The 1,153,433-nt window shown below is 36.7% G+C and overlaps 5 protein-coding genes and 4 long non-coding RNA genes across 18 annotated transcripts; 6 read left to right on the top strand and 3 right to left on the bottom strand.

Moving 5' to 3' along the window:
- Positions 1–97,620: 97,620 nt before the first annotated feature.
- LOC138107688 (uncharacterized) lies at positions 97,621–104,219 on the bottom strand. The gene is made up of 3 exons (XR_011149660.1): positions 104,153–104,219; positions 101,649–101,748; positions 97,621–97,705 (listed from the first exon to the last, which is right to left on the bottom strand). It is a non-coding gene; the product is annotated as an uncharacterized lncRNA (long non-coding RNA).
- Positions 104,220–110,867: 6,648 nt separating this feature from the next.
- Positions 110,868–169,838, bottom strand: LGSN (lengsin, lens protein with glutamine synthetase domain). Of its 3 annotated transcripts, XM_069008618.1 has the most exons (5): positions 131,786–131,815; positions 126,050–126,109; positions 123,981–124,977; positions 114,400–114,578; positions 110,868–112,725 (listed from the first exon to the last, which is right to left on the bottom strand). In XM_069008618.1, the coding sequence occupies exons 1-5, from the start codon at positions 131,813–131,815 to the stop codon at positions 111,526–111,528; spliced, it is 2,466 nt and encodes an 821-aa protein (XP_068864719.1). In that variant the 3' UTR covers positions 110,868–111,525. The 3 variants fall into 3 exon arrangements, with proteins under 3 accessions (XP_068864719.1, XP_068864718.1, XP_068864720.1); XM_069008617.1 differs by lacking the exons at positions 126,050–126,109; positions 131,786–131,815 and adding an exon at positions 169,725–169,838; XM_069008619.1 differs by lacking the exon at positions 126,050–126,109.
- A 32,829-nt stretch (positions 169,839–202,667) lies between these two features.
- LOC138108553 (uncharacterized) lies at positions 202,668–209,661 on the top strand. The gene is made up of 2 exons (XM_069011367.1): positions 202,668–202,938; positions 209,566–209,661. The coding sequence occupies exons 1-2, from the start codon at positions 202,900–202,902 to the stop codon at positions 209,659–209,661; spliced, it is 135 nt and encodes a 44-aa protein (XP_068867468.1). The 5' UTR covers positions 202,668–202,899.
- A 4-nt stretch (positions 209,662–209,665) lies between these two features.
- Positions 209,666–216,508, top strand: PTP4A1 (protein tyrosine phosphatase 4A1). The gene is made up of 5 exons (XM_069011366.1): positions 209,666–210,115; positions 211,631–211,723; positions 212,102–212,232; positions 213,825–213,899; positions 215,086–216,508. The coding sequence occupies exons 1-5, from the start codon at positions 210,011–210,013 to the stop codon at positions 215,201–215,203; spliced, it is 522 nt and encodes a 173-aa protein (XP_068867467.1). The 5' UTR covers positions 209,666–210,010; the 3' UTR covers positions 215,204–216,508.
- Positions 216,509–225,570: 9,062 nt separating this feature from the next.
- Positions 225,571–275,480, top strand: PHF3 (PHD finger protein 3). 7 transcript variants are annotated; one of them, XM_069011362.1, is made up of 16 exons: positions 225,571–225,714; positions 243,115–243,190; positions 243,447–243,608; positions 244,740–246,558; positions 257,355–257,679; positions 258,726–258,903; positions 260,402–260,552; positions 260,679–260,835; positions 261,882–261,998; positions 264,034–264,165; positions 264,805–264,937; positions 265,439–265,631; positions 267,215–267,362; positions 268,464–268,553; positions 269,804–269,999; positions 271,160–275,480. In XM_069011362.1, exons 3-16 carry the CDS (start codon positions 243,467–243,469, stop codon positions 273,331–273,333), a joined length of 5,955 nt encoding a protein of 1,984 aa, XP_068867463.1. In that variant the 5' UTR covers positions 225,571–225,714; positions 243,115–243,190; positions 243,447–243,466; the 3' UTR covers positions 273,334–275,480. The 7 variants fall into 7 exon arrangements, with proteins under 7 accessions (XP_068867463.1, XP_068867459.1, XP_068867464.1 ...); XM_069011358.1 differs by lacking the exon at positions 243,115–243,190 and adding an exon at positions 235,282–235,550; XM_069011360.1 differs by lacking the exon at positions 225,571–225,714 and adding an exon at positions 235,469–235,550.
- Positions 275,481–276,736: 1,256 nt separating this feature from the next.
- On the bottom strand, positions 276,737–1,027,278 carry EYS (eyes shut homolog). Its single transcript, XM_069011357.1, has 48 exons — positions 1,026,525–1,027,278; positions 1,024,311–1,024,424; positions 991,236–991,429; positions 989,260–989,387; positions 984,041–984,155; positions 972,340–972,499; positions 956,497–956,601; positions 956,091–956,230; positions 949,394–949,560; positions 940,520–940,773; positions 927,756–927,860; positions 849,928–850,041; positions 847,596–847,718; positions 834,790–834,894; positions 813,021–813,143; positions 811,267–811,380; positions 809,983–810,096; positions 809,420–809,533; positions 793,433–793,630; positions 790,971–791,092; positions 761,439–761,560; positions 737,961–738,220; positions 728,169–728,265; positions 726,881–726,988; positions 726,170–726,315; positions 706,442–706,613; positions 705,841–705,919; positions 693,050–693,249; positions 631,864–631,988; positions 628,196–628,320; positions 624,624–624,876; positions 551,236–551,426; positions 549,443–549,534; positions 533,281–533,431; positions 502,835–502,947; positions 473,715–473,944; positions 426,330–426,494; positions 418,897–419,050; positions 387,395–387,503; positions 384,331–384,551; positions 331,428–331,600; positions 318,281–318,463; positions 312,950–313,116; positions 312,615–312,759; positions 305,585–305,759; positions 297,472–297,644; positions 288,121–288,282; positions 276,737–278,221 (listed from the first exon to the last, which is right to left on the bottom strand). Exons 1-48 carry the CDS (start codon positions 1,027,276–1,027,278, stop codon positions 277,023–277,025), a joined length of 8,853 nt encoding a protein of 2,950 aa, XP_068867458.1. The 3' UTR covers positions 276,737–277,022.
- LOC138108551 (uncharacterized) lies at positions 611,270–627,435 on the top strand. Its single transcript, XR_011150005.1, has 3 exons — positions 611,270–611,423; positions 618,681–618,896; positions 627,011–627,435. It is a non-coding gene; the product is annotated as an uncharacterized lncRNA (long non-coding RNA).
- Positions 696,542–699,980, top strand: LOC138108550 (uncharacterized). The gene is made up of 3 exons (XR_011150004.1): positions 696,542–696,842; positions 697,783–697,928; positions 698,920–699,980. It is a non-coding gene; the product is annotated as an uncharacterized lncRNA (long non-coding RNA).
- A 64,012-nt stretch (positions 1,027,279–1,091,290) lies between the features above and the next one.
- LOC138107372 (uncharacterized) lies at positions 1,091,291–1,099,424 on the top strand. 2 transcript variants are annotated; one of them, XR_011149458.1, is made up of 3 exons: positions 1,091,291–1,091,341; positions 1,098,082–1,098,154; positions 1,099,341–1,099,424. It is a non-coding gene; the product is annotated as an uncharacterized lncRNA (long non-coding RNA). The 2 variants fall into 2 exon arrangements; XR_011149457.1 differs by lacking the exon at positions 1,091,291–1,091,341 and adding an exon at positions 1,095,094–1,095,276.
- Positions 1,099,425–1,153,433: the final 54,009 nt, after the last annotated feature.

The raw sequence follows: 1,153,433 nt of genomic DNA, 5'->3' as shown, positions 1-1,153,433 counted from the left end.
GTACAATAAAAACACCTCTGCTGTGGATCTTACAACTAAAAATAAAGCGGTGATCTAATACCACTTTATCTAGGGTGGGTTTTTTCCCCCCCAGTTTGAATATCCTTAGTTTCAGCTTCCACATTAGAAGAGGTAAGCCACTCAGATCATCTTGGTCAACAGTAAACAAAAACTTTGCTTAGATTTGGAGAAGTTTGGGGGAGTTCTGTTATACCAACTCTACAGACAGGAGAAAAGATTATTTTGTATTAACAATAAGCCCTGACATCAGACTAATTCCCACTTTTGATGCTAAACACAAAAACATGTTTAAAGCCATTTTTTTCTGCCTCTGCTTTATTTGGCAGGTTTTTCATCCACATAAGCACCGATGTTTTGACATTGCTGAAGTTCTGCTTCCATTTGCATTAGAAATTCCTTCTATTCTGACATCACTCACAGAGCTAGGCATATCCCACATTAAGCACTTTTTGTCCATGCTCACCATTGAACATGATCCACAGGATCTTAGAGCATTGTCCTGATCCCGTCCTATCCATGAATTGATGTAGAGACAACAGACTCCAGGGCTCACAGCTTTTTGTCAAACCTGACCAAGTTCCAACACTTTAAGTTTCACTTCCATGTAAATTTCACCTTAAATTCACTCAAATTCACACGCAAACTGACACCTGCAGCATTTTGACAAGCTAAGCATACAAATCTAATCAGGAAAGTAAACCCTAGCAAAATATATTTAATACATTTTATTACAGTTATTTGTTATATGGATGAATGTTATATGTGAATTTAAATGACTGTTTGCATTTCTAAAGGTACTGTTTTCTGTTAATCTCATGACCTCCCTCCATTGTAGAACTTCAGTAACCGCTTAGGGATAAGCAGAAAGAAGCCATACCTTCATAATGTCATTTTGGAAGACAGGAAAAGTTATAAAAGTTAATAAAAATTATTGCAATTCCACCAATCCAGAAGACATAGTGAATATTTTCTTAGTTGTGACTCTTTTCCTGGGCAATGTGATGCTCTGAAGAGATGTTCTGCTCATTGCCTGACTCTGCTGTTGCTGCCAGCTAAACCACAGCCTTCTGAATTCCCTCTATTTCCATACTCCACATGGAAGACACTTAAGGTATTGTGAACCTTTCATACATTCAGAACCTGGTGATTTCACACATGCACACATTTTCAGAGTCCTAACCACAAAGTGAGGCAATCTTGAGAACAAAGCTAACTGAGAATATATGTCCCTGTATAATTTTCTTATTAACATTTTGTAGATGTTAAGACCACATGGGAGTGAGTTAAAACATAACAGAAAATTAACATCAGCTGATCAAAATCTGACATTTTGGGTAATTTTTCTTCTTTCTAGGTTTAGATTGCTGTAGTACATCCATGAAAACTCAATGTTCTTCAAGGTTGTCCTAGTTTAGCAACTGTGTAATCTGGCATAAAAATTATGTGATGATGATCCTGTCTTCCTAAAGGCAGATGAGGAATAGCAGCATTTTTTTCTCAAAAGACTCTCAGATCCTTCAGAAACTGCTGAGGAGGAAACTCTGGGAAGAGAACATCTTCAGCTGAGATGAGAAGCTGGAATTTAAAACTTTTTATTAGCCTTGTATGCTTGGCTCCTCCTCAGGTCTAGCAATGAGTACTACTCTAGGTTGGATGTTTTTTCCTTTTTTTAATTTAAAAGCTTAGTTGTTGAGCCTTTTCTGTAATCTGTCAGATATAGTTTGCATTTCATTATACAGGTTTCAAGCTCTGGGATATTCTGAGTGTCATAAAGGAAGAAGTGGAAACTTCCTCATTCTGTTCAATGGAATATGTTTCACTTTGTCTTAATGAGTTAAAGAATAGCAGTGCTGAAAAAGCAATACAGGTATCATGATCTAAATTAACAAATTTATACAGGAAGAAACATCAAATAAATGTGGACTAAATATTACAATAATCTTTACCACAGGAACCGAAGCCTATGTCTCTTCTACTCTATCAAAACAGCTTAAATGTCAAATTACAGCAATAGTACACTTGGTCTAGTTTTGAGACTTCTGCAAAACATTCTAGTTGTTATTTTCTTACAAAAGTGGGGCAAGTGTTCCCCAACTGAAATTTGAATATTAGCTTCCTTTGTGTACCAAGGCATGTGCTTGTCCCGCAGGACTAGATGAGGCAAGTCTGATTCATCTGGCCAGGCAAATTACTCCTGAAGGTTCAAGATTCATGGGAAATCATTTACACTTCTAATCCTTATGGTGCTAAAAAAATCATCTGTATTACATAAATTAAGCATAGAATGATGCAGCTTTTTCACTACAGCCTAGCAAAGACCTTAAAAGAAATGATTCCTTGGTTCATCTTAATGGGTAAACAAATTTGAAATCCTAATTAAAATGTCTGCCCCCTCATTGCCAGCTCTTCAAATAATGATTAAAGAGCATAAAAATAAAAGCAAAGATCACATTATGATAATGTGATTTTATCATGAGTGCATTTTGGCATCATATGTAGCTGGCCTTGGGTTATGAGTGGTTTGAGAGAGCACAATCACTTATTCTTCAGGCTTCCTAAGGGATAAATTTTACCTCAAGAACTGTCTGACTTCTACTCCTAGTTGTCTGAATTTAAATGAAAAAGAAGAAAAAATATCATTGGAAGTAGCACTCTTATAGAGTGCTTTAATTTACAGGCAATTTGTGTAATAATTTTCACTGTCTATAAGAACCCATACTATATTTAGACTATGAGCAGTTTGCATTTCACATACAGCTAATGAACTCTCCTTCCAAGGTATGACTTGTTTGTTATGTGTATAAAAATAAACATTTTGATATATAGAAAAACTTCTGAAAGATTTATCTGTGGTATGATGTTTTTATAATGGCTTCATCTGTGGATAATGTATATACACATATGTTTCAACTATGTATTTTCACTATGCATATTCTATTTCTGAAGCAGTAAAGTGAGTATTTTATAGAAATGTGTATTACAAGCAACAAAATTCAGTCATCTACCCAGTTATCTATAGAGATGCATGATCAAGTATATTTAGCATAGATCTTACACATCTGTTCATGTCTTCCTATTATGCAACTAGTTTAAGCAAATAGAAAGTGGATTCCATTTTTCAAAAACTACTAAGTAGACTTAACCACACACATAAGAAACAGTAAATTTTTGCGATCATCTGGAGCTTTATAATTGACATAAACAATTTTTTTAAAAAACAAATGTATTTACAAAATAATTTGATAATTTCCTTTGTTGTCATATTAAAAACTTTGCTAAGACTTCAAACTGAGATATTACTTACATTAGTTACAGTAACTTCTTATTCACTTGTTACAGCACTGTGAACAGCAGGAAGTTAACCCTACAAGTGCTGGCTACAGGGACAGGCTTTTCTGTCCTATTCTAACAGACCCTCAGCAAGCTTGCCAACTGCATCAGCCTGCGTGGTGGGGTCAACAGGCTGGAGGGAAGGGAGGACATCCAAAGGGGCCTTGACAGGTTTGAGATGTGGGTCTGTGCAAGTCCAACAATGCCCAGTGCAAGGTCTTGAGCCTGGGCTGGGGCAATCCCGAGCACAGGTAAAGGTTCGAGGTAGAAGGGACCAAGATGCGCCCCGGGGAAAATTACTTGGCTGTTGGTGTGACCCAACCCACTGCGGGGCTGGGGCAGTGAGGTGCCAACCAATCCCAGCCCCTCCCCTGGATCGCGTTTCCCGAAGAGGCAGACTCAGAGGGTGGGTCGAGGGGCGGCTCAGAAGCCTAAGCCGCACCCCCTGGGCGGAGCCCGGGTCCAAGCCACCTCCCCCGGTTCGGGAAAATTCCCGGTTCCTCGGTTGTTCATTGGTTCTGTTGTAACTCCAACCTCTGGTGTCCCCCCAACAGTGGTTCTTGTTACATTGTACCCTCCCCCTGGCTTGTAACTCATTGGTTGTTTTCCCCTTTCACCGCGGTTTTCAAATTCCCTATAAAACTGAGGGAAAAGCCTCTCGGCGGGATCCCAGATGAAGATCATTGCTATGTTCGGGTTGTGAAACTTCTAGCAATAAACCTGCTAGGAGTCAGACCAGAACAGCCTCTCTGTTCCTTTGTCTCCGAGCCAACGTGAGCCGATTCCATCGGCTCCTGCCGTGTTCCTCTGCAAAGAAGCCAGCCAGCCAGCCCAGCCAGCAGCACCCTTCTTGATGCTGAAGTCGCTTCTGGGACGCACAGAAGTAACGCAGCTGGACTCGCTCTGATCGAGGGCATGCCAGAGCTCGTGCCTCGAGCACCAGAACTGCGTCACTTGGGGGTGTTTGTGGACAAAAAGCACAACATGACTCAGCAATGTGCTCTTGCATCCTAGAAAGTCGACCATGCCTGGGCTGCATCACAAAGAGTGTGTCCAGCAGGTTGAGGAAGGTGATTCTGCCCCTCCAGTCTGCTCTTGTGAGACCCCACTGAAGTATTTTTCTGTTCTAGATTTTTTACAACGATCACTTATCTCAAAAGAATTTTTTTTTTCTTCTGAAAGTCTGAAGTTATTTTGAAATAAAACTGAGGTATTTGAAATTGAAGAAGTTCTACTTGGTTATAGAAAAACTAATTTTGTGATGAAATTATTTTAAATTACTTTATTTTAGCCAGTCTTTCAATTTTAATTTATTCCTTAGATTTTCATATACTGTGAAATGATTCCGTGTATCTATGTTATCTATATTGTGCTTAAAAGGGACATAGACTTCATGAAATAAATTATGATCACTTAGTATAAGCTATGTTCACCTAAATTACAGCTCATTTTCCTTCATAATTTGTTCAACTTCTTATCAATACCTATAGCTAAAGGCAGTCTGGATGACCCCTTAGTGGCTTCTCAGAGTCATGAGAAAACCTCATGAGATCAGAGCAAAGCATATTCACAGCTGTAGTACACAATCTTTTGGGGTCAGGACAGGATACAAACCTCTTCTGGGTGTCCTCAGCATTTGTGGTGACCAAGATGTGTGGCAGAATGTTGCTTAGGAGAATTGACACAGAAGAAAAAAGAGCAATAATTTATTGTTTCAGGAAAACTGCCTCTACTAGAAACACATCTAAGAATTCTTGCTTACCCCTCAGACTCAGATACTGATATTTAATTAGCTACTATAAAGCAGAAACATCAACCTCTGCAATTTTAGAAGAGAAATTAGTTGTTAGGCAGACCATCCTTTTGTTTGTTCAAAATTCAGCCCCTCTGCCTATCATTTTCTCTCTGCAATAACTCAGAAAAAGTTAAGAAGCTAAATTACAAGGATTTTTCTAAATGACAAAGCATTGTAATGCAAGTTGAATTATCACTAACACAACTTCTGGCAATGTTTAATAATTTAAAAAATGTTTTAATCACAAGTGCTTTGAACACTCTGATGCAACGGCCTGGAAATATAACGACCGGTTCTATGTGACAGTTTTCAGGAAATTGCTAGATGAAAAATATTGTTTATATTAATCTTAAATAGCTTATAGACTATCAACATCTAGGAAAGATCCTTACACTCTTCAGCATAAATTGAAGTTATGCATAATGTCTGGATGGCAAGAAAACAGATGATCTGTGGTAACGGTTCAATCAAAATTGCATAAAGTCTAATGGTGCTCTTAAAATACAGTATGGTTCTCCTAATGGCAGTTCCACCCCTGGAGTGAATTTTGGACAGATTAGCTTTCTGACGGGAAACAACTGAATTCTTGAAACAAAATGTCAGAATTTAAATTTTTACTTAGTAAACAATCCATTGTCAGCTACAAGGCTACAGAACACCTGTGTTCACAGCCCATCAGCTCACTCCAGCTATCACTTACTGTGTCAGAAATTTAGGTGGCAGAGTACTTACTCTCATTTCAACTGAGACTGTCAGAGGCTTTGAGGTTTCTTAATCCTTAGAAATCTCCTTCTGTTTATATGAGATAAAATAATGATCCCTCAAGACTATCAACTTTGTCTCTTTGTCCATCTTTGTAAGAAGATGGATAGTCATTTCATGCATTTCCTTCTTATGAAAAATTCTTGGCACTATTTCTACAAGGTCCATTTTAACTGTCTTAGCCATAGAACTGTGGGGATCTGTTAATCCATTGCTTTTCCTATTTCACACGTTCCCCCTGTTCCCTGCCCTAGCCTTGGCCACTCCCTCGGTTTCTCCCTATTTGCTCCTGTACCCCAACCTCGCCCAGGGACCGCCCCTGGGCCCCTGACAAAACCACCCCACACCCAGCCCACGTGGTCTCTCTACGTCTGAACATCGTGGGGACAAGATGTGATTAAAGTCATCTCAGTCCCTCATGAGAGACCCTTCTCTACCTTCTTTACCACCCCTGCATTGTAACGCTGCTGGGTGCTGGAGCCAGATCGCGGGGCTGTCCCAAATGGACTCCGGGATGCGACTGATCACACGGCCCTAGGAAACCCTCGCTGAGCTCTCAGGGAGCAGCAGCCTGCTAGGCAGAGCCCAGTGGTTATAGCATAGAACAAAGATTTTTGTTCTGGCAAACGAATTTTATTTCAGAGAATAAAAGTAACAACAAGATTAATCTTTTTTAGCTAACACATTGAACAGGAATATAATGCTGTCCCTCCACCTTTGGTGACCTGACACTAATGTTTGGCACTGACAGCAGGATTTTTACTTTAGGATCAGCTGATTAGACAATTTAATTCTGAAATTTAGACGATTTCATGGCAGAATAAAGGCAGGACTGGAGCAGGTTTGAATGTTTTCAATTCACCCATTAACACAAGCTTGTGTCATCTCACCATCACTGCTTAGTATATATTTTGTCTCCCTTCTCTAAGTTGATTCCTACATGCTTCAGGTGTTCAGATGAGATTCAGAGCTTAATGGAGAGCTATTAAATGCCACTGTTGTGAGCAACAAGACTCTCTGATCTGACTGCTGACAACTATGCCCTGAGTGCTCATTCCCACAATCTATGCAAATAACAGTGAATTGAATTTCCTCTGCATGCTCACCTTTTGGAATGATTAATGATCTTAGAAACAGCACTTTTCCTGGTAAGCCATCAGCCATTAGTTATAACAAAAGAAAGCCCAGGTTTCCAGCTGTAGAGAAATTATGCCCCCAGAATACGTCAGTAGTGGGAACAGACAAAATTTTCAGGAAACCACAGATGCCCAGGGAAGCCTTCAGAAAATAAAAAAGATGTATTTTTGACAAGGACAGTGGGATTTTGGAGACAAAATCTGAAAGGTGTCTGTCAGGGAGCAACAAGAGCAGAAGTTACGAGTATTTAGCTCTGTTATGACCACAACCTTGATGACTCAAACTCTTCAGAGTGTAACATTACCTAAAATATTGTGTGGGTGAGACCTCCATGTAAGTAATGATAATAAGTATAGCGAGGATGACAAATTAGTTAAGAGAACAGATAGCAGCCTTAAAAATGCAAGTATGTTTTAAGATGTACGCATATTGCATATATCATGGCAATCATTGACCACCATGGTTAATGGTCCCACTCACATGGTTCAGCCATAAATGAAACAGCCATGTATTTTCCTAAGTGAAAGGTAAAGAAAAAAGCCTAAAAACATCCACGGATGTTATTCTTATAAGGCAGTAATTATTTTTAGGAGGCACACAATTATGTTTCTAAAATCAATAAAATGAAATTTGTATAAAAAAATAGAGGCTATACCTTAGGTTAAAATATTTTCACTGTGATATCTACCAGGCTGTGGACCCATGTATTAATTCTGGTCCTACTTCAAGGAAGAAGAGAGAATTCCCATCTCTTTGGCTGCTTCTTGTGGCTGATAAAATAAGATGGAAAAAGGCTTTAGAGAAAATGCACTTGAATTTTCAGCTCATTTTCCTTGTTATAATCTCTTTCTACACCCTTTTTCTGCTGTTAAGAGTGACTTATTGAAGGAAAAAAATAGTTTTACTATGTAAAAATCCTTCCTAGGAAAAGAGGTAAAGGCAGATAAATGCAACTTGAAAGACATTTGGCAAATGCATTTCTGTTTCTAATATTAGCCTGACATTAAAAGGATAATGGAATATGTCCAAAGTGTCACTGTACCTCTCTTCTTGATAATATAACTCTGAACAAGTTGCCAGATAATGCAGACTTAGGACCTTCCAAAATAACTTCTTCCGTGAATGCCTCTGAACACCTTTTACATGTTCCTAAAAATGTGCAATGGAGAACTAGGTGGTTCAAAGATAGATATCTATGCCTATCAAATATTGCAGACATTTAGCCAGACATATTTGGGAATTAAAGTTTTCTAAATGCAAAGTAAAAAAATTTCCCTAGATTAGATATAAATAAAAGGCACAAAACATTTAGTTGTGCAGAAAGATCAAAAGGCTAGATAAGACAAGCTGACTATGAAGAAACTGAGGTGGAAAAAAGGTAAGTGGTCAGTCATTGAATTCTGAGTTCTGTAAAGCAATTAGCTGATAATCAATAAAGTTAGACAGCTACATGGACCAGTCATCACAGTGCTGTTGCCTGATGCTCCACTTTCTTGGGGGTATAATGTGCATCATTAATGTAGTTAATGTAGTAGTCATGTAGTAAACATAATGTAGTAATGTAGTAATGTAGTAGACAAAAGTTATGGGGGTGGGATTCCCCTACCTCTTTCCCATTCAGGGTCTTCGAAACTGTGTCCCCCTGTATTAAGCACACATAAGTATCCTCTCACTTGAAGTTCAGGCTGAGAAAAATTCAAAACAGCCAAAGACAACTCAAGTCACTTTTTCAGTGTAAGTTCAGGGTTCATTGAAGCCTTCACAGACTGAACTCCACACTCTGGGCTTCCTTTAAACCTTGACAGGCCCAATTTACATGAGGAGCATGCTGGCATATTTTATCCAGTCCAGGATCAAGGCACCACTGCAGACACTTTGAGAACACCGAAGAGAAACCCAATTAAACCATAAATATACCCATATACCCCAATCAGGGAGTATATGCTCTAACACAAAATGATAGGCCCACTGATAGGCATATTACAGGTAAACCAACAGATAGTAATGCTCCTCTCACATCAGCAGCTGGACACTCAGTTTGTCAGTGCACAGCTAATCACCTAATCTTTCCAAAATGCAGATGGAAAGAAAGAAAACTTACTTAACCATTGTTTTGTGATCTGTAGAGGAGTCAGTTTTGCCTAGATCTTCAGATGCCTGTGGGAATAAAAGCTGAGTACTTGATTTACTTTGAGGACATAAACATATTCCTGTTGCTTCCAGCTTTTTTCTTTTCTATATCTTGAGACTCCCTTCTATTATTCTTCTCTTGTTTTAAGTATCTCTTATGCACTAAACTCACTGCAGCCCTTATTTTCACAAAACCCTTTACAATAGTCTACACTCTCCGCAAATGCAATTGTGTTCCACATTACATTTACCTGGAAGATAGAGACCCTGTAGAGTTCTTTGCAGCTGCATCTCTTCCTTCTAATTTACAAACAAGGCAATTACCACCAGAAGATACTGCCTTCTTTCTTAGGAAGGCTAGAAATGAAAGGAAGATTGCTTAGGTCTGCAAGCCACTATCCTCTCACTTTAACAACTAAGCAAACAAATTTAATATTCTTACGTTGTATAACCTTGCCATCACAGGATGATTATGTAGACTAAGCTACAAAGACTCTTAGCCTGTTCAAAACTAAACCAATACAAATGTTTCTGTAAAATTCTCACTGAAACTCAGACACACCATTTGCTATGAAACTATTATGGAATACCTATGTACTATTGATATTCTTGTCTCTAAATATTATGATTACCCACTACTTAACATTTATTTGCCAGAATTGTGATGGAAAACTGGGTTTCCTCCTTCTCTTAGAAAACTCTTATGTGAGTCTGAGCTGGCACACAGAGGGCTGATACTTTGTAATTTATAGTAGATAAATTCTCTGGGATATCATAAAGAAAATGTAATTGAAGAGATCCCCTAGCTATATTGCTTTACCTTGTGTTATTGACATGCTTGCAGCCTATTCAATGTTCTTTCATCTAACAGTGTTAATTTTAAAAGCAAATTGAATCTTTTTAAAATTCTATTTGAGTAGCCAATTAGGTGCAGAAATTTTGCTTACGGCTTCTGGAAGAATCTCTATAAGGTGTCCCTATGTTAATACCTTCCCACATTGATTGCATAATGCAGTATGACATTTTGTGTTAATAGGCTTTTATTAAGCTGGATTCAGAGGTTTCATCTCTTGGAGATTAAAGAAGTTGTATGATGCAGTTTTCTCAATTTGTTGGTGTTAGAAAGAGTATGGTAATCTAGTTGTGAAAAGAGATAGCTTTCACCCATTTCTCAGCAGACACTTATTTTTCATAATTTTTACCTGTTGTCAGACCCAAAGCAAACCGACGTGTTTCAGTAAAATCAGCAAGCCTATATTTAGTTGTTATTTCAGTAGTCAGTGAAAGTTTTCATTCCACTGATGACAAATCTATGATTTCTTCTATTCATTAAAAGCCAGCTATAAAATTAACTCACATATCAACTGCAATATTTAACATAACATACATTAAAAAATTAAAATCAACTTCCTAATTCACATTTCTGATGTATAACTGTTCTAAACCGTATCCAGTGGATTACTTTGGGTTTCAGCATAACAGTCTTAGCTATGGTACTGTCCTGGGTTGAGGTGTATTCTATTACCATCCTCATGAGCTGTTGAAATCAGGTGGGGCAGTGTTTCCTTGCCTCCTCCCCCCAGACTATCTTGCTGTTAATGGCCCATCATTGTCCTGCTGCATGACTCAGAGATAACTCCCTCCGGACTATCTTCTGTTAATGAGCCTAATCAACACTTGGCCTCATGACTCATTACCCCATTGTGAGATGCTCCACCCAGAGGGAGGAACCAAGCATCCCATCGTGGATATAACTGGGACTCTGAGCACAAAAGACACTGGCTCCACTGGATTTCCAGAGGATAGGAGCTACACAGCCACCGCTGGATTTTCTGAGGAAGAGCAGACCCCTTCTACTACAGGATCACCACTTCAGAGGACTGCAGCCACCATTCCACCAGACTGCTATCACTACCCTGCCTAACAGGGACTCAGGTTGTATCTTGACTCTGTCAGTGTTTTCTTTTACTTTCTGTTCCTTTTCTTTAATTTCCATTAAATTGTTATTCTGACTTGGTGCCTCTCACTGGTTTGTTTTCAAACTAGTACAGGTACACAGATAAAAGGCTTCATTTCCCGAGACAGCTAATGGAACACTGCACTGGACATATAAGGCCAAAGTATTCCAGGCAAAGTAGAAGGAAAAGACTAACAAACCAGACAGTCAAGTATCACTAAAGGGCAATTCATAGGTCCAGTTCAGTGCCTGGAAAGAGTTGGGTATGTCCAAAAAATAAGCTCCCTGATACTCTGAGTTGACATCACATAAGGACCTTTGCATAGCTGGCCAAGAAAGTAATAGAATCTTCAAACTTATTCTTCAAGGTTTGGAGCTACACTGAGACAGTTTTGATAATAATGGATACACAGCCTAGACGCTCCTCCCAAGGAGCTGTTATTTGATGGATATCAAACAATTATTTATCAGCTAGAGCATATTAACTGGCATGCTTCACACCTTGTCAAATCACACATTCAATGACCAAGTATATCTGACACAAAGAAACTTTACCTCCAAAATCTTAATAATTAGAAACCTTAAGAACTGGTTAGAATAATTAGAAATCTTAAGAATTAGAAACCTTCAGAGAATGGAAGGAAATAAGAAAATATTATATGCACCTTTTCAACTCATCTTCTTCTGACTTTCTCTGGGATGGTAAGATACAATTGATGATTTTTTTAGAAAACTTGCTTTCTTCTTTCACTAAAACTTGTATCTAAAGGAATGAGGTTTTTTGTACAGGATGTCATCAGAGGAATGACCTGAAGATTTGGGTAAATGCCTTCTGTTGGATACTAAAGGGGAAGGTCTTTCAAAACCAGACTACTTTAGTTTCTTGATAATCATGGGTATGTGTCATTATAAAAAATAATTTAATTTTGAAACTTAAATTTCTAGAATTCGGGTGCTGATCCCTCTGCCTTCCTCCCTCATCTGGTATATTTAAACCTTTTTAAGCTGATGAGAGTTAAACTGTTGTTAATAGCCCAGTTTTGTCTGTTTTCATACAACTAGCACCAGAGAATTACGTGATCATTTATGAGTCATGAAGAAATGTAGTAATTACAAGATAGTAATGAAGTTTTGGAAATTTAACAATTCATCAAAGCTAACCATCAATATCAAGCATTAATACCACCTGTGTCAACATGAGGCCTTCTGATGTTTTCTTTGAAGGCAAGATCTCCATGGAGGAATAATATATATTCAGACAACAGACTGTCTGATGTTGCTGAGGAAAAAGCAGACAACTTGGCTGAAACACAAACCCTTATTCAGGCATGAGAAAAATAAAACATATTTCCAAACTAAACACAGGCTGAAAACATTGAGTCCAAACTGCCAGGAAGAAAAGTGGGCTGTTACTTGAGAGAATATTAGCTGATGGATAGTCGATAAGGTGGTCATTTATGAGGGAAAAGAAAAAAAAAAAGATGGTAATTTATTGCTTGTGGAACTAGAAGGGGCTAATCTGGAAGGCAGAGAAAAGTACAGGATGTCATAAAGCCATTGTCTGTTGCATCCAGTCCTGTGTGGCTAATCGTAGGTACTCAGCACTGATTTCTCTCTCTGAATCACTTTACTCCTTTGCCTAAGGAACTTCAGTCTTTCATTTCCCAGGAAACTTATTTCCTTAGACTGTCATATCCCCCACTGCCTTGTTTAGGTAGGATGCAGTAATTTTTATTCTGTTGTGCTAGTTAAAGCTATGTTCCTGCACAGACAGATGCCATGGTGGGGCTGTCCTAAATTAGTAGGATCTTTTTTCATACTCCATACATACTGAATGTACTACCTAATTTTACTTAATGTAAAATATAAATGCCATTCATGTATCTGGGTGTAGTTTACAGTGATGATTTCTGTCTTTCAAGTAGTGGTTACTATGTGATGTTCTGTATCAGCAAAGATATTCTCAGGGACTTTTCAGTTTACATGGATAAAGCTGTTTAGGTATTAGCCCAAAAAGGATGAAGATATGCTTTCCTGTCAAGAACAGCTCAGAAGAGCTTAGGAATGAAAATGTTATGCCCACATGCTGAGATAAGTAGGGGCAGATTTTGACTGACTAAACATAGTCATATTCATACTTAGCCCAGCCACTTGAATCCTCTAAGCATTGGTCCAAATTTTCTCCTTCAACATATTCCTCAGTATGCTCACCACCCATGCTCCAGCCCATAGTTTTGATTCAGGTTGAGTTCACCTACATCCACATTAACACTCAATGCAGTACAGCAGAAATGGTGCTGTAAAGCAAAATGGTGTGACCAGATAATCCATAATGTGTGTGTTTTAGGGAGACTCTTTCTGAAAATGTTTTGGCCCTATTGATTGAAGGCCTGTTGGCTGGAATTCATTAGGTGTGCTGTTGATGTGGCTCAGTTTCATTTCAAAGAAGTCAAATTTACATGCTCTGATATTAGTTTAAAGCAAAGCATGATCTATAAGAATGATTGGAGATTTATATCTGAAGTGTAATTATGGCCTTATCTGGAACAGTAAGAGGTAAAAATAGAGTGTAAATATTCCACTCTAGCTAACTGGACTTAGAATGGTAAACAGGTGATAATGAAGACAAAATTGAAGTTATGGTGATACTGAAACAGACATTCTGCCGCTTGACAGTAATTTTAGTGATTTGGGAGTCATTAGTTTCTTAGCTAATGAGGAAGTAGTTCCTTCTCACTATAACAATCATGATATACTTAGTACCCTGTTTGCTTCCAAGAAGTGGCCCAATTATGAAATTTGATTTTTTTTTTAATAGAAAACTTATTTAAAATCATCCACCCCTCTTAATTTTGAAATTAAATTAACTAATTTAATCTATTTCCAAATTAATTTTTAAAACACATATATCTTAAATCCAGTGGAAATAAACAGTATAAAAACTAGAAGTTATTTATTTTTGAAAGGACTTTAAAGCTGTGATTGTTAGATCTAACAAAATTCTCTTGTGCTGTCTGTCACACTGCTATAACTAAGGTAAGTAGAGACCTAAATGATGGATGTCCCTAGGTGAGAGAATATACTGTCAGGAGATCTCTGTAAAGAGGGGTAGAAAGGGGGAAGAAGTTCCTAAGCCTAAAGAAAAGGTAAGTGGTTCCTAAACCACTGCAAGAGGGGTTTGACATATATAGGGACATTGACATGCATATAAGGAAAAGATATGGACAATATGGAGAGACCTTCAGGGACACCATGGGTAGAAACAGCTGAGGGATAGCTAAGGACTGCAAGCAAATTTCTTGCTGCACTGAAAGAGTATTGGGCATTCATCTCAGCTTGTCTCTGCTAGTGGAGTAAGAAATGGCTATGGTCAGGAAATATAGCTGGTCTGAACACCAGTACTTTCCAGCTTTTCATACAGATGGGATGATGTGGTTAAAGACCACTTGTATATTTATTTCTGCTTAGTGCTGAGTATGGGTGCTTAGGCTATGTGAACCTGCTTAAATTTGCCTAGCAGTGACACCCATGATGGGTACATTAGTTCTTTCAGCCTTCAAGCAAAAATTCAGGCTACTGTGACAACATGAAATGTCTCTGCCAAAAGGCAGTGGCTACCAGCTCACAGCAGTTATTTCTGTCCAGTGCCAACTAGTCTGCCTCTCACCCTTGCTGCAACCTTATATGTGATACACTGCCAAGATGTAGTCTGGATGTGTTTCTGATGATGCTGGACTCACTCAGTCTGTCTGTAATATAAAATGTTGGAACCTGAGTTCACTACAGAAGAGCTGTCAATGTAGACCATAAAAATTCTTTTTGCTGTAGTACTCAATCTATATCTGTTTGATTTGCTTAAAGATTTTGTTATTCATATCATCACATTTTTATTAGTGCAATAGAAAAAAAGAAGTTTTTAGCAAACCATCTTCCCAGTACGTTCTCCATGTATTTCAATGGGTATATTACCTTCCTTGTGCTTTTTGTGTGCATTTCTGGGAAACAGCTAACAACTGCTGCATGGTGACAGAATTGAAAAAAAAAATTGTTGTTCAGACAAATCAATACTGAATATTTATATTTTGAAAGCTAAAATATCTTTAAAAAGATATAAAAACTGCCAACCCAAGCCAAAACAAAACAGCTCTCCAAATATATCTGAGAAGTGTTTACAAAAAGTGCAAGTTACTTGTTTTAATGATTCAAGGGGAAGATTTCATTAACAAAATGCACATTTAATTATCAATATTTCAAATGGTATGATGCTCAAGATACAAAACTATTAAAACTCATTAGTAGGGTTCAGCTGTTTAATGTACTTTTAAACTGTAGCCTAAATTGATTGTGCCTTTTTGTCTATAAACCAGCTGTCCATTCTTTATTAAGGCATCTGTCAGTCCTTCATAGAAAAAGATAATAAAAATGAGTACAGAACAAATTTTAACTCAGAACCTTGCAAAACCATTGCTTTAAAGGAATATAAAAGAAGAAAAGAAAATGTAAATCAGATAACTATAAAAAACAAAAACACATGCAATCTGCATTAGATGTAATCTGGTTTATGGCAACTAATTTTATGAGCTTTCAGATGACTCATTAATCTCAGTATATATTGTTCTACTAATAAAAATATTTTCTTCTACCTTTGTTCCATAACAATAAGGATGACACTCTGAAAATACTAACCCCTCACTCTCCAGGAGGAATTTTAAAATTTAATTATAATTTGTTACTTCAGTCTTGGTATTAGCACTGAAAACAAGGTCTTGAACCTCTCAATCTTCATTAAAAAGGATTAGTGGTATTTTATTAGAGCATTGTTTCCCCCAGATTCCAAGTTAAGAACATGAATCTGGTTTTGATTCTCCCAGTAATCAAAACTAACTGCAAATGTGCAAGTATAGTTCAATTAATTCATGCTTCTGGTTCATGGAACTGCAAGCAGGAGACCAGGCTTTAGTTTTTATGCAAGATCATAATTGTAATCTCATTAAAATCTCTCTCTGCTCTTCCTTAACTGAGGAGGAGAAATGATTGTGGTGTGACCCAATTTAGATTTGAAAGCTAAGTGTAAGATGACAAACATTTTCTTGCCAAACTATCATTTTGTGCTAATCTTTTTCCTGGTAAATGATGGATGCCTGCTCAATAATTTAACACTTCAATAAGAAATATTTTTGTGAGCCTCAGCTCCATTCTCCTCTGGAACAATGCCTTGACACTAGGCAAGGTACTATCCATGGGGTTAGTGACCAGACAGCCCAATTGTGCTTTGACTCTGAAAAGTTCACCCCTGCTTTGTCCAGCAACCCAAAGCCTCTTTGTTGAGGAATACTCAATATGAAGATGGGTGAAGGAATGGCCACATGAGAAATTGCTAGAAGACTTGAGCTCCTCTGTTTCGGAAGACACTTTCTGGGGCCGTGGGGCCCATGCCAGGCCTGATCCTGATCCACATTCATGAATGTGCTGTCACATCCCAGTTGGGTCTTGGTGCCACTCTGATCCAAAGCAAAATGTCAGTACACACACAAACACCCTCCCTCTGGATTAGGGAAAATTATGATCTGCAATGAGAGTGCAGGATTGTCACAACAATTCCAGTGGTACTCCAAAGACCTGTTTTGCACTGAGTGCACACACCTCAGTTCCTCCTCATTTAGTCTCTCAGGGAAAGAAAGGTGTAAATCCATTTCAGAAAGGTGTAAATCCATTTCAGAGCTGCACTGAAAAAATCCAAACTAATGCATTGTACATTAGAGAATGAGTCCAATGAAAACATAACACACTTTGTGACTAAAGCTGAAAGAATAAGGAGCTATAAAAAGCATAATAGGTCTTTCTCATGTATCATTTCTGCAATTATATTTACCTAAATGTCTTTTAATTTTAAAAAAATAGGAAAAACAAGCATTCTAAAGGTGAAATGAAAAATATTCATACTGTACTAATAATACACATTGAGAAAATTATCAGCAAAGGCTAATAACTACTGTCTGTGGGTTGCTGGAAGGTAGAGAAATGCATTGTTATACCCCTAGGATCTAAGAAAGAAGAAGAAAGAAAAAGACTATTTCTGTTTTGTTTATGTTGACAGTTTCATTAGTATTTTGAACGGAATGTTCACATTTTGATTGAAGTTTGTATTGAGCAGGAATTTTAATTTATTATTATTTAATTAATTGGCTTTTCTGATTAATAAAAAGTCCTTAAAAAAGAACTCATTGTGTTCTTTCATTTCACATCTTTGGTTGGTTTTGCTGAGTTCTGATACCTGTATTGTAAGCAAATGAATAGAAAACCTAAAGCAAATCAATACCACCACATTTATCTTTCCTCTTTCCATTTCCTTAGAACTGAAAATTTGCTGGTTTTCCTTGAAATCGTGTTGCAATTCCATCCCCAGTTAATCCTCTGAGACAACAGTACATGAAATTAAAACCATATTCACACAATAAATTGAATATGTATTTCATTGCCACTTGTTCATATTTAATTAACCAAGAAAGAATACAATTTTCACACAATGGATTTACAAGGCTGAATAAAACAGGAAGCATAAAACCAGCCAGGTTCAATTTTTAGATTCTTCACTGATTTTGGTTCATATTTTCAGATATGCCATATTGCAAAATTAAAAGTATACCTCCTAAGAAGAAGAGAAGTAGGGAGAAGAGCAGCCATCTAAATTATTTATCATGCAGCACTATCTTGCAAGATTCATCATTTAGGGACCCCAGGGATTTCTTTAGCAGGGAGAGGGGGCTAATTTAAAATATTAATGAGTAAATGGCATTTCTTTATTTCAAGATTGAAAGAAAGCATTGAATGCTTTTATTATCTATAGGTTTTAGGTTAAATTGGCTTTGGGGTTTTCTGAGTCTTACTGTTTTCTAATGGGACTTGAAAATTCAATGGGACTTGAAAATTCAATGAGGCTTGAATTTTGTCAATCCTACTCTGTCTGCAGCTGGGAAATGCAACTCAATATCAATGAGACGATGGGTCCACCGTGAAAGAGGCAACAGTCTCATTTTTTGTACTAAAATACTGTTCCAGGGCCAACGATGCTTTAAAATGTGTTATAAAAACACATTTTGATTTAGTATCTAAGATTGTAATCCAACAACTTTTATTCTCTGCATAATTGATTGAATACCTGGTCAAGTCAATGGTTAACTTAAGCTTGAAGCAAGCCAGGAGCTGGCTCTTCAGTGTATGGATCTGATATTCCTCTTCCTTACCCTTTGGTAAATCAAGACGTATTTGCTTACATGTAACTGCTTACTGTGAGCAAGCAGTGGATCAAATCTGGCAAATAAGTAAACCAGTTGTATTGTAAGAGATATATACCTCAACCTGAAGCTTGAAAAACATTTAAATCTGAATGCCAATCTATTATATATTAACAGTTGAAAGACTGTTTCCCTGTTGGGGTGGCTCAAATAAATTGCCCTAATATAGTACAATTGAAAAGAAGAATGCTCTTATATACTATTCTGTCAAGCAAGATTAAGAGATCAAGAGAGATTAAAGGGCACTGAAGTTCACTTAAGATGCTCCTGGACAGTTAATGACATTGCCCGAATAACTTTTTATTACAAGAGCTGTCATTTATGATGTGTGATGGACCTAAGATCTCTCCCTTTCCAAATATTCTCCCTTTCCAATTCTGAGCCTGAACTAGAAGGCTGAAGCAAACTTTTCTGTGCACATCTTCCTTTCTTTTTCACTGTACTGGGTCCTGACTAGGGAAAGGCTGCAGAGGTACAATATCCATGTTTATATTTATCACGTAGCATTTGTATTGTGACAGTGGCAGCTTGATAGGCTTTTCATTGGTGACCTCCATCCCCTCTGAGTGATGCCATGCAGCAGTGAGGTGCCTTCCCTCCCAGCAAGTGCTTTGTGCTTAGTGTGCTACAGTGCTGGGCCACTCACTGTGTACACGCTGTCTGCCCATAGCATGGGGCAGAGGCAAGACTGAAAAAAGGTTGGAAATTTGTAAAACGCTTATGGGGACAGACCCCACTATCTCTGGTGCAGGACAATGTCCCTGCATTGCATCAGTCCTTGGGTATGTCACACAGAGCTGTGTCCTCATTGTGCTCGGATCATCAGTCACAGAGTAATTCAAGTGTGGTCTGCTCTTGGGCAAAACAAAAACAAGGCCAGGACACTTCCAATTGTGTAGCATCTCACAGAGCGGAGACTGCAACCGTATTGGTAAGAGATGATGCTTTTGTCATGGTGTGTTGGCAAACTCAGTCTGAGGAGAGGAAAAAAATATTTTTTTACAGTGCAGCATGTCAGAAATTGCAGTAGGAGAACAGATAACTCAGGTCCCAGGTCTCTGTTCCTCCAATCCCCAGCACAGGGCACAGAGGCTAACAATTCTTTGGGACAAACTGTCACTAACCTCCTGAGATCCTAGGGAAAGGAGCAGAGATTAAGCCCAGTGAAGGGCAGATTATCTGGAATGCCAAGAATGAGTGTATTTTTAATATTACCATGTTACTGTCTTTTATAATAAGAATCTTGTATTTTTATGACTCTTCCTCTGACAGGGGAAAAACAGCAAGCCAATTATCTAATTGTTTAATAACAGAAATTTGCCCTGTTTTATGGTTATATCAATCTGCTAGGACTGTTTTAACTAATGGAATATATTTTAGGCTGTAACACAAAAATATTAATTTACTGTGTCTTTTTTTCCTGTCTCATCAGATCATCTTTCATTACTTTCTGGAACAATAAAGCTTTGACATATTTTGTAAGTGAAATCCTTAATAGGGAAGACAATTAAGAGTTCATTTCAGTAACTTGTCTGTTGGCTGATGATGTAAGTTTTAGAACTGAACAGATAATGCACATTTTCATTGTTTTTCTTAATATCTAGCTTATTTCTTATAATAGAGGAACCATGCATTTTACCCTGAAGTAAACCTAATGAGGAATTAGACACCCATCCTTGTTTGATGTTGAATACTCTGCGTCTCTTTTGACTGAATTAAACAACTATTGTGTTTTAGTACTAAAACTCACAATATTTTGTTGGAGATATTATAAAACCATGTTTCAGTTACTTCTATTGATCTGCTAACAAATAAATCAGGATTTTTACTGAAACAAAATCTTCTAATTTTTAGTTGAAATTATAACACACTGAGCATAGGTAAAAAAACAATTTTAAACTATGTCAAAAGGTTTAAGAATTTAAAAATAATCATATGGATACCTGAGAAAGACCCAAAGATCTAAATTCCTCATAGGAAGAAATTAAAAATGTTTCTAATTTAGCCAGATTAATTTTAATTCTGTTTGACCTTGTAAATTATTTCTCAGTTACATTCCTGCAAGTAGTTTTGCTGATGTGGGAGACCATGGCAGTTAAGTACAGGACTGTGCAAAAAAATGGGTTAATGCCATGCAAAGGTCTGTAAATTCCACAAAATCATGCAAATCATCATTTTCTACAGGGTTTAATTATTCTAAAATATATGGTGAATGCGAATGAGAAGCAAATTATTTGTTGCCTAAAAAATATTTTGCAGGCTATTTTTAATTTGTTTCTCTCAAATGAAATATAATGGACAAGGATTTGTTTATGTAATGTTCAATGAAAATTTTTTTTAGTGTGTCTATTTCTTAGTTTAAGGTGATGGAGAAAATTTCTACCTGAATGTGAATTATGAAATTAAATATTTTTCATCTACTATAGATATTTCAGCTGCAAAGAGTTCTCTCAAAACAGGCAACTACCTTGGAAAAAAGGAACAAAGCTCTTGAAAGTAATAATGTTCTTTCAATGCAAATTCATCATAATAAAATATCAGCCACGATTCTTGTGTTGTGCTCTGGGTTTTTGATACCAGAATCAACTATCACAAACAGAGAATTGGAATGGAAATAGGGTAGTGAAGTGTTTGGTCATGTGTAGTTCTTGTCCCTATTATATATAATTATTAATTATATATATATGTGTGTGTGTGTGTGTGTGTGTGTATAAATTATACATTATATTTTATATAATTTTTTCTCCTTTAACAGGAGATCAGCAATGTTTTTAAGAATCTCCCTGTATTTCCCAGAGATCGTTGTATAGGCTAATACTAGTTTGTCCCTTTTCAAATGTTATTTGTCTCCATTGGTAGCACAATGCACAGCTATCATTCTAATAACTGTTTTGCCTGTTTTTTTCCAGCCATTTGTTATAGTCTTGATATTTGGGTATACATATTCCATTTGTTTTCTCTTATAAACTATTACTCTCATTTGCTTCTTTTTATGTGTTTTTATGAGGAACGTTGTCCATCACACCTGTTTAAAGACATGTTTATGCCACTCAGAATGTTGACTGGGAATTTCTATTGCCAGAAAATTTTCTGATATAGTGACTTTTTCACAGAATATGTCAGTCCATCAACATCAAAGTGTTCTGTGAGAAAGAGAGAGTGCCAGCAGTGGTCTGAGGAGCTTTCTCTGCCAGGAGGGGTTTTGGCTGGTTCACTGTCCAGCTGCTGCCTAATGTGATGCTGAGAAGCCCTGCTCTGCTGGAAATTAGGTCCTCAGCATCCTGACTGATCTGCCAGGCAGGATCCTGGGATCCCAAGGACTCCAGTAGCAGATTCTGGCTATATTTGGCAGGTGGACCATTATGGATCTGGGACTTGAAAACCAGGAAATTAAAAATTTTTATCCTGAGGTAAGAGGGACAAAAGGAACTGGGAAAGCAATTCTCTACATTCTCAGTAATTCAGCTGCTTGAGAAACTTGGCGGGTATTCTGCCATATGCTGTGTGATACTGTTCATGGAGAAAGCCCCAAATCTCCAGAGTTTCCCATTTCAATCTAATTTTGATAATATTTCCTTATTTTATTTTTTTTTACATTTTATATGCCTTGGATGGTTAAAAATTTCTATAGCACATCATATAAGTCCATTGCTATAAATACAGTCACACTATTTTTTATATTTTTAGGGAAGTTTGATATTCGTGTCATTTTTTCATCCTTTCAAATTATTTATGCACTTTCTTCTCTTTCCATCTCATTAGAAGCAGCCAGATTCTTGTTCTCAAAATATTAAGTAACACTGTAACATTTTCCTTCTTTCATACTATCTTTTTTTTTTTTAAGTGCTTTTTCTTTTGTCTATTCCTATACTAATTTTACAATTCTGGGAATTCACTTTGTCCTTTCTGGGCTCTTTGCAGTTTCACAACAGTTTCCAAATTCTGGGGCTGGTCAATGAATTAACTATGATGTTTTCATATTAGGAGAATTTTTCTTTGTTGGTGACTGAAGGGTGATCTTCAGCTTAGGCATCGCTTTTTTCCTTTTGTAGAACTGTTTGCACTTTTTTTCCCTGGGCATGTCTGTGCTTGTGTTCCATAATTTTTTATCTCAAGCATTTCACTGCTCTATGATCAAGAGATTAGTGCATAAAACACAAATATCTCATTTTCAGGCTTATCAGTAATGCATTATGTAAAATGGAGATTAGACTAGTGCCTCTGAGTATCTGTGCTTTGTAGTAGGAGGTGGAAGTTTAAAAGATGAAACTGACCTTAGGGACAGCTGTGTGTGTATAAAACAATCTGACCCTCTGACTCTTTGAAGCTTGAATCTTTTGATGCCAAAAATCAGACCAGCTCCAGAGAAAGAAAGGAAGTGAACAAGGAATTGAAGAAAGTAATTTTAAGATTTAGAGATGAATTAAAGACATGCCTTTGAACTGAAAACAAAGTATTTGCATTTGTTTCATAACGTTTAAAATAGACTGTGTTAGATAATACTTACAAGATTTATAGAATTAGTAGATTGTTGTTACTGCTCTTTTGTAGCCAAACCAAAAAGTACCAATGTACATGTTTAAAAATCCAGGAGAGCAGGGTAAGTGTAGACTTGATAGACTAAAGTTTATTTTCAGTATTTTAGAGAGTGGGGAAAACTCGTATAGCATGAACAAATGAAAGTATTTTTTTTTATTTTCCTTTATGGAAATATTCTTCTCTTTTACCGTTTTATAAGAACAGGCTATGAGACACACTTTTCATGGGAACCTTCTCTCCCTATTAAAAAAGATGGTCTCTGCTGCTGTTTCTTGTAATTTTCCAGAAGTGAAGGGACGGTGTTAGGAGGAATGGGTTAAAAGCAGAACAATGGCAATGTGGAATATAAAACAGTGAAGTGACCTTGCAGCTGGGAATAATTCTTGATAAGCCTGTGTGAACTGCAGGCCAGTGATCTTCTAGCTTGGACTGAGTTACCTTGGTTAGAAAGTTAATAGAAACAAATTTACTCTGTGAGTTCTAACCATGAGATTGTGGTCGTTCCTACAGCCTGTCTGTGTTGACACACGTTTGGAGGAGTTGACAGGATATGGGAGCAACCATGCCATGGCTGGTGAAGAAGCTGGGGACTGGGGAGGCTGTGTCAGAGAACATCTGGTTCTTTGGGGGGTTGTGCTCAGCCTTGTTCTTTATCTTTGAGACAGCATAAGAATCAACTACCAAACAATTGTCAGATACATAGCTCTGCTCTGGCTATGGATAAATCAGTTCCTCCGATTTCTTCCAGCTGTTGATGGCAGTGCTTTGCTTTATCAAAGGAACAGCCACAGTAAATGAGTACTATTATTTTAAAATCTTGAACTTATATTTACAGCCGCTAAACATCTTGCCTCCAAGTTCTACTTGATTCTGAGGTAAGTACGGTCTCATGTTTTGCAAGAACATGTCCTGCCTTTAAAACTATGTCCTTTCTTCATGTCAGGACAAGAACTCATCTCTTCTTTCTCTTCTTCATCCTCAAGCTCTGACCACCTAAAATTCCTGGACAGCATATAATACCATTGAATGCAGTATGAACTACACCTCTATGTGGTCTGTTACCTTCAGCCCATGCTGAAGTACCATTACCTTATGGTTACCCATTTGGAATTACGTATCTGCATGAATTGCAAGCTTGTCTTCCAGAAGCTATATTGTTATATATAGGTATACTCTCTCTATATATGGCTTCAGAAGAATTCAGTCTGGTTTTCTAATCCTTTACCTCACTTTTTCCATTCTATTGCACTACATTTTATGGCTTTTGTCACAAATTTGCTGGCAACTGCAGTTAGAATAATAGATTAATTTTTTTTTTTAAGGGTAAAAACATAATGATGCTAACACGTAAATTTACTTCCAAAAGGTCCTTTCAATCACTGTTACCACCAAGAATCCAAGACTTTTCTCTTGTTTGATGCAATCAAATACAGATTGGGCCCTCTGCTTTGTCTTTGCTCATAAACACTGGGTTCAAGTGCTGCAGGGCTGAAAGGAACTGATTAAGTCAGACCAGTGGCTGGGGGTAGTGTTCTGGTGTGATGAATGAGACTGCTTACATAAGTAAAAGACAGAGATGAGACAACAATACTGGGATCAAGTCACACCCTTTAACATGGCAGTTTCAAGTAAGGTCCAAGGCATGCCTAGAAGCTGCTGTAGGTTCAACAGACACCCTGGCTTTTTCACTACAATATGATGAAATAGTCTGAGACTAAAGGGATGGAAAGACACTTCTCAGACAAGTTTGCCTTGCACTTCCCAAACATGTAGCACAGAGTACCATAACAGCAGCTAAATTCTGTGTCCAGTAATGTGATTGTAACTGATTGAAGAATTTACACAGAATTTACAACCCTTAAGACCTTACAGGCAAGTCTCTGTCGGCTTATAAATCTACTGTGGCAGAGGGCAGTAAGTCCCCAAATATCATGTCTACAGTGTGCTTGTGTTGCCTCCCAAAGTAACTATTCTGCAGGGATGAGAAAGAGTAGATTCCTTGACTGCAGCTTCCCTGCAATGGCAGAGGCCTTGGCTGGCACAGGTGAAGCAGCACTGCAGAAGAGGTGATTTGTATTTATTACAAGGTTTGCACAGACTCTTGTCTCCCTGGAACAAGAAAGAGACTGAGAAACTCTTTACTTTCTTTTCTACCTTGTCTTTAATGGAGAAGATCTATCATTCTATCCTCATGCTGAAATTCAAGTCAGCTCTCTGCTGCACTGGTAGGTACTGAAGATAATGATAACTAATGGTCATCACTGAACTCACTTTATTCTTGAAAGTGGAGGGGCAACTCATGTGCCTTTTATCGTCCATCATAGCCTTTAAAGTTCCAGGAAAAACAAAATAAAGCTATTATCACCAATAGCAATGATGCTAAACCAAACAGAAAGCTTTATTAGTTTAACAGCTTCAAGTTCACATTAACTATGGGATGATTAAAATTTTACGTATCTAGAATTTAGAACAATTAAGTTACCTGTGAAAACAAGCCTCTATAAGTCTTTGAATTTTAAACATAAATATATAAAAATATAATGCTTCCTGCTTTACCAAGCTAGGCAGTCCACAACAATCCTTTATATGCTTTAGGAGAAAAATGTTTTTTAAAGCCACATCTTCCAGGCTCCAGATCAGAGTTATATTCAGTTATTCCAGGTTTTCACCCTCAGCTGCATTTCCTTTATGCAGTGTCCCAAACAGTATCTCAGAAAGCATGAGGTGCAGAGACCATTACAAAAATAATTTGCTCTTGACAAGCAGGAAATGAAACAACCTGTCTTAACAATGTCAAGTCAGTTAGTCTTGCTCCTGACACAACTACATCCAAGGTGGTTCTACAGTGTGTCAAGTGAAAAGGGATAAAGGGAAATATTGTCTGTCATTGGGGGGTTCAAGACAAGTGTTAGCATGCATTAAATTTTATTTTGTGATTTTCCTTTTTAATTATTAGTCTTATTTGCAAAGATTCTTGCTTTATAAAACCAAGAATTTTACAAAACTAGAATTTTGTAAAATATAGTGCAGTAAGAAAGGTAAACAATTCTTTCACCTATAAATTCTTTCACTGGAGGTGTAAAACTATGGCAAGAACTCAGCATGGAAAAAACACCACCACACAGAATTCCTCCTTTGCTTACTACCAGCTAGCCTCCAGTGTTGAGAATTAAAGGGAATAACATTTAAATTTAGTAGCCATTCTGATAACTGGTGAAAAGCATATGAACAGCTTCAGTGATTCTGGTAGAATTGCAGACTTTTCAACAAAGTTACACTTAGTACATTGATCTCAACATTTGTGTTACTCTGGTGTGTCATTACATGGACTGCTTCAAATGGGAATTCAGCAATACCCTTATGGACAGTCTGAAGCCTCCTTGCTCTCAGACCTCCTCATTCCATTTCCTCTCTTACACTTTGAGTGCCAGGACATAATATTAGCATATACTAGTCCTATTTTATATCTGGTCACAGTTTTTGTGTCTAATCCTAGGCATTTGCTCCTGCACTACAAAATGCTGGTAGGTGAGATTCTGCCTGACAAAGTCCAGAGCAGTGTGCTGAGTTTACCAGAGTATTAAATCTCTATGTTTTGCTGTATCTCTAAGCAGAGCTAGCAGTACCTCAGCCTGAGGGAGTGTTTTATTGCTGGATTTAATGAAGACAGGGTTTCTGTGGCAGCTGGTGTGGGATCTGTAGCTCAGACCCAGGAAGCCATAACCAGTCTGGAGAGATGGTCCCGCGAGGAACCGTCTTCCCGGGGCCCGTGCAGCTTTCCCTCAGCCATAGCGGGAGTGCCTCTGCAGAGAGGTGCCTGTCTCAGCAAGCTAACAGCTCCTGTAGTGATTCTCAGCTCGTGATTTCAGCTCCTGCTCTGCGAGGCAATCTCCAGGCCAGACCAGGAAAGAGCGACGAGAGGCCCGTGTGGCATTCCCACATAGGTGACTTTATTGTCTTGCACCCGCGAGAGGTGACCAGTGACGGGCTCGCTCTCCCGACTGAGCCAACCGGGCTTCTTTTATGGGGATACGGAGGTGGGTGTGAGAGGGTAAAAGCCAATGGGTTACAAAGGATCTACATAGGGTCTCCCAGAGGATCATGGTTCTTTGTCCTCTCTTGCCCTAACTGAAAGGTGCTGCCTTTTCCAGGGAGATTGTGCTGGGAGGTTATGCAACCTCCTTATCAGCAGGCCTCCCTCCTGCTGGGCAGGGGCTGGGCATATCCCACAGATTTCAATCCCAACCCACTGTGTTCCCCCAGTTTATAATGGTCCCAAAGTGGAAGGGCTCAATCTTACCCCTGTCCGTCAGCAGAATAATGTAGTGCAAGCTGTAACACTGGGTTAGGATAGTAAGGACCTACTTACTTCCAGTTACTTCTTCTAGATCTCTCTGATCATCTATACCAAGATTCCTTCAAAAGGTCAGGACATTCCCAAGTAGAAATAAAAGGTTAAATTCAAGAACAAACATACATCTTAAATATATAATTCTACTAGACACCATCAACTGCTTTAGCACCTTGCTATGATCAAAACTAATAGATCCTGCTCACAATTCTTCTTCCTTCTTTATGGGAAGAGTGGGAGAGATGAGATGTAAGGAGGAAGGAAGGATGAGACCTTCATCCTTCAGCAAAGCAGACAATCTGATCAGGTTAGCTGCTCAGGCAACTGCAGCCCTAGAAATCATTGAAGGTCTTATTCTAGGGAAACCTCTAAGGAAATTAACTTTAAAGATGTCTTTCTATAATGCAAGCTATTTCATACACCTCTTTATTTAAGACTATCAATATATATACACACATGTATATATGCATATATATATACACCTCTCAATAAATAATTTCATTTACCTCACTGCCCATGAAAACTTTATTGGTGTTGTCATGACCTTAGAAATCTCTATAGAAATCTTTGATATCAAAACAGCTAAGCCTCATAGATTTGGTAAATATTAAAATATGCTGACTGTCTCTGACCAACTAAGACTTTTTCAGCTATTCTAAACACCTTCTAGTCCAGCAACTTGCTTAGTTGCCTTGCACTATTATTCTCTTAAAAAACAAATGCATTGTTCTCTACCGAAGACAATAAATTTCTAGTTTTATCTCTGTTAAGCCAAAGATTCAAAGACTAATGAGGGTGTGGTGTTTTGGTTTGTGGTTTTTTTTTTTTTAGAAAAGCTGAAATGTTGAAATAACATTAATAAGGGCATTGATCATTGTAAAAAATGTGAAAAGGGCATTCCAGTTTTAGCTGTGTTCTGTAAATACTCAGCTTCATTATAGACCAATTTGTCAATTATTGTAAATTTATACAGATCCATTTAAACCGTCTTATGTTCCCTAAAGTTCTTTTCCAAAAAATGTTTCTGAGAACTAGTGCAATTCTAATACATGGCCTGTCATCCACAGAAAGATTTACAGAAAGTATTTTGTCATGACAGTTTTCTGAGTTTTTCTTTTATCCTAAGAAAGACAAACTACAATTAAAATCTTCAAATTAAACAGCTACTCTTATTTAAATTAATCTAACAAGCAAAAATAAAGTACTATTTGCAAGTACAAGTGAATGAACAAAAGTGAAGAAATATCTGTTAATTGGTTTTGTGAATTAAAAGAGTGTGTTCTTTGTACTTGAAGGAGAAGCAGAAAATTGCAAACATTGATTTCAGAATAGAAGCTATTCCCTTTATGGTCTGGAGAGTACCCATCAGAGAACAATAAATTTCACTCACAAGGATCTCTGCATTCACGTCAAAAACAACCCAACCTCCTCCCCCCCCAAAAGAAATCTAATCAGAAAATAGACTTCTTTGCTGTGCCTGTATTATCTCCAGTTTTGAGGCCTCTTCTATGATTACTGAATTCTGAAAATTAATAATAATAATAATAATAATAATAATAATAATAGTAATAATACTGTGGTAAATAACTTCAAAACACCCACAATTAAATATATACACTGCTGAAAGTCTAGAAACTATAAAAGCTGGTCTGTAAAACTGTCAAAGTATTCTGGGGAATGTAATCAATCAGGACGTTGATTAGTTTTCCCTTTGCAACCATTATCTTCAGGTAAAGAAATTTGGAACTTAATGAGCTCTTTAAACCAGAATTTTGTACCCAGTTAATTTCTGTTAACTTCAGGAGTGGTGCCTGATCATGGGAATTGACCTGTGTTCACTTGATTATCTGTTTAGAGCTATGTTGGCAAAAGTCAAAATTATCTATTATAATAAAATAATCTAAAACAGAAATAGTGCTTCTGTATCTGAGTTGCTCTAATTTAGAATGGCATAGTCTTCTCTATGCAGGGCTGTAACCACTTAGCAAGTTGTCCCAGACCAGAAAATACTGAAAATACACATTAAACACCTATTACCTGATCATTCACACCCAGAAACTCATGGAACCCTAGAATACTTTAGGTTGGAAAGAGCCTCTGGCACTGAACCCATTGCTCAAAACAAACTGCAAAGCTACATCAGCTTGCCAAGGGCTCTCTTTAGTCAAGTGCTGAATATATTCCAGGGTAAAAGTTTCACAGACTCTCAGGGCAACCTGGTTCAGTGTGAAAAGTGCTGTTCTGAAATTAAATCAGAATTTCCCTTGCTGCAGCAATCTATTCTCTGCCCCTTTCCAGGAAGAGTCTGCAATCTCTAAAATTGTTATGTACTTGCAGACAGCAATTAGATTCCCCCTCAGCCTGTTCTTAAGTTGCACAAACCCAACTCTTTCAGTCTCTTCTTTCATTCTGCACACGACTCCTATAGTCACTGTGTTTGCACCTCTTCGGGTTTTCTAAGCCTTTCTTGCACCAGGAAGCCCATAGCATGCAGCAAATATTGCAAGATAAAATTCTTCACCTATAAAATGATGAGAAATGAAACATTCTACCCACTGCACTCACTCAAATGTGCCTGTGCTTACTCCCTGTGGAAGTAAGTACCCGTAAAACAGCATTCAATCAGCTTATTTCCAGAGTTCATCACAGAATCATCATATAGCTCAGTCTGGAAAGGACCTCAAAGATCATCTGGCCCACCCTTTCATGGGAGAGGGAGTCTAGATGAGATTATCCAGCACCCTGTCCACTCACTTCTCTAGTTCAGAGTATCCCCTCTGCTAAGCCTTGAAAATGAAACTAGATCAAGAGAAAACTGGCCTTTCACACTCAGGAGCAGGTGCCAGTTTTCATGTGAGTTCACTACCAAGGATGTGAACTGTCACAGGCTGTGACCTGGAGACATTGTTGGGTTTAGCAGCTATGCAGCACAGAAGTGCTAAAACTTCTTATGTTTCCAGTGTTACACATGTTCTTACATTTCCAGCATTGAAACTCCATGGACAGTAAAGTAAGAGATCATAATCTTTTAAATAAATCCTTGAGGATTCACAGACAAAAGTGGAACACTTCGTCTGTCAGCTTTACCCTCTGTCAGACAGAGGGTAATGTGATCTCTTAGCAGCCTCCCAATATTGTCTCACTTGAGCTTTCTGTTGGGGTTGTTCTGAAGTATATGTGAAATGCAGAAAAGTGGAGTGCAGGAAATTAGTTTAGATACATGGCTAGCAGGTAGTTTTAAGTTATTGTAATTTTAAAGGAAAAATATTAATTGAAAAATCATCAGCTTTCTGCTTTCAGCTTCCAGAAGGAGTTTCCTAATCATCCTGTTTCCATTTCAGGTCCACAGATGATAAGTATAATGTTTTAATTTTAACTCTGGCAGACAACTTGCAGAAATGTGATTTGATTGAACTCTGTTGTGACTGAAGATCTCTTTTGAAGATCCAGCGCCTTACTGAGAATATTGAACTCAAGTGAATAAATAAAACACGAACATCAATAGGAATGAGGAAATTCAAAGTTAAATAAGATGTTATAAGACAACCACAGGGTATTTAAAAGTGTAGCATAGATTTTACATTGAAAGAAAAAGGGAATGTAATTATTTTATAACCACAGAGGCTGTTGATAATTGCAGGAGGCAGAAGAAAAATTAGTTGCCTGTTTTAAAAATGTTTTGTGGCCATGACAACAGATAGGATAAAATGGTGCTGTGCTACAATTGTCATCCTGATTTACATGACAGGAGAATCTGCTGCAATGTTTTGTAATGCTCACAATGTATATCCTACAGAATTACATTTGACTGTATGTCAAGAGGCAAACTGAGAGGCAACTATACTTGTTAGACCACTCAATGTAGCTGGAAATAAATGGTCTTGCTTGCAGGTCCATGAAATCATCTTCAGGCTTTTTAAGGAAGCCATATCCCACCATAGTTGCATATGAAAATACAAGGTACTCAGCCATTTTGACTATGCTTCTGGATTAGAATAAGATCATATTTTGGGTAGGACTGCTGCCCCTGCCCATGTGAAGCACAGGGCTTGCTTTCCTCCTTATCTCATTTGTTTTGTCATATGCAACATGAGTTTCTGTTGTTCTGTACAGAATAAATCTGTGCAAATGACACAAATTTTTGCAGCTGGATCTATGCTTCTGCTGCCTTACAAGCACTCCAGAAATCACTTGTGTTTCATTTCCTGTGTACAAGTTTTTATTTACAGTGTATCAAAAACAACCATAAAATATATATCAGATATATTAAGATTCTTCCACACACCAATAAATTATGGCCCTGATCCCTCTGGAGGAATGACAAAAGCTGTTTTCTGTGCTTCACAGGGAATACATGGAGAAAGAAGTAGATTACTAACCACAACTGACTAATATTTTTTTTTTTTTTTGGGTAATCCAATTTATTCTGAAATACACAGCAATGACCATCACTGATACTTTGTCATTGTCATCATGGCTGAGGACATTTTTTTAAAAAGTACATCTAGTTAGTCCAATAAATGCAAGAATATTTATGGTTGTCTGCCTCATTCTTGCAATGAACAATGCCTGATGGGACTGACATTTTGATGTAAGATTTTTGGGATCTTCCTTTGTAATTAATGATGATGAAACCTCCAGTGGAAGTCCCCAAAAGATTTGGTAGACCTAAAGGCTGCAGTCAAGACAATAAAACAATGACTTGCAAAGGATACCTAACACCATACTTACATTATAAACACCTTTAGAGGCAGAGTGGATTTAGGACCATAACACAACTGCAAGACAGTTTTTGATCCTAGAACATATCAGATGTTCTAAGATTAAAAAAAAAAAGATGTTAAATGCACCTCTGATCATCCATATAAAATATTCTAACACTTTATCATAATATAGCCACAAATATTATCTGAAATGTCACGTTTCACCTGCCTGTAACACACATACTCATCCATGAGCTACAGAGACCTTTTGGCTGCATTTCACACAGCACTTGTTTCAATGTACATGAAGTTTCTGAAAATTGCCTTGAGAGAGTTGACCTAGGTTAGGGAATTGTTTTGACATAAAAGTGTTGCTAAAACATGATGACATGCCAGGGGATATGCCAGAAACTGGAAGCAAGTCTGAATTGCATAGCACAGCACTTGGCTAAGGATCAGCTTAGGGGCAAAGCTCTGTAGCCTAACTGAAGTGCTGGCAACCCTCAATGTGCTCTGAACTTAAACCAAGGACCAGGCAAGCCTGAAGTGCAATGAGACAGATGAAGGAGGACTTTCATGTAGATAACTTTAACACCAAGGTAAATTTTCCAAGATGGGATTCTCCCCTCCTCTAATGCTTAAACATGAACAGCTTTATTCTCCAGTGGGAATTTAGAAATCCTAAGCAACACAGCCACTAGAACTTCCTCGGATTTAACAATACAGTAAGTCTTAAGTATCCAAATTATGTCTAAATTCAGATAGCATGAATGCTCACCAAAGTTCCTTTCCTTTTCATTTTTTCTCACAGTAAGAAAGAGCAAGTAAGTCTCAAATATTGCTTGTTGAGGCTGGGGAGGAGGCTTATAAAGAAAAATGAATATTTTTCCGGCTTCCTCACCACTTACATTTCCCCCCCACCCCCCTAAACCCCAACCCCTTAATTCCCAAGTTTTATTTGTCCATACTCATCCTTCATGGAAAAAAAAATTGCATTGATTCTCCTATTTGCCTTTGTAGGAAAAACTGGGTTTGTATTTTTACACTAGGGTAAAACCCTGTGGCAAGCAGAAGTGAGCCTGATAAGGTTAACCTCAGGTAGTACTGAAAGAGAGTTTACAAAAGACATTGCAGAAGCTTTTTGCTTTCACAGTTTTTTGCAAACAAGCCATAACAATTCTCTTGAGAGCAAAACCTGTCTAATAATGATCTTTTTGGTCAGTTCATCCTGTAACAACAAATGAACATTATGTTGACATTCTGTGCATAGTTATTCTCAGTTGTTGATATTGTCACCTGCTTTAAGGTATCATGCTGAACACAGATTCAATTTCTAAAGCACCTGAAGGTACTGTCAGTACTGAAGAAGCATGTTAAACTTGCTATCAAGTAGACTACAGAAAAAGATGGTACAAAGCTGGGCTGTAAATCAAAAATTAGGCATCTTCAAAAATGTTTGACAGGAAGTAATGCAGCTGCAGGGTCTTACCCAGCATAAAATCTGCTGTAGCAGTCACAGTGAACATAGAGGACCAGAAAGTACATTCTGATTGTGTTCAGAGATGAGATTTTTTTATACAATATATTGATTCCTTCCTGGAAAATATTTACTTTTTTATTTCCTGAAGACTGCCACAGAAAACAGTCAGGTTGCCAGTCGGGGGCCCACTTGAACTATCTTGATGCCTTAAGAAGGTTAATTTAACTATATACATCCCCTGCCATAGGGATATCAGCGTTTCCCTCCATAGTGTTTGTTATTTAATAGAAAAGGTGTGATATTCAATCAAATTTGCTCTGAAAATATTGAACTCTTCCTAATCAAATTTTCATGAATTAACAAAATTCTAAGCAAACATCAATGAAGCATTTCAATTCAATTTAATGCTAATGAGGATATCCAGTAGAACTTCTTTACCTTCTTTGGCTTGCATGGATTTAGTATCAAAAGAAACCCCATTAAGGTACAATGTATACATATGCTTTTATTATTTTGTAAAGGCTTATGTGATGAGGGCTTGACAAGAAAGGATTACAGAGATCTATTACCCTCATGTCCATCATTGTTTCTATTAAGGAATCTGAGAGGCAGCAGGAGGACAAAGGGGTCTTCATGAGTACTGGAATGGTATGCATATACTTGTATTTTCTTTAGTTAAAAAGGTAACTTGGCATTAGAAAAGAGTTGTTTTATGGTGTTGATTGCTGAGTACATCTGTAACCTCTAGAAAAGATAATTGTATCAGCAAAGGCCACTGTAATTCTTTTTTCTTAATGTAACTCCAATAACCTGATAATTGCTATCTGACTCATGGGATACTATTATGTATTATGTAGTTTTATTTACTCAGTTTCTAATAGTAAATATTCATTAAGAACGGAAAAAAAAAAAAAAGAAAAAAACCCCTAGCATATAAACATGCAATAAAAATTGCTGCTTCATAGATGCCTTTGCAGGTTTGTCACTGAAGCCCTTTTTACAGACATCACCCTTTTCAGATTAGGTTTACTTTACTCTGGGCACAGTTTTATAAATGACTCCAAAATTAATTAACCTTTCTAATTTTTATTTTCCTTGTTTTTTTCTGATGTTGTTCTGGATCTGTGCTATGAAGTGAGGAAGGGAAATGTGAGGCATATTGAAGCAGGGCAGCAGTGGGGTGGAGCAATTATAACCAAGAATATAAGAATATTCTTTCCATGTGTCCAGATAAAGCAATAGAGTGTCAACAAAAAGCTCACAGGATCTATAATTCAGTCTGAGCCACTGCATTAAACAGAGTTTAAAAGAAATATGAGACATTGTTTTCTAATTTAATGTCCCCAATGGACTGACTCTTTCTTGTAGTGGAGTAACTCATAGTTCTCCTAGAAGCAGGTGGGTATTTGTGCTAGGAACACCTGATGGACCAAAACCCAGGCTGTGTTCTGACTTACATCTGTCTACAGTAAGATGAAATATGCTGGAAAGTCAAAATCAAAGCAGATAAACTCGGAAATTGCCTTTTGCAGAACAAAATATACCTGAGCAGGAAAATAGGTCTAACTGTTGGTACTGATAATGCTTTTATAGAAGCAATAATTTTTCTACTTAGTTGTTGGGGGTTTTTTTAACAGGCTTGCAACATAGACCTTATTGCAGCCCAAAAAAAATCTATATACTGCAACATCTTGTTCAAATCTGTATATACAGAAAACACCTAAATTTTTGTGATAGATCATTGTTTCATATGTTTCATATAGATTCACTTCATAGTCTAAGTGCAGTAAGAAGACAGCTGTTGGAAAATACATTGATCTTACAAACTGTGAAAGCGTAGAAACAATAATTCAGGATTCTTTTTGGTGTCAACAAGATTCCTTAGCACTTCAACAAATCTGTTCTGCCTTCTGCTGATCCTTGCATTTTGCTTTGACTTGCTAAATGAAAGCCTTTCCCTCAGTGACCAAAATGACCACAGTACATGAGTGATGCTTTTTAATTTCTCTCTGTTACTTTGGACATGTATTAGAAAACAAATGGTTATCATTTTACACTTATGGAAGCATAAATAAGTGTGCCACTTACACAAGGAACATCCACAGTGAATAGCTTTTACTAAATTTTTGACCTTGGAAGCAAGTACTGCGCTTTGTAAGATAACACATGAAAACAATTTCAAAAGAAAACATATTTCCAGCTCATCAAGAGTGAAAAGTCAATGTATTTAAAAGCTGCTCTTTTTTGTTTTGTTTTGTTCTTCTGCACAAACCAAAAATACACATGTATCAAAAATATGTGTGCAATAAAGAAAGGTGTAAGACTTACGGCTTTGTTTTCCTACCTTGACTCCAACAAAGACCAACATGCTGTCTTTGTTGAAGACTATTATTAAACGTATCCAGTTGCAAACATAAAATCTTGGTTTTGTTTTTATTAGGGTTATAGAATTTTATAGGTTAAATGGAACATAAAATTGTCTCAGCGACTCCAACACATTTTCTTGGGAAGAGTCAAAATGAGCCCAGTATGCACCAGAAAGTAAGAGCCAGCATTCTTCTTCAGTTGTAGATGCAGCTCTGATATTAAATAGTCTGCTTGGGTTGCTTAAGTCTTTCCAGCTGTCTAGGCATACATAGAAAGAATGTGGTAGAAAAATGAAGCTGTATTTTAACATATATGGCTAAATTCTAAATCAACTACTATCATCAGAGAGTTACATCTTGCTGTTAGGTTTGACAAAGACAGATTTTGGGTCATTATAGTGAGAATTGGTGCTTTTGGTATCTCACTTGCAGTCCTGGCAGGTAAGTAAAAAACATAAGGGCCCACAATTTCAAAGCTATTTGGGCTCTGTGGCCTACTGAAATGGGTAAAAAATTTGTTAACTAATGTCTAGAGAAATAAAAAATAGTATTTTATATTATATGTATTACCATGCTGTTCAACCACAGTATACTAATAATGATGTGTAGATAATTCAATTTTTCTAGTATATAATTTTCAGTTCACTGTTTTCCCCCTTTTTTTAAGGAAAAACTGTCAGTTACCCACCACATTCCAGATCATCCAGGTACACATGTAATTTAGTGGACTTGTCAACACACATTACTGGGAAACTGAACCAAGTTTTTGTTCATTTTCAAGTCGTGTACCAAAGGTGGAAAGACTAATGTTGGCACAATAGAAATATAGAAAACCAGCAGAACTGTTTTATAAATTTTATCACCTGAAGGCAGAGCAACTGTTACTACATAATAGCTCTGCTTTAAATTCTTTAACATGCTTTTCCTTATATGGTAGGATATTTACTGTATCCAGACTGGATATCACCAGAAGATGAATGTTTTGAGCACATCAAATGTCACTGCAATGTATAAATGGACAAGAAAATACAACAAAGATTTTCACAGATGCTGTGATGATAAACGCTTACATTGTAATGATTCTGTTTTCCTATTTTGCAGTTTTCTCTTCTGCTTTCTAATTCCATGTTTCTTTGTTTCTGTAACTAATGTACAAAAGAGATCAGACGCAATGTACAAAATAATGCATAATAGTCCATTTTCTTCACACTTGTGTGTTCTTCTTTTTCTTTTTTCCCTTTGTATAACCTCTATATTCTTTTCATACAATGTGTCCTATTCATATATCTATATCTATCTATATATATATAGATATCCAATTTGAAAGACTTCTGAGAAAGGGTTTTTTTGAAGTTGGTCAACTGGATTGAATTCTGTTTCCCTAAACCAGTTGTACAGGTACAATGTGTAACTGTATCACATTAAAAAAACCCTCCAAATACAACTGTACAACATATTCAGTGGTTTACACTGGACTTCATGTGTACCTATCCGTGAACTGGAAACTACAACATGAGAAGTTCACCAATATCTTCAATAAAAAAGCAGATTGTCTATAAATTCTTCACTCCAGTTTAGCTGTAAGCCATGCTCTGTTCCACTCCAGTTGTTAAAACTTCAAATTGTGATTGCAAACAGAAGAAAAAACCATGGAAGAGTGTCACAGAGTTAAAGATTTTGAACTGAAAATAGTCAATTATTTGACATGCTTTCGAGCAGTTCTACAGAAAAACGAGGAAAGCTAATTGTGGATTTTAATTGTGACAAACATTTTATGGAAACACATCTAGTCTAACTAATTCAATTTGATTTAATATTATTATTCAGTGAGGTTGGAAAAAAAAACAACACTGTAAATGTTTATAGTCTGATTTGTGTTAAGCAGTGTGACTTGCTAACAGATTACATTTCATTTTCAAAAATGAAAACTATAACATATCATTAGAGCATGCTTTCAGTACTTTATGGAAACCAGACTGACTAACCAGATCTCAAAAATCATTACTTCGTGTAAAATTATCAAAGAATTTCACAGTAGGAAAAAAATACAGTCTTCCAAAGGAATCCTCCTCACTCCAGCATTTTTCAACACCTTCCATTTGATAGAGCAGTATCTCCTCCTCAAAAGGCTGACTGTCATTCAGATCTGAGCCAGCTGAAATAAGGGAGAACTTTGATAAAATTGTCTTTCTCCAGGAGCATGCAGCCCCATGGAAGACTACCAGTACCAGTCCTCAGCTCCTCCTGCTTCTCCCTGCACCCACAGTATGAAACCTTAGCTGCATAAAAGTCATATTTTCTTCCTCTTTTCCCTCCACCATCCTTTCTTCCTTGAATTGAGTCTTTCTTTGGATCTCCATATTAGGAAGCAGCACTCTAATGAAGAAGTAATTCCAAATTTTGGACGAAACTGTTTGAGAGCTCTCCTGTCATTATAATTTAATATTTTAAATAATATTTCTCTGCGCTAATTCTGAAATCTCTGACCACAGAAAGAAAAAGGATCCTCAGTCTCTCAGCCAATTTTTCTGCAAAAATAATCTTACTCAAAAGAGGTATTTTATCTTAGTATTATTTTGTCTGAGCTTTTCTCTCTCTCTGGTCAATAATCTCCAGGGGTCCTTTGGTATATGTTAGGCTTCTGAAACTTAGGAGGACACTGAGGAGAGACCTTCTGAGGCTCTGGAACTACAGCCTGGTAGTGCAATACAACCACTTTGCTGCATTTTAATGCAATTTACAGCGACTGCCCTCTCTTCTTAGTATTGCTGCCAATAAAGTGCATCTCCCAGTTTCCAAGGCTGAATGACAAAGGTATAAATGGACTTCAGCACTTTTCTACCCAGTTCAGTATGCATTGCCAGTTTGCCTGTAAAGTGAGGATTTATTTGAGCACAAGCCAGCACACATAAGTATTGTTTTTCTCTTAACAAGTAAATGTAGAAGAGAAGATTTGAAGATTTTTACTTAAGTACTTTCAAACTATAAAGTAGGTATAATATATGCACTATTGACTGAAACACATTCCATTTCCTAAGGAGAAAAATATAATGGCAAATCCACCCACCACATAACAAAATTTACATCATCCACAAAAGAGGAAAAAAAATTAAAATAATACATATGAAAAAAATTTAATCCATTTTATACTGTACCATTTATCATAGAAATCTAAAAAATAGTGTATTTAAAAAAAAATCTTGTGATTTGAAAAGAAGTTAATAGCTTTGTGTTTGAGAGTATTGATTTTTTATAAGAATATGATCCAGAATCAAGGTCTTACATTTACTTCCAGTATCCAATACTGAAGAGAGATCCATTCCTTCAAATAAACCCTTAGATATTATTTATTACTGATGAAGGAAAGCACAAAAACATACATCCACTAGCTACAGTAAGGAGAAAAAAAGGCAGCCACAGAAACCATAATCTACATGCTCACACTACCAATGAGATTTTAGTTTAAACCATCCATATCTGCAATTAAGGTACACAAAATGTATCAATGATCACAGACTGAATCTTTGCCCATAGGCACAGCTTCATTCACATCAGTTAGTTGCTCCATGAATACAAGTATGCAATCAAACAGAATACTGTCCCTAATTCTTGAGTGAAGTCCTACCTAGACAGAAAAGAAGGTTGAAGCACAGACTACAGGCAGAGTAGCAATACATACTCTTCACAACCACATATACAGTCTGCACAAACCAATGCCTTTCTATGACAAAAGGAGGAGGTTCTAGAAAGCAAAATGGGGAATACAGCCAACAGCTAGGAGTGTCAGTCACTCCACCTGACACAATGATGATGGTAAACCCTTCTGATGTTATTAAAGGATGTGATTTACAACATTAAAAAAAATTAAAAATTAAAAGAATTAAAAGTCTGTAATCTTACTTTCTTTGTAAAAAGTTAAAAATTAGATTCTTCCCTGCAGATGCCTTCTAGATCTATTTCCTCTGCTTTAGAAATTTTCTCTACATCTTCTGTAAATAACCTTTTTAAAATTTTCAATTCAAACCATTCTATGATTTATGATTTTAGGATTCTATACACCTTTTTAAGAGATACTTTCTGAAATACAATTAATTTGTATTCTAATTCACTAAAACTGATAATGACACCTGTTAAAAACAAAAATAAAAATGCTGTGTAGCTCATAATCAACCACAACACTGTGATTTCCTCATATAGACTAAAACTTTGCAGAGATTCTGATCTGTGCTTTTCTTACTGCTGTTAGTGCTCCCAGTAAAATCTTACTAATCATTCACCAATAGATTCTGTAGTGGATGACAAGAACAAAAGAAATGTAAAATTTACTTTTTTCATTAGCAATACTCTTGCACAATTATTTCCCACAACAATAAAAAAAAAATCAAAGAAATAGTATTTTTGTGAGTATTTGAGAAAGGACTTAGCACCTTAATAGAATTGCACTGATTTTATGACTTCATCTAGTCAATGGAAAAATACACATGATTGGATTATGTTACAGGGCATGACCATCTAGCCTGTTCTCCAACAAAACACAGGCTACAGAAACCCTTGAATTAATTCTTGTTTTATCTCAAGCATATTGTTTAATAAAATATCCAGTATAGATTTATGAATATTCTCCAGAGATGGAGAATCCATTAGCTGAATGCTTACTACAGACAATTACTTTCCCTCTTTCCTAGTTCTCTGCTAATAGATTTCCATTCACAGGAAATTATTTATCGATTATGCTGGGGTCACCCCCACAGACCTGTCTTTTATTAGACAAACTGTTTGAGCTATATATTTCAGTGAGAGCCATGTTTTTCCATCCCTTCATCATTCTCAAAGTTCTTCTCTGAACCTGCTCCAATATCAACATCCTTCCTATGGGGGCCACAGTATTACAACAGAAATCACTGCAATTTCAATACAAAATACACTCACTTGACATTTCCTCAGAATATTTACTCCTTGGTATCCAAAAGGGGGTTTTCCTCAAGCTTATTAGGTAGTTCAAATCCATTCTTCCAGTCCACTGTCAAAAAAAAAAAAAAAAGGGTAAACTAGCCAAGAGCCCATTCTTCTGGAACTCCATATGAAGCACATCTCAAGGTAGATATTGCTACCTGCCTTGCAGAAGTGTAAGACAGATTCAGCAAGCCTATTACCTTTTTTAAGCCACTTTGTAATTAATTGGAAGGTTGCTTTTTCAGTATAACACTTATATTTCCTTATTCTCCTTTTAATCAGTGTTTATTTCATTATCCTACATTAAAAGCTAATTAATAGAACCCCATCTTAGCTCAGACTCAGTCATGTCAACACAGTTTACAATTAGCATGGTAATATTTTCCTTCCCTTTTGAATACTGTGACATCAAGTCACTTCTCAGAGGGCTAAACCAACATCCCAACATCATCTGCTGCGTGGATGTGTACAGACCATTTAAACAGATGCATCAGATGTGTTAGGTTTCAGATGGAAGATACAGAAGACTTAGAATGTAGATAGGGGCTTAAATCAGGCTGAGCTCCTTCTTCAAGTTTTCCTGCTTAAAAATGATACAAGGAGTAGAAAATGAGTGAGTTTACAGCCTTTTTATGTATGTTCTACTTTTTGCTAATAGCAATGGACTCCCATAATTTGAAGCATCAGTTAAGCAAGACATTCTGTGGTACTCAGAATTAATTTCCAGTATTTCCTATGTCAGTCATTTAAAAACCCTTTTTATTATCAAGATACCTTACACATGCTTCATTTTAACCATCCTAAAATTATATCCTGTCTCAAGTCTTGTGAGTCCATTACAAGAGGTTGGAACTTGGACTGGGTGTGAATTCTGCTATCAGAGCCTGAGAGAGCTCACCTTAATTCCCAGCAACTATATGCACGGACAAAGCTCTGAAACATTAAGGTTCACATCAAAATTCCAGCCTCTGTCACTCTCATAGGCTTGTCCATCCCATTCAATGTTTCACATCAAAGCCTGAAAAATGTTTTGGCCTGAAAGAGACCAAGAGAGGTAAATGAGGCATTTTGTGTGCTTTCTTGAAAAGGCAGTTTTCTGTCTCAGTCTCAAATATCTGCCTAATAGCATCTAATGGCAGAGACTATAATAGTAGACAGAAATGTTTACTGAGTCAGGAGTGGAGCTCATCCTGTTTTCCATGTGCATTCCTTGGCCAGTTGTGAATCGCTGCATCAGGAATACATGTGGCTCTTTTACCCCGGGGTCTATTTGCAATATGTGCCTCAAGTCAGGAGGCTGGAGCTTTATTTCTCCTCTGAAGTAAAAGTAGTTCTTTACCTACCAGTAATTGCTTTACCCATTGAACTACTGTGTAGAAGAGAAGGAATAGGACCACTTGACCTGCTATAAAAACGAATCTCTGGGACTGAATTAAATCACTTGCACATAACAGAACCTTACTAGATCTCTTTTTAGACCACTGGAAGTTTGAGACTCCCATGCCACTGTTGGTTGAAGTGCTCTGCAAAAAGTAGTACTTGTTAAAAGGCTCCTAATTCATTTGCTAAAGCTTCTTTTGTGAAAACAGTTTTGTGACTTCCCTGGAAGAAATTGTAACAGAAAGAATTTCCTATTAGCAGTAAAAGAGAATTTTTAATTAACCATTCTACCCTGCTCAGGTAGCAATATAATCTTTCTGTGTTTAGACGTTTCTGGACATTGCAAAAACATAACCTTTTCTGCTGAATCTAATTACATCTACAAAGCTGGTAACTGAACCTAATTCTTGGGTGCATTTTTCATTATTATGGATATTAAAAATCATCCTATACTTTCAAAGATTTTTTAAATACAACTAAAAAGCAGTCCAGACCTTTTTATATCTGCTCTTAATAATCTAAAGGATTTTTATAGCTAATCTATTTCCTGTATAATTTCTCCAGACTCATTTAACTCTATTTGACAGTTGTGGAAGAATTTGTTTCTGCCTGGGACAATTTGTAGCCGTACATGTATCCATCAAATTATTTTATATATATATGTATATGTTTATGTATATGTATATTGTAAGTCAAAGTTGACCTGAATAGCTGGCATGGTTGCCATCCACAGTCTTTCAGAAGACCCACATGCAGGATAGCTGCCAGTGTTTTGTATTAAACAGCTGAGGTTTTTAATGTTTCACTTCACTTCCAAAATCAGGAGGTATAGGATGCATAATGAGGGAAGTGACAGACAAAACAAGCCTAGAAAAAATAAATCTCAGAAGCCTGACTGGACCTCAAAAGGTGTTGTTTACAGATGTTGCTGTTCTCTCTCTGCTACCAATAAGTTTTGTGAATCCAGTGGAGAAAAAGTGTTTCCTCACTCTCCAGTGAGATCTCCATGTAACACAGACATCCAGCACAGTCTGCACTCACGCCATGGTCTCATCTAGTAGTAGTTCTTGCCATTGGGCCAAATCTGTAGCTTGCAGTGGAAGTGTGCAGAGGTTTGTATTGTTCACATGGAGAAATATCCAACCCACTCCAATGGACTCTGCCACAGGGCACAGCTGACCTCCCTGGATAAAGTAAGGTCACCTCAAATCTATGGGAAAGCATATATAAGAGATAGCAAAACACTTCCTGGCAGAGAGGAGTCTGGTTAAAAAGTGTGAGAAACAGCCCTGCAGACCCCGAGGTGTGAGTAGAGGGAGGGGAGGAGGTGCTTCAGGTGTTGGTGCAGAGATTCCCCTGCAGCCCATCAAGAGGAGCCAGGCCACAGCATTTCATGGCCTACAGCCCGTGTGAAGGACCTAGACTAGAGCAGGGGCAAAGTGTGAGGAGGAAGGAGCAGCAAAGAGGAGCTGTTCTGGTCTGTCCACAGCCGCTGTTCCCCATTTCCCTATGCTGCTCGCCATGAGGATATAGAGGAGTCAGAAGTGAGGGAGCAAACTTCCTCCTGGGAAAGGGGTGGGGGGAAGAGAAAGGATTTATTTTAATTTTTATCTTTGTTTCTCTTTGTCTATATATTTTTTACTTGGAAATAAATTAAGCTAATTTTCCCCAAGTCAAGTTTGTTTTCCCTATAATGCTCACAGGTAAGTGATCTCCCTGTCTTTTTCATCCCCTGAGCTTTTTCAGCTTATTATCTGCCCTCTGTTCTTCTGAGGAGGGAATTGACTGAGTGGCTGGGTAGTCATCTGGCCCTATTACTAAATAAATTACTAGATAAATTACTAAATAAAGCTGAAGGATGTGCATCAGTTGGAAAAAATGAAGAAAATGATTAATTGTTACCTACCAGCTCAGTGAGGTAAGATTCAGTGGTGAGAAATTATTATGCAAACAAATAGATTAAGATTGTGATTTTGGGCAAATACAGAAGGACAGTGTTAAAATTGTGCAAACAATCATCATTCTTGCTCATTTTTAAAATAAAAGTGGTTTTACCATACCTTTTAGGATATCTTACAATTATCTAGCTCTCTTACTATATGTATACTATGTACATACGTATATCTATGTATCTGTTTACTAAGATATCTGTTCGTAATACTATTATTCTTAAATATTTATGTGTTATTCACGTCCTTAATTTACTACTATGCCAGAACAAATGTATTTGAGGATTTTTGCAGTAAATTCTCCACTTCTGCAATGGAACAAATGCTTCTTTGACAGCATAATTATTAAAAGAGAGCTCTAGCTGTTTACAACATTTCAGATATTTGGAATGTAAATGCATGTCCTGCAGACAGCTAATGAGATTGTCAAATGTAATTTAACATGTCTTTGATTCTCAGAGATAGCTTCACCATGTTACTGCTATGTCTGTATACTGGAGCTGAATTTATCTGTTTGAAAGTGACCAGCTAAGTATGACTCTGAGCCATCAAGATATATTTGCAGTAAGAATGCTTTAGAAATTCAGGCCTAGCACTGCAGAGGTTACTCTTCTAATCTCATTCTTTGACAAAAAGAGTCTTTCTGCAGTAATTAATTTTAACACTTTGACCAATCAGTTCTGAAGCGACTGTCACTCTAGGCACTTCTCCTCTCAGCTAGGAGACCTTGCAGCTAGTCATCATTAGCTCTTTCACCAGACTGTCATTTAGCTCAAAGTTCCTATTTTTTTCTCAAACTCTGGATCTGGGTGTTCTAGGGTTTTTAACTAGACTAGAATAAAACTGCTTCTTAAGAGCACAGAGGCTGATTTACCTCATTTTCACTAATACATCCTCAGTACAATAGAATAGGCAATGATTTTCTTTAGCTGTGAAAGAACAGAAGAATCAAAGTTGCTGTCAGTAGAAGTCATCATTGCTGAAAATAAAGGTGTAAGTAGCATTATATTTTTACAGCAGATTCAGAGTCAGCTATTTGCAGCATCACAGTGTCAGAGTTTAAATGAATGCACTGCATGAGCATGCATACAGTCACATGGTTATCAGGCGTTTTGAAACTAGCAAAATGCCTTTTCCTGCTATGTCAAGAGAGGCCTTTCAGTCAGTCTTGGGGTTCACACAGAAAACTCCCAATTCTTTAGTAATACATTCAACAGCATATGAGTACTAAATTCAGTGATTCTATTTTAAAACCTATGTGTGTCTGATATTGCACATTTTCATTTCCTGGATCTCAGTCTGTGAAAGGTTAGCCACCTCTGCCATAAGAAGCATTTGCTCACCAGTATGACAGAAGAAAACCAGAAAAACCTAATCAGAAAAATGATAATTTATAAAACGTCTTTGTTTCTGCTAAATGAAGGTTTGAGAATTATAATTTATTCTCTACTTACCTGAATAATGGTAATATCTTGAATAATTATTTTATGGTATGTCCTAAATCTGTAGAATGGCGCAACAGATTTTTATGAGCAAAAATATATCTAAGTTAAAGGAGTGATAAGACCTGACTACTATGATTGTGAAGTGAGAAGGAACTTGAATCTGAAATGCAGTTCATGAACAATAACTTCTTCCAACCTATCATTCAGTATTTGTCATATATGATTCATTCCCCTAATAGAAAGCTTAATTTTCCCGATGAGACCTGACAGTTTTCTTGAACTAGTTTCACAGATGATATATCTGCCATGAGTATAGATTGATGTGTCTCAGGTGGCATTACAGATACAATTTTCTGTTGATCTGAGGAGGAAAGAAAGAAACAAGATCACAGCTTTATAAAATGTTCATAGATTTTTTTTGGCAGAAAATGAAAGAAATTTCAAACTGACCTTTGGCGTGAAAAGAGACAACATTTCAGAGCATCTCGACCAGTAAACAAACTGACACTTTTGCAATAATACATACACTGTGTACATTGAAAGATTGCTTGATGTTTAAATTGATCATCTGACAATAATATGTCAAGATGTTGTTCATAAGAATGCAGTTCATTCTGTCCAAGAGTTTTATTAAGAATATTTCAGAATTTTAAGAATAAAATTCGTAATGGGTACATGCCTGAATATCAGTACACCACTGGGCTGTTGCGCATGCAAATAACTGATCTCCATTTAGAGATCAGATATGAGTTGCTAAAGAAACTAAAAATTAAAAACAAAAGGAAAAGCATAATTATGTTATTATTAAAGTGACTATTAAGAAAAAATTAATGCATTTCTCTTGTGTTGAATAAGCTTCCTATGTATGTTAATAGGGCTTTTTTTCCCCCACAAAATAAAAAGCAAGCACATATTAGAATGTAAGAAATGCAGGATATGGATGAAGAAAAAAAGAAGTGTAATCACTAATATTTTAACAGGTCTAGTTCTATGCTGAACTTTGTTTGCACTCAGAATCTGCCATTTGCAATGCTGGGCATCTAAAGCAGCCTTGTGCTAAAACAATTATCTGAAAGATTCCTTTGAACGAGACCTTTTAAAATTTCTTTTCTTACAAACAGGGAAAAATATTACCAATCTATAAAATGAAAGAGAATATAGATATTAAGTAGATGTATATCATCAGACTTCTATATGCAAAATTTAACTTGTAAACTCCAGTTCTATGCAATTGTATTCCTTCAGTTGAGTAAGTTCCATTGTAGTGCTGAGTTTGAAGGTATACAAAATATTTTAATTCCAGATGATGAATGGTTTGCAAATATAAAAAAATGTGCTTATCCTTTAAAAAAAATGTAATGCTTGGCTTCCCCTGTAAAGCAAGATGTTCTGGACATTAGCACTCTTCAAAAACGGGATAAATTCATAACAACAATATATTATATAATGATCACCTTGTCTGTGCATGGCCTGTAAGCTGAAATGGTAGTTTACCTCAATGAATACTTTAGCTGCAGAGTAGCTTATGTAAAATCTTGCTTTGGCATTCAGCCATATTTCTTTTCTGCATTCAGCATGAAAGCCACATTTTAAACCAGACATTGTCAAACAGCAGAAGGGCTAGATAAGAACAATAAAAATTACTAAATCCTCACAATCTACAACCTATAGAGCAGGACAGTTTAGTCTGTTAAAAAATGAATGGAGAACTGTCTACAGTTGTTTCAGGTGATATAATGAAGCGAACTAGGGTCAACATGGAAAGATAAAAATAGCAATGGACTTAATTTATGGAAGGGGCACTTGGGGTAAATAAAACTTTCAATTGAGCATGGAAACTGAAAATAATTTCTAGGAAAAAGTGCGGTTTCACCATCCCCTCAGATTTAAGGTCTAGGTAAGTTGTTATTCTTTTCAGGTTTGTTTAGACATATCTAAACTAATCCTATCATGTTTCACTCCCTATCAGGCAGTGAAGGAGCAGTTCTGCAACCCAAACCAATTTGTGATTGCTGAATTGTAAACTACATTGCTGAAACAAGTCCTGTATGTTAATATCATCTCTGTTTTATGACATCTGGTAACTTTGTGGCCGAATGCTTGAAGGTACTCATTAATTTTATTGATATAAGTACAAATTACAACCTTTTCTTTTCTGGAACAGATGCACCTTATTTGACTTCTATAGCTTGAAAAATACTTAAATTTAGCTTAATGTACTGATATGCCAAGTTTCTATAGCTGCCAGCAGGACATTAAAATGTATAAATTTGGCTAGCCTTTCAAACAGATTTGACCTCTTTACCATAGTATTCAAGTATTTCTAAAGTGTTCTCAGGTGTATCTTATGCACCTGAGATTTATGTACTTTAGATAAAGTCTTTAATTTCCTGTGAGAAAACAGAAACAAAATCAATAACTATTTCTAGTTCCTATGCTTACCTGGAAAGAACCATTACTTAATAAACAGAAAAGATAGCCCAGCATTTTGTCCTGTGATAAAATGATAAGTCTGTGTCATATATCTTTCTGAGACTATCACACCTTTGAATGAAACTAATGTAAATTCACTGCTAGGACAGCAAAGGTAAAGTCTGAGACCAAACAGGCTGAGCATTGGCAAACTCTTGTGAGAGTTATACATGCACACGAGATTTTGCTGTTCTCTTTTCATTTAGCTATATCACATTTTAAGCTAATTGCCAAAAATTTCTATGAATTCAAGTTTGTATCCTTAGGTATGGTCCCATTGTTTTCTGGATGTCATTAAGAGTATTCTGATTTGCTATGCTTCATCTAAGCACAAGCCTAAAATCAACTGAGAATAAAAAAAGTATAATAAATGTTATACTGCTTTAAACTTTCTGAGTTTATTTCACAAAAACCTAAAGGTCATTTTTCTTTTATGTTGGATCTTTTATCTGTTTATGACTTTTCTATTAATGTCAACCTTAAGATAATTAATTTTAGATGTGATTGTCCATACTTATCCTTTTAAATATTTTCTAATAGATAATAAAGAGCATTAAGCCTTCTGCATATAATCCCTATTTTCCTATGCAAAAAATTTACTAGAATTTGGTAGAGACTAAAGACCACTAAAATTCTTATTTTTTTTCTTTTGTTATTGCCAAATATCACACTAGAACCTAATGCTGGATTCTTTAAAGTTGTTGGAATCAGAGATGCACAGGTTTTGATGGTACAGATAACAGAAATGTCCATTTGAACTTATGATGTAAAATACAACCATAAGGCTGTGAAAGGTTCAGCCACTTTGTCAGGATTTCACTTGAAAACTAATTTTAATGTTTGGAATTCTCTTTAATTTTGTGTGGAGCAGTTTGAAGTATAAATGTTGTACCACCACTGATATTTACTGGTTTGGTATTGTATGTTTTGAATTGTCCAAGCCATGTTCCAGATACATATATTTGTCACATTTCTTTTTGCCACTTTATTGTATAGTAAACTCCAGGGCTATGGCTCAATAAGTATGATAAAGCCACTAATGTTTTTGTGTGTCAGTGACGTGTATTACAATTTTTGTGGCTTAGTAAAATGGGTGATAAGTGTGTGTGAGGTTACACCAGCTGTAAAAGGGAAAGAAAAAATACAAACATAGATTAAAGGAAATCTTTAGAAGCCTTTGGAAACATTATTTGTACTAATGACACTTGAAAGAGATGATTTAATGTATGAAACTAAAAGAATGATCAATGACTGGAACCCATTTCTTATGAGAATGCATATTACCTGACATGGCACTAGCTTGGATTTGATGAAACAGAAAAGCAGTTTGAAGTCAGAACCTGCCTTAATAAGAACTCCCAAAACCAAATAGTGAAATACTAAACTCATAAGTCTAAAACATTTGTGTCATGAATAAAGAAAAAAACCAGCAAGTAGTACATGAAAGTGATGTGTTAGCCTGTCTAAAATCACTGAAATAGTGAAAGATTGACATTTTTAAAAAATTATTGGCATCAGGTATTACAGTTCTAAGAATGCTCTTTTGAAAAATGTATATTAAAAGATTTTTTGAATATTTATTGAATCCACTGTACACAGCTCTGTAAAGATTCAGCTAATGCAACACTCGTTTTCTTTATACTTTTAGCTGTCATTGTAATAATGACAGATTTTTTACTGTAAGGTAACAGAGTACCCCACACAGTCATTTGTACTCCAAAGTTTGTCAAGTTTAGTTTCATAAATGACAGCCTTTGTTCAGAGGTTCTATTAATTCAAGATGTGTTTAACTCACTGAAACCTCTAATGTTGAGTTAATTCAGACTTTGCAGCAAAAGCTGACTGGACCCATGATTCCCAGAGTTATCTTGGAAAATACATATGTAGAATGTTACAGTAGGAAAATACAGTTATACAGTATTTGTGAGATAAGCTGTACATTAATGAAATAAGAAAGGTTTTTTCGATTCACTCTTAAGTATCTGTTTAGTGGAAGCTTAAAGATAAACCCATCCAGTGGTGTCCCTGCACCAGACACAAATGTAATTATGGAGACTGATCTGCTCGAGCATGCAGGTAGATGAGTTCTTGTTACTTCACCTGTGCAAGGTGATGACCAAACTACAGAAACTTGGCAAAATATGCACATGGTGTAACGGGACATACCTGTAAGGAATAACCAAATAAGTCATGTCCTTCATTCACAATGAAAATTCACCTACAAATGTAAATTCAGTCTCTTCTTCACTGGCTATTTATTTGTGAATTCAGTTGATAAACTCTCCATTTAAAAGTAATCTTATCTCATTTAATTTAGTCCCACCAATCTGTATGTTTTTGCATTTTTTCTAACAAGATCACATATTTGTTCAGGGATGGCTATTGAAATATTGAAAAGCTTATAAGGTCAGTGTACTGTATTTGTAGAATGCTTTGTTAATGTTCATTTTAAATATGTGGAAAACCGACATCTCAGAACATGAATTTTGGTCTAATATTTATTAGCTGGCAAAGTATGATCCACTGTCCCTGCAAATAGAAAAAAAAAACCCAAAGACACAGCTCTTTACCTGACATTGGTGGAGCATTGAGATAATGTCTCATGCTTCCTCTTCTGTAAAGTTGCCCTGGAATTGCAGGACACATAAAATAACTGCCTACAGATCCTTTCCTAGCTACTTACAGATCCTCTTAACAAACTGCTGAAATAATTCTGTTTAATATAATATATTAAGCAGAGGGTAGCAGACTGAGAGTGTGGTTTTTTTATGCTTAGGAGAAAGAAACAGCATGAACCCTTTGCTCATAGACTTCATTGTGAGAAACCATCAATGTCTGGAACATAAGATCTTCTACCCTAGGTCCCCTCTGAACACTCAAGATCCATCACTGGAAATTTTCTTGCCAGAATAGCAGATTTATAATGCAGGGACTAGTAGACTTCCCTAAAGGCAGAGGTGGCAAATCCTGACTAGACTAGATGTCAATGTACCCATTCAGGTGTACATGAACCACTCAGTTTCTGGGGAAAAAAAAAATGGAAAAAAAAAAAGACCTTCTAATCTGCTTCTCACTGTGGAAAAAGGAGCACTGAATGTTTAATTGTGTTGAAAAGATTTATTGTGAAAATTTGGTTGATTTCTATCTGGGAAGCACAAATTATTTTTAGGAAATGTGTACCATGTTAATGAGGAAAATTAATATCTCATTAGGGTTAACTAACTCAAAAGGAAAATAGTAATCATACCAATTTTGTGAATGTCCTTTGGTATCTATAATAGTAAATGGTAGGTAGAAGAAAAGAAAAGAAGAAAAATCCAAGAGAGTACAACATAACAGAATGATATCTACAAAGGGAGGAAGAATAATATAACTACAGTGAAGTAACTAGTGTGATAGACAAGAGATCAGCCTAGTTTTTTTTCATTTTAAATTTTGCTTTAAATCTAAATAGTGATCATTGTTACAAATGCTTAAAGTCTGTAAACTTGCCATTAGGTAATGTGTAGCACCACCACTGATATCAAAGTCTCTATATATGTGTCAGAGGACATATGCATTCCAAAAATGCAACTTGTTAAATTTATCATATTAGAAGTCTTCAAAATCAATGAAGAGAACTCTGTGTTTAAGGGGGAAATTAAGAATTGGTTGTTTCCCATTGTCCCACACAGTGAACTGCTTGCAAACATCAGTTTACAGAGAATAAAGCTATAGGACGACCTGATCCATGGTGTTGCCCCTAAATCTGAGATCCCAGATATTATTCTTTAAAAGATACAGGAATGGAACTATTTCAGTAGAGTGTCTCAAGATTTCCTGCTGAGGAGCTGAGCTTTGAAAGCATGGAAGTCATGAGAATCCCAGTTAGGTGCCAGGCAAACGCTTTCCAGGCCTCTTACCATGAATGTGGCAGTCAGAGGGGCTACATCATACTGAGTCAGTTGATAATGCTTAGGGAAGCAAGGAAGTGAAATTTTTCATCCCACTCATAAAAGCTTAAAGTCTGTTCGGAGGTTTTATTTTTTTTAAATCTTGAATTCTTCTAGTCATTTCTTCATTACATGCTTTTGTACAACTTACTCTGCTGTGATTTAATTCACAATTGCTAATACATCAAGAAAAATTTCTTTTAAGAATGTTTTCTTTTGGTGAGCTGTCCTAGAAATAGGGCTCCTCTGATGTCCAATCATGTATGCACAGTGTTCATTTCTATCATAAAATACATGAGATCTCTAATTTCAGCTTTGATGCATGACTGTAAAAGTGCTAAGATTTAAAAGCCTTGAGGTGATGTTGAGTTCATTATAGGAAGCTGGCAGCACTTCTTCCACCAGATAAAAGAAATTTAATTACTGGCATCTACAGGAGACAGTTGTGTTGACTTTGAATGATTTCTTTTATAATCTAGCTATTTATAATTTCAGTGCTGTGCATTTTCCCTGAATGGCTATGGTATTTCAGACAAGGTTTTCAGCAAGAAACCATCATAACAAGAATATCTTTCCTTTATTTTCTTATCAGAAGAATAAACATTAATCGGATGCTTGAAAAGTTTCTGAAGCCTAATGGCAGAATTTCAAAGGTCTTATTTATTTGAGATTTTTCAGCCAAATTCCCAATGTGTTCTCTCATTCCTGACTTTTGGCTCATGTAGAGCCAATTCACCAGCTATATAAAATGTTGTTTATTCCGTATATAAAATATTTCATCAGATTGAGGTTGCATCATAAATGGGCTGTAAAATTTTGGGGTGACATATTCAATAAATTTTTAAGCAGACTTGGTTATGTCTAAGAAGAGTTCTGTAGTCTATCTACTTCTCTTAAGGAAAGAGGGAAATATATATATATATACACACGGTCTGGCTGGCCTTGTTGCACATATTTTTGACTACTGAGTCTCAGGAATAAACCCAGCTATTGAAAGCTCAGCCAAAGAACAACTCCAAGTGCTGGTATTGAGAAAGAAGAACTGTATAATAATTTTCTTGCAAGCCAGAGGGTAGGGAAAAAGTAGAACTTAAGCACTCATTTTGGGATGTGTGTATATATTTGCTTTATGTGGCATCTTTCGGGAACTTAAAGCATTTTTTGGCCCCAGTCCAGCACAAGCTGCACAGGTTTTGAATAGAAATGGATATAAATAGTTCCTTAGTTTTAAATATGATGCTTTTCTGAAATGGGCCTTTCTGAGCACAATGTGAATATTGATCAGCCAAAAGTTATCACTAATACCTAGATTAAATTTCTATCTTTAACAATATAGGTGGAATTTAAACAAAATCTGTTGCTCTGCAATGGGAATGGCATGGATACTGCCAGTCTTCACAGCCTGTTGGTCGCTCTATGCCGCAGCTGACAAGCCAATTTGGGCAATATGGTAATTTATTTTAATAGAATTTTTGCTTGTTTAAGAATGCAAAATGATTCTTTTTATGATTAGTGGCATTCTGAGTACTCATTAGATGAAAGCATTAAAAAAGCTTAGAAAATAGTTTTGAGTAACACCTAACAACTGAACCAGAATCACAGAAACACAGAATGGATAAGGTTGGAAGGGACCAGCAGTGGGGTCATCTGTTCCCACCTCCCTGTTCAAACAGGGTCATCTTAGAGCACATTGCATGGAAAAATACAGCCACTATCTTCCATACTGGATCTTGGACACAAGCATTCAGATCAACACAGAGCCTATCGGAGAATCATAGAATCATTAAGGTTGGAAAAGACCTCCAAGATCATCAAGTCCAACCTTTGCCCGAGTAACACCATGCCCACTAAACCATATCACAAAATACCATGTTTACTCATTTTTTTTAACATTTTTTGAACAACCCTACACAATGTTGGGATTTGAATTTCTTTTACTGTTTCAAAGTAAGTATTAAACCAATGAAAGGGATTGGGACTGCTTGGGGATCAGGTAATTTTATTTACAATCTTTAACTATTGCTGTAAACAAAGGCAAATTTTTCAAAAACTTGTAAAAATCCAGACTCTTGTTCCTGGTTGAGAGTTAATTCAAGGCCCATTGTTTTTTGTGCAAAGTTCAGGTTACTTTTCCCATTTGCACACTTTGAGTTTATTGTTGTCGAATTTTATTACTTACTGTCAGAGATCCTGTGCAACTGTTCTGGGTAGTACCTATTTGTATCATTCTGGATAAGTTTGCATTATCAGCAAAGTTCTGCAAGGAGAACTTTCTAAGGATATTAAAGGATTTTTTCTAGGGATACTAAAAAACAGGCTGTTACACAGACCCCTTGGGGTTAAACTGGTGTCTCTCCTTCACTGAAAGAACTGATTGTCCCTTCCCATCTTTTTGCTAGCACTGGTTTGCAAGTTTGAAGGAAGTGAACTTGGAGGATGGTACACAGGATTTTTTGGAAGAATGCTGTTTTGGGATATGTCTTGAACTTTTGAAAAGATTTTAATGTGATGTCATTGCCTGAAATGCATTAACATTTGATCCATGCCAGAGCATCTGGAGGTAGAATGAAACTAGACAGTAATATGAAATGGAGAAGAATGGATGAAGATAGAAGAATAAATCACCATCTGTAAGAAGAGCAGTTATCACAGAAGTAAAAATGTCCTGGAGTTTAATGATGAAAGAGGTGAGTGTAAAATGTGAACCAAGAGGGTTGCCAGATGTAATAAAGTCATGGACGGAGAAGCAAATCCACCTTTGCAAAAAGTCCAGTAAAAAGTAAGAGACACTAAGTGTAAGGGCTTGGATAAGTTGAGAAAGACTAGAATGGAGAATAGAATAGAATAGAATAGAATAGAATAGAATAGAATAGGATAGAATAGAATAGAATAGAATAGAATAGAATAGAATAGAATAGAATAGAATAGGATACAATAGAATAGAATAGAATAGAATAGAATAGAATATTGAAGTTGGAACAGACCTGCAATGATCATTGAGTCAAACTGCCTGACCACTCCATGAATGATGAAATATTAAAATACATTATTACAGGCATTGTCCACATGTCTCTTAAACAGTAACAGGCTTGAGGCATTGATTACCTCTTGTAAGAGAATCCTGTTGATATAGAAGTAATTCCTAATATCTAGTCTAAACCCCCTTGGATACCAGGGAGGAGAGAGGAGCACCTCTTTCTCCACGTCCCCTTCTCAGGAAGCTGTGGAGAACAATGAGGTCACACCTCAGGCTGCTTTTTGCCAAACCAGACAAACATCTAGACAAAATGGTCTAGGCCCATTCAGCTTGGGGACAGACAAACTGGGGGCAAGATTGTAAGGGAATAGAATATCATTAAGGTCATGGATAAATTACTAGGGAAAGATTTTCACTAATCATAATTCAAGATTTAAAGGAGAGCAAGTAGATTTACAATATTTTTTTAAATTGTTTTTTATACAATGTGCCTTTATTATGAAATTCAATGCTACAAAATGTTACTGATGAAAGGATAAAATTAATTTGTCAGTTGCTATTAAACAAAAATGTGTAAATGTAACCTCTGACTCCAGAATCCCTAGGCTTGGAGGCCAGCAGACAGAAGCCAGAGGCTGGCCCTGTGCTTTAATTTTTCCCCATTGAAATTTCAAGTGTTTGTTTTAGAAGATGAGATTTTGGGATAACTGAATTGTGATTGGATGCAAATTTTCAAGATCCGGTAATAAAATCTTTAGTGTATTAAAACTGAGGAAGTGTTTGATGTTAGTGAGAATTGGAAGAATTTTTAAGTAGAACTATAATCATTATTAAGAAAGTCAGTCGGGAAATACAGGTAGAACATTCAAAACATTATCTCAAAAAAGGAAAATTAATTATGTGCACCATTCAAATGAAAGGAATACAAAGCAGATAATTTCCATCATGCCCTATGTCCCATTACATATCTATTCAGTTCCAAGTACATTACATTCTATCCTTTTGTCACTTGCTACATCTTTAGTTGTAATTGTTTTTCTGTTTCAAGGGATTTGTAGGGGTTTTTCTCTGTCTGATTGTTCCTTCACTTCACACTCTGTCTCTTTCACATTATTTTATCTTTCCATTGCTCTGTTTCTTTTCTCTCCTCATTTAAATAATCCATCAAACAACGACATTACATGTGACCACTATTTTAAGTTTGATATTTTTATATGATTTTAGCTCATGTAGATGCAGTCACCTTTGCATTGTTATTTGACTAACTTGCTTCCTGACAAGTACCATAAGAGATCTGCTCTTCTTATCTTGCTGTGTTTGGGCATTTTTCTCAAGTCCACCATTTACTTTTTGAAATATTTAGGGAAAAAAATTTACTAAATATATGCACTACTATGCATTAAAAAATCTTTATATTTAAACTTAGAACAGATTTTCAAAAACATAATTTTGTACCCACAGATTCTTATTCCAGTGGTTTAATTTTACTGGGTGCCTACCCTCTAAGTGTATTCAGGAGAAGTAAAGTTGGTTTTTTTCTGTAGAAATGGGTTTTGACAGTTCCTTTCAAGTCGGAGTGGAAAAGAAAACAAAATTAAGTATTGCAAGGTGTGAGTAGTTTTGCTCAAACTATTCCCCGAGATACAATACAAACAAGTTAACTTTCATGACAAAGCTTAGTAAGCCTCTGAAACTCAAAATGCTTGATAAATTTGAGGTGTATTTGTCTGAGGAAAGGAAGGAGAATACATTCATTAATTGCTGCAATGAAGTTCATTTTGTCAGTGTTCCAAAGACTCTCTATTATACACTGTACATATTGACCATCTGCTGAAATCTCATACCTAGTTAAAGAGTAAGATTAGATCAATGAGTTCTTTTATGCCTCAATTAGATGGAGACACAAATTGCATCTATCAACTTCACAATAAATAGTAATAACAAAGAAAGGGCCTTAGAGCCTCTAAGCTATGAAATAGAGGCTCCAATAGTTACATCCAAGAGGCTATGACTGCACAAATCTAAAAATCAGAGCGCAATTTAGTGTAAGGATTAGCCCCAAAATCAGTAGGTGATTCCAAATTTGGAATAAAGTGTACAAATTTTCCATGGAGTAGATTTAGCCTGGTCTAGTGATGCACATGCCTTAGCTGGGGAACAGAATGGTAACTTCTTGTGATTAGAAACTTCATATCTACTTTGGTTTAAAAAGTCTTTTGATTCTGTGCAACCCAATGCTTGCATTTGCAGTTGTAACAGCTGGATGCCCTAAGGAGGTCATATTGGGCTTGATTTTTTAATATGCTCTATCTGACAGAGAGAATTAACAATTTAAGTATTTTTTTTATTTGGAAGAAAAATGATTGTGTAGTAAAGTGACAAATTCCTACCAAGAAGTACTTTTTATGTGCTGCCCCAATATTTAAGCAAAAAAACCCGTAATCAGCCACTCACATAAAAGTGATCCTGGATCTTGGTATCTCAACAGAGAGCAGAAGATGTAATGATAAAATGAAAAAGGCAGGCTTGGGTTGTGCAAACCTTTAGAAAGAGGAATGTTCAGGAGATCTGGATCTGTAACATCTGTTAACCTACTCAGGATTGCTACAGAACTAAGAGTTCCCAAATTCAGGAGAATTAAAAATGAACCATTTGCATAGTGCATTGCTAGAAGCAAGTGGGAAATCTAAGGCATCACTTACAAACAGTTTCCATATGTTGATTTAAAACAGTATTATCTTACCCAGTAGCATAAGGCTGGCTTAGAATACACTAAACAAATACTACTAGTTGGCTGTAAATTGACCTACCCTCATGTTTCTTTTTTTGTCCTGAATAAGCAAACCTCAATCCTTAGCAGACAGAAATCAATCCAGGTCTATCACAGTATTTTGGATGATCTTATATCCAAAGAGTGCTATAGCAGAGAAGTCAATAGGAAATTACCCAAATAGTAAAGAAAGAGGATTGACACTGGTATTTCAATATCTTAATGACAGATGAGGAAGAACTCCTAACAAGGGAACACTCAAGGATACAGCTGATAAAGATTATTCTACCAAGGAGGCTCTGGGGCTCAATAGTAAAGCTGATAAGGATAGAAAGGCTGAAGGTTCATCAGTTTGTGGAAGTCCTTGGAAAGAAGCAGCACTGCCCCAGAACTCCATCTTTTCCAGACAGAATTAGCCAATTTAATCTGTCAAAATTTATCCATGAAGAATTAAGAGAAAATATGCAGAGAGATATATTTATATCCTATAAATTTTGAGCTGAATAAAAATGTTTTTTTCTGAAGATAACAGTTTTTATCACTGTAATCAGACATCGACAATACCCAGAAGAAAAGAGATGCAGATGCCAAACTATGTTAATCATGTTAACTTGTCTGAGAATATCACTGCACCTTTGAGAAAGGAGCAACTTGGACTTGGGCTGTTGCATTTGAACTGAATCTGTGATGCAAAGATTTAAGAAGAACCTTATAGCTCATGCTGACCCCACAATATGGTATCATTTCCTACTCCTTTCCAGACCACAACAGTCCTTTTGATTTTTTTGTTAGATGTGATGTAATTCTTGGTTTCATTTTGGGAGCCTTGATCTAGCTGGTTTTGTTCTGCATATGAGAAGAGAGGATCTCTAATTCTACCTGTTTTGGGGGGTTTGCAGTAGAAGCCTAAAAAGTAAATGTGGTGTGAAATAGAAATACTGGACAAAACACTGGCATATAAGAACAAACTTTATTCAGAATGGTCAGAAAAGTTCAAAAAGTGATGCCTTAGAGTAGCAACTATGAAATCTTTTCTATCATTTATAAAACTGGTCCAGCTCTCTGAAAATCCCTTGAGTTTAAAGATAATTTTTTGTACTGAATCGTTTTGCATATTACTAGTTATAAAACTAGAAACCATATTATCAACCGTGAAACTAAATAATTAGTTTCTTTATGGACCTGCAGTTTTTGCTAGATAAAATAAAAACTGTCACCAAATGCAGACGCCATTACGAATATGACAGGTCATTTATGGAAAAAAGGTTGTGTAGAATAACATTTGATAATTTGCTGGGAACATTAGCATATAGATGGCTATGGAATGTGAGAAATATTATCAGAAGAATTCTAATCTAAATTGCTGCAATGTCCAAATAGGATTTAGTGTTTTGTTACTCTAATGCTCATAGCAATTCAGACTTAAACAATTTATAGACCTAGCATTCAGCTGTGAATAAAACCATGCATTCTTTCTCCCTGTTAAAATATTGAAAGCTGTTTAGTTGAGAGCATAGATTATTGTTATTATACAAAGATATGTGATCTAATGTTCAGAAGTGACTTATAACCCTGAGGAGAAATTAAGGTTTTTTGCTCCAATACATTTGTATAGCAGAAGAAACTTTTTTCTAATCATATTTTCTAATCATGTTTGACTAAAACTAGTAGGAGTGCTTTTACAGTGCCTGCATGCAGAAGATTAGGTCAATATTTCCTGAAAAGGAAATATTTTTCTCTAACTATGCACCATTAGGGATTATGTTAGATAGAAAAAAACCCCAAACCCTACTTATCTGCAGAGTCAGTGTCTGTGAGAGGGACATAAAAAACAAGAGATGATACCATTTGATGTGTAAATGGAATGGTTTTATGCAGGCCACCCTGACCTATGGATGAAGGTGATTCATTGAAATGGAGACCAGAAATTTCCTGGGTCTGAAATGAAGATTATACCCAACCCAATAAAGTAAAGGAGCAGTAAAAAGTTGGAATTCTCTTCTTGACTGCTCAGGGAACAAACTACTGAACATCCTTCATGTCTCCCACTGCTCGCATGGGCAGTGTAGTTCTTCTCAACTTTGAGCTCAGTGCTAGGAGCCCTTTGTCAGATCAGAGATAACACCTAATTTTTCATAAAGATGCTTGAAATTCTTTCTGAGAACTTCCACAAGAGCATTTTTAACAAAACCAGCACTCTTAAGAGCTGCACGTGTATAGTACTTTGATATCTTTGTTCTAACACTCAACATGGGAATGTAAATTCCTTTGCCCAAATGCAAATGTCTTTCACAAAATAGTAAACTTAAAAAATCCCACAGTGCATGGAAGTTATAAAAATTATGAACTTCACTTCTGCCTGTTAAATAGGTTGCTCTATCTCCTCAAAGTTTATGATTTCTAATTGGAATTTCTCTCCATGAGTTTGTTTGGGTTCTGTAGGTCTTATATTCAATACTAATGTACTTGTATTCCTTGAGTTTTAAGGACTTTTGTATTCTTTCCATTGTCTGCAAAGATATAGGGAATATAATTTTCTGCAGTTAAGCACATCTTGAAAGAGCTGCAGAGTAAATATAAAGAAGCCATATTCCTTCCAGTTTATTTAAAAGAACACTCTCTTTAATCATGCCTTTCAGTAATGGGAAGTAAGGATTAATTCCTCAATAAATGAAGTAATTCTACTTATTTTTGCATGTAAGTGGGTCAGAAAACACATGTAATTTCTATGATGGGCAGGATCTAGTTCTGAGATGATTTGGAGGAAAATTAAGTTTTTAATTATGAATGTAATTTACTGTGAAAAAATGTAATATCAGCTTCTGATTTTTATCTAGCTCGAAAATGAATAAAACAGTAAAAGTTTTTTTCTATTTTTTCCCTTATTTAGAATAGGAAAATTATTTTATGGAGGAAAGACTGATGAAGGATACACGCTGGTTAGATTTCTTTGTTTAGATTTTTGTTTTTAGGAAGGTGGTTAATTATTGAATCAAGTCTTGCAAGAGAAAGAAATATCATAATTGACCTTTGAGGCATGCATCTCAATTACAACCGGTATTTGCATTCCTGGAAAAACACCTACCTAGATTACAGCTGGAGGAGCTTTCAACTCATTAAATATCCAAAATGTTTTAAAGACACTTCTATAATTAATTAGGATCCTAAAATTGCTCATTTTGAAAATACTGGGCCACATTGCCTGTTCTAAATGCATGGATCCATCTTTTTGGCTGCAATTTATCAATATCTCAAACAAAGCAACACCATGTTGTCTTGGGAAAACAAGGCTCTTCTCTAGAAGTGCTGCTGTTTTCCTGCAGCTGTAATGTCTTAAAATTTGTGTACTTCTCTACCAGGTAACCTGAAGGAGTACAAGATAATAATTTGAACGATATTGCATGCTCTCCAAATTCCAGACATCTAATGGTGAATCTGTATTATATTGGGAATAGGGGAAAAAGGCAGCTAGATACAAGGAATTATGAAGATGAACTGAGACACCATTGCATGTTCTGTCCTCAAAGCAAGCCTAAAAATATAAAATGAAACATCTTCATTCCTCTCTGAATAGGTCAACTAATCCCACTGGTTAAATGTTAAAATGAGTGTTAAGTAACTTCTCTTTCAAATTTTCCAATGCAAGAGTAACAGTCATTTGACTTGATTACCTGCTGTATTAATTGGTGTTTTGAGCATTTCAATGTGTTGATTTATTGATTCAATTTAAATTGTGACTTTGATTATCACAGTTATGGGCATCACCCTCTGCCACTTTTAATTAGTTCTCTGAAACTGGAGTGCATCAAATTGAGAATGTGTTTGTTTAGTTTTAGTAGAAGGATGAACAAGCCAATATAAAAACCATAAAAACTGTGAGTTTGGATTTCCTCCATCAAATTGACACATAGGTCACAGAGTCAAGGGCAAAGACAACATTAATGTACTTGCAAGCTCCTTAATTCACTTTCTAAATGAATATTTAGTCACTTGTATTTTGACTTGGTCAATAGAAATGAGAGTGGAATATGTTTCTTAAAAATTAGATCATGTATATGAAATGTTAGATGTTCAGATATTTTATGATGTGTTCTTTCATTGTTTTAAAGGAGCGTGGTTTTGGATAAAAATTTTTTTCAAATAAAATTAGCATTTTAATAAATTTTCTTTTTTCTGATCAGGCAGAAACTAAAATGAAGTTATCTTTGGGTAAAAACTCTGAAATCTCCCTAAAACTTGCAGAAATATCGGCATCAGATTTGAAAATCACCGTTTTGAGTACTTGGGTTTCTCTCAGAAAATAATACATTGTACTCCGTGATGTAATGAATCTCAGGAAACAGAAGCTGGACTTTCAGGCCCACTCAAAACAGTATTTTAATCCATCAATATTGCTCTTCTACTTTGGCCTCGTTACTAAAAAGGATGTTATGTCTCCATTGCATCTTCACAGAGCATGGCCATGATCCTCAGGGAATAGTCTAAGTTCACTCCAGTAACAAAAGAAACTTTCTAACTGGGAAATCACAACAGTGAGTAATCTTCTGACTTTAGGTGCCAGAGGTGAGCTGGGGAGGATCTACTCTGTGTCCTTCTCCTATCACTTTTCTGAGACATGAGGGTCATGTGAGGGACAGGAAACCAAGACCTCAGAATGCCTGATTGGTTTGCATCCTGGTCTCATGCAAGAGCACAGTAAGCACAACTTAGCAGACTTCTTTATCTTTTTTCATTTACTCAAATATTCATTTAAAACTCCCAGCTGCAACAGATAAAATAGTACATCTTATTTCAAAACATCTCAGTGCTCTTCAACACCACCATTAATGACCTGGATGCAGGACTGGAAGGGATACTAAGCTAGGTCACAGACTACAGAAAACTGGGATAAGCTGTTGAGCCCTTTGAGGGCAGCGATACCTTGCAAAGAGACCTTGACAAGTTGGAGGACTGGGCCAACACTAACCATATGAAATTTAACACGGGAAAGTGCCGTATTCTGCACCTGTGATGGGGCAACCCTGGATGTACAGACAGACTGGGGAATGAGATGCTGGAAAGCAGTGTCACAGAAAGGCACCTGGGAGTCCTGGTTGATGGCAAGTCGAGCATGAGTCAGCAGTGCCCTGGCAGCCAGGAGGGCCGCCCGTGTCCTGGGAGCATCAGGCACAGCATCGCCAGCCGGGCAAGAGAGGGGGTTGTCCCCTCTGCTCTGCAATGAGGTGGCCTCATCTTGAGCAGTTTTGAGTGAGCTTCCCTGTGGGAAGTTTTGGGTGCCACAATAAAAGACAGATATTAAGATGTTAGAGAGTGTCCAAAGGAGACCACAAGGTGGCGAAGGGCCTTGAGGGGAAGCCGTATGAGGAGCAGCTGAGGTCACTTGGTCTGTTCAGCCTGGAGAAGAGACTGAGGGGAGACCTCATTGCATTACAGCTTCCTTGTGAGGGGAAGAGGAGGGGCAGACACTGATCTCCTCTCTGTGGTGACCAGTGACAGGACCTGAGGGAATGGCCTGAGATTGTGTCAGGAGAGGTTTGGGCTGGATATCAGGAAAAGGTTTTTCACCAAGAGGGTGGCTGAGCACTGGAACAGGCTCCCCAGGGCAGTGGTCACAGCACCAAGCCTGACAGAGTTCAAGAAGCATTTGGACAACACTCTCAGTCACATGTTGTGACTCTTTGGGACAGTGCTGTGTAGGGCTGAGAGCTGGACTCAACAGTCCTTGTGAATCCCTTCCAACTCAGCATGTTCTGTGATTCTGTGATTCTATGACATACTACCGAAGAACAGTTTATGGTGACCACCTCCCACTGCTCTTCCCACCCTGCAAGGGGTCATGAGGAAGCATCTGAGGATGTGTTTCAGCTGCAAATGATGATGGGCTAGGGTCAATTTCTAACAGGCACTTCAAGATTTATCACTTGTCAAAGTACAACAGCACTGTTATTTATTCAAAGAACCCTAATATTTTGCCTAGTTGTTAAGTAGGCAATGCTGCATCATTGTAGCATCATTACGTTGTAGTTTTGTTTAAACTTTTGGCTGGATTTCAGACTGAAGACGAAAAAAACCATTGTTTCTGAAGACATTAGTGAGGCTATTGACCTATTCCTCTTCTCTGTCCCAGTGACAGGACCCAAGGAAGTAGTCTGATGTTTTGTCACGGAAGGTTTAGGTTGGGTATTAGAAAAAGGTTCTTCACCCTGAGGGTGATTGGAGACTGGAACAGGCTCCCCAAGGAAGTGGTCACAGCATGAAGCCTGACAGAGTTCAAGAGTGTTTGGACTATCCTTTCAGGCACAGGGTGTGATTCTTGAGGATGGTGCTGTGTAGGGCTGAGAGTTGGACACAATAATCCTTGTGGATCCCTTTCAACTCAGCATATTTTGTGATACAATGATTCTGTGGTTCTCCTTTCTTTTCATTAATTTATATTATTGTATTATGCAGTGCTAAAGCATCAATTAGAAAACTTCCAGGTTCTCATGATTATTAATCTCTACTTTTCAAAGAGCTGAGATACTGTTGTGTAAACCCAGAACATTATTCATGAGGCTCTGGCTGAAATGGCATTTCTTTCAGTTTTCAACAAGATCAACTGTATCCTTAATGAACAGGAGCAAATGGGAAATAAATCCAACAGGGGATTTTGATATTGAATTTGAACAGACTTCAGTCTATCAGTCTTGGCAAGAAAATTGCATAAAAAGAGAGAAATAAGGTTTGAATTATGCATGTTGAAAAGAAAGAAGGAAATGTGTCCTAGTAGCATGAGAACATTAGGAATATTTCAGCGCTCAACTTTGCTGTATAAACCTCACAAATATCACTAGGTACACCATTCCTACTTCATAGCATATCACATCAGATAAGTATAACTGATTATTATGACTGCAAAAAAACTTTAAATTTCCATGAAGCCTTGCTTTGTGTCCTCAAATAAAATCTCATTGATTTTTTTCCCCCTTGGACCCTCTAGTATATTTAGAACATTATGCAACAAATCTGAGACAAAAAATGAAAATAAAACAATTTCCCTCATCTTAAAAGGACAAATTTAGGCATACTTTTTAATTACATTCTTTCTATCCAGACAGTCTTTGCTGGGAGATGGTGAAATTCATGATATAATAGGAAAATCTCCTTATTTCTCAAATTCCTTTTCATAGTAAAAGTGAATCTGCCTCCATGATGACCATATTTCCAGGATAGGCACCATACCATAACACTAGACTTACTCACTGCTGTTAGTACTCACCAGTAAAAAGACAGCAGTTTTTGCATCAAGTAGCAGCCAGGTTGAGAGGGTCATTGCTGTTTAGTGCTACCCTCCCACCCAATATACACACGGAGTTAAATCCTTGCCACCAATATAGGAGCTCATAGGAAAGCTGAGGAGGCACCAGGTGCCCCTGCAGGGCTGCAGCAGAGGTTTCTGTCCCCCTCACTCTGGCAGACAGGTGCCCCTTCTGGAGACCTGAAGCTTCCATAGTCTCTGTTCTGACTGTACTGGACTTCTCTGTGCTTCCATGAGAGCTTTACCACTAAGCACCTGATCTTTCTGATAGAGAAAACCTGGCCACATCCTTCTGCTCCTTGAATGTCTTTTTTACCATACTAGTAGTCAGCAGCAACTGGCTATTCTACATTCCACCCAAAATACATTAACACCTCAACCACTTTTTTCTGTTAATCATCTTTTCTCTGTACTATGGCAATCACAGCTCCTTTATGTTAGTCACTGTGTATTTTTTTCAAGGTCTATTTACTTGAAAGATCTTGCTACGCAGGCATAAAATCAGAAATGGATAGCAAGAAGATCGGAGAGTCCTGAGGAAACAATGAAGTTATTATAATTAAGGAAGGAAAGATGCTAATGTCAAAACCAGCCATTAACCCAAGCAGCTAATTTGAAGTCTGAAACCACATAAAATCTGCACATGAGGGGGGATCATACCTGCAAGATTCTGCACGCTGGTTTGTCTGAGAGTGTGTTGCTAAAACTATATTCCCATCCCTCTGTAGATGAGTAAAGTTATTTTAAAAGCAAATTAAGTTTTCATAATTTTGAAGAGATGAAAGTGACTGAAGAAACTAACACACATAGAAAGCACTTCTGTCAGTTGCTGAATCTGCACCTTTCATAGAAAAATTAATTTGGGGCCTAAAATTTCATTCTGTTGGCAGAGTTACTCTGGCCATGGACATGACCACACAAGATATTCTTGCACCTCACTCAGATTTGTCATCTAGAGCAGAATAATCCCTCATATCTGATTTGGCAAACCACCAATGAAGGCTTATTCTCAGAGATGTGCAGTGAATTTACATAAACAGATAATTAAATAGATGTGAAATAAAACCAGGAGACAACATACATGCAGAGCTGTCACCAGCTAGACTCACTCTGTGGCATTCACAGCTTCCTAAGAGGTTTGGTTTTTAATGGTCTTTGCATCTATGCTTAGGTAGAGTATGTTACTGAGGCACTCTATTAAGAAGAGAAAGAAGAAGAAAACTTCTGTATTGGAGGATTTTAGTTCCAGCTAATTTGTGCAATATTGCTACATCATTTGTACCCAATTCAGCGACAAGCTCATAAAGGGACTTTATTACACTCTGTGCCTGCAACCAATTAAGGGAAAAAGAGCCTTTGTTCAGCTAATCATCTGAGTGTTATCAAAATGATCCTTCTGGGCCCCATTTAAAAGTCTAAATACCTCTGGCAGTTGAAGTGTACTGCATGTAAATAATTGAAATTTTAAATATCTCTAAACAAATGAAATTGCTAGTGATCTGGTAACTTGCCAATAAACTCTTGCTCAGTGAATTCACTGAGTTGAGAATGAAAAAAGAGATGTTGTAATCGGACAGCATACGGCAAAGTTATGTTTAAAGTTTCCAAGTAGTGTTTTGTTTGCTGACTTCTTTTTAAATGGTGTGCTATGGAAACTGAGGGTATAAAATTCTGCTTGTGGTAGAAGACAGATGTTCCAGGCAGCAAGAAATTAAAGGAATATTCTTCAGCTGTTTGACTTTATGTTTTTCTTTGTATTTTCAGGCCCCAAAAGTAATACCTCAGGTGTCAAAGCTAGAACTTTCAGTAATTTACTGCAAGAAGTAATTTTACATTCTTTAAGAGATCACACCTTCCGTTTAAAATAATCCAAGGAACTTAATGAATTAAACATTTTACAGCTGTAGACTCTCAATTTTTGTTTACTTGTACTATAAGTAGTAATAATATCTTTATATGCAGTAATATTTGATGTACAAATATATCTGTTTATTTATTTATCAGAAATAGCCAGAGCTGAATTAAAATCAAACAGGCAAGGAAAGGACTTTTCACAACATTTATGAGATTGTTATTTGGTTTGGAGTGATAGTTTATGGGTCCAAACATTTTTTTGTGTGCACTATTTGGAAACATCTGTGGATTTTGGTATTCAAAGATGTGAAAATTCACTTCCACTTAAAATGCTTTACATTTCAGGTGCTTAAGCAGCGTTTTAAATAATTAATTTCTTTTTATATTTGAATGGGATTTTTTCCAAAATTTTTTCTGTGAAATTTAAATAAGCACACTATTAGTCTCAGAGAATAAAGAAAACCCGACCGCATTCACATATCACTTCCATTTTGTGCATCTTTGATTAGAAACAGTACTTGCAGAAATGAGATTTACAACATTGCATCAAATCCTGGTCACCTACAAATGACTGTACTGGATGAGAAAAATTACCCCCCCCTTATCCTATCCCCAGCTGTAGCATTGAACATGAGTTCTAGGGAAAAGAAAAACAGCACTCATTTTTGGTATCTCCCACTCAGCCTTTGCCTGTTTTATGCTGAGAGGTGTTCACAAGACTGATGTTGAATTGTCATTTAGTTCTCTTTATCAGAGGTCTTTTCCAAGAACTTTTAAAGTATCCTGTTATCACCGCAGGCCTGGGTCCTAGGGTATATCACCGTGTCCCGCAGCCATAGGGAAGAGGAGGAGAGGAGATCCAGCAGGCAGGAATTGTGCAGCAAGATTGATTTATTTAATTATTTTACAAACACTTTTATAGACATTTTTCTTCATAGTCTAATTGGACAAAGGACCAGCCACCCCTTGGGGGTGATTGGCTAAAATCCTAAAACATCCATTATCAAAATATTTTTCTACTATACCATAAACAAGACTTTACAAGGTTGCAGGTGGCTTGGTTGTTTACATTCCCTGCTACCTCTTCTGTGTGAGAGAAAAATCTCTCACGGACTTCAAAAATAGCAAGAAAATCCTTGCTAGCAGCATTTTTGTATCTACATCCTATGAATCTACTTTCTCAAAATCCTTTGGAAAGGATTTCTATGGGAGCAACACTCTCTGCAGTGCCCCAGCTCTTCTACTGACAGAGGTAATGAGCAGCTTCTAACCCTGCTCCCTGTGTCTCCCATAATTCCACCCATCTCTTTCATATCCCCTCTACATCAGCTCTGTCTGGGCTGCAGCAGACTCCAAGTAAGCCCTGCCTCACACAGAAACTGTTTCCTATTTTTGATCATTCCCATCAGCTTTCTCTGAATCTCTTAATGTGTCTTTTACTGTGATAGATAAAGGGATCAGAACAGCGCACCATGGACAGGGTGGAGGGATGGGGGGAAGAAATAAATAAATTTATTCCCATGGCATAAATGATCTCTTGTTTTCCAGAATCTATAAGGCAGAACCTCAAGTGTCCCTCCTAAGTGCTAACAGCACATTTCTACCAATGCATAATTTTGCATAAAATGGATTTGCATCTCTTATTTAACTACCTAATCATAATATTTCATAAAGTCCTTGGTAATTCTTCACAACCCGCCCTGGTCTCATTACCCTGAATAATTACAAATTACCAGTATACTTTCTTCCCTCACTCTTTACACCTTGTTTTCTAGATCATCACAATGCAAAATTTCCCTAGACTTCTTTTGCCCAAGGTCATATGACAGTTTATGATGGAACAGGTTCCCAGATCTGTGTTTTTCCAAGTTGCTTCCTAGCAATACTCTCTCCCGTCACCATTTGCCGTCTGTTCTCCTAGTTATTGTTGGTTTTTTCTGCATAAAGTCAGCACACGGAAAGGAAATATATTTATCAGACTGAGAGGAATCTTCATCCTGGGCTGTAGTGATGAATGACTTTCCAATTGCAAATTCTTGCAAATTTTGATACATAATGTATTTGATACATTAAAGTCACACTTACAAGTCTGGGAATCTTGGAAACAAATTAATGAAATAAGATAAAAGTCTGCCTTTAAAATTGCAGTAAGACAAGTGTGATTTCTGTTATTGTGGAAATGGTAATTAGTTACATTACATCTTTTAAGCCTTGGACAAATTTTGGTGCCATTGGTTGAGACAAAATGATATTTCTTGAAAACCTCTGAAAGAGTATACGCTGGAAGGGCTGTTATTCACCACTATTAACTGTCTGTCCTAAATTAGTCTGGCCAACACTCATATTTATTTCTTTGCTTCACAGGATTCTTCAGACTACTGATAAGATTATTTTTCTTGTCTCTTTTGGTGTCAGTATGACGAGATAATTTTATTCTTTCTGTTTGCTTTTTTTGTGCTACTTTTATTACGTGAATTGTTTTCTGTCTTGTCTGTTGGTTTTGACAAACATTGCCATCATTATATGGGCCAAATTCAGTAAATATATCTTTTTTTTAAGTGGAGACTATCGTTGTTTACATCTTTGTGTATGGTAGAATTAGGTAAAAAAGTTTCATCACACTACAATTATAATAGAAACACTGGGAAAAGAAATTAGATAAAGAGTTCTATAAATGTAGCCTTTGCAGGGCTTCTGACTTTGGTTCTGCTACTGTTCTTACTGTTGTTGCAATTTTATGATACATTTTAGCTAATTAATTTTTTTGACTCTGTAAACATACAATATTCAAATTATCAGGAATATGATAAGGAAAGAGTCCCCTATTTAAAAAAAAAAAATTGGGGAAATAGTTCCTCCTTGATATTTTGACACCGGAGGAAGACACTGGTTTTATCTGTCATGAAATAATAACTCCAGAGGTCACATCAGATGCAACAGAATATAAAAGAATTCAGTGTGACTTATTCATCTCATTCCTTCAGAAGCTGAACAAATCCATAGGTCAAGGTTTTCAAAGCAGGGTTACGAAGGTCTAGTTCTGATACATATATATATGTATGCTGAATAAAGGTCTTAGACCTTGTGTCCTAGCTCCAGAACTCCACAAAGAGTTACTGAACTGAGGCAGAGGTTCCAAGCAGACCACACACAGAAATGAAGTCTCACTGACCTGCTTTTCAGAAGATTATTGGTTCAGAAGTTCCCACTGAAACCAACAGGGCCTGCTGAGTGCTTGGCACTTCTGACAGTACCGCTTTCTATGGGTCCAGCTAGAAGTCAGGAGTTACATGAAAGATCTGATAACACATTCCCTATATGCAAAGAGAGGATGTGGGGATTTCTGATTCCATTTAAAACATCTTTACAGATGTTTCAGAATTATTTGCCCATACTGCACACAATTTTCAGTTAGTGTGTTAACTCTTAAAGCTAGATTCCTCTCTTCATTTCTGCCAAACACTATTTTCATTCTCCTAATCTAAACTGAGCTGTGTGATGCAGCAAAGTACATTTCCTCAATGATAACTGCAGACTTACATAATTTTTCTCACATCCTAAAGTCTAATGTGAAGGATACAGCATGAAGCACATAGATGGGAAAGCAAAATTAAGATGAAAATGTCATTACTTTACTTCTGGAGAGAATGTAATTGCAAGACTTGAAGAAATTTGAATATTATTTGAGAAATTGGATGGTTGTGTGCAGAGCTCTGCAGGACATGACAAATATACTTGTAACTCTCTTCCCTTTGAAAAAGGTAAAAGGAGTTGGCCTTAAAGTGAAAGGCATCTGGGGTTCATTTACATTATTCTTATATGGTTCTCCACCTGACCATGATGACAATAACTGTTTTTTTTCCCTGGAAAAAACACCTACTTTAATTTAAGTTTCATAGGAAAAGGAAGTTTAATGACGTTCAAGACAAAAATTAACAGAATTTAAGTAGGCAAGGGATAGAAAGCTTCAAGAACCAGGGTTCAGTACTGGGTTCAGAGACAGTACTGACCTACTTGTTTAGACAATAAATCCTTATTAAGCTGTCATAACTACAGTCTCAAGAATCAAAACTGATCTTGCATGTATATCTCAGTGAAAAATGGAAGTAGTTTCTCCATATTAAACAAGTAAGGAACTGAGTAATGGAGAGGTTAAAATGGCCTCCCTAAGGTCACACAGGGCATCTGAATAGGGACTTTCTCATGGCTCTTCTTCTTTTTACTGTTTAGGCTAAAGTCTATTTGGATTAGGAGCTGAGGGTTTTTTTCTAAATCCTACATATGGCCCAACATAATGTGACCTTAGTGCATGCCTGCACTTCTGCTCAGCATAAAAAAGGTGAAATCCTAAATAATGTAATTCATCAGAAAGTGAGAGCTAAAGAAGTACTGTAGAAGAAAACTAGAAGTCTTGATTTAAGTTTAAATGTTTCTTCTTTTAATTACTCAAGAGAAAAATCAATTTAGACCATTCCACACTTCATTTGCTTTGGAGCATGTAATTTTAAATTCTTGGTTTTGTACTTTGTCTCACTTTTTGGATTACTTCTACTGGAAAAGTATAAAACATAAGTTAGAAAAAATATGAAAATTACTTAAACTTACCTTGCATTGTTTGAAATTTTTTCATGGAAAAAGAAAGAACACTGTTAGAAAAGTAGAATAGAAAAGAATTATTTTTCATGGAAAAAGAAAGAATCTACTTTTCTCCTTAGTTACAGGTTTTCCAGGCTTTCTAGTAGGAAAATTAAGAAAAGGGAAATCTGAAAATAGTAGTAATAAAATTATCCTATTATTGCTAGCAATATACATTTTCAGAATTCCTTCATCAGATGTGAAAGGCTTGCAGCCTCTTACAGGGATTCCACTTGTAGTCTGCTGCTTCTGTGAACTTGTTTGGGGACACGCAACAACATTTTGGAGTCAACTTAGAAAGAGCGACAACCCTCCGATGTCCCCAGTTTTGCTGAGTATGTTATCCATTCCTGGTGGTTGCTAGCACCTTCAAAGGACTCAGGATAAACAGTTTACAGAATAACACGTTACTCATAATAGAAAACTGACAGGTTAAGGTTCGATGGTTGCCATTGATAGTGACTGACTGCAGAAATGAATTTATCACAATATACAGACAAACTCTAATCACCAGTGAGTTAGCTCAAGGTGATGCCATGAAGATTTTTGCCTTTTCTTTTGTACCCTGTTATACCTTTTTACAACTTCTGTATTCCTAGTGCTTTTTGCCTACATTCTTGGACTTGTTTGTCAAGCTAAGAGACTAAACATTTTAGAAGCTTCGTAGCTAGAGATCAGTGTGCCCCAGACCCCAAGGTCCTCTCCAGAACACATTCTGTAAACCAAGATAGAACCACCCAGGGGAAGGTTCCTTGGGGAGGGGGGCTCACTTGAGCCTCTCTTTGGGGAATCTTTGATAGACATGCTGATTAGTAAAGCCTATAATGTTATACCCAATGTTGGGAACGGGGGGAGACATAGATAGACTCGGCGGGGTGCATCTCGGTGCACATGACCTGGACGTGTACACCTAAGGATCCTTAAAATAAATACCAAGGTAAAATCCCTTTTCCCCTTCTAACCATGTTTGACTCTTGATTTTAAGACCAGGAAAAGGCATCAAAGGTAATAATTTATGGTGCATGGAGTGAGGTTCTTCTTCAATAGCTGTCCCTATTAGGCTGGGGGAGAGGCCTGAGGAAGGGGAGAAGTCAGGTTCAAGCTGTCAACTAATCTCAGAAGGTATGACTGAGTTTTCTTTAACTTCTCCTCATTCTTAGATTACTTTTATACTATTTCTTTACATTTAGGTGGAACCTGAGTGACTCTGGTCTTACATACTTTCGTTACTGATTGTTGTAAACTTCTCTCACTTTGATCACAAGATATAGCCAAGAAAATGTGGAATGCATGCTCAGGGAGGGGTGGTCATATCTTGCAGGTGGGTAACTTTGGGATGGAGCTCTGTGTTAGTATTACAATTTGGTTAAAATGGACCAAGTTCACCTAAGAGGAGCGATTTCACCTCAGTTGTTGATTCAGCAGCAGGATGTCTCCTATCTCCCTTGGCTGGCAGGTACTTTGTGGTTTTTTGGCTATGTGGAAACATCAAGTTCCCCCCGGAGAGGATTACAACAGAGCCTGGCCATGGTGTCTCCACTCTGCTCCACCCTCCATCCCATCCCTCTAAACAGATGCTTAAATTTGCAGGCTGTGTTGTGTGGGGAATCATGGTGGAATAGACTTTGTGCATGCCAGCTGCGTTCCATCCAGGAAGCAGCAACTGCATTTCACTGTAACATCTGTACTGTTACAACTACTGTTAGAAAGTGAGTATAACTGCCCAGTTTTCTATCATTTTACTCCCAGTCATCTTCCCACAACATGAGACCATCATAATTTTAGACGTGGTACAGATACATGGAAATAGAGTTCTTCCTCTCAGACTACAACCCTAACATTCTCCTTCATCTTAACCTAGCAAGCATGCTGGATACTTGTTTCCCAAAATATATTTTTATATGGAAAATAATTCATTTATCTGTAGAAGCAAATAAATTATTCTGCCAAACTGATCTATGGAAAGGAGAGCCATGAAAAAAAAATCAAAACAAGAAGCAGTCCCAGATTTCAAACACCTCTGAATACCAAAATAGTCCAATGAACATAATGTAAAAGCACACACCATCTGCAAAATTCATATTTCCTATAGACTGATTGATGTAGAGAGTGGATACTTGGTTCCAGACCATGTGTGAATGGGTGGCAGATTTTGTTCTCTACCATATATTTAACAAAACCCACACTGACATTTTCTAGCATTGTCATGTCAGCACATGGCATTATGAATAAAGATTAAAAAACATTTAAGGCATTTAACTGACTCAATTCCAGCAAGTGACCTTTGCTGACACTACTTCAATGCTGTTTGACAGTGAAAACAAAAAATTAGGTTCAATTGTTTGCAGCCTGTCAGCATTTTAAATTACTTCAGGAACAAATCTGATTTTTAGAAAACTGGCACCTTTCCCACTGATGCCTGAAGAGGCCACCTAAAAACAGAGACTAGACAGGAGTAAGGGAATAAAGGTAGGCATTTATTTGAAAGGACTTCAAAGGTACACCATGGGGAGCCAGAGCCTATTGCCAAAATGGACCCCAAGATGGACGAGAGGTCAGGAGTTCTTCACAATTTATACTTTTGGTTCATTTGCATATCAGGGTTAATTCTCCAGTTAAAGCTTCAGTTAATTATGTAATTCCTCTCAGCTTGCCCCCCTTTTAGAGGCTTTGGTTTACATTTTGGGCCTGGGATGGTCTGGGTGTCCTTGAAGAGCAGGCCTGGAGAGGCTTTGTTATGTCTACCTAGCACGAGAGAGCAGAAGTTAACAGGCTACAAGAAACTTCAGAGTTACACACTGAGCAGTACAGGATTTGAAAAATATGAAAGTTAAAACCTAAGGCATCACCACTGGCCTGGATAGGGAGCTCTTGAACAACCTCAGGCACTGAAGGAGCTAAAGGAGATGGTGATAATGCTTTATCACCATCTCCTTTATAGCTTTACCAGAGGTAAAGGTATATTTATCTCCTTTTAATACCTTTACCAGAAAGGTTTTTCTCCATAGGCTGACTGATCTGCTGTCTTCTAGCTAAGCTGAAACTTCAACATGCTGGTACTTTTTTTGTCAGATACCCAACTATATCCCCAGTTTTTCTTTCCATTATTTTTGGTTTAATACCACCACTTGACACTTCCAGGTGTTTGTCTCAAGCTATGTAACAACACAACAGCAAGGTGAAACTTCTGAGCTCCTTCTCCTCCAGTATCCTACTGGGAAAGAATTATTTCTGTGTTCTTACATGGAACCTCCCACTTAGCATAACTACTTTTGTTTCCTTATATTTGCTTGTTTTGAACAAGAAACCATCATGAATAAACACCAATCCTGGCATCCTTCTGCTCCTTTCACTTCTGGCCTAACAAACTTGGAAGAGCCCTTTTTTCTGTTTGTACATTTTCATTTTCATCTCGCAAGTACTTAAAATATGTTTTTAAGCTTTAAGTCGTATACAGGTTTACCTTTCAGGCTTACATTAGAATTTCTGTGCCTTAAGTCTCATTGACAATTAATATTTTTCTAAATTTGAATATTCTTGTCTGCAAGGATCAATGAAGTTGACTCACACAGCATTAACTTGCATTTCTAATACCTGCACAGGTCATTACACATCCTATTTAACCCCTAATGACAATGATTTGTGTGCATGATCTTCTTTTTCATTATCCTTGCCCATCTCCATAAACTGTTCTGTCTTGCTAGAGAGCTGCCTGCTTCAGTAAAATTTTCTCATATAAAACTAAAGAGAATTTAATTTATCATATTATTTAAAAAAAGGATTTGGGCATGTAGAAAGATGCAAATTTTCCAATGAAAATTAAAGACAATCAAAGGCATGATGATGTGCCATCTCCCTATTAGTCTTTTGCTAGGTACAAAACTGGTTTTCAGCTAAAACAACACTAGCAACATGGAAGGTCTAATACATCACTGTAACTTTAGAAGGGTTTGTTTGGGCTTGTCTCTCAATTTTCTTTAAAATTTAAGTTAGAAATTAGAGTCTGTTAATTTTTAAAAGATAATTTAAAAAAGAACCCTCATTTTTAGTTTAAATGAGAGCCCTGCTCTGGTGGATGCATATCAGCAAAATGGAAGTCCCTTTGTACTGACAACAGCTAGATGGAAATGCAGAGGGGCTGATTACTGATGTTTGTATCCTTTAGGTTTGTTAAATGCTGCACAGCAGCTCGGCGTTAATAGCTGTGCTGCCTGGTAGCTTTGTCTTTGTTAAGCTCAAGTTAATGTTAAACGTAGTGATTTTTCAACTCCATGGCATTTTTAAGTGTGAGTTGGTACCAGGACATGCATCCTCTTTTGAAATCTGTATGGGATCTCTCTCTACCTGCTGTGCCTACTTTCAAAGCTCAATGCTATCATTAGGAAAAGAGAGTTGTTTTCTCTTTTGTCTGTGTGCTCTACTTCACATCAATTTCAGCAAAAACCTCTCATGACTCTTGCTATAAATTGATCCTGTCAGCCCTGCCTGACCTTCAGACCTCACAAAGTTGTATTTTTTCAAAGTTTAAAACCTTTTTTTATGACAGATCGAATAACCTGGGACACATTTGGACCTAGTATAATTCCACTGAAACTATTTTATATCCATAAGGAATGAATTTTTAACCGAGCAGTGCATTTTTCTAGCAGTCAGTGCAGCCCCGCTAGCTGCAGTATTGTACAGTGTGCAATCTGCTTTTATCCATTGGCTGAAAAGAAAGAAAGAAAAGGAGGAAAGTAATTCCAGGCCTCACCTGGTGGTTGCTGCATACACAAAAGTACTTTATTTGAGACTTCTTCAGGTGGTTGACTTGGAAGATTTGCTGGATTTTTGTGGACTTCATAGCTGTATACAGCCTAAACTGTTATATCCTGGAATCCATCTTGCTCTTCAGTTTGTCTTATTCTGCAATTTATACTTTAGTGCCAACATCTGTTTATAATACCTGCTCCTGCAAAAGAGATGATTTTTATATCCTTTTCCTAATGCATGCCTTCTTTAGACTTCTAATTGTAAGGTCTGTTACTTGGTACAGCTGTTCATCAGTTTTTGTTAATAGAGACAAAATTAAAGTGTTTTTTTCCACTCCCTACCTGTCTTTGATAAGCAGTATACTTAGGTACATTTCTGTATTTCAACTCCAAGTTGGGATATTTCCAATCTTAAATACAGGGTTTGGGCTTTACCTGTTACTAGGAGAAAGGTATTTTTATGATTAAATAAATGTTATCAAGTAGTGGTTTTGCACAATTTTTTTTTAATATATAGTTATCAGATACTAAATATACTGGTAAGCAAAAGCAGAGTAAGAAAGGGGCTGAACAGAAAAGAGAGGGTTCTTGAATCCCAGCACAAGTACAGTAGCTTCTACAGCTCCTCTTCATGGGACACAAGCTGCTTTTGTAATGTTAGAAAGCAGTGACTTTATCAGTGTTCTCCTAATACCTCCTGTGAGCACAGCATTCCTGGAAGAAAAGAGAAAATGCAGCCTGCAAGGCTCTCCAAAAAAACCTCTCACTGTCTTCACAAAGAGGAAGAACATTTTTGACCGGTTTCCAGAATGTTTCTGAGTAGCTCTAATTTTTTATTATTATTGTTGTTGTTGTGGTTGCAATTACTAACTTTCTAGGGTTTCTTATTTGTTTATTAGTCAGATTATGTCTGAAAATATGTCATATGTAAGAAAGGCATCTGTTATAAAGACACTGTTAAAATAAAAATCCTGGAGTTTCTTCAGATGGCTACGTAGTGAGTTTTAGGGGTTACAATCAGACAAATACCATTAACTTCATTGCTCTACTTCTTTCACCTCACTCTGCAGGTCTGTTTAGACAGGATTTCAGTGCGAATTTCTCTGGAACTGGAATACTGGAGTCATGCCCGCTTTCTCTGCAAAGGCAAAAAGGTGCCTCAGATTACTAAACATGTCCGTTCACGTACCAATGGATCCATGCAATATTTGCTCTTGTATTTGCTTTGAGAGTGTCACAGTAGCACAGACGGTGCTCCTAGGTGCTTGGCTTTGGTAAGTTGCACCTGCTTTTATGTTCTTAGAACATAATGTCTCTGGCCATTTTATTTCTTGAAATAAGTTTTCAGCCGGTGGAAAAGTACTTGCTGTTTGCATTGGGGTCCTTCTATGGCAGCAAACTACATCTCTACAGGAATTTGGGGCCACTTTTTGATTTACTGATGCTAATGGGACCATATGACTTTTACTGTCAGTTGGAAAATGAGGCCACAGTCCAATGTGAAAAACAAAATTGCATTTTGTACTCAAATGCTTTTTCTCAGTGAACTCAAAGGAAGCCTGCAAAGACAAATGTTCTGGCTAGTAATGACAATCTACCTTTTAAATTAAAATAGAACATGTGTTTTATAAAGGAGTTAAGGAAAATAAATGATAAAATGTGCTAAGTGCTGCAGCTAAATTAAAACTCTTTTTTCCAGGTGAAGCACTTTAATTTATTTCCCTAGACTACAAGGACTTTTTGACTGCCTTCTGCTATCAGCTAAGAAAAAGGAGCTTTTTATTTTCACAGTGGCACTCCAAGCTTTCCCAGATCTCTGGAATGAGTCATCCAGATGTTAAAGGACACAGCAGGACTCAATGGGGTTTGGAGAAGACTGGCAAGTAGGTAAGGTCATAGCTTAAAGAGCAAGGATGAGTCTGTCTAAGTTTGAGAAGACTTAGGAGCTCCTATAACTAGAAGAAACTTTGGCAACCCCTGGATAACTGCTGAATGAGCCCTTTATCCAGGGGAAACACTCAGATTTGGTGCAACTACTGGAAGTAAATGTCTTATGGAAATCCTGCTAAAATTTCCTTTCCTTTAGATAACTAGTAAATAATAAGCTTTTCCTTAGTGTAGTGTCTTTTTCCCAACTCAGAGAATTTTACTGTGTCAATCAAAAGACTTTTCTAATCACATCTCAACCCTCCACAAAATTTGGAGAAGTATTAATTATAGTCTATTAAAATGTAAAATGTAAGTTAGAATTAAAATAGCAATCAGAAGGATCATATGCATGATTTTTAACACACCTTGCACAAAACACATTTTAACTTAGCAATTTAGCAATTAGTTAAATTTAGCTGATATTTTAAAGGCTGAATTAATAACAAAGATCCCTCTTTCAACATGATTCCTTTGTCAATATATTTAAAAATGAAGAGACACTATCAATGAAATCATATAGCCTTTTGTCTTTCCATATTTTCCTCCAGTTCTTCAGATGTATATATTCTTTCAAAAGTTTTTATAATGCTTGAAAATTGTACAGAACAAAACATACATAGTTGCCTGATTTCCATTTTGCACAAGCATATGCAGCATGTGTTCAGATTTGTACTCAAGTGTTTAATCTCTCCAACACATTCAACTGTGGGAGTTATAGCAATGGATAATAGGGAAATGTAACTTAAAATGCAGAGAAAAAAAAGTGTCTCATGTCCAGCTGGTAGCAAAATTAGACATGCAGAATATAAAAACCTCTGTTCTTCCTTTTTCTTTTACATCTGCCTCCAAAACACACAAGCAGATCAGCAGTTTGTTTCCTTGCTATTTCTCAGACCAGCTGAGTGTTCTTTCAAGACTAACTCCATGCTTTCTTGTAGTTTACCTTTCACCCTAATATCTTTTCATAGGAGGATCATGTCTATTAATTGCTTCTCAGAATCAACATCCACAAAACACACTGCACAAGCAAGTTCAAATCCACAGAAAACTAAATATATATCAAGTTACATCAAGTTACAACTCAAATGTAAATGGACAAGGGAAGAATATCCAGGCCTCACCTCTTAAATGAAAATTTTGTAAACCACATATATAAAAATATGTTCTCTATATGTGTGTGCATGATATTCATGTATGACACCTTTATATTGTGTTATATGACTTCTCAAGTGTTTATGAATGATGAGCCAATTAGCCTGTCCAGGGAAGTGGACATCAGTGTTTTTCCACACAGTGTGAACTGCAGATGTATTTGTTTTTTCAAAATAGAAAAGAATTATTTTTTTTAAATAGCCAAGAAACATAGAAGTTATAAATAGCCATGCATGTCATAAATAAATGCATCTGTTATTGGACTCCCCCTCCTCAACAGGAAAGGGTGAGAAAGTGAGATGAAAAAACTCATTGGGGAGGTAAAGACAGGGAGGTCACTAACCAGACCCCCTACTACCAACACCTTGACAACTACACCAAGTACAGGATGGTTGTGTGGAACAGTGTGTGTGAAGGGACAGCCAGACCCCTCTGAGAGAGCCTTTCCCTCAAATTAATAATACTATGGATGAACTCCAGGACAACCATGAAACAGATCAAACAGTAACTACAAAATTAGATTATTGAAGCTGTCTGCAAAGCACTATGAAAGAAATGAAAATTTCTATAAGGTGTTGATAGAGGCCTTGGAGCAGGAAAACCCTGATGGCACTGCCATCCTCCCAAGACATCCCCGTCCTTGGGCTGGGCTCAGCAGGTCCCTGTGGGGTGCAGGAGCACCTGCACCTGGCAGTGACCCACAGTGAGGGGGCGTGGGGACACCCCTGCTCAGCAGGCACATAAGGACACCTGGGTCACCTGTCCCTGGCACCACACATGGGACCTGCAGCCACACTGAGGGGAGGGAGGTTGCCTGTGCTGCCAGAGGGTGCAAGGGTGCATGCAGATATAGGGGGGCATTACCTATGGAAGGGGGTTTGGAAATCTGTAGGGCTGTACTAATGTTTTTCAAGCATCTGGAACTGTGGTTTATCTGTTTTGTCACCAATATTGATCCTGAATGTATAGTTCACTGATTGCCAGTTCACTGATTGCCAGTTGCAGTTACCTCTGTCATTAATAAATCAACAAAACACTTTATTTGATTTAAACCACATGAGGTGAGTAGTTTTTTCCCATGACACATATGATCTATCTCTACACTGATTCAGAGGTCTGAGACCCACAGAGGAGGATACAGGACCATGCTTTTGTCCATAAATTAATAAAGGTTCTTAGCTTAAATTGTCCAGTAGTGGCAGGGTTAAAAAATAGTGGAATATGGAGGATATTATGATCTAGAAAACAGAACTTATAACTCTATTGCTAGGGAGAGCAAATGAGAAAATTACACAGTATGTTTTGCAAACAGCAAGACTCCATATGTTTAGTAGTTACTATTTTTTCAATTTATTGAAATACCACAACTTCCACCTTCTATTCACTGTTGATTTATAAAGAAGTTAAAAGGTTTGTGACTATTTTGGCTTCTGCAAGCACAGAATGGGTTTCACTTATTATTTTTGAATGTCAGTGCTTTGTTTCTGAGTGTGATTTCAAACTGGCAAGTTTGGTTGTCCGATGCTGCATGGAGATGCAATGGTAACCACCATGTAGAGCAGACAGATTCAGCTTTCCCTAGGAAAAAAACAGTCCTGCAACAGGGCACAGAGTCAGCCCAACAGAGACATTAATGAGAAAAAAAATCTGAACCATGTTTCTTACTCAGAAATCAAATTTTTATGAAGAATTGTCTGAATATTTATCAGACAGAAGAATCAAAAAGCCAAGAAAGATAACTAAATTTTAGAAAATACTAAAACAGGTCAAAAGTCACATGGAAAACTTCTGCCCTGAATCATCCCTAATATAACAAACTTTCATGTGAACAAAGTTTCTCAGTGCTTCTAGATATTCAATAGTTATTGAATAATGAGACCTTGTCTCTTAAAACATCCTTCTGTCCTACAGTAGGCTTTAAGAGAAATGTTTGCATGAAGAACAAATATTTTCTGTCATTACTTTGTCATACAAAAAAAAAAAAAAATCTGATTCTCTCTGCAACCCAGGTAATAATTTAAATCTAGAGCTACCAAACCCAAAAGTGCAATAGTTTTGTTTCTTGCACATATATCTGCCGGTAATTGTGACCCAGAGTATTCTACATGAATATAAGAATATAAGACATTTCAATTTAGAAATAATTTAATTTCATAAATTTAGTCTTTAATAAATGCAAGATAAACATTCAAACTTGAGGGGTTTTTTTAAGCAGTAACATCCAACATTTCTATTGAATAATTAATAAGAATATTTGCTTTTATTTTGGACAGTCTAGTTTTGACAGTTTCGTAGGGGAAAACATATCTGTAATTAATATTTTTTCTTACCAGTTTAGTTCTGCTGCACTTCAACCCTAGATAAAAGAGCTATTCATTGCCTGATGTGCTGAAAAATCTCAGTTACAAATGCCATCCTTCCTTATAATCTGAAATGCTATAATTAATTAGTTAATATTAGAGCAAGATTAAAAGGTTTGGTATTCTGCTTACATTCAGATGTGAAAAGAGGTGGGTGTTTAATTACAAAAAACACCAAACAACTGGAAAATGCACAACTGGACAAGATTCTCTTGTAAAGGGGCTTCTGAATGCAGTTGTAATACTTCTGTCTAATGCCTAAGGTAAATAACAAATTTTGTTGGATTTTGACATCTGGATTCTGCATAGTGCCTCCTACAGAGTGAGAATTTTAGAATTGCTGATGTATTCATACAAATGAGAGATACTCATAGCTTCACCCCCCCATCTGTTTCTATTCTGATTAAAGTAGAAAAAAAAAAAAAAAAAGCAAAAGGATAAAATTACATGTCAAGACCAAATTTATTGTTATTCTTTATATGCATGACAACTGCTGATGAATCTGGATATAGCTGCCACTGATAAAAAGCTGAATAAACTGCCATTGGAACGATGGGCAGTATTATCTGTGGCATGTCTGCAGGCTCTCCGGTAAATTCAGTACCAAAATGCTGTAAACTAATTCAGCACCTTTGTAGCAAGAGAAAGGTGAAAATAAAGTGTCAGAATAAAAATGAAGTACTATGTCTAAAAAAATTGGTCCCTTTAAGATCAGTTGGCTGTTCTGAAGAAAGCTTAAGCCAGTTTAAACCAACTTAATCTCACCTTACACTTGGCCACAGGTTCCCAGTCTTTTCCTTGTGTCAATACAAGCCTTTATGCAATCAAGCACATGGCTACATCCTACTGGCCCTACTGAAAGAAATATTTTTCTGCATTAGCTTTTAGCAGAATGAACTGTCTGAGTTGGCTGACTGGAAAGCTAATGTGTCATGCTGGCAGAAGTGCACAGCAGAAACACACCATGGAGCGCAGGCTGAGAAAAGTCCACTCTGAAATCCCAGCCAAGTAGACCAACTGGAACCAAGTTGGCTTTTTAAATTGGCTCTGCTCTGGACTGTGTAGACTATTGTATCATCCATGTCAAGCAGCTCCTGTGATATTGTGATAAATAATATGAACAAGTAGGATAAATGTATTATCCTCTGTCATGATCTGCATAAGAACTGAACAGTATGTACTGTATAAAAATAGATCTGGGAAGATGGAAGGGTTTTTTGTGTCGTAAAAACAGTTGCTTTTGAAAAGAATTGCTGATGAGTATGCTAACACAGCTGAGATTAGGAGAGATCTTGTTAAGAAAGGAACTTTGCAACAGGCTGAAATTTTGTATTTTTTTAGTGTCACTGACACGTGAATCTGCTTCTTAAAGAGCACAGGTTTCAAAGAGCTCTCCTTAATTGTCTTATTCAATTCCTTGCCATTGCAGTCTCCCATTCTACATAGTTGCTTTCAGTGTTTATCAAGATGAATTTTTTTCAATAAATTTGTTAGGTTTCTTATCCCCAATACTTCTATGAGGAGAGTTTTAGCCTAGGTTTCAGTGATAACTAACAGTAGACAAAACAACTGAGTATGTTCACATAGTTCTCAAGCATTATTTTCAAGCACCAGGAAAAGATACCTCATTCCCTCTTCCAAATCACAGTAAGGTCTCTCATGCTGACATTCTTATCCTTCCCTACAGTTTCTGTAGTTAAAAATGTCTCTTCTGTATTTCTGTTTCTTGAGCTTATCTCTTATAATTTCTTTTAGTTCTTCCAGAATCTCAACTTCAGTGATCTTTTTTGAAAAATCAAACTGGAATTTCTGAAATATGTAATGTTCCTAATAAATACTGATGATCCCATCAAATTAGAATATGGCACCAGGATATCACCAGGCTATTCAACAAAGGTTTTTCAAATGAGAGTTTTAGAAGCAGTTTTAGAAGATTTTCAAAGAAATATTGTCATTTTCTCAGATACAAATATGTACATCAATATCAGAAAAATAATTGTACAAGTGCATGTTCTTGAAGCTAGCAGGAGGTATGGCTTAATCAAAATTGATTATCATTTTGATTATCCTTTCACAGATTGTATTTCCGTATCAACACAAATAATGGTATGTAATACTAAATAATTGGATCTATTTTGCAATTTAATCAATCATAGAGTCAATTATTTAAATCAAATGTATAAATTTCTTCTCCAAAACACTTAAACTGCTTGAAAGACCTGCAGAGAAATGGTTACAAAAAAATGAAAAGGAAAGTAAGGAAATTCATATATGCTATATACATCACCACATGCATGCAAAATGGTTCAAGATGTTTGTATAGCTCATGCTGAGCTATACAAAAGTCAACAAAATCCACTCCTCCCTAGAATTATCAGTGTAGCAAATAAAAGAAAAATACGCAATAATAAAAAAAAAAACCCTACCAAAAATATAGCTATTAACCTCATTTTACTACAACAGAAATTACTTTTAAATCAAATTTTACTTTAATATGTAATAGTGGCATTAGATACTGCTAGACTGTTATGCAATGCTTCTTGTTATTCTGTAAAGTGTGTATCTGGAAACTGATATTCTAGAATTACTCAGGAAGAGAAAGTAAAAAATATACACATTGAAAGAGAAATAGTCTTGGTCAGAAGAAAAAGTGGAAATTAATCTTCCTGAATCCTACATCTCTCTCTTCTATTTGCAATCAAGCCAGCCACTAAAGTGAGGTCTTTTAAGGCTTTTGGTTCATAATTTATAGCACTGACTATTGTTGGCTCCCAGGGAATGTGAAAAGAAAAAGTACTTTCATGGCATTTTAAAAGAATAAGTTGTGTGTACTTTGCTCTTCTGCACAGGCCACGAGAGGATTTTCATCAAGTTCCACAGTCCTGAGCTGCTTTGTACTCCCATTTTTGGGAGCAGAGCATTGCACCTTTGGAAGATGTCATTTCCAAAACACTTTGTCTTAATAAATGTGGACAGTTAATTTACTGTCCATTTTATGACAATGATGTTCAAACACTTGAAAAGCATAATTCATAGCACAGATTTCCCTCAGCCTGCCCTCTGCATCATCTACCTTCCTCATCCATGCTTCACCCAGGCATAACAGAATGCCAAGCTGCTAAAGTTGTAATTGTTTGAATTAAAAAATCGACATGAATCTTGACAGAACAAATAAAACACATTGTCTCTGTGAGGTGTACATTTCAGCCAACTTAAAAGAAATAAAACCTTCAAAAGCTACAATGCATCTTTCATACCTGTAAGTGAAACATTACACTCACACCTCATGGGTGAACTACTCCGTATTTATGTTGATTCCTTAAGTCATACTTGGGCATTCTGGAGTGACAGGGCTAAGTGGACTATTTTTTTTCCCAAGCACATAATAGAAAACTGAGCTGAAACACAGTGAGCACAAACTGTGATAATTTTAACTGGGAATTGAAAACCTATGCTGCAGTGGTGTTATGAGCACCATGACATTAACTAGGGAAGGGCCAACAGCAACTTGCATGTAGCGTGGTTATTGGGATGCCTCTGCTGGGTTTTGTTTTAAAGAAAAAAAAGCTGAATTCCACATTATGTTTTGGCAGTTTGCTTCATGTCCTAGACACTTAAATATAGATCTTTAAATTTGTGTTTATCAGTGTGTGAAGTATTAAGAAAAATCCAAAGAAGATGTGGTGGAAGACACAAATACTTACTTCTTTTGCATTTTTTCTACACAATAGCTTTTTCACTTCCTGAAAGAGCCCAGATGTATTTATTTTTCATGAACTACCACAGAAAAGATACACATAAGCAAACCAAAGCACTCTTTAATGAAGATTAATCAGTTTTATGTTGCTTCAAATCATTATAAATATTAAGAATAAGTTTCTAGACAAAGACTAATGAAGAAAAGTGCCCTGGAGTGCCTTTTCTAGCTGAAAACTTGAGTATTTGGAAAACAGGGTGATTTTCAGCCTTATTGCCTTGTTAATGTCTTGTCTGACACTTTTCCAGCAACACACAGTAGAAGATAATTTAACAGGACATGTATAATCTAAAAAGAAACACACTTTTTATTTGAATTGCCATTATTGATCCAAATATCAGGTCTCCAGTCTGAATACACTTAGCTTCATAAGGAAAACTATAGTATCTTACATGTGTAGTGGATAATTCAGTAATGAACAAGTGCTAAATAGAGTTTGCTGGAGTTGAAATGGTAGTGACAGAGTTTTTACATATTGGTTTCAGCAACTGAGTGTAACAGCATTATTCTTGTCACATAGATAAGGCATAAAAGGTAGATTAGACTAGCAGGATTAATCTGTCCAAATGAAGTTGCCTACAGTATGAATGCCTGAATTGGAGATAGACCTTTTGGGATCTCTTTATAGTGAACAGAGAGAAAATAAATGCACTGGAGTGCAATTGACTTAATGCTGAACCTAAAGTCAGCACGTTCAGAACAGGTCAGATGCATGAAAATCAAGAAGGACTAGGAACCAGCACAACTATGTTAGAGGTAGACACAGGCTTTGTACATCTAATGTAAAATGAGATTATTGATGTCCACTTCATACAGGAAGGACCACGACTGACATAGTCCAGCCACATGCCTCAACTTCAGTGAAGATAATGCCCAGCAGAATTAGCTCCATGGAGAAAAGACATTACTCAAAACAGTTCCATCTGAATTCTGGGAGTTATTGATTCCCATACAGCTGAGTTTTTTGAGAGAATTCAAAATTAATTTAAATCTAAAAGAAAGTAGTACTAAACAAGAGAAGAAACATAGAGATGAAAAAATATTACTCAGATTGAGAAAACAGCTTGGCAAAAGAAAATATATGTCAAATTAATACTCTTTCAAAAACTGCAGCTTTCTTCCACAGGTACACAAGAATGTCCTCTGAATTACACAGTTTAGTAAACTGTGATTATACTGATCTCCAAATCAGGAAATTGGGAAAATATGGAAAAATGTCTGAAGGCATATTGGAATGTTTATGAAAGAAAATAAAAGAGAGTGAAATTTCTAGTGTGTCTATATAATGATAAGCCTGACAGGACATAGGAGCCAATTTTCTCATTTAGAACTAATGAGCAAAGTCTTTTATGTCTGGCTAGACATCGAGAAATTGGGACCAGCAGAAAGAGTTTGTATGTTCAGTAGTCTCACTGAGGATAGATAGCATCAGGTTCTGGGCTAAGTCTGTGAAAAAAGATGGCTGAGAATGATACAAATAAATACTGAACCCTTTCACTGAAAAGAGAATCTCCATCTCAGCCACCGATGAGGAAAATTACTGTCTTTGATCTTGTCAGTAGCAGTTCAGTCTGCAGTTAGTATGTTCATGAAATACTGAGAACCAAAACACAGATAAGGACACATTGGCTCCCAGCAGGGTATATTATGTCAGTAAATTAACATGGGAAACTATTGCTCATCTCACATGAGAAATATGTGTTAGCAGAAGATCTGATGTAAATTTCCTTAGGCAGAAACCCTGCATCACTGCTCTACCTGCCAACCTGAAAGTCACTGGCTGAAATACTTAGCCCTGTAGTTAAATACTATGCTTTTTCCTTCAAGAAATTTCTGTGATGTGTCAGAAGTTAATGCGTGAGTGTGCTTGTACACATGGTTCTTTTCGAGAGAAGGATTTTACTAAAAAAGCTGTAAAGGGAATTTATGCTGGCAAACCCTCAGGAGGAATAGAGGGAAAAATATTTATACAATACTAACATTAGTTCCATTCCTGTGCTGGGGTTTGTGGGTGTACTTTAGTGAATAAAGACATTGATAAAATGGTACATAAAGTCCCTGGATTGAAAGCATAATGTGATATCACCAGGAACAGAAACATATTTGAGATTCAACTTTTCTAACACACTCATTAGCATGATTCTTGCAAAAATTTCAATATGAGAAACACTGACCTGAATACAAAATTATATAAATAAATATATTTATTTATAATTTTATTAATAATTAAAATTATTATTTTATCCTTTTATTAATAATTATTAATATATATTTATATTAATATATATAAAATAAATACAAATTTAGTGGCTATTTGTCATTATCTTGCTCTATCTCCAAGTTAACCACATGCAAGGAGTGAGACTGTACTTCAAAACACCTGGAGAACATATGTGTTTTCAAGGAACAACACAATTAAGCTCTCTCCTTTTATCAGCAAGAGACTACACTTTTACTGCATAACGGTCATATATAGATTTTCTTTTATGATCATCAAAAATAGTGTACAATGTGCAGAATCTACCATGGGAAATATGACGTGTGCATTCCCCTTCTTCACTGAAGAGATTGGAAAGAGATGGAAATCCATCCTAATTTAGAATCTGCTTTTGCCATGCTCAACATTTTGCACTCCATGTGCTGTAACTCTTGCTTTAAAGCCTGTCAAGTTTGTTTACAGAAGCATCTCCCCTAGAGCAAGCAGGATAACCAAAGTAACCTGGTCAAAATACAAGGAAGAATAAACCTCAAATACAGGATGATGGGGTTCTGCAGAGGGAACTTGGATTCCTTAATTGTTTCTCAGGGGAAAGTTTCTCATCTGTCCCTTTTTCTTCCCCTCTTCTTATCCACAGATAGAGCCCCCTTGCCTTTACATGCCTATTCTTTCCATCCTTCCCTGCTCAGGCATTTGAATGCAGTTCTTCTGTAAAACACAAGCAATAAACTCGGAGGAGGGGGAAAAAAACCCCGACAAATATAGAAAATAGGAATATTCCATTTTCTCAAGCATTGCACTGATAATTTTCCCTCAAATGTCTACTTTTTGTTCTGTCTGTCCCTGGTTGTTCTCATGGCGTTGTTGAAAGCTTTCTAATTTGGAGCCAAAAAGGAGGCCCCCTGACTGCAGGCAGGGCCTCACCTCCATCTGCCTCCTGCAGCTTCAGCCTTCTCTCAGAGAGGTGGATTGCTTAATAGCAATTATGTTGTGCTAGCGTTTGCCTTTGCAAGTGTAGCAACTTTTGGGAGAGCGCTTTTCAAACATAAGGGATAAGTACAATTTCAAAACGGAGCAGTCTGAAGCATTCTATTTAATTCAATAAGACGTAATGGCAAATGGTATTTTAAAAAAAACCCAACTTCTTAAGAAGGTATAAAAAAATCAATGAAAATCTGTTTCCCTAGCTCTGGTTGCATCATTCGAAAAGCTATGCTTTTTGGATTTCATATCTGTGGGGCTTTACTGGTTTGATCCCAATTCAATCTTATACTATTCTTCCCTAAGGAAGAAAATAAAACTGACAAGGGAAAAGAAAAATTCCAAAACCCCCCAAACAAATCCCCAAAAAACCCCAAAACATCAAAGCTCACAAAATCTCAGAATATGATGTTTCATTTTGCATTTCCGTAAAATATTTGCTTACTGTCGAGGCAATAAAGGTCTAATAATGAGAGACATTAAATTTCAAAAGGTGTATTTTTCGATGGTTATATTACCTCTTTTCCTAGTTATTTTGTCAGGTAAGGCAAAAAAATATGTCTGATAAAAGATTTGAAGCTGTAATACCCCTATTAATATGAAGAAAGGTAGAATATATAAGCTGTATCCTACAAACAAAAAAATTTTAAAGGATAAAGGAAGGAAAATATCACTTTTTATTTTACTGCCCCCAACATGTCATTCAACACATGATATGAAACAAGCTTTCGAACAGAGAAACCTACCCAGGTCTGTAAATGTGTTTGTTTACATTTTCAGAACAGAGCAGGGGAGCCCAAAGCCACCAGGCAGGAGTGACGGGCGTGCCATGCCAGGAGCCTTGCTGCCACACTCGAAGTCCCTTAGCTCTCTCTAGCGGATGGAAAGGAGATTCTGCTTGCCGGGCAAAAATTGCTTAGTGCTTTTGCTGCATATTTGAATACAATACAAACACCTTCTCTTTTCACTTTTAGTGTAGCTATGCTGTCTATAAATTGATTCATGCAATAGCAAAACTGGCTGTATTATTTTATATTACTTCTGTTTTACTCCTCTTGCACAAAAACAGTGAGGTGGGATTATAGAGAGAAATAATATTTTATTAGGCAACTGGTATTATTGGACAAACGCACAAGCCACACAGGTTCTTTGGAGTTAAACAAGAAATTTTATGTTTTGGACCAAACTAGATCTTTACTGAAAGGTATTATTTTCCTCTTTTTTCCCCTCTTTGTTCTTGCATTATCAGTTTCTGGTTATGAATACTTTGTTTACAAAGATACTGCCTGTCTCCTCTACACACAGTCTTGCATAAAAATCGTAATGACTATAATACCGACATAAAAAGTAATATTTTTAAACTTTTCTTAAGGCAGTTTAATATGGCATCTTTGTCGTAATTTTTACATAATATACCTATTAAGACAAAATGAAAGACAATAGGAGATGAAAATGTTTACACATCTACTAGCTAATAACAGTGTTCTCTCTTGAAACTTAGCTGTAAATCCAGTTCAGGCTTCCACCTACTCCTTCCTGCAAAACCTTGTGCAAGGAGGAAGACCTGCATGGGGATTTCAGCACTTGCCGTGGATTCAATGGATGTCCAAAGGCCTGGCATGAGGTGAGGGAGAAAAATTTTGAGAGGATCTCCTAACACTACAAGTGAAAAATCACACTTTTCATTACATTTGAGAAAGGGGTTGAAACTAATTGTTAGGTCCCCTCACAAAAGCAAGAGGAGTTCAATGAGATTTCATAGGAGGTCCCCTCTGTACCTCACTGAGCAAGTATGCTCACCCATTTCTTAATAAGATATTTGCCAGACTGAAGGATGTGAAAGCTCAATTACATTCTTCGTTATCATCACACACTGCACAAATTTATGCGTATTTAGGGTCTCCCAAATGAACTGATGAGATGTTTGCCATATGAGCTATTTTTTAAGGCTTGCAGGGAATTTATGCTTGTGCTGAATGTAGCTGCCAACTTGCTTACTGGAGTGAGAAATAAGTCTTTCTCTTCCAAGAATTCTTGTTTAACTCTGAACAATGTTTGGCTTTTCCTTTTGATCAGTAAATCCCTCTATAGTTGAAACTTTCTTCACTGCCAAAGCACTGATCTGCTGAAACATCTTGACTAACTTCCTTTAACTTTTGCACAGAAGGGCTTTCAATCTAGGAAAAAAACCTCATTTGAGAGTACTTCAACTTCTTGATGTATTGTGATTTCAGCAACGGACCAGCATTGTAAAAGTTTTGGAAGTATAACTGCAATAAAAATTACTCAAATCTAAATAGATCAGGACCATGTCAGGAAAGTAAAAGAGAAGTGAAAGGAAATGTAAGATCATTGGCTTAGGTAGATTAGAAGAAGATATGTTGTAAGAAGAGACAATCCTAAATTAAACACACCTTTAGGCAATTTAACATATACACCTTCACTCCAACTAATTAAAATGCACTGGTAAAAATCTTTCTTTCCCCATGTTACGATCTGGTTTAAACCCAGAAAAGCAAAGCAAGCTAAGTCTCTGTGCATAAACCAGAAAGAACTTAGAAGGTTCAAAATATTCCCAGAAACGAGATTAAGACCAAACGAGGTTAGATGTTGATGCCAAAAAATGGATGTATTTTATTTAATAATAAAGGAGGCAAAGTGAAGGGAAGAGAAAAGAAAGAAAGAAAGAAAGAAAGAAAGAAAGAAAGAAATGGAAAAAAGAAGTGTGCGTGGGGGAAGAGGGAGAGGTGACAGGGGTTAGGTGGAAGCAGATCACCCATCCGAGGCTCCCAACGAGGTCTCGTTGCTCCCCTCCGTCTGGTCTGCTGGCGGTGAGGGTCCCCTGTCGCCGCTGTCACACACTGCCACACGCCGAAGAGTGCAGAATCCTGGGCATTAATACGTGTTTTGGCCAGGTGGGAACGCCCCCGTGCCTCTCTTGCAGGGGCCGGTTTAACACTGTCCCTTGCAACACTGAGGGTCTGTTGCATCCTCTCTGGTGCAGGGTCTGGGGACCCCTTTGAGGGGGGCCCCTGTGATGGGCCATGTCACCCCTTCTGCTGTGGATAAGCTTCCCCCCACCCCATGAGGACCCCTCAGCTGGGCTCCTCTGCACAGTGGAGGATGGGCAGTCACTGCGCCTCTGACCAGAGGCTTTTCCCAGACACCCAAAGGCTCTCCTCCCTCCACCCCTTGGTGCGAGGGTCTGTTCGAGCCTGGCAGCTGATAGCCCTGGGGCTGTGGTCTCCACCTTGGAGGTGTTAAGCCTGTGCTTTGTGAATGTCCCCAGCCCTGAGGTGTTACTTTATCTTATCATCATCAGCGAGCGGTGTCAGGCCTCAGTCAGGGCCCCATTCAGGGTGCGGCAGTCTTCTCTGCAGCTTTTGTAATACAGTCTTAAAAGTCCTTTAAGAAAAAGTTTAAGTCATAAACTATAATATTTCAGTCCCTGACACCCCAGTATAACTGTGCTTACATAAAGACTTACAACAAGAAATAAAGAAAACTGTACTGCTAGGTGTTGTGACTTTTTTAGTTGATACAGTGATTTTTTTGGATGAACTGACATAGCTTTATAAAAATAGACAAGTTTTATTTATTGAGAATATATGTCATTAATTTTAACACAGAAGTATTTCTAACAAAGATACTCCTTCTCCTACCAGGCTTCATACCCTCACAACTTGCAACTAGAATCATCACAATATAAAAAGGTTCTAGCATGGACCTAGCTTTAAATCAATACTTTTTAAACCTTTCTTTCCAAGTGTTTTTCAAAGTATAGACACTTTGAAAGGTCTTTCAGCAGAGATAATGGTTCCTGTAAAGCAAATTTCACCTTAATGTCCTTAATTAGCTTTAGCAGACCTTTGTTTAGACCAAAGATCTTGAGAGTACCATGGAAGCACAGATTTTAATTAAGTTAATCTATTTTGAAACAGTAGACATACACATCATAGTTTTCATAACATGCAATTTTACCTACAATCAGTCTGAATAATTGCTGAAGATCAGAGAGCAAGCAACTGGCAGAGATGAGAAGAGGCAGTCTTGTTTAGTGCTTAGCTGTACACCACTCAGGTCTTATCATTAATTACTGCTTTTGCCTGAAGCTGAAGAGAGTGTCAGAGGAAGTCTGGTGAGAGCCGAGCACTGTCTTGGCAAGAGGGGATGCTCAGAAAAAAATGTACTACAATCACGATATTACTATGCTGGGGCTGGGAACATTTCTGGGGTTTTTTGGTGCAAGACAGTGATCCACTGAAATCATATAAATTCTAAGATATTGTGATATTTTTAATAAATACTAATATTTATCTGTCCCATTAACATTGTATACACTTTCAGGTCTTGTTGATTTAGCTTGTTTCCTAAATCAAAAAATATATACCCATTTAAACAGTTGATGTTACATAAGCAATTAGCTGAATTAAAAGCTGGAATGAAAATAGGAATATTATCACCATTTTGCAATTCAATGATTTCACAGTCAAAATGGTACAACATGAAGAAGGATTGTACAACTGGACACCTTAGTGTACTTTGATGAAAACTTCCAAAATTCCTAAGACTTTTTTGTCCCTTGGTGAAGTTCTGCAGAAAACCTGAAAAGTCTAAATATAAGTAGATAACAGGAATTCTTTCTACAGAGACTGCCACTTAATCAAATGGTAACTAGCATAGTTGCAGCTACACCTTTAAAAATGAGGAATGAACCCATCAGACTACTTCTTCTAGATTAGGAAAAAAGAAGTTTAAAAGCCTCTACAAATCCTCAGTCCTTTTGTCTGCAACATGAAGTAGCTGTGCATAATGCATAGATACTGATTAGGCATTTATTTGATATACTGAAACACTGCTACTTAACAGCTTGCAATGTATCAGCCTCCCAAATGGAGGTTCAAGCTATGATGTGTCCACATAGACTAATTTTATTTGCACATTTTGAAAACACTCACTAGAAAACTCCCAGGGAGGTGAAATGCTCCTGGTCTTTGGATGAGGCATTTTCAACATTTATTTCTTGGACCTTTATATGTCTATTCCTTATCTTGCTGAAGGGATATCATTTCACCCCCACCTTTTTAAATTGTATAAATAGCTACATAGATTGTAACCCATATATTCCTGCCTCCAAGTGCTATCTCTATTGCACCTTGCCTATTAGGATTTAGTCATTACTAGAGACCATGGGCTTCATTCCCAGATTGTTTGTGACTGCAACTTCTCTTTGTGCTTGCCTCCAGACACACAACTGCAAATACAGTAAAAAATAACTGCATTTCTTTAAACACTCCCTTACATCTCTTACTATCACTCTGCTTCCAGTTGTAATTCCTGATTTGTAGACTACCGCTGCAGGCACTCCTGCAACACAAGTAATGAGTCATGCAGAGAAGTACAAAGTGCCCAGCTAAACAGGGGAGATCAGTTACACGCTCAGGAGTGCTGCAGCCAGTCAGGCAATATGTAGAATTTAGACAGTGGCAATATATCTAGGACATAGCTGAAGATATAAGCCCTTCCTCTTTCACCTAGTCATAGCACAGCTGGGGAAGATAGAATTCATGACTGGAGCCCGGGCCATCCCAAGAGGACAGTAACAACAAATCAGCAAGAACAGCCTACCAAAGGGAAATCAGGCATGGGGTTCCTGTCTAAAATATGCTAAATGAAGGGAAAGAGCACATGGTAGGGATTGAATCCCTTGCATTGAACAGGAAACAACTCAGCAGTGAGAAAGGGGAAAAAAGGAAAGAAACTCTCTTTTTAAGACTCAGTATACATGTGGAAGTTGATATATTGGCACGCTTCCGAGTTGCAATATACATGGAAAAACTAGCATACCTGATTCCACCCTCTCCCTAAGACAGATGGCTATGCTAGTGAAGGAACAGCTGCCAGTGTGCCTCAGGCACAGATGTGCTCTTCAGGGATATGTCTAAACTGCTAATTGCAAGAGATCTTCTGGACACCAGGACCTAGCCCACACCCTGTGTTGTCCTTTACTGGGATGAATATTGATCACAGACTGGTTTGGGTTGGAATGCACCTTTAAGGGCCATCCAGTGCGACCCCCCTCAATGAACAGTGACATCTTCAACTAGATTGGGTTGCTCAGAGCCTCGTCCAACATGACTTTGAATTTTTCTAGGGACAGGGCACCTACAACTTCTCTTGGCAACCTGTTCCAGTGTTGTACCACTCATTGTAGAAAACTTCTTTCTTATGTCTAATCCAGATTGACCCTTGTTCTGGGTCAATCAGTTCTAAACCATTACCATTACAATGATGCACACTAGCTTCCTCTCATCCTGGTTCACCTCAGTCTGTGTGAAGGGATGGAAACCTGGGCATCCACTGCCAGTAAGGATCCAAGCAAGTTATACTCTTTTCCCATTCTGGATAATTGGGGAACAAAGATTCTTTTCCTGTTAATTCTTATAAACACAAACATATATATGAGTCATGACTTATATTCACTTACCTCTTAACGGGAAAAATGTAATCTACTCTGGTAGTAAGCACAAAAATCACTCTTCATCACACCTCTGACAACATCACTGTGTTAGTAACACCTTCTAAGACATTATTTGTTCAGTGCTGGTTTCAGAGACCTGGGGCTTCCCCTCAAGTGCAACACTATAAAAGATGAGTCTGTATCATGAAGGGTGAGAATGCCAAAGTCTGTTCTTCCTGAGAGCCATAACTTGCAGTAGACTCCTCTGATTGTATATCTTCAGGTTGCTGTGTAGAAGAAAGCAACTAAGTAGACCATACATGAGGATCAAATTAAGGGCTGAACTGTCGGAATAAATTCTGTCATCACCATGGTGTAATTACAGAGTAGCTCTACTCATGTTGGTGGATTTAAACTGATATAAAATGAAGGTAAGTAAAACAAGGGGCAATGCTCCAAGTAATAAGGAGTCTTCCCACTCCTTGGGGTAGTATTATGTAAAATTAAGGCATGCAAGAGCTGAGTGTGAAAGAAAAGTCTCTGAAGAAAGAGTGCCCTTGCATTTTCACAGTATAAGGTCCGATATGCAAAGAGCTGAGATTGTAACCTACTATGTCAGGAATTGGGTTTAAAATGTCAGATGAGCTAGAATAAATCTTTTTAAAGATAATAATTTCTTTAATTGTCATTATTTACTCATCAAAATGATGTCTTGATTTTGAAAAAGCAGAATGGGTGGGGTTTTTCCACTTCTATCTTTAAAAATATAGAATCTTACAAGGCAACAGACAAGAGTGCAAAGAGGTTAAAAGATATCAAGGACCAGAATGCTGTGATTATTTGGGGTCATTGCCCTAATATAAGTAAGATTCCATGTTTCTCACTGGAGGTGAGATTTGTTTTCGGTAAGAATATTACATTTTTTTTCTTAATAATAGTGTCTGTTCAAACTGGTTTTAGAATTAAATACACACAGATTGTGTCTACACTATAACAGGTGAAAGAAATGTGGTATTTTAAAACAAAACAACATTTGTGTCAGACAGAACTAAAAGCTATCTCTGTCTCCATGCTGTAGTGAGGAATGGCTGTGCAGTAACTCACTGAAAATCCTGAACAAAGATAAAAAAATGTCAGCAGTTATTATGCACTTAGTTGGCAGAACAGCTCTTAACAGCAGAAATGACATGCAAGAGTGATGAAAAGAGGATATTTTAAAACCTTTTAGTTTTACATAATCTGTAACAGAATAATTAGTTATAATTGTGATAATTAATAGTGCTGATTTTAATTGGTATTGGAGAACATATAAATATTAAAAAATTCTATTCTTGCATGGGAGAAAAAAGCATGTTTAAGACACAGTGATCCACACACAGAAGACTAAGGAAATACATTTTATTTTTCTTCTTTCCAAGACCAGGATCCAACAAAACAGAAGGAAATTAATGAGAATAAAAACATTCTTAAAGTTCTTTCCTGTCTTAGTAGGTGGAAATTACTTTTTTTTTTTTTAGACTTAGTACTATGTTGCTTAATTATCCATTTATTCATGTTCCCATCTCCACTTGTAACACTACTGTAGGAAAAAAATTTTATGGTTCTGTTCCAAATAGTCTCACTTGAATAATTTGGTTTTACTTAAAAAAAAAGTAGATAGATATTAGCAGTACTTTAAGTTTGAAAGTCAGCAAGAAACACTTCAGAGTTAAACCTCAGACTAATTTTTCTTCTCTTATCCAAGAATCTTTAAAATAAAAGCCTCTTCTGTGTTCATCACTCTTGGAAGTATACTTGTAGCCACCAGGAAAACGAAGCTGGATACAAATGTGGATGCCATCAAATATGTGAGTCTGCTCCCTCAAACACTGAAATCTGGTCAGTAAAAACAGCAAATTACCCAACTGTATTGTCTTTTCATTAGATGTCTCACCTAAGAAACAAATTTCATTGGATCTTTTGGGAATGTTTCATTGCTTCAGGAATTGTGTGCTGTATCGTGAAATTTGCTGGATTGACATGGTGGCAGTTTGCACAGGACTGCTGGGATAGTCATCTACTGGATGAGACAAAATTAAGATGGTGCCAATATTTGACTGTCAGCTTGTATGTGTGCTGTTTGGAGTTTCCCAAATTTAAATCAAATTTAAATTTTATTATTGAAATATGTTTTGCCCTTTGAATAAGATGTGATGTGACAGAAGCAAGCTGAATGGACTTTTCTTTCATTTATTTTGCTCTGAGTTTGTGGGCATTTATCCTGTGTATGGCTCTGTAGGAAGAATCTGTCCAACCTCATTTTTAAAACAAATTATGTGTATGATGTGTGGGGAAGCTATACTGTGCTGGATCCAGTAGCCCAAAAGAGGCTGAGCAGAGACACCCAGTAGGCACATACACACAGAACACAAATATGCACCTCATACATACTCCTGGAACAGTCCTGAGAGGGGGCCAGGCAGAGTGTCCATTCCTCTGAGTCCTTGTGTTCCAGTATGCCATGGGGTTCTCTGCCCCTCTGGGGTTGTGAGATAGGCTCGTGGTGAGCTGATGAATCCTGGATAGCCCTAGAAGGACCCAGAACAGGGCATTATTTGGATTTTCCTCCATGCACCATTACTTCTCTGTGTTTCTGTGTATACAGAAGAGCTTTTGTGGCATAACATACAGATTCTGGTGCTCACACAAGCTAATTTTGTGTCTAGTCTTTGATCAGCTTCAGAAAGTGCCATACTGAGGATGTGTGGAAAGACAGAAAATGTTAGAAGAATTTGCCTTTGGGATCATCTTTGACAAAGCCAATATTTCAATACCTCTTCCAATGTCATTTCCACAAGGTCATGATTTTATGAAGGAACAGGTTTCCAGCTCACACAGTGCACCCAGAGAGACACATCCTCTGGTGTCACAGAACAGTGGTTGCAAGAAAATGCAAGGAAGATACTGTGTGATTAATTAACTGGCTTCAACAAGACAAAACAGACCTTTTTTTTGTCATTTGTGAAGGTGCATAATGCAGTACACAAGCAGTATGAGCTGCATGGTTGGTTCTGACGGGATCAATGGAAATATCTGTCCCACTGCAAGCAGCCTAACAGGTGATAACATACATTTCTGTTCATGAAAGCAGCAAGGTGGATAGTGCAGACTTTTCAACCATGTATTTTCCTCTGAGCAAATAACCCAGATCCACAAAAGTGATCCTCTGATGCTCTGTGGCATCTCAAGAATTAATTAAAATGATACAAGATGACATTGGCATTTCCCTCATCATTCCACACAGCTCCTTCTGAAATCAGTACTGAGCATTTGGTTTTAATGGTACAGCAAGCAAAATGACAGCACAGTGATGTTGCTGGCATCCAAAAGTCTGGCCATGACAAAGGCTACCCATGGGCTCCCAGAAATGACCTGTACAGTTTCTAAATTTTAGGAATATATTAATCACTTTTATTCCTTCACAAGAAAGCAATAAACAATGTATAGATCAGTGGACACTGAAAGGGACTTTGGCTGAGCCCTGATCCAAATGATAGGTTACATTGTCATTTCTGGAGTCAAGCACAGAGGCAAGGGGATGACAGCAGCATTTCAACTGTAACACTCATGGGACAGAGCAAGGATCTTCAGGCTTCTCAGATCCAGCAGTACTCAGCTGAAGCAGCAGTCGAGCAGATGGAAAACTGCTATCTGCTGGATGCCATTGTAGTACCAGCCTTTTTTGGCTCTTTGGTGAGTTAGGAGAGATCACACATCGGTCCTATGGCATGCAGTGACTCTTCCAGAGCTTTGAGTGCTTGGAACCAGACACTCTTTAAAATGTCAGATTAATTCATCGCTTAAATGTGCAACAACTCCAGAGAAGCCAACAATTAACTGAGTGACCACTGGTCTCTATGTGGCTTCTTTAACTAATATTTGATGTGTCAGTGCAATGATACCATTTGACACTGTTGGTCATGTGTACTTCAAGGTCAAAAATATGCTCTGAGTGGGGAAGCTCCATCAACATAATAACCCTGATAGGTTAGTTGTTTACAAAGTAGCTTTGTAAGCTATCTCCAAAATAACTTCCACTTGGAAACTGCCTCTAGAGGCATCCTTCACAACTACTTCTTTGTTGATGGGTCATGGCCAAGTATTTAGTTGGATGAAGGATGAAGCCTTTTGCCTGAAGCAGCCATATGATCTCTGTTTTCTTTTGCTTTTCCACAATCAGCATCCGCTTTTCTTTCTCATTCTTCTTATGGTTTTATTGATGCCCGTACATGAATGTTCCCTTTCCCCTTCCAACCCTCAGCACACTAAAATTAGAGTGCAAACAGTTCTGTGTGCGTATATCCTTAAGAGCACTGCCCTAAGTTTTCAATGAAAACATTAGAAAATATTAGTCACAAGAAAATGTGACTGATCTGAAGCTATTCGTCAAAACAAAACTAAGGTAAGTTTTAAACTGATGTTTCACAGAGTCTCCTGTTAATGCTGTTTTCCTGGTGTCTAGTGAAGACTTCATGGAATGGTAAAGTATCCCCACAGGAGAACTGAAAGTTACTTTCAACTATTTACTTAAATGCATATGCTGTTACAGCAACCTACAGAGCCCTAGGATTAGTTCATCCTCACTGTCAAGCAAGTTCAGCAGGTCAGCAGTGGTGGAGCAATGTGCAGAATACCCGTGCTAAAGAGACCACCTCACGGCCCTTTGATGTTTAAAAATCTTTTGTTAATATGTCCCTGTGTGTTGTAAAGCTACCACATTTCTAAGCAGATTTGTGAGCATCCCAAAGGAAGCACAAATCTGAATCAGTAAGAGGTGGCCACATTCCATGTACATCCTCAAAGTCAAACTGATTTACCATTTTATTTAAGTCTTCCTGTCAATGACAGATACCCCCATATCACTACAGCAGTAGTAATAATAGCCCAAGTAAAGCAAGGTGCTTGCTGGGCCTTGCTATAACTTAGTGATCTATTTTATGTTACATGGGAGCTTAAAGGTGAACCTTATCGTGAATCTCCATGATTTAGCACATATTACAGAGACGCTTAGCATGTAATTCTGTTGTAAATTTATATTGATTTGCTGTGCAATATACAGAACCGTATGATGTAGCTTCATTGTGAGGTTCTTCTTGCTCACTTCCAATATCGTGCAGCTGTGACTGTAGCTCTGGTGTGAAATGCTCTGATTTACAGGGGGCACAGACGATTTCACTGTGCAATTCTGCTGTGACCCTCGAATGATGTGCTCACTGAGTCCCGCTGGAGGATAAGGCTGGACTTTAACAATCCACTGATGCTACCATATGGCAAAGTATCTGAAGCCAATGCAATACTTAAATATAAAAAACAGGTGTAAGAACATGGAATCTGGATTAAAGCACACTTGCTTCTGATCCAGACACTAACAAGGTGTCATAAAACATGATTTGTTCGTTCACCTTTTCCACAAAAATCCTAGTATCACCAACACTAAAAATCAATTACTCCCCTCTCCAAAAACTCCAAGATTTTTATCTTATGCACTTTCACCTAGGTTTTTCTTAGGCCAGGGGCACAAGTGTTCAAGTGACAGTTTGTAGGAAGTTGACTGCAGTCAGCAGCTAAGCAACCCCACAGCCGGTCACTCACCCACCCTTCCATCAGGATGGTGGAGAGAATTGGAAGTGCAAACACAGGAAGAATTTGTGAGTAAAGACAATTAAACATGTACAAGGAAAAAAACTCAAGTGATGTAAAGAAAATCACTCACCACCTCCCACAAGGAGATCAGTGTGCAGCCAGTCTCCAAGCCATGACTATTTTGAAAAGGCTCCGTAATAATAATAAATAATAAATCCAGATTTATTGCTGATCATGTAATATTGTCTATGATATCACTTTTGTCAACTTGGGCCAGCTGTTGCAGCTCTGTGCCCTCCCAACTTCTTGTCAAGCCCAGCCTACTTGCTGGCCATGCAGAGTGAGAAACAGAGAAAACCTTGATGCTATGTAAACCCTGCTCAGCAGTAGTTAAAACACTGATGGGTAACCAACACTGTTTTACTCACAAATCCAAAACACGGCACCATATGGGCTCTTGTGAAGGAAATCTACTCCATCCCAACCAGACCCAGTGCACTGTTGTACAGTATCTAAGAAAGCAAATTTCAGTATAATTGTCATCAGCCTTAATTTTGAGAATTAAACAATACAGTACAAAAAAGAATGTAATATTTTTTTGCCCTTTGGCAATTTCTATCTGTGGCAACAAGCAACAGCCAGAGGTGCATGGGAGCTAAGACCCTAACTGAAGTGTGCCACTAAAGTGCCTAAAATTCTCTGGGGTGAGTTTGAGCCCAATAGCCTTGAATTCAATTTAATATTCTACAGAAAGTCCATGTAGAGTGTGTATGGAAGAGGCACAAAACAGTGTCAGTATTAGCTGTGATTCTGTAAGTGGTAACAGCAAAACAAGAAACCCAAAATGAAACAACAACAAAAGCAAAAAACTAAGGACATAACACTTACCAGGATAGAACATCATAGCCAGTGTGAGATGATAGGAGGCTCTCTTTGTGGATGTTGTTATGATGAGAGCTTAGCATCAGCAAAGAAATCAAAAAGCACTCTGAAATCACAGATTAAATTGAACAATTGTTATTGTATACCTTCAATCAAAAAAAATTGGTCTGTAGTTGCAAACTCATCCAAGTGATTTCTCAACTTCAACCAGTCATTCTTCATCCAGGAGCTGGTCTTTTTTCTCAGGTGATGAATTACAGTGAAAGCATTCTCACCTGCTCAGTCCTCTGCACATCTTTCTCCCACTGCTCAAGACTAACACATATTTAGTGGAATTGCTTGCAAATAGTTCCTCTCCTCTTTACTTCCTTTACTGCCATTCCCTGGGATCACATCTGTTGATTTTCCACAGATGGTATATTCAAATGTGTTAAAACAGGAGAGTTTCAGAGCAGCTAAATTAATGCTCTGCAACAACCTTGCAGGATCAATTTTTATTTCAAGCATTTGAAGACTTTTGAACATAATTGAGCTCTTTAGTTAAAAAAACCAAACAAGCTAAACCAAAAAGCCATGAAGGTGTTGCAAAGAAAGCTTTGGAGGAAAAGGATTGCTAAGACTGGAATACTGCAACTTTGTGAAGAAATTCAATATTGAAAAATGTGAGTTGTGGTAGCAGGCTTGCAGAGCAAAGCCATATAGATATATATAGTCAGAACCACTGAAAAATGGCTATCCCACGTGCTGACAGATATCTAGAATGTGTATCTAAATTTCAATAATTCAGATTCTGGGTAAAGTTATGTTACTGCTCAGAAAGAGAAAGGTGGTTACAATAGGTATATCTAGGGTGTGTTTATTCTCTATGCATTTAAAATTTTCCTCCAGCAGACAGGAAAAAAATAACACAACAGTATAGGTAAAATGAAAGTCCCTATAAGCAAGCAGACTTCCCAAAGTGTTTGAGTAAGATGGAAACATGAAAGAAATTCCAGTGATGGCCTACATTAAATTACAAAAATGGAATACTGCCATTAAGTGACTTGTACTTTTGTTGCAATGTTATTAAAGATGATACACCTAAAGATGATACACACACGTGAATGTAGATACAAGCCTTTTACTAGATTAATATTTAAATGCTGTTATCAAGAATGAAAACCATTATTTTGGATCTCTGTTCCTTTACTGAAGAGGCCATGCAAATTCAACAGATAATTAAGCTTAGCTAAACAAATGACAAAGATATGCATTAGTTTTCAGCTGCCGCACTATCTTTTTAAAAAAATATTATAAGTACATATATGAAATATATGGGGTGGATTTTAATGGGGTGTTTTTCAGCACAGCATGACAGTTTGAGATCCCAGAGGAACACTGCACGGTGCACTGCTGCCCTCTGGCTGGAGCCTGAAAGAATAAAATTTGAATATTCACCTACGTACGTGGTATCATCACCTTGACATGCTGAAGACATATTAGCTAATAAATTCAATTCTCTTTTCACATCTCATGAAACCTGAAGTCTGGTTAGAAACATAGCATTTCCAAATTGAAAATAAGCTACTGTATGGAGGTGTCTGTAGCTTTTGTATTATTTTTCTGATCCTACATCACAAAAGAGATCAAGTCATGTTGTGTAGCAGGGGTATGAGGTACCTTCATTTTTCATTGCATATATTCAACATAAAATTTACCTGATCAATGATAGTATGGTGTTTCAGTGCATTTTCCCTGTGTCCCTAGTGTTCCATTACATGATATATCTAGCTGTAGCTGTACACCAGTTTTTCTGGCTGCTTTGTTAGTCTGTGTCTTCTGGTCTGTTTTCTTCTGGCATACATTCATTATTGATAGATTTTTTCCATTAAAAATAATGTGATTTAGCTAATTTTTTATCTCCTAAAATACATAAAGTATTTTCCCTTCCTATAAACTCAGCTAAGACCACAGTCTAAGAGTCAGTTCAATGATCACACAGCAACATGAGACCCAGCAAACAAGGAAAATGAGCCATCCTATTATACCTGTAAACACTATGAAGGTACCATGCATCAGGATATACTATCTCAATATATCCTAAATTACCCTTTGGAGTCCCTTATCAAAACAATGCCACTTTCCACGGACATCTCCCTCGTTCTAGGTTCATTCTCTTTAACACTGACATATTCCAGACTGTCTAATCTAAATCTTCCTTGATGAAAACCTGCTGTTATGTTCTAACTGCAATGGACAGGAAGAAAAGATATTATTCTGCTCCTTAGCTACATCTTTTACATGCCTGGAAACCATTAGTAAAACCTATAGTCTGTCTCCCCTTTCTGAGCTGCACACAATAATTCAGTTATTCCTAGTAAATAGGTCCTAGCTAGATGTATTCATTTGCTTTGGTCCCCAGGACTTTCTCCAATAAACCTGAATGTGTTTGAAGTGTGTCACCTCATTATCAAATCCTGAGAAGAATTTAATTGAGCAAAATGATTGGGTTTTTGTTCTTACAGGCTTACCCTTGTTAATATTTCCTGATCTGCCTCTTCAGTGAAATTGCTGAGCAGGTGAAATGAACACAACCCAGACTCCTCTCTGAACAAGCAAAAACTGAGGCACTTCGCATCCTTGTCTCAGTGTAGTGTCCTGCATTTGCTCTTGCTCAAGTACATATTTTTCCCAGAATGTTGTTGGCAACACCCTTTTTTTCTTTTTATCTTGCTCCCTGACACAAGTAGCAAAACTAAAAACAACAACAACAACCAAAACCAAAGTTTAATGTTTTCAAAGACAGTATGCCTGTTTCATTAGCTGTGATTAGAGAAAACAATGAACACTAGACTGCAGGACAGATTCCTGTTGAATCCTATTTTGTATATTCTTCAGTTTTGACAAGTAAATATTTTATATTTATCCATTTCTCTTTTTACATTTTTTCTTTAAAATTTACTTCATTTCTTGTTCCACTGAAATCTAAGACTAAATTCACTAAATCATGTTTGCTACTAGTTTCAGACAAATTGTTGTTTTTATTAATAAACTACTTGTGAAAAATATTACTTAAATTTATCTCTCTCTCAGGCATTCACTTTCCGTGGAAAAACTCCCACTTCACATTATAAACAAGACTGGTAATGATGCAAATGCTAAATAGGAAATACAACTTATGGGATATGGAATATTCTTTCGTAAGAGCTGATACACCCTAGATGTTAATTATAGTCAGGGCTTCTAACTTTTCTAGAAAAAAGTTATTTCACTACTCTGCATGATGTTTATTTAATGACTGTTATTGGTATTGATCAAAAAGACTTCAGTAGCCCAGGAACTGTTTAGTTATATATGGAACCACAAATTTTTATAATGCCTTTAACATGCTGGCATTGTGAAAGCTACCTTCCAGAATGTTAGACAGCTTTCAAGTTTATAGAAGTCGTCCTTGTAATTCTTCTGTGTTATGGAATGAAAGCTGGCACAGGAAAACATAGAAAAAGCAGTCATGATGTAGCTCAATGTCAAAAGTACTCCCACTTTGCCAACAAAGATATAAATACACAGTCTGCTTACAGAGATTTAAAAATGCTTTATTAATATCAGGAGTTTCTTATTTCTTTTCTGTGCAACCTCTGACTGTAGTATACAACCAGTAAGTCAGCTTCATAGGGCACCCCACTTAAATGCCTCTGCACCAATGTACATAGTGTGGGGAATAAATGAGAAGAGTTAGGGATGTGCACATGCCTGCAGGGCTGTGATTTTATTAGTACCACAGAGACGTGGTGGGATGGCTCCTGTGACTCTTTTAGCAGAAATGGTGTGGGCTGAATTACATAAAAGAACATTTGTGTACAAAAGCACCACAAGAAGGATTGCTGGTGGGAAGCTCAACACAACCCTACACTTGCAGGCCAGAAAACCAAACAGCTGCATCAAAAGCAGCATGGCCAGCAGGCCAGGGGAGGTGTTTCTCTCTCTCAAGTCTGCTTTCATGAGACCCCACCTGGAGTGCTCTGGGGCCCTGTTGGGGTCCCTCCCCCGCGCCCTGTAGCCCTGAGGGAGGCACGGGGTTTCCCTGCCCTGCTCAGCCTCGTTCCCCATTGGTTGGTTTGTGTTCCCCTGCGCGGGCAAAGCAGCTCGGGCCCCGACTGTAAGAGTCCCTCAGCAGAGCCCGGCCATGCGGCTGGGGAAATAAACATCTCTGAAACATCTAGCAAGAATCCGTCCGTATATATTTCTTTTCCACGGGACTCCTGGTTTGATATAGGCGTGTTGCAGTATCCCCACTGTAACATATGGTGGACATTGTGAGCAGAACGATCCCCGTGACTGATTTGTGTGAGTAAACCCTGGAAACTTTGGATTCTTCTCCTTGGTTTTGTTTTGCTATTGCATATCTGGACTATGGAAGAATCGTGGGAAATGGGGCTCTCTGAGCCACAGAAAAAAATGTATCTAGAAGTAAAAGGGATCCTTGAACAACAAAACAAAAAAGTATTGGAACCGGGAGATCTTGAACACTTTTTTATCTGGCTTTTCAAAGAGTTCCCCTATATTTCTCGAGACTTACTTTTTGATATCAAACCTCCTGGATATTCTCAGGAGTGTTTCTGGGACGAGATCTGTGATAAGCTAAGGGATGGACTAGTGATAGAAGCTCTCCGTGGATCCTTTATAATCAGTGACGCTCTTCAGGAGCATCTGTATGATCCCATTACCCCTAAAGCAGAAGATCATACTTCTCCCGTGGCCGAGACCGCGTGGCGGCCACCCCAGGAGTGTATGACTGCAGCTGTGCCAGCGGAGGTGCCTGCGCTGGATGTGCCCGGCCCCCTCGGGAGCGCGCGCCTTACTGCGGACCCCATCCCTGTCTCGGAGTCCCCGGCCACCCGGCCGCGAGTGAGGGAGCGACGCCGCAGGCGCCATGGGTGCCGTGAGCCACGAGCAGCCAGGAACCGGAGGTCAGCGTGGAAGCCTGCTCTGTGCATACGGCTCGGAGAGCCCTATGCAGGGAGAAGCGGCGGTTTCCACAGCGACACGAGAAGCCGCGCAGCGCAGCGCCGAGCCGAAACGGGGCCGCTCTCGAAGCAGCGTGGAGTTTGCGGAGCGGAGCCGTGCAGAGCCCAGACAGGCGCTGGAGCGGGGCCGTGCAGAGAGCGCAGAGCGGCCGCGGCGCGGGGGCCTGACCGAGACGTCGGAGTCGGCGAGGCGGCGGCCACGCGGGACCAGCAGCCACGACAGACACTCAAGCACGTGATAGGAGACGTTCTAGCAACGAAAATCACAGGAACTGTGAAATGGTACAATGTGAAAAACAACTATGGATTTATAACACGAGATGATACAGGGGAAGATTTATTCATCCATAGAACTGCCATTAAAAGGAATAACCCTAAAAATTACCTGCAAAGTGTAGGAGATGGGGAAGTTGTTCAATTTGATATAGTGCAAGGAAAGAAGGGTTTACAAGCAGCGAATGTTACTGGGCCTGGAGGTATTCCCGTCAAAGGCAGCCGTTATGCAGAAAATTATAAACAATATCCATTCCAGCAATTTCCCTACCCACAGCCTAATTTCCCCTTTTACCCTACACCCAATATGAACCCTTTCCTAAGTTTACCCTATCCCCAGTTTATTCCCAATCCGTTTTTTCATCCATGGTTTCCCTCACAAACCCCTGCCTTTGCCAATTGTTTCCCCTACAATTCCTCTCCGATGCCGATGGGGGGATGAAAAGGGGGAGGAAAGAAATTAAACCCTCTCCTGCCTCAGTTTCCCCACAGGCATGTCCAGAGAGTTCTGTCTCCCTTCTGTCAGCCCTGAGATGTTCCACAGAATTTGTTTGGACATTTAAAGACTCAGGAGGGTGGCTTGTTTTGTTTTGAAACTGTTCTTGTTATGTTTATCCAATTGTCTTCATTCTCCTTTTATTAAAATAAAACGGGTGAGATGTTGGGGTCCCTCCCCCGCGCCCTGTAGCCCTGAGGGAGGCACGGGGTTTCCCTGCCCTGCTCAGCCTCGTTCCCCATTGGTTGGTTTGTGTTCCCCTGCGCGGGCAAAGCAGCTCGGGCCCCGACTGTAAGAGTCCCTCAGCAGAGCCCGGCCATGCGGCTGGGGAAATAAACATCTCTGAAACATCTAGCAAGAATCCGTCCGTATATATATGTTTCTTTTCCACGGGACTCCTGGTTTGATATAGGCGTGTTGCAGTATCCCCGCTGTAACAGGGCCCCAACATAAGAAGGGCATGAACCTGTTATAGCAAGCCCAGAAGAGGCCATGAAAATGAACAGGAGGCTGGAGCACCTCTCCTGTGAAGACAAGCTGAGAGGGTAGGGGCTGCTCAGCCTGGAGAAGAGAAGGCTCTGGGTAGACCTGACAACAGCCTTCCACTACCTAAAGGAAGCTTACAGGAAGGCTGGAGAGGGACCTTTTACAAAGGCATGTAGTGATAGAGCAGGGGAAAGGCTTTAGACTGAGAGACAGTAGGTTAGAGTACATACTATGAAGAAATTCTTTACTCTGAGGGTGGTGAGGCACTGGAACAGGTTGTCCAGAGAAGTTGCGGAGGCCCCACCCTTGGAAGTGTTCAAGTCCATGTTGAATGGGGCTCCAAGAAAACCTTTTCTAGTGGAAAGTGTCCCTGCCTATGGCAAGGGGTTTGGAACTAGATGATTATTAAGATTCCTTTTAACTCAAACTATTCAATGGTTCTATGATTTTATGATCCTGGAAAATCATCAGGAGCTTATGCAAAATTACAGATGCCTTGTTTTTTTATTTTATAACACTGCACATATTTATATTATCTAACTAGCAATGATCTAGACATTGACCTCAAACCTGTAGAAGAGTGAAGAGTATTTTCAGGCAACACTTGAAGATGAAATGTTAGTGATACAACAGTCAATAATCGTTAGAAGCTGCGTGGGATGAGGAGCCTGGATCCCACTGGGGGGAGAGAGAAACAGTCCAAAACCAATATGGTTGATAAATGAACTCCGTTTATTAGCAGTCCAAAGGCACTTATATAGTATACCAGCTTGTTAGCTCCTAAGTGGCTTAAAGCTTATCAAGACACATTTCTATTTCTACATAATTGGACCTACATTGACAAGTCTCCACAGTCTTGTTATGATCAAAAGAATTTTGTGCTCACCTCCCTCGTTTCACTCCCGGATAGCACAGCTGCAAGTTCTTCACTCCCTGTTTTTTCTCAGGCTGATTGTTTTCCTTCACACAGGGACTTTCCTATGAAAAGTGTCTCTCACACACAAGCCTAAAAACTTCCAGCCCTATTGCTTGCACAGTTCTTTTATTGATCCCAATAATTCTATTTCCCAACAAATAATAATTAATTTCAGTTGAGCAGAGTGAAGTAAATATCTTTTTCTTGTGGTCTTTCTAAGGGATATGCATGAAAACTTAGTTGGGGATACATGCAACTTTAAAATTCCTAACAGCTCATGTTGAAATAAATGTTTTAATGCTTTCCCACAGAGTTGGAGTTACTTTATTTTAACTATATAGAATATAGTTAAGAAAAAATGTTGAACAATATAATGACAAAAATTTGGGACACACTAGCTTATGGCTGCATCTGTGAACTTTCTAATTAAAAAAAAAAAAAGGTATTCATTTGCCAGAAACAAGGAATGTTTCAATTTAGTGTCACTGTCATCAAGTCATCAAGTCACTGTCTTTTCAGAGTCTATGTCATTGAGGACTACTTAGAAAATACCTGTAGATTTACTTTATTGATTTACCTTATCTTGCTATAACTGTTTATAACTTGTAGAGCACCAGTTCTAGATAGCTGGATTTTTCGTTTGTAAATAATGTCTTTCTATTGATCTAATCAGGTAGTTGGACATATACAGAAAAAGGTTTAGGTCTGATGTTGATAAGAAAACAATATGGATAATATATGTAATATATATCATAAATTTCACATTTATTAAATTCAGTTACAGAAGTCCATTATATATTATCTTTTTAAAAGTGAAAGTATACAGTGGCAGTTAATTATAAATCCAAGACAAATGAAAAAATATCTTATAAAGCCACACCAAAAAATAACTGTAATTCTGTATGACTGCTGGGACTAAATATTAAGTATGGTAAGTAAGCTGTCTGAGCAAGGAAATAATTTTTATGTGTGTCTTCTGCCAAAACCTGTGAAAATGTAAGTAACCAGAAAGAGAAGAGAGAGGACAGAGTTCCAGAGCCCCTGAAGTGTTAGGGAAGCAAATTAGAAGAATTTTTTTCAGAATGGGAAGTTCTGCTTAAATGCAAGGCTAGACCTGACCAATGCAAATTAGCCTGTAGCAAAGAAAAATAGTCCTATATATGCCCCAAAATTGCTCATTCAAAAAATATATCATGTGAGTAAGAGAGAATCAAATCTACCCACCAACCAAAGACTGAGACAAGGGAATTCATCATGATTCTTTAGATTCTTTATTTCCTCTTGCTACCTGAGTAAAAAATGATTTCTTTGGAATCATATGAAAAGCTTTAGCATACCAGGTGCTACATTTGAAGTATAGGACTCTGTAGAGGAAGAATGGAATATCCATCAGTAGGCAAGTAGAGCATTTCTGTTCACACCTTTCTAATTCTGCAAGTTGACAGAGGCATTGACTGAATCTTGTTTTTACTCCACTGATGACCAAACTCTTCTACTCACAAATTCCTACACATAGATCAAAATATTGTGACAAGATAAAGAACACCAGAAACTACTGGTAATGTGGAGGTGGTGTATGAAACAAGTGTTATCTTTAATAATAAAGGATGACAGTAGGAACAAAAACAAAGAGCAAATCTAAACCCCACCTCCTCCCTTTCCTAAAAGATTATTTTTCTTTATACCAGCTGCCATTTCTAATTTTAGGATTGGGTGTTCTGTCCCTCTGTTTTAACCATAACTGGTCAGTCTCTGAATTAGCATCTTCACTCTTTCTTTCTGGTTTTAACTTACTCCTTCTGCTCCTCTCTTCTCAGCCATCTTCTGCATACTTGATAAAATCAGGTTTCCCAGTAAAGTACAGTTTAAGCTCTAAATCCTTAGGGTTTTTTGCCCTTTTTTCCACATTTGCCTTTTAACTCTGAATTAACCCAATAACTATCAAAACAGACATAAAACGAGCTAATTTTTTATTGCACAGTGGCCTGACACTGCTGCCTTTCTATGAATTATTTTGTCTTCAAGTCACCATTTGATTTCTTTTAGTATCTTTATTAACTATAATTCTTGAAAACTCCATTCAGCAGCAGAATTCATGATGTATAGGTTATTATATAATCCCTCTTGTATTTTTTATTTATGTCCATTAAGACACTGATTCCTGCCTCTCAGGTTCTACAGCCTCAGTCCTTTGCCCCTCTCTTTACAATGCTCATTGTTCTAGCTTAGGTTTTAAATCAAACTCAGATTCTTCTTGTTTAGCAACCCATCAGTTACTGAATAGGCTGGGACAAATCCCATAACCATGCTGAACAAGAAATTCCCTTCCTTCCTCATTTCTAAATCCCACCCCTCATCACTGTCCCCACTACTCCCACTTTTCTGCATGTTATACAGTCCTATTACAGTTGCGTAGTTGCTCCTCATTTCACCTTTCTCTTTTCTTCTTTTCACCAGCAGGTCTGCCCAAAAAAAACTCCACCTGTTTTTTGAAAGCCTGTTAATATTATTTCATGAATATATCAGCTTTTTAATGAAGGCCATGAATGTACATGGACAATAAAGTGTAATTACCATGTACTATACAAAGGAGGGGGGAAAAATCCCAAAGCATTAAAAACATTTTTAAATATACGTACTAATTTCAAGAATCTTAACCATTCACTGTATGCATTTACACAGCACCACTACAGAAGAGTGCTCCTTCTAAATAAAATATCCCAGGCATTTATTCCTTTCACTATCCATTTCTTCAGTTTCTAACTCATAATGTTTCATGGCAATAAAGTATCGGATAAAAGTTTCACCTAATGCTTCCTTAATGCAAGAATCTTTCTCAAGTGCAATCAGAGCATCTTCTAGTTTCAGAGGGATTGATGAATGTTTCAGATCACCAGTGTGATTTTCTTCTTCAAGCATATCATCATAGCTAAGTCCTCTCTTTACTCCATCTAGACCTGCAGCAATAGTAGCAGCAAGGACCAGGTATGGGTTTGCTGCAGCAGAACTTAATTTATTCTCTATGTAAGTGCCTTTTCCACCATGACATTTGACATTAAAGGCACAGCTGTTATCATTATATGCCCATTTTGCATTTACAGTCTCTTTTGATTCTTTACTGTATTTAGAGTAAGGCTTACGGCAGCTGGTGGTAGGAGCCATCAAGCAGCTGATAGCTGCCGTGTGTGCCAAGAGACCTGATAACCAATTTTTTCCAAGCTCTGAGAGCTCCTCAACTCCATAACCAGCAGAAAACAGATTCTTCTGGCCATTCAGATCCCACAGGCTGTGTGATAAAGCCCCCGAATTGTAGAATCCTGTTTCTGAGAAAAAGCTAGCCACATAGTTATACTTCTTAGCCACTTCTTTAAGGCCTGTTCTAAACGTGAAGGCACTGTCAGCAGCATCTAGGCCAAATGCTGGATGAAAAGTGATCTCCATTTGCCCAGGCCCACTGGAAGAAGAAAAGCTTTCAATGTTGGCACCAGCATAATACATTCCTTCAATGAGCTCCTGAATGAAAGTCTGATCATGGTTATTTAGTATCGTGGCTGCAGGAAAGGATATTGTCTTTGAGTTTACAACCTCAGTAATGCCATAAATACAAAATTCATAAGTGAATGCAGACTGCAAAGAAAAGCCATTGTCCTGAAGCTGGCTCAGCTGCTTCTTGGCAATGTGCCTTGGGGAGGTCATTAGTGGGGTGCCCAGCACAGTGAAGGAATCACATATCACTCTCGCAGTCTGCTCAGTCCAGGGTAGTATTCGAAATGTTGATAAATCAGGGTTCAGGATTATGTCACAATTGAAATTGGTTGCATTTATGTAATCTAGTTCATTATCTTTAGGATTCAGCGTCAGTTCAAGGTAACTTCTGGGCATGGCAACACCATGAATTGCTTTCTCCTAAACACAGAGCAGAATGACATATTACCAAATCAGAAAAGAGCTCAATGGTATTTTTATGTATATAAAATATATTAAATTCAGATTCCCAGGTAAAACACCAATATTTCCATAAAGAACATTAAAATGCAATGATCACTGACATGGAGGGTAAAAGCCAGTTACTGTGTCCTTATATAGCAGAACAACTTTCTGCAAGATTGGTATGAAAACTATGGCATCAATTATCACAATGATAATTTTTTAACTTTCCATAAGGAACTAAAAAAATGTTCAACACTTTTCTTGCATGGTCTTTAGACATTTATGGGTATCACCAGTTAGGTGCAAATTTTGCAAGTCAAACTTTTATCTGTAGTTAGTCTATTTAGCTTCCATACCCTCTGGCCATTTTGTTTATGTAGATGCAAGTGACCACAAAAGACTCATATTGATACAGTTCAGGCTGTAACTTCTCTTTGAATGCCATAACATGCACCTCACTGTTTTTCTGATGCAACATTTAGCAGAAAAATCTCACTTTCTGGACTTCAAAAGTTTGGGGTAAATCCAGGGAAGCACTTCCAGGTGAGAAAAACTCATAAATATACTTTCTTCTCCATTTGAATAGAAAGCTGCAGCTGATGAAAATGAAATGCAGGTAAGACCCCAAGGAAGGATCATCTACCTTCAATCAAGCACCTTTACAACTTACCTTATGACCAAGTATTTTTCTGATGAAAGCTGCAATTAGGCCAAGTTCCACCAAGTGAAATTTGGCTCCTGTTTACATCTTACCTTTATTCTTCTAAGAGAAAAGGTTGCCATTTGTGTCAGCAGAGGAGACAGAACAAACCTAGAAAGGGGCAAGCTCAGAGCTGAAAAAAACCCAATTTTGCATATCCAGATGACAAACTGCATATGGTGGCTTCTCCTAATATGAATGAATGAATGAATGAATGAATGAATGAATGAATGAATGAATGAATGAATGAATGTATGTCTGTCTTCTCTTAAGCAGGTGACAGTAAATGGTATCAGTATGTGTGACACCCAAACTAAAACTGCACACTCTGGTGAACTCTGTTCCAAGATGTCTAAGCTGTCCATTTGGCACTGAAAAAGGTGTCAAAGGTGACTACCCTATAGCAGTACTTCTCCCTTCTCTAGCCCTGCTACCTAATTTATCCTGCTTCCTAATGTGATTTTTATTTCCTGAATCATTACTGTGGCAAATATTGCTGTTAAGTCATCTTGCAACTCAGTGATATTTTCCTATGTGATTGATAACTATAAAATTTCTTATACCTAAAATGAATTTATCTTCAGTCATTTTATTTCTTTCAATGTTTACTCCTTTCTTTTTTTGCAATTTAGAGATGTTCAACAAACTAAAATTTTTATAATGTATTGAATCTGAAAAGATATTTCTGAGGGAAGAGATGATTAGAACATCAAAGAACTGAAATTTTTAGCTTTATCTAATTAGATTACTATTTGGAGGAAAAGAGGAATTAATCATTGGAATGATGAAAGAAGTCTAGATCCTTCAGGAACATGAGCAAGGGGAGGGAGCAGATAATTTGTTCTAAACTGGAGTTGCTGCCTGCATGATGGAGAAAATATTAAGGATGGGGGCATGAAAATACATAAAGGTTAAAAGGAAAACACATAAACTAGAAACAAAAAACTTACGTGAAAAAATCGAGAAGGAACATTCTTTGATCTTGACACACCATGGAGGTCTATTGATTCAAATCTGACAAACTGCACATTGTCCCTGGCCATCTGCTGCTTAATAAATTCAATATGAGAGAACAGGTGAAGGAGAGTTGGGTTTCCGAGGCCGTTTACATCAGGGTCTCTGTTGAATGCTAGAAGTGAAGAGGAATGTTCACGTCAAACAAAATGAAGAATGCTAGAATATGGCTCTTCTCCTAAAAAGTGCAAAAGTGGGAAATTGTGGCATAGAGTGTAAAAACAGAAATGAGAAAAAGATATGGATCATGAAAGAGATTTTTAAATAAACACATGTATTTTTCCCTGACATCCTGTATAAAATCTCTTATTTTTTGGAATGGTCTGTAATTTAAACTTTTTTCCAAGTTAATAAGAGAACAGGAGTTTATGAGGTTTGTTGAGTGTTTTTAGGAGCAAAAGTAGTAACTGGATACCTATTTCCCATGGAAAACTGACAGAATACAGGTGCTGTTTCTTCTATGACTTTGTAAAGTGCGTTGATACGGAAACATGATAAAAAGGGCACTTGTCTTCTACTAAACCTTTCTTGAGGCCTCTTGAGGAGGATTGCAGTCTCCTCCAGTACAGGCAGTGACTTTTAAGGGAAGTTTATGCATTTATGCATTTGCTATTATGGAGTTATCTTCTTAACTGTATTGCAGAAGCTGTAGGGCTCTATAAACTTCTTGACATGAAGGTGATAACACCTGAATATAACTTCTATAATGGAACAGAGAGATGGGCAAAGTAACTTCCTTTCACCAACCTCTTGATCTCTCAGCCTGCTTTTCTTTTTGGTATTTATCCATTGTTCTTACTCAAGTTAAACTACACAAGGCATTAACTTCCACTTAGTACAACAAACTAAATAGACCAAGAGTAAAATTTTATATTAACATGCAATAAACTGTGAAAAATATATTTCTTTTTGCATTTCTGGGAGAAAAGTCCTCCATTCTTCCCGAGCATGTGGTCAGATGAATTTTTGCAGGTATTTCAAATCCACAGTGGAAGATCACCAACAGCAACCATTCACCACCAGCCTTCAAGTGGAAGTTTAAAGCTTCATGCTGAGGCACTCTGAAGGTTGGTGGGAGCAATCCTAATCTCTCTGGTAGAAAATTACCCAGACTAGAACAGGTCTCCTCTAGCAGTAGCCAGTAGGTACAAACACATCTTTTTGACCTCTCCTTTGGGGCAAGCAAGACTGCTGTTGCGGGGCTGTAAGAGGGCTCACAAGCTGGCCCAGTACAAGGCTATCAGATTATTCCCTGAGAAGGCCACAGATTCAATTGTAGTCATAAACATCTCAGAACCCTTGAATATTGCTGGATATTGCTGGATCCTCCAGCTTCAGATGGCAAGGAGGATCCTTTAGGTCAGACAAGTAAGAAAAAGTTAGTAACTGTGCTCCATAACTGAGGTATGCCAGCTGAAAGTACAGAACAAAATTCAAGTAAATAGGAGAAGAGAGTAAAAATTGAATAGACAAATCTAGAAAGCAATTCTGTCATATCTACTTCTCATGACATCTTTCCCTTTGGTCTGTTTCAGCTCTAAACTCCTTATGAAAACAGCTTTTTTTCCCAATATCTTCTATAAACACTGGGGCAATATGTCCTTTGAAAGGTGAATATTAAATAAGGAAGCCTGGTTTAAATGTTTTGTGTAACACTCACTCTGTTACAGGTGCTGCCAAAACACAATAACAAGCAGGGAGGACTGGTCTTGTCCTGCTTATGCCACCAAGGAAGTTATTTGAATACCACTTCAGTCATCCTGTAATGTTGTTTTACAGCATAGATGTTTACTGGCATTTACCAGATTCGACCTCTTCATGAACATGACATTTATTTAGAAGTTTAATAACAGGTATAAACTGTGACTGTTCAATAGATTAACAGAACTTTAATAAAAGATTCTAAAAATCTTCCAAATTTTATATTAAGAGAAGTTTTTTTCAACTCCAGGGACAGAAATCTGAGGCTTTTACCTTTAAAGCAGTGATCAATGCCTTATTCTATACAAGTTTCATTTCCTCTGCAAAGATGGTAGACATTTCCTGTCAACCACCTGTCATACTGAGATTTTTATGTCTTTGTATTATTCAAAGTGAAGCTTGGCTGACAATCCTTGACATCAGTCAGCTTTTGATGTAAATCTTGCAAGAATTTCTTAAAATGTCCTGAAATGCAATCTGTTAAATTTCCATCTACTGAACAAATATTTTTCAGGTAAAAACATACAAATCATGAAAAAACTGCAACTTTAATTCTGATCATATTAATTCTTTAAAACAGTATTCCTAAGAGATATAGATTATATAAATCAATATCTAAGAAAAACACAAACGTTACATGAATTCATATTAATGATGCATAAATTCATTTAAAAAATAAAGCTACAAATATACTTAACTTAAACATCTGCCAATGTCAGGTAATTTTCCAAATTTTATATATATGTGTTGTCTTTGAGCTAAAGGTATTTGAATAAATATATAATTACATGATGTGAACAGACATTAACAGAAAATTCATAAACAGAAAATGTTTCTAAAGAAGATTAGGACAGAAAATATTAATAACTAAAGAAGCAAGAAATTTTCTTCTGCAGTTGGATTTTTTATGATCAAAGATATATCTTGTTAAATTATGAGACTAAATTATACATGTTGGTCTAGTATTAGTTTAAAATTAATCTATATGCCAGTGTAGACACCCTGCTAGTCAAAAGACACTCATTCATTTAAAAGAGCCTTTTTCCAAAATCTTTTAGAATCAACAGAAACAGTCATGTAGCCTTCACACACTTTTTAGAGTTCATCTTTTATATCATTTGCAGATTAGCTTTCTCATTGAAATAATGTTTCTGTAAATTGTATGATAGATAAAAATGTCACCATGACTTAATATCTCTGATTGATTTTGGGAATATGAGAGGGGATTTGTTTCTGAAGTAATAATTACTGAATAACTACTGACTACTCACTTTTCTACAGCACAGGACCCAAAATATATTTTCTTTGCAGCCACTAAATAAATCACTGTCAAACTATGTCCATGATGCCAATAATTATTTAAGTTTGGAAAGGTATAGGAGGGAACTGAGTACTCTGTCTTTACTCACTTCAAATAATCATTATCCAGAGCATTAGTTACTGTAGGTAAAGTAGCTAATAAATAAGTATTTGACAGGCCTAGCTGATTTAGAATCACAGTCTAAAAGTTTTACATTCTTCTGAGGGAGGATTCTGTTCATAACTTTTTCTCTAGGTTTCTGGGCCTCTAGGAAGAGGGGCATCTTCCTTTTCATTTCAGAAAAATCTCCTTAAAGAAACATGTAAATTCAACAAGATGCTCAGATTTTTGTTCAGATTTTCATTTTAAAAATCAAATAAAAATCCAGACTGGTCATCTTTCTTTAAGCAGATCATTAAATATCTACATCAGTTTGGCAGGACACAGAAAAGAACCTAATGTTTGTTTGTCTATGGTTCTGTCTGCATTTCCCATTTAAGTTACCATTGAGAAACAATTGGTAATATTCCTGTTTCTATTGTAATTAGTACAAAATACCTACAAACTGTCTTCACATATTTAAAACATATTAATCACACAATAAACTAAAAATATTACCAATAATAATTATAACAATTACTATTATTATTATTACTACTATTATTATTTATAGAAGAGTGGTGTGTTTCTTAGATTATTAATATATAAATCACCCAGATTGCTAAGAGCAGCTAGGGCAAATAGTTGACATCAGCTTTCCCTTTTCAGCAACAGGAAAGTGCCAAAACAGAAGAAAGTGCACGCCCCATATCAATCTTGTTTTCAACTTGTTCAAAGGAACCCTTTCCCATGATCCCTTAATAAACCAGATCACAACTAAAGTACAGTGTCTCGGGCCTAGAAGAGGTTACTGTGTTAGAAATCCAGCACAGGGTGCTCTGAAGATCTATACTGACCCCCTTATAAAAACAGATACCTTGTGTTGATGATACTCACTAACGAAGAGTCCCACAGGGTAATCACACAATTACACTTCTAAATCCTATGGAAATTCCTGTCAGCACTAATTTGAACATGTCTGTTCTTCCTTACAGTACTCTGGTTTTTATATTTAAGAACAGTCAGTTTACTTGCTTTGCACAGCATGTTATTTACTGTTCTCACTTTTGTCTTCAAACGTTAACCACCTTTATTTCTCAAACCTTATATGACAGCTTTTCCTATGCCAGACATCATTCTTACTGCTACTTTTCTATTCCCATCTGTTTTTTTGACATGGTAAGTATACATGAGTTGCATTTGAATGCGTCATTGATGTGAATAGTGATCAGAAGCATCTTCAGTTGAAAAAATATGCAATTTCAATTTCTTTCTCACCTAAAAAAAAGCTTTGCCAAAACTGTTTACTCATTTGATTTCTGCAGTCAAGTACATAAAAAGTTGTTTCCTACGTTGTATTTTTACTCACCTATAAGACTCTTAACAGGGACATAACTATGTAAGCATACTAGAAACTCCCAAAGGATAGGAGACAGTTAAAATATTTCCCTGATCTGTTTGACAATGAAACTTTCAATGTGTTTTCCATTCATTTCTTTGTCTCATGACAGTCTGCCTTCTTTTCTAAACTTAATTGCAAAGCAGGTTTTTACCGGCATGACTGTGGAGAAACTCAGGTTTTTCTTGAGTTCTATAGCTAATTTAGAGACTGACATAAAGCTTCAATCAGTCATGAATTATTCTTTCCAAACTGGATGACAACAACATGACACAGCTTCTCAGACAAGATACATCTTCAAGAGTCAAATGCAAAATAAGTTTTTATCTCTCAATAAATGAAAGATAAATAAATAACCTATATTTTTGTACATTCCAGGATATTTTATAAAAATGGCTCTTCTGTAGTGATGAGAAAATTATCACAGTTGTAGAAAATTTAGAGGATTTGAAAAGAAAATATGCAGGTGTCTGAAAGAAATTTAGAGTTGTGTAATACCCAATAGTACTACCTAACAGATAATCCTAAATAAGATGAAACTACAGTGGCCTATCTTTCTTCAAAATCAAACAGAAAATTAGGATTTATGGAAGGAATCACTGAGCAAAGTTGCGGGAACCAAGGCGTATGCTATTGCAAGCTAGGAAGCCCCTTCTGGTCTAAAAATATTTGTCCTAATTTTAAAAAATCAACTGAGAATCATAGAACAGTTTGGGTTGAAAGGAACCTTAGAGATCATGTAGTTCCAATGCCCATGCCATGAGCAAGGACACCTTCCACTAGACCAGGTTGCTCAAATCTCCATCCAGCCTGGCTTTGAACACTTCCAGGATGGAAGAGATCACATATGCTAAATGGGAAGCAAGGTTATTTAGGGAAGAGATTTTGTACAGTACTTAAGGTATGGACTAAACTTTTCATGAATATATTGTAGAAGGAGAGGCAGCTGGCAGACATAACATAACAAGCAGAGAATACATTTCCCTTACATTAGGTCCAATCTAACTGTTTTTGCAACCTAAACTATTACTATAAAAAAAGTAAGCATCTCCAGTGAGTGGGAATTATGGTCTGAATACACACCTCTTTCTCACACAGAATCACGGGATGACTAGCTTACTACAAATACCAGAGATAGATAAATTGAATCTCACCTAAAAGAAGACAAAATAGATCAGAAAGACTGGATAGAAGTCCTGTCTGAGCATTTTTATTTTATATAGATCAAGAGGAAAAATGGGAAATCATGCAGAATCACACAGCAGGAAGATTTCAGCTATTAGTATGGAAGATAAAGGACTAAAGAGCTTTTGGTTGCTTTGGTTTGTTCTTAGAGTTTGTGAGGTAAAAAAATATGATGAGTTGTATATAGCTCAGTTTGGAGAGAAAAAGAAAGAAAAAGACAAAAAATATGATGTTTTTTCCAACAGAAAATGAGGGCAACCAAGAGGCTCTAGAAAGGAGCTGAGCTTCAGCCCTGCTATGCTCAAACGCAGTTAAAAATGTAGAAGAAAGAAAAATGTTGGCATAAGGAAAGAACATGAAGGAACTTCATGTATGGCTTCGGTTCTTCACCTTAAGAGAACTGTAAGAATGGCACAGATTGTGTGAAATACAAAGCAGAAGAGGGTACCAAGTGAAAAAGACAGGCTTAAGTCCCAAAGTAAGACATCGTTATGGTGCAGGAATTAGAGCAGAGGCAGTGACTATGAAGTGACCACTTTTATCTCCTGATTGTCCACTTACAGGTCCTAAAGAGCCTCCATTTCTATTTCCTTGTGACTGACTAGATTTACTGAGCAGAATCAGTTGGCGCAGACATGTCTCCTCCAGGTGTGCACAGAGGACAGCCAAACCACATGGCAAGTTCAAATTTGGTTCAGAGTATGTGAACAAATTTTTGTATGTCAATAGAGAAAAAAGCCTAGGTTATTTCTTTGTTGAAGGATTCATCATTCTGTCCCTGGCTACTATAGTATTAATATTCTAATTTAGTAGCATGCAGAGCAGCATGTGGCAAGTTTGAGTTCAGAGAAGTCAGTATACACCTACCTTACATGCTGTTTACACTATACATATAGCACATGCATGAATTCATCCTGTGTGCATGTACATGATGGTTATTTAATACTATATACATGAAATTTCATCTTATTCTTTACTGTTTGGAATCATCCCTCTTTGTCCAAGTATGCAGGCATTGAACAGCTTAAGAAGCACCTGCCAATTAATGACTACATATCAACTTGCAGAAATGCACATCATTATTAGATATAGACACTTAGGCAAATAAAATTCCTAAATTCATGTTAGTGCAGTCAGTGTATTCACCTAATCAGCTGCATGTGTTAGTTTCTATCTTTCCATGGAGAAGAGCTTTAGGTTAAGAGTTTTAGCTTCAGCTCCAGTTTCTCTGACACTGTTCAAGTAACATTTTTCTTACTAACCCAAATACCTGACGTGTCGGCTTCTTTTCTATTTTTTTTTTCCCATGTCCAAGCACTTCTTTTACAAAAAAGCTGACAAGAAATGGAAAAAATCCACATACAGTAATATTTCCACATTTTCCAATCAGTATTTTGGAAAAAAAAAATGGATTTATCATTTTGGAGAGATGTTTACTGTGTAACTAACATGACTGTATATAAATCCTCTGAATTACTGACACTCAGATATATGTTTTAAACTTTCTGCTGCTGATCTCTAGAAATTGTCCCTTAACTCTGTACTTTTAACAAAAATAAAGCATATTCCTGTTTTGGCTGTATCTCAACACGTAGTGGATCTGATATATAACCTCTTGTAATTTTTCTAAACATTTTGGATGAAGTCTTCTGATTTGAGCAAGTTCAAATATTTGAAAACTTGTAAATTATTGGAGATTGTATTTCAGATCTGCTCAGTGTTGAGGTATCTTTAGATCCAAGACTTCAGGCACTCTGGTAACTGAAATATTTAATATAATGTTTTAGTAAAAAAAAAAAAAAAAAAAAATTAGGACTTGATCTTATCAATCAATAAATTACCATGGACAGCAATGAAATACTGTTTATGCAAAGGCTCATTAAACACTGCAGAATTTTATCCAAAAGTTTCTTTTCTTCAGTTAAGTTACTGAACATCTTCAATGAAAATTAAATTTTGAACACATACCATTCTTATTAAGTGGAAACTCTTGTGCATTCCATTTACTAGTAGAAATGCACAGTGAGCACTACAACTTGTTTGGTCAAACCCAAATGGAATCCAAACCTCATGAGATTCCAAAACATTTGATATGGAATACTTTTCTGATGAGACAAAACAGTTTTCTCCCAGCTCCCCTCACAGTTTGCTCTCATCTGTAGGTCTCTTACAATCATCACTACCACCAGTGATACAGGGCAGGATTAATCCCAGGTAGCTTTAGGCATCTCAGAATCAGACAAATCATCTAAGCTAATCATCATGGGGCTTCTTCCCCACTGAGTGGAAACACACTTCAGAGGTCATTTTTTTATCCACCTCTAATACCTCTTTGAAGACAAAATGCCTGCCTTTACTGACTAGGTAATAAGCTTGGATTAGTTACTTCATGCTGAGTGGCTACAGCTGAGTTGAAATCTCCCTGTGGAATCTACAATTAATCTCATCAGTTCCCTCTACCTTGTAACTAGTGCTATGACAAAGAATAATTACTCCTATGTTTTAAAACATATTTGCTGGTTTTGCAGGCGATGAGAAAACAGTAGTGTTATAAATTTGATAATCATTTTGCTCACCTTTTAGAAATGTGAAAAACAATGTAGTCTGGAAAGGGAACAGCATCAAGTGTAGGCTGCTAATTAATGCTCTAACCTTTTTATTCTAATAGACATGCATAGAGAATGGTTCGAGCGAAAAATATCTTTTCAAAGCTTTGTATTTCTCATGCAGTGCCCTGAGTAAACACTGATAGTGTTCATGGATATCTTGTTCAGACTTGGTCAAACTGCGTAACACAAAATGTCTACCAAGAAATCCTGCAGTAGCTAACAACAATTGACATGTTCAAACTGGTTTTTTTCAGAGTATGCATAGGAGGGTTTCTACTGATCTGTCAGGAGACTTGAAAAAAGCAGGATAAATTAATATTATTGTAAACATTTGATTGTTATTATTATATTTTGTTACATAGTTAATGATGACTAAAGTATTTTATCAATTAAGAGGTTGGTATTTCTTGTATCAGTAAGATAAGTCAAAAAGAAAGATATCTATCCTGGAAAGCTGATAATGTGATCTCAGACTGATGCTCATGGAAATGTATTAATGTGATATCTATACAACTGACAAACTGGTGTTTTTGTGCTTCCTGGAAACAGAACAACAAACTGTTCAAGCCCATTACATTATCACAGCTAATAACAGTTTTTGGTTTGTTGATCTAGCTAGCCCAGAAGCTTTTACAAAGAAATCACAGCCTATTAGTAGCAATTAATTGTCTCTATAAACACTTCCAAAATGGACTTACTGAACAGCATGAAAATAAGTGGAAGTTCTCTCTGCCTCATTTGCTTTTCTTCCGCTATAATTTATAAGAGATGTTTTTGTATTCCAGTCCTCTCACAGGACAAATAATTGAAAACATCATCCCTACATGGGAGCAATTTCTACTGCTAGAAATGTTAAAAAAAAAGGAAATGTTAAGAAGCATAGATGCCATCAGAGCTTTGCAGTATCTAGCAGATTTTCGGGAAGTGCTGCCTGCGCTCAATTTAAATGAAGAAATATTTCCGTTTTAGTGAAAAAGACATGACCAGTTGTGCATGGCATTTTTTGGCAGGCAGTTGGGCTTTATAAATGCCTTACTTCAAAGAAATTAAAAAGTAGCATAGATGTAGAACAAAATATCCAATCCAGCCTGAGCACACAGAAACCACAGGTGTCAGTTCTCTTGTGCACTAGCTCTGACTTAAGTTTGCAGCTTAGCAAAACAGCACAAAACAACAGGAGCATTTTGTTTAAGAGGAGAGCAGGTGATGTTTAAGTATCCTTACCGGCGTGGCCTGTGGAGGAGTCAAACTGAACCTCAGGAGCTGTGCTTTCTGCAGGTGTAGGAGCTGCTGGTAGTCCCAGAATAAGTTGATCCACATCGCTTCCCACTGGTTGCTGCTGATCAGAGCCAGCAGAGCTGAGGACCAGGACGGTTTTGCTCTGCTGCCCCACTCCCTCTTTGTGGAAGCTGAGATACTTTTGCTTTTCCTCTCCAAAATGGGGAGTAAAATTCCCAAAGGGCCCGCCCTGTTTGTCAGCTGCTTTCTCCCGAGGTTTCAAATTTTTCTGAGCAAAAGTGCCACCTGCCTTGCCATAGAAAATGGGCCCATGAGAAGGCAGATGACCTTCACTAAGCAGGTTTTTCAACTCTTGTAGACTTCGTTTAGAAATGCCAGGTGCCCCTGTGAGGGACTCGGCAGTATGGCTCCCTGGCATGGATGCAGCACTGCCCAGGGAGCCCATCTTTGTCACATGAAACTTGACAACTTTTTCTTCCATCCCAGCCTGTCCTTCTGGCTTACCCCCTCTCTGCTCACTGTCCTTTGCCCTCTGTACTGCCTCTGTGCAGCCACCTTTCTCTGCACCCCTCGCAGGCTGCACACCTGTGGACAACTTCATGTGAGCTGCTGTATCTATTTCCTCGTTCATTTTTCCCACTATTCTTTTCCCAATTTCAGCATTTTCCTGGGTTTCTCGTGTTTCTCCAAACCTGTCTTCTTTACCATCATTGCCAGAATTGGAATTGTCGTGACCTCCTCTGTCCTTTTGTACTGGAGGAAAGGTAGTGGGGTTTTGGAGAGATTGGTCTGATGGCAGTTCTGAGCAACCAGTGGTTCCTTTAAGGGGACAAGGATCTGGGACTTTTGAGGTGTGGGACAGTTCCATCTTCTCATTTTCTAAAGGAGGAATATACTTTGTAGGACCTTTGGTTCCCTTTTTCTTTCTGAAACCACATATATTGTTGCCATCAACTTCATCATTGTCACTTTCAGATGTGTTCTGTAACCAGCAATAAAATATACAACCAAACAACATGCATGAATGACACAGAACATGGCAATGGAGTACTACCACCAGCTGCATTTACCTTGTAGTGCTTCCATTACTTCTTGGTGATGGAAGTCTCTGTGAACACTTATTTTGATGTTTAAAATATCTCACAGAATTCTTTTTCTTATGTTTTAAACAAAATTGGTGAAATACCTTCATAATACTGTTTTTAGGCAGATTTAGCAGATTGTAAGACATAGTACTTTGTGTGACATCATTTGTCAAACATGTCCTTTAAATGTGAAAGAAATGTATTTTAGTACTTACAATTAAGTATATTCCTGTTCATATTAAAAGTTTTTGTATTTATAAAGGAAATTTATTGCCCTGAAACACAGAAAACTGGCAATTCTTATATATGTGAGGACTGAAACCTTAAAATAAGCAACTTTTAGATTAATTTCAGGACCTAATTTGGACAAATAACTGAACTTAGAGCAGCAGTCAAAAGGAAAAACTCATATTTGGATGTTTAAACAGGAAAGAACCCCAATGTTTACCTTTATATATGACATTGATATAGTTTATATTGCAGGGGTGGGGGCAGATTTTAAAATGGATGTAAACATGTGGAAAAGGTACAAAAAGGAACTACAAAAATTAATGTGCTTGCATTATCCCCAAAAATATCAAGAAGTGTCTGGATCACCATTTCTCCTAAGTATCCTAATCCTACCTCAAGTGTGATTAATTTGATGGTGACAGGGAAAGGGACAGGAAATCAAAACCAGACACTTTCAAATTAAAAAAATAGCACAAATTTCAATATTGTGAGTGATTAATTATCAAGGTAGTGATGGAATTCTCCATCTCACAATGTCTTAAAAAAGAGTGCCTGACATAGTTTAACCAAAATCACTGCATAGCCAATCCCAAATTACTATATAACTTATGAATACCTGCTCAAGTATGCATTGAAGAAATATTAACAGTCCTTGGTTTGCTTGGGTTGGGCTGGAATTAACACCTGTAAAAACACTGGGAAATCAAGGGATAGTCTCTGAATGAGACCATTCTTTACCTTTTCCACAAAGGAATAATCTGCACTCTCTCCAATTTCTGAATTTCCAGAAGAAGGGATCTGCACAAAAGCAAAGCGAATGCCAGTCTGGGTAAGGCAAAAGTGATTTCTGTTGGCAGACAAAAGCACGTAGAAGGAAAGGCAGCATCATCCATTGTGCATAGGGAAGGAAGCAGCTACACAGCCTACATTAATTTCATTAACAACTCCCTTTTTCCACATTATTCCTCCCTTTCTTCACTATTTTCTCACCATGCTATTTTCCATTATTATGTAGTCAAAACAGGTTTATGGCTTCTCTCCTAATGAAGAGCTCATAGAAATGTTTCCTGTGTCTCTCCCGCCTGCTCCAAAATTCCATGGGCGGCTGTGTGTACAGCTGCTTCGGGAGCTCACTGGGACACTGCTGTTAGTGTGGCAGGCAGCTGGCCAGCAGCCCTGCAGGGAGGATGAACCTGTCACTCCCACGCACGTATCCTGACAGGGACATGCCCGTGATGCCCACTTGCAATCAAACACAGTTACTGGCGCATCCACAGCAGAAGTCCTTGGCTACCCCAGTTTTAGCCCTCAGTGTTTAATAAACCCATTTCTTCACCCAAGGGCTTTGGTTTATTCCCATAACACACCCTGTAATACCCCATAAAATAATTCTGGGTGTTTGCTGATACCCCTACACATTCACCCATGTAGAATAGACCAAATTCCTACAGCTCTGTATCATTATGGAATAGAAACATAATAAAATAACTTCTTTGACAGGCAAAGTGAACAAAACCAGATTATAATTCAGAATTATAATTTTAATACTTTCCTTAGTAATTAAAAAAGGGAATGCCACTGGGGGAGAAACAGTAGGGGTGGAGGAACCAGTGTCTGCCAAATGGAAAACCACAAATTTTCAAATAAAAGATTCATCATATTAAATTTCTAAGCATATAACACTATTTTTTGACAGAAATAGGGAAGAGTTCCAGCTATGAAAGTTATAGTCATTAAAAAAAATGTGTTTTGCGATTTATGACAAATATTTCCTGCCAATTTGTGGCAGAGCTTGCCATCATCAAAATACCTTGATTTAAAATTTATGAGGTTTTTAGAATTCTTCTGTTTCCGTTGAATAACTTGAAACCAGTAGCATAATCACAATGCCATATGCATTTCTGCTTTATAATGTATGCGGACAACTACTGAAAATTTTAAAGTTAGGTTGAGTTTTTGCCTGCTATCTATATTTTAGATCTCTGAAAAATGTTCAGCAAAATGACTGAAGGAAAGTTGAGCACATCCTTTTTTAGAACACCTGTACTGAAGTCAGACAAAGGATTGTTCATGTGTCAAAAGCAAAATGTCAGAAAACTGCTTATTCAAATAACTAGCCATTCCAAAGGATTTCATGAACACAAGGTATCATCCCCACATTATAATCCTTAACAAAACAGATTCCTTCTGAATAGAGGTGAGCAGGATAAGGACTGATCATTTGTAAGTTTTTAAATGGAAATGCTCCTTCGCAACAAATCTCTAATGACGGATGTATCTATAGATGTTTGCAAAGGGTTTATTTTCCATGAAGAACTAGGCTGTGGTACTGCAGTTTGATTATAGACCCAAAAGAAATACTGCACCCATTACTCTTAAACAAAAACAGTGATCAGTTTTACTTTCAAATAAACAAAACTCTTACAATCATACAGAGAACAACCTATGCATTACTTTAGGTGCTCAGCAAAAGGCACATTGTGATTTTTTGCAGGAAAATTACTCTTAATTTCCAAATAAAGTCAGAAAGTATGGATTTTAATTTAGAAATCATTCACAGTATTTTCTGCAGTGAAACAAACATTTCTTTATTTGTTGCAAGGTACTGCTACAGCATCTCTTCATATTAAAGACAGTCATATGCATGAGCTATAACACAGATTTACTTGTCTAGTAGTTTATGTGGTGTCTACAATCAGAAAAGGCTCAGTACCTGGGCACAGAGGGGAAAGCACTCAGGAATTGGACTTATGAATTATCCGTTTAACTTTTTATTTCTTGAAAAGTTTTTTTCCCTACAGAAGATGGAGACAGTTCAGAGAAATAGTGCCTTGTATGAGATACAGTGCATATGAGCTGGCTACAAACCTTTACTTAATTTAATTGAATCATGTGTCATGCTGTACTGAAAGGAAAGCAAAACAGTCATGGCATTAATACAGCAAAAATTTCGACTACTTTTACTTTCCTTCCTGAAAATTCCTACCTTTTTGTTGCTCTGCAGCAACAGTACCAGTTTTTTTACCCAACATTTGTTTCAGCATCAATTATGTTTTTTTGCTGATTTTCAAATATTTACTTGCACCTTAAGTCACAGGTCTTGGCAGTTTTGAAGTTTGCTTCTCTGTCTTAGCAAGTGAACATTTGGGAAGCAATTCAAACATTCCTGCCAGAAGAATTAGGTCCAAAATATAAAGAATGTAGGCCACATTGTGCAACAAATCTGAGATTTAGGTTTCTCTTTCTAAGGTTTTATCTGATGCTATTTTTCATTGATATTTGTTGGTACTTCCCCAAGTTCTGATTTCTGTTAGGACTACTTGTCCCAGTGCTGCAATTTGTGCTGATACATCGATCCTCTCTGCACTGGAGTCTGCACCTGGTAAGGCTTCAGGTAGAGGTGGACCAGTGCAAATCCTACAAGAGGCAGGAAGAGGATGGATCACACTTAATTTCCCTTTATGGATAATCTCAACTCATACAAATAACAGCTTTACTTGCCTTCACTACATGCCTGCTGTGTCACTCTGAGTACACAAGAGTCTGGATGTTTTTGACTATCAACAGATAAGGGCTACACTTAAGCTTTGCTGTAGCATGTTAAAGCACCATTCAGGTAGGAAGAGGAGAGAACAGAGGACAGTAGCAGCAGGTAAATATTTTAACACTGTGCAGATGAAATTGCTTGCTCTACTTAACCAAATTAAGTTCCACTTCTGGCATGTGGTCAGGATTCTGCATCTGAGGGACATTTTATATCTTGTGGTAACACAGAAAATATAAATCTAAAGCAATTCTTCTTAATCAGTTTGTGTTCATTTTTAGGCTTTGTACAGCTTTGAAGTGGAGCATTAACTATATCATGAAATACAACACTACCAAAAGGCTGTTCATCTGTAAACCTGCCAAGCTGAGAGCATTGGAAATGTAAAGTGTTGCCTTTGGGAGGAATAACAAATACTGAGGTTTGTGGTGTGTGAAACAGGTGAAAATCCAGGGCAATTCTTGAACTTTTGCCTTAAAATGATTTTATAGATGACTGAAAATATATCTGCAGTGTTCTATGTGGCAAATTCAAATGCTGCAGAGGGGACCTTCCATTTTTCTCCTACTTTTTGTTTGTGTCATGACTTCAGGCAAGACTGCAAACACTATTGTGGTTTATAAACCTCTCTCAAAAACAGGCTGACAAAAAGAGACATGGAAATGAGAAAAATAAACTCTCAGTAAGGCATTTGAAAGGGGGGAAAAAGAGAAATTGAGTTAGTTTAAAATGTGCTCTGAGTAACTGTAGATTAATAGCTGCTGAAGGGTTTCTATCAAAGGAAAAAGTGAAAGAGGCAAGCTGCAACTCTAGCAGGAGCTTTAGTATATCTAATCAAGAAAATAACTCAATGTTCCTGCTACTGGCTACCTAAAAAAGTGGTGCAAGCATTCTGCAAAGTATGATAGGGGCTCACTCACATTCTCTTTTTTTGTTTCATATTGTTAACTGATTGTTAAGAGGTCAAATTGTGATGATCTTTCTGAGTTGGTGCTACAGATTTTTCAAAAATGAAAGATTATTTTTGCAAAGAACATCAAAATGTCAAAATCTGGTAAACCTAAGAAGTAGAAAAACATGGGAAACTAAAACAAAAGTCAAAAATATATAAGGTTTCGTTGACTGAATTTTTTATATATGAAAAGTTAATTGCTTCACTTAGGTTTGTGGGGGTTTTTTTGTATCATATAAAACACTGTTGAAAAACTGAAATTAAATGTTTCCAGTCTAAAAAAATGTAAAAATATTGTTCAGGTAATGCTGACATGTGACATTATTCACATTGTTTGAACTTTTTTCCAGTTCTAATTCAAAAGTCAGTTTTTCAGAGTTACTGAAATACTGTCATACTCTAAATGCTGAGGAACTTTTTCTGTCCCACTCTGGCTGTTACCAGGTTACCCTTTAGACCACCCCCAGGTTGGTACATCAAGTTTATTTAATCTTTTTGTGTATTCAAATTTCAAATGAATTTCAAATACTCGAAGCCAAGTCAGCAGGAGGTGCTGCTTAAGACCTCATGCAACAGTACCCATAAAGCAAGTTCTGTGTCCAAGTGCTTTCCCTGCCCCTTTCCCTAGCATTGCCCTGCTGCTTACCCAGCAACCAGGCAGCAAAGGAGCAGAGGATGCAGGAACAATTACCTACTGCTGGGAATTAATGCAGCTTCACTGAAGTCACTGGAGTTACAAAGATTTGAACCAGGACAGAATCTGGCCACGGAGTTGTACCAAGGACAACACAGATATATCCAGGGAGTATCTCCAAGCACAGAGGGGGGGTTGGCTCTTGGGTGCAGTGATAAAACAAGGCGTGTGATGATAAACAGACACTGGTTGTTTGTGAGAAACATGAGGATCACATACTTTGTCAAGATATTGCTGTGACTAATTTCTCCCTCAGTGACCTTGTTTGATAAAGTGGCTCTTTAAGAGTGATTTACTGCAATAAAAACCTCATTGTGAAGGATGTGAAAGTGGCATAAACATTAGGTACATCTCATTATTTTGCAGTTGGAGAAGTTGAAGCACAAACTTGCCATAGGTCAAGGGAGATGTGTGGCAACGTGAGGAGCAGAAAAAGTCTCCTTCCTTCTTTGAAACTTTTAAATATACTCAAGATTGTTAGCATCCTCCACGTGAAAATGAATGGAGTGAGGCTCGCTCACAATATTGCACTACTTATTTTCACATCTGACACCTGCCTTTGTCTGTTACACCCACTCAAAGCCTTCATACTACATACGCAATTACCAGATGGGCTTCTCAAGGTCACTGATTATCTTGCTGCTCCAAAGCAACAGAGTTGTCCTTGTAACAAGATTATTTGCAATTACTTTCCCTTGACTATGCCACCTGCACTGTGTAAAAAAAAAAATCCCTAAATAAGGCAGAGCCTCAAAATGAATAAGCTGATCGTTCCTTCACAGTGATTTGGGACCACAGAAGTATGAATTCAGGACCAGAATCTGTCAAAATGCACTTATATAGAAACTGAGCAACTTCACTTGGGTCTGTAACCTGACTCAAGAGTGTCACTTTCTAATCCAGGTCAGATCCTGATCCACAAATTGTAGTGCTTTCATTTACATTAACGAAGTCAAAGGCAATGTGTTTCCCCAATAATGTTAATAGGATCAGATTTAATACATCTTTTTCTGTTACTTTTAATAAAATTATAAATGAAACCAATAGGAAGTTAAAATCTGTTAGAGTTGCTTCTTAAAGCAAATGGGGTTTTTTCAACTTAAGCAAGAAGCTTTTCTTTGACCTCCATTTCCTTCAGAATTAGACCATGCTCAACATACATGCATGAAGAGCCTTGTACGTCATTCACAAGGAACAGGCACTTGCTTGAAATCTTGAGGTAGGTGCAAGAAGTATTTTATATCAGTATATCTGCTCAGAAATCATTCATGATCACTCTCTTACCTGCTGAGTAAGATCCTCCTTTTTGTTCATGTCCACTTCATTCTAGTTCAGGTCACCATCAGAAATGGCCTAGTAAAAATCTAGTAGGAAGATATCCCATATTTATAGGCACAGATACAATGAAGGTTAGTTCAAACAGAATTGCTGTAAAGTTCTTTTCCCAGAAGGCCACACAGATGATGAACCATGAAGAGCAACCCCAACGAGTCATGCCCAAGAGCACTGCTTTCTGGAACAGGGCTGAAGTAGTAAACTGACAAACACACATTATTAGCTGCCTGCCTGGAAACAAAGACAACTGAGCATGAAACTGGTTTGCTCAACTTTTCTCCTCACAAAAGGCTTTTGTCCTGTAACAAGCCATTCCTGTTCTGGAATAGAAGCTATTGTTAGGCTCCTTAGAGGTAAAACCTATACTGGGCATTATAACAGCAGTATGTTTTTGAGGCACATGAACAGGGATTTGAAAGGCACAGCATACTGCAAGAACAACAAGCAGCACCAGGCTGTTATTCTGGTTTCCGTGTTCTAATTAATAGTGATGCATCTAGTTGTGTTAGAATTGGGGAGGGGTCTTTTTTGTATTAGATCTCTAAAAATATTTCAAAGATTAGATAGTTAAGATTGTCGTTCTTTTTTTTTTTTTTTTATTTTTCAGGTTTCATATGTATTCAAAGGACTGTTTTTAACTGACATTTCATTCATTCAAGTTCCTTTGGATGACATCACATTAAAGGATGGCCATATTGTTGTGCTTACAGCAGCCCTACCTGACAACCCATCACTCAATAAACTCAAGTAAACATGATCTTCAGATTGGCATTTAACTATGTGAAAATTCAGGTTTGGCATTTTTTAATACTCCAAAAAAAAAAAAAAAAAAAAAAAGTTTGTTAAAATTACCCCAAAGTAATGACTATGCATTGGGAGCTGCTGAAAATCCTTCCTTTTCTTGTAGCCCAGAGATCCAACAGCTGTGAATCCATCTATGCAATTCCTGTAACTGCCCCATTCCGAACTGCCCCACTTGTCACAGACCAGAGCAGGCAACAGCTGGAAATTTGCTAGTATTCAAGAAATAGGCTTATTTATAAGATTTGATGTTTTGTCACCCAGACATTAAAAAATGTCACCTAGACATTAAAAAATCACCCAGACCACTCAATAGGACCAGGCTCCTACAAGACAGATGGGATGGAACTCAGCATTTTGCTTTCAGAATAGTTCTTTCAAAAATGTTCACCTCAGAATGCCATCATACAATCAGTAGGCACAATTGCAGTTCCTTTTCTAGGCAATGGACAGGTGTCATAGACCTACAGTTTGCCAGGGCAGAGTTGATTGTGAGTCTGTGTTAGGATGAGCTATGTCCAAAGGACACTTCAGAGCAGGACTACTCACACCAAATAGTCTGAGAGGCAGAGGCCAGACAGCAACAAATCTTCTGGCTTCCCATTTTTACCATTTTGAATGCAAGCAGGAAGAACCTCAGTTCTTAATTTGAAAAATACACATTTCAGGTTAAAAATCTCATTTGTCAGGGCAAGAAAAATATTCTTCACAAGAACAGTGGTCAAACACTGGCACAGGTTGCCTAGACAGGCTGTGGGATATCCATCCTTGGAGGTATTCAGGATTTGATTATACAATGCCCTGAGTAACCTGAGACATGTTCAAAGTTGGCACTGATTTAAGTGGCAGATCAAGCCTGGTAACTACCACAGATACTATCCAGAATAAATTCTCCTATGATTTTACATCTGATTAATTTATACATATTTTTATTTACTTCATTACATTCTTCCAAGTACTAAGCATCTCTGGCACACTTTGTATTCTCTTCTACTCTGTTCCACTAAACAGATCATAAAGACAAGAAAGAACAACCTCTGCTTCAAACAGTGTCATTTTTGAGGCACCAATCTTGCAAACACCATTAGCAAGAAACAATATTTTCATTACTGCTGGAAGAATCAACTATTTCCATCTCAAGCACTTATTAGGTCCTCCTAAAAATTGTTGTTTTGTTTTGCTTTGTGGACAGAGTGAAAGAGGAGAGGGTCCTCTGTCAACATGTCCTGCTGCAAGATGCTGCTGGTTTCAGAAAAACTGTGCTGGTTGGAGAATCTGAGAATTGGATCCAGAAACTGATGAAGCCCATTTCAGATCTACCACAACACACAGACTACTGCAAAGAGCATTGTTTGGTTAGTAATGCTCATCATCTTCCCACTTTTGGGAAATAGGATAAATCAAGACAAATCTACTGTATCTCATGAGAAAAATCCAGGCGTTTATAAAAAAATGGCTTTTATAGATACTTTCAGAAAGGCAGTTTCTGTAGCTGAGCTTTTGCAAAAAATCTGCTTTCACACGGATGTGGGAGTATTCTTCCTAAAATAGACCTCTCTACAGTCTTTCAAAAAAAAAAAATTCCAGAGGAAGGCATCCTAAGAGGGAGAAGTATTCTGACAATAGAGACAAGGGAAGATAAAATGAATGGAATCATGTTTATTTTACATTTTTCATTTAATTCTGCATGAGAAACATTATAAGTGGTGAATTCCAACTTCCTGAAAACCCAGTTTAGCACTGGCCACAATAAGAAAGGGCTAAAAAGTATGGAGTAATGTTCATTTCTTGATGAGGAACACAGCTGTGAGAAACAGCCATGCCATGCTCATCCACCCCTTGTTTCCAGGCAGATAGATGGGTTGGAGCAGACCTTCCTCTTAGGCTTGTCCTAAAATGCTTGTCCAATCTTTCATTCCCTTCTCCTTTTCCACTTCATTGCAGGAGAACCTTTTCTAGTCCTTAAACTCTTCACGTAGGTACAGCAAAATTCATCTTCCTTGCTAAGTGGCCTTGAGATGGTTTCAGTTTGGCATTAGCATAAATGTGCTAAAAATGTTCTTTTTCCAGCTATACTGGCTAAAAAACAGTTTTTAACATCATTGTAAGTAAACCAAATTCCTCAAGGGCATGTGTGGTGCAGACTAATATTTTCACAGCTATATATTCTTTGTGGCATCACAGGAAAGGGAGCCAGAGAAGAACAACTCAAAAAGGTGTTTTCTGGAGGAGAAACAAAGATTTACCCAAAATTTTACCCTTTATTTTAGAATGTAGAACTGATACCATGAGTTTGCATAATTATTTAATTTAAATAATTAAATTGAAGCAGGGCTTCAACCACAGTTGATTAAATACCAATATAAAAGTCTAGACACTTCAGAAATATGACACAGAACAAACATCACAAAAGTGGTTACTCAATACTTCAACTACAGATACTTTGTATGCACTATCTATGATGAATAAGTGCTAATGAGAAAGTGCAAGCTGCTCATTATCCCATTAGTAGCTCTTCAGCAGATAAAAAAAGGGACTCAGCTTCTCTGGTGACAGCTACTGTGGCAAACAACTGCCAACTCAGGGGAACGATCAGCGGGTGAGTTGATGGCAACCTTCAGACAGACTTCGCCATCATCGTGGCTTAGAACTACTTCTGATTTCAGCTACTGACAAAAGGGTGGGTTTTTTCATGTATTTTCCAACAAAAAGTTATCACTGCTTGTACTCTCCTTCCATTTAATTTGGTTCTCCAAGGGGGAAAATTTCTGTATATTCTGAATTAACATCATTTTAAGCAGCAAAGAATCAGGCTTTGAAGCATCCACCAGGAAATTGTTTTTTCTCCTAACTAGTGCAGGTTACATTCAACTGCTAAAAAATACTTTTTCCCATTTCAGAAGCTTTCAAAATAAAAAGCCTTTTAAAGCTGTTTAGCATTCTTATAATGTGCAGATTTCCAAATGGATGCCAGCTGACTAGTGCCAACTACCATCCACACTATACAGTACTGTACAGATATACAGGTTACAGTGGGTTTTGCCAGACCTATCACAGGAGCTTTTTTAGAACAAAGACTCTTGAGCTCTCCAGTTCCAAGGCTGGCAATTACACGGCCGACGAAACGAGGTGTTCACTAAGTCTCTCCCACACCATCATAAATTCATAAAATTCTGAACTAATACCTAAAGGCTGGTATTACAGAGCCAAATGAGAAATTTGAACATTGAAATTCCTTCAAGAAAATCTAACCTAACGTGTTCCTTCACCAACAGGATATACTTCTTCTTTTACTTCCAACCCTGTGCATTGCCATCATTACTAAACAATACTATAGCTTCTATTCAGTGTCTTTTTCTTTGCATTTTTTCACAGCTGATATATTATTCAGCATCAAGATTTACAAAAGATTTCAGCTAATTAAATTCCATATTGCCACCTAGTAAAACAGATTGTTAGACCTTAGTTTTGCACTGATCTGTCTAAATTATTGTAGCTATGTTTCTCCTAGGTCCCCTTTTAAATCCTCCTCATACGGTTTTCCCTTCCTGCATTCTCAAAAGGTGGGCACAAATGGTGCTCACATTGAATTGGAACCAAAATAAGACCATGACTAGAAAAAGAATTCCTGTACCCCGAGCTCTACCCAATGCACCTTCCTTCTCCTCCTTCACCCCTGTGGCAGCAATGTACGCTCACTTCCCTGGCAGTCATGCTTTGCCACAGTGCAGCTGCTGGACTGGCTGAGCAGCCACAGAGCCATGCAGCAGTCTGAGACTTTCGTCCTATTTTCTGTGCCTCTTCCAGCACAGTAGCACATGGGAAGTCTGCCTTGCACTGTGGCCCTAAGCAGAGCTCATCACCCCACGTGGAACCATGACCTGTGACAAGGTCTGGAGAGGTGCTCCAGCAAGCAAGGCATGAAACACTTCTTCCAGTGAGCCTTGTGGCTGCACCTGGCCTTGCAGACTGTAATTAGCAATTAATATGGATTACAGTAAATCCAGGTAGTGCTTGAAATTCCAGTCCTGCAGAATACATCATGTGAGCATTAGTACCATTATTCCAGTTTTACAGCTACCCCTGTAATTCTGTCTCACTATGACATGCTCCCTGAGGTGAACTGCAAGAAGCTGCACAGCAGAAACTGCATAACAGAAGCCCTAACACCATCTGTGGCAGCTGGGATTTTCCACATTAATATACCGTTCAAATTCCTGGCAGATGTAACAGACCTTACTTGACTCATCAACGCAGCAGTGTCACTGGCTGAGGTTCTGTAACTACAGATCTTTGCACTCTCTGTGAAGTCTTCATGATTTAATCTGGAACCACACTAGTTTGGGAGGCTGTGAATCCATGCTGGAAGAAGGTTAAATGGTTACCACTAGTTGTCAGTATGGACCGTGACCAGTGCATCATCATTCGATTCTTGTTGCCTCTTGTTACTTGCCACCACCCTCCATGTATACACTGAGTCTTCAAGAGCCTTTTGATATTATGCCTACCAACCCCCTTTTAGCAGAAGGTTGGAGAAAATTCATGGCATCTTATGGCCTTACTCGCACGTCTCGCATGTCTTACCTCCAGGTAAACACAGCAAGATGTCCATCATGTCTCAATCATTTCAATTTTTCCAGGATTATCCCTGCTTGCTGGAAAAAGAGGAGAAAAATGTCACTTAATAGACTTGGCCTTTTACTTAGACTTAAGAAGGGAGTTAAGATGTGCCTCCACACAGTTTCCAAGTTGTGTCACTTTAAAGCAGATGGCCAGTTGCCATTAAACTGCATTAACATTACAGTGAAAGGTAGTCCATGGCAATACAGCAACAAAAGGAGAAACATCCCTCAAGTACAATAGGATCAGACTGACCCAACCTCTCTGCAGTGTGAAAATATAGCCTGCCTGGTAGATGATTTGTCAAGTATTTTTCCTGAGGAACTATCAGTGGTTTCTTAGTACACAGTTATGGGAATCACTGAAAGCACTATGTAAAAAGAATGAAATTTAGTATGCAAACTGAGTATACTAACAATATTCATGCCATTCATTCTCCAATCCCAAATTTTCTAATTATATGTCCAAAAAGAATAAATTTATATATATGAGATAAATAATGATAAATCAATAGAGTCTGTTACTTTGATTTGCACTTATAAATTGGCAAAATCAAAGAAATAAACAAAAAAGTGCATATTTGCCCACATTATATACCTGCTTGTAAAAAACTCTTTATATCCACTAACTTTAGGGTCTTTTTCAGGTAATTCTCTGGAATCTTAAAACAAGTCTAGAGGAAATTATCTTTAAGGTTCTCTTTGCAATAATTTTTAGCATTCTATACCTGAAGAAGAATTCCACACCGGGTGTTATGCTTACTTTTAACTTTAGTACTTCTGATGATTAAAACTTGACACAAGCTTTATTAGCCTAACTATCTAGATCTTTTGATGTATTTGTGTTACTGCACCACAACTCCAGTTTATTTTATTTCCTCAGTAAATCTGTCCACTCTGAAAGTAAATTCTCTTTTATGTTGTCTGCATGCACAGAACACTCTGGTTTACTTGTATTCATACTCCTTTTTCCTTAGTAGATTAGTTACACAGAGAGCATATATTCTTCTCTCATTCAATAAAGTATACTTATCTAGGGTACAATAGATGTGGTTTGAAATCAGCTTGTGCCTGGATGGATTTAGATATGTAATTCTGCCCCCTTTACTGACTCCCTTAATAATCATCTTGAAAGGCTTAGTGATTCAAAGCCGTAGCAGGCAAGGTTCAAACTCAAAAGTAGGAAGCATTTCTTTGCCAAGAGGGAATCAAGCACTGAACAGGCTTCCTAGAGAGGTGGTCCATGTAACTAGACTGTCAGTGTTTAAGAGGCATTCGGGGAATGCCCTCGATAATATGCTGCAACTTTTGATCAGTCTTGAAGTAGTCAGGCAGTTGGACTAGTGGGATTGTACATCACTTCCAGCTACAACTATTCTATTCTATTCTATTCTATTCTATTCTATTCTATTCTATTCTATTCTATTCTATTCTACTAACCACTACTGTTGCCAAATGAATAGATCACAAAGGTGCTTAGTCCTCCTTGTTAAAATTGTTCTGATTGATGTAAACTGACTGAAAAATCATTGGGTCAGATAAATAGAAGAAATATAAGCTTAAATCTCTATCACTAGTGAAAGATTCTTCCAGACAGAGGGAGAAACATGTCTAATCTCTGCCTTGGTAAAAATTATATACTTTATGTTGAGGTTGTCTTCCATCTACCTTTTCTGCCAGTCAAGTTTTGAATTCTGTTAACATAGAATAGATACAGTGGGGTAAAATGAAGAATCTCTACTTTAGTTTAAAATATGTATTTCTATCATGTTTTCAAGGGAGCCTTGAAAGCTAGCTAGAAAGGATAAGGGAGTACTAAATTCCTAACCTTTCAATCCCTGCTGGTAATTTAACAGCATCAAATAAAAAGTAACTGCCATATTCTCTAGTTACATTAGGTGGCACCATCCTCACAGATTTATTGTTTATGTACAAAAAGCTTAAAAACATTATTTCTGAAATTATGTTCATTAATTCGAATATGAAATACCTTGATAAAGCTGATGCCTGATTTGCAACTAATAGGAACATCTGACATTATTTAGACAAGAATGAGTATTCAGTTTCCATGTAAAAGAAATCTCCATTGCTGATGAAAAGGTTCAAGGAATAGCTAGCAGGAAAGCAGGAATGCTGATGGATTTACCCGTAAACCTTGCTCTGTAATAGGCTTATTATGAAGCCCACAATTCACTCGTCATCTCTGAACAGCTTCTGTTCCCAGAAAAATAATAGCTAAAACCCCCTTATGATTCAACTTACTTAGCTGGGTTATGATAGCTTGCCAGAACCTTTTCATTCTTCACTTATTAATGAAGGAATTTCTCAAAAAAGTCTAGAATTGCCAATTCCACTTTGCAACGTTCATCACTATTACACAGTGTGGCTCTCCTTGTGTTAAAATGAAGTTAGAACTTTTAGAAATGGAATGAAGGAAAGGGTAAGTGGTGAGAGCAACCAACATCAAATTCAATTAAGATCAGCCTCTTCTCAAATCATCTCTATGGCACGCAAGGCATGGACTTAGACATGGATATCCAGTGTCTCTAGGTGGTGTCCCAAAACCAGTGGAAATAAGTAAGAATATTTACTGTCTTTTAAGGGAAAAAAATTGAAAACAAACCCTTCATATATTCTTAAACGTATTTCTGCTAAATGTTTTCTCTTTGATGTATTTCAGCCCTTTGTAACAGTGTTCCAGGTGCCTGTAGTCCTGTTTCCATGCTGTTAACTTGCCATCACAGTTGAAAATCTCATTAGAAAGAAATTCTTACAAGACTGATGACACTAGTGCTCCTGGTCATGAGGAGAATTCTTGTAAGAGCTAAACTTTAAAGCTTAATTTTTAGTTTTACCAAATTTGGAAAACTACATACAGTCCATCAGATAGAAACAGATGGATGTGAACTGCCTAAATATTTTAGGACCTCAAAATAGAAGTGACTTTCTGTTTCATTGTTCCATCTCTAGGTTAACATACTAGGAGCTCATTGTCACTCTTTGTCATGGCCTGAGTAGCTTGAATCAAATTTATAAAGGCAAATGATGCTATTTGAAGTTTTCTTCCACGTACCTTACTGCTCTTATTGCTGATGATCCTCTGATACCAAATTTCACCCTGGTGTGAATTCATGCCATTTACCAACACTCACAGAGATAGGTGACCCAAACAAACTGTGATGAATATCCCTCCACTCTGTTTATGTCAACACAAAAAAGCAATGACAATTCAAAGTTATGACTTTGGGTTGGTGACTTAGGTAGAAAGCATGTTAAATTACGGAAGGCCCTAAATGCCTAGCCATGAAATTATTATTAAAGCTATCAGAATATTTCAGTACTAAGTAAGATTGGACTGATTATAGGACACACACACTCTGTTTTCTTGCACATATTGCTGCTTCAGAGCTGAATTAAGGATGACTGCTCCATTTATTAAAAAAAAAAAAACAAGAACTTGTCTCAAATAACAGAGATAAAGGTTAGAAAATATTGCAAAGTAACTGAGTATGCTTCTTCTATTGCTCTAAAAGAAACTACGTTGGTGTCACTGTTAAAGTGTTTTCAAAGATGTGCAGAAAAATCTTGCTGAAAATGCTTTTAGACAGCAAAGGTTACCAGGTCACCCTAAAGTATCTTTCTGAGTTCCTACTGTTTGTAAGAGCTTTTACAGAGCAAATATAATGGGATTTTCAGTCAGTTGGAGAATGGTAATGTGTAGCTGACTAATGCACGGCATTTATACAACTTACAAGTAATCTGGATGTACTTTCAATAGAGCAAACCATAGTAGTCCTGGGAAACTGGAAAAATCAAAAGATTGACTCCCACACACCTGTATATTTCTTACACACTTACTGGGGTAATAACACAGCCCAGACCTAGAAGGCGGAGGAAAGAATCAGAGGCTTGTTCCACAGTTTGTGCTACTGGGACTGTATCTGCAGCTGTAAAAAAAAGGCTTGGCTATAAAAAATCAACTACATCAGTTAAAAGGAGTCAACACATACAGCAAGACATACTGCAGTACAGAATATAGTGAGTGTTCTTCTTGCTGCAATTTTGCACATTTACTTGAGCCAGGTAATAGAAGTTGATTTCACAAATGTCATTTGTCCTAGTGCTTCAAGCAAATGTCCTTGAGGCTGAGCCACTGAGTGAAATACTCACTACCTACTGGAGGTAAGAACTGGACAAAGTGAAGCTGAGTGTGCTGCCTCTGATATCTTCTAACACACACATTAAGTGCTTCTACCTTAACCACTAAAAGACCACTGGGTCAAGGCTATACAAATAGATTCATACATTGTCATTACTGTTCTTTTAATCCACGTGGACGATTTAAACTGTAACAGGTGTTCCAACGATGGTATGGAAACCTCCATGTGCACAACGGATGAATGGATTGAAGGCACACCAAAATCAGTCTGGGAGGCCCTCTAGTAGTGCACTCATGGCCCATCATCCTTACTTGCCCATAGTGGACTGTGTTTTGTACATGCTCATGTGCCAGGTGGCATTCAGGGCTCAGAACAGGCCCGGGACCATTTCTAATAAATGGTTTAAACATGCCAAACCTGTTTTGGAAGGCATAAGCTATCGAGCATGAGAGCATGAGTGCATGAGTCAAGCAGTTCCAATCAACCTGAGGATTCAAGAGCTGCTCTTGGCTGTACTTATGTACTGATTTACATTTAGTCTGACAGCCCAGTGTGGGTAAAGGAGGAGATGGTGTAGCACATAGGAGGCTATCAAATGAGTGGCTCCTATGAGCTCTGCCATGACCCTTTGAAAGAATTTGGTTGCCAGATCATTTCCTGCAACTCTGATAAGAACAGTGAGGGACTCGCCCCTCTGTGCCATAGTCCAGAGGTCATCACTTAGCACATTTTGAATTTCTGTAAGCTTTTTGTAATAAGCTGAACAACATTGGTATAGATTGTTAAATAAAGGCATTGAGTAGATGTTATTTCTGACTGATCTTCCTCACTGCCTTATCAGGCCAGTTCACACCTAACATGTTTTCTCCAAGCAGATTAGTTGCAGTGCCATAGGCAAGTTTTCTTTCCCATATCCAGTCCAGTGGTTCAAATTTCCACTCACAAATAAGTCCCTCTACCCTGTAGATATTTCTAATGATCAATGAATACTTTTCGCAGAGAGTTTCATCTTCAACAAGTACCTGACCTTCCAAATATAATCCGGAGAGATAATGAGGAAAGATTCCCTATCTGCTTAGATGAGAAGGTGCCAAATCCCCACTTCTTTGTTATTGATTCAGTGTAATTTAGAAGACAATTTTTTCCCAGTGATCCATATAGCAGGTTGATCTAGTCGAGCATAAGAACTCTAGATGTAGGAGCCAGAGGCAAAACTCATTACAAAAACAGCAAAGAGGAGCCTGACCTGCATTGCAGTGAAGACTCCAAGGCAAACTGCATGGGCAGAAGTGCTCTGCAATTCTTTCTTTTTCTCAGATAAGCATTACTCTATGTTGCTTCTAGGCACAGAAAGCCAGTATAGGGTTAAAAGTGTTCCAAGACATGGAAAGATTTTCTGAGTTCCCCCAAAGTCAGTGACAGAAGCATATTTATACTGTGAGAAAAGTACACATTATACACCTGATCAGCCAAGGATAAAGCAACAGCTTAAAGTAACAATGAGGTTTGCAAAGTTTCTGTAGAAGATACCTAAAAAGCTTAAAGCTACAGCTTTCTCACAACTTTTCGGAACCTGTATGAATTGCAATTGACATAATCATTACAACTTCAAAAAAAAATTGGGAGGATTTTCACAGGCAGGAAGGAAGGCAGGCTTATTTTTGACATGAGAGCTATCTCTCTGCCAAACTTAAAATACCTGCAGGGTGGTGCTGGAGAATTTTACAGAATAGAGCTCTAAGTATTAACACGTGCAAAGTGGCATTTTTTTTTTCCTAGGTTCATTTATTGAAGGAACTGAATTATTTGGCTGAAATATTCTGGAGTTCAGTCAGAGGCGCAGGAAAGATACGAAACATTTTGGCTTAAACTTGGTGTTTCAGAAAGGTATAAACAACTAAAATGAGTACTGTATAATGGGAATGGAGGCTGTTTTCAGTGGTGTCTTCAGTGGTGCATACCAAGTGGCACTACTTGCAGCATATGCAACAGACACACAGAGTTCTCACCCTGGTGCTTCTCTTTCCATTATTGCAGCAGGGAAAATGATATTTCAGCAGAAATACCAGACTAGCGTAAAAGGTCATTAATGACCCATTCTATATAATATTCATTTATGCTTCACTTAGCATTCCATTTTAATTAGGAGCTCAACAAGCAACCAGGAAATAAGCACCATCTGAGGGCATTTGTAACATTACTCTCAAGGACATCACCTAAGTAGACCACAATCCTCCCAACAGCCTAAGAGACAAGAAAAGATTTGAGAAGTTAGAGGTGTATATCAGTCTTTCCTATATGCCAGCTGAAGCTAACATGATGTACATGCCACTGTGACTCAGCAACACTAAACCTGCAATTTCCTCAGGCTTTGGGCATTTGACATTAGAATGACTCATAGTCCATATGGAGAGTCAAGGAGTCATTTGTACAACTGCACCAGAGTATTTTGAAAAGAATTTAGGGAAATAACTGTAGTTCCAAGGTGTTCTTTTTCTTATAACTTTTCTTAGTTATTTCAGTAACCTCTCTGTGGTTGTTTCAACAGTGAGATACAGCTGCTGGTTGTGGCTCCACAACTCTTACAAAACAGTATTGCATCCTTCTTAAAAGTTGTTACGGAACTATCTTTCCACCAAATCTTTGATATTTGGCAATACTAAAACAACTAACACACAATTATGTTACTGTAGGGGGTCATCACTGAACTGTGGAGAAAGGGAGGTGAACTATATCCTACAGGCCTGGGCATTTCACATGCTTAGGAATGAGAAGCAGATCCCACTGCACCTGAAGAACAGCCTACCTTCAGCACTGGAGCAATGCCACGCTTCCTGGGACAACCACGCAGCGGGCTCTAGGACCTTCCAGCTCCAGTGAGGAGTTGAAATTAAAAATATGTGCTAAAATGAGCAAATCTCTCCACCCATGCTTTGAAAGGAGGCCACAGCTATCCATCCTCAATCAAGAAGTGCCACACAGAGCACAGATTTATTCCACAGAGTAACCACTGTTTGTTACTCTTTCTCCTTCATAAGGGCATCTAAGCATTAGCACATGGACTAATATTCCCCCCAAAAAATAACAGACCCTTATTGTCCAAAGGTCACCTACATCAAGCTTTGACATCAGTGATGTGAAAAACAAGAGGGTTCAAATCTGATGAGGTTCTTAAACTGTCACATAACAAAAGATTTCAGTCACCTTTTCAAACCAATAAGATAACTAACTACAAAACTAAAATGTGAATATAATATCACTTAGGTTGCAAGTTCTTTTGCTGTCATCTACAATTTCGGCTGTACAACTATGGGACTGCAGCTGGTGTGTGATCATCCACTGGGGAATGGAGGCTGAAGAACTGAGGTCTGACACTGGAAGATAGGAAATACCAGATAAATTATTTCCTGGCAACCTTTATTCTGTTCCTTGTGTAATTGTGCTTCAATACAGTCTTTAATTATGTAATCATATCCTATTCTTCCCCTTTTTCTTTGCCTCTTAACAGAGAAAATTAATTCCCACTGTAGTTAAGGTCTCAGAGGCAACTCTTGGTTGTGGTGATTCCTACTTTTTGTGCAGCTTGATCTTTCATCCTAAGCTATATTTTTTGCAGGTTTGGTTTTTATTACATGTGAGTTTTTATAAACAGATAACATCAAAGTTAGGTGAATTTTGAGTGTCTTTTACCACAGCTCTGCAGGTGGCTAGCAAAGGCACTTTTTGCTTTTTGTGCAGCCCAGGCTTGAATAACAACACATGTGAAAAGTTTCAATGGTTCGTTGGTCTGTTTCCAGAAGAAAACTGTTTCTACTAAACACTTAAATGTGAAAATTTTTCGTGTGGGATATTGCATTTTCACTGATGATTGGGAAAAAAAAAAAGGATACAAGCAGCTGAGCTGCAGTTCCCACAAGACATGAAAGTAACATTCAGCATAAAATCCCCATAGTTTTAAACATAAAAGTCTGAGGTTGAAAATTGATGAGGTCGAGTTTACACCTGAAGCATTCAGTATTTCACTGAAAAGCCAATATGTTCTTCAAGGGAACAAAATCAATCCTCCTACTAAGTCTGATTCTAAGTGTCAGCCTGCATTATGTGAAAATGTTACCAGGCAATGACAAGACAGCAGAGAACAAATAAAACAAAATTCTCTTCTCAGTGTACTTTAGCTTCCACATGAATTTTAAGAGAAGAAATGGTTTGTAGTTTTGCTTACTTGTATCAGCTCCTTTCTTTGTAGTTATAATGAACTTTTAGGGGTGGGATGACCTCCCTGAAGAACACTATGTTTCTGTCTCTGCCAGTCCATGTCTCTGAGTATTGGAAATACAACCTTTTTTTTTCTTGGCAAAGCAAGAAAATTTGATATTTGCTGTTAATGTTCAAGGCCGGTTTAAAAGCATCTTTTCCAACACATCACTGTTTAAAAATCCTGTAAGCTTTTTTGCATTGTCCTGAGGAAGTTCATTCATTCTGCTCTAGTCTATGGATAATACAATCCAGGTCTCAGGTTTGCACTTCATTGAACTGTGTGACTCAGCTGTTATGGCTACTTTTATTTTGGTGTGTCCATACCTTCAGCCTGTGCTCCTGGGTTTGCTGCAGTGTGTGTTTGGCTGCATTCAGGCAGATGCTCTTCATTTTGGCTTCTCTTCTCAGTCTCATAACTAAGCCTAAAGTGAGAACATAAAAGAAACCAAATACTCCAGGATTGTGATGAAAAACTCTAAGATGTCATTAACCTGTGAACCTATTTAATCAGTCAAGAAGATTCGATGCTCCCATGGAACTTGGGAATAATTTGAGACTTACAAAGTTTTATTATGATACAAACTTTTGGCTGATGGGCTTTTATATGAAATTGTTTTACAAATATTTAGGAAAACAGATTTTTCAATGTACAGCCCTGAGAGTTTGTTATGGCTCACACCAGTTATCCTGTGCCTGGAGCTAATAAATAGCTGCAACAGCAAAATTTAAAAGGCAATACTGTAGATTCTTATGGGAGTCTTCCTTTCCAAAAGCCCTTCATGCTACTGAAATGCCTTTTTCTCCACTAAAATCAGACTTTTATCAGATGTTGTTTGATATATATTGCCTATACTATCTCATTGCTGTATTAGCTTATGGGACAGGGAACCTACTGCCCACAAGAGGCACCTCTAACTAATCTGTTCAAGAGATGGCAATTAATAATGGCTTGTGCTTGTCCTTATCAAATCCACTACTGTGCATTAAATATGACTCTTTCAGACAATCTCTGTTGCTTTGTGGAAATATTTCTTGAGAAAAACATTCTTTATGAGGGTTATGAGGGTCATTTTGTTTTTATTATGGATCTCAATTTTATTATTATAAAAATAAACGTATGCATGAAAGCAGGATTTTTACTATTTGAGAAGTATTCAAAATGCCACCAGTTTTTTTGCATTAATGCAATAATTTTTATATTTGAAGAGCTATAAAACATCTGTTAACTATCTACCATAATATTAAACCATAATTCTTTTTGGTTTTTTTTCCATGAACGTCATAAAGGTATATGTGACATTGCATGAAATGAAAAATACTATTGTAACACACATGTTTATGATAATTTTATATGGGAAATAACTGCATGCGAGAGGTGAACTTTTACACAACTGTTTTTAATAAAACTGAGGAAAACCAGCAAAGCACAAAAACTTACTGACCTTTTCTGCCTTCAGACAATTGTTGTTTCCTGCAGTCCTTCTTTGGAGTTTTAATGTCATGTGTAAGTGAATCTAGGGCTCAGGAATAGGAATCCTGCTTGCAGAAGATAACAAAGGAAAAAAAACTTATTTTACTAGCATACTTGTCCTCATTTTGTTGCACAAGTTGTTGCAGCCATTGCAAAACTGCCACAAAGAAAGAAGAAATTTTAGAAATTAATTCTCTATGAGAATAAATCATATTGTTAGCTTTTAGTGAACAAAATGTTATGAAAATGACTCCATCTTTTTTTGTGCCTAACAAAGCATCAGCTATTAATTTACAGAGGTACAGCACTGTAATCAAAGCTACTGTCCCTTTAATCTTTACTTTCTTATAATCAAGGCCTTGAACCCAGTTTTTAATTTTATAGTATAGTCTTCTTTTTATAAATACAGACTAACTGTTGTCAAGGATGTAAGAAGTACAGACCACATCATGTATCCTCATTATGATGTTTCCTATCCCTCAATACAAGTATAACTTAATCACCTTATAAAAGCCCCAGTTATTGGTGCTTGAAATCCCCATGAAAAATGGATCATATGTCACAAAATAGTGTTTTCTTTACATTGATCAGTACATCTTCTTACCTATAAAGCAAATATTTCATCATTCATACTCTTTCCCTTTTCTTTACTAAAGCATGATTTCCATGTAAAGAATTTCCACATGATTTAAAGTATATTTTGGACTTTTCACACAATTCCTCAAAAGCTTGCCGAACTCCATGCCCCCAAGCCAAGTTTCAGGGGTATCATAGAGGAATCTTCTAGTTAATTCTTTCTTCCCCACAGGAATGCATAGAAGTACTTTGCTTCTATGTGCTTGAAAAACTAAATAGCTAAAACCATTTTTGAAAAAACCTACAACTTCTTCTTGTACTGGCCCTCTGAAATTCACCTGAATAACAATTCTGCCTTTCAATTTTGAAGATAGAAAATAAAATTAGTGCAGAAAAATAGCTATTTTTATAGAAAAAAAACCCAAAACCAAAAATATTTAGTTCTATGGGAAGGTAAAAATTCTGGAGCACTGAAATATCTGTTTCTAGATGTTTTTATTGTCATGTAAATTAATCTTCTTGGCCATCTCTGGTCAATGTACCTTCTTTAGAAAATCTTCTGCTGTTGATGGTTTGCAAAGGTAATTTGCCTACCAAATTTGAAGGTCATGGCCAAGTCACCAAGTGGTGCTTTCCTGCTGATTAAGCTGTAGGACACTTTCCAGTGAGCAGGTCTGAAAGCACAGGCTGACCCTATCTAAATCTTTAGCCAGCTGAAAACTGGGAACACCTCAGCTCCCTGCAGCCTCCACCTGAAGGCAACCTGGGCACCTGGTCCAGAATGGGATCCCTCTCCACACCAGCAGCACCCCAGCCTGTACTGTGGGTCCTCACAGGAAATGCTTCTTCCCCCTTGATCAGACATAGCTGAAGCCTATGCACACATATGAAGGCGGAATTTTGTTAAAACAGCTTTTCATGACAAACAGAAGTTCCGCAAAATCTGAAAGCTCAATTGAAAAATTATTTTTTAATGAAAAACACTGAAACATGACAATTCCCTTTATCATGAGCATAAAAGTTTCCTACATAATGAATTCTAACTATGTCTTCAGGAGCCTTGTGATCTAGAGGCTGTTGTTCCCCTTTGTCTTCTATGAAGCTTCCTGGACAGATTACATTTCCCATGATTAACTGGAAACATCCTTTACTATAGTGAAGAATGGCATTTCTTTATAAGAACACAGATTTCATTTGATGAGGTTTTAATTCTACTCCTCTCTTCCCCCCTTATTAGACCCTGTTTCTGAGGTGGAGGACTGGGACATCAAGGTCTGAAATTCATTCACACTTTACAAAGTCTTCAGGCACTGCTGGGACTTTAAAAGACATGAGTGGCAGATCAGTGTACCTTCCCTACAGTAAATTCACAGTATCAGTTGAGCACCGTCATCTTTAGAGCACCCAAAGTGGTGCCTTACCCATAACACTGGATATAAATTAGAAAGCATACAACACATTTTCTATGACTTCTGCACACCACCCATTGGGAAGTCCTGGATCCCTCAGCTTAGGCACCCACCTGGAAGTCTTGGATTACTTACAGAGAACAGCCACACAATTCCCCCCTTCAAAGAATTCAGAACCCAGAAGCCTCAGAAAGCCAGCAGAATATTTTGACCTGAGGTTCAGGTCCAGAGATTAAGAATACTGATGATGGGCAGAGATCACTTGCTGGTTTTACTGCTTAGGAGCATTAACACAGAGAATGTTAAAATCTGTTAAAATGTATTCAATCTGGGCAGGCTGGGTAGATGGGCTGAGACCAACACTATGAGGTTCAGTAAGGCCAAGTGCCAGGTGCTACACTTTGGCTACAACAACTTCAGGCGGCGCTACAGGCTGGGGACAAAGTGGCTGGAAAGGGGCCCAGTGGAAAAGAACCTGGGTGTGCTGGTCAACAGTGGCTGAACATGATCCAGTGTGTGTGCCCAGATGGCCAGGAAGGCCAGTAGCACTTTGGCCTGTATCAGCAGTAGTGTCACCAGCATGACCAGAGAAGTGATTGTCTCTCTGTACTCAGCACTGGTGAGGCCACACCTCGAGTGCTGTGTCCAGTTCTGGGCTCCTCACTGCAAGAAAGACACTGAGGGGCTGGAGGGTGTCCAGAGAAGGGCAACAGAGCTGGTGAAGGGTCTTGAGGGTAAGTCCTATGAGGAGCAGCTGAAGGAGCTGGGGGTGTTTAACCTGGAGGAGGCTTGGGGTGACCATATAGCTCTCTGCCTGAAAGGAGGGTGTAGCCAGGTGGCCTCTTCTCGCAGGCAACCAGTGACAGAACAAGAGGAAATGGCCTCAAGTTCCATCAGGGGAGGTTCAGGCTGAAAGACAGGAGGAATTGTTTCACAGAAGGGGTTGTTAAACAATGGAATGGGCTGCCCAGGAAGGTGGTGAAGTAACCACCCCTAGAGGTGTTCTGAAAATGACTGGACACGGTATTCAGTGCCATAGCCTAATTGACAAGGCGGTGTTTGGTCAAAGGTTGGACACCATGATCTTGGAGGTCTTCTCCAACCTAATTCTGTGAAATGCAATTCCTTTCACTCTTTAGTCAAACTACTGTTAGTTCAGTAATATCCACTTATCTTCTTAATGGATTACTCGCATCCATGTCTGAATTTCCACATATTTCAGTCTGACTCATCACAGTTTAAGTTGGAATTCTTCTGTCTCACAGTTTTTTCAGCTACACTGTTAGTCTTTTCTTACTCACATTAATAGCTTTGCTATGGCCTCATGTCTCCCCCCTCTGTACCTTTCCAGCATCTGTGGGCAAAAGCCAGTGTTTTTTGTCAGAGACAGACTGGAAGACTTATTGCCTCCGCCATGAAAGAGGAATCTTTGCTCCTCAGAAAAGCCAGTCACAGCTTTATCACTACTTGCTGCTGAGCGTACAGTACAGCTGATCTAAAAAAGCCTTGGAAGGTGCTTGAGAATTAGAGCTGCTGGCAAGGCAAAGAAGTGGCAGTCACTCCCTGCCGCCTTCATGAATTCACATTCTGCAAGGGGGATTTTCCTCTCATTTAAGCCTGAAAACATTCCTGAGAGGAACAGTTTGTCCTCAAGTTGGCATAATGTTGCATTAAACATTTGCCACTTACTGTTCTGCAAGCTGTTAAGCTTCCTGTGAAAGCAGTAAGATACCACAGAAGCACTCTTTTGTAAACAGAGTCCTACATCATTTTATTGAAGCACTGTGGCAATACTTATCTGGGAACAAAACAAGGGGAAGTTGCATCACTCTGTGGGCTGCAAATGAGGCAAGGGGAATTATTAGCCTAAATTAATACAGGAAAACAAATTATATTCAGCCAGGAAGTATTTTACAAGGAAGAGCATGTATTAAGGAAATATACAACTTTAATGCTAAGCATACGAGATAGGATATACAGATTAAAAGAGAGGAACGGTGTAATTTGAGTTTAGTCCTGACTTGCAGTTACAATGCGAAATAAAAAGAATACCAATGAAAATTTCCACACACTCTGAAAAAGGCTTAGAAATAAAGGAGAAAAACTTACTAAAAAGATTCTGGAGAACATTCCAAGTGAGCAAGAAGTCCCTTCTTTTCTAACTGTACAAGGACACCAGCATCATACTTAGCAACACAGGCCCTTTGGTTTGCTAAGGCCATTGCTATCCTTACTCAATAAACTGTAGAGCTTATTTGGAGTCTTGAATTATAACCCTAATTGCTATGTGCTTCACAAGCTCCCTACTGCTGACAATCCAACTAAAACACAAAAATTAACAGATAAACACAGATGAACATCATCCAGTGAATCCATGTGGTACTTTCTAGCTTAGCAACTTCATAAAAATGGGAAAACATGCTGGAACTTTCTTATTCCTCATGACAGACATTGGTTGAAAAACACCTGCATCCTAACCACTACTATCTGCATTCTAAACGCATTTCTTGCAGGTTGCTGTTTTTCTGAGTGGATCTCAGTAAATGTAGCACAATGAGAATCCTGTACTTGTCTGTATCTCTGCAAAAAGTGGTCAGGCTGAACCTGCTCAAGACGTGGCAAATAAACAATGTAATAAGCAGTTAAAGCACTGCACTACTTCACAGAAGATTAAACATGCCCAGAACTTTTCTTATATTGAACCTGGCTAGACCAAAATGTCCAGAATGTCACCACTAATGACCACTCTTTGTCTCCAAAGCACCATAGACAGCTTTCAAACTGCCTAGAGGGAATAGTGTCTGTTCTGTACTAACTCCCAAGTAGTGCCCAAGAACTGCTAGGAGGAGTCTGAACTGATCTGGCCCAAACCAGGGACAAGGTTAATGACCTAGTACTACAGGTGACTGAGTTTATTATGGTGGCAGATTCAGAGTAAGAGACACCTCCCATGGCACTAAACTCAAGGAAGTCATGAGCAAGAATTAATCAGAAAACAATGGTGCTTTCAAGGATTTACTTCAGAAGCACATTAATTGGATTGCACCTCCTGTATGTACCAGATCAATACTCCAGAAAGCAACCTCCTAAAGGAGCTCTTGTTCAGCAGAACACTGTTTGGAAGGGCAAACTCAGGACTATAAACTCAGAAACGATCTTCTTTTGTCTGTTTCTACAGCAAGGCAGTTGAGTGCTGCATCAGGGAAGGCTGAGGAGGAGGAAGACAAGGGCATCCCTATTTACAGGCGAGATTGCACCAGAAGTGCCCGACTTACATAAGCAATTTGTTCTCTTGTTTGTGTAAGCAACCCAGCTAGACCACAAATACCATCCTGAGTGCTCAGGTGAAAAGTACTTGCAAGTCATTGTTCTGAGAAAATGCTCTGAAAAGCAGAGCCCAAGGCTGTGACATCAATTGCAGACCTCTGTGTACCATGACTGGATGCTGGTGACTCATGGCATGCATAAACCAGCAGCATTTGAGAAGCCCTTCATAACCAGGTCCAGTAAAATTTATTGTTCTTAATTTGCAATTAACTCATCTTAAATTGACATAATTGGAGAATCTGACTCACAGCCTTTTCATAAGTGTATTTTTAAATCTCATTTATAAGACAAATGCATCTTCTGTTTCTGAAATGACATAAATATTACTTTTTTTTTAAATTAAGCTATGCTTCATTTCACCCAGTAAAGGAGCCAAACCCTAGTTTGTTAGTACAAACCCTAGTTTGTTTGTTGGTCTATGTCTGGCTGAGAAATGAATCAATACACTTAAATCCTACCCTAAATGAACTTTTGTGCAAAGTTGTGTCTTACAGCACAAGTGATGATTTACATCAACATGCTGACTCAGATCCTGCCTGGAGCCACAAATGGGTTTATGTTGCTGTTAGAGAGACCAGAGTCTTTCTCTGGCCCCCTTCCTCTTTCCCTTTTCATATAAAACCACCAACTCTAATTCTAATCTGGACTGCAGAGCAACTTCTCCTATGTCAAGGGAGCTGGCCTGGGGTGGAGGTGGATGGGGCTGCACGAAGCAGCAGAGGCAAGAGCAGGCGCTCGCTCAGCAGCGTAAGGAGGTGTCGCTAGGCAACGAAGGTAACCATGGATACCTGCATCCCCAGCGGCCCGCGGGCTTCTGAGATTAGTCACTCATCTGGAAAAACACTTTAAAAAAAATAAATAAAAATTCATGCGTTACAATGCAACACTGTCTCTGCATAAATGTTGTTGTAATGACGAGATTCAGTTTAATAGAGCTTATTTTACTGGGACCTGATGTTTGCTCCACCCCAAGACTCGGAGAGCTCTAAGTCATAGAATCATAGGATAGTTTGGATTGGAAGAGAGCCTAAGGGTCATCTAGTTCCATGCCCCCTGCCATGGCCATGGACAACTTCCACTAGACCAGGTTACTCAAAGCCCCATCCAGCCTGGCTTTGCACTCTTCCAGAGATGGGGCATGGTCACTCACTTTCAAACATTTTGGGCTGCAGCATTAGTGACAGAACCAGATCTCTGGCCAAGGGTCACACCTTTTTAAATCCTTCATTAGGGAAATACCCCGAAGCTTTAAATGCTACAAGAAAAGCAGTAGAGCTCCTTTACATATAAATTGCCCAGGGAGATTGACTGTCCCCTCCCCAGAAGGCTGGCATTGGTGTTTGGTTGGTAGGTATGATTTCTTCCTGATTAATGTCAAAGTTGCCAGTAATCATGTGCCTACAACTAATGTTCTCCCATCTTTCACATGCTGGAGGTTTCCAGTTAGCAAAGGCAGCTCAGAAAGAGCAGCATCCTGGAGACCACAGCAGCAGGACAAAGAGCAGCCAAGGTCACCAACCACCTTCTTTTTGGCTCTTGCAGGAATGTGATTGTGTAAATACACGCGCATGATTCTAGCAAAGCCAGAAAACCTCCAAAATCCTTGGCAGTCTGTGGCCACTACACTCTGAGCAAAATTCCCTCCCAGTTCCAAGCCTGGGAACCCATTCAACCTTATGCTTACGTGCCTCATTGCACACATCACCTGCGATACTGGTACTACCAGTCTCTTTCCTACCACTTCTTTCACCTAATTCAGAATACTTGAGTCAATAAAATCAATCTGTAGTTAGCATAGGCATTCACAGGAGCATGGATTTGTCCTTGCACAAGGGGTGTACTCAAAGTGATTAGCTCAGTCATTCCTGATAGGGTCTTATAAACAAATGATTGATTCCTGGGTGTTTGAGGGATGCTGATTAGAATTAGAATTTACAGCAACAGCTCAGTCTTACTTCATCAGAAGAAATTGTAAAAAAAGGAGATCAACTGCTTAATAAAAAGTCATGTTTCCTTTCATCTGATAAGATGATAAGATGATATGCTGGCTATTTTAAATATGAATGTAAAGGAATAAGCAAACCAGAAAATGATAATACACATGCTATATATATTACCTATCTTGCCTTAATTAAAGTAGTTTACTTTGTTTACCATTGGAATGAGGCAGGGCATGTGACTCACTTTAATCTGCTTATTCAACTTCTTTATTAAAATCATGCTTTTCAGCTGTGATCACTAAGCCAAATAATACACAGTATGAGCAAAAAGCTTATGAAAATCTGTATAAACTATTTTGATCAGTCTTAACCAAAAGTTGAATTTGGCTTCAAACAATGAACCTTTTTTTCTATGAAGCCTTTTAGGAAATCCCACTGCAAAAATTCTTAAGCTTAAATGGTAGCTACTGAGGATACCATTTGCTTGCTGGAAACATTTAGAAAATTTGATTTACTGTGCATTGTAGAAAAACATAGAAAGGAGAATAAAACCTTTTTACTCAGTTATATATTTGTGATACTGACACAGTCATAAACTACACTTTGATCAATCTTGTGGTTCAGCTTCAGTGATGTCAACTTCCTTGGACTAAAGCATTTGTAAGTAGCTCCATAATTTAATAGATTTTTCTTCATGAAGCCTAAATGTAAATGCACATATATACAGTGTCCTTGCACTCTCACATGTACTTGCACAGTTAGCAGAGATTCTGATTTAGCAAGCAGGAAAAGGCTTTTCCTCAATCAGAGATGTGAAGAAGGAACAAAGTGGTTGAAGCCCCAGAAACAGGGGGTTTCATTGTAAATGATGCATTGTGGAGAGAGAAAAGTTTTAGACTGGATAATTAGGATTAATACATTTTATATAAAGGTAACAGCCATCTAAAAACAACCAAAAAAAAGACTGGAACAAGACACACTATAATGGATGCATATTATCAAAACCTATTTGATTTAGTAGCTGGGCTACAAATCTCATCACAAATTTATTTTCACATGACTGCCCAGACTTTCTGCTTTAGCCTGGCTCAGAAATGCCTTGGCCTTTCTCATAGTGTTACTGAATTTCCTCTCCCAAACCCAGTCAAAAGCACATCAGACTGTAAGAAATGAAGGAATAGCTTATTTATGAAGTAAAAAAAAAACTATATTCCCAAACATTGAAGCTGATAAAGCCTGTTTCCCTTATAAATCTGTGCCTTGAACTTGTTTGATTTTGGCCAGACAAGGTACAGGAAACACTGCTTTTCACAAGCTGTGCTGCCCAAGTGAAGTTTTCATTCCAAGCTTCAGGCCTCCTTTTTCATGCACATTCTAATAGAGTATACATGCTTGGTGCAGACTTTAATTAACAGACTTTCTCTCCTCTAACTGTTCATTTATTTGCATGAATCTTGGGGCTTAATTATCTTTGAAATGTCTACCACTTTGTCAAAAGTAGTAGAAATCAGACAGAACTTTCCAGCTATTAGGGAGGATTCAAAAAAATCACCATATATGCAGAATTACCTCAGCACATGCATTGGTATAAACCTATAAAACTTCTTTTTGACAAACAGACAAAAAACCCAAACTTTAAAAAAAAAAAAAAAAAAAATTAGAATTGTGAATTCCAAGATTGTTTTAGCTGCATTAATCTGAAGGTTGCTACATAAGACTGCACTGTCTGGACTGTAAAAGATGCAGATCTGTACTTAAAATGTGAGGATTTCTGGACCTTACAACCTGGACCTGACCACAGGACCTGACCACAGGAACTTACAAAATTTTTATTTAAATCTGGTTTTGTCTTCTTTGTGCCATTATCACCCAGGAAGGTTTTGAAGACTGATTCTTGGTTCAGATTCCCCAGTGATAGCTATTAATCTCTTCATATCTAAACTATCTCTTAAAGGATGGAAAGCTTCTTTCTCCCAACTTCTCTTCATTATTACCTATTCACAGAAGTGTTGGAGTTGGTTCTGAATGATAAGGAGAAGCACCTCTTAACTTGCTAATGAGGACAAACACAACATCAATACAACTGTGACTAGCTTTAGAAGAATTTTCTGAGGTGATAAAACTGTTTCTTTACACAAAAAAGTTGCTGAATTTTCCCACAGGGGAAAAGGTTGTATATGTGTTTCTTGTACATCTCTGCAATATTTATTTTTGAACACAGTGTTGGAGCATAGAGTTCATACAATGTGATCAAGTCAGTGCTTTTACATTTCAAACTGCATGAAATAGACTGTATTTCACCCCTGCTGAGCTTGTGGCTGAGCACAAAATAGATTTCTCCGCAGGAGAATGCCTGGAATTGTCTGTTTTTCTTAATAATTTATTTCACTACTTAATGTCCTTCAATTTAATAGGCCAGTGTCTGTAATAAATTGCATTATTAACATCTGTTTTCACAACATTTTCCTCATGGGCTTCAGTGATGTCCAACACTATGGCACACAGTTTGTGAAATACAAGAGTTCATGGACAAATTCAAGCACACTAGAGTCAGGGTGGCCAAAACTGATCCCACCCACCCATAATCTGGATTTTGGGGATGAATGTGCCTGGACCAGAAGCGACCTCTCATGCTGCTGAGATTCCTTCACTTGCAAGAAATGTTACAGCTGCTAGACACAAACAGGACCCTTGTCCATACCAAGTTTGTCCACATTTGGTGCCTTAGAGTGTGCAGTAGCCTGGGAGGGCAAACATGAGGACACGTGTCTGCAGCCTTTTTTAGACAGTGTTTTCCTAGTTCCTGATCTGAGCTCTGCAATACTCACTTAAGAGACATGGGATAAAAAGCACAAACAGTATTGAGAGTACATATTTCATCATTTTATATGAGTTTTTCTCTTCCTGGGTGCATGAATTTGTTTCAGTCTTTTTGGCATAGTGGTGCAACTCCATCTGTACTGTTGATTATCTGGCAGCCTGGTGCTTCCCCAGACTCTGAGACAAGGAAGATGTGGTTTCATCATCTCCCAAAACAAAGGTGATGGCCAAGGTCTTGCATTTCTTGGGCAAGTGCTCTAATTCCCTATCTGTTGAACAAAAGCAGGGATTTCTTCAAATCCAGCTCAGGGCTGGGAGACTCCAAGGTGATGCACCTGCTTGCAGTCAGTCCCCCCATGACAGTGCTCCAGCCACAAAGTGTAGTGTAGATGACCAGGCTGTGTCTAGCATCCATCTTGCTGAAAATAGTTTTTCAATCTTAGGAAACCTCTAAGTTTTCTTCAAAGGTAAAAAGCAACTCTGGCTCACCTAGCAAACACAATGGAAAATTGCCAGAGCTTGGCTCCTCAGTGATGGGCCTGCTATAGTGGCAAAGTAACAACCCCCCCTCTAAGATATTTAGAAACAATATGATCTGGCAACAAAGCAAGAGTGGTCTTTTCTGTCCACTGTAAAATATTCTAAAACAGCAATCAATTCTCAATTAGACTACAGGGGAAAAAAAGCTTAGAAAAAATTTGTTTGCTTTGTTGATTGATTAGAGTTTTGTAGCTTTTTTTTTGAGGCTTAACTTGTGTAGGTTGCTGACCTTGGCAGGAATGTAAATGGCATCTTGTAGGAGTGCCATCTGACTTATTTAGCTCTGATCTTTTCTTTCTATGTGAAATGCCAAACAAACCCAACAACTAAATCAAAGATTGACCCTTATGAGAATTCACTGCAAAAATTCACTGAAATTCTTTTTGTCTGTGTAATTCACTTTCAACTTCTATATTCACTAAAAATAATACTACTGCATCATCACAAATATTACCTGCACATGGTAGCACATGCTATCTTTGACATCTGTAGGACTGTAAACCACGTTGTTGTATGATACCTTCCATCAACATAAAGTGTTAATGTAACTTAACTGAAGGAAGAATTTTTAAGAAATCATAGAATCTTAGAATCACAGAATCAGTAAAGTTGGAAAAGACCTCCAAGATCATCAAGTCTGACCTTTGGCCAAACACCACCTTGTCAACTAAACCATATCACTAAGTGCCATGCCCAGTTATTCCTTGAACACCCCATGGGATGGTGTCCACCTCCCTGGGCAGCCTTTTCCAACATTTGTGATCATCCTCAGTGAAGAAATTCTTCCTGATGGACAACCCAAATTTCCCGGGCACAGCTTGAGGCCATTTTCTCTTGTTCTGTCACTGGTTGCCTGGGAGAAGAGGCTGACCCTCACCTGGCTACACCCTCCTTTCAGGCAGTTGTAGACAACAGAAAGGTCTCCCCCAAGCCTCCTCTCCTTCAGGCCAAACAACCCCAGCTCCCTCAGCTGCTCCTCATAGGACTTGTGCTCCATTGTGCTTCTCTGGACACCCTCCAGCCCCTCAATGTCTTCCTTGCAGTGAGAGGCCCAGAACTGGACACAGAACTCGAGGCATGGCCTCACCGGTGCTGGTGCCAAACACAGGGGTACAATCTCTTCTCTGGACCTGCTGGCCACACTATTGCTGATGCAGGCCAGGGTGCCACTGGCCTTCTTGGCCATCTGGGGACACATTGGATCATATTCAGCTGTTGTTGACCAGCACCCCCAGGGCTTTTCTGCTGGGCAGCTTTCCAGCCACTCTGCCCCCAGCCTGTAGTGCAGCCTGAGGTTGTTGTGACGCAAGTGCAGGACCCAGTACTTGGTCTTACTGAACCTCATACTGTTGGTCTTGGTGTATCAACCTGGTCTATCCAGATCCTACTGCAGATGATAAATCAAATTAAATTTTCATTGGTGAAATGTACAGAAAATTCGATCTATATCCTGATATGTTATTCGTTATAAACACGAGTGGAACACAATAGAGACAAGCAAATACTTTACTTTTGTATGTTAGTATCAGATATGTATTTTTACATATCAAGTATTCATATACACATAATGAACAAGGAGGTTAAAATATTTCCCTATCTAGCCGTCTTAAATTAGGAGTCAGGCTCATACATTTCACCAGAGATGGGATATTGAGAGATGTGGAGGATGAGCAATTGGCAGTTGAAATTTACTTCAATCAAATTGCAAGATAACTGTTGTTTAATATTCTTTTTTGAAGTAGCTTATTTTCTGCTTGACACATCTGTTAAGCTGTAAATTCAGAACTGTTCTTAGTGAGTGTCTGAAAGCACGGATTACTCATTACCACCTAATTTGCTATGGATCACAGGAAAGTACATTTGTATTCCACTATATTTACACCACATCTGCAACATACATACATACAACAACAACATAGTTTAGGTCACCAAGTACATGACAGTGAAAAGGTAGCATTACAAACCTAATGAATTAGACAGCCATGATCTTTTGTTAGATGGTTGAAAACATTGGCAGTCCCAGGCTGGTCATATGTCTGTCTGTCTGTAGGAGGCTGTTGGTGAAACGTGAGCAATCCCCAACTGACTTCAGGCAAAGGTGTTTGGGCTGATATCGCCTCTGTCACGGGCTATCTTGTCAGTCTTGTCTGAAAGTAGATTAGAAATTGAATGCACTAGTGTTTTGGCAGCCAAGTCATAAAGAACTAGATAGCACATTTGGGGCCATTAATGGCTTCAACTGAGACAGGTTTAGAAGAGACATTTTCCCACAGCCTGATTGATGCTTTCATGTAATTTATGTTCCTCATCCAAAGAGTCTGAGTTTTCTGAAGGCAAAAGATTTGTATTGGAATGTGTTTTGAGTACCTTTCTGAGGTCAGTAAATAAAACTTTTTTTTTTTTTTTTTTTTTTGCTAAATAATCATCTCCCTTTCCTGTAAGTTTTCTAAATACTTTTTCTTGGTTGTTTAAAGCAAATAGGACCACATGTGGTCATATTCATGGGCTGTGACAGTATATGGTACAAGGAACTTCCCTTCCAGGAATTAAATGGTGGTGCAATGTCGGGGTATCGCTTTCTAAGTCACCTGCACACACATGACCCCATCAGGCACGGTGCACTCCAGGGTTTATGGCAGAACAAAGCAGCCAGACTTACTGACACAGAAATGGATTAGCAAAAAGTAAAACAGTGCTGAAGAAACACCACTGCTTCTGGTGGTCAAAGAAATCACTTTAGAGCAGCTTTCCTCATCACCGAGACCTGAATACTGAACTGCTTATAAATGCTTCTGCCATAGCCACATCCCTGGACAGCATACATTGAGCTCTGCAGAACACTACTCGACTCATTTTATTACAATTTTTATTACTTTTTTCCTTTCAGAAGGATTTTTTTTTTTTTTAATCTGTTTCAACATGACAGTATTAGGTTATGCAAAGAAAAGAATTAGTCAATAAAAAGTGGCATTTAAACATTCTGTGAATAAAACATGCTGACTCTCTTTTCTTATTCTTTTAAAACTATCCGTAGACTATAACCTCCGCAAGGTTGCCCTTTTTTTATTTTGCAATTCTGACAAAAACTTCCCCTTGAAATTTCCGGTTCTAGCTACAAACAGAGATGAAACCTTTGCTCAGGCACATTGAGACACAGCCAACACAGAAAGGTGAGCTGGAGCCCGGGGTGGCCCCAGCATAGGGAGCACCCCATCAGCGGAACACAGCCCCGTAGGAGCTGGGAGCAGGGTTACTCAACAGCCACAGCCAAGCACGGGATGTGCCAGGCCCAGGGGCCACTCAGGGTGCTCAGCCAGGAGCAAAGGAGACAGGCTCAGAGAGGCATCTGAGGGGTCCCTCCCAGGACATCAGCCACCTACAGCAGAGGTCTGAGGTCCACCGGAGACAGGCACACCTACACCACAGCTCAGGATTCAGGAGAGAAATAAATGGCAGGGATCCCTGAGGAAAAGGATGAGGGTCCCAGGGAAGGCTCATCAGAGCCATTACAGTCAATTCATGCTCTCAGGGCCCTGAAATGTCTCACCATAAAGCTGCAGCAACACTTGTAATAAGTCTTTTTTTATTGAAGCTTTCCTACAAGTAAAAAATTCAGTCCAAGGGCTACACCAGTATCAGTGGTATCAAAAACATTTCTTACAAGATTGACAGTAGGAAGTTTTATCTGACATTACATTTCATCTATCTTGAAAATCTTCTAAATGACTATTTTATATCTTACTACTATATGTATATATATATATATCAACACTGGACATAATTTCTTGTCTTGCCATGTATTAAACTATTATTATCTATCCCTTATAGGTGTGTCAGTTAAGGTCTGTGCTGCTGGTGCTGTACAAGCATAGGAAAAAAATAGAAAGCCATTTTTTACCTCAGCAGAAGTTAGTTTCTGCCCACAGTAAACATAGCACAAGGCACTATAATAAATACAGTATAATAAACACAGTAAGTCATAAAGAAAAATGGAAAAGGAAAGACAAAGGAAGTCAGATTGTACATTAACAAAAGGCAGCAAAATGAACCTGCATAATTTTGGTTTAATTCTTCAGTTGAGAATCATACCTAATTGTCAGAAACCCCCTTTGGATGTTTATCTTCAGTGATATTTCTGGAACACTGTTTCAGCTCAGTGTAAAATTCAACTCACGCAATTACTGTTTTATTTCTTTTCCATCAAACATATTCTAGTAATAAGAATTCCTGGTACTGCATTTAAAACAAAACTATTTTCTTGATTGCCCTAGGATCTGACCTGGCATTACTCAATGTCCCCTCTGCTTACTGGCTAAGGCAGTGTCTTGCAATAATGGAAAATGTATACAGATCTGCTGTTTCTGAAGAGAAGCAGCCAAGGAATGTGAGTTGTACAGCAGATACTCTGCTCTTTTGAAATGAACTGGGAACACAGATATTTTTGAGATACTCTCAAATTCTACAGATCTATGAATTTGGGGGAGGAAATACATATTAGTAACAAATGTTTAACTTTTACAGAAGATAAACATTAATGTCCACCTTAAGCATCTGATCACCACAGTATCTATTCTGCTAGATAACCCTGAATTTGTAAATAGCCTATAGAAAAAGGTAGCAATAGAGAAAATGGAATCACCTCCAACCCCAGTGTACAGGCTAAAAGGAAGTTTTCTAAAGTCAGCCAAAAGGAGCCACTTGTTTCTCAAAAAAAGGGCAGTCTGGTCTCTCTTTTGGAGATTTGATTCTTTTCTTAAACCAGCAGTTATGTTCATCTATCCCCAGAGATCAAAAGCTGAGAATTATCGATGGATGGCTTGTATTTAAAGCCACAATTTTAAGAACTAGGCATTGAAGCTTATATTTAAAACAAATGAAAACTGAGTACACAAAGCTATCTTTTAATTTTTATGCATGAACATCAATTTGATGCCACATTTCTTTGAGCAAGGTGAAGGTGCAACCTCAGCACCTTCCACTACTTGAGGAAATTTAAGCCCAAATAATTTCGGATTGTACCTTAAGCACCAAAGAAGGGACTAACTTGATAAAAAGGGTACTTGCCATCATTTTTGCTCTAGTTGTCATTGTACACAGAAGAACATCATCATTTGGCCACAAAACACAATTGCATGAGGGAATATGACAAAGTAGGCATAAACACACTTTTGGGCAAACAAGAGAGCAACCAGAGCTCTAAGCACTGATACTTTTCCAACGGTGTTTTATATATATTACCTATGATGCTCTAACATCAACATTCATCACAGAAACACCTCGAAATTCAGGTCACTCTTCTCCCAGCGTACAACCTAATTATGAGGTCAAGATCTCTGCTGTCTTCAGTCTTCACAGCCAAGTGAAATGGTCCGCTTTCATTCTCCAAATGCTTTATTTCCAGAAAAAGTATGAGCAGAATAATCTGTTGCTCATACCACTGTCCACAGTGGGCTGAAAGCAGACTGCAGCAGAACAGGTAGAAATTATCCTATCCTGGGATTTGCACATCTTTTAGACATAGTATAGCATCAGACCTACAATAAATTGAAAAATAACAATTATTATAAAGAATATAAATAAAATAATTAATAATAATAAATTCCCTGAAATCTGAAGTGGAAAAATTCTGACTGTTTTTGTTGGGACCTTTACTTACTTTATGCTTTTGTGCTCCTATATGCGTAGGCCCTTTCCACAGGCTAAGTGGGTCTGATCTATCCATAGCATCTGCACCTGACTGAAGGACAGGGAGCTTACAGCACTGCTTCTCACAGAAGGAGGAAAATTCCAGGCAAAAGCAAGGCTTTTGGACCCTTAATGCCTTTGCCTCTATTATAGTTACTTTTGGCAGGAGAAGGATAAAGTGTACTTTAAGTCTTGGGATTTACTCATCCCAGAAATAAATATAAGGCAGTCAAAGGTGTAGCTCTACAGAGTCCAGGCCAGCACAGTCATGGATGTCAGCTGATATTAAAGAAATCAGGTATCCCTAAAGTCAGCTTGTATCCTCCAAAAATATCAATAACAAGTACAAGGGCAAAAGTTACTCAGTTTTAGATTTGAACAATTGCAGACTGAACTGCTGAGCTGCTTGTGTATGTAATTGGGTTAGAAAATATTCCACTGTATAAACCTCTGGAATTCTGTATGCTTTTCTGAGAGAACAATATATGTGAATACTTACAGGTCTCCAACATTTTTTCCTGTGTGAATCAAGCATACTGTTTTTCCCTGTTTTGCTTCTGAATTCAATATGCACATCTACTTCCTGCCTGTCCAAACCCTGGGCAAGGCAGCCTGGCAGCCTGCACTAAAGGAGAGGCAAACAAAACTCCATGGTGCATGGCTGGGGACTTCAGCCTTTCTTAAATGAACATGGCTTCTCTCAAGGGAAGAACGAATTGCTGCTGAGTTTTTTTATATCAGCTAATCCTTTCAGAAACTGCATTGAAAGTCAAGAAATAAAACTGAATTATTATAATTATTGTATAGTTTTTCTCAAAGAAATAGCTCTTCCTTGAAATCATCATGCAAATAACAATACAAGCGATTGCTGCAAGGTAGAACAATAATTGCTTCTAATAGGAGGTTCAGCTAGTTTTCTAAATGTGGGTTTTTACATATGAACTCAAAATCTGCATCTGACATACCACCAAGTTTTCAGCAAATTATTAGAGTTTCTTTATCCTCTTAATAACTTTTTTTCCTCTTATTTCTTTACTGTCTTTTCAGGGAGAGCCATATGTACATGCAGTGTTTATTAAAATGGAATCTACAGTTTTTCCTCAGTTTGTGTTGCTCTTCACACATATGCAAAGGACTACAGGTTGATAAATCAAAAAGAATTGTAAATTCTGAAAGTTTAATAAATTTTTGTGTGAATTATTATTCAATTAAAGTTTTACTGAAAGTATAAAATTTAGTCTTCCCCTTTCACTTTACTCTTCCTAAGTAAGTATGTCTTTCAACCAGGTAGTGGAAACAATATCTCATGACTGCAATCTCTACACATTCTCATCTATACTGATACAAAAAAAGAAGATTCTGAGCTTACTGGCCAGGAATGTTTGGGGAATAAGGCAGAATTGGGAATTGCCCCAAGTACTGGTTTAACACAAAACTGGTTAATTTCCAAATGGCAATTTTCTGATTGTCAAACACAGTGACTAGAAAAATACTGGATGCAGCATCAAAGAAAGCACTTTAGATTACAAATTTTTTTTTTTTAGCTTTATTTGTGAAATATCAGAACATTAAATATGTTTGAATAAGTTAGGATTACTCTGGTGACAGAAACAGACTACATTTGTCCTTATGTAACAGAGACCTTATTTAACAAGGATGCCACTCTGTCAGCAAGTCCTTATCTGTGGAAAAAGCTAACAAATGCATCTCATGAGTTTTTATTTTATTATTCTAATCTCAAAATTCAGTGTTGAAGTCCACAATTCCACTCTATTCCTGTAATGAGTTCTTATCTTGCATAATGACTTTGAATCATATATTACCAAATTTAGGTGCATAACTGAAGTCCAAGAGGTAAAGCACCACCATAGCGAGACTCCAGAGGTTCAATAGAGTTAATAAATAAATATCTAAACTTGTAAATATTACTTTTATGTTGAATGATAGTTTAAGAAGCAGTGCAGCTTTATTACACATCTCTATTCAGATATGTTTTCTTCTATAGATAATATTGAATTTCAGCCCCTCGAAACCCTCATTTTTATTTATGAATATTTTAGTATATTACACCTTTAAGAAAATGCTAATTACTGATATTTGCTTTGTACTTCTAAGATGCAATTTCTTATAGATCAATCTCCAATTCCTGTTCCCCATCTAAACCTTCCTTGAGTTTGATATTTTTCACCCAAGCATTTCTACTCATAAACAGCTGATACGTGCACAATATACTGGCACCTTTTTCTAGACAAAGAAAATCCAGTCTCCACAATAAAGATGGGTCATAATAAGTTTTATCTATTGCTCAGAGATTAAAATCTGTCTTATTTCCAATTAAGAATGACTATCAGGCAGTAAAATGAGAAAAAAAAATTAGAAGGTTTGCCAAGATTTCATCTGCTTTTTTGATTAAATTTAAGTATTCCTTAACTTGTCAAGTGTCACACAGTGAAGCCAAGATACATTTGGTACCTATTTCTGGTAACCTGCAGTTAAGACCATATAAATGCACATTTTGTGACATCTCTGCTAGTCTGTTATCCCACAATCCCAAATGGACTACTTTTATCAATGTGTCCCAGTATGTCTACCCCATAAGGTTGAAGAGCAATAAAAGAAATCAAGAGAGGCCTACAGGAGAAAAAAGTATCTATATTGGGTAAACACAATATCTTGTGGAGCCAAGAATATAAAATATTGAAAGTGTAGTTCTGGTGTTCAAGAAAATCGGAAGAGATTAATCAGAACCTCAATCAGCCTACTTCCCATAAGTTTGCAGAGTCTATGGAGCTGATCAATCTTAGGAAACTACTTCTGTCAATAATCAAGACATATTAGTTGCAGTGATGTACATATTGACATTTATCTCTGCTTACAGTGATAGCCAAGTCCTCTAAATTGGTAGTTACTGCAAATCTCTAGACACTTTCTATCTGAATTGTGATTTTAAAAAATAAATTTCCCATCTTTCATTCTCCCATGTTAATCACCTACAGGGTTGCTTGGCCCAAGGAACCACAGACAGGTTATCAGCTGAATACATTGCTTGGAGATACTCAAAAACCAGCTTTCTGCTACTTCCTTGAGCTTTTCTTCATGATAGAATAGAGACTGGCTCGTGGCAAGTCAGGATTTTTCAGAAGTGTAAGCATGGCTGAATTCTAACCCCATGGCTGAATTCTACCCCATAGAACTATAAATTATTTAGATTATAATGAACAATAATTATCTTAAGGAATCAGCATTTAATCTCCTCAATGATTTAGATTTTCAAGAAGCTTTTGAAAAGAATCTGTCGCAAAGGCTCTTTCAAAAAAGTTCAGTGTCAAGAGAGGAAGAAGAAAATTCCTCTCATGGTAACTGGTCAAAGAACAATCAACTAATATTAGAAAGAAATGGTAGATTTTTCACAAAGAAGGAAGGCGCCAGCAGAGTCCCTCAGGTATCTGTGTTTAGACATAGGATACTAAACTAATTCTTAAATGATCTGGTTAAAAAATAAAAAGTGAGGGGACAAAATCTCCAAATGGAACAAAATTAATTACAAGAATCAGCACTGGAAATGACAAGTTGCAGAATATGCCCCCTTATATGCCCCCTTATCTGCGTGATAGAGGGGCAGTTAAATTCGTCATTCATGAAAGCAAATCCATACCTATCATTGTGAAGGGGAACAAACCATAAGGTGACAAACTTAAACTTATAAATACTAGACCTCAAATGACCATGAGGAAGGTGATTCTGGAAGTAGATCTTATGGAAAGTTCTCTGAAAACATATTTTCAATATTAAGAAATGATCAAAGCCAAAAATAGAATATCAAGAACTATTATGAAACCAGTAAAGAATCAAATGGAAATAATCCATCACAAAATGTGATTCTATCCCAAAGAGACACAGTAAAATTAGAAAATAAGTATAATTGGAGATTTGGAATTAAATAAACTAAGACTTATGGGGAAAAAAATGAGGAAACTGGAGAAAATTATGAAACAAAAAAATGAGGAAATTAGAGAAGTCTATAGAAACTGTTAAAGGCATAAGAGAGGGTGGATAAGGAATAACTATTGACTGTTTCCCATAACATAAAGGCAAGGTGGACCACAGTGAAATTACCAGGCAACTGGTTTAGAACAAAAGGAAGTATCTTTTCATTTGACACATAATAAAACTGTAACACTCATTGCTACAGGATGTTGTGGATACCAGAAGTATAAATAGGCTCAAAAAGCAATTAGACAAAATTAATGGATGGATTAATGCAAGATATCCATTCTGAAAGTCCCAAAGACTAAGACTGGCAAAACTTATAACCACGGGAAAAAATAATTATGTCCTTGCCTTTCCCAAAATATCTACTAGTAGCCATTGTCAGACACAGATCAGTGAGCCAGACAGATCTAACAAAGTTGTTCTTACACTTTGACACAAGAATTCAACTCTTTTTTTATTGGAAGTATGAACTTCATTCCTATTCTAAAGTGAGCATTTTTTAAAGAAAAAGCCATGGTTAGACTTTCTATTAGTGTCTGGATAGTGGTTGGATGGTGGTTGCAAGCTAGTGATGAAATTACTGGTTTGGTGCTTTCTCAAGTCTGGAAATGAGTAGAAGCTTCTGTCATTTGATGGCTGATTTGTATGATGGGGTCAGTCTGATTCCCAGAGATGAGATGATTCCATCCAAACACCATACTCACAAATAAAACTCCAAATGAAAAGCCCATTAGTTCAGTATAATTCAGCCCTCTTCATTAGCAAGACATATGGATTGGGGTACATCACAAGGCTTGTGCTGACAACCTTGTGTGTAAGGTTGGCACAGGCAATCTTGTATGCAAGATCTCAGGTGTGCTTCTGTAAACCCTCAGTAATGTAATGGAAAAGTAATTTTCCAAAAATTATTGACACTATTCAGGATTATTCCCTGCACCTACCAGTTTTCAGGACTGGGGCCCTTGTCTAATTTTAAGCAGTGTATGGAATGAAAATTTCAGGCTATTTCTCCTTTCCATGGAAGAGCTCCAATCTAGACCATAGCAAGTGACCAGACAGATATTAGTGGAGGGAGTATGAATGGAGCCCATGTTAAGAGACTTCATTACTTTCAGTGATGAGGCTGAACTGCAGTTTTGCCTACTCTTTTAGTATGTGTTTTCCTAATAGATAAGAAGGCATTGTGCTGTTGAATAGCCATGGGAAGGTGATGAGGTAGGCAGGAAAAGGAAAAAGAAGCAGAGATCTTTTCACATTTTTATTACTAATGCTTAATTTATACAATGCTTCCTGAACATAGTGAAGGATTTAGAAACTATTGAAAATCAATCATAGAATCACAGAATATGATGAGATAGAAGAGACCCACAAGGATCATTGAGTCCAACTCCTGGCCCAGCACCATCCCCAAGAGTCACACCATGTGCCCGAGAGCATTGTCCAAACACTTCTTTAACTCTGTCAGGCTGGTTCTGTGACCACTCCCCTGAGGAGTCTGTTCCTGTGCCCAACCACCCTCTGGGTGAGCAGTCTTTTTCTAGTATCTGACTTAAATCTCCCCTGACACAACTTCAGGCCATTCTCTTGGGTCCTGTCAGTGGTCACTGCCTTTGGACGCCCTCTAATAGTTTAACATCTTTCTTATATTGCAGTGACCAAAACTGCACACAGTACTCAAGGTGAGGCCACATGACTAGTTCAGAAAAGACAGTACTACTGAGGTTTCTTGCTAATAATAAACATTTTATTTTTTCCAAGCTGTGTAACTTTTTTATTTTTCTGCATCTTTTTCATTAGAGTGTGCTTCCTCCTTGACTATTGTGAGAAATTTAAATATAGTAATAATTATTTTGTGGAATATAATTGTTTTTCATCAATGTCATTACATAGTCTTGCTCGGAAGATAGGCAGATTGCAGGATGTGTGGATTCTGAGGTGAATTGTGCTCTGAAGAAACCATCACTAGCAGCTCAGATAACATGGATGAGAAACCAGATACAGACACAGAAGAAATTTTAGATAGATCAAGTTTAGATGGTTTCAACACTGACAAATCCATACCTACAAGGTTCCATGAGAGCAGAACAAATAAGGCTGTTTAATAACAGTTTAGCAAGTTTAAGTTGTTAAATATATTGAGAAGAGACAATCCCTTGATACCTGTTAAATTCCAGATAGTCTGAGATTTGACTGAGATGCTTTCTGCCAGTTTGTGCTTACTGCACATCATCTTTGTAATTCAGGCACCAGAAAGTTGTAAATTTGTCAACAATGTCAAATCTTTACTTACTGTTGAAATGGGGCTATAAAATCTGAGGTCCAGAAGAACAGGCAGCAGTGGGAGGATGGCAGGAACTGCTTGCACAGACATGGCATGGGGGTTACATTTCACGGTGATCAGCATCTGAAAGACATCAGCAAGCAGCTAATTGTCTATAAATTACTGTATTTACCAGTTCAGCCAGGCAAATTCTAACCTAATGATACTTAATAGCGTGCTACACAGTCAGACAGACTAAAAATAATTTCTTTTAAAATTACAGCTTTCTCACAACAAAAGTAAACAAATATGAGAGAAAATAATATTTTAATTTGTAGTGTTTGCACATTGATGGATTTCTGAGGTTTAGATTCACTCAAATGCCACTTAACACTTCTGCACTCAAACAGAAACGGATTGTTTCAGCTGAAATCTTGTAAGAGGTTTTCACTCCAGCTATCCATTTCTGCCCTCTCAGAAGATAACTGCTTACTTTGCACAAAGTTGCAAGACCAGCATACCACTAAATGTTTTGAACATATTTTCTTAACTCAGCTGTTTTTCTAGTTTTGCTTTTACTTGTTACTTAGAACTGAAGTGCATCTGCAAAAGGGGTTAATTCTGTTATGCAAATTTTTGGTAGGCTGATCCATCTATAAAATAGGAAATAACATATTTAAATCCTATTTCATATTCTCTCTAAGGATATGAACACATCACTTTCCATCATACTTCTGTCTTGAGCCTTCCCCATTGGTCTGAAATAAGCCTGTTCATCAGTTTTATATTTCTATCCTGCTGTGTCTTCTATACCTCGTGAGGCACACAAATAAACCATTTAATCTTGTAAATACCACAGAAGTGTTTCTGCTTGTACTTTGGCTACACTTTATTGTCTTTGCCATGTATTAATTGCTTATTCAAAATCTTTGCAATGATGTTTCCCATTCCCTGAGCAAAGGAGTAAGGCAACCATCTTGCCTCCCATTTTTTTCCTGTTAGGTTTTTAACACTGAGTTTTTTACAATTACAACCTGATGGAAATGTCAGAGCTTATTAGACATGAAATACTTCATTGACAAAGCAGATCTACACCAAACATTTTGATAAACTGCTAATGAATGCATTCTGATAAATGTAAGCTTACATCCTGAGTAGACAGTAAATATAGTAAGATATAGCTGCACATTGGTGTCTTTCAGATGCTGATACCTCACCTGGAACACCTTCCTCTACACAAGTTCCTTGCCTAGGCACAAGTGGATCAGGCAAACCACAACAGTTCCCTGAGCTGAATAGCATAAGCTCTGAGATAAGAGGGCTGGTCTAATGGAATTACACACTTCTGCTGATGCTTTTTATCTGCATCCCCTGTGAGATATTAAAGCTGTATTCAGGGTAGTAACTCAGTGCTCTTAAGTGATGCCCTGAGTGCAGCGGAGGATTAAATGAATGTTTGAAGCTGTGACTGACTTTAGCTGTTTGCCTCACTCTTTCTTTGAAGGACCATCATGGACACCTGATGATGTCAGGAAAGAAAGGGCATTTTAAAGGTTTGCGGCAAACCCTATCAAATCTTCCAGATGATATGAAAATGGCTTCATCCTTTCTGGGGATGATGACCTTGTTTCTGGCTTTTTTAGTGACTTTTCTGAAGGGCACACAACCATCCCCTAATGTGTAAGGCTATTTGCTACAGCTGAAACCAAGGAAAATTAACTTCAGTGTCCATAGGGAGCTCTACAGCTAGCCCAGGTGGGCAGCACTATTGCTCCTCCTCCATGAGTGTGCAAGGGTATCAGACTGTATATGCTTTAGTTTCTAACTTTTTTCCATTTTATGGGCACACAACTGGGCTCTGGGTGTTCTGCAAACAGGGACCTCTTACTGGTTGGATTTAAAACCCATTCTGCCTCAAGAGATATAATTACGAAGCTATCACTATGAAGTCCTGGCCAGAATTCTACCTGAGGTTCCATTTTGTCTTTGGAACTGTGGCTTGTCTGCACAAAGACCACATATATCCCATGTATCAATGTCCCTGTCACATTACAGCCATTCAATGACGGATTTCACAGATTGAACAGTCTTTCCTTCATGTGCAGGCACCAAGCTTGTTCAAACAAATCATCACTCTCTTCCACTTGACCTATCCTATTATCTCTGCAAATTTCTCATCCCAACCAGAATCAGTTAATTTCCAGGGAGCAATGACCCCCTCCTTGCAGAAGGATTTCTAGCAGAAAGAAACCTATTACCAATCATGGTAATGTGTGGTACGCACACTTTGCAAAACTTTGCTTTTCCAGTGACACCATATTCCAGATGGTACTATTTCTTGCCTGGGCGCTTGCCTGTCCTTGCACTATCACATTTTGATACACTATTAGACAAATTAATCCAGTCTTCTCTTGGATTAAGCAAATGGATGTTTTCATATTCTTACCTGACAGGCCACTTGCCTCCCTTGCTGTGCTAGGGTTCACCATGGCCTTAGGTACTCCAGGATACCAAGGACAAAGACACTCCTGAGCTCACAGCAGAGCATGGCAGGAAATTAAACCAATTCTCCAATACTTAACAGAGGCTCAGGTAAAAAATTTCTAGCACTCTTTCTTCCTTAGCATGTGAAACATGGGAATGTCATTGTCCTCATTTAAAACTTCTGCATCAATTCACAGTCATTACAGCAAAACTAACACCCATTTTTCTCTAAAAACTCAGAAATTGAGTGGAATAAGGATGGGACCAACACAGGTGGTGATGAAGCTAGCATGTCCCAGCCAGCCAGTAGGTCTGGACTCACAATTTCCATGCTCTAAGTGTCCCACTGAGCTCAGAAGTGATTCAGAGGCTGGGCGCATATCAGTACTTACCTGCAAAAGTCCTTCCAGTGCAGTGTTTATGCTCTCACTCCAACCCAGGTGGGAAGTCAGATAGAAGCAGTTGCTACATCTGGTAGACTCAGCTTCCAGTGCAGCTGCCTCCTGGCACAGCAACTGAGCTCTGAAGCAAAAAGCATATAAGAGAAGTGCTGGATATGGCAGATTCATGGAAAGTGAATACAAGATTAGTGTGTTGGTTTTGACTGGGACAGAGTTAGACACAAGACAAGAATGATCACATGAAATACACGAGATAAACTAGCACAAAATCATAATACATGATTTTTCCAAGGTAAGCAGGGACCATTCATGACCTGACCTTGCAAGTACATATTGAATAGGTCCTAATCTGCTCTACCAGATAATCTGGCTCTGCACAATAAAGCATAACTGCTCTTATCATTAAATTTCATATCTATGTCTAAAATCAAATAAACCATATGTTCTCAAACCTGCAAGTTTTATAAATTTATATTTGAATTCCCCCATAGAGAAAACACAGACTGTCTTGTGTAATAGAACACCAGATTAATTTTTTTCTACCACTTCCTGAAAAGTATAATATGAGAAAGCTTTTGCTTCTATATCTATTTTAAAACACCAATTTGAGAGCTTTTTCCCTGACTAACAAACTGTGTGTTGACTAACAAACTGTGTTGCCCAGAGAGGTGGGCAACACAGAGTTCAGAACCCCATCTAATCTGCTCTTGAATACTTCCCCATCCCTGGAAGTGTTCAAGGGCAGATTGGACAAGGCTCTGAGCAACCTGACCTAGTTGAAAATGTCCCTGCGGGGGGTTGGATGAGATGGCCTTGAAAGGTCCCTTCAAACTCAAACCATTCTATGGTTCTATGAGAAACAATAAAGCAAGAGCTAAAAGAATGGCTTGTGTTGATGGCAAAGAACAAAACTGACAGCAACCAAACTGGGAATGACTGAGGTTTTGTCAAGATCAGAAGGTCTGTTGTCTGATAACAGAAGAATGGCAATAAAGATAACATCATGTTATATGTATCACTCCTGTTATTCTAAAAGGAAGGCAGACTGTAAGCTTAAAGATAACTCAAATGAGGAAACGCATACGAAAGGCAACCCATTCTCTAAGAATTATGAAAAGAGAAATTAAATTCTGAAACAGAAGAATCACCTTGAAATAATGTTTGATTTCAAAATGGTATTGAACAGCAGTCCAAAAACCCGTTTGATATCACCAGTAAGTAAAAAGGCAAGAGACATAGTGAGGAATCAACAACCATATCCTTTGCCATTGACATAAACCACTGATGATCCTTGCCAGACCACTTAAACAAACATATTTTTGCTTTTATGTGGGTATGAGTGAGTGAAAATCTAGGGTTGACTGAAATCAGGGGGGTTTTAATAATTTTCTCTAAGTTCTCACTAGTAGTTTTCTCCATAAATTTCCCACAAAGCCGAGGAGAAAAAAAATGGCTGTGAGCACGCTATGACATCAAACACCTAGATTTAAGTATTACAGGTATCTAAGATGTGGAACTATTTTATGTGCTAGTAAGGTCATAGCCTTAATGTCTGCTCTCAGGTGAACTAAATTGCTTTTTCGACTCCAACTGTCTTGATTAGATTTCCATTTACTATAATGGGGCCATAGGCATGTCTATATGCATCTAAACATAAAAAAGTTGAAGGTCTTAATATCTAGCCCAGTACCATTGTCTTTCATATGTCTTGCTCTAGATGCCATTTGTATTTTTTCGTGCCTCTAAATCACAGTTCAGCAATGCTTTTTTATTAATGTCCCTCTATCTTAAAGTACAGACAACATTTTTAATGTGAGCAATTGGTATTTTTTATGACTTTGTTCAAGTAACAGCATTAAATATTCTCAATCCATGCTTAAATTATGTATTTCTTGAACTCATGTTTCATTTTGTTCAGTAGAACTGTTTCACACATTTAAAAATTGACATATTCATAACTGCTCTAGTTCTTTGGTGCTATTTATGCTTAGTACAAGAGGGTTAATGTAGCCTGGGTTAATATTTTCTGAAAGTTTAACAATGTAAAGATTATGTAATGTGAAATCCAGTATATCTGGAGCAATTATTTGCTGCTTAGCTCACATAGATTTTCCATTTCTCACAGATAACATGCCATGGAAAAATGTTCAGGTATTTCCATTGAAACAGATCAGATTGCATTTTACTTTTTATAGTGAGAGTAAACTCTTGTTCTTGAAAGTTCTGACAACAATATCTGAAATCTTTTGTTTAGTCACATAGCAACATTCATATCTAACGATAAAGTAAATTTGCCCCTTATTTGGCTGGCGATAGTTGCAGTGCTGAATGAAATACTCACAATTTCAAAACAATGCGATTAAAGCTCCCCTTTTTTTCATGCTATTCTTGCTTGCCAGCTCACTATGACTATACAGTTGTGAGAGTACACGTAGAAATCAAGCTGTTGGGGTTTTATTAGCCAATTTTTGCTGTACCTGTGCAGTACCTAAACTTTTATTTCTATGTTTCTTGGTGCATGGTGTTTATTATACAGTCCAGAATCTCAGATAATTCAGTATGCAGACAAATTTTAACAAGTCTTGTAGTTTGTAAAATGTTGCTTTTTAAATCTTATTTACCACAGTTGATTTTAGAATGAAGCCCAAATCACAGAATGTGTCAGGTTGGAAGGGACCACAGAGGATCATTTGGTCCAGCCTCCCTGCTCAAGGGTCATCCTAAAGCACATTGCACAGGGTTGCATCCAACTAGACCCTATGCCACTGATTATAACCCTCTGCGACCTGCCATTCAGCCAGTTCTCAAGTCCTGATTATTCTTCTTGCTGTTAAACACAAAGACCCTTCAAAACTTCATTTTGATTGTGTTTAGTTTGTCTTGATCTGGGTCACTTTAGAGAGCTTCAGGAAGGAGAATCTGCTTTGCTCCCTCACAGTGGTTGTGGTATGAAGCCAAAGAAAGAATGCTGCACTGGAAGTGCAGGAGAAATGGGAATGCTTCCTCCCAAAGAGGCACCCCTTTTCATCCCTTGAACTGGAGCTAGAACCTGTGGAGTTTTCCAAAAGGCTTGGCATCATTTCACCCACACACCTTTGACAAAGCTGATCATGGATGGGGCTCTGAGCAACCCAATCTGGTTAAAGATGTCCCTGCTCACTGCAGAAGGGTTGGAACTAGATGACTTTTCATGGTCCCTTCTAACCCAAACCACTCTGTGACTCTACACCTTCTCTGCTGTTTATAGTGCTATAGTCTTGGCTATTCCTGCACAATTGTAGTAAAGTTTTATTTCTTTTTATTTACAGAAAAGAAGCAGATGTCTAAGTGCAAGGGAAATGAGCTCTAGAGGTGATACAGGAAGCCTTCCACTAGTCCACATATATCCTGACCATGGTGTAAGGCACACACAAATTTTAAAGTCCCATAATTATTTTTTCAAGTCTGTCAGGAGAGGTATGATGCAAAAAACATCTATGGAAAATGAAAGATGAGTGGCAGAACACAAAACTCTTTTCTTTCTTGATTACAGTAACAGATTTGGCTTATCCTGTTGCCATTTAATTTTGCCAAATATGCCAAAAGTCACTGCATAAATTACCCTCAAAATGAGTTGTCCTTAGCCTAAAGTTTGAAGTGATTCTTTTGCTGTTTTGATACATCAGTATCTGTTAATGTTTAATATCTGCCTACTGTGATTTTTGAAAGACATGATTTTTTTTTTAAAAAAGTAGATTTTATCCTCCATAAATTGTTTTTTGTGGTTTGCTCCATTTTGCCAAACTCAAAGTCTTACTTTTCAAATGGAAAAATATAAAATATACTAAAACTAATCTAATGACTCTCTTATATCCCAGTTTAAAACTGCTCTGTTGTCTTTTCTCTTTGAACAAGTAAATAATTATTTGATAACCTGAAAGTGTTTCTATGTGTCTTTTTCTCTCCTAACCCTAACCCATATTCTGTTGATTAAAGTGCTCTCACAGAAAAGGGGAAGACTGCTCCAGACCCTGATATATTAGAATGAAAATTTAAATATACTTTTCTTTTTTGCCTCCCATATAAGTGGAAAAATACCCCAACATTGCCTTTGAGGGAATTAATATATCCACTTCCACATAGACTGTAAAAGTTTTTATATCATTCATTGGAAATTGTATGAAGGCATCCTCTAAATTGGTCCCCTAAGAAAAGATAGCTGAGAAGATGCCTGGTTTGGCAATCCTGCAGGAGATAGTTTTCAGTGCAGGTCCCCAAGCAATGCAGTGATATCCAGTGTAAGGTGGCAGAAGCAGGTCGGTGGCAGAAGTTCACGTTACATGAACTGCAGGATAATGCCTCTGCAAAGTTGAAGAAGTTGCCTCTACCTGAGGGAAAGACTTTTACATTAAGCATCTTTTGCTATTAGACATTAGTGCCTCAGATAATGGAGAAAACCATTATCTGCCCATCCTGCAGGGACTGTGGGGAAAATCCATGCCTTAAAAATTGCAAAGCTCTGATAAAAGATAAATAGTCATTCACCTCACTTTCTAGGATAACATACTGTGTTCAGGACCTGTGAGAAAATGCTTAGTCTAAACAGATGGACAATACAAAATAAGGGGGTGGAAAACTTACAGATGGCACAGAAATATTCTGAGGAATGAAGCCAACATTTTCAAGTGTAAATTCTCAGCAACCATGCACACAGTGAAAGAAGCACCTTCTTTGAAGGAAGTTGCTCAGAAGTGTTGACTCCACCAACACAGACTGCCCCTGGTTATTTATTTCAGGTTTAATTTTAGTTTTAGGACTTAAGTGAGCATTCAAGCTTGAAAATGTTTGTCTGTTGCTCACTTTAATGCTCCAAACTAGGAGTAAGGCAGGTCAAGCAAGTCATGCCATGCCACTGACTATGAGTCAGTCATACAGCCTGACTCCCAGGTATCAAGATAATTTTCATTATCTAAAGAAGAATTAGAGCATCCAGCACTTGTTACGCACGGGCATCGACTGATCATTTTGGACAAAAATTTGTTGCAGGAAAACAGCAAACATGACAGTGTATGTTGAAATAGAAAAGACTTTATTGCAAGATTCTCTTCTTTTGGTTCTCTTATTTTGCTCTATTTAGTTTATCTTTTCCATTTTTCTTTTCAATTCACTCTATTTTTATCTCATTTAACCTCCTCCTGAAACTGTATTCCCAAATAAGCCTCCTATTTCTCTAATCCTCACTCAGTAACTCCTACAATGGTGTAAATACAGCTTTGGAATCAGTGTACTGAAATTCTTCTGTGATTGATGAGTCAATGGATAAAGTGTATTCAGATTTCTGAAGGTGGTATTTCCTATCTCTGACTGACAGAATGAGTTCAGGACAGATGATTTTAACTTCCTCTCTTTTTTTTTAATCTTTTAACCTAGCTTGGATCTTTATTTTTACTCAATGCCTTACAGGACTAAAATTTCTCATTTCTCTTCTTTTCCTCTTCCTGTTCTCTTTCCCAGTTATGTCTTCAGAACCTCATCTTTTAGCTTTCCTTTTTTTCCTCTTTAAGAAAAATATCAATTTAACTTACACTATATCTTTATGGTTTTTATTCATATTTAAGAAACAAAACACCCTGATGGTGCAAGGAAGGACTTTTTAAAGTTAAACACAGTCATACTTTTTAAAAATTGATGACAAGGAATCATACAGTATTTCACTTAGTTTATGTAGTTCACAAAACAATGTTATGCACTCCAGAATATGTACCAAAACATCTAGTTTATATGTACACAACGAATAGACAAATGCCCATATGGAAGGATGGGCAGGTATGCATGTCTATGGATATATATTATCATTTCAAAAACAAGACTAGGAATATAAAATAGAATTCTGTCATAAAAACACATAAAAGGCCCAAATGACTGAAGTTTCACTTTCCAAAAAGCAACTGGTTTATGATTATTTTCTGCATTTATTCAAATGAAATAGAGTGGTTATTAATTTCTACCTGTAAATTAATGCCTTTGAGTTTTTTTCTGCGCAGGTCAAATGGCAGTGCATTATTTCCTTTTGAAAAGAAGACAAAGGTATGAATAGCAAGAAGATGTCAATATTTTCCCAAATTTGGAACAATTTTACTTTTGCTGAGGGTAAATTCCATGTACTTTCAGTTAAACTTTTCCTGCAGAGTTGTGGATTCAGTCCCAGTATTGCCAGTGTCTCACCATGACAGACAGAGTACATTGCAGTTGTAAATAAAGCCATCTAACTAAACCCATTACATTTCTTAAATCATAGCATATTTGAAGGGTGCTTAATTTTCTGTGGCAAAGCATTAGGAACATACGATCCTTAAAATGAATTCCCAAAGTAAATTTGGAGACAGACAATCATATCATTTTGTGGAAAGAACAAAATTTTTCTAAATGTTGTATCTTCTATTTTAAAGCCTTTGACAGCATCTTTAGAATAACTACATGTCAGACAGTTATTTAAAAGGGAATGAAAAATCACCAGTGTGTAATTCAGAAAGGAACCAGAATACCACTGATTTTGGAAATCCAGAGAAGAAAGCCCCTCTTCCCAACCAAGTTTTGTTTCATTCACAATTGCTACACAGCAGCAGTACTCCTTCTCCTGGACAGTAAAATAGATTTTTATGGAACAGTTGGTTGAAATGGCATTTTCACCTTTCCCTAACTTATGATGAAGAAAGAATTGTTTATTTAAAACTACTCATGTAGTAGTTTTAAAAACTTCATGCACTGTTTTTCTGAATCCACTGTGGGTCTTGGGCAAGCAAATTGGAGGATGGCTTTAGAAAATTCCAGGATAGCACAGAGAGAACATGTATTCTCTTGACAGAAGAATCCCAAAAGGATTGTCAGCAGAGCTGACATTTGACACACACTGGTTATTAAACTACATCTCAGGGAGTGTAACAGAAGTGGATTTGCCAGCCATGCCTCGGCTAATAAAGATGAACTGCAGTAGCTACTGTACTTAGTAACGCTACTGGAAAAAAGTTAATTAGTGAGATTATATGGAAAACAATTTCATTTGCCAATAGCTTTTGAGATCACTTTAATTTTGATATAGAGTGAAAAGAAAAAAAGGTAGATTTTTTTTCCCAATGAAATTCTGTCAAAACAGTCCTTTAAATTTCAAGAACTCAAGTGTGATCACTAGTAATAATTAGAGAACCCTGCCAGAGATTCATCATGCTATTAAATTCTGCTGAAGATTTCTGAAAATGTACACATCTGAGAAATACTCCAGCTATGGTAAACTGGATATTTCAACATCTTTCCATTTTAATGAAAGTAGTTCTTGTTTTAATGTAGAAAAATAACATGAATGCTACCACTCCTCTCTTGCAACAGTGCAAGCACCTTAGTAACATGAATCCTATTTTGCAACTTCTATAGGAAATTGGTTAAAAGGAATGGGGAACAAATGCAATGGAGAACAGAGATATTCTGTGATCCTCTTTTTTCCTGGGTCAATTCAGATCTCTTTTTTTCAGAAATTATAAAAAAATTTAATTTGATGTTACTTTTATTATTTGCTATCACTTTTTCACTGGTATTATTTTGAAAATTGAAAATATTTTGGTCTTGTACGGATGTAATTTGAGGCAGAATGAAGCCCTTAGATTTACAGGGAGGGCAGGTGGCTGAGATAACCATAGCTAACACTTTCCAGCAGAAGTTGGATCAGATAATTTAAACTTGCCCAACACCAGTTGTTTAGGATGATAGTTTCCATGCTAGAAATCTGGCTGAGCCTGAAAACTTTTAGAAAACACTAGCAATAATACTTTGATTATTTGTGAGAAGGAAATAAGGAAACCCAGGTTGTTTTCTACATAATAAAAAAAATCTGAGGTCTTTTCTTGGCAATATTTTAGCCCTATCTCACTCTTCCTGTCTTTCCCACTTCCTTACTTTGTGCCCCAGTCTTGAACTTGAGCGAGATATGGACATTTAAAGAATGAACTTGTCATTGTCCCTGTGAAATACCATCTTAAATGGCCACATTGTAAACTTAAAAGTATCACTGACACATACCCTCAGAGTCCTGTGAAAGAGAAGTCAAAATCCTTAGAAATTCCGTACTCACTGAAGACATTTAAGTTATACAAGACTTGGAGTGATGAGTAACCTGTTCCTACACCATCTTCACAAAGTGAATGATTTAGCTCACATGCACATTTAGAAATTTTTTCATTTTCCTGGCTGTCTCAGCTGTTCTGCCTGGGACAAAAAGTGAAAACGGCAATGTTATAACCTGTTTCTTTAAGTATTAAGCACTCACACTGTAACAGTTGTTAGAGGAACCTCTGCTCTAGACATATGGCTTACTAAAAATACTACCTAATTTGAAAAATGAGGCCTCAGTCTTCTCAGTTAGATACATGAAATTAAAGGATCCCTTTGACCTTAACCTCTCCATACTTCAGCTTCCTTCAAATTAGATAAGGATAAAATATTCCACTATTTCACAAGGCATAAAGTAATAAATCAATGAATTTCGTGGTGCTTCCAGATCCAAGTGATACATCTCATAGAAAAATCTGTGAGAAAGGTAATGATTCAGAGAAGAATTTCAATAGTATGCACTGTCAGCTGTAATGAAGTAGGTAATATTATAAATATGTGCTTCTATGTCATAATACATAAGCACTGGAATACCAAATTAAGATTGCAGAGGCATTTTTCATTTTGGCATTTATGAACTTTTTAGTGCTTGGTTTCTCAACCTTACTCACATTTTTATGTTTGTGCATATGTTTGTAGTCTTTAAAACAGTGAATTTTGCTGCTGAAGCACTTTAAGTCTGTAGTTTATGTTAAATTCTACAGACTCTGGATAGAAAAGGACTTATTTCTGAGTGCCACAATTGTTTCTCCTTGTAATTGTTATTAATCACTACTGAGAATATTTTGTATTTACAGTTTTTCTCACTGTATGACCTGCCTTGCATGTTTGCAACTCTTGTGTGAGCTGAAAAGTCACTGAAGAGAAAAATGTCCCTTACTGTTTTGGAACTTAATCTTTCAGTTGCTGACCATCAGGAAAAATAAATTATCAATACACTAATGGAGAAAGGATTCACTCTCACTACAGGCTATGAAATCACATAAATGAACAGCAGAACAGATAAAAACTTATTATTTCTTGCCCTGTTTCACCTCTAAAGGACATTTTTACTGCCCAGTTTGTTTTAGCATCACTTGACTTTGAAGGTTTGAAATTTTAGTCTGTGCTACATGTCCACAGACTTTATAGCATTTTTAACTGCTGTCAGCTAAAATCAGCCATACAAATATGTCCTTGATGTTAAATCTAGAGATGTGAATGGAGTTAGCAGGAATGTGAATGGGAGTAGCTGGAATGTATTTTCAACTTTGTTTTGTCAATTGCTTACTTTTACAGGGGTGGCTCTCAAGTAACAAAGGAATAAATTAATCTTGTAAGAAAGTCCCATATTTACAAAAACAGTGTCCAAGGAAAGCCACAGCTTGATACTTCAACTAGAATTGGAATATACTAGAAACTGCAGTATTCAATATCTTAAGAGTTGATAGAAAACTGTATATTCACTTCAATACCAGAGCTAAAGCCAACACAGAAAAACACCAAAACTAAGAGATGCTGTGGCAAATATTGCACATTGTCAGAAGAAGACTTGAAATGTTGTTTTATTTGTATGCTGTTCAAGCAGGCAGATTTCTAGAAACAGCCTTTTAAAAAGTGCATAGCCAAAAAGACTGAGTCTGGACATAATGACAGCAAGTAGGTCACCAAGAAAACAGCAACACAACAAAAATAAAACAGAAATAATCTGAAGAGGAAAACTACACACAAAAAAACCCCAATAAACAAACAAACCAAAAAACTTCACTCAGGGATATAGCTGAAACAATCATTTAAATCCTAATGAAAAAAAAAACCAGGTTAGACAAAATAATTTCTCTAAGAGAGGTCACGATAAATCCAGATCAACAAAGATTAAAATAGAGACAGGAGAAATTCACCATAGCAAATCACTTTTACAAAGCAAAAGTCCTTTATCTCAGTGTTAAATCAGAGACAAACTAAAAGCATGCAGGAGAAAATCATATAAAAGAATAACTGCAACCTTTGGTGTAACATATCGAAGTTAAATCTGGAATATCATCCATATTTTAGTAAATGTAAAGATCAAAAATATGAAGAGAAGATGAAACTTTTGATGAATCCTGTATGTTAGAAATACCCCAAAATCCCAGAGAGAAACAGAGTCCTGTGCACAAAGAAGCTATTCCAAGCAATACAGTATGAGCAAGATACAAACTGAACTTGTTTTATTCACTGGAACTTTTCCAAGAAAAATGACGTGGTTTTTCAATAGATTTACTTTCCTGCTGCAAACTAATCCATAATGAAGGTCACACAAATTATGGGTGTTATGATAGGATACATAAACATGTGTAGTAGGCATTAATTAAACACAGCAAGCTTCTAGAGAACAACTAAAACAGCACAATAAAAGAACAGCTTTTATACATTACAGTCTAAACTTGAAAGAAGTTAAAATTCAATTAACTGTGTACTGCATTGTGGTTCCCATGTTATATCAATAATGGCAATGTTTTAAACTTTCCTACAAAATACGTAGAGACCAATCAGCATTACAGTTAGAAGAGAGTTTGCATCCAACATTTTAAACACTATAACAAAAATGTTCTATTTGGTCTCCTTCTAAATGCTTCATCAGAATTCCCAAAAGATAAAAGGAACTTTAAAAATATATTGAAAGATAGCAGGACCATGCCATCAGCATTGTTCTCTATAAATTCCCTGTAAAGACCAACCAGCCAGATGTGCTGTTGCAGACCTGACTTGATCACATTTCTAATCTGCCTGTACTTTTCCAAACCTTCCTTCAGAAATACAAATGGTTTCATTTTGTCAGAACATTACCTAAAAACTGTTCCTCCTTTACACTTTTCTATTGGATATCTGAATAAGATAATGTTTGGGATTCCATGAAGGAAGTGTAAAAATGTTTTCAACTCTAAATAGCTGCCATCTTATGACTTCAATTAATGAGAAGGTCCCTTAATATGGTACAGAATTAACAGAATCTTGAGTGAGTGAGAACGATTGTGAACAGCACTGGACCAACTCAGCTCATGGCGCACCAAATACTTGCAGGATGTACATCTAATACAAACTTCAGAAACAGACTCCCTAAGAGGTTCCTGCCCCATTCTTCTCCTTTTTTTTATAATCATTTTCTATTTACATCCTATTGATTGAAATACCAAGGTCTTGTCTCATTTAGCTCTGACCTCAAAAGAAAACCTTCACTGGATTATCTGTACAAAGTTTGCCTTGAGTCTTCAAAATCAATTTAGGGACATAGCATGGATTGTCTATTCTTTCAGTTACTCAACGATTTATTTAAAATTATGCTGGTCTTAAAATATATTAGTATTTTCTTCTCCCTCAGCATACAAGTGATTCAGCCTTATCTGGAGGCATGGAGACCTTAGGAGCAAGGAAGAGGAATACAACACATATACAAGCACTGGTATGTGAAAGATAACTTTAAGCTAACTTGGGCAAGAAGTCTACAAGCTGTCAGTACTTCACTTCAGCGCCCCGAAGGCCAGTAGTAAGACTTGCATTTGATTATGGACTTTGAGTTGAAAGGGCACTTATAGCTGGATTCTAGGCTTTTCCAGCCACTAGCAAAGGTTTAGGAGGTCTTTGCTACAGACTGCTCACCTATATTAGCATTTAAGCAGGTAAAGAATATAAATACATGCAAAAAATTGCTGAACTTTTAGAATACTCTCTGTACTTGTAGCTTTAGAATGTTAAATAAGGGACTGGATTTCCTTTTACCAAAGAAGAAAGGTTAATTTCAACATGGCATTTTTACACACATAAACAGTTGTTTCTTGTAGTACAATCTCTGGGATTAAAAAAATTCTCAGTAAGGAAGTTTGCTAACTTTTTAATTAGTGTAGCTTCTTTCACTGTTAATGAAATATTAGCAGTATTAACAAATAAAATATTTCTTTATATACCTATTGAAACAAAAACAGCTCTCTGTAAATATCAATATTTGTTAATTTGTATAATTTACTTGCAATTAGCAGATAGCAACATCTTTGGTTTCGTTTTGTAATCATATGAGAGTACAAGTTTACTTAATCTTCATGGATATCAAAAAGGAAGTTTACCCACTTTTTTTAACTTCATATCCTTATTCTATTTTTCCGTTATTTCTCTTGACAATGCACAGCTGAATTGAGTATCTCCCTTTGCCTTTCTCATCTCAGATCTCCAAATCACTAGACAGTGAAAAAAGGTGATTGTCAATTATTAACAGGGAGTTGTCTGTACTTGTTTTACATTTTACAAGTGCTGTATAAGTTGCATTATTCTTAACTGTCATTTTGCAGAAATTGAGAAGCTATCGCTTTCTTAACTATGTTTTCGCAGTCATAACCGTGGAAGAGTTAAAGCCAGTAATTACTCTGGTGCTGACTCACTCTTCACTGCCTCTGAAGACACTTGTATTAAATGAGTACAAACAGTATGCTTAAAAGGTATTTTAGCCATGAACTGAGCAGTAATGCATTGATTTTAATTTTAGTTCAAAAAGTTTGCAAATCAAAACTGCAAACACTTTTTCCATAATTTTAAGAAGAGAATAAGGCAGGTTGTACTGTTATTTTGCTGCTCTGTTCAAATGAGAGACAAGTATCTTGCCAAATCTGAAGAGTTTTCACTGATTCAAAAAAATTTTTCTTTTGAAAATATAAAATTATATCTTTTAAATACTGTTCTGTAACATCTATATAGCAAAAGTGGGTTGCAGCTGTCTGTTCTAGGAATAAAATCTAATAGTTTGGTAGGAGCTCAAATTGATGCTAGGTCAATCTGCTTCTATCAACTATTTCTATAGCATTTTATCCCAGTGCATCCAACACACATGAAAAAAACCCTTTTTTATTTTCTGCTTCTTCTTTCAAGTCAGCATTTGCCAGGTAATAATTCCAGGCCAAATTGCTCCAAGCCAAACACCATAGCTCTTAGTGGCATATAGGCCAGAGAAGATTTTTCTAAGAATTTTCTACAATAAAGTTTTGGAATGCTATCTCCATTTGCAAAGATCAAGTAAGACTGGAAATTTTAGGTTCCTCACTCCTTTGTGCAGTGTCTTTTTTAACCTACAACAAAAGAAAGAAGAAAAATAATATTTGAGATGGTCATTTGCAAGCATATGCAGATCTGCTAGAACTGCACTGAATTTTCTACCATTGCAAGGTTTTTGGAAGACCTGTTTTTTTCCCTTAATGCATCTAACCATTTCACCCATGTCCCTACCCTCTTCTTAAAACAACTCAGTATTGTAACAACCATGTTGTAACAACCACCTTTTGGCCCTTTCTGGTAAATGGCCTATCAACTAATTTCATATAGTTAAAGTTAGAAGCCAAAAAGCTTTACTCATCTTGGCGTTAATAAGAAAAAAAAAGAGCACAGCTTTTTAACATAACTGTTTATTTTTACATGTGAGAAGACATAAATTACATGAAGCGGAGCCTGTGTCTGTGAGACTTCAGTCCCGAAAATACCAGCAGCATTACAATCATAAAAATAGGACTCTGTAGAGGCCACCCCAGTTTAGCTGAAGTATTGCTCTCCTAACACTGTCATCCCATAAACACAAAGCTCTTCCTATTCTCAGCTCCCACTTGCAGTTTATAAATAGCTGTGGTGCTTTGTGCATAAACAGGTTGCAAACAAGATGAAAAGAACCAGCACTGGGAAACAACCCACCTTTTTCCTGGGGTCTAATTGCTGTTTGTACTGCTGCAATGTCCAGAGTCAAAGCACTTCAGCATCCTGTGTGCTTTATAAATGAACTATGTCCTTTCCCTCTTCTTCAGGACTTTGCATCATTAAATTGGGGTCCATTAATGGTAGGTTGATCATAGAGAAGTTGAAATTAAAAATAATTTTCCTTTTTTTTTCTCCATACTACCACTCCTTCATGATTCTTAAGGCAACATTTCTGACTGGCACAAAGACCAGAAGTGAAAGTTTGGTGGGATGAGGGCAAAGGAGTACATAACCTACAGTGATTAGGAGGTACCCAATGGCCCCAGTGGCAGCAGGAATACAAAGAGGATCTACCAGTTACAGGCACTGGCAAACAGCCCATGTCATTTGGGCTGCCTGAGGAAAGGCACTATCAAATTAGACTTTGCTCTTGTGGGACAAAGAGCAATTTATATAGGAAGCAATGATATTAAAAATCCCAATAGAAAAATGCTGGACTTCTGCCAGTTAGTGTATTCAGAGCTTTGGGAGTTTTTAAAGTGGTAAATTTCCCCTCGCAAGGGAATTGCCCTCCACATGTACTCCTTTGCTTTTATTTTTCACAAAGATGCTATTAACTACTAACCTTGCAAAAATCCAGTAAGCCTGTAGTCAGACAGTTCTTCCCCCACAAAGCTCAACACAGTGTCTACCAGATCTGCTCTTAAGACTGAACAGCACCTGTTTTTCCAATACAGTTTTGCTCCTGTGCCCTCCCTGTCCTTGGTATTTTCAACTGGAAACCCTTAGCCTAAAATCCCATTGCATCTTCTATTCAAAGAAGATCTGAAAAGAGACCCAACAGAAATATTCAAACAGCTGGTCCCAGGAATAGCTTTCAAAACTGAGGATTTGGCAACCACATGACATATATAGCACATAACAGTATGTAAGTGACTCAGAATGACAACACAACAATGTGATACCCTGCTGCCCAGACAATAAAAAATCTTAGGATAGTGACATGTGTGAAATCCATCCTATCCAGAAATGCTGTGTGTCATGCCAGACAATATGCCAGACAGGCATTCCTGCCCCTTCATGATCCACAGTCACTCAATTCTTGCTTGAGAGTAGGCTGGATCTGGATTTATTCCTTTCCTTCTACACTGCAGTGAAATGGTTCCTGCATAACTGCCTTGATGTTAACACACTGTTACAGGAGGGAATGTTCTTAGGTTTAATATTTGTCTTCAGCCTCAAATGTATATTTTCTATTTTCTAGAGAATTTCCTAATTGACATGCTAAATAAGGTTCCAGAAAGAATTCTAACAAATACTAAAAGAAGGAATAGAGGCAATTAGGAATTTACAAACCAGTCAGCCAACTGCAGTTCTCAGAAAAATATTGCAATAAACAAGCAAACAATATGAATGCCTTTAAGGGATAGCCTAAAGGTTTTTTAGAGAATCTCTGGATTTAATCCAATTTAATCTCCTTCTAAACCAGGTAAAGATCATATATATTAACTTACAAGAAGTTTTTTGATACTTCCATATGACTTTATTGAAAGCAATTACATAAAAATATCTTGATGAAACTAAAGAAAGAGGGGTGCAAAAACACTTGGGAAACCATTTCAACTATTTTCTTTTAATTAAAATTAATAGTTCATTGTCCCAAGGGAGAGATGATTGAGTACAGAACCACAGAAATTTTCTTTATACCAGATACTACTGAATAATGTGAACAACTAAATTACCAAATAAAAGAGTAATTTATTACCGTTGTACTTTATATTAGGTTTTGGAGAGTACAAGATTGAAAGGCAGAATCAGAATTTGGATGCTTGAATAAATTGGAGAATAGATTAACAGGGAAAAAAAAGAAGAAGAAAAATGCAAAGTATTATTCTGTTTAGAGTTTACCATAAGTACAACTGCAAGATGACTTGGCAAAATTTCCTCAAAAAAGAACCTGCGAGTCACTGTGGTTCATAAACCAAAGTGAATCAACACTGTCTTACCATTGTGAAAAAAATAAGCCATACTGAGATGCATAAACAACAGTATTGCAGACACTATATTTGTAATATTTAACTAAATTAGTAAATATATTTTAAAAGATCGGTTTTAGCCTTTATAAGTTAGGGGAATATTTACTGAAAACCAAGGCATTTATGCTGCATACCTCTGTTTTTAACCAGATGACTAGCTTCTACCAACAGGAAGCTGGGCATTAGCAAAGTCTTCCTTACACTCTTTAGTTCAGAAGAAAAACTTTGACAAGAAGTAATTAAAAACAATTATTTAACTATTAATACTCAATTTAGACCTTTAAAAAATTGTGCTTCCAATTTAGAAAGGCCTTAATATAAAGATCAGAAATTATCACATACCTTGTCCAGTGAGCAGGAAAACTGTTTACTTACATAAAGTAAATTTAATTTTACATTATAGGACTTCCCTCCCAAATTACAGGGAGATGTCAGACTTTGATAATCAACAAACAAAATTTATTAAAGGCGTCAAAACATGTGGAAAATGATGCTTCCTAAGGTCTGTATTTCATGTTAAAAGGCCTGACAAATGTAAACTCTTTGTCCAAAACCATGCCTGAATTCTTTTATTTCAACACCATGTGTGGTTGAAACCATATTTTCAAAAGCATATTTAAGGACTGAGCTATTGAACCTTTTAGATAAGCAGAGGAAAAGAAGGATTCAATCTGAACGCCCCCAACAGAAGGCAGCAAACAGAATCTAAATTCCTTTTTGTTCCACACTAACATTACATCCATAGCTCAAGTAAATTCACAGTACAGAGCTCCATTAACCCTACAGTTGAGGGATTTGTACCTTCTAAATTGCTATTAATCTCAATGCTAGCCTTTTAGTGTTCTGTTTTATATTATGCCAGATTGCTTAAAATGTTTGAAATATATTAGACCTTTTTAAATCCAGATATAAGAAATAAATTACTCATTATTAATGCACTTTCCTTGAACGTTTGAGACTTCTGTTTAAATCATTATGCATTAAAAAACTGATGTAACTTCCTACTCAGGATAAGAAGATCAGCTACCAGAATTCAGAACAGAATTTGTGATGGGGCAGTTGGTGTCCTGGACCACTGATGATACTGCTCCATTATGATTACAAAACATAAATATCAGTGAGTCAAGGACCAAAAGAGTAGGAAGGTAGACAATTCACTAAGAGCAAAGTTTTTTTGTATCTTGCTGGAGAGGCTCTAGTCACTCATTATATACTGAAGACATGGTACAGTCTGAGAATTAAGGGAGTCTTCTGAGAGATGAAGACTCAAACACCGGAAGATAGATGAGAGGATTAAATTTAAGGTCTTGCACTCCTATCAAGCACCCTGACCTGCAGTATTAGGCCAATACAGGGACATAGTTGTACTTGAAAACCATGTGAAGCTCTTTTTTTTTTTTTTTCATTTCCTTAGAAGTACATAAATCATTTTAAGTCAAATAAACTTTTAATGCTGCAGAAATGAAATGAAATTATGATGGATTCTGTTCTTTATGGTTTCTAAATCTTCTCAAGGTAAGGACAACAAAAAAATTAACCCATTACATAGGATAACTCAAAGCACCAGTCAGAGTATGGGAACAGATACTGTTCAGAACTGAGCCGAACACATAGTTTGGTTTTAGACACTGATGGGGTAATTTTTTTGGATAGGTGATACATTAGAGACATTGGTAAGGAGAATCCATTGCACTCTAGACTGGTAAGATTCAGGTTACCTCGCTAGCAGTTTGAAATATAGGTACTTACTCTAATTGCCCATTCTTTCTCTACAGCCATGATAAATACTGCTGAAAAGCAATTTATCCCATCTTTAATACTTATGTCAGAACAGGATTTATCAGCCTCTAGAAGGACTTCTCTCTCTCTCTGTCTGAATTATAGAAAAAGCCTAGATCACTCTCTCACATTTGACACCTAACTCCTGGTGGCAAAAGGAAGCTAGATGTCTCCCTACTATGGTAGGTTTCTACATGAGGTGCAGTCCAAAATTAGTTAGTCTGGCTTTTCACTTGAAGGGAAATTATTTTGATTTAGCTTTAGTTAAATGTCTGAATTTGCATAAATACCAATTCATAAATTTACTTCTGATTAGGGTATTTTATCATTTGGTTTCCTGTTTTCTGTTATAACTTTTATTATGCAGATTAATTAGTTTCCTTGTAAGTCTCTCTTAAGGCAATGATAGTTACTTTGAAAACAATATTTTACATAATTTTTTTCCTAATAATAACATGACAGAAGAGAGAACATAAAGATACAAATATGTAAACTGGAAAGGACAGCTCAACTCAGAGGAATTTTGTAAAGACATTATAGGAGAAATAAGGAGCATAAGAGAGAAGACCAACTGATCCCTAAAACTAAATGTAAAACTGTCGTCTTGATAATTCAGCAGGGGGAAATAGAGCAACATATTTTCTGAGGTTGAAAAATGTAATCCTTGAAGAATGTTCTAAAGAAGACTGAAATATCTGGGTGCACAAGATGCAGGCTTGACCTCACAGGAATATATAAAACTAAACATGCAGTCTTGTGGCAAATAAGATAAAGAAAACAATATTGCTGGTCCCTACAATGCCAGCAGAGAAAAAGCAGAAGGAAGGGTTATCAAACACAAGAAAGTGAAAACTCTTAAAAATACAGAACTCATACTGCAAGTAGAGAAAGCAGTACACAAAAGCAGTTAAGATAATTCATAATTGTATCAATGAAGAATGTTTAGTTTCTAGAGAATGAACGGATTTGAGTGAAGCAGTGTGTGAACATGAAAATTGTAAGTAGGGACCTTTAGGACCCTGTTTTTTCATTACTATGATGGATAAGTAGATAATTTTAAAAATTAATTTTGTTAAAGCCATGTTATCCTCATCGTGTTAGACAGGTTGAAAAGCGTTTATCAACTGACAGGAGCAGTCATTTACTTCACTGATAATTTTCTTCACCTGCAGGCTGTATTGATATCTCTTCCCTTTTTGTGTAACTATTCAGTATTTTTAGAAATATTTTCTTAGAAAACATATTACCTTTTTAAAATGTCTTTCTCTTTAAAAAATATTAATTTCCTGGTTATGTTCAAGAACTTTTATCCCATGTTTGCCTGTTTTTTTACCTCCTTTTTACTGCAGCCTGGCTAAAGAAAGTCAACTTCATCCTCTAAGGGTTGGCCAAGCTAATTTAAGTTTTATTCCTCTCCTCTACAGTTTTTGTCTGCTGTATCTTCCAGTGAGCCATGCTGACTCCTACTGATTCCATTTTTAGTCTCCTAGTCCTTCTCATGTTTTGAACAGGAATCTGTAACATGTAATTAAGGGTGTAAATTCCCTTATGCTGGAACTGTCTAAAGTTGAGCATCTCCAAGCGACTATTCCCTTGGAAAACATGACTTATGCTCTAAAATAATATAGATACTTTTGAAAAGTAATCTTTTAAACTAAAGGGCAGCTTCCAAAGGCAAAATATACTTTTTGCTTAACTATTTGATGAGGGATGAAGTCATAGTTATTTGTTTCCAAAATTAGTATCATGTTACATTGTGCCTGAATAAAGCAGAGTAATATCATTCTCCCCTAAATAAGGGTAGTGAAATTACACAGAAATTGGGAAATAGTATAGTAAAAAAGCCCCAAAATACGAGCAGTGGAAAAGTATTTATGGCCAGTTTTATTCATAATGGTACCTTAAAAAAAAAAAAGTCAAGATTCCTGCATTACCTTGCAATGTATTTTATTCAAATTGGAGAGAAATTGGTAGCCTTTCTCTTGTACAAGCTGTGCTTAGTTCTGAAAGCTTCTGTTCAAGTTGAGGCTTACTGGATCACTGACAGGATGAGAGGCTTCAGAGAATGTATGGATGAGAGCTGCATTATGAGCCTAACAACAATGACAGCAGAGCATCCACTGAGCAGCATAATGAGCTTGTTTCCAGAGGCTGTCTCCAAAGTTTGTAGTGTTAATCCTTAGGAGCAGTGTCTCTAAACCTCATTGCCTAGACATTTGAAAATGTCTCCAGACTACTTCTTGCTTGCTTGAAAATGATTAAGTAAAATTAGATCTTGAAATGTATATTGGAATTTTATTATTTTTTCTACAATGGAGTTTATTTAAATACTGAAATTTCTAATAAAATTACAAGCTACAAGAACGATGTCAGTAAATTTTGGAGTCTGGTTTCTTTTAGGAGTGTATTTTATGTAGAGAAAATGCAAGAGTCTGCTTCTAAGCATCCTTAGTTATCCTAAAGTACTGCAGAAAAAATTATCAGTTTTACATTAATCTTGTCTGCATCCTAAGAATTTTCTTCTAATAACTAGGAGGCCTTTGCATCAAGTTCCTTTTGATATATTGAAATCTTTCTATATCTGACGGAGAGTCTGAAGAAAATAGTGGTTCTACTGACATCTTGAAGAGCTTCTTCACTTTTTTCTATCATCACAAATACTGTTAATCTGAAATACTTGTTAAGACCTATTTAGTAAGACTAAGCACTTAGCTCCGTATCTTTCTACTCCTTTTCCCTCCCTTCCAAAGGTCAGTTTCAAGGATATGAGTTTCACTACACACAACTATCCACAGTGGGGTTTGTCACACGACAGTGTTTTCACATCTATTCAGGCAATCTTAAACCAAACTATCACCAATTATTTACAATTCCATAAACCAAGTACATCCTGAATATACAGTGGTGCACTTGCTTACTTCACTGGCTATGCTGATACTCTCCAGTTTACGTACTGCCCTTCTGAGTGGTGTGTCTCCAGAAACAAAGCAATCAGATTATTTTTCCTTTCTGGCTCTATGAACAGTGGTTATTTTAGCTTGCCACCACACACACCTGAGGTACTTCTGGCCCCTATAGCTCTGACTATTCCCCACTTTCATCACAGACACATTAAACATGCTGCCCCAGTTCTAACTGTTTATGTTATGATGCAGACATCCAAGTGATGTTTCATGTCTTTTGGACAGTACCAGAATGTGAAAAGAAATTACCACCATAATATTTTCATGACAAACTGGGAAGCCATGGAAACTGCTGGAATTGTTACTCTATCCCCAAGTATACAGCAGTGTTTCAGGCAGGAACTGTGCAGTTCTACAATGGGAACATTTAAACACAGATAGGGAATAGTTGCAGAGGTTCCAGAATTTTGCATCTAAACAGATGTAGAAACACAGGTGTCCCACTTTTCTTGGTGTGGAGATGTTAACTCTCATTACAAAAAAATAATCCATGTGGCATCAGAAACATGTTGAAGTAATAGTTTCAGAGAACAGAATTACTGCTGAAATGCATATACCTGCAGCTGGTAGTGCTAAGAGCACATCTGAGCATGTGAACTGCAGGAATATTAGACAGGAATATACGGTTTTGGGCTCAATGGCAGGTTCAAGAACACTAGTTTGAAAAATTTAAAAAGGTGCATGGCACTAGGGGTAAAAAAGAGGCAGTTCTGCATCAAGAATTTTGCACAAGCAAACTACAGTGTATTCAGTTATATTTTCAGTGGGGTAAAGCTCCCTACCATTAGTTTGGTATGTATTATTTTGACCAACAGTCTGCTGACCAAAGTAATATTCTGACTGTGAAACCTTGGGAAAAAAACAACATAATCGTACACATAGCAAAGGCTGGTGCAGAGTTCATCTGGCAAGTTGGAAGCAAAATAGCCTAAGACCTGGAGTACCATTGGAATGTCATTTATGTCACAAAAAGTACGTTTACTGATAGCCTGACACAGTGTACCTGCTCTAAGACACAACAAAAGTCTTTTTTTATGACAAAGACTTAGCGTATTTTTGATTTGTTGAAGCAGTTTACTCAAGCAAAAGGCAAAAGAAATTAGGGATCCAAAAGAATTCCAGCACTAGATCACGGAGGCTGACAGTTCTCAGATGCTTTCTTGTTTAAATCCAAATACAAAAGCCACTACATATTTTTAGACCATTTTGATAATTACTTTTCCTTACAGCTTACAGCTTCCATTTTGATTTTTAAACATATGTAATTTTCTTCATTTAGAGCAATACTAGTTAATCTCCCTTGTTTGTGAGCTTTAGATCATAAGATTACACATAGTTTGGTTTCCAAGTGATTTGTTTTTCCTATTAAATTGAACACAGATATATCTCTTTTCTAACACCCCAGCAATTATAATACTGTATAAAAGAGAAATGATCACTAATCAAAGAAACAACAAAAGCATATGTGTATACATATACTAAGAAAATATAATAATTTTTATTTTTTATGACACATTCTAAATTTCCTTCTTGTATAATAATTTTGTCATTTAATGGTATAAGGTCATATTTGAGCGTGGAATACAACTGCAACAGATCCTCCATTACCAACTTTAGCTTCTATTTTTCAATTTTTAATTCAAATCTCAGAAATAAAATGAAAGGCAATGATTTTTAACAATAATGGGATTCCAACAGTAAATGACAAGATAAACTTTGAGTCTAGTGACAGTACAGCATATCAGCTGACAAAAGAATATAGTGAGCTATACAAGTGGATTTGAAAAATTTTCCTGTCTCAATAAATTGTTATTTTGCTGCACAAAACAAACAAACAAAAAAAAACCAACAAAACCCACAGAAAAATCAATGAGCATTCCTCCCTAGCAACAGAGGGGAAAAAATCCAGAGCGGTGTGAAGAGGATGCTGAACAGGCAGTAAGTGACTGATAGCTGCAGTAATATGAACAGACTGAGCAAAGGGATGTCTGTTTATTTCTGGCTGCAGCACTAATAATGCAAGGCAATAAAATATGTGCCTTACATTTTAGAAACATAAATGAATTTTCACCCTCATCCAAAGTAACTTCTCAAAAAGGAAGAGTTACGAATCCCTGTGATTGCTGTATGTTCTTGTAATTGCCATTAACATCTGGTATTACCATTATTAGTTTAGCAGTTTTCATGGACAGCATTGTTGAAAAACTGTAACACAAATAAAAATATTGCAGTATTTTAACAGCAGCTGTATAGGATCCTTATGACAAAATTTCTTAGAAAGTAATAGGAAATATGGAAAGCACTACTAGCACCAAAGGCCCTATTTGTCATTCCTGTGACTAGGCACTGATTTGCTGCTAACATACTTGAGAAAATATTCCCAAGGCCATCAGCTCAAACAGCTTGCTGAGATAAATGTTGTGATATATCCAGAATGTCAAACCATTGGACTGTTCCAAAAAGGGTTTGGAGAAAACCTAATTAAATGAAATCAAAAATGTCCAGTCTTCCTAATGTACAGGTGTTACGACCCGGTTTAAACCCAGCAAAGCAAAGCAAGCTAAAAGTCTCTGCATAAACCAGAAAGAACTTAGAAGGTTCAAAATATTCCCAGAAACGAGATTAAGACCAAACGAGGTTAGATGTTGATGCCAAAAAATGGATGTATTTTATTTAATAGTAAAGGAGGCAAAGTGAAGGGAAGAGAAAAGAAAGAAAGAAAGAAAGAAAGAAATGGAAAAAAGAAGTGTGCGTGGGGGAACAGGGAGAGGTGACGGGTTAGGTGGAAGCAGATCACCCATCCGAGGCTCCCAACGAGGTCTCGTTGCTCCCCTCCGTCTGGTCTGCTGGCGGTGAGGGTCCCCTGTCGCCGCTGTCACACACTGCCACACGCCGAAGAGTGCAGAATCCTGGGCATTAATACGTGTTTTGGCCAGGTGGGAACGCCCTCGTGCCTCTCTTGCAGGGGCCGGTTTAACACTGTCCCTTGCAACACTGAGGGTCTGTTGCATCCTCTCTGGTGCAGGGTCTGGGGACCCCTTTGAGGGGGGCCCCTGTGATGGGCCATGTCACCCCTTCTGCTGTGGATAAGCTTCCCCCCACCCCATGAGGACCCCTCAGCTGGGCTCCTCTGCACAGTGGAGGATGGGCAGTCACTGCGCCTCTGACCAGAGGCTTTTCCCAGACACCCAAAGGCTCTCCTCCCTCCACCCTTTGGTGCGAGGGTCTGTTCGAGCCTGGCAGCTGATAGCCCTGGGGCTGTGGTCTCCACCTTGGAGGTGTTAAGCCTGTGCTTTGTGAATGTCCCCAGCCCTGAGGTGTTACTTTATCTTATCTTTATCAGCGAGCAGTGTCAGGCCTGTGTCAGGCCTCAGTCAGGGCCCCATTCAGGGTGCGGCAGTCTTCTCTGCAGCTTTTGTAATACAGTCTTAAAAGTCCTTTAAGAAAATGTTTAAGTCATAAACTATAATATTTCCATCTCTGAAAATAGGCTTTATTTACTTCAATGGGAAAAACTAGCAGATATGTTGAAAAAGAGCCTAACAACAGAAAACTTAGTAGTAAGCAATATTGTGCAAATATTTTCTGAAATTAATCATCTTTATAATTACTCCTGTAATACTTAAATACCATCTACTCAGATTATATGTTGCCTAAGGGCCAATTATGAATGTTAAACCTGCCAAGTGACTATTTCAGCATGTGCCTGTAAAGGATCATAATTTCTTCAGTCATGAAAAATCCTTCTTTACCACATCTTCAACGTTTTAATACAAACTGGGCATTATGAAGACAATTATTTTATTGAACAGACAGAAGCAATATGAGAAATTCACCAATTCTTTCCAAAGAACAACTGAAAAAGGGCTTCACATTGGTTGTATTTGTGAAGTCTCAGTAGTAGTTCTCTAATCCCTCTGACCCATCCATGGCCAAGGCATATAATCAGGGTTCCAGAAAGAAATTAAAATGACTTTCCCTTCAAAATATAGAAACCAGTTTTGGAGCTGAAAATGGAAAATAATTGTCATTATCACAAAAGCATATAGACAAGATCTAGCCCAAGATCATGATGCTACACCAGAAACCTTTAGCATACCACAGCTTGTACATGAAGTGCTCATTTACATTAATAGTGAAAAAGTCTGTGTTATATCCTCACAATGAATTCAGAGCATTTTTTTATAAATATGCATGGCTGAGGAAGCCAAACAGATATTAAGAATCCACTGTAAATTCTTTCAGTTTTGATAATGTGCTAGAGTATCACAAATAGATCTCCTACAATAAAAATTCTGTATCCCTCTTCTAGCACATCAGCACAGAAATTTCCACAGCAGAAAGGTTCCCCTCTAGTACAGGTCTGTCCCACCAACCTCACAGCAGAACAGTGTTCCTTAGGTGCTATTTGCCAGCAGTACAGGGCTCCATGTGTGCTCTGACCACGTGGGCCCAGGCCATGGAAACAGAACCGCGTCCTGACTGTGCTATTGACTGAAACTTGGGACACAGGAGCAAAATAAATTAATGGTTAACAATCATGAGACTTTTTAAAGAACCAAAGAAAAGAAAGAAGCTTGAAAAAAGATTTTGACTGAAGACATCCATCAAGAAATAAAGAGGAAAACATGCTAGAGTGGAGAATAATTGAGACCAAGCTGCAGAAATAAAGCTGACATAGTAAGAACTGACAACAACAAGAAACTCAGTAATTTAGAGGGTTTTTATACACACAATGAAATTATAATCAGTGGAAAAATAAAAAGAAGCACTCAGTTAAATTATTGATATTATTAAACTTTAGAAATATTAAAAGCAGAATTTCCAGTTAAGACACAATATAAGAAATTCTACAGCTTCATTGAAATAAAAATGCCATAAAGAGTTTGAACTAACTAAAAAAACCTGAAGTAAAGCATTTTTTACTAAAAGTCTTCTTTTCCTGTTAAATTTGCACTTCAAGATGTAAAAGTCTGTATTTTACAGTTTATGATCTGTATATCACAGCACAGGAAATTTTACCCAGTAATTCCTATACTGAAGCCAGTAACTTGTATCTTCAGTAACTTCAGACCAAGTGAATTTGTCATACATTTATAAACCAATCTATCTTACTCTTCAAATTAAAAAACCTTTAGAGACCTAGATTTTCTCCTTGTGAGATATCACTGCATCTACTTTTTGAGTTAAACAGGAAGAGTCCTTATATGTCTCGCTCTTTCCAGTCTTTGAACATTTTCTGCAGATTTGCATTCTCAGAAATTTATCACTCTCTCTTCTGTGACACAGCTGTGGACCTACCACTCTCAAACACAAATTGACACTGTCCTGCAGACCCTTCCATCCATTATCCTGTTCACCAGAGGATCACAGATCCAAGAGATGCCACGGCACTGAACATAATCTGAAAAGGGAGGCAAAAAAGGGTTAAGAGGTAGAGCAGTAAATATAAACAAAGGAGCAGGTAACAGGGCACATGAAAAATGCCACACACAGGCTCTACACAAATTGGTTGGGGTTTTATGTGTATCAGAAGATCAGGTAAGGTCGGTGGTCAGATCTGCACATGGTAACTCAATAGTTAGTACTGATGCTATTAAAAAAAAAAAAAATCCCTCTACTCCTCACAATTTCACATTAGATATCTAAGGATCACATCATGATCATTTTTATTATTACCAAAGCACTGCCCTGGGTATTCATATTGACTTGTTCATTATAATCCCTATACTCCTTTACAAGTAACAAAAGTATTCTTGAAAACCTAAAAATCTTGCTTGTGTTTCTTGTTCTAGGTGTATGACTTTGCAAGTGTTGGTACTAAAAGCACATTTTTGAGTGAACGCAAGTTACTAAACAGCCTAGATTACTCTGAAGAACTATGCTGGCATCGTCACTACTTGCTATTCATCAGTCTTTGCATCAGTCACACTTGTTTTTTAGAGTGATCTTTGATTACACTCCTCTGATAAAACTGTTTGAAAACATGAACATTTAGTGTTACAGCTATGCAGTTACTTTTATGCCAATCTTGTAATCTTATCAAAGCATTAAGTCAGCTTTCTTGGTAATAGCTGTTTTCCCTAGAACTACATTGATTTGCATTAATTACATTATTTTCCCTTAATTATTTTTTGTTTTCATCTGCTTAGTCATGTACGAGTTTTCTATTAGATGGCAGTCTAACCCAGTGATAGTCAACTCACTTCACATTTTTACACACTGGCATGACACAGGCATTACTACAGCCTTCAGAAACCTCTACACAAAAGGCTACAGTAAATATCAGCAGATCAAAGGTCTAACCAGTAGAACCCTAAGTGTATACATTAATTCTATACATATAGAGTAGTAATAGACATGACATTGATAGCTATATAAAATCCCCAATTCCACTGAACTTTAAAATAGGATTAGTCCATATAGACACAATGAAACTACATCCAATTGAACAAATTCAGATTGTGACATTTCTTTCCAGTACACAACTGATAGTAGGTTTTTGCCCTAATGTTATGTTACAGAAGACCCAGACAAACATTAGGAACAACTGACTGACTTTTAGAAGGACTAAAGAAGTTAAGTGTCTGCAAAAGACATGCATATTAATTACCAGTACTTTTATTTAGTCCTTGAGTAATATTTATATTAGTTGTTATATAAAGATACATATTTAAAACATAAGAGTAATATTTTGAAGTTTAACTTTCATGAATCCCATAGAAGTAGCATTCTCAAAACAGAACATGTATAGTAGCAATAAATTAAAACCACTTCAAAGTGATACATGGTCTTGGTGAGACTGCATGTTGAAAACTACTTCCTGTTCTGGTCCCTCTGACTAAAAAATAATATAATGAAGCTTTTATAAGTACAGAAAGGTTGACAAAGATGATCAGAAGTAAAAAACTTTTCCCTAATTATATTAAGATTCCCTTTCTTTACAAAAATGGTTTGCAAAGCATATAAAATATTTACACTTTTACATAAAGAGTGTGAATAGGGATTTTTTTTTCACTCTTGTACTTAGGAGAAAAGAAAGCAATCATAAGGTACAACCCACCCTTTTGATTTCTGAAACTTTGTATTCTTTAAATTGACTGTTTTACTGCACAACTGCCTACTAAAACTTTCAAAAACTCTTGAGAGTAGACAACTAGGTAATGACATTCAGTCTATGCCCACATTTTGTTTTTCATTCCCACTGCTTCAAAAATGTATTCAAGCTTTTTCCTATTATAGCCTCTTATCATAAAAGTTGTATTTATCTTCCTAATACCACAATGGTGATGATCACATCTTTGCTTCTCATACTGGTAGTATCAGTCTCTTCTGATTATAGCCCACAGATTTCTCTTTTCAAGCATTTATTTTTTTCTTATATTTAAAGTTCCTTAGGAGTCTCATCTCTTTCTGTTTCCTCAACCCACTTTGTTTCATCAGTTCACTAATTGGCATCTTTTAACTATCCACTTGTCTCTCTCTCCGCCCTGTATTATATGAAATAGGAGACTATTGTAGTCTCCAAGCATCTCTTGCCATCTCAGATCATAAAATAAAGGAACTGCATAAGTGACAACTTGTATGACATAATTAATCACACTTAGGGGAACCACGTAGGGTCAATCCAATAAAAATTAATATTAAATCATTAAAATTATCCATTGCATTCTTTACTCAAAAAGAAAAAATCCTTTTAGACCAGAAGTTTTCTGAGCTAAATCCTTTCTTCTTTGGGTATATAATTTCAGAGAAACTGCCAGACTTATTTTCAGAGTAAACTACTGTGCTAGAGCACTCAAAGGATGTTGCAGCAGAAAGTAATTTGATTTTAAAATCATGATCAGTTTACTGTGCAATGAAACAGTAAACAAAAGCTTACATTGTTGGAGGAAAAAAAACCAAACACAAAAACCAAACATGGATTAAAACAGGTAAAGAGCTGTTTAATCACAGAACTCTATTCAGAGCGAATTCCTCAAACTTTACTAACGATAGAAGATATGTTGACTTTACTTCTTTTCCCCCAAAACCTTCCTATCATTGCAACCACCAAAAAGAAAACAATATTTCAAGCAGCCAGTAACCTTGAGATCATCTTTTTTATAGCATTCTGAGCACGTTTTCAAGAAGTTTTATATGGAGAAGTGGAAACAGCTGCAAGTTCACCAGACACGTGCCCTAAGTCAGTAAATAGAAAACACAATGTAAATACAGCCTATCTATTTACAGCCCAGAAAAGCTAAGTACATTATCCTAGCAGACACATAGCTCCTGGTTAGAAATTAGTTTATGGCTACCTGAAGCCAAGTGGAGGGAAAGATAGTACAGACATGTTCTGAACAGGACGTCTCTCACGTGTCAGATACCATGAAAACCTCCTTTGGACAAACCACGGTTTATGCAGGTTCTACAAACCCAGACATTTGGGCAAAATCACAAACCAGCCATGCCTTTGTACAGGGCAATACTAACTTGAGGAGGCTCAGATTGGAGCGGTTTATTTTTTAGATCAAAAACAACTTCTGCAAGCTCTTATAATCGTTATAGTAGCAATAAAATATCATGCAGAAGAAAGACTTAACTAGTTAAGTACAATTAGAACAGTTCCAGACAAACTCAAGCTAAAAATAGGCTGTTACTTCACAAAGCTGGCAGTGACCCACACTGAAATGCTTTCCCGGTTGCCGGTGTCCAGCCAGGGACTGCCGGCCGCGCCGCTATCGCTGAGGCGCTGCAGTGATACCGTCGGTGCTTCCCACCGCCGGCTCCACCTCCTCACGTCTGCCTTTCGGGAACCCCTGTGTCCTGGGAGACACTTTCCCAGGATCGAGAGGGAGCACAAGGCTAAGCCAGCCCTGTTGTTTCTCACACCGCTTCTGGCGTACTGGGCTGAGCTCCCATCTGCAACACCAGAATCACGGCTTTTATCTCGACTTAAAAGACACGGGGTAATCTGCGGGCAGAACGTTCTAAGAGCTTCCTGTCGGCATTAAACTCGCCAGAGCGGTTTTGCAGCCCGCGGGCGAAGGGGCCGACAGATTAAACCCACGCGGGGCCCGCGCTGCGCCACCCCGCGTCCCACGGCCGGCGCAGGAGCGGCTCTCCCCCCTCGCCCCGCCGCGGCGGGCACAGGGCTGCGGAGCGCCAGCCGGCCGCCCCGCACCGGCGGCGCAGGGAAGAGTCTGGAACTCTCCGTCCCGGGGGAGCTGGGGCTCGCGCCAAGCGCTTCCCGGCGAAATCGCCTCCACCGGCCCGAGCGGGCAGGGCGCACGCGGGGTGTCCCGGCGCGGCCCTGAGGGCCGCTCCCCGCCCCGTCCCCATTCACGAACCGGTTCCCGCCGGCCGCCTCCGCCTCTCGCGCGCGCCCGCCCGCCCGCCCCGCCTCCGCCGCGCCCCCCGCGGCCTCGCGCCCGCCCCAGACGCGCCGGTGGCGCCTTTGATTGGGTGGGTGCGACGCTCGTCAGTGACGTTCGAAAGGCGGGGCTCGGGGCTCTCGTGCGGGAGGCGGCGCCGAGTGTCGCTCCTGGTGCAGCCGCGTCCACCCGGCGCCGCCCGCAGAGCCGCCCGCCCGCCGCAGCCGCTGTATGGTCCTTCCCCGCGCCGCCGCCGCCGAACCCCCGCCGGCAGCTCCGCGGCCTCCAGCGCCTCCTCCTCTTCCTCCTCCTGGTTCTGCTCCTCCTGCCCCCGGCGGTGGCGCCCGCACCCCGGCTGTATGATCAGGCTACAGTCTTCAATGAGTAACCATATTCCTGTGAGTGCCGCCCGCCCGCGCCCCCCGCCCTGGCCCCTCGCTCCGCTGGCTTCCCAGCTACCGCGCCTCTCCTCCCCCTCTCCCCGATCTCCTCCATGTTGTCTCTTTGTTCTGTGGCCCGGGCCACGCCGGCTGCGTGTGGCTTCTCAAAGCGCCGGGCTGCGTCTCCCGTCGGGCGGGCCGCTGGGGAGCCGAGCCCGCCCGGCTGCGGCATGGTTCGGCCCCCCTCCCACTTGGTGCCCCTCTCCTGCCCCCGCCTGCTGGCGCCCCTCTTCCTCCTCCGCCGAGAGAGGAGGAGGTGGCGACCTCTCCGCGGCTCCTGGGCGGCCCGGCCCGGGTACAAAGCCGCTTTGTGAGTCGGGCTGCCGCTTACCCCCCCGCGGGCCCGACCTTCTCCCTGCCGGGCTCTGTGCGGTGGAGTCCGCCGAGCCGGGCCGGGCCGGGCCGCCCGCCGGGAAGGGCAGCGCCTCCGCGGCCGTGGCTCCGCGCCCTGGGCCGTGCCGGGAGCCCCCTGCCGGGGGGAGGCCGAGCCGGGCGGCGGCTCCGGGGGACAAGATGGCTCCGCGTCGGGAGCCTGATCGAGGCGTGATGCGAACCCGTGACCGCCGCAGTCGGGGCGACGGCCCGGCCTGGCCCGCGGAGCGCTGTCACGCCCGGGACAGCGTCTCCGCGCTGGGGAGGGATTGGGACAGACAGGCCGGGAGCCCGGCACCCCGCGGCTGCGGGGCAGCCGTAGCCCGGGGCTGTCCGAGCAAGCCGGGGCTTGCCCGTGGGCGGCTGGCTGCCAGGCTGGTTGCCAGGCTTGGCTGCCGCGGCCGGCGCTCGCCCCCCGCCGTAGCCCCACGTGCGCGGCTGCGGCCGGGGCGAAGGCGGCTTGGCAGCTGCTTTGTCTCCGCCGTGCTCGGGCGGAGAGTCGGTGTCGGCTGCGAGCGAGGACGTGAGTCCTTTCCGAAATGAGCTCTATGCAGTAGAGCCCGAACTCGGGTGTGCAGCCGGTATTTTTCGGCTGGAAAAGTCCGCAGAGGAGTCATTTAAGTACACGTTGAAGCAGACATTTCTGTAACAATCTGCCTTGAGCCTCAAAAGCTCACTAATACAGTCAAATACCTTAATTTTGACTGAAACTGCTTTCAAGACCTTGCCATCTGTCTTTTCAAGGAAGGCATTTCCTTCTGGAGGTGATCACAGTTCAGCTTTGGAAGGTTTTACTTGCCGGATTTTGGTTTGTTTTCTTTTTTTAACTCCTCTAGTAATCTCGGTGCCTGTGCTGCCTAACATCTGTAGCCACAGAGCACAGTGTGGATTTAAGCAGAAAAAATCAAACAATGTATGGCTTGCTGGTGGTAGTACGCCCTCCAAAAGCAGGGAAGCAAAAAGGACAAAGAATTAACAAAATCAAGTCGTCTACGACGATAGAAGCAGAATTGTTTTGTCACTGGTAGCCAGCTATGCACATTGCAAGTGTTATGAGCTGTACAGTTTGGTGGCATGAAGGTCCTGTAATCTGGTGTTTCTTACTGCTGGAGACAACTTTCCAATATGTCTACCTGCATCTGGTGAGTCTTTTGGAAGCAGTGACTCAGAAGCATGAACCCTGTCTCTTTGTAATCTCATAAAACTGCCAAGTCGAGAAACCTAAGATTACACTTAAATGTCAGCTCATATTATTCCAGTGATGGAACAGCAAAGGGTTTTGAAATTGTCTTCAGAGTCATTTCAGGGGGCAAATGTAGAAGAGGCAATACAGAAATTACACAGCCATGAGAGGAAATGTGAGAATGAGAAATAAAAATGAATGACAGATATAACAAGAGCCAAAGGAACAGGATGTCATTGTCTTACTGAAACTAAATGTATCAGTAAGACGGTAAATAAGTAGAACTTAGCCTTATCTAATAACTTCTATCAAATGAAACTTTCCTGTTCTGACAAAATACATGCTACATAAGAATGTCGGCTCTATCCCAGCATGTTGGCTGACTGTAAGTGATCACTTGTTTTAAACATTAACCAGAACACCCAAATAAGGATATTCGTGAACCATAAACTAACAACAGATTGTCACCTTTTTCAAAAAATTAAAACTTACTCTATTGGATCAATACAAGAAATATTTCTTTGTTAAATGGAAGTCCTTACTGCTTTCTTCTCAGTTGCAACTTTTTGTTAGGCATTCATGGCTTAATTGAACTTGATGAGATACATGCAGACAGTTATTGCTGTGTGTGCTAAATTTCTCATGTTATTGCTTAAAACATAATGGAATAGTTTTTTAGTAGAATGACAGGATTTATGTAGTTTGCTATTGAAGTTACAATGTTAAATCATTTGGAGATTCCTTGCTTTTGGAAACCCAGGAGGTAGTGCTAGACAAGGGGATGGATTGGTTTCTGTGATGTCTAATTTTCTCCAATATCTGTTAAAGCTTCTTTGCATAATGTTTTTGTGGTCCAAGCAGAAGAACTTTGAACTGAGTCACATGGCCTCAATTTCATCATCTCTAAAAGCTGCATTGACTTGTTATACAGGAAGTTTTGAGATAATTTTTTTTTCCCCCTTCACTGCATACTTGAACCACAGGAATATCCTTCCAGCATAGAGCATGTCGCAACAAATTTATGATAAACCTTTGGATTCTCCCTTCCCATTGGTAAGATATGAATGTGTTTTCATAGGCAGTGGGTCGCTTTCTGTAGTCTAAAATGGCCATTGTTATCACTGTGGATATCATAAGACAGGCATTTATGTGCCCAGTAGATAGGAGGTACATCTTGTCAAGAGCAGCTTATGAAGGTGTGCCTCTATCTTGCATAATGGCTTCGCAGTTTGTACCCCTTTCCCTCCTGTTCTTCCCTGACTGCCTTAGCAGTTGTTACTGAGATCTTGAATAGTAAGAGGAAGTCGGTGGTATTTGTCATTCAGTATCTTTTTGTTGGGTAGTAATTTAGAACAATAAACTTCCTTGCAGGTGTTCTCAAATTGTCATGAAACTTAGTTTATTTTAGTTTTCTAGTTTTAGTCCTGTGGTTTCAGTAGGTGAGTGCGTGCCAGGTCTTGACTTAAGAGAATGTGAAACCACATAGTTGGTTCTGGATATAAATCTTTTTGGTCTATGAGCAGGTGGACTGAGCAACCGTGAACCACTGTGCACATCTTCTGAAGGTAAAGGGTCATTTGACTGTGTTAACAAGTGCTTTTGTTTGCATCCCTTTTCAAGATGCTACCGAGTTGTGAACCAGTATGTCTACAGCGTGGGATAACCTTGCACCTCTCCGCTTTCCCTATATCAATAATGATCTAATAGATTACTTTCATAAACCAGTTTTATCGAACGTGAGTGATTGTTTCAAACCCCAAATTAACATCCATGTGAATCTGCTTGTCAGTGAAGACAGGTATTTTAGCTTTCTGTCCCAGAGAGGGGCATGAATTTAAGCCTTTCCTTTCAAGATGCCATCCTTCTACGTGAACAGACTATTTTCTAACTTCTCCTAGCTTGAATTTTAGTAGATCATACGATCATAATTAATGCAGCTATAATGTACAGGTTACCACTCAATAGATGGTCTTGGTACATTAACTTTAGCTTTGTTTTCCAAGTTTATTTTGATGGCTCTAACAATCTAAATGTTGGCCTCTCTGTTGGGATGGAAACTGCTACTTTTTCCAAAATCCTTCAGTGTTAAATTTCCTCAACGAAAATTTATATGTAAATTGAAAAGAACATGCTGGGGTACCCAACTTGGTGCTACAAATGATGAGTTGGTGTTACTCTGTTGAAGAACCTTCTGCATTCAACACTCTGCATTTGAATCTCACTTATGCAACTTTTTGCTTTCATGCACTGTCTTGACTGTTTTGATAGCTTACCTACCAAAACTCTATGAGACAATATAGTAATTTCAAAGCTGTATTTCCAAGACTTTTGAAAGCTCATGTCATCGTTTGAGTTCCCTCAAAGTCTGATGTCATCATAATTACTGCAACACTATTTTCACAGCTGATTTCTCATCTTCCAGGTCTTTTTGCTAAAGGTGGGTGAAGCCTTGTACTCTGGCTTAATGCTATAACACAAACAGCATGCCCATGTACTACTCATCTTTAATTTTTATTTGACTCTTAGAACAGAATGAAACTAGGTTGGCAAAGCTGTCTTGGGATAGTACAGTGTGTTGCTGCCTTCAGGAGTTGGTCTGCCTATGAAGCTTTCCTGTTAGTGTTGGTGAGAAGTGATGGCATTCACATCAAAGGAAAATGTGAGCTTTGGTCCTTTATAATGTGGCAGCAGTAGTTGCCAAGGCAAACAAAACAGTGAGACTTAAGTATGTGCTTGGTTAGGTCCTTAGTTGTGTGAATTACTAAGGTTGTGATGTGTCTAATACTGACTGTTAAGTCAGTAATTAACAAAATGAATTCCTTTGTAAGGGTTAATAACACCTAGAACTCAAATGTAACATTGCATAATCTACTTGCTTCTACTATGTGTAAGAATTTGAACTGTGCACCGAGTTTCTAAGATATCATTAAGCAATATGCATTAAAAAGAAGGATTTTTTGCTTAACTAATTCTGTGCTGCCTGCCCTTTTCCTTGTTTACTGGTTTGTCTGGTCAATCTTGAGTACTCCTAGTTGCAGACTAAGGGCAGCCTGCCTAGAAGACTGGATAAATCCTGATTACTTCTTTCTACGTACCCGCCCTGGTACGGCAACATGTTAAATGTGCATTTCTCCCCAAAATTTCCATTTTGCTGATTGAAAGGTTTTCACCCTAACAACTCCATTCTGTGTGCTCAAGCTCACTTGCATGCATTTATGTTTCTGACAGCTTCACTCCCTCATCCTTTACCAGGGCAAGGATCTGTCTGTTATTCTTCTTAGCAGTCTTAAGAAGAGATCAATATGAGATCTTCCGGTGCAGTGCAAAAAGCAGCGCAAGACCTTGTGCAGCTATATCTGCCTAAAGCTGTCCCATCCCTTTTTGCTGTTCTGCTTCTTAAACTAATTGAAAGTGACTTTAAATAAGTTACCTTCAGTTCTTTTTTTCAGTTTGTATTTTAGCTATTTTCTGGATCTGGTCCTAGGAGGCTTTTAAATGCACACCTGCCACCTTGCTAGGGCATGGCTGGTGAGTCAGATGATGACTCTTGGAGTTCTTCTTAGTCTCAGTTCTCCTGGTTCCTGTTACTCTGTTGACCTGTGACTTAAGAGGATCCTTCTTACTCTTTTTCCACACCTATTATATTTAGAGTTCTTGCTGTCTTGCAAGTTGTTAAAGATAAAAACTGAAGTAGCTTTTTTACAAAAGCTGGCGTTTAAACTTATTCCTGTAGTCTACATCACTACCAGGTGATGGTAGTATCTCTGGAGTGGCAGCAAAGTGGATGTGAAATTGTCATCTTAGTTGCTTTCTTTTAACTTCATTCTCGTGTTTATTAGCAGGTTGGGGTTTTCTTGTGTGCTTCTTTATTTTGTTTGTTTTTTTTTTACAAGTCATGCCTGTGACATAACACGCATGTGTTCTTACCAGGAAGCTGTCTGAAAACATGAAAATAAGTTGACTAATCAACATAAATAATTTTTTCTGCTAAATATTTGTAGGATTGATTATGTTTCTCTCGAATACCTAAGTATATTTAGTGGACATGTGGTTCGACTTGTACCTCTCTTTTGGAAAACAGAACTTGCCTCTTCTTCCCACCTGTTCCGTAGGCAGGTATAAGCAGTAGCACTGGTAAAGTAGCTGGGCACAGAATTAACGTGTCTGCTGTAAGGGTTCCACGGTGCATGCAAGTACATATGGGTCGTTCATTTGCAGCATCTGCAAATAAATACACAACTTGGAGCACTTCATTTGCTATCTTAATTCCTGGTTGCACCTTCCAGTAATTATATATATAAATTTAACCATAGCTAAGCAGCATACCACTGGACAGGAATTACCTGTTCAATAAACTTGCTATATATGTTTTTAGCTAGGCTATTACTGGTATCTCGGTATATTAATGAAGTCATGGTGTAAAAAGACTGTTAAAAGTATATAAGGTTGCCATTGATCTTCAGCCTTTAGTGTGTGAAATGTTTCTTAGTTAGAAATTCGTGTGTCTCAAAAGCCTCTGTTCAAAAGCACACATCGTATTGTTAAGACACAAAGACTGCATTTGCTTTCAAGGCCTCCTGTTTGAGGCAGGTGGATTTATACGCATTTTTTTCTGTAATTTTAGGCACTGTGACTTTAGTAGATGTGATGTCTCTCAATTCAAAATGGAAAAGGCAGTTGTATGGGTATCCTGGAAGAACTATTCTTTTTATAAATACGGGAGTTCTTAAACTTGTTGCTATGCTTAGCACAAATGAAATTGGTATTTTAATACATTATGGGATTTGGTGTTGCAAAAACCCTACATGGAAACTTTGTAATAAGTAAATGTATTTATTTTCAAGTAATCCATGTTAAGAAAGGTAACAGGATTCTTACACAGACCTAATTCTTGGAATAAAAAATAAACCTTGTGAAACGGCTTAGTTGCTGTGTTTTTATTTTTTCGTTTTGTAAAGCTTGATGTCTTAAAAATAACCTTGTTTCACCTGTACTCATTATGCTTCCCCCCTCCCCCCCTCTTTTTACAGCAGTTCTGTGGTGTTCTTGGTCACACATTTATGGAGTTTCTGAAGGGCAGTGGAGACTACTGCCAGGCACAGCACGACCTCTATGCAGACAAGTGAACTGTAGAAATTCATTACTACTCCACCAAGAAGCCCCCCTAAGAGTGGTTGACCAGGATAAGAAGTGTTGAATTGAAATTGGCAGAGCATTTAACAACGGAATTCAGACCTGGATGGGGTAAACCTCAGTGCACTGCCTTTCTTTTGCCTCAGTATTACTGGATTGAAGAATTGCTGCTTCTTGTTAGGAGGTTCATTTCATTTCCCATTGCTCCCAACTTCATACTTCCAAGCACTGAGAATTTCACGTGGAGTATAGTGAAGTAGACTTCCGTTTCTCTACATCACTTCTGTATTGGAATTTTTTTTAATCCTTTCATAATCTTGTTGCATGTTTAACTAAATCAATATGGCCCGAATGAACCGCCCAGCTCCTGTGGAAATCACCTACAAGAACATGAGATTCCTGATCACACATAATCCAACCAATGCAACCTTAAACAAATTTATAGAGGTAAGGCCAGTACAGAATTCTTACTGATGTATTTTTTTAATGCTTGAGCAGCATGCTGTATTTAAAATTTCCTTTACTAGATGATAACTGGTGTGAAAACCATATGAGGAGATACTGAGGTTGTATATTGTTTTTTTTTAAATACTGGTGCTATGCTTCAAAGATCTGCAGACAAGTCTGTTCATGTATACTTTGGCCTCCACAAACATCATTCTGAGAGGGAAGCAAAGTAATAATTATACTGTCTAGTACATGGTACATTAAGTACATTGTTTAGGTTTGAAAACAGGAATTATCTAGCAGAGTTATGTGTAGAGCAACACAAATATCTCTTAGTAGTAGGAGCTCACATTCAGACTAGACTGAAGTGGTGTAACATTTCCTTGCACTTGCTGCATAGTGATACATATTGCGGGTCAGAACCTTAGGAACAAATAACAGGATTGCAATATGCTTTCACTGCCTAGCTTCCTTCACTGGTTTTAGTGTCGCTTAAGAGGATCCTCTGTGTCATAGCATCTACTTGAGTGAAATTTGTGGCATCCAGAGGCTTACTCTGCATCCAGAGCTGCTGAAGCTACTTTAAGTGCTTTGGTACATGCTACTGACTAAAGCCAGTGGCTTGGCATATATTGCTAGTACTGAATTTATCATCTAAACCACGTATTTAGCATGTTGGAACTATAAAGTGCATGGTTGTATACAGTGTGTGTGTATGCTAATAAGTTCCTTTCAAAGCTAGTTTGTGGGAAGGTCCAAGTTTGCCAAGTCCCTCCTTAGTAAGATTTTAGGTGTACTACAGCTACTTCTGCATTTGGTGCAGGATTATTTACAGGAAACAGTGAGATAACATTTGCTTGCCTTTATACTCTCACAAATATATTAGGTATGCTTTGGCAATGCTTTAGTCATTACCGTGCCACTTGCAGTGTGACTGATGGGTTGGAATGAAGAGGGATTGCTTTTTCTTTTTTTAATGGAGGGTAACAGCAAAATGGAAAGCTGAATTTTGTTATGACAACTCGGGAACTGGAATAATTCATTGTCCTGTCCTTGTAACTCTTAACATTAAGTGGTCTAGCTAAACCTGTTGTTTTAAGCAGAGAGAGAGAAGGGGAGGACTTGAACTTCGCTCAGAATGCTTTTAGTGAAGTATATAGCTTTGCAAACCAGGAAGCTTCCTGTTCCTTTAAAATGAATGATCTTTTGGATATGGACTACTTGATTAATCAATATTAATCTGGATCTGATCTTAAAGGAAAAAAGTCTGATCCAACATAACAAAACTTAATCCGCAGATTAAGATTATGTTTGCAGAAAACCTTAAAGTATCTGGCATTAGCACCCAAGTTTTTAGTCATTTCAGCTTTCTGTGTTCTTTGCAGGATGGTAAGCATTTGCATGAGTTTAACTACTGAAAATTTTGGAATGAGTTACTAAGTTAGCTTACCAAGAAAATTAAATGGTAAGTGAAGCTACTTTACTCTTAGAATATTTTTTTTTTTCACTCCCTAGGAACTTAAGAAATACGGTGTTACCACAGTGGTAAGAGTGTGTGAAGCTACTTATGACACTGCTCCGGTGGAAAAAGAAGGCATTCAGGTTTTGGTAAGTAGTGTAGAAGCAGGGTTCAAAGCCATCCTATTTCCTGCTTCACCCTGCCCCCTTCTCCAAAAAAAGATTATTTGACACCACCTTATTAATTCTTATGAGTGTATTCCAGCAGCTGATGGAGGAAAAAGATGTGCAGACATCTTTTCTTGTAAGGAAAAAAGGTTCAAGTTCCGATCTAAATCATGTGCTTAATGAGAACTGATTAAAAGGAAGGTATTTGTAATCTTGCTATAGTTACACTATTAGAAAATTGTAGGTTTCAGTGGTTTCCTTAGCTGTCAGCTCTTTGTCCATTGTGTCCCCATCTTTTTTTGCCTATGCATGCAGCTTATAAGAATTCTATCTTTATGTATTTGCAATCCCGTTCTCTAGGACTGGCCCTTTGATGACGGTGCTCCACCATCTAACCAGATTGTTGATGATTGGCTAAACCTCCTTAAAGTTAAATTTCGTGAAGAACCTGGTTGTTGTATTGCTGTACACTGTGTTGCTGGTCTTGGAAGGTGGGTGAAGCTTTAAAGATTTGTTGAATTGTCATCCCTGGTCAGACTTGTTAAGATCTAGTGCAAAAGTTTATTTGAGGCAAATGTAAAACAGTCACGTATCCAGTATTGGAGTGGCCTCACACTTAAAAGTAGTTAAGATGGCAGGAAACTTGTATGTATTTATTAAAGGTCTTTAGGTCAAGAGATGATGCTTCTGTCACAGCTCTCACAAAGTCTACAGAATTAAGTTAACAAGTATGTTCTTGTACCAAGTATATTGATGAGTGTCCCACTGATATTTTTGTCTTTTTTTCCTAATGGATTTGTTTTTTGGTGACTTGCCTGCTTCCTCTCCATCTCCGTAGTATTGCCAGTCTCCTTGAACCAAGGGCATTGTAACTGTTAACCGCAAACAAATGGGTGGTTCTGGCACATCAAGACCAGCTTTCATCCACCACCTATTTGGGGGATGAAAAGTGTTTTCCAAAGTCCCAAAGCTGTTTGTCTCATTGCTAAGTGACATGAAAATTTTTAGGGATAATGCTAAATATTCTCCTTTTAGCCCTGTTTTTTCTTTCTGTTGGCACTACCTTAAATACAGTTCCAACAGATGTGAGAAAATAATGGTTTTTCTACTATTGTTCAAGACTACCTGGGAACTAGATCTGTTCAAAAAGGAGTTGATATATTCTAGCCATGGATTTCAGCTTGTCCAGTATAAAATTGAGGTTTCTGGTCTTGTCCGTAAGCCTGGCTTACCCACTGCATTGTGGCTTCACACATAACAAAGTTCACCATAGTGATGAATGTTACCAAAACAAGTCCTCTTCTGCTGCCTAGAATGATACCAGTTGGTTTTTTGTCAGAACTGGGCAGTTAATTAGTTGAAAAGATGGTCCTAGCTTTCTAGCATGTAAGTTTTCTTTTAAATCCCTGAACATACAAAACCACTTACACTTACCACTAGATGCACAAGTCTTTTGCTAGTGTGTGGCATGAGGTTTTGCTTTGATTTTTTTTTTTTTTTGAGTCATAAATTGCTAAGGTATTTGAGTTTGATTTAAGTCAAGCTTTTCTAACTGAAACTTGATTCTGTCAGAGGAAGAACACCGTGGCAAACAAGGAAATCCTCAGGGGAGTGCAGCAGCCTGTGGATTGCATCTGTTCCTAAAACTTGTGATGCTAGTTCTAGGATTTGTCAGTTCTTATTGAACTCAGCCCCTCTTCTGACTTCTGCTTTGGCATCCTGACTGCTTCTAATGATGAGTCATTGTGGAGAATAGAAACCCATATGCAATTCTTCCTCAGAATCAATTGATTTGAAACAAATGGTTAAAGATGACTTCTATTTTATTCCTGTTGTCCTCTCCTGTTCCTAAAGTCAGAAGAATGAAGCTAAGGTGGACCAGAGTTAATTTAAACCCCTATTTAATGAGAATGGCTAACTCAAAACCAGGTGTTTTAATGTCTCAATGAATGGAGAAATGCCTTCTGCCTTTTCTGCTTTCCCAGAGAAGAAACTTCAGATATGCGGAAGAGAGAACTGGGTAAATTGTTTTTCTGAGTATGCTTTGACAAAAGCTAAACTGATTTTTTTTTTTTTGAACCAGAGCTCCAGTCTTAGTTGCTCTTGCACTGATAGAATGTGGAATGAAGTATGAAGATGCAGTGCAGTTCATAAGACAGTAAGTATGACGCTAACATGTAGCTATTCCCAAGATTCAATATGTTGATACATCCTTGGGTAGTGAAGGAAATTCTGAGTGCTACTCTTGTCTTTTATGCCTTTTTTGGTAAGGTGTTTAATTTAGTACATCTGAAATTGTACTGCACACAGTCAGTGTTGTAGGACTTGGACCTGTGGAATGGGTATTTTCCTGGTGAAACCAGAAGCGGTACCTCAAATAATTATTTGAGGAGGTTTTAAAAAAAACCAAAGCAACCATTAGCAAGCCCCCTAACTTTCAGTTAGATTTGCAGAGTTTTCTTTACTTATTTTATATATGAAAGACAGAATACCTTTGGAATTTAGGTTCTGTTTTCTAGCCAGAACTAATACTCGTTCATGTTGGTGGATCCTTCCTTCTTTATTAGATCTAAGTGTACTGTGAAGTTCTTCCTAGTCTTTTCTGGTGGTCTGCTGAAGGCAAATAATTCCTTGGACTTTTTTAATCAATGTATGTAAGTTGGATGAGAACAGTTTTAGTCTCAATGTTTTAATTTCTCAGGATTCAGCTATATTTAAAAGAAGCTGCATCCATTATAAACAATAACAGAATACTTCTTCCATAATTTCCAGGCCTTTGAAGAATTAAATTCAGCTTGTACTGGTTGTATATGAAATGAGGAATAGGAAGCCAGGTACATACTCCAAACGGTCAGCCAACATGTACCTTTTTTCACATACTTACAGTTTGAGAAAACAAAGCTTAATTTCTGTTCAGCATCTTATTATGGGAACTTTAAATATTTATTTACTTTCTTACTATTGTAGTATTCTTCATAATTATTTTAAGAGAATGAATAACTTCAGCTCTAAAGAAGACCATCTTGTATCTGCTCTATAGCTTCCTTTTAAAGTTTCTTCTAAAGATCTTAATGTAAAATCTCTGGCTTGTGCTTATCATAGGCTAGAACACTGTCCAAAATGGTATGTACTCCTTTGAGCATGTGGTCCAATGAGGTATTTGTGAAAGGAAGCTACCACCCTCTTTCCTGGCACTTAACTTCCAATTATCCCTGTTTTGGTTACAGCCTTGACTTAAAGGTGGCTTTTTTAAGTGACCTAAAAATATTTTTCTCTGGTTGGTGATATTATTTCATTGGGCAGTAGATTAATGTTCTGTTTAAAATCTGTTTTTCTCCACCTAGGAAGCGGCGTGGAGCTTTCAACAGCAAGCAACTTCTGTACTTGGAGAAATACCGCCCCAAGATGCGTCTGCGCTTTAAAGACTCCAATGGTCACCGAAATAATTGTTGTATTCAGTAAAGCTCAACAGCCTATAGTACTTCTTTGGGAATAAAGGATGGAAACTAGAATTAAGCAGACTGCATGCCAAAGACATCAGTCTGGTATTGTTAGTAGTAAAGGAAGCTTCCTTAGGAGTATTTATTAGGCTAAAGGCTAAGTAGAAATGCAACTTCTATGTTTAGATAAATATCTGTCTATTTGGAGACCCAGTAAATGTTTTTGCTGTACCCTGTTTCTGAGCTGTCTCCTTGTTTGTTAATTATCGGATGAAATACCCTTTAATCATGCCATTGAGTCTTACCGACCTAGTTGCAACTACTAAAAATTGGGGTACTAAAATAAATCAATCTGTAGAGAGATTAGGTGCCAAAACACTCAGCATATCAGCTACATGTTTCTCCTTAAAATGAGCGTAGTTCTAATGATGTAAGAACTAGCAGCTTATCTGGACCTTACTATCTTTTTTTTCAACAGTCATTTCAATATTGAAGAATATGGCCTCTAAAGTAGTCTTGCCTGCTCACTGTATGTTTTTGTCTCCCACAATCGCACTAGAATTATCAGGATTTGCACAGTCTGTCTTTTTAATACTATGAATTACAGCAGTTTTTTACCCCTGCATCTGTATTTTTCTGTTACCTGAACCTCTCCATTTTACAAGTCATTACTCTAGTTATTCATGTAGAAGATCTTTTAAATTGTACAGAAGCACACAAGTCTTTAATGTCTCCAGACAAAAAGCCTTACAGTAAAATTAATGTTGGCACTTCATGTGCAACTTAACAGAGGGCCTGAAAAGGTTGGGAGGGGCTATTTAATATTTCTAGTAAAATGTTGCCTTTGTCTTGTGCAGGAAGTATAGAATATGCCCTTTACTTTAGTAAATATTTTTTTAAAACGTAGAAATGCTTTGTTATTGTAGCTAAAAATTCTTAATCAGAAAATTTCTGAAAAATCTTGTAGTTTTCTTTTACTGTACCTATTGAGAGTTGTTTACCAACTATTGCTTTGTTGAAAGTGTGATCTTTTTCTTTTCTTTTAGTTTTTCCTTCTTGAGTTTCTGCTATGACTTGGGCAGACCTCTGTAATATTTTGTATGCCTTTCAAGCTGCGTAACTTAATATTTGGATACTTGATAATTTGTTTTATTATGTAATTGATAAAATGGTGATGTGTATTAATGTTAGTTCAACCATATATTTATACTGTCTTGGGAATGTGTGGTTATAGTTCTGTGGGAGAAATACTTTTGCCAGTGTTCACCAGCTTGTAAAATCTAGTGCGAGAGCTTAAAACATCTAAATAAATACTGAAATGCACTTACGAAGTTTGCTGAAATGCTCATCACTTTCACTTATTTTTGTGTACTTTGTCAGCAGTCGAGTTGCCTAAATTCAGAATCTAGTCAGGCATCTGTTTTCTTCTTTTTTAAATCTGGGCCTGAGTGTTCCCTTTGCTGTAATGTTTGCTGTTTGTTTTACTCATAAATAAATGTGGACAAATATCAATGGCAGAAAGTACAGTATTTCTTAATGTAGCTTACTTGTGACTTGCTGTCCCCAGTACTAAAACAGGTTACTTGCTTAGTGTTCTTGAAGCTGTTTTTGCAGTAAAGCAGAAGGGTATATATGCATCAGTAAAGCTTGGAGAATACTTGAATCAGTACCATTGGAATTCAGGTAAAAATAGTATGATAGTGTGCTTCATTTGTCAAGACTGAAGCTATGTACAAACAAGATGTCCCAAAAATTGTGTGAGCAAACACCTGTTATGTGAGTTTCCAGAGTGGTGACTAAATTTCCTGACGAGAACTGGAAGGTGCTCATCGTAGCCAGCTGACGTGATCAGTGCTCATATCTGCTTAAACTATGGTTATACATCATTTCTAAACAGTGAGGTGGGAACATAGTATCAGTCAATGAGATTTCTAAAGGATTGCTTGTGGAAAAGTTACAGCCTCATTATAAAGAGCACTGTATCATTTAAAAATGCCTGAAAGAATATAGCGCAATCTTTAAAGTAGTAAAATAAACTTTGGATCATCTTTCCTTTGGAAGCTGAACATGGTTTAAAAGGTATTTTATTTAATGGAATACAGCTTCATTTGACTGAGGAAATGAGATCTTTTGGAATGACATCCAAAGTCAATGTTTCTGTTGTCAAGATGGACTAGATTATAGGAACAATGGCAAAGACAAAATCTTCACGAATTCTGTAACTCGTCAGTACGCTGGGCTGATTGATATAAACACTGGTTTAACACAGATTAGTATCCAATTCAAGTTAAAAATCCTGATTTGATCACTCATGAAAGTAGGAGAACTCTGTAAAACAACTACAAGTAAAATGCCTGGAGTTTTTTTACTTAAAATTATTAATACAATTTCTGTACATAGATCATATTTTGCTCTGTCTTTACAGAGCAAAAGCATCATGGGTAAGGAGGGTTGTGTTTCATTCAAGAGCTCTAACACATTAGTGATGGAAGTTTGGTTCATTGAACTCTAAACTTGAGACTGAGCTTGACTTCAGTTGATTTCAGTAAACAAGAGGAAATATTTGCGTAAGCGTGTGTCTGTTTAAAGCGAGGAGTCAACTTCTGAACTCTCCCTGTTTAGCCATGACTAAGGAACAGAAAATCTCTTCCTCTTTTGTAATAATACTGGTAGTTTTCAACAGTACTTGAATTGAGAAGATAAGATAGCAGATGAAACTACATAAAACAAGTTGAATGAAATTCCATGTAATTTGTGTATATAATTTTTTTTTTTTTTTTTCACAAATTCAAGTGAAGAAATGCTTAAACAGAATTACTGTATCTTAAGGCTAAAGCCGGGCATGGAAGACAGACTTTAACATTTAATTTTGGATGCTTAGAATGAGTGTATAACTGCTTTGCCCCCTCAAGAGGTATGTTGTAGTACATTCTTGTCATCTGCTAGACTGGTTTGTGCTGGGGACTTAATGGCTTATGTAAGGTGGTTTGTAAATGGTGGTAGTATTTACTGGATTCCTTAGCATGTAGCAGAAATGTTCATGGGAAATGGGTGAGAGGGAGAGTTTGCAATTAGTGCAGCAGAAAGTTGATGAATTCCCTATATTCTGTCATGTGGTTGCTAAAAAATGCTGAGAAAAGGTAGTCAGACAAGGTACTTTGTTACTGATAATCCAAAATCAGGTATAAAATTGAACGTGATTTTCTTGAATCTGATTCTCAAAACTGCTGAGCAGTCAGTTTCAACTTAAGTCTGTAAATACTGTACTTAAATATATTTGAAATGATGTAGAACTGTGTTTCAGACTGTACTCAAAACTAATTAATACTTCTGGTTGTTAATCTCCCTGTCTTGAGTTCTGGGTGCATAAAAATCCATTCTAGTCCTTACACTGGTGGGGCAGTTGTGGAGATAAGCAGTAATTTCTGAAGTAATCAGATCCATCTGCATTATTGCAGAAGAAACAGTGAGAAAACATGTAATTCGGTATTGAGGATGAATCCGAGGTCAGACAGGATCTTGGGCAGCAAGAAAAGTAGTAAAGCACTGCCCATTTACATGAGCATTGTTTATCCTTAAAAATGAGATGGGGGAAAAATCTTCTGTAATTAAATAAATGTATTTGAGAGGGCCAAATTTGAGACTGAGGGTTCATAGATTACCTTACCTTAACTGTTTTTAAAGATTCTGAGTGCTGCATTAAGAACATTTTTTTTTTTTAATATGTGCAGCATGATTTAAATAATCACCAAGAGATAGTACTCAAAACAGTATTTTAGATTTGCTGGGATTTTGCTGTATCATTAATAAGTGAGTATTTTCTGTCAGTATTGGGAAAGTTAGCAAACCAGAGATAATGTTGTTCCAAGTAGATTACTATTATCTTTTTGTATGTGTTTGTGTAATCCCACTGTAAAAGAAAAAATCAGTTATACTTCACAAGTTGAACTCAAAACCAGGCTGAAATTGTGTGGGCTTTATTAATAGGTGGGAGGGACTTAACTGAAGAAATACAGATTTTTACACATAAGTAGAAGATTCTCTTACACTTAGTGAAAGGAATTTTGCCCTTCACAGGCATATGTCTCAGATCTCCTATGCTAAGAGATACCTAACATAGGTTAGATGAAGAGCTCTGTAAAGATGAGAGCGTAGTCTGTAAAGGGAGTGCATGGGATGGCAAATTCAGTTTGTGGTGTTGGTATCTACAGGTAGATTAAATAAATTTCACCTAACTTCTTAAAGTGCAATAGTTCAAAGTGTCAGGTAAAGTATTCCTCTCCACATACCCTGCTCTTAATGTGTAATAACCATTGACAATTATGATTGATTTTTTTATTGATACAGGTTTATGCTACACATAACCACAGCAAGTGGTATTATTTTTGTCTTGATGGTCGTGTGCTTGTCTGCTGTAAATTCTGATACATAATGTCCTAATCCATTGATAATTATCTCAATAACAACACAAGTTCGTTATCGGTGGAAAGCCTCTTTGTGAGGTAATAGTGTTTAAATAGTGGTCTGACAAGAAACGATAGGGACAGTGCCAGAAGATCAAGTTGCCTGCTTCAATTTCTGATTCAAATGAGAACTCTTAAAGTTTAGCTGAAGAAAAATCCGGTACCACAGTGTTTAGATACATAATGCTCAAGACAGAAAGAATGTCAAACAGTAGACATTCCATCTCAATACTACATGTAACCTGTGTCTGTAACAAAACCTAAATGTATGGAATGGGTATTTTCTAGTGGGCTGGATTCTTAATTTCACTTTATTGGTGGAGTAGCAGTTGTTGATTCTTATCATTAATATAAATTTGCACATGCTTTATCATCAAGTTTTACTGATGATTGTTCTGAAAAAGACAGAACTTGAATTACATTGGACTTTAGCAAGAATTGAAGGTGATGAACTCTTTCTTCTTCCCTATTCATAGAATCATAGTTACGATAGGATCTGAACAGGACAGCGCAGCTCAGCATTGTCATGCACTTCCACAGTGCTAACAGGAAGCTACATACATCTTAGTTTGCTTTCTTCAATTCCCCTGTAAACCTGTGTGTCTTTAGGTAGGGCATGCAAACCCTGAACTTGCCTTTAAAATTTCAATTCAACTCTGTAACAACTTTCAGTTCATCATAGTAAAAGCACATAAAGACAAGGGGGACATAGCAGATGTGCAAAAACATGGAGTTCCCTCATACTGCAGATACAATCATCCCTTCACACTTGATACAGGTTTTCTACAGTAACACATCCCCTGTCTATGCCAGGGATGGGCTACCCTACTCTCCTCTCCACGTCTTTGTAAAGCAGGATTCTTAATTCTTCCTGCCTTCTAACTGAAGTTCCTTGTAGGATGCTATGCAGGATGGGTACCTGGCAGGAGTTATACACCCTTGATGCTCTTGGATGCTACCTCAGGCCACCCTACATGGAGTATTTCTGCACCGTGTCTTTATTCAGACAGAATTTTGCTAATGAGCAGACTTTTTTCCTAGGCAGACACTTGGTGGCTGTTTCCTATTTTAATCTAATCAGTGAGATAATTTTATAATATCCAATCACGTTGTGTTGTTAAGGAGGTTATCCTGATGGAGAGCATGCAAACTTCCCCATATTTGTGTTGAATCACAAGCTTTTTTATTTCTCCCATTCTCAGGCTTCATTCAGTTGTCTGATCTTGAGTTAGCTCTTTGCTGCATAAGGTTTATTTCATACCTTGAGAGTCTTTATCTCCCACGTTCTTGACTTTCTTATTTTGTTCCTGTTTTCCCTGTCCCGAAATTCTTGGTAATTTCTATTTCACTTGTCTACTTCTCATCAAAACTTCCTTCTGGACTTCCTTAATTGCTACCTGGTTTTCTTCACTGGAAAAAAAATTAAGTACTATTCAATGGCACTTGATGTTTACATTCCTGTCTCAATTGTCTTTCACCTACCAGAGTATTTATGCTACTTTGAAGTTGGATCTCAGTAAATTCTGTTAAATGGCAAGCCCTTTGCCTTGGAAGAGGTTCTGAGCCAAGTCCTGGAAGGGAATTTGAGAGAATTATCATATATTATTGGGTTGAAGCATTAGGATATTTTTGAAGGAAATCCCCTAATTTTGCCATTTAGAACATAGAGTAATTTAGATTGGAAAAAACATTAGGAGGTGATCTCATCCAATGCCATGCTCGAAGCACGGATAACTTCACAATTAAATCAGGTTATTTAGGAGCCTATATAGTCAAGTTTTTAATATCTTCAAGGATGGAGATACCAGCTCCTTCCCAGTATCTCCCCCCCAGCTGAGAACTCTTCCCTTGGAAGCTAGCTGGAATCTTCCCAGATGCAATCTCCCTGTTTCTCACATTTTTTCACTGTGACCTCCAAGACACGCTGTCTCTTCCTCTCTACATTTATCTTCTAGGTGACTGAGACAGTGGAAATTTCCCTGCTCAGTCTCATTGCAAGGGTGAACAAGCATAGTACCCTATATGCTCCAAGCCTCTAACAATCTCAGTGACCTTCCACCAGGGTTCATTCCAGTTTGTCAATACTTTCATGTACTGGGGAACTGGAGACACACTACCATATGACTGCCTTCACAGAAGATAAAAATTAAGGTAAATAGTACTGGAGTGAAATATCAGGTATTCAGAGAATTAGTAACTAGCAGCAGTTACATAGATAACTGCCCAAATTAGTTTCGGACATAAGTCTAAAAGGCCTATTTTGTGCTGGCTATCAAAGTTTGTTTTCCTCTAGCACTCCAAAACTTCATCTGAGCATTTTTTTCCTGTTTTATACCAGTCTCTGCAAAAAAACCTGCAATTCTGTCTCATTTTTTGGGATAACATGTCCTTTTCTCAGTCTTGAATCTGTGTATTCCATTGAGTAATTCTTAATAGCTTGTAGCTTCTACAGCTTTTACCTTTCTACAAATATCTGCCCTTAGTAAAAAAATCAATGGCTAAACATCCTTTGTCTTCAGCACCTTGTATGGTTCATTTTAAACGCCTCAGTCCCTTTCAGCTGTGGAAGTGAATGTTTTTCTGCTGCTTTCAGAATAGGACATGCAACTTCTGTTTGATCCAACAACTGGCAGCTGCTAATGAGTCTTTTTGTGGGGAAACAGGATGATCTTGTCGTAAATTTGGTGAAAAGTGTGTAAGGGGGCACGTATTACTGTTCCTGTACTAACTAAAGCAAGGAAAGGTAGGCAATTAAAGGGAAAATAGTGTCAAACCAGATATTCTTAATCAAAAAAAAAATGGATTTCCATTATGGGACTAGAAAATTTTAGATTATTGGCTGTCATTGTTCTGCATTTGAAAAAGTCAATTCTTATTACACAAGAAATAGAAAAGATCTGAGGAACTAACAGTTTTAAATTTTGCTAAAGATATAATTCACAGTAACTTACAATAGACTTCAAATGAGCTAACTATGGAGCTTCGTGAGCTAGCGACACTGGCAAATCCCAGGTACTGTGAACAGTGTCTGCTGTTCATCCTGGGAAAAATCATGGCAAGTGCAGTATGAAAAGCAGTTATCTAATTATTAAGGGGTGTCAATGTAGTAGACTCTTTCAGAAAATAGTCATCAGAAAAAAAAGAGCTTGTTCAATATTGTAAATTCAGTAGATAAATGCAACTGGTGCTGTAGCACATATACTTCAATTTATTTCAGAAGTCTAACTCTGCTTTGTATGACATTTTAAGTTACACAATTTACAAAGTAAATGCAGCACTTGGGTTTTAGAATCATCTAAATCAAGTACCTTGCAGACAAAAGAAAGATGTTCTGTGAGACATTGTTTGAATAGTTAATGGCCTACTGCTGTAACATATCTCAGCTTTTTCACAGTAGCAAATACTGCCCTACAGCAGGGGAGAAAACCTGTTTGTCCACCACCAAACCCAATACATTCTTTATCCAGGTAAGTATATGGAGCAATCTATCTCCTTTCCATATTTTGACAACCAAACAACTAGTAATTAACACTCAAAAGCAAGCCATGTGTAAGACCAGTGTGATCATAATCTGACTGCATATAGCATATTTGAAAAAATTCCATTTAGAACAAGAAACATGGAAAGACTCTAAGGAATATAATTCATTAACCTCTTGGGAAGAGTTGTGACTGAATAGAGACTTGAAACTACAAGCAAAGAAATTACCTTCTGCTGCTTTTTCTTGTGTTCAGGGCACTAGGACACTGTTCTCTGAAAATAAATAGGTTGCTTTCCAATGGAAACAACTTGCAAGATCTGGACTACTACCAAGTAGCTCATGTGTAAAGGGATGACATGAGAAAAATATTACTAGGAAAGGCAGCAGATGGTACAGTTGTAATTGTGTACACCTCGTACGTTGGTGTATACAAAGACCTCTGTAATACCTATGAAATTTGCTATTGGGGTGCATTTGTCTTTTTTTTTTTCTCTTTATGCTAAACTGCAACATAGGTGCTACAGATGGGCAAGTTCATTACAAAAAGGGAGTGGCACAGTGTGGTCACAGCAAAAAAAAGTGCACAAAATCTATTAAACCGAGATAGGTCACTGGAGTTATGTGACTTCTGACAGTGTAAAGAAAAAACTCAATAGAGCAATGAACAATGATCAGATTACCAGCAATGCTTTCCCTGCTGCTTGTGTCAAAAGTAATGAAATCAAAAGGGCTGAATGCTGGAAAATCTGAGCAATGTAAATTGTGTTTAACTGCATTTTGCTTCAGAAGGTAATTTCATTTCTTTGTATAATGTCAACAGTATTTCAGAGGGTTAGCACCTTGTTGAAAGTCTGTACCTAAAAAGCCTTTGAAGAAATTAGTGTAACCAGCCCAGTAGCTCAGTTCTGTGCCATCATAAGAATTCAGGGTTTTTTTTAAAGATACTTGCTTTGGAAAGGAGAGAGTACCTTCTGAAAGTGGGAAAGTACAGGAAGAAAACTCGAGAAAACCAACTTGTGGTAATGTGCATAATTGTAACTTTGGAAGGGCAGGGAGAAAAAACAATGTTGAGTAGGTTAAAAACTGTCCTCCACTTCAAAACTCTTTTGTTGCAACTACCTTGTGTAGTGCCTGTAAATACGGCTGTGTTACCATGCCTTCAGTTTAATGCTTCCTTTCTTAGTGTGATGGTAGCAAGAGAAGTATTTAATGTATTTCAGCCTTCATGACACCACAGAAAGCCCTAGCGAATACAATCTCACAGACTCAAAACAGAATTGAAAAAAAAGAAACTAAAGGAAACACAATCCATTTTAACTTCCTCATCTTTTTTTGTCCATACATCATATTTGCATTTCATTACAAAATACTAGGAATACGTAAAGGCAGTGCTAATATAGTAATTCATAAGATAATTCCAAATTTTATTTTTAGAAATAATGTTAAAACTCGGTTTCTCTTTTGGATGTGTTAAACTTGATATATGCAAGAACCAGCCTGCACTGCACTTTATGCCAGCCATCAGAACTGAAAGCAGTGCAACGAATGCTGCATTCAGCTAATGTGGCAACACGAGTTAGGAAAGACAGTCCTGCTCTTTGATAACATTATGTGAAGACCAAATTACTTCAGATGCTGATGTCCCAACAAACACACACCGTGACAGCCCCTTAGGTGTCGATTTGTATGAATGTGCGCCACAGCTCCTGCAGAGCACACGGAGAAACTGTCACGAGGAAACGAGAAGGAAGGAAAACGCGCCTGCACCAAAAGGCAGCATGAGACATGTCTGCCCAGGACCGACCGACTGCGGAGACTTTTCTGTTCAACATGTAGGACCGACGAACCTGGCACAGCGAGAGCTGAAGGAATCTGCCCGGGGCCGCCGGCGCACAGGACAGATTAACAAGCAGGTTGTGTAACGGGGCTGCACCGAGGACGGGGGTGGCAGCTGCTCCCCGAAGACAAAAGGCCACATCACTACACACGCATCGGTCACACCATGTGCGTCCTCAGCCAAGACCCTCCCGGCCGGCCTTCCAACCACCCTCCCGTGGACCCGGCCCAGCCGGGCCCGTCAGCACGGACAGGCCCGCAGCTGCCACCGGGCGCCTCACGCTGTTGCGGCCCCCGACTCCAGCGAGGGTGCCCAGGACACCCGCGGCTCAGCCAGGAAGGCTGGTTCTGCTGAAGGGGCCTCTCCGGAGCCTGTCAGGGCCGGGGCCACCGGCACAGCTCAGCACCGGCCCGGCCCGGGGTCCCGCGGCTCAGCCCCGCCCCGCGCCCCCGGCCCCTCCCGCCCGGCGCCTGCGCAGCGCGCGCGCCCCCGCCCGCCCCCATCCCTTCCCTCCAACAGCGCCGTCCCGTGAGCGGCCGGGCCCGGCGCGCCGGACGCCGCGGGGGCGCGCACCGGCGGGGCAGCGGGCACGCGGCCGCCACCGGGCCGGGCCGAGCCGGGCGCGACCACCTGGGCGGGGGCAGCTCGCGCGCGCGCCCCCGCGGAGCTGCGCGCGCCGCTCTCCCTCCCTTTGGCGCGGCCGCCGCGTCCCTTCCCCCGCGGCCGCGGGGCAGCGCTGGGCGGCGGAGCGGGTGAGTTATCGCGGGCTGCGCCAACGAGCGGGGCAGGCAGGGAGGGAAGGAGCGGGGCCGGAGGACCCCGGCGCGCTGCGCGGCCTCCCCTAGCCTTCTCTGCGCTGGGCAGGGCTGGGCTGGGCCTGCGGCGGCGGAGCCGCGGCCTGCGCTGGCCGGGCCCGGCCGGGTGGCGGGGGGCGGCCCGGCGGGACGCGGCTGCTTCCGCCGTGGGGCCGCGGCACGGGCTGTGCGCGGACGCGGCGCCGCCGCCGGCTCATGGGCGCAGGCGACCTGCGGTCCGGCTGCGGGCCCCGGGGCCGCTCCCCGGCCGAGCCCGGCCGCCCCGCTCTGCCTGGGCGCGGCCCCGCGGCGCCGGCGCGGTTGTTGCGGAGGCTGCGACCCGCGGGCCCTGGGCCGGCCGGGCTCAGGCTCCTCGCCCGGCCACCTGGCATGGCGCTCTGGCCCCGGCCTTGCTGCCTGCGGCGGCCGCTTCCGTCCCGTGTGCGTGCGGGACGCTGCCGCAGGCTCCTTGGCCGGAGCTGTGTTGCTGCTGCGAGCTCTTCCACATCGCGTTGCCTGCCCTGCAGTTGCTGCGTTTTGACCCTTCTACTTTTGTCCCTTCTCACCCCTTGAGCCGCCGATGCCTAGTTGTCCCATATAAACCAGAGGAACAATTACCAATTTAGACCCTGCTGTTCTTGCTCTTGATCTGACCTGTTCCGGGCGCCTCCTCCCGTCTCCTAAACTTTGCATCGCCAACAATTTCTGTATTCAACTCCTGTGTATAGTACCCACTGTAGGAAGTGCGGGAGAAAATGTGGTCATCAGCAGTGCTGTGGGATTCAGTGGCCTGGTGGTATTTCCACATCCTGATCTGGGATGAGGTTCTCTTTCTGAGGCAGTGCGCTTATTGCTTGCTACTGGAATGCAAATAATAGCTCTCAGGCTTTAGAAGAGCCGTCGTTCGTGTGATTGCGAGCGTTCACTCTGTATGGTGTACACAAGAGAGACCTGTTAGAGCCTCGCGGGGGGCGTTTGGATGAAGAGCACTCTGTGGCATAGGTTAAGTTAGTAAAAATAGCCTGTAGAGTGAAGCGTGAAAGACAGGAATGGAGGCTGGCAGGACCTATACCATGGAAATTGTAGTTGTAGTGTCCTTTACGTAGTTGTTAATTCATGATGTAATTTTTATACATTTGCTTTTATAAAAATGGACGCTAACATTGCTGAATAGTGGAAATATTTTAGAATTAAATGTAAGGATGATAAACATATGGCATCTCTATAACACCACTAATTCATGGTTTGTTTTGCTTAATAAAATAATCTGTTATGGTTTGGGACACAATGGAAGGGAGACCTTGAAAATGTGGGTTTTTATATTTCTTAGAATAATTCCAGTGGTGTTTATGCTTACTGTGTATTCCTCAGTGAAACTCTTCTTTTTGCTTTACCAAGTAGCTTCTGCTTTTAATTTCTATAGTTGGCTTTAAAGATTACGCATATAATTATGGAGTTCTGAACACCTACATCTTTTTCAGCTGTTGGTGTCTGTTACTCAGTCATTCAGTTTTTATGTGCATTTTACATTTGCAAACTGAAGGGGTACCTAACTACAAACCATGTTGGGTAGAGTTAATTCAACACAGTGATAAGGTACTTTGAGGAAAACAGAAACTCTAATAATTCCTGCCTGCCATATTTCTGCAACCTCTCTCTCAAAAAGAGGCTCACCTCTACCACCTGTGTTGTGCTAAGAGTTGAGCTGGTGAATTTTTTCAGTTGTTATTTTAATTTTTTCCATTAATTTTTCCTGGTCAATTTAAATATTGTTGAATTCAAGTTTTAAGGGGAGAGCCATGTTATATTAGAAGCTTTTTTTATAGGAAGGGCATATTTTTGAAAGGTAATATTATGAAGTAGCAATGATAAAGTTCACTGAATTGGGATATGAGAGTTCATTTTATTGAAGCAAAAAGTGAAAAATGCGGACAGCTTGTCATATCCTCCTGAGTGGTGTCAGTATAGCTACATGATGGATGGCGTATTTCTATGAAAAACTTCACAAGGCTTAGCCATTAAGCTTTTAACTATTGCTAAAAAAAAATCCCAACAAACAAACCCTAATTCTAATAGGTGTTTCCAAATGAATCATTATGGGAGAGACACTGACAAATTCAAAAGGTATTACAAATGAAATTATTCTCTCGGGTGACTGACAAATAATCAGTGTAACCTGTTACACAGCTTAGCATTTTATACTATGTTCCAGCTGCAAATACTCGAAACTGTATTCAGGAACCTGAGGGTGGAAGAGTTCAAGAGAACAGCAGTAGTGATGGAAATATAATCTGTCCTCATCTTTTTCTTTTCAGTGAAATGTCTCTTGGTAGTGAGCTTACAAATTCCCAAGGTATATACAGCAATTGCGAGATTCATAAAATTATGGATGATCTTTGATTATGCCTAATTTTTGTGGTATTTAGGAGTGTTCACTGGTGGGACAGTCCAGCAAAGAAAAACAGAGTACGTAATGTTTCACAATGTAAAAACTTTGCATTTCACATTTTACATTTGCATACTCCACATTTCACAGTGTAAGAATGTTTTTTAACATAACACAAGTTTTAGTGCAGCACTGTGTGCCTCTTTGAGCTATAAAGTGAGGGTCAGAAAGGTATTTTTTTTTTGAGGAGAGGTTATACTGTTCAAAACATAACTGTTAAGATTATTTTTGATGATACAATATGATATTGTATGATTAGGAAAATGGTTCTCTATTCTTTCTGCATTTCTTTGTCTTCTAAGTGAATACCTTGTTTGAAATTTATTTTTCCTTTCTGTTCACTGAAATGAGGTACAGTTATGGCTGGTGAATGTGTTTTGAATAGGGAAGGTTTAATAAAGCAAGTACCTTGAGCTGTCTTTTCTCTTACATACCGTGATAGCAAGTAGTAAGAGATCTGCTCTGTCAGTGAGGGGAGCAGCACATAACTTTAGATTCTAGTTAGATTTTGGGAGGTGATTATTATTTGTTATGTCTGTTGAGATTTTAGTAGCAAGGGATTTGTGTCAGTTGGTGTCTGAAGACTTCAGAATGAGGTAAACACAAAAAACAGTGTAGAAGAGCTTCTTACCAATGAATGAAATGCTCAGATTCACATTTTCTGTTTTTTGGTCTTTAGCAGGGCTTTGTTATGGTGCCACTAAAAGCTAGATCTTAAATATTAAATGAGGGATTAAATTAATAAATAATAAGTCGGGGATTTACATAAGGGAACAGGTGGTGTGTGGATACCTAATGGGTTGATGTTTTGGCATATAAGTTTGTCAGTGTACCTGGCCCTCCTTTACAGCAGTATTGATGTTTCAAATAAACCTGTTTGCCTACATGTTCCTGTTAGGCAGGTTTTTGCCAGTGTCCTGGTTTTTTGGGAGATAGGTGAATGAGGAAGGTTAAATTTGATGATGCTTAAAGACTAAAGCTCAGTAAACCATATTCTATACAAGTGTTATATCTGCTTTTTTTTTTTTTGAGAAAGGACACTGAAATCTTCTTTTAACTGTTCAAAACACGTTTTTCTGGCTAGATGGCAGTTCATATGCTTGTAAATCACATTGCTTGTTCTGTCAAAAATATTTTGTCAGTTAATTCAGTTCTTGAAGACTGCCCCAGATTATGGGATTTGAGCCAATGAGAACCAGATAAGAAAGCACATTGGTGTGAAAGTTGTAAACTCACCAAAAAGTTGTCAAGTTGATGTCTTCTTACTGCCACTGCTACTGATGCACTATCTGGTATTGATTTTCTCTTTAATCCCATGATGTGTTTGTACTGTGAACTCTATTGGGTAAAATCTCTTGCTTCAGAAGACGTGGGTCTCAGTTCTGGCTTTTGGTGCTGTAATATCCATGAACATAGTGCACACAGCTTCTAGTGCCTAAAGCGTGGCAACATGGATACGTGGCAACTTACCGTTAATTTTCAATTAGGTACTTGCAACCTTGAAGTTTGTGTAGGAGGAAGGAGGAGGATGGTAGTAAAACGTGCATCAGGGCTTTGAAGTAACATTGTTTGGTAGGTGGGTTTCATCAAAGTATCAGTGAGTCCAGGGGGTGGTCTGACAGTACGGTTCCAGTGAACAAAGGTAGACATTTCATACCTTGAGTGCTCCTTTTGGGTACAGTAGTTGCCACACAATGTGGGCAAGGGATTTTTTTTTTAAGCTGTCTGTGTTATTAGCTAATTGCATGCCAGTTAAGGTGCTGTTCCTCTCTTTTGATGGAAAGTTTTTGTTAGTTATTGTTACTTACTGATTCTTCTGTAGTAGTGCTGAGTCAGCCTTTCCCATTTGTTTTGACATCTGAGGTTCTGGTCGTCCGAATAACTTGTTCCTTTTGTTTACTCTCCTACCAGAGTTTACTACTTGAAGAAATAAATGTAATATGGATATTTTTAATGGAGTCTGTTACAGTTGTTATGACTAGTACTTGCTGTTGATCATTTGGTGTGCATAAGCACAAGGTCCAGAGACCAAGTCTTGTGTTTTGAATGTTGCAATGCATCCCACATAGTCCAGTCAATAACTAGATGTACAAAAGCTTTTAAAAGCGCTGGACAGATTCAGCGAATTGGAAGCGACAGACACTATTCAGAAAGGTACTTCAGTGAAATGGAAGGAATTGTAGCATTTCTATGCTATCTTCAGCAGTTTCAGACTCACTTATTTGGGCAGGTCAATAAAATAGATAAGTTATTCAACATCTGGGATTTTTTTTTTTTTTCTTTTGTTAGGTTCCTTCAGGTTTGTGCCTTGCCTTGTTCCCAATTCAGGCAATTCTTTTTTGGTTCAATTTCTTAGTAGAAATGTTTTATTTTTTTTGAAGTCCAGCTGCTGAGGACTTCCATAAACCAGATTTATTTTAAAATTGACAATCGTTAAACATATAGAGGCTTCTATTTTATGTTACTAACTTTGAAATATAAGCTAAAATATGAAAGTCAAGTTTAAAAGGTAAACTGATATATTAAATTCACCCCCTGGGCAGAGAGGGAAGGAAAGAGTGTAATTACAGTGAAACCTAACATTTGCTTAGTAAAATAAATGATGTGGGAGTACTGTAAAGAGAGAACAAAATGCATGTAAAGGAAAATAAAGAAAAATAAAAATATCAAGACAAATGTATCTAGAATATATCCAAATATGTAGATGAAAAATTAAACCCTTTTGCATGCTGATGTTTAAGGGAGACTTAATTTAAAATGGCAGTCAAGAGTATGCTTGGACTGTCCATCAGCTAAGTAACACACAGGATGCTTGGTGGTAAATACCAATTGTAATCGCCCCTGCCTGAGGTGGATTTTAGATAAGATGATAGAAACATGTGGATGCAGTTGGATATCTCCACTAAATTATTATTCTCTGCTGTGATTAAGCAAATAATACAACAGGAACTGAAGTAATTCTTTGCCTCTTTCACAGACAAACTAAGCAATGAAAAAGCTTAAAGATGTACAACATTTCTTGTCCAGTTTCTCATCTTCCTTCCATTCTAAGATTAGTTTGGAAGGATATGCTTGTTTGAGATCTCAGTTTCTTTTCTTAGCAAGTGATCATTCTGGCTATTTACCTTTTAATTTTAGAAAGTCATTTAGGACTGTTAAAGGTGCGATGAAAGTATGGTAAATGGGGAAAAGATAAAAATCTGCTGTGGCAGATCCTATAGCATTTTTATTTCATACCAGATTTGTTGGGATTTGAGGCAATAAACTTAATAAACTTTTAGCTTAATAAGCTAATTCAACAATGGAAGAAATTATTTTTTTAAGCTGAAAGACTCAGATTGTAAAAGGAAACAGTGTTGAGAGCATGAAGAAATTTAATGGTAAAAATGTGGGGGACATTCTGGAAGTCATATTTGATTGTAGTGCTTTCTAACAGGGTTGTTTATAGTGTTGTATCACTTAATGATGACAGGTATTGGTTGATGAGTTACTTTGTAATTGTTGCAGTGTTACTTCTGTCATTGTTACTCCTGTTTTTGCAGTGGAGGGGCTGATTGAAGCAAATCAGTTTCAAAAGTGTACGAGAAATGTATTTAGGGAACTGAGGAGAATGCTCTCTATACTTAAAGCTTTTCTTGATGATGAGCTCTTCTTTTACCCAGACTCCCCTCCTGTATGTTGCTGTGCTGCTGCAGTTTGTGCCCTGATGCTCCAGGAGCCAGTGGGTGGGAGAAGTTTCACTGAGCCTGGCTGGGACTTGCTCCTTTGCCTCATTTATGAGCCCTCCTCACTGGTTCTGCATGCATAATACTTTTCATATTCTGTTGCTTCTGATTAGCTACCTAGTGGGAAAGCACTTGTGAGTTACTGAGCAACGGGAGTAAAACTGGTATGTGCGCATCTGCCGGGAGCGTTGCAGAGGCACTGACCATTAGGCTCAAGTGGAGGACACAGCTGTGTTCCAGTGGAGTAATACATTCTTCCTTTCAGGGGTTAGAATTGTCTTTGGAAATAAGTGAGCATGAAAATCTTAACTGTGATTTTACCTGTACCTCTGGCTATTTTTCCTGATGTTCATAGTGTTTTAAATGTAAAGTAAACAATTCAAAATTTATACACTTAAGGCATTGTGCAAAGGAAGATTTTTATTTTCTTGCAGCAACTGTTTCTAACAGCCAGTTGTCTAGTTAAAGAAGTGTATCTTTCATCCTCAGTCCCACAGATTCTACACTTCTATGATAGTTAATCTAGTAACGTTAGAAATAATTTTCTAAAATAGCTTGGTAGTGTATGACTTATGAAAAGAATTGCACAATGGTTTTTTGAACTAGGTAAAGCAAAATTTTATTTTCATGTTTTTTGCTGGCATAAACTTTCCATTTTAAAAATGGTAGAAAGAATTCTTTTTGATTAGATTTTGTGGTAGTAGTATTTTTATGTAAACCCCCGACTTTTTGATGCAAAATTTGGATAGAACTTACGCTTGATCATAGGTTCATGCTCCAGAAATAAAGCTTTCAATAAAAATCCTCTTGAATTTTCTCTACTAGCTACTTAGGTGTCGTTGAAGGTGGCTGTGGCCACTGCATATATAGTTGCTTTCACATTTACTTCACAGTGCTTTTAGTGTTCCAAATGGCTGCATGGTAGTCTTACAAAACTGTAGGTAATCTTTTTTCTTCATCACATCACCAAAGACAGAGGTTAATTTCTGTCAGGAGGGATTTTTGTAGCAAGAGAAAATGTTCTTCTCCAGTTTTGCTACTTAACATTGGTTTTAATGAAGTGGTCATCACTGCTTTGGGAACAACAATATTTGAGTAACAAATACATAAATGTTCTCCAATCCAGAAAAAAGCTTGGGGTATGTTATTGTAAATGTCTTCAAAGCCTCTGCCACTTTTTTATGTTGGATGCAAAGGGTTTCTTGCATTCTCACAATATGTAGGTGTTCTGTTGCAGTGTCATTGACACTTGTTAATGTCAGGGTTCACCATAATTTTATCCTGTGGCTGTTACTCTTGTGCTCATGTAATGCTAATATGAAAAAAACCTGTCATTGCAGGAAGGTGCTTTAAAGTACTGTATCGGGGCATTTGTAATTATTTTCTTATTGGAGTCACTGCATCTCTTGTAGTTTATCCTGTGTAGTATCAGATTGTTGTAACTACTTGGCATAATAATAAAAACAGATTATACAGTGCAGCATAGTACTTACTCCATTAGTTTGCTTCTTCATTTATTGCCAGATTTGGAGCTTTAGAAACAATGTTGACTGCTGTAGGTGCTAGTTAGTGTATATGTAGATGCCCTGCATTGCTTGATAAAACCAGTCAATTTTTTTGGTGAGGAAGCTTTCAAATTATGACTTGCTGCTGAAGTCTATTACCTGCTTACTAAATGCATGTGATTTGGCCAAACTTTACTTCTTGCTGTCTGGTCAGTAGGACCTTGTGTATTAGAGTGCTTTGTTGTGGTTAGTGTGTAGAAATTGGAAAGATACCATGCTCTGCAGAGACACAGTGCCATATCTCACCATTGTTTTCTTTTGAGCTGCTCTATGGAAGAGGGAAGAAAGACTGTCATGTTTGAAAATAAAACCCCAACAACCCAAACCCCCACAAACAAAAAAAAACCTAAGAAACTCCACTCAAACAAAATGAAACACTGTTCGTGTTAAACCTGTAGTTTCTGTAAATTTGTGAAATGAAATAAAATAAATGGAATAAATAGGGTTGAAATTGTAACAGAGCCTGTATATGTATCTGCCTAGGATATTCCCAGTTGATTGCTAAAACAGAAATGTTCTGTTAATGTGTCTAAGGAAGCATGCTTAATGTTGTACTAAGCATTAGCAAGTACTTTATTTATTCAGTGGCGCGTTGCTGGAGTAGCCATCTAGAAAGTAATTCAAGGGCTGCAAACTCCAATTCTCACTTGTCATTTTTCTTTAATTAGTGTGTTCATGCTAAACAAAAAAAACTCTCGTGTGAGAGGAGGATGATGAAAGAAGGAGCGGGAAAGTATGTGTGTCCTTTTGCTGTTTCCAAAAGCTTTAACAGCTTTGTGTGTCAAAACTGATCTTTCAGACTATCCAGTATGCCAATCTAAGCCAGGCAGTCCAGCACTGCTCCTTTTTCCTTGCCTGCAAGATCATATTTTTTATAGTTATCTCTCTCCACGTTGAGTATATGCTAAAGCAAAGTGTTTTGCTGACTTTTTTTCCATTCTGTTGTTTAGTTATACATTCTTATTAGTTAAGTCTCTGCTGAAGTAGTTGCACTTCTGCTGCATTGCAAAGAAGATCTAGAAAATAAAGAATTCATCTTTGAATACAATTCGTTAGGTAGACTTCTAGAAGTTCACCTAAACTTCTTCAAAACTGAAGTTTCTAAAAGGGTCCAACTCAGAATTCTCATGTACTTGATTGAGATCAGATTTTCATATGAAATTTCTGTAATTTTTTGACTGTGTTGATAGGTCAAAAATAATAGCAATGAAACCTTGCTGACTAAAAATACTAGCTTGCTATGAAGTACTTGGTGGTTGCTCTTTGAACAGAAATATAGTTCTTCTCAGTAGTATTGGTAGTAGTAGTATGGCAGGCTCTGAAACCTTCTCAGCTCCACTTTGATTAGTGGAAGCTGACCTCACATTTTTACATTTAAAAAGAAGAAAGAGTCATGCTCATAGTGCAGCTATCCAGGTTCACTTGTTCTTGATACCCTCTTCCTCTGGTGTCCTACCCCCTTGGGTTGGTCAAGGCTTAAACAAATTTTAGAAAGCAGTTTAGTTACCTTTGTTATACACACTCTGTAGAAGTGTGTGTAGAAGCACTCAGGTGCTGATAGAGTAGATTATATTAACTTAGCATGGAATTTCTTTTAAAAATAATTAGGGAGTTGATTTTTAGTTATGCAGAGGGCCTTACTAAGCCACAAGCATTTTTAATTTTTTGTAATTCTAAAATACCTTAAGCATTCTTTATGAAACACAACAGCCAAAAAATTTGCTGGTGTCTTAGGTGTTTTACAATTTGTAGCTTATTTTCTTATGGTATTTTTCTTGTCTTTCTATAGGGCTGAAAGACACACAGGAGTCTTCATGGATATAGTTGATACACTTAACCATTTAATTTCTACTGAACACTTAGATGATGCCCTATTTCTAGAATCCAACCTGGAGAATGAAGTCTGTGAGGATTTTAGTACAAGTCAAAATGTCTTAGAGGATTCGCTGAAGAACATGCTCAGCGATAAGGATCCTATGCTAGGATCTGCAAGTGCCCAGTTCTGTTTGCCTGTTTTGGATAGCAATGACCCCAATTTCCAGATGCCTTGTTCTACAGGTAAATCTTATAATTTTTTAAGATTACGATTAAAATACAGTTTAACTTGAGTACCAACCCTTTTTCATAATGTAGAAATAATAAACTGGGATCTCTGTTGCCTTGCTGCCCTTTGTAAGCACGAGCAGGTCTTTTTAGTTTTGTAGTGTAACAATAGAGGAAGGTTCCTTATGTGGATCAGAAATAGCTTAGGTTTTGTCTCTCAGTTATTCCCAATGAAAGTCAAGATTTGTTTAGATACTGTGCTTGATCACTGAAGTCTCTGGTTGGCTTAAAAAAATACTGTATTTCTGGATTAGCAGTAGGAGCAGGAGAGTTGTACAAATTACTGCTCTGACCGCAAGGTTATTCTGTTAGTGCTAGGCCTTCTGGTACTGAGCTGATTCCAAATTCTGGGTGCTTTGCTTTGGTTGGCTTCAAGACCCTGGAATGATAATAAAATCCTTTTTTTACTGTTCAAAATACCTGATTTGAAAACAATTTAGAGCAAAGTTTTAAATATAAATAATCTCAGAAGTTATTGAGCTTAGAAGATAAAAAAAGGATGATCCAATCCCTAAAATTATTAATATTTATGAATATTTGGAATAAGTACAGTGAATTTGACGCAAGAGACAAAAATATACTCTGTTCGTAGTAGTGTTCTTTATTTGACTGGAAGTTTAAAAAATACAGTTCTTAGGTTCATTACTGAGAAGTGTTGTAGATTAATGTAGTTACATGATTATATCAATGTTTAATTTTTTTTTAGTTAAGTCTTATGAACTGTTTCTGAAAATCTTGATAATTTCCTTATATAATATATATTTTACTGACAGACTAAATTCTCACCTTCACTAAATTAGGTGGTATTACATCATGGAAAACTGTAAATCAAAGATTATATTGATTAAGGCAATGAAAAAGTGACCTATCAAGCCAGAACAAAATATTTGGGGTTTTTTCCTGCTTCAGTAGATTTTGAGTGTGGGTTTGTTTCCTGCTCTTTTTCTTATTGCTGCACGGGTGTTAGTTTTTGTTGGGGGTTTTTACAGGCCTGATCCAAAATGGTTACTCATCAATATGTTTTGCTCAGCTTTAGGGTTTATACTGCACGTCATTCATCAAGAACTAAACTTTTTATTAATACTAAGCTCTTTTTATGGTGAGTTACCTGATAACTGATTGTATGTGATGGATGCTGGTAGCAACTGATTGTATGTCCTTTAAACCGTTCAAGTGCATGCCTATAAGAAACACATAGATAGACACATCCATCCAGAAAATGCAGGTTTGGTAAGTTGAATTACAACTACATGTCTTGGGGAGAATAGTAGCATATAATCATAGAATGATGTGGTTTGCAAGGGGCCTCTAAAGGTCATCTAGTCCAGCCCCTCTGCAATAAGCAGGGACACGTTCAGCTAGACCAGGTTGCTCAGAGCCCTGTCCAATCCGACCTTCAAGGTTTCCAGGGATGTGATACATACCACCTCTCTGGGCAACCTCCTCCAGTGTTTCACCACCCTCATAATAAAAAAGTTCTTCCTTACATCCAGTCTGATTCTAGTTTAAAACCATTACCCTTCTCTGTGTCGCTAACAGGCCATACTAAAAAGTCTATTCACGTTTTTCTTATAAGCCCCTTCTAAGTATTAAAAGGCTGCAATGAGGTGTCTCCCTATTCTCCAGGCCAAACAACCCCAACTCTCCCAGCCTTTCTTCAAAGGACAGGTGCTCCAGCCCTCCAGTCATTTTTGTGGCCTCCTGTGGGCTTGCTTCACCACGTCCATGTCTTTCTTGTTCCAAGTGTCTCAGTCAGCAGTACTGATATATGACAAATAGAAGGAATATGACAATAGATGTTTGTTGCCTGTCTATTGATAGGCAGAACTATATCAGTACCAATAAAGCAGTCTCATGTTTATCTGTTGGCCTGAATCCAGACTGCAGGATTTAGATGGTTTCTTTAGTTAGGTGACGCTGTTGGTCAAACAAAGACCAAAGACAGAGCAGACCAAACTTGCTGAGCTTGCTCATAATTGCCACTGAGTAATAGAATGGGGTTAGAGTAATAGAATGGGGTTATCTTTTTAACTTTGATTGAATAATTACATATTTAGAGAAGAGAACAAGATTCTTTGCAGGTGATCCTGGTTATGGCTTTGAGCACACATAGACGTAACTTTATGACTCTCACAACTCCCACGAGCTGGATAGGGTAGAGGTCAAATTATGCTTAAATCCTTTTAAAATGTGTTTGTGTAGGGTGATTGCTAAACTATAAAGATGTAGTTAGGTTGCTGGTTTATGAAGCTAGACTGAGGATATTGCTGGTCTTACAACACAGTTAAGAAGTTCTGTTGCCTCTCTGAATCAAGGTGCAAACTATCCACATCTTACTCACTGCAGCTCATAGGATGTTTGCAGTTATGGAGGGCTCTTCCTGTCCTGAAGTAGGTATTAGCAGAAAGACCTCATGTTGATAGTAGAAATTGATATAATTGCTCTCCTTGCCAGTTAAAGGACAGAATTTGACAAAATGAAACTTTTGAGAAATAAATTAAATCTAAATTCATGAAGCCATTAGAAGTGCCCCAGGTCATGTTTTAGGTGCCTCTGCTTCTTTTCGTCAGTTTGATCAGGTGGCTGTTCTTCCAATCTGTGCATGGCCAATGCAGAAAATTAGATTGTGTAGAGCAGCTCATGCCCATCTTAAATGTTTGAGTGGTGTGAGTGGGTGTGGAAGCATGCTCTTGGGGTTGTGTTGATTTTTTTTTTTTTACCCTATTGAATAATTCATTGATGAGAAGTGGAAACTCTGAAGTTTAGAATATGACTTAACTCAAAGAGCAACACACTTATTTCAACTTTGAATGGTACCCTAGTGATAGGTTTTCTGTTTTGTTCTGTTCTTGCTGGAAGACATGCTGGAAGCTTATCCACCTGTGAGCACAGCAGGTCATACTGGTCACATGCCAGTGAGCTAAGCAACTTAACATTCATACTAAATTGGTACTTCTTAGCTATCACAAACTGTGTAGCTTTTCAGGATGTCATTTTCTGGGGTAGTTTGATTTATTATACTTATAATACAGGGAATGGAATTATAATTGCATATCATCTGGAGACATTTCTAGATTTCATATTAAAATCAAACTTTTAACTAATTTAGTTTATGGGTATGTTTATTAAATCAGGTACTTACCATAAATGAAGAAGACTGATGTTGTAAGAATTACAAATGTGTTAGGTACATGTTTTTAATTGCCCTTTTTTTCCTGTCCCTCTGGATTGCTTCTGGGTAAGTGTTTCCCTCAAGTGCCATCTGCTTTTCCTGATTTTAGCCTCTGTTTTCATGAGTATTGTTAAAAGCAGCATTGCCTCTGCTAAAATCATTATCACCTACTGAATCTTTGGAGCCAAACCAATTTTTCTGACTACAAATACTCTTTTCTTTAGCTAGTGGGATGTCTGGCTGTATTAGGCATTTCAGCCTCTTTTCACTAAAGCCAAATGTACATGTATTTTTCTTCCTACATTTGAAGTAGTTTGGAATGTAACTTTGAGATTCCAGCCCAAAATTTGGTCTTCAGTTGTTTCTCTCAGTTTTCTTACCTCTTTATTGCCTTCCTTCCTCCGAGCTGTCCATATGAACAGTTACACAGTGTTTTATGACCAGTAACTTTTCTGTATAAAATTTTGTTTTACTGTATTGGTATTGAGAATCTGGAGAATGCTTATTTTGTGCCTTTTTCTGTTTGTAGGTGGCAAAATACCTGTGTTCCCCAGCTTAGGTCCTCCTGAAGTATTTAGTTATTTATGCCTTTGGATCAGTTTCATGGGTGGAGAGAGATTGGATCTGTACTAAGATTTGCAAAGCAATTTAGATTAGCTCTATGATTTGTAAATATGTGAAGACTCCCTTCTTAATAAAAGTAATTAATTTACATTAAAGTACTTGGTTTGGTGCAGTGTTTTTACTTTGTTGTTGAAATTTGTGCTTTCCTGCTCCTTATTTCCAAAGTAACAGGCTTGTGTCACTAAAGAACCACAAATCAGTAGGCTTGTGATGTAGCTCCATCTTTATAATAGAATGGGTATGCAGTCCTCTGTCAAGATACATGCTGTATTAAGTTTATTAATCCTAGTTGATTTTCATATGTCTTTATTCTAAAGACTGTAAAAATACCTCTTTACAACACAGACATTAATGGAGAAAGGGAGCAAATGTTTAGTTAATATTTCATGTTACTTACTATGATTCTTTTTTGCACTGGGGAGTCAGCTCAAGGTACTTGCAGGCCAGTTCTCAGTTCACAGGGTTACAGGCAAACTTTAGTAAAACAGTTGGAATTTGATGTTTACTTATGTAAGTTATGTCATCAGTCACGCAATTTCTCTTAACAATACATACTTTTTTAACAAAAAGTATTTTTAATCCTGTTTCTTGAATATATGCATCATAAATGTTAATAAGGGAAAGGTTTTTCCTAGAAAGTATACCACCTTCATTTACAATCTTGAGACTTACTGACAAAATATCACTATATATGTTTTGTTGCTTCACTGGAGTTTGTTAGCTCTTCTGAAGGCTTACCTAGGTGTGTTAGTTACTGCTTTAGAATGTAACTATTCTTTTCATTGAAGCATAATGTTACGTCTTTATGTTGTTATTCACATATAACATAGTAGAAATTTTAAAATGCTCAACCATTTCCATATAATCTGTGATGCTTATATGGAAATTGCTGTGGACTTGCACATCCCTGCCCTTAGTGTGATTCAGCTGGACATAGCATTTTACAACAATGCGAAGCAGGAACAAGAGTGATGTTCTGTTCGGTGTGCTTACCTAAGCAAAAGAAATCCAGGGCTAACATCTATAGAAAAGAAATTTACTTCTACATTTGAGACTTACCTTGGTCAGTGTGTCAAGAAACTGAGAATTTGTCTTAGTTGTGGCTGAAAATAATCAAGGGAGGTCTTACATTAATAAAGATTTATAAATGTCACAGTTTTTGATGATGTATTTAGGGGTGTTTTCTTCTCCTTACCTCCTCTTTCACCAGAAAGTAAGGCTTATTTTCTTCAGTTTTACATTGCTGAAGAATTAAAAAATGGTCATGGTTTTGTTTTAGCATAGGGAAAACATTGCTTTAAATTTGCAAGTAGACTGTTTTTACTGTATGTTATTCTGTTATGGTATAACATATATAAAAATGAGTCAGTAGTACAACACAGTTGTTTGGAAATTTAGATACTTTACAGGTAATGGAGAAACTCAAAATAGTGAGGTGAAGGTCAGTGGTGCCTTTTCAAGTATAAATATGTTGAATGTGACTCATATTTTTCTTATTTGCAGTCTGTTCAATTGTACACTGGTGTACAATTCTTCCTATTCAGATATGGTTTTTCTTTATTTTTTCCTTTTTTATTTTTTCCTATTTTATTTTTCTAATTTCTATACTTATTGCTGAGATAATCTTTAGTTATTTGTTACTAAGATGATCTATTTTTGTTTAGTTGTTTCTGATTTTGCTTTTGTTGGTTTACTTTTCCTAAGGTTGTTTCTTTACCTCCACTTCTCCTTCATAATTTACTTTCCCAGTCGTCTTTGTATCTATTGCTGTTCTCTGCCACTTTCTCTCTTCCCAGCAGGGTCTGTGTGGAATGCTCCTCATCGGGGCCTCATGAGGCTGTCTGTACTAGCTGAGTTGTAGCTCAGGTAGTTTGAAATTAGCAAGATTCTGTGCTTCAAATTCCTCTGTAAAATTAAAGCTACAGCACAGAGTCTTGTAAGTATGAAAATACTTCAATTCTGATATTTCAAACTGAATGTGTCCCTTTTGTTATTAATAGAGGAGAGTGTAAAAATTCATTAACTTGAGCAAGAACATTGTAAAGCCCAAGGCTCTAATGTTAGCCCTTAAATATGCTCCAGAGTTGTTTCAGAAGCTGTCCTAGTAGTTGTTATTTTTCATGTTGTTTTCAATAGCTTAGTAGTTTAGTTCTACACAGAAGGAACAGAATTGGATCTGAAAGGAGTCTCTTTTGTCACAGTCTGTTCCCAAAAACCAATAACCAATTTCATGTTTTGTAGGAACACTATGAGAACACAAATACCAAAGTGCAGAGCTGCTGGGAGGATATAATCTTTGAGAACATGAGATTGGGCAGCTGGCGTTAGGGTGAGGGTCCATCTCATTCAGGTTTCCATCTTGGACAATGGCTGGTATTAGATATTTAAAGGGAAAATAATGTCTAATAGGGCAGTTACAATGTCTTTTTTTTTGCCAGTGTGTCCAGTATGTAGCTTATAGCAAATAAGTGATTAAGGAACACTCTTGAGTGGAGTAAGACCAACTTTATCAGCCTCGTGCACCTTGTGTATGATATCTGTATGTTTGTAAACACACACAGATGTGAAGGTGGTCCTGTGGATTGGAAAGTGGAAGTGCACGGTAATTTCCACAAACACTTTTCCTTGTAACTGATGTGTACCATACAGTAACTAAAAATTATGGTTAAAATAAAATGAATGACCATAGATTGTTAGCTTAAGAAAGTCCTAGCTTTCAGCTCCTGGCAGCCATCTGATTATAGAGGTTCAGAATGCTGATTGCCTGGTGCCATGATCAGCCTTCCTTAAGAGGCCAATAAAAAACTTTCTAATATTTGAACTTCTAACAGCTTGCTTGGTTACTTTATTTTTTTAATTCTTCATGGCAGGTGATTGTAGATTGATAGACTTGGTTACTGTCAGTCTTTGGCTTCAGCAGTGTTTTACAGTTTCTAATTTTTTTTATTTTAAAAGTATGCTTATTATTGTAGTGCCTTCACAAGGGCATTGTTATTTTTTTTTTAAGTTGCAGTAATATCAGACTTGAAAAGGACCAGGAATTGACAGATTTTCTGAGCTGGTCTAAAAATTCCAACAATTTTTAATTTAACTTCTTGCTTTTTTGACTTTTGTGATTGATGTATTTATTTATATCCATTTTAAGTAAGAAACTGTTAGAAATTTGTAGCTATCTTATATGTGTTGTGTGAATTTATCTTAAAAATTCTTCAAGGTAGGTGTCTTAATAGTGAAAAACAGGCACACTTGATTATTTGGAATCTCTGGTATATTTGTCAGACCTTCCTATGTGTTTTGTAAAATCACTTGGGTGTTTGTCTTGGTATCACAAATTTTGCATCCCATGGGGACCAGAATTCACACATAGGAACTGTGGATAGGAGAGCCTACCACTGCAAGAACCTAATTTAGAGCAAGTGAGGAGAATGGCTGGTATAGTGACCTGACTGCCTCTTAGGAAACCTGTTTTCAAGAGCAGCCTCTGGGATCTTTCTCAGGTTAGTGGAGGGTAGGAATTCACCAAAGACAATGTTCCCCATCTCTCTTGGGAGGTTAAGTGCTTGTTGGACCTAAAGCTCTTCCTAAAAGGCATTAAAGATGCAGATATGTGGTATTGGCGGGGCTGAGAGTTTAAGTGGTATTCTGTGAGAAGACTGTGATTTTTAAACTCTGCGTTTCTGGATCAGCTCTTTCTGCTGTTTACCTTTCTTCACTTTTTCTTAGGTGGGAAGGGACAGTGAGGGGCAGCTGATCCTCTAAGACTGGGGACCTTCCTGTGGCAAAAAAACCCAATAAAAATGTGAGTCCACAAAAAAGCTATAAGGACTATCTACAGAAGTTTTAAGCTTTGGGTGATAGCTTCTACACTGAAACTACCTCACATGGGAATTTTCTGTCCTTCATTTCTTAATTTTTTTCCCCTGTTGTTTGATTTTAGATGGCCAATTTATTTATTTTTCATTGTCTCTTCCCCTGTCTTGCTCAACATTATATCTCCAATGCTTTTTGACCATTTTAAGTTTTAGGCTTTTTCTTGTTTGTTTGTTTTTTTACAGTTATTGGTCTTGATGATACTATGGATGGAGAAGGAGTTAAAGAGAGTGGTAATGACACCATTGATGAGGATGAGCTTGCTTTACCTAATAGGAATTTGAGAAACCGTGCTGAAGAAGCATCAGTCACATCACCGAGGAAATCACCACGTTTAATGGCACAAGGTGATCGTAGATTATGTGTTTGCACATTTGAAGTCAATTCAATCTTTAAAATCCCACCCCCAACAAATTACAAATTTAATTTGGTTGTGTGAATTCCAATATAGACACTTCCTTTTTTATACACTGCAGCTAGCAGCTGGCATTCATAGGGTATGAGTCAGTTAGAATTCCTCTTTAATAAGTATTTAGTATCTTCCTTATGGCTTATGGTCATTAAACTAATATTTCAGATTTTGATCCTTTTACCTACCAAAGATTAATAATGTGGTTCTTCAACAACAAAAGATGATAGAGTTGCAAAACAGCATTGGAATATTAGGTTAGCATGTCTATTTCCAATTAAAGTTTTGATTCTATTAATTTTTATTTGCATATTCTCTTTTTGTTTTAAATTAGGTTATAGTAATTGCAGTCAGAACATCTTTAATCTAAATATCTCAATATACTTAATAAATATTTTATTAAAATATTTTCATTTTTTGTAGTAACTAATTGATTATAGTTAGGGGTTTTCTAACTTGTGGAAGTGGAATTATTTACTGCTATGCTTTTTTCCCCACTGTAGAGCAGTTTGAGTTAGTAAGATAAAATTACTTAATATGGAGATCAGAATTTAAATAAGAGCCTGTGGTACAAAGCTGGTGATTATGCTATTTAGAAAGGCACTGGAATGGTTGCTTGTTTAGAAAATGTAAAAGTTATCATCAGGTGAGAATGTGACTGGATCTCAGATTCGTAGACTGTTCTCTAAAACATTTTTAAACTTCAGTTATACTTCTAATCACAAAATAGCTTGTGCAATTTTTGTTTGAGGTAGAAAAGGCTGAGAGGTAGAAAGGTAGAGTTGGTTTTGATTGTCTTTCTATCATCACTTGCATTTTGTTCATACTATTTAGAAATTCCATAACCTTTAGAATAATGAGATTTTACATCCAAACTATGTCAGTTTGAAATTGGAAATGAAAGTAATTTAGTTTTGGGGAGGTTTTTAAGTTCAGTAAACAAGTAAGTTTTAAGTTCTCTTTGTAGCCAGTAAGCTAAATTGAGGTAAATCAGTTTTATTCTAGGTAAATCTTGTATTTACAAAGAGAAGGAAGCAGAATAGCTGAGATTTTCTTTTTTCCTTCCTAGAACCAGTACGGAGTCTGCGGCAGAGCACGCTAGCCAAGCGTTCAAATGTTGCTCCTCCTGTTAATACCAAGAAGTCTTCTGTAAAAAGTGGATCTGCTCCAAAAAATGGACAGAAACAAGACAGAAGTCCAGTTAAAGAGACAGATGTTGCTGCACGCTTGAGAACGGAGCAGCCTAGGGAGGTTAGGCGTAGTACAAGACTGTCAGGACAGGTAGAAGGAACAGCAGCAGCAGTAACAGCATCCCAAAGTAATACAAAATGTCTGCCTGGTCCTGAAGATGTGAAAGAAATAAAGTCTGAAACCCCTGAGCAGGCAAAAGTTGAAGAAACATCCCAAGAGTTAAGTTGTGCTAATTTAACAGGACCCTGTTCTCCTTCTCCTGGGGAAACAAAGGAAATAGCAGAGGTTGCAACAAAGACTGATTCTGGGAGTGCTGACTCTGTTTGTTCAGTATCTGCAGATACTGAAATGATTCCAGTTAAAAATGAAACAAGTGATGTGATTGATTCAATGGGCTTGGAAAATTCTTCAGAAGAAAAGACTGGTAATAAAGCAGAGGAATCAGAGAAGAAAACAGAGGAGCACAATAAAATTGAAGTAACTGGAAAAGATAATGATTCATCTAGTGCTTGCATGAATACAGATGAAATTTGTGAGACCTTTTCAACTTCTTCCAGCTCTGTGAAAGAGGGGGTTGATTGCAGTTTAGGTTCCCACAATGTGGAAGTTCCTGATGAAAATACATTGTCAGTAAAGGAATTTGTAACAGAGGCTGGAGGTGATGACAAGGGAGTGGAGAAAACTGAAGCTCCATCAGAGGAACTATTGGACAGTACAGACTGTGATAATAAAGACTTGAAAAGCAAAGAATTTACTTCTGCTGACCCTGGAAATAGCATTTTAGAAAGCACTGTTGTTGACCAATCAAGCCAAAATGTGCAGCAGCAGATCAGCAGTGCTAAAGTAGAAGTCCCAGAGGCCTCAAAATTTCAGGATGATGAGAAACAAATTGGTATTTCAACAAAATGTGAAAAGAATGTTAGGCCCCGGCATAGTAAGTCTGTAGTACAGAATAAACAAAACCTGACTGCAGGTGCTCGGCAGAAATCGGGTACAGTGCAACAAGAAATGGTGCGGTCAAGAACGAGAGCTGGTGTTGCTGTTTCAGGCCTTCACGGTCCCTCTTCTGCAAATCTGAAGCGAAATGCAGATGAGCAAGAGAGTCATCAGCATCCAAATAATCCGGTTAAAATTAGGAAGAAACAATCTGATCTGGGTTTGAAAGCAAAGAGTAGCGTTTCTGGGGTGACTGTAAAAAAGCAGACCAACACAAAGCTGAAGAAAATACCCCGAGTCCAGGCTTCTGGGCAAGCCCAGAAGTCATCCGTTCAAAAAGCAAGTGAGAAATCTCCTACTCATCAAAGCTGTTCTAAAGATACCCACCACTCTGTGCATTCATTGTCAGGCCATGTTTCACATCCTGGTCAGAAGCAAGCCAGCAAACACCAGCTTGCAACTGGGCTAAAAGCAAATAGCTCCACAAAGGAAGAGGGAGAGACTAAAGATCCCCCTGTTGTAGAACATCTGAAGGAGGATGATAAAGAAAAAAACAAGCCAAAAAGAAATGATAAGAATCTCCAACCTCGCCAGAGAAGAAGTAGCAAGAGTCTTTCACTTGATGAACCCCCCTTGTTCATTCCAGATAACATTTCAACTGTTAAAAGGGAAGGCTTGGAACATACCTCTGCTAGTGAAAGCAAACATATTTGGGTGCCCAGCAAGCAGTGTGGCTTTTGCAAAAAGCCACATGGCAACAGGTGTGTGTGGCAGTATGTCTTAGGAATTTATTACTGGTCTTGGAAGATAATTTTTTTCCTTTCACTAAATGTTTCATGCTGCTCATGCCAAAACAGAAAGTCATAGTTTTGCAATAGAAGTCTGTATGTCGTACAGTCAGTTAATTTCCTTTGCACTCATACACTTTTTTTTGGTCATTTAAATAGAGCATTAGAAACTAGTTTGGCCCAAAAGTTTGAATAGAAATGTTTTATTATATAAATACATATTTTGATAAATGTATAGTTCTTCTATGCTGTTTAATTATGCGCTTTAAACTTGACTTTTTTTTGTAGAAAAGAAATTAGATATCTGTGTTCCAGGTTGTCATTTCCTTCTTTCCAGAGACCTCTTACGTGGAAGGATCACCATCAACCAAAAAAATCAAATAGTTGCTTGCATGTGACTTTTATCTGGTACAGGTGCAATTCTAATACTAGAGATACAGAGGGTTTTTTCACTTTGTGTAATCACTGCAGTGAGGTTTCATGTAACAGTAATTAAGTAGCTGGCAGGGAGGGGAGAAAGAAGAACATGAAAAAACCCCATTAAACTTCCACGTGATCATATCTGAAATTGCCTTTAAACTTAATAATGAGATTGTGTCCGAAGTTGATAATATCCCTGTGTGACAAAAGTTACTCTACACTGTGAGCTGAAAAAGACAGTAGGGTTTCACTAATGATCTATCAGTTCAACAATAAGAATGCCTTTATTACCCTTACTGTGTTTTAATATTGAAGTATTTTTTTTATTGCTGTTCTACCTGCTAACCTACCTTTTGTTTTTTTAATATCAAATTGAAGATATTTGTGATTAGTCCTTTGCTTATGTGAGAGAAAGTTTTAATAGTAATTTTTAGACACTGTGCTTTAGAACTCCATACATCAGAGTGAAATATAGAACAATTACCTTTGGCACCTGGGATTTTTTTGCCATTTGTTTGTATCTAAGAAGCCCTTCTGAGCTTTATTGACTCATTGTATCATATTTGAAAAACAAATACATGAAAATTCATTTACTGTGCAGCTATAATAACTGCATCATTGTGGCCTACTAAAAGAATTAATAGTAGCTTTGCTCTTCCTGGTTGCTGAGGATTGCCTAATTGAAGGGGTGCTCAAATTTAGTTCCATGTGGTTTATTTAAAAAAAAAAAGAATTCCTTTTATTTTTAAGACTCTACCACGTGTGTCTTTGTAAGAGTGTTTAATTTTAAGCAGATTGCATTTCCTTAGTTTTTGTCATCTTGGGCATTACCACGACAGCAGAACGGTGTGGGTAGCCTGTATTTCAGTGAATTGTTTACATCCCAAAAGGCTGCTTTCTGGATGCAAAAATGCTTCTTTGAATATTTTTAAAGCAAAATATGATATTTGGAATTTAAACTACTTGATAGCTGTTAAAAATGCAGCTTTGAGTTCAACTTGTCCTATATTCTTTCTGGTTTTGCTAATATTTTGAAGCATTCTATGGGTTTTCTTTTTTCAATGTCTTGTTAGAGTTCAGAAAGTCTTGATTTTTTTATTACTAAATGGATCTAACTAGTATGGGAAGATGTGGCAGTGACTCAACTAAATCTGCTTATTTTAGTTTATAACGTCAAAGTAGCATTACAGGAGATACAGGGATACAGAACAATATAGGATTAAGTTCAACAAACCCAGTTTTGCATTGCCAGTTCTTACTGCTGCCAGAAGAATAAGACAGTGTATGAATCACTAGCTGAGGTTGGATTGAGACAGCCCATGAGTTGCCACAGATGGTGATTAAGGGTATCCTGAGGTTTGTAATGTCAGTCTTAAGTGGTTTAGGGTTTTTGTTTTGGAATTGTGTTAATTTATATGTTTGCATTGCAAAGCTGTTGATACAACCTGCCCTTTCAGCAGAAGATAATCAGATTTGCTAAATGTAGAAAGATTCTTAGCACATGATCACAGAATTTTGTATATAGAATGTGACTGAGATACAGTAGTGGTATAAGGAAGCTTGCAGTATTAAGCCTCATGCCTAATAGCAGAAAATTTAAGAATGTCAGTGCATCACTTTTTATCATCACTAGTCTTAAGTAATAAAGTTCTCATTTGTTCAAATTACTTTACTTTGTAGTTGTATGCTACAAATAACTTAAACCTTGCAGATTCACTTGCTATCATTAAGATACAAGAGGGAGCAAAAGCTGTATCTCAAATGCTTTGGCATTTTGTCCTTGTTTAATTATTAGTGCAAGAAAAAGAAAACACTTTTAGTACAATGCAAAAGAGAAGAAGTGCAAGATGATAAATTTGAGTTCTGTCTCTTGGAAACCGATCAAAACCATCAACATTTATGGTAATGAAAAGGGGGTTTTAATTTGCTGTTTGGACTAATTTTTAAGGAATTTTTGTTTCCCTTTTGAAACCAGCTAGATGGTCACTCTTACCCTTTTTTCTCTGTTCATTGTATTAGAGAAAATGAGAAAGTGTAAGATGCAAATGCTATCAAATTACTGTTCAAGAAATATCAAAGGCAGAACTAAGATCTGAAACAACATTTGTATTTATATCTTGCTCTATAGTTATTTCAACTTTGGAAATTTTTGTCAATGCTGTGGTACAAATTGCTTGTAGGAAAAGAAGTTAAACTGAAGTTGCAGCCCCAAACAGGGGAAATAATTTGCCAAGAGCTTTGCAGGATGTAATGTTAAAGTAATGTATTTAAAATTCAGGATGCAGAGTAGTAGTCACTTGAACCTTTTGTATTCCCTGTAACAAATGCAAAGCCACTAACTTGTTGTTATTGTAATACCAAGCTTGGAGAATTGATTCAGGTTGAAGATAATGTGTGGAAATCGTGTAGTCACCTTTCTTTGTGTACAGAATTCCCAAAGGGCGATGGTTACATAGGCCTTACACAGACCCAGGGTAATTTTACTCTGCCTGCTAGAACAACAGTAGAAGAATGGTACTTCAGTGTTGTTTTATTTCAGATCAGTGTGTGACAAATGGAGTAAATTTATATCTTGAGGAATACACGCAGTGATTTGCTGGCCACATGCAAAGTCAAAGTACGCTTACCTTGTACTGCAGATATAGTGGGTTTGTCTGGGAAAGGAGGAATCCTGTTTTATAAACATGAGATTTGCATGATCAAAAAAGTTTACAAGTTATGCAACATCTTGCTTTGTAAGAGGCAATGCTTGCTTGCTTTCTGTTAATAGGTCATCATTTGGCACCTGAGCTTTGAACAATGACTTCATGCTCTCTTTTCCATTTGTCTTGAAGTTTATAAGCTGTAACCATCATAGCTGTTTTATATATTTGTTTTTCATTACTCACAGAATGCGTTGTCAGTGTTTCGCTTTAGGAATGCCTCAGCCTGTTTGCTTGATGTATTGTGATGTACCTTTGCTACATTACTAAAAAAATAGCTCTTTCATATGAAAACTAAACCTTGTGTTTCTGCACAAGTCAGGTAATGACAATTTAACTTTTTATAATTTTCAACACATCTGAAAGGGTATTTTTTCAGTGCAGGGTTTGAATTGTTGTTACTCATAGTATTGTTTTCAACGTTTGACTTTGCCAGTGTTTTCCCATATTACTGTCACATGTTTTCTAATCAGCTAATAACAGAAATCATATGCAAAAATTTTCATTCATCTGTTTGCAGATGAAACATGTATGTGTATGGATATGCATATCACATTAAAAAATGTTAGACTGAAGTTACTGCTCAGATTCCTAATGAATCCAAAGTGTTGAAAATACTAAGCTTTGTCACAAACAATGTTACTTTTCCAGAAGGCAGATTAAAGGTCTTTAAAGATAGTTGAATTTTAAAAATAATATTTAATTTCTTGGCATGGTGCTAGATGAAGATGGTAGCTCTGCAGACATTGAGAAATCTGCTAATATAAGATTTCTTGTAACATCTGTCTGATGTAAGGGCTCGTGTTGTAAATTTCTCTGGTTTTCACCATAGATGTTCAAATTCTCTGCAGGCTGGAGGGCTGAACTGGTTCCTTGCTTGTACAAATAGACAAAACAGATATTTTTCAGATTGTCTCCCTTGTCAGTAGTCTGTCTTCTTTAACAAGAAGGAGGGCTGAACTGGTTCCTTGCTTGTACAAATAGACAAAACTTAACAGATATTTTTCAGATTGTCTCCCTTGTCAGTAGTCTTGTCCTCTTTTAACAAGAAGTTCGATCAATTTTGGATGAATAATTCATAAAAGACAACTTGAGATACTCTGTTTCTAAGCAAATGTTCTAGAAAGCATTATCACAAAGGAAGTTTGTAACTTTAATTTATTACTGGTGACTTCCTCTTGATTTCAACAGTTCCAAGTAAGATTTTTTTAATGGGCTGTGGGAGTTTGAGGATTCTCTTCTGCTGTTGTTTTGTGAGGGCTTTTTTCTGGTTTTGTTTTGTCGTTGCTTTGGATTTGATAATCCAGTTTGAGTGGTCAGACACAAACTGACCTCAGGCTTCACAGAAAAATTAAGTGATACAGGACTAGATTTTACTTAGGGTATTCCTTTCTCCCCACATTTCAACTATGCTTTAATATGGAGGAAAAGTTAGTAATGTTGTAGAAGGTAATTAGAAAGTGCTGGAGTTGATTTAGGAAAGGTGTTCCTGGTCTCCTGCTTACACATAATTCTTACAAAGTTTCTTCACAACTGTAGTACAGAAAAGTACTTTGGCTGATTGATGCAAACTGTTTTTACGTGTAGTAAAGATTATTGGTTCATTTGTATTTTGAAAAAAGTGCTAATTGTCAGTAAATTATATTGGATCCAGGTTATCATGCAGTTTGCACAGCCAATACAGAAGAGAGTGGTTCAGAAAGGAGCTTAAGGCTCCAAACTTGTAGCCATCCTTAAATTACAAACGTGTATTTTTTTTTTTAGGGTGGTGGTGCCTGGCATCAGTGGATAGTATACAGCAAACAATTTGTTGTGAGAACATTCTTCACAAGGAACTGTAATTAGAATAATGATGGTGCCTTAGTTCTAGTAAATGTTCATTAAATAGTATGACTATGTTCAACTGCAGATGATGCAAGATATCATCAGTTTACAGTAATGGATGATGCTTTTAAATTTTCTGCCTCTGTTACTGCTTTCCTCCACTTTGAAAAGCCTTGCAGCATTAAAAACTGTCGTGCTTGTCCACCCACAGCTGTAGAAAAACAGAACGACATTATAAACAAAACAACATTGTAATGTATAATTAACAAATGGAAGGACTCCACTGTGATATTTATTTACAGTTACATAATTGTATTAGTAGGTTTTATATGGATTATATTACTATGCTGCAGTATTGGTAGGATTATTGTTAATACCAGTAGCATTAAGGAATCAAGCAAATGGATACCATAAGTTGTCTAAAATAGTTATAAAAAATGAACATAAATACAAACTGCTTATAAATGCAGTTTATAAAGCATATGATGCTTGTCCTGCAACATGCAATGTGTATAGAATCAACATTAATGGAGCTTCCCTTAATGATTTTATATATATATAAATTTTTTAGTGCAGATTTGTAATTAATGTTAGGAAATGTAGTCATTTTTTTCAGGGTTTTGGGGAAGTTCAGTGGTTTTGGCTTTGCTGTCTGGAATATTTAATGAATTCATCTTTAGTTCAAAAAGCATAGGGTTGTTTGTCTTCCTGCTGCTTTGTTTTTGGAGGAGCTTCTGTAATATGAAAAGCAAAGAAAATTACGCTTTTAAGAAAGAGAAGAAACGTATATGGCATAAAATATGGGTTATTGAAATTTAGTACTTGGGCAATAAGTTTGCAGTGTCTCTTTTGTATGCTGCAAATTCCATGTAAAGAGATCTGCTGATAGTGAGTGAGACAGGTTTGCGGGGTTTTTTCTAGAGGATCAGAACTTGAAAAATCATGTCACTTGTGTTAGACTTTGTCAAAAAGCAAACAAGTGGAACTGCTCGTGTCTCTGTGCTCTGACAAGGTAGTGCAGATTTTTTTTGGACATACACACATTTCAATTGAGTTCTATATCAAGCCATGCTACTTCACTGATGTGGAACATACACTCTGCTAAAGCTGCCATGCCACGATTATCTTGTCCCTGCTTCAACATTGGCTGGACTGTAGCATCAGTGCAGCAGAGAAACAGTTGTAATGTTAATGCAAGTGTACAACAGATCTGTAGAAGATTGGTGAACAGTGCTATTAAGGGACAGAAATGGAGATGGGGGACTTGCTTTAAATACTGAAGTCTTAAAAAGTGAACAATGGGTTTACTCCTCTTAGGTGAGTTTGGGGCTAGGGTGTTGTTTTGAATAGTTTGGGTTGGGATTTTTGTTTGTTTGGGGCTTTTTTGGGTTAAGATTTGAGTCCTGTTGTGGTATTTTTTCCAATTACTATGTACCACAAACATGAAGGATTCAAGAGAAGCAATTGCTTCCAAAATAAATTATTTTTCTGTGACAATGCAACTTACATTATTATATAATTTTAAAATGCTGGTTACTGGCCCACACTGAACTACTCTTGACAGTTCCTGATTTTTTTTGTCTTTAGTTTTACTCAAGTATAGCTTTACAATGAAAAACTGTGTTATGAGTAAGGTGGTTTCTGCTCATTTTACAGTAATGAATTTCTCTGTAAGCTTGCTGCTGTTACTTAACTTGAGTGTATATAAGTTAATTTTAAAACATGGCCCATATATTTAGAAAATTAATTGTCCAAGCCTGAGTTTTTAATCTAACAAATAAATGTAGTTTAGTACAAATAACACACCAAAGAAACTCTTCAGATCATAAGAGAGATGGTGGCAGGATTGTGTTGAGTATTTTGTCTATTTTTATGTTTCATCTATTGCTTTCTGATTTCAAGGTGTCTCTTTTCATGCTGATATGTGGACTACCAAGGGGATTCTTTAAAGGAATGACACAGTAGCATGCTCTATGCAAAAGTCCCAATGAGCTATATTACTGTCTGCTGTCACCTGTCAGTTATTTTAAAATTTTTCTTCAAAAAAATTTTTTATATTAAATTCCAATGAAAGCAAGTCTTTTATTGAATGAGGCATGATTTAATATTTTAAAACATATTTTTCTTTCTCTTTCAGCTTTGCATCTTTCAGTCCAGCCTTACAACATGGGTAAAAGTCCTGCACTTCAAATTTGAAGCTATCTGCAGTCAGAAACTTTGATGTTTTACTAGTCCAAGATATCAGAACCTCTTCAGTCAAAAATAACAACTGTACAAGAGGACATCCTTGATCCTTCAGATCAGGCTTCAGTTTTTCTTGACGCCCCTATTTAGTCTGAACCTTGCCCATTACCCAATCATAATTGTTACAAATCATAGTTGTTTTGTGTGCAGATGAGTGAAACAGATGTAAAAGTGGCCTTATGGTAAAAAGGATTATTTATATTGCTGGTATCAAAATCAGTATGTTCTCTCCCAGCCTCAAAAGTTGCAGTCTTGCAGTTGACTAGTGTGAAAAAAAAAAAAACCAATTAGTAGCAATAGTGAATTTTTTTAAGCAGTCAGCACTAGTATTTTTATTACTATTTTGTATAACTAGGTTTAAACAAAGCATTGTAAACAATACATTCTGTTTTATACTACAGGCATCATGGACATTTCCTGATTCTCTTTGTAGTCTTGGTTTCTGAATCTTGAATTCTGAAGTTTTGTTGTGTGTGTTAAAATACAGTGTAATTGAAACCTGGTTGTGAAGACTGGAATGAAGCCAAATGAATCTTCCATCTTCAATAGTTTGCTTGAATGACGTCTCTCTTGGTGGTAGTTTTAGTGAAGAATGATCTTTTCTGAGCCGAATTCATTGTAGGTTTTTTGACTTTTAAAATTTTTATTATTTATTTGATAGACCTGAAAATAAAGATCTAAGACTGGATACCTATCCTAGTGCCTTACTTATACACCATCTCTATTACCCGCTTAATATGTGTGAGCTAAGGTGAAAAATTCCATGTGCTGTCGGTTAAAGTTGAGGATGTGCAGCATCTTGTGTATTTTATTTTCATCTCTTCAGCAAGTATCTCTTTTCTAAATATGAATCAAAAGTTTGTTTTAGTTACTAAATGCTGCAGTCCATCTTCCTCATTTAACGAATTGGTCTCTGATGCCTGAATTTACAAACTGAGGAAAAAAATACATATATTTTTAATAAAAATTCACTTAATGGAAGTTGTGGCTTCATGATGGTGTATTCTTGGTTTCCTTTTATTTTTGAACAACAGGCATTAGTTCCTTAGGACACCAAAACACCTTTTAAGCATGATGGTTGGCTGTATGCACTGACCTTATTTCAGCTTTTGCAGAAAATCTTACATGGGGAATTCTTGTAACCAGTTTCAGTGTTCCCAGAGCTTTACTAGTATTTTATTGCAGTGGTACAAGATGTGTCCTATGTAAAGCACCTGCTGTGTGGACCCTTGCAGTTGTGAAATAAACACTCGTATTTCCTGCCTGTGCATGTTTGGCTCTAGGCTCTTGGAAAGGAGCAGTCAGCTTTGTGTAGAAGTCCTATTGCTTCTTTCTTGTTTTTCTGTTGTGTTTATAAGTGCTATGGTATTACTCTGCTAAGACCATCAGAAGTAATCGCCCCCTAACATTACCTTTCTTGTTTTGCACTTTGCTGGAACATGAACCTGAAAAGACTGAGATACTGACAAAATTTGAAGGAACCTCTGCCTTCCTAATTAATATTATGAAGCAGATGAACAGTTATTGTTTGGTCGTGACAAGTAATAAATACTATTAATGTACTTGCAGTTCAGAAAAAGAAAATTAAAAATGAGAAAATATTTTTCTTCCCAAACTAGTTTAAAAACCAGTTTCTTTAAATTTGTCAAACATCATCATAGGCTTTTTCTTAATCTGATGGACCTTTAAAACTTCTCAGATTCATTTTGCATCAAAACAATATTTTCTTCAGTAGAATGTAATATTTTGAGTAGGGAAGGACAGAACATAAAGACTGATTTTTCTTCTGTTCTCTTGTCTCAAATGTCTGCTGTTAATAAGGATTTTCATCTCTTTGAGATACCAGTAGTTTTTGAATACAATACCTGCATCAAGCCACCTGGAACATTCATTTACAGTTCTGGAGAATGAGGGTTGCTCTAAGCACATCCTGTAATATTTATATGGTTTTCCAAAGTAGGTAAGTCAGCAGATAGCAGATCCTAGCCTGAGTAGGGGCATACATATGTTAGGAATCATTTGTTTAGAATCATCTTATGGAAGAGATCTATAAGGTATTAGATTAAAGAAATAGGGTTTGCTGGTCACTGTATTTAGTTTGTTAAATGTATTGCTGAAACAACTAGGTTTTCCTGAATTACTTTTTAAGTCAGGTTTGTCTTCTGTGAAATTCAAAACCTAGGAATTCAGTAAATAATTCTTCAGTATTAACAAAGAACTTGCACTTTCCTTAACACACTTGCAGTCTTTCTGGATTTTCATTATCCAGACTATATGTAAAAGTACGATCTTGAACATAGTTTGTGTAAGTATAAAACAAAATGAAAAGAAGAAAGAAATAAAAATTAAACAAAAAACCCAACAAGCAAACAAAGACACACACAAAAACCAACAGCAACCAGCCCTCAGCCCCCCCCTTCCAAAATATAAAAGGGGAAAGAGAATGTAAGTGGATGTTGCAAGAGATCTTCCTACATCATTTGAAGGCTGTTCCTTGTTGCCAGGTTCAGTATTTGAAAAAAATAATTCCTACCATATAAGTCTCCTGAAGTAGACTTTTTTAGCCTGTGGAACTTTAAAATTCCACATTCCCAAATACTTGGACTAGAAATTGTACCTATCGGTGCAATTTGGTATTCATAATACCTGATGAAGTTTTCAAAATGCTTCCACTAAATGGTCAGAAATTATGCTTTTATATTAGACCAGGTGATCTTTACAATGCTTTGAAAATACTGTCTGTACCTAAAGCTGATTCTGTTTTTAAAATAATGCAGTTAAGTGACTTGTGAGTTGAAGGGTATCCTTTAAAAGGTAGTCATTTTGGTGTTTGAAACATTCCTTAAATAACTATTAGCTCTGGATAAAACAGCTGAGTAGCACAAAAGTGTGTACCTTGTTTAAAAGAAAACAGTCACTGCAAGCTGGACAGGTGGTTTTGGAAACCAAACTCCTGGCCCCATATTCACCAGTAAAGAGAATGAAAAACAACTTTCTAGAAATAATTTAGTAAGAGTGGTCTAAGGAATGAGGTGTAAAGTAGCAACTAATTTAGACTAGGTTGATATGCCTGTACCCATTGTGTTTGTCAAAATATTTAAAGACCTCATACTGCTGTGGAAGATTGCAGCTGCTGCTGTGTTTGTGATGAATGATGACAGTCATATTTGTAGGAAAGTGAAGATAATATTTTGCAAGAAAATTCTCAGGTCTTTTCAAACAAGTTTACTGTTTCTGAGAGTTTTTTGGTTTTCTTTTTTAACATTCATAAGAACATTAATAGTAGTCTGAAAAGAAAGTTGGTAGGATTTGGGAGCAAATTAGACAAACTGAGGTTTTGATAGTCTGTTGGACTACTGTAAAAAGCAAAAAGGCCAAAAAAATACCTCTCAGGAAGATCATACCATGTCGTAAGGCTGGAGATGGATGTAAAGCACCAAAGAAAATCACTTGCTAGGTAAGAACAAATTGTTGAGATGCACAAATCAAAACAAGTATGGTATATCCTGCTGAGGGTGCTGTATCTTTCGTAGTCTTCTTTCACAGTTTTCACTGACTTGCATCTTATTTTGCTTTCAGGTTTATGGTAGGTTGTGGTAGATGTGATGATTGGTTTCATGGTGATTGTGTTGGATTGAGCCTTTCTCAAGCACAGCAGATGGGTGAAGAAGATAAAGAGTATGTGTGTGTGAAGTGCTGTGCTGAAGAAGACAAAAAAATGGAGTCTTTTGATCAAAATGTACCAGATACACAAGTGAAACTTGAGCATAAAGAAGAAAAAGCAATTGAGTGTGAAAAACTGGGGGCATCAAAGCAAACACCTACTTGTAATCAAAATACAACGACTGAAAAAACAAAGCAAACGGAGGACATTGGGAAGCACAAAGTCAAAATCTTCAGACGGGTGAGTCTTAATGTTTTAAGTTCTCTTAATTAGTGGGGTTAGAAGGTTTCTGCCTGTCCCATTGCCAGTTAATAGACCATGTTTCAGATGTCTTTGTGAATCTAGTATAAAACTTAAATTATTTGCAAAGTTACTTCATTTTCTAACTGGCTTGACTCTTTCAAGATGGTATGGCTAAACTCTTCTTACATTGAGCAGGGATATGTGCTTGTCACATGGATATAGAACATCCCGAGTTGGAAGAGACACATAAGGATCATTGAAGTCCTACTCCTGAGTGTGTATCTAAACCTATACATACAGGTGTATGTAGAAATGGTGAAGAACCTAACTCATTTTTCTTTCAGATTTCTAAATGCATTATAGGACATCTGTCAATTTGTTGTATGTTATAAGCTGCTGATATTTAAAGTATCTGTAAACCAGTATGATAACAGTATTTTTAGTTAAATCTGGTTTTATTTCAGGTTGTATGTAGAAAAAAATGCCTAGTGCTTTGATTGGGGCTTTTCTACCTTTTATGTCTAATTTTACTCACCAAAGGATAATTTACAAAGATTATTGAGACAGTTCTTTAGTCTGTTAGTATATAATGTCGTATTCATGATAACAATCATCAGTAATCCTGTCTTATTTCTGAGTAGTAGTATTGAAATTCTGGAATGTAAGCTGTTCTTTTTAATTTTAGTTTACATATGCTTTCTAAACATCAGTGACCTCTGTGGCTAAAACTGGTTAAGGGATGTTCATTGGTATCCCTGACTTTTTTAGAGTAACTGCAAATTTAGTGGTTTTCCAACACAGAGCTTAAATGCAAATTGCCTGTGCTGTATCTTGAGCCAATATTTAAGAGAGATTGTTAAGCAATGCTTGGCAGTAATTTGGGATATTTTTCAGTAACTCTTTAGAAAATTATATGGTGGCACATACATCCAGGGTATACATTGTACAGCGTAAAAAGGAAAAAATGGGAAAAATGTGGTAATTACGTAGAGGTTGATTGTAGCATTCAGTAGCATGCTTACATATGTAAATGTTTATTTCAGGAATCTGGGGATGGCAAGAACTTACCGGAGTCCAGAGACTCAGATACTAAAAAAGGGCAGCATGTTCCTGCTCGGAAAGGATCACAAACTGCTGTGATTCCTCGGCGGTCCCCTGAAGATAAAAATGAAAAAATAAGTAAAGAATCCATCAGTACAGTGGAAAGGTCCACAAAATCAGGTACCAGTGTTTGAGGATGTCCTTCATGCTGCAATTGACATCTATCTAACAGTAAAGGATGATAACTTTCTTTATAGCATCAGTTTTTCCAATCACATTCCGTAGTGGAAGTGATGATGATCTGAAGAGCTGTTTGTTCCCATAACATTTATGATCTCTATTTATCATTTCTTTTTAAGTTTTTTTTAGTAGGTAGATATGTGTTTGCTGTTTCAATAGTAGAGGATGCTCACATAATCAAAAGTGGGAGAAAAAGTACACTGACCTCTCTGTATTAAGCTTTATTTTACATTGTATGAGACTTTGAAATACTCTTTTGTAAAATACTGTGAAATGCTTTGTATATATAAAACTGATTTCAGTGCTGTATAAATTATATTTTGACTTACTGATGTCTTTTGCACAAATTGACAAATAATTTTATCAACTCATTTCAAAGAGGATCATTATATTGCTTGCTGAGTCATCAGATTTTCATCTAAACTTCATTCGAAAAGTTGAAGGGACATATTTTCCCTCACAGCAACCTCCATCCTCTCCCCAGCTCCCTTCCAGGAAGGATTTTTCTTCTCAGATCGTTGTAATGTGAAGTTTTTGTCATTTGGGACTGAAATCTCAGCAGCAAAGCTAATGTGATTTTGTGTGAGAACTGTGTCTTTACTCTGAAACTCAAGCTTTGAATTTTTGTCTAAAAATATATATAATTTAGCTCTTCTGGTCTTTGGCCAATGCTGATGCATTCTGGAAATCTTTATCAGTCTTCAACTTGTTCCTTTTTTTCTGAGTATAAAGTGAAAAAATTAGTATTATTTATTTCCCATTGCTTTCCTAAATAGAAGGGTACTGCTGGAAATTAGTGACATGTTCACATGCTGACACAACTGAGCTTTCAGTTGACCCTCTGAAAATTAGTAATTTGGCTTTAATGATTTTAGTTTGATTAGACTTATCCATTATTTTTATTATGTATGACACAAAACTTAAAATGACCTTGAGTGTTACCTGAATCAGAAGATGAGATAATTGAAATAATTTTGATGGCTAACAGATGCAGAAATGCTAAGTTTAATGTAAAATGGTATTTTAAAGTAAAGCTTATTATGCTTATATGTACTTCATAGTATATTATTTCTCAGTTTATTCATTGAAAAATTAATCTGTGCTGTTACAAAAATTCAGAGTCAAAAATCATACTTAAGATCAAGACTGGTCATCTTGGTTTAGTGTAGAAGAAAATACCGTAGGTCAAAGGGCAAACCCCCTGCTTCTGCTAAGGAAGTTTTTATTCTGTATTAATCTAAGTAACATAAAATACAAACCAAAGAAGAGAAAAACCCCAGCCAAACACAAACCATCCATCCTGGGGTCCACTCCTTCTTGATGGTCAATTCTTAGCAGTTTAGAAGTAAAACTTCATGAAAGTAATTCCATCAGCAGCAAAAGTTTATAAATAAAGTTACTTCAGTATTTTACAATTTTTAACTGTGTGTTTTGATAGGTATGCATGAGAAACAAGAAGTTAAGAAAAAGAAAAATGAGAAAGGATCCATTAGTGCAACACACCTGCCAGCTGTGCCAGCTTCCAAACCTTCTGCTGATCAGATAAGACAAAGTGTTAAGCAATCTCTTAAGGAAATTCTGATGAAAAGGTAAAGATATATTAAGAAATTAAATTACTAATTTGTGTTTATAAATATTTTCATTTGGAAGGCAGAGGAAAAACTGTTAATTATTTGGATGTATTTTGTAATTTTTGCCATTGTGTTCTCTTACAGATTGACAGACTCCAGTTTAAAGATTCCTGAGGAGAGAGCAGCAAAAGTTGCCACAAGGATTGAAAGAGAGCTGTTTTCTTTTTTTCGTGACACTGACGCAAAGTATAAGAACAAGTACAGAAGTTTAATGTTCAATCTGAAAGATCCTAAAAATAATGTATGTGTGATTTGTCTGTTGTCCTTTGCAGAAATCATTGATTTGCTGTAGATTAAAGGAACAGTCTTCAATATAGAAACATTATAAATCCTCCTGCAATTTAACCTGTTCGGGGAGTATTTTTAGGTTTCCTTGTTTTTATAATGTTGTTTGCTCTTTGGGCACTCAGTGTCCTCTGTGTTCTTCCCCATTATTAATTTTCCAACTCCTTGCTCCCAGTGTACCTTTTTTTGTTTGGTTTTAAAGTGTAGTAGATATAGCCTGCCTAGTTTGTGTTTGTCTTTACTACTGATCTGTTATTTAGATATTCCTGTTCCCCCCATAATTTTTTGATGTTTACTGCACTTACTGTTTTTCTGTCCAGGATCTTCTCGCTTTGCTTTTTCACACCCAGATTTCTCAAGCTTGGTCTTCACTCTCTATTCTGCTTTCTATGAACCCCTTGTTCAAAATCATACCTCCTCAGCTTCTGTCTTTTGTCCTTTATCAGTTATTGTGATCAAGTTGCTTTGTTTATAGTATTTTGCCATTACAGGTAGCCAACTGTAAATTGTAAGAACTTCTATGTTAATTTTTATCTAACAGCTAACTTCTGCTTTCTCTTTGCTCATACTGCTAAATTAGTTGGTTGTCTTTTTTTTACCCTAGGACTTCATTTAGTTAAGAAGCACAGATATCCTCTTTGATACTTTCTTCTCTTTCTTGTATGATGCAGAGGATTTGCACCTTTTAAAAAAAACCAACAAAATGTCTGAGTTACTGCTGCAGTGGGCATAAACTCTCTTTCTCTTTTGAAATGGCAGTTAATTATACATTGGATCATTAAGGATATATGTAGATACATTGTTATGTAGAATAAATGGAGCTCTGGAATTAAGCTTTTTATGTTATAAAATCTAGTACTGCTTCCTGCAGTGGAGATAATTACAAACCCACACGCTCCATTTAACTGTACAGAGCATGTTGCATGTTACTTCTCTGATTTATTTCCTGCTTCAAGCTGTTCTTGTCTTGATAGCAATAGTTACTTTTCTTGTTTCTTCTAGATATTATTTAAGAAAGTACTGAAAGGGGAGGTTACTCCAGACCATCTAATAAAAATGAGCCCAGAAGAACTGGCTTCGAAAGAACTGGCTGCTTGGAGACAGAGAGAAAACAGACATGTGAGATTTGTCAACTTATGTAGTATATTTTATAACCTAAGCATGTTTAACTTCTGTTTGCAGGTTAAATGTATGCAGAAAGAACAAAATGGATGTTGCACAAAGCAGCTCTGACCAAGCAGGAGGATGTCTATAATTAATTTAGTATTGAAAACCCAAAGATGATGTTATGACAGAAGTGAAAGAAGTGTAGTCAGAGTTTGAAAGGAGCTTTCCTTTGCCTTGCAACTTTGTTGCTGCTTGCTCTTTCTTTTTTCTGTCTCAAGAGTGAAGGCTTCTTTGTCCTTATTTTCCGCAAGATTTTAAAGCTGTTGCTGGAGCTTTATAAACACCAGTTTCTTAAAGAGGGAGAGAGATCTTCTTGGACAACCCAACCAAAGCAGACTGATGTTGTTTCTAACTTACTGCTAAAGCGTTACAAATCAGCCCCCAGGAAGTAAATCCAGAGCTGAAAACCTGATCTGCCAGTCGGCAAAGCAGCCTAAAGGGACAACAAAGAAACAAAAAACCCCCAAGAAAGTGTAGGAAGTTTACTAGGTTAATTTAAGCATGACTTCTTGAAACAGAAAGTCACTCTCTAAAACTGTGCTGAGAGTTTAGAAGGAGAAACAGGAATAAGAGGACCTGTATTATTTTTATAGAAAATTCCTTTTTGCTAGACATTGCCCCATTTATTGTACATTTAGTCTGATGATAACTGCAGCTGCTTGGAAATGGCCATTAAAAATTCTGTAGTTTACAAAATGTGGATTTATGTTGACAGAATCTTTGGTATTTATATTCCACATCATAGAACCTAAAAGCACGATATTTGGGTAGTGTAAATTCATCTGTGTGCTGAGAATGAATGTTTGGTAATAACTGATAAGGTAGAGTGGGATGCTGTTTCAGAGACTGCAGTGTGCATTGCAGTAGTAATTATTCCTGTGTTTTTTCCTTGTCATTGCACATTGTGGCTAGACCTGTTTATGAATCATGATAACTTTTGGTACTTTCTATGCAAAACCAGTTGTTGATTATCTTGAAGTTGTTTCAAAGACCTATAAAGAATGAAAAGTTTGTTTATTCTGTATCTATCCAAAGCCCATTTTTTGTAGTGGATCTTTTTTACATTTATTTTTATAAATATTAGGGAAATTCTGAAAACAGACCATGCAAAATACTGTTCCACTGCTATGAGAAATATCTTCCAAACAAAAGCATATGCTGCTCAAAAGATTGCTGAAGGGTCCTAATTATTTCCGAGAAATGCTTCAAAATTTCTAGAAGCGTGTAAAATAAATAGGGATGTATCATTTGACAGTATTTTTTGTGTTACTATTTAAGCAAGGCATTGAGACTGCTACTCACTATTTTTTTTTTTTCCCAGGATGTTTAAAAGTATGTTGATATTTTTCAGGCAGACAAAACAATCATAGGATCCTTGTTTCCTTAGTAAATCAGGCTTAAGATATTTGGGACAGCCAACACAACCCCTTCCTGGTGTAAGAAATGGAAATGTGCTTTAAGAGGCAATGTTAGAAATAATGCTTTATACATTTTATTTTATTGCAAGAAAGCAAAGCAGCAGTGCTGATCAGAATTAACATCTCCATTATTTTTAAGAATACCTTTAAATTTGTTTTTTGAGGTGAAGCATTAGGTTTATGTACTAAAAAGAAGCTCTTGAAAAATGATACAAATCTGCATATATTTATATCTTACCTTGTCCCTATTATTATGGGAAAAGAATGGATGTATTTTTTCTTTAGCTCTTGGGAAATCAGAATTGCCAGTACTTTAATTTAGTGTTGAAGGTTTGCTTTATAACTTACTTAAATGCATGCCTGGTAAGTACTTGGTTCTACACTGTAGGAGAAGTTGGACAGGATGCTTGCATGTTTCCTTTATGAAGCTACTTGACACTTGTAAAATAAGAATGTATTACTTTTCTTCCTGGAGGGTTTCCTAATTGCAATACTAGTAGCTCTTATATTTCTGGATTTCCAAATTTTACTGTATGGGAATAATTACACATGACTTCTTGTTTTCACAGACAATTGAAATGATTGAGAAAGAACAGAGGGAGGTTGAAAGAAGACCTATCACAAAAATTACTCACAAAGGAGAAATAGAAATAGAAAGCGAGACACCAATGAAAGAACAAGAGGAAGTAATGGAAATTCAGGTAGAAAAGAAAACATGGCACTTCAGTATATTTAGTTCATAGACAACATGGTTATAAAGTGTTTCGTTTATGATTTTGTCGTTCAGGTCTATAATTACCTGCTAGGTCTGGTTTGAGTTTAATTTTTCTTTTATCTTTACTCCTTGGTCTGGTGATTTTGTTGATTCCTTTCCTTCTATGTTGTGTCTGTGACTGTATGATGAAGTAGTAGAAAACAGAAAGTAGAAATTAGAAAATATTCTAAATGTTACCTAAAGATAAAAAAAAAAAAAATCGTCACTGAAATAGTCATTGGGCACTGGAATTACCTGCCCAGGGAGGTGGTGGAGTCACTGTCCCTGGATGTGTTCAAAAAAAGACTGGACGTGGCAGTCGGTGCCATGGTTTAGTTGATGAGGAGGTGTTAGGTCATAGGTTGGACTTGATCTTACAGGTCTTTTCCAACCTAGTGCATTCTGTGATATTTGAGAATACTGATTAGTTATTGTAATGCATTTGTAGATTTTGTGATAGAATTTTACAGCTGAAGGAAGTTTATGTCTGAAGGGAGGAAAACACCATAAAACTTTTAAGGAATATTAGGAATATTAGAAGAGGGATTAAAAAAAGGGTAACTGAAATGTGTTTGACTTTTCTTAGGAACCTAATATGAAGTTATTTGAGAAGTCAGAAGAAGCTGAAAAGGATAAAGAAATAAACGAATCTGCATCTCCGGACACCACAAGTCAACATAAAAATCATCTCTTTGATCTAAACTGCAAAATCTGCATAGGTAATTTGGGAAAGCACATGAAAATAAATAGATCATGCTTCTATAATTTTCAGTCATAAATATCAATATACCTCAAGAATTTAAATAAATGTGAGTTTTTACTTAGTTTGCTGACAAAGTTATGGAAGGAGTGTTTTACTTCATAATTTACAGAAGAGACTATTAAAAGGATAGTCTATTGTCATAAACTTGTCTTCTTTTTTAAAAAAAATGAGCTTCAAAGAGTGAAATCCCTATAGTGGATGTACATACTACTGTTCATTCCTCATTTCTTTATCCTATGCCATTGCAGTGGCAAATTTATGTTTAATACTGTATAAACATATACAATGTATTAATTTATACATTATATAAATATATGCAAAGTATGTGAGTTTCTTATCCTATCCCACTTCAATGGCAATATATAGTATTTCTGGTGTGTCTTCCTTGTGTTCAGAGGAAGTCCTCTTTTTGTTTCTTTAATAAAAAATGAAAGCCATTGCACTTGCTTTTGTGCAGGCCGAATGGCACCACCTACTGATGACCTCTCTGCGAAGAAGGTGAAAGTGTCTGTTGGGGTTGCACGGAAGCAGTCAGACAATGAAGCAGAGAGCATTGCGGACGCACTCTCCTCCACATCAAGTATTTTAGCTTCAGAATTACTGGAAGATGATAAGCAAGACTCATCAAAATCATTCACACCTCTCCCAAAGTAATATAAGCTGTAGAAACAGTATTTTTAAATGAAAGACATTATTAATCTTGTTAAGCTACTATGTCTAAAGCTGCTTTTTTAATGGCATTTCATTAAGCCATTTGGGTACTTGAAGTTGTACACATTTTAAGAATGGAGTTCTCTGCTGGAGTAAATGATGTGCATTTATATACATAATGCTACATATATTATTGTCATTGCAAACTTCTAGTTACCACATAGTTTACTTTTCCCAAAAAACCAACATTTTCTGGTGCAACAAGGTTTAAAAAGAGCTCATATTACAAAAAAATCAGTATATGGATTTCATATTGCCTTTTGCTGTTAAGGCATGTAGTATGTATAACGCTGCATTTAAATGAGTGTGCCTTTGTATATGTGTATATATAAATTCAGGGAATTTGAGATTGCTCTAAACAGAGCATTTACACTGATAAATCAGGCTAGTTTCAAATTCCAAAGTAGTGCTTTTCTAGAAATGATGGGTAGCAGCAGCTTGTTTGATGTTTTGCTGTATTTGCTGTCAGATCTCTCTTCGTTTTCTTACACACTCTGCTACATGCTAAAAAGGTAATTGCAGTTTATGAGACTTTCTTTCTGGTTTGAGGGAGCCTTTTTTAGAAAAACATCAACTCCCAATTATTTAGAATTGACCAGAGTTCATACTGAAATTTTGCCTTAATCAGGGCAGTGTGATCTTTTACCAAGGACAGTGAACTTTGGTTTTTGAATAGCTTACAGCAGATTCAAGGTAATTTCCAGTGTAGACAGAAATAAACATAGGTTACCCTGTTACTGTAACAGCACAATATCTGGTACTACTGGGCAGCTTAAAACTGCTAATAGCATGCCTAGTATATTTTGATAGCAACTTGTTGGGAAATGTTGAAATGTGTAATCTTCTTCATAAGGAAACACTCAGGTTGAGAAACACTCTCCTGTGAAATTATTTAAGTCATCCCATTAATTTTTTCAGCTGCTTTGTTGACAAAACTGAGGCTTTTTTTCAAAGGGAGGAAAAATGGTTTTCTATAGGTGAAATTGGGAGGAGGCACTCACAGGAGGTGTGGAAATGATGCATAGGTGAGAAGACATGAGGAGCCAGTTTGTGGGATGAGAGAGTAGGGTGACATAGGCATTCAGGTGGTGGACAGACAGTGGTGGCACAAAATGTAGGAGACAGAAAAGCAGTATAGGCCAGCAGGCAGGGTGTTGTCATCTTGTCCCTAGCAGGGGAAGATTTTGCTGTCTCTGCAGCACTTGTGCGTGTTTGTGTCCTCTTCAGTAGCATTTGATAATTCTTGGACTAAACAAGAATCCTCTGTTTTTAAAAGATAGATTAGTGAACTAATGTGCTCCTTATCTGACTGTCCTTCCTGTACCACAGAGGTACTCCACTGGAAGATGAGAAACATGGTTGTCTGCTGGTCTCTTTTTGTTGACCCTCAAATATGCTTAACTGAAAAAGAAAATTCTTGCTAATACTGCATTTCTGTGATAAAGAAAAATGATGATTTACACTGTCTTGCATGATATATCATGTTGTAAACCAAGTGGGTTTTTGTTCATCTTTTTTTTAGGTCAGAAACACCTGGTACTGTGGAATGTGAAAGTCTGTTTCTGGCACGCCTGAATTTCATCTGGAAGGGCTTTATCAATATGCCTTCAGTAGCAAAGTTTGTTATTAAGGCTTATCCAGTTTCTGGCTCCTTTGAATATTTAACAGAGGTATTTATATTTATTGCAAAGAATGAACAATTCATTTATTAATTTTACCAACTTGTTTACCTTATACGCTAATAATAGTATAATGATGGAAGACAGTGACGCATGATCGTTTTACTGAATAAAGTATTTGTGGGAGGACATAGGTTAAGGTCTATGTTTGTAAGTCAAGCATTCATTACATGAACCTCTGGTTCATCTTCCTATCTATAACAGAAACCTGTGTAATGGAGTTTATTTTTTTTGCCTATCTGGTGGCAGTTCTGGTCCTAACCTTGCATTGTGACTAAATTGTCTCTAAAAAAAAGTTTATGTAACATTCTCTTCTGTGTCTGAGAGACAATAAAAGCATGCAACTGCTTATAATAGTTGTCTTCATGTCACAAAATATGGATCAGAGAGCTTACTTATAAGGCTCAATTTTCCTTCTTGACAGCTACACAGGATGTGTCACCTTTCTAATTAAAAGGGCTTAGGTCTTCTATTAGTAAGATTGTGTTTACTTTGCTGTAGATCTTCAGGGAAGTGCAGGCCATGCAGTAATCCTTAATACTAAAGGATTGTTATATGAATATGATGCCCTTTTCAAAACTCTTCTGCTTTATTTCAAAAATATATTTTTGTGAAAGTCTGTTTCTTTTTCTTGGGAACAGGGAACTCAATAGTATCCATGAAGAATTTACATCTGTATATACATACACACGTAGGTTATGTTTTCCCCTCCTAATGAATATGTTGAAAGTTTATTATATACATGGGGTGGAGCTCTCATTGCAGTGTGATCTTATAGATAGCTTGAGTGTTACCAGAGCACAGTACAGTTATGTTTGCAGTTAATGTTACCAGAAGGAATAGTTTTGGCAAGGTATAGATGAACAGTATTGAACAATAACTAATTTGGTACATATCATTGACTTTGCACTGATATTTTAAAGGTCCAGAGTTTAAATTTTTTTTTCTGCTGTAACTTCTACTGATATTTTTAAATTATAATTTAAGAAACAAAAGAACTAAGTATGTTTTGAATTTATGAAACAGATACTGGATGAAGGATTTACCCCAATATTTATGTTGGATTCACATTTCTGTTGTCCTTTCTCATAGGATTTACCTGATAGCATTCAAGTAGGTGGCAGAATATCTCCCCACACTGTCTGGGATTATGTAGAAAAAATCAAAGCTTCAGGGACCAAGGTAAGAATTTTACGTAGTAGACTTGCTGTTTAATATGCATCTTAGTCATTGTAAAGATACTTGTTTTTTTTTTTTTCTCTCTGAAACGTGCAGAATAGGTGAACTTTAGGAATATCTTATGGTTATGTTGAATGGGATGGGTGGCAACTGCTGGCATTTACTTTCTTCCTACCTAACCTTAAACTGTCATTTGCTGTGTGAGAATACTTGTCTTCCTTTGACACAGTAACTTGCCATGAATGATTGGATACCACTTCACATCTGAAGTGTTACCCTTTCATTTTCAGTAGAGTTACATTGTGCAAAACCATCCAGCTTTTTGCTGGACTTGTCCCAGTGTGTGCCAGTTGCCTTTGTGCTGGGAAACCTAAAACTAGGAAGTCTTTTCCAGATGCTGTTTTTGCAAGTGCTGGATAGAAAGGAATAGCCATTTCCCTTGGTCTGCTGGCTACTTTGATTCTGACACCCAGATTGCAGTTGGCCTTCTTGGCATGGATATATCACCTGTTCAAACTCAGCTTGTCCACCCGGACCCCCACATTATTTTATGCCAAGCTGTTTTCCAGGCAGTCAGTCCCCCAGCCAGTCCTGGTGCATATGGTTACTCCAGCTCAAATGCAAGATTTTGCATTTTGCTTTTGCTGACATTGACAAAGGTCAGCCTTTTTTTTCAGCCTCCTGAGGTCCCTCTGAATGGCCACCAGCCCTTCAGCATGTGCACCACTGCCCCTGCTTAGGTGCCATCTCAGTTTTGCAGAGGGTCTTATGTCCAGACTTCCAGGCTGTTCATTAAGCCATTAAACAGCATCAGCATCATCAACTCCTGAGCTGGGCTTTGGGCGTAATTCTGGGATCTGAAGACTGGTCTTCCACTGTTATGAGTGGATATCTTGGACACAACAGACTACAAAATGCAGCTTTCTAGTAATGTTTAGGGTAGGGAGTAGAATACTTCATTGGAAGCTGGCAAGCTTCCTTAAAACTTGTTATTTAGCTGGCTGTTAAAATATTGTCTCTTTTGTCACGCACTTCAATTAATTTTTTCATCCTAAATGCTTTCTATTTGTTTTATCTAGTTCTGAACTATTTTTAGCCATGTTTCTGCTCCTTCTGTCTCCTCTGTTGTTCTCTGCCTTTTTGGCATAGCTTTTTCTCCTCAGCATTGCTCTTTTAAGAGCAGTCAGTAAATAAAATAACATTTCACAGAAAAATAAACTTGACCATGTTTTTCTCTCTCTTCTTGTAACCAGGAAATCTGTGTGGTTCGCTTTACCCCAGTAACTGAAGAGGATCAGATCTCCTATGCGTTATTGTTCGCCTATTTCAGCAGTAGAAAACGTTATGGTGTAGCGGCCAATAACATGAAGCAAGTGAAAGATTTGTACCTCATCCCTTTAGGTTCCTCAGATAAAGTCCCTCATCATCTTGTGCCTTTTGATGGGCCTGGTAAGTACAACTTGGATATTGGAACTTTATTATTGTAATGCTACTTAAAGAAGTTGGCAGCAGAAATATAAGAAGAAATAAAATTTTAAAATGCTAGCTATTTTGTTCAAATATGTAATGAGTTTTCCATAGTATTATTATATTAGTTTCCTTGAAAAGACATTAATTACCCCTTGCTAGATTATTCTGATATTTCAAAGACTAAAAAATTAGTGTGTACAACCTTGTTTTATGTCTGCTACCCTCTCTCTCTAATACAGGTGGCTTTGTAGGTTTCAATGTCAGTAAAGTCAGTCACACAAGTGGACTATGGTAGAAGTCATGAGTTCCAAATTGATACTCTCAATTTAAAATAGTATTTTTCATTATTTGAAACATACTAACCTTTTTTCTAAAGTATTCCAAAGTTCCTTACAAAAAATTCATTGAAAGTTTAAAATGTAGATGGGCAAGAAAGAAAAGGTCTGGAAATGGCTCTCAGTTGTTCTGCTTACACCTGAGTTATTTTGCATCAATTTATCTTGGTTATAAAACTTGTAGATGATCTCTCTTTTTGAGATAGGCAGAGCCAAAATGAAGAGAGAATGAGCTACAACTCAAGTTTTTGCAGTGATACAGAACAAAATAGATAGTGAAGAGATAGGTAATAGTGTGCCTTGAAGCATGATGCCTTTCCTGGAATGAGGGAAACGTTTCTGAAATTTGCTCTTGGTAAATCTTTGAAGAAGTATGTCTAACACAAATTGATGAGGAGACTTTGCGTTTGCAAGTGTTCTGTTTACTTTTTTTCCCTATTATACCTTGCTACCACTGTTAGCATGTTGTAGCTATGTTAGACTAACATGATGTTTAACTTCTGTGCTGTTTCTGATGAGATTAGATGTCCTATATAACTCTCTTGTATTTTCTATTTGGAAGTTACAGTGTATGAAACAATTTTAATTGGCAGTGCTTGAAGTTATAATTTTAATATTGGAAATAAATATTTTTATTATTTTAAGTATTGTTAATGTTTAACATGACAAGCAGAACAATTTCAAATATCATAAGATTATTACTTTCAATAGTACACTGTACATGTATGGGGGTTATTTTTGTTAAATTTATTACCTTAACCACAATACAAAGAGATGATAAATTGCTGTTACAATTTTGTACAGGGATTGAAATACATCGACCAAATTTATTACTGGGATTGATAATTCGCCAGAAAATGAAGAGGCAGATTACTGCTGTTTCAAGTGTTACCAGTAGTTTTGCAGATGAAGCTGCTGAAAGTACCTTGAGTAGCTTGCCACCAGAGAAGAAAAGCAAGCCAAGCAAACCTGAAGTCTCCCATCATGATTTGGCACTAGAAGAAGAAGAGGAAAATAATTTTTTTAATTCCTTCACAACTGTGCTACACAAGCAGAGAAATAAACCACAGCAGTCTAATACAGACGATGCTCCAGCAGTTATTGAACCGTTGGTGGAAAGTACCAAACATGAACCACCAAAGCCTCTCAGGTTTCTTCCTGGAGTCCTGGTTGGATGGGAAAACCAGCCTTCTACTCTGGAGCTGGCAAATAAACCGTTGCCAGTGGATGATATTCTTCAAAGCCTGTTGGGTACAACAGGGCAGGTTTATGAGCACAGCAAGTCAGAAGCGGGTCCTAGTGAAGACATACCATTATTAAATGAACAGGCAACCTTGAAAGAAGAAACCATGGATGTTGCTGATGTAACTGCTGAAGTTAGTGAAGCAAAGACTGGTTTGGATGATCCTCAAGAATCCACTAATGCTGCTGTAACTGTGGATGCAGCAGCTGTAGGGACCTCAGGTTCTTCAAGAAGTGCTGGTTCTTTGATAGGGCTGAGTCTTAAGGGAAAACCTCCAGATGTCTCCACAGAGGCATTTTTAGCAAATTTGTCTGCTCAGTCACAGAATAAAGAAACTGAAGAAAGTAAAGAAAATGACCCAAAGCGACAGTTACTGGAAAAGGATAGTGTTGCACAGGAAGTTAGAAGGAGCACAAATTCCAGCTTTTCTTCCTCATCAAATTCAGGAAAAAAACCCAATGAGAACAGTGTTAATGTAGGCTCTGCTGAAGGTACCACTGCTAATACTTCTAAATCACCACCATTTATTAATCTTAAAAGAGACCCACGACAGGCAGCTGGACGAAGCCAGCAGACTAATATTTCAGAAAGCAAGGACGGAGATATTAGCAGAAATGAAGACCGACAAAATGCTTCAGGAAATGATCAAGGAGAATCAGAGAATAAACAGCTTTCTGGAGAAGGGGGCTTAAACATGTATCAAAGTGATGCACAAACCAATGAAACACAGTTCAGTTCAGCTGCAGCTAAGGCAGATAACACAGTTGCATCACAAGCAGAAGATACCAAACACTCACAGGAAGATGCACTGATGCAAAACATTGAAACAGTGAACTCATTTAGAAGAGGACCAGCCGCAACTTCATCTCATTTTGAAACTGAAAACTCTTCTCGTTCTGAATTTATTTCCAAAGTCCCAAGCCCTATTGCAAGTGGCAGCTTCTCATCTGTTGGACCTCCGCAGCAGAATTTTCAGCATCCTAAATCTAATCCACCTGGATTTCAGTTTCAGGCTCCTGCACCTCATAACTTCCCTCCACAAAACAACCCTATGTTTGGATTTCCTCCTCATTTACCACCTCCACTTCTTCCTCCTCCTGGCTTTGGTTTTCCTCAAAATCCAATGATGCCATGGCCACCAGTAGCTCATTTATCAGGTCAGCCACCACAGTATGCTGGACCCATTGCACAAGGGCTACCAGTGGCTCACAAACAATCAAGATTTTTGGGACCAGAAAATTTTTTTCAGAGTAAAGACAGTAGGAGACCAGAAAGACGCCACAGTGATCCGTGGGGCAGAGAAGAACAGCATTTGGAGAGAGGGTTCAGCAGAGGCAAAAATGATAGACAAAGACTTTACAGTGAAACCCATCCCCAAAAAAAGGACAGACATGAAAAAGAGTGGAGCAACGAAAAATACTGGGAGCAAGATTCTGAAAGAAACAGGCGCAGAGACAGAAACCAGGAAAAAGAGAGAGAGCGGAAGAGTAGAGAGGAAGGACAGAGAGACAAAGAAAGAGTGCGATCTCCACACAGTGATAGAGCTGCTGATGGCAAAAGCCCCCGAGAGACTAGAAACCCAGAAAAAAAGACAGAGAAGCCTAAAAGTGATGAACAGGCTCATGAAAAAGATAAGGAGAGGGAGAAAAGCAAAGACAAGCATAGAGAACGAGAAAGTGAAAAGAACAGAGAAAGACATAGGGACCACAGTGACAGAACTAAAAGCAAAAGGTAAAAAGATGCAGGCAGTCTTTTAAGATCCTATTTCAATAAACTGTTAGAGTAATGTTGTAAAACTTTGTATTACAAAAAAAAAAAAAAAAAAGAGCCTGCTAGGATTGTGCCATCTTTTTTATTCTGTGTTGGTGTTTTGCAGAAACAAGTCTGTGTTTTGGTACCACTCAATGTACCAATACTCATCCTTTTTTTCATTATACCAACTATCGCTAGAAGTAGGAGTTTAATATTTTTAAAAATTTTACATTGCTGTATATTCAAAATTTTAAAGATTTCTTTTATTAATATGCAATAAAGGCTTAGGAATTTTCTTAGCTGAGGAAGTTGGCATTAGTCAAGTCTGCAATATAGTTGCTGCCTTTGGTAATTTGTGCTCTCTTCTGTTTTAAGATGCTCTGATAATTTTAAAGGTGGTTTTCATACAATAACCTTTTTAAATTGCACTGTTTTTAAAGACTGCAGCAAAGCCTCAGAATCCACACGTTACAACAAAACATAATATGCTCAGTGGTGTGAAGAGTTTGGGGTTTTATTTTAAATTATTCAGTAGTACAACAAAAAACTCAAATGTATTTCATTATATTATATTTCAAGTATTTCCTAAGCATCTGAAGCAGTTTGTGACCAGAAATTGGAAGGCTGAGCTGCTCAAATGTTACTGCTTTAAACTGCACTTGTTTTAATAAGAAAGCATTTCTAACCTAAATTCTTGAAAATTATTTGTAGTAGTAAATTCATTTCTCCCACCATTTTCCATGCTTCAAAAACTTGAATACCTAAGCTTGTACATTACTTTGTGTTTTGCTATCCTTTTTACTGTAAAATGTAAATATTTTAAGGGATATTTTGATTCTAAAATGATAAAACTTTCTCACATACTGTGTGTGTTTGATTTCATAGCTGTGAAACTGTAGGCTAAATGAATATAGAAGGCTGAGTCACAGAATGCCACATTTGTTGTACACTTCATGGCTCAGTTTGTTTTGAGTTTTGGAGAACAAAGAGGGGGCAGAAGGGCAGAAGTGTTTGTACCCTTGGAACTTCTGGTATCTTCGTATTTTGTGGACTACCATCCACCAATGCCAAGCAACATGCAAACATGAAAACAAATCACCTACTCTTATACTTAAGAGTATACTTATTAAAATACACTGGGCATCTTGTTGAGTCTGTCAGAAGCAACAAAAATATTCCACTGTATAAAGGAAAAACTGAAGTTTATTGTTCCAGTTTTCAGCATTTTGTTTTTCCACTGAGTACACAACCTTACTATGCTGCTGACAGAGCATTTTGCACTTTGCTGTAGAAAAGCCTCTTCTTTCCAGAAAGGTCTTCCCAGTTTAACAACACCCTAATTGTTGGTTTTAATTATGAATATATTTTAAGGTAAATTTTTACTTGTATACCTTTCAGGAAACCTCACGGTCAAATTGGCTAAAAATCTTGCACTGAATGAAGGAGGTGGTAGACTTTTATTAAGTGATATTTCTTAGGCTCACAGCTGAGAAGACTAATTTTAAAAAATCCTCAGTAACTAAAAGAAATATTCAAACATCTTTAAAATAAAATTAGTCTTTTCCAAATTAATTCCATGGTCTGTGTAGCAGTAGTGCCATTGACTATGTCTGGTAGTATTATACATGTGTTTTGTTGTTTAAATATTTACACCAGAGTTCTGTAGGCACAGAGGTGCACCAAAACATTGTTCTCATTTTTGGAGTAAGCTTTAAATTGACAGATCTGCATGTGAAGATTTTCTTCCAATCCATTGAAAAGTAGTCTACTCCAAGTCCACTGATGATCTGCCTCTCACATGTGCATCCATCTCTGCTTTGAAAATAAACTGGAAGCAGTGAAAATTGCAACTGCCTGTATGGAAGGGATGGGAATGCTTTCTGCCAGAACTACCAGAAATAATTTGTTTAAAAGAATATGTAAACATTTTTCAAGTTTGCTGAGTGCTTTGCTACCTGCCTTGTGTATGTAAAACCTGAAGAGAGCCACAGTAAAACAGCTCTTGAGGGAGAGTTTTGTTAAGTGTTTAAATTAAGAAACAGCAACAGTCTCCAGGATTTGTTCCTAGGATGTGAGTTAGTGTAATGGGAATAAATCCTGCTACTACAGGAATAAAGGATTTTACTTCTCCATGGCCTTCAGTCACTGTCCTTCCAACATTTGTGTTAGCTGGAAGTACTCCGATTGCTTGTTCCTTGTTTTACACTGAATCACTGCTCAGATCACAAAAGGCAATGTGAACTGCTTAGGAACTGGCAGTACACCAGAAGCCCCATAGAGAACAGGATAAACCTTAAATATGCTCCCTTCTCCAGCATCACATGGTCATAAAAGGCCCTACTTAGAGAAACTGGAAGAGAAGAATCTGGGGACAGCTCAAATGCCAGGTGGGCTTCATGAGCTGCCTTTTGGGAAAAGGTGCAGAAACTGTTGCATCAGGCTGATCACTTGAGGGCTCAGAGCAACTGAAGAAGAGAGAATGAACCTCACAAAGATGGTTGCAGATGCTTACTAAAACATCTGGGGGTAGCTCCCATGCACTTTAGTTATCTTTAAGTCACCTGTAACTGACTTGACAGTGCTTTCATTGCTACACACTAAGTATGGTGATGTGGAAGCAAACGTGTGTCACCTAGTTCTAGATGCTTATGGCCTTTGCTCCATAATGCACACCCCATCCTCACCTCCCTCTCCACCCCAAAATAGTTACTTGTTTCTGACAGGTACATGCCGACGACTTGCTTTCAGAGAATTTCCATGCAAGGAGGTGATGGTTTCTTATGTGCTTTTGAGCAATAGTAGAGTGAAAAAGGAAAAGATAGGAATCAATCACTATTATTTTTATTTAATAATTTTACTTATATACGAAGCCAGCAATCAAATGAGAAATGTAGATGCCATCATACATCATGGGTGTAAGCACATTAAAATAGAACTTGAACTTTTTTTATTGCTTCCTAAAGTAGAATATAACACAGCTTTTTGAGAAGGAATGGAATTTTTATATTTATGTATGAACAGCTCTATTTAGTTTTGAGAGTAAAAATTAATGAAAAATATATTCATAGAAATTTGGTTTACTATGACCAAAACCTCTGTCTCTTAACAGACTCAGAAAGGAGGGAGAACAACTTCATTACCTAATTAGTCTTTGTGGGCTTAACAAGTAATTACAGCTGTTAAGATTTAAAAAACTCTGCAGTTAATGTGCTTTTTCCCTCAAGTACCCCTTTTCTTCCCCCACCAATTTCAGTTTTTACACTTGACCATAATATTATAAAACTATAAAAGAAACATTCTAATAAAATTTAAGAGTTGGAGAAATAGGTAACAGTTGTCTGTTCTCATGAAGCAACAAAACACTTGAATGATGGTTGGCTTTATAAGCTTCACTACCTCTTTGTTTGCAAAACTATTTTCAGCACAATAAAGAAAAAAAACCCTGCAGACTTTCCCATTATTTTAAAGTAAATGCTAAAAAGTATGTATAAATAATTCTAGGAGTAAAACAGTTGATCATATTTTATATGCTATTAATACTCCATGTAAATTTGTCCCTTATTACTTTTTAAGTGCTTTCTTACATTGGTTGCTGAGTCATACACTGCCAGCTAACACAATAAACAGAAGGAAAAGGAATTTTATCATTTTTTAAAAGACAGTTTTTTTCAATTAATTTCCAGAATTTCCATCATAAATGTTGTACCCTTCTGCTTTCATTAGCTGAATCTTTTTAGAATCTTGGAAGAGCACAACATCTTTAATTTTACCAATGAATTCCTTCTGAAAAAGCCCTGTAGTGACTGTATTGACTTTCCTGCCAATTTCAAACCCACCAAAGTAGCAAATGCCACCGTAGTTTAAAGCAGTGTATTTCCTTTGTGGGTCAATATCTTCAAAAAGGATTAATTCCTCATCAAGATAAACCTTAATACAAGTTTGGTTTTGAACTACAGTAATGAAATGCCATCTTCCAACAGAACAGGTAAAGTATTTGCTATGCATTAGAGGAACAGAGATTCTTTCTCCAAGATTAATCACAACTTTTAAAGTTCCATTGGCAAGACCAATGGCAAGGAAGTCATTATCTTCATTTTCGCTTTTTCCCATCCATGCTATTAAGCCTTCAGTTTGATTGGTAGTAAAATTTAAAGAAAGGCGGCTGTACTGGAGGTCTCTTTTTCCATAAAAAGGATCTGTGTATTTAATGTAGGAGTTACCAACAAACTTTGCTATATAAAATTTGATTTTGTTATCGCAGTACTTACCTGTCCAGCCTAGTGCACATGCACAGGTATATGAAAATGAAGAAGGTTGAGGAATACAGAGCGCGTGAGACCCACACATATTTTGTGAACAGTGAATAGATTGTTCACACGTGGTCCCTGTCCACTCTCTTGGGCAGGAACAAGAAAAGCCTGAGTTTTCAACTCGACATGTTCCATTATTTTTGCACACAGTGTAACCACAATCTGTTCCGTCACAGTCACCAATGTTGGCTCCACCTTTGGGGTCAGTCACAGTAAGCTTCAGTTCCCTGTTGTTTATAACAATTTCTCGAATACAACCAGTGAAACCTGTGGGTTCATTTTCTATTGCCATTGGATTAACAAGGTTTAAGGAGGACACCCCTCCAACAAAAAAATCTGTGTGTGTGTCTAGTGCATTCATTCCAGGACTAGCTTTTTGAGTAACGTTTATGCCATCCAGGTCCAGGTAGCCTTCATTACCAACTCTTCCTGCACTGAGTGAGTGCCATGTATTTCCATTTGCCTGGACCTTCTGAAGGGTCTGTAGGATGACAGTTTTGTCTCCAAGGTTGTAGCGTAACTGTGTAAATCCATTTGCTAATGATATACATAGAAAGTCACCTGTAAAAAACAGTATAAAGCAGTTTTAATTTTTAGAGGGGTTGTGCTGAAGAACAACATATTCATAATTCTGATGCTTTTGTGCCTGCATTTCCTTGGGCCATCCTCATATCTAAATCACAAAAAGGGAAATGTTCCCTGATGAGCTGCTGTTGGCCTTTTTTTTTTTTTTTTTCCATTATTGGAAACTGAGCTCATATTTGCCTCAAAGTAAAAAGCCCAACCTTCTGAAAAGCTCTGTTTTTGTGCAGAGGCTATGTAAGTGAGGTAGGAGGAAACAGGATCGCTTTGGCATCCAGGAAATACGAATCGGTGTTCCTGATTCCACTTTCCCAGTGGAAAAGAATAAAGTTTTGGCCAAGTTACAAAGGCAGAAATACTCTCAATATGTGGAATAAAGTCTTGATGGATTTGTCAGTTTAATGAACAGGTTTGTCTGCACCAGACATACTCTGCTTTCCCTGAAAGCTCCTTTTCACAGCAGGGATGTTTTGGGATTAATAATCTGACATCTGGAAGAACAGATACGCTTTTTATTGCATTGTTCTTCTGGAGGCCTTCATGACCTTAGAAGGGAGTTATCTCTTGTACTACCAGTGTTTCTGGCCTTACAGGCAGTGCAAAAGGGAGAGAGAGTACCACTTCAAACTGTACTTTCAAGGATGAAGAAGGAAAGCTGGGAAAGGTTAGGAAATGAGAGCTGGAAAAGTTTGTAAGAGCAGCAATAGAGCCTAATAGGGGAGGTGACAGGGAAACAGAAGAGGACAGCAGAAAAGTCTGCAAATTAAAGTTATATTTTCAAATTTTTTGAGGTCTGCCTGTGCAATTTAACTTTTATTTATTACTTTTGGAAATAATAGACATCAGGTTGTTATCAATTAAACTGGTATATATGTTTGTTAAATTTGAATGCAAGCTTTCCTAATAGCTACCAGGTCCAGTTTCCTTAAAGATTCAACGTTCCTAAGGGTGGACCTATCAGTAGAATGATGAAGTTTGCTCTCATGTGTGTTTAATTTCTGAGTATTTCTAATCCTTGAATTACATTGCCTGTGGTGAAATTGAATGGCCTAATTTACTGGAGGCTTGTGAAAGTTGCTAAAATTATACCTCCCTAATCAAGAGATCTTCAGGTTGCCATTTAGGCAGGGTGGGGATGTTTCAGTTGTATTAGTGGCTGTAGAGCACGTTACTTCATGCCTCACCTTCCGTGCTTCAGATACCCATGAAAAGATTGAAAAAAGCTCTTCCTTCTTTCAACTCTGGTGATGGCAGAGCACTTCCTTGTAGCTTGCTAGGTCCAGTTGTGATGATCTGGCTTACTTCCCGGTATGTGGTGTTCTTTTCAAGGACCTTGCTTGGTTGGTTTTTTTTCAGAAATTTAATATAATTTCCTTCACTTGTGATTTCTCCTGCTTAGTGATGTGGCTTTAAGTGTGCTTGATTTTTCAGTGCATAATTTGAATGCACTTGTTTTGTTTCAGCAATGTACATAACCTGCTTGTCTATTTCTTTTATCAGGCCCTCAATCTTAGGGTAAGAAAGGAACATGAGGAAAAGTTTCTGAACTACCTCTTTGGCAGCCTCCAATCCTTTCTCCTACCCAGACATGCAGAGTTGCATAAGGACACAAGTACTCCTATTTTGCTATCTAGGAATAAGGAAAACATCTGACCAGGGTTGCTGTTGCATCTGACCTGTAATCAAGACCCAAAGAAGCTGGCAGTTCTCCAAGACTTCTGGCCTGCAGGGAAGGGTTTTGGTAGCTTTGCACATTTGGTGATGATCTGTCTGTTTTAGAATCTTTAATCTTAGCTCAAGAGCAAATCTGTGTTACTGAATCTGCTACCTACAGCGTAAAGAGGTTATCACTGAGTACTCTGTTCTGGCACAAATTTGAAGCCTCACTTCAGATTGGAGTAATTTGTGCTCCTTGTGAACAAAACAATTACACTTTCCAGTTTCAACTCTCCCTGAGGCTCTTGATGTACTTTCTTACTCCTCTGGTTAGACCTTCTCTTTTCACAGATGGCTTGCCATTTTAGTCTTTGGCAAGAACAACAGAGTGCTGAGATAAAATTTAGCATCTGAAAGTTGATCCTAGGGTGCAGTCAGTATTTCTCCATGAAGTTTATCATATCATAGGAAATACTAGGGACAACTGGCTGAAAACATCTTACAACTGTGATGTATGTTCAGTGTCCAAGAAACTTCCTCCTAAAGTGAAGGCAAATGATGAGCTTGTCTTTGATCCTTTTCATTTTAGCAGCCAGTAACATTTTCAACAAGGGATCTCCATCTTCCCTGTCTCTGAGGGCCAAGTTGCACAGCTGGAGCCTGTGCAGGCCAATGTCATCATAAGAATTGTATCACCAGTTTAAACAGATGTCATTCTTGCCACTGATTTTCTCTTCTTGGCAGTCTTGGTATAGGAGACAATGAAGCAGGGTGGTTTTTCAATATTTCAGTTTGATCATTGCTCAGACTGTCTCATATAACCTGTGACCAGAGACCTTTCTGAGGAAGTTTACTTTTGTTAAGCATGAAGGAGATGACATGCTTAGTTTTTCCAGCACCAGAATGTATAGCTGGTCCCCCCTTTCTTGAAAATACGACCTACACACAGGACACACAACTTTGCTTCTGGCTTTTCAGATTGTCATCTCATCTAATATGGGCTATTTCTGTGGTGTCACAGAAAAAGCAGAGAGACTCCTGAGGTAGGCACTCACAGTTAGTCTTTTGTTGTGCTTGCAAGTCTTTGCCCAACCTGTTGGATGCAAGGAACTGTAAGGCAGTCTGTGTCAATAAGGTTGAATCTCCTTTAGAAGTAGACTGTTGTAGCTTAGCTGGGCCTTGAAACTGCAACATGTCAAGACTCTGGGTGTTGAACAAAATTTTTACTAGCATTCAGTTCTGTTCTGATGCACCTTCCTTCCCCTGTCATATTCCCTGTTTCAGTAAAACAAAAAGTGGTTTTTTATAGCCCAAATGCTAAAAGATTGTTTTCTTCTCAAGGAAAGGGAATTTTGTAGCAGGTATTGCCTTAAGGAAAGACCTGTTCTGAAGATAAAACAGCACTTCTACCTGCAAATCCTACTTCAGGATTTTCACCAAGTGACAGAACGTCAAAGTTGCTCTGCCTCAGAGTGGATTGTCTCTATTCCATATTAGAAGCCAGAACTCCAAAGCAGGTGTGAATTTTTCTTCGTAACCTTATTTTCATGGTTTTATTATGTGCACAAGTCGCACCAGCTGCCATATCGGATGTCAGAATTCCCAGAAGCCTAGTCAGCCCTGTGTCTTGAGCAGTTAGTTCCTAAAAGTGGGAGTTAGTGAAAAGTCTCCTATAAGTACATCCAACTGCTACTGTGAGATCTGGATTATCTGTGATAGTGTCTTCTTATGATGAATTCTGAGTGCATCACAAAATTTTTCAGCTTGCTACTACTATGAAAAAGTATGTAAGTCTCTTCAACAAATTGGTTAGTCACACTGTCAAATTTTAAATTCTTCCAAATGGTGACAATGCCCTTCCATGTTCAGTCTTTATCTGGACATGCAGGTGTGTCTGTATAACCCCATCCAAAGAGGGGATCATGCTCAAGCAGTATCAACTCTCCATATTTCTATGTTACCATAGGAAACTTGTGTACATCATAATTTGTCAAAACTTGGTACAGTTGGAAATGCATTCTAGGAATATTGCACTCTACTTGGAGGTGTCATATTCAGGCCAGAAGCATCACCAGAGTAAAAATGTGATAATATTCAATTTACACAGCTGTGTTGGGCAAAGATCTCTGCATTTACTGCCTATATTACCAAATATGCCTAATACGGATGTATTTCCTAGGAGGGCTGAATACAATGTCAGAGGGTCTCAGGCTGACACTGTGAGCAGGGATGGCATCCTGGATGGTATTTTTAACATTTCTGTTTCAAGGTCTCTTCTCTTCTTTAGTGACTTTACCCTTGTGCTGTGGTGTGTGTCTGTGTAAGGCAAGGCCTTTATTACCTATTAAAAGAGTACCTGAGGTTTTTCCTACACTCCACTGCAAATTAAGATGGATTTCCCACTAGTTTGTATGGCCAAGGGAGCTTCCAGAACATACTTTTAAGTAACTTTTGAAGTAGTGGATGCAGTCTTGTAGTCAGTTCACTTTTTTGCTGCTTTTATCATGGTCCCAGTGATAAGAGAGATGCAAGTGTCCCTGAAGGCTCCCTGTGTGCTCAAAACTCACATTAGTTCCTGGGACTGCTCAAGGTCTAGATTCCTTTAAGCCATGTGTTGCTTGTCTTTTGTCTCATCCTGTTACTGAGCAGAAGCCTCTATGCTAAGCTGGGGACAGAGGCTTTGATGAGCTCAGTGCCTCAGCAGCTTCTGCAGCTTAAGTGTCCCAGGAGTGTCACTGTGGTTTCCTGGTTACTGAACATCTACAGTCTTGGTTCTTTTAGTTGTTTCGCAGCCCTGAGACAGCATCTCTGGGTGTATGCTTGCAGTCTGTGCCTTCTCTTGGTTTTACCTCACCCTTCTGCCCTCTGGCTCAAGCCCAGAATGCCAGTTTCTATCACTGTGGTATTGAGTAGCATTTCCTCCACTCTCCTTCCACCTTTTTTTTTAGAAGTTGTTATTATGATTGGCACCATCTTGGTGGCAGAGCAAACTTTTGAACCTTTTATTCTCATAATCAGTAACATTCATGGGAATCATTCCCAGTTAATGAAACCTTTTACTCAGCAGAACTGTAGGTTCTGCTATGTGCTCATCTTCACTCTAAACTGACCTTGTTAAGCCACCATAATGCAATGCCTGTGTCTTTAGCAGTATTATTGCCTCGTGTTGGCATGATGCATCCTATAACCATCACAGCTCCAAGAGGTATCTGCTCACTGCTCCTTCCTGCCTTGCTGAGCTGAGGTCGCATTGCTTTCATTCTTTTTTTTCATCATTCTGTTCTTCACATTTTCCTCTCATCCTGCTTTCCTGTATGATTTTACATGGACCTGGACCACATCCTCTTACCCTGTCACCCCTTACATATTCTTCCAGGAGCAGAACTTTTCTTATCTAGAAGGGGTTGAAATAGCCCTATCAGCCTCCAACTGAATGGCTACAATCTGTGGCCAAGGAAGATGATGCACTGTGGTGTCCACCTGAGAGGAAACCTAACTGACTGGTAGTTGTCCTTGACATGCCTCCTGAGCATTTCCAGTAGCCAGTCACCCCAAGACACCAGAATAAGGCCCAAAGCCAAGGAGAGAAAACAGGGAAGAAGAGGAAGAGCTATAAATGGATAGAATGAGGGAACGAAGAACAGAGAAGAGATGAGCCTTATTCTCACCCTTCTGCAGCTTCTGCTGTTAATTGCTAGCTGGTAATATGTCAGCATGGTTAAAACTGCCTTCCTTTAAGTATTTTAACCTTAACTTTGTCTTTGCCCTTGTCTGAGTGTGTGCATGCAGTTAGGTATCAGCTGGCTGACAAGGTGAAGGAGCTTGTTGCAGCTGTTGTAGCTTGATCTTTTACCTCTTGATGACCATAGCCAGTGCCCCCAATGCACACTTAAAGGAGCTACCCATGGATATGCTTTCATGGATGATTATAATTTATTCTGCTCCATGTAATGGAGTTCCATCTCACAGCTCATGCAAGACTGAAAACGTGTCAAGCCAAGCCTGTATATTTCTCAAACCATGTAAAAAATCAGTGTGTCAATAGGTAGAGTCCAGCTTCAGTTTGGAGCACCATCCCATAGCAGGAAGGGCATAGCTGGGATCCAGAGCAACCCTACAGACCGTGATGCCCGTGCAGCTGCAAGGAGTGGGCAGTTATCTATTTGTAGGTCAGACTATCCAGCCTCACCTTTCCAAACTGTGTTTCTTCTTTGTGAAGAAATTTTCTGTGCTTCCTTTAGTCACCACTGTCAACCTGGCACATTTTGGCAGCTGGAAGAGCCACCTTCCTTGAGCAGCCTCAATTTGCCAAACATTTTTGTTTTGCTTGCCAGTGGCAAATGGGTAACAATAACATTTCATGTGAAACAGATTTCAAGACAGTGGGGATGTCTGTTCTGTCACACAGCTGGCTGGCAGTTCTGCTTCCTACACTGCTGATTTAGTCCATACAAATGATTCCAAAACTAGTAACAAAGCAGAAATGATGTCCCTGTCAGCTAAGGAAATATGGCTGCAAAGAGAAAAGACTCTAACCACTGAAGTTCTTGTTTTAAAAGTGGGTGGATAATCAGTTTATTTCTGATTAGGAAAACAACACTCCTGCCTTTTGGGTATTCTAGGAATTCTGAATATTTCCAAAAGATTTTAGTCCAGTTCCATGATTCAGTTTTCATCATAAGCAATGTTTTAGAATGCAGACATCACACACTTGTAGTGGCATTCTCTTATTTTCATGTTATAGATTTATAAACTGAAATGCCTTAAATATCAGGAGTTAAAGTTTTTAGGTTTTTTCAAACCAGGTAGGTAACATCATCTGGCTAAAGAGAGACAGAGAACTGCTGTTGCAAATGTGAGTGTTAAATTTAGCATGAGTCATCCCATTCTGTTTATTAACCTGACTTCATTCTTAGTCACCTAGCATGGCTGTTCTTTGTCATCTCTTTGGGGAGCAAACCTTTCCATCACCCTGGCCTGAACTCTGGAATAATGCAGGCAGTCTACGGCACATTCCACTTTTGTTAACAAAGGTAAAGCTTCAGTAATGCTATGACTCAACAAAAAAGCAAGGCTCCTTCTAAACTGCCTTTTACCCAGAGTGCCAAGGCCTCCAAGTATATAGAGGGGTTGCTGTGTAAATGGACTGAATTATATACATTCTTCAAGCACTTGATGGGCATCCAGCAAGCCCTGTCTGAATTAAAGGCTGTTTGATCATTAGGGGTCTCATGCTTTCATTGGTAAAAATAGGATACACTGCCCTTGAGAAAATGTGAAGTGAGCTGGCCTTCTACAGACACTGTGCTGGACTCCACGTGAGTTCCGTAATGTTTGCAGAGACCTTGCCCAGAAGCAGTGCATAGAGCAAGTAGTCAGAGGGGAAAAAAGTCCCCTTGTAATTCTACAAGTTTCTGAACTCAGCTCACTTGTTGGGTTGGGTTATATCCCCAGCTTATTACTAATATTACTAGCCACATAAATTTTGCCAGCCTTTGGAAATTATATTCTTAGGGCCTGCAGAAATTGGTAGTACCAGACTTGAAGTCATGATGCACATTCAGAAGGAGTTGACAAAGCAACAAAATGGATGACTGGCAATTAGAGGAAATTATGCTAACAGATTCACAGGATGTTTTCCATTTCATGACAGTTTGTGAGGTGTTTAAATGTGTGTACTGGAGTAGTGATATTTTTAGAGGAACAGAAGCTGAAACTGGCAGAGCAACTTTAAAGTAAGGAGACTCACCCTTTCTAGAAAGTTCTGTAATGTTCTTTGGAAAGAACAAAGCTGGAAGAAAACGTTTCAACAGAAGTCTCATGTTTTTTTCTTCACCTACTAAAGATGTGATTTTATTTTTAATGATGGGAGGATTATTTGATGGGACATGCCCCTGAAGGAAAAGTCCCACTGTAGTGTTTACATGGGTGACTAACCAAGCTGATATATAACTGTGCTACTCAGTATCATTGCTAGATTAGCTTCATAGTCAGCTCATTTATTTAAAAAAAACCAGCATTGGCTAGTGAGGAAAAAAATTTTCTAATTATTTCCTATTAAAAAGGAGTTTTAGAAACAAAATCCTGTGATTTCAGCAATTAATTTTTAAATCTTACATAACTGTGTAGAAGAAGCTTTATTTAAAATGCTTTCTAAACTAATCCTCAACAGAAAGCTCTATCTCATCTGCTGGCTGCTAAGAATACTTCTGAGTCTTTCATCAATCTAATTCTGCCTGGATTTGACAGGATTATATGAAGGCAAATATAAAAAGCCAGACGATTAGCTTTTCCTAAATCTTTCAAAACTTGAGGACAGTGAAAGTGGAAGTGAGAAATTTGTAAATAAATTACTCTATATAAGATGAATTTTATTTTGAAATGGAATTGATATGATTCTGGAAAGAGATTGAAAGAAAATATTCCTTCCAGTGCAAACTAAACAGTCAGGAATGGCAACAGAATGAGGGCATGCTTGAACTAAACCACTCCTGGCCCAAGTTAAACATACTCTCTTTGATGCTTCCAAAGAGATATTTAATTTCATTATATGCTAGCTGCTTCCATGACCTCTGACTATACTTTTTGAGAGAGATCCTTCTTTTCTCTCTTCTATTTTTCATGGCCCATGTAATGCTTTAGTTTGTGCAGGAGAGAACTATTCACCAAGAATCTCAGAACTTGGCCTGTAAGGGATAGAATTATAAAAGATTGATTGTAGAAGAAAGAGCTCTTTGCTAATACATGTATTTTTATTACAGATGCTCCATATATTTTTCTTTGAAGCTTCTTCTCTGTATGTGGTTGCAATTAGAGTAAAGCAAACTGGAGGTGCCAGCAGTGTATGATGCATTATCAATCTGTTGAAACATCTGTGTACACGATAAGGTGCTGGTACATTGGGCATGTGTGTGATAATATTAATTTGTGCCTGAGTATGTTTATTGAAATATCCTAGAGCTTTAGAATTTGAACAAAGGAATGTAAAAATACATGATCAATAGTTAATTTTTTTTTTTTGTCTAAGATGATGTTATGGATGACACATAATGCTTCTGTTTGAAAATGTGCAAGTCACCGTGTAAATGCAATTGAGTATGGTAATAAAGTAATTACAAAAACTGTACACCTTAAAGACTAAATTTTAGGATGTACTTACACTATCAAAGTACGTTTTCTTGACATGAAGTTTTAGGAATGTTAACTTAGTAAAGTTTAAAATAATTCTATGAATATTTTATTTAGATCTATTTGTCACTCTGCATATCTGGGAAATGCAGAACTTGGATGTTTTACATGCTGCACCAGCACACTTTTCAACATTATATAATAAAAAGCTACACTTCTGAGAAGCCTCATTCGCTCTGTTTACTTTCACTTAACTTGTTTGACCAGTTTTTATAATGCTTTGGGTTTGTCCTTTAAAACACTGGGCCAGCCCCCCAAACTGGAAATCTTAGTGTAGCTTATAAGAAGCTGTCTGTGGTCACTTTTCAGGGAGAAGTGCTTTCCTGAACCATTAAATAAGTTCATTATGTACTTGCTGGCTTTGGACTAATCTAAAAATTTGATTTTGTATTTTTTTTTCTTATGAACTTAATTATTCACAGTTCAAAACAACTGTACAATACACTTCTGGTGTCCCCAGCATAAGAAGATATGAAATTATTGGAGCAAGTCCAGAGGAAGGCCTGGTAAGAGAACGGGAGAACCTCCCCTACAAAGATAGGCTGAGAAAGTTGGGGCTGCTCAGCCTGGAGAAGGGAAGGCTGTATGGAGACCTTACAGGATCTGGAGTAGGCTACAAGGAAGTCAGAGAGGGGCTTTGTCAGGAACTACAGGACGAGTAATGGGTACAAATTGAAAGAGAGGAAATTTAGGTTAGATATTAGGAGGACAGTTTTTACTGTGAGTGTGGTTAGACATTGGAACAGGTTGCCCAGGGAGGCTTGATGCCTCATGCCTGGCAGTGTTCAAGGCCAGGCTGGATAAGGCCTTGAGCAGCCTGGTCTAGTGGAAAGTGTCCCTGCCCATGGCAGGGGATTGGGACTAGATGATCTTTAAGGTCCCCTCCAACCTCCTAACATTCTATGATTCCATGATAAAACCCAGCCAGCATGGGCAATGAGTTACAGAGACTGAATGCCTGAATGACTTCAGTGTACTGCCTTTTTCACAAAAGTACCTGGCTGTATGATAGCAGCAAGCTGGAATCCCCTTACCTGACTGAGTCCCCAAACGCTGTGCAGTGTAGAACAGGATACCATCTGGAGAGAGAGGCTGGAACTGCAGTTTAATATGGGTCTTATGCCGGATATAAAAGGGTGCAAATGACATCCATGATGAGTCATTATTTCTGAAGGATGGATCACTAATGGAAATATCTGAAAAATACAAGAGGAAATGTCTTCTGAAAGATATTTTGGGAGGACTGCATTATTATGGACCAGTTTTTTTGTATAGTACTTAAATGCTATACATAATACTTCCAATTCTTCCCTTTCCACAGAATAAAAATAACCTAGATACAGAATAAAACTTAGATAATAGCAAATAAATGCCATTGTCTTCTGGATGCCTTATTTTCCTCAACAATCAAGGCTGCAGTTCTAATGCAAAATAAATGTGATCTTGTTAGCATTCATTTTCAAATAAATATAAGTGTAAATTTCATATTGTTTAAAAATTGAAATGCAAAATAGTGTTGCAAGAGTCAAAATAAACATTTATTTCATCACCATACAGAAGAAAATCCTAGTATTTGTAATGAGGTGCTTTGTGTGTCCCAAGAATGTACTTTTTAAGTGGGAAGTGTTCATTAATTGTTGCTGAAATTTGTTTTTAGGACAGTAATACTGAGATGTTTGATAATTCAAATCATCCTATCTTATAGTGAAAGAGAACACACAGAATTACAGGGAAGATACAGTGTACACTTTTGAGCTATACACAACTTAATCATTATGTCTTACCTCTTCTCTCAGCACTGATTTTTCATATACCCCTGCAAAATCAGTCTGGTTCAACTGCCTTCAGCAAACTGATAAATTATTATACTTTTCTATACTGTTTATGTGACTTGAAACCATTTCCAGTTTTTCCCCCTGTAATAACATTTCATATTGGAGATATAATTATCACAGAATCAAAGAACCACAGAATGGGTTGGCTTGCAATGTGCCTTAAAGATCATTTAGATCCAGCTCCTGTGCTATGGCCAGGGACACTTTCCACTCCAACCTGGTCTTGAGCACTTTCAGGGATGGGGCATCCACAACTTCTCTGGGCAATCAGTTCCAGTGCCTCACCAGTCTCAAAGATTTTTTTCCTAATATCCAATCTCAACCTACTCTCTTTCAGCTTGAAGCTATTCCCCCTTGTCCTGTAACTACATGCTCTTGTAAATAATCTCTTTAATCATGTTAGTTATTAGCTAATTCATTATCATGTAGTTGTCCGTTTACTGTATTTTTGGGTTCACTGGAATAAATCAAGCTACTTAGATGTGCAGGGTGTATTTAGACCTGTGTGTGATAAACCCTTTTTACTATTTAGTTAAACAGCAGTATTAAAGGCCTGAGTTGTAAGTGTTCCCTCCTCACTGTTTCCCAGCTGAAGCTGTGCTGTTTCCCTTCTAAGAGGTCAGCATCTTTCCTTGTTTTGGTGCTCCCAATTTCATAGTTTTATAGTAACTTGCTCTCAGTCAAATACACCTTCAGGATGTCCTTGAAGTGCATTCCGAGATACCTTTTGCTATCTTTCCACACTCAAGTTTTCTGAACAGCATCTGCTGGTGAACCCACTCACCACTCAGCAGCACCTTGCACTGCCTATCACAGATGGGCCTCAGTTATTAGGCTGGAATACAGCCAGCATGCTGCAAGCTCTTGTGATTTGTCTATTTGTCACACCACCTCCCTCAGAATAGGGTTCAAGGTGTTCCTGGTGGACTGTGTCCAGCAGGCAGGTGCATCATTATACAGGATCCAGATCTCTCACCTGTTATCAGCAAAACCTGACCATGCCTCTTGGATGGGCAGTGACTGCACAGCTGACCTTTTTATTAATTCCCCCGGTAGATTACAGATAATACTTCTGAGGAAGGTACATGGATTTGATGGCACAAAATCTCAGTAAGTCTAAAAGTAAGTTTTAATCACTGGAATATCAATTATAATGGATTATTAAATGCTTGAATGATCAGAATCAGGCTTTTGATGAGCTGTTATTCAATCTATATATATATTCTCAAATCACTCCCATCCTGAGTATCATAATAGCTGTTACGCATCCTATCAAGGCTAGGCAGTGTCTATAGGAATATATTACATAATGTCAAAGGTATGAAGTTCCTGGCATCTATACTTAAAATTTGACAGAAATAAAAGTAGTTTTGAGAATAACAATTACCCTGGAAGATAAATAGTAATAAAACTTGCTAAACAGATTTGGTGATGTACTTTACATCACTAGAACTTACAAACACTATCCAGGACAAAAGACACAGAAATACTTATTATTCCATATGGATTCCTTTTCAGTAGGTAAGACAAGGCCCTCCATTAGTAGTTAAAGATAAAATTTTTACTGATGTCTTCATATTTAAAAATCAATCAGTAATAAGAATTCATTTTGTACATAGACATTTTTTCTCCATGCATCATTTGTAAGTCAGTCTCCTCTTAGCAGATTTTTTTACAGTGAGACTTGCATGTGGAGGAAACTGTGCCACAGTGGTCAATCTTACATGAAAATATGCTGCTGCTTAAAAGGTCGCCTTAGTCAAAGCGTATAATGAGGTATCCAAAAGTCTCTATGGCAGATTCAGTTTACTTTGTCAATGTAGTTAATTTTTTGCTGCTTATGGAGGAAGCCTGGACAATGACTAGTGTGAGAGCAAAATCAGCAGGATTGAAATGCTACACTGCTTGTCACTGGAAGAAAGGAAGATTGCTATGATAAAAAGCCTTGAAGCAGAGAAAGAGAACAAGGATAAAAGGTGATTTTATAGTATCACTCAGAGAAAGAATTAAATCCATGGTTTCTTATTACAGTAAAAAATAAGACCCACAGCTTCAGCAACAGATGTCAGAATTCTTTACTAAGGAGGTATTATCCTGATTTATAGATATCAAATACAATACTCTATTTAATATACTTCATTCTGAAACTTCTAAGATGCAAATATTTCATTTTCATTATCCTTAAAAAGTAGGCTTATTTCCAGTAAATATATCTTACAAGTGTCAGAAAGCAACATATTTTGCCACAATGCAGCAGGAGTAACTATAGGAAGTACTAGAATGACTTACAATTTTCTTGTAAATGATCTGTAGATCTTGCAAGTACTGATTATATGCATGGAAAAAATCTGACTTGACAGGTGCATGGAACCCATATGTGCACCCATATCCCAAACCAGAATGCATTCACTCAGCCACAGTGCACAGAGGTGAGCAGTATGAAATTTCATTTTTGCAAAATTGCTTCTATAGACAGACAAACTTTTAAGGTGAAGAATATGACAATTTAAGCTTTTCAATTTGCTTTTATGGCAGGCATATACAAAGCTAACACATCAGAGGCTGAGGTACTCTAATGCTGTTTTCTAGGCAGCAAACTTCTTTTTCACCTCAGATAAGAAAACAAGTTGTTCAGCTAAACTTGCACAAGACAACACCTGTGTTACATATGCTTACTCCTAAGAACCTCTGCTAAAACAAATGAGGTAAATGGATGCCTGTGCTGATCCTATAAGCTAAATTGGTAGGACCTGTGCTGTGTAACTGCTGTGTTACTCACTAGAACACTCAGCACTGCGGGATGCATTGTAAGTACAACAGGCATTTAAACAAATCCTTCTGTTCTGTATCTGATTAATGGCTCAGTTTTCTAAGCTGAATACTAGTATCTGATGATGAACAGCACAGTTGGAAGGGACCCCAGTGGATCACCTGGTCCAACCTCTCTGCTCAATCAGGGTCATCCTAGAGCACATTGTACAGAATCGTGTCCTGACACTTCTTGAAGATCTCCAGTGACAGAGACTCTGCAGCCTCTCTGAGCAATCTGTTCCAGCTTCCAACAAGAATGGGAAAGGAAATGTGAGTCACTGCTCAAAGGAGGGAGGACCTAATAACAAAAGACATAGAAAAAATCCATGTCTGGCTCATTTTTCACTTGGTAAAGCCTGATCAAGCCTCCCAAGTCCCCACACCTGCTAGCTGAGCTTGGGCAAGTGAAACATCAGTTCCACAGTGATGAGGCAGGTGTTAAGGTCAAGCCTGCAAATTAGTCTGTGAGTCAGGGTCCAGATCAAGTGGCTATTGATGCTGCTGCAGTGAATTTCAGCATAGGATCAAGGGGTATTTAAAGCTACTCCTCAAGCAATGTAGGAGGAAACTCCTGCTGGGGCTCCCCTGCAAAGCTGTCTTTGAGACCAGACACCAGCCCCATCCCTCTGGGCTGAGAAATGCTCTCATATCTTTAAGCTCATAATAGGAACTTATATATTGAACTCACATTTAGACACTTAAATCTAGTTGCTTTGCCTTTAAAACCAGTTCCCACCATTAGCTAACTAACTACCTACCTGACTAACTCTGAAAACCTTCACCAAGTAAGGTGGCAAGCACATTTCCAGCAAATCATTCATGCTCATAGAGGAAGTCTAAGTAATTTCAGAGTCATCCTGCTAAGTGCTAGTTAGCTGGTTGTATCTTGTTCTTACTCAGCTGGGTGACTGGAGGGAATAGTAAGTAGATGATTGAATTTTTATTGGAACATCACATTCCATGATGACATGGCTGACTTGGTGTGAGGGTATTATCATCTCCTTCATTTTATCATACATGACTCCCACTTGCATTTATATATGATGTATTTAAGTAGGTAACTCACTTTATTCTACTTGGTGTTTTAAATTATACAGATAAATATTACAAATGCATGTTCTTTTCTGCTTGCCATGAATATTAAGTTTACTGGACTGTTAATGATAAAGCTGAAAGCTTAGATTGCTTTTCAGGTAAAGTTTAGACAACAATTTTTATCCTTATAGGACATGAATGCTGTAGCCACTATTTAAAGATTTTCTCATGTTGCCACAAGTTTTCAAAAAATATCAATGGAAACAAAGCTTGATGGGATTGGCATTGCTTAAATGACTAAAAGACAATAGTGACAATAGTCACTGTGACTCAACAATAAATTGTCATGGTTAAACATAGAAACAAAAGTTTCCAAATGATAGCTATGCAATAGACTGGGCAAGTCTAACTGCATTGTCAGGTAAACCCAACATATGTGTACATGTATGTGTGCTTGACTGTGTATATAAGGTATCTTTTCCTGTAAAAGTTGAGCTAAATCATACTGTGACTTGTGTTACAATAGTAGTCAAAATATGTCAAGTAACATTCTATACTATGTAGAAAGTAAAAAATATTTATAGTAAAAATTATTTCAAAAGTCAGGGTTTTTTTTCCCGTCAGTTTATCAAGTATTTTCAAAAATTTTCCATGCTTTTCTATCAAAATAATGGAATTTGACATCAAAATAATATCTAGAAAATTGACTTGAGCTGAATAAACATGGCTCAAGGAAGTTGCTTGCCCTTTGTTTTTCAAGGAAATGGCTTTATTGCTTGACAAGTATCTCATTAAACCAAGGACGGAACAATGAAAACTCTTTACATTTCTTTCAGTTCTTCAAGAACTGTACATTGACAGGCAGTATTTGTAGCTATGGAATTCAGAGACTAATATACAGTTGAAGAAATCTATTTATTAACTTGTTTCTTTGTGAAAAAGGCAGTAGCATTCTGTTATCATGCCTTGAAGTCAAGAAAAAATATCATAATGGATTTTATGAATGGATGTGGCACAAACTATTCCTCAAAAGAAGACTGCTGAATAATTTCAAATTCGTAGAAATACTGTGATGAAAACCCAGTTTACTTTCACCACTGGCAAATGTTCTCCAATAGTGCCATCTATAGAATCTTTCAAATATTACATTGCTGTCCCCTTAAATAAGAACATTATCAGTCTCTGTTATCTCACAATTAATCTGGAGTTGTAGGTCTTCTTCATTCCTCTACTAAATTATCTGGGAAATAAATACACTTAGTACCTATAGAAACTCTATCTTACGTGTAAATATATCTCAATGTGTAATGGAATGTCAGAGGAACTTTACTGATTTAAAATTTATTTTTGTTCAAGTTTTTAATTGCCTTTGGTGATACTCTTTATGCCAAGATTAGAGACTTGATTTAATCCATTAAGATAAATGGCAAGGAAAAAAAAACAAATGGTAAGCCATAAATGTTTAGATATTAAAAGAGTGCTTCAGGGAGATGTTGTATATAGTTGCTGGGTTAATTTTTTCTCTAAACCTCCATTATTGGCCACTGCTGGAGACAGGATTACTGGCCTCACGCAGAGAGGTGGTTCTTATGAGAGGAATAAGTTGCTAAAATAGAATTTAGTAGAGATTAGAATATAATTGCAGATGGTATTTATGGATAATGTCTGTAATTTTAATGTTCACATCTCTTAATAATTACTAGTTATGTAAAAGATACTGTGTGTTCACGTATGTAACAGTGTCCTGTATAATCAAACTACCTGCAGCAAAAGGGTGGTCCTTCTTTCTCAGGAAGAATCATCCTCAACATTTGATCTTGGCCACTGCTTCTCACAGTAATAATCACAGTGAAACCAACAGGTCTACTATATACTTGCAGGGAAACTGAAAAAACCAGGTCCTTAGAGACTTCTCCCTCTTCAGAAACACATTGAGACATCTAATTACAAAGGTATTCATTGGCACAAGTAGAATAACCTGGAATTTGGCATACAAAACCATGCAGGAGACTCCCCAGACAAGCTACTGGAAACTCTTGTTGGTTTTGAATACTGTGTGTTATTGAAATAACTAAATTATATGCTGCTCCAGGCTGAAGCTTCACTTCTTAATCAGAAGGCAAATTAGAATTGTCTGGTACTTCAGTTGCAAACTTTTAAGTCAAATGACCAAAAGATTTTATTAGCATCATGTTTTGGTGTCATGGAAAACATAGCTACTTTTAAAGAAACCCTAGATAGACTACTTCCCCATATTCCTAATCCTTGCGGTTATGGGAATGCTAACTAAGAATTGACACTGTGCCAGATCATGGCAATGTTTGGTTGCCATTAATGCACTTCAGGAGCTGGGCTGGCTTTGCTGTGTTACTGTCACAGCTGTGACCTTTTCAAACGAGTGGAACAGCATTATTTGGTGCTTCATGTGTCACGAACAGTCTTGGAAGTGGTTTGAGTCCAAATGGCAGTGGTAACACCAAGTGAAAAAGACTCCTGCATAAATCCTCCACTTCCCTCCCATTTCATTACAATCACTCTTGTTTCTTGGCTCTGACATCTAAAGCTTAACCATAATGTACCCTATGTCTGTGCTGACAGTCACTGCATCCTTGGTGGCTTGAGTTGATGCTCTAAGCTGGACACATCACAGTTGAGAACAGCATTGTCCTCATCTGCTCATGTGCCTTCATCTCTCATCTCTCAGGTACATAGTTAATAAAGAACCTCAAACATTTTTAGTGTTTGCCAAACAAGTTAGTGCTTGATTATTGCCAGTTTATGCCTGAGTACCCTTAATAATTGTGTTCAGAATACTCTTGTTTATTATTGTGGTTCTACCCCTATTGCCCCATTTATTCACTTCACCTGTGCTGTTCCTCTGCAAACCATACTGCTGTACTGTCTTTACCAGTTGCTATTATCTGGTAAAACCCTATTTGTTCTTACCCTTTGTTACTCTACTCTGTGCTTTTTTTGCCTCATAAATCTCTTCTCACACTTTTTTCCTTCTTTCTTGTACATTCATTAGTCTTCATCCTTTAATTACCCTTTGTTTTCTCCCAGTCCCTTGGGCTGTTCTTTGCTCTCTGTCTCTTTTTCTTTTGGCTCCAATAACCACCATTAATCTAGAGATGAGATATTCAATCTTGATAAGCAGCTGTTTTTTAGCAATTTGCCACCCGCTAAAAGTGCAAACTGCTCTTTGAAAAATCTCATGATAATTCATTATTCTGCCACAGAGTAAGGTGAAATACAGGGCAAAAGGTTTGGTCAGGATCCATAGTACCTATTCATAAATGGAAAGCTTTTAAATAAAACAGAGAGGAACCCTCTAATGTGTTTACCAGGTGAAGAATTACTAAAAGGAAGACAATCTGTAAGAAATACAATTTTCTCTTGCTCCAATATAAGTTTTGTACTGGTAATGTGGCCATCATAAGAAGATCCAAATGTATTCTGAAACCTGAACACAGGAGTGTTTACCTGATTAATTACCTGCTTTATATATAGCACATGTCCTGATGATCAGTATCCTGAATCCAGATGGTATTGCTTTTGAGAACCTCACTTGAAATGAGAATTCAAAATTGAAAGTTCATATAAAGAGCCTTGAACAGTTGTTGCAGCAGAAGCAATAAAGCAAGCACATTCTTACATGGAATAAGGAATTCAACAGTAACTCTCCAGAAGCTATATTCTTTTTCATTAGAGCCTACCAGTTCCACTTGTAATGGGATTTTAAAACTAACCATCTATAGGGTGAGGACTGCAAATCAGGTCAAATGCAGTTCAGCTTGTCAGTTTCGTGCTTCAAACTCACACAACAAGACAGGCTGGATCTTGACAGGCAGTTTGGAACAGCAGCTATTTAACAGTAACTGGAGTGCTCCAAAAGTTGCACAGAAAGCTTCCTAACAGGAAGACATAAACTTGTACAAAATTAACATGAATCTAAGAGCTGTGGAACAGAGGGCGTGGACTGTTCAACACTTCCTTACACACAGAGGCACTTGGGGCAGTTGCAGGAAAAGTCTCTGAGCTTGTAGCACCTGTGTATCCACATTGTTGAATATTCATTTGTGCAATCTCTCAGAGAAGAAAATAAAGGATTCCTTTACATGAGGGTAAGAAATGCAAAACCTGCAAACTGAGGACATATTTTGAGGGTGACGTGTTGAAAGAAAGCTGGGGAGAATAATCACTTGCAGATTTTTACAGTGATGTTTGCATCTTTTGTCATCGTTATCAGTGCATCCCTACCCAGTAGCCTGTGAAGTCAACAGGAACCTCTTCATCAGGATTAGTAGAAATTGGATAAGGTTCCAGATGCTTCCCTCTTCTGCACCACTACTGAAATCTCAAGTGTATTTCCCATCATACTTCATTATGGTGAGCTTGGGAATTGATATAACATTGCTCTGCAATGCTTCCTGTCCCCTTGGTGTCTGACAAATCATGCTTGTGAACTTGGTTGAATGATTTGAAAAAACGGAAGGAAAAAATGGTGTTTAAAATAAGGAGAGTAAGGAAAAAATATCTAACAATTCATAGCTTTAAATTACTTTTTCTAACAGAAAGGTGCATGACTTTCTTAAATCTATTTTGTACTTTGTGTCTCTATGCCACATCTCATTGATATATTGCAAAATGCTATGGTTTTACATCACATAACTGTGTGTACAATGTACTGTGCATTTGACATACCTTGCTCACAGTAGGTACCAGTTGTTCCAAGAGGACAGTGACATGTGTAGCCATTAGGCAGTGGCACACAGGTACTGCCTTGCTGGCACAGATGTGGAGGATCATGCTCAGGTTCACACACTGACACAGTTTCTGTGCAAAATGCACCTTTCCATCCAGTGAGGCAGTCACAGCTACACAGGGCAAGTGAAATGAAAGAATGGAACAGTATTATCAAAAGAAATCAACATGTCAGTAGCAATCTAATCAAGACTTTCAAGTTTGGATACCTGTATTTAATAACGTGATCCAAAATGGTTAACAAAAAGGAGCAGTAACGAAGTTTGACACTGATTGTGCTGTAATCAAACCTCTCCTGATGGGAGAGAGTTTTTAAAGTCCTTGCCAGGAGTTCCAGAGACAAATGGGACTCTCAGCCTTCGCTGCTTCTTGATAGTTGTTTATTAAGTCTTATCAGAGAAACAGAGTCACTAGCGTGATCCAGACATAGCACAAAGCAGAGAATACAGGAGAAAGCCAAACTATCAAGATTACACTGCCTTTTTAAAGGTAAATCAACCAATGGTTATTAAAAATGTACACTATTTTTCCTTTTTACCAATTATTTAATAACACATCCAGGAACTGCGGAATTCTTCGTCCAATCATCCCAAACTACTTTTACTGCAGAATATGGAGTAATAGATGAAGAAGAAGAAGGTTTGGAGAACAACAACAATCCTCCATTTTGATAGGTTTTTTTGCTTTTATCTATTTACTACATTAACAAACCCAAAACCTCTATATTTTTCACCCAGTGACAATCTTACATAGTAGTCTATCACCTAATTTACAGTAGTGTATTTTCTAGTTCTTCTCTAAGAGTAGGCAGTTTTTTCCACAGACAGAAGTCAAAAGCTGTGTTGTTCAGGGGGGGTGAAACCCTTCAAAACAGGCAGAGAAATATTCTCTGCATTCTGGGTTCCCACAAAAGTCCTTAATTTAACTTTTTGGTATTTTCATTTTATTATAAAAGAAAAATGTACTTAATAGGAAACATTTTAAATATTAACATTACAATATTAACATCTGTAAAGAAAAAATAAAAGAGTTGCAGCTTTTGTGCGTGTGTTTTGCTCTACAAATAACTCCAAAAGGCCTTGGCTTTATAAAGTAGGAGTTAAAGCAGACATTAAAAGGGAAAGGTAAGCAGCAAAAAATAGTCATAAAAATAAAACCAGCATAAAGGAATTGCTAACAATTCGAATTTTTAGCTATTAACAGGAGCCTCTCAGCAACTGCCTATCACTTAGTCATTATTAATTTTCTAAATTCTTATAACTGGCATATCAGGTGTAGGTTTGTTGGAGCACTTGATGGAAAAGAGGATAGTGGATCTGACCATGAAAGAGGTGGCAATCTGGGTTTCATGTATCTATGATTGTAAATCTATACCATAAGTAAATTTTCTAAACTGACTGAATCTTTGGACTTGTTAATGTCTGACACTCTTTATGCCTTTCTTTCATCTAGGCTGGGGAACAAATGTAAAAATTTCACACTAACTTGTAAATTTAAAATTAGTATGAATTCTATAGAAATTTTTAAATACAGAATACACTTGGTATTGATGTTTAAAATACCCTCCTTACTAAATAGTTAAATATATTAGACCTATTTTTATTCTAGCATTTAGTATCACTTTATGATTAAAAAATTTTCCTCCTGAATAAAAACACTTATGGATTTTTCCCTGGAAGCTTTTTTTCCCAAGGCTAAGAATGAAAACTCATATATTTTGATTGGGTTTTGATTGGTTCATATTTTTTTGGTTTTTTGTTTTGTGCAAACTCTTGAATTTTTCTTTGCACCGACTGAACTACATATCCTCCATTAATCTGCCCACTGTTTCTGGGTAAAACATAATGAGGAGCCAGTGAAACCACTGTTTCACTAAACCTTCAGATCAGACAACATGTAAACAAAGCACAGCCAACAAACCCTTCAGAGTGATAAACAGCTATTTGGAATGAAGGGGAAAAGAGGACAGGACCTTGCAAAAGCAAAAACACCTCAATTCATCAAAGTCAGCACGAGAATGCTTTCTGTCCCAGCTATAAATGTTATGCTTTGATGCATGAAAGATACTGAGAAGGGGAAATGATTTAACTCCCTGAGTGCAAACAGCAGTGCCCCTTCCTTGTGCCATGAGGGAGGCTGCTGGAGCTGATGCTGCTGCTCTTGGGCATCACACATGAGGGTTTGTCCCCTTTCCCTGGCTTGTGTCTGCATATATCCATTTACATTTCTTTTAATTCTTGTCTTTTGTGACCTAAGAGAAGTCAGGCTTTTAAATTAACTGAAAATTATTTGCACAGAGCTGACCATGTTTGCTGGCCTACAGTGGCAATGGTCTATCAACAAATGAAGCCTATTTAATGCGCCTAAGCAAGTTCGACTGGTGTTGAGAAGCTTAGATCCAAAATTTCCTAATCTTTAAAGAGATAAAGGAAAAAGCAATGTTTCAAATCTTTTCCATCATGCAGCCTGCCATGCTGGTCTAGTTTTCTCTATATCTTCTTGACTTTGGTTGCTTGTCTTTCCAGACCAGGAGAGCCCAATAGCTTGCACTAGTGACTTGACTCTCAGGGATTTAAAGACTCACTCAAAATCACAAAATACCTCCAGGTGGAAGGGACTCATAGGGATCTTTGAATCCAACTCCCTGCTCCTTGCAGAACTACCTAAAAATAAATTGTATGACTAAGAGCATAATCCAGATGCTTCTTATATTTCTTTAGGTATAAGAGGTGAGATTCATTCTGAGATCAAGACAGTTAATTTTATGTTACATCAGGTGCCCAGCTGGCTTCCAGTTTCCCTAGAGGTACATGAGAGAGGCAGCTTTTGGCCAGGGAGACAAGTTTCTGACAGAGATCACTGAATGCTCAAGTTTAGGCAGTGGGAGCCTTGAGTAACTGCCTGAGCTCATATGCTAATCAGTGATGAACCAGTATGGAGAGGCAGTGGGGAAGTCGAGCAGAAAGTACTGCAGGTGTGGATATCTTGGCCTTAGCGGGCCAGAAGCCATGGGAATGGCAGACAAGTAATTGAAGGACTGAGTAGAAGGAACGTTATGTATTACACTGTGCTTTGCTTAAGAGAAATCATCAAAGATGGTAGTTAATCAATGTTGCTAGGAAACATGAATGTTGCTGTTTTCTACTAAGGTAGTGGAAAGTTTTCTCTGAAGGCTGTAAGAGTATATAAGCCATGCTGTAGAAACAATAAACGGCTTTTGCTTGCATAAAGCTACGTCCTGTCTCTCAATCACCGACAATCCAGTGGAAAGAGTCTCAGGAGCTGGAGCACTATCCATCCCACAAAACAGCACATGCATGACCCTAATGATAAAGCCCTGCATTCAATTGCCTCAACACAGACTAATGGTATTTGCCTCCTGATCCATGGTGTGTCTGAGAGATGTGTGAGCCAGCAGATAAGACAGAAGAACTGTGGAAGACTTGTGCTCCTCTGGAGTCCTCCTTTTCTGTGCTCCTATGAAGACCAGAAGAGTATCCCAGGACCTGTGCCATTAGAATGCCAGTGTTTAGACAACTGGAAAGGCCTGGATCTCCACTGACTGAGATAGGATCCTAGACATTTAGCTCACCGGGAGAAGGTTTATGTGTCTTAGAAGATAATGTCACTGCAAGACACTTTCCTATTTTCAGGCATTTTGAAGAACATGGATCAAATTAATTCTTCTATACTTGAGATACCAGTATCTCAGGAGCAACCCCCAAAATGTATTTTTTTTTTTTTTAAGAATATATTTTGGTGGGAAAGGATAGAAAGGCTTTCAAATACAACTTTGATAGTGTGTCTGAAAACTAGCTGTATAATCTTGAATCTCCTAGTTTTGCAAAGGACTCTTAATAGGATGCACTCCAGAGTATGTACAGGGCAAAGTCAGCCAGCTCAGGATGCAAAAGAAACTCACTTTCAATTCTGGAAATTCAAATACCACTTCAAGTTCTGACATATTCGTATTTAGGAAGAGCAAAGATGGTTTAATTTAATGGCTTTTTCTTGTTTGCTTCTTGTTAAATGCTTAACAGTGTCATGCAGTATTCATAGAATGGTTTTTCAGGTTTGAAGTCCCTCACCAAAGCCAAAATTAACTCTCAAACAAATAACACAGTTTCTACATAACCAAGGACAACAAGTGTGTGTCACTGTTGGTTATGAACCAAAACCCAAAAATTTTTACAAAAATTCAGGCAACATAAAAAAAATTCATGAAGAGTAATCTTACACATAAATTATATAAGAAATGTGTTTGTCACTACACAAAATCCTGATCAAACTAGAAGCATGTCTTGAACTTTGTAAGGAAATAACTAAAGGTCCTAAAGGATTTGCAAAGAATTGGAAAGTTTACTTAGATCCTAAACTAAACAAAACCCATTCTTCTACTAAATATAGAAAATATATTGTTTAAAATGTAATTTCAATGCTAACAAATATGGAATTTCCCACAGTTATGCAAATGTGGTGTCAAATCAAACAAGTATCTTATAGCAGAAAAGGAGGTTTTCAGGTCTGCACATTCTGATACCTGAATTTGGGATTCTATATGTAAGATGGGCATGTACTCAATGGAGATCAGAGGCTTAATTCATTTATCTAATTAGTTAGACCAACTGAGATTAGGCAGATGTTTAGTGACATCTGAAACTTCTTAGGGTATCTTGTCGGACCTCCAACCACTTTTTCAGGAGGAACTGAAACATTTTTCAACATCATATAAGAATCTCAGATAGTGCAGGACATCTCAAATTCACATTGGCACGTATTGGCCCCATCAGGCTGCCCAGTCCACTGGAGATTTCTGGTTGTTGTTCTTGAATTTGTTTTGTAGCAGAACTGAGAGATGCTGAGGAAAGGAGGAGATCCATAAATAAGAGTGGTTTTAAATTCACACTGCGAAAAAACAGAGCATTAACAAAATACAGTCTATCTTCATGCTAGAAGGTAAAAATGGAGCCTGAAGAAAATGAGATTGGAAGACAATCAACTATGTCTAAACAAAGAAAATAATGGAATGCTGCAAAAATGTCCTATTTAATAAGGCAAATTGGATAAAAATTTTAGATAGCAAATTCACCCCCAAAACAGAAACTTGTATTGTTTTAAACCAAAACAATTAAACAGGTAAATGTCTTTTCCCTTACAGAGTATGAAAGTATGTCCTTGTGTTACAGATTGATTTCGTCCTTGCACTGCAAATTTATTTTAAGTGAATCTAGCCCAATAACGAGACTACAGCAGCTCCGTTTATGGGGCACCCCACACATATGGGGTATGATTTAATTTCCGAAATCTGAGTGGATATTGCTCTTTGAAAGCTACAGAGTACTGAGAAATCCACATGAAGCTTGGAGATATGACAGAAAACTTATTCAAGTCCCAAGCTCTTCTGAAGCAGCAGCTGATGGCCAAACGTCTACCCAGGGGTGTCTAAAGTGACACTATGTGCTTACATTTAGCAGAGTGAATCCTCTCCATTTTGTCTGATGTTCTGTTCAAACAGCACACAAGATACACTTTTTTCTTACTTCACCACCAAGAAGTAGCCATAACACCTCACAGACAATCTTGTTATATGCAATTTTCTATTTTTTATGATTTTGTCCCATAAATAAAAGAGTAGGGGATATTATTGTCCCTTGAAAATTATATTTTTTATTTTATTATTCAAGTACTTCCCCTTTGTTTTGTTAAAACACAGCAGTTGTGCTCTGTTGCTGGCCAGAATGTAAAGATTAATGCAGCATATTTCTGTTTCTATTTAAATCAAAGCATTATCCCTATAGCAACTGAGTCTACAGCTTAACAGCACTGCACACTTTCTGGCAGGGTGGTGAAAGCAAGACATAAAAATAGCTCAAAACTGCAACTAAAACCTCTGGAGAGATCTCATTTCTGCAGAGAAAATATTTGAACACAAATCCAGTTCCCTCAAGGATTCTGCTCTTCAAAGGAACACAGATGATTTGAAAATAGAAAGAAGTTCCCTCTGAGAAAATATATTGAGAAAGTATTGACAGCTACTGTACTTTGACAGAAATTATTTGTAAGCTACATCCATGCCTCTTTGGCAATGCTTCACTTTTTCTGTGAGAGGAAAAAGTGACCATTACTGGTCCATGCATGCACATATACACAGTGTGAAGACCTAGCTGTCCTGAAATATGGGGACAGGAACAGAATTCAGTAGTAGGTCACTATAAATCGAATGCAAACAAGCAAACAAACTCCAGAAAAACCAAATCACACCACCACCCTTCTCCCCCTGATGCCCCCAAATTTTAGAATAATCCCTAAACTAATCTGGAATACGAGTTGTAATGATGAAAAAGAACATTGACTATAATACCAAGCTCACAATGTTTTTCTGTCACCAGCTGCCATTCTAGCCTGCCACCTGCTTTCCAAATGTGCTCTCGATGCTGCTGGTGGTGGTTCACCTTACAGATATGAAGGTGACTTAGCACAGCTGAGTAAATTGCTGAAGAAAGGATTAAGGTGGCGGGATGGGAGTGGGATGCTTCAGCCCACATTTATGAATTTTGTCTTGCAATTTTGGTTTTGTATCTCCTCTAATATGCTCATAAGGGGAAAGAGGGCCATTATCCTTTCTTGTTCCTCAGAAAGATCAAATGTCAAGGGTTTAACAGCTCTGGGAGGATCCTGCAAAGTGCAACAGTTGGGACATACAGCAATGCAACAATCAGAATGCAATCCCAAATTATGTTTTTTTAAAATGCTTCCTTCATTACTGTATTTAAGAGAATATAAATACACTCATAGGGGAAATGGGGATCAATCTGTGTGCTAATCTTGGGGTCAATTTTCCAAATTTCAGTACAAGCTTACTAGCTTTAGAAGCAGTTTTTTTTGTACCAGTTTTCTTACAGGTGAAGATTTGTGTCACTGGCAGAACAACCAATTACCATATAATTCTCTCTCCAATACAGAGTTAGCAGATTGTCTTTAGATTGACAGATATGCAAATGTTTTTCTTTGTAGCACACAGAACGACAGTTTTTTGTTGTTTTAAGAAGCATCATACACAAAGGCTCCACAGTGTAAAGCCTGTTTTCTCATTCTAATCTGTCTTGCTGTCTGCAATGTTTTCAGCCAGTATCTTAACAAGTTTTAAATCAGCACTTTTCTCTTTTTAAAAAAATTATGCAAATATTTGGAAATAAGTGAATATATGTGAAAGCACATAAGGGGAAGTGAGTATAATTAATCTTGGCAGATACTTTTAAAATAAAAAATGCTCATCAGCAAAGGTTTTACATCTGTGCTACAAAGTGTTTGAAAACAAGATTTATTACAATGGAAGTGTTGACACTCAATAGCAACTTGGAACTGCAAATGTACTTCCTTCTTCTGTGCTTTACAGCCTGGGCACTCAGCTCCATCTACACTGAGAGACAAGGCATGAAAGAGCAGAGACTCATCTTCTGGACTCATCCTCTGATGGCTGCCCCCTTTTATGCCATGGATCAGCCAGGTGAGCAGCTTATAGATGGACTGACATACTTCAAACAATGTTTGGACCTCCGACAGATTTAAACTGGCTCCGAACTTTGTGATGTTGGACAGTCAGTGGTTTACCTCACAAGGGTTTTTTTAATGGAAAATAATAATTTCCAGGAAAAAAAAAAGTTATCTATTTTTGCCCCATCAACCACATTTGGACATTAACACAGTCAAGCTCTCCTCTTCACTACTTCTTCTCTGCTATCCCAGCCGCTCACTTAGTTTTAAAAAAATGTCACACATCTAATTCTTCCTATGAATTTCCTAGTAAGTTTGGATGCCTGTGACTTCAGTGGAGCAGAACCAGCCCATGGAATTTCTTAAAAAAATTCCCCAGAAACGGTCCTAACATATTGTTAATATTTTAATATTTTAATGCGTTTGTCTAACTGAATGAACTTTTATCAGCTTTCTTTCTTTCTTATAGCCTCCTTCTGTTATGAACACACGAAAATAACCATAGTTATTAGTCTAGAGACAGTCTATGCTGTGTCTAAATATATATATATACACTTACTACACAGTAGACCCAGTTTCTATGCACTTCCCACCATTTCTGCATTTTATTAAACTGCATGGGGAATCTTCACATTGTCCAACACTGCGACCAGAATTGGGGTGTCCTTCTGGAGTTCCTGGTGATTTAAACCCTTGATTGAGGCTGGTGCGAACTTGAACATCAAAAATGCAACCTCAAAAGTAGAAAGAAAGAAAGAAATTAGCTTTAAAACAGATAGCAAAAGTCAAACCAAACCTAACAACAGAACAGTGTCAATCCTCAGTGAATGGGTTCCGCCAGAATATCTTTAGTGAACAGGCAACCATACCATCTACAGGAGAAAAAGGTAGGCCAGCTGCTTTCTGTTCAGGCAAATGAGTGGATGATCAGAAATCCTTCATTTAATGGTGGGTAAAACAAAAGAAATAATTTCTCAAGGAATAGACAGAATATAAAGTCAGTGACTAGGTGCAATTTTGTGTTTACACACTCATGCTCTTACAGGAATGCATCTATATCAGATAAAAGAAGTCACAAATCCCAAAAACACATAAAACACCAAAAAAAAAGAGAACAAAAACAAACCAGGAAAAACGAGAAGAATATACAGCAAGATCTGCTTAATATAAAATATAATACAATCCAGACAGCACCAAATAATAGAATGCAAGCAAGGAATGTGGACTTGAATTTCTGTAGGCTGAAAAGGACCCCTTCAGGTAATGACTCAAATTCTTCCCAAGTCCCTGGTACATGCAGATCATGTCACACATGACATTTTAAGGTCGATGTAGGCTGCTCCTTCAGGCCCTTAATCTCAAAAAATAATTTAAAAATGTAACATATACTAGTAAAGTAAACACTTCTGGGGCTGTAATAAAATTGTGACCTCACAATTTTATTATCAAACTTTTATTACTTTCCAGAACAGTACAGCTGCATGCAGACTACCACTGGGAAATGGTCCAAAGATTATTCTAAGCCCCTAAACACATCAAAGAATTGTTTAGGAAATCCATAATTGTCACAGACCAAATGTTTGTCAGGGAATATTGTAATAATTTATTTGTAAAGATGGTTGAGTGCCAGTCCCTGGATCTATGCTCTGATTTTCTTTTAATTTCATAATACCTTGGTATCCTGAGCAAAAAGAGGAGCTAAAGCTTCAGAGTGAAGCAGAGGTATTCCCTGCTTGCTACTTCCTAGCAGCTCCTGCTTAGCCTGTGAGCTTTCCATGGACTGCCCCTTTGCAGAGTCTTTGTCACAGGTGGTCAGCCTTATGGGTCCAGCTGAAGTCATGAGTATTTCTGAATCATGTTTATGGATCCATGTGCTTATTTCTATACTGAAAAACTGAAAATGATGCCACAGAGTATATATTTTTGGATCAAATCCTAAGTGACTTTTCAAAATATACCCCAGCATCCAAGTGATGTATAGTCACATTTAAAGGTAGCCTTAAGCACTTTTGAAATGTCATCCAGATTTATACATAAATATATATATAACTTCAAACTAAAAATCAGGTTTTAAACTACTTTAGTTATACTAGTACATAAATGTATTTGAAAATGCTCATACCTTTCTAAACCTGATTTATAGAATTTAGCTGAGACGTAGTGAATTCCCACAGTGACTGAAATCACAAGAAGGGCTGGTATTCAGCAGTGCATGCCAGAGGCTCTCTGCTTGATATTACAAGCAGGGAAAGGATATGATATGGAGATTGTAAGTAATCATTACACTGATTTTAAAAACATCATTTAATATGAGTTTTTGCACAATTCACTGAAATCACATAAGGAAAAGGCTTGCATCTGAAAAACCCAATGAATGTACAATGAGATTTTTTTATAGCCACATAATTTGTTTGGAACAAAATATAAGTAATATCTATAGCAAGATAACTATTTAACTACAGTTTCATGTAGTTGAAAGTAGCTTTCTTCAGCTATTTCTGTATTTCACACATTTTGTAGCTCTGTCTATATTGACATATAACTGTTAAATCAGAAACTCATAATAAGCAATTTAAAAATAACCTACTTTGATGATTATTTGCAATCTTTGTGTTATTGCTTTTTTGCTTTTTACAGGGTTGTTTTTTTAGGCCACCTTATGCTTGGTAAATCCTAACTAATGTTTCATCTCTTTATCAGTAGCAGATGAAGCATGTTCTGTTCTCCTAGATCTTGCTGGAGTGCTGAGAAAAAGCAGCCCAGAGCTCTGCGTAAACAATGGAAAGCACAGCGAGTCCCGAAGGACTTAAAGGTCATCATGGAAAATAAGCTGGCCTTTGTGTTGATGATTAGTTTAACTGTACCAACCACAGTTTAACTGTGCCATCTAGGTTAGAAACACTTTTTGAGCACTGGTAAACAAACCGTGTAACAGGTACAAGAGTGATTTGGCCCAGCTTTCTAAGTTCAACTGAATCTTTTATTTAATGAATCACAGCAGCAATTTGAGCCTGTTGTGGCAAGCACTATAAAACCTTCTGCAGAAGGATCAGCTGATGAATGTGCCTTCTTTCTGACCTGAATTCCCTTTGCTCCACCAGTTCTGGGCCCCTTTTAATGAGAGACTGCCAACTATTCTGAATAATGGAGAGGTTTTCTGACACAGCCAAGTCTGCAAGAGGAACTCAAAGTTCCCGACTTTGTGAGTTAAACTTGGCATGAGTCTGAACATCAGAGTTTTATGCAAGTAAACTGAAATCAGACACCAAGACTGTACACCCACAGATGGTATACTACCTTTTTGTTTGCAATCTTTTGAATTGTGACTCCTTAGACCACACCTGGCCCTTTCTATTACTGACCTCTTTTATCATCAATTTCTTTTATAGCTTTCACCCCAGTCTAGCAGAGCTCATAAACCACTAAAGAGCCACGAACAATGGATTAAGTAAACTTGATGGATTATCATATAATATATTACTTCACTACTCTGCTTTACTTTTTCTTTATTTCTTCTGATATATCCTTATCACACAAAGATTTTTTTTCCCATAATTTCTTGCTAGGATCCCTTACTTGCTTGTAAGCACTTGGTGCTAATTTGACTAAAAAGTACACAAAGCAGGCATTTTCAAGATGTACTAAAAATGCAGCAAGAATACTGACAGAAATAGACACATTGATAAAATATTTTCTATCTGAATGCAGTACTGAATTTACAGATTTCTTAAATCCTACCTATCCTAAAATGCTTTGCTTTCCCCCTGTTTTTCTTTGCTGTTTGTGAGTAGTGGGGTGTTGGTCTAAAAGATGGCCCCCACAGTGACTCCTCAGGACTTCTCAAAGCTGTGACCCAAACACCCAGAGGGCCTGTGTGGATCATACAGCACTGACTAAAAGCTAGTTCAGAACTCACTTTCCTTCTGTGACATCTGTGGTGCAGGAACATAAAGATAAGTAGTCTTTAACCCTGACAGGCTTGCAATGTATTCTAACTTATTATGAACTTAAGCTTTGACTGAAAGGCTATATTTGTATCTTTTTGGAACTCAACTGTGTTCTGGGTTTACTCCATGTTTAAAAAGTGACTGCAGTACCTGGAATTTTATTTACTTTGCAAAATCATTTATGTGAAGAGGTGGCTCTTTCAGCATGGAAGAGGTTCTTCAACATTTCAGATTTGTGGTAAGAGTTTCTTTAGCCTATTTACTCCTCCTTTTAATAGTATTTGCTGTCAAACATCAGATTACTTCTATAGCCATGCTTCATCCTGCTTATAAACAGGATCACAGGAACAATCAGTTGCTCCTCTTTCTTTGCTCCTCACTTATTTCTAGATGAAAGCCCTGTCTCTCCATCAATTGCATCTATGGCTAGAGACTGCATCCTGCAGTCATGACAGCACCAACCATGAAACCTCAGAACTCTCCCTCTTGTTTTGTCCCTGGCACCAGATTTCTCTCTGCCTCTCTCAGAGATGGAAGGGTTGGCAATTCAGCTGTATCTTCCAGCTTTTTCCAAATAATTCTCTGTCTCATTTTGTGTAGGTGAGTCATAGTGCTGTGTTGTACATGAAGATGAGTCAGTTGGTTTTATACTCCCATTTCAGATTGTCCATTAATGACCAGTCTGAGTCTCTTTGGCCACAAGACTTTCAGCCACCTACACCCCACATTTTACTTTTTAGATCATCTGCAGTGTGATCAGAAAACTCACAACGTACCTTAATTACACTGTTATAGGAAATGAAAAAAAGCTAAACAGTTAAGTAAACCCTCCCATTTATAAAAGGTTCCTGTAACCCCCCAAGGAGCCTCAAATTCAGATGAAGCACAACCTCAAAGTCCACATGAACTTGGCTGCTTCATCTGACCTCTACCTTTACCAGTTTCTTCACTCATAGGCACTCAAAGAAATTTTGCAAATTGCTTACAGTACCATCAAACATCCTTCAGCCTTTCAAAAGGATCTCTAGATGCTGATTCACATCCTAAATTAAAAATTCCACAACTTTTGATTATTAAATGACAATTTATTAAATAAATTTATTTTCAGTTTACTCCTCCTCTATGGAAATTACTTGAACAAATGCTAAAGGCATGCAGTTCAGGGAGGAAATGGTCTGAAACTGTAGTTGTACAGAGTAAAAATCGTAAATTATTGCACACTGACACTGGGGACATTTAGTCTGCAGCAGTATGGCTGGCCTCAATGTTTCTTCATCCAGTAGTGATTTCTTACAAAAGGAGAGGTACACTCTGGTATTAGAAGCAAAATGGTTTTAATAAATCATGTCTTTAAAAGCAGCCAACAGCAGGTTTCCAAAAGTCCGAGTGGTTTAATCAACTATGTGCTAGATAAATTTATCTTGGCTGTCACTTCCAGAGTTTCTTTGAGTTCCCTACAGCTGTAGATTGGCTGAAGTAAAATAGTTCACAATTTTCCTCTCTGTCAGTGGTATTGCAGTTCCCACTCTGGAAAAAGTCTATAGAGGTTTATTTCTGAACTTGAAGATCCTGAGAGCTGAAATTTGGGAGATTTCTGAGCTAGAAGAAAGATGCTGTAGATGCTGACTACTTAAGAAAATATCATAAGAAATTGGTCATAGGGAAGTGCAGATTCCTTGAAAGTCAGTGTGCTGACAGAGACAAGCTACTGCTGGGAACTGGAGCATGGAATGAATTAGCAAATGTAGTAGACTTAATACTGTAAATGATAGAGACAAAGAGAAAACTGTTTATGTGCTATGTTTGCCAAAATTTTGGAGTAAATACAAGAAATAGTATGGTAACTAACAGTACATGGACTTTCTGGTTTTTAAAAGATTATTCATACTGAATTTGTAGACATTTCGTCATTAGAATATATTTGGAACACGAGGAACCTGGAAAATTCACGTTTGTGGTTAAAGTGAAGCACCAGAGATTCCTATTGGTCACCCCTAACATTAGCATGTTTATAACACTCAAAAGTACTTCACATATTAAAGTATGAGTATTAAAATACTCACACAGACATTATGTTTTATGATATGCCAATTTGCAAGCTGCTAAGAGGCTATGAAAAGTATAACTATACAGTCCATACTTCCTGAAAAGACAGAGATGGATGAGATGTTAATTCATATGATATTCTGAGTGAAAAGTTGACTATAGGATATGAAATTGATTTTGAAGAAATTTCAGTGTAAGAAGAAAAAGTAATAGCTGGAAATTAAGCAGTTACATGGTCTTAATGGAAATGCAGAGTTTTAGTGTACGAAAGTGAGTTTTATTGCTATGCTTGCCTTTCATAATGTACCCTCACTTTCATAATTGAGAACTCAAACTCTGTTTTACTATTGTAAAATGTTTTCTTTTCAATCAAAAGGCTTTCCAGTGCTCAAAATGAATTGAAATTTTACCTCGCAAATATCAAGCACATTGTTTCTTTGGATGCAAAGAAGAAAAATAAAGTGTTATGAACAAGTCCTTTGCTTCACTGCTGATCTGATAGGAGCTGAAAACAGATTAACAAAGCTTCAAATATCACCTTTGAGGTAAAAATTATTATCTGCTAGATAAATATTTGCAAGAGGAATTAGTTAAGTCCTGTCTAGAGACCTAGATCATAATGCCAGGAAAAAACAAAAGATTTCTTTCAGAAAGAAATTTTCAGCATGAAAGATATTACCCAAACTAGCACTGCCCGTCACAGTGGGAGAAGAACCTAAACTACTCCAGAGAAAGAAAGCCCTTTTGAAGTGGTGCTGTAGAACAGGGACTCATAAGAAGAGATTACATGGCAAACATTACAATGGCAAACTTCCATTTTAGCAGAAACAGAAAGTATTAAAATTATTTAGCAAAGCCTCTTTTTGCATCATGGTTCCTTAGTTATTGTGGGATATGCCCAGCCCTTGCCCTGGAGGGATCTCTGCTGAGACAAGAGATTTCACAATCGCCCAGCAGGACTCCCTGAAAAGGCAGCCACTTCTTGGATCATGGCGAGGAAAGGCAGACCCACAATCCTTTGAGAGACACTATGCAGATCTTTCTGTAACCCACTGGTCTGTCCCAGACCCTCTGTAACCCATTGGTCCCCTGTATCCCTATAAAAGGAAGCCCCCTGGCTCTGTGGGGGAGAGAGCTCGTCCCTGGCTCTCCCCTTCGCTGGAGGGGACCAACAATAAAGCTGCCTCTGTGCGGAACCAGCCACACGGGCCTTCTCGTCTCTCTCTGGTCTGGTTTGGCCTGGAGGTGCCCTGCAGAGCTGAGCTGGAATCATGAGCTGACAATCACTAAAGAGCTGACAGCCTCTGCAAGGGCCCCTCTGCCAGCAGCTGAGAGGAAGACACTGGGCCTTGGGAAGGTGATTCCTTTCGGGACCATCTCTCTGGACCGGTCACCTCTTCCTGGGTCAGAGCTACTGACCCCATATCCAGCTGTAATAGTTATCATAGTGAAATAATGAAAAAGCCACAGGAAATTCAGCCAAGGAGGTTGTAGTTTGTTTCCTGGTAAGACAGAGATTGTTTCAGTTGCCTATGAAAGGAAGATCTAGAATCTGATGCATGTATTAAAAGGAATTGAAAATGATGTAAACTTTACCTTGAAAGCCATTCTTAAATCTGGGTCCCTTTGGTAGGAGTTCTGGAGTATACTCATGATAGCCTCCTAAATAAAACTGACTGAAGACATTGAGTCCAACCAGTCTCCCAGGAGAAGTGACTGTTTTATTCTTCTGATCATCCACCTTTCAACGAAACATTAATATTTGTTACAACAAAGGAATTTGCCTTTTTTTAGGAACTCCTAGTGAAGACAATCCTCCCAGCTTTACAGGGAAGCAGAAAAAAAAAATAAATTTTTCATATAAAATGTGAAAAGAGAACACTTCATCTAAAAGCTATCCTTCAATCCTTCTAAAGGAATTGCTTTTTTACCTTCAGCCAGCCTTTCTGGAGATTTCTGCCAAGATGGATGACATGAATATTGAGTGTCAGATCAAGTGGTTTGCTAATGATTGTTGCTGTGCCAGAACCTAGATTGTAGCTATATACCATTCTCCCATTACGGAGGCCTAACTCCAAGAAATCATCTCCATTCAGACCTGAAAAGACAAAAAAAAGGATAACTATTTATTCCAGGATTTAGTGAACGCCAGTGTGCAAGATATACTCCAAATCCACTGAGAAGTATGTTTAGCAAAATTTTAGCCAGGAAGGTTATCAGTTTCCTATATATTTCTAATATTCATGGTTTAACTTGTAAGATTATTTCCAGTATTCTTGTGGATTTAAAATAGAAACTGCAGAGATTTTAAACATTTATAGGCTTTTTGGAGCAAGATCTTTTTCATACTACAGTTAAGTTAGTGACATTGACAAAACCTGCCAACCCTGGTGGATTTAGCAGTCATTGCTGTTCCTTCCCCCTGGAACATGAATAAATTTTAAACTTTCTCTAAAATCTTAAAAAAAAAAAAAAAAAGAAATTTCAAGTTGCATGTGAGAATAGGCTCTGACTTAATCCTATTCCAGGATGCTTTCAAGAGCCTCAAAACCAAAGGCCACCTGTTGCTCTGAGGCAAGGGAAGTAACAGGGACATGGGTGTGAAGAAGCTCTAGCAGCTTCTGTCAAGCTCCTTCAGCTGCCCTTGACTCAACAGCACCTGGGGACTTTATTGCACCTGCCCCCAATTAAGATGGCTCTAGGATGTTCATTGATGGAATTTCCTTGGTCAGCCAAGTGCTTTAATTCTTTGAGCCTTCTTTACTTTCAGGTTAGAACTAATTAATTTGCCAGTTTGCCGTATATAATTTAATGTCTTTACATTTAAGGTTGCATGCTATAAGTGTTTGTGCTTTTAGTAACTCCAGTGTAAAATCTCATTTGAAGGATTTTAAGTCTGGCATAGAGCCCATGAGTGAGAGTTAAATTCCTGGACCTATTCCTGTTCATACAAATAAACACATTTTTACACTGGCATCATTAAAGAGAATTCAGTCTCTCTTCTCATGCATGCAAAAGAGGAACCACCATTGCTTAGACAAAACCTGATCAGCTTGTGTCTTTTTATCAATCCCAACCTTTCTTCAGCACACACATTTGGTATGGTAAAAGAACCAGGATATGAACAATGGTGAAAATGAAGAATGTTCTCACTCCTGCCTTAGGATGTCCTGAATCGAAATTCAAAGCCATCCATTTCTTTTCCCTACTCTCCTGGGAATTCAAGCAATTCAGTGCTCAATTTCATGCCTGTACACTGTATTTCATTTGATATTTTCTTCTGTTTTCATAAGGCTGTCTTATTTTGTATTTGTTCCAGGGAAGGTCTCCTCCTATTTGTTCTTCCAATGTCACATGGTGGCCCTTATTTCAAATGTGTCTCAATGCCCTTATTTCAAATGTGTCTTGATGCCCCTGTTTCAAATGCATGGGAAATTTTCTTCATTTGCAAAAGTTAAAGTAGGCTTTTCCCCAAGAAACAATGCTACTTATATTGTCCTCCCACTGAAGCTCTGTACACAGCTGCTTCACAGCCAAAACTGCCATATTTCCCTTATCTCTTATTCTGGAAGTGAACCTGCTGTACACTGTGCTTTTTCTATACAGAAGTTTGTTTTTTCTATAGAGTTACTATTTTGGTGCAATAGGAATATATAGAGAAAGAAAAGGAAATCCTTATTCCAAAGGATATGAATACATTGCCTCTGTAGAAAGTGTGCAGTTGCATCCAGCTGTATAGAACACGAACACTATTTATTTTTTATTACAATGATTTGTTCATGATTGAATGAAATTCCATTGCTTTTAGTTACACTGGCACATTACTGGTGAAGGACTTCCAAACTGAAAATAACAATTCTTTTTACTCAAGTTTCTATTTTCAGCAGTGTCTGCAATGTACTTCTGTGATCTGACCTGCAAAACTAGGGGAAGCACATGAAAGACAAACTGTTATTTAAAAGGGTTTCTGAACTTTTAAAATGCTTTTTCAGAATTAAAGTGTATTAAGGAAGTGCAACAGTGTCAGCACTCTACCAAACAGACTTGATTTGAAGTGAAAAAAATTGAAGTGAAGATAAGCATAGAATCATAGACTGTTGAGGGGTTGGAAGTGACCCCAAAGATTATCTAGTCCCAGCACCCACTGCCATAGGCAGGGACGCCATTGATTAGATCAGGTTGCTCAAGGCCTTATCCAACCTGGCCTTGAACTCTGTCAGGGTTGGGGCAGAATAAAATAATATTAATAGTCTGCATAAATGAGACAACTTTTAACTTTAACTATGTATTGGGACAGAATTTCACACTAACTCACAAGAGGTTAGCCATGAAATCGATGCCCATGGTTTGCCACCTACTCTTGCAGGTAGGGTGCTGCAAGAGAATGCTAACTAAAAGAAATGGGATGAAATGGAGAAAGGGGAAGATGCAAATTAAATATTAAAAATGCTTCCTTACTGGAAGATCACTGATTGTGAAAATCCTCATGCTCCTCCTGTTGAGAGCATTATTGTTCAATACTCAGTGAATTTTTAAAACAAGAGCACTTTCTTGGGGAAATAAGTGATATTCTCTTGGTAAGAAACTGCTTTCTGGTATTTCAAATGTGGGGTGCTCAGTCTCCCCAACAATTTAAACTAATGAGAAAATAGCAAATTTCCAACAGCATTTTACCATCACCTCATTGCTCTGTGCTTGTTGCTGTTGCCCTTGGCAGGAGCGCTGCTGCCCACCCATCGCTGGACATGGGGCTGCAGAAATGCCTGACTGCCGTACTGCAGTGTTCACACACACACAAATGATATGCAAAGTAATAAAAAGCCAGGTTTCTGCCTGACAACTGCATAATAAGCCCAGAATGCTAGTATTCTCATTAATAAAAATGACACCAGTAAGACCTTTTTTTTTAAACTCAGTTCAGCCAAATATGATTCCAAGAGCTACATTCCACAATGACTTCTGACAGTACAGGGTACACCCTGCAGGCAGGCCTTTGAGACAAATGTTAGTGCAATGTATCTTTTATATTTAAGCAAATTTTTTTTGTGTTCTCTTTTGATTATTGTAACTGAAAAAGAATCAGATTATTTCATACCACTGGTGTTCTATTTTTCATGTTTGCATTTTCTCCATCCTGAATAAAGACAGTGAATTAATTGGTATAATTTTTGTTTGGTTATACTTCCTACAATTGGAAATGTTTCAAACAGGTACTTGAAATTCAGTTCCCAAGGTTGCAGAAACATGACTGAATGTGGTGGCTCATTCATGTCATTGAAGAGAATGTTCTAGCACTTTCTTTGTGTTCGTATTACAACAGAGCTTCTTATAAAAATTTAATGATGCAGATACAGGCTTTTGAGTGCTCTTTTCTGAATGATTAGATGGAAAGGTTTTAGGTAATTTCAACTCTGTGTGCTGTTTCTACTCAGCTACCCAAAAAAGAAAGACAATATTTCATCCATCCACAAAAATAAATAATTAGTGAGTGAAAAGAAAAGCTGCCTGGGAGTGAACTGTAATAGCAAATGAAAGGAAAAGCTGCCTGCGAGTGAATGGCAACTGCCACAGAAATAAAACGTGGCATGGGGAGTTATACCTGGATGTAGTTAAAATAATGTGAATGTAGTTCAGTTAGCAGGATCAACCAGGTCTGACTGTGTCTTTTGCTGAAGTTTGGAAATAAAACTTAGCAAATTCTGATTTCCACACAGATAAAAGTAGAGTTTTAAATGCATTCAGAGTGGTTGATACCGATTTGTGTTAGGCTAATTTGGGTAAACAACCTGATAAATTAAGTACTAGGGTCTCATGGCACACTAAAGTGCAGTTGATTTGCTGAGCTGCACTAGCTAAATTTGACAGGATCTTTGCAAATGAAAAGCAGCAGACTTAATTATATCATAGATAAACTGCTGAGCTGTTCTAAGCTAACAAGTTTTAGTTTGCATTGCAATAGACTAACAGTCTGACTCCTGGAAGTCTGCCACAGGGAGAACGGAGAAGAAGCCCCAGAGGGTATAGGAACTTAAGTAAAGAAATTTAATAGAAGGGAAGACCTAAGAAAATATCAAATGTATTAACATAGCAAATGAAGACACCGTGTAAACCACTGATGTGATATCTTGCAATTGTTTTGTTAGATATATATGTAACTGCATAATGCCCCGCCAAAACTGATTTCTAATTATGCATTTTGGGAGCTCAGTATCTTAAAAGAGTAAATAATAATTTCTCCCCTCCTTCATCCTTCTGAAGCATTAATTTTCTGATACTGTTCAGCATAAGTGTAGGGTTCCTGTAGGTCAAGGGCCATTTCTGCAAAACTCATGTGATGTTTTAGATATGGTAAAGCGTCTACTGTAGTGGTTGAGACTTCTATTAACATACCTAAATCACTCTCCTGCTCTGATGGGTTTAGACCTAAGACACATCACCCAACCTCCGTCCTAGGCTTCAACAATCCCACAGGACAGCTCCAAACCCAAAAAGTTAGGTCACGATCCAATTGCAGAAACAATTAAGATAAAAATAAGTTACTTATGAAATATCTATGATCTATGACTGCTTTATGTCTGTGTCAAATTATATAAAATTTTTCTCAACTTCATCAATATTATGGCTTCTGTTTGGAGTAATGCTGAGATGGACAGAACACAAGCAGTATTACTATTTTAGCCCATGCCACGCTGTGCCATGCAGCTTGCTGCAGAGGGGTGCTGTGAGGAGACACCTTCAGTATTGCTAAAATCTTAGTACAAATGCTGTAAGTAGAGCTACATAACCTGCTTCTCAGCTGTGTTAATCAGACCAAGTTGAATGCTTTGCTATATAGACTGTAGCTCAACTTACTTGTAGATAGCCTGGGTGAACTTGCAGTGAGACATCTGAGAGTTTAGGGTCTCCTGTTTTATGTAACACAGAGCTCAATGATCAACAATGAAATTTATGTTTACAACTGAAAAAAAGGGAACCTTGACCTCCTGGTTTCCATTTATTGTGTTCAGAAATATACTATGTCAGATTAACTGTTGACTTTAATTACTGGAAGCAATTTTATTTCTCCTTAATGAAAAAAAACATTTATACAACCTGGTTGATTACTCTGTCTTTACAAAACAATACCGTTTTGAAGAAATTATTTTCCCACTAATGAAATGATATCCTAAAAAGAATCAAGAAAACCCTGTTCATATTTTTATCCTACTTGCTTAATGAGTATTTGAAAGCTTGTAAGGATAAGTAATACAAATAAAGCTTACCTTGGCCCTTCTGTCCAGTGAAAAAAATCAGGTTATCTTGTAAAGCTGAGTGGTGGTTTGCCAACTGAAATTTCAAGTGAAATTCATAGTAGAAGGTGATATTTGGGATTGTAGAATAAGCTAGGTATGAGGTATAGCCGAAGACATCTGTGCCACTGAAACTTGGTTGAGTAATATTAATAGCTGGATTAAAAAATAATAAATTTAATGTTAGGGAAAAATGTTTAACACATGTATTTACAAGTTCTATTTCCTAGTCTGGTTTAGAACTTAAAAACTTATAAATGAAACTAATAATTTGATATGTTATAATATTTTATACACATGCAGATATAGTTTGGCTTTCCTCTGAGGATAATATCTTTACTTTTCAGCTTTTGTAAATAAGCTTATTTAAAAAAATGAATTATTGGCAACTACTGCCATCTTCTGGATTCTAGGTAACATTGTTACAAATAAAAGTACACTGTAATATTTACTCAAGACTCAGACTGACAAAAGAAAATACAAAAAGAAATTTTCCTGTTAAAAGAAATGCCATCTCTGATAGGCATTTGAGTGAAAGTGAGTACAAGGATGTGCTGTTGAAGTTATGGAATAATAATAATTCTTCACAGGTAGAGGAAATAATAAAAAGAAGCATTATAAAAGGATGAATTTGCAGCACAGTGAATAGGACCTACATGAATTACAAATAAAATCAAGCCTATACATGTCTGTACAGGAAACAGAGCACTTGTGATAAGTACCCACATGGCCCTGAAGGCTGGCATAGCCAGGCTGCTGTAGTCAGTTCCTGGAGCTGACGCTCAGAGATCACACAATGCTTGTATTGACAATATGGTTTAGTAAAAAGAGGAGAAAGGGGACTGACAACTTAATCCTGAAAGACTGGGTATGGGACTAGATTTAAAAGATTCGAGCAGTTACCTCCAACCAACCTGTGCACCAAATGTAGCTGGATACAGCTTTATTAATGAAGGCAGGATGAGAGACTGGGGGAGAAAAGAATATGGAGCTGCACCATGCACAAACCACACTGGGAAATGCTGGTAAAGAATTATAATACTCCCCAAGTAAATCTATACTAGTCTAAGTACATCCAAGCACCTGAATGCTTACAGGGTGGGAGAAACAATAACACGTAATTGTGAAAATGCTATCAACATCTCTAGACTGTGGAATCCATTTCTAAATTTGCAGCCTGGGAAACCTGCTGTACTGGCACTGAAGTGGCAGACACATTGCCTTGGTACCTGCATCTGAGAAAAGGTGCAGGCACAGGCATGGCAAACCTTTTCTAGCACAGACTGGGAGTTTGCAGCAGTGCAGAGCATACTGTCCCATTTATTAAGCTCTACTCCACACAAGTGGCACATTATGCCTTGCTCTTGATCTTAAATGGGAGACAGGAAATTTCCATATGGAGCAGTGATTTTGTCCTTATTAGAAAGACACTGGCAATGAGTCTGACTGAACACAACCTCAAGTCTCAGACCTTTGTGATTCATGTGCTGCATTGGAGGCAAAATGCAACTCCCCCATATTTAAATATGATGTTAGTTTCTATCCACCCATATTCCCTTAGAAGTTTCAAATTCTGTATTTTTGCTAACTCAGGAAGCTATGACACACAGGCAGCTCCTTTACTGTGAAGTATTCTTCCTTTTTTTTTCTTTCTTTTTCCCCCCTTTTGTTTGTTTCTTTACACTTATTTAATAAACCACAAAATATTTAGGAGACAAGAAAATTTTAAAATAAAGGAGTCCTTTGTGTTTATTGTCTTTTCCTGCTTCAGTTTATAATGGGAAAAGCAAACTCTCTCATGTAGCTCCACAGAGCCAGGTAATTTGGTTTGCTGGCAGAGATCACTGAAGAGTCTATTCCTGACAAGTTATTCCCAACAGGGAGTAACCCTTTATCCCCAGCATGAAATGCGCCATTGTCTCAGCTGTTTTCTTGGAGCTTTCTAACTGGGGAGTTATTTTCTTGCCTTTCTGCTCGCTCCTTCTAGCACTCCATATAAAGCTGGATTAAGATTGGCAAAGGGCCTCCAATGCAAGAAATGTATGGACCTGTTGGAATAAATCCAGAGGAGGCCACTAAGATGATCACAGGGCTGTAATACCTCTCCTATGAAGACATAGGAGAGTCTAAGAGAGTTGGCATTGTTTGGCCTGGAGAAGAAAAGGCTCTGGGGAGACCTTGTAGCAGCCTTCCAGTATCTAAAGAGGGCTTAGAAGAAAGCTGGAGAGGGACTTTTCACAAGGGCCTGTAGGAATAGGACAAGGGGAATGGCCTTAAGGTGAAGGAGGGTAGTTTAGATTAGATATCAGGAAGGAATTTTTTACGGTGAAGGAGATGAGGCCCTTCAAGAGGTTGGCCAGAGAGGCTGTGGATTCCTCAGGCTGGAGGGACACTGTGGAAGGTGTCCCTGCCCATGGCAGGAGGCTGGAGCAGAATGACCTTTAAGGTCCCTTCCCAGCCAAACCATTCCATAACTCTATGATTCTATGATCTGTGACATAGATGTCTATGTAGCAGCTGACCACCTAATGTTGCACTTTATGTCAGTAGAAAAATCAAGCACATTTAGGGTATGATTTCACATAAAACACCTTCCTTATACAGAACAGGTGAACAGTATTCCAAAATGCTTACTTCACCCCACTGAGTAAAAAGGTAGCATTGGGTTGTAAGTAAAAGTATTTCAGACTTCTAAGGATAGGTGGGCTGAAGTCTACCTGCTCTGTATCCTGAAACCCCTTCTCATTCTGCATGATCTTTGTCTCTTGTCTTCACTACCATAAAGCTAAATGGTTGTGAAATTCTGAACTCATTCTCTGTGAAATCAAGGAAGCACTTTTTTTTCTGATTTGAAAGACTAACTCTAGGACACTTAGAAATGAAATAATTTGCAAAAATTTGCAAATATCTGGGCAAACACTTACATAATGGTAGCTTATCAGGAGGCCAGCAGGAAGCAGGGCACATTCCTCTAGAGGAGCAACTCAGACCCACAAACAGATTTAGGAAATTTCAAATTCTCTGGTTGGACTGCCCTTATTTGTTGACTTGCAAAAGCACTACCAGCATTTGTTAACCAGATGCCATATCCCAGCCCTGCTCCCCTCCTTGCCGGTCCTTCCCTGTGCATGCATGGTGTTTGGATCCAAACTGAAATGGTGCATGAGCACCACATGGAGCTATAGCTCTATCAGGCATGTGGTCCTGAAAGGGAATAATACTTTCTGAGGCAATAGGAGTCCCACAGGCACTTTTAATGGAAATCATTACACATTATTTTGGTTTACTTCTTCACAGTTTTCTCCACTGTGCTGAAGAAGTTTCTCACACCTAGCAGAAGTCAGATGCAGTGTCTAATTAACCACCCTATCTTTAGCAGGTAGGCACATGCAGTAAATGTTTGCAAATAGTCCTCCCTATGCTGGTCTCTGGAGAATAAAATGTATTTAGAAATGTTAATTAATACTGAGTAAAAAGCTTATATTTCTGGCTAACTCAATCTATCTAGCTTGACAGCTATTCCATATTTTATCTGTCTCTGAACTGCCACTTATAGATTTTATACCGCATTTTTAATCATGTTTCTTCTTGACAATAAGTATTATTTATTGAGATCTTTATCCAATCACATAAAAAAGTGAAAGTCATCAGTAAAAGTGCATCACTGTAAAACACTCAGTCTTTGAGATTCCTTCCATGTAATGACCTTCATTAGTTTGATTTTAATGCAGACTAGCTTGCCATACTCTTACATATTTTTAACTTAGAAATTGAAAAAAAAATAATACCCCTGTATGAAAAATACAGTGATTGGCAAAATTGTTGTTTTTTGCTCCACCTTTTCCTTTTATTCTCCATCTTTTCATTATAAAGCTATGGGGCCAAGACTGCAGAAAATTGTATAATCTATTCCTTGAAACACAGTCCTTTTAAACTTTATCTATAAAATGTTTGGGGATGGTTGAAATAGTGGAGGGCTCAGCTAACCTCATTGGGTTATTTTTCATGTCTGGACATCATCCAAACTGATTCCTACTCTTGCTCTTGCAGTACACAGTCTGAAGAGGCAAAGAACGGAGACATCTCCCAATGTCTTTGATTATGAGCCTTGCTCACACACTCCAAATTAACACTGTGCTTAAAATACACACTGCTCTGACAGAGTACTGAAGTCTTTTATCAACTTTTTGTCCTTGATCTTGTCCTGTGTCCCTCTGCCAGTTCTATGTCATTCATCATTGTGCTTTTCTGCATTCCCAGTATTGAAGAAGTAATAACGTGTGATATTTCCTATTGGCTCACAAACAAATAACGGCAAGTTATCCCCTTATATAAATGTATCAATATGGTTGATTACTTACTTCCCTAATGTTGTACATCTTATCAGAGCTGAGCACAAAAAATGGGAGTTAAAAAAACCAGCTATAGTTTGAAAAAAATCTTAACAAAGAGAAGAGAATAAAGTGACAAAGAAAAAAGAGAATAATGGTTTAATTATCTTTGAATTTACTGTTATGAGTTAAAATTAATGTTCCTTCAGAATTCACTGGCAATACATCTTGGACCACAGCTTTACAATACACTGCAAAAACTAAGATTAAAGGGATAGAAAGAAATGAAGACTTCAGGCTACAGAACTGCAATCAGATTATACACGTCTTTATATTAACATTGTCTAACTGTGAACAGTTACCAGCTCAGTATCTGGCTCCAGGATCAGCAGCCATATACAGTGTGGGATGAATAGTATGCAGTTCTCCTAAAGATCTACTCATATTTCATAGAATCACACAATTATAGAATCATCAGGGTGTGGATACAATATTGCTGCTAGCAAGAATTTTCTTGCTTCTTTCTAAGCCCGTGGGATACTTTTCTCTCTCACGAAGATAATAGCAGAACTCCTATAAACTATGAACACCTGCGACCTTGTAGAACTATGTTTATGGTACAGTAGAAAAATATTTTGACAATGGATGTTTAGGATTTCTAGCCAATCCACCCAGGGGGTGGCTGATCCTTTGTCCAAGTCTATAAAAGAGTTTGTAAAATAATTAAATAAATCAATCTTGCTGCACAATTCCTGCCTGCTGGATCTTCTCTCCTCTCCTCCCTATGGCTGTGGGACACAGTGATATCAAGGTCTGAAGAGACCTGTGCAATCATCCAGTCTGGCCAAAAACCCAGCACCACCACAATCACCATACCCCAAAGTGTCACATGCAGATGCCTCAAACACTTCCAGAGATGGTGACTCCACCACCTTCCTGGGTAGCATATTCCAATGTCTAATTACTCTTTCAATGATATTTTTTTGGTAATATCTAATCTCAATCTCCCATGGTGCATTTTATGGACATTTCCTCTTGTCCTGCCCCTTGAGACATGGCAGAAGAGGCTGACCCCGACCTCTCTACAGCCTCCTTTCAGGTAGCTGTAAAGAGCATCCCTAGCTTCATTGCCCTTCTCTGGACACATTCCAGCACCTCAATGTCTTTTTTGGTGAGAAGTCCATAACTGAACACAGCATTTGAGGTGTGGCCTCACCAGTGCTGAGTACAGAGGGACAATCACTGCCCTGGTCCTGGTGGCCACACTATTGCTGGTATAGGCCAGGATGCCATTGGCCTTCTTGGCCACCTGGGCACACACGGCTCATGTTCAGCCACTGTTGACCAGCAACCTCAAATTCCTTTCATTTGAGCAGCTCTCAAGCCAGTCTTCCCTAAGTGATACACAGGCCTGTTGCAAAGACAAATTATTTGCAAAGACAATATTGAAAAAGGAATGGAAATTACTACCAAGTATTGTACTTTACAGTATTCCATGCTGTGGTGGGTTGACCCTGGCTGGACACCAGGTGCCCACCAAAGCAGCTGAGTCAATCCCCTCCTCAGATGGACAGAGAAACTAGAATAAAATTTTGTGGCTTGTGATAAGGACAGGGAAAGATCACTCACCAGTGTAGCAGGGCATTACACCCCCCACCAAACTTATCTATTGTTACTTAACCCATCAGGTAACTCAAGCAAGGCAAGCTGTCTTGTAGTGAGTTATTTTGGCACTATGGGGTTAACAATGGTCTGGCACCTCCCAGCTGCCAATGAACACCTTGATGTTGAAGTGAGATCTGGGAAGATAAGTCAGATTTCTGACTGACAGACACCTCACTTTACGATCATAAAAGCCACTCCAAACTTTCACAAAGCAGAAACCTGTACATTTTCCTGGAACTGTGTGGAATTTCTCCTGTGAGTAGGGACTCTTCACAGTTACTCCCCAGGGATTAAGTGAAGGAATCTGTGCACATTATTATCATTCCAGTGGTAAGTTACATTTGACTCCTAATCAATACTATTTCTTTTGTTAGTTTTAATGTAGGTCCATTGATGTAGTGCACTGTTTTAAGTTATGCTGTAATCTACTAGTAGCTCTTTAGCTTTATACTGTGTAGAAAGTAATTCTGACTGAGATCTTTCATCTGTTGTCTCTTGTCTGTTTAAGAAACTATTCATTTTATTAATAGATTAGATTTGCCATCATTAGAACTTGTAGACCAGAGTGATTCCTTAAATTTAAACTGCTGCTGAATTCTGAGGCTAAGGCAGGGCTTGTCTGTGCTCATCCCATGACAACCAGTTATTGTCATGGGAAAACCAGGCTTGACTTGGGGAAAAACTGCCAATCAAATGAGAGTAGGGTAATGAGAAATAAAACCAGTTTTTAAAACATTTGCCCCTGTCCCTTCCCTTCTTCCTGGGTTCAACTTCACTTCTGAATTCTGAATTCTCTACTTCCTCCTGCACGACTGGCACAGGGTGATGAGGCATAGGGGTTGTGGATGAGGCCTCTGCCACTCCCTCCTCCTCAGTGAAAGAACTATTCATGGTCTTCCCCTGTTCCAGTGCGGGGTCCCTCCCATGGGAGAGAGTCCTCTATTAACTTCTCCAGCGTGAATCTTTTCCAAGGGCTACAGTTCTTCCCAGCGTGGGTTTCCCACAGGGTCACAAGTCCTGCCATCAAACCTGCTCCAGTGTGGGCTCTTCTCTTCATGGGTCCACAGGTCCTGCCAGACCCTGCTACAGTGCAGGCTTCCCGTGGGGTCACAGGCTGGGATCCTCCACAGCCTGCAGGTGGATATCTTCTCCATTGTGGGCCTCCATGGGCTGGAGGGGAACAGCTGCCTCACCATGGTCTTAACCATGGGCTGCAGGGTAACCTTGCCATGCAAACCCACTTTTCTCACTAGAAACTCTGGAAAGTCCAAGGAGGAAAAGATAAGGGGTGCTGGAGCAGCAGCGTGGTGCAGTGCCAGATGAGGATTCAAGGTGGTACTAAAATACTCATGAAGTCTGGAAGACTGTTGTATCAGGAGTTAGTGATCCACTTAACGGGTCATTCAGCTGTATGCCTTCCCCTCCCCACCTCCAGGACTTATAGATTCCTTTTACTTGTCCTGTGGCATCAGTAATCATGGAGTCATCAGAGTTATACTTTGGGAACTGAAATTTGAAATAATAAGTGATTTCACTGCTCAGAGATGAAAATATGATTCTGAAAAACTGTCAGTACAGCAGTGACATTAATAGTGTGTGAGTGTGCCTATGCATGTTTTTTACAATTTTTCTGACATTCCTCACACTGGAGGGGTGGGAGAAATTAAGGCCCAGTGAAAACAAAATGACCCAGAAAATAAATTCTCTTAAACAGTAAGAAGAGCAACTCTGATCAGCATTCCCCAAGGTCTTTTCTCACTGACCAGGAACCTTGCAAAGCAGATTTTTTTAGCTGAGGAAATTCCTTTTGGGCATCTGTTGTCACCAAACTGCACAATTCAGTCTGCAGACCCAAACAACTCTGAAGGTGACATTGTGTGCCAAACATAGCTGCATGGAAACAATTCGCTTGCAGGCTGATTTTCACTCTACAGAACTTGAAGCAAGTGACTATTCCCACTTCAACACTTTGAAATGAATTTTATACATGGGGGAATACACCCTTACAGAAAACCTGCTGGAATCCTTTGGACTGTGAAACATTACCATAAGTGTTGCTCAGAAATGTTTCAAGGAAGAACCTTACAGATTGCTGTGAATGTGTGCTGCGAATGACCCTTTTCAGGGTGTGTTTGCTAAATACAGTGTCACAGTTAGGACTCTGCTTCATGTTGTCACATATGTGAACATATGTGAAACTAAACCACTGAAGTTTGGTCGAAACACTGTAAATGACACAATTACTCATCTTAGCAATGCACATGCCTTTGAAATCCTTCTCCCTTCAAACTTGTACTTACAAAGTGCTTGCTCTTGATTCTTGGCTTAGCAAAAGGCCTCATGTTATGACCAACAGCTTCCCAGAAGAGCTCAGTTTCTTGTGTGACATATAATTACCAACAACATAGACAGTTTAGAAGTCCAGGTGTTCATTTCCAGTCTTGGTGAATGAACCATTCCTGCTTCACTTGCATTTATGAGGCCAATACAACTTCACAGTACAATGATATACTGATATTTACTATTTAAAATTTCTGCATCTTATATATCAAAATTTCTTGCATTATATTCAAGATTATATTCATTCATTATATTATTTCTTGCAATATTTCAAACATACTGATCTTATGTTTTACGGAATGTATCAATTTCCTGTACAAACCAGGAAATGCCTCCATTCTGTGTTTAGATAGAAGTGGTAACAAAAATAGAAAAAAAAAAATAAAGCCTGATTACGGAGATGGTAGTAATTTAACTACTGTAATCAACTCCGTGATACTAAACACTAGAGGAGATTTATAGTCAGCAAAAAAGAAAATGCAAGCAACTTTTTACTAATTTAAATATGAAAGGAAATTTATCAGACTAAGGGCTTGAATGCTGGCTGCTTTCACACAAATCTACTGAAAAGCCAGAGCTCAATAACTGGATTCAGTTTAAATGATATAGATCCCTTTATCTGCAGAAAGAAAGTCACTTGGGGGAATTAGTCAATCTGCCCCTGTAGACAAAGTCTCTTTTCCAAAATGTTGCATATTGATGGTGTTCTCCTCCCCTCCACCCCACCCCTCAGACAAGCTGGAAGTCTCGGAGGCATTTAACTCCACAAATCAACAGTCAAGTCCCAGCCCTACCCCAGGAGCCACCAGTCCGTCACAGGTTCATCTCCATAATCCCAGAGGAGCACAGAGCACGACAGCAAACAGGAACCCAAATTAAGGATTCAGAGGAAGGAACACCATATCCAGACCCCTCCCAGGGCTCTCAGGCTACCTTCAGCCCTAGTACCAAGGTGTGACACACCCCATGATGAGTCAACACTGGATCACCTTTTGGACAGAGGGATGTAACTGCCATGGGGTGTGGGACAGATTATGGGATGTAGTGAAGAGCATTTTGGAATAGCACAGGATTTATGGATGTCTAAAGGAGGAAATTAGGTGATTTTGTGGAGGAACAAGTGGGGAAAATAGAGAGATACAGAGACAAAAAGGGCCAGTCCCATGTAAATAGCTGGCTGGTCAGAATGCTTGTCTGGCCCTGTCCTCCACCTGACCAACATAGCCTGTCCTCTTATGTTTTATATTGTCACCCCTCTCCCCTTGGCCCATTACGCTGTAGCTGCGGAGGTTCTTGAGAGACATTTCAATGTATAATGGTCAACTTGCAGTCAAAGTAATGTGGTCATCTAGTGATAAAAGCAAGAAAAATGTGTAGTGAGAGATAATGCATCTTGCTGTGTATTTTTGGAAAAATGGACATGCTTTTAGGAAGCTTTTATTGATGTCTGAAACAAGCATAGTGTTGCGGTGGCTAAGTCCACTTTACACCCCCTATGTTACTTCGAAATGGTGTCTCCGTAAACCACTGTGCTAGAAAGTTCTCCCTTCACCGAGATTCCATTGGTTACTGACTCTCTCCCCCCTCCCCTCCCTTCTCCCATTGGCCCCTGTTATGTCACTCACCCTTGTCTCTGCCCCCTGGCCCTCAGACCATTGGCTTCTGATGCTCTGCCCAGCCCTGGGACCCTTTGGGATAAAACTGGCATGGGCTTGGTTCTTGGTTTTTTGTCTCTGTTTCCCTTCAAGTGTGTTTGCACCATTAAACACCTTGGAATTGCATGCAGAGAACCCCTCTCGCCTCTCTGTCTCCGGTTCATGCACAGACTGTGTGTGAGGGGCTGTTGGCGACTGCCTGCGAAGGTGAGATCGTGGGCACGTGTAGGTGCTGGCAGAGCGCCGCCTGAGCGTCTCCATGAGGGACCCTGTGGAATAAATGCGGCATCGATCCACCCAAGCCCTCATTCCTTAGCATAGCATAACTCAAATAAACTCAGAGCCATTGTTACCAGCCTGCTTAGACTGCAGTATGTTCCATCTGATGCAGAAACGTAAGAAAAGTCCTTGTTACTCCCAGACCTTGTCTATTTTTCTGTATTTATATAGGTTTGTCTAACAGAAGATACTATCTGTCCTTCCATTTTTGCCTCATTTGTCATATTAAAATAGTCCTATAGTTTCCTTCACTTTTTGAATGTTATGCATTTCCCATAAAATGATGTATTTTTAACTTGTCATGTCAAGCAATTTGGTTTTTCTTCTTTTTTTTTTTTTCTATTTTTATTTTTTTTTCATTTAATAGTGGGAATAGTTTTATTATAACTTTTCCTTAAATACTTCTAAAGATTGCTGTTGTTCCTTGTATGACTTCCAAGCCTTAACAGATGGCAACTGGAGCTCTGATACGTGCAAGATCTGTATCTGTGAGCTTCTTTATGGCTCTGTCCATATCTTTATTTATCTTTTGTCTTTTGTAAATGATCTCTATTGGTAGGAGCAGCATGAAATTGCAATTCTATTTGGCACAGTAGTTTATATTCATTTTATTAAATAATCACTGTGACATCTTGCTTGTTTTGTGTTGATGAAGACCAACTATTATTTGATAAACATTTTGATAAACAGCTTTTCTTCAGTGTTTCAGACACAAAGTAGCAAGCATTAGGTTATAATCTGAATAGTAGAAACAATATTATTTCATACCTTAAACAAAAGATGATTCATTTAAAATGTGTCCTTCTATGCCTTAATTTTTATGGACCACTTCTTTCTATTAAATTTATTATCTGGGACACACATTTTGTCATAGTAAACAATTAACTTTGCCTTCTGCTTCTAAAATAATTTAAATTGTTCTACCATTTTAATTAGGCAATCTATCATTATCTTCAAATATCTCCCCAGAAGTATGGCTTTGATGCTGCTAGGGATATCCATAAGGGTACATCCAGCCTCCACTGCATCGTGGCTCTCTTTCTCCCCTCTTTGTTTTAGAGAATGTGATGAAGGGGCCTTTTGCAGCTCATATTAAGACTTCTGTCTGTTCTCAGTTTATTTTTATTCCTTCTAAACTCTTAAGACACAGTTCAATAAAATAATTTTTCATATTGCAATAATAGTTTCTTATGTTGTGGGCTTATTGCCTTAGATTTATACTCTGTCCTACAAAGCTGTGTGTTCTTTCCCGTTTTGCTTGCTTATGGTGATGATCCAGACAGTTTTCCCTTTCCACTAATTAAAATTAATTCTTTCTGTGCTTTCAAAGACTCCAGTTCTGTAGTCTAATCAAACTACTGGATTTCTGTACTTTCTCTCAATTTAGGCTCTCAATTTTTATGTAGTCTCTTAATTTAGAGACAGTTAAATACAAAGTGTTGCAGAAGAGCCTCATTGAACAAGAACAGGGAAAAAGCATTAGATGATACTCAGTGTTGACAGCTAATAATTGGGTTAGATTACAGGAACAGTCCTAGCCTTAAATACAGAATGGTGGGCTCTGACCTCACCATCAGCATTCAAAGGAAGAGGTGTTTGACGTTTTAATAAGCACTTTCATGAATACATCAGTGTACTCAGACAACAGAATGGAAGAACTGGTTAAGTAAAGGGCAGAGCGTAAAACAGAAAAATGTCAAACACCACTGTATAAAGCAGTGGCATTAACACATCTTGAGTATATCACCTTGAATCAGCTCTCAAGCCTCATTTTAAAGAGGATGCAGTGGAATTGAGAAGGAACAAAGAAATGCAGCCCGGATGACTAGAAATACAGCAAATGAAGTCCCAGTATATTGCCACTGCAAGCTAGGAAAGGTTGCCAAGAAAGTATCATACATGTTTCACATACTCTCCTCTTCTATTTGCTATCAAGTATCGTGGTTACGTGAAAACAGATAAAACATAAATGTTCATCTACTGAAAATTTTGGAAATAAAAAGTTTACATAAGACTTAAATATTTATATGATATGACAAAACCAACCTGATTGTTGTTTAATATTTATTTGTAAAGGCACTTCATGTGCACCACTGAATAAGCTCAGAACCAGTGACTATTTTCTGTGTAGGTTTTTCAATCATTATTTCTTGCTACATTCATTGTTAGGGGAAAAGAATACCTTGGATGTTCACACAGAGGAATTTCTGACCTAGAACTATCATTATAATCAGTGCTTAAGGAGTAAAAGTCCTTCCTTTGATAATCTTAGTCAAAGTGACCTATTTACTTTGCTTTATCATTTTCCTTTCATCCCATCTCCTGTTTCATTGCAAAGCACTTAGTAAGTGTTAATTTGTCCTTATTTTTGACCTGAAAAATTAATCAAATTATGGTACTTGGTGGTATTTTTATAATACAGAATGTATTCTTTATAAACTGCATTTATATGCGAAATGTACAAATTAATGCTTCCCTAAGCAGAGGAAAAATCAAACTACAGGAGAAATCAATTTCTTCAAAGGAGCTCTCACTTGAATCTCTTAGCTTTTCTCCAGGTGATTTACTAAATCATCAGATGCTACCTGGTGTTTCCCAGCTTCTCTGAGTAAAGTCTCAGCTTCTTTGATCCCTCTGTCTCCCTTTCCCTGTCTGGAACTTTTATGAAAAAACGTATGGGAACAGTGATCAGCTCAGCCATTCTTTGTCTGTGATTGGATTTTGGGCTGGTTTTAGGTGGGGAGGTGGTGACTTTCAGTGTTTTACCTTCAAAGCATCTGACTTGTTTTTTACCACAGCTTCTACAAATGATAGAAACTACGACCAATTCATGAAGAAAATGGATCTTACCATCACTGCAGAGGATGCCAGACCTTCCATATGGACACAAGCAAACAACATCTTGCCTGGACTTTGGAAAACATGTAGCACCGTTTCCACATGGATTTTCATCACAAGTCGCAAACTGGCAGAGTTTTCCAGTGTAGAGTTTAGGGCATTCACAATACCAATTTTCTTCATCACTTGCAAATTTAAATTAAAACAACAACAAAAAAAGTATAAGTACCAAAATGCACTCAAAACAAGCAGAATAGGTTTTACACTTACAGAAAATCTGTGTCATCTGACTTATGGTTGTGATAGATCTCTTTAGTTTTACTAATGTTCCTGGCATTAGACATGCCTGATTGCCTTATTGGTGACTTGAGTTGACAGTTTCTTTTGGGTTTAATTTGATATTTTAATTTATCTTTCTTTTCATGATGAGATATGTGACTTTTCTAATGTCTCACTAGTTTGTGAGTGCTTGTTTGTGCTGCTGCTTTCATAACATAGTCAAAATAACTGCTACAGGAAAACAGATCTTCTGTTATGTCTGAAAAAATGAAAGTATGTGAGTACGAGAAATGAAGACTACTAGTTTATTTTGCAAATTGAAACATCATTTGTGTATTCAGGTACTACATATAGCTTGAATGTATACAGTAGGATGTAAAAAATCCTGAAATATGAACACTTGAAGTAGTGATTATATTGAAATTGAAACAGAATAAACAGGTAATATCTCTGCTATCATATAACTTATGTTCTCAGTTACAGAAAGAATATTAGAATAGGCAAGGGTAAAAATAAGTTATAATCAGTCTTGAGGGGTGAAAAAACCAACATTTAGAAATGTGCATATTCTGATTGTACCTTTTTCTTTTAATAGTATTCAAAGATAGCACAATGACAGATATGGTAGGAAAACCAAAAACAGATAGGAAAACAAGAGTCCAAGACGTTTCCATCTATCACTTATTATAAATATAATTTCACAAAAGGTCTTGTTTGATTTTCTCCCTATGTTATGGCCAAAATTAGATGACAGCTAGATAGGTCAGTTCATGTGATTGCTCAGTATTCATGTACATCCTCAGTATTGAACAGAAACATGTCTGCTTTATACTTTTTAAGGTCACATGTACCCGTGGGTATGAATGCAGAAGACATGGCGTATGTTGTATCAAATCACAGTCATTTTGGTTTTCCAATAATGGTATAAACACTAGGATGAGCACTGATAAAATGTCAAATACATGTGATTTCTAAAAATCCATTATCTGCTTATAATATCTACGCAATCAGGTTAAAGAAGACAATCTGGAGCTGAAAGAGCTTCCGTATTTTTTAGCACAGGGAAATCAGTAAGTCTTGTGACAGTCCTTGTGCAGTTGATTAGCGTGTTCCTAAACTGACCACCCACTGAGCTGGGGAGTGAGGATCTCAGCTTGAGAGTCTACCAGAATGAGTCTCATGGATAATGCCTCCAGACACCTTGGCAAATGAAAATTGCTATCAGCTGCAATAGTAAATTTCTGTGTATAGCCTATTCTATTTATAGATCTGCTGCAGACAGCAGGAGAGGAATGTAAATGAAACACTGCATTGCTTTCATTTGTGCAGCATTGAGAATCACGCTTTCAGTGGTTTTAATATCAACATTACACAGTTCAGCTAATTAAAAAAAAGCATTAATAAACTGAATTCTCCCTGGAAACCTACAATCATTGGTGATGATTTTTAATTATCAAATGTATTTCAGTTTGTTTATAGAAGAAAAGATAGATCACTGCTGCTGAGTGCCATAAGACACAGACTTTAGTCTTCACCTTTAAAGAAATAATTTTCATACATTCTTTTAATGACCTGCATATGCCAACATTGGCTGTTTCTTTTTATAGTCTTGCTTTTGCTGTTGTGGAGAAGATTAAAAATAACAGGTTTCACAACAAATTGTGAGGAATTTATGGTTAACAAAATGAGCAATGTTATGACATTTCACTATTGGTGCAGTAACATTCTAATAACAAAGAAGAGTGATTCCTGATGAGGCAGAGAAAACAGTTTTTAAAAAGTTCTACAAAATAATATGAAGCTTGAAAATATAACAGAAAACCACAGAGAAAACAAATTATCACAGACATTTCACAAGGACTAGTATACAAAGTCACAAATTACTTACTCTCTTTCAAAGCACACTGTCACTGTACTAGGTTAAGAAAAAGACAGGATCTCCTATATTCTACTGAATTAATCTCAGATGGAAGAAACACATAATGCTAGAATGACCAGGAACTTCTCCCAGGTAGATTTCACGATTTCATGATAACCTGCTACTCTATATAAATGCAAGAAGCAAATGAAAGGGGGCGGAAAATCAGAACAGTAATATCTTTTGCCTGTGCTGTACACCTGTGAATGACTCCAAGCAAAAGTTACTGGATAATTACACACAAGAGCAGAAGAAAGTGAAAAACAAGGAAAGTACCAGAATTTTGAAGCTGCAAAGCAAGAAACAAATTTGGAGTGTTTTGCTGAAATGTGTTATATGACTATATTAGTGTTTGAGTTCAGATCCAGAGCATGCTTTTGAAGAAAACCTCTTAGCTGTCCCCAGTTGGAATGCCTTGTTCCACATTGTGCCTCTAGAGTACATGAACTGAATTTCTTTCTGATGAACCTACACCAGAAGATTGTCTCACACTTCACGTGCTTCAGCTGTGGATTTGGCATTCGGACCGAGACCAGGTCTAGTGTGAGTCAAAGCTTCTTGCAACATGAATAATGGGGATGTTGGGTCCTCAGCACTAATTGATTTGACCTGCAAATCTATGCCTATTGAACTACATTACTTATTAATATGGATGCAGATTTATTAGCCATCAAAAGAAAATAATGCAGCCATGGTATATGTTGCATATCAAAAAAACCTCCAGATTTTACACGAGAACACTGACAAAGTCCAGGAGTAAATAGAGAAAAAAACCCCAAACCCTAACTATTCAGAATCGTATAAAGAAAGACATAGTGAGAGAAAATGGGAGAAAAGACAGAAGTAGTGTAGAAAAGGATTGAAAGAGACAAGAACAGTATTTCTAGAGCACCATCACCTCATGTCTCCAGGCTTATGATACAGGAAAAGAAAGTGTAGGGAAAATGAACTATTCTCTGACATTCTTATAATCATCTGAAATGGTAAGGGACATATTTTCTATTACCATTTCCCATGTTAAAGTATTCCTTTGATTTTTTGTTTAGATACTAGATTGGAAAGAAAATCACCAGGAATTATTTGCATGATATGACATGGTATTGGTAATTCAGTAACACAATTTCTCTCCTTGAATCCCTGATACATCAGTGACCTGATTTAATGAAATCAAAGTTTTGTATAATATTGACAGCTTTGGGGTGCCAACACAAGTTGTGGTGAATTATTTATTTTAATATTGCACAATACAGAGGAGACTGGATTGTAATACATTAGTAATATGGTCACAGGTGTATTTAACCAGCTGGTAAAACCCTGTTTTTGACTTCTAAACCATTTCTGTTTGTAAAAGATTATAATCCCTCTTTACAATGTGTGACAAACATCATCTGTACTCTAGTGACACAGTGTATTTTTTGCCCAAAGCGGAGTATAATTTTCTATATTCCTGTGCTTTTTCCATTTCTAAAGTGGGAGTACAATGACAGCACTATACATGCCCTTTGTGTAGTTTTATGCAAGAGGGCTTCCCTGAAAAGAAGCACACTCAACACCCTTTAATCATGATGTTTAAGGTCCCTTCCAACACAAAGCATTCTATGATTCTATGATTCCATGGTTGTACTGTGTGTCACAATGGGTTCAATATTTAATGACATAGGTTCTTTTAGTGCCTTCATTATATTATCTGCAATGAAGCTGTGGAAGTTGGAGGGAACAGCTCCTTCAGTCAGTAAGTAGCAGATGTAATTCAGTTTATTTTCAAGTTGTTACTATTATTTTTTCCTAGCACTCTTTTGTTTTAAATTGCTGGAAAATAAAAGGACCATCATACTTTTTCAGTTTAAGCTTTAAGTTGAATTACACTTCATGCCAAGAGTCATTAAATTGCTTTCCAGAAAACACCAGCATAATGTAAAGGCAATTACAGCCTTCCTTTGAAAGCTTTGTGTAATAGACAAATCCACAGAAACTCATGGTGGCCAGAAGGATAACTTTATCTCATCAATAATCTTAAAAATAGCAAAAGACAATATATAAAGGAGGTGTTTCTTCCTTGTGCACAGCAGGTGTTTTTTAGTATATAATATATCTGCCAATCTTTCCTTGTATTATACAGCTCCCAAAAATCAATTCAGCTTTCGTGCTGCTTTAGTACTTTTCACTCAGGTTTCCTCAATTACAGTATCTTGTCTGGCTCTGAATGCTTTTGTTATCTTTACTGTTTTGAATCCTTTTTCCCCCGTATGGAATCATTATTCTGCAAGTTCTGTCAGTTCACTTCCTTTCTTTTCCTTTCACTGTATTGGGTTTGTGTGACCAGGTTTTGGTAGTGGCGGGGTCTTACAGGGGTGGCTTCTGTGGGAAGCTGCCAGAAGCTTCCCCCGTGTCTGATAGAGCCAATGCCAGCTGGCTGCAAGATGGACCTGCCACTGGCCAAGGCCAGGTCCCTCAGCAGTGATTGCAATGCCTCTGGGATAATGTAGATAAGCAGGAGAAAAAAATGCCCTGGCAGCAGCCCATGCTGGAGTGGCATCCTGGCAGGACCCATGGCCCCACGAAGAGAGGAGCCATGCTGAAGCTGGTTTGTTGTCAGGACTTGTGTCCACGTGCCTCGGGACACACAGCAGAGCAGTTCCTGAAGTACTGCAGCCCATGGGCCTTCCCACGCTGAAGTTAATGTAGGACTGTTTCCTGTGGGAGGAATCCCACACTGGAGCAGGAGATGAGTGAGGAGCCCTCCTATTGTGGAGGAAGGAGCAGTAGAGACTTGTGATGAAATGACCACAACCCACTCTCCCCATTCCCCTGTGCCACTGTGAGTGTGGAGGTAGAGAATTTGGGAGTGAAGTTAAGACCAGAAGGAAGGAAGGGGTGAAGGGAAGATGATTTAAGATTTGGTTTCATCCAAATCTTTTGGTTCTTTACCCTACTCTGATTAGATTGGTAATAAATTATTTTTTCCAAAAGTCAAGCCTGTTTTGCCCATGACAGCCTGAACCATGAGCCTTTTGTTATATCTTCTCTCCCTTGTCCAGCTGAGGAGGATAGAGCAGCTCTGGTGGGCCCCTGGTGCCCAGCCAGGCTCAACCCACCAAAATTTTCCAAACTGTTTTTCTTTATATGAAGGCTCTCTTTAAACCAAGACCAAATCACTTGTGAATTGTTGGTTTAGAAAACTCATAGGGAAAATGTTTCCAGATTGGTTGGGTGCACTCATGGAGAAACTATTTGGCTTAAAATTTTATTTGGGGCAGACTTAGAGTTATACTGGTTCTATCACGGACTAAATAGGCCCTCACTTTTAAATGATGCTTCTGAATTATTTGATGGAGATTAAAATATCGGAGTGGGAAGTGGGATTCCAATCCCACTTCAGAAGGAGAACATGAGTGACAAAGTGGTTCCAACACCTTGCTTCCCTGCTATGAACACAGGAGAAAAAGACCGTTGTGTACAAACTGATTCAACTCTAGCAGAAAATTAATTTATAGGATCCAAATAATGCTTTATCCATCCCAGTCAGGCAGCAATGAGCATCTGCTCTATCTTATCATTATGCATGAGTTTTCTTGAGCAAGAATACACTCTTTAAACAATACCTAAACTGTAGAAAGTTTACTGGACTTGTTTGAATTAGCTGTGATTTTGGAAGGACAGAATTTGATTTATGGAAATAATGAAGGAGGAGAAACTTGCTTATTGGCAGATTATCTCTCTCAGACCTTCAAAAATGCCATTATTTTCAGGAATTCAGGATGTTTTTAATTTATTTTGCAGTGTACTAATTGAAATGACTAACACAGTACTAACTTTTCAGGATCATGACACCTATTCTGGGATTTTTTATAAGCACTCTTTAGACTCCATTTTCCACTCACTTGGTCAAAAGGCAGGTGATTCCCCATCTCATGAGGGATACATATCCATTAAAATGTGTGATGCATAAAAAGTTCTGCCCTGTAATATGTCAATTATGACCATTCCTGTCACAAGAGGATACACAGTTATGGTATTGAGCACTTCTAGATGCATGACACTTAATGACAGATGCTTAAGGATCCTGCAGAAAAAGTACAGCAAGCAGTGGTTGGTGAAAACAATCTATCTGGGCAGCAATCCATTCCCTGGCCCCATCTAGGAGGAGAAATAATGATCTGGCAGGCTGGATCCATTGCAAGGGCTGTAATTAACTCTGACATTACCCCTTTCCCCAGTCTCGGTCTTTTCAGTTAAATCTACATTTTGTCCTTCCTTGTGTTGTATGTGAAAAATAGTAAATAGATGTTGACATATGCTAAAATGTATTTATAAAAATGATTTTTTAAAAGTTGAAAGGCTATGGTTTTGATAATAAAAAATTATCACGATATGAAACATGTCCAGGGAAGCACATAAATGTTTTCAGCAGCATAAGGTTGAACACAGATCTCCACATCTTAGTGAAATCACATGCAGCCTAAATTCTCTTTGTCCTTCAAAAGTCTATCATAATTCCTTATGACAGAAAAATTCCAATTGCTTCCAGCAGTCCCTAGGGCTTTGTTTCAATATCTCTGCTCTTTGCAGCAGGACTCTTGAGTACCATATCCAAAGCAGTGACACTGAACATTGGTCTGCACCAGATTGCTTGTTGCACTGCTTTCATTAAACTTGCATTGTATACTATTACTAATTCCATTAGAAATTTAAAACAATCTTTAAGCACAAAAACATTCATTACTGCAATTTTAGATTAATTTATAGGTTGCAGAACTATACGACTCAGTATTTTCCAAGATTTCAGCCTCATTACAGAGCAACTTCAGTTCACTGCAGTCATCATGAGGAGACAGATAACAAAAAAATTGCAGAACAAAATCTTTAATAGTCTGTGAAATAGCAGCATTTACTTTAAATACACAACATAATAACTTTGAACGATAATGGCTATATTCTAAATCCAGACCTGTCTACCTTGGAAAGAGAAAAAAAAAATAGTGCAAATCTAAGTGGTCCTTTCTCTCTTTATTGGTTTCCTACTAACATTTTTTTTTTTCTGTTTCTAATAGAGGTTTTTTATTTATGTATTTATGATTTTGAACTTCCATAGATGCAAACTATTTCATTCAGAATTCAGCTTACAGAAAGAAGCTTCTATAACCAATTCTTCATTGTATCATCACTACTACAAATTTGCAACTCTAATAATCAGTGGCTCAGCTCCCCTTTCATATCTATTTAGGACCCGTTACCTTTTCTGTTTTAAAAACATTCTGAATCACAAGGGTTTGATCATCAGTACTTCCTTTTAAGCCTGGTCTATACAGATGGCTGGAAGACATGAATCTCTTAAGAGCTCACATGAAAGGGTAAGCAAAGCTTTGAACTTGCAGGGCATCATCACCTTCCCATGGTGATTTTCCCTGTTCATACAATTAATTTCTGGTACCTCCTGTTAATTCAAATTTAAAGCCTTCTTTTCAATTCTAGGTACCACCTCATGTCCTTTTAGTTTCAACTCAGTCTCTGAGATTTCTGTTTCTAGCTCAACAAGCTGGAGATAATTTTACCATATGCACATAACACAGTGTAATATTTACAGATAAGAATCGGTGTTTATAAATATATTAAATGTATTCTAAGCTATGAATGAAAACAGCAATTACTGAAGGCTCTATAAAAAGCTGACAACATTGTAAGTGACAAGGTAAACAACAGCTGCTTTGGACTGACAAAACCTTTACCATTCACTTTGGATACTCCTTTTTCTAACTATCCTACAAACACCACAAGAGAGAAATTCTGAAGGAATGAACTTCATGGAGGAAAACCTGAATAGAACCTTTCTTTGAGGGTCCATCTTTCCACATGAAATCTTCAACCTATTTTTCTCGGTGATTGCCAAAAAACCTTTGTATGTTGCTTGTTTATTTCTTAATGAAAACACAAAACTGGGTGCACAGGCATGTGCTCTGCTTTTCCTCTGAACAGCTAACAGAGCCACGAGGTGGGTCAAGAGCCACAACTGAGACAGAGCAAGTCCCCATGGATAATGGTTTTCCATGGAAGGGAATGACTATGAGTCATACTTTCACAACAGTATTTTAGCATTAATGAGAAAGTAGTATCTCTCCACTTTGGCTGTAAATCTTGTACGTAGCTTCTAATATTTAAATTCTATTAGTTGCCTACCCACGGGCCTTGGGAGCTTTTGGTTTTTTTTTTTCTGATTCTTTAAGTTAAGAAAGGAGAAGATAATATTCCTCCACACAAATCATGCCTCAAATCAGTAAACTTTTGTGGACTAACATCTGTGTTTGCACAGCAGCCAGTGAAGTGTAACCCCTTGTTTCCTCTGAATATGCATCACTGTAAATATTATTCTTTAATAACATATACTAACGTATATTAAAAAATGTTCTTGTACCATAGTAATTAACGTATTAAAAACACACCATTGATATAATCAGTAAAAATAGCACTGCAGAACCCTGCCTGGACTTTAACACATTTTTTGAAGGAGTATTTAAGCTATAACTAAAAGTCATTTGTCTACAGAAAATATTTTTTCAACCTCATTTTTTCAACCTCAAATGAAATTAATGACTATACAGTATACCAGACTGTAGCCTCTAAAACATCAAATCCTAGCAATGTTGTAGGCTGAATTAATTTCTACTAACACTTATATCTAAACCTATTAAGAAGCTTGAGGAGATGCATGAATGACACAAGCAACTGCATTTGCCATATATTCTACAGATTCATTGCTTACAGAAGATGGTAGATTAGCCAAAATTCCTTGGATGGCACAAACTAGAAAATGTAAGTTTCCTTACCAATGACCAAGGTGATTTCTTTGCCTCAGAAGGTAATTCACACCTCTGTGTCTTTTCAGTCTGTAGTTTCTTTGACTGTCCAGAGGTTTAACTCTAATACAGATAAGTCCTAGACATTTAAATAAGACTCTGGGACTTTGCCAAATAGCTTTGTACAGCTGTGAGACTAACACATCATCAGCCACATGATGTGACTGAATGGTAGGTCACATTTGAAGAAACTGGTTTTCAGGAATCACCTCACAAATACTGGTACATAAAGTCTAGAGTTAAATCTTATCTCAGCCCAACAGTGGTGTTTCGTCATTGGAGAAATATCTAATTACACTGTAAGCATGGAATGTGTGATGCTGAAATCCAGAGGAGAAAAAAATCTAAGCACCCCAGACCTTTGTGTTTCCTAGAAAAAAACTAGTAAAAATTGGCCTCCATCAGGCACTGCTAGCTGTGCTAAGTGTAGTATAAAGAGTTCCCACCAAAAAAAAAAAAAAAAAAGCATTTTCCTTTACTTCCAAAACAAAACATCTCTTAAAGCTTCTGGGTGTCTATCCCTTTTCTGTCTCTTTCTTATCTCTTTGAGATTCACCATGTAGTTCAGGTAGTTTCTTCTACTCTCAGGAATAAAAGAGGAAAAGAAAGCCTCAACACTGTTTTCTTGTTCATCCTTTCTCTGGAGTAACACCAGCTCTCAGAAGGAGCAAGAAATTCCTGCAGCCTAGGATTTTTGTTTATACTTTAACTGAAGTGTAGGAGGTTAAGGAAAACTTCATAGATTCCATTTGTCCATGTCTCTAACCAAATTTCTACAATTAATTCAGATTAATCTATTTCTTTAAATAACATCAAAAGTAGGTCATAAAAACTGAAAAAAAAAGCAGCTAGAAAAGCTAGAAAAGCTAAAAAAGCTAGAAAAGTTGGAAGGACCAAACCTTGGCCTCTCTGTCACAGTTTCGTCCTACTAAAATGAAAGGTAATGTATAGGAGAATGCACAAAGCTTTTACAAATAGTAATTGCTTTAGGTTGCACAAGTAATTGAACCATGAGAGGGGCAAAAGAAGTGCTGAATACTAAAACTGCTGAAAATATTGTCTGAAGTGAAAAGGTAGCAATCACTCAGTGCTTTCAAATATTTTATAACGTGCTCTTTATCAATAGCTTGAGTTGTTCTGTCTTGTAGGTCAACCTTTTACTTTGATTGCTGCCTGAGCTCTGAATTTCACATGTTCCTGGATGATGGCTATGATTTATGAAGGATGTAAGATGCCCTAAAAACTGTAAAATCAAATACTATAAAACTGATTGTTGGCATTTTTCACATGTGCAAGAGCTGTAACTGTTGTGGTTGTCCCATTGCTGAGAATTAGCACAGTCGGTGACACACCTGGATAAGCTGATCCAAAGTGCAACAGAAGAACTCTGACTCACAGCTGATATAATCACAGTTTATAATTGGTACAAAAGACCATTTGTGTACCATTTTCTCAAACAGACCTACCTTTCCGTGCTATGAGATTAGTGTCTAGCTCGTACTCAAGAGGACAGATGAGTCAGGTCATCTGACTTACTTGCAGCAAAAGCTAAATTATTACCTTGAAAAAGTAAATTATAGGAGAATATACAATAGAAGGAAACAGTTACATCATGACATCATTAGCAGTACTGTTACTTGCTTCCAGATTCCCTTTAGAGAAACAACTCAGTTTCTCTTGATATCATGATGCTGACACATTTCTTTACATTTATGTAGAAGAATAAGAGGAAGTTATTCTGTCAGTCTGGCTCTATTGGCTATCTAACCTTGCAAATTTTGGGGAATGGAAATAAGCGGTTCTTTTAAATAAGACACTTGAACTTACAAATCAATAACTGAAATAGCCTAAATTAAGATTAGAAAAACATATGTAACAATCTGCATTTAATCATAGAGCATTTTAAAGTAGTTTTCTGGATAAAGCAGATGACAGATTTCATGTTATTTTCTGGATATAAAGTGTCTATAACTAAGGCTTAGCGAGGCAGTGCCTGTGACAATATAAACTTTTGAAGTAAATTAGTTTCTTCGCACTTTCTGAACATTTTTTATTTTCCAGTGTGCATCAGTATGATGTCTGTCCATGTAAAATGAAAGTACTGGAGCAATTGGTAGTAACAATCTGATATTACACTGTCTCCTTCTACTGTATGAATATTTTACAGATAGAGATGTTCACTGCTGGGTGGAATAAGTGGTGCTTCAGCCTCTAATACATGTTGTACTCTTCTGACAAAAACATCTCTGATTCAGCAGCAAGGATGGTGATTTGAAAGGTGTATCCATATTTTTGCCATAAAGTTTCAATGTGTCTGTGTCTATATAGCAGAATGAAGAAATCATGAAAGTGGAATTAGACATATTTGACTTTAATATAATTAGCACTGCTACCACCTGCAGTGAGCACATGATGGGGTGTTTCATTCTGACTGTTAATTCTTCAAGGAAAATGGTGCTTTTTTTCAGTTTACTAGCATGTATTGATATTACTACTCATTTTATCTTCATGAAAACTGTCTTAGTCGTGCCTTTTCTTCAACCATTATCTCTGTATTTTGCTTTATAAGCATGTCTGCTATGTATCCATAGAAACAAGCACAGAATGAACTGTGATGCCTTGTGGCCACGTTTGTTTTGAAGTTACCACATAAAGCAAGCAAGAGTGCCTTATTTAAAAAAAAAAAAAAGATAAAAAAAAGAAAAAAAAGAAGACAGAGCTCTAATGCAGCCAGAGGAAAGAGTACATTTTACCTTTTCTGCTTACTTCCTTTAGTCAATTTCTAACGAATATAAGTTACAAAGCCATATTGGCTGCAATATTAATGAAGGAATTTCTTCCTTCCACTCCTTCCTCTTCATTGATATCAATGCTCCTATAAGTGAAATGCACATTAGAGCTAGTAAGGGCAACTAACACCTTAGTTAGTCTGTGAAAGAAACAATCTGCTTGTGGTTACAGAGTGATTTAGCAATTAGAGTAGGTGCTTGGAGTTTTCCCAGGCTTTCAGGTCCACTTGACCAAATTATGACAGCACTACTGAAAACAGGTGCTCTTGAAAAGTCACAGCTTTTCACACACTGTAACACAAATAGGCATAATTTAAATCAGAAATTTAATTAAGATTCTCAGATAAAAGAAGGTGACCTGGAATTCCATTCTCTACTTCTGAACTGCTTATGCATTAATGTTAAGAGATTTATTGACAAAAAGTAACCCTGGAGTACCAACGAAACCTTAGTTCTCCCAATTTCTGCTATACGCCTCTTCAAAGGTAGGGACAGATTATACCAATTATTCTGGTTATACTGATTATTCCTGGTTCAGAACAACAGACTTTTTCACTCTTCCACAGCTGGCTGCAAAGTTCCCAATTTTTAAAGAGAAGGTGAAAAATGCTCCCAGAAATCTTCCAAGACACTTGGGTACTTAAAGGCTAACCTAGAACAGGGCCTGCAGTCCAAAAGTTAATTCAGACCTGTACCATAACGTTCCCTAGGATGGTGAGAACTTGATAGAATCTCACGTTATGTAGCATTTTTGTTTTACAAGTGTAAAATTTAAAAATACAAATGTCATCTGTGCTAGCCAAATGAATTACACAACTCAAAAGTGAAAATATTTTCATTGTTAACTGATTCAATTTTCTGATGTGCTTTCTACAGCCTTTTTAAGAGATTCAGAACTGGAGGGTAGTTCCCTGGAGTCAAGGTCCTACTACATCTGAATAACTTTCACATCAAAGAATAGGCTTCCCTTGAAAATCCCACCTGTAACTGAGTTTCCAACATAATAATCTTTAACGTGTTGAAAGGTCAGGCCACGGTGTGAATGTTCAGCTTGTCTGAACCAGATGACTGGTTTCATGAGAATCATAATCTTTAGCACAGTGGCAGATGCTTTAATGCAGACAATGATCTCTGTGAAACCACTTAGGAACTACAGAAGCTGGTAAAACAGCTGAATTTTTTGATGCATGTGCTTCTTCTCTTAAAAAAAAAAAAAAAAAGACAAAAAGTTCTTGCTTTACTCAAGGTCATGTAATCCTGAAAAGTTAACACTAAAAAACATACTGTTGTGTGACAAATCAGGATGCGATAGAAATCAAATGACTCCAAAATCAAAATAAGAAATATTATATTTGCATGCAGAGTTGATGATTGCATTTTTTGTGTGTTGCAAATTGAAGAAAAGGGTGCTAGGTGGGAAATCCTACTGATGCACAGCTACCATTGAATGGTATACTCTGCCATATATAGCTTCTATACTAAATTGATGGGCATTCAGGGGTAGATGAAATATTGTCTTCAAAAAAATATATAGTTTTTATTTGCTTTCTTTTAAAATGTTTAAAATTTAATGTGTAAAATCCTAACTTGGTTAACATTCACCTTGAACATTTTATATGTGATCAGTGTAATCATGGAATATCGTAACCACTAATATAAATAGGTCAGTTTGACATTGTATCATCTGTGAGATAAGGTCTTTAATAGATCTTTAACTAGAACTGATATAAACCATAGTTGATTATAAGCACTTATTAACCATTTTTTTCTACTGGACTATTTCAAACATAAGATCAACACTGGAGTTAACTAGTATCTTCTATTATATGATGAACAAATTCCTTTAAAACCTCACTTTCCTATTGTACTTATGCTATGGTTTCTTTTTAAAGGTGTTAAAGAGATGACTAACTGAACCATTTTAAAATATGTTAATATTCATAATATTTTCATATGTCAAACTGCAGTAAAAATTATCTCACAGTGGTGTTTGTGGAAAGGGGATCTCTGGCATAGGTTTCTGCTAATGCAACTGAACATAGAGTATTTTCTTTGGGATTGTAATTGTGTAATTGTGGAGAAAGCAGAGTAAGAGCATTTTGTATTGCAGTTGTTGGCTTGAGTCCTCCAGGATTTTACTGTACACAAAATAATTTCTGGCAGAAATTCCTGTAACTCATATGGCTACCCCTAAGTGTATTTTCTCTGTGTAATATAATTCTATGTCTTCTAAAGAAGTGTTTTTGCCAAGGTATCATTTATGTGCTTCCTGTGTTCCAGCACTTTGGTTTATGTTAGACTGGGAATTGCAGTACTGGAGAAATGGAGTGATTTATTACTTGTGTGTTTCTATGGTAAGATTTTCCACTGCTGTAATTGTTCAGCTCCACAGGTGGTAGCTATGGCAGCATCACTTGTGCAGAATGAAAACCATGCAGCTTCAGATGTTTTAAGGAAGGTTAAGTTTCTTATTGTTAAAAGCGGTACTATACAGCACACTACCTGCATGTGGCATTAATTACACTGTTACTGTTAAAGACTAGCTGATGCACAGTGGAATCATCTGTAATAAATGCTAAAGCCAGAAAAAATAGATGTGGGGTGATTTAGAAAACAAAGAATACTTGAAGATGTATGAATAGAAGTTATAAGTGAAAGATACATAAAAAGTAGTTGGCATGGCTTTAAAAAGCATATAATATATACAACTGCAAGAAAGATACTGGTATATTTGTCCATTTTATCTAAGGGTCACCTTTATCTTCAAAGAGGTGCAGTTATGCCCCAAACAGGCAACCTAATCTGTTTTACACAGGACTCCATAAATCTCAAATTTTAGGTAAGACAAGACTTTATGAAGCTCCTTTAGTGCTCTATTTGTTATTTATCAAATATCTTTTTGTATACATAGCTAAGCTGATGTGATTCAGTAAGATGCAAAGAGCACTAGAACTGAGAATTCATCTATGAATCACCAGCATAAATCACACAGGATCACAAAAGGTACATCAATCACTCCTTCCTCCTACGTCACCACCTGCCAGGGGACGCCTGCTAATGTGCACTCTCTCATTCTTAAACAGTTGCAGGCAGTGCCTGAAATAGTGTTATGTCCCATTTTATGAAGGTTAAGTATCCTGGAGAAAAGGCATCATCCTCTTACTACCCAAGCTATTAAAAAGCCTCATCCCTTATTCATCATAATTTCGACGAATACATTGCTCTGTAGTCATCGTGCACTCCTGCCCGACAGGAAATGCAGCCCTCTGAAGACAAGAGCGTACTGCAGCACATTCATACCACCTGTCACAGTGCAACAGCAGAGCTTTGCAAATGCACGCCAGAGACCCTGTGAGAAAGCCCCCAAACACAATTTATTGCAGCCAATCTGATGACAAGAAAAAAAAATCCCTTCCCACTGTCCCAGAAGAAATTAACTCAATGTTCACAGAGGCTCGCAGGACGCACAGCTGTGCTCTGACCTATCAATGAAAAACAGTGATCTCCCAGCAAGGGTTGTGGCTGATGAGATAGTATCACACATGCTTTGCTTTATGAGATATGAAAAAGAACTGATGATATATCTGAGTCAGTTTTGACCTGTCTTATCAACTCACAGGAGAAACTCAGAACCCTTCCTCTGGGCAGACAAAGCTATACTCCCTTTTAGCTTACGTTACATGCATTCTTGAAATGGAATATTTTTGCTTCAAAGAACTGACCTGTGGCCAAACACAGTGACACCAGGCTATGTCTTCTCCCTAAAACAGTACAGGGTATCAGAAGCACATGCCATTTTTTTCTTTTACTACCTTGGTAATGTTTCCAATTTTGCACTATTATTAGTGGCAAAGATAAAGGAGGTGAAAAGAGATGGAAAGCCTAGTTATTAAAATCCATCCCATTCAGAAGCAAAATAAAAGATTCCCCCCCTCCCCCAAAAGTGCTTGCAATTAAAAATGCTGATATCTTTAAAGATAACTTTTATTATTTTTATCCAATTATTGTCACCATGACACTGTGAAGATTTCACACTGCCGAGATGGTCTGCTTTATGACAGATATTAGAGAAAAACCATAGTTTTATGTTCTTCTGAGTTGAATTTCATGCAGGACTTGAAAGACATGAGGTTTTTGTTGGGAACTAGCATTTGCTGGAGACTAGCTAGGTCCTGCTTACATTAGATTTAGGTCAAAATTTCTACTTCATTTATTTGTAGTTTCTTGCTCCCACCAAAGAAGCCAATTTCTGCTGAAGGAACAACAGTAAGGACATTCTCCTTGTAACATCTAAACAAGACAGGTGGATGTGGACATTATTTATGATTTTATACATTGACCTATAACTGAAGTGTAATTCTCACTACTGGATATTTCATAGTTCACTGCTGTTGCAATAGATCAGAGAATTAGGCTCTCAACATTTATTCCAGCAAGCTGTACTGAAAAGTGTTAATTTTCTTCAAAGCAGAAGGTGTAGTGCTGCACTGTGAATTTGAGACTGAAACAGCGTTAAGGTGTCGGTGTTTTAGATACTGCAAGCAGTGCTTACACAGCATAAGGTTTTATGTTTTCTCACTCTGAGTAGGCTGGGAGTGGGAAAGAAGTTGGGAAGGGATTTAGTCAGGACAGCTGACCTGAACTGGACAAAGGGAGATCCCATACTCTAAGGGACTGTGCTCAGCAGTGAAACCTGGGAGCTCATCTTTCCAGAGTAGCTGTTGCTTGGAGACTGGCTGGGCACTGGTCTGCTGGGGGTAAATGATTGCTTTTGCATCATTTGTTTTTTTCCTTTGTTTCCCTTCATTTATTAAACTGTCTTTATTTCAACATGCCAGTTTTCTTGGTTTTGTCTTTCCATTTGCTCCCATCCTTCTCGAGGTGACTAGCTGGGCTGGGAGTTACCTGCTGGCCAGTGTGATCCCACCCCACGGATCAAGTGACAAATTCCAAATGTGTCTGGGAGCTGCTGTGTCAGGAACTGCAATACAGGCACTCTGCAGAAGTTTGCAGTTGGCTAGCTACTCAAGGACAAATGATCTGGCCCAAAGACTGGAAAATCTGGACTTTGCAAGGGACATTAACTTCCGGCAATTCTTCTGTGTTTTGATAACAACAAACATTTGTCAGAGTGAGTTCAGTAGCAGGTCAAGATTTGTGTGACAACCAGGCTGCAGCACATTTAATCAAGAAACAGAGAGTAGAAATGCTGCATATCCCTAAAGGCTTTCATACTTTAAATCTGTTCCTGCTGGTCCACAGCAGACTCCTTGCCCAGGTTCTGTGATGGCAAAGGCAGAAAACCCACTCCGTGGAATCTGTACAAATCCCAGGACCATTCGCACCAGGTGGTGAATATGCCCTCAGAAGTGACACTGAGGAGGTCTGAGCAGCCCCCTGGACCAGAAATATGTGGAGACTTTTTTGTTTTTCCTGGTGTATTCCTTGAAATCCAGGAACAAAAAGGACCACAGGGGAGACAGGCAGAATGCTATCAAAGGATTTACCTAAGATAGGGAACATGGACTATTATCAAGCCACTTAGCAACTCTTACCTTTGCTTAATATCAATGATCTCAGAATAGTTCTAAATGCTCTTGCACAAAGACATACACGTGAGTGACAAGAGAATGGACCAAATCATACCAGGAATCTGGTTCTGTGGGGCACTTTGTGATACTTACAGATATTAGTTTTGAGAAGGAGGTAATATTGCTTCACATGTCATTTATAAGAGTATTTCAGAGCTTTCAGAATTAGAAAATTGCTTCTACTATTGGCAAAAGATGGTCAGACAATGTTCTGGACTTGCTGATCTGCACTGGGTTCTAGGTGTGTCTAGTGTTTAGGACAACAAGTGCCTAAAAGCGTTTAATATTGTCTCAAGATTTTTAAGCAGACCATCCAGCAAATTACAGTGACTTGCAGGGAGAACCACAGAGAAATGCAGTACCTGGTGCAATTATATAGGAAGATAGGAATGTAAAAGCAATTACATCAGTTCAGAACAGTGTGCATGTTTACCATTATCCTGTCTCTGACAGTGGACAAAATTTGCATCTTTCAATAAATGGTAGTTTTAATGCAACATTAAGTGACATTCATCTTCTTATGACCTGCAGCAAAGGATGTCTTGAGTGAGATATATTTCACAGTCCTCAACAGATATTTTTCTACATGAACATGTCTGATCACTTTCTAAACCTATGTCAACTTTGAACATCTACATTGTGTGGCACTATTCCACTGCTTATGTATGAAATATTTCTTATGCCACTACCTCTGCTCTCTTTGAATTTCTATCTCCTTTTCTTCACATGATGTACACAAATTTTTCCATTAGAAGACAAATAATTAATGTCTGTTTTCTTTTGTCTCTCGTGATGTTGTAGATATATCACTCTTCAAACATCCTTTTTCCACACTAGAAAACCTCAAAGTAATCTGGAAAAATTCAATTTCTTCAATCATCCTTCTGTCTTCTTTTCATTTAACCTCATCTCTATTCTTTTTGAGAATAAAATGACAAAAATAATGAGGAGTAATGGAGCCTTATCAATTAATATTTATGCATCATTATTTTTTTCCCCCCTCACTTTCTAAGGATTTACTCTTTACTTTCATAATTGCTGCTGAGCACAGAGCTGGTGCATTTAATTGATTATTTAAAAATTGTTTCAGAGAATATTAGAACCTTTAAGTTCCAAAACCTTTCCTGAAGGGTAGCTGCTGGTTGAGAGCCCACCCTTCCATTTGGAAAGTTAAGATCTTCCACTCTTTTAACGTGTTTTACTTGTTGGTGTGATTTACTTTCTTTATAATCAATTTCCATACACACTTATTTATCATTCAGTATTGTGAGAATTCCTATACAATTTTTCACAGTCCTCTTAGATGGCCGTAGGTCTGCCTTTAGAGGTAAAGGATTGGGTAATATCAGCAAAATGTTATAGTGGACCTTGAGCAGGGCCAAGAACCAAAGTGCAGTAGAAAATACTGTAAGGACGGCCTACTTACCATGAAATTCAGGAAAGATAGCAAACCTCTGTATCTAGTGAAGCACATGTCCTAATTCTTTGGCATAAGTGGAATAAAGGTGGTTTGGTGTTTTTTAATACTTCAAATTCTCAAATATGAAGGAGAACAAGTAAACAATGTCATTGCACCAGACACATGCTTGTGCTGGGTTAAATGGTGTGTCTGTTTTAGTGTAGTTGCAATTTTGTAAGGACTTAAAGAGCACAGTTGCCTGTCTCAAGCACAGTTAAGGCCCCAGAAGGACTTTGCCATGAGATAAGTGCAGAATGGAGCAACAGGATAGTGCTAACTCCAGGCCTGGCAGAAGCAAGATCTGGTTAGCACATCCTGGGTAACGCATCAAGACAAAAATTCCCACTGTGGCAAACTGTGCAACTTCTTGTACGCCTATCACCAGTCAAACAAAGGTCACCCTAAGTTACAGGGCAGATGGCATCTGTGACCACCAGTGACCACCAAAGCCCCCTTGAATATGCCTCTCTGGATACCTGGAACCTGGACTGTAAGTTAAGCCACCACGGTGGGAACTTGAGATAATATAAAGGTGGTACTATTGTCTGGGTATTATCTCAGACCTAGGGGGATGCTAACAAGATTGGAGGAGAAGAATTTATCAATGATAATGGACTCAAAGAATGCAGAATTTACAGGGCACAAGGAAAATCAACTCAGGAACTGTGCTGAATCAGCTCTGATTGGTTTCCATCGAGGGGAGATCATGACCACCAACTCATGGTCCAGTGACCCAATAATGAATTAGGTCAAGTTAAGAAAAGGCCACTTTCTGTATAGCAAAAGTAGGGAAAATTAAGTCTTACTTATTATGAAGCTGTTTTACAAAGCTTCTAAGTATTATCTAAGATGCTTTGAAGTAAATAGTGAATAAAATAATATTGTCTGCTTCCAAATGTGTTTCCATTCAAAGCAGATTAAAGCAATTTATCTCAAAGAGCTGTTGTGCAGAGATGATGAGGTTACAAACACACCCTAATTGTAAAGGGCCATCGGCCATTTCTGGAATATTAAGGAAGACATGAATATCAGTTAAGGTTGAAAATTATGATAAGAAAACATGACATTCACCTGGAATTTTGTATACGTACATTTCCATCTATCATGTCATTTTTTCTAGAAATCAGCTAATAGAACTGCCAAGGCAGACACAATTGATAATATGTAACACAAAATTTCTGCTGTCTAGTCTCAAAGTGTCAGTAGCAATATATTCAGTGTTAAAAATTTTCTAAAGGCACGAGGGTGTCTTGTTCTGATGATTGTGATATGTGTCATTTCTCATGATGGGCAGTTGCTAGTGAAAATCACTTTTTAAAACCAGTAAGAAAGCAAAGAATGAAAACTATCAAAAATGCAGATAGCTGCTGGTCATCTGCATTTTGAATAAATGCTTCCGAGGCTCATTACTGTTCACTTTCTGATAAGTCCTGCTGTACTGATGAAGAAGATAAAGTAGGATTAGAATGTGCTACAAGCTGTATGGGAAAAAATACTTGCTCTTGCTCAGATTTTCAGGCCTTGGGGAAATCTCTCAGATGTTCTCACAAAAGAACATACTTAAGACAGCAATAGCTTCACTACAACATGCCACCTGCAAAGCAACCTGATGAGATCCCTCTGCTGTCGCTGCCAACTTGAGTTAAGAAAACACCATCCAAAAATTTTTGCTAGTAAAGGAATTCAAGTTAGAGGCTAAACACAACTTTGAATCTGAATAATTTTTCAGCTAATGCAAGACAAGGTTTTTTTCAATGCTAAGGCTCTTCAGCTGTGAAACTAGTATAATTTTGTTTTTCTGGGTGGGTTATGAAGATCAGCATGAAGCACTGTGGAACTATGATCCAGATGAGCCCTTAATGCATATTTAAAACAAATTCTGTTATAAAAACTTTTGATGTTTGCTCAAAGACCATCCAACAGTAGTGATTCAATGTAACGAACAAATATTTCTTCTTCCATTTAGCAACATTTTCTTCTTGGCCTTAGTTTCAGAATCTTAGTGAACTGGCTGGAGAGAAACACTATTTTATTGTCTTTCAACAGGGAAAGATTTCCGTTTGGAATGAAAAGCTGAAAATTGCTGAATGCAAAATTACCCTTTTTATTCTGAATTAAGAAAATTACTATAATTACTTTTGTATTTGTGTTTGAAGCCAGGCTCTTAAATGCAAGCTTTCAGAAGCAAAACCACTAATATTGGAGCATTCCTAATGTTTTGTAAGGAAAACTTATTAAAGGCATTTTCATGCAAATGGATATGTGACTTCCTTTCATTAGCGTGCTGAAAATGGCCTTAATGCCAGCCAACTAGCCAAACACCAATGGTGTAATAAGGGCTTCAGAACATTCTCTACAAGCCTGCCTGAGTTCTAAGTATGTTCCCACACTCCCAGAACACTTTTCTGTTATACTGTATTCCCTTCATTGAAGTCCATGGCAAGCTTTTCTAGCTTTGACGTGTCTACTTGTTTCATCACAGTAAACTATTGTTTTAGAAAAAGTATATTTTTTCCCTAAAAGAATGGGAACTGGAGTTAATAGGAGCAAATTAAAAAAAAAAAAAAAAAAAAAAAAAGTCTTATATAGAAAAAGATAGTCCTGCTTATAAAAAAATCAAATTCAACTCCCCAGTAGTCTGAGACTTTTAACTTCAAGCCACTGCTGATATCTAGGTCAAATCAGAAGGGACAAAAAGGATAATAACTACTCGACAGGTATCACTATTACAAGCAGACATGCAAGCTTATCAAAAACCCAAGCAGATGAACATAAGGCTATACATGATGATATATACTGGATGTAACATCTTAGGAAAAAATTCCCTTCCACTGCTTTTTTGAATAGCTGTCAGTCATTTAAAAAAAAACTCACAAGGGTAGTTTGAAAAATGCCATAAATCCTGAATGCAGATGATAGCAAAATCTCTATAAAAATAACTTGCAAATAAAGGTTGACACGCAGCAAGTGGAATAAAAATGGTCACCCCCTGGAAGGATACCAGAGTTTGTCTTTCAAAAGTTTTAGTTGGGGAAATTCAAAGTAAAAATACTGCTGGAAGAAACTGGCTTAACAAGTCTGCTTTCAGATTCTCAAAACTGACATCAAATTAGATGTGAAAGACTGTAAAGTCAACTAAAATCATTTCAGTTTGTATGGGAATGTCAGACTTCTACCTACTTCACTCCAGGTTTTCTCTTGAGTCCACATGAAGACTGTTGGTACCACGCCCGTTTAATTCCCTCTGAGAAAACTGAGAGATGGTATGTGCCATAATAGCAAATCCCCCTCGTAACAGCCTCTTATCATTGTTAAGTATTACTCTTTATGCCTTCATTTCCTTTCTCTTTTTCCAGATTTAAAACAAAACATGGCCCTTTCCCACACAATCTGAAGGGATGTTTCTGTGAAAGTGTGCTAACACTATAGGTTAAAAATCACTCTGGCAGTGCCTTGTGAAACCATTGAGGATTGGGTCCTGTTATAACAGGTATTTAACACACAGAAAGAGTCAGATATGGGCAATATAATGTCTGAACACCACGGTAATGGATCTTTTTGAGCAGTTGCTCAATTATGGGGATCTCAATTACATAAACAGGAAGCCTGAGTATGTCAATAGCTTGGTAGCTTTTACAGTTCGTGTGCTTCTTTCTCTGTAGGCTGGAAAGATGCAGGGATTCATATCTCACTGCTGGCCCACTCCTCAGATTTGTGTGTAAGCAGGAGTGACATACCTCACCCACACATTCCTTAATACAGCTCATACTGCTGAGCATTTTTTTGCATCTCTTCAGTGTTTTCCACATCCCAAAAAGATTTGTACCTCTAGATCATGATCTGTAAGATTATTTCCTGATGCTTAAATGCTTGAAAAGTTAAAGTCTGGTAATTTCATTGTAGATACAAATGAGGAATGAACCTATTTAGCAACTGAAAATCTGTCCAGCCTGTTACAAATTCTTTGTGCTTTTGCAATTTGTTATTAGAGTATAACTGACTGCTTCTGACTTTGGTATCCACAGCTATAGACCAAAGTACAAGGCAGCACAATTGAGAGCCTTCATCCATCAGGTTTCAGGATTGTGTTATGACAATTTACAATGTTTATGATTCTGGCAACTGTCTGTAATGCAAACTTCGTGGTCATCTAAATAAAATAATGCTATTTTACTAATATGATAAGGCAAAACGACTATACAGAATTTATTACATATATTATGATGCCCTTGGTTTGGCATTATCTTAATGTACTCCACTGCAATAAGGCTCTGTACATTTGCTGTAATATACTGCAATTTTATACAGTTACATAAAAGCTTTATTGAAATAATACTGCACAGCTTTTTATGCAATTCTTAAAATAGCAGAGGCATAATGTAACACCAGAATCATGGGCTATTTAATAATGCATGAGTTGTTAAAATTATGCCACTTTTGTATTTTGAATTGTCCTTTTTTCTTCATCTTAGTGTCTCAGATGTTCTCTTCTACATGGTGCTACTTCCCCCTTCTTCTCTGATCTTAATGCAAAGAAGTATCATTTTGCAGCATACTAGTGTTTTCGTTTTTCCTACCAATCTGTAATGCTTATAAGAAGCTGTCAAAGAATAAAGGACTTCCTTTTGCCCCGCTTCTCAAATTTCTTTGCTTCATTTGCAAACATTCAGAAAAAGCTGGAGTAGCCAGCATGTTTATCTTACTGAATGCTATTTCAGACCTTATAAAATCAAGGGAATTGAGGGGTGGTGCTAATCTCACACACAGTTTTATTGTCCTTTGGACACCCTTAGATGTCAAAAGCTGTGTTTGTAGAAATTAGAGACTTTATCTGCAAGTCTAGGAGTCTGTTTTTCAGGCAGCATAAAGATATTGCTGACATCAGTATTCACACAGCTTACCAGGAAGGAATACCCTTTCCTCTTAACTCCTGAAGTAGCCAGGCGTTGTCTTAATGGTAAAACACATTTCAGTCACAAGGCAACCCTAAAGCAGTGCAATCCTTTTGCATAGCAATATCAAGCAAGCAAGATTAAAAACAATTATCTTTCTCCTATTTTCCTTTGCCCCACATGTGTTAGTTTTCTAAAATATCCACAGGCATTTGTGACTAAGCCATACTAAGCTTATATCCAGTATGATCTTTTTTCAAAATATGAAAATGTCACCTTTATGAAATCCTTTCATAGAAGTACCAGCCATTAGCAAATGTTTAAATTTATTAGACTTGCTACTAAACCAGAATAATACACTTAACAAAAAGCAGCTGTCATATTCAGATTCCTTAAAAAATAGAGGAACCAATATTGTACCAGAAACAGATTTTATTTTTCAAAGATGAGGGAATCAGAGAATGATTGAGGTTGGAAGGAACCTCCAGAGGTCAGCCAGTCCAACCCCTCTGCTCAGGGTCACCTACAGCTATCTCCCCAGGACCATGTCCAGAAGGCTTTTGTGTAATCTCCGGGGATGGAGACTCTAAACCTCCCAGGGCAATGTGTACCAGGAGTACCTTTAGCTAATAAGGTGATATGAAGCAAATTATACTCACAGACTATATTTTATTGCTCATTTCTCTCCTTATTAAGATAGCTATAAGGAAAAATCAAGAAAAAGACAGACACTGGCAACCGGACAGACAATCACTTTAATTTCAAGAAAAATTTTAGCTGTTAATAATTACAGCAGTCAGTCAAATGGAAGTTGTTTACACAGGTGAAGTAACATTAGATCAGGCCAAATGGACAGTGAAGGATATTCTCTGCATTTTGAGCATTTTCAGTGATGAAAATGCTTACTTGTCAGTTGGCTAACTGGCATTCATAATCAAATTTTCCGACTTGCTGTGCCTTGGAAACAAATGCCAAGCAAGATATATTTTTCAGAAACTCGAACACCCAGCTATTGAACTGAATGCTTGTAATTTCTGAATGTTCCATTTTCCCAGAATTTTATGTTTATCAAACAGTTCAAGTTATATTATCTTAGATTCTACAGGAAGATTTAAAGAATATTCATGAATTTATACCTAACATCTGAAAGATTGCCCAGATCACAGATTAATCTAAGATGAAAAGAAAGAAATTCTTTAGATGAGGCAAATGATGCTGAATAAAGATGCAGGCTCAAAAGAACTGAAAAATGCCCAGAAGATTATTCAGCACATAGAGAGAACTATGTTACACAGGGAAAAAAGTCTTTACAGTAGTTAAAAATGTATGCTATTTTTTCTCCCATTTTAATGATAAATCTCAACACTTTCAATGGTGTGTCCCCTCTTACAAGCATTTCCAGTTTAGCTCGGCTATAGGCTATAAAATGCACTAGATGGCAGCAAAAAGCAAGAGAACAAATCCGTACTGCTAAGGTACACAGAGATGTGGATCAGACAGGCTGTATGATTCCAACGCGGAATGAAGGTGGAAGAAATTCCTTCATTCCTTTGGTTGTGCTTTCCATTAAGTAGTGCAGTGCCTAAGACAGTTGTCCTCTGTACTATTTATTAATCTGTGTCAAAACTGAGGTGTTCACAATTGCCTTTCAAATGGGATGAAATGCAGAGTCAGTACGTGGCTCAGTGCAAAAAAGGTGGGTAACAAACTCAATGGTGTTCATAGGGGCAGAAATGACCCTGTCATCTCAACACTCTGGGTCAAATATTTCAGTTAAAATGATACTCCATATTTAAATATAAGAAAATGGTGAGAACATATTCCAATGTAAGATTTTCTTTTCCAAATTATTTGTACTGTTGCCTCCTCTTTAATATATTTGAGTTTCTATACTTAGGATTTCAAAATGCAGTCATGCAGAAGATTCTCAGAAGACTTATGGATTGACCAGTACGATCTGATTAAAAGTGAATCTCTTCACTAAAAAATCCAAACAACAAAAACCTACATAAAGCTGTACTACCTAAACCTTGTCTAAAATGGTTGCCAGAATAGTGGGTATAATACAGAGGACAGCTGTAACATTACACTCTGAAAAACATTTAGAAGCTGTGGTATCGTACTTGCCATGGGTCCCTTTAAGGCTAATTGCATGCACTTAACTGCTTGCCTATAAAAGAGATGCAAAAAGTTACAACTAATTTAAAAAAGAATCATACAATTCTTGCTATTTCACGAGAGGGAATCCCTTAAAAATGTTTCTCTACTAAAGGAAGCAGGAAACCTGCAAACAGAGCAAAGGTTAAGAGGGAAGCAATACCAAGGCAAATATGTAAAGCATAGAACTGGCTATTTATACAGATTTTTAAATTTTTATCTCTTTATAGCTTCCCTTCTATCATGGTACTACAGACAATGAACCATTTTCAGTAGCTCACAGTTTACATCCCAGCTCGCTCTCCTGCCTACTCTTCTCCCACAGGGATTGCTTTGTTTAGGAGTGGAGGAATAGGGAAAAAGAAAACAGAACAGAAGGCTCTGTTTAAAAATCATGACAGTGACTGATTGAATTTCAGTTTCTTCAGTATACACTGTAACAGATATTAAATAATCTATTGAATAATTCAGGATCAGATATGATAGATCTTTGTTGCAAATTTGTATTATTTAGCAATTCATCATGTGTAAGAACACTACAATTATGTTGAAATGTTCTCTTTTGGTCATCACATAAAATCTGAATTAACCTGTAGACTGTATATTTAAACTACAGATCCTGATGATTATTCTGTCAAAAAAGTAACAATACATAAGAAACTAATTTCAGTCCCAGTGTGTGTGTAAATTAATAACTGATCTTACACATAATTTTTAATACTAAAGAACATAAGTTTGAAAGTCCCATCAGGCTAATGAGGGTAGCTCTTCATACCCAAAGAGGTATTTAACCTGTATTTATTTATTGTAGCATTTTTCATCAACATATTTCCACCCTTAATACTGTGGTTATCCATTTTTGTTTTCAGAAAGGTTGATAAAAATTTCCTACAATATAGACAAAACTGTTCTAATCTGAACAGAATCAGATGGCTTCTGGCATCTCTGTTTCCATGCATGTGGATATACACCTATGTTCTCTGTTCCTGCCCTGCAGTTTCTATACCTTATGCCATGTACAGAACTTGCTCTTCTCTATTTCCCCTTCCCTCTATTTTCCCAGAAGGAGTTTCTTGCTGATGCAATTTTTGCTGAATTCAACAAGTTGAAAGGATATTTCTATTGAAATAAGCACACACAGAAACACACATCCATGTTTTTTCTAAATGGCTTCTAATTAAGATTAATTTTCTTGAATTATGTGCAGTACAAACTGGCATTATTTCATTTTTCTTCCTGGAAATCTAGTTTTTCAGTGAGGGCTGAAATCTATAAAAGTTTTTACAGAGTTCTATGTGAAATTTTCCTATTTTGAAATGGTTGTTGTGCCTATCTGGATGAAGTTACACTCTCCTCTGGGGAGATGAAGATTACATTTTCTGCCAAAGGCTGCCATGAATTCAGAATCACTAAACACAGCAGATGATGGTAAAGAAATTATTTGTGGATTTTGAAAAAAGAAAAAGTTTTCTTCAGCTGATGCTCAAAGGAAGAGAATCATAGCCATTTACAAAAGGTAAAAATAAAAACCTTTTACTACCACTTCTAAAGAGAAGTAACTGTCCAAACACAGTCAAGGGGGAAGATTTCAGCAAGTTTTATCTAGCTAAGAGGTTTTGCGGTATTTGGAAAAAGTGTTCCAGTATAACAAATGACACTTTTCAAAGGATCCATTTTAAAACTCCTTTAATTAATACATTTAATTTACAAAAAAAACCCCAAACCAACAAAAACCCCAACTGAACAAAGAAATAAAAAATTCACTTTTAAGTACTCAAGGTAGGGATACAAATTTGGTCATAAATTGTATTCTGGCTGTATTCTGTAGAATAGCGTGATTGAACGCCTTACTAATGTGTGAAGCTAATCATGACTTAAACTATGGAACACCAAAGCACAATTTCTGAAGTTAATAAATAAAATTGAAAAATATCCTTAAAGGATCAATTTCTGTACCACTGAAGCATGGCTTTCTTTAGGAAGGAAAACAGTAGTGGCTGAATGAGAACTGAACATTTGGACAGGAAATGATAATTGATTTGGGTGTTGCAGAACTGCAACAATCTATCTTGTTTTCCAGACAGTAGGTTACTCATGTATAAATCTGCCATATGTATTTTTGAATCTAGCAAATTTCTAGCAAACTTCCAAAAGTTTAGCAGCTAAGGCAAGTAAGACTCATGCCCAAGGTCTCACTTGAAAAAAAATTGCCATGTCCCTTAGCATCAGAAAAAGATATTTAACCAGAAGTGATTTAGGGAGATGAGTGTTCCTTGGTGAATCAACAATGATGATTCTTTGCCACCTGGCTCTTCTGAAAGCGTTTTATATTTGAGCACTAAACCAGCATTATGTAGCTTAAGAGTTTTGACAGTTTCCCTGCAAAACAATATGCCCACTGAATATCTGGACCTCTCATACTACCCTACAACACTTCTTTCTGAAAGGCAATTTTTTTTCTGCTCCTCTGCTTCCACTTTTAGGTAATGGGGAACTTGTTAAGATCCTTTACTGATATACTATTGCAAACCACAATGTCTGCTCAGGTAAACACATTTATAAATGCAGCTCTAAAAATGCAATGTTATTTTTTTCCACACATTTCAGAGGCTTCATTGGAAAGAAAGAATATAGGCCTGGATTGAAGAAAATTTATTTTTCTAATATAAAAAATAAATTGAAAGGAAGTTGTTAGGAGTGATTTTATAATCATCCTTGAGGCAGAAACTATTTGGAGCAAAACTGGTAGCATGCAGGCTTCATACAAACTCAAGGAAGCATTAAGAACATTTATGATTGTTGCAGCAGAAGTCCAATTTACATTGAGTTAAAGCATGACTTGGAGTTACCAAGTGTGCACATAAGTTGAGCAAGTCAGAACAGGATCAGTGTCACACCCTTGGGTATGTCAGATGTAATGTGTCCTAATGTATTATTTAGAGGATTTTAATGAAAAATGAATCAGATGAAGTGAACTGTTTCTAATCTGATTTTCACTGTATCAGGCTCAGCCCTACTCTAAGATAATAAAGCCAATGAAAACTAAAGAAAAATAAATAAGTAATGATCAGCAGAGTGTAAAAAACTTCAATCAGCAGGACCAAGAGTCAAGCAATAACTTTCTGTTATTAATTGATTCTCAAATTGCCAAAAGACTTACACTTTCAAGACAAATTAGCCATTGATAAAAAAATGCCACTTTTCTCCACCAAGAACTGTCAAGAATTACAACCCCTAGTTAGGATTTCTCAGGCGGAATAGACATTATTAGTTTCTTCTCACCATCAAATACTCCCTCAAAACTGGCACTTCTCATCTGTAATTAACAAGCAGAACACAAGGTAAAATGCCACAACTCTCAGTGGTGCAAGTAATGATGTGAAATTGTTTCCACAGGCTTCAGGTCCTTCGAGAGGAATAAAAAGGCTCCACTATATAACCCTCTCCAGACCATTTCAGACTCTAATCCTGCTTTTCTCCTACAACACAATCCTCTGGGGCACTGGAAGATTGTGAATTAATAATATCGATTTCTTTTTGCAGTAGCCAGTTGATTCAGAAAACTGCATCAATCAAAATCCTTTTTTTTCCTATGGTCTGTTAGTAGTTCCACAGACATTTCAAACAAGTTGCTATGAAGAAAAAATAGCCTCAAGAATGCAACTACATTATGCATCTACATCTTGGCATCTACAAAATAAAAATATGTTTGCAACCTCGAGTTAACATTTGGCTACTTTCAGCCAAGGAGCAATCTGACTTTACTTGACCTAGTGACTTCACAGACTGAGAAGTCTAGAAATATTTTGCTTGAACAGATCACTGACCTTGACTGGTGAAAAACATATATTGATGGCAAAATTCCTTGCAATTTCGTTTACCAGTTCTAAATTTTGAAACCTTTCTTGCTGTAGTCAGTAAAGACAAGGTAAGACTGAATAGTGTAGGTACCTCCAACTCTTAATGCCTTGTCTAGTCTTAGGAACTATATTCAGAATGTTTCTAAATTATGAAGGAAACAAAATCTCTCAGTTTCCCAAGGGCTTCAGTCTATATTTTACACTAATTAATCATAATTTGTCTTAGACATTTCCTTCTGATCTGTTATGCTGGCTTGTCATATTTCAGCATCTTCTCCCATCAGCCTCAGAGAAGCTGATTCAACCTTCATGTTTTAGCACTACGCTCTTTTAAATGTTGCAGCTGGAAACAAGACTTCCAATTATTTTTATGCAAATGCACATGACAACAACCCACGTCTATCTTACCTCTCACTAATTAGATTCTAAGTTTTTAAAAGCATTTTCATCTTTCAAATTTTGCAACATGCTTGAAAAAGTATTATTTCTGTAACATTGCTCTTCTTCAAGCACTGCAGCTCACTCTTTCTAATAGTTTCCAGATAATTCCTCCTTGACATATTTCTGCTGTTTGATATGTCTTTCCCTCTGGGCTTTTTAAAGGAAAAATATTCTCTACAAGAAGCTCAGGAAGACATTTACTGCATAGCTGCAACTGCCAAAAAAATTACTATTCTTACCATATTGCTGCTTCTACAGAAAGAATATGGCACTTTTTTCTATCAACTCAGACATGCCAGTTAAAACTTGAATGCCCAGCTTCATTTTTATGTTATTATTTCTTTTCTGTTTTATTGCCCTTGGGTCCCAAGCTAAAGTTTGACCTTGTTCTACATATTTATAAATGCATACCATATGCAGTGCCATGAATCCATGATGACTATGTAAAAAAAAACCAAAACCAAAAGCTCATTAAAGTTTCACAACAATGGCAGCAATTATTTAACATTATATCTGTTGTACCCATAGTTTCCAAGAATATTTACTGAGATTTAAGAATAGTACTTGGCACAGAAAAGACAAGGATGTGATCCAAGGCAGCCAGGATGGCTCTACTAAGGGCAAATAGTGCCTGACCAATTGGGTGGTCTTCTATGGCAGAGTGATGGCAACAGTTGACAAGGGAAGACTGACAGATGCCATCTATCTAGACTTCTGTCAGGTCTTTGAGATAATCCTTATCTCCCAGCTGGAGAGACATGGATTTGATTCATAGACTGTTCAGTGGATAGGGACTAGCTAGATAGATGCAGCCAGAGTCTATGGATGACCTGGATGACTAAAACCAGAGCTGTGGTCAATGGCTCTGTGTCAAAGTGGAGGCTGGTGAAGAGTGGTGTCCCTTAGGGCTCTGTCTTGGGACCTGTGCTCTTCAGTTTCTTCATCAGTGACACAGACAGTGAGAACTGGGCACCTCATGAAGTTCAACAAGGCCAAGTGCATGGTGCTGCACCTGGGTGGGGGCAATTTCAGACATGAGTACAGCCTGGGAGAACTCAGTGACAGCAGACATGCAGAGAAGGACTTGGGGGTTCTCATGGATGAAAAGCTGGACGTGAGCCAACAGTGTGCGGTCACAGCCCAGGAAGCCAACTGCATCCTGGGCTGCATCAAAAGAGGCATGGCTAGCAGTTCAAGGGAGGGGATTTTCATCCTCCCCTCTGCCCTCAGGATTACTGCATCCAGGTCTGGGGTCCTCAACACAAGAAAGACATGACCTGTTAGAGTGGATCCAGAGGAGGCCACAAAGATGACCAGAGGGGAATACTTCCCCTGTGACAACAGGCTGAGAGAGTTGAGGTTGTTCAGCCTGGAGAAGAAAAGGCTTTGGGGAGACCTCACTGTGGCCTTTCTGTACATTCAGGGGGCCTATAAAAAGAGGAGAGAGGATCTTTTTATATGGGCACATAATGACAAGGACAAGGGGCAATGGATCTAAACTGAGAGAGGGCAGGTTTAGACTAGATGTTAGGAAGAAATTATTTACTCAGAGGATGGTGAAGCACTAAAACAGATTGTCCAGTGAGGTTGTGGATACCCCATCCCTGGAAGTGTTCAAGGCTGGGTTGGATTGGACCCTAAGCAACCTGGTCTAGTGAATAGCATTCCTGCCCAGTGGGGCTGGACCTAGATGATCTTTAAGGTGCCTTCCAACTCTAACCATTGTATGAATGGTCTTGTGATTTCCAAGCTATACATTTCCATTTGTGCACAGAATTTCAACAGTCAAGAGCCCAGCTTCAGAAAGCTATTTTCTGAAATATGCCATCTTATTTGTGTGCCTTGGAGAGGCACTGCACATGTGTACTTGGACCAAAACCACCTGAAAACATCTTAGGTGATAATTATCTTGGGTTCTGATAATTGAGAAAGGGAACAAACCACTGAAGGGATGTCAGTATGTACTAATAAAAACCAAAATTAATTACCCAAACTTTTATTCATTTCATAAACTAAATCTATTCCACTAAGATGTAAATCTTAAATGATGTTCAGGAATGCAGGAATAAATTCTTCCAGCTCCTGAGAAATTATATGGAAGTGTCCAGTTATGTTGCCATTATCAAGTATTAAAACTTAACTGCAAACTGCAAAATCCATGAAGGTAAATTCAGGTTTTGCTTAACAAAACAGTAAGGTTTAGCAATAAAGATAGCTCAATGACTCTGCAGCATGTTAAGAAATGTAATTGTGAGCAATTCATTGGGCCGTCAATTTACCCAATATTTAGCAATAGCAACTCAGCATGACCAGTTAGCATGTTTAATGAAAAGAACAGAAATATCTCAGAATATTTTAAAATATACAAAGATGGCAGAAGAAAGGACTTCAACCTAATTAAGGAAAAAATTATTCTCTTCAGTTATACACTGACCTCTGAAATCCAGTGCTCTCCTGTACTTATGAGATGGAACACTCATTAATTTTAATTTATGAGCCAGAAGAGTAAGAGCCAGCAGCTATCAAACACAACACTGTGAGTGTGTTTCTGACACTTGTTCTCCAGCAAAGAACAAGAACCTTGCTTAGAACATACTGTGCAAGAACATACTGTGCAAATGGGCAAGAAAGAACAGGATGCAGCTGGAAAAAAGGGCCATGTGGAGATAGGGCAGCAGTTTACTGGGACAAGCATCCTTGTTCAGGCTCCTGGAGAGAAGTCCAGCACAGTACAGCTCAAGCACAGGAATGAGGTCAAAAAGTGGGCAAGACAAGTCGATAGGGGACGAGACCACCAAAAACCTCCGAAGCCCTCTGACCCATTCCCAGGAAGGTCTAGAAGAACTTGTACATGATAACTCAGTTGCATGGAATGTGAGAAATGTAGCCTCAGGGTGGGGAAAATTTATCTATAAAAAGCCCTGGTAGAACCCCCTGGACCCTGGGCATCTTGCTGGCCAGACTGACACTGCACCTAGGACGAGTGATCTCCTTTACTCTATCTCTGTCTTCTCTCTCTTTTAAAAATTCTTTTATTTCTATTGCTACTAGAAGATAAAGAACTAACTTATTCCAATTTCCATGCCAAGTGTATAATTTACTAATAAAACATTGTAAGTTTTTTTGTTTGACCCTCTGGCAACCATGGGCATTCATGAACCTTGGGTGCTCCCTTCCTCTCAGGAGTGGAACAGATGTGTAGATTAGAACAGAATTTAATTTCATATCAGCTACTCTCCATGTTTCACATTATATGAAACAATACCAGACCATATTTATATGACATCCTTCTTCACATTCTACAGGAAAATAATTAAACATTATTGTCAGAAAGAAGAAAAAACAGCAAGGCAGATGCAATCTTTCTTAGCAGACAACAAAACCTCAGCTTTCAAATATAATGCTGAATTGTATTTACTGAAGTTTGAAAGAAGAATGAAATGTGATGCATCATCAAAAGGTTAAACCCTTGGCTACACCAACTGCCTCGAGAGAAGAGTGACACTGCTCTATCTCAGGAAAGAGAGAGGTGTATTAGTGAATTTCACTGACTGCAAATATTACCAGTCAATACATTCTTGCTGCTAAAGTGTCAGAAAGCCAAAGGTATGCTGGAATAGTTAAAAGGACTGGAGGCATTTTACGGGATATGCTACAGCTAAACCAAAAATAATAATAAAAAGAAACCTAACAAAATACTCCACTAAATCTAGCAAAAAACCCCAACAACTGCAAGAGAAGGTAAATTACTGTCCTACTTCTCTAGTCTCCAGCTTTCATGTACTTCATTATCAGTCAAATTGGCCAGGAGTCTCAACCCCTCAGTGTCAGTACCATCCCCTGTTGGAGGCAACACCACCTCAGGACAATCACTAGTACAGCATGGGTAACCATGGTTCAGTTTCTTCTCTTCACAGATCAGTACCTCAATACAAATCCACCTGGCTCACAGTAAAACGCCAAACTGGGTGATGAGATGCAGGCATATATTCTTTCATCCAACACAGGAAGTGGAACAGACAGCTTGAACAGGCACTGCCAGCATTATCTGTCAGAGCTTTGAATGAGTTCATCTAGAACTGGAAATTTATACCAGACAAGGGCAAGTTTATGTGACACCTTTCTTTTTGAACTCTCTGTGTGTGTCTAATTGGGAAAACAAATATGACAGATACCTTAAATAGCCCAATAATGTTTATGCAAGTGTATTTGGTTACAGTTTGTCTTAGAAATGTTAAATTATCCTTTTCGGCATGCCTTCTGCAGCTATACATACATTATTTAATATGTCAGACTATGTTTCTCTGGTCCTTCTTGTGGTAGTTTATTGCATCATTAAGCTGTATGTGATGCTTTTAAAGTCTCCTTTGAAGTTATTTTTAAACAACGGACTGTGATGATCAGATTTGTTCATAAAACTTGATCCTGTACATACTCATTTTAATCCTCATAAACAATTTTTGCAGCTCCTCTATTAATTGTTAAGTGCAAGTCTTTTTTTTTTTTTTTGCTGTTTTTTAATACTTGTCCAATCAGCAAGATATTACTTCAAAAGTGACTCAAATGTTACCAAGATGCCTTGCTTCCAATGTTTTGTATCACCCACATTGATTCACTCAGTACACCATAAAAAGGGTGGGAATTCTGTTTTTTGAGTTGTCTGAAAGTTACACAGCTAGACCAAGCCAATAATTAACCTACATCGGACAGTCAAATATGCAGAAAAGTACTTCCAGAGAAGGATTTAGAATCATGGAATGACCTGGGTTGGTTGCACCTTAAAGAATTTCTAGTTCCAGCCCCCCTGCCATGGCCAGGGACCTTTCACTAGACCAGGTTGCTCAGAGCTCCATCCAGCCTGGCCTTGAACACTTTCAGGGATGGGACATCCACAGCTTCTGTGTTCCATGGCCTCACCACCCTCACAATAAAGAATTTTTTCTTAATATCTAATCAAAACCTACTCTACTTCAGATTAAGACCATTCCCCCTTGTCCTGTCACTACATGCTCAGCATCCACATCTCCACAAGAGGGTCTGCATGTGGGAGACCCACACTTTTCAGTGTTTGTAAAATCCACACTGCCTGTGAGGGACTGGTGTGCACACCTCATGTTTGGGTGTGTATAAATAAGTTATAGAAAGTTGGCAATTTGGAAATTTGTAGATATTTATTAATATTATGCAGTGTCTGGTATTGTGGTTTATCAGTGGCATTGCTGATACCAATCCTGAATTCTTAGTTCACTTATTGCCACTCTTCATTAATAAATCAATAATTAAACACCTTTAAAAAAATCAATAAATACTTCTATCCCATCAATTACGCAGCTCTCGTCTGTGAAAAATACCTGTAAAAATTTGAAGATAGGAAAAGAACTGCCAGTGTAGCCTGCATCTAACTTCTTATACTACATAATTCTGAACATGCACAGATTGTTGTGCTTATGCATTTAGGAAAATCCATAAGTCAAAATGAATGTTCCGGCTAATTTTACACACCACTTGGAGCTAGGAAGGGCTTGAAAGCAAGTTATCTGAATTACTGTCTGAGACAACCTAAAGTTTGTCTAAATTGAGAAAATAGGTGGAGACAGAAAAAATTGCAAATGTGGACATCCGAATAATTATTAATATTGCACTGTGGTAAATTTGTTTCCAGCTGCATCAAACACAGATGAAAGCACTTAATGGGAGAAAATCTTTGAAGCATTCAGGTGTCTAAAGCCAGATGCAAAGGTTCATGGTGATGTTCTCTGTAGAATAAAGGAGAGCCCTCCCTCTTTCAGAGACTCCCCTTTCCAGAGAGAATTAATTGTTTATTACTTAAATCTGTTCTCCGAAAATAATCAAGCTACATTCTTTTTTTTTTTTTCCTTGAAAAAGAACTGTATTCAAACCAGAGAGAATCAGGCAAACATAATGCTATTTGCCAGTGGCTATGGTGACTGCTTGTAGGAAAAGGTAAAATGTTCACAGACCAAAGAAAAAACCTTCACTGTCTCTTCCATAGAATAAAAAAGAGCCAAAAAAACCCAGTTAATTTGTTAATATATATTTCTTTATCCAAGTAAGCAGAGTGGGAAGGAAATTAGCTTCCTATAGTTCAGTGCATTAATTGGAAAATTGTTCTAGGAAGAGTGCTGTAACACTTCAGGGATGCTATCATATCATCTCCTTGTGCTAAAGATTGCTGTAATAGCTGAAAGCTTTGTAATAATTAACTCCTTCCAGAAAGCAGGAAGATAGTGAGGAAGGAAAATGTTAATAATTCATGAAAAATTCAGGATTATTGACACACTATCATCATAAATAATTGAATCAAGTAAGTCTCCTCTCTGTAACATATCCTTGAGATGTTGGATTCTTGTACATATTGATGTGGATCTGTGACATAATATTGATTTAATCATCATTAAATTATTAAGTCAGATTGGGAAAACTGGCCAATTTTATACTCCTCTATGTATTCATTCTTAAATAGGTGTTTATTTGCAATTGCCCTTTTTGCACTGCACTTACTCAAAAGCCATTTTAAGCTGGAGCACAAAAATGTTGGTTTGCTTAATCATGAGGTAGTATGTATTCAGCTAACAGTGGGCTCTAAGGAGCGCATCAGTGCATTGTATTTCACCTACATTAAATAGATCTTAATGCCTAAAATATTGAAAGACAAAAGTGACAGAAGTGGCTTTATATTAGTTTACAGCTTACAGCCTCTCCCTGCTGTTATTCATCAGGCCTGTTGGATCCCTTAGCCACTCTATAGTAAGGGTTGCAATGTCATCTCATGATGAAAAGACTTTTTTTCAAAGGATGAATTCTCAGACTTCTCAGCAACACATACATTTATCTATGACTGCTATCACTAGAGGTAGAACAGGTTTTGCCCTTTTCTTTGTTCCAGAAGTGGGAGGCAAGTGGATATCTCTTTTTCCTGGTTTCACTTTATGTTGACATCCACTGATACGACACTCATGCCGGTAGCAGCAAGCTAGTGACACCACAGCAATTTCTGTCTACAGAGAATTCATCTAGCAGTCAACTAGTACTTTATTTCTCTGTTTTCCTTCTCTTGTTATACCACCCTGTCTCTCACCTTCTGGCTGGCTATACTTCTCTGAAAGGAATAATTAAAGATCGACAAATTTTTAATCAACAGGACTGTAGTGGTTTTGGTGGTGTCCCCCTCTGCCCCAACTCTTTACCTTCTATCCATAGAAACCACTTAAAAAGTTCAAGACATTTTTGTGCGTGCTTCTGATTTCAGGTTCTTCATTGATTTCTGAGGATGATCAAGCCAAGTCTGGCAATGAAACAAGCACCTTAAGAACTTTTACTAGGTTCTAAATGAGACACTGTTTCTCAGATTTCCTTCCTGTTGTTTTATGTTCAGTTCTATAATGCAGATCAATGCAACCCAAAGTTATTCTGTGTGAACAAAAGTTGTTGAATGTATCCAGCTGTGGAGCTTGATTAGATTTTCATTTCAGTGGTATAAATCAGAGTGACTCCACATAAGGCAAGGAGATCTCAGTACTCTCAAATGATGTAATATCAGAGGTAAAACCAGAACCAAATTCCATTTTCCTGCTTTTTCCACTGGCAGTGTTACATCCAATTCCTGCATCAGAAGATGAAACTCCTTTACATGTAAACACTGAACTGTACAATTACTAATTATTAATTATCAGAGTATTTAGATGGAGAGGAATATGCTCTTAACATCCACTGTCAAGAAAGATAATTGGAGATGCTGCCTGAAAGAATATGTCATTCAGCCTCTGTGACTCAGATATCACTGCATAATTGCTGTTAAAAGAAAGGTAAGTTTTCTAAAGAAATGCTGGTTATGGGCATAAGTTAGCTCAAACAAAAAGCAGGCTGGAGGATGAAGGATGTCTGGAATATGTTGATTTTATTTCTTTAATACCATAATGTGTTCCTGCAGTTATTCTTATGACCATTCTGCTTTCAAAAATGAAAACCAGGTCTCAAGTTTAATTTCAATACTATAAATGCAAGATAAAAAAATCTGTTTTCTGTGCTGCAAATGAAAATAAAGTAGCAGTGCCATGCAGGCTCTTGTCTATGTGCTTACACACTTCCCTATGAAAGGATACTTCCATGAACACAGCATTTCTCCTAAAGTACATAATTTGCTAAATCTCACTGGGACTATTTACATAAGAAATCCTTTATGGGAGTGAAGTAGCCTGATTGGTCCACATAGAGCACTCTTCTTCATTGTTGCATAGAGAGTGAAATCAAATCAGGAGAGCACAGGGAAAAAAACCCTCAGATACCACAGCAGTAGTGGAAAAAGATGATACACTCAAATAGAAACAAACAACAATTTCCCATCCTTCCCATGCACACAGAGTTTGTCATGCCAGTATTTACTAGGTTAAGCAGATCAGAACAATTTTTAGACTGAAGCAACCCTGTATTTTCCTTATTGAAAAAAAATACTACAATAAAGCTCAGAACAAAAAATGTTGGTGCAGTCACAGAAAATGGCACACCACTGCTGGGCACTATTATTCCTGCTCTCCTGAGGTCTTAATCTAGAGAGTGCTTTTTTTGTTTTTCTTTTTAACAACTGGAGATATATAAATGCAGTGGGAGGAGGGACTGAAGTTATAGGGGACAACATTCTAAGCATCTTAAAATATTTGAAAAACACAAAACCTCTTTTTTTTTCTTTCTGGTAAATCTCAGAGCCTTTCAAATGTTAACTGACACAAGGACTGTCAGAAGCTGAGTTTTTTTCTCCTCTCTATGAAATTTATTTCTGCAAGCTACTGCCAGTAGGAAGATGCTTTTATGAGAAGCAAATTGCTTGAATATGCTACTGGGGGATTTACTTTCTCTGTACCCCTAGTTTTATTTAAATGTCATAAAGAGCTGGCAAAACCCAACTACTACCAGCTCAGCAGAGTCCTCCTTCAGCTCACTTCTGTGATCTACTGCATTTTGTTCAGAGGGGCTTTAGTGCAGGGTCCATTTCTCTGGCGGGGAGCCAGTGGTACTCCAGCTGTAGGTGGCAGCAGCCCACAGCTCTTCTCTCTCACAACCTGGTGGAAGCCTAAAACCAGCCCAGGGACACAGAACAGTGATTTACTCAAGAGGCAGCAGAACAAAATATGGATAATAAGGATTTTTCACAGCCAAGGATTGCAGGATCTTCCTGGCAAAGAAAAGCAGTTTCTGAAGCACCCATTTACTTAAGATTTTGTTTGTTGGGGTTTTTTGTTTTGTATTCACTTTTTTTTTTTTTTTTTTGTGAAAAGGGTTATTTTGCATACACAGGCTCTTGGACAGTGTGTATAATTGTATATTCAAATTTCTCCAGAGCATAAAGATGAGATTTGACACAAAACCAACATTTCTCATTTTCTATTCAATTTTATTTTTTGTAAGTTTGAGCAATCTGTGGTAGGCAGCCTTGGCACGCTCTGTTTTTTTGGGTTGGTGGCTAAGGTTGCAGTGTTCTTGTCTAAGGAAAGCTAATTGCACAAGTACCTGGCTTCGTAGTGTAACTTGATAGAATACATATGTGATCAGTGTCAAGGATATGAGAAATATATGTATATTGCCCAAGTTACTAAAAACACATATTATCAAGGCTAGCTCACAGAAAATACTTGTAAATTTAAACATCCAGGAATTGGGAACTGCCCAATTCATATGAAAACAAGTCCACCCTAAAATATGGGCAAAAGCATATTGATAAACAAAACCAATATATATGCATGTATACCAATTTACCTATGAATACACCTTATAAATATATTTTCCCCTTTATACATATTATAAAGATATAATAATGCCCAACTGGTTTTGCTACTACTCAAATATTTACCCATAAAAATTGATCAAAACTGAGGTTTTAACTACCTTAGTAGGCAGACAATAAAAAGATATGTTCATTTGAATTACCACTTTTTACATATTCTGCATCTAGCAAGATTAGTTCCTAACCACAAATTCCACCTTGTTCATATTAAATCACAGCATTTTACATCAAAATACAGAAAAAACATCCTCTCCTTTTAAAACTAAGTATTATAACTCCACATCTGCTCTTAAATCATCACAACAGCTTTATAAATCTGCTTGAAAACAAACAAGCAACTGTCTATAAATAAAAAAGTATCCAGCTATTGAATCCTGCTCCATCTCAGTATTGACTCTTGCCTTGCAGTAGCTTCTATGTAAAACATGCTCTCCTACAGATGGAATTCACTCGTCCTTGCTATTAAGTGAAACACAGCAGGACCCAGAGAGCATTTGCTGAAGCTGAAAACTGACTTTAGAATTCAGCCTTGAATTTTGAGCTGGCATAACTACCATGTTATAAATCTGGATGCTGAGTCTCAACACTTTTAAAGCTAATAAAATAAACTCCTGATTGCTTTATATTTTTCATTGCAGTTTGAGCATACATAATAAAGTTACATTTCAATGTTAAAAATGTTTGTCCTCTCAAAGAATTTTAATGCCTAACAGTTGAATAGGTATCTGTAAAACAGTTTGTCTACCTCATTGTTCTTTAAAGCAGGGAAATAGTAAGGATACTCAAAGACTGCAGCAGTATTTAAAATATGAGTGGCTACATTTAACTTACTGTGAACCCTAATGCATGTTTATATATTGCATTCTTGCTCTATGATCCCTGAAACAGTGACAAAGCAAGGAGCTGTTTACTGTGTCCTGTGTCCCACTTCAGCTGTGCTTCTGCAGTTTAAGTGAATCTTAAGTAGGCAAATTTCACCCTGGGGAAGATGAGAGTATAAGGATTGTACTTACTGAATCAGAAACCTAGAGATAGCATCAGGAAAAGGAAACAGTTTGTGACTCCTTTTCTGTGTATTCTCCAAGCTGGGGAATGGGTGGTTGGCATTTAGACCTTCTGCCTAGTTTACAGGATTGGTATTAGTCACCAGGGAGGGTTTTTTTTATTTTTTTTAAATGCCATTTTTTGGATAAATGGAGAAGAGGGTTGTATCAGGCGTGACCTGAAGGGAAAAAAAGAATTCATGGAATTATCAGCTCTAAATGTATCATAAAATGTAGAGTAAAACCACCTTATGGACTGTGGGCCTGAAGGACCAGAATGGGAGATTCCAACTATTTGGCAAATTTTCACTTTAATTTCTGCATGAAATCTACTTGGGGAAAAGCTAAGAAAAGTTGAAAAAAGGTAATCACCTTTACAATGCACAATTTATTTGTTAATGGTTCTTAAATGCAAATGATTTTCAGTCCAATTTACCCTAGGTTTTTCTAAACAATTTGTTCTCTCCACTATATTAGTATTTTTTCCCAGGTAGTGACTCTGATCCATGTAACAATATCATGAATACTAATGAATGCAAAGCAAAAAATCTGGCTTGCATATAATGATAACATGATGAAAATGAGCTTAGCATGAATTTTGGGATTTAAATCAATCTCTGAATATTTTGGTAAGGTGTGATGTCCATAATTAATCCCTGAAGGTATCCAGGAAAGAGCTTAAATCTGGGTTAATGAACTACCATGCTTAGTTTTCAACCTAGAAATATACTGCACTATTTCTGAAAATGGTTTACAGAATGGAAAAATAGATAAATTATTGGGCAAATCTGAGAACTGAAATACAATTGTGCTATTCTAACATATTATGTTCTACTGCAAAAAAGAATAATTCTTGGATATTATTCAGGCTACAAATAGGAGTCTTCATGTTTTATTTTAAGACTTGTGTTCAAAATGCTAACCACTGGTAACTCAAACCCTCTTGCCGTGAAGAATTTGTTTAGATTTAACGTCTCTGTTATTGATGATATACCATTTTCTAGCATATTTCTGTGTATTTTCCTTTGTCTTTTAATTTAAATTAAAGCTGTGAACAGGAGCCAGTAGTATGCCCAGGTGGCCAATAAGGCCAATGGCATCCTGGCCTGGATCAGCATAGTGGGGCCAGCAGGACCAGGACAGGGACTCTTCCCCTGTACTTGGCATTGGTGAAGCCACACTTCAAATCCTGTGCCCAGTTCTGGGACCATCCCTCAATACAAGGACATTGAGGTGCTGGAGTGTGTCCAGAGAAGGACAATGGAGCCGGTGAAGAGTTGGTCTAGAGAGTAAATCATAGGAAGAGCAGCTGGGGGAGCTGGGGTTGCTTAGCCTGGAGAAATGGAGTCTCAGGGATACCTTATTGCTCCCTATAACTCCCTGGAAGGAGATTGTAGTCAGGTGGGGGTCGGCCTCATCTCGCAGGGAACAAGGGACAGGCCAAGAGGAGATGGCCTTAAGCTATGTCAGGGGAGATTAAGTTGGACATCAGGAAGAATTTCTTCACTGAAAGGGTGGTTAAACATTGGAACAGATTGCCGAGGGAAGTGGTAGAGTCACCATACCTGGAAGTTTTCAGGAAATAAGTAGACATGGCACTTAATTCTATGATCTAGTTGACAAGATGGAGATTGGTCAAAGATTGGACTAGATTATCTTGGAGGTCTTTTCCAACCTTAATGATTCTATGATTCTAATTACTGTCATTGAGAAATATAGACACTCACGCACCTTGAACACATGCTGTTCATTTATATTTCATTAACAGAATTCATTCCCAGTGTACTTTAGTTCACGTGTCTTTTTGGGATTTTACCTATTTTCTCAATGTCCTCATCTTTACAACTGGGATGAGATATGAAACAAAAAATATCGCCCTTAGCACCCTCACCAATAATATACTGTAAAACTCAATAGTGTAATGAAGACAGGATGATTGTGAAGAAAGGAATACATACAGCACAGCTATAATCAGCATATAATTAAATTGAGTGCATATGTATACACGTGTTTGTGCATATCTGTGTTTTCATGAATTCCTCATTATTACAGCAAAGACCATGATATGGTGACTAAATTATGAAACTTCACATCCTATTAGTAGCTTCAAAGGCTGTTTGGAAACAGAAAAGTGATGTCATGACCAGAGCTTCTGAAACTGAAGGTTTACACATCCCTCTGTAATCCTGAGAAAATTTGCTGGGGAATGTAGAAAGAGAACTCTAATGTAGATAACAGTGATCTAAGTGATCAGTGACAATTGTGATCTAAGTTAATGACTAGTGCTGGACCAGAACAGGGGTGACTCAACCACACTTAGTTGACACGAGGGTTCCTGAAGTTCATCCCAGCAAAGTGAGCCTTGCTGCTGAGCTCCTCCTCAGTTCTCAGCAGCTGGTTGTACTTGGCCACGTGCTCAGATTGGCACAGAGCCCAGCTTTGATCTGACCAGTGCAGAGACCCACTGCCAGGTCAGCAATGAAGCTGTCTTCTGTCTCTCCAGAGCGATGACGCACCATCACACCCCAGCCACTGGACTGGGCCAGCTTGCCAGAGGAGCCCTTCTGTCTGTTTCAATAACTATTTAAAACAAAATTTCTGATTCTGAGTAACTGGTTTCCATCTGGGATTTTTACCTTGGGGGATTCCTGAGGAGCTCACTCCCACTAGAATTTTTCAGAACTTGATCTAATTTCTATTACAACCTATTCAACCTATTCATAAGTGTGAAAACCTGCTAGCACGAGTTCTTTTATGTACACAGCAAAGTAAAGTACTCATTAAAGTATTCTATGTGTTAACATATATTGAAGTGTTCCAGGTACAGATATGAGTAGGATGTCCAAAAACTCATATGACTATGACATCATATATATGATGCATATCTCTCATAATGACATCAGCTTCCAAGGTGCAGTGGTATAGTGATTTGTATTGTTCCACAACTAGTCTACAACAGTGCTAGATGTCTGCACTAATTATGGAGGAAACCAATGATCCAGGCCTTGTGCTGACCTCCTCTACTGTGAAGTAACCTGAGGGAGGTCCTGGTAAAGGACAAAAGGATCTAGGGTCCTTTTACCTTCATATTTCCAAAGATATAGATTTCAGAAAACCAGTCTTCAAAAGCAGTTGTTTCATACATATTTTTTGTCGAAGACAGTCTTGCCCGAAGAGGGATGTACTAATTTTCTAGCAGGGCATCAGGTAATTCTTAAATCTCTGGATGTTTTGAGAATAAAATAACATATTGATCTTCTGTGCTGCCTTTCACTTCAGAGTAATACACAACTTCAATAAGTCTTCCCTGGCGAAAAAAAAAAGCCCCTTCTTCATAACATGCAAAACTAATATATAATCTGATATAACTGGAGCCAGTTGTGAGGAAGACTGTATAAGCACCTTGGGTATTGGCCCATTCCAATGGGCAGTGAGAAAAAATTTAGGTACTAGTGAGGTTACCTTTGCCTTTGAATAGTCAGCTGGGCAGTTATGGATCTTTTGGCTACAAGCAGAATATCTCCTCTATTTCTGTCTTTCTGCTTCCTAAAAGCTGTCTTTTAGCCAAGTTTGGCTACTTAAAAGACACCTTATCTAAATTCATTATATGCATACACATGAAGCATGATCTCATGACTATATGGGTACCATTATTTGTATTTATCTGTTCAGATGATCACAAAGTTGGCTGGTTTTATTAAATCAAAAAAAAACCTGGTTTCCCATAAAAGCCCATTTTTTATATATCTAAAAGACAAACTTAATTAAATGCTTTCTGAGAAAGAAATAAAGTAACCAATCCAAATCTGGTGACATGATAACCTTCTAGATCAAGATGATACTTCATATCTAGACTTCTCAAATTCTGTTTGAACATTAAGCACGTTCCTGGAAGCTAACAAGATGCCAAAAATGAAGAAAATTTCTCTAAAGCATAACCAAAACCTGTTCTGTTATGTAATCTCTGATAAGCTTCATTGTTTTCTTTCAATTATAAGCTCCCAAAACAAGGTTTCAGATCAATGAAATTCTAATCCATCAACCACACTAGTGGTTGTCCCTTATGCAGTTTTCATTAGCTGAAGAGTAGAAATCTGTAACTAGTAAGTAGGTGTATATATTAGGTCAGCAGCAAAGGAAGAAATGTTCTAACATGTATTCCAGATACTGCAGATTATCTGATGGCTTGACCACTTCCCTGGGCAGTGTGTTCCAACATACAAACTTTTTGGTGATTTTTTTCCCCTTAACATCCATTCTAAATCTCCCCTGCTGTAACCTGAGGCCATTTCCTCTAGTTCTGTCACTTGTTACTTAGGAAAAGAGAGAAACACCTTGTTAGGACCTCCTTTCAGGTTGTTGTAGAGAGCAATAAGGTCCCCACTGAGACTAATTTTCTCCAGGCTGGACAACTCCACCTCCATTGCCCTTCTCTGGACATGCTCCAGCACCTCAAAGTCTTTCTTATAATGAAGGACTCAAACCTGAACAGAGGATTTGAGGTGTGGCCTCACCAGTGCCAAGTACAGGGGGACAATCCCTGTCCTGTTGGCCACACTACTGCTGATCCAGGCCAGGATGACATTGGACTTCTTGGCCACCTGGGCATACACTGGATCATGTTCAGCTGCTTTTGACCAGCACCCCCAGGACTTTTCTGCTGGGAAGCTTTCCAGCCACTCTGCCCCCAGCCTGGAGCTCTTGGGTTGTTGTGCTGGACCTGACACTTGGTGTTGTTGAACCTCACACAACTGGCCTTGGCCCATCAATCCAGCCTGCCCAGGTACCTCTGCAGAGCCTTCCTGACTTCAGCAGATCAACACTCCCACCCAACTTGGTGCTGCCTGCAAATTTACTGAGGGTGCACACCATCCAGTCATCCAGACCATCAATACAGATATCGAGCAGGATTGGGCCCAACACTGGGTCTTGGGGAATCTTGCTAGTGACTGGCTGACAACTGGGTGTAACTCCATTCACCACCACTCTCTGAGCGTGGGTCCTTAGAAAACTTATACTGAAAGGATTATCTATGTGGAATTTTGGAAAACCATTAGTACAATGAATATGACACATTAGTCATTTTTATATATACTACATGATACAACTTATAGCAAACAGTCTCAGCTATACTATTTGTCAGGATTCATAGTGCAGTGAAATTCTTCATTGCTACTCCAGTTTGAGAAATTTATATGAATAAAGTTTTGAGTATTTCTATTTCTGCTTAAACATCTCACTTGCCTTGGAAAAAGCTAGTATTCAATTAATTTTGCTGCTATGTTGTATTTTAAAGCTTCAAACGAGATACCCTTTCTGGAATTAAAGCTATCAGAAATGCTGATTTGGTTGTGCTGTAATTCTCAGAAATAATGCTACACAGTGTTTCTAGGCATTCAGTCAAAACATTCTGAGATGACTGGTATAATGATGGCATTTACTGGTATTTCAATACCCACACTAAAATTTTAGCAATGGTAGTTTCTCTGATTTAAGCAAAATTGAATAGAGATGATATATAACATGATGTGTAAAAAATTTTGTGCATAGCTTGCACATTATCTAAAAAGTCAGGAATTTGAAGCCCTATTTATTTTGGATTCTTGATTTTCTTACAGGCACTGTTTTCAGTGCCACTTTTCACACTAATCAGATACTAAATCTATGGATCTGAGAACATAAAAAATTGATTTTCCCACAAACATTTTTAATAGAACCACCACACTACTGCCTAAATTAGAAGCAGAATGGTTTATGGTTTGGATATCACTTTTCCTAACTTGCTTGTTTTGATTATTTTTCAATTGCCAGAATTTGTTATTATAACAATATTTCTAATATAAAATTATGTTCTGAAACAAATTCTGAAGAGTGTACCTAATTTTAACCACCAGTAAAGAAGTTGTATATTTTAAAAATGCCTGTTTAGAAAGAACAACAGTTCAATACTCTATATATCTATATCTGTATATCAAATAAAATTTGTGAGTTTATATTTTGCTATGTCCCCATACATTATCATCCTAAAATTTCCTGAGGTCTTACAGACGTTTTGTTTAAAATCTAAAACATCACCACTTAATGGTGTTGGCTTAATGGAACATGGCTTTGATTTCTTTGTCAAATCTCTCCTTCACACTACTATAATCTGAGGAATATAGTGCCCAAGAAATTAAGTATGATAAAATGGGAATCTGTTTCTGATGCCAAGAGTGAGAGACACCTTGTTCAGTGAATTCAGTCTTAAAACAGATATACTAACAAAACTGTAGGTTAGAAAAATTTACTGTCTAATGTTCAAGGGCTAGAAGGCATTAAATTTTAATTTTCTGTTCTGATTTAAGGAAAACTAATGTAGGAGAAATGCAGATTTTATTCAGAAAAAAATTGTGCAGAGTTTTTTATATGGGACTTAAGCCAAATGCAATTCCCTCCACCACAAGGATCAGCCTGGGTAAATGAATTCTCTATCTGCTAATACTTAAAGCTAGAAAAATTGGAAAAGAAATTTTCTTTTTTGCTTATTTGACTTTCTTGTAAAAATATGATGCAACAAACACATACCCAACAGTATTTTTGGTCATTATGGAATTATCTTTCATCCTCCTCAAGTATGATTTCTTTTTCTAAGTAAGAACGGCATTACTTTTTCCAAAGATCATAAGGAACCTAAAAGGATGAACAATCTCTCTTCCAGAAAAAGAAAACAGCTTGGAAATAAATTTAAATTCATTATTTTCTTCACCAAAATTAAATTTGAAGTAAGCAATAGAAAAAGCAATAGATTCCAAATGCGAATAACTTTCATAAGTACCAAACTCCCACTATAATATCTAATCTCATTAAAAGAACAGGACTTCAAAAAATCAAGTCCCCAAACTGGTCTTCCTAAGTAATGGTGTGTGTAACCATGAAGAATAATAATCATCATCACAACAACATTAGTCTCTGGAGCTGTAAAATATGAGGATCTTTGGTATTGAGAGATCTGCCTAAAAAGCACCCCTTTAAAAGGAAGCAGGTTATCTTCTTCATACAAAGCAGCACTGTATAAGTGCATTTGTTATAAATTCTGAAAAGGTGTGAGAATACACAACTCCCATCTGAAAATCTTCTTCATTTGAAAATTAACTAAGATGAAATTTAATCCCTTTGGTTTATCTTTCTGCAAAATGTGAATACAGTGGAAATTGAAATGTTAGTTCTGAACTTAATATGGATGTTAGTGATGTGAACCTAGGATTTAGTTTTGTAAAAAGCCCAACAAACTAATGTTCTAGATAATGTGTTGGCCTAAGTCTCTTAGTCTACAAGACATACCTATAAAAGGTTTCTTCATACATGATCAATTCTGTTATTTCTGACTAGCTGGTACCTTTCTTACCCAGAAACACCTACATCTAAAGCAGTGATAGAAAATCCATGAGCAATTCTAAAAATTTGGTCTGAAATACTCTTGCTAGTTTTGGGAAATGCTTCAGTGTTCCTTTGTTTGAAAATGGACACTTGCTCATTCTAGAGTAACAATTCTATCTTTAGGTCAAGAAACAGACAAACCAGATTTTGCAAGCTGGAAGCAGACTGCAGGTTTGTGCTAGAAATGTGAGAAAAGAATTAATAAAGGCATACAAGCCTATCCTTAGATTAATACCTTCAGCTGAAAACTGACATAACTTGCAGTTTTGGCTTATGGGCACAAGCAAGCATAATGCATTTTTGGCACATGGCTGGGAAAGGATCAACAAGACTAGCCTTTGAAATGAAAAAGGAGATGTAACAAATGTTGAAAAGAACATTTTAGTGTCTCCAAGGTCTACAGTTTAAGCTCCTTCTTTTTTCTCCTAAAAATTCACATTCATAATTACTCTTTCTGCTGTTTATTTTAATTAATATTCAGGATATATACTAACAGGACACCACAACATTTGTTAAGTCACTTCATCTGGTCTCCTCAGCATCTACATCATAAGATAGTCTATCACTTAACCAAGTACAACTGTAAAATTATCTTGTACTTACAAGCTAACCTAACCTTTAACTAATTCTCTATTTTTTTTCTTCCTAAAAGATGTTCAAAATGTTATCAGACGAACTTTAGCAAAGAGGTTGAATGGAATTTTCATTTAGTGATCTGTTCTTAAAGGCTTAAGAGGAATTGCATGATTTCCCCAGGATGCAGAAAACAGACAGTTTCTGAAGAGTGTTTTAAAATATGTATTTTTCAATTTATAGCCAAAAAGGTACTATTCAAATGAGACCTACATGTCTAGGAAGGTATCTCTCACATTGTCAGGAGATGAAAATTGAATATTTACATTCCTTGTATATTTTTGTTGATTACAGATACATGGCAGTTGAAATCTGAAGATAAGTGTCTCTCCATTGAAATTTATTGCTAATTGAGTTTGATTTTTCAGTCTTGGTTAATTGATTAACATTAATGGACCCATCTGCTGCATCAATACATGGGGAATAACAACAGTAAGAATAATCACTGTGAGAATAGTTTGAGACACTACAAACATGATTGTTTGTGGAAGCAATTAACTTTGAGATTGTACTCTACACTATAAAAGCTAAGCTTGTGCATGTTTACATTTTTTGAGTCTTTATACATTTTAAAACAAATGTATTAATCAACTGCTACTAGTGTAGTGGCTGACATAATTGTCAAATCATTGGTGAGGTAATTTTGTGAGTTTATTTCCCACACACAGATGTGTCTTCTTAATTAACACTAAGCTTGGTTTGCAACATCTGGCTCATATGATCAAGGGGCCACACAGAATATTAAGAGCTTCCTAGGTGTCTTGGGGTGACTTTGTGATGTGTATCCCCTATCGCTGCCCTATTGCCAGAAATTAATTTTGTGCCTTTCTGTGCCTTTAAACTGAGCCTGAGAGGGGGGAGAGGAAAAAAAACCTGAGCAAGCTTCTCAAAGTGTTGTTCAAGAACACAGTGATAGGGACTCTCTGCATTCTTCTAACAGCAGCGGTGGGAGCGGGAGGAAGCAGCTTGCTTTCTTTTCAGCCAGCTTTCAGCTACTTTTTCTCTGGAGATAAGGGGAGTACAGAACTTTTGTTTTCCTGGGACTTTGGATTTTTCCCTTCTTCTTTTTCTTGGACTGTTTCAACATCAGAATACACCAGGAGGGCTTTCCACCGCGGCCCTGGCCCTGGAGGTCGGCCTGCCACCCAGCTCCAAGGAGAGAGAGAGAGAGACCTATGGAAGGACTCTAAAATTTTCCCAGGTTTTCTCTCCACAGCGAGAGGTTTTATTATTTAGCATTATTATCCTTTTCCAGTGTGTTTGTTAAATAAATAGTTTTTATCTCTTTCACTTTCTTCTGAGGAAAAGAATTTTTTTCCCCGAACCTGGTGGGGGAGGGGTGGTTTGTAACCTGCCTTCTCTCAGAGGATATTTTTCCTCCAAATTTGTCCAAACCATCACACTAGGTTAATCTTTCCATGCCCATTTCAAACACATCCAAATCCAATGAGCTTTGAATTCCATAGAATTATGGGGCATCAAACCCTTAAATTTATTGAATAGTTGTCATTTTTCCCCCTCTGAAAATAACCAGTCTCTGGAATTCTACATTAGTATAAATTCAAAGTGCAGTAAAAGAGCTAGGGAACTTGAAAAAGTGCTTTTTGAAGGATTAGAGTATTTACATAGGAGACTACTTTGTTTTTTAATCTAATACATAATGATTATGTCAAGAATAAAAAATTTTGATTTCTACTGAACCATTCATCTGATGCCACATATGTTTAAATACTCTTGAAACCAAATGGGTTTTGTACTCTGATGATGAGAAAAGGCAAGTAACTTTCTTTTAAGAACAACCGAAAAAAATGTTTCTTAGGAAACACACCTGTCTATACTCAGCAATATGCATTGATAAACTCCAGTCTTCCTTTAAAAACATGGCAGAGATATTTGCTATGTATTAGTTCATGATCTTTCAGAACAAAACCCACTAATTAGTTGCCAAGCACCTGAAGAATAAAATGCAATGAAAAATGTATTTTTTTCATTTTGCCACTAAGCAGTGTAACTGAAACACCTGGCAAAAATCTTGCTATGACATCAGATCATTCCCTCAGCTCTCATGTGTGAATCCCATCAGGTCCCATGGATACACGTCCAGTTGATTTAAAAGTTCCCTAATCTGATTCTCATCTACCAAGTGACAAGAATTCCTTTATTCAGACTTTCTCCAACAGGACAGGGATAGGATTCTTGGAGGCCAGTTATCCATGAAGACTGAGGCAAAGAAGGCACTTCAGTCTTTCCCTAATCCTTTTTCACGAGAACTTTTTCCCCCTTCAGCAGCGACCCTACATTTTCCCAGATCTTCCTTTTGCTGCTGATATCCTTGTAGAAGCTTCTGGTTTTGCCCTGCACGTCCCTGCCAGACTAATCTCCAGATGGGCTTTGGCTTGTTCCATATCTGTGTAGCTGGCTATTTTCTCTATATTCTGCCCAGATCACCTGGCCATGCTTATATCTCTTGTATACTTCCTTTTAATGTTTGAGTCGTCAGAAGCATCTTACTAATATATTCAGGCTTTCTGACACTTGATTTCCTGCTCATTAGAATGAATCATTCTTGGGTTTGGAGGAGGTGATCCTTGAAAATCAGTTGGCTGTTGTAGAAAATCATGAAAATAATGCTACTGCACAGCTGCTTATCCCTGTTTTGCACATGCACAGTCTTCCATGATGCCTCTGGACAGAGGAGAAGTGACCTATTTCAAAACAAAAGCATTTCTGAAAAAGGCCCAGGCCAGCAGTTGGAAAGCAGAAAGGCAGGAAATGAATCCAATCATCATGAATTATTCAGGACACAAATTCAAATGAAACAGTATTCCATAATGGCAGTTGACAGGCCAAGCAGTAGAATGACAGAGATATAGTAAAGACCAACAGAGAAAAAACAGACTCATTACTCTGAAGTACACCCTAAGTTTCACCAGACTGGTAGGCAAATTGTGTGTTTTCATAAAACTGCCTTGCTTTCATTTGTGCTCTAGTCAAACAAGACTTAGAGATCAAAGACTTGTTTGGTGTTCTTTGTGTGTTCACATCAATCAAGAGAGGCAGGGAAGCCCCTCAAAAATTTGTTCCAGTCTCCTCAGTCTAAGAAACACACAGTGGTCCAGAACATCAAAAGGACTTTAGATTGTTCCGTTCAGTATTTGCCTTGAAGTGAAGTATATTTTTTTAAAAACTTGGCAAAAAACGTGCTCCTACTGAACCATCATTGAACTGAACCATCATCCTCTGTTCTTTTAACCCAAATCTCTTTCAGACTCCATTTCCTCTTTCAGCAGGATACACCTTAACTTTCAAAGGTTCTTTGACAATACTTTTTCACACATGCTGAAGGTGAACAGGAAAGTCACTTATTAATGTTTTCATAGCATGATGATGAACATTTTGTACCCAGGAACACACCATGATGTGTGAGGGTACAAGACCGAGTAAAACATGGAGTTGTTAGGCAAAAGAATGACATCTTATGTGCCTTCTGTCCAAACTGTCTATACAAAGGTTCATATTTAGTCTTCTAGCAGAACTGATCTAGTTAGTTGCAGAGGAATTCTGGCATCAACACAATATATATCCTGTGTGGACAATGTAATTATATTTTATACCACTTTTCATGCAAGCAAATAAAATATAAAATCTCTCTGGCTGGCATGAAGATGTCACATTTTCTATTTGAAATTATCAGGACAAAAGATTGGTGATTATTTCATTACAGAGAAAATTATAGTAATTTTTCATTAAGAATGAATGATAAAATAGGCGAAGTAATAACTCTTACCTAGTGCAGGTCCCACCATTGTGACATGGATGATAATCACATATCGGAACATTGCAGTTCTCAACATTCCTTCCTTCAAGAGCCTCATCTATGATGAACAGCTCTTTGTGGTTGACTTGAAAATCCCTAATGCATCCTTTAAAGCCATATATCTGCCCAGCACATCGATGAACCTCCTCATGAACAGGAACCTTTCCAAGGAAGATCGATCCAAAGGTGATCTGCAGAAACAAAAAGAGAATTGTCAGAAAAAATGTGATTTGTGATGTTAATGTAAACAATGAAAGAATAATAAATACTGATGAAGGAAATAGTCATTACTTGAAAATGGCCAAAAACTCTGGCACTTCCTGAAGGGATTCTTTTAAAAAATGTTATTCTCTTAAAAAAAAGAAAATCCTTACAAAGAGGAGATTTAATGTGTTTTCATATTTTCAAATATGTAAGACAACATACATCCCATGAAACACAAATTGGAATTTACAGCCTTAGCCACAGTGAACATGGTAAGTTTTTTACATAGATGCCCTCATTCTATTTGATAAGTTGTATGACAGAGGTTTGGTGCAGGAACACAGGAGAAGCTGTAGACTTGAAGATATTTCCTTTAGGACCTGGGACCTATGACCTATGGGACCCCAAGATAAGGGGAATACAGAAAAAAGATTTTAGGGTTTTTTATGAATGGCAGAAAACAGTCTGCTATACTGAAGTCCAAGGAAGAAAAAAGGGAACTTTTCAAATTTTCAAAAGCCTAGAACATCCTAATAAAGGTGCAAAGAAACAACCACAACTTTTTCACACTGGGACTGACCAAATCATATCAGTGCTCACTATGGTAATTCCTCTGTTGCCTGACCTAGGATTCAAGCCCTTAATCATCACATATAAAGGATCTGTGACTCATTTAGCACTCTGAATTCCACTCCTCAAGCTGAGGCCTGACTTTCTGGAATTCTGACATGGGACTTCATCGTTCCTAAGTTCATTTGCTACATGCCTGCCAATTCTTTGGAATTGAAAAAAAAAATAAAAAAATTCATAGTTGTATCACACAGTGATGCTTTTATTTGTACAATACCATAAGTCCAGGAAGAGGGTGACACCTAGCCCATTCAAGTGAAGCAGGAATAAACCAATGGAATCAGAAATATATCACAGCATGCGTAAAACATGCGAGGGGGTTATTTTTAGTGAAGAGGCCCTTTACTACCATATTCAGACAACTGTAAAGAGGTAGAAACAGGAGGAAAACATCCCATTGATTTATCTGGAATTCACACATCCATACAATTTTTGCTTTGCTGTTTCCTGTATTGCTTTTGTCAGTCCTGGAGATATGCTGCTGACAATTTCAAGTGAAATTTGGCAATACAATGAATGTGAATACTGCCAGGTTATCCTCTAGTTAGTGTCTTTTGTTTTGAAGGGAAAAAGAAAAACACCTACTTATTTTAGAGCATGGATAAAATTAAATCAGATTTTTCATATCAAAGTAATTCAAAGACATTGGCTCTGCACTTGTTGAATTCATTTCAGATCACTTGACTTTATCCCCTTTCAAACAAAGCCATGAAGCACTGCAATGCACTGCAAATCTAGAAAAGATTTGTAAAGTAGTGTTTTCAGACATTTTCTCTCTGCTTGTGAATCTCTTTCAAGAATTAAGCAAAGCACTGGACTGCATTATAAAGTATCTGTCATTAAGAACAGTGTTTTAAACACTGCTCTTGCAACACAGTCTCTTTTATTATTGGGCTCATTTTACAAAAGCACTAACCTTGGGGGCATATCCAGTGTATCACAGAACAACTTCAGTAGGCTTTGCTCAGTTTGTAGCATTACTGGATTTTATCATAAGGTATTAAATGTTCAAGCTCATGCTAGTACACCATAACACACATTCTTTCTATAAAGCTCCTGTTCTGAATTTAACTGACTTAACCAGAATGTATTTTAAGGAGGCACAAAAAAAGAATTCCTGTAAGTCTTGTTAATAACATAAAAGGCTTAATATAGCATTATATCAATAACTTATCTAACACTCATGTTTAACTTTTCAAATACTAATTTGAAAATATCCTTCTTCGCTTTGAGCCTGAGTGGTAAAAAGGACTATCTTGGGCAATAATGGGAAGATATTCATTAGTCCTCTTAGAGAAAAGAAATGTTTTATTTTCTTTCTTTGATTGTGTACTTTGTAAATAGAGGTTCTGGCAGATTAGGAGCAGATCTGTAAAATGTAATAGCTAATCATGAGGATTTGACATTCATACTACATACCACGCAAGGGAAGAAATTCTGTTACAAACCAGCAGCGCGTACTGTGAGATGCACATCAAGATTAGCATCTCTAAAGATAACTGGCCTGTCTTCTAGTGAACAAACTTATAAAGCAAGCTGTCAATCACAGTTCAAATTCTCGTCTAATAACACTTTAAATGTTTCATGCAGAAATAATCTTGTGACGAGAGAATGCATAACAAAGAGAGGCAATAAAATGGAGACAAAGAATAACTGAAAAATTCAAGATTTGGGAAAGCTGGTCTGTTGTCCATTCAGAATGAGTGTCCTGATACCAGTTTCAACATGGAGACAGACATTTTTACAATACTATTCAGAAGCCAAGTCCTAGCAACAATACTGACATCAGATTAAATCACTGATGATTCATAACTGTCCTCCACTAGACAGTGTGGCATGCAACTAAAAAGTAAACAGAATTACTGAACAATATGTCAATTGTTTCTAATAACCCCATGGCCTTAGGTAAATGACAGTGCTAATATATATTTTTTTAACTCTCAGAGCATCTGTGTCCTTTTCATGGGCTTTGTGCAGCTGGAATAGAAGTTTCAGAGTCAAACTAAGAAATTAATGAATATGGATGCTGGATGTGAAAAGACCTACTAAAAAGAAACTAGGTACATATAATGATATCTGAAGAGGAATTACATTTAATTCTTTAGAAGAAGTTAGAGTACACATATTCTCCTTCAAAAATAACTCTAGTGCATATGCTGATGAGATTTTCAAAGAAAATAGCTATGTTTTGCAGACTCACCTGAGATGCTCGATGTGAGAAAGAAAGTCTGTGCTGTACAGGAAGGTTTCCATCTGCAGCCATTTCAATCATGCAGTAACCTTCAGGACTGCCCACAGGCAACACATAGCTGTAATGAAACAGAAGATCCCATTGCTGTTTACACTGTTGATCACAGAGTATTCAAGCCTCACATGGCAAAGGTAGGGTGAAAGAGATGTTCATGCTTCCATAAAGGATGAAAATCTTTGGACACTACTAATTTCAGTTTCATGGCTACTTGAACTAGCCAGGAGACAAAAGATATAAGTTTCTTCTGCTAACGTCCCTCCTCTATTTGCTTTCTTGCTATTCTTGACTAGTGTTTAAAATATATACAGAGAAAAGAAGAAAGCAATCTTTAAATACATAAGTGGGTATTGATAAATTTTAAGTGCTAACTGTGGTTAACATACAGTCTCCCTAGTGCAGAGGATTGTTGGACTTGTGACATCAATATTGAATGGTGCTGAACAGCCTGGGTTGAAATTTCCTTTTCCTGACCTACAAGGGGAACAGAAATGGAATAAGAAATGAAAGGCTGCATACCTCTGAGCAGAAAAAGTACACTGCGATGCAGTTATCACTACTTGGAAAATGTGTTAGTGCAAACTCTGGTATTGAGCCTCAGAGATAAACAAGAATGTAAGGTTAAGGGAATTTGTGAAGTAAATACTAGGGGAAGTTCAGTAAAGCACTGAGAATTCTTCAGTTTCTTTCTGTGATGAGATCTGATAAAATGCTATTAATATTATCAGCAATAAAAATCCAATCCAAAACCCAATGATTTTCAAAAACAGTGGTTTTATAATTAGAGAGAAAATTTACATAAACATTATCATAGCAAATGCAGATTAGGACAATAGTAGTTCACAGATTATTTAAAACTGACCTCTTCTATTTCTGTAGAACTTCTTTCCAATTCCATTTTCATGTGCTTTAAAAGAGAATGTGATGGCTCCCTTTTTGGGAAGCATGTTAAGGTTTACTGACTACATGTACTCTGCACAGGAAACTCTGCTCAGCCAAATCACCATAATTAGGTTTCTGGAGGATAGCTTCTAACAACAATAAAGTTACATTTTTATGTAATATTTCACAAATGTTACACAACAAACGTTAAAAAAGATTCTGAAAAAAATTTGTATATTTATATGGGCTGCCAAATTTTCCATTTCTTTTAGCTGAATAAATGGCAAAGGACAATGACAGGAATCTCATGAATTGTTTTGTGTTGGGATAGATGAATTTTTATGTTAGGCTATAGACATATGAAAGAGTTAAAATATTTTAAAGCCCATTATGATCTGTACACTAGAAGCATACAATGCTAATCATAGAAATTATTTCAACATTGACAAGGACAAATTTACTCCTGGAGAAAACACATCAAGACGTACCATAGTCTCAAATGGTACCTTTTTATATATCACCACCTGGTTGGTTGTGTGCAGCTGCCATGGCATGATTTATTCCAGGTTATGCCTTGAGCTTTGTGCTTCTGCTCTTGTGTCTAAAGTCTTACTATTTCATCCTCCTGTCTGAAGATTCATTATGAAATGTAGAGTCTCAGTTTTCACCTCTGAAGTTGCTGGGAACATGGTATTGACATAAATAGATATAGTTTTAGGCCCCTAATGAATATTTATAAATTCACTGCAGTGCAGTGATTTCTGAGAGACCAGCACAAAACCAATGCATTTACTAACTTGTCTCATAGTCAGTACATCCACATCAGCAGCTGATGCACACATATTAATAAATCCCACCTTTCCAATGGTTATATCACTGCTGGTTCACAGCTAAATCAGTCAATAGTAATTCATTGACTTTTCAATGTACTCTGCTGCATGAGGTTGAAATGTGCTAAATTATTTTTACTTTGTAAGTATAAAACACTTTTATTATTTTTGAATCTTTCTTTAAAAATCTGAGATATTTGAATGGCGTTTTCTATTATCACCTTCTGAAATGTGATCTAGACCCCTAGACTATTCACATGAGTTTGAAAAATGTTCATTTTTATTTCTAATTTTAGGTCAAAAAAAGTCATACTATTAAGGTATTTTCAACTGCATTCCTTCTTGAAAACTCTAAAGTTAGCATAATGTTTTGATTTCGAATATAGGAAGCCAGAAGCAATGCCTGTGGTTTTGAAGATCATCTGATTTGTACAATTTCATTATAAATTATGAATTCAGTAAACAGAAGTTTTTCTGTAATGAACAATGGGTATATTGACAGATAGTCTGTCTCCTTTTTAGGTATTTGATATAAGGAAAATTTTGGAGAAAATACTTCCACTACTGTGTCTTCCAACCAATTCTTGAAATGTAAAATATTCTTTGAATTTGATTTTTTATTCATACTCATATTTCAGCTGCTGGGAATTATCTAGGGGAATCAGAGTGTATAAAGGCAACTTTCTCAGATAAAAGAAAATAGGGTCATTTAAGATTCTCTCTTGGGGAAAACAAACCCATAGCCTTTCCTTGATGCTTTCTACTCTGAGTGGATACTGTAATAGAGACCTAACACCCAGATGGCAAAGCCTACACTCCGCCCCTGCCTTGTCCCTGCTTTTCAGGAAGATTTCAGAAGTCTGCTTCTGTTTCTTTTTCTAAATAACCCCTTATATCACATATTACAATGGTCCAGCCCACAAAGAACAAAAGTTTAAGTGAATTGGCAAAATTAATAAAGAATATCATGAAAAATAAAATACCAGTGAGGTCTGTGTCAGTTTGACCATCTTCAAGTAATTAGCCATCCATTCAGCATTATAAACTTTCATTGCAAATGCTTGGTGTACACACATTCTCACTGTTTTGTACACATAGTTTCTATTGTTTTGATCCTTTACTAGAGGAAAAAAAGTGGAAAATTAAATACAGGTGCAACTAAAATAAGCCTTAAAGACTGCTTAATACTGACATGGTCTTCACTTAGGTATTTTTATTTCGACAAGCCCAAGTATCATAAATTAATTTTGATAATAACACAGTCATCCCTACTCAGGCATATCTGGTAACCCCTTCTACCTTTAAAGAAATATGTGAGAAAAAAAGAAAAAAGAAAATCCAAATAAAACCCCCCCAGTATCTATAAACAACAGCTATTATACAGTGATTTTGATCATTAGATCTTAACTCCACAAAGGACATAGAGTTTGTTTTGCTTATTTTTAACATGCAGCAATGAAATCTCAAAGAACAGAACTGATTTTTTTGATGTCAGCCAATAGATTAGTGACCTAGTTGTGAGAATAAAACCACAGGCTACACGCAGGAACCTACTTCCCTGTATTCTGGAGTGCATGTTAGGAATGCTACCACTGTTTTCTTCAGCATTTGCTTCTTTCTCTGTAAGGATTTCCAAGGAATTAATACTTGAAATTTCTCTCTGCCTTGTCATAGAAAGGAAAAAATTGTCATTTGAAATGTGAACAAAATGGATATTTTTCATGCTTATGTTTCCACAAAATTAGGATGGTTTGAATTTGCTAGATTACTTAAATATGCCTAGAATAGCTTTTAGAAAGAGACAGAGCATAGAAAATTACAGTCCAAAAGACAGTTTTCTTAGAAAATTATAAACGTATGAAAAAATGGCAATTAAACCATAAATGCTGTCTCTGTCTTTATTATAGCATTTAAACCAGAAAATGCTACAATATGGACACATGAAAAACTTAATCATATTAGTTTTTTAAAACAATGATGGAAAAAAGGCATTTGAAATATTCTGTGACAGAAATGACCTGAACTAAAATACCATTCATGTTGCTCTATAACCTGGTTATAGTTTTCTTATAATCTATGTTTAAATCTTTCTTAATCTTGCAACTGAATAAATGCAGTTGTATTATTTCACGCACCTCATAGAAGACTGAAATCCATTATCCACATTGGAAAAGAGAAAATGAAACTGATGATTTATTCCCTTGACATTTTTTCTTTATTTTTCTAATTAACCTCATATTATGAGATACTGACCTCACATTAAGAACACCCGAGATGAAAGTGGCTAATCACTGACATCTTAAAATTTTGAAGTATTTTTAGTTCAGTGGTGCTTTTTCACTCGTTTAGATGCTGAAGGCATTTCAGTCCATCTGCCTCACATCTCAGTGGCATATTCCGGCTGCATTTAAAGCCAGCATATTTTTCCCTCCAGAGACAGTGACAGAAGAGAATGCAATACGATCCCTATTGCAGGATAATTTTGTCAGGCACCAGAATTCTGTTTCATGCACATGACATTCATAATGATATAAAAAGGATTCACAGGGGATTAAAGAATTGGGTGTGTGAGTAGTTATGGGAAATGTGTATACATGGAGGACATTTGGGCATGTTATGCACAGTAATCTAAAGAGGTCTGGAGCCATGTGAAGCCCAACCTGTTACTGGAGATGCTAAGATACAGGCCTGATGCATACAAATATTTATTTCTGCAAATTTGAAATGAGAAGATGTTGAGCCTTCTTATTTGCTCTTGGCTTAGAATAATATGATTTTTTTCATAGCTGCTGTGGACTTTATATAAAGTTAAGAACAAGAATTACAAAGGATTTACTATTTTTTTACAAAAGACTCATGAACCTCAACAGGTGCAAAACAGAAGTTATGTACAGTGTCATTACTAGTTGCATCTTGATTAATTATGTGTATGAACACTGGATTTCTAACAAAGTGCAATGTGTACCTCACACACTCATAACACAATTGTGGATATTAGGTATTGGATTAATTTAGGTCTGGAACTGATAGTCAAAGAAATCCTCTTAAAATAGCTAAGATTAGCGCACCTCTAAATCAAGTGTTACCTGGTATGGTCTTGCTCAAGTTAAATGTTTTATCTTAAATCGTCATAGACTAATTCTCCAGGTGGAAATAAAATCATACTTTTTTTTTTTTTTCCCCTTTCAAGCTAGTCACCAGGTGGCACTAAAGGAGCACAGTAGAAAGCATGAATGCAAAGTCTCTACTAATGTCTCTTCTAATAATTGGAAAGACTGACTTAAGCTCTAATTGATAGCATGATTGCTTCAGCTTCCCGTTATATCAAGGGAAACATAGTAAAGTATCTTAAACTGATTACATATTTGACAATATGGATGAGAACAAGTCCAGAGACTGGAACTTCTGGGAGACTTTTAACTGCTTTCATGCATTATAACTACCTAATGTAATCATGTAAAAATGGTGCATTCATGGTTATGTAAACATACTTAAGAAAATTTAGTTTATAGCAATTATATTTTCTATATAATGCTGAAGGTGCATCTGTATTTCTAACAGATTAAGGAGAGGTATAGCAAAATTAAAATGTCATATCAGCAGGTATAAATATCCCCAAGCATTATAAAGAGAACCTTTGTTTTTATCCAAGCTAAATAATTATGGTAAGACTGTTTCTGAATAAAGACCTCACACTGCTAGCAGACCAGGTCTTCTGAAAAATTATTTTATAATTTTATAAATTTTATAATTCCACAATTGGAGGATTACATTTAGAATTACTTGCTATTTTTCTCCCTACAATCTGAAAAATGCTAGCCCAGCTTAACATAGGAAAAAGTCCCCACAAAAATCCCTTTGCTAAAAAAGTATTGATATCAAAGACACAAAAGAAAAGTGTCCTGCAAAACACTGAAATAGTGGCTTCATTTACTCCCTTGATTAACCAGAGCAGTTGTCAAGGGAACATCTAACCAACTGTCAAGTAATACAGGAGTTTTTTCAAGAATGGTGATTTTACTTTTGACTGAGCATATTCAATTCACAAGTGTGAAAATATGTATTGTTCCTTGCAGTTTTAATAATCTCTTTGTACTTTTCCAAAATTCTTGTACTTACTACCTTTTTTCTCCCTTAAAAATATATTAAAAAAAAATTCATTGTTATAAAAACCGTATCTTCACTTCCCAAAAATTACCTTTCAGCATACTTCTTCCATGGAAATGTTGGCATGTCTCTTTACCCTCTTCTATTTCAGTAAGGTCAAATTTTAGTGTTTCTTACCAACTTCTACTGCAACACTCCGAAGTGACAATTATAAAAATGAATGCTGCATTTTATGTCTGACATTTTATTTGAAATCAATGAAACATATTTCATAACCTGCAGCAATTCTACATCAATTCTCAGGTTTTCTAGGTGCTGTAAACTGACCAAACAGTAAAAGTGTTGTGAGAAAGAGAAATGGAGACCAAGGAAAGGAGTAGATAAAAACAAGGAAGATGAAAAATCCCAAATTACTTTGACTCCTAAAGTGTCTTGCAGTAGTCCCTTGATGTCCCTTTCTTTAGGAAAAAAAAAAAACCAAAAACAAACCACACACAAAAAGAGGTGTGTGAACTTTGGGAATGCATTAGGGGATGATAAACTCCCAGCTGACCCTGAACTTGTTTGAAACTTGCTGCTCCAGCTGTATGTACATAAATCTCTGGGCCCTGATGGGACTTATCCCAGAGTACTGAAAGATGCGGCCAGAGTCATCACAGGATCTCTCTTCATTATTTTTCAGTGGTCTTGGGAGTCTGGAGAAGTCCCAGTTGACTGGAAGCTGGCAAATATTGTTCCAGTTTTCAAGAAGGGAAGGAAGGAAGACCCCATTAATTACAGGCCTGTCAGTCTCACTTCAGTGCCTGGTAAAATTATGGAGGAGTTCATTCTGGGAATTATTGTAAAACATCTGAGAGACAGCACCATCACTGGCTGCAGATAGCATGGGTTAATGAGGGGAAATTTTTGCTTAACCAACTTAATCTCTTTTTAGGACTAGGTCAGTTGACCAAAAACAGAGAGTAGATGTGGTGCATTTATATTTTAGCAAAGTTTTCTGTACTATTTCTTACAGTATCCCCCTGGATAAAATGTTCAGCACACAGAGAAGTCCATAATACATTGGCTGAGCAGTTGGCTCAGAGATGTACTAAATGGGGTTGCATCAGGTTGGCAGCCAGCGGCCAGTGGGTTCCTCACAGCTCAGTTTTAGGGCCAGTGCTCTTCAGTTTTTATAAAAGATCTGGACACAGAAATCAAATGTACATTAAAGTAAATTTGCTGATGACACTAAACTAGGAGGGGCTGTGGACTCTGTCAGGGGCAGAGAGGCCTTACAGAGAGATCTGGATAAACTAGAGAGTTGGGCAACTACCTACCACATGAAATTTAATAAGAGTGAGTGCCAGAGTCTGCACCTGGAATAGGTAATTGTGGTTACACATACGGACTAGGGGATGAGAGGCTGGAGAACCACTCTGTACGAGAGAAATCTGAGGGTTTGAGTTTATGGTGAGTATGAGCCACCAGTGTACCCTGGCAGCCAAAGGGGACAACTTGGGGTGCATCAGGCACATCATCATGAGCCAGTTGAGGGAGGTAATTGTCCCACTCAACACTGTAGTGGAGCAGACCCATCTCAAGTACTGCATGTGCCTGAAGGAGACTGACCAAGATGGTGAAAGGCCTCAACAGCATGACTTAAAAGGAGTGTCTAAGGTCACTTGGCTTGCTCATCTTGGAGATAAGAAAGCTGAGGAGTGACCTCATTCTCAAGGGGAGCAGTGTAAGGGAAGATCCTGATCTCTCTCTGGTGACCAGTGATAGGACACAAGGAAATAGAATGAGCTGAGCTGCATCAAGGTAAGTTCAGATTGAACATTAGGAAAAGGTACTTTACTGAGAGGGTGGTCAGTCACTGGAACAACTTCCCCAGGAAAGTGGTCCTAGCACCAAAGTGTCAGAGTTCAAGGAGCTCTTAAGTATGTGGTTTAATTTAAGTAGTTTTGCAAGGAGCAGGGAGCTGGAATCAATAATCCTTAGGGGGCCCTTCCAATTTGAGAAAGTCAAACAATATCTTTTTATCATAGAATCATAGATTCATTGATTGGCTTGGTTTACCTTGCCAAATACTATCTACTTTGCATAGAAAATGTAGTTTCTTTACTTAGTGTTGGTATACAGCTTTTTCATACATTATACAGAATCTAAAAAAAACCCCAAATCAATGTTTTTGTAGAAGCATATTAGTAGCTGAAAATGGTAATACCAACATTAGGTGAAACAGATACTGTTTACGTTATGTTCTACTTAGCTTGGTTTGTGCTTCATTTACTCCAGTTCTGCTAGTCCAACAGTCAAGTTTATGATCCTTTAGTAGACTGGCTAATGGGACTCTCTAGTGCATATATTGCCAAGAATACCACAGGCAGCATACACCCAAGGATCATTTATTTCAATGGAATGCTTTTCTTCAACATATATACTTTATGAGTCATGACTTTAAAGATATGTGTTCCCAGGCTGGATCTTTAAAGAAAAGTGTGAATTCTGCTTTTAATCATATCTCTGCTATTCCATTGACTTCACAGGGACTTCACGGGTGTGAACAATACATCACTGTGCTGTGACAACCAACTGATAGACTGTGACACGTCCATTTCACACATGCAAGAATGGGAATAACACAAAATTATTGGAATAATTAGTACTAACACTTATGCAGAGTTTTGAAGTTGCAACAAAATTGAATTTTTATCATAATCATTACCATAGTCATTATTGTTTTTGTTCATGATCATGACAGTATTGGAAGAATATATTGCTACAAAATTGATCCTGGCAGTAAACGCCAAGTCCCACAAAAACCTTATGTCCTAATCTGAGTTTCAGGACAACCACTTTGTACATAGAAGAACACAGAATATACAGTGTGTTTGCTTTTATGTCCTGACTATTCTCTTGGATCATAGCAGGCTTCATAGTATATTTTGTGGATTTTTTTGTCTGTTAGATGAATTAATTGAGATTTCACTGCTGATAAAAACCCTGTGTTTCTAAACCCAGTAATCCACCTTCAAGTCTGAATACAGTTGCTTCCTCCTGTTTCTGACTGCACAGTCTCAGGTTCATGTACCAACTGGGTATTTGCTGCACCTGAACAAGGCTGTTTTAATTTTCATTATGGCTACCTTTAACTTCTCTTTGAGCCTACAATATAACAAAGAGAAAGACTTCTACTCTTCTATTCTTTGGTGTTCCAGAGATGAACACTCCTTAGGGAAGCTGCTAGTAGTCTTTTGCACTGCTCGTTCTTGCCCTCTAATCTGGCTTCTCTAATTCACTGATTTTTAATATAGATGTAATTGCATTCAAGTAATTTTATTAAAAATTATATAATGTCAGAAAAGAAAGTTGGCCTTCCTCTTTCAGTAAAAAGCCTCCAGCTAAAGCTTATGCAACAACTAATACAAAATATGTAAGACATGAAAATTCAACTATGATCTTCACTGAAAGAATAGTCTGGTGTGAAAAGAGTAAAACCCTTTTTATGAAGAGCCTTTAGATAATAAGTTCTGACCAGTTCTCCCCTTAAATGGAGATGAAATAACTTCAGTGAACAAAATGGCAGTGCTCACCTATTACCTTAAAAGTCATATGCGTTCCTGTCTGAGAAATGGGAAAAAATTGTCTAGGGATAATAGGTGATACTAGGGTATTAATTTAGAAAAAACCATAGTCATCAAATGCAATGATGCAATATTATGTTGATGAAGACCGCAAGAAGTTGGAAGACTTCTGCTAAATAAGAAATAAAATTTGATTTCATGGAACATATGAACACAAATTTTAAAAGAGTACCCAAAAAATACCAACTCAGAGATGTTTTACTCTCAAGAGAAACATGACTCTCTGACCACTATCAAGCATTTCCTTCTCTGCAAGTACAAGATCACTTGTAGCTAGAGTGATTTTGAGCACAATGGAAAGGAGTCTTGTATCATGTTTCTCTTTAAGAAAAATTTAATATCAGTAGAAGCAGAGTATAACTCCATACAAGAAATATTCAGTATTACCTCCTGGTGAGCAAATTAACACTGTTGTAAGACTGGAAAAATATGAAAAGAGCACTTGGTAAAACTTCAAACTTCAAAACCTGTCTACATTGTTGCTCAGGTATCACATCTTAAAACTATTTTTATGCCACTTATCTACCTACCAGGTAACTGAATCTCATGCATATGAATAGATTGGTGAAAATAAAGAGAAACGAGAACAGTTTATGTACATATAGAAGCAATGGTCTCATGTGAAGTGGCTATGAGATACAAAGTTTGAAGAAAATATACATATACACTTATTTCTGACAACAACCAATATTCATAAATTTTTCTTATGCATACACAATTTATGTATGCATAAGTGGTGCTTTATAGAATGGTTAAACCAGAACAAATAAAAGAATAAAGGAAAATAATAACATATCCAAACCACCATATTTTGAAGGGGGTAAATTTCCCTGAAGATAATAAGAAAAAAGGTAAAATCAAAAAAATGCTGAGGGTTCAATTATCCTAACACCTCACCAAGAAAATGCCACAAAAAGCCATTGGAAATGTGCTTGAAGAGAGACATAGTAGGCAATGTCTTCAAATTATGTCTCCCCTTCCCCGAGGAGGGCTATCACTCCCAGCAGCAGAAGGACTCTTCTGGAGCCAGCAACAGCTTGGTATTGCACTGGAGCATAGGAATGAATTATCATGTTTAACCACCTTCAGATAAAGTCTTCCATTTATTGTCTTACATAAGTCTGATCCTATGAATGAAAATTAGGAAGCCACTTGACATGTGAATGAAGCTGTATCAGTGCAGTGCTGTGCAGATAATTGCAATACTACAATGATCTCCAGTTGAGGATCTTTTCTTACCAATTACAGACAGAAGAAATACAATGATCAGTAACATATATTACTTCTACCAGGCAGCGCTAATTAATTTTCTTTTGCATACTCTGATGGTCTAAAATGAACTGTTACCTCCCCTCTACATGGGAAAACTAAGAGGAAAATAGGTTAAGCAATGTGGTTAATGAGAAAGTGACTCTTCAATTTGAATGCCAAGAAAAGGAACAATTTATATACTAGCACAGAAAATCCTGGGTGGACTAGAGAATAAAGTCCTTCTATTGCCAACTAGTGCAAACCCTGAGGTTGAGGGTAGCATATTTGCTAATACTCAGGACCAAGAGAAATTCTGCTGTATTCCAGTTTTACACATATAAGTATCAATTAAAAAAAGAAGTGTTTTGCTTTCAGACTCTTTAAGGTTCATGTCCTCTAATCCTCTGTAACCTTAAGTCTTTGGACCTTGGAGCTACTCTCACATTTCTCTACTTACGACTTAGGCAAGCTTTATGTGCCAGCTTCTCATAGTGATAGTCAAACAGCCTGTTCTTGGTCTCTTCTGGTGACATTCCCAGAAGCATCCCAGTAGGAAAAGCAATATAGGCAGACACTTAATCTCTCTTATAATTCAGCAACTACTGCTGAAACAACTATATCCTCCACTCGACTCTTCAATAATTGTCTATGAACATCTAATTCAGTTGAATTACATTAAGATCAACTGAAAATATGGCAAGAGAATGTAATACAGGGCATACAGAGCTAAAGGCAGCCTCCTAAAACAGGATATTTAGATCCCCACTGTATTGCTTAATTCAGAAAATTATTATCTTGTCTCATTGAAGGTGCAAACATTTGTTATTGCCAAAGAAACATTCTCTATTTATGACAAGAATTATCAACAACATATTATTTGTATTAAGCATTACTTATGCTGTCATAAAGAAAGGGCCAGGGAGAACTGCAGGGAAGGGTAATGCACCATTTGAAACCCAGCTAAAACTGGGAATGAATAATTGATCTTAGTGTCTTGGGGTGACTTTATGATGTGTATTCCCTATCACTGCTCTATGCCCAGAAATTAATTTTGTGCCTTTCTGTGCCTTTGAACTGAGCCTGAGAGGGGGAAGAGAAAAAAAACCAAGTGAACTTTTGAAAACATTTGCTCAAGGACACAGATACACACTCCTCTGTGTTCTCCTGCTGCAGCAGCAAGAGTGGAGGAAGCACTCAGCTTGCTCTTCATCTTGCTTTTGGCTCCTTTTCTCTGGAGGGAGATGGAAAGTTGAACTTGGTTTTTCCTGGGACTTCGGTTTTTCCCTTCTCTTCTGGTCTGTTTCAACATCAGAACACATCGGGAGAATTTTCCACCGAGGCCCTGGAGGTGGGCCCACACTGACCCAGCTCCGAGGAGGAGAGAGAGAGACCACACCCACAGAAGGACTCTGAAATCTTCCCAGTTTTCTCTCCACAGTGAGAGGTTTTATTATTTAGCATTATTATCCTTTTTTTGTGTGTTTGTTAAGTAAATAGTTTTTTTATCTCTTTTACTTTCCTCTGAGGAAAAAATTTTTTTTCCAAAGCTGGTGGGGGAGGGGTGGTTGTAACCTGCCTTCTATTAGAGGATATTCTCCTCCAAATTTGTCCAAACCGGCATACTTAGTAAGCTGTAACACCAGTCAAGAGAGTTATCTCTGTGCCTCCAACCCTCACCAACATTGTGTCTCTCCTTTTGATGGCATCAGTAAGAAAGAAGGCAAGGCCTTGTCATCACAATCCCTTCAGGCCCTCTTCAGTACAGGTAAGAATAACTGATTTTTGGAGAAATGAGAGGCATCATTGCTAAAAGTGCTGGGCATGTTACAAATCTACTTTCACAAAGCATGAGAAACTCACCTGAAGTCAATAATACAAGGCAGAAATTATTCCCACTTACCAGATTTAAGATTTGTTGATTTGTGAAGTCTAATGGCCACACAATGTAACCAATTCATCATACTTTTTTAAAAAATTGTTTCTTTATAGATACTTATTACTTTGAACACACAAAGGAACAGAACAGGGCAGATCTCTGATTTCAGAATACATGCATAAATACAGAATTGAACAGAACTTGAAGCTTACTGTTGTCATCTAAACTGATTAAAGTTCTCTACTCATCTTTATCTGGACAAGACTCATTAAATGTTTTGTTGCAGTCTGCTTTTGATAACACATATGCTGTGGTTTTCCCCATCAAAATGAAAGTATGAGCTTTAGAACTGCTCTGTCAAAGAAATTAAGATTCTCATAATAATTTCATATGAATTTTGTACTTGAACCTCTCTAAATCAAAGCATCCAACATGAACAGCTAAGAACATTTTATTAAGCTATAACCAACTATTTTTAAAGAAAAAAGAAACTGCTTTATGGTGGTATGTTTATACAAATTTTAGCTGCAATCTTGAACATACATGAAAGTACAGGATTATGATGCCTATTACCTATTTGAATATCAAAAGGTAAAATATAGATTATAATGTCAGTTGTATGTGCTTCAAGAGAAACTACCTAAATAGCCAGATGTATGTCTCCTAGTGCATTACAAATGTGTCTCCTATTTTTTTCAGTCACTGTGTTTAGTGATATATTTGAGCTGAAATGTATTATTTGGAAAATAAATACTGCACAAGATTCATGAATATTAACTGCCAAAAAGAAAAGCAAGGTAAATATAAGACATTTAGCTTGTATGTGTAAATGCATGTTCACAGGCCACCTTTTAGGAATTTTTTGGTTCTTTTTAAACAAGACAGATTACATTCATCAGATTGTAGAAACAAAAAGTATGAGGTGTTCATGGAAAAAGCCAATCTTGTATGATGTGAAATGTGCCACATTTCTTCATGGATAGTCAAAATCGTACATAGGCCTTTTAACAAGATTAAATTTTATGAATGCAAGTCATTAAGGAAACTGTGGAAGTGTAAACAAGCACCACAATGCCTGCTACTGTGCATGTAAAATCTGGTTTTGCTCACAGATGAGGTTCTTTATTTCCTGATTTTGATGTCCAATTTTCCACTTATATATTATAAATGCAACTACACACATATTGAATTTGGAAATATTAGAAAACATTTCACTACAAAACCACCCTGTGATTAACTATTTCATTTCAGAGACATGCTTAGTGTTACTAACCATGTAGATACTTTAGGTCAAAATTCAAGCACTGAAAAATGTATCAATTTATCAGAATTAATATTTCTAACTGACAAAAATTAACTTCAGATTAAGTTGTCTCTAATTAGCAACAAATTAAATCATGCACAACCAGGGTTTACCAATTACCAGTTATATTCTCTTCTTTATAGTGTTAGCCCGAATGAAAAGCATTTTAAATCAGAATTTGCAGAGTGGAAATCTCTGCAGACTGGGAGAGTTAGTGTTCATTATCCTGAAATGTAGGGAACTCTAAAGTGTGATCCAGGCCTGTCTCATACTCTGTCCTGCTCCCTACCAGCTTATTCCAAATGTTGTAACTCACCACCTGAGCGTGTCTGGCAGCCTCTGCAGTCAACAGTAAAAATAAACAAATTGCTGAAGTGGCCTGAATGACGCTGAAGGACAAACAATTTTTAGGCACTCTAACACCTAAGTGTCCTAACAGGGTGTTAAGAACAGACAATCTTCTATTATGGCCCACCATAAAGCCAAAGTATACACTGATTTTTACATTTGACACGGAATCACTGAATGGGCCAGGTTGGAAGGGGCCACTGGAGGTCATCTGTTCCAACATCCCTGCTGAAGTAGGGTCCCCTAGAGCTTGTTTTTTGTATTTGCATCTGGATAGCTTTTGAGTATCTCCATAGAAGGAGACAGTGCCCACAGTCTCTCTGGGCACTCTGTTCCAGTGCTCACAGTAAAGCCATCCTCACAGTAAAGAAGCTCTTCCCCATATCAGGTGGAACTTCCTGTGTTCCAGGTTCTGGCTGTTGCCTCTTGGGTGTCTTCTGTATGTTTGTATTCATGATTATAGCTGATCCCTTTACAGCATTGCCTTGCCAAAGATTATTTTTTGTGGTTTGTTTGTTTGTTTGTTTTTTACTGCAATAGATAAAAGAATATTGCACTCTAGAAAAATGGATGGTAGCGTGATCTCATCATGGATATCATTTGGCTCAGAGGATTCAGTATTGACCAGTAATTAGGTTTCATCAAATAGTCTGTAAAACAAGAAGTCTTGCTTTAGATTGAAATAATATCAAAAGAGTTGTCTTTCATTTCAAGTCACTCTTTAAATCTTCAAACACCAAAAATACCAAGAACAAACCAAACTTATTAAAAACTGATCAAACTAAATATATCAACATATCCCAGCCTATATATCAGATACTTGCAAGGTTTGGAAAAGAAAGTTGTCCTTCAAATTTAAATAGAAAAGGAAAAATGGAATAATTTCAAATAATTGTGTATAGCAAAAATATTTCTAATGTGGTCAGAAGAGCATCCATGAGAGTATACTTCAGACATGCCTCTAAGGCAAACCCTAGTGGGTTGTGCTGGAAGATTCTTTTCCTCTGAAGGGCCCAATGAAATACTTATTTCCCTGGGTCACACTGAGAACTAATGGAAGCCATGAGTACTGACTGCCAGATAGACAATGCAATGCTGACCAACAAATTTTCTACCCACTTAGCTGGTCTGGATATAAGGGTATTAGGAAAGCCTTGAAAGGAATGTTCTATCTGAATGGCACTGTATTTTAGGAAACAGCTTTACCTATCCAATATAAGTTATCTTTAGAAATTACTTTAGTCTTAATCTGTGCACCTCAGAACTTTGTGATTAATAATGAATTTTATATAAAAAGGTCTCTGTAAATCTTGTACCACAGGGAAAAAGCTGAAGCAGATGAACAGACTTGTCCAAGATGTTGTCTGAAGAATGCCAAATATGTCAGGCAATGAGTGCAAGTTCTGTGATTGTCATGCTTTTATTGATCTTACGTGAAGTTAGTAGAAATTAGGAAGAATTAATCTAAACAGAACTTGCTTTTAAAGAACATACCCATTGCACTTACTAAATTGCAGCAGTCAAATACTTGCCTGTTTTCCATCAATATTAAGTGCTTTGGTTAATGATGAACCTGGAAAACTTTGCCTGCTGTTCATCTGCCTCTCATTTGTGTGCCAGAGGAAGAGAGTTGGCAGGAAGGTAGGGTGAGCAGCTATTGCACTGTTTTTTCAAATTAAAACAAAAAAACCAAACCAACCAAACAAAAAAAACCCAAACCCAAAACAACAAAACAAACAAGCAAGCAAACAAAAAAAAAAAACCCAACCAAAATAGGCTACTATTTGGTCAGGAAGGAAAAAAAATCCCATACACCTGTGCCTGACATATGAAACGCAGGACACCTGCTGATGATTCAACTATAATATGTGCTGCACATAATTAAATAAACCGAATAAATTGTGTGGGGAATCAGTTACAGGAAATCTACTTCCTGACTACTTATGTTTTAATTTACCCTGCCTTCCTTTTGTCATCCTTTTTTATTCAGGAAAGGTTGAGGGAGCAAAGGAAGTTCTGTGTTTGTCCACTACTGTCACTGCTGAATACTGATGTTCAGTTTGGGTAGGTAGGGAAGAAACAGACCTTATTTGGCTTGAATCAGATACAAACTCTACACTGACATAAAAAGAGAGTATGATTATTTCTAGAGGGAAAACTGCAAAGGAAAGAGCAAAAAGCTTATTAAGCGAAGTTTTTAATTCTCATTTTTGTTCAACTGAACATTTTGGAATCTACTATCCATGATAATGATTTAAGGCACAGTATTTTTATAGGAGATGTTCTTTGTAGCTCATAGAAAACCATCCTCAGCTATATGGGATTAAAATGAGCAGGGATAATCTCAGTTACGGACATGTAAAATATTTCAAACAATTGAATATGCAGTTTGGAAGAATAAAATATGTGAACTTTTGTCTACCTTTTGTTTAAAGGTATGCAATGAGATTTTAAAAGTACAGAATATGTACATGAAGTTTTCCCAGTTACTAGGCAATTTAATTTATTTCATCCACTGAAGATGCAGCAGTTCTATGCCATGAAAGTTGCAGGTCACAAAATGTTAGTTCATGTTTAGTTCAAGAACTTGTGTAAGGTGAGGTGAAATACACTAGCTTCTTGAAGCTCATCTTGAATTTAAACAGAACAATTCTGTGCTGCTTCATTTCCTACTTAATGTAGCTGTAAATGTTTTTGGCCATTTGGTTTTCTGTATTCAGTACTCAACCTTTCGTGTACTTAACTGTCTTCCTGCTCATAACTGAGAAAAATGGCAACAGATTTTGAGTAGTTTAAAAATAAAAAGTATGAAAGGAAAAAACACAAAATATCATAGCAAGAATTCTAAGTGAAAGCAAAACTACATGCTCAGAATTTAATCACTACTATAATACTACATGACAAAGGAGATAAAAGCTACCAAAAAAATCCCACAACCTTGCTGCCAGCCTGTCAGAAAACATGATCAGCTATAATAAATTTTTTATGGAAAAATTACTTAATTACTTTAAATTGCAAAGCAATGATATGAAGTGAACTAATTCTGACATTGTTGGATACATTGAATAATGTTTGTCTTCTACACATTAACTCTTCAGAATAAGAATTAAAGGACTTTCCAAGACCTAGGCCTCTTTTTGGATCCAACTGCCACACTTGCTTGAGCAGTAAAATATTTCATGTTTTATAACATCTATTGTTAATAAGGGACAGTTTTATTCAATATGAAAGTGTGCTGCTACCAAAAATAATGGTGCCCAATTGATGAAACTGTCCAGGGAGTGTGACTAGTGATCTGACCTGACTAAAAACAAAATTCCCAAATCCCCCAAAAGATAATTTTTCAGTCAGATCAGCAGAATTTCTACAGCAGTTTGCAACTAATCAAACCAAGTTAATCACTCTTCTGTTCAATTGCTTGCTTAATAAGACTGACATTATCTTCCTGAACAAAAAGGGCTTTAATAAGAGATATTAATTCCAAAAGCTGTAAGATGCTGACTAGTGTAAAATGCACAAGAAAATAAAATATCACAGACATTATATTGGCTGAAAATACATCATGCTGAAATGTAATATATGCAATATTAGACAGCCATTTGCCATTCAATATGAATGAATATTCTTGTACTGGAAAGTGTGAATACCTAAATACCATAGGATTACTTTTTACATTCTGAGACTTTTTGCAATTTTTATTAGAGACAAAGGTAACGGTCATGCTGACTGAATTTGTCTATTATTAAATAGAGAATTTCACAATTATTAAAGATGGGGTTCTGGAAAAAAAGAAAAGAAAGAAAGAAACAAAACCCCACAAAATAAACCCAAAAACTTTCTGGCTCAAATTTGAAGTTTCAAAGGAAACATGGTGAATTTATATGGGCTTTAGAAAGCATTCATAGCCCTTAGAGTGGAGACTGAGTACTTAGCAAGACCAACAATATGTCATTAACCTCAGTGCTTCACCAAACTGAGTTCTAAATTGAAAAACGTGGATATACATCTGACATAGGCTGCTGCTGAGATTATTGTCTGCATCAAGCAAACAGAAACTCCACTTATGTGTCACCTTGAGTCTTTTTTTTTCTTGCATATCCTCACCTTAAGTTTTCAGTAAAACTGCTTGTGTGCCTGCTTCTCTCCATGGGAATTGAAGAAATGCCATTTACAAAGCGGTAAGATAAAAGTTCCAGATTCACTACCTCCATGAAATACATTCAGAAATCTTGAAAGATTATAGGGTTAAGTATTTTATTGAAAAAAATCCATTAAAACAAAGTGATGTGTTCTTCTCTTTCGTTAAAAGTGAAGGAAAAACTCACAGTCTTAATAATAATCAGTGTCTTCCTCTTTGGCTGGTTGGGGAAGAATGCTCTTCAGCCAAGGAAAGAAATGGTCAGAACATGCCTTGGCTTATGTCAGGCACAGACTGGTGTTTAGTTTTGTATTTTTCACAACATTTGCTGTTGAACAAAACTTATACCTGCCCCAGAAGGCAGGCAAGCATAATCCTGTTATTTTCCAGATGGATGAACAAAAGAGGTTGCAGAAGATTGTTTCTGACAGTGTTGGGAACAAAACCCAGGGGCCAAACCACATGTCAGATTTACATAAAATGTATTCAAATCAAGAGAAAATGTATTTTCTGAAGGTGTTTTGAACGGCTGCTGAGTAATTTAGTAGCAGCACAGCATGCTACACTGTAGCTCTCACATTCACATCTTTCATTACTACTGGTCTGCTAGGTGCTGGCAGCTCTGACAAGACAATGTGAACCGTAGCGGGGATAAAACAATTTCTGTGACAATGTATAGATCCCTAGTCCTGGTGTTCTCACTAAAACCCTTCAGTGCAGCAGGAAGTCACATCCACCGTCACTGCAAGCAGCAGAGCAGTACTGCAAATCACATATAAGCTGCAGAAGAAAAACCACAGGGACACATATCCCAAGGCACAGATGTGAATTGGTGCCATATGAATGCCATTTCCCCAAACAGGGAAATGTACAGCAAACATGTGATACTGCACTTGAGCAAAGCCTCCAGAAAAGGCAGTCAACAACCTGAAGAATAATTTTATTTTAATGTACTCCAAACATCTAACACTTACATGTCTATTTAATACAGTTCACTTGAAGTGTGAGCTCAAAGGCAGATTTGGCATTATATAAAGTTTTGCTATTTTATAGCAAAGCATAGATCCAGAGAACCTGTCTGCAAACTGTTAAACAGTTGCTTTATCTGGAAGTACTCTCTAATGCAGCAGATATTTTTCACACCTCTGGAAAGACCATAGCACCAGCAGAGTGAGACAATAATTGCTTTTCTATGTTACTATATGCTAACATGTGACTACAAGAATTCTACAATATACTCACATTTACATTCTGTTGAACAACAGAATACAGTCTTATTCAGCACAAGACAGCACTACTTATAATTTAAATAAACTGAAGAGGTCACATATCCGTTACAAAATTTTGACTGCACACCTACACTTGGAACGAATGCAGGAAAATCATGTTCAGTATCACTTCCCTCTTCCTTCTGAGGTGGGTTGACCTCAGTCAGCTGCCAGCTGCTCACCCAGCTGCTCTCTTGCCCCTCCTTCTCAACATGACAGTGAGGGTGGGGAAGCATGATGACAAAACTCCTGGGCCAAGCAGGAGGATCACTTACCAATCATCATCACAAGACTGACATGACGAAAATTTATTTAATTTATTGGCAATTAAATAGATTTGGATGGCAAAGAAACAAAGAGAAAAGTTAAACCTCTTCTCCCTAACCCCCTTTTTTTCAGGCTCAACTTCTCTCCGTTCTCAACTTTTGTATCTCCCCAAAGCAAACAGTGCAGAAGGAGGATGGAGAATATGGGTCAGTATTTAAGAACCTCTCTCTGCTTCTCCTTGTCTCTCACACTTTCCTCCTTGTCCAGTGTGGGGTCTCCATGGGTCACAGTTCTTTCATGAAATTTCCATCTGCTGCAGCCCCCACTGCCAGTGCCAGGGCACCTGCACTCTACATCTTCCTTCTATAATATTTGCAGGCACTTTGATAAAATATTAAGTTATTAAGATGTGGACACAAATCTATGAGCTGAAAAACTGTTTAATTGCACAGCTTGGTCAGTGCCAGTTTGATAATAATGCCTTTGAAGACTTGTCCTAGATATTTTAAAATATCTATTTTTTGTAACTGCATGATGTCATACTAGTACAAATCTGCCTGTTTCTGGTGAAGGTCTCTTCTCTCTACTTTCTGTTATATTTACCCACAGCTTAGATTACTGTCTGCAATCAGCCTCCAGTGAAGTGAATTTTCAATAAATTTTGTATATTTCCAGCCAAGGAAAGGACAGGATCAAGTAATGGTTACAAAATGACAAAGCATCTTTGGATGAAGGTGATCACAGATGTAACAGCAGCATCCCTAATTCCATAGAAAATAGATCAACAAAGCTAAGGAGCATGGGATAGAAGGCAAGTGGTACACGATGGTGAGCAAGCAGAGAAGAAAGTTTCACAGGCACTTCATGGTCTAAGAAAAAGCCAGGTTAATGTGTGCTTCAAAGAATAAGTTAATGACAGTGATAATCAAAGAGGTGGAGTAACTTCTCCCACCTGAATTAATTATGCCAAAATATAAATTCCTCGCAGAGAGAAATACCTTCCTTCCTATGATGTGTTCCACAAATAAGTTTCTTGCAGACTCTCAGAAATATGCAGTGGATATTTCTCTCTTTCTCTCAGAAAGATGAAGTTGACAGCTCTTTCTTTTTTTCCTCTCTCTCTCATGACTATCGAGGAGTAGTATTTAATACTTGTATGTGTGAATTTTACTCAATATTCTCTTTAATCAAGGGACTCAATTTGCAGCACCAAATTTTCTTACTGCTAGTATGAAAAACTAGATGTAAACCAGCTAGCCTGGAAAAAATTGGCTGCATGATGCCCTGTTTTGTTCTTTCTTCTCTGAATATGTGAAAGCCATATATTAAACATTTGCCTGAAATTTCTTTAGAAAGCAAGAATTTAGAAAAAAATAAGGTTATAACAATTAAATAATAACCATTGGTGTTTCTTCTTTCCCTTAGCCCCCATGAAAAAGGTTATCCAAAGAACTATATGAAACAAATATCCCCAATATATCTGAGGTCCTGAGAAAATTTTTGGTCATAGAGGTGGATTGAGTATAGCACAAAATACAGATCATGCACCAGAAGCTCAATGTCACATTTTTAAGACTTTTTGCCTCAGAACATTCAGTCTTTTGAACGTTTTTTGGAGATAGGTAAATGCTACTCCCACTTTAGAGTTGTGTGAACTAAGTAACAAGCTAAGACTAACCAAACTTTTTGAAACCATGGTGAAAGTTTGCTGATGAGCTCAGAGCTGGTTACCTAGACCAAGAAGAACTGCTCTCTTCTCAGCACATGGGAGAAAATTCATCTTAACCCCACAGCACTCTGGACTGACTTCTCTGGCTATTTTGTTGTTTGTGGAGCCCTGCCTTCTGACTCCTCAGCTGTTATTGCTGCTCATGAGAGTAATCAGAGAGCCAAACTGGCTTGTTGAGAGACAGCTACATTTTCTTGCCCTTCCCTCTACAACTGCTTTTTTGGACATTCATGCAAAGGCTGGCTGACTACTGCTTTTTATTTTCTACTGATTTTCAATACCTACAGAGCAAATAACACTTCCTATTGCTCTCAGCTAAAGCAAACCCATAGAGAATTGCCAACTGTTACAAGCACACTGAACCAATTTTATTTCTGTATTGATCTTTCACATACAGAACAACAGGCTCGAGGAAGAGAATTAAAAAACTGCTTCTTCTTCACAGTTTTATTTTGTTGTTTAGCTCTTCAGAACTCTCAAATACAACAGTGTAAACTACGAACTCACTTCTCAGGAAGAAAGCAACATGGCACCTTCATAATATATTTGGCTCTATACTCTATTGCTATACTTCATGTGCTGTGCTGAACTAACAGAAAGGAAACTGTTGTCTGAAAAGTCCCCTGTGTAAATCACTGGGTGACCAGACACAGATGATGAATTTTAGAGAATTTTATATACATTAGAAATAAATAAATACATATTGAAATTATAAAAATATTGAACACTATATCAGATTATCTTGAATTTTATTATTTTATTATTCCTTCTGTAATCCAGTGACTCCTTTTTTCCTTCATGTCACTGATATCTGCACTGTTTCATGCATAATGCCTAGTGTCCCTTCAGCAGTACTGAAATCCCTTTGTACTAACATGTATGTGAAATAACTGCTCTTCCTTCCAAGCAGATCAAAAGGGCCACGCTTCCCACTTCTTCCCCGGAACAGCAGGAGTAGCCAAATATTTTGAAATCTTTGCTATCTGTTTCACACAGCCTGACCCAGACACAAGAAGATGGAAAAGTGAATCATAGGAGATAACTGTCTATGTAGAGAAACTGCAGTGAATAAGCAATCACATCAACAGTACTTAGAATACAATGCTTTATGTAGCACACAGAAAAAAGAAGACTATGCACAATTCTGCACCATTAAAGCAGTCTCCTTTAATACAGAAAAGGAGAATTCTAAAGAACTCAGCAAATTTTGGAAATTTAGGTTAAATGCAGTTTAGAGTTTCCATGGTATAACAAAAACCACTTAAGCATGCTTTATCTGCCACACTGCTGAAAGGCAAATAATATAATTTTCAAAGCAGCTGTATCCAGAAAATGGAAATTGAGTTATACAGACTATTAGAATTTTATTTTTCCTCTTTTTCTTGCAGAAATACAGAGATTCGTTGAATATTGGAATTTTAAAATTATAAAGCATAGCCAAATCTAAAAATCAAAGATAATGAAATGTGCATTCATTATACTTTATAATGTATATCTTAATTCTGGTGAATTCACAACTTACTGTCTTTAGAAGACCTAATAAATTGTGGCATAGAGATTCAGTAAAATCTCATAGAGAAATAACTGCTGTTAGCAGCATCACTCACTACGAAAGTAATAAATAATTACTGCAATTTTCAACAGCGCACTGAGACTGTTTCTTTAATGTGATTATTAATCTCACACTTTCCTTTGGAAAATGAAATTTTCTGGTTATTCTGAAAATTACACTAGCTATTATTTTGTCATGTTTGATAAGAGGGTCTGCTAAACAGGAAGGTTTTAGAATGTTCTGAATTATACAATATTTTAGTCATGCTTTGTGAAGGTTATAGCATGAAAACCTAACAATCTATTCACATATCTAATTACCAACATATTTGTAATATGCTTTACAATGAAATAATAAACATACATTAGAGATTACCATGATCATTAAACAGCTAATCCTGTTTAAAGACATTAAAATTGATATGACGATGTTTTTAAGCATTCCTCATTAGTCCTTTTCATTTTACCACTTCATTTCTAGCAGGAAAAAATGCAAAGAAAATATGCTGTCTTGAACCACTTGGGTCAAGTGGACTTCTTTAAACTCAATAACTGGAATCAGTGAAATTCAGAGTAAGAGTATGAGGGTATTACTGAAGTGTTTGACTTAGATAAAAATGGACATAATAAAAACATTGCTCCAAACTGATAATACCAACCTTCATTACTATTTTCAAGTCTGGTCCTCTACATTAGAGAGGGAGAGTGGTGGAAGACCAACAAAATATTTTGGCAGGAATGCACCATAACCACAGGAAGGATTGATAAAACCCTTCCATTCTACCACTAGACTATACAGGAACTCTCACTGGGACAGTCAGTATATAAAACATAAAGCTGGACTCATGTCAAAATGACCACTGACATGACAGAATTTTATTCAGAACTGTGAAATTTGTTTGCTAACCATCACAAAACATTTTTTGTATTTCTTGCAAATTAGTCGAAAGTTAAATCTTCAAGTCTTTGTGGTGAATGATTAATTATTCTGCATAGCTATGACACAGTTATGCCTTTTAGGATGAATTAATTCATCCTACAATAGTAAAAACAATCCAAAATACTGTGAAAGTTAGTGCCTTTTTTGTATATTACTTGATTTTGCTTTATTATGCTAAGTTGAACTTGCTTATAAATACAAATACCCTTTAGCAACACTGGTAATTCAAATGAAATATGTTGCATTCTTAAAACAGAAAATATGGTTGAAAATAACAGCTATCCTTTTTCCTATAGGATATACAGTCATCTGTAGCATCTCTTATTCTACCAATTAAAAATTTAAATTCTAGTGGATACCTTCAGAAATAGAGATTAAATGATGTTCTCTTACTTTTTTCAGGATATTGAAGGGCAAATGAGGATTTACTATGTCAATTTCAAGCTCATGATTGGAGCATCTCTTTGAGCTAAAATCAGCATTTGCCCCCAGACAGAATTTGATTTAACAGAATGCCAAATTTGGCATAAAATTTAAATACATAAAATTACCAACAAAATTTAATTTTTCAAATTCCATGTTCAACAGGAGATTGGAAGGTGTGCCATGCTAACAGGACTTTCCAAATAATACTTTCCAGTATTATTTTCCGTGCCACTAGAGACATTTATAAAATATATTTCTTTTATCATTAAGACTTATAACAACAAAATCTTGAATTTTAAGTAGGTTTGAAGCTGCAGTAATTGCAACAGAAAAAAGGGGTTATCAATGGGATAAAAGATTGTGAGAAACAAAGAGTATTTTGCAAGCCAATTCTTCTATTTTTTCAGCATGTTCACCATTTAACACTGACCATTGAGGAAGGTAACCTAAAGACAGACTGTCAGCTTTTAGCCTAGTGAGCAATAAGTGTCTGAGTACTGTACAAATTTTTAATTTTTGCCATAAATCCACGTATTTATACAGGCAAACTCCTTTAGATTAATACCTTACTTGAAAGTAGGTGAGATTAGATGGAGTAAATACGATTCATCAGCATTTTTCTTAAAAAATGTAAGTAATCAACAGCCTCATATTTTTTCAAATCTTTATCTTTGAAATATGGTAAATATACATTGCTTTCTTATGTGCTTCTATGGTTTCAGGTAGGTCTGAGTCACCTGTGACTCAGAGCCCAGCTCAGTATGGAGGTCTGGATGCCTGCTCCTTCAGGAAAGGCAGCTGACAGTGTTGTACTATTCTACTGTGTATTACTGAACTGTTAATGCAGTTCGCATTTTAAAATTTATATAGATATGAACATCTTCAAAAGAGGCTGAAGTAAACTCACACCTAGCCAGAGAACCCCAAACTTTCTTTGACGCATTGAGTTCAGTCAGTAGTTTTAGTTTTTGGAATACACATCCTTGTAGGAGCTCAAATGGCATTTAATGCAACTCTGTAAATTGTGCATAAGAAAACACAGCAGGTATCACTTATTTTGTGAAAAAGCCTTTTCATCTAAGATAAATGTATAATGACACCCTATGAATTGGAAGATGAAAATATTATGGTGCCATAGTGAGCCACTTTGCAATAAACCATCCAAAATTAGTTAATGATTTTTTTTGTGTACCTCCTTACAGACAGAGTATGAGACGCAAAATAACAAGCCCTTGACACAGGATAAACACGATTTAGCAACAACCAAAGCATTAATGTGTTATCAACTTTACCCTCATACTGAATGCAAAAGACAGCACTATACCAGTTACTGAGAGGAAAACTCTATCCCAGCTGAAACCAGGACACCCGGCTTGGGCAGGAATGTTGGAAGGACTTCAAGAGGTCTTTTCCAGCCTAAAGAATCATTTGATTCTGTCTTTCTGTGTTCTGGAACCATTCCTGTAAGGTCAGTTAATGTAAGAAAATCTAGTGTAAAACCAGAGTACAAAGGGTACAGGAATTCAAACATCTGCTCTTCAAGTCAGTAGCTAATGAGCTTGAACAGCCATAGCAGTTGGTTTGTTGGCTTTGGCAGATCACTGATGAAACATTGCATAGTGCTGATGAATGAAAGCAAAATAACTTCAGAAAGTGGCTTATGTTTCTAAACACACTGAATGTTCTGTTCATGCACAAAAGCTGAAATTGAAACAAAAAAAAAGGTAATCTTTTCTATATTCTTTATGAGAATCCATTTTCTTATTTGAGTTATTCCAGATAGCATGCCACATGGAATGATTTAACTAGCTGATTTCAATGTTCCAAATTTTTGTTTTAAATTTTAATTGCATATACAAGAATTTGTATTCATCAGCTTGATGCATCTCTTATGGGACTATTTTTAAGACTGAGTAACAGATGTAGTGATTTATCTGTGTAAAACTGTAACAGCTGGATTGATGAAACTAAGATTAAGGCTTTCATAGTATAAACATTACATAGGCATACACTGAAAAACATTCCTACCTTATAGCGGCAAATGTGATAATTTCATGAAATTTTCAATTGCTGTAGAAAATGCAGTAAACATGAAAGCGTGTAGTTGTATATATGTCCTTCTAAAAGTAATCAGAAGTTTTCTTCAAAATTTATAAAACATAATTAATATCCTTCAGCATTTCCAGTTCTATGAAACAAAACATCTACATGGGTATAATTCATATATGTGCTGACTTAAATTCAAAATTAACATATAGAGTATGCAAAATATTCCTTTTTAAAACCACATCTAAATGTGTTTTTTTTTAACAATTTTATAAATTCCTCTAATAAAATAAAAATCCTTAAATCTATCCCAGACTTCTTTCACTGTCAATCTTCAAACAATTTTGAAAAGATGAGGTGTGATAAGATGATGGCGATGTTGCATGGAGCTGTCTCTAGTCATTTACCAAAACACCTTTCCATTTCTCATTCATCACATAATTGATTATGTTGGAACTCAGTATTGCACATATGAAAGTTAAGCTACACTATATACCTGCTGAGATACAAAACCTGCTGCTCAGATGTTTCCAAATCATCAAACAAAAAAATCCTATATTCCTAGGTAACTGGTAATGTTGGAAACGATAGCAAATCATCAGAAAATTAGGGTTTGGTTCTTTTTTTTGTTTACTGATTTAATGTAATTTTAAGTAATACTTTCACACTATGCAGAATATCCAACACCTGTAAATAACAATAAAAATATGACTTAAACGTAGGCACTATTATGAAAACCTGTATATCTCTGAAATAATGAAATTAAGTATGTTAGGCCATGACTCATTCTGAGTCAACATATTGTATGGATAGTGATTTACATATTCTTTTTAGAAACAAATTTTCAGAATGCACATGCAAAAAAAAAAACTTTGTAGAATAGTTCAAGCAATGATTTTCCTCTTCTGTGGAAAGAAAGGAAGTAGAAGCATACGTAAAATCATGGACACTGATAATGTAATCCTGTAGCTAGTACTTAATACATTGCATCTTGCCAAAGTTTCCATGTGAAGGTACAAAAACATGTTGAGGACTTTCTCAGTTCAGAATGTGCCATCTGCTTTTGAAGCTGAAAGACTAAATGATAAACTTCAGCAGCTTCTGTACCACTGCCTGGTCTAGATGACAGTTGGCCAAATAAACTGGATAATGTATTTAACAAATAAATTCTTTTAAGGACAGCTAAAGGTGCCCTTCTCAGCCATGAGTAAATGCTCACATCCATACTACTAATTAAAGTGTGACAGGAAACTGGAAACAACTGCTTTCAATATGTTCACTTGGAAAATACATGAAATATAAATGTACATAATATAATGATATAGCTCAGTGGGGATGGGCACTATGTTCATTGAATTCCAGAGAAAAATTCTGAAAGTTCTGCGGGTAAATAACATGGAAAAGAGTGATGCTACACATACAGGGAAGATTTTAATTAATGCCTGGAATCTCCCAAACAGAAAAGGACCTGCTGTATCCCATCACTGTATAGAACAGATAAAAATATAATTCTGAGACAAAAAGCCTAAGACGCCTAAAAAATATCAGTACTCATATTCTAAAAGCTAAAATCTACCTTTTGATTTTCTAGAAAATCAAAATCCTGATGACCTGATTATCTCACTACCTTTCTTGTTAAATTTACCTTCCTTCAGCCAGTGAATTGAAGAAACATCCTTTGCCCCCATGACAGTCATATCACTTTAACCACAAAGTAGAGCAAATTTTACATCAGGCAAATGCATTTCAGAACCCAGTCATGGAATGAAATGTGTTTGAATTAATGTTCTTTGAATAACTTTAAAGAACAAATCCATAAAACCAATCCAAACTACATCTCAAGTATGTGCTCAAAGCTTTAACTGAAAAAAACAATACAATCTCAATTATGAAATCACAAAAAAATTAAACTCAAATGAGTGCACATTTTCAAACCAGTAATCAAATCATCCTAAAATAAACAGAAAAGGAAACAACAAATGAAACTGCATTAAAGCAGGTTTCTATTTTCTTTAGGCAAGGCAAAAAAAGTAAGCAATCAGAGCTTTATTGACTTTCTTCTATAAAGCTGCTGTTTCACAAGGACCATAAAGACAATGACTGAGCATTTAAAGCACATTTAATCTTCATCAGGTTTGAGAAAATGGCCATATCTAAGGAAACTAATCATACAGTTAAAAGAAAGCAATAGTTCTAAACTATGGGAATGTATTAGTTTCCTGCACATGTGGATTTAAAAAGAAAAAATTTGAAAAGAGAAAATCAGCTTCTATAGGTGTTATTGGATGTGTTAATTGTGGTGTTTAACAACTGGAGTCATAGCTGCATCCAAAAGTGGAATAACTGTCAAATATGATCTTCAAAATTTATTCAAAGTCAAATGTAACAAATCTATTGTTCCCCAGTTGGAGAGCTTTGAAACAGTAACAAAAAATGGTCATTTATTCTACTCTTTGACTCTTTTCCTGCATTATAGGGAAAAAACCTGACACATTAATTTTGCAGGTAAAGCATACAGATAGAATTATCTATCTCCAACAGCCACTGAGAACACAAATCAACAGTTTTGTCATGGATTCATATTTTATATCTTATGATACAATATCTTGGGAGGCTACAAATGTCTTGTCAAGTTTCCTTTTTCCTTTGACAGAGGTTAAGGATGACTGCTGAAGGATTACAATTTTATTGCTGCTTGGTGAAGGATATACTGCTCTCTCTACATTTTAGAAGGACTCACAAGAATAATCACAAGTCATTTTGAAGGCCAAGCCCATAAACTCAATTTCATGTAAATCCCCGCCAGTCACAGTCTACAATCACACCTTGCAAGTTATTTAGTATGCCACTGTTTCAAAGATAGCAGTATAAAATTCCAGTAAACAAAGGAAATGTGTAAATTTAACTGACATTTTTTAGTGTAGCAACAAGGAGAATGAGGCCATAAATACAGAGGAGTTAATTTTTAGGTAGAAAAAGAGGGAAATAAATTTTTCAGTGTAAACTTGAACTCTATAACTAGAGTCAGTTTTGTCATTGCCATTTAGCTGCATTTGTTGCTAAGATATTATTAGGCTTTGAAACCTGTACAGCATTTTAATGGCTTAAGTGTATGAAGCAGAGACAGTGCTACCACAGCTGATGCAGTGGAGACAATTATCTGACCAATGTCCCACACAAGAATAGTCTCTGGCATTAAAAAACAAACAGAATAGTTTATTAGTATTGAGCTGTATAACTCTATCAGTAAGTTTTCTGACAAAAAAATCTCTTTATCTGCTAGATCAAAAGGAGAGGAAGGGATATAATTTTCTTTGTAAACTTTATATACTTTTACAGTCTGTACAAAAATCCTAAAATAAATACACTGTCAGCTAATAAGATTTCAATATGTGGTTTTTATGCTATGTGACTTTGCTCCATTAATACTAGATGTTAATACTAAGCATAAAAGGAAAAAAAAAATCCCTGTTTTAAATGGAGAAAAAGAGTAATGTAGAGACCTGTGGCTGAGAAGAAGTATAGGATGGAAATGAAACAGTTTCTTAAATGGCAGCTCCTGTTAGCCTTCCATATATTGAAAAGAGAATTTATGTTCTAACAAGCTGGTTTCTAAAAGAAGTGGTAAAGCTTATGGGGTAAGGATACAATCTAACAAAAAAATGCTGCACACTCTCTTCTCCCCATATCAATCTACTCTATATACTAAGATCATCAAACCTCTATCATTTTAGAATTTATCAACATTTACATCACAGAGAAACAGCTCAGAAGTAAAACAACAAAATGTTCAGAATATGCTTTGATTTTCCTTTTTTGATAGTAAAAGGCAATTCTGAGAAGTCTAATGTGCACGTTTCATGGTAACTTTTGCAGCAGTCTCCTTCACATACCATCTTCTAACAGCAAAAATACTCCTGGCTAAAACTTCCTTTATTTTAATAATTTGTGCACTACATTTCCTCATATCACAAATGTTTACAGTTCAGGTGCAGGAATTATCTCTAGCACTTAAACTATGCAAAAAAAAAAATCTTCATTATAGTAATTTGATAATTTCTGTGGGTGTCAGAATTATTTCTAAAATGTTTCTGAAGTAATGACTGAATACTTACCATTATTTAACATTACTGATATAAATATAACAAAAAAAAACTGTATTATTTCTGGTTTACTTCTTACCTAGCTTGCACATATGAAATTCCACCACTGGAAAAGAGCTAATTTGTTACCAAAGCATGATACCAATACCCTTCTCAAAATGATAAATGAACCATTCTGAGAACTATTGTTTTTACAAGATGAAAAATGACAGTAGTGATCAGCCACTCTTGTATAATACTGATACTACAGTGGCAAATGTAGATGTGACAACTTTTAGAATCATAGTTGTTTGGATAAGACTTTTAAAATCACCAAGTCCACCCTGCATTGTGAGATGTTGTTAGCATGCCCATTTTTAATTTTTTATCTTAAACAATAAATTAGTCTTAAATTTAGCACTAAAATTCTGATGACAAATCTAATTTATTCAATGTGTTAATTAATAAGCATAAAATATGAGCCCCCCATTTGTAACCTCCAAACTTATGTTTAAATGGTTTCACTTCTCAAACTGACTTAATCTGTCTCTGTAAACATATTTGGACTTTGTATGATTCATAAGTTCTCCAAAGGACTGAAGTAATCTGTGTGAACTAAAATGCTCTTTCAGTCAAGGAGACTACCTTATGAAAAAAGTTTCCAAGTCTGCTTTCCAATATGACTTGTCTTTTTATTGTCAAAAAAAAAAAGTGAAATCACATTTTATTGCTCAATATAGATGACTAAAAGTCTTAGTGTAAGCCAGTGGTAAATTCTTACCTTATTGTGATAGGGACAAGTATACCCTTGCTAACAGATTGGTTGAGGGATACAGTCAGAATGTTCTGAGAGTTTCCACAGCCGAATCGAACTGTTGGTCTTCCCTCCACAAGATACAAGTGAAGAAACTGCTCTCCAAAATTTCTTTCACCAGCTTTGGAAACAAAAATGGGGACAGTCACACTTCTGAAAGTGTAGGACCTCACAGAACTATTTCACACTACTGGAACACCATCATCAGACATGACGCCTATGTGACACTGAGGACTCTTCTGTCCATATACAGGACTCTTTTTGAGTGACTGGGAGAAAAAAAATCAGACTCTTAAGTCTCTGTATTTAGCTGATAACAGTTAAGAGTAAAAGAAAATAACTAAAAGACAAAATTGACTTTATACTATATGCAGTTGCATCTATCTTACAGAGATCTTTACATTAACTGATTTTTCTCTATATCCAGCAGTATCATTAAGGCAACAAAGATGACAATAAAAAAGCCAAATCCCTTTCATTCAGCTTTTCAAATAAATTATAGAAAAGAAAAATTATAGGAAAACATATCATAGATTTAAAGATTGTGAAAAATTCAGCTTTCCCAATTATTGATATATTTCAGACTTGATGAGAAGAAAAATTCTTTACAGAACATCAAATATACTGTTACTTGCACTCTTAAAATATGAATAAAAATATACTTAAGGTCACTTCCACTACATAGTATATTATAAACTGCAAAAATGACTGCAAAATACTTATATTTAAGTGGTGAATGATGCATGGCTCTTCTACAAAAAAAGGACTGACCTACAGTTTCAAATTATATTGGGTGAATTTGCCCTTTGAATTTAACTGTATTTACTTTTCATAAAAGGTAAGAGTTCCTGTTTACAATTTTTGTTCCCCTTTAACACAAATTGTTAAAACAATAATCTGTTTCTTTTGCTGTATTTTGCTATATTTAATTGAAGTAAAAAAGACTCAGTAACCGGGTCACAAAATTGAATTTACTGCATGTATTGTTTGATGTACTACTGCCTCTGAGTAGGAGGCCCTGGATGCTGGCATGGGTATCAGATAGGCAGAAATCTTATGCTTGCATTTGGGGGACCCTCATGTGTGGAGTGCCTGGCTTTGGGTGTGTGAGTCTTGAGTGAGTCTGTCCATGACCCATGAGTAGGAGTCCCCTGAAGTGTGTCAAAAGGGTTGGGATCGGGGCTGGGTTTCAGCTGATAGGTAGGAGCCTGGAGGGGCTGCGTAGGAGATCCCAGGCCCAGACCTTTTGGAGGGGGCCACAGGTCAGAACATCCTTTAATAAGAACGAGGGTATGCTTGGGTCTTAGAAAACCTACTAATTTGTAAAGATGAAATTATCAACTTTATTTTGGAGGACAAAACAAAAGACAAACAATGATCTTTTAGGAGACACAGAGAAACAACAGTGCTTGCAACTGCCTGATCACTTCCTTTTGTATAGTTCCTAGCACAAAGAGTTCACAACATAAACTCCCTCCTTGAGAGCAGCTTTCTAGTCAACATTGCATTTCTTCAGTCTGTTACAAATCTGATGACCTCCTGAAGTCTTTTATGCTTAGACATATTTTGTATTCTGAATACCTAATTAACTCCAAAGCTATTTTAATTTGACTGGATTTCATGCCTTTGGCTTTTACAATTTCCTTCTACAATAGTCTGATAATTCTCTTTCAAAATATATTGCACTATTTCACTGTTTTTTAACCCTAGCATAGCTGATATATGCACATATTGCATTATTTGTTTCCTAATCTTCTCCTTTCCCTGTACATTCTGTTCCTGGCATTTCCAATTTCTACCAGTAAGTAGATCTGTAATTCACATTGATTCAGAGAGAATGAAATGGGGGAGGGTTGTGAATGTATATAACGTCTTGAAACAGTGAAGTTACAGAGGAACAGTTTGTTTCTCTTCTCCCAGTGACTCTGTCTGTTCACATTGCCCACTAGTAGAAACTTGGAAGAAGGTCCTCATTATTACCAGTAAAGTAAAAAATCTGGGACAGCTCTCCCAAAGGCAGCATTACTTCTTGAAACCTCAGTGAGTGTTGCTGCTTGGACTTCAGTTTAGGGAGCGCTTTTGAGTCACGCTTAGAGGTGACTAACAGCATTCTTCATATTATTTTCTAGGTGGTATGAAATCCTTTGAAAGGACAATCCTTCAAATCTTTCTACAGGGAACATGAGGAGGTGGAGAATTTTGTTCTGGCAATGTGGAAGCGCATATGCTACCTAGTATACATGATGGAAGTTACCTTCATAGGAAAAGCCAAGTCTTAAGCAAAACAGACAGGTTCTGGGAACAGACAGAGATCAGGAAATATCTAAGTAAAAAATCTTGTTGGATATTAGGGGTAAATTATCTGGACCTTAGTAGAGATTATGTAAGGGGTTCAGGCTAAAGAAACCAGATGTCAGCAATCATCCTTTCACAGAAAACTGCTAGCTGGACGGTTATTTTTGTACATCAGTATGACAAAAAGCAAGTGGCCACGGGGCTTAAATGATTGCCTATCTAAAAGCCAGATTTTAACTCACAATAAAGTATAGATAAACTTTATTAAGAAAGAAAATATATTCCCTCACAGAGGAAGAATACTGTGAAATGCTCTGCTTGAGAATGCCAGCTGAAATAAGAGACAAATAGACTACAATTGAAATGCATGAAATGCCCATATTTAGTTTCAGAACGGTAAGTAGAATATGGGTAGATCTGGGGAAGAGAGCTTCTGAGAGCACAGGAGATAATTTATGAGCACAACTTATGAAAAGGGAGCTGTTGTCCTTAAGGAATGCTATAAACATGGGTTGTGATATCTGAAATCCAATTGTCAGAAGTTATAGGATACCATATATAGTAGAAGCTAAACAATCTCCCCTTGAAGAGGTTGTGAACAGCATTATGCTGACTCTGTTAAAAGTGAAAATGATGAAGTAAAACTTTACAACTGTATCAGGTTTTTATGATCACTAGCAATTTATTTTGCTTTGTGGATAAATATCACAATTTGCTTTGACATGTTGATGAAATTTAATCATGCAAACAAATAAAATCATTAAGGAATATAAAAGAAATTTCATGAAGGCATTCTGTATTCCACAAATAAATGTTCTCAAATGATGGCTAATCTTTATTGGCACAAATGTAATTGTCACATTCTATCAACAACTTAAACATAAGATAACTGCAAAAATTCCAGTCCATTTACTGTTACCATTCAGATGTTTCTTAAATACATACTGAAATAATTAGGGAAAACATCATTATCAAGAATGTAAGTAAATTTTTCTTTGTATTAAAACAGATGAAAGTATAGTAATATATAAATCACACATAGAATTCTATGACATCCTATCTCTTTCCCCATGTTTTTAACAGACAATCTATTTCTGGCAGCCTCTACAAGTCCTTAGTACTTGTTAATTTCAACCAACCATTGATAAAATTCTTGCTAACAAGGGCATCAAATAAGAAAATTATTTTTGACAACAGTATGGTATGATTTAGTGAAGTGACATGCCTAGCACATGTAATGATTCTCATATTCTGCCTATTGGTTAGCCTATAGCAGGCTTATTTGTTGTATTTTTTATATGTATTTTATTTGCCTTATTTATATTTGCATAGATATAATTGCACTAACTGCTAAAAGGTGTTAAAATAATGCAATGATACTTGAAGTGTTCCCTTCTCTTTATTTTAAGGCATGTGGACATGAAAGGGCGAAGAAGGCACAGATCTTATTTGTTCTTCACTGGCTACTGTACCAGGTAAAGACAGATGCAAGTTTTAATCCTTTTATGTTATCCTTATGATTTTGACTTTACTATTCTTCTTATGCATGCTTTCTCATTCAAATTCATTTGTATATCAGTAGCATCTTGTCTGAGATTTCTCCCTGTAATTAAAAGTTTACTAATTATCTGCCAGAGAAACAGATGTAACCTCACCACCACCTGGTAAAAACAGGTGTGTTTGTAAAATGTGTAATCTGAAGGTGGATTAATTTAAAAAAAAAACCTAATCAAAATGTGTAACTATTTTCCAGTAAAGTTCATCTGAAAGAAGCAAATCACTGTGATATTCTTCCTATTTAAAAAATTATTTTGGCAAATAGAGAGGTCTTTGCTTTATGAATATGTGAAGTTTATTGTAACCCTAATTATGAAACTGTTGCTAACGTGCATATATTGACAGAATCTGAAAATGTTGGGATTATTAACCCTTAGAAGTGTGTGGCTCTTGTACCTAGTGAGTGCACTAGCCTCAAGTTGACTTTCTGCTGACAGGTCATTCCTCAGATGTTTGATGGTAACACAGCTTCAAAAAAGCAGCAGTAGAAGCAGGAGTTGTATTACTATTAAAAAGGGAAGAGCTGACAACAGCAGCCTCTCTTTTGTAGTGGTTAGAAGCGTGAATGAAAGAGCAGGGAGAAAAAAGGGGGGGTGAAGGAAATACAGAGGGAGCATATGAGGGAACTCACAAAGGGTATTTATCTGACAGAAGAGCTTCGTGTCTGCATACAGAAATAATTTAAAAATTCTGAATATTCTGTATAGGCACATGGTGTTCATTCATAAAACACTGGAGAGATTTTTATTTACAAATTGATATAATATTTTATTTTAAATTAATGTAAAACTAAACAAGAATATTGATCTGAACAATCATAGCCAACATTTGTAATATTAGGAAAGGAACCTAATTACCAGGGAGATACAGAACAAAAAAAGAAAGAATAAAAATGAGGAAAAGGAATTGGTACTGTAGAAAGAGGGGCAGAGATTGATAAAGCAGAAATGTAATGCAAAGATATCTAAAGTTAACACAGTATCAGAGTTCTACAAGATATAGACTCATCCATTAATTTCTGTGTCTGTGTTCCACAGCCAGGCAGAGATCCAAGTTTCATTTATTTATTTATTTATTTATTTATTTATTTATTTTGCTTAACAGAAATCCAACCTTAATAGAAAACCTACTGGTCACTAAAAGAGTGGAATATTGTAAATCAGTTAAAATTCCATTTTAGGGGTAACAAAGGGAATGAAAATGCAATTATGGCATGGTACTGAGAACCTAGGAAGAAAAGGTGAGTTTTCACTGTGTGACAACATGCAAAAATTATCCCAAGTTCCTGGAGTTACCCCAGCTCATGTTAGGGTGACAATTGAACTCATACCACTCATCCTGACCCACCCTTCCTTCTTTTTGGGTGCATGAAGGGGCAAGAAGTGAGCTGTGACACATTCCATGGAAGGCTCAGATATGGTAACTGGAAAGAAAAAGCTTCGTGGTTCTCCACTAATGCCATTCTATCTTTCCAGAAAGCAGAAAGGCATATTCTAAAGAATGTGAAGTCCTCAAATACTTCTGTAACAAAATCTCTGCAAACACCTGAGAAATAACATACTAACAATTTTCCAGAGACAGCATGAACAAATTGCTCAACAGATTATTAGTTTTTAATATGTAATTAGATGCAGGATGAGTACATTATCTAGTAAAGAAAATACAGAGTCATAGAATCATAGAAAAGTTCAGGTTGGTCATCTAATTAACCCCTTGCAATGAGCACAGACATTTTCAACTAGATCAGGTTGCTCAGAGTCTTTTCAATCCTGATCTTGGATGATTCCAGGGATGAGGAATCTACCATCTCTCCAGGCAACCTATTCCAGTATCTTGCTCCCCTCATTGTAAAAAAATTTCTTCTTTATATCTAGTATACATTTATACTCTTTTAGTTTAAAGCCATTACCTCATGTCCTATTGTAACAGACCCTACTAAAAAGTTTAGCTCCATATTTCTTATAAGCCCCCTTTAAATACTTAAAAACTGGACTGTGGTCTCTCCAGAGCCTTCTCTTCTCCAGGCTAAACAACCACAACTCCTTTAGCTTCAGAAAACACCACTTCCTCCTGGGTATAGCAGAGAATCTTCAAAAAAATTTTTTTTTTTTTTTGTTTGGGGGTTTTTGAGGGTTTTTGTTTCACAGAGACACTCAGGACTTATGTGTAGACAGCAAGATTAACTTTGGCTGGAGACAAATTACTTTGTAGTGATGAAGCCAACAAAATCACTAAGTGCCAAATATATTCAATGTACTTCCAATAACCTTCCTTGAATTCTTCTTCAAGGGCAAATAACTCCTCCTGAAATTGAAATAACTAACAAGTGTAAAACATTTCAATATAAAGAACTGCCACATCACCACTTATCCATGATCCTTAGCAAATTTTGCAGCACTGTAGCTTAGGCAGCTGCAGCAACAGCTCAGATATAAGATATAAGGATTTGAGATACTATTTTGAAAAGCAGTAAACATTAATTTTCAATTTGGGGCTTGAGCATTTCCCATTTAAATAGAGTAGTACAGATAATAATGAAGGGCATAACTAAATATTGCCACAAAGTTTATATTACTTTTAACCCTGGCTTATAAATATGTACATAGTTCAGGTGAATTCACATATGCTATTATCAGATTAATATAAATGTAACAAAATTTAATCAAAATTATTTATGGTATATCAACAAGATTTCTTTGTGTAGAGAAACCCTAGGAAGCTGCATTGAACAGAAAATGCTCCTAATGATTTTGTCTTTTCGGAATAAATCTATCAAATAAACCTATTTTTCTAGCTCTTCTTGGGTTGGGGAAGAAATCACCTCACTTTCCATGTTTTCCATTTGCAAGAAATGGCAAGATAAAATATATAATGAAATACTCAAATGGCAGAGAAGTCTATTTTTTCTTGCTGACTAGTGAAAAATGTCCTTCTGTCTCAGAAGTTTATGCCATATATTGGAGAATGAAATATGCAGGCAACAAGCAACTTTTGAATGCAGTATTAACAGGCATACATCCAAGTCTGCAAGTATAATCTCTGGGGATCACAAAAGAATTCTCTGAAGTGTGAAATCACAGTAAGTACTTTAAAATATGGCAAAATTGCAGAATTTAAGATAGTTCTATAAATCAAGAATTTGGAACCAAGATCACAATTATAAAAAGCAGGACTCAATCCAACTACGGAGAAGCTGTTTCTCTGTAATAAATTGTTCAATACTTCTTCAACATTTGTATTTTAGAGCTGTAACACTTACAACTAAAGTCATATGCTTATATGTTCTTTCTTGTCAGGAAGCAGCATTTTCTGTTGTAAGTTATGTTTTCCTCAGTGAGTCATAAATTAAAGAACTTTCCAGAGGAGCACTAGGAACAATGGTTTGAATTTTATAATGCAGCATGCATTAGAATACCAAAAGGCTTCTACTGCATTTTAATGACTCATTTTGCTGTTGAAGAGGAAATGCCAGCTGATGTACACTAAAGTTAATAAGGACCCGAAGGAGCTAAAACTGATACTTAGCTTCAAGTATCTTTGGTACTCACTGTAAAGAATTGTGCCATTTAGAGCAGTTGTTTTCACTGTCAAGTACAGAGTTGTCAGATTGCTTGTTTCCTGCCCAGATGCAGTCCTGGTCTCAGATACAGATGTCAGAGAAGGTAGTTTCAAATAAGAATTTCCAGTGAAGGATGGAAAAAACAGTGCCGTGTCTGAAATGAACAACAAAAAGCTAATTTTATTAATTTATTACAAAATAATAAAATGCAATGTTTAAAAGTATCCTTTTTTCCCCCCACACCTGTCAATAGCATCATCAACTATATTATTTGCTGAGCATGCATATAAATTTATTTAATTTCAAATATTCAAATCAAATATGCAGAAAATGAAAAAGTTCTAGCATCTGCCTATTACCAGAAGTGAAAAGACCATTATAGGAATGACTACTGCCAGAAGATGCAAGTTCAAAAGGCTGTCACAGATTTTCATCTTTACAGATGTGTCAGTGCAGAACTTTTGTCCTATGACATGCCTGTGAAGTACTTTTCATTTTTATTTCTAGACAAGAAACGCAGTTTTTCTCAATTTTCAGGATACTCACATTTTCTGGGTTTGAAATTATAAAAGAGGATGTCACTGGGCAGCATATGCATTTTTCCACTACACTACTCTGGAAATGAATAATTGTTAAGAGAAAATTTTTAAGTGTGAAGGCTTAACATTTACAATGTTTATTGCATTCATTACTCTAGTCGCTATGGTTTTGTTTTTTTTTACCCTGTAGAGAAGATAATAGTATCATTAATGCAATAAAAAATAGACTAAAACTAATTGAGGTTAGGCAGCAGGTCTTCTTGATGCCTTAAGCATCCTATTTAAGCAAAACACCTTGAAGATTGCTCAGACCAAGCACCAGGAACATGAATAAGGAAGAAGCAACAAAAAAAATATTTTGAGTTCAGGTAACATTTTTGCCAAGAAGTTTTTAGTTTAATGAATTATAACTATAATGTTTTAGTTTAATCCATTATAACTAATGGATCTGTGAGTGATGATTACACATAGGCATGACTAGTACATGTTTTGTTTTTGTTTTTGTTTTTTTTTTTTTTTTTTAAGTTTGTATTCATGTTATTAATATTTTGTTTGTTTGGGAATTTGACCACTGTTTATCCTCTGCTGGTTTTGTTGGGCTTAAGAAGAAAGGACAAAAGGAAAGGCCTAGCTAAACAAGCACATGTTGAAGGACAGTCGTTAAAAAGACCCCACACCTTGACAGCAAAAGAAGGGCAGGATGGAAAGCAATTACTAGTTATGTTTATAAATGACAGGTCTGGAAAAGTTAGAATTGTTGGAGAAAGCGGAAAAAATTATAGGATGAAGAAAAGGTCAGTGGCATTGCAAATCAGAAGCAGACCTACATGATTATGAGAGTGTTGTTTGCCTAATTAAATCCATACTTTCAAGAGAAACAGTGCTAGGAGATCTAGCACTGTAGTGCAGGGCCACAAACATGACCGAGGGACTGGGTCCTCTTTCACATGAGGAAAGGCTGAGGGAGCCAGGACTCCTAAGGCTGCAGAAGAAAAAGCCTGGATGGATCTTATCAATGTCTATAAAGACATTGGGATGGAAAAGAGGGAGCCAAACTTCTCTCTCAGCAGTGCACTTAATGGGCAATGGATACAAATCAAAACCCAAGAAATTACACCTGAACACATGAAAACTCTTTTTGACTGTGAGGATGGTCAAACATCAGCATAGGTTACCCAGAGAGGCTTGTCAGGTCTCAATCCTTGGAGATTTTTCAAAGCCTGACTGGGCATGGTTGTGAGATACCTGTTCTAGGTGATCCTGCTCTGCTTGAGCGGGTGGTTGGACTGAAGGGTCTCAAGATGATGGTCCCTTCCAACCTCAACAAATTGGTGGTTCTGTTATCCTTCACAGAGAGGTGCTGTGCAGTCAACCTTAATTATTATTCTTCAAGTGCAGTGCCTTTAGAAACCTCAGTGTAGTTCAGTATTCACAATATAGTGGTACACTGAGCAATTGAAGCTATTAAAAAGTCTTTTATTAGGTACTTTAAAAAAACCCCAAACAGTCAACTTGGAGAGTAACTGTCCACAATTTATATTCTAAGTTAAAATTAATCTGTGAAGTTTCTTTCAGCTAGGTGAAGGGAAAGGGGAGATGAATGAGGAGGGGAAGGGAGCATGGTATATGTGGGCAATCTTGAAAGGAAGGACAATCTCATCAGTCCTTTAGGAAGCATAGCTCCCTTCAAAGGAGAGACCTCCCTTAAAGACTTAAAATTTTCTGGGGAGTCCAGCACCTTGCATCCAGAAGTCTATGCATTAATGTATAGGCAAAATTACTGAGAGAAGATGGTTTTTTGAGTGTTGTGTTTGCACCTGAAGTGCTGTGCCCAAAGCATCCTAGGCCTCCATCACCACTGCTGTGAGGTCCTCTCAGAAACCAGCAGAAGAGACACAGAAAATACAGAAACTGCATCAGAAACAAATGCATACCTGGCCAAAAAAGGGACCCAGAAATGCCAAGATGCAGAGCACATCCCCTTCCCTATGGTGTGCAGGCTATTAGCCTGCTGATCCTTAACAGCCATTTTCTGCCCGAAAGCTGTACAAGAGCTGCAAGCTGTTGCAAGCCTACAACATCAGTAAAGAGGTCACTGAGAGCACAGGGATTAGTTTTCTGTTTGGATGAAGGGCCTAAGTGGGAGAAAACAGATTGAGTCTGTGTATTAAGAACCTAAAATCTATGGCTGTGATAAAGTACACAGATAGAATTCTATGGGCAAAGCTTCTAGTCTGGACTAAATTTTTCCACATCCCTCATTCTACTAAACTCTTAATTGGCAGAAATTAGAGTCCCATGCAGCACTGACCAAGACTGCACACTGGTAGGATCCATGAATCAGATGCAAAGAAGGGCATATGTTGAACCACAATGAGCTAATTCTCTACCACAGTATGAGAGTATTTTAGTGCTGCTTTCTAGCAATAGTTACAGATCTTCATATTTTAAGATGGTTGCTGGCAATAAATAATTTTGTCTTTAATTCATCACACAGGACAGGCTAAAAAGAAGAAATAGTTACTTTATTCTACCCTGGGTCCACTATCTGATGCTGTCACCTCTGTCCATGATCACAAGGGACTGTTCTCCACTGGGGCAGTAGTCTCCAAAATGAGTGGAGTGCATGTATCCTAAAGGGTTCTCAAAATAATTAACTAGGACCTAGAAACAAATAAAAAATTATTCACATTTTAAGGGTAAAAAAGATTACAAATCAAGAGAAAAAAATTGCAACAGAGACTGCAGGCTTGGGTCTGAATTACCTGACAAACACATATTGCTAAGAATTATACTTTAACAATTTAACTGAAGACTCAGATTTTCTACTGAATTAAAAATGTTATCTGGGATATTATTTACGACAACTTTCACAATAACACATATTACAATGAGAAAATATTGAGAAACATTGACAAGTTTCTATTATATCCCTACTTGACTTTGTCTTAGTCAGGAAAAAAAGGGAGTAAGGGGAAGAAAAATGCAATGCAAATGCAAAATGCTAGTAAAATGGAATCAATCTGTTACCACTCCTACCTCTAATTTTCCCTTTGCATTCTTTGTTCTTATGACAAGTTTGGCTTAGCACTGAATTCTATTAAATTCAGTGGAATTCCATTTAAAATATTTTTCAGTCCTGAGGATGTTGACTCATCAGCTGCACCAGCCATCACTAAATAAATTCAAATGAGAACTAAAAAGACTTTTAACATCACAAAATCCTAGAAAGGGAAGAAATGTATTCATCTTCTGGTAGGAAAATCAGACCAAACATCTGACTAAACTTGTCTACAATCTACAGGGTTGATAATTTCATTGAATGTCCTTGCTCCTCTTCAATAATGAAAATAAATGGGTAATACTAGGATGTGATTATCCTCACCCAATCATGACCTAAACCAGCCTATTTCTCTCTATTTGCTATAAAAGAACTTGAGGGCCAATAGTTTAGCTGTAAACATGTACACCAGCAATATCTGAAGGCAGGAACAATTCTCATTCTTGTTGCTTGTGCATCAGAGCTAGATGGCCTGCAGAAGCATTTTCTTTAGGCAAAACCAAATTAGTACAGTAGTTCTGAGTTGAAATGTTAGAGATGTGAACTGAAAAGGATGTCAGAATATTTAATCAGTGGTTTAAACTCTGAATTTGCCGCTTATATCTTTCAATTAAAGTAGTAAACATCCTCTGAAACTTACGGACAGATTCTGTGCTTGTTCTTTTCCATCATTCAGAGATATAATAGAAGCACAGGTGATAAAAACTTTGTCGAGCAGTGCAGCAAACCTTTTCCATATTATCAAGAATGGAGGGGTTCCCAGCAGGTAGAAAGTCAGTTAAGCAGCAATATCAAGGGTCTGATGAATACATGATCTGCTCTATCCATCTCATGCTCACAGAACATCCCAGGCAACCAAATTTAACCACCTTAGAGTAATGCATTCTTTTATCTCATGTTCATGGTGTGAAGAAAATCAAAGTGAAATAAATATTATTCAGAAAATTCCTAGGGATTATGTCTGGTACATATGAAATCTGACTTGAGTGCTTCATAAAGCATCACATGCACCTCCAACAGTACAGAAATACAGTAACTATTTCCTATGAAATAATTGATTAGCTGAGTTCAGCTGTTTCAAGACAATAAAATATGAAACCAAATAAATCTTACCCCTGCTGCTGTCACTCATTTGTCTCAATGCACAAAAGCCTCCTGCCTGCTGTAACTGAACTCCTACATCACAAAGCAAAAAATCCTCAAAAAATAAAATGCATGGCTTCCTTTATCAGGCCAGCCCGGTGCCTTGTTGATAATGCTCTCTGCTGTCAGCTGGGAGGTCTGAAATCAGATCACTGACTTAATCTCTCACTTTGTAGACTGCTAGGGCCTTTGAATGGCAGAAAGACAGCACATTTAATTTGTAGTTTATTAAGACTCAAGAGGAAGCACTGAGAGGCAATGGGTCACACAAGCAATTTAAGAGCAGGACATCAATTCATTTTCATTGAAGGAAACTATCATACAAGTGGAGCAGTAATAGAAGAAAAGATTTTAAAAATTTTAGGAAAATAAAGCAGATGATATTCAGCAAACATGCATCTGCAAAGGTACAATGAAACAAAGAACAGAAACAGGGATGATCAAAGGGTTGGCGTTGCTTCCAAATGGAGAAAGACAACAGGCCTATTCACTGTGCAGAGGAAAATGGGAGTAAAAAATGGCAGCTCCATGTCTTGGAGCACAGTAGGTAGGGGTACTCAGTTACTCAATTATCGTTACTATCAGGTCACAGGCTGGAAAAACAAAAGGAGATTCTTATTAATGTTTTGCAGAATGTTTGGCGTAATTTATTGCCAAAAGATATTATGTGGGTCAAAAGTATATTAAAAAATAATGAAAAATTAAGAACAATACAAGAACAAGGGAAACTAATCCACCAGACTAGCAAATATAATGGAACCACAGGTCAAGAAATCCTAGTCTCGTTGATTGGTGGAAGCTGAAGTAATGCACTTGGGGGAAAATCTCAGTTGTCCTGTTTGATATATCCTTTTCAAAGAGCAACGGTTTTTCCTCTGAGACAGGATACTGAGCTCAATGTCCTCCTGGCCTGACCTGACTCATGATTTTTGTGTGACTTGTTCTGCTCTGTGTATCAAGACTAAGACTGCGTGACAGAAACTAAGAGCTGCAGACCATTGAACATAAAGGAAATTAATGATTTTGTAGATATCTGAAGCATATAGCAATTGTCATCACCTAGTGCCTAGAGTTACCCTCCTCTTTTGACAACTGTATTGCAATAAGCAGATCAACCCAATGTAAATATGTTATTAGATTTATTTCAAGAAAAAAAAAATAGTTGATAGCTCTAGCATTCCTTAAATACAAAGAAGTTGAAGAGTTAGCTGCATGTCTGACAAAACAAGATCATAGTAAAACAGTCTGATGTTAATGTGCTTTGTGAAAAAGAGAGCCACAAAAAGAAGAAAAAAATATTTTCATATTCCTATTTTGTAGGTCTCAAAATTCCTCTTCCAATCTCAAATTTTAGGAAGGAAGAATCACTTTTTAAATTTTTTTTCCTACACCCTCAGTTTTTGTACATCAGCAAAGGTATAACTGCATTCATTTATAGAAGATGAGAATTTAGTCAATTCTTGTGTCTGTGTGAAAGGGTGAAAATGACCTGTGTCAAAATAAGAAGAAGCTTATTCAGTTAATGGGCAAGAAACATTCTAAACTGTCCAGATGAGATGTGCTGTGTAATTATTAAGTTCTGTAACTTTTTCTGGATGTTGCATAGACACATAAAGTCCAGATGTGTCAGCAAGTACAACAGTCTGACATGAAAAAGAAAAAGGAAAAATTTTTCATTCATATTCACCTCAAGATTTTGTGAAAATAGAAATGACACCTCAACAGAAAGACAAAAAATAGCGAAGATGTTGTGTGTTGAAAAAAATCCCAAACAATCTACTTATTTTTAGCCCAAATCCACAAACAGAATTAGCCTCTTACTGCCTGTCTTTTGATAGTTTTGAAAACAACACAGTGATTTGTCTTTTTCTGTTTGATTAGTTTCATCTCCAAAATTTATTACTTTTCTCCTAAGTGCATTGGATTTTGAAGCGGAAAGAATGTTCTTAATTGATACTTGTACCTCATCAGATGTATTTTACCACCTGCATTCAAAATGATGCATAAGTGCTTCTCTTTTCCTGAATTTGACATAGAGGAAATTGGGAAGCTATTATCTAATATTTTTTCAAGCTCAACATATTTGACAGGAAATATGATCTTCCTGCAAAAACACCAGAGTTTTATCTATTTTTAAAAAGCACCCCATCTAGGAGGGAAATGAATGTCCTTTATATCTTAATTTATATATTTCTATCTTTCCCAATTACAGGAGAAAATCTAAGGCAGACTTTTAATATGAAACCATAATTTAAACTGGAGTTGTCATATTGCACTACTATATTTGATGCTGAAATGCTGGTTGCTTTGAAGGTCTCTATGACAGTTATTATGGCAAAATTTAATGAAGCAAGGCTTGTAAAAATCTTTTGAAGTTCCCTCATTAATATATTTGTTCTGTAAAATATCACAGAAGATCTACTTGAACATGACCTTTCACAGTTTTGATTCACATCTACTGAACTAATATAAGAAGCAAATGAAATAAAGTATTGGTTTTCAGTGGGAAAAGAGGCAGCTGTCATAATATGTTTGAAAACTGATATTTTTCACAAAAACTTGATGTACTAGAGATCATATATATTACTCATTGTAATGAGAACTGTTTGATTTCACAAATGAATGGGTCAAATAACTTAATTTTCTATTGGTTTGCAGTGAGCCTCAGGCAAATGTGTACATATTTCATTTGTACAGTATAATTCTTATGTTTATCAAAATTCCAAGGCTTTTTTTTTTTTCTTTGTTTTATGGGATATCAATGTGTTTTCAGTCACTTTAATTTTATCTCTGCCATCTAAGTTTAATTTTATTCTCTGCAATGGTGCTTGAACACATAAACAAACATTCCTATCCCAAAGGATCTTAGAAATACTTGAAGAGTAATTGGCTATAAAAGTTTAATTTGGAAAAATATTCAGATTTTTTTCAGTGTGTGTCATATTTAGTCAGTTGAAGAAGAATCTTCCATCTGGATAACATTGCAGACTAATTTGTCATATGGTTGGCACCAGATATTAAATGATCAATATTAAAAGTGAAATGCAAGCTGCAGCTTTAAGAACACTACATTTAATGTGCTCATATAACTAACACAGTTTATATATTGCTACATTGTGTATGCAGCAGATTTTTATTACTTTTCTGGGAGATTTTGATGAAATTTTGATTAGAATTTCCTGTTATTATTTAGCTCTATAGGTGCATAATTTACAGAATTGTGTAAATCTAATCTGAGTTCTAATCTGAACTTGTTTTCACAGGTTCAGGATGCAAGCAAAATAGGAATATGAAAGCAATTTCTTGTCCATCTTGTAATTATATTAACATCCTGCTATGGCTTCTTTTGGGAACCATGTAGCTAACTCAAGGGCTTAATGGAAAAAATCAACAAATAACAAGCAAAGAAGAATATTTAAAGGACAAAATTATTAACAAATTAAGTTAGTATAAGAGCATGAATTAGAATACCAGATATTTCACTCTGCTTGCCCTTTCCTTTGAGGATTCAAAAGACAGAAGTTTTTTGCCTTCTGTTTTGCTAATGTAATTTATTTATTTTTAGCCTAAATTGCAAAACTATAAGATCGAGAAGTATTTATGTAAACATCTAACCTATTCCTTTCATTTATTTCCTAACATTTAGCACTGTAATATTAGTTAGGAATTATAAAGCTAGAAATACCACTTACATATAATGATCACTTTAGACATTTACACTAGACCATATGTAATGCTGGTCTTAGAAAAGTATTTTGATTCAAAATATTACAATTGATTTTTAATATAATTGTTAATATTTAACAATAACAATACATCAATAACAAATCTGAATTGTAGTAACTTTGATTGTTTTCTTGGCAATTACAAGACAGCAACAAGTGGGGGAAGCATGTAAATTTGCAAATATTCATGTTTGCTTAATCCCAACATCAATAATGTCAAAGTATTTTAATTGGGCTCAGCATTGTAGGTGCACAAACTAGTTCAGCCACATGAAATTGCAAAAGAATATTACAATCAAGTAGGGAAACTTATCTGAATTAACGTAATGAGATGGCCAACTGAAAAGGCATAAACTTGCACAATTCCTAATCTTTTACCAGCCTTATTCAGCCAAGTTGCAATACTCTCTGGCATCTTAGGTTTTATTTTGGCTATAGTCTTTAACCGTAGTGCCCTCACTCTACCACTTCCAAACATAACTGGTAGAAGTGGCAGATGAGATGGGTGTTCAGTATTGGAGCTTTCAGTTCATCTGCTTGCTTTTCTTCTACTGATTTGGTATGACAGTGTTAGCAAACCCTTACTGTGGGTGTAGGTGGAACAAAAAAGCAATTGTTCAATATACCTGTACACTGCCTTGTTTGTGCAAACTCTGGCATCGATTTTTGCACAGGGCTTTGAGCATCTTGTTTTACTTAAAGATGTCGCTGCTTTTTTTAGGGAGAGTTCAACCAGATGACTTTTAAAGGACTCTTCAACCCAAACCACTCAATGATTCAATGATTTTATTAAAGCAGAAGTGACTGAGCAGTAGACAAGACACTAACTTCCTTTCCATAGCTGTTGCCTCTTGGGTCAGTGTAAATTCCTTCTGAGAAGAAAGGAAGAAAGAGGGGGAAGACCGTTTTCCCAAGGAACAGTAGAGCAAGCCCCATTTGAAGACAAAAGAAGCCTACAGTATAGCTGCAAACACAGCATTCCCAAGCCCATTTTTTCTCCCTTTTCATTCTACTTGACCAAAAATGCCTGCCTAAATTGAGTCCCAAAGGTAATAAAAGGCCTATGAAGAAAACCACTCCTCTTGAACAGGTCTTTTTGCAGCCCTTTTTTTCTTCCTTTGCATTGCGGATCTGACTTTTGTCTATACAGGGAGTTAGTAGTTTATGTTCCATGAAGGATAATTTTAGACAAAGATTTCTTTCATATTTTGAGGTTCTGTCTGAAAGAGCAGGAAAACAGCTCTTTGATTCTAGCTTTACTTGGGAACATGAAAAGTGGTTACTACAGACTAAAACATCTTGTTTCAAAATCACTTCTGGTACTCTTTTCCTACTTACTGCAAAATATCACATGCCTATTTATTTCACCACATGCTAAAATCTTCCTTTTGTTTAACTGTACAGAATTAGATTTTAGCACTACTATTACCGTCTTTGCAATGGTGTAAACTCCAGCAGGTTGTTGAAATTAAATGAATAACAAGGTGGTCAGTGAAAGGACAGAAATAATTTTATCCTACAGAAATATATGTGCACACAAAATGTTTCCTTTTCTCTGTGGCGTACTGCAGATTTGAAACACAAGAGCTTCAAGATAAGCAAAACTTCTGCTTGATAGCAGTTCAAGTCCAAGTGTCCAAGTTACAGCACCGGGATATAGTTTGGAAAATGCACTAATTGAAATGACAAAAATGATGGAAAGCAAATGACAAGTTATTTTCCAGCATCTGCCAATAATTAAGAAACAGTTTCTTGTGTACCTGGATATTTCTGCAAAGGATTCCAGGAGGTAAATAATCATCTCTTCCTGGCAACAATATGAATACAGAAACATTTGTCATGGACTAAAGTAATCCTTGTTCCTCAACACAATGTAAAAGAGAATTTCTTAATTGCGGTATGAAACAGATATAGAGCTCAAGTGAACCTAGCTTCATTATGAAAGACAGACAGGTACTATTGAAAAATTGCTTGATTTTTTCTATTGTTTTAGTAATTGTTGAGCTAAGGAATTCATCTTGTGGTATCTTATTTTCAATTAAATATCTATTTTTAATAATGTGTTGCCTTCTCTCATAAATCTTTAAACTGTCTATTTGTTTCATCAATGTCAATGATTTTCTCATGTAGTGGGATGACTTCCACTTTATTTTTAGGGGGAAAAAGTGATAATTCTAGGAGTTTTCCATTATGAGACCTGTTTAACATTTGAGTAGCAATTACAAAAAAAGCCTCAGCACTGCGAAGCTGATATCGAACTCTTTGTGGAACAGAGAGTGAACTTAAAATTTAAGATTTTAACGTAATATAAAATCAGGACAGTCTTCCCTGCAACTTGGTAATAAAAAGGATGGGAGGTAAGTAATCATTCTTTTATAGAATTTAGGAAATTATATGTATTTTGGAAGTGAGGACAAAGTAAACAATATGCATTTGAAATATGGATGACCCTTTCTGCTGCATTGTCAAAATACTCTTCCTCACATTAGTACAAGTGCCTGTGGATGGTCTGAGAAAAAAGTCCATCATAATATGCACACTTTGCTACTGGTAAGTATCACATCTGAACTCATAGGACAGCAGTATGTTTTAGGTAAGAGATGCTTAAGTACTGATTTACACCATGTGAAGGAATTGTGCTCCCAGCTAGAAGGACAACTGAACTACCAAAAGAAAAGGAGAAAAAATAATTACATTTAAAACATGACTTTTACAAAGCCCTCAGACAGACTTCTTAGGTTTTCATCCCTCACACCTGTCCTAAAAAGTGACCTACACTGGGCTGTCCCCCTGTATCCTGGGTTGAGGTGTATTCTATTACCATCCTCATGAGCTGTTGAGATCAGGTGGGGCAGTGTTTCCTTGCCTCCTCCCCCTGGACTATCTCTCTGTTAATGGCCCATCATTGTCCTGCTGCATGACTCAGAGATAACTCCCTCTGGACTATCTTCTGTTAATGAGCCTAATCAACACTTGGCCTCATGACTCATTACCCTATTGTGAGATGCTCCACCCAGAGGGAGGAACCAAGCATCCCATCGTGGATATAATCTGAGATTCCGAACACCACAGGCCCCCTTTCCACTGGATTTCCAGAGGACAGGAGCTACAGAGCCACCACTGGACCTTCTGAGGAAGAGCAGACCCTTTTTTCTACAGGATCACTGCTTCAACAGAACCACATCCACCACTTCAGGAGGACTGCAGCCACCATTTTATCGGACTGCTACTGCCACCCTGACTAACGGTGTCAGGTTGTATCCTGACTCTGTCAGTTTGAACCAGTGTTTTCGGGTTTTTTTTGTTTTGTTTTGTTTTTTTCCTTTTCTTTAATTTTCTCATTAAATTGTTATTCTGACTTGGTGCCTCCCAGTGGTTTGTTTTCAAAGTAGTACAGCCTGTTTGCCCAATAACCCAACAGAGAACAGGAAGTATTTGGAGTCTGTGCTGTCCACTAGGTCAGAGTTCCAAACTCCTTACTTGGGATCCAGAAATCTTCAGATGCTGTGGTGTCCAGGTCTGAGGAAGGAAATCCTACACTTCTGGACACCCATCACATCATCCAGGGGTTTACAGATTATGGTCTACTTGTTCCAGAGACTGATGAATTTCTGCAAGACTGGAGAACCACCTGTGTCGAGTTTGGAAAAGCCTTGACGAGTTTCTGATGGCAATAATCTCAAAGTACTAGGTCTCAGTAACCATCTGATTTTGTTTTTATTGTTCCAAATTGAATTCAGAAAAAAACCTCAACACTCCTATTTTTATTTCCCCACAGTTGAAAAACATATTTCTCCAGCAAAGCTTAAAAGCTATCCATGAACACATTTTAAAAGCACTAACTTTTTTTACTTGTAGTTTTTTATGTTATTCTCCTTTATTTATTACTTCGTCACACTGCACATTTCTATATATGCTGCTTCCAACAACCAGGAGAAGATAAAATAGTCTACTTTTTTTTCATTCTTGTCCTAAAAAGGAAACTTTGGCCAAAAGTTTATATAGGAAATACAGGCATAAATCTACTCGGTACATTCCAGTGTTAAAGAGAGAATGGAACCGACCATAAGAATTTATACAAAATACATCAATTTACTTTCCATATTTAGACAGAAATGTTTTAGAAGCTCATAATTATAAATTATTTCATTATCACATCTTTCTGAATAGAATCTTCTCAAGGATATCCATTGAGCTTTTTTCAATCTAATACATTTGTTTTTTTGGGACATTTTAAAATTCAAGCTTAAAATCTGGTATCAAATAGCATAAGAAAAATGGCATTATAATCAGAGCCAGGAATTTTGAGTCTGGAACCATTTTGTAGATGTGATCCAGAAAAAGAAAAGTAATGAAGATATGGGAGAAAAAGGCTCATAAAAAAAGCATTTTTTACTCATGGGTAAAAAAGGCACTTGGAATCATCTCTCAAGTCTGAGTAGGTAAAAAAAAGAAAAAAAAAACAAAAAGAAAAAAGGAAATTGTTTCACTTGAGTGAACTGCATAGATCACAATCAAATGGATATTTTAAAAGTATAAATCATGTAAAAACTTACTCTTCACTTCATATGACCCTATGGAACTGCAGTTCAAAAGAGATCTGTATCAGGATATTGTATCAAGAATCCACATCACATCAAGGACTAAAAGAATTTATTTCTGGTTGCAGGTGAGTGGAGCAATTGTCTGACTGAAGATGTTGAAAACTACAGAGTCCACTTGTTCTGAGACTTCGTGGTCTGCTGTTCTCTCATGTGTGCCTACAGTATTCAGCATTTTTCTTCTTTACTGGTTTGGATCAATACTTTGTACAATAAAACACTGTGGCACACCAGAATCCAGAGTCTCAGAACAAGTAACTTTATATTGTGCTTGACATTTGCATACCTACCAATTCCTGCATCTTTCCTGACAGGCCAAAAATAATAATTTTATGCAATTTTGTTACATCCAAATTAGAGGTTTAATGTTTGTATGTCAGACGTTCTCCCAACAAATTCTGAAAGATCATTTCAAAATGAAGATGCTGATTTTGTTGCAACACTTAGGCTGCCCCTTTTTAATAAAATCAGAGACAAGTCAGAAGAAAAACTCCATTGTAAAGTTAGGTATTTATTTATTTAAAGTCAAAATAAATCCACCTATATATTTCACTGGAATATTACTTCATTGTTACACATGAAGCTGGGAAATCAGTAATATTTCATAAAGTAAACTGAGATGCAAACAGTTTCTCAGACTGAAGAGGCAAGCATACTTGCTGGACAAATACTAACTTTCCACTATATATAGTGTAACTATTCAGGCTTCAATCTGATGTATTAGAATAAAGAAACAAAGGAATGAAGTAATGCCTTCCCTTTCAAAGTAAGCACTTCTGATTGTCTTATCTTCCTTCTATTTGTCATGGTTCCAGAACATATATTCTCACCCATTTCAAGACTGAGAGATTAATACTTTGCCTCAAGTTTGGTGTCAATTTTTGATTTAGCTTTGACAGTCTTACAGTCAGCTGCCTATTAAGGCAGAAAGAAATACATGAGGCAAGATGTTCATCAGGATTACATGATACCAGAAATTCCAAAGTATTGGAGCTAGAAAGTCTGCTACCCTCACTAATGGAAAGCTAAAAACACCTCCAGCTTCTCAGCTGGAGTGTTTCTATTTCTAGAGTTGCTGACAAAACACCTTCTATGCAAGAGGGCTGGTCGCATTTTTTTAACTCAAAAGCACTGATGTCCACACTGCAGCAGCAGTTTATCAGCAGAAAAGGTTTGAAACCCAAATACTTCTGAGTCTAACTATGTAATATGGTATAACTGACATATAGCAAAATAAACCTACATTCTGACGTACTGACAGTAAAATAACCAATCTTATACAGATTGCTATTTTCTACTTTGTTCCATTTATCAGTGACCTATGGCTGATACACATTAAGTAACAGTTTATCTACCATTTTACACTAACTTATTCCTATTACCTAAGATATTGGAGCATGCTATCAAAATATAAAAAGATTAAATTTGCTTTTGTGTAGCTAAATTAACCAATAATCTAGAATATAATTAATTGTTCAGTGGGCCAGTCTTCTGCCATGTTAATTAGAATGTCAAGAGCTACTTCATGAAGTTCAGTACTTTTCTTGTTGTTGCAACTTATAAAGTTACTCTTTCAGTTTTAGACATCGGATGTTCCACAGTAAATTTCAATAGCATGTCTGTACAGGTTTTAGCTGGGATAGAGGCATAGCTGTGGGGTGCTATATTTTGGTCTTGTGATGAAAACAGTGTTCCTCACTTCTACCTTCCAGTTCTCTTCCCCACCCCTCTGGGAAGGAGGGAGGGAACAGCTGTTATTGGATTGAGCTGCCTCCTGGGCTCCTTAAACCACAACAGTGTTCTAGGAAAAATACTTTCAGGCTCTCTAGAAAGCATTGCAATGCAGATTGCTGTCATTTTACAGAAACCAACTACTAATAACTCTGAAAAGAAGGTGAAGCTCCTTGCTCAGCCTTGGATACTGGAAATAATAGTGGAGAAGTATACATCTTCCTAGAATCCCAAGACTGAACAGCAAACTTTCAAATAAACAGTAAAATCTTCATTGACTGGTAACTGCAAGCATTTCTAAAAATGTCTGAAATTCTGAGGTAACAGAGTTCAGAACAAGAGTTTCTAGATTAGAATTAAATGATGTATCACTCCCTTGATAGTCCTCTTTGTACACCAACTGTTCTTTTCCTCCAGCAAAATCTAAAACGTCATTTTAGAATGACAGGCTTGGCAAAATGCAATGAGAGGGATTGAAAAGGAGAAATAGAGGAGGCAGATAATATTTCTGAGAGCCATTGCAAAAACAAAATAAATCACACCGTTTTAACTGCATCACTGGTGCAACCCAAGAATAGCTAGAGGCTGCACCAAGAATTTACTATATTCACTTTTTGGTTCACAAGCATAGTTCAAGTAACACTTTTAATTCTTTACCTCTAGAACTATGGTCTGGGGATCTGTTAATCCATTGCTTTTCCTATTTCACACGTTCCCCCTGTTCCCTGCCCTAGCCTTGGCCACTCCCTCGGTTTCTCCCTATTTGCTCCTGTACCCCAGCCTCGCCCAGGGACCGCCCCTGGGCCCCTGACAAAACCACCCCACACCCAGCCCACATGGTCTCTCTACCTCTGAACATTGTGGGGACGAGATGTGATTAAAGTCATCTCAAACCCTCATGAGAGACCCTTCTCTACCTTCTTTACCACCCCTGCATTGTAACGCTGCTGGCTGCTGGAGCCAGATCGCGGGGCTGTCCCAAATGGACTCCGGGATGTGACTGATCACACGGCCCTAGGAAACCCTCACTGAGCTCTCAGGGAGCAGCAGCCTGCTAGGCAGAGCCCAGCAGTTACAACACTATGGACCTGAACTGAGCAGAGAGGAGCCCAAGCTCTGCTCTTATATAGCAAAGTACAGTTACTAACAATTCCTTTCTAATAGGACATGGTACTTCAGGATGGGAAATTTTATTTAAAGTAATTGACAGGGCTAGAATTAAGTTTCATTTTGAGAACTACCTGCACTACTGTAATATCAATTTTCTATAATTTTTCCCAGTCTAATGTGCAATCATAAAACAACCTTACAATGTCACAGCTCTGCCACTAATGGCACACAATATCATGGTTCTCTGGTGCATGAAAAAGTAAACACAAAAGCCGTGAATGAAACAATACTGAAATCATATTTACTGCTACTTTTAAATACACATTCCCCATCTGCCTTACTAATATCTGCTAGGCTATAAATAGTCAGATAGGAAATTACTTGTTTTTCTAATCATAGAAGAAAATTTGGTGTGAGAGGAAAAAAAGGTTTAAGCGAACTATCATTCAGCATAGCTCAGACGCAGCTTAGAGCAATGGCAGTGCTGATTATTCTTTTGAAAGAAACACAGTCTCAAGACACACTGAAAGGGTGATGAAATCAAAATATCTTCAGAAGAACATGTCCCAGCATAAGGAACATCTGCCCTTTTAACTTGTGATATCTAATTATTAACAAAAGTACATTCTGCATTTTAGTGCTGTTTTTTCGCTCTTTGAACAATATTTTACATGAAGTCACACCTCAGACATTTTTTCCCTAACAGTCTCAGTGCTGATGGATTTCATATTGGAAAATGTAATTGCTTTTCTGGATGTTACATTCATTTGGTTACAAACCTACTAAAAAGTACCACAATGGGTGAACTGCAGGTAAATTATCCCACACATCTTTAATCTAATTTATCTGCTAAATCACTTTAATTAGTTTTGGACTGTCAGCTATTACTTCCAGATTTTTAAAACAAAAAGATGAATGAAGACACTTATTTAAAAAAAAAAAGACTCCTATTCACTTTCCTCAAGTCAAATAACCTCCTACAAATTAAAAAACAAGTAGAGAAAAAAACCTCATGTCATTAGTATAGCACTTCAATTTTATAACTTGGATGTAAGGCACAAAATAACTAACATCTGTCATTTTGCAAAATGCTCTTTACCTTTATTATCTAATGTCTAGTAGAGTCAGACCATGAGCAGTCTTATTTAGACTGATTTAAATTCACATTTATTTTAATTCATGCCTATAAAATTTGAAATTTCCATTTGGCTTGTTTTCCTACTGTGCTTATTTATGTCAGACACAGTAGTATAAATCCAAAATAAAGAGTCTGTAAAGCAATGTATGATAGTGACTACTAGCACTAAGTGTGGGCAACCGTTATTAAAAATATAAATTATCACAAAAATAAGCTTAATCTCTTTTCATATCTTGGACCAGAAGAATGAAAACTTTTTTTTATGCTTTTTCTTTTATGCACAGCATGTAAATAAAAAATAAATGTTTAAAACCTCATTATATCATGCATGCTGCTTTGTTTCTGAGCAGCAAATGTTTTGAAAGTAGTTTCATTATGATTATAAAGAACAAATTGTGTGAAATAAGTAGAACATTTTCAAAATTATATCCAAATATAAAATGAATTTGTAAATCATGCTGGCATTGCTAAGAGCACACAGTGGTGGTCTTGCTGAGAGACCATGTTGGCTTCGTTAGACTTGTTTAAAACTGTAGAAGAGGAACAAGAGAGAAAATTGTTACATGAACATAGACTAGTACCTTCCTCACCCACCTAAGTCTTACGGGCTGACATAGTTGCTTTTTAATCTATGGGAAGTTTCATATATACTAAGAACTGTGTGGCCTCATTCTTTGGCAATAAATGAATTTAACTGCTGCTATGACTGCAACTCTGCCATGGAACAGAAAGTGTGGTGACTAAATGTAGATACAAAAATGCTGCTAGCGAGGATTTTCTTGCTATTTTCTAAGTCCGTGAGAGACTTTTCTCTCACACAGAAGAGGTAGCAGGGAATGTAAACAACCAAGACACCTGCAACCTTGAAAAGTCTTGTTTATGGTATAGTAGAAAAATATTTTGACAATGGATGTTTTAGGATTTAGCCAATCACCCCCAAGGGGTGGCTGGCCCTTTGTCCAATTAGACTATGAAGAAAAAAGTCTATAAAAGAGTTTGTAAAATAATTAAATAAAGCAATCTTGCTGCACAATTCCTGCCTGCTGGATCTTCTCCTCCTCCTCCTCCCTATGGCTGCAGGACACAGTGATATACCCTAGGGCCCAGGCCTGCGGTAATAACTAAACTGAAACTACTGCTGTAGAAATGTATTGCCTGGTCTTCGATTAGATTCTCATATTTACATAAGGAGTTATCTGGAGCCAAAACATGTTGATCCTTCTTTGCTTATGTTTATGTATCGAGGAGACAAAAAACCAAAGTCCTGATGGATCAACAAAATAAATTAATCATTTTTTTCTCTTCACTTAGAGAAGAAATCCTTCTGTTTTCCTAGGAGGAGTGGGAACCAGCATCTGCAGGTCATAGATTAAAGCTCTGCTAAGAGAAACATCAGAAATGGGATTTCCAAATGGAGAAATATGAAGGAGGGATCTGAGATATCGAAACTCCAGATATGAGGGATCTGAGGTCAGAAATATCAAGCTGGTGAGTCTGTTCTCAGGTGCTGAACCCTCCAACTGGGATTTACATATGGGACAGGTAAACACATGAAGAGACTGTTATAACCATCCCATTAATTTTTGTGGCTAGAAATAGCCAAGCTGTAACATAGATGAAACTTGCACACGAGTTGAGCTGAAACCTTGGTGTCAAAAGAGCAAGTTGTGCAGCCACAACCTAACCCAGGATTCTTTTTGTGACATGGCAAATACACAGTGATGCTTCTGAAAAGTTTTCTGCCAGCCTTCAATGATTTGCAACTCGTGGACTTTGTGAGACAAAGGTTTTGTCTTTGCATTTAATATCTTTTAAGGAACCTTATCTCATGAATTTATATGTGATGCTCTTTGAACCCATGTGTAATGAGTTGACCCTGGCTGGATGCCAGACACCCACCAAAGCCTCTCTATCACTCCCTTCTGCAGCTGGACAGGGGAGAGAAAATGTAACAGAGGGTTCATGAGTGGAGATAAGGACATAGAGAGATCACTCACCAAATACTGTCATGGGCAAAACAGGCTCTAATTAGAGATATTAACTGAATATTACAAAAAAAAAAAAAAAAAATCAGTGCAGGATAATGAGAAGTAAACTAAGACCTTAAAAATACCTTCCCAGCTCTAACTCCCCCCCTAGTAGCACAGAGAGACAGGGAATGGGGATTATTATCAGTTCATCACAAGATGTTCCTGCCACTGTTCAGGGAGAGGAATCCTTCCCCTGCTCCGGGGTAGGGGATCCATCCCACAGGCAACAGTCTTCTACAAACTATTGCAGGGTGGGTCCCTCTTCTATGGTGTGCAGTTCTTCAAGGACAGGCTGCTCCAGCGTGGGTCCCACAGGGGGTCACATGTCCCTCCAGGAAACCTGCTCCAGCATGGACTTCTCTCTCCATGGATCTGCAGGTCCCTGCCAGGAGCCTGCTCCAGCACAGGTCTCCCACTGGGTCACAGCCTACTCTCAGGCATCCACCTGCTCCAGCACGGGGCTCCTCCATGGGCTGCAGGTGAATCTCTGCATCCCTGTGGTCCTCCTTGGGCTGCAGGGGCACAGCTGCCTCACCATGGGCTGCAGGGGAATCTCAGCTCTGGGACCTGGAGCACCTCCTGCCCCTCCTTCTGCACTGACCTTGGTGTCTGCAGAGCTGTTCCTCTCACATGTTCTCACTCTGCTCTTCTCTGGCTGCAATTACATCTGAGCAATAACTTTTTTTCTTCTTAAATATGTTATTACAGAGGTGTTACCATCATTTCTAATTGGCTCAGACTTAGCCAACAGCAGGTCTGTCTTGGAGCCAGCTGACATTGGCTCTGCTGGACATGGAGGAAGCTTCTGGCAGCTTCTCACAGAAGCCACTCCTGTAGCCCCCCTGCTACTGAAACCCAGCCATGCAAACCCAGTACATTCCACCTGTCACCTCTGTGAATCACATATGTAAGAATTATCAGCAAAACTCCACATTCATCACAGAACATGCACTCACATCAGCAAAACTAACCAAACAAAGCAAGACAAAAATTCTGCATACAAAAGCAGAAGAACATCATCTTAACACTGAATGAAAATGGACATTTTACACAAAATCCACCCCTTGTCCCTTTGGTGCTGTTACTCAGATGTCATGTCACTCACACCATGATGTAACTTCTAGTATCTACAGTCTCCTACAAATAAAAAGTCCCACTGCTTAATTGCACTACATGAAGAATACCAGCAGAAGAATCCCAAATGATTTCAGTTAGGCTGAAGGTTTCTTCTTTCTCAGAACACAGAGTCTTTAAAAAGTCAAAACAGTTCAAACCTGTGGGAAAATATGAATTCCATGAAATAGTTCTTTGGACATTCTTCTAGCAGTTTGGCATTGCACTTCATTAATTCCAGAACTGATTTTTTTTTTCCTGAAAAACTTCATATTTATCTTCAGAATCTGAAAACTCAAAAAATCTATTACAACTTTCAGCACATTTCCTGAGGATAATGATAGAAAACAACCAATTCTACTGTTGCCAATTGCAAATTAAAAAGTCTTGATGACTAAAAAGTATATAGGCATAGCAAAAGATAACAAGCTACCATTTCTAATGTCAAAAGAAATAAAAGACAGTATCATCTGTTATGAAACTGGTTTCTACCAGCATAAATTTACAGTCAGAACTCAAGAAGCCCTGAAGCCTCAATTATTTCTTCACAGAGTGTGCATTCTGGTGTCATGGGAGACATTCCTGGTCAAAACTCTCATGTTCATCCAGACTCATCTGTTCCTGATCTCTCTACCTGTAAATGTAATTTAATTAATGCCCCAATTTATTGCATTTTTATTATTCTCAAAAAATACTACCATCTAATGAAAGAATTGAAGTTTAACTAACTCATCTGAAAAAAAAAATCAAAGGACATACACAGAGAGAACAAGAAGAACTTGTTAATTTTAAAATGACAGAAGGAAAATCTTTTTCCAAATGAGCTACAATTTTAGAAATAGTGGCAATGCTGACACTATATTCATGTTCATTTATGAATTAGATATAGTAGCTTAAAATGTTACTGTTCAACTGCTCATTAGTGTGCCCTCAAATAAGATCTAATCATATCAATGGTGATTCCTTTCAGTACATTTCAGTGCACAGTAAAACATTTTAATTTAAATCATCTTACAAATGAGAGTATTGCAGAATCAACTTTTATCACCATGGATTACAGTAATATCCTAAATTAGGAGAAAAATGAGACAGTAGACTTACAGTTTACAAACTCTTTGAAAAATATCTAAAAATATACCCCTTGCTTCATGCACTCACTTTTGTGCTTCCAAAAGCTAAATAAGCATTCAGTCTTTTAGAAAACAGAAAACTTTGGAGATTTAAAATTTTACACAAACCATTAAATAAATATTGCCTCAGGGCAGGCATGTGGAAACCATGGGCTTCTAAAGAACCAGAACACCCTTCATAGCTTCATTAGCCCCAACTAAGAATAATGATAATAACCCCTAACACACACTCACCAGAAGCTTCTATGGTCTTTGTTTCCCGTTCTTCCTTAATTAATGCTTTCTGCATTAGATTATATTTTATATTATTATAATACAATGGCTATCATTGCTAAATTCAGTTTTTTAAGAGTTATTACTTTCTCATGCATAAGGTATTTTGGCATGATCCTGATCAGAATGTTTCGTACAAAAATAAATAACTCTCAAATATGATGAGGTTTGCAGTGGTTTTATTTCAGATAATCAAAATAGTACTATATTTATGTGAGTGTACTGTCACATAAAATAACAGGAATAAATTGCAACACTTTTTTTTCAGGATTCTGTGTTTTACAAAGAAATTTTAGTAGCATCACCTTGTGTGAGAAAGTTTCTGTCATAGTTACGGGACAGTAGATGTGGCACTCCAGCCTCTATAGATATGACATTGAATATTGATGCAGACTGACCACTGAAATTTGATGTAATAAATTTTGTAACAGACTGATTCTATTTCCTTACCTCTACCTTATACATACAGGTGGGCTAGATATTGTATCATGGTATCAGCAGGGTATTATTTCACATTTACTAAAAATACAGTTTCAGTTGCTCAGCACTTGGTTAAATAAAAAATACCTGAAAATTTTGACCCTGTAAAATCTCACTCATGTCCAAAAGATGTTACTAGAATGCTAGAATTTAACTGTAGAGATTTACAGGAAAACAAGAAAATTAACATTCACAGATTAAGTCTGGCTAGACTCAATTGACTTTTATTCCTCAGAAGTAATAATCATCATCCACACTTAGAATCATAGAATGGCTGGGGTTGGAAGGGGCCTTTAAAGATCATCTAGTTCAATATTCATCACTTGAGTGAGAATTGTTGAGGGATGTGCAGACAGTTAACATTTCCATGTTGTACATGAGGCAGCTGGGAAGTAGACTGGGCAAGACCATGCCTTCATGCTTCAGGGAGGTAGAGCTCTGGTTACCACACACTCACAGCACCAGGAGCTGCCCAGTCTCAAGTTGCTTATGCACACCAATTAACCATGTAAAATGTGGCACTGGGGACATCACTGTGAGATTGTGAGCTTTCAATGATCCACATAAAAATAAAAATATTTGGTGGTGCTAATTTCTGATTCAGTGTCAGTACCACACCATAAGAACTTGTATTACGAATAATTTTAAACCCATCAGTTATCTTGGAGGCAGATTTGCCATGTGCTAGAGATAAATGCTTTAAATATTACTGTCAGTGATTGACTAGGATGCTAGTATTGATGGAGCACCTGTTAAAAGTGCTCTGCTCATTCAGAGAGAAGAAGCAGGGAACTTACAGTTTTGCATGAGACTTCAATCCTGAAAATCAGCCTGCCATTGCAAAGGATAAACAAATCTTAAGAATGATCTGTTTCTTAAATATCATCACAATTTCTTTTCTCTCCATTTTTTAAAGAAATCTGCTAAGTGCACCAATTTTATAATTAACAGTGAAGCCCAGATTTCTGTCACATAAGTATATGGCTGTGCCAGAGAAGTAGTAGTTAGGACTGGAATTAACTGTTCAGCTTGCAGACAGACACTGCCAAAAGCTAGTGAAGGTGCACTTAAAACTTTTAATAGATTTTCTTTTCAATTTTCCTTCTTTTTTTGACCAAGATGTTTAGTCAACTCTTGTGGCAGTTGTATTAGGCTGCATTGTGTCAGCAAAATTAACTGATTACAAACAGATTGCTTCCATTCCCATCAACAGAACAAAACCTGCATTTCTTCCTGAAGAAGAGCATATATTTTTGCATCAGTACTTTTTTCAAATTACTGTCAGATCCCCTGAAATGGAACCTAAAACCTAAGTACGCAATCAGTAGAATCTGTGTTGACAAATTCTGCTTTTCTGAAGCGTTCATCACTGTAATAAATAAAATACACTTTACCCCACCAAATAAATAAAAATTGCATTATAAGGCAGAACTGATGATGCAGAACTGATGACACAGAGCACTGAAAACAAGTGGAAATAGAATAATATGGAAAAGCAAAAGACAGAAACTGGCTCTGTCATTTTGTCATTCTGTTAAAGGACATATTTAATGGATATTTTATACATAGTTACTTTTATCATAGTTACCTTTATCACTTTATAAGTGTTCATTGTTAAAGCATAGGCAAAATACATAAATAATTAAAAACAATATGGCAATTTATATATGAAATATATGCAAGTGACAACAAACACTGAGGTGCCTTATTACAGCCAGTGGGTTTTGAGATGCACTCTGCATGACAGTAGTTTTCTCTTTTTCAAGTGAGAGACTTTTCTACATATTAACAGCAGTTGGGGATTCTGCAAAGTTTTTATGATTAAGTAATGGTAACAGAAGGCACACCATAAAATCAGTTACAACATATTTCATGGTACATCATTTACTGGGAGATAAGAGGCAGTTTCCTCCTTGAGTGGAAATCATCTGTGGCTGGTGTTCTACTGCAATAAGTTCTTTTAATAAAAACTCTGTCAAAAAAATTACCCAAAAAGTGACCAAAGCAAAAGTGCACCAAGTTTTACATCATAAAAATGGGGCATTTAGTGAGAGGACATTTAAAAAGATGACTGTATCACATTCCCCAAAGGATTCGAGCAAAAAATTGCTTATGTCCAAGGTTCATTTGATCAGCCTGGGTCCTAAGTCAGCTACAATTTTTTCAGAATCAGCAAATCCTTCATCTGCATGATGGTATAACCTGATATATCCACATCTTAAACTAGAGATCCCTTCATTAGTGACGGATCTGTATTTTATCCTTTAACCATATATTTCCAGCTGTTCAGAACATTCTCTAAAATGTACTTGTCTAGATAGAGTGAAAATTTTATGCAAACATGCAATATTATAGTCTGTGTTCTTCTTATCTGAAAGCAATTTGGAAATGCTGGTGATTCCTTTATGAAGTCACACACAGCTAGATAACTTTGGCATATTTATAAGGTGAAATGTCACAGAAGCTTTATGAAAAATAGCAGAAGATTCAATTATCAATGTCTGTTATTCACTTCCTTAATGGAGGGGTTGCCAGTAGTAATGAGATATAAAATAGGTGTAAGTGTACGTGGGATCATGAAGTTTTATATAATCAAACACAGTATTATACTGCAGTATACTACATCCACTAAATAAACATTTTTAGTTAAATCCTTTGGAAAGGCTGTCATTTGCTGACAATATGTGGAAAAGGCCCTGCAATAGATGATACATGGCTGAAATAGCAGCTAAATGTATTGTTATCAAATCCAGTGACAGGCACAGCTCCTTAGGCAAATAGTTTAGGATAACTGGAATCTGAGATACGCTAGTAATTGATGCTTTTGTGGAGAAAATGACTTTGCAGGTATTGAGGTCTGCCAAAATTGCCTCTGTTATATTCAGACCTCTCTGGTACTTCTGAAGGATGCACCTTGTCTTGAAGTAATCATGTATTAAGGTTTCAATAAAGTAGGCTGCAATAAGACTTGAAAGAAGGCTTAGGTATACTAAGTTACCATTACCTTAAAAAGACTGTTCTGAAGTTTTACGAAGTATGGGCAGCCTCAAAAAGCAGCTGCTCACAAACTAATTAATCTTTATTATTATTTTTCAGAACAAACACAAGATGATTGCACTGCAACTAGTGCTGACATATAATAGCAGCATACTTTGAATATGAAAATGAAAGAAAACTAGAAATAAAACCTCTACTGTCTATGAAAAAACAAGTGGAGATGTAAGAGTCTCCTGTATCCATGGAGGGAAAAATGGTACAACCACTGAAAAGAGAACAGTGATCCACAGGGTTTGAAAGACTTCAGTTTTGTTTGGGCTTTACTATAAATGGAAGATTGGCACTGACCATAAATCAAAATTTCCCAGCAGCAGTTGCATCACCATGGGATAATCTAAGCCTGCTGTGTTTGGCAGCCTGGGCTAGAGCGACAACAAAAGGAAAGGGCAGGGCAACTGGAGGAAGTGCTTTTAGAAGTAAAGTGAGACTTAAGAATCATGTTCTATAAAGTGGTTATAAATCACTTGTAAATTATCTATCTCTTTTTATTTTTTGGTATAAATTAAAAGCTTAAATTTTTATCAGAAATTTATGAGTTGTCCTTTACATGACCCTCAAGCATGTTCACAACTTTCTTTATCTCTTAATTCTTCTGTACATCTCAAGTCTTTAAAGTGCATCTGAGGAAAAAAAAATTCTTGTTTTCCTGCATCTTTGCTTCTATTCAGTGTTAGATTAAAGTAATAATGAAAAAATTTCTGTTGTTTTTGCCTTAGGCTGATGCTGCAGCCTCAATGAAATGAGGGCTCATTATAAAATTTCCTGGTTTATTATTGTTAGTGTTAAAGGAATTCAAATAATGTTGATGTGAAATATATGCAGATACTAGCTAAAAAAATCCAATGAAATATAACAACATTCACATATGAGTTTACCATTTCAGCATCATGAAACAATAAACAATTGCCAAATAATCCTCTTAAATAAGAATAACCTTCATTATATAGTGGAAAAGCAGTGTTCCTGCTCAAGTGTTTGCACGCATGAAGAGCAGTCAGGGAACCTGCACCTTCAGCAATGGCCCAACACACTGCTGTCTGGGTACAACACACTGCTGTCTGGGTACAACACACTGCTGTCTGGGTACAACACACTATTGTCTGGATAACAATCAGAACTCAGATTTTGGTTTTAGCTTTGACTTTGACTCTCCAAAGGATGGTTCAACCCTGTTGACTCTCAGACAACCCATTCTGTCCCTCAGTGCTAAAGTGGTTTCATTTTCATCTGGCTGTGGAGAATCCTCCAGAGGGAGAGGTGGGGAGTGGCCACACAGTGGCCACCTGTAGCCGTCTGCCGTGGCAACTTGGCTCAGTCAGAGCCAGGTATTCCCTCTCTGCTCCTGTGACTGACAGGAGCTCTGGTCACTGAGGGACAGAGAGCTTTGGGACTCTGTCTGGCTGGGAATGCCATCCTGACCTGTCCCACCTCCTTCCTGAACATTATTGCCCGGACACTTCCACCACCATTGCTATTGCTGCCAAGGGGCCAGGGTTTTCTGTGAAGAACCTTTACCCTGATCTGCAAGCGTCCCCTCCCAGGCTGTCCCATCTCCCCCACCATGGGCAGGGAGACTGGTCCCTCATTAGTGGTAAAGGCAGGTCTGCACTAGCAGTGTCTCTATGTCTGAGTCCATTTGGTCTCCACATGTCAGTTCAGTCTCAGACACTTTTATAGCCCGATACACTGGTTGTTTATGGTGCACCCAAGGAAAGGCTACTAGAAAAGGACTTACTGACAATTATAAAGTGATTGCTTATACTGCACTGATCATATTAAGTTCTAACAAAATGAAGTTCATTGCAAAGTGTGTTTTACAGCAAAGTCCATGGCCAGCGTGGAATCACTACAGATGTCCTTCTTTGGTGCAAAACCAGATTCACACTCAGCCATCTCCATGATACAAGCCTGAGTGTAGCTGTAATGGACTGCACAGACACATGCTGTATGTAATATTGTCAAATGAATTATTTTTATTTAAGGAATAATAATTTAGAATCATATAAATATTTTCAGTGTTTGAGCCTGGTTTTTAAATCTTGATTTGAACTTGTCTCCCATTCTATTTCTATAGTTTTCTGTGCAGATGTCTCACAATTGTCTTCCCTCAGGTTGTTCAGCAGAAGAGTGGTTTCAATCACTGAAGACTCTGGTCTAAGCCTTAACAATCAAAGTCTAACATCTTCTGGAGTAGTGTTCAGTGTCCTGCACTGTTAAAGCTAAATTACATTTACAGTTTCTGTGTTTTCAGATTTGAAAAGAGTATATATAGACAGACAGGTAAATGAACATCTTTACTCCCACTTTTTTTTAGTCACAATGTCCATGAAAAATAACCCTGTGGTGATTTAAGACTGAGCACCTTCATATTTCCTAAATTCCTTTAGCATCTTAATACTCTTGTAAAAAATATTTCCTCTTCTTTTGTACACCTCTAGGGTACAAATACAGCAATGAATCCTTTCTGCCAGTGGCAAACAATGACAAAGGTATCCAATCAGGCAAGCAAGCAAACATGCAAGAGGGTGTTAGGACAGTTCAAAAAATTCCTCAGTTTTAAGGATTTTAAAATTGTATTACTTCCCAGAGTAGCAATGCCTGCACACCAGAGAATGAGGAAGAGAAGGAAAGAACTGTCCTATCTGCTGTCCCATTTTGGATGGGAACTGAGCCATTCAGAAAACTGGCTCTGCACAGTGCTGTGTGAAGTCAGAAACATTAAGTTTACAGAAGCTCCAGAACAACTGAGACTGCAGTTTTGGTGATGCAGTGAAATAGGAAGGGCATAATCTAGGAGATCAGTTACTGAATATTCCTACTAGAAGGTAAGACAGAGGCCTTACAGGCATATAACTGACTACAGCAGGCTTGGAGTGCAGTATGGTGAATAAAGTACCTAAGTAGCTATGCAGAGATATGATGGATACAGAAAAAAACAATGTACATTCTTAATTAATTGAAACCTGTCTTTTAGAACTGCATGAGGAGTGGGAGTAAAGTAAGAAAGTATTGCCTGCAACTTAACTCTAGTGTTTGACTAAATGTTACCAATCCAGCAGGTCAGGCTACCTACTTTTATGACAAATTACACATTTGATCCAAAAGAAGGAAGCACTTGATTTTTGAACTGTTTGAACTAAGAAGTATGTAAAGTTGTCAGAGATTTGATCACAGGATGTTCATGGGGAGACTGTATAGGAATGTATGCCTAAAGGTTCATCAGTAATTTGTCATATGCTTAAAAATGTCATCACATGGTTTCTGTTACTGTTTGCTACATCAATACAGGTATTTACATCTTGTGTCCAACAAAGATGCAACTGATATAATTGTTATGTTAAAAAAATATTTCATGCATACTAGGGAAAAGTGATCCAATCATTTTTTAAATATGCTTTTTCAACCCTTGTTAATTATTAGTTTCTTGAATCCTTCGTACCTTGAAATACAAAGACTTGAAATATTTTTCTTGCTAAATGAGTCTTATTAGGAATATGATTAATGTAGGAAAGAAGTTGCAGTACATTGCAAGGTTAGTTTGATCAACTGGTAGAGCAAGCACAGCCTTCTAGCCAATTTTATAGGCTGGAGATAAAGAGGGAGACATTTTTCTTTTAAACTTACAGACTATAGCCTCACTGGATATCAGCCACAAGAGACAAGTCATGTGGGCACTCGCAAAACACCAAATCTTAATTAGTAGAAGAGACATCAACACACATCACATATTTCACTCTAAGGCAGTCTAATATAAAAGCAGTGCAACTCCAAAGCCTGTAAAGACCTCTTGTTTCATATGTAAACAATCTATAAGATAAATACTGGCTCCTAAAATGCTAGGAAAATGTGCTGTCTGGTTAAAAGCCAGTCTTCTCCCATTTTGTTTTTTTTTTAGAAGACAAATTTTCCTTCCTGTCAGGATACACAGCACTGCACATCAAATAAAAGCATAATTAAAAGGACAGTGGCAGTAGTGACAACTTAGCTACTTACTCTGCTGTCAAGTTTTACTTTACTATCTTCAAACTGCTGTACTTACAAAATTGCTGGAAAAACTGCACTACTTTACCTGCTAGTGAGTAATGTTTGCAGTGTTTTAGTTGTCCCATGCTCATGCATCTTTTTTCGCCTGGCACTCTGGTTAAAATAAAGCACTCCTATATGGTTTTCCAATGCAACTTTCCATTTTTACTAGTCTTTTTAAAGGGCATGCTCTCTCAGGTAATGGATTTAAGTGATTTACTTAGTGTTAGAGCAGGGGGAAGAAATCCCTATGTCCCCCAGAGCAGCCACACTTTTAATCAAATATAACTCATAAATCACATTTACAATTTTCAGAGCTCAATCAATATGATACTTTATAGTCTGTAAAAAAATTATCTGGAAAGTAGTTGAAGTACAAGAGGAATGTTACTGAGGAACCACACACATCTAGGCTCTGCACACTGTCTGTCTTTAGGGACTACGCTGCCAATTTTAACAATGACTGATTTGTCCCAAAACTCTAATGCATTTATAAGCAATGCATAGTTGGCTGATAATGAAGCAATCTAGGAGGCCATAATCAATAGTACCAAAGCACAGTAAGTTTCCTGTTCCACTTTACCCTAGTTTGGTGACTATTATAAATACTTTTCTCATCAAACTTTACCTAAAGACTTTTGTTCTCTTGGGCAGAAGTTTTCATGGCTTTTCTCTGAAGCAATCTCCAAGTAAGTTACAGAATACCAAGGACTTCTCAGTGCTAATTCAGTTACATGTCTTCCTGAAGTTTAATTTACATATTTAATACAGCAAATTTTTCATCAAGTGTTTAATTTGTATACATAATACTGAATAGTCTCTTGTAGCAAAAATTACCCTATTACACAGTACTTTATCTAGGACTGATACATAAGTCAAAAGCAAGATCTGCAAATTACTGCTCAGATATCTGCATAACTTCAATTATATAGTAGATAACTTTCTCATAATTTCTGGAGCATGCATTAGAAAATAAGAAATTAATCACCTCATTTTAGATACTTCAAAATGTGCTGCCTATTTATATATTCCATTGATGACTCAAACATACTGTGTATATTTTGTATGAAGTTTATTTGAACTTTTTTTCATGCAAAAGGCACCACAGAATTCTTACACTCTATGCTAAGAGAAAAAATAACAGAGAAATATTATCTCAACCTCTTGAAGATCTAATGACAGCAGCTTTCATGAAATATAAACAGATGCCTGCAGCTGTTGTATCAATATTCAAATTGAACACATACTCCAGTGATACCAGGGAGTGCTGGAAAAGTGACTTCTAAGTGATAGACTACTCAATAGCAAGTTTTCATTCAGATGAAAATGAACTTATCAGACTGAGTTCAGACAGCTTTGCCTTTCATTCCTTTTTGAGACATCTGCAGAAAGTACATGCAAATATCTGGATGATTTCAGGTTTTAAAGCCAGAAGACTAGAACACAACACAGTATTTAAGAGCTGTTACCAGGTCTTACAACACAGAAAGCAAAAAAATTAGGAAATAGTACTTATACATTAAGACTTTGCATCAGAATGTATTTCTGTTATTACTTTCAACAACTTAGATGAAAATTTCTTGTAAAGATAAATGACAAGAATAGTGCAATCACAGCTCAGAAATCTATTTTCTTGCCAAATTGCAAGTGACTTTTAGGGTTAGGTCTATGAGGGATCATGTTGTCACTCATTTAAGACAGTTCCATAGGCTAAAAATGTTAATTAAGTTCCTAGCTGTGACTGGGTCTTTAATAGCTTTAAATACTTATCCTTTTAAATCAAAACTGCCAATAATTTTACTTTAACAGAGGAGGGGAGTGATTTTTTGACATAAATAGTGAAATTGGTAATAGCCAAACAATCTTTTACCAAATTTAATGCCAAATTGCTTTATATCAGTTTTAATAAACTCTCTATGATGGAAGGTACCAAAGTCTCACTGAAATCAGAAACCTACTTGAGGTATCTCCATAAAAAATGTGAAAAGTATCCCTTACACTGCAGGTCCTATGGCTTTCTGATGGAGACAAGTGAACCTGTTTGTGATGTTTGTAAAAGGTTGTCTATTTATAGAGCTTCTTTGTTTTGTGATCAGAGATTCAAGTGGAATAGCAGAATGCTGAGGAGGGAAGCTGAATGGATTTGAACTCTAGAAAACTCTTGAATCCTGCATGACATCCATGTTTTAGGAACTAATCAGAGCCTAAATATATACACACCTAAGGCTATGTCCAAATATTCAAAATATATGTTGTCATATGGAGCCTTTGATTTTCCACTGATGGTATGAAGAGAGTATGTCTGCTAAAGTTTTCTACTATGGTTTTCTGCAGACCTGATGGGTGAGTCAAGGAAAACATGATCTGGTTTGGGGTGGTCAACTTCCAGAAAAATCCTCTGCTTGTCCTCATGGAGAATACGGCATATAACAAAATTACTGTATTTATTTATATATTATCATACTCAGAGTCCTCTGGTATGTAGTCATATATGAAAATGTTGACAATAATATATTTCTGGTATTCAACAATTGGTACCAGCAATTGGATAGACATACAGAGGCCTGTCTGCATGATCTTGTGCAAAGTAATTCAATTTCTTTTCAAACTTGGCAGGGCGTGAATCAGATCTGATCTACAAGGCATGATGCTGCACTAATGCACACAGATGGCAGTAATTTTCCCAAATGTGTGAATTCCTATGCTAATAAAATCACATTATTTATGATTTCTTCACACACTGCTTCAAGACAACTGATTTTTTAGACAAAGTCAGAGCATGACCATCTGTCACTGATCATAAGGACATGCATAGAATGGAGCAGTCATGCAGCATCTGGTCAAAGTATGAATCAAAAGGCTAATAAGGAAACATAATCTGGAATATGATATGATAAAAGTTATCTTGTCATGAAACAGACATATATAATAGCAAGTTAATTAACACTTATAGTATGGGACTTGGATTTTCTTTCACTGTAAGAGTCTGAAATCTGCACCAAATGAGATAAACTCTGAATTTAGATTTTTCTCCAGAGAAATGACATATCAGAGCTTCTACAGGTCTCTTAACATGTCGAATACATGTTAAGAAACTGTGTATCCAACTTGAAAGATGATGTTTCATCTTGTGTCAGCCAATCACCAAGGAAGGGTGCACCAAGATAAAGATTTTAAAAAATTATTCGTGAGACTGATTCCATTGAAACTGAAAGAAAGTTCATTTATGTAATTACTAGACTGACAGGCATATTTTCATTAATAACAAATAGGATTTGTTGCCAGGAATAAATTATGGATCCTTGATGTATATGGAGAGTGCTGATATAGGAAAATATGTATTTAAAACTGTTCAGTGCACATGAATCCTAAAGTTACATTTTCACATTAATGTATTAAATTTTAAAATCCTTGAGGAAAGAAATTTTCTTCTGGGAAAAGAAAGAAGGAAAAAAAGTCACTGATGACATACACATGCCTGTTCCAGAGAAACAAAATTAAAAGCTTGTGTTCTGTGAAAATATATAATGAATCAGATTCTCTGCAGCTGGTCTTAGATACTAGGCAGTGGATTTAAAACTGGTGATCAGAAGTATCTGTATCCATAATCTTATGTTTCTATTGACAAGCATTCTCATGAGAATGAGTTTGTCTGTGTTGACTGTTAAGGACAATGGGTTCTGACTACAAGAACACCGACTCCCGCTGGGTGATCTGCTAATCCTTTGAAGAAAAAAGGGTTTGGAAATAACCTTTGTGGAATGTGATTGCTGTCAAATATGTTTCATTTAATGTGTGAGACCTGACAGATTACAGCACCTGCCAATTCACTGAGCTTCCTGCTCTTTAGGGTATTGTATTAACTTTCAAAGGCAGCTGATCTAAATTATTAGACATCCTATGATTAGGAAGGGATATAAATAAGGACCTCCTTGAGACAACCCTAGAAATTTTAAAAGCCATCTAGATAAAAATGGACAAGGGAATTACCAATTAAGAAGTAGAATCACATCATCATGCTCCCCCCCAAAAAACCCCAACAACAACAACAAAAAAACTACAGAAGAAAGTGCAGCAAGAATTGCAGTGAGGGAACAGAATTCCAAGGTCACAGAGTGAGTCTAAGGCTAATTCAAGAATATAGGTGAACTTGATTTTTAGTCTCTTATGCTATTAAAAAGTACAGTTTCTGTGTCACACACTGAATTTTTCAGACTACAATAGAAAAAAAATCCATAACTGGAAAATCAGTTTCTTGCAGAGCATGCATTGAACTGCTTCTAGTGTCCTGACATATTCTGCCTAAACTGCTCCTAGGGATAGGTTTGTGTCCTATGAAATGACTGTAGGTTTACTTGGAGGTAGAGACAAGGATGGTCTTTTCACTTCTTTATCTGATTGTTCTTTCTTTCCTCAAATACATTCTGTGTTGACTGAGAAACAATTGCATTCTTTGATTTGTGACAGTTCATTTTACCTTTCTTTCAGTATATTTGGCTTTGTTATTTCTTCCCTTACACTGAACGTTGTCAGTGCAAGTACCTCTTCCACTGTTAATATCAAACAATTGAATAGTTTGCTTCAGGGAACTAATTCTGCAATGCTACAGAACATAATCTATCTCCAAAACTTATCTCTTTCAAGTCAGACTCTTTCTCTGTATAATCCAATTTAGTGAGGGTATTTTTCTTTACTACCTTTGATTCAGCTCTATAATCCACTATGTATAGCCAAAGAAAACTATTTTTGTGGTCTCTGAGTGATCCAGTTCATCTCAGAATATATGTACTCTTCCTTCTTAAATCCTTTCCCTATTGTAGCTCTGTTCTGAAATGTGTGGAGCATCAAGTTACCTAGGGTGGTGGATTTTATTCTCTGCTGTATCATGTGTGTAATGGTCCAATGGTCACAAAAACAAGGAAAATAAGCAACAAACTCCTGCAGATTTCCAGAGAACAGCTTATGGAACCAACAGAACAACAAAAAGTATGGGCCATAGGTTTTATGGTCAAAGATAGAATGAATAAACACTAGTGTCAAATTTTAACACAAGTATTTGGATATACTTTCTGAAATAATCTGTCTGATAGCAGTGACAGTATTCAGCTTTTTATTCAAATTCTCCAATTATTTCCTAGCATTTTCTCTTTAGGTGGTGCATGTGTTAACAAAATTTCAACCCCAAATTTTCATGGAATTTTCCATTTCACCTTTACCATGTTATATTAATTTTGAAGATCACAATGGCTGCTAATTAAATAAAGCCCCTTGCTTGCTATGGTATGATATTGGCTTTTGTAAGCCAATGCTCTGAATGATCAGACATCCCAGGGTTAGAAAAGGAAGTAAATAGGACACCACTATACCACATAGTGAAGTATTGATTGGAAATCTCACTGGTTTTTTTTCTACATGTTGTCCAAACCTATTGTTTTTTCCCCAAATAAAGAAAGAAACTCCATAGTTCAGTCTTCATTCAGTGATGATTATAGGGAAATATTCAAGTACTTTTAAGAAAAAAGTCTATGTAGGACTTGGACTAAATATTACTGGTTCTGAAATTGCACCCAGATTTGTACCAAAAAATACTACCAATATATAACTGAATTCAGGTTTTGTTTAGTAAGTATTATCTCATTTTCAAAGTTATTTTCATTATCAATTATAAATTACCACAGATAAAACAAATTATGTGTAGATAGAACATAAAAGCAAGGAGAATATTGAGGGAGTATTTAAAGTAAAAGCATTTTATCTGCTAAGCATTCACTAAAACATTGTTAGTAATGAATCTCATTTTCACTTCTTGTCTCACCTACATTCCCAATTAAATGGGGTACACAACCATTCTACTGACCTGACCTCCCCACCACAGGGGCCACTACAAACACCTATAGCCACAACCACTGTGAACACCTTTACCACAGAATGCATCTTCTGCTGACTCATGCAAAATGAGCAGGTTAGTTCAGACAAATGCTAGTCTAGGTGGGTGCTGCATGGCTCAGACTGCCTCTGAAAGCAGTGTGGCAGCTGCTACACAACATACTCACATATGCTTTGCTGCATCTGTAAAATTAACTTGATCAACTTTTAACTATTTAATTAAACTGGTCTGGACTGGAAATCAGAAATGTTTACCACATAGCTGGATTGGAAGAAGAGTGATGCAAGTTTGTAACAGTGGCCAGGTATCAGGAAGAAGACTTCCACCTAAGTGGGAGAGTGTACACATGTAAGAGTGACTCAGCCCTCGTACCTGGAGTAGTGTGTCTGGTTGTGTGCACGTCAGTACAAGAAAGACAAGGAGCTACTGGAAAGGATCCAGCAGAGATTAATTGGGGTCTGGACCATTTCTCTCATGAGGAGGGACTGCAAGAGCTGGGCCTGTTTAGTCCAGAGAAGAAAAGACATAGAGGGGATCTCACTAACACATATAAATATCTCAAATGCAGGTGTCAGGAGGATGGTGCCAGGCTCTTTTCAGTGGTGCCCAGGGACAGTATGAGAAGCAGTGGCCATAAACTAAAACACAGGAAGTTTCATCTTGACATGAGGAAGAACTTCTTTACACTGCCCTCTGATGTACTGGAACAGGCTGCCCATGGAGCTCATGGAGTCTCCTTCTCTGGAGATATTCAAAACCCACCTGAGTATGTTCCTGTGTTACCTGCTCTAGGTGACCATGCCTTGGAAGGGAGGTTGGACTGGATGATCTCCAGAGGTTCCTTCAAACCCTAAGAGTTCTGTAATTCTGTGACAAAGAAATTGCCAAATACAAGATGATAAAAATGTCCCTTTCTTTATACTGGGGTTTAAAAAAAAATGGATGCTGAGTCAACCTCTTTTATTTCTGTTCACACTGCCCTGGGGGGGTTGGCAAGTCCGAAAGGACTGTAACAGCTACAACAAGAAAAAGGGAGAATTAACAAACAACAAAGGATGGCAGGAAAAGATACAAAACTATTATGAAGTTGAAATGTAGAGATTTTTGTGTTTTATACACATATTTACAAAAGCATATAAATAGTTTATTGCTATTTGGGAGAACAAAGCCATAAAATAAATAAGGATATAATACAGTATTATGTGGTCTGTAACATAACATTAAGGAAGAAAAGGAGAAACAGCTTTGTTCAGGGTCAGTGAGAACTGACATTTCTGGTTTTAACAGTCTAGCTTTAATGACATTTCACAGTATTGTCATAGTTGCTTTTGGCATTTTTCTCCCTCAGTTTTTGTTTTTTAATAGGCAGACATTAATTATAGTTTTTTTTAGAGGCTCATGAATCAAATGTTTAGAGGAAAGACACTTTTTTTTAGGGAAGCACCTTTTAAGCAGAAAATGAAAATAGCCATGCTATGAGCAAAAAATTGTGGCATAGATAAATGAAGATCTTGCCAGAACTTATAAAAACCCTAATGTCATGCAGAGTGACTAAGCCTTATTGATTATTACAAGTAAGCATCATCACTACTCATAGAGTCCTGTATGTTTTTGGCAAGTTGTTCATGTGAAAAATAAGCTACAGCAATATAATAGCATAATAATCTACTGGATTGATTGATACTAATTAATCTACTGCTTCTGAAACTGTAACAATGCAGCAGGATTTCAAAGTGCTACTACTGGAGCCAGGAGAAAGAATGAAGAATGTTGCGGTTCTGGAAATGCAGCAAACGTGATGTATTTTCACAGGTACCAGAAAATGCAAACAGATGCAGGGGTTGGTGGTAAAATTCCATTTGAAACCTCATTTTAGCAACAACAAAGTAGCATTCCCTGCACTGATACAGGATGATTAACACTGCAAGCTGAAAGAGTTTGTGCAAATGGAAAATATAAAACATTAATTTCCTTCCTTAGAGAGTTCTGAATTTTTACGAGCTTTCCTTTGTCCAAGAATTTTTTCTTTATCCTTTTAAGAGAACTTCAGCTGGATTAAGTATAATGCTGCTGACTATTTCTTTTTATAACTGCTCATTTTATTTAGCTTTTCTAGATTCGTATTTAAAAAATATTTTCATTGTTCGGCTGCCCTATCACACAACCTCACAAATCTGTCCTGCCTACTGTTAAGTAACACAGTAGTAATTCCTTTATCCTGTTCCCCCCTCCTTTTCTTAAATGTTATCAACATTTTAGCATATCTAGCTGGGACCAAAGGCTTAATAACCTTTTTAATGGACCTAAAATCCTAAACAAAGCAAAACAAACGAACAAACAAATTGGGGTGACCCTTGAAACAGACACATTTTGAGCCAATATTTTGGATCCAAATGTTCAGTTCTGACAGAATTTATTGTTACTGTTCCTTTTAAATCTTTTGCCTCCCCAGCATCTCTGGATAAATTTTAGACCCTGAAGCATCAGCAGCTGGATTATTCATGGGAACGTTCAGGCATTAAATCTGGGCTGACATTCTTTCCTTTATTCTCAATTGCACTCAGGTTCGTCTCCAGAAATGTCAAAAAATGGGAGATTGATTCTGATCGTCTAGAAATGAATTTCATATTCTCAATTCCTCTCTTGAGTCTCTCTGAATTCAACTTTAAAGAAGAAATTTATGCACCCTGCTGGATTTCAAAGAACAATGAGTGAAAGATCCCTTCACACTCAATTTTTTTAATGTGTGGAAGTTCTTGATTTTCTGTACCTTTTTTATGCATTAATATTTTTATGAGTGATTTAAAATGCTTTTATATCAAGAGCACAATTAATGTAATAGGAGTTTCTGTAAAACTCTTATATGAGGATCTCTGAACAGAGAGGGCTGTGTAGTGATTCTACACTAGCTCTTAGCTAGACACTTAAGGAAGTACACATGTATTTAGTAAGATACTTCCATCTTATGGGGTTTTTTTCCTATTAAAGCAAAAACTCCATAATTTAAACCCCAGACAAACCTGCAGTGCTAAGCCTTTTTAATTTTGCAACTGTGTTGCATAAAACCCAAAACCCAGTAGCACACTCCCTTTTATACGAGAAAATGCATGGGAAGACACAGGTGTACAACAGGAACTGGGCTTCTGCTGTCAAACTCTAAAAGAAACTTAAAAAGCTTGTGGCTGTACTTTACAACATCGTATATATTTTGCCCATATAAATCTTTGATTGATTTATGCTCTTCAATTTGCTGACATTCACCAGTTGCTGAAACCAATTGTACACAAGAATAAAAAGAAACAGCCATTCATTTATAATTATTTGCATAAGATAGTGTTAAGAATAATGCCATGTGTTGGAAAACAGCTTTGGAAGTCACATGAATCTATAGTTTTCCATTTTGGTTGGTAGAAGCTAAGCCTTGCCTTTTTTTTCCTAGGGTTTATCTTTTATATTTGCATATTTTCTATAGTATTCAATATGGAAATGTATTTTATTATTTAATTATAATACAGTAGTTTTGTTTTTGCCTTGTTTAGGGCTAAAGAATCCATTAAAGAAAATTCTTGATACTGGGAAATACAATTCATGCAGGAAAATTGTTTTCATTTATGGAATTCATTTTCTGAAGTACGAATCTGTCTGTTTGGACAATGTTGCTGTAACCACTGGGCTCTGCCTAGCAGGCTGCTGCTCCCTGAGAGCTCAGCGAGGGTTTCCTAGGGCCGTGTGATCAGTCGCATCCCGGAGTCCATTTGGGACAGCCCCGCGATCTGGCTCCAGCAGCCAGCAGTGTTACAATGCAGGGGTGGTAAAGAAGGTAGAGAAGGGTCTCTCATGAGGGTTTGAGATGACTTTAATCACATCTTGTCCCCACACTATTCAGAGGTAGAAAGACCACGGGGTCTGGCTGTGGGGTGGTTTTGTCAGGGGCCCAGGGGCGGTCCCTGGGCGAGGTTGGGGTACAGGAGCAAACAGGGAGAAACTGAGGGAGTGGCCAAGGCTAGGGCAGGGAACAGGGGGAACGTGTGAAATAGGAAAAGCAATGGATTAACAGATCCCCACATCAATTCTTTGCTCTGTTTCATGATGTATTCAGTATTTTCAGTAATTCAACTAAAACACAGGGAGACTCTACATGTTCACAAGCTTTTGAACCTCTCCGTGTTCTTCCATTTTGTTACATCCATTTTGAATTTAAGTAGATGAGTATATTGTGCTACTAGAAAATTCACCTTCTGAATACTAGATTTCTTGGGTAACTAAAATGCTAAATAGCTAAAATGTTTTTGTTGTATAATTACCTGCCTCTTTTATCATCACAAACTGTTATTACAAAAATATAAAGAAACTACAATGGTGGAAAGAAAAACTGGCTTTTTATATTACATAAAAGGAGTGACTTCCTCAGAGGGAGGTTGGAGGCTTGAGGAGACTTGCAACAGTAACTTCCTAACACCTATATCATAAATTTTCCTCCTCTTTAAACACCAGCAGTTTAGATTTTATATAAATGCAGGCACCAGTGTTCCATGAAGATGCATGTAAAGAAATGTGTTAGGCACTCTTAATTAGATATTACAGGGTTTCATGCTTAAGTCAGAAATTTATGCTTAGGCCAGGGAACAGCAAAGCCATTTTCTATGCAGCCACGTTATGTAAGTAGCCACCATCTTTCCAAAATGGCCACTGGCCTTGGGAGGTGACATGAAAGGATCTGCCAGGTGACATGGTCCTGAGCAGGACATTTTACTGAGGTCCCTAGAGAATCCTGATGTCCACTCTCTCAGCTAGCTGAAAGTTCCTGAGTGTGGTCTGGGAGCAGATGCAGAGCTGCCCACCTTGTATGCAGAAATGAAAAAAACCCCTCTGTTTTTAATCACAGCATTCTTGAAATCAAAATGTCAAGGCAGTAGAACGTACTGTTATCCTAACTCAGTAACACAGATGATTTCTAACTAACGACTAAATTGACTGTGCTATAAAAGCACACACAGTCTTCTATGTCTCTTTCTCACAGGTTACACAATAAAGCTCAAAAACATTATTTAATACCTCACCTGCTTTATTACATGGTATCTCCTGGGGAAGAACTCAAGTGAGTCAAGCTCAGAAAACAAGCATTGCCATACTGCCAGGGGAGACACATTTTTGCGGATGACTTGATTATCAGCAAGCTAGCACAACAGAACAAATGGCTGCAATTCAGGAGATACTGAAAGAAGATTTTTCCAGATAATGCCATAAATAGAGAAGTAAAGGAAGAAAAAAGTAAGTATTTGGCACTTATGCAACAATGATTACCTTCAAATGAAAAAGGACTCAAAGGACTGGGACATTAACAGCCTAATATGTTGCAAGCTTTAGAAAGAATCAACTTTATACTGACATTTACAAGTGGAAAATGAAAGGAAGAAAGCTTGTTCCCTGCAAATTGTAAACTCACCATTATTTAATTTTCTGCTATCTGTTTTTGCCCAGAATAGACTTTGTTATCAAACTGTTACAATTCTCCTAAGAGACAAGAAAACATTAAAGAAATAGTGATTCAAAAGCCAAATGCTAGAAATGGCAAAATTTCATAGGTCTGGTCCATTTGATGAGGAGATGAAGATTTTTCTACTGCTTGTATCAATTGTTTTTTCCAGAAATGCTCATTCATGCAAGTTCTTATAGCAAACTGCTACAGCTATATCAGTTTTAATAAAATCCAAATCAAAATAAACGACTTTAAACAACACTTAAAACCGATACTTCTTATTTTAAATGGCTCATGACTGGATGTGAATGGATGTGAACAAAGGACAGAAGATGTACTAGCAAACTGACGACTTCATAAAAATTGTCTATAATTATTAACTTTTTTCACTGCAATCTCACAAAGCAACTTATGCCCAACAGGCTCCATAATCTGTTTCACAGAACAGAATTGTGAAATATATATTACATCTCTGTTAAATAAGAGAAACCTATAGCTCTACAGTATAGCATAGAGTTCTATATTATATGCTATAGCAGTAGACCCTAGAGCTGTTCTGGAACTCATTGGTTGTGGGTAGATGGCAGCTGCAATCATAAATAACTCTACAGACACCAAGACAGCAGTTTTTAAGAGTTGGTTGGTGCTTTGAAGAGCTCTTTCCACATCTCAACAAACTCTCTTTCTCATTATCCTTTCTCTAGGTATAGTTAAGGTGCATCTTAAACCCCTATTTAATCACATATTTAGTCTTAACAGACATAGAAAACTGTCACATCCCTTTACAACTTTATTAAGTCCTCTGGAGGGATTTGAGATGTAGGCTGATTTTAAGTGATAAATTTACATGGATGACCAAACAAGTAACAGAACAGAGGCATCCTAATTCAGCATCTGACATAGTAGAATACCTGCATCCTGAACATAAATCACATGAATCACACAGATTCCTTACACTCTTAAAATTAAATACATGTAAAGCTTACATGCTTCACTGAATCTAGGACATAAGATCTAAATTAGATGAAAATGAAATATTAGGTTGAATGAAAGCTCGTACTGACACTTGTTTTTGAAATGGCAAAATTCTACAAAACTGTTCAGGAGAGCAGAAGAAGGATTAGTTTTGTTTCACATCTTCCTTGTGAACTCAGCTTCTTTTCCCTCCTGTTTTCCTGTTTTCCTTTGATTTCAAAAACACTTCAGCAAATTAACCCACATTAAAATAAAACTGATAGAACGAGATGCCATTGGATTGGAGATATTTTAGACATCTTGAAAAAGTCTCCATAATTTTGTGAACTAAGAAGGAAAAAAGCAAGGACCGTATGCTAAATCCAGGTGATTGTGTAGCTAATATGATTACTCACAGACACTGGGTATTGCGAGGTGTTAACAAGTTACATGTCACAAGGTTTGTCTTATCTGATATCAAAGTGCAAAATTATATCCACAAGTGAAAGTTCAGAGAAGAAAATAAATTTATATAACTCCCTTTTTCATTGCTCAGGCAAATAATATTTCTGTTGAATTTTATTGAATGGAATAACGTGTGGGAATGGCTAGCTATTTCCTATGAAAATTGCTATGATCTCTGATAGCGTATCAAATCCAGCATACAAACTTAACTTCTGGATAAATCCTTGATAGTTCTTAACTAGCCTACAGTGTTCTTAATTTTCAATCCCATCCCCTAAAACAAAAAATTAAGTCTGAAGGGAAAACTTCCTTCTTTTTTTCAAATCTAGCCCAAAAACTAGAGAATTCATTTGAAAGTTTTACATACACAAATACAAATTGTGGGACATCAATAGGTATCTCATTAGTCTAGACATAAGCTGTGGTTAATGACATCAAATTAATGACTGAGCTAATTTATAGCTATCTCTAAGCACATTATTTTTTTCCTGCTTGCAGAGTTCTACAAGGTATGAATCATTTTGAAGCAGGACAAATGAATGAAAGAACCCTTGAACCCTGGAAATCCAGAGGCTTTGGGGCAACCACATCCCATTTTTTCTTTCTGGGTACCTCAACCTGAAACTTGAATGTGGTGATGAAAGGGCAATTGTCCTTCCTCAACCTCTTTATATCATTTTCACTGGCTCACTTTTCTTTTTGATGGAAAATGTCACAGACTTGTTTTAAATCATACATACACAGTATAAATGTTATTAAGCAGATAAATAGTTCTACTGGAGACATGAAATTGTTCTAAATATGGTTGAAATAACAGAAATTGGACCAACTACATTTCTTTTCAAAGCCAAATACATAAAGACATAAACCCCCCAGACTTGTCTGAGATGAATGATGGTAGTCAATGACGCAAGTTAGAAATGTTAAGTTGGGCACAATGTCTAGAAAAGTGTCTAAAAAAGAAACTTCCAATGTTCAGGGTGATATTATCAAGTATTCCTCAACAAATCAGGAATTCAACAAGTGTATCCTGGGGAACAAATGTAGCAAAGTCTTTAGTGTGACTGTTCCAACCTAAATGCCTGCAACAGCTTTCCATTTTACTGCTATTTTTGCAGCTTTGTCAAAGGAGTTGACCTTTAAGTAACATATAGAATATACACAGGCAACATATCAAATTAAACAGATTTCCTGGTTTTAACACATGACATTTAAATACTCTTTTTATTGAACAATTTATAAAATTTTTACGGAATACTAAAAATTTAGAGACTTTAAAAATGTTAATCTTATAATTAACAGTCAAGGACATACTCTCTTCGCACATGCAAGACACTGATATTCCAAACCTATCGCTGTGAACTTTCCAGTGATACACCACCATCTGCTTTCATGCTAAAGCAGAACCATTGTGGTTTTTTCCACTCATGCAGACAACACAGCTTAGCTAATAAAGAAAGAATGTTACATTTCATGTGAAAGTGAAAAAGCTTATTTATACAGAAAGGTAAAAGAAAAATGGGTAGTACAGAGTACACTATCTTCATAGTATTCCCTATCTATAAAATCCTCCCTTTCTATTGTGTGAAAGCAGTCATGTAGCACTTACCACTGAGTAATGAAGATTAATTTTGTGTGACAAACAGATTTTCTATGATGCATTTTGATACAGTTTTTAAAATACATCTTGTACTAACCTCTAATTTCCAATTAACTTCGATAATTTTTAGTTTAAAAACAAAATGAAAAAGGGAAATACTGAAAGCAGTATTAAAGGGAACTGAGGCCTCAGATGGTTGCCCTTCCATGCTTTATACTAAATCCTTACTTTGGCACTTTGGTATATAACCAGTGTGGATAACTTCAGTTTGAATTTGGCTAACACATTGATTTGAATGCATACATTTCTATTTCCATAGAAAAATGAAGACAAACTTCCACTTTCCAAAACTGTCATTTAGAGATATTTCAGAGATATCTGTTTGGAGTAAGTACACTGTGTATTTAGATAAACTGGCTTGGTCTAATATAGCCGTTAGGACAATTGTGACTTGAATGTATTTGTTGTAAGGGCAGAACAACTGCTGGAGTTTACTAGTCAAGGAACAATTGAATAAAAACATGAAATTGCATTTAATAACACTCATCAAGTTAAAACACATAACTGATAATGACATCCGTTGCTTTCACTCTAGAAGGTGTTCTTACACTGTAACAAAAATAGTTGTTACTAATAAACAGCGTATCTTACTGTAGCTATTAAATTAGCAAATACACCCATTCTGGTGAAGCCAAGATATCCACAGAGGGTTTGTATGTAAGACCCTGTGCACCCCAGGTGGACTGTTAATATGCCAAGTAAGTGTACAATGAGTTTCTCACAGAAATTTAGTTAATAGTAGGTATAAGGCAGATCACAAAGATGATTAATGAAAATATATTGCTGAAATGCACAGGTTTGCAGAATAGCATGTCTAAAACAGATCACAGCTACCTTTAAGGAGTAAAGAGAAAATTTCCTTGACTGGAGCACAATTTCTGTACTGCATGCATGATAATTTACTTTCTCCATTGGAAGGTCTATAGTAAATAATTATAACATTATTGCAAATGCTCCTATGTCCTGTAATTATAAGGTCTCTCTTGATTTCTTGAAGAACTGGTCTTTGAATATCAAAGGTTTATAATGATTTATAAAAAGGCAATTTCTGGTTTCATTAGACTAAGTTATCAATCTCATTGAAAATTTAGGATTAAATAAAATCACACTATGCTGCAGTTACTTTTCAGCCACTAAATACAGGATACATCAAGTCTTTTTCTGATCTATATAAAGATGCAATGTGACAGCATGAGCTCTGGGATGTAGCTGCCCCAGTGAGCTTCCAGCTGATGAGCGTGTCAGATACTGCAGCCCTGGCTGACCCAGGAGCACTAGCAAAAAGGAGAAGGCCGTTCCCTGTATTGAACCCTGTATTGGAGTTTTAGAGGGTAAAAGCAGAGCTCTGTGAAAAGAGAACTTATTTCATCTTCTCCACACAAGAAGAAAAAGAAAAGAAATGTTATTCTTCCAGTGCTAGAACTATTAGACATCCTATGTGAAAATACATCATGTAAGCTGCAGGAAAGTAAAAGGCATCTCTTCCACTCTTAGGAAAAAAAAATAGGTATCTCATGGAAACTGGGTGTTTGACCATTAAAAGGATGATATGATTATTCAGCTGAGGTTATGTTCTCCAAAGGAGCTACTTGTTTCCAGGTTTCTTTAAAGCTTCTATTCTGTTTTATTGAATGGAATGGTTACTCGTGTGTCTCATGTAGGGAGCTTCAGTCCTAACCATGGTTACAACTGCAACTTAGTGCAAGAGTCCCCTGCTTTTAATTTGCTCTTTGGATAGTCATAATTCAGTCATATTTTCACACCTGAGTTTTGAAACAAGATCACAGAAAGAAAGAGAAAGAGAAAGAGAAAGAGAGAAAGAGAAAGAGAAAGAGAAAGAGAGAAAGAGAAAGAGAAAGAGAAAGAGAAAGAGAAAGAGAAAGAGAAAGAGAAAGAGAGAAAGAGAAAGGGACCCCTTCATTTACACAACTGAGATAAACTTCCTTGGAAGACAAATCTCCTTGGAAGTGTAGCTGGAGGTCAACTCATTCCACTCTATGAACTCTGCTGGCCTGCACTGGTTAAGCTTCAAAGGAGAAAATGGCTTAGAATGCTGTATTTTTGAATGAGCAACATAAAAATAGCTTTTCCAGTCAATGAAACAGAAGGTACTTCCCCCAAAGTCTGTGGCATGTGGAAGTAAGTACTCAGCCCAGACAATATCATTTAAACACAGATTGTGTCAGTTATCATTAAAAACACCAAACCATAGAAGACCCTTAGAGACCAACAGATCAGCTGGAAGGTCAGAAGAAAGCAGCAGACACTGGTGGAAGGAACCAGAGGAGTCTCACAGAGTGGTTGTGCACACATGCTGAAAATGGCCTATTACCACAGGATGTCTGTCAAACTCCTGCTTAAACTGAACATTGCTTACTCCTGGCATAACCCTTGGAAAAAGCCAAAACCTGCTCTCATCCAAAATACCACAGATGATGCTGATAAAAAGGATGCCAACTGCATTTTTGGAACACAGAAGGAAATTCTGGCACATAAAATGCATGTAAATAAATAAAAAAAAACTTTATTGAAAAGTTGAAAATACTTCATTGAAGCACTAACTAAATCTTTTATGCTTTATGGAATCACCTTTTTTTAGTTTTCTTATATTATGCTTGCAGTTTCCAGCTGCAGTGTATCGTAAGCAAGTGCAAAGACTATGCCCAGATACTGAATATGTAGAAAATACTCATGGGATTCTATCTTAACATTGAAAATTTTCAAATATATGATTTATTATAAACTTGAGAAAGGCTACATGGTAAAATATTCTCTGATGTGTAAGCAACACATGACAATTTTTTTTTTTTGAGCTGACAGTCTGATTGTTTTCACATATAGTGAGTGCAATGACATTTTTAGGCAGTAATACAAGGTGATGCTAGCTCACATACACTGGCAGTCTGGCAAGGGCATTTTTAACTGTATTTACTTTTACTTCATACCATGGGAAGTTCATTAGGAGGATGATACTGTTATATAACAACAATCTAGAAAATTTTTTTGTTCTTCTCCTGTACGCCAGTAATGCCCTTTAGTGCTACGAGAATTATCTACTGCAATTCATAACTCACGGTACCTTAAAAGTTAAAACAGTTTTTGAAGCCAGCTATGAAATTTATTCTAAAAAAAGAACTTTCTGAAAAGCAATAATGAAAAGCAATTATAATTACAAAACAGAAATATTGATCAGTTTGTCTTATAGCCTTGACTCACATTACAAAGAAACCACAATTACTAAAATAATTTTTTTTATTGAAATTCTAATTAAAATATGTTCATTTGATTGATCTATGCTTTATGAGCAACAGTAGTAGAAGTATAAATGAGCTACAGAGTAAAAAAAAAAGCCTTTTTCAACAAAGTATCAGACACAGTGATGAAAAAAACCCACTCCGTAGAAATGTAAAACATAATCTTTTGAGGAAATCTTCTCCTTATTTTCATAAGTTAACTTTCTTCTGTCCCAGAAATAACACACTGAAAACCATAAATTAAAACTGTGCACAACAATTTTGCACAAATAGCAGAATGTTTCTTTTAATTAACTCAAATCTGCAACTCTTAGGAGTGTGCCTGAATGATAATCACCTAAATTACACTGCAAACAAGTATTATTCCAATTGCCTCAGTGAATTTGCTCCTCAGTTACCAACAGTAACTGGGATGAAAAGCAGAGAAATATGACAATCAATACTTCTTCCCCTTTTTCACCTCCAAAGCAGAATAAGACTTGCATTTCATAACTAATAGGGAAAAAATTAAATGCAATTACCTTTTTCACAGAACCGACCAGTGAAATGCAGTGGGCAGTCACACTGGAACGAGGTGGCTCCGGTAGGCAGAGAGAGAGGATGACATGTCCCTCCATTATGGCACAGTCCTTCCTGGCATACAGATGGTAACTCAGGGGAAATCTGAGAGGGTACACCAGGGTCAGGCAAGTGAGGCACATCAGAAGAAACCACAGGGAATGCTGTTGACAGATGTGTGGGTACAGAGATTCTGAAAGGAGAGAGACAACATATCAAAGCAAAAAAACCCATGAGATATAATTTTGTTACTGCACTTAAGTTTCAATTGGTATTAATTTGTTTTTTTGTTAATAGAAATTCAGGCTAAACCTAAAAAAATGTGAATACATAAAGATTTCTCAGATCAAGTCCCCATCCAGAAATCTAGCAAAAACACAGTGAAGGTATTTTTTCCTGGGAGGGAGCAAGAAATAGCCTTCATGCAGGTAGCATGGTTTGCACATGCTGTGATTATTCATTTTTGGTGGATGTCAACAACGGTTGATAAATAAACACAGACTTCACTTATTAAATATCTTATTGCTTGAAGTTACCAAAATTTGTTAGGCAGTTCTAGAAGAGAAGACTTCCATTCAAGTAGATCAATCATGCACAGCAGAAGGGAAGAAGTTGAAGTACAGAAACAGTATCTTTTAATTCACAGAAATGCTGGGGAGAAGGGGGAAAGGTGAAGAAAAAGAGAGACTTTTTTGGTTTAATACCACCTGTTTGTCAACCTGTTTATTACTCTTTTTTGTTTCTACCAGAGAGCCAAACTTGTGACTCACTAAAACTGTGCAAATGTAAGGCTTCCAATTTACCAAGCACAACAACTTATGTGTGTGACACAAGTTACTATGGTGAGGGCAAAGAAAAAGGAATCAAGAGTCCCAAGAAGATTCATGACTATTTAATAAGCATTATCACTTAAAAAATAAGTTCTCACTGAATTTTACATAAGAAATATACATTTTTCTTTCATTTTCTGAAGTTCAAGAGATTCTATTTTTTTCCCAGACAGCAATTTCTAATTCTGAATTCTAATTTGGAAACTATAACCTAATAAAATATCTTACTATTTATACCTCCTTGGTAATTTAAATCTTTGTGAATATTTCTCGTTTTAATGCTGTTCCAAAAAAAAGAAAAAAAATTGGAAGGCTGGAACACCTCTCCTACAAATACGGGTTGAGAGACTTGGGACTGTTTGGCCTGGAGAAGAGAAGGCTTTGGGGAGATCTAATTACAGCCTTCAAGTACCTGAAGGAGTCTACTGGAAAGCTGGAGAGGGACTTTCTGTGAGAGCATGTAGTGATAGGACAAGGAATGATGGCTTTAAGCTGAAGGAGGGTAAGTTTAGGGTAGATATTAGGGAAAAATTCTTTACTGTGAGGGTGGTTAGGCACTGGAACAGGTTGCCCAGAGAAGTTGTGGATGCACCATCACTGGAAGTGTTCAAGGCCAGGTTGGATGGGGCTCTGAGCAAGCTGGTCAAATGAAAGGTGTCTCAGCCCACAGCAGTGAGGTTGGAATTAGATAATCTTTAAGATCCCTTTTAACCCAAATCTATGATTCTATAAAATGGAGATGAGGTTGAACTGAAATGTCATTAACATTTTGGGCAAAACAGAGTATAGAAATTAATTGCTTAATACAATGGTTTATAGGCACCACAGTTAGCAAAAGACAGTATTTTTTGGCAATGTGTTAAATATCAATAGTCAAATTCATACTTATTTTGGTGAAAATGGTGGCATAAAGCTGATTTATTAAAAAAAAAAATAAAAAGACCCTATATTGTCCCCTGCTGTGTCCTTCCCTTTCTCTTTGTCACCCACTCTTGTATCAGCTAAAACTTCTGCTTCACCATATTTTAGAGTTGGGAGTACGCCTTAAAAGGAAGCATTTGAAAGTGATGATGCACCAGTAGATTGCAACTGCAGAAACAAGATAGATGGGGACGCATTCAGAGTGACATTGCATTCACCACTCCATGCATCTGTCTAGCTTCTTCTTAAGTCTAGCTTCCAAATTGTTTACATATCCCATTTACTTGAAAACTGATTTTAATAATTTTTTTTTTTGAATCTGTATTTTAGAAAGTACTAAAAAACTTCATAATGTTCTGAAAAAACCCCCACCCAACATAACACATCCAAGGTAAGTAAGTTGTCTCTTAATGTCACTCTTAAATACTCAGCTCTCTAAATTATCAATACAGCAAAAAAAGGATACATACCCAGAGGCAGTTAGGAAGAAAAAGGAGGTGGACAGAGGAAGGAGACAAATAATTCAGGGCAAAGTAAATCTCTAAGGGGACTCAAAGAAAGCCACAGTAACTGAGAAAGGAGTGGAGCCTGGGAAAGAACAAAAGGGACACAGGGCTTGTGTGACAGTAAAGAGGATATGTGCAGAGCCATAATAGTAAGGAAAACATTAGAATGGGATACTTATGCAGGGATGCAGACTGCATCCAAAACACAAAATAGCCAAAAATACACATACTGTGGTGCTTAGCAATGAGGATTTCAGGGCAGTTAAAAGCTATCTACTTTATATGAGAGAAAAGCATCCCAAAAAAATGGCAGTCATCAAGACGGCTGTAAGTAAATCCTTAAAATATTTTTGAGGCTGAGGACTTGCTGATAAAAGACCTGAAACTTTAAGAAAATAAGTGACTTACTGCTTATTTCCATTTAGATGAATAGAATAACAACATTTCCTTTTATATAAATACAATGAAAGCAATGTAATTGCTGGATTTATAACAATAGTTTTCTCCTAAGGGAAATAACTAACATGAACTTCATGTAGGGTATTCCATTCAGAGCAGCATTAAGGGTACACTAACGTGTTATCTTCCACCAGGCTAGCACAACAAATTAAAAATGCTTAGTCACCTGCTGGGATTACCTTTGATTAAAACTAAATAAACCAAAAAATCTTGATTTTGTCCCCAAGCACAACCTAAATGTTGTAGAAACTCTGAACTAATAGTAGGTTTACGGAAAGATTTAGACATTTACAGAAGAAATTTATTGGAAGAAATTACTGGTATTTGTTGAGTTTTTTTGTTACTCCTGAAAAAAAAAAAATACAACAAAAACTACTTAAAACCTGGGGAATAAACACGGTATAAACTAAGCTCTTACTACTAGCTATTAGAGAGACCATTTTTCTAATGACAGATAATACTATCTGACCACTGCAAAACTTACTCCTCTGAAAGTGGTCAGAGCTAGTGTCAGGCGTAAAATGCTGAACAAGAGGGAGAGCTGTCTGACTGGCAGGTGCATTCTTGTCTCCACTGAAAGCACTGATTTCCAGCTGTGGAAGTTTCACATCCCCTTTCTGATGGGAAGCTACTATTTTTCTCTAAAATAGAATCACAGCAGTGTGCTTTAAATGAAATTTTATGAGCTCAAGTAATGCAGCCTTGCTTCATTTTTTGGTTGACATTCTAATCTGCAGAGAAGAAAGAAAGAAAAGCTCTTTGCTAGGCTGATTTCTTCCCGGTTCATTTGCTAATTTTTCACAGGATGTCAGCCTTTGCAGTGTTGTTCTGGATGTTTTGCTTCTAGATGGTGCCTGACTGTGTTCGTGCCAGCACTGCTTCCAGGCACCCCGCAGCTCCCTGCCTTACCACAAAAGCAGAGGAGTTTGCTGGGTCTGGTTAGTGGGGCAAACATCTGCAGCTGCGCTCACAAGCCGTTCAAGCTGCTGCTGTGAATAAGCAATGACCTCGGCTCAGTGAGTTTTAACTGAAGCATTATTTGAATAAAGAGCTGGGAAGCATTTAAAGTAAAATAGTAATTGAGGTGTTAAAAGTTTTGACAAAGTGTAACAAAAACATATCAAGCAAAACTTGATTCACTGTTACTGCACAACAAGGCCACAATTTTATATTTGTTTTTTTTTCTTTTCAATTTCCCAGCCTGTCACCACCTCTCAGGTCCATAATGCACGTGAAGATCTTCTAACTTGCTGCAAGCACCAACACATTGTTTTTAATCTTAAAATGAGCTCAAAAAGCTGAGTTTTAAAGGCCTGCAAGCTAATGTTTCATAGCTGAGTGCATGTAAGCTTGAAATGCTTGTCTAAACACATAGACGTTAGTGCAATTTGAAGCCTTGTTTATTTTATATTACATTGTTGCCACTCAGGGGGATGTATGATGAACTGAATGGCAGGAATATAGTACTTAGTGGTCATGTTCAATGTTATGTTATTAAACCAAGAACACACATACCCAAACCAGCTGTGCTTCCCTGTGCACTCTCCTCTGTTCAACAAGAGCCTGAAACTATTAGTGCGTGGAGTTAGAGGCACTGCACTTTAAAGTTAACAAAACCTCTGGGATGACCAGCTCTGCACTGGCCTGGCAGTGAGGGGCTCAACCTTCAGAGGGGCTTACCTGTTTGCTGCCAGTTTAGTCCCTGCACTGGGGCAGTGACCTGGGCCATGAGAGTTGTACAGCCTGAAGAAAGGAAGGCTCTGGGGAATCTGGTCAAGTTGTATAAATACCTGAGGGGGGAGGGAAGGAAAAGGATGGAAGCAGATGCTTCTTGGGGGTGGCCAGGACATATGGCAATGGACACAAACTGAAATGCAAGAAATTGAACCTATATATAAGAGAGCGTATCTTTTTTTTTTTTTTTTCAGGGTGATCTATCTGTATAATGGACTTCAAACTGAGACCTGCAAAGAGAGCAGAGTAGTCCCCCAAGTAGTTCATTATCAGGCTGATGGCAGATGTGTCTACAGAAGCACTCTGACATTTCCCATGAGGCAGGCTGATGAGACAGGCAATGGCATGGGAGTCCCAGTGATATGATAACATCTCCACTGCCTATATCTTCTGGTACTTACACACTTAACACTTTATTACTGGAGTAATGGATTTAGCCTTATCTGATATGAGTGGGATAAGGAAGTTTGTATTTTTATCTTGTCAATAAAATAGTTTGTGCTGAGAAGCAACTGCTTTTATTTGCAGTTTTCTTCTGTGGGGAAGTGTGCGTCTGCCATCTTTCTTAGGTTGTGACAGAATATTATTTCAAGTGAATGTTTTAGAATTTGGAGCCAAAAGAAAGATTTTTCAAGAGCATTAGCATGCATGGTATAATATAATTTCAAAGCTTACAAAACTGCAAACATCTGCACTTCATGGAAATGTTGGTTTAAACAGGGATAAATACCTAGTACCTTGCATGTAATTTGGCAAGAATTAATAAAGACTTTTGTAGGCTGTTTATTTCACTGTTCACAACCAGGTCAAGCAGAGTACTTTAAATGGCATCTCACTGGTTTCAGTGAATCCACAGAGCAGTATATCTGTGTACTTGCCCTCCTGGAGACACCATTTACAGCACTCAACACAGTAATTGGGAAAAAAAATTCAACAGTTTACCAGATATGGATTATTTGTATTCTGCAGTTTATATGTGAATCTGATTTCCTCACTCATAACAGTTTTTGTTTTATTTGGAAGAGTTGGGGATCAGTTTTCAGAATACAGATGATATATGCTCAGGTATATCTCTTAAAAAATTAAATTTTCAATGTGTGTTCCAGACTGTGAGCCCTGCTTCCACTCCTACAAGCCACAATATTTAGTAGCAGAACTAGATAATGTAGTTGCAGCTTTCCATTAAAAAAATTGCAACTGGAATAACATCATTATTTGCAACTGCTTTTGCATATACAGAATCTCATTTAATGGTGCAAACTCTTAGCAATGCAAGTAATATTTCAATATACAGTGCAGCAAAAGATGTGAGAATGACATTAACAGATAGAATGAAGTTACTGAAATCTCTGTTTACAAATACAAAGAAAAAATTTAAACTCCAGGATGCATAGCAGTGCTAGATATGAGAAGAAATGTCAGTTACAGACAGATGAAAGTAGAAACAGGAAAGGGAAATACATGTACTGTGACATATTCCTGTTGTTTCCTCTAAAGTATATAGATTCCATGAACTTTGGAATGGATAAATAAGTTATTGCAGCAAAAATACTTTATGTTGAAAGTTTATAGCAAAAACCTTTCTAAATTAGGCTTTACATGAGCATTCTTTAGATGATATCTGAAAAACATTCTTAGTCCCTAAGTTTAGGACGATTGTTAAAACAATGGTTTTGCTAAAACTGAAGAACTGAATTTCTGTACCAAATCCAGTCATCTTTTTACTTGGTTTGCTTGAAGAAATAAAGGAGCATTAAATCTTTCAGTTGTTCACACTGATCTTTACTTAGGCGTAAAACATTACATGTACCAATGATCCAAACATTAAACTCAAAAAAAAAGTAGAGGTCGAAGTACTGAGCACTTGAGTGGACCAATATGCAAATCTTACACTTTCTCAAGTTTAAACAAATCTCATAACTGTCTGAACTTCAGCTTTCTCTTTTACATTTAGTCAACAGTCACAGTTGGAAAACCTCTTACTAGTTTCATCTTTGCTGTTTAGAAAAGGAGCACTTGAAAGGCCTAAGTACTGCATCTTTTTGTTGATTTCTGCAACTAATTTTGTTTCTTGAAACTAGTGGTTTTGAAAGGAAATAAATACTTTCATTCTCTCCTTGATGATTCTTTCAGCAGATGAAAAATGTTATTTTGTTTTTTAACATGACACTGTACTTTTCCTTCTGAAAAGGCTCTGCAAAATTATAATATAACCATTCTGCTCCAGTCCTAAATGGCTGAGTAAATTGTACAGGATAAATTGAGTTCCTGTAACGGAGATGCTATGAAAACTATCTCAAAAATCACAATTCCAGAATGGAGTCACTATTGTTTACCAAAGATTCTATCTAAGTTCAAGAAGTAAAGAAATTCGTCCATCTCATTGATGCCATCAAAAATTTAGAACCCAAAATGCATGATCAACCTATGCAATACTAACGCACAATGTGTCTATGAGGGATAAAAGAGAAGCACTTCTAGATCCTGAATATGCAATTGATTTCCTAAGCAATAATTCATTCAGGCAAGACTTTTGCATTGTAATTTTTGGGGCTATAGGAGCCAAACTTTGGTCTTTTCCCACAGTGAATATTCTCCAGATGGGTAGTGCCCTGCTTTGACAAGAAAAAAAACCCTGAAATGCTTCAAGACATATATTTAAAAACCAATTGATACAGTGGAAAACTAAAAATCTGTACTCGGGTAAATATTTTAGCCCAAGGGATGGGGAACCATATGTGAACACTTTTCCTTTCTCCATTCAACCCAGTCAATGCTTATTCCATGCAGGACAGAACAGACAAAGGGACTGGTTTTGGGGAGTTCTTACAGCACTGCTGGAAGCTGAGTGGCATGTTTATAATTCCACCAAGCTAAGGACAGAACTGAAGTCAAGAATCTGATAAACAAGAAGAGTGCTCTTATCACTAATCTTAAGAATAAAAACAGAAAGAAGGGATGTACCAACACTGGACTTGTCTTTTATAGTCTCATCTCAACTTTTTCTGGGAATATTTAGGAAATATTGTTCTCTCTGAGATACACTTATAAAATAGAGGCATTCTCAGATACTAACAAGTATGAGGAAGACTTAAGAGAAAATGCTTCCAGAAATGAATGGCAGGCTGGAAATTCAATGTGCCCTGATTACATTACAGATAAAGTGCAGTTTTGAGAGTACATACTCTGCCTTTAGATGTCTCACATAAGAATAGTTTAGGCCTTTAAATAACTTTTACAGACAAACTGCCTTATTTCTTTTAGGAGCAGTTTCCCCATGTGCTGAAAATATTTCTTACCTACTTAATAGAAGTAGGGAAGATCTACGTTTATGGTTTTGACTGGGATGGAGTTATGGTAGCAGCTGTGGGTCTGTGTTTTGGATTTGTACTGAGAACAGCATTGGTAGTACAGAGATGTTTCAGTTACTGCCACACAGTCTTTGCACACAGTCAAGGCCTTCTCTGCTCCTCACTCCACCCCAGTGAGCAGGCTGGGAGTGTACAAGGAGTTGGAAGGGCACACAGCCTGATCCCAGCTGCCCAAAGGGACATCCCATTGTGTCATGCTCAGCATATAAAACCAAGGGAAGAAGAAGGAAGAGGGAACATTTGGAGTGATGGCATCTATCTTCCCAAGTCAATGTGGCAAGTGATGGAGCAGTGCTTTCCTGGAGATGGCTGAGCATCCACCTGCCTACGGGAAGTGGTGAATGAATTCCTTGTTTTGCTTCGCTTGTCCATGGCTTCAGCTTTACCTATTAAACCATCTTTATCTCCACCCACAAATTTTCTTACTTACACCTTCTGATTCTCCCCCCATCCTACCAGGGAGAACTGAGCAAGTGGCTGAGTGGGGGTTAGTTGCCAGCTGGGGTTAAACCATGATATTTTAAAAATATTAATTAGTATTCCTGGATAGAAAGCTTTTTGCTATTCAAAGACTGTGTTACTGGAGAGAAATAGGAATAAAAAAAAGCATTCTGTATCACACACTATAGAAATTACCATAAAAGTTGTCCTGAAAGCAAGATATGTCAAAATTTTTAGTACAGAAAGAGTTAAAAATGCAGAATACTGTATGTATCATCTAGTCTTTCTTCCAGACTTAATTTCTAATTATATCTTAATGCCGGAGAATGGCTGACATGCATAAACACAAACATCATTTATTCATCAGTAATTTGGCATTTAATTAAAATATTACTGCATTCTCATTGAGTGCATGAGAAAGAGCATTGTAAATATGACAGGTCAAAAAATCCCCATAATATTAACTAAGAAAATGAAAAAACCACAGTACTTGAAACTCCCAAATAGAATTTTACAAGGTAAAAGATAAGGAACTAAAACAATAGGCCTTATGTAATTTTTTTCTGGGAGGACAAAATTATTTTATAATCAATAAAGTGCATGACACAAATGAGAGCTAAACAACTGCCCATAGTTAAACTAGGTATTGGGGTTTACTTAAAACCCGATGAGATTAGAGCTGTTATCCTACTTGTTTATCTCATGCACTCCCATGTGCCCTCAGTCCCCCCATGCCCTGTTACGTTCACTGGGTTTCCACTTCTAGCAGGGAGGTTGCTGCTGGTCTGGGAAGCTCAAGTGGAAAGTAATTTTGATTCACACTGAGCTGCTGTTTGTTGTAATTGGTCTTGACTGTTACCAGCCAGGGTCCCTGTGCATCCCCTGGTATTCATCTCCATGCACCTCTCTTATCTTCAGTACCCTCCTGCACTTCCAGGATCTTTCTTCCAGCCTGCATGTTTACCTTCTTCTTTCCTGGTCCTCTTCTTTTGTCCAAGACTATATCTTTTCAGGAACTCTTATTCTCCAGCACTCACTTTTCTCTCCAGAACACCCAGTACCCATCTTTCCCAATAAAAACAGAATCGCAGAATCAAAGAATAATTATGGTTGGAAAAAACCCCCAAGACCATTGACTCCAACTTTTGACCAAATACCACCATGTCAACTAAACAATAGCAATAAGCGACACATCCAATCATTTCTTGAACTCTTTTCAGGGATGTGGAGTCCACCAGTTCCCTGGGCAGCCTGTTCCAATGCCTGACCGCTCTCAGTGAAGAAATTCTTCCTTACGTCCAACCTGAACCTCCCCTGGTGCAGCTTGAGGCTGTTTCCTCTGGTCCTGTCACTTGTTACCTGGGAGAAGAGGCTAACCCCCCTCTGGCTTCTAACAAGGTGTAGAGAGTGATAAGGTCTCCCCTAAGCCTTCTTTTTTCCAGGCTAAATAATCCCAGGTCCTTCAGATGCTCTTCCTATGATTTACTCTCTAGACCCTGCCCCAGCTTCATTGCCCTTCTCTGGACACATTCCAGCCCCTCAATGTTTTTCTCGTATTTAGGAGCCCAGAACTTGAGATGCAGCCTCCCCAGTGCTAAATACAAAGGGACAATCACTGCCCTGGTCCTGTTGGCCACACTGTTGCTGGTACAGGCCAGGATGCCATTGGCCTTCTTGGCCACCTGGGCACACTCCCAGTTGACCAACACTCCCAGGTCCTTTTCTGCTGGGCAGCTTTCCAGGCACTCTGCCCCAAGCCTGTAGTGCTGCATGGGGTTGTTGTGACCCAAGCACAGAACCCAGCACTTGGACTTGTTGAACCTCACAGTTGGCCTCAGCCCATTGATCCAGCCTGTCCATATCCCTCTGCAGAGTCTTCCTACCTTCCAGCAGATCAACACCCAGACTGGTGTCATCTGCAAACTGACTGAGAGTGCAATTTCCTCATCCAGTTCATCAAAAACATATTAAGAAAGACTGGTCCCAGTACCAAGCCCTGGGGAACCCCACTAGTGACCGGCTGTCACATGGATGCAGCACCATTCAGCACCACTCTCTGGGCCCGGCCATCCAGCCAGTTCTTAACCCAGTGATGAGTGCACCTGTCCAAGCCCTGGGCTACCAACATCCCCAGGAGAATGCTGTGGGAGACAGTATCAAAGGCTGTTGCAGTGGGGATACTGCAACACCTTTATCCAACCAGGAGTCCCGTGGAAAAGAAACAAATACGGACGGATTCTCGCTAGATGTTTCAGAGATGTTTATTTCCCCAGCCGCATGGCCGGGCTCTGCCGAGAGACTCTGCCACAGTCACAGGACCCGAGCTGCTTTGCCCGCGCAGGGGAACACAAACCAACCCATGGGGAACGAGGCTGAGCAGGGGCAGGGAAACCCCGTGCCTCCCTCCCAGGGCCCCTCTCCCAGGGCTACATGGCGCGGGGGAGGGACCCCAACATCTCACCCGTTTTATTTTAATAAAAGGAGAATGAAGACAACTGGATAAACATAACAAGAACAGTTTCAAAACAAAACAAGCCACCCTCCTGAGTCTTTAAATGTCCAAACAGATTCTGTGGAACATCTTAGGGCTGACAGAAGAGAGACAGAACTCTCTGGACATGCCTGTGGGGAAACTGAGGCAGGAGAGGGTTCAATCTCTTCCCTCCCCCTTTTCATCCCCCCATCGGCATCGGAGAGGAATTGTAGGGGAAACAATTGGCAAAGGCAGGGTTTTGTGAGGGGAACCATGGATGAAAAAACGGATTGGGAATACACTGGGGGTAATAGGACATAGGGTAAAAGGGAAAGGTGGGATTAGGAAAGGGAGACTGTAGGGGGGGTTTACAATGGAGATATTGTCTAACATGACTACGATTTTTTGCATATATACTGCCTTTTACAGGAACACCATCAGGCCCAGTGACCTGTGATGCTTGTAACCCTTTTCTACCTTGTATGATTTTGAATTCCACCACCTCTCCATCTCCCAAGCTTGGGATGCATTTTTCAGGGTTATTCCTTTTAATAGCAGTTCTATGCACGAATATGTCTTGCTGGTTATCACATCTTGTTATAAAACCATAGTTTTGTTTAACATTATACCATTTCACTGTCCCTAAGATCTTAGCTACCATGGTCTTTTCCTTTTTCCGAGTGGCTGCTGTTTTCTGTCTCGCTGTGTATTTGCTGTCTCTTTCGGTCGCTCCCGTGTTGGATTTATCGGCGCTGCTGGTTCCGGCGCCCTTTTCCCAGGGTCGCGTTCGGGGCCGCGCGGGCCGGGCCGGGCCGCGCCGCTCCGTTCTCCGTGCGTCGCCTCCTCTGCTCGCAGCTGCGTTGCCACTGCCAGGCGCTGCATCTCGGCCAGGCCCCCAAGCGATGACCCCCCCGTGCCCTGCTCCAGCGCACGTTTTGGCTGGGCACAGCTCCACTCTGCCGCCAGCCGCCGCCCGCGCGCCGCCCCTCTCGTTCGGGCGCTCACTGGGCTCGCTCCACCACGCGCTGCGCGGGGCCGGGCGGGCACTGCCGGGCCGTGCCGCTCCTGCCGCGCCTCGCTCCGCCACCGACACTGCGGCCCGCGTGGCTCCGCCCGCGCACAGGAACCGTCTCGCTGCTGCTCGCAGAGCGCTCGGTGCACGTGGCCTGGGTCGCACGGTCCCTGAGCCAGGCTTCCCTTCGCCAGGACACAGCTGACATTGCTCAACAGTCTCGGTTATTAAATAATATTCACGAAAATATTCTTCCATCGGCATATATTTTGACTCAAATATTAACTGGGTCCAAACGGTCTTCCAAAAGCTCTTGGTAAGAATTAGATCCCAAGAAACATAGAAAAAGTTCTTAAACAACCATGCCAGGAAGTGTTTCAGTTCTTTCTGAGCTTGAATCAAGCTAAAATTTACAAATCGTTGTTCAAGAATCATTTTAAGTTTAAGATAAATGTCCATATGCGGCTCTGAAAGCCAAGAGTCTTCCCACGGTTCCTCCATAGTTTAGATATGGAATAGCAAAACAAAACCAAGAAGAAGAATCCAAAGTTTCCAGGGTTTACTCACACAAAGTCGCTTAGGGATCGGGGATCGTTCTGTCCTCAATTCCCCACCATTATGTTGCAGTGGGGATACTGCAACACCTTTATCCAACCAGGAGTCCCGTGGAAAAGAAACAAATACGGACGGATTCTCGCTAGATGTTTCAGAGATGTTTATTTCCCCAGCCGCATGGCCGGGCTCTGCCGAGAGACTCTGCCACAGTCACCGGAGCCGAGCTGCTTTGCCCGCGCAGGGGAACACAAATCAACCAATGGGGAACGAGGCTGAGCAGGGGCAGGGAAACCCCGTGCCTCCCCCCCAGGGCCCCTCTTCCCAGGGCTACAGGGCGCGGGGGAGGGACCCCAACAAAAGGCCTTACTGAAGTCCAGGTAGACAGTATCCACAGCCTCACCCTCATCCACGGGGTGGGTCACCTGGTCTATAAGAGCTCGGTCAAGAAGGACCTGCCTTTCCTAAGTCCATATGGCTGGGCCTGATACCCTCATCCTGTACATGCTGCACGGTGGAACTCAAAATAGTCAGTTCCATAACCTTCCCCAGCACTGAGGCCAGGCTGAAAGGCCTGTAGTTCCCCAGATCCTCCTTCCAGCCTTTCTTGTAGACGGGCATCACACTTGCCAACCTTTAGTCATCTAAGACCTTGACATTTAGCCAAAACTGATGATAAATGATAGAGAGTGGCTTGGTGAACTCTTCTGCCACCTGTCTCAGTGACCCCGGGTGAATTCCATCTGGCCCATCAGACTTCAGAGTGTCTAAATGGTTGCTAGCAGGTCGCTAATTACTTCTTCCTGGATTATAGGGGGTCTATTCTGCTCCTACCAGCTGAGACGGCTGGTTGCCCTGAGGATAACTGGTCTTTCTGTTAAAGACTAAGGTAAAGAAGGAGTTAAGTACCTCAGTCTTTTCCTCTTTCTTGGTGACAATGTTCCCCTCCACATCCAGTGAAGGATAGATATTTTCCTTGTCCCTCCTTTTGCTGATAATGTATTTATACAAACACTTTTTATTTTCTTTCACAGCAGCGGCCAGATTGAATTCTAGTGGAGCTTTTGCCTCTTTAATTTTCTCTCTACGTGACCTATTGATACCCTTGTACTCTTCCTGAGTTGCCTGCCTCTTCTTCCAAAGGTCTTAAACTGTCTTTTTGTCCTCAGGTTTTGTGAAAGCTCCCTGTTTAGCCAGGCCAGCCTTCTTCCCCACTGGCTCATCTTTTGGAATACAGGGGTAACTTCCTCTTGCAACATTTAAGATTTCCTTCTTAAAGTAAGTCCAGCCTTCATGGACCTCTTTGTTATTAAAGACTCTTCTCTAAGGGACTTTCTGAAGCAGAGTACTGAACAGGCACCCAGAATCCACCCTCCCTAAGTCTAAGATAGAGGTTTACTTGATCTCCTTCCTTACTTCACTGGGAATTGAAAACTCTGTATTTCATGGTTGCTGTGCCAACCACCAATAGTCTCTCTGTGCAGAAATACAGTGTGAGATCAGCCTCCTAAATAATGCTTTTACCTCATGTCACTTTACTGACTGCAAGCTTCAGGATGTGCTACTATTGTTTGGTCCAGACATTGTCAAAGTGTACAACTACTGGTATTGATTGAAAGAGGAGGTTTCTGTTTAAGAATTAAAAATTCAATTTGGATATTCATATGTGTGTCCTTTTATCTGCTGGCTGCTATTGCTTACAATTTAATAATTTTTTTCCCTACATCAATATCATATTTTCACGTGTCCCAGTGTAAGATGCAATGCTGTAGATGACTTTTCCTTCTTGGAATGACTGTAAGGGTACACTAAACAATGTTATATTCTTACTAGTTGGATTTTCCTAAAGGAAGACTGTTAAATGCTGGAGTAAGTAATATTTATCTTTCATGCAATTGCAAAGCTATTTGAATTTTGGCCCAAATGTGTTTTTGTAACAAACACTCTCACTTTACCTGAGAGTGTACAAATACTGTAACAATGATGTTGACAGCACCAAAAAGAACCATCAATAACAAAGTAATTAAGAAATTTGATACTTATGACCTCATGTTCAATCTCTTTTCAATTCCTAATTCCCCAAGACATCAAAATGCCTCCCCAAATAGTCTTTTCCATCCTAAATATTTGAAGAAATTTCATTTACAAATAAAACTCTAGGACAGAATTCACTTTGTCAAACATTATGTGCATAAGACCTTCAAAACTTGCCTGAACTGATAACCTTGGTTCTCCCTGTAGATGATCTATATGCAGAGAGAGGCAGCTCCAGCTCATCACATTCTAAGAAAAGTAACTACCTTTCTCTGTCGACTAGAGATGGTACTAAATAAAACAAATGTGATGAGTGAGGAAAAATTCCTACTTCTACTCACTATGTCACACTTAAAATCATTTGTGTTTTGATTATACAGCTGAAAAACCTCCCAAACCACTTTTTATGTATTGAAAACATTTTCTAAAAGCATTTCCCATAAATCACATACCTTTACAGCAAAGAATCATGTACCTTTTTACAACTGAAATGAATCTTCCTAACAGTTTAAGCAATTTAAGTTTGCAATTAAGAGACTGCTGTTACTTTAACATGTGTAACAGAATGTGACTATAACTTAGGAAAATCTTAAAATATGGAGACATAGTAACAGGCAACCTTATCAAGACTGAGTTTTATTTTTAGTGTGAGGAACTGAAAGAAAAAATAACAGTTCACAAACAAGAAATAAGGAAACTCCAGATGCCTTGTCAGCAGATTTCTGTCTTTCCTTTCAGCATGTGAGCACTATTCAAGACTGCTCAGGAACTAAGATCAAGTGGAGCAAAAGAACATGCCACTGCTCTGCATTAAACTATTCACTTTTGATTAGGATTATGAATAATTAAGGAATAGTTAAGGAGTTGACTTGTCTTGATGTGGATTATTTAACAGAAAAATGTTATAACTGGATTATTCATACCCTCCCATCTTCTTATCAACCTAAAGGCTGTGACAGGGCATGATCATAGAGAGGTAGAAAACATGATAAAATAAAACTGTTATATTGAAATTAGGAGGTGTTCATGCTGTTCCAGTGTAACATTGGAAGTTTTGGATATTTTGCATTCATTGATCCTAAGAGCTTCTCATTATCTTAAACACTACCTGAACCCAAATGCTAAGTCATTGATGGTTTGGGTATCGGGCTATGACTTGGCAATAGGCAACACCACTTGCAAAACTAATTGGTCTTTCCAACTACAAAAAAAGTCTCAAAACAAGAGTAAAAAAGAAACCTGAGGCAAAACTGGGAGATTATTCTCAATGGCAGAAAATACTTTTCATTGTTACCTTCAAACTGAGATATAGTTTTCAGCCATTCTTTCTTGAGTAACTTTAAATCATGAAGGGCAGATACATTTAAAGCATTGATATTAGTGATTTAAGAGGGTCATTATATCAAAGCAAGTCAGATTTAAAAATATCAGCCAAATGTTCATCATCATATCAATAAAACAACTGTATGAATGCAGTCGGAAGGTTAAAAGATATGTTTGTGTGAGATATGTCTTGCTTACTTTCTTAATTAAAAAAAAATACTTGGTTTCTTTGTGAAAAATTTAGACAACTCATTTAGTAATCAAGACTTAAAATATCTAAACCACAGATTTAAATTATGAAAATAAAACCTGCCAAGGCAAGTAGATTATGCTTTGCCATTGGCAAAGGGCTTAGTGGGGCTTAGGAGGTACATATATACCTTTTAATGCAAAAAATAGTAATTTTATTCTATTAATCAAAATTGATGAAAATCTGTTAAAGGTTGCATGGCCATATTCCCAAATCAGAGAACTTGCCTTACTCTGTTTATATTAGAAATTTATTCTGAGGGGAAAAAGTTATTTATTGTAAATAAAACTAATCTCACTTGCAAACGGAACTCTCTCTCCACTTAAAAGTTCTGAATGCTGCCAAATTTCTTTCATATACTTTAATTCAGTCAAGAATACTTTATATCTTCTGGTTTATGAAATGGATTTTATAATTGATAAATGCTGGAAGCCAGTTACTTATGTCACACTTGTTTTTATAGTGCCCAGAAGCGATTTAATCATTTCCTATCATTTCCATATAATACTTACTCAATTTTACAACATCAGTGAACTATGTTAGACAGTTAGTTCTAAGAAATTAATGCATTTTCAATTGACTAATGTCATTTGGCCTCCAGCCTTCATCCTTACAGATGTAGAAACTTCACATTATATCCTGCTATTTAAATAAGGAATTATTTTGCAGATAAGGAATGCCAAGTCACTTTTTTTTTTGTGAAGTAGGACCTAGTATGGGTTCTAGCAATGCAGCATCATCTCCTATTTACCTCTTAATTTTAGCATGGGTGTAGAGACAGAAAATGGGGAAATCTGGCTTCAGAAAACTGGTCTGAAGCATGTATATCTCAACAAATCCATTCACTGCATAGAGACAGGTGTTTTCTTAAAATTAATTTTATTTATGTTCATGCCCTCCTTTTGGCACTGTTTGCAATTTTAACAGCTCATGGTTTTACGAGCTGAAAACCTTTCTTCTCCCCATACATAGATTAATTACTTTAGATTTCTACTACTGCCAACCATTGCTTCATTGAAACTTCAGAGTTTCAAAAGAAATCTGTATACCCATAGCTAATGCTGTGTCTAGAAATTTTCCAATGACTTTGGAAATATGTGTGTAGGAGCTGAATGAGATGAAAAAAAGCCCAAACTTATCTTTATATTATATGTGTAATTTTGAGCAAATGTTCAAAAATATACATGAAAATGCATGAATACCTACAGTTTAGCACAAAAGAAGCAGCATTTCTCCATTCTCTGAACATTCTATACATTACGGAAATTTGTCTTCTGAGAGTCAGAATTTCTTTCTTTTTTATAACTATTCATTTTAAAGTTTACACATATATTCTGAATTTCTTATGCTTCTGGATTCTGCTTTTCATATGCCACTGTATTTGAATGTTAAAAAAAAACCTTTTTATTCTCACAAATATATCAAGGTCTGTCTTGAATTTTAGGTTACATTTCTGAAGAATTTCTTCTTTGCCCAAGAGCTTTGATTTCACTTTTAAAGAAGGAAGGATAAAAAAGGAATGGATACCACAGTATTTAGATTTGTTCTTTTTCTGAATAGTAATTTCAACAAAGATCAATAGCATTGGGGTTTTTTTTAACTTTTATACTAGTGTTTTAAGGCTGCAGGGGGCACTGATGCACTGTTTACCTACAGTACTGCAGAGCAAGAGTCAGGATATGATTACAGTTCTGAAGGTTACAGATTCAGAAAAAAAACCCAAAACTATAATCAATGTAGGTCTTGAGAAATTAGGTAATTGTAAAATATCTATATGAATTTTGGAGGGAAATTCATGTTTCTTTCACTGGTTAATATATTTGTTTTTCTGCTGCAATCCAGGGGTTGTAGGGATAAGACTGTTTTCTTAACTTTAAAACCAAGGGCCTTTGAAGGATGATATATCTTTCTAGTCTTGCATTACTTAATATTACAACCTTAAACAAACAATCCCTATCCTGCACAGAAAATAAAATTCTCCTTAGCAGCTCTCCAGAGAAGCCCATTTATTCACTGTAGAAAATAACTTCCTCATATATGAATCAGCCAATACATATACTACCTGATTTACCAAGTTGTTTAAGTAAGAATGTATTAAAATAAGAAATTATTATATTTTTAAAGAAATAATTACATATTATTTCAGTTTATTTAATATTTTATATTACAAGACCTAGGAGTGAGGGCATCTAAGATGCAGATATTTCTTGATAATAAGAATGTAAGACAACTTATGACGCAGCAGCAGACAGTAGATATGCAGCCATGTCTCATCATACATTTTGCATCAATTGGTAGTTTGTACCAATTATCATCATTTATACTACAGCTATTTTGGGGGCTTATTACCAATTCAGACCTTTAGTTACAGCTTTCAGCCATTGGTTCTAACATGCTGAGCTAAAGAAACCTACTCTGCATCCTGGGCTTCTCTTCATTTTACAGTGTGTTAATAAGTGTGCTACCTCTGCATACGCCCTAATCCCCACAGTCATACTTCAGTAAAAAACCTGAGACACTGAATTACCAAAGTATCTTTCTGCACACCTTTTTATAAAAAATATCACCAATTTCTCTGATGGTTTTTGAATTATATCTTTCATCTTTTATGGTTTCTAGGTTCTGCTACATTGCACCCCAGGACACAATGAAATACAGTACAACGAATATCACAATCAATAGTGTACACAGAAAGGAATGTTCCTCCTTTCTTGCTCATACACACAGAAATCACATTTATCATTTTGCTCCAGAAGCTTACATTGAGCTACTTGTCTAGTTAACTAACAGTAACTCTTCACGACATTGTTCTCCCTTTGTGGTTTGGCCTGTTTAAAGTAATTCAAATACGAAGCTTTGTACAAAGTTAATTTCAAAAAAGTTACCTATATTGCCTTTTTACAGGCTTTTCAACTAAATCTGCAATTTTTGAACAATTTTAGGTGAGCTTCATTTCAGTTTAAATACCTTATATTAAGTTAATTGCATATTAATATATCAAATTTTGATTTATAGGTTCACAATACATAACATTGTAAAGAACATATTTTTGATTTCAAGAATATAAGGGATATCTTTAAAAAAATCCTGTTTTTAAAATTTTAATTCCTGATGATTTTTAGATTTGAAACAAACCATAGTTATGAAAAGCACTCTGCCAAAGAGAAGCTCAAATAGTCTTTTTAATTGTAGAAAATATACAAAATAGTGGAATATTATATGTGGTGGATTTTATTTTCTATAAAATCACACAGGGTTTTATGATGATGATTATTTAACTTTTAGCTTTGTTAAATGAGATTTTTACACACCCACAAATACTTTAGTCACGAAGTCCATGGTCTATTCACCAACACAGTGAAGGGACATAGAGTAAACACCAGCAGAAAGTTGCCAGGCAGAATAAAACTGAACTTCCAAACTTTTCTCTTTACATTCTGGCTGTTAGCAGTTCAAGGCAACTGTGAAGATTTCTTATTACTTCTGTATAAAATTCTAAAGTCAAAGAGAAAGTATTATACCAATTCAAGTTTCCAGCAGGAAAATTATTTCTTTCAGTGTGACTTTCATTCTTACTTATTCTCTCTAATATGCTTCTCTTCACAATGCAGTCTGGTATAATAACAGGAGCAACTACAGCTCCATTACATGGCACTTTCTGCACATAACTCAGAAGTCATGGAAACCTGCTCCAGAGTTTAATTATTTCTGAGTATATAACAAAACACTTCTTCGCTATTTCCAGGTTTCTGTAATTGGAATGACAGCAATTGCTAGTACTAAAGTTGTGTGACTGTAGTTCAATAGAGAACGCATGCAAGATAATTTATTTTACCATTTGATTGGTTTTAGACAATTCCTCATCTTATATACTTAACTTTTCTTAATCACTGCTCATAATACATGTAAGACTAGATACTTAGGGAAATATTCTTAAAGCAAAATGTTGTCAAACCATACATGCACCCATCTTTAAAACCCATCAAGTTTTAGATGGACAGAACAAAACTGAGATTATTTTTTCTATTCTAAGAAAGTAGAAGAAAAGGATTTTATTATTCACACAACTGTCTGGCTAGAAGCCCAAGTGATTATTTCAGGAAGCTACTGAACCCTACCATTTGATGTCTTGTGTCACCAAGATAACTTTTCTTAAGAATTAAAGTTTCCAAAGAGTATTTCAATGGCTATGACACATGATATTATTAATACTGTGAAAAACATATTAGGTAAAATTTTAAGAACTTTGAAAAACGGCTTTAAATTTAACTTCTATTCTGTGAATCTGCTCAAGTTTTACAGGAAAGTTGGTACATTCTTAACCTTTTTTTTTTTTAATTCTAGGAAATACCTTCTATCTTCACATTAATAATATTATTTTGATTTTGGGGGAAGTTGTGCTGAAATCTAAAATGAAAAAGTTACATTAATTAATGAAAAAAAAAATTTAAAGATCACAAATCTTTAAAATATATTTTCTTGTGCTTTTTTATGGTTTTACATTTCAAAAGCTAATAGTGTTCAACCACAGTGCTTTTTTGAATGACAGAATTTCCAGGGAAGAATAAATATTCAAAGCAATTTGGCAAAAGGAAATGAACCCTGTTGATAACCTAGAACAACCCAAATGTTGTGGCAACTTGTAGTGTTCCTGGAACTATGATCTTTGATGTAAAACACTCTCACTTGCTGGAGCTAAATAATAAATAAAACAGCTGAAATCCCACACCTTTCCAACCACTGAATAACCACATAATCCACAGGTAAGAAAGGCTAAAAGATTGCCATATGGCTCAGCAACCTTCTAATTCTGATCAGTCCTGACATTGAGGAAGCTCCAAGCATGGAGGATTCACTGTGTTGTCCTTTGGACTGTAATGCCTCCCAGAATTTCCCCATGCTGGTCCACTGAGCTTTGTCACATCCTTAACTCTCTTATCTCCTGCGTAAGAACTTGTGATGACCTACTGAACAGGCATCTGACAGGCAATCTCTCTCAGTTCCATGCTTTATGAACGTGCTTTGGATGGATACAGCAACTTTATACACCAATCACAGTTTCTGGGGCTTTGAATCTACCACTCAATGTAAAGAGGCCAGAGCAGATATAGACTCTTGCTGTAACAGAAGTCTTTAACACATATTTCTCCTTCCTTAAGTAGTTAGAATCTGAGTCATAGAAAGATTTGGGTTGGAAGGGATCTTAATTATCAGTTAGTTCCAACTGTCCACTGTCATTGGCCAGGCCCTCCCACTAGACCAGGTAGGACAAAGCCCGATTAAACCTGGCCTTGAAAAGGTGCAGTGATGGGGCATCCACAGCTTCTCTGGGCAACCTGTTCCAGTGTCTCACTACCCTCACAGAAAAGAATTTTTTCCTAACACCTAATCCAAATGTACCCTCCTTCAGTTCAAAGCCAATTCCTCTTATCACTACATGCCCTAATAAAAAGCCCCTCTCCAGCCTTCTTGGAAGCACCCTTCAGGTACTGGAAGGTCAAATAATGTCTCCCCAGAGCCCTCCCTTCTCCAGGGTGAACAGGCCCAACTCTCTCAACCTGTCTTCATAGGAGAGGTGTTCCAGCCCTCTGATCCACTACATGGCCTCCTCTGGATTTTTTCCAATGGGTCCATGTCTTTCTTGTGTTGGGCACCCCAGAGTTGGATGTAGTACTGTGAATAAATTTGGTTCTATAATATGAGTGTTCTGCTAAAAGTGATGCACTCTGGTCCCTCCCAGGCTCACTCATCCTGTATTTCTGTGATTCTGTGATTCTGTGATGCATGAAGGATCAGTTTATATGCAATGGTTTAGCATTTGAGGTGAAAGAAGCTTTATAAATTCCTTTAGTAAATTTAGTAGTCTAGAATAAGAATCACAAGTAACTGGAGATATTAAATATTATATAAATGAACAAAAATAGATCCAAAAGTGTGACTTGAGTGCAAAAGCACTCCCATCAGTGGAGCCTTTTTTTTAGCACATGAAATCAATACCTTCTAAAATAATAAAGTACACATGAGCAGTAGTGGAAAGACAATTACATTAAAAAAACCTGTGAATCTTATTCACAAAAATATTACATTTTTGCATACATCGACATATATACTTGCAAATGCCTCCTTGATGAAAAATGAAAGGAAAAAATGCATGGTATCCTTTAAGACTTGTCTTATTAGTTTCCATGCAAGTACCTGGCAATTCCAGCAGAAATGACATTCTCATTACAATTGTTCATCACCAGTGAATTCTGTTGACAGAATTGAGAAACAATCTTTTGGTAGAGTGCATATACCTAAAGTTACAAAGGGATGAGTAAGGTAAAGATAAACATCACCAAATATTATTAATCTAGAAACAGAGAGTTTTTCCAAAGAAGATTAATGATAGTTTTGTGGTATGCTGATGAGAGATAATCTTTTCCAGAAACAAGCAGAGAAATGTAATGTTTACAAACACACATTATCTCATTGGCATCTATTTGACACATGGATTTATCTAATATCCATCATATTTTCACAGAATACTTCAAAAGACTTGTATAACATTTTACAGTGATTTTGAGGATTTATAACAGTAGGGAAGATTACTTCTGTCACTTCTTTCTTTCTTCCTGTTTTGTTTGTTTTTTTAAACACTGAAGTCTATTACTGGAAAGTCATTATCTGAACAGAAATGCCAGAAGAGGAAGAAAAGGTAACAGAAGAAGAGAATTCATGTGCACACAGAGAGCAGAAAGGAAATTGTACAGAACAGCAAAACTCAGAGGAAAAGAAAATATTACAAACAAATGTAAAAGATGAGGGAAATCAAGAGGAGAAAATCAAGTAAAGAGGATGAAAGCATATGAAAGCAACCCAAGCCGTGGAAAAGGAGTAAGAGGCAAACACATGGAAAATGTTATCAGCCAGCAAAAGCAATAAATGAGAGAGGAAAAAAATAACAAAATATATGCATAAAGAAGATCAAATGCTTGTTATCACTCTCTATGTTAGAATTGTACAGAAATGTTATTAACATAATATCAAGCATAATGTATGTGGTGAATACAAATGAATGATCTTCCTGAAGCTTTATCTTCAGTTCTGTATTTCAGAAACATTTAGTGCAATCTCCATGTTAATCAGAGAAAACTCATAAAACCTGCTGAATAAATAAAACTAAGTAGTGTCAGTATTCTTCATTTAATAATTTTCTTCCACAGTGTTGATGGGCAATGTATATACATATATATATATATATTTTTTTTTTGTGTGTGTTTCAGAATTAAGCACATAACTTTAAACTGTTAAGGAGAAAATACAAATGCAGGTAAAGTAAGAATTGAGATGTTGGGATGTGAGAATTTAACTGGTAGTTTCTCACATATAACAGAAGCTCAATGCTTTTTATAGGATCTTGGATTTATTCATAAACTAAGACGTAAGTGGACAGAAGACCTTAAGCTTGGTAACCTTAAGATTAAACTGTGATTTCTCTTTAGATTTTAAGCCAGTGTGCATGTTTGATTGACTTCAAATTTTTCAGTTCAGGTGGATTAATATGAAGAAATTCTTTAAGACGACCTGAGCCTTGTATGGACTCTTAGGATGAACTCTAACATACAGTATGCACCAACATAAACACTTTCCTTAGCAAGTGGAATGATAACAGTAGGACTTTCACAATTGACTGAAAAATAACTTTCAGCAGATGAACTTTCTGCTTTTTAAAGTAGGCAGTTCATTCCAAAGACAGAAGTCAAACACCTTCAGATGCTTGGTGTCAGATGCTCTGAGTTGTGATGTTTTATAATATACTGAAAACCAGGAAATTCCACAGTGGAAAAAATGCTGAGAAATAGCACAGGAGACTGACTTCACAAAGGCGTTGGGATCTGTGGAGATTTTTGTAAAAATATCACAGAAAACTGCAGAATGGAAAAGGGAATATTCACACATGAGGAAGGGGATTTGGAGCTTGTTGGAAAGTGCATGAGTAACGAGAAAGTGGAACTGAGGGCTTACTGAAAACATGGAGAGTTCTCCAAAGTGTATTGCATAGCTCCTGAGAAAATTGCCATATATTAGGAAACCCATCAGTCCTCTTGATGGAATGGAACTTGAGTAATGCACTTTCAAGAACCTCTTTCCAAAATGCAAATAGCAATCAGAGTCTTTGCTGAAATAAAGCTCAGTTTCAGCCTGGAAAAGACATATTGAGATAAAATAATAAGAAAGTAAAATATTTAAAAAAAATCTACCAATTATCTGTCCAATGGGCAGAAATGAAGAACTTAGCTTATTAGCTCCTCTCTGAGAGTCCAACTCTTGTACATCTGCATCCATCAGTAAAACTTCTCTTAGAAAAATAGTAGCAGTGTTTTTCTGTTTCATAGCTAGGATTCTTTTTTTCTTTAATGAAAAAATCAGGGCTGGGATAGGTACAGGTATATATGTATATGTATATATTTTATGTGTGTGTGTGTGTGTGTTTGGAACCTTTGAATTTAGTACATGCTGTAAACTGTTACAGTAAACTCTTACAGCAATATATAGCAGTCATAGCTCCCAGACACTAAAACAGAAATGAACTGCAGTAAACACCAGCTTTTAATACTGGCACTCAAAGCTTCATTTATATCTGTCATCTGAACTCTATCTGGAAGTGATAGTCATTTATCCTGCAAATCTATTCCAGTAACATTTTCCGAAACACTTAAAGAAGCTTTATATTGCATTAACACAAGTATCTTCCTTCAGGAGAAGGAAAAAAATGAAAGAGATTTCATTTCTTAAAAAATGTTATCAGATATCTGTTATTTTCAATTGTCCTTCTACTACTACTATTGGTCATTATATAATCTCTTTCAAAATTGTCTGTATATTCATATCTCTGAGACAGGTATAATTTAAAGAGAATCTTAAAATAAACTTTGACAAGACTTATATAACTATGTAGTCTAGCATAATTCTAGAAAACTACCTTTACTAATTGATACAGTTCCATTATAACCTCTGTTGAAAGCCAAAGCTGCATAGCTGAGTACTTTATGGCTGCCAGTCTGCTTTCAGAGAGTTAAACTCCTTCTCCTGCCCATACCATTATTCTGCCATTTCCGGTTTCATCTTGGTTACATTTAATGGCAGGAAGTTCAGATGAGCCCTCAGTGCAGTACATCCCTTCTACCTGCTCTCTGTCCTTGTGGTATCATGTAATAGTGTACCTATGAACTCTATGCTTAAACAATGATGCACATGAATAACAGAAGCATCTGGGCCAGATTAACTGAGTTAAAGCCTCCTGTCTGAAACCTCAATGTTTCTGAGAATGCACAGAAATCTTGCATTTTTTTCAGAATGAAAAGGATTATTGCAAGTTTTTGGTCCTTGGTCTTATCCAATTGTCCGGTGCTGCTTGTATCAATCATCTTCTTGAATTTAAGCAGAATTTAACACCTGCTTACAAAATGGCATGAAAGGTAGTTTCCATGTTGCCCCCATCTCCAATTTAGTTCTACCAAATTAAAATCATTCTCTTTCCTTTTTAGTGTATGATATTTGCATTAAAAGTTATGAATTTTAAAGGAACAAATAGCATTCCTGCTCTAATACATTTAGGGCATTTTAGACAGCAGATAGGCAGACAGGTATGCCAGTGAAACTAATGTTATGGTGCAATTTAAAAAAATTTCTTAATTCCGAACATTTTTTGAACAGGAATATAAATCTCTGAGATAAGGAACATCCAGTATATAATATCCTATGAAAGGTACTGTCTTGTCCTGAAGTAGTAATGGCAATGGTTTTGAAAAAGTTAACGAACTATCTCTAAAATATGTTTTTGAAAGCTTTCTATATTCCTTGCACATATTAGATCATACTTTTGGTATTTTAAAATACAAATAGATCCAGTTAGAAAGACGGCAGAACACATTTAAATCCTATTAAAAAATCATAAGCTTAAAATTTACTCACAGACCCATACATTTTGAGAAGTGTCAGCATGTCCACAATAATGAAATAATCCATGCAGCTGGGGCACCAAGAAGGGCAAAACCCAGCAGGGTAAATTAATGCCACTAGAGTGTGCTAAATATGTAAAAACAGTGCATTTGGAAGGCTTAGAAGCGTACAAAGAGGTGATGATAATAAGTATAAGGTCAGTTAAAGTAAAACGACCACAGTAAGAACAGAAACAGTGCCACTGAGTGACAAATACAGGGATGTTCTTGTAGAATAAATTGGATTGCTTTTTTTGCCACACTCTAGAGTTCTCTGCTACTATTAGGCAGGTCCTACTGTAGCAATATTGCATCTACAAAACCACATGAATTCTGAAAATACAATATAAATTACACCACGCTTTCTAGTATTCACTCGCTACTCATATTTGCAAAGTATATAATCCATTATTTCCCTATTAAACAACTTTCTTCAATCACTTTGTCCTTCCTTCTCAAAACAAATCCATCTTTCCCAGAAGCCTGTCTTGAAAAAGGGGAATGACAGCTGAGCTTCCTAGGTGCTTTTAGGGAAGCAGACTGTATTTAAGGACTGATGGTGTCAAGATGAATGTGTATTATACCTAAAGTGAAAAGCAAACAACGATGTTAGCTGCCAGGTGTGAGCAGGTATGAAATTCATGTGTCACTGAGCAGGAATGAGTAAGGAGAATGTGTGCCAGGCTTCCATGCAGTCCATTCCTACCAATTTCCCTTCCAACCAAGGGAAATTCAGAATAAGTTCAATTATCTGTTGAAATTACTCTGAATTTCAACAGACTAAGTACAAAAATTTCCATTATTGAAACTCAGCTTTTCACAGACAGAAATAACTGTGATTTGAACCAGGATGGTGCCAGGTCTGTGTGGACTGCACGAGGCTGGACACTGTTAGGTACATCTGCAGCATTCTGAAGAAGCTGGGAGATAAAAGGAACATGTTGCTTAGCATAGAGAATTGAGAAGGCTCAACATTCTTCCAACATCCTTTTATGTAAAAGATTATATCCACAGTTCATCTGTAGAAGCAGTCATATCATTTTACTCACCTAATCCGTAACATATGCACAATAAGTATTTGCAAGAAACAGTCCTAGACTGTAATCACTGAGTTCTGATTCAAATAAAGCAATCTTTAATGTCTATATTATACCATATAAACCATATTTGTATGCTCTTAAACTATGAAGGGGAGTATCAGAATCAATAAAAAATTCAATAAATCTTGGTATATAATTCTATAGATTATAATGGATAATATAGAATTCTGTACTAATAAAAATTTAAAAGGAACAAAGCTAATTTTTTTTACATGCCACCACTTTCTTGTCTATAACCCTCTCTATGTTACATACACAGACTGGGCAAAGCTGTTCTCATTGGTCTTTTTGCTTCTTGAAGGCTACTGATACTTAATGGAATGGTTACATAAACTTCAATAGGAAAAACAGTAAAAAAGAATGGTGTCCAAAAGCTCAAGGATGTAAGCACATGTATCAGTGAAAGTATTATTAAAGAGAAAGAAAGAAAGAAAATAGAAAAGATGCTAACAGTTCTGATTTTTGAGTTATCCTGTTTTTACCTAGTAATTTAAAAAACAGAACTACCTTCTTGCCTAGGATTTGGGACATCAAAGCTCTAATGCATATGCAAAATGGAGAACAATTTCCTAATCCAGTAACCAGAGACACCAGAGATGATTTGTGATCCCTTTTTCACCATGATTACTTAATTTCTAATGCATAAATACCTCTCGAAGTCAAGATTATTTCAACCTACGTTAATACCTGAATGAAAGACATGAAGCGCCTTCCTCACATGCTTTCAAGCTTATGAATTTCTGTTTTGCACAGAGGCATAGTTTCACATACAAGAGTATGTGCCCTCATTTTGAAGGACACCATAGTTCTGACTAGGAAAATTTCTGATGAAACTGCAGAAAGACAAGAGAGGAGACATTGCTTCTTTCTTATCTGGGGTTCATCACAACAGAGGCCAGGGTTTTCTTTTTTGTGCAGGATTTAGACCCACGACCATTTCTTAAACACACTTAGAGAACATATTCCAAACAAAATGCTTTGGGGAACTTAAAGGGTGCAAAGATTTATTTCTTCATCAGCTTTGGATGAAGAGATGACACTGACCTGCTGTTCTAAATAAAAATTGTGGCAGGTCTGTGCAGGGGCAACAAACTCAAATTTTGTGTTCAGAGTAAGTGTTACTGGCAAAAGCTTAGACACCTAGGACTTGGGACAGGTAGTTCATTAGACAGTAGGTTTGCACGCTTTTCATAACTTTGAGTGGGATGTGTGTAGGTTCTTTAAGGGGTTAGTGGTGGTGCCGAGCACAGAGTTCAGCTCTCACAGATCTTTAATTAATGATCTAGCAGTTTACCACTAGCTTTCGAGGATAGTGTTTAAGTAAGCACATGAACATTAATTTAACTATTTTGTAAATTTTAGGGGAAAAAGTCATATGTAAAAAGCCATATATAATGTTCTCCAGTAATATAGAACATGTACATCCCATGACTGAAATAATACTCTCTTCTGAAAGACTTAATTATCTACAAATGCAATTCACCTCTGTTTTCCTTTGCTTTCCACTTTTCCATGTTCAAACCTATTATATTCCAGAACAGAATCCTAATGTACACCACTGCTCCTGTATAGCCTTTTATTTCAATCAATGCATGAACAACAGCAATGTGAATATGCAAAACTGAAATCAACCAGGGTTTTTAAATGTATTCAGCAACAATGCTTTCCCGCATTTTTCACAATCTCTTGTAGAGTAAATGTGGCACCAAGTCATCCATATTTGTAACAAGACTAATGGAAGTCCCAAAGTCATGAATAAAACCCAACCAGCACATCTCCCCACTTTCCAGTCCCATATTTTCCTGCAGATCATCTTTCTTAGTACACTGTTTCAGCATTCAGGGAGTGACAACTCACTCTAAATAAGCTGTCAAGCTTAATTGAACTACTCTGCAAAAAATACAATCTTTCATAACGAAAATGCTTCAAAAGCATAAAAGAAAGCAAGATATCTGTCTCTCTAGGGGTTTTTGTCTTTTTTTTTTTTTTTAACCATTGTTGAAATTATCTAAAATGGTCACCCAGTGTAAGGAAGAAAGCAAAATCATCACAAACAATTTCTTACAATTTGGAAAGGTATAGAGGGCAGTTTACCTGCAATTGTCAACATTACTTCTTCCCACAGCGTTAGAGAAGCTGAAAGGTCCGACATTATTGATTTCTGCGACTTTTATACAGCCAGTGAAATTGTAGACAGGTCCAGAAATCTACAAAGGAAAAAATGCACACAGTTCTTTTGCTTGTCATTGTGATCAATTTTAAAAATAATTAAGTTACTATAAAAATATTTGTAGGATTATTTTACCTACTCCTGAAAAACCCTCGTCTCCATTTTTCCTCTAATGAAATTCTACTAAAAAAAAAAAGAATATGAAAAGAAATCACAGCAAGATAAGCAGTACGGACTTAAAAATAAAGAATAAATTTAAAAACAGAGTTTTGGACATGCAGACAGCACTACAGGTATTGTGAAACACCAGTGAAAAGTGTGTTCCAATAACTTCAATAAAGTATTTTTTTTTTTTAATGGAGGAATACAGGCCATGCAGAATGGTAAACAGGGAAGATTTGAAATTTGTAAGTTTACTATTTCCCTGCTCAAAAGATTTCTAGTACCATTAATCATGTTTCAAAGATGCCTAACGACCTACTAAAAATGGGAATCATTGCAGGAGCACTGAAAATACAGAGAACAGTGAGTTGTTATGCACTGCCAAGGACCTGTTTCTAACACTGAACATGAAGTCAAGTTTAGATAGTTGCAGAAAGAAAAGTAAAAATATCTTGAAGAACAATTTGCTGAAAGCATAATGGAAAGCATTAAATGCTTTTTAAAGCCCAATGGGAGCATTAAACCTGCCAGAAAGGCTTTAGGGCTAATAGACCATCTAAGTATAAAGGGAACGTTCAAAGAGAAAAAGCTCTAGCAGGAAATGTAAATGACTCAAATCAAAATTTAATGAAGAGTAGTTCTAGGAGGTTCTCATGACAGAACCTCTTTTTAGTTGGGGTACATCAGAGATTTGTCTCAAATTGAATTATTACTAGAAAATGTTTTTTAAAAATACCTAAAAAAGTGAACAGTGGCAAAAAAAGAGAAAGATCAAATAGTGTCTGCCAGGGATTCCTATGGGGAGTTACTGTGGTCATCACTTAAAATGGCATCCAAAACATGGGAATGGTAGATATGGATTTTTTGGGAGAGGGAAGGAAGGCTTGGTTTTTTGCTTTGTATGATTTTGAAAATGGGAACAAGACTAGGGCATGCAAGGACACATCTCAAACTACAGATCACTAAGTCCCAATTCCATTCAAGACAAATGATTATGAATTACACTGAAGAACAGAATTAACAAATATGTAAATGAACTTAATGTACATTGTAATAGTCGACTGTAATAGTCGAGATTGGTTTCTGAAAAGGGAAATTGTAACTCACAGGAGGAACCCTGACTATGTGAAAAAGGATGCCTTGGCACATAGCCTTTGATTTCCAAAGGATTTCAATAAGTTTCTGTGTTGAAAGACTAAAGTAACTCAGTCCCCCTGGGATAATAAGGAACGCCTTCAATAAATTAGGAGAATGGTTAAAACAGAAGCCGAAAAATTGTAAATAAATGGTGAGGTTTCTCAACATAGAGAGCTCCTAGAAATTCTCTCTGCAAATGTGTATTAAGGTCTGTGGTCTTCAACATATTTAAGTGGCTCAACGTTTTCTGCACTACCCAGGATAGCAAAACCAAAATCCTGAGAATAGGATTTCACAATATATGCACAATATGCAAAAATGTCACAATATGCAAAATTATAAGGTATGTAAGGGTGATGATACATATGAGAGTTTCTGAACAGAGTGACTCTATAGACCAGGACTCTTCAGTCAGGAAAACTCACTGTCAGTGAGAGACAGAACAGAGCAGTGTGCAGATGAATAAAGAGTTTTCACAGTTTCTCAAAATACAGGATCAAAAGGACATGAAATGACATAAATCAGTGCAAAGATGAAAGCAAGGTAAAGGGTTTGCTTTTCATACAACTCAAAATTAAGTTGTGGAACTCTGCCATAGCATGTTGTGGATGGTACAAGTGTGAATGGGGTTAAAAGTCAATCATATTAAAGGCAAAGAAGAGCTGTCTCCCTCCCAGCCGACAGATAGGCTGCACAAGTACAATACAGTTGAAGCAAGGAGAATGGCTTTTCTCTGCACTGCTCAACCACTCTGGAACATAACACACCATGCCATGCCATATGCTATAAACAGAATGAACTGGCCTTCCAACACATGGGAGGGCTCAAAGACTTCACTAACAGTTCATTGTTTATTTCCTTAGCAGCAAAGGCTTACAGGAAGTTAAGACTTTAAAAGAGATATTATTACACAGCAACAACGTGGAAAGTTGTGTACCGTCTATAAGGTGGCATTTAAAGACAACAAAATTCAAGTGTGGCAAAGGGAAGATGGTTTCTCTTTGGAACAAACACAGAGGATTACAATAAGGCTTCCTGGAACTTAAAAAGAAACAAAAAACTCATTCAAGTACTGGATGTGAATGCTCTCCTCCAAGTTAACTTTGTTGATATGCCACAAGGGCTGGCAGAGGTTATGGATATGGATTACAGACAATAGAACACTCTTTCTCCTCCTCCTTTGCCAGCCTCTCTGGCACGGAAACAAGTATGATGGACTGCCAAGAATTACACTCAGCAGTCTGCTTTTGCTGCCATCTTCATAACAAAATATACCAGGTAATCTTTGAAGATGTGTTGCCCTACTAAACTTCAAATTTTAATTTTTATAAGAGATGCTTGTTATTTTTTTTCTCTGCCTTTTATAAATAGTAAATAAAATAATTTTCAAATTAACAGGATGCAGGATCTGTTGCAAATTTATTATGAACACAGACAGAAATGGCTACAGGATTCTGAGCTGGAAACTACACGGGACCTGTAACATTGTCTCCCCAGAAATGAACAATTGAAAAATGCTTTAATATTCTCTGTATAAATCAACTTGTTAAAGCTCTTCTGCTTTTTTCTCCCTGAGCCTCTTATGATTTTCTCAGTCATGCCATGCATGTGTTTCAACAAAAGTCCTCTTTCTTGGGATTGTAAAAGTGAACAAACAAAAAAGAAAACAAAAGAAATCAATAAATGCAAAGGTCATATACAATAAGATTTTATGATAGCTACTGTGCCAAGTTAAGTTCATCCAAGACTCTGGTATAGGGAAAATTCACTATGTCAACCTATGATCCATTTTGCAGACTGAAGAGCACATTAGTCACTTGGTTTGGAAATCAACATTTATTTGCATATTTCTCCAAACACTATAACAGTGAATATTTTAACAACATGGTTTCCTTCCCCTCACTACTGGCTGGTCTCCTAATAATTTCTCTTACATTGTTATGTGCCTATTTTGAAGGTAATGCATTCCTCTAAAGCAATCTTAAAATAATTACTTTTTATTTTTTTAATTAGAACCACATTATAAACATTTTAGTAAAAAAATTACTTGCATTTGTTCTGGTATGCTATCTAAAAAAAAAAATAATATCTTAGAGATATAAAGGAATAAGAGCTATTGATATATACAATCAAAAGTAAGCAGCTTTTATTCTGCTATTTTAAAGAAAAGACCCTTTTTGTGTTTAGCAGAATATTAAAATGTAGACTTCACATGTAGTTGAGTTCCCTTCCATTTACAAAAATACATTAATATGCTGACAAATTGTAACATTTAAATTGCCTGAAAATGTCAGAGCCAGAGCAACATCAGAAATTTAGTTTAATAAAATTCACTATTCACAATCTATTCAGATATGTTTGACATATAGTAACCATGCTCTTTAAACGCCCTTTATACTTGACAAAAATGAGTACAGATACTTACCTTGTAGGAAAAGTTCACACATTTATGCCGAATCATTTATTAACATCCCTTACTGACTAGCCCAAATTAAGCTGCTGTTAGATAAAATTAACCTAGAATGAGTTCCTAATGAAATGAACTTACATGCTGTCAATTCACAACAGATTCATAAATAATATAATGAGGTTTTGGCTTATGATCTGAGCATTTATTTAAAAATATGATTAACTAGGAAAAAAAAAATCATAGCACAATCTTTCCTCATTTGTCTCCACTCAAGATAAATTTTATATATCTTAAAAATTCTCACTATAGATATTACAGTGTACCAGAATACACTCTTTAGTAGTCTTTCACATCTTTGTGATTCCTGAAATATGTCTGATTTTGTAGTCTGATTAGTAGAACTCTCTTCAATAGACTGCAAAACTTTTCAAATGCAGTATTTCAAACTTAAATAAAATAATTACGGTGCACAGTTTTGAATACTCTAATAAAATTTTAACTGGTGTTTACTAAAACGATGGTGGACTGTTTGGAAATTAATAATGCAAAAAACCCCTCAACTTAGATAACAGCTTCTTTACTCCAGTTTTGTTTTCTGCTAGTGATTAGAATCATATGAAACAATCATAATGAACTCTGAAATTAAGTAAACAATCATCTCAGCTCTATATTCTCTTCAAATTAGCCATACAAATTTGGCTAACCATCTCAGTTTTAACCTTCTTGAAGCCTACTGCAACTGAATTTCAATATCAAGCCCACTAAAAAAAACTTTCTGAAAACCAAAAATAACATTTTAAAAAACCAATACAAAGTCACACCTAAAGAAGAATTTGTTCTTTAAAAATGTCATTTTACAACCTGTTTTCCTCTCTTAGATACTGAATTTCATGCAGCACAAAATAGAACTATACAGACGATCAAATTAGCAGCAAGGCAATGAGAATGGATTTAATCCAACAGGACATTATTCCATCTTTATATTTTAGTTATTGAACACTGAAACTTGCCTGCATTCAAGGCAACATGCTATATATGAGATGTGTACTTTCTTCAAGCCCAAAAGTTTTCAAGGCTTTGTTAAAAATCAACATTAGTGACTCAGACATCATATTGCCAAAAAATGTTATACTTTTGTTCTTGTTGATTTAAATTTTTTTAAAATCAATTAAGAAAAATTAAACCTTATTCATTTTAACTCTGGTAGTTCAAGCAAAATGGACAAGGTTAGTCTGGTTAATTTGTATAACTACTAATGAGAGAGAAATGCACCTCCCTTTGAGAAGTCTCGCTGAAGTAGACAGTGGCAGGGGAGTGTGTGTCTTTGATGTACCTATACTGTTCATAAACACTTTCTAATATTTACTTTTAATAAAACTTTCCATACTCAGTTGAAATTTTAAATCACAAGCATTTTTATTGTTAGATAATGGAGTATGAGCCAAAGAGATTAATGACATTTCAAAATGTGTAAGAAAATGAGAAGTAGTATTAGCTCTCAAACAAAAGTAATAAAAGGAAACACCTAAAATATGGGAGAAGGAATATTGCTTCAGCTTCTGCCCTGGTACTAGTATAGAAATTGGAAGGCAAAATGGGAATATATACTGGTAAAATTGCCTACATGCTGACATATAAATAAATTGGGTGAAACACCAAGGAACTGAAATTTTCTCCATCCTGACTCATACTGACTATGAAATGAAATACCGTATAAACCTATACATAACACCAAAGGCTCGTTCAATGAATATTTTAATGTAATAGAAGATTTTACACTGACACTGTGATTCTGAGCCAAACATCCCAAAATAATTCTGATTAAGTTATATTAACACAACTAAAAAGGGGTTCAAGAGGTGAATAAAATCCAGGGTTTTTTTCATCTAACTACCTCTACTGTATTTTTAAAAGAATTTACTGTTATTACCCTGAATCTGCTTTTACTGTATCTGCCATGGATATTGAATCCTATCACTAGACTTTCATGAAACAAGAATGGTAAAGCATAATAATATAGGCAGAAGAGAGGGAGAAAATAAATCCCCCAAACTGCCCAGGGTGGTACAGGTTTACATTTCTGCTCTTCAGTTCTCATTTGTTCTAGCCACTCAAATCAGGGCTTGCAAAAGTTGCAACCCTGATGGTTTTGCTATGGGAAACCAGCAAGCCAATCGTTCTTCCAGCCTCCTGTGCTGTATTGCAGGTAACTGAGACTGTCCTCTCACATTGGATCCAAACTGGCAAACCCCCTCCTGCATTGCTGTGCTCCACAGTGGAAACCAGACAGGTCATCTGCCTGGTCCCAGACTGGGAGGAACCAGTTCACGGTATAACAGACATTCACATTCCTCGTGCATCATTTCTTCATCTAAATTGACTGGCAGTCTAAAACTTGAGCATGAGTGCTCCACTGTCAATTTTCCATGATTCTGGCAGTTCTAGCTCAGAATGGTTCATTAAACCACAAAGGATTAATTAAAATCAGTAAGTCTGAAAGATTCAAGAGTACTGAGAAATTCCCTTACCATTTTTATGAAAGTTCATCCTTGGCCAGGATCCTTACTTTTTAAACTTGCTCTTGGCTTGCACTTAAACAAGTGCACTGTTGCATTTCAGAACGGATGTGAAGACTCTGATGTGAGGAAGGACCTCCCTAAGCTTTATGGCTAGCAATGTCTGCTACTTTTCTAAACAATTTCAGTGTTTATACTTATGAACATAATGAATGATTCGCTTACTGCATTTGCTATTGCAATTCTTAATAAGTTCAATGACTGTAATTTATCTTTTTCAATTCTCTCTGTTTAATGTGGTACAATACCTTGCCCCTGAGAAAGATGGAAAATATATTGGCCTGAAAGGACTAGAAAATGTAGAGTGAAATTTGGAAAATGGACTTACCTGTCTTGTACAGTGCAGACTCTATCAACTGTGGAAATCAGCTCATCTCCCTGCACTTCACTTTTTCAGAGTGACGCTGAAGTTACACGTTGAACACCATGCTAACACATTACAGTATTACAGCACTTAGAGAAGGGTGTTCAGAGTCCATCACCATGAACTAGTTTTCAGTCCAAGTCAGTCAACTTCTGTAGTTCTGGTTCTTGTCCCATCAATAACCAATCACTCAAATCTACAAACATTTAACCCAACAGATGTTTGAATCAAGCATATGTGTTTATATGCTGATGGATTTGATGATTCTCATGTGTCACTTTCAAGTCAGGATAGTCTACATCTAAAGTAAGATTCAGTGTGAAACATGTCTTAGTGAATTACAGATGCTGAGTTACAAAAAAAGGAAGAGTTCTAGCAAGTTGTACATCTGTCTGAATTAGAAGAGATAATGCCTTATCTAAAACAAAGACCTCTGTATATAAAAGGGTGTCTTCAGAATGAAAAAAATGCCCATAAAAATGAAAATTTTCTGATACAATAGGCTTTTCTTTAATGAACATATATGGTATATGGTATTCAGAAGGGCCTAATTTTGCCAGACTCCTAAGAAAACTGAAAATTCTCTTCTGAAGAAGGGAGAGAGGAGGAAAATTTCTTCATAGATTTTCATGATCTGTGCTTTTCTTATACCATGCCCGTACACCTTCTAAAAACATATGCAACTGGTTTGTCTGGTTTTTTTACATCTTAAATATTTTTTTTCCTTATAGTGCAATTTCTTAAGACAAGAGGTGTTTCAAGGTAACACAGTATTTCTCACACACTAGGTAAGGCATATGTCAGCTGGCTCACTATGCCTTTCAGCAAATGCCTTCACTTCCCCAAAATACTCCAGAGAATCCAAGGAGGCATATATCAGGACCAGGTGAGAAGTAGTGGTTTGTGGTGTTAGGAACATGGTAACGAGGAGTGCTGCCTGACACATAAAAAGGTTTTTAGGAGCATGTGGGCATTCCAAGGTCACCAAGATGTTAGTCACATGTACTTATGTGATCAGAAATGTATCTACAGTAGACAGATCACATAAAAATGTTAACCATGGTATGACAAGAAGGCGATGAATCCAAAGACTTCCAAAATGCATTTAATTATCATACTATAGTAAAACAATATGAACTGTTGTGTTCTAAACCAAATAAACTCTACCAATAACAAAAAATTTAAAACTTTGGTTAATTTTTAGTGAAACAACTGACAGGTTACTACTCCTTTTTGTCTGCTCTGTCTTTCAGTTAGTTATTAGTGCCCCTGTGACAAATGTAGTAGAACATGAAAGTTCATCTGTAATTCATCATAATAACATAGATTTAGATTAATGGCAGTTTAACTTGGCACAACTGAGAAGTGGACATATAACCCGTTTTTTTATCTCTTTTGAGGAAACAAAAACTTTTAGCAAAGGAGTAAGGCAAGCTATTGAATTTGGTTACCTAATTCTTTGGTTTAGCTTAAATTTCCGTTTTGAGAGATGCAGTCCTGACAGACTTATGACAATATGTGTTTCCCCAGAGATTTGAACTGTATTACCTACTCATTGCCAAAGATTGATGTTGATTTTTGTGGAGCACTTCCTTTTAGTCTACCTCTAAGTTTTATTTTTCCCCACCTTGACTTGTATACTATTCATAAACTTGTCAAAGGACACACCTAATCCTGAAAGTCTCATACTTGCCCTGAGTTTCATGCTATTAGACTCCTTGCCTAAAGCATTTACAAATTTTATTTGGAATTGATAGTCCCCAGGAAAACCAGAGTAAACAAAAAGATAAGATTCACATGAAACTACATTATGCACTATATGATCTAGAGGAGAAATCAAACCATGTTCTAAAAACTGGAAGTTTAAAGTAAGTTCTTCACTTACAAAAAAGAAAACACATATTAAAATAATTAAACATGTATGGCAGATTCTAAACTGCTCCTTTACTTGCTTCCATCCCTCAGATCCTGAAAGTGAGTTCCCTCCTCTCCCTCCATAACATTGCTTTAAGCATCAATGCTCACCTGTTCTACTCTTCTCAAGATGAAATCTTACCTCTTTCATTTTTATTATCAGCATACCTCAGGCTGTAACGCAGGACAAACACCACAAGGTCAGCCACTTTCCCTTCTCAGAGATTTCATGCATTTGTATTCCTTTCCAAGCATATTCTTTCTTGTTGAAAAAAATTTTCCAAAAGTCAAAAAAAGTCAACACTATTAAAAGCCTTTTGAATGAGGTTAAAAAAAAAAAATGCAATTTGCATCCTACTAAGATAAAATAATTTATTTTTCAATTCAGTCTTCACAGAGATTACAAGTGTCATTAATAACAGTATGAAGAGCTGATACTCAGAGGATTCTGAAACCTCCCTTCCACTATTCTGCAGCCATTGAAGCTTCTACAGCCACATCAAAGTACATCAGGTTTCTTCTCCTACAATTCTCTTAGAAACAGAAATATTAGACGAGGGTAAAGAACCATCTCTTCACCAGACACTGAACCTGTATCCTATATCTCCAGTAGCAGCCAATACAGTATGCTAGGAAAAAGAACAATAACAGATCTCAGCATGGTTGAAGTTTGAAGGGGCCTCTGGAGGTCACCTTGTCCAATTCCCCCACTGAAGTAGTGTCACCTAGAGCCAATTGCTCAGGATAAAGTCCAGACAACTTTTAAATATCTCCATGAATGGAGACTGCCATACAATCAGAGCAACTTGTGCCAGTGCTCAGGCACCCTCACAGTGGAAAAGTTCTGATATTCAGATGACACCTCCTGTGTTTCATCTTGTGGCCTTTGCCTCTTGTTCTGTCACTTGGCACAGCTGAAAAGAGCCTGTCTCTTCCCTTTTTGCATCCTTTCTTCAAATATTTGTAGAATACTGGTGAATTTTCCTCCTGAGCTTTCTCCAGTCTGAACAGTCCTGGCTCTCTCAGCCTTTCCTAACAGGAGAGATGTTCCAGTTCCTTAATCAACTTTGTGGTCATGTACTGGTCTCTCTCCAGTAGCTCCATGTCTTTCTTGTATTGAGGAGCCCAGAACTGGACACAGGACTTCAAATGTGGCCTCACCAGTGCTGAGCACAGGATACAGATCACCTCCCTCAACATGCCAGCAGTGCTTCTCCTAATGCAGCTCAGGATACCCTTAGCCTCCTCTGCTGCAAGGGCCCATTGCTGGCCCCTGTTCATCTTGCTGTCCACCAGGATCTCCTGGTTCTTTAAGAAATCTACAAACTCTTTCCTGTAAAACTGTACAAATCACAGGATGCCTGATGATCTCAGGCATTTCTTCATTCATGTTAGTAGCTGGCTACTGGAATTTCACTGGCCATAATGAATAAACTTTCTTATACAAATACACACATACATGCACATGTGCATGCTCACACACACAGGCACACAGAGGTTTGCATTCGTGCACTTATTTATGCAGTTAACCAGGAATCTCTTTTAACTAAACATCTGGCTAATCCAAATTCCTCTCCTCCAATCCCATTGAAGGATTCAAAAGTACTCTGCTATATAGCCATACAAGATGGACAATAGGATTGTAGAATGGACAAGCAATATTCATTTTCACAAACTGATTGTAAGACAGTATCAGTAGCATTATTTTTCAGATCTTTCTTACCTATGAGCTCACAAATGCCAAACAATATAGGCTTATGTCAATAGTAAAGCTATTCCTATTATTTCAGGTTTACATTGGCATTTTATCTTATATTTAATTTGTGTTATTTTCAAAAACATTTTATGAATGTAATTGGTTTTAATTTTTCCTCTCTTATTTTCATAGTATTCAGTCTGTGCTGTAAACAATTGTCTGTAAAGCAGCATTCTGTAACCTAGTACAAGAATCTCTATAATGAGACATGACACAATCATATATTGCTTTTTTCTGCTACTATTATACACAGAGAAAATAACTTGCCGTAGTTGTTTATATGGTTCTCAGAAATTTGTAATTGCAAACACAGTAAAAGTAACTAAATTCCAGGCAAACAGAGAGTTTTAAACCACAAAAAAGGGTGACAGGCACCAACAGAGTAACTTATCTTTACTCTTTTTGCTTTCAAAAAAATTACAATTAATACTAATAAAATTGGCATTGATACTAATAAAATTGGAAATTAAAGATTTTGTGCTAATGTTCCCCACAATTCCATTTCATTAAATGATTCTTCCTCCTCATCTATTCTTTCATTTCTAAATCTCATTTCATTTAGATGAAAGACCACTAAATAATAGTTGCATTTCCAATATAGAACAGATGCCAGTTCCTTTGTTCCTCTCTCTTTTTTTATGCTGCACACTAAAAATCACAAATTTACAAACAATGTCATCATCATGTTCTTCTCTTAATAATGACTCTTTATATTACAGCAGCTTAGTCAGCCTCTAACTTCAGAGCAGAGTGCATTCCCTGCTGTCTTGGCAAATGTGTTGTTTGACCACTTTTCAGACTCAGATGTTCCCTGCATGCCCAATAGGTACATTCAGATACTTAGTTTAGAGTGAAGCCATTAAGCAAACAGCACTGAAAGGCTTATTTGCCAAGGATCAGTAATGGCCTCCATTTACTATAGTTTTCTATAAAATCTGCCTCTGCTGCATTGTTTGCTATTGGGAAAAGGAATGAAACAACACAGCAAAATGTCAAAGCTGTCATGAAACACAAAGTCAATTTATTGTTACTGAAATAATGGAAACTTCTATGTAGAAGATCAATGAGAATGGAAGATCCTGTACTGAGAATGAATGCAGAGAAATATTGTTGATATTATTAGAGAAGTAGGTTCTAGGCAAAATCACATAACTGTGAGCCTAACTTCGCATGCATAATAGGAAACCAAATGCTTTTGAATTTGGTAGTCTCTACTCCTCAACAACGTTTGATATCTTTTTATTCTTAAATACATAGCCTAAAAAAAAACCCCAACAAACCTTACATTGTAGATTGATAAATGTCAAGGACACTATTCAGACACACTAATCACCTAGATTAACTCTGGAAGGAGCAAACGGGAATCATCATAATTTGAACAGAGTCTAGAGAAACAGAACTACATCTTCAGTGATGGCTTTCTTTTTTGGAAGGAAAAATCATGAAATTAAAGAGATCAGATAAAGAATTGAAAACATCAAAGACAGAAGGTGTGAAATTTTCTTTAAATTAAATTGGCATGAATGTACTTAAAATGGCAGGAATGTCTGGCAATCACCTGCTGGAAGAGGGTACTGGGAATAATGAATACACAGAAATCCACACACAAAGAAACAGCAAAGAATATAATATATGCTGGAAGCAGAAAGCATAAAGATGAAAAAAACTTGCCAAAAACTCAAACTGAGCTGGACCTTACACAAGTTTCAAACACATGGAGAAAAGAAGAGTGACAGACTACAAGTGAGAAACGGGATCAAGTTACAAATACTGCCGCTGCCACTAAAACCCTTTGTCTTATTAACACTGGAAAAACAGTGTTAAAACTTCTAGGGTTTTCCTAGACAGTCATGTATCTTAATAGGCTGCACAGTTAATTTGTTTCTATTTTAAAATAACATTATGCTCCCTTAAGCATAACATTTACACTGGTCAAAAGATAAAATATTATTTATTTCCATAATGAGCCAAAGAGTGTGCTCTGATTTAAAAAACTAAAAAGTTTCTAGGTAACAACGCAGATGGAAGACCATAGGTATAGCAGGGAAGTAGCAGACTGCAGCTTAAGCAGAGAAATTGAAACGACTCTTAGGAGAACAGAGCACAGAACCTGGGCTCAGAGATAATGAAGAAGGAAACAGGACCAAACAAGATGCAAATTTACTAAATTTCACAAGGCAGTGAGAGACTAAAAACCTGCCTGCAAGATCATGGTGGGAGGGTGAGGGCTGTGTCTAGCCGTTTTTCTTCTACTTTGTCTGACTTCATACTAAGCTTTTATTATTAAGAGGTTAAATGTTCTATTTTCTAGGTTTTTTCTACCAAAACCTGGGATGTTTCTTATTTTGAAGACTTTTGGTCTTCTTTGGTTAAAGAAAACCATGCAGATTATCATGCCCAGATAACTTCTTGCAATCTAGGTCAGATCAAGAGGCTACCATCTGTGAGGGTATTTATGCATCCTTTTGTTAAGGTTCCATGAGAAAACCCCAGATTTCAACATCCATTTCAGTCAAAGATTAGGAGAGGTATATAACTTCGTATGACTATTTTCATATAAAATACATAAAGAAAACTTTCTGCTAGCTGTCCTAGGACTTCTTTATAAAGAGATTGCTAGTTCCTTGTGGAAAGAATGGTTCTTACCAGCTGGTCAAGCAGGGGTCTCACTTCTGGAAATACCTTTAGCACACCGAAAAGTCTACTGCAGGCCTACAAATTATCAATGACACTTAACAGAAGTATAAAAGAAAACACTATGTGTGAATTCTTTGTGAGCACATGATACAAATTAGCCACAGAGCTCCCTCTGAGGTGACAGTGCAGTTGAGGGAATGTAGTGGGTAGAGCCCAGCTGGCAGATAAGATCCCTCCACTCTCTTGCTCCCACCCCCTCATCAGTAGAGAGAAGAAGGGAATATGTGAGCAAAATTGTGGGTTGACATTAATCATATCTATATTAGCAACACTTCTTGGTTCACCAGTCTAAAACACAGCACCATACAAGCTGCTGTGAGGAAAATTAGCTGCATCCCAGCCAGACCCAGTAGGGAGAATCAATACACATTGACACCTTGCATTTATCATACAAAATTTCTCAGATACATTATAACAGTAGTTGATGCATTGCTTACTGCAAGTCAGTGCGTGGAAACACAATTGCCACTAAAGGTGGTGTTGAGATATGTGAAATCATACAAACACTAATGAAAATGGTGACAGAGGTAAGAAATAAAACCCAAAAATTACTGTACCAGAATACTGTAAAAACACAGCTGTGAGAGCAAAGGTTTTTTTATTGTCAACAATTCAGGAGGCACTACATGGCTATGGAAAATTAAATAAACTACCTTAGTTTACCTCATAGCAACATGGATGTTTTTGGTTACTGAGTTTGTATTTATCAGAAATGGCAACAATTTGCTCCACTTGCCCAGAAATGCCCAGAAAGCACAGAAGTTTAATCAGTAAAAGTAATTTTCAGTGGGATTTAGTGGCAAATGGTCTTTTTTTCTGAAGAGAAACTCATGGATTTGCATTTTAATAGCATGAAGTTATACACCCAAAACTTCATGTTTGTGGCATAAACCTCTCTGCTGCTGAAAATACTTTGACAAAAATCACACATACATAAAATAGGAACAGATGAATATTCAGATCATTTTTATCTATTAAAATGTGAAAATAATTTTGCATAACATGCTTTTTTCTCATGTAGATGGAGTTTTGTGTTTAGATTGCTACAGTTGATGGCTCAAAATTTACCTTTATCAAACAAAACCAAGTTAACAGATGAGGAAATTGATAGTTAAAGGAGATCAGCTCTTGATTTTAGCTTTGGGTTGAGGGGAATGCATAAAGAAACTCAAGGCAATATTTGTGCAGACTCAACAATTGCACAAAGAACCAGCCTACAAGAGATGAATCTACAGTTACCAAATACAGAAGGAAAGAGCGGGAGACAAATCTAGGGAACTACTGGTTGAAAGGGTCATTTGGGTAATTGCATGAATTGCTTGATTAGTATATATGTGCTGTCAAATATATCTCTGCCTTGTCAAATATCTGGTTTCTCCTGAAGTGGAAAGGGTCCTGCCTAAACTACATGGAAGTAATTGCTCTTGCACAATCCCCTGTTCCGTTTATACTATCAGGTGTATCACCTCAAGAACTACAAAGGAAGATTAGAGGCCATGACCTGGTACACGCTGGTACACGGTCAGCACATTACCTTTTCCAGGGGATAAACCCTAGCTCTTCTTTGTTCTTCTTCATTGCCTATAGGGAGTTGTCTTGGTTTGAAAGACAGGTGTCTGCCAAGGAAGGCAGGAGTCTCTGTTGGAACGGAAGGCAAAAGATTGCAACCCCCTTCCCTCTGAATTATTATAATTTTGAAATTAAGGGTCTTTCAGGCAAAGATATGAGGAACAGGAATAACAGTTCCTTACTATGATATATCTATAGGTGTATAACCAGTCAAACAAACAGCAATAACTGTGGCAGTAACAGCAAACAATCACAAACCCAGTCCCGGCCTTCTCAGCGGTCAGGCCCTTTCCCCTCGGGTGCAGTTCCGCTCGCAGCCGGCAGGGGCGCTGGCGGCTCCCGGTGAGCAGGGCAGGTGCGATGGTTCCCCCGCAGCTGCAGGGGGCGCTCCGGAGCGAGCTCGGGGAGCACGCGGCACCGGTGCCCTGGGATCCCGGGAAGGGATGGGACAAAGGCTTCACAAACCCCTGGGCAGCCGATCCCGGTGTCCGGCTGGACCCTCAGGAACAGCAGGCTGGAACGGCAGGGACAAGCACAAATCCCAGGTGGCAGACGAGATGTATCCAAGCTCAGGAGCTGTGGTGGGAACCCCCTGGAAGGTCTGGGCAGGCAGGGCGTGACGGGGCTACAGAGTAGCGAAGGCTTGAAGCAATGGCAGGGGCAGGGCGGCCGCAGCCTGGCTCCCACTGGGGCAGGGAAGGCAGGCTTGGGATCCCGGGGTCTCTCTGTTAGAAGGAAGGCAGCCGAAGAAGCAGCCCCTCTCTCTCTATGTCCAAACGCCGGGAACTGACTGCCCACAAACCCAGGTGAAAGAGATGCACCCCTCCCTCTATGGCCAGGTCCTTTGTTTTTCTTAAGCACCCAGTAATTTGTCCCCCTGGCAACATGTTTGGGGAAAATTCCTTTAAGAGAAAAAGAACACAGGAGGAGAACTAAAACCCCAACAGGAGTGTAGTGGCCACTATTCATGACTCTTAGATATAATTCTACCTTGAAAAAGAGAGTGAAAGGAGGGGGTAAACCAGACTGATAAGCCATACAAATGTTATGTGTAAAACCTTTTTTTTAGGAAGAAAGTGTGCCTGTATACATTTTCAGTCCAAGTAGATAGTCTGCCATCAAGCTTGTTACAGAAGATCCCAGAGTACACTTATTCAATGGATGATTACAGCCTTTCCTCCCAGCCTTTGGGACTCTGCTTGGAAACAGTGCAATGTTCAAGTCAGTGTCTGGAAAGAGCTCAAAGTGTTTAGATGACAGATGTCTGGGATGCAAGCATTGAAGAGCATTGCTGCATTAAGTCACTTCAACGTAGTTTAAGCTTTAAGCTTTGCTGGAATGGACTGATACCAAACACATCCTCTGAGGGCTCATGAAAGTTGTCTGCTAACTGCTCAAGCCTTACTTCTCACTTACCATCTTCACAGATGATGCCATCTGTTGAGATCCATTTCTTCCAGAAAAACAGAAATTATTTCTTTTTGTCATTTGTACAACATGAAGTCATAAACCCATAGCTACAACTCTCAAAGGAATATACATTTTAAATTGCATCAACTTTTAAGATATCAATGTGAAGGCATAGATCCATCAAACACTGCAGATCCTGTGTAGCAGGCTGCTTGAATGTGCTGTCCATCCCATAATGCTGCCTGCTGCCAATTTCAAGATAACAATCACTTTATAAAAAGAGCTTCCAGAGTGGACCATGAATAATAGGCAAGATAAAATGAAGTACCTGATAAGCTACCTGAGAAGGTGACATGCACATACACACCACCACGTTTTCAGGTAAATCAGGAAATTTGGGAACATGAGAAATGATTGGATAAAAAAGACTGAACATGCTCAGCAGAAGGAATCATCCCAAATGTCTATAACTGTCCTGGATTTTGCACACTGAATATGAAGAAGAAACAATTGGTTAATGCAACTAAAAGAATCACAGTTGTCAAAGAGTGAAAGCATCACAAAGACGCTGAAAATTTTATCTCAGGACAACTCCCATAGCAGCACACACACCAAGATAAGGTATCAAGGAGATGTCTTGCAAAAATGGGCTGTAGCTGTTGTCAGGATCCTGTGGTAACATGCAGGAACTGTGGACTAATTAAGTGTCACCATCAACCACAAACTGCAGTCCTTAACATCTGGTCAACCTGGCAGCTATGGGAAAACAAAAATCTTCACAGATGAAAGACAAAATCTGATTTTGCAGGCCTGCCAAACTTGTTCAAAGACAAATGATCACCTGGAGTTGAACTTGCAAATTCATAAAAGCAACTTGCATGGAAGTTCAAAACAATGATATCCCTTTCTAAAATGTTCTTCAAAAGAAGGAAATAATCTCCACAAAACCAGAACCATATCTTTGCATATCATCAAATCATACCTTTGCATACCACCAAAACAGCATCTTGTTTCTGGTAAAATTAGGGTACTTTTGCATAGGGTAGTTGTGAGGGTTGATGAGGAAAAAGCCTGGAGTGATATGACAAGAAGGCATCAAAAAACCAAAAGAACTCTTGCGGCTCTTTCAGTCTTTTCTGATATGAGAAGTGTTTCAACCCCTTGATAATCTTTGTGGCCCTCTATTGGAGATGCTCTAGTAAGCCCAGATGTTTCTTGTACTGGACAGGTACAGAACTGGTCACATTAATTCAGATACAATCTCACCAGTACTGAATAGAGAGGATGAATCCCCACCCATGTGCAGTGAGGGTGAATAACTGGCTCATAGACAGCTTGCTTCCCACCAGAAATCCAAGGTTCTCCTTTGCCAAGCTGTACTCCAGTCAGCTGACACCACAATGTACTTGCACATGGGATTATTATTCCTCAATTGCAGGACTTTGCAATACCCCTTTTTGAACTTCATGAGACTTCTGTCAGCCCATTTCTACAGTCTATTGAGGTCCCTCTGGATGGCAGCAAAACACTGTGGAGAATTAGCCACTTTCCAGTTTTGAATCAATCTAAGAACTTGATGAGGGTGCATTCTGTTCCATCATCCAGGTCACTGTTGAGGAAGTTGAACAGTATTGGACTCGCTAGTAAATTCTGGGGCACCTCACTAGTTACTGGCCTCCAACCAGACTTTGTATCACTGATCATAACACTTCAGGCCTGGTCATTCTGACTTTTTTTAATCCACCTCACTGTAAACTTCTATATACACCTGTACTTTGCCAGTTTTTCTATGATAATGTCATAGGTGACAGTGTCAAAAACTTTACTGAAGTCATGGTAAACAGCATCTACTGCTCTCCCGTATCCACCAGGCTGGTTACCTAATTGCAGAGGCTGTGTGGCTCGTCAAGTATGATTTCCTCTTTTAAATCCCTGTTGATGACTTACAATTACTTTCTTGGCCTCCATGTGTTTGGGAATTGTTTCCAGGAGGCTTTTTTGCATCACCTTCCCAGTGACTGAGGTGAGGTTGTCTAACCTATAGTTTCACAGATCTTCCTTTTTGCCCTTCTCAAAGATGGTGATATTTGTTCTCTTCCAGTCTTCAGGAACCTCTCCTAATTGCCATGACCATTCAAAGATAATTAACAGTGACCTCACAATGGCATCAGATAGTTTTCTCAGCAGTCCTGGGTGCAACCCACCAAACCCCAGAGACTTACATATGACCAGCGTGTTTAAGGGATCCCTAACTTAGTCCTTCTCACAGAATCACAGAATTAACTAGGTTGGAAAAGACTTTTGAGATCATCAAGTCCAACCTATGACCTAACACCACCTTATCAACTAAACCATGGCATTAAGTGCCACATCCAGTTTTTTTTTAAGCACCCCAGGGACAGTGATTCCACCAGTGGTAAGTATTCCTTGCTCCAAAGTTTTCCTCTGGTCTTAGGGACCTGGGATTCCTGAAGGCTGGTCTTATGGTGTCCTGGTTTTGGCCAGAACAGGGTTGATTTTTGCAATAGCTGGGAGGGGGCATGGCCAGGACCCTAATGTTAGTCCATACCATCTCACATCATTGCCAGGGGAGAGGGAAAGGGACTCTCTTTCACTTCCCAGGAGAAGGGCATTCCTTCCAGTCGTAAAAGCTCGTGGGGCAGAGTGGTCTGGCATTCATTTATTGTTGAGCATTTCAGCCCAGCACAGTGTGAAATGGTAGCAGACATTCTTGTGTTTTTCAGGTTGACTAAGAGGAGAGAAAGAGCTTGAACAAACTCCCTAGAGGTACTGGAATAGAAAAAACTTCTGGTATCACACAGGAATACTTGATTTGCACTTTTCATCAAGCAGATTTTTTTACATTATATCTATTCATCTGAGCATGCCCACCAGTTGCCTTCGAAAATTGAATTATATCAAACTATTTTCCTTTCAATTTATCTTTTGTTTTCCAAAGCCTTCCTTCCCTCTATAGGAAATATTACTCTAAAAGAAAAGGAAATATTTCTTCCATACTAAACAGAAATCTGAATTCAAATCTCTTATTAGATTCTCCAAATTCAGAATTTGTTTACATCCCTCTACCCCATATGACTTTTTAGAAATGATCTCAAAAGAACAAGACAGAGAAATTTTCAGTGATGCCTTGGTGTTAGTCTTTTAACTTGCTGAGGATGCTGTCTGGTTAGCTTCAAGCATTTAGTACACACATGTCTGAGTTCAGCCACTGAAATTATGAAACAGTTAAAATGCTTTTGAGAAAAATACTTCCATAGAGCCAGATTCTGAGGGGATTCAGTGAGAAAGTGGCACAACCATCAACATTTAAGATCAGCAAAAGACTGCTTTTTTCCTTTCTTTCAGACTCAGAATCTTCAGGAGTTTGATTTCCCCATGCACACAGAGCTCTGGTTATTTTTAGCTGCATAAAAGAGCTTCTAGAGAACACAGTTAAAGCCATGCATCTCAAGAATTTAATGTAAACAAGAAACAGGAATAATCTATTTGGCTCAGCATCCTGATTCTGCTGAGAGTTTTGGAGTGCAAACTCATTGCTTTTAATGTTCTGATTCAGTGTGGCTGCTTTTAGCCAAGGCCTGTTGCACAGATGGCCCTGGGCCATGAACTTCTTAAAGTTCACTGGCTTCTTTTCTGCAAGAATATAGTGCAGCTAAATTATCACTAGTTCAGGTGATCTGTAGCTCTGCAATAAGGATAATAATCTTGGTATTTTATCATTATCTAATGAGAGTGAATTACATTTTTAATCTTGTTTATAGTAATCAGTTTATATTGTGGACCACTAATATATATGTGGAATGCAAATGCTTATTTTTTAATGTAGAGATGTTGACATTAATAAGATTTTTTCACCTTTGTGAAGCACAGCCTTGTCAAAATGATTCAATTTATATAATCTTAAGTGTCCCCTTTAATTTGATACAGAAGATAATAATTGAGAAAAAAACCTTGATTTCTCACCAGCAATACTTTCTGGTCTGTGTACTTAACACAGTGAAGATATTTCTTGCTTTCTCATTTGAAGTTATTTTGTTATGGTTTTAGGAGACTTTATTTAAATGTTTAATAGACATTCTATTGATATAATGTCAGTATTTGCATTACTAAATTACTATTTTTGTAATATTAACTACATGCATATGTACATACTCACATTTGTGAAATTATAACTTCTCTAAACTAACTCTAGTGAAATTTAAAATAGAAGCAGTAAAAATATCACAGAATACCGCTGGAGAAATACACATTTTCACAACCAATAGGTCTGAAATTATAAACTTCAAAAATACTTCTCTAAATATCTTCCTAATAAAATATGAGGTGCAACCTGTAACTAACAAAATCATGCAAATTAACATAACCTTTCAATATAGACTTATCAAGAAGCATTCAGGAAATAGTATTGAAAATCTTTATACTTATTTTATGTCTCCCATTCTACATTTTTAATATTATAAATTTGAAATTTATTAGACATACTAAAAACATTTATTGTATATTTTGATTATTTGTCTAGGTTTAGATTTTACTATAACTAGCAAAATTCAAGATTTCTGTGATCTGTATAAGCTATTCTTGTTTGGGTTTTTTTCTTAAAGGATCACACAGTACTAATAATTATCTTCAGCAAGAATTCAAACTTGTTTCAAGTAGATAAATCAGTAATGAATTATCCAAAACACTTACATGAACATACTCAGATATAAGAAAAAGAATTAACAAATCAATAATATGACTATAAGCATACTGATTAATCTAATCAGAAAAAAACAAACAAAATGTGTCACTTCATTATAATGCTCCTTGTGCCTACCTCTTTCCTCTAAGTTACTATCTCAAATGCTGCAGTGTCCAAGATAATCATCTGCAGCCTTTTCAACACAGATTGACTTAAAAAGAATAACACAAGACAGCAATACACTATTACAGGAACGTTTTAGCTTTTCCTTGATGGTATCACTTCTCTGTATTGTCTAGCCTTGAAGACCTAACAAGAACATGTTCTTAGATAGTAAGGGCTACTGACACACTACTGACAAAGAATCCTACAGGGCAACACTGGATACTTTCAGCAAAATATATGAAGTCTCATACGTATTTCTTTTTTGATCAATGGATTAGGCAAGACTGTCTATTACATAGAAAGACATAATTACTGTATATTGAAATTAGATTAAAACTGGTTTATCAATGTAATTCCATTACATTTTTCTCTTTACCTGGAAAAACCTTTTTAAAAAAATCAAAAATTCACATTCAAAATATAAATGACAGAACTAAATAGGTTGCAAAAATTGTAATATGAACATTTGTGTAAACACAACTCTCTTTCTGCCAAATCACTAAACAATTATTTATTTTCAAAAGAAAAGTAACTGCCTATGGAAAAACACCTGAATTCTAAAAAGGAAAGAAAGTAGTAAAACAATAAGAATATGATAAGCGTCTTCATGGTAGAAATATAAACACTAGGATACTATGATGGAAGAGCAAAAATCAGGTAAGGCATAGGCTACACCAGAAAAAGGCAACATAACAAAGGTAGTCAAATAAAAATATACAAACTGGCACAAATATTTTTGCACTAAAATTTCATGCAGAAAGAAAAATATTATATTTGAGCTATATTATATATCACCAAGGTGATGATAGCATTTGTTAAATCCTAAAGCAGATTAGAAGGTGTAAGGCAGAAAAGATGGTAATAACAGAGTTTAATTACTCCCAAGCAGTCTGGTAAGAAATCATGACAAAATATGCTGAAGGGACTACATTTCTAGATGCTGTAAATAATGGTTTCTTGGAACCATTAGAGAAACTACAAGAGATATAACTCTTGGTTTTATATTAAGCTAGGCAAAGAATATGCTTCAATATTTCAATATATAATTATTAAAAAAAACCCCAAAACATTAAAAACACTGACTATAATATACTCGAATTCAGCATTCTCCTGGAGCAAATCACACTTAAAAATCCACCAGAAGGTTTAACTGCATCAGAACAAGGCTAGCAAGGATAAAAGCAAATGGAAAGTTCAATGGGAAAAATGCTTGCATGTTACAGAAGAACACTCCCACAGAGTTCCATAACTACATATGATCAAGTAGGAAAAAGTCAAGCATAACTTAAAAAAAAAATAACAAAGAAAAAAAGAGAGATTGACTGTCAAAGCAGCAGAATAAAGAAGATGGTTAATCAACATTTTTCAGGCCAAAATATGGGTGAAGATTTAAAAGTAATATCTTGTAAATTAAATCTACTATTATGCATATTTAAAAATGTTCCGGTATATATTTTATTTTAGGCTGAAAAAAGTGCTTAAGCCATAAAATCATAGAACATCCCAGGTTGGAAGGAATCTCACAAGAGCATCTGGTCCAACCTTTCATGTAAAAGGGAATTTAGATGAGATTATCTAGCACCCTGTCCAATCCCATATTGAGAACCTCCAGTGAAAGGGACTCTACCATTTCCCTGGGAAGATTGTTCTATGCTCATCAAAACTTTCTAATATGTGAAAACTAGGAAGTCTGGAATTGTGCAAAAATGTTATATAGATTTTTAATTAAATCATGTTGTAACAGTACAGAGGAAAGTGGCAAATACAGTACTGGTATGTCAAAAGGGACAATGAAAGGCCAAAATGATTGAGGCAAACTAAAGCCCAGCAAATCTATATTCAGAAGAAAATTCCCAGAATGTTGTAATAAGGAATGTAAGTAGCAAAAACATGGGACAATATGACATAAAGAATCTAAAATTTTGTTTAAGGAAGTTATGCTTCCCCAATTATTAGTATCCCTTGAAGACTTTAATGGTCCTATATAAGAGGGTCACCCAAAACCTGAGCCAACCTAATTTCCAAAAACGTTTTGACATTGTTCCCAAGCAAAGGTTCTTAAATAAGATTAGTAATTGTGGGAAATACAGGAAGGGGTCTTTTTGGATGGGTGGTGAACAAACTGGATAAAAGAAAAGACAAAAATTGCCAATACTAGGGGAGTTTTCACACTGGTTAGATGCAACAAATATTGCCCACTGAGTCTTACGCTGTTAAACACATTCGCAAATTATCTGACAATGTAAGAAGTACTGATGCTAAAAAGTGTGCTGATCAAAACAAACTATTCAGAACAGGCAAAGCATCTCTTGAGCAGAGAGACAGGACCCCTGATTTCAGGGTAATAATTAATTATGTAAGAACAGAGCCTGTAAACCATGACCTATCAATCTAAAGAAGAACAAGTACCAGAATATGTGACAGTAGCCAATGAAATATTGACATGTTGAAGTACTTTTGGTGATGGGACAAGTATTTATTTAGTGTATAAAAGTGCATAAATATATAAAATAACTTGAGTAACAGTAAGTGGTGCTCTTAATTAAGATAAGCATTCAGGTGATGCAAAGACAGAGTCAAAGGATATCCTAAGTAGGACAGCAGAAAGTAAATACTTGTCAGGATCCAAGACTGTCATGTCAAGATTCAAAAAGAAGTCAGATGCTCTTCAGGATCCAAAATTCATTTTAAATCAACAAACACTCTGAAATACCCTTTCTGAGTATTGTAAATCACAAACCTGACAACAGAGCAGACTTAGAAGATGTATAATGTGTGTAAGGAAAGTCACATTAAAAGGGAGTGGCATAAATATACAGACAAAAAATTTCATCCCATTTTTTGAAAAATACAGATTCTGGAATTGATACAAACAGGAACAACTGACAGTTACAGGAACAACTCACAGTTTCAGCAACATAGCACTAAAACCATGATGAGAATCTGGATGAAAGAGTCAACACTGCTCATTTTCATTTTCATTTTCATTTTCATTTTCATTTTCATTTTCATTTTCTGTACCACAGCAGAACCTTAAACTCTAGTGCATAGCTACTACAAGTTAAACATCTGTATTTCACTATACCTAGAGGGAAGACTAATGCTTGGTAACTGGCTTACACTTAGTCTATTGTGAGCTAGAGCTTAAACTGATGGATCAGATAATTCTCTAAATTATATCAAATATGATATATGCTTTGGACAATTCCTAGGCAGATTTATAATCTAATGAAAAAAACCCCCTATAACCAGTCTGCCTTGAAAATGATTTTAAAGAACATATAATTTTTAATAGTTAAATGTGAAAATTTCAGATATGTTGTGGAACAACAGGAAATGTGTGGACGTTCAAGAACTGGTCCCTCTAAGGTTTCAAACTACCCATTCTTGGTTATACCACTATAGCAAACAGTTGCAGCCATGTAACAGTCTATTATGCCTTGCAATCCTGTGACAGATTGGATGTTCTTTCCTTTGTTGGCTTCCCCAGAAATCTTTTCAGGCTGAACACTGCAGCCCAGGGAGTATTAATTGGGTCAGGAAAACTGTAATTTGCTCACATCCAACGATTACTGGAGCAGGATGTTAAAGAATCATGTACATATTATATTATAATAAATTATAATGTGAAAGATGCTGTCAGAGCCCAAGATTTATCAGATAAGGTGAATGCCAGATAATCAAATCTAAAACACTGTGTACAGATTGTACTAAATTCTCCCACTGCTTTGCAATGCTCTGGCAAGGGAAATGGATCATAAACTGTTTCTAACTAGACAGTTACAGAGGGGTTACTGTTGTGTTAGTCTATGGAAGCACAGCAGCTGTGACATAGAGCAAATTGCTTTTGGATCATTCCAAATTAAGGGTCTGATTCTATATTTTGTAACACCTGTTTCACATTGTCCATTTCTTCACACAATGCCACGGAATTGTGGATGAGTTATTAAAAGAGAAAGAATGTAATTTTGTATGTTTTAGCAGTTGGTTATTAAAATGTTTAAAACATTTTTATCTACATATGTACATACTTGAGAATATCTTAAAACTGAGAGGTACATATGGCTGTGATACCACATTATCTCTTTTTCATAGGAAAACTATATGTGTTCTTACATATGCACAGTGTATTTTACATACTTGTATTTAAAGTATATGTCCACTAGACTATTATGGTCTCCTAGTCTGAGTCTTTAGGTGTATAATGATTTCCATTTCACCTTAGTTACAACATTAACACACTATGATCCTGAGCATATCACTCAATTATCTGTTGCCATTTCCCCATTGGTAACATATTGATGCCCACATATGTATTTGCACACATTCCACCTAATCTTTTATCTTTATTTAGAAGATTGCTCTCCTGGTACAGAAGCTTCCTTTCCTTCTGAAACTTCCCTGTTTTAATACTTGCAAAAGTTTAATTATAGAGAACTGCTTCAGTTGAAAAGGAATATGAAGATATAATGACATTTCAAATTCTCAGTACTAAAATACTATTAAGTCTAGAAATATAAATTACTGGAGCAATTATAGCAGCAGAAATAACAGTATTACTGCAATCAACTGCTGCTGTAGGTATTTGAAAACAATCTTTAATTTCACTTTGAGTGTACCAATCTTCTCTGCAGAGAAAAAGCTATTGTAAACAATTAGCAATACTAAAGCTAGCATGAAATTAATTATTCTGAAACATGTCTTGAGATTTCAAAAATAATACCTTTTTTCAACTTCTGATCAAAAAGGGGTTTTTTCTGTGTGTAATTTGGTTTCTCTTCCTTCGTTGTTGATTTTTATGTCTTAAAAACCAGTGATCATTAACAGTTTTAAAACCCCAATGTTTTAAAAAGATGATGCTGTTTAACTATTTAGCTGATTTTGCCATTTACCTGTGGCAAAAGTATTCCCATCATATTTTTTATCAAAGAAATAGGACAGAATATAAAAATAAGTAATAAACAAAGCTGGCCCAGAACTGAAGGGGATTTTTTTCACTGTGTAGAGACAGCAGGACAAGATGTCTGCCAGCCAGCTATTTATAGTTTAGCTTTCATTCTGACTGTTCAGCAAGGCCTTTGTACACTGTCAGATGAATCCACTAAACTTTGCAAAGAACAGTTTACAGTCATAGAAAACATTTCTTGCTGTACATGAAACACATTGCAGTGCTTGAACTTGGATGAATTCATTCAAGGTGTTTCAGTGCATGTCTTTGTTACCTTGTTTGCTACCCACATCTTCAGATCCTTCAGAATTCACACCAAGTCAAATACTTTTTCCATCTTTGGCCTGTGGATAGCTAAGAGGACTGTAGGTGTGCAAGAGGAAGAAGTGGAAGAGACAAACTGTTATGGTCTGATTATAACCTCCATTTCCCATCTTCCTGTGCCACTCAGAGAGAGGAGATGGAGGAGTTGGGAGTGAAACTCTGGGACACAAAGGAAGGATTATCCACTGCCTTCCCCTTGCCCACAGAGCCAGTCATCTCAACAGGGAATGTAAACACATGAGTCAGGCAGTTTCCCTTTGGTAAATCCATGCTGGTTGTTCCCAAGGACCTGCTTGTCCTTTTGTTTCTGTATTAGTCTCAAGAACATAGTTGTGACATTGACCTGATCAGCTCATGCTTACCCATCTTCCTTCTTGGCTTTTTGAAGATGAACATGACCTCACATTTGTCTTTTTCCCTGTTATCAACTCTAGGCTTTCAGAGGTAGTGGAGAGTGGCCTCGTGATAACATCAGCCAGGGGCGCATGCTTGTATGCATCCTTCTGGATCCATGGCACTCTATATGTCTGGTTTACTTGAGTAGTCCATAACTTTATCTTGCTCTAGTGTTTCTTGCCACCAACCACAAACACTAGGACTGTGATCTGGGAGGTCTGATATCTTCTGAATAGCGAAGAAATCTATTTGGTATTATGGCATTGCTTCCCCAGATGTTACAGATATTCTTTTAAATACTTCACTTCTTGAGGGCAAGGCTCTGATCTCCTGAAGAGAGCTGTGGCAAAAACTAGGGAAATCAGTAGAATTGTTGCACCTTGTCTTACCTATTGAGGGCATTCTGACTCTAAGGAATACTAAATAATAACGCAGAAAAAAAGGAAATATGTGGAAAAAATGCCCGGACATTTGAGACCCGATTAAGAAAATGTGTAGGAAATCATCAGAGGAGACAGTATTTTACCCTGAGGGCTTCATAGATCATCTGAAACTTCAATCAAAATGGAAGGAAGAGGAATCTAGCCTAGAAATTAATCATTTAACATGAGCCAATTCCAGTAACATGGGACTCCCATGTCAACAGTTTCTGGTACTGGCGGCTAGAAGTTCCTGTTAGAAACTGAAGGAGCCTGGGGTCTGAAGTCACTGTTCTCTGCAACTTCCACGGTATGGGAAGGTAGGAGAGCTAACAGCAAAGTGAACTACTCCTTTGAGAGAAGGACCTAAAGCAAGACAATGTATTATTAAGTGAAGACTGTGGATATCACAAGGGTCATTATCCAACTTGACTCCAAGAGTGATCAGAGCACTTGTCAGAAAAAGCTGAGTCTCAGCTGGAGCAGAAATCTCTCTTGAAGCAAACTGCAGGACGAAGGTCAGAAACAGACCTGTTCTCTTTCAGATGATGAACGTTTTACAATAGAAGACTGACTGCCTGGGTCTAAACTGATGGGAAAGAAACTTTCTGGAGTGGTCTCCTACTGCTGGGATTGAAAAGCCCACATAAAGAGTACTTGGAGAGGCAGTTCTCCATCCCCTGACAAAAAGGAAAAACCCAGCCTTGATAGACTATATTTGTCTTGTAGCCTACAGACTTTGACACGGAAGCCAAGGAAAATTGAACTTCCCTAAAGCCACAAAAACATAAAACTTAAGCAAAATGAGATGCTAAGATCAAAATGAACACAAAAATCTCAAATAAGTAAAGAAAATTTAGTGAAATAGAAGGCTGATGTCATCTCAAACAGAAAGAAAGCTGCACGAAAGCTCAGTGGAAAACTAGAGAGGACACTGAGAGTAGAGGATACATTTTTGCCTTTTTGGGGAAGTTGTAGGAATGTATGCTTTCCAAGTACTAATAGAGGTTAAGTATCACCAGCTTAAGCACTTGTACATGTCCCACATCTATTACCTAATTTAGATAACAAGCATGAACCGCAAAATCTCACCTATTAATCCTGCATTAAGAATAGACCTGAACTGCAACATTCTCAAAAAAAGAAAGCCCATGTTGATATGACAATCCAACACATGCAGGCACAATTTTTAGCAGTAAATTACCTTTAAAACATTGCATTTCATAGCTATTTGAACTTCCCTAAGGTAAATTTATTTTTATGGATTTTATTTGGCCTTCAGCTATTAAAGAGCTATTTATCATCTCAAAATTCATTCTCATATACACATTACTACTATATTCCTCAAACAAATTGCTTCTTTACTTGCTCCAAAAAACACTACATTAATTGAACTTCTCTAAGCCTTCACTATAAATTCTTCGGGGTATCCCCCAAAAATTTCTCTTCACTTCTAGAAGACAGTTCATTTAAACATTGAAAATATAATTTTCATATATCTCATTAGTATAGAACATTTCTTGAAGATACATTTCTGTAGTAAATAAAATTCTATATACAACTCAGGATAAAATATTCCAGATGAAAGTATAGTTTGTGTATGAATATTTGAATTAAGGGAAAAGTTGTATAACTATGAATATTGCCTGATGTGTTCTTTTAATGTCAGTATGAGCTACTTAGAAATACACTTTTTTTCTGAATATTTTCAACCTAAAAAGCACCTACTCACAAGAACTTTTAAGGTGGATTTCAACAGTCTTGTCACATCATTGATTACTGTGCAATTTATTATAAGGTGAAACCAATCTAGAAATGCTACATTACAGTAGCAGCATCAAAAACAGGCCTGTGCTTGAAATGACTCTATTTTCCTCATGATAAGATGACCTTCACTTACTGAAGAATGGAACAGAAATAAAAAGGTTAAATCAATTGCACAGGGTGAAGCCTACCTGAAAGTATGGCATAAAAAATGAAAACTGGACTACGTATGTCCAGTTTTTACAGTACACTGGAGAAACAAAACCCCTGCAGGCTAACTTTGCTACAGTTGTGGAGTGACACGAATCCAAAGATCCCTGTTCAGATAAATGAGATCTACACTACACCGACTCAGCACTAACAGTTTAATTTATTTCTCCACATGTGGAAAACATACAAACACTCACAGATAGTCTTTGTTATGTAATGGTGAACAGTTTTACATTCTGGAAACACATTTGGGAACGAGACAAGAGAGTTAAATAGTCCAGGTAGCAACACAGGTTGGCTTTAGATAAGTGAAAGTCAGAGACTGACTTGGAGCTTTATGACTAGTGAGGCCACCAGCATCTTATGTCAACAATTTAATTTAAAAAATTTATACATAGCTATGACAATAACCCCTTAGATGCAGAGGTGCTCTCCATACTCTGACACCTGACAAGATGTAGAAGGCTGAGCCAGCTGCATTGCGAGCTGCATTGCACAATGGCCATGCTGCTGGGAGCTGGACCGAGTGTGCCCTGGGTGTATGGTGCCAGTCTCAAATTAATTACAGGGCCTGGGTCTTTGATCTGTGTTAGCATGAAGAATTTGAGTGTCATAAACTGGAATAGAAGTTGCTAACCATACTCATCCTGATTTGTGAAAAAAACAAAAAACAAAAAACAAAACAAAACAAAAAAACAAAACAAACAAAAAAAAAAAACCAAAAACCAAAACCAAACCAAAACAAACAAAAAAAACCTGGAAAGCACTTAAGTGATGTGTATCTGTTATTGTGACTACTCTACCCCAAAATCCTTGTCTCTAACTCTCTGCGTGACCCTGTGGGTATTCTTCTTCCCTTGCTCTGTACAAGCCCCACTGCATATTACTTCTCATCCCTGCATGCCGTGGTTACCCGAGCTGCATACAGATGCTGACAAATTCAAGCTCCTGTGCTATCTCTCATTCATTAATGCACTTTCAGTGGTTAGCTTTTTCTTGCCTGGTCTATTTTTACACATACCTGCCTATGCCAGCACAGGATGTAAACAGAGCCTCCTTCGTTTTGAAACAGATTGCAGTTAATACTTTTCACGTCTTCACAGAACTAGCACCTGAGGTAACAGGTACCTTCTCTAAATTTGATCATATTTGCTCCTTTACTCTGACTAATCAAGACAAACAGGATTTCAGATAATGAATTTAGACCATAATGCTCTTTTTGTTCACTTACCATAGTCCCCCACATGAGAAATACACTGCAAGGGACCATACTCATCCCTTAGATGCAACTCTTAAAAAGCTGTAAGTAATTTTTATTTTTTTGCATGGTTTAAATCTCTTCAGTTATATAATATTCAACATGCCACTCCTAAAAATAATACAAATTTAAATAAAAATAAATAATAATAATAATAATAATAATAATAATAATAATAATAATAAATACCTGTTTTGCTGCATAACGATGAGGCAAACCACCAACAAATATGGATCCTGTTTCAAGCCAATAAGAACTGGACCAGAAATTTCTAGTTATACTTGTTTTTGAAGATATCTTCAGGACTGACATGTCTGCTTCACATGGTACCATGCCCTGCCTGCACAAATTCAGAAATAGGCACATTTTACCACCATATATTGTTTACATTACTCTCTATCTGACAAATTAATTAGGTTGTTAGTAAACCAACAAGGAAAGAAAATAAAGCAAATAGCTGTTTTATATTATAGAACTATAAATATAAAAGAAGCTATTTAACAAGCTATTTGACATGTCTTTGGGGTTTGAAATTCCATTAAAATAAAGCCATATTGTAAATCTGGGCACTGTAATTGCTAAAAAAAGCCAAAGCACACAAATGACTGAATAAAAAGAGTTAAACAATTTTTATCAATACCAAGGAGACTTTGTAATTTGAAAAAAATACATCTATTGAACTGAAATATTTTAAATATCGTTCTTTCTCATCACACACACAAAATACAAACCCCTAAAGCAATTTAAAACAAGCTGCATTTTAGAAAGTGCAGAGGTATTATAAAAATCTGTAATACTTATCTTCAAAAGCATCATTCCTAAAGCTGAAGTTGGTAATATTAGGCCCTGAAATTAATATATACATTCCCATTACCCTCCCCCACTCACATATCCTCTTAAAAGTGTTGCTGTTAACAACGTGCATAAATTCTCAACAGCAAACAGAAGGTACCAGGCAAACAATTTGGTTTCTTTCAATTTTTTTTAATGATGTAAAGGTCATTTGCATTCCAATGACCAACTGACAGCAATCACTTTATCTTCATGTAAGAAAGGACAGTAAAGAAATATCAGAACTAAATCAGTCTCTCATGGAGGAATTTCTTCCAGCCTATCCTTCTCTCTGTACATGAAACAAATGAGAGTTCAATCAGCTCTATATTTAAAGATATTCAAGTGCCTTTGTAATATGGGTGTCACAAAAAATCTATGCGAAAGTACTACATATAAAAAAAATCAAAAAACCCAAAACAAAACAAAACAAAAAAAAAACAACAAAACCCAAACCACAAACCAACAACCCACAGCTCTGTAAAAGCAATTTGGGTAGGATGCAGTAGGTAAAGTATGAATTCAGTTTATCTCTGACAATGCAAAATTACCTTCTGAAAATTCTTGCAAAAAAGAGCATAAAAAGTTTTCTTAACTATTTTCTGTCAGATAGTAATATATGGATTCTCAGATATTATTTCATAAAGTCCTCCATGTGTTTTTAACTGAGAAAATGGAGAGTTAACATTAGTAACATTTGCAAGCAGTTCTCTATGTTTTCCACGTAATTCTGTTGTGAGATACTTTCAGAACAATATGCAAACATAGTGATATGTATTTAAAGAAAGGCCCATAAATATTTGTGTATGCAAAGTGGCTTGTCCATCCTATAGCAAATAACTTCAGATGAAGAATAAAAAATTTTGGTTTGTGGCTAAAATCAAGAATGAAGAAGAAATAAATTGGGGTTTTGATTCTGTGGACTGAAAACTAGCATCTTAATGGATCGATTCAGGGGACTTTTTTTGTTCTCCCCTCAATTTTTTTTGAACTTGATAATTTATAGCTAACATGAATGTGAAAAAGGAGCTAAATGTATCTAGAATCAAGGAAATAAATGTTTTTCCTACCATGTTTTTTGGATATTATACAATGGCTGTATGTCTAAGCACACACAGAAGGTTCTGCAGCATGCCTTTTTCATTAATGGCTTACAAAGAGGGTTTGCTGATAATGTGTGTAACTGGCACAATCATTCTCTGTAGCTCTACTTGCAATGGTCAAGAAATTTTTACTAGTGCTCAGTAAAAATCAGTGTGACATCTTGGATAGATCATTCTACAGAAAAGAGTGGCAGTGAGACTCAAAGGAAAAAATATGATTTAAAAAATATCTAAAATTTCTTATTTTTCTGATAAAATGATATTGCAATTATGAATAAAAGCATAATAATAAGACAATATTTCAGAAATATGTTAAATCAGACTTGTTTTAATGCAGCATAATTCTTAAGATGGAGTGGAAGAGGGTCAGGGAGGGATTGACAGGCTTTTCTTTTTAACTATTTGACAGATGTGCTAAGTGAAGTACACCTGCTCAAACAACTTCTCTTCTGTTTTTCTCTTAATTACTATTTCTTCTGCAGGTTCTGAGATGTTAATGCAGTAAGTAGTTACATGACCATGTATGTAATTCTATCACACAAACACCATATTGATGTAGTTCTTTTCACATTAGCTTTAGATATATTTTTTAGCTTGTCCTTAATAGCTTATATGATTGATATGTAAAATTATTTTTGTGTGCATACATTAAAAAAAAAAAAATTGAAATTAATTCCCAGTATTTGGTGTCAGAAAACAAGTTAATACAATTCAAAGCATGAGCTGCCTTTGCCCTAAGCTTGTTAGAATGTCAGCCATGCACCTCTGATTGTGTTTGATTGAATCTAGCAGGGTCTGGCCAAATTAGAATAATGACTTTAAATCATTATTTTTTAGCGTTTGCTGATGATACAATCACTGGGTCATATATGCACTCCATGAAATTTCCATCAGGATTTTAAAATACTTTTTCTACAATCAGCACATTGGGTGCTTTAAAGGTCAAGTAAGACGACAGGGCTTTTTGCATAATTATAAATGTGGAAATATATACAGCAACTCTGAAGCACTTTTGCTGGGTAAGCTACCAGTAATTGTGCCTCAGTCCAAGCTAGCAGTAATAGTTCACAGTTTCCTCATTTGTAATCACACAAATGTAGTGATTAAATACTGGCCTATTAATTATAACCTGAAGATGAATTCTGTCTAAACACTACTAAATCCATTGCTCAATGCCTCATGGGTTAGAAGGATGGAAAGGTCAGACAATAATTTGATAACTGTTGATATAATAGTCCCTAAACATGGCAATGTCTGTATGAAATCCAAGTCCCTTTACATAATATGTTCACTTTCTGACATTTTACAGTGATGATTAAATGACATTTTTAGGATTATCATAAATGGTAAAATGGTAACAAAACAAAGGGTGGAAGAGGAGGAGGGAAAGGAAGATGTTCAGAAAAAGTGTTGTGTCAGTCATTCTGTGCAGCCTTGTGCAGAATAAAAATTCTTTAACCTGTTTTTTTCTGATAGGAAAGGCAAATATTTTGTTCGAGAAACAAGACTGAAACTTTCACCTGTCTCTAGATATTTCACTTGAATGTGACCATGCTAAACAACAATAAATAATTCACTGATACCATTGAACTGTTTAGATTGTAATATTGGCATTCAGTCTTTTAAACAAAAGCAACAAGATATTTGAAACATTTATACCAAACACGAGTTGTGAACCACCAGAAGTAAAGAAGTTTAATTATCATATATTATAAAAAATTTCCTAATTTCCCCAATTTTATTGAAGGTAATTGTTTCATTAAAGCTGACAACATATTTCACTTTAATTATGTTTAAATTATTATTTATAGATTTCTTAGCTTAAAAAAATACAACTTGCTTTTCACTCAGTATGTGGAGGTTTACATTTTCTGGTTTCATACTTAAACTGCTCCTTGCAGTACAATGTTTATTTTTGTAAAACAACGACAAAACAATAAACCTACTGTCACTACAATCAAGAGATACTTTTTATTAATGCACATTTAAAAGGTGGGATCAATTTTGACCTAGCACTTGTTTTGAAATCTTTAAGGCTTTTCAAGGGTGTTTGAGACAAATTTAGGAATGGGACCTCTGGACCCCTCTACTCAGAGAGTTTTGCAGGTGTCAGCATTAGAGGTTTTCAAAATCTGACTGAATAAAGCCCTGACCAGCCTGTTCTGACCTTGTCTGTCCCTGCTTTGAGCAGGAGGTTGGGCTAAAGACCTCCTGAAGTCCCTTCTGGCCTGAATCACCCTACAATTCTGCAATCCTACAATCCTGAGACACCTTCCTTCAGCAAAGAATACCCCTGCAATCCCATACTAGTAATATTTACAGAATAGGGCAGAATCTCTTATTACCTACAGTCGATTTACTTAGATAGAACATATACCAGTTCACTCACAGCCATTACATTTTCACTCTGCAGTAAGATGCATAATTGTAGACTGCTCTCATCTGTTGGTGCTGATTTTGCCCTACTGAGACACCAGGTAACACACACTTTCATGTTGCAGATGAACTAATTAGTCAACAACATATTTTTTCTCATTCCCTCTGACAGCAGACTCGTATTTCCTGGGCCTGAAGCTGATTTCTTGGTCTGGTCCCAGATTTAACTATGATTTAACTAAACAAATAAGAACAGTGAAGATAATGATATAAATTTATAATGCAAGGAGGGGAGAAAATAAACTTTGTTTCGTATTCTAAGAAATAAATAAATAAATACAGTACCTCCTTTTCACAGAGGTTACACTTACACTACTACACTAAATAGGTCCACAATTTGAGTTCAAATCCTGGCATGGAATCATCCGTATTTTTACAAAGTCATCACTGTTTCTGTTACAGTTACCATGGAAGTTAGGCACTAGCTCCAATTCTGAAACTCATGAAGTTCTCTGGTTAGTGCAATTCAGGAATAATTTCAAACTCATGTCACCAAACTATTTTACCGTAAGTGATTTTAAAGACATGATCTGAGACCTGCCAGTTGGCCTCAGTCCAGAGACCAGCCTTCAAAATTTTAGTTTAATTTACTACTGTAGATATAGCTAAAGAAAAAAACATTATCTATTCCTCTGGCCCTTTCTGTCTTTGCAGTTTCTTGCTTCTAGTTTCTTGCTGCTCACATCATAGCAACCACAGATATTACTTACAGAAATTAAACTTAGAAAACTATATGCACTTATTTAAACTTGAGTTAGATGTAAGTAAAGTGTCACTTAGTGAAAAGCTTGGCTCAAATTAGAGTACTATACTCAAGTATTCAGGCAGTAGAAAGTAGAGTTGGACCTAGACTTGCAACACTGTAATTTTAAGTGAAACTTAAAGACTGTTTTTAATAAGAAGATAGTTACACCATGGGAATTCATATTTACATTGACTGCAGGTAAGAGTCTCTATAGCCTATCTGTGTTCTCCTTAATGTAAGTTCTATGCTTATGACATGTGGCCAAAGCAGCCATAGAACACTGAGGCCACTTTTAATATCCATAAGTACCCTTTGATGTTCCGTAGAAAATAATACAGAACAAAGTCTGATGTATTGTTATTGGCCCGTTATTAGAGCCCTATTTTACTGTTTTTATGTTTCTGTCCTTGCGATAAGTTGTTTCAGAAGATAAAGTAGAAAATTTCCACTCTTATAAGTGACACTAATGATCTCTTTTGAGATCCAAAGCAAAATAAAGTAGCTATGACAGAAACATTTTTAGCATTTTTTAAGTTAAACAGTCTGAGCAAGAAAACATCACTCTACACCACAGACTTTTCACTTGAATGACTCTAAATTTTAGTGTCTGAGTGTCTGCTTTGATGGTAGAGTTCTGAGAATGTGTAGACTGTGACTTGCACCCAAGATGTGGCATGACTAAGTAAGCTTTTATCTTAAAGAGGCTGTAAAACAACAGTTTGTTTCAAACTAATTGGTGGTATTAAATCACTATTAACTGTTATTATGACCAATTTAGTATAATTAAATCCATTGCGTTCAATGACACTGCCAGCAAAAGGCAGTTGTTTATTCTCTATTGATTCATAAGAAGTTTGTGAAAGATAGACTGTCTGGAAAATTAAAAAAATATGTGCAACATCTTAAGCTTCGATTTCATAATGGGTTTTGATTTCCATTTGGATTTTTTTTTTAACATTGCATTGATGGAAAATAAAATAACATTATTTAGCTGCAAAAACGTGCACTAAACTTTTGGTTTTTTTAGAAGGCTTGATCAGTGCAGGTTAGTGTTTTTCTCCTGTACTCAGACAGCTATGTAAGCAGAAGGTCTACTTTCACTACCCTCAATTTCTGAAAACTAAGTGCAAGATATGAAAATATTAATGTCAAATTTTTCTGATATAACTTCTAGGCTTTGTCCATTTCCACTATTCCTTTCTCCTTGAAATCTTAGTTCTGGCTGAATGAAGAAAGTAATTGCTGTCGTGACTTCAGAATGGCAAAAGGTGTTCTGCCATGTTTGGCAATGCCAGACTGAGATGGTTCAAAAGGAGTATCATGACGTAGCATCAGCAGTATAATCCCATGATTGTTTACTGATATAAATCCTCTTTTGGAAAGAAAATTAAATTGATCATTTTAAGAAAACAAGCTTCAACCTAACATTTTAAAGAAATCCTGAAGTTAGTGGAGGGCTGTGAATATGTATAGCAGATATTGTGGAGCCTGGATGATCTCACTGGCATTTCTTATATAGTTATAGGTGTGGTTTGACTGGCAGCTTAGGCAAAAGACTCTCTATGAGCCCTGGAAACATTAGTGAGGAGCCAAAAAAAAGAAAGAAGAAGAATAAAGTGGTTTAAATGTGGAAAAAAACAACCAAGCCTTTTGAAGCCAAAGGTGTCCCTTTGAAGGCATTCTGAATTGTCTCCCTTTTGTTAGAGTGACTTACCCAGACATGATGCCCTTCTTTGAGGAAAGACTTTATTTAGCACACAAGATAACTAGCTTCTTAAAAGGTTACTTTTTTTAGTAATGAAAATATAGCAGTAAGTGTGATTAAATAAAAGCCTTGAAGACAAATTTATTCTCTAACTTGAATATATTTTCTACCAGATACAGTTGGTCCTAAACAAAATCTCCTTCCTTCCATGGCCTTACAAGGCTCACCTTAGTGCTTGCCACCTCTAGCAGGCAGACTCTGCCCTTTTTTTTCCAGGGTTTTCTCAGTCTGCGCCGTTGCTGCAGACACTCTGCAAACTCCATCCTGCCCTTCAGGGAGAAAAAGCTTATTTGCTTTCAGAAGAGGTGCATCTCCCTGCCTCCAGATAGCTCTGACTGAAAGGGATTCACGTGGGATAAAGTAGAAAGCCAGCTTCCTTCTTACTAAGTAGGAGTTACAGTGTACAGAATTCACACGGCACTGTCTGACTAAACAAGACTGCTATACTGCTTGTCCTGTTCTTTGCATCTTCCTCCTTTATTCAGTAGAGAAAAGGATTGCTTGCATCATCTTTCAAATACTCATGTTGCCTCATATCTGCTGCAGTATGATGACTTTAATAAAATTTATTTCTTCAGGTTTCTGGATGCAATGTAAAGTGCCTAACAGCATTTTTCTCCCACTACAGAACTGGTTAATTATATTTATTTCTCTATTTTCTGGGACATGTCTCAAATAACAGAATGGTGAAAAGGTATCTAGCAGATAAAAAAATCTTTGAGGTGAGAGTGAATTACACCTCATATGTCTGTGCTCCCTGCACAGTCCTGGGCATTACCTCAAGACCTGCGATGTAGGGTTAGCAGGGTCAGAAGTGAATCTTTACCCACCTTTTATTTTCAGCTTTTTACTGAAGTACTGGGTGGGGTTTTCCAGAAAGAATGAAGTGTATATATAAACTGCCCACCAATGCTGTGGGTTTAGGAAGAGGTGACCAGAGCAAAACGTATCTTAGGAAAACATTTAAGAGTTAGAAGGGCTTGATTTAACTGAAATCTGTGTTTTTCATAGACTTCAAACAAAATATTGATCATTTAAGACATAGAAGAGGTCAAACTAGTGGTCCCTTTGTGGTCAAATAAGTGTTCCCTTCTGGCCTGAAAATCTAAACCCAAGAAATTTTAGGAATTTTAGCTTAGATAAGAATGGTTGCTTATGTTACCTTATGCTGCTGTGTTCAAATCACATCATATATTCATCCATAGAGAGGAAAGGAAGTTCTGTAAAATATTTTTTTCAACCTACAGTGTTTGTTTTTCACTAAGCTTCCTTTGTGATAGCTAGTATATTTACTCCTTATTAATATGCATATGTTGTATAAAATATATTGCATGTGAAAACCTGTGTTCTTAAAATCACTTTGATTATGAAATCAAAGAGCTCAGTACATTTAAGTGTATAAGAGGAAATACTGGATTGTGTGTATTCTATATGTTAGGTCTGCTTTCCTAAAATCAAAATCAGTTCAGAAATTGAATACTGTTACAGTCTATTAGTTTTTATAAGGAAAAAATATTTAAAATGTATTTAAAAAGTCAGTTGATGATGTTACTACTTTACCTTTAAAAATAGCAATCTGAGTTATTTCACTGTTTTGTGAAATTAATAATGTGAACAATAGAGTTAAGAACTATTGTATAGATCACATGGGATAAAATGGGATTTAAATACTCTTTAACAGAGAACCAGCTAAAGACATGTCCTGAGGAAAAGCCTCCAGCAAATACATAAATTATGGAGACAATATCTCTAACAGATTAGTGATATGTAGCAGTCAATAAGAGAGACATGTTGTTACTCTGCTTTTTCTAATGAAGACAGACAAAGAAAGGCAATTTCTAGTAAGGAAAAAAATGAATAATTTCTGAATCTGGAATTAAACTCTACTTTTGTTTTTCACATAAAGACACTTCAAAGAACAGTAGAATCATTAGTTGTGGTACAGTAGTTCTATTATTGAAGTCTAAGATGTTCTCTTAAAAAAAATAATACTAACTGATATTTTAAAAAATATCTAAGATTAATAGAAGATGACTGCAGTGATACACTATACTTGTAACTTATTTCTGGTATTTGTGCACAAAAATGATCTTCAGCTACAGAAATCTATGCTTTTTCACAAAGGAAACTGGGTACGTCTAAATTCACAGATGGTCTATCTCTTCCCTTAATAATTCTTCAGTAGCAGATATAATGAATGCATTCTCAGTATTCAACCTATGTATGGATCAGTTTGCTTTTCTGTGTTTATTAGTGAGATCCTGTTATTCCTCTCTAGCATCTACAAAGTCATTGTTTCCACAGTGCTCTAAGCCATTAAAATGGCAGAACTATCTTAGAATAATAGAAAGTTAAGTCTGGAAAAGACCTCTAAGATTACCAAGTCAAACCATTAACCTAGTATTGCAAAGTTCATCACTAAACCATGTCCCTAGGTGCCACCGCTAAATATTTCAAACACCTCCATTAATGGTGACTCAACCACTTCTTTGGGCAGCCTTTTCCAATGCTTAACAACCAATCCTGTGAAGAATTTTTTCCTAATATCCAAGCTAAACTTCCCCTGGTGCAGCTTGAGGCGATTTCCTCTTGTCTTGTTACTTGGAAGAAAGGATTGACCCCCACCTGGCTACAACCTCCTGTCACGTAGTTATAGCGAGCAACATGGTCTCCCCTGAACCTCCTTTTCTTTCAGCTAAACAACGCCAGCTCCCTTAGCCACTACCTGAAATATATGTGCTCCAGACCTTTCACCAGCTCCATTGCCCTTCTCTGGACACCCTCCAGCCCCTCAATGTCCTTCATGTAGTGAGGGGCCCAGAACTGGATACAGCACTTGAGGTGTGGCCTCACCAGTGCTGAGTACAGAGGGACAATCACTGTCCTTGTCCTGCTGGCCACACTATCGCTGATCCAGGCCAGGATGCCATTGGCCTTCTTGGCCACCTGGACACACTCTGGCTCATGTTCAGGCAGCATCCCCAGGTCCTTTTCCTCTGGAAAGCTTTCCAGCCACCACAAGCCTGTAGCAAGGCCTGGGGTTGTTGTGACCAGCTCATGCCCAGGCTCATTAGGTTCTTGGAAAAATGTATAATATAAACTGAACACTGTTATTGATTGAACATTTATTCTTAAGAAGCACCATGATTTATTTTTAAACACTTGACCACCAAAAAGAGAAATACATTTAAATTATAAGATATTTATGAGATAAAGTAAAAAATAAAATTAGTCCCAGGAGTGAATATTATTGTCTTGGTTCCCCCTCTACTTATCTGTGAAAGGATTAAGATCAAATCAACTTTCTCTAAATGTACTGTGCATGTTAGAAGAATGAACTGCATAAACATTTATTCTGACTAGCAAGATTTCAAAACTTTCCTCTATTTAGTGTTTTTTGATTCTTATTTGCCTTCAGTTTCACAGTTCATAAATCAGAATCTCCTTTGATTCTGTTGTTTTAGTCCAGCACTACCATTTCCATGGTAATGTCATGCTCTGCTAGTGGACAGTAAAAGTGTCACCACATAACAGAAATCTTCAGCCCCTAGAAATTAGTTGCACACTTTTTGAGCTACTTGTGCCAATAGTCAGTCTATGCTGTTACAAAGTCAGTATCTTTTTCTTTTCACAAGTATTTCATAATACCCTTTTTGGGGATATTGTTCATTTTTCCTGCTCACCTGAGTGATAGTTACCATAAGTACTTTATGTTAAATTTCTTTATCTTTGTCCAAAATCCCCAAGCCAAAATGAAAAAAGAATCCTTCCAATTTTCTTCATACTTCATGACCAACTCATTCCTATTTTCCACTTTACAAATCCAGGTCTTGACATCAGTATCGATGTTTCCAATGTTTTCATTATTTTCATTTCGTATTAAATGAAAATGCCTCTATTTCTAAACTATATTCCCAAACCAGTTTGTTTTCATTGACTTAGCATCTCTGCAACGTATTTTGGACATTAAGGAGCAGATATAACCTACTTAGGACTTAAGATACAGTGAAATTTAGAAAATACAAAAGTCATTTTATTACCAGTGTTAATACATCATAAATAAATTGGACTAAGTATAAACCTGTACTTTTTCCAAGTAAGCTCCATTGATCTGGGAAAAGCTTCAGACCATATAAAAATTAGAAATTATTAGATAAGTCAGCACTTGTATTTAATTCACCCCTAGTTTTACACCAGGCACTTTAGGAGGGACTGAAAAGACCAACACAACTGTGGCTAAGAAAATATGTTTGTGAGGACCATGTCAATGGCCAGTTTAGAGGTCCAGCAACTTCCTAAAAGACCCTGATTCTATTTTATATCAAGAATATATTTCCTACTTCATTTTATAAATATTGAATACACTTCTTTAATTAAGTAGCAGCAATTGCTAATAATATCTTTTGACTCATGCTGGTTTTTGAGGATATGGCCCATTAAGTATGTTTTCATTAAGTAGAGTATATGACATTTACATGGTGAATGAAACAAGAGATGAATGTCTTCTTCACCCATATGCTGTTATGCTAAAAATGAAGATCAGATTTCTGCACCTTTGTGATAAAATAAAAATAGGAATTTACAATAAAAGTGAAATAAAAAGAACTAAAGACAAACAAAACAGAGAAGCATCTGCAGGATTTGCTAACTACTTTATCTATCATCTGCTTATCTTACCTGTCTGAAACCCTAGGGAAAACATGAGGTTTGTAGCATGTTGTGAAGGATTATAAATACAGCATACTTTGCACCATATGGATTATCTCAGACCCCCATAAAAAGCTGTCAAAACCAAGCAATATACAAGCTCCTGAGTGAGCATATGTTGCACTATGGCATGATTAGAGAGAGCTTTTTCTGACTAGAGGAATCAAAACTTTTACATCTAAAAAGGAAGACAATCAATCATCAAAAATCCTATAGGTAACTAGTGCAAACCTCAAATTACAAACAACAGGAGTTAAAGGAGAGGAATAAGACACTCAGAAAAGCAACTGCCAGATTTTGCAGTTAGTTTCTAAACTGATGGAGCACCCACACCAGATATTTAATCCTAATGATCTTGGACAATTAAAAAATTTCAAAGTGGATAGACTCATATTAAAGAAGTTGTACTCATGACATCTACTGCATAATCCATTTATAAGTGGACATATTTGCAAAAGCAAGTGACAATTCTGATCTGAGACTAAAATGAAAGTAAGAATACTTTTCATGTAATTGAGGAAACTATTTTTATCAGTACTGAAATGGAGAATAGTGGACCCAGAAAAGGCAAATTTCTATATCACTGCTGCAGTTTGGTTTGTTTCTGCAATTCATGTTATTTTATCAACTTGTTTTGATGACAAAGACTGAAGAAGAAACATCTTAAAGCAGTTAATGGAGGCAGTTTTATAAATGCTGGAATGAGAAGATTCTGGTTGAACAACCCCTGCATTGCCAGTAAGAAAACTCTATCCTCGCTACAAAACCAAACATGCAAACCTTCCAGTCCTTGAGTCTAACATCTCCTTCCCTTCATAATATCCTGCAGTAATCTAATCCCTGTGGAATATTGCCTATATCTATTTTTCACTGTAGCTCTTTCACTTCCCTGGAAACATTCTTAAGAAAACCAAAACAATAGTCAGAAATGTGAATGAAATATCTGCAATGAACTTTCATTAACAGACTTAGTACACAACTACAGTAGTTTACATGTAAAATGGAAGTCTCAGGCATTGCTCTGAGGCAAACCTTGGCTGTGTGTTGGTTTTAGCAGCCAATGCCATAAATTAGACTAATCTGATGCAAAAAGTTATATCCTAACCCAAATTATCCAAGTTATCCCCGATTTTGATGCAAATATGGTCCTTATATTGTATCCAAATTTATTAAATTATTACAATTTTTTTAGTCACAATATTCCATCATCATGAAAAATGTACTTCAGCGATGCTGCTATTTTACTTTCAGCATGAATAGTGTGTTGAGCTATGAGAACTGGATAAAGGACAGTGTCTGACAGTAATATACGTGTTTATTTGCAAACATTAGACAGTGTGACATTTCTTTTATTCACATGATGAATTATTTCTGTGAGATAAAGGAAGAAGCAAAATTTTCTCCTGTAAGCAGAAAAGGAAGATACTATCACTAATTTTCACTGTATTTAAACTTCTATTAAACAACACTCACTACTTTTAAGTCTACTTCTTTAATTTAATATGATATTGTAGAGGCAGTATACTCTTTGAAGATGTCTTATCTTCAGTAGCTGAAATGCATTGCTTTTCCTGAATTGAAAAGACAAAACCCTTTCCATCACAGGATTACATCAAAATGCTCCAAACAATTAGGATTACATTAAATAGTAAGAATTAGCATTTTCTTTACCAAAAAAAAAGTATTGTTATTATCTACAATGTCTGTTCATAATACTTAACATATGCACAACAAAGAAAATCCCGTGTGTATATCCACAATGTTACAATATGCAGTATCTCCTATGTTCCCATTTAACTTTGCCAATTTCCCAGATACCATTGTTCAAAACTAAACTTACTTATCTCACTGAAAATCAGTTCTGAGAAGATTAAATGTTTGCAAGCCTCTAGAAAGTTGCTGAATAAGTTACAGAAAATTTTCACCAAAGTTATCTTAAGTTTTATTATGCTGTATTACACTGCAGTTGATTAAATGAAATGGTAACTTTATAAAATAATTAACAGATATTTCAAGACTGACTCTATCAAACTTAACTATCAACAATATATATTTAATTTTCAATGAAGGAAAAAAAACATGTAAAGTATATATATCCAGGATACAGACTTTTTAATTATCTCAAGCACATGTGAAAATGCATGAGATGACAGTGAGAAGCAACTTCAAATCTTTCTGACATCTACATCACTAAGATTTTAAGTCTTAGAATCGTAGAATCACAGAATTGTTTAGGTTGGAAAAGATCTTTAAGACCATCAAGATCAACTGTTAAACCAGCACTGCCAAGTCCAACACTAAACCATGCCCCTAACCGCCGTATCTACATGACTTTTAAATACCTCCAGCAATGGTGACTCAGCCTCTTCCCTGTGCAGACTCTTTAAGTGTTTTACAACCCTTTCTGTGAAGATTTTTTTCCAAATGTCCAACTTAAACCTCCCCTGGTGCAACTTGAGGCCATTTCCTCTTGTCTGATTTCTTGTTAGTTGGGGGAACAGACTGATCCCCATCTCGCTATAGCCTCCTTTCAGGGAGTTGTAGGGAGCTATAAGCCCTTCAGCTTTTTTTCCAACCAGCTAAACAGCCCCAGCTCCCTGAGCCACTTCTCATAAGACTCACCCAATTGGCCTTGGCCCATTTATTCAGTCTGCCCAGATCCCTCTACAGAGACTTCTTACCCTCCAGTGAATCAACACTCCAACACAACTTGGTGTCATCTGCAGAATGTCATCTTAAAACAATGTCCAGAACTATTTCCAGTCTTCTAAAGTGAGTAGAATGATTAATTATTAATTGCTCAGTAACTAGCCTGAATCCCATAAACAGTACACATTCCTTCTTTTTCAGCAGCATAAATAAGTGTGGCTCATTTCCTGAGCTGTCCTGAAATAATTTCCTGCAAATGAAAGAAGGCAACTCTTCCTTCCTTTCTTTTAAGCTCAAAAGGAAAAGCAAAATACAGAGATTAGGTTGGTTTTCTTCTGCCAGGGGCTATTGTCATGAGCTGATTTACAGACTCAAGTTATTTTCTTCTTGAAGGAGTAGGGGGAAAATGCACAGAATAAGTGTATTTGTATCATGGTAACTAGTGGATCTCTGAGGGATGAAAATGACATGGCAGTCTGAGTGCTTCAGTGCCAGGGAAAGGCTGTTTTTCATAAAGGTTTCCACTGAGGGTTCAGGTACTTGTATTTTTGTTATCTTGAGGATCTTCTATCTTTCTTAAAATGAACAAAAAGGAATAACAATTGAATTCCAATGGATTTAAACTAAGTAACTAGATATTTTATGTCTCCACCCCTTATCCTCTTTGTTTGTGTCACTTGAGATTTCTTTGGCATCCTCTCTTAATTGTCTTTAATGGACTCGCAGAGTACTTGAGTATTTTAGTCTCTATTCATATAGAAGCTGCTTAACGATTTTGTCATCTTTAGATCTCTTCTCTAAAAATTATTTTCCAATTTACTTTCTCTATTTTGATATTGAGAGGGTGTCATAACCAGGAAATAAACATAACTCTCTATGTTATTAGATTTTAGAGAATCTCACTTTTATCAGTGTCACAGAGAGTGCATTCTATTTCTTCCTGGTCACAGAGGAGCTTACAATTGCTTTTAACTTCCATTAGCATGGTTTGGTTTATGGTGTTCCTTTCTGGGTGATAAGCACAAACACAGTGGATTACTGTCTTTTGCTCCTTGCATTAATTTGTGTAATGCTACTGAGTAGTCTGGACCTTGAGTGTGGTCTAACTTGCTGGAAAAAAAATATGATAGCAATGGTAGCTGAAATGCAGTAACAAATTGTGGTTTTTCTCACTGAGTACTCACTGCCACATCTGAGGGAGCAAGGTACAGTATAATGGATACACACTCCACTACATTTCCCATGGAAGGAAAGGGACACAGTGCTGCCCTGCAAAAGTTCTTCATTTAACAATATTTGGACAGATATAGCTATACAATTCCTATTCCATTAAAAGGTTTTTGTTCCTTCTGCATTCCTCCACAAACTTTTTAAGGACTAACTTAGTCCTGAGAGACAAGCAGACAGCTAGCTTATTTTCTTCTTGCTGGACAAGATGACTGGACCTACTTTAAGCTGCCTAATAGGAGCTAGGCACCCAGAGAGCTCACTAGGTGCCTAACTTTCCTATAAAGTGAACCCAAAACTTTCATTTTCACAGTCAAGGCTGTGGATTCTATGAGCACGAATCTTTGGTCATTAGATATGTCTATGTAAAAAACCATGGAAAGCCTACCACAGACATCATGTTATTTTCATTTTATTGTCCCTCAGTTGCAAGTATTGTTACTTCTACAGGAATTATATATCCTATTATGAGTTGCAAGTCAGTGACACCAATGAAACTCATGGTGCTGCTTCTGCCTATCTATTTATTTTCCAAGATTTTTCTATTAGTCACACTCTCATTGTTGGAAATTCAACTATTTCCTAGACTGAGTAGCTTGGACCTACTGCACAGCATCTTCCCTGACTGAATGTTTATGTCTGCTACAGTAAATTATTTCAATGTGAATAAGTTTATTTCCACATCAGGGATGTGATGAGCACTGTCCAACTGTAGTTATAAACATTCTTTCCAAGGATAGTTGTGGCCCAGACTGCCATAAAATGATTTTACTGTACATGTTCAGGTATCACTCATACTTAATGAGATATAATATCTGTGGAATTTACTAACTGTCCAACCTATATGGTCTTTGAAACAATTATAAAAACAGTCAACAGTAAACTTACCTAATTTGCACATTATACCAGTGTCCATCGTCCACTCTAGCAGTGGTAGTGATGTTTTTGACTTCTGTTGCTTCATCACATAAATACTGGTACTATGGAGTGGGAAAAGGTTTTAATTACATTATTTCTAATAATTAAACAGTTGCAGCCTTAGAAACTTGAATTGTAAAATAATAAATTATTTCATAAAAACCTAAAGGATGTCATGTGTATCAAGAAAAATTAATGTTTAATTTAAAGTGCTGGATAAGGAAGCCTATTGTACCAGAAATATGAAAATACACATATATGCTTCCTAGCCTGCATAAAAATGCTTTAATCTTTGTGTATTGTATAATCAGATATTATGGGTCTGATTTGCAAAGAAGTTGACCATCTGCAACCCATCTGAAATTAACACTGGCCACGGGTGAATTTTACTTACCATGTTATGGTTTTCTTACACTTACAAACACGTAATGTAGTGTGCAGGCTTGAGCATTTTGGAGCACCATTTAATTTCCTGTGCTAATGTGAACAAGCACTTGATTTCATGGTTTGTCTCCTTGTAATTGTAGCTTGATTGTGAGCTTAGAACCATTTGTTCATTGGGCTTTAAATCTACATTTAATTGACCAGCTTTGTGAATGATTAAGTGAATTCAATTAGTTTTAACGTGGCACACTGGGAACTCTGAATAGATTTGTGTCAATTAAAGTACTTCCATATTTTATGGTGCTTATGATATGTTAGAAAAATATTTTTCTGCATCATTACTTTACCATGAATACAAGTAAGATGAACTTAAAGCCATCAGCATTTTCTAAACCCTGGCCTTCCTGCCCGTGACTAATCTCATTTTTTCTGGACAAAGATAGTCACAGTATAATAAAAGACGAAAAATCACAATATAATAAAATAAAGTAAAAGGTAATTTTCTTATTTTTCTGTTTATCTTCACTTTATATATCTGTTTAGTATGGTCATGGTCTTTAAACATAAAGGAAAATATAATACAAATATGCTGTTTCTAACAGACATTTCATAGTTCTTACAGAAGAATATAATTACAGGTACTTTGGGAAATTTTTACCAGGAAAGTGGGAGATCCGCTATAAGAAAAGTAACTTTTCTTTTAATATCTTTTTACAGCCTCTTTAGTATCTGCCTATCTCTTCATAAAGCTCATTATCTCTTCCTCAGAAAAGATGGAATAATTTGTGAAAGGTGAAGATACACTACGATACACATTTTACTCCTTTAAGTCTATAAACAAATATATTCCTAGTTAGTCTGTCCAAAAAGCCAAAGAAATGTTTTGCTTTTTTTTTTTTCTGATCCCGTGGAACTGTGATGTAAATAATAGATTAAGTAAAAGGTTTCTACTCAGAGATACATGGTAACAAAGATACCCTCTATTCCCTAACATGGTAACTTTTCCTATGACAATTCACTGAATTCCACAGCCTTTCTGTAGTGGTTTGGTTTTATGACAATTTTAATGAAGTTCCACGTGCAGAAGTTCAGTTAGTTTAGGTATAAAATGCAGTAACGTAATTTATACCACATGTAAAGACAAAACCTACATTCTTTATGTGTGTGTTTTAATGTGTACTCTTGTGAGTCATATTGATCATATTAACCAAGAATTGGACATGACAGCAAGTTTGACAACTGTTTTCTTTAAAATACTGAAGATGTCAAGAATCTCTGTAGCTTTACTATATTCTACAGTAAGAAAAGGAAAAAGTACTAAAATTTTTACAGATTCTAACTTTTATTTACTTCTTCAGTGGGAGATTTTGATGCCTTACCTGCAAAGTACCATTATTGATGACAAGCTGAATTAAAAAATGTCGTATTGTTTCTGGGCCCTGTTCAATATTTAGGAGAAGTCCGTGAGGATTATAGGTCTTAAATTCCAGGTGGATGAAGTTTTCCATGTTCAAATGTAAACCTTGAAATTCCAGGTAAGAATCACCATAGTAGCGAGCATAACTAAAATCTGTGAATAGAATTTTGAGACGTGTAAGGATATAAGCACATTTTTCTTCTTCACACACTGCTTTCTTATTCTGGTAGGGGTAGCAAAGATATAATTTTTTACATCCATCAAGGATTCAGATATGAGTCTGAAAACTGATGTTTTCTTCTGTCAAAGGTTAACACTGAGTTAATAAAACTAGACACAAAAGTTTTAGTCAAATTATATTAAGCAGGCATATAAATCAATGCCTTTGAAGCTAGGCTACAAAGATGAAAGCACTTGGTACATATCTACCAGCTTTGGCTCAACATTTTTTTCAAGGTTAGGTTTTTTAACCAAACCTAGATGCAAGAATGAATGAGTTTGAAGTCTTTACAGAAAGCACACAGTGCGGAAAGGAAGGAAGTCATTCTACAACCTAATTATGAAATAATAAATATGTCAAATATTTTGTGGTGCTAGGATGAAAGCTGAAAATTTCCTTTGTGACTACATCTAGTTTGTCTGATTTATCTGGAAATCTCTTAACATTCAGCACCCTGTGCAATACCTGGCAAGGGCAGATGCAGCTCTTATTTAAATAGAAAAGGTATGTGAATACATGGCCTCAAGCCTATCAGATGACATATGACTGCACTTAAAAGGAGCTTCTTTGTATTTTTTATTTCTCCCTCTCCCTCTCCCTCTCCCTCTCCCTCTCCCTCTCCCTCTCCCTCTCCCTCTCCCTCTCCCTCTCCCTCTCCCTCTCCCTCTCCCTCTTCCTCTCCTCTCCTCTCCTCTCCTCTCCTCTCCTCTCCTCTCCTCTCCTCTCCTCTCCTCTCCTCTCCTCTCCTCTCCTCTCCTCTCCTCTCCTCTCCTCTCCTCTCCTCTCCTCTCCTCTCCTCTCCTCTCCTCTCCTCTCCTCTCCTCTCCTCTCCTCTCCTCTCTTTCTTTCCCTTCCCATCCTTTTCTTTCTCTTTCCCTTGTTGTGTTTTTACAAGGGAAGAGTATTCAACATGCACATGGGTACCTATTCATACACAACTGCACTCTTGCACTTTGGTTTTTCACTTGCCAGTATTTAAACTGAGAGCACTACATTTATCTGCTCATAAGGACTTAAAAATGTGGGTCCTCTTCCATACAAGTAACATGAGAAGTTAAGTATTTTGATTTTTGTAGAAGCAGGTAGATGCTTTCATCTCACAGCATATAATTATTTGTTTGATCAGCTTCATGAGACTGATAAAAATGTAAAGAAATATTAACAATTCACCCACCTTGTGAAAAATGTTGGTGCAACAATATGAACCTGGACACAATACACAACACATAAGTGAATTATTCCACTTCACTTTGATCAAATTTCACTGAATCATCCCTACAGGGGTTTAGAGTGTCTCTGAAGGTCACAGATTTTTATTTATTATTTATTCTCTTTTTATTTTCCAAAAAGGGTAAAATTTTAATCTGTTGTGACAACAACTCCAATAGCAAATACCTCACTGTATATGCTTAAATTCTGAACAAAAATGATACTGGGAAAAAACAAAAATTATTGATGTTGAACTTTTGTACATCAGTGTAAGAGTATGCTGAATTTTATCCTTTCATAACTTTGCATAAACCTATTTACAAAGTCAGAGTCACTGTGGTCAAATCTCAAACACAGATCTTAAGAAATTCTCACTACTATATAAGAATCAGCAACATATACATACATACAACACACAGTAAAGTAGACCAAAAATTTCAAGCAATACCAATCAATAACCAGTACTGCAATAAAAGAGATTTTACAATTTTAAATGTATATAATCATTAAAAGTTCTGTTTTGAACTAGAAGTCTGCAGGTGTAAATTTCAGAAAATTTCATTAAAAAAATTTGCACAGAAAGTTTTTTACATTTTATAGACAGGACAATTTCTCTAAGAAAAGGCTTTAGAGAACTATTGCCAATCCCTAACCCTTGTTTGTTTTCCTTCCTGAGCTAGTCACTGAGCTCTAAATCTTTCTCTCATCCTGTTTGCCCTGAATTGCTCCTGAATAGGTTTTGCTTATCCCAAGGAACCAATCAGCCATCCCCACACTCCTGAAATACTGATATCTAACCATCTCTTTTTCTTGATCCACTTAGGAGATCAGCCTGGCTAAAAGACAGCAAAGTTGCACAGAATATCCCCTTCCCGCAGTCCTAAATCCTTCTGCTACCTTCCCAATATTTTGAAGGTGTATTGTTTTTATTGTTGGGTTGTTTTTCTTTCCCATGTTGTTCAGCATATAATAAAGTTGACATGTGAGAACAGGTCAAAACTATGTCAGTTCTTCAGAGCTTTGCTAACATAAGGCATCTGAGACTCTGGATCTCACAGAAGAGTAAAATCTGTAATCATGAGGAGAAAAGGTGCAGGAACAGTTTATTCATGATTCCTGAAACTATAATTTAACTCTGGTAATTGAGGTCAGACTGAATTATCTACTAAAATTCAAGGAAGACCACAAGCTTGTGGCATCTACCTTTAGCTCTCTGTATGTAATTGTAGCAAGCACACAGAGCACTACAGACAAAACTTGTTAATTTATTCTGATGGACATTCATTTCTTTTTATCTTCTAATGGCAACAAGTGATGATGCCTTGCAAGAAAATACACTCCACTAGTCCATGGATTTGAGGCCAGTTTGGCTTCATCTGGGAAATACAATCATGCTGCTAAACAGAAACTTTTTAAACAAATCATCTGCAGTAAAATTGCTGCAATTGTCTTGTGTCCACAAATATGGAAAGAGTTAATGAGAGAAAGCACTGAAGAATATCTAGCAGGCTCCAGGTTTCTGTAAAACCCATAAAAACATTCTACTTGAATAACAAATAGGCTATCTACCTTCCCACAACAGCTATTAACATAAACCACTGGTGTGGTTTTACCTATTAAGATTCTCACATTGTTTGTAACAGTACACAATCTCATTTTATAGAACATAAGCTTTGCTTATAATCCTTCTATTGCACTTGGAGGCAGTTTTCTCATTTGACCTCTAGAGTTGGCTTCCTAGATTGCTTTGTGTCCTAAAGGAGAGCACTCATCATCCAAGCCTTTAGAACAAGAAAAAAAAAAGGAAAAATTGAAACTGTATCTTATCTTTCTCTAAGAATGCCTAACAATTGTTTTCCTAAGAAACAGGCATGACCTTTGGCCTATAAAATCCCCTCAGCTTTAGCTTGCTCCCCTGTGTACATACAGCTCTCCATGTTTTGGTGTTTACTAGACTTCATATTAATGTCAGAATGTTAAAAGGTTTGAGATTCAGCTGTAATGGTAAGCAGATGCACAGGCAGGTCTGCAACCCAGCTGACAGGCAATCTTCATTAACTTTTGCCACTCCCTACTGATTTTCTCTATTCCAACAGGTATCAGCTGCATCAGCTTCAAAATGGAGGCCTGAAAGTGTAAAATTTTTTGAGAGCTACACAATTGAAAGTCTTGTTTTTTAAACGCAGATAGAGAGATAATAAAAACGTTTAATATGTTCACGAGCATGTGCTCCTGATGGTTGAGCTTTTGTCTCCATATATTTCTATGTCTAATGCACCCCCTGTAGTTTGCATGGACTCAAAGAGGACTATAATAATGCTCTCCTTCTTTCTTCTGCTATTCTTTTTTGTTATGTTACACCTTGCAACAAATTCATCCTGTTAAAGATGGACATATATTTCACATCTTTTGTTATTTTTTTAATTAGAACTATCTTACAACATTCAAAGAGAAGTCATTGTTGCCTATGGAAAGGACCTGTCATGAAAAATCAGAACAATGAATTTGCTATTTGAAATTTGTATTTATTTTTATTAAGAAGGAACATATTTCTTAACAGTATAAGACTTATAAGACTGTGGTCATAAAAAAAACTTATGTTTGTTTAGAACTGGATAATGTCAAAAGACAAAAAAATTAGGAAAGCAAAACAAGAAAGTCAGAGCAAGGACTGTTTCACAGGGCTGTCTAAAGACCCCTCAAGCCCAACAGCTTCCCATGGCAAAGCCTTACACAAACAGCATGCAAGGAGCAGTGCTTCCCCTGGGACAGCCTTTCAGCTTCCAGGGGAAAAACTGCCATGGCTTCCTGTAGTGGGTTGCTCCAAAATACTCATTAATATTTATCTTCTGTGAGATAAGAATTAGGAGAAAAGCAAAGCAGGCACCAAACTGGAAAGAATAAAAAGAAGTTTATTAACAGACCTAGAAGAGGAGGAAAAAAAATCATACCACACCTTCAGAACACTTCTCCTCCCCCCACCTTTCTCCCTTCTCCCACGGACAGTGTAAAAAGACAACCCTTAAGATGTTCAGTCTGTTTATCACTTCCATAATAACCTTGTTCAGTCCATTTAGGAAGAGGAGTCTCTCTTGCCCATGTTATGAAAACATTATCACAACGAGATAGCCACCCAGGTTGGTTCTCTGCTCGCATGAGAGTCCCTTCCCTGACTTGCAGCTTTTCCCACAACTGCTTTTGAAGGTCCACTCTTGAATTACTGGGGTACCATTTTAAGGTTGAGCCATTCAGAAACAAAAGTTCTCTTCACCCATCTCTGGGAGCATTTCATCTCTAAGACAGAGGCCCTTCTCCTTCCCTGGGAGCAAAGGGTCCTCCTCATCTTCATCTCTAGGACTATCTCTGGGAGCATCTCTAGGAACTGAGGTCTTCTCCTTTCCATTTGGAGCAAAAGTCCTCATCGCTTCCATCTCTCCCTGTTCAAACTTCTCATTAAATTACAGCTGCATCAGCATCTGCCTATCTCAGCACAGGTGCTTTTGCTCACAAGTTGAACGCTCCACCCTCCATGCCTTCATGAAATTACAATGGGTACTCTGATATATCATAGCTTTACAACAGAATTTCAGCTTTAAGCATCTCCTCTTTCTCTTCCCTCAGGTTTTCAGCTCTTCACAGCACTACAAGGGTTAATCTCACCCAGGCCTTGCAGCTGGAATTTTGCTTATCGCTGTTGGTCACATGGTCCAGCAGGGCAGCTTCAGCTGAGTCTTGGCTGCACTGGAGAAGGGGAGCCAAGCCACTCCAGCTGCACATAGCAGGGCTGAGGGGGGGAGTGGGGGAGGGGGGGTGGGTTCCACAGGTAGAACAGGGCCCATCAGCTCCAGGATGGCCATGGCCCACCGTGGCCGGGCCCGCTGGCCCCCGCATGGGGCCTGCAGACACCTGTCCCAGCACCAGGTGGGAGAGAGAGCTCTGCCCGAGGTTTGTCTATTAAATGTGGAAGAAAAAGGCAGTCAGAATTTAAGTGGGTTAAAGAATTGTTCATATTCAAACTGGCCAGCTGATAGGTTCTGTCAGGTCACAGAGGAAGCTGTAAGCACCCCTTTGCAAGAACATCACTTCCGAGACTATGCTTGCTAACCCATGACACTTCCTTAGCCAGGGTGTGCTCATGGCCCACCACACTGGGCATCCAGCCCTGCTACCACCTGCTGTGATCCTGGCTGGCAGGACCCAGTGTCCTGCCCCTCCACTGGCCACACCGATGGCCACGCCATCAGCTGCTCTGTGCTCCATGGTTCCCTCCCCCCCCTCACTGCTGCTTGTGGTGAGGTCTCTCTATGTGCTCTGGCAGCAGCTCTGTGTTGTCTGGTGAGGAAGTTGTCGGGACAGACAAGGGAGCTGTCACCATCATGGAAAATTTTTCACAAACACGTGTGGAGAAGAAGCTGAGCCGGACATAGAAAGGGAGTAGGAATGGCCAGAGGCCATGTCCCCACAGGTAGGCATGGGCGGGCTGTTGAGACAGGAGAGGCTAGAATCTTGTGATTGACCAGTAGACATGCAGCTGCTCAGGACATTGCGGAAGGCAAATAAGATTCTTCAGGAGCCAGCTCAGCCCAGACCTGGTATCTGCAGAAGCGGCCAAAGAGAAGCGACACCATTACTGAAGACTTCTTTCTGCGAGATATGGAGTCACCAATACATTAGTTGTGGGAGACTGGAGGAGATTGCTGGCTTGAAACACTTCAGGCACATGTATGGGGAAAGGAACAAGTCAAGTCTTGCCCGGAGAGGCGATGCCCTGCTCCACACACCCCACACCTCTGGGGCCCATATCCCAGCCCCACAGTGGGGCCAAGCCCAGGCATATGGGAGGCAATGCTCCACGCTGTGACCCTGGAGCCTCTAACCCAGGTCCTGAGTGGCCAAATGACCAGAAGTCTCACCTGGGGGAAGGGTCCAGAAAAGCTAATGGGTGCATAAGGCAGAGCACGAGGTACACACAGGTATTGACCCTACCTCCTTGAGGAATTTTTTTCAGGTGAACACAAGTGGAACCAGGAGTGGTAGCTATATTTGTTCTTCTCTGTATTTCTTCTCTCTTTCTTCTAATTCCTTCTTCTCAAAGTTTGAGTAACTTAAAGTCAGATGGGTTGGTTTGCTAAGTGGAATGGGCTTAGAGTTTGCTAAAATAATGCTTTGTGAAATGCTTTAAGTTGATTTAATGTTGCTCTAAACTTTCGCCAAAGTTCCCAGGTTTTCTGAAGTTTTCCACTAAAGTTTTTATTTGTTTGCCCTCTTGAGAATATCTTGTCAGTGTTTCTCCCTTGCACCTAACTCAAGTTGCAAAAAATCATCTTAAATCCTTTTAAGAGATTCATTGAGCGAGCTCTGGGGCCTTACACCAATCCAACCTCATGTCCTCAGAGGCTTGTCTGCCAGCTTGACTGTCTTTCAGGGCCAGGATCTGGGATTTTACACAGGGACCAGCAGGCTTGCCCAACTCACAGGTGGTTAACCCTTGTTATTCTTCCCTGTGGGCATCAATAACACTGCAAGGGTTAGCCCAAAGCACTAAGAGTGACTGCAGAGCTCTAGGTGTTGAAGGAAGGCATGGGGGGCCCTCGGTTGTGCCATCAAGGGGGAAAGTCTTATAAGGAGGTTATTGAACCTCCATTCAGGCTCTTTGTAGACATTAATAACAGAGGGAGAAGAAAAAATATTTTTAAATTGAAACAGGTATCTTACCACAGTAGAAACATACTTGGTGTCCTAACTACAAAGAATTCATCTCCTTATTTTTTCTTTTTTTGAAATTTCGCCGAATGAAAAGCAGGGTTAATGGGTGATATTAGTCATATGATGTTTTTCATTACCACTTTTAGAAATTTCTGTTTCAGGAGGTAGGATTGGGGTTTGGTTTTTTTCACTCTCAATGTACTGAAAGTACTTCAGCTTTCATTTTCCTTATATTTGTTTTCTCTCAAAAAATCTAATTTCTTTAAAGTTTCTTATGTAATATGTCATGTTAATCACTCTCTTTTGCATTCTCAAATAAGGTCACTCTTACCACCAAGTCCTGAAGAACAGCCACAGCAAAATAATCCAAGAGTTTCATTCTTTACTCCCTTAAACACAATAATCCACTTAATATTTGTAACCACCATTTAAAAGGCTTTAACTTATTTTCAAATGAGTCTCATTTAATTCCATACATTTCATTTAGTCTTTTCAGCTGAAACACCTTAAAGGCAGAGCAGAACAATGTTCTCCAACCATTATTTCTATTTATAGTTGCAGAGCTATTTCACTGGGATGTGCTTCACCTTTGGTTCCACATAACAAACCCACAGTTACAGTGAACCCATGTTTTATGCTGTCACAGAAGTCTGTGCTGCATGACTAGCAGGGAATTATAGTTATGTTTTCCCCTCAAAGTTGAAATGTTCTCTAATGTGGCGTGTTAGACAACAATAAAATGTGGTTAACATCCAGAACTGTTGCCAGTGCAGCCCACAAGTAGCTTTCAAGCAAAGAAAAACAACAGTTATGAATAAATGCTCTTTACTGTTACTTTTTCATGCTTACACAGAGCCACAGATTTGAGTAGACTGTGAAATTCTTCTGAAAGGAAAACATGACTGTTTTAGAGCTCCTATTATTTCACAATATCTTCACTTCTAGCCTAAAGATACCCATATACACATGCACAAACACATACATAGAATTCAGGTGCCTTAAAGGTATGGACCATCAGACCCTAAATCCCAGGAAGCTCCTTCTATTTTCCTGAAATTCTTGTGTCTTTCCTTTCCTCACACATGCTTCAGTCATGTCTGTTGATCCAAGTTTTGATTCTTAACTCCTACATGTCCAACAGCCAGTCTGCAATGCTGTTGGTAGTGAGGTCTATACTCACCTTCTCTACTCAGTCCATGAAGGGGACAGGGGGGTTGCATTTTCTATTAATTTTCTGTTTTCCTCTCATTCTGTTCAAGAGTTACAGTTGGAAACAACAAGAAAACTATACATATAATATTTTCTAACACGATGAATTTTTCAGATTTTTTTTAAAGTAAAAATGCTGATTGTAAAGAACTGAAAATATCCTCCTTGAACTCAAGGAAAAGAGGGGCAGAGTCTTCTAGCAATAACCCATTTAAATTATAGGAGGCACCTGGAATGCAATTAGTGCAGGAAATTGTTTTATTATGGACAGAAAACTATTAATAGTTTCAAAAGCAGGATTCTGTTTCCTGCTGAAATGTAGATTTTAAGTTCAAATTTACTGCCTATGTCTATTAATTGCAGTAATAGCTTAGTGAGATTAACTGATACTTGTGTGACTACTGCCTGCCAGTCCCAGAAGGGATTTTTCACCATGTGGGCTAGCTCATCAACATACGGATAATGGAAGTAGATGTTATGTTCAAGGCAGTCAGAAGTGAATAGAAGAGATTCTCTCACTGAAGGCATGAAACATATATACATATAAAAATCAGGAAAAACATCAGCAGTGTGTGGTTCTGCTTCAGTGAAACACTGTTTTTTTCCTTTTTAAATGTCCTATAAGAGACACAGAGAGGATCAAGTAGTATTACAGCAGAAATAAGGAACAGCTCTTACCTTGGGGATAATTTCGCTTGCTCTCAGCAGAACTTCACAAGCCTTGCTAAAATCTTTCTCCCCTGCTGCCCTTTCTACAAAGCACAGGCACCTGGCACACAGGCAGCACCAAGCCCAGTGCCACTGCTTGCATGTTGATAACCCCCATGGCTAAAAAGCATTAGAGACACCACTGGGAGAAAAACAGTTCTATCCAAAATAAACCAAGTTTTTTGCCCTTTACTCATAAATCAACATGTTGTTTTTCAGTCTCTTACAACTAGACTTTGAACAAACAGAACTGAACTATTTTCAGCAAATAATGACTATTTTAAAGATTACAACAATATTGATGGTCAAAGCAAGAAGTGTTCATAACATGAATTTAAAATATCCTTTATAGTACTACAGGCTATTCCAAAGGGAGTTATCTTCCCATTATTCAGAATAGAAAATATAGATTTGAATAGCAAGATAATCAAGATCTTGCAATGTATTCCAAGAGTTGCACACTTAAAGCAGAATTTTTTAAGCCTAAAATACAAGAAAAAACATGTCAGTAATTGTCCTTTATCCCCAATACCAAGTCAATAATATAAGCAAGATTATTTTCTGACTGGAAAACAAATAAAAAACCCCATATTGACATCCATAAAAAGACAATATTTCTATCTGGCCAAATCCACATGTAGAAGGGATGGAGTTTTTGTAATTTGTTTCATGATATTCTGTTTTTCCATTGCAGTCAAAAAATCAGCATTAGGAAGGTGCATGGACTATCCAACCATGGGTATTGCTTTAAAGTGACACATACAATAATGTTGTCTATTCTGTGCATGGTATCTAGCAGGAGTATAATGGAACTCTCTGAGTAATTTTTTCTTGTTCCAGAACCAAATATTCAGAGATCTAACATTTTACTTTAGCAATTCAGCTTCAATTTGCTTAAGATTATGCAGCTATGGGAGAAGTGAAATTCAGGTGACTTGCTGACAAGTATTTTCAGGAGTGTGCTTCTTCCTATTGAAGGTTGTTATAGAACTTCTTGTGAAGGCCTTAGATTCAAGTAATTCTTACCATGAAAACCACCTCTGTCAGTCACTGATGAAATGCTGTAGCAAGATGGCAATGTAAGGCTTGTGCACTAGTTATGCTTATTCCTCATAATTTATGGTAATTACTTTTACCAGTTAATTGTGCACATGCCTCACTAAATTGACAGCTAAGTTTTATCTGTTCTGCATTTATAAGTAAGTATGTTGTATTTACCACAGCTGTGACTTTGCATAAGCTCATAATTGCCCAGTGAGTTGCAGTTAAAGCAGTCAAGTGCATGTTTCTGTCTTCGGTACGCATTGTTTTGGTCACAGCTGTGTATGACATCTCTCAGGGTGGTGGCAAATGGACAGGCTAATATCAGCTGCTGAATCTGTCTTCATCTTGGACACAGGAAGCCTGAAAACATTCCCAGTACCTTCAGACATGAACAGTATTCACAATAGTATCGTATCAAGTTGTCTTTCACAAATTGGGATGACACTAACGACCCTGACAGCAAAGCCATGGTGCTCTGAAATCATACTTCATTTGCTCCTTCTGGCGACTCTTCCGACTAATATCTTACCTATACTACTGTGTTCAGTATTTCTGTATCCCTCTGCTTTCCTTTCCTGCAAATAGACAGTGCAAATATGCAGCTGTCTTATGAAAGAAATATTAAAGCCTCAATTAAGAGTATAGTGAGCATTATTCCTGCTTCCTTCATCTTAAATCGTGTATTAGAAGACTGCAGGCTTCTAATGCATTCTTTTCTTATGCATTTTCCAATGCATCCTTATTCTAATAAGAATGCACTTTTTTTTTACTTAACTTGTTCTAATGAAGACCTGTATGCACACAAAGCATCAACAAAAAAACATTCAGCGGATGTTAAAAACACGAATCATTCATGGTATTCTTCAATGATGTCCAATAAAGAAGGCAAAAGATAGATGCATATGACATGTCACTTTCACTTTCTGAATCCCAGTGGTCTAGGATCTACTAATGTGTATGAGACCTATGGCAACTAATGTTGCCATGAATACTAAAGAATACAAATAAGGAGTGAATCATTAATAACACACCAAACGGACATTCCGATACATAAAAATCAGTGAATGTTTTCAAGATCACACAAAAATGTTTTGATTAAAAACAGGATTAGAAAATTTAGTAGTTATCATTTATGACACATAACCTTGTAGAGAAAACCTAAACTCAAAACTTTAAAATAAATGATTCATAAATTATAAATATAATGTATAACACTGGCTGCTTTCCCCCATTTTGTATGTGATTTAGTCCCTTGCAACATAGAAATACAAAATTGTTATTTGGTATCCTTTTAATATGGGAACTGACAGTTCAAAGGATGGGGAAGATTTAGAATGACAGTGCTGCTTAGGTAATTTATTTCAAGGTATGCATTTGAAGTAATTTATATGCTGAAAAATTCAACTTTATGTTTGGAGTCCTAATGTAAGCACTGTGGAATAATTTCCCCTGTGTAGAAGAAGTTACTGTGCAAAAGCAGGCCTTCACACAAATTTTCTATAGCACAGATTCTGCATGAACCATGAAGAGAAAATTAAAGTGTGCAGACATGGAACATCTTCCAAAATAACTACATGTATGGAATTTGTTGGTGATAATGAAAAATGAGTAGTTTCTTGTGCTTCAGAGCAAATACATATGTTTGTATAGTGCTTGACTAGTGTCTTTAGTTAAATGCAGTTTGGACTCTGAAGCAACTACACTGTTGTTGAGATAGGGGCTTTCTAAACAAGAATTTGTGAAAAGATCCCCACTTTTGATTCTAAGATCAAGTTAAACGGAAAAATAACTGCAAACCTAACTGAGGGGATATGGCTGAAAGCTAAATGACTTAAAAATGCTGCCTAGATAGCAATCAGAGCTGCAAAACAAGTAAGTTACCCATACACCTTTATCTGTGATGGAAAAAAAAAGCAAACAGGTCAAGGTGTCTTTTATCAAGATGACACAGAATTAAGGTGACAAGAACAAGACTTTTTGCTTCTGAAGAAGCCATGCAAAATACATAATATTCAACTATGTTAAGAAGGCTGATACTATATATGAAGTTTTCCTGTGCACTCAAAAATAAATATGACAACATCGAATGCTGGAAACACTGATCAAATTTAGAATACATTCAAAGACACATATGGAGCAAAGAAAATGGCTAATATATAATAGGCTCCCTATTATAATAACAGGCTCCCCTCCTGGCTGTGTGTGCCCGAGTTGACAAACGAGGAGTATACTGCAGTTCAGATAAGCAAGTACCAATGAAGAAAACACAGCAAAGGATCCTAGACAGTAAGTGAAAGAGAGCAGAGAGGAGAAATCGGGAATGAATAGTAATAGAATCAGTCACTAAGATGAGTGGAATGTAATTGTTAAGAGCTTCAGAATAAAGAGTAATATGGATGGCATTTCTAAAATTGTGAGGAAAAAAAGGCAGGACTGTGTGTGATCAGAACTCAGGCAGAAGCGCATTCAAAGTGTTTACACTATCTGACTATCTGCAACAACAGAAGAACTAATTCAATATGCAGAAGTCCTTGCCAGCTTTATGCTTATAATTGCACTGAAGATGAGGCAAGTAGGGGCAAATTTAAATTTCATGTCACACATACAAAACAGCAGTAGCTCTTCTAGCACTCATGGTGTTGGCTCTTCCACAATGAAGACGAAACGAAAGTAATCTCTAGAAATTCTAAGACATTAATGAAAGGCCTAGTATTTAAAAGGATCTTTGTCTGCAAAGGGTCCTTAAATTTTCCAAATAATCTGCCTAGTACTATTGTTCAGATGGATGTATTCAGATATCTTATTCAGATTTAATTCAGAAATGTCCTAAAGTAATAGCCAGAATAGAAACTGCCATACTAAAATTTATAGTTAATTCTACTTGGTCTGGAATTACTTACTTTAAGTGCAACTGCTGCATCTTAGAATCAAGATGGAATTAAGAAGAATATATTAAAGACAGTATCTACACTTGGTACTGTTTATCTCTAAGGTAAAAATGAAAAGAAAGCTCAATTCCTATTTTGCAGTGAATATGATTACTTTTAGGTCCATAAAAGAAAAGTAACCCAAAGCTTTCACAGAATCACAGGATGGGTCTGGTTGGAAGAGACCACAGTGGGTCATCTGGTCCCATGTCCTCTCTCAAGCAGTGTTATCCTAGAGCACATAGCAGCAGATTGTGTACAGATGGTTTTTGAATATCTCCAGTGATGGGGAAAGAAGTTATTCCTCATATTCAGGTGGAACTTTCTGTGCATACAGTTTCTGCCCATTCTTCTTCTATTGCTTTGCACCACTGAGAAGAGCGTGGAAATATACTCTTGACACCCTCCCTTCAGATTCTCTTAGACTTTACTGAGGTCCACTCTCAGTCATCTCTTCTCGAGGCAGGCCCAACTTCCTCAGCATTTACCCACAAGAGGCATGCCCCAGCCCCTTAATCATGCTCATAGACTCTGCTTTCTTTCATATATCAGCTCTTACCATAAGCGAAATATCTTCTATATATAAAGTAAACAGTCTATCTTCACATATTAGACATCTACAGTCATAGCTACTGTTGTGATGTACGCCATTCATTTCTGCTGAATATTCTACCTAGGGGATGTAATATCAACTTCTCCACCAAGTTTACCCACACATATTTCATTATAAAACACAAATTAATTTAAAATATGAAAAAACACCTGTTCCTCTGCTTAGATTTTGTGCTGACTTTTTCCAGAGGTACAGCAACACTCTGCTGATGTTCTTATTAATCAGAGACATTCTCTTCCTCTGTTCTAGTATGGATCTAGACCAAGAAAACTTTCTAAGAACAGAAAGAAAAGTGCAAAGTTGCCATTACTAAAAAGATTCTAGATCACTATCTTATCTTGATCAGTTGGGGAATGACATGTCTCTATATAGAAAGTGGCTTGCCCTAGCAGAGAGCAGGATGTTTCATTTAGTTTTATAAATCTCTGTGCATGCAACAGCAATATCACTAAAACTGCAGTCTGCTTTAGGAAGGTTTCCTTACTGTTGGGAGATTGAAAGGACCATATGTCTATAATTTCAGGTCAAGTATTTCCTAATATGCCTTCATCCTTTAAAGATAAAAATTAGATAACAATAAGCTGGTTACAGAAAAAAAGCTGTTTAAAATGTATTTTTCATAACTTTTATATAATTTTCAGACGATAACTGTTTATATTGTTGAAATTTATATAAAGTAGGAGTAAACCCAGTGTATTTTTTACATCTCATGCATAGCATTAAAACCAGACTGTGTATTTATCTTCTAACAAATAAAATCTTTGTAAACAAGGTGAATGTAAAACACCAACTAATTTGCTTTAGACATCTCCAATATCCATGAAATGTAAACAATCAAGACAGAAATATTTGAGGAAGGACCAAGGTACAAAATTACAATTTGTATAGAAGCTGGAAATAGTCTAATTTCACAGACAAACCTTTGCAGAATTCTTAGCTGTTGCTTTTCTGTTATTTAGTCTTCTGTGTAATCTGGCAATATGCCAAGTACTTCCATCTAAATATATTTGTTAACTTTCTCAGAAATTTAAAATTCACCTCTGGTAAGCCCATGGTTTACATGGCCTATATAAAAACAATTTAAGAAAACACAGATTGTCCCCAATGCCTCCAAGTAAAGATTACTCAGGAACATCAAACCAAAAATACTGACTTATGCTTAAATACCACGTAGCAACAATCACTGAGAAATTCTTGGCAAACACTGAATTCTGTTTTGACAAAAATCCAAATCTGCAAAAATGCGTTAATTGGGAGCTAGAGCACATTATATTCACTTCTTTTGAAAGTTAGATGGGAATTGTCAGCAGATATAGATAACAATAGGAAAAACCCTAATTTACACCAAATAAAATTTGGGAAAAATGTTTATTGTAATTTTGGGTGCAATGACATTTCATTCACCCAACTACGTTTAAAAATCTCTTCCAAATCCTAGTTTGATTAATTAGAAATGTTAGGCGCAATAAATGCAAATGATTGAAACAAGTCATTTCAGACATAGAAAATATAAAAACTAAGAATAGCTGCATCTTATAGTTATTTGCATGATAGATATGATTTTCACCAAAAATATTCATGTGAAAACTGTTGATTAAAGAGAAGCACTATAGTATTTAAGATTTATTGGTTTCAATCTTTAATATGCCAAAAGTAACAAAATAGTTGCAGTATATTTTATAATGACAGGAGCATGAGCTGTGCACACTTTGGAGGGAAACAGATATTAATGAAAACCAGAAAGACCCTGGAATACAAAAGCTTTGTCCTGAAAATTGATATTAGCTCAGCACACAGAAATTTAGAGCGGAATCTATTGTATGGTGGTATGCAATGCTTGTATTACTTAGGATGGTCATTACAGTGTTAGAGAAATATTGATTCTTACTGGTGATGCCACACATTGTGTCTTCATTAATTGGTTTATAAAGGTCCTCTGTTTCTTTCTCTTTATAGGATAGGAAATTTATATTCAATTTGGTTAACTTAAAATTTCAAGCTAGCTAATAATGACTATGAAGTGAATTTCTTTAATTTTATAAATAAATATTGGAGAAATAATTTTTAAAAAATCCAGAAAAAAGTCAGAAATATTCTTCCACAATTACAAAGAAGAGCTTGTCTTTTATAGCCCACTCCTAAATTATTATTTTTCAATTTAATACTTTTTAATTATTTGATGCTATGTGAACCAAAACATCAAAAATTCATCTTATGTCTTTCAAATGTTCAAATTCAAGGCTTTACATGAAAGTAAAATCTCAATATCACCAATTACTAGTATTAAAATGTACATTCTCCTGAAGAAAACTTTGTGGCTTATGTTTTCATGAGGTTCATTATGAAACTTTTCCTTCAGTATAGTTTCAAATCTTATCTACTTTCTAAGGACAGAACCAAATATGGCCTGATGTGTATAAACTGACTGTTGTAAAGGTCTAATGAAGATCAGCTTCCCACTCTACAGCACTAAATTAATCAGCACATTGACCTTGTCTAAAGACTTAAAATCGTCTCCCTTATTTAAAGTACAGAGCAGGCTTTTCCATCCATAAGGAGCACAGTGCTAAGCCCTCTGAAGGAATTAAAAGCATTTTCTCCTCTTCTATGTAGCAGGCATATTGAATACATGACAACAATTTGCACACATTTACAAGGAAGGTAGACATACATATTACAAAACCCCTCTGCCTGGAGAAGTTTAACCTGCAGCTCTCATCTTCTTTAGGCATGTCATGGATCATGCACATCTCAATAATGCCATTCTGCAGAGGTGAATGCAAAATCCCATGGGACAGAGAAAAGGAGGGAGATGTGCAAGACATCTCACTATAGCCTAGTGAATAAGGCTGTCACCTGGCTAGGAACCTCAGAGGACTTGTGTATTGTAAGAGGATTTTGACTACAACTGTATCACCTATACAGAGAAGAATGGAATTTAGGTAATCTGTTAACACTAAGAAAATCTATGCTATAAAAAGAATGCGTCATTCTGAGAAAACATTTGTAAGAATCAAAAAGAGGAGATATATTTGCAAATGAAGTCTGTGAAAAGCAATGGTCATTTATATCAGTTGCATTATGCCTAGAAAATCAAAAAGAAAAAAATAACATGGCTTTAGGGGCTTAAATCTCTTACTTAGTCTAACAAAAAAGTATAATCAGATATACTATGCTTCAAATAATCAAAACAACTGTAAAAACACCTATCTAAAAATTCAGTTTACTAAATAATGAATATCCTTTTTTTTTCCTTATATAATTCAGGGAATTACTGATTAAACAGCATCTCCTCTAGAGTGATCATGATCAAATCTCTATACTGTGTCTTTCTGCCCCTCAAAATGGGATCAAGAACTATGTAGTAATTGTGAAATTAAGCATTTTCAAGCAATAAACCAAAATCTGAAAATGAAGCAGGAACCTATCCAACACTAGATAATAGAAATCAGGGAAGACAGTAGCCGGGGCACTAAGCCCTCCTCAGCTGCCACGTATCTGATTAAGGATTGCACGCAGATCTGGAAACCTGGACGCTGAAGACCAGAATTTTATGCTGTGTGTTGACATGCACAATTGCACTTTCAAAGAACTAAACAGGGATCATTATTCTCTTTTACAGCAGTTCCACAAAGGTGATGGTAGTGGCACTGTTCATCTTTTATGCTACAAAGCAATTATTATACTGCTCAGCCAGCAGGAGACCCAGGCTAATTTTTTTCCTAGGTCTAGGACTCAATACCTGTATCTTCTCTGTATTAGCAAATGTCCCAGCTACTAGATAGAAAGCTAGCCCAGAGGGCATTTTGTCCCTTGGAGTGGCAAAATTCATGAAAAATGTAAGTGAGGAGGAAAGTATAGATTTTGTAGCCTTAGATGAGGGCACTTATCTGAAAGAAGGGAGACATGGGATGACTCAGATTTGCTTTATGGTGGATGGGGAGAGGGGAACTTCTCTAACATGATTTACCTGAATAATTTTAGATGCTTTTCTTGAGATGAATCACACCCTAAAAACATCTATTTCTCTTCATAGAGACAGTCTAGTGTCAGACTCCTGATTCTGCCATAGGCAAAAGAGAAAACAGCATTTACATGGGGACTAGACATCAGTGTTTTAAAGGTCTCATAGCACATACTATCTAATTAATGTGGAAATGCTATATTAACATTAAAATTGTTATATAATAAAGTTTTCCTGTTATCTATCCCTTTTCTTAGCTGTTATGCTCATCCTTCCTGTGTCCTGCTGGGTTCTGTGGTTGACTCTTCGGCCTTCCTCAGGTGTGATGGGGGTGAGAGGCTGCAGGGGGTCACAGTCAGCTGTCAACATCCTCAGGTGTTCACCAGAAAAAGTGTCACATTTCTTTCTCCTCAGGCTTGGTCACTGCTTTGGGTTTTTTTAAAATGTTTCTTTGTGACAGCCCTTTTCCTTCTCCCAGACTGCCAGCTACAGCCTGACAGTGGCCTCCAGCCCCACACCAGCCTCATGCACACAAAGGGCTATGCATTGTCAGGCAGTGATAGGCAGGGGGGTGTCACCCCTTCCCCAGTGGGGCTACCCCAGAGCTGATGCTGGAGCAGGGGAGGTAGCAGCTATTGGCCCCAGCACAGGGGTAAAACCAGTGACACCCTGACCAGGCCAGAGTGAGTCTAACCCCCAAACTGCCAGGTCAGGGCAGATAGCACATTTACTGGGCTGCACTGATTACCTAGATCCCATATGGATATCATTAATCTCCAAGGTAAGTCATGATGACATCTAAAGTCTTGCTAAGGACTATAGACTCTTAATGATCTCTTAATGATCGAGTGTAAGGTGAACAGTATCTATTGCAAATTTAGTCAGCAAAGCTGACTTGTGTGATTTGATTACTAGTTACCTTAAATGTCCTTGAAAGCCAGGAAGAGAAACAAAAGGAGCTGCCTGGGGCAATGTTAGCCCTAAAACTGGTAAAAAACATACAACTGCAAGGTTCTGAGAAGCATCTCTTCACTCATGTGAAGAACAAGAGAAGCTTACTGAACGAAATCTTGACCTTCATCTTCCTTCACAGTTCCCCCAAATCCCCTAATCTCTCAGAGGAGGAAGCTTCAAATTCAAGGAATGAGAGATGACCTCAAATCCAATAAACTTAAGAAATAAGTACTACGGTTTTCCAGATAAAATAAAGAAGTAAGTTGTACTACTGCTTTTTTGGACATTGAAATAAAGAATGCAATACTCAGTTTGTCTCATATATTCATTCAATACATTCCTCCAGATTTTATATCACTGATTCCCTCACCCCATTCTTTGCTGTTTATTTAAAAGTGTGTCAAGAAACTTCAGTCTATTAAATATACACATTTTAAAATTGCTAGTAATGCCAAGGTAACAAAACAGGTCACTTCAGTCCTGGAAGATATTTTAGTACATGTTCAGTTTCATCTACAGATCAATAAGGAAAAAAGGCTATTTTAAAGTTAATTCCAAGCTAGCAGAAAACTCAAGAAACCAAATATTTTATATTTTGACTACACTGGGTTTAGTGTTGCAAATTGTCTTTCAAATCTCTCTTTCAGGTTTGTCAAATCTGTCACAAGAACTGCTCAGAGGTTTGAGTATGATGAGTCCCAAATTTTATCTGTGTTTTAATCTCAGATGTGATTCCTAGTAGAAACCTAATCTAAGTAAAAACACAGTCTGATTAACCAGTGTCTCATTAGTTTGTGTAAGTTAATATATCTACTTTTCTACTATTAAGAAAGCAGCCTTCTATAACTGTTTAGTGTTGACTTTAAGTATTTCCCTCCTGTAAAGGGTAAGGATTCATACCAAACTATATAGAATTTTTCTCTATCCTCATCTATTGCTTAGTTCCTGACAGAAAGATAGTGTCTCAAAAATGTCATACATATAATGCTTTAACACCATTAAATTTTGTCACAGAAGCCTTTCATTTGTGCATTCTGTTGCTCTTTGGACTTTTTCACACAGATTGTTCAATATGGATAATCTGTAATGCTGAGGAGAACCATAATAAAGAGCTACATTTAAGATGATGAATGTTCTCACAATTAATTTTAAGGCAAGAACAAAAATGCAGTCAGTAGTAGTTCATATTGAATACATGTAATGAAATGGCTGTGGTTGCTTGGCAACCAGGATCAGGCTTATGGGAGAACAATAAATACCTACCGTAATCTGTAGAGATTTTCCTATAATACAAAGAGGTAGCTGATATTTTTTGACAGGTTTGTTAACACGCTATGCAAGTTCCATCTGTGTGTCTTTTAGTGTTGAAAAGTTTGAATTTACCTGTTTAGATTAGTTGATAGTGATATATTCCCTTTATTTCTTCTTCTCAATCTGTATTGACAAACAAGAAAACTTCAGGTGAATCTGTTGAGCAGATCTTCTATCCAGCTTCCTATATGACTTTGAATGTTCTTTGGAGCACTTTCATTTGTTCAATCAAGTAACTAACTTTGGCCACTGCTGCTGGGGAGACTTTTTCAGAATGGTGTCTCTTAACAGCAGCGTAAACGCTTCTGTTTGCTTTTACAGCACATTTCAGACATTGGTGTGTAAAATATACCCAAGTTCAAAACTTTCTGTTTTCTGCACTGTGAGGACCAAAGGCCATTGCAAGGTCCAGACCTGGAGATCTGCAGGGAGCTATAAACAAGAAGACCTGCATCATTATTAAGCTTACACCAAGATGTGAACTCACCTTCAGTATGAAGGGCTGGGGTACTTTGTGCCTGGTCTATGTGGCACACATTTTTGTAGCTTCTGATCTCCCCAGTATGAAAAAGCCCTGAGCTTGTCTGCTGCAAAATTTAATGGGAGTGGTAGACAGTGCTGCTTAGGCAATATCTATAGCTGTTCCCCAAGAACAGCAGCATGCCTTAAAGAGCTGAATCAAGAAGACTGTGACCTGAAACTTCTTCCTGACCTAGCATTCTACCATTAGCATAGATACAACTTTTCCTGTAAAGTGAGCTACTTCAGAGTTTTGGAAGAAGAAAAAGAAACTTGCTCTCAGGAGAAAATACAATATATTCACTTGGAATAACTGCTTTTCACTTGGAATAACTGCAAAGATGCTCCACTGCCTCCTGTGTTCCAGATGATGCAGTTAATGTGCTGGTAAAGTATTCTCTTCCCTGAAGTAGCAGTAGATCATTTCATGACAGATTAACCTTGTAGCTGCTATTGGGTTTGTCAGGTGTGATACAATTGTGCTTACATCTAGAGGTATGAACTTCACTGAAAATGTGGAGGGATTTTCTTTGAAGAAAACTTAACTCCCTCTAGAACAAGTTGTCATCACCAGTGCAATGAAAGCTCAACATATAAAGGTTAAAAAAAAGCAATTATGGTACAAAGTTAAATGTTTTTTTTTGGTTGACATTCATTTCTGTAATCAAATGTAGCCAACTCAGAGCCAGTGTCTATCATAAAGTCTTCCCTCTGTTTTATCATTGAAAAGAGCTAGTTATTCAGAGCCAGCAAGGATGATAAACCTACCATGGTACCCTGGTACCAGTAGGCAAACCCTAACTTTATTTTTCCTTTGTTTAAAGAAGACTGTTGGTCATATAAAGGCATTTATTCTCTCACAGACCTCCCTTTCAATTTTCACCTTTAAGTTACTGTCTAAGGTTCAGATTACTGTGTTTTCAAGAAAGATCCTTGAAAAGGAATATGAATATGGTACCACAATCATGAGAAGAAGAGAATTAATTGAAAACCTACAGCTATTACTTTCTTTAAGAGAATTTCCTCAGCAAGTTAATGTTCCCATCCTGTAGACAGGTTATCTAATGATAAAGGACAGGAGTTTAAATAACACATTTCTTTCTCTTAGGCACTGAGGCAAAACTCAGTAACTTACAAGACTAAAGATTCTTCAAAGGGATTAAAACCAAACACAAAAGTGTAAGACACTGCAGAATAAGCAAGAGAGGGTCTTATTATCTTCCACCTGACTCCAGTGGATGAGTAAATCTAAGATAATGTCATTTGATTTAACTGTCTGTGGAGAATAGTATGAAACTAAAGGAAGACATAAAATAGTAAGCAAAAGTTTTAAGTTTTCTAGTTATTCTGACACATACCCAGATACCCCACATTTCATTAGTGCATGAATAAGATTCTGGTAGATATGCTTCAACACAGATCTTTCTTTTCTGTTCAATACTCTTATAGCAAAAGTGTTTTCCATTAATGGGCACATACAGATGGTGATACATTCCTTATGGCTGTTTACAAGAACAGAACTATTGATGGGATTGCAAAGGGAAGTTCCGAATTAGTTTCTATGTACTAATTCCAAATAATACTCTAAGTTTTTATTATCTCCTCGGAGTTCACTCTACCTTTGGTTCCTCATTTAACATAATATCACTGAGCTGTAATACTGTTCCACATATGAGAGGTTCAGCAATTTAACTGCTTTAGTGGTCTTAAAGTGATTATACCTATAATGCAGAACTAGAAAAAGCCTTTTGATGCTTAACACCTATAAACCCGTCATTGTAGATCACAGAAAATCTATTATAGCAGTGAACACTTTCTGCTTCAAATTGAGATGAGCAGGCAAACCTTTTATGGCAATTTAATGGTGTGAATCGCTATTCAGAAGCTTTTTATACATGTATTAAGTCCAGTATAATACCTGAGCTTAAGAAGGTGACTAACATTAGCTAATAATTCTGTCACTTCATAGATTGTACCAAGTGTAAAGGAAAATGGCATTGGAAGACTTAGCAGAAAACAAACTATACAATAGCTACCACATGCTGTCATTTTAGAACATCACACTTAAATGACATATTAGAACATTACAGTGCATCTCAAAAAAGGCAAGGAACTGTTAAAAAGGACACTGGTTAACTTTGGATTCATGGAGGTTGAATATGGCCAGAACAGCAAGGACAGATTGACTGGATCTGCTAGATCAACTGGAGAAGGAAGGCTTACAAGGTTGTGACCCCTTTTTACTCATTGCCAGTAGTCTAAGGGGTGCAAGTTCTATTTCATGCAATAAATGAGATTGATCCACAGAAAGCTCTAATACAATTATAGATGTAAATTGCAAATCAGTAGCTAGAAGTACAACGGTCAGTTTATTTCTACCCCCTGCCTTCAAAATTTACTCTAAAATACACCAAATGTATTTTTAAAAAAGTGATCGTTCTCTGCATAATTTTTAAATGTGTAGCTAGTGTAAAAATAAAGTTCTTAGTTAACTCAACAGATCAGAATATCAGATATCTATTCATAGTTCTGAAAGAGCTGTCAGTTGTCCTGTAGTTTCCATGGTTTTTCAAGGCATTGCACTTGGTGGATGTTCCAGTTTTGGCTGTTACATTTGTTGAGAGTGTGGTGAAACACTCTTTAAAACAGCAGTGTCCACTGGACCTTGAGGTCACCTCAGTTGACAGAGATTTCACAAGCTCTGAGAGCTTTTTCACAAGAGAGAAGAAATATATTGGGGATAGGATCCAGTTCAAGATGTAAATGCCTAAATGAAAGTACAGACATTCTAAATTCTCATTATAATCAGTACTAACCACATTTCAGTCACTTGAAACCGTTAGCAACACCCTCATTTACTTTTCAAAATTGAGCTGAATCTCAGTCCGTGAATCTCAGTCTACAAATTCTTTCCTTTTATTCCTAGACATCCTAAGAAAAATTAGTTTAGACCTTAAGTATGATTAAATACAAAACTGAAAATCCTTTAAGCAGAATCCTATTTTCTATTTGGAATGTCTTGATTAAATGTTGATAGTGCAATATGTGATCTCTGTTGATATACACAAGGCTACCCTATAAGCAGATTTTTAGAATAGAGAAATGAATACTACAAGCATCTCAGTGAAAAGATATCTATGGAAATTGAGAGCTGTCACCCTTCCTAGAAATTCTCTAGTAATTCTCAGAGTTAAAATATCTTTTTACACTGAAATGTAAAACAGATTAAATCTCAATATAAGAGGTCTACCACTCTCATGCAAATGGATTGGCTCTGCAAAGTGCATCATGACTACAGTGTCAAGAATGCCACTGACGTTTTAGAGCTACACAGGGCACTGAATCATTGTCTCTGCTTATGACTTTCAGCTAAAATTGCAAATCATTATTTTTGAGACATTTAAATCCAACCTGGTATTCATGGCAGAAAAGTTTCCAGTTTCCATTTCCGACCCCCTATTTCCGAACCTTTCTAATCAGAAATGTTCTTGAGATAGACACATAATACAGAAAGACTGAATTATACTTGGAAGTGTTTAGTTTCTATACTTAGCTCCTCTCAGTGATGATGTACCATTAAAATTCAGCATTTGTAGTAGCTGACATCTGAGGCTATCAATGTTCCCCCCGCCAGTATTTTTCTCAATAACACATCCAAGCCAGGTCTATCATATGTCCGTACCATCTATCCCAGAATGTGTCCAGAATTTTCCATTTACATTGAAGAATCTCAGCAGTGTCCTAAGATATCATAGGCTCAATATCTTGTCTTACTATATGTCTGATAGCATTCAGGAATAAATCTGTTCAATCAATCTACTTTAGTTGTTAGACTACCATAGTACCATAGTAGTTAAGTATTAGTTGACTACTATTTGCATAAATATATAGAACTAAATCAAACATATAGAACTAAAAAACTAGGCCCCATTGTCTAAAAGAAATTCTTCAGCTAAACGAAAAACTTCATGAACCTATCTGAGCTACTCACAATTAGACAGGAATTGTATACAGAACTAACATTCAGTCAACTGTCCCAGTTTCTGCCCGGGTCATGTGGATCAGCGGTTTCATTTGATGGCATGAACTTGTTCTGTCTTAGTGAACAACTGTCAGCCTTATTCAATATATGATCAATACTCAGGGGTAAATAAATGTAACTTCATCGAAGACTGTGTGCAAAACAACATCAGAGAGATGAAACTACAACCCAAGATGAACGTAGGCAAAGAAAAAAAATAATCTCATAAAGGTGGCATTAGTTGAGGAACTTTCTATTCTCAGCATTAAGTAAGCTCAAGCAGGACTCTGCTGTAGTGACAGACACCACTATTTGTCCATCTTTAAAAAGGGATGCTCAAAGAATGCATGGCAGGAAAAACCCCACAACTGATAATTACAATGCAATCCACGTCCCATAGTCTTGCACCCTCCTTCTCACTTTTGCTAACACTGTTTTCTGGCCCCCTTTTTTTTTTTTTTTGTTTTACAAGGCAAATTGTCCTTTACTATATTGAATGAGTTTGTAGAAAGCATGCAGTGACAAGACCCCTGATATAACTAGTTAATATCAGTGTTATAGAGTATATTGCTTCAGGAGGTGAACTGGAAGGTTGATTGAATGAGTGTAACAGCAAGTTCTTAGAAGTGCATTAGGATACAGTGTTGAAAACAACAATGAAGCACTGCTGGCAGTAGACTGTTTACACATCTCTCAGGAGCCATAAGAAACATGTAGGTGGAGAGGTTTCATAGTTGCAAAGTGTAATATTTCCCTACCCAAGCCCTACTGCTGGGGTTAAAATTAAATCTAAATTCTCCTCGATTGCTTAAACCATGATGTTTCAGTAATCATATTAGTAAATTGAAATACTTAGAAGCAACAGGTTGAGTTTCTTATAATTGTAATAGCAGCAGCTTTCCTTTATTCATCACAGTTTGCATGTTGAATACCAATTTTTTGATAGTCACTCATCTACATGTATCAGAAAAACTAGAAAAATAAATCATAATTTTCCAGTTGAGCAAAGGAATAAAAAATAAGCTGGACTATGTCCCACAACATTAATGCCCTGAAAAAAGAATGTGTTGCAAAATTATCCTCACATGTACACAACTTTTACTTTTATCAAAGATTATTTTCTTGTGGAAATTAAATAATGCTTTAAAAATGGTCATTATGATCATGATAGGTTGTGAGGAAAAGCATAGTTTTTGCAGTGAAGAAAGAGGAGGAAATAAAATTCTGTCATTTATATGCACATCATTTTTTTGTTGAACCTGAAGGATTTTTGTGAAGAATGATGTGCACATCCACAGGAGGGAAAAAAAATCCATTTTACTTTAGTGTGATCGTCCAGCAGAGTAGTACCTTTTTCTTGATAACAGCATGTTTTAAAGTCATGTTGCCAAATGTCAGGTTATTTTCATGACCAGGATACAAAATGAGGAACTGAAAAAACATAGCATTCTGTGAAAGACTGAAATGTCAATGCTTAATGACTCCAAACTCCATTTGTGGAGGCCACAGGGTGCTTTTCTGAGGCCAGGCTTGCACCCCCCAAGGGGAAGAGGTAAGTTTTTGGGTTTGTAGCAGCAAGCTTCTGGTCCACATATAACAGAGGGGTGAACAACCACCACCAGAGGCTACAAGCTGGGCTTTGAGGCAAATAAGCAGCAGATCCTGTAAGGTGGGTGGGATAGTGCTTTTTATCATGCCAACTGTTGTCCCTCACACCTCATTTGCCTCCTTGGGGAAGGTCACATTGACACAGAACATTCACATTCACACGTAGGCCTGATGTTGTTCATCCTTTCTAATGTGACATGACTGGCTCACCTGAGCTTATCTGAGAGGCAGCTGTCAGGTGTCATAACACATCAGAGATGCCCAAAGTGCCCCCAGACTCATTTCTGAAGCTTTCTACCAGAGAACTGAAAGTTCCTTCCCCCAAGGGTGGTACCTGGGTGTTCCCACCGAGCCCGAGTGTATATTAACCCATTGAATTAGATATTTCATGGGCTTCCTCTACCCTCCACAGAGCAAGACCACAACCTTCACATTGACAAGACTGCAACCATCACTTCTCAACAACCAAGTCTTATCACAGATCCATGGGTGATGGTATTGTCTACTCGTCTCTTTTCTTTCTCTTTTTTCCTTCATACATTTTCTTAAGTGATATTTTTATGCTTTTATATTGCTATATTACTATAGATATTAACAACCAAAATGGCTACATATCTGCTTTTTATTGCAACTAAATTGTTCTAAAGCAAATCTTACATATGTATATATATATTTACAAACACTGATCATTCAGTGTCCTTTCACTCTAACCTGCCCCAAGGGATCTATTAACAACAACCTGGGTTATTCTCGCCTTCTGGGGCTGGTCGTAACACCATCCTTGGAAATCTCTCTTTTCTTTTCCTGTCCTAAGTTTGCTGATCTCCTGTATGTGCTGAGACATTTACTGCCAGCTCTGTGGGGAAACGGACCATGTTTACATGTGTCTGTAAAATGCCAATCTCACTTAAGAAGCTGCACAGGTTACAGGGGAAAAAAGTCACTGCATCATGTCAGTTAATTGAGTTGTATCCTTGAAATATCACACTGTAAGACAGTTGCAGCTGGAACCTAAAGCAAGCATCTAAAGAAACCAAAATATATGGGAGAGGGATTTAGAAAGAGGAGAAAATGTGCCCTCTACTACAGTGTATCCTGTTTCAAAGTTTTTGGGGTTTGTTTTCATTTTTCCTATAAAAAGACTCTACAGCCAATCAAACAAACCCCAAATATATAAACAAACAACAAAACAAGTTTCTACAGAGATCAGGGTTATAAGTTATCTTTTACTGAACACTTCATTATGGTATCTCTCCCTCTAGTCTGACTCTTTTTATCAATTTTCGTCTTCTACTTAGACATTCAACATCTCAACCTATATAAATCCATTCTCTCAGCTAAATGAAGGCATTATTGCATCCCCATCTTTCCATGGTTTAAAGAAACTTGAAAATCACAGCTCTGTCTAGTCTAGCCCCCACCCTATGCAACTATGTCATGATTACAACTTACTGTAAAAATCCCAAAGACCTGCTTAGGAATCCACAGTGACTCTTTTATCCAGCCCCTGGACATCTCACCAAGCTTATAGATTTACCCATCATCTGTAAATCTTGCAAAATGACTGCTTTTTCCAAGTTTGAGTCTGCAAAATTTTCCTACAGAAATTTCTATTCCTATTTTCCTTACTAAATGCTTTTTCTTTTTCCTAAGCCTGACTGGCTCACGAAATTTTTGCTTGACTGTAGCAGTATCACATTTACAGGAGACAATGAGGCAGGAGACATTACAGACACTCATAAATCCCATGATTGTATCCTTGACGGAAGAAATGATAGCAGCAATCACATGAGAGGCACTACATTTTACGTCTTTCTTAAATTCAGCAAACCCTGAGGAGAAGTTAAACACAGGTAGTTTCAGCATTCTTGATCTAACTTTCAGCTGAAATAACTCTGAAAACAGGAGCGTGTCATTTAGAGGGATTGCTGTATGCTTGCAGAAGTCCCTGCAATCACTGTAAAAAAGCTGTGTATCCCCAAAAGCTGTGTATCCCTTTACACACAAACACACACACACACTGACCTAGGCATGCCTGCACCTTGAAAATCTTGGGCCATTCTTGACATCAAAGATGAACTGAACTGTTGTAAACCTAAGCATCCCACTTGTTACATTTTATTTATGGCACAAGGTCAGATCACTTGCTTCCCTTGCTTTTGCAACGTGACAAAGGCTGACTGCTGGGAGAATCTATTCTGCCTGACCAGTCATTGTAATGCACTAATGGATTATAGAAAATATGGCAAAAAATCAAGAGTATACTAGAGAAATCTGAACGGGACTTATCTTAAGGATATAAAAAATCTGCAGTAAGGACACCATTTCCTTTTTAACTGTGGTGGGAAAACTTAACAAATCACCATGAGTGGTGCTTTTGTCAAGACAAATACACAAATAGTTTATAAGAGTTCTTGGGAAAAGTTCTAGATTTTTTTTTTGTTTTATTCTCTAGTTTTAAAAGGAAGATCTTATGGGAAAAAATTTTCTCTAGGCAAGATAAGACATAGTCAAATGCATCTTACAACCTATTTACATTTAAAATCTATTTACATTTTAAAAGGTTAAGATTCTGTGAATAAATAAATAAGATCAAATCCTTTGTAATGCAAAATGAGCTTTTAACAGCTAACTTAATCTGGAGATGAAACAAGCATCAGCAGAGAAACAAATCTTTGCATGAAGGTTCAAAATTAATATATTAATCAGATTATGAAAGAGATGCAATTAAATGTAATAAATGGGCATAAATAAAAAGAATGAAGAATGAAGGGTAAATATGGTTTAGGATGAAGAAAACAGGTAATAAAATGCAACACAATAATGTAAAGCTATTGGAATTCAATCTAAAGCAAAACATGTCTATTCTGATATCAATTTTTCTGATACTAACAGGACACCTGAAGTGAACATGGAGGTAAATGCACTTGTAAATTGCATGTAAAAAAAGTGTACTCTTTAATATATTTTTAAGTGTCTAACCTAAAAGCTTAAGAATTTAATATAATTTAGCTTTAAACCTATGCTTTTTATCTAGACTAAAATAAAATAATAAAATCATGAATGCAAAATATGCAAGTACATGCTACACATGCACTTTCAGATAGCTGAAACAATATACATGCTAAATGTCACTGATCCAAAACCAGATTTATTAACTCTACAATCATTTGTAAGCAAGTGTCTTTGAAGCAGTGTCATGTTTTCTAATTCTGTCCATACAAATTCTTTCTACAGAATGTATGTATACATGCACACACACATTTACAGATATATCTCCACATCACAGGGTTTATCCAGAGCTGACACGTGCACATAAGTGCCTCTAGTGTAACAACAAACTGATTTTACTTAAAAAGGCAGGATTTTGGAATATGTTGTATTGGTTGTTTTGAATACAAAGACATGATTTCAAATTTTGCTATTATGAAACCTATTGGATACATAGCTAATTCTCTTTTTACAGCAGTACAGCTCTGTTTTGGGATTAACATGTAGAATACGTATTGTTCCCAAAGAACACCTGGCTGGGAATATCATGATGCACCCTAGTACACATTATTTCTCTTGGAGCCTGACAATCTTCTAATGATTTTACAATAGACCAGGAACAATTTAATTCAGAATGAATTTCATTAATTGTGGAATTTTATTAAATGCTCTGAATAGTTACTAATATGTCATCTGGAAAATAATAATTAAAAAGTGGATATATCAGTTTCAGCCACATTTCCAAGCAAAAGGCTTGGGTTTTTTAAGACATGATACGTGCAGCTTTATCAGCTCTGGAATGCACGGGTTACTCAATTTAGTACTTACTTGCATAGAAAACTTAATTTCTCCTCCTCTTAATGCTTACTACTTTGTTTCAAATTTGTCTCAAATATACTCATAAAACACATGACATCTCCTCACAGGTATATAAAGGTGACAAAGCAGTACTGTAGCCTTGCTTTGACCAGGAGTACAATGTGAACAGAGGTCAAATTTTGGAACCCTGTTCAAAAGAACACTAGGAAAAGGACATGAGCACAATGAGCCTCAGCATGTGCCATGGACAACTGACAGGAAACAGTATCAGAAACTGCTGGAAAGATGCATCGCGATAGTTTTCTACAGAGCTTCGATTGATAGCCTGTGCTAAAATCTGTCTATGAAAACACCACATATATCCCTTGACATCCCAGTATTAGAGAGGTAAGCTATAACAAATTACAAAGATGAGAGAGAAACATTTTTACATGGATGCAGAGGACTTGAGGCACAACAGTTTTTGTTTGTGCCAAGCTGCTGGCTAGAGCCATGCTGACAGAGGCCATGTTCCATGTTTTCTATCTTGTAATATTTTTTTTTTCCAAAGGTGGGAGAAAATAACTCTTTACATATAAAAAATCCAGAGGAATTAACAAGAACTTGTTTACTTCAGTTCTCTTGTGCTATAGCACATATAAAGTCCCACAAAGCACAAATAATTAAGAATATGATGCTCTGACAACTTCTGGACATCCTGAAAGTTAGAGACAGGAAAATTTCTCTGTTCTCTGCCTGGAGAAAACAAAGCTCTGGGAAGACTTTGTTGTGGCTTTTCAATTCCTAAAGGAGGCTTCTAAGAAAGGTAGGGACAAACTTTTAATAGGATCTGTAGCAATTGGACAAGGCATAATGGTTTTAAACTAAGAGAGGGCAGACTCAGACTAGATACAAGGAAGAAATTCTTTTACAATGACAGGGGTGAAACACTGTAACAGTTTTCCCAGAGAAGTGGTAGATGCCCCAACCGTGGGAACATTCAAAATCAGGTTGAATGGAGCTCTAACCATCCTGATCTAGTGGAAGATGTCCCTGCTCATTGCAGGGAGGTTGGACTAGATGACCTTTAAAGATTCCTTCCAAGCCAGATCATCTACTACTGATTCTATGACTCTGTTCTGAACCCAGCACTGCGACTTCAATAATGGAACTAGGTACCATGTATCACAGCCATCCATACAAGAAATAATGATTACCTCTATATCTCCTTTGTAACAGTAGTTACAAAAATAGTCACAGGCTCATCAACTGCAGTGAAAAAAATATCAGAAAGGTTTTTTATAGGTAGCGCTTTCCTTCCAAGCACTTTCCTTTGATAAGGAAATACGCAATAACAAATTATTGTACTGTCTGTTTCTATTACCAGATCTCAAAGCTCTTGGCTGGCAAGATCTAATATATTAGGCACACATTCTACAGATAGAGAAATGGACACGTGCTAAAATTACTTTTATGAAGTCAACACATCAGAATCAGGGACTGAAAACAGAAACAAGATGGAAACAATTGATGTTTTCACTGAAAAATGATTGATATGGTCTTTTCTGAGAACCTTAGTAAGGCAGCTGAATTATTGGCTTGTACACTGACTGTCACTTGACAGTCCTCAGACATCACAATTTCTATGTGAATCCATTCATCCACACCTCTTTTCCCTATGAAGCACAACACATCTAAGAGCGTATTCAATCATGACCCTACCCCAGCCACCAATACAACACATGAGACTCAAACGAGAATTTTTTTTAAATGAAGAAAATAAAATAAAATGACTGCACTGTCAGACACCATGAATTTATACTTATTACCTGCCCAATTTTTGTGGAATAGACTGCATTGCATAGTTTTACTCTTTTTTTAAATACACCTTTATGGAAATTTAATTTCTCCATGGGTTGTTAAAATGTCTAGGAAAAAAGTTCTCAATTGTTGAAACATGCAGTTATATTTTTATTAAAAAACAAACAAGCAAACACCTCCAAACTTTTTTCTTTTATGTTTTTTGTAAATTATGTTTAAAAAAAGAAAATACCATGAGCATCATTTTCTCAATTTAGATATTGAATATGCATGAAAAATCAGTAAAAGTTGGACTATTTGTGTTTGCCAGTAGGAAGGGGTTTCTGGCTGAAGTAAATTAAAGTAATGCAAAAAATATGCAGCTAATCCATAAACAGTACTTAAAGACAAGCCTAGCAGTAAAGTAACACACATTAATCAGGAGTTAGTGAAAAGAATTAGGAACTGAGTGGATAATACAAGGTCTTACTAATGAATCTGTTGATTACAGTTAAGGATCATGAGAAATCTTCTGAATTAGTAATGATTTAAAATTTGTACCCACACTAAATAGCTAGAAAACAGAATTGATCATCAAATGAGCTTTACTCTCTTTTAAATTTGTTCTCCATATAGACTGCAGCTGAAGAGAGAGTGAAAGTTATAGCATTGAACTACAAAAAAACCTAGAACTAATTAATCATTTCTGTGGTAGGTCTGCTGTGCTACAGATATCACAAAATTAAAAATAAAGAAAATGTGTTCACAGGTAGGATTTTCCCCTGGCAAATACAATGTGTAGTTTATACTCTTGTGGGGTAAAGGTAAATTTGTAAATCTTTGAGGGAAAAAAACCTGGTTAATAATATTAAATTATTTAACACAGCAACAAATGAGCTTTCTAAAACTTATAAGCAAATATTAGTATCTAAAATAAAAGAGGGTTGGGGAGAATGGAAGCAGCTAAAACAACAAACACTTTTCTCAAATTACTCAAGTGTCCGCCATATTAATTTTTTTCATTACTTTAACTTTCAGCTGCTTGGATCCTGCACTTGAGGTGGACTCTACATCTGTATTTGCACTTCCCAGCTGGCAGTAAACAAAATATAGGAAGATCCTGTGGGTGTCCAATAATATCAGCCTCATAAACAGCTATTTTGAAATTGAGATTCTGTCATTATAAGGAAAAATTCCTATGCATTTCATATTCTCCTTATCAGATATTTTTACCCATACCTTTTAATATGTTCTTTGAATTGTAAATTGTTGTGGTGGCTAAGTCCACTTTACACCCCCCAAGTTACCCTAAAAGTGATCTCTCCCTACAACACCATGCTAGAAAGTTCTCCCTCTGTCTAGATTTTATAGTTTCAAGGAGAAAAAATAAAAAAAAAATAGAGAACATAGATAAAGCTTCTAAATATCAAATGTCTTAACTGCCAGGCTCCCTTTTTCTTGAAGACTAGAAGGAGGGAGAAACGTTAGCATGGATGAATACCTATATGTAGATTTGTATCCTTTACTGATGGTTAACAGTAAGCATGAGAAATGAAGGTTTAAATAGGTTGCCAGGATTCCACAGGCATCCTAATGTGTCAGAAATTTGTCATCTGTCATGAAATTTGTCAGCTGGCTACTGTAACATCTTTAGACCAGCCACAAAGGATGCTGTTAGTCCCTACTGCTAACATTATTCCCATGGATCCTGGTATTTCATGGAAGAAAGGTTTGTAGTAACTTTTCACGTGTATGAAAGCATGCTTAGCGTTATTAATTGGTCCTGACACAAGCAGTATTTTTGCTGTATACTATTGAGCAAAAAGCCTTACTCAGTGAAAAGCTTTCATCAAATTATCTGCCAGTGAAAGCTGACAAGCTGATTGAAATTGTCAGCAAAAGGGGGAGGTGATATATAACAACATGATTTTCATTGCACAAAGCGATATTTTTAGCTTTTGCAATTTGTACTGAAACTCATTATTCTTCTCCATTATGGGTAAAGGGGAAACTCTGTAAGTGCCCAAGTCTGTGACTTCTCTAATTTTAAATCTAGCTCAAATGACTGTTTTCTGCAGGGAGATGACTAAGTGATATACAGCCACTCACCAGGCATTTGTCTCCTGTTCACATTCAGGGAAAGCTATCAAGAACTAAACTCTGTGCAGCCATTACACTGGTAAGAATATTAAAGCTAGGACTGTGCTGCATTAGATGAAACATAATGAAGGATGTTGCATTGCAGTCAGTCTAGAATTGATGTCACAGGACAGATACCTTTGTCAGAAACACAGAGAGCTACAGTGCCATAATTCGGTACCTGCTCTCGGTTGAACATTTCTTGACACAACATAATCACTTGCCATCCTTTAGCCTCCTTTTGGGAATCCAAAGAGGCTGGTGGTTTTTTTTCATCACAGCAGAATTTTATTGAACTGCCTGGACACAGCTGTGCACAAAGTGATCTAACAGTGCTCATAATATGTACACAGATGAGAAAACTATACTAGCAGCTGATGGGAACATGTAAAATAATTTGAAAGATGTAAGATTTCTTTTTTTTATCAAAGTTAAATCAAAATATCCAAGTGGTAAATTCAAACTAGTAAAATCAAATAATTCATAGAATCACAGAACATCCTGAGTTGGAAGGAACCCACAAGGATAAATGAAGGCCAGTTCCTGGCTCTGCACAGGACAGCTCCAAGAATCACAACATTTGACTGTGTTGTCTAAATACTTCTTGAACTCTGTCACGCTGGTGCTGTGACCACTTCACTGGGGAGCCTGTTCCAGTGCCCAACCACCCTCTAGGTGCAGAACCTTTTTTTAATACCAAACCCAAACCTCTCCTGACAGGACTTCGGGCCATTCCCGTGGATTCTGGTCACCAGAGAGAAGATAGTAGTGCCTGCCTCATAGGGCTTCCCCTCTAGGCCTTTCCCCATTTTCATATCCTAATATGGACACTGACCATTACTGACCTTTTTTTAGTTTGGGGGTTGTTTTTAGTTTATTTATTTATTTAGTTTATTTATTTATTTTAGTTTATTTATTTAGATTATTATTGTTCTTATTACTATTATTATGTTATATCTACGTTCTAGAAATAAATTCAAAACAAGGAATTTCAGACAAGTGTTTTCGTGAAATTATATTTCCCATTGCACACGCAATGAAGCACATCTATGAATTCTCTATTTAACAAGACATGTCTAGGTACAACAGATGCCTTCAATTAAGAATAAATCATTTTTTTAAAAATTAAAAAATTATTTCAAAGTAATTTTAATTTATTTCTTCTTTATTTCAGAGTCAGTTATTTGAAGTATTTACCTTAAAGTGACATTATAATAAGACTGTAGTGAAACAAAGAAAATAACAGTTTTGATTCTGTAGCACTTTTCAGAGGATAATCCCCTAAAGCCACATGACCATAGAGGATAAAGAAATATCTTATCCAAGGTTACACAGAAACCAAGTCCTGTACCTGACTTTTAGTTCAGTGAACTCTTTGCTAGACTGTGCAGGAAAAAAATTCCCAGACTTTCTAATTCACTTAGAAGCAAGAAATATTTCAGGGCATGGCATAGAGTGACAAAGGTTTTCCCTCTGTGTTCCTTCATCAGAGCCCACATTTTTGTCTCAAGTTCCCCATTATAATGCAAAGTGAACTGAGATATGTCTGTTCAACTGCAAAAACAAAAATGCTTTTGTGTGAAATGTACCAAGCAAAAAAAATAAGCTTGCTACTTTCCCTCCTCTAGTTTTTTCTATATTTCAGGGTTGAGACAATTCAGAAAAAGCATATACAGTCCAAGGTTAGCAGCACACACAAAACAAATTCAGTAATTACCAGAAAGAAAATAAAACAACAAAGGTGTAAGTCACACTAGAAGCAAACTGCAGCAAATTCTGTAATAACCAATAAATTCCCATTAGAAACTAGAATTTTTTTTTAGCAAGAAACAGAATCACCTGTCCTCTTTCTCCAGGGTAAGAGAGCATTAAGATCTGAAATTGCCATTGAAAATGTGCACTTGGGACTCTTGTTTTGTAAGGATGAATTTAAAAACATATGTTTTCCACTGATGATCAGAGAGTCTAGATGGGATCTTTACAGACCCTTTTCTTAATAACTGTTCAATGCTAACAGCATTGTTTGATCATTCCATAAGAATATTGGAACTCAAATGTTTGTCTACTGGCTCTGTGCATAAGTAGACCATTTAGAGATAAAAAAGCGTCCCCAAAACTGAATAGCAGGACAAAAAGTAGGACTGTGTAGCTTCCTATCTTGCAGAGGTAGAACTGAAATTCCCTGCATCGGTAGACAGTGGTCACCTGGTGACTGAAGTCCACATAACAGGGACCAGCAACTCTACCTCAGATATTGCAAGACATGGTTTTTATTCTTGCAAGCCAGAAACTCACCATGCTTTATGTCTATAGAAAAAAACCCCAAAACACTGAATCATGAAATGGAAATTTGGTTTAGGTTATTGTACAGATCCAGAAAGCAGTTAGTGGGAAAACCCAAATCTCCTTTGGCTTTCTCCCCCTTTTCTCAGTCCATTGGCAACATTAAACCCAAAAAAGCTTTGCAATACCTGTCACCCCAGCAGGCACTTCAGGCCCTTAGAACAGCTCTGGCCTGAGTCACTGAGGGGATTGACTGGAGTAATGGGTTGTTGGTTGCTTCTATCCCAGTTCTGTGCTCATCCTCAAAACCCAGTCCGCTGTACATAAAATGCAGAGATGAAATATTTAAAGCTATTTAGAACTTCGTGGAAATTTTATACCACATATGCAAGTTCTCCTGCAGTAGTTTGTGGTCATCTGAGACCTGTAAGTGGACTTGAGCCCTATGGCATTACATTAACTATTTGGCTGAAAGAGCACCTTAACCCATTATAACGGATGGACTTAGATGTAATATGAGAAGAAATAAAGACACCAGAACAGTGTAAGTTCAAGATTTTCACAAAATCTACAACAACATATTATTATTATTATTATTATTAGAGTTAAATCATTAGCTCAAAGCATTGCCATTTAGAAGAATGTATCACTTTGTTATGCATTTACAAAACTGCCTCTTTAAAATTCTGAGCTGAGCAAGTATCCTTGCTACATACTAGTATGAGGTGATGGCAAAGCAGCACACCAGTTCCACCCATATCTACTTCACTTCGTATTTTTGAGTGTTTTTACCAGCAAAAAGAAAAAAAGCATTGCAGGATGGTGAAAAACACTGGCTGCACTTAGTTTTGTTTTTCTTATTTCATAGTGTAAATTATTATTCTAGTCTTGCCTGAAGACTCATACAAGTTGTACTTGCCATTTTATTAAGGTTGATTAAAAAAAAAAAAAAAGGAGACAGGGTAGGTATACTTCAAAAACAGATGGCTAAATTATCCTGTAAATTTTGTGCCTGGTGGTGCATGACTGTTCAAAAGTTTGTAAGAAAATTATTTCCTTGGTGGAAAGAGATCAGGATCTGAAAGTCAACTTGATACCTAATCAAGAAAAAGAACAAAATCACTAGTAATAAAGTTTCTGCAGGTCAAGCATTTCCTTGGGCAACTTCTGTGGAAGCTGACTATTCCCAAAATAGACTTTAAATTACATCTTTACAATTCTATTATCTTCCGTATGGTAGAATTTGAGGATGCAATTTGATGAGAAATCAGTTTGATAAAGTACACTGCAAATAAAATGGAGTTCTGATGACTGTATACAAAATAGTGTTGATTATAAAACATCAGACACCAATTCATTAAAAGTGTGCCAGTAATGTACATGGGAGCATATAAACAAGTAAACATAAAAGTGAGTTCAATGACTTTTTTTAGTTATAGTCATTTCAGGTCTGAACTATATATTGAGGGAAAAGAAGGGCTTTGTATTTTCTTTCTCTTGTTTGTCCTTTGTCCCAAGTACCGGGCAAGGATTGCTCAAAAATATTGTTACTTATCTGTGGCAGGCAGTCTTCCAAATGAGAGCGGTAAGGTACATACAGGTATTCACACAGGGGGTTACAATAGGTGAGGTTTTTTAATCATCAGCATGTTTTAATGATAACAGAATAAGCCTAGTCTCAAAAAAGAGGACTGAACAAACAAAAGCAGTTCTTAATGCCATTTTATGACTTCATGTACCTGTAGATAGAGATGAACATGAAGGAAGACTTGGTAAACAACCAAAAAACTAAACCAAAGCTAATTAAGATAAAAGAATGAGGTGTGCAAAAATGAAAGACTGCTGCCTAAGAACTGTAGATAAAATTTCTCTCCATTAATATAAAAAGAAAATGAGAACAGTGACAGGAAAAAAAAAGTAAGAAGATAAGAAAACAAGTAAGAAAAATAATGTATGTCCGGAACAAAAAGGAAGTGAGTTGAAAAGATTAATAACACAACGGCAGAGTGTCAGAGACAAACTTTCTAGGGCAAGTAATTAGGTAATTCAGAAGCATTTGTTCTCTACCTTGGAATCCTGTGGCAGAAATTGCTATGCATCCTTTAAGAGATCTTTCTGCTATCTCTGGGTGCATTTAAAAAGGAATCAGTATATTGGTTTTGTTGTCTCTGTCTCAGGACAGTTTTCTGTTAAGAAATTTTCAATGAACTCTCAATGAGAATTAAAACTTTAAAAAACGGAAAAGATTAATCAATGTTAGCCTGTGAATTATATTTTCCAATGTTTACTTACCAATAGGAGTTTTTAGGGACTTGATTGACAGTACTATTCTAAAATTCAGAAATTCCATATTAAGTCCAAAGACTACTTTGATGATTTTACTAACTTATTGTTTTGGTTATAGAAGTAAAACTGTACAATCAAGTGAAATCACTGTTTCTCAGTACAACTTTCCTTATTCTGTCCAAACTAAGAAACTGTTTATATATCTATGTATTTATCTTTCTCAAATTGTATTAGTACATGGATAAAGTTAATGGATACATCTAAATTTCCAGGTTGAACAAAATAACCACAAGACAGACCTTGAGCATAAATATATCTATAGACTTTATGGACCTCTCCAAATTTAAAACAGAGAAGAGTAAACTATTGCAAGCAAATCAACTGAAAAAGAAAACAAAACAAAATAAAATAAAACAAACCTCAACAAACCAAAAGTGGAGTTGAAGGAGATAATACTATAAGTAAACTAGCAGAACATTTAAGAATACCAAGATCCTGGAGAGGTTTGAATAGCAGCAATGATTTAATAACAACAGGAAGTATTTCAAAAGGAAGTAAAAATGTACTCCGAATATAGAAAATTTATTAGCATGCTGCAAAATGGCTATTTAATAAATTACTAATTCTAAAAACTTCAAGGTCATAATTTTTATATCTTCTTGATTTCTGTTATATCAAATTTACTTTATTTTTAGATTTCATTGGTAATTATTTGATGCCTTTCTCATGGAGCAATGCCATAAAGGATCATTAATCTCAAGAGCTCTGGTACTTTTTAATTTTCAACTTTTCTGAAAAAAATAGAGTATTTTGTTTTCCACTTTGTCTTTTGAAGTGAAATAGCTTCTACAATATGTACCATAATGGATGTATTGTAAAATAACTGTATAAAAATCCATGAAATAATTAAGGATTTCTGCTTCTATTTGGGAAACGTGCTTTTCTATCACACATAAATCTTTTAACAAAAAACACTTAGATGAAGATTCAGGAATTGAGATTACATGGAAAAAATATGCAGAGAAAAAGGTGAATTTTGTGACTGAAGGATGATATGCACTTCATGAGCAGGCCACATGACCTGAACTCAAGCTCAGAGTTGCTTTTGTTTTGGGCCAGTGTGGCTTCTGAAATGCCTTAACTACCTTTGAAGGTTGGTGGTGAGGCCTGCCTAACCTCTTCTGGCAAGAACCAGATGTAGCTGGAAATTTGCAACTGTTGAGTCTCAAATCAGATCATGCAGCATTGAGTGGCACTGAAATCCACCAGAATTTTGATCTCTAGCATGACCATAGAAAGGATAATATATATAAGACTAAATTGCATCTTTTCAATTAATTTTGTCACTAAAATTTTTATTATTCTATATTTGACAATACAGAATATCACTGACAATATCACCAATAAGGCCTACAATGAGCACCAAACTTCTGTTAAGTCAAGACACAGCAAAATCAAAACTGTTTTTCATATAATTATTTTCTAGTTTTGGGGATCAGGCATTGTCTCTTCACCTTTCCTGATGTCAGCCAGTTCTTTTTTGTTGGTTACCTTTGGTCACTGGAGGATTGACCCATCCCATACAGGTCTCAAACCAGTAAAACACAGCCTTTGCAGATACAACACCATGATGGTGTGGAACAATTTCTAGGAAATGACAAAACCTTATTTTTAAGGATTTCCACACAGTTAAGTAAACTTGCATGCAAGATGAAGGCACAGGTGGATAAGGATTGCCAAAAGACACTTCTTACAGAGAAAATGGAATAGAAGTTTTAAAAAATGAGCCAGATTAAATATGAAGGCCTTCCTTGGATGTTTCTATATGTTGAACTGAAATTCTTTTAGGCTTAAGGTGTGAGAAGAGGTATGTAAAGGCTTCCAATACATGCACAGAGTTTTCTTTCATCTTGTGACAGCCCAGTCTTTCAGTCTGATTTATTCTGGTTCATGAAAGTCTTCTTTTCTTGTGTGTTTATGGAGTAACATTACTATGAGCTTCAGCAAAGTATAAGAGTATATATCTTTTCCTCTTTTCCTTTTGTAAGAGTTTTGATAAGGATTTTGTCATTTCACTTAATGTACAGCTCATTCACTCTGCTTGCTTTCTTCTGCAAACGCACTCTGTATTTGGATTTTCCCAAAATAATTTTTATAATCATCTTAAGAGAGAATTTCTCTCTGTGTGAATGAATCTCAGAAAGATAACACATGAAACAGAAAATTTTAATATTCAGAAATGCATCCCAGGTTGAAAGAAAAAATCTACCTATTTCCGTGTAAGCTTAGTTTTAAGCAATCCTGCCAGATTTGGGACACTGCCTTGGATTCAGTGTCCCTTATAATGAAACTTCAAATTATTCAAAAACAAGTTAGAAATGTTAAAATTAGCAGAGATCTTAGTACCATGTCCACAGCTGTAGACTATTAAATCTCTCTAGAGTGACTCAGGTAACAGCACACTAAAGCAAGGGCAAGAGAAGAGGATACAAGATATTACAACCTCAGTACAATGAATTATCAAACCTTAAAATGCTCGAAATTTTGGTGTCACTTTGATAAGGACAGAATTTTATTATTCAGTAAGAGGCAGAGGAAGCCATTCTGTTTTACAGAGAATTGAGTACTTTTTGCCAGAACAGTACAAAAGGATCCAAACTGGCACAATTTTCTGTTTCATCAGACTATAGTGATTTCACTGGAGTTTCTTGTCATATATCTATACATATAAACCTCTGGGGGCTAATACGTTTAGTTTTAGTCTGTAGAAGATTTTCTCTAGTCCCTTTCCAAACATGGGTAGCTGCTGATGACTGAAGAAGATTCTGTGACAGTTACTATCCTATTTAAGACTTTATGTTTATGATTAGTTTCTATTATGCATCAAGATACACATTTCATATAGCCTGACAAGCTTCTCAGAGTTGTACAGAAGCATTTCTTAGAAATTATTTTGTTGCTTAGAGTACTTTTACTAATCTTCTGGGTTCTTTCAAAGGACCAGATTCACAGAAAGATATAATCAACTACCCATTTGACATGGAACTGTTTAATGTTTACCTTTCTGGTCCCTGGCACAGAACCCCAATTATCTTTGCAGGTAAATGCTTTACAAATGCCCCAAGTCAATTAGTAGAAGAATCATAGTTGGCACCAAAGAGGATCAGTGCAAAATTCATCTCCTGTCTCATTTTGTCTAAATAACGAAGCAGTGACCTGAGACTGAACACTGGAAAATCACTGTGATGCATTTTTGCATTCAGCATTTTAACCTTAACTGATGTATTTCTAACAGATTAAAATATAATTGTTTTAATCTGTAGAAAAAAGTAGTTCTTAGCAAAACAAATTCAAAATAGAATTTGGAGTAACTGACAGAAAAGGTTCTGGTTTTAAAGCCCTTCAACACAACCTGCGGTGATCAGATGCTGAAGAACTACTTTTACCTACTCCCTACTTAATATGTTCTCAAATTTTAGAATTAAACACAAGAGAAGTGTAAGGGCCTGTGAGAGCACAGCAGCACCTAGCTGTATATGGCTGTGCTGACGAGGCTTTTACTAGGACAACTTATTTGAAGAAATCCCAGTTTGCCAGCCATCTCACTTAAAGTGAACACTCTCATTCGAAACGATATTTATAACTTTTTTATTCATGCTACATTGGAGCATGCTTTCTTTGCCCTTCCTGCAAATTCAAATTGGAAACACCAGTTTCTGTGGCAACTTTACATGTCTTTTGTGTAGATCCAGTTTTGTTCCATTACATATCCCCCATCCCAAGAATATGACTGATAAACGGTTTAACAGGAATTGTTCAAGAAAAGTCTGATAGAGCTCTTAGGTTGCTGGTTGCAGCTGCCTGGAAAGATTTTGCAGCTGTGGTAGAATAGAGAAGCTACTGCCATTCAGAGACCAGGAAACTGAAGGAACCAGCAATGACAGATTGTGAACATGGTGACATTTCTCATGTAACCAGCCATTGGGGTCATATCACTTGAACAGAAAACCTCCAGTAGGTAGGTCACTATATTTTCAGAATTTCCTAATGACAGAAGCCATTATAGAGAGCTTAAGAATGGTGCATATGGGTTTGTTTTTTTTTTTTTTTTTAAACTACAGTGTGCATTAGGAAGTCTAAAAAGTAATGGCCAACACATTTATTAATAACCACCACATTCTGAGAGTGCTTTCCTCTCCTAAAACAAAGAGGGAAACATTTTATTGTCACAAGAGGGTATAAAGCTGTCTGTAAGCCACGCATCACCAAAACTGTAAGTTATGTACACTGCTGATAGCTCTATCTTTACCTTTTACTGTGATTGACTGCCCCTCTTTTACCAACACATCTTTTAAAAACATTTCTATTGATCAAACTTTGCTTTCCGTTTCCCCCTTCTAATGAAACGTCAGACTTTTGTTCTTTTCTTTCAATTTCTCTCTGATCATAATTGTCTTCTGCCTCATCACACTTATAAAATTTTCCCCCACGTGCTTCTCGCATATTAAATAGATTGATATTCTAATTTTTTATGCAGTGATGGTGCTGTTTTACTGGTATTAAATGCTTTACTGGATCTAGCCCTTGAACAAAGGTCCATGTTTGCACTGAAGTTCATTCCACAAAGCTCATGAGAGGTCAGGCATCAAAACACGTTCTGAAAATTGATGTACTGTAATTGGTAGGATAACCAGAATGTACAGGTACTTTTGATTTACTGCTGCTGAAGGTCGACTCTATCTGTCAGATTCCTTCCTGAAGAAAGGGGTCAAGGTCTTCCTCAATGTACTTGGTAGTTATTTTGTTCTTTTTAAGAACTGCAGTGCTAGAAGTACTGTAGCTGCTACCCACTTTTCATATATTGCTCAGAGTTTATGAAAGCAGATTTCAATCTTTGTGAACTGAGAATAACTTCAGAAGCTTGAAGTTATCACCCAGAACTAGAAAGAGAGTAGCCAACTTTTGCGAAGACTCAAATCTTACTGATGTGTGCTATGCCGTGAACACAAAACTGACTGTACCCAAGAGAGTAGATGAAGAGGAATGCTGGAATCATTACTTTTCTGCAGTGTGATGAGGACTAGCCACATACTGCAAAATGCTCAGTGCCAACTCTGGTACAAAAAGAAACCTAATATAAGTTTTTCATCAGTTTGAAAAAGAGCAATACTGAAAAGTGGACCATTTTGAAAAAAGTCTACAATGAAACACTTCTAGGGATGAGCAGACATCTGATTCATGACTGGAGGACATACTCATATAAAACACAACAGGGCTGTGATTTAGCATGTTCCTATCTTCCAGTGGCTAGACATTGTTCAACACTAGCTGTATTTCTCTCTTTTTCAAAGAAGCTAGAAATCCTATCATTGCCTTCCACAGCTTCACTTGTGTTCTGGTTTGAACCTTTTTTCTTGGAACTTTCATTTGTGTGGATGTGGAAGAGGGGAAGGAGGCACAAACATTCTCTCTAGTTTTGTTTTTCAGCGCAAGATGTCAGTTGCCTTAATTGAAATTTCTCATCCTATTTAGAGGCTGCTTTTAATTACAACTGTATGTGGAAATACCTGCATCAATACTGATTCTGCCATTTTTTTGTATTCTCAGAGCTTAGATTTAAATCCCACTTTTCCTGGGACATTTTTTTCTCAAAATAAAGAATCTCATGTCTCTCCTGCCTCTAATGAAGACCTGGAGATGTTGAAGAGAGTGACTGAAAAAAATGTTCTGATCACGAGAGTAAAGGATCAGGAGTCTTGACTGAGAAGAACCTGAGACTGACAAAGAGTGGTTGATAAATTGCAAAAAGCCTACTTTGTGTATTGTATTCTATCCTTCTGGAGGCAAGAAAAAAAATCATTTGTCTACACATGTACACACATACAATTTACCTAGATTTATAATAGGAACTATGGTTAAGGAGAAATCTGATCATAAACGATGTGCCCAGTGGAAAGTCCTCCCGATGTGCTCTGATGTTGAAGCAGTCCAGTAGAAAAGGGAGAAAATCTGAAATTCCAGGGAAGGAAAAATTCAACTCTCAGTCCTTCTCTGGAGAAAAAGCAGCTGAACCACTGGCCCAAAAAACTGTCCTGGGAGCAGCAAGCCAGGTGCTTCCTCCCTCCCCTGCCACAGCTGGGAAACAAATTGCTGTCTGTGTGTGACCTTGAACAAGCTGCAAACTGCTTTGAAAAAGTTTTGCTCAGTTTTTTTTCTTCCCCCTCTCAGGCTCAGTTTAGAGGCATAGAAAGGCACAGTAATTAATTTCTAGGCATAGGCAGCGATATGGGATACACATCATAAGGTCACCCCAAGACAAAGTGAGATACCTGGCATAAAACAGTTACTAAACTTATTCCTACAGTGAATGGTAATTTATACAGTGCACTCAAAGTCACAGCGACAAAAAATAACCATATTCTTTCACTTTATTCTGTTTTTAAGATCAGATGCCCACTATGACTTTTCAGCCTTCCTGGTAAAAGCTAAAATAACTCCCTCAAACCACAGAGCTACATCTACTCCTTCTGTATTATCAATTGCTAAAGTTTCTGAGCTGATGCTTATAACACCAAGTGAACTGAAAATAATGCAGAAGGCTTTTGCAATATTGACTTACAGAACAACAAGACAAGGAAGCAGAAAGGTCTCATTAGGCTCACATACTGGTACCAGTGCTATGAATACTCAGTCTGGTCCAACATCTCATAGATTGGCAGTGTAGAACTGGGAAAACATACAAGGATGAACACCTTACTAAATGGAGTAGGAAGAATGGAAAAATAGTAGGACAAAGGTCTAGAAAGCTATGGGTGACATGAGAAATGGTAACAAGGCATTCACCATTTCCCAACAGAAAAAGCAGGGGCAATATTTTAAGTCTATATTTGATGATCAAGACAAACTAGCAGGAAATACACTAGTTTATTTTCATTTCCACATTTTTTAATTTTTCCAATCAATCTATACTTTTCTATTCTCCTCGGATAGGACTTGTTATGGTAGATGTTAAAAATTGTCTTTGGGGAGACGAGGAACTTTATGTTCTTTGTTGAATCTAAGTGACTGAGCAGTGCTTAGTAATTGCCCTGAGCCCATAAAGAAGTATATTCATTTTCTTTTTTTCAAATGCACTTGAAATTTAAAGATTATGAAGTGCCTTGAAAAGTGGTACAGAGCAAAAATTAACAAATAAATCAGTTTTTCTCACTTGTGCAATTAAGAAGCTGCAGTTACTAGTCTTTGCAAGCAATATTCCACTTTTATTCCAGTAATTTTCTTGAAATAGAACCTGTGCACTCTTTAAGATGAAGCAATGCTGTCATATAACCACCACTGCACTGAGAAGCCACAATTCCAAAGGGTGAGGGGAGAAAAAAAAAACACTGAAGAAATACTTGCAATCTGCACAGTAATGGACAAAGACCAGTACATTATGTACATATCAGAAAATTTTACCTCCAAGTGTGTAGACTTAGCACATGCTCAGATGAGCAGCACTCCTTGGGCATCCTTTCTGGTGCATAAGCTTTACCACAATAGCCATGCAGTTTTCATCAGGAACTGCTCACACTCCTTATAGGTTGTTCATGCTTATGATGCTGCTAGCATTGCCTAGAACATGCTTTGATCATGGACAGGTGCTGCACACTAACTGGTTAAACTGTGTATGTGCATTTTATTGGGTTCTGTAATGCAAAACAAAAGATACACCTGCTAGCTTGAAAAAAGGGGAAAAATGAAGTGGTAAGAATGCCATTGGAATTTTCTTCCCAAAAGAACCCATCATAATGACACTATCAGAATTTGCAGGAAGATGGAGATGAGAATGACAGCCCAAGAACAAGGGAAACACAACACCACCACCACACCTGTGGCACACTGCTGGCTCACACACAGCTTGCAGACACCCAGGTTCTTCTCAGCAAAGCTGCAGCCCAGTCTGCCAGTCTCTTTTCCTGCTACAGGCTCTAACAATAATTTAATTCCACTGTTTCTACTTCACACACACCAGCACATTAAGTCCACTGGCAGCAATACTTCTTCCTAAGTTTGTGCTTCTTTTGGGTTCTTGTATTCTAACTCCTTCCTGACTAATCTAGCTACCTCTCTGTGACACGCTGTGCTAGTTTGAAAACAAACCGGTGGGAGGCACTAAGTCAGAATAACAATTTAATGGAAATTAAAGAAAAGGAAAAGAAAGTAAAAGAAAACACTGACAGTCAAGATACAACCTGAGTCCCTGTTAGGCAGGGTGGTGGTAGCAGTCCTCTGAAGTGGCAATCCTGTAGTAGAAGGGGTGTGCTCTTCCTCAGACAGTCCAGTGGTGGCTGTGTAGCTCCTGCCCTCTGGAAATCCAGTGGGAAGGTTGTCTCTGGTGTTCAGAGTCCCAGATTATATCCACGATGGGATACTTGGTTCCTCCCTCTGGGTGGAGCATCTCACAATAGGGTAATGAGTCATGAGGCCAAGTGTTGATTAGGCTCGTTAACAGAAGATAGTCTGGAGGGTGTTATCTCTGAGTCATGCAGCAGGACAATGATGGGCCATTAACAGAAAGATAGTCTGGAGGGAGGAGGCAAGGAAACACTGCCCCACCTGATTTCAACAGCTCATGAGGATGGTAATAGAATACACCTCAACCCAGGACACACGCATACAGCTCAATTTACACAGCCCCACCTTTCCCTGTAATTTCAGTGTTTATAGCAAAAACTCCTCATGTTCAAGTCTTAATTTTGCATTACTTGTATGGTTATGAATTTACTTCTCACAATTTTATCCCTTTTTCAAAGAAGAAGGTCACTTGGTTTGCTCGGCCTAGAGAAGAGGAGACTGAGGGGAGACCTCATTGTGCTCTTCAACATCTTCATGAGCAGAAGCAGAGGGGCAGGTACTGTCTCTTCACTCTCATGATCAGTGACAGGACTCAAGGAAACAGCAGGGACCTGAGTCATGGGAGGTTTAGGTTGGATATCACCCAGAGGGTGGTTGGGCACTGGAACAGGCTTCCCAGGAAAGTGGTCACAGCACCAAGCCTGACAGAGCTCAAAGAAGTATTTGTACAATGCTCTCAGGCACATGGTATGACTCTTGGGGTGGCCTGCACAGGGCCAGGAGCTGAACTTGATGATCCTGATGGGTCCCTTCCATCTCAGCATATTCTATAATTCTATGATTTCTGTAATTCTAACTTCTTCTGAAAGCTTCCTGGACATACAAAACCTCCCAGAACTCAAATATTAAACAGACTGACCACACTATTTACTACACAAAATTATTCTGTCTTTTAAGCTGTAACAACACGTGTTAAAACCATGTTTTTCACTCTGACTACATGTAATACTATCACCTCACTTACAAAATCAGCAGAGCTTAGCAGCCTGTTTTAATAAAGCTTATGCCAGTCTTCTGCATAATATCCCACAGATGCTTAGACGGCTTATCCTCTGAGAAGGGTACCTCTTTAGTTGACTAGTTAAACCCTGAATAAATATGCTCTACTTGCAGTCAGAATAATGGTTGCCTCTGCCACAGGAGGCACATTAAAAATTTTAACAATTTGTATACATTGATTTGGTTTCTACTGTGTATATTTGCAACAAGAAAATTGTTGATTGGGCTACTGCAATTGCAGTTTCTCAGATATTGTTCAGCATCACTGTGACACATATTTCTGTAGGAATGTTCTTTTCTGTTGTAGAAAGTAGAAGGTAGCTGATTTCTCCAAAATGTGGGGATCTGTTAATCCATTGCTTTTCCTATTTCACATGTTCCCCTTGTTCCCTCCCTAGCCCTGGCCACTGCCTCAGTTTCTCCCCATTTGTTCTGTACCCAAACCCCACCCAGGGACCATCCCTGGGCCCCTGACAAAACCATCCCACACTCAGACCAGGCCATCTCTCCACCTCTGAATAGTGTGGGGACAAGATGTGATTAAAGTCATCTCAATCCCTCATGAGAGACCCTTCTCTACCTTCTTTACCATTCACTGCATTGTAACGCTGCTGGCTGCTGGAGCCAGATCGTGGGGCTGTCCGAAATGGACTCCGGGATGTGACTGATCACACGGCCCTAGGAAACCCTCACTGAGCTCTCAGGGAGCAGCAGCCTGCTAGGCAGAGTCTAGTAGTTACAACAACAAAACATCAGGACAATTATGGCAGAGGCATTATGGCCTCTGCCTACATGGAACCACATCTAACTTTCCAGAAGTAATCAAAGCCACAGATTCCTCAAACATCCCTCCCTTCTTCCTGGGTCTAAGCAGTAGCACGGCTATTCTCTAATATGTTAAGCTTTAAAAGATATTTTTAAAAATATGGTAGCATGTACTCTGAGAAAAAGAGAGATGAACTGCAATCTATCACTCGGATTTACAGAGTTGCTGCATGTATTATATGGAGCTGATTTTAAGAAGTTTGAAAAGTTCTCCTAAATACATTTCTACTTGTATTTCTTTGCTAATACTGGAAATAAGTACTTTCACCCCTCCCCTCCCCCCCATCCCCCTCCTTTTTTAAAAGCAATAACTAAATTACAGAACAGCTTATGTTTCAGAATTTTGGATCTACGAAGTATTCTTACATAGGCATACTAGCAAATTTATGTAGGTTTGAAAATCCTTCTCACATCAGATGCCATAAGTTATCACATATTATTTGAGCTCTGTTTAGATTCTAAAGATGCTGAGATCTACTAGAGTGATGAATATCATCTCATATCGATTGAAAGAATAGTAAGAACTAGAGTTGCTTGAGTATTCCTTTTCTAATTCATTCTTCTGTTGTGAAAGGGGAAAAACAAAGGTACTGCTTGCAATCATAATTTCTGCTTTAAGTAAACAAGAAATGACAGCATTCACAGAATGTGATGTTTGGGCTATAAGAAGGGAGGTTTGTTTCCATCTACCCTTATAAAAAAATAAGGTAAAAATTAATCCAGTATATATTAAAAGGTTTTCTGTGTTCTTTGTTTTCTATTAAAAGGTACATGCTACCTGGAAATTAGGTCAAGTTAAAAAATTGCAAACAACAAAAAAACCCTTGCAACTTCATGTTCTTTTTATGGAATTTTACTCTGTTTGCCAAGCAATATAATTTACTGTCACCTAAGATTGACATAATCTTAATTCTTTCTCATTTCAGCCAGTGATTTTGAAATGTGAATAACTAAATCTCTCTGGAAATATGTAAGCAATTGAAATGTAAAATGAAAAAACCTAAACTTCAACTCACTGGTCAGTGTAAAGTAGGTATTGGCAACCAGTTGGCTGAACACTTTCATGCAATCCTGCTGTCTCTGTTAAACTTTTACATTACACATACTTTAACATTACAGAAGAAGCACTCTCAAAATATTATTTAAAACTAACAATTATTAAAAGCCCTATTCAGGTGCAATCACCATGCTTTTTTTCAAACAGCATGCATATGAGTGGATTTTTTCACTGTTTAGATGTTTGGACAAATGACAGTTTATCCTTTATATACAAACATACAAACAGAATCTGAATATCTGTACAAATATTCTTTGGTCAGATTATATCTACTGACTTTCCATAAAGCCAATGGATATTAAAGAAATAAAATATGAAGGTGTTTTCTGCTTGATCTCAAGGTTACAAGATAGATATCAATATTTCATAGCTCTGAAATTAACTTTGTGTAGGGTTTTTTGGGTTTTTGTTGAATTTTTTTAAAGTTGTTGACAATAACATTTCAATCTTCATTTTGTATGGCACTTTACAAACAGTTACACTTTGAAGCATTGTTGCACAAAGAAAAGAATGGCATTCACATCCTGATGCTAAAATGTACTTCAAAATGAAAGCCAATTCAGCTGACTCTTGAAGGAGGACCACTTATTTATTTGCAACAGGAGTACTGGTTCGTCAGAATTAGAAACTATGGGATTTTAAGATACATTATACTGTGAATAAATTGATTCACTTTTGGTCAGACAGTTGTAGCAGAAGACAAATAGATTCAGAGAGAGACAGAGAGACAAGGGATAGAAACACTGAGTAAAGAAGTGAGGAAGGGGGGAGGTCTAAAAAGCCCAGACTACCTTTCTTTTCTCTGCCACTTTGCCTCCACTGTATCTGCCCCCAAAACCCACTCATTCATTCGATCTATTTAATAAGTTTGTGGGTTGATAAAGCACTTAATACTTCTCCTTGACTTCAGAAATACCACTGAAGACATCCTCTTCAGAAACTATATTTTATGAGTTATACTCATAACTTCTTGTAAGTCAAAACACTATCTAATTTCTCATACTTTTCACTCTGCAAGATCCCAAGAATACTTAAATTTCTATATTTTGGAGTATTTTCCACAGGGATTGCTTACATGAATAGATTTTTCCATTTAAGTCAGTGAACATTTATCCTCTTTCCCTGACATTCACTTTGTCTCCCTTCCCTCTCCACCTTCAAAAGAGTTTAACCAAAGTTTACTGTGCTCAAAGACAGGCTCTTTAATGCAGAGATTAACTTAGTGGTGACAGAGGCTTTATCTTCTTTGTTCATAGTTTATCCTTGGAGGGATGACTTCCAGCAGCAATGAGGAAATACCCATTAGCTTTTGCCCTTCTACTGCACTACTAGTGAGCAGAAAAACACAAGGAAGGGGAGGAGCATGGTCCTTCCTTCAAAGCAAACCTACCCCACTGGGATAAACATACCAAGATTTACTACCAGGAAAGTGTTTGTGACAACAGCAAGGACTGAGAAATATCTGGGAAGAGCAGGGAGCAGGAGCAAAGGTGTATTTCAGCAGTGATAGTGACTTTTTCTTTTGAAGGGACTCAGTACAGACTACACAGACATTTTTGTTGTCAAACCCAGCGTCTAAGTTTTAAAATAAATAAGACTTAGAGAATGTGAAAATTCATTGTCATAATTAACTTATTTTCAGAGAGACTCTGATTTATAAACCCAAGCATTATACAACTATGCTTTCAAGTAGTCTGTTATCTACTTATATAAGTAGTATTATGGCTGGAAAAATGATGGACAAAGTCCTACGTCAGCAATAGCAAAAGCACCTCTAGGTTTTTGGTATCTTAATTTTGCCTCATGACATATAAAAATTTCTTTTCTCCAGCATAGAAAAAAAGAGCACAGTCTACCTTCTCTCTTACACGGGTACTCTCCTTATTCTCAGCCTCTTGATCACCTTCTATTTTATACCAGTAGAACACCACTTACTCTCACTCCTGGCAAAACAACTGGCATATTAATAAATTCTCCATAGCAAATATGTAATGGAATAATTGCTCCACTTATATTTGCAGAGAAGACTATACTCATTGTTCCAAGCTATCAGTAGACTTCATTTTTGAAGAAAACTCCGAGAAAGGGACTAGAAGGGGCTAAAAATATCTTGTTTAACCTCATAAATATTATTACTCCATAAATTTACAAGTCCATAAAAGGCCATGCTTTTAGCATTAATTCTGCTCAGTAAAAGTTAATCTGCCCATGATCAAAGAGAAAAATTTAACAGACAGTTATATGAAAAAAAAAAAAGGTGCCAAAATATATAATAAGAATAAGAATAATATGCTGTCAAAAAGGTCCTGCTTGCATATCCTACCATGTCTTTCCTGCTTCCTGTTCACATGAGTCTTTGCTCTCCTGCCATTTTCCATGATGGTTGCAACTCAGGAGTATTCCCCACTCAGATCTCCACTACCAACCCCTGCTTGGTCCCATTGCAACCCTTATCCAACTTCTGTCTTTTAGCCCCTTCATTTTCTTCCACCAAAAAGCCAGGTGTTGTTTTTTCACTTTGTTTCACAATTTAGCTTTCTTATTCTCTTCTCCATCAAAATTCCTGTGTAAACCTGATTTTCCTCTCTGTATTTTCCATCTTCCCTCTACTCCTCCCTGTTGAAGCCTGCAAAGGCTGCATGGATACAAATGATCACAAACCTTTGCATTATGTTTTAGACAGTTTCCTGTGAAGTAGGGTTTCATAAGTTCATAAGTATGGTTTCATAATTCAAAAACCCAAACATACAAACAAAACTTTCTGGATCCAGGAAGACAAGAGCTACTGCTGAATGCTTTCCTGGGGTTATGGAGCCTTAATGTTTTATGTTAAGACACTGTGAGCTTTCCCACATGGTTTTAATTTACCCATAAATATTTTTTCCACAAATAAAGACAAACAAAAGACAACCCTGTGGAAAAAAAAAATACTAAGAATTTGGGCATTTATGAAACGTTAAAGCTATGACAACTACAAAGTAAAGCAGTATTGCATAGCAACACAGAGCATCATAAGAAGCTTTCAACAATTCCCAGCAATAAAAGAACTTTGTCTTAAAATGTAGGTCTATACAGCAGGTATTCACTGCCATATAAAGGTGCTGTATTTTCAAAGCCTAAACCAATATTTCTATGTTGAGCAAAATTACCCATGATCTTAAAGGGTCAACAAACAAAATGATTCCACATTTCCATGATTTCACTTGAAGTATTATTTCAGTGTAACATAACATTTAAGACAAATTCAGTTTATTTTTTACCTTTCTGATAGGCAACAAACTTTAATGGCATATCCAGAAATATAGCATAGTGATGATTAGGGTTTACTACACTTTTCCCCAGCATACACAAAGTCAATATCACAAACTAGTGCTATCTTCTCCCCTTGAAAGATTTTGTACTCATTCTCTACTACTGTATGGACCTAGAACTATTTACATTCTGAGCATTTTCACATTCACACCTATATAAGGGGTGAACCAGACTAATTACCTTGCAGATGTCTCAGATTGAATTGCTCATGCATTCAGCTAATTAGCCATTAGTTGAATTTTAGCCCACTTATAACCTTAAAGTATCAAAATATATTTCTGCTGCCTGTTGATGATTAGATTATAAGGATACTTCCCACCTGTCCTATGAAAGACATGAAACTGTTCTAACACAGAATACACAACGAACTCCCTTGTCAAATCAGAAAACACTAAATATTTCAAAGAGTAATGCTCTTTAAGAGTTTACAAAGAAAGATTAAAGAGTTGGCACTACAGTCTGGTGGCTAAGTTTAGAGAAGAGAAGACTGAGAGAGGACCTCACTGAAGCATATAAATATCTCAAAGGCAGGTGCCAAGAGGATGGTCCCAGACTCTTTTTGTGGTGCACAGTGAAAGAATGAGGAACAACAGCCATAAACTAAAACACAAGAAGTTCCACCCCAATACGAGTAAGACCTTCTTTACATTGAGGGTGTCACAGCACTGGAACAGGCTTCCCAGAGAAGTCATGGAATTTCCCTCTGTGGAGACATTCAAAACCCACCTGGATGTGTTCCTGTGTCACCTGCTCCAGGCGACCCTACCTTGGCAGAGGGATTGGACTGTATGATCTCCAGAGGTCCCTTCCAACCCTAATGATTCTGTGAATCTGTGATTCTGTGACAAGCAGAGACACATTATGAAATAAACATAAAAGACAAACTGGAAAAAAGTAACTTTTCAAATACAAAATAGACCAAAAAAATCCTTGAAGAGGGAAAACACTGGAGTCTGTTTTATTAGGTGTGGATACTTTATTGGTTGTTTTTAACAGCTACATTTGCTTCTCATTTTCCAAGTGATTTTGGTAGAAATCCTGAAACCTTGAAGAACAGGTTTGTGTCTGACTGAATAAGCCCTTTTCATCTACAGTTTTGTAACCACCCTGAGGGAGTTCAAAATGCTCATAATGATTTATATAACCAAGTTTACTCACCTCAGCTGTCAAGGACAATTTCAGAACAAATAATGAAACCAGCGTAGCTACTGTAACTTTCAAACCTGAGACTGATTTTTTTTTTAAAAAAGCTTAGTTGGCATATTACATTTGTGACTTTAACTGACCAAACATATTCAAAACTTCCATGTGGTGCAATTGTTTCATTAGCCCTGCCTTAGTTAACTCTTTGTATTCCTTTTCCACTACACAAACCTGCAGGATTTTCTGCAGGGAAAGAGAATATCAGCTTTTTTTGACATGTACAGTATCTCAACAGCTGTCAAGACTTGGGACAAGTACTGCATTCTTGCTGTCACAAGGAAGCCAAAATTTTAAGCTCTGTTTCTCTAACAAGATCAAATTTTTAGAAAAGGAAGTTTAAATAAGTCCCAGGTTTCATGACACACTTTTCAGTTTCTTAATCATTGTGTCAGTTAAGAACAAGACTCCTGGAACACTTGTTCCAAGTTCTTGCAAAAAATACCTCTTTCTTGGAAACTTCTACTCCAGGGACTGTGAGAGAGTAGAAATCAACTTGTGAAACAATAAGGCCATATGCCCTTCCATGTGAAAATCCCCATTTCAGAGGTTATCTCTTGGACTAGAATTCAACTGATTTTATGCCTTCTTTGAAATACTCATGGAAAAAAATAAAGGTAGGGGAGAGGATAATATAATCAATTGTTCACAGCAGTGTTGCAAGGACCTTAAAGGAAGTGATTAACAGACTTTCAAACAAGTCTTTTTTAAAGTAGAAGCAAAACTATAAAACAATTAATGTTACTGTTAAAGGGCCAGACTATGTTGGCATTTCAAGGTAAAATAAATCAACTACTGAATTGCACTTGGATAAACCCAAAATGGTTTGTTCTTATTTTTTTGTTTAACATTGATTTATGACAACCAACCAACAGTTTTGTCACAATGAGGATGAAACTCCAAGTTCTATCTCATGAAACGTGACAACTGCCTTATTGTTTGATTTCAGGAGTTTTCATTCTCCAGAAGTACTTTAAATGAATGAGTATAGAAAGGCAAGAACAGATCAAACATATGAATCTCCCTGCTAGTCCCCAGCTCTGATACAGCTTTGATGGCTTTCACACTAATAACTTCATTCTTCTCTGATCAGTCAGTATTCTATCTTTTTAAACAGAGATGGGAAGACAGAAACTTCAAGCATTCAAGATACAAACATCTATACTGTATCTTTGATGCTACAGAATATTCCATTTATTTTCTTAATAATTTCTAACACTAGATTTGGGATTTTTTTATGATTACACTATACTGAGCTGACACTTTATACAAATATCAGGCATGAATCCCAAAAACTGCTCCTTAGTCTGTCACTGTAAACAGAGTCAGCATCTTTTAATCTTCCTTCTGTGCCTGTGCACCGTTTCAAACATATATTCAACTTCATTACACCATTTCATAGTACAATCCCACAGTGTCCTAAGACTCTTTCTTCTACAGTTCTTCAACAGATTAACTTGATTTCCTCAGTGAACTGCTTTTCATTCCACTGATTATTCCATTTTCAAGGCATTAAAGAACTTACTGGCTTGTAGAGTTTCACTACCGATCTTCAGCTGCAATAAACGTTTACTGTTTTACTGTTTCCTACCCTCTAGTTCTTCCCTTTCCTTAAAAATCTGGTTTATGGTACTCAACAGCAGCCTTTTGGAAATTTAGAAAGCTTCCATCAATCCATTATTCACACAACAGCTAACACTTCCAAATCTTAAAAGAAGTTTTTGGGTAGAATTTCTCTTAAAAAAATCTCCAAACCAGACATGTTGCTTGTTCCTAGCTAGGTAATATTTAGCTGTGTGTTCATCAATTCTATTCTTATATATTATTTCCATTACTTTACCTGATACAGCAGGACATCAGTCTTATGGCTTGTAGCTTCCTGGAGGTCTCCTAAAACCTTTTCTGTCACCACAGTTAATGTCTTGCCTGAAACTGACTTGTCATTGAAGACATAAAAAATTTCTAATGCTCATTTTCTCTGTTTATTCAACTATCACTCATGCAGTTTATTTTCCAAAAAAGATTATTTGAAAACTCACATTCAAAGAAGGAATCAACCTAAATGTTTTCTCAGTTTCTTGTAAGTGAAGACAGAATAAAGTACAAAAAGGTGTAAAGACTCATCTCAGTTTTTCTGTAATATCCCTGGCTTCTCTGTTTTTAAAAAAATCTTTATTCATCAGCCTTGCTCACTGACATCCTGCTCTTGAAATACAGAGGAAAAATGTGTTAATAGATAAGACACATTGTACTAGTTGTTCTCCAAAGCCTTTTTGACCTGCCTTATATTTTTGTTTTAGAATTTATCATCTTTAATTTTCTTCATTTAGACAATACTTAGCCATACTAGTTTCCTCTAGCACTTTTTTTAGTCCACTTCTAAGTATTCCACAATAACAGATAATCTCTATCATGGCTGCTTTAGATCTGTAAAAAAGAACACTAAATACTCAGAGAGGAGGGCACCCAGTTTTCTAGTTCTGTGATTGGAACAGCCAGAACAGACCATTGGTTTCCATCCCTGCTTCCAGAGCTGGTCCACAAATCATAAACATATTTTAAACGCAAGTGTGAATGAGAGAAAAAGCACAGCCAGATAAGCCTTAACTGATGAGGTTCTATTCTCATTCCTTCCTGGGCATATTCCAGCATGTTGCACTGCATAGGAGCTCCTAAATGCTTGTATTCTTTTTAGGTGCAAATTTATTACTTGATGGTCTGTGATACTTGATATATGATAAATAAAGTGACAGGAGATTAAATCAACACCACAAGGCATCACAGTTGGTATGCCTTATAAACAATAAAACATCAGGCAGACTTTAGCTAATTTGGAGACTGGGCTTTGATCATATCAAGCAGAGGAAAGTTATAAGGAATGTGACAAATAAATTAGGGATCCTGGCAGTAAAAAACAGTCTCTCATTAAATCCCTTGCTTTGCAAATACTTGAAAGATGTGTGTATTTTACTTTAATTTCATAGTTAACTGCCTTTCTTATATTATTCAATAAATATACCTTCTATTACATTTACTGTTTCTTAAACCATATTTTTTTTCTCTGTATTAGAAAACAGAAAGTATGTAAAATAGAAAGCTATCCTGATGAGAACTTTGACTGTCAAGGAATTGGTACCACCATTGCAGAACCCCTGGCTAAGTTTGCACTTTTACTCAGATATTGTACACACTTCTTTGCAAACATTTTCAGACTCAGTAAGAATCCAGGAAAAAAGGCAAGAGTTTTTGTTAATTGGAACTCTCTAGTAAAATACTGAGACAGTATTTTTAAACTATGCATTTGTGCTTAGATCATTATCAGAAATTAAGAAAATCTATACATTGCTTCTGTTTGCTCTTTTTTTTTCCTGTTAAATTTAAGCATTGAAGCATGAAGGATGAGAAAGAAATTCAGTAATGAGGGCTGGTATCTTGCCTAGGAAAAAAAAAGTTACTGATGCTTCTTGTTAAGGAAACTGTCCAGCCCTCCAGGAGCCCCTCTGTCAGTCACACTTGCACACCTGAGCTGGGACTGAGGCCCCTTCACAGCTACACCGCCACACTCACACAGTCACACCAGGCTTCCGAGCTGGCTCGACCCCAGCTTTCCCACAGCAGAGTCTCAGATGAACCGATCTTGGGGCAATAGCTAAATAACAGAAAACCAGCTTGAGCTGCTGCTTCCAAGGAGGAACCCCAAACAAAGGATGCCCTGGACTTTTATTGCTGCACAGTTCAAAGGTCCCCCTGGGCTTTTATCTGCACAGTCTAAGCACAAGGTCTGGAACCCTAGACTCCTGCCGTGTCTCTGACTGTCCAGTCCCCTGGCCAGGCTACAGGTCGGTCCCCTAGCTGGGCCACAGCTCCCCAGGCCTTTGTTGGGCAAAGGGTTGGCAATTCCCTGCCCAGAACTTAACCTGCAGCTCCCACTGTAGCTGCTCACTGAGATACTGGCAGTGAATGGATTCCTCAACACTTCTCATCAGGATATTCTTCCTTTTCTGAAACAAACTCAGAATGAATTACAGTTTGGTTATGTAGCCTTTTTTAATCAGCTTCATAAACAACCTACAACTGCATTTTAAAGGGCAATTTCTCTTCTCCTTCTGTTTCATACATTGTCAGGAAAGAGTAACTTTCTGGCATTGTGGTTGGTGTACTCAGAGAGTTGATATAAAGCCAGGGACATGAAAGGCAAAAGGGCCAAGTGAAGAAACCAAGAAACCACAGAAGAACTAGACCATCCTAATACGAGAAGTAAGGACCTAAAGAAAATGGTATCACCAATATGCTTAATTATCTTGTATAGATTTAAGTGGAAAAAGCAGAACATCCCAGTTTGATGCCATGACATAACGACATTGTCAATAGATTTTGCTAACTGACAGGTAAATCCTTATTCAGCAAAAAGCAAAGAAAACTCTTGTACCATCCAGGCAAGAGATGTACATGTGTTTGATAACAATTAATCTAGAGAATTTTTTTTTCAAAGAATAGTGCTAAAATCTCATCCAAATTTCACAAACAACTCCCTCTAGGAGAGGGACTACAGTATCATTTTTAACTATTGTTAACATATGTAATGTAATGTCTATGAAAGAACAGATTTTAAGATTCTAGTAAGAATTTTCTTAATGGGCCTACACCTATACATTTTTGTTTTGTTTTGTTTTTATAATGGAAATATTAGGAGAATGTTAACATGCAAAAAACTTGATCAATCCTATCTCTCATGTTAGACGCCACAATTTCAGAATATGTGGTAGGTGTGACATGCAGGTTTATTGCAGTGATCTGTAAGATCAGATGTTTTATTCAGTTGTAGACTCAGGTTTTATATTTGGTGTTTAATTGCAATGGTGCTTCCACTTAAAAAATAATTTTGCTCATGAATAAAGTAAAAGCCAATGTGATTAATTAATGTAAATACCATTATAACCATTGTTCTGAGAAAGGACAGGAAAGTCTCTATTTGATTACTACAATGTCGGGGGTTTTGTCCGCTTAATTTTAATTTTACATTTAGAAGCATGCATTATCTGCCTACGTAAAGCCTGTTAATCTAATTTCAAGTAAAATGTCAAGAAACCAAAAGCAAAAGGAATAGTGAAAGTCCCACAATATCGAAAGGGAGTTTATTCTGAAAAGTCACTCAATGTAGCTCCTTGGTTTTCTACATCTCATTTCAAAGGTTTCATTTCAAAGTCTTGGAAATTCTGACTATGATCTGAAGGTAGAAAAAAAAAAAAAGTTGAGTTCTGATGAAGCATTTAAGAATATTCCAGTTTCAAGCCCTTTAAAGGCACTACTGCAAAACTAAGGCAGTGGGAATGGCTATACCCACACAGCAATGTTGATGAGTAGTACTCTATGCAGTTTGTTACATTAGCAGAAATCAATGTCCTCTACAGGCAGAGCAGAAGCATAATTTCATGCAAAAATCTGACCTTAAAAATAACATTTATGAAACACACATATTACAATGATGGTAAATATAAAGTTATCACCTGTTGCCAAATAGAAAATGCTATTTCAAAGCTTAGTTAGTATTTATTTATTTTTAATTTTGAGCCTTACAGTTACACATCTGAATTTAAAGGAATCAAGAACTGATGAATAGTAGGGTACATTAGAATATTTTTTCACCTTGAAACACTTTGCTGTTTTTCTTTTGAGCCTGCTGGGACTTTCAATTATGAAATCAAATCTCACCTCATCATCTGTCATCTCCTGGGAAACAAAAACACCTTGACCTTACCTCCCACTGCATCAAAGGATGAGTCATTTGTTTGCTTCATTTCCACAGATGCAATGCACCTGCGTAAGCAGTCACATTTTATAGGGCAATGCTGTGTTATGCCCGGCAAATTACCTTACAAGGGATTACTCTATGCATTAGGCAAACGCTTCAGTACTTGAGGATTTGCTATTGCTTTTCTTGTCATTTTTATTGTATTTTTTCCTAACGCAAATCTGAATGAAATAGTTACCAGTAACAACCTAATCAAGCTTGTTTCACACGTGCTTCATAAAGGCATTTTAACTGATTGGTAAGTGAAAGCTGCATATAATAGTAGTCTATAGTACTACAAAACCAAACCAGTTTTTCAAGCAGGGCATTATCTAAAAGCAAAGACTCAGAAAAAAAGTATTCAGAAATTTTATAATGAACTTGTTGATTATGGGTGGATACTTTACAATCTCATCATGGTAACGTTTTATTAGTATAACTAAAGTTATTTTACTGCAGTAAATGTTGTTATTGAAAGGTTTTAATTTTAAATTAGTAAAGAGCAATGATTAACCATCCATTAAAAATGTAGCAGAACAAGCTTTAATAGTTCTAGAACATATAGAACAATGTTTATAGTGCTGGAGTTCAGTGAAGTGATTATTTAAACAGCTTTTACAAATTAAGTCTGAGAACATCTGTATCATTTGTATGACCCACACTTGCTTACGCTGCAAACGGGGCATGATACTGTCAGCAGTTGCTATAGCAATAACAGTAATGATTTTTAAGTAGCAGAGAAGGTGCTTCAGTAAAAGTCACTTAAAATATCCTTATCTAATGATAACTCACTGAAGCTTCATTTTCTTTTGTTTTTTCTTTTTTTCCTAATTTAAAAAACTTACATTTGATAAAGGCAATTTTTAGTTAACCACTCCAAGGCCTTGAAAAAAAAATGCATGTAAGACTGGTATACAGTATACGTAAAGAAAGTATCTACATTTTCAACAGGAAAAACTCCTATACCCTACAAAGATTTTAAAATTGGTGTAACAAAACATATACAGCTAGCTGAGGCTTAGATTCTGCAACTTGCATACAGCAAAACCAAGTCGTGACAGGAAGCATTACACCTAAATGCTTGTAGGATTGTACACAGAACTTGCTTTCTTATGAAATGTATGCCCACAGAAACATGAATATTTGTAGATATTTATTATGTAGTCTTATCATAACATTGAGGAGTAAAAAAATGCCCTTTCAGCTGAGAATTCTGCTAATGACGTTGAAGTAATATCTTATTGTTAACATTAGAGCTCATGTCACAACATTGCTTATATCTGGTGTTATGGATATGGTCCAGAGCAAAGCAGGCACAGAAAACCAAAACAAGAAACCTGAATATAAAATTAAAAGTATCCCAAATGAATGAGTGCAACATCTGCCTTGGGTGGATGCACCAGCAAACTTTTTATGCTTACTACATGGGAGACTCCCAGAAAAAAAAGTCGCTCTGGGAATATTATTTATTTACTAGATGGGAACTGGTACGTTTAAAAGTATATTGTAAATAATCAGAACAATTAAAATCAGTACTGATTTTTGTACTTGTGCTTTCGAGACGTTTTATTCATCTATTAAATGGAAGTCTCACGCACACAGTTGTACCATTTGTGTTCAAGTCTAAGTAAATATTTTAATGAAATCAACTGGTTACAAAGAAACATAATTCTTAAATGTAAGAGACTTAACTACAACATTATTTAAAGTTGAGAAAGAGCAGATAATAATAGGTACATATTTTTCTCTCATTTCTGAGCCTTTACTGACTTTCCTACCAGTGCTGATGAAGTAGGTTCAACCCAGCAGTTACTGAGACAAGTTTAGGAATGTATATTATGATAATTATTTTTTAGATGTCTGAAATATTTTATAATATGATAGAGAAATTATAAAGAGAGGAGGTTCTAGCTATCTTAAGAAAACATGCAAAGGGAAAGAACTATTACTGCATTAAAGGTGTGGTCCTGTCTACACTTACCTGCTGTATTTCCAACATTCATTTTACATAGTTACACAGCACTACTTAGTGACTCACTGATTTAAGAACCCAAAAAAGAAAGACCTCCAAAGTCCAGAAGAAATATAGAATAGAATATAATGTAACTGTAATTATAAAAACTGAAATAATAAAAAGAATTCTTTTCAGAAGTTGGGATGCTGGACTTTGCAATATTTTCCAAGACTTCAAAATTCATAAATGTGTTAAGATACCCCAAAGCACAAATTCCATCCAAAAGATGGAAAGCAACAGCACTTTATTTTATGAAAACTCAAGAATTTCTGAGTCCCAAGATGTCCAAACAATTTATTTGTTCAAGTGCTTCACTGTGCTGCTGTCAGGCATGTTAGTATGCTTTCGAAGAGAATAGGAAACAGAAAGGGCATGATGTTAAACTACAAGGGAGTCTACAGCCATTTCTTCCCCATGATCTCAAAGACCCCTCCTGTGACCCCAGCAGTAATTTGGGGATGTAAGCTGGAGTAGGCAGACAAACATAAACCCAAAGATGATAAAGCAGACATAAAATGCAGTATGTTTCATTCTAAACCAAAATTCAGTGCACACAGTTTCTATGCCAGTAGTGCCCAATCCTGATCAGCTATACTAGTTCATGAAAGAATAACTGAAACAAATGATCTAACTCATTATGTAATATACACTTTGCCCATAGAAGCAGCTCAAGTAAAATACATTGAATTTATACTGAAGTGCTTCATACTCAATTCAGGTACAACTTTCACTGCATACTGTGGTTGAAGGATTCAGGTAGCTTTATTCCTTAACCAGGAGCTGGCAATTCTAATACATGTAGCATGCTGTTAATATGAATAATCTAAATCTTAAAAAAAAGTTTGAAGGCTGAATTTCTAACCAAGTAATTCTTATGTTCTTAATTATGTGAGCTACTGAGGTTCAGCGCCTGGACTATTGACCATATAGGAGTGTAAATTCTGAAATGTTGCCAAGTCCTTGTCATCACATATTATTTTATACAATTCCTGAAGCTACTATCTTTGAGTGAATGGAAGATAAATAACAGAGTTTAACAGTTCTTTACTTGATCTTGAGACAGTCTATTCAATGTGGAAAAAAAATCCAGTGAGGTTGCAGTGAAAAAAATCTCCCATAACTAAGGAATTTTGGATGAGTCAGTATTCTAGAACTTGGCTCTATTTTTCAGTCTTGAACAGGAAACTATCTTTCAACATGATGGCTGTCCAGTAGTCGTAAATAAAACTGTAAGATTTAATGGTTCACAATTTCAGAGGTGGTCAGGATTGTAACTTAGCAGCAGAGCATCATTGATAGATACGCTACTTCCTTTGTACATTTGAGGTTAAGGAAAAAGGTGGACTATAAAAAGCAAATGATTACTAGAAGAAAAAATTAACGTATCTTAGACAGAAGAATTAATTTAAGAAATAAGTAGAGACTTAAGAGTAATTTAATTTAAGAATTTAAGAGAAATTTAAGAAATAATTTAAGAAATAGATCTATCTGCTTCAAAGCGTGATATGGAAAAAAATTAAATCCCATCACTTCTTTCCCAAACTGCTTTTTGATATAGACCAATGAAAAAATAAGTATAGTAAATGAAGTCCATTTCTAATCCTGGCAATGAAATTCTTAATTTATATTCTTTAATTTTGAAATTCAAGATTTTTAATTTAAAAATACTAAATTTAATAAAAAATAAATATTTTATGGCCTGAAAAAACCACATTCACGTAAATCTAGTCAGCATGTGAAGCTTGTTTACCAGATGTCATATAGCCACAGTTAAAAGCTGCAGTTGAGTGTCTAAACTGATTCTCTCTCTTCCAAATATTATGAGGACTCATGGAGAGATAGGTGGGCTAATCAGATGCAATGCATGTTGGAAAGACCAACATATGGAAGAGTCCTATATTTTCAGAGGCTGACTGTCTTTCAGATTTGGAAGTCATGATCTTTCTAAAGGTCTGAAGCATACCCTACTTGTATGCAAAGAGTTTGCAGAAGCCACAAACACCAGAATAACTGAAACACCTGGTGCCAAGGTTAAATTTCAGAGGAACTACTAGAGCATTATGTAATATAAAGTTTGAAACATGCCCTTCAGAATAAAAAACATGTAGCAGATTTTCCAGTATCAGAGACATTTTTTCTGTCTTCAATAGAGAAAAAAATTGCTTACTGGATAGTTCTTACCCCTCAAATCAAATGCAGATACAAACAGTCATGCTGAGGTTAATTCTTAAAAGAGCGTTTAAGGTATCTCATTTTTTATATTGAGGTGTATAAAAAAAATCTGTATTTTCTTCCATACCACTAATAATTCTATCTTTTGTTTAAAATTCTACTTCCCTCAGAGTGTTTCTATGTTAAAGTATAAAAGCAATTAAACTCCTCTCACCAATAAAAAAACTATTATTTTTTACTAATATTTACAATGATAAATATATTCAAAATAATTCATTAAAATTGACGATTTTCAAGTGGTCTTTGGAATCCAGAGAGGTCCCAGTTGACTGGAAGCTGGCAAATGTTGTCCTGGTTTTCAAGAAGGAGGACCCTGGAAAATACAGGCCTGTCAGTCTCACTTCAATGCCCACTAAAATAACGAAAAGTACTGTTCTGGGAAGTATTGGAAAACACCTGGAGGACAACACAGTAATCAGTCACAGCCAGCATGGTCTCATGAACGGGGAGTCCGGCTTAACAAGCCTGATTTCCTTCTATGACAGGATAACTCACCTAGTTATCTAGGGAAGCCAGTAGGTGTAATCTTTTTGGACTTCAGCAAAGCTTTCCATACTGTCCCTCACAGTATCCTTCTGGACCAAATGTCCAGCATTCATCTGGAATATTGTGCTGTGTGATGGGTCAGAAATTGGCTCCAGGATTGAAAGACACAGTGCTACCCATGATAGAAGCACAACACTGGAACAGAATTGCTGTTTGGTGTAAGGAAAAATATTCTGATTCTTTCATTCCTACTTATATCATGAAAGACTGGATAGGAACTCATATTTCTAAAGTGACTATCTTCAGCATATTTTATCCCCTCCAAACTTTCCTGACTTAATTACTGTGATAATAAATTCTGAATGGTCATTCTCAAATTATATTTTTAAAGTTAGTAGTGTAAAACCTGCTTGTGATACACACAATGACTGAACTGCCATATGATTTAGTGCCTGTGATACTTTAAACTGCAGCATTTCTTTGGTATTTGAATATATGACAACTTGCTACAATGCAAATCATGATGTAAGTAAGGATTAACAGCCTTGCACCTGCCCAGCCTGGAAGAAAAAAAAAGAACTTTTACAATAAATCATGCCAAGATCAGCTAAATCTTCTTTTTTTTTAGCCCACAACACAGAAAATAGTGACTGAAAAGCTGTAAGTTAAAAACTTGAGATGGGACCAGCCTTTTCTAGCCAATAAGAACAACAAAACATTTTTCATTTGGTATATTTTTGATCTATTTAGATGTGCAAAATAGGCATAGCCTTTTTCTTCTACAAACAGGCACGTAGCAACTGTTTAGTTATACATAAACAGACAGTGCTAGGAACAGTCATTTAAAGGTATTTAAGGCACCTCTAATTTCTGAAGCAGAGCTGAGAAAACAAAGACTTGAGAGAAATTGCTCCAGCTCCACATTGTGTACTTACTAATAGTGAAAAATGTGTTGTGCTTTTCTTCTCGAGAAGAAGAAAAAATAAAAGCTATGTATGAAAAATTGCTGGAGGCCAAGCCAAGTCACAGGGCAGCTTACTGTTAATCAGGCACAATTATCTCAAGAGTATTGAGTAATCAGTTTAATCCTCATGACAAATTGACCCATGTGACATCAAAAGAAAAATAGGATTGGCTTATGAAGTCATTTTATGTTTTCCATAACTGCACATAAAGATTTACTGGCTACCTGAAATAAGACAAACCCTCTGGTCAAAGGTCTGAGGTGCAGAACCCACTGTTGCTCACAACTGTACAAGCCTGTTAAAATTTGAGGTAATGAGAGGGTAAATTGGTGAGGCAACATGACACACTGTACTAGCGCTACTGCTTTACTCGTGAGAAGATATTACCTCCTGCTTCCACCAGGGTAAATATGGAAATTTTTCATATTGATACATTGTCAGAAGCTGAGGGGCACCCAGGAAGAGTATAGGCACCTTAGTTTTCTCCAGGCCAATAACATGTACTATTTCAAGTCTTGTTCTTAAACATGCCATCCTGAATATCCTATCCCCAGTTACCTCATGGTGTACACATTTGTTTTGTCTTGTCCTGACCCTACAATGTTCCCCATCCATCTATGTCATATGATTTTTTCTTTTCACCTTCCCCATCCTACAACTCCCTTCATTGAAAACACATATCACAGCATTTTGGAAGATTTTCCTTTCCCTTCTTTTATTTTCCAAAGCACACTAGCCTCTTAGATCTGTACAGATATGACTGAGAACAAAACCAAGACTTGTAGATAATGGTTAGCCAACAGTTCCTCTATTTTACTGTAATGTCCATGTAAGCAGAGGTCCCAACCAAAGGAAAAAAATTATTTTCCATTAGATTTTTTTTTTTCTGAGCAGGAATTCACATTATTTAAACTTCAGTATAGGTCAAGTTTGCTAAGATTTTGAACAGTTTTTCAATTACAGGACTAGAGACTTTGCACCAGAATCCAGTAGTGAAACCCTCCTATTGTACTCCTCTCTTTGGTTAGATCCCAGATACTATCAGAACTTACCACTGCTGGTGAGCAGTTACTTGCTCAAGGGAATCATACAGGAACCTCTTTACTTCCTTAACTAAGCTGAAGGAAAAGCTGAACTGACAGTGTTTACACTTCCTGAGTGCTGCTAAATCATCCCTAAGGATAACTTAACTCCAGGGAATGTAACAGTATCTTTGAAGAAGAACATTTCAGATGCTTTTCATATTATACCAAATAATAGGTTTTTTGAATAAATAACAAAAGAAAGACTTATTCTGAGGTTCTCATTACTATAAAATCCTTTGTTATTTTAAACTGCAGAAGTTGATCATTATGATTTATTTTGAATATATTCAAAATAAGGTTTAAAAGCAAAGCATAATTAATTTAGTAATTGCACTAACTGCTCCAAAATGTAAAGGGAAAATGTGAGCTGCGTGGAACACTTCATATATTTTATTTGATATTCTTCAAAGAAAAGTAATACGAATGGTTTTAGGCTCCTCAGAACCCACTACACAAATGATATTTTAATATTTTCCGAACATTACATTTGCTATGCTGATGAATGTTAGCCCAAATGTTATGCAGTTCAGTTGGTTAAAAAATCTACAAATTAAATCAATCTTAACATAGAATGCTGATAGTATTCAAAAAAACCAAAGAAAATCTTTTGAATTACTGGAAAAATAATAACTTCCCTAACCCAGAAATACTTGTACTAGTCAATGTACTTTTTCTTGTTGTTTCATATTTGTTTGTGTTTGTTTGTTTGTCTGTTTGTTTTTTCCAATCATAAGGAAGTTAACTATGCCTGTAGGAAGTTTCTGAGAGTACTATTTTTCAAAGACAGAAGATGCGATTGAGGAGTTCTCTGTTCCAGGAATAGATGATGCTCATAGATCTCACTGGCTTTGAAACTCTAAATGACAGGAGCTACTGACTGGCACAGATACTGTTCTCATACCTGAAAGTCAACACCAGACCTGAAAGTCAACATCTGCTATCATTGGCAGGTATGCCAAGAGTTTTATTCCCAATATCATGATTCTTTCTCCTTCAAAGTAGCTGGGAATATCAAGAAAAATGAACCTTTGTGCAGATGGACAATGCAAAGCCTAGAAGACAGTTAAATATTACTAGAACACTTTTGATGGTTAGAAAGCAGAAGATTGTTGTCAGCTCAAAAGGGAATTTAAATTCATTTTGATACAGAAACCTAGAAAATATCAAATTATGTAGTTTTAAAATGAAAGGTTTAATTTCTTTTTAATTTTTTTCTTGTTGTGACAGCCATTTACATAGAATTCCCACAGATTTTCCTATATACCTGGCTTGCTTAGAAGTCTGAGCACAAAGCAATCAGAGTAAAAAATACACTTAAAAGTTACAGACTATCAAAATGCTTTTGCCTGCAGGGCAGCAGGTTGCACTTAAATAAAACCAAAAGCAGGCCAGGCTTGCATTAACACTTCTACATCTTCTTTACCAGAACTCTAGGGAAAATGACTGCTTGTGAAAGAGGTCTGGAAAGTTACCAAGTTCCAGCTTCTAGCAGTTAAAAATATAATGCAAATAATGGATCAGTGTTCAAAACACTCACTTTGCATGAAATTCCATGCTAACCCACATAGCTAGTAACTTCACTAGGTTAAAAGTAATTCCTGTCTTGATGTACCAATGTGTTTAAAAACCGCATATGATTACAGATACTGAGAACAGAGAAATTAAAATAGGATGAAAAAATAATATTCTGGCAGCACTGATAAAAGACAATAATGAATAATGGAATAACGAGAGTAATGACAAATGTAGTGAATATAATATAAAAAATTCAATATGATAAAGCATGACTAGAAAGCAAAGGCATCATTTAGTTTCAACATTTTTTAGAAACCAAGTGTACACTTTTTGCTATAATTGAATAGAACTTGATAAAGGAGAAAGCTGAAAAAGCAATACATTATGAAAAAAAACAGTGTGTAAAGAAACAAAACCCTGAATTTTGCTTTCTGCTAGGACTGTTTAACCAATAACTTAATCAAAATTTTAAATTTTGCAGAGCAAGATTTTAAACAAAAATATACTGAATATGAAGAGTTTTGCAGTCATTTATCAATTTGAGTATTATTAATATTTTCAGAACATATTTCATATGTTAGGCAGTCTTAAAGGAAATAATGAAATATTGAACACATTTTAGGCAGCGAAAGTAGGTGACTTAATACAGGGATGAAAATCCACTTCAGCAAAGTATTTGTTTAATGTATGTTTTTCTCCACAAATAATAGAAGTAAATCTAGTTAGCTGCTGTGTAGTAGCAGATGTGTTGTTAACATTCATATCTGGTTCTACTAGGTTTTGTCTTTCAAATGTTTTTGTGAGCTCCACAATCCACATACACTACACAAACAGAAAAGTCAAATATTCAATTCTTCTGCCAAAACAAAAGTACAAAGAAGAAGAATAGTATATATTAAGGACAGGAGAAAAGTTTGCATCTTTCCCCAGAATAGACATCTAAAGCAGATGGTGCCATTCCTCTTCATTTACTACAGTGATATAGTTTACGCAGATTAATTAATGGATAACTACAGGTAAGATGAATCCCACTCTTGGTGACTAACTTGATTCTTGCAGAGAATTCTAAGAGTTTTTATAAACAACGTCTGAAAGGCAATTCTGTCCTAACAATACAGGGCATCACAGAATCCCAGAATAACTGAGGTTTGAAGGGACCTCTGGAGTTTATCTAATTTAACCTCACCTGCTCACAGTAGAGTCAGCTACAACAGCTTTCTTGGGACATTGTCCCGTTCAGTTCTAAGTATCTCCAAGGATGGAAACTGCAATCTCTCCAGGCAAGCTGTTTCAATGCTTGGCTGCCCTCACAGGAAAGAAAGAAAAAGAGGGAAAGAGAGGAAGGAATGAATGAGAGGAAGGATAGAGAGGAAGGAAGGAAGGAAGGAAGGAAGGAAGGAAGGAAGGAAGGAAGGAAGGAAGGAAGGAAGGAAGGAAGGAAGGAAGGAAGGAAGGAAGGAAGGAAGGAAGGAAGGAAGGAAGGATAGAGAAGAAAGATAGAGGAGGGAAGGACAGAGAGGAAGGAAGGACAGAGAGGAAGGAAGGAAAGAGCAGAAAGAGAGGAAGGATAGAGAGGAAGGAAGGAAGGATAGAGAGGAAGGAAGGATAAAGAGGAAGGAAAGATAGAGAGGAAGGATAGAGAGGAAGGAAGGGAGGGAGGAGGGAAGGGAGGGAGGAAGGGAGGGAGGAAGGAAGGTTGGTTCCCTGCATTCAACTTGTGTAAATTGTTGCTTATTGGGCACTTACTTGCTGGCAGAGCATGGGAAACTGAAACAGTCGTACAAAACTTTGCAGAGTGCCAAGAGACTTATGGTTAAGAATTTAGATCATCCCCTCTGGACACATGAAAGCATTTCTGTAACTATGAATATATATATATATATATATATATATATATAAAGAATAAATGTATTTACAAAACATTATTTGCCAGAAGCAAAGGCACGGCAATGGAAAAGCACACCTGGAGACCAGATCAAAGAATGTCTTTTTCTGCCAAATATATCTCATCTGTCATAGTCCTTTTCTAGAGGTCCCTGCTACTCTAAGCTACCTTAGAACTTGCTATAATGTATCTACTTATTGCCAGATAATAATAACTACCCTAAAATATATGAAAAGTACATGGTACCCATTTTGCAGAGAGTATAAATTATCTGGGTGGGTCATCAGTATTTTTTCTTAAGTTTTAGTAATGCAGGTTATTAATAAATACACTAAGTCTGTAAGTATAGAAGAGTACATCAGGTTTAACAGCTTGACACATTTCTTCTACTATGGATACACCAGCGTATTAAAGATCTTACTCATCCAAGAGCATTTCTCACTTGACTTTGTAATAGTCCTGTGTCTTCCAATAGAAAAGACATAGATTTGCTTATGCATCAACATAATTGCAGCTATTACTTTTGGGGATACATTTTTGTTCCTCATCTATTTTTTCCACTATAAAACCCAATCAAAACACGCCCCCCCCCCCCGCAAAACAAAAAACCACAAACAAAATTCCTTTTAGGTCATATCTTGATCAGTTAGAAATCTGCAATGGTATGCTTAGACAACTTGACCTCTTGAGTACAGGCACAGTATCAGGAGGCACCTCTGGCAGTATAAATTTCATCTGTGTATTTATGTATGCATACTGAGAATGAAATCTATAAAGACAAGCATTCACAGGAAAACAACTGTATTCTACACCCCACAAAAATGTTTTATTTGTCTTCTGGCACCTTTATACATATCTTTCCTGATCTAGAATACTTTTTTTTCTCCTAAGGGATTTAAATCAATGATATATAGCCATTTTTTCCAACACAAGTCCCCAAGCAAAGAATGAAAAGCAAAAAAAAAAAAAAAAGCAAAATACCTCTCATTGGCTTTATGGGCATTCATATTGTTTTATAAACATATAGTATAAAAATGTAGACCAAACCAATCAATATTCCCTAATAATTCCAGAATTCATAGGTTTTCCTGTGTTCTTTTAATTCCCTGAATTTATTTCTGAAATGTTGTAATGTTCTAAAAATACTACTGCTTTTAAAAAACACAGCCATCATTTTTCTCATTTTGGAATGAGAAATGGCAAGTTAATTATAATACATACAAAAAAATGTTATCTCAAGAGATAAAGATACATTTTTCTCTGTACCTATTTTACATTCAAAAATGTCAATTATACTTACATACTACAGCCATATAGATACCTCCTGAGTAATATGTAAGTGTGATGAAAGGAACACCTGAAATCTTGAAAAGACTATTGTAGTGAGGTAAAACTGTTCAGTTGCTGATCTCCTGTCAGCATTGTAGCAGCCTTCAACCTGCTTCTGTATTGATCTATTAGCTTGTGTGGCAGAACGTGAAGAATAGCCATCTGTGTCAGGTATGGCAGCAGGTGCCATATCAGCTGCTGCTGGATGACAATAAATCTCTTTCAAGCACCTGGCAACTTTGACAGACACTTTTATCTTTGTATAAAAACACCCCACCACCTCAAAAAGTTCTCTGAATAGAAATGAGAACCTCAACAGATAACACCAGCTGATAAAGGCCAGAAACTGACTCCACTGCAGATGTACTGTGAAGTCTAGGTAACAGGGCTTACTCATGAGAAGTTCTTAATCATGCACAGCAGTCATTTGTCTCAGTACAGTATTGCTAATATACTTGTATAAGGCAGAACTTGAAGTAGGATAACAGGTATGTAAAAATAAACGGTTTGTCACTAAAATTTTACAAATTTCTGTTTGCACAGATGTGACTTGTGTCAATAAAACCAAGATACCTCGTCATTAGGGGATTCAAACAATGACAACTTTTCAGTGTATCCATCAGTAAGTCTACACCTAAAGTAGGAAGAAGATATATATAAGAACACTTGATCTGATTGTTTTCAAAAATATTTTAAGGGTCTCACCTACATTTATGAATAGATGTGTTTTGAACTCAGAACTACTATTAACTATATTGGTGAAAAATAGTTCTTGAGAAACACTACTCTGCTGAATGTTACAGAAAATACCCTGACTTCACCAATGACAGATCTCCATATATGGATCATGAAGTTTTGTCTCCAATATTAGCTGAATTTTCTCTGTTGTCAGCTGTTTAACAGTAGCTTATCATTTTGTCAAGTTTATATTTGTCTCTTTAAAGAACATAAGTGATGAAAATGATGATTATAAACAGATGGTCTTTGAAGGAAAATAGTCAGACAATATCAATCAAAAAATGGAAGATGAGTATGTGATTCTTGTGAAGGAAAAGGCAGAACAAGCAGTTCAATCAATCAATCAATCAATCAATCCCAACAGATTTCTGTATACCAAATCCAGCATTCCCTAAAACTCATTTACTCGTTACTGGTTTATCCAAACAAAACAGGACTCCTGCTTTTTTTATACAAGTAATCCCTTTGAAGAGGTATATAAGCAAAAAATTCTGAAACTATCTGTAAAGAGAATGCCTGATACATGCTATCTGCATAATATTTTTTAGTAAAGTGAAGAGTCCACAATGAAGGTACAATATTCACAATAAAATGCTCCACTTCTGTTGCTTTTGACTTTTCTGCAAATGCTTTTAAAATAACAGGATAGGCAATTTTTGGCTTCCCAAAAACATCACGACAAACAATTAGAATGGCAGGGACTTTGAGAGTTTTGTCCAATATATTTTTAGTCAAAAAACATCTAGATGCACAGAAGAAGAAACACTCAGAAAACATGTGAACTAGGAAAAGAGAATCAAAGTCCCCATGGAGTAAGGCAAATTATCTTTCTCTCCTGCTGACTAGCCAAGGAAGAAGGGAAGATTGGCATTAGGGTCAGAGATTACTGAACACAATATGAGGCATATAAAATTGTACACTCTGGAAAACTAAAAACCCAGCTAAGAGAAAGTGCAATTTTCCTTACTGGATGTGAAAGATGCTGGGAAGAATTCTTTTGAGAGAAAAAAGTAATTTTACAGTTACATATAAATGCAGTTAAGAAAGGATGTTGGAATAAATCAAAAAGATATAGAAGGGAATAGAGGAAGTAAAAAAAAATATTCTCAATAATTACAATTAATATATTTCCAATATTTTTACCATTTTAGAAGCATTAACAAGGAAAGCAGTTTGACATATGTGTTGTTCAGAAGCTCTTTTTACTTACCTTGGGACACCTCTCCTGTATGAAAATCAGGAGAAACATGTTTAGACCAAAGTTCCACAGACACAGCCAGGGCTGATGGAAGGTCATTGTCTAAAATTTCAGCAGGAAACACTTCAGCCACTTCAGAGCCAATTTTCTTGCTTTGGGGCATAGTAGGTAAACAGGTGATATTGTTTATTCCATCAACACAAAGAAACCCAGTGGAGCAGGAGTGTATAAGACAATCATTGTAATTAAGCTCACAGCTTCGTCCCTGAAAGAGAGTTTTCAATAAAAAAAGCCATTTTTGAAGACAATTTACATTTCATAGTGATATTAGTTACAATTATTACTTTCTTTTGATTCTAAAATATTGTTTGCTTATATTAAGCTGTTTATGCTTTCAAAAGGAAATATTATGTGGAAAATATTCCTCAACTAATTTAATAGTGTAGTTTTATACTTTAAATTTTAACTATGTGATATTTTAAATCTGTTTATCAATAAAAATAATTTCCCCACAGATCACTAATTTCCAAGTATCAAAGACAGTATTGTCACCAGTAGTAAAAACTGGTTAAAATAATAATCTTCAGTTAGTAAGTAGGTTTACAAAAGACTATTTGCAATGGACATAGCTGTCTAAAAACCTATGGTTTGCTCTGACTTGCCAGCTAATGCGCTTTCTTTTTTGCAGCCCATTGTTTGTTGTCTGCTTTTACCAAATCCGCACACAGCTCCCTGTTAATACCTTGCATTCACAGATAATGCTTAGAAAAGGAAAAATATAGCAGCAATCTCAAATTGGACCAGGCATTCACTTCCTATTTTTTATCAAGAGTAACAATTCATGGGAAGTCTGAAATATCCTCCCTAGTAATAAAGTAAAAATGTTCATATTCAGTGGTCTGTAAAAAAGGCAAGAAATAATTATGTGAATTAAATGCATTCTTGAAGTGTGAAGTAAATATATGCTGAAGTCAGGCTTGGGTTCATTTTATTTTCACTTCTGTTGCAATGAACTAATAGCCTACGTGAAGACAGACAACTAACAGCTACCCTAGAAGGATCCTACATATTTGGATAACTATTTAAAATAGACACACTGTCATCCCTGAAGACATACATCTGTGACAATATATCATCATGATATAATTTTGGAGTGAATCTTCTCCTGCAACTGGGGCACATGTAAAAAAAATTCAAGCCTTCTCTAGAGCTCAAGAAGCATATGTTCATTCCACACTTTCCTTCAGACAACATGCTTAACATGCTTAAATAATCTTGCAGGTCTACCTGGCTAACTATTCACACAGAACTTGGGGCAACTTATATTTTCTGAGATCTCTGTCAACTCCATTATACTAATTTATGATATTAAGAAACAATAGGAAGGACAAGAGAGAGAGAGAGAGAGAGAGAGGAGGAAATGTAGACATGAAAACTGAAATTACTTTTTTAACAAGTAGTTTATTCAGGGTTTAAAACAGAAGAAGTTAAATTGAGGGTTTTTGACTGATTTAGATACATTCATTCTTGTTTCAATCAACTTCTTAATTTGTTTTGGCAAGCAGATGAGCTATCTGGTAAATTCATGGCATCTTATAAAATCACTCACTGTATCGGTATTCCAAAGTGCAAAGGAACAACAGGCCAATTTATATGTCAGTTTCAATACATTTCCTGCTTGCTTTCTTCTAATTCCACGCACAGAACAAATGATCGGTTTTAGCATGCTCATAATCATTCTTAATCCTATAAATTTACATTTCCTTCTGACTTTCCTGTGACAGATTAGTACATTTTTATGACTACTGCATTTAATGACGAAGAGCATTTGATTACGATTTTATGACTCATAGAAACAAAGCAGATGTGGATAACCTCCAGTGTGCATGAAGGGTACATTAAGTAGTCATAGATAAATTTGATAGCATTGAAAGCGACTGTAAATGCTTTAACAGTTTCCAAGCAGGTGGATGAAATCATTTAGCTTGTGCAGATTTGTATTTAAAAGTAGGTATATGTCTATAGATGCTTCCAGTTAAAAAGTAAACACTTATTTCATATACCACTGGATATGCTTTTCTTAAAATTTATGAGAGATTTCACAACCCATACTTTATGATCCATACTCTGGGTAGCAGTACAGACACAGACCACAGAAGATTTACATACACACTGTAGCTGGATTTCTTTGAATACTTATTTCTCTGTGAGTTCCACTATTTCCACTCCATACGTACTCATGGTTAGGAACCAGAACCCATTGGGACCTAACAAATATACCTCTTGATGTGTTTAGACCTTAACTTCTTATCTTTGGAACTGAAGATAGGTATGCTAAAAATCTTTCTAATGTGGTGCTTCCCCCACTGTGTTTTTTACTTTTATATTCCTTCCCAAAGCATAGTGGAATTTGAGGGAGACTGAAGATGGAACCATGAATAACAGAATAAAAGCAAAGATGATGCATCTTAAATTTCAGCTGCTTCAAAGGTTTACTTTTCCTTCTGTAAGGCCTTGCTTGTTCTGCAATGCACTGTACAATTAATATTCAAGCTATGTACTAATAGAAAAGCTGCCCCCATGGGTCAAATATCTATTTAGCTCTATCATCAGTGAGCTATTAATGAATACTTGGGGAAGAAAACAGGAAGAAAACAGGAAGAAAACAAGCAGAGCTTGCATCTGGTAACTCACCAAATATACCTTTCCAACTTTTGGCAATAAGTAAATCAAAGACTCCCTAGACTGTGGTAACATTCAGAAGAATAATTTGAATAGCAATGAATTTATCCTCCTTCTAACCCATTTTTGTGCTTATTTGTACTTCTGGTCTCTACAGTGTCATGCAACACTGACTTGTACCAATAAATTTTGCACTAATGGAAAAAAAAATTTCTCTAAACAAATTTTAAGCTTTCTTTCTGGTGGTTTTATATGACATTCAGAAGACTTTTTTGGGTGAGACATAAATGCTAAAAAAATTGTGTAACTGATCTTCTCTATTACAGTTGTTCATGTAAGATAAGCATAAATATTTAATGAAAAAAATGAGATTATTGTAACTGAGGGTCTGACTGTTTTCCATATAAAAAGACTGTGTCCCTCAAGTGATGTCCCTCATCATCACTTGAAATTGTTTTGAAAGCCAATCTGCTTTAGAATACAAAAAGAGAGCAGTTACTGTGGTCTGTAGAAAGTTTCAATGGTATCCATTGTACTCTGTAAAAAACACCCTACAAAAATAGTATTCATTTTTATGAGATAGTTTTTTCCTTCTCAGGATAGTTTTTCAGTAAATTTAGTCTGATTATTTGCATTTTTAGGATGCATTTTTCACCTACCAAGGCCTTATGGTAAAAAAAAGACTTTACAAAATTGTGGGCAAAGGGTCACTGGAAAAGAGAGAAATTCCTAATGAATTCCTTGAACAAAGCATACATCACTCCTGTGATTCCACCTAATTCAAGAAGTATATCAACAATTCAGAGCAAGGTTAAAAAGAAAAAGGTTTACATACAGTATTTTCTGTGCAATGATGAATAGCTAGGTAAAGGGAAAGGTAAGAAAGATTTTCAGCATCTCACCACAAATCCTGGTTTGCAAAAACAGGAATAACCAAAGCTGGGCTCCTTCTGAACACAGATACCATGTATGCAGGGGTTGGATATGCACTCATCAACATCCAACTCACAGTGGAGGCCTTCCCACCCTGTCAGAAAAAAAAAAGCAAAGCAAACCCTAAAGTGAGACTCATTAAAATCTACATCCATTTACTGATTGTCAGTGGAACAAAGGTATGAGTAACTATCATCCATTCTCACATATATAGAGATATATACTATGGGATGAATATGAACTTTTTTGGGCTATGGCTTCTCAAAGTAGGAAAAAAATAAAGAAAAAGAGTTAAAAAGATAAACTCTGAGATTACTGTACCAGATCAATGAGGAGGACAATTTCTGAGCAAATACAGTTTTGTGTTTGAACACCTTGAGATGCTGTCTCCTCACAGGTTCTCAGATTACTAAAAATTTTATTGATATGAATTTCTTATGAAAATCTCCTTTACAAGTAAGTATACCCATAAATTAGAGACTATATACTCATCTCAAAGCTGTGTTTTAAATCATGTAATTGAAGCCTGTCTTGAACTTGTTCCTTGGAGGCTAAGCTGAACTGGAAGCAGTCCATCTGCTTGGTAAATATAAACCCAGAATTCTGTAAAATATGGCTAGTTATTGAAGAACACCAGACATTCTTGCCATGATATTCCCACCACCCATTACAGATTTGTTTTTTCTTCATTTTACTATTTCTGAACAAACTGACAAATAAACCCAACAGCACTATAAGCCCCCTAGCAGTCCTCAGCTGATACAGATCTAGTTGCTACTGTTCAGACTGCCTCAGACTATGCATCAAATGGATCCACTGTTACATTCCAGTCTTGCTTTAGCTGCCCTGGAAGAAGAGCAGCCTGCCCAGCTAAAGACTTCACATCCATGAGCCTGCTATTAGTTCCAACAGCTGCTGTTGCTCTTGAGCTGTCTGAAGTGCAGTTAGAATACAGTTTACATCTCTCCATGCTGCTTCTGCACCTGAACAGCCCGAAGCTGCAGCCACAGAACCTGAACGTGCATCTATTATCCTAAGGGTATGGGGCCTGCTACTGGGACAATAGCTGACAAAATTCATGATCCATTACAGAATGCATTTGTCAGAGCTAAATCAATTCCCTTTCCTGGTATCACATGCTGTCACCACATGCTTCGCTTTGTTCTCTGGAGGTTTTTGGAAAGCTGCAATCATCTGCCTTGTTCCTATTTCAGTCCTGGTACTATCCCTTTTCTATTTCATTAAATTACAACAGGGAATCTGTTGAGGCGTATATCAGACTATCTGCCCAGTTCTTTCCCATTGTTGCCTTTAGAGACCAAAAAATCCCCAATCCCAGCTTCATGTTTCTACAGAAGCTTAGAAGAGAAATATAAGATTTATTATATGTGAACAGTTAAAGACTTCAAAAAAAAAAAAACCAGATTTTTTTTCCTAAGTATTTCTACTTTCTGGATGATATTTTTTTCTTCTAATCCCTTTCTTCAGTTGTGCAACTTTGAAAAAAGTTACTGCTCTCAAAAGGTCCCCTGCCTCTTCAAATTCACCCATTTTCAGAGCTGTAACCTTATCTCTTCAGCTATTTAAGTAACTCAAATAACAGTGGAAAATATGGTATTAAAAAAAAAAGTAAAAATAATGTATATACTTAATGCATGTGGTTCTTTCTCTGTGTTTTAATCTGGTGGACAAATAATTTACAGCTCTTTCACCCCTACTAACAAATGATATTATTAAAAGGAATATAAAAGAAAGGTAGCTTATGGTTGGTTTGGAAGGTGTTTAAAGCATGTTAGCTGTAGGAGTGAGTTCCAAGGCCCCACAGAAGTTTCTCCCACTTATAGCAAGAATTTCCATGTTGCATAGAGACAGCAATCACAGTCCTTGGCTAGTAAGCAATTTTTAAATGCCTATTCAAATATCTTTGATGTATTATTTTAATAAGCTTTAAAAATGAGGGAAAAAATTGGACTTGGCAATGTATTCTATGTGAAGCACTTTAATGACTAAAAAATGGATCTTTTAAGATTTTAAGTAACTAATGTTGGTGGAGGGGTATATGGCCATATGCAGTATGTACTGAACTTAGGTCATGACTCAGATTTTTTAAGATCAGAAAGATCTTTATTATCATGAATTCTGTATGACAAAGTCCAAAAATTTTTCACTCCTTGGTTCATACATCAAAAATATAGTGTTTTTCTGAATTATCAAGTATCTTTTTGACATTAAAAAAAAGTTCCTAAAAAAAATATTGAGCTGTAAGCAACGTAGCTCTAAGCAACATGTAATTAGTCTCTAGTAAGCCAAAAATACTTAAAGTCTTACATTTTAGAGTATCCTTCCTTATTACCAATTAAACAAATTAATAAACTGCCAAATTGACTCTCATTACACATGTATTTGCTTCAGTATCTTCCATCCTTTTTTGAATAAGATCTCTTACATATAGCTTTGTAAATTGCCCTCGGAAGAATTCAGAATGAAAAAAAAAGTAAAATATATTCATATTCAATTCACTATGTGCTTTATTTTAAATGTAGAACAAGAATGAGTAGAAAGACTCTAGAAAAGTGTAACATATATATGGTCACTTGACTTCAGGAGAGTTTGGTAAGACGTTTTTACTTGTAAATCAAAACAAACAATGTGAACATACTTTGGCACAAAGAAAGTAGATCAGATGTATGGAGCTAGCATGGATTAACAGAACATTTATCATCCAGAATATATCTAAACAATCTCTAAAATAATTATTAAGAAACGTTGAGTCACTACTATCACAGAAATTATTCAGCAGTGCTAGTCAGTAAAATAGTAAATAGATTTAAACTGAAAAATTGAAGTTCCAGGAGGCAGGTACTCATATAATTCTTAATTTAAGAGTTACTTATGGAGCAGGATGCTACTTATGTATAGGGATCAGAAATCCTACTTACATTGACAAAAGGATTTTTATTAGCAGACATGACAGGAGACTGTGAGTAGTCTTGAACATTAAATTTGTGATTGCAAGACAATGCAGGCTGATTGTGACTTTTGCTTTTGTACAAATACAAAATCTCTTATATTTTCATAAGCCACTAGACCTGTTTTAGTTGATCTATGCCAGAACTAGAAAACAGTTCCCACGTTTTAAGAAAGTGCCATCTTTCATTTTATTTATAATGTTTTAAAAAATTTGTTTTAATCCAGCAAGCAGACATAAGTATGGGTATGTCATACAACAACAACAATAAGGATAATAATAAAAATGTTAGTTAAACTGCTCAGAATTTCTTTTCAGTCAATCTCATTCTACAGGTACTGAAATTATCTTGCTGTTAAACAGTGACTATTTGACTGCCTGGTCAGTAAGTTACATTAGTAAAGATCATACACAATAAACCTGTCTCTAATAATACTTCAGACTGCCTCAATCAGCTGATTTTACTTTGAAGCTTTTCTAATATGCTTACTAGAGTAGTTAATTATCTTTAGATTTCATTCAAAAAGCTTGACAAAAAGATGGTAGGTTTTTTTGTACCTTATAGTCCATATACAACAAAAGAGCTTGATATGATTTGCCAATTTACTCACTAGTAACACTGATAATTCAAAACTATCGTTTAAGATTGCTCTGTCATATGGCAGTTACCTTGTTGACATTTACAAGTGTATCCATTGATATGATCAGCACAGGTTGAGCCATGTAGACAAGGTGATGAATTACACTCATTAACTTCTATTTCACAAAATTGTCCAGAAAATCCAGCAAGACACCTGAAGCAAACAACATTCCAAAGTGTTATACTATGCATAAACATCATATAAAATAGACCTTGTGTGGAAACAATGTGTCCAAAGTATGTGCATTAACAAGACATAATTTATTATTTTCTGTTTCAAGTATTTTACTTCCAAGTTTCATGTTGTGATACATGGTGATCTTTTAAGGGATTTATGATGGCAAAATGCATCCAAAAATTTCACATCTGGATCATAATCAAGCATAACAGTCTCAGTTACAGTGTACTGGTTCTATCAATGTGAATACAAACCTTTCTTAATGTACCCTTGGGAGACTGTCTACTAAAATAATCTGGCTAAGTAACTGCAGTCTATGTTTGAAAACCTGCTTGTTGACAAACGTGTACTATCAAATGTAAACTACAGCATAAAAGCTAATCTTCAGGGATCATGCTTTCATTATTACTCTAGGTATAAGATATTAGTTTTCTTGAAAAAACTCTTCTGTATTTTTGTGGTTGTAAATTCTATGTGATAATTGTTATCAAAATAGTCCCATATGATTTCAACATATAGTTTACAAGACTCACAAGACCTTTAATGAAGTCCAAAAATCCTACTAATCTCATTAATGAAGCACATCTTTGCCTACATACACACAGCTTTATGGATATGCTCAAATATGTTCTAAAAAACAGGGTCCCATAATGGTATTAATAACATTTACCCTTTTGATATGTGTTGTACATGGATATATGCACATGAAACAATGTTTTCAAAAACTCCTTTTAGTTACCGGGTGGTGCATATCTTGTACGTTGTCTTGGCTCCAGTGAAAAGCATAAAGGTTTATGCCATACTTAGAAGGAGATGAGTACATTAACAAACTACCTTTGAGTAAATCTGAGTAGTCATGTCACCTGCTCCTCAAGGTGCTACATTGAGTGAATACAACAGATATCATTAGAATGAGGTACCTGCAGTGTATACCTTAGCTTTCCAGATCGTGAAGCAAAAGAGGAGGATGGACCATGAAACATGTATGTGTGACGCCTCCTGAGGGATCATTACACTATGCACCAGGACATATATTTTGGTTTATTTTTGCTTTAACTATTAGACCATGTTTGTTTCATTTTATATCGAATACACTCTAGGTAATGGCAATTTGGAATCTACCAAAACAATGACAACAGAACAGATTTGTCAGTCTGCATCAACTACAGATGACAGCTATGGCACATTGCTTGGAAAATGTACAAACTGAGGCACACAGTACTATTTTTCAAATATCTAATAATAATATATGAGAGAAAAAACATGGAAAACACACCTTAATGAGTGAGCCATAAGCCCACATGTTTTTTGGTTGAAAAACATTTTAAAAAATCAACTGAGAAGATACAGTTTGGCCCTTTGATCTTATTTGTAAATGTCAAAGTCCAGTAGTTAGAACACAACTTCACATACCCAACTGTAATCACCTTAGCATTCTCCTATGCTCGGTGGAATAAGAGATGCAAAGGATGATTCTGCTCACTGAAGTCTTAAATAATTTTCTTCATATACCTTTGTCTTCACACTGCCTACATAGTGTATTAATAAAAAAATATTTAAAATAAATAAATAAATAAAAGACCCAAAAAAACAAATTTAAGGGAGGAAATTCTCCCAGATATGAAAGGGGTGGAAAGAATATTCTACTAGGAAAAAAAGGCAACTAGACATAGGAAATACTGTGCCAGTTTAAATTCAATTTATATTTAACTTTATACTTTGGTGTAATTATAAGTATTTTAATAATAAAAAAGCATTTACAGAATGAACTGGAAGAAATATAAAATTATGTAAAATATCTGGACAGGAAAACTACACATATGTGTATCTAAGGTGTGTGGGCTTGATTTTTTTAGTCTGTAAAAGTCAAACATTGAAAAATGCTTGAAAAGTCTTTTTAAGAACTCTTCTGTTGGCTGCTTCGATTTGGCACATTTTGATATGCGGTGTGTATACTTGCTGAGAAGTATACACCAGTAAAGACTAGAGCAGTTTACTGAGCTCCTGTGGTCATAACTATTTGGAGCAAGAATGATTAGTGGATTAGGTTGCTATAACTCCCATGGAGAGAATCAGTAGTACTCTGTGTAATTTCCTACTCAGAAAGGCTTGAGACTTCAGAGACTCAAGGCTCTACAAAGCCTGGAGACTTCAGAGATATAAACTGTGTAACCATGGGCCTAACTCTATAGACACTGAGGTAGAAATATATATATATATATGTATGTATAAATGTTTGGCAAAATAACCTATTTTGTACTGCAGGCTTTCCAAATATTTATTAAGTGTGTAATACCATATAGAGTGATTGTGACACCACCAGAAATAGAAAAGTTATATACCTTCAAATTGAAATTTAGATGGAAGACATAAACCCATGAAAGTACCTAGACATCCTGTATATCAAGTCCCACATATATCAATATGTACAAGGTACTGTTTTTCCCATGTCACACAATCATTCAACTTATAGAATACTTTAAAATATTGGAATCATTTAACATACTGACACATTATATTTTTTTCTTAAAAACTGGAATATCACAGTATTCAGTTTGCTTCTGTTCAAAAAGCATGATGAGATGTAAACGATGCTTCACAACTGCGAAGACAGTGATGCTATTAACTAAATTATTCTGAGCAATTATGAAACAACTAGAAGCAAGCTAAAACAACACCTTAGTATCAGCAACTTTCACAGATTCCCAAAATTGCAATAAAATTTATGCTTTATTAAGAGTTTTAATGAAGTTAACACTTAGGATATGACAAGCACTTCAATAATTTCTTAACTTTTTGTTCACTCCCACCTTCCTTCATACCTACTCCTTTTTAAGAAAATTGAATTTCTGTTCTGCCTCTCCACATTCTTACTTCCCTTCTGTCATTTCTTTTAGAACATTAGAAGGGATAGAAACAATAGAATTCAAATACAGCTGACATTAGAAAGTTTAAGTAGGTATGGAATACACTTCTTGTGCTATAAATAGAAGTAAACCTAATTGAAATACTTTGGAACTTATTTCTGTGTGGTATTTGGGATATGAACATTCAGCAAATGAAAAACAGGGGCTCTTAGATAGCTTTCATATGAAGGTATGGTCACTGCAAATCTTGTATGTTGATTGCCATCTAATAGAAAGCAATTTATGTCTTTATAAGTAAACGCATATAGGCTTATCAGCAAATAACTCCTAGAGCTTGTCTGATAAAGTAAGATAATGCACTGTCAAGGCTGAGCTTTTAAACTTAAAGAAGTATCAACATAAGACCAATAGTTTGGTACTGAAAGGCAGACAAAATTGTGCTAATTTGCTGTAAGAATAATGCATTCACAATTTATTTATGACCTGTTTTAGGGATGTTGGCAAAGATCTTTTTCTTTTCTGTCATTCCCTGCAGATTTTTTATCTCAGATGCTGACATACTGTGGTGCAAATATAATCCCTTTTGTCTTGTGCCTTTATATCAATCATTATCAGGAGTAATTATCTTAATTTGAGCATATGCCAATGCAGTATCTGAACAAAAGTCTGAAAAGAGAGAATTAAATGAAGGATTTTGATCTATAACAATTATGGCTACAGTCACAGTAAATTTTTTTGTTAATAAACTTTCAGACTCAGAGAAAACCTACAAGAATCCAAATGTCAGCCAAATTTTTCTCTACAACACTGATTTATATCCTCTTGTAACTCACCACTCTTTGAGTCTTTGTATCTCATCTTTTGAGTCTATTTTTTTCCCTGTACCCTTTTCCTTCTCTCTTCCTCTCTTTCTTCATCTGCCTTGTGACCTTTTACAGCTTATGAATAATTTGTGAATCAGTGAGATATGAGGTTCAGAAAAAGCATGGTTTCTACAACAAAGAAGTTTATTAGGTTTATCTGGGAGCAATGATTAACAGCAATTGTATTTAGAAAAGAACGCTTATGCTGTAACCTTTACCTGCCTATGTGACTCAGACAACCTGGTAAAATCAATGAATTTTGGGGACCAGTCAGACACTATGAAATTTTTTTGAGATACCAGTTTTTCTTTGTAAGTATTAACCTCGATGACTTTGGTAATGTTTTGCTAATACCTCTCGGTTAGGTAAGTAGGATGCTGGGCAGAATAATAGATCAATAAGAAAAGCACATCTCCTGAGCAACTGTCTTAGCTAAAATAGTCTTGTAAATGTGCAATCGCTTTTGACATAAGTCATGATTTTTTTATTTTTCAAATCTGCATTTTCTGTCCAAAATAAATCTAGTTAACTGCTCTACTGTAACAGGCCAGATCTGTCACTGCAAATTTACACTGGGATTGCTATACATTATTAACAAGCTATGAAAAGTCACTAGCTAAATGTCATGGACGCTGAGATATAGCAGCACCTTGGGATTCATATAGCAAACAGTTTAGTTTTAATCATCTTGGATCACAAGGTGCCTTGACATTTGCAAGGCAACTTTTTCCTTTTTAACTTTCAGTAGAATCATGCCTCTATTATCTCAACCATAATTCTTAACTTCAAATGTGATAGAAAGTTTTACTGTCTAAATTAAAGAAGTGAAAAATCGATCAAACATGGACCTTATCATTCCTTTAATCGATGCTTGTTGGGGTCCCTCACCCTGCCATGGGGCCCTGGGGGAGGGGCCCTGGGGGGGAGAGACACGGGGTTTCCCTGCCCCTGTCAGCCTCGTTCCCCATTGGCTGGTTTGTGTTCCCCGGGATGAGAAAAAGGTCCCGGGGTCCCGTGACTGCGGAGTTCCTGAGCGGAGCCCCGGCCATGCGGCTGGAGAAATAAACATCTCTGAAACATCTATCAAGAATCTGTCCATAGATATTTCTTTTTCCACGGGACTCCTGGTTTGATATATGCGTGTTACAGTAATCCCCGCTGTAACAACTGGTGGAAGAATGCGGGCAAGACACCGATCCCTGAGGAAATTCGTGAGTAAAAAACAACTCTAGGCCTCTCTCTTCTCATCTTGGTTTGGATATTCTCTCTGGACTATGGAAGAATCGTGGGAAATGGGGCTCTCTGAGCCACAGAAAAAAATGTATCTAGAAGTAAAAGGAATCCTTGAACAACAAAACAAAAAAGTAATGCAACCGGGAGATGTAGAACACTTCTTTATGTGGCTTTTCAAAAGGTTCCCCTATATTTCCCGAGACTTACTTTTTGATATCGAACCTCCTGAATCTTGTGAGGGGTGTTTCTGGAACGAGATCTGGGATAAGGTATGGGATCAAAGCGAAGCTTTCCGTGCATATCTTATAATCAGGGACGCTCTTGAAGAGCATTTGTATGGTCCCATTACCCCTAAAGCAGAAGATCATACTTCTCCCGTGGCCGAGACCGCGCGGCCGCCATCCCGGGAGCGCATGACTGCAGCCGTGCCAGCGGAAGTGCCTGCGCTGGATGCGCCCGGCCCCCTCGGGAGCGCGCGCCTTATCGCGGACCCCATCCCTGTCTCGGGGTCCCCGGCCACCCGGCCGCGAGTGAGGGAGCGACGCCGCAGGCGCCATGGGTGCCGTGGGCCACGAGCAGCCAGGAAGCGGGCATCGGCGTGGCAGGCCGCTCTGAGCGACTGGCTCGGAGAGCCCTGTGGAGGGAGAAGCGGCGGTTTCCACAGTGACACGAGAAGCCGCGCAGCGCAGCGCCGAGCTGGAACGGGGCCGCTCTCAAAGCAGCGTGGAGTCTGCGGAGCGGAACCACTCACAGGCCACGGAGCCAGCGGCGATGGCAGCGCGGGGCCGCGCAGAGCCCAGACACGCACCGGAGCGGGGCCGTGCAGAGAGCGCAGAGCGGCCGCAACGCGGGAGCCCGGCCGAGACGTCGGAGTCAGCGAGGCAGCAGCCACGCGAGACCGGCACCCACGACGAACACGCAAGCAAGTGATAGGAGACGTTGTAGCCACGAAAATCACAGGAACTGTGAAATGGTACAATGTCAAAAACAACTATGGATTTATAACACGAGATGATACAGGGGAAGACTTATTCATCCATAGAACTGCCATTAAAAGGAATAACCCTAAAAATTACCTGCAAAGTGTAGGAGATGGGGAAGTTGTTCAATTTGATATAGTGCAAGGAAAGAAGGGTTTACAAGCAGCGAATGTTACTGGGCCTGGGGGTATTCCTGTCAAAGGCAGCCGTTATGCACAAAATTATAAACAATATCCATCCCAGCAATTTCCCTACCCGCAGCCTAATTTCCCCTTTTACCCTATACCCAATATAAACCTTTTCCCAAGTCTACCCTATCCCCAGTTTATTCCTAATCCGTTTTTCACCCCATGGCTTCCTTATACAGTTCCATTTCCTTACAATTCCTCTTCAATGCCGATGGGGGGATGAAAAGGGGGAGGGAAGAAATCAAGCCCTATCCTGCCTCAGTTTCCCCACAAAGCATGTTCAGAAAGTTCTGTCTCCCTTCTGTCAGCCGTAAGATGTTCCAGAGAATCTGTTTGGACATTTAAAGACTCAGGAGAGTGGCTTGTTTTGTTTTGAAACTGTTCTTGTTATGTTTATCCAGTTGTTTTCATTCTCATTTTATTAAAATAAAACGGGGGAGATGTTGGGGTCCCTCACCCTGCCATGGGGCCCTGGGGGAGGGGCCCTGGGGGGGAGAGACACGGGGTTTCCCTGCCCCTGTCAGCCTCGTTCCCCATTGGTTGGTTTGTGTTCCCCGGGATGAGAAAAAGGTCCCGGGGTCCCGTGACTGCGGAGTTCCTGAGCTGAGCCCCGGCCATGTGGCTGGAGAAATAAACATCTCTGAAACATCTATCAAGAATCTGTCCATAGATATTTCTTTTTCCACGGGACTCCTGGTTTGATATATGCGTGTTACAGTAATCCCCGCTGTAACAGATGCTCATATGCCAGCTTGGAAAGGAAAAAAAGAAGAGCAAGGAAAACCAGATAATTTAACCAGCTTCAGGATTATTAGAGACATTTCCTGTGAAATACATGACCCTTATCTTAGCACTACTGAGGCATGGCCTTCATGAGAAGTATTAGCACTACAAACTTCTGCAGAACCTTTTTAATTTTAAAGAAAAAATGAGTAAGAGCACAGATTCATTTTAAATATACATATCATTACAACGCGGTTTCTTAAAGCTTTAAATTTTTGGCACAGGGGAAATTTTTCTACAGTGATAAATAGAAATTCAGTCTTTATCATACTTTACTCTCTAACAGCTAACCTTTTGGATAGTAAATTTTGATTTACTGGAAGCCAATGCATCATTTTTGCCCTTTTAAGTAGGGTTATTCACAGACAAAATATAAAAAAACAAACATTATTTTATTTAACTGACTTTTTTTCTCAAGATATACAAGAACAAACCGAAATCCTGACACTATCGACATTAGTTTGAAAAGTGAAATGTCTCATTTGAAAGTTACAGTGTGATGTTCATAAAGTTTTGAATGTTCAGATCTTTTTATTTCTTTCAAACTTAGCTGCTCTAATTTCTGTGTGTCATATTTTCTTATCTTACACATCTGTCAATCTGTATTAGCTCAATACATACATTAAAAAAAAAAGTTGCCTAGTAAATGAGTATTTATGTAAAGTACTGTCAACTGGTTACTCAATGAATGACCACAATCCCCCATTCCTCATTACCCCTAAGCCATGTAGGGAAAGGAGAAAGAGGTACAGGAGTTGGGACCAAGAAGTGAAGTTAAGCCTGTGAAAAAGAGATTGATGGGATTGTGGGGCAGAGATTTTTTTTTTTTTCTGACCATGCTATTCTATTTAAAATTGGCAATAAATTAAATTGTCCCCAAGTCAAGAATTTTAGCCAGTAGTTTCCCTGCGTTTGTTTAGACCCCTGAGCTTCTCCATCTTATTTTCTCTCCCCATCCTACTGAGAAGAAGGATTGAAAGTGCAGCTGGGTGGGCATCTGGTAACTAGCCAAGTTTAAGCCACTTCTATGGTTCATGCTTTTCCAATGATTTCTACATAAGTACTGAAATTCTCAATTTATTTTTCTACCTCAAGAATTAATTCTGTTTATGGCAATTAAGACAAGGACCGGGCCTCTTCAGGGCTTGCCAGAACCCTGCTAAGGAACCTATCTTAGAAAACAGTAATATAACATGAATTTACTCATGAATTGATCTGTATTTTAAGTATATACTGTAAAAAACAACAACAACAACAAACAAATAGAAAAACCAAACAAAAACTTTAAGGCCCAATTATAAAATGTAATTCTCAGGTAGGAATGATTTTGGTTTGTTTTTTCCTTCTATTTCTCACAATACTACAGTTGACTATAACATTGAACTTATTCATATAAAAAAACTATTGGCAGTAGAATCTGTTATAGAATTCTTGTTTCACTTACCAGGTTGCTGAATCTTTTGCTATATTTGTTTGATTAAAAGTGAGATCAATAGCTATGGGCATGTTACTGTGAAGCTGATAGAATATTTGGGGAGGAAGTTTTTATAATTACCTAATAAGGCCAAGCTCCTCATTGCTTTAGAATTAACTTCTATGGGCAAATCACTTCAGCTTTTTTTTCAAATGTTCCACTACTCCAAGCTTTGCATCATGAATTTTAAACAACTTTCATAGTGAGCTTTACCATGGCCTTCAAAGAACACAAAAAATGTGGGTGCTGGACAGATCACATAATCAGCTTAGCTTGGTAGAAACTGTTCCATGCAGGTTTTACTGGCTACAGATTTTGAGCTTTTATCATATTAAGCTCAGATGCAGGAATTTCCTAAGGAACACTGAAAAATGAAAGTACCACATGAAAGTAGATTATCTGCTGTGTGGTCATCCATGTGGTCTGAAGGTTGTGGATGCTGCTGCTGAAGCAGCAGACAACCCAATCAATGTGTATGATGTTAAATAAATAAATAAATAAATACGTGTTCTATTGCTCTTGGAATCTGAAAAGTTGATAGGAGGAAAAAAGACCATTGACTTATGTGTACACATGTGTGTGAACTCTTGGTGATTTCTGGGATCCTATGCTGGATCAGCATAGATCTTTTTGGTACTCTGGTTTCACTAGTGGGTTAAACTGATTGTCTTCATAAGCCAAAAGACTGAGTTGAAAGTAATATGAGTCAGCTGCCTTATCACTAATACTACTGAAAACTGCTTCTCCTGATGTACTTTGAAGCATGTTTCTATGGAGAGAACTTGAGAAAGCAGCCACTAAGGAATTTACAGAAGTCTCCTGAGAGCTTTTCTCAGATTATTTTCTCTAAAACCCTTCCCAAAGGTGATGCTGTAGTTGTTAATTTTAGAAAACACTGACAATGAAGCTTCCCTCAAGATACAAGTATAGCATATCATGTTGCTTTTTTTATTTCCCTTCCCTCTTCTGTATTATCCTTGGATATACTGTCTAGAATGAAGCAAGTTTATTTACTCTAAAGTAAAATTCCCCATAGAAGGAAGTAAAAATAAATTATAGCTCTCCATGGTGGTGAGGAAATGCTAGTTCTGTTTTAAAGAATACTAAATGTGAATCAAAAAGAAAAAAAAAATGGTATTAGCACACTTGAATGTATGTTTGATTTTAAAGTGTATTCTACTTTTTCACCTAAAGTTCTGTTCCTATCATATCAGAATCAGAGATCTATAACCTGAAATAACAAGTCATCTTTTTCTACTTTTTTTTCTTAGATTATGGGAAAAGTCATTCAATGAATAATATAATTTAGAGTGGTATGAAAATAGTTAGAGAAAAATTAGGTTGAAAAGAGCAGTAGCATACATAGTCCAAGAGTTCCAAGTTCAGATCTTGTAAATTTTCTGATTCTTATAGTCAGGAACTTCTCCATATTCATCACTTGTTTATATTGAGTATCTTTGCAAAGGCCAAATGAATTTAAAAAGGGTAATTAATAGTGCCATCCTCTTGGAGAACTACTTTTAGAACAGAAGCTACAAGCCACAAGGTTGGGACCTTATCCAAATGTTAACACTAACAACCAGAACCTACCATAGGCTTACAGGAGTCTCTGACTGGTTTAAGACATCAGACATTTGCCGCTGGGTTTTGACCCCATCTCTACCCCTTATTATTACCTATGACTTATATTCACACTGATAAATGTAAGGAAGAATGAACTGATACATCAACACTTTGTAAAGAATGAAGGAAACAGAAGCAGCTTATTCTTTATCCTCTTGGAAGAGTGACCCTATCAGCACATTGAGCTGGATACTCCAGTGCAAGGCATCCTTCTTCCTGGAGGAGGAATGTTGCATGTAAAACCCCAAAACAGATTCAGATTGTTTAGACAAGATAGGAGCTGGAAGCCTTGCAATTTTTAGGCTTTCTTCTGTGCTTGTAAAAGAGTTAATAGAACAGAGAACTAATTACCTCTATAGAAAAGAAAGAAAAGACCATGGAATCATAGGACAGTAAGGGCTATATATAGAGCTTTATTCCTGACTATAATAATGTAACTGCAGTGTGGGCTAAATAAAACTACTTTTTAACTACTTTGGACACACAGTGTTACTCTGGACATTGTCTACACTTTAATTAATGTATGTCAAATAATGATGTTTATTCTCAAAGAATGTTTTGGGACAATCACAACTCATACTAAACATTTGCTAATAAAAAGTTCCATTCTTTCTAAGGTCATTCTCATTACAAGAGACCTTAAACTTTCTCAGTCCACTTGGATTCAGCCTTTATTTTCCCGATGAGAAAAGTAGATTTTACTGCCAGTAAAAGCTCCCACTGTGCTTAACATGGACGTTCTTATTAAGTGATAAATTATGTACTTGCTAAATCACAGTTGGTGGGGTGTGACAGTGTTAAAGGAAAGGTTAATCTGTGGAATATCAGGCTAGAATGAATACAGTAAAATAACCAGAATGACTAAGACTTGATGAAAATATATTAGAGTTAACACACTCCCTTCTTTATTTTATTAACCTACCCAATTGCAAACTATATGCATTTCTTCACACATCAGTAGTGTGGGCAGAATTAAAGGAGGAGCAGGAATGTGTATCTGTGTGTGTGCACGTGTCCTTGCAGAACTGATGAAAAGCCACCATTCAGCTGTTTGCTAAAATAATCCATATTTGCAGTCAGACTTCATATAGAGGAAAACTATCATCTGGTCAATCCTTTCTCAAACAGAAGTTTATCTAAGCTTTTTACTAACAGTTCTTATACATAAAGGAATAAGTTAAGACAGGTCCTTAGCTGATATAAACTCTTAAAATATCCACTGATATATCTCTCTGCTATCCAGGCACTCATTCAAAATCCTGGATATAGCAAAACAGATTATTATTAGACACCATTTTCCTATTCTTCATTTACTTGTCTAATTTCCTTGGTTTAAATTAGCTTCTGTGTGTGTGACTGTGTGTACATGACTGTGTTGAGAACCATGAACATGAAAATGGACGATTTTAATTAGTAGAGTTTACAAAATAAGTTAAGAGTTTACAAAATGCTACAGGAGATGTTACTCAGAGAGTTAACCCTTCTCATAGAAAATGTTCTGTACTACTTCAGTTTAATTTTTTAAGTACTATTTAAGACCTCTGTAGTTCCCAACTCCGATAATACAAATAAAACATTCATAATGCAGAATTGTGAGCACCTCATTAGCAGGCTGCTATTTACTGTCAAGACCAACCTCCCTACTCCCCATAGTTTATTGCCAGAATCCCCAGTGATCATTTCACAGTGGCTGTCTCAGCTGATTCTTGGTGTTAGTCATTTTGACTATGAATTGTTCAAAAACAAGTGAACTGTAACAAATTCCATTTCAGAATATATTCTCAGTTTTACAAATAATATCAACACAGTTTGTCCTGTGTCTCACTTTTGTAGTTCTTTAGCTCAGTAAATATGGTATTGCTGAACAAGAAACCACAGGGTTTGTTCTAACACTGCAAGGCTGTAGACTGGGGCATATCAAGCCTGATTTGTCTGGCCTTGTCTTACGCTTGCCTGGAGCTTTTTTTTAGCTTTTTTAGGTCTAGTAGACTCTTATCTACTTTGTTCAAGTTTTGCTTTTCTTTGTACAATGGTGTGCTGGTATGTCTCTTTTTATAATAATTCCAATATAGCTCAGATAGTGATAACAAGTACTATTCCAGTGACACATTTTTTTTGCGCACAGAATAAATTATGTGGTGTTTTAGAACACACGTACTGCATAACAGTTGATGCCTTGAAAAATATAAACACAGGATGACAGATGAAGGCTATCAGGAAATGATCACTGAATAACTACTGATCATTGAAGAGATGATACATTTGAAGCTGGGTGAACATGTCTTTAGGAGTAACAAAAGACAAGCTTCCAACATACATAAAAACACCACTTACATAAAAAAAATGCAGATTTAACACAGAAAACCAAAAGAAACAAGGTATAGGACATGTTAGAAAATGCTTAAAAGTGTCCCCTAATATAAGCCCCTCAAGTACCAGAAAGAAGCAGCCCCCGCTGCATTCCCTGGGCAAAGGATTCAGGATGACGGTGCACCATAACCCTTTCTCCCTGAATCAAACTAATGGAAGTATAAAGTTTTTTTTATCAGTTTCAAGCATTAAACTATTATTACCATGGTTGAACTTCAGTACTTGGATAACTTGCATGGTAAGTCTTAGTATTTCTCTAACTGGACTAATAATACATTTTTGGCAAGACCTTTGATTCCAACTAGACCTACAGTAAATTCTTGACTTTACATACAAAGCATGTCTCTTTTCCAGTTGAGACACTGAACTTTTAATGTGACATACTGGGAGAGGCAAATGGACTTAAAATTTAATCAAACCTTTTTTTTTCCTCATCTCTCTCTAATATCGCTAATGCATTCTACACCTACAGGCTCAGCCGCGTACTTCTAGTATTAAGCACCATGAAATTTGGAAACACTGACAAAAACCAATCCCTTCCAAACACAGACTGACTTACAAAAGTGAAGCAATAGTGTCACCTGGAAAAAATGCTACTTCACAGAATACCAGGTTGGAAGCAACCTGAAGGATCATCTGGTCCAACATTTCTTGGCAAAACATTGTTTAGATAAGATTCCTCAGCACCCTCTCCAGCTGAATCTTGAAAGTACCCAATGTTGTCCAATCCATCACTTCCCCATCAAGATTATTCCAATGGCTGATTGTTTTCATTGTGAAAAATTTCCCTTGTGTGTCCAATCAGAATCTCCTCAGGAGCAAGTCCTGCTCATGACTTCTCATCTGTTCCATGAAAAAAGAATCTCCACGTTCTTCATAGCCACCCTTTGGATACCAGAACATAGTAATAAGGTCCTGCAAGCCTCTCACCTAAGCCTTCTTTTCTCAACTGACCATACTCAGTTCTCTTAGCCATTCCTCATAAGGCAGGCTTACGCATCCGTGATCATGACTAATAACTGCTACTGTTTCTTTGGCTGAAGTGAGAAACACTAGAAGTTTTCCCATGGTGGTGATCAGGGAAGAAGGCTGGTGAACTACCACAGCAAGAACAAACTGTGATATATAAAAAAAAGCCCTTCATGACTAGGAAAAACTCATTTGAAATCAAACCTGTTACATTAGATTCCCCAAAAGCATGATCAGACAATATTGAAACCTGTCCAGATTACTAGCATCCACAGCAATTTCTGCAGTGTAGATATTTTAGGAGAGCATATAGCTTCATTTAATAGTAGTAGAGAACACTGTCAAGTCAGTTTATTTATCAGGGGACACATTTGACTGCCCTCAATGTAGTTAAAACTTAAAAACAACATTTCCACAGCAAGTCATATCATCTTTTTGAAAGGATGGACAAAACTATAATAGTTCTTGGAGAGCTAAAAACACAATAAAAGAAATTAATGGGAAAAGAAAGAACTGTGAAGAGCCATCTGTGCAAACATTCTACTGACTGTGCTATTTGTAAAGCATTTATTCTTTATTTCAGATGACTGTTGAAGAATCATGTAGAACAATACTACATGCTGTTTCTGGGAAAGATCGCATAGGTGTCAATGGGGATGAAGCAAGACTTGGTTTTTAACTAAGAGCTCCACACAATAACTAGAACCTTAGTTGATTTTCATCTTATACTGTGTAATTACAGGATCCTGCATAGAAACAAAAAAAATCTCTAGACTTTGTTACTAATACATACCTTCCATAAAAAATGCACAGACAGTAAAGTTCTTGGCAAAAGTAAAAAACTAAAATATATATTAAGGATAAAGAAGAACATGTGTAGAAACTGGTACTCGCAATTTCTAGTGTAGATGAAATAAAAAATGTCACTTTTTTCCCCCATATTTTGACATCTTTCTTTTTTCTTAGCACAGGATATTCCCCTTCAGGGCAAGCATACCTATTACATATGAGAAGGGAAAATTTACATTTTACATTGTCTAGTGTCTTACAAATACTAATGACTATCTGTGCTAAGTTACCAACACTGCTGAAAACAGATCACATCTAGCTCCTGATTAAAGCTAAGAACTGGATTCCTTTTCCCATTCCCACTTCTTCACCCCAAAATGGATAGAATGAGTATAAGCATAAAGATGGTGTTAGGTAGTGCTCAGTTATAAACTGTATTCGTAAAGTTTTTTGTGTAAATAATGTATTATCTATCTTAATCCATCCCTTTTCTGTACCTTTGATGTTTATCTTCCCCTGTCTATTTAAAACACTTCTATTACAATGCAACTACTTTCCTATCTTCTTGGACTAAGTTGGAGGTTCTTTTCAAATCCTTATCTGCCTAAAAAGTGTATCTCCAACCATGAACGTGTACCTTATCTACTCAACTTTGTACATGCTACTTGTAAAACTGTTTAGAACATTTATACTGACTAAAGGTTTCATTCTTGCCATCTGCAGTGTGTAGTGTATTGTGCTTATTTTTGTTTCCTGGTGTTTGGTTGCTAGCTATAGTGTTATGGATGGGATTCAGTTACCTGCATAGAGATATCAAGGAGCCATTTCAGCAATCTAATGTATTCCATCAGGCTTCCTGCTACTTTTCTGGAAGTGCTTAGCTTCCCCAGAGGTCCCATACCATAGTTACTATCCTCTGCGTGTCTCAGATTCAGAAGGAAAATAACAACTACACTTAACACCTACTGTACTCCAATGACTGTGATTTGTGCCTTTAACAGTAGAATACAGGCCCTATATTGACCTGACACTGCAAGGTCTCAGGATTTGTCTCAGCTTCTTTGGGTCTGAACTAGATTTGCTTTGTTGGAGCACCCATGCTGAGCTCAGTGACTGCTGCCTGCCCCATTCCAGCTTCAGCTCTGGGGATGGCCCCTCTGGGGACAGTGTAGCACTCACTTCCCAAGTGACTGCCAGACAAATCGTAGCCTTTTGTGTGTGAGTGGCTGCATTAAAGAAGCCCAAGTGCACCCAAACAATGTGAAGGAAGAAGCCCCCACCACCAGCACCACGCTCCTCTTCACAGAGAAGACATCAGCATCCTCATGGCTCCTCACAGCCTACACCACATTTTGTATAAGGAAGACTTTAAATGTCAGCCTTTATTTTATGGATAGACATTGAAAGTGTGAGCATAACACCAAATAAAAGACAAACCCTTAAAAAAAAAAAAAAAGGAAATTGTATAGACAACTCTAATTGTATTTGCTAATCTGTTTTTCTGCAGTAACTAAGCAATTCAGAGCACCAGGATGCCAAAACTAGTTCATGGCTCCACTATATATCTTGTGTTCCACTTTTCCTAACCCAACACTGATTGCAAACCTTGCTAGACAAAGAAATGTCATCAACAGGACAGTTCCCAAGCCTTCAGTCACTTCCATTGCACTCCACAGCTCAAACCACTGCGTGAAATGCCACAGACTACACCTGACTTTACGTGATACGGTAAAAAGTTTGAAGCTACTGTAAAACCTTCTCTGCAAGAAGTGATATTGGAAGTTAAGATCTCATGATTAAGTACTCAGGAACAACAATCAGCACTTAGATTCAAAGGTTTGATTTAACTGATTTCCTGTACTTTTATTCATTCTTTCCCGGCGCTCACAGAGCTATCATAAATATCTGTTAAGAAAGTTACCCAACAGTGCTTTTATTTATTTTCTAACTTCTTCAGGCCTGAGTCTCTTTGAGCCAGCCATGTCCCTGGTCTGCAGTGCTCCACACCATGGCTGCTCACAACGGTGAGCCATGTCTCAGGTGCACCATGAGTTCACAGCAGGCATAAAAACATAGGGATTATTTAGATCTCCCCCTTAACATTCGGGAAAAAGCCCTTTAAACGTGTCATGGTGTTGTAATGAAATGTATCTTATTTTATGAGTATGACAAATTTGACATTTGTCTCTCCCCTATAAAAATCTGCTAAAAAGGAGTGAGGAGGGAAGGGGGAGACTTGGAAAAGAGGGGTAACTTCCCTACCCCACCAGCTGACCTATCAGGGAACAGCTAACAAGCAGGATCCCACCAATAAAGTAGCGGCTTACAGAAGCCATTAGCTGCGGAAGGCCCTGGAAGCTGCCAGAAGGGATGGATAGCCACAGCCTGGATCCAGGACACTGCTAACCCAGAGCTAGGGATAACCCACCTCAGCAGCTGCAGGGGTCGGGAAAGGCTGCTGGACAAAACTCAAAACAAACAAACAAGTCAACCTGGCCCCCAACTCAGCTCTCAAAATGAAAGCACTAAAGCATACAAAAAATGAAATAAGTATAAATAAAAATAACCCCCACAAACAATCTGGAATGAACACAAGAAAAAAAAAAAAAAAAAAAAAAAGAGAAAAGGCAAGCAAAAAGTTGATGGGATAAACGCTATCAAAATAAAAAAATATCCACAAACTGCCTGAGAATAGGACCTCCACCCTAAAAGCTGCTGTAAAGAGGGGAAAATCCCAACACAAACCTGCCAAAATAATTCCCTTTCTTCCTTTCTCCTGCCCCTGGAAGCACTGCATGGAGCACATATGTATTGAGCCCATGGTCAGGTGCATCCCCAGAGGAGTTCTCAGACCAGATGGCAACAAGAAATGTCCTGCTTTTTCCTCATTCTGTACTCAGGCTGAGCTAGGTCAGTAGAGACTGAATAAAATTCAGACACTGTAAAGTTTCCTCTGGGATTACCACAAACATAACCAGTTTGGGGAGATGTTTTGCCAGAAGATGATGCTAACCTGTTTCTTCCTCCTCATGGATTTTGTCAGTGAATCAAATTACTGAAAATCATATGTCCAGCTCTAAACTTGAACCTTTTTTGTCCATATAAACCCCACACCAAACTTCGATCTCCCCAAGCCTTCTTCAGTACATTTTCCAGTAGTGTAAAAGAGGCCACAGACACATATTTTCTACTTTTTACTGACTCTGACACTGTCAACCTTTACAATGTTTATGCCTACCTTATGCTACTGTTCTCTTACTGCCGTCAATTAGGAATGCTGGGACCTTGAACAACTGAACTAAGTGGCTTTCTAAGCCTGATCTGCTCGTTCTTTTGAAGTCAATAACTGCTCACTAGATAGAAGTTATAAGTAATATCTTTCTCTTTGTGCCTCTTGCTGACAACAAGAAAAACATTAATTTAACTTCTTTGGCTGATTGTGAACTAAAGCCTTAAAAAGAAGATGAGTGACTCAAACTACTTTGCTGCTGTTGCCCTGCAGTTCTCAAAGAGAAATGAAATACTGCAAGGATTCTAGAACAGTGATTTCACAGGAGAGAATAATTTCAGACACAGTTTACCAAGCCATAAAAAAATACTAGTTCATCTTTATGCACATTATGTCCCCTTGACCCTGCTCAATTCTTAAATGGATACATATATTTACAGGACTTAACAAACACTTTGTTTCCAGCTGATTTCTCTCTGGCAAAGAAACCACTATTGAGGTGTTACTTTTTTTTCCTAATGACTCAGAATCCCACCACTGATACATTTATTGTTGTCACTGTTATTATCATTTGTATGAATGTAACATCAAAAGAGCCAGTTCACGATCAGTAAGTCTGTACACAGGATAAGAGAAAATGCTAGCAATACAAATAGATGAAGCCAGAGGGATGGGAGCACAGTCAGAGAGAAGTGAGACGCTCAAGGTCATACAAAGTACAAGTGAGAAAGAACTGAGGTTTTATCCCCATAAAAATTCCTGAAGCATTCCATATGGTAGCCTTTTTGAAAGTAACATAAACAACTTGCCAAATTAGAATGATCTAAATTTAGGAGGTTATTCTACATAATGTAATGTAGCTCTAGCTTAATTTTTTTCAGTGAATCTGTAGTGACTTGCTAATCTGATCTGACATAAACACAGAATAATCAGAAGTACTAATCAGTAATTGATTAATTCCGATGTTGGTGTATGATGATTTATATTTCATAACAGTGCCTTATAGAACATTCAGCAGCGATGCAAATGATTAACCAACATTAGAGAGGACATTGCTGTAAAAATAAACTCCTGCCCTTTTTTCAAATTTTCTTTTTTTTACATATATACATAATAGCACAATAAACAATGAACTAATTCAGAACTGAGTACATTTATTAAGATATGTAATCATTTCAGATTTTTACAACTGCTTTTCTCATTCTTATTATGAGGAAAAATTTAAGCTATTCCTTGTGTTTTCAGGCTGCCTTTCTTAAAAACATTCTACAGATGGCATTTTTGACTAGTGCTCTGCAGTAATGATTTATAAAAGTTGCATAGAGGCTTATGAGACCCAGTTAATATTTCAAGCCTGCTTTCAGTGGCAGCAGGAAATGATCCATCTATGCCAATAGTAGAAAATAGCACCAACAAAAGTTGCCTTGGGAGGTCTGCCCTTTTGAACACAGGGCAGTTCACGTGTCTTGTAGTGAACTGTTCAATGGGTACCCTGGGTGCACAAAGTGCCTCCTCTTTTGTTTAGGCTCTATTTATCACACCTCAAATTTTCCATATATCTTCATTAAGTGCAATGTGGTTAACCTGTGTGATACTTTCTACTCTCCTATCCTCAAGAAGAAATATCTCCAACTGCCCTAATTCCTGCTTGTATTGTTATACTTTTCATCAAGAATAGTGTTGAAAATAGCTTAGGTCTTCTACAAGTTTGAATACAGAGCATACACATCGAGTTTTTTGGTTGAAGAAAAAACAGGAATTGGGTGTTTAGCTTGGCAAATAACTCTGCAATCACTCTCTTACATCTTTGGCTCTTCTAAGCCCAATGTCTCAGTTGAGAAAGACCCAAAATTCATTTTTCTAAATACAGGTGTCATTCTATATTGCTATATCTAAAAAGCAGTCAACAAAAATTAAAATGTAGTATGGGATAAAATACATTTCTTGCTACAGTAGAATTCTACTGTCATATAATAAATGTTGATGTGTTAAAGACAGAAACTAAAGGTGAATTTTAAAAAGTGAAAGTTTCATATTTTTCAGTGTTCCTTTTCTCTTTGAGTAATAAAAAATCTTATTCATAAGTGAGCATGCCTACACACACACAGAGGCTTTTAAGGTAGAATAAGTCCCTGCAGGTACATAGGCTTCTTCAGGTAAACATTCTAAAATAGGAAAGTGATGAAATTTTTCAAGAGAAATCACTTTCTTTTTTTAAAGCATAAGCAGAAACTATATCTCTTTGTATACATTATTTTCTCTTTCGTTTTTAAATACATATGTGCACTTACATCCATATAAACACCTCTGCTCATATTTAAACTGCCTCTATACAAGAAAACTGATTTACCATTGTAAACGCTAACGTTTGCGGATCTCTGTTACAATTTTAACACTATGTGTCAGAAGAAGTCCATTTGAAAGAGTTTATTTTCTGTTCTGAGTGTTGACTTCTGAATGAATTACAAGTTAACATTCTATGGCAGATTCTCCAGAAAAGATTATGAAAGCGCCTCAAAAATTTTAATACTTGGACTTATCCAGACATTAAATCTTGTAAATTCATGAAACCTCTTTCTAGGACAGGCACTTGATTTATGTATGCAGATGTCTGCAACTTGAAAAGTGCATGTGTGTGTTTAAGCACATGTATTGTTGCTGTGGCCAGATGCTTTGATGTAAATTGAATGCTAGATGTTCATTTGCTTCTGAATGAGGAAGTTGCAGAAAACCAGGCAGCAGTTGTCTAAAAAGGCCATGTAAAATGCAGCTGAGATGTAAATCAGCAGAGATATCAGTCTCAAGCACCTTTGCATACACAAAGAAGAGACACTGCTGTGGTTTTATGACAAAAAAAACCAAAACAAACAACGTAGACAGTTGTGTTAAATCTAGCAGTCATCAATTATAAAGTTGCAGATGTTTCAAAATCGGATTAGGGCTGACAGTCCTTTTGGTTTTAGGCCATTGATTTCAAGTGTGCTTAGAGATTTGCTAGAAAGCACAGTGTCCAAATCTATATAAATAGAAGTGCTGGCAAATTGCTCAGGATATGAACTAAATTCTTGTAATTCAACCCCTTTTTTTTCTGGGGAAACAAAATGCTTGATGTGGCTCACAAGTTTTCTATGAGGCAGGGCTTAGCAGAAAATAAATATTCTGTAGTCCTCTTTTTTAGGTGGAATATTGAAACATATATATTTTGCATTTATCAGAAATTATTATTTCAGTGTTATAATATGCAAGAGTTCTGATTGTATGGCCATGTAGAAAATAGTAATGAGAGTGGTGTTATAACATAAATAGATATATAAGCCTTCAAAAAAGAAAAAGGAGGTATGGTTTAATTTAGTAATTTCACCAACACTTATTTATTTTTCCATCCTCAGTATCACATTAAATTTTGGTAATAAAGAATATTTGCAAAATATTAAGTATTGCAAAATATTAAGTTACAAGTAATTCTTTGTCAGGGAAGCTGTTTCCAGGTTTCTTTTCTTAAAGGGAAAGAATGGGTGAGGAAAAAACTATTATTTGGACCTGAAGAAATAGTGAACACGTGTATAAGAAAAGACAAAAAGCCAGAACTGTAATCCAAGTATGAAATATGGATGCCCAAGGAAAAAAGTAAGTTTAGCCCTCCTTATTAATATTTTGATCTGTTAAAGATATTAAAGAAATTATTGTCATACTAGGAGTTGAGTATACCTAGTTCTATATTGCAATAGATTAAAATATTAATTTCAACACGGATCATAATCCCTAATTACATTAGCATTGGACTGTTTTCCTTTCTATCCAACCTTTGCTGTAGCCCTGCAGACTAACGTATTCTAAACTGAGAGGGATTGCAGCCGTTAGCTATTTAGATCTGTGGAAAAAAACCCCAAACCCAAAGCAGATCATAAAACTGCCTCCAAAAATTTATTTATTAAGCCTATCAATTTCTGTCTAAACAAATGTGTATATAAAGCCTCATTTTTAAAAACATCATGTGTTGAGTTCACTATTCTGCCTTCAGCAGCCGGAAGGATCACTGTTTCAAGAACCTGTTCAAGCTTCATGGTTACAGACAACTACATGTCTTAAAAAATTCCTTCTTCTTTCAGCTGGTTTTCTTTATCACTTGTAGCATAATGTACAATTAAACCTTTTTCTTCCATCTTAAAAATGCAAAAATACTGTAGATTATGTTTTAAAAATTATATAAATCATTATGCATGTTGTTTTAACTTGAATACTCATAGACTCTCTTCTGATCAGCTAATAATGTATTCTGAACTGCTCAGATGTTTTATTCTGCTAGTAATGAAGAATCCCAGAGGAAGACAATCTTCATTCAGGACTATATCCTCTCCTGAGCAAGGGTTAAGCCTAATTTAGTTATTTTGCAGTGCTAATAGAAGTAACAGACAAATAGATTAGTGTTTAAGTATTCAATGAGGCCATATAGTTCTATCTTCAATATTAAACTGTTTGCCACATAACCTGGGTATAGAAAATATTTCATTTATTTCCTCTAACCTCGTGGATACTTTTGGGAGTGTTCAGGGAAGGAGCATTAAGTTCATTCATGACTGTGACTAGCAATAGAGTTGGTGATGATCATAGATTGCTGATGAGCCGTCAAATATTCTAAAACTTAGTTTTGCTTCTATTTTCATTGTATGTTCAATTCTGCTATACAGCAAGTACCTTACGTCAGTATTCAGAAGGAATCCCTCTGATGGCTATAAAATGCTACTACAAAAATCATATGTGGCTATACATATAAATATAGGGGTATATTCCTCTGTATACGCACACATACACACATATATATATACATGCACACATATACTGTGTATGTATTTACACACAGAAACTCAAAAAGGTTAGCATAACAGAGAAATGTTCCATATATAATTTACGTGGAATAAATATATCAAAATTTAAAAATAATCTTTTAATAGATAAAATTTATTTCATTATCTGGAAAAAAGTTTGGTAAGTAGTGTTTTCCAAGTGTTTTATGTTCTTTTTGCATTTAAAACACAGATGTAAAATAATTGCATTCATTGTATGAAATACTGACTCGTTCTCCACAACTGCTTGTGGATGTTGGTCTCTTCTCCGGGAAGAATCAATGGGACAAGAGGAAAAGGCATCAAGTTGTACAAGGGAGGTTTAGATTGAATATTAGGAAAAATTTCTTCATTGAAAGGGTGGTCAAGCATTAGAACAGGCTGCCCAGGGAAGTGGTTGAGTCTCTATCCCTGGAGGTATTTAAAGACAAGTAGATGTGGCACTTAGGGAGGTGGTTTACTGGGGGACTTGGCAGTACTGGGTTTGGCAGTGCTAGAGTCAATGACCAGGAAATTATGGCTTATTGGCTTAGGTGGGGAGAAACTTGTAAAGATTTATCTAGGATGACTTGACCAGCAAGGCCATTATCCTAACCATTGAAATTAAAAAGCAATGAGTAGTGAAAACAGTGGTCCCTTGGGGGAACGTTTGCAAACACATAAGGCTGCAGTGATGGTTGAGCCCGAAATAGAGAGCGTCAGGTAAAGGCCAGACTGCCAGCCAGGACTGGGACCAGCCAGGAGTGACCGTTCTGTTACCCCAGCCAGGTCCATGGTGCTGGACACAACCACACCAGAGGATCTGGGACCTTGGTGAGTATGAATCTGTGTGTGCGTGTGTGCGTGTGTGCACACTGTAGAGTAGGAATTGCTGTACAATTGCTATACTTATCCCACAAAGTAAATTAATCTTATATTTTATGTTACTGAAGAGTATGGTTCTGTTCTTGCAGCCACACCAGCCTTAATTCCCCTGTTACGATCTGTTTGGGTCAATGCTACACCAACAATCAATACTAATCAAAAATGCAGTTTGCCTCTCTGATACAGCTGTAAATCAGTGTTAAACAAGGGTGCCTAGTAACAGATGGTATATGGACACTGGTAATTAACTTTTTTTTAAAAGCAAAGTCTGATTACTAAACTGAGGAAGAAGTTTTTTATAAGGTCCAGTATAGGTCAGAATATCGATTGTAGCATACAGAGTCTATAGCTCTTAAAGCTGTTAACTTTTTTCACAAAATAGATGCTATAAAATTGTTGTCTCTAAGATGTCTCTACTGCCTTCACAAATTGAAGTATGCTTAATCCAGTAGGTAGTGTATACTTGGTATTAATATATAAAGCTAGGATGTAAATTTAGCAAACAAATATGCTTGTGCCTAAGGCTCAAACTATGTTGACAGGATGTGATCTGATAGAAGAAGAATTGAAGATCAGATCATTTGATTCTGAGGATCTCATATTCTTACTGTATAAATTTAATGATTTTCTTCATTTTTTTAAACTTTAAACTAGTCATGATCTAGTCCTGTGGGCAAACCCATTGCATTCAGAGATGTGGTTTTGGAACACATCTTCTGGTTTAGTTTCGTCAAAATTAATACTATTTGTGTACTTTTAGACTACTTAATTTTATGAATCAAAGCATAGTAAATCAGGCAATGAAAAGATACTTCAAAAGTGCACTCTACATAAATGAAAACATAATGTATGCCCTTCCTTAGATTCCATAATATTTGATAAACACCTAACCAGCACAATTAGTGAACCAGCTTAGAGAGACATACAGTTTACTGTCCTTAGGGAAATGAGTCAATGACCCACTGCTTTAGATGTGAAAGACCCAGGCTTCTACCAGATCTGCCAGAGATCTGACAGGCTGTTTTGAAAGTTTTGGATACTCTAGGGGCATTTTCAATGGCATTTATATGAATGCTTAGGCAACAGAACCTGGGCAAGTGAAGCAGACACTTGAACTCCAGGTCTCCAGGGACGGTTGATTTGCCTTTCTGGCTGCAGTGACTGCACTGTTTTTCATTGACTACAGTAGCAGCATAGACATCTGGCTGGCTGTATGTTTACATCTATACACAGGGACATGTGGAAATTTAAATGTATATGTTTTATTCTACAGGTAATCCCACCAACTGTCTCCATCACACACAAAAAGACGCATCACCTGTAAGAGTGTCTGGACACTTTAAGTACCAAACCCAATATCATTAATATGGCAAGCTAAGTTTTTTTCATACTAAATGGCTGGTCTTTGCTGAGAGGTAGAATGTTATTTCTAGGGTGATATGCCTGATTTCACAGAATGGTTTGGAATGAAAGGGACCTTAAAGATCATCTTGTCCTAACACCCCCATTGTGGGTGGGCAGGAAGGACCAGAATGGGCAGGAATAGCACCCACTAGAACGGGTAATTCAGAGAACCATCCAATTTGGCTTTGAAATCTTCTAGAGATGAGACATCCACACATCTACAACTTCTCTGGGCAACCTGTTCCAGTGTCTCATCATCGTCATAGTGAATAATTTCTTTCTAATATCTAATCTAAACCTACACCCTTTCAGTTTAGAAGGAGTCACTATATGCTTGTCCTGTCACTACATGCCCTTGTAAAAAGTCCCTCTACAGCTTTCTTGTAGGTACTGGAAGAGTTCCTGTTATTACTGCCTAGTCTATCAAAGCACAACAGACTTTTTCTCCAGAGAAATCTGCCTGACTGAGAAACAGCATATGAATGACAATAGCCTTTACAAAGCTAAGTTTGTGGCGATCTTACGCTTAAGTTAATGCAGAACTGTTACCAAAGCACGGGGCTTCAAATAAGCTGTAGGGGAGGGTGGAGGGGAAGGCTGTGCTCAGCACCTTATGAGAAACACTTCAAAGGGATAGATGACATAATCGGTTCATAGCACCCGTGTTTAATCTCTAGGGGTCTGGGTTCAAACATAAAACATCAGTAATGGAATGTGATCCTGAACTAATCTGTAATTGAAATTAACTCACATTTGAAAACATTATAGAAGCACTTTTTATACTTCGCTAGAAGCAGGACTTTACTTAAAAGTGCTGCACCCATAAAATAATTTGGAAATAAGAGAGTTATGGAATACTGCTAAGAATCACATGAAGTCACATAATATTAATCACTGGGAATGTTGATGTAGACCATGTGTGGAAAAATGTGTATATGATATAAAACCTATTCCTCTGGATGGTAATTTCTAATGGTCTTATATAAGAACTTACGGCGGGAATAGTAAAAATAATACAATTTAAACAGAAGTAGAAAATGTCTTGCATTGGGAGAACATAGATAAACTGACCCTTTTATCTCAGCATTGATTCTTTTATGAGGTTCTGTTAAAAAAGTAACAGAGATGGAAGTTGTCAGCGATTGAAATAGATTTTAAGAAGCATTAAGTAGTTTCCCAACATTCTTATTTTTGTAGTGAATATTAATATTTCCCATGTTCAGAAACTTTTATTTGCCTTAACTCATATGGTTTAATAAAACCAAAGGAGTAATCTGTTATTTTCTTTAGGGAGAAGAATTTTATTTTAATTTTTCAGTTAATTCACAAAACAAAAGTAACATCTTTTATAAAGCACTCTTATATACCTGTTATTCTGAAGTTAGCATTAAAGTGGGGTGAAAATGAAAGGCTTCCCTGTTGACTAGTGATCACACTCCATCTATAGAATAATAATTCAAAGCATATTATTTCTTCTTTCTGCTTTTCAAAATTATAGAAGCCTAGTAAGATTCATATACACACACCAGAATTATATGTCTAGCTAGTTATCTGTTAATGAAGACTATACTGCTTTCCTATTCAAGTCTACAAAAAAATGACATAGGCTTTTTTTTGAGTTTGTCTTCATTCTTCATGCAATTTTTGGATGGCCTTTTGTTGTTAGTGTTTTCCTTAATAGGAATATAAGTAATATCCATAGTTCTGTTAAAAACACTGCGTCCATTTTAAAACTCAGGTAATGTGTTATGGAGTTTCATTTTCTTGACTAAATGATTATTACATGTTTGTCTCAATATATACAAATATTGAGGAGGGAGAGGCAAAGTACTATTAATAAAGAAACCTCAACTATTCCCATTAATCTTCAGTACAACTGTTGAATTCTGGACATTAGTGGAATTATTCCAAGGCTACACTACCTCAGGATTGGCAGAATTTCATCATAATACTACTATACGGCTGATTAACATGGTAGTGGCAAAGATTTAAAGACACTGATAGTGTTATGTGGTTTGTTATTTTATGATCATGCAATGTGGGATTAATTGTAATGCCTGATTTTCTATGATCCTGAAGTGCTCATTGGTTTCCTTGAAACAAGTATCAATGAATTCGCATGTACTGATAAATCTTCAATAACAATTATGACCCTTATATATTGTCTTCCTACCAGATGTAACACATATCTTCATTATATATTAACATTTAATAACAGCCACATTTAAATTTACTTAGCTTGATAGACATATTTAACTACTCATTCAGCTATTTAAAAAGCTGTTCATCCATTCATATCAGTGGAGGAGTATTAAAAAAAAGAACCAAAAAAAGAAAGAAAAATATTTGGGTCAGAATTGGCACCATATAAAAGGCATCTATCTTCCTCCCTCATTTCTATATGGAAGGAACAAGCTATAGAGAATTTGTTATTTGGCTGTGATTATTCATCCTGATCACAGTAATTTAAAAATCATCGTAATATATTGATGTGTCTTAAATCTAGCAGGCTTTAAATCTGTGTCATTTAGTTGTGACTCAAGAGACAAAGGGTTATGTCTATCTTGTCCACTTAAATTTAGCCACCTAGAAAATGCCAAGTATTTTCTCCTATATTGAATATACTTGTACCTTTAACATAATGTCTAATGCAAGGCCATTTAAGTATGATTATGGGACCATTGTTTCCAAAGCATCCACCCACAGCTAATCGAATTTTGATACATTGGCATCTTTTAGAGATTTCTGAACAGTGTAAAATTTTTTTCTGATCTTTTCATTTTGCCTGTTTGATCTTTGAACAAATGTCACGTAGTTTCCTCCTAAGCCATCATCAGAATGCAGTAAGAGAAGATTTGGTATATAGATTAAGATTTTGTCTATAGCATGTAAATCATAGAAGACAGACAAAGAAAATTCTAGGCTGGAAACATCCTCTGAAGATCATCTGGTCCGGCCTTCTGCTCAAAACAAGGTTGCATAAAAATTGATCCAACTTGCTTAGGGCACTCAAGTAGTATTTGGCAGAGCTACAACTCAGCCACTGTGTCCCTTACCTGCACGGATGCAGGAAGTCAGTCCTACAAGCCAGACTGCATTTGCTTCTGTTGTAACCCACGAGGTCCCAAGAGCTCATTCCTCCAGTTTGTTGAGGTCTGGCAGCAAATGCTGCCCCTCAGCTTATCAGCTGCTCTCCCACTTTGGTTGTAACATGGTAAAATGTTCTGAGTGTGCATTCTTTCCCATTTTCCAGGTCCCTTCAATCTGTGTTAAATTTTATCAGTCCCAGTGTCAAACCACAAAGAAACTTTATTTACAACAGTTGCCAACAACGAGTGAAACTACTGTACACTATTTTCTGAGATGATATCAAGACAGTTTTCCAGACCTCTCTTAATCTACTCATCCTTTTCATGTCCCCTTAGTTTGGCTACAAAGGTGCTGTGGAAAACTCTTTTGAACACTTTTTAAAGTCAGGGTGAATAACATCACCTGGTCCCTCACAGGGATGGAACTGGTGAGAGATGACAATCAACTTGGTTAAAGATGGTTTGCCTGGGGAAAAGGCAACCTGGCTGTTCCCAGATACCCTGAGTTTTTTTTATTGGAAATATCTTTCATGAAAACTTAGTGTACTTGGTCAGCTGGTGGGAGCTTATGAATGAATGCCTTTGCATCTTTTTTTTTTTTCTCTCATACCTTCAGTTATTAAACTGTGTTTATTTTGACTTTTTGGATACAATGTTTTTGACTGGTTGGATAAAATTTTTTCAGGCTGGACTCTGCTAACTTACTGGAGGGGCAAGTGGAGCAAGTTGCAACTAACTGCAACATTACATGCGTGTGTATGTGTGCTGTTGAATGTAAACATGGCCCTGACACAGCCTGTCTCTTTGGTTCTCAGTGGTGCCTCAGTTCCACCTCAGTCCTTTTGCTTTTACACAGTTTGGCATGTCTGCAATGTTTTGCACAAGTCCTTATTACTGTTTTACAAACAGATGTTGGCAGAAGCCACAGATGAAATCAATCTGCATTCTTATCATGCTACACTATTCTATCAGTTTCAGGTATTGTTCTCCTGTCACTTGTTGGTCCACTGCTTTGTTGTACCAAAGCTCACAGTGTTCAGTTCTTGTTCACCTTGCTCATCACTCATTATAGTCAATTACGCGGCTCCTAATCAAGGCAAGGTCGTGATGTCCCCTGACAGTTACTTTGTTTTGCTTAAATTCTTTCTACCTCAGTATTAGTTCTAAGTTATTTGTTTATTTGATAAAATTTTTCCCCTAATTTTACATTAAATTGGGTTATTCTTTCGTGAATTCTGCTTCTTTCATTCATTATACTTTTTTTCTTGTTCCCAACTGGAAAATAATTCTTCCATGAAAGAATGAATAGTCTCCCTGACAAACAGGAAATTTCTATGGTCTGATTTTTAATTATTCGTCCTGCTATAACTGTGTTTCAGTGTGCAGATGTTTTCATTAATGCTGTAATCCTCTGCTGTAATATGGATTTCAGATTCTTAAATTAAAAAAACAACCAACCAACCTCTGGAAAAAAATAATAGTACACATATTTTCTGTCATAATGAAGGAACAGTTCTCTAAGTGCAACTGAGTGCACAAGATTGTGAAAATAGCAGTGACCTAAAATTGCTGAATCATAACTTACATTTAATGTCTGGGTAAAATAATGGAAGCCTTAGTTTCTTTCATAATGTGACAGGGATGTCAAAGGACAGCAAGTAGGAAAAGAAGACTTGTCAATGTGGCCGTTATGTTCAACCGCTTTCCAGAGATCATGTTACACTGTACGATTGTTTTTGTCTTGCACTGCGTGATCTGAGAAGCTGTCTGACTGCAAACTGACCTGTAAATCTTCACAGATGAACTTGCATTTGAACCACCAAATAATGCTCTAAAGACTGTTCTAAGGCTGCCTGGATCTATTTTTTGACAATACTTTTGCAAAGCAGGTCTATACTAAAGAATCATCCTGTGGGGTTTTCCTCAAACAAGTAGGTCACTGACTAGAGTAACAGGAGCTCTAATGTGCCACCTCTTTGATTTTGACATAAAGTATACTTATAACCCAGTAAATCCCAGTTTTAAGTCTGTACTGATGACTAACCTACTCTCACAGAATTAAAAATCTTGGAAGCCCCAACATATCCATTACAGGCCAATACAAATTTTTTTTCATATCTTTAAAGTGGAATTTTCACAATTTCCCTCCGAAGCCACAATTGCTATTTTTTGGTATAGTTTTAAGTGACTCTTTTGGTTTGTGTATTTTTGTCCACAGCCTCTGTATTTTCTATTTTCTTTTCTTCCTTTTTTTTTTTTTTAAGGATTGATGCCTTTAGAATCTTTTCTTGATAGAACATGTGCCAAATGGGGGTTAAATTCCCTTTTTAGTAAGAGTATCAAGGGGCTAATCCAGTGTTACCAAATCAGCTGCTCTGAACCACCTCCAGGAAGCACATACTTCACATTGTTATCAACTGTATAAAGTAGTGTGAACAGCTCACCATCTCACTCTACTTAAACACACATCACTTTTATATGCCAGAAAACTTCTACATGGTAACTACATTTAGTTTTGTTGCATCATCATCAAAAAAGCCTTCATAGATAAGCTACAACAGATTGTTTCATCTTTGTAAATCCCACAGTAAAGTATATAACAAAATAAGTGGAAATATTTAAAAGCTTCTTTCACATAACAGTTTGACTTCCCCAAAGACAGTAATTTAAAATGAAATTTATTGATTTTTCTCTATTTGGCTATAAATTGCACCTGCCTGTGCAATGTAAATATCTTTCTTTGTACCCGACTCAACCAGTTCAGGATACATGAAATACAGCAAGGATAGACAGAATTAACAAGACCTAAAACTATTTCTCATCAACTCACTAATGTAATACACATTTTATCCATTAGTTTCAATTGTATTGGTCTTAAATAGAGTTTAAAAAACAGGTTTGATTTTCTTCCTTGGCAGTCTATATAAGTAATAGAATATAGCAGTAATAAAACACTGTAGAAAATTCTGATAAGGAAGAGACAGATAGCAGACCTAATTTGCCAGGTAGCCCATAATCCATGACAGAGCCTTTTGAACAGAAAGACAAATAAAACAGTAAAAGAGTTAATATTGTGGGAAAATAAATCTGTATTGCTCTACAAAATATATTTTCTAACACAATACATTGTGTCCTGTCAGACAGTTTTATCAGCTCTTGCCTCACCACTCATAAGTGTTTCATTCTCTTCATAGAGTTTCTTTTTTTTATATGTAACACAAAACCAAGTTACTTTGTCTTTTCTAAAGTATTTCAAGTTATCAGCTAAATAATGAATAAATTTGTGATAACTAGTCTCCTTTTTTTTCTTTTTAAAACTTCATCCTATCTCCAAATTCACCTATTCTCCAAATTTTCTATTCCTTTCTAAGTAAAATATTTCAACAGGTCTCAATAGATAGGTATGATGAATCAAGGACCTGCAAAAAATTGATGGTGGGCCAGATGAGCGCAAAGACAACTCTCTGCTAGCTCAGGATTTTAGAGTCTGAGTAGAAACTGAGCTTTTTCTCTATGTGTTTTTGTAAAGTGCTTGCCAGAGCTTAGAAAAGACTTTTGTAGGATGAGATCAGTCAGATGTAAACTAAATTTTGCAGAAAGAGCTGCAGGTAATGGAAATGCAGTTGAGGGTACATGTATCATTCCATATGTTCCTGGTATTTGACCAGGTAGACACCTCAACATGAGCTTTGTGAAAGGTTGCTCTCTTGGATGTTCTCCAGGATGCACTGGCATCCATTGTCAGTTGGCTGAGAAGTTAAATTTCACAGCCCATTAGTATGCTACATCTGGAGGTTGTTATGTACATTCTACATAGCTGTATTCTTTGCAGTCTACAGATGGGGCTAGAACAAAACAAAAGAGGAAAGATCCTTGTTTTTCAGAATGAAAAAACCAAGAAGGACTAAAAACTCACTGCCATCTTTGTTTGGGACATAGGTACAGGTAAATATTTTAGCATCATAGAAACCAGGAAGAAATAGTAATTTTTAATTAAAAAAACCCAAACCAAAAAAGGTTAAATCCCCTCAATACAGGCAGTGACTTAAAATGGTGTAAAGAACTGGAATAATACAGAAAATTGAAAGAACTCTGCTTTTGATTCACTGTACTGCAGTCAGGTCACTGTGTAGGTGCAGAGTCTATTTGAATTCCCATTGAATTGTCTCCATGTCAGTGCTTGCACAGATTATTCCCACTGGCTTTAATGTGTATACTATTCAAGAAAAATTTTTCCTATTGGCTAGTGGCAAGTGCCACTGACCTCAAAAATTGAAAAGGAGCTCTAGTGTAAAGAACCAAATCCTTTCTAACTTATGCAATACATAGATGACAAATCTAGCTCACTTTCTAAAGACACAGTTATTTACCTTAACCTTTTAATAGAAAAGTATTGTTTGAACAAAACCAAACCCATCCTACTTTTATTCATACATACAATTTTTTTCCAAAATCTACCCTAATTTTCTTTTTAAAAACATAACTGTGAAAAATAAGCCAGAAAAGGTGCCCTTATGGCAAAAAATATTAATGTTATCCCAGGTTGCATTAAGAGGAGTTTTGCCAGCATGTCAAGGGAGATGATGCTTACCCTCTGCTCAGCACTGCTGAGGCCACACCTGGAGTTCTGGGTGCTGTTCTGGGCTCCCCAGTGTAAGAGAGAAATGGACCTACTGGAGAGAATGCAGTAAAGGGCCACAAAGATGATAAAGGGACCAGAGCATCTCTCCTATGAGAAAAATCTAAGACACCTGTGGCTGTACAGCCTGGACAAGAGAAGGCTCAGAAGGGAGTCTCATCAATGACTATAAATACCTGAAGGGAGGGCATGTAGAGGACAGACACAGTCTCTTTTCAGCAGTGGCCAGTGACATCACCAGAGACAATGGGCACAAGGTGAACACAGATGGTTCTGTCTGAACATTGGGAAACACTTTTTCACTGTGAGAGTGACTGAGCACTGGCACAGTTTGCCCAGAGAAGTTGTGGAGTCTCCATCCATGGAGATATTCCAAACACATGTGGACATGGTTCTGGCAATTGGTGCTATGTTACACTGCTTGGAACAGGGCCATTGGACAACATGGCCTCCAGAGGTCCCTTTCAAATTAAGCCATGCTGTGATTCTGTGAAACCACTATAGAGAAAAAGCTGTGTTCTGTATAGTAAAAATTACAATCCCAGTCTACACTAAATAATACAACTATTTTAGCTATTACAATTTAAAAAAAAAAATCCCAAAAAACCCCACAAACAAACCCAAACAAAAAATCCCAACAAACCAAACAATTCAGTGCCACTAATGTCAATCAAGTTACAGGTAAAATACAGCTGCTACCATTTCAAATTTAACCCAGGGAGGTAAATGCACTGTAAGAAGATGAATTTTATGCTTTGAAGGCTCTATGTTTTGAAAGGCTATCATTCAGAATCTTAAACAGTGTGAATCTATGCAATCCCCATTTTAAGGCATTTTTTTGTAGATAATGTACAAGAAAAAGAGATTCAAACCAATAGAGCACTGATGTCATTCATGTTTGTCATGCAGATATGATAGGCTGAATACCAGTTTAAAGTCTGAAATTGAAACTGGATGAACACTGCAGAGTATACAGCTTCACTTCAAACTTGTGACAAAACAGTTGTTGAAATTAGTTTCTTTAATGAAAACAGATATATTCAATAGTAGATTAGAAGCAGGCAAATAAAGACTAAAAATCAGAAGGTATTTCAGTTGGTTCAGTGAGCTTCTCTATAAACTAATCATAAAAAGAACAAAAATTGTAGGATTATCATTCAAATGCTTAGCCTTATCTTTACCAAGAAACATGCAGTCATGCTACTGAGGGCAATAACCCAATGATCATGGGTTTTTTCAGTAATTTAATGCATGAAAAAGAATTCATACAAGATGCTTACTTTATATGCACACTGGAAATTCCCAAGAAAATATTGTAAATCTTCTTGAAAGAGCCACTCAAGAAGGTCAGGATTTTGTAAAAGACAGCATGTACTCGAAGTACCTTCCAGGTACAGCACTGACAGGATATTACAAACATGATCAGGTACAAAAATGATCATGGGATAGACTATCAGATGTCTTGTTCTTACACTTTTATGAAGCCAAAAGATTTAAACCAAAAATGGTCTCTTTGTATTATGCCCTCCATCCCTTGTAGAATATTTTCTTTCTTTGGTTTTGTCTTTCCATTTGTTTCCTTTTATTTCAGTTGCAGTATGAAGGAAAATAGAGACTGTCTGTAGCAACATTATTGACATTAAATAGTTTTGCATTGATATCCACATAGATTGGTAGCTGTCTGATTATTTTATGGAAAATATTAAAACAATTTTCATGAGGCTTAATGCAAGATCTGCTCTCCAAGTAGTAATCTGAGAGAATGACTTTTACAACTGCCACTACATCTAAGTCTGGTCTTAATGCCATCAGAGAATAATTTAGGACAATATCTAAACAAATAACAAGTTGAAAATAGCTATTCCACACCTAGGGAGAGACTCAACCACTGAGATGCTATGAAAAGACTGAAACACATATAAAAATAATTAAGCTTCAGAAATGAGGCATCTCCAAAAGATGTAGCAGTTATTAGCTATCCATTTCATAAAAGTAAAATATTATCATTAAAAATAAAATAAATCTGAGTTCTGTCTGTTGGAAAGGAAAAGAAAAAAAAGCTAAGAACCATAGCAACTGAAAGGACAGGCTAGCAGTAAACCATTGATTTATTTCTGTATGTAAAATAATCCTGATAGTAAAGATTATCTTACCATAAACTTCTTACACTATACATAAATAAATTTATCTCTGAAGATTAGACTGTCAAATAGGAAACTTTTTATAGTCACATTTACAATGTAAGGCTTGTTGACTATGCCCTGCTAAGTGAATGGAAAAGTAAGCACTGACTTGTACAGAAGCAGGATTAAGCTGTAGTACTTGAGGCAATATGTACCATTTCTATGGGGATAATTCAAGTGAAAGATTATTATAGCAGGGGGAATACAAATTCTTCACTGAGCTTTGCTGTAGGCCTGTGTGGTTCATTTAAATGTAGCACAACTCCAGCTTTTATAATATATGTTCCCCAAGTAAAGTAGGGCATCAGTTCAGAGTGAAGCTAAAATGTTTGTCATGTGAATTGTAAACAACAAGCAACAAGAAGAAAAATATAATGGAAGCAAAATCACACATCTCCACACTCCAGTCTGGCTACAAAAATTTAGTTTAAGCAGAAAAATCACTCACGTTAAACAATGGAGACTATCTAATAGAAACAGCACATATTAATACTGTCAGTGTGACAGATGGTTCTGCAGTACATAATAAAGTAAAAGACATTCTGACGAGAAAGAAGATGTATCTGATAATTTGCAAATAAGAATCCTGGCAGCACAGCAAGGGGAAGATAACTGAGTGCACTTTATGTTGGTGCATCTTTAATGCTTCACATTTCAAGACAATAAAATAATGGAGGTGAATACAAGTACTTGGAGAACTGAAAGGAGAAACAAAATATGTTTATCTGCTACTAATGATATACACTATAGCAGATTCTGGTTTGAAAAAAATAATTCTACGTTTCTAAATAGCTCTGTATTATCTATATGTGGGTATAGGTATGCATTGAAAATATTGTAATGAGTAACTTTATTCTAAAAATATCTTTAAAGTTGTTACATATAAAAAGTCAAAGGTTCCAACTTAGGAACAAGTAAATTTAAAACATGCTTAATTACAGGGATTTCTGTGTCTAACACTGTTGTTTTAACTTACAACATACACAGAGATGCTCAGGATTTTTAATCAGTTTTCTCCAAAGGAAATCTCTTCCCCCAAAATATCAGATAGACTTAAATTATAAATTGTATGTTCAGATAGCTAGAAAGGATCACAGTTAGTATATATTTTTACTGCATAGTATATAGCCAGTATATATCTTCCTTCTTCAATGAAAAATTTCAGGGTTTATTTCTTCAAAATGTACATTAGCCAGTGATCTTTTTAAAGAAAAAAAAATGGTGTTCAAAATATTTTGTCTGTGACATATTTCCTAAAGTTATAAATTTGTACTAATGTTTAGTCAGTTTAATGGAGTTCTATTTAACAGAATTCTTTCCAGACTAATCACTGAGACTCAAGAGAAACAGGCAACAATGATTAACATTCCACTAGTATTTTTGCCAACATCTGTACTGTTTTGTCAGTAGACATATACAGGTATCTTGTTATGAACATCTGCTATGGACATGGATGATGAAAAATGGTCACATCAATGAATTTGGCTTTTATCCTGAAAAAAAGAGGACAAAAGGGACCAGAGAAGTTCAATAAAGTTTCTAAAATATTTTTTTTTAAAATTGTGTGTGTATATACACGTATTAAAAATAATAAATAACTTCTGGCAGTTGTACAACAATACAGAGGTAAAAAATACATAACCTCAGAAGAAGACAGAAACAGCTGCTACTGAGTTTCTGAATGCTGTGTACAGCTCTCAGAAAGATTTATGTTGACATCTGAGACTGCGAATTTCCATTAGAGTCAGACATGGGGACACAACTCTCATTTACTCTCCGTAAAAATGTATGAGTCCTGCTAAAGACATTTTCATGTATCATAAGGATATGCAATAAAGGTGCTCTGAGAATTACTGCTCACTTGACCATTTTATGATTACAAACTAATGGCAATTGTTAGGCTGTGAACTTGTAGTTACATTTAAGTAACTTATAAGCTGAACATTATGAAGTGCTGCTCTATCAAGCCTGACAAAAAGGTAGAGATGGTGTATCTCTACCATTTGAAAAATATTCAAGTCAAGACTTCAAGAAACGTGTATTTGAAGTTAGGTCTCTTAGTTTACATTTGGTCACTATATAAATGTACATGAAGCTAGTAAGTTAAGCCTCTAGGATCCAGGTCTCTATGCACATATAGACACCAGAGGTGACCCATGGATTTTTTGTTGACTAATACTTTTGTCACAAGTATCTTGAGAAACACAAAGAGAAATGGATAGCACTACAATGTGTAATGAAAAATTATAGAGAAATATATTGGGTTTGTATGGGCAGGTTTTGCTAGCCATGGGGTGGCTAGCCAGGGGTGGCTTCTGTGAGAAGCTGCCAGAAACTTTTCTCCATGACTACGAGAGCCAATCCCAGGCAGCTCCAAGACTGCTGCTGGCCAAGGCTGGTCAATTAGAAATGATGGTAATGCTTCTGTGATAACATATTTAATAAAAAAAAAGAAGTTACTGCTCAGATGTAATTGCAGCCAGAGAAGGGCAGGGGGAGAACACGTGAGAGGAACAGCTCTGCAGACACCAAGGTCAGTGCAGGAGGCGCAGGAGGTGCTCCAGGTCCCAGAGCTAAGATTCCCCTGCAGCCCATGGTGCAGCCCATGGTGAGGCAGCTGTGTCCCTGCAGCCCAAGGAGGACCAGGGGATGCTGAGATCCAACTGCAGCCCATGGAGGAGACCCGTGCTGGAGCAGGTGGATGCCTGAGAGTAGGCTGTGACCCCAGGGGAGACCTATGCTGGAGCAGGGTCTTGGCAGGGACCTGCAGACCTCTGGAGAGAGGAGCTCCTGCTGGAGTAGCCTGTCCTTGAAGGACTGCACCCCATGGAAGAGTGACCCACATAGCAGCAGTTTGTGGAGAACTGTTGCCCATAAGATGGACTCACATTGAGAACTCACATGGAGAACTATGTCCCATGGGAAGGACCCCATGTTGGAGCAGGGGAAGGACTTCTCTCCCTGATCAGCAGCAGAAACAACTTGTGATGAGATGACCATAATGCCCATACCCTGCCTCCTTGCGCCACCAGGGAAGGTGGTAGAGCAGGGAAGGAGGAGGAGGTGGGGGGAAGGTGTTTTCAAGATTTTATTTTACTTCTCATTATCCTGCTCTGATTTTGTTGGTAGTAAATTCAATTAATATCTCTAATTTGAGCCTGGTTTGCCTGTGACGGTATTTGGTGAGCAATCTCTCCCAGTCCTTATCTCAACCTGTGAATCCTTGGTTATATTTTATCTCCTCTGTACATTTTTGGAGGGGAGTGATAGAGAGGTTTTGGTGGGTATCTGGCACCCAGCCAGGGCCAACCAACTACAAGAAGGTACACCGTAACTAGATTTAAGTGACTAAGTTTAGAGGATAGTCTAGTGAGACAAATGACATAAAGATACAACGAAAAGACAATTTAAAGCAAGAGCCTGCCAATTCCATTTGACAGCATGTAGAAGCTTGGTGGAACGATATAATTTTAATTAATTTCTTCGAGTAATCTATTTTCTGACATCAGACTTTTCAGAGCTAGGAATTAATACACTAAGTCAGAAATGCAGTAAGAATGGCTACATACGTCAGGTTTAAAACTTTGCTGGAGGTTGTATAGACAGCTGCTGTACTGGTTTTAGCTTTGTTAATTTACTTCCTCATAGCTATTATGGTACTATGTTTTGGATTATTGCTGAGCAGCTTGCATAGCCTCAGGGCCTTTTCTGCTCCTCCAACCACCCCACCAGAGCACAGGCTGACGATGCTCAAGTATCTGGGAGAGGACACAGCCGGGACCACTGCCCTAAACTGACCAAATGAACATCCCGTACCATATGGTGTCATGCTCAGCAATGGCAGCTATGGAAAGAGGAAGGCAAGGACATATTTCTTGGTTTGCTTTGTTTGTGTGTGCAGCTTTTTTTTCCCCATTAAACAGTCTTTATCTCAACCCACAAGTTTTCTCAGTTCTACCCTTCTGTTTCTTTTGCCATTCCAACCCAGGGTAGTGAGTGCCACTGTCTGAGGCTCAGCTGCCTGCCAGGACTAACAGGCAGAAGTTACAACGAAGTATTCTTCTCCAGTAAATATTAATTAATTTTAAATGGACTGCTTTTTCATTTAAATTTACTATGACACATAGAGATATTTTAAATTAATAGTAGAAAAGCTACCCTTGAAAATGTGTCCATCAGCCTTTAGTATTGCACCCAGTACATGATAGTAATTTATTTTTTGCTAATAAGTGAGATAAAGCCAGTCAGAATCAGTCAGATATAAATCTAACTGGTCAGCTCACTGATTTTTTCAATCATTAGATTTTGCACACTGTATGGTATTAGCTAGTTCCATGACTAGAAATCTGCCTGTTGCTGATTACAGTTTCTAAAGAAACAGCCTTTATCATTAGTATTTCTTCCCATTTTTGGACTAGAACTGTAATTTGATTATCTTTTTTTTATGGTATTTCAAATATAAAATTACCAGGATACATTGGCATTTTTCAGGATTTAGTAGAGCTGATGCCAGCACTCTGTATTATCAAGAATACAGTGGTCCAGAAATAATCTTACAATATATGAAATAATCTTTCAAGACACTGAGGCATGTCAGTCAGTGAGTAACAGCATTAGCACACAAAAACTCACACAAGGAGGTGAACATTTTTGCTGAAGAAACAAATCAAACATGAAAAATAGGAATTAAACTGAGAAAAGGGAAACATTAGAACCATAAAAATGACACATTTCTAAAGAACTGGCTGGTCTGTGTAGCAAAGCATTTTCTCTCCTAGATGTAAAAATTAGTTTTGCATAGTCCTGTGTGACAAGTTTTAAGCTTAAATATCAAACATGCTAATATATGTATTTTAACTCTTTGCATCCTGGACTTCAATAAAGAAACCAAATTAGAGTCTATGTATAGATAAGTCCTAAAATATGGTATTTGATATCTTTGTCAACTATACCATACTTGTGCTAAAGGAAGAACATTAAGAAACTACCTACTAGTGGACAAAGCATGAATAAGTAATATCCAGAACTGCAACTCATAGGACTTAAACTCTGAATTGTGTAGGGAAGATGCTCCCAATATTAAACATAGAATTTTATATTTCCAGATAATTTAATTTCTACAGCAACTGGTTTAAAATTTTGGTTGTAGTTCTAACTATACATTTAAGCTAAGTTTTCTGTTGTCATCAATAAAATATCACAAGTAAGCACTTGCAAGTCAGTCCCCACTTTCCACCACATACACACACATGATTCTGGGGTAGATTTAATGATGATAGGGTGGAACATAGTTCAATTAAGGGTCAGGAAAGGTATTTAAATGAGCAATTAACAGTTCATGAACTGAAAAATTCTACAGATAATGAGCAATTCTGAGAGAAAGATACTCCAAAGTTATCTAATGAGATGACCTTACCAATAAAAGTGATGGTACTACATATAGGAGACTAAATATGATTTCAAATTAGAAATTTGAGAGAGAAAATAGAGAAAAGATAATAAAAAAGTAGAAAGAAATCATCTTAAACTACTATGGTGGTACTTCTACTTCCAAGGTATCCTTAAACAGAGGAAATAAAGCAAGCTTTTAACATTTGAAGATGTTTGTATCATTTATATAGTTTGTCAAAAAGCTTGGGCTTAGGATACATAACTGTGCTGAAAATCTAGAGCAAAGACAACAAAATAATTATTCACTTGACCTGCATTAGAGGAGAAAAGACTGTGAAAACCACTCATATATACAAATCTACTGAAGACCAAGCATCTAGAAGTTCTACAGTAATGCAGGAGAAAAACTGTAAGGAGATATTTCTCCAATATTTTTCCAGTGTTCAAATGCTCAAGTTAGCTGAAAAGATGGGTTGTCACTCAGTTGCAGGCCATGACATCTATGTGTGTTTCCACCTAGCAATTTGGTTTGACTGCAGGAAGATCACCTTACATTAAAAGCAAGGGGATAGTAAACATAAATTTCAAACAGGCAATTATGATAATTTCAAAGATTTATGAAGAAAAATATTATTTATTCTGTAATTAATAAAATGTGAATTTGGCAGAAGTACAACTACAAGCCAGATACTGACTGAACAGAGTTATTTTGTCTTCAAATATATAAAGATAATAAAAGCATCCGCTAGATTTATGAAACAGATGAAATAAATAAAAAATATAAAGTAAAATTAAAATATATTGATTTTGTACTTTATTTATCTTTGACTATGGATTTAATATTTTAAACTGCAATTTTACAATTTAAGCTCAGTCTTTCCAAGGAATATCTGCTTTTAATAATTAGGACCAGGATTTCTTCACTTTGAATGTTAGACATTAAACTGTGCTTTCAAAAACTTTTACCTGATACAGGGAGGTAATCACCAAGGAAATGGAAAGGGAGGAAATGAATCATTTAGTCAATGAGAAAGAAAGAATTATTCAAAGACAGAACCTGAAATTAAATTCATCTGTCCCCTCCCCCATGATTCTTGTTTTTCAGAAATGCAAGCTAAAAGGATGAAAGCAAGCTGTAGTTTTCCTCATTGCTACTTGAATAATTTGTTCAGTGGTGCCCTGTAGTATCATATTTGCCTCAACACAATATTTGTAAAATATAAAAACACTGGAAAAATGCTCCAGGTACTTCAACAGCTTTTCTGGCCTTACAGCTTAGTCCAGGAACTATACCCAGTGTTTCAAATGTTCCTTTCTACCCATAAATGTTATCCTTAATAAATAATGACTTCTTTGGCTTTTATATTCCTTTAGAAGCAAATGATTTTTAGAAGAGCTTAAGTTGGAGAGGAACTGAGACTGAAGTAGATGATCTTGTTTAGTCAGCAAAACATAAGAACTAGAACTCTCTTAATTGACACTAAAAAGTATGTCATTTTGGTTTAGGGCAATACTGTATCTTTGGGCAATTTATAATGAAGTGAAATATTTAATGTTTAATTTTAAAATATGTATTCACAAATAAAAATATGTCTTTACAAATGGAAAACATTTTTTCCTGTTTCTCTCTTCTACAGATATATTGTGTTTTCTAGTGTTTGTCTAATACTCTAAGGAGTTGAGAAGAAACTAGAGTACAAACCTGTTCATTGGAGGGGCCATAAAAGAACAGCTGACACCAAGTGCTTCTGTTGAAAACCACCCAGTGTAACTATGAAATGAATTGCCAGAAAACAAAGAAGAAAATCTCCCTCAGCAAGCAGTTAAAGGTAAGTAATGATAATATACCTACTTATTGCACCATTTTCAAACTGATCAGGAACATGCACAGTTAATGACACCATGATTCATTTTCTGCTCCCACAATGAACAATGAATGTTATTTATGAATAAAGTTTTTAGAAGTGCAGCAATCTTAATTCCACAGCTGCATCAAATGTATTTGTTTTTTGCTCTTATTATTCAAAATATGTTACATAACTGCTAATTTGCAGAGAAAATAAATGTTTTTATCAATCCGAGGTAAATCTTTGGTCAAGTATAGACCCATTTAAATAATTCACAAACAAGCTTAGCTCAGGATATGGGTTAGCATCAACACAGGAGGTAAGAACAGGCAGTTATTTACTGTGAGGGATCTATGCTTAGAACCTATGTGGTTCACTTTTCTTCTAAGAGATTTAATAAATATTTGAACAAAGAAGTGTGATGAGTATTTGACTTGAGAAACTCATAACCAAATGGTCCCCCAAAGAGTTCTTAATGAATAAATCAGCTTTTTAAAAATGAAACAGCAAAAATATTCTATTGAGCATTTGGTGATGCTATTCTGTCTACTACTGTAACTGCTGGATACTGAGGCAGTACTTGGTTTTGTGGTTGCGGGTTACCTGAGCACCATGTAAATTGAAAGGGAGAACAGCTAAAGTGTTGCTGTGAGTCCTGAAAGCAACACTGCATAGTGGTATCAAAAAGATGGGGATAACAGTGAGCATAATTTGAACTGCACAATCTTTAAAAGTGGAAATAACTTGTGACAAGATAAAATGCAGCTGGACAAAACTTCATATGAGCCCACATAGTGCAAATGATCTCACATGAGTTTTTAATAAAATTGACCATACACTTTGAAGAAAATGGGGAAATCAGCAGTGTTAAAATTTCAGCAATACTTCCATATTTGTATGTTTCTTTTGCTGTTTCCATTTTCTTGAAAAAATTGTTTCATAGCCTTGCTAGTGATGATCCATGTCACAGAAAATGCCATAGTGGCAGTAACAAGTGCATATTCTAGTGGGAACATTCTTACTGTACTGATGGCTACTTCACACAGAAGGGAACTACTTAAATGTGAATGCATAAACATCAAAGACTAATAACACAGCAGGACTTGTTCTTTGCACCACCTTGTGTAGTTAAAAACCGCTATTTCATTATGCTAATCATTTAATTCCATCTGTTGAATTCCTGCCAGCCACATGTCTAACATAATGACAGAATTTGTACTTCAGAGTGTCATTCACATGTCTACCATGCCTATGAATTTCTTCTAATGGATAATGCTATAGATGTATAAAAAAAACTGTAATGCATGTCAAAATGGTAGGTGAAACATACCAATGGAGAAGGTATATCTTTTTAGGAAAAGTGACACAATATCTTAAAAAAAAGAAATAGGCCTGTGCCAGCTCTGCAGACAGTTAGAGACAGGTGTCTCCTCCCCTCAGCAAGTAAAACTGCTCTGGCAACTCCCAAGCACTCCCAATGCAACATATGCTGCTGCTGCAGGTGTTCTTTGGCAGCACTGTGAGCTTAGCTCTTAAAAATGTTCTTGCTTAGTTATCATTTTATCAGATAGCCAACTTTCTTCCTGAGGAGAAAGACAAAATGGCTGAGGCTGAACTTCAAATGTTTTTCTAGCACAGATGCAATAAACGTGGGGGAAAAAAACCTCACATTTCCAACCAACACAACGAGGGGGACAAAGAAATCTGTGTCATCCAAGAAGGCAGTAATTCTGGTAAAGAAAAAGTTCCTTTTGCAAACACATATCTCTCCAGCAGAGGGCTTTATTGGTATGATTATCCTAAAACTTCTTGCAGTCTCTTCAGCCATAGTAGACTGGGATTTTGTAAGACAAGAAAAAACAGCCGAGTTTTGTTCTTGCTTAGTTTTGAAGGCTACTTCAAAATAAATGTATTATTAAGGTCAGGATAATCTCTAATAACATAATTTGTCAGTTTAAATGAAGATGTTGATTTCCATGATAACTTTATCACATATGTATATGAACATGTTCACAGAGCACACTCTTACAGATTATCTGTACAGAATGGTACAGATAGCTGATATTCTAAAAAGCACAATGTCAGCTGCTCAGGATCTAAAGCAAGGATTTAAAGAGATTATTTAAACATTAGTAAACTTTGTAACATTTTTTTTCTTTATAAAAAAAGGGAGAGGGATTTTTTTACATGGGTAGAGAGTGATACGGCAAACATCTGGTTTAGGTGGTAAGAAGAAATTCTTTACTCAGAGGGTAGTGAGATCTGGAACAGGTTCTGCAGAAAAGTTGTGCATGCCCCATTCCTGGAGGAGTTCAAGGCTAGATTGGATAGGGCCCTGAGCAACCTGGTCTAGTGGGCAGCACTGCTGCCCATGGTGCAGTTGGGGGAGTTGGAACAAATGAACCTTAAATGATCTTTAAGGTTCATTTCAACACAAGTCTTTTTTTTTTTTTATGGTTCTATGTTGTATTGCAAAGGGAGCTAAACTGAGAAAATTTCTTTATGAAGTTTATGTTTGCTTCTTGTAACCTTTTCTTAAAATTTCAAAATGAAAGTATGTTTTCTTGCAGAGGTCTCTAAGATTGGATAGAACTCCCTTCCTCTCCTCTCTGCATATCTGTGCACTCGGGCTCTGTTAGAGGGAACAATTTGTCCACCAAAGTTCAATACTGGGTCCAGTATAATTTAGTTTATTCATCAATGACTTTGATGAAGGAGCAGAGGCCTCCTCAGTAAGTTCACTGACAACATAAAGCTGGGTGGAGTGGCTGATACCCCAGAGGGCTGTGCAGCCGTTCTGAAGGACCTTGACAAGCTGGAGAGATGGGCAGAGAACTGTCTGAAACTCAACAGAGCCAAATGCAGGGTCCTGCACTTGGGGAGTTCCACATAAAACTTTGTTACTGTGCAAGTGACTGAGCACTGGAATAGATTGCCCAGAGAGGTTATGGAGTCTCCCTCACCGGAGATATTCAAGAACCATCTGGGCACAGTCCTGTGCCATGTGCTCTAGGATGACCCTGCTTGAGCAGGGAGGTTGGCCCAGATGACCCTCTGTGGCCCCTTCCAACTTGACCCATTCTGTAATTCATGCTCTGACTTCTATTCTAACCCCCACAGTGATAAGTGAGGAGGAGATAGGTAGGAAGGAGTGGAAGCTTTGACAGTATATCAGCTACTATTCCTGAGTCAGGGAGGTGAAAGGATGCAGCCTACACCTAAGAAAGGATTTGTTCACTACAGGACTCAGGATGCTTCCCTGTGTGAGCAGAAAAAAAATGCATATGAATGGTATATAATTTATGTTGGCATTCTAGCACCATCCCAGTATATTTTTCCTTATTTGTGCTAGCTTCTGAACTCAGACCATGGCTGTGAGATGTATTTCCTGTAGCATTTTCTTACTATTTTTACAATTTTGGATTAATTGCAAGCTTTTATTTGTCTGTATGTATCACATAAGTCTCAAAAGACTGATGCTGCTACATTTTAAACAGAGCACTATATTGTACTTACCATAGTTTTATTAATTACTGTGCTTTCACTTTCAGTTTATGTTGTTTCTGAACAAGTGCAAGGTTCAGAGTGTGGCCTATGCTTAACAACTTCAAAGAGCTGCCTCTAGAAAATTCAGTGAATAAAGAATCTAAGTTAATGAAATGTATAAATAGTAAATGATAAGGTAATGCATGAGAAAACTGGTGAGTGCAGAATAGATCTAATCATGGATACTAAATGCTTTCAGAGAAGTACCCAATATTCAATAGTGCTTATCTTGGCTGAAATTCAGTCTTTGATACCTTTTACAATAGTATGATCGATCAGTGCTTGTAAGCCTTCAAGAAGTCTATTGAAGAGGCTTTGTCCTCTTGATTGGTGCTTTTTACCTTTGGCTATTCAGTATATTGTGTGAAGGATACAAAGTCAAACTAATAGGAACTTCTGAAAGAAACACATAGATCCACTTTGCTTGGGGGAAACATCAATTCAAACTGGAAACAAAGATGAATGAAAATTGTAACAGAAATTTACAAACTTCAGTATTATTTAAAAAACAAAATATTGAATGTGTGTCATGTACATAGTGGTAATGTTAAATGGTAATGGTAAATGTCAAATATTTAACATTTAACATCCTCTTTCATACCACATATATCATAAATCATAGAATCAGAGAATGGCCTGGGTTGGAAGGACCCTGAAAGATTTGCAATCCCCTGCCACAGTCAGGGACACCTTTCGTTAGACCAGACTGCTCAGAGCTCCATCCAACCTGGCAATAACATTACTGAGGATGAGTCATCCACAATATCTCCAGGCAACCTGTTTCAGTGTCTCATGACTCTCACAGTAAAGAATTTTTTCCTAATATCTAATCTAAACCTACCCTCTTTCAGTTTAAATCCACTCCTCCTTGTTCTGTCACTACATGCTCTTGTAAAAAGTCCCTCTCTAGCTTTCTTGTAGGCTCCCTTCAGGTGCTGGATGGTCACAATTAGGTCATGCCAAAGCCTTCTCTTTTCCAGGCCGAACAATCCCAGATCTCTCAGCCTTTGCTGATAGGAGAGGTGCTCCATCCCTCTGATCTACTTGGTAGGCTCCTCTGGACTCAGCCTAACAGGTTGATGTCCTTCCTGTGCTGGGGATCCCAGAGATGGATGCAGCACTGCAGGTGAGGTCTCACAAGAATGGAATAGAGGGGAAGAATCACCATGCCACGTGATTTCAAAGTTATTATACATAAAATAAATAGTGACTGTAAATAGGGACATTGAAGAACCATTGACATCTGAACTACCTCCAGTTCATGCTGTTATATTTTAATGTAACATTTTCAATGCTCACATTTTCAAAAATAAAATTCAGGAGCTCTGAACTGAAGACTATATATATTTTCTGAACACTATGAAAATTTTTTGTGTATCAAGTGTGCCCACATATTCATAGCAATGTACAGAAGTCATTAGTCACCATTTGCTTCAGGAAATAAATTTATTTTTCCATGTAAAGGCACATTATTTTTTTACTTCCAGTGATAAGGCTTAATATAATAATTTAAAACATATATCCTAAACTCTGTTTATGCAGTATTTAGTACTGGAAATGTGGATTATTAATTTATTTTTCCAGATAAACACTTATTTTGCAACAAAGTAGTGTATATAAACATGCATATATATGTGTGTATAAATATATATATATATATATAGTCTTGCTGGTGCCAGTTTTTATTATGGGATTTTGCTGTAGGAATCATGAGAAAAGGAGATGTCTGAAATAATATACCAAAAGCAAGTGCAGGATTCCTCCACTCCCTGCCAGCAATTGTTGGTCTCCTATTTGAAGGATAGATGCAGCTTGGAGAGGATTTTCTTTATTGTTTTGAAGCAGTTGGCTCTGAGTCTGAAGAAAACATCATGCTGAGCTACCAGGAGCTGCATTCATTCTCATTTGAAAGCAGGTCATGCATTCATCTTTTCTCTCAATTTCTGAAAAACCTCAGCAATATGTGGCACACATGCTGCTTCAGCCCTCTGAAAGGACTCACATTGGTCGCATCCCTTAGCACACTTATTAGTGGTCTGGGTTGGTCTTCCTTTTACTTCAGATTCTAAGTTTCCTCAATGAGGCAATTGTGAAGTCTGCCTATGTCATTAACTGATTTTATTTTTTTTCAGGTAGAAACACTCAGCGTTTCCCTCAAAACAAAGTGAAAAATAGTATAATCACTGCAAATTCTGTTATTCAGAAGGTATCCACAGATTTGAAGCAAAAACAAATGAACTGTCAGCATAATACTCAGAACAACAGATTTAACAGTGTATTTTCATCTTCAACAGGAGTTCCATTACTGAGAACTCAATCTGGGAAGCTATTTAGATCCTATCCCCAAAGGTGTCTGTTGTTCTGTATCAGTCAGTGACATACTCAAATTAGTACCCAAGAAGCTCTCAAAATTAGGAAGCATTGATTTTTACTTTTAGGTCTTTTGTTTCTGTACTGTACATCAACAAGAGGATTAGCAGCAGCAGATGGTAATTTAGCTACATATATCTAGTATATTGTACTGTATTCACACAGCTCTAAAGAATAAATTCAGGGAAGACAATGCAAATTGGAGGCCACTAAAACACCACACAGACTACTCCATTTTTCCCAATTTGATTGTATAACAATTACGACAGTGATAATCAGCTAAGGCAGTATGATGCTATTATTTGATCTCTTCTACTGATAGCAGCTCACTGTAGCTGTGGCTATGCTTGTGACTGAACTACAAGACAAAGATCATGTTACTGATTTTACCACTCTATCCAAATAAATTGTCTATTCAAATATTTAGAGATTATCCAGCTGGATCTTATAGCATGGGAAATTAACCTTTTCTAGGATCTACAACCTCTGCAATGTTAAGCATACTAGCTGTTGGAGGCAATCCAGAAAAGACTCAGAAGATGGACAGGAAGGAGACAGCAAGACTAAACAACTACTTCTGGAAGACATGCTTTGGAGCAGCCTCTTTCCAAACACATCTATTAAATATTTAATGAAATAAGTGTCAGACAACAAACAAAACAAGCAAACAAAATCAACAAAAATAAACAGCAAAAATAAAATCACAAACCAAAACAAAACCATCCAAAAACTGCCAAAATAAGCAGTGGCTGCCAGACTTCAGAATAACACAATAGATTCCTTCATGGGAATTTATAGGGAGTATTACCTATGAATCCAAAGAAAATAGTAACTGACGAAATTCACTTTTCCTTTAAGAGGGATACTACCATGATCATTTGTATTGCCTTCATTTGCTGTTCACTAACCAATAGGACAAGGGTAGATGAACTGTGCAGCTGCTGTAAGAGCATAATTTATATGCTGGTGTGTATGGGATATTGCTACCATGTTTACAAAGATTGTCAATTTTTTAAAAGTGTGTACCTGAAGTTTCCTAACTGTTTCAGTGTAAATGAAAGAATCACCAATGAAAGTAGATACTTCTCTATTTTTCTTACATCAGTGGTCAGCCACCCACCATAAATTAAGAAAAAGAAAGATAATTTGTGAGGAAAATATATTGGCTGTTTTAGTACTTATAACAACATAGACATTTAAAGGTGTCAGTGGCCTTGGGTGATTTATTAGCTGGAAAAAGATTAATATTATGTTTACCTTTAAGAAGAAAAAGTGGAAAGGAAGGCTGCTCACTATAGGCCAATCATCTTAATCTCTGTGCCTGGAAAGGTCATGGGCAAAGTTTCTTGGAACCCATTTCCAAACATGTAAGGGACAAAAAGTTAGTCAGGGGCATTTAACAATTATGAGCTTCTCAACCACTCCTCGCTGAACTTACTCTCTAGAGCCTTTACCAGCTTCTTTGAGCATGTTCCAGCACCTCAATGTCCCTTTTGTCATCGGGGCCCAAAACTGAACACAGAATTCAATGTGCAATTTCACCCGAGCTAAGTACATGGCAATGACCCTTTCCCTAATCCTGCTGGCAGTGCTACTTCTGATACAAGTCAGGATGTCATTGGCCTTCTTGGCCACCTGGGTACGCTGCTGGCTCATGTCAGCCAGCCGTCAACCAGCACCTCCAGGACCTTTTTCACCAGGCAATTTATTCCCCTAACAACTGTTCTTACTGTTAAAGTCTGAGGCAAAGAAGGCATTTAGTGCCTCAGCTTTGTTTTCCTCCGTTTTCACTGTTTCACTGTTTCCCCCCTCGCATCCAAAGAAAATTCTCCTTATCCCTCCTTTTGTTGCTAATGTATTTAAAGAAAAATTTGGGTTTTTTAATGCCACTAGGAAGATTAAGTTTTACTCAAGCTTTAGTGCTTCCAATTTTCTACCTGCATAACATCAGGACATAGAAAATTATAGAATGGTTTGTGTTGGAGGGGGACCTTGGAGATCATTTAGTTCCAACCTCCCTGCCATGGAGAGGGACACCTTTAACTAGACCAGGTAGACTACATCCTTGTAGTCTTCCTGAGTTGCCTGCCCCTACTTTGAAAGGCCACAAAAGGTCACAAACCCTCCTGTTTTTTTCCCGAGTTCCAACCACAGCTCTCTGTTGATCCAATGTAGTCCTCACCCCCAGCACATCTTTCACCACATGCACAGTATGAGATGGTCTATCCATTTGATTAAGATTATGAATAGAAAAAGAAAGCTTGCCTTTCTTCAAAACAAGTGAAAATAACAATATTTGTTACCAATATTGGCGCTCATAGAATTTGTTCCACTGTCTGATTTTCCCAACTATCTAATTTTTATTTTGTCATTCAACCAGATTGTACCAGAAAAATTCTCAACAGTGCCTAATGTACCATGTCTGGTAGCCTTCCCATTGGAAAGAATTTCAGGAAAAAAATCTGTAGATTGCTGGGATTACTCACCAGTAAGCTATAAATTTAATTTCTCATTTCAAACTGTTTTTATTTGCCAAACCTGGCAAGACCTCGAGTGAAAAACAGATGCTTCTCATTTTTTCCCCAGTGCCTGCAACTTCTCTATATTACAATATATTGTAATAAGAATATATTGTAATACAGAACATATTGTAATATAGAATATATTACAATGTAATATAGAATATATTACAATGATACAACTAAGGCATTGCACAAGCTTTATAGCATACTGTTTTTTTAAAAGTTTACCATTCTAAGCTAACTTCACTGCTTGCGTTGCCAATGTAGTGCCTAGAGTGCCACCCTAATTGCTTAATCTAGCTAGCTGTAGATACTTAAAATTGTTTAGAGATGTACAAAACATAACACAGAACAAATGTTGTTACCAGCATGCATGTAAAAGTGGGACTTAAAATTGGCTTGCACCTTACAATTGAACCTTTAACCTTTTCTAAACCTTGGATCAAACATGACTAAACAAATGGAAGGAATGAAAATAGGAGACACCTGTTTGCTGAGGAAGAAAATAATCAAACGTAATCAATAAATTGCTGATGACTGCAGTCTCTTCAGTCTTTTTTGGCCATTTGCAATTTTTTTTTTTTTTTTTTTAGTTTTTGTTACCCTTTCCAAATCAGTTTAATATTTACAATAAAAAAAAAATATTTTCATTCCAACAGACCGCTGGCGGTGAAGAATTATATTTTCTGCTCCTTAATTTCATAGCTTTGCAATTAACTAAGTTTTCTCGGTCCTCTACATTTACTTGGAAAGCAAAGATGGCTAAGTCTGTTTCTTGAAGTCTTTCTGTTCTCTTTATTTATTGTTTGGGAGAAAACAGCAATTATATTTCTCACTGTAAGGCCATCACAAGAAGACTGTTGATGAGAAATGAAAAAAATAATAGGAATACTTAGTAGGAACCAAAGTACCTAGTGTCTGAAGTACATATTCTGTAATGCTCACTGAGAAGACAGAGCAGCTGCAATCATGCAGGAAACTGTTTCGGGGACATCTATCCAGAATGACTAATACTTGTTTTGGATAAACTGAGTTCTGGAAAAAATCAAAACAGAGAGACATGTAAAGCAATACACATGACTTGCACACCACTGTTAGAGATCACACCTACAACAGATGAACAATTTTTAATGGCAGACATGTGAAGGAAGTATTGGAAAGGTGTTGAAATGTTACGGATACAGAAATATCCATATTTAATGTAAAAATATTTTTAAATAACCTTTGAGAAGGATCTTGAACTTATGCTTCATGGCAATCACTGCCTCCAGCCAGTTAAACTGAGACCTACCTATATGTGGTGGTAGATGAAGAGTTGGGGAAAAATATATTTTTCTACTGAATTCCTCAGGCATTCCTCTGAAGTCTGGTTACAGTACAAGATTGGATGAAGAACAAAATGAGGCTGAGGTCTGACCCTAAATGACAGTTCCTATGTTCCATTTTCTCTCCCCCAGTTCTCTAATATAATAATAATGAGTACAAAGAGCTATGTTTCAATATTAGACAGAAAGTTATTGAAAATTATATCAAAAATGAAAATAAAAGTTTTACTTGAATGCTCAAACCCTGAGGAAGGTTATTTTACAGGAGTTATTTGTCTTGTTTCTATCATTAGTGCTTCCTAAGATAAGGTACTTCAGCATGAAGTAATTAATGTGTACACGAAGGAAAAAAACAAGTCTATAGCTGGTACTACCTGGTACTATATACTACATTATCTTCTGAAGGGAAAATGCTACTCTCCTGTGTTGAGCTCCTGGGAAAAACACCTAATTCACCAGTGCAGATGAATGGAAACTGGGTGAACACTGATCTTTGGCTGTGTCCTACATAACTGAAATTGAGATTTTCAGCATGAAATCTTCAGGAAATAGCAAAGCATTTCAGGTAAACCCATATAAAGAAAGAATATGTAATTCCAGTTACATTAATATACACAATTTATGACACTTTAGGTAAATTCTAGTAGAATTAAATTGTGAGTAACATTCAGGCATAGAACACAATGCCTTATATGTGTATTTTTAAATTTGATTAAACATAAATAGTATTTGTAATTACTAAATGGTTTTATGTAAAAAAGTATCCTTCCAGTATTACTACTCAGTCAGATGGACTTATTTATACTTATTTATAAACACAGAGTCAAATTCTAAGGTAGTAACTAATCACATTCATGCATACTGGCATATACATGTGCTTGTAAAAAATTGTATGGCTCCCCTGGAGACTAATTCTGAAATGTCCATTTTCAATGCTGAACTTAGATGGAAAAAACATTTTTTTGCTTATTATTTTGGGCTTCAAAAATGACCAAGTTACCTGGATAATACCCTCTTTTCCCTTCCCCCCCCCCTCTTTTTCCCTTTCTTTTTCCCTTGTCTGTGCCCTTGCCCATCTCTAAAAAGTATCTATCTGTACATCTGAAAGACAAAGTAAGCTTGCTCTTTAAAAAAATTTAAAAAAAAAAGCTCTAATTTTTTTAGACTTCATTTTCTCACCTTTTTAAATGCAGGATACAGAAAAATGAAATAGTCCTAAGCTACCCTTTTTCAATAAACGCCCTTTAAAAAACAAAACCCAGTCAATCAATTAATCAAATAAAACCTGCAGAAATTCTGTTGTTTTAAGCAATGACCTGAAATGGACTGTCTTTCAAATTCTTTATGCTACCAAGGTCAATGGACAAGTGAATGCAGCTTAGAAAAAGCATTTTTTATATAGACAAGTTGAAACACTAGTACTTCTATCTTGGTCTTAAAATAAGGAGTACTATTTTCCATGCTTTTTTATATTTCTTGCAACTATTTTTATTATAAAAAGTGAGCATAGCCATTTAATTATTCAAAAATACCCTCAAGGATTCTAGTAAACCGTTGTCTTGTAGTCCCAGTTAGCAGATTTCATATGAAGCACAGCCCTTTTTTTCAAATTGAGGGCTGTCACTCAAGATACAAGGTAGTAAATTTCTTACTTTTGGAAAATGCCAGTAGATTTGAACTCTGCAAAACAGTAAATAAGGGATTTTAAACCATAACATAATAAACATCTTCAACTGCCACTTTATATGACTTGTTAATTTAATACATCCAAATACAATAATCTTATTTTTAAATGATGTAAATTCTGCCATAGGTTTCTTGCTGCTTTTGTAAACAGTCACTATAAAATGCTGTCAGTTCACTCTCAGAAGTATATTTTTCATTTGTGTACGTGTACTTGGAAGATACATTTTAGAAAGAAAAAAAGAATGCCAAAAATATGACAAAGTTGTGAAGATTAACAGCAAAAATATCAAAAGTCATATATCTTTGAACCACTTGTGTAATATTCCTTAGTATTTCACATGGTATGCTGAATAAATAAGCAGCATATTATATCTCAAAATGCTGTGAAATTTTAAATCTTTTTCTAGGTCTTGGATTTTACTTATGTATTGATGTTTTGGTTAATGTTGAATTAAATATTCTCTGTGTACGACTAGAAAAAAACCGAAATGTTCTGTTACAGGTAGATTCCCACTTGTTTAGTCCCTGCATCTTGTATAATGAGGATGTGAATGTGATTCCCACTAGCTATTTTTATTTGGCTTCTGTATCATAAAGTCACAAAACAACTTAGCTATAAAAACAAAACCAAAACCCCAAACCAGTATATAGATAGAGTAAAGGCATCCTATGTCTTTTCAGGCAATGAATTTTTAAAAGGTTTGCTTAAAAAAGAGAATATAACAATTGGCAATAGCTATTCAGATGTAAGATTTAAAATGGTTTTATTCTGGGACTGGGCAGATGGGTGATTTGTATTAGATTTGTGTTTTGCTTTTGGGTGTTTTTTTTTTCTACTAGATTTTAGTGCCTCATTTCCAGACACTGCTGTCTGCATTTTTGTAGACAATGCTAATTCTCTAGCAGATTGCACTTTACTGTTGAATTTTAGAACAGTAAAACGATAAGGAGAGTGGGTAATTTTAACTAGATGGAGTGCTGCCATTGTAAATATCACTAGTAAAGGGTGAAAAAACATAAAGCATGCATTTATTAAAAAAAAAAATATATATATAACCATGTTTGGGATATGTTTCTTAATGCCTTGCCTTTCTTCATGCTCCACTTTAACAGCTTCTAACCATTTTCAATTTTCCATATTTCTGTTTTGTTATTTAATTAGCTAAATATCACAGTGGGTGTTTTAAATTTTTTGATATGTTTGCATATCAAAACATATAATCCACTTAAGTGACAGAACAATAATTTTTCTCTACCTTAGCCCAGAAGGTCTAGGAGACAGGTATTCCATCAGGCATAATGTATACATTAAACATTTTTAGATACATTATTTGCTTGGTTTACATATTTATTCCAAATCCTGTGATCTTCAACTTCTGGTTAATTTGCTAATAATAGGCACAACTCCTCCAAAACTGATCTGTTGCCTCTTTATGACTATGATAGATTCCCTTACCCTTCATGCAACATCTTACAAAAAGAGCAACATATCAATTTGATATTCTTCTCAAAAATACTTCTAAAAAATATTTCTAAAATTATTCAGAAAAATAATTCACTTGGAGAACTACTATTTTTTTAAATTTCATGTTAGCCTTCTTATAATTATAATTCTGTTTATAGTTGAATGTATAGAGATATGTTAAGACTAACAGCAAATGCAGTTTATTAAATTAATTGTTTATATTAGCAGCTAGCAAATAAAGACTATGATGGACTTGTTCCTTTTTCCCTTATAAGCTTGTCATGTAGGTAAGAAAAATACAGGCCATGATGTGCATTTTTATTATATCATTTCATTTGATAGTGCTACAGTTAGTATTTTTCATACGAAGACGCAAGCATTTGTCATTATAAAATGGAATAAATAATTAGAAATTGTCATGAACATAATTACCTATTCTTATTGATCTGACAGTAAGAATGAGATTTTGATTTAAAAAAAGTGTGATGTAATGAAAAATAATGTATATATACATTTATACGCCTATATATGATATATAATATACTGTAATGATACATACAGTAGTATAGACACGTGGCATGCCAACTTTAACTATTCTCCATGGAAACTACATTTTATTAATAGCCAACTTAAGAGTAATACTGAAGCACCTCTTCCCTTTCCTCACAGCATCAGTGAAAATTCAGTTGTTATTGTTACGGGAGTGTCTTGGGATGACTATCAGAGAACGTTCGTTTTGGATGTTCCTCTGAATTTGTCTCAAACCAGGACAGGGAGGAATAGAGAAGGAGAAAGAAAACATGCCATTGTATAAATCACAGCGTGGCCCATAGCCTGGATACTGTGTGTACTTCTCTTCCTGTTGTCTCAGTAAAGGGAAAGTAGGAATTAAAAAGCCTTGAAAAAGGGCGACAAGGATGACTAAAAGTTTATGATGGCTTCAGAAGGAGGAAGGACTGTGAAAACATGAAACCTTTACCCTAGAAAGCAAGGGGCATGGCAATGGCTCACAAAAACAAGGAAAGTTTGGCTTGGAATCATTTTTTCATTCTCCTTTTACACACTAGACATGGGATAAAGCTGGCAGCAGCAGTAATTAAAATTTAAAATAGGGAGGTATTTTTCTATGCAACAGGTGAGACCTGTGGGTCTGTTTGTTGTACCATATTGGCACAGAACAGCTGATACGGGCAGGGATCTATGGGGATTGAGTAGTCAAAGCCCCTCCTCAGAAGAAAGGTTTATATATGTTCAAGGGAAGATGGTGTAAGTAAGACTCACTGACTTCTACTGAGTGAATCAAAACAGGCTCAGGAAAACCCTCATTTGAGAGAACATGGGAGAATACTGGAGGACAAATAACGTGTGCACTTTTCATACTTTTTCCCAGCAATCCCCTTATGGCCACTGCTAGAAATAGCATACAAAGTTTTATGGTTCTTGGCTTGAATCCATACACACCTTCTTTTATTTTCATGTAACCTATTATATATATAAACAATGAAAACATTAAAACATTCATGCTTCACTAAGTGTTAAAAACTAGGCAGTCAATTATGAAAATAGCAGAATCCATCTTGTTATCTACATATAAATGGAGGGGCATCTGTTTTCATAGATGAAACAGAGTGTACTGGATACATATTCACAGTTCATACAAACCTGAGAACCTACTGTTCTATGGCTTGCCAGTTTTAAGAGATTCAAAGGGTCCATTGAAGTTGTTTCTTCCATATAATAGAATGACTCGCTTATTACATTTATTGCAGGGCTCTGAGAAATTTAGATGCATAGCTCTGTGTAATGTGTACTCTGCAGATTTGGTCAGGCCTTGCAAGCTGTGTGTCACCATCTAAATGAAATGAAACTTTTCAATTAGCAATCTTCCAGCAGAAGCATGCATTTTCTGTTACCTGCATGTAAGACCTGAGTGAACCTCAAAACAAATACTTTACCATTAAGTCACTTTTTGAGTTCATGGGGGCACACAGCTGTGTAAATGTTCCCCATGTTAAGCCTTTCAAAGTACAGGAGAACCTTTTGTATATCGCCTGGAGAGCCAGCTGACATGAACAACTTCAAAGAATAGTTCTATTCCCTTTGGGGTAAAGGACACATGTACAGTACTGATAAATTACATTTCTGTTTAAAAACACTACCAAACCCTAAACAAGTTTGATCCTTCAAAAAAAATTTTTGTACAGTTGCCTAGGTTGCTCTACAAGACTGCACTGCTAGGGTCCCCCCACAACTATTTGCTTCATACTAGTTGTGTATTGTTTACCTTATACATGCTCTAAGACAAGCAATTCTACATTACTATTTCTTATCTTATATGCTTATACATGTGTGTGTCTGCATACCACAGCCACACAGTAATACGTCTTCCAGACTCCAGTTTTGTGCTCATACAGCATCTCGTTGCTTGAATTGTTTTAATCCCTTTCCTAGATCCCTGCAGAGGTCCTAGCTAATTATGAGGCCTCCTGCTCCTTGCTCAAATAGATCAAGAAAATTAGAACACAAAGGTGCTGGAAACAAGATGCTCTGAAATCTAACCTTTGCTTCCTTATCAGTAGAATAAAAGAATAGATAGGTAGACATCATAATGAATGTTTAAAAATAATCTCAGTTTATTTGGGGGAAATGTAGAATAATATATTCCTATTTTAGATTTTTTTCTGACCAAAGATCTCATGAGCTGAAAGGAAAAAAACTTGACATTTTTTTGATCAGTAATTCTGTTGATCAAATATTCACTCTTACTGTCTTGAGTAAAAAATAATCTTGTAAAGATGCTGCCAAAAAAGCTTCAGTTCTGAAACAAATTATATAGTCAAATATAATCCAAAAAGTGCATTTAAAAAGCACCAGTCTTTGTGAATCAAAAGATAGGGTCAAACTTTCTTGTGACTCATCACACCTGTCAGACCCACAAACTTAAAGCAATAAATACATTTAAATTATGAAAAAATTGAAAAAGACAGAATGACATCAAAAGTTTCCTGTTTTCCCTAAAAAAACCCAATTACAAAGCCCATACGTGCTACGAAGTGCTGAAAAAGTACAATGAAGCTATAATATTCAAGAACCTGATCTAAGGCAAGACCTGTACTAGGGCTGTTGACATTATTTTCACCTGATCAGACTGAAAGCACTACACAGATAACCCTTCCAAGACACTATGTCTTCTGAACCTAGTCAGCAGGAAGTACCTGAAATGCACATTCGAAAAAGGCCAATACAAGAATGAGTGGGGAAGGAGGAATATTTAATATTATTATCATGCTTACTTTTTGAAATTCCAAGCCAAACATACTGAATGGTCAGGGACCAAAAGAAGAGAAAGCGTGGATGAGCCAACTGTGGATCAAATACAATGAGAAATTTCAGAGTATTTTATGTAAACAGTTTCTTTTCTTCAGAACACTTGGAACACACCATGAAAAGGCTTTGGAATTCCTATTACATATTCATTATATCAATCATCTGTATATTGGATTGAACTGCCTTCTGAAAGGCCCCCTGAGCCCAATGTTATCTTTATTATTAATTTGCTGATTCATATAATGTTTATTGTTGTGGCAGCCAGCACCTTTAATTAAGAAGACTGAAATACAAAGGAAGGTAGGTGGGCATCCTTTCAGATGGTAATCTGTTTCCTGAAGCACAGATTCAGTGGCAATCTGCCCAGGATAGAACTGAATTACAACTCCCAGCATCCCTCTCCTTTCCAATGAGTTGTTTTATTTTTAAATCAAGAGTTTGAAGACAGAAAGATATTTCAGATAACACACAATTCAAGGACTATCCCAAAGGGTATTTTTCATATTCATTTCAGGAAGTAGCCTGTAGGGTTGTTCATGTAATTAATTCACACATAATTCAAGGAAAGTTGAACTGTTCATTGTACTACTGAGTAAAATATCACATACATCATAGCTGAAGCTGGCAGTGGTGCTCACAGTTAAGGCAGCCTGACACTTGCCCATTACTACACCATTTCAACTACTTCCTATTTCCTGATCTACCAGCCACAAAATTGAAACATCCCAAGACATATCCCCAAAACAAGAAAACTCTAAGCAACACTGGATTAATGTCTTTTTGCTTCCTATTCCACAGTGTGTAACAGGCATAACGACTCATTATTCATTTGAATGTTTGTGGTGTTTTGCTAGAGTAGGAGATATTTCTCTCTTCCTTTTTTTTTCAATTCCACTTTTCCATCCTCCATATAACTCCTATTCTACAGTCTGTACATGAGCATGGTTCAGACTGCTTAAAACATATGGACGGAAGGGTCCAAAAGGAGTAGGGTTTACATTGTAACATTTACAGTACAGGAGCAAACCTGACTTTATGATCTTTTTATATTTCTTACTTCTACTTGTACACGTTACTTGGAATGGTAGCACCTGCTGAAGGATAGGAAAGGGAGTTATGTCTTTTTTCTAAAGCGTATCAATATAGGAGAGGAAATCAGCTGAAAAAAGTCCTTTCCCTAGTCCCCATCAGAAGAAACTGATGTATCAAGTATGTCACTTCTTTTTGCAGGATCATAACAATGCCTTACATCAACCTACCTTACTGTAGTCTTACAACACTCCTGGAAACCTTTGTAATCTTGGCAACACTAAAAATTCTGATTATAATTGCTTCCAAATTCCCTGACTCTGGTTCCATGACGTCCTCCTGATGGTCAATGCTGGGCTCAGAAGCAAGTGCCAGGTAAATACCCTTACAATGTTTGGCATAAGCTCCCAAGCAGAAAAGGGGAGAAATAAAAGCAATTTCATTTAATTCAGAGGATTCATCTGTGAAAGAAGAAAGGATGCTGTAGTACATAAAACTTGAAAAAAAGAGGTTGTCTTGGGGTGACTTTTTGATGTGTATCCCCTATCGCTGCTCTATGCCCAGAAATTATTTTTTGTGCCTTTCAGTGCCTTTAAACTGAGCCTGAGAGGGAGGAGAGGAAAAAAACCTGAGGGAACTCTTCAAAACAGTTTGTTCAAGGACACAGAGATACAGACTCCTTTGCTTCTGTGGCAGCAAGCAGCAAGAGCGGAGAAGCACCCTTTTTTTCAGCCAGTTTTTCAGCTCTTTTTTATCTGGATGGAGACAGAGAGTTGAACTTTGTTTTCCTGGGACTTTGGTTTTTTCCCTTCTTCTCTTCTGGAGTGTTTCAACATCAGAACATTTTGGGAGAGTTCTCCACTGAGGCCCTGGAGGTGGGCACATGACCCAGCTCCGAGGAGGAGGAGAGAGACCACATCTACAGAAGGACTCGGAAATTTTCCCAGGTTTCTCTCCACAGCGAGAGGTTTTATTATTTAGCATTATTATCCTTCTCCCGTGTGTTTGTTAAATAAATAGTTTTTATCTCTTTCACTTTCCTCCAAAGAAAATTTATTTTTTTCCTGAACCTGGTGGGGGAAGGATAGTTGTAACCTGCCTTCTATCAGAGGATATTTTTCCTCCAAATTTGTCCAAACCAGCACAGGAGTCTACAGTGAACATGAGCCAGGAAAGAAGAAACAGGAGAATACGCAGGATTGAATTTTCAAACTGGTGATCAAACAAAAATGAGCAAAACAAATTATCAGACATCTGAGTCACAACAGAAGTCTTTGTGCAGGTAGTAGCCCACTGCAGAATTAAGAGTGTGAATTACTTTAGCATGTATTGAAAGGTTTGAGCCAAACCATAATATTTTTGAGTTGGCATGGGATAAACACTATTTAATATCTTCATCAGTGACATACATAGTGGGATCAAGGGCATCCTCAGCAAGTTTGCATACGACACCAAGCTGAGTGCTGCAGTTGATTCACAGGAGTAAAGTACCCCGAGGGACCTTGAACATATGATTGTATAGAAGATATTAGTTTCCTTCTTAGGAATGTTTATAAAATAAGTTCTTAGTATTTAATATTTCTACAAATGTAGCAATTGAAAAGGGACTTGGATATTAAGATTTGACATAATAATGTACACAGTTTATAAAGTAGCATAATTTTAAAGCTATATTAGAAGTATATAAGCTATAAAATTACATGTATTTAGGCAGAAGTCTTTAACAGCTGGAGAATGATGATGACGGATCTTAGGAAGTTGCTTTGGATATGTGTATGTGCACACATAGTATATAAATTACCTATCATCTAAATTTGACTGCAACTTAATTTTCCCTTTGAGTACAAAACACATAAGTACATACATATCGGTAAACATAATAATTTTAAATATTTTAGGGTCACTTTATGTTAGAAATTTCCACATATGATTCCAAAAAGCACTTGAAGATAACTTTTCAGATAGAAGGGTCTCATGTTAAGCAGTGAATGGTTTAAAATAACTTTATTTTTGAGCATTAGATTGAGCACCAAATCCATTTGAGTTCACAAAGTGCACACAGTATCAGTACTGCCCTGAAATATTAACAAATCAATTTGCATTAACTAAACCAATTATATGACAGTATTTATACTTACCTGCACTGAAAAGTTCTTCCAGGTCCGTCAACACATACACCTCCATTGTAACACAGAACTGAGTTCAGTGTAGACTCACTGCAAACATCAACATCAACTTCACAAAACCTGCCAGTGTACCCACTCAGGCAAGTACAAACAAATGCATTGATGGCATCTTGACAAGAACCTCCATTAATGCAGGGAGCAGATTCACATTCCTAAGAAATAATAATAATAATACATTGATTACACATCTTTAAAACACATTAGTTACTCATTCATCTCAACAGCAAGAGACTGAATCTGCAGATTAGAAAAAGTATTGGACTTTTTATTGTCTGATAAACAGAAGTCTCTAATTTGGGACAATTTTTTGTTTATATAGAGATCCTTTGATTACAGCTCACACTCACTATACTTGTTCCTACTCATTAATCTTGCAGAGATGCAAACATAGCTTTATATATGCAGTCTTACAGCCAAAAATATGCGATTCCACTCATAATTAAATTTTTAAAGCATGTTTTTGAGCCACAGTCTATACAATTATTTCTTCTAATTTTTTGCGTTAGGGCTGACTGTTGTAAAAAAAACCACATTAGTAAGGCAATTCCGGAGAGAATAAAGAATTATATAAATGAATGCACACAAGCCTTTTATCAGTATTTCCTGATAAATATTTTCTCATTATCAATTAATGCATAATATTGCAAATAGAAACATGTGGAAATGTTTATGTGTTCACATAATAACAATTTCCTCTGATAAAGCTAATGTAAAAATCACCAAATTCAAACCACGCAAATTAGCAGCAAGTTCATATTTCTCCAGAATTACAGAAGAGTTAGTGCAATAGCCAGTGCAAAAAATGTGGGTTTGCCCTTGAGCACAGAAACCTATGTTTTACCTGTATCCCAAAGGAGTTGTATTTTGCAGCTGCAACCCAAATAATCTAGCTAAATCCAGTATTCTAAATTTACTTTCACACTCCCGTAACTTTAGAAGGTTTAATTCTTTAAGGATGTCCAAGGGCACTCACATTTCCTGCAGGTACCACAGTAGCTTTGACAGAATGTAAATGCAGATATCCATGGGGAATTGTGAAAAAACAACTTATTTTCCTATAAGCTCTCCATCTGGGTGTATATAGGATGATTTATTAGTGAGCATTACATAAGCTAATTGAATTATATATCCCACAGGAAGATGGAGATAGTCCTACAGACTGCCAAAAATCCTGTGTCTAGGTTCTAGAAGTAGTCTTTTGCTATATTAATTACATTTTTTGTTGGCAGACAGTAGTGTCCTTTTTTTTGTTTATAAAAAGATCTCAATTCTCAGTTCCAACTCCCTAACTTTTTTCTATTCCATTAACTTGTCTAGTCTTCTTAATTTGTATTCACTAGTATTCCACACTACAAACCCAAAATTAATTTATTCTCATTAGCAGAGTAAATTAAATATATATCAATTAATGGATCAAATATGATTTGAAAGTTAAAGTTCAAAAAATACCAAAATCATCAAAGTATCTAAGGATAAAGCTCAGACAAATGTTCTCAGCTTTCATTCAATACACTATCACAGTTGTACCAAGTTGTGAACAATGCAAAACCTTTTTCTTTTGTGAAATGCATTGTTCTTTTAAGATTTTACAGTACGATAAATGTCAGACAGTTTGTAGGAAAGAAATCACAGCTATCACTTTTCAGTATATTCTGATGTGCTGCAGTTAAAAGTTCATAATTAGACTCACAAAAAAACAGAATACACTATACCCAGAGACATGCTAATCTGAACTGCTCTTAACTCATGAAAGAAAATTGTGTCAGTGAAAAGACAGAACTATGTTAAAAATGCTTTATTGCAAAGTTCAGGAGCTACCACACTACCACCAAATGCTGTAGTTTGTAGTTTAAAGAACAAGGACATGAAATGACAAACTGAAGTTGCAAGATAATTGTTACCAAGTCTTGCCTGTCTTAGATCCCATGAGAGACCAATTTTACACAATGATATTAGGGAATAGCTGACTGCAGAAAATTCCCAACTACCCTGATTCTCTGAAGATAAGCTCACTGAAACACCAATGCTATTTTCACTTTGTCTTCCTTTATATAATGGGAGATTGAATCTTAACTATGACCCCAAACCAGACAGTTGCCAAATCAGAAAAACAATTGTAGGGACTTATGGTCCTAGAAACATTGTCTCTCTTCTTCAGTACAGTAGGAGAAAAATACTTTCTTGATCACCTCAGGTGCCCAGTTCCCAACCTAATAAGATATCTTTTAACCTTTTCTTGCTTAGAAGTGATCAGATAAATTATTCATAGGAAAATTGTCTCTGAAGAACTAAGAAAAATGAAAACTACAAGAATAACATTCACAAAGATGGGTCATTTTATCTTTTGCAAAACACAAATTTCTTGATACATAGGAGCGTCACAATTACTGACTTATTTATACTTAAATTTGTACCTTCTTATATTCATGGGGTCTTTTCCATGTGTACTAAATCTGAACCTTTAATTTCAATTTGAAAATGCATAATTTTTAATCTTCAGAGACAAAATCTTAATCTGACAGCAAACCTCTTAAGACTTTGTTCAAGTTCTACTAACAATTTGCTAGCAATAAATGTTTAGGAACAAAAAAAAGAACCAAAACCCACATACACACACACAAAAAACCCCCAAAACCAAAAAATCAACCAAGCAAAAAAACCCCACCACAAAGTAAATAATACCAAAATGAAACTCCCCTCAAAAGGCACAAAATTACTGTCAGCCCTGTGTTGGAGTTCTCAGCAGAATTATTCCATTTAGAAAGCAGAGAACATGCTAAGACCTCCAGATCCCACTGAGCAGTCATAACACTCAGAGGTCAAGGGGCAACAGTGTCAGCTTTCATCTGCAGCTTGTTTTCTTCCTCAGAACTTTCTGCAAACATTAAGTACTCTTTTTAATTACTATCTTTCCGATATCTTAATTTTTTTCAAGCCCTACTTTCATTTTTAGTTTCCTCTGACAACACAGAAAATCTCACCGTATGATTGGGTTGCCACTCAGCTGTGGCCAGGAGACCCAAGGCTTCCCTGTAGCCATGGCAGCATTGAGGCCCTGTGTGCATGTGCCAGACTCTCCAAATTCACACCCACCTGGCCTCATCACCCTGCTGCGCTCTGGCCCAAGCAGCAACACACTGTTACGGGCCTGGCAGACAGCTTTGTTTAACACAAGTCATTGAGACAACTCAGGCATCTCTCTGCTGCAGTCTTGTTAAAATAGCTTCGTGTGGCAAGGTTTTGCTTGCAGTGGGCGGGGGGGCTGCAGGGCGGGGCCGCTTTGTGAGGGGAGGCCAGGGCTGTGCCAGCTGGACACAGCCGGTTCCAGCCGGATCCAACCACCCACCGCAGGGCGCGGCTGAGCCCACGCCCGGGGCGGGGGCAATGTGTTTAGAAAGGGTATAAAACTGTGCAGAAAAGCATCAGAGATAGGAGTGAGAAAAAAGTATGAAAAAACCCCTTGCAGTCATAAAGGTCAGAGAAGAAGGAGAGGGAGGCGGTGTCCACCAGGGATCCCCAGGAAGGTCCTGAAGAAGACCATTGGGAAGCAGGTCGGCCCCTTCTAGCCCACAAAGGAGCACACAGGAACAGATATCCACGCTGCCATGGGTGTGACACCACACCACAGCAGGGAGATGTGCCCCAAAGGAGGCTGCAGCCCATGGAGAGCCCATGCTTGACCATGCTCCTGGCAGGAGCTGCAGCCTGTGGAGAGGAGGTTCTGCAGAAGAACGTTTTCCAGCAGGTTGGAAGGAAAGTCTTTTAGTTTTTCATTTACAGTAAATTAAATTAATCTTCCCCAGGCTGAGTCTGTTTTTCTTGTGACAATAATCGGTGACCATGACCAATCTTCCTGTCCTTATCTTGACCCACAAGCTTCCCTTCTTATCTCCTCCCTCTCTCCTGATAAGGAGGGGGAGTTCAGGAGTGGCTGTGTGGATGTCTGGCAGCCAGACAAAGGGAGCTCATCGTAGCTGGGTATTCATAGGCTGTAAAACTTTCTTTTCTGTCCTATTAGAGCAAATAACCTGTCCAAACAGAGCTATAATGCCTAGGTTTCCTGTGGCCGTCATTGCCCTTTTTCTTTTTCCCTTTCTGTTTTGTTTGTTCTGTTCAAGGGCAGCTTCAGTCAAACCAGGGCTACAGCCACCCACAGCCAAGGAAACCAGGACAGAAAAGCAGCTCCTAAGGCCTCATCTTCTCATCTTTTTCTTGTTCTGAAGGGGTTTGTTCCTTCCACTGACACCAAACAAGCCCAAAAAGACTCCACCCTTCTTGACTTCAGTTGGGGTGCTCTGCTTATTCCTCAACCTTCCTCACATCTTTTAGAGATGCCCAGTACTCACGCTTTACAGCATACCATTGCTCCCCTTCCCAGCTCATCTTTAAAAGTGTGGATGGCTTTAATAAGCTCCAACGTAAGGAAATGATTCAACAAAATAGAAGTTAAATAATTGCAATTATTTGTATAGAGTTTTTAGCAACTCTTCATGAGTCTGACACACTTTATACTCATTCAAGTATCTTTTGAGTTTTCTCATATCTGACCTCGTAGGAGTAAAGCAGGAGGGGTCCCTTTCAGTATGCATTTGTTATTCTGAGTCTGGTATTTTTTTTCTGTGCAGCATGAGCTTTCTCCATTTTGACCTAACAAGGAATCCTTTGAATTTATGTGTTGTTAACAGGTAATGACCTTGGAAAAGATTTAAAAATTATAATGGACAAACTATCAGCATGAACTCCCATTGGAATGCTATGGAAAAATTGCTAATTCTACCCTTAAATCTTCAGAGAGGGGAACTATGACTTACACTATAACTTACTAAGACAGGTGATTATTTCTCTTTTTATGGTTGGTGGAAACTGAGATATTGTGCCAAGTTCTGGAATCTGTTTACTACAAAGGATGTCAAAAAATGTAGACTATAACATGATCTAAGTACTATCTAAAATACTTCACAGTAAGTTAAATCTAAGGAAAATAAGACTTAACATAATTTTTAGGATAGGATTTTTTTCATAAACATTATTACATCATATATATAATTTTCCTATGATACTGCTAAAAACAATATATACAGGTTAAAAATTATTAGAAAAATTTATGGAGTAAAGATCTGTTTCTAGCTATTAAAAGCAATAATCAGTGTGAGTTCTTTGCTATAAGAAGTCCCAGAATTCTTGATGACTCTATGAGTGTTCTCAGGTTTATGTAATCACCAAAAAAATTGAGAGAGAGAGATAATGGCAGTGCACAGTTATTTTCACAAGAACTATTATAAATTAAGTATTTAACTCCCAGAGAAAGTCAGTACAAAAATAACTACCTGGATTCCCCAAATCCAGATATATCCAGCAAGAGCTAAGGTTCAACTTGACTGCTGAGAGTCAGTCACTAAAACCTCCTTATATCTTCAAATAAAGGCTCAAGGCATCTCTAAAACATATGCTCTAGGCAAATAAAATTTAAATACAAGTATTCATTTTCATGGAGGTATAAGTAAATGGAATATACAGACTTTTGACAGGAGAACAGAATGGTGATTTTCTGGCTTTATTTTTACTAAACTATTTTTACAGTAAATATAAGTCCTTATTGATTTTCCTAGCATAGCAAAGCAATTTAAAAATCAAGGCAAAAAAATGAAAGAATATTGAGATTTCTAGTTATGCAGGTCTTCTAAGGGTAGATTTTTAAAAAAATCCTTAGTTCAAACAATGTCATACAAGACCCACTACATTTATTAGAGCACAATAATTTATTCTTCTCTGTATTTCCTGTTCCTTGAATGTCATGGTGCAGTAAATCTTGTTTGTTCTAGGAAGAAAATGACTGTCCCTTAAGAGAGTCCACCTGGCATGGCACAGTTCACTGCTTCTGCTGGCATGGAATTGTTCTGAAATCTGGACTCTTAACAGCTGACCTAGAAAGGCACTTTGCTCAAGGCATTCTACTTCCATATCCAAATCTGCAGGTCCATACTGACATCTGTCTTTGGAAGTGAGGTTGGTCTGTCTAAGAAAGCCCAACCTTCTACATATCTCATTATATTATCTCCAAATTCAGACTCCATAGCTTTAAATAATTGTAAGGGAACACATTTTGGCAAACTAATAAAAATAGTGAAAATCCACTATTTTTCCAAATAATGTTCAACACTCTTTCTTAAAACAAAATCTAAAAGTACATTTTGGAAGTTAGGATTTTTTTTTTTCTTTTCTGACTATTTTCCATTAGTCCTCCTTGGAAATGCTGATTAGAAATCCAAAGTTATTTCTAACTACACTTTAAAATCTATTTCTATGAAGGAGATTCAAGGCAAAAAAAAAGTAAATGTAGACTTATTTTTATTTAAGTGACATTTTGCTTCATATCAAAAAGGTAGTTAGAAAGTGGAATGATTCTTAAGATAACTCATGCAAATCTGCTATGAGGATGGGGGTAAGGGGACAAAAGAAAAGGATAAGAAAGGAATTTAAAGATATATATTGCACCACAAAAGAAAGATGCTTTCAAGAGGCATGCTTGCATTCATTTAATGATAGGACAACATTATTCTCAGGTCAAAATTGAATTTTTTTTAATAAGTGAGAGCCATGTGGCTAAGGGTTTGGAGTGAAATAAAAAATAAAGCAGGCAGAAAGTAAAAAAGGCTGTAAATAAATGCTTTAGAAGCTAATTCAGATTTTAAAGCAAGGTTTTTTACGTACAGAAGATAGTATGCATATGGTTTTAATGAACACTGAATCCAGATTTTGAAAAAATAATCTAATTTTACAGTGGGCATACTTTGGGTTAAATCTTGATAGTGTTGATGACATATAAAAGTGTGAGATTTATATTAAAACGTTGAGATGAATGCTCCAGATGTATTTCTATTTGATGTTTAAAAAAATTATAAATAAAATGTATTTTTCTAATGAGTAAAATTATTACGCTATGTTTTGCAGTTAATATAATAGTGAATACCTTTTTAAAAAAAAATTATTAACTTTCTCAAACTTTTTGTTTTGGTAGATTAAATATATATACAACATCTTGAGGAATGAACTGGGAAACTTGTGTCCATACTTCAGAATGCTGGTTTTATCCAACATATTTCAATTCAAAAGGCGTTCAAAATGATAAGAATATTTCGCCTTGAAATTTTGTAATCCAAACACAAGGAGAAGAGAAAAAATAATAAAAATAAACCTAATTTTGAGACAATGATACAAAGCAGGAACATACTGGATCAGGCCAGTGCTCCATCTGGCCCAGTGTTCTGTCTACAGTAGTGGTGGAGGGAAAGCCACTTTAGCAAAATCTATGTCCCATGCATCCTCTCTTCAGCAAGCAGAACTGTCTAATCAGACATGATAAACTGTATTTCCCTGACTGCTTCATTTATCATTCACTTATGGACCTGTTGTCTGTGATGTGCCGCATTTTTCTGAACCTACTAAGAGATGACCTGACTCTCCAGCCTTTTGGGGCAGCAAGTTCTAGGGGTTCTCTGCTTCCTCTGAAAGGAAGTAGTTTTGTTTTCTTCCAAATATTTCTCTATTTTTTATGTCTCCGCAGATTATTTCATTACAAAATTTGCGGAAGAGATTTTCCATTTATCTTCCAGTGCAGTAGTCTTCTAAATCTTGATTACATTCCTTTCAGCTTTCCCCTCTTTAAAGGGAATAGTTTCAGCCCTTTAAATATCTCCTTATATGTCAACTTTTCAATTCACATAGTATTTGTTACTCTCTTTAGCTTCACTAACTCTATGTTCCTTAAGGTGCAGGGTCCAGAACCATGCACAGTAACCAATGTATGAGCCCACCTCGGTTATGTAGCAGGGAAATCATGTTCTGTCTGGTTCCTCATACTCTTCCTGATCATGCCCAGCAGGTTTTTTTGCTATGCTTTGCTGTGGCTGTAGATTGACACAATGACTTCAGAGAACTGTCAATGGTTGTTCCAAATCTTCTTTCCTGAATTGTAACTGACAGTTGAATTCAGTTGTACGAGGCTATTTCTCCCTAGAATGTCACTTTACACTGAAGCTTATCTGCCACCTTTTCCCTCTTTCTGTTTTGTGAGGTCCCCCTGGCAATTGTCAAATGCAAAGAATTCACTAAGCTTCTCTCAAACCCTGTTTGAGTACACATTTTACACTTTCTCCATCAAGCAATCCCACCAATTCCCTACATCCAGACTTTGATAGATGTGAAGAAATTTTTTGTAATTTAGAGTGCCCTTTACAAGACACTTTCCAATTTTTGTTTTAGGTTTTTGGGGTTCCTGAATTAATATGTTCTAAATTTTTTTTTTTATTATTTCCATGTAGGCAAACTCTCCATTTGTTAAAATGCCATTTTTTCCTTGTGACAGCCTTAAGTTTCTGCCTTAAGCCGCTCAGGGGCTTTGAATCCCTTTGTGTTCTTCAGCTGTAGCACCCATTTTACATGAGCTTTTAACATTATTTGTTCAATAGCTGTTAATATGCTTGTGGGCCTCACTTTTATATAGTTTATTTTCCTGAAACTAAGTAGAATAATTTAATGTTCCTGGGGTTTAGGATATACTCTGTTGTTTAGGATACATACTATGATATCAGTTGATAGGATTTTCTCATACAAGAGATTAGAAATATGCCTGTCAGTTGAATGTCCTCAGAGGACTTAGCACTTTGGGGGTGAAATTCTTCTTCAACATTCTTGTAGGTCTCATCCATTTCTTTACTTCTCCAGTTTATATTATCTATTTTTCCTATTACTTTCTATTTAAAAGACTCTCTAATTCAGTCACTCTGACTTAAACTTCCTGTCTCATGCCCAGGAGGTCTCTGAAATGTTACACACACTGAAATTGTCCCGTGGGTCTGTAACTACAGATACTGTGCTTTGCAGAATAAGGTGGATATATCCCTCTCCTCCTGCTCTTAGATTTACCTATTGCATCTCGTACATAAACCACATTATTTTTGGAAGTTAACATTAGTTTAGTTTCTTTCAGGAAATTTACCAAATGCTTTTATAACTAGTTAGCAATAGGTAAAAATACTCAGGAGTGTGAAAAAGTCTGAGAGAGGCATGAAGAGCATCCACCTTATCTGAGGGTCTTTATACATCCACCAATGTTTGCCATACCCATGTATTTTGTGCAATCTGGCTAGTCTTGATGAATAAATATTTGCTTGAAGTAGCCTCTGCATGTGCATAAGCTGTGGTGCCTTTATGCAGAAAATTAGTTGATTTTCCTGATTTACCACTTGTTTCTATCTTTTATGAAAATAGAGAGAAAAGATCAGTAAAACCAGATTAAAAAAAAACCAACCCTAGCATGTAGTCTGATCTATCAGATCAGCTTTCTATCAGATACAGCTTTCTATCAGAGAAAAGATGAAGCACCAACAAGCTGAATATTCTCCTGTGTAAAGACTCAAAATGTTTTTTGCTTCCTTTTTGACAGGATGAGACAGTGTTAACTGAGCATGGAAGAAGCACATCTGTCAATCATGTTTTATCTGCCATAGCAAAGAAAAAAAAAAAGCCAAAAAGTGTAAGAAGTAATGTCTATTACTAACCATAATTGCTATTACTGCACATAGTATTAATCCATGTTTGTCAGAGAGAAAAGATCAATTTTCCATTATGTACATTCATTTTACCATTTCAAAAATATGTAGATGTCAAAGAGAATCATGTGTGTTGAAACTGATTCATATAGTGCATATATTTTTACTGTTGCTCTTTTTTGAGTTAATTCCATAAATGAAAATGCAATGCAAACTGTAGTAGATAGGGAAGTTCCAATATACACACTCCATATTAGATATGCAAAAGTTATAGGCTATAAAGATATAAAGTGCTTATTTTGTACCTAAAAGTATTAGACAACCAGAGAAAGTTTTGAAGTGTATTTTCTTGAAAACTCAATAGCAACATAGGTGAGGATGAAAAAATCAAGGGTAAAAAAGTAAAGAAAAAATTCCAAGTATGCCTAGGGAAACACACATGAATATATTTTATTTTTAAACTGGTTATTTGAATCATCTTAGTTGCTGACCTTGCAATGACTACCCAGCTATTCTCTCACTCTCCCTCCTCCTACATGACACGGAAAGAAAATTAGATGACAAAGCTCCTAGATTGATAAGGACAGGGAGATCACTTAACATTTGCTGTAACAGGCAAAACAGACTTGACATGCGTAAAATAATAAATTAAGTTCTTGGAACTAGAAATAGATTTTGGGCCAGTGAGACTCAGAAAAAAAACCCCTAAGTCCACACTGCACTTCTTCCCAGGTTCAACTTCACTCCTCTATTTTGAAGTTTTCTACCTCCTCCTTTCACCCTGAGAAGTGCAGACAGGGTGGGAGAGAGGGATTGTGCTTTACATTAGCTCCTCTCTGCTGCTTCTTCCTTCTCCCACTTTTCCCCTGCTTCAGTGTGGGTCCTCTTTATGTGCTTCAGGGTGACACTGCTCCTGCATGGGCTCCTCTCCATGTGTCACAGTTCCTGCCTACAGCCTGCTGCTGTCTGGGCACTCCATGGGCTGTAGCACTTTCAGGACATAACCACATGTTGCAGCATGGGGTCTTCTGTGGGATGCAGTGCAGATGTCTGCTCTGGCATGGTTCTCTCCATGGACTACTGGCAAATACCTACTCCACCATAATTCTCTTCAGGGGCTACAGCTCCTACAATCCCTGCTGCAGCACCTCGAGCTCCTCTTCCCTCTCCTTCTTCAATGACCTTGGATACTGCCTGGTTGTTTCTCACACTTCTTTCCTCCTCACTCTGCTGAGCGGTGTTTTCTACTCTTTATTAAATACATTTCTACAAAGGTGCCATCATCTTGAGTGAGAGACTCAATTCTCCTCTGCAGATGGTTGGTTGGATTTGACTCAAATGTGTTGCTTCCAGCATGGAGCAGCCCCTGACCTATTCTCATGGAGGCCACTCCTGCAGACCTCCTTCTAGAACAAAATCTTGGCTCCTACACCAAATGAAATTGCATATCCCTTAATACAAAGAAATGTACCTACAAGTGAAGAAAAGAAATTTTATATCTATCTATCTATCTATCTATCTATATATCTATATATATCTGGATTACATCATGACTATTTCTTAAAACAAGGGAAGTGGCTGAAGCTAATTTAGGAAAAAACAATTACAGAGCATAAGCCTACCATGATTATTGTGATATGCATACCCCTACATAGTCAGAAAGCCTAGCTGACCACTGTAAGAGTTGCATAGGCATGATCTATGTCTGAACAGGATGAATGCAATGATAGAACCTGTAAAATATGACCCTTGCAGCATAGTGTAATCTGGGAATCACATTGCATGCAAATAGAATGACTATCAAAAAATGAAGCTGTTACTCTGACAGTAATCTGTCAAAGGTATGTATATTGTTTCTTCCTATGAATTTTTAATCTATGCATTTTCAAACATCTCACTATGAAATATGATTATCTTTTGAATATAATTTTATGATGTTGTCTACAGGTCATTTGATCTCTCATTCTCTTCAAATGGAGAAAAGTGTAAATCATGGATGTTTCTAGAGAAAATATTCCCCAAGGGTATTCTGTATTAGCATTGGCAACATCTGATAATCATACAGATTCACAATATCATATCATATCATATCATGATGGGCACTTTGTAGAGCTGGATTACTTATTTTCTGACTTTTTCATTCTGTAAAGGAAGTTGGAACCTAATATTCCAGCTAGATTTACTCCTTGTGTGAGACTTTCACAGATTTTCAACAGAAAAATTATGGACTATACTTCCTTTATGTAACATGAGATGTTTTTAGTTATGTAGTACCTTAAGCTGTAAATAAAAAAATTATGAAAGGTCCCTGCATTCATACATAAGTCAAAAAGAAGTTTCTATAACATTTTGGAATGTTTTTTGACAATTCAGTAGCACAAAATTAGAAGCAGATAGCCTGAAGGAAGGTTCATGCCGGACTTTCTCATGGGACCAAATGCATTTAAAAGGATAGTATCCCAAGATCAGATTAAACTCTGTTTGGCAGAAAACCTAAAAAAGTCTAAATCAATTCAATACTTTCTGCAAAGTAGAGTCAATATCATAAGCTCTCTTCATTGTTCTGCCAGATGTAGTCACCTTCTACAAATTGGTTTGCTGACCATGGGAATCTGCACAGCACAGACTTACATATATGGATGCCCTCTTGTCCACAGCCATTCCCCATGAGAGCATAAAACTATTAATGAACTTCAGAGGAGAGAGTGGGCTGTGTATTTAGTACCCAATGGTTTTGTATCATAGAATTCTACAATTGCCTGGATTTTGAAATTTTAAAGACAAGTCAAGGCAACTTTCAGTGTGGAACATTGCAACTTGAGGTTTACTATTCAAATATGCAGCTAAGCTACAGCAAATGAGACTCAAACATGCAAATTAGGTAATTATACTATTCATCCCGAATGGAGGGAGAAATTACTTTCAAGTAATGTTGGCTTAGCTTGCTGTGGCTTTTCAGATTTATCATTCACACTTCACCTTTAAACTTTTTTAGACATTTTTTTAATGGTCTTTTCTAATGGAGTGTCATGTAAGCAAAAAATAATGCACTTTTCAAAATGGATTTTAAACAACTGAATTTCTGTCATGCATTTCCAATATACTTACTTCAGAGGTTAACTAAATAAAGATGAGTTTCAAGTGACCTATTATCCTTTCCCCTATAATTAAAAAAACATTTTGAAAACATACATTAATATTTGTCTCACATCTTGAGCTGGTCCATCCTGGTTCACAAGAGCATTGATACCCATCAATGAGATCTACACATCTGAAATACAAAACAGTGTTATTCAGATGAAGCTCTGCAATTCCAGAGTCAGCACTAGTAGTATCATTCCATGCATTTCAAAATAACGGTCTGATGTAACCTTTTGTAATCCATTGTACTTTTCAATAGTTTTGTAATGGATTTCAAATGTGTATGCTATGGGTGCTGAGGCATTTTGTAAGGACTCTGATTGTTGCATTGGAAGACGTCTTCCAATTTCAACTTGTTGGCATGTAACAGCTAAAGATTTGCTTTTAAGTATATTAAACACTAATTAATCCACACTTACTGAATACTAGTTACAGTAATGAACAAAAATGAAAGAGAAATTGAGATAATGTAACTGTACTACATTAGCTTAAGCAGGAAACATCTGTCATCTTTAAGTGCGCTTGTACTCTTACTTTATGGAAGAACGTAATTAAAAGCATTTTCATCAAACTTCCCATATCATTAAGTGCTAAATATTGCTAGTTAGGTATATTATCATGGAGATAATAATAGTTAAATAAAAATAGGCACCTTCCATGAAGACAAGGATTTGGCAAGCATTCATTAACATTTATCTCGCAGTTTTTTCCGATGAAACCTCTCTTACAGTGACACTTGTATGAACTGATGCCATCAATGCAACTTCCATTGTTGAGGCAAGGAGAAGACGTACATTCATCTATATTTTCTTCACACCTATCACCTGTTTGAAAATCCAGAAAATGCAACTAAGCTTTAAATTGTAAACTTAAACCAACTAACAGTATATTTATTAATATTAATATTAATATTTCCAAATAATTGCTTTTATTTACATAGATTGTTCATATAGTTCATGATCTTCATCAATAAAGAATATCCAACTGAAATTAGCTATGGTGTAAATATCAAAAAGGATGGTTATATTGAGAAATATATAATGATAAATGACAAATAGAAAATGATGACATCTGTAATTGTGGCAAGGCAAGAAGGCTTTAAATACCATCTTGCAAGCAACGGAGAAATTGAAATTTCAAGATTAAATTTGTTACACGGTTATCAGGAAGTTGAATAGCACAGGTTTCCTATGGAGGAATACAGAACTGAAATGATATGTCTTGGTGGTGGTCTAACTATAATACTTATTTTCTCAAAATGAAATTGAAATGCGGGGGCTTTTGATAAATGATGCAAGACATAAAACTCTTTCATATTGTTTTTTGAAGACATTCATTAGGAATGATATGGTGGTGCACTTTTATGCTTGTGCGTGCCACAACTTCTATCTAACTATCTTAAAATAATATTAGTATTTTACAAAATACTAATTGACAAACAACATGTGCATAGGTCTCTTTGTAGGCCCACCCGCTGCCTGGGAGGCAGCTATGCACCACACAGCCAGCTGCTTGTGCCCACAGTAGGATGGGAGGAAGAAACAAAAGGTAAATGTGAGAAAACTTGTTGATTGAGATGGCAGTTTAATAGGTAAAGCTAAAGCCACACATGTAAGCAAAGCAAAACAAGGAATTTATTTGCTGCTTGCCATGGGCAGGCAGATGTTCAGCCATCTCCAGGGTCTTGGTTTGAGACAATTTAAAAGAGAACACTCTGGAATGAGTTAAAGTAATCATTGACAATTATTACATATTCACATATGCTTTCATTACAACATAATCTGCTGAGAAACTAAAAATTATATTTCGTTTCCAACTTTGTGCCTAGTGTATTCAAAAAACATGTATAATGAGATATAATTAAGATTAGATTCTGCCAAGGCTAACTCTGTTGGAAAGAACAGGAATGCCTTGTGATGGTATCTCCATATTTTTCCCTTACTAAGAAAGCATTAGCAATATTAACAGGAAAAATGAACCTTTACTCCTGTCAGTGCTAAAAGTTTCAGACATCTCTAGAGGGTAAAAGTCCATTTTGTCATTCTCACCCTAGAAAGAATTTCTGAGATTTTCTGTGAATAAAAACTACAATCATTATAGTAATTATGGCACAATAGGTTTAAAGATGAAAATGAATATATGTATCACAGGAAAATTAATTACATTTAAAAAAACAACTAAAAAAGGGCTTTTTTAGGTATTAGTTCTAACAAAGTAAATAACATTTTCAATATTAGGAGCTCAAGTGTTCTTGCCAAAATGCACAAACTCAAAATATTTTAGATAGTTCTTATAGAAAATAATTTACATTCAGGTGTTAAAATTTCTTCTTTAAATTCAGCATCCATATTCTAATGCCCCCTGAACAATACATCACTAATACATCACTAATATATCTCTAGTATTAATCCCTTGGGATCACTGGATTAATCCATCCTGATATGAATAAACATTTTCATTTAAATTATTTTCAACAGCAAAATGTACTAAATTTGCAATTTGTTGCACTGCAGGCACAAAAGGCTGGAAATTGGTTATGACTATAACCTACACACTCTGTCAGTCTCTTCCAATGTGACTGTCATTTAATTTGAAACCTGCCTTCTTTTTTAATCCTTTTTCAAAATATGGAAACTTTTAAGTGAAATAATCTTGCTGAATACAAACAAATGTTCTGTAAAGTTGGTGTGAGACAGATTGTAATACTACCTAACAAACACTTTGCTTAAAATGTTGCCCGTAAACTTTTTCATAGCCCACACTGTGCCAGATGTGTTACTGTGCTTTGAGCTCTGCTTTACTGACCATGCTTACCTTCCTAGAAATAATTCCTCTACACATCAAAGAAAAGAGAAAAGTACCTCACACATACCATGTGGGGGGTCAATGTATTAATGGCTACCTGGAGGCTCCCCAGCATGTCAGAATGCTGCAGGAGGCAAGGAAATGCAGAGATGTGAGAAGACTAGTATAGAGTAATAACAGTAACACTAAGATGAAAAGAAGACTTAGATGAAACTATTCTCCTACTCTTTCAAATCATCCATTCATGGGAAGGATCAGTCTGTCTCATAACTTAATAAGGAAAACTCAGCAGCCTTTCCAATTCCTACTTTATATTCAAGCCACTTCACTAACTGGCAATGCCTCAGACATTCTTGGAGCTCATTTGCACAATTCTAGAACTGCGTTCTAATCTAGAGATTTTCAGATCTTCTATCAAGTCTTTCACCTGCATCTTGAATCATGTGTTCAGTGTTGGGCCCCCAACTCCAGGAAAGGGCAACGAAGCTGGTGAAGGGTCTGGAGCACAAGTCCTATGAGGAGCAGCTGAGGGAGTTTGGGTTGATTAGCCTGGAGAAAAGGCGACTCTCTAAAACTGCCTGAAAGGTGATTTTAGTGAGGTAGGGGTTGGTCTCTTCTCCCAAGTAACAAGGGGTAGAATGAGAGGAAATGGCCTCAAGTTGCACCAGGAGAAGTTCAGACTGGGTATTAGGAAAACTTTCTTCACTGAAAGGGCAGTCAGACATTGAAACAGGGTGCCCAGGAAAGTGGTGGCATCCCAGGATTTGATGCTTGAAAATACTATATATTCTGGCTTGTTTACTTCCTATCAGACTCATAAGAATATATAATAGAACTTATAAATATATATTATAAGAATATGTAAAACCTTTATATACCAAATGTAAAATTACTTCATTATTAGGGTTAAAGACTGAGGAAGATGAAGACTCTTCAATTCTGTTTTTTTTCTTTTTTTTTTTTTTAATTGGAGATAATAAAAAGATTTGAGTGCTGTTTGAGAAGATTAAAAATTCAATATACCAATTTATGAGAACTGACTTGTTTGAAAAGAGGAAAAGGAAGAACAGATAATTTTGTGCAACAATAAAGTCAAATATGTTCTACCTAGAAAAGAAAAACAAATGCATGATAAAAAAGCAATTGATTGCTGAGAGCATACTCAAAAATGGAAAAGAATAATAAATTCAAATGGTATACTAATTTATAAATGATATAGAAAAAAGAAAAAGAAAGTTGGTCTTTCTCTAGTAACTGAAAATTTTACATCCTGTTGAAAAGAGAAAGAACTGAGAGAAAAGGAGAGATGTTCTTTCAGAACTGCTCAGCAGCACCTAGTTCCCTTGTTGGAGTCAATTTTAGTATCAAATATTATAAGACTATTGAAAACTACTTGTGACTATTCTATGAGATTTCATAATAGACAGATGTTAATCAAAAGATCAGTTCATAGGTTTCTCATATGTATAACCTATAATGAAGACAAGGATGTATGTAAAAAAATTGTATAGCATAAATCTAAGGAATGAAAATTAACAAAATTAAACATGAACAGAAATACTACAAACCATATTGCAGATCATATTCCAGTTACAGAAAGAAAATTAATTATTTGTTAAATAATTTCAGCTTAAGACTGTAAAACCCCAAAAGAAGTGGGAAAAGAGGAGCAAGAATATTTTATGCCTATGTATCTTAGAAATTTTTAATTACATTGATAATCTTGTGAAAAATCTTTCCATTTTTAGATTAATTTTAGGTCCCAGTACCATGTTTACATAAGTTTATAGGGTTTAATTAATGGGGGGTTTTAAATTCAGTTGTGGTTTGTTTCTTTTTTTAAATACCTTTTATCTAACAGTGCTCTTCATTACTGCTATAACTCTAAAAAACATTTAACTGCAAGCACTTATAAATCATCAACAGAAGTTATGGCAACACGCTGTAAAACAATACTTAACACTTAGTTATTTACATCTTCATTATGTATCTTCCATAATTTGGACAGGTATATATTCAAACATGTTCCATTTTGACCATGATTGAGCATGGCAAATGATCACTCTTGGCTGACATTTTGGGCAAGAAAAACCCAAGAATATAATACAGAGCAAAAAATATTTCAGCTGAGCTATCTGGGATCAAAAGTGATGTAAAAATAAACTGCTGTATGGAAAAATAATGTAATTGCCTGTCATAATTAAAGAAGAAACAAGCTGGCATGAAAATGAGGTGAAAAATTAAGGTATTTCCCCTATTACAGAAAGATGTAGAAAATACATCTTGAAAAAAATATATGTAATAATTTCTACCAGCTATTAATTTATTTCCACAGCTTTTAAATACTTTGTTATAAATAAATTTTCTGAATACAAAACATAATATAAATAAACACTTTTGTCTCTGTAGAAGACACTTTTAAGTAGAATTTGTCTTTCATATCCAATAAATAACTTTGATACAGTGTATTTCAACCATCGTATTCTAAAGCAACCCTCTTACAAATGTAGAAGCATACTTAAAAATAGTAACTGATGGCAGAGAACAAGTATGCATTTTGTCACATTGACATTAATCTTGTGAAAAACATGAGGTCCTTTTAACATCATTTTAGTATTGTCTCATTCAGCCTGTTATGAGTAAATATCTGTTAACAAAAGTTTTCTATGTATAGTACATGGAAAACTAGGGCTGATAAGGTCACTGTGCTTGTTTTTGTTGATTTCATCTTAAGTAAGATTTATTATAGCTTAGTGACTAATACCAGAGATTTAGAAATTCTATTTCTATTGTACTTTGTGTCAGTAATAGATTTATTTCAGGCAATTATTTACCTATTTCAAGTTAAATTGGTGTTGATTGGACTGCAGAAAATTTGATGGGTTGCCACCTATTTTGAAGTACCTTTTTCTTTGTTTAGACAAGGTTTGATTTCCACTCTGAGTGGGAAAGCAAAGAGAAATTTACAAGATAAGATTAGACCACAGGAAACAAAGTAATTAAAACAATTTAAAAAAATAATTTGTGCGATCTGAAACTGTGACATTTTTCTTCCTTAAATATCAATTTGGGATCTTAAATATGCATGCATGGCTCTTGAGAACTATATCTTCCCATTTAATTTAAAAGTCAATACAAGAACCAGAGGGATAAAATACAAAAACATCACCTGCAGCTTGCACTGTTATTGAGATATTTGAACTTTAGACTGGAGCATGATTTCTTTCTTCTCTTTGTTTGATGGAACACGATACTGATACTTTCTTGTTCCCCTAGTCTTGAGTTCTGCTTGGTTTTGCCTTTATACCTTTCCTGCTCCCAGGCTGTCAGCAATAGCCTGGCAACAGTGCCCAGACACCCCACTCCCTTAAAACCCCATGCACGCAAAGGGCCTTGGTTTGCCAGGCAGTGACAGGTGGGGCCACTCTGAGCTAAAGCTGGAGCTGGAGCAGAGCAGGCAGCAGCCACTGGCCCCAGCACAGGAGTTACACCAGTGACCTGATGAGGCCATGGCAAGGTTGAGCCCTTTCACTGCTGGGTCACTTCGCAGCTGGGGCATCCCCCTACTGAGGGCAGAAATATTTACTGAATTTAAAAAAGAAGAAATCAAGCTATGCCTAAAGATATAGCAGTTAAGAATTATAATTTAGTTCACAGTTGAATAAACTTACAAAAAGGGATATAGAACAAGATAAACCTGAAGACGGTGCAGTAAAATCTATTAATTCATGTCTGAATATTGGAAACATCATAGGAAAAATAACACAGTTGTCAATATTTCCAGAGAAGGCAGTGTGACATTGGCGCACTGTAGCTGGGCAAGCTGCAAACATCAGTTAAATATATATGACACCTTAACTTTGATTTTAACTACATAGGATTTAGTGTGATCAGTTACTTTATTAAAACTGAGGAAAACTTTTAAAACTAAAATCTAACTGAAAACTTGTAAGTGAAAGATAAATTTCTAAGAAACAAAGTATCTCTCATTTGAACTAATACAGTTCAATATGGAGAAAAGAATGTTATTGATATATTGCACTGAATATATGTATATATTTTCTATATGAATATAAACACACACACAATCTTACAGGTAAAAAAAAAAGTTTTATCCAGTCTAGTCACTGTTCATTATCTTAACAGTGTGATATAAAATGGCATGTAAAATAATATTGAAATAAGGGAAAATGGAAGAGCTGTACCATGTGTTAAAGGCATAAAGAAAAAAATGTTCTATCATCACTCTAAAGCAATATATGAATAGCTTTGTGTAAAAAAAAATTCATATTTAATTCCATATCAGTCTATAACATGAATGCCTCCAGGATGCACCAATATTAAAATTGACTATTATTATTATTATTATTGTTATTATTATTATTATTACTATTATTATAGGTTTTGATTTTCTTCACTGTTAGACATGTTTTATGTTGTATGTAATGGTCTTATTTAAAACTGAAGCATTCTAATGGATTTTTTAGAGTGAAATGACAATAAAAGACAGTTTGCTGTTCAGCTAAAAACTCAACTTCTTTTCTTCTTGGGACACAAGGAATCACATATACTATGAGTAAAGCAATGTATTATTCACATTACAGTTTAAATGTTCCATCAAATACGAGAACAAATCTGTGCTTGGAGGTTTTCCAGACCCAACTGGACAAACACTTGAACAGCCTGGTCTGACTCCACAGCTAACACTGATTTCAGCAAGAAATTGGACTAGAGACCTCAGAAGGACCCTTCCAACTTGATTTATTCTGATTCAATAATGAAATTTCCCCTGTACAGCTTGACCCAGTAACCTGGTTAATGACAAAATGCATGGGATCAGAAGTATGACATGTGTGCATGGAAGAAGACGAAAATGCAACAAGAACATGATGATGGTATATGAAAAATTACTCGTGACTAGCATGTATTTTATTATAGCCTCATAATTTTCTTACACTTTTTAACAAAACTCTGGTCAAATTCAGCTTCTCCCAAATAAGTCCAAAAAGATGCTACCATGGCCATGTTTTTTGGAAATAATAAACACACCTTTACAGTAACTGTTCTAACATATAACATATTGTCTTCTCCAAAGTGAAACCATCTGTCAGAAGACATTGGTTTAGATATTTATTGCTGTGACTGACTGAAACATCCACAGGTTTTTAAGTGATTAATTGTTTGTTTCTATCTTACTAGTTCTATCAAACATCCACGGGTTTTTAAGTGATTGTTTGTTTCTATCTTACTAGTTCTATCTGATTAGTTTGCTTCTTTCTTTCTAACTAGTTCCCAGTTGTTGTGGTTTAGGAACGGTATTCCTCAATTTAGTGCTGCCACTGGAAACATGCTGCCGCTTCCCTTCTGCCCTCCAACTGGAGGCACAAAAGGCAAAGATCAAGAGTTGAGATAAGAAAAATTTACTGGAAACAGCAATGAGATAAGGAAATTAACAATAACAGCAACAATATTAATAACAAAAGGTGTAAAAAAAAAGAAACTATTCGCATGGAAAGCCCATGACAATAAACAAATACTGGACAGTTTTCCCTGCCAGGTTTTCTCAACTAGAAGGAACCACTTCTCCCCAGAAGTGAGACTCCCTGTCCTCCTGATCCCAACAATGACCTGAAGTGGTATAGAATAACATCCCAGCCTTAGTCATACCCTTTTCTAGCTACTGCAAAAATTAACCCTGTCCTGCCTGAAACCAGTCAAGAATTTTTCGGTTCACAGTAAAAGAAACTGCAGCATGAGAAATAGTGATTGAAATATTCTTATAGAATTTAAAGCTTTTTTTTAATAAATACTACAATAATTTAATATAAAAGATATTAAGTACATTTACAACTTACACAAAGCTCAAAGAAATATCAAGGAATCACAGAAAAACAGACTGGTGTTATGATGTATAATGTTTCTTTGTGGTGTTCTCACATCAGAGCTGCTTAAAAGTTCGTTTGTCGCCGTATTTGTAGCAGAGCAATTTGTGTGGAAATTGAGATTTAAATCCCCTGGTAACTTTTACAGAATAGAGACTCCTTTAAAGCATGCACAATTACATACTTGAATACATTCAAAGATCCCTCCAAAGTTATACTGGATGAAAAGTACAAAGATTCTCCTAGCTAGCAGTAATAGTTAGGAAACCACTTTAGGAGTTGTATCAGGACTTTCTCCAATTTGTTTTAGGTATAATTAATGTGAACCACTGATTTTGGCGCTAGTAGCCCTGGATAAATTCTTACCTCATAGATCACAATAATAAAATCTAGATATAATCACTTAGAACTGCAGAATTCGTAAGGTTGGAAATGACCTCTAAGATCATTGAGTCCAACCATAAACCTAGTACTGCTCTGTTCAGTGCTAAACCATATCCCCAAGTGCCACCCTCCCATGCATTTTGAACACTTTCAGGGATAGTGGGTCCACTGCTTCCCTGAGCAATCTGTTCTAATGCTTGACCACCCTTTCAGTGAAGATTTTTTTCTTATATCCAATCTAAACTTCCCCTGGCACAACTTGAGACCTTTTCCTCTCATCCTGTCACTTGTTACCTGGGAGAAGAGACTGAGCTGCTCCTCATAAGGATTGTGCGCCAGACACTTCACCAGCTTTACTGCCCTTCTCTGGACACGCTCCAGCCCCTCAATGTCTTTCTTGTAGTGAGGGGCCCAGAACTGAACCTAGAATTTGAGGTACAGCCTCACCAGTGATGAGGAAGTGCTCACTTGCCTCACTTTACCACAAGCTCTCAAATGTTCTCACAAGATAGTCCTGCCCTCTGAATTCTTCATTTGAAGCAAAAGCGTTTCAGGAAAGGATTCTACATATGCTTTAAAATTAGACACTGATCTCATAGATTATATTTATGCTACCTGTTTCAGTTATTATCTGTTTAGCTGGGCATTGTCTCAGTTCTATTAAATATTTCTGTTCTGTTAAATAATATGTGTTTGTTCTAAGAAAGATACTTACATAGTAAATACAGCATCATGATTTAAAACATAAGGCAAACCACAAAACTTCACAACAACACTTCCATAATTAGGATACAATGTTTAACATTGATTCTATTTTTGTGAGGCATGGTGTCCTGAAGGAATTCTTGTTGTTGCTGTTGTTGTTGTTATTATTAACATTGTTGGAACAAGACAGAAATTACAAGAGCAGTGTCAATATTCTTGAATGCCTAAGCAAAATCCATACTTTTTAGAGAGGTAACCAGCCTTTCCATGAAATCCATAAGGAAAGTTAGGTGCTGAAGGACTTCAGAAACTAGAAAACTGAGGAAAGAACTATCAGCCTTTGTCTAGGTAGTATGTTGCAAAATGGTTAGAGGATCAGGGACATGGATCATTGATAAAGGGAACAAATCAATAACTGTACAAGCAAAAGCCTGCAAGCAAAAGGCCTGCATGAGAAAATCCCTGTGTGAGAAACAGGCCTGAGAAACAAAAAGGGAGTTTTGAAGAGGTGCAGCCATGCAGATAAGATGTACTGACCAGGAGAAGGGAGGGTGAGCTCTGACTTATTTTAATCATAACATAACTAGTAGAAGCTTGCGAATGTAGTCTAATTATGTAGAGGCAGAAATGCGCTTTGATAGGTTTAAGCCATTTAAGTGTTAACAAGCTGGTATACTATATAAGTGCCTCGGGATTGCTAATAAATGGAGCTCGCTTTTATAAATCATATTGGTTGTTCTGCAATTTCTCCCCCCCTGCCGAAGGTAGTATAGTGCATTAAAGAGTTAGAGTCTCTAGGAAAGATATTCTGAGCAGTGGAACTGCTTCAGCCATGTCACAATGCCTTTACTGCCATGCCTCTGTGGAGAAAAACATTACTTTGGGGCTGCACCCTTCTGATACAGCCATTTTTTTTTCTTCCATTCCATATGACTGTGACAATAAAATATGCTTACCGCTGTCAGTTGTATGAGTCTAACAGATCACCTTCCTTCATTTTCACTAATGAATTAAAAATTGCACTCAAATATTTCCAGATCTACTTGAAATGGAACAACATTTCACATAAACTGACACAATGAATAGATGTCTCACCAACCGAATATCTTATATTGAAAATATTTTTTCTAGGATTTTGGTTTTGTTTCTTGCTCTTTTTCAAGTTTTCTTGTTTGTTTTTTCTCATTTGGTATAAATTATTGTTATTATTAAGCAGACTAGGTACAGAAAGAAAGAGAATTTGAGGGAGAATAAGTCATCATAATCTTACATTATATGCAAGAATTGGATTCAAGGCTTTGTTCTGGTCAACATGGAGTAATGTATGCAAAAAGCAGCAGCAGTTGTTTGAAACCCCTTATTAATTTAGTAACTATGAACAAGCAAGAAACTTGGAGGAAAGTGTGAGACTCAAATTGAGACTTTCTCCCAATCCATGACACCGCTTTAGGCAGTGGGTACAATGTGAAATGGGTCTAAGCCCTAACACGCACATGAGTGCATGAACAGTGTCCATTTTATCATTATGAACTGGTGTTCCCTCCATAGCTGCTATTCTTAAAGAGAATTCATAAATAACTTGGTGTTTCTTTTAAGCAGTCAAAAATAAGAAATATAACTTATTTTATTCCTCTTTTACTGATTTCTATAAATCCAGAAAAGAAGCTGGTTCTGTTTGAAGATAAATAGTAATTAACTGTAGAACACCTTGATGAAATCACCTTAGAACTGCTATAATACATACATTTAAATGAGACAATAATGAGGAACAAACACTTCACATTTAGATATTCTTTGCCAAAATTTATGGAATTTTCTCCATAAAGGCACAGATCTGTAACCCGAAACAATTATATTTTACTAAACAAGGGGAATGTACTATCATCCAAGTTCCTAGTCACAGGTTTTATTTGTGTTTACAGTGAGAGTTTCTGTTGCCAAATACTCATTATGAACAGATTGCATATTTTGAGCATAATCTCTATAAAAAATTAGGTAATCATTGACTTTATCTCCTTAAGGACCAGACTTTGTATACACTATTGAGGCCTTTCTTCTTACAAATAAGATTTTCAGCTGTTCAGTAACTTCATTCCTCTGAAACTACACCTTTCTCTTACTAGTTGGAGGTCACTGCTATTTGGTATGATAACTTTTACAGACCACATAAAATCATTGTTTCCTCAAATAAGAAAATATGTTCTGGACTACCTTCTCCTGTTGCTAAAGCTTACTGCAAACAAAATATTTGAAATCAATTTATGAAAAAGTCACATCAAAATAGTGAACTTGGGTCACACACAATAATCTAACTTGGTTTCCGGTGTAGCATACAGAACACTGGGCCAAACAAATTTGTTGTAGTGAAGGTTGAAGAACCAGAGAGCTCTGGTGAGACCACTCACTGGTGGGTTAGCAAAGTATAAATAACTCACAGGACTCAGGGTACAAGAAAACTACCTCTCCCATCTGCCTGTGCGGCTATATGCTTGGCTTGGTCCCCCACTCCGCCCTTTTCTTCTTCTCATTGGTTCCCTTTCCCTAGTCCCGCTTTTGTACTGCCCCTGTGCCCTCAGTTCATTGGTTTGGCTCCAGTACAAAATTCTGGGTCTGCATTGTTCGTCAGCTCTTGTCTCTGGTCTCCCTTCGTGGCTGGATGAAATAGACCTCATCCATGGAAATGCCATGTGGGAGAGCCCTCCTGACTCTGTGCCTCTGGTAATGCTGAGCTATCTGGCTTGTGTGTGTGTGTGTGAGATCCGTGCCTAAACAGCCATGCGGGGGGAAGGAGTAAGCTTGCTGGAGTGCTGTACTGCACCACCTGAGTGATCTCTTGCTAGGGACGCTTCAGGGAAAACACAGTGATCTCCCCACCGAACCCCACACACTGCATTACAAATCCTGGTACTCAATCCTGGTATTTATTTCCTGTAATTCAGTACCCTATGGGCTGAATCTGAAGGTGCTGAGAAAACTGGCTTATGTCCTTGAAAGGTTATTTGCTAATATGTCTGACAGACACGGAAACTGGGGAAGGTACTCACTGACTAGGAAAGGAAAACATTGCACTTGTCACTCCAAGAAAAGCTGAAAGGATGATCTGGGGAGCAGCAAGTCTCAGTTTAGTCTGATCATGGAGACAATCCTGGTGGAAGCCATTTCTAGGTAATAGAAGAACAATGTGAACAGAAACAACCACAGATTGAGAGTGGCCCTGCAGAGAACTTGGGAATACTGGTGGAAGAAAGATTGGACATGAGCTTTCAATATGAGGTTGCAGCCAGAAAGCCAGTCATGTCCTGGGCTGCATCAAAAGCAGCGTGGCCAGCAGGGTGAGGGAAGGGATTTTTCCCCTCTGCTCTGCTCTGATGATACCCCGCCTGGAGTGCTACACCCAGCTCTGGAGCTCTTAGCACAGGAAAGGTGTGAGACCTTTTGGAGCAGTTGTAGAGTGGTCATAAAATAATCAGAAGGCTGGAACACATATGAAGAAACGCTGAGAAGCTGGGGTTGTTCACCCTGGAGAAGAGAAGGTTCCAAGGAGACCTTATTACAAACTCTCAATACTTAAAGAGGACTTAGATGGGGAGAGACATTTTAATGGAACTAGTTGCAATAGGAAAAGGTGCAATGGTTTCAAACTAAAAGAGGGGAGATTCAGACTAGATATAAAGGAGAAATTTTTTACAATGAGGGTGATAAGGCACTGGAACAGGTTGCCCAGATGTGGTAAGTGCCCCATCCCTGGAAACTATCAGATCCTGGCTGGACAGGGCTCTAAGCAACCTGACTGAGTTGAAAATGTCCCTGCTCATTGTAGGGGGATTAGACTAGATAATCTTTAAAGGTCACTTCCAACCCAAACTGTGGTTCTATTCGTTTATCAAGGGACAACCCTACCTGAATAATCTGGTTGCTGTTGATATGATGAAATAACTGGGTTAGTGGAAGAAGAGCTGGAGCTCTTAGCAGTGTATGTCACTTATCATGAGTTTAGCATGGCTTTGACACTGTCTCCCACAATATTCCTGTACCCAACTTAGGACTTTATAGTCTGGAAGGGTGGACAACTAGATTGGTAAAAGGTTGGCTGTGGTGAATTGATCATATTCTATCAGGACACCTGTTAAAAAGGGAGTATCCTCAACTCTGCCACAAGGCTTAGAACCCTGGGAGGCGTAAGACTGGTCTTAAGTCATAAAGCCTGAGGAAAGAAACTCTTGTACACCTCAGACTCTTCTATGTCTTGTGTTGCTAGGTCCCCCTCCCCACTGAGAAAAAGGTCCACTTTTCTATTGGGCTTCGTTTTGCACCTAATGTATATATAAAAGGCTTTCTTGTGGCTTTGCACATTTTCTCTATTCTCAGGTCTAGTTTTTCTTTTCCTTTCCTAATTTCAATTCTGCGCACTTGGGTAATGGCTTAATATTCCTCCTAAGTAGCCCATCCCTGCTCCCTTCACTGGATGTGTGCTTCCTTTCTGCATCTGAGCTCAGTCAGGTGTTTCCTATTCATCCTGTTGGCCATACCTTCTTGAACACTCTCTTCAATGAATAAGGAGGAGCAGCAATATAGCAAAGCTGCTACCAGACTAAGATTTAATTGTTTAAAGTATGTCTTAAGGCTCTACTTAGTAGGCCATAAGTCACCTTGAGAGGAAAAAGAATGTTTGTGTCCTGACCTTCTCTCCCAGGAGAGACAACCAGCAGTCCAGACTTGTCACTTCAAGCCAAAGACTCAATGAGATTACACCTTACTGTTCTAGGTTCTTTCTGACCTAGCAAATCTTTGCTGAATAGTGTTCAAGCGCAACAAGTCCAGCAAAAGTGCCCCCTCCTTTCCTTACAAATTAAACTAACTTACAGCCTGGACATTATAGCACTTCTCTGGAAAATGCAAAAAGCAAATTTGCAGCCTTCTGATGGTGTGTTCACCAAACCTAAAGTTCCTAAAATTCTCCAAATTTACGTGAATGCTCTAATATTTAAACTAAAAGACAGACACCACTAACTCTACATTTAGCACAGAAATGCAGATCTGTCACTTTGCATGTTGGATTTGTTGTCAGTGTGCCAATCAGTTTTCACCTCTTTATATGTAAGCTGCCTCTTGCTTTAACATCTCAGGGAGCATGCCATTAGATGCCTCTCCAGTGACTAAATAAGTAATCACTTCAGTTAGTAGTGTAGTTACTCTTCTTCCACTGGATATCAATAGCAAGAAATGCAAGCAGAGGCTGGAGGAGTGCAGATGCAATCACTGCCAGAGCTGACTGGCAGTATAAAGCTGTAAAAGCAGCTAGGAAGGTCAAAAAGATAAAGTAAACTTCTCTCCCTTTTAATCTATTAGATTTTGTGGGACTTTTTTGTTAGGTCAGCCTGTTGTATGAAAAGTAGAGCAGAGTTTTCATTGTCAGATAGGCAAGATGAACAGCAGGTTCTGAGGCCGATGATAAGGAAGACTGGGCCTCAAAAATTATCTAAAAGATAAAAATACAAGCTGAGTTATTTAAGCCAAGGTTTTGACTTCATTTAACATAAACTTAAGTACACACAATAACTTCCAAATGTCTGTTTGTACTCATCTCATAGAGAAGATAAGACAGAAAGGGTAGATCTGTGCTCAACTGAATAGCTATTTAGAACTAAGGAATAATTGCTGCTCTGCAGAAATGACTGAAATCAGTGACTTCATGGTACTTAGTCATTTTTAGGCATCTTTTGGATGATAGCCAATAATTGGCAGCTGGAATGAGAATTTTGAATTTGTATATCTCATTTTAATACACATTCTAATTTAGCCATTGAAATCTTATTTTTAATATTGACTGGAAGTGAGAAAGTGTTAATGGAAGAGCTGCAAGGCACCTTTAGTGAGAAGAGACCAGGGATTGCCTCATGATGGACACAGTTCCCTCTTTTAGTTTAAAGTCATTCCCCCTTGTCCTATCATTATGTGAAGTTTAAAAAGTCCCTCTGCAGCTTACTGGTAGGCCTCCTGTATGTACTTGAAGGCTGCTATAAGGTCTCCCTGGAGCCTTCTATTCTCCAGACTTAACAACCCCAACCTTTTTGGCCTGTCTTCACAGGAGAGGTGCTCCAACCCTGTCACCATTTTTTTGTGACCCTCCTCTGGACTTACTCCAAAGGGTCTGTGTTGTTCTTGTGCTGGGACACCTGGGCTTGGACACAGTACTCCACGTGGAGTCTCACAGGAGCAGAGTAGAAAGGGAAAATCACCTCCATCAACCTGCTGGCCACATTGCTTTTGATGGAGTCCACAGTATGGGTGACTTTCTGGGCTGCAAGTGCTCATTGCCATGTCATGTTGACCTGACCTTCTTGTCAGCCAATAGCTCCAGTTTGGGATTGTCCAGACCCACATGCATGACCTTGCACTCGGCCTTGTTGAGCTTCACAATGTTCCCACAGGTCCACCTCTCAAGTGTGGCAAGGTCCCTCTGGATAGCATCCCTTCCCTCCAGCATGTCAGCTGCACCACACAGCTTGGTGTCGTCAGCAAACTTAGTGAGGGTGGACTTGATGTTACTTTCTATATCACTGACCCATGAGTTTTTTCATCTCTACTTTCTTTTCTTATTCTGTTGATGAGAGGGACTGACAGAACAGCTAGATGATCAGCTGGCAGCAGGACAAGGTCAACCCAACACATTTAAAAAAACACAAACTCTTTAGTCTTTCAAAGAGACCTTTAAATTCTTAACCTCAAATGAAGAAAAACAGAAAGTAAAGCCTTAAGAATGATCAAGTCTTTCAATGAAGGCAGTCACAATTTGGTAATCCTAGAATCCTTTCAATTTAAGCAATTAGAAACTAACAAACAAAGTTCTAGAGTCAAAAAACTTGTATTATTAAATACATTTTGCAGCAGAGTTGATGACCCAGACACTTATGGTTTATACTTAAATATAAAATAAATTTTTCATGAACATGAAAATTACTTCACTTGAGGCATGTCTGAGTCATCCACATTATATTTTGACATAAGATTATTCAGATGGCAAGATTTAGAAGTCATTAACATCTCAATCATGAAAGTGACCTTCAGGGCAAGCAATTGTAACACATTGTGTTTAATTACTTATTCTTGCTAAAACTTTATACTGAGGATATGAAGTGAAATTAATATCAGTGTTTTCATTAATATTTTTTAATATTGAACTCATTGAAATATGGAGATACATATTTTTTCTAATTTTCTTCTTGACATAATTGTGTAGTTGTGCAGTCAGAATGCAACATCAGACCATTTTGTATCAATGAAGATACAGCTGTACTCATAGATTATATTTTGCTTCTAGTTTTAGTTTGCTGATTAAATTCTGTTTGTTTTATAATTCCACAAACAGTCATGAGAGTTCCACTTTTTTACAGTGTATCTTCGGATTCCCTAATGAAGAACCTTGGTAACCTATCAAGCCAAAATAATTTTGAGATAGCCTTAGATGTCCTTAGATTATGAACAAATGTACTTATAGTAACATTTACAAAATCAAAAGATTCTAGAATCATATAGAGAAAAGGAGTCCCTGAGTAAGGCTGTATTTCAAAGGCTATCTTGGTGTAAAAGAAGACTATGAATGCATGGTTTTTTCTTACTCAAAATGCCTTTCCTCTATGGACCTTAAGTCTCATAGATGGTACATTACAAAGCAAAATGTTTCATTGGTTGTTTCTTTAGATTTGAAGTGTAAATTCAACAGTTAATGTTATAACCACTAACATTCCTTACTCCAGCCAACAAATGGCTGTTCAGAAAAAGCAAGTTTTGGATTCAGTGACTCACAAGGCATCTTCCATTTTATGTTTTTATATCTAACACTCTGGTACCACCAATGTACAAGCAGTAAGCAGTAACAGCTGTCGTCTTGAGTAAAGAGCTATTCTACTTAGGACTTTCAGAACTACTTTATGAAATCACTTCTTATTTTGGTCCAGGACAAAACCAGTTTCTTACATGCCCAATCATCAAAGATCACCAAAGTTTTATTCTCCAAAGTATCTGGTATAAGGATTTTAACCAGGGTGCATTAGTGGTATTTAGATCTTAGGAAGACTATTGTTGCTGCCAGTGAAATCATGACAGGATACACCTGTGCATTTTTAATCTGAACTGCAATAATCTCTTTTAAGAGTCTATGTGATGTGCAAAGCATTAGATTTTATATTAGTAGTGTGGAGGAAAAACCCTATATTTTAATAGTTAAAAAATTATTTCTAATGTATTTTTTGTTAAGCATCTATTTAAAATGAAATAAAATTATGAATCATGTAAAATTAATCCAACATAACATAAATTCATGGAGAAATTAAAATTTTAAGAGATGCATTATATGCCAAAATTTTAGAGGCAACAGAGCAGAGATCAGTGTCTAAAGACTGCCCTCCCTAAGACAGTAAATTACATGATGACCAGAAAAAAGTCAGAATGTCTAATAAAAGTTAATAAATTAAAAAAAAATTTAATAAAAAAAAGAAATATATTAATATAAATTGGACTAACCATTTCATCGTATTGTAATTTGTTTCCAGTTTCCATTCATTTATATGTGTATGATACTTTAATAGTTAATGATTAAAGTTCTGAGTATATTAAAATATGTTTTTAAATTCAACTGATCATTGGGAACAATTAACACTATCATCTATCTTTAAAGGGGACTGGTCCTTGAAAGAAAAGTTGTTCCTAAATTGATTAAATTAATGAAGATGAAAGTGGAAGTACAACTATCTTTCAAAGATTTAAATGAATTACTCTTGCTAAACTGTTATAAATTCAGTACCATAAATACTACTATTTTGTAGTTAGATAGTGTTTTCAAAAACTCAAACTTTCAGAGAACTAATTTAAAATTCTCTATGTTTGCCAGGGAAACAAACACTCAACATATGCGCTTTTTGCTTCATAATCCAGAAAAGCAATGTCTTGCTCTGAAAATACTTCATTTTGAAGTCAAATTACTTTCACTTATTTCTGGGCCTGCTAACACTGCCTCTTCATTTTAAAACTTTAGTTCAACTGCTACGCTTTTTACTGCATGACTTATTCTGGACTTAATCTAAGTGGTGCAATGCATAGTAGTTGTCCAAACAGTGTCAGTTTAGGGAGGGAAAAAAAGTTACTGGTTATAATTAAGTGATGGGCAATCTGTCACTATTTTTTGAGTAATTTTTCAGTGTTTGATAGACACCTTGATATAACAGTACCCTTGTTAGCAAATAACTAACACTAAGTAGGAGACAACTATCCTTGTAAATATACTAACAGGATTTGTACCAAAAATATCTGCTTGTAATAGTTAACAATTATTACAGCTAATTGCAAAAAAGAATCACAAAAAAACCCCAACAAAACCCAAAGTCTTATCTTTGTTGGTTATATATGTTAGGGGAAAGCACTAAAGTCAAACTGCTTTGTCAGTAATGAAGAATCAGAACAGAAGCACACCTGCAGATTGCTTGTTCCTTTTCAGATTAGAGTCTCCTAAGTGCTCATGTGCAGGTGCCTTATCTTTTATGTATATAACAAGGAATTCTTGCAGAAATGTATACATAAAAGTTAAGACATCTCTTTTAACATTTATTAATTAGAAATTTTATCTGCAGCACCACTGCCTAATGAACAGAAGTTTCTCTTGACACCCAAGGAGTACTACTTAGAACAGAGGTCATATGAAGAAAATATTGCAGAGGGAGGCTTTAAAAATGTAGGCAGGAAAATTATATAGATTTTTCATTTTTTGCTGAAATTTCAAGGATAATTTTGAAGAGCAGTGCACAAGTGATATGTGGACTAAGATTCGTAGTGAATGAAAGGATATACAGCTATATATATAGTCCCAAAACTGTACTTGTTCTTTGTTCTGTGGAGAATTACATTCCTCTCAGTTCAGTGGATGCAAATTGCATCCTTTTTTATCTTGTACATTATGTGACATTCATCACAGGCTGGAATAGATAGGAAAAAACATTTTATGCAGAAAGAATGCAGAAATGATTCAGCTTGAGGAAACAACTGTAAATATTTCTACAGTCATATGATTCCGTGTGTTTTCATGTTACTTAAGATGGATCTATCAAAACATTATGTATAAACTAGTTCAGCAGCACACCGAGCATTTAAGTAAAAGTCAACATCATTTTAGAGAAATTTTACTGCATCTCTAGCCATTGAATATTTTGTCATTATTCTGTAAAAACATAAAAATTAACACTAAAGGCAACGGTGTTGATCCAACAGGTCAAGGTGCTGCTATGGTTCTGTGCAAATTCAAATGACAAGGTAGCATTTTATTGTTTACAAAATTTACTCTGTATCTATGATAATAGTTTTTTTCCTGGCTGAATTAAAAGGAATACACGTTGTTTTTCTTTGTCTTATACAATAACTCATTTCAAATGAATGTATGGGTGTCTTAATACAAATAATCTTGAGCTACTTCAAAAGAATTAGATAAAATTCTATTTAAGTTAATATTGACTTATGCTCCAATAAGGATATAATTTTTTTTTTTTGCTATATTATTAAAATCATGTAAAACCCGTGAAATAAGCTTCTTGGCTGTGGTAAAGAGTAGATCATACCTGTGAATCCAGGTAGACAGAGACACCGATACCCTCCAAGCCTGTTGATGCAGCTTCCTCCATGTAAACAAGGCAAAGTTTCACACTCATTTACATCCATCTCACACAGAGACCCATAGTATCCAGGTGCACAGTTACAAAGGAATCTTTAGAAAAGGGAAAATCAGGTATGTCAACAGAAGTAGCAGTGGGATGTATTGCAATATTTTAAAGCCATATGTATCTGCTGATGCCAAGTTGGTGTCCCTAATCCTCATCCATATTAAAATAATGAACAGACTTTTCTCATTTTCATGTTTCTGAAGCAAAGACGGTGATTTACTTTTTGTTAAATTAATAGAAAAATTTGGCACAGTAATTTTAACTGAAGGTATAAGGAATGACTTAAGGGCTAGTGATCTACTGGCACAAGTCTCTGAATAACTTGTGAAGTGCTGTTGAACAAACACAGGGCTTGTAGCAGTCTAACTCAAGATGGATTTTCTTCTATTTCAGTCTTTTTCCAAATGAAAAAAAATAAGGAGGAAAAGAACAAGTTGTGATGAAGAAATTTTCCCTTCTATCTTCCTTTAAGGTCACATAAGAAACAAAAAACTGAGTCAGTAGCATTTGCTTACTCCATTTTAACTTGTTGTATGGTGAAGGTTCCATCCAAACCTAGAATTAACATAAGGAAATCAGGTAAACATGTTTTATTTAGTAGTAACTAACCTGTTTATGAGATCCAGGCAAGTTCCATTGTTCTTGCAGGGTCTTGATAAGCATTCATTAATCTCCACTTCACATAGGGTCCCAGTAAAGCCATGTTGGCATGAGCATCTAGCAGAAAGGATGTCACTACATTACTTTTTAGGTCATTGTAAAGATTCCAGAAAAACATGGCAGATACTGAGGGGTGTTAATTAAATGGTACCAAAATCATGTTTGCTTTTTACTGATAATTGCAAAGTGCAGTACTTTAACAAGCACCAAAAAGTCCAGTGCCTGAAGCCCAGTAAATAAGATTTTTGTTATTCTTAGCTGAAGGCCACAGGCTTTGACCCCACTGTGCTAGGGCTTACTTAGAACTTGCCTTGGCCTGAGCTGCTTTTCACTTGTTTTGACACCTGCCCTGCAGCCAGCTGACTGATGCCTCTCATGCTATCCCTTCAGCTCTGGAATAGCATCTATGGTGAGCATGTGAGACCCTGAGATGATCATGGTATTACAAATACTGGCCTTTTGTGTTCCACTCCTGAAGGATGGGATGACATCCAGAGGGACCTGGACAGCCTTGAGAAGTGGGCCCGTGGGAATTGCATGAGGTTTAACAAGACCAAGTGTGAGGTGCTGCACCTGGTTCAGAGTAACCCTGGTATCAGTACAGGCTGGGGGATGATGAGATTGAGAGCAGCCCTGCTGAGAAGGACTGGGGGGTGCTGGTGAGTTAGGGGACCCAAGAAGGCCTGAGACTGAAGATGAGAAAACCCCCACTGTGAACATCATAGTTCTCCTGACAAAGACTTCCAGATACTGGTGACTTGCAATAAGACTGCCAGTTCTTCTTGAGGAAGAACAAAATCACTGATCATAGGATGCAGACAGACGTTGTGAGGGTAATCATAGCCAGAGACTTAACTGCAGGATTTCTTACGTAACAGCTATAACTACATTCTTCATGATGCTTTTCTGTTAATTTCAACTCTGACTGATTGTACTATTGTAACTGGGCTAACAACAACTGTTTGCTTTTTAAAATTAGATTCTTATGATTTCAATTGGCCCTACAATAAATTCTTGGGTTCATATTTTTGGTATATATGTATTACTTTTTGCACACAAGAAGATTTAGACTATAATGTAACTGTCAAACACATTACAACCCACCCCGCCACCCCCCTTCACTGAAGGTCAGCAAACTTTGGACAAAGTACCAAAGGCAAAGTACCAAAGGAAAAGCTAGATGATAAAAATCCATGTATCATATTGTATATCTGTTAATTCAGATAATTTTCCTGACCTGTAGTGGTTGACCCCATCCACACAGAGACCTCCATTCTGGCATGGATGGGAGATGCACTCATCAGTGTTAACTTCGCAGTAAGTACCCTCAAATCCTGAAACACAGATTTCATTAACTGTGAATGAATGAAATCTACTACTTGATGTAAATAAAAGGGTCACAGATTCTCTTGGAGGTTTGGCTATCTGAGCCCAGGACTAACTCAGACAATGAAAGTGGCAGGCCTGGGAAACCTGAGCTGCACTCGAAGCTGTTTAAGAAAAGCCTGAGAGAAGCATCAGCAATGTCTGTCTCTTCACTTTGGAGCATTTAAGCTGACGCTCTTTGCCCAGGTATCTGACTGAGCTGTGTTGCAGCCATGGCCAGTACCTAGGCATGTGCTGCTTACCAGTATGCTGACTTTGGTCTACAGACAGGCTCCCAGGATTGACTTTGGATCTGCCCCATTCCCTGTAGGCTGGACCGGCGATCTGGCATACTCTGCTGTTCCTGGACACAGCCAGTGGCCCTGCCCTGCCTGCTTCATTCAGACACTGCCTGTGAAAGCCATGACAGCCTGGCACTCCTGGATGACCTTTGCTTCTGGAGGAGCCAGCCCTTTCTGCTCACTGACCCTAAGATCAGGACTACAAGTAGAAGTAACCCTGAAAGTACTTTCTCTGATTATTTTTGTTCCTTAGCTTCAACAAGTTAGTGTCCAGACAGTATATGAAGTCTTACTGTACTTTAATGAACCAGAGAGAACAGATTTGGATAGAGCACCTGGCTAAATATACTGGGGAAATGTAATCCATTTTAAGGGTCTGAAAAGGCTTTCTTGGAGAGTGTGGGACAAAATCAGAAACTAAAAGCTAATTCAGTAATTAGTATATTACAGAGAGTAGTGGAAGTTAGAGGGACCCCATTTATTCAAAGCAGTCGGTAGCTGAGAAAGAAAAACAACTGGTTTTAATATTTAAATGAAGAAAAAATGTGATTAAGATCTTATCTGCACAGTACATTACTTGCATAATACATTACATTTGCCTGTGTAAATGTTCCAGAAATTGTACTAAAGAGAAATAAGATACTTTTCAGTGACACATGAACCTTATTTCTGCTCTTAGACAGCATACTACATCTTATAGCATTTGCATAAATAGGTGTTCTGCTAAATGCTTACTTGTGTTCAAATTCTATATGTACAGTGGAGACACTAGAGCTAATTAGTTGAATTTTGCACTAATTCAATATATTTGTTTTCAATTCATGGAGAAATTAAACCATTGCAATAAGCAAACTATTTGCATTGTATGACTAATATGCGAATCCTGATTGCAGGTTGAATAAAGACCATTAATAGAGTTTAACAAAAAAATTAAATTAAAACAACATTTGAAATAGCCTTTGAAATTCAGTATATATTGCTATAAATATGCCAAAGGTTTTACAGCATTATTTGTTAAAGAAATAAGCAAAAATTGTCATATGTACTTTTTTAGATACCCAAATAAGAATATTAATTTATTTTTTTGTTATATTGTGTATTTGTGATTTTCAAAGTACTTAATGAAGGTGGGGAAATCATGAAAGACCACTGTTAGAATAATACAGCTTATTTTTATCTAGAGAAAATCATTACTGGAAGAAATAAGTGTCTTCATGGGAGTTGCAGGGAAATCTGTAGAAAGAAATCTCTGCTGGTGCTCCAATATATGATCTAAACATGAGCCCACATCAAAGCAGTTTGTATTTTCTACTTATCAGGATTATTTCTATTCAATAATTTTTGGGACTAGACCTGACTGAAATGAGGTCTTTATATTTGCTGAAGGTTTTGCAGCAATGTCTGCAACAAAGCGGGAAAAGCAAAGCCTGGAACATATCTCAAACTAACCTTTCAGCTATAGTCACTTACACTGTTATGATGTCATTCTTTTTTTCGGAAATTTCTTGAGTATGAAGGTATACCCTCATTTATTTCCTATTTGTAGATTTCACAAAAAAACCCCAAAACCAAACCAAAAAAGCCCAATCCAAAACAAACCACCAAAAAAACCACCCCCCCCCCCAAAAAAAAAAAACCAAAACAGTAAAAGAATTGTCATAATAGGGACAAAAATTCTGTCCCACTGTACAGATTTGAAGTATCTCCCTCAACACAGGCAGCTTTGTATTCTGAATGGTTTAGTTTATTATGTGCAAATGGGCCTGAACCAGAGCAACCATCCAAATACGTTTCTTATCTGTAGCATGTGTATTCTGCCTCTTAATGCTGCTGAACCTTCATCTATTCCTGCCTGTAGTTTGATTAAGGAAAAAAGAAAGGTAACAGAACTGTAAACTAGTACACCACAGACCAAGTTAAGTACTAGGCCTGGTTGTGTGAGTAGACAGAAGTCACTGACACACAAAATATTCAGTAGCTGTTCAATACATGCCATCCAGTGCCACTGAGTAAGGGCAGAAAAGATGATAACATGTTTCTCTAACTCTGGTTTAATTAAGAAATTGGGGGACATAGTGAATGTAAGAGACTGGGACTCACAGGACTATTTGTAGTCAACTTCTGCATCTGTAATTTCTCATTTATTTGTGATGTTTGAAATTTCTAAAACTAAATTTGATTTCTGAGTGGAAGGCTGTCGATGGGCAGGGAAAATGGAACTTCACTGAAAAGCACACACTGAAGGTAAACCAATGTAACATTATAAATATACATATAGACATTTTAGCTTTATAAGGTAATCGTGGAAGGGTTGTGAAGATAAAGCAAAACTGAAGAAGAATGTTAACAGTTTTTATACAAAATAGCTTCTTATTTTTTTGTGATATGATAGAATATTTAAGCAAGTATCTTTAAAAAATACCACAGTTATCAGATTAGAATACATAAAATGGAAAATGGAGGCATTGCTCATTCTAATTTTGCCTGTCATCCTCACTGGTTATGGATGTTTTATGGTCTTTTTGAAGTAAATAGTACAGAAGGGAATATACAAAGCATTATTTAAACACATTTTTTGAATGCAGTAGGACATATTTTTCCAACCCATAGCAGCATATCAATGCCTTGAAAAGACATAAAATAAGCAAACATATTGCAGGCATAATATTTTATCTATTTTTCCTGCGAATGGAGAAAAATAACATTTTCATCACAAAATTTTACTGGCTACCTACTACATTATGAAATGAGCAATCTAAGTATTTACTACACTGTTGTCTTATATCTACTGACAAATTATGTCAGTAGTTTTTTATTAAAGAAGTCATTATATTTTTTTCATAATGACATATACTATTAAAAATTACAGGCAAATACTTAGATGATATTTTGATCCACAATGAAAACTTGTGAACTAATGCATGACTTTTTCTAAGGAATTTTTAGCATTTCTAGCAATTTTAAGAGAAGATTTAATGAAAACCTGCTTTCAACTAAAATGTTTATTCAGAAACACACAAATCTGCTTAAAAGGATCCCAAAATATTATTTCATTCATATTTTCTGCATGTCTGTGTTGTAGTATATTTAGAATTTATGAAGCTTTTAGAAAGGATGTTTCAATAAAAGCTTATGACAGTAAGCCAACTTTAATTCAGACCTTAAATATGTTTTCAGAGTAAATTACAAAAAGAAAGCAGTGCTACACTCTGCACACCTCTTGTACAAACAGAAGAGGTCAAACTTCAAAACAAATACTGCTGTGTTAGGATTAAGGTATTAATGAAATATTTATTTTAGGGATAATCTTGAACAGGCACCAATTACATTACCTTCAAATTCAGAAGACTAGTTAAAATGCTCATACCTAAGTGGAACTGGTTTAAAAAAGAATTGGTAGTTTATTTATGTAGTGCTGATTGAAGATGAGATACTTCATGAGTCTAACATATAAGGACTCTTGTATTTTACATGATATTCATATACAATTTAAAGTGCAATTTAATACATTAGGTTATTTTGTATAAGCTACAACTGCTGCCATACATAGCTGTGATCTGTGATATTTAAACTAAAATTTATATAGGGGTGTAATTTTTACAGAAATGCAGAGACATTTCCAAGTTGTTTCATGTGTTGCAAGAGTAAATAAAAAGACAATGAGGGGAACTGCTCTAAAATGTTTAATATGTCAAAAATATTACTGTATAAAACTATTTTGCAAATCATGACATTACTGGCATGATAACAGGCTTGCTACTGTAAAATGGCTTTTATTTGTCAAACATGTTTTACTGGTTTTTTATGTCACATTAGAAAAACTGAAGGTGTCAACAGAATTTCACAAGTATTGCTGGTATCCAAATAGTTTTTTTTTAAATCAAAGGGATACAGGAATTAGTTTAAAACATTTATTTGTGAATGTATTGAATATGTATAAATATATTTGAGGAAGTATCTCAGAAAGGTTAACAATTTTTGTAGTAACATAACATATTCAAGACTTTCTGAAATTAACAGAGATAAAAACATTTGAAAGCTATTACAATTCTTTGTGTTAAAAAATATAGTCTTACTCCACTCTATTTTCAGTTGTTCAGATGGCATGAAAGTAACTTTATTGTTATGAGGTCAAGAAACATCTGGAAAGCTGTTACTTAAGATGAGACAGATGCTATTTTTACTTCTGTTTCTCTGAAATATTGGAAATCCTGTATTTCTCAACTTTATCTATGGGCCTTCCAGGAGCTACAAAGTGATGGAATATGCAGAGTATAGAAGCTAAATATCTGCTGTCACAGTTATGGTCATTTTCTCCTTATTCCCTTGCAGAGAAATACTACAGAATTGACCTCTGCAGGTAACATGATTCTAACAGGATTCTTTTGCCACAAGCTCTCTACTGTTTTGCTCATCAGAACAGTATCATGGATATTTGTCTCCTTACCATGAACTATTTATGAACCAATGTTTGCAAACAGCAGAGATATCATAGCAGCCCCATAATCATTAGTTCAGGTACTTAGGTTGTTCAGCATTACATAAGTAGGTACATAAATCAAAATCAAAGGTGTGTAAAATATCAGGCACTGTAAAAAGGCTATTTCCCTCTGTGAATTATGTGTGTGTGTGTCTGAAAAAGAAACTGGCACTGAAGGGCTCAGAAATCTGATGATAGCAAACTTCAATTGAAATAAATTCTGGTTTTCATCAGCTATTTATTATTTCTGCTTGGTATTATAAAGTTTGTACATTATGATAATTTTCACTTAGCCTTGTTTCAGATGTGGGCTGAAACATATTTTGCTTCAATTCAAACTTCTAGCTGTAAGATGCAATAGAACAAATAAAAATAATCACTAGCATCTAGAACAAAGAGTAGGTGTCATAGGAAAGAGCTATTGAGAGTAGACTGATAAAAGAGGTGAAAAAGTCCTGGAAAAAACTGTTTAAAACATGGACTTCAGAAATTACCTTGAAGCATCAAGAAAGTATTGCTTTTAGAAAAAATACATGGATATTTTATGGATATAAAGAAAAAATAGAATGTCTAATTCCAGTAAAAACTGTAGTGTTGTTTTGCCTTAAGAGATGAGTCCTCTTCATAGATTTCCCTGGAACAATACATGTAATTTTCCTACACCATAAAACTGATGGTTTTAAACTTAAGTCGCACGCAATTCCTTTTGCATAAACCAGTTTTTCAACTTCTCAGCTTCTACCTTTATATCTTTAAAGCTGCAATGAGCACAAATAAGGTGACAAAACTTTTGTGTACTTGTGTGCTCTAATGACATGTTGCTGCTCCCTGTTCTTTTTACTCCTCTCTAAAACTGTGTGCTTCCCAGAACTATGCAGATTAAAAATAAATAAATAAATAAATAAATAAATAAAAAATCTCTCCAGCAATAACAAAACAGCAAGAGGCAACTGGTAAAGAACTCAGTCTGTCTACCACCTGAAAGATTCGTCCTAAGCTGCCTAGATAGTTGGCAGAGTGACATAAATATTTCTATAGCATTAGCCATTTGACTTTGTATGTCTGCTTTTGCATGAAATGAAGTACCTCAGAAAATAATACTCCTTAATGTAATACTGTGGACAGCTAGATCTGGTCACATTAATCCAGACATTTCCGTTTTTTTCTTTTAACAATACATACATTATTCCATTGCTCTAATTTCCCTTCTACCATAACTCATTAAAATGTTACAAATGCTGGCCAAATAATCCCTCTTTCTGAAAAGAGTATGTAAGGCTTTGATATGAACACTCTCTATATGTATGCAATACATAATGTATAATATGTAGCATGTCCTGATAATTTTTCTATCGCAACCTAACATGTATATGGAAGATTGCTTCCATTGTAATAAGGAGGCTGCATAAACATTCTGAGCTCATCCCATCATTACTTGGACTAATGAGGGAAGTTCTACATCTAATTTTACAAAGAGATTCATTGCTACCTTCTAAGAAGCAGGAATTCTAGGAACCATTTGAATTCAACAATCTTGTCCTTCCCTTCCTGTTTTTATGCCAGCAACAACTCTATCTGCCATTCCTACTAGCTTGCCTTGCTGCTATACCTATATCTACTAATAGTTCTAATAAAATAATAAATCATTGTTAAAAAAAGTCTTATTAGAAAGCACTAGGTATTTTCTGGCCCATAGTTTATGGCTGCAAATTATTTTATCTTGTTATTCTCTGCAATATTTATGTGCTGGTAGTTACACAGGTTTCACACTTTGTAAAAACTGTTAACTTTTATCTCCCATTTCATCATTAATTACACTTGTTTTTCACCAGTCCTAGCCAGAGAGCTGATCTTGCACTCTAGCTGTATGCCATCTCATAGTTTTCCTTGATTTTGAATACATTTTTTCAGTAATTTTTTTTTTGTCTTGGAACACAATTGTTATCAGCTTCACTATTTTTACGAAAGTGTCCTATCTTTCTTTTGGGTTGCCTCTACAAAATTAAGAGTTTTGTGCTTGCCATTATCTACAAGAGCATGGTCTAATGCCTATACTCTTGTTTATTTACCCTCTATTTCACTTATATATGCAGTTGAATTGCTCTTTGGATCTTTTTCATGTAGACTTTTTGGGAAATTAACGAATAGTGGCCAAGGCTCAGCTACAAGTATTTCAACATTATTTAAATTCTGTAGCTTTGCTTACATGTCCTGCCTTGCTCTTCCGTTACACTAAATTTTCATTTCTATTATTAAGATTAATTCTAAGGATGGAATTCTCCAATACTGGAAAAGCATGTTGAAAAATTAGGCAATAAAAATTCTGCTATTTGCCCTAAGTTGTTCATTTCTTCCTATTTTCTTTGCATTTAGTGTGTAGTATTTAAGGAGATTCAATGCTGGCTATATGATTAACAGCTCAAACCCCCATGTCATCCCAATTGCCTTGCTCAAACTCTTGCTTATCAATTACTGGCAAAGTATTTGAGAGCAGTTTTCTGTACACCTCTTGGGAAACTTGTTCTACAGCAGTGATTCCAAAACTCGTTCTACAGCAGTGATTCCAAAGCTTTTGTAATAATGGCCCTCCCTACAACATTCTTGCAACTTTGAATATACCATCATGCAGTTATAGAGATCATAATTTTTTTAACTGTTTAAACTGCTTGTGTGGACAATTTAAGTCATGGTCAAACACTGTTCCATGATCTATGATATGAGGGCCCAGTTTTGTTACACAAATATTAGAATCTATCTCCTTGGAGGAAGAAAACCTCTGCATCTAGGGCAAACAGCTCAAGAGGAAGTTTTACATTACTGGTATTTATAGAATTTTAGAAGTCTTTATAGCAAAATCAGACAACTGTATTTCCCTAATGTACATATGAGAACAAAGATGCACAGTTTTGCTTCATACTACAACTAATCATGACTTCATTACCTTCCTACCAATTTGCTGTGGTAATTATGTCCTAACATCTTACATCAGCTTTGATTCTGTCCAATTCATATTCTATCAGCTTTTGTCTTCTCTGACCTAGCCCAGCTCCCTTTAGTCAGTGTATATTCTCTTTTTCTTCTAAACATGTACCACCGTCAGTAGTATAATTTATGGTCCTGTTGTACCAGATATGGTGTTCTAGAGGAAGTTGTTAGAATTTGGTAAGCACAGCTACATTTTGTGATTCCTGCTACACCAGACTCAAACTTTCTAATGACTGAACTGTTAGCTACTGGAAAGTTTAATCCACATGCCATTTACTACTAAGTCAAGTGTCTTGGAGTAATCTACCTATATCAGTGTGATTGCCATTTGTGATCAGCTCTGTAATCCTGACAAGTTTATCAGGAGAAAAAGGGAGGAACATGCAAGACAAAAACAGATAAATAATGGAAAAGAAGACAACAGAGGAATTAGATTTCCTCAAACTGTTTTCAGCTAAAATTCTATAATTTTCTGTCTCTCCTTTTTTTGGTAAGAGTCCTGAATAAATGGTTACATTTTTCCTAGCATGAGTGATCAAGTCACTTAATGAATTATGCCTTTTACCCCTTCACAATGCTGAATATTCCACTTTCCAAGATTTGTTAGCAATGTATGTTACTGATTCGCATAACTCCTTAGTACTTCCCAGAAGATTCCTAGCAGCAAACTTCAAGAATTCTTAAAAGTTCTATCAAAGCTCCCTGAGAATCCTGGCTGCATGCTTTTTTGATTCTTTAGAAACTGTGCACAAAAATGTTTGGAAAAGACAATTTTTTCTGAGGAACGTTAAGAGAAGACTTGAGTTATATATCTCTCTATAGATCATTTCTGAAAATGGTTTCAAAAATCAATATCTTGTGTCAAAAGCTGTTTTTGAAAAACAGCATTTCTTAAAGATGCTTCAGTAAGCAACTTGCATACCTCCCCAGTGATATTTGGGTTTTTTTACCTCAGCAGCTTTTGGTAACCTTTACCTTAATAGTAAAAAACCCTCAAGGTATTATATACTCCTGATTCCTAGATATTATATCCATATCTTTGTAGTTTAATAAATTAAAAATAATAGTATTGTCATGTAGCACTTGAAATTAATATATTTGCTATCCCTTGTCCCTAAGACACCCCTACTTTTATAGGCATAACAGTGAAGACTTCAAAATCCTGCTCCAATTCCAGTTTCAGTAATTGTACTCCCCTGCTACTTAAATTTTCTAAATTTTCAGTGCAGTTGTTAATTAGTTAATGTATTCTTCTATTCCTACATGGAAGCACATAACAATGTTCTGCACAGTTGAACTGTTGCTCCGTTCCACCTTAGCAGTTCCTGTACATTGAGGGAGAGATTGTGTCTTTTAAGCCATGGCCCCAGGAAGCTGTCAGCACCTGTTGTGATTTGGCTTATTGTGCAAACGGGGAACAACCCACTATGTCCATTAGGCAAGGGAAGATTACTTCCCTGAAGTGCTAGGCCTTCCTGACAGCTCAGCAGGAAAAGAAACCATTTCCAACTTGCTCCAGTTTTTTTACTTTCAGCAGTTTGCATATATTTTTTTCTAAATCTGCCTGTTTTGTCAATTTAGTTTATCTCTGCTGGCCAGGTGCACGTCTATCTCTATGTCATTGTAACAAATGACTCAGAAATACTGAGTGTTGAATCTAAATCACCATAGATTCAATAAGTATTATCATATAAGAAATTAATAATAGGTAAACTGACAGCTATCTTTCCAGTCTTTTAACACAACTGATAGACCTGCTGCAAATCATGATGGTTTTATGTTCTTTGAAACATATTCTGTTCTACTTACATTAAAGATAGCAATAAATTCAACATATATTTGTAACTTTTCTGCAGCACAACAGAAAATGGAAGAAATTAATCATTCCAGTTCTCACCTGTTTTGCAAATGCACATTGGATTTCCATCTACTTGTGCCAAGCAGGTTGAATTGTTTATACATGGATTGTAAGGCAGCTCACAGGGACTGAAGCGCTGGTGGCAGAAGTCACCAGTATAGAATGGAGGACAAATGCATACAAACTGCCCCGGCTTCACAGATTCAAAACAGGTGGCTCCATTCAAGCATGGTTCAGATTCACATTCGTTTATATCTTCACTGCAGTCTGGCCCTGTCCACCCTGCTGTACATGTGCATCTGGAGGGGGAAAAAAAAAAGAAAAAAGAGCACTAATGTGGCAGAATAAAAATTAACAACTTAGTTCAGTCACTTCCAATCATTTCTATTTAAAAAAATAAAAGAAAATTTAAAACCAAAATCAATATTATTTTTCTGTGAATAGCTTTTCTTTTCCTGGTAATAGTATAAGAATGCATTATGAATAAGAGTTATATTCAGTTTCTTCTCCCACAATTTATTTGAGGAAAAGCAAAAATTCAAGTCCCAGTATCACTTGGAGAACCATCTGGTTTAAGAAATGCAGACAGAATTGTGTTTGGACTTTTTTTTAAAATGAAACAGCAACACAAATTATCAAATATGAAAAGTAAGTTTTCTAAATGTTAGGGATTAGAAGGACATCTTTTCATATGTGTGAAGCTAGTAAGTACTTCAATATTTGGGATGAAATGCATCAGGTAGCATATCCAGTACACTTAAGAAAGCAGGTAGGAGGCATGAAGGATCCTAAATTCATCGTGTTCTTTCTCTTTTTTGTATGCTTTTGTGAAGATCTGTTAGAGATAACACAAAAGAAAAAACTTCAACCAAAATCTAAATTACATTCAATTGTAAAGAACCTATCTTCATGAATTAGACAATCTATTTTTATTCACAATATAAATATGAGGTTCTGTAAATTCAAAGAAAACAATTTGTTAATGATTTCAAAGTTTGCAGAGCCAAATTTCTTCACTAGCTGCAAGAAAAGAGGCCTCTATGTACTTTAAAAATCATACATTCCTGTTACTTTCACTGAAAATAAAATTTAATTCAATTTTATTTTTGCAACTATTTGGCAGGACAAGAGACAATATGAAAGATGAACTATACCAGCTCTTGTCTACTTTGATAAAGATTGATTTCAGGTATTAAACCATTCAAATATATCTTCATAGTTATAGCTTGGTAAGAGGAATTGTTCTTAAATAAGAAACAGGTCATGTAATGCAGAATCTGTTATGTAGTTCTGTTCTGTAAGGCACCGGTATTGCTTGCCACATGAATCGAGGCAAATTTCGCCCCTTAAAAAAACACAGTCTTTTCTTTCAAAGTTTTAGTGTTCTGTGTTATTTATTTGTGGAATACAATTTCCATGTAACATGAAATGGAATGCATATTTCAAAGGAACTTTCTAATTTTAAAGGCATGAGTATTTTAGCATTATGGATTCAAACAATCAGTTTACTGTATTTTTCTCATGTTAAAAAAATAATAACTATTACTATCAAAAAGCATTCAGACATTCTGAAAATAACTGACAAAAATCACATTTCAGGCCTCATCAGTTATGATACTCAAAACATACTTTTGGAAATACGGTTAAAAATAAATTTGTTTTGTTATTCTGTGCTTATGCACAACAAACATACCTGCTTTTGCTATACATGGCAGAATCCATTTATTGTCTAGAAGCAACATCCACTGAATAACACTGCCCCCCCAATCAGTGCTTTACTGAGTTTTCTCTTAAGTAGTCAATATATAAAAGCATCAGACTCTTACAAATTAAGCATCTCCAAATGTCTCAGACTGAAATAGTAGAACACTCTGACCCTACAGATCAGAACATAGATGTTAATTGTTGTACAGCTGCTCATTTTTTTTTTCTTTTTTTTATGAAGTTCTGAATAAATTACTACTGATGCACTACCACAAATTGGTATGTAGTAATTGGCTATGCTCCATTTTAGCTTAGAAAGCTCATTAAATGGAGAGCCTTTCACTTTGTATTAGGAGAACATGGTTCAGTTCTGACCTGCTTCGACTTTATGGACATAGCTGAGGTGCAAAGGAGCAAACATTAAACACGTTTCATTCCCTTTTTTTTCCCTAATGAGTTCCATAACTGCCTTTGAGTTATCAAAACTATTCTGTACGACTACAGGGAGCATTAGGTCACTAAAACACAGCAGCTATCTACACTACGCAACTAGCCACTCCTACCCTGGCTTCATGCCACCTACCAGCTGAGATGCAAGAGTCAATATTAACACAAAGGAGACAATTAATATCAGAGATTTTTGTACTCCTTTCTGGATTATTAAAAACAGTTACTGGAGTCCTCATTAAATGTGAAAAAAAATTACATAGAAGTGTCTATCCTGAGGCCTCACTTTAAGAATCAAGACAAAATCTTGTCTTAATGAGAACTGTTATTTAAACAAGGTAAGGAGGTGTTAAGACTTTTAAAAGTGCATAATAAATTAAGCTACTATAGCTGGTATTCTTGGAAACTATCTGATCAAAAGGAAAAAATGTAAACAGACTTTTTCAAAATGACTAATTTTTTTTCACTCCATTAGAAAAATCAAGATAATTCCTAGAATTCTCAGGGGGGAAAAAAAAGACTGTTATATGCTTTTAAGAGACCACATAAGGATAAGATAGTCAATGCTAAACTTCTTTCTATTGTTCTACCAACTTACCTACAAAAATATTTTCTTCCAATAACCAAATCCAAATATTCCCATTGATATTAGAAAACCAAATCATGACTCTTTTATGTAGACTATTCCTTTTCATAATATAAGCCCCACATACTGCTTTGTGATGTGTAGAACTACTCCAACACATATAAGTCAGCTCCCATAAGTATTATTTCTTTACTTTCCATACACCTCTCCATAAATTGAAAAGCTTTCTTTACAAACACAAACAAAAGGAGAGGACAATGAAAATACACTAATTGTATTCATGGTTTTGTATTTTATCACCTGTTTTAACATTAAAGTCAAAATTAAAAATTGCAAGATATAGTCATGAATTGTATCCAGAAAAGTAATGTTGATAAGTTCCTCTGTCTCTATATGATGAGTTAAGTATTAAATTATTTGGTTCTTACCTGCTTGAAAACTGCCCTTCTACTTTTCACATTACAGTGATATATATAGGTATCACCTGTCTTATATTCTACCTTAAGATTTTAAGGAATTAAATAACAGGAAAGAGTCTTAAGAATACCTGAATTATTGATTTTTAAAAAAAGTTTCTCAAGTTAATCTAGACTCCCCTGCTCAAAACAGGTACAACTAGATTTTTCTCAGGTCTGTTTCCAGCCTGGTTTTGAGTATCTCAAAATATGGAGACTCGCACAACCTCTCTGGGCAATCTATTCCAGCACCTGACCACCCCCACATTAAAAAAAAAGGAGTATTTTTTTATTTTCATGTGGAATTTCATGTCATTTGCCTTCTGCCCACTACATCTTTTCCTGTCACTGGATACCCCTGAGAAGAGTCTGCCTCCATTTTTCTCACTCCCTTTTATCAATTATTTGCAAACATTTGCAAGAACTTCTCTGAGTCAAAACCATTTTTTCAGCATGCTTACTTGAGAGGCAGTCTCTCCTGAATCTTAAGAGTTCTAAAGTGTCTGTCTATCAATTAGAAAATCCTATTGGTGGGTTTATTCCAACTAAGCTCAGCTAGAAGCTCTGGAAAAATACCAAAGCTTAACAAAAGCACATGGCGTGACTCTTGGGAATGGTGCTGTGCAGGGACAGGAGTTGGACACGATGATCCTTGTGGGTCCCTTCCAATTCAGCATATTCTGTGATAATCAGTAATGTAGATGAATATTCCAGAGCAGAATAAATTTCAGAAGAAGCCATTTGCTTTTAGAGCTCTTCCTTCACAGCAGAAAAATACAAGAAACCGGTCTTTTTAGTCCTCTGTATGAAAAACATTTCAGAAAATATCAGTTAGAGCACTTACCTTTGCCACAGATACAGGTGGTTTTGCAGAAAAAACTGCCATATTTAAGAAGCAGCAGAACTGCTTTTTCCTCAGTGGTTCAGTCAAAGCAACAGGAATCCTAAACTGAACCCTCAGCTACAGTGTGCCCATCATTCAACTGCCTCTCTTCTTGATGAGAAATGGCAAGACACGCAGTGAAGTTTAGGTCAGCCTGTTAGCCATACAATACATGCAACAATGGGCCATTCTACAGTAAGGATTTATGTTGTTTAGTGCATTCAGCCAAATCAACTAAGAGCCTGAGAAACTACAGTACTCAGTGACAAATTCATTCCTTGTAAGCTGGAGGCTATTGAATCATCTGAAGTAGTAAAATGAGAGCTTGTTTTCAATACATGCACAGCTTGAAATTTAGGGCACCAACACACACCACAAAGCTCCAAGGACATACACTTCTAGTCACTGCAAAGGCTTCAAATACTCATGTTTCTATCTCTTTCCTCCTAGAAACATATTTTTTTTCTTTCATACCTGGAAAGTTTAATATGTTCTTTGTTCCACAGATAGTTACCTGACCTGTTTCACCATCTTTGACCTGCAAAAGCTGTCATGATTTTATCTCTGAAATTCTTCTGGTGCTTCTAGTTCTCTGCTCTCATATGCCACCCCTACATGGTCTCCTCAAATTTTCACCTATGCCTGTCTTCCTCTCCCCTAAATTCATTTGAGCCTGCCTTTACTATCATTGCCATTATTCATTCCCTACTTTATTCCTAGAGCTCTCCATTTGTAACCAATCAAATGTGGCACCAATTAACTAACTAGAAAAAGCATTAGCCTGGGCAGCAGTGCTTATGCCCTGATGGATTTAACAATCTTGAGAGATTTGGGACAGCATATGAGTAGTCAGGACTCTGAATTTTAGGAGAGGAAACGTTTAGCCGATTGGCAGTTTAGATTAAAGTCCCATTTCAGTCCATGGGATCCCCTAGGAAACTGCTTTCAGGGAAAAGGGATCTCAACAAAGCTGGCAGCTCTTTAAAGACATTTATTTTAGAGGACAGAAGTTCTTGATTTCCCCACATAAGAAATCAGGTAAAGAAGGCAGGAGACCAGCATGGCTTAGTATCTCGTGGGTAAACTGAAGTGTAAGAAGGAAATGCACATGCAAGGAACAAAGGACATTTATCCTGGGAAGAATACAGGATGTTGTCTGGATATGTACGAGTGGCATTAGGAAAGCTAAGGCCCATTTGGAGCTTAATTTGGCAAGAGCCGGAATAAGAAGGGATTTACAGGTATGTTGGCCACAAAAGTAAGATTAAAGAAAATGTACCTCTGCAATAAATAAGACAGTAGAACTGGCAACACCCAACAGAGAGAAAACTGAGATATTCAACATTTTTTTTCCTCAGTTTTCACTGTTAATATTGCTTCCCACATCTCTGAAGCTCGTGCTAGGTACTGGGGGAATTAAGTCCTTCCTATCCTAGGAGAAGGTCGGGTTTGAGGAACCTGAATATACCTAAGTCCATGGAACTCCATGAGATGCACCCCAGGGGCCTGATGGAATTGGCTGATGTAGCTTTTCAGCCAGTCTCGACCACAGATGAGAAATGATGGCAGTAACCAAGTATCCAGTGTGTGGAAGAAGAAAAATTATCGTGCATTTTTTAAAAAGGTAAAAAGGAGAACTGTAGGACCTACTGACTAGTCAGCCTCACCTTTGTGCTAGGGAAGAGTAAATGGAGATCAGTAACAAGTGGGGTCCCTCAGGGTCTATATGGGGACCAATACTATTTAGCATCTTCATCAATGACATAGACAGTGGGATTGAGAGCACTCAGCAAATTTGCAGGTGATTCCAAGCTGAGTGCTGCAGCTGATACATTGAAGGGAAGGGATGCCATCCAGAGGGACTTTGGCAGGGTTGAGAAGTGGGTCCATGTAAACCTCATGAAGATCAACAAGGTCATGTACAAGGCCTTATTCCTGGATTAATACAATCACCAGCATCAATATAGACTGGGGGATGAATGGATTGAGAGCAGACCTATTGAAAAGGTGGTGGTGGATGAAAAATTGGATGTGAGCCAGCAATGCCCACTTGGACCACAGAAAGGCACCTGTATCCTGGGCTGCATAAAAAGTAGCTAAGTTGAGGGAGGTGATTTTGCCCCTCTACAGTGCTCTTGTGGAACCTTCCTAGAGTACTGCACTGAGTTCTGGGATTCCCAATACAACACAGACATGGACCAGTTGGAGTAAGTCCAGAGGATGGTCATAAAAATGCCTATAGGCTCAGGGAGTTGTAGTTGTTCAGCCTAGAGAAGAGAGGTTCTGAAGAGACTTAAATAGATTTTTCAATATTTAAAGGGAGCTTATAGAAAAGACAGATAGTTTTTACCAGGATCTGTAGTGACAGGACAAGGGAAGAGTTTTAAGCTGAAAGAAGGTAGATTCAGGTTTGAGATAAGAAAGGAATTTTTTACAATGAGGGTGGTAAGACATTGGAGCAGGTTGCCCAGAGAAGTTCTCGATGCACCATTCTTGGAAATGTTCCAAATTTGGGTTGAACAGGGCTTTGAGCAACTTTATCAAGTTAAGGATCTCCCTGCCCCGTGGCAGATGGGTGAGTTGGACTAGGTGATCTCTAAAGGGCCCTTTCAACCCAAACCATTCTAGGACTCTGTGATTCTATGACTTTTGCCTGACTACTTGGGTGCTGACCTGACAGTTTGGGGGCTTACCCTGAGCTGGGTGTCACCAGTTTAACCCCTGTGCTGAGGCCCAGTGACAGCTGCATCCTCTGCTCCAGCTTCAGCTCTGGTAATAGTCCCTCTAGGAAGGGCTGACACCTCTGGCTCCTTCCTGCTCTCACTGCCTGAAAAACCATAGCCCTTTGTGTTGGGGGGGAGGTTTGGGGCCATGGTGCAGAAAGAAAGAAGTGGGCTGTGACAGGGAAATGGCCAAAACTGAGGATGAAACTAGTTGCTAAATCTGTTCTGTATTACAAAAGTAATATTATTTTTTATTGTAGTCTTTTTTTTTTAAATTGTCTTTAATTGAGATATATATAGTAATCTTTATGAATAATAGTGATGGGATAGAATTCCTAAATGATTGAGGCAAATTCATAAGGATAATCATGGCAGAGACTAAAATTCTTATTTCTTTAATTGCTGTAGTTAAGAAGGCAGGAACAATTAACTCCTGAAATAAAAATGCTGTGTTATAAACCTGCTTATTCATTGACCTTTTTTGAGGTGTGCCAAAAACCTTTTGATTACCATGAATAATAGGAAATGCTTTCTACTTCACTCTCCTGAGCCGAATCATATAGTTCAGCTCAGGGATACAACCAATCCCCAAGGTCCCCCTGACTGTTGTAAGGAGTGCTGTCCACTGTGAAAGCACTGCAGTATTGGAGCATAGGGGACCATATTTTTTTTTGGATTGGTATGTCTTGTTGCCTGAGAAACTCTTAAGTTATTAAGTTATAACTCTTAAGTTAAAATTAAAATCTTAATTAACTCTTAAGTAAAAATAATAGATTTCATTATAGTTTATATAAATTCCATCAATGATGGCATGTCAGGAGGTGAGGTATAAGACTTTCAGCTTTGCTTTTGAGAACTAATAGGACATCATTATTACAATTAATTTTGATTGGACTTGAGGATCTTAAAGGTCCTTTTCAACTTAAAGTGATTCTATGATTACAATATCATCCTTAATTATTACAATTACTACAAGAGTTATCAACATTTTTTTGTAAACTAAGTTACGAGCTTGAACACAGGGACTGAACTATCCTCTCATCTTCTCAGTTTGATGCAAGAAAGTGCTATTAAACTATCACAGCTCTGGTTAGTCAATAAGGAAGTTCAGTTCCTTGGGCTGTCAATCTGACCACTGGAAGTGTGCTTGTTTGGCCAAATTTAGAAATATATCCTCTGAGAGAAGGCAGGTTACAAACCACCCCTCCCCCACCAGGTTCGGGAAAAAAAAAATTTTCCTCGAAGGAAAATGAAGGAGATAAAAACTATTTATTTAACAAACACATGGGAAAAGGATAATAATGCTAAATAATAAAACCTCTCGCTGTGGAGAAAAACCTGGGAAAGTTTTAGAGTCCTCCCTTTGGTCTCCTTGGAGGTGGGGCTTGGCCCAGGGCCAGGCCCTCTGTGCTCAGTGGAAAGTCCTCCCGATGTGCTCTGATATTGAAGCAGTCCAGTAGAAAAGGGAGAAAATCTGAAATTCCAGGGAAGGAAAAAAGTTCAACTCTCAGTCTCTCTCTGGAGAAAAAGAAACTGAAACAACTGGCCAAAAGCTGACTGGGCAGCCACAAGCCGGGTGCCTCCTCCCTCTCCTGCCGCAGCTGGAAAAAAAAGTCGCTATCTCTGTGTGACCTTGAACAAGCTGCAAACTGCTTTGAAAAAGTTTTGCTCAGTTTTTCCTTCTCCCTCTCAGGCTCAGTTTAGAGGCATAGAAAGGCACAAAAATAATTCCTGGGCATAGGGCAGCAATATGAGATACACATCATAAAGTCACCCCAAGACAGGAAGTTTCTTTAGTAGTGAAATAAGCAATAGCTTGGTTTGATTTCAGTGATGAAGTTCAGGGCAGAAAAAGATTAAACAAAGGCAAAAATAGCTAAAGAAGTTCATCCATTTTCATGTGGTTTTGATTCCTCAATACACTAATGTCTGCCATGACCAAGTGATAAATATCTTTCCAAACTCTGTACAGCAAGAAAATGGCCACACAGGAAGAAATATCTCATTTTGCCCTCTCACCTCTCTCCAAAGGATTAATCAGTAAGTAAGCAAAGACCAATTTGTCCATCACAGAGTAAATTGGTAGGTAAACACATTGACAGGTGACTGCACAAATTACACTCAAAAGAAAGTCCACCTGCCTTTATCAGCTCTTAGAATGAGGATAGGAAGCTAAAATTAGGGAAAACAAAATTGCTATCTTTGTCATACACACACATACCATTTTTAAATTTAACTAAGATATAGATACTGGCTTATGGGAAGTATATACATCACGTGGTCTACAAGTTGAATCTGAAGTGGTGGCTGAGAAAGCATATATAAAGTACCTGGGGAATGGTACCAGGTAATAGCAGACATGCACCCCAAACTGGAGAAAAATTATTTGGGAGGTATATTGCTGGGAAAAGAGATAAAAAGATTAAGTTTCTGCTATTTTAATAGTGTTTAACTGTGTGTTTTGCATGTTTCATGCAAAGAGGAAACCTTCAGAGGGCTTACATAGTTTTCATTCCCTTCCAGTTCACTTGCTTCAGACTTTTAATCATTGTTCTTTTTCTCATCTTTGAGATATACTTTCTTTGTTCTGTATACTTTCCTCCCATAATTCTCTGCTCATATTCTTCCCTTTGGCAACAGTATCTAAAATTTATTCCTGATATTCTGTGTATTCAGGAATGTTACACTACAAAAAACCCCAAACAAACATATTTTAGAGGAACAGATAGAGAAAGCTGTATTTGTTTGTTTTCCATGTATTTCTTCCTTAATCCTCTATTTGAAGCTATGAGTTCACACAATCACAGGGTAACATTCAGTTCAATGAGACAGCAAGCTATATTTCAGCTTTTACTTTAAGCTCTGTTTCAGCTGCAATGCACACATATCTGTTTCAGGGAACAGAATTTTACATCCTACAAAGGGTATTTATACTTTCACCTCCCAATTTTTTTTAATGCTGCTGTTTACTTTTTTCCATTTTCCTGAACCACAATATAAGATACATCTTATGTCAGGCTGGATGCAACTTTTGGACTACCGGACCTCAGAGATGAGGTACAAACTCATTTTCGTTTTGGATAAAACTATTTCCTTATTTATGTCAATAAGAGTAACAGCAATTCATCCTATCTCTAAGGCCGAATAAAATTACATTGTTTTCTGTTCCAGTCAGTAAACATTAAAATAATTAAAAATCACTAGTAAAACTGTCTCATTAAAAGGAATGTTTGTGCTTTAAAAGCACAAATACTGAATTCTTTGAATACCTTTAATTAAGAAAGACAATAAAATAAGTAAAAACTGTAATAAGTAAAACTGAAGATTATTGCTGTCATATGGCAGGATCACTTGGGCCATATGGCTTGGAACCAGAGAATAAAACATGGTTTGGTATCAACAGTCTTGTTCATAGACCATGACAATGGGGAAAGCTGTTGCTGAAGTTTCTTCCCATCAGTCTTGCCTCCTTAAATTCCTATTTTAGATGCAGCAGAATTTCAATAAAATACAAAAAAAAATACAAAAAAAAAAATACAAAAAAAATGTCTTGGGAGCATTTTTTTTACTCCTGCTTTACAGTTTTGTTTATTATCTAAGGTGCTAGAAAAAACTGTTTACCATGTTCAAGTTTTTTAAAATAAATTGTAACAGTATTTAAAAACACTGAATCATCCCTTAAAATTTAGGAACTCCCATCTCCCAAACTTCCCAAGACGTAGAAAAAGGGTATCATAGTCATACGAAAACTTTGGAATGCAGCTTAGCAAATTATCACAGAACACAAGGTGAAGAGAAAGAAAGGTCTGTTTAAATTTGTGTTCTGTGTGTCAAACGAATTTCTGAGTAGTAGCATTAATTTCTTGAATTACTGCAGATCCCCATTGAGAATGTATATGCATTTTGGCATGTGAAGCTGCTCTTTTGAGTAACATCCTCTATTAACTAAACCCACATTAGACTTTCTGCTGTTCCTGACAAAACACAAAGGGAAGAGAACATAAATTTCTTTTTATCTCACCATCTCTTGTCACTAACATCAAGAGTTGCATCCTTTGCCTATGTGCCCTTCATCCCTCACTTGAACAACAATCAGTACAGCAGCAGCAATGTAACTCAAGATTTCACCACGCAATCTGAGAGAAAATATGTATTTTGCAGCCTTTTAAACAGGCATCATCTCTCCAAAGATTTGTCAAAGAGAAAATCCTTAATTTGTGAAAACAGAGCATCAGTGAATCAATGCTACGATCAACAGTAAGTAAATGATCTGCCTCCAGTGTCTTAGGTGGTACTGACTGCCTTTGGTAGAGAAAAAAAGAAGTGTTATTTCATTGTTTCAAGAATCAGAGGGAATCAGTTGTCATGTGGTTTCCAAGAATTACAGCAAGTTAATCTGTTAGATGTTGAATAGTTGAATAAATCAGCAATCTGGATGACTCCCTATCTTTCGAGGATTTTGAATAAAAGGCTTCCATCTCCCAAGTTGCCTGTTTGCTTGTGCTCCTCTCTCTTAATGTAATGCTGGTCTTTGATGACAGCTGGGTTTATTGCTGCACCTGTGGAAACTGGTACCTTCAGCATTATTTCCCCTTGGAAATCTCTTCCTCTGTGCAAGATTTCAGCTTAAAGATCCTAGTTGTTATGGAAAGCAGCTCAATGCCTTTTCTCGGTTTTTATTGCTCTGATATTTTCTGAGAGTTACAGGTAACTCTTACAGTATTTTAGTATTGATTTTGAGACAAGTCCTCTTTGACCTGAGAAAACTGAAAGGAAGAAAAATGCTGCACTGAAAAAGCAGAAGCTATCACCTGAATGCAGGTAACAGCCCCTCCAGGGGAAACATTTGTTAAATTTGGGAAGTTTAGCAATGCAGCACTGTCAATTGACCTCAAAGCTCTTCACCCCATATACAGAGATGGCACTGATTACAGAAAAGAAAAATGAACTCTTTGGGTAGAGTGCTCACATTGGAAGGGACTTTTACTCTGCAGGAGTAAAGGAGATCTTTCCAGGTCTGTTTCTTCCACCACAGGCAATCAAAATAGGCCAAATAAAGGTAATTAAAATTGCAATCTTTATTGACAATAATTAGCATGGCGACATGAAGTGCTAGATAGCATGCTCCAACTCTGAAATTTTATGAAGCGCGAACAATACAAATCTAGCCCTGAAGATAGATTACCTTGACATTTGGAGAATTTGACATAAGAATCAATTGAACATAATGCACACCAATTCAGAAGTCTGTGCAAATGACCTCTGCATAATGATTTGAATGGATGAGCAAAGAAATATTTGTCTCCCTCATATTTCAGACTGTTTTTGAACTTGGCAAATCATTTAAGCAAGATGTTTACCAGTTTTTCAGGGTGGTGGGGGGGGTGTTTCCAATATTGTATAGAAAATTTTTCAAAATTGTTGATTGATTTTTACCTTGGGTCTACTCAAGCTCCAAGGAAGAGAATCACGGAAGAAACTGTGTGTCTATGGCTCAGGCTGACAACAAAGCACTATCTGATTCAAGAATAGAGGCAAGGGAATAAGAAAACGTATTTGAACAAATGGACTAATGTATTTTTTTTTTTTTTTTTATTCCAAACATAGAAGACATTGAATACTTTATGCCTAGAATCAATTAGATGCCTATAAAAACTGATAACCAAGGATAGATATAGGATTTAGTATGGCAGAATATATCAGATCATCATGACATCACTTAACCATATAGTATTTATGTTTATATATTTGAAAAGAACTATTGAAACATTTTCAACACTCAGAAGCAGTCATGCTAACTTCAACATTATAAATTCAGATTTTCAAAGGAGCCTATAAAAAATAAAACATTTGGAAAGGCTAGAGTGTGTCATAATAATAGTGGCAATCTAGAAAATACTTTAGAAATAGATTAAGAAGCAGAGGTCTCTCTGTTTTCACATTTGTTATTAGAATAAGAGAAAGAAAAAAAAAGGATTTGTACAAACTGACCATCATTAATATGCCAAATGATAATCTCTTACCATTCACCTAATAGTGTAAGAGGGTTTTAACCTCAAAAAAAATAACAGAGGCAGTAACATTTCATCTTTCAAGACTAAATTTACCAAAGATCCCCTAACACAGATCTTGATTAGGTTAGCCTAAGAATAATTATATAAGTAAACCCTTAAATTTTTTTTTTCAAGGAATGTTTAAATTTCCAAATATGTAAATAGGAAAAAAACCAAAATTAAGCATCTTCAAGTCAGACAGTATTTCTCAATGTTATAAACAGACAAGCAAACAAACAAATATATCTGCACTGCTCAAATGCTGCAATCACACATGCAGTAGCTATTTCTCTACTGCAGATTTTGTTAGAAAACCAAATTTGATTTGTCATGTCCTGCCAAACAGCATTTAAAAAAATAGCTTTGTCCTTATAAAGATTATTGTTCTGATATAAGCTGTAAAAGCAAACAACAAAAATTATTTTCAGTTGATCTGCAAGAGTCAGTTACGTCTTTATCTTCCTTTGATATCTACTGTAATATAAACAATCCAACTTTCTTCTATGGGTGTCTCACTGAGTTATTTCAATAGAGCAAACCTATGAAAATTTTATGACTGTCCCTTCCAGATAGGGAATGAACAAGTCCAAGAGACATACATATAACAATGCTTATGGATGCTCACAGAGAGCTGTGATTTTTGTATTTGTGGTCCCTTTTCTCCACCTGTGACCTTCAAAGATAAAGGCTCCCTTTTATAACTCTGATGGATTTTTTTCATCTATCCAAACTGGCATTTGGTAGAAGAAAATGTGATAGTTACTGCATTAATCTGCTTGCTATTGCTGAAGAGTGAGCACTGGTTTATAGAGGCGCTCTAACAATGTACAGTCTGTAATTGCAGTCCAAATAAACTTCTATAATGCTTCTATTGATCTAACAGAGCACACACAGTTTAAATCCCAGACAAATCCAAAAAGACTATTAATTAAAATTTTGTTACCTATAGAAACTAGTGATGGGGAAGCCAATGTTGATTTTCTAATTGTGTATAGTTTACTTATACTAGAACCATTTAATGTATAACTTGTACATGTGTACATATATTTCATATTGTAGTGTCATATATAAGCAATTATTTCAAAGATGCAACTGTTTTAACTGAATAACTCATACTTTTTCAAACTTGTTTTTTCTAAATATACAATAATGCCCTTCTCCAAAACCAGTTTTGTAGCTCCTATCCCATTCTAATTTTTTTAAAAGAAATTATGTTATGCTATGAAAATAATTCTCTACTTCAAAAGGAAATGCCTCATAATTGAAGATGAAACCTTGCTATTGTTTTAGCTGTGAAGTTATTTCAAGACAAAACAAACACATGTAACATCTTAACACTTAAACTGACACAATTAATTTACAAAAATTTTGACCCTTGATCACTTTAGAATTACTTTAAGAACATAGGTAAAAGGAACAATATCTATGAAACCAATGAAATCTCTTCCAAGAAGTGAAACATTGATTTTACTAATGACCTTTCAAATCAAAGGAAAAGGCACTGTTTTTATAGTAATGAGAATGGGATCTACACCCTGTCTTTTTATGTGCAACTCTGTATTACTGATTCTCCATGGTTCAAAAGGATATAATGTCAGCAGCAATGCCCATAATCCTAGAAAAATTTTGTTCCTTTGTGCATGTATTACACACTGCTGATGCATGAAATATCTAATCTGTAGCTAACAAAGACAGATGGTTTTACCATTCATTTCTAATGAGCCATTTTTAAAGTGTCAACAGCATTTTTGTTTCTTTGCTTGTTTAAACTTCCCATTTTATTAAGGTTCTCCAAATTAAAAATGTGAATGTTCTTTTAGTGAGTGGTTAAATGAAGGACAAAAGAACAAGCAGGAATGAGTCTATTATGAATCATCTACAACAGAAGCATTATAATATTAGGACTAGAAATAATGCGTCAGTGAAATCTGTCTTGAAAACTTTTTTCAGACATTCTTTTTGTGCATTGTCTATCTTATTTCAATCCATTCTACTTTTAATTCTCACCATCCCACACATCATCACATCCCACCACATCCCAGCCAAAAATACTTTGTGGTGGCAGCATTTTTGTTATTGACCAGAACTGTAGCTACAAAAGACAAGCCACTGAATTTCAGTTTTAATATCATTGCTACGTAACATGATGAGGGGATGAATTATGTTGAATATGGTCTTTGTGTCCAGCAATTCAGGGAGTTTTGTCTATGAAGATGCCATAATAGTGTCTGAAGTCTTGCTAAGGTCAAGAGAAAGAGCATCCACAGTCCTCTCATTAGCGGTCAAGCTAGTCATCTTGTTGAATGCTATCATCAGGAATGCTTTCCCCTTTGTGAAACCATGCTCCTGGGCACCTTCTTTTCCATCATGTGTGTGGAAACAGTTTAAAGGGTTATTCATTCCATCACCTTCCCTGGGACCGGGGTAAGGCTAATTGGTCCACACTTGCCCAGATCCTCCTTCTTGCCTTTCTTGAAAGTAGCAGCCACATTCTTCATTCCTAGCCTTCTTTTTTTCTGCCTTTCCCCCATTCTGTTCTCTGACATATTTCCATTTACTGTCTTTTTTCCAATACTTAGGAACCTCTTCTTGTCAGCAAGACCTTTTCGAGATAATCAAGAGTGGCATCACAAGGACTTGAGCAATTTCCTTCAGGACTCATGATATCTCCTATGAGGAGTCTGTAGCAGAGAGTCTCCCAGTGTTTGCCATCACTTATCCTTCCTTCTGGTGTTGCCTCATGACCCAGGTTTAGCTGATTTAGATGCTTCACTGGACAGAACTTCTAGTTTGTCCTCTGCTGTGGGTCACTGAGCCTACTCTGTGGTGGCAGAGCTCAGATAGGACAGGAGACCTCATCCTGTTGTCAAGGTTACAAGCTTCTAGCCTTCATTGTAACTGGAGTCTCCATTTCCAAAGTCTTATGCAAAGACTCTTCCTGGTTCTCCTTCACTATGTCGGGGAGTTCAGGTTCCTGTATTTGTAGGGTCTTGGAGAGCATGATACTGTTCCCATCTCAGCTTCACAGCATGCTGACTGCCTCCTGAAGCTCCTTTACTTGGCAACACAGATCCTCCTCCAGCTACAAGTGCTTCCTCCAGGCAAGGACACTATCATCATCAGACTCAGCAATAGGTTCCAAACATTTCTGCAGCTCCAGACCTACAGAACTGCATCCTCCCCAAGGAGCTCAGTCTGGTTTGAGGTCTCTAATGGGCTGCTCTAATTACTCTGGTGGATGGTCAGGGAAAGTGCCCTGCGGTACCTCACTACCTAAGCACACAATATCCTCAGTGGAATTTTTGGCCTCTTCTACTATGTTGGCTGTGCTCTGGGTTTGGCAGTTACATACACTCTAGCACTTGTTGAAAGGATGCTTGGCTGTCCTTAATGTGGAGTCAGCTGGAAACAAAAAGTTTGAAGTCCCCATAAATAAAGAAAAGTTGGCAACAAAGCTTGTGGGACACCGAACAGCTTATTAGCAGTCACAGCCTTCTGTAGCTATCCCTTCTGGGGAGCACCAGGCACCCTGAAACTCTTCAAAGGTTCACAGCAGTCCTCTAATGACCCCAGGAGTTCCCAGGAAAATTTAGCATATTCTAAGCCAGAGCCCATAAACTGCTGTGGAAACTGCTTTGTCTCTTAGCTCATGTATTAGCGCATTATTTGCAATGTAAGTGTTTAACTACCCTACAGCAATGATGAATTTGGATAACTTATATTACATTTCATACATTCTCAAAGCTATGCCTGAGGCTCCTTATTATTTTAGAAACTGGTTTACACTCCCTCCATTTAACCTGTGAGTTCATCAAATGACCATTTTATGTCTCTTTGGGTGTTTGTAAACAAAATACATTATAAAACATTTATTTAAAATATATCACTGAATGATTAAATATGCCAGGTGGAACGACAGTACTGTCCATGAAGAAAAAGTTGATGAGCTAATTTTGGAAAGGGAGAAGTATTTTCCAGGTACTTACTGTGTTTGGTTTCAATTTTTAATGTTTTATTGGGATTTTGAATAAAATGTCCTTGTCCTTTGAGAAGATTGTTGAATTATGGCTAAAATATGCCCTAAAGACTGCAGAATGTCAGTGACTTCTTGGTAGATGCTGCTGAGGTGGTACAGCAATATTTTCTTGTTTGCTAATGGCAGTAGAAACCCTAAAGCTCATTTCAACGCATGATGACAAGAAGCACTACTACACGTTTCCTGTTTTTGTTAGCAGTATTACCAGAGAGGAACTATAAAACCCTTATTAGGTGTGGAGGAGGCACTTGTTTGTGCCTTCACACATTTCTTTATCTAATTCCTTAGTAAATCCATATAAATCTTTTAAAGATGGTTTTGAGTAAGAAATGCATACATAACTTGGTACTAAGACGAAGGAAAAAAACCATACAATTCTGGATGAAAGATAAGTCAGAAGTGCAACAGACAAATGTTTTGGGAAATGTCTCTGTAGCAAGAGAGAAAGAGTTGGCCAAAGAACCCCAAAGAAATGCCAAATAAGAGTTGCTGCTTACAATAAAATGGTTCAGCATTTGGTATCTGGGATCATTAAATACCGAGGTAATTCCCGTCTATGGGAAAAGCTGCTTCTTGCTTCTGGGGAAAAAAAAATTAAGGAAGAGTATAGCAGTAGTTAAAAGGACTGTCAGTAAAAACAGATGGCAGACCAAACACAGAATTAAATTATAATCATATAAAGAATTTAGAATTCCACCATTGTTTAAAACTCATTCATTTAAGGAGATGGGTATATCTTTAAAATACACTGTGTAAATAGGCATGCTTTTACTTACAGATCTTTCAGATGTTCACACATCCCTAACTTAGGAATCACCTGCTTCTACAACTTGGCACAGAACAATTCATGCATATTTCTGAGAAAATGCGGAGGCTGATTTTGACTTTGCTTTTCCAAATAAATCCTTTGTAGAAGATGAAAAAAAAAGTGATACAGTATGCTGATTTTCTGTAACATTACTGCAATTAAAATATGCATGACACTGAATATATCCTAATGACATAAGACTGGTCTTTTTTATAAGAGCTTAGCACAGGTAGATGACAGTTACACTAATGAAAAACTATTTTATTATTCTGAAAAGACGTGGCTTCAAATGCTAGGGAGCAAAGAGGAAAGCAATAGGGAAGATGTTGTACTTGGAAATGTACTGAGAAAGTAACAAGAAAGAGGCAGGATAAGTCTAACTCTGGTTGACAGTATGGTTATCCAAATTGTCAGCTGGCATAAATCATTATCTAAGTAAAGACAAAGAAAGATGATCATGGCATGGTTACTAATTGAAGAAGTATTGTTAAGAAAGACTAGCACAGTTTAAGATGAGTTCTGAAATCACTCAAAATGCTCTTGTCTACAAACACAAATCATTCTTTCAACTGGAGTGTAAAGGGAGGTGGGAAAACCATGGCCTCTTACAGGACAGGATAAAGGACAAAAGAGTTTAAATTAAGAACATTTAAATACAGAGAACATTTTTGCACATCAGCAATAATTTCTCAGAAGTGCTTAAGGAACTTGAGCCTCAAATTTTAAGGTGACATTGGCAGTTACTAACTTTCATCCTTGCAGAACTTAATGGGAAGGGGAGGTTTTAGCACTTTGTAACACAGCCATGTTTATAATAGCTGGAACTGTGAAGGGGTAAATGGAGACCTGTGATATAGTTGCACAAACAGGGTGTGAGAAAACGTGCCAGAACCAAAATATCAAGGACAAGAATGAGCAGGCAAGAAAAACCTCTGTCTCCAGAACCAAAAAAACCAAACAAATAAACTAAATAACAAGGGATCCTGGTTGAAAAAGTAGTATGAAGGGTAGTTAAGACAGCATGAAGAACTGGACTTCAGTTTACACTGATATTATAAAAAGTTTTATTAGTAGATGGATTCAAGTGCTGACAAGGAAAACTTTTCTGTACTCAATGGAAGCAAATACTGAACCTGTCATAAAACATAAAAGATAGATAAATGACATAAGAAAATATAATTAGGTAGATCTAATTTCCTGTTTAGTATGGAGAAGTCTATTTGTACGTTATAAACAGAAAAGCAGCAGTAAGGCACCATTTTTGCTCTTTATAAAAAACTCAACAAGAAGTATTGACAAAATGGTAAATAGCATGAATATCTGTGATTCCATGTGAATATACAGAAAGAACTGAGTACTTTGGAAAGACACTTGATTCATTCTCCAAGTTCTAATATCATAATGATTACAGCCAAGTTCCAAACTATTCTACATCACTAGAAACTCCACTTCATCCATAACTTTATTTGGCAAGAAGAGTTGAATAGATTTTCACTTAAATGTTGGTAACAGCAAAGGAGACCTAATTAAAGGGGCTTTTATTAGGTGTCATGGACTAGCAAAGCATAGTCCCAGAAGTGATGTTCTTGCCAAGGGGTTCTTACAGCTCCTCTATGACCTGACAGAACCTATCAGCTGGCCAGTTTGAATAGGGACAATTTTTTAAGCCACTTAAAATTTTGACCGCCTCTGTGATCCACACTTAAGAATAGATAAATCCCAGGCAGAGCTCTCTTGTTTCCGGGCGCTGGCACAAGGTGGCTGCGGGCCCTGTGTGGGGGCCGGGCCACGGCCATCCTGGAGCTGATGGGCCCTGTTCCACCCGCGGAACACCCCCCACAGCCTTGCTGTGGGCAGCCAGAGCAGCCCGGTTCCCCCTCTCCAGTGCGGCCAAGATTCAGCTGAAAGCTGCCCACCGCTGCCCGGCAAAGATCATGTCACCAACAGCGATAAGCGACATTCCAGCTGCAAGGCCCAGGTGAGATTAACCCTTGTAGTGCTGTGAAGAGCTCAAAACCTGAGGGAGGAGAAAGAGGAGATGCTTAGAAGCTGAAATTCTGTTGTAAAGATATGATGTATCAGAGTACCCATTGTAATTTCATGAAGGCATGGGGGGTGGAGCGTTCAACCTGTACTTGTGAGCAAAAGCACCTGCGCTGAGATAGGCAGATGCTGACGCAGCTGTAATTTCATGAGAAGTTTAGACAGGGAGAGATGGAAGCGATGAGGACTCTTGCTCCAAATGGAAAGGAGAAGAACTCAGTTCCTAGAGATGCTCCCAGAGATAGTCCTAGAGATGAAGATGAGGAGGACCCTTTGCTCCCAGGGAAGGAGAAGGCCCTCTGTTCTTAGAGATGAAGATGCTCCCAGAGATGGGTGAAGAGAACTTTTGTTTCTGAACGGCTCAACCTTAAAATTGTACCCCAGTGGCTCAAGATTGGACCCTCAAAAGCAGTTGTGGGAAAAGCAGCAAGTCATGGGAGGGGGACTCTCACACGATGCAAGCAGAGAACCAACCTTGGCGGCTGTGTCGCTGTTATAACTTCTCCATAGCATGGGCAAGAGAGACTCCTCTTCCTAAATGGACTGAACAAGGTTATTATGGAAGTGATAAACAGACTGGACATCTCGAGGGTTGTCTTTGTACATTGTCAGTGGGAGAAGGGAGAAAGGTGGGGGGAGGAGAAGTGTTCTGAAGGTATGGTATGTTTTTTTTTTTTAATTTTATAATTTTTATTATATATTATTATATATTATTATATATTATTTTATTTTATTTTTCCTTTTTTTAGGTCTATTAATAAACTTCTTTATATTCTTACAAGTTTTGTGCCTGCTTTGCTTTTCTCCTAATTCTTATCTCACAGAAGGTAAACAGTAATGAGTATTTTGACCAAACCACTACATTAGGGTTTGATGTTACTAGTGCTAAACGTCAGAATTATCAATACAATAGCGAAGAAATAAGGAATTCAGCTGATGATAGATGAATCAGTCTATAAATGTTCAGAGCCATAATTTGAGATTTCATGTTTTCATGAGAATTAAAGTCAGAGGTTCTGGAAATATATGCATGAAATATATGCATAAAATTTTTCTAAATTAATTTATTTGCCATGTGCTTATGCCAAACTGAAAACTGAGAAGGAAGAAAAAGATGTTTCTCATTTTATCAGCTGAACATAAATTAACTTGAATGAAAGGGGGCTTATGTTAAAAACTATTCACATTCAACAATTCAAGCTTGACTACTGGTTCAGTATCTTTCTTACCTGATTTTTTAAAATAAAAATATGCATCTGAGAATATTTGATTTTTTTTTTCCTGTTGGAACATGATTTATTTTCCTATGATGGAATCCATAAAGAAAGATATTAATTTTTGGAAGTCTTGTTGATACTTCAGTTTTTCCAGATAGTTTTCACTTCAAGATTCAACAACTAATAGCCCCAGATAAAGAAAATGAACTCAAAAGTGAAGTTTTAAATAGTATTTATGGTTTGTATTATTATTGTGTTATCACAGATTTGAATTTGGCAGGAAAATGTTTCATTTTGCATTATATTCACCTTTTTCCTATACAAAAATATATTTTTAAGCTGTTGCACAATAAATTACTTTTTTTTTTTAAAGTAACTGATGTTTTCAGCTGGACTTGCAAACATTGAAGAGAAAGTAAACTAATGAGGATGACCAAAGCATAAAAGAAAGATAAATTTATCTATTCTTTACATTAATTTAAGTTGGAAGTGATATCAAGTACCAGTCATGGTGTGGCCAACTTCAAAGAAATTCAGAAAATTCTGGGTATTGCTGCCAGCACCTCAACTTATAGCAGGAAAATAAACAGTGCCAAAACATGGCCACAGGCTAGAAAACTTTATTGCCTATCACTGTTGGATTCTCAGAGCAGTTGCTGGCCTGACGTTGGTCCAGACTAATGCCTGTCCAAAATAATGCGTGGGCACAGCTCAAGAACACCAATGATCTTTTCTGTTAGGCAACTATAATCCATTTATCCTCTTTTGAAAACTACATTTAGTTTTAAAGATATGGCTGGATGTCCTGAGGTTCAGGTACCAGTTACTGCCACTCCTTAGCTCCTGTAAGAGAAATACTTTGTCTTGATGTAGCTTTTAAGAGAAAAGCATTTACAAACCAACACATTTTTTAAATTAAGAGTAATTATGGTCTTTTAGCATCTGTGTGTACAAACAAGGACAGGTCTAATGATTGAAATGAAATCGCTTTATATTATAAAAATAAAACACTAATTTTACGTGGTGTTGCCAAGTCTCAGAGTCACTAGGTATCTCTGAAGATGCTGTTTTGTTTGGCATATCATGCCCCTGTTATATGATGATTCAATGGTATGTCTGATTTTCCTGTTCTGTTATGTCAGCTAGGACAAATAGCTGAGAAAAAAATACATGTGGTGCTCATGGTTCAAACCAATTTTCTTGTAAACATTCTCTGTAACAGTTCAGTATTTGCCAAATCCAGAAAAAGTACTTTCTGAGAATTCTAACTTTCAATAAAATATAGAGAGTCCTTGGATTTGTGCATCCAGCTATGAATAAAATTAGAAAAAGCCCTGTTACTTTCTGCAATATATATAATGCTTCTAGAGGCTGAAAAAATTGGCTAAGTGTAAGGACAGGTAAGGATTCATGCCTTCAAAATATCTGTCCACCTTGTCCTTGAGGGTGGCAGACTACTAAGAACTACAAGCATCAGAAAAATAAGAACCACAGAAGTAAAAATATTTTAAAAATTGTTTTATGTCCCAACAGACTTTAAAAAGTGAAAAAAAAGGCAATTAAAAAGATTTTAACAGGTTTTCTCAACATTGCTATACTTTCTGTTATTAGAATAAAAATATTTTATCAAACTAGGATGTTTAATACCACAAAAAAAAAAAATACCACTCTAGGACATCAAAACCATTTTGGTTAAATTCGTAACATAAATTAAATAAATAAAAATATTATATTATACATATTATGTTATTTAACTTAGCTGTGTTTTGCTATTTGGGGAATTATTTCCCCCTTGTCAACTGTGGTAAGTTCCCTGTCTGATTATTGTCTGTATTACCAGGAATATAATCACTGTACGACCACTAGCCTATGTACCATGTGAAATTATTACACCAATCTCTATATGCAGACACATCTGTGTCTATTAAGAATTTACAGGACTCTTCTCCTATTGGCATCATAATATAGACAAACCCTGGCTTGATGGAGCAGAAGCTGATTACTAGATTGTGTATGCTACTGAAATGAAATAATTTTTAAACCATAAATGCATGCATGAAGTAAAGATTGGGGTTTAAGTTAAAATTAATGTGGTTGGTGTCAAATCCTCATGCTTTGTCTGAGGGGATATAAATTTTAGTTAAATTACTATTTTGTTGGTATTTTAAGCCACAAGGTGGCAGCAATGATATGATCGCTTCATCCAACTGCCCACTATCACTACTTTTCCTCTTTAAAGCATCTCTTGTATTTATAGGGCAAATATGAAAGAAAGGGAGACTATATTTCCTTTGACAAAGTACAGCTCCAAACTGTGTTACTTGCTAAATGTTTTTAAATCATGCTTTTCTCTTTTCCTTTTTTAAAAAAAATTACATATACAGTTTATTATATCTGCTGGCTTGACATGAAAGTACAGTGAAGCACTGTATCCATGACACAAGCTGTTTGCCCATTTGGATAATAACATTCCTTCCCAAGCTGAGAAACAAAACAATAGCTGGATGCACAAGCCTGGCCTTCCTGGAACATGACCATATAGTGAGAAAGGGCAGTGCTTACCTATAGCTGTTGAAAAGGTCCATGCAGGTGCCATTGTTTCTACAAGGCTCTGAATTACATTCATTTGATTCCTTTTCACAAAATTTTCCTTCCCATCCAGGCAAGCAATCACACTGGTATTTCTGTAATACATTAAGTAAAATAAACAATCTGTTACTCTTTGTATTTTGATGCAATTACAAAAGTATTATTACTAATTGTTGGAAAACATTAACAGTCAACAAAACAACTTTAGGAGTTTTTTAAAAGCTGAGTGCATAAATAAATTACCACAGGATGATAGTGAAATGTGTGATGTACCAGAATTGTGCCATCTACAGGTATTTAGAGTCTGCAAATAGCATTGCTGCATTTTAGGTTTTTATGTTATTAAAATTTGGAAAGAGAGACAATTATGTTTCAAAGATATATGGGCTATGAGCTTCATATAAACAGCAAAGAGAAATTATTTAATTTCCTAATACACTTTAAAAATATAATAAATTAAGAGTCAGAACTCTGAAGGGAGTCCAGATTGAGCAGTTGACGCAGAGCTTTCTGTAATGATACTCTTACCCTCTCCTGCCAAATTAAAAGCTTAGAATATTTTATTGTAGCAAAGATAACAAAAAAGTAAGGAAGTTAGTAGTTTGAAGTCACACTAAGTATGACTGTCCTGGAGTGTGAAACAGCCCCACTGATACCAGTACGTCAAATGAACTTATCTACATGTATATTCTACTATATCTGGCCAAATGAACATTTGCATCAACCAGTTTGTACATAGTGTATTTGTGATTTATATTTTCCCAACTGCATTCTGTTTGTTTTGTGCTCATGTTGATGAACATCATTGCTACATTTGCTTGAGACACACCCATGATTTCTGTGACATAGATTTTCTAAATCCACTGAGATGAACTTTAAAAGTCAGGAAATAAAATTGAGGGGTATCTTTCCAATTTAAGATAGGGCATGGAATATAGGCAAATGGAACCAAGTTGAGTAGGAATGTTGGTCTGCTGGAGGGTAGGAAGACTCTTCAGAGGGATATGGACAGGTTGGATCAATGGGCCAAGGCCAGTTGTGTGAGGTTCAACAAGGCCAAGTGTTGGTTCCTGCCCTTAGGTCACAACAACCCCAGGCAGTGCCACAGTCAGGGGGCAGAGTGGCTGGAAAGCTGCCCAGATGAAAAGCCCTGGGGGTGCTGGTTGACAGCTGGCTAAACGTGATCCAGTGTGTGTCCAGGTGGCCATCCTGGCCATCCTGGCCTGGATCAGCAATAGTGTGGCCAGCAGGACCAGGACAGTGACTGTCCCTCTGTACTTGGCACTGGTGAATCCACACCTTGAGTGCTGTATCCAGTTCTGGGCCCCTCACTACATGAAGGACATTGAGGGGCTGGACTGAGTCCAGAGAAGGTCAACAAAGCTGGTGAAGGGTCTGGAAAACGAGTCCTAGAGGGAGTGGATGAAGGAGCAGGGGTTGTTTGGTCTGCAGGAAAGGAGGCTCAGGGGAGACCTTATGCATCTCTACAACTTCCTGAAAGGAGGTTGTAGAAAGAGGGGGGTTGATCTCTTCTCTCAGGTAAGAAGTGACATGACAAGGAGAAATGGCCTCAAGTTGCACCAGGGGAGGTTTAGGTTGCATATTAGGAAAAATTTCTTCACTGAAAGAATAGTCAAGCTTTGGAACAGAGTGCTCAGGAAAGTGGTTGAGTCACCACTCTCGTAAGTGTTCAAAAAACATGTGGGTGTGGCACTTGAGGACATGATATGGTGATGCACATGGTGGTGCTATATTAACAGTTGGACTTGATGATCTTAGAGTCTTTTTCAAAATTAATAATTTTATGATTCTATAAGAGACAGAAAGATTTTGTTAAAATATTTTGTTCTTTTGATATGTAATACAGAGAGGTGAACTTAGAAAGAGAAAATAATTTTCTGTGATTTGTGTCAAAGAAGAAAAAGAAAATACATTTGAGACAAATTACATTATTAGCCCACAGGTTAGTGTTTCCTATTACATATTGACCCTGAGATTAGCTCAGTTAGTTACAGCATGGTGCTAACACCAAGGTTCAATCCTCATATGGGCTATTCACTTTGGAGTTGGACTTATGATCCTTGTGTGTCCCTTTCAACTCAGAATATTCTGTGATCTGTGATAATAGCCACACCCAAATATCTCAGTTCTCTGCATATTTATCAGTATCAAATGAGAAAAACTGAGCACTACTAATCCGTACCCATAAATAAAAATCTGACACCTCTTAAAAAACTGTTCTATCATCAGGTTAGGTTTTTGCATATACTAGGAACGCAAGATAACTTGTTTCCAAAAAACTGTTCAGGAAATGGATTACAAAATTAGAAGTGAAAGGAGGCTTGCCAATAGTTTTGTTTAGAAAGCAGCAGTATTTTTCTAGTCTCACTAAAATTATCTGCCAATCAAATGCTGAAATTCAGTTGTTTGCAGGCTTTTCATTACATGAGGATTGTCACATCAAGCACAAAATATTACTCACATTTATGTATATCATGCATATGTGCAGAATAAACTACAAATTCTTAACATTATTTCTTCTCTGTGTAGTTTTACGGTAACTGAAAGTGCAATGTTGCAATAAACTATATGCAAGTATAAGCAGATAAAAAGGGTTTTGATAGATACAAGTCTTTACAGAGAAGAACCTGAGTCCTGGTGGACACCAGGTTGGACAAGAGTCAGCCATAGGCCCTTGTGGCCAAGAAGGCCAAGAGCATCCCGGGCTGCATTAGGAGGAATGCTGCCAGCAGGTTGAGGGACGTGATCCTTCCCCTCTACTCAGCCCTGGGGAGGCCACATCTGAAGTGCTGTGTCAATCCTGGGCTGCCCGGTACAAGAGAGATATGGAGCTGTTGGAGAGTGTCCAGCCAGTAACATTATTAAGAGATTGAAAAATCTCTCAAATGAGGAAAGGCTGAGAGAGCTGGGATTGTCAGTCAGGGCATAACATACATGAACAACATAAAATGACAAGAAGCTGCAATAGAAAGCATGCAGTGGATCAAGCAAGAGACTGAAGGAACAGAGTTGGACACCTATTTATATGTTGTTCTGCTTTGTTTGTGCTATGTATTACTATCCATTGGAGACAGTTAAAATAAATGGTACCTTTCAGTTCCTGCAAACTGTCTTTTGCTTGTCCTCTAAAGAACACAATAAATGCATAAATGACACTACAGTTATTCCTTGTACATAGCTTTCCCTTGTACAATATATAGCACAGTATGCTTAAGAAGAGTGGGTTTTACCAGGGTCAAAATTTCTGATGCCTTGCACACATACCCAGAACCACATATGTACATGAGCATGTCTTTATCCAAGTAACTGAGTATGTCGTAAGAAAGTGCCATTTAAGAGCATTTGCAAATTTTCCTTTCTCCAACACAGTAAATGAAGAATTAATCATTTCCTTAAGCCCTAGTCAATGTTACTTTACTAGGAAATGGCAGCTGAACACCTGTAAACAGAAACTACAATGAAAAATGTTCATCACACACAACAAATATCTGAATTATGAACAAGGCAAATCTTCAAGCCTGTCCTTTGTATATATAGGTTGAGCAGAATTGTTATCATGCAGATATACACTCCAGATATGTTTTCCATGCCTAGAGAAAGAATGGAAGCAATTTAATTTTTAAAGATACCATGGGGTTGAAGCATTTTTGGGGGCATCTTAAAGTTTTTAATTCACAGAAAGAACAAAAATACCTCACCTGTAAACAGAAACACGCAAAAGAAAACGCAGAAGTTTGTTTGAAGTTCTTCTGCCAGACCAGGATTTCATGGGGCACAACTCTTATTCCATTAAGGCCAAAAAGGATGAACATATTGTAAGACTACTTATCATTGGCACATAATGGGAGACGTACTCCAGCCTCAATAGAAAGCTTCATCACAAAACCCTTGCCTGTTGGAAGCAGGGCTTTTTTTCCTACATAAAGACCTTCAAGCAACTTCATTTTGTTAGTGCTAAGAGCAGTTCATTTAACCTTGTGAAATAAATGTGACCATAAAAATGTAAGCATCTGTGAAATCATATTTGCAATTGCTCTACACCATATTGAGATCCTAACATTATTTATGCACCCTTTTTTGTTAATTTGAGGGTCTTTTCTGAGTTGCTACTTTAGGGCTTTATTTTTAAGTTATTATTTATTTAACTATTTGCATAATCATACATATTCACTAACAAAATTAGATTCCCATTTGTCATTATTGCATTGTATTCATTATTCAGGTGTGTTTGCACTTATATCCTAAATAAACAAGCTTGTTTAAAAACAAAACAAAATAAAGCAGAACAAAACAAAACCAGGATACCTGTTCATTTTCATTTGGTTTAATTTAACACTTACTTTCAGTTTTACTATAGAAGTCCGAGCTAAAACAAGACCTATGCAGAGTGAAGTCCCACAAAAAACACTACTTTTCTGTCTTCTGATAATGAATTATTTACCTGTTCTTCACAGGTTGTAGGAAGAGTAAATTTATTAACAGTGCTGCTCCGCAAATTAAGGAAATTTTACTTCTGACATGAAGAAAGTCTGCAATTAGCTCTGTAGTTGCTACTCTAAAAGACATACATGGCTTGATCAAATATGAGTTAGTATCTCTGTAATGATTAGATTGCCTAACTCACAGCAATGGAACACCTTTGGGGCTGAGTGTCATGAGGTTTGGCATATGGTTATTAATACTGATGTTAATTGGAAGGACAATTATAAAAAGTGGCATAAAAGAATAAGGTGAAAAAAGTATGAAACATGGACTCAGAATTGTTGAAAAATAACAATTAAAAATCTAGTTTCTAAGCTGTACAGATTGGCTTTGATAAGACTACTATTTAAAAATCACCAAAATTAGTTACTGAATCTTATTAGAATCACAAACTGATGTATTCTTATATATTATTTTATTAAAAAAGTCTTTTTTCTATTTTACTCTTCCTATGTAAGTTACAAAGTCTATGTGGGTTTTTTGTGTGTTAAGCACTTAAAAATGTAAAATACTAGGGTAAATACCTTAATATTAGGTACTAGTTATCTACAGAAGTTGAGGTAGCATTAGGTAAAGTTAGACATTTTTATTTATTTTATTTTAGATATTTTTTTAGATATCTTTTCCTATATAGTTATATCCTAAAAATTCTGACCAGTATATTTATTTGTTCTTCCAAACCTACTTACATTCTTTTGTACCCTAAGTTATTATAAATTATATATCATCTGATGTAAAGGATAAACCAGGATTTTTTTTTTAATTTAAATTTTAAGCGAGGCTTACAGGAGAAACAAAGAATATTTCAATTTGCTTTTCTCTCTAACATTTTAAATAATGTATAAGTTAAATTAATTGATATTTAAAACAGCTGCTACAAACAAAGTTTGGAAAGTTGTAATGAGTTTTGCATTACATTGTAATAATTCTGTGTCTATTGAAAGCATTTAATAAGTATATGCAAAAAGTAAGATTTTCATCATATTGAATATCACACCAGTACTAAAGAGAAACTTACGTTTTCATTCAGTGCAAATTCCAGCTTATTATATGGCTGGTATCTAGACATGCTGCGTCTTTATAACTCTAGATGAACTGTACTGTAATTTGTAACCACAAAGAAAATTATCTTAAATGGGAACTCTTTATTTGCACTGCAGGTCTCTATACACAACCACTTCATAGAATGGTGCTTTGCTAAAAAATCATAATTATTGCTGCATTTGATATTGATAATTTTAAAGTGACATTTTTTGTAAAAGTATATTTTGGTGAAAGTTTATTTCTCTTAAAATTGAATCACAATTAATGCTAGTAACAGGCTTCTCTTAAAATTATTTTAGATTTCATGTAACATTTAATGTGCAAATAAATTCTGGCCTATGCCTTCACAATTTAATCAATTATCTCCATCACTGCTCAAACATGATGGTTCTCACAGTGCAATGTAAATCTTGTTGGGCTTAGTTTTCTGTGTGGAGATTCATCCATAACATGCTGAGGCATGCAAACATGCAAACATGGCTGTTACTAGTAGTGACACAGATATTCCATTTGAGCATGGCCAATATTAAACATTATGTATATATTATGTTTGCAGAAAAAAGGAAAAATACTCTATTAAAAATCCAAACCTCTGTGAATTTATATATTTTAGTAAATTCAAAATGTTATTTTATGAGATGCTACAAGAACTATGAACATTAGAAGACCCTAAGAGGTATTTAAGAACAAACATTTATATAAGTGAATGTTACAGTCAAAGTGTTTTAAAATTTGTTGATGTGAATAAGGGAAGATTTTTCTTAGGAAAGACAAAGGATTTATGGGAGAAAAATAAGATTTGATGCTGGCCCAATCCAGCAATAATTTTATGGCAACAAATCAAATTCAGTTTGAGACCTCTTACATAATTAATAATTGGTGATGGGTCTTTTTTTGTCTCTACTTCCTGACCTCTGCCATTTTTTCTGTTTATACCTTTCTTTTAGTCCTCTTGTAGAGAGCCTACTAGGAAGTGTGCCACTCAAATAATCTTCAACATGACAGGTGCTGAACAGTACTGGAAAACTAAGGAAAAACAACAACAGCCTTAAGTTGTTTGTGCAAAATAAACCAAATAATCCATCTAGTGACAGAATTTGAGTATCAGCCTTTGATGATGTATCTGGCTTGACGTTTAGCTCAATTGTTTAATGACTAGTGAAAGGTCATGAACACACTCCTGTTAAACCGAAGTACTGTCAGGAACTTGACCCCCCCTAAAAGCTTGTCCAAAGCTTTCAGTTTGCCCCTAGATCTCAGGTAGGAGGAGAACTGTGGGGAATTAACTGTGGCATTCCAAAGGAATAGTCTAGATACTGACAGTCAGAAATAACATCTTGTTTTTGAATTACAAACCTGGTGTTGCAGCTGGTAGCTTTTTAAATAAAGTAAGAAAATGCAGAAGAACAACTACTGGTTTCTATAAAACAAAACTATCTCCTGCCTTAACATAACAGCTCATTCAAATTTAGATCTTACGCATACAACTCTTATCACATCAGTACACTTCAATCACCACAAAGTGGCATTTTCCCAACCTCAGGCTCAAAAATAGGGGAAAGTTAAAGAAACAGGCTGTTCCAAAAATATTTCAAACTAAATATCTTTAGAAGGACCCAGACATTCAAAATATTATTTCATGTCAAGTCTCCTCTTTTGAACTTTCACTCATCTCTACTTTAAATTTATAGAACATTTCAGTATAATGAAGCACATTCCAGGAAAAGTCATTTGGAAGAAATAGAACATGGATCCACACTCACCTTAATTTGCAACTCTTGGGGCTTGACTGTACTCATTTTCAGAAATATGTCATCATTCTTCACTTTTTTAATTAGAACAATATGCACAGAAGTTTAAAATATAGTGGAAACCTCCCCCACGTATTTAGCTCATACAGCTGGACAGTTGCTAATGCCCAGGTAGTACTGTGCTACTTTGTGAAAAATTTCAGCATCTTTTCTGTCAAGAGTTTTGTCATTCTGAACCCAGTGTCACAGCTCCTGAAGGACGGTGTGTGCCTGAAATCAGACAGGTTGGATTCCCCAAAACAGGAATTCCAGTGTCCCTAGATTCTGAGTCACTAAACCCAGCACAATTTTCTAGAATTTATCCCAAGACCAAAAAAAAAAAAAAAAAAATGCAGTGTTTCAGATGTTTGTGTTTAATACACATCCTCTGTATTGGAAATTAAATCTCAGTGCTCTTTTCACCTTTTCTTCAGTACAGCTTTCCGTTACCAAAACTAACAGTATGCAACTGCTTCATAATGCATAACTGAAGTTAGTTCATACACTAAAAACTTGGATCAGTCTGTTTATCAGGGTCACGTAGGCATAGATGCATCCACAAATGAAAAATTCATAGCAGCTTCTGATTAAAAGAGAATTTCTGTAATACTTATGGTCTCAGAATGGCTTGTTATAAGAATCAATACTTTCTGGGAAAAGCACAAATTGTGTCCAACAGTCTAATTCACTTGTTGCATAACACAATTTAGAAATAAGTCACCAAAAGTCAAGTACAAGCACTCCTTTGAAATCCAAATTATTTAATTGAAAAATCAATGAGAATTTACTTTTGAGGTTTTTTCTTAAAACTCTACATCACTTAAAAAATTAATAAAGAGGTTGTAGGACAAGAAGTAAAGGACATCAATTTTAATTTGCCAAGGGTTGCCATAATTTTAAAGATGCAGTTTACTAGAAGGAAGAGAGAGAGGAAGAAAAGGGAACTGTAAAAATGGAGACAGCCTAGATAAATTGAGGGATAAGAGCATGACCAGCCCTCCCCATTTTTATAAAATTATTCCAGTCTCAGGTTTTTCCTCTCTGCTTTTGAATGTCTTTGTCTTACTTTGTCTTGAGAATCAGATCATGATTTTAAGAGCACCAGTTCCAGATTTCTGTAACGTGTTTCTCCTTTTCCTGGAAAATGCAGGTTAGTTATAGATTTTTAAGCTTACTAAAGGACTGTTGAGAGGGGCTTTACATTATGAAACATTTATACAGATAAGAGAAAAGGGAATAGTATTCTTACAATAAAATCCTAATACTTCACATTCAAATGTTAAGAACTGTCTTCCCCTCTTTCTCTATTTTCCTAACACATAGTTAAAATGAGTTTTAGTATTATTTAGGATGAGGCAATAAAATATCAATTATTTGTGCTGTAAGTTGACTATACTGTGAGTTTAAGGAACTAGTACTTTAAGAAATTACAACTTTGAATTTTATGGTTCTAGCTGTATTGGTATGGTAGAGGTTAACCACTCTTTACCTGTTAGCTCATATTTCATAACAGAGAAAGAAAAGGCTTTTCTCTCCAATAGCAGGAAATTTAAAGACTTTAATTCTAATCTTGTAAGGCTGTAAAAATATTTAATCTTAGCTATAACTTTTTCTGTCTCATTTCCACTCCCTGGGAGAGCTTGATCTTATTAAGGGCAATCTTTAGCAATTTGCATTTTGCTGGCCTTCCTGCAGTTTGTCTCTTATTACTTTAATGAAGTTCTATTTCTGGATATTGAAGGTGCTTGCCTACAGGACTTCAGGAGGCTCACACCTTTTGATGGTGTTGCAAACACTGTACCCACTAGCCCTATTTATTAAATCTATTACAATTTATGATGCTGGTGCATTGTTAGGTCTTTTCTTCATGCTTTGGATTTCATCAGCATATTGATGAGACCAGCAACTCATCAATAAGCCACAATAAAAGATTATTTGTGACTGAAATTTTTGTACAAGTGTGATAAATTATTTTTCTTTTCCTATTGGTGTGATTGCAGTTGTGTCACTGACCCTCTCTTTCTCTCTTCATTCACTTCCCTCTTCTCTCTTCTCTGTCTCTTCTCCCTCCTTCTCTGCACCACTAAAAATGTAGCCTGTTCTACTGATGGAATTCTACCCACGCCCTTGCAGGAATTGGATGAAGGGTTGGATTTGTGCAACCATTGCAGCTAACCGGACAATTCTGAAGGATACTATAAGCCAATAGGAAAAAAAAACCCAAAAATCAAACCTCAAATTTGAAGTGCAAACCTGATAGGAATGTGAGGAGACAGTGGTTGATCCTGGAGGGATCACCTAATCAGATAGATTTAAATAGGCGAAAGCATTAGAAAAATAGGGTAGGCAAGACAAATAGGGAATTGAAGATTCAGAGCAACAGGAGCATGAAAGGACATAACCTCTGACTAAGCAATCTTTACTAGCATTTGTAGATCTTTATCAAATCTGATTTTGATCATCTTCTGTTATTGGGTTAAATTAAGAATTGAGGGATGCTGTGGAGAAATGTGTTTCCTGCAGACTGAAAGAAAAAGACTTCAAGAGCCCTGTGAGAACTGGAAGTAGATCACCACGGTGTGTTTTCCACCAGCCATCTCAGGCAGAAAAATATATGACCATGGTTTGTCAAGACACATGCAAGATCCCTACTCTTCCTTTTTCACCTACAGTGTCTTTTTTCTTTTTTTTTCTTCGTCCTGAGGTACAGCAATGTTAAATAATTTTAAAATGCTAATATCTGGAAAATCAAAACACATACACGTGTTAAACTATTAGAGAGTGTCCAAAGGAGGGCAATGAAGATGGTGAAGGGTCTTGAGGTGAAGCCTTATGAGGAGTGACTGAGGTCACTTGGTCTGTTCAGCCTGGAAGAGAGGAGACTGAGGGGAGACCTCATTGCAGTTACAGCTTCCTCATGAGGGGAAGGGCAGGGACAGGCACTGATCTCTTCTCTGTAGTGACCAGTGATAGAACCCAAGGGAATGGCCTGACGCTGTGTCAGGGGAGGTTTGGGCTGGATATTAGAGAGAGGTTCTTTACCCAGAGGGTGGTTGGGCACTGGAACAGGCCCCCCAGGGAAGTGGTCACTGCACCAAGCCTGACAGAGCTCAAGATGCATTTGGACAATGCTCTTGGACACATGGTGGGTCTCTTTGGGACAGTGCTCTGGAATGCCAGGAGTTGGACTTGATGACCCTTGTGGGTCCCTTTCAATTCAGCATATTCTGTGATTCTGTGATGTACAACACCATTTGGCTTAATAAGCAGGAAGTTAATTCTCTCAATGCAGTCTCAAATAGAAGTTATCCAAAGAATACATTGCTGTTAAATATTAGTCTCTCAAGTTGCTTCTTTTTCAGGAATTCCCCAACATTTTCTGCTTCACCATTTGCAAACATAATAACCAATTCCAGGGTACTCTTTTTACAGAACTTTGGTATGCAGTGCTTGCTGAAACTCATTCCAATTGTTTGCAGCTATATAGTTTCAAAATAATGTTTTAGACCAGAGGAAGAATGAGACAGAGAGGATCTTTTTGCATGTACTGCATAACTTTTCTTAAAATATTTTATTAAGGCTATTGTGATACAAAAGAGCAAACCCTTAGCTGTCTTCTAAATAAATAACATTGCAAATTCTTTTTATTTTATATATATCTCATTAAATTATAGGTTTGCATATTTCACTTTGACCAGAAGAATGTAAAACTGCATATAGCATATAATGCAATAGCATATAATTTAATCTTGATATGAAATCAATCCTATTCTGGGTGTAGGTTTTTTTGTTTTTTTTTTTTTCTTAAATTTAACTGAAAACTTTAGTATATCATTTTTAAAAGTGTAGTATCAGGGTTAACTTAGTGGGGAAAAAAATGGACCAGTTTCTTTGAATCAGATGTTTTAAAAAGGAAGTGTATAGTAGTACAATTGTTAAAATACAAATGTAAAAAAATTATTTATCTCCAATTAAATGGCTGTTTCTGAGAAGTGTATGAAGAGCTAGAAAACATAATTGCTTTAAAACCCTGAACATTAAAAGTAACTTTAAAAATAAAAATTATTTCAAGGATTGTTCCTCTCTTTTTAATTCGCATAATATGTGCATGTTTGAAAGATAATACAGCTGAAGGAAACACAGCAGAGCTCTGTAACATTCTGTACATTGAGAAACCATGAGATAATTGATAAGAAGTGCACCAGAAAATCTTGCTGTTTTGGGATTCCATTAAGCATGTATACTCTGAACAAGAATAAGAAATATTTGTTTACTGATATGTAAACTGATATTTACTGATATTTGTACTGATACATATGGAAAAAGCCTATATAAGCACTATTCTGGATTAGTTGCCACAATTGTACTCAATAATAGATGAAGAAGGAGGCTTCAATTTTCTAAGACAAACAGGATGGTGCTTATTTGGAATACAAACCCTTAATTCATAATGTATAGTCCCTTCATCTAAAACATGAAGATGAGAAGCAAACTGGTACTTTTACTTAAATTAAAAAAAAAAAAAAAGTAAGAAAATGTTTAGAAAGACCATTCCATTAGTAAGAAATTACAGAATAATAAAATACTTGAGTGATGAAGTTGGTGAAAGGTCTGGAGCACAAGTCTCATGAGGACTGGCTGTTTACCCTAGAGAAATGAAGGCTCAGGGGGACCTTATCACTCTCTGCAACTACCTGAAAGTAGGTAAAAAAATCATGGAAAGAGTTATCAAGTACTGGAACAGGCTGTCCACGAAATAGTTAAGTCACCATCCCTGGAGGTATTTAAAAGTTGTGTAGATGTGGCAATGACTGACACAGTTTAGTCTCTCAGGACTTGGCACTGCTGGGTTAATAGTTGAACTGTAGCTGATTCTATAATTCTAACCATGGCCTGGAGACATTCCCAATATACAATTTCTCATCTATAACCATGTAAGCATTGCTGTGACTTTTATGTTTCTGGAGAATGACGTTTCTGAAGTGTCCTAGTTTTGGATGGGATAGAGTTAATTTTCCTCCTAGTAAGTGGTACAGTGCTGTGTTTTGGATTTAAGATGACAATAGTGTTGATGACTCACTGATGTTTTAGTTGTTGCTGAGCAGAGCTGACATTAAGTCAAGAACATTTCAGCTTCGAATGCTCTCCTGCTACTGAGTAGGCTGGGGGGCACAAGGCTGTAAGAGGACACAGCTGACCCCGATTAACCAAAGGGCAGTTGTGATGCTGTGCACAGCATATAAACTTGGGGAAAAACTGGCTGCGGTCTTCTGCTTGGGAACAGGCTGAGCAACAGTTGGTTGGTGCTGAGCAATTGGTTTCATTTGCATCACTTGTCTTTGGATTTAACATCCCTCTCTCTAATAATTTCATTTAAAGCATTAAACTTTTCTCAGCCCCCAGGTTTTCTTACTTTTAGCCTTCCAATTCTCTCCCCCACCCCACCAGGGTGTGGAGTGAGCAAGCAGCTCTGTGGTGCTTAGTTGCTACTTGGGATTAAACCTTGACACAGAAATTAAGTCTGCAGTGCATTTTTCTCTCAGCTACAAGTTAAGAGACAAAAAGAGATAACAAAGATATACCTTTGCTAAATAAAGACTGTTTGATGTGTGTTCTGCTTGACTGTTTAGAAACTGAAGGAAATTTTGGGATTGAAAATCAAGAGCGTCATAAGAAAAAAATTATACATCTGACAATTGGAGTGAAATCATTGGGGCAATTCAAAAAAATAAGAGAAGATTTAGACAACTATTGTAAGGAGGAGATATATTCAGTAAAGACAGGTGAGGAAAGCCTAAGACTTTGTAAAAGTCTGGGTTTTCTTAGCATCCATGACATTCAGTACACTTCAACTGGAGCAAAGCTAGTATTATATTGATGCCATGATGATTTTTTGCCTTTTCTTTTATACCCCTGTTATACCTTTTTACAGCTTCTGTATTCCTAGTGCTTTTTCCCTACATTCTTAGACTTGTTTTTCAAGCTGAGAGACTAAACATTTTAGAAGCTTCGTAGCTAGGGATCAGTGTGCCCCAGACCCCAAGGTCCTCTCAAGAACACATTCTGTAAACTAAGATTGAACCATCCAGGGGAAGGCTCCTTGGGGAGGGGGGCTCACTTGAGCCTCTCATTGGGGAATCTTTGATAGATATACTAATTAGTAAGACCTATAATGTTATACCCGATTTTTTGGGGCATAGATTCGGTGAGGTGCATTTCAATGCATATGACCTGGATGTAGTGCACCTAAGGATCCTTAAAATAAATACCAAGGTAAAATCCCTTTTCCCCTTCTAACCGTGTATGACTCTTGATTTTAAGACCAGGAAAAGGCATCAATATCAAACAACTATTGTGTATTAGTTACCCAGTTTAAAAATAAATTTCTGAATATTTTTTTCCTGATATGCATTTATTTGAGTTTTTTTTTGTCTAACCCCGAATTTAGTTTAAATATTTATCATGCAAAGCATGATGAAAGTTGGGAATGAAGACTCCAGAAACTCCTCCTAAACTGATGGTGGTTTCAGTACACTTCTTGATTCATTCTTCATAATGCTGAAAGCCATGATTAGTATTACAATTTCTCCCCCATCTTTTTTTGTTTTTCTTTTGTAAAAGGGATGTTTTTATTGCTAAAAGATCACACTGAAAAGCTTGTTTCATTCACACAGTTCCTTTCTGTCCATTTGGTCAGTTACAATCAGTGTTACATAGAACAAACCCACGATTTTTTAATCTCTCTTAATGGATTGCATGCAGGTACTAATAGAAATAGTATAGATTTTCTAATTGACAAAGGTTTAGTGGAGAAAAACTGACAGTCTGGAAGGTAGGAAAATAAACTGGGAATACAGCCAAAACCAACAGCAGTAATATAAAGCTGGGAACTTGGAAGCTACAGGTGTACATAATGAAGGCTGAGGAGAAAGGTCTGAGTTTCTACATGGTAGCAGGTACTGTGAGAAGGTGTACTTGGCCTCCTGTTCATAATTATAGTTATTAATGAAGTTGACATATTTAAAGCATGTAAAAAACAGTGTCTCAATTACTGTTCATTCCTCAAGCATGAAACAGCTATCACAATATGACTAAAAAGCATATGTCCACAGCCAGAGGAGACTGGGAATGTTGCCTAGGTAATAAAATGAAAATGCCAGACTCTTTGATATGCCTTTTGTGTCTTTCCCCTGTGGGTACACATGCAGAATGTGCATTATTGTTCTCTATAGCACTGGGACTTCTGCTTGCAGATGCTTTTCAGTTTTGGACTTACTCAGAAATCATTTAGTGACAGTCATCCCAGATTTATGACTAACCAGCAAGTGGCAACAGAGTAAACCAAAAAGTGCATTGTGTTTTTCTCTGCTGTACAAAATATAACATTGTTTCTCCTAACAAATGAAAAAAAAAAAACCCAACAAAATTAAAAAACCCAAAAAACTAAATTAAACAAAAGAGACCAAACACCCTCTCACACCTCTCCCTCCCCATTCCCCCCCAAATCAGGTCAATATTTGAAACTCAGTCTCTTACACTATATTTGTATTTTAGTAATAAGATAATTTTAAAAGGAAGTTTGATATTTCTGAGCTTAGTTTTAAAAAATACTGCATATATTTTATTAGAGTCTGCAAATATTAAAATCAGAAATCATCTTATAATATTAATCTCACATGAGAAACCACTAACAGTCTTGCAGATCCTAAAATTGTTCTAAAAAGTTTGTAAAGTGCAGATACTTGTTTCAAAGGATATTTCAGATATAGCCTATGCACTCATAAACTGAAAGAAGCCAGACCAACTGAAAACTTTTGCAATCGCCACCAATGATCTTTTTCTTCCTTTCTTTTTTCTTCATTGTTTTCATATCTCAGTGATTGTGTTTGAGCAAGGTTCTTGAATACTACTTAGCACCTGATGCATCAAGGAACACGTTTCAAGAAACAAAATATCTTTGTCCTTAGTACTCAGAATCAAGGAACTGAAAATAAGTTCTTACTAGGTTTTTATTTCCTATCCTGACTGAGCTACATCAAGAGAGATGTTACACTGAGATATAAGTCAAGTTCGTCACACAGTGAAGCTACCTAAAGCATCTAGGCACTCACCTCTCAAAGAAAATGTACCTTCTATGCTATCTGCCAGTGCAGTGCTAGCAATTAGCTGGTTCCCTTATGGTTCAGTGCAGAGCTAACAAATAGCTGGTTCCTTCATGGTTCAATTCAGTTCATAGTATACCTCTGCCAACAGGCAGATTGTCAGTAAGAACAGTCTAAATTTAGTTTCTGATGTCTTTTAGGGCTTGTGACAATATGCAGAATTTTTTTTAAGCACTAATGCTGAGTTTCATTGAAGTGGTATGATATGCACTGTTATGGACCAGTAAGAGTTAAACTATTTCAATCACTTGGCACATTTTGTCTGGCTCTGTTAAATGGATCACTGATTTTCTAGTGGGCACAAAACCAGACAAACATATGGGCAACATTTATAGGCAATCAGTACATTTACACTTAATTTGAGTATCTCAGATGACTAATGAGGGACAGACTTAAAGCCAGAGATTTCCAAGCTGTTGTCCATACTGAGATATGAAACTGCTGTTTCAGAAGACTTGGCCTTTATGAATCTGTTGCTTAAAGCAATTTAAAACCAACCATGTGTTCATATGTTTCTTGTTGTCATGGTTCTTATGGTTCAGACTCATTAGTGTTTTAGTTTAGCCCAGGACTAAGCTCTGGACATGAATTTCTCAGTCATCCTCACTTAATTGTGCTTTGCCTTACAGTGGTCTCAGTGCACATAAATCTGATAATTTTTGAAAGAAACTGAAACAGCAAATGTGATAATGGTCTCCATAAGTCCATAAGACCTAATGCTCTCCATACGTCCAAAAAATAGCAAGCCACTCCCTCCAAACAAATGTATAGTTTGCAACCAAGTCTCAGTACCCATTGTTTCACTCTAGGGTTATCTGTGTTGCTTGCTAATGTAGCATTACCCTTAGTTCAGATGTGCTATAAAATATGAGTGAAAACGACAGAATTTTTCCTTTTTTAGTTTTGGAATCTGAAGTGGATTTGGATTTCTGAAGTCTTGTGCTCTGATCAATGCATACTATATTTACATGAAATGTCCTCACTGTGACTACTTTGGACTTTTGGTGAAGTACCTGCATAACTAAATTTACAGATCCCTTTACAGAACATTTTTTATTCAAGTAAGAAAAGCACAGAAATGTGACCTAAAGTCAAGTATAATCTCTCACTAGTAACTAAAAGTCTGATTCTACCCTGGCACAAGTCAATCTTAAATGTTTTTACTCCAAGATTGGATCAAAAGAACCTGAGCTTCCTATCCTTGTACACTCATTTGCACTCAAGTCAAATGATTGTTAAATAAACTACTGACGCATTTTCAAATGGAGATATTTTAGTGTCACTTTCTGCTGATGTAATTTTCTCTACCTAAGTGATTTCAACAAGTGTGAACTACCTTTTTATCAATTCTCAATGTATAATATTTCTGCAATGCAATTCTAGGACTCTATTTTTGTTTTTTCTATACCTTTAAACCATTCCCGTAAAGATTTATATCACTGTAGTGAAAGGTACCTATTAAACTGTAGGTGTTTTGATCAGTTACAGGTATCAGTATTGCAAAATCATACACAAGTAGACACTGGGAGAGATCTCTGGAGATTGGTTAGTTCCCCCTATCCTGTTTACAGCATGGTCAACTATAACAGGCTGGTCAGAATCTCATCCAGTTGGGATTTTGATAAACCCAAGGATGGATACTTCATATACAGGCAATCTATTTCAGTCTTACCTTTAGAGTAAAAAAGATTTTCTTTACATTTTAATGGACTTGGCTTTATTTCAGTTAATGGCCTTTGCCTCTTTGACTGAGGTCCACTATGTACCGAGAAAAGTCTGGCTCTGTCTTTACTTGCTGGGGTGCAGCAGGGGTTAATGTGCTGGCCCCTCAGATGGACACACAGTTGGATTAATTTCTCAGAGAAAGTGTGATAGTTTTGTCCATGATTCTGCCCTCTTTACACCTCCTTATTTTTGTGTATAGACTGAAGAGGGCCCTCTGCAGCTCTAATATACTTATCAGAAGGTCTCTCTAATCTAAATCTGTTGCACCCTTTGCTTGACAACCGAGTCTATCACTTCACTTGATTTTGGTTGGCCAGTCTGTTGTCAAAGATACTTCTGTCCCTTTTGATCAAGTCAATCCCACATCTTCCTAGCCTCAATCCTGTGAGAGGGTCCCATGGTCCTGAAATATGAAATTCTGTTATCAATACCAGTTTGGTAAGCAGTTGTTGACCAGCAGAATTTATCCACACTCTCTCAAGCACTTTCTCTCATTGTCAGGATTGTAGAGAAAAACACTGGAGCACCCACGTCCTTTATCATGCTTCTGGAGACACGAAGTCACCTGTGGTGTGTTCCAGGTCTGCACTGACCATGTCACTGGTACCTACATGGAAGAGCAGCAAGAGATGGTAGTCCCAGGGCTGGACAAGCCTTGGTAGTCTCACCATGGCATCCCAAATCCAAGCCCTTGGAAAGCAGCAATCCTACTTAAACAACAGGTAGTACTGGCAGAAGGGGGCCTTCATCCTCAGCATGGAGTCTCCTGGTACTGTCACTTTCTGTTCTTTGTTGTGCTCCTGAGTGCCTCAGGCTCAGCTGGTTTGGACACTTTTTTGGCATAACTCCCAGTCCCTCATCTGCTAGAAGGACAGTGAACCTGTTCTGCATATTCATTAAATTAAAAAATATGATAAGATTCATAAATTCTTTTCAAGTTCTGTTGCTTCTTGGTTTCACCTCAGAGGGAGTTCTCATGGAATTCTCTTATAGTTTTTTTTCTCGGTTTGTTTGTGGTTTTTTTTTTATTATTCCCACTACAGAAGGTCTAATAATTCCTGAATAAAAATTTTGGTATTATTTGGCATTTCCTCAATTAGAAAAAAAATAAGGCAATAAAAAAAAGAGGGACAAAACATAGGCAGAATGCAAAGAATTACTTCATGTCACCTCTGTATCTCAGTCATTCTTGTTCTCCAAACATTCAATGGTTCCACTGATCATGAGTGAATGAGTGAAAACCAAACATGAAATTCAGTATTTTTCCCAGGGAAATTGCGGTGGGATTTATACTTCAGACTACGTTATATATATTTGTTAAGAAAGTGAGTCTACATTAATATGGTGAAGCTCTTACTTCAAATAATCTGCTTTGCCTATAATGAATTTGCCTATCTCCTTTTCTATATGAATTAACCTGAAAAGGAGTACTAGATAGAAATATGAGAGATAGAGAGTCTGACTAGAACAGAATTACTCTGGATGGAAACACATTGCAACATTCAGGGAATTGCTGGCTGGTGTTAAAGCTGTACTGAAACAAACGTAGTAATGCATTTATGCAATATATCCATTCCAAGTCTTAAGTTATTAAAAATGTTAGTAGAGAACTCTAAATAAGTTTTCTTTTTGTATAACTGATTGCAGTGGGTTGAACCTGAGTTGATGGAGAGTCTTTTAGATTAATGACGCTTTCTCACAATTTATGTATTTAAACCGTGTGGAAAGGCGGGAATTTCCTTTCGTTCCAGCTCACCTGCCAGAAGGTGGGGGGGCCTCTGAGCCTCTGAGCCTCTGGGCCCCGCCGGGCCAGGCCAGGGCCCCTGCCCCCCCCGCCTTTTCCCAACGCTGCAGCACGGACCCTGGGTCACTGGGGGGGAACTGTCCCAGAGCTGCAGGCGGCTAAAACCAGCCATGGACTGCCACACAGCTAAACCAGCCATGGACTGCCACACAGCTAAACCCAGCCATGGACTGCCACACAGCTAAACCCAGCCATGGACTGCCACACAGCTAAAACCAGCCATGGACTGCCACACAGCTAAAACCAGCCAAGGACTGCCACCCAGCTAAACCAGCCATGGACTGCCACACAGCTAAACCAACCATGGACTGCCACCCAGCTAAACCAGCCATGGACTGCCACACAGCTAAACCCAGCCATGGACTGCCACACAGATAAACCAGCCATGGACTGCCACACAGCTAAACCCAGCCATGGACTGCCACACAGCTAAACCCAGCCAAGGACTGCCACACAGCTAAAACCAGCCATGGACTGCCACACAGCTAAACCAGCCATGGACTGCCACACAGCTAAAACCAGCCATGGACTGCCACACAGCTAAACCAGCCATGGACTGCCACACAGATAAACCAGCCATGGACTGCCACACACCTAAACCCAGTCATGGACTGCCACACAGCCAAACCAGCCATGGACTGCCACACAGCTAAACCAGCCAAGGACTGCCACACAGCTAAACCAGCCATGGACTGCCACACAGCTAAACCAGCCAAGGACTGCCACACAGATAAACCAGCCATGGACTGCCACACAGCTCAAACCAGCCATGGACTGCCACACAGCTAAACCAGCCATGGACTGCCACCCAGCTAAACCAGCCAAGGACTGCCACACAGCTAAACCAGCCAAGGACTGCCACACAGCTCAAACCAGCCATGGACTGCCACACAGCTAAACCCAGCCATGGACTGCCACACAGCTAAACCCAGCCAAGGACTGCCACACAGCTAAACCAGCCATGGACTGCCACACAGCTCAAACCAACCATGGACTGCCACACAGCTAAACCCAGCCATGGACTGCCACACAGCTAAACCAGCCATGGACTGCCACACAGCTAAACCCAGCCAAGGACTGCCACACAGCTAAACCCAGCCATGGACTGCCACACAGCTAAACCAGGCATGGACTACCACACAGCTAAACCAGCCATGGACTGCCACCCAGCTAAACCAGCCATGGACTGCCACACAGCTAAACCAGCCATGGACTGCCACACAGATAAACCAGCCAAGGACTGCCACACAGCTCAAACCAGCCAAGGACTGCCACACAGCTAAACCAGCCAAGGACTGCCACACAGCTAAACCAGCCATGGACTGCCACACAGATAAACCCAGCCATGGACTGCCACACAGCTAAACCCAGCCAAGGACTGCCACACAGCTCAAACCAGCCATGGACTGCCGCACAGCTAAACCAGCCAAGGACTGCCACACAGCTAAAACAAGCCAAGGACTGCCACACAGCTAAACCCATCCAGCGCGGCTTCCTGGGACCGGTGGGTCCTTATCCTTTCCACGTGGGGCCAGCAGGAGCCGGCGTAGCCTCCTGTCTGCAGCCAGCACACCTCGTGCCAAACTGAAGAGGACACCACGCAGCCAGCAGCACAAAGGGAGCGAGGCTTTCTCCACTGTAAAGCCTGAACAAGGACACTCTTCAGCATGGCGGCTTCAGAGTCAGAGAGAAAGAGAAGGTGAGTCATGTGAGAAGCTGAAAATGGCGACGGGAGAAAAGAGGGCGGTGCCGCGATTCTCATGCATAGCTTAAAAACTTCTTGCATGCCATGGTAAGAAACTGTGATATCACAGACTGTTTGTCTCTTTAATCCATTTGGAGTACATGGGAGGATGGAAAATTCACGTGTGGCCCGTAAAGATTGTGAAGAGTGCCTATGCCAGGCTACATAGAAGCAGTGAGAGGCTTTTTAGAGACCTGTGGCGAAGAAAGCCTTTGTGTTCAGCCCAAAATAACTCATCCTTAAAAAGATTAATAACCCCATGTGATGGCTCATGTTTTGCAGTGTGAATGAACTGTGAGATTTTTCCATGGGAGACATGCTTTACACCACAGCAGATTGTTTCTTTCCGGGCGGGTCTGCTGTTGGTGGCAGTTTGGGAACCACGTGAAGCAGAAGAAAACCCTTTTTCCTTAAGCATAAGAGAGAGACTTTTCAAGAACTGCAACACTGACTAAAATCCCATGATCTGTTATCCTTTCTACAAGTTGGGTAAAAGGAGAGAAGTGCTGGAAGTGGGGGAGGTTGCTTTTATTTCTTGTTATTTCTTTTTACTTTTAATTCTATTAGTAATAAAACTTTTTCTTTGTACTGCAACCGTTTAAGTTTGAACCTGTTTTGCTTTCTCCTAATTCTTATCTCACAGAAGGAAAATAAGTAAATAATGGATATTTTGAACCAAACCACTACACAGATCCAAAAGAAGATGAAGATGCCTAACTACTTTTGAAGTCTTGGTATCGTTTCTCAAAGAAGCAAATGCATATATAATTACTGCTTCAGAACGCTTCTGGTTCACCCCAGGTTCTGACGGGTCTATGTGCAAGTGTGTCCCTGCCTAGGGCTTCAACAGCCCTTACAAAACAAGTATGAGGGCAGGACTTGAAGTAATGTGGGAGAGTAGTGAGGAAATAATCAAGGGCTATCATGCTTATTTTGAAAGGAAATCTTGGTCAAGAGTTTGATTTCAATCAAACCCATATCTGGTATAATCTTGCATTTTCACAATTCTGTAATAGCCTTGCAGAAATCAATTAATATGATTACTCACTGAACAAATGAAACATTTTCCCAGTACTTTCAGAATCAATTCTTCTGTAAAAGGATAAGCTATTAGAATCAATCTTGAAAATTACTTTTTCTGGGAAATATCTCAGCATATTTCAGATTTTTATGTTATGCAAATAAAACAGATTCTATACTAACACAGTATATCTTTAATATAATTTGGTTTTTAATTTTTTTCTCTGAAAGAGGATAGCTAAGCAACAGAAATAAGAGCAACTGACTCTTACAACAAATAACTCAGTGCCTAGTAGTACAGGACCTGGTAAATTGTCATGGGTGTTTTTCAGCTTCCTCTTTTCCATTGTCATGAACAAAATAGGATAAGGGTCAAATGGTAATGACCAAATAAATAAATAAAAAATGCTGTGAGATATGGACCCTGGGTAGGGTCACCTTCCACTGGTTGTTTCCAGGGGTGCAGCATCCACAGCCTCTCTGAGCAACACCTTCCTGTGATTCATCACACTCACAGTAAAAAGTTTTTAGTCAGAATCCTTGGAACAGAATTTTAAAATCTAAAGGAGGACAGATTGCAGAACTCTAAAGTTATTAAAAGAAATGGGATAAAAATTCTTTCTCTGGGCTATTTTCCCTTCCAAGTGCTATGTAATTTTCCCAGGCCTGAAGGTTCTAAGTAGAGGTTAGCAGCTAGAGTGACCTAGTGAAACTAGCAAATGACCTCCTAGCCTTTGGATGACCAACATTAATAGATAACTTACCAGTTGCACACATTTTATGTGAATTATTTCATATTTTAATACAAACAGAAAGAAGAGACTGTTCTTTATTCCTGCAGAACTTATTTTGTTTTGAAAGAGACAACATAGCGTAATTCATAATTGATGGAGTAGGAGTAAAATTCACATTTTCTCTAGAAAAGCAAACATTCAGGTGCAAAATTATTTCGTATACTTTAAGCAAAAGAAAATACTTTTCCTACTGTATGGAGAATTTATTCTATATTTAATTAATTCTTCCAATTAATTCTTGTGTGTTGTGTGACAAGGACATATATGCAGCAAGCTTTCAGAGACTGACTGATGACCTATGAATTTCACCATTTAACTTATTTCAGAATAATTTCCTTGTGGACCCATACCTTTCCATGACCTTCTGCTCTATAAATCTGCTAAGTACATACAATTATGTACTTCTCTGCAGCTAAATGTCCTTTTGTAGAATTCTCTTCCTTATGAAACATGCCATTTTTGTATTTCCAAGTCTCTGTATTACCACTGCCAGTCTTTTAATGCCTTCAAAGGTACAAACTCTTCATTCCCCACTTCAAACATAATGTTAGTCTCCGTATAGTGCACAAATCAAATTTAGGGTTATGCTTTCCACAAGTAGGCCATGGTTCTCCAGCTTCTTCCTTATGTTGTGAAGTTCTTCACTTCTTTCCCTGCTGTCACTGATTTTCTCCGTCCAGCCTCCTCACTGTGGGCAAAACTTAGAGCACACCATCTGGGACTACCTTCCTGTATCTTTACCACATTGATTTGCCTTCTGTTCACAAGTCTCACTGAAAAGCCAATCTTTAACTTCCTCTTAATCTCCATTTCCTCCAATTTGTGATAGTTTATTCAGTTCTATAGAGTATTTCAAATTCAGTTTATGAAAAAGAAAATGGCTTTCACTCTTATGGTATTTACTGACATTGGTGGTTGAAGCTACAAATTTTTATATATGTCTGAACCTTCTTTCAAAAAAATCAAATTAAAGCATGTTAAAATAATGTCATAAATAAAATAAATAAATGGAAATAGGATACTTGTTTGCCAAAATCAACTTTCAATTAGATGAGTAAGGCATAAGATTTCATAATCACTCTGTCCAAGTGATGTACAATATCACAGATCAATACTAAGGATATTATCCTAAGTCAGTAAATCAATAGTTAATTTTGTGTATTCCAATGTCTTTGACTCAATTGGACTTATTAGAGCATAAAGGAGTACACCCAATAATGACTAAGTTTTCAGTCTTTTTACAGTTATAGTCACTGTAGTACAAAACAGAGGAGGGAGGCATTTCAATAAATCTTAAAAAAAAACCCTTTTATTGAAGGACTATGAAGAGACTGTTCCTTTTTCTTTTTTTTAGTTAAATATAAGTGGAAGATGAACTATCTCAGGGATGGCAAGTCAAATCTTCCGGGCAGCACAGGGAGTTGTATTAGCAGCAAAACTTTGCAGAAGTACTGCTGCAGTTGCTAGTTTTTTAGGTGAACTACAGCTGCTGTATAGCTCTTTTCTGGGATGTGTAATTGGCAATATGAGACTTATTTGTCCAATGGCACATTCACAGTTTCACCACATAGTAGTTCAATGAAGTCAATGCATAAGTTTAAGTCACATACAAGTCAGCTTGAATTGATTTGACCTGGGAACCATTGAGAGCTTATCATTTGTTATGTACGCTGTATGGCATTCATGGTATGTGGTCTGACTTTTAGTTAAGCTGAGGTTTCAGACCAACATCAGGGGCAGCACTTGGTTGCTTTATTGAGAGCTAAGAGAATTTCCACTCCCATAGAAATCTAGAAACTTCATTGATGCAGACCTATCTAGATTTTTATTTCCTTGCGTCAGACCACCTGCTATCATCACCTAGGAAGAAGATCCTCCTGAAGCACCTTGAGTGCCTCTTGATGTTTTAAAATCAATTATAGGTTTGGGAGATCATTCTTTTTCTTTTCTCTGTTTAGCATAAAGTACAGAAAATTCTGCTTTATGAGGAACTTAATTGTAGAGCACCAGTTTAGGAAATTGTTTTAGGTTAGTCCAAAGACCTGACTAATTTCTTTTTGGGTAACATAAGCTGTTAACAGTTAGCTACTATGTACTTTATTCCTCAATGCCAGAGTTCCTTTCAAATCTTTTCACAATTAATGCAATGAGCTAACCTACTTGTGTGTTATATTCTTGAAATTTAAACCATGGAATAGACCTCCTGTCTGTCAATTCTATTTTTTTTGTTATAAATAAAAATTTAGTTATAGTCGCTCTCCATCCTTCACATAAGCCTTCCCTACAACCCAGAATTTTAGTTACTAAAAGACCTGAATTACTGGATTTCACCTTGTTATAAGTACTCTTTTTGTCCCTACCAATTTAAAAACAGAAATCAACCAAGAAAATATTTCTTCTTCTAGTTCAAATTGGCATTATTGTCCGTTATTTTATTGGAGAGCTCATTTCCATAACATTAAATTTTATTGAAAGGGAAATAATTGTCTTTTAAATCAAGTAGGGATAAAGAGTTAACCATAAGGAGGACAAGCATTATCATACAACTGTAACTTTACCTACAGTTTATATATTTTGTTTTACTCTGTGGTAAGTACAGAGAAATAATAGCTTCCAGAAACAAAGCTCTGAGGGAAACATCTATTATCATTTTCTGCATGGATATCCACATGCACTAAAGTGACAGGATTTGCATTATAATTTGACATACAGAACAGCACCAGCAAAAACTGAAGTCAGAGCTATTGTGAAGCTATTATTACTTTTTCTTTTTATTAAATGCAAACCCCAAAGTAATGTTTTATGTTATATAGACTATATACATGATCTGACCTCATATAAATCATTAGGGACAACATATCTTTGTGTATTGTCCCCCAACAATACTTTGAATTAATTATTTTAACTTTTTAAGGAAAAATTTGCAAATTATTCTGATGAAACCCTACCATAAAGTAGCCATTATTCAAATGGCTGGGCATCAGTGTACACATGGAAGATGTGAGTGATTTCCTTTGAATCACATGATTTGTTTTATTCTTTCTTCCTCCCCTTTACTTTGCTCGTTAAACTGTTTCAACCCACAAGTTTTCTTCCCTTTGCTCTTTTCTATTGTCTTCACCAATCCATGGGGAGGATAGAGTGAGTGAGTGTCTGTGTGGTCCTTAGCTGGCAGCTGGATCAACCCATCAGGAATGTAATTTCTTGTGCCTGTTCTTTCTGATGCATTCTAAAGATAACATTTTTATCTAATTTTAAGGCTCTCTATTATAACATATAACCAACACAAAAGATGAAGGATACATTTTGCAAGTGTCATTCTGACAATGGTAATTCACCCTTACCTAGAAGAATGCATCAAAGGTATTTGACCTGCTGGACTGCAGAATGGAGCTTTTATTAGCACACAGGTAGCTAATTAATTATTCATGAGCCGCCAGAGGGTCTAATATGACTGACAGTGGCTTGTACTGTAATATAATAACTCGCTGGTATGTAACTGTTGGGTAACTGGAATTTTCAGATGCAGTAGGAAATCAGAATCTCCTTATGCTGATGTAGTTGTGCCATTCAACTTTGTATTTCACCTATCCTGATCTTCCACCAGAGAAAGTTTAGATTGGATATTAGGAAAAATATCTTCACTAAAATGGTGTCAAGACTTAGAACAGGCTGTTTAGGGAAGTGGTTCAGTCACTATCCTTCTAAGTATTTAATAGGTGTGTACATGTGGCATGCGGGGACGTGGTTGAGTGGTGAACTTGGCAGTGTTAGGCTTGATGTTCGAGTCAATGATCTTAAAGATCTTTTTCAATGTAAATTATTCTGTGATTCATCCTACAGCTCAGTTGTTTAATGCCACCCACTGCCTGGAGAGCCAAGGTAAAGTCTGTGAAGTATATGTTGCAATTAGAGCATATCTTGGAATTCTTTCTCACATTCAGATCTTTGGTCTTTGACTTGTATAATAAGGCTGCTGTAAATATACCTTTGGAAGAAAATGGTATTTGATGCAGAAATTATGAAACTCCTGCAATCTCCATCTGTTTGTAAATCTTTCTTCATTATGCTTCAGTTGCTTCCTATCTTCTAGTTTTTCACCTTTTAGAGGAGGATGAAGACAGCCTGTATTGTTAAAAAGTAATTTTCTAGGGGACTGTTAATTCAGTATCTGTTCTTTTACAGCTGTTGTGGCTGAAGAAGAAGGAATGGGTCTTCTTCCATTTTTAGGAATATATGTTAATTCCTTAATCCTCTTTGTTGATCACTGAGGAATCTTGATGTATAAAACAGATAATATGATGTGGAAAAATTTCAGTACTCTTTGATAATGAATACAATAAGAAGGACATACTATGTGGAATAACATAGTCACATATGAACTGAAAAATGCAATCACTAAGTGAACAAGTCTTTCAGGTCCCTTTCTATATTCAACTTAAAAGATGATCCACATGAAAGTTATTTCAGAAACTTATGTAATAAATGTTAGTTTAATAAAATATACTCTGGAGAAGAACAGAGAAGGAGAAATGTAAATATTTAATAGAAATGCATTATTATTACTATTGCGAAATAATACAAGAAATTCCCTATTTCTTTTCAAAATAACTTTTCCACTTATCAGAACACATTCTGGTTGGGGTAATTTTTAGTGAAATAGCAAAATTATGTTGCTCTCAAAAATGCCAAAGAACCATCTTGTAATGAAAAAAATACTGAAGATTTTTTATGTGTAGATTAGCCAACATCAAAATTAATTCTTCAACATAAATGATTGCTGTAATGTTGACAACATAGTTGAACAATTTTGAAAAGGCCTGAAAAGGATCAGAGTCTAATATGACACCTTGCCATTAAGTTTCTACAGTATTTTTTTACTGTAGATACTAACTATATCCTCACAGATATTTTGAATGTAATTTCTCAGAAACAGTGAGTTTGTATGAATTTCACTGATTTGCTGTGCTGTCTTCCAAAATGGCATAGGTCTGTGATAAAGAAGGTGAGAAATATGTAGGAACTACAGGACAAAAATAAACACAAATAAATCAAGAAAAAAAAAGGATGAAAGATGTGAAGAAAAAACTACAGTGTTTGAAATTGCAGTGAGCTACCATTCTTTGTCATGTTAAATTTTGCCCAAATTATTAAATCAATACTTCAGCTCATTTGGTGAAGCATAGACAAAACTCTCAGGGGAACAATATATTCACTTTATTAAAAATCCATATTTTTCTCCATTTCTAATACCTTGTTTTTGGGGGAGAAGGTTTTTTAAACTGCATGTACAACTCCATTTTGTCAGTCTCAATTAGAGAATCAGCTGCACTTTGTTGCATAGGTTGTAAGTTAGGTTACAAGTTAGGTTATACAGGCAGTTAGGAATAGCACCTGCATTGTAGGCATGAAATATATTTGTGGAATGGTCTCTCATCTGTTTTTAAGATGGCACTATGTGTCCAGTATGAGATTTTGAAATATTAATTGCAGTCTACTGGTAGAAAAATATGCATTTACAATAGCACCCAAAGGCAATAACAAAAGTGTCACAAACTCTGTGGTCTCCATATCAAGCATTTGATTTTGTCCAAGGTGTGGACTAGTTCTTGAAATATGTTAAAAACCCCCCAAAATACTATACAATACAGAAAGTGTTCTAACTGTGAAAAAAAGAAACAACTCTGGAAATTAGAGTAGAGAATTTTAGGAAATTCTTTTGAAGCAGCTAAGTTTGGTTCAAGTTTAGGAAATAGTGACAATTGTAGTTTACCCTCAGGATTTTTCAGAAAGAAATGCAATTTCTTTATGCATGTACTAAAAAAAAACAAGCAATCAAAACCAAACAAACAACCGCAAAAAAAAGACAAATCAACCAAAGAAACCAACAAAGCAAACCCCTCAAAACCCACACCTCTCATACACTTCAGGGTTTCTGGAACTGCAAACACCTTCAGGAATAATGCAGCAGTCAGTGGTACCTGCAGGGTTGTTCAGTTCTCCCAAAGTGGAGATTCAAATGATGGGCAGCTGAATTGTGGACTGTGCTGCCTACATCCTAAATGATCTTTGGTTGGTGCTTAGATGCTTAGCTCATACCATATATAGACATCTACACTTAGGCTTTGTAATATAATTTGAATTCTACATTTATCAGTTTAGTATTCTCATAAATGTACTGGTAGCAACTAGAATAAGAAAGAAAAAGCTGTCCCTTCCTCCACTTTTTTTTTTAACTGATAATTTCTCTGACAGCCTGAATGTTTCTTAAGGAAAATATTCTTACTGTATGATCTTAGTGTCTCTGTTGAGTACATTGAAAACAAATTGCTCCCTGACAGATTCCTGGAAGGAGTGACAGAGAACATGGGCCACCCCTGGTGTTGAAGTTTACACAATGTAAATCTCTGTCTTCTTTCCTCTCATGGAGGAATCAGGTGATAGAATGATTTTATTTCTGAGAAGATGTAAGTTATTTTTAACACATTTCATATCTCAGGAACTAATATAGCTGAAGAATTTTGAAAATAAATGCTGAAGTACTTGAAATAAATCAGTTTTTCTGGGTAAGATACTTTTTAAGTCCCTTTGAAGCCAGAGCAACTGGTGTAAATGAGTATTCCTGTCACTTATAATGAGGTCATAAACACACCAAGTAGAAAATTTTCTGTGCCTTTTGAATTCCCTGTATAACCACATTGACCCAATAACTGCTTTTAGATGATGAAACATTCCTCTTTCCAAATGCCTATAAAATTAAAAAGAAACAAAAATACCAGTGACTGCAAAGCATGATTATAAAGCTCTTGATATGTGGATGTACGGATCAAGAGGAGGTTTAGAACTCAGAAAATATTACCTTAGATTTTAGAAATAAAACTTAACAATCATTTTAATTAAAAAAAAATGTGCTACTTACCATATGCAGATCAACACATGTAGAATTGTGTTCACAAGCATTGACTATGCAGTCATCAATGTCTTGGTCACATTTCAGTCCTGCATATCCTGGGTTGCACAAACAATAGAAGCCATCGACAACTGCAACAGAGACAATACTTCAGTACTAAGAGTCATAACAACTAATGTAGTAAAATTAGTAAGTTACAGTTATGAATACTATCTGGAAAATATTAGTACCAGCTTTACTTAAATGTGCGAACATGTTAAAAAATTGAAATAAATTAAATGTGATCTCAAAATATCTTTTAAATATGAAAGCAGATTCATGTACTGCATTTTACTTAAACAATGGAAATATTTTGATTCAAGAGTTATAAATAAATGAGTTTAAAAAGTTATGTAATTTTACAAGTAATGAGTAACTTTCCATCACAAAACTGTCACAAAATATGTAAGATTCTATCTTTTAAATTATGTCTAAATGAGATGTGGTAGTTAAACGTTTGGTTTGTTGGTTGTTTTTAATGTTGTTGTTGTTGTAAGGAATGCCTCATATTATACCACTATACTAAGGGAAAACTTACTTGATTTGAATTTTTCTATGATGTATTTCTGAACAAGATAATGATAGGAATCCTGTCTCTTTTTCATCATTAGTGATCCACATGGAGAGGAATCTTTGGAGTGCTCCATCCATATATGGAGTTCATGACAGCAGTAATTGCACTTCTTGCAGGCCTGCATTTATTTTAACCTCAAAGGGGTCCCTGGATTCTTCATTATCGCTGAGATTTACCATAGAATCTATTCTGCCATTGTGTCTGTACACACAGCTGCTACTGTATTCATTAAACGCTTTAAGTCCTTCAGCACAGGAGCATTATTCATGTACTAAAAGCTTCCCAGCTTCCTTAGGATTCCAGCTTTCTGCAGTCAGTGCACATAGGGTAGAGGAACTAAATGTCTGCATGATGAAACTCAAGCCAGAGGCACCACAAAGACAAGCTGTTCCCCAAAAAATTGGCACTTTGTCAGCATGAAGAACTTTTAATACATCTCATCTAAATTCCAGTTCAAAAATATCTCTAAACCGATGTAGACCACATAGAAAACATCTGTAAATGTAGTAGGAAATAGTCTTTACTAGATAGAAGATGAAGTCACTCACCTTATTCCCAGATAAGGAAAGACAGACTTTTTAAGATATTTTATTAAACCGATTTTTATTTTAATTAGGAGAGCTTTAGACAATGATGTATTTAGTAATTTGGGCTCAGTAAGTTGATTAGATCTTCTGCAAATTTTTCTAAAAATATTGCATTTTATGGAAGTTCTTAAGTCATCATTCTTTTTCTGAAAAAGGATGTGAGAAAACAGGAGAGAGATGTAGAAGAAAAACACGGTTACTCAGTGCTTAACGTGTGGACCCTATGAGGAAAAGTTGAGTCAACCAGGCTTGCATTGTATTAGACCTCAGGGAAGTGTTAATAGTGAGAGGGCTATATAACAATAACTTTAATGATAGTTGCACAAATGACAAAACTGAAATCTTCTTAGTAGTGCTAGGAGGTATTTTGAAGCACTGGCCAAAAGTTACAGCTCAGGACATTTGGATGGGATTGGAAGAGGGTGAGCATCACCAGGGTAGTTAATCAGTGGAATATGCTGTCCCAAAGAGTTTGAGAAGTCTCTTTCCCTCTTTGAAGGCTTTCAAAACTCTGCTAGAAAAATCCCTGACTGACCTGTTCTAGCACTGTTAATAGCCTAGCTTCATGCAGGGTTGATTACATGACCTCCAGACGTCTTTCAGCTTTCCAGTCAGCATTTTAAGATTCTCTGAAAATTACTACTTCTACTTTCCCTTTTTTTCTTTAACAAGTGTAGAAGGTGTCTGGTATGTGGTAAGAGTCCCATAAAACTTTCAAGTAAGTACTCCATACCTAGATTGCTACTAAACTTAGTCTGCCAATCCAGTCAGAATATAGTAATCGTTTCTAAAACCTTTAAGTATATCTTCTAATGAAAGAGCAAGTTACGCAGTTATGTAGCAGAAGGTGCTTTATAGTAAACAGATACACCCTTTTACATTAGTTTGAAATGAAACAGAATTTATTGACTTACTAGAATTATGACATATGATGCCTAAATGCTCCATGAGCTCTTTTTCAGTACCTGAATATTCTCTCATCAAATGCACAATGTAAGATGTTTCTGACTAATTTAGGTATCAAAGGAGACAGCACAAATCTCATTAAAATTTCTCATTAACTACAATTCTGACCCCCTGAACACAAAAACCCTAGTGCCGGGAGTTGAGGCATTTTGGCAAAAATAATCCTTCTGGTACAGGCTGTGGAGCTTCAGACAAACTAAATTTCAGTAAATTATCCACTGTTCTCCCCAGAGCATCTCAGCAGCTACAGACGCTTCAAGAGAAAGACTACTCTACATTAAAGTGAGTAACCAGACTGAACTCACTGTCATAGCAGTATCCATGGAGGCAAGGGTTAGAGCTGCACTCATTGACATTGATCTCACAGCGTGGACCTGCAAAGCCCTTCACACACTGGCAGTGGAATCCAAGGGGAAAAACGTCCAAATTCATTTCTTCTATGCACACAGCTCCATTCTCACAGGGATTACTGGCCTCACAAGGCCTAAACTCACAGTTCAAACCTGAAAAAGAAAACAGCAAAGCTGTCAGTGTTAAACTAATGAATATATCCCTGCAGCTGCTGCCTATTATGGGCTTTATTTTCTTTATAACCCTGGTTAAAATCGAGTTGGAGAGTCTCAGAGGTACATATATTACCGTGCAGAAACATTTATTTGCTTGACAAAATTAAAAAAAAAAAAAAAACAAAAAAAAACAAAAAAGGGCAATTTATGTTTTTTTTTTAATATTGGTTTCTGTGATACAATATATTTTAAAATCTTAATAGCCATCTCATAGATTTTGATAGATAGGTATCTCTTATAGCTTTTGTCTTTACCCTTGTGCTTCAAATGGCACAAAAATTGAATTTTTAAAAATGTTTTTAAAAATGATTAATGTATTTTGATTGACTATTCCTGCTATTTTGTCTTGATAACCTGTTGTCACAACTACCATGTGAACTGTTCATACATTAACCCATAATACTGAATATGAATTAAATATATGTAACGTTGTATAATTGTTCTGCTTACCATTAGTGACTGAAAACAAATTATTTTAGTGAAAATATGTACTTATTTAATCATGAGTGAATGCCTCCATTATTCATAAAAATTCCATACAATAATTAGATAAAAAGAGATTTAAAGGCCCTATAGAGTGAGCCTTAGTTTGTTAGAACACAACCTAGACTTTTCATGCTTTCCAGTACTGAAACTGAAAATGAAGAGGACAGAGACAACTGAGATCAAATGGGTTTGGGTTTGGGCTTGTAAATCTGCCTGCCTTTTTCACTCAGTGTTGCTGGAGGCAACTCTGTTCTTTCAGGCTTAGTTTCAGACAGAGCTCAGTGGCTCTCAGGGCTGCAGCAAACAGTACACAAGCCCCTCTGAACCTCTGTGAAGCCTTTCCATGACTGCTGAAGCTGGGCTGTGTCTATGCTATGCTTTCTGGTGGAGCTTCCCAGGGTTTGCTCTACTCCATGCCTTCTTCACCCTTCACCAGTGCCCTTGCCCCAGCCCCGGTTGCCCAGCCATTCCTTTCTGCAGCAGTTTTTCCCTGTCCCAACAACCTTTCTGTTCTTCAAGGAGTCTGTAACCTTAACTCAGTGATGGGCAATGTGACACTACAAGATAAAACACCTGGGTAATCATGTGGAAAATATAATCCACACAGTTACACTACAGTGGGTTGACCTTGGAAGTTAACAGATGCCCATCCAGCCACTCTCTAACCCCTCCTCAACAGGCAGGTGAAAAAAACAAGATAGAAAACCTTGTGGACCATGATAAAGATAGGGACATTATTTACAAATTACTGTAATGGAAAAAATAGAATCAGCTGGAGGAAAACTGATTGAATTCATTGCCAATTAAAAATAGCATAGGATGGTAATAAAACCCCACGAAGCTAGAACCACCTTTCTCTACCCCTCTTTTCTCTCAGACTCAACTTCACTCCTTCACCCCAGACTCCTCTACCTCCTCCTCACCCTTGAATAACACAGGGAGATGGGGGATGGGAACTGTGGTCAGTCCATGACAGCTCTTTTCTGATCCTCACACTTTTGCCCTGCTCTAGTGCAGGCCCCCCACAGGCCACAGCTCCTGCCAGGAGCCTTCACAATAATGAAACAAACACTGTCCAAAATGTCAGCAGGATTGTAGGTGAGTTGACTGCTTACTGTAAGACAGTCATCTAAGGGCTGAATTCTAAAGGCTTTTAATAACAAGAACAACAAGCAGGAACACAACTGAGGTTAAAAAAAATCCAACAACCCTTTGACCCCAGTAATGATGCAGACAAAAGAGGAAAAAACAACACAAGTTGTTCCCTGTCTTTATGCTTATGATCTCTCTGATGCAGGATGATCAGCCAACACTCTCAGATCTGGAATTCATGAAATTGCACAGCAAAAGAAGCCATATGGCTCATTGAGATTTTGCCCTGAAGTTTTCATATTTATATCACAACAGCTTGACATGAGTGAAAACCCTGCTGATTCCTAAAGTGGAATAACACAAATAAGCTTAACACATGGCTCACAATCCTAAATGGAACTGTCAGATGATCCAGTAATGCAGTACTTAATTTTCTTTACCTGGAGAGGTAGCTTTACCTTCACATCTACCTTCTGTGCACTTCCTTTTCTCTTTACACTCACTCAGGAGTGCCCCATTTATCTGTTTTTCTGCCACACTTGCTTGAGTTCGTGCGCATTGGAAAGAACTGTGCTTTGAGGAATCTGTCTTTTAAGATAAATCAGTGAGCTCAAGACAAATCCTTTTTCCCTTCAGTGCAATCTCTAACGGGAGCTTGCCAAACAGATTTCTGAGTGAATGAAAACCAGCTCACTGAAGTTTGGAATCATTATTACACTACTTGAATTTCTCATTTCTCTTAAGATTATGAACTCTATCATCTCACTGTCATTATTGCCAAAGTTTTTTTCACTACATCCCAAACTTCCTCGTTTCTTCACGAATATAAAATACAGATAAATACCTACCACTAGTTGTCTCACCCTGCAATTGTTTAAAAAATTTGTCAACATGGCCAATTATTTGTATCTTTCCATGTTGTCTTTCCAGCAAAATTCAGTGTGGTAATATCTCAAGGAGAACTAATGTTCCTAAGTCTTTTCCCAGTTTCCTAAAGATGACTTCATAAACTTTTCTGGATCAAGCTATCTGTAGCAGACATCCACCACAACATATCTTTAAATGGTTGCCGTTCCATTCTGCCTCATCTACTTGAGTGATGTATCAATAAAGTCTTGCCTGTGACATTAATTACATAGTAACCCCCAGGATGCTTCTCTTACTATCAGCAGCGCTGGGAAAACTCTATCTGGGCTCCCCACAGCTTTTGCCCCTGCTGCTAGAGTCCCCTAGTCACCTTTGATATGCTCTGGGTCGCTGTTGGCATTGCCATTGGTGCTGTCATGGACAAGCAGCAAAAGTAAGCAAGCTCCGGTAATCACCCAAACTCTTTCCCACATTGAGATTTCTGACATGCAAATAAACATCCTTTGAGATCAGGTCTGGTTGACTGGTACCACTCTCCCTCAGAGAAGTGTCTTATCTGTTGTCAACCATTGCTTTATTTCAGTGGTACTGATGAGGGTGGATGTATCTGACTCAGACAGCTTACTTGCCCTTCCAGATAAAACCTCTCATCCAAGTAATCAAAGGAATCATCTTCCATCCTTCACAGTTGTAGAGTCTCTTTCTCCCCATGCCTAAGTGTATCTTCTACCTACCCTGATCTTCTCCTCCCATCCTGCTGTTGTGGATAACACGCTTTCTCCCTTCAGGGTCTCTAAGAACTTCTTCATCTTCCATTTTGTTATCACTGATCCTGTGTAGCCTGTTCTTACTCGCTAGGTGCTTCCCCTGGCACGTGGAAACTAAACCAGGATGCGTGGCAAGGAGCTCATGCACCTTCCTCCCATGGAGTTCTGCAAACAGGAACTTGATTCTTGCTCAAGCTCCCCAGAAGAGTACGAATTACAGTGAATTTTGTGCAGATTTGAAATTACACCAAAATTATTTCCTTAAAAAAATAGATTTTCCCTCTTTTTAAGGAATTAGGGAAAACAAATTGCTTCTTTCATTCTAACTATAGTAAAGTGAAATGGCACAAAGAAAAAAAAAAATTAAATTATCCTGAGATTTATAAAGAATGACAAATTAAAATATGGACATAAAGTAGTTTACCAAAGGGGGCTAAACCACGTGGAATTATGTTAGTTGCTATTAATATTATAATACTTTTTCAGTGCCTTATTTCAAACAATATTCAACACTCTTTAATTAGATAGTCAATGCCTTTTTCCTCCCACCCAGCTTTCATGCATATCATTGCATGAAAAATCTTTTCTTCTGCTACTGTCAGAAGTGGCAAAGGTTTCATTCCTATTCTAACTGCAGGATTGGTAAAACAAAAGGTAATAAAATAATAAGACTGTGTCCATCCCACTCAGTCCCTTCCCCTGAATCAATTAATTTTTAACTCTCAGTGTTAAGAATTAATAAGTAAAAAGACTATTCCCTTACTCAGAGAATCACAACTGTTTGTATTATTTTAACACATTTCTGAAAATCTTTCACTGTTAATTAATTCGTTATTAGTGCTAATCAATACAGAGACCAAGAAAGTAAGAAAATTGGGTGAGTTAATATAATTTTTTTTTTTTAAAGTTCTAACATAATAGCAACATTCTAGCGCATCCACACAAAGGTTAAGGTTGGATAGTAGTAGGCACTGGTGGTTACACATTTGCAAAACAAGTTCACTTGCTACTGTTGCTCTTACACCAGCATTTTTTTACAAAGCTGTAAAAAGATGTATGACTAAGGATAAGTCAAGTAGCAAACAGGTTATAGGTTGAAATTTTTTCTATAAAAGTAACTTAATCAGAAAACAGTTTTTATGTTTTCAGCATTTTCTGTCTCTTCTAAATATTTGTTGAAGAATTTCTGTACAAACATTTTTGTACAAATGTTTCATGGTTGCTGATTGATTTCAATACGTCTATTTTGTACTAAACATATGAAGCTTCTCACTTGATTTGAAAAGTTTCTGAAATAGCAAGTCTGTGATTGTTGACAAAAAGGAGTGCTGTGCAAGGAAAGTTCATAAACTGTCTTCTCTCGCTGACTTATCAGAATTTTTAAATTGGCCATCACAAATTAAGAAGGTAATGTTCACTACACAGCTGACAAAAAAGAGAATGCCCAACAGATGAAATGTGAAAGAATCCAGCCCAGAAATTAATTAATTAATTAATTAACTTCAGATCATCTTTACAACTGTGCTTATTTCCATTAGACAGATTTAACCTTTTTGCTTGTTTGATTCTTAGCTACATTTTATTAATTACAATAATAGATTGTCTTTAATAGGCAACTAAAGGCCTATTAGAATAAACCTGAACAAACCCCAAAACTATACGCAGAAATGATTAAATTAAACAGTCAGCTGAAGGACAATTTACTTTACAGTTGCATAATATATTGCATTAAGTATTATACTTCTTTATCTACATATAAGCATATACTCATAGCATATAGTATGCTTCTCTGTTAGCATACTATATATCAAATAATGAATATTTATTTGGAAACCACTTTTTTTTTAAGGAGCGAGAAGCATATTGCATATTCAGAAATTTCATTCTGCTGATATTAATGAGTTTCCTTTTCTACTGTATTTGCTTATAATACTTCTAGGGTAGAATTTCTAAATACCAGAAAGGAACACTAAAAATAGACTTGGCTGAAAAGGACTGTCCTTTTTAGGCTATTACTAAAGGTCAAAAGCCTAATTTATAAAAATGGCATGGAAAATAAATTGCCTGAGATAAATTTCCATTTCTTTATGTGAAACTATTGATATTTGTTTGTTTTATTTGCTCAGCATAAATACGTACATGAAATGTTTTGACGTATAGTACTGAATGCTCCTATAATCAGAAGTGACATCTCTTCAATGTTGCTATTTTTTAGGAAAATAATAAATAAAACATTTGCTACTAACATTTTAAGGAATTAAATCTGACAACAGTTTTCAAATTCAGTATTTAGCTGTAAAAGTATGGACTGCAAAATATATCTCATTGCAGACTGCTGGCACAATTATGACAATATACTGAAAATAAAATATCTACCAGTATTACTGCAGGCCTGGTTCCTAGGGTATATCACTGTGTCACGCAGCCATAGGGAAGAGGAGGAGAGAAGATCCAACAGGCAGGAATTGTGCAGCAAGATTGATTTATTTAATTATTTTACAAACTCTTTTATAGACTTTTTTCTTCATAGTCTAATTGGACAAAGGACCAGCCACCCCCTGGGTGATTGGCTAAAATCCTAAACATCCATTGTCAAAATATTTTCTACTATACCATAAACAAGACTTTTCAAGGTTGCAGGTGGCTTGGTTGTTTACATTCCCTGCTACCTCTTCTGTGAAAGAGAAAAGTCTCTCACGGGCTTAGAAAATAGCAAGAAAATCCTTGCTAGCAGCATTTTTGTATCTACATACCAGAAAGACAAGTGAGTCATTTGGATGGCAATTTCCTAAATTACAACAAGTAGTCTGGTAATGGTGTTAAATATGCACTCATGAGGACACGAAACTTTCAAGAACTACCAAGCAGGTAGCAGCACCAGCACTGCGATTCTGTGATCATAACACCACTGCAACAGCATTGTTTCAGCCTGTTTTAACTTACCTTTTATCAACAGAGCTAAAATACACTTCTAATGTTGGAATGAATCACTACCATTTTCCATGATAAATTAAGTAAATTGAATACTTTACAATAAAAATTAAAATGCATTTAGTTATGGGAGATAACCCAGTGTGCAAAGGCACTATGGAGCTATATAAAGGCATGCCTCCCCACGCCCCCCAAACCCTGGCCCCAATCTATATGCAACTTACTGTTTTTCCCAAGATTATCCTTTTGAAATGAATGGATACAACAATTTTAATTCAAAAGTTATTTGATCACTTTAGAGAAATATGTGGGGTTTTTTTCATCAACTTAACACAGCTCAGTAGCTCTTACCCCCAAACACTTTCATAGACTTACCATAAAATCCTAGGAACACTAATGAGCAAGAAGTTAGATACCTAAAATTTGAGTTCCTTGCAACTGTAAATATTAAATGTCTTAATGCTAAAGATAAAATTGTCTCTATTAAAAGTTCAAAAACTTGAGAAGCTTAGATGTACCTCTAAGCTTGCCATTATTTTAAAAAGTGCCTGCTTATCTTGGTCTGCTATGGGACATAAAAAAGAAAAGATCTCCAGAACTGAGATGATTAAAGACTAATAAAAGTAAATAAAAAAACAGAAGTACCCTGGATGTAGGTAGGAAATAGAAAAATAACTGAAGCACGCATATTTTCATATTACTTGAAATTAAGCTGAGTATTATAATAACAGTTTAAAAACATAGCAAGTATTTTCTTACACTTCAAATTTATAGCAAATCCATTATTTTCTTTGAAGTCCAAATTCTAATTTCCATTAAAGGAATTGCTTTGACATTCTGTATATAAGCAGTGAAAAAGCATTTTCTCTGATACCCATACTTAAAAATTGAAAATCATATACTTTGGGTTTTTTTAATGGAAGGATATTTGAAAAACAATACTTAGCATTTTTCAAGTAAAAATATATTTCCTTCATTATATATGATAATGCAGAGCATGCAAGAGTGCTGAAATAGAGTATGAGAAAGACCCACATCACAAATTTTAAAATGAAGATCACACAGATACTTCTCCATACCTGTATAAATTTCTGTAAAAATATAAAAAAGAAGAAGTTGAATATATTATTTAGGTGCATTTTTTTTCTTCAAAATACACAAGTTTGTAATGAATAAACAATGAAGATAGATCTGTATCCACATCTGTGAATTTCACATTTCAACATGAAAACATCCTTCACTCTTTCTCAGAAACCAAAAGAAGAATTCCACTAAGGAAAACAATTAGCAAAAATTTATTTCTACTGAAATATATGGTAATGCTTGTGTTTTCATTCTTTATTTTATCTGCATCAGCATTCAATTTAAATTGATAGTATGTGTGGCAAACTTACAGAAAGCTTGTATCAAGCTTAGGTTTTCCTTATGGCCTAGAACTTGTGGGTGTCAGTTTGAGTTGCAATAATGGCTACCTTTAGTTCTGGTGGTCAAACTCTTCTGAGTTCCGAGATCACACTTTCATTTTCTTAAAATTGGAGTGATTTAACAGATGTTATTTATAGCAATTAATACCAAGATTATAATTTTATTACTTTTATTTTTTCATATTGGCAGATGACCTTATGCCAGAAGTGGGCTCACTATATAGAAAAATAAAGCTAAAAACTTTTGCATCGGTAGTCAAAAAAACCCCTCTGAAATTTGGTAAACTTTTCTTTGAGCAGCAGCAATGCCTTCATGATTTGCAGGGCAGCCCTGGAAAAGGTAACCATGTTTTAAGTCTTTAAAAATGGTAGCTCGCACATGCTTTCTGGAAAACTAAGGGCCAGATTTCCATTTGCAATGAAGATAACTTGTATCATCTCCATAACTTAAATATGCTTCCTGAATAGAGGATCTTGTACGCCATTCCCACAGAATAACTGATGAAATTCAAACCCCTTATCAGCTGTAGGTGATTGGATTTACATGTGAAGTATTCCCAGATTACTCATGGCTGTAAAAGCTTAGAAAATTCTTCTTGTGGATCAAGATGTGTCCCAAGGTGCAAACTAAAAGCAGAGTTGAATCTACAGCACTTACCTCACCGAATTTATACAGACAGAATTAAGCAAACACAGCTTTTAGAAATGCCTTTTTGTGTTCTCAGTGCTGTTCTGGAAGGCCACAGCTCTCCTACAGACCTTGTCATATCTGCCAGACCCTTGTGTATATCTAACATAACCAAAAGCACCTAAATAGACACTAGAAATATCTAGGAATAAGCCTTTCTCTCTGAATTCTTTCATTTTGGAGACAGAAGCAGCTGAGTTTATTCATCTAGTTGTCAGCTTTTAGGAACAATACAAAACCCAATAGAAATATCAGAAAAAATTCCAAAGTCCTGCAGTGACTTCACATATGAGCCAACAGCAGGTCCCAGCTCATACTGATTTCCATTTAGGCATTACATATCCTTCATCGTTCAGAGGCAGTGCATGTTTTCTAGGTGATTTAACCCAAACATGGACACTGCTTCTCTTCTCTCAAAAAGCTCCTATGTCATGCAGAGTGCCCTTCATATATCTATGCATCAGTTTCATTTTTCCTCTAAATAAAATTTTATTTGGCTGTTCAATGTCAAGAGACTGGCAAAACAAGATAAAACCTGATGTTGAACAGAATATAGTGGTTTATGGTCTAACACAGAGATATGCTAGAAAGAGCCACAGGTCTTGCAAACCTGCCTTTTCACACGGGGCTTGGCACAGGAAAGACTGAGGTTTGGCCTATGAGCACTGGAAAAGTAATTGCTCCATTATCTCTACTCTAGCTTTTTGCCTTCATGAGCACTTACATTTCTTACTTATTATCTGTTTTGTAATTAGCTGTTCCCATAATAGAGTGTCCTGTGATGAAAACTCCATTATTACTCTTGTTTTCCAACAGACTTAAGCATTTTTTTTCTGCTGAGTTGCCTTTCTTACTAGTTTACTTTCTTTTGCAACGTGTTTGATGGTCAATTACCATTTTTGCTTTAATCTTAATTGGAACACATTTGGAGACATGTGTCATTAAGGCTGCAAGATATAAGTAGACATTTCCTCAGAACTGAATTTCGATTTTCCTCTGCAATTGCATATATTTGATTTAAAAGGTCATACCTATTAGCAACATCTAGACAAAATACATACAGTGCATTTTTTGAAATGAGTAATGTAAATAATTTGGATCAAAGGATAAAAATCTTTGCTCCATTCATTAAAAACAAGTTACTAAACAACTGGTGGTTTTTTTCCTTTATTTTTTAAGGAAAAAAAAATCATGTTAACTCTCATAGGACTATCATATATCCAATATAAAGTCTTTAATTGAAACAGGATTTTTAATGCTTTCTTCCTTCCTGAGCTTTCTGTGGAAACAGCAGATTACTCGCTCAGTCCATGTGCCACAGAAATGTTGTTAGTTTCATCTTTGCCTCAAATACCAGTGTAGAAAATGGGGAAAATTTGCAGTTCTGGTGTGGGAGTGCAAGATCTGTTCTTAGCTATCAATAGTACCAAATAAGAAAAAAAGCAGCCTTATAAGTCTTACTTTATCTTCTGTAAAAATGAGCTGGTCTAGAAACTGTAGTGAGAACGTTCACCTTTTGCATGCTAAGAATTCTGCAAAGCAGCTTGCCTGATACAGGGACAAACTCTCTCTGCTACATTCTCAGCAACGACTGCTCTCTATTAGTTGTGAGTAGCTTCATTGAGGTGGCTATGGGAGACATTAAAATGTTGGCATTTCAAAGCTGTCAACAGTAAGGTTCCATTTATTGCTATGAACCTGATTGTTAAAAGAATATTTATTATACCTCAATGTTCTTTAGTACAAAACACTAAAACCACCAATACAAACAGCACGGATATACATCTAGATGTTATAACATTTACTAATTGCAGTGCTTTTGAATATGTTTGAATTTTTAATGGGACAACACAGTATTTTCTGATAGAGCCATGGGAGCTTTCATTCCACCTTTCGTGAAGCCATTAAGACCCCTAAATGAGATACTGCCTCACTATATGTTTCTCACTCGTTTTGCTCTCTGCCAAAGGACTTAACATCAATTCTGTAATAACTGTGATTCTATTATAGAAAGACTTCAATTTTAGAATCAATATCATAATAGAAATATTATTACAATAATTTCTCAGCTAGGGTACTGTAACGGAATCAAAGTCTTGATAATATTAAGAATATTAAAATATTTGATTTGTCTCGCACTCAAAACACATTTATCCTCCTTCCTTCTCCCAGTTCCAGTTGCTTTGTCAGCAGGGAATACAACAGCTTCTCTCTTCTCTGTTTCTGAAGAACTTCAGAATGTCTACTGATACAAAATGTCCCATATACATGACTATCACTGTTGTACCTCAGTTAGGATAGAAAACAGGTGAAAGTGGAGACATTTTTAAAATGCATATTTGCAGGTACAAATATATTACAACCAAGCAGAAGCAACTGTACCAGACATACTAAGGTTAAATACTATATGTAAAGAACATCACACTGCAGTATATGTAAGTGGCAGCATGACCATTCCAGCTTTAAAGCATGGGGTGTGATAATGGCTTGTACCATACAGGTTGGTGGCAGAACACTGCTGAAAACCAACAGAAACAGAGAACTGGACTTTTATAACTGGGTTGTCATGTTTGACTAATTAGAACATATTCACAGACACATACAGTACTTCTGGCATGGATAACTATTATAAATGGAAAAGCATATTATACAGACCTAGATGCTATTTTTTTCTCTGTTTAGTCTTAGTCACAGCACAGGATCAGTGGGTCTAAGTAACTTCTAGGATTACTGTGGGTTTACACAGGAATCTCTTTCTCTAACCAGATTAATAACACAATATGGTGTAGATTTTCTTCCATTAATCAAGTCTTCAGCTTCTCCAAACCAAGGTCAAAAGAGTTATGATAGAAAAGTATAGGGACTTTGAAGTTCATTATTTTGTACCTTTTTGGGACTACAGGTAAAACTCAATGATTTTGGAAAACAGAAAATCAATTTTCAACTCCACAAGGACAAGGAACTTGGCCAAAATAGGATGGAAATACTTCAGCTATCATATTTATTAATTAGAACATTATTAGATGTTGACAAGGATGTTGTTTTATATCTGAAAGTCTTATAAGTTTATTCCATTTTCTCTTGAATTAGACATAAGTGGACTGCTAGTATACTCAAGCTGTTTGTCTGAACATTTGGGAAAAGTCAAAGGTAGTAATTTCAGTGGCCAAAATTCCAATGAAACACTAGAATTTATAGAAAGACCGTGATCTGCACTACATGTGGGGAATTCTACTCTCAGAAGAACACTGATGGAGAGGAATGCATTAGTTTTACTAAGGTTACACCAGCAGCATCAGAAGATAAAATTCTCCAGTGCTCTCTATCCACTTACTTTATGAAAACTGGATTTTCTAAAAAAGACTTGGTGCCCCCAGGAGAAGTAAAACTTCATTGGCCTGTCAGACTTGTAGAGTTAATTTTCACAACCTGGACTAGAGACATTTGAAGAAAAATCTAGATATATGTCACTGTCCAAGTATCATTGTTCTTAAAAGGCTTTGATGTCTCCCATTATTCTATGAAAGCCAATGGAAAGAATTAAAAATTTTTTTTAAGTAGACAAATCTGTGCTTTAAAAATCCCAAACAAACAAACAAACAAGCCCACTGCGCCCTCCAAGAAAAATACAGGAAACTATGAGTACCGAGTAATACTTTAATTATAGTTCTGATGACTTCATATTTATATACAACTAATAAAAAAGTTTTTAAATATAAAAAAGTACCCTTTCAGGATATTATAAAAAAATGAAAATGAATAGCATAAAAATGAATAGCATCTTTACTTGCTCCCAGGAGTCTTGAAATGTGAAGAAAGCAAAAATTTGCTTTTTCCTTTTTAAAAAAACATGAGAAAATGAGGGGAAGAAAAAAGGAAAAAATAAAACTTTCTGGTCATAATCTTCCTTAGTCTCCCTGTCAAAATAAACAAAAATAGTCAAATAGTCAAGGAAATAAACACAAAAGCAAGATAAACATATGTAAACCAGTTTCTATATATAGAATAAGTTTCTAGCTTAATCTGACAGGCTATCTTTTGTATGAATGCACCTGAATGTCCAAATCATGCTCTGAATTCCTTATTTCCACAGTCTGTATAGTAGAGGTCTGCTGTACATCTGATCTGCTGGTACATGTTCCTGATATATAATATGTTCCTAGCAGTAGTGCATGCCCTTCAAGTCAGATATTGTGATGGAACAATCAATTCATTGCAATATACTATGGAAATACAACTTTAGATTGCTTTCCAGGTAAATGACAGCATTCATCATACAGCATTTATGGTTTTCCACTGAAAATATCAGAAACAAGAAAATCTGTGAACATACTCAAAACCAAAGCAGGTGTTCCTATATAATTTTTGCCATTAGCATAATGCTTGTACTTTCTTAACTAAGTAATTCTGTAATCTTTAATTAGCACACACAAAGCTGTTCATTAAAATAACCTGAATATATCCACACAATTAGAAAACATAGTTTAACTAACCATTATGTAGGCTTACAGTGGATCTGTTAAAGGCTACATTTACAGAAGTTTAATACTAAATAAACAGATGGTGTGAGACAGGGTAGAGTTTCCATATGAAACTAAGTCTGCTTTTATTTATACCCATATAAATCTAGGTAAAATCAGTATAAGAATTTGATTTTGGAAGGTGTTGAATAAAGCTGTGAAAAAGTAAACAGCCTCAGACATCCTGTATGAAAAATATTATCATAGAGTAGAATAGAATCCTTGAATCATTAGGTTGGAAAAGACCTCCAAGGTCATCGAGTCCAACCATTGACCAATCACCACCCTGTCAACTAAACCACAGCACTAAGTGCCAGTCTTTTCTTGAACACCTCCTGGGATGGCAGCACTGGTACTTCCCTGGATAGCCCATTCCAATGGTTAATCACCCTTTCAGTGAAGAAATTCTTCCTGATGTTCAACCTGAACATTCCCTGGTTCAGCTAAAGGCCATGCCCTCTTGTCCTGTTTCTTGGTGCCTGGGAGAAGAGAACAACCCCCACCTTGCTTCAATCTCCTTTCAGGAAGTTGTAGAGATTAATAAGGTCTCCCCTGAGCCTCCTCCTCTACAGGCTAAGCAACCCCAGCTCCCTCAGCCACTCCTGGTATGACTTACACTCCAGAACCCTCACCTGCTTGGTTGCCCTTATATGCACATCCTCCAGCACATCAGTGTCTTTTTTGTAGTGAGGGGCCCAGAACTGGACACAGGACTTGAGGTGGGGCCTCACCAGTGCTGAGTACAGGGGGACAATCCCTGCCCTGGTCCTGCTGGCCACACTATCACTGATTCAGGCCAGGATGCCATTGGCCTTCTTGGCCACCTGGGTACACTCTGGCTCATGTTCAACCGCTGTCAACCCCAGGTCCTTTTCTGCTGGGCAGCTTTCTAGCCACTTTGCCCCCAGCATGTAGGGATGAATAGGGTTTCTGTGACCAAAGTGTAGGACCCTTCTCTTCAAACCTCATACCATTGACCTTGGCCCACTGAATCAGCCTGTCCACATCCCTCTGTGGAGCCTTCCTAACTTCCAACAGATTAACAATCCTGCCCAACTTGGTGTCATCTGCAAGCTGATTGAGGGTGCACTTGGGTCCTTTATCCAGATCATTGACAAAGACATTAAACAGGACTAGCTCCCCTACTGAGCCCTGGGGAACCCCACTAGTCACTGGCCATCACATGGATGTGAGTCCATTCGCCACCACTCTCTGGGCCTGGCCATCCAGACAGTTAACCCTGTGCAGAGTGCACCTGTCTTAGCCATGGATTACCAGCTTCTCCAGGAGTATGCTCTTGGAGACAGTATCAAAGACTTTGATGAAGTCCAGGTAGACAACATCCACGGCCTTCCCATCATCCACCAGGTGGGTCACCTGGTCATAAAAGGAGATCAGGTTGGTCAAGCAGGACCTGTCTATCCTAAACCCATGCTGGCTGGGTCTGATCCCCTGGTTGTCCTGTAGGTGTTATGTGATCACACTCAAGATAATCTGTTCCATACCCTTGCCAGGTGCCGAGGCCAGGCTGACAAGCCTCTAGTTCCCTGAATCCTGCTTCCAACCCTTCCTGAGAATGGGCATCACACTCTAGTCAACCTCCAGTCATCTGGGACCTACCTCCCCAGTTATCCAGAAATGATGACAAATGATGGGGAGTGTCTTGGTGAGCTCTTCTGGCAGTTCCTTAGTACCCTCAGGTGGATCCCATCTGGGCCCATAGACTTGTGAGTGTCTAAGTGGCACAGCAGGACACTGACTACTTTCTCCTATAATGTTCTCAGAGGATCTCAGTTATATTTTATGAGTCTTGCCAGCAGGGCTTACCTTTTCCATTGAGCATATGAGACACTGCTAGTCTCTTGGAAGATGACTATAGAAAGGTTGATTTTCTGAATTTTTAATTAGTTGCTTAAATATCTAAATGAAGACCAAAGTCTTCTGGAAATCTGGCTCCTTTTGTAAGACATACTCAAGAGACTAGTATTTCTAAACATGTACTGAAAATTGTTTTATGTCTTCCTGCACAGAGGCAACTCTGATACTGCAGTAGTCATTTACTTGTTATTGTACTGGATTTTATTCAGTAGAACATAAATTAAAACTAATAAAAATGACAAACTAAATTTTGACCATTAATTAACATAATAAGAACAAACATGAGTGTTTGTTCATGAGCTCATGAATAATGAATTTTATTCAACCATCTTCCCTAAAGGGGAAAAGTCCTGCTGTCTCAACATACCAGGAAAATTGCCTTTTAATGATTATTCTGGAATCCTAAGTAAGTATCATTATATTGAACTGCTGGAGGAAAAATGTGTTTATATTTAATTTATAAATCAATAGGTGCTTTTAATTGAGACTATCACTTGAACTAGATTTGTTCAAGAACATCACATAATTTGTTACTTTAAATTATTTTAGCAGTAAATGTTTAAAATTTAACCCCAAGATTTCTATGAAAAAGGTCACAATAACCCTTGAAATTTAAATGTATTTCCTTTAAAAGCATCAAGACAAATAATCACACACAGTTTCTGGATCCAAGGTAGCCATAAATTGTTTTCTAAAAATGATAAAATAATTTAGAGAATGCCATGACCAATAAAATTAGAGACAAAACTGTTTAGAAAATCAACCAGTCTTTGTGATGGGAGCTTAATGGGTATATACTTCTTATTTTGTAAGCAATTGTATTCTGTTAACAAACTGATGTTAAAGTATCAATTTTGTTTAATAAAGAAACACACCTAGCAGATGTATAAACAATATCCCCTTCACTTTACTTGCAGCCTAAGGCATATATGGATGGTCACTTTGAAAGCTTTGCTTGAGAAAGTGAAGGACTATTAATGCTGTAGGAAGAGTGAAATGCATTTAGACAACTGACAGAAATGCCTTCTAAAGTTAATTATGTTTGCTTTCCCATCTCCCTTGGTGTTCATTACCTTTAAACGGAGCCACACATTGGCAGAAATAATTACCAGGTTGGTCAATGCAGGTGGCTCCATTCTTGCAGGGAAATGAAGCACACTCATCTATATCTGTTTCACATCTTGCACCTTTGAAAAGATGAAAGATTTGAATATTTACTAAAAAAATCCGGTGCCAATTTCTAATTCATTTGCACCACAAAAATCTGAGGTAACTTGTGAAAATATGCTAACATACATCAGCAGATAAACAGCCACATTACTAATACCAGCATTCATTTAGTTCTTATCAGCACAAATACATACCAACTTATTTCTGAGTTCCTAAATGGTAACTAGTCTTCCTTGTGTGTGTAAGCTTTGAAGGCCCTTTTATATGAAGACTAATTTATCTTGTGCTATATAGTTCACAGACACAGTCAGTGTTCCAGTTTGTTGGAATGCAAATTAAACATTACACCAGGGCAGATAAAGAGAAATGAGAATAAAATACAAGCAAATTAGTCAATAATGTCTTAATGGATGCTTTGTGGACTATCTGGCTGTGGAAAACAAGGCTTGCTATGAAAACAACTCACCAGTAAAACCAGGTAGACAGATGCATTTATATTCACCAGTAAGGTCTGCACATGATGCATTATGAAGACATGGAGAGGAGTGACATTCATTTATATTTGCTTCACAAGTTGTACCTATGAATATAGAATCAGGGAAAGGAGAAAGAAGTTATTCCATGGCACATTTAGGTAAATACCAACATTTATTTTAACTGAATATAATTCACATATCAGAATCTATTTGTAATCCTTTTTATATTCAAATCTGGGTGTCTGTGACAGATGTTCATCTTCTTAATGTTTAAGTTGTTCACCATTTTTCAAATACACTAAAAGTACAGTAATCAAATATTTTACTAAGGCTTAAAACAGAAAATTTTCTTATTATAGAAATATAGAAGAACAGAAACCAAATGACATTAAGTATAATCGACTGCACTGCAGTGGTGTGAGAGGAAATATTTCTTGTGTTCATGATAAGGCAAAAGATGTATTCCCAAAAAACTGAAAAAGAAATCTGTTATAGACAAGAAGAAAATTTATTCCAATCTAGACTATAAAAACCCCACATAACTACTCAAATTATAAAAATACTTTATTGCTAATATTTTTCACTGAACCTAATTTCTTATAATTTGAAGAATAAATGAAAAATTACATCAATTGCATGATTTGGGAAGTTAAAAGCATTTAAAGAAATATTTAAATTTAAAAATGCAAGTGATAATTATTCTGAATATATGAGTGGTAGAATTGTAATATTTTGCACTGGGACATTTGAATTATGGATTGATTTGTATTTTAATTATTAAATATACATGATGTTTAAAACAGTGCTTTGAAAAGAAAATGGATACACTTTAAATTCCTAATCTAAGCTGAAAACATAGCTGCAGCTATTAATTCACCCACTTATCAAAGCCATTAAATTTTTTATATAAATATTCAAAATATGCCAAGAACAAAACCTTTACCACACAACTGTTTTATCCCCTCAATTCAGTGATATTAAAGCTTCCAAATATTAAAAAACTTGCAGAAAACAGTATTTCCTATTTTCAGAATTTCACTGAACCCCACAGATTCATTTTTAACAGCCAAGACACCAATTAGCAGAAAACACCTAGTTCCATGCTGTCATGAAAACAGAACATGTAATTTAGTCAAGATACACTTTTTCTGACGTTTATGACTTCAGATGACACCCTTATATGAATACATGCATCTCATCTGATATGTTAAAAAAAATTGGTGTAAAACTCTGAGTAAGTTTACAAAGTTATCGTTCTGTGGATTTTTTTATACCTTCAAATCCATCCTGACAGATGCAACTGAAGGCATTCAGGCGATCAACACAAGTAGCTCCATTGTGACAAGGGTCACTAAGACACTCATCCACTTCAATCTCACAGTTATGACCTGGAGGCAAGGGAAGGATTCATTTCATTAGGAACACACCATTGGTGAATCATCAGTGCAGGCAGCAACAACAAAATGAAATAACTGAACTTAAGTACAGGGAGCTCTTGCCAATGAGCCATAAATTGTCTTTGGGGAACTCATTTCTTGGTGGTTAAAGGAAAAATCAGAATATAATGTTCACCAAAGATTTTATAGATTCTTTTACAGATGTATTCAAAAAGTTGCATATTTTCATATTTAAAGGCAATAAAATCTTAAGTTTTCCTAAAACATCATGAAAGTGTAAATATGGTTTCTAAGAAAAAATATTAAAATAGCACAATCTTTCTCTGTAATATCATTTTTTCATTAATTTATCAATTAATGGGTTTTTTTAAAAGATCTCTATGGTACATATTGGGAAATGTTTTTGTTATGGACAAATATTTTTCATATTTTTAAAAAATGAATTATCGGAAAGTTAGATATTGTCTTGTATTTGTAAATGTGCAGGGGAAAAAATATTGATGCTGATTTCTAGTTGTGAACGATGTAGCTAATATTTTTTTCTGGCATCAAATTCATTATTACTGATTCTTAAAGATAGATAAAGTTCCTGATTGCTTCTGAAGGATTTTAAGGGTTTTAATTGACTACAGAAAAACTATAAAAACACTAATCTACTGTTATGCAGATATGAATACAAGAATTTAAACAAACATTTCAATTTAAAAAGATCTCACCAAGGATTATCATAAGTAACATCATAAAATTTTACTTTATATTTTTATAATATTACTAAAATAAACCAACCATAGAAACAGGATATCGAATTTCATTGCATTAAAGACAAAAAACCTACAGCTATTAAATTACAGATTATTTCATCTAAATGGATGCCTCTGTAAGGATGTAGAACAGCAAATTAAGAGGTATGCAGTCTTCTCAAGATTTCAATTCCTCTGGTTGTCTCTGTCGTCCTTGACTATTGAGGGAGATTTTAGTGTATTCTTATTCCTGCTTTAGGAGCCCTGTGAAAGTCCCTGGAGTTAGACAGGATGGATCTGGGTAGCAGAGATGATCTGCCACTCAGGGAATTCCTACTGCCCTTGATTATTTCATCATAGAGTTGATCAAAAATACCTGCATATGGATCTAGAAAGATTTTTTTTTACACTGTAGTTTGAAAACACCATGTGAGTATGCTGACATAGCCAAACTAGTTTTAATCTAGTCAGTCTAATGACAATGGACTGAAGGGGAGATGCAAACATGAGTAGTTAAACCTGCCTAGGATCTTGGATGCATGTTTGGCAGTTGAGGCCCTTGTTACTGCAGCCTTATTATTACAGAGAGCACAAAGGAGATAAATTAAGGCCGACTTGCATATGGCTGGGAGTTCAAATCACATCAGTATAAGACAGACACCATGTCTAAAATAGTATAAAGAGTAATTGGAGTGGAAATATTGTAGTCAGTATTTTGTATGGCTGAATGCTCTTACTCAGCCAAGTACTTTTGTGTGCCAGGAAACAAAATTTGTTTCTGCCTGAATCAGAGGCACACTGCTAAATTATCTACTGCTATTTTTGAACAAACGTCTTTTCTCTGGTTTAGGACTGACGGAAACATGTTAAACAACACTTCTATGAACTCACCTATAAAGCCAGGTGCACAGAAACAGAGATAGCCACCCACTATGTCTTTACAGATGCTGGAGGCTCCACATGGTTGTGATAGACAGGCAGAAACATCTGTTTCACATAACTCACCAGTAAAGCCTGATGAAAAATACAGTAACAGAAGACTTAAGAAATTTATTACATTTAATGTGAGAAAACAGACAAGTGATAGACAAATTTAACATGTACTTTTCTTATGTTTTAAAATCTTATTTAGGATAGGATAAAATATTCCAGTTTCCTTGAACATTTCAGTTTCACATACAAAGCCACTCTAAATGGAACAAAGTCATAATGATAAACTCAGTGATAAGGATGTACTTGCAATTATAATAAAAACCATTCAAAATACAGTGGGTCTTCAAAAAAATCGATAGAATATCAAATTCTTAGAGTGATTTTATGGAAATATTCCTGTTTCTATTGATAGATATAACCGTAAGCACACTATTGATACAAGCCTTCTTATTTTTAATATGATGTTCTGTCACCACACTAAGAAAGCATCCTCCGTTTCTAAACAAACAAGCATTGTCCAATACATTCTGTTATAAAGCAGGTATTACAAGGACAGGTTTGGCAGCATATTGCTATTGAGTTTTTGAACCAGTTCACTTATAGTTAATAAGAAATCTAATCTTGTGAAAATTAAGCATCTCTTTCCTATTGAGTGGTACATATGCACAAAATTTAATAAATTTCAAAGATAAAATATTAACCTACATTTTACATTTTAGGTTTATTGGCCATGACATAGTTTCTTAGGATACCATGCGTCAAGGAAATCATAATTTTCATTGATGACAGCACTTTTATTTTTGAACATACACAATATATAGTTGCAAGTAAATATTCTTTGTTTGACTGACTTATTTTTTCAAATCAAAGAAATATATTTAACTAAGTGATATAAAGAAGTTGAAAAATCAATCCATGTGTGGGGAGCTCAGACCTAAATGTTGAATGTAAATGCAAAGTTTCAAATTTTAGAGATTTTGGTTTGGTCATAAAAACTTAGTGAGCTAAGGTACATACTTCTTGTATGGTTTTCTGGTCTCCTATCAGTTGAGCATTTAAAATTTTTCTAAATATTTTTAGTCCAACAAAGATCAAAATAGACTGGACCAATTTATTATAATTTAACAAGTGCAGCATGAAAAGCCACTAAAGACTTAAACCAGAGATTTGGTTCACTGAATTAAATATAATTAATTCCAGTGTTTTACAAACTTAAATACCAAGTTTGGCTGAAGATCTGAACTTCACATTTAATTTAAAAATATATTTATAAAGTAATGCCATCCTTCAGCAGCACAGGTACTGTCATGACAGATTCCAGTGTGCCATTGAGCTGCCCCATATCTGACATTTGTTAGTCAATTTTTAGACAAAAAGGAAGACTCTTTGGCCAAAGATGTTCAAATAAATCTGTATTTCTACAGTATATTGTGATAGTTTTAAAAACTAAACATAACCTAGTTTTAATAGTGTTTATAAAGTGCAGATTGAGTATAATAAATAATTACAAAATTTCAAAAGCTCTGTCCTCCTTGGACATAGTCTTCAAACTAAAGGCAATGTAAACCATATTCTTAGGGCATGACTGAAGAGCTCCTGATCTGGAAGATTTTTTTAACTTTTGTAACATCTTGTTACATGAGGGTAAACAGCAACTTCTGACCATCAGGGTAAATTGCTGGAACACGCTGCACCTTACAAATTCTGGCTTGTTGAACAACCCTTTGAGGCATAAATACAAGGCAATGCATATTAAAACTGCCCTACACATGCAGTCATTTTCATTTCTAAATCAGTAGATGCAGAAGGGTGTCTTTAAGCTATGTTTCAATTCCATCCTAAACACCAGCTGTGCAACATTCTTGCACAGCTGAAGTTTTCCTCCTTGTTGATTGCCATTAAAAATTTAAGTCTCTCATTTTTGCCTTTGTAAACAGCTTTTAACGTCTGCATAATGAAGTACTACATAAAACTAACATAAAAAATTATGATAAAGAAATAAAATTGAAACATTGATCAATGATGGCAACAGCTATGCACAGATATATGTGTAGCTGTTGCATGTGGTTATATGGCTGTCATCTAAGTAGAGATAACGAATATAGAAAAGCCAACACATTTTTTTCCTTGATGAAATAAAAATTATTATTCATAATAACTACATAGATTTGAAATGAAGGTCTTAACCTATGTATCCTTTTATTTCTGTGTTTTAATTAATTATCAGAGTATTACAGCATGGATTATTGGGCGTTGAGCAATCTGATCTACATAAAGAAGTCACTATACTAAGTTGAAGAACAAAAGGTACTGGATTCAGGACTCAATTTTAATATTAAATATCTAGTTATGTATAAGGCTTCTCATCAAAACAGATTCAGTTGCAGTACTTAAGAATATGCTATTTCCTACAAAAAGAAATGAGCAAGTTTTGATTTTTTTTTTTTTTTTTTGTTACAGATATCCAAAAGTACTTCATAAGTTTAGATACGGAAAATTTAGCAACAGAATATTTAATTTTTTTTAAAAAATGCCCCATTTAAATTCTTGAGACATTTCTTTTTGACAAATCCAAATGCCTCATGACAAAAGTGATTTTTACTAGTCAGACTATGGCACTTAAACTCTCCAGGGAGATCACTGATTTGTGATCCATTCTGACATAGTCCAGCCACACAGTGATTTATGGCAATTTCACTACATGGCTCCTTATATTCTGGATGGCAGGTACATCTGAAACTATTAACTGAAACCTCACATTAAGGGCTATTGTCAGAGCCAGCAGGATTCGATGTGCATTCATTCACTCTTATTGAACAAATACTACTTCTGGGGGAAAAGTTACATGGTTCCTGTTAAAATTATGTCTGAGAAAAGCTTAAACAGACTGAAAGAAAGAAGTGCCAGAATGTAATAAATTCATTTGAAACCTGGAGAATATTTTCATTGTCATTAGGGTTCTTACATAATAATGAGTTGCCAATTTCTCCTTATTTGTATTGGATGTGATAATAATTATATAAAAACCATTTCATTAATTTGATTTTTTGGATAGAGTGTTTGCAATGCTTTTTGTCATTCAACACCTATGATAATGAAATTCTGCTTTTGCTTGGGTCCTCTGGAATTTCAAATGCAAAAATTGTACTTTTTGCAGAAATGATACAAAATGTAAAAATTGTAAAAACGTGCAATTAATAATAGCAGTGTTGAACAAAATGGAGGAAGAGTAATAAGGAGGAAAAATCATCATCTTTGCATGTGTATTGGGTTTGCTTGACCAGGTTTTGGTAGCAGGGTAGGGGCTACAGGGGTGGCTTCTCTGAGAAGCTGCCAGAAGCTTCCCCCATATCTGACAGAGTTGCCTTCAGGATGGACCCACTGCTGGCCAAGGCCAAGCCCTTCAGCAATGGCAGTAATCCTTCTGTGATAATACTTAAGGAGGGAAAAAGTGATTTCATGGATGTCATTGTGGCCAGGGAAAAGCGGGGTGAGAACATGTGGCAGGAACAGCTCTGCAGACACCAAGGTCAGTGCAGAAGGAGGGGCAGGAGGTGCTCCAGGTGCCAGAGCTGAGATTCCCCTGCAGCCCATGGTGCAGCCCATGGTGAGGCAGCCGTGCCCCTGCAGCCCATGGGTCTCCTCCACGCTGGAGCAAGGTGGATGCCTGATAGAAGGCTGTGAACTCATGGGAAACCCATGGTGGAGCAGGCTGCTGGCAAGGAGTGGCCGACCTGTGGACAGAGGAGCCCACTGTGGAGCAGGTTTCCTGGTAGGACTGGTGACCCAATGGGGGAAATCACACTGGTGCAGGCTGTCCCTGAAGGACTGCATTCCATGGAAAGTGACCCAAGTTTGAGCAGTTCATGAAGAACTGCGCCCCGTAGAAAGGGCTCATGCTGGAGTTCACAGAGAACTGTCTCCTATGGGAGGGACCCTGAATTGGAGCAGGTGAAGGACTCCTTTCCCTGAGAAGCAGCAGAAACAACCTGGGCCATAACCCCCATTCTGGTCTCCCTGCACCACTGGGAGTAGCAGGTAGAGCATGGGAGGGAGGAAGAGGTGGGGAGAAGGTGTTTGTAAGATTTTCTTTTACTTCCTCTTTTCCTGCTCTGGGTTGGATTAATAGTAAATTCAGTTAATTTTTCCAAGTCAGGGCTGTTTTGCTTGTGACAGTAATGTGTCAGTGATCTCTCCTAGTCCTTATTTGAACTCAAGAGACTTACCTTATATTTTCACTCCCCTGTATTGTTGCCAAGGAGAGATATAAAGTGTCTTTAACAGGTACCTGGCATCCAGCCAGGGTCAGCCCACCACAATACAAAAGGCAGGGAAAAAAAAAATGCTCTTGCCTCAGACAATACAAGAGGAAAGTGTTTTATTCTGACCATCTCCTCTAATAAATAGATGTCATAGCTGTATTGAAGTAACCAGTCACAACTATAAAAGACACAGCAGAAGATGCAATTTTCTCTGTTGTATCCTTCTTACATGTATGGTTTCTGCAACTCAGATAACAAAACCCAGTAATTCTTGGTAAAGACAATTCAAACTTCAGCAATTAGATTAGTATAACAGTTGCCCTCTGAAAGTTTTAAAACTTCATGTTCCAAAAGGTAAGAGACTGAGAAATCATGGCAATTCAACTTTAAGAAAGTCTTTGTGTTCTCTGAAGACTGCTCATTTTCACAAACAGACTTTCTGATCTAACAACAGCAGCAAATTGAAAAATTCAGATTGTTCTGTTCTTGCAAAACAAATCAGCTGTTTTATTTCTCAGTTGAGCTTGGGGACAAGTCAAAAGTTGTGTTTATGTACACATAGTCTGAAAGAAAGTTAACAAGTTATAAGAATGTACTTTCATTAGTACTGAGGGTGTTTGTACATTAGCTTTTTTCCTACGTAGTCAGTTGTGAAATAAATAAATAAATAAATAAATACTCTAAGGCAAAAGAATTTCAAGATTTACAATTCAATTTTCTGTCCATCAGGTTTGAAGTATTTTGAGAGTTTATATATTTTGCAAAGTTTTTTCAGCTAGGTAATAAGTGAAAAAATAAATCTTCTAGGCCAAAAGTCTGTTTTTATCCCATAATGTCAGCAGTTTCTGATAAATAATGTTTCATTGGATATTCCTCAAAAAGCTCTACTGGAAGCTGAAAAGTAATTATTACAAGTTGGTTTGAATTTTGTATTACGATTTTCTGATCAGAAGACTGAAAAAGTATTTTTTCAGAAAAAACTTCTGTGCATCATTTAATCTTAATTCAGCCTGGAGAGGAATTTAAAAGAGCAGTCAGTCCCCCTTCTGCTTACCACTAACTCAATTTGGTATCAACAAATACATGTACATTTTAAAATATTCTGGATATCGCAGAAGTTCTGCCTCAGCCATATTAGGTTGTTTACTGTAAAAACTAATATGACAGTGATGGCAAGCCACTGTGCCTGACACAGGCAACAAAAGGTGATTTCCTATAAGCTACCAAAGGATTTGCTCTAGGATCAATTCTGATTCTAACAGTTCCCAGGGAACAGACCTCACAGGCAGAGCTTACAAAGCCAGAAGCATATCTTGTGTGGGCCTGAATCCACACCCCTTTCTGGCCCTCTTCTGGGCTTTTACTAAACAGTTACTGTTAGCCAATTTGTCCTAGTCACCTCTGTGATAAAGCAGAAATTCTTGGCACAGGCACATTAATTTCCCTTCACTGATATATTTGCAGGGTCTGCTCAACCCTGGAGATTAATTTTTAGCTTCAGTTATGCTCCAACACAGGAGAGTTAAAGGGCATTGTTATTTCCATTTCAGAATGCAGTCCATCATGGAATCACTGTGTACCCAAATATAAGTTATCTGACATATTTAAAAATTTACAAATTGTCAGATTAAATTGAATTCTTTAGAGATGAGAGGCAAGCTGTTCTCTAACAGTTTGGTCACTATTTATTGAACACCAGCGTTTTTCTGATAATAATCGTCATTCACCAATGAACTCTAGCAATACGGATAATAACAACATTTTTTTGAGATATGTCATGATCATACCTACAGCTCCAGATAGAGGCACAAATCTTTTGGAAAAATAAATATTAGTAGCCTTTGTGAGATAGGTAATGGTTACCAACACAATCATAACCTGTGCTGACTCTGTATGCAGAGTATATGTCTTCATACCATATTTTAAAGTACTGTGTTCAGATAGCCTTAATTTAATAAATTTAATCAAATTTTATTACTCATACAGATCATATGACAGCAAAGTATGCAGGGCACAACTCACTGACAAGCAATACAATCCCACAGCACCCAAATGAGAAAAGCTGAGCAGGTCCATTGCTGATAACCAGCTCTAGCACAGCACAGTGATGACCTGCAGTGACAAAGTAGGTCTGAGAAGAAGCTTGGAAGTCAAAGTCAGCAAGGCAAGGTCAGATTGGCAGGAGCCTGCTTGTATACTCTGGCATACGACAGGGAACTACATCACTTCTTGCACAAGCAGAACTCTTGGACAAATATCTCAGGGTGGGGATTTCTTTGTCCAGGGCACAACAGCAGTACATAGCTCAATCCCATTCAGCCTGAAATTTCAGGATGAGTTTTTGCAAATTGCTGCCCAGTTGTTTCCGATTTTCTGTGAATTTGTTTATGACTGCCAAAGTGGTTTCATCTTTGCTTGGCTGAACCTCCTTTCTTTTCCAGAACACTGCTAGAGTTTTTGCCTGTGTCTCTCCCAGTTTGGTGCCATCTGCACATTCAGGTACAATATTCCTAATTCAATCATCCAGATCATTGATAAGCAACATTAATGAAGAGCATTTAGTGGACTCAAAATACTTCCACTAATGTTCTTTTCCACACTGAATCGCTATCAGTTTTTAGTACTTTTTTCCAGTGGAGTTGCATGTCGTTCAGTGGTAGTTTCATTGAGACGCTGTTCCTTTGGTTTCCTTACAAGAATGATGATGCATTCAAGATATATAGAACCTTCTTCCCTATCCCAAAAGTTTATTACCACCTCACAACAGAAATTGCAATGGCTTCACACATTTTGCTCTTGAGAAATTCATGTTACCTAGTGACTGTCATATTTTTGTTGGCTTCAGATTCTTATAAATAGTTCATCTCCACATTTTCTCTGGTATTTTTTCAAGAATTCAAGTTAGACCTCACAGTTCTATGCTTCACTTCTGCTCTTTTCTACCTTTCTGTTTCTTGGCCTAACCACAGGCCTACAGATCTGAAATTGCTCTGAATCCTTTCTAAATGCCACAGCTGAAGTTGTAGCCAAACAAAAAGATTTTACAGTATGCCTTTTCATTTGAGCATTCTAGGCTCTTCTCTGACTGATAAAATCTTGAAGAATATCATTCTGGGAGTTATAGAAAAACACCTGAAAAAAACATCAGGAAAAACAGGATCCTTCTGGACAGGATGTACAGGACACATCTGGATAAACACATCATGTGATGAGTGAGCAGCTGGCTCACAGGTTGGATACAAAGGGCTAGAGTGAATGGGGTAGCATCAGAGTGGTGACATGTCATTGGCGGGGCTACACAGGGCTTCATCCTCAGTCCTGTGCTCTTCAAAATACTCAGAAATTCCTTGGACACCGGACTTAAAGGAATACTATGTAAGTTTGGGCAATCACTGACCACATGAAGTTGAGCCAGGGAAAGTGCCAGATTCTGCACCTGGTTCAGAGCAACTCCGGATGAATGTACAGACTGGGGAATGAGATGCTGGAAAGCAGCACTGTGGAAAGGGATTTTGGGCTCTGGTTGACAGAAAGTTGAACATGAGTCAGCAGTGCCCTGGCCAACCGTGTCCTTGGGGGAATCAGGCACAGCATCGCCAGCCAGGCAAGGGAGGGGATTGTCCTGCTCTCCTCTGCACTGGGGTGGCCTCACCTCAAGTTCTGTATGCAGTTTTGGGTGACACAATACGAGACTAATATTAAAAAGTGTCCAAAGGAGGGCAACAAAATGGTGAAGGGCCTTGAGGGGAAGCTGTATGAGGAGTGGCTGAAGTTACTGAGTCTGTTCAGCCTTTTGCTTTTTAAGGGTTCTTCTCTTCTTGAATATAGATCAAAACAGCAGGACAGAAGTTCTGATCTACAAAGTTCTTTTAAAAGGAGTGAATCTGACCTTTCTGTAACTTTTTCTGTTCATTTCCCGCCATCTAGAATTTCTTTCTGCCACTGAGGGCTAATGAGTGCACCTCGTCTCTTTTAGCTACTTGACTTCAATAACCATTTCTATTGCTTTGGACAAGGTGGACCTTAAGCCATACAATTTAATGAGAAGATGTAGGAGAACTATTGCCCTGCAGTGTTTTTTCCCAAAAAAAACCCCTTAAACCTAGACAAAGGGCCACAATGGCTAGATAAATCTTCCAATACCGTAAGAACATTTTTGTCAGTTCAGCTAAAAGATGGGTTAGAACTAGAGAAAAAGGATTAAGGAAAAACAGAGACATACTCTATACACCTTACAGAAATACACCAGAAGACTTACAGCTATTAAAACAGAAGTTTGATTACTGTACCACAGCAGGCAGCTTCAGAATCTCTATTATTTACATTAAGAAGACACAGAAGAAGTTTTTATTCTGACTGTGCTTACTGGCTTGAAATGTGTTAGGCTATCTTATAATTTTGTGGTACGATGGATTAAAACAGCTCCTAATGCTGTTTTACAACTGCAGAATAAAATAGCCACAAGGGTAGAAAAAAAAAAATAAAAGCCTTATGAAATAACATCTGTTATCCATTTTCATTTTCCCCTGAGGAGTGCAAAGTTGTTAGCGTTTGCTGCTTCTTTTGGGGTGATGTCAAGATCTGCTGAGAAGGTGATATGTATCTTATAACATAACTTGATTGTTACTAGGAAAAGGTAATTTATTACCCTTTCCTATATAACATCTTCCTGTAATTGATATGCAAATCCTGTGGCATTTATAAATTCCTTTATGGATAATGAAAAATGAGAGTGAGCAGTTGCTTAATTTAAATAGTTTACCCCAGTAGGAAAAAAAACCCCAACAAACAAAAACAATGACAAAAACATAAGCAACAATATCAATAATTAATATCAATTACCTAACTTCTGAATTACACAGATTTTCAGCTTAATATCTCTGAAAAAAAGAGCAGTGAAATACGAAGCTCCCAGTAAAATCAGCACAAGCAATGGGGCAATGTTGCTATTGTTCCTCAGTTACATCTTGCAGGTATTGCATGATTTGAGATTTCATGTGTCAAGAATAAGGAGATAAGAGGATGAGCCACTCCCCATTGTGCAATACAATACTGGATTAAATAAAGAGATCTTCAGTTTAATATTCTTACTTTAGAGATGAATTAATTTTTTACAGAAACTAAGTTCGATGATTTTATTAAGAAGAGAATGGTTTCTGAAGTGCCACATAAATTCAGGCATGCATTTCCTTAGGAGTGTAAAGGTTTCCTAAGCAGAATTTAGGAAGACAAATATGAAAATAAAAATAAACATACTTTATCTTGCTGTTCATGTCCTTTATGGTATTAAGATTGGCAGGTAGTACACAAGCAAAATGTTGGGATTGAACTATTTCTTAGAATTTGCTGATAAGCAATCTGTTGGACAGAGAGAAAGTACATAGACATTCCCTGACATCCATCATATATTTTCTAGTCTGTCTTTTGTAAATTCTAAAGATAATATGAGACACAAATATGATCCTTCATTTCTCATCTGATTAGAACTCCATATGCTAATAGAAAAATTGGGGTGGGGGGGAAAGGATTTTTTCTAGAAACAGGTAAGTAAAGGGAAAAAAAATGGTGATTAAACCACATAAAGCAACAGCAACAGACTTTGCTGAAGATCTGATAAGGCAATTCTCTTACCTGTCAGGAATTTTATACAATATTTTTACTCCTTACTAATGCAAGTAGAGCGATAGAAAATGAAAACTTAAATTAATTATTTTTTAGTACAATGGAGGACCAGAAGATTAGTTGGAAAGTGAGTTGTCAAAGAAGGAAGTTATTTTAGAGAAGGGTAGAAAAGCATAAAGACAGAACAAAAACATAGATGAAGAATGAAATTAGTGGAAATTTCAAGGAAAAAAATAAATGTTATCCAAAATAAAGACTGTTAATATTCTTTAAAAAATGTCAGTAGAATAAAGATTGTTTCAGTTTTGGTTATAAAAATACACTTCTGAATTCTTATTTTTTTTTTAAATCAGAGATTTCCAAACAACATAGCAGATCATAATACCAAAACCTTTCAATCCTTTATTAGAAATTTGAATATATTTAGATATGTGATTAAAAATAACATATTAGTTATCTACTTTTCAGAAATAGAAGTTTTGGAATAAACAATTTTTAAACACATAAATCAAGCATATGAAAATTATGTTTAGTAGACACAGCATATTAACACCAAGAAAAGGCAGTAGTTTGATTATCACTTTAAATTTTCAACAAAAAGTATGATTTTAATCTTATTGACCAAACTTTTAGGTGTCTATAGCAGTTTTCTGGAATGTGGTGTCTGAAAACAAATGTTATTTGCATTTCTAATGTCAGAAATGGAAAAAGATAGAGAGGAGCCAGAGATTACATCATTGTAAATCTTATTAATTTCTTATTAAATGGGAATGGGCTCATTCTATAACCAAGAGGCACTTAATCATGGGAACATATTCCAATGATGTATCAGAAAATAAAAAAAAAATAGAGATATCAAACATAGGAAGCAGCAAATTAAAAATTAGTCACAATTGGCAAATTATATCCTTTATAAAAGAATATAACTTTGGTGAGTTGTGAAATACAGCTATGATGGTTTTAACAGGTCTTGAAAATAGCTTAGTATCGACTATTCCTTCCTTTCCATCCTGTTACTGCCATTACAGTACTTCTAGAAATGAATAGACTCAAGCTAAAGGTTGTCATAGAGATATTTCCTCACCTGGGGGATTTCTAATGGGTTATTGCAGTATTCCTCAAGATATCACTCTTTTGTGTCTGCTTTTGGTAACAGTAACTCAATGTCTTATTAGACACTTTGAAACAAATACTGTTGTTTCTATTAGAAAAATGTCAAATTTGTAAATTATCGGCTAGGGTTGGTGGATTGAATTGACAGTACAAATGAGTTATTAATCAATTTTTTTCCCTGTATTTTAGCCTTATAAATGACAGCATATTTTTTGAAAAAATGAGAGAAAGTCAGCAATTTTTTCTTGTTCTATTGCAGGAAAATTTCGTTTACCACTGGCATGAAGCACTATACTGCTAAAAATAGGAACACAGGTAAAAATTGGAATTATAAAAAAGAAAGTAACTTTATAAAGTTATTATGCCTAATAAGGTATCTTTTTACAATAGCAAGAAATTTGCCATGTGGTCTCTTCACCATGTTTACTTTTTCTTCATCACAGCCTGCCTAAACCACAAAGTCTTGTAAGAGACTTTTTAATGAACTTTGCAAAGTGTGTTGCTCTTCTCATTTGTCCTTTCCTGTTTCCTATTTTCACATGGTATTTTTGGATTGCACCTTTTCCTTCTACTACACTTGGTTGCAAGTATATATATATACACAGTGTGTGTTGATGTATAATGAATGGTTTTCAGTGTCACCCTGTGAATTTTCTTCTTCCTTCTTCATTTACTTCTTTTCATTTGTTAAAACTGTAATTAAAAGGTATATCTATTTCAAGACTTTTTTTAATCATTGTGTCTTGTTTTACATCTTCTTAATTTACCAATATTCTATATATTTCAGTCTTTCAGTACAAAATCTCGCTAAATGTTTATTTCTATGAGAATAATATAATGAAATCTCACTGAAGTAGAAACGGCAGAGTTTTATTTGCTCTTAATACCTTTATGTCCAATTTTTAACAGATAATAAAGATTAGGTTTAAAAGTTTAAATCTTACTGTTCTTCTGGGAACATTTTGAACAAATAGAAGGTATAGATGCCAGTGTATTACAAAATACACAGTTGTATATTACATCATAGTGAGCACTTCGAATAAACAATGTCTGAGCAATTACATGCCACTGGAAGAATGACTTATTATGCACTTTTCAGCAGCACTTTTATTTACATAAATCTCAAAGACTTTTGTTTGCATGAAACATGTATATTAAGGTTAGCATTACAACTTAAAACATGTATGACAACTTAATCCAAAAGTATGATAAAGTATGACAAGTGAGGAAACTTAAAACTTCTCTGCCCTGTCATCTTGAATTTCTAGTGAAAAAACATGGAAGTAAAAAGAGGTATGCATATCTCGAAATTTGATTTACATAGAGAATTGGAAAGGCAAATTTGAGGAAACTGGTGAGTCATGATAAGGACAAATTAGTGAGTTATAAAAAAAACCCCAAAAACCCCACCAAGTAATGCAAAGGCAGTCACTCTTCACCTCCCCCTAATGGCCATATGGTCTCTGAGCAAAAGCTACTTTAGAAAACTCTTTCCATGCTTTTATTGCTACTATATTATTGCATATGGAAGATAATTTCTCTTTGGTCCATTGGGGTCAGCTGTCCCAGCTTTGTACACTCCCAGCTTTTTGTCCACTCCAGCCTACTCACTGTCAGGGCAAAACAGAAACAGAGATGGGCATGATGCTGTGCAAGCACTGCTCAGCAGCAGCCAAAACATTCCTGAGTTATCAATACAGCTTTGGTCACAAATCTAAAACACAGCACCTTAACAACTTCTATGAAGAGAATTAGTTCTATCTCAACCAGACCCAGTACATAGATCCAATCAATTCTTTGTCTGGGGGGAATATCCATTAGAGATTCATTTTCTTGTGTATTTTCCAGTCTTTCTCTGCTGATAATGAGAAGATTAGGGGCTTTTTTCCAGCATAAAAAAGAATGGCCCTGGAAGATTATTTTTTCTGCTTCATTATGTTGAAAATACTGTAGAATACTTCTGAATTCTTTTTCTTTATGAAAGAGGGCTCTCAACTTGTGCCAATTTTAGAATTGCTGCCTTTTTCTGCTATGTCATTTATGACTAAACTGTTACACATAATGTAAAAAACAGTTGAAGTTTAACTAATATTATAAAGGGCTCCATGAAAAAACGTAGCAAACAATCAGATCTTCAGTGGTAACAAATGACCGGACTGGACATGATCAGGAACATCTCTATTAGAAAAATATCTTAATACACTAAGATTCTCAAAACCACAGAAGAATTACTGGGGTGACTCAAAATACATTTAATGTTTCACAAATATCAGAGACAAGCTCTAGTGTATGGATGAGCTATAAGTGTAAGGAAAAACTCTTGGTAAGGACCCTGTCACTCACTCTTTCCAGATACTGCTTTTGCAAGGGTCAGTAAAAGTGGCAGGTCCTGGAGACCCATCCGCATAACCTCTGCTTCTCCAACATCTCTGACTTTACATGGACTCAGCCATCATCCTGGATTAAGAGCCAACATGTCATGGATGTGACTGCCCACACTGATGCCATGATGATTTTTTGCCTTTTCTTTTATACCCCTTTATACCTTTTTACAACTTCTGTATTCTTAGTGCTCTTTGCCTACATTCTTGGACTTGTTTGTTCAGCTAGGAGACTAAACATTTTAAAAGCTTTGCAGGTAGGGATCAGTGTGCCCCAGACCCCAAGGTCCTCTCAAGAACACATTCTGTAAACTAAGATTGAACCATCCAGGGGAAGGCTCCTTGGGGAGGGGGGCTCACTTGAGCCTCTCATTGGGGAATCTTTGATAGATATGCTAATTAGTAAGACCTATAATGTTATACCCGATCTTTTGGGGGTGAGCATTGCGGTGTGCATTGAGGTGCATTTGACCTGGACGTAGTGCACCTAAGGATCCTTAAAATAAATACCACGGTAAAATCCCTTTTTCCCTTCTAACCATGTTTGACTCTTGATTTTAAGACCAGGAAAAGGCATCAACAGAAGTCTCAGTATTAAGATTTTTCAAATGTATTGACCTCTATTTCCCTAAAATATTGAGTTCACTAACTACTGCTACAAGCCATTCTGTACTCTTTTGCTATATGAATACTCAAAGTATCTTCTGTTTTAGTCTGCAGAACAACATTTCTACAGCTGATTAGGTGGACTTGTTTAGAAGGAATGCTATCCCAACACCAGTCAGGATGTTAGGTAGAAGAAAAACATGACTTACAAATTGTGTAAGTGAATTGTGACTTGAAGCAAGAAATCAGTAATTGGAATGTTAGGCTACACATCAGGTAGTCTTTTTGGCAAGCAGAACAACAGCTTCATGTTAAAAATGCTGCACTTTCTTATCAGGCAACTTTGAAATCAAAGCAAAAAATATCATTACCAATTCTATGTTAAGCATCATTGTGCAGCAGCAGTGTGAAGAACTGAATGATTTTGTAAACTTTTTCCATCTGTTATCTTGATGATTCACTTTGTTTTTTGAGTCACAGCATGCAACTGTTTTTCTAAGGTCTCTCCCTGGAGTAAAAACTTTCATGTATAAGCATCTACTTCATAACAAGGGTTGCCAGAAAGGTTTGAAAGAAAGTACAGTCTTATTTCATGGTACACTAAACTTTAATAACAGCAACACCTTCCAAAAAGGAAGAATTTGATTTACAATTTCTCTGTGTGCGTGTTTACTCTTAATCAGAAGTACTGCTCCTTTGATTCAGTGTATTAAGTTGAACAAAAATTGATTTTAGGTTGAATCCATCAACTGATAGGATTTTCTGCTTCAAAATCAGTCTCCTTTAGCAATCATGCTAATCATCCAGTAATCCCATCAAAAAAAGAGAAGTATTTATGTATTCAGTTAAGTGTAGCTGGGATAATACATCACTGAGGCACAAACAGGGATGGGAAAGAAGGTGTGTAGTAGATGTAATATTTTATAAAAGAGAAAAATTGTGCACCCAGCCTAGAACTGTCTGAGAGCAGAAAAAGAGACTATTTAGGGAGAGATTATTAGTATAGCAACTTCCAGCAATCTGTTCCCTTTGAAGCCTCCAAGCATTCAGGTGTATTAAAGAAGTCAAAGGATTCTTTAGTATTGACTTACAGACTTTTTGGTTGTGAATTTGTCTAATCCTTTACCAAACCTTCCAAATAAATTCTCTAGTTATATCACATTCTGTGGTAAAAAATAGAGAAATGCAATGTCATCTGTTAAAATTATGTTTCTAAGCTTCCCTCATGCTTGTCTTCTACAAACTTAAAGGGTCCTCACTTTTCCGTAAGGAACTCACTACATTCCATTGAGCAATTTTGATGGCTTTCTGAATATATTGAAAAAAATCCAGCATCTTGTAGATTAAAATTTCCTTAAATATCACACAAATATTGCCTGTGGTCACGTTATAAATTTTAGAAAGAGATTCCTCCTTCTTTCTCAAACTGTGCTTCCCTACTTGACCATTTCAAGGCATGGTTTCCAGATGACAGACTACTGTTGTAGTAAACTATATCTCTTTTTGTTAATTTTGTTTGCCCCCTTTTTAAAATTCAATATACTTAGGTAACCATTTTCTAGTGGAAGAATAAATTAATACTCATGAAAAAAATGATAGTTGATAGATTCTTGAATATTCATAAAAGGTTTGGTTTTGGAAAAACATTGCATATAAACAAACACTTATTCTTTTCAGCCACAAACTTGATAAAATTTAACACTGTAATTAAGATTATGCAGAACTTTTTTAGATCCGGTCAAAATGCCTACAGTCTTAAAGACTTTGTGTAGGTACAGGTATTTCAATTCAAATTCACCTTAAAGTATTCAATTGATACAGTAAAACTGGGCAAATATTTCTTATTTAATAATAGAATCACAGGACAACTTAAGTTGGAAATGATGTCTTGAGGCCATCTAGTCTAATAGTCACTCATAGTAACACCAGCTAGATCAGGTAGCTAAGGGAACTGTCCTGTCAATTTTCAAATATGATTCCATGGATGGGGATACCACAAGCTTTCCAGGAAATAAGTTCCAATAGTTAACCACCTTCATAGTGCAGCTGGTTTTGGGTTTTTTTTCACCTTAATGTTGAATTTTCCTCTATTCTGACTTGTGTCCATTGACTCTTGCCCTGACAGAATTCTGACCTTTAAGAAAAACCTTGTTCTGTCTTCCCTGTATCCTCCCAGGAGGTAGTAGTAAACCCCAATAAAATCTCTTAGCCTTTTCTTCAGGATGAAGAGGTCCAATTACTCCAGTATCTCCATTTTCATGGTGTAGATACAAATATGCTGCTAGCAAGAATTTTTCTTGCTTCTTTCCAGTCCTGTGAAATACTTTTCTCTCTCACAGAAGGTATTAGCAGAGTTCTATATGCTATGAACATCTGTGGCCTTGCAAAGTCTTGTTTATAGTACAGTAGAAAAATATTTTGACAATGGATGTTTTAGGATTTTAGCCAATCACCCAAAGGGATGGCTGATCCTTGGACCAATTAGACTATGAAAAAAAAGGTCTATAAAAGAGTTGTAAAATAATTAAATAAATCAATCTTGCTGCGCAATTCCTGCTGTTGGATCTCTCTTCTCCTCCCTACCACTGCGGGATACCCTGATATCATGGCACTTTGCTAGATTTGCTCCAGTAAGGCAATGTCCTTTTAGCAGAGAATGCAAAAGTGATACGGTACTTCCAACACAGTTTCACAAGTCTGTAGCAGGGCATCTCACCCCCCACAAGAATTTATCTGTTGTTTGTTAACTGGTCAGATAACTCAAGCAAGACAAGCTGTCTTGAAGTGAGTTATTTTGGCACTGTGGGGTTAACACTGGTCTGGCATCTCCCAGCTGCCAATGAACATCTTGCTGTTGAAGTGAGATCTGGGGAGATAAGCCAGATTTTTGACTGACCTTTTGGTACCTCCCTTTTTGACTGCAAAAGTAACACCAAATTTTCACAAAGCAGAAACCTGTATATTTTCCTGGAACTGTGTGGAGTTTCTCCCGTGAGTAGGGACACTTCACAGTTACTCCCCTGGTGTTAAGTGGAAGAATCTGTGCACATTATTGTCATTCCAGTGGTAAGTTACATTTGACTCCTAATCAATACTGGGTTTTTTTGCTAGCTTTAATGTTTGTCCCTTGATATGGTGCACTGTTTTATGTTATGCTGTAATCTGCTAGTACTTCTTTAGTTTTATATTGTGTAGTAAGCAGTTCTGAGTAAGATCTTTAATCTGTTATCTCTTGTCTGTTTAGTAAATAGTTCATTTTTATAAATAGATCTGATTTGCCATCATTGAACTTGTGGGCCAGAGTTATTCTTTAAATTTAAACTGCAGCTGAATTCTGAGGTTTGTCTGAAGCTTCCACTCATCCCATGACACAAGTCACAAGTAGAAAAATAATAATCTCCAGACTTGCTAGCTGCACTCTTCCTAACACAGGCCAAGATGCTTTCCCACAAGGATGCATGACTGGCTCGTGTTCTACTTGTTGAACACCAGGACTCTCAGGTCATTTTTGAAAAGCTGCTTTTCAGCCAGTTGGGCACTAGGTTCTACTGGTGCATGGGACTATTCCAAAGCTGAAGGACTTGCATTTCTGTTTGTTGAACTCTGTGAGATTTCTATAGGCCTGTTTCTCCAGCCTAGTAGTCTCCTGAACAGAAATAATAGCTTTCAGCATATTGTAATGGGCCAACCCTGGCTGGATGACAGACACCCACCAAAGCCTATCAATCCCCACAAAAAATGGGTGGGGGAGAGAAAATATAACCAAGGGTTGATGGGTTGAGACCAGAACAGAGAGAGATCACTCACCAAATACTGTCATGGGCAAACCAGACTAGAATCAGAGATATTAGTTGAATTTATCACTAATAAAATCAGAGCAGGATAATGAGAAATAAAATAAGACCTTAAAAACACCTTCCCCCACCCCTGTCTCCTTCCCAGCTCTACCTCCTACCCCAGGATAGCAGGGAGACAGGGAATAGGGGTTATAGTCAATTCATCATACATGGTTCCTATCACTGCCTAGGGTGAGGAGTCCTTCCCCTGCTCCAATGTGGGGTCTTTCCTCTGGGAGACATTTCTTCACAAACTTCTCCAAAATGATTCCATCCCACAGGCAACAGTTTTCCACAAACTACTTCAACACACGTTAATCTTCCACGGGGTGCAGTTCTTCAGGCACAGCCTGAAGGAAATCCTACCAGGAAGCCTGCTCCACCATGGTCTCCTCTCTCCAGGGTCTGCGGTCCCTGCCAGGAGCGTGTTCCAGCACAGGCCTCCCATGTGTTCACAGCCTCCTTTCAGGCATCCACCTTCTCTGGCATGGGTCTACTCCATGGGCTGCAGGTGGATCTCTGCATCCCCATGGTCCTCCTTGGGCTGCAGGGGCACAGCTGCCTCACCATGGGCTGCACCATGGGCTGCAAGGGAATCTCAGCTCTGGGACCTGGAGCACCTCCTGCACCTCCTGCACTGACCTTGGTGTCTGCAGAGCTGTTCCTCTCACATATTCTCATCCTGCTTTTTTCTGGCTGCAATTACATCTGAGCAGCAACTTTTGGTCTTTTTCTCTTCTTAAATGTGTTATCACAGAGACATTACCATCATTTCTGATTGGCCCAGCCTTGGCCAGCAGCACGTCCATCTTGGAGCTGGCTGGCACTGGCTTTCTTGGACAAGGAGGAAGGTTCTGGCAGCTTCTCAAAGAAATCACCCCGATAGTCCCCCACATACCAAAATCTGGCTATGCAAACCCAGAAGGGTTGAAGTCCTCCATGAGGAGCAGGGTTTGTGAATGTGAGGCTGCTCCCATCTCTCTACAGAGGGCCTCAACCATTTAGACTCCTTGGTGGAACAGCCTGTAGCAAACTCTCACTGTAAAGTCACCTGTCCCCACCCTTTCTTTAATCCTGACCCATAAGATCTTGGCTGACTCTTCATCCATCCCCAGGCACAGCTCCATGCACTCCAGCTGGACATTGACATGGAGTGCAAACACTGCCTCTTCCTCCTCCACTGCCTTGCCTGTCCTTCCTAAAAAGCCCATATCCTTCCATTCCAACACTCCAGTCATAGGAGTCTTTCCACTGTGTCTCTGTGATGCCAATATCATAGCCATGAAGGCATGCACACATCTCCAACTCTTTTCATATATTCCCCATGCTGCATGCATTTGCAGAGAGCCATTTAAACTGGGTTCTTGATGAAGCTGATTTATTGGCTGAAATTCCTCTGTGCAGTCCTTCAGGTGCTCTATTGCCTTTCTTCAATCCCTAAATACTGTCTAAACCATTGATTTTCATCCTGCATTTTGCAGATGGGTAAATTCTTCACGAAGACTGTATCTAACAACTGTTCAAAATAGTAGTAGAAAATGTTTACAGTCTGAGATTTCATATGTGTACTTCTTACAGCATTTCACTATTAATTTCATGCATATGATCTCGCTTTTTAAGTATAACAGGAAGATGTTTTCATACTTATTGTTGTGTTTGTGATTTCACAAAGCAAAGTACTGTATTTGTGATTTCACGAAGCTGACAAAATGAGATGCGACACTTGGTTTATCCCCAACGGAAAGAGTAACAAAATATAGTCACGGTCTTTCAACCGGAAAAGTAAAACTAACTTATTGCATCAATGTGTAAGAATTCGGCCTTAAAAAATTATCCAAATTAGTAATAGTACTAATACTAATACTAAACCCTTCAATATTCTGCATCTTGAAAGTCTATTGTAAGACTCTCATGTCTAAAAAAGTAGTATGCAGATGTATATGTATGCACATGTATAATATGCACATACACATACTTCTATATATAATAATATCCATAAATATTATACATGTATTCATATTATATTCATGCTCATATACTGTTACTTAGTGGCAGTGCTGGCTGTGAGTTTCTGTATTCCACACATCAATAACTTCCAAGGTATTTGTACATTAGACTTGAAATAGCTTGTATACATTTTTAAAACATATATAGCTCTTATAGGGACACAAAAATTTTGAACCACTCCTTTTTCCTATCCCCTTTAAGTAAATACTTCTGTCTAAATACAAGCTTGATCATTTTATCCTTACATTGCTAACTTGACATTGTTTAACAAGGTTTAATGCAATTTAACTGACTTAGGAGTATTAAAAACTGCAAGTCAAAGAGTATTATCACTTCATGTTTTGCTCACTACTTTATGATTGGCTGACAACCTGCTGGCCCACAATAAAGAAAGCAGGGGATAAAAAAAAAAGAGTCATATTATGCAAGTGTCACATATTTTAATTAGCTGGTTATATTAAAAGATAGTACATTCCAATGTGTAAATGCTGGCTAGCACCAATCAACACTGAAAGGCCACACTGCAGCATATAAGTTCATATCTTATTAAGATACTCTTTATTTATTGGACTCTATGATCTCAGAGGGCTTTTCCAACCTAATTGATTCTGTGAATCTGTGAATAAAATTATGTATGCTGCATAAAGACAGAAAAGTTGATCTACTCTAATTGACAAATTCAGATATTGCTGGCTTCTCTCATTACTGCAAGCAACTGAACTGGGTTTGCACAGCAATGTTTCAGTGGGGGGCAGGTACCGGGGTGGCTTCTCTGAGAAGCTGCAGAAACTTCCCTCATATCTGATGGAGCCAATGCTAGCCAACTCTGGCTGCTGGCCAAGGCTGAGCCTGTCACTGACTGTAGTAGCACCTCTGGGATAACACAGTTAAGGTGAGGGAAAAAACTGAACTGGGCCATTGTAGCCAGAAAAAGGTATGAGGATAACAAGAGAAACAGCTCTGTAGACAACAAAATCAGTAAAGAAGGAGAGGGAGGTGGTGTTGCAAGCACAAGAGCGAGATTCCCCTGTAGCCCGTGGTGCAGTCCATGGTTGGGCAGCTGTGCCCCTGCAGCCCATGGAGGTCCACAGTGTATCTGAGATACACCTGCAGCCCATGGAAGATCTCAGGAAAAAACAGGTGCATGTCCAAAGGAGACTGTGACTCTTCCTGTGGGGAGCCTGAACTACAACAAGATTGTGGCAGCACCTGTGGCCCCATGGAGGAAGAAGCCCATACTGGAGAAGGTTTCCTGGCAGGACTTGTGACTCTGTGGGGGACCCGCACCTGGAGTGGGCTGTTCCTGAAGGACTGAACTCGGTGGAAGGGACCAATGCTGGAGCAGTTTGTAAAGAACTGCAGCCCGTGGGAAGGAACTTATGCTAGAGAAGTTCTTGGAGAACTCTCTCCCTTGGGAGGCACCCCACACTGGAGCAGGGGAAGAGTGTGAGGAGTCTTCCCCTTGAGGAAGAAGGAGAAACAGAAATGATGAGTGATTAACTGACTGCACCCAGCTTCCAGCCAGGGTCAACACACCGCAGCAACCCTTACAACAGCTACTGTATAGCTTGTCCACATTTTCTTTCAGAAATTTTAAAAAATAACTTTTGCTAGCAGAAAAGATTGAAACAAAATCATGCTACTAGTAGAGTTGGTTGATTTCTAAGGCTTTCTATTCGTTGGTTTGGAAGTCAGGACTTTGGGTATACAAGTTCTATTCTGTAAACAAATTCTGCTGACACCACCTGCATAACAATTGTAGCATATGCTTAAAGAATACCTGTTCATCCTTCTCTTTTCAAGCAAAATAAATTACTACTTAGTCATATGCTTATGAAAAACTATTTCTTTCTTGAATACCACAGAACATTTCTCAACTAAATATCATGTGACTTCTTACCTGGCAAACAGCTGCAGTAAAATTCACCAATCAAATTGTGGCAATGGCCTCCATTTTTGCAGGGCTTGGAGGAACATTCATCAATATCTGTGGAACAGTTTTTGTCTGACCGAAAAGAAAATTAAACATTAAAACTATAAATCATTCTGGGAAAGCAGAAAAGCTGCTTCACAGTGCAAGTGACAACTGCATAATTTAACTTTTCCAGGTTGGAAACACTATTATATTTCTGCTTGACAATTTTAAAACTAGAGATATTCATAGATCATAGCTGATAGTTAACAAATCAATTATTTTAAAGGAATAAATATGAACACCATTTACAAAAACATCTTTTGTATATTCTAGCATCATAACTCAACACCATAATTACTAGGGCTATATGCTGCTTTGAAAAAACTGTTTTAGAGATTTAATAACATTACTAACAATAGGAAGAAAAAAATATTTCTCAAGGTTTCATGCATATTTCCAGATGAATGAAGCAATTTCTCAGATCTAAAGAGAAACCCACAAGTTCATTCAGCTGTTCATTCATTTTTCTGCTTTTAAAGAGATTTAATTGAGCTGTAATTCAAACTTATTCAAATCTGAAACAACAAAAATATAGGTGAATATACAGAAGATACACAGAGGGGAACATTTAGAAGACAATGGAATAGGTGGCTTATGAAAACAATTAACTCATTAAACATGCCAAACCACATCCAGTCTCCTGTTTCTCTATTGTGCACTGCATTAATTTAGAGAAATCCCTAGGCTTTTATAAATAATACTGGGATCTTTCTGAACAAAAATTGATCAAAAATTAATGGGACAACTGTATGGACTAGGAGCTCTCGTGAATACCAAAAGTTAAGGCAGAGACAGAGGGAAAACTGTAACTGTCACTGATGTGAACAAGCAGAACTTTTGTTGGTGTTCTACATAAAAAGGTTCTACGTGCAAGGTTCCTTGTATCACTCAAGTCAGACATACCGGATAGGTAATGCATCCCAGGGACCTCAGTCTAGGGAGCTGAATTAAAGGATCATGTGAGGTTTCTGGGGTCCCTCTTGGACAAACAGACCTTAGACAATTCTAGATTCATTGCAACAATAAATGCATGGCTGGCAGATGGTGTCACCCTGCAGTTTTGTCTTCCTTAACTATATGGTGTACCTTCAGCTAGCACGTAAAAACAGTTATGTACACCAAAATCAAACTAAATGGGCAGGAGAGAGTGAGGAGAAGACAGAGGAACGAAAAAACCCAACACCCACCCCTTTGTACTGTTTTTCTAAAAAAATTGTTTAGAAAAAAGTTTAAGGGGGTGGAAGCAGAAGTTCATAGACAAGGATAAATACTAGGTAAGACTTCATAAAATTATGTGGAAAATACTGCACTGTCACATAATATGCTGGATTTAATGATTAAATACAGATCACAAATCCAGTAGAATCAGTTTGAAGAAACATTACATTTTTTATAGCTAGTGGGTTTTTCTGTTGCTGTTTTGTTGTTGTTTTTAATATTTTAAATAGATAGAAGAACTAGCAGAATACTTAAGAACACAAGACTTGGAGTGATAGGGTATTTAATGACAAAACCATAATTTTTGAAAGGAATAATCATTCAAAAATTCAGAGATATTTGAATGTAGTATTGGTAGTGGAAAAGGTAACTGTAAGTTACTTTATTCAAAGTTAAAGGGAAAAGTACTCTCTGACTATAAAGAAAGAAAAGTGAAAACCTTGGCTGAGAGCAGTCAAAATCCATGGAAAGGGAGAGGAGGGTGAACAACAAAATAACAAAGGAAATCAGAAAAACTGCAAAGAATGCAAAGTTCTGATTTGAAACCTGATAAAAGGTAATTAAGAAAGCTGCTACCTTCTGTAAGTACACAAGTACAAACTTCCTTTTTGTGGTATAATAGGATATCAACACGGCACTACCTGGTTTTCAAAGCATGAGCAAGCCCAACTGACAAAAAAGTAGGTCAAGTTGCTAAGGATAACCTAAAAAGTACAACATAAATATCCAGGCTTGAAATCAGACCAGCAAAGGCATGTAGCTATTAGATGGTCAGGGTAGCAAGAAATTATGCTGCATGTACTTAGTATTAAAGATTAAGGAAAGCTGTGGATTTCCATGCAGTGAAGAAGGATGCTCACTGATAATGGCAATCATGCAAAATTATTCAACACTTCTTCTGCCTCAATCATCAGTAAAAAGACCAGCTGCAAAGTAGGACATTATCATAATTGATACCTATGATTAAAGGGCAAAAATTCGGTGTTGAATAGAGAAGAAAAGCTGTAGAATTGTCAGATAAGTTAAATAATCAGATAGGCTGGTCTGATGAGCTACAGCCTTGGGTACTGGTTACTAGTGGACAAAAACTCAACAGTTTTCTTTATAAGCATGTGAAAAATAGGTAAAGTACCCGAAGACTCAGTAACAGCAGCCTTTAAGAAAAGAATGAAATACAGAGACATGAAATTATAGATCCATTTGTGAAACTTCAGTTCCGGGAAGAAATACTGGGAAAAGTTGTTAAAGTCTTTACTTTCAAGAACCTATAAATATAAAATAATTTTTTTAAAAATGAGCCTTATATGAACAAATTTATTCCCTTCTACACTAAATTTACACACCTTGTGGATAAAAAAAGCTGGCAGCAAATGTCATGCTCCTTCTGTTCACTAATGTTTCTGCTATCTTTTGTGAAATCCTCATAATTAGTCTAACATAGAAACTCCAAGAGAATATTATGAGATAATTCAAATTTTTTGGAGAGCCATATTCGTACATTAGTTATCAGTGGTTTTACTACCAGACTGGATCAATGAATTGCATAGATTTTGAAAGAAATCTACTGCCCATTCGGTTCCACTCATTCTTTTTCAACAATCTAGATGGTGGACAGCAAAGCTTGCTGATGGCAACACAAAAAGGCAAATTGAAGAACAGGATTAGAAGTCTACATAAATTTTAACAAATTGAAGATGGAGTTTGAAATAACATATGTAATCCAATCAGAACAAGTGGAAGATACTATACAGAAAATCACACGTAGGAACAAACCCCAGAATTTTGTTTTAAAACAGTTTGCTGGGATACATAAAAAGGGACATACCCAGTTAGAAGCATAGAATAATCCTTCAATTCTCATCTTACTGGAGTAAAGCTGCAGTTGGAGTACTTTGCATTGTGCAGTGAGGTGCATTCAAGAAAATTGTGGACCAAATGAGAGTCCATATGAGCATGTTAGGAATGACAGCTCAAAAGCATGACCTCTTAGTATGAACAAAATGAATGGGCCTGTAAAGTCTAAATAAAGAAAATTTTAATAGAAATGTGATGACAATCATAAAATAAAAAAAGTACTTTTGCAAAAGTCATCAGTTTGCTGTGTTCGTAACAGACAGGATGAGAAGTAATGCATTTAAACTGCATTGAAATATTAGACAATAGGGAACTCCTTCTAATAGTATAACATCACACTGGAAAGATTGCCCTAGAAAATAAGGCATCCTTGGACTTCTTTAAGAAGATACATGGGTGAGAAAGCAACATAGTATGTGATGTGGTTTTTGCTGGGATAAGGATGGAACAGATTATAGCTATTATTTTGTTCTAGTGTTGTGATTATATAATTTACAGGGCATACACTCTGTTTATAATACTGAAGGAGGCCCAAAGACATGTTTGTGTAGTGAGTTGGATTGTCTGGAAACTTGCTTTGTCTCATGGTAAAGGTCCTAAGTTACTTGGTGTGTGATAACTGAGCTCTGACTTTGGAACCTAGTGCTTCTATCCAAATCTCTGTCTCTACTCTATTTCTCTATTAAAGCACATTTCTGCACTAGTCATATAAAAAGGAGGTGAGTCTGGGCTTGCAGCAGACAAGAGAAACAAGATAAAAGTGTTAACACTAGCAGAAAGAGAAAAACACATTCTTCATGCACACCATAAATGCACATGGTTGAAATTACAGGGGGACAGATACGAAGGCCTACCCTTCCAAAGAAAGCAGTATAGCTTTTGGCACATTCAATCTGAACTCAACCCTCAAATCCTTCTCATGAGAAAACCATAATGAGACAAATGAGGCATTTTATACTTCACCGAGTCTCTTTTTCTGTAGGTAAATGTGAAAAGTCCTTACTCTATTATTTCAACAATGACTTTTAAACAGGTACTTCATTTCTACTCTTACTTCCTTTCCTGCATCTCCCTTTCACAGGAGACCAAGCCTATGTGACAACTGCAATCTTGTGATAACTTTTGTTTAGCTAAACAGTACATTTTCAATGTACTGCAGGTCACTTCTGGTCACTTGAAGTTTTTAAATACAAGCACAGAAAAACCACACAGATTATAGCTACTGAACTGTAGCTGAGCTGTATGTGGGGAAACAACAAAAGCAATTTGAAAAGGACTGCTGAAGACCTCAGCATATGAGCCCTATTGCAGTGCTGTGAGAGAAAAAATCCTCAGATGTATTTAAATAAAACAAAAAAGGAACATTGATGTGTAAAATACCTCTGCATAAAACATTGATTAGAATGTTCCATATTTAAAAATAAGTGGGGAAGATGCAGGAAAACTACACAGTTTATTCAACAACTGAAGAAAGCATGCTGTCGGTAAGGGCTTAAAGAGCTCCATCTGTTTCATTTAGAAGAAACTAAACCAAAAAGTAACTTGATTACAGAGTGTAAGTATCTTTACAAAGAGAAAATACTTGGGTAGCAAGAACTTTTTCATTTTGTGTAGAAAAGGTAATGAGATGCAATAGCTTGAAGTTGAAGATAAAAATTAAAATAAAATATTTAATATAAACTTCTAAATCTGATGGTGATTACTACTAGAAAAAAATGCCAGTGAAATTCTGGCTTCTTTTCATGCATTCAAATCAGGATTGAATGCTTTTGGATTCATTGTGTACTTTAATCAAAACTAGAGTAATTAGGTTCAGTACAAGTTGGTTAATGGCCAACATTAACTGCCTTCTGGTATACAGACCTAACATAGAGCATACAACCAGCAATCTATGGATTGTTAGAAGACTTGCAGAATAAATACACTCACTCATCTTTTAGCCCTCTCTGTGTCTTTCTTGGGAAAACATCAAAACAATTTAGTGAAACAACTATATTTCTGTGACAGCAATAGCCCACCCTGAGGCACCCGGGCTCTGTAGCATCACTGTCATCATGTGAAATGTGTATGTCCTGTTCTTGGAGGTTTTGGAGGTTACTAGGATAACTAAGTGTAAGGTGCTGCTCTATTGTTACCAGAGCAAATAGCCAATGCTGTTCTATTTCCTGCCTGGCTACAAAAAATTAATTTTTATGAAAGTTGTATAAATGGCTTTTAAAACATCATTCTGCATTTAACACATTTCCTCTCCTGCCTCAAGACTCCTCAGTAGTCTCTGGTCAACTTGCTATTTATGTGAAGAGAGTCAAGCTGTGGTATGATGTTCCCACTATCACCACTGCAGCCCTGAGGCCCAGTACTCATGGCATTTCCATTGCTAGCATTGGGCCACTGCCCAGGTGTAAGCTAAGAGCAGAGGCCTCAGGACTTGTCTCATGGCCAGGTTGATATTAGATCCATATAATCATAGGATGTGGGATATGCCCAGCCCTTGCCCTGGAGGGATCTCTGCTGAGACAAGAGATTTCACAATCGCCCAGCAGGACTCCCTGGAAAGGCAACCACTTCTTGGGTCATGGCGAGGAAAGGTGGACCCACAATCCTTTGGAAGACACTATGCAGATCTTTCTGTAACCCACTGGTCTGTCCCAGACCCTCTGTAACCCATTGGTCCCCCACTGATCCCCTGTATCCCTATAAAAGGAAGCCCCCTGGCTCTGTGGGGGAGAGAGCTCGTCCCTGGCTTTCCCCTTCGCCGGAGGGAACCAACAATAAAGCTACCTCTGTGCGGAACCAGCCACATGGACCTTCTCGTCTCTCTCTGGTCTGGCTTGGCCTGGGGGTGCCCTGCAGAGCTGAGCTGAAATCACGAGCTGACAATCACTAAAGAGCTGACAGCCTCTGCAAGGGCCCCTCTGCCAGCAGCTGAGAGGAAGACACTGGACCTTGGGAAGGTGATTCCTTTCGGGACCATCTCTCCAGACCGGTCACATCTTCCTGGGTCAGAGCTACTGACCTCACCACCAGCTGTAATAATAGGATATTTTGGTTTGAAAATCACCTTATAGATCATCTGGTGCCAAGCCCCCTGCCACAAGCAGGGACACTTTCCATGAGACCAAGTTGCATAATTCCCCATCCAACACATCCTTGAACACTTCTGGGGATGGGGCATCCACAGAAAATAAAGAAAAAATTCATGACAAAGAGAAAAGCCAAAGCGTAAAGAACAAAAAAAAGTCAACAAGGTACTAAAGATGGCACCAAGTAAGAGTCCTACTTAGTGCGGTCATACCAAAACTGAGAGGGTCATACATTTTATAGTATGGCTCTATAAAAGCAAAGGATGTCAAAAGATAATTGCCTCATTGGCTAAAAAGACAGTCCAGTATATACTGGGAAATATAATTTAGTATCAAAACCTCCTGTATTATGCTAGTTGGTATTGCAAAGGCAGTGTTGCACAACAGAATTTTTCCAATATCAATGGTTCAGTGGATTTTTTTTCCAGAAGAGGAACCATATACTAGAAAAAAACTAAACAAACCCAAAATAAAACCATTCTTATCTAAGATGCCACTTCCATCTCTCAAATTCATTAACAGAATATCTGGGAGGGATCAAAAACATGCGCTGGGGAAGTTGCTTGGAGATTGATTTTTTTATGTCAGGGTTTATTCACTGATTGCTCAGGTCATAACAGAAAATTAAGTCCTAACAGGTTTCTTGAGGCAGTTATAATAAAAATTTTGATTAAAATTCTGTCTTGATATTCATATGTTATTTTCCAGGTGTACTCAGATGTAAAAAGTAAAATCAATGCTCACTGTGCTGTCATACTACTGTTCATTGTATGGTGTCGTGCATGATATTAACATAGAAAAAATATGGCATTAAGGAAAAATGAGGTTGATTTCCCACTCAGGAAGACTAAAAATTTCAGCCACGTATTCCAGTGTCTTCTCTGTGTTTTAATCACTGTATGAGCTTTTCTAGACATGATTGTTTTTCTTTTTTTAAATTTGATAAGACCCCCCTAGCAACCAACATTTTTAAAATTGAAAACCAAGCCTATTCATATAAAATGATTATTTTCCAATTTATCTAAAAGTAATTAAGTACGTAGTCACACCCAGAAAGATATTAATGGATGCTCTACATATATTATGCATGTCAGTTGGAATCACTACAAAAAAAAAAAGCAACCATTATATATGAAATAAAAGGGATAAACTGGAATACAAAAATAATCTCATAACACCTTCAGAAGAGCAAAGATAAAGTAAATTTAATACAAGCTAATTAAAGTTTTGATTGAAGACTTAACTTATCTTCTGTCAGGTGGTTCTATTATTATTCACCCTCTAATTTAAACCAATCATGCTTAGCATTTGCAGATGGAATACTATTGGAGAAACGTGCCATTTGATTTCTCACATAAAAAACCCAAGCAACTTTGCTTATATTTAAAGTGACTGGAAAAAAAACAATTGATTTTCTTTTCTTTCATTATCTTTCAAGTGCAATTCATTAACTTTTATGTTATTTTATCAAAAATTTTATATAACGTAATTTGCAGCATGATGAAACTTAAACAGACTGTTCTGCACTCTACTGAATTCTGAATTTTTTTCCCATTCAAGTGTTCTAACCTGAATTCCTTCCAAGGAAGGCAGATACACTTATACACGACATGACAATAAATATTCTCCAATAACTCAGAAATACATAGTGAATACATTTCCATGTATGCATAAATGCTGTTTATTTTCCAGCACGTTAACTTTGCACACCCCGCAGTGGGAAGCCTGCCCTCAGCAGCCTGCCATTTACAGTGCTTGTGGCAACCAGCAGCCCATCTGGACTGTTCCAGCTGAGCAGAGGCAAGGAAGTCAGCCCTTCATTTCCCCATGGCCTGCTATGAGTCAGAGCTCTGCTGGCCAGGAGACTGGGCAACCATCCCTTTCTGTAGTCTTCAGCTTCCAGGTTTTGTTTTGGTTTGAAAAACATTAACGCTTTGACTAGAGATCAGACAGAGGCATGTTGTTTAAATGAACTTGATCATTAGGGGATATCACAGAAAAAACCTGGCTTTTGAGCTCCTTCTGTGATGGCCATAAGGGATGATTGATGTGGAACAATAAACTGACACACGAGATGCAAGCAAGGCTGAGTTTCTGTGACTGAATCTAAAGATGGGTGAGCATCCACAGATCACAGAATCAATTAGGTCGGAATAGACCTCCAAGATCGTCGAGTCTAGCCTTTGGCCAATCATCACCATGTCAAAGGAACCATAGCACTATGGGCCACGTCCAATCATTTCTTGAACATCTCCAGGGTTCCTGACTCCACCACTTCCCTGTCAGCCTGTTCCAGTGCTTGACAACCCTTTCCATTAAGAAATTCTACCTGATGTCCAACCTGAACCTCCCCTGGTGCAGCTGTGTCCTCTTGTCACTAGTGGCTTGGGAGAACAGGCCAACCCCCACCTTGCTAGAACCTCCTTTTGAGTAGCGGTAGATCTCTCAGGCCAGTTTTTTCCTTTTAATTGTTTGGGACAGCACTTTTTATGATTAGCACAGAAAAGAGGATGTAGTGACTCAATAATTTTGTACTATGCAGCTGTCCTGATATTAACTAAAAGCATTTATGTCAGGCAAAACGTGCCTAAAATAGAATGGCTTTTGCAGGCTTACTGAAAACAAAGCTTAGAATACCACAGAAAAAGAATACACAGGAAATATTTTTGAAAGCCAAGAGAAAGGTATTACCTCATGTCTTGTGATGGGTTCAGCTGAGCTCCAAGACCTTGCACATCTTTGTATAATTTTGGTTTTCAAATATTTGGTGTTGAAGTGCCCACTTGCTTAGCCACAATATCTACTACAGAATTCCTAAAGCTCAATAGTATGAGACATTATAGAGGAAACAATATAGATTTGAAAATCTATTTAAATTTAATATGCTTCAGAAAGCATATTAAAAGGCTTGCATATTTATTTATTTTCTTGTGTAAATTTAAGTCAATGTGTGACTGATGGTAGATTCTGACTGTTGATTCATACTGTCTCATTGTAAAGGCAAACATTAATGAGACACAGGCAAAAATTAGAGGGAGGATAATTTTACACATAGAAAATTCATATGGACCATGATACGAGAGAGAAAGTCAGATTGAAAATCTCATGCATATAAACTACAACTACAAAATTCAGTGCTAATTGATGAAGTAAAAATCACTTTGGAATCATGTTTTCTTCTACACAGTATTCAGTGGTGTCACCTTACTAGCATAGGAATCACCCACATACATCCACAGTTTTGAAATTCTTTTAATTAATAATTAATAATTAATTAAATAAATAATTAAAGCAATCTCTTCCAACATTTAAAATAGGCAAAGGGTTTCAATGGGCAAAATATAATACCATCATCTTTTTAAGATTAAAACCCATGCCTTCTCATCCCAAAACTATGAATTACAAAGTTCTCTACTTCCAGTGACTTATACCAGAGAAAATCCACTCAAATAATGAAAATGGTCAGTAATCGCAACTCATAAAACTGCTTCTTCCTTCTGTATCATTGATGAATTCAACACCATCCCACTGACGGCATTTGAGAGCAAACTTTGATTGAAGAGAAAGTATTTTCCTGGTCTTTCTCAGGAGCTGACTTTCTTGCCAGGGTAAAGGAAACTCCATGCAGCAGGTTCCAAAAGCAGCCAGAACTCTGGTGCTCACCCTTTCAGCAGCAAACAATTCAGCTGGCAGCAGAAGCTGCAAGACAGCTCCCTGTTCCTCTCAGGACCCTCTCAGATGTTTTGGATATTCGTGTCCTGCTGGCTTTCCTCAGCAGGACAAAGCTGCTTCCACCATCCAGTCCTGCTCCCTGTTACACACATGGCACTGCCTCTTCCCAGCTCTGTTCCCAGGAAAGGACAAAGATCCACTATCTGCAGAGCACCATGGCCAAGGCCATTCAAGGCAGCCTTCCTGTCCAATGCTGCCCTTCCAGCAGAGCTTTAGTGCGCAAGGAATGTGATTCTAATCAGGATTGATGCTGCCACGCACAGATAGTAAACAGGAAAATAAACAAACAACCAGGCCTAAGACAATTTTGTACCTGACCAGCTCAGATGCTAAAGGTAAGTTTTATTGGAAATTGCTTTTAATATGATAGGAAAACAAAAGTGTGTTTAAAAGAAAATAAAATGAAATAATCAGTCTTATACGTTTAGTGGACTTTTTCTAATGTTACTTCCTTGATCAAGTCTCATTAGAATACATGGTGTGATTGACAGGGCATTAGACAGATCTGTTGAAGAATTTTGTAACATGTGCCTTCATCAGAGCTAATTGTTATCAACTAACTGTACTGTTTATGGTGCTTTTCTACATTAATTATGCAATTTCTACATTGCTTAAATATTAAATATTAAGTGGATAAACAAAAATTTGATATATATCTACACTATGTTTCCTTTAGCCCTTAAACAGCTTTTGAGTGTATCACTGCTGCTGTAGCAATATCTTTGTGCACCATTTATATAAATCTTAAAACTCAGAAGAACATGGAGCACGCTTTTGCCACTGTTTGCTTTTCTATCTTGTAGAAGACAGAAGCCCAAATATCAGTATTTTGCATCAAAGACTCTTTCTAAAAAGGCTGAAGCAGTTGTTGGAAGGCTTGGAGAGAGCAGACCTAATGAGATTCACAATGACTGACTGTGAATTAATTGTACAACCAGCATGAGCACAGACAAAAATATTCAGTGTAATCAGGAGGATCGTTGTCCCTACTTCTAATTCCAGTCAGTAGGCTGGCTTATTTTTTTTCTTGTGGGAACTGTCCTGTCTCACATAAAAAACCAATATGAAGTGAGATCAATAGCACATTTGTGATGAGAAGTCTCTCATGTAGGAAATGCAGGAGAAAATTGAGCTTTTTTCATAATAGCCTATTATGCAGTCATGTGAACTTCTATGACTTCAATATAGGCCTCAAGGTATCCATTAAAATCTACTTATAACTCACTTGTAACTGTTTTACTGTTGACAGATCCTGAATCCTTCCTGTCTTGGAGTGAACAGGGATGTTATTGGCAAACTGTTGGTATCAGTATGAATCTAGGATAAAGAGTTCCTCCTAAGGAAGACATATTCTGTCCCAGGCTTCCTTGGTGATGCACACACACGTTAATTTGTAGTTCTGGTTCTATAATGTGGATTCCATCACATCCCAGAATAGTGTAGCTGTATTTTCAAATGAACAGCTTTCCCTGCATAACCCAGTTCAAACTGACTGTTAGCAACCTACTACAGAAAAGTTAAGACATTTTCCATTTTGGTTCTAGCAGCATAGGAAAAAATTTTAATAGCTTCCTTTTTTAAAATTATTGCATTGAAACATCTTCTATCTGTAGTAACAAATACTTTGTAATCGCCTTTGTTATTTTCACAACTGATGCAAAATAGACATACTGTGCAAACTCATAACAACAAATCCAGTTACCAAAGTAAAAAGGAGTGGAAGATCTGACAGGAAATAGATCACATCCGAGTTTTGTAATGCTGAATAATATAAGAATATGTTTCCATGGATCAAGAAAACTCACAGATGTTGGTGGGAATTGCAACTACTATTACTTTCACAGATTCTAAATCTCTGTATATTGTCTTACATTCCTTATGTCCTGTCTTCCTTCTTTTAAACCACTGACAAAAGATGAATGAAGAGCTTCTAAACTGAACGTCACTGGTGTTACTACCAACCTGAAATGCTCTATTTACAACTAACTTAATTTTGCCTCCTCATCCTTCACTGTTCTACTTGCTTCTTTGACCTTTCATTTCTCCATAATAGATCTCTTCCATTTTTTTTCCTTTCCTCTCCACTGGTCTCCACACATTTTGAACTCTCTGGACAAATCTGACTGGCTTTTTATTACAAGATCCACTAAGTATGTATGATTTCTTAGACTACCACTGCTTGTTTTTCTGTCACTCCTTATGACTAATGATGCTACATTTGCTTCTCTGAAATCAGCAGCTGAAAGTCAAGGTGTTCAGTGCCTGACATAGTTGTTAAGATGACATATTTTTGGAGACAGTTTTACTGATTTCCCCATGATCCTGTTAGCCGCTTCTGGCAGAAAGCAGAGCCTTGAAGACTCTTCCTGATGCAAGTGGTATTTTCTTAAACCTATTAGACATGCAAGTAATTGTGCAACTTACAAGCAATTTATTATAAGGTTCTGATGGCACCTTTCTTAAAGAGAACGAAGTGTCATTTACAAAAATTGTGTTCTTGCTACCATCTTAATCAAGTATGACTGTGATAAAGTCTTCTGAAAGAAAAAGAGCACCAGCAACCTGCTCACCTATGTTTCATAGACTAGGTGTTTTCTGAAAAACTTTTTTCTTCTATGCAAAATATAGTTTTGCTTTCCATTAAGTAACCAGCAGCATACATACACTGCTTTCATTTTTAGCATATTAAGAGGGAAAGTAAAGCAGATTATCAATTGTACAGAACACTGAGTTAATTTTATTTTTATTAATGCTAAAGCACTAAAAAAAAATGCTATTAATTTCAGAAAAGAAAATAAATAGTTTAACTATTTAATGTCTTTTCCAGGTTAAAGGAAATCTTACCAGTGAATCCTGGAGGACAAGCACAACTGTAGTCTGCAACCAGGTCTAAACAAGTTGAATTGCTTTTACAGAAACCATAAGTGCACTCATCAAAGTTGATTTCACAGTTCAGGCCTTCAAATCCTTGGAAATAAAACCCAAGAGCTATGCATTATTCAGCTGTATCTGTGCCTTATTTTTCTAAAGCATGTCTTTAGGACCCTTGTTTTCAATTTACTCTTGTAAAAATGATCTTGAATCCTTATGAAAAGATCATTCTAAAAGTTTTTTCTATTCTGTCATTAATAGGAAAATGCATGTTTTTCTGTCAACTATACTTTAAAAGGAGTCAATAAATGAAAGCACAAATTTAGGATGCAGTATGTTCATTAATCTAGTTGAACTTTTAGTTTAGCAGAGACAAGAATTTATGTATCTGCTGCCATTTTGATGCCATTACAGATGAAGCGATGCTGGGATTTGGACATCTGCTCTCAAAATAAAAATCAGCTCTTAAAATCTCTCTTAAAATCAGCTCTCAAATATTTGCTTCTCTACTTTTTCTTTATTTGTTTTACAGAATCCCAGAATTATCAAGGTTGCAAGAGGACTTCCAGGCCATCCAGTCCAACCGACAACCCAGCACCACCACAATTACCCCGGAACCATATCCCCAAGTGCCACATCCAGACACCTCTCAAACACTTCCAAGGATGGTGAGCTCACTACCTCCCTGTGCAATTATTCCAATGTCTAACCACTCTTTCAGTGACTTTTTTCTTGTTTATTAATATCTAATTTGAACCTCGACAATTTAGGGCTGTTTCATCCTTTCGCTAGAGACATGGCAGTAGAGACAGACCCCCACCTCAATAAAACCTCCTTTCAGGTAGCTGTGGAGAGCAGTGAGGTTCCCCTCAGCCTTCTTTTCTACAGACTAAGCAACCCCAGGTTCTTCTGTCATAATGACTTTTAGCAAACTCAGAGGTCTAACAGTGGCGTTGTTTGTAGCTGAAATTGCTAGAGAATCTCCTCTCCAAGATCTGACATTTCATGCCCTTGTAAATGTATTCTAATTCATGGTCATGCTACAAAATGAGTATCATTAGTGCTGTCACAGGCCATGGCTGCAGGAAGACCATGACTAATGCTAAGCTATCGGAACCCTCAGTACAAGGCATATTCCCATAATTTCTCAAACTGACCATGGAACCAATTTCCACCGATCCTTAAGTCATAAAACTTTAGAATTACCCTTAATTCATTAATAATGTATAAAATAACAGTTCTTACTTGCATTTAATCAGACCCATGTCTCACATGTAATACCTAAGCCACAAAATTACCAATGTGGATGCCAAGATTTATTTTTGTATAAGTTGGTTGGGCAGGCTTAAACAGCAAAATTATCTTCTCCAAGGTTAATTTCCAGCTAACTTCCAATATCTGTTTTGGCTTCTAATTTAAGCTAACTAATGACAGAGGCTGTACTTATGAGAATTATTTGTGGCAATTTCATCTCTTGTGAGGAGTTTCTGAAGTTATCACCACTGGAATGACTGTATTAATATATACATACCAGGGATATTGTCAGCTATTAAATCAGCTACCATGAGTCTGTATTTAGAAAATAGTATAATTTGGAGATTAAAATTAAAAAAAATTAAAACATAGATCATACTAGGTTATAAATCACAACCTTGGTTTTATTTTTAACTAAAAATCCATTTAAAAATATTCATAAAAAAACCTATTTGTGAAAGCATTTCAGAAAGAAACTGTAATTTAAAATGTTTTCAAACATTTTAGGTTTTCTTTGACTAATATTTTATTGAAATCACTCATTTTTTCATACAGCACTGATAACACGGAGCAGTGTGCATTTTTAAAGACAGACCACAGGTGCTGAAAATCATATTACTTTTGTCTGTGAAAGTTCTAATAGATTTTTTTACTTGTGGCTTACTAAAGCTATTATGACCATTGTAATGTGCTATGATTAGTCAGAAATCTGCACATTATTAATGAAGATCATTGATGATATTTTCCATGGAATTCATGTACTACCCATTTGTGTTTTCTCCACTGCTTCAGACTTTGCTAAAATCATGAAGTTCTGATTGAAAAAAGGTAGCACTTACAAGTATATCTGTCTCCATTCTTAATGACCGTGGTAGACACGTTGACTTGGTGGACGAAGAAGAAAATGAGACTTTGGAAAGGAATTAATAACTTTCATAGAAAGGAAATTTTAGCAATGGCTTTGAAGCCTGTCAAGAAGATATTTTGCAAACTGCAGGCAGTTTTGAAAATTGTCAAAGATAATAAAAATAAATTATTTTGAACAACTTACCTTCAGGGCAAAAGCAATCATAGCTGTTGACATCATTCTGACAAACAGCACCATTCAAGCAGGGAGCTGAATCACACTCATTCATTTCTGTTTCACAATACTGGCCTGAAAAACCTGCAAATGAAGTAAGATAAGCTTTGATTTTCTTTGTCATTATGTATGCTATTAGCGTGAAACTTTTCTTTCAAATAGTGTTAACTAAAACCAAAACATCTTATGATCCATATTCCCCTGGAAAAGGAAACTTTAAGTCAGAGCTTCTGTATTTTATTTACAAAGAGTTAAATTTTATTCATTTCTTATTCCATATTACAAATACATCTTTTTGATGGAATAAGGAAATAAACAAAGTAGGAAATGCTTCCAGAATGCAAGAAGACATTCATAGCTGTATGAAAACAAGGTAGAAATTTTCAGGTGTCTTTCTTGTTTAGAATAATTTTAGGTTTTTTGTGGTATAAGAATGTTTTGGTTTGGGCTGACCTTAAAGATTGAGTAGTTCCAAGCCCTCTGCCGGGGCAGGGACACCTTCCACTAGACCAGGTTGATCAATAACTTTTTTTTAAATTTTGCCATATCAGTATAAGAAAGAGTACATCAATTATCTTTCATCCACTGTGTTGTCCTTATTACTGTGGAGAGGAACAAAATACAGAGTGCAAATATACTGAGGTGTAGCAAAGATGTCCTGTGTGAGTCAGGTCTCAGGACATGGAAAGTGCACGGCTCAGTTATGGTACATAAGGCTGTTTGGTTTGTTTCTAAAAGAAGGAAAGCGCACATCATTAAAACAAAAATCTGAAGACTAATTAAACTTGCATAAGGAAAGATTAACTCAGTTTTCTTATTTCTTACAGGTACTTTGAAACACTGTATGGAGCACAGGTGGTGCAGTGCCAGCAGTGGGGGCGGCAGGGGGGTCCTGTGAGGAGAGGAATTTGGGGCTAGAAATTTTTTAGTAGATCTAGAAAACAAAACCAAAAAAAAAATTAGCTCTCACTTTGGGGAAACAGGGCAGAGTTACCCACTTGCCCCTAACTTATATGTGCTAGATGAAGACAAGATGAATCGGTATTTTTGTAAATAGCCACCAAAGGTGCAAGATTTAATCTGAAGAATAATGAACAATTTTTCTAAAGGGCATATAATGTGAATCAAGACCTATATATTTAAATTTGTTTTGATGATACTCAATATTGAAGAAACTTGGGAGGGAGGGAGAAACACCAATGAAATGAGCTCATGCTTTATACATTTAAAATGTAAAATTCAGAGGAGAAGAAAATAGGAATAAAAATCTGTTTTGCATGTGAGAACTGAAGAGACAAATTCCTTTTGCCTGTGCTTTAGAGCATTTTGACCTTTCGGAAAACAAAAGTGGTCAGGCATAGCTGACAACCAACTTTAATTTAACTGTTACAGATTATTTTTTTAAGTTTTAACAAGTTTGAATTGTTTTCTAGAAGTTATGTTCTTTTGAAAATGTTAGCATTTATAACCTATAACCTGACACCTATAAGTGAGAAATAGCTACCTAGTTGGAAACTAATTCAGGTGCTGTTCTTTTTTTTGTTTTTTTTTAGCATTTATCCCTATTCATAAATTATTTATTGAAAACATCACCTTGTAGAGAGCTTCTTAGAGGAGTTACTGGGAAGTTTATTAGGTCATTTTTGAAATAAATACTGAGCAATTTTATAGGCCTTGCTGATAGTGTAAAAATGTTTTAGGAACAACTGCTGCCATTTCAGGATCAGAAAAAATCCCCACATTTTGATCCTACCATGCGAAACAGTCTGAAATCTGAGAACAGAAGTGACTCATGATTTCCCAGCTCTCAACAGGACTGGTTGTGATGTTTCCAACAACTCCTTGTGATGAGTCATGACCTTGTCACCCTTTCTCAGGAGTGATGTAAATATCCAGCAGCTGTATTCTGACATTCTGAGGATTTTTGTTACAGAAGGACTAGGAGGCAAGGGGAAATAACATAGGGGCAAATACAGAGCTGCAGGTAGCAGAAGCTAATTTGTGAAAGTTTTCATTACATAGTTTACTTCATTGCTATGTTATAAACTTATGGATTGGAAGGGAAGAAATTAAAGACATAAGTAGAATCTGTCTTTAATATAATTTGGTGCATACAGTGTGAATTATCCATTCTGAAAGAGCTGAAAGGAAAACATATTGATAGAATTTTATTTATTCTTGCCAAATTTTTAACAGAATATGTCCTGCAGAGAGAAAAAAATTTAAATTTAGTTTTTATCTCAATTTTTTTCTGCTGAAGTAGAATTATTAATTTTTAATATAATACAGTATAATATAATATAATATAATATAATATAATATAATATAATATAATATAATATACTGTGATTATGTTTATTTCTTGCTGATCAACATACCAATAAATGACACTTCTTTCACAAACATTAAAAAACTCACTTAATAGGCTGAGGGAACATGAGGAAAAATAAGCTTCATTTGTATTATTTTTAAATCAGGAGTGAGTTGAGGAATGCTTTTAGGTAAATTATAATCCATGTATTCACACTTAATTACTTGTGATATAATAACATTAAGTTAGACAACAAAATAGAGGAAGCTAGTAAACTAAAATATAAATATTTTTGCATTTTTTGAAATCATACAAGTTAATCAGTTCCATACATTTGAAAATATGAAAATTAATTTATCTGTATAAGTGCCCAAAACCTTTGTGCTCTACCCTCTGATCTCATAAGATGACTTTGGCAGACCCAACACTGTGCTCTAGGAACCAGGAAAATATTCTGTTCCTTCATCCATCCAGCTCCTCTCTCTATTAGCCAGTGATAAGGGGTATCAGAGATACACCTACTCCTGAATAAATATTTCCATGCAGTCAAGTGAAAAGGCATGTGTCCCATAAATCCTTTCAAACAGTCGAGAAAATGTTTATGGGAATCTTTTATGTAAAAATGTATTAATATCATTGTGGTTTAATCTAGAGTGATCCTTAAAAATAATATAAAATGATATAATATACATATGTAGAATAGTACAGTACTGTATTCTATCATATCATAAGTAATTTTATCATAAAGTAGTGGGTTTATATTTGTATAAAATAGGTAAATTATGATCTCCAAAAACATATTCATATTGCCTTCACTGAGTGGCAAATAGCTATCATCAGAGCATATAATAGATGATGCAGCTGTTACATGACTTTCTCTACACTGAAAATGCAAGGGTAAAACCCATCTGAGAGATGAATTAGAAGTATTAAACTATCTTGCTTCAATTATTGCAAGGAAGGAATTCATAACTCAGAATTTCTGGAGTCAGAACTGGAAAAACCTATCATAATTATTTACTAAGGATATAATTTCATTATTTTTTGCCAACACACACACAGCAGTAAATATTTTCAGCTCTCAAGCTTTATATCTCTTTATTTGGACTTCCTCCTCAGATGAGGATGAGATCTTTATTCCACTGGCACTAGTCATAGTTTCCTTATCTAATATAAATATAAGGGAAAGCATAAAGGGTCAAGAAAAGTAATAAGATTTACTGGGAAGTAATTTTGTGAAAGCAACATTGTTTGCAGGATTCTTTTACATATATGAAGTTGCTTTAAAAATAGACTAATTTTCATAGAGTTGTAGATATTCTGTTAAAACATACATACAGACATCTGACTCATAAACATATTTCATGTGTCAAAGCCTTAACATTATTTTCTTTCCTGTAGCCTAATATTAAGGAATAAATCATATAAGGAAAAATATTTTCTGTGTGTCATAAATAATCCAAGAAACTCTAGGTCAAATCTAAAAAACGAAATCATTTTTTCAACAGAAATAGGAAATAAATATAAATTTCTAATATTTGATACCTGAGAATTATGATTCCATATTCTCACTCCTACCAGAAAGTTCTCAGTGAAAGAAAAGGGAATCTGCATTATGAATATGTCAGAAAAGTGGGATACATCCTCCCTGGATGCTTAAATCTACCAGATCCAATTCTTGTTCACTAACGGCAAGAAGTCTTTGCAATGAAATTTTATTTTTAATAATACATGTATTTTTAAAAATGAAACAACATATGTCTAACTTTTGTATGGCTCTATTAGCTTCTACTAAATTTTATCAATAGAAATGTGGTCTAGGATCATCTAGGAGTTTGAATTCAGACACTACATCAAAATAATAGTTTTACATAGTGGTAAGACTCCTAGACATTTTTCAGGGATGAAAGCATAAAACTGAAAAGTATTTTATGTTACAGTCTTTAAAGTTTCAACTCTTAAAATGTCAGGTTAAACCAGTTACTAAAGTAGGTTATATGTGAATCTATTGCACAGAGATTACGCACTGAAAAATAAGGCACATTGCAAAACTGAACTGTCTACACCTCAAGTAATGATGTGTGAACTCTCCTTGTTGAGATCACATTTTTTTATTTCTTTGTTCCAAAGGAGATCATTACTTTATTAAAAACCTTCTCTGAGGTCAAACAGAAGCTCAGTCCCCAGAACTGGCTGGATTTTAGGCGGACTAATGTCACAGTACTATTTTAAATGCATATTGCCAAAACAAAAGGAAGGATCTCATTAGAGAAAAGCACTGCATTTTCAAGAAGATGTAAGGATATGTTTTACGGTGAGAACCCTCACTGGAACAGCCCCCCAAGGGACATGGTAGGTTTACCATCACTGGAGGTTTTCAAGAGACAATTGGTCAGGGTGCTAGATACTCTCACCTAGGCTCCCTTTCTAATCAAAGGTTGGACAAAATGATCTTTTGAGGTCCATTTCAACCTGGGTTTTCTATGGTTCTATAACAAAAAACAAAGCCTGTGAAACAGGTTGGTAGAATGACCAGGGAAATAGAAAGTCTGTCACAGAACAAAGGACTCAGAAATTTTAATTTGCCTGGTGTAGCAAAATGTAGGCTGAATGGAGATATGAGTGTTTCTGCTCTTTGTCAATGAGAAAAATCACCAAAAAAATGTGAAGAACTATTTAAGTTAAAGAATAAGTATCACAGGTATAAAGTGATATTATCACAAACAAATTTAAATTACATAGTAGAAAACCTTATCAACAGACAGATTCTACTTATACATACATTCATCAGAGGTTGTCATAGAAGTACTTATCATTCTCATGAGCTTCTTAAATTTGCATAGATGAATTATGATAGCATTTAAAATTAAAGAGAGGATATAAATTCCTTGCACAACAATTTTCATATGATAACATGCCAGCTTTGTATTAAGAACACATATTAGCAGACCAAATGTGATTTTAAAAAATTCTCAAAAAATCAAGACTGCATTTATAATTGAACTATCATTGCATCAAATATTATTAATAATCAAGAAGTTAGAATCCAGCAAAAAGCAGAGCAAGGAGTTATTACATCTTAATCTAAAATTTTAAATAGTCCTGTAAAAAGAAGACACAGCCAGTATTCTGGAATTTAACTGACACGTAAGAATATTGGAGTACATGTATAGAAACAGCTTAATGTAAGCAAAAAGATTCACCTTCAGATTATAGTGCATTTACATAGAGAGGAACAGAGATGTTACAGGAAATTACACTGGCAACATTAATTCTGTCTTTCCAGATATTGAAATCTTAATCACTCTTTTAATACGGTTTGTGGGCATATACATACTAGGTGCATTCAAGTACTAAGAAGGAAATAATAAAGTCATGCAAGGGATACAATATAGGCAAACTGTTATGCTTTTATGAAATTCCACTGACCTAGATTAATCTAGAAGAGTTAAAGAACAAAACTCCTCTACCAGATGTTTCAGTGTTCTAAATCTGCACATAGATGATTTGTTTTACATCTGGCCACTCAAGGTTAAGCCATTACTATCTCAATGGGGTGAAGAAGAGGAAGGGGATATCTATAATTTAGTTATCTTGTTTTCTGCAAACCACCCTGCATCTGTATATGATTTCATGTAATAATTTTGGGTTTTGAGCCCTCAGTTGTCTAAGCCTAGTATAAAAAAAAGCAGAAAACTTCAGAACAAGGAGAGAACAGACACATTAGAATTATCTTGTACAAGTGTTAGAATTATTTGTACAGGAGATAAAGCTTTCTTGACAACCAGTTGAAGACTGCTGAACAAATTTCAATAGGAATTAAGAACAACCATATAGCAGAGAGTACATGTATTCCATTATTTAAAAAACACTAACCCTGTATGATTTGCACTTGCAGAGAAAAATAAAGACAGCCTTGCAGGTGGGAGACGCTAGTCATACAAACTGTACTGTGGGTCTGAATAGAAAACCATGTCCTCTGACAGGATGGTTTTATAAAAACTGTGCAAGCTGAGGCTTGCTGATTTTACTTATGCTACAGCAGGAGGTCTCCCAAGCTTTTCTTTCAATCTATTCTAATTTTCCAATGCCCCATGAAATTTTTGTTTAAAGATGAAAAGCATCAGAGTGGTTTCTTACATTCCTGTAAGAAAAGCTTTCCTTTCTTTGTTTTTTTCTTCTTTTTTTTTTCTTTTACCATTAGTATCTGTCTCTTTGAGAGGATGTCATTATGGCAGAAAAAATTATAAAGCCACATCAAAACAAAGGGCATAGGAGCAGCATATGGATACCTCCTGCAGATAAAAAGCTGCCATGACAGGACAAAGAGTTCTGTTCCAAGAAAGATGCTGAACATACCTGTTACCTTGGGTAGCACAGGGACAACTATTGTTTCATTTATATCTCTAGGCCTGAGGAATCTCTGCTTACATTTGTGATTTTCAGGACTTACAGCTCGAGTGAAAAGAATAGCAGAATTTATAGCTTAAATAAAAGGAAAAAAAAATACGAATTTGTGGAAGCAGTTGTAAGAAAATACAACACATTTATATAGTCAAAATTTGCCTTGGTGAAAACGTATTAGAGGAAATATATTTAAAAAGACTTAAGGAGCTGTTTTTACTTGTCATTCTTTCATTTGGGTTTCTGCTTTCCTTTCATATCGGGGTTGTTCTGTTATTTTGAAGAGATGTCTTACTCTGTTTTTCTAACGGATTTTAAACTGACATCATTATAAAATATTCTTGATCAATCCACTGAAAAAGAAATAGAATGGAAAAATGGTATTAGAAATAATAATTGTACATCTGGACTCTAATAACCAGATGGGCACTTTTATGTCAGAGCCCAAAATTCTCATGCAAGTAACTGTGACGTTTTCACTGCCCAGCAGATGCACAACATGGATGTCATTTTTTTCCAGATAAGTATTCTCAGGGGACACGAAGCATTGTTAATTTCTTTTAAATAATTCAACAGACAATTAAAAAATTCACACATCCTTAGATTCCTAAGTCTATTTAAATTAGCTGTCCTTAAAGCAAACTATTCAGGATGCAATTTTACCCTAGTAAGAACCCAAACATAAGTTTAGAAATAGTCTGAAGATTAACCTTAAATCTAAATGACAAATAGTTCATGGCATGTAGCATTTAAATTAAGTTGAATGTTAATTTTAGCCTCTTGCTGGTAAATTCTGCATAAATTCTACAGTATAAAGAAGTAATGAAAGCCCTCTAATTTTCCATAATTAATAGAGGCAAAGTTGCTGAGTATGAATCCCAGTGAAACTGGTTGAATTGGCATCCCTGAAATTTGGTAACCATTCCTCAAAATAGAAATCCTTAGTGTGACAATCAGAGGGGAAAGAAAAGCTTAAATTCTAGAAGACAGTAGATAATTGGGTGTGGGTAAACATCTCAAGCAGAAGTCTGCAACATGTTAGCTGCACTTATTGCCTGGCCTTACTGTAAACTTTGATAACACCATGACCAAATAAAGGTTGCATGTCTTAAATCTTCCAGTTAAGAAGACATGAGAGCATCATCCATTTAATCAGATGTTTAGACTGAGAGAACTGGGAAGGGGAGGGCAGTCCAAGCTTTCAGAGAGAGTTGGTGCTGAAAACCAGTAGCTCCTGCAAAGAAGTGGTGGTGTAGAAAAGAAGAGTGGTAAGAAAGAAGGTAAACATCTTGACTGGAAGAAAGATCCTAGTAGTGTGGTAGGAACCTGGAGATCAGAGAGAAGTGTGGGGGAAAAAAAAGCCAGGGTATGCACAGAGACTGTGGCTGGTAATGCTCAAGACTGATAACTTTGAGCAGCATCTCAGCATGAAGCAGCATGCCTTTCTACCTGAGCTTCCCACAAAATCAAACCATGGCAGACATAGCACTGAAAGGGCATGAGTGGGATAACCAGTTGCAGTAAGAGCTCTCATCTGGTTAGTTCTTAAATAAACCCCATTATCCAGATTCATTGTGGACAGTCATTTGCATTGCTGCCCATGACCATGGCTGGATTGGCACAAAATATGTCATTTTGAATAGACTCAAATTATGTGGCTTTCCTTGACAAATAAGGTTGCTTTACTTACAATGAAAAAGGAGCATTCTATATAATACACTTACATTTAGCACTCTTAGATTTGTCAGTAATATACCAAATATATTTTGTTTGCTAAGTGCTCAAAGATAGTCCAGCTCATTATCATACCTTTCTGGTACAGGTAGATGGTGCTTTCTAGTTGCTTGATTAAAATGGGAGCTTTTATTAAATAAAAAAAGATTTGGCCTTAGAGCCAAACAACTTGAGTCAGTGTAATTTTTTCTCTTATAGCAGCAGGATAATAAATTTCTCTTCCATCTAGGACCTCAGTGAGCATGTGTGCAACTATGGTCAGGATAAAAAAAAGGAAAAAAAAACATTGAAAAAGGCATATTCAAAAATTAAGTAAGTGTCCTCTGAGGGGAGCAGCTGAGTTGTATTTAATAGGAGAAATTAAATAATCATAAGTAAAAGAAATTAATGTTTAGAGTATATTTAAAATGGCTTGAAAATCAGGGCAAGCTAAAGTACAAAAGAAAAATAAATATTGCTGCAAAATTTAGTACTGGGGTGGTAAAATGTTGGTATGATCAATTTGAGACAGCTAAACAAGCAAAGAAAATGGTTAATCTCTATGATTGCTTACTACTGAAAAATATTTTCCCCTCCTATTCATGAATAAATGAGCAATCTGGTTTTACAGAGCCACTGAGTATGGGCAATGAAGTAGTTATTTTTCACAGCACTCAAGATGTACCGTCACCATTTCCTGAAACAGAGGATTTTAACAATGATGTGACAGTTTAATGCAAGACCATGGAGACCAACTGCTTTCAGTGCTGTTACAAGGTGAGATAACCATGACAAAATGATTTCTGTATGTGTCTATTGGGAGCCCATTATGAGTCTATCATTCTGGCACTACAGTGTGAAATTATGATGGGGAAAAAAAATCATTCAAATTTGTACTGCATGACAATGATGCTCCAGCATGAGCTAATGATATATAGCAACTGAAATGCAAGTCTTTTTTTCCCTGTATACTGAAGAAAACTCTACCTAACCCCAAAGTGTTTATTAACATGTAGTGCAAGAGAACTGGATATAAAATAAATTAACAGAATTACCTTCAGCTGATCTCCACTCAGTGTAAAAATTCTATCTTTAGGCTGAATCAAGAGGTTTCTTTGTAAATTTACCCACAACAGAAATTCACCTTGTACAGATAAAATATACAAACAAAATCACATTACTAGAAATCAATTATTTGAGTCCCCATAATCTAAAAAAATGAGTATATGCTCCTCATTTACTCAAATTTCCATTTGCTTTCTCCAATCCAGTAATTCTTACATATCTCCAACTTGGAGTTCTTTGAACAAAATAATTTTAAGCTTGCTCTTTCTGGTGTACTAATATATATATTTATGCCTGTATTCTCTAATATCTCATTATTTGCCCTTCCTGAACAGTGATTTTCTTTAAAGAACCATTAATTCTTTACTCAAAGGCTATTTTCTTTTTTTTTCATGAAAGTCTGAATTACTCTAGGTATGTTTAGTCAACATTATAGGTAGCTAATTTACTAATAGACCTATTTTTTCTAGGACTTTCAATTAAAAATGTGCTTCATGCTACTTCTAAATTGTGGATTTTCTTGATCACTTCTCTGTCCTTTTCCATTTTTCTAGAGTTCATTTTAAATTTCACATCTTTGCGTAATTCATATTTGGCCAAATTTTTTTCTGCTGTCTTCTCTTAAGTGAAACACTAGCCTGAATGTCCTTTTTTACCAAACAACAAAGAAAAAAATGGTAAGAAGTCTGTTTGTTCAAGATAAATTTACACAGCATGAAAGCCTCATTCAGCATTGTTTCATATCTCTTGTGCCAGGTAACAAAGCAAATTTCTGATATTGTCTGCAAGGATTCTTGTTTCCACAATAGGTATGGGAATATGGCAGAAAGCAATGGGGTTTGAAAAGCCAATACTCCTCTATTTTCCTAGTCATGTAGTTAGAAATTTTTCATTTAAAAAGTGAGCCCACCGCTGGTAAAAACATCAAACAAGCATAGAATAGAACAAGTCCTAGAATACAAGCACTTAAAACAGGTACAATGATATCCCACAGGCATCATATATGACGTGAGTCATTCAGGCTTTGGAGGAACCTCCTTTGAAAGTTAAATTTAATTTCATTTTCCAATAGCTGTTATATTTTATTATTGAAACTGCCTAGTGGGAAAGCATGGCATAGTAAATTAAGAAGAAAAGCAAAATAAATATCTCCCTGGTAGAGTACCAGAGAGAAAAGGATCACTTGAACGCTAACGTAGCTTTGGGATGTGACAGATGAAACTTAGCAAACTGTTGTCTACACACATCCTACAACTAACTTTCACTTTAAGTTTAGCATTCTAGGTGAATTCATTAAAAAAATATATATAGTCCACAATGCAAACAAAAACATCTTCGAATTGTAACCAGTTTTGGCCTATGCAAACAGAACATGGATTCCTATAAGTTGCTTAAAGATTTCTGAACATATCTGTTCATAGGTTAGCAAGCATAGTCCTGGAAGTGATGTTCTTACCAAGAGGTGCTTACAGCTTCCTCTGGGACTTGATAGAACCTATCAGCTGGCCAGTTTGAATATGGACAATTCTCTAAGCCACTTAAAGTTGTGACCGCCTCTGTGATACACACTTAAGAATAGACAAACTCCCCCCCAAGCTCTCTCTCGTTTCCGGTGCTGGGACAGGTGGCTGCGGGCCCCGTGCTGCCAGGCCACGGCCATCCTGGAGCCGATGGAGCCGTTCCAGCCATGGAAACCCCCCCCACTGCGTTGCTGTGGGTAGCCGGAGCGGCTCGGCTCTCCCCCCTCTCCACTTCGATAAGCCACATTCCAGCTGCAAGGCCAAGGTGAGATTAACCCTTTTATTGCTGTGAAGAGATGAAAAGCTCAGGGAAGAGGAGATGCTTAAAGCTGAAATTCTGTTGTAAAGCTATGATATATCAGAGTATCCCATTGTAATTTCATGAAGATATGGGGGGTGGAGTGTTCAACTCGTAAGCAAAAGCACCTGCGCTGAGATAGGCAGATGCTGAAGCAGCTGTAATTTCATGAGAAGTTTGGACAGGGAGAGATGGAAGCGATGAGGACTTTTGCTCCAAATCAGAAGGAGAAAGACCTCAGTTCCTAGAGATGCTCCCAGAGATAGTCCTAACGATGAAGATGAGGAAGACCCTTTGCTCCCAGGGAAGGAGAAGGGCCTCTGTTCTTAGAGACTAAATGCTCCCAGAGATGGGTGAAGAGAACACCCATCTCTGGGATGGGTGAAGCTGTTGTTTCTGAACAGCTCAACCTTAAAATTGTACCCCAAAAACCTTCAAGAGTGGACCCTCAAAATCAGTTGTGGGAAAAGCTGCAAGTCGGGGGAAGGGACTCACATCTCAAGCAGAGAGACTCCTCTTCCTAAATGGACTGAACAATATTTGGAAGTGGGCGGCTGTCTCGTTGTGATACTGTTTTCATAGCACGAGCAAAAAGAGACTCCTCTTTCTAAATGGACTGAACAAGGTTACTATGGAAGTGGTAAACAGACTGAACATCTTAAGGGTTGTCTTTTTACATTGTCAGTGGGAGAAGGGAGGAAGGTGGGGGGAGGAGGAGAGTTCTGAAGGTGTAGTATAATTTTTTTTCCCTTCTTTTAGGTCTGTTAATAAACTTCTTTATATTCTTGCAAAGTTGGTGCCTGCTTTGCGTTTCTCCTAATTCTTATCTCACAGAAGATGAACAGTAATGAGTATTTTGGGCCAAACCACTACAATATCCTACATGAATTTTGAATATGATCACACTGATAATATGGTTCAATTTAAGAACTAAAAGTAGGTTGAAGCTAAAACAGGTATTAGAAAGACAGTAAGTATTTCTTCACGGAAATGTTTTGGGAATCAGCTAATTTCAGAAGCACCATAAGTCACAGAAACATATAACTGTCAGGAACTACTGAAGTAATTGAATCACTCGTCACCTCTTTTCTCACTCCTGAAACCTTATGACTGTGAAATAAATGCTTCTTTTGGAAGAGTTAACATTTTCTTCACATTTCCTTCAGAAATATTTTCAGTACACTGTCATAAAATTAGGACCCATGACAAAAAATTCAATTGCAGGGGGAAGGGAGGACAGCAGAATTTAAAGGTCAGTAGGCTGACTAAAATCTCAGATAGAGCAACAGCAGAGAATTTGTTAGATAAAATGCTGTGTGCTACAGATAATGGCTAGAAATATTTAACATTTATAAAAGAACATGACATGGAAGAAATATTGAGTACAATTAATAAACTAAAGTACTTAGATATGTGATGTGTGGTGTTACTTTCAGTAAAAGATGGTAGTTCTTCCTCACCTATTTTGTGAGGGTGAAATCAGCTGTTTAACTGCAATTAACAGTCAGTGGAAATCAGGCACTTCTGGCCTTAAGGTGCTTTGGAAACTATTATCTTGAAGACAGAAAAATGAGAGGAGACCTTTGTCATACTTAAGATTTCATTGAAGTGCTTTTGATAAAGTAAATTCACATGGTTAGATGTAGTACTAAGACTGTAGGAAAAAGCAAGGATCAGCTACCCAGGATAGAGCTAGTGTCTATTATCTATATGGTTTTAAAAAATTTATTTTGAGAATTACCACTATGGTGTATTTGAAAATAAATGAAACATTAATAATGCAAATAAAATCTGAGGTCATGTCAGGAACTAGAACCCACCCAAAATGAAACACAAGAGACCTGCCAGCAGATAATTTATTTATTGAATCTTTCTCACAGGGTTTGATCCATATTAAAGTTCACTTCCTATCACTGTGTGTCTTATCACCTGTGCAAGAAGAGTCAGTCTGTTATACATATAAAGTAGAAAACCTCTGTATGAGATACTAAGATCTGCTTCAGTTTCTTTGTACTTCCATAGTCTAACAGGATGTAAGAATTTAGCTTTGTTTTACAAGGACTTAAACCAAATCCCTTACATCCCTTTTGCTGATTTCCATGAGCATTGGTTCAGGCATGAAGTTTATATTTCTGATTCCAAATTTTTTATTCAAAGAGGGTATACTTCAACATACTTTTCAGACAAACATTTCAATAACCTTTTCTTGTGGATGACGAAGTGCTGACCCACAACCTGACCTTTATTTCCCATAACTCTGCTCAAGTGATAACTACCAGTAGCAGTTGTGATGGGTGCATCAGACTCACAGTGTATTTGAGGGAGAAAGATAACACCACAATAGCCAAGAGCTAATCTGAGGCCGGTCTTGTTCCGCAGAAGCACTGGTCAAGATCTGCCGCAACCAAGTGTGGTAGAAATTAACTTCTGTGGTCAGCATGCAGATATGGCTATAATTCAATTATTTTCCTCTATAAAGAGTTGATCTCTCTTGCATGACAGTGGACTGCACATCAGGATGTCTCCCTTAATAGGGGCACCTCTCAAGATTACTCCTTGAGTTTGAGGCACTCCTTGCTGCAACAGATCCTTGGTAAGTGATTCATAGCATGCTAAAATTTAAAATTTTAACTGATAGAATTGATTGATTGTGCACATATAAACCTTTAGACATAAACGTTCAACAATTTTGGGACTAGTAGAGGAACCAATTGCACCCAAACTCCTCTTTACGAAGAATTTTAGAATTCAGGGGTGCCCGTCTGAATCAAAGGGGATATCTCCCTGATAATTTTGTCTGACTTTATTGTCTATATAATGAATAGACAGCTGGAAAAGCTGGCAGCCCACAGCTTGGACAGGAGCACTCTTTGCTGGGTTAAGAACTGGCTGGATGGCCGGGCCCAGAGAGTGATGGTGAACAGTGCTGCATCCAGTTGGTGGCCAGTCACCAGTGGTGTCCCTCACGGATCTTTGCTGGGGCCAGTTCTGTTCAATATTTTCATTGATGACATGGATGAGGGTATTGAGCCCACCATCAGTAAATTTGCAGATGACAGTAAGCTGGGAGCGCATGTCAATCTGTTGGAAGGTAGGAGAGCTCTGCAGAGAGACCTGGAATGGTTGGTTGGATGGGCAGAGCCCAATAGGATGAAGTTTAGTAAGTCCAAGTGCCAAGTCCTGCATTTTGGCCACAATAACCCCCTGAAACGCTATAGGCTGGGGGTGGTGTGACTGGACAGTGCCCAGGCAGAAAGGGACCTGGGGGTACTGGTCGAAACAATTGAACATGAGCCATCAGCGTGCCCAGGCAGCCAAGAAGGCCAATGGCATTTGGACCTGTATCAAAACCAGTGTGGCCAGCAGGAGCAGGGAGGTCATTCTTCCCTTGTACTCGGCACTGGGGAGGCTGCACCTTGAGTACTGTGTCCAGTTCTGGGCCCCTGAGCTCAGGTAGGATGTTGAGATGCCTGAGTGTGTCCAGAGGAGGGCAAAAAAAAAAGGCTGGTGAGGGGCTTGGAACACAAGCCCTATGAGGAATGATTGAGGGAGCTGAGGTTGTTTAGCCTGGAGAAAAGGAGAGTCAGAGGTGACCTTATCACTCTCTACAACTTCCTGAAAGGTGGTTGTAGTCAGGTGGGGGTTGGGCTCTTTCTCCAGGCACCAACTGACAGGATGAGAGGACACTGTGTTAAGCTGTGCCAAGGGAAACATAGGTTGGATATTAGGAAAAAGTTTTTCACGGAAAGAGTGGTGAAGTACTGGAATTGTCTGCCCAGGGAGGTGGTGGAATCACCATCCCTGCAAGTGTTTAAAAAATGATTGGATGTGGCTCTTGGTGCCATGGTTTAGTTGAGGTGTTAGGGCGTGGGTTGGACTCGATGATCTTAGAGGTCTTTTTCAACCTGGTGATTCTGTGATTCTGTGATTCTGTGAAATAATCAAGTGTACCTTTGCCACTGAATCTTGTTAAACCACTGTCACTTTTACTATCAAACTTGGTTAAATGGCTCTTTTATATCAATAAACATATTGTTACTTCTCTCATGAGTGAAGCCACTCCATCTGTGAGATTGTCGTATCAGGTTTTCTGTAAAGGGGGTTTTGCACCTACTGAAACAAAACAGGAGACCCTACTATTTTTAATGAACTTTTTTTCTCAAAACCTGTATTTTTTCATTCAAAGACAAAATTTATTTGTGGGGAATCAAACCTAGATGCCTACTTCTGAGTGTTCCTACCACAAACTTGAGAGCAGTTGTGACTAGAAATTGCTGCTTTGTCCTTCTCAGTAATCCATTCCATCAAGAATTGCTTAAACAGTAACTGACCAAGAATGTAATATTGGCTTAAACTGCTCTTGAACAGGTGTTCAAAATCTTGTTCGAATAGGTGATATTTATTTACTTAGAAATTAACAACACAGATGCTCTCACCCACCATGCACATTCTTTCTTTTCGGCAATGATTTAATGGTTTCTTGTACAGAAGAAGTCCAAGACAATTAAAAAGCTAATAAATAGTCACAGTGGAGGGTAAATTGCCTTTCCTGCTTTCAAGAAGCATGTGTGCAGCTATAAGATAAGATGTTGTCAGTCTGTTAAAATCTCAGCATAATCCTTCCTCATTAGATGTTTATAGCATAGTATAACTCAACTTACTAGAAGTACTGAAGGTCATCCTTCCATGTAGTGTCACGTCCTGAGAGCATAAGCAAAAAAGTATTGTGACACTACAAATACAAGGAATCATGTTAAAAATCTATTACTTTAGAATTGACTAATATATAAGTTTCAATTCATCTAGGTTAAATTACAAAGATGTACAACTAAGATTAATATTAAATTAGTAATAAGGTAATAACAGTGAAAATACTGAAAAGGAAGATGTTTTAGATATGAACACTCTAAAAAATGATCTTAAACGCATGCCAACTTATTTTTCCCTATAATTGTAGAGCATTTGTTAAAAATACTGTAAAACTAAAGAGGCAAGACCAATTTTTACTTTTAACTTATGAATTAGTCCTATTTATACAGTCTGAGTATTTCCTTAGGGTTACAGAAAACATTAAAGGGCAAGTATTCAATTTACAACTTTTATAGTCTTGGGAGATATGGAATCTTCATTCAAGGTTATGAAAAGAATTACCTGAGTCATCCCTGATAATTAATATTATCTATAACAAAACTTAGAATAACATAAAATCTTTTGACGTTTGAAGGGAAGAGATATACATTTTGCTGCTACATTAAAAATCCCAATAAGAGGGCTCTTAGAAATTTAAATTTGTTGCCTTGATAGTATGTTCAGAAAACAGAGCAAGATTTAGAGAGAACTTGGAGACAAATTGAAGGACAACAATATAATTGAAATAAATGATCATTTTTTTAGGAAAATAAGCAATATCAAATAAAATTGACATTTATGGCATCATCACAAGTACAGTTAAGAGAAAGCACGGTGACACAAAACCATAATAGAATTATTAGGGTTAAAAGGGACCTTAGTTCCAACACCCTTGTAATGGACAGGGAGTCTTCCAGCAGAAATATGTTTCTTTTTTGGTTTTTTTCTGAGCTTAGGAATGTAAAATATTTTGGAAAACACATCAATGCCATCCAGAGTAAGGGGTCCCCAGATTTGCTGAAGTTAAAATTTGCTTACTGAGGCACAAGTGATTTTGACTGTAGAACCTCTGTACACCAGAATTTTTTTAGTTAGGTATGGAAGAGATCTTTTCTTGCTCTAAAGATGTTATGTGTTTTAATAATAAAAAATATAAACAATTAATAGCAAAATCTGCACTTGGAGGTAAGGCTGGAAGAGTAATAAATATTGATGCACGCATACAGGTCATAAAATTCCATGGATTTGTAAGATGAGTGTCTGAACAAACTGTTCTAAAATCAAATGCTTAAACTAAGAAAGTAGGCCACACTTGAAGGTAAGGTTTAAAACTTAGTCCAGAGATACCTACAAAGAGCTTTTGTATAAAAAATGTGATGTTGTATGTAGGATGTCAATGTATGAAGCGAGAGATGTTAAATGTGAAAAGGAAGGTACCAGCGAGAGAGTTATAGCCGTCCTCTACCCAGTGCGCTGGTTGGTATTTTAAAAATGATTTGGGAAGTCTTCAAGTCTTCAGAACAATCTTCAGAGCCTCAGTCAATCTAATATGAACAATTTAAAATACTGCATTCAATGAAAAGATTAAAAAGACACCTCTAGCAGCAGACTTCTTATCATTTATACTTTTTGCCCATTCCAGTAGTGAGAATAGCTTTTGATTATTACTGATTCTGTTTACTTTTAGCTGTTTATTTCTAAGATGGAAATTTGTATTTCTGCCCTCCAGCCAAGCAGCAATTCTTGCTTGGATTCATAAAAGTGGCAGTAACAGTAAGCTGTATCGTTTTCTTCATGTTTAAATGAAATCTGCATAAAATTACATTATAATTAATCTTAATTCATACAAGACTAGGTAGAAAAATATTAATTGAATATGTCCACATTTGTAATGAAAACAGAGTTCTCAAATTATTTAAAGGGAATCAATAGACATATTAAATTATTTTTTTTTATAATTTTTATTAATATGATCCATTGACTCAGCCTGGCCTCATAAAATGAGCATGTGTCCGAGATGTGAAAGTTTTAGAGAAATACACCTTTATTGTTATATTTCTCTGAAATACAAAGTAACACATTTTCTAATGACAGTATTTTGGGCCTGAATCCAAAAAACCACTTAAGCAGGGGTACAATTTAAGTGTGTGAGCAATGTTATTGATTTTAGTGGAGGCACTTATATAATTAGAGTTACTTGGTGATTAAAAATTCTACTGGACTTGGAGCCCATTGGCATGGCATAAAATTCACCTTTATGCAGAAATTCATAGTCAACAGAATGAAAAAATCTCATAAGTCTTTCAAAACAGGAACTCAAGTTAGTTTAAACTCAAACTTTTTATTTCTGGGGAGAGAAAAAATATATCACGTGGCCAAAGAGGGATGTGGCTGAGCAGCATCTCTTTTTTTAAAAAAATCCAAATAGTTTCCCCCACAGTCATCTTTCAAGCAGGCCACTCCCAGTATAAACCAAAAAATAGTCTTCACCACTGAACTCACAGAAGACACTGAATGAGTGCAGGAAACTGTTTTATTACATTTGAAAGTCATGTTTTGTGTTCTGGGAAAAGGCTGTCGGAGGGTAAGTGGGTAGGTTGCACGCTAGAAATACAGGTGTGGGTGCCCTTGAGAAGGTGCTTATGAGGTTTCTCTGAGATTCAGTGAGGCAGTAGCACAATGCCTCAGACTTCTACCAAACAGACACAGCATGTCACTCAGAAATGGGGCCAGAAATCCCTATGTGGCCCCGAAGACTGGAAGGGAGGATATCCTATAAGTCTGTACAGAAGAGCAAGACAAAGGACTAGCATCAGAGTGGTCTGGGGCAGGAGCTGGCTGTTTGAACCTTGCCCACACTGTGTGGGACTTGTTCCATCCTCGTGTTGAACAGCATAATCAGTTCACCATTTCTCCTCATCTAATATTCATTCTGGTTCAAAGTGGGGCATAAAGCCATAGCGCAGCCATTATAGCAATTTGCTGTCATTTGACATTACTAAAAACAAGTGAGATATCTGTGTCCTAGGTCTTACAACTCTGTGTTAAAAGTGTATGCTAAAAACAGATCAAAGGATTTATATAAAGATTATTAGTGGCATTAATTTAGAATGCTGTGGCATTTTAGCACATGCCTGCTTATAGGGCTTATGAGTTACTTCAGTATACATGTGTAGAATTTACCCAACAAGCTTCCCTCTGAGATTACCAGAAAATCTAAATTATTGGGTTTTTACCTCAAACGCCTCCACCTTTTTTCTTCTATTTATAGAAACACTTGCTGAATGCTTTATGAAGTCAAGCAATTGCTGAAGCAGTTTGCTGCAGCAGACCCATTTAAAGTTAAAACATGCTTTACAATTCAGTAATTAAATTGTTCTGATATTTTTGATTCTTGTCGTTATAATAATAACTAATTTACATAATTACATAATTAATTATATGAGAAAATTGATCAGCACTACTTCTTTAAGTTGTTATTTAACACATCTATAGTTCTGGAATGCAGACATACCTACACTGGCACTAGACTGTATTTACTCTTATCTAGTCTATATGCATTTTTCTTGTGAGTCTAGAACTGGTCTAGAACAGAACTTAAATATCTACACTTTTGGAGTTTAGCGATTTCATGCTTTAATTTTTGGATCTCTGCATTTAGTACTTTGGTGTTAGAATAATTTTCTGAAATACTTTTCATGAAGTTCTATTCAAAATACATGATCACTCAAGGATTGATTAGAATCCATTCACTCTTCCATTTTTCTTTTTTTTCAGTTTTGCACCATGATGTGTATTTCTGTTGTTTTTTTTAAAAAGCTGCCAAAACTGAGGAAGTATTTTTAAAATTCTTCCAGGAAGTTTTCACATCCAAAGAAACAATCTTGTTGGTAAGATATTTTTGAGTTTTGTGCATGTTTAACCTTTCTTTCTCTTACAATATTGCTTTTTCATTTTTAGTTAATCATGATGCCAATTCCAATTTTTTCAGATGTTTAAATTAATTTCCCTAAATCCAAGTGATATATTAGGAAGAAATTCTTTACTGGGAGGGTGATGAGGCACTGAAACAGGTTGCCCAGAGAAGTTGTGGATGTCCCATACCTGGCAGTGTTCAAGGTCAGGTTGAATGGGGCATTGAGCAATTGGTTTAGTGGAAGGTGTTCCTGCCCATGGCAGGGGGTTGGAACTGGATGATATTTAAGGTTCCTTCTAACCCAAACCATTCCGTGATTCTATGGTTCTGTAGGTACAGATGGCCCACACAAATATGGAAGTTCTAGTAGCTTAGAACCCACACAGACAAGACAGACAAAAGAGGGAAATGGAAACAGGCACACAAAAACCAAACAATTTCTCATCTCTTGAGCAGATTTGAAAAGTCAATCCAAACTTCACCTGCATTATTCATAGCTTTGACTGTGTTAGTTCTTGTTTTTATGAATGAGAAATGAAATGAGAAATGCAGTACAATGGCTTCAGAGAGAAAAGAGGAATCTGAAAGCCAGTAGGTTGCATTGCAGCTCATTAACCACTGATGATGTTGCAGCTGAATATCTCTGCAAGATGCATAAACATAAGAGAGGAAGCAAAAACAGTTTGCAACTCCTGCAACCCAAAGATGAATGAGAAATAGTTCAAATATTATTCTCCATGCCAGAGTTTTCAGAAAGGCAGTATTTAATACCTAGACATTTGCAGCTGGACTCTGGACTAGAGGTGGCTCACAGCTTTATGCAAGTGCCAATATAAACAGTGCCTAGAAAAAAATCAGCATTTATCAATAAATTTTAAAAAAATATATCTATAGCTAAAACAGCTATTGCCATTCCTAACAGCTATTGGTCTTAAAATTAAGAGCCAAACACAGTTAAGGGAAAAGGGGTTTTTACCTCAGTACTTAATAAGGATCCTTATGGTGCACCATTTTGTCCAAGTGGAATGAGCTGAAATGCACACACACATTGGATCGCATATACAATTTATAGACCTTGCAAATTAGCATATCTATCAAAGATTCCCCAATGAGAGGCTTGAATGATTAGCATTATATCCCCCCATCCTGAGGAATTCCCCCCTGGATGGGCCTATCTTAGTTTACAGGATGTGTTCTGGAGAGGACCTTGGTTTCTCAGAGTAGAATAGGGCTTTCTGGTCTCCAACTGCAGGGCCTCCAGGATGTTTGATCTCGTGGCTTAACAGAATATTAGGACGATGCTAAGTTATCGGACTTAAGGAATTGCAAGTATGCATGCTAAAAGCACTGAGGATACATAAAAGCTATATAAAAGGGTATAGAAAAGGTATAGAAAAGAAAAGGCAAAAAATCATCATGGCATCACACCTAGATATATAATGTGCCACAACTGGTTTTTATTTGAAGAGAAGAAGAAAGGTATGTTATGTTGTTGCAGTTATATGTTATTAAACAAGGAATGCATTCTGTACAGGGCCAGATTTTTAAAAGATTTTACAGCATGTAAGCATTACAGAGTCTGTAGCATAGCTGAACCAAATGTATAAAACCATTGCACGGCCAGAAAAAATGCCTAAAAATCTAGATATTATGGAAGACTGAAGACAGCTTTATTCAGTTCATTGACCTGTATGTAATTTCCTTCATTACAGGATTTTCACAACTTTATTTTACAGTGCTTTCTCTTCTACATATGTCTACCTACGTCCTTGCTAATGCTGGTTAACTATAGTACAATTATCTTTCTTCATTTTTACTTTCTATGTTGCAAATGAGTAGCATATCTGGGTTTTCTGAAATTTTGTAAGGACTTCTATGGCATATATTTTTTGAACATTGCTTTATAATGGAGCCTTACTGCTTCTACTAAAATATTTACACTCATCTTATTTTAAATTACCTATTCTGGATATAGCTATTTCTCCAGTCCGATCTGTCACGTTTACTCCCTTTCCATTCGTACTTTAGCTTTTAGTGTTCCTTTTACTCTATTTTATTACGGTTAAAATCAGAGTATACACAGAAGGAGATGCAGGCTATAGCAAAGTAGAACTTTAAGTTTTAAATGCTTAAAGACCTTAAAATCTTTAAAAAAAGAAGATTTAAAATTTTATCTTGCTATGATACTGTACAGTTTGAGATAATTATAGATGGATAATTATAGATAGATTTGTAGGTAATTATATATAAAGAGCGACTCACCCTCTGTACTTTGTTTCAATCACACACCAATGTGACGGATTGTAATGTTGGATTTAGGGAACACAGTCCTCAGATGTATCAGAACAGCTATAAAATTAATATTGTTGCTATTTGGTAACATGTTTTATAAAGACAGAAATATTAATCTTGGGCTAATTCCATGAACATTCACAAAAAACCAGTTTCTGTTATACATATTTTACTTTGACTAGCATACATTTTTCCAGTTATGCTGATAAGTCATTTTAGTCTATTATTATGTCTAAGCATCAAGCAGTTTGAAATGACCAGAACAAATCTCTTAAACAAAGACAAAAGCAGGAAGGTCCAGCTATCTGAAGATTTTAGATAACTGAAAAGAGTTTCTAACCTGAGGCATATAAAACCAGAAAGCAATCCAGCAGGTTTTTGATATATTTATTTCTATTGTCTATGCAAGAAAACTGACAAAATTACTCTGTCTGATAATTCCAGTGCCAACTGGCTTGTGAGTGCCAGCTGGATGGTTCTGCAGGAAAACTACAGCTCCAGCCTGGACAGAAGTGGATGCTGCAGATAAACTGGCTGGCATTGGGGTCCTTTAGGCTGCTCTCCAAAGGCTTGATCCCACTAAAGTCAATAGGATTCTCTCTGCTGGTTTAAATTGGCTTTGGCTCACATCTTAACTTCCCCAAGCCAAGGTCTCCATAGTGAAGATTTCACTTGCTAGTCTGACAGATAGCCAAAGCTCAGGATGACACAGTGCTTCATTGGGTGGTATTTGTTAAACTTCAGATAACAAGTACAGTTTTCAACTTAAATTTCTCCACATTATAATCAAAATAGCTACAACTGTGCGTAAAATCATCTGTCAGACTATCAAGTATTTCCATAATTAAATGTTAGAAGATGACTTGTCCAACCATAACTGCTAGACTTTTAACATTTTCCACACATTCTCATATTTATGACGCTTTCTGTGATAACTTGTCCTAACTCGTTAGGTGGAAAGTAGTGAAGACTAAATAAGATATAGGGAAGTTAGCAATTAAATTAATAATGACATCAGAATAAGAGGATTTGTTATAGAAAGATCTGGTCTATTCTTTATTCATAAAACTTGTTGGAAGGGTCATTATTTGTGGTGGCATATAAATGCTCAATAATACACAGATAAAAATTGACTAGCGTTTGCTACAATATTAATTATGCGAAGAAAATGACACTTCAACACTCTTTTAATGACTATCTTTGCAAGATACATGCCTCAAAAATCAAAATAGAAACATTGTAAGGTTTTGTATCATGACATATCTTTTCTGATACACCTTATGGATATTTTATGTTTAAGACAATAATTTCTTCAGTTACCATAGTTCAAGTATTTTAGTGTCTTCTCTATGGGTATAAACAGAAATTCATCTTAATTCCTCCTGACAGCTCAGTAGCAGATAAGAATCTAGAATAATCACAGCTTTTGTGTTTTAGGGCATTGTTCTGGATTCCCTGTTCACATTCCTGTCTATTTAGGTCCCTGTTGTGTAAAGACAGTAAAAACAGTTAATTAAATACTTTGCCAGGAATTCTTTTTTCCTCATTCAGTTTTATTTCTGTACTGAATGTGCTTAATCAAGGGTGAAAAGCATTTTGTGAAGAGATTTATATTAGAAAATCAAAAATATCCAGAAAATTATCTGCAAAGTGAGTTACACCAATTGCAAGTCAGAGTATAAAGTATGTGCATTCAAAGATAAAAAGGAAAGAAAACAGTGAAAAGAAAAATCTCTGACTATTTACCTTCAATGGGTACTAGGAGGATGTGTCTTTATTTAATTGTTTGTGTGAGGAAAGAGGATAGATGACTGCAGTATGGATATGCAGACTGTCAGATTTGCTTCAAGCCAAATGCATATAATAAATACACTGAAATTTTATTTATGAATTTTGTTGATCTGACAGTAAGTCAGGTGTTACAATACACTAAATGTTTCTAGTACATTGCATTTTAAATAATGTGTGAATAATTATGTAAACCATATGACTAATGACTTCTCTACTGTAAGTATTTAGCACATAAGATACAAGGCTTTCAAACTTTTAAGGTTTAGGACCAGTAATCTTTATTTAATAGGCAATAGAAGCAAACATTATTAACAATTCATAAAAGATAAGTATTCTAGAAAACCCTCCACTGCTGAAAGCTAATGGATATCCTTTTTTGATAATGTTCTTCTGCCTATTTCAAACAGATATCTTTTGATTTGTTTTTAATTCTAATTGCATTTAAATTTTTACCTCATATTAATCAATTTTTTAGCATTATGCTAATTATCAACATGTATTTTATCTTGATGCTGTTATTATAACTAGAAGCTATAAAAATAGGTGTATATGTCTTTCACTAGTGTGAATGAGAAAATCTGCATTTGAGTTACAGACCTGATCTGAATTTAAAGTTGACTGGGGGCTCTTGTAAAATGTCAGATGTCTTTATACAACTGGGTTGGCTCTGCAACAGAACAGAATTCCATAATGGAGATCAGCCATGAACAAATCCCAAGAGCATGTGTGTGGAACATCACTAATTTCAAAGGGCTCTTCTGAGGCAAAGGGCTGTCAAAGGTCATCACGGTGTAAACAGGAACTAATCTGCTGCTATCAGGAAGCAATATAATTGCACCTTTGTCAAAATTATGATAAGTATTTTCTGTGACATTAATTAATTTGACAAATTAAAAATTATGCAGGTTAGATTTATTAGTCAAGCTAAGCAATTTAGAGCGGTACAATGACCCTTTATCCCTGCCCTGCTGACATCAATTTGTGCCTAGGTCACAGGATGGGAACATGTCTGTGCTCCTGTTGGATACGCTTTCCCTACACAAACAGTTCTAGATGAGTTACAATGGCCATTAACTTGTGAGTATGTAACTGGAAGAGATGGCTCCAAACATGATGGACTTATCTGTGCTCACTTATTCTGGGATAAGTAATCTGGAATTTCACTAAAGTCAACCTACATTTCTGAATGAGAAATATGTCTCACTCTTTACAGGTTATCCCTCTCCAGATAGTCCAGATCTCTTTGTTGCTACATAAAGAAAATATGCATAAGGTAGAAATCAGTTCTACCTTATTGATCATAATGAAGGGTGAGTAGAAAGCATACTGCATTGTCACCAATACCTGTAAAGGTGGGGGAAGAAAAGGAAGGACCCCCATATTCCTTGCCCCTCCTTTTGCTGTAACCGTGAGAAATACAGGAAAAAAATAATGCAAAAAATGAGGAACTGTGCAAAAATGTCATTCAGCCCTTCTCTCAACTCTTCTGTTTTAGTCAGTCTTGTTCCAGCCATTGGGGTCAGACCACAGCAAAAGTGATGGCTTGGGCTGAGACTGTCTCTGTGTTTAGGAGCCCAAGCTGATAAAACAGGGCTCTCTAAACTTTCTCCCCTGCTTTTCTACTTCATACCAGAAGGTGAACTGAACAGGGTGAGGAAAAACTTGCACAAAGACAACATAAGGGGCAGTCTGTGGGCCACCTTAATGCAGTACTGATTAAAGCAGCAAGGATCCTTGCTGGAAGATGATTTTTTAAGGATCGTTGTTATGATGGGCAAGGTTTTGTATTGTGGAGGATGACACAAAGAAAACTCTGAAAAAGTTCAAATGAGTCACACAAGATGCTTCATAGGCATTGAAGATCGTAGAGAATCTGCTCTGGAAGGGAGCACCATGTCTGTGGTGAGAAGGGAGACAATTTGAAAAACTACAAATTATGCAACTTAGATTTATTAGTCAAGCCAAGCAATTTAGAGCAGTACAGTGACCCTCCTGCCCTGCTGACATCAATTTGTGCCTAAGTCACAGGATGGGAATGTGAAGGGAGAAGGGAGATTTGGGCTGCACACCAATAATGTCAGACCACAGCAGCTGTAGAATTGGAATATATAAAGGGAAGTGATATGGATTGTTAGCATACATCTTGTTTGACTTTTGACTTCTTTATTATAATAAAGAAGTAAGGAAATCTACAAAAGATGATATGATACCATCACATACATGATATAGGGAATACATCAAATCTCTTTTGTATATTTATGCAATTAAGACTGAATTTTCATTTTTACCTGAATTGTAAACAGAATTCTGTTTACTGTGAAAGTAATAGAGAACATTTCTATAATTTCTAAATTCAACTCTTTTTCCCAGGATTTGTTCATGCTTCAGAACTGCACAGAATTATATTCTCTACAGAACTGAGCAAAAAGTCATCAGAAAAAGACCCACAACATTATTTAATGAAGTCAGTCTCAGGAATCTTGAATATAAACCCAAGGGAAAACAGCTGATGCCTTGAAGCCAACATCTGGTTGTTTCTATTGAATGCTTCAAAGCATGGGGAGACTGAACATAATCAGGAGCAAGGACAGAGAGGAACTTTGAGCCTTTTTTCTTTATAGAAGCATGATTCTTACTGGTTTAAAATATATTAAGGAAAATACTATACTGAAATTTAAAGCCAAGTAAGCTAAAATTGTTCTGGTCAGGACAGTGTTTGTGAATCAATCTTCTCTTGAAGCATATTCTGATAGACAAACCCCATTTATAGAAATATTTCAATAGAGTTTTATTATTTTTGAAAGAGACAAAATATATGCAGTCCATTTCTCCATAAGTTTACTGAATTTTCCATAAATCTGTGGGTACTCTGTTTAAGGCAATGTAAGTCTTTCTTGGTTACATTGCATAGATTCACAAGAGAAATCAATTTCACAATATTTTTAAAATTTTAAAGCAAAAAACCCTAACGTCCAGGTTGCTAGAGACTAGCTGTGCCAAATTCACTGAAACCATGCAATCCAGAGTACCACCAAGAGCTATTTATATATAATTTTTCCACATATATGTACACAGAAAGACATTATTCTTAATGTATAAAATCTCAGCCTCAGTTAAAGACTGCCTGAGATCCTTCCTACCATTTTATTCTCTGGCTACTTACTTTCACTCATTCCAATAAATTAGGTATTCTTTAGTCAGATTCAGGCTAAATATAAACTGGGTGAGGAAATTATAGAAAGAATAAAGGAATAGTTGACACAGAATAAGTTGTTTAAACGATTGACCAGCATCAAATTTCCTTCATATTCTCAGAATTTTAGTTTGAGGGAAGGCGTTGAATAGGCATAGAATTGTAGAATCATAAAATATGCTGTGTTGGAAGGAACCCATGAGAATCATCAGTTCCAACTCCTGACCCTGCACAGGACACCCCAAGAATCACGGCAGATGTTGTCTGAGTCCTTCCTGTGTGTTGCAGAAGCAAGAAATAGTAGTCACTGAAATAATACAGTCTGCTTAGTGCTGGGATGTAAATGACCCAGGTCTTCAGGAAGATGCAGCAACAGAACTAAGGCTAAAACCTCTGCCACATAATCTTAACTCCATGTAACAATCCAAGAGGTGTTTTAACAGTGAAACCCTTTACCAAGCTCTTCCAGCGTTGTTTCGCTCTTGTTTTCAGAAGAATCTTCTAATCTGACTGCTTTGTAGCTCCTTTACTGGTTAAGTGTTTGCTTAGTGAGACAGCCAAGCTGCTGCGATAATCCTGTTTTCTATAGACTTTGTTTTGGGAAGAGGTACTGGCCATCCTATCTGATAAAAGATCACTCTGCAAGCTGAAGGAAGAAGGGTGGCATCAAAATACCCATCCAGCCAAATCCACTAATTTCCTGATGACCTCCAAAGGGCTGGTTCATATTCTTCTGTTCCTTAGCTGTGATCAAAACATGGACAGAAATTTATATTAACTGGAACTGTCTATAGTGTAGAGTAGACAGAATATGGAACGTGAAGCACCAAAGTCCTCTGTTGCTGCACCCACAAAGTAAATCCTCTATACATACTACTGGTATGGTTGATCATTGGATTTGTACTTAAGAAGAAATTTTGATCTATTCTAAATTGCCAGGGATGTCAAAATTTTTCAATATTCATTTGCGCTAGCTTTTTTTTTTTTTTTTTTTTAATAACACCAGAATAATCATTTCAGGAGCTTAACACTGTTTTATCTACACATTCCTTTCTGTAAACTGTCCCCTACAACTGTACCAGAGGACTGTGATGTTAAATCTTACTGATTAATATAAAGAGTAGGGTGGAAGATAAGAGTTTTTAATATAAAAGTGGAAATAGATGTTTTGATGATACTTTCTGGCATAAAACTCTGTATAATATTTCTTCTTCACCACCTTGTAACACAATTAGAATGAAAGAGAACATCAGGAACATTTGACAGAAACAAATCTCTTAGATCATCACTCCTCCTTGATTTGTGCTTATCATCTCTTTTGTGTAAGCTTATTCTCATTTAAATAGCTCTCATGTAAGTGGTTTTGTGCACAATTTCCAGACTCCTGCTTGACACTAAAGTTAACATTTTCAGTTGCTCTGGACATATCTTTGACTATTCCTGTAACATTTGTTTTCTTTTTCTTCTTCTTTTCTTGGTGTTTTGTTTCTGTTTTTTTTTAATGTATCTGATATACATATTTTGTGCTCAACTGTCTGCTGCCAATGTTTTTGAGAGGAAAATAATTTTTGTTTTACAACTGTAAAGGCCATCTAAAGTACAGATGCCAAAAGTTAAGATTGATAATCTGCCTATAGAATCCTAGAGTTCTTAAGGTTGAAAAAGACCTCAAAGATTGAGTCCAATCATTAGCCTAACTCTGCCATCTTCACCGCTAAACCATGTCCCCAAGCACCACATCTAGGCATCCCTTGAACATTTCCAGAGATGGTTATTCTGACACTTCCCTGTGCAGCCTGTCCCCATGCTTGATCACCCCTTCAGTTAAGAAATTTTTCCTAATATACACTCTATCTAAGACTGATCCCCTTCATGAACCGTTTGATGTCACTCAAGATGATCTGCTTCATAACCTTCCCCAGCACCAAGGTCAGGCTGACAGGCCTGTAATGCCCTGGGTCCTCCTTCTGGTCATTCTTATAGATTGGCCTCACATTTTCTCATCTCCAGTCACCTGGGATCTCCCTGGTTATCCAGGACTGCTGGTAAATGATTGAAAGTGGCTTGGTGAGCTCTGCCAGCAGCTCTACCTGTACCCTTGGATGGAAGCAATCCAGACCCATGGACTTTAGCATATCTAAATAGTGTAGCAGGTCACTGACTGTTTCCACTCAGATTTATGTGGGCTTCATTCTGCTCCCCCTACCTGTGATAATTTATCTTGAAAAGAAAAACAGAGTTATCTTCATTCAATTTTCTATATTTGCAGATATATTTCCATGAATATTCTTCAGAAATATTTAAATTTGTCTTCATCAGAATTTATTTCATTTCAATAAGTATTAATCTTCATTTGTCACGTCTTTGTCCTGAATTCAGACTCTTGCAACCTTGTTTGCTGCCACAGATACGAGGATATGTGGCAATTACTATTGTGAACAATCTTGCTTTTTCCTCTAACAAAACTTGAGTGCCCCTTGGCAAGGTCTCTGCATTCAAAATGTTATTCTGCACAAAGTGAACTTGATTATCTATTACTTAAAAGCTTGTACAGTCATTTCTACTTCTGAAAAATGTGTATGATGTCCTGAATTATTTTACATAGTTTTACAGGGACTATATTACAGGGACAAGATTTTATCACAGATAAAATATGTTTAGTACATGCTGTAGAAAATTTCTGTTTAAACTGTAAACATTAAAAATTGAAAGGCAATCAGTAGAAAAAATTAAGAAAATGTTGAATAGAAGAAAAAATATCTAATAATTGATAACAATAAAATATTAACACACTATCTAGGTACTGCTAGTATCATAGAATCATAGAATTATTTGGCTTGGAAGGGACCTCAAAGGATTATCTAGTCCAACCCCTCTGCAGTGGGCGGGGACACCTTTCACTAGACTGGGTTTCTCGAAGACCTGTCCAACCTGGTCTTGAACACTTCCAGGCATGGAGCATCCACAACTTCTCTGGGCAGCCTTTTCTAGTGTCTCACCACCTTTTTATAAAAGACTTTTTCCTTGTATCTCATCTAAACTATTTTCAGTTTAAAAATATTATTGCTCGTCATATTGCTGCAAGACCATGAATAAATTTTCTATTTACCTTTCTTATAAGCCCTCTTTAAGTATTGGAAGACCACAGTAAGGTCTCCCTGGAGCCTTCTCTTCCCCAGTCTGAACAATGCTATCTTTCTCAGCCTCTCCTCACAGGAGAGTTATTTCAGCCCCCCGATGATACTCATGGACAGCTCCCAACCTGTTTTAACAGGTCTTGTGCTGGGGTCTCCAGAGTTGAGAGTACTCCTTTTGGGTCCCTTCCAACTCAGCTTATTCTATGATGGTGATTCCATGATTCTATAATATTCCAGGAGAGTACTCCAGGTGGAGTCTCACAAGAGCAGAGTAGAGGAACAGAATCACCAACTTTGGCCGGGGGACCACAACCCTTGGTTTGCAGTCTGGGATCATAGAATCATACGATAGCTTGAGTTGGAAAAGACCTTTAAAGTCCAACTTCTCTGCAATCAACAGGGACATCTTCAACTGGATCAGATTGCTCAGAGCTCTACCCAGCCTGACCTTGAATGCCTACAGGAATGGGGCATCTACCAGCTCTCTGGACAGCCTGGTCCAACGTTTCATCACCAAAAAGGATACAGTTATCTTTCTGGGATGCAAGTTTCTGCAACATTCCTGATTATTCATCCATGATTATCTTCAATTTGTTCTCTGCAAGGCTGCTTTCAATCCATTTGTCACCCAGACTGTACTGATATAGTTTGAAGACAATAACTTATGTCTCTAAAGAAATCTACATATTTGAAAAATATTTCTGCTGGTAGATACTTGACCTCAAACGAGCAATATTTCAGTATTCACTAGTTTGTTTTAAATTTTATCTTAAAACTAATTAATTCATACAAAATAGTTTTGAATTTCAACAGACAATTGATTTTAATAAAATTATTCAGTCTATAGCTGAGAATAGAATATAGGCCAAAACATCCATAGGGAAGTAGTTTTGTATCAGGCAGGAAGATGAAAGAGAAAGCAAGAAAGGAATATCAGAATGGATATAGATACTGATATTCCTTAACATCATCTTATACTGCTAGCTTTATTGAAAATAATCATCACTAGTAATTGTAAAAATTTTAATGGCATTGATACTTTTACAACAGTTTCCACAATGAAAATCTTGGGTTCTTTAAAATTAAACACAATACCCTCATTAACTGCTGATATATGTGAAACTACTGATGCTTGGCCATAAAGATATCAATAAAAGAATCTGAAAAATTTTAAATAAAAACAAATTACAGGACAAATGCCATAAGGAGATAACATACTTTTTTTTTTCTTTAAAATTAATCCAGCTCATTAAACTAGAACATTTTCTGTATCACTGCAGTTGCAGGTTTGAAAGTTTGTTTGGTTTTTTAAAATTTAATATGCATTAACTCATTTTGATTTTTCTAGTGGGTACTGAATAATCTCAATTTGCAAGAGCCATCCAAAAGGACAAAAAGATCAAGAAGAACAATTTGTCAATAACATGCAAGGGAAGGGCTGTTTCTCATACATGTTGAGAACAAATGTCAGCTGTCAACTTAATAGTTGCAGCCATAAGACTTGCCAAGGTAGGGTTAGCTGTGATCTGGGGGCACTGAAAAGTCCAAGCTAGACGTAATGTTCTGGTGCATTCCCTGACATCTGTAGATTAGATAATTTAGCCTCTAATTTCTAGTTCAGAGTTAAAAATTCTGAGTTATAAATCTGGAGTTTCACATGAGGAGGTGAACTGCAGAAACCACAGTCCTGCGAGTCTAGGACAGGCCACAGAGCAAGGCTAAGTCCTGCACAGGTGCTATTTCCGAGTTATTGTGTGACTTGGAAAAACCCTTCTCAGTCTTTTCTCTGTCCCTTTTCATTTGATTTCCTTCACATGCAAATCAGTGGGTTTGCAAATACACTTGATGCCTCTAGCCATAAGGAAAACAGGTTTAAGGGCACTATAACAGCCACAGATATTATTTATGTGCAAAAGAAAAAAAAATAATAATGGGGCAATTTGCCTGTGTAAAAGTATTGTGGCCTGGAAAGAAGCTCAAATTCCAGGCAACACCTGGCAGGGTTGGACAGACGGCCTAAGAAGGGAGCAGGTTGACAGCTGATGAGTTAGGTCACACTGGACCATAAATGGTCTTGGAAGATAAACCAATTTTAAAACCTATGGAATAGAAAGCCTGAAAAACAATAATTTGGGAAAAAAACTGCTCATGATGCTGACAAGATAATAGACACTTCTGTTCTGTGAATGTTTTCAAATGAAATTCATAATCTTTTTCATTACAGACTGTAACAATTATTAGATGATGTATCTTTCCACTCCACTGCAAAGGCAAAGGAACCTGGATGCTCAGTGAGATGGGATGAGAGGTGGGGTATTCCATGGCCATCCGGGGCGTTCTGACCTTGGGATCTCTTTTAGGGCTTCTGGAAGCCCTGCAAATTCAGTTCAAGCCACAGACTTTGAAAGATTTGGATTCCAGCAGAGTAGAAAACCTGGAGAATTTCACAATTACACAGAATTTTGTTGAATTCAAGATATTTCTATGAAATATTTGGCTTCTACAAACCAGAACAGAACACATAAACAGACCTTTGCCAGGTAATTTCCAAATAATTCTTATGGTGATTAGGCTCAAAAATTGAGAGCCCTTCAGTATCTAATTCCAATGTCTTTTACTTAAATTGAAAGAATTTATAAAAGTTCATAATTCCTTGGATATGGTTCCATATATAGTCTATCTAGTAAAAAATAAAAAATAATCATTATTTTGTAATAACAACTCTCTGTTTTTGTATTAAATGTTTATCTCTTACAAATTGCTCTTGGGTTCTCTGTAAAGTGTTGTAAAAAAAATTATTCAGCTTTTCAAGATGCATTATTCTGAACTCTCACACAGTGAGAAGTACTCCTTGTCATCATATACTGCAAATTTTCCTTGAAATTAGCCTTTTCATTTTAAGTACTTTATTAGACTTCATAGAGAAGACCCAACTGCTGGTATTTTTCACCTTAAGAGTCAGATGAAGATTCTAAAAAAATAAGCTAAACTCTCATCTTGACCATTTGCCAACTGAGATGTAAAAAACACAATTTAAGTCTCTGAAATTTATAATAATACCTTGATCAGATTATTAGTTATATTTTCTTTACTGGAATCTGTTTAAATTCAGAATTTATCCCCAAGTTTATTCTGTGGGAGACAGCACAAATTAAAAATCAGCATAGATCTGATTTAGTAAGATTGTCTTCAAACATTAAAACTACAGCAAAGTAAGAATTGAATTGCAAGCGGAAAAATTATTCTAAGTCAATAAAAAAATTTTAGAAATTGTATCACTGACATGAAAAGTCATTTAAATGCCTCCTGCCCAAACAAAACAAAACCAAAATCAAAATGAAATTATTTTCTCTTGTAAAATGACACAAGCACATAAAAATACATCAACTTATGATGATACTTAATCAGTCAAGACAGATTTCTTTTAATGAGGTTTCATTTTTTTGCCTAAGATTAATGTGAAAGTCATTCCTTCATAAACGAAAAGTGCATATTCTGAAGCTCTGACTGCTTACCAAAGATTTTTGAATCCCAGCCACTTTTCAGGATAAGAAGATAGTAGTGAGTTACCATGAAGGAATAAGTATCAGATAATACAGTTACAAATCTATGGCTTTAGTTTGTAAGGCATTGGTGTTTGCTCCTCCAGTGAAATATTTGAAGCATTAGCATGTGAGATGCATAATTTGGAAAAGAGTTCAAAAAGTAGCCCTTCAAGCTTTTTAAAAAATTTATTAAATAGAAGAGAAACAGTGATTTCATTTTTACTCACATCTTGAAAGCTTCATTACAGCTAAAATACATACGTCAAATGTCACATAAAACTCAAGGGAGGCCGCAGAAAATACAGTCACATTTGTACAAGAGCAGCAGAATCTAGACCACTATATCTGCAATTTCAGGCAAAATAGAAGTTGCCTCTGATTCTCATCAGGTCAGATACAGTTAGCCCCATATTTTTGTGCTATGCATTACACTGAAATGTCTTTTATTACATGCTTCTGTAGTAGCTTAGAGTAGATAATTTGATAGATATGGAAAGCTGAAAGAGCTGCAAACAGTCCAGAAAGTCCAGAGATTATCTTAACAGAGCTTCATCTCTGCAGAGAAGGATGAGGCTCGTATAATTGAGACATGTTTTTTTATTATATGCCCAAGAAAATAAGTAAAAGGCTACTTGGAAACTATGAACAATTTCATCATATGCTTGGCTCTACCCTTCACACTCTACTGTAAATATGACCAGAAACCTAGAGAAGCAGCAGCTATCTTTTCTTAAAGTAAGTTTCACTGTGTGTTTTCCAGCTGCTATTTGGACTTTATATCCACGTCAGGAAAGCTCCAGGGCAACAGGCACTTTAATAGCCCAAAGAACACTCAGTCTACCTGTGGGGTGCGGTTACAAAGTCAATTCAGTTGAGATTCATTGAATCTGAGTGAAAAAAACACAATAGGAAGCCTTATTGGTAGCTAAAACCAGCTACACAAGAATTAAGTGTAAAGCCAAGAAGTCCATTTGCTCATACTGACTAACAGTTGTTTTTGTCATAAAAATAAAAGGAAAAAACCCCCTAAGTTTCTATGTGATTAGGATGCAACAAAGATTGAGAACAGTCTTCTGTCTCCTCATGCAAAATCCATTTATTTATTACAGTGCTAATTTGTCAGCCTTTTAGTTTAGCTGTAGGTAGGACCAAGGTATAAATTAAAGACCTTCATCCATGAGAGTGATGTTTTTTTCTCATTGTGAGAGTCCAGTTTGACTGGCTCAGATGGCTATATAGGTAAAATGCTGGTAAAATGCTCATCCATCCCTGTCATCCCTGTACCTAAAGATAAAGGCAGCATTTTACTGAAGGAGTCAATCATTCTGGGCTGCATGGCAATATGCATAATTATTCAGGCTGTTCTGAAGTACTTGGAGTGACAAATAGGACAAGGTTGAGAACCCTGATTTTTTGTTTTGTTGTTTGCTTTGGGATTTTTTGGGTTTTGCTCTGATTTGTTTTGGGGTTTTTTGCGTTTTTTTGTTTGTTTGTTTGTTTTTTGTTTTTGTTGGGTTTTTATGTATACAAAGACATAGGAAACTGAGATAGAGAGAAAACAGAAATTCTTGTGTAGAGTTTGACAAAAGTAGACCTTTAAGGGTTTGGAAATTTAGCATTTTATTACAAAATACATGCAACAATATGTTTTCATGACACATATACTTGACAATGGTGAGTTTCTTTTATTCTGATTATAATGTTCACAGGCAGTTCAGGAGAACAGCTCAAAAGTTTGTTTTAAAAATGTATTTAAGCTATAGATTCTGATAAAAAGGGAAGGATCATTAACTGACTTCGTTATCATGACTTGTTCATGCTGTGAACATATGAATGAGTCTTCAAATGTGCTATTGCTTACACTGTGTAATTTGCTTTTTGGTCTGTATAATATTCTGTAATTTTCTTTGCTTCAGAAAACCCATTTACTAAATGTCTCTTGTTTTGCTTTGATGATATGAAAGATAATGAAAGTGGTGGAAATACTTCTCACTGTTTAATTATCAAAAAACCCCTTTAAATAACTCCCAAAACAAAAAAGGAAGAGTGAACATAAATACCATAAAAATAGTGCTGTCTTCTGCTCATAAATATTATGCATTGCTGCACACTGGTATATATTTCTTAACAGTTAGAATTAGTTTTGCATATATTAAATGTGTTGCATATGATTGAATATAAAAATATTTTGTAAGTAACTTTACCAGAAATTAAATACTGAATCTTGATAATAGGCAAATTTCTTAATGGAACAAATAATATTTTTAAAAGATAGAATTATTTTAAGTATCAGTTCTTCAGTTGTATTTGACAAGAGCACCCTGTATGTCATACAGTATAATTAACACATTGTCTGGCAAGGGCTAGAGAGACAAGGGTTGGAGAGACAGCAAAAGCAATCTACACAAGACCAGTATTCTTAATAGCTACAATGTGTAACAATTATAAAGGCACTTTGACAGCAAAATGTTTCTTTTTTAATGGCTTTATATTTAGTTCCAGGTACTTAATTCGTTCAGTTATAGGTAGCAGACTATTTATTACTGTTTTCAAAATAAAATTCTATACTAATTTCAAAAATAAAACAATGAAGGTAAGAGATAAAGACAAGATAAAAAGTAATTTAGGAAAAAAAAAACCAACAAATCAAACCAATATAATTTAAACCACACTGTTCCCATTTTTATAATTTATGTCCTACAAGCTGAGTCTCAACAAGGTGAATAAACATGCCTTTCCTGCTGCCCTGACTATGGCATGTCTTGAGATCAGTATATGGATCTGACTCTTCTGACTGAACACTTTAATGTGAAGCCACTGTTATTTTCAGAGCTCCTTCCCCTCCAGAATGTTCCTGAATCCCTCCTGTCTTCTTCCAGAAGTAAATTGCACAAAGCCTTTGACAGAATAGAAACTGAAAAGCCACAGTGCCTTCAGACACAACAGCTTTCACCAGTCTTCAAAATCAACACACCTTTGAGGGTTATTCTGATGAACTTCATTGTTTTTACTGATATGGCTTTTTAATTGCTACTTTTTTTGCTTCTTTTCACCTAATAAACATTTAATGAGAAACAGTGACATAAGACCCAACATTTCTATTAAATGTTCTAACCTTCACAGTAGCAGTCATATTCTCATCTATCTCATTTTACTTTCTTTACTTAAAATCTTTCTCTCAATGTCAGCTGAGGCAGACATGGTTCCCATTCCAGTTCCTCCAGAGGCTAGGACATGCCCTTGGGAAACCAGGAGAGGTTTACAGGATGTCTAGAGTTCAGTACCTGCAGGTTCTTGGTTTATTGCCTGGCCGTCTCCAGCAGGGTCTCTCCAATCAAGACTCAGGTTTAACTGTTGGAGCAATTCATTCCAGGAACTGCTCCCAAAAAGCAAAGCTAATAAGACTGAATGTGTTTTGGCTCTTTTAGCCCTGCATAGTCCTCTGTAAAAACACCAGAAGACTTTGCTCTCAAATGTGACCCCATGCATTCATACTGTATTCTAAGTTAGGTAATACATATTTCCAGTTTCAAGTGATTGTGCTGTTTTTAGGCCACAGCATTTTGTCTGGTTAAAATGCAGCTTATAGACACTTTAACGTGAAAAATATGTCCTATACATGAAGTTTGACAAAATATGGTCAAGTGCTGTGGAAGAAGCCTGTCTATTTTTACATGGATCTAGACTCACCCAGAGTGGATACAAGTCCATCCATGGTGCACACTATAGCCCCAAAGGTAAATCTGGATCAAGTGAGGCAGCAGTTGCTAGTGGGTGTTAAACCAGAGACATTCAGCTCAGGCCATGGTGAGGCTGTGCCCCTGCACTGCATCCCCCTGATAGAGGTAATAATCATATTTACAGGGCTACAACCTGTGTCCTGGCACTGATCTTTTGTTATGCTAGCAAAACATAAAATTAATAAAGACACATTTGTTTTCACAGACCCTTTCTCTGAATAAATCCCAACACATTTAATGATTTTTCAATTTTTATTGAATGGAAACTCTTCTATCTCCTAAACAAGTTATTTTGCTTACATGTGGTTAATTTATAAGGAGAATTTTTGCCTTTTCTTTTTTTTCTAATTTATTATAAGCCATGGATTTGGGTAGTATGAACTCTGTAAAACTAAATAAATATAGGTGACATATATGAGACCCATAGTACGCTGCTGAGTAAGAGTAATAGATAACCAGTGTTGGTATAAAAATAATCTAAACATCCTCATGTGGATGATTTTTGCATTTAAAGTATGCTCCGAGCGACAGAAATAATAATAATTAATGCTTTGCACTGACATGTGACCTATTATCTGAAGATTTTGAGTTCTGCACATTATTATCTCATTAAACCCTACAACACCCTTGTGAGGGAAGAAAGTGCTTTATTACAGGTATTTTACAGAGGTGTTCACTTAGGAAAAAACATGGAATCTCAGTAGCAATATTAACCCATACTGCCATATGAGTTAGAAACCAAATGCCAAAATTTTGCCAATTAAGAAAGGGAAGAAACAAATATAGAAATGATTAAAACTATTCTCCTAAAAAGAGGACATTTAAATTAGAGTTTAGTAGCTTTTAATAGTACTTTGGAAGGACTGTTTAAGAAGGCAAAGACAGAGAAAGGGTTGCCCAGAGAAATTTGAGATGTTCTGTTCCTAGAGATTTTCAGAAATTTACTGCACAAGATTCTGAACAACTTGCATGTAGCTCTGTTTTGAGAAGTTGGAAAAATTATCTATCCCCTAAAGGTTTACTCAAACCAATTGTTTTGTGATTTTTTTATAATCAATAATACACTCCAGATATTGAACTCTCAACTACATAACATTTTTTAATAAAAATTCATCTACCATAGCCATTTACCAACTACACAAGAGTAAAGAAATAACCTATTACAATTTTCACTCCAAGGAGAGAATAAATCATCGATTTCCTACAGGGTTACAGTCTCCTTTGGGCACATCCACCTGCTCCAGCATGGGCTCTGCTTTCCTTCCGCAGGCGGATCTCTGCTCCCCTGGGCTGCAGGGGCACGGCTGCCTCACCATGGGCTGCACCACGGGCTGCAGGGGAATATCAACTCCAGCACCCGGAGCACCTCCTCCTTCTCCTTCTGCACTGACCTTGGTGTCTGCTGAGCTGTTTCTCTCACTTATTCTCACTCCTCTCTCTTGCTTCAATTGACCCTGCACAGTAACTTTTTCCTCTTGTTAAATCTGTTCTCCTGGAGGCACTACCAGTCTCACTGATGGATTCAGCCTTGGCCAGTGGCAGGTCTGACTTGGAGCCAGCTGGCTTTGTCTGACGGACACAGAGGAAGTTTCTGCAGCTTCTCAGAGGTGCTACCCCTGTAGCCTCCCCTGCTACAAAAACCTTACCACACAAACCCTAGGCAAGTCTTGTAATATAAAATATTTAATTTAGGCTTAGGGTTTTTGTTCATTCTTTTAATTTTTTTAGTGTTCAAGCACACATATTTTTGTTAGACCTTCCATTTACCCACTTCTTACCTATATAAAACTACATATGTGCACTGAACTGTTTGATTATTGATTTTTTAGAAAATTTATAAGGGTAGTGATAAATAAATTATACCATATATAGAGTTTATTGACAGAAGGGGCTTCAACCTGTCTCTCTCTGTAGACAAAAGATCATTACAGTTCACTTGGTCCTTCTAGAAAGACATATAGCCCTATTTACAGATACAAATAGAGAATACACTAGATACACTTGTATCTTCATCACTAGAGACCACTGCTGTCTGTTTTCTATATCATAGAATTTACTTACAAGCTATGACACAACCCTCCATTATTGCTTCCTGATAAACAGAACCCTTACATCTTTCTCTATAAAGTGTTCAATCAATTTTAGACATTCAGCACTGTCCACTCCAATTTTTCACCAGATTTTTAAAATGAGCAGACAGTGTGCTGGCCTGACAATGTCTCAAGTGTAAGGGAAACTGAATGTCCATACTAAACAGGCTTTAGTTTGTCTATCTTGTCTAGACTAATACTTCTAGTGGACTGGAGAACTTCATTACAACATGGCTGTGCAATGGAGGCACGATAACACACAGTGGAGGCACAAATAACTTCCTTTAGCTGTGCTAACTCCATCTTCAGCATTGGCTACTGGCATTATTTAAGTTTTGATATGATGTGTATTTTTAGCTTATTCCCTTTCATTACAGAAAAGAAGGGAAAAGAAGTTGCCATTGTTTTAAACTTTTTTTAACAATTGGATGAGTTATTGATTCTTTTAAAAAATGAGACAAAATAGAGCATTAGATCACACATTAAAAAATTCAATCCTAAAGTGAGATTTCTAAAATATATTTTCCTGGATAAAACTCGAGCTTCTAAATTACGTAAGTGCTTTTGACAATTGCCTTTTTAAATACCTTGAGATTAATACACTTACGAATTATTCATGGTTAAAAATAAGTTTGCCTGTGCTAGACTGCTCTCTTAAAATTGCTGTTAGCCCAAGTGTTTAGGCCATAACTCCGCAAATACTTCTCTCCCCACCCTAGAAAATAATTTTTATAGGAATATAGGAAATGAGAAATTTTATTAATTTTGAAGAACTTTGAAGTACTTACAACAGAAAATGGATATACCAGGTTTATATTGTGAGTGTTCTTTTCAGTACTGCTTTTGACAGTGTCAAAGTTTAATGCTAATGTTACTCCCAAAGTACTAAGACCAAGTGAAAACAGGTAACAAAGGGAAATACAGGCTAGTGAAATTAATCCAAAATTAGAATTCAGAGACTTCATAAATAAGCCAAAAGCTCTCCTAAAAGTATAAAATAAAATATTTTCAGGTGTCAAATTTTAAAATGGGCACTCAATTGAAATTATTTTCTTATCCTTTTTTTCTTCAATATGGGTTTATTTCTACAATTTTCCTCAGGGACAGGTAAAAATTGATTGCGCAGGTAAGACTAGGAACATCTGGCAGACTGAAAACCTTTTTTTTCAGTTATTTAATATCTACAGGTTTTTTGTTTTTAACAATTTATTGTTAAAAGTGTAACTGATGGGGAATCATACGCCAATGACTAAATTATTGTGTAGTCCCATATGAAATTCTAGACACCCTTTTCTGACTCAAACTAGACTATATAGATTTTTAATATGATTATTTTTTTTCAACCTGTCCATTAGACTCAGTCTTGAAGCCTTTAAAGACAGAGGAATTTATCAAAGATTCACATAACAAGAAAAAAATAAGACAAAAAATGTCTTTTGTGAGGCCCCAAAATATAGATTAAAAGACATTTTACATGTCTGCTGCTTAGTTTCTGACAAAACAAGTAAATTATATATCTTAAGAAAACTAAAACTCTTCAAATAAAACTAGAGTGATGAAACTGTAAATGTACAGTTTTCTGTACTTTAGATTATCCTGCCTACTAATTATCATAAATACTTTAAATTGTATACAGATATTTTTTGCTGATTATGTGTTCTTATAGATAAGCCCAGACTTCCAACTCTAACCACCACCTATACAAGTTCTGAGGTCACCAGTGAATGAGATGAAGGCTCCTTAATAATTCCCTTTGTTCCCATTATTTTTATTTTTCTTTCTAGGGCAACATTGTTAAACTGTATAAGAAGAAAGCTGCATTACTTCTACAATAAAACAAACAAACAAACAAACAAACAAACAAACAACAAACCCTATCCAGTCAACTTTCTTTTAAATGAGTTTTGACACTGCAGGAAAGAATAGAAGAAAAGGCTGATGTGACAGGAAGGTCAGCCTCATATGTCAGTACATATTACTTCAGATATATTTACTCTCTGTTTTCAATTACAAATGTTGTATATTGAAACTATTGAATATGTGTATTACTTTTAAAATAGAATTTGATTGACGTGTAGGGCTTCAACCTATCTTGTTGCTGACTTTGAATAATCTGCTTTTTTGGTTAATGATCATATGAATAGAATAAGAAGTAAAAGGTAATATAATTTACCATTCTTCTTTTTCATTGTTTGCTATACAGTGGAATTTTCTTTTCTTCTTATTTTAAAATGAGTTATGGCTTGATCTAAACCCTTCTGAAAACAGCCCTTGCTTTAGAACAAAAGGAAGGCAAGCTAAATTCCATTTCATTTAGTAACAATCAAAATAATAGAGGTCATTGTACTCAATTTCAGCTCCCTGTCATGATTGAACAGAGGCTTAGAGGCTTATGGTACTTTATAAGAAATTATATAGCAAGAAAAAATCTAGTATATAGATTTGGCACTATGGGAGATGAAAAAGTTTAGACATAGATAATGCAGTCTCTTATAAATCTTGGAAGAATCTCTCTCATCTCTATATAAGGTTGATGTAGCCCTTTGGGTATTTACTGATATTTGGCATAACCGCAGTAATTTTATCACTTTTAGCATGAGATATTTGACCTTCTTCTAAACATCCATATCTTAATACATAAAGATGCAGTGGGATAATGTAAGCAAACAAAATTAAAGTTGTATTACTAGAAACTACCTTTATGGGCAAAAATCTCAAGGGGTGTTGTTAATGACTCTTTACTCATAGTTTAAAAATTCTTGACTATATAAAATATTCTGCTAAAACAGAAAAGGCTAATTATAGAGGTAGCTCATAACCAAGATTAATAATGACACCCACATAATGGGTTTGTATTAAAAAGAGAAAAAAAGTCTATTGGGCAGCAAGAGCAAAAGGGAGAAAGCATTATTTCAAACAGAGATTACACTGAAAAGAGCATTTGACATTTATAAAAACTTGATAGGTTTTAATCCCAAGCAGACTTTGTCCTTTTTCACATAACACTATGACATTTTGTCTGACCATTGCCTTCTCTTTGCCAAACATCTTTTCTTGGCTGCATAGGCATGAAACAGAACTAAATCCAATATGTATTTAATAAATTTGTGTTTGGGATAGAATTTCCAAAAAAATCTAAATTTCTAATTCTGAGGCAGTAGCAATTAAAAAACTTTTTATGATCAATCATTTTAGCTCATGGCTCAATTCTTCCACAATCTATATGGAGTCAGATGAGCTTACTAATTAAAAAGAAAGTAAGTCTGAATTCTGGCACAAAGACAATTTCCTAACTCTTGTAAGTTAATGCATTTAAAATGTAAGCTATGCATTTTAAAAATGTTTCATATGCTTAACTTTAAAAAACTTTACAAAACTTTTCCAGTATTTACAATTCAAAATAATTTCAAAGTATGCAAAATTAGGTGAAAAGTTTGCTGTTGTTACTAGTATTTCACACTTTGTCAATTAAAGTGACACTGTTTTGTTTAAGTGAAAGGAAACTTTAGTCTTACTTTTTTTTTTTTTTTTCTTTTTACTACTTAAAACTAGAAAACTGCCTCACAGTTATTTTAGAACTGAGTAAATGTTTGTGGTGGATAATGGTCACAATTCTAAATTTTGCAAGATACCGCATTGAACTGATGAGTACCTCAATGCAAAAGAGTTCTATTGATATCTAGAGTATTGCTTATTGGAAGTTAAAAAGTCAAACCAAATCAAAAGATTGATATATGTCACCCCACTTCAAATTAGAATATTTCATTCTTGAGTTTATAGTTTTTAAAAGTCATGTTCTCAACTATAATGAAAGATAACTGTGAAAAAGAGGTACTTCGGCTGCCTTTATTCTGTTCTTGATGCAGTGTGACAATTTGTGCGTATCTTCAAAATGCTCACACTTTCCTTCTTAAACTGTAGATTTTCATAAAGTCATCTGTTACACAGTCTAATAAATTACCTTGTTGTTAAACTCCTGAAGTGAAACATGAGAGTTCTCATACCACTATTTGGGGTGACATTGGTACTGTGAATAGGTAATAATCATACGCCAAATGGGAGATCACCTGGAACTGGATGATAAGAAATATCTTCAGAAGACCATGCCTTGAATTCTTTTCATCCCTAATATCTGCCTCCAATCTCTTCAAAAGTAAAGCCTGGAATCATTTCTTGAGAATCAATACCTCTACTCATCTTTCAGTGTTTTAAGTGGTAAGACACAAGAGATTGACAGGCATTTGTCAGAACATTGTGGGCACTAATAGACTTTTGTGACCATGCTCAGCCTCCTTGATGCTTCCTCTGGTGCTTTAAAATGGGTCCATGAACCCCATTTAATCCCAATACCTTGTTGTGGTCATGCCATAGGAGAATGCTTCCAGCTGTGTCTCTGTGCTGTCTCCAGGATGGACTTCAGCCCTACACTGTAGGCATGTGCACCCTTCAGCCCTACTCTGCAGTCTTGTCTGCAGTCTTTCCACTGGCCCCGTTTGCTGCTGGTGAACTTTGTTAATGAATTCCAGACCTGGTTCATGCTCATTCTGTCTGGATTGCCCTCTGCTATCAGTCCCTTTCACTGACCACAATTTTCAGCCCCTAATTGTGTAACACTGTCTGCACTGCTCTCTGACAGAGTGTTCCTTTTACTTTATAGCTTTATAATTTTAATCACAACCAATTACATGAAAGAACCTGATTTACAGAGGTTCAGATGCTGAAGTTATTTGCACTGATATAATCTATTACCAGGATAGTGTCCTAGCCTCAAGGTCATCAGATATCTTGTGAAAGATTCAATCTTCACCTTTTTCTCTTACTTGGTGCAGAAAGAGTACACAAAATAAGGTAAGAAAATGGGGAGATAGAGACAAAAATGAATGGCTTTAGCTTAATGATTTATAAACTGTTTAGAGAGAGAACTCTAATGGTTTTGACAAAACTCATGTCTGCTGGAAATCTATAAAAAACCTTGGTGGTGTGAGTCATCCAATCACAAGGTGACAAAAGCAGTCCACTTTGTTTCTCAGGTTATGCAACCTCTTTGAAATTCCACATTGTGGTTGATGTGCCCCTATTTTGATTGAGTCTTGCTTTAAGATTTCTGGAGAATTTAAACTGTGAGCCAGCTCCTTGTATCATAGGATCACAGAAAGTTTTGTATTGAAGGGACCTTAAATCTGATCTAGTTCCAATTCCCCTGCCATACTTGGCACCAACATCCCAGTGATACCATGAAATTTAAGCAATATAAGAATGGAATTGTAATAAAAGCAGGAGCTGTTTTGCACACTAACCGAACACTCAAGGTGGAGCAATTTTAAGATTAAGCCTAAAGGTTCTCACTTCCTTAAAGATATTTGAAGTCTTCCAGGTTAGCCTCTTACCAGTTTGCATCTACAACGGGTATCCCAGATACCACATATCACAGTGTATTTCAATGTAAGAGGTTAATAAAAACATATTAGCTTTAACATGCAGTATAAATTACTACCTCTTCTAACAGGTCAGCCATTATATATGATATAACAAGTTCAAAACAGCTTACAGGATCAAGTCATTTTTACATCAAAAATGGAGGTTCTTAGTACTGTATTAAATTGTTTTCTGTGCACTTATATGAAAACTATAATAGTCTGAAAACTCCATATCAGTAAACTCACAGAAAGCCGAAAAGATGTACACTACAGGCAGAGTGAAAGGGAGAAAGAGAACATCAATTTTATAATGCATTTGTTTCAGAGCAGCAAATGTGTTAGTGTTTACTGATATGCTGATAAGCATGAGGTATTCCAGTTTAGAAACAGAGCAAAACACAACTGTATCTGCTATTCATGCATATACATCCCTATAGGTGCAGCCTTTTTCTAATCCATAGGAAAAATTAAAGTCTTATGGAGAAAATGCTCCTTTTCTCAAAAAATCCCCTGTGAAATTATAAATACTGCAATTATAATATCTGCAGATAGAGAAGTGTGGAATACAAATTACCAAACTCAGACACTAGCTCTAAGCAACATCAGCTAGCAAATCATCCACCTAAGATGCAGTGGTAAGGACATAATTTCAAGCTACATTGAATATTGCATGGTATAATACAAGCCATTTTGAAAGAAAATTAGATGCATAATTTCCTATACAGACTGCATGAGAAGTCCAATCAAACTAAATTTTTTGTTCTACTGACACATTTTTGCTATCCGTAGTGTCAGTTTCCTGCAATTTTTCCTCCCACTGTGTTATTATTTTTGGTGAGGAAGAGTGCCACAGAGCCATGAGGTACATCTTGCACAAATCAATATATCAGAACAACAGCTATGAAACTCATTTACAAAAAAGACTACATAAGTTTGAAGAAGAGACAGTAGTGGGCAGACCCATAAATTAAAATTTGTAGGACTGTCTCTCACTTTTCTCATTTGCCTTACATATATTTTAATTTATAACAAAGGGAGAAATTTCATGAGATACAGACAATTGAGACATTTATAACCCCGTATTAGTAATGCCAGAACTGAAAAGGTTATATAAACAGTACAGTCCTCATGAAATATAACAACAAAAATATCTTTCCATCAGACTTTGAATTCCTATGTCTTCAATATCTTTTTCTGATAAATTTTATTATAAATTCTGGGATAAAATTTTAAAAAATCATGTCATTCCAATAAATCAACATTGTTTTAAACCAAATCAGTATGCTTTTTCTCCCTCTCACACATGAATGTGCACTTACATAATTTGAAAAGACTTCACTGAAGTTTACTCAAATTATGTTTTCTTGTTTGTGGTGATAAATATGCGTACTTTACACTAAGCATAGTTAATTTCATTATTCATTATCTTCATAGCTTTCAATAACCACAGTTATAATCACAGTTATAAATTTCATATAAGTAAGCTTGCACCTGTGGACTGAATGCCATTTATCTCTGTGCCCTGTTTTCTTCAGATGATGTTTACTGATTATTTTCTCAAGGGTGTTTTTTTTTTTTTTTTTTTTTGTTGTGGTTTGTGTTTTGTTTTTTTTTTCCACAGGTACAACAATAACATGTTATCCTTGAGTTTTTCTAGGTTGAGTCTTTGGATATATGAACTTCCTCAGTCACACAATGGAACCCACTGCTCAAAGCTGTGTCTTACCCTGTAAGCAGGAATCAGACAACCTGTAGCTCTCAGAGTTCCAGGCAGCTAGTTATGAAAACAAGTCAGTAGGAAACAGGAAAGTGATTTCTCTTCAGATATAAAAGTTCCTGTGTTGAACTGAGATGTGTATACCAGAATGTGAAAGACAAGGGCTGAAGTAATCCCCTCTTTTAGAGGGAAGCATATACTATGTTTATGCCTTATACAGATTTGTAAGAGAGCACTCATGGGGACAGGGAGAAAGCATCATGTCACTTCTCAGCTAAATATGTTTAAACTTTACCGTTGCAGTAGCAAGCCCTGTACAGCAGGGTTACTCTGAGATTCCTGTACTCTGCTTCATTCTGGGAATGAGCAGCAACAAATGCAATATTTGGGAAATAAAAATCGAAAATAGAAGCTTTAGGCTGATGGTTCACACAGGGTTTTGACTATACCTGTTCTAGGTCAGACCTAGAACAAGTAGAGTACAGAAACATTCTTCTGAACAAGAGCTGAAGGCAAGTTCATACTCTCAGTGAGAACATATCAGCATTAGGCTGCTGAGACTTAGCACAAACTCTCTTGCATGCTTTTCTCACAGTGGTGAACCCTGAATCCCCCACTGAGCAGTGGTATGGTTGTTACAGAAAGGGCTTATACACCTTGCCCAACTCATACTCTAGTCCAATAAGTAGGGCTTGGCATTGTTGTCAGTAGTGGGAGATGTAAGCTGAGCAGGGAACCAAAACCTTGTATCCTTTTCCTGGATGAAAGAATGATTGTTTTAGTAAATTGTGCTGTTAAAAAAAAAAAAAAAAAAAAAAAAGGTACTATTGCTCTCTTTTTTATAAACAGCAATGGAAGATGCCATTTTTCTTTGATGAATGTTTTCAGTCCTCACCCATCAAACCTATATCCTATCTGTGAACATTCCCAATGCTACTGTCTAATTAATAAATGAACATTAAAGCAGCTGAAATGTTAAGAAGGGACTTAGCTTAGAAATTTATTGCTTAGTCTTTCTGATAGGAACAAGAATATTTGGTGGTACATACATCTGCCGAATAGGACAAAAATTGTACAAGAATATTTTTGCCAATATGATTTTCTTGTTAATTTATTTCTTGCCATTATCTTTATCATCAGCTGGCAACCAATAACAAATACACAAACACATAAAAATCATGAAAGGAATGAATTTACACAACCAACAGCTATGGTTTTATACAATAAATACTGAGAAATTCAGTGCAGTGATTCACTCAATAAATCACTAGATGTACCTTATTCCAAATCTGGCAGCAGTGGATGTTTCTTTATTCTTTTTGCCTTTATTTATAGGCTTTGCTTCTATGTGTGTCACATTCCTGTCAGAGACACTTTGCACCAGAGGGAAACTTCTCCTTCATCTGAGGTACTATATTCCAGTTTTCTGCTACACAATGTGTTAAATTGCAATCATTCATCTAGTAGTGCATTTTCAGTTTCTGTTACCTAACTATGTCTTAATTATATCCAGCAAATGACCAGCTATACAGTATGGTTCCTTATCACCAGACACACAGAAGCAAAATATCTTTTTATGTACATTGTTCTCCTCTGACACCCCTCACAGGTCTGATTTGAAACAGATCTCTACAGGGAGTCTAGAGAGATGCTAATATAATTGTTTGCAATTGGAATGTAAAGAAAATTACTAATAGGTTCATGGAGGCTGCTCATAAAACGACTGCACTTCTCATTACAGGATTCAGCATTTATGAATGTGTTCTGACCTAGTTTGATATACTGAGTTTTCAAAGCAAGAACTGTTATATAGTGGTACCTTCATTTAGGACCTACGGGTTGAGATACTCGAGCTCGTACGAAACATTATATAGAACTCACTGCTAGGAAACAGACTGGAATACTATGGTTACCTTTTTGTAAGCTTTAAGATATCAACCAGCTATCACATGGCTGAACCAAGCATCAGCTAAAGGGACTGCGTGATGGCAGAACCATTTTCCCCATTCTGTGCCTGGGAATAAATGCCTTTTGAAGAGGCAACACAGGGGAGATACATTCCCTAAATATCTACAGGTGTCGCCCTAAGAAATATTCTGTAGTTTGATTTTCCTGTATGCAGAATAGACACTATGAGAATAAACATTCCTTAATCTTACTGCTCTTTTGCTGAATCATAATTGAAATAAGGTCTCTATTATCTATTTTCTACTGAAAGAGACAGTTTGTGAGGTAGCATCTGCACGTGTCCTTAATACATTTATCTTGTCTAAATTTGCATGGATACCTAAGTGGATTCATAGGCATGCTGTAGCATAGACAAGCCCCTCTTGCTGAAATCTAAATTGCAACACCAATATCCAGTTCCTGAAATTTGCTGTGTACAGCAAGATTAAAGCATACACAACGTTTTCTTCCTTCAGCACGCCCATATAAAAAACAAAACAAGTAATTCTGTACAAAGAATATATGCACATGTTAAAAAATGCAACAACATATCTGCAATATATGTTGCAGCACAGTGAAGTATGTGCACAGGAGTACTACTACATTTCATTCTAACTCGCAACTCTCATTCTAACTCTCTAGGCTGTGCCTAGCCCAAGCCAGCCCCCACCCAACCACATGCATTAGCTCCAGCCATCTCTAATCTGGGTCTAGGAAGAGTATCCATGAGATGAATCCAAGCCTACCTGGCTCTGTGTGCATGTGAAACAGTACTATGCTTCTGTGCCAAATGAAGCAAAACTGGTAGATCACCACACAGCACTTCTTTCTTTTACCTAATTTCATGCATACCCCTGTTACATTTTCTATGTCTGCCTTTTGGGTTTATTCTTTAAATCTGAGATGTTTTCTGGGTTCAGTCATGCATGGACAAAATGAAAATATATTAAGACCACTGGGAGCTCTATACTGATTGAAACAACAGCCATGTAGAACTCTGACTGCTACTAAAAAAAACTGTTGATTTGATTGCCTAATGCTGGCTGAGCAACTCATTATCTTGTAACGACAAGTCTGTGCCCCCTCCACCAGAGTTCTGGATATGGAGCATTAAAAAATTGTGTAAATGACAATGAAAAGATATTTCTCCATTGCTTGGATGCCAATGAAGGAAAAGTGGGCACCTATTGTGGCTACTACACTATTACTAAAAGTTATGATGATAATATTACAATAACTTCAAAGGATGGAAAAGCCTACCATTTAATTTTGTTTACAATTACATATGATAGGCACCTTGCAAGAATACATACAAGCCACTATTCATCTTGAGAAACAAAAATGAGAACTCTGTGAGTCCATACTGGGCTTTGTTCAGTGCTTACTTCACAAACCTGGTATCCTTTTGACTTTGGGAAGAAATAAGGTTTGGGGGATTTTTAAGTGGGATATCCGTTTGCTTCAGAGAACAAATATTGGAGTTTTATGCCTATTTTACTAAGACTTCTATCTGCATGTTTATTAGAAGAAGCCTAGTAAAATAAAATAGAATTCTAGCAAACTAATCCATATCAATATTATAATAGCAATCTGCCAAGGACAGGCACCATAGATATACAGCATTTCCTAAGGAACTGTTTCCACCAAGCCTTGTTCCTCTGTACAGACATTCTTTTAAGGATGCACAATCCTTTCTACACTTCCCCTCCTTTCCCCTCCCCTCTGCTTCCCTCACTTTCCCTTTCTATACCTTTCCTATCCCCTTCCTCTCCCCTCTTCTTCCCTTTCTCTCCCCTTTCCTTCCCCTGCCTGTTCCTCCCGCTCAGTTACTCTTCTTAAATGTCTAACCTCAAGCTTTACTATATATGAACATATATACAATATATACAATGTTGAAAATTAAACAAATAATGTTGACTATCAGAATTCCTAACCATGCAGAACTGAATACACAGATCCTTTAATGCAAGTATTCTGAACACACTAAAAAGATTGATTAAAAAAGGATATATTTGTTAGTCCCTCCTGTGTGGTTTATTTTCTCCTATATAGTTATACACTTATTATGACTGAGAACAATAATTTATTATCACTCTCTAAATTCTGTGAATGGAAGAAGCATGTGTTTCCTGGATTTAATTTACCACTGTCAAATTGAAAAGGTATGTGAGATTATAATGGATGCATCAAAGACTCCCTATTACGTGAATAAAATCCCAGCAAATTAATATTGGTATGATGAATTAATGAATATTTACATTGCCCTTGAAATTGATTACGAGAATAAATAATCATTTGTGCACCATTTATCAAAGGAGACAGTGTAAAAATATGATAAAATGTATTTTTATAAATATAGGAATACATTTCATTGCAACATATATTACAAGACACCACTTTCTTATTTTGACTAGAAAGCCAAATTTTCGTTTCAGAATATGTTGATAAACCAGGCAAAAGTAAATGCCTTGCTGAAATGCAAAGTCAATGGAAACTGTAGAAGAGATGCTGGAGCACCCATATGCAGTTATTCTGACATATAGCAAAATAAATATGTGCTGAATGTTTTACAGTACAACTCAGTGGAGTTTATCAGATAGAAAACAACATATTTATAAAGTATATAAATGGCAGCACTGTATGAAAAAATATAGCTGTAAAGTGCATTTAAAAATATTTCTAAAACTCTATTTTTCTTGGAAAAGCCAGAAGTTGAATATTTGATGACAAATAAATAAAACAGGAGCTTTATGAATTAAAATACTTATTTACTTCCAAGAATTTGGAAAGCTATTGAATTATGTGATGCATAAGCAGGTAATTAACATATTAAACATATGAAAATCATATCTAGTTGATGTTTAGACAAGAATTCCAAGGAACTCAAATTCACTGACAGTGGTTAGATTATAGATTAAATGAAAATCACCTAGTGGAATCAGGAATTGATTCATCTGGCACTGCCTTATGAAACTGTTCATCTACAGACAGTATTTTCTCAAGAAGCCCAAATCAGTTCACCTCTTATTGCTTCATCATCTATGAATTATTATATCTTCAGTCACATTAATTTCACAAACAATTCTCCTCTTCATATGATGCCTTGTGAGTCACACAAATTACATATATATATATGTGTATATAATATATAGATATACTTTTTCCTGTTGTACTAAAAGGCATAAATTTTTCATATATATGAATCATATATATGAATCTTTTAATATTTATATATATATATGAGGTTATGCTTTTTATGTTAACACATAAAAAGTTTTGGATTTTTTTTAAAACAAGAGGTAGAAGCATCTAACTATGCATTTGTATCACAAAACATAGATCCATTTAAACAATAGTATTGGTAGACAAATAAAGTGGTACAAACTGGTTGTGACAGAAAAGAAATAAGGTTGCAAGCCATCAAAGTGATTGAATTTCCATACTTTAAAATGTAATTTCATTGATGTACTGGTGCATGGCCAGGTTTTGGTAGCAGGGGGATGCAGGGGTGGCTTCTGTGAGAAGCTGCCAGAAGCTTCCCCTGTTTCCAACAGAGGCAGTGTCATTCAGGTCCAAGAAGGATCAGCGACTGGCCAAGGCTGATTAGTGACAGTGGTAGTGCCTCTGGGATAATGTAATTAAGAAGGGTGGACAAAAACTGCTTCAAAATGGCAACAGGAGAGAGGAGGGAGAGTATGTGAGAGTAACAATTCTGTAGATACCAGGGTCAGTGAAGGGAAGAAGGTGCTCCAGGTGCCAGAGCTGAGATTCCCTGCAGCCCATGGTGCAGACCATGGTGGGGCAGCGTGGGGGACCATGGTGGAGCAGAGATCCAACTGCAGCCCATGGAGATGCATTGGAGATGCTGAATGCCCAAAATAGGCTGGGAACCCACACTGGATGGAGTTTGCTGGCAGGAGTTGTGCAACCCCCTGTCCCCCTATGGGAGATTCACACTGGAGCAGTCTGTTCCTGACAGAAACCTCTGAAACAGACCTCTGCTGGAGCAGTCCATAAAGAACTGCAGCCCATGGTGAGGACTCACATCAGAGAAGTCGTAAGAGAGACCCCATGCTGGAACAATTAACTCATGAAATGTGAAAATGGAGGCAATGATAGAAATTTCCACTTTCATGTTGTGTGTATGCAAAAATAAAACAGTTTCAAGTATGATTGTGTAAAATATGTTACTTCTTAAAAATAGACCCATAATAGATACATAATGATACAGCTCATGGGTAGTCCAGTTTAAATTGAATCAGTGACCTGAATTACTCAGCACAATTTAAGTGAACTCATAATTTACTCCAGTATCTGGGATACTAGCAGAGCTCACAGCTACCTCTCCTTGCATTTTCATTCCTTGACATTTCACTTTTTTCCCAGACATTTTCTTCTCATTTTCTCTTCTATCTAGGTTGTTTTTTGAACTACTGGTTATTCCACAGACTAAATTGGCTGAAAGGCAAGTCCAACCCATTATTTTAAATTAAGCTTTGTTCAAATTTGACCTTAACATCACCACTTCAGCACATGATCTTTGAAGAATAGTATCTTTTCAGGTTGCTAGTACTGTCTGACTCTCAGCCAGTAATGTCAATATATTTAGACTAAGTACATTCAAATTTTTTTAAACAAAATTAGCATGCATGATTTTTGACATATAGGGTGCATTTGTAATATGATTTTAAATGGCTGAGTTACAAAGTTCTTGGAAATTAAGGTCAATAATGAAATCATGGAAAGAAACTTGAACACAGCAATAGTACATACTGACTTCTTGATACATAAAAGAAAATTCATATTCTCTTTTAAAAATCCTAATGATTTTTCATTATGCTTTCTCAGTATCCTTAAAGTACAGCTTCATACCCTATGAAGTACCATCTAATAGAGTCTTCATTTTATCACTATTTGTCATCATTTAGAAGGTGTCTCAGGAAAGAATATAGTAAAACCTCTTCAATTCCTCTCACTAGTTCAAACCTTTTCAGAAACTCAATTTTACAGAAATTGTATTTCAAAAAATTTATATCTGCAGTATTACAGCATACAAGTACTTTACCTCAGCAGGTAGCAAATCCGAATGACTCATATTTACTTACACAGAGGTTTCACTTCAAAGATAAAATGACAAGGAGTGTTCTTTTATTTTCTTAGCTCCCTTTCAAGGAGCTTAATAAAACCTTTCTTTTTTTTCCATTTAAAAAAAATAGTATCTTTAAATGCTACAGCAGAAAAGTACTAACATAAATATGTTCCCTGAAGAGATATCAGTGCAGGTAAATTAATTCTGCATTAGATAGATACAAAGCAACTGCCTGTTTACTCTATCTGGGAAACTGCATGAAACTGCTGGGTTTTGTACTAATTATATTAAGCAGACCCGTTACGGAAATAGCATCAGAAACAGTTCAGAAACCTTCACAAGAGACTTTGAGCTCATGTGTTTACATTCATATTCTAAATAATTCAGGTAAGAGACTCTTTAAAATAAGAAGACAAAAAGATCACAGACAGAAATAAATCATGTACTTTCTTCCAAACTGGTTTAGTGGGTAATAGGGAGAAGAAGTAGCCAGAAGTCTGTTGAATTGTGAAGTAATTTAGGTTAGAAGGAGAAGGGTCATTTAATTCATCCTCCTGCTTAAAGCAGGTTTGTTTTCAAAGGCAGCTAAAGATACTTAGGACTGTGTCAAGTTGTATTTGAGAAACTCCAAGGATGAAGATTCTGCAATCTCTCTGGAAGCTCTGCTACAACTTTGGGCTAACAGCCCCTGCCCTTTTGTTTTACGTGCCAGGGAAAAGTCTGCTCCACCTTCTCCACTGGACTGTAATTAAAACCTCACCTGCTTGACTTCTCTCCCCTGAGCTAAACAAACAAAGCCTCTTCTTGTCTCCTCTCAAGTTATGTATTCCATCTGTCTAACTGCCTTAGTGATCCTCTGATTGATTTGCTCTCCTTTATGAACATATTTCCTTCCCTGGGACCCAGAAGGAGACATATTACTTCAGCTGTGGCCTCCTCTGTGCAATAACATCTCCCCTCAGCCAGCTGGCAATGATCTCACTAATACAGCTGTACTGGTTCAGCCTGTCATGGATGTGATTCCCTTCATAACATCTCCTATAGTGCTGTTTTGATTTTCTCGCCAAGACAGTGTTAACATACAAGTACTGCTGAGCAGTGCTTTCACAGTGTCAAGACCTTTTCTTCTTCCCACTCTGCCAGAGACAAGGCTGGAGGTGCACAAAAAGTTGGGAGAGGACACAGCCAGCACAGCTGACCCCAACAGAGCAAAAAGATATTTCATGCCACATGACATTGTGCTTAGCAGTATAAAATCAAAAAAAAGAAGGTAGAAGTGGGGTCAGGGTATTTCTGGTCTTGGTGTTTGTCTTCCCAACTAACCATTATGTGCGGAGGCACTGCTTTCCTGGAAGTGGCTAAACATCTGCCTGTGATAGGATGTGGTGAACTCATTTCTTATTTTGTTTTGCTTGCACAAATCAAGGTTTTCCTACCTTTTCCCTTCTGATTCTCTCCCCCATCCCCTTGCAGAGGAGTCAGTGTGTACACGTGAGGGGACTTACCTGTCAGCTGAGGTCAAACCACAGCAGTTGTCTGTGCGTTTAGCCTTTATCACCACAAGAGTGCAGTCCCAGCTCATGCTAATTGGTTCAAGACACACACCAAGGACCTTTCCTGCAGCCCTTTTCCCAGCACATCAGTCTCAGCACTGATGCAAGAGGTTTTTTTCTCAGTGGCTGAACTTCCCATTTGTCTTTGCTGAACTTCCAGAGGCTCTATTGCCTCATTTCTACATCTTTATTAGCTACCCTGACTGGCATCACCTCCCTCCAACAGCTCTTTCCCCAGTTTTTGGTCATCCATGAACCTGCTGAGGAAGTCAGATACAGTGTTGATCCCTGAATTACCGGAGCAGGTCACTCAGAGAGGCTGTGACATCTCTGCCATTGGAGGTTTTCAGCTTTTTACTGGACAAGCCTCTCAGCAACTTGATTTAACTTTTAAGTTAAATGTTATTCTGACATAGACAACCTCTTGAGATCCTCCTGCAACCTTAATTATTGGTACAAATAGAAAATACAGGACAAAGCCTACTTTTTCTCAATTTTATAAATTTGTATCAGATCACTAGTTACAGAAGAACAATTAACTATTTCTGAAAAGAATAATCAGCTTTTCCAATTTTGACAATGCTTTGATTACACCTCTGGGTAGCTTTTATTCATATAAAAGTGATTTAAAAGAGATAAGACTTGGAAAATCCCTGTTTCCTGAGAGGAAAAAGTGTGTTTTCTAACAGGAAAATAGAAGAAGTAAGACTCCATAATAATTTGAGAAATGCCAGATATTTCAAATGTTACATGAATTCCATTATATGACTATCATGAACACCACACTGGAAAACTAATTATGTTATATACATGATGCTGTCAGGAGGCTTTCATCCTTCAATTTCTTCCTAAGTTGATCCTAAAGATAAACATATACTGGGTATAACTGCTACTGGTATACCAGAAGTTTTTAAGCCTCTCTGTGAGTTCCCATCACGAAAAAAAATATTTTCAATTCAAAACTTCCTTTACAATTAAAAATCATACCCAAAGGCATGTGTATTAATTCTTGTTCCTCTTTCACTATTCAGAGATGTTAAGAGTTATGGTTTTATTAATGAAGGAAGGGTCCTTATAGCTCAAAGGATATTCTTTGAAATTCTTTGAGTGGTTCAGAGATTGAGCCATTCTCAATATCTGAAATAATTGGCTAAATTGCATACTCTCTTATCTTTGCAGTCCTGTTCCAGTGCAATGGAAACCCAGGGCAGTCCAAGCTGAATTATAATTTCATATCTAGCACACCAACACAAACATGCAGGAAGCCTAGGAGAAAGTTCAGATATACAGAAGCAGATAAAATTATTTGCTTCCAGACATCTATATTTTCTGAGAAGACTCTGTTCATGAAGTTTTCAAATGTGATTGATTTAATACAAAATAAACATCTAAAAATTATTAAATGAATCATTCTCTAAAAATACCTCTTTTCCTCTGCTTACTATGCAGCTATGCCATTTATCCATGACTATTTCAGAGAAAGGTAGCTCAAGATGAATTAAATTAATACCATCTCCAGCTGAGGAACTCATATTAGGTACTGACAAGATTGCTGTTAGAGAATCTCCACATGCTTCCACCTTCTAATCTTATCTAGAAGGTCTGGTGTTCTTTGGAATATTTCACAGGGTGAAAGCCTCATCTTACTGAAGATTTCTGTATTACTATCATTGCCATTTCAAGGAATTCCAGCAGCAGCTAAAACACCTGTTTCTTCTTGAGAGAATCTGGAATACTTGTTTCTAGTACACTGTAAGACAAATAGGATGCCATGGGCCTTGATACTTGCAGTTTGCACTGTGGCTTAAACACATGCTTGCCTAGAATCTGATTAAGGAAAACTGAAAACTTTTAACTCCTAATTTTAAAAACCCTGCTGTTTTTATATAATGTAAAAAGACTGAAACTATTCATAGCTCACACATTTAATACACTCATGTTAACATGACACAGTCAAGTACTTGATAACTTTTTTTTCATCACAGTACTTGAAAGATCAAAGTATCTTTCTCCTGCTCAAAACAAAAATTATTTTACAGTCAGGTTGCCTGAGAATTAAATTTTCAGGAAGGAGTTCAAGTATTGTGACTTACCTCTGAATTGCCTTGGCATAGTTAGTTACCAATAAAATTAGAAGCAAGAGCTCAAGCATTCACAGGTTTATGCACAAAATTTTTATTTGTCTTGGCAAGATAAGGAAAGCCATATGTTATTACAATAACACCCTGTGCTTTTGTTGATGATAGCGTACAAGTTTGGATGCACTGGTTTCTATTTTTTTTTCTTTTTTTTACAATTCCCAAGACTAGAGTAAGAAAAAGAAAAGCCTAGAAGTGCAAGATTCAATGCAAAAAAACCCCCAAACACAGATACACAAAACACCCCTCTAGCCTGATCTCAAAAACTCCCTGTGTGTTCTAAATGTTTTTTTCACCTCTATGAATAGGAAGGGAAATTGGTTTGATTTTGATCTTTGGCTGATTTTCTGTTTCCCATGAGGGCTGAAAAGTCCCTCCTCATGGTCTAGGCAATGGTATGAGCTGAGATGTTGGGATGAGAGACACTATGCAGACAGAACTGGGAGCAGACACTGCTGGCTATACCAGAACTGGCCTGGCTATACTAGAATTTACTTGCACAGAGAATTCCTGGCAAGTGCAAAGACGTCTTCTTGCTGAGCCCTAGGGCAAAACATAAATAGTGATAACAGATGTGACCTGTCTGGTAGACTACTATAAGAGCCAGTCTTGTATGTGGAACAAATACTTAACTGTACCTGCTTTTTTTCCAGGTCAGTTTAGCCACTCCCTTCTGTTTTCCTTTGTTTATCATTAAAAGAAAAAAAATCAACATCAGAATAACTATTGCACCTACTTTGTTTTGCCTTTTCAGTTGAGGAGTTATGTTGGGTCCTTCCTTTATTAGCAGTTTGGAAAAGGACTGAGGCGCAGGGAAGGGGAGAAATGTCTCTCCTGCTGGAAGGTTAAAAAAGAGAAAATGCGCAACTCAACCATTTCTTTCTATATAGAATGTATTTCCCAGCTAATGCAATGGAAAATATTGTTACTCTATTAGCCTAATTATTTGGTATATTTCTTCATTCATATTTCTGTGAAATTTGTGGACTTACATACATTATATATAATGAACAGTCTGATTATCAGATCCTCACTAGGAAATGGCTCAATATAGAAGGCACCAAATGATTAATTCACATTGATGATGTTTATCCTTTTTTCTCAGTACTCCTTCTTCATCTTTTATCTGTATTACTGAATTATTGTATAACATTTGTATTGTCTTTAATATGCTCACTATTAAAAAATCAATGAATTTAAATAAAATTGATTTTTCAAATACAGCCTACAGGGTATTCTGTAAGAAATTACACCTTGTCTGCAGATTTTTTTCATGCTGCTTGGCTAGGCATAATGTTTGGAATTTTGTTTTTAATAAATAAATGTTTTCATTAATATCTTAAATTTTGAGAACTGACTTCTAAAAAATACTTTCTACTTTTCATCTTCTCCCAACAAAGAAAGATTTCTTTCAAACAGAGTGAAACTAAACAGCTGAGTTGAGAGTTTCACTATCTTTTTTATCAGACATGAAATCTTCTACTTCTGGCTCAGGTTTATTCTGGCAGACTTTTACTACAATATAGTGTGTTAAACCCATTTGACTATAATTTTTGGGTGATGCATAATAATTGACCAAATTTCAAGATTTTATAGGCATATATCTTCAAGATGATAGTGATATTTGACTAACATTGGGACCACCCAGTCAGAGCTGCCAAACAGGCAGAAGTAGCCCACATCCTACCTGTAAACAACCTACAATCAGCATGTCCAGATCCAATCACTACTACAGAATCATAGGAAAGTCTAGACCAGAAGAAACCTCTGGTAACCACCTGGTCCCACTTACTGTTGATAGCAGAGCCTTAAAATCAGTTTATCCAGGGCTCTAACAAGCAAAGACATGAATATGTCCAGCAAAAAATATTTCACCACTTTGGATAATTTACACCAATGTTGAATTGTTCTCATGGTGTAGAACTATTTTCCTGAATCCTGATAGAGTTTGTCTTGAAGCTACATGTGCTCATTGCCTCCTCTGTCACCAAGCATCCTTGTGAAAAGAGTACTTTGATGTCCTCTTTAAGTACCTTTTAAGTGTTGGCAAACCATTTCTTAACCAAATTGTCAGAAGGGATGTTGTGGGACACTGTACCAAATGATTTACTAAAATCAAAGTAGTAAATTCACAGCTCTCTTATAATCCAGTGAACAAACTGTTCCATCATTGAAAGCAATCATGTTGGTTAAACCCAATCTACCTTTTTTAAATCTGTGTTGGCTTTTGCCAATGAATCTGGCACATAAGAATATAAACCCACACCACTCAGTAGTCAGTCTGTCTACAAACAGCAGCTAAGCTTCCAACAGGGTGAAAAGCTGTGGCTGTCAGTCTGTGTAGACAACAAATATAATTAAAGTGTTGGAGGCAGCCTCAAAGATTCTTTCAAAATACCTTATAATCATACATATCATATGATGGGGTTTTTTTAAAACCCTAAATTACAGTTCTTCACTTTCACTGAAGTGGGGAAATATTATTTAGGTAGTTATTCTGTACCTCAATTTCTTTCATACTTCTGAGAATTTTATTGGGGCTCTAGAGAAGTTTCTTGCCTTGTGATATTAACCCTCAGTTTTTGAGGCAGAAATTAAGGCTTTAGCATTACTTTCCAAATATTGCTGAACACTATGATCAAAATTTGGTAATAATTAAACGGTAAAAGTTACTATACTATAAACTTTAAAAAAATTAAACAAAGACAGCAAAGAGGATCCACTTCGTTAAAAAGTGGTTAATAAAGCAACATCATGCCATTTTTTGCATAGTATTTTAGAATATAACTATATTTTAGACCATTCCTATATCACTCCCTGTCCAGGCCAGCATGTTCCTTGGGAATTAATCTCTTTGTTCTGATGCATATGTCCTCAGATCTTTAATTGCGTTCAAATGTAATTCATTAGGTTCAAATAGAGGTAACTCAATATATTAAGGGTCAGACTATTGATCCTACTGTCCCTGTGTGCCAGGCAACGAACTCTTCAAGTTACTTTCCATATTTTCAAATAGCAATTGAATTCTGTGAATAATAATATAATTCATGAGTGATGGACTACTAAACATGGTGTCAGTTATATACTGTGATTAAGTAATCATTGAAACTCAGCTAAAAGAACAAAATTCACTAATAGCACAAAATCCATTTTGATTAATGTCCTTAGCATTAAGGATACATGAACTGTCCTTTTAAAAATGTGTGTAGCACCCAGTTTTAAGGAAATGCTGGAGCAGTAAGTTAACTTTTCATCATGGCTAGTTAACAGCTTGATCCATCTGTTGACATGCAGGACACAATAAAGCAGATGGGAAATAAATTCATTTTCAACTGATCTTAATAAGGATAGGTACCAAAATATACAACTAGAACCAGAAATATCTGGGGGAATTTCAAGGTTTTCTTCATTGCATTTCTCTTTTCAGGTGTTTTATTTTTGAATAGAGCATGCATCTCTATTATAATTTATCGTAATTATGTTTGTTTATTTCATAAGCTATATTTATTAAAAATACCATATGTAACATATATATTGATATACATATGAGGAACAATCACTTGAATGACAACAGAGCTTTTATTGTCAGACTCTTCTGTTGGCCATTTAGACAAAAAAAACATTTACCAGTAAAACTGGATGAGGAGACAGATCATTCAGAGGAAATCAGAACAGGTATTCTAGGGCAAGAAGACTACAATAACAGAAACAGTTCTGTCTACCAGATGCAAACTATGTAGGATTTAACTGATTTCAAATATTACAATTTCAGTTATCTTTCCTGTTAATACATAAAAATTTTGACCTGCATCTAGTCAATGTAGTCACTGACTGAACATGCTACTTTCCCCTTACTGCAGTACAACATTATCTGGCTTAAAGTCTTATATTTTTAATAAAAAAATATTTTGCACTCTATTTTTGTTATTAATTTCCTTTCATGTTCTTTCCTTCTCTTGAGGAAAGTTTTTGTATTGGCTTCCTAGTTCTAGTACCTTTCCCAGCTGAATGTGTTTTCAGTGTTAACATGCTTTAGCCTGGCCACATCTATCTGCTGATGGCTGTACAGTTCTATCTGTTCTCTGACTCAGTGCTCTGCTGTTTCTTGAGGCAGCTTAACACCACTTCAGTCAGACTCCTATCCCAGGATTTACACATATTATTCACATTCTTGCCACTCTTCCCAGACCTCTCAGTTGTCCTGTACTGTTTGTCTAGCTAATTTCTCACTCACCTTTTGACAATAGACAGTTCCCATTTGCTTCTGTCATTTTGTCAGGGCTAGCATTTCAATTTTAACACTCAATTGTTTCAGCAAAACAGCCTAACTTGTTAAGAAAGTTTGATTTCAGATTCCAAGATGTAGCTGTGAGACTCAGAAGATGCAACATGTATCTCATAAAACATGAAGACTATAATTTAGCTTTGAAATACAATCAGAGATTGTAGGTTATGAAAGAAATAAAAGGAAGCACCATTTTTTTGCTGCTGTTGTTAGTTTGTTTGTTTTAGTTTTGGCCAAAAGGCATTTTTATTCCAAAACAATTTTTTTTTCTCTTAAAACATTTTTTTTCTTCTCAGAAAAATACAGATGAACTGAATGCAGTTTGACAGCCAAGATGACATTTAAGCATTCTGATATTTTTTCCAGTGATTCCAGAACTAGCTGTTCATAAAGTATTCTCTTTTTCAAAGCTATATTCACCTTGAAAAAAATGCATGATTCACTGTAAAAAACCGCTAAAGTCCATAATGTTTCATGAGAGTCAAGATTTCAACTTGTCTTTTTGAGGCCTTTCTAATAAGATGACACTTTGTAGCTACACCCACTTTTTGAACAGTTACTGCATTTTTCCCACATAAATATTTCAATAAAAGCAGTTACCTACAATACAAAAAAATCCCAGGACTTGGGAGCATGACTGTGTTACTTGGTCTTCTGTCATCAAGAAATTCCCTTCTAATATCACTTGGGATTGTTGTTTTGGTTTTTTTGGGGGGAGTGAGACAGGAAGGAACCACATATTGCAGAGTAATTATAATCTTCATTATTTCCTATGGACTATTCTTTTGGAGAAATAGGTTGAGAAAAGCAGACTTTTAAATAGGTTTCAAGTGTCTCGGAATATAGACGTGAAAAACTGGTAGGATCTTTCTGACATTTGTGATATTAATTTGAAAATCTGCTAAACCACATAGCACTATAGATGTAAAGAATAAAAATTCTAAAAGTCATTTTCAACTTGACAGTAGGTACATCCTCAAGAAATCTAATTAACTCACTGTTATTCCTTCCACTGCTTTTAGGGTTGTTCTTCTGGAAGAATCACATGCATTTCACTGAGTAATCAAGCTTGGTTGGTAATGACTGCTCTTTTGATGATTTGAAATACATTAATTCTTTTGTGGAAAATGAATAATTAGAAGACATTTAGTGTAACTAATTAATTCTCTGGATTTCATTAAGTAGAATAAATAATTATTTAATTGGTCCCATGCACAGCTAGCAAGTGCAATTATCTGATCGATACACTTTCATAAATGATAGTGACATTATAGACATTGGCAATTTTTGCTGATATTCCTTGAGATGTTCTTAAAACCATCTGCCTTTATAAAAAGCAACAAGATAATTAGTGTATTCAACTTAATAGAAGTCATGATAGCCTATCTTTTATAATAGGTATAAATCTTCCTGAAATGTAAGATTTTTCTATTTTTTTTCTCTAGATTATAATAAAAAATTTTATGAAATATTGTCTCATTATTTCTTGAAAGTCTTGACAATTAATTTCTTCTTCTAAAGCCAGATAATATTTCATATGCTAGAATATATACGAAAATCCATTCTTTTTAACTTGGTATAAAGTTCTGTCCTTGTTATAAATTTGTCAGATAGTTAAAATTAGAAAATGGACACTAAGAAATGATACCTTAAGCATTTAAACACTTTATTATTATTATTATTATTATTTATTATTAAGCATTTAAACACTTTATCCTGATACCTTTAAAAAATAAACTTTATGTGACAATATTATTTATGAGGTTAAGTTTATGTAGTACAGCTTTTTGTATGCAAAATCTCATTAAATTCACTGAATAATTTCAAATTCAAAAAAGTCATAGGCCTAAAAGTTCTATTTCCATTCCACAGATGCTAAAGTTGTGTTCTGATGCTTCTAATGATGAAAAGCTTTGCCATCAGCTCTCCTTCTCTATCACAGTGGAGAATTTATGATAGATTTTTGTCTTAAGGTGGCTAAAATTGAGCATGTTACCTTAAACATAGAAAAATTGCATCTATGATAAGGAAATCACAATACCTAAATATGTAATTACTACTGTCAGTCTTTCAGCTCTCAGTGATAACCCATGTTATCTGTCCCAAGCAAAAAAAGTGGAAAGTGAAAACTATTCCAAAAGTATACCTTTCCAACATATGTTCTTAAAAAAAAAAAAAAAAAAAAAAAAAAAATTGGATAAGTAACATCTAAGAATGAGATTTGTGTTATTAATCATTAATATTTACAGGACACATTTACATCATACAGCTTATCTAGTCTTCCTGATCTGTAGATTCTTGAGGATGAAAATCTGTACATGAGCCAGAGTGTGCATCCACAGCCCAGAAGGCCAACCATAAGAAAAGACCAAAAAACCTGTAACAAACCCCAAAACCTGATTTAAAAGAGGAATGGACAGTGGGCCAAGGAAGGGTATTATCCCCCTCTACTCTTCACTCTTGAGGATCCCACCTGCTTTCTGCATCCAAGTCTGGGGTCCCGAAGACAAGAAAGGCTTGTTAGAATGGGTCCAGAGAAGAGTCACGAAAATGACCAGTGCACCTCTCCTATGAAGAAAGGCTGAGTAGTTGGGGTTGTTCAGACTGGAAAAGAGAAAGCTCTGGGGACCTTCATTGTGGCCTTCCTGTACCTTAAGAAGTCTTATTAAAAGGAGAGAGAGACTTTTTATACAGGCAGATATTGACAAGACACGGGTCAATGGTTCTAAACTGAAACGGTCAGGTTTGGATTAGATGTTGGGAAGAAATTCTCCACTAGGAGAGTGGTGAAGAACAGGAACAGTTTACCCAGAGAGGTTGTGGATGCCTTATCCCTGGAAGTCTTTAGTTCCAGACTTGATGGGGACTCGAGCAACTTGGTCTAATGAAAGGCATCCCTGACCATGGCAGTGGGGTTTGAAACTAGATGATCATTCAGATTCCCTCCAACCCAAACCATTCTCTGATTGCATTATTTCAGTGCTGCATAAAATCAATACATATAAGTTTAAGATGCTGCGTTCAATTTTTTCAGTTAAACCAGAGTAAGTGGGAAAAAAAAATTCAAGAAAAAGGTAACTGTAGCTAGTGATGCTAACCTCCCAGTGTTCAGTTCATAGCTATGGCTACATACTTTTACCACAGCAGTGGATAAAGGTAATCCACTTTTCACTTTAGAATTCTTTTATTACAGCAAAAGTCCATGGGAATGAAATGAGTATTAAATCTTGTAAAGTGGAGAAACTTCAAGAGAAGGATGCACTCTCTCTTGCAGTAGAGACTCTGGGGTGGCCATGGGTGGCAAATTAGATATGAGTTTGCAGTGTAATATGGCAGAAAAATACAATTCAACAAAAGTAACAAGTCATGGAGGATGAAGACAGTTGTCATTCTATACAGCTCATGTGGTATAGAAACACCCAAACATGCCATTCTATTGCATATACCTTGACATCAGAGAAGTTGTTGATACACAATTTGAGAAGATAATTTGTGTTGAAGGACTGTATATTAGAAGTAAAACAAAAAAAAAAGATAATTCAAAAGATGTAGGTGGGTGGACAAGAGGATTTTTCACTGATTATTTCCTATATATACCCCAAAAAAGAAAATAACTGGTGGGATTAACTATTTGTTGTGCTACTGGAACTAACAGTGCTACTGGAAGGCTACTGCAGCTCTGCAACAGCAGAGCTAAATTTATCTCAAAGCATACCAGAATATGCAACAAATTTGTTTCACTAAAGTGTTGATATATTAATGTCTTTAATAATCTTTATAATATAATTGCATCTTATTTTATGGAATGAAAACAAGGAGGAAAAGATATGGTAAAGTGGTTAGTTAATGCCAGTGGGCAGCTGAGCCCAACACAGCTGCTCCCTCAGTACCCCACAGTGGGATGAGAGAGCGAACTGGAAGAACAAAAGTAAGAAAAACTCATGGGTTTGGAAAAAGACAGTTTAATGGGGAAAGCAAAGCTGTGCACGCAAGAGAAGCAAAAACAAGGAATTCATTCACTGCTTCTCATCAGAACTCAGGTGCTCAGCCATCTCTAGGAAAGCAAAGCTCCATCATGCCTAACAGGAAGACAAATGTCCCCCACTTCCTTCTGCCCTCAGATTTATATGCTGAGAATGACATCATATGATATGGGATGTCCCTTTGGTTGGTTGGGCTCAGCAGTCCAGCTATGGCCTCTCCCAACTCTTTGTGCCCCCAGCCTACTTGCCAGCAGGGCAGTGTGAGAAACAGAAAAGACCTTATTGTGCAAACACTACTTAGCAAGAAACATTGGTATAATATCAACATTTATTTTGTCACAAATCCAAAACACTGCATTATATGAGGTGCTATGAGGAACATTAACTCCATACCTGCCAAAATCAATATATATTAAAAAAAACAGTAAAAATTTAGTTTGGATGACAAGGAACTTAATTTCATGAAGAGGAAGCTAAATGAACATGCTTGAAAAAAGAAACTTGAATTTGACCAAGAAGTTCAACTAAAGTTTAACTAAATCCCAGTTAGCAAAGCTGAATAATTCTCTTGGAATTGTGTGCAATCTGTACTATGCTCTGTTTCTCTCCTGGCTGATGTACAGACGCCCCATCCAGCTGTCAAAGCATGCTTTTTTTCTCTGAAAGTCCAGCTGACAGAGTTGGCACAGTCTGAGTTACAAGCTTAAGGAAGAAAGCTGCTGAATCCTCTCAGGGAGTACTTGCAGATTGGTTATGGACTGGATTCCATTCTAGTAAGTAGAAAGAGTAACCAGATAGCCAATTTCCTCTTTAACCACAGTTTATGCAAAATAGACTGGAGAGAATAACCATGCCTAGTTATGAAGGCAGACTAGACGTTCAGACAGGATTTCTGCACTGCTAACTGCAATGGATTAATATTTCATTGTGTGACAGTGCCCATCAGTGATAAATTTGTCATTCAAGCTTGGTCTGCAAGGATATCTTTTATCTACAAGGATAAGAATCTTTTTCCAGCCCTTTTATCAATTTCAATTCATACACAGTAAAGAAGTAAAACACGTGGTAAGGCTGCATTAATGTATAGGAGTAAAAGAAATAGTACTAAAAGAAGGCAGATAAATTATACAGAATGATGACATATTCCCATGAAGTATAGCTTGGTTTATCATCCACATTCAGGTAAATAAGATCATATTTTTCATTCAATTAAAAAATACTAAGGAAGACAAGAAGATGATGTGCAGGGTAAATAAGTAAGTTTATGTGGAATTTATTGAAAGAAACATTTCATAAAATTTGTTGATGAGAAAAATTCCTACAGAAAAGATAAAAGTCACTTTCTCAAAGTCTTTCTAAGTCTAAAAACTTTCTATTTAAATGTTTCCCTGAGAAAGTACATATGGACCTTTTTCATCAACCTATGTTTTTGTTTGTTAAATCAAATAAATTTCCATAAGCAATTTTGATTACTTACATGAGCAATCACAAATATATATTAATAACAGGAAGCTAGAGAGATGTTATATGTTTCTTTTAAAATGAGTTTTTGGTTTTTACAAATATTGTTTTATCATTGATATGTAAATTGAATTTCTAGGTATCATAAGAAATCTGCAAAGATGAAACTGAAATAACACATGTAACCAAGAAAGTTTATATTTAACTTATTTAATAAAAATGTCAGTAAGATGCAGTCAATGGCTCAATGTCCAAGTTGAGATCAGTGACAAATGGCATTTTTCAAGGGTCACTATTTGGACCAGCATTATTTAACACCTTTGTTGGCACTAGGACAATGGGATTGAGTGCAGCCTTGGACAACTTTGCTGACTACACCAATCTGTGTGGTGCAATTGAGATGCTGCATGGACATCCAGAGGGACCTTGACAGGCTTGAGAGGTAGTTAAAAAATGTGAAATGCAAGATCCTGCACCTGGGACAGGGCAATCCCAAACACAAATACAACTGGGCAGAGGTTTGGCAGAGGTTTGGCAAGTTTGGCAAGAAGCCTTGAAGAAAAGGACTTTCGGGTATAAGGGTGTGTAGTGAGAGGACAAGGTGGGGATGGATTCTAGTACCTAAAGGAGGCTTATGAAAACAAGGGAGAGGGACTTTTTCTACAGGTAGATAGTGACAAGGACAAGGGGCAATGGTTTCAAACTGAAAGAGGGCAGATTTAGTTTAGATGTTAGTAAGAAATTCTTTACCATAAGGGTGGTGAGGCACTGGGACAGGTTTTCCAGAGAAGTTGTGGATACCTCATCACTGGAAGTGTTCAAGGCCAGGTTGGGTTAAAAAACCTAGTCCAGTGCTAGGTGTCTCTGCAGGAGTGCTGGAACTAGAGGATCTTTAATGTCTTTTCCAATCCAAACCATTCTATGATACCATGCAGATACAATGTTTATAAAAATATCTGCACCAAAAAAAAGCATACCCAGGCACAGGGTGTAGACATGAACAGGTTGTCTAAAGTGTACAGGCTATTTAACAAAAGACATACAGAAGAGTAGTTGACATAACATCCTAGAATTAGAGAAAATTAAAATATTCTGTTGACGAATCAATTAACCTTGCAAAGGGATCCCAACTCAATCCTGTAGATCATCATTAAATTTGATCATAACGAGGATCATGGGTAGAGCTGCCCCTACATTTGATACACAATGCTGATTTGTGCAGGTGCTCCTTTCTTAAGAAATAGTTATGCAAAATTGATAACTGGTGACCTTTATGTTATTGCTAATTACATCAGCATTGCTTTATTGTTTTAAAGTGAAGTGTGTGAATCTGGTCTCAGGAGTTTCTGGTTCTGTTTGGACTGAGTACCTGACTTGAGGACTGCCTATGGAGGTTTTATGCAACAACAGATTAATAATGTGGGCAGCCTAGATTCTAAGATGGCTGCAGCAGAACCATGCTATTAATTAATTTTTTTTTTTTTTTAATTGCTGGAGTCATAACATATGCAAATAGGGTGCAGTTTGTCTCAAACAGTGTACTTCAACAATTCAGGCAGTAGCTTCACAATTTCAGCCCTGAGTAATCCTCTAAAAAGGACTGCCAATTATGTTGAACTTAACAAAATTGTGTGGTGGCTTTTGTGAGGTTTCATTTTATTTAAATTTTTAATTGTGCTTTATTACAGTTAATTTTCACTGTTTGTACAGACTGCAATTCTACCCTTATCATCCTACTACACATATCATGCTTCATGTATTTTTTGATGATTTACATTTAGTTATAACACATACAGATTTTCCACTTGTCCTTTTCAAAATGCAGGCAGTTAAGTAAAGCAAAATATTGTGCTTTATTAAAATAGATGAACTGTTTTAGGAATCTTAAAGGTATAATGTGAAGAATAGAGAAGAAAATTATGTGAATAAAAAAAAAATTCCAAAATTCATTTATAAAGATGAAAGAATGGCACCAGAATAATGCTAAGGAGACCTCTGTCCACTTTTACTGCAGGATCTTTAGTCACAGAGTAATTCACATCAGCTGGTGTTCATCTCATCTCATCTATCTTCTGCTGTCTAAAATTTTGTTTTCTGAATGCGAGCTCCCTCAATTTAAACTCTGATACAAAAGACTGGTACCTCTAGCAAAATGTTCATCTCATCTGTATTAATGTTGTCTATACAACTACAAAATAGGAAAATTAAACCACAAAATATACAACTATTTCCTATTTTGTTTACAACAATGACGACTGCCCTTAAAAAAAGCAAAGATATAAACCAAAAACCAAAACCTATTGAACTCTCTGGATCATATTAATACTGAAAATGAAAACAACCAGCAGAAAGCATGTTATATAATTGCTCCTAATATATATCATGCATCATGACACTACTATAAGACAAATATAACAATATTTTCTGTCATCTGATATTCTATATGAATAAAATGGAAATATATATCAATTTAAATAACATACAACAAAAATGATGAGCAGCAGAGGAGTAATGCAGAAATGTTTTCTGAAACATAAGAAGGGAGGTCGTCATGGAAACAGCTGGGTTAGAAATCTTTTTGGTGCCACAATTTTATTCAGCTGTTGCTTATTTTTTATGTTATTTTAATAAATTAATCTTCCTGAAGTCATTCATTATTTTAATTTTTTCAGAATAAGGTGTTATGTTAAGAACTTTTCAGATGTAAAGAAAAGATTAATGGCATATTCATCTACACTGAAACATACAAAAATGAAAATTTCCAGTTTAATCCTACTTTCATCTAGCTGAAAGACTAAAAGAAAAAGGTGAGTAAAAGAGTGAGTCATTCCCTCCAAAAAAGGCTATCATGGCACTCTACACAATGTTTTGCCTCAAGCAACCTAAAGGAAGAAGGAAACCTGTAAAAACAGTCTCACCAAATTTGAAATACTTAAATTTTTTATCCTACATGAATAAAACAGGTGAGCTGAAAAGTTCAACTAACAGAACTCATCTATAAAAGTAATTTGAAAACAAAGTTTAAAAGTAAAACAAGTAAAATAAATAAGTACCAGGTTAACCAGAAAAGGAACACAAGTTCTGAGTGACGAAAGAGAAAAAATCTTGCTAACTAGCCTGTCTGCAAGAAACAGGAATTTAATTAGTCTATATGAACATACCTGCAATAAATACAAGTTTCTAAATATTAGTTTTCATAGAGAAAAAAAGGCGAAGTACCAAAGGAAGCAGAATGGAAAGGGTAACAAGTGTCATGTCTTCAGAAAACAACCTGAAGGAAGCAATATAAAAAAAACTTTAAAAGCAAACCCAAAGAATTAATAGTGTTTCAACAAGCAATATAAGTAGACAAAATGAAAAAAAACCACAAGGGACTAATAAAAATGATCTGAAGACTGAGCCACAAAAAAAGAAGAAGAATGTACAAAGAAACTATAAGGCAATATAACACAGAGGGAATGAATCCAAGAGTTTGAAAATGTACATGTTATTTCTTGGAATGAGAGCTGATCTAAGACTCTCCATGGATACTTTTTACCCTACTAAATATGCTGGTTCACTGATAGGTAAAAAGTTTTTTGGAAACATTAATCTTAACAAAGATTGGAGCACAACACAGGTCCTTTAGGACTTTCTCATCAGTTATCTGCCCCTCAGTTTTCTGATAGATTGTGTGGAGAATTACATTCACTCTGTATTGAGCCAACACCGTGTTAGTTCCAACATCACATATTAAATCAAGTATCAAATAGTAGCTGCATATGTATCATCACTTAAATTTCCTTGGCCATTGCTTCCATTGCTGAAGATGGCATTACATTGCACTTTTATTACACTGAATTCAGAATACATATTAATCAATACTGATCAATCCTTATGCTTCTAACAAGAAAGATCACATGAGGACAGCAAGTGATGGCAAGAGAGAGTGACCATTGTTTTCCTCAATATTTTTGGTTCTGACTGGAGGTTTTCTCTTCTCCAAGGAAAGAGGCTGGAGTTTCCTCCAATAAAATTGATGAAAAACATCAGCTGGTGTTATTTAACAATGTAAGATACCTTGCTGTGTTGGAAAACAGGTTTCAGTCTCCTTGGAATACCTTGCTTTTCCAGTGCCATCTTCCAGACATAGCAGCTATAGGTGCAGCACTTGGCTTTATCACAGTACTGAGCAGACGGTTTGTTTAGGGCCTTTCCACTCTGCTCATAGGACTTATTTTTGTGGCGCCTTCCCCATATTTCAAGAATCTTATAAAAATTTCCTTATGTTAATTGTATCAATAGATAACCTGAATTTAAATATTTTAGAACTTTCTTGCTACAAAATTCATCCTTTGTTGCAAGACAGACTAGAGGAGGCTAAAATAATGAAGGTTCCTATTTTTACTTTTCTGTTTCTTAAATCTGCTTGATGCCTTAGGTTTTAACTTTTATATTTTTCAAATCCTGTACTGCCTAGTGTGTAACTCTGAAGTTTCTTGTCGCCTGTTAGCTGCTGTTGTCTCATGCTGGTTAGGCATAACAAGCCTCTTGAGGTTTCCACCTCAAGGTAACCAGGCCCCAAAATGTGTAAACTAAAATCCTCGAAAGGGGGGGGGGGGGGGGGGGGGCAAACTTGGGGTAATTACATCATGAACTGAGTTTTTAATTGGAGAATTAACCCTGATATGCAAACAAGCCAAACTTATAAAGGTGTGAAAAGCCTGTTACCCAGGGTCCATCTTGGGTGTAGCCTATTGACTGCCCAGGGTGTACCTTTGAAGGCCCTTCAAATAAATACCTGCTTTTATTCTCTTAATCTTGTCTAGCCTCTGTTTCCAGGTGGCTTCTTCAGGCATCATGCTGATTCACAACACTGATGCTTGTGGGTGTGTGGTGGGTTCATCTTGGATGGCTTCCAGACCTCCATCCAGCTAGTTGCTTTCTTACTCCCTCTCCTCAGCAGGATTGGGAGAGAAAATTAGATGAACTATCTTGTTGGTTGAGATAAAGACAGTGAGATCACTTACTAGTGCGAATTATGGGAAAAATAAACTCAACTTTGAGAAAATGAATTTATTTATTGCCAAATAAACCTAGAGTAGGATAATGAGGATAAAATTAAAAACTAAAACATCTTACACTTGTCCTGACCTGCCTAAAGTTCAGAAATAATGCTTGTAAAATGTCCTGTATAAGGTCATCAGAATATAGCATGAACTGGTCACCCGAGCTATATTATTATACAATTACTTTCCTGTCAAACACTTTCAGAAGATGTTTGCAATTAATTGTCTTGGGGTGACTTTATGATGTGTATCCCCTACTGCCTGCTCTGTGCCCAGACATGAATCCTGTGCCCTTCTGTGCCTTTAAAACTGGATCTGGGGGAAAGAAAAAAGCCAGGCGACCTTTACAAAGCAGTTTTGTGTTCAAGGACACAGAAATAGCTGCTGCTGCTGCAGAGCGGAGGCAGGAGGGCAATCCCCTTCCTGCTTTTCCCAGCTCTTGGTTCCTTTTCTTGGAAGAGAGAGATAGAGAGTTAAACTCCTTTGCTTCCTTTGGTTTCTTCTTGATCTTCCTCTTCTTCTTTTTCTGGACTGTTCAACAACACTGGAACACACTGTGAGAACTTACATCGGCCTGGAGAGTCGTCCACCCCCCGCCAAACTCCAGCTTTGGAGAGGAGAAACCCACACCCACAAAGGACTCTGAAATCTAACCAGGTTCTCTCCACAGCAAGAGGTTTTACTATTTAGCATTATTCTTTTTCCAATTATGCATTGTGTTTGTTAAAGATAATTTTTTTTTCTTTTTCACTTTCCTCCAAGGAATTTCTTCCTGAACCTGGTGGGGGAGGGGTGGCTGTAAGCTGCCTTCTTTGGAGGAGACATTCCTTCCAGAGCATTTCCCTTAATTTGTCTCAAACTGGGAAAACAGTGTCCACCTGCAAGCCACTCATATTTTTTACCCAGAGAGAAAAGGACTTAGGTAATTATTTCATACAATATCTAAAGACATCGTCTGATTCTATTTGATCTATTTGTATATTACTATCTCTTATCTTGAGGTGCAAAAATAAAGATCATGCTCTGTCACAAAAATCCACAAAAGCAGTCCCAGAAGAGTCCATTACTTAAAATAACCTATACCTTTTGATGCATGGGCTTCCTATGTTGTGTCAATAAAATTAGAATATAGTACAGGGAAGTTAGTAAAACAAAACCAAAGGGAAAACCACCAAGCTGACCAACCAACAACAACAAACCCACTCCCCTCCCCAAAAAAAACCAAAAAAACCCCAACATAAACCAAATTGTTTAAAACAAAAGAATTTTGTCTAGTTATCTATTTTTAAAATTTGGCTCTAGTTATTTCAGTTTCCAGCAATGCTGAGATACATTTATGTGAATTAATGATCTATATGATTAAATGACCTCATTTCATCCTATTTAGTGACAATATCTTATCAACATCAGGATGGACTACTGGAATAATTTCTAAGAAATATCTCAGCTGTATTACAGAGAATTTTAATGGATTATTTTTAAAGCTGCTGAAAGGAGATTTGTCATATAAAAATAACAGATTTTTTGAGTATTAAAATTGACCACATATTAAGAAATTGAACCTCTTGAAAGTAATTAATAGAGCATAAGATATATTTTCATAACATTAGCTCATCAATTAAATGCATATATTTTAGATTTGTTAAATACATAAAGTTCTGATTTCTTAACAAGGAAAAACAATTGTGCGTCTCAAGGATGAAGGAATGCTATATGAAAGTTTGAAAACTTAAACTAAAAAAATCCAAATTTTGGGTCATTTTAATGAACTGTGTAGGCTGCAGAAGCATTTGGGGCAGATCTGGGTAACTCTCTGGAAGAAAAAACTGTCTTGGAAAGTTCATACAGACATAAATACGTCAGATTGATGATTACCTTAATATAGCACAGGTCGCATTGCTCATTCTATGTGCTTTTCCCACTTTAATCTCTTCTTTAAATAAAATAAAACTGGAGGACCACAAGTCTCAATCAAAAGCAGTTTTATCAGTCTATGAATCTTCTCTGACAACTGAATTCTCTTAATTCCCCCCAATGGCAATGTGCTAGTTTCTCTGCATTTCTTAAACACTCTATAAAGACACACTATCTGAAAGATCCTACTTAGTATCAGAAGCAGCCTAAGTATTACCATAATGTTCTTGTTAATGAACTTTGTTTTTTAATCAGGCTAATCAGCTTGCTTTCTTCACATACAACAAAATATCTACAGTACACAGTACTATGAAGAATCCAGCCTTAAATTTTTCATGTTCACATTCTCATTGGCCCAGTTATGCATTTTACAGATGCAACACTGCATACTATGTGTAATCAGACTAGCTTTTGGAAAAATGTATATCTTTATAATAAAAAGTGCTAATCTTACATCCACTTTGCACCAAAATTCTATAAAACAAAAGATAAAAATCACTCTTTCCTTTCAAACATATAGGTTTAGTCTATGTTTACTATTTTACAGCATCTCTTCACTATTAAGCCATGTCAAGATCATTCGTTAAACCATCTTCATCCATTGCCAAGGCAAAGCTCTTTGTGAGTCTTTCCAGATCTGTCTTAGCTTAGCATTCATGTTTCTAAAAGAAAAACTAAACATAAATTAATCCTTTCCTTCTAAATTGTACCTTAAGAGAACTTAGGCTATCCTATACTCAAACAAATGGCAATACTGTTATGCCATAATTTGAAGAAAAAATATTCCATGAATTTGGATCTATACAACTCCTAACTGTGATCACCCTTTTAATGTATGTAACTCCTAAATGTGATCACTCCTGAATTTTTAGTCAAAGGTAAAAAATAGTGCTGCTCACTTTTGACATGGCAGAGACCTTGACATATTTCTTGCCCAACAAAGTTATCTTAAGATGCATCTAGTAAAATGGAGTTACAACTCCTCATAAAATAATAATTTAAATAAAATTAGAAAAAGAACCTCCACTGAAGATAGAGGAAAGATCTTTATGTTCATTGTAGCATATTTGATATTGCAAAGTCAAATTTGAGAAGACATCATTATGCACCTAAAATAAGGTGCAGATGCTATTTTAGACAACAGTGGCAAAGCAGAAAAGTGCAAAGAAAACAGCTACCCACCTAATGAATAAAAATGTTATTGGTCTAGTCAGACAGTTACAGATACAAGTTTTTTCATTTACAAGAACTTGATCATTAGGGCATATCCAAATTCTCTGTGTTCCCTTGTTTATTACTATTGAATACACGTGATTTATTCAATACTTTTATTCTTTATTTACTTATTGCTACTTATTTGCTAAAAAGCCATCAACTACAGTTCCTCTGATAAGCAGAAATTATTTTTTCCAGAAATCCAGTAGGACACTGGCTCTCAATGAAAGTATGGAGGTATAAATTGACATTTTTACTTAAAGATGAGCTTAAGTCAGCTGTGTTATCTTTTGAAGCGATACCCTTGCTAGAGCTGAGCAACACAGTAAAAATATCCAGTAATGTAGCTACTTGTGTTTCAGGCAATTTACAGACATTATTTAATCATAACAATGTATTTGTGAGATGGTTACATTTGTTTATTTGCACCTTCACCTAGAGGATATGAACTGGGATATTAATTAATTTAGCTAAGGGCACAAATGGAATGTGTATCACATTTAGATTAAAATTCTCCTCTTTTCAGCTCATTGTTAGGTGTTCACCTCAGTACACAATTTTCCCCCTCTCTAATTCAGTTTGCTATTATATTAATAATGTAGCTGCAAATTGTGATACAGCAAGTCTCAACTCTTTTCAAAAATAACTGATCCTTTCTACAGATGACCCTTGGTTCACTATGAGGTTTTTTTGATCATTTGACAGATGATGATGAAGAACCACTGCTATGCACAGCATTTTATTAGGGTCAATAGAATGAAACTCATAATTTCTAGTATATATTTCCATTACATAAACTTCATTGTTCCAGATGACACACACAGAGAATTATAATAAAAATTAATTGGATAAGGAAAACTTTACAGAGTGACTGGCTTTTCTTTAAAGAAAGAGGCACAGGCAATTACTAAGACAATGCCACAACAATTTTGTTTCCTGTCACTGACATGCATTCTGCTGTATGAAAGACATGTCCTTTTAGATCTGTGGAAAGAGATGCAGGATGCTTCTGTGTAAAATCCACTGTAGACAAAAGTTTTGGTGAACACCAACAAGAGTCAAACACATGATAGCAAAGTGGCACATTGAATGTGAAAATCTCCATCTCAGAAGAACAAAGGAGATAATGTTTGTGTTAATGTTTTGTTACATCCTTTATTCAGTGGAACACTTGACAGGCTTACATGTGTCTCAGTGAAGCACCAAACTTGAAAGAATCATCTTACCTTTGAAGATATAAGTCAGTATTGTCTTCAGTTCCCAACTCAGTAGAAACTGCCCTTAAGGCACTTAAGGATCTTGTGTTATTAAAAACTCTAAAGTTCTCTTAAAATCAGTTGCTCAGGTTGAGAAGGTTCACTGGAGACCTGTATTTCAGTACTCTGACATTTCCAGGCGTTACTGACCCCCATCAGTTTATCTTCAAAACACCACAGTACTATAAGTACTTCTTAGCCCATAACTGTATAAAATTAGTTTTCTTGACCTTATTTTACATAGTAACAATGAGCTTATAAATGCACATGTCAAAACAAAAACCATTTTAGAATTTATCAGTAATTTATCATCCATATTTATGAATGAACTTACAAGTTGCAAAATCAGTACCCCAGGCTCCTTTGGTCAAAGGACTTCTAAGGTTAGGAATTTCTAACCCACCCTTTTCTATATTTTCATAGTCAACACACAATAACATGTAAAATCGCAAATTAAACAATGTATATATAATTAGCAAAGCAAAATCTTCAACATTATATATCTTTCTCCCTAATTTTGATTGGTCTTTTTGTGTTGCTCTTAGTTCACTTGCCACCTGGCCTGACACATCTTGGGTGACACTTAAATCCTCTAGCATATCTTCCAGCCTTATACAGTACCTTGGATACTTCAGGACATTTCAGATGCCACAAAGATCAGGCAACCAGATTGAGGTAATACAAACTTTAGAGCAATGTTCAGGTCTTTTAGGAATTACTAATTTGGCCAAGTGGAATAGGACTTGAAAGATTGGGGGTTTTATGTTCGTTAAATTTCAACATTTTGCTGCCTAAAACATGCATTTTTTGAAAGAATGTGTTGCTGTAAGGTGTCTATGCAAATATACACTAAATAATTTAAAATCTTCAGTTCTGTCATATTTCTTTCCCAGTATGTTCCAGTACTACAAGTACTTTTTTATCTAAGTAATCTATAATTTATAAGAATTTCTTACGACAAATTAGAGAAAAAAAATCTTTTTATTAGTCTAAATTAGTCTAAATAACTAGCTCTGTACAAATGCAAGCAGAATGCTTTCACTGTACAAGACTTTATAGCACTTGAGTAGCAAATGTGGCACTTCCGTACTATACCAACTTGGCAACTATATAAAAAATATAAATGCTTACCAAAGGGGCAATTGCATCTGAAGCCACTTATGTCCTCTTCACAGGTCCCTCCATTCCAACAGGGTCTGTCTTGACACTCATTGATGTGAACAGAACATGTTTCTCCTGCAAATTTGAATTTAAAAAAAAAGGACAAATACGCTGCTATGTTCAAATCATAGAGATATATTTGTAATGAGAGAAATCTCTAGGATTTTCAGTCTACATGGTGACTCCACTGGCCATGGTACACTGAGTACACAGGACTACTGTTAGACTTCCTTTGTGTCATGAATTTTTCTGCTTCATTTGTTACAGGGCAGTCCATTTTGACAGGCAAAGTTGGAAGCATTACAATCAGGAAAATAGAAAGCTTTCCTACTGAGATTATACATACTCCTGAAGTTTTTTTCCATTATACAAATCTACCGCATTCAAGCAATTTTTGTCCAGTTTTGTAAATCATTTTCTTCCATTTTGCTCTCTGATGCCTTTGAAAAAGAGTTTTGAAGTATCATTGCAAATGAAAATCAGGCCAACACTAATTTACAGACAGATATGTGTAATAGTACAGTTCAGCCTATGTTCTACAGCAAGTTGTCAGTACTGTAATATTGGACGTTTCTCTTTCTCCATGTAATACAAAGGAGGAGTATGATCAAATCACTAAATAACATTTAATGAGGCAAAATGCAGATAAGAGAAGATTAAATAATTAAGAGCAAAGCTAGGAAGTATAGTGAAATGTAGATTTGTAATCTACAAAAGGGGTTGCTTTGATATATAACAGGAAAAACTGTTTCCAGTGTATTGGGTTTGTGTGGCCAGGTTTTGGTAGAGGGAGGGACACAGGAGGGGCTTCTGTGAGAAGGTTCCAGAAGCTCCCTCCATGTCCAGCAGAGCCAGTCCCAGCCAAGTCCAAGGTGGATGTGCCACTGGCCAAGGCTGGGTGGGCCAATCAGATATGGTGGTAACACCTCTGTGATAAGACATTTAAGAAGAAGGAAAAAGAGTTATTGTGCAGGTGTAACTGCAGCCAGAGAAGAGCTGAGTGAGAGCATGTGAGAGGAACAGCTCTGCAGACACAAAGGTCAGTGCAGAAGGAGGGGCAGGAGGTGCTCCAGGTGCCAGAGCTGAGATTCCCCTGCAGCCCATAGTGCAGATCATGGCGAGGCAGCTGTGCCCCTGCAGCCCACAGAGGACCATGAGAATGCAGAGATCCACCTGTATCCCTTGGAGAAGAACCATGCTGGAGCAGATGGATGCCTGAGAGGAGTCAGTGACCCCATGGGAGACCCGTGCAGGAACAGGCTCCTGGCAGGGACCCACAGACCTATAGACAGAGGAGCCCATGCTGAGCAGGTTTTCTGGTAGGACTTGCCACCCTCTGGGGGACCCACACCGGAGCAGAATATTCCTGGAGGACTGCATCCCATGGAAGAATGACCCACGTTGAAGTAGTCTGTGGGAAACTATTGCCTGTGGGATGGACTCAGGCTGGAGAAGTTCATGGAGAACTATTTCCTGTTGGAAGGACCCCATGACGGAGCAGGGAAATGATTCCTCTCCTTGAGCAGCAGGAGAAGCCACAGATGATGAATTGACCATTGTGCCCATTCCCCGTCTCCCTGCGCTGTTGGCGGGGAGCAGGTAGAGCTGGGAAGGAGGAGTGGGTGGGGGAAGGTGTTTTTAAACATCTTATTTTATTTCTTGTTATCCTACTCTGATTTTATTAGTAATAAATTCAATTAATATCTCTAATTCTAGTCTGTTTTACCTGTGATGGTATTTGGTGAGTGATCTCTCCAGGTCCTTATCTCAACCCATGAACCTTGAACATTATATTTCCTCTCCCTTGTCCAGTTGCAGAGGGGAGTGATAGAGAGGATTTGTTGGGTGCCTGGTATCCACCCAGAGTCAACCCACTACATCCATAGGAATGGAAATATATTATATATAGGAATATGGAGGTAAATCATGTTCAGTAGTTATAATAGGTCGGCAGTGTGGAAAGTATGCTGGGCTTTCTGTGTATTTTACAGCAGATGATAAAAAGAGACCAAATGCTGATATACCTCTGAATTCTTTGCATGGTGAGAATAATTTGGTCTCTTCCCTGCTGCACACCTACACGCCCTCTCATAGAATCATATGAACCAAGACTGTTGGCTCTCAAAACCTGTATCTGCTAGATACAAAAGGTCTTCATTGGAGAAATGAAGCACCAAGATTCTCTTCCACACATAAACTTGTGATAGAAGGGCTCCTAATGGGTTTTTTTCTGCCTTTACTGAGTTCAGGTAACTTAGTAAACTAAAAAGCTTTCTGCTAAGAGCAGCTGCATAACGTGTCATGGCACCAGTGAGGATTACAGCAAGGACTGGCCAACGTATAAATTAATGTCTAAATTCTTTAATTTTTCAAGAATTTTCTTTGAAGTGCTGATAAGGTAACAGCACTATATACAACCTTTCTGATCTAATTATGGTATTTTGCATTCCTTATGCCTTCTAGTTCAGATCCTTGATTATGGTGGGTCTCTTTTGAGGGAGAAAAATAAAAATGCATTGGCATCTGTTCTCTTCCTCTGGATAGGCAGGTGGAGGGTAGCACAAATTGCACAGAGTTTCCTCCAAAAGTAAATTATCTGGCCACAAGCCATAGGCAAGCTGAAACATGCACTAGAAAAACTCCTTGAAACAGATTTCACCTCCCTCGAATTGTTAAAGGTTAAAGCAAATTCAATTTTAAGGGAAATAATAGAATGAGATCATCCTCATTTACTGATGATATCCAAGATATCATGCTAGGGAAATTTAGGAATTCATGTTCTCAGAGTACAAAGGTAATATATGGGTAGTATTTCAAAAATATTTCAGAGAGAATCAAAGGATCTATGAAGCTACTGTGAGACCATATTTTCTGAGTATTTGAGACATGAAAAAAGCTGGACAGATACAGAGAAGCCTTTTTTGTTTTCAGTACGCAGCTCCTCTCAACTACACATTTGAAATGTACGATGAGAACCTTCTTTGAAAGTCCGATAAAAACTGTTAATTCTCTACAAATGACTTTCAACATCAAAGTATGTTAATATAAATATTTTTTTGGTTTATGCTTTTAAGGTTAAAATTAATGCAACACATCCAAACATAATTACTAATAAAACATAATATTTAATTAGCTATTTAATAAATCATAGCTCAAGGTCTGAGTTCCTATACACTTTAAAGGCATCATGTCACCAAATTCTGAAGTACAAAGAGAATGTTAAAAATTACCATGAGCCAGCTCTACTTCTATACGCTATAGAATATTTTATGCTGTATAAAATTGCAGTGTTCTCAAACATATAACACACAATTACAGGAAAGTCTGTCACTCCTGCAAATTGCATTGCCTGATCTTTAACAGCAACATTTTCTACCAGCACATTGATGATACACAAGACATTATTCTGCAGGAGCACAAAGGTGTTGAGAATAACCTAAGGACCTGAGTAGGTGAATGTTAAAAATTTAGCAAAGATATTTCATCCTCCTCCAGTGCTACTGATATCACTTACTCTGTTTAAAATAGTCATGCTGTTTTAGCAAATGGAGAGACTCTGAAGTTCTCCAGTAAATATAACTGCAGATGAAAGACAACAAAAAAATTAAGTTTCATAAGTCTTATGGATGCAGCCTCATTGAATATTCCTTTCCTTCAGAAGTGCAACTGTGTAAAATCACTAGACTGAAAGTTTGCACCTTTCAAACTTTGGATATTTTTTTTCTGCTTAACTTAAAGACGTTAACTTTGCACTTTATCTGAACTTATCAAACCATTGTTAGATTTTGCAGAATATCCACAAAACTGAGGGGTTTTTTTATATCAAAATAAGTTTAATTTCATACAATTCTCAAACATAATATTCAGACATTAGAATAAATGTCTGAAATTCATTCAGAAATTAGAATAAAACTGAAATAACTTGAGAGCTTATTTTCTTAATGTCATACACATTATATTTAAAGTATCTCTTATTAAGTGCCACCACCACTATAACATTTCTGTCTGAATCACAAACCACATGCAAGATGATCAAAATACAAGGTTTCTTTTAAATACTCTTTATACCAACTTTTGTTTTATAGGTAAAATGAAATATAAAGTTGGACAATGAAAGGCACACAGAATGACCACAATTAAGAAAAGGATGTTTAAGAATATTATTTTGAAGTAAAACTCCTCCCTTGAGGAGATATTCAAAACATAAAATGAATCCTTCTATTCCAAGATCAGATGAAAAGTAAATGATTTGAAATTCTGCTTAATGTAAACTTAATGAAGTACTATTAAAAACAGAAAAAAAAAAAAAGAATAAAGAAAACCACAAGGGTTTTATAAAGTAGAAGAAGTAACCAAAATATTAACAATGTATTTGAGGATTGCCTTCTCAACACTCTTGTCTTACTGTCCACCATTTTGTAAAATGTGTAAAAGTGTAAAGCATTCCAGTCATGTACCTGATAAAAAATTGTGTAATTTTGTTTCTTGCTAAGCAACATAAGTTATTCTGTTAGATAAGAGATGTATCAAATTGAGTAGTGCTTCTGCTTATTTTGAAGAAAATTCAGTTATGAAAAAGAAAGACAGACGGTCCAGGTGAAGCTTTAGTGAACTTGACAGACATTTCTTTTTCTCAACTTTGTTGTACTACACACTTGGTCATTTTTTCTTTTCTTCAAGGTCTTTTCTGTGTAAGATATTGTAGTAGCTAAAAATCCAAAACAAATCTAATTTTATTTATGTCTATAGTGTAATTCTTTCTGTGAATGCCTATTACAGATTGAAAAAAATGTATATGATGTGTGAAACAACCCCAACCTCTTAGCTTCTATGAAAAGAGTTTTGACTCAGAGAAAGTCCGTGACTCTTCAAATGTAAACTTCCCAGAGCCCAGCTCATCTATGGGATTACATTGTACATCTGACAGGCTGCACTGGCACAATGTGCCAGCAATAATCCCTCTTCCCTAGCACAAAAAAGCCAGTCAGAGCCCCTGAAAAGGTTGCACTACCCAGTGCCCTGAGCTACATACCCAGTCCAGCTTTGTTGTGCGGTGGAAATGTGGGAGCAGACATGTGCTGTGCTTCTGGGATGGCCTTGTCCCATGAAGATAGGACTGTATGAATGGAAATGGAAGGAGGTGTTTCAAAGGCAGAACGGGTGTGGGGAAAAAACTGAACCTGATTGCCTTCCTTTGTCATTTATTCCAGATGATCCTGCTTCAGGCAATTCCTATAAAGCAGCTGTCAGAACCCTGAGAGCGCTAATACACCCAAGTTGCCTGAAGCAGCCCCACCTAGGTCCTTCTTACACACCCTGTCCGTTGTCAATGAGTTCAGCTGTGGGCACCCTGATCTGGCCTGAGCTATTCTGTAGATATTGTAGTTTCCAATCCTGCCTCCCTCCCTGTATCAAGAGTGGTCTTGTAAGTTTTTGGGAGTTTCTTTGGATGGATCGCTTGTATGTACATTACAGATTTGTCTCTGGTTCTGTCTCCTGCTGCTTCTAACTTGCTTTCATAGATGGACCCTGGACCTGGTCCATTGTTTGCGCTGTCTGGGGCTTGTCAGGGACCCTGTTACCAGGCACTGGTTCTGGCTTCCCTGTTTAGATGCTGCAGGACTGTGCCTTGCTTAGTGATGGCAATGCCTGCAGTAGGGTTAACCTCAGATTCTAGTTTGTGATTCCTCTCATGGAGCAGCCTTGATCTGGCTGCTACCTGTAAACAGGTTCAATCTTCATAGGATGTCCATCAGCTGTTCTAGACTTGATTTGCATAAGGATTAAGTCTTCTTAAACTTACTTGTGTCAAAAAGGATTGGCTTTCACATAACTACAAGTACTTTCCTTCAAGATTTGTTTTACTTGACGGCATGGAGGATATACTATTCACACCTATTACAGAAGGGGGAAAATATTTGAAAACATCCAACCAATGTAAAACCAATTAATAATGTACTGAAAATACAAACACTAAACAATTCCTCAGACTCCAATATGACATGGACTTCTCCTGTGTATTTGGGGAATAAAAATAAAAACAAAGCCCAGAAATTTAAAGTAATGGAATGATTTCAAGAAGCCCACATGCCATTTTCCTCTTTTGGACAAAAAGAAGAATGCTGAAGAGCATGACAAATAGAATATATGAACGTCAAACTCAAAAAGTCACTGTAAGGCCTGCATTAGTGATGAGCTTCAATACTGTTATTTGTTAATTACACATGGGTGAAGCAGTGATGGACCATATTTTGCCATGTGGGGTACAGTATATATTCAGAATAAAAAGATTTCCCAAATCTCAACTCTACGATCAATATTATATAAATACAAACCCTCAAGAGAAACCAATGATGCAACATTGCCTATCTGCTTAGAGTTCTCAGTAGCTGCCTTCACATTTTTGTGGGCATCTAAACAGAAAAGAGTTTTAATGAAGGACATGTTTACATAAATACAGTGTTTTTCCCAAATAATTCCAAGAAGGGCTTCCTTTAAACCACAAATAAACAGAGTGCTATTTATTTAGACATACCAGTCATCATGAAAACTGGATTTATTTGATGTTGAACATTGATGTAATGAGATAGAGTTAACAGAAAGATATGGAAGAAAGGATAGATTAGGAATTACTCTGAATGTCAACTGGGAATTACTCTGAAGCGTTGTGCTACATTAGAAGGACTGAACCAGAAGACTACAATGTAGAGGGTTACCACACAACCAAAAGTTAAAAAAGGTTAAAAAGTTATTCATTTAATTTTTGAAATCATACTGCAAACTTCCAAGTTTGACATGTGTGAAGTTCTCTTATAAGCAGTGGAGAATACACCAGACATTAACAAAATGTCTCTAACATGAAAGTTTCAATCACTAGTAACCTTTACAGTTCAAAAGGAAGAAAGTATTTGGTTTTATTGTGCAAATACTCAAGCCTTGGATTTTTTATGAACTTGTTTTTAAAAAATAGGATCATGTTTTTCATGTTGACAAGTCCCATTACACTGCCTAAGGGGGTCCGTAGCTAATAGAATGCAAAACAGTAGAGAAATGTTGATAGACATCAAAATGATCAATCAACTGGACATAGGAGTTAGATATGAATTGTCTATTTAACATTTTATTTCTGAAATAAAAACTGATTCTAATGTTATATTAAAGATAACCCAGGGACTCAGTAGCAGGAGAGAAAACAAGTCACCTCCTACCTAGTAAGTGGGAGGTTGTTTGCAATATCTCTGCATTCTAGTACACAAAGTATGATAGCTCCCCAAATATGTATAGACTACTGAGGAACAATAGCTTCTGTTTTGCTGTTTAGCTTATTTACTATTGCTTTTGATATTTCATCTGATAGTAAATTTACTATTTATGAAGAAAAATTGAGTACATCTGGATTTGTTAAAAAGCTAAATTACAGAGAAACAACATAACAAGCACACAAACATGAGATAAGAATAAATGTGGGGTTTTTAGTTTACACTGAGATAAAAATCACTGATTCATAACATGCAGTTATGACTGAGCTTAAAATCTGTTTTGTACTGGAAAATATCCCAGGATCATAAACCCTCAGAGACTATGAAAATATAATTGCTAGGGTAGTGATAACATTTTTATAAGTTTAAGCAGTCTTTTATTAATTGTTTGTGGTTTATACTCGGACAAATCAGAAGTCAATATATTCAGTACATGTAGTAATGAGTTACACCTAATGGGTAATATTATGATATTTCTTTTTCTTTAAATTTGTTTCTATGGAAATACTATTATATAATACCTCATTGTGTGATAAAATAAAGAAAAAAAATTCAAGTGTTTTCCAGTAATATATATTAATTTTATAAGCAAGTCCTCACAGTAACAGTCACAGAATGGTTGAACTTGTAAGTGACCTCTGAAGGCCATTTTGTCCAAGACCCCTGTTCAAGCAGGAAAACCCAGAGCCAGTTTCATGGAACCATGTACAGATGGCTTTTGAATATCTCTAAGGATGGAGACTCCATAAGCCCCCTGATCAACCTGTGGCAGTGCTCCATCACCCTCTGTGCTAGTTTGAAAACAAACCAGGGGGAGGCACCAAGTCAGAATAACAATTTAATGGAAATTAAAGAAAAGGAAAAGAAAGTAAAAGAAAACACTGACAGGGTCAAGATACAACCTGAGTCCCTGTTAGGCAGGGTGGTGGTAGCAGTCTGGTGGAATGGTGGCTGCAATCCTCTGAAGTGGTGATCCTGTAGTAGAAGGGGTCTGCTCCTCCTCAGAAAGTCCAGTGGTGGCTGTGGGGCTCCTGTCCTCTGGAAATCCAGTGGAACGGGTGTCTCTGGTGTTCAGAGTCCCAGATTATATCCACGATGGGATACTTGGTTCCTCCCTCTGGGTGGAGCATCTCACAATAGGGTAATGAGTCATGAGGCCAAGTGTTGATTAGGCTCGTTAACAGAAGATAGTCCGGAGGGAGTTATCTCTGAGTCATGCAGCGGGACAATGATGGGCCATTAACAGCAAGATAGTCTGGGGGGAGGAGGCAAGGAAACACTGCCCCACCTGATTTCCACAGCTCATGAGGATGGTAATAGAATACACCTCAACCCAGGACACCCTCACAGTCATAAAGTATTTCTAGATGTTCAGACAGCAACCTCTGTGTTTCCCTTTGTGTCCATTGCCTCTGGTTCTGTCACTGAGCACCACTCTAAAGAGCCTGGCTCCATCTTCTGTACCTCCTCCCTTCAGGTGGGATGAGAGCTGTCTCTGAGCCTTATCTTCTTCATGCTGAAGAGTTTCAGCTTCCTCAGCCTTTCCTCATAGGAGAAATGCTCCAGTCCCTTAATCATCTTAGTGTGCCTTTACTGTCCTCTCTCCAGTGTGTCCATGTCTCTCTTACTGGGGAGCCCACAACTCAACGCAGTCCTACAAGTATAGCCTCAGTACCAATGCTGAGTAGAGGGAAAGCATCATTTTCCTTGACCTGCTGACAAAAGGCCTCATAATGCAGCCCAGGCATATGCCTTCTATGAACAAGGGCAGACTGCTGTCTAACATTCAACCTGATGTCCACCAAGATGCCCAGGTTCTCCTCTGCAGAGCCTCATGCCATCTGATCCCATGATATCCACTGGTGAATGGAGTTATTCCTCCCCAGGTGCAGGATGTGGCACTTCCCCCTGTTGAACTTCATGAGGCTCATGTCTGTTACAGCGGGGATTACTGTAACACGCCTATATCAAACCAGGAGTCCCGTGGAAAGGAAATATATACGGACAGATCTGTGGTAGATGTTTCAGAGATGTTTATTTCTCCAGCCACATGGCCGGGGCTCTGCTGAGGAACTCCTCCAGTCACAGGACCCGAGGGTCCTTCCCACACAGGGGAACACAAACCAACCAATTGGGAATGAGGCTGACCAGGGGCAGGGAAACCCTGTGCCTCCCCCCCCAGGGCCCCTCTCCGTGCCTGCCCCCCAGGGCCCCTCTCCCAGGGCTCCATGGCAGGGGGAGGAGACCCCAACACATGTCAGCCCATTTCTCAAGCCTGTCTTGGTCCCTCTGGGTGGCAGCACAATCCTGTGGTGTATCAGTCACTCCTCCCATTGCTGTGTCCTCTGCAAACTTTCAGAGGGTACATTTCGCCCCATCAGCCAGATCACTAATGAAGAAGTTAAAAAGGACTGGATCCACTATTGACTCCTGGAGTACACCCCTGGTAACTCATGGAAAGGTTGACTCCATGACACACATCATCTTCCTCTGGGCTTGGCCACTCATCCAGTTTTCAGTTCACTTCACTGTCTACTCATCCAGCCTATACTTCATCAGCTTTTTCATGAGGATCTTGTGGAAGATCACGCAGAAAGCTTTGCTAATGTCAAGGTAGACAATACACACTGCTCTCCCCTCATCCACAGGCCAGTCATTTCAATTTAAAAGTTTATGAGGTTGGTCAAGTATGACTAACCCTTGCTGAAACCATGCCGATTACTCCAGATAATTTTCTTGTTATTCATGATTTCCAGGATTAGCTGCTTCATTACCTTGATAAGGATCAAGGCAACAGTGAGCTGCTCGAAGTTTCCCAGGACTTCATTTTTGCCCTTATTGAAAGGTCACGTTTGTTTCCTCCATTCTTTGGGAGCTTCTGGTAATCAACATGATCTATTAATGTTAAATGACAGTTACTTTGCAATGGCATGTGCCAGCTCTTACCATATTACATATCCAAAGAAAGGCAACAAAACTGGTGAAGGGTCTGGAACACAAGTCATATAAGGAGCAGCTGAGGGAGCTGGGATTGTTTAACTGGAAAAAAGAAGAATGAGGGGGAACCTGATTATCTTCTTCAACTACTTGAAAGGAGGTTGTAGCAAGGTGGGGGTCAGTCTCTCACCAGGATGAGAGGACATAGCTTCAAGTTGTGCCAGGGGAGGTTTAGAACAGATATTAGGAAAAAAATCTTCACTAAAAGGGTGGTCATGCACTGGAATAGGTTGCCCAAGGAAGTGGTGATATTGCCACCCCTGGAACTGTTCATAAGCATGTGGATGGGCCACATGGGGATATAGATGAGCAGTGATCATGGTGGTGCTATCTTAACATTTGGACAGAGTGATCTTAGAGATTTTTTCAGCTTTAAAATTTTATGATGCTATGATTTGTGGGCGCATCCCAACAGGGCCCATGGGCATACATATATCCAACTTGCCTAAACATTTCCTGATGTGAGTCTCATCCATCAGGGGTGTGTCCTTGCTTCAGACTTTTTCTCTGGTCTCCAGGATTGTGGATTTTTGAAGGACAGTCTTACCAGTACAGACTGAGGCAAAGGCAGCATTCACTACCTCAAACTTTTCCATGACCAGTCTCATTAAGAATGGTACTACATTTTCCTTTCTCTTCTCTTTGTCACCTACATACTCACAGAAACCCTTTTTGATGTCTTTCACATCTCTTGTAATATTCAAATGCACTTGACCTTTTGACCTTCCTAAACTTAGTGCTGCATGCTCAGAGAGTGCCTCTCTATTTCCTGCCAGGTTACCTGTCCTTGCTTCCACCCTCAGTCAATATCTTTTTTTTGTTTATTTGTTTCAATTTGGCCAGGACTTCTGTGATCATCCATACAGGCCTCCTGGTATTTTCTGTCTGCTCTTTGAGACAAATAGCTCTTGAGCTTGGAAGTGGTGATGGATTTTCTTAGGCCCTTCCCTCAAGGGTTTTATCCCATGGGAATCTTCCAAGCAGATCATATACTCCACAGTATTGTCCCTGTAGAAGATATTGGGGTGGTTGAAGCTCCCCGTGAAGTCCAGAAAAGTACAAAATAAGGCTTGAAGTTTAAGCAGCAAGATGGAAACGCACTGTATTAGATTTTGCACAGGTGAGCCAAGTATTGTTTTCTTCACTTTTTTCAGACATGCAGTTCTGCTATCATAATGGAATTTAAGTCATTTCAGGGACAATCCTCCATTTTGTTGCACATTTATTAATAAATGAGCATGAACAGGAAGTAACATCTTTTATTAAATGTGTAATCAAATGACCAAGAGATTATATACTCAACTAAAATTGAGGACAACAAATCTGCAAGTGTATGTCACATACATAAACGTGTAAATGAATATATGTAAATGAAATATGTAAATGAATATAAACATATTTGAAATTAAAAATGTTAGTGCTTAAATATTAAAAGTATGTGTAGCTAGCCAGAATGTATAATGAAAAAGTGGCAGTGAAGTTCTAATTACTTAGTAACTCAGCACTTTGGCAGTAACCCAGAAGGATCCAAATAAATGTGTTATCCATCCCAGTGGTTTAACTGGGACTTAAAAATCTAGTACTACACACACTCTCTGGACTGGAGCAAAAGCCCTCATCAGCTTGGAAGAAGAAGCTGTAAGTTAATGTTTAGTTAGTAAAAATGACACTGTGCATTCTATGCTATTTATTTTTGCCTTTGTTAGTGATACCCCAGATTATCTGAAGAGAAGCATCTGGAGCATAAATTGCTTGTTCTTGATGATATAGACTAAAGGCTGGAAATGCAACACTTTGGTATTGCTGGATTCAAAATTATTTTTTGTCTCCCACGCAGTCTGAATTATTAGTATTATTCACACAAAACAGAAATTAGTACAAAAAGAAATCATGGTATCAGGTTGTGCAGGATTTATCTAACGCAATGCAGAAATCTACAGCCCATCTCTTCCTAGAAAAGTTGTCTAGGACAGACAAATGCTCTATCTCTAGTGTACAGAAGGGGAGTCTGAACAACTCACTCAAATATAGCTGATTATATTCTATACATGCAAAGACATAATACTGCTGGTCTCATTCCTCCTCAAGCTTAGATTTTCCTGTTCTGTACCAAAACATTGCTCTTATCAGCCTGTGTATCAGTGAAGCCATAACACCTAAGAGTGCATAAATGTGAAATTAAAATAATACAATTAAATTGTGGTTTGGAACTTCATCAATTTTTTTGCCAACAGAATCAAAGCTAATGCTCAGAACTGTACATTTAGTGGAAAGAAGGTCTGCTGGGGAAGAGTTAGGAGGTACAACCTAAGAATTTCAATGCTAATTCAGTTAAAACTCTTGTGAATCATACAAATGCAAATGTATGCATATTTATATTTATATATAATTGTGATTAAACAGTTGCAGGAACATTGCTTACATAGAGTGGGACAACCATACCCATAATAAAAGGCACTTCAAAAGAACAAAACTTACCTTTGAACCCAGCAGCACAATGACAAGAAAAGTGACCACTTAAATCCATACAAGTAGCTCCATTTTTGCAAGGTGAACTTGAGCATTCATTAATTTCAACTTCACAGAAGGGTCCTTCGTATCCAGGCACACAGTAGCAGCTGTAATTATGCAAGTGGTCCTGGCAGAATCCATACTGAGAGCACTGGTTTCCAATGCAGTTGTCTATGTCAAGTTCACAAAATGTGCCAGTGTAACCAAGGGGACATATGCACCTGTTATTGAAATGAGAGGAGAGGAGAGGAGAGGAGAGGAGAGGAGAGGAGAGGAGAGGAGAGGAGAGGAGAGGAGAGGAGAGGAGAGGAGAGGAGAGGAGAGGAGAGGAGAGGAGAGGAGAGGAGAGGAGAGGAGAGGAGAGGAGAGGAGAGGAGAGGAGAGGAGAGGAGAGGAGAGGAGAGGAGAGGAGAGGAGAGGAGAGGAGAGGAGAGGAGAGGAGAGGAGAGGAGAGGAGAGGAGAGGAGAAAAATCCAACAAAATCGCTAGTCTGGAATATATAGGTCAATAATCACTAATAATGTTAACAATACTCTCCCTCTGAATTACCCACAAATGAATCACAATTTTTTTTCAATCTTCTTTCTTTACCTTTAATTAGTCACTAAGTAACTTCATTTCACATGCACTGCTAGAAATAAATTAAAATCTTAGCTATTTACATAGGTCAAACTAGGAGCTATATTAATATTAAGCCGCAAATGAAAACATTGAAAGAGAAAACTCTTATAAATATGACTATTATGCATTTTATGTTTTTTTTTCTGTAAAAATGGTTACTTGCTACATTATCTCTAGGAAGAAACAATATTACAACCTGTTTGGGTATAAAATCAGTGTAAAAGAGCTTTATCATTAGCAACAAAAGTTACAATTTCTGTAACTAAAAAAATTTCTGTAATTAAAAATAAAGGAATCTGTAGAATTCTATAGATATTGGTCAGTATATTTTATAGAGATTCTTCAAAATATATTTTTCCCAAAATGTAGGCAGACATCTAAACTGTATAAGACTGGAGATGACTTTTTCATATTACCCTTTCTGCCTTTTTGTTTTCTTTTGCTGTGTGAATGAAAACAAATCTGGATTATTTTATAGCTGACCCACATCTCACAAAATTAGAAAATCCCTGGTACTTGGCAATATATTCTTTGACTGATCCTCTCCTTATCATGTCCAGAGGTCTCCTCACACAGGAGATAATTTGACAATAATCTTACATGTTCTTTATCCATAGAGATGCTATCCAGAAGATGGAAAAAACTAACAAGTTAAGAAAGCCTTGACTATAGTAATTTTCTCTACTGATCCATCTGGCAGAAAGAGTAATTTTCCCTTTATTTTTAACTGAAGTGAATGCTCATGTGGCTCTTTGCTTCTGTCCTTGCTTACTATGCCTGCATTTTTTTATGGTAGACATATGGAAACTAAATCAGGAGCTGTGTGCCTTGGAGTACAGCTAATGGACACCAACTGCTAATGGGCTTTTAGTCCATGGACCAAAACAGAGCTTGCTTGAAGTAAGCTCTACATATCTCATACAATGTGATTGTGAGTTCTTCATCACCACCATTCTTGCTTTAAAAATCCATTGCTACTGCAGTAATGACTCAAGTAAATATAGCTGCTATATTCTCTTTTCCAACCTCAGTCATTTCTTAGCAAATGAGAAATCTTTGCCTCCTCTTGAGAGCTTGAACTGATTCTGTTTCTCATTTTTTAAATCAATGGAGTACACAAAAATAATCTCATACAGCTACTTTACTGTGCTGGTTTTGGATGAGGTAATCTTTGCAGTGGCTAGTACTCATATTTTTTTGGTTTTAATGTACTGTTTTGGATTTTTGCTGGAAAGAGGGTTGATAATATAGAGATGTTTTTGTTATTGCTGAGCAGGGCTTGCACAGAGCCAAGGCTTTTTGTGCTTTTCGTACTGCCACAGTGGTGAGGAAGTTAGGGGTGCTTGGGAGGCTGGGAGGAGACACAGCCTGGACAGGTGACCCAAACTGACCAGAGAGATATTCCATATCATATGACATCATGCTCAGTGTATAAAGTGGAGAGAAGAAGGAAAAAGTGAGGGACATTTTGACTCATGGCATTTGTCTTCCCACGTACCTGTTACGTGTGATGGGGCCCTGCTCTCCCGGAGATGCCTGAACACCTGCCTGCTCATGGGAAGTAGTGAATTAATTCCTTGTTTCCCTTTGCTTGTTTGTGTGGCTTTTGCATTTCCTATTAAATTGTCTTTATCTCAATCCATGGGTTTTCTACCTTTTACCCTTCCAATTCCCTTCCCCATCTTGATGGTGCATGAGTAAGTGAGTGACTGCATTGGGCTTGGCTGCAGGTGGTGTTAGACATTTATAGCTAAATATAAATCTTGACTTGCATAAAATTTCACTATGCATAAACATTAAAAGCAGGGGTGCTTTTAGTTACCTTTAGTTGCACATTTGCTGAATCCATCTACAGTAATATGGTAAACAACCAGTCATATTAATCTTTCTGGTGCAGTTAATCACTTTATTTCCTTAATTTTTTTTTTACAGTAACAATTAGAGTGTGCACTGTAAAAACGCAACTATTCAATCATTCTTTGAAAATGAGGCTATTAGCATTAACATTGAATAGAAAATTTAACTTAGAGCTCTCCTTTACAAGAAAGGGAGGACGAAGACTTTTCTGTCATTTCCTGACTATTACTAGTTGTATAGCTTATCTTCAGAGACCACAGAGGAACTACACAGAAACAGATGTGATGTAGAATCTAGTTTCAGTTTCATACTTCTGATACCATACTACAAGCAACGATGTTATGAATATCTTAATTTTCAATGAATTGGTGTCTGAAGAAATCAAAAACAGGTAATGAAGAATGAAATGTGCTTTGTTTTTCCTGGTGAAATTATAATGCCTTTTAATTTAGTATGGGTCATCTCCTACAATAGCATAAAGTGCTGTATTATTATTATTATTATTATTATTATTATTATTATTATTATTATTAATTATAATTCAATTTTTTATTATTATCTTCAGCAATACTAAAATACTGAGCATGATATCAAAAGATTTGAGGCATGGATTGATTTTCAGTCTTTATTTGTTTCAAAGCTAAAAGGTTCCTCTACAATAAATCAAAAAAGAATTTTGTGTACAGATATATACAGTACCAGAATTTCCATTTATAAGTGTATTTCTAGCACAGGGACCATGTATTTTGCCCTTATCAGAGGGACGACCTGTCTGTGCACTGGCATCTCAGCACAAGGGCTCAGCCTCTCCACAGCCTGTCTGGGTGTCACTCCCTGTGCTGGAGTCAGTAACTGCTGCCTCCCCTGCTCCAGCTTCAGCTCTGGGCATGGGCCATCTGGTGTGTGTGTGTGTGTGTGTGTGTGTGTGTGTGAGTGAGAGAGAGAGATCTTCCAGCAGAGACCAGGAGATGCTAATGACACTTCCCCAGCCTCTTTCTTAAGGAGGGCTAAAATTTCTACCTTACAAACTGGGGAAAAATTGAAAGCAGAAGCATGGCACCAGAGAACAGCATATGAAAAAGTTTTGTATTAACATTAATATATGTCCTCTTTCATCCATAGCAAGATTTTGAGGGTAACAGATACTAGGAGAGAAAACAAATACCTCAATGCTTTTGCTACAAACATGGATTTTAGTAGAGAGTAGCAAACACTAGTCATTTGAGTATTACTATGCTCCCACACATACTATGCAGATGATTGTATGTTATGACTCCAGAGCCTAAACCTAGTTAATGCTGCACAATAATTTGATATGCTTGCAAAATGAATGTTAAATGGAGATGCAAAGGCAGGCAGGGAATTTAGCTAAAGAAGGAATGTGTTGCTAAAATGTGTATGGTTGTGGCATAGGTGCAATGTGTTGCTACCGACTTTTTATCACTAAAGGTCTCCAACAGCAGGTGTGTGGGTAAGTCAGCTGGTGCTGGTTAGTCCGGGCAGTGCAGCTGTACAGGTGTCACCATGGACTGCCTGCACTAAAGATGTGACTTGTGTTGTTGACTAAATAACTGTGTACATCAAATGAATCTTTAAAATGACTGGAAAAAAGCCAAAGACCAGACTGAAGATGTGTCTATGCTAATCTGTGCTAGGAGATGACCTAGCTATTTTCTATATTGATACAAGAGGTATAAGGAGCACTGAAGCCTGGCATTAGCAAAGATTTTCCAGAATCCCTCTACTTTGTTTTCTTAATATTTATAATTCTTTTATATATATATATGTTTATTAATATTAGTCCAAGCATATTAGCTGCATTTATTCAGTATTAATTATCCCTTTTTCCCACTGAAAGGTGAACTGTACACACATTCATAAGTGGTCTAAAAGGTTATTTAGTTTCACTTTGACTTTTTATATGCATCTCTATTCTCTGCAGAAAAGCTGTTGTAAAATTTATTGCAGAGGTATTCCCTAAGAAATTGTGACATATATTCACCTATCTTCCGGAGTTGTAGAAAAGTGAGGAAAAGTATTTCTCCTCATTCTTTAGTGGAAGAAGTACATTTTTACTGCAGAAAACTGTGTATATCACAGTACTAACATCATATGGCACTGTCAACAAGGTCCTGCAATCAAATTGCATATGTAGTATAGCATGAATAAACTTTAAAAAAGAAAATTAGATATAAAAAATTAATATAATCAAACAGCTCAATTTACCCAGCTGGAAGAAAATGGAAAAAGCTGAGGACGAATAAAATAATAGGAGCTTTAAATTTTGTGATACTCAGAAATTATCTAAATTATGTTTACTTTTCACAATCTTGCTGGCATCATGCAAAGAAGTGTTTCATATTTTACATCATTTTACTCTGCCATGTGTCACTTTACTCTTTTGTACTCAGATTAATTCATTATTTAATTGTATGCACTGAAGTTTGTATAGTGAATACTGAAGAATGTGGTGCAATTCAAGTTTTACCATACGCCAAAACTAATTTCTTAATGAGACATTTTCCTGCATAAAAACAAATGAAATGCTGACATCAGACCTATAGCTATTGACTAAAATACATTTTTAAACTTTATTACTTCCTCATGACCTTTTAAACAGTGGCAAATCCTACAATACAGCTTCTTCAAAAGTCTTAATCTAACCGTTCTTAAGTTCTTAAGTTCTCCGTTCTTAAGAGGTTTTTCAGGGGTTGTGATAAGTGTAGGACTTCATCTGAACAGACTGGACTGAAGAAATGGGAAACAGGACAGGTAAGGGAAACTACCCTGAGTTTTAAATTGTCTTTTCACTCAGTTGCTCCTTTCCACTGAATAGACTATAGTAAATATCTGTTATTATTAACTTATTTCAGTTAGGATCTTGGTTGTCCAAAATGTAATGTTGACAAGAAAAGTATCTACAAAGGTGAAGAAAACAGAGTAATAAATTGCCCCTTGGATTTCAAAACAGGAGGTTATACTCCTTGAAGATCTCTTTCACTTTAATTATTCATTAAATGCTTCTCAATGAGCCAAATTAAATCAGTTCTCTCTCTTCTCCTACACAGAACATAATCAAACAATACAGGTTCTTTAGAAGGGAAAAATTGTTGCTTTTTTTTTTAATGTAGAAACACTATCTATTTACTGAGGTAATGAATCTCATCTGTCCTTTTTCTCTCACGTATCTATAATCATTGGTCAAGAGATTATTTTGGCATGTGGATACAATAAAATCTATCACATGGTATCTGCCAGATTCATAGTGACATCTATACCATCAACCCAGTGGCAGGAGCAGTAATTCTTTGAAGCTATCATTTTAAATACATGCTGATTGACTTACTTTATGGTATCTCGAACAGCACAGACTCAGCTGTAAGTCAACAATTAATTTGAATTAATTACAGGTTTTGTGTCAGTGTGATTGGGGCCACTTTAGTTGTAAGAGAAGGCTCACTAAACCAAAGGAGTACAACTCCTAAGACTTCTTACTGTAATTATGAGCCTCTTAGTACACAGCCTTGCTGAGAATTATACTGTATAAAAGTTTAAAACCCACCCTCCTTCACATAGAGCAATTCCCCATTCTGAACTCAAAGGAAATTCTCTGCATATATATATAAATATACATCTATGTGTCACTATAGTCTGGAAGAGTAATTTCAAAATAGGAGGACAAAAAGAACAACTATGGCAAGGAGACAGAAAGTTAGAAACATTTCATTCAGGTGAGGACTTATTTCTTATCTAGGAAAAAATGATGGGTTGCAAAATGAGAGATCTTAAAAGAGAAGGATGTACTTGAATCAAAGCTGGATATTTTCTATGGATTCCTGTGGTGACCGGTTAGCCTGTGGTACAAGGAACAGAGAAAGTTCTCAGGTAAGACAGTCCCTAGTACAACAAAATTCTCCCTAGGTTAGGGTAAGAAGAAAATCCTCTCCCCGAATGCTTTGTTCTGTTATGTTAATATACCCCAGGCCTGTGGGCCACTGGCTGCCCCACCCCCTTGCTGCCTTATATGTTCCATGCCATAGAAAGTTCTCCACTCCAGGTTCCCCCCATTGGCCTTTCCCCCTTGCCACTCCCCCAGAACTTCCCCACTGGCTCCCATTCCCTAGTCCCGCCCTTGTACCGCCCCCGTGCCATTGGATCATTGGTCTCTGATACTCCCTCCGCTCCCGTACTTAAACCTGGACCCTCCGTTTTTCTCCATCTTTGCCCCTGGAATCCTTCATGGTGTGGAAACAATGAACTGCTCCCATGGAACTCTATGCAGAGATCCTTCCTGCCTCTTTGCTGTTGACCCATATTACTAAGCTATCCATGTGTTTGTCCATGCATTCATGTGTGAGTGTGTAGCTGATCCTGTTGAGTGGCTTTGCTAATGAGACGCTCTTGGAAGATCGCAGCACCTCGCGCTCTGGCACAGAAGCTGCAGAGAGCTCAGGATAGCGACAGTTTCCTTGTGTTAGCATTATTATATCAAGCTACCACTAGGAAAATACATTATGACCAAAGTTTAATAATTTAGAATTTAAGATTTCTTAACAAGGAGAAAAGTCTAGATTTTTACAATAATTTTATATAAATAAAAAACTAATATACTAATATATAACATTTTGGCATATCTTTATCTTCTTCACTTATTAAGTAAGGTTTTGAATGGCTGTAGTATTAAAAATGGAAGTCTGTAGGGTTCTTAATGGGACTTACACATTCGATTCTCCATTTATTCTGCTGACAGTTTTCTTATGTCTTCTTGAAACTACTTTGCATCAAATATAGCTCTTGATAAAAATATTATATTTTATAATATTAATAAAAAATTTTACCCATTTTAGGATAGAAATGCAAATTACAAGTCTTTAGACTTGTGCACTAGACTTAGGTGCACTTATATTCAGCATTGCCTCTTGTACTCTTTTGGTTTTAACCATGTATTGGAAAGGGGAAATTATTTTTGTTTCACTTGCTAACAGTTACTTGGGAAACATCATTATTTTTAAGGCAGGCAGAGTTTATTTATTTTAAAAAATGCTTCACTGTCATTGAGCAACAACCATGCTCTTTCAACAGGCAGGTATTATACAGTAAACATGCTACATTTTGACTTGACAAAATAACCAGTGTTGTTCTTTTGGGGTCAAGTTGTCTGCTAACAAAACCGACCATCTGAGATTCAGATCTTAATGGTGTGTTTTCTTGTTCCTTAGATAAACAGACTGATCTGTCAATTTAATTTGTCTTTCAAAGACTGAAAAAGTAAGAATTAAGTGTTTTCTGTCAGTAAACTGAGACTGGATTAGCAAGATAAATCCAAAGTTCTTTATTGCCAGTTGTCTTCAGAACTACTAATTTCTCAGAAAATGCTAGTGGATTTTGTAATGTAAATATGGCTTTGTACTTCTATCAGGATTATTTTCCTGATAAAGGAAGGAAAGACAGACTTATCAGTTAAAAAAAGTGCCAAAATTTGGTGCAGTAATTTAATACAAGAGTCGATTGCAAGCTGGTAAAAAGGAAGGATGTTTACTTTGTAAGGATTCTTTGACAAAAATTCCTTTAATTCTGGTATACTGAGAATCAATCACTTATCTCCATTTGTGTGCTAATTTGGTAGTTTCAGTTATTTTTACAGAAGATACTTTAAAAATAGAGGTGAAGTGGAAGAAATCTTCAATTGCTTCTATTTTAATTTTGTACCCTATTGCAATCTTCTTCTAAATAGAAACACTACAGCATACTAATTACAGTGCTTCTAAGTAGGACATGGCACAGGATAGAATAATGTCTTTCAAAATACATTCACAAACATTATGGAAGAGTTTTATTTATTCTGGATTTTGTAGAGGAAAAATAAATAATTCAAGTCTGATAAGAACAGCTGAACTCTGCTTATTGAAGAAAACCTTTCCTGTTTATTTTTTCACCATATTTTATAAAATCTCATTTTCAAATATCTACAGCATGTTACAGCTCACTAAGGAGAACACATAATTCATGGTTTTGTCAATAACTGAAATGATAATAAATTATCATTCAAATTTTAATAAGACACTCCATTACACAGTCCAGGCTCATAAAGTGTTTGTTTATGTGAGATTTTGCATAGTTGGTTTAACTTCTTTGACCAGCAAAGAGGAATATATGTGATTCCTTCCTGTGCAACACTTCAGACTACACATTTTTACTGAATGCACATCCTTACTGAAAATTAGTATTCCGTGGCATTTTATAATATGATAATTATATTGCTGCATTAATGACACCCTTTTAAATTCTTTCTGAAAGGAAAAATATCTTCATATGGCATGAAATACTTTATGAAGGCTTGTATAGAAAGGAACATGTTCGTACCTGTATTTATTGATTCCATCTTCACATGTGGCTCCATGTTGGCACTGGTTTATCTCACAGTCATTAATATTCTCAAGGCATGTGTTTCCAGTCCATCCCAGAGCACAAACACAGTGAGATCTCTGATTTTCTTCATCGTAAAAGCAACTACCTCCATTTGCACATACCTGAAGATGAGAATTACAAATACATTGTATTGCATTTGCATGGTCAGGTTCTGGTAGCGGGGGGTGCTATAGAGGTGGTTTCTCTGAAAAGCTGCCAGAAGCTTCTCCACGTCTGACAGATGCCAGCCAGCTCCAGGATGGACGCACTGCTGGCCACTGCTGGCCCATATGTTACTCTGGGGTAACATAGTTAAGAAGAAGGAAAAAGCTTATTTCACAGAAGTAATTGCAGCCAGAGAAGACCTGAGTGAAAACATGTGAGAGGAACAGCTCTGCAGACACCAAGGTCAGTGCAGAAGGAGGGGCAGGAGGTGCTCCAGGTCCCAGAGCTGAGATTCCCCTGCAGCCCGTGGTGCAGCCCATGGTGAGGCAGCTGTGCCCCTGCAGCCCATGGAGGACCACGAGCATGCAGAGATTTGCATGCAGAGATTCACCTGCACCCCTTGGAGGAGACCCATGCCAGAGAAGGTGGATGCCTGAAAGGAGGCTGTGAACCTGTGGGAGACCCATGCTGGAGCAGCCTGTTCTGGAAGGACTGCAGCCTGTGGAATAGACCTATGCTGTAACAGTTCAGGAACAACTGTAGCCCTTGAGAAGGTCTCACACTGGAAAAGTTGTGGAGAACTGCCTCCCATGGGAAGAAACCTACTACGGAGCAGGGGAAGGACTCCTCTCCCTGAGGAGAAAGCAGTAGCAAAAACAAGTGATGAACTGACTATTCCTTGTATCCCTGCACAGCTGCAGGGAAGAGGAGGTAGAAAATTTGGAATAAAATTAAACCCAGGAAGAAGGGAGGGAAGGGGGGGGGAAGGTGCTTTTAACATTTATTTTTACTTCTAATTATCCCGCTCTGATTTTGTTAGTAATAAATTCAACTAATTTCCCTAAGTGAAATCTGTTTTGCCTGTGATGGTAATGGTTAAGTGATCTCTCCCTGCCCTTATCTCAAGTCATAATCCATTTTCTCTCCCCTGTCCAGTTGCAGAGGGCACTGATAGAGTGGCTTCAATGGCCACCTGGCATCTAGCCTGAGTCAACCCACCAGATAGTTAAAGAGTTTTTTCTTTACGTGTTGGATTTTTTCCCCAAGAAATGGGGGAAAAATGAAATGGAATTTAATGGAATAAACCATTGGTAATAAATATGGTTATTTAATCTTTTATGTTGTAATATTAAAAAAGATACATCTCCAAGAACCTAAAATACTGAATGGTATTAAATCAATGTACCAATTTATTGTTTAGTTGGTAAAAGGCATTTATGTTTTAATTTAACTGTAACATTTTCACAGTTGCCCTTAAAATGTGATTGTTTTAGGAAGGACAACAGGGAACTAAACTGTTATTTTTCCATTGAAATAGTAGAGCAACTGTTCCTATGCTGTATAATTTAGCTTCATATGTGGTTATCAGGAAAAAAAATATTTTTTTTTTCATTTTGATTATAATGCTGATTCAACCTATCCTTGGATCTTTGTATGTTTATAAATTACATCTATGCTGTGGGAAAATAAAAAGCTTCTTCATTTTCAATTTGTAAGTATTGAAAAATTGGCAAATTTAGACTGGAACAGCTTTTTTCCTTTTTGTTTTCATTACTAATATTACTCATTAAACCAGTATTTCCTGTATTGTTCAAAACTACAGGAATTTATACATCTGAGTTAATACTCCTTTCCTCATTTTACTTTTAGGTTCCATTTTCATTTCCATGAAAATTTTGCCAGTATGAAGACAGATAACTACATATTCATTTCAAAGCAATTAAGACCCCTCCTGCTAATCAATTGGTTTTTAAAGAAAAGGGTGTCTAGAAGATGAGTTAATGCACTAGTACTTCAGTTTGATTGAGTCTGAATCTCTTTATAATGTCATTAAGATTTGGAATAATAACAGTCCTTGGCAGAAATATTCTAATATTCATTTGTCTTTGATTAAGTTTTAAATTGACCTAAAATGAAGAAATTTTTGTTATGCTCTCTGTACTGAATTTTAGACTTACCTTGGGATACTTATTCAATATGACAACATCTTGAAAAAACGCAGTTCAACAGAAATGCAAAAAACAACCCTTCTACATGTATGGTATAGGAATTGTTATTTTTTTTTCTTATTATTTTTATATGTTTTCTTACTTTTGTATTCATATGTTTTGAATGGATTTTGTCCTGACGCTTACTATTTTCTCAAAGCTCAAATAGGTCAAATAAGCTTATACTCAAGAAAATCATCCAGAAAACCTTAGGCAATTAAGAAAAATATTTCAATATTGCCACAAGATTATGTTCATTATATTCTTATGTCATTTTGATACTTCCTACTGTGAAGAAAGGTGCTACGCTTTGAGATGGTAATGCAATCTAAAGCAGATTTAAATTGAAAAGAAAGATATGGAATGTATTTAAATAAAAATCTTACGTTTCAACAGACCATAAACAAGTCTATTCTTGTCAGTCTGACCATCATACTTCTGTCTGTGGCAAGTACTTTAACACAAATCTGCCTTTTTATGTAGTCTTGATAAAATGTAAGAATCACTTTCTTCCAATATCAACTAGGAGATTTTATTTCAGCTAGGGAATATAATTAGTCCTTAGAGGATTTTATTCTTCTCCTATCTTCTCTTTGCAGGATTTGAGGGATATAACCCTACTGTATGTCTGTATCTTCTCTAAGTATCCTGTGTTGTCACATGCTCAAGATAAGACAGCAGTCATTATTTCCCAACCCCTCTTTCGTCTTATATTTCCTGTAATTCTCTGCAGTTTGAATGAAACTGCATTTTACATGTATGAAAACACACACACACACATGTATTTTTCCTGAACCATATAATTTTACTACAGTCTTCAGGTTTTATTACTGCAAAGTCAATTGTACCTGAGTATTCAAATTTTTCCAGAAGTGCAATTTTACTTAATCTGTCTTATGTTCTTTCCTAGACTGGTGGTACACTAAGCAAGTAGATAAAATGTTTGTCTTAAAAATATTGAAAACAGAAATTGCCTTACTTTTACAGAAAAGGAAACTTTATAAAGCTGCACAGCATGTAAGGACCAGAACAGATATGAAAGTGGCAGCTCCTCTAAACACTAAATATATATTGAACATACCGATATTTCCATTGAAAAGGTTGGAACTATGGTCTTGACTGCACGTGCAACAGGGTAACATGGGATCTTTGGCTCATGAAAAGAGAAAACTTTCAAGTAAAATATGCAAGTGGAGTTCAATAAACTTCAGTATAATAAAGCTGTAGATAGACACTGAAAGGAACTTTCAGATGTGGTTTAATTCCTAACTCATTTGGGAATTATTTTTGACAAACCAAGTGGATGTCTGCTAAGTGTGTCTGTTTACATCTTAAAACTGAAAAGAAAATGAAAAATAATTGAAAATTACTTTTAAATTCCTGTGCTTCCTTTTAAAAAACATTGGTCAGCATCTTGCAGTTCCCATAGTTTACGGTTACACTTTCAAATTTTTTGTAGTAAGTGCTAAAGGAAACAATGACTTTTTAAGCTTGCTGACAGAATTTTAAAAAAGAAGTGTTTTAAGGGAAGCAATAAAATTCTTAAGTGAGATGTAGCTGTGGCCACTGAAAATAATCACACATAGAATCATAGAATAATTAAGGCTGGAAAAGACTTCTAAAATTATTGAGTCCAACCCTTGATCAAACACCACCATGTCAGCTAAACCCTAGCACTAAGTCTCACATCCAGTTGTTTTTGAATGCCTCCAGGGAGGGTGGCTCCACCACCTACCTGGGCAATCTATTCCAAAGTTTAACAACTCTTTCCATGAAGAAATTCTTCCTGATATCCAACCTGAACCTCCCCTGGCACAGCTTGAGGCTATGTCCTCTTGTCCTGTCACTGGCTGCCTGGAAGAAGAGGCTGACCCTCACCTGGCTACACCCTCCTTTCAGGTAGTTATAGAGAGCAAGAAGGTCTCCCCTGAAACTCTTTTTCTCCAACCTAAAAAACCCCACCTCCCTCCACTGCCCTTCAAGACTTACTTTCCAGATCCTTCACCAGCTCCATTGTCTTTTTCCAGACATGCTCCAACACCTCAATATCTTTCTTGAAGTGAGAGGCCCAGAACATCTTAGAATGCCTCCTCATTTGTGGTTGTTTGGGTCACAGCTGTACTTTCAAAGTATGTAAACTATTCAGGGATGTGGTATCTCCATCACTGGTGGTTTTAAAAATATGATTTTATAATCTAACCTAGGCTTGCTTTTTCATGAAATGTTGGATTAGATGGTCTTATGAGATCTCTTCCAACCTGGGCTGTTTTGTGGTTCTGTGATTCTGTTACCCAGGCCTATCATGTTGCACTACAATTATTTGTTATTATGAGTGGTCTTACCACTTCTCTATGAACTCCTGTTAATAAAAATATTAGAATTTGTAGCATACATTGAGTATTCATGTCTACCTGAGTCCATAACAGAAGAAAAGGCATTATAACACAAAGTGACGAAATTTGGTCCTGTTGGAATCACTAATTCAAAGATGACAAAATTTTGGTTTATTTAGAGGTCCTTCATAATTCTTGGTCCAGAGCAATCAGGCATTACCCTAATTAAAAGTTTTAGATGAGATTTTGAAGTTTAAAGGAAGATATCCCATGCTGTAATCTGTTCACCTCATTTGCTTTTTTAATATTTGTTTGAAAAAAATAAAAATGACATTAAAAACAACCATAGTGTATTAATTGTTGTGCTGGCAAAGAAAAAACCAAACCCCAATGCATTAATATAATTATATATTTATACAGAGATAAAAGAGCCCAATTAATTTATATTTATTTTTTGTTCATTAAGAAAATATTACAAATAGTAGCATTCTTTTCAATATATTTTGCTGAATACACAGAGGTAAAGCAGTTCAGCATAACTGAGGTACTGTTGGAAATGTAAAAGAAATGAAAGGATGCAAAAATATATATTTATTTCCCAGCCACAAAAAATAAGAGTTTAATGCTGAATAATGCAATTTATTTACTAATATTAATCTTTAATTTTGAATGATTGCTTGCACTATTTCAGAAAACAATTAAAATATTTTTTTAAATATGGCCTTTATTTTTTCCAATAAGGAAGTGATATCATTTTAATGATCTGTAAGCTAAGAAAACAGGTAAAGTTCAAGTATACAATTCCATAATTTTATTTTCTATTCCTTTTCCCATTAGAAAATCTACTAATTATTCACATTAGGTCCAAATCAAGCATCAAATACAGTGAGTGTATATTGATATATGTATGTAAAATTACTTCTCCCACATGACATTTATGATAGTCTATGAAATGTTTGTATGAATAAATTAAATACGTCTGAGGGATTTTAAGAAAATATTACAGTAAAATGTTTTACTATCTCCCATCAGCATCCTTGGCACACCATTGCTTCCCATACTAACTAGCCATAATGATTATTGCACCATTATGGTGCTATGCCATGTACAATATATTTGCACTCAGTATGCCACTTTAAATCATAAAAATGTTAAAATTTACCAGATGCTGGACAATTTAAGTATAAACCTTTGAGCCAGTGAGTATTTCAGTGCTATATTTCATATTCACTGGTAAGTGTCTACTCATGGACTTCAAGGTGACATAAATATTGGTTGTTCTTTGTAAACATATTGCCTACTATGCATAGTATATTTTTATGGTGCCTATATTTCAATAAAAGAAATGATAATACCTTTAAAACACTCATTATCAAGTTTGTGTAGCTATTTAGAAGGCTATATAGCATTATTTAGAGAGCTTTTAAAATAACTATCATAATAAAAAAGTGCAACAGTATTTTACTTTAACCCATACCAAAAACTCGAAGTCCACGCTGATATGAATGAATCCTACCCAAATTTAATTGAAAAGGTCACTAAAGGGAAGTGAGAATGATACAACAAGTAAATTTCTTCTAGAAAACTTTGAAAGTGCAAAAGTGGTATTCATTTCTAGATGCTGTGACCACTGAAGAGTAACTTGCAAGGCGAATTTAGGTTTTTTTCTAACCACATTTTCATCTCCCATTGAAGTCTAATTAGTCTTGCTTTTTTGTTGATGAATGTGGTTCTTATTTTTGTTTGTAATGGAAATGAAACTTTTGTCATTCTTTCTCTGCATTGCTGTACCATCAGCCTTCTATCTGTACCTAAACACATCAAATTTTGCAAAGAGATTTTGCCTTAAGTTCTTCAAGTTTCATAATATAGCAGCAGCAAGTAGGGGACAGAAGGAGACATCAGTGAGTAAACCTATAAAGAACAAGAAAGGCATAGCTCAGGCATTACATGGTTTGTTGTACAATGACCAGACTAGTCACATCATGCACCTTTACAAGCATATGTTACACAGGAAAAAGGAATATTAGCATGAGAACATATCAAGAATGAGTACTATGTTTAGGAAACCTGTGGGAAATGAGGCTTCATCAGCTCACTGCTATTAGAGTAAGTTGTTTGATTTCCCAAAAAAATGCTGCGGAGGAATATATTGCTTTATCCTACCTCTGTGTTTCCAATACATGGTGGTAAACATGTGTAATTAAATCCATGAGATTTATCCATACACAGTGCTCCTGGGGCACAGCTTATATTGTTGAATAGGCAGGCATCAATATCGAGTTCACATCTTTCACCTTCAAAACCTGCACCACAAAGAGAATGTTTAACCACAGTTCATTCAGAATATCGACATTATGTCTGTTCAGGGTGTTAGCAGTTAACACCACTCTACTAGAGTTATTTGGCAGTTTTATTTCCTGAACAAAGAGAAAAAGTGGGTTTCTTCATAAAAATGTTCATTGCATTTGTTGAAATACATTGCTATTTTTTTGTCTCTACTTCTTAACATAAATATTAGGATGATATAATTTGTTCTGTTAGAAAATACAACAAATTTCCAATGGCTTACCTGTAGGGCAAGTGCACTTAAAATGATCTTCATAGACAATACATGTTCCTCCATTTTCACAAGAATTGGAACTACAGTTATCAATTTTAACTTCGCAGAATTCTCCTGAGATAGGAAAAAAAAAGTCCTTAAAAGGTTAGGAATTAATATCACATTCTTAAAGAAACACCGTAAGTCATACTAGCAAAACTGATAGAATAACTTTCTTTAAATAAGATCTCTGGAATATTGGTTAAAGATCTTGTGTAAGTTTTCAGACTCTTTCTCTCCACTTACACATGTAAAAAATAGATCTCAGTGGTTAAAAAAAAAGGCCAAACAAAAAATAGTTTTTCAGCATTTGAAACAGTTTTAGAATGTATCCAGAAGGGGATACAGAGCTGAAGAGGGTGGATTTTCCCTGGAAATAATTGACTGAAAGGGGGTAATGCCTTTGTATTTTCTTCTTTTTCCTGCTGCATGAGTCAATTCTGATATCTACTCAAGATTTTTGAATCTATTATATACAACTTTCATTATGTATTTTCTGAGCTCTGTTTTGGCTAGAAAAGGGCTAGTCCACATTTATCTGAGGTAACCTTTATTGTCATTCACTGAACAACTTGCTCATTTAGCTGAAAACTGTTTTTAGCCCAGCAGAAAGAAATAATTGAACTTGTAACTGGACAGTTCTAAAAAAATGTACTGAAGAGAAATATATCTCTGGCAGCATGATATGAATCAATAATGAAGACTATCAGGTTTACCATTAGTCTTGGCAAAAATGTAGATTTGACAAAAACAAGACACTTTCACTTTTTATTCTTTTTGGTACTGAAAACAATGTAATGAATTCTGTGTACACATTCTTGATTTTTCTTTCCTTGTTATTGATGTTCTTTGGGTTTTTTCCCTTGCTATTTTTTTCTTAATTTCCTATTTTGTCAGCAGGAGTTGGGGGGGGGGGGGGGGGGCGGGTGGTTTCCAAGTCTCAAAAAGATAAAGAATAGATAAAAGAGAAAAAATCTTCACTGCTGAGAAAACTAGAAGAAGGTGCAGGAGTTTTGAGATATTTCAAAGATGAAAATTCAGAAATACAATAAGTGTAAATTACTGATGTTTTTATCACCAAATTGTTTGAAATCAGTGTTACTTCACTTTATGGCTTAAGCAGAAAACATAGAAGAGGTGTACAGAAGAAAAATGTCTGGGAGGAATGTACAAGAAATGTGGATAATTTATTAAATCAGACAATATGTTCTGTAAAATTTTGAGTCAGAAGTTAATATTCTATTTGAAATTCTTCATATGTCAAAAAAAAGGAAATAAATTTACTTCAAATAACGAAATTGTTTTAAAATTTTTAATCATCTCTTTATCTAGAGCTAGAGACATCAGGAGAACATAAATTAATAGGATAACACTTGATAAGAAAATTACTATGTCTCTCCTGTATTTTCTGCAAATTTCAGTCACTCTTAATATGCTAGAATGGAGTGCCATACTAAGAGCTAAAGACTTTTTTATGGACTTCTGTAAATGCAAAGAGTAATATGCTGTGATTTGTTGGACAAAAATCTCTATTTTGGGCCAACAGGTGCTGAACCACAAGTGCAATCTCATGTATTTACAGACAGGTTGACCAGCATGCTTTTAGTGATTTTTTATAATTATTTTATTTTTCACTCCTCGGTTAAAAGTCACCCACTGATAACATCTATCAAATTTTTAACAGCCAAGATTATATTTTACTGTAATTTATAAAGCTTACTGAGTTAAAATATTTTTAAGTAATATGTAAATAATAGAGAACATAGGAAAATAGGAAATTAGATACTTCTTCTGTTTATTATTATTATAATATGTAATATTACATGGGAAGCTTTGGGCAGCCTCACCTTATATTTACAAGACTCTCATTTGCTCTGTTTGTATTGACTCTAATGGTAACCCAAAATATCTGCATTTCTGGGGATATTCCATCATGATTAATACTTTTAGAAAGCCATTTTCAGTAATAGTGGCCAGCAAAAAGTCATCCTAACACATAGATAGAAATTTTAATTCCAAAATCAACTGAGAGTGCTGAGGAAGTTGCAATCTCCTAGGAATTGTGGCGTTTGTTTTGTTTTTCTTAATGAGGCTTGGAAGGCAGAATCAGGAGTTAAAAAAAAGCTGGGAAAAAAACTTCATCTCAATATGTATTTTGGATCATTTTTTTTTTTATGTTTATTCATGGTGATGGAATTGTCTTGTCCAAGAAACCCTTATGAATAAATATTAGTGCAACCCAACAGGCTTTAAGAATTATTTTGCTATAAATCTGCAATTCTTATAGTGGCTGTATCCTTTAAGCAAACTTTATGACTTTTCCCTGCCACAGTGAGGTCAAGAAAACCTAGTAATTCCAAACTATTATAAAATTTATTGGAAACTGAATACTGCTGAGAAATGCATAATTTATGGTATTAAAGTCTGATTAAGTGATAAATGGATATCAGGAGAGATCTCCACAGTAATCCACTTAGCTTTTAATGCCTAATTATCACTTCATAGTGAGTAAGGGCTGAGTAATTGAGAAATGCAGTACTTAGAGAACTCAAACAAGATTTTTGTGCACAATTAAGCATGTTATTCTTCTATCAGGAATAAGTTCATCAGGCTAAGGAACAAAGGGGAAAAATACAGAAATTTTACATTAGAAGGAGGGAAAAATTTTGATTAAAGACTACTGTTGGACTGTTTATTTTTGCAAATGACCCTATACATTTTTTATCTAAGGATATGTTCTTAAAAGTTAAATTGTTTAATTATTTTCCTTAATTTTCTCTTTCTACCGATATATTTAGAGGGAACTTTCTTGTTCTCCCTGATTCTTGCTCTTTTAATTTCCAGCTTAGCTTTAGCTTTTCTAACTCCATCCATACACACATGTCTAATTTCTCTATGCACCTTTTATGCAGCTTCCAGCTTCCACTTTCTGTGTACCATGGGATGAGACATTTAATTGCATTAACACATTAACTAAACCTGAAAGAATATACCTTGCTTCTCATCTGTGTGTTTGTTAGCTTAGAATCCATGATGAGCTAAAGCAACAACATAGCTCTGGGGTTGGTACCAGCCAGATAAAGAATAGATAAATTAGCATACTTATGTCTGTACCTGATAATAAACTTACTAGTTTACTTAAATAAATAACCACAAATAACTCAGTCCAGGTAAAGTTCACCTAAGAATTCTAAAGGGACTAAAATGTGACATTGCTGAAACAACATCAGTAGAGTGAAGAATCTTTTAAATGGACTTTGGGGCCAGAAGAAGGAAAGTTGTCAAATTCAATACAAATTCTAAAAGTAAACTGAGGGTTTTTTACCTGCAACCCTGCAAAAGAACACTGCCTCTTCTAGCAACAGACCATAAGTTTTGCACTGAATTTACAAGGACTAAGGATCATCAGATTTGATCTGTCGTTCCTGCAGTGATGTTTTACTTGGCCTAATTGTGACAGTAGTTTTTTTCTTCTGATTTGCTTTACTTTCATTTATCTTTGCGTGGAATAACCGTAGTTTTAATAGGAACAAGTAGATATTCTAAGTATGATCATATTTACTAGTCTAATGCGTTTACTAGTCTAGTGCTGTATACAAATACAGGGCTGGTACCATAACAAAAGACCTTGAGAAGTAGAGACATAGGATGTGATGTGAGGAACACTGGGGTGATCATAGATGGGAGACTCCATAACAATAGACATTTCACCAGTGCCCAGTTAAAGAATGAAGATCTGTAACCAGACAAAACTGGTCTTAAGGGTAACAAAAAGAACAAAAAAACTTTAGCTCCACCATAAAATGTAAAGTAAGATCCAAAATAGAACTACCGTCCAATGAAGAAAAACTATAAACAGACATATAGAAATGACCCTAAGTGGATCCTGGAGATGCAGAAGAAATCACCAAGTATGAATGTCACATTCCTTCCAGGGAAGGACTACAGATTCTGCAAGACTGCTCCCAACTGCAACATTATGAAACCATTGAACTTAAGAACTGGAGGAGGAGGGAGAAGAGTGAGTATAATATAATAAAAAGGGACAGAAACTAAAAATTGTGTTAAAACTGCATTTTGACTCATTTTATGCAGTAATTAGATTTACCCTGATAATGATTTTAATTTTAATATTTCATTTAAATTATCAGTAAATTTTTGGCTTTACTGCGTATGTGGTGTGCTTCCGCCCTGCACCTAACAAAGATTTTCAACATAATAGAATCACCTAGAGGGTTATGTACCATAAAGTCTGAGTTTATCAAATAATTTCCTGAGGGTTCTTAAAAAGAGTATAACTCACAATTGCCTTCTCTATTGCACAGTGTAGTAAAGCCAGCACTTCTAGTGTGTTTTATTTTTAACTGCCCCAAACATTTTAACCTATAAAAACAGAATTTGCATTCCTTAGGACTTTGGCTGCACTTGTAGCTGCTAGAGATATTTTTAGTTTTATGTGATCTGCTCTAGTCTATTTTTGTATTCTGCTCAAGTCTATTTTTGTACTTCTGCTCTAAATTTAATGTTATCTTTTTCTTTAGAAACTATGTAAGTAACAACTAGTGTGCTAATAAAGAGAATACAGAGGTGATCTTCACTAAATATTTTCTATTTGCTATTTCATATGGCAACAAGTTTATCAAACAAAATATAATGCATGACCTAACACTCCCATGCACAAGTACTGTATTGTATCATAATTATTTTTAAAATTATTTTTACATGATTTTTCTCTAAAATCAAAGCAATTTTATGAAGCTAGAACTCAAGAGCTTTTTTTGTTATGGTTTTTTTCCCGTCTTTGAAGGCAGTTATAACACCCAATTAGATTTATTGCATATGTGCACATGTGCACATGCTGAAATACTCAGAGAACCATTACTTTTAACCATTTGAAACAAGAAGGTAGTAGGAACTTTAAAAGATATGCTCTTTGGCAGAGCATGGGCAGTTAAGGTTCACTCTCTGAAATGTTGACTTTTACATCCATGCTATTGCATTTTAGGTCATGAAAAATTCCACTTTTTTTGTATGATTTGCCTCATCCTGAACTCGGTCCAAAAAACGTCCTATGAGTAGAGCTCTCTAAAATTTTCAGTTCTTCCCATGTATCCTAAAGAGAGAACAGAGTGACAAGCCTGGTACAGACATTGTAAGCACTTAAAATCTACACATTTTATTCCACTTCCTGGAAGTATAAATTTATTTATTTTGAAACACACTAAATCCACTTACAGTAATACTTACTAGAACCACTAGAAGTTCAAAGATTGGTTTTCATGGATTCTGAATATTTTCTCATTTTTCCTTGGAGTTGTGTAGAACTTAGCAGTAAAGGTGTTCTTAGATAAATCTAGGTATAGTGATAAAACTCTGTGGTTTTCAAAATAAATTTCAGTGAATGGGAAAATAATAAAAAAAATAGTAGAAATAAAGAACTGATCTGACATTCACACATGTAGTTGTTCAAAGTTCTGCCTGACAGTTGATCAAGCTTAAATGACTCGCTTCTGACATTAGAAAAAAACCCTTTTATGAACTAGTTAGCATAAATATTCAAATGAGGATTTATTTAAGATTAATACATGTTTTTTTTCAGTCTTCTTAGGACAGATATAATTGCATACTGATAAAAAAAAGTTATTTTTGACTATCTACAGCCAAACATTAAAAAAAGGATTGTGTTATTGTTCTTATTGGTGGAGGCATTTTAGCTATAGGTGGGTTGAGGAAACTTGAAACTGGAAAAGCTTCAACCACAGATGAAATCTAGACAACTTGTTTAGACTAAATTATTACATTTTAGATTTCTAAAGTACATCATACTGAAATAGCTCACTCATTGATTATCACTACCATATCCCTGTATTTCATGAAAAAAATTAAAAATAATACAGACATCTGAAATGGCAGCTGGCATTAGAATGAACATATTTATCTACAGTGGTATTTGAAAACTAATTGAAAAATATGTATTTTGTCAAAATTTGCAGGTTTAATTATATTTTTTTGAGTGATTTTACTTCCCAAATTCATTTCTATGTCCATTCTAGGATGGTGTTTCACAAATCCCTGTGAAGAAGAGTTATTCTTCTGAGAGAAAGAAATTGAATAAGCTACATCTAAGAAAAATGTGATAATATTTTCTAATGACACAACTTTTCTAATTAACGTATAAAGGGGATAGTTTCCATTAGATCACAAAAAACAAGAATTTACTGGGGTGGGAATAACAATTCCAAGACTGGAACTCATCATACACTAAGTCTGATTAAATTTTGATTAGTGTAAGTGATTAGGCACATTTACACCATACCATGGACCAATGTTACAGAAAACTATTTCCTTTTTTAGGAAACCAACATAAACTTTTCAACATAAAGACTACCATGTCCTAATAGGTAAAGCAGCCAAAGTTAAACACCCATGCTCATTAAGTACTGTCCCAGCTTCATAGACTAAGGGGACACAAACTATAATATGAACATTTTCCCATTCAAGTAAACACTATTATGCTTATTTTCAAAATTCACCAGCTACCATAATTTATTAACATGGAGCTGAATTTAAAGCTTTTTGAAAAGATCAAAAAGACTTCCACTGACCACAGTCAGCTGATGACTTAGTGCAGTTGTCTACTACTGCATGAATTATACACAGTCATATATTCTCAAATGTTAAATATGCAGTTAGAATTCTACCTTCTCCTGGTTTAGAATGCAATTAATCATGTAAGGGCACTTAAGAATAGTCCTTTCTGAAAGTTCCTGTGCAGCTGTTGTTTAACCACAGTCTTTAGCTGAGATCCTTTTTCAGAATGTCTTTAAATTTGTTTGAGGATATATTTTAATAACCTTGGCTCTTAAATGAACTCATTATTCTGGAACATGCAATTAGACTTTTGACCGTTTAATAGATTATCTGTCCTTTCTCTTAGCTGCATTCAGGATTTAGCTGGAAATCTGGTCATAAAGATTCATCTCTTGGCAAAGTCTTTTGCACACCTCTCTTTCAAAGAGTCTCTTATCCTCTTGTGAAGGTTTTGTTTGTTTCTTCTGCTGTTGTTCAAAGTGCCCTTTGTGCCAAAGTGTCTTGTTAAAAAACCTGGTTCATATAAAAACCACAACAGGATGTTAGGACAATATGCAAAACAATTTTCATGCCTGGAACAGAGAAATTTCATCTAGCTTGATCCTTTTTCACTCATCATATGTGAAATATGAAATAATACAGAACAAGCATTCACAGAGACTCTCACAGAGAGAGGGTAAATTCCATAAAGAGCATTCTACCCAGCCCAGATAAAAAGCACCATACTTGCCAGCTCCTCTGCTCTCTGGAAGACTCTTGAACATCACACTTGGGTTCCAGAGAGGGGGTGGAGTGTTTTAAGTTTTAGAAAATAATCCTTGGCAAATTGAGTCTTAATTATTTAGATACAAAGATTCTGAATTGAGAATAAGATAATGGGTTATGAGCCTGGAGTAAAGGTAAATGTCAATGCACTGAGGCAGCAGTCCAAATTTGGGTGAGTGAAAGAAAGATTGATTGTGAGATAACAGAATAAATTGGGTTGAAGGACACCTTTAAAGATCATTTAGTCCAAGCCTCCTGCAATGAGCAGGGACATCTTTAACTCAGGTTGCTCAGTCCAGTCCAACTCATCTTTGAATGCTTCCAGAGATGGGGCATCTATAGCATCTCTGGGCAACCTGGTCCAGTGTTTCACAACTCTCATTCTGAAAAATTTCTTCCTTATATCTGATGCAGCCTGCTGTGTCGGCCGGGGGAATAAGCACTGCGTCTTCCCCGAGTGTCCTTGAGGAATCCGGCACTCTCAGAGGCCAAGCCTCATTGGAGACACCCAGGAGGAGCTCTGGAGCTGCCATGCAAACACCCACAACTACCGGTGCGATTGAGAGCACAGTCACACACACACAGGCACACCAAAAATGTTGACCACTGATGAAGCAGCTGAGAGGGGTCTCTGGCATGGCTATGCACAGGTTTATTCCAGGAAGGGTCCAGGATAGTGGAGGGTCCAGGGGTTTTACAGGGGGATGAACAACCAATCAGGAGAGGGCCAGGGGGCGGAAAGGGCACCGACTGACAACCAATAGACCAATAGGATAGGAGAGGGGAGGGACAAGGGAGAAGGGGACCCATGGGGGCATCAAGGAACAGGGAGCATTCTAGAACTTATACATATTAAACAGGAAATATACATATTGACAGGGACATACAGAAAAGGGGGTGGAGGCCCAACGGGCCAACCAGCAATCATTGATCTACCTATGGAAACAAAGGGATGTGGGAACTCGCCATGAGCTAGAGGGAGATGTTAAATCTTGGAGCTGGCCCACCACAAGTTCAAGGCTGCACTTGGGCCTTGTGGCTCTCTAACCACTCCACTGGCAGCCACAATTGCTGCAACATATATCTAGTGTAAATTTATTCTCTTTCAATTTAAAGTCATTACGCCTTCTTTTATTGCTACAGACCCTTGTAAAAAGTTCCTTTTCAGTTTCTTTATAAGCTGCAGTATTGAAAGACCTTAATAAAGTGTTTAGAGAATCTTCAAACTGAACAACACCAGACCTCTTAGTCTTTCCTCATAGGAGAATTGTTCCAGTCCTCTACACTGGCTCCATGCCTTTCCTGTACTGAGGGCTATAGGACTGGTTGCAGTACTCTGATGTAAATTCCAATATAATTTAATATTCTTATCTGAAATGTTCTGACCTGAAAAGTAAATTAAACCTCCTATACAGAGTTTTTACTAAATTGGTTGTAAATGCTGAGGAGAAAGGTATAATAAAAACAAACCTAAAGAAGTCAAGTATTTTGAAGGAACATGTGTCTAAAGTGAGATCTATCTCAGTAAATAGAAATTGAAGCAAGTATATTGCAGAAAAGGTAAACCTGAGCTATTCAGAGTCCCAGAGTGAAGACTTAAGTATAGAAGTTGTTGCTTGAATGTAAATTTCTGATGTGATTCAGGTTAAAAAACCCAAATAAACAAAACAAAGCAAAAAAAGATAGGCCTTAAAGTGCCTAAGAAGTCTGCTTATGTGACAAGAAAAATGCACATCAATAAGAGGCATCATTAACACAAATTAAGCCATGCTTTAAGTCTGTAAGAAAGTGGTATTGTACACCATATTTCAGAATTCATTTGAGGTTTATTTTTTTTTAATAGAAAGAACAACTACTGAGCACAAAGGTTGAGATACAGCATAAGCAAGTCTAGAATATTTAGTTCATGTACTAAAATTATTCCAGCTTCAGTGGAAATACAGTAGACTATGTCAGCTAATGATGGTGCACATTGTGTCTGAGAAAAAGTGTGCAATATGCAGCTAGCCTGATTATCCCTGCTTTAAAGAGGAAAGTTGATATTCAAAGCTAAAAGATGTAAGTCTGAGGTCTTTTAAAGAACAAAAACAGAGGTACAGAGATCAGCTTTGTAATGGAAACCGTCACTAGATCTACACTATAGTGTTATTCATCTTTCCAATGCATTATATATTTTTAAACATGCTATAATTATATCTATACTGCACACCTTATCATGTTTTAATTAGCATGATAGGTGGTTTATAATACATTTGAAAATTTTTGTACCTTAGTAAGATCTGAAATGTTGTACTTGGCTGAGTAAACACAGGTTCAGCTGACAAGCAGAAAAGAATGTTTCTATGGTTATTATAGATAATTAACTTTTTCAACCACTTCAACTTCTTCAGAAGACTTTTAGACTGATTTTACATAAAAGGCCTACATCCCTCATGTTTCCTATTGATGTGATTTTTTTGGGGGTGTGATATATAGCTATTTGAATGTTCACTATCTATCCAGCTACTTCTTTGAACTTTTAGAGAAAGCTACAGTTTCCCTTGTCACTAAGAGGAGCTTTATATATTTGGGAATGAGAATGAATAATGCAGTGGTGTTCTCAATAAGAGACTTAGAAACTATCCAGAGAGAAAAAAACCTTTTAAGTTTTATTCTGAATGAGTAAAACAGGAAAGGATAGACATCAATAGCTGTAAACCCAGAAGAGTCAGACAAACTAAAGCAAATCAGCACAGTTCTAACTCCCTGAGAGGTAAATCTGGGAGTTGTATGCCTTAATAAAATGAGGCATGGTAGGTTAGTAGAAGTGGCAAGCAGGAGAATAAAATGGTAGGTTGTTTTATATGCACCTGGACTTGAGGTCAGACTTTCACAGGAACACATTGTGAATAGGAAACACTCCTGCTAAGTCTCTGAAATTTTGCTACTTTTAAAATATTCAGTTAATGATGTAAACTCTCTTTTGTTTGAGTTCTGGGCTAATAGTCCCAGAAAATCAAGTAGCTCGTACTTCTCTTTAAAAATACAAGGTTGATAGTGGTGGGTGGAAGTCATTTTTGGAGTTCATGAGCAGATGTAGCTATCTGGAGGGTTCCACATGCCAACTTTAAGGATGTATTTTAAAGCATGTCTTCCAGGTGAGAACTTTACTAATCATATGCTTAGAAATCCAGATCTTAATGCATCTATGCTTCTTAGAAAACAACACCATCTTTAAGTTAACTGTAACTATTCTTGATGAACAAAAACTCCATCAAAATTCTTTCTTATTCAAATGGGCAAAATATATTGTGCACAACAAATTAAACTAGAAACTGAACTATTAAGAAATATGAGCATACTCATAAATAACCCCCTGCACTGAGAACATTTTATTCCATTTTAAAAGCAGGCAGAACTTAAATATTGATATTACATTTCTCTATGAATTATCATGTAGAATATTTTCATAGTCTTCTAGCTTTTCATGCAATTGCTGCATGCCAAAATAATAGAAGTATTTTCAGCACAAAAATATCAATAGCCTTAGTATTTGAGTGGAAATCAAGACCTGAGAAAAAAATTGTTGGCTTGAACTACTGTAGATCACAGTCTGCTTGGAATAACTACAAGTAGGCTGCAATATCCGACATTAGCCCTAGCCCTCACTTACTTTTTAGGAGTTCATCTGCTTCATATTAAATATTATGCCAGTATGGAGAATGTACCCTTTTTATTTTTTCATTGCTTACTTCTCTATCCTTTCATTGCAATTAGTACAGTCGAATGCCCTCGATGAACTGAAACTGTTGTGTTGCCATTTAATTCAGCTTCCTATCGTCTTAGGCGAGTGGTCTTTGTCAGGATTGGTGTCCTTACAACACACCTTCTGGTGAGGCATCACCTTGAGTCCTGGGTGCAGTTTTGGGCATCACAATATGAGATGGATATAAAGCTATTGGAGAGCATCCAAAGAAGGGCCACAAAGGGATGAAGGCCATGAAAGGAACCACATGAAGAGCAGCTGAGATCACTTGGTCTTTTCCGAAGAGACTGAGGGGAGACCTCATTGTCATCTTCAACATCCTCAGGAAGGGAATAGGAGGGGTAGGTACCAATCTCTTCTCTGTGGTGACCAGTGACAGGACTCAAGCAAATGGCATGAAGCTGAGTTGAGGAAGGTTTAGGTTGAATATCAGGAGAAGGTTCTTCCCCCAGGGGGTGGTTGGGCACTGGAACAGGCTCCCCAGGGCAGTGGTCACAGCACCAAGCCTGACGGAGCTCAGTAAGTGTTTGTACAATGTTCTCAGGGACGTGGTGTGATTTTTGGCATGGTTTTGTGCAGAGCCGGGACTTGGGCATGGTGATCTGTGGGTCCCTTCCAATTCAGTACATGCTATCATTCTGACTTATAGAGTCAGTGTAACTCGTGTTTTTTCTTGGACTTTTACTGGCATTGGGAGACACCTGCTTTGGGAGCAAAATTAAAGGAACAGGCTAGATAAAATGATTTTCCTTTCACCCTAGCTAACGCTATATAAACACACCTCCTAAAAGGCATTTTAAACAGCAGGTAATATTTCTGGGTATCTGCTGAAGAGGATTAGAACAAGAAGTACTTCAGTTGTTATTATTGCTTTGTCAGTTATCTCTGAAAGTTCTTCTTTAATAAAAAATTGAGTCTTCTGAAAAGCAACAAGCTGTTCCCTTTTTGTTCAGCTATGAATGTAAGTATTCTGAGCGATTTCCTGTAGCAGTACTTAACAAGTGGCTTCTTTTATTCTGTTATTTTACTACATGGTCGCTGATGTTTGGGATCTATGTGCACTAACCATTTCTCTTTCAGAGGTGACAATGGCAATAACATATAAAGTGCAATGAACAAAGCTTAAAATGGCATCTTCTGTTGCTGAGACAGATACTGCTGTGTAATTCCAGTAACGCTCCTGTGATATAGGGACCTCCCATGATGCTACAAAAGTTCCTTTACTTGCTCACCTTTACTATAGGGATTAGAGCTGTGGGAAAAAAAATATTACTTTTTTTACCTATTTGAGTTTTTAGACTTAATAGATTACCACTCTACTTTGACATGAAATAGAGACCTTCCCCAAATATTCTAGAAATGGCTGAACTCCTGCCTGCTAACAGCACATACTGAATGGATTCCTTATTTTGCTTCACCTAAATAGCCAGAGATTTGGTGGGATGAACCATGCTTCTCACAGAGATATGATGGAACTCCATTTATTCTATTGTCAGACCCATAGTTATACTCTAATTCCCCAAGCACGCATAAGCAAGCTCCGCACTATTGGGTTACAGCTGCTGTTCACGCGGCCTTTAATGGCAAGCGATTGGTTACAGATTAATATGCACAAGACTAACTAACATCAGTTTTTCTCTTTCTATGGTCAGCATCCCCCTCCCCAACATCCTGTCGGCTTGCCACATCAGCATTGCTCTGCTCTTTTTTCCCTAGACAAGGACAGTTCACTAATATAGCTTGGATTGTGCACATATACATGTCCCTGTTCACTCAGCCATTTCTCTACACACCTATGTGCTTTTGCTTGACCTAATGATTTATCTTTATCTCAAGTTTTCCTACTTTTGTGCTTCTGATTCTTTCCACCACCCCACTGGGGAAGAATGAACAACTAGGTGTTTGGTACTTAGCTGCTCACCAGGGTTAAAATATGTCACCACTGTATCCTTGAGAACAAAAGAAATTAAAAATGTGGATTTGACCAGAGAGAAGGATTTAAACTAGGCCATGTAATTTCTTTGTTCACTAGTATAAATATTGCCTTAGACTGGGAAAGGTATAGGATCTTTTATATCCTGTATCTTGTTCTCTGGGACATTAGTTATTATGCCAGTAGAGATACTTTCTACAGAATACTGTTTCAAATATCCTACATAGTTCAATGGTGCAATCTCCATCAAAGTATGTTTATATCATTTCCCATATACCTGTAGAAATTAGCAGATCTATCTCAACTCAATAAAACAATAAAAGAGAAAAATTATGGGTAAATCTGTGAACAATCTTAATGAGTGTTATAAAAGGAAAGTTTTAAGATAAGGAAAAAGAATGCAATTGAAGTAGTATTTTAAACTCCGGTTGTTGAATTTTCTTGGGATTCAGTTTATTTTAGCAGTAGTAAGATTATTTTAATAAAAGGACTTTTCTGTGAAGTTAGAATGACGTGTCTAACATGCCAAATCAATCCCTGCCAATATGAATGCTCTACAGACAAGGAAAGATAGTAATAAATTAGAGGAAGTTTATTCAAGGAAGATTGGTCTACTGTGCAGGACCTGAGAAATTGCTGATATGGATTGTTGAGATGTCATAAACCATGTTACTTACAAGCACTGTTGTAGATTCAAAGGTTTTTATCCACTTTCAGAGAAGAGAAAAATGAAAATGTAGAAAGAAATTGAAAGCACAAAAATAATGACACCTATTCAACAAAAATAACTATGTTTTATAACCCTTTATTCTCCTTTGAGCATTTAAACCAAACATGGGTATATTTTTCTCAGTAAATGACCCAAAATGCTTTTTATATATAAACAGAAACATATAGTTTAAAATTGCATGTGTATATGTTAAGTTTCTACAAGGTTTTCTTAAAGAGTATGGAATCAAATTGAAGTAGGTTTATTACTTTTTAAATCAAAGTTCTGCTTTTCATAGCTAAGAATGTTACATCATGTCATATTTTGTGTTCCCTAAGATGTCTGTTCCAAGCATGATTTAAATGTTAATGCAAAAGCTACAGCTGTAGTGTTTATAATTTAAAAACACAATTAAGAACCAATAGATGTGAAACTACAATAGCTTTTCTGGTTGCAGAAACTATTTAATTCAGAATCAAGTAAATGTGCCAAAATTGCTACTACATTTCCCATCCCTTTTTTCCTATCCAAGCACATAAGTGAAACAATAAACAGGTATAAATGACATTTTTTATGGATCAAGACTGAAAAAGTAACAGGTTATTTAAAAACAGCAAAAGTAAAAAAAAAATTCTATTGCAATATATAGAACTCCTTACAATGAGAATCCACAAGAGAAAGAATCTTGGCCTCATAGCAAGATGTCCCTGAACAACAAAGTTGTTTCCACTTGAATTCAATCATGACTCAGTGTTTAGTAAGGTTTAATTCTATTAATTGCATATATTTATTGCCATGTATTGTAACCTGTTAAACTTTTGTTTAATGATCATATTGTACACTAGAGACCTTAAATGATCTCAAAAGCCTTAAAGTATTGTAGTGAAACAGTACTTTTATTTACAAATCCATAATTTTAGGTGTCACACCAATTAAAAAAAGTCAAGCATAGATTGGAAAAATAAAACCCTAACAGGGATAATGGAGAAGTGAAAAGAAAGGTTGATAGTTAAACCTCTGGGTTATTATCCTATGATTTCTTTTTCAATGGTAGTAGATTTAAAGTCTGTTTTCTCTGTGTATTGCCATCAGTTCTTTAAATTAAATTAATTTTCATTCTTTAGGTAACAAACAGAGTTTCTATATTTCAACTGGTTATTTTTTAAGTTCTCTTAATATTTTTGGCACTTATCTTTAAATTGATGCACATATGGCTAATACCTGTTTCCATAATATTAACCTAAACCTGCAGCAAATCACATTTGAATCTTCTCTTTCAGTTCCCTCTCTAGAAAAAGATTAGTGAAGGATTTTAGGATCCACCTTCAATGAGCTTCTATTTAAAAGATAAGGCTGGAGGAAAAAATCAGAAATTATTTTCTTTGCCACTTAAAAAACCAATGTGGTTAATATAAGCTACTCTTTTAGGCTTCTTTTCTATTTAATTAAAAGAGAAACACTGCTGAATAAATTGTGTCAATAACTAACAAATATCTGACACAGTGGTTATAATCCCCCTTTGAAAAACTGATTTACTGACAATACAGAGAGCCTTAAAGACTAGGCTTTAGTTAAATAAAATGAAACAGTTAATCCCACACCAAATTAAATTAATAAATCACTGGTGGTCCACTAAGGAATTAAAATAGGAGGTGGAATTCAGCTCTCAAAAAGTAAAATTATCTGAGTAAATACAGCCTGATACAAACTAACAAACATCCTGGACTCCGTTTCTCTCATCATGAGGTATCCAGGAACTATAATTAGATGTCAGACATGTACCTCACATGCAGAACTTTTATACATAGACGTACACTTAGTCTCAAACTGAAGCTGAAGCTTATTCTAGGTCTAGTCTTGCTGTAACCTTAATTGGAAGATTCAAATTAACCTGTAAACTCCATTTAGATTTCATAGGCAACACAGCAGAGGGCAGGAAATGCAGAGAGGTGTGATTACTCCTCCAAATACTTCTCTATCCTTTGTTTCTTTAAAATCCAGCATTCTTATATTTGAATATTTAAAAGGAAATGAAACTACAAATTTCTACATGATTTGTATATGCCTTACCTGTAAAATCACGAGGACACAAACACTGAAGCAAAGGTTGTTCTCTCAGTTGACTCATATCAATGCAAGTTGCTCCTTCAGAACAATTATTTGGGTAAATTAAACATGCATTTTCAGCAAATTGGCAAAATTCTCCTGTCCATCCAGGTGCACAGAGGCACTAGATATAACAAACACACAAACAAACAAACACAGAAAACCCAAAATGAAAATGCAATGTGAAAGTTTGTAGAATTTTCTTTGAGTCTCGTATTTTAATACCAAGTAAAAGTGTGGTAGAATGCAGAGTGTTGCATCCAGCTGAGACTATTATTCATGCTTGTATTTGCACATGATAAAACAGTTGAGAGAGGCAGAACTCATCTACCATATCGGTTGAAAAATTGTGGGGAAAAGGGACACATGAGTTGGAGGAAATGGCGAGATAATTACTGGTTGTAAGGGATAAAAATGCCAGCAGGAGCAGAAGAACTGAGTGTGTAAAAAGGATTTTAAAGGCCTAAAGATGAAGGAGAAATTGGGCAGTGATGCTAACAAAGCCTACAAGAGAAACACTGTCACCAGCCAGTAATCAGAAAATGTAGTACAGGGTTTCTGTTATACATGCACACCCTACCTTTTAAATAAAATAAATTAAAACGGTTTATTCAGAGGAAAGGGGAAGATGTGAAGCTTATATTAGCTTCTCAAAAGAGTCCTTTGAAACACATACAAATGTCCTGATCAAATATAATTAATAGTAGCTTCCCTTGAATCCCATTATGAGGGCAATAAAACAGTATAGCCAACAGTAACGTGCAAGTATTTTAGAACAGTGGAATGGTGTACCAGGTTCACAATACATAAACATTTTATGTGAGTATGTGTACATGTGACCACCAAAGGCATTGTAGTGACTCATATAAGTAACAAGAAAGTTGCCAAAGAACAAGATCAGCATAAGGCACAGAAAATAGGCAGAATATATTGCTGAATACAGAAAAAAAAATACTGTAAAGACACAAAAAGCCCCAAGGCAAGTAATACCAGGAGGAGAGTATTGTTTTTTGAAGGGCAGGGGGAGTTTTTTGTGGAGGACATAAAATATCACAAACCATCAGATATGAAGAGGAAGGACAGAGACAGAAGACAAGCTCAATTCAATAATGACTTCTCTCATCAAAGAGCTCACAAGACAGATTACCTTGACCTTGGTTGTTAAGAACCACCAGGGATCACAGCTGTCAGCACTAACTCTTCGGCATCAGTTCCACAACATTGTGTGATCACAGAGAATTTAGAATGTAAATGTTACAGAGTAGCAGTATGTAGGTGTACTGACAATTCCTAACCATCTTAAAAACTACTAGCATTAAGTATGCTGTTTGTGAATTAATGCATACAAGTTTGTTTTAAATTTTAAAACTGGCCTGACCTCTCAGTCTTCTAAACATTCCCATTACAGTGATCTCTGATTCCCTATCTGACATACATATTTTGTAAAAATGAACAGTACGTAGGTGGTCAAGTGAAGGCTTTAAGAGAACTGCACTGATGAGAATCCCTTACTGTGAATGTCTGCATTTAACTATTGAAACAGCAGATAGCTAAAATAATTCCAAAGTGACCTAGGTATAAGAGGAGTATGATAGCCTACAGAATTAGTGCAACTTACCTTCCAAGGCCTGGAAGAACACAGTTCTCCAGCAGCTGTATACTCTTTTGTATTTTCTGCATTTTTATCCCTGCATCACTCTGTTGTGACAATACCCATCTATGTCCCTGCCATTTCCTGATTTCCTTCCCCTCAGTCTCCAGGAACACATTTCACTGCTATGTACTGCCCTTGTCCTTGATGTTATGTTTGATTAAATTTGGCACTACTAGGTAAAAGGTAAAATCAAGAAGGCATGTTTTAGGTAACTGTATCTATGGCTTTGTCTATCTTTGTTAGTCAGTACACAGTGCTTATCCCAGACAAACGTATAGAAACATGATCTATCCTGTTTGTCAATATATTTTACATTCATAGGACTCCAGAATGATTTAGGTTAAGAGAGATCCTTGAGAGTCATATAGTCCTACTCCTTCTTCAGAGCAGGTCAAATTTTAAATGCAAGCTGCTTGCTCAGGATCTTGTCTACTTCAGGTCTGAATATCTCCAAGCATGACAATTCCACAGCCTTCCTGGGCAACTTTTTGCAGTGCTTAAGTACATTCACACTACATTTTGGACCATTTCTTCTTAATACTTAGCCATAATTTCCTTTGTTGCAACTTCTGCCAGTTGCCTGTCACTCCAGTGCTGTGCACTTCTGAGAAAAATTTGGCTCCGTCCTGTTTATCATCACCCAATGAGGAGCTGAAGAAAATAATTATATCCCCATTCAGCTTTCTATTTTCAAGGCTTAAAAAAGACAGATCCTTCAGCCTTTCCTCATACATCATATGCTGCAAAGTTTTCACAATGTTGATGGTGCTCTGCTAGACTTGTTACAATTTTGTCAGTCTTATTTTTTGTTCATTGAAGTTCTACACCTCACAGAGTACTCCACAGGTAGCCTATCAAGTGCTGTGCAGTAGGGACTGATGACTTCACTTGATCTGCTCTCTATGCTTTCACTAATGCAAGCCAGTACTAGATGAAGTTACCTACGCTTTATCATGATCTGGTTACATTGGCCCACTCCTTCATCTTCCACAGATGTATCCTGTCAAGCCCTTTGGACATTTATAAATACCATCTTTGCCTATGTTGTTCCTGGTTTGGAATTTCTCTTTCATTGATAGTATTTAATTCCTCTAAATTTTGCCACTTGGCACGAGACTTGGGAAATTTGAAAGCAGATATTGTAAATAAAAACCAGAGCAAAGACACTGAATGTCATCCTCCTCATTCAGCAGTGGGCATACATTTTCCTTTGTCTCATTTTTTTCTGCCACTGTACCTATACAAATGGGATTTATAAGATAGCTTCTCCTTTATGATTATTTTTCATGAGGACATGTTTGGAAATTCTCCTTGACTAGACTCAACCTTTTATCTACCCAGTCACTAAACATTACTATTTATTGGTAAAAACTGTTTAGCCAGTATTTTCTTTCTTTACATATCTTAAGTCTATTCTGCAAGAAAGAACTTCAAATAAGTTCACTGAAGTGTAACCTTATTTATAGTGGATACCTGTTAACTTAAAAAAAATGCTCTCAGAGATAGAATTGTGACTGTAGTTGTGAAAACTACATTTAATTTTCATCTAGCAAAGTCACTTTTCTTCACCTTCGATGAAATGTATTGCTGGCAAAACAGCATTCAGGCACTGAATCACTATTTCCAGACTATGCCTGAATCATTTTGAGGATAATTGAAGGACAAGTCTTAGGGATACTTAAGCCAGCACTTTCCACAAAAATTAAGCAATTTTTTAAAGCTTAATTTTAATCATCTCCAAGCATACTGGTACAATAACCTTTCTTTTTTTTTCTTCCCGGTTTTCAATTGCCTGGTAAGAGGGCTTGCAAAATGAAGATGTTAATGCATTAGGCTGCTTTGCCCGTTAAAGTACATGGAGAAAATTCCAACTCAACCCAAAATTTTGGCATTAAACTAGGTATGAATGCTTTCAATTTTTGATTTATCTTACATTATTCTGTTGTGTTGTTTATTCCTATGCTCAGATTTTCTTCTTTTCCCACCCCTCCCTGCTGCCCCCCATTCCATAAATACAATCTGAGTTATATGTACATCCTCACAGGTGTTTATATTTTCAAATTTTTCTATAAGTATTTTTGACATTAGGAACTGGAGTGACTGGTTTATGAGAAAAAGGCTTCAAGAACCCAGAAGATGCTGTTTGGCCAAGTGACAAAAAAGAAATAGTATTTATTTTTTTCTGCACTGATGGAGCTCTGAAAATTGTTTAAATGAAGAAATTAAAATTCTGCTTACATATTTTTGTATGTAAAGTGCATTCCTAACTGAAATTCTAGAAGTCACTCACACTAGGAAAATAATAACTGCAAGAAATATATAGAGATTTAGCTCATAGCTAACAAATGTGTAGCTTCTTAGTGGATTGAGGAACTTATTTGGGGAGTACATTTTACTCACTTCTTTATTCAAATTGATAGGTCTTAAAAGTTACAATATTAATCTTTAACCTAAAATACACCTGGGCACATAATTGACTTTTAACTTTAAAAGAGAAAATTAACTGGTCCTAACTTACTGTATCTGCCAAATTTACCGACGACACCAGGCTGAGCAGTGCAGCTGACACACCTGAAGTATGGGATGCCATCCAGAAGGGCCTGAGCAAGTTTGAGAAGTGGGGTCCCTGGGAACCCACAACAAGGTTCAGCAAGGTCAAATGAAAGGTCCTACACATCGGCTGGGGGAATCCTGGTACCAACATGGGCTGGGGGAAAGGGACTGACAACAGCCTGGTAGAGAGGGTCGGAGATAGTGGTGGATGAGAAGCTGAACCTGAGCTGGCAGTGTGTGCTTGCAGCCCAGAAAGCCAATAGTATCCTGGGCTGCATCATTAGCAGAATGACCAGCATGATTCTGCGCCTCTACTCCGCTCTGGTGACACTCCACTTGGAGTGCTGCATCCAGCTCTGGGATTATCATTACAAGAAAGACATTGACCTATAGGAGTGGGTCCCGAGGAGGGCCACAGAGGACTGGAGCAGCTTTCCTATGAAGACAGGCTGAGAGAGTTTGGGTTGTTCAACGTGGAGCAAAAAAGACTCTGGGGAGATCTCCCTGTGACATTTCATTAAAGAGGGCTGTGGAAAGATGGCTGGCTGTAAAATTAGAGGAAACTGTGAAGTTATATCCACATCCTAACAGAAGTTAGGTGTGGAAATTGCAGGGTAAAATACAGTTGTTGCTCCATGGATAGAATGCAGTTGACATGCTCAAAATTTTGCTCCAGTCAGTGTCAAAGGTATGTATGACTAGAGTCACTCAAGCTCCACCTAAACATAGAGGAATAGTATAAAAGTAAGTAGAGAATGGGGGAAAAGTTAGGGAAGACTCCATTCTGACTGCTGGGATCAGTTGACAGGCTGAACCTGGCTTCTCCCCTGTAGGGGTGTCTATTGGGTAAGAACTGTACTCTATCCGTGCTGAATATTTTTACTGGGGATCTTAGCTTGTCTGCATATTGCTTTGAATATGTTTTTGCAGTCAGATACTACCACTGATGATCCTTGAAACTTAACCTTTCACAATTTTATATTAATAAAGAATGTTATTCTGTGAACTGTTGGTATGAGTCCTTCACAGGTGCTGGCAGTCACCGGCAAAGGGGAACATACTCAGATACAGTGGAAGACCCAGTGAGGGATCATAAAGTGGGAAGACTCATTGAGGGATCTCCCTTATGGTATTGGTGTGTGTGCCTGAATGAGTCAGTCAAGCCATTCTCTGATCTAGAGCAGGACAGCTCAGTGAAGGATCCCCATAATGGGACACTGACAGACAGGTTGGGCGCAAGGGTCTCAGCTTTCCTGGGGTTCTGACAGACAAACAATAAGGGTTGAGGAAATCTCCCCTTTTCACATGACAAGGACTTAGAAGAAGGATTGGGACAAAACTTTTAGCAGGTTATATAGCAACAGAAGGGATAATGTTTTTAAAGTAAAAGAGGATAGATTCAGATTAGATAGGAGGAAGAAATGTGCCACAATGAGAATTGTGAAACACTGGAGTAAGTTGCCCAGAGAGGTGGTAGATGCCTCACCTCTGGAAATGTTGAAGGTCAGGCTGAACGGGACTCTGAGTAATCTGATGTCCTGGAAGATGTCCCTGCTCATTGATGGGGAATTGTACTAAACGACCTTTAAAGGTCACTTTAAACCCAAACCATTCTATGATACTATGATCTCTGATATGATATGCTCCTTCATATGAAACCCTGATTTCAGGTAAAACAATTATGGGTCTTGGCAGAAATATGTCATGGCTTGAATTAATGAATTACTTTTAATAAAGATTATATTCTTTCATTTGTCAGGTGAACATATAGTAAAAGAGAAACTAGAGTACTATCCATGCACATCTCGTATAGATGGGGGAAGATGAAGTTATCTTTAGTGTAGTTTGAGCAGCTGTCATCTCTCTTAACATATGACTTCATAAAATAATGAAAACTTTAAAATATTTAATTATAAAGGCAAATTAAGAATGTTCATTTTTGAGTTTTTGGTAGTAGATGACGAAAGGGCAAATACTGAAGAATGAAAAATAATCATCAAGAAGCTCAAGCTAGAAACTTACTGTACAGTATGGGAAACAGCTGCCAGAGACACCACAAAATTTATACAGCACATGGAGAATGTGTGTCTGATGTTACTGGAATTCATAAACAGGTAAAAAAATTATTATAATTTTTTAATATAAAACATATAAGTTATGTCCTTCAGAAAGACACAGTGCTGAGTTGGCTGAGTGAAATTTTATGGACTCTTGCTACAGACATTCTCCTCATCTCAAGGGGCCAGTCCCTTATTAGATAGGGAAGTCAGTAAAAAAGAAATGTGGGGAATTTCTGTATCTTTGAAAAGTGGTTTAAACTTGAGTGCAGGCTTGATTTTAACTTCTCAGAAGTTGCATTTAAAAATAAACCAGAACATTTCTGTTGGTTATATCCGGTCTGTTTTGCTGTCCATTTATATTTAATTATATGCTATTCTACTAAATAAATTCAGATCCATTGCATAAAGATATATGAAATTATTACATGATTAAAGTTTTATTTAAATATTTTTCATTACATTTGCTCTTCAAAAGAAGGATATTTAGTTTATTACCTGAAGATTTCTACTGTTTATTAACTTCTGTACAGCTCAGAGATAATTAGCAGCACATATGAAAGCACTAGGGTGCTTTGATGCTGTTTATTTCAATAGAATAAAAAACACTGGAAAATGCATTTTGATAAAGTCCAAATTAAACACTGAAGGGGGAAAAACCTGTTTAGGACGTTTTAAAATTTATGTGAACTCTTCTGCAAAATTACTGTTGCTGTGTGAAAGAAAATTGACTAATTAACTTGTGCAAAACTAGCTGCTAATGGAAGTATCTGACTTTGAACTACTGCTGTTTTGAACACCCAGCTGGAAGGACAAATACAGGAGAGACATCAATAGAATTAATGATAGTGGCACAGTGGCTTCACAGAGATGAGACTATAATGTTCTCATATGGTCTGTGGGGACAAACAGTAGGAGAGACCATAGGTTTTTTTTTTAAAAAGGAAAATGAATCTATTTAATATGTAGTACATAAGTATAAAAGTTGCATCTGAGAGCAGTAGATTTTGCAGTGCCAATTTTCATTGCTTCTAGCATTGGTAGTATATCTGTTATAAATATTCATAATAATTTTATCACTCTAACCAACTGCTTTAATACATAATATGCCATATATATTAACTTATATATATATATATTATATAATATATATAAAATATAATATATTGTTTCCTTATGCCTTTTTTATACTCAGAAAACAAATGGTGATTGATACAGCACAGAAGGCTTTAAAAAAGCCCTAGTGCATTTTTTTAAAAGAACTGAATTTGTTAAACAAGTTAATGTTTTCTCTCAGCTATATTGCCTTTCAGTTCTGGATATGTGACCTAGAAGTTATTCCTTCTCTCATAGAATAAATACAAATGGCTTCTCTAAGAATAAGCCTTCTTAGGGCTATGAGATCTAAGCAGTATGACATAGCTCCATTTTGGAGATTACTGCTAATTCTTCTTAGAGATGCTTTACTTCTGGGTTATAAATTCAGCCAGACTTCTAGAGATAAAGTGTTATCAAAAATCGTTAGGACTGAGAGTGGATCCTCAGGGAAGAGCTTACCAATAGGACCAGAGCAGCAGACTTTCCACAAAGGTTTTTCAGGGAGGCCTGTGAGGCTTGGCACTGCTCACTGCTCTTCTGCAAAGGTGCAAATTGATTCCCAGCCTGACAGCTGGCTGATGGGCCTGGTTCTGCACCCATAAAGGCAAACCTCATCTGGCAGGGATGAGATTTGGACCTCTGTCTGCCTGATTGTAATTTCTGTACAAGTTCTGCTGAATGATGACCACATGTCAGCTTGACACGGGGAAAAATCACAGGACAAAGAGAGGTTCCCTCCTCTCTCCTCCTTCCCACATCACCCCAGAAGGAATATATTAACTTCAGTGAAGACCATTTTCTGTGTTAGTATACAAGTCTCCTGCTTTGCTAGAGAACACAGTAGTCTTCGGGCAGAATATATTTGCTGGGTTTTTTAACTTCAACAGTGTTCCCCATGGTGTTACTGATTGTTAATGTATATTCATAATTTTACTTTATCAACCATAAATCCTCTTGGTGCACACTTTGTTGTTGAAATCTCAGATTCACAATAAAGCTCCAAATATAAAAGCCATAACTTTGTTATATGGATGTGAGAAAAAGACCAAAAGAGTACAACATGAACAACCACAGAGCCATCTGGAGGGCAAGGTTTTAGATACCAATCTTTTCTATTGTATTAATTTTTCTATCCTCTTACAGTGAATCATACTATTAGATAAACAATATTAAACATGCATCCATATAAGAAAGCAAAATTCTGGTCACTGGGGAACAATTTCCTGAAGGGAATGCATCTGTGTACCTATTCTCATTAATTAGTGTTCCCCAGGCAAATTACTTGTCGAAGTTAAAACCATCACTTCTTTTTGCTTAGCTTCACTCTCCCTTAACAGCATGATCTACTTCCACTGCACTGCAGGAACCCTAGTCAGAAATCAGCAGCATTTCCTGTTGCTCTTTTTGAAGGCACCAGGACATCCATTGGCAATGATTCCAACATAAAATTTCACATACAAGTGTCAGTACAGCTTCTCAGAGAAATTTCAAATATTTTATTTGAATGACCAACTGTAGGTGTAGTGGTAAAACCCAGAATGATAACAGAGATTGTTTTTTTTTAATGCTGCTCTAGTGTGTATTTGCTTGCCAACACAGCTCTGCTGCTCAGGCAGTATGTATAATTTGTTTAGACCTTGTCTCAAGTGTAGTGCTGACAAATGGAAATGGACCTTACAATGACATTGCTTTCCCTTCATCTTTCAGCTTCAGTTTTTGTGTCTACATAATTCAATTTCTTTGTTAGCTGTAAGCACACAGCCTTGCACGAATCAGTGGTTTGTCAGGATGATGGGAGAAAGGCATGTTGACAAAATAGACTTGGATTCACTATGCAGACCATATAAGTTTAAAGATAGTTGTTTGTAGCATAATAAGGAGCTGTTAGGCAAAAAAAAAAAAAAAATTGATGAATGAGCATTTTTACACCCTGCAAGAAGTGAAAAGCATTTTTAATCTGCATGCCCTTCCATAGGAAGTGTATGGCAGATCACAAATGGGAGAGTGTGTAGCAACAACTGTAGAGCTGCACTTTCTTGTCCCTCAAATGCACTTCCGTAGGTAATCATAACTGCCCTGTAAATTCTGCATTTTTATGCAATTTAGTGGTTTCTCCCTAGAAAGTAAAGACAGCTAGTATGCCAAAGACTTGACAGTTTTCATACCTCAGCTTTCCCACTATTGTGTTTTCAAAACTGTGCTCATTTCCAGGCTTCCAAATTACAGTTCTGTTATCCTCAGAATTTGCACTGGATTAGTTTTTTCAGTATCTCTGTTTTGTTTGGTTGGTTTCGATTTTGAGGGTTTTTTTTCAGTTTAATACTAATGATTCAGGAAGAAATAGGGGATCTTAAGCAGAGATTATACTTTTTGCCATTATCTAAGATACTTGCTGTGGATAAATAGATAGTAAGGTACTTGATCCACCCTTGGGACCTAGAGGAAAGCTTCACATCAACAAGTGATTTCTTGTTTGTATGCTCTCTTTGTCGGTTTTTACTGCACAGTCTTGTGTCAGAGGCTTTGCTGGAGCCATTCTAAATCACTGGTAGAACTCTACACAAACCACTCCATGCCCTGAGGCAGTTAGCACGTGGCAGTAGTATGATTTGCATGAAACAAACAACAGCTCTTTCTTCCCTGTCACTTGCCTTTTGGGCATTGCTCATCTTTTCCCTGTCTTCAGGTAAAGATAAGGAAAACAGATACCTACAGCCATAATGTGTTTAAGACAATCAGATTAAAAACAATGAGAAAATACTATCAGCTGCAAAACAAGAACACTGACTTTTCACTTATAAAATCCATTTAAGAGAAAGAGAAGTTGCCATGAGAATTGAAAAATCTATTGAAAAGTGTGTCTGTGGGCAGATTTTTTTAAAAATCTTTTTAAGAAGCAGGTTATCATATTGTCATAATAATGTAGTTAAATATTTTTATTGAATACAACTCTGCTGAAATCTGAAATTGGTTCACACGTCAGTAATTGTATAAGTATGGTTTATGTTTAAACTGTTAATTTAATTGTTTTCTTAAAACAGTGCCCCCTGTCTTCTAAGTAGGTGGAGTTGTTATAAAATTGAAAAACCAGTACAACATTAATAAAAACACTTTCCTATGGTATGGATATAAAAAAAAAAAAAAAGTGCTATTATATTTTCTTCAGAATTTTAAGACTGACTATATTTACTTATAGAAGTGGTTCCAACATTGCAGCTGCAAGGCAGGAGAAATTCAACAGCACTCTTATTGCAATAATTGATAAATCAATAGTAAGGAAGAGAATTTTTCATATCAGTATTTTTTGAGAGAGGAAGGTCTGCTCATGTTCAAGAATTGTGTTTGTCACCTGTTAAAATTATATGTCCAAGATGTAGTGTTTTCAGCAAAGCTTTCGATATTGTCTCTCACAGGATCCTTCTGGACCAAACATTAATAACCAGGTTACATTATGGGCAAGCAACTGGCTCACAGGTCAGGCACAAAGGGTTATAGTGAATGGGGTGACACCAGACTGCTGACCTGTCCCTGGTGGGGTTCCACAGGGCTCCATCCTCTGCCCTGTGCTCTTCAACATCTTCATTAACAACTTGGACAAAGAACTTTAAGGAACATGATGTTAAGTTTACTGATGTCACTAAGCTGGGGGGAGCTTTACACTCCCTCAAGGACAGAGAGGCCCTGCAGAGAGACCTTGACAAATTAGAGGGATGGGCAATCACTAACCATATGGAGTTTAACAAGGAAAAGTGCCAGATTCTGCACCTTGCTTAACATTTTCAGGAGCAATTTAGAGAGTTAAAACAAGCAGATTTATTATTTTTTTCCCAAACTGTCAGTTGTAATGAACGTCACCACACTACTGTTTCATCATCAAAGTTTTAAGATTGTATTCATTTTAAACATGTTTATGTGGAGGTAAGTAACTTGATTCTGGTTAAAATAATGGCAACAGATGATCTTAAGTTAAGCAATGTATTTTTAAAGGCTGCAACATAGCTGTGATTATCATCTTTGTGGGTAATGACACTGGACAACAATTAGTTATATATTCTTTTTACTATAAAAGTACCCTTCAGTTATCTTACTTGATATAGTACTAAACACGGTCTCAGTAGAAAAGTAATAAAAAATCCATATTACCCAAGTGAATTGCCCTTGTGTTATTGATTAAAATAAATAAAACCTATAAAAGTGTGCCACTCTTGTCTCTTAGAATAATGCATGCATTTCAAGTTCTGCTTGTCTGAAGCTTTTATACTTTGGAACACTGAATTAGTTTAACATGTATTAAATTACTTACAGTGAATCCTCCAATTATATTAAGACACAATCCTTCATTCAGACAGTTGATGCTGAGCAGCCTGCAGTAGTCAATTACTTCCTCACAGTTCTTTCCAGTGAATCCTGGCATGCAGCTGCAAATACACCAGTGTCTTTTAGAGAACTTGCATTTTAAAAGTTAATTGTATTTAATTATGTTCCATAATTCTATTAAATAATGTTCTTGCAGTAGCAAAACAGATCTCTTAAGTTATTTAAAATACTCAGAACATGTTTTCAAGAAATTAAAAATCCATTGCATTTTTCTGGATAATTTTGCTTTTTCATAAAATAATTTCTTTCCTCGATTAAAGTATTTTCACACCAATATTTCATATAATCTTGCAGAAAAAAAACCAAACACCCTAGAATAAGGTAATATTTAATAAACAGTTATAGACAAGGTAACAAGGTTTTGAAAAACTATTAGAAGGGATAGGTCAACTAAAGCATAAGAGAGGAAAAAAAAAATAAGTATGTGGTGAGAAATAAACATCAATCATTGCTAATGATTAAAGAGTAGTAAATGATGACATGCTTAATTATGTAAGGAACAATGTAGAGAACAATGCAGAGTTGTTTTTGTGCTAGTTTAATTGTAATTTAGTATTTTCTTTAATGAAGAAAACTAGCATTCAATTTTTGTGACTGTTTGCTAGTTCCATGTGATGCCAACAGAGCAATGGATAACTCATGTATAGTAAAAGGAACTGCAGAAATTTCTTCTGCTTCGTGTCAGCACTTAGTAGGAGAAAATCCTTTCCTGATGTTTCTCTACCATGTTAAAAAAAACCTCATATACACAAACAAAAAAGATGAGATTCAAATGGATAGTAAAGAAGTCTTATTCAAAACCAATAATGGAAAAATGTAGAAAAATATTTGAATATTTGTATCTTGATAGATAGATAATCCTTGTCAAACTATCTCACCATGTTCTTACAGAAACAGCATGTTCCTCTGTAGCCTCTAAAGGCTATTTCTGGTATTATGGAAAGAAAAGATTTAGGAAGAGAAAGGAAATGGCCAATTAGCTGAAAATTTGTGTTTTTGAAGGAATCAAAAAGTAATAGAATGGAATTTCTGTAGCTGTTTCTAAGGGGTAGTTTTTCAAATTATTCAGTCCAGAAGTTGGAAATTATGAAGATTATACAGAATTGCTTCTGGTTTTCCTATGTTCTTGTTCCTAATAGATATGAGATCCAGAGTGTTGCTTATGTTTTCTCATTTAAAGAAAAAAACTATTCAACCCCTGGTTTCAAAATGCATTAAGCTTCTCACAGTTATGCAGCATACTACAGTAAAGGATATATTTTCAATAGCAACTACTTAGGCAACAACTTTCAATAGAAAGCATCTGAGTTAGCCACACTTTCTAAATCAGTTAAAGATGTCTATCAGTGGGTATGGCTCTGAGTCCGAGGAATGCACAGACACAGGTAGCATGTCCAGAAGCTTACGTCATTTATTACCTTAGTTAAGTGTTAAACTGGTTGGATTTAATCAGAAATCCCTGGAAACCAACCACAATTCATGCAAAGGACCATTTGGACAGAGGTAGACAGATAATGTAATGGTTATATGCTTTGAGGCTGGTATAGACACAATCACATAAGGACACTCTATGCAAGTAGCAATGGACCACATAATCCTCACCCTCCTCTTGAAAAACGTGCTGCATGCAATTATATTTCTACCATTTCAAGTACTTGGCTTCAAGACTCTTGCAAAGTCTATCCTTAACAAATTTCTGGTTCAGGTATTGCAGCTAAAAGGAATTTTTTCCCCAAAAAAATTTACATGTGAAAGGAATGTAAAATAATAATAAAAAAGGTTTTGTATATTGTCTTGCAATTTATTTTTTAACATCTGAAACCAAATCAGAGCAACTTGATTACATTTGTTTTACTGATTTGTTTTTACCAATGCTCTGAAGTGAAAGACTTCCTAGATTTTTTTCCTTCAATCTACAATTGTTTCATTAACCAGATAATCTAGTAAACCAATTTTAGAAGCTGCTTCTTCTAATTTTTATATTTGCTCATTTTTTCTGTTCTTGTTTTTATTGTTGTTTTGCAATAAATGTATCAATGTCAGGGAAGGGAAGTGTAAGCTAGAAGAAAAAAGGTTGACAGTAAAGTTCCAAAGATGGCACTAACAGAATATATTTTCTCAGAACACCCTTTCACATTCTTTGTGATTGTTTATTGTCCTAAAGAACATGGATAATAGAAGAAGATACAAAGCAATCATAGTTTATTGTGATGGATATCCTTGTTCACTGCCTATTTGAATTCATCCTAAATTTTGACATTTAAGAAAAAATGCAACTATTAGATTCTTAGCACAAAGTTGTGTATGATACCAAGATTGAAAGGATGGAATTAGGATACAAGATAGTCATACATCATAACTGAAGTGGAGAAAATTAAATTGATTCTGTTTGTTACATGTTTAGAATGGAAAACAGCTGCTTTCCCAAAGAAGGAAGGATGCATTGAGACGAAGCCGAGATTGTGTAGGATATAAGAATGTAGCTTAGGCATAAGGAGAGCAACATAATATAGAGGGAAGCAAAATAAACTGTAATGAAGTAAAACGGTCAATTCAGCTATGTATATGTATATGCATCTGACCTAAACACCATTACATTTATTTATGATATTAAAATGCTCTAAAAGTGTAGTAGTATTACTTGTAGTATTACACCAAATGCAGTATGAAACACATGCAGTTTATTGTGAAGTGACTAGACAGAGATATTACATACAGTATTTGACTACAATTACCAAAAATGAATCAAATCTTCTCTTAAAACATTGATGAGCAGCTACAAATCTCCCAAATTAAGGCAACATTGTTAATGGTAGATTTCATTTGACTAAAGTGAATTAAAACATGAATCACAGGCAGAAAGCGTCCAAGTCTGTGACTTTAGAAAACTGAAACTGTCTAACCACTGTTCTTATAGGTCTTCTGAAATCCTGTTAGTCAAGTAGCTAATGCAGGACATGACTTTAAAAAGAAAATTTTTAATCCTTAAAATAGTAAAGCCTGCTAAGTGTTGGACCTCTCTATCAGTCAACACCTCCTCTGCACTTCAGCACTCTGGCAAGACTGCAGCTCTCACAAACAAAGCTACTGAATGTGATCTCCTTGTGAAAAATATGTAACTCATACTTCCTCAAAATGCTTTCTCTCACCTAAATGCCTCCTTTCAAGTACAGAGGCATAAATATACCCAGAATTTATATTTATTAACTATTTCAGATTAAGTGGTGGACAGTTGAGTTTAATTTCACAAAAAAATGAGGACATTATTTTTTGTTTATTAATAACAATCATAAAAATTATTGCAATCATTAAGTGAAGCCTTTTGGGACTGAAAGGCAAAACTAAGGCTGAATACTGGAGATTTTCAATAAGCAATTGGACAGGGTACTAGATAATCTTGTCTAAACTCCCTTTCTCTTGAAAGGTTGGACCAGGAGATACTTCAAGGTCTCTTCCAACTTGGGCTGCTCTTTGAGTCTCTGTATATTTAGTGTGTTCTAATATTCTGTGATTGTATTGTAACCCTCTACTTCTGTACAACAAAAACTGTGAACTTGTGTAAGATGTGTCATGTCACCCGCCCTGGATATTTCTCTCTGGAAGATATGAGTCACTTTCTGGAGTTCTCCTCCTTCATCAAGAATGTCTGGTGTGCAAATTGGTTGCTAGGGTAAACTGGATTGAACACTATTCACAGTGTTCTCTCTAGGTTGTTTGTTCCCTTTTAGGGCATTCTTAGTGCTAATGAGCTTATAACCCACTGCAATGTAAAATGGGTTCTTAATTGCCCATTTTTATGTTCTGTTATATTGATCTAAATAATTACTTCCATGCTTATTCTCATATAATATTATCAAAGGAAAGACAGTTAAAACCACAATGTCTTCCCACAGACATTTTTATTAAACAATTTCTGTGGTACAACGAGGGTCATGGTACAGACCATTTCTACCAATACTTTGTGGAATTATAGATTATTCAATGAGTAAGAGGGCCAGGATAATTTTTTTTCTTTTTTTTTTGGTTTGGGTTTTGTTAATAAAGGCAATCTACATCTGGATATTAATTGTTCATGTTCTGCATATTTTTAAATGTAAACTTCAACACATTGTTCTATAATACATGTATATTGTGTGAATAATAATAATAAATTATTAGCTTATATCTCGGTTTAAAGAACTGGAAAATGAACTGTTGTTCTGGGCTATGCATATCTATATGGGAAGACCTAACTGTATATGAGCTTGCATATGTGTGTTTATATGTATATATGTATGTAGGAGTGAATAAGAATGAAACTTAGGATTTTCTTCTTTGGGAAAATTGTAAACAGTTCTACTTATATTTTAATTTCAAGTGTTCTTAATTGAATCTCTGCTGATGCACTGTAACTTTGTGTTCTATACTTCTGTTATATTTTTTGCAGTTTCTAAATTCTTCATAATATGTTGTCAGGCTTTTGTGTATCACAGCTTTCAATTATCTGCTTTTATGAATATCCTAAAATTTGAAAATTGTTTACTTCAGTAATGCTTATCAGAACTTACTCAGGCAGCAAGATAAAAGCCAAGCAAAGGGGAACAGGATAAATTGTACTCCTTACTGACATAGAAAATAAAAATCTTAAAATCTATATAAACATGAAATTAAATTATACATTGGATCAATTCTGGTATTTTCAAATGGATAATTTTTAGTGTGGCCTTTCTCAATAAAACAGTTTTTTATATGCTGCTTGAAGGATCAGTTTAAAGTCTACTAATGCCTGCCTGTGAACTAGAAATTCAATAGGTTGTCTTATCTTTCCAGAAAAAACATAAACTTCATGCACCCTGAAAGGGAGTGGCACCTGTAGTATAACTGTCTCAACTGTCATCAATGTTTTAAAATTTATAGATTTTATTTTATAGCATTAATAATTAAACAATTTATAGGCCTTCAATTCCTTAAATCTTTTTGTATCGCTCCCAGAGTTTACACGAAGCCTAACAGAGTAAAGCACAAAAGATAAATATATTTTTTAAAAAAAAAAGTTTATAGTTTTCTGTGTTCTCTGTGAATGATGATGTCTTTTCTGTCTGCAATCTGCAGGATATCATCAAGTGACCCAACAAAGTACTGAAATACATTAATTTCCAATCTTACCGGCAGTTATAGTTTTGCTGTTGAGCTACACAAGTTGCATTATTTAAGCAAGGCAGTAATTCACATGGATTCAGTATTCTCTCACAGAACTTGCCAGTAAATACTGGCATACAGATACATGCCACATCCTATAGAAGAGAGGGATATTGGAAAAAATTATTTGTTGTACCCAAGACAATACAAAATTTAGTGGTTTTAGTGTTTACATCCATTACTAGAGAGGCCCTAACTAGGGCCTCTTTGTTTCACAAAGACAGCAAAAAAAGCAGTTCTAGTCTCAGATAGATTACAAACTTGATTTAGGACAAGTTAGAACAGGCCTTCCAGCACAGATTATACCAGACTTGAGTTTGCTAACTGGAAATATACCAGCTTTAAAATTTGCAGTTTTGTGATCTCCAAGAAGGAGTTTTATAATTAATTTAGGGTTTTTTCCTCATTTCTGATTTTGTTCCAATGTAATGTTTGCATCTGTTAAGCAGTAACAATGCACAAGGTACATCAGACACCAAATGGTGTCACTAACTAGAGGAAGAAAGAAGATCATGGATATCCTTTTCTCCTTAAATATAAAGCACAGCTATGCTTCTCTTTAACAGTGAAAGACATCTGTCAGTTCTTGCAATCTCTAATTTGAACAGTAAGAAAAATAAATTATTTTACAAAACAAAATATTTCTTGGAGGTGACACTCCCACCCTTATTCTTCTATGCTCATCATGGGCCTTTTGAAGTCAGAAAGTAAAGGAAACAGTAAAGGGGTTTGTTCCCCTACTGAAATAGGAAGTGCTTAGGTGTTTCTTTTGAATTGGTCTTAAAGGTATAATCAGGAAACTCCAACTCCTATTGAGAGTTTTCTATACATGTGAAATAAACTACTGCATCTGTTTGTCTATTGCACAAAATAGTATGTGCTAGTATATCCAGTAGACAAAATATTTAGACAGGTTGCATAACTTAGAAATCTATCAATTTATTCAGCAATTTAGATGTCTCTGGTTTTCTCTGTGTATGAGTATGTATCACTGGTGTGTGATAACTAAGCTTTTGAACTCTTCTTTTACTGTTTTGATTCCTTATAATCATTGCTCTTTGCAATAGTAATGCTAATGAAAGAACATCAACAATTTATTTTGACATAATACCAGGTATGACTTTATTATCAAAACTTTGTGAGTCTGCATGAATTTATTCTAGTTTACAAAAAAAAAAAAAAAAAAAAGGAAAGAAAAGAAAGGGAATTAAAAAAACTTATAATGCATGAAAAGCAAGTACAAGATAATCACTAGTTAATAAAGATCGCATGATGCCTCATGTTTATATCAGATGATTTTATGAGGGAGAGGAAAAAAGAAATAAAACAACATGGGTAGTTCCTTATGTGATCACCAAGAAACTGGCATGAAATGGGGAATTTAGGAGTTTTTATAATAAAAATATTATAAACAGGACACATTTACACAATGCTATGTTTCTTCATGAAGCATGCAAAGCTAATTAAAACATTTACATTAGTATTAAATGTTTTGACACTTTCATGTAACAGATCCTCCTGTAAGGTATGTGAAGGCATATGGATGATAGGAAGGTGATTAGAAATATGGCTTCACAAAGGGTAAATTATGTCTGACTAATGATGGTTTTCAATGATGTAGTAATTGTGTTGATAGGTAAGGGAAAAGCAACTGATAACATTTACCTTGACTTCTGTAAGACCTCTGGCATCATTCCATACATCATCATTTTTGCTAAATTGGTGAGAGAGGGGGAAAGTTGTAAATGCCCCATCCCTTGAAGTGTTCAAGGTCAGGTTGGATGGAACTTTCAGCAACCTGGACTAGCATAAGGCATCCCTGCCCACTGCAGAGAAGTTGGAAATAGATGATACTTGAAGGTTCCTTCCAGACCAAATCATTCTATGAAGCTGTAATTTAATGATTCTCTGTTCAAATAGGGATTTCTAACATTTATACTTACATTTGGCAAATCGATACATGTACCTCTGTTCTGACATGGCCTTGAAGAACATTCATTGATGTCAATTTCACAGTTGTTACCGAGGAAACCAGAAGGGCAATTGCAAACATATCCAGACTGGTTATACTGGCATATACCTCCATTCAGGCATGGCTGAGAGGCACAAGGATCACCAGGTTCCTCACAAAATGGACCTAAAAAAGAAATAAACATAAGAAATTACAGTGTTGGAGTGAACCTTGATATGTTCTTTGACATGGCTTTCTTACCATGTTGTGTTTCCCTGTAATTTCTCTCTCACTTTTTTTTTTTTTTTTTTTTTATTTTGTTGAGGGATTGAGAGGCTTTTATAAATTGTGCTTTTCTAAAATTGTTTACACTATGAAGCTCCAGTTACTGACTTGGACATCTGTAAGCGATCACCATTTAAAAAGCAAAGAACTTAACATATTCTTCTATGCTTTATTTGTTTTAGTGAATTAACATGGTAGGAATCCCTGGGAGTGACTAACCTGATCTGTAACGAAGGAAAGATGTGACTACAGTGAGATGCTGAACAGTCACTGAATATCTCACAGCAGTTATTATTAAGGGAAGCTAAATCCAGTGGACTCCCAGACCAGGAGGGTTCTTCTCATTCCTATTTACAGATACAGCCAGTACTGAACCTGAAAGTGCTCTCAGTAAGCACACACACACACACACACACACACACACACACACACACACACTACAAACACGCTGTCCATGTGAATCAACCTGAAGAACAGTGTCTTTTCCCTTAGATAAACACGAACAGCAGTCACATGAGTGTAAGCAGCAATGATGGCTCAAATTTTTTCCTCATCTCTGGCTAGCTAGTATTGAAGCTCAACAATGAACATACAGACTCCCTCATTTTCTAGATACAAAGATAAACCCTCATTTATGAATCCCTCAGGAATCAGCAGAGATTTTAAGTCTGTCGGATATCGGTATCCAGATCCTGAACCTCTTGCTGACTTGCTGTCTCAAAGCTTGGGTTGTTCCAGATCTGGATGTCACTCTGGTTGCTGGCTAGTCTAGTTTAAATGTCTATCACTACCCACTAGGAGAGGTGTTAATACAGAAGTAGTAAAGAAAAGAGACTGTTTTCTAGGCTCTGTTGGCCTCGCAAGAAAATAATCTGTAAAATTTCCCCATATCGCCCTCTTTTATTACCTTTGAAATTTCCATATCTCTCACAAAATTCTCCCTTTACTATCTGTGAAATTCAGGGCTTGTTCATGGTGGTCTGTGCAACATTTGTCAGCCACTTGCCCTGTTATTTGTTGAACTCAGTAATTTCTCACATTATATCCAATAGCTTCCAATGTTCTCCTAAATTCTTGTAACCCTAGGCAGGACTTTACTAATCTGCCAGCATACCCTAACATTTATGAACTGCATAAGTATTTTCAACAATTAACTCTTTTTAATACTGTGATGTCAAAGATAAAGAATTATAGCATCTAAGAATTTATTTTCATTTACTTCTGGAAAATTATGTATCGAATATGCTTTTTGCATATGCTGTACTTTGGTGCTCTGATTCAAACCACCTCCCTAATATATACTTAGAAATTACATCAGAAGAATTTTTTTAGCAATTTGCTGTAGCAATAAAATAGCTTCATAATAAATCCCTTCTGAAGTAGTAATATGTATTGATTCAACATTTTGTTAGACACTTGGATGCACTGACTTAAAAACAGACATTCATAAAAGAATAAATTATACTTTACAAAAAGACATATAATTTTGAAATGGTAAAGAGAATACTTTTAACTCAAATTGTAAACTACAGGATAAACATAACTAATTAATTATAAGCCACAACATATAAGTATGTGAACCTCTAATAATTTAATTATGAATAGACTAGCTATTTAAAGCAACTGTAAGTATGTGGAACAACATTTACTAGAAGATTGAAATATCACACTGTCTCTATTATGTACCAGAAGAGCTGATACAACAAGCACTATACAAGAAAATCCCATCAGCTGAAAAAGGGTCAAAACACATTTTCCTTTCTATCATTCAGTTCAGTAGAAATAGTTATTCCAATAAGCCAAAATGAATTGGATCTATCTTTTATGACAGATTATTCACTTCTCCTTAGCATCAGAGGACATTCAAAGAATCTATCAAAAATTTTTTGCTATCCCTCATCGCCATAGTAACCAAACCACAGTATATTGGAACTTCCAGATGTTAGGTCTTGCTCATAGGAAAAGCTAAGGAGGCCGTATCTCAGAACAAGGCCATCAATCTGTATTAGTGCATATAGAAGAGAATGTTTGCAACATGAAGTGAGAGGGATTGGTCAATTCTTTCTTATTAGTCAATTACTATCTAGCAGTCCTGTTCTACTTTGGTGTAGCATTGTACCCCAGCAGTACTCATAGATGAGGTTATATAATGCTTACGCTATTTTTTCTCCATTATTAGTTACATTTGACAAGAATGGGTGTTCCTGTCCCATCCACATTTATAATCAGGAGAAGGAAAATGAGCAAAACAGTGACCCCATTTGCTCTACCCAAAGGAAAGCCAGAAACTGTTGTCTCAGTAGCTGAATGGAATAATGAGTTTTTCCTGCCGTTGTTTCTACCCCTGAATCCATTCACCCCTTCACATTTTTTGTGCCACCATTACCAAGTATTTATTAGCTTTTTGTTAAAAAAAGGCTCTCAATGGGATTATTAGAACAAGGAAAAACTAAATGAACAAAATAGGACAGAACAATGAAGGCCAGTGGGGAAAACCAGATGAAAGAGGTGCCTTTGGTAATGTTATGTGCATTTGTATCAAAACTAGGAAAAGGGTATTGTTCTGCCAAAAAAAAAAAAAAAAAAGTGATAGTGCAACAGTCTTTTAAGAGACGACTAAAGTAGCTAGAATGGGAATAGAGAAAAGTCTGAGAGAGGATAAGGAAATATTATCAATCACACCATGGGAAATTCATCAAGGAAAAATGCAAGTTTCAAGGATGGCAAAAAAAAACCAACCCCATATTTAACTTATTACCCTTTTCTCCTTGGCCTCTCTTTGCAAAGGGAGCAAAATAATTTTTCTGTTGTTAATTTGGGAAAAAAACAGTGCATTTGCTGGAAATTGGTATCCAATTACCTAAGTAGATGGAGGAGTATTAACTTAAATGAAGATACTGACTCATGGTCTAAAACACAAGTCACATCTATCAATGTCTTTTAGAAAGAATTCAGTCTTGAGCTGGAATTTTTCCATTAATTATGTCTTTGATATTCCTCTACTTATAATTCACCATATTCAGCATCTTATGTGAAAAGCAAGAGCAGCATTCTTTCACCTGAACATCCATGCCTGATGAGTTTGACAAATCAAGTCAATAAATGGAATTCTGGAGAATTAGTGGTTTGAGATTTTTATTCTGTCGTTCCCAAACCTGATGTCACACTCAATCTATTTGCTAAATAAGATTAAAATGTGACTTGATTACAGCTCTTGGATGGGGAAAATACTAAGCACTAAAGGGACCATTAATTCAGAGAGAAGCCTGTAAGAAAAGCAAATGACTGAAGAGAGAAGCAGAACGATATAATGTGAGAAGCACCTCACACATTTTTACTAATGAGATATCTTTACCTGACTACCATGAAAGAGTTGAATTCTATGGTTGCCGATGTCTTCACATCAATGTGTTTTGAAAAATACTGAACTACATACAAGACTCAACTATATAGAAGAGGACATATGCAATACAACCAGCTTTGGTCAGAAGAGACGAATGACTGGTCCTCTAAACTTGCAAATATATTTATCTACTTTGAGTAAAGATGAATACAAACCCTTTTAAAGGTTGTACAAATCAGGAATTATTTTGAAATTCTTATTTTAAAATGTACATGTTTTTGTCATTATCAGTGCCTCTTGTTCCAATATGTTTAAATAAATACTTAAATTCATATCCACACTAACATTTACTGACCACTTGAATGTTGTGGTTAGAAGCAAAGTAAAGAGGGAATAGGATAAAAATAGATCTTTGTAATCTGATATCAAATGCAAGCCCCAGAAAGAAGACAATGTTTAAGAAAGGAACAGTGCACCTGGGATCAGCACATCAGTCCAACTAACACATGCATATTTGAAATGTTTGTACATCTTCTGAAGACCTGAGACTTAAATTGAAAAAAAAAAAAAAAAAAAAAGCAAGGCAAATTGTCATAACTACATATATTTGATACATAATCTTCTTTTTTACTTTGATATCAATAAAAACATGGTATAGGCATAGTATGTGCCCTAGATGCTGTGCATTTCTGTTGCCAACAATTTCAACAGAAGTAATTTTTTCCTCAGTCAGACCCAAAAAGAAACATTTGCTGAAAATATTGAAGCCCCGTTAGTGCTCACTGATGAATAATCAGCTACTCAAAGCTTATTCAGATTCTGAGGAAGATAAATGCAGAAACCATATTCTAATAGGAGATGGTTAATTCTGGAAAGTTCAGTATGAAAAAAAATAGCTATCAGCTTGATTGAATACCCTGATTAAAGAGGAAATTCCAAGAAATTAAAAACATCATCAGTAGGATAAGTTCACCTTCGTCTTTCAATATAATGAATTCTTGTTTGGTTTACTTCAATAAAATAAAAATTGTGGCAGTTTAAAAAGCAGGAATAGATGAGTAAAGTTTATCTGATAGACCAATATGAAAGCTAATGAATTTTAGTTTCAGGAACTGAAACTTATTTCCAGCATTTTCTGTTTTTACACATGAAAAGAAAAAAACCCTTCACCAAACCAAAACAAATACCAGAAGAACTCCAGCTCTTCCTTGTTCTATTTAACTGTATCCTGTCTATTCTTCCTTTCCATGGTTTCACTGCCATGTTATAATGATAACCCATTTAAAGAAAAAGGACATTCCTGAAACCATTGATAAACATCACTCAGTTTGTTAAGATACCACATAGTGACATTTACATAAATATCTGAGGTTACTGATTAAAAAAAGAAAAACTACTGATAAGTAGGTTCTATTTTTAATTGCAGCATTTCTGGACTTCACATTTATGCAAACATTTCTCTCCCCAAGCAGCAAAATATGGTAAAAATCATATTAGCATACTACACTTCAATATGATGTAAAACTCTCATTTTGTTTTTCCTCTAATGAAAAGTCAGTGTTTTCTAGAGCAGTTATGCATAAAGCAGAGTAGGCTGATTCAGGAAACAGCATAAGTTACATTCAATTATTTGTACTTGTGTCAGAATAGAGCAATAATATTTCAGGGTTAGGATAAAAAATGAAGTATTTAGTGGGAGAGATTTATTTTCAGCATAAATGAAGCAAGTGACTGCCACTTGATATAACCAAGGGCCAGGATACACAATAGGCAGTAAACAGAATAAAGGCTGAGTATGAAGACAATTATGAAAATTTAATTGTTTAAACTATTGTTAATATTTTAATATGTTCAATTTCACATCTAGAATTATAGAAACCCGCACAATATCCTTCTTATATATATCATTAATATGTATTATGCAACAGAACTCTTGTTCTCTTAAAACTAATTATTAAACACCTCTTTTAATTTGAGGACCATCAGATTTCAGTTGATTCAGTTATGAAAAAATTTCAATGATTAACTAATCCCTATCTTTATAAGCTCCTTAAACAATTTATTAAAATTAGTCCAGTCCATTCACTCCTTTTTTTTTTACCTTCATGAGCTTCATCAGATATCCTTCCTTTTAAATGTAAAACTGAAAAGCGTTTTAAAAAGTTGTCTCTGTAAAATGATTTTAATTTTTCTATTTAAACACATCACTGAATCACAAGTTCTTGTCTTATTTATCTAGATCCTGATATATATTAATATTTCTATCAGTGCACTAAAATCATTAATCTTTTAAATACTAATACAGTATTTGCATCTTCATATACATTTCTCATCATAACTAATGAATGATACCTTGTTTTTCCTGTATATGAAATTTCAGTAAAGTATGAATCAAAAATGAAATCTACTTCAGGTACTGTGAATCTGGGTTCTTTTATGGAGTACAAATCTCCATGAAAGATTATAAGGGCTATAATTTTAATTTTAGACCAAATAGGCATCATCAAAGCTCACTGATGTGCTTTACAGAAAAGCTCCAATCAGCATACTTGAAAATAGACATTTTAGAAGTAAATGAATGAGAAGAACATTAGCTTCCATCAGAGAAGCCTATTAGAGAAAAATTACAGTACTGCTGGAAAAACTAATCAGGAGTCCTTGCAAACTTTTAGTTTTACCTCTTATCTTTGCTAACCACAGTGTTCAAAAAATAGTGTAAGCTAACAGAACTGGGCTGATCCTGAGCTGATGCCACCCTGGATACTGCTAAGGCAGTGTGCATAGGCTGTCCTTGCTTCTGGAAGGCTGTTATTCCTTGGAGCAACAGCAGGGCATTACCCTAAGTGTAAGAGATCATATACTATTCCTTGCCTCAAATCACTTCCTAGTGCCTGTTTGTTGCAGAAAGGGGTGTTCAAAATGCTGCTGGGGGCACCAGGATAATAGCCATAATGTTCAGATTGACAGTTGTGACTTTTGTCAAGAACACCAATGCTGCCCACTCACAAAATGTTTAAAATGGTCTTTCTCTTTGCAGCCAGATGATGGTGTTCACCACACAGAAGAAAACCTGAGTGTGTCTGTTAACAATGAATTCACTAATACTTCATGGGTTTTACTACAGTAAAAATGAGATGATTTCTTTCCAAACATCTTTTGGAAAGGTGGTTTTAGAACTGTAATGATTAAACAGTCTTTTCTCTGAGGCAAGTTTCCTCAGAATGTATTAATTCAATTCCTCAACTGCTCATCAAGTGATAAGACCTTGTCCATATTCAATTTAAAGCATGTTCCTGATGACTCACATACTTTTGTGAGAAGCTCCATACTTCCGAATTTTGAAAAATTGCACCTCTTAGAGATGAGGTCTCGCCTGGGATTCATGCACTAGCATTGTGCATGAGGTTTCTCAACATGGTTTCTAAAGGTATGAATGGGAAACACACTTCTGATTAAAATCCTAAGTGAAAACAGATCAAGTCAATATACTAAGCAGGACAGACATTTTCTTAATTAAAATTAAAAATTCAATGTGAATCCAAACTACAATAGGTTGATAAATAAAAATTTTAGAGAGTACATATGCCAACCATATTTTCTTTTAAATTATTGTTAAATCTGTGATAACAGGTTTACTTTGCATAATAATTTGTTTTGAGTGCCTTCTTGAAACACTTTTTGGGGGGAAGTGATATAGGTTGTTATATTTGTTGCATTATTCTTAATTCAGCTATGCAAAATGGCTTGCCTCCCATTTTTTTGGGCAGTAATAATTGTGTAATTTATTTATGATTTATCTCAATGGAACCTCACAAAATCTAGGGTAAATCAGAAGAAATCCTATAAAACATGTTGGACTGATCTAGATAGAATGCATCAATAGATACGTTAGTTAGCTTTATCAAATTCCTCATCTTTATTTCCTTCAGGTAAAAGTCAGCAGATGAATAGTAGAATTTAGATATTTGGATACCAAAATCTTTAGGCTAATACTTATTGAGAGACAAATAAAGAAACTGACTTGCAATTGAAAGTTCCATAAAAAGCTTTTTAAAAGTGGCTGTAACATGCCTGTACTATACACCTTAATATTCAGCAATCATGACTGTGACATAATAAATGTAAACCTTTAAGAACTATAAAGCTATTCAGAGGCTTTTTGTTATTGATGATGATGAAAATTCCTGTTATCCATTCTTTTGGCAGTAATATTTTCAAGAATTCCTCTGACAATAGGATAAATTAAAGATGAAATATTTTATATATTGACAGTGGGGAGTTCAGTTAGTTATGTGAATCCAGGAGGAAGAGTCTTAAATAAATCAGCCACTAGAAAGTTGGTACTCTTTTATTTCTCTGCTAATATACTTTTTAGAACAGATGACAGGTGATTAACTTTCTCCTCTCTCCTTAGTGTTACCACAGCCAGCTGAGTGATGATGAAAGGTATGTATGGGCTTAAAAATCATGTGGTTTCATAAGAATACTCAAACACTTTCCTTCATAACAATTTATATAATGTGTGGCTTGGTCTTTTCTCTTGTTTGTAGTCAAACCTGTGTGAGAAGACAAAAAAAGTGTATAAACATGTACCAAGCCACTTACAACTTTGTACATCACCTCTAAATAAAAAATATACACCTATGGGCAAATGCAGCTCACAGCAATAGCATATTATACACAGCTGCAAATATTGAACTTAAAAATATTGACAAATTTTCACTACTTTCAAATTTTCAGATGGGAACATACAGTTAATTAAACCCTTTAATTCCCTCAAACAGCTCGAACCTTTGGAATTCGTATGAATTCTTATTCCCTTAACGAAATTATTTTCAAAATCAGTTTCAGGGATGTGAATAACTGAAGCCTGTGATTCATTTGTCTCCCTGGTTTCACAGTTAGTTATTAATTATTGTTAAAGATTATATATCTTCTTTTTCTAATCTGTGGTAGTGTGGAAGCAGGTATACAATTACTCAAGAAGAAAGAAATTGACATAGGGAATAGTCCTATCAAAAGATAACTTATTTTTCAAGTTTTGACAAAGGAGTCTATTCAAGATATATACATTTACTTTTGTTTTGTCCTCAGAAATCACAACTCTAAATGACAAGATCCTGCTGTTACAGTGAAAGAGGATTTTGGCTGAGATGAATTCCTACTAAATTGCTTAACAATATTCAGAAACATGACTGTAGGCTTGAGACAACTACTAAAGACCTGGGAAACAGATCTTCAGGAGATATAACCACTTGAAATTCAATAACTGAGGTAAGGGTTGAAAAGAAACATAAATGATAGGAATATATTCTGGGAAGGTATGCCCTTAGGCAACTGCAGAGTCTGGGGACGTGTGCTAAATAAGGGGAAGCCTGAGACAGCAGCGGGGATTGAGTACATTGAAGAGAAAGAGGACAGACAGGGTAATATAGAAAGTGAGAGCAAAAGAAGGCTTGAATCTCAGGATTAGAAAAGGGCATCACAGCAACACAGAAGCAGTAGGATGGGCTAAGTAGTTACCATTAGACCTGTTTTGATACCTTCTGTATCCTAGGAGGGAGAGAAAAAAAATGTTGAGGATAGTAGTTTTAAATAAAAACAGTTTTTAACCTATATGTTGTTGGTGAGGAAAATATGTTGTTGGTGTTTTATCTTATTTTGATATTGCTGATTTTTTATCCTAGCTACAAAATCTTGAGCAAATTGATTGCCAAAAGGTCTCAAGAGGGCTTAGTTGGGTTAATGTCTAAAATGGAGGCTGGTCAAATGGATAAAATGTATGGTATGTTGCCAAGTGACCACATGACATCATCTCATAATCCAGATTTATCTTCTAGGTTATGCATTAATTTATTGTAAATAATTATTCTTGAGAAGAAAGCAAATCCCTAGGAGTACTTTTGGAAGAAAATCAGAAAAAACAACATAAGTATTAATTAGAATCAACTAAGTTTTGTACATCTGAACATTCTATTAGAATTGTGACAAAAAAGAAAAGGTCTGCTTATTGTTTGGCTTGTAACATTATTAGACTCTGACAACCAGCAGAATATTATACCACTTGCAAGAAAACCAACCTTTGAACATTCAAAGACATACTCAGAATGGTAACTTTTAGTCTCCAATGACCTTTGGGTACACTTCCATTTCCTGAGGCCAGATTTGACATCCATCAGCATTATTTAATGGGACAAACTGGGTGTATTCAAATCCCTGCATATTGGTCGGAGTACTGCAAGCATCTGCCAATTCTGGAAGCACTGTAGAGGTACAGTGCACTCAGAGCTGGAATAAATGCCAAGGCACTAATGTTGAAAGAAGAGTAGAATCTGAGAGTCTCTCATAAACAGATTAGTCATTCTCAAAAGCTGGTAATATCACCATGGGTTTACGGCTCTAACACCGTGATGTCATTTAAAGAAATGAAGGCCTGGTATGGTAAAAGAGACCTTGAAAATTGCAGACACAGCATGCAGTATATGGAAGTACAGGCATGGAATATCAGGAGGCAAGGCACACTCTAGGCTGTGGAGACCCCACAGCTCCAGTGAGCAGTCAAAGAAATGCAGACCTGGAGGTGGACAAAACTGGCCTTAAGGGCAACAAAAAGAATAGTATCTAACATCCATAAACCCCACCACAGATAGGAAATTCAGGTGTAATTTGGAATTACAGCTGAATGAAGAAAAAGAAAAATATATAAGGATGTTAGCAAACACATAAATATGATCCTGAGTAGATGCTAGAGTAAGAAATGTAAAACCATTAGCACAAATGTCATATTCTTCCTGGTGAAGGACTACAGATGCTCACAGGAACACCCACCATAACACACCCTGCTGCCAGTGACAGTAAAAGGAGCAGGGTAAGGGTGAGCACAGCATCTGGAATAGGGTTGGAAACTAAGTGTGTACATAAAAGAAATTTACAAGTATTATTATTGAAATATTTTCTGCACAGATGAATCTTGAGATTTCAATGACACTGTAATCATTTGGCCTTATATTTACAGCATTTTCTCCAGAATCCTGTGTTTAAATGTCAATACATAATGATACATAATGTGTAGCAAGATAATGCCAGGAATATAACAAACACAAATCTGATGAAATCCAAGGAAAGTGAAAAAAACCTATGCATTTAAACAGAAGACACTTTTTGGGCAAATGAGAAGACCCCTTCAGTAGTAAGTGAAAATTCTACAGAAGACTGTGTTCTCTCTCACCATTTTGGAGATTTGTGCTCTGTAATGCATAAAAAGCAAGCTCATATGACCTAACTCAGCAATTTAAAAACTAGATGTTCACTGTAACCCCTGTTAGAACCAAGAGTTTAAACTGGACACCTTTAGAAGACGGTTAATTGTTGGAACCCTGAGTTCTGAGAATTTCAGCCTTTCAGTGCTGACAGACAGTGATCCTCAGAAGCACACTGCATTTGACCTGAAGCCTTGGGAAAGGCTTTCCAGATTGTGTGATAACACTGAGGTTATTGCTGTGTAATTAAAAGTTATATCACTGGGTGGAATATGTAGAGATGTAGAAAATTAGGTTTATGGGATATATGTAACAATATGGAGGATTTTGAGTGTGGATTTGTTCTTCTTTTCTCCTTCTTCACAAATCTGGGTGTTCTGGTATTGGGTCAAAAAACCCACAGTGTGGATCATGAATAGTTAGTTATTGGATTATAAATAAAAATAGATTACTTGGCATTCCATAATCGGGTAATTTGGACCTTAAAAAGTCTTGCAAGTTAGAATCAGGGCCATTTTCACCTTGTTAACTTAGAGGCACACTCTGTGCAGCTATATTATAGATAAGATATAATAAACATCTAAGTCCAAAGATAAATTCCCAGTTTCCTCATCTTAATTTGAACTCTGAGTAAAAGAACTCACAAAACAAAGGCAAAGAAGAAAAAGAAACAATAAAAAGTGAAAATTAATAATGGAAATTAATAACTGGTGCCCATGTGTGAGGACCCAAAGTTCGGAAATGGAGAAAATGAATAGTTCATTCCATCGAAAAAAACATATCTAGGACTGATTGTCCATGGGTTGCTCGCTTTTCTTCTAACTAAACATGGCAAACTTAACAAGTATTTCAGGTTAGATAGCAAACTCTAGACATCTGATGTTGCATAATATGCAGTCAGTCAATGAAGAATACCTCAAAGTTTGCTACACAAATGGATTCAATCTAATCAGATAATAGAGTTTTACAAGAGATTTCTCTTCAGAAGCATTCCCATTCTAGCAATTTCCAAAGGCTAATTGATAAAAATAAGTTTTTTGAATCTGTTGATTTTACTGCCAAAGTGGTAAAACATATTTTGAAGTGACTGATTACTGTTTGGAAAAAAGTCCCACGTCTTGGAAGAAAAGCAACTTCAAATATGAGGTATTCCTATTCATTTAGGGATATCATTCACACATATACTAACCAATAAATTAAAATGGACAATGATTATGCAACCTTCCATTTTTCATATATGGTGGTTTTATTTGCATCTAAAATTTTGATTCATTTTGAAAAATGCCCTTGATTGAAATGATCTAAGTTTGCTTTTATTAAGTTTGAACAATTCAGCAAAAGAAACTTTTATTTTTATTTATATTAAAGGGATTTAAATCTATCAGCAGAACAAAGGAATTCTCAAAGCTTTCTCTAAGGTTTGAAAATCTTTTGAAATAGTGACTTTTTTTCATAAATTCACCGGTGGTCATTATCACCTTGCAAAATAAATTTGGCTTTTGTCTATTCAATAGTCTGTAAATCATGGATACACAGCATGGAATTCCTTTAAATGAAGACAGACAATATTTTTACTTAAATGTTTGGAACAATATTGATTCTATACACTGGGTTTTATCCCTACTGGAGATAGTGATATTGTTTGTAAAATTCTGCTTTGTTGCTAATTCCATAAAATAAGCAAATGAATCTTACTAAATTTGAACTGTGTATACCCATCAGCTTTTCAAAGTGAACAAAGAACAACATGCAATTCTTTGTGTTTTCTAGTGTTTGAATTTCATTCATTAATTAAGTAGATTAGGTACTGTGTTCTGTTGACACATGGTATGATGTCAATAAACATTCAGCTACTTTCAAGAGATGTTGTGTCAAACCACAGGTTTCTAGACCTTGAAATAAATCATATTATGTTATTTTAGACTGTAGGTCCTATTGTTCTTTGTATTTTAATTAATTATGAAAAATATTCTAATAACCACTGAACTCACACAATTTTGAATTGATTGCCTGCCACAGAGATTATCTTCCTTCAAAAATTTTAATGAAATATTTTTAGAAAGATCTTTGCTTACTTTCTTGCATGTAGATGTTAGAGCTACTTACTTTCTTTGTGCTCATTCAAGTCAAGGAACTGAAGACTGGAACCACAATAACAGTGAGGAAAGGGTACACTATGTTACCAGAGTACAGCCTTGTACCTCAACTCAAACATTAGTCATGTAGTCACCAGTTTCCTTGGATGTTGCCTCTGGGTAGGTATGGATCTGAAGGCATTCTGAAGTACAGAGGAGAAATTTGAAGATACTCTTTAGAGTGGGAAGATGGGAAGACAAGCCAAGTGAGGGCTGGTCTTGGGAAAGTGATCTTTGATACGATGACAAAGTTTGACTTGCTTCAAGTGCACTGTGGTGGCATCACACGTCCCACAGTATAGTGACCCTAAGGTTTCAGGACCACCATTCACTTCAGTGAATGGGCTGTATTTTCTCAATAAAGCCTACAAACTGTGAAAAGCCATAATTTGTACATAAATGTAAAAGACCCACTTTATATTCAGTGTCTGCTATTATTAAATAATGCTGCCTTTGCTGTGCTTACTTTTAGAAATGTATTCAAAAAGGTAGCAATTACCTATTTACGTATTTACTGAGCAAGAGAGATTGTGGATAAGACATGAGTGAATATGGCCTTGTTGTCTAGTGCTTAGAGAACTCATATAGCAGCTCTGAAATGCATAATGTGGTCAAGATTCTTTTCCTTTCACAAATAATGATGAGGATTTTGTCCTTTTGTCCAGAGTCCAGAATCAAACATATCTCTTTTCCTCTGTAGTAATAGTTTTCTTGGAAGATGAAGACACTTCAAAGCATCATTGTAAACAAACTCACTTAGTGTAACTGTAGATTGCTCTTAATGACACAGAGTTGCCATCTGTTTTACTTTTGAGTTTATTTCTATCTTGAAACTAAAAGTGGTCTATAATCTGTTATTCACACTTAGTTTAAGATAATTTCACCACAGATATCATAGGATGTAAGGGCAGGGACAATAGGAAGTCTGTAGTTCAACCTCCGGCTTGAAGCAAGATGAAGACAGTCCAGGTTTGTCAGGGCTTTATCTACCCTACTCTTCTAAACCGTGTAAGATGAAGCCTATAATCTCTCTGGGAAACCTGTTCCACTACAGGATATCCCACTGATTCCTTCCCAACTCTCTTGAGCACTCCCAGACTCCTTGCTGGTCGGGTGGTGCAAGAAGCAGAAAAAGCCTTGATGCTGTGCAAGCACTGCTCAGCAGAAACAAAAAAACTCCTCTGTTATCAGCACTGTTTCCAGCACAAATCCAAAACACAGATGCATACCAACCACTATGAGGAAAATTAGCTCTACCCCAGCCAAAACTAATACATATACATATTATGTAGAGATGGGTGCAAATGGGCCCTGCCATAGGATCAGATTTTGAGCCAGGACTCCGAAGTCTTGCATTTCCTATATAAAACTGCAAGAAATACTGAGGGTCTGAAAGGTATCGTTTGTAAATGGTAATGGTAAATTCAGATGTGATGTGGAACTGCAACCATTACCACTAAATAGTAAGTTAATTTGGTTTTTATTCATATTGCTTAATATCTTGTACTAAGACCTTTATTTTGAGATTTTAAACATGTTCATCTTTCTCTGTCAATCCTGAAGAGTAAAGAAATCTGTGCAATGAATTCTAATATCCTTTTCCCATCAATGGTAATTAATCACTACCCTGGAGAGAAAGATTAGTATACTCAATAGTGGTGTTATCAGTCCTGTGACTTTGTGTCTGGAAATATTTCCCAAAGCACAAACTTCTGGTGACATGTCATTATGCAAAAAACTTAACTTTAGAAATTAAAGGAAGTTTGTATCATAGGTGAAGAGAGTTCCAAGTGAAAAGGTTAAGTACCTGTTAGATAATTTTTTTACTAGATATAAAATGTCAGTATAAGTTAGTATACATTAAATCATTTTTAAAAGTATGTGAGTAAGCAGCATAAAGGAATGCCATCTGTCTTAACTTTTACTGTCTAGTACAGTATGGATTAGATGGAAGCTGCTGGAGGAAAGGGATAAAACCGCTCCTGAGTACAACCAAGTTTGCAGGAATCCAGGCAGAACTTTGAGCAACAGGGTGAGCGTAAAGCAAAGGATTTGTGAGAAACAAAGAAAACAGGGAGCTAAAGCACCATGGCAAAGGGCAGAAAGACATTTTTCCTATGGTCCCACGAAGTAAAGTACAGAAACTGTTTCAAACCAGGGAACTGGATTAACAGAAGAGTTGGGGAAACTGATAGCAACATTGGAGGAAAAGACACAACAAAGGCTTTTTATTTTTCTTTGTTATAATGTCTATATTTAAAAGTTCGTGGTTCTCATTATTGTTCTATAAAAAATAGCTTTGGCAATTCAAAGCCCTTCCATACTAGAGTGAAAATGCAGGCAGGTCCAATTCAAAGCTCTGGTTGTTTGTGTCACTCTTGCTAACACTATTTTTCCCACTTCATAATGAAAACAGATATGATATTCTAGTATAGAATATTATTCTATTACAAATACACTCAGCATAAGTTAGCTAGAACAAAGGGGTTTTGGCTGGTCTGCTAACAAAATGTACTATGCACCCTATTCTTGACTTGAAGGATCAGAAAAACATTTAAAAACAGCGGAATTAAATATTTGATAATATAGAAAACAAAACCAAAAATCTGGTAGCACTAGGGAATGGACAATTCTTCCCGAATACTTTGTTTATAGCTGCTTATCTGATTTTAAAACTACTCATATTTAAGAGTAGTAGTTTAGATTAGATATTATGATGAAATTCCTTACTGTGAAGGATGGTGAGGCACTGGCAAGGTTGCCCAGAGTAGTCATGATGCTCCATCCCTGGAAATGTCCAGAGCCAGGCTGGATGGGGCTTTGAGCAACCTGATCTAGCACTCATGGCAGGGGGCTTGGAAATAGGTGCTCTTTAAGGTCCCTTCCAACCCAAACCATTTTATGATTCTATGATTCAGACTGAACAAAACCAAATGCAATCTGAATTAGTGAATTCAGCCTTATTCAATATGCAGTATTATCAGTCAGGCCAGCTCTATTCAATCTGCTCTGTTATTTTCCATTGTATGAATTTTTAGAAATTAACTCTGAACTGTAAAAATTAGCTAAATGAATTCTTGAGCTATTTCAGTGCTCCATGATTGTATCACTGTATCTCATGCCACATGACTAGAGGTGCATCTCCAAAGACACTACTCTTGAAGATGGAACCAAACAGCAAGAAAGTTTCTGAATACTTCTTATTGTCTCACATGTTATTTAACAACTAATGTTATCCTTTTGCTGGTGTTTAGGCTGAGGATGAACTGGGATAGCAAATGGTAGAAGTAAGATTTAAGAACAAGAACTAAAGGAAGCAACAAAATGGCATAGGGGACTCAGAGGTCAGTATGGTGTAGACTACGACTTCTGGATTAAAACTGTGATCTTTATGGAAGGCATTTCTTCCTCCTGTATCTCAAATCTAGAGTTTATTTGTGTGTGTATTTTGTTGTTATTGTTGCTGCTGTTTGTTTGGTTTGGTTGGTTTTATTTTCCACTACTATTTTCATTTTTGTATTAATGATATTTTTCTAATCACAGAGAACTTCCTTTCCCTGGCCTGCCAGCTAAAGCCTTATCCCTCAGGCACCAAGAACTATTTGCCTGGCAAAGATTGAAGGATGGGTGGTGTGCCCTTCTCCTCAGCAACCATCTCCAGAGATGAAGCTGGAGCAGGGGAGGCAGCAGCCATGAAACCCAGCTCAGACAAAGGTGAGTCTGAGACTCTGCACTGCTAGGTTAGTACACAGCCTGAAGCCTTCTACTGTTAATAGCAAAAATCACATATTCACTGCGCTAAACAAGCCTTACAGTCTCTCACAGGTGCAAGAAACTGCCAGCCAGCAGAAGTGTATTTACCCTCTAACTGGAAAAAAAAGAAAAGGCAATCAGGTGTATATTTACTGAAGAATTTATTGTATACTCTTTAGAGAGCACTTTAGATTATGCATCAACCTATTGCCTTGCTATCCAAATCTGTATCTTCTTGATTTTATTTATTCTGCTATGGAAAAATTTTCAGTTGTCATTTTATGCAGAACACTGATTTACAAGATAAAGAATCTTGTAAAGTTTCATCCATCCTCAAAGCCCACATGATCCAATAAGCCAAAAAACTGGGGAGATTGAATCCTTTTCCTTCATTCTGACATATTTTCAAATTTTGTCTTCTGTTCTGTCTTCATGTCCTTGAGTTTTACTCAATTAAAAACATATTCTGCTTATTTTTTATTCTTATTTTTTCTAAGATAGAGTTATTTTTATTCATAATTGTATATATGAGGCTATGTTTAGGACTTGTGCTGAAAAGTGTCAATAACACATCAGGGTTATAGTTATTGCTAAGCAGTGCTCATAGTGTCGAGGCCTTTTCAGGCTGTGCAGAGAAATTGTGGCTAATCCATTCCTGGAAGTGTTCAAGGTGATGTTGGATGGGGCTTTGAGCAACCTGATCTAGTGGGAGTTGTCCCTGTCCATGGCAGAGGGGTTGGAACTAGATGATCTTTAAAGTCTCTTCCAAGCCAAACCATTCTATGATTCTAGTATTCTAAAATTCACATAATGCCCCATCAGTGAAGAGGCTGGAGGTGCATGAGAAGTTGGGAGAGGACACAGAGGGGACAGCTGACCCCAACACACCCAAGGGATATCCCAGACCATATGACATTGTACTCAGCAAGAGCTATGGGGAAGAAGGTACAAGTAGGGGGACATTTCAAGTTACTTCATTTGTTGTCTCAAGTAACTGTAATGTGATGAAGCCCTGTTTTCCTCAAAACAGCTGAACACCTGTCCCCTGATGGCCACTAGTGAATGAACTTGTTTTGCTTTTCCTGAATGCATGTTTTTTTTCTTTTCCTACTGAACTGTCCTTATCTCATCCCATCAGATTTTTCACTTTTACTCTTCCAATTCTTCCTCTACTTTCCACTTGGATGCCCTGTTTCTGGGCTTGATTTCTTGGCTAACTGTTCAGTCATCCTCATTCCTAGGAAGTTCTTTCCAACACCACTGACTCATGTCTATCTGATGCTTACTCCTCTCCAGCAGTCTTCTTCATAAGTTGCTGTACACTGCCTTTTTCTCCTCTTTGCTACATTGCCATGTGAAGGCTTCTCCCCCATGTCTGCTAAGTTTTTGACTGTGGAAGAAACAATCTTTTGTCTTTTTTTTTTTTTTTTTTTAAGGGCATGTTAATTGAGATTGATAAACAAGAGTGTTTGTTTATGTCACCTACATTTTTTAAGTGCTCTGATGGATGGGTGCCATTACCACATAGTACTCATTTTGTTATTTTAAAATGATGCTACTGGTGTTGGTAACTCTGACTCATTTATAGTCCACTTTCTCTTCAACCTGGCCTTTGATGGCCCTGTTGCATAGTATAATTAAAAATTTGAATATTTGAATACCTTGAATGCTACAAAAATTAAGAAGCTATTGCTGATCTTGCATCTGTCTAAACATGAGATATATTTACTATTAATATTATTTCTATTAATAAACATATGGAAGATGTTTTTTAAAAGAATATTCTCTTTATCTCTCTAAATGTTCTATGCCCATAAGAGAGGTGTGTGTGCATTTGTGTAGAAAGGCTGTAGAGATTCTCTTAAGCAAAGATGTAAAAGTGCTGTAGTTATTGATGCAGTCCCACAACCAAGTATATAAACTGTGAAATCTATTTATGCATTTGCAGGTATATAATTGTGATTAGGGGGTTATACTTATGGACATTTAAAAAATTGTGATTTTTTTGACTAGGTAGATAACATATTGAAACATTTCTAATGTTAATACACTTGACAGGTTTTGGGCTCTAGGTTCAAAGTTATAGTTGCTTTTCTGTCATCATGATCAGTGTGCTGGAAGGCTTTCAAGGGATTTACGTGCTCAGAACACTGTCCTATTATGTTTATAAATCATTGTGAACAAAAATTAAAACAAGAACTGAACTCTTTGAAATGTATCAAAATTCCCAGGGTCTCTTTCTCCCTGAAGAGTGATAAAAGATCTCCTGTATTAATGTCTTGTTCAGAACTAGTGGAATTATTCTGAAATGTAAACTAAATAATCAATCAAGAATCATTATCTGCCCTGCATTGAACTTTCTGTCTCTTTTGCAGGCAAGACCATCAATGTCTGGGATGGATTCCAAATGAACCATGGGTTAAAAGCCATTTGCAAACAATTTAAACTTCTTTATTTGCAGCTCCCGACATAAGCTACTGTACAGAAATAAAATGTATAATCACGACTATATAGACCAACAATCTGTCCACATATTAATGGACAAAGCATTCAATTCTAAATTGAAATGGCATGGTAAAAGACCCAAATGTATTACAGTCTTTAATGACACAATGCTTCTTTAACACCATACATTTCTAGAAATAATAAATGTAATTCCTTTCATTTGTATTTATTTGCAAGAATGCTGGGCTTTCTAGTTGTATATGCAATTAGCTTTTTGAACACATAAACTTCAATCAGACTTCTATTCTTTTGAAAAGATGTGAAAAGATTTTTTTTTCTAATGACTGACTGCCTGATGTAAAAAGATAAGCAACTTTGCTTTCTAAAGGCACAATTCTATATTTTCATGACCTTGATTCATTACTATGTCGACAAAGTTAAAGACAAGATAGTGCTGAAAGGTGCACTATCTGTTAACTTCAGAGTGATTAATGACAAGACAAGTTATCAGGTATCTCAGAGTTGAGAACCCATTAGCTTGGGAGAAAGCTGAAAAGCCAGGGGGAAGAAATAAGTCATAGTAATAAAAGGAGATCAAGAAGAAATGCAGTTCTCTTGACTACAGATGGATATGCTCTTGTAGCCATACTTAGTGCCTAAAGGAAATTCAAATTACTGCTTATGTTCACTCCAGCTTTATATTCAAAAAAACTACCACAAGTTGACCAGTAAGCATTAAGTACTTAGGTAAGAGAAAAATAACAGATGCCAGAAGCAAACTAAAGAAATTATTCTCTAGAGTGAGTTCATAAAACCAACAAGGGCAGTTCAAATACAGGGAAAAAAAAATATTTAGTAATTTTTCCTCACTAACATAATTACAAAAAGAAACCTAGACTGTATTGAATAGAATTGGAAGTGTACAATGTAATTTAAATCAATAAAACATGTACATAATTTCTTTTTCTTCAGACTCTAGAGTTCTTCAGTCTACTCAATGTACTGTCGTAAAACTATTACAAATGTGACTTCTGCAAGGATATACATCGAAGAAAAGGAAAATATTTAGAATTAATCGATCTCAAGAGGAATTGCATGAAATTTGCTTTACATTTCTAACTTCACTTCGTTTGTAATAATCCCCATAATAATAATAAAAAAAATTCTTCATACAGCAAAGCTTTTTTTGTTACAGGAATGAACTGTAATATGAACTCCATGTATGATTTCTTGTGCTAATAGGCACCCACAGAAGTTTCTGTATTGTACAATAGTTTAACATAGTGCATAAAGGCTTCCTGTGTTTTGAATAAAAATAGTTTCAGGAACAGTTCTGGTTATGTTTCCTTTTTATAAAAAAATAGCAACAAAAAAACCCCAATGATATAAGCAAAGCATTCTTTAGTTGTCAAGTGTTGATAAAATGTTTCCTACTAAGTGATATTCTATGAAATTAATTGAGTAAAGACAACCTGCTGGCTTTAAATGCCAATAACAACAGTAAAAAACTGTGAAACTGCAGCTTTTTGTACTGAACACTTATTAAGCTCTTTATTCCTGCAGTGAAATAGATTTCTTTTGGACAAACCAAGTGAAGAGTGCATGCCTATGTTCTCTATCAACATGCAGTCATGGAACACCTAAGGGTACAGTGATCAGGTCTTTCACATGCAGATCACAGCAGTGGCAAGTCTAAGCAGGGAAGACTCAGTGAGAGGAAGCAGACACTGCACCTTAGAGCTCATGAAAGCTTCTATATTGATGGCAGGACTTTGGAAAATAAGTGGTCTCTACCCAAACTGTGATAAAATACCCTCTAAACAAATACCACCTAATCATCAAGGCACTCACACTGTATAATGATTTTGATATTCTATAATTGTCTAACATAAATTTGACATATTTAGCCTCAAGCCTCCCCAGTTTGATGTCTTCTCTGCCTGTCTTCATTGGTGTAACTGAGATAATGGAGTTAAATTATATTTATTAACTTCTAATTGAAGTAACATACACCAAGGACATCAGCTTATTTATTTTTTGACACACTACATACACACATGCTACATACCCATGCTAAGTGAAGATACAAGAAATCTTGTATCTCTAAATTCTTGTATCTCTAAATTCCTCTTGCCTCTCTAAATTCCCCCAGAAGTTTGACAGGATATAAATGATGAAGGAAAGTCATGCATATCAGCCAGAAAGAATTCACTCCATGAATTCTTGCAGCAACAGTTATAGGACATCACAATTAATTTTAATAAAACAAAGCTATACCCACATATTGTAGAAAAGATCATATTAGTTTCACAAAAACTTACTACACAATGAGTGTATATTAGGTCATGACATTTTGCCTGGTTGTTAAAACATATATATTCAGAAATATCTTTATTTAGAAACACAATTACAGTGATCCAATACAACTGGTGGATTTGAGACATGAGTGAAGAACTCAATTGTTTTAAAAAGACAATGATTAATAAATGTATATAATTAAATCCAGTTTAATTTGTGCCAAATAATGAATCACAAAGTAAAAAACTACATTGAAAACGTGAGTAGAGAGTGAGTAGATGTGGTTTGCCTATTTTGGTTTTTATTCGTAAAACTAAATAAATGCTTAAGCCTTTTGTTCCTCTTGCCCAATAAAGCCATGATTATCTTGGAGCTGCAATTCAGTACATTCAAAACATTTATTGCATTTCTAAATGTGTACTCATTTACAGAATGCTGTTTGACTTGGGGTTTTCAATTTTTGTAAATGATCGCTGAAGTAAATCCATAAAATTATGTTGGTCACACTGGAAAATGAGTCTGACCCAAATGAGAGTCTGTAATTACAAATTATTGAAATTTGTTGGGGACAGCTTTTTGCTATGGATGGGTTTCAAAATACTACAGAAAAATAGGATGAAATCCAGTGAAATGTGCAGAGTCTACAGTTAGATAAGAATACTCATCTATGCAATAACTGACTAAATAACAGTATTTAGAAATTAGTTTCATGCATTTAAAACTTAACAATCAAAATGTGAATCAGTAATTTTTTTTTGCCATTGCAAAAATTATTTGTTTAAATGGAAATACTTTCCTTATAAATAAAAAAGTATTTTCTGTAACCCATGACATGCATTTTCCTCTACGTTTTTTCCTTTAGGTATAGATTCTAATTTGGGGTCATCGAATTATAGAATCTTAATTGGAAGGCTTTAGATTGCCAAGCTGAAGGAAGAAAACCAACAATATGTGACTACTGACAAATCCATTCTGTACCTAAGGAACTGGTAGGCCAGACGCTGGTGTTACAGAGAGGCAGATGGTTATTTTACTACTATTAAAGGTAATATACTCACTATGATGAAAGAACAAAGGAGATCAAAAATCTGTATCTTTACAGTGTCACAAATTGATGGCATGAAATGGCAAATCCTTGAGCTCTTATTTAAAGAAAGGACCTAGATAAACATATGTGTAGGATAGAAAGTAAAAATAGTATACTACTGAGTTTCAGAACACTGGTCATCACTACTGTGGTACTTTAATCAGCTGAGAAGGAAAAATTGTCTTCTTATATAGTCTAGGCATAGCAGTTTTCTATTTAGATCACTGGGAGGTAGTTTAGAAGTTTCAGATGTCAGAATTACCTATGTAACATGCAGTTTGTTTGCAGGTATCAACCTGTAGGTTGCTACATGTGACAGGATGCCTGACAATCGCAATTTAAAAATCAATAGTAACACATCAAAAGGTTCAGGTTCAATTACTCAGAAGAGCAGAGAAGAAGAACATAATGGAAGTCATTCTTAATGTTTAGCTTTTTAAAAGCTCGAATGGAAAATGTCAAGTAATCAAGCTATTTGCAAATACCTGGGAGACAATAAAGATACCATAAAGTAGCAAAAATAGACAACACGAGTTGTAAGTTACAAATCTTGTCAAACCAGTCTGTGTTTATAAAGAACAACAAGTATTTTAATGACAATTATATTGCATTTATTGTAATATAGTATTTGACTTTTTTTTCATAAATAGTTGAAGAAAACTATTCTTGTTCTATCTCAGATTACCTGTTCAGTTGAAAAAACAATGTAAAATAGAAAGGGAAACATTATAGAAACTCCTGCTTAAAAGAACAAGAAGCATCAAAATTTTAATTAACAGGATTCACAAAGACAATTTGAATGAACTTGAGTTCAGTTTACGGAAAAAAACCCCAAAAGTTTTGGAATAACTTGATGGCAGCTTCCAAGTACAAGGAAGATTTCAAGGTTTGCCCTCTAAGAAAATCCTGTAATAGCTTGAATGACCAAAATACAGCAACCCTTTCCATGACTGAGTCAGCATGGAGGTCTGCATGGTGTTTGGAGGACTGTTCAATACAACACAATTTGGGGTTACCAAAATCTATACAGATATATAAGATATGTATACTATTATTATTATTATTACTATTATTATTATTTTGCCACTCATTATAGATATAATTTTAGTTTAGCATTTAACATAAGGCTTTGCAGAGCCTGAGTGCCTTTATTTTTGGGGTCCTAACAGATTAGCACTTACTGGTAAATAGTTTCATGCTAGGAAGTGTACAAAAAAAAGCTGAGGGACGATGACTAGAAATCATGTAGTGGTTATCTTGTTGCAGCCAAATAAAAGAAAATATTTTTTCTTGTAGGGAATGTTCTAGGTATCCAGCAGTGGAGAAGAGGGATGAAGTAGATAACACTGACATTAATTTAATATTACATTCTTTGATTTTTTTCAGCCAGCATAGATGTCAGGCAGCATACACTACCTCAGAGGAAGTTCTTTGCTTTGTCAAAGGCAAATGTGAGATGCGTTTGGGTTCTTTTAAAAATAATTTCACCAGAACACTGTTTAAGTATAAATGTAGAACAAAGCTAGAGTAAAATGTAAAAACTGGCATATAAACAAGCTGCTCACCATAAATGAAAGTTTTAAAATGATAATGAAGGAAAGTATAAATGTCAACAAAATGCAAAATGGTATCACATCAAACATCTTTTCAGTGGCTTCAAATTATATGTGTCCCTATGATGGTGCTATTGCACAGCATTTCAATGGAGACGATCAAATTCTGTCAACTGATGGAAAAGAAATCCTGAATTCCTGGTGCAAGGCGAACAATTCAGTACCATTAAATCATTCATCTATCATTCCTGACAAAATGCTAAATGAAACTTAAGCTACCCATCAAGACACAGATAGTAGCAGTACCACCTTTGTGATATGCTTAAAACTACTTAACAGCTGCAATAGAGTCATTCAACAGAAACTTGCAGCATTCCCACCAAAATAAAGAAGTATAGGAGACATTACTGACTCAGAAAGACTGTGCTTTTAACAAAGTTCATATAAAGAACATTTTTTTCACTTGAAAGATAATGTTCACGACTTCAAATAGAAAAATGACTTCTCACGAATGATAATGACCATACTGATTCTCCCAGTGATAAAAATATTATTAGGAGAATTATGCTTGACAGTGCTGATCCTAATAACCTTCTGGATAATCTGTTCAGTTTCTGATTTTACTGGTTTTGTCTGGGATCAAGTCAATTTTATTCACAGTAGTTAGTATGAGGCTGTGTTTTGGATTTATGATGGAAGCTGTTCTGAAAAATCAGTCATGTTTTAGTTTTTGCTGACCACTGCTTACACACAGCATCAAGGCCTTTTCTGCTCCTTCCCCCACTCTACCAATATGCAGGCTGGGAGTGCAAAAGGAAGTGGGAGGGAACATGGCCAGGATAGCTGACCACAACTGACCAAAGTGATATTCCACACCCTATGGTGTCATGCTCAGCAACAAAAAGGTGGGAAAAGAAGGAAGAAAAGAAGGACATCTGGATTGATGTTGTTTGTCTTTCCAAGTAACAATTACATGTGATGGAGCCCTGCTCTCCTGGTGATGGCTGAACACCTACCTGCCCATGGGAAGTGGTGAATGAATTCCTTAGTTTGCTGTTCTTGTGTGAACAGCTTTACCTTTACCTATTAAACTTTTTTTCATCTCAACCCATGAGTTTTCTCACCTTTACCCTTTTGATTCTCTGCCCCATCTCACTGGTGGGGAGTGAGCACGGCTGGGTGGGGCTTTCCTGCCTATGGGGGTTAAACCATGATGATAATCAAAGCTGGTATGATTTCTACAACAAAGGAAATTTTAAAATAATACTATGAATCAATACAAACCACTCAGTACTATCAGCTATCAGATTGCCTGAAGGCTTCAGGAAAAATTCATAATACAGGCAAGGTTTCAAATATATTTTTTTATTTCATAATGGGTGAGACACAGGTCCTTGTTATGTCTTCCAGCGATAAAAAGCTACAATGCAGTAACTTTTTTGATAGTACAACCTGTAAGTTGTACTTAGTTGGCAGAAAGGAATCTGTACTTGTCAGCATATGTTAGAAAGAGATTTTGTGTTAAATCAAGATTTATATAATTGTTGTGCTATAGACTGTTCTTAGCCAATCATTATGTACATATTAGGATATATGCCATATATCATCAATTCTTTTGATCAAAACAACAAGAGATCAAGCCTTAACATAAACATCGAGGAAATTAAGGTCCTCATCCATCTTCACTGTACTGAAGAACTAGAAGATGCTGAAAAGTCAGTTAGATCTATGCATTGCCACTGAATAACTTAAAAATCTGTGTTAGGATTTAGCTAGGCTGACAATATAACTGATAAAATATACATGGATGACAAAGAGATGAATTCGTGTTCAGTTTTGGGACATTAAAACTCATCATTCATAATTTTGAATGCAAGTATGTTCTATTCATTTTTTCAAAACCAGTTTTATGTAATGTGCAGAAGTTGAGAAACTTGCAGTCATCAGAATAAGCATCTCAGTGCTTTCTGTATGAGTCTTTATGAATTATTTTGCTGATATAAAGTGTCAGAATATAATTTTGACTACTAAGAAAAGCAACACAGCTAGATGCTTTTTTTAAGAACAAATACACTTGTCCAGGTGTCTCTATGTCAGGTAATAGACTGCTCCCGACATAGAGTCAACAATGACTGAAGTTGCAGAAAGAATTAATGTAAGGGTGATATTTTCTATTTTTTTCAATTTTGCAGTATTCCATCTTATCCTTTTTGGTTTTTTCCTTCTCTGCATGAATTTCATAAGATATTATTATCAACCCACTGTGAAATAGTAAAAGTAAACTTTTAATTTTGCTTATAAACTGGGGATTTGATTCCCATTTTTTTTTCTTTTAGAAGTTTTTTACTTGCTTAATGCTGAGAATTTTAAACACTCTGCTGTTCAAAGTGTCAGTAACTTTACTGACTATGTCACTTTCATTATTTCCTGCAAAACTGTGTCTTTTTTCTAGAATGACTATTATTTTTACTATTTGCTTTGTCAGTTTGTGAGACTTCACTATGCTCTCTAAGCTTTCACATCACCTTGTGGGTTTTATTTTTTTCCTCTTAGTAAGTGTAATTTATAACTCTGTAAGTGAAATGGAAGCACAGGCAGAACCAAAAAGAAATATAACATCTCTATTTTTTCATAAATATTAAACCAATATATTGCAATGTATGCTTTTTCTTCACCAATACAACTGTGATTGCTAAATATGAATAATGACAGTCAAACCATGAGCAATCTCTGTTTGTTGTATTATCCACCTATCTGTCTATTCATCCATCACCTCACTATCCAATCACTTCCATAAAAATGAATAGTGATATAAGTGATATATTTTATGGACTTAATGGAGCCTTTGGCATGTCTCCCATTTCAGGCCCAGCATTGTGCTGAGGTAGAGAGAGTTCTTTTGTTCTTGGTATTTGCTGTGATTTATGGTTAACAAAGAATGCCATATTTCAGCAACCTTTCATTCATCAGCCTCATTGGCTACCCTAGATTCCCAAACATAACCAGTATTACGAACACTCACTTTTGCCTTTTTGCAAAGAATGTTTCTGGTTTTATTTCAACCACTTCCATTCCTCTTATTTTTCATTCATTTATCTCTTCTTTTGTTTCCAGGGGTTTTTTTCCCTTTGAATACTAATTAATAAACTTCAGATGTCTTTCTCTAAACCCTCATTTCCATTCAGTTTATTAGCTGATATCACCTTCTGAGCCCATCTTCTGGTGAAGTATCACAAACATTCAACTCAGTTTTATAGAAACAAATCTCTTTTTCCTGTTTTTTTCTTTTTTCCCACTCCTCCACTATGTCCTCTTTTGTGGGGTCATCCTATCTTCTTAAGTTATACAAAAAGTTATTATTAAATCTTGGCTTTAAATGCTTTGAGTTCTACACTGATTATAGTTACATGAAACTGAGTCTGGATAATGTATCTGAAAAGGTCTATTAAGAAAAGAAAATACATGCTCACTTCTGGCCCTATGGAAATGCTCCTTCTGCTTCCTACTGCTTGTCATATTTCATATATATATTTTTTAATAAATAATGACTATTACACTGGCTTGTTTTAAAGTTGTAGGAGAAGCAGCATTACCTTTCCCAAAAGAATCTTTTACAGAACTGGCTACTTCATTAATGAATACTATTGATGATATGCCCTTTCATAAAGCACCTAGCAGATGCTGAAACAATAAACTAAAATTAACAATTAGCTAGAATTTACGTCCAAACATTTTCTCATTCCCTATTTCCCCATTTGTTCACACCTTTTGATTAATCCCCTTTTTATATGCTAATGAAATGAAACACACAGAATTTCTCCATCCTATTTTAGGCACTTAACTGAAACATACAAGTTACTATCTTGCTTACTGTGATATCTCTGTTGTCAGTGGAGAGACAGGCAATTCTAGGGCAGACCAAGTAAGATCAAAATGAATGTCTTTGCTGACTTAATTTTATGATTTTGCTAAAATCTGAAAAGAACCACAGTTGAAAACATAACAAAAATTCCAGTAGTGACTCAGATGCTAATAATAATCATTTGAGAAAGTGATTTATATACAGTGATAAGTTTTTAAACACCAGTGATTTTCATTGTAAGCTATTGCAGACTAGACAGGTATGTAAAAGTGAATAATCATAAGACTGTGGGAGGGGTTCCAAACAGTTCAAAGCAGAGGCTTTGAAAATACAGAAACAAATCAGACTGCAGTGTGATGCACACTACTGGCCAAGTAATGATTTAAAATTGTGTAACAAGCTCATGAAGCTGTCTGTAACTTACAGCATGTCTGTAGTGTCTTTAAAGCTTATACAAGGCTACAGGCTGATCACTCTGGTATCCTGCAATGTATTACTACATACCTATTGTTCTATTGTCATTAAAGAAAATTTTATTTAGTATTTGGTCTGAAGCTTTTCTGACTCATTGGTCTCATTATCCATTTTTAATGCATGTTTAAACCAGATACAACATTTTAGATAAGTAGACTCAAAATCATGTAGCTAATTTTATCTTCTTCAAAAGAAATACAAACATCTAGGGAATTTTTCATCTGTCATTTTCTCTGCTTGGTATACCAAACATATTAATACACCTGTACTCAGTGCCATTCTGAGTACACCTTTTCTCCTCCCTTTCTTAGGTCTCAATTCACTCCACTCCAGACTGCTACACACCCTGCAGGGAAATACCTGCTCCACCACATTCTTCACCACAAGCTGCAAGGGAATATCTGTTCTGGTGCTTGCAGCACCTCCTCCCCCTTCTTTTACTTGTCTTGACATCCACTGAGCTGTTTCTCACATATTTTTTGCTTTATTCCTCTATACCTGTGCAGCGTTTTGCCTTTTCTTAGGTACATTTCACCCAAGGTGCCCCCATCTCAGCTGTGAGCTTAGCCATGACCTGTAGTAGGTGGGTTGGAGCTGGCTGGAACTGCAGCTTGAGCCAGGCACTCTATATGATGATAAATATGAATAAGGCCCCTGAAGAAAGGGTATGGAGTCTAGATTACTTTTGGGTATCTTATCCTCTTCTTTTTTTTTTTTTTTTTATAATTTTGCATCCTTTTAAATAATAATGGTATCAAGTAACAGCCCCTTCTTTTGCATGTATGAAAACTCTTTGTAAAGATGGCATTTTCTTTTCTCCTAGCTAAATGAGATTCTTAGAACCATATAATCATAGAATATGCTGAGTTGGACCCATTGGGATCACTGAGTTCAACTCCTGGCCCTGCAAAGGACAGCCCAAGAATCACACCATGTACCTGAAAGCAATGTACAAACATTTCTTGAACTCTTGGTGCTGCGATTGTGTCTCTGGGGGAGCCTGTTCCAGTGCTCAACCACCCTCTGGGTGAAGGACCTTTTCCTGATATCCAATCTAAACTTCCCCTGACCTGAAGCTTCAGGCCACTTCCTCAAGACCTGTCACCAGTCACAAGAGAGAAGAGATACCTGCCCCTCCTCTTCTCATAAAGAAGTTGTAGACTGAAATGAGATCTCCCCTCAGTCTCCTGAACCCAAAGTCCTGGGAGTCCCATCCATCCAATGAATGCAGCTGCTGCTTTCCTGTTTGCAGGCTCAGCTAGCAGCCAAAATGAACATGTATGCCAGAGATGCACACATGTAGGAGACACTAATGCAACCATCTACATAGACAAGCCACAGATAAGGCATTGCCTTTAACGTCACCCACCCAGAATTCATATGTACAAACAGCCAAATCCTAGTCCTCTTCTCTGACTGATCAGGATTGAAGTTTGCTAGTAAAGATACACAGCCTCCTTACCCTCTGTTTCCCAAGGACCAACACTTTTGTGAACCCCCTCAATAACAGTGTGGGACCTCAGCTCATCTAAAATTGATGCCCAGATCCTGTGCCTCCTACCCACCAGATAGTCCAGCTTGAAGTGTGCTAATGAACTGCACATACACACGTGCACATGCACATATGCACACACACTCAGAAACCAGCTCAGAGGAAAATATAAACATTTTATCTTCTGAGTGGCTCTGTCACTCTTGCTCTGCTCTCCACTTGCTGGTGCTGGGACTCTCACCTGCTCTGATTGGCACCATGCATGAGAGCTGCCATCGCTGAGTCTGATGCCTTTTTCTGGCATTAAACTGACTCCCTTCAGACAAACACTTCTACAATCTGTGGTCTCTCTTCAGCTTGCTGATGCTGAGACCCTAATTTACTCCAACTGCTGGCACCAAAGACATTAGGCCCATTATCACCAGTGGTCTAACTCAAATTAGTGACACCAAATTCAGGCACTTTTTTCTCTCCAGTTCTGGCATTGGGACCTTAGAACACATAGATAGGGAGAGAGTGAGATTATGTGGAAAGAGAGTTAAGAAAAGATTTAATAAAAAGACTGGATAGACTACAGTGATTCAGTGCAGGTCTCTGTGAGACAAGAGTACTGAGCAGCAACTGCTTGCACACTTCCAGCCTATTTTTTCCTCCTTCCTCTCTGTACCCACCCCATCTTTGTTTTACTTGTATTCCCTTTCTCTAAATGCTTCTTAAGAAGTCTAAGGGTGCAAATTCTGGTATGAATTGGAGTATTCAATCATAAGAATACTGGCAAACCTAAAGCTAGCTGTTTACTGTTATGTTAAAAGTCTTCTTTCAAAAAAGAGTAAAGAAGGTTTTGAGAGCTCAGTGAGCGAACTAAATAATTAATAAAAACCCCCCCACCCCACATAGTTGACATGAGAATTTACATTGCTTGTCTAATAGATCTGTTCTATCCTTGCAAACACAACTTGGACTCAGCAATCTTTACTTATTTTGAATAAATGCTTTCGAGCATTTTTATTTTATTATAATTTTATTTGCATCCCATCAATATAGAGTAACAAGTATTTTTAATATTTTCATTCAGATCATGTGAACTAGTTACTGCAAGTCTTGCCTCATTTTAGAAAAAAGGTAGGACAAAGTTTACAAAATCCTAAACATAATGTGCACAATCTTGTTTTTATGTTTTGTTTTCTGTGTGCAAGTTCAACATCAAGACAGAAGAATGTTTTGAGTTTTCTACCAATTTCACACAATTAAAATAGTATACAACTTACAAGATTCATAATTACACAACTCACCGTGGCTGAGAACACAATAGAGCTGCAATGGAACACCAATAGGAAATTGTTTGTTTTCCTAGAAAAACATTTGTTTTCACATGGGTAGTATTCTTTCAGGAAGCTATTCTTGACATTGCCTTTGTACTAGCAAATATCTTTACACAGGACCATGGGAAGACATGTAGACTTAAACCACCACATTTGGCGAGAAAATAATTGTAAAATTATACTGTATGTTAGTCAATCAGTACTACAGAAGCAGAAAAAATTGTTAAAATCCTTCTCCTTCTAAGATACTTATGCTTAGAAACAAAAAAGGATTCTCCATTTTCTTCTAGCTAAGTGAAGAATAAGAAGGGAACTAGTTATACTCATAGTCTCCTTTTCTCCTTCTCAATCCTTACCATCTACTTGGAGACTAGGTTGCAATGTATCTTGCCCTCCAGTAGTATGACATGAAACTATTTTCATGTCATTATGGGTTTGGATTTACTGCATCTGGAAGGGTGTTCCTCCTGTCTCATTTCTCCTCTCCCTCACTATGTCAAAACTGCAAGGATAAAAAAGATTTTTGTAGGGAAAATTTCAAGAGTGATGTGCCTACACAATTTGTGTGAAAGGTAAATGTTCAAAAACGATATGGGCTGGGGGAGGGGGGGTGGGGGGGGGGGTGGGAACCAGCTCCAGAAAACTTTATTAATGGAATTTTTTACTTTTAAAAAAGAGGGGCTTTTTTCAGTTTTCTCAGAATTATGCTGACCATGATGCTTCTACAGTGAAAGAAAGGGAAGAAAAGGAGAATATAAAACAGATTTACTAGGAATTTAGAATTCAGCATGTCTATCACATTTTTTTAAAATATAGTTCTATACAGACTTAATTAAAATATCAACAAGGATCTTCAGTCCTTCACTATGAAAATAAAGATTGGCTCTTTGATCCCTCTAACTCCAGTATGCTTTTTTTTTTTTTTTTCTTTTAACTCTTCATCTCAGTGTAAGGATTTCTTTGTATTCTATAATTGACAAGGATAAGTGATGCTTCCAAGAAAGAGACATTTGGAAAAGTTTTACTGTCCTTGGATATTCAAGAGCTAGCTTTATACTTAGCTCCTTCTTAAAGAATGTTCTTCTAAGTATTAGTGCTTTTCTCACATTCATACAGTGAACTTCTGCTGTGAAGCACAAGAATAAATAGTTTTTGACTTCTATCCTAATCCCCCAAGAATGTTTACATAGGATGGTTTTAGATACATTTTTTCATACGAGCTTCTCTCAGGAAAACATCTTATTTGTCCCATATATCATAAATAAACCGATTAACTCCCTTCTTTTTAATCGTCACACCCCTAAATCATGACATTATTGACTCTTTAGATTATTTCCAACCTTTATTTCTAAAACATCTATAAGAGGATGTTGAAATTATGAATACAAATGTCATGACCATTTAAAATCATCCATCCAGGAAGAGTTCTGATTCTTGTGAATTCTGTATTTGAGAAGCAGTGCGTCAGTGATTTGAGTCTTACTCTGTTATACTGCCAATAGAAGAAAGGTACTTGTGGATGGGATCTGATTGTGAAAAGCTTCTATCATTTATGGAATGTACATGAGTTCTATCAGTACATGAGTAATTTGGAAGTCTAATTTTTATATTTTACAAAACCTGTTTTTAAAAAATCTAAGGATATGGAAAACTGTGCAATAATCATCTAAAATCACTGTTTTAATAAAGCAAAAATCCATACCATTATTACAACAGATAAAATTGTTATTGTAAGACAGGGAAAAAAGGTATTTCCTACCTGTAAAGCCCTTGTCACACTCACAAAGAAAAGTGTTTGGAGTAACATTGATGCAGTTACCATTGAAACATGTAGATGGCTGGCACTGTCCAACTATTTCTGTACAATTTTTACCTATGTCAAAGGAATAATAGGAACATCGAATTTTAGTAACTATTTCGAGGGGTTGGTGAATTTTTTATAAATGTCAAATTTATAGCTACAATATAGATATGTAAATGGCTAGATAGGTATTTGTGCTAACATTGTTCATTAGTTTGCTCCAAACTTACTGAAATTCTAAGGCAAGTCAGAAAGATATTAATCTACTTTTATATGAGCTACTGTGCTCAACCTCACCTAACGTATAGTTACAATTCCTTTCAGCATTGAGAACAAAAGATGCTCTCATGTTGAGTGGAAATGTGAGAATATTTTTAATATGCAGCTTTCTGGAAATTACAATTTCAGTTATAAGTTGTTTATGCTATTACAGCATACAGTTCTAAATACCATATAATTATGCTTGCCTCTTGAATTATTAGTATGACATTATTCACACTTCAAAAAGTTTTCAAATTTCTAATACACTTTATGTTATGGAAGGCACCTTTTCCTCCCTCACTCTTTTGCAGCCATGCACATAATATATGGTTGTTTAGTCTCCTAACTCTTCTTGTTTACATACAGCTTATTTATGGACCAGTATTGTCAGTACAAAATGAGGGCATTACCTAAAACTCTCCTATATAGGCTAACAAAATGTTTTAAACATTGCTTGTTGATAACATTAAGCATGATGATTGCTTTTAACAAAATTGCTTGCAAATTTTTTCATTAATTTGAGTTTAATTAGTACCAGACACTTTTGATATTATTCTTTTCAAAGAATTTTACACAGCCGCCAGTAATGATAAAGGAAATATAAAACATACTGCATACCATCAATGCTTTCTACCGTCTAATTGCACTTCTAATAATTACAAAAATATTTTTCTCATAACATTGACTTATTCATACCTGCATAATCTATTGGCAAATGCATTAGTAACCAAATTATTACGCACTTTGAAAAGCAATTAAAAATAAATTACAGCAATCTTTATGCAACATAAGCTTCATTTGTATGAAGTGTGTTCTATGAACCTCATTCCTGAGTCATCAGCTGTGCTTCATAGCATAGCATTGCTATAGTGAGACCATAGTTGTTCAGTCCAACAGAGGAACATTACAAGAATTCTGCTCCACAAGTACAAAAAGAGCTACAAAAATTCTTTTTGTGATGAGAATGAATGTTTCTAGTACTTTCTAAAACATACCCAACCTCTAGTGGTCTGAATGCAGAAACAACATCCCCAACATCCCCATAATTTCCTTAATTCACTTTTTTTTTTTGTCCATGAAATAAAGATAATGGTTAGATAAGAATTTACCCAGTCATGTTGTACTCTCTGGTATTGTAATCCAAAACCAAAGTCAGTTTCTTCAAGGAGTTTTGGGTAAGTACTGCAATATTTCCTAATAGGATTACTTGATTTTTCTTTTTTCATTTGTGACATATTTAATTTTGGATAACAGTTTGTTTAACAAATTTCCTTTGAAAAAAACTTTAGGGGGACAGAAAAATCTGGATGAAAATATTAAGTATTTTGTTTTGCATATCCTTCTAATTTAAGGTTTGACTTTTCAGTTAAACCAAATTTTGATTTTAAAATTTCACTAAATGTAATTTGAAAGGTCTTTAAACTGAAAATGGAGGGGAGTTTTGGCAGGTTGAATGAAATGCTCATTTCAATGAAACCATTTACTCTTTTTCATCAGTATGGTTAACTGGCTACTTTTGGGGGAGCTTACTCCAAATTATTTATATTTGGTCTAAGGACCTGAACTGCAGGAAAAAAAAAGGAAAAAAACAGTTACTTCTGTAAGTCAACAAGTACCTATTAATGTCTCATGGTTAAGTAGGAAAGAAGCATGATAAGAACTTCCTCTGTTTTTCTCTACAATGCACTTATGAATGTCAGCAAGTACAAACTATCTTCAAATGCCTGCACAGTCTCCCATAAGTGACTCCATGTAAAAGAGACTCTGCAGGTGCAGTAGCAGCAGTGGGCAATAATATTAGACAAAAGCCTTGCTAGTATTGTTCTTATTGTTTTGCAATCTATTAAGGAAAGTGTATGATCGTTTATACAGTGTATGATAACACTTATTCCTAGAGGAGAAAAGAAATACCTGAAAATTTTGGAGGACATGTGCATTTGTAGGAATCTCCAGAAAGTTCTGATTTCTCAGTGCAGGACGCATTGTTGTGGCAAGGTTTAGTGGAGCATATATCAAACTTCTGGCAGAATGTTCCTGAATACTGTGAGAAACAATGGCAATTATATGCTTTTTCCCAAACATGGCTTAGACATTTTCCATGCCCAGAGCATAGTGGTGCATCCAGAGACTGTTGGCAAAACTGCTGCTTCACTGTTACGTTCAGACGAAGGCCCATGTTGCACAATAGTGGACCTCTCTTGTGAAGTTCTGCAAAGTAATGAGTTCCAACACCAAGCCAGTTAGGGTCCACTTGGTGCAGTCCTCTTATCTGGCAAACAAAAATCAACTGCTCTTGAAGAAAACCAGCTTTAGGGCAGTTAATAAATTCTTCCTTGGAGACATTTACCAAATTCATTCCATAGGACTGAAAGGATGGCTCAGAGGAGATGAAGAGACTATCACCTAATTGAAGCTGTAAAGGGCATATCTGAGGGATACTGATGTTATGTTCTTCAGAGATTTCTCCAGTAATACTTTTATTCATATTCCAGCATTCAGTGTAAAAGTCTGAACAGATATTTTCCCTTGGTGTCCATTTTATTACGGTAGGTTTTGGTTCTGTTCTCCATTCAGTGGTCATTTGCCTCTCACATATTACCTGCCCATTGACAATGCAAAGTTGAAGAAAGCACACTAACATGCAAAATACTGATTTCATAGTCATCGTTTCACCTGACCAATGGAAGTTTTCTTTCACATCTGCTTCATTCTGAGGATAACTTCAGAACACTTGTTCCTTAAGGTTCACATGTATTTTCCACGGCAGCCTAGGAATTCAAACAGAGGAAAATATTTCTGTTTCCACACCAAATACAGTTGAATATTGAAACCTCATTACAAAACAGAAAATGTACAACAAATCAAGGGCAACATCTAATTAGTAATGGGAAACTGGAATAAGTCAAATGAACTGATCAGAACTACAACACTGTAACAAAAGTCAGTTTTTTCCTATTTTTATTCCTGCTAAATATTTGATATGTATTTAGTGCATTTCATTGTACTTGTGTGCAGAAGAGAAAGAGCTTAAAGTCATACTTTTCTTGTTCGCTCCCTCTGTTGACAAAACTAATGCTAATAAAGTTGAGATAAGACATCTGAGGCAAAACAAGGAACTAAACAAGAACATCTAAGTTCTACTCACGAGCTTTAACCATAAATATTTTTCTGATAATAATTTAACATTTTATTATAAAAGTAGATATTCCAAAGATGTAGGCCTGAGAATTTTAACTTTATGAAGAAAATATGCAAAGACTACTCAACTCTTATATGTTCTTATACATTCAACAAAACCCTTCATTAAATCCTTACTTTTTAAAGAATATATCTGAAAATGCAAGGTCCTTAATCATATGCTTGAGACTTTTGTGTATTACAGTCAAAGACAACAGATTACAGAGTCCTCCAGGACTATTTAATTTACAGATTAGCCTTTTCTGTCCCTTGAATATATCTAGCAATTTTTATTGCATGGAGATGAGTGATTACAGAAAGAAAACCAAAATAAGATCATGAAGCTTTTGCTTGGAGTCATAATGAGAATGATGAAAACACAGTATTATGTTAAATACCTTAGAAATGTTCATTAGATTTGCATTAGTTATAGTTCAATTTGTCTTAAATACCTTTTTTTTTCTCTTTTTGTCTTTTTTCCCCTCAGCATCCTTATCTGACACTTTCAGATATTTAAATTCCCCTTAAAGATGGTGGCTCCTAAACTGATATTTACAAATGAGAAAATTATTCTAAAGAATAAACTTTATCTTACAAGGGAAGCCATTCAATGTAAATAAACAATAGCATTTATAGTTTGATGATATTTGCTCACATTGTTCTTATTTTTACACAGCACGTGTTAAAATCATGTGGATGCATATTTTTCTACACCTGCACACACACAGTTTTATTGGGTTTGCATGGCCTAGTTTTGGTAGGGGAGGGCTAGAGGAGCAACTTCTGTGAAAAGCTGCCAGAAGCTTTCTCCATGTCCAGCGGAGCCAATCCCAGCCAGCTCGTAGATGGATGTGCCACTGGCCAAGGCTGGACCAATCAGAAATGGTGGTAAGAGCTATGAGATAACAGATTTAAGAAGAAAAAAAAGTTACTGAGCTGTTGCAACTGCAGCCAGACAAGAGCAGAGTGAGAATATGTGAGAGGAACAGCTCTGCAGACACAAAGGTCAGTGCAGAAGGAGGGGCAGGAGGTGCTCCAGGTGCCAGAGCTGAGATTCCCTTGCAGCCCATGGTGCAGCCCATGGTGAGGCAGCTGTGCCCCTGCAGCCCATGGAGGAGACCCATGCCAGAGCAGGTGGTTGCCTGAGAGCAGGCTGTGAACTTGTAGGAGGTCCATGCTGGAGCAGGCTCCTGGCAAGGATCTGCAGACCCACAGAGAGAGGAGCCCATGCTGGAGCAGGTTTCCTGGTAGAACTTGTGACCCAGTAGGGAACTCATGCTGGAGCAGCCTATTCCTGAAGGACTGCACCCCATGGAAAAGTATCCCTCACTGCTGCAGTTTGTAGAGAACTGTTGCCTGTTGGATGGACTGACATGAGAGAAGTTTGTGGAGAATTCTCTTCTGTGGGAAGGTCTCCTCTTCCAGAGCAGAGGCAGAAACAACCTCTGGTGAACTGATCATAATCCCCATTCCCTGTCTTCCTGTGCCTCTGGGGTAGGAGATAATCTGGGGAAGAGGGAGGGGTGGGGGGAAGGTGTTTTTAAGACCTTATTTTACTTTTCATTATTCTGCTCTGACTTTGCTAGTAATACATTAAATTAGTATCTCTAATTCAAGTTTGTTTTGCCCGTGGCAGTATCTGGTGAGTGATCTCTCTCTGTCCTTATCATAGCTCATGAACCCTTCATTAGGTTTTCTCTCCCTTGTCCAGTGTGGAGGAAAGTGATGGAATGGTTTGGTGGGTGCCTGGTATCTACCCAGAGTCAACACACTTAACCCTGATTTATCACAAAAGTGCACGTGGATTATGATACTGCTTTAAGTACATTATTTCTTTAAAAGTCCTCATCTTCCCCAAAATTCTTCAATTGAATTTTGGTCCATACTCTGGGCTAGACTGAAATTTCAAAGAAGAACAGAAAAGATACTGTTTAAAGAAACCTTTATTTGAAGAATTTTAAACAACTTAATGATCTGCTGGAAATTATACGATAATATTAAAGGGTTATATTCAGTCTCTCCTATTTTTACCTAAATTGGGATGAACCTCTAAAATGTAGCTATGTCCCATTAGTAAATTGCTGAACATGTGAACCTGTCCCAATGACCTTTGTGCAGCAGAGTGGCCAGCACTAGTCAAGCCTTTGAAGATACCAGGAAAGCATGGACTATGACTAACTAGTAGTAATAACAGGAGACTGTTATTATTAATATTAATATTGTTAATATTAAACTCAGAAGGGGTAGAAACTAGATTGTGATACTTCTCCCAGAATAGTTTTCATTTTAATTTAATTATTGAATCCCAATTCTGCCTTCAAAGAGTTTCAGTAACTCTAGCCACATAGCTCCAAAGCTAGGCAAGTATGTTAATTTCTAATTTTCTTTCTCTGACTCTGTATTTTCACCCCTGGGAGTTAACTCACCATAGAAAGAAAGAAAGGACGTAGATGTGCAAGAAAACTACTAGTCTTGTTGCTAAATACTTATAGTATTTCTATTTTGAGACCATTCCATTATCTTCAGAATCTCATGATGTTCAAAGATACCATTAGATAATGGGGTATCAAATGTGTAATTTGGGTCATTTAGCATTTTGTTCTTTTGAGGTAGCAGTCTTGAACTATTATGTTCATTATAACTGCTATTACATCTGTCACTGTTATCAGGTATAAAAGTCTATGGTCTATATTACTGCATAGATTTAGAAATCCCACATTCAGCAGCCCATCTTTTCATACCTATTTCATGATAAGATTTTCTCAGGTGTTACTCAAATACAAATGGCTATTTTTTTCCTTTAAGATACTTCAAAAAGAAAGCTATTGCATGTCTAATGCAGAAGAGTTCTTGCCCACTTACATTTTGTCCTTCATCCGTGTAATTATGCACAATTCTGGTGTCAAATACAAATTTCATTTTTACTGGTAATAAAAATGTGCTTCCTCAAAATATTTATATGGGATAAATACAAACTATTTTAAAATAAGTGGTTGGTAGCATTTTAAGAGTTGCTATTCTTCACAAAAATCATTATTAGTCTTTATGTAGCTAAAAAATTATTATGGGAACACTATATTTAATAAAATTAAATAAACAAAAACATCCTGTAAAAGCAATGAAAAACCCCGAGGCAAGAAGACATTGTTTATTTAGCAATAAAATCATGAAGGAAAAAAAAGTTATAGAGTGAAGAGTATAAAAAGTAAAATGCTGTGCATAAAATACAATTATAGTATTAACATATATTACTTAGAAAATCATCAAAGAAATAAATAACTGCAAAATACTGATGCCATCTCATGAGATAAAATCATGTCATGAGATGAAATTTGAAAGGGATTATGATAACTGTTATACTTTACATCTGCTTTAGGCAAGGAGAAAATCTCCCTATTTATAAGCCCAGCTGGTTCCATGTAATTGGTGAAGACTAAGAAAAGTTCAAGACTGAGATTTGTATGGGCAGAGAGATACCTGAAGAAAATATAACTCTTAAATTTACATAAGGCTGGGTGAAAAGCAGCACAATGCTCTATTTTGCACTAGAGAAGAATAAAGCAGGTAGGTTTATGGAAGACTCCATCAAAAATTAATCCCAAATTATCTGCATTCCAGTCCAGAATTTTGAGGATTATGTGTTCTTTCTATTAATAACTGGTATTACATACTAATAACAAAAATACAGTACATTGTAAGTGAGATTGGAGAAACACCCACAGATGATATATAACTTTAGCAACTTCTCAGGAAAAAACAATCTGTCAAAGAAGAGAACAAGCCAGGAGATTTTTAATAACATCATGTCACCATGCTTTGGCCAGGGATGAACCTCCTCTTTCCACCTTCTCACATGTCTCATGAACACTTTGTTGAATTCTTGCCTGTGCTTGAGCAGCTTTGGTAGCATGGGGCTGCAACCTTGGATCAAAATGATATGAAATAACTGAGAGGGTGCTGTTGGGGTGGGGGTAGGGGGGCTTTCTGCGTGCTCCCTACCTTCCTCAGGAGCAGCATTTAAGTTCAAGGTCTGAACCTCACCTGGGCTATGCTGCAAGTGAGCTGGTACTTGACCTTGTACCTTGATTACTTGGGCCTTGACCCTGACCTAAATATTTGACTTACTCTCTTGAGCTCAGAGCCTGTCTCCTCTCTGTGGATCTGTCTGGGTACCAGTGGGCTGTTGGTTACCTCTGAGTGCCATCCCCAGACACTCTCTCTCCCATATGGGTCCTATGGGATGGTGCCTCTTGTCACTGATGTCACTGTTACTCTCCCCTTCCAGCACTCCACCCTTGCATGGCAGCCTATGTTTGCTGCTCCCCGGGACTGTGATACTATGTTCACTTTACTTCTGATGTGTATTTAAAAACATCAAATTTAAGCATTACTTAATAGGTACATATAATAAAGGAAAAGCCATATATTACAGTGCCTGCAAAATTTGACTTCCACTCTCTGTGTTTGCAATATGCACTAATTTTCTCAATGACATACCAAGTGGTCCTTTGTACCTTTTTATTTTTCATCACAAAATGAATGATCCTTAGGAAATGATGCATTATTTATGCCAATCCTAATTATTTGCAAATGATTCTTTCCTTATTTACTAGGCACCATTTAAAACATATGGCATTTGCTGAAGCAATATTGAACATGCTAGAGAGTGAATTTACCTACACCTCAAAATACAGAACCCTTATTTCTACCTTATAGTTGTGCCATAAATATGGACAGAGTAGTGATGCAGACAGTGCTGAACTTGCTTATCAGGGTTTCTGGTGGCTAGTCTTACCCAACAATCCCTATAAAATGATGTTAGGTATAGCAGTATCAAGCCAGGGAATTTTACTTTACTCTAGTTTACTATTAGCTGCCATGGTTTAACCCTGTCTGACAGCTAAGCCCCACATAGCCACTTGCTCATTTTCCCCTGTTGTGATGGGGGAGACAATCGGAAGGGTAAAACTGAGAAAGCTCATGAGTTACAATAAAGACAGTTTAGTAGGTAAAGCAAAAGTTGTGCATACAAGAAAATCAAAACAAGGAATTCACACCTTCCCATGGGCAGGCAGGTGTCCAGCCATCCCCAGAACAGCAGAGCTCCATGACATGTAGTGGTGACTTGGGAAGACTAACACCGTAACTCTGAAATGCCCCCCTTCGTCCTTCTTCCCTCAGCTTTATATGCTCAGCACGACACCCTACATGGTGTATGGAATGGTATGGAATATCCCTTTAGTCAGCTGGGGTCAGCTGTCCCAGCTGAGTCCCCTCCCAACTCCTTCTGCCCACTCAGCCTCCTCATTGTGGGGTCAGAAGCAGAAAAGACCTTGGCTCTGTATAGGCACTGTTTGGCAATATCTAAAACATCACTGTGTTATCAACACTGTTTTCATCACAAATCAAAAGCACAGCCCCCTACTGACTCCTATGAAGAAAATAAACTCCAATCCAGTCAAAACCAGCTCACCAGCCAGCCTAAAATTCTGTTTAGTGATTCTGATAGTGAAAAAAAGGATCACAGAAATAACATATACATAAGCAACCTGTACGCCCACACTCAACTGTCTGTTTGGAGTCTGTCCCAATTCCTCCAGGATAGTTGTAGGAGGCTTTGGTGCAGTATGTAGCAAACATTTTCTGCTGCTCTGTGCTTAGTATTTGTGATACTCATTTCTTAATGTCCCTGGTATCAGTTGACCATGGCTGAAGTGTCTGGGGATGTGCATGCCCCTTTGTTGTAGTGTCTCTGCTCCAACCTCTGTCTCCAGCCCCTATCAGCTGCCTTCCTCATATATGCTTGAGCAGGGCCATGAGTTCCTCTGGCTTGATGACACCTTTGCACAATGGGTTTCCCCACCCAGAGACTTCAGGAAATGTCTATGAGGAGCAGAAGGTAGTTGGTGGCCTGATCTCACTAGAACCTACTATTCAAACCCGTCCTCTGTGCCTGTTTCACCCCACATAGCTCTCATTTACCTCACTCACAGTTTTTGCATGCTCAACACAGCAGCATAAGGACTAGACATCTGCCAAAAAGGCAGCTGAAGGAGTTATAGAAGAAAAACCAATCTAGAAAAAGTGTTTCAAGTGGCATAGTTTCACCTAAATAAATCTATCTATAAATACACACTTTTCACCTGTTGTCTTTATTGTAGTTTTCTTTCTAAGACCATGATGAAGCTCCTGACGATGCAACCATGACAGTGGCCTACTTAAGTCAAAGAGTCTGTGACTAAAGAAAATTATCAGTAATGGGAGATTGCAGCTACGATATACACTAGGCAAATAGCACAACACGGTTTAAATAAAGATTAAATTTCTATGTAGAATCTATTAGTGTTTCATGGAGCAGTAGGTTGAAAAACACAAAAGAAAATCAACCTTTGATGTGATTCTAGTTAAGAGTGTCTCTCTAGCAGTGGCCATCATGTACTGGGATTCAACATGCCTGCAGAAAGAATTAAAGTGAAAAAAAAGGTCAACAGTTGTCTGCGGTAACCTGTTAACCTCCTGATTCTGTGACACCATGTTTCCCCTCTTCCCTGCCCTAGCCTTGGCCACTCCCTCGGTTTCTCCCTATTTGCTCCTGTACCCCAACCCCGCCCAGGGACCGCCCCTGGGCCCCTGACAAAACCACCCCACACCCAGCCCACATGGTCTCTCTCTCTGCCTCCAAGGGTGCCAGGACGCGATGTGAATAAAGCCATCTTACCGCCCTCATGAGAGACCCTTCTCTACCTTCTTTACCATTCACTGCATTGTAACGCTGCTGGCTGCCGGAGCCAAATCGAGGGGCTGTCCCAAATGGACTCCGGGATGCGACTGATCACACGGCCCTAGGAAACCCTCGCTGAGCTCTCAGGGAGCAGCAGCCTGCTAGGCAGAGCCCAGCAGTTACAACAGTTGTCCTCAGTTTCTAAAGAGAAACTAATAATGAGTTAATTTGTTAAAATAATGCTTAAAACAGGGCAATGCTATTAAGTGTTCATAGGAAAAACAGATATTACATAAGGATACTGTTTTAAAGATAAATTTAAAATTGTGTACCATTAGTCAGGGCTTAAAAATAGGTAAAAAAGGAGTTGGTATGTTTAAATTTAAGAGTGTGGAAGGGAAAGCAAGAAGCAGACCTTACAATGTGAAATTTCCATAAATAAATGAAATAAAACTATCACAGACTCTGGCAGGTTGAATGTGAAAACAGATTCATATGGAAACAGAAGAGGGAAGAAAAGAATTCCAAGAGCAAGTAACAGTATCAAAATCAACAACAAATCTGTAAAAAGACAGCAGTAACAGAAATCCTAACAGAGACCCTCCATGACCAATAGACATTTTAATGATGAACTTATTGTTCAGTTATGATACAGTGTCATAGTGGATCATATTCACACTCAGTGAAAACTGTGGTTGCAATACAAACTAGAGAAGAAAAATACAATATCACAAGCTACTGAAAATTACATTCTCTCTAGTCCCACTGACCACTCTGCTAAATTTCACAGGTTTGTTGTATTCACTCATGATGCTTATGATGCCTGGGGATAAAAAAAATTGCTAGAAATAGTAACAATGGAAATTGTTAAGGAACACACTGTTTTTTGTGGTGAAATTCCTTTCTAATGTTTCTTAATCTACATACTAATTTATATTAATCATATTTGGTTAATTGCACTACAGCTCTATTAAAAGAGAAAAGACAGATGTGGTTTTAAATGTGTTTTGTCCTTTAACACTGCCGTACTTGACAACACAAGGTCCACAACCATGGACAAGAAACCTTGAGCCTTTACTAGTCATAGCACAATCACACAGAACAAGGTCCTGGAAGTGACCATCAAGGATGATGATAAAGAGCATTGACATTCATTGAAACATGTATGGAGTGTTTACTTCAGTTACATTCCTTCAAACACTTTGTCTGACTAGTGTTGTATGAAGAATGGAATGGAAACAGATGGAACAGGATACACATTTCTCTTGTCCATCATTACGCTACCTTTCATTTGGTTTTTAAACTTTGAAAATATTTAGCCATGACAGTAAAGCATGTAAAAACTTTTTTTTAAAAGTGGAAACATGATTTTCAAGGAGAATGCATGAAAAATATGATGGGCAAAGTAAAACTGCAAAATTATTCTAAATGCAAAAGTTAAGTTTACTCTGTTTTCTTGTTGTATATAAAAGCAATATGTATATTTAAACTGGATTATTACTTTGTTTCCATTTCTTTTGAGTTCCTACAGAAAATATTTCAGTGGTGCATTTACAGTAAACTTTTTGTTAAGATCAAAAATATGCTTCTGAAGCTAACTTAAAATTACCACCACTTAGCATGCTTTAGTTCACATAAGGCAGCAATCTGACAAAAAGAGAATCTTCAAATGAAACAAACCTGAAAGAAACAATTCAAGAATGTAGCTAGTACACCCCAGTCACTGATGGATTGTTGATCCATATCTGTAAGGCTAGTCTGCAGTAAAACCCCCAAATGAACAACAGTATGAATATCATTCAGCAGTATTAGGTAGCTTCACAGCTTCACTGCTTCACTTTAAAAGTCCTCTCTTACCTCTCCACACTGCTTGAAAACATAGACAAATATGTGAACTGAATGTGAACTAAAATAGAACTAGTTTCCTAACATATTCAAGGAGTTCAACTCTATTGTATTCAATAGAATTGGTCCTTAATTAGAGCAAGGGAATTAAGACCAATCTCCCTGAAATATAGCATAAATCTTGGAAAGAAAATTAATTTTCATCAGCTCCAGATAATATACGTTAAGTGAATTCCATTCAATACTCTGTTAGAGAAAGTATTAGCTTGACTTGTTCATGCCTAAGGAGACATATTATGCAAGTATGGCTTGCCTATTACACTCCATGGTGTCCAACTTTAGCTGATGATAAATAGAAAGAACAAGATAATTGGAGACTCCTAGATGTCATAGAATCAAATAATGCTTTTGATTGGAAGCTATCTTAAGGATCATCTAGTTCCAACCTCCCTACCATGGGCAGGGACACCTTGCACTTGCCCAGGTTGCTCAAAGCCCCATCCAACCTGGCCTTGAAACCTGCCAGGGTTGGGGCATCCACAACTTATCTTGACAATCTCTTCCAGTGCCTCATCACCATCAAAGCACAGACTTTCTTTCTAACATCTAATCTAAACCGTCTTCTCAGTTTGAACCCATTACTCTTTGTCATATCACTGCAGTTCTTGATGAAGGGCCCCTGTCCATCTTCCTTGTAGACTCCCTTCAGACACTGGAAGGATTTTATGAGGTCTCCATGAAACCTTCTCTTCTCCAGGCTGAACAGCCCCAACTTTATCAGCCTGCCTTCAAAGGAGAGCTACTCTAGTCTCCTTATCATGTCCTACTGTAGAAGCCCTGAAGATAAGGGGCTAATGTGCATGTCTCAAAAACCAATAGTCAGATAACTATGGAGACAACTAGGGATTGTTGGTAAGAACATGCTGTGAGAAAGAACTGAATGTGGCTGGAGAAGGAGCCCATACAGAGGTGGGGCAGCACTTTTCTGGGACAAACTCCTTGTATTGGCTCCTGGAGAAGAGCACAGCACAAGCTGCGGGTTAAGAAGCAGGCATGGACTGTTGACCAAAGACAGACCCAGTAGGAGGGGCTCAAGACCACCAAAAACCCTCTAAGCTCTCTGGCCCATTTCCATAAAGGTCTAGAAGAACTGACTGCATGATAATGAATTTGAATAGAAAGCGAGAGACTCAGCCCCAGGGCAGGGAAGACCTGTAGGTGTAAAAAGGCATCCAAATGAAGCCCAGGTGATGTATCTACATGTGACTGTGACTGATGCAATGGCCATGTCTATAGTAATAATCAAGCATCAATTTATTTTATCAGTTCTGGAAATGGGAAAAAAACATTGATCTTCTATATTATTAAACTGTTAGACTGGCTCTTGGAACATTTGTGACCATTACCAAGTTGTAATTTAGTCAGTTCTCTAAGAAAATTTTTCAGGCCAAGAATCATTCCCAATAGGCAGTCAGAGTGCAAACACATTTTCTGGAGGTTAAGAAAAAGCCATAGGTTAGATAGGTCAGCCAATCCCACTAAGCCTCAACACTAGACAACAGCCTCTGGAAATACTCAGTTGTTAGAAAAATGTCTTCAGGCCTTTAATGCAGGATATGCTTGTAATATTTCAGGGAGTTTGGAAGCACAAGACAAAGACAATATCTATGTCTATCTGAAAAACTAATTGCCCAGAATATGAAACCCAGAATAAAGGTTTAGAATATATGAGTGCTGTTTTACTAGTATTTTAAAATCTATATGATAGCAAAATAATTGAACCTGTGAATAATGATAATAAATTAATTTGTATGACTCACAATATTAAAGGTTTTGAATGATAATTGTCAATTCAGTAGTACTGCATTTTACTTAATCCTAGACATTGCTAATTCAAATTCAACAAAAAGATTTTTCTAAATATTCCATAGCTGCCAAGCATGCACTATCAGCAAATGAAATATGTTAGAAAAACAACACATAAAAAATATTTAGTGATGAAATCTCATTCTTAACACCATGTGTAAACAGAATTGTAGAATCATAGAATCATTGAGGTTGGAAAAGACCTTTAAGATCATCAAATCCAGCAATAAACCTAACAGTGTAAAGTCCAACAATAAGTGCACACACACAGGGAATGCATACTCACTATAAATAACAAGGTTTATAATCTATGTTCCTAATAGGCCTCTTAGAAAATTACTAATAAATTTGACAGAAGCTGCTGTTTAATGATAGGATTAATAAAGTCATTCCATAATTTAATATACTTTAAATTAAATGTACAACAGTATATCTAGGGCACAAGAGAAATTGGATAACTGGTTTATTGTTGTTAGAATTTTGCAAGTTAGTACTTTGCAAGAATTAAATCACCACTGTGCCTCCAACTACATTCTCACACTGACTTGGAGGGCTTGTTTCTACTGATAGAGAATTTACCTAAGGCTTTTTATTGAACTTCTTAGCCATATTCTTAAAAGAACTAAAAAAAAAGAAAAAAGAGGTAATTAATGCTGCTTATCAGAGATATATACCATTTGCTGTGGTTTTAGTTACCTCCATCATAATTCTTGTAGGAATTCACAAAATAAAGATTATGGGACAACTATATTTCAGGGATAATGAAAAATCAGAAAGCTCACAATTTTCACCAAATGTATTTTGAAAAACCAGAATAAATAGGCAAATGAGTCAATCCTTCTACGTCTTTGGAAATCACTTTAACACTGAATATTAGGCAAGCCCTGTCAGTAATCCGAGTTCTAGCCATCTGAGTTAAGCTGCAGCAGGTACACAGGGAAAATCTTTTTCACATATGGCACAGAAAAACAAAGTAAAACCCAAAGTCAACCCTTCTACTAGTCAAGATGAAATAAATAGAATTTCAATATAAATTTTGAAGAACATATAATGTGGCTTGTATTAGAGAATTTCAGTCTTGATGTCAAAATGAAAGAGCTAACAAGTATAATAGAGAAATGAACTTGCAATTCTCCTAAAACGTCAGCTAAAATGACACTTGGGTAGTAACCAAGACTCTACAATAATCCTCAAAGGAGGATTTTAGCTGGTGGTGGAAAAAAAGCAAACTGTGGATAGGAAAAAAATTGCATCAACATTATTCTCCAGACTCTCATCACAAATAATGAACACAATGTGTTATATTTTGCTGACATAAATGTCTTAGTGTTCCTTAAAGAGTATTCAAACTCTCTACTTGTGAGGAAGCAGGTATCATCACCTGGTTCAGTTGCAGAAAAACAATATAGCACAGAAAGTTCTATAAGACTGATGAGGTTGGGCTTGTATTTAATTGCCTGTAAAGATCTGGTTTGGACCTCATGCTGCTTTCATTCAAGTGATGATTTTATTCAACTATACTTATGTTAGTAGACAAAGCAGAAATACTTGTAGGCTCAGAGGCAATAGGATACTGATGCATCAAAATTAATTTACATTGGTATCTGAAATTTGGGGGAGGTTCTCTTAAAGCAACACTGCTGTAACAGTAGATTTTGGATCAGTAAAAAACAAAAATTTTACTCAGAATCTCATAATAACCTCATAAAATTAATTTCTCACACAACTGTGAGAGATTCCTTGCTGTTCACCTCATCATTCATGGAAAAGGTGCGGAGCTTTTAGCTCTGAGGGAAGCAGGCAGACTGCAATTTTCAGAGAAAAGCAGAAACTGTTTCAATGCTTCCTGCTGGAAGCATTTCATTTTCCCAGTAGGCTTTGGTAAAACTCAGTAGAGCTCAGGGGAAAAAAAAAAAAGGAAAACAAAACTCTTGGAAGACCTGACAAAGATGAAAAACATCTTTCCAGAAATTGTAAAACTAAAAGTTGATAGATGGCTGCTGACCCCAATGCACTTGCAACTTTGAAATAGATACAACACTTTTTCAGATTTTTTTTCAGGAATGAAATGGCTTTGAATATCTAGGATTGCTAGAACAGGATATTTAGAAGTTAGAGTTGATCAGACAAGAAGAGAAGTATTTTTAAGCAGCATCACTAATACCCCTGTGTAACTGAATGGAATGCTCTTTCCTGTGGTCCAGCAATTTTCAGAGGTCTTTTGGATTGAAAAACTACGCTATTGTCTCTAGATAAGTTAAAAAATCAGTCTTTCTTGTAGTCTCTGAAACCTCCTCTCTATTTTTTCCAAGACCTTCCTGGCTCTGTTCATGCTTGACAGTCCTTGCCACTGAGGTTCTGCTCACCACCTGCATTGTAAGAGCTTCTTCAAAGCTCAAACTGAGATGCAATTAAACAAAGCAGCATCTTTTCCTCTTTCCATAGAGATATCTGTATGCATCCATTAGGGCAGAGAAAGCACATAACTCTCTTCTCTACTGCCCAGCCACACTTATTTTTACATATTACGTAAAACAAAACACAGTGAAAAAAATAAAATTTGCATCATCTTTCAGAAGCTGAGGGAGACAGAAATAGAAACTTATAAAATCAATTGGTCAAGCTGAGAACTATGTAAGTCCTAAAAGCAAACCAGATGATATACTGTCCACCTCTTGATAAGAGTGATTGAAAGAAAACGTTTATTCCAAACTGTATAATCTACGTACTAGGGGAAAAGTTTCTGGGTTTTCAAGTTTTATTATACTTATTTTGGCATTAAAAATTTTATGCAACATTTGTAATGAAAACATTGGATTTTTTTTTCCTAAAGTCTAGATTTTTTAGCTTGAGTTAGTAATAGCATCAGTCATGGTGGTGCCTTTAGCATAGAAAGTCTTTAAGAAGACTTAAAACTGATGTTTAGCATAGAGCAAACTCGGAATATTGTATTAACAATTATGTAAGTAATATCTAAAAATCGATTCAACTTATGGTAGGTAAAATGTCTTCCAAAGCTTTTCAGAATTTTGTATCAACATTCTAGAAGCTACGAAATATATGTAATTCACAATAATTTCTTTTCCACAATTACTTAATGAAAAAGGTATTAGTATAAGGTATATTGATTAACTCATCAGGGAATTCACTTCACATAATTGAGATTTACAATCTAATTACATTTTATTCACAATTCTATGTCTTGTAAGTTTTCTGCTGTTTTGTCAGCTTGTTTTGTGCATAAGCATTCTTATTCAAAAGGCAGGATCTGTTTAAAACATTTTGTCTGTTGAATTCCATAACTCATTGCAATTCATGAGCTATACTTGGAGATTTGAATATCCGTTTGAGGCATTTGCAATTACTTTTATTTTATGTATGATTTAATTCATGATCTTGCATTTTGCAATAGCTTTACTCTACTTTTCCATCTGTGAAATTCAATTGTCCCAAATTGTTTTCACTTCTTATGGTCCTTTATCAGAATTAAGCATCACTGTCTCTTAAAATCTGCACATCTGAACAATATTTCTTATCTCCTCTCTCAAAAATGTACTGGTTTTTCAAGTTATTTTATATAAAATAAAGCTGAATTTCTGCATTATACAAATAATGCCAGCATATTTATTTCTCAAATGTAGAAAACGTGACATTTCAGTATGCCTAGTCTAGAAGTTGCCTATTATTTTATTAATCCTTCTTTGCCTACTGTCATGTGTCGTGTAAATGCAGACAGAAAAATTCCGAAGTAAACAGATTTTTAATTAATACATAACTCCTAAGAATATTTAGACAACTTTATTTTGTGAAATTATAGCTGAATTTTTATTGGCTCTTAGGTCATCTGGAAGATTGAAGTGTTAGAACAGATGAATTATTTCATTGCAAATCAAGATCTGTAGCACCTGGGCTTGGCTCCTGTGGAAAAGACCAGCTATAAAAATGACACCTGAGATAGGGAATCAAAGATCAAAAAGTTGAAGTATTACAGTCAAGGAAGTGATACTTATGTCAACCTACAGTTGTAGGTTGTTGACAACAGAATATCCAGTTCCAGCTACAGAACTGTCATTTGAATTTAGAGTTCTATATTTGGCTTTCAAAGAATCTCAGACTGGTTTCAAGGAGCCTCTGGAGACCATCCTGTCCAAAACTTCTCCAGCAGAGCAGGTTGATGGGACTGTGTCCAGTTAGGTTTTGAATATGTACACACATGGAGGACTTTCACAGCCTCCCTGGGCAAGTCTCCCGACCACACTTGCAGTAACAAAGGGTTTTCTTTTGTTTAGATCGTTTCCACTGAGGACTGGTGAAGCCAAAACTGGAATTCTGTGTCTAGTTCTGGGCTCCTCAGTACAATAAGAACATTAAAATACTGGGGCTGGAGCAGAGAAGGGACTGGAGCAGGTTAAGCTGAGAGCTGGGGATCTACAGCCTGGAAGCAAGAAGGCTCATGGATGTTCTTATCTATTTGTATAAACACCTGATGAGAGGCAATGAAGAAGTAGAAGACAGGTTCTTCCCAGTAGTCCCCACTGACAGGACTAGAGGGATCATCAACCAACTGAAACACATTAAAACAAGCCTCACTGACATTGTTAATATTACATTAGCCTACACTGGGGAAAACAATTTATAAAAACGGTATTCTGTATTCCTTAAATAAATAAACGGTATTCCAGGGGTGAGCTGTTTGTAGATGATACCACTTTTAGGTTTGGGATTACGTTTCAAGGTTTTCTTATCAGCGGAATGCAGTATTCACTTCTGTTTCATCACTAGAAGTTTTCCCTGTGTCAGGGTCAATTCTGGCTCCAGGGTGGACCTGCCACTGGCCATGGCCAAGCACATCAGCTACAGTGGTAGTTCCTCATTCCATTAAGAAGGAGGAAGAAAATTGCTGTACAACAGCAGCTGGAGAAGAGAGGAGTGAGAATATATGATAGAAACAACTCTACAGACACCAAGGTCAGTGAAGGAAGGGAAGAGGTGCCCCAGGTACTGGAGCTGAGATTCCCCTGCACCCTAGATTGACCATGGTGAGGCAGCTGTGCCTTTGTAGTCCATGCTGGAGAAGTTAATGGAGGATTATTTCCTCTGGGTGACATCCCATGCAGGACTAGGGGAAGAGCATGAGGGAGCATCAGAGACAATTTGTGATGAACTGATAAGAACCCCCCATTTCCCATCCCTCTATGCTGCTTAGGGGAGGAGGTAGAGAAAATCATATTTCTCTCTCCCTTTCACCTGAGGAGGGTGAGTGATAGAGTAGCTTGGTGAATATATGCCCTCACCTATATCATTCAGTATGATTTAAATACAGACTTCTCATTTTGCTCTGCCTTATGAAAAGAATGTTATGGATGTTAAAGAATGTTATTTCTCTGAAATTCTTGAAAAAAACTAAATTAACATTTTAATTTTGAACAGAAAAACGTGATGTAAATCTCATGCAGTTTTTTATTTTAATTTCTACATTTTAAAATTTTTTTCTAACTTAGCATGTGTCTTCTCCGTGTCATTACATCTGTTAATTTCTACTCTTTAAGTATGAGGCATATTATCCCTATAGGAGATCATATAACAAGATTCTAGCACACTGACTTGCATAAGTGTAGAAAAAATACCTATTGCCATGTATTTTAACTCAATTTGTAAATTAAAAAATATTAAAGAAAATACAAAATAGCAGAGTCAGAAAGTTACTGACTTTTCTAGAAAGTCATTAAAAAGGTATTTACCTGCAGACCTTTAGTATCTTCCCCCTTCGCCCTCCCCCACTATTATTTCTTCATATTTTTTCATTTGGCATATCTTATTCTCAAAAGATTTCTGTATTCTCACCATATAGTGGTTGAAAGCCTCCTAATTTCCTTACTATGTCTTACTAATTTCCCCCATTTATAGTTGTAATAGACTTTCAGTGAGTGGGATTTTTTTCTTTTTTTTTTTTTTTTTTGAGTTGTAAATTTGCTATTACTCTCTTCTTAGGCCTTGCCTTGCAGATGCATATTTCAACTTCCTTTGTGGATATACTATGTCATTACACAGGCACACATTTAAAACTCTTGATGGTTTGACTTCTAAAGCCAAGAAACCAAGATGTGACAGAATTAAGGCTGAAACTCTGGCCTGACATTGGCCTCTTAGTATAAATCCAGCCACACAAGTAATCCTCTTAAATATTTCCTTTTTCCATGATCATAATTGTAGTTCAAATAGAAAATTATTTTAATCCTTTAAGCATTAGAAGTACATTACATTCAATTCTTTCAAATTTATAGTGAAAATATGCAGATATACAGGCTAAGTGAAGCAAGGGAAACCACCTGATCATTTATTACAGAGCCACCTCAATTTTTTTCGTCATAGGTTGACTGCAGTATAGAATATTTAGAGCAGTACTGACACTCTCTAGAATGAAATGGAAACAAATGGACTTCTTAGAGACAACAGTCCAAAAATTTTGGTATGTCATGGTTAGTAACATATATTCACCTGATTTATAAGCAGGGTCAATCAAATTTTTTTTTTAAATTATTTTAAGACATTTAGCAGAGAATCTTCTTCGATAAATATTGTTAATATGTTAGTTCTTTTTGCATAAAAAAGGAAAACTTTTGCAAAAAATGTAAAAAACCCCTTAAAATATACCATTTCTTAGTATTTTCCTTTTTCAAATAGTTGGTTTTGGTTTTTTTTGCATTTCTTTGCCCCTTTGTCTCCTTGTCCCTTTAAAAGGGGAAAAAAGAGAAAAGTAAAAGAAAAAAAGTAAAATATTTTTGATTTTCTATATATTTTATTTTCTTCTATTAATGAAATGACAGTAACCCTTCCCAAAATTCCAGTTTTATTAATTACAAATCATTAAATACGTCTGTCAGTATTTTGCATGTATTTGTTTTCTACTAGCTCATTCCCAAAATTGTCATTGGGTTCTAACCATCGCCTCAACACCATACAATCAGTGTGAAGATGAATGAATTGAGAAGTGATGTATTTCTACATTTTTCTTTGCAACACTTAATGTATTTACCAACTTTTTGTATTGGATGTTAAATATTTTTTTTTATTATAGGACAAAATTTCCTATTAGTTTTTTGCTTTTTGAATATTTGAGTAGAGAAACAATTCATATGGCTTCTCATTTCCTTTTCACCACAGCTTACTGTACTTTGCCTTGGCACAATGCACTACCTCTGCACATTAGAAAACAAGTAACTGTTTTAGAAGTAAATGAGCTATCCTTACTTTGAAAGGCATGTAAGGTTATTTAATATTCAAACAACAAACCAGCCAACCAAACAGAAAAAAATACACCAAAAAAACCCAAAACAAAACAAAAAAACCCCAGCCAAACAAAAAAACCAAACCACCCAAACAGTCCCTTGAAATCATTCAGTTTAGTAGTATAGTAAAAAATGAATCTCCTTGTTGGGAAATAGAATTATTGGGATCAATAAAAAGAACTGTGCAAGCAATAGTCCTGGAAGTTTTTTGGATTGTGTGTGAGAAAACTTTCCATGGGAAAGTCCCTGTGTGAAGAAAACAAGCAGGCCTGAGAAAGGGAGAGGGAGTGAAAATCTTGCAGCTGTGCTATCCGGGAGTGAACGAGGGAGATGGGCACAGAATTCTTTTGATCATAACAGGACTGTGGAAACTTGCCAATGTAAGTCCAATTATGTAGAAATAGAAATGTGTGTTGATAAGCTTTAAGCCACTTAGGAGCTAACAGGCTGGTATACTATATAAGTGCCTTTGGACTGCTAATAAACGGAGTTCGCTTATCAACCATATTGGTTTGGATTGTCTCTCTCTCTCCCCCCGCTGGGATCCGGGCTCCCTGTCCTGCGGAACTTCTAACATCTCCTAAATTTCATATATCATAATATCCTGCTGACTTCTGCATTAATTATTGCATTCTCCCTTGCCCTGTTGTCTTTTTTTTAACCCACCTCCATTTCAAAAATAAGCAGACTTGTGAGGAGTCTTTTGATGTTCGAAAACAAATTTTTGAAATGAGTATTTTTTTTCCAAGTCATACTATTCTTATATTCAATTTTGTGTTATTTTCTTTTTATAGTATCATTCCAATGTGTGACATAGAGCTTGGTATCTATGGAGCACATTAACTAAGCCAGGCAGCTTCTCTAAAATCAAGCTTTGTAGTAGAATTATATGTAGGCATATGTTCTATTTGGAAATAATCTTAAACTGTTGCTCATTATCTTAAACTGAACATTTAATGCACTCAAATTACCCTGTAACCTTTTCATTTGGGCTTACTGAACAGATGTAGTATTGCATTGTCATACAAGACAGAAGCTTTAACTTGATTAGCAACAATAATAACAGTATAGAATCATTTGTGGCAGTTCATATTTTGACAACACAAATGTATACAATTTAAATTTTTCCAATTCTTGAACTTCCATGGGTTTTTCTTACAGAATAAGTTTTTTAAGTAATGTAGACAGTATATTCTTCAGTGATAGTAGGGGGAAAAAAACCAGAAATTTCTATTTTTCTGCATAAATAATTTTACAATCATAGTTGGCAATCAACGGACCATTAACAGAATCATAGAAAAAACCCAAAGTCTACTATATGCAAGTGTGCTGCCAGCTAACTGTCAGAATAAAGTACTTCAAAATATATTTCCTCATAAGATAGCTTGATTAAACATCTAATTATTTAGACTTATTTGTTTGATAGTAATCGTTGTTACAGGACTGTCCAGTATATTATATTCTATCTTGCTGCACGTCTTTTTTGACTGAAATAGTCAAACATAAACTTAAGACCTATTTTAAAACTCTGATTAAGCTGAGAGTTGAGCAGTCTGTTGAGCAGACTGCACAAGAGCAAGCGCAATAGCTACTTAGAGGCATTTACCATATAGAATCTCTATAATTTCTGTACTTGAAATGGAATTCCAAGAGTTAGGAACTTGGTAAACTTCTGCAGGAATATATCTGTGTTGCGCTAGTTTTTCCTACATTTTCTAAAGAGGGCAGCAAATGAAGCCTGTGTGAATGAAACTCTCTAAAAGTAAACATGGAGATTTACAACATAGGAGATTTTTGTCTGGAGAGGACAAAGCTGTAAACTTAGATGTAGAATACATATAAAATTAAGAGGAAGAAAAAATGTCTTTTAAGAAAAATCTTGCTCATGTAAATGCATTTTGTAGTGTGCAGTATTTAGGACTATGTGTTTACTGGTCAGGTCTCCCATTTACAAATCTAGCAGCACCAGCGTCTGTCTGTCATCATCTCAGCACATAACCGGAAAAAGAGAGAGAAAGATTTATACTGTTTCAAAACTGTCTATTCCAGCCTTTAACTGAGTAAACTACAGGAGTAGCAAGCATAATCTTTACAGAACTCACTTTCTCCTGAATGTCTGAAGGAGTGCTAATGATGCCTCACACATACAGGAGATCACTGTAAAAGATGAGTTTACAGAGCTAAGTTATAGGCTTTGGGAAAATGAGGTTTGATCGTTCAAGCATTTCAGGTGATGATCATGAGAGCAGTTAATGAATTTGAAAAAAGGTGTTAACTCTCCTGAGACAAGCTCCAACTAGCTAGGAGGTAACGGTACTTATTTGCAGAAGCAATTGTGATAAGGCATAGAAAAGGAGAGTCAATTAAACTAATTATCACAAGAGTTCATATATGTTGCTGTACAATAAATACAAAAATATATTACAAAAATTTAAAAAATAAAAAAAACCAAACAAATATTTGAGGTTTTATAATTTCTTGTCTTAAAAATATGTATCTACTTATAATGTCGAGGTCATGTGTTCGATCTCCAGGAGCCATTCATTTAAATGTTGGACTCATTGATCTTTGTGGGTCCTTTCAAGTCAGGTCATTCTGTTATTCTGTAATCTTTTCCCATCCAAGCAAAAAATCAGTGCAGGAGTTTAATTATTTTTGTTAATAGAATACAGGTTTCAATGTACTGTGATTTCAGAATAATTCTGAATTCTTGGGTAATCCAGATTCATTGATAAGACTCTTGCGGCTGTTCAAAAATTTCACAAATTTTAATAACTGTTCATTTATACTCTCTGTTTATGGAACTAAACCGAATAAAGAGGTTTAAATAATAAAAATTTTATTGTTTTTCAGTCACAAGCATTCTGATTCCTATAACTGTGGAGGTGGTGAAAGTCTAGTGTTGGAAAGAGAGTGTGCTTGCAAGTTTGCTTGACAAAGTAACAAAAAGATAAGGAGTCAGATTCTGAAGAGATTGTCTGCCAAAAAAGTTCTTTAAATCCATATGTGGAAAGGAAAATGGCCTGATTAGTTGAAGCAGCATGGCAACTAAAAATTGTATCCAAGGCTTGATTAACATACAAAGAAGCTCAAACTTAAGAGATACAGTGCTTTTTTTTTTCATGTTATCAAGAACACAGAGTTATTGATTTCCTGTGTTTCTGGACAAATACACCTTTCTTTTTCCTACTGTGTTAAGCTGGAGTGCCTGGCTAGCAATGAGTGTCATTCAGCTAGGTTATATCTTGTCCAGAGACTACTTCTAAATTTCTCATTTTTACAGGGTAACTGGTTACCTAATGTTATCAGTTTGCTTCAAAATGAAAAGCTGCAGCATTCCCAAAATGTTGCATATTCTGTTCATACCCATACTCTATAGCAAAAACATTTCTTATAGTTGAGCTCTCAGTGTAGAAGACATTTTTGCGCTTGTAAGATAGTCCTTGTCATGAAGGTATTTACATTCTAATGACAGAGAAGGAGAAATTAAGGGGGAAATTACAGGCTAAAATTCACAAATAGGATAAAAAAGAAATATTAAGTTTACTAGACTGCATGCCTTCAAGCTTACAGAATAAAAGAAAAGGCTTCTTAGAAGGCCTGAAACATGATCAGATCCTGTGGCACAGCAAGCCACAGGATCAGGTGCAACATATAAGGAACTGAGTGAGTGAAAGCATGGGGAGATTCTGTGAGGAGCTGACAAACAGGCAGTCAAGGGTGACAATCTTAGAACTGAAGATGGGAACTCTTTACACATGGCTGAGCAAGAATAAACTTTGCAATGAAACAAACATAAATAAACTGACAAGATCTAGATGATTTTATACATGTTTTTCACAAATAACATTGTTACAAAAAGTTATCTAATTAAAAAAATACGGGGGAAAACTGTGGGTAACATATTTTTGTTTTTCATAGCTTTTAACTACTTGAATCAGACTGGAATAGGAATTCATGTTAATTTAATAATAGTTATATTATTTGTCTGATTTGCTAATACTTTGCTATGCTACTTTTATTTTCTTTATTATCTTGTTCAGAAAAAACACAATTTAAAAGAATGGATGCCATTTGGTAGGCATTTGACACAATTTAAACATGTATTACACATACAAGAATAAACTTGCAATCCTAGATTCTGTTTTGAATAATGAGAAGAAAATTTTAGTTATTTGTTTTTGCAAGCTTGAAACAGATTTGATTTTGTGTTTGGATCTAAGTGCCAAGGCTTGAAAATTATTTTTTTAATCTTCATATTATCTTATAAATTATTTGACAGGTAAGCCTCATATGTACAGGCCTGGAACACTGTCATTTTGGGATTCCCTTTTCTTAATATATATAAAAAGTCATTTTCTCATAGAAGTATTTGACAGGAATTTCTGTCCAGCTCATTTTGTCTGGGGTAGAATAAATTGTCGTCACAGTGGCCAGTATGGGTCTTTGTTTTGGAATTGTGCTGAACACAGGATTGATACTATAGAGATATTTTTGTTACTATTGAGCAGAGCTTACACAGAGCCAAGGCCTTTCTTGCTTTTTGTAGGGCCATACTGGCAAGGAAGTTGGGGGTGCATGGGAGGTTGGGAGGAGACACAGCCAGGACAGGTAACCCAAACTGACCAAAGGGATATTCCATATCACATGAAATCATGCTCAGTATATAAACTGAAGGGGAAGAAGAAGAAAGGGGGTCATATTGAGTGGTGGCATTTGTCGTCCCCAGTCACTGTTACCTGTGATGGGGCCCTGCTCTCCTGGAGATGGCTGAACACCTGCCTGCCCATGGACAGCACTGAATTAATTCCCTGTTTTGCTATGCTTGTATGCAAGGCTTTTGTTTTCTCATTAAACTGTCTTTATCTCAACCCACAAATTTTCTAGCTTTTACCCTTCTGATTCTCTTTCTGATCACGTTGGCCCATCAACGTGAGTGAGCAAGTGACTGCATGGGGCTTTGTTGTTGGCTGGGGTGAAACCACAAAAAAAACAGAAGTCTATATAGAACATTCCCTAAAGCCAACAGTGAAAATTACAACTTTTCCACACAGATAGGTAAAACAGATTAAATATTTGAAATTTAGATTTTAATAGTGCTCACTTTGAAAAAGATTGTAACTGGAAAAGGAATTGTTTAAATAGGAATGACACTAGCGACCAGAATTTGGTGTAAACTCGTTAAGACACTGACTGAGATTCTCTTTAGCACCTACTAAGGAAAACCAGCTGCTTCTGCACCTCAAAATAGACATTTTCTCTGCTCAGTGTGACAGGTAGAGCAGCTGTTCAAGGACAGTAGTTTCCCTAGGAGAAATTTGATTACAGAAAAACATGCAATCCTAAACAGTCCATGACATATAACCAAAACTGTCGCTAAAGTGTGATCAACAAAGTCTGCAAAAAATGAACATGAAATTCTGAGCATTATTGTGTAACTTTCTACTGCACCTTAGTCAATTATAACATTTAAAGCAAATTATATCATTTTCCCTTGTCCAGATCCAGCTTTTCACGGTAAAAGAAATATGTCTGTTTACATCAAGGGTTTATTTATGTTCATTGAAATATTAGGAGAAACAAATCAAAACTACTATTATCTGTATTTCTGTGAAAAGCCTAGCCTAATACGTTTGATCAGCAGTCTTGAAATGACAATGCCATTCTATGGTTCCTGTTGAAATTCATCCTGAGGGAGCTGGCAGATGAAGTTGCTAAGCCATTATCCATAATTTTTGAAAAATCATGGCAGTCAGGCTAAGTTTCCGATGACTGGGAAAAGGGAAACATAATCTCCATTTTAAAAAGGAGAAAGAATAAGACTCAGGGAATTACAGACCAGTCAGTTTCACCTCTGTGCCAGGCAAGATCATGGAGCAGATTCTCATGGAAACTACGCTAAGATGCAAGAAAACAAAGAGGTGAATGGTAATAGCCAACATGACTTTACAAAGGAGAAATCATACCTGATGAATTTGTTGACCTTCTGTGATGGGGCTACAGCATTGGTGAATAAGGGCAGAGAAACAGACATTGTATACTGGGATTTATGCAAAGCATTTGACACTGTCCCACACAACATCCTTGTTGCTGAATTGGAGAGACATGGATGGATGGACCACTTTGTGAATAAAGAACTGACTGGATGGCTGCATGCAAAGAGTTATGGTCAACAGCTCATTGCACGGAAACCAGTGATGAGTGGTGTCCTGGGGGGCTCAGTACTGGGGCCAATGCTGTTCAACATCTTTGTTGGCAACATGGACAGTGTGATCAAGGGCACCCTCAACAATTTCGCTGACAACACCAGACTGTGTGGTGCAGTTGACAAGGTGAAGGGAAGGGATGCCATCCAGAGGAGCCTCAACAGATTTGAAAGATGGGTTGATGCAAACCTCATGAAGTTCAACAAAATTAAGTGCAAGGTCCTGTACCTGGGTCATGGTAATCCCAGACAGCCCCACAGGCTGGGCAGAGAAGTAATTGAAAGCAGCCATGCAGAGAAAGACTTGGGTGTGATGGTTGATGAAAAACTCAACATGAGCCAGCAGTGTGTGCCTAGAAAGTCAACCATATTCTGGGTTGTGTCAAAAGGAACATGGCCAGCAGGTCAAAGGAGGTGATTCTCCCCCTCTCCTCTTGTGAGACCCTACCCAGAATACTGTGTACAGTTCTGGTGTCCCCAACAAAAGAATGACATGGAACTATTGGAACAAGCCAAGAGGAGGGGCAGGAAGTTGATGAGAAGACAACATCCCCTAAGAAGACAGGCTGAGAAAATTGGGGCTGTTAAGTCTGGAGAAGAGAAGGTTGTATGGACAACTCCTAGTAACCTTCCAGTACCCAGAGGGGGGTACAGGGGAGCTTGAGGGGGACCCTTTGCCAGGAAGTGCAGTGACAGGACAAGGAATAATGGGTACATGTTGGGGTCCCTCACCCTGCCATGGGGCCCTGGGGGAGGGGCCCTGGGGGGGAGAGACACGGGGTTTCCCTGCCCCTGTCAGCCTCGTTCCCCATTGGTTGGTTTGTGTTCCCCGGGATGAGCAAAAGGTCCCGGGGTCCCGTGACCACGGGGTTCCTGAGCTGAGCCCCGGCCATGCGGCTGGAGAAATAAACATCTCTGAAACATCTATCAATAATCTGTATATATATATTTCTTTTCCACGGGACTCCTGGTTTGATATATGCGTGTTACAGTAATCCCCACTGTAACAACTGGTGGAAGAATGCGGGCAAGACACCGATCCCTGAGGAAATTCGTGAGTAAAAAACCACTCTAGGCCTCTCTCTTCTCATCTTGGTTTGGATATTCTCTCTGGACTATGGAAGAATCGTGGGAAATGGGGCTCTCTGAGCCACAGAAAAAAATGTATCTAGAAGTAAAAGAAATCCTTGAACAACAAAACAAAAAAGTAATGCAACCGGGAGATGTAGAACACTTCTTTATGTGGCTTTTCAAAAGGTTCCCCTATATTTCCCGAGACTTACTTTTTGATATCGAACCTCCTGAATCTTGTGAGGGGTGTTTCTGGGACGAGATCTGGGATAAGGTATGGGATCAAAGCGAAGCTTTCCGTGCATATCTTGTAATCAGGGACGCTCTTGAAGAGCATTTGTATGGTCCCATTACCCCTAAAGCAGAAGATCATACTTCTCCCGTGGCCGAGACCGCGCAGCAGCCATCCCGGGAGCGCATGACTGCAGCCGTGCCAGCGGAAGTGCCTGCGCTGGATGTGCCCGGCCCCCTCGGGAGCGCGCGCCTTATCACGGACCCCATCCCTGTCTCAGGGTCCCCAGCCACCCGGCCGCGAGTGAGGGAGCGACACCGCAGGCGCCGCGGGTGTCGTGGGCCACGAGCAGCCAGGAACCGGGCATCGGCGTGGCAGGCCGCTCTGAGCGACTGGCTCGGAGAGCCCTGTGGAGGGAGAAGCGGCGGTTTCCACAGCGACACGAGAAGCCGCGCCGTGCAGCGCCGAGCCGAAACGGGGCCACTCTCAAAGCGGCGTGGAGTCTGCGGAGCGGAACCACTCACAGGCCACGGAGCCAGCGGCGATGGCAGCGCAGGGCCGCGCAGAGCCCAGACACGCGCCGGAGCGGGGCCGTGCAGAGAGCGCAGAGCAGCCGCAACGCGGGGGCCCGGCCGAGACGTCAGAGTCAGCGAGGCAGCAGCCACGCGAGACCGGCACCCACGACGAACACGCAAGCAAGTGATAGGAGACGTTGTAGCCACGAAAATCACAGGAACTGTGAAATGGTACAATGTCAAAAACAACTATGGATTTATAACACGAGATGATACAGGGGAAGACTTATTCATCCATAGAACTGCCATTAAAAGGAATAACCCTAAAAATTACCTGCAAAGTGTAGGAGATGGAGAAGCTGTACAATTTGATATAGTGCAAGGAAAGAAGGGTTTACAAGCAGCGAATGTTACTGGGCCTGGGGGTATTCCTGTCAAAGGCAGCCGTTATGCACAAAATTATAAACAATATCCATCCCAACAATTTCCCTACCCGCAGCCTAATTTCCCCTTTTACCCTATACCCAATATGAACCCTTTCCTAAGTTTACCCTATCCCCAGTTTATTCCTAATCCGTTTTTCACCCCATGGCTTCCTTATACAGTTCCATTTCCTTACAATTCCTCTTCAATGCCGATAGGGGGATGAAAAGAGGGAAGAAAGAAATCAAGCCCTCTCCTGCCTCAGTTTCCCCACAAAGCATGCTCAGAAAGTTCTGTCTCCCTTCTATCAGCCCTAAGATGTTCCACAGAATCTGTTTGGACATTTTAAAGACTCAGGAGGGTGGCTTGTTTTGTTTTGAAACTGTCCCTGTTATGTTTATCCAGTTGTTTTCATTCTCATTTTATTAAAATAAAACGGGGGAGATGTTGGGGTCCCTCACCCTGCCATGGGGCCCTGGGGGAGGGGCCCTGGGGGGGAGAGACACGGGGTTTCCCTGCCCCTGTCAGCCTCGTTCCCCATTGGTTGGTTTGTGTTCCCCGGGATGAGCAAAAGGTCCCGGGGTCCCGTGACCACGGAGTTCCTGAGCTGAGCCCCGGCCATGCGGCTGGAGAAATAAACATCTCTGAAACATCTATCAATAATCTGTATATATATATTTCTTTTCCACGGGACTCCTGGTTTGATATATGCGTGTTACAGTAATCCCCACTGTAACAGGTACAAGTTGAAAGAGGGGAAATTTAGGCTAGGTATTAGGAAAAAAATTCTTTACTGTAAGACTGCTAAGATACTAGAACAGGTTGCCCAGTGGATGCCCCAGCCCTGGCAGTGTTCAAGACCAGGCTGGATAAGGCCTTGAGCAACCTGATCCAGTGGGAGGTGTCCCTTGCCCATGGCAGGGGCTCCTGGGACAAGGTAATCTTTAAGATCCCTTCCAACACATGCTATGACTATGATTCAGTGTGTTTTGTTAAGGCTATTAATCCTTACAAACACTGCAAAGAAAAGCAGCACTAATAAGAGTTTAAATGTCCATGTTTTTAATCAGAAAACTAAATCAAATATACTCCATAGCCTGAATATCACAGTTACACAATAGAAGTGAAAGGTATTTAACTAGCCCTGCTTAAAGGCACATGATATATTTGAAGTTGAGTTTTATTTGCTTGCCTTCATGAAACACATCTGTTGATTTCTACTTTTTCATTGAAAACACTCCAATCTGTTTTCCTATTCTATGCTAATTCATAAAAGTGATCCAGGAAGCCAGTGCCAGGAAATAAGCTACCTTCAGCGTTTGTTGACAATGATCCTTCTACATTGGATTTCATGGGATTTAGAAGACGATGTCATAGTAGCCAGATGTATTTACTCCATTTTACTGGGGATGGTGGATGGGTAGGCCCACTAAATTTGTAGGTTGCTCTTTCTTTTTCCACACTGTACATAAAATAATTGATGAACTGGGATATGGTCATTACTCTATGGCATCTACTATCAGTCTTTGTATTGACAAAATAAAATTTACTCAGTTGATAATTAGGCCAAGATTATCATATTTTTCACATCAACTATAAAGTGACTCTTGAGAATGATATCATACACATGAGAGATTTGGTTTATATAATTTCAAATATTTGTTGTCATCTTGTCAGCAAGGTGTTCTGCCTTTTTTGTGGATAGTGGACTGAATATGATAATGAATAATTGGGTGAATATTAAGAATGTCAACCTGATTTAAATCTTGGGATAAGCAAAGTTGAACAAAGTTGATTCTAATCACAAGCCAATTGTAGAATCAAATCAAAACACTGGTGAATCATGAATGATAACTTCATTTTTAACACACCTCATTGGCTATATGGTTATTTATTTTGAGTAGGGCAATATGCAATAGCCCTTGGGTAGATCGATATAAATTATATCTTGATTTTTGTAGAGGCCAATAATAACTACTTAGGAAACTGCCCATAAACAGGTCTCTTTTTGTTATCCCAGCTTTCAGAGACATCCAGCCAAGGACCAGCATGAGCTGATAGTGATAAACTTTGCATCTTGCAGCTTTCAGGGAATTTATTGATTAATGAAAGTAACTTTTTAGCTCTTCAAGGCCTTCCTAAAAAGATAAGCACATTTAGGTATACATGAATTTATAATTTTATAATACTCCTCTGTTCTTTCTTTACAGTTTCAAATGGAACTAGTTCTACACTAAATCTCTCAGGAAAACATCAGAAAGAAGAATATCAATGTGTAAACAAACTAGTGCTTTTTGAGAGTCAGAACATTTGCATCCCAACATAAAGAGCTTTGAAAATAAATCTCTTTATTTACCAAGGCACAAATACAATCAGAAACTCCACACCTTTTAGAAGCCTAGTTACAGTTACAGAATTTATATGCCTGAACTAAAGATAGAGCATTTCTTGAAGAAATAACAAGACATAAATATTTCATTTTCTTCTATACGATCTACAGGCTTCATACACTACATTTTAAACTCCATTCTAAATAACTAAGCATGTAAGTTCCTGTACTGCAAGAGAAATCAATTCTGAATTTAAATATGAAAATGGGATGCACAACAAATATATAGTCTTCAATTAAAGGAAGCGTGACTGAAGACAGGAAAGAAGACTGTCCATTTGTTTGGCCCAGACCTTCACATCCGACATGAAAACCTTCCAAGTGTTAGGGCCCTCCCCCCTGCCATGTAGTCCTGGGAGAGGGCCCAGGGTGGGAGACATGGGGTTTCCCTAGCCCCTGGTCAGCCTTGTTCCCTATTGGTTGTTTTGTGTTCCCCTGCCCGGGCAAGGACCCTCGGGTCCCATGATTGCCACAGTTCCTTGGCAGAGCCCTGGCCATGCAGCTGGAGAAATAAACATCTCTCTGAAACATCTATCAAGAATCGGTCCATATGTATTTCTTTTCCACAGGCCTCATTGTTTGGTACGCATGTTGCAGTATCCGCTCTGTAACAAATGGTAGATAATTGCGAGCAGAACGATCCCCAATCCCTACAGTGACTGATTTGTGAGTAAATGCTGAATTTCTCTTCTTATCTTTGTTTTGCCATTCCATATCTAAACTATGGAGGAACTGTGGAAAGAATCTTGGCTCTCAGAGCCGCATATGGAAATTTATCTTAAACTTGAAAAGATTCTTGAACAAGGATTTGTAAATTTTAGTTTAATTCAAGCTCAAAAGGAACTGAAACACTTCCTGGCATGGTTGTTTAAGAACTTTTTCTATGTTTCTTGGGATTTAATTCTTACCAAAGACTTTTGGAACACTGTTTGAACACAGTTAAATTTTGAGTCAAAATGTATGCCGATGGAAGAATATTTTCGTGAATATTACTTAATTACCGAGACTGTTGAGCAATGTCAGCTGTGTCCTGGCAAAGGGAAGCCTGCCTCAGAGTCCGTGCAACCCAGGCCACATGGACTGAGCGCTCTCCGAGCAGCAGCGAGGCAGTTCCCGCATGCAGGCGGAGTGGCGTGAGCTGCAGTGTCGGCAGCAGAGTGAGGCACGGTGGGAGCCGCGCTACCCAGCGGTGGCTGCCCGGCCCCGTGCAGCACGTGGTGGAGCGAGCCCCGTGAGCACCCGACTGAGAGGGGCGGCGTGTGGCTGGTGACTGGCAGCAGTGGCGGAGGAGCAGAGCCGCGCCCAGCCGGAACGCGCGTGCTGGAGCAGGGTGCGGGGGAGTCATCGTTCAGGGGCCTAACTGAGACGTGGGCGTGGTGCCAGGCAGTAGCAGCACAGCTGAGAGCAAAGGCGGCAGAGCACAGAGCTGAGCGGCGCGGCACGGCACGCCCCGGCCCGGCCCATGCGGCCCCAAAGAGCATGCAGGCACCAGCAGCCCCAGCAGTTACAATGCGGGAGCGAGTGAAAGTGAAAGAGAAAGCAAAAATGCAGCGAGACAGAAAACAGCAGCCACTCGGAAAAAGGAAAAAATCACCATAGCTAAGGTTTTAAGAATAGTAAAATGGTATAATGTTAAACAAAATTATGGTTTTATAACGAGATGTGACAACCAAGAAGACATATTCGTTCATAGAACTGCTATTAAAAAGAATAACCCTGAAAAATACATCCCAAGCTTAGGAGATAAGAGAAGTAGAATTCAAAATTGTGCAAGGTAGAAAAGGATTACAAGCAGCAGAAGTCACTGGGCCTGATGGTGTTTTTGTAAAAGACAGTATATATGCTAAAAATTGTAGTCACGTTAGACAACATCTCCATTATAAGCCCCCCCTACAGTCTCCCTTTCCTAATCCCACCTTTCCCCCAATATGAACCCTTTCCTAAATTTACCCTATCCCCAATTTATTCCTAATCTGTTTTTCACCCCCTGGCTTCCCTATACAATTCCCTTTCCCTACAACTCCTCTCTGATGCCGAGGGGGGGATGAAAAGGGGGAGGGAAGAGATTGAACCCTCTCCTGACTCAGTTTCCCCACAAAGCATGCCCAGAGAGTCCGGTCTCCCTTCTGTCAGCCTTAAGATGTTCCAGAGAATCTGTTTAGACATTTAAAGACTCAGGAGGGTGGCTTGTTTTGTTTTGAAACTGTCCTTGTTGTTTTCAATGTTAAGTTTTAAATCTCTTTTTATTAAAAATAAACAGGTGAAATGTTGGGGCCCTCCCCCCTGCCATGTAGTCCTGGGAGAGGGGCCCTGGGGGGGAGACACGGGGTTTCCCTGCCCCTGGTCAGCCTCATTCCCCATTGGTTGTTTTGTGTTCCCCTGTGTGGGAAGGACCCTCAGGTCCCGTGATTGCCACAGTTCCTTTGCAGAACCTGGCCATGTAGCTGGAGAAATAAACATCTCTCTGAAACATCTATCAAGAATCGGTCCATATATATTTCTTTTCCACAGGCCTCGTTGTCTGATACACGTGTTGCAGTATCCGCTCTGTAACATCCAAGTAGTAAATTAGATTGAGCTCATTGGAGAGTGCTCAGTTTTGGAAAACCTTCTCTAGGTGGAACAGTGTGTTCAAGAAGAGAGCCTGAAATAGAAAGGACATGGATACACAGCTGAAAACAAATTCAGAGCTAAATCTCAGAAATTATGAAAAGAAAGAAGCTTTTGAGGCAGTACATGACCACACATTTTAGCATATAGAGCCTCTAAATTGCTAAAAGTTTGTTTGGAGAGCAAGAAGGTCAGATTCCATAAGAGGAAAATTATTTTCAGAATTGAAGTTAATCCATTTCAGCTATAGAGATGAGTATTTCACTATTTAAAGTGTCAGCTTTTTTCCCATGTATTGATCTCAGAAATCAGAATCATACTGTTGTTGCTGTATGGTTAAAGGTTGTAAGGGACATCATGACACCCAGAACTGAGAGCCAGCTGGTTAATTTATCTGATGATATTACTAAGGTTGAAGGCATGCCTCAACCTGTTGAGGTGGGTCCTGCTATAGAATGAAGATTTTGGATCATATTTAGTTAGGATAACCTAGGATTGACGACATAGGATTAATTACATAGTGTAATCCCCTTTGAAAACCTCACATTTACTCAGAGGGCACTTGAGGGACCAGTCCCATCCATGACTTGAGTCGACTCCATATGTTCCTTGAAGAAAGTGAAACTGAACATGTTATCAATTTGCAATAAAAATTAAAAAAGAAAAATTCCCAGTGCTGCTACTGCTAAAACATCTCTAAAGGGGATTAGTTATGCTTTTATACTACAGTTCTACATGATAAAAATTTAGTACTTTTAACCTCAAAAGTAAAGTCTGTGGTCTGTTCAGGATTGCAAATGTACTACTGAAAAATACCAAATGTATACAGAAATATTTGTCAATTATTGTCCAGAATATTCTGACAGAGGATGTTAGGAATTCAAAAATTATATCTGAGATTTACTATTAGCAAGAGTAGAAAAAATATTTTCTCAATTCTTCAGAAGTCTGATCCTCAAATCTTTAAAACACTTTGTTTCTCCACTCTTGCATTGGCATTGGAATTCATATTATACACTTAATCTTTGCATGGAAGCAATGTTCTAGCTAGTAGTTACATATTCTGCTCTCTCCCTTCAAGAAAAATATCTGCATCTACTGGGAAAGAAAAAAGAAAAAGAAAAAGGATGTCTATTGAATAGAGTATGTAAAATCTGCTCTCAGAGCTAGTTTTGCTACTCCTGCTAAATTACACCACGTTGTTAGAAGTCATAGCAAAAGCATACTTGCTGTACATTTATGAATAAACCAGCCTAGATTTCCTTGATAATAGGACTTTGGGGGGGGAGGGGGGGGTGTAAAAATTAGAACCAATTCTTATAATTCTTCAGATTTTTTATCGCTTAAAATAATTTTTCCTATTATAAGAGATATAAATAGAAATACTATAAGTAAAACATCTTCAAACTAAAAATGTAAAATGAAGATAATATAGAACAATTAAATCAGAAACAGCAGGAAAGCATAGAATTTTTTTTTTCTTTTTGAAAAGTAATTTAACCTACACTTACTGAAGAACTGTCACTCACAGATTGTTCCAGTTAACAGACTGTCACACTGAACACTATACGCAGTTCAGCAAAACTGGCACTGCTCCATAACTGAGAGGCTGGTTTTTTAAACCTCTTACAATTATATAATATCCTCAGAGTCAATAATATAAAAGCAGCAGCTTTTCTCATATGGATGAGAACTTTTACCATGTCCTAAATTAAGTAATAAGTAACAAGCTCTTGCATTTTAAAATCCTCAAAAGACAAGTAACTGGATTAACTCTTCTTGCAGTAAGATTAATGTGGATCAGGTCATAAAAGTAACAAATGGGTTCCAGTGTATTCTTCATATGAATAATTTAATGGATTATATATCTGATGCAAAAAGCATACCTAGCATAATTTCGTTACTCTGTCTATAGTTACATAGTTATATATATGTCTGTTACATAGTCTGTATTGAAACCTTAAAAATTCTTTGTCTGCCCTCATTTCTCAATCACATTTAATCAAGAACTACATTTAACAAATCCTATTTATATGAAATTGAAATTAAGAAATAAAGTACTATATGGAACATTACAATTCATGCTCAGAAAAATAAAAGGCGCCCAATTCAAGGAATAAACTTGCATATACATATCAGATGGCACTGTTGAAGCTATTTCACATAAATTACTTCTACTATTGTCAAAAATTAGGTGCTCATCCTGCTTCTGAATGTACTGCTCATTTCTCTAATGTTGCTTTTCCCAGAAAAGTTGTAATGCACTGGTTATTTTTTCTTAAACTCTAGAGATATGATGCAAATCATATCTCTAACACAGAGCCACAGAGCGAATATTCAGAAGTTGGAGAATGAGGGCTGCAGTTGTAAGGAGTTTTACTTCAGACTGAGAATAATAGTATTTGAAGGGAAGCCATCGGGATGAAAAGTAAATTCTTATCCCAGGGATCCCACTAATAAGAACAAAAAGGTAGCAAAATGTTAACATTTCCATAACTCAAAATATGGAAAGCATCAGTCATAGAAAGAATCAGAACAGGAAAAACTACTAACTCTGAGGGAACAGAAATGGAAATGGAAAATGAACTATATTAGTATAAAGTGCATGATTGCTTATAATGAGAGTTTTTATGCATGGAGATTCTGAGTTGGAAAAGGCAATGAAGGACAAAATCCTGTCTGTATTAATTCATCAGATAGCAGTGTAATGGAGACATGAAAAAGTAATTTTTTAGTTTTGTAGGACTGATAAGGCCATGTACTTGCAATAGGTAAGGAGTTGGGCCAAAACACAAGGGAAATTTCACCTGGAATATTGGGAAGAATTGCTATGACCTAATTTTAGGTTTCCAGTTGGAACATCATTATTATAAGAAAAGTTTGCCTATGCAATTAACAGAAACAAATAAGCTCCAGACTATGTCATCAGTACTCTGAATTCTCATTCTAAATGGCCTACTTTACAGTTTTACCACATGAGAAAACTATTTTAGATTCCTTAAACAAATAATATGGGCAATACTTTGTTGTATACAGTATGGGTAATTGTTTTAAACAGATTTATTCAGATGCAGAAAAGGAATTATCATGAAAATAGTCAAAAATACTAAAACAGATTGGCTTACTTATCCTGGTGAAATGAAGGATATACAGGTTTATAATTTCTCATAAATATATTACAGAGTTAAAGTGCAAAGTTGGCACAAGAACAAATTGATATAAATGCAGCAGAAATAAATTGAGGAGAAAAACCAGGTATTTCTAACATTCAATCTGCCAATGGTCAGTAGAGTAAGTGGGACAAAAATATATTGCTGATTTTATTAGAAAGGTGAATCAATTTACAATATGGTTGCTTACATTATCAGGGGACTGGGTTCAGTGATGTGTAGAAATGTACAACTCCTTCCAGAATAAGAGAGACTTAACCTGAACAAGACAGTGAATGACTTTCACATTCCTTTTGTTAAGAGTAGTGGAGAACTGTCTTTTTTAAGTTCATGATATAGTTTTAGCTAATATGATTCTTATAATTTCCTATTTCCAGTATTTCGAGATAAAATGAATTTGTACAAGGCTGATTTTTCTTTTCTAGTCGTATATAAACTTCCACAATGTCCTTTGTCATTCCAAGGAGGTAAAATGAAAATACTTGTTTTCAGCTAATAAGTGGTTGATATATGTAAGAGTAGTGTTGGATTCTTTTTTAATTATTATTTTTAATTATTACTATTACTTAATCATCTTATTAAAACAGTAATAAGGAGAATTTTCATGAAAAATCTTAGTAACTAAATAGTTTTAATTTACCTTTATGGACATTAGGAGTTAACCACTACTACCTGTTGACATAAATAGCCCCATTCATTCAGTCAAAATGCAGATCTATATGAAAAAAAGGACCCAGCAACTTAACGTGCCATCTCAATGTTCTGACTGCATCATAAATCATTCATTTTCTCATTCTGAGACTACCCTCTACTATTCTTTCAAGGAGTTATGAGAAATACAGATTGTACCTGATAATTGTGACGTTGCTTGATAGTTTGAACTGCCAGAAGGGCTGCAAACCACAGCTATTCAGAAGAAAGCCCTGAAGGTACTTTAAAAAACTTCGATTTCTTTAATACATACTACTCTAGGAAATGTGTGCTTAAGAGAGTCTAGAGGAAATCAAAGTGAAATTAAAAACCAACAGGCTACAGTTGTTATGTTATAATGGTGCAATTATGCATAATTTTAAAACTGCAAAGTATATAAAATAAACATGTGAAATAGCATTTTGACAGCTTCCCCATATTAACAACATTCATCAGTCATGCGTTACTATTAAGTAGGCATTAGTTATATCAGTATTAGTATTATTTCAGTCATGAAAGTTGAATGATGCAACACAAAAAAATTTCTAGGAAAGGAGAACATAGTTTTTGATCCTATTTGACATGCCTAAGCTTTCTCTGTAACCAGGTATAAATCTTTGTATAGCTGAAAACAATACATCTTAGAGAATTATGAAAAAAAGAGAAGCAAGAATAGATTTCAGACACCAAATGATCAGCCAGAGTGGGTATACTGCTCAGTCCTGCTGCAACAAAGCCGTATCAGCCTCAGCAGTCCCTGTTAATTTGCTGTTTTCCATGAGTAAGTACTCAGACAGCCTAACAACCCCCCGCCAAAATGAGCTTCATTGCTGCTTACACATTGCTCCAGCACAGGAATTGTGCTTGAACTGCTTGACAACTGTGTGCAGCTCAGTAGCTCAATATTATTTCACTTTTAGGGCTTATAAACTATTAAACTTACAGTATGTGTGTGTGTTTGTGTTTATGTGTTTATTGGCGGTGATGACCTTGAGCTGCTGATCTGCTATACAGATGATTCTCAGATAACTGCTGAACTAGAAAATAAAGGTAGGGTTTTGAATTAATCTCTTTTCATGGGTTCAGTAAATGTTTAAATGTTTATATGCAATTATACCCACCAGGCTTTATTCACCCAGTAATCCAAAATAGGTGTACAAAGTAGTCTTGGAAAGGAAGGTGATTTAAAAATCTCAGATTTAAAAAAAAAAAAGAAAAAAAGTTCTACTTTCTAGGTGAGTGCTTAGACATATATAATTTAATGGCAGATCAACCAGTTACAGATTTCTGAATCTAGTCCCAATTTGCCTTTGCTTTTCTGGGCAAGATAAAATTTCTTAGTCAATTGAGTCCTCTAAAACAAAAAACATTCTATTTTCATTTCTATTAAAAACCAAAAAAACAAATACTGTTTCTGCCTCAGCTGATTTGATTAAAAAGGATCAATTGCATGTGCAGCTTTGACCTTTACTTGGCTTCCACTCCTTCTTTACTTTTAGTTCTTTCAGGAGAGTAACAGATTGGTCATTGTATGTGCAAGAAGCACACAAGTCAATTTTCTGTAGTTGTTGTTAGGAGCTTTTTGCGTATGCTAAATGAAGCAGGAGTCATATTTTTATGACTAAATGTACTTCTTTGGCCATCATTATTTCTGAAAAGTCATTAATTTAATCTTAAAAACTGTTGTCTGCATTTGTAAGTGTCCTATTTCCATTTGTCAAAGTGTTGACTTTCAAATAATATGTACAATTTTTCCAGCTAAAAGATTCAGTTAAGAAGAATGAGTACTATTCATTGATTTATTATGCTGTTACAGGTTCTATTCATTCATCAGTAACATGCTGTTAATTATCCTATGTCAAAGATTACCAATCAGTACCTAAACTACAGAGTGTAGTAACCTACTTTTCTAATGTTTATATTGGACAAAATTTTGTGTTTAACATTATTTTGGACTTGGTATCTCACAGGTCAATTCAACTGGCCTTTAATTGACTAACTTCCCCGAGCTCTGGTTTAACATGTATCTGCATCTATCTTATGGACTGAGAGTGTGTTAATTTTCATCCTCTTCAGTCACCTTGACTTCAATTGAATTTAGCTTGTTGACTTCAGTAAAAAAGAATTTAGAAAAATACATGTGGACAAGGAGATTTCTCTTTAGTCTCCTGCTCTTTTGTAAATGATCAGAGAATCACTCTTCTGTTCTTCTGTGAAATAACCTCAGGCTTTTAATGGGACCTATGTAGACAAATCCATTATAGCTGTTGAATACCTTCACACTACGATAAGGCACAGGTTAGCCAAAGAACAGTGGAGGACCATTTTACAAATATACAAAAAAACTGTAAGCTACTCTTTCTTATTTAATGGCTCCCATTTAAATGTTCTTTTACTTGACAATTTAGTTTCCAATTTCCTTACATGCTGTCAGATGCCTTCTTTTCCACAAATATTTGAATTTATTTTCCAATATTTTATTTTGCTATAATCAAATTTTTACAGTAATTGCCTCCATTACAACTTCATAAACGCCCTATTTTCCTCTGCAGTTCAAACAGGCATTATTTAATTTCAGCCCATTTTCTCATTTCTGATACATTTTGTTTTGTTTTGACTAAATTTATGATAATTTCTTTCTTTTTATCAGAAGACAAACACCACTCAGGTTGATAATATCTAGAATGGGTGAAACATTGCTTGTTTCTTTAGTTACTATTGCATTTAGTAGTCAAAGTCCACATGGTTACTCAATATGTATATAAACTTAAAATTCAGAAATAGATAATTACAAGATATGTTGACTTTAATTAAATTACAGTAAAGTTAGGAAGATAAACAATAACAATGAAATTGTATTCTAAAGCACTTTAATTGCCACTCAGCCAGCAGATGGCAAGTGATGTTCAGTAAAGAAAGACAATAAGGCTGTAGATCTTGCTTGTACTATGCAAATAGTCTATGTATTGAAGATCCAGACAAACCTTTTTTCTCACCTCTATAATTATGGAACATACTCTGCTTTTGTTACTATGAGAAGGAAAAAGACAATATCTTATGCACCCCAGCATACTCAAGGGTAAGATGGTGAAGTAGTAAAATGATTCCTTTGTAGTGAACCTGAAGGGTATTTTTTTTTTTTCATTTTTACTGGATGCCCCAATCTGGAACGGATTAATTTGTTTATATTTTGGAGTATCAATCTCTATTATTTGACTGAGGATGCTGAGGGAGATGTAATGTGAAAAGAGAGAAGCATCAGCAATTACTAATAACAAATAAAAATAATACCTATAAAACATTAACACTTCAGCAAGGAATTACCAAAGACAGAAAGCATGGCTGTAGCATGAAGTAAATGCTGTAATAAAAATGACAAGTGACCAGAAGTGTGGTCAAAAACAATGTAGAAAAAATAAGGATCAAAGGCCTTTTTACTTTTTACAATCCAGCAAATTCTATGTTAAATTTAATGTTAGTATTAGAAAACAGCTTTTGACCCTAAAAATATAAATTACCCTAAAAATACAAAATGTTTGATAGTAATGCAGTTTTATCTTTCTTGGTGCATTTTTTTTATGCCATATAAAATCACTTTTCAAGAAAGGATGTCTTGAAAGGCATAAATCAGTTCTTCAAAAAAGTACCAGGAGCTTCTACTCTGTGTGTGTCCAAGCACATTGCGGTATATGCTTACACCACACAAAAAACTTAAGAGAAAGATTTTCACCAAAAAAAAATTCCCAACAGTGTCAGCCAAACAACTGAAGAATCATCTAGATAAAAGCATGCAGTATTTTAATTAGTTCAGAGGAACATGAAAGTTTTCAACTGACTTCTCCCCACATTTCTCAGAAATACTAAATAATGGCTAGGGGTATAATGTTCTCTTGGCATTATCTATAGGATGCTTGATAGTCCTCTTTTTTTAAAAAAATGCAGTTAATCCTAATTTTTAAACATTCTTCCTAATAGAATACATATTAGAACTGCATAAATAATTCCCATTAAGTTATATGATTAATTAGCTGAACGGAATCAAGGCAGGAGATCACTGAAAGAGAAAATATGCAAATTATTTTCTTGTTCATTGTTAAAATAATTTTCAATTTTTTCCTTTTGCAACAGTTAAATACAAATTCTGATGTGAATACAACAATAAACTGCATGGAGTCCAGTCAGAAGACTGAGAATTTGTAGAAACTTGATGCTAATTGGCTTAACAAACCTTCGAAAGCAATTAAAGCAGATGTGGGTGGTTTGAGGATGATGCAGATCTTTGATGGCCCATCAAAATTAACACAATCACAGACATATTTTGCCTGAGTAGCTCCTGAATGAACCACCCACACAGGACAAAGATTTCAAAAAGCTTCTGTTCAAAAGATTGCAGTGATAAGTGAGTCACAAGAGAATGAAATGTTGAACATTTTTTGGCTTCTAGCACTGGATATAGGATAAAAAACTTGAAAACTTTCACTTGTAATTTTTTAAAAAGGAAATGAGGAAGAAAGAAAAAGTCTTTTTATTATGATCAGTAATTTAAAAAAAAAGTTATATTTGATAGATTTTATATATGGTGCTTCTAGAGAACCAAGAAAGTAAAAGCAAGATTTTATCATTTATGTATTTTTGAAGTACAGTTTACATTTTAGTCATATTACTTCAGTTGTCTTTGACTGAAAACAAACAGCTTCAACTCTACATTCAAAATTTTTAAAAATTTATTCAATTTATGCAAAAAAAGATATCAAAGCAGAGTTATTAACACTCCTGAATCAAGCCACTCTACCAGTAGCTGTAGCAGATGTCAGAATCTATCTCAGCTACTTAAAGAACTTGCCAACATTTGCAGTCGCTTCAGTTTCTTTATTCCCATTCTGTTTAAATAATTTAAATGAAAATGTCTTTGCAATGACTTCAAGCACTGAAGTGCAAATATTCCATTAAAATATTTCAAAACGTTTCTAGCCTTGTACATCGTATTTTTATTCTTTAGTATCTTGTTTTAAAATCCAAATTTATGGCCTTTAACATCATATGTAGAGAAAAAGGAATTTAGAGTTTGACTTTTGGGCCATATTTTTTCTTTATCTGTTCTATTAGTCATCTGGTTCGAGGGCCAGATTCTTATCTACTGTAAATCAGGAGAGATTTCAAATGATTTCCTGAGTCCAAGATTTTGAGCATTATTTGTAAGTTATCAGCGCTCTCTTTTTTATGTGCCTCCTGCATGGTGTATTGTAGCACTGTAAAAATACTTTGAACTGAGCCTCGAGCTAGCTTTACAGTGAAAAATTTTAATCTTAATTAAATTTTAGAATTTTTGATTTTGTTTTATTAAAATGAAAACCTCAGTCTTTTTGTCCAGAACCATCAAGTCTAGTAATCAAACTAATTATCCACAAAGAACCTGAGAAATTCTTTTTATCTGTACATATTTACTGTAAAAAGTGTAAAACTCAGATAATTAAGTAAAAAAACTAATTTTCCTCAAAAAAATTTTGTGGCTTGTCTTTTTTGTCCATTTGAACAGAATGAAAGTTGACCTATAAGCGTAATATGTACTGGGATCTTTATCATGCTGATGCTAATACAAGCCCTCTTGTGGGATATGCCCAGCCCTTGCCCTGGAGGGATCTCTGCTGAGACAAGAGATTTTGCAATCGCCCAGCAGGACTCCCTGAAAGGGGCAGCCGCTTCTTGGGTCACGGCGAGGAAAAGTGGACCCACAATCCTTTGAGAGACACTATGCAGATCTTTCTGTAACCCATTGGTCCGTCCCAGACCCTCTGTAACCCATTGGTCCGTCCCAGACCCTCTGTAACCCATTGGTCTGTCCCAGACCCTCTGTAACCCATTGGTGCCCCGCTGATCCCCTGTATCCCTATAAAAGAAAGCCACCTAGCTCTGTGGGGGAGAGAGCTCGTCCCTGGATTTCCCCTTCGCCGGAGGGAACCAACAATAAAGCTACCTCTGTGCGGAACCAGCCACACGGGCCTCTCGTCTCTCTCTGGTCTGGTTTGGCCTGGAGGATGCCCTGCAGAGCTGAGCTGGAATCACGAGCTGATAATCACTAAAGAGCTGATAGCCTCTGCAAGGGCCCTCCTTTGCCAGCAGCTGAGAGGAAGACACTGGGCCTCGGGAAGACGATCCCTTCCGGGACCATCTCTCCGGACCAGTCACCTCTTCCTGGGTCAGAGCCACGGACCCCACCAGCTGAAATACCCTCTCACATCAGAAATTTCTTTAGTTGTTTTGGTTTTAGTTGAAATTTTTTTGACAGATTTTTTCTGGTTTGTTTTTTTTTTAAATTTTAAAATAGAATTCACCCATTAACTATATTTTATATGACATTGCATGCCTACATACTACTTATTTCTCATCTTTAGACTGTGAATTATAAAGATGCACAAAAAAATCTGGGGCTGAATACAAAGAGAAAATACAGTTCTTGGTAAAAGTAGATAAAGCTGATATATGCTGCGCAATTATAAGATTATCTGTAGAGAAATCATTGAAAATCCTTTGATCTAGATATTTTCCCATGCACTTTCTTTTTGAGGAAGGGTACTGTTCTCTTCTGTCAAGTGCAGTTGTTTGATAGCTGCATTTATAGTTGCACATGATTAATTTTTTCTAAATAAGCTTGCAAGCCTATGTGAAAATTGTAATTAACTTTACTGAAGCACAACAGTTTTAAAGGTACATGGTGTTGAACCAGGATTTTTTGAAAAGAGCTGGAGCTCAGTTTTGTCCACCATTAGTAAAGCTTTTACTGTAGTCATATCCGAAGATTTTACCCTTTTTCTGTCAAAGCGATTTAGCTACACCTCCATTTCATGAGGCCAGGGATCCTGAAGAAATCTCTAACCTGCAGTAACAAATAAATAAAGTCCTACCATTTTACCAACTAAGCAGTATAAATTACAAAGTTAAATCACATATTTCTTGATGTAATGACAAATGAAGTATCTTTTGGTTTTTTATTAACTACTGCATACCTATGAAAGCTTGATTTTTCTTTTTCAGCTTCTTGACAATGTACTTCTGACATCTGCATCCCCAGACTTTACATCATATTCAAACTCTTTTAATTATGAAATGTATAAGTCACAAAGGTTTCATATATTTAACTAATCAGTTAAAACAGGAAGCTCAGAAAATTTAAAATGTATGTGTATTGCTGAGATCTTAAAGACTTTTTTCTATATTTTAGCAGTTTTTCTTTGCTAAATTTGGGGTGGTTTTTTTTTAAATGGATGCAACAAAACACAGCTAGACCTTTGATGCAAGTGTCACATAGATATTACGACTTTGTACTTTGAGTCTATTTTGGGATGTGAATGACCATCTACTTATCCAAATAGATTTCCTTTCTTTTACATCGGATGTGTTAGTTAAAGCTAAAGAAGAGGGCAGTATTTTCATGTATTTACTGTTAATTTCTGCTACTTAGTCTAAGTACTAAGGACTAGGACTGAAGTCGTTATACAAACTGGAGTCTATCAATCAATAAATTGCTGTCAGCACTCCAAATTTTTATAGTTCCTAACTAACCTTTCAGCACCAATTGGTTGCTACAATGTAGATTTTATATGGTTTTTATGGGAAAGGCAGGAAATAACATTGTTGCTTATTGCTGACCACAGTTTGAGAACTGATGATTAGACTCTTGTGAATCTTTTGAGTCTAACATTAATGCATTCTTCAGCAAGATGGATAACATGAACCTCCTAGATGGCTTCTATGTACACAGTTATTATACCTTTAGAAAGAGTATGATTTTGAAGCCCAGCTTTACCTGTCAAGGAGTTTAAAAGAGGTATAAAATAACCTCTTCCTCAATCAGTATTTAAACACACAAAATTTAAGCCTTCCTTTTTAGGAATACTTAATTTCAATAGATTGTCTGTTTATTTTTTTCTCCTGGACATGAAATGTAGAGTGGTTGAGATTTTTTATTTTTTAAAGACTTTTTTTTATTAATTACACTGTTATCAAATAGTATTATGACTGCAACCTTACCAAAATTCAGCTTTTTAGCTTTACATCCTGTACCTTACCTTACCTTACCTTACCTTACCTTACCTTACCTTACCTTACCTTACCTTACCTTACCTTAATCTGTTTTACAACCAGCTAAGCTTACCTATTTGTTGGTGCAAAAGACGCAGAATGTCACTGCAAAGAGAATTATTTATCAAACTTCAAAAGCTGTTTCCTATGAAATCTGTATTCAAATACACAATGCAAAAAATAGGTAAGTGGTAGAGGCAGTGCTGTCATTCAGAGCCACAAAATTACAATGGTTAAGTAAAATCTTGTAAACTCAGAACACTTTCAGACAAATTTCTTCTGCATTTAGCTGGAACACCTAAGAGTCTTGACATTGCCTGCAAAATGGTATCAGTCATTTCATCGTCATTGCTGGTAGAACATACCATGTGATTTTTTTTTTTTTCCTTCGTTTGTTTCTTGTTTTTGTTTGTTTGTTTTGTTGTTTGGGGGTTTTTATGCACTCAGATTAGGAGCTTGAAGAGTAAAAACAACCTAATCTTTCTGGGTGATGGTGGAAGGTTGTAGCTTGAAAAGAAAGAAAATCTATGTTGACATAAAGATCTTTGCATTTTCACAGGCTTCCTGCTTCTGACATGGTGCCAGATTCTATTAAAAATTTCTATGAACTGTTTCACATCTACTTGAAAGGTTCGCCATCTCCCACTCCACAGAATTCTTTGGGAATGTAGATATTGTTAACATGTAAATATTTTTTACTTTTTTTTTTCTAACATTGCATTGCACCATGGCAATCATCCAAATTATATAGTAGTAGCTTGATAAATGTGATATTTTAAAATACTGGGCATTATTTTTGACAGTCACTGACCGGTTTGTTACCTACTTCCCTTACTGTCCTGGAGGTAAATTTAGAAAGGTAGCTGACCATGTGGAGACAGCTTCCTCACCTTTAGTTGTAACAGCTTGTTTATTCTTGACAAGATACAGATAAACCATTTTAGCTCACGGATGAAAACCAGAGGGAATTATTGGTAGGAGAAAAAGGAGAGGCATAAATGATAGAAGACAATGAGAACCTTCAGCTAAGAAGATTTTGAATAGATTAATGCAGAGCCTTAGAACACATTTTTTTTCAACTCCTGCTCAATTATTTTAAGGTGATTGCACATTATATGATTTTAATGAGGGGAATAAGATTTGTTACTTCAGCACAGGTACTGAATTGTACTGAATTGGTAGTACTGAATCGTAAAGAGTGTATTGTAACTCAAGTGTCTGATGTCAGTAAAGCCTAAAATTCTTACTTCCCAAAAGAAAATGTATTAACTTTGTAGGCAGTAGACAACAGTAGCAGTTTTTGAAGCGGAAATACAAAACTTCATCTTTTCATCTCCAAAAACTTCACAGCTTAGTCCTCTGAGCTTCATAAAATTTCTGCTTTTCTTGTACATCAGCCAATACAGAATGGAAAAAAATCATATCCAAAATGTTCAGATTCTGTATTTTTTATTTATGCTCAGATAACAAACTTTTTACTAACTTCTACTTAAATTGTGGATACAAGTGAAAAATAAGAAGACATGGCAGTTTGTAGAATAAGTCAAACTGACAGAAAAAATGAGTTACACAAGTCATCTCTATAACAATTCTAATGCTGATGTTAAGGCAAATATAATGGCAATGAAGCTAAGCAACAGTGTCATTCAGATCATTTACTGAGGCTCCCGATTAAAAAGTTAAAATAAAACCCACCAATAAAACCCACCAATAACCAGATTTAGTTTTTTTTAATGGCAGAATAAATCAAATCTCAAAGTCAAGGTAATTTTTCCTCATGTTTACACAGACTGAACTACAGAATTACAGGCCTCTAATAGCAGTCCTAACTGTATTTCTAGTTTATCTGAAGCACGAAGTATTCCCTGACCCAATACTCACCATTAATCCTTAACGTAGCCAGGTCAATGCATTGTTATTTTTCCAAGGGTGAAAACCTTGTTTTATTCTACAGGTTACATTTACACATTTTTACAAATAGTAACAGGAGACAAAAAAAGAGAACCAATATCTCAGAAAAAAAGCTGTTTAATATATGGGCAAACAGAATAATCCACAATCCAAAATATTTGTTGAAAAATTCATAATCTTGAAGACTATTAGTGCCTTCTCATTGTGGAGGTTTTATTCCGGGTTTTGGGATGATGAACTGTGTGTTGTTCAATTTTACTTAGGTTTGTGGCTTAGTGACCTCAACTTTTATTTTCACAGTCCTTATCTTCACACTTTGAGCCCTGGTTTCTATTTTTAAAGGGATTAAATTTCTGTGAAACATTATTCTGCTTCCAACATTTTCATCAAGACTAGAAAATGGATTGGACCCAAGACATTCCTGCCTTCCCTCCTATCCATCTTCCTCCTCCTCCTCCCTGAAGCAGTTTCTGTATTCCAACTAATGATGCAATTAAAACTTTTTTTGCGAAATCCTACAATGGTGATTCAAAGGTGTCACTAGGTTCCCAGTGGTCAAATTACAGGGATAACCTATTTTCTTTAATATCAAAGTACTTCAAAACCTTGGAATGATGAAAGGAATAAAGTGAAGTATCTATCTATCTATTAACAAAAAATCCCCACAAAAGATAGAAAAAATATAAGCAATTAATATTTTAAGGTCTTATTTTGTCCTGTAGGTTAATTGCAGATGCTTGTTCTATCATATGTATCTTTTGTTTGATAAATTCTGTTGTGCTAATTTAGTGGTTTATTAAGAATTTATTACTATGAATTTCTATTACAAGCTAGGGGTTCTTAAAAATAAAATGGCAGAAGAGAAAGACAAAATAGCTAAATTCGTGTGTCATAGGATGTTTAAGAGTCAACTATACAATATGACAGAAAAAAAAATCTAATTTTTGGACGTGCAGAGTAGCATCTCCAGAAGAAATGGATAAGTAATAATGTCATTGTGCAAGACCTCAGCTGGCATATTTCCTCAATAATTAAGATATAAGTCAGGAAAAGTTAATATAGAATCCACAGCTGTGATCAAGGACACAGGAAATTGAACCATGAATGGAAAATCGAGGTTAGTTTGTTAGTTTTAACTTAAGAAAATAAAAGCTGAAAGGGATATAATAGATGTTTATAAGCATGAAGGTAGATAGGCAAGATAAAGCTAATCTTGGAAATAGATATACATGTACTATAAAAATATTGAAGCAAAAAAAAAAAAAAAAAATTAAAGGAGTAAGAGGACAACCTTACCAGCACAATAGAAGAAAACTCAACAGGTGTATGATGGAGCTGACATCTTCATTAGATTAGAAGATGCAGCTGGGTGAGGTTTCTCCTGGTTTTATATTTCTCAGTATCGTTATCCCATTTTCAAGTTCCATTAGGAAACCAGCATTACATCTTATACAACTTCTCATTAATGCTGGAGCTGTATCAGAGGTATAAGAAGAGAAAACAGGATGATCTTGTCTTTAGTCTCAATTTCTGATGTGTAGAGTGCTCCCAACATGGTCTTTTAGGTCACTTTGTAGACAGTTCTTTTTAAAGACAAAAAATCCTATCATATTCAGATTTCAAAAATGCATCATCTTTATTAAGAGTTTTGAAGGAATCTTACCTAGTTTCTTGTATTTGACAGTTTGAATTGATATTTCCTGCAAATACACAGTTTGCTAAGCATTCACTTGGAAATATGTCAATCCATCACACTAGGGAAGGATTTCTGATAATTTCAACATTAAAGCTTTAGATTAGATTCTAAAAACAAGTGGAAATTTTGCCAGTTTTCTATGTGCAGTAATTGACCCCATCGTTTTCTTTATAATTCAGTGGAATTTCTTTCTATATATTTATCCAAAAATATATTTAAAAATCTATTATCTAGGTGGACCTTTTCTGAGTTTCATACTGACCATAAACTTTGAAACTATGCACAGTACCAAACCCACGATGAAAAAAAAAGGATTGTTTCAAGTAAAATTAACCCAAGGGTGAACAAGGAATGTCTGAAAAAGGAAAAGATACAATGGAGGACTGCATTGCAGATGATACTAAAAATACTAAAAAATATCTTAAGAGCAATTGTAATCTCCTAAACTGTTCTCATCCTAAACCAATCAATAATATATCATTTAAAGACTCTGGAAAATGAATTTAGCTGCTGGAAGGAAAGATTTTGTAATCAGAAAGAAGGTGGATAACGGTGCAACAGTCATGAGCTCTAATGCTGTTTCAGAGAAGTAACGTAAGTATTTTCCATCCTTAAACTAAAAAATCCTGTCACAGGTCCAATACAATCTTTTGCTTCAGGTGGAGTCCTTTTATTTCCATTAATTTGAGATCTTCTCTCTATAGAAGACTATTAAGATATATATTTAAAATTAATTATTACTTGGAATGAATAATTATTTCAAAAGGAAAGTGTCAGATGTTCCGTGAAAAGCTCCATCTCCTGTCTGGTATTCACATTAGCTCTTTTAAGACAAGTTCAAATTTCTGAAAGAACAGAAATGTCATGTGGGGGTGGGGCAAGGCAGGGAGAAAGAGGAAGAGGAGATATTTGGAGTGATGATGTTTGTCTTCCCAAGTCACTGTTAGAAGTCATGGAGCCCTGCTTCTGTGGGGATGACTGAACTCTTGCCTGCCACCTGGAAGTGGTGAATGAATTCCTTCCTTTGCTTCACTTGTGTGCATGGCTCTTGCTTTCCCTATAAAACTGCCTTCATCTCAACCCAGGAATTTTCTCACTTTTATCCTTTCCAGTCTCTTCCCCTTTCCAGCCTCTTCACCGTCACCCTGGAGCTAGTGAACAAGCAGCTCTGTGTGTCTGAGATGCCTACTGGAGTTAAACAATGACTGTCAGGCAAATGTAATGTTAGACATTACAATCATCCTGAAACTATTCACTATTCATCCCTTAGGCTACATAGAAAGTATGTACTTTTAGTCTAAAAGACATAAGTTATATTTAATTTTATATACAATATTAAGGATAAGCAATAACGTTGCAGGAAGCAAATTAAAGATGCCTGTAACTAGTATGGTTAAGAAAGTTTGAATGTCCTATTAAATTCAATTTAATTTCCAAGGCTATCTGAAACATAACTGAGCAGGTCAACAAATACATTAAATGATGGCTGTTTATACTTCTAGAATATTTACAGAATGACCATAATATCAAAAATAGGAGTGAATAAAGTATTTTTAAATGACACAATTCAGATACATGTTTGGACTGACTTCTTCAAGTTGGTTTGAAGGTGCTTCAAAAACCAAAATACAGTGCTAGGAGAATGCATGAAGTAGAAGCAGTCAGAAGTCTCATAGCCTCAGTAGTTCTGATATCCCATTACTTTTATAGAAACAAAAAGGGGTTTTTAGACCGGTAACTGAAAATGATACCTAGACAAGAAATATTAAAAGTTCTTTGATCACAATGCAACATCACTTCAAAGATGAAAAGCATAGATTTATTTTACTGTATCCAGTTTATGTTTGAAAAATATATCTATTGTATAAAAGAAATGTGCTATAGAAAATATGTTTATTGGAATTTTTTTTTCATTGAAATATACTTCCCAGACAAGTTATTTTGAACTCTAGGCTATATAGGAAGGAATTAATATTTCAGTAAATGTTCATTAAAATACCTTTTTATGAGGCTTGTGATGGTAAGACAATAGGACACAAGGGAATCCTATCAACTTGTGTGAATTATTTCCTGCTATTGTCACAAGACTTTTAAAGAAAGAATGTTAAACCATAAAATGGAAACTCAGGGAATGAAGTAATTAAAGTCTATGTACACAGAAAAGGATATGATTAGTAATAAAATATTTGCCCTTTTTGTGCCAATGAAAGTTATTTTAAAAACCTATGGCTCTGTGCTGTACTTTTCAGGTCTATATTGACCTATTATTTTAATGTCTTAGACATGTGACTTAAAGGGTTTTTGTCATAAGCAACTATATTCTACAGTTACATATATGCATATTTAACTGTAATTACATTCTCTGTAGCCAGCACTATGTACAGATGTATAATATTTTATAACTTTAAGCTTTTACCACACCTTGCTAAATAAGAATGCATGTTGTTTTCAAATAATAAAACAGAACCCATAATATAGATTGATAAGTAAATAGGGATCTCCATATAAACAATTCTTAAGTGCTGGTTTCCTAATCCCTGCCAATGTGTTACTATTTTCTTTGCACTGTAAAGTTTAAGTTTTGTCTTCCATAAACGTTCAGTCATTGGCACCCTTAAAAACAATGTAGTCTCTGGATTCCTAAAATGCTTAGAGGACATCAGGGATCTTCAGATTACAAGGGTTTAATGTGGAGCAACTGAAGAGTGACTAAAAGTTAATTGTTCATTACTTGCAAAAATAGAGACATTAAATATCATTATGTTTCATTTTGAAAACAAACAAAAAAAGACTGAATTCTACATAAGTATTGAAGTACAGCTAAGCACATAAAAGTTTGAAGGCTTGGTAAAAATTTTTGTCATCACTAAAATAGTAAAGGTAGTAGAATTGGGAAAAATGTTTTTATTTAGATTAGATAGGCAACTTTTTGAAAAAAAAAGTAGAATATTTAAGTTTGAATCGTGATGACTACCTAAGATGGAGTCAAAACTTACATCAATGTGAAATAGATAATAAATAACAAATTTACAAAAAAATAAATGAAACTGTTAAGTCTTTCAGAGCTTACATGTCTAATATGCCAGACTTGAATAAGTTCTATATATTCAGTTAAAATACTCAAATACTTAAATATTAACAACAGAATTTACTTTGGAGATGTATTGAGTCTGGCTGAGGAGTTCATTTTCTCCATAGCAGCCCTCACAGTGCTATGCTCTGCATTGGTGGCTAGAAAGGTGTTGATAACACATCAGTGTTTTGGGTACTGCTGAGCAGTCCTGGCACAGCATCAGCCCTGTCTCTCCATTATTCCACCACTATCAGCAGGCTGGCAGTGGGCAAGGTCTTGGGAGGGGACAGGACTAGGACAGCTGACCCAAACTGACCAAAGGGGTATTCCCATATGATGACTGCTCCCATATAAAAATCTAAGAAAAGGAGAAGGAAAGGGGGGCATTCATTATTTATAAGTTTTGCTTTCCAGAGGAACTGCTACACATGCTGAAGCCCTGCTTTTTGAGAAGTAGCAGAACACTGCTTGCTGATGGAAAGTAGAGAATAAAGTCTTTAGCTTTTTTATTTGCTTTTGCAAGTTAAATCTTTCGCTTTTGCTTTATTAAACTGCCTTGTCGCAATCCACAAGTTGTTTTCCATTTTATTTTTCTCTCCCCTGTCCAGCTAAGAAGGTGAAGTGATAGAGTGGCCTTGTTGGGCATCTGGCATCCAGCAAGGTCAACCCAGTACAGAAGATTAATTTAATTTGAAACTTTTTAAAATGATGTAATGTGTATTCACAATTTATGGGAATTAAGTGTTGTTTAATTTCATTATGAATCAGAAAATAAAAGAAAATAAGGTCATTGACAAAGAAATTTCAGGGAACATTGTTTTTATTAAAACTTGGATTTTACTGCAATCAGGAGCATTTTGGAGAACATCAAGCTTTTATCCTGTCATTGGAAGTGAAATAGACATATTAATGTTTTTTTTTTAATGGCTTGACAAAGTGAATTACCTCTATACATTTCTTTAAGTTACTTGTTCAGTATCATAACATTGCTTAGTCTATGTGTAGACTTAACTGAGAATGTAAACTAATTCTATAATATATCTATAGAAAAAATAATTACTAGCACAAACTGCTTTCAATGCAGTAAAATAAGACACTATATCCTTAATTGTGCGTACCCATATCAACTGACTTATTGAATTTGTCAAATGTAGATATGTTACAGATTAGATAATTTTAAATTGGTATTCAAGTCTCTGATAATTCCTTGGGTATTTACCTTCTTGATTTTGTTTCTATTTATTTTCCATTACAAAATGACAGCTCAATGTCTGAAGTGCCACAACCTTTAGTATTTACAAAAAGAACACAGCACTTAAAGAAAAGATACTAATAAACTCACACAAACACAAACCTCAACCACACAGCTCTATACAAGATTAACAACACCATCCTCCTCTCACATCAGTGACCTATACATGTCTCCTTAAACATCGGGGGAAATAGACAGAATTTGTACAATGCAAAATCAATACACTATTAGTTCCTTATCCTGACCCACTGTCACACCATCAGGACTGATATAACTTGGCCATGAAGAGAAAATCCTATCCTCTGGACTCTATGTCCAAAACAAAATAGCTTTTATTTTCAACTTTTCTGAAACCCATTAGAGTTAGATACAACAATCACTTAAACTAACAATCCTATCAGTGCAATCGCATCCATTAATTTCTGCCCAAACTAAAATCTTCTTTCCACCATGACAATGTGTTACTTTCTCAAGAAAAGGGGAAAACTGTTTCTGCTTCTGCCTACCTGCTCAACTTTGTTGATGAATGACATTCATTTTTTCTCCCTTCCAGATGAGATTAAGCCTGTTTCATACAGTACAGTGGGGAAGGTTCCACTTTTGCTGATATGTGCATATTTCAGGATAAAGTGAGTTTTTAGTCTCTGTGGAATATATTTAGAATATCCTCTGAACAGTCCATTAACTAAAAACTTGCATCCATACAAATATTTTAAATGGTAATGTTTCAAAGACTGACTTCAAAGGCAATGGAAAATTTTGCTAATATACATTAAATAGTGACATGACAATGTGGAAGATGAAGCTTCTGTTAAACTAGATAACAGCATGCAGGAATTAAGATATTGACCTCTGGGAAATTTTTAATAGCATATTGCTGTATTTTATGCCATGTATTCTCCATTGCTCAAAAGTACCGGAATAAATACATGGAACAATAAATTTCTGCCTATGGAGACTGAAGGTTTTTCCACTTTTTCCCTTTATTTTTCTCCAAGATGGATTTAAGGTGCAATTACACATGGAACTAGAAAATGTGTTATATTTCCTCACAAAATGTAATTCTTATGTTATTTAAGATACTCAGTGAGTAAACTGGCATAATAGGTAAATGATGCTATAAACAGTAAACTATCCAAATTAACTGTATTTAATTAACCACTGTAGATAAAATGTATACATCATATAAAAGCTGTTGTTATTTAAAAGAATAAGAAGGATAGAGGAATTATGAAGTGCCTATAACATATGATTAGCTGGTGCCAATTAAACAGAAAGCTAAACCAAATAAGTAGACTTCAGAACAAGAAATGAAGATGATATTTACAAATATTGCATTTATAAAATGCATTGACTTTGGAAGAAAGTCATAATACAGAAACAAATCAGAATAATTTTACACAAAATAGCATGGACAGAGTGAAGTGATTTTCCACTTTTAAGTTTTCACTAATTTTTTATGACCACATTTTTCAGGTAACAAAATTCAGGAAAGACTGCAAGTAGAAGCACAAGACATATAAAAGCAATGAAGGAAACACATATCAAAAGACTTAAATGAATTCAACTATTTCAGTAAGAAAAAATCCAAATTAATCATAGTTTTTAATACGTTTCACCAGAAAAATCAAATAAAACCAAACAAATTCTAAAGGGCTTCCTAGTTTAGAGAAAGGTACAAAAAGAATCAATGACTTTAACTAAATTCAGATATATTTACTGAAGGAAACATATGTCTAATGGCTAACTGATCCTTTATTAAAAAGGAAATTAATTCTATACACTTTTTGTATAAACATTACCTGAAACATGTTTGCCCCAGTAAAAAAAAGGAAAGTAGTTAGCCCTATACAAGTGTAAAAAAAATCCATTTACTACATTAATAATTTTCCAGAAACGTGAAACTTAAACCCTCATCTTTTCAGAAACATATGCATACATACCCACATACATACCTACATATATACATATATAGTCAGCACTTTAAATACTACCTGGATCATAATATCACATAGCAACATGTTGATTATGATATACTGCTATCCAACATAAAGATTAATAGGGGGTGCCAGAAATAGACACTTTTGTCACTGGAGGCTTAAATTCAAATCCTCATCAGTTCACAAATTAAATTCTATTTCTTGAACTTGTCTTAGTCCCTGTGTGTCTATATCATTAAAACAATATGTCGCCCTGAAAAATTGGTTTTGGAAAAAGTAATTTGAAATAATGAAAGTGACAGTGTACTTGTCAAGCTACCTATTCTTTACTGAACAGGGTAAAATAGAATAAACCAGAGAAAAAATGAAATGTTTCAGGTAATATTTTGCATAGAAACTTTTTTGAACTACAGTGTCATGTACATCCAGACATTCTCTTGTTACAGCATTGCTTTGGCATTTCTTTTAAAAAGTGGTAATCAAAGTTCTGGGTTTTTTTTCATTTTATATATGTGCGGTCCTTTTTAATAGTATGATATGACAAAGTCAATTCTCATTTTTACCTAAAAATATCATGTCAATTCTTGTTGTAGTAAGTATCCAGCTGTCATGGAAAACAAAATTAAGTGTAATGTGACAAGTGTTTGAAAAGCAGTAGTTTAGTATAGATTAGAAAGCAGATATGGGATTGAGCAATAAGAGTTAGAATCCCCGTGGTAAGGATCTACTTATAATGTATAAATTAAATTAATAGGAGAAGATAGATTAAAATAGTGGCTAAATTGCTGACCATTTGTAGTATCTATTAAAAGATAATCACTGAATCAGAGAATCAGTTTGGAAAAGACCTCTGAGATCATCAAGTCCAATCCATGACTGAACATCACCATGTCAATTAGACCATGGCACTAAGTGCCGCATCTAGTTTTTCCTTAACACTTCTGGGGACAGTGATTCTACCACCTCCCTGGGGAGTCCATTCCAATGTCTAATCACCCTTTCTGTGAAGAAATTCTTCCTAATGAATATCCAACCTAAACCTCTGGTGCAGCTTAAGACTTTGTCCTCTTGTACTGTCACTGGTTGCCTGGGAGAAGAGACTGACCCCCACCTGGCTACAGCCTCCTTTCAGGCAATTGTAGAGAGGGATAAGGTTTCCCCTGAGCCTCCTTTTCTCCAGGCTGAACAACCCCAGCTCCCTCAGCTGCTCCGCAGAGGACTTGTGCTCCAGACCCTTCACCAGCTCCGTCACCCTTCTCTGGACACACTCCAGTCCCTCAATGTCCTTCATGTATTGAGGGGCCCAGAACTGGACACTGCACTCAAGATGTGGCCTCATCAGTGACAAGTAAAGAGGGACAATCACTTCCCTAGTCTTCCGGCCAACTATTTCTGATACCATCAGGATACTTGGAAAGGGAATCTGCTAAGTCAAGAAATCCACACCACTGACTGGAAGGTAAATACTGTCAGGGAACTTAAACTTCATATTAAAACTGCAAGAGAAACATAAATAGATTATATTCTATAGGCAAAAGATTAATGTCTAAGTCCTGGAGATCCTGAAAGATAGACACAGGGACTGAGAATATCATGAATTTGAGTGGGGCTTAATTTTCAAACTCTTCATAAAGAGATGGTCCTCCTATTTGTGTTGCAAGAACACTCTTAAAAGTTGTGTCTGCTTTCAGTGATCCTGAATACGAAACCACTGTGTCCCTTTTACACAGACAGAAGCAAGCAATAAGAACCCAAGCAATCCATGGAAATTTTTATGGGAAATCTATCTCCTTATAAAATACTAACATGTTTTCTCTGAAACATGATTGAAAAGTTTTAATTATTAGATACGTCAGAGTTCTTACTTAAAAATTTTAGGAACGCCTCGAGATAATATCAAAGTCATAAGGATTCCAGTTGTTTCTTGATAATGTGATAATAATCAACAAACTGTCTATCAGGCTTAAAATAAATGCTTACACACTAGATTTCAACTCTTCCTTTCAGCACCGAGTGTCAATGAATTTCTATCAGTAAAATGCTTGAACAGTGATATAATTTATTTTAAAATGCTGGGTAGCTATTTAGAGGAACTTTTATGTACTGTTGATATTATTCTACAGATTTGTGAGAAATTTAATTTTTTTTCCTGTTCAATGCACCAATTAACTAAAGTGAAAACTAAGAATTTTACACATGATTTAGTGATTTGAAGATGTCAGTTAGCTTTATCTATTTTATTACTATTCTTAAAATAAATAAATTCTTGAAAGCACAAACCTTAGGAAAATACTAATTTTTTGATGTCTCTTCCAAGATGTTCTTGGAAATAAGAAATATTTTGTATATACTCAGATATGTATATACATACATTGAGAAACTAGAATTTTTTTTTTGAATTTGGAAAATACAGATTTATTTTACAAAATTTTCAGAGTCCTAAATGGACATAATGTCTAGTTAGATATTACTGCCACTGGTGTAAAACATATCTCTAACTGAAACATAAAAGTAACTAATTTTAAAATTATCTATTACGTACATGTTTAAATTTAGGAAAATGCAAGACCAAGCTTTCTCACTGCATTTCACTTAAGCTATCTGAAAATTAGCTTTCCAGGTAAAGCTAATCCTGCTGGATCTCCATCATTAATGTAAATAAATAAATGAATATCCACCTCAAGAAGGTGCCTAACTTTTATCTTGGACATTTACATCAGAATGAATTGCTAGTAGAGGTGTCTCCTAGCTAAACAACTTTTCCACAAGCTTACTGACTGAAAGCAGCTGAGGACAAGAAAAGGCTGAGTATACAAACTGATCATGGAATTATAATGAGCTATCAGTGTGGATCAGTGGCTGCAAAATAATTCCAAGGTACTTCAGCTAAAACTTTCTCCATAAAAAACCCCAGAGGTTCAGCTTTCATTATATTCTGAAATGCTGAATATGATTCTCTTTCCTCATGCTCAAGACTGATAGCATCAAACTACAAAAGCTGCTGACAAAAGCAATGACAATGATAAAGTGAGTAGGGAGCTAATCTTAGAAGAAGAAATGGAATAAACATGGCTTGTTCAGTCTAGCATAGTATTTCTAATATACTGCCAGGAGTCAGAATTTCAGTGTTAGAAGCATCTTGCTATACATATGAAATGTATGGGCTTCCCATAAATGTTTACATTAGCCAAGGAACTACTATTTTGCTAGAAGCTAGGCAGTGAAGTTCTTTGAATCCGAAGCAATCTAGCAAAAAGACAGAGGAGTATGATACCTCTTTAAAAAGAGATCAAAGTTAGAAGCATCAGAAAATAAAAAAATACTGTTTAAGCCACAAGTCAATACTGACACAGTGGTAGAGATTATATGTTGGCTGTGGAAACATTTGAATCACAAATTAGAAAAATGTCTACTAGTCACTAAGTATGTCTAAGCAGTGGTCTAATAGAAATAGGGTTGGCAACAAGAAAGAAGGGAAAAAATCAATATAAAGGAAAACCCAACTGTTTTAAATCTGGGAGGTGTGAACACTGTAATCACACAGGCTTTAGTTCTGAAGCCCAGAAGCTCCTTTGGAGAACTATGTTTCTAAATGCTTGCTGAAAACGCTATCTTCCTGTATCAGGGCTTCTATGTTCTTGAACAAAAGCCCTAAACCAAATCCTTTTTTAGTCATGCTGTAAATTTTATTCTTGTACTTTGATTGTGTGATGCAAATGAATTCTCAATCCTCTTAGTAGCAATCTTCTATACTTCAAGTATATATGGAGACAAAAAATGAGAACAATTGTAGACAAGAAAATAAAGAAATAGTCTTATAAATGGAAGCTATGCAACGCATCTCCAGTTGCTTTAAGGGACTTTGTTACTGCACAAACTCATTCATAAGACAGTGCAGCAAACACCTGGAGTTATGACTTAAATAGTGTAATATACTGTCATTTCTTAATTATCAATTATCGTCATTCATGCCAAGTAACTGTTAAGAACTCATTTTTACTGTAATATTAGCCTTACAGTCACAGGTAAGAAAGTGATCATTATGCATAGGCATTGTACAGAAGAAAGAGAGGTGAAGATAGCTGCAAAATAAGCATTAAAACTATTGAACTTCATCTGCTGTCCACAGATCAATCACTTTTTAAAGTTTTTGAATTTCTCCAAAGACTTACAAAAATACAATACTGTTCATTATGACCATGTCTAATACTGTCTCCATATTAAAACTTGTAACTGATTCATTTTATTTGATTAGTTTCTGACTCAGATGTTCTAAATTCTATCATAACTATAGTACAAATCACACATTATAAAAGTAAAACATGCATTTGAACCCAGCTCTGCCTATGGATAGCATTAATCAGAAATTTTCTGAAAAAAAATGTACAGTTAAAAAATTCTAATTGCCTGATTCTGGAACACTAAGTTGGAAAGATGTTATATCTAATCACTTTTGGTCACTTGAAAATAGGACTTCAAGGAGCAGAACAGAATGTAGCCCAGACAGATCGAATGCTTTACTTGCTGGAGTGCTTTTGAGAGCTGTAGCCCAGACTATCCAACCCTGTTAGTATTTCAATCTCTCAGTTACCAGCTTTTATGATGATCTCCTTTGGGGGAAAAGAGTGAGATAACATTTCTGAAATAACTTTTTCCACAATTTCCAGTGTTTTTAAAGTGGGGGTTTTGGTTTTGGATGGGGTTTTTCATACTTATACTTCATATTTAAATTCAATGTTCTTGAGATGATTAAAAAAATTTCTTCAGATCATTTTCCAGGTTTTCTCGATACTGTATTTCATGACTGATTAGCATTTTTTGTTACAAACATAGGTTTTAAAGCCAAAAATAATTATGACCTTAATGTTTTAGTCTGTATCATCAGAATAGTTATTGACTGCTGACATACTGATAGTTAGGGATACATGTGGGGAAGTGAAATTCAAACTTTTCTGATGATATACAAGAATTACTTTGCAGATAACACCTTTTTGGCAAAGAAGACTAACTAATAGATTCTGAAAAAGAAAAGGAACATAACTTACTAAGCATGTAAGAAAATGAGAGAATAATGGCTAAGAGTCAGACTCCAAGATATGTGTTTTAGATAGCACAAATTATTTACTCTTAATAACCTTTTCTTCCTCTCTGAATTCTACAAAACAGCCTCTTACCACCAAATGCTGCACAGGCATAGGTGAAAAGGCAACAAAACAGCCCTAAAGGTATTAAGTATTTTCATTGTTTGCACTTAAAGATTGGCAGAGATTCTTTATCGTTTTGCACTATGCTGAAGGTGCATTTTACTGCTAGAGAGAAACAATTTACTTCAAAGCTGAACTCAGAGGGGCTTACATTTCTGATTGGTAACATCTGACCTGTGGTCAATGACACAGAACTATTAAGTGCTGCCTAAGACTTTGCTATGTGCCTGCCATATCCAAGTCATTCTGAATTAGCAGATTAGAGCTGATCTCAAAATTTCTGAAGGAAAAGTTTACTTTCCTGCTATAAGCATGAAATATTGAGAAAAAGAGTGAATGATCTTTTAGTATCTCAAAGAGTTTGCTTTGTAGTAATCTCACTAGCCTGCTGAAGAATGAAGAGCCAGGCCTATACTATCTGGCTTTTCAGGGCTCACCTATGGATTCCTGGAGAACCGATGCACCTAGAGGGGTCCTGTTGGTATTAACGAGTTCTGATTTCTGCTTGAATCTGAGGGTCCAGGAATTGGAGGAAATCCTTCTAGGGAGAATCATTGGTGCCAATATGGTATTCAGATAGGATTTCTCATGCAAGGATCTTCAGATTCAATGTATCAGCTCAACTTCTCTTTGCTCTAGAACAAATATAGGGCTTGAATGTGTCTTGCTCAGTAAACATTCTGCACCAAAACTTACATTACTATGGGCAATTGTAAAAATCACATTTATCTAACTAGTTAGTAGATGTTGGGGATGTTTTGGGTTTTTTTTAGGTTGGCTTGCTTGTTGGTTCTTGGTTTGTAGGCTTTTTTTTTCTTTTTACTAATGGCTAATAATTTTTCATTTCTGTAAGTCTTTGATATGCTATTTTCCCTAGTCTTTGTCTAGTCAAGACTTTAATGTTCTATTACTTGTTAAGTACAACTTGCACATTAGGTCAAATATTCAGTAATTTGCAGAGATGTTCTTCTTCCTTCTTAATTAACTATTTGACAATTCCATGGAATCATAGAATAATTTAGGTTGAAGGACAACCTCAGAAAGTCATTTAGTACAACCCTCATTGGCCAGGGTAAGGCCAAAATTATAAAGCAAAAATATATGACTGAATTTCAGAAAAGACAGGGTAACAGGTGGGAACAGAGGCAGGAAAAGATGCAAGATCACTTTTCCAGTACCTGGGAAGGAAAATACTATGAAATAGACAAGCCTAAGTTTAAAATATACAAATGGGTGTCAATCTAGTTGTTTAAAGACTAGACTAAAAAGATCTCTGTACCATAAAGCCAATAAGGGTTGCATAGTAGAAATAAAGATAGTGGTACAAATCCTGTTTAAGAGCTCAAGGTAAAAGTAAAGTGATATAGATGTGAATTGATGATGCAAAAAGAATGTAGCAGATTCATAATGAAAATTATCTGGAACTCTTATGATTTACACATAGCTGGAATAATTTGCTAATATTCTAAAAGAAATAAATACATGAATAACCATATTATGATATGCAAATGGTTCCAGTTGTAGTCACATTGAAATAAATGAGGTTTTGATGAGAAGGGTTGTAGTCTGTCTGAAACACCTATGCCTTTTTTTTTAATCCATCATTCTATATTCTATTTTGCTTTGAAAAAACCCCAACAAAATAGAATTCGCAGGAAAAAATATATAGAGGATTTACTATTATCCTTTTATAATTTCTGATTAATTCCTAACAGCTATATAGGTGAGTAACAACTTTGAAATATACTATAAAAGCAGAAAATGTAAAGATTTCCTGGTCTAAGATATTTGTGGTGTTAAAGTAAGGCTGTTAATATTTCTTGAGTTATGCATAGCAAGAGATTCTGCAAATAACCAGAGAAAATGAAAGTACTGAAGAAAGTGCAATGCACATGTTAATTCTTGTGGGGTTAAAATTGTTTGTTTTTCTCATTATTAATTACTTCACAGAATAAATATAAAACTCCATGAAAAATTAAGAAAATAATATTCAGCTGAACAGATGAACAGAAAAGCTGAAATATTTGAAGGTACTGAACATGTTATAGATGCTGAATTAACTTAACAAAGGATGCCTAATGCTTTCCTCCTTTGAAAATCTAAGAAGAAGATTTCTTAGAATATCTTATTCTAAGATATTCTTATTCTTATCTTACAGTGCAATTTATGAGTAAAAGAGTAAATTTTTTTTGTATGTATGTATACTTTCCCTTAAATTGTATTTGAAGATCTCTCTGATATACTGTCCCCTCAAGAATAAAGAAAATCTTTAAATGCATAGTTTTTTTGTCTGACTGAAACACTTTAGGCCACTATTTTTTGGATGATAGCAACATTTATAGACGTCATTAGAAAGTATGTTTATTTTAGTTTTAAAATACAAAAGAATAAACTATAAGACCCTTTATCTTTGGAAGCAACAGCAATAAGGATAGGATATTAACAATAATTTCAAAATAATCTATTTTGCAAAGGAAACCATCAGTATTTTTAATGTTTGGATAATAAATAATTGCATTATTGTATGGGCTTGTAATTCTGGCAGAATAAATTCCTCACTAGAAAAAATCTCTTGGGAAAAAACATGTACATAATTAAGTAGTGTTATCTCTTGACAAGGAATTAAGGAAGATGTTTCTAGCTCCTGTCATAGCTTTGGTAGATCATATACCTTTACTTTTGTGGTTTTTTCTTTTTCTACAGGTTATGTATCCAGGTGTGCAGTATAATCCACAACATTACATCTGTTGGTTAACAAATGGAAGTTTCTGAAGAAAAACAGCCCAACTTATTCCTCACAAAAAGAACCAAAATTATAAAGTATGTTATATTCTACATTGTTATCTTCTTTCTTATTCTGAACAAGAGACATTTTTCTGGGTCATCTAAAAATACTTGACAAGCTGCTCTATTATGAGTGCTTCAAGCTATACTAATTAAAACTATCTCATATTTTTTTGTGTCCTTTTGTTGGTGACAGTGGTCTCTTCCTATATTCTCAGAATTTGGGGCAACCAGAGTTCTGCTGTTTATGAAAGACAGGTATACTGAAGCACCTAACATGAGCTCTGCACAGATAATTGAAGTCTTTTACACTCCAGAATGTGGCTTCTTGACACACTGTACACAACACAAACTGCTCAAAATGTTTTATTTTATTAATTATGTTTAAAAATATTACGTTTCATTCTTTTCTTGCCTGTTAACAGTATCAAAGAATAGTAATAATGTATGACAGTGGCCGCTCACCTACTTATTTTCAGTCAAAACAAAACCATGATTTGGAATATTTGAAAACATTATGGAAATAACAAGTAATTTTCCAATTTACATATTTTACATGTAGTCATACAATGGAAATTTTCATTTTGAATAAATGACAAATGTTGAGGTAATCTTCCTGTTGAATAGAAAACTGCTTTAAATTTATGGTACATTTCTCAGATAGGAATACAAGATGATTTAAATTATCTCATTTTGTTTACTTATCATTTAAAATATCAAGGTGTAATGCAGCATGTGTGGGTTCATGAAGGGTAACTGCATTTCCCTGAAACGTCCCTGGCAAGGAATCGTTCTGGTGGGTGCAGTACAGCACTCCAGCAAGCGTACTCCTTTCACCCCCGTGGCTGTTCAGGCGCAGACTCACACACACGCTCAAGCCGCATTGCTCAGCATTACCAGAGGCAAAGAGTCAGGAGGGCTCTCTCATGTGGCATTCCAAGGACGACAGTTTACTGCTGCATCCGCAAAAGAGACCAGAGGCGAAAGAGAGCGGACCACGCAGCATCCAGGACTTATGTACGGGAGCGGACGGAGCATCAGGGACCAATGATCTGAGGGTGCGGGGGCAGTACAAAGGCGGGACTAGGGAATGGGAGTCAGTGGGGAAGGTCTGGGGGCGTGTAGGGTGACAAGACAGACCAGGTCTGCATAGCGCCACAAAGCCTGATGGGAGAGGCTTTTCGTTTCTCACCATGAGATTTGGGGATATTCTTAAACCTATGAATAGGTCCACCAGCAGGCCTCTGCTATTTTGGGGCTCCTTGGCCCCTCAGCCATCTAAGCTGCTGGCTCAGCGGCTACAACAAAGGTGTTTATCTTTTGTTTGAAAACATCATGCACTATGGCACTGATACTGAACTGAAACTCCTGAAACATGATCTGTCTTCTTAAATATTATGAAGTTTTGCTTTGCTCCCACAAATATTTCCTTCTAAGAACAGTGTTGAATACCGTGAACTGGTAGATAAATGTGGGATATGCCCAGCCCTTGCCCTGGAGGGATCTCTGCTGAGACAAGAGATTTCGCAATCGCCCAGCAGGACTCCCTGAAAAGGCAGCCACTTCTTGGGTCATGGCGAGGAAAAGTGGACCCACAATCCTTTGAGAGACACTATGCAGATCTTTCTGTAACCCATTGGTCTGTCCCAGACCCTCTGTAACCCATTGGTCCCCCACTGATCCCCTGTATCCCTATAAAAGGAAGTCCCCTGGCTCTGTGGGGGGGAGAGCTCGTCCCTGGCTTTCCCCTTCGCCGGAGGGAACCAACAATAAAGCTACCTCTGTGCGGAACCAGCCACACGGGCCTTCTCGTCTCTCTCTGGTCTGGTTTGGCCTGGAGGCTGCCCTGCAGAGCTGAGCTGGAATCACGAGCTGACAATCACTAAAGAGCTGACAGCCTCTGCAAGGGCCCTCCTTTGCCAGCAGCTGAGAGGAAGACACTGGGCCTCGGGAAGGCGATCCCTTTCGGGACCATCTCTCCAGACCAGTCACCTCTTCCTGGGTCAGAGCCACGGACCGCACCACCAGCTGAAATAGATAAAAGCATAACACCTGATATTCTAGCTATAAAAAGATAATGTCTGCTAGCATGCAAAGCAGCTTTTTAAAGAAAAATGAATAAAATACCTTAGTTGTTACCCTTTCTTAATCAAAAATAAGGTGTTTCCTGAAAACTATTTTTCCACTGGTAGAGCTCAGAAGAGGAAACTACATGTAAAACAGTTGTCCCTCAAGAAGTGCGGTGTGAGACTGGAGGAGATTGATGGCTTGTAATATTTCAGGTGCATATGTGGTGAAAATTTGCAGGCTAGCTCTTGGCCTGGTGAAGAAATGCCCTGCTCTACACACCCCACCCCCTCCATAGCCTATATCCCATCCCCCAGTGGCCACCAGTCACTGGGAGGCAATGCTGCACACCCAACCCTGGTGCCCCTAACCCAGTGGCCAAATGACAGGAAGTCCCACCTGGGGGAAGGGCCCAGAAAAGCCAAAAGGTACTTAAGCCAGAGGCCACAGCACATATAGGTCTTGACCCTACCCCTGCTTGGATTTCAGACCAGCTGGATGCCACTGGAATCAGGAGTGGTAGCTATAGTTATTCTTTTTTATATATTTTTCTCTCTTTTCTTCTTGTAATTCCCGCTTCTCAGAGTTTTGAGTAACTTGAAATCAGATGGGCTTGGGGTTTGTTAAGTTGAATGGACTAAGTTAATGATTTGTGAAAAGCTTTATATTGATTGAATGTTGTTCTAAACTTTTGCCAAAGTTATCTGATTTCCTGAAGGTTGTCTGTAAAGTTTTTGTTCTTTTGACATCATGTATTTAAGGATATCTTGTCAGTATTCCTCCCTCATATCTAACTCAGGGTACATTAAAAAAAGAACACAAGACCTTTTAAGAGACTCATTGAGTGAGTTCTGGGGTCTTCCTTCTGATGTTGCTTTACCCTGGTCTCCCAGGTCAGAGATTTCTGAGGGCTGGTCTTGTCAGTGAAGACTGACGCAAGCAAGGTGTTTAGTAGTTCTTTCTTCTCTGCATATTTTTTTCCAGGATCCTCCCTCTATTTAGTAATGAGTTTCCTTACATGTGTTCCTTAGTTTTCCTTTGGTTATTGATGCATTTGAAGAGGCCTTTCTTGTTGTCCTTAACATCCTTGGCCAGATATAAGTTCAGATGGGCCTTAGCCTTCCTTGTCTCATTTCTACCTTTTCTGGCCTTTCTATATTTATTCCAAGTAGCCTAACTCTGCTTCCATTTCCTACATATTTCCTTCTTAGGCTTCAGTAATGACAGGAGTTCTTTATTCATCCACTCCTGCCCCCTTTGCCCAATTTCTTTGCTTATTGGGATGTATCATTCTTGAGCCTGGTAAAAGTGATTCTTGAATATCGACTAACTCTCTTGGACTCCTTGTCCCTGCAGGAGCTGTTCTGATGGGACAAAGTTAGCTCTCCTGAAGCCAGTGGTTGTAATCTCACTTGCTGCCCTACCTCCTCCTCACCCAACACTGAATTTCACAATCTCACTTTCACTGCAGCCAAGCCTGCCCCCAATGTTGGCATCTCCAACAAGGCCTTCCCTTGTTTGTTTGTATGAGGTCAAGCAGCACGCCATTCCTTGTGAGATCCTCCACTAACTTTGTCCGAAAGTTGTCATCAGTGCTTTCCAGGAACCTCCTGGACTGTTTGTGCTTCCCTGTGTGGCTTCTCCAGAAGATGTCAGGGTAGTTAAAATGCCCCACAAGAACCAGGACTTGTGACTGGGAAGCTGCTTCAAGCTGCCTGTAAAAAGCCTTATCCTCTTCCTGCTCTTGAATCCTACAGTGCTTAACCTAGCTGTCTTATGACACTGTTTTACTTGTGTGTGCATACTAACGTATATATCAGAAGTACAGAAAGGTTTATTGTATTGCTGCCAAGGCTACCTAAAGCTCTTCCATTCTAAAACTATCATCTTCATGGTTAGTTAGAAAAAACTACAAAAGAAAATGTCTCTGATTTGAGAGAACTTGCCCTTCTCCTTTTGGTGTTCTGCTACTAAAAGGCAAGTAAATATTGCTTAGTGGAAAAAAAAATTCAAATAAATTGTGGTACTATTTAAAAGTATAGATGGATAGTTATTTCCAGTGCTCTAGTTTCATTAAAAGAGTTAAGCAATGACTTGCCTTAATGTGTAGTCCAATAGAAGTATGCCTCTGTTTTAAGCCAGCCACAGATTTAAACACGTCTAGGTATATATATACAAAGTCAAATACTAAATATGTCTTTTTTATAGACAAGATAAATTCAGGCATTAAAATCCAAAATACAATGAGTATTTTTTCTTCATTCTTAACATTTCTTTGTCCCGATAACACTATGGAAATATTCTCTGGTTTAGGAAGGAAAAACTGCTTTGAAAATGAAATAAGAACAGTGAAATGTAGAGGCTGAGTTTAGGAAAAAAACCTGAATAAGTGTGAATAACATATTATCCTAAGTTATGTGGTGTTTCATTATACAGCCTTAAAAACATTGATGATAAGGATTATGTCCCATTTTGCAAGACAGCTCCCAATTGACCTCAGAGCAATTGAGGAAAATTTCAGAAGAAAACAATATGAATCTTCTATCATTTATATTTGCTTAATGATAATTTTTCTACATTCACTGCCTACAACTGTGGGTTTTCAGTCCATTAGCAAAAAATTAATTTTACAAATAGTACAGTATAATGAGACCTTTCCTATAAACTTCCCAGAACTAACCGTAGTGGCAGGGGTTTTCAGCTAATTGGGCTGTGCTAATAGAATGCATATGCACATTTGCAGTAGCTCAGCTGGTGGGCAATAGCTTGTTAAACCACCAGCACACAATTACTTTTGTCCATGTCAGAGCCTTAGCTATAAAAGCATTGATTTCCAAATTTGAGATAGAGGATTGTAGCATCTGACTCTCAGAGAATCATAGTGGTTAGGGTTGGAAGGGACCTTAAAGATAATCTAGTACCTGCACCCCTGCCATGGGCAGGGACACCTTCCATTAGACCAGGCTGCTCCTGGAACTTCCTAGAACACTTCCAGAGGTGGGGCATCCAGCACTTTTCTAGGTAAATTGTTCCAGTGCCTCTGATGCCTTATGAGGCCTCCTAGACACAGAGACTGGACAGAAGTAAAAGAATAAAATAGGTATTTATTTGAAAGGCCTTCAAAGGTACACCCTGGAGCCACTGGCTATTGCCAAAATGGACCCCAAGATGAACGACAGGTCACGAGTTCTTCACACCTTTATAGGTTTGGTTCATTTGCATATCAGGGTTAATTCTCCTTTTAAAGCTTCAGTTCAATGATGTAATTTCCCCTCTGCTGGCCTCCCTTAGAAGCTCTTTGGATTATACTTTTTGGGCCTAGGATGGTCTGGGTGACCTTGGAGAGCAGGCCTGGAGAGGCTTTGTTATGTCTACCTAGCATGAGTGAGCAGAAATTAGCAAGCTACAAGAAACTTCAGAGTTACACTCTGAGCAGTACAGAATCAGGAAAATATAAAAGTTAAAACCTAGGCACCACCTCAACATCCTCATAATGAACAATTTCTTCCTTATACCTAATATAAATCTACATTCTTTCAGTTTGAAGCCACTACCCCTTGTCCTATCACTACAGGTTCTTGTAACAAGTCCCCCTCCAGCTTTCTTTTAGGGCTCTTTTAGGCACTGGAGGGCTGCTATAGGGTTTTGCTGGAAGTCTCTCTTCTCCAGGCTGAACAGCCCCAACTCTCAGTCTGTCTGCACAGGAGATGTGTTCCAGCCCTCTAATCATCATTTTTGGCCCTCATCTGGACTTTTTCCACATCCTTTTGTGTTTGGAACTCCAGAGTTGAACTCAGTAGTCCAGGTGGGGTCTCACGAGAGTGGAGTAGAGGAGGAGATTTCACCTTCTTTAACCCACTGGCCACACTTCTTTTTAGTGCAGCCCAGAATACGTTTGGCTTTCTGGACTGCAAGTACTCATTGCAGAGTCATGTTGATCTTGTTGTCCTTCAAGACCTCCAAGTCTTTCCCCTCAGGGCTTCTCTCAATCCATTCTCTGCCCAGCCTGTACTTGTGGTTGGGATTGCCCCGACTCATGTGCACAACCTTACACTTGACCTTATTGACCTCCATGAGGTTCACATAAGCCCACATCCCTTCTCTCCAACATGCTGATTGCACCAAAGTGCTTTGTGTGGTTTGCAGACTTGCTGAGGGTGCATCTGATCCCTCTCATGATGCTAAGGTAGAAGTTTGTTATTAAATGAGCTTAAGCTATTGAACAGTATTTGATAATATTTATTTGTTTCCTTTTAAAACAGGAATCCAAATTAATTATTTACTATAAGTCAGTAATAAATAAAGCCACATAGATTTTTGAGGAACCCAGGGATACTGGAAGACAGGGAGGAAGGCCACAAACTTTTGTTACTGGATGCAGGACAAAATAGATTTAAAGTGGACATGGAAGTCTATATATTGCAACATGAGTAATACAGTGAATACTTCTTAAGGTAAGCCCATTAAGCTTTGATATGATGAGGTTACTTCTTTATTGGCGATTTATAAATCAAGGGGTTGCTTAACAAAATGATGTAATCCAGTGTGCTGCGTTGACCCCGGGTGGGTGCCAGGTGCCTACCAAAGCTGCCCTATTAGTCCTCCTCCTCAGGTGCACAGGGGAAAGAATATAATGAAAGGCTTATGGGTCAGGGTAAGGACAGGGAGAGATCGCTCACCAAATACTGCCACAGGCAAACTAGACTAAACATGGGGGGAAATTAACTGAATTTATTCCCAATCAAATCAAAGTAGGATAATGAGAAATAAAAACTAAATCTGATAAACATCTTCCACTCACCATTATTTTCATCCTGGGGTTAACATCATCCCTGAATTCTCTACCTCCTCCACATAAGCAACATAGGGGAACAGGAAGTGGTGACTGGGCTCAGTTCATTGCACATTGTCTCTGCCTCACCTTTCTCCTTAGGGAAAGGATTCCTCCCACCCTTTCCTTGCTCTAGAAGCCACTGCTGTAGGCCCCCCATTACCAAAACCTGGCCATGCAAACCCAATACATCCAATCAACACAAAAACTATGTCTATATACTCAAAGTTTTGGGACATTAAAATATAATTAATTAGCAATCATTATACAGTAATGAGTGTTTGTCAGTCATGGTTTCTAGAAATGGTTTGTTTGTTTACACACCATTCTTCATCATGCTTTGCAAGCACCTAAGATGGACATCTGTATTAGGAATGTCCACGGAGTATGCTTGTACCCTGCTTATGATGTTGCAGTGTGTCTCTCTGCTTGTCAGTTCCTCTCAGTGCTCTTGGTATTTCATAGAGACCTCTAAAAGCAGAAAGGAGAGCAGAAAGGGGTTGTGCATTTTGAAAACACATCTTTAAATTCTTCAGTTTAGTAGAAAGTAACTTTGTGTTATTAATCAAAGGTTTGTACACATTTACTTGTACTTAATGGTTCACATCACATACAGTATGGACATGTTAACCAGTGATTTTAAAGTTCAGAGAAAGAAAAATCTCTAAACAGTAAAACATAATTTCTTAGAAGAAGTCTGAACCCTGGATGTCTGAATTTACATCTGCCGTAGCAAAGCAGAACACACAGCCAGAAGATTCTGAACAATTCTCTTAAAACACTTGTGGATTTCTGGAAACCAGGAGGGCCCTAAAATTAAGATAACATAAGACTCATAAAAACACGAAAGCAATTTTGAAGCTAAAGTCTTTATGTTAGGGAACACATAATGTTGTAGAATTTCTAGGAATACAGAAAAGTATGATCTCAGGTATTCCAGGACAAATTTCTCAGGATTCACAGAAACAGGTGGTAGTTTGTGGGAGACAGAGGAGTAGAAACTCCTGCAATTAAAGGACGCTTTGATTTCCAACCCTGGAAAGGTCTGGCTTAATTGACAGAGATTTGTGGACTTTAAGCAACAGGATTACAAACTTGTGTTCCTATTATTATAAGTAAAATTGTACACTGGGTGTTTTGGTGAAAGGTTTTAAAATATAATAGTGTGATTTTATACAGTTTAAGTTAAGAAAGTAGATGGTATAAGAGAGACAACTGTGTGTACGTGACATGAGAAGTTATTGGTCAAGACATAGCTGCATAGCAGTGAGAAGTGCCACAGGTGATAGGTCATTAATCTAAAACAAAGTGTCGTTTTAAGTATCTATTGGATTAGAAAGTTATAAATTACGATGTAACCCTAAATCTTGTGACTAGTCACCATTATTTGGAGGTGTTGTAAAATCTCACGCCTCGACTGATGCGTTTGTTATTTTAAACAATAAATTCGTGTAGTTGCATAGTCCCATCCCTTAAAGTTACTCTCCTCCGACACGTGAAAGCGCGAGAAACGGACAGTAGTTCTTTGTTTAGCTTGTTTGTTTGTTTTTTCTTGTAAATGTCTGATTTAAAAAAAATGTTGTTAGTTCCAGATTTGAGATAAATTTTCTGTTGCTGAAGAAAAGAAATAAGCAGTAGGTACCATCATCACTGACTTAGTGAAGCTTAGTGCTCAGTGAGGATTACAGTCAGCTGTTGCAGTGAGGATATCAGCAATACTGGAGGCGAAGTGTAACTTAAATTTCCTTTAAGTACGACTGTTTGGTCTACAGGCATTGTTTCAAAACCAGGTGCCAGGCTCCTTAAACAGATATGCCTTCACAGTCCCTGGGATTTGGAAGGTGGCTTTCTGCAGGGTAATGAAAATGGTAAGGCACATATGATGGAGATAAGAAGAAGCCAGGCTTGCTACAAAGATCCTCTGGCATAATTAAGCCAATGTAAATGGGATGTCTCTTAAAATAGGTCTGCTCTTCCCTGTTTCAGACATAGAGAAGAAATGAAAACATAATTCATGGAAGAGTGAAGCTATATTTAGAGAGAAGCACTGGCATAGGAAAAAAAAGTTTAAATAAAAAGTTATGAAGAGATAATGTAATCAGAATTGATCGGACCTTTCCTTTCTTGCTTCTTAAAATGTGAACGAAAAGGATGATATCCAAAATAAATATAAAATAAAGCACATCTCTTGCACCAGTAATCTAAGCGAAGATAAATAGGACAAGGAAAAATGTGAGCACATTTTGAAGAGTTGTGAGGCATATACCTAGAAGGCAAACATAGACTTGAAAGAAAAGAGACATTTGCTAAAGGGAAAGTCCTCAAAGCTGTATATGTCATAATAGCTTTATGCAGCTAAACAGCTTTTCAACTACTTTATTTATAGATTAAAAGTGTGGGGGTTTCAGTCTGTAAATTTGCTCCACAGGCTGTCTCCTCATACAGTCCAGCAATCCATCATACAAGAGTCTGGTGAAGACACATCATCTCAGCACAAACTGGTAGGACAACAGACTGTGATAAAGAAGTAGTTATCAGAAATTAGTGTTAAAAGTTAGCCAGTCCTACTCTAGAAGTCATATTTTATTGCCTTGAAAATGTCAAAGATTACTTGAAATAAATATTTACTATAATGTTAAAAACATGGGAAATCAATGTAGTTCTACTTATTTCCTTTGTGTAGTACAAAAAGTGAAAATTAATATTTGGAAATATGCTACTGCTGATTTTAAAGGGCTATACAACATTAATCTGCTTTTATTTAATGCTTCCCTAATATGTAGGTACATTTTCTTTGCTACTACAGATGTTAATCTTTGCTCTAACAAAATTTTCCCACCTAATCAGCATTATCTCTTCTTTTAGAACTAAACCAAAGTTCTTAGACTTTTGGGAAATCTCCATAAATTTAGATTTTATATATGACCATTCTAAACAAAAAGCTGCACTGGAAACTGATAAATGCATTTCCAGTGCCTCATAGAAAATAACTGTTCTTGCCTTTAGTTATGAATTCTGAGAATTTTAATATCAATCTATATGAAATTTATTTTTCATTATTAAAAGTTAAAATGCTTGTAATTATATATACAGAAATTATGAACAGTTATTTAAACATTTCTATAAAAATGGTTTATTGTTAAAAAAATCCTCCTTTGACAGCAAATAGCTTAGTTAGCAACAACAAGACAAGCTTATATAGCTAAAAAGAAATCTTTAATATTTGACTATCTTTTTTAAAATAATCAGAAGCACCAGTTATTTATTAATCGCTGTAAGAACATAAAACTGTTGTACTATTTCCAGCAGTGGGCAGAATTAGACCTAGGAAAGATCAATTAAATAAATAAAAAAAAGTAGGCATATGGCAATGCATTGTTACAATAATACCCTAATTCCCACTGCTTTGCAGTCACGAACTTGTTGAAACAGAGATCATAGCATAGCTGTTATGAAAAGCCATTTCTATTACTAAAGTTTATGTAGCTGCCAGGTAAAAATTTTCCTGCAACATCTAAGCTGTACTCTATTTTTGGGAGGAAAAAAAACCTGTGCTGAACAAATTTTCTTAAACTCAGTTCTCTTACCTACCAGGTCTTAATTCAGTCTTTGAGTTTTACTCCTGTAGATATAACCTTCTTTTAAAACTCTATCTGTAAAAAAATACCTATTTCTAATCTGTTTCAGGTGCTGAAGATTGTGAACACTAACCTAATGCCTTGGGAGGTAATTGAAGATGGAGTTGATCTGAAAGTCCATTAAATAACAGAGAAAGAAAATGAAGAAAACCATCTGTTCTCTTGAGCTTGCTCACATGTAAAAATAGAATATGTGCATGTGTAAATACAAAAGTTAATCCACTCTTACATTAATTAATTAAAATTTACATGTATATATGTATGTGCAGCTAAAAGTCCATTTCTGATTTTGTATTAGTGTGTTTTATGTAAGCCATGGCTATTTAGCAGCCACTCGAGTAACAATATTTGATAAAGAAGACTGCTAAAAAATTAAATCTTCACTGCTACAGTAGGAAAACCTGCAGTAACAGGTTTCAGAAAACAAGGGTGTTTCATTGTGGGTGTTGAAAGAATTTCATGACAGAATTATTTGAAAATAATCCCTCTAGAGTTTTTTTTTTTTGCGTAATTGGAGACATTTTTACTCTGTCAGTCTAGTTTTAAGTTCAGGTGATCAAATCAGGAAAAGCTATGGTCTCCAGACTGGTTTTCCTGACTTTCTCACCTTTCTTCTGCAAAATTAAGATGAACTGTGCTACAGAGAATTACTGAGTGAAGCAAAAGTAGAATCCCAACTATGCAGTAATGCAATTCTTCCCTGAAATGGGACACTTTCCCTTAAAGAGTTTTTCACCCACTTGCAAGCTTTATTTGGTTCCCAGTTATAGATGAAACATACTAATTTTACTAATATACAGAAGTCTGGCCCTACTATTTCTTATATACCAGTTAATTTGTTGCAGTATTGTATGTGAGTGTGTATTTTTGATTTTTTTAAAAAATTTTATTAATTCTCAGAGGAAAGAAGCAAATAAATGTAGATCAAAACCAGAAAGCTCCACTTCCCCCCTCCCACCCCCCCAGACTTGAGAGACTGAGTGATTTGACATAGTTGAGTTGAGAGGAATTTCACTTGAAAGCATAATTACTAACCTATCTACTCTTGTGTATGTACACTGACATGATCATAGTTATATTCCCACGCTGAATATGAGGTTGAAAAAGGAATTTTTTAGCATTATTTTATGATGTTGGAGAATGGGGCATGACATTAAAAACAGTGATACAATACAAAGATTTTGATTGCAACTTCTGTTCTGTTTTCTTTTTCTGTTTTTCAGATAGTCGTTGCTTGGAAATTGTTTTGGCTGGTAAATCACAAATGTCCTTTGAGTATAATGCTTTGTGTAGTGCATTAGATTATATGGACACAAGTCGCACTGGATTAAAAGTAAGCCTTATAACTAAAAGCCTTGGTCTTCTAACTACTAAAGAATCTAATACCTCAGTCAATTGGTGTTGTCTCTATTAAACTCCTTATCGATTTCTTAGATCAGAGAGCTTTTTGAACTACCTTGGGATTTGTTTAAAATATCAAGTGAATGGGTAGCCTTTTGTAACTAAGAAAGGAAACATAGTTAAATCTCTTGCTACAACATTCAAACTATCTTAAAATCTTTATTTACAAAATCAATCATTGCACACTAAAAATCTGGTCTAACTTACAGACTTGAGTACATTTAAAGTATGAAACCTCTGAGCTCCACATATAAAATGTATATTCATCTGTCTTAGTACCAACAATAACAGCAGTGGAGTTAATGTAAATATCAACTGAATAGAAACTGCTTTCTTCTAGCTTGTTTTTCATCATCTGGATTTAGCTTTAACAGTTAAAGGAAAGAAAAGGCACCTGAGTAAGAGTAAACAGTAGAAAGCTACTTGATACTCACAGTGCTTGTCCTAATATCCAACACAATACCAAGAACTATGTTGCAGAGACATTAAAGATTTTTCTGTCAAAAAACCACATGATGTTATTTGCAAGAAATAGCTTTATTTTCTATCTGTAAGTACTGTTACCTGACACCTTTCTCATGAAGATTATTTTCTTTTCCATTCGAATGTTTTTCTGTGGCAAATGACGGGCATCTTCAGAAAATTGCTGGAATCTTATTCTTTCAAATGAAAAGTTTCTTTAAAGTTTTCTAATAATCCATGCAGATTTTAAAGAAAAACTGATATTCGTGGAAGAATGGTGGCGAACCATAATGCTTTTGCATTTAAATAAGTCTAGTTTTTTCTGCCTCTGCTTAGAGCTATGATACAGAAGTGTTTGATACACAAGTGTTTGATACTGCTGTACCACAAGCAAATACTGTTGAAGAAATCTGGGTCCAAATCAAAGCCAAAAATGAACTAGGATATGTGAAGGCACAGATTTATATAGTAATCTCTTATGTGAATATGTCAGTAAGAAAAAAAATATAAAAGTAATATTTGTTAATTATGCACAAGTATAGAAATGAAAACTTAAAAATAGTATGCAAAAAAGGAACAGATACAGTCTATGTTTTATATTCTCTATTTTATAATGAGTGAAAAGTAAGGGATCAGCATATTCGGATTTCCACTGGTCTTATCCTCAGTGCTGTACGTATGCTAAAGGAATTTAATTTTTGCTATTCAGTCAGAATACAAACATGACTTTGTTTTAGAGAACACAGAGGTCATGACTCGACACTCAGCAGGCTATAAATGCACAACCGAAAAATCTGTGAATATTAAGATAATATATTATTAAAAATTATGTTCTATCTGCTTTCCCATTGAATCAGCATAACTTATTAAATACATAACAAAATTCATTTGCCTAGTCACTGTAGATAGAGTACTTGATTAGCAAATAAATAAGCTAATGTATCACATTTTTAAACAAGTAAGTTACTTTTGAACTATGCTAAAAGTCATTTAATTCTTATCTCTTGTTAAGAGGCATGAAATATACTTTAAAATTATAAAAAGAAAAGAAGAAATTCAGTTTATTGAAATATAGCTAGACTGAAAAAAAGTTTCCTTGTGCTTCCTGAAGATTAGTCATTTATGCCGCATAGTAACTTTTTTCATGCAAATAATTTTAATAACCCTAAAAGATGATGTTATTTATGTATCTCCTATAATAGCACATAAAAATACATGTTAGTCCAGCAAACTCTTCTTTTTTGCAAACACATGTTTTAAAAAATTTACAAATACAGTTACATTTGGAATTTCTTCTAGAAGTTGTGCAATTTTTTTCAGGTTATCTAAGTCACTGTTTAATTCCTACATACTGAAAATTGTTAAGGAATATGTTCCTATGGTGTGGGATCAAAAAGACAGTTTATTGTCCAAGATCTTTTTTTACAATAGCTCTTTGGTACCCATTGAACATGATCAACTTACCTCTCTTTGTAGAGGTAAAGGGGCATTTTCAACTACTGGGAGAAAGAATCATACAGAAAGTACATCTAAACTAATTTGAACATGAGAAACTCTTAGCAAAAAGCAAGAAACACATTGCTTACAAACCAATTTTCAATAATCTACTCAGTACTTTTAGAAAATTTAGAGAAAGGGTGTCAGGACCTATTTGTTGTGATTGTTTGACATTGCTAGGCCCATTAAAACAAGAAGGAAAAGCAACTTCTCGCAGTCTCTTCTTTCTTAAATATGTACATCACAGAGGCGTTGCCAGCTTGTTTAATTGGCCTAGCAACCTGCCCATCAAACCAAGTTTCCCTAAGCTGCTAAACTACCACAGTGGTCATTAGTAGGAATCTAGAGTTTAAAGACAATGAAAAAGAGCTGACTAAGTCTGGAACTATGGAAATAAGAGCTCTTCAGAAGGAAAAAAACATGACTGAAGCAGACTCAGATGGCATAAACTGCAAGATAAGCACAAGTTTTCTAGTCCCTTTTATAAAACCTGGCTGAGAAACTTAAGTAGATTACTGCAGAGTTCAGCTTCTCTTTATTATTAATACAGTATTATATGTATGTATTATATAGTCATGGGTTAGCATAACTTCGGAAGTGATTTTCTTGCAAAGAGATACTTACAGCTTCCTCTATGACCTAACTGAACCAATCAACTGGCTAGTTTGAATATTGAAAATTTTTTAAGCCACTTAAAATTTTGATCACCTCTGTGGTCCACATTTAAGAATGGACAAACCCCGGGAAAGCTGTCTCTTGCTTCCTGTCTTGGGACAGGTAACTGGGCTGGGCCCGTATGGGCCTCAGTGGGCCTGGACTAGGCCCTGCTGGGCCCAGGCCGGGCCAGGCCACAGCCATCATGGAGCAGTGCAGCCCTGTTCCACCTGTGACCCCCCCGCAGCCCTGCTACGTGCAGACAGCATGGCCCAGCTCCACCCTCCCCCCTACCCTCCCACCTCTTCCAGTGCGGCTGAAGATTCAGCTGAAGCTGCTCCGCTGTCCGGCAAAGATCATGTGACCAACAGCGATAAGCAAATTCCAGCTGCAAGGCCTGGGTGAGATTAACCCTTTTAGTGTTGTAAGTTTCCTCCAGAAGAGATGAAGCCTGCAGACATTAAGTAAAGAAAGAAGAGCTGAAAACCTGAGGGAGGAGAAAGAGGAGATGCTCAAAGCTGAAACTCTGTCTTAAAGCTATGGTGGTGATAGACTATGATGTATCAGAGTACCTGTTGTAATTTCATGAAAGCATGGGGGGTGGAGCGTTCAACCTGCACTTGTGAGCACCTGTGCTGAAATAAGCAAATGCTGAAGCAGCTGGAATTTGATGAGAAGCTTGAACAGGGAGAGATGGAAGTGATGAGGACACTTGCTTCAAATTGGAAGGAGAAAGACCTCTGTTCCTAGAGATGCTCCCAGATATAGTCCTAGAGATGAAGATGGTGAGGACCTGTTTGCTCCCAGGGAAGGGGGAGGGCCTATATTTCTAGAGATGAAGATGCTCCCAGAGATGGGTGAAGAGAACTTTTGTTTTTGGACAGCTCAACCTTAGGATAGTACTCCAGTAGCTCAAGATTGGACCCTTGAAAGCAGTTGTGGAGAAAGCTGTAAGTCATGGGAAGGGACTCTCACATGTGAGCAGAGAACCAACCCAGGCAGCTGTCTCGTTGTGATCCTGAAGCCATGAGAGAACTTCTTGTGGAGATATCTCCATAGCATGAGCAAGAGAGACTCCTCTCCTCTCCTCTCCTCTCCTCTCCTCTCCTCTCCTCTCCTCTCCTCTCCTCTCCTCTCCTCTCCTCTCCTCTCCTCTCCTCTCCTCTCCTCTCCTCTCCTCTCCTCTCCTCTCCTCTCCTCTCCTCTCCTCTCCTCTCCTCTCCTCTCCTCTCCTCTCCTCTCCTCTCCTCTCCTCTCCTCTCCTCTCCTCTCCTCTCCTCTCCTCTCCTCTCCTCTCCTCTCCTCTCCTCTCCTCTCCTCTCCTCTCCTCTCCTCTCCTCTCCTCTCCTCTCCTCTCCTCTCCTCTCCTCTCCTCTCCTCTCCCTAAGTGAACTGAACAAGGTTATTATGGAAGTGGGAAACTGACTGACAATCTCAAAGGTTGTCTTTTTATATTGTCAGTGGGAGAAGGGAGAAAGGTGGGGGGAGGAGAAGTGTTCTGAAGTTGTGGTCTGATTTTTTTTTCTCTCTTTTAGGTCTGTTAATAAACTTTTTAATATTCTTTTAAGTTTTGTGCCTGCTTTGCTTTCTCCTAATTCTTATCTCACAGAAGGTAAATAAGTAATGAGTTTTTTTGGACCAAACCACTACATATATATATTATAGGCATATATATAATTTTTCATATCCTCAAAGGCAGTATATGTTGTATCTCACAACTTTGAGTACTGAATCTAAAATATTTAGTTCTGTCTTTAAAACTACCATATATAATTCCTTTGGACAGAAATTTAAAAGTCTATGTTACTTGTGGTGCTTTCTAATACAGTAGTTAGCAATGATTTCCACACAAAACATTTTTAAAAAGTTAAACATCTATTTTGTTTTCCATAAGTTTATATGTACCTCCCTGCATCATATCAAAAGTCTAAGTACATAATCTTTACAGTATGATTACTAACAACTATATGTCTTTTCTATAACAAGTTCTAACAGATAGGAACTTAAAATTTTTAAGAATAAATTATTTTTCAGATACTTTTTTTTCTAGTTATTGTTATTTGGAATACTTTACAGGTTTTTGGGGTTTTTTAAGAATTAACATGCAATATAAAAATAAAATTAATTTTGATAAAATATCTCATTTGAAATGTTTAATACTATTATAAGTTAACTCCCTCCAAGGGCTTAGATAAATATTATTTTTGTTGCATTAAGAGGTTTTTTTATAAGAACTAGCAAGGATATGAAAACAATGAAGGAAGCAAGAGTATTACAGAACTGTGGCTCATATATGCACGGAGAAAACACAAAAGGCTAAAACTCAATTCAAAGTTGAAACTGTCCAGTATTGTGTAAGACAAGAAATGCTTTTGTATTGTATTCATTGTGAGTAGAACTTTTTTCCCATGTTATTTTTCCACAAACCTTAAATTGTTTTAAATCAAGCTAGGAATTACACTAAAGACCCACAAAGAGGTCTCACCTTCCAGAAATAATGATTTGAATAGGATCTTTATCTCATTTATGAGTACTGATAATCTCAAGTAGGCCAGAGACCTTATCAGAAATGTTTTAATTGTGAACCAAACATTAGCAACTGAAAAATGCAAGAAATTCCATTATTTGAAGATATTTAAGTATTACAGATTTTATGCTTAAATGAACACTAGTTTCTGTAGTATGCAATATTTTCTGATAATATTATTTCATATTTTACATCAACATAAAATGATTACAATTTATAGAAGGGATGGAAAGTTTATGCCTTTAGTAGGTGCAATGAAAATGAGCACAACCAACTATAATTTCAGAGTACACTTCATTTACGTCAAAAGTTCTTTGCTTATAATGAGACCTTAATCATGTATTTATCATGTTGCCATGATTTCAGTGTATGTTCCATAATTTTAGCAAACAGTTTTATTGGATTAAATATTTCATGAGTAATAAATTTGCAATAAAAATTAGTACAATCATTCATCTACTTATATAATTACTTTCAATAACCTGAAGTAAATTCTGTAATCATGATTAATACTAATTAGGCAAAGTTATTGGTATGGTTTGATTATATGGAAAAGATGAAACAAATGGATTTGATTTTGTAAAGCACAGTCCTCCATGAGTCACACTATTTTTTTTGTATTATTATTATTATAATTATTATTATTGTTATTACTACTACTACTACTACTACTACTACTACTACTACTACTACTACTACTACTACTACTACTACTACTACTACTATTTTCTGCTTTATACCTTTTAGAATAGAAGCTAAATTCTCTTAAAACCAAACCACTAAACCACAACAAAAACAAGTAGAAAAAACAGTCCACTCAAAAACCCACTACCCCACCCACCATGTGACTCTAACCATATCTGTTCATGTAAAAAATCATTAAATTGCCCAATTTCTTAATGTCATCTTGCCATACATTATCATTAAACTGACAATTAAATGACACATTGATCTTTGCTTATTTATCAGAAATACTGAAAACTTTTGAACACTATATTAACACCGAATAATACAAATGTAAATGAGTATTAAAGATGGTTGGGGATTTCACATGGAATATTCCCCACATTGGTTAAGATATATAAGAATTTAGAATTTTTCTGAAACAGCTAAAGCTTTGTTTGGGAGCACTTTAGATAAGTGCAAGTGCTACTGGCAGTATGCAGCCGATCTGTTTACCAATGTAGAAGCAATAGAAAATGTCATTTTATGTGCTAAACTTTTCTAACAAGTCCCTAGATTATTTGCAATGAGTGACTGTTTATTTCTCTGTCAGTTCTAATAAGCTGGAGGCATTGGATTTATTTTGTGTATTGTCTACTTTCATCTTGTTTTACCTACTTTTAAGTCCTTGAATCATGTTATTCCAGTGTTATAAAAATGAATAGTTTCCAAGTTTCATCCCTATTTGCAGAAAGAAAATAGTGATGATGATCTTCTTTGCAAAAGCTCTTTGAAATCTGAGTTCTCAAAATATCAGCAGATATTTTGCATTAGTAGTGTAAATATACTTGTGTGTATTGTATTTTTTATCACAAAATATTCTGTTGGAAATGCAATTGTTTGGGCTACTCATATTTTATTTCTTCAAAATTAGTAAAACCCTGGCTTTGCGGATGATCAAAAATGATCATAATTTCCATTCTCTCATGTGGTATGAGACACTCTTCTGCTAAGCATAACAATGTCAATGAAGGTTATTAAAGGGGAAAGCCCTGCATCTTGTGTTTATTTTGGAGTTTTTCATCATGTAGCATTAAAATGTGCATAACATAGAATATTTTCTTCAAGCACTGCCTTGGACAGTGAAGCTATTTCTAATTTTTTTTTGTACAGACACACTACAAAACCATCCCTTATATTATGGTCTGACTACACATGAATGTCAGATTGAATAGTCATATATGTAATGCAAACAACCTCCTTTGACAGCTGTGAGTTTAATATGCTTAAACAACCATGTCTTTAGTAGTATCAATATGCTATTAATTATCAAAACATGCCTATGCTTCTAGACCTCAGTGAATTTAAATTTAGGAAGATGAGAGGTTACTGAATATTCTAACAGCTGATTTTCAAAGAAAGTGATTAAATCTTTTTTGAAACACCTCTTATAATGAAATCACCCACTTGTGCATGTAACATCATTCTTACCTGCTTAGTTAGAAGTTAAATCTTTGTGAAAATGAAAGCCACTATAGTAAAAAATCTTACCAATCATTCATTACATAAATCAAAATCTATGAAAAAAATTAATAAAGGAAAAGTTGTCGTCAGTTTTCTTCTGTACTGTGCTAGTCCGCAATTAAACAAGATTCCTGAAAGTCTAAGTATTTGTGTAATAAATATACTAATAATTTTATATTAAGAGTCCAGGGGTCTGCAAAAAGTGCAAAAAAAAATCAGCAGATGACTACAGACAATAGTACTCCAATATGCAAGAGAAAAAGAAAAAAAAATTGTATGAAGCTATATTTTACTCTAAATGAAAAGTCATTAAGCTTCTTTTCCGTTTCTATTTTTATGTGTATGGAATGCTTGTTAATTAACAGACATTATGAATACAATATATTCAACAGATGTATCTTCTAGAGAATCAATTTGTCTCATATTAAAAGTAAATTCTACCATCTGAGATAGAAATAGAATCATGCTGTTCCATGCAGCAATTTATCTTGAGAGTAGCTGCACCTCTATAGTCCTTGAGAGAAGAACATCCTCAATGTCACAGAAGCAACCACTGAACTTTCTTTTCAAATCAACCTGATCCTAGACAGAATGAGACAGCCAATCTTTGCATAAGTGAGCATGAAATGCCTCTGTTCTTCCAGTTTATGGATATGGCACCAGCAATGATTGTCTTCCATGGTAATACTTCAATGTGTAAGCAGTAGTCATACAGTCAACATTTTGCCTTTTTATATTGTCTGAGATCTTACAGTGATACAGTTTGATGGAACAAGTTCACAATTACTAGTAAAATTTTTTCTTGGTATTTGTATCACAACAGTGTCTTGAAGCTTCCAGTCATTAGCCAGAGTCCCATCATACCAGCCCAAATGAACAAAATTAGACAGACAGGTAGGCCTTTCCACAAAGAGCTCGTGACTGAGGGATCATTTGAACAAATCACAAAGATGAACAAAGGCCTAACTTGAACACAACTGTTTTCACCTACAATGACTACTCATTTAAAAGGAAGACAAAAAAAATTTTGGAAGATGCCTTTCAAGTTGACACAGAAATGTTTTCTCAGTTCTTTCTATCACCTGACACAGTCCTTTGAGTAAGATTACATAGACAGAGAGGAAATTTGAGCAGGCTGCAGAGAGGATTTTTTTTCAGTGGGCTCTGAGGTCAGATCCCTTTTGCTGAATGTGTTTCACAAATTCCAGGGAAGAAGACATTTCTCCCACTTTAAGAAATATGATTTGTGTTGGTCCTTAGTATTTTGGGATATGAAGTCAAGGTGGAAGAGCTAGGCAAGAAGGTAAGGACATGAAAAAGGTTGCAAACATGCAAGAGCTTCAGTGAGGCAAAAGTTGAAAGATGAATAACATCTACAGACATTGAGTGCTAAAGTCTTTGGTAAACATTCTGATTCTTTTTAATCAATCCAGCTTTAACAAGTGGGTTATGTAATTCTTTGTCATCTATCTGAGATACTGATAGTTTCAATTTTTATGTGTTTATTTTTAAAATATTATATATTAGCATAAATATAATACCTTATGTATAAGAACAAAAATGTTCACCCTTTCACCCTTAAAGAAATCTAAAACAATAGACTGTTTGTAGGTCTAATCTTAGCATCTCCATCTGGTTTGCAAATGTTAGCTAATTAAAACCCATTTACACCCAGGTGAAATCTTTCTACTTGATTATTTATCTAATATAAAAATGTGTATGCTGTACCTAAAACCTTTCACATATAAGTCTGGTAAATTAAGATTTTACTCTGCATTTTCTATACAATATTTTATACAAGAAAGCCACACAAGTAACTGGAAGAAATAGATAATATTATGTCTATGAAAACATTGAGATCATTCTCAAATATACAATGAATAAAGCATTTGTAGCTTATTTGCTGTGTGGTGACAGCCTCTCTCTTCAGGGGCTTTGGAAGCTTTTCAACTCTTTCCTAGAGTTTTTATGTGACACATCCGATGTCTTAACATTACTGGGTTTTTCACTTAAGTAACAATTTAATTCTAATAAAAAGTCATAATTAGACCTGTAATGTGATACTATATTAAATATATGAAATATTATATCAAATATCTCTAATGTCATGTAAAAAAGTTGTTTATTAAAGAACAAATAGATATTTGTTTCTATTTTAAAAAGAAAACCTTTTTCTGTCCAAAAGAAAAACCCTACACAATATTTTACCAGATTTATCTCTGTCTGAAGTACACTACTTTAAATTAAAAGTGTGTTCCATGCATTTCAGAAAAGAAATTACCTCTTGATCTTATGGACAATGATAATCCTGCAGGGATTTGTTCCACATTTTACTGGGGAAAGAATATGAACTAGTCTTATTTGTAAAGTTGCTCTGTCAATGGCTTATGGTTAGTCTGTCTTGTGTCTTCAGCTGATTTCCATTATTTAGTTTGCAAAATTAGAGACCTAATAAGTCTTTTGCATAATTTTCTATATATTCAGTAAAATAATCTAATATCAAAATGTCTGATATCTAACATTCAAGGAGAAATTAAGAAGAAGGAAAAGTTACTTAGTATTTATACCTTAGTGTTTGGGAGAATACTAAATTTATTTCTTAGAATACTAATACTTATTTAAATACCATTTTAAAATAGTTTCATGAAAGAGACTACAAAAAGGTTAAGAACAGTTACTATTAGCCAACCAAAACCATTTTGAGCCTTTTGTGTTTGCATTTGTCCAGGAGTTCCTTGATCATCCACACAAGGCTCCTGCTGGTTTTTCCTCTTTGTTGAGAGGCATTTCTTCCAAGCTTGGAGCAGAGCTTGCTGTGAACTCTCCTCACTGCCCTAAGGATCTTGGACTCCACAATTTCTTGGTAGCTGCAGCTCAGGCTGCCCTTGAGCCTCACATTCCCCACCAGCCCCTCCCTGTTGGGAGAGAGAACAAGGTCCAGCATAGTGCCTTTATGCCAAAGCAGCAGCAAAGTAGGTCCAGGTTCTGGTTCTTACTCCCGAATGCAAGTTTTATATCTGATGCCTAATTAATCTACAGTCCCTTGAGCAAGGACTCCTGTTTCTTTTGAAACTCCGGCTTATTTCCGGGTAAGTAACTAAAAACAATGAAAGCAGAGAGGACAAGTGGGTGATGAGTTTCCAATACGGTAATTTAAATAATGTGTTTGTTCATCTTCTTTTAAAAAATTCTTTATATGCAAAATAAACAGACGAAATCTTTATCATGTAATAAAGGAAAACCCATACTGCAAAATGAACTAGAAGCACAGTAATATCTAACTGAAAGCTATCTAGCTTCTTGGGAAATGCATAATATAGTAGTCAGGAAGTAAAACACAAAGAGAAAAACAGCATGTAGCAACAAAATGATCTCTCTCTACCTATCTTTTAGCTAAAAAATTGATCCAAAAAGTGAAGTGGAAAGAACTAAATAAAGTAGAAGAGGCTCAAGTTGGTTTACAAGCTGATTATCATAAATAAATGCTATCACTAATGTTTCAGGTTTTGTTCACAATTTTCTGTTGAATGATACTAAATATGGCTTTATTATATTCTGTCCTGTACTGATTAGAGCTTCCCTAGTTCATCAGCTGTTCAGACATGACCTGAGAAAATTACCAATAAAGGGAGAATTCCCTTTTCTGATTACTGTTTGTGCTACCATTTAACTTTTTTGACTTTTTTAACTAACTTAACTTTTTAAACGAATTTAACTTTTAATTGCAGCCAAACCAAAAGACACTGAAGTAGGTATAAAAGATGCAGGCAAAGGCAAAGCATTCAGATGAATTTTAAGAGTATTTTTGTTTCTAAAAAAGAGCTACCATGTCTCTCAAATTAATTTGGCTGCTAAACATTTATAGAATTTAACAGATTTTTTCCATATTCAGGTTCTGGTATAAGCATTTCACCTGTGGTAGTTTCACCAACTTGCTATGGATACCCAGTACATCATCCTATTGAATGGTCATGTTCAATCTTTCTTAATAAAAGAATAAGGACACTTCCTTACATGGACAAAGGGAGTTTCCTACATTTCCATACATTTTCAAAGCAAAAATACATTCAGGTTGTAGGACACGTAATTTCAGTGTAGTTGTTTTATGCCAAAATAATTACTAAATATGCCATCTACATATCTAATATGGAACATAACTACATTATAAAGAGAAAAATAAAGCCAAAAATTAAACTCATTCAAACGTTCAAAATGATAGTTGAATAGTGTAATGATTTATCACATGAATGCATAAATTTATATACGTACACTAATGATTGTATTTTTCTTGAAGTACTGTCTTTGCCAATTTTTTAAAGTTAAACCCTGTATTTCACTAAAATGAAAACATACTGGATTTTAGTTCTGGTTGTAATCAATACCTTATTACTCATTTTCATCATTTCAGTGTTTAACACGCTTATCTATGCTATGAATTTGGGGGTTTTGCTATATATTCCTACCTTTGTATGCGTAGGTAAAACTAGATATTAACCTATGTCACTTTTAAACTATTCACTAACGTCCATTGGTATTACAGTTCCTTACTTTCTACTGTTCTTGCTACAGATGACAGCAAGAAAAAAATCTTCATATTTTTTCATCTTTCTTGTGCTTTCTGTGCTTTACTGTTATTGCATTAATAAGCATTACCTAGGGTCAAACTGTCCAAACCACCAAAACCAGTTTGAAGCCTGCAGGGCTGTAAAAGTTTTACATGCTTCTGTGAACTCAATAGGACATGAAAAATTTGGTGCCCTGCCTTTTTGACAAAGATTAACAGGAACAGAAGATGGCTTGGCATGAATCCATTTTGTGACAAAAATTGCCATGAGAATACAAAATAGCACAATATTAATTCATTTTCATTAAAATGATGGTAATGAAAATGAGAAATGGCATCAGCTAAATCCATTTTCATTACTCTGTTATGATTGCAATCTTGTAGCTCTCAGCTAGTGGGCTGAGTGAAGAGATCTATATTTTAACATTTTTAATGTCTTTGATGAGAATCTCCTTGCCATTATACACCATTTCACTCTATACTTTGAATTCTTGCTTTAAAAAGATTTTAGATCAGTTTCAGTTATCTAAACTTGACAGCATATTTATTAATGATCCTTAAACACAGTTCATAGAAAGCAAAGTCATGGAGCTCTGAAGAAACTGGCATTTCATGACCCAATTTGTGAAAATGCAGAAACCTCCATATTTGTAATAAATTTATGTAAAAATGCCAAAGCAGGGCATAGAACTGTAAAAGCTCAGATCAAACTGGTGTTTCTTTAAAAAAATTAAGTGTATTGTTAGGATTCCATCAAATTTAAAAGAATTGTGTTACAAGTGAAAAGATTATTTATTACAAGAAAATTTCCAAGTTTATTCACATGGAATTATTTTTAGTTTCCTTTTTTTTTTCCTGAGCAAGCATAGAAATATTTTCTCATTACTGTAATATTTAACTTTGCTTGGTGTGAATTAGGAAGAAACAAGTCAATACATGACATTGCTAACTATAAACCTATTGTTAAGTTTTTGTATATTAACACAGAGAAATTTAAAATATATACAACTTAATATCCAGAAAGATCACTCAAAAGAAATCTCCAAAGAAACACATCCTAATTTTAACTATCCTACTTATTAACTCTATTTTTTCCCACCAGCTGGTTTTGTACAATAAGATTGCTTTGGCTGTATCAATAGTTTTACTTAAACTTATGTCAGCATTTTGTTCAAGAATATAATCATAATAATCATGGAATTATTATTTATAAAAGAAAAATACCAGCAAAAGGTAATTATCAATTTGTATGCATGTCCTACTCTTTAATATACTCACAATTAACACATTTTTAGCTTTACACGTTTCATGCTTGCATTTTTGCAAAACTTATACAACTCCCTTTGCTTTGAGAACAGGATTGACTACACTCCATAAATACAGTCCAGTGTTTCAACTGAAAAAACTGAGTAGTCTAGCAGATGCACAGCTAATTTGAGCATTCCAGCTGGAACTTGGGCATTCCAGTTTTTTGGCTTTTTGAATGAGCTTCCCTTAGTGTTCATGATCTCTAAGATTTCCCCTTCTGTCACTGCAGGACAATCTCTGTAAATGAAAAATCCAGGATTTTCAAAATCTCTCTTTGATATTTTGTAAATAGAGAGGACAAAGTGCCTGACTATCAAATTGCCTCAGCATATAAAATCTTGTTTGTGATTATGGCTAATAAATGCCTTCCAAATACAGGGTAGAGACATATGAGACTCTCTTTTCACCATTCTCCCCATAACATCAAGAAATTTGGTGACCAAAAGCTTTTGATAAAGTGTTAACAAGGACTTTCTGCCATGACAGTGTATCACAAGCCTTCCTGAGACCAGGTGACACAAAAGTGAGTCAGGTCTATTGCAACCTGGCCATCTCCTGCAGCTCCTTTCTGTCTGACCTGCTGAATGCAAACTGACCAACATGAAAGTCAACTTAAAAAGCAGGAAAATAGACATCAGCCAAAGACCTGTGTGGAAGGTTTTTCCATCATGCATTAAGCTTGTGAAAACACAAACACCTTAAAGTTTTAGAATACAATTTTTTTCAGGAAAAAAGATATTTACTGCAGTTGCAGTCTGGATCCATATGCTCTTCTACCATCTGCTTCCTTTTTTATAAAAATAATTTATGCAAGTTATATTCTTAAAAGTTAAAAACTGTATAAGTCATTGCACTATATATCCATGTCTTTTCGTGTGTCTGAATTTAACTTTCTTTTTCTTTATGATAGCTTCTGTGAGCTATAGATCATTGTATCAGTCAGATTTTCTTATTAGTCTCAGCGCTGTCTGCCTTTTCTGCAGTTGAAAGTGGTACATTTGCATCAAAACTAAATATAGAAAAACAGGAGAAACACACAACTTTTAAAGTGATTTCACTTAATTTATTGGCTATGCAGTTCTTCAGAGTTCTCATGACAAAGAACCTAATGAGAATAAAACCTAACTTATTAATTTACTCATTTCTCAAATACGGAAGAGTAAAAACAATCTAAGAATTATTAACATAGTGCAATATTGAATTAATCTTATAGACTTGCCTTGTCCCATACACTTTATCCTACAACATTTAATCGTTTTCATCCTGAAATCCCAATAGTATTCAGAACTGACCCATTATCTTCAAAGTGTAATCACCGTTACTCTTCTTTTTTCCTCATTGCAGTTTCTAAGTTTTAAAGTAAAAGAAAACAGATAAAGTCTATTGATTCAGAATGGTCTTAAGCAATAGCTCTGCTCAGTACTTTATATCATCTGAGTAATTATCTATTTTTCAAAAGAAAGTTGTTCCATCTTCACTTGAGAAGTAGTTTACACATTCAATTGCAGTGACTTATCAAGCAAGACTAAAATTCTAATACATTATATAATGCCCATTTCAAATTTTTATTCAAAAAGACCCTTGAAATATTAGCTCTGTTGGCCTTTGTCTCTTTTCTTATCCATGGAGTATTTGTGCCATGTCTAGCTATCTATCTGCTTAAAGATGTCAGGATGCTGCCTCATAGGAGCTAGCTGATACAGTTCCCCTAATGAAAAAAATGATCTCTCCAGGCAGTGACATCAGACACTGTCTTCAAGGTGATTCAGGGTCTTATGAAGAGTTAGTGCTTTAAAATTGCATATATCATTTCTTGAAAGTCATATCTAGGGCAGTTTTTGAAGAGAGCTATGCCAGCGTAGACAGCAGGGAATAACAGCACTCAAATCTCAACGTAGTTAAAATAGAACTACTTGAACCAAGCAAAAGCTGAGTGGTCTGGGCCATCTGAAAATTGGTCCTGAACACCCAGCTTCTCTAACTGAACTTCTTTGTGTAGGTTCAGTGATTTTTCCGAGGACAGATGCTATATTAAGTTCTAGTGCCCTTCACAAGGTTGCTGTGAATAATACTTGACAAAGTACCATTCTTCTATGTCCCCTGTGCATTTTAACACTCAGCTGGTAGCCAGGAGACATGATGGCTCCTGGCTAAAGAATTCACAGGGAACATACAGTCTTACAAGTGTTGTGATGATATGATTGAAAGAGAAGCTTAGAAATGGTTCAGTTACTAAATCAAAAACATTTAGCAATAGATGGACTTAGGTCTGATACTAAATAAAAATCTAATCCCAAAACAAGAACCAAATGAACAAAATAAAAGAGCAAATAATGTCTATATAAATACATAAATATACATATATATATATATATATATATGGAGAGAGAGAGAGAGAGGATGAACTTTAATTTTGGAACACATACTCCCTTAATCCTCATTAGAAAAACAGTATTCTGTATAGAATATAAAAGGCATTTCACTGAAAAGGAATTACAGGGTATGCTAATAACCTCTTACAGCAATGTTTCTTCTTTAGCAGATATTAAAAACTAATTTCCATATCAAACTTTTTTTTTTTTACAGTTTGGGGAATTAACGTGCATATGTGCATGTGATTAATGGTTTCTGATGTAATGAATTCTTTGTGTTGTTTTCCTGTTCTCTGGTCATCCATGTTTTCTTAGATCATCTGTTTTTCCATTAGAAACAGAGGAACTGCTAGTTTTGTATGACTGAATAAGGCTGGGTAGGCTTTGCCTCAGTGGAACAGTGAAACAGGTACAACACAGCAAAGTCACTGGTCTGTAGGAAAGAGAAATGAGTAGCTGTGTGTGTTTACAATAAACATATGTAAGAATGTCAAAAATATAAGAACTGAAGAAAATGGCTTGCTGCTTTTGATCAAAAGCAACTTTCCATTGTCACTCTTGTTGAAAGTGATGGGAATTGGTCAAAGGTTTAAAAAAAGACATCGCTCAAAGGGAATCCAAAGAGTCAGGTTTCTGTTCACCTTGAATTCTGTAGCAGCGTAAATACAAATGCAAAGGAAAAGGAGGTGATAGTGATATACATATATACTTGACCATTTTGGTAGATCTGTAAGTTTCTTGAATTGGCTATGAGTGCGCATATATATATATATATATATATATATATATAATCTCAGAAAATCCACTGCAAAACTGTCTACATAATACTGTTGCACTATATCCTTCCCAAAAGCTTCAAGCAATATTCTAAGGTACCAAGAAAAATGGCAATGCTGTTTTGCTACAGCACAATTTCTGTAATTCTTTTAACTTGGGGATATTGTAGATTACTGTTTCAGAGTCTGACACAGGTAAAAACTATGCTTTATATCTGTTTAACAGCAACTGAAAGGACTGTTCTTAAAAGTGGCAGGCAAAGGATGTCCTGTTACACTGGTGACAAGATCTCAGAAACTTTTAGTTGCTCTCTGCCCTGGTTTTCATTACTGAATCTCACAATTGCTTTACCCTTAGCTGCAGTAGTGTTAGAAGCAAAACAGACCTTCTGATGATAAAAAGCAGCCTTGTTTTGCAGCTTCTAGTACAATACAGTGCCTAAAGTAGTCTCTATAAGAGTATGGTTTCCACAAGTATACAAAGTAATTCCCATCCTGCTGATGTGATGGGTATAAACAATTTACATCTTGGTCTCAAGTACTACCATTCTTAGAGGTCCAAAAGTACACATATCCTCTTTGAATAGTCTCATAAAATATGCACACAACAAAAAGCCGATTTCATAAAAGCAAGAAAACAAAAAAAGAATACTATACCAAGTGGCATGACGTGAGGGTTGCACTAACACCACTAATTCACTGTGTTCAATTTGCACCTGATGCAGAAATGGATTAACACTGACATATATCAACTTTTGTGTCAACATGAGCTGCTGCCAGTAACACAGCATATAGACATACCTTAAAATACAGTGTAATGAACTTTCTGTATAAAAGAAAATCCAATAAAAGGAAATAATTCAGTGTCCTGCCTTAAATACAGGACTTCCTTGTGTCTTTATTTCTAATAAAATACCTTTTGTGTGCAATCCTTGTATCACACAGTTTCTGACTTAATGTGCAAGGCACTTTAGTATGGCATGATTGTTTTGTTACTTCAGGCAGCCCTCCAGCTGTGGGCCAGCACTTGGTCAGACTGATATGTTTTTAGCAGGTAGCTAAGAACACTTAACACTTTCAATTGTATATTCTGACTTTGGGGGTTTGTTGTGGGAAAAAAACAAAAGTTCAACAGTGTACAGTTTGATCAGCTAATCAGTCACAGCCTCTGCTTTTAGAAAGGGGCAGATTAATGACAGTTTTCAGAAAATGCTGGTAAAGTTTACAGTGGTTTGGTAGTCTTTTATCAGCTCCATGCTAATTCTTATAACTAATACTGATTCTCATGACAATTATTGTAATGATAAAAGAAAATTGCACATCATGAATCTTTTCTTGTGATAAAGATTACTGCAAGAATTTGACAGGACAAAAAATTAAACCCACCCACTTACTAATCTTGAAATTGTCTTCTGCTGTCTGCTTCAAATGCCATAAGGGAGGTGACTGCTTGGACATTATCAGTCACAAAAATAAAAAGCAGGCCTGTGCTTCCTTCAACATAGAGCATCATCATTCACAGATTATATTGTAAGTGATAAAGGCTGATATTATGCAAATTCATAAACAGGCAAGAAATTTTTAGTTTAAAAATTTTTTAATCTTTTAGTTTAGCTAAACAAGAAGGGGAGTAGGGATGAAAAGCAGACCTTGGTCAAATTGGCATGTTTGGTAAAAAATTCTCTTCTTTCATATTGAGATGAAAATTGTGTAGTAGATCAAAATGAAAGATGCTTCATCCTGCCAGCCTAAGTTTTAAAAAAGATTGGCTCTTTCCAACATGTGGCTGTTTTTCACCCTCTTCTTTCACTTGTTATTAAGGCTGCTATCTGTACTATGTTACAAAGGAAGTTCGAGAACAGTTTTTTGTTTGTTTGAATGAAATATTTGGGCAATTAGTGTAAGAGACAATATTTCCTTAAGATAAAGAATATATTAAATTATTCCAGTTACTAATGTTAAGTGCATAACATACCATAGTCTTTTGTAAACTGGAAGATAAAAGTTCTGCAATTTAGAAAAAATGCATGGCATAGAAAGCATCCTTTATGTTTTAGTCATGGACTTTTAGTCTGTGTAGTATTTGTCAAGGAACATAACTTAACTCATTTAGTCCTGTTGCTGTACTGATTGATTAGGATGCATTAACACCAATGGGCTAAATTTACAAAAGTTGATAGAGGTGGTTCACAACTGAGTTAGCCTGATATTAGCTTGAAATGAAGCAACTGAAATGCAGAATTGAAGAAGAACTTGACTAAATACACCATTTGTTAAATGATCATCCAAGTATTGCTTGAAAATTGGAAACTGAATATCCTTTCTTTCTTTATTTATGACAAGTGCACATCTCACAGGACTATGGAAAGCTAGACTAATTTTCCTGTATGTCACAACCTTTACGTAAGCAGAGTGTATGTTTTTCATCTTTACATACAGGTAATGGTTTTTAAGTGCAATTCATAACACTTAATATGAAAATCAATATGTTCAAGATGATATTGTTGTTATATCATGCTTGTGATTATAGAAGGGAGGACATTTAAGAGCAAAAGAAGAAGGTAGAGTTTTATAGCTTTTTTTATACATTCATTTTAAGACTATTGTGCAAATGAGACACAATAGGCAACTGAGTTTCAGGGTCCAATTGAAGAAAAATCTGTTGTCTCTTAGGCTAAATAGCAATATTATCATCTATTTTAAAAGCAAGAGAACCATTCAAGACTGTGACAAGGTCATAATGTCCTAATACTTTTCTCCTTTAGATTATAAATCACTATTTAATTTTCACTACATAGATCCAGCCTGTACAGACGCAAAATCTGACAATGAGTGAGAATAAATTATTTCCTGGGTGACAAGTGGGGAAAATATGGACACATTGTAACAGAAAGTGATTCATCCATGTAGTTGTACAATGATAAGGACATACACTTTTAAATGATAAGTTAGCCTAAAGGTGTCTTCCTTCCATGTACATGAGTATAAATAACTAACTGCTTCCAGCAATGCATAATTTATCTGCAAAGGAAAAAACAATGCACTGTAAAGCAGCAGGGTCAGAAAACAAATTCTGATCAATAACTTTGCATCAGAGCTACATTGTGTTTTGCAAAATGTCAGGAGTGTCCAACCAGGTTTTTACCTAAAGTGAACATAGGGTAGTACTGATACCACAAAGACTTGATAAGAGCAGTGTCTCTTATGGAGATCTTTCTATACACCAAGTTTAATCCCCCTTCCACGGACAACAAATAATAAATTGAGGTTAATCTGATAAATATAGAGATCATTATAAAAAGAAAAGCTGATGTTCTTATGCAATGACAAGCTTTTTGCTTAATTTTTTTTTTCTAGGAAAATTTCTAGGAGGTTTTCTCCCCAGAATTTGTAAAGATTTGCAAGCCCCTGACTCCTATAGGTTTCATAACCTTTCCCAAGAATGCTGTGTTGAATAAGCACAACTGAAAAGGATGAGATGACAAAAGAAGGAAATTACAAAGGTGTGGTAATGTATTTGCACTCGCAATTTTCATTGCCTTTTTTTTTTTTCCCACAGTTTCCCCAAAACTTTATCCCAGGGACAAAGCTGCAACAAATACAGGGTGAGAGGGATGTAGTAAAAACAAGAGCAAATATGTGACTTCTGATGACCATAGCTGTTAACTAGCCACAAGTTCATGGAAAAGAGGGAGCATGGTAACAACTAATTGGCTCCAGAATGTCTCTCTGCAGCTCTGCAAATGAAATTTTACAAAAAGAATATAGATCAAACAGAAGGATGTACTACTCAGTAGAAAGACTGCTCCGCTCTTCATTTTGGTTTCCTAAACACAATTGCAAACATGGTAATTTATAAAGCAGTGGGAAAGTACAGGGCTAAAGCTATAGCTGAAGGAAGAGCTGTGCAGTCTTTACTATTGGAAGAGGAATGTGGTTTTTAAGTGAGTATCTTGATTGTCCCTCCTTGCAGGACTTCAGATCACATCACATAGCACATGAACAGGATTCCTTTCAAATTAAGTTAAACCAGGACATGCACTCCCAGTGTGTAACTAATAAATCCAAATGCTAACAGGCCTTCAAGTCCCCAGGTAGAGACTCGAGCTAATCCAAAATAAAAATCCTGAACTGCATGGCGTGAATACCAAGTCTTCCACATGAACAGTTTTGTTGCCAAGAGCCACTTAAGTTGGGCCACACTACTTACTGTGTTGTACTGAAGCTTGCTGGCCAGTGCTACCAGAGACACAAAAAGGAAGAATGTCTGACTTTTTGCATACCATTCCCAACACTCTTCCTAATTTCCTTTGAATAACTGTTGTATTGCAATCAGAAAAACATATTACTCTCAACCTTTATGTTTCCCATTAAAGAGCTGTGAGTAGGACCAGACAGAATTTGAGCTGAGACATTCAGAACTCTATTTAATTTCTAATTTTTATCTGACAATCTCTATTGGTGGCACTTCTCCTCTGAATACTCCTTTTTGTACCTGAGCAGTAACTCTAAAGTATGAAACAGATTTTCCTATTTTACCTTTGAATTTTTATCAGTTTACACTGAAAAATACCTTAGATAGTGGGCTAAAGTAATGCTTTCATATTAAAAAATGTCAAATATATAAAAATTCTGAAGATATTAAGAAAATATCATTGATTCTTTCCTTTCCCACCCATGGAAAAAAATTCTTGCTCTTTGTGTGAACATTTTTTTTCAGGGAAGAGGATAACCTTATCTGATCTCCTGTTATGTTGCTTTACCCTATATTTCAGTGTGTCCTTAGATTTGCCAAAGTCACACTTTGTAGGAAAAAAAATCCTATCCTGTGATGGGCATCAGGTACTGGAAACCCCATTGCTTCCATTTTTTTTCCCCATTTTCCATGTTCTAGCTTTAGATTCATAGATATATATCAATTTCTATGTTTCACATTAACAAAAACTGTTCTACAGTATATGAAAAATATTTCACAAATGTGAAATTTTTCTGTTAAAATAATTTAAGGCAACCATTCAGTCTTTCATTTGAAAAGTTACATTCACAAATTCTGTGTCACATGCAGTTATATTTTTGCAATTCTCATCAACTCCCTTTCCAATGTTCAGCATAAATGAAATTATATTATTGCTCTCACCAGTAAGAATGCTCATCATTCTGACCTATTTTCTTTATTTTATTGTCAATTACGGTGTTATCTACTTCTATTTAAATTCCACATTGGGCAGATTTATTTTGAATAAGAAATTCTGTATTTTAAAGTATCCCACTTTTTCTATGACATTTATATGATAATCACATCTATTTATTTAGACATATTATAAAACAATCATAAGCACTTTCAAAGATAATACTGTGAAAATATAAAAATGAAATATATAAATAGTTTGATAATACAAGCACTGATGTCAGTTTTACACTTCTGTCCAGTGTTATATGGCAATAGAATTTTGCAAATCATAGACATGTAAGTATCAAGACTAATTTCATTGACAGTCTGCAAAAATAAAATTACTTAGGGATTTAAGCATTTCACAAACATTGTATTATTGAAAATTTTAAATTTCCTGGTAAAATATGTAGTTAAATAGGACTGGAGGGGCATTTGTCCAATTTGCTTAATGTAGGTCTGAAAGAAGTGGAGAAATTATTTTGTGTAAATTAAAAGAAAATACATTACTGATAATTTATTTCATTTTCTTTTTTTTTTTTTTTATGTAAATGGAAACATTCTTTTTTCACCCCCAAGAGAAACCCCTAATTTTATCCATTTTAAGACTGAGTATATAATTTCTACTTCAAAATTTGCAAGGTAGATGCTATTCCATGAAGGAAGAAATATAGCCTTTTAGCCTAAGTAGCTCAGGTGTTTTCTAAATTTTCTGCATCCTTGTAAAACTATTTAAATAGCAAGATTTGAGGTTTTCTGGGTATCTGGATAAAGTTAACACAAATTTTATGAAATACATGTGCTCCATTCAGGGAGCAATAAGAGAAAGGCATACCGATATAAATTAAAGGCTAAGGCCCTACTGAAGAAAGTTCAAGAAGTAGCTTAGACCTTGCAGGAAAACGAAAACTCCTACCATGTTAATTTCTTGACTATAGAAGAGAAACAGCTGCACAGTTTCAATATTAATGCCTATTCTGGAAGAACCTATTATCATTCTTTTCTTTAAAAGATAATGTCACTTTAAAATCTTCCAGGCCCTTTAAATTCCCTCTTCTATCTTGGATGAAGGCCAAGATACATCATAGCTCTCATTTCACACCTAATTTCTTTTTTTTTTTTTTTTTCTTTCATAGAATCCACTTGATTCCTTTGCCTAGGAGTGATGGTATGCACTGGCAGTGATCAATCTGTATGCTGTTGGAAATGCAAGAAGCATCCACTCAGTCTGTGAAGCAACTGGTGTTTAATGAATGAAAAAAGTCCATATATTACCTACTTTGCAGCCACTTACCTGTGTGAGCAGCTTTCCATAGCCACTGCTTTCAGGCTGCGTAGCATAATTACCCTATTCAAGTCCTGTTGTATCGATACATAAAATAATGGCAGCTACTGCCTTCCAAAGGAAGGCTTCCAAAAGAACACAGTCTGGGAGTCATACAGAAGTAGGAAAGCTAGTGAAAGACTGGGGGATCAGAAGGGTCCTATGAACACAGCAGCAGCTTAGCAATGTAAAGTATGCCAAGGTATTTTACAACCTTCATCAAGGAATATTGTTCACAAAAATATCTTTGTCTCTTTTGATTTAATAAATAATTATTATGATTTATAATTGCTGCAACGATTGGACCAATCCAGAAAGTCAATATTCAAGATATATTTATAGCTAATAACAGCTTCTTCATCGTGTACCTTGGAAATCTGTATTAACCCTTAATATCTTTCACACTTTAGTATGAAATTTACACTAAATTCATTTTAGGATGAAGGTGACTTTTACAACAGTTCTTGTCTGAGGCATGCTTTGCAATATACACATGGTCATCAGCACTTTGAGTGACAGATTATTATCTTATCTGGCATTCCATTTGCACAGGCAGTTTTCCAGTAGATTTGACATTGATCATCTGTCCATTTGATTTGTTAACTTCATAAAAAGTGGGATTTTTTTTACAAAATGACTAAAAGCTTGCAACTCAGTATAGAAATGCTGTTATTTTATATTGTACTTCATCATAAATTTGTTTTCCAGAGAAGTGGCTTTGTTTGCGAAACCAGTGACATCATTTTTCTTTCCCTATCAACTCTCCACAGCTAAGTAAGCCTCAGGAATTTGGGGTTCAAATGTGATTAATTGGACTGGCACAAGAAAAGGGAAGCAAGACTGATAGCATGAGGAGATAGTAACAAAGTGCATCAGTATGGACATGAAATCCTCGTGTTACTGCATCTATGACAGTCAGGTCCTGTCTGCATGTTTCCCCTATAATAAATCTAATTTTCGTATAGATCATCTCTTTATCTACCAAATGTTTATGAAAAAAAATGAGAAACCACAAATCAAGACAATGTATGACACTAGAAAGAAAATGAACTCTCCCAAATGGTTTTGGGAACACAAAATGTCTTGGTTTATGTTTTTTGAATGTCATATCTAATTTTTAACATTCATTACATAGCATTTTCACAGAGGATGTCTTTTTAAAAAAGGTAGATATTACAGCCTACCTATTTCTTCCCTATTCATGCAAAAGCTCACTGATACTATTTAGGAATGTGCATAAAAGTGGATGAATCTGTGTGCAAAGAGCCACACATTTTCTGCAACATACGTGCATACAGGAAGTAAAAAAAAATCCCAAATTTGGCAAATGCATTCATGATTTCTTCAAATTTGCCCATAATTCTTTTTTAGTTTGATTGCTTGCCTATAATCTAAAAAAAAAAAAAAAACAACTAAATAGTCAAGATTAACATCAATGAGACAGGGAAAATTAGACCAAGCAATTTACTAATGGTGAAAAGAATAATTTACGTCTCCATCTAGCCTCAAATACCCAACTGTGCTCCTACGAGCAAAATTGTTTCACCAGAAATACTTTTTTAACTGGATCAATTGCTTTGTATTTACAGTAAAATGATTCAAGGGCTGACTAGGCACTAGTCTAGCAATTATTTTATAAAAATACCTCAAAATATTATTATCAAAACATTATTTTACTGAAACATCACTGCTATAATAGAAAAATGCCAACTCCCTTGTGAAGAAAGAAAATTTTATTAAAACAGTGAGGGTTGATTAACTGTGGCCTGAGTTCTACAACTGGTTCTGCTGAGGCTGCTGAGTCCAGAGTGCTGCCCTATGCTGTGAGGACATACAGGAATTTTTACTAGTTTGAGTTACTTAGGACTGTGTTTCATTTTTATGTATTCCACCTATGTGTGGTCAACATGTGAGGACTTTTGGGATGTGGATTTTCTGCCACTCTTCCACTACCATCTTCATATCATTGCAAAAGAGTGATCTATGCTGAAGATCTGACAAGTGTGGATTTTTTCCATTCCCTGTTCATCCTCGTATCTGTTCCATGCTACTGCCAGCATAACACTGTGTAGTAAAGGATCTGCTTCTTTCCTACTCTCTTTCTTGCTGGAAAATGTACTAAGTAGATACCTCAACTACACAAACTTCTCTAGTGGGTTTATATTACTTCCCTACACAGATGCATAAAAAAGGATGTGGTGTTTTGGTTGTCAACTGTTATAAACCAAAAATACCACCATGTATAAAGAAGGAGCATGTGTCTTATGTTTAAAAGATTTCAAATATGTCATATTACAGTCATATTCTATCTTTTTAACATACTGTTAGTAAATATTTACATGCTTTTCCTGTGATTGTCCTCTCTCTCATATCACGCCATTTTTTAGCAAAAGCCAGCTACCATTGATATTAGTTGGAAAAGGCCCTTGGAAAATTACCATGATTGGTCTGATTTCTTCAGAAAAGAGGTTTAACCCTGAACTAGAGGAATATTGTATTTTAATGAAATTTCTCAAAGACTTCTTACTAGTCAGCAGAATTATGTAGCGAAATAGTTAAAAAATAAACATGAAATCATACTTATAATTTAAATGACTTCCACAGTTATATAAAAATTAATCTAACCTGTAATAGTATTATTTTAGTACAAAACAAATATATAAAGAAGTCATCTCTGGAGATGCCTCAAAAAAAAGGCAAAAATTATTGATTCTGTGAAAGTGCTTGATACTTGCTACAGTATCTGTTCATCTCAGAGATGTCCCATCTAAATATAACTAAACATATTCTCGTATGTGTATTAACAAAAAGGCTTACTATACCTGTGTTGCCTTTTTTCTTCAAATCTTCAGAAGTATAAGGTCACAATGTCTTGGTTTAATTTGAGCAATAAAGGCACAGTAGAAGCTGTTTGATTGAACCTATGTCATAGCTTTCATACTTACCATGATCAAATTTTGTACACCAAGAAATGACAGTAGTTTAGGCTTCTGTATGACGATGTTTTTAAAAATGTATCAACTACATTTTGAATAGATATTGCTTCCATAAAATGGATGCTGTATCTAAGTAAAATTCCTTAAAACAATCATGCATGTTTTGCAATCATACATTGCAACAACAAGATCATAAAAATATAAAGAATAGAGAATTATTAAAATGAAACTCAAAACTCCTCTGATCTGGAAACTCTCCATGCTAGTTGGTTGGACTTTCTAATGTCTTTCAGAAAATTTGTCTGCCTTAGGAATGAAAAAAAAAATGTTTTTGAAAGACAGTTTCTTTTGTTTCAGTGAACAGAGAAAAGCTTTTATTTAGAATATGCTAATAAGTACAAACATTCAATTCCTAAATTTCCTTCAGAAACATTTTGCATTTTTTCTATAAGAAAGCCATACATTATTTCTGGTCACAGTTTTTAATTACCATTGCATATTTTGAGTCAAAGACAGTTGTCTGTTCTGTGAACACTAACTCCTAAACCAAGTAAATTCTACGTGGCCTGTATATGATTTGCAGTCGTCAGCCTGGAGAGGGATAAGAGTGTGAAAACAGTAACATCAAAACTAACTTTAAACACCTTGGGAATATGTTCATCCTGTCACATCTATAATCAAATCAAAGTAAAGATTTTCAAGATTTGCTATTTTAAATAAGTACTAAAAGCTATTATGCATTACAAAATAAACTCTTAAGCGGGTGTGTAGTCCTACATATAGCCCAGACTTTATCTTTCTAATCTGGTGATGAATACAGCAGGCCACCATCTGGTGTGCGTGTACATCAACAACTACAATACAGCCCTACAATTTAATAATCACAAACTTTAACTGCTACTTACCACTTACTTCCAGCTTCTGAAGGTCTGTGATTAAATCTGTCAAATAAACGTAGAAAAACAGCATAAGATTAACTGTTTTTGTTCCGGGCTGGGTTTCAGATGCAGACAGTGAAGCAGGGAGAGCTCTGCTGTTGCTACGGAAACCTGACGCTGAGGATTTAATGACAGCATCAGATGGTATTGTACTAGAGATTGTCTGCTTGAGGAAGTAGACAGCATGCTGCTGATAAGAAATAAGAATGGATTCCAATGGTTTTCAATTCGCTTTATCAGAAGAATCCCTCCATTGCCTCAAATACATTAATTTGATAGCAGATACAAAGAATTTATACTAATGTTAGAAAAATATGTGCAACATAATCTGCCTGAAAGCTCTCAATGCAGGTAACTAATCTTCCTAAACCCTTATTCAATATGTAAAGTTTATAAAATTAATACTGTATTTAAGTCTGATAAATATTTAATTCATTTATATATATAGATGATTTCTCAAGTAATTTGTCTTTAAACTGAAAACTTCAAAAATGAAGACTTTCTGAGTTCTTGTGTTTTAACTTCACTAATTACTGCTAAAAAAGGATCCAGAGAGGAAAGATTTCCAAAAAATTCCAGATTCAAAGAGGCCTGGAATTATTAAATTTCAGGGATTTATTTCATATTCAGTCATTTAGTTTGGTAAAATTTTTACTTTGTGATAAAAAATCATCATGTGCAAAACACAAATCACAGAGAGGCTGAAATTATTTTATATTAATTTGCACTTTTAATCTTTGTGACCTATGGTATCTTGGTATCTTTTTTTTTCCCCTCTGATTTTCGGAGTGCATGTGTCATAAAGTGTTAGAATGGCTTTATCATCTCTGTAAAGACCAAGAGAACTCATGCCTTCTTGAAAGCAACCAGGTATACTTAGACAATGTCCCAGAGACTACAGGATTTTGCAAAAAAAGAACATGAAAGAGTTACAGTGAGAAAGTGGAGGTCTGAATTTCATTCAGAGGCTGAAAAACTGCTGAGAAGACTGAGAAGCACAAAGGCCTCATAGGACACAAAGAGGCCAAGGGAAAATAATGCAGATTTCACTAGAACTCAAAAAGTCACTGAGCAGCTGAAACTAAGCTTAGGGAAGAGGAACTCTTAATGGTGATATGCACAAGAAGGGGAAGAGCTGCTTATAAATACTTCCCATTTCTATTCTCTTTATGAGTTTTTTTCTTACTCAAAATATTCAGATATCAGAGACTTTTTATTAATATCTTGTTCTTTTTAGCTGATAGACATTTGTTGTGGTGGTGTTGTCATCGTTGTTGTTGTTTATGGAACTCCTCAGTCTTGAACATCAAAGCCTGAAGGATCCTGATGTAACTGTTAGGTGAAATTCAGATCCGTGTCTTCAGAATTTTACCAGCAATGAATGCCATTATGCTTTTCTGAATCTAAGCTAATCATTGCATTCTTGCTTCAACTCTAAAGATACCATACATAACTGTAGTGGGACAGTGAGAAATATGACATTTAAAAATATGTTGGAAAGGGTATGACAATAAGGCACACTAAAACATTTTGGTTCTTATTGTGAATATTATGGGTGGATATCATGGCTGGAACGTAAATTGTCCTGCTTTGAAGAAACTACTATTGTTTATTTTAGATGAAAGACCATTGTGAGACACAGTAAAAATCTCAGAGTATCACTGAATTCTTATTGAAAAGGATGAAATGGACTTTGTTAAAATACACAATCACCTATACTGTATGACAGAATTGTTCTCTTTTAAGAGTATTGTACTTCGTAAAAATATGTAAAAGAAAACCTGAAAAGTTATGTTGAATAACTTTAAATATGATTTAATCATATCTTGGAAAACCAGGATTGTATCGTATTCTCTGAATAAAGTCCAGAGGAGTACCACCAAGTTTATTAGAGGGATGGAGCACTTCTCCAATGAGGAAAGGCTGAGAGAGTTGGGATTGTTCGGCCTGGAAAAGAGAATGATTTGGGGTGACCTAATTGCAGCCTTCCAGTACCTGAAAGAAACCTGTAACATGGAGAGAGACCAAAGTATGTAGTGAAAGGACAAGGGAGAATGGATTAGAACTTAGAGACAGCGGACTTAGATTAGATATTGGGAAAAAATTCTTTACTGTGAGGGTAGTGAGACACTGGAACAAGTTGCCCAGAAAACTTGTTGATGACCCATCCCTGGAAGCATTCAAGGCCGGGTTGTCTGGGTCTCTGAGCAACCTGGTCTAGTGGAAGGTGTCCTTGCCCATGGTAGAAGGGTTGGAACTAGAGGATCTCTAAGGTCCTTTCCAACTCAAACCATTCTATGGTTCTGTGATCCTCATATTTGGCTCAATTTACCAAGATAGATAGCATTCTGAGCTGTGTGAGTATCCTAATGTTGTCCTCTTAGGAAATTACTTCACTATTAAGTCTTATGTGTATAATGTTATGAATTACTATCATTCAAAAACTTCTGATTAACTGAATCATTTTCTCATTAAACTTTTAGTTTAGAAACTTTAAGGAATTCAGAACTACTACAGCACAGTCATACTAGCTATAGATTAATGTAAAAAATTAAAGTAATAGAGGTATAATCAAACTTCCAGGATAAGCAAGATAATTCAGATACTTCAAGTTTTGAATATGTAGCAGCAGATGATCAGTAGTTTGTGAATAAGACCAATCTTCTGATCTAGAAATTAAACTTGATTTTGGTTTATGTGTTTCAGCTCCATGAGCACAGTCAAATATATCAAGTGCAGTATAGTAGACTATAGTTTTCTAGTACTGAAACTCACAGCCAGTGCTATATTTATTATTCATGTAATTTCAACTGTTATAGACTCTATAGACACTAAAATAGATACTAAATTACAAGTGTGCATGTGTATACAAACTACTTACATTTGGTCAGAAAACTGATAAATATATTGTATTTATACGTAGAATTACAAATGGATCTTTATCAATCTACAGGTATAGTATGTATGTCAAATGAATGGATATATTAAGGGAACATTAAATACTTTTGGTTGAATACTGTGCCTCATGGGTAAAGTAGAGAGATATGTAACATCTAAATATTCTCACATGCATAACCATTTTTCTGAAGTCTACCTCCTTATTGTTACAAAAGTGATATATAGATGTATTTGGTGTTTCCCAATTTTCAGTCCTACCCTTGGATGTCTCCTGCACTGGGTCCTAATTAAGTATGATGTGCAAATTTTGCCCTTTTTTTCTCCCCCATACATGTGTGCAAATTGTTTGGGGTTTGAGTCACTCTAGTGCCAATGAGACCCACAGGTTGTTTATACATCAAAGAAAAACATGGCTGTCACAAGGATCATTGAATGACCAGTGTGTTTCAGGTCTGCCATTGATGACCACACAGAACTCTAAGCGAAGAAAAACTATCATTCCAGCTTCCCACTGAAATACCACATATTTCAACAAGACAGAAACATCCAGTCCAAATAGTTTACAAACCATTGGCTAATATAATAATAATACTACAATGATCTCCCATTCTGGTTAAGTCACATTTCTGAATAAATAAGCCTGTAGTGTCTACTCTGTTAATTCAAATCGAAAACAAAAAAAAAAAAAAGGCATTACTTTGTTTTGGGGCTCAGCTTTAACAGCACATCAATAAGAAGCAGCATATCAGTGTAAATATCATATGAAGAAAACCTCAAAAATTCTCCCTGTCCATCCATATTGTCAGTCCATATTGTCAGTCCTGTGGTTTGCAAAAGACATTACTTCTTCCATACATTCCTCTCCCTTTAAGCTCCCTTACTTCTCAAAAAAACCCACACCTGGACTACCTATAAGTAATTCTATTCTCATTTACTATGCACAATTTCTGTTTCTTTGTAAGAGTTGGTCTCTTTTGGGCAAGGACCATATATTGTCTCACTCCACTGTTATGTGCATATATTTGAAGCTACATAAAAATGTTAAATAATGAACAATAGAAAGCAATTCAGAACACTCTCTTACCAAAACTTAAATCTGGCCAGATTTCAAGGAAACATTATTGGAAGCAAAGTGGGAACAGACATCAGTGAACTATGCGTAGATTTATCGTTGGTAGTAACTTAGAGCAGACAGCTCTTTATCTATACAGATATTACTTCATCTCATCTCATCTCATCTCATCTCATCTCATCTCATCTCATCTCATCTCATCTCATCTCATCTCTGTCCTTCAGTATATATAAATATATATGAAGTATAATAAATAAAATAAGCACTTCAAGGAACCTTGGTTCATGTTATTGTATTCTGCATTGTCATACCTATAACTCAGACATTGTGTAACATAATATAAATCATAGTGATATAGTATTTTATATATGTGGTATAGTGATTAGCATTTTTGTACTCTATTTAGTAAGAAGTTGAAGATCTGATAACTAGCTATCACTTTAGTTATCTTGCAGTAAATAGAGTTGTACTTTTTCATGTACAGCCTGTAAGAAAATACTGAACATTTTGCTGCTGGACAGCATTTTTATCACTGGATTGCAGTTTGGTTTGAGTTGGGTTTTTTTACAAAAAAAACCCTATCGCTATCATTTAAATTTTACTTTCATTTCCATTTCCTTCAGACAGACTTTGACAAATTAGAGAGATGGGCAATTACCAACCATATGAAATTTAACAAGGGAAAGTGTTGATGGAATAAAACCAGCTTGTTCTAGGTGATGTCTCTGTATTTTTAGCACAGAGAAAAGACTGGAAGTCTTCTGGAGCTAGGAAGTGGTACCCAAATATGATTTTGTACCTTATCCAATGTCACTGGGCAAGTGGTTCACAACAGAATGAATGCAGGCTGAACTTAAAATATACATTCATTTGTCATCGTCTTTCATCTAAGCTCAGTTTCACTTGGGATGAATTCATATGATTATCTGTTCAGCCCCAGTCATTTCAAAACAGAAGAGAAAATGTTATTTTCTGAGAGGCGTCATTATTGTTTTGCACTTCCTCTAGTTCAACAGTGTACAATACAGCCATGCAATAAAACTTCCTGTGGTTAGAGTTATATTTTGTCTGTTAAGGCATTCATATTAAGAAAAAAAACCCCTATATATTTTTTTTTTTTTTTTGCTAGTTAATTTATGACTTGGCATCTGGTTAATGTATGACTTTACAGAAAATAAAAGAAAAAATGCAAATACTCTATTTACTGAACAAAAAATGTAAAATAAAATAAATTGTAAAATGTGATAATTAACATTAATCGAGTACTATTTTAGCAATCCAATTTCAAGCAATATATGCTTGAATAACAACTTGAAAATGTGAGGGTAAAAATGTAATAGAACTCTTTATATATAGTACTTAAAAAGAGTGACCCTGATATCTAGAAGATTATTCTCTCTTTTCAAATCAAACCCTTGGACATTGTTCCAACTGTGAGGAGACTTGAGTGACTACCATTAATGATTCAATCTTAAAGAGTACCCCACTGTTTTGGAAGGACAGGTATATTTCTGCCTCATTTTCTCTTTTTCAGTTTTACCTCTTGGAACCATTATTCTGGCCAATGGTGTTAGGCTACCTGCAAAGAATGGTGAAATATAATAAAGTGCCAAAAAATTCATGCATATTTAAAGCTCAAAAAGCAAATATGCAGCTCATGCACTGATACAAACAGTTATAGCTTTTAATTTAACTTTTAGCCCAGAGGACAGAGTATTTGGTCTCAAGGAGATTTCTTTGTAAAGAGATATTATGGCATTGTAGACAGCAAAATCAGATTCTTTTTTTTCTTTTATTAACTTAACTTTAAATTTGCTAGTAGAACACAAAAAAAACCAAAACTAATAGGAAATTTTATATGTGCTTTCTCATGCAACCAATTATATAAAATACATTATTTAATTTTTTTCTTGACATGTTATTCCTATCTATATTTTAATTTTTGCTATTAAAAAAAAAACGCTTATAAAAACCATGGTCTGTAATTTTGAAAGCTTAGATTTGTAAGATATTCTGTCATGTTGCTGCTTTAATTCTTCTCTGACTAGTCTTAATATTTTTAAATGCAGTAGGAACTATATGAGACTAATATCTCTTTTAACATTATTTCAATTCTTCTTCCAATAGTTCATAGTTCTTCTGCTTTCATATCAGATCTCGTAAATGAAGAGTCTTTTTACATATAGACATTGGTGCCATTAATATTAATAGTAAATGCACCTATGCAAGAAGCAGAGAATATAAGCTAAATATCTTCTTTCTAGAATATATCTCTGTAAATTCACAGCATACAAATGTCTGGTTGAAGAACATTTCATTTTAAATTTAAGTGAACTAGTACTATATAATGGATTTTAGACATCCATATAACTGTCAGGAGACTGAAAGTTTTATCCAAGGTATCTTCTAGCTAGTGGAATCCACTTCCTGTCTCTTCTGCCTGCGTGTTCTTAAATATGCATACATAGCTCCTGAAAAAGGGAGTTCAGATTTCAGTTTAGGTTAGAAATTCTAGTAGGAAAAAAACCCCAAAGTATTATATTTGTTGTGGTTATTAATATTCAGTAGGGAACATGAATACATAGCTAAACAAAATTTGGAAAGTTGTGGTTTTAGTGACAGATGAAGCAAAAATGGCTATGACAGAAAAATCTAAATAAGCAAGTTTGGTCATGCCATGATTCTTGTGCACATTTTCTGGAGCCAATTCTTCATCATCTTCATGTCTGGCTTTGGTCACTGTGAAAGGACTGAATATAAATATCTAGGTTGTAATGAAAGCTTTATCACTCCTTTTTTATTTTGAAGCATCAGCTGAGTAGACTCTATTTGTTGGCAGAAAATGTTATTTGCATTTTTCCTGTGGGTGTATCTGAAATAATAAGGAAAAACTCACAGGTGTATTCCTCTATAAATTCTGTTAAACTTAAAGATCTCGAAATCTCAAGAAGTTCTTCCATGCATTTTACCAGAGAAACAGTTTTTTAATAGGAAAAAGAACTGGACATTTTGAAAATGTTTCCTCAGAATTAAGGGGGTGGTGTGGTAGTGTGTGTGTGTTTATAGAAATCTGAGTTCTTGATTAAAAATTTCATAAAAAAGAAAAAACACTTTGATATCAGGAACAAGAAAAATGAAACCCAAGAAAGAAGCATTTTAGTCTGCAATCCCTAAACATCAATGTGATAGTATTGCTGTCAAACCTTAGGAGAATTCTGTCATGGGTTAGCAAAGCATAGTCTTGGAAGTGATGTTCTTGCAAAGCGGTTCTTACAGCTCCTCTATGACCTGACAGAACCTATCAGCTGGCCAGTTTGAATATGGACAATTTTTTAAGCCACTTAAAATTGTGACCGCCTCTGTGATCCACATTTAAGAATAGACAAACCTCGGGCAGAGCTCTCTCTCGTTTCCGGCTCTGGGACAGGTGGCTGCGGGCCCCATGTGGGAGCCAGTGGGCCTAGCCCAGGCCCTGCTCGGGCCAGACCAGGCTGGGCCACAGCCATCCTGGAGCCGATGGTCCCTGTTCCACCCACGGAACACCCCCCACAGCCTTGCTGTGGGCAGCCAGAGCAGCCCGGTTCCCCCTCTCCAGTGCGGCCAAGATTCAGCTGAAAGCTGCCCACCGCTGCCCGGCAAAGATCATGTCACCAACAGCGATAAGCGACATTCCAGCTGCAAGGCCCAGGTGAGATTAACCCTTGTAGTGCTGTGAAGAGCTGAAAACCTGAGGGAGGAGAAAGAGGAGATGCTTAGAAGCTGAAACTCTGTTGTAAAGCTATGATGCATCAGAGTACCTGTTGCAATTTCATGAAGGCATGGGGGGTGGAGCGTTCAACCTGTACTTGTGAGCAAAAGCACCTGCGCTGAGATAGGCAGATGCTCACGCAGCTGTAATTTCATGCGAAGTTTGAACAGGAAGAGATGGAAGCGATGAGGACTTTTGCTCCAAATGGAAAGGAGAGGACTTCAGTTCCTAGAGATGCTCCCAGATACAGGCCTAGAGATGAAGATGAGGAGGACCCTTTGCTCCCAGGGAAGGAGGAGGGCCTCTATTCTTAGAGATGAAGATGCTCCCAGAGATGGGTGAAGAGAACTTTTGTTTCTGAACAGCTCAGCCTTAAAATTGCACCCCAGTAGCTTAAGATTAGACCCTCGAAAGCAGTTGTGGGAAAAGCTGCAAGTCGGGGGAAGGGACTCTCACATAATGCGAGCAGAGAACCAACCCGGACGGCTGTCTCGCTGTGATAATTTCTCCATAGCATGAGCAAGAGAGATTCCTCTTCCTAAATGAACTGAACAAGGTTATTATGGAAGTGGTAAACAGACTGAACATCTCGACGGTTGTCTTTGTACATTGTCAGTGGGAGAAGGGAGAAAGGTGGGGGGACGAAAAGAGTTCTGAAGGTGTGGTCTGATTTTTTTCTTTTATTTTTCCCTCTTTTAGGTCTGTTAATAAACTTCTTTATATTCTCTCAAGTTTAGTGCTTGCTTTGTTTTCTCCTAATTCTTATCTCACAGAAGGTAAATAGTAATGAGTATTTTGGGCCAAACCACTACACTAAATTGGTGTTTCTGCCCAGTTACAAACCGAACCCGCTACAATTCTAAACTCAGTGCCTTGGACTGTCATTCTCCTCCATGGATGAGGTTCTCCAGACTAGCTGTTAGCCTATTATCAACTGGATTTAAGAGAGGGAAGTTTCATTTTTCAGTAAGAAAGTTGCTTTATTTTAGTGCAGAAATTTATTGTAGCTTTCCTCCACACAGTTAGCAATTTCTTCCCAATATCAAAAACCCATTTGAACCCTATTTGTGTATGCCTTTTGTTGATGGCAGTGTTTTTAGAGCTAGTATTTAAAATTATCTGATTCACTGTCCATGTAAGGCAAAGGAAATTACCTTTCTACAGAGCTAAGAAAGGTGCAATATCTACAGCCAAATAAAAAAAAAAGTGTTTTGGGTGAGTTAAAAGCTGTCTCTTTTTTTTTCTCATTTCAAGAAGCATTATTATCTGTAAAGAAAGAAACTGCAAACTACTTGGATAGTTCAATAATCTACCCCTTTAATATGTCTGGTAACAAATACAGATCAAGATGGAGCTAGTAAACTCCAAGGCCAGGTTGGATGGGGCATTGAGCAACATGGTCTAGTGTGAGGTGTCCCTGCCCATGGCAGTGGGGTTGAAACTAGATAATCTTTAAGGCCTCTTCCAACCCAGGCCATTCTATAATTCTGTAAAACTCTGTATTTGCTTTAGAAGGATGGCTTGTCTTCTCCATCCCTCATTCCTTTTTTACCACACAGGTATTTAGTCTAGCATGATACAAAGTATCTCCACCAATATAGAGAACAACTTAGAATTTGTTATTCTCATACAACTTCGCAGAAATCAGCCCTTACTTGATCCTCTTGAACTTTTGCTGTGAGGGGAAGAGAATGATCTTTGAAAGCATCAGTCAAAGTAAAACCATCTCTAAACCAGACGTCTTTTCTGAGCTCCATGTACATGTCTGTTTTTACCTTAAAAGATAAGATGTGCAATCGTAGGCAAAAGAGTTTTAGCACAAATACATAGAATTTTGTACCCAAGCTCTTACCCTTCATCTTAGGACCTGGACATCTCTCAGTTTGTCAACACATTCCACTTTCAGGTGGGGAAAGGAACTTTGTCGCAAATAGTCAGCTAGCAAATGACCTAAAAAAAATTCAAATGCAAAGAGTTATTTCTAATTATAAAAAGGCAAATATACTTCATAGGAATCTCACCTGCCTCAATCAAATGTTTTAAATCCTACTAACCTTCATTAACATTACTTTTCCAGGCATATTTTAAAATCATGATCCGAAAACACAGAATGTATAGTAGGTGTGATTAATACTGCCTTGGGTATGCTAAGGCATTTGTTCACACTCTCATAGTCTGTTATCAGTCAGTGCATTTCCACCGTTGGCATGCTTTGTTGCTTGCTTATTTGACCATTCTTCCTGCATTCCTTTCTATACGTACATTTATATATATATCTAACAAGAAAAAGTACAATGCCACTGGCCAAATTTTCATACACATCTTCTTTTAGAAAAGATTTCATTCTCTTTATAATTAGTAATTTTACTGCTCGTTCTCTATTTAAATACAGAATGCTTATCCAATTAGTCTGTTTCCAGCAATATTTGCTGGAAGTTGATACTAGTTAGTCACAACTGTGATCACCAGAGCAAGCTACTTACTGTAATATTCCAAGTAAAGATGAGGAGCCACCCACAGGCTCTTTTGCTTCTTTTCATGCATTCCAGCATAGTTAGGAAGTGGAAGAAGAGAAAGAGACTGAGATCAGAGATATCATTTACTGTTCAAAGTATAGACTTGACTGAATGCTTATCTAATCAAGACACAAATTAGATGTCTTTAGATGGATGAAAGATTATAAAAATAAAGTAGGTGTGCATCAGAAGAGGGCTCCTATAGATTTGAAAAAAAAAATTGTGTTAATTTTGTTGCCTAAACCTATTATGGTCCTACATTACCTAAAAATCTGTTAATCTGACCATAATTTTACAGTGCTTTATAATTTGATTTCTCCTCTCCTTCTTTGCTCCTTTGCCATTGTTACTCTCATTTTGACTATGGTAACTTCAGAAATATATATTTGGGGGTGGGGGAGGATTGGGAGGATGAGGGTTTATTATATAATATACTGAAAATCTCAAGGAACATTGCTTTATATTTCTGTGTATACAAAACGCAGAGGATAAGGACTCTGGATCAGTTGCTGGATTACTTACAGTGTCATGAATTGTAAAGATGAAAACAGCCAAATGACAGCTTTGTTAGGGTAAGTGAAAACCGGGTGTGAGCTGAAGATGATCAAACAATATAGAAACACAGAAGTCTGGACTATTTTATAACTGCCTGTAATCCATTTTACCACATTATTTTAGATGGAGATAAATTTGTAACTTACTTTCCCAACAAGCATCAATTGGGTACTCTGTAGTTTCTCACAGGCTCACTCTCAATGCAATTCGGCCTGTGCAGATGGCCTGCACGGGGATGACACGTCACGTAAGTCTCAATTAGCTTCTCGCTGCAGAATTTAAATGGGATTACGTGATACATAAAGCCTAGCTGGCACTGTCTGAAAACTGGTGATCTACAGCCTCTGAAGTTAAAGGCTAAAATGTAATGAACCAGCAATTTAAGTCCTCTATCATCTTTTTTTTTTTTTTCCCAAAATGTAATTATACTGGAATACAGTCTTTTCTTTGGAACTTTATTGAAAAATATTTTGGCATATTCAGAGAGAGAATTCTAGCTCTCAAAGTTTGGCAAATGACCAGAAGTATCACATCCTTACTGATATGATTCTATTCTGTTTTATTTGAGAGGCAGGCATTTGCTCTGCAGTTGTAGGCTGCAGCATATTAGCTTTCTTTCTTTTTTGTCTGTTACAGTATTATTAACCCACACACAGCAAAACTGAAGGCATTAGATTTTGCCCAACCAAGATTAAAGATCAGTAATGCTAGCTGAAATGTTTGTTTCATGTTCTAGTAAGAATATACACCTCCAGTCATCAAGATAACTGATAGTCTTATGTTCTTTCTAGACTGCTTTACTTAGACACATAATAGTTGCAGCAAAAGGCAAAGACTAATTGGCAGAAAGGTTTTTCTGCATGTTACATTTATAAAATGGCAAGAGTTCTACAAAGGCACCAATGAAAAAAGAACATTTCTATTCATTGGAAGCTGGATAATGCATTGATTTTTAAATTGCCCTCCTTTCTTACAAGATGCTTTACAGATGTATTTTATTGACTGTCTTTTTCCCCATATAAATAACTTGCCCCTCTGTTGAAGTCTACTGAAACAGAGAGATTTACCATTAAACCCAAAAAAGAAAATCTGTTAGCATGTTCTTGTGTGGTAGAAATGTTTTCTGGAGGAATTAAACTACCATTAGGATATATACACCTGTTTAACCCTAACCAACAAAGCCTCTATCTCTGCTTCCTTTGAGCCTGTGATGTTCTCTTAGTCTTGTAGGTTTATTTTTGGCGCAAAAATCTCTAGTGGTAAACATGTTTTGAAGAAAGTTTCTAAAAGAAAGAGCTTGTCAAATGCTATGTGCTACAGAAATTCCTTATGCAGATTATCCCAGTTGGTAAAGTTCTTGGAAGCAGAAAGTCCATTAGACTCTAAACACTACAATAGCTTTAATTCCTAGTTTATTGGAGATTCTTACTTTTTGTATGGGAAGAAGAGTGTCACAACACTTTGGGTAAAAAATATCAAGCTGACTTTCTGCAAATGCTTTTCATTTCAATATAGTCAAATGGACAGTAAAAGACATTATTCTGGAAAAGGATTTAGAAGATCATCATGGAAGATCAACTACACATGGCAGCATCAACAATAAAAGATTAAAGCGATCCATAGAATTATGAATGGTTAAGCAGGAACAAAAAGGAGATGTTACATGTGTACTCTGCATTAATAAGATCCCTGTTAGAATTTCACAGTCAGAAATTCACTTTAAGAATTGATTGAGTTTGGGAACAATTTGCAAAAATGATACAAGAATTAAGATGCAGTTTCACAGAAGTTTGGATTTAGCCCTTGCAAGTTGGGTTGCATTGGATACAAGCATGTACAGTTGAGGTGTCTGTAATGCAGATGTCTACAAGTGAGCTAAATGATTAAGCTTACTTTATATTCAGTATGTATTTTAGGAATGACTGAATTATCTATGTGTATTGCCCTCTAGGTATGACTCTAGGTGGTTGTGTCTCTCCTGCATGTCCTGTGTAACAATTGCCATTCCAGAATGGGTATCTCAGATGCCTTAAGGTGTTTAAAATGGCATGAAATACTTATAATTGTGCAACTGGTCTGGGGCTTTGATCAATATATTTGATGCATACAGAGAGACTTTTAGCTAATTCTAAAATAGACACATCTATATGAAGACTTCACTAGGAGTATTTGTGTTGATTAGATCTCCACAGACTGTGATGAAAGCTTAGACATCTATCATAGACACCTACATTACAGATATCTGAGTACAAATGCCTGAGTCTAGAGCTGGATTTCACCCACAGCTTGCATGGGCATTTAGGAGAGAAGATGAAAGAATCATAACCTATCTAAAAACACAGAGAGGAGAATGCATCTGTGAGAAGACTTTTCAAAGCAGAATATATGAGCAATAGCAAGACAAGTATTGCAAAGTATGCAAAATTAATTTAGACAAAAATGAAACTTGAAATTAGACACATTTTAAGAGTTAAAACAATAAGTATTGAGCCAGATAATAGACTCAGAGGGGAGTGATACTGGATCTGATGGTCACCAATGGAAGAGAGCTAAGAGGGGATATAGAGATTGAAGGCAGCCTCCAAAGCAGTGATCGTGTGTTGGTGGGGTTTGCAGTCCTAAAGAATAGAGGTCAGGTAAGGAGTAAAGTTAGGTCCCTTGACTTTAGCAAAGCAAAATTCCGGCTCTTCTAGGAGATAGTCAATAGGATCCTGGGGGAGACTGCCATCAGGGACAAGGGAGTGAAATAGAACTGACAGATCTTTGAGGAAGTTTTCCATAGAGTGAAAGAGCTATCAATCCCCAGAAGCAAATGCACAGGCAGTAGAAACAAGAACAAGTAACAAGGAAGAGTATAGAGGGGAAGTTCAGTTGTGTAAGGAGGGCATGAGAAGCTGGAACTAAAGCTTACAAAGGATGCAAATAACAGGACTCTGCAGGTATGTTAACCAGAAAATAAAGGTCAAAGAAGATGTACCCCTGCTGAAACAATGGTGGAAAACTGGTAACAGTGGATGAGGCAAAGGCTGAGGTACTCAAATTTTTGGCCTCAGTCTTCAGTGGCCAACTCTCTTACCTCACCTCTCGAGTGGAGGGAGATTGAGGGAGCAAAGGGCTTCCCTTGTAAATAAAGATCAGGTTCATGACCACCTGAAGATCCTGAATGTACATAACTCTATGAGACCTCATGAGACACATCCCAGAGTCCTGAGGGAACTGGTCAATGCAGTTGCCAAGCCACTCTTCATGATATTTGAAAAGTCATGGCAGTCAGGTGAAGACACAGTTACTGGGAAAAGGGAAACATTGTACCCATCTCTGAAAATGGTAGAAAGGAAGACCCTAGGAACTACCAACCTGTCAGCCTCATCTCTGTGCATGGAAAGATCATGGAACAGATCCTCCTGGAATCTATGCTGAGGCACATGGACAACTAGGAGGGGATTCAAGACAATCATCACAACTTAAACCTCGCAACTTTCCTTGTATGTGAATTGGAGAGATGGATTCAATGGGTGGAGTGTTACATGGATAAGAAAATGATTGAATGGTCACATCCAGAGGGTAATGGTCAACAGCTCAGAATCCCCGTGAAGATCAGTGACAAGTGGTTTCCCTCAGGGGTTTGTATTGGGACCAGTGTAATTTAATATCTTCATTAATGGCACGGACAAAGGGATAGAGTGCATGCTCAGCAGATTTGTAGATGAAATGACCTGAGTGGTGTGATTGGCACACCTGAAGAACAGGATGTCATCCAGAGAGGCCTGTACAAGCTCAAGAAGTGGCCCATGGAAATCTCATGTGGCTTAACATGACCAAGTTCAAGGCCCTGCAACTAGGTCTTTAATTTTCCTTCCAACCCAAGCCAATCTATGATTCCATGATTCTGTGATTTCATGATGCTATGATTCTATGATTCTATGATTCTATGAATAAAGAACTCAACAGCCAAGGCTTTATGGTACTGTCAGTACTGGAAAAAGCCTGAATCAAGACTTACTTGGCAATTTTTTGCAGGTCTCAATGGTTTGGTAAGAAATATGTAATAGATTAGTAGCAAAAATAATGAATAAAAAATTAATTGCTTGTTGCCTAAAGGCCAACATTAGGCAAAATGACAGAGTGAATTATCATAACAGGGTTTTTGGCCATAAAGTCTATTGCTACATCAATACAAGTTAATAAACAGGGGCATGAGATTGAGTTCTTGGCCATGACTATCCATTTCTTTGTTAACATAATCTCTGTCATGGCTTTGCTTCAGGCCAAATAACACTTTCCCAGACAATGTGGAGAACCAGTTGAGGAAATAACATATGTAAACCCTCCATTTCAAAGGCACATTTGCATGTATTAAACATAGGAAGCCTAAAACGTCTAATTTTTTTTTCCCCTGCAGAAGTCAAATAATAACAGCTCTGTCACTTAGCATTATTTCAGTTTATGTATCTTCCTTACCAATTTATATTTTCCACATAACTAGTAAACTGTTTTCCTCCAAAATGCAAACTGTCTTCCAGCAGAACCTGTAGCACATCTTGTAGCTGTGATGCAGCAGAAGTAAGTGTGCTATCTTTAACAGTCAGGATCAAACAGCTCTAATGGCCATAACAAAACATGAACTGGTGATCCATGACTGAAGTTATGATAGATGCAAGAGGGCTAAGCCTACGCAATGACATTTAATGAATTTCCTAATTTCTAGTATTGCCAGGTTTTATATGAAAAATATAGAAAGTGATATATTTCTCTTAATTATCAATATAACATACTTTGAGTCTAAGACCTATTTTACCTGAAAATTGTCCACGTGGTGGATCTGTTATATTATAAAGAAATGCATTTTAGCATGCATTTTAAATTATAAGTGTTGCAGTTTCTCTGTAAAATATAAGCATTTCATGCTTTAACAAATGGTTTTCATTACACAGTGTGTATAACTTCTTTATGTGTATCTGCTACATAATGTGATTTATGATCTTAATGGCATCTATTTTCATACTCTTCCTTTCATAAAATCAAATCAAATACTATCTGTTTATCTGTATCTGTTTTTTCTCATAACCAATAATAATTGGAAGATGTCATGCAGGTCTGGGAAATCTCAGGCTGTGCTGCTCTCACACATTGCTGCATTTGGATCTCAGCATTTTACATCTCTGTATTCCTATGCTTCCTGTGTTTTGAAGGGACAGGAGCAGTGCTCCTTCCTGTCAGCTTTCTGCCTGTTAATCCTTCTCAGAAGTGACACCATGATGTTTCTCTGCTTTTGCCCCTCAAACTAACACCTGTGTAGGAGGAGAACATGAGCTCTTGGCTCTGCAGTGGTTGAAAACACCCCACCGTGTCCCACAGCTGCAGCTGGTGAGGGGAACACACAGCACCACTCCTCAGATATAAATAAGGCAGGGTGGAAGCTGTGAGGAATAGGAGATTTGGACTCATGTGAGGAGATATGTGGGAATATATGAAAGGAGAAACAAGCTGAAAGAAGTGAGGAGACACAACAAGGAAAAATTTTAGAGGGAGCATGGACAGAAGCACAAAAGAGAACACCAGAGGAGAACTGTGAAGAGGCAGAGTTTTGGAGAAAATTAAGGAGGAAGCAGAGAGACACGGTGGAAGGGACACTGTTGGGCTTACAGCTGGATGCACACTCTTGGAAGAAGTTCCATGCCATAAGGACAAATTCTTCTGGGAGGACTGGAGTCATGGATGACCTACAACAAAGCAGGGACACCCCTGAGGAGACTACAGCACATAAAGTAACCCATATCAGTACAGAGGAGCTGTAGAAAGCAAGGAACTGTAGAGGTGTATTGGTTTTGAGTAACAAGGTTTTGGTAGTGAGGGGAGGCCACAGGAGTGGCTTCTCTGAGAGGCTGCTAGAAGCTTCCCCCACGTCCAGCAGAGCCAATGGCAGCCAGCTCCAAGGTGGACCCACCACTGGCCAAGGTTGACCCCATACGAGACAGTAGTAGTACCTCTGGGCTAATGTATTTAAGATGGAGAAAAAGACCCCTGTGGCACAAACAGTAGCAGTGAGAGAGAGGAGAGTAAATCTGTGCAATCAAGGGTTCTGCAGACACCAAGGCTAGTGAAGAAGAAGGGGCAATATGTGCTCCAGATGCTGGAGCAGAGATTACCCGTCAGCCCATGGTGATGCAGACTGTGCCCCTGCAGCCACAGTGGAGCAGAGATCCACATGCAGCCCACAGAAGACTCTGCCAAAGCATGAAGGGGATGAGTGAAAGGAGCATCAGAGATAACGTGTGACGAACTGATCATAACTTCTATCCCCCATCCCTCTGCACTTCTGTGGGGGAAGGAGTAGAAAATTTCGGAGTAAAGGTGAACTCAGAAAAATGGAGGGGTGGGAGAAAGGGTTTTAAGATTTAAGTTTTATTTCTCATTATCTTACTCTGATTTGATTTGTGACAAATTAATTTTTTTTCTCCAAATCAAGCCTATTTTGCCCATGAGAGTAACTTGCAAGTGATCTTTCCGTTTCCTTATCTCAACCCATGATTTCTTTTACAATTTTTCCTTCCCTTTCCAGCTGAGGAGGGGAGTGATAGAGCAGGTTTGGTGGGCACCCACTGCCAGGATCAACTCACCACAGGAGGAAAATAAGTGGGAAGGATTTAACAGAAGAAGGATACAACTAGGTGCAGACTCCAACTTCCTGTGCTGCCAATCACCTCACCAAAGGTATTGAGGGGCTAAGCATAACACATTCTGAAAAGAGATTTTTTTATCAATGTGGGACAAACATGGTAAACAAATATGTTAGGAAACAGAAAAATGCCACTTTTTTATTATCCAGACTTGGGGAGGCTGGGGGGGGGGGGGGGGGAGCCTGTCTTTTTTCTACCAAAGGACTTCACCTGGAATAATGAACTATTAAAGATCAAGAACTTTGCTACACTAATTCCTGCATTATAGAGTGGTGGGATTTCAATCTAAAGTGGGAAATACAGAACTAGAAGTGGAATTTCTGGTTAGACTCTGAAAGAAGTTATGAGTCGTCAGTATTACACATAATTCGCAAACTTTACATAGAGAGGTTCCGAGGAAGAATGTTAATGACTCTTTAAAATGGAGCTATTAATTATAGTAATACTTTATGATTTTTTCTCAGAAAAAAAACTTTGGCCAGAGACTGAATATTTCTCTTAATTTTGATAAACCTGCAGTAAATAAAGGCTGCAGTATTTGACTTACTATCAATTTTTTAATCACTGCACTATCTTTCTTCCAGCATACCACTGTGAATATCGTAAGATTTTTTTCAGAGGTTTTGATAGCAACTGGTTACCTTTCATTCTTTAGAACAAGTTAAAAACAACTCATCTGACTTCTAATGAACAATGAAGCATCTTTTTCTATAGAATTGTTTTTATTCAATGTAGATTAAAAAATCTTGTGCCTAACTGCAGGGATTTGACTTAAAAACTGTTAATCAGGAAGCTGCAAGTAGTCTTTTATATTCAGAACCACTAGTAATAACAGTTTGAGAGCCAGTGTGAAATCATAAGTTATTTGGTCAAATTAAATTACTTTGATAAAAAGAAATGCTTGTCAGAGATCAACAACAATGGTGTATCATTGATTCTAATGCCATAAAAGAAAATATGAAGGAAAACAATAACATGAAATTGCAACAAAGACTTGTGAGTTTTGTATCTTGTTTTCTCCATCAGTAACCAAAGGAGGAAAAGAACCTCAGGCCTTAAAGCTACACATAATACTTAAAGTTCAGCCTTATAACAGCTCAAGTGTTAAAGCTATTCTTGTTCATCCTATAGCAAGGAACAAGGTAAAATTTTCAGAAGAAGGAGAGTGAGTATGGAATATATTTGCCACTTTCAAAAGTGAGGTCATGCCATATTTTAAATGTATTATAAAGGCATTTCTATAAAGTTTATATAAATATAGAAATTTGAAACAAAACATTTCTTAGACATATAGATATCATTGCCATTCAATGGGATTTACAGCAGATTTTCAAGGACACACTTTAATTTCCACGGTACTTATTTTTTGCAATGCAGAGATCATAACACAAACTTTTGGAACATTTAATCTCTCATAAACTAGCTATCTGTCTCTTTCGTATCTCTGGTCACTAGAAAAGAGAAGACAGTTCCAGGAATTTATCTTTGATGAAAAATAAGGAGTAGGTTTCTATTTTTTACTTCAAAAATACTGGAAGTCAGAACAACACAATTATATTAACTGCATGATGAGCTAAATAAGAATAATTTAAAATAAAATCTACATGCCAGGTTTTTCTTTCATATTCTGTCTTGCATATGTTCATAATGGCATTGACTGTAAAGAAGAGGAGAAAGTAACTTTTGAAAAATACTTTTTAAGATCACTGAAAGATTTTTATGAAACATTTAAAAAGAATTGATTTTCAAAGTTAAAATATCAGTCTAACAATAGCAGAGGGTTAAAATGTGTTGTGACATTCATAATCTTTTGAATCCCATAAAAAGCTATGCATGCACAGATATACACATGGAAATTTTATAGCTACTTCTGCTCAACACCTGCTAAAACATACCTGCTTATTTGCATATGATCTTTCATACTCTCAGGTCCTTCATTTAGTGGAATATGCCTTTTCATAAGATAAATTATATTCCATGAGACAGTATTAGCATACAATCCATTTTCAATACTTACAACACGTTAATATTTTTCCAAATAATTTATGTTAATATATATTGGTTTTCCAATTATTCACACCGCTAAAAGAGCAACATCAGAGAGAGGGTGGTTTTTTTTTGCCAGGACCTAAGTATTTGTGAGTTTTCTCATAGATAGAGGAAAGGTTCTCACTGCAGATTAATATTTTTCATATATTGCTTGCCAGCTCTTCTTTCCAGTATATAATGTGGTTCTTCCCTAATAAGATTTTAGGATTGTACCTTGAGCAGAGAAATCCTATTTACAGAGCTATCATTTCAGATCAGTATTATGCAGGACTGTGACTATATTCAAAATATAGCCCTGAAGGGTTTGCTTTCTTCCTGGTCTCCCTAGTGATTTTGCTTCTTATACTGACAGTGGTTCTTTAAGTCATGACCTTTAATACCCTATACTTTCAATAATTAGGTATGTCTAATACCAAGAAAAACACTTACAGCCTCTAGTGAATCACAAAGCTTTCTGAAGACCTGACATTTCTTTTTTCTTGTTAGTATAGACTACTGGTAACTGCACAGAACGGTAAATGCTATGCTACCCTCAAACTAGAGTGAAAGCCGACTCAAACACAAACACCTTTCAAAGATTCTCATCACCTTCTTTATATCAGACATCAAATCATGCCCCAGCCACTACCATTTGAAACCATTAAATAGCTAGTGGGATTTTCCGTAACAGTAGGAGCTTTAACCGCAGTGTCCTGGACAAGTTCCAATACAAGTAATTACACTGTGCCAGTAAATCCCCCTGCATTTTATTTGGACACTCCATTTCTTTTTCTTCTAGTAAAACATTATGTGAGGTTTGCAGTGTATTGTTAAACAGGTGCTGAGTTTTATCTAAAGTGTGTTCATTTCAAGGATATGTGAAATGATCTCTATAAGATGCAGTAAGGGGTTTGCATATGAATTTGGAATGCACTTTGGTACCCTCTATATTAAACATTATATGATGTAACTTTTAATTATTTTATTTTTATATTTATGCAGATGAGTGCTAAAGAAACACAAGCATCTTAAACAACTGTAAATAGAACATGTTAACCTGTTCTTCAGCAATTCTTTCACTAATTTCAAATTGCATTGGTCTGACAATTTTCTTTCTCTGTATAACTTCTCGGTATCTCAACAGTATTCCTGTTTTACAGTATAATAAAGATACTGTCTGAATAATTTTACTTATAGAAAATAAGAGTGCTTACATGCTAGAGCAGCTAGTATCTTACAGAGAAGCTTACTTTCTCATTTCAGAGACTGGCATTCAGCTTTCTGCTTATTTTGAACTAGAGTAAGGGCTTAATCTCCTCTCACTGTATCTCTTAAACTGCTCAGTTTGCTCAGTTATTTAAGTTCTGGGTATTAGTTGCTCAATTCTGAGTTTAAATCTTCCCCCCTGCAAAAAGCCTTGAGGGGGTAAAATTCTAAGACCTACGTATTTGGGGATATTCTAGGGGTTTGTTTTGTTGTTTTTGGTTTGTTTTGTTTTTTTTTTTTTTTCATTTTTCTGTAACCAGCTTTATCCTCAATACTGGAATTATTTACCTGTGCTAAATATCTTCAGATGCTTTATAACTGTTCTGCAGTATTAACAAAACAATTTCAAATTGTTCTAAGCTTGTGTAGATGCAACAAATGAGCTGCTCAATATTTGTTACCAATTAGTTACTTTTCACACAGTGCTTTGAATATATAAAATACTTTGGAAATTATAGGCATTATTACACAGTACACAGTTCACTGATGCCTTAAGAGGCCACCTAAAAACAGAGACTAGACAGGAGTAAGGGAATAAAGGTAGGTATTTATTTGAAAGGACTTCAAAGGTACACCCTGGGAGCCACTGGCTATTGCCAAGATGGACCCCAAGATGGACGACAGGTCATGAGTTCTTCACACTTTTATAAGTTTGGTTTATTTGCATATCAGGGTTAATTCTCCATTTAAAGCTTCAGTTAATGATGTAATTCCCCTCAGCTTGCCCCCCTCTCAAAGGCTTTTGGTTTATACTTTTTGGGCCTAGGACAGTCTGGGTGTCCTTGGAGAGCAGGCCTAGAGAGGCTTTGTTATGTCTGCCTAGCATGAGAGAGTAGAAGTTAACAGGCTACAAGAAACTTCAGAGTTACACACTGGGCAGTACAGGATTTGAAAAATATAAAAGTTAAAACCTAAGGCATCACCACTGCAGAGATAAAACATGCTTTTACTGTGTGACCTGTGGTCACAATCTTCTGTAGCAGCTTTATATTGCTGTGCAAGAACAAAAAAGTTTGTATGATTTACAGAACTACCTCCTGAATGTATTTCACTGTATCAAAAGTCTTCAAATCATGTAATTCCATCCACTTTGACAAAGGTAAGTCTAGAATACCAATTGTATAGAAGTTAATTTATAAATGTTACAATCCCATAAAATTTTGGTAGAAATCTTTTCAAGTAAGGTGTAGTTAGTTTTAAAAGATTTTTCTTTGTTGCTTGCTTATTTTCAGGCACAAGTGACAATAAGAATTTCAGAAATCAATGAAAAATAAATATTTCAGTGAAATTCTGAAAAAAACAAAGCAAGTATAGTTTGTGAACTGGCTGCTTAGGTGGGCTAAGAAACAAGCTCCATCCCTGCCTCCGCCTCTTGCTGCTCTGAGGTTCTTTCCTTCTTAGTTGGCTTCAATTATTAAAATCTGGACTCAGTTTCCAGATTCATGACTCTGGCTGTTTAGTGAGCTGAAACATAGATTCCTACTCAGTGGATACCTACACATGACACTGCTGGGTCCTAATTCCAGCTACATGATCAATTCCAGGACTTTCTAAGTTAAACTAGGATAAATTTTTATGCAGTTTTCTGGTGTTCTCAGTTGATTCTGAGAAACACACAGTTTCTGCCATTTCTTCCTCCTCACACTCTTAGCCTGCTCTAGGGTGGGGTCTGTCCCATGGGAGACAGCCCTTCAGGAATAGACTGCTTCAGTGTGGGTACCCCTCAGGGTCACAATTCCTGACAGCAAACCTGCTTCATCTTGGGTTCCTCTCTCCATGGGCACACAGGTCCTGACAGGAAACTGCTCCAGCTCCATCTTCTTACTGCTTTTTTTTGGCATCTACCTGCTCCACCATGGACCTCCATGGGCTGCAGGGGGTCAGCTGCCTCACTATGGTCTTAGACATGGACTGCAGAAGAATCTCTGTTCCAGCACATGGAGCAGCTCCTTCTGCTTCTTCTCCACTGACCTTTAGGTCTGCAGTTGTTTCTCACTGTCTTGAAGTGACCTTATGATGTGTATCCCATATCGCTGCCTATGCCCAGAAATTAATTTTTGTGCCTTTCTATGCCTCTAAACTGAGCCTGAGAGGGGGAAGGAAAAAACTGAGCAAAACTTTTTCAAAGCAGTTTGCAGCTTGTTCAAGGTCACACACAGACAGCAATTTGTTTTCCAGCTGCGGCAGGGGAGGGAGGAAGCACCCGGCTTGCTGCTCCCGGGACAGTTTTTTGGGCCAGTGGTTCAGCTGCTTTTTCTCCGGAGAGAAACTGAGAGTTGAATTTTTCCTTCCCTGTAATTTTGGATTTTCTCCCTTTTCTACTGGACTGCTTGATTGCTTTAACATCAGAGCACATCGGGAGGACTTTCCACCGGGCACAGAGGGCCTGGCCCTGGGCCAAGCCCCAGATCCGAGGAGACCAAAGGGAGGACTCGAACACTTTCCCAGGTTTTTCCTCCGCAGCGAGAGATTTTATTATTTAGCATTATTTTCCTTTTCCCATGTGTTTGTTAAATAAATAGTTTTATCTCCTTCACTTTCCTTCAAGGAAAATTTTTTTTTTTCTCGAACCTGGTGGGGGAGGGGTGGTTGTGCCTTCCCTCAGAGAATATATTTCTAAATTTGGCCAAACCGGAACGCTCACTTCTGAGAGAGTCTGAGTTATATTCTCACTCCTCTCTTGACTGCAACTGCTTCTGCATAGTACAATTTTCCCTCTTTGTAAGTGTGTTATTCCAGAAGTGCTGCCAACATGGGCAAACTGATGGCCAGCAGTTGGTCTGTTCTAGAGTCAGCTGGCTCTGTTGAACAAGGGAAAAGCTTCTCGCATATCTAGAAGAAGCTCCTGCGGTAGCCTCCCCCTGGCCCCTATCTCCCTTCCCCCCATCCACCAAAAAAATCTTTACCACCCAATTTCCCAAATTTGAACAAATTTGAACCTCCTGATATTCTGGCATGGTTGGAGATGGGCAGATGGGGAGGGATAGTCTTAGCAGTGAAGTAGTTCTGGGAGCATTTCTATGTCTTCCAAATGAGGCACAAGTTTGCACTTTTTGATGTAAAAAGGTATTGGTATACTTCAAACTTTCTTATTCACCCCATGTTTGAACTAGTTTTGTGACTTCATTTTGGAGTATCTCACAGAAGAGGAGTATGAAGTTTGAAGCAACCTCTAAGTTCTTTTGAATTTTATCTAATTAAAACTAATTTTTAACCAAGAGTCATTAGGAAACATTTTCACAGAAATGTGCTGTGGTTTTAAACACTTGTTAACTGATACACAGCCTCTGTATTTTTCCTTTTTATACTCTGAAGCATGTGTAAGAGATGCATTTACTTCTTCCATTTAATAGTGTGATGTAATTGTTCCTGACCACATTTGTGTAATACTCCTGCATGCGTTCTTTGCGTCAACGTCCTGCAGGATGAATGCCTGCAGCAAATATCACGTGTCCACTGCTTGGTGTACCCTTTGATATGATCATGCAGTTTACCCCACTCCTTTCATTCTATACTCAGGAAAGTGTGATGCTGGAAAATGGATTTTTGTCCTCAGTGTTTGACCCCTGAGGTTTTTTCACGCACTTTAGTAAAGCTACTACTAAGATTATTATTACAGCTGTGATTACTACCAAACAGAGCCGATTTAGTAAAATGCAAAGCATGACTAAATAATTTAGTGTCACAGTATGTTGCATTCTTGGAAAAAGGTAAAGAATTCCAGGTCCTCTTAATTTCTTGTTTATTTTCATTCTGCAGGATCTTAATTCATCTATACTGTTCAAGAAAACAACATCAAAAAAACAGACCATCTATATGTACAAGCAATTACATTTCAAAATATGAATATACAGAATTGTTTGCCATCAGCTGCACAAGTAAATTAAAATTCACATTTGCCAAAATTCAATATTTTTCTTACATGAATACGAGTTTTAAATCTTTAGAGCTGTCAGTCAAAATGAAATAAAAACATAGACTTAATTTATGAAGTCATAATGCATGAAGAATAAATAACTTGGGAAATTATTTATCAATCAAGGAAAAACATGTCAAGCATAAATAATGGAAATTTTTTATTTCTTCCATACAACATAAACCAAGTGCTCCCATTAATTAAGTCTATTGTTTGATGTAATCTCCTCTTTTAAAAGGATATTTCTTCATCAAGGTGGAATTAAAGACTTCCCAGCAAGTGAAATGTACCAAAAGGGTTCATTCCACTTCTGACAGACTTTTTCAAAGTCAAGCAGAAAACATTTCTACCATTTTGTTGCTGAGTATAGTTATCTGCCTAACTTCTTCTACTTAGAGGAACTCCTTTATATATATATATAAAGTACATAATTTACTTAGAAGGTTTTCTACATGTAGCCTAGCCACAAAAATCAAAATGGAACAGGAGTGACTCCAGAGTGGATCTGGATCCAAGGGCCAGTTTATGAGGTTAGAGAAGTGTAGCTCAGAAATTTCAATAAGCTTATGCCAAGCTACACCAGCTGCAATGTTGAAAACCTAGGAATTCTCACAGTGAAGTTTGAAAGCACTCCAAGTAAACAAAAATAGCAGAGTATAAACAGTTATCTAAACATAACCATAGATTTAACTAGCACTTCTTTGAAAGAACAAAGAAGCATTCAAATATAATTGTAGTACCACGTGTACATTTTATGCCATGTTTATTACTGTTGATGTGCTCAAAGTGACTCTATATTTTGAATGTCTTATACTTTGATCTTAATATCTGTTTTTATTGCATATTCAAATCATATAATTTCCTTAAGTGATTTTTCTTTCTCTTTCTTTGTTCTTTTTTTTTTATCCTGACTATTTTAAAATGTGTTTTATTTATCTGATAAAAAGTAATCTTGAAAATATGAGTAGATAATTCCTCTTGATGAGAAATAAAATTTTTCCCCATTTCAAACTCTCTTTAAAGTTATTGGAGGTGTGGAATTTCTTTTAGCAGTGGAAAAAAATTATCATTATTTTCTTTTCATCTGTACTTCAGATTAATTGATAAGAATTAAGTTCATTTAGTTCAAACATTTAGGAAAATGACTGCTCTTACCTTGTGAGTAAGGTCATTAATAGTCTAATACATTTTCTAGGTTATTTGTTTAATTCATTTTAATTTTATATTTTTATTCTGTTATTCACAACATGGATGGTAATATCAGAAGAGATGCATTCTAGGATAAGTCTTAAAACAGAGTGGTAAATGTAAATAACTTGCTCAGCATACCTTAAGGCGAACTGTGAG

Source organism: Aphelocoma coerulescens, chromosome 3, assembly GCF_041296385.1.
Source record: "Aphelocoma coerulescens isolate FSJ_1873_10779 chromosome 3, UR_Acoe_1.0, whole genome shotgun sequence".
In the NCBI taxonomy this organism is placed as follows: Eukaryota; Metazoa; Chordata; class Aves; order Passeriformes; family Corvidae; genus Aphelocoma; species Aphelocoma coerulescens.
Note: the sequence above shows the minus strand (reverse complement) of the source record. Positions and strands in the feature narration are given on the sequence as shown.

Excerpts from the sequence above, each read along its gene's own strand:
- LOC138108553 (XM_069011367.1), top strand. The coding sequence starts at position 202,900 with ATGATCAGGCTACAGTCTTCAATGAGTAACCATATTCCT. Across the intron at positions 202,939-209,565 it reads CAATGAGTAACCATATTCCT|CAGTTCTGTGGTGTTCTTGG; the intron begins GTGAGTGCCGCC and ends CTCTTTTTACAG.
- EYS (XM_069011357.1), bottom strand. The coding sequence starts at position 1,027,278 with ATGACTATGAAATCAGTATTTTGCATGTTAGTGTGCTTTCTTCAACTT. Across the intron at positions 991,430-1,024,310 it reads GTGTGACAAGGGCTTTACAG|GTCCATTTTGTGAGGAACCT; the intron begins GTAGGAAATACC and ends TTTCTTTTTTAG. Across the intron at positions 705,920-706,441 it reads AATCCTTGTCTTCATGGAAG|ATGTGTAGATCTCATTGATG; the intron begins GTGCCTATTTTT and ends TTTGTATTTCAG.
- LGSN (XM_069008617.1), bottom strand. The coding sequence starts at position 169,838 with ATGCTGATCACCGTGAAATGTAACCCCCATGCCATGTCTGTGCAAGCA. Across the intron at positions 114,579-123,980 it reads CTCCTCCACAGGCCACGCCG|CATTCAACAGAGACCCTGAT; the intron begins GTAAGGATACTT and ends CTTCACTTCTAG. Across the intron at positions 112,726-114,399 it reads TTCCTTCTCGATTTTTTCAC|GAGAAAGCAATTCATGGTGT; the intron begins GTAAGTTTTTTG and ends CTCTGTGTTTAG.
- PTP4A1 (XM_069011366.1), top strand. The coding sequence starts at position 210,011 with ATGGCCCGAATGAACCGCCCAGCTCCTGTGGAAATCACCTACAAGAAC. Across the intron at positions 211,724-212,101 it reads AAGAAGGCATTCAGGTTTTG|GACTGGCCCTTTGATGACGG; the intron begins GTAAGTAGTGTA and ends CCCGTTCTCTAG. Across the intron at positions 212,233-213,824 it reads TGTGTTGCTGGTCTTGGAAG|AGCTCCAGTCTTAGTTGCTC; the intron begins GTGGGTGAAGCT and ends TTTTTGAACCAG.
- PHF3 (XM_069011358.1), top strand. The coding sequence starts at position 235,307 with ATGGATATAGTTGATACACTTAACCATTTAATTTCTACTGAACACTTA. Across the intron at positions 235,551-243,446 it reads CCAGATGCCTTGTTCTACAG|TTATTGGTCTTGATGATACT; the intron begins GTAAATCTTATA and ends GTTTTTTTACAG. Across the intron at positions 265,632-267,214 it reads TCATTCACACCTCTCCCAAA|GTCAGAAACACCTGGTACTG; the intron begins GTAATATAAGCT and ends TCTTTTTTTTAG.